Source organism: Alligator mississippiensis, chromosome 3, assembly GCF_030867095.1.
Source record: "Alligator mississippiensis isolate rAllMis1 chromosome 3, rAllMis1, whole genome shotgun sequence".
Classification (NCBI taxonomy): Eukaryota; Metazoa; Chordata; order Crocodylia; family Alligatoridae; genus Alligator; species Alligator mississippiensis.
In genome coordinates this window covers 77,843,601-78,901,889 of record NC_081826.1, presented here as the reverse complement: position 1 = coordinate 78,901,889, position 1,058,289 = coordinate 77,843,601, and the positions used below count along the sequence as shown (strand labels likewise).

The 1,058,289-nt window shown below is 42.8% G+C and overlaps 8 protein-coding genes, 2 long non-coding RNA genes and 2 other non-coding genes across 34 annotated transcripts; 7 read left to right on the top strand and 5 right to left on the bottom strand.

Moving 5' to 3' along the window:
- Window positions 1–57,417: 57,417 nt before the first annotated feature.
- Window positions 57,418–204,745, top strand: MAPRE2 (microtubule associated protein RP/EB family member 2). 7 transcript variants are annotated; one of them, XM_014606859.3, is made up of 8 exons: window positions 57,418–57,509; window positions 93,162–93,223; window positions 146,262–146,389; window positions 173,926–174,071; window positions 176,008–176,221; window positions 190,525–190,664; window positions 195,621–195,779; window positions 202,002–204,745. In XM_014606859.3, exons 3-8 carry the CDS (start codon window positions 146,269–146,271, stop codon window positions 202,071–202,073), a joined length of 852 nt encoding a protein of 283 aa, XP_014462345.1. In that variant the 5' UTR covers window positions 57,418–57,509; window positions 93,162–93,223; window positions 146,262–146,268; the 3' UTR covers window positions 202,074–204,745. The 7 variants fall into 7 exon arrangements, with proteins under 7 accessions (XP_014462345.1, XP_019354131.2, XP_059580096.1 ...); XM_019498586.2 differs by lacking the exon at window positions 57,418–57,509 and adding an exon at window positions 72,013–72,221 and having other exon boundaries at window positions 201,980–202,068; XM_059724113.1 differs by lacking the exon at window positions 57,418–57,509 and adding an exon at window positions 72,016–72,221.
- A 1,424-nt stretch (window positions 204,746–206,169) lies between these two features.
- On the bottom strand, window positions 206,170–290,699 carry LOC106738256 (ethanolaminephosphotransferase 1). Its single transcript, XM_019498584.2, has 10 exons — window positions 290,591–290,699; window positions 262,583–262,651; window positions 258,958–259,066; window positions 255,465–255,539; window positions 252,107–252,375; window positions 241,222–241,330; window positions 221,291–221,339; window positions 216,466–216,646; window positions 211,056–211,238; window positions 206,170–208,900 (listed from the first exon to the last, which is right to left on the bottom strand). The coding sequence occupies exons 1-10, from the start codon at window positions 290,645–290,647 to the stop codon at window positions 208,841–208,843; spliced, it is 1,161 nt and encodes a 386-aa protein (XP_019354129.1). The 5' UTR covers window positions 290,648–290,699; the 3' UTR covers window positions 206,170–208,840.
- Window positions 290,700–307,357: 16,658 nt separating this feature from the next.
- Window positions 307,358–647,504, top strand: SPIDR (scaffold protein involved in DNA repair). 5 transcript variants are annotated; one of them, XM_014606829.3, is made up of 21 exons: window positions 307,359–307,511; window positions 319,787–319,942; window positions 322,462–322,540; window positions 324,248–324,433; window positions 328,262–328,422; window positions 336,324–336,377; window positions 400,636–400,892; window positions 419,878–419,978; window positions 440,376–440,595; window positions 521,790–522,000; window positions 523,923–524,191; window positions 601,710–601,868; window positions 624,903–624,990; window positions 628,457–628,600; window positions 628,711–628,770; window positions 633,278–633,488; window positions 635,612–635,764; window positions 641,175–641,268; window positions 643,493–643,607; window positions 644,261–644,314; window positions 646,200–647,504. In XM_014606829.3, the coding sequence occupies exons 1-21, from the start codon at window positions 307,497–307,499 to the stop codon at window positions 646,326–646,328; spliced, it is 2,916 nt and encodes a 971-aa protein (XP_014462315.1). In that variant the 5' UTR covers window positions 307,359–307,496; the 3' UTR covers window positions 646,329–647,504. The 5 variants fall into 5 exon arrangements, with proteins under 5 accessions (XP_019354194.1, XP_014462315.1, XP_014462314.1 ...); XM_014606828.3 differs by having other exon boundaries at window positions 324,245–324,433; window positions 336,327–336,377; XM_014606827.3 differs by having other exon boundaries at window positions 324,245–324,433.
- Window positions 647,505–648,382: 878 nt separating this feature from the next.
- Window positions 648,383–649,894, bottom strand: CEBPD (CCAAT enhancer binding protein delta). Its single transcript, XM_014606784.3, has one exon. The coding sequence runs from the start codon at window positions 649,821–649,823 to the stop codon at window positions 648,888–648,890; it is 936 nt and encodes a 311-aa protein (XP_014462270.2). The 5' UTR covers window positions 649,824–649,894; the 3' UTR covers window positions 648,383–648,887.
- Window positions 649,895–654,078: 4,184 nt separating this feature from the next.
- Window positions 654,079–781,981, bottom strand: PRKDC (protein kinase, DNA-activated, catalytic subunit). 5 transcript variants are annotated; one of them, XM_006268817.4, is made up of 86 exons: window positions 781,744–781,973; window positions 777,620–777,696; window positions 777,410–777,502; window positions 775,627–775,701; window positions 774,677–774,785; window positions 773,627–773,739; window positions 772,785–772,884; window positions 772,223–772,278; window positions 772,099–772,129; window positions 771,321–771,478; window positions 770,918–771,064; window positions 769,508–769,672; window positions 768,197–768,365; window positions 767,787–767,836; window positions 765,146–765,283; window positions 764,861–765,010; window positions 764,293–764,408; window positions 761,943–762,102; window positions 760,801–760,887; window positions 757,716–757,835; window positions 756,582–756,741; window positions 755,607–755,713; window positions 753,981–754,071; window positions 750,697–750,860; window positions 749,639–749,791; window positions 748,617–748,724; window positions 747,404–747,630; window positions 746,779–746,873; window positions 745,876–745,975; window positions 743,012–743,145; window positions 741,762–742,016; window positions 740,611–740,831; window positions 739,781–739,989; window positions 739,464–739,596; window positions 737,697–737,855; window positions 737,055–737,258; window positions 736,650–736,835; window positions 735,604–735,708; window positions 734,375–734,542; window positions 730,126–730,253; window positions 727,915–728,122; window positions 726,972–727,150; window positions 725,156–725,324; window positions 724,385–724,450; window positions 723,797–723,869; window positions 721,487–721,635; window positions 720,166–720,303; window positions 719,869–719,988; window positions 718,863–719,006; window positions 717,657–717,808; window positions 716,746–716,877; window positions 716,151–716,262; window positions 714,654–714,778; window positions 714,412–714,561; window positions 713,660–713,833; window positions 711,780–711,878; window positions 710,277–710,487; window positions 709,490–709,679; window positions 708,838–709,053; window positions 706,298–706,410; window positions 704,065–704,196; window positions 702,621–702,800; window positions 697,491–697,699; window positions 696,928–697,066; window positions 696,030–696,218; window positions 695,141–695,365; window positions 694,491–694,599; window positions 693,432–693,543; window positions 689,465–689,654; window positions 687,986–688,160; window positions 687,676–687,866; window positions 684,603–684,783; window positions 683,774–683,934; window positions 682,153–682,364; window positions 678,118–678,205; window positions 675,548–675,691; window positions 669,025–669,229; window positions 667,921–667,988; window positions 666,498–666,718; window positions 664,819–664,911; window positions 662,646–662,738; window positions 659,800–659,871; window positions 659,514–659,715; window positions 658,756–658,944; window positions 657,498–657,637; window positions 654,079–656,415 (listed from the first exon to the last, which is right to left on the bottom strand). In XM_006268817.4, exons 1-86 carry the CDS (start codon window positions 781,910–781,912, stop codon window positions 656,211–656,213), a joined length of 12,435 nt encoding a protein of 4,144 aa, XP_006268879.4. In that variant the 5' UTR covers window positions 781,913–781,973; the 3' UTR covers window positions 654,079–656,210. The 5 variants fall into 5 exon arrangements, 4 of the variants coding, with proteins under 4 accessions (XP_006268879.4, XP_019354127.2, XP_059580094.1 ...); XM_019498582.2 differs by having other exon boundaries at window positions 771,321–771,424; XM_019498583.2 differs by lacking the exons at window positions 654,079–656,415; window positions 657,498–657,637; window positions 658,756–658,944; window positions 659,514–659,715; window positions 659,800–659,871 and having other exon boundaries at window positions 662,653–662,738; window positions 664,785–664,911; window positions 781,744–781,978.
- Window positions 657,633–661,045, top strand: LOC109285967 (uncharacterized). The gene is made up of 2 exons (XR_002093881.2): window positions 657,633–657,954; window positions 660,770–661,045. It is a non-coding gene; the product is annotated as an uncharacterized LOC109285967 (long non-coding RNA).
- Window positions 781,982–782,503: 522 nt separating the features above from the next.
- MCM4 (minichromosome maintenance complex component 4) lies at window positions 782,504–802,066 on the top strand. Its single transcript, XM_006268816.4, has 16 exons — window positions 782,504–782,718; window positions 784,683–784,844; window positions 785,249–785,412; window positions 785,501–785,599; window positions 788,069–788,164; window positions 788,253–788,348; window positions 788,875–789,013; window positions 789,425–789,645; window positions 790,957–791,077; window positions 792,319–792,578; window positions 796,825–797,190; window positions 798,468–798,595; window positions 799,535–799,742; window positions 800,331–800,559; window positions 800,946–801,079; window positions 801,534–802,066. Exons 1-16 carry the CDS (start codon window positions 782,652–782,654, stop codon window positions 801,624–801,626), a joined length of 2,583 nt encoding a protein of 860 aa, XP_006268878.2. The 5' UTR covers window positions 782,504–782,651; the 3' UTR covers window positions 801,627–802,066.
- Window positions 802,067–802,439: 373 nt separating this feature from the next.
- Window positions 802,440–808,805, bottom strand: LOC109285982 (uncharacterized). Of its 2 annotated transcripts, XR_002093914.2 has the most exons (5): window positions 808,702–808,805; window positions 807,992–808,493; window positions 806,804–806,831; window positions 806,058–806,163; window positions 802,440–803,940 (listed from the first exon to the last, which is right to left on the bottom strand). It is a non-coding gene; the product is annotated as an uncharacterized LOC109285982 (long non-coding RNA). The 2 variants fall into 2 exon arrangements; XR_002093913.2 differs by lacking the exon at window positions 806,804–806,831.
- An 82-nt stretch (window positions 808,806–808,887) lies between these two features.
- TRNAA-AGC (transfer RNA alanine (anticodon AGC)) lies at window positions 808,888–808,960 on the top strand. Its single transcript has one exon. It is a non-coding gene; the product is annotated as a tRNA-Ala (tRNA).
- A 482-nt stretch (window positions 808,961–809,442) lies between these two features.
- Window positions 809,443–809,515, bottom strand: TRNAA-AGC (transfer RNA alanine (anticodon AGC)). Its single transcript has one exon. It is a non-coding gene; the product is annotated as a tRNA-Ala (tRNA).
- Window positions 809,516–842,398: 32,883 nt separating this feature from the next.
- Window positions 842,399–882,965, top strand: UBE2V2 (ubiquitin conjugating enzyme E2 V2). 6 transcript variants are annotated; one of them, XM_014606897.3, is made up of 4 exons: window positions 842,399–842,507; window positions 864,330–864,484; window positions 874,741–874,866; window positions 882,088–882,965. In XM_014606897.3, exons 1-4 carry the CDS (start codon window positions 842,492–842,494, stop codon window positions 882,232–882,234), a joined length of 444 nt encoding a protein of 147 aa, XP_014462383.2. In that variant the 5' UTR covers window positions 842,399–842,491; the 3' UTR covers window positions 882,235–882,965. The 6 variants fall into 6 exon arrangements, with proteins under 6 accessions (XP_014462383.2, XP_019354189.2, XP_019354190.2 ...); XM_019498644.2 differs by lacking the exon at window positions 842,399–842,507 and adding an exon at window positions 843,064–843,145; XM_019498645.2 differs by lacking the exon at window positions 842,399–842,507 and adding an exon at window positions 857,262–857,374 and having other exon boundaries at window positions 874,741–874,879; window positions 882,088–882,169.
- A 19,117-nt stretch (window positions 882,966–902,082) lies between these two features.
- Window positions 902,083–1,035,646, top strand: LOC102570620 (H(+)/Cl(-) exchange transporter 6). Of its 3 annotated transcripts, XM_059724106.1 has the most exons (18): window positions 902,083–902,419; window positions 904,942–905,022; window positions 907,403–907,578; window positions 909,589–909,681; window positions 915,906–916,149; window positions 920,894–921,088; window positions 929,668–929,765; window positions 934,880–934,983; window positions 936,002–936,173; window positions 938,772–938,943; window positions 971,776–971,942; window positions 1,007,425–1,007,604; window positions 1,027,189–1,027,285; window positions 1,029,561–1,029,656; window positions 1,031,355–1,031,393; window positions 1,033,055–1,033,227; window positions 1,033,927–1,033,972; window positions 1,034,899–1,035,646. In XM_059724106.1, exons 1-17 carry the CDS (start codon window positions 902,315–902,317, stop codon window positions 1,033,943–1,033,945), a joined length of 2,211 nt encoding a protein of 736 aa, XP_059580089.1. In that variant the 5' UTR covers window positions 902,083–902,314; the 3' UTR covers window positions 1,033,946–1,033,972; window positions 1,034,899–1,035,646. The 3 variants fall into 3 exon arrangements, with proteins under 3 accessions (XP_059580089.1, XP_059580090.1, XP_019354263.2); XM_019498718.2 differs by lacking the exons at window positions 1,031,355–1,031,393; window positions 1,033,927–1,033,972; window positions 1,034,899–1,035,646 and having other exon boundaries at window positions 902,097–902,419; window positions 1,033,055–1,033,882; XM_059724107.1 differs by lacking the exons at window positions 1,029,561–1,029,656; window positions 1,031,355–1,031,393; window positions 1,033,927–1,033,972; window positions 1,034,899–1,035,646 and having other exon boundaries at window positions 902,085–902,419; window positions 1,033,055–1,033,882.
- Window positions 1,035,647–1,058,289: the final 22,643 nt, after the last annotated feature.

The following is a 1,058,289-nucleotide window of genomic DNA, read 5'->3' as shown; positions in this document are numbered from 1 at the left end:
CATTAGGTGTCAGACACAGGAGGTTATAATCCTGCTTTACTCAGCACTGGTTAGGCCTCATCTAGAGTAGTGTGTGCAGTTCTGGCCCCATGTTTTAACACATGTATGTGTGGGGGGGGTTATGAAGTGTATCAGGGCAGGGGGGAGTTTGCATTCCTCAGGCAATGAGTGTTAGCTACAGTCAAAGTTGGGGATTTCAATTGGCATGTACCAATGTTCCTGCTGGGACTTAAACCCAGAGGTTCCTGGGTATGTTGGCTACAAATGTCCAACTCGGGATCCTTAAAATTCTAGTTTATTAGGTGGATTGAAACAGTGTAATGAAGTCAAATCATAAACCTTGCGGCTAGTCCCCACACACACATGCACATACACAGTAGCGAGTTACAAGAGTTGGGTATACCTATCCCACAGGGGCTGGAGTCTGCCGTCGATGGCCAGTCGAGGCTTCTTTCAGCATGGTGTTATCCTCCAGAAGGGGGTCGCCGGCTGGTCCTTCTGGCTGGGCAGGTCGAGTGCTGGTCAAGTTGGAGATCAAAAGTGCGCCCCTGAGGGTCACTTTTCACTGCTTTTTATCTGTCCCTGGCAGACTTTGGTGACTCCCCAGTTTTCAGGTTTGCCCAATCCAGGGGTCTTTGACCTTCGTGGGACTTCCCCCTTGGTGACTACTGGATGGCATCTGTCAGCCCCAGGGGTCATCCACATGTACGTGCAGGTTTGGGAGTCCTTTGATGACTTTTCATTAATTTACCGCTGTCATGAATAGGGCTCTGGGAGTGGGCGATCTGGAGATATTCAGCCCCAAAAGTTGGTCCCTACCGTTGATTAACTCAGACCAGGGGCTTCTAACCCTTGAACAGTGACATTTAGAGAATTCCCGGTTGCTACATTGTCTCCTATGGATTTCTTCTGTTGGTTGATCTGCGGTTTTTGTAGGTGTTAATTGACACTTGTTACTGAAGCCTGCTACTGTGTTACACATTCAATCACTGATTCACTCCTCTTTCAGGGGCCCACCTGATACAGGGAAGCTGCAGTTTGATTCCTACCTTTGTTAACATTGTTACAATGTATAACTTCTGAAACTAAACACATTTAGTTAAAAGGTGAAGAGTATAAAATATAAGCTACAAGAGTAATGCCATAGCACACAAATAGATAAAAATACCAAAATACAAGGGGAAGTACAAAATACACACATACAAACTTTAAAACACAATTCCTTATCTTATAGTGAAAGAAAGAGGAAGGAAAAAAAGGTAGAAGAAGAGAAACATATCCAAAGAGGGGAGAGCAAATGCAGGCAAGAGGAAAAGGGGGCTTTCTGCTACAAGTAGAGGTTCATGCTGTTCTATACAGTATTATCCTCATTTTACAGAAGAAAAATTGAGGGATTTAGAGATAAGTGACACTTCAAATAATTCTGTGATTGACCCAGGAACTGAACCCGGGTCATGGAACCTTCTTGGTCTTCCTCAAAAGACAATAGATCAATCCCAGCTACAAACACAAATTCAAGTCCCCTTTATTTTCTAGGGTTTGGTAATTTCCCTTACCATGGCAATCTTGAGTGGTAGACTGAAAACCTCTGGAAAGTACTAATGATTCAGAGGTCTGATGCAGGTGTTCACTCTGTGTCGAAATATTCTAGAATTGCAAGCTTGCCACTGTGATAGGAACAGCTGAACTCCTTGTAAATATGCAGTTTATAATACTTCAGAAGGTTAAAAAAAAATCTTATTGATCCAGCAGCACTAAAGAGTTTATCTTTTAGGCTTGTTTTAGCCAAATGACCAGATAATCCACATCTACAGTTTTCCCTTCACCATTCTGAATTATTGCCACACATTTGACCATGTGGGGATTAGCATAAACCTTCTATCCTCAGACCCGTTTGAGTAGACCACAGTCATTGGCCCATGGCAATCACTTTTCCATTTGTATTAAGTCTGTGTCAGAAAACAAAGGTTTTTGTCCTTCAGGCACTGATCTGCAGTCTGGAGGGGAACACATTTTCTGCCCCACAAATTTGGAAGCTTTCAGATAACAACTACTATGGGAGCCACCATTTCCACATGTAGGGCTACAAGGCCCTAACTTCCTTTTCTTTCCATTTGATTGCCAAAGGCAGGGTGAAGTCTGAGCTCACTTAGGGTAGGAGCAGATGCTGTATTTGTCTCAGGACAAGTTGTGCCTGTCTTTGTCCTAGAAGAGAAAAGTCCCAGGATTGGCATGTACACATATCACCCTTCCAACTGGGATTTAGCGAGCTGCTAAATGTATTGATGCTTTTCTGCCATTGATTCAATAATGCAATCCCAGGCCAGCAGTTCAGTTACACTTTGTGATGTCCCAAGACAAACTGTTATTACTTCTTATCCCGTGAACTTTTTTTTAGAGTTTATCCTGGGACAAATGTGACCTCTGTTTGTAGCTCTAGTGTCCTCTCTGCTTCCCTTGTGAATTGTTTCCCCCTGAATTTTCTACGGTTGGTATGTCACTTAGCAAGTCAGTCAGTTTGTCTTTTAAAAAAACGTTTGTTACCAATGTCATTTTGCACCTCGTGCAGGGGCTGCTCCATTATATTGGCTAATTTTTCACTACAAGTGATCAATCAGGGAAAGCCAATTTATCAGCATAGCATTCACCTGGACTGGACTATGGTTTAAATCCTTACTGTGCTGAATTTGGAGGGTCAGTAGAAGCTTCCTGTGACCCAAGTACATGCCCAAATCACCTGGTTGTGAAGTGTGTGCATCTCTTTTTGTCCTTTTAATATAACACTTTTTATATTAGCCTTGGTAGTGAAGTGCCTATCTCCACTCATGTCAGTGGGAGTCAGACATCTAAATATCTTAGGAAACACTGCCTTAATGCCATGAACCCTTTATTTTTTTGTTCTCTGCAATCCCCAACTTTCCTTCGTTAAACTGAGCTACTCTACACAGAAACAAAAATGATGGAATCTCTGACACTGACCTCCATCAGCTGTGAATTTGGGTGGATGCCATTAAACTAGGAAGAATGGTAGATGGCCATATTATAGATTCATAAATGTTAGGGTCCTCAATAGGTCATTGAGTATGAGCACCTGCCCTGTGTAGGAAAGAGCACTGGGGTTAGACGACCTCAGCTAGGTGCTTGTCCAGTCTACTTTTGAAGACCCCCCAGGGTAGGGGAGAGCACCACCTCCCTTGGAAGCCCATTCCAGATTCTGGCAACCTGTACTGTGAAGAAGTTCTTTCTAATGTCCAATCTAAATCTGCTCTCCATCAATATGCGGCTATTGTTCCTACTTACTCCAGGGGGTGCCCTAGTAAATAGAGCATCTCCTATTCCCTGCTGCCCTCCTCTGATGAATTTATAGGCAGCCACAAGATCACCTCTGAGCCTTCTCTTGCGAAGGCTGAAGAGATCTAGGTCCCTCAGTCTCTCCTTGTAGGGCCTTGCCTGCAGGCCTCTGACCATATGAGTGGCCCTCCTCTGGACCCTCTCAAGGTTCTCTGCATCCCTCTTGAAGTGTGGTGCCCAAAACTGGATGCAGTACTCCAACTGCGGCCTGACCAGTGCCGCATAGAGGGGAAGCATCACCTCTGTGGACCTGATCGTCATGCATCTGCTAATGCATGATAAAGTCTGGTTAGCCTTGTTGATCACTTTGTCACATTGATGACTCATGCTCATCTTGGAGTCAACTATGACTCCAAGATCCCTTTCTGCTGCTGTGCTACTGAGAAGGTCCTCCCCCAGCCTGTAAGTATGTTGGTGGTTCTTTTTGCCCAGGTGCAGCACTTTGCACTTGTCTTTGTTGAATGGCATCCTATTTCATTCTGCCCATTTTTACAACCTGTCTAGATCCACCTGGATCCATTCCCTACCCTCTGATGTGTTAACTTTGCCCCATAATTTGGTATTATCTGTGAACTTGGACAGGGTGCTCTCCACGCCCTTATCCAAATAACTGATGAAGAAATTGAATAGCACCGATCCAAGGACTGAGCCTTGCAGGACTCCACTGCCTGCATCTTTCCAGGTCGACACCGATCCGTCCACCACCACTCTTTGGGTGCAACCCCTAAGGCAATTTGCCACCCACCTGACCATGTAATCCTCTACATCACAGCCTACCAGTTTATTTACAAGAACAGAATGACATACTGACAGTTGAAGGCTTCTAGATGACATCTACCTCAACTCATGCGTCTAAGCATTTTGTGACCTGGTCATAAAAAGAAACAAAATTAGTCAGGCAGGATCTACCTGCAATGAATCTGTGCTGATTTCCTTTCAGCTTTATTTCCCCTGCTAGGTGCCCACAAATGTGATCCTTAGTGATTTTTTTCCAGAGTTTTCCCAAGGATAGAGATGAGATTAACTGGCCTATAGTTTCCCTGTTCCTCCTTCCTCCCCTTCTTGAAAATAGGGACCACATTGGCCCTTTTCCAGTTCTCTGGGACCTGACCGGAGCACCATGAGTGCTTGAAGAGCCGTGCCAGTGGCTCTGCTATGACACTGGCTAATTCCTTCAGCACCCTTGGATGAAGTTCATCCAGGTCCGCTGATTTGAACATATTCAACCCCTCCAAGTGCCCCTTCACTAAGTCTGCGCTAACAGTTGGTGAGCTGGTGTCCCTCCTGTTTCTGTCTATGATCCAATTGGGAGATTTTTCTTGGTCTGCGTCTAGGAATACAAATGCAAAGAACTCATTGAAGAGCTCAGCTTTGTCCCCCTTCTCTGTCACCAATTGCCCTAGTTTGTCTTGTAGGGGTCCTATGCTAGTCTGCACCTTCCTTTTGCTCCCTATATACCTGAAGAAGGACTTTTTGTTGTCCTTAATTTTTGTCACCAGCCTAAATTCTAATCCTGCTTTGGCCTTCCTGACTTATTCCCTGCAAAAACGAGCCAGGGATGTATACTCCTCCTTGGTAAGTAACCCTTTTTCCACAGCCTGGACCCCTATTTCGCCTATGCTCTTGAGCTTTAACGCCCCACTAACTAATCTCCTGAGCACACTGAAGTTAGTCTTTCTAAAGTCTAGCACTTCAGCCCTGCTGGTTAGTTTACCCACCCTTCACTGCATAGTGAATTCAACTGATGGTCTTTACCTTGTCCCTGCAGAAGTCAGGGAGAAGGCTGGGTAGAAATGCACCTTATAGACTAACTAAATCAGAGCTGTATAAGGTTTTGTGAGCCTGCGTCACTTCATCAGATGTTGATTTACATTTGTGTGTTAGTGTTGTCACAACCCAAAGTTGTGAGTTTTTGTTTGTGTGTGCTTCGGCAACGCTAAATTATGTTACCGCTAAAATTGCAGCTTCCTTGCACAGTGGAGTTCTCTGCTGCGGGAGAGAACTCCAGTGCAACGGGGAATTTCCCGCCAATTTGTAGCTTTCTTTGCAGGGTGCATTTCTCTGCTGCAGAGGAGAAGTGCTCGTTGCAAAGAGTTCCCGCCATTCGTATTATAATTCGAGCCCCATTATTGGCTAGTTTTAAATTAGGCACACGTGGCGGCTAGCTATTGGCTTGCTAGCCGTACAGAAGGCTTGGGTGGTTTCCGCCCAAGCCGGAGAGAGAGGAAACCTGGAGAGAGAGAAAACTCGCCAGGAGGAGGAGGAGGAGACTTTGCGCTGTGTGAAGATCTCTAAGCGATGTGGACCCTTACGGACCCAACGCACCTCTCTTAAGCAGGCAACAGAGGTCTAAATAGCCTTTGGCCTTTCCCCGTTGCCAAGCGCAATCCTAGACGTATCTGTCGCAGGGCACCTCGGTACCCCTGCTCCTAGAGTGGAGAAACTGCCAGGGAGCGAGTGAGCGCGCCCTGGCCTGACATAACGAGCCCAGCTGAGGCTGGCTCAGGTAATGAGCGCAGCTGTGGGTTGCCGGAGCAACCAAGGGGAACCAGCTGCCTGTAAAGCTCAGGGCTGAGGCCAGGCTGGGAGTTCTCTGCCAGCAGCCTGGGAGGCAGGAGCTCTGAGAGTGAGGATGTGGCAAGTACAGCTCATGATAGCCCTGAGAGGATGGGCACTAGAGTTTAGCCATGCAGCTTGCATTTGTGTTACAGCCTAGGGGCTTGTGGTTTTGCGTTGGGTTATTACACCCGGAGGCTTGGGCAAGGCTATAGGGGTTGGAGGAGGCCTCAATTACTTGCACGCCAGTGCGTGAGCAGCTGGCGGCGAGGAGCGCGGCCAGTGGGTCGCAGGCGCAACCCGTAGGTTGCGGACGGGGACCTAGACCCCGGATTGTGCGTGTGGGGGAACATAGCCCCCCGGCCCCAGGAAAGGGGCGGTATTACTGAGTAGCCCAGTGTGGGCGCGGCGAGCCCCAGAGAGGGGGAACGCCATTGTGCATTATTGAGTAGCCCAGTGTGGGCACGGCAAGCCCCAGAGAGGGGGGAACGCCCTTGTACAGTATTGAGTAGCCCAGTGTGGGCGCGGCGAGCCCTGGAGAGGGGGAACGCCATTGTGCATTACTGAGTAGCCCAGTGTGGGCACGGCGAGCCCCAGAGAGGGGGGGAACGCCATTGTGCTTTGTTGAGTAGCCCAGTGTGGGCGCACGGGCATAGCGAGCCCGGCCGCAGGCTAGTGCGGCAATCCCCCTCAGACCAAGGCAGGGCGTTGCGGTTGCCCCTGAGAAGACAGGGAGTAGCAGCGCGGGGAGCCAGAGTCAGGGAGGGTATCCGTGTGGTTGGCCCATAGGACCGGAGGCCCGCTAGAGAGTCCCTGAGCGGAACTACACCAGCAGGGGAGGCCCAGAGTGGGCCAGGCGAGAGTCCCAGCAAGAGGCTGGGCCACATTAGAGAGGAGGCCCGGGAAGCGGGAGTATAGACCGAACAACGTCCATTACATCTGCGAGGCTTGGGGCGTGGTATTAGGGGCTGGTAGGAGCCACGCATAGCCCATAAGGCTAGGGCGCTTGGATAGCACCCATTGTACGGGGAGACCCACGAGGGGTCCAGGAGCTGACAGGCCCGAGGAAACACAAGGCAGCCTCCCTATTACATATTCGATCAAGACGTGGCGGGCGAGAATGGAGGGTGCCCTCGGGCCGGAGTAGCGCGGTGAGAGGGCCTCAAGGAGATCACGGCCCTCAGCAAGGACTCCGCGGTGACAGTATCCCTATCCTATAAACCCAAGCCGGATCCTTGGAGCCTTAACAACTCCGTGGTAGAGGGAACCGAACCAAGCCCGCGGAGCTTTAATAACTCCAGGGAAGATTAGTGCCGTACGAACCCACGGAGATTCAGCCACTCCAGAGGGAACCGAACCCACGGAGTCTCAACAACTCCGGGGGAACTGAATCCACGGAGCCTCGACAACTCCAGGGAAAAGAGCTGACTTGTTGTAATCCTCCAACGGGGATTCAAGCAGAGCTGTGCCTGGAAAGCTGTCCAGCCTACACCACTACCATCTTTTGGTGTAAGTAAACAATCTTTTAATCAACCACTACGCGTCTGTAATCAATTCTAGCTTGCCACCGTCTTCTCCAGCCCCGCGTGCCCGGGCTGCTGGCCACAGCCCGCATGCGCAAAGACGGGCCCTGGCTCGCCCCCGGTCGGCCCGCATAAGTGTCACTTCTACTTAGAGGTAAAAATCCTACTTTATCAGTCCTTGTGGAATAACGGAACATGTTTTTTCAATTCCACTCACTAAACATACTTTGAATAATGTTTAATTTTTACCACATGCAAGTGTGTACTGGTTCACTGCTAATTTGCTTTCAGAGCCCAACCCCCACTGTAGTGTGAAGTCCCAGAGCAAGCTGAGGCTTTTAAAGTCTTGTTTGTTTTTGTTCAGAGGCCAGTATTGGAGCTGGTGCATAGAATAATTAACACTCGAGGGTACACTGCTTCCAGGGATTCATCCCTTCTCCTCTCTGAGGCATGTTTATTTGAGGAAAAGTGGGCAGAGAGGCCAATGTTATGTTACATTTCATGTCTTAAGCTCTCCCAGATGCATTAATTCAATGTGTGAGAATAACAAAAAGCAATGCAGCATCATTGCCTAGATTCACCATTATGGGAAATCTATTTAGAAGGATATTTTTTTTCTTTTTACCTTAGTCAACCATTCCAAAGCAAGTGTATGCTACCTTTTACTTTTGCTGGTACCACAGCTCCAGTACACCTACACAAGAGTAAGCTTTATTCTGTTCTGGCTTGAGGATAATCAACCTAAGAATTAACTAAGTTCAGGTTGCAAATGATTGTTACCACGGCAAATAAAAAAACTGACTTGATTTGTGGATTGTGTCTGGTCTGCAGCAAATCATTACAACTATTGTTTCAGAATTCTCCTCTAGTGTGATTTCCCCCTCCCCACCCCGCTGTATCCCAAGGCAGGCAAGAGTGATTTAAAAACAAAAATCAGATCAATGTTTAACTAGATATTCAGTAGCCAGACACAATTTCCCTCTGTCTCTAGTGGGTTATGGAATAGAGAAAATCCCACACAACTTACTGATTCATTTGATGCACTGGCTGGGGGAATATCTAGTTGATTGCACGATTTCACAATGATTACACACTTAATTCATACAACACAATTTTATTTTAAAATTCTTTGCTACGCATATAACACTGCTTAGCTTTAAGAAATACCACAAACATTAAGAACACAATAATTACATATATCAGAAACAATGCTCCGAATGCACTTCCTTCCCAAACAATGCTATAAGAATTAGTATTACAAAGACAACTACAATTACAACTCAAAGTTAAATTTGACTCAATACTATTATTTTCATAATATACTTACAATCCTAGAATTCTGAGAAGCCAAACTCCTAGATATGGTTTCATTCCTCAGTAGTACAATTTAATGGGTTGGCCTCAGCAGTACGGTTCAATGGGCTCGCCTCAGCAATACGATTCAATGGGCTGGCCTCAATACTGATAGGACTAAGTCCCCTTCCTTCAGTCCCTTTCGGGTGCTCCGCGGCTTTAGCGTGAACTAAGAGATTCGTGTTCACGGAGAGGGTGGTTCAGGTGATCAGTCTGATCCGGCCTACACTTGTGATTCTTCCTTCGTTGTTCTGCAAGTGAGGTTACCTCCAAATTGGGACAGTAGGTTACAGTTTTTATTGAGTGAGTTGCTGTCTTGGGCCCCTCCTACCCAAACCTGTCACTACTCCCAAATTTGGGCTCAGATCTTTCTTAACAGATTCTTTTGCTTGGTAATTAGTTTCTTTTGTTGACCATTTTAATTACTTTGAGGAATTTCCATATCACTGAATTGACTTTTATTTCCAATCTTTTAAAAGGCTCCTAGGGTTTGATTTCTCGGAATTTGGGATGTTTGCTTAAGGGTCATTTTTAGGTTAACTTTGTTAAAGGCCTCCTAAAGATAAAATTCAAGAGTTAAGACTTTGAGCAAAGTCAGGACCTTCCTCACATAGACCAAAACAATGGCCTAGATAAGAAGATAAATCTTGTCTTCTTCCTAAACTGACTAATGGGCAACTATTATAAACATTTAAACTATTACATTCAATATGACACCCTCGTGGAATAATTTACTAGTCATACCGCCTGTAATGTAATTGGATATAAATGGTTATACGTCATCTGTTCTGTAACTGATTATACATAATATTGATCATCTGCTATGTGGAGATTAATTGAACAATATGTGGTTTCCCACCAAACTTAGATACCAAGTGTATTCTTAGTATAATTCCAATAAGTACAGCTGGACAACAGCAGACAGAAATTTGTCCTAGTACCTCTCAGGTTAACAGAAGTACCATATCTTGTTATCCTTTAATAAGAATGTGCTAAACACCAATAGAGCACTTTCCCTGCAGCTAAAAGGGGAACAGCTCTTCTACTTTCTTTGAATCAACAGTTACTGAAAATCATCTTTTGCCCCCTCTAATGCTGCAGAATTATTGTTGCATGAGCATCTGTTTTAAAGGGAGTGTTGGCAGCCTTCAGAAGTGAAGTCAGATCGCCTGAATTAAAGCTAGCAATCTAGTCGTTGCTAAGTCATACATTACTTCCTCCATGGTTGTTCCTTTTTATTTGCTGCCTAAAACCAAATGAGCATAATAACGTGGTCTGAAATAAAAAGTATAAGGCATGACGATTTAGAAGCAGATAGGAAAGGTGAAGCTACATTAGATCAGAATTCTATAATATATTTGCGCCCTCCCCTAAAGTCCTGCATACATACTTTATAATTCTGAAGATGGAATGACTCTCTTAATGCATAAATTGGGAATTAAGGATAATGAGCTACTAAACAATATAACTGAAGTTTATCTTTGAATTTATGAAACGGAGATAAAGCATTATTTATGTCTATGTAGCCAGTATCATGATGGTGTGTCAAAGACTGCCATTTGAAATGAAGAGCCATACCAACAGTTTCCCACAGTGGCATATTAGTATGATCACACAAATGCCATTTGTATCAATGGCAAAATTCACATTATTTTTGGTGGTGCAGGACCTAGCCATATACAATGGTCCACAAGGTGAAGAAAAATTAAGAATCTTGAGTTTCAGGTGAATGCTAAAAAGCAGCATAGAACAAATGGATAAAAGGAAACGGATGGCAAGCAGTGAAATGAGAAGCCATAGGAAATTTTTCCCATGCTACAAAAAAATGAGTGTTTGCAGGTTTTTCTCATCTACAAAGGCAGGTGAAAAAGATGTTCTTGAACAGACATACTGAAAGGAAAAAAAGACTTATATGAAAGACTTTGATTGATCTTTTTTCTTTGAATTTTCTTTAATCCTTTTTAGTATATATACAGTTGTTCCAAAACAAAAAATCCAAGTTTTTTATTTTTTTTTTAAAGTGTCAAAATGGAACCGACCATTCCAAAACCATTTCAATATTTTGAACTGGGAAATTTTTTTTAATTGAGCTATTTTCCTTTCAACAGTAACAATTTTGACTAATCATTTTTCAAGAAAATATTTTCACAAAAAATAGCTCAACCAAATTCTATTTATGAAAAATATAAAATTGATAAAGAAAGCTAATGATATCACCAAAATACTTAAGGGCTGGGAGGAATAAGGACAAAAAAAGAGAGAAGGTTATTTAAAGTATATTAGAAACAATGAACATAGCAATAGGCTAGGGCCTTCATTAGATATAGTAACATTATTAATAATAATGCAAAAAAGGCAAACGTGTTCAATACATATTTCTGCTCTGTACTTTGAAAAACAAAAAAATGAAAATGATGTAGTACTTTCCAATCCATTAATAGGCAAGTAGGAATACTCTCTATCAGGGATAAATATCTTTAAATCAACTAGCTAAGATAATTCCAAGAGTTTTAAAGATTTTTATCAAGACAAAGCAGGGTCCTTACTATTAACTTGTATTCAGTCTAGGAATAATGAAAAAATCCAGAAAACTGAGTGTCAAAATGCCAATATCCCCAAAAGTGGTATGGCAATGGGGTTGACACAAGTAACAATAGTCTGGCTAGCAGGATTTCAGTCCTGGACAAAATAATGGAAAACTTGATATGGGATTAATTGGACAGAGAAGTAAAGGCTAACAGTATAATTAATGTCAGTCAGTGTTGTTTTACAGGAAATAGTTTTTGTCAAACCAATATTTCATTTTTTTATGAGATTAATATATTGGCCGGTAAAAGCAACTGTGTAGATGTAACAAGACTTTTGTGTTGTATTAACTTAATGCTATGTAACAGTTGAATTAAAAAGTTAGCACTGTGCTAGACCTGACTACCTGAGAAAATAAAAAGTAGATGGGGGATTCTAGTGGGGGACTGCAGGGGGTTTCTGTCCGAGCACCTGCCCTGGGTAGGAAAGAGCACTGGGGTGTAACGTTAACTGAATTAAATAAAGTTCACCAAAGTTTTCTTCACCTAGCGGGTGAGAGAGGCTTCTCTCCCAACTCCAGTAAGGTTCCGTTTTTCCTGGACTGCAATACCCAAGGGTCTCAGGTGCCTCTTGGTAGCCAGTACTCAGCTCACTTGCTCACATGTTCTCTCTGTCTGTCTCTCTATGTGTATGGTAATTTGCTATAGGCACCAGATTTGTGCAATGTAAACTAGGCCTGTGCAAAGCAGCTAGTATTCGCTTTGGATTCGGATTCAGCTGATTCGGGGTATAGTGATTCGAATCACTGTCCCGATCCAAGTTGCCCCTAGAGCTTTGAATCGATTCGGACCTTTAAATTGGTCCCCTGATTCAATTCAGAGATGTGGAGATTCGGCCACCAAATCAGGACAAATCTCCTCTAAATTGAATCACCACCTAAAGCTTCACACAGCCCTAGTGTAAACCCTCATAGAGAGAAGTAGCACTCTAACAGTGCTTGACCTTGAGCCAAATTTTTTTTTTTCCTGGCTTCCATATTTGAACATTTTTAATTCAGACTGCTGAATCCCAAGTTAATTTGTTGGGGCCTGTATAATTCTGATTTCTCATTAATTCAGATGATTACTTTTTCCAGAGAACCCCATTCAGTATCCTTCTAGCTGATGTATTTGGTCAGTCAGCTAGTCATCAAAAAGGATTTGTTACTATAACTAGTGAAACTTTAGCTCTGATCCAAGTCCACTTTCTACCACTTTGATCAAGTTAGTTAATTGAACCTCACAACCATATAACATAAAAAATAGCTAAATGTTATAAACCAGTGAGAGTTTATTTGTCATAAGGTTCTGTATCTCTGCATATTAGTGAGGCTATTCACACAACAGCACATCTGTCACATTAATACATAAGGTGAGGTGTGACAGATTCATCAAAGGGGATGGTAAAGACAGCAATTTGTTATTCCCTTGCTATTCTTTTTTGTTGCAAGAATTACTAGTCATTAGCCAGTAACGACTGTGTGTTAGTTAGGCTGCAACTGCTTTTTTCACCATTTTATACTGTCTTTTTTTAGGTATGTGTGCAGTGAATTTTGTTTGGTACTCTAATATCTGATTGCGTGACAGTGTACTTGAACACCAAGACAAATTACAATACACTTGCACTGTATATTTCTTTACCTTTTTTCATGGGCCTCATAATGTTAACAGTTCATCAGAACTTTAATAGTAGAAAAAAAGCCATTTATCTGAATAAATGGTAAGATGTTTGGAATTATCCTGGTATGAATTGCTTCCATGCAGTGCATCTCCTACCCAGTAAAACAGTATTATGTATCTGGAAAATATTTAACCAGGGAACAAGATCCTTAACTAATATAAATTATCAAAACTCCACTGAAGTCATGGGATATATATCTATTTAGATCATCTGATGATCTGGCTCTACAGTCCTTTAAACCCATTAAAAAACAACACTGATAAGAAAAAAAAGTGCTTCATGGGAAAGGAAGCTGCCTCTAAACCTCAGTTTTTCCTTAGCTAAATTCTGTACAAACCATCAAGAAGTTATATGCATCTGGATTTGACAAAAAGGAGATATAGATCCTAATGGGGTTTTGTTTTTCCCATGCTGTAAATTGGCAGCTAACTGCATAACTATAACCGCACAAGCTTGAGAAAAGGAATTGGAAAAACCATCCAAATAATGATAGTATATGCACAAAATATAAATACGTATTTTTTTGAATGTACAAACACAAAGCAGCCATTAACACATCTAGGAAAGCCTGTCACAGCGTCAATCATTATCTCCCAGTTCTGAGCAGTGACCAATACAAATGGAACTACTCAACAAAGGCAAAGAATGGGAGAAAACAAAGACAAGCATTTTTTTTTTTTTTAAAGGAAACAAGCAGAAAAGTCTGGATTTGACATTCTCCTGTTAAGAACCCTATTTTACAAATGATTAATTGTAGAGATGGAAGAGTAATGCAGCAGTTTTATGGCAAGTAAACAAGAAATGACAAGCACAGATTTTTGGCATTATATTGAGACTGGGTTTTTGAACAGCTTTTCATTGCATACAGAAACAATGGCTCCAGTGTTTCATGAGCCAATGTGCTAAACTCTGCACAGTATTCAGCCTTCCTCCCATTCCTGCAGCAGTCCCAGCTACTGTACAATTTGTTTCAAGAATCTATTGCATTTATGTGGTCCATGGTCCTTCTGAATTTTGCCAGAAATGCCCTAAATCAAGAGCAGCAGCGACTATGACTAGAAAATAACAAAAAGCATTTTGGGGAAAAATTGTTCTGACCTTTACTGAATAAATATAATTAATTCATTAGGATGTTTAATACTTCCTATTGAAGGATAGGTCAGCATCCCACATCTGGATATTTGTTTGTATTCTCAAATCCTGGCTTATTTTCCAAATTGTGATTTTGAACTTTCACACAGCCTCAGAACTACCTTATTGATTTTTCTTCAAAAGCATTTCCATGAACTAGCTCTTTTTTACATTACCTTTCTTTAGTATCCTTGCCTGGGCCTCAGTCAACCCAGATGTCTTCCTTTTTGGCTTCCCTATGATTTACCTGCTCCAAATAAGTCCAAAACTGGGCTGCAAAAATCACCGTGAATTACCAGTCTTACTTCTTTAAACAAAAAGGGGCAAAAGATGGACTAATCATCACTTGGAATATTTAAGATGAGAGTGAGGGCCAGATCCCAAGAAGGATTTGGGTCCCTTAAAGCTAAAAACCACAACACCTAACTTTGGAGCACTTGGTTGGTTGCGTTAAGTCCAGAACCCAGGGTTAAACACCTAGGCCTCCTATGATATGTTTGAAGGCAAGGAGTGCAGCCAAGAATATGCAAAACTCCTAGAGCCAAAAGGAAGATAAATAAAAGTCTGACTCTAGCCTAGTAGTTAGTGTACGCAGCTGCAAAGTCTAGCCCTGAATCCCATTCTCTGCTCCGTGGATTGTTTATGTATTTTATATTAAAAAGTAATTGATTAAAAACCATAAATAACTATGGGAGAAGGGACCAGAACTCAAGATTCTCCAGTCCAAGGCAAGTCCCCCAAGTATTAACCTATAAAATCATGCTTTTTCTTTTGGCCTCCTAACTCTTGCATTCTTTCCTACCCAGCTGCCAACCTTCAACAGCAAGGTTAGTAGGTACCCCGACCCAACCTAGCATTTAGAGTTGTCTCCTTAGAAGTAGGAAAATGTGGGTTTGAATCTCTTCAAGCTGAAGATGACCTAGAAAGCAGCTTTCCCACTCTCTGAGTGCTCAAGCCAAGAGGCTACTATGTAGAAGACAGGTACCCCAACCTATTCTTCCACCACTGCCCCTCAGACTTTTGAATCAAAGTGTCTGTGGCTACTGTATTTTTGTGCTGAGCTGAATGCTGTTAGACATAACATGTTTACTGGATCAGGCCCCTAAGGGGACTTGAGCAGTATTCTGTCTAATTTCTGGGTCTCAGTGGGATGAGGCAGGTTGCATGCACCAGGCTGCTCAGACCATGGCAGTTCTGGATATAGGCAGAAGGAAGAACTTCAGGCATCTACTGAGCTTTGGCATCTTGAGGATTAGATGACCATTCGAGATGCACCGATACACCAGTCCTATATCGGATCGGCACCAATATAAGGAAAATTGACTGTATCGGCAATTGGCTTTTTTTTGGCTGATGTGGCTGATAAATGCCCCGTGCATTTACAGCTGCAGCCTAGCACACAGTCAGCCAGCAGCACAGCCCGACAGCTTGGAGAGTAGCAGGGTACGGCTAATAAGTCTGTTGTGAGGGAAGGGGCATGTTGAAGGGACAGATTGAGTCCCCCATGGTATGGGAGGGAGTGGGGCTGTGGCAAGCGCTGCACAGATGGGTGGGCTACAGGACGGAGCCGCAAATGGCTCATCCAAGAAATGCGGTGGGGGAGGACGTGGCTCCATCACTGCGTGCACCCTGGGGCAGTATAGGGGGGCGTGTGCTTCTGGATCAGTGTGCAAGGCAAAGGTAGGCTACTGCTGCAGGCTGGGGCTGGGGTGGCATCAGGCTCTTCCCGGTAGGGGGCTGGGCTGGGCTTGGGACTGTGCTCAAGGCAGACAAAGGTGTCTCCGGGAGGGAGGATGGGGAGCTATGGTGAATTTTGGGGTAGCTGCAGCCCCCTCATAACCCCCTTCTCAGCACCACCACCCACCCCAAGTGAAGCCTGGCCCAGTCTCTGCCAGGAAGAGCCTGGTGCTGCCCCAGTCCCAGTGTGCAGCATGCCTTCCTGGGGTACACGCAACAGTGGGAGCCACCCCCCACCAGACAAGCTGCTCATGACTTCATCCCATGCACCACCCCAGCTGTGCAGTCCCAGCCCCACTCCCTCCCTCACCCCAGGGGCCTCCATCTGCCCTCCCCCACACACCCCTTCCCTCCCCCCTTGCCCCTTCCCCCACAAAAGACCAGCTGGACGCTGCTCCCCAAGCTGCCCAGCTGCATATCGGAATTGGATCAGTATCGGCCAATATGGCTTGTTAAAAATCAGCCATCAGTATCGGCCCAAAAAAATCTCTATCAGTGTACCCCTAGTGATCATGGAACATGTTTTTTTTGGACTACAGTTTTAACTCTACTTAAGTTCTGTTTTAGATTCTCCCAACATTACATTCGACATGCTCCTAAAACTTCCAGCCTGTTTTGAATGTGGCCTTAGACATCTTCCTAAAAGACATACTTTGATGCATGTTATTGGCTGATTAGTTAATGGGATCTTTTCTGGCCTTGAAATATGTGAAACTGAGCCTGTCCACTCATTCTGTTCTTCCATGGGCCCCAAGGCAAAGAGAATTCTTTACATGACTCTCGATATGTTCCTCAAACTTGCAGCTCTGTGTTAAGACAATTTGATTATAATCAGATTTCATGCTTCGGGCCTTCAGCCAGTAGCCTCTAGGGGCAGCAATAATTTTTCCCCCCCAAAGCATAATTTAGCTTCTGCAATTCTCCACCTACACCTGCCCCCTCACCCACACGCACATAATTTCCTCTGAAGCATAAGAGATTAGCCCATTTCCAGCTGTGTCTGCTAAATGAAGGAGGCCAGCACCCAGGTTTAACTGAAGACCTGATAGGAACACGTTAGAATGTAACTAGATGTGTAGGACTTTACATTCTGGATTTAAAAGTGTGTTTAGAACAAATATTCTCTAATGAGTAGAAATATATATGACTTTTTACAGGAGTCAGGAGACTAAGCAATTAAATGAGAGGACTTTTTAATCAGAGAGATTCTTTGGGTTTGTTGTGGTATTTAGGATGTAAATAATTAATCCCCAATTTAAGGTGCAGTTATGTTGCCAGTATAGCAAAGGCAATAGCAATAGCAAAAGAGCTCATGTAACTGAGAAACAGGCTGTAAATTTGTTTTCTATTAATAGAATCCCTACAAAAGGTTGAAGGTCAAATAAACCAGGCCTTCAAGAAAAAGTGCAACAGCTCAGGCTCCCAGGATAAAAATGTCCATGGCTATAAAAGAGGACATCTCACTTGGCATCTCCAATACATTTAGGGTAAGGTAATCAGATTCAGAATTAGATTTTTTTTAAAACAAAACCCCTAAAAAAAAAAAAATACATAGCACCATTGTTTAATACATCCTTTTTGTAGGTCACTTTGAAAACAAACTTTAATGTTGCTCTCAATATTTCATTTTCTCTAATGGGATTAAAATCCAGATATGAGTGCGCTTTCTCTACCGTTTCTACATCAGAAAATTAATCTAGTATTATAGGCCAAACATCTATATTCAAAAACGACAGCTATTATAGTGATTTAAAGTAGAAAAAAAAAAATCAACTCACACAAATCCAGCATTAAAAGAAGAAAAAAAAAACCATAATCTAGCTATAGAGTTAGTAATGGTATCATTCTAAAAATTGCACTTATAAACTGCAAATCTGAATTTAATACATGACATTTACTCAAATTGCATGCAATTACTTTCAAAATAATCTCCTTAACTATCCATTTTTTAAAATGGAATTTTACACAGATTAGATTCTCATTGTTATACCAATGCATCTGCAATGGAACTAACAACGTACTAGGTTGTACGTATATAACTAAGGAGAGTAAGACCCTATATTTCCAGTTAAGCACAGACATAAAAATCTTATGCCTCTTTGCACCAAATTAAACTATAAAAACAAGGCCCACTCTCTGTATCTAGAAGGTAATGCCTTAAAAATTGTATTTAAAGATCTCCAATTAATAAGGTCACAAGCAGCATACATCATAAACAGAACCTTTATTTGAATGAACAGATCCTCTTCCTGCAGTTTTCATTTAGGCAAACTTTCCACTTTAATCAGAATAGGTTTTATGGTTTTTGGCTATACACACTTCAAACTTTACTCCAGATTTCTTTTCAAAGCTCAAGCTTACAAAGCCAACTCCCTGGCTAATATAATGCCTTGGTCAAATCCAGTGTATATTTATAATTACTTTCACTTACAAAACCTTTCCTGTTATATCTGTATGCTACTTACATGATAAGCATACACAAAAATGACAAAATCAGTGCTCAGAATTTTTGTGTGTTTTTCCTACGAAACTTCAAACTAGGATCCTCACAAATGTTTTGCTAATGGTTATAGTGACACCAGTGACAACCTTGGATTATATTTTTTAAGATAAATTCAAACTGGTTTCCACAAGCTCTTAAATCTCTCCAACTCTGGGTTTCCTCTTTCCTAAAAGTCTACTGTTGGCCTATGGAAGCCTAACCCTACAGTATACCACGGTCTAGGGGAAAAAAATCTTCTGCAGAGATTGCCCAGTTTCAAAGATCTACACAGACTGATCTAAGCACTAGGTGTTCAATTTGGTTTATAGAGTAGTTATTGTTATAGGAAGAAAGGAATTTAAGACATTGGGGAATCCATAAAAAGATGCTCAGTGTCAGCATACTGGCATTATTTTGGCTTGATGTGTTGCTTTATATTAGAACTGGTTACTAGGCCTGTGCAAAGCTTCAGTCCCTGATTCGATTCGGCAGAGATTCGGCCTGATTTGGTGGCCAAATCTCTGAATTCGAATTGCATCAGAGGACCGTTTAATCTCTCCATTTGGAACCCTCTGAATTGATTCAGAGAGATTTGGAAAGATTTGGCAATTCAGACATAGAGACAGCTCTAAATGTTTTTTCTACATACCTCTAGGTAGCAGGGGCTCTGAACGCTGCAATGCTGGGGCACATGGAGCGTCCCACAGAAGCGCAGGGGGCTCCCCAGCGTGCTTGGCAGCAGACCCAGAAGTGGACCAGAAGCACTTCTGGGTCCACCAGGGAGTATGCTGAAGGGCCCCCCTGAGCCTCCCCTGCTTGGCAACTGGTGCCTTTTGGGTCTTGGGGGGCACCCAGGGTCCCTCTGCAGCTGATCACTGGGCCAGGGGGGCACAGGGGAGCCATCCCAGGGCACAGGGGAGCCATCCCAGCGCACTCCCCGGCAGACCCGGAAATGGACTGGAAGTACTTTTGGTCCACTTCCAGGTTCACTGCCAAGCATGCTGGAGAGCCCTCCACACTGCTCTGGGATGCTCCAGCCACCCCAGCACTGTAGCAGTCACAATTATCTATACATCTACTAAAACTCTCCCATACTGCATAGTCAGAACCCAGTGTACTTCTCAGTAACAAACTCCCAAGTTCTCCTTCCCTAGAAATGTAGTTACTGCCACCAAATACAGGTACTCATCATTGCTGTTTTCTCACATTTATGGCTCAGAACAGAAAATATAGCGATGACTAGTAGATTTTCCTCCACTAATCTTTTCAGGTATTTGAACTCCACCCTCAGAGACTCTACTCATGCTGCTGTCCAGTTAACTTTTTCATGGGATCTCCTCCTTCTGCAGCATGTGGCAGAGGAGAAACAGACATCTAGCTTCAGATGCTCACCATCCTATCTCCTCTTCTCTGAGCACACCAGGTGGTCAGTCTGCTCTCATGACTCCCACGCACATGCATACTCCATAGCTACAAATTAGTCACTACCTTTGGCTCTCCCTTGCACTCCTTGGAGCACTTCAAGGAGCACACACTTAATTTCCTCTTGTGTAGAAAGCTGTAGCCAGGGAGAAATGAAAAATAAAGTACTGGTTTGCACCAAAATAGTAAATTTAATGTCAATGCTGAATTTAGTCATCTCTTGAAAAACTGAAATTTCACAGCAATGGAATTGTGGATTCCTGGGACCCTGGTTGAGAAGAATGGGGCAGTTAATGCTTTTCCATGCTACCACTTCAGCAATTTCAACAGCAACAGAACTGTGAACTGCACAGCAGCCTCTCTAGCAAGTGATCAGATGGGAGTGGCACAACTTTTCTGCATTTACATATTTGAACTATATCTTTCAGCACAAGTGGAGCTGAACTTGGAAGCTGTAGGTTAGGGGTCAATAACCCCCGGCACGCGTGCTGAGCATGGCACGCAAGGCCATTTTGCTCGGCACACCACTGCCAGCCCAGGCTCTAAGCAGCTGCTGCCAGCCACGGAGCCCAGGCTGCTCCCAGCCAGCAGCTGGGAGGTTGCAAGCCCTGCTGCAAGCAGACCGGGCTTCTTGGCCAGCTACAACCGGGAGGCTGCAAACAGCTGCTCCGGGCTCCAGCATGTAGGCACTCCAGCACCTTCCAAGCTAGACGTGTTTTTTTCAGCACTTCAGCCAAAAAACGTTGCCTACCCCTAATGTAGGTTATACTCAGCCTCAGCATCACTGTTGCAGTATTGTGGGTAGTTTATTCTCATCATCTCAATCCAATTAATTTTGCTTGTTAAATGGCCACTGAATCTGTTAGTGAGTGATGCAGTGATGCTTGCCAAACCTTATTTTTATTTTGATGTCTAAACTGTCAGTATAAACCATCTATTATATCTTACTTGCCGCAACCAGAAGGAAAAGCCATGCAATACGCCCTATATAATAATGTATATTATATGGTATGTGTTGTATATTGTACTATAATGTCTGACATAATAATATAAATGAAATAAACTGAGAGGTTTATGGAACAGGAAGAATGATCGTTTTTCCCCACACTTACCCTGATGTCTTCCAGGAGATATGTGCTAAACACATTATAGTCTGAAGCAAAGCAAAAATGTCACATGATAGATAGCGAGTCAGAAAGGGGGTGCTCCTTTATAATCATTATTTTTCTACAACTCCAAAATGTCCTCCAAAACAGGTCTAGAAGAGATGCAATCTGGGCACCATTTATGGCACAGACAGGACACTTGCATACAGTCCACCGTTTTACATGAGGAGTCCACATGAAGGCATGCACTGTCCGTGATTCCAGATTGTTTCAAGTGAAACACAAATCTAGTGGTAGGGCAGCACAAAGGAAAAATCTCTCTTCCCCTTTAGATTTTCCAGCAGCTCAAAAATAAGTAATGTTCAGGTATTGCCATTTCAGCCTCTTACTCCTGCTTAGACAAAGTACAAGACAGATGGTAAAATTCTCATGCTATTGATTTTGGTGGCAGTTAAAATCAGGCCACAAGTATACCCATGAAAACCAGCAAAGCAAGTGCTCAGTTTTATAAGGTTGCCTTAGCCAAGACCACCTCCCTCTGGTAAATAATTCCATGAGCAGCAATGGGCCCAGTTCATCTATGTCCTGCTCTAATATAAAGACAGAAGAAAGATCCCATGTCTGTTCACTTACTGCCTCAGCAGTTCCTTGAAGGTATGTCCAGGGTTGCTGTAGTCTAGCTGCTCTTGACCCTCCAGAGTAGCTCCTTAAGATAATGGCTGTCAGACACCAGCCAAGCTAGCCTCTCAGGCCCTCAAACCTCACTGCAGCTCTAGAAGGCCCCTGAGCTATCCCAAAATTGAGGAAGCATAAAAGTGTTTAAAAAACCACCTTTGTAACTCCTTTGGGTCTAGCACTGAGTGGGATTCAGCCAAATGGTGATATAGGCCTGATGTGGCTGCCCACCTGGGGGTTGCAAGACTGGGTTCTGAGCTGCTATTTTACAGTATGTTGCCACTACGTTATAGAGATACCACATTTAATTTCTCTATCGTAAACAACAGCATACAAAGACCACTACAGAAAGGGGTAATAATTTAAGATCAATTATCTGTTATAGTGGTCCACTTGCTCAGTCAGTTCTCAGTTCCTTTGATTAACAGGCATTAAAGAAGCCATTACTTTTGTCATATTGAATTAAATAGTTTGAATGTTTGTAAAGGTTGCCCATTAGCCAGTTTCAGGAAGAAGATAAGATTTATCTCCTTATCTAAGTCATTGTTTTGGGACTACGTGCAAAAGGTCCAGACTTTGTTTAAAGTCTTAATTTGAATTTTATCTTTAGAAGTCTTTTACAAAGAGAGCAAATATCCTGAGTTCCGAGAGATCAAACCCTAAGGCCTTTTGACCAGATTGGTAAGAAAAGGGCATTTGCAGTGATATGGAAGTTTCCCAAAGGTAATTTAAAATGCTCAACAAAGGCAAAAGAATCTGTTGAGCAAGATCCGAGCCCAAATTTGGGGGTAATGACAGGTTGAGTAGGAAGAGCCCACTGACGGCAGCTCACTCAATAAAAACTGTAACTTACTGTCCCAATTTGGAGGTGACTATACTTGTAGAATAACGAAGGAAGAATCACAAGTGTAGCCCGGGTCGGACTGATCACCTGAACCACCCTCTCCGTGAACACGAATCTCTTAGTTCACGCTGAAGCCGCGGAGCACCTGAAAGGGACTGAAGGAAGGGGACTTAGTCCTATCACTGCTGAGGCCGGCCTATTGAATTGTATTGCTGAGGCGAGCCCATTGAACCGTACTACTGAGGCCAACCCATTGAATCGTACTACTGAGGAATGAAACCATATTTTGGTATTTGGCTTCTCGGAATTCTAGGATTGTAAGTATAATATGAAAAATAATAGTATTGATTCAAATTTAACTTTTAGTTGTAATTGTAGTTGTTTTTGTAACACTAATTCTTATAGTATTGTTTGGGAAGGAAGTACATTAGGAGCATTGTTTCTGATATATGTAATTATTGTGTTTTAATGTTTGTGATGTTTCTTAAAGCTAAGCAGTGTTATATACGTAGCAAAGAGTTTTAAAATAAAATTGTGTTGTATAAATTAAGTGTGTAATCATTGTGAAATCGTGCAATCAGCTAACTACTCCCCCAGCCAGTGCATCAAAACGAATCAGTAAATTGTGTGGGATTTTCTCTATTCCATAACCCACTAGAGACAACTTTGAATAGTTAAAATCATGTAGGATTACAGTAAAAATTGATTAGAGACTCATAGGATATGAATGCTGAGCATAAAGAGCACAGCACTCACTTGTCATAATATCAACAACTGTTAAGAGCAGGACACTATTTTAGGCTCTCCTTCTGTAGGGCACTCCCAAGGGGGGCTGACTAATCTGAACTCCCATCTCATTAGTAGTAATGAAAATCTCTCTCTCACACACACACACACACACACACACACACACACACACACACACACACACACACACACACACACCCCTATTTCTCCATAAATTTGAAGCCAATATCATGCATATTCAGCATCTGTACATAAAAAAATCTGCAATACAAATACCATCTGGTAAAGCATTATTTATTTTAAGATCTACATTACATCAACTCTCTGCTATAGTAACCTGAAGTCATGAGGTTTAGTTTTGACCTAGTTATTTGGCTACTGCTTGCACAATTTCTTGACAGACTCCTGAAGAGAAAATATCTTTTACCATTTTTTTTGGTAATGGTACCTGAGATTCAACAATGAGAGAGAAATTTCATGAAATGAAATGACCAAATTAAGGTGTGTGTATGTGATAGGTTTATGAAGATAGGATTTTGGCTGACAAAACATAACATGGACAGCATGACAGCACCAAGGAAACTAATCAGTGATACCTGGAAATGAAAAGTCATTGGAGGTGAAAGAATACAAAAGGAGTTTTCAAAACGGCAAGTTGGCATCGGCCACCAAACTCCAAAGTTGCTGATATCGGACATTCAAGCAAAAAATCTCAAGGTGGTGTTTGTGTACTGGCCAGCTGCACCGCTTGCCTTGTATATATTCTGGACACTGAGGAGTTTGGGTAATGTATGTTGTAATCATCTTGCTTGCTTTGCCTGCATTACTCTTATTTCCTATCATTGTACATCAATAAAATGTACCTATTATCAGCTGGAGGAGTTGTGGTCATCTGAAGGTTGTGCTCTGCCAGAGCAGGGTATCGGGGCTGGGTTATAAATCCAGTGCCAACAGACTGAGCAAAAACAGACTTACCGTGCAATTCAGTCAACTAGAGACAATAGAACATATAACAGAATAGTTATTTGAAAGTTATATTGTACTTATTCATAACCAGATTGCTTTGTAATTCTTTGTGAGTTGATAATGGAGACATATACAAGGCTCTGGATAGTAGGGGTGTGCAAAGTGGGCCCTATTTGATTCAGATTCAGCCCAAATCGGGGACAGTGATTCGATGAATTGATTCACTGTCCCTGATTCGATGCTGATTCGGAGAATCACCGATTCAGCCATAGACACAGCTTTAAATATTTTTTCTACATACCTTCAGGTACCAGGCATGGCTTGTGAATGCTGCAGTGCTGGGGCAGATGGAGCATCTTGCATGGTGGGGCCACCTGCATGCTCAGTGGCGAACCTGGAAGTACTTCTGGTCCACTTCCAGGTCTGCCGGGGAGTGCGCTGGGGGGCCCCCTTGTGCTCCTCTAGCTCAGCAATCAGCCACAGGGAGACCCTGGGTGCCCCCCCAGACCCAGGAGGCACCAGTCACTGAGCCAGGAGTGGGGGAGGGGGCCCCCACGTGCTCCCTGGCAGACCCGGAAGTGGACTGGAAGTGCTTCTGGTCCACTTCTGGGAATGCTGCTGAGTACACTGGGGACCCCCCCGCGCTTCTGTGGGACACTTCATGTACCTCCCCATCGCAGCATTCACAAGCCACGCCTGGTACCTTGAGGTATGTAGAAAAAACATTTAAAGCTGTGTCTGAATCACTGATTCTTTCTGAATCTTTCCAAATCAGTTTGGAAAGACGATCCTTCGGGCACAAAGCAAGACGATCCCCAAGCGAGGTAAAAGAGGGAAAGGGGCCAGGAGGCTTCCCTGGCTGACCACAGAAATCCAGGGCAGCCTAAGGGCCAAAAGGGGAGCACATAAAAAGTGGAAACAGGGTGAGATCACTAAAGACGAATATACCTCCTCTGCTCGTGCTTGTAGGGAGGCAGTTAGACGGGCCAAAGCTACCATGGAGCTGAGGATGGCAACCCAAGTAAAAGACAACAAGAAATTGTTTTTTAGATATATAGGGAGTAAAAGGAAGACCCAGGGAGGAATAGGACCCCTGCTAAATGGGCAGAAACAATTGGTGATGGACAGGGGGGACAAGGCTGAACTCAACGAGTTCTTTGCCTCAGTGTTCCTAAGCGAGAGGCACGACAAGTCTCTCACTGGGGTTGTAGAGAGGCAGCAGCAAGGCGCCAGACTTCCATGCGTAGACCCTGAGATGGTGCAGAGTCACTGGAAAAACTGGATGCCTTTAAGTCGGCAGGCCCGGATGAGCTCCATCCGAGGGTGCTGAAGGCACTGGCCGACATCATTGCAGAGTCACTGGCGGGAATATTCGAACACTCGTGGCGCACGGGCCAAGTCCCGGAGGACTGGAAAAATGTCCAGCACACCTACAGCCTAGGAAATGACCTGCTGGGTGGCACAGAGGTGGAAAGGGATCTTGGAGTCCTAGTGGACTCCAAGATGAACATGAGTCGGCAGTGTGACGAAACCATCAAAAAAGCCAATGGCACTTTATCGTGCATCAGCAGATGCATGACGAATAGGTCCAAGGAGGTGATACTTCCCCTCTATCGGGCACTGGTCAGACCGCAGTTGGAGTACTGCGTGCAATTCTGGGCGCCACACTTCAAGAAGGATGCGGATAACCTGGAGAGGGTCCAGAGAAGGGCCACTCGTATGGTTAAGGGCCTGCAGACCAAGCCCTACGAGGAGAGACTAGAGAAACTGGACCTTTTCAGCCACCGCAAGAGAAGTTTGAGAGGCGACCTTGTGGCTGCCTATAAGTTCATCACAGGGGCACAGAAGGGAATTGGTGAGTATTTATTCACCAAGGCGCCCCTGGGGGTTACAAGAAACAATGGCCACAAGCTAGCAGAGAGCAGATTTAGATTGGACATTAGGAAGAACTTCTTCACAGTTCGAGTGGCCAAGGTCTGGAACGGGCTCCCAAGGGAGGTGGTGCTCTCCCCTACCCTGGGGGTCTTCAAGAGGAGGTTAGATGAGCATCTAGCTGGGGCCATCTAGACCCAGCACTCTTTCCTGCTTATGCAGGGGGTCGGACTCGATGATCTATTGAGGTCCCTTCCGACCCTAACATCTATGAATCTATGAAATTAAAGGGTCTCCTGATTTGGATTCAGAGATTCAGTCACCAAATTGGGCCGAATCTCTGCCGAATCAAATCAGGAACTGAAGCGTCGCACAGCCCTACTGGATAGCTGCACCTTTTCTTTTTTTTTTTCTTTCCGTGTTGTAGGTATGTAGAATTTAAAATGGAGACTTAATGAATGAAGATGATTTTGTGTTCTTCCTGGTCTGCTCAGTTTGCTTTTACTAAAGGAATCCTGTTGGCTAGGGGAAGATTCCTAATGCTTAAAAGAGCTACTTTGGGCTCCTTTCTTAACTTGTATAGTCATAGGCTTATCGCATTATATGAGCTACAAGAGCTTGCTCCAGGTGAGGAGCTGACCTATAAGCAGATTGCATGTTGGTACTTGCTTCTGTGCATAGCAAATAAGGCAGCTTGGTCTGGGGCCAAACATTCCCCCTACATAACATACTCTGAGAATGTGGAATGGAGTAGTCATTCTTCTTTCCAAGTACAGTATAACCTCATGAATCCAGTATGCTCGAGACTGAGCACCTGCTGGAAATGTGAAAATGCTGGATTTTTTGAAACCAGAGCAGTGGCTGGTGGAGGGGGGGAAGTGGCAGCTGGTCCTGGAGCAGAGGCTGCATGCGGAGCGGTGGCGCTGGGTGGTGGATGGCGGCAGCAGCCGCTACGTGCAAGCTTCCCCCTTTGCTGTTCTGGGACTGGATGCTGCTACACCTTGATGGAGTGTAGTTTTCAGAAGTGCCAGATTTTTGGTAATTCTGGATTTTTGATATCTGGATTTATGAGGTTATACTGTACTCCATTTAGCATTGTGGAGAAGGTGATTCCTGATGCTGGCATGACAAGTGAAGCTTCCAAGTCCTCTTTCCTGTCCCTGTGAACCAGCCCATTATAAGGATAGTAGTTATTCAGTGGCCCTGAATGTTGAAAAAGTGTCTCAGAGGAGCAGATGCAACAAGGTCTAGTTATTGCACTAATACTACAGTCACTGCTAAGGATGATTTGATGAGGTGTGTCGATCTTCAGAGAGCAGAAGGGACTGTTATGATGAGCATGCCACAGGCCACAACATTTCACCTAATAATCCCTCATCAAGGAACTTTTGGTTGAATTGGAGCATCATTTGTAACCTAAAACAGAGAAATGATAGGAATGAATTTCATACCTTATGCCCATACTATTTCAGTGCACTGAATGCTTTTTTTTTTTTTAAAAAAGAACTCTCTCCTGGGGGAGAGACATCCTGGGAAACCCTTGGGATTTCCAGTTTCAAATGAAATTCCTGGGTTGCCATCCTCAGCTCCATGGTAGCTTTGGCCCGTCTAACTGCCTCCCTACAAGCACGAGCAGAGGAGGTATATTCGTCTTTAGTAATCTCACCCTGTTTCCACTTTTTATGTGCTCCCCTTTTGGCCCTTAGGCTGCCCTGGATTTCTGTGGTCAGCCAGGGAAGCCTCCTGGCCCCTTTCCCTCTTTTACCTCGCTTGGGGATCGTCTTGCTTTGTGCCCGAAGGATCGTCTTTCCAAACTGATTTGGAAAGATTCAGAAAGAATCAGTGATTCAGACACAGCTTTAAATGTTTTTTCTACATACCTCAAGGTACCAGGCGTGGCTTGTGAATGCTGCGATGGGGAGGTACATGAAGTGTCCCACAGAAGCGCGGGGGGGTCCCCAGTGTACTCAGCAGCATTCCCAGAAGTGGACCAGAAGCACTTCCAGTCCACTTCCGGGTCTGCCAGGGAGCACGTGGGGGCCCCCTCCCCCACTCCTGGCTCAGTGACTGGTGCCTCCTGGGTCTGGGGGGGCACCCAGGGTCTCCCTGTGGCTGATTGCTGAGCTAGAGGAGCACAAGGGGGCCCCCCAGCGCACTCCCCGGCAGACCTGGAAGTGGACCAGAAGTACTTCCAGGTTCGCCACTGAGCATGCAGGTGGCCCCACCATGCAAGATGCTCCATCTGCCCCAGCACTGCAGCATTCACAAGCCATGCCTGGTACCTGAAGGTATGTAGAAAAAATATTTAAAGCTGTGTCTATGGCTGAATCGGTGATTCTCCGAATCAGCATCGAATCAGGGACAGTGAATCAATTCATCGAATCACTGTCCCCGATTTGGGCTGAATCTGAATCAAATAGGGCCCACTTTGCACACCCCTACTATCCAGAGCCTTGTATATGTCTCCATTATCAACTCACAAAGAATTACAAAGCAATCTGGTTATGAATAAGTACAATATAACTTTCAAATAACTATTCTGTTATATGTTCTATTGTCTCTAGTTGACTGAATTGCACGGTAAGTCTGTTTTTGCTCAGTCTGTTGGCACTGGATTTATAACCCAGCCCCGATACCCTGCTCTGGCAGAGCACAACCTTCAGATGACCACAACTCCTCCAGCTGATAATAGGTACATTTTATTGATGTACAATGATAGGAAATAAGAGTAATGCAGGCAAAGCAAGCAAGATGATTACAACATACATTACCCAAACTCCTCAGTGTCCAGAATATATACAAGGCAAGCGGTGCAGCTGGCCAGTACACAAACACCACCTTGAGATTTTTTGCTTGAATGTCCGATGTCAGCAACTTTGGAGTTTGGTGGCCGATGCCAACTTGCCGTTTTGAAAACTCCTTTTGTATTCTTTCACCTCCAATGACTTTTCATTTCCAGGTATCACTGATTAGTTTCCTTGGTGCTGTCATGCTGTCCATGTTATGTTTTGTCAGCCAAAATCCTATCTTCATAAACCTATCACATGCACACACCTTAATTTGGTCATTTCATTTGAAACTGGAAATCCCAAGGGTTTTTGCAAGTGGGCACTTTAGCCCCGAAGTCAGGCCTATCTTTATTATGAAAATAAAGTTTGGCTTTTTTTAAATTTCCCAAGATGTCTATGTCTATTGGCCTCAGATGCCCTATCTGCCCTGAAGGCTATGAAACTGTGACAAACAGGGTTTTAGAAATTGATTAACCTTTGCCATTCCCCTAGACCATTGTTCTAATGCAATGTTTACTTTACCTACAAGCTAATTTCTAAAAACAAACCTCTAAATATCATTTTCTAGTCATCACAGTCAATCAAAATATTAAAGGTCAATAACAACACAACAAAAACCAGTCGCCCTTCAGTATGCAACATCGACCAGACAAAACTATTACATCGAGCTTTGTAAATGTATCAGTCTGGTCAGCAGAGACTCCAGGTGTCAGTGTTAGTATCACTGCCTCTACCATGGCACATTAGCTCGTCTGTCCCCTGGGAAATTAGTGTCCACCTCAGGGAGGAAAATCAGCAAAGAAAATGCTAAATTTCACTTATGTGGTCTCAGGATATTTGTAAATATACTTAGCAAGCAACACAAAAGAACAGAGCAAAGGTTTCCCCAGCTGTCTAGCAGCTACTAACTTTCTAGACCCATCATGTACAAACCAAATAGCATTTGTTTCAATGAAAATAAGGTTAGTAAATATTAATATTTACATAAGTTTTCCCTGGTTACCTCTCCCCAAAAAAATTTGGGTAAGCTTGCTTAACATTTTTTTTTTAAACTATTTAAGTTGGACTAATAAAGAGATCAGATTCACCCAAAGAACCTTGTCTACCTATGTCTTTAGACCAACACGGATAGAACCTACACCCCTGAAAGTGTGATCTTCAAAAATCCCGGTAACTTGAAGATTGTTAGCTCTTAGTTTTTGTCACTGCCAGTTTAAATACATACCTTGCATCTTCTAACATTTTTTCTTCTTTTATATACAACTGCAAGATAAGCAGCTTATAATGGTCACAATTAAATGTTTCCAGACTGGAGTTGACTTCTGGAACTGCTCATCTCTCTCAAGTTGGAAAAACATTTAAGTATAATCACTCTATCTTAGTGCTTGTCACTGCAAGGTGCTCTACAAGATGAATCAGCATCATCGGTTCCAATTCACAAATGGAGGAAATAGTGGTGGTTTGGCATTTAACCCCTAACAATGGGTAACGAGGCAAGGCAACTGGAGTCCTAATTTTTAGAGCTTTCACATCATTTCTTGGTGCATTATTTTTTCTGAGAAGGGGGGTAAGTTAGCCATCAAGAATATATTACTTATGATCCCCAAGCTAACCTGTGGGTCTCTGCTCTATACTACAAGCCTTACTCTGTAGCTATCTGTATAGTAAATTAACCATAGTTATCTAAAAAGGGATGGGAAAAAAAACCTATAGTTCTGGTCTTGTGACTTCCAGCTACTAGTACCTGAAAGCATTTACTTATCCACTGTAAACACCCATGCTGCTTGGGTCCAGAGTGACTCCAAGAGACAACTGGAAAAGAGGCATGACCAGAGATGGAAAAATGTACTTTTTTTTCTAAGTTATTTTCTACCTCTAATGCTGCCAACTCTTGCAGTGCTGTAATGCTACTCTCTAAGTAAGGCAGTACTCTAATGCTGCCAACTTATCTTGCAGATAAGTCTCATCATATTTAGTATTTTCCCTACAGCCCCAGTTCTTGATGTTCAGTGGTTATGTGAGATTCACAGAATACATGTTTTTAAAAGTTCTCCAACCTTCATATTTGCAGGACAATGCTTCTAAAAGGCTCAAAAACCTGAAGACAAATAACATTTTTAAAAGCCACTCTACAATTTTGTTTAAAGCTAATCTCATCATTTAAGAAGGGTCTGAGTCATGACCAGGGATCCAGGGTTTCTGCTTCCTGTTTCCTGGGAAAACATGGTTTTCTCTTGCAGGCTGTCAGTGCTCCAGCCTCCAAGGGGTTGCTTGAGGCTGGAGGGAACAGCAGGAGGGTGATTAGAGGAGGGGGCACCATGTGCATGTGTGCGCACACACATGTGCGTGGCCAGCAATACAGTGAGGCAGTGTGGTGGACAGCAGCTCCCACAGCTCCCTGCAAGTAAGTTTATGGAGGGGGGCATAGGTGACATGTTGTGGGGGAACAACTTGTGGGGAGATTGAGGCACCAGCAGCAGCTCATGCTGAACCCACACACTGAGAGAGGGCATGGGGCAGGGTTGGTGGCTGGGGTGCTGCGCCACCATGGCTGCCAAGGTGAAGCACTGCAGTGGTGGCACAGAGTTGAGACCCCTGACTTCAGCAGCAGGCACCGGGTACCTCACCTTGGCAACACAGCTGGACCTACTTCTTGGTGAGCAAAGGGGGCAGGGGGAGCTCTGATTTTACATGATAAAAAAAACCAAAAACAAACACCAAAATATGTAGGTATTTAGAATTGATTTTATTATAAAGATTGAGGCACTGGTAGGCTTTCAAGTTGTTTTAAAATTGTAAATATATCAGTAAAACATTGTGTTCAACTGGTACCTATATATAGAGTGGCATTTCATTTTAATTATGGAAAAATGAGGATTTCGGCAGTTTTTAATCAGAGAATTTGGTATTTTTATCAGAGAATGTTGGATTTTTTAAACAGAGAAAACCAGGATCCCTGGTCATGACCTTTTGATCCCAGAAAGTTGGCAACACTATGTCTCCCTTAAAAGAGCACAGCTCCACAGCTCCTTTGGATCCTCTCCTACTACTCATCTGAGGCCAAGGTCCTAGTGATCTACTACACTTGATGCAGCTGTGAAGAAAGCTTGTAAAGAAAGCCACCCTTCCAACATTTTCTGAACACTTGTCTTCATCTCCTCCCTTCCTCCAAACCTCTAGCTATGAGAGATGGGAAGTGTGACTGTTTTCTAATATTTTGGTCAACCTTACCTTCTATCCTGCTACCAAAGACAAGATGCTGTACTATACATCCAGCTCAGCCATTCATCCGTTTCATGCTTGTGGAATTTTCTGCAGCACAAAAAATACTCCGGGTTCTCTGTGTGATCTCTGTCACAGCTGCTTCCTCCCCATAGAAACTCAAGCATATTCTGCACACCTGTGCATGCCTGTGGCAAATGGAAGTGATGCAAAGCCTACTCTGCAAATGAACTAATATGTCAATGCATCAATTAATAGCCAGGAATGCTGCTATCATTCATGTGTGCGCCACAAATCACTGCAAGGTGGAAAGGTGTTCATTAGTCATCATTAGTTCTGTTTTACAGATGGTGAAAATAGGGGTTAAAAGCCTAATTTCTAGTAACATTGAGTGTTGCATGTCAATGTCAATCAATGGCCATCTAGGGATAGACAATTCAACCTACAAACAATGAACTAAACCGGCAGCGCCAACCTTTTTCTCCGTGGGTCAGATGGGTGGTGCCTGGTCTGTCTGCAAGCCAGATCTGGAATTTGGCAGCAAGGGAGTAGTGGCTGTATTAATTGCCACTGCTCCCCACTACCAAATTTCTCAACCCATGGGGAGCCCTGCAGGCCAGATGCCATAGCTCTGCAGGAGTTGTGAAGCTCTGCACTAAACTGCTAGTTCTGCATTATAGATTATGGTGCAATGTCATTGTTATTTTAATTTACTTTTATTGTAACTACTTGTGCTTAGACATTATAAAAGCTAGACAATGTAAGATGGGTACGGTAGTAGTCAGGAATTATATGATAAAAATGAAGTGGTTAGAACTTAGTTGTCTGTTTCCATATTTTGCAATATCTTGAACTTTTAATAGGTGTAAAGGGTTTTTTGAGAAGGAAGAAGAAGCTATAATTTGTAATGCTGCTCATACCACATTTCTTGTTATCTATTTTTTACAAAATAGGTTCAAAAGTGTGGGGATTTTGAAATGCTTTCTTTTTTGTTTCAATTAAAGATTACATGAGAAGGTTAACTAGTCCTGCCTCAAAGGAAAAATGTATTCAAGCAGTCAGACATAACCGGCAACACTTTTTCTAGTTGATGATAGCGTGCCTCAGGGGGTAGGCCAGGTAAGGGAATGAAGGCTTTGAAGCTGCATTAGCCAAAACTTAAAATTTGGAGTCCAGTGTCTTCAGTGTCAGATGGCTGGTGCTAAAGACCAGAGGACATGCTGAGCCGTGTGCCAGATGTTGGCAACCTATTGCCGTGCTCAGCCTTTGGATCCAGCCCACGGTCATGGGACTTCGGCAGCATTTGGTGGTGGGCACTTTCCCACTATGCTACAGCAGGGAGAAGTAACCATGCAGGCTGCCTGCCTCTGACCCAACCTGGGTCATTTGCCCCTCAGTCTGAAAAGGCTGGAGACTGCTGACATAGGGCACATATTCAGGCACTTAGCTAAGTGTAGACATTATGCCTTTTACATTGTCACTCCCTTACTATTTGCATGAGCCCAGATTCTCAAAGGTGCATTAATACTTTTGATGGTCCTGGCCATAAAAGCTGTCTATGCAGCCTTGATGGCATCAGTCATAATAGCTGCTCTTTTGCACTGCTCTAAATCTGGGAAAATTAAAAGTGGTTATTAAACAAATGAAGAACGAGGAAATAATCAAGATGCTGTCCATATTTTTTTTTCTCTTTCAACCTATACAGAGTTTAGTCTGGACCCCGCCAAAAAAAGATATGCCAATGACTTTGTTCAGTCCACCAGTGACTGTGCCATTGCTGTTAATTTTAGATAGAAGACATTCAAATACTATAGTGGCAGACAACAATACAAAATCCTAAGACATTTGTAAGGCATCTAGCAAAGTGGGAGCTCAGGCTTGCCTCTGGTGGTATCGCACTACATGTATTTTTAGCACAAGAGTGCCAGATTATCCCCATTTTCCTTTCCCTTTGCAGCTGGTGCAAGTGTTGGGTACAGTGAGATGTACTGCCTTTAGGACAGGACTTCAAACTACAATACAGAGAAAAGCGGCTTTCAGGATATTTCTACCCATCTCCATGCGCCCTGCACTAATATGTGAGCTAGCTTTGAATAAGCTATTGTGGGTGCATCTACAGATGCCCCTATGGTGCAGTAACAGTCTGTACTATGCCATGCCAGTGTCTCATGGTTAATTTTAGCTGCTATATTGCTGCACTGATGTGCTATACCAAGGAAGTGCATTGCTACAGTGATGTAGCTGTGGTGTTGTGGTTTTTGCCCGCTGACGCTACATTGCCGTAGCAATGTGCGTCTTGTGTAGTTGCACCCTTGGGTACCAGAAGCACTGTAGCCATGTTAGTACTGTCCTTACCCAGGCTTAATTAATTTGCTGAGACAAAATTTACCGTGACATACCTAGCAGCAGTTTCTTTTGGGAGTTCCCTACTTACACATAGCCTGAATTAATTCCAGCCTACCCAAATGTAGTCACACACTTTATTTAAACACAAATATTTGTTATCTGTTCATCTGGTACATATTTATGAATCAGGAGGACCTGTGATCCCTTGCATGAGAGCAAGTGAGCAGTAAAACTAGGAATATATGGCTGTAAATCACAGAAGGAAGTGGAAATATTGTAATACGAATACCATTTTCTCCTGAGTTTCACCAGCCCTTTGTTTGGCATTTCTAATGCTAGACTGTCATAGGAATGATGGGGTGATAAGCTGTGGGGGACAGCAGCACAGAATAGCCACTGTAAACAAAATGCTTCACTCCCCTTCCTGGCATACATGCACATATCACATGCTGATGGTGCTGATGGTGCTAATCCTGCTAAGATCATACCTATTAAAAATGCTTTTGCATATCACACATATGAGGCTTACCCACAGCAGCAGCAGCATAAATTTCTGATTTACAGCTGTGCCACTAAAAAGCAGTGCATGCTTATGGATTAGTGCCAGCGCAGTCACAGAGCCATCTGTGCTGTCAGGGGGGTGGCAGGGCAGGACATTGTGTAGACAGACTGGCTCTCTGCAGGGATGTCATCAGATCCACGGGGTTAGGGCATGAATTTCCCATGGATTATCCTGCTGCATGTGATAGGAGTCAATCTGAAATATAGAATCATAATAACTAAGAATAGCAATACTATATATGTATGGTTCTGTGTGGGAGTTTGTGAGCACCACTGGAAAGGGTGATAAGTCATCTTGAGATGCCCAGAGTCATTTTTTTCTATCACCAAACTTAATATTTTCAACACTTCCAATAAAGCAGCAGTTGGGAGTTAGGCTAGCTATTTGCAGGTATCCTGCAAATTTACCTCATTTTCTAATCCTCTATGAATAAAGGAAAACATTTATTATTTGATTTGTCAAATCTAGGTGTCACATGGACTCCCTCACATAGTGAAGGTGTATCTTCCATCTGACCATCCACACTTCTGGAAAAAAAAAAAGATTTGTGTAGACAGACTCTCTTAAATTTCATTTTCTTCAAAAGCAATTTCTTTGCACACATTTTAGTAATCAGGGATGGTCTATTAATCAATTTTCATTACGGTGCATTTCTGCCTCACTGGTTGTGAGAAACAAGCCATGAACTGTGGACTATATCTCATCTTAGCCGAGGGAGATATTCAAAGAGATGGTTAAACCTGCTTCCAATATAGTTTGATTATTTTGAACAATATCTTTTTTTTTTCCTGCCACCTGGGAGTATGACTTATTAATCAGGCCTTCAAATGAAAGAGGAGGGAAAAAAATTAACCTACATACAATTCAGTGCTGTGGGTGAAACCCACAAATGGGTTCAATTTTACTGTATTATTACTCTACTGATTTTAATTAAGTTACAGCTGAGTAAATCAGAGTCTCTCTTTCATTAGAACATTTTGGTTTGATTCACATGAGGTGACACATGAGAACATGTTTTAGTTTGCATTTAAATACATGTATAAATTGAAAAGAGGAAGGCTGAGCATAAAAAAAATAAACTCTCCAGGTGATTTACATGCATTTAACATTCTTGAGATGGACAAGAGCTGAAGAAAAAATATTATTCTATAATATTGGTACAGTCTTATCTGAAAACATGGGGTTTTTTTCTAAGTTAAATGAAACCGGAATCCACTCAACGCATCCCAAGCTTATCAGAGAACACTTGTGAACAGCAATAACTGACTTATTGCTGCTGTTTCCTAAGTTCTATGTCCCTTTTTAAAGTTTTCTTCTGCATGTCTCATGAGTATTTTGTTATGTAATACCACCAACTGCAAATGGTAAAAAATCAAAAGTCAGGTTTTAGAAAGTCATGTGGTTGATTTAAAAAAACCATGAAAATGTGTCCTTAAATGTGTGAGATGCTATATCTGTCTATCAATACTGACATTTCTCTTCCTTAAGTCCAGCTAGACAGAGAGAAATATTTTACTTATCTTTAAATTAGATGAGTGGGACAAACTTTATAGCATGACTTTTCTGTCATTATCATCAATATCGCCACCTAACAAATTTATTTTTTCTTGGCTTTTAAATTTCAACTTATCTTTCCTCAAGCACAATCCATTCATTCCATTTTTATTATTTTATACTGGTCGTTTCCTATCTATACAGAGTAGTCAAACAGAAGGGGCTTTACTATTCAACTCCAACCCACTCTCCATCCCATACTCATTGTGAAGCAGTGCCATGACATACATATGTTATTGTGGCCAGAAGAAGCAGCTTGTAGCAATCGGAGGACTCTGAAAACCTGTTGGCATAAACCCATTAAGCAAGGGGTAGTATCTTTAATAGGACCAGCTGCTTGGAAAGTCATATTATGGACTTCAGTGGAAGGAACTGTGTGTGTAAGTGGTCTTTTACTACACATGAGCAAGAGTTGCAGAATCAGTACTTGTAAGGCTATTTGGCAGCTCTGTGACAAACTAAACCTGTGCAGGAGTTCTGTTAAAGCCTCCATTGGAGTAACTGATACCCTGTAGGATAGCATTAGAAGTTGCAAAGTTGTCTATTATCTACAACTTGGCTATTTCATGCATTAAATTAATAGATTCATTGGTGTTGGTTTTCATTTTGTTTTTCTTTAACAACTATCTCATCTTACTTAACATTAAGATAAAATTGTATGTCTCTATGTCAGTCCTACACAGAAGTTATAAAGGATTCAAAGAGAAAACTTGTTCTATTTCTCCCCATAAGCATGTTTGTTATTAAATGTGTATACAACTTGCAAATGATAATCCCTAGCTAAATAAAGGCTTACTAGCCTGGGAATTACTTGTGATTTTTCTCTTTTCTAAAGATCCAGGAAATAAACTTACTTCATTCTTCTGGAGCGAATCTGGGAGATCTATTAGAAGTACAGGCAGTCCTCGACTTACAACGTTTCAAGTTACAATGTTTTGCACTTACAAAGTTTATAAATTGACACCCTGTTTCAACTTTACAATGCCAGTTTTGACTTACAACGCTTGATCCAATGCAATGCCATGCCAGAGAACAAGTTCGTTGCATCGCTCATCTCCCTGGAAAATATCTGTCTAAAACTTCCTTGGACACTTTGTTTAAGAAAGCAGACAAGACTCCAGAAAAACCTGCAGACAAGACTCCTGAGATGACTCCAGCCAAGAACCCTTCAAAAAGCCCCAACCAAGAGCCCTTCAAAAGGTCAGCAAAGTCAATTCAAAGAAATCCTTCCAAATCAATATGATTACTATTTACAGTATAAATATATTAATGTAGCTATATTACTTATCTATAATTGATCGAGTACAAAATTCTGGGGTATTTTTGGTGAGAATAGGGTATCGAGCCTTGGTTCAGGAACCAATCCCCCATTTATAACATTGTTTCTTATGATAAAATTGGTTCCAAGTTACAATGTTTCAACTTAAGATGTAGTTTTCAGGAACCAATTGTGTTGTAAGTCTGAGGACTGCCTATAGAGGAAAAAGAATATTTTGTTCATGTAGAACTGCACATCCACTTTAATAACATTTGTAGTTTCCTTTCCAGATATTAAAAGTAGTTCTCATGTCACTGAGTCATTGTGCTCAATTCAGGAAAATTCAGATCCTACCCAAAATAATGAATTCATTAGAAATTCCCAGTCAGAATGTAATCTTTTGATTAACTTGTAGTGTAATAATGGGTGCATCTACACATGCTTCTATGGCTCTGTTGATACTGTGCCGTAATTTAATACTTCCTTTCATGAACATCGCATGCCTCCTGAGGGGGGGGGGGAGGCATGGCATGACTGCCTGCAGGCACCAGTGGTGGTGTTAGGGGGGGGTGGCGGTGAGTGGGGAGCTCCCACAGGCGGTCACAGCGGTGTCGGCAGCGAGAGTGGGAAGCATGGTGAGCAGCAACTACCTGCAGGTGCCTCTGGCAGCATCGGCAGTGGCCAATCTCAGGGGGCACACCACCAATCTCAGGGGGTGCATGTGCACCTGCATGCACCCCCTACACATCGCCAATGCTTCCTTTTGGAAGTACTAAATGATTGTGCGGTAACAGCCCATATGTGCCATGTGCGTGGCGCATGGTTATTTTTAGCTGCTATGTCACTGTAGTGACACACTATATTGAGGGAGCTTATCACTATGGCGATGTAGCTGCAGCATCATGGTTTTTGCCTGCAGACACTACATCGCCATACCACATTCCTACAGTGACATAGCAACACATGTAAATGTGCCCAATGAGAGTGAAAGTGATTACATAGTTTGGGTTGTATATGACAAGTTGTTGCTGTTGCTGCTGTTATTGTTTTGTATTTATTTATTTGTATTACCATAAAATGTAAGAGGCCCAGCCAATTATCAAGCTCTCTCTATGTTGGGCACTGTTCAAAGTCAGTCCTTGTGTCAAAGACTTTGTATTCTAGGCAATTCTGTTCTAAATCTTTGCTTTCCACTTCTCAAAAACTTTTAATAGTCTGCTTGAAATGTCTGGTTCAGCCTTTGCCCAAATTTGATTTTCTTTGAAAGTTTAGATTTGAGGAGATTTAAAAAATGCAAGACCCTTTTAAAAATATTTGTAACTTTTCTTTTTAAACGTCTTTATAGCTGAAATGATTTAATGCAGATAGTTGATATTTGACATAGGACTAGTTCCCACTATGGGGAAGTGCTTTGGAGTATTTTGGTAAAAACTGGTTTTATATGACTGATTCAAATTAATGTAGAGATTTTTTGTTTCCCATTCATGCAGAATTTGTATTGGCATTTATTGCAAACTTGAAAAGTTCGCAGGTGACAAAAGGTTCACTATGCACATAGTGTGTGTGTGTGTGTGTGTGTGTGTGTGTGTGTGTGTTGCAAATCACAAACGCCATGACTGTCAGCAAGGAATGAACCCAGGACCTTTGGCATCTAAACCCTTACCTCTGTCACTTCAGTTAAGAAGTCTTCACCTCCAAGAAAGCAGTAAGCTATTATAGTCACTGACACAAACCACTAGAGGGCAACAGCCACAAATCCCATATTGCACATGCAATAGCTATCTAATTGAACAAAAAGTACACTTCTGTTACTTATAAGTTGAGTAGGACTCAATCCTTGGCTTTTGCCTCAATCCTTACTAATATACCAAGGTATTAGGCTGGGTTACTACATCCTTAGTAATGGACAGTGACATTGGCCTTGCAGGTGCCAAAAACATGACTGCTATCTGGACATCCAAAATTATAATAATAATCTTGAGGCCACCAGAGCATGCATGTGCCTTCCACAGAAATTGAGGGCATGGCTCATGCTGGTTCCACAATATTCTTTGTCTAATTCTGCTACTACTACTAATGACAATTTGGTTAATTCCGACCAATTTGTTTTCATTTGGTTTCCAATTTTTTCCAAGGGACTGGAACAAGTAGAGGACAATGTTGCATGCACAAGATCAAAAAAAGAGCCATAAACTGAGGGGAAGAGCCAATTGAGGGGAAGCACAGAATATGGTGTGTCATAAACTCACTTAACTAATTTACATAGCTGTTGAATCAAGGGAGGGGTCACTGATCTGAGCTCTTACAGGACACACAAATGACAGCATTTGGGATATTAGACAATCCGTCCATCCCATCACTTTGTAACTAAACAGAGAGGAATACCCAAAGCCTCAAAATGCAATTGCATCCAGTCCATGTCTGCAAGGTTTCAGAGCTGTGTCAACAACACCTTCTAATCCTAGGCACACTGAGTGCTCTGATTAGAATAAATTTATCTGTAACCTACTCTTTTATCTTAGTTCTGTTACCCACTTGAAAAATGTAGACTGCTGGAGGAGAAAAAAAAGGGTGTAGGTATGGGCGTGGGTGTTGGACAGAAAACATGGGTTCAGAATGAAAAATATGTTGCACATTGGACACTATGTAATAAACTGTACAATATTTCTTACTCTATTGTGATTCATTAGAATGCAGAGAAAAATGATTGTTTTCTTCTGTTGGAGGAAGTTTACTATTGTAGATAAGAGCTTTTACAATATTACAGTGTTTTTTGTTAAGACACATCATGGACAATGAGACCTAAAAAGCCACAATTTAAAAAAAAAAATTGTTATTGAATATTTCTGGCCAATCGCATTAGTAGCTGAGCATCTGTAGTGCAAAAACATGAAAAGAACTGCCAATATTGTTTATTTAACTAAAGATGTACAAACAGGATCATTGCACAATTTATAACAGAAATATCTTTTTAGCGCTCCTCTTCTTCCTACTCTTCCTATTCTTGGAATCATTCCCAAGTATCATTTTTCTCCCTGCCCAAGCCAGAAAATATTCTTTATTTCAATCAAAAAGCAATATATTCCTACAATTAATATTTCTTATGAAAAGCATGTTTTCCTCTGCATAATTTATTTCTACAGTGTGCAGTATATTTTATCAGTTCCAATACCTCGGTGATATCAGTTCACATTTTCAGCCTATGTATACAAATAAGAAGTAGCCTTAAATATTTTTATGTCTTTAACAGCAAATGAAGAATTAAAAACAACACTATGGTACTAAGGGACCAGAACTGTCTTGACTTTTCCTGCCAAAAATTGCCTCTTGCAGGAGAAAGATCTTCCTCTTTTATCATGGGAGGTCTCTCCTGTGGGAGAAGCTCTCCTGCAGGAAACAATGCCTGTACTCTTCCCAGCTGCATGAATCCTCCTGGGTACCAGGAGCTGAACAACGAGGAAAGGTTCCCCATACCATAGACCAGGAGGAAAGGGGAGAAGCAACCCCCTCCTGGCTCTCCAGACTTCACTGCTCCCTCTGCTCCTCTCTCAGAGATGGGGGGCAAAGTGGCTGAGCAGCCACCCTTTGTTCCTTGCTTGCTCCTCAGACCAGGGGTCCCCAGTCTGAGGAATGGGTGGGGCTTTACCTCGCTGCTCCCCTCTCCTCGTCCTGCCTCTTCCCCAAACTGGGTATTCCAGGAGACCAGGAGCAGAGTGTAGGAGGCTGTTCCTCATGCATTCCCCAGATACTACTCTGGGAAAGGCATGGAGAGTCTTTCCTCACTGCTCCACTCTTTCCCCCAACCCCTGCCCAAGGACTAGGAGAGGAGTGGGTAGAGGAGGTGGCTGCAGACTGAGCACCTGTACACTCCCTCTCCCAGAGAGATTTCTAGTAGTGGAAATCTAGAAATGAACACCTGGTCATGACCAAATTGTTCAGAATCTTACAATCCTGAGTCCACAGTTACTTAAGCAACCTGAGTTACAGAAGTACTGAGCGCCCACAGCTCTTCTTGAAGGCTATGCCAGTGTTGGCATAGTCTATTCAGAACTAGAGGGATTCAATAAAAGGAGAAAATGAGATAAGAGTTATCTTCCTTATATGCTTATTCGGGGAAAACTTGTCTTTAGAATCTATGCGGCACTAGAAGCCAGAACCATGGGGACGGGACTCCATGTTTTGTTTTTCCCTAGATTCTTAACTGTATTGGTGATAACTCAAAATAACTCTTCCAATCAAGGTAAACTAGATTATGTTTATACCCTTTCTCTTCTTTCTTTTTAAAAAATCAATGTTACCTTCTTAAACATGATTATTTCTTAACTAAATCATTACTTCTTTGTCTATACACATGTTTTTGTACTATCTCCATTGCTGAAATTGACTTTCTATTGGCTAAGTGTTGGCTATCTGGAGTTTTAGTCAGGGTGTTAGACATTACCTCATCCACATGTTAAATGGTCTTAACTCAGGAGTGCCCACACATTAAGGCAGCAAAAGATGAGTTAGGTTCTCCTAAGTGCATCACAAAGTTAATCCTCTTTGGGCAAAGATTGTCTCCCACTGCTGTTAGGCAACTTGTGTTGCAGTAATATCAGTCTGCTCCATGGGACCATTGCCACCAATTTGCAGTCCTCCGATATCCCAGGTTGCATGGCCCCCAGCCCTTCCCAACCCCCAAATGGATGATATATCACTCAGAACTTTACTGCCCCAGACTGCCAGAGACCAGGAAAAAAAACTGGGCAGGTACAGGCGAGTGGAGATCCAGGCAGCCATGAGACAGACTTAGCTTTTAGCCATGCCCCTACTCACCAGCCATCTAGCAAGAAGTCAGAGCTGTGCATGTCAGAGAGGACATTAACCTTTAATGTATGGCTGCTCACAGCACATGCTAAGTTTATAGTTTCATAGTTGGTAGGGTTGGAAGGGACCTAAGCAGATCATCTAGTCTGACCCCTGCCATGGGCAGAAAAGGATGCTGGGGTAATTTGTCTAGCCTCCTTTTGAAGACCCCCAGGGTAGGGGCAAGCACTACTTTCCTTGGAAGTTGGTTCCAGCTCCTAGCCACCCTGACAGTGAAGTAGAGCCTCCTGATATCTAGCCTGAATCTACTCTCAGCCAACTTATGGCCATTGTTCCTTGTTACCCCTGGTAGTGCTCGGGGGAACAGGGACTCTTCCATTGCCTGCTGGTCCCCCATGGCAAGTTTATAGGCAGCCACTAGATCCCCTTTCAGCCGTCTTTTGTGGAGGCTGAATAGGTTCAGGTCCCATAGCCTCTCCTCGTAGGGCCTGCCTTGCTGCCCCCTGATCATGCGAGTGGCCCTCCTCTGTACCTTCTCAATGCTGTCCACATCCCTCCTTAAGTGTGGCGCCCAGAACTAGATGCAGTACTCCAACTGTGGCCTGACCAATGTCACATAGAGGAGGAGGATCACTTCCTTGGACCTGCTCATGATGCATCTGTGGATGCATGACAAAGTGCGGTTAGTCTTCCTGACCACGTCCCCACATTGGTGGCTCATGTTCATCTTGGAATCAAGATCCTTCTCTGCCTCTGTTTCTGATGAGAAGGGAGTTCCTCAGCCATTAGGTGTGCTGCTGGTTCTTCCTCCCCAGGTGCAACACCTTGCACTTGTCCGTATTGAATCCCATCCTATTCTCATCCACCCACCTCTGTAACCTGCCGAGATTTTGTTGTAGCCTGTCCCCTTCTTTTAGCATGCTCACTTCTCCCCACATCTTAATGTCATCTGTGAACTTGAACAAGGTGCTTTTCACCCCCTTGTCCAAATCACTGATGAAGATATTGAACAGTGCAGGCCTGAGGACCGAGCCCTGGGGAACCCCACTGCCCACATCTCTCCAGGTCGAAAATGACCCATCCACCACCACTCTCTGGGTGCAGCCCCCCAGGCAATTTGTGACCTATCTGACTGTGTAGGCATCAACACCACAGACGCCTAATTTTTTAATGAGGATGGGGTGAGAGACAGTTTAATACCACCTAACAGTCCTTAGAGTTAGTACATGCAAATTGTAACATGTAACAACACCCTGAGACACTACATTGAGGCTGAAGTAATGATAGCCAAAGAACCCTGACCACCATTTAATTTACTTTTTGTGTTACTGGAAAGATATTAATGTTTAGTGAAATGAGAATTTGGGAGCTTTCAAAGTTCAAAAGTCAATGCTTTTATTCAGGTGCACATTATTCCTCTGATCTTATTTTAGAAAGTGTTCCTCACACCTGGCAGTTAGCCTAAATGTCTACTTTCATCATGAGATGGAGCTTCCTTTATGGAGCTAGGTATTTCAAAGTAGATTGTCTTGCCCTCCCAAAGTGGATTTAGTAATTTTATTATTCATTTCCTTATTGTCCATTGTAATTAGTGAAGATCTATTGGCTAGAATATGCACTTACAAGTCTTAAATTTAATAAAAATAAACAATATAAAAAAATTTGTTGTGAACTACACACACAATCTTCCATCTATCTGAAAAATATATTAGTTTTTGTTCTCTTATTATTACTCTCTCTCTATTATGAGACAGAGCCAAATGTGCATCCATGGGTAGTGCACAGAACAAATTTTCCTAGAGAACAAAGAAACACATGGAAGCATGACAAACAGTGGGTTTGGATTTTTTGTTTGTTTGCTTGTTCGTTTTGGGGGTGTTATTTCTGAGTATTCACTGGATATATTCAGTCCCCTAGACTCTTCCACCATTGTTAGTTTTATTCATTGTAGAGTTACTCAGACAGTTCCAGTTACTTAGACAGATTCAGTTCTCTAAACAGAGTTCATCTGCTTGTCATGTTGGTTGGATATCTTCTGTGAGATTAACACAAGAGTTCTCTCACTACTTGTCCTTGCTTGTTCAGGAATATTTATGTCAGGTACTATAAACTGAACAATGTTAACCTATGCTGTTAATCATACAAATTAATTTGTGCCTGAGAATGGCATTCATCCTAACTGGTGTGAAAACTTGAAATTATTTCTCTGTCACAACAAAAGATGGTTATTGTTTTTTCAGCTTAGACAATTGCTCAATCTGTTTACTCCACTATTTTCTTTCTTCTGTTACTCAGAGATGTGGAAATAATCCTCTAGCTTGCGAGAAGTACAGCTAATCTAAAAAAAAAATATATTTTCAATGCAATGTTAACCTCCATGCCATATTGGTCTCCATGAAGGGAAAACAGATGGAAAAGTATGTAACAACAAGGATTTTAGATAGGTTTCCTCCTATCATTCCACTAGGGAACAGGATCTGTCCCAATTAAAATATTGGCAGAAGTTGCCCCTTACATCAGAGGATGTCACCAGTTCAACCTGGTCCTTCGGACATGATGAAGGATCAGCACCATTTGCAAGGTAGCATATTTCCATAGATATTTTATCTACTACTTGCTACCTTCCTTACTACCTTGTGCCTGCTCAGTAGTGGTAGTTGCTATCACTAGAGTTAATAGTCATGGGGCTAGCTTTCACTCACAGTCAGATATCTTATCAAGTTTGCCAGGAGCTTACTATAGATAGGGTCTGCTGTGTACCTGCCTCACTTCCTTCTCTCAAATAGACTAAAACCCATTCTACAAGGTTCCAGGGATAGGGTAGTTGTCATTGAGTCAGTGTTTCTCGTTTTCCAGGTGTGCTCCACCCCACTGTCACTTGACAACTACCATCAAGATTAGAAGTGGAGAGGGGAATGTGGCCCTAAAGAGGAGATTATTACCTACTTAGGGTTATTATTATTATTATTGTTAATAATAATAGTAAACTTCCTTTAAAGCTAAGCCAGTATTTTCCCAATCTGGTTTACCTCTATTTTTCATAAATACTTTCTGTTGTTGCTAATAAAGGTGGAATTAATCCAGTGTCTTTTTTTCCCCTTGGTTGTGCATCATCAGTGTCAATGATGATCTGACTCAGAAATCTGGTGGATCACCAACCACAAGCCTGCCAAAAAGCCCTTGCAGCTGACAAGCTTAGAGAGGTTCTGCCATGGAAAAAACTCAGGCATGTTTAACATGGTCTCTCAAGACCAGTAGCATAACGTGGGGTGGGTGAGTGTGGTATGTAGCCTGGTGCCACCTAAGGGGAGGGGAATGAGAAGGAGTGGAGGGGAGTGCCTCACTCTTCTGTTCCCTCTTTGCTTGCACTTTCCAGATACATATTGCAGTGGTATGGTGTAACAGGGAGTCAGGAGCTCTTGCCATCTCAGACTGGTGGGGAGCAGAAGCTGCAAGCCATAGCAGTTACTTCTGGGGCACAGGAAACCAGGGAGTGGCAAGTGACCTGGCAGTGGTATGATGACCCAGAGTGGGGACTTTTGAATTAAAGTGGTTGCTTAAATTTTTGTTTGTTTGTTGAGAACTGGAGGAGAGGGAGTGGTTGATGGGGTGGATTGGGGTGCTGCAGGAGCTCCCAGCATAGAGCCCTTCCAGAGTCAGGGATGCCAGAGGGGGCCTAGGCTGAGCTGAGAGCAGCCCTGCCAAGGGTCAGGGATGCCAGGAGGACTGAGGCAAGGCAGAAGACAGGGCCAAGGGGCCTCGGAACCGGAAACATGGATGGCTGAGGTTGCGAAAGCTGGGCCTGAATCAGTGGACCAAGGCCGGAAGCCTGCAGCCAGAGTAAAAGGGGGCTAAATCCAAGAGGGATAAGGTCTCTACAAAAAGGACTGAGTCAGGGATGCCCAGGGAGGGGGCGGGGGGGGGAGGGCTGGGCTGAGGTGACAGAACAAGAAGCAATGGTCTCAAATTGCAGCAAGGGAAACTGAGGTTAGTTATTAGGAAAAACTTTATCACAAGCAGGGTAGTAAAGCACTGGAAGGGGTTGCCCAGAGAGATTATGGAATCTCCATCCTTGGAGGTTTTTAAGACCCAGCTTGACAAAGCCTTGGCTGGGATGATCCAGTTGGGGATAGTCCTGCTTTGAGCAGGGGGTTGGACTAGATGCCCTCCCAAGGTCCTTTCCAACCCTAATTTTCTATGATTCTGTGACTGAACTGTGGCAAAAGTTTTGCATCTGTGAGGCATGGGCATGGCTATGGGGGCAGCATGATGCCATGAATAGCACATAAGGCAACTAGTGCCCTAAGGCACCAATAACATTAGAAGGGCCAAAATGGTCCCACAGGCAAGGTGGAGCTAGACTGGACTCACTCAGAAATTCTGGGTGCAGCCTCCCTTTCACACTAGAAAACAATTTCATCAAGGCATGGCAGATGAGGAAGAAGGGAGGGTACCCCAGGGAGCCAGAGTGCATAGCAGGAGTCGAGGAGTTAGCAGGGGGTGTCACAGCTGCTGTTGGAGGCCAAGAACTGCTACACACCAGGCATTCTGGGAATCATAGTTTTGTAGAGCAGCAGTGCATTTTGTCACTGAAAGGAAGAAAATTGACCCCATTTTAGCTGCTGAAATCAACAATATTTTCCCTCTCAACATTGACTTTAATGGCAACAATGTGGGGTGAAGGATTCCCCCAGCAGCAACAAATTCCACTGCCATCCTAGAGAGCTACAATTCTCAGAATACCTTGCACCCCTCAACACATACTGCCCATGCCTGCTGATTGCTGCTGCTCTGCATGCTGCCTTATGGGGAAGGGGAAGAGGGATCTGCCCCAGACACCTTATTCTCGTGCTATGCATCTGCTCCCATCTATGCACCAATAAAAAAAAAATCCTAAGAGATCAAAAAGTCTCTGCCATGATTCACAATAGTATCCTTGTTCAGGAACAAGGATTTAATAGATGTAATGTTAAGCACATGCTTAAGTACTTTTCTGAACTGGGGCCTTTGGTGGTAGCTGCACCATAAACATGTCACATAGTATACATTATTCAAAATGGTGCATACTCTATTTTCTAAAATAAAATAAAATAGAAAATACAGTATGCACCACTGATCTACTTCTTGTCAGTAGATCAGTGTCTATTTCAGAATCTGGAGAAGATTCCTCTCTATGTAATAATTTCAAAGTTTGTCATATTTAGGCTTCTACTATCAAAGATACCACTTTAATGATACCACTGAATGCATTCTTAAAAGTCATTCATTCATTCATTCATTCATTCATTCATTCATATTACTTCAGAATTGCTAGAGCTCAGACTTTACTGCTGTAATAAAACATCTCTAATGACAAAATACTCACCTTTGCCTATGATTATTTGTTTTTAATGATTTATACCTTATTGCATGGTACTATGTGTTGATATGTTGCATAACCTCTGCAGTACATATACTGTAGGTATACATATGGTACAGTCTGTCTGTATTTAGCTAAATAATGCAATGTTACACCCTAGAATTCGTGAGTTTCTTTCTGAAGACATGGGGGAGGCACAGAAATCTTCCATTAAAATATTTCAAAGTATATACAAAAGAAAAAGGTGGATATAAAAACAAATAAAAAAGCATTTCTAAACAGTTTTCTCTTTTCGCACTATGCTGTGGCCATTTACATTCCGTGCCAAATATAAGGAAACAGTTCATCAGAAGTGTTCTGTCAAATAAGAAAATGCATCCTTTGGTGTATTATCATTATTGTAACTAAGCTTTAAGATGATACACTTTTTTATACAAAACTATTTAAATTTGTAGAAAATATTAGCAAATGAAAATTGCAAGACCCTCTTTTCCTTGACTGCATGTTCCATTTTTTCTGTTACTATATTTGGGACTAATCAGTCTGTGTAGAGCAGATTCAACGTCTGTTGACTTTTTCATGGCCAGAATGTATGATAGGACATTGTATTACGAGCCTAAGTATGTCTGGAGTCCTGGGATCCAAGAACTAACAATTTTTAAAACAAGTAATGAATTGGATAGTAGAGATAGTTGCACATCTTTGGAGGAAAATGTTTCAAAGAGTTCCTGTTTTCCATTTTATTTTCATCCAAAAACAATCTGCTTTCTGTGGGGGGAAAAAAATATTTTTTGGTCCTGAAAAAAAGCTGAAAACTGAAAAGTTACAGCATTCAGCCAAAGTTGGATGGATGGATGGATGGGTGGGTGTGGGGGAAGGGATTAATGACATATTAGGATTTTTCTTTAGTGGGGGGGGGGGGGGGGAACGTTTTCCACCTAGCTCTGCTAAATGATCTTTTTACCAAAGGATCAGTTGCATTCAAAGTATCAGTTGCTGTAATTGAGGGAAATTTGCTGTTTACCTCTATACATCCAAGAAAAATATAATACTACCAGGGACCTTGTTCAATGCCTATTAAAGTCAATGGAAAGACGCCAAATGACTTTAATGGGAATTAGTTGAGACCTCGTGTGCATAGCACATTTTTTGGATGCTACAAAGTAAATCAATATTAATACTGCATCCAGTTCATGCAGCTGGTGAAACAGTAGAGGAAGGAATATAGAAAAACAATTTCAGGCAGAAATGCTGAGTTTTAAATTCAGATAGCTAAGTAAGGTATAAATCTTTTTATTAAAGTATAAGCCATGCATTCCCACAGACCTAGATATAGACGGGGTGAATGTCTCAGGTTGCAATTTGTTCATGGGCCCCAAGCAGTAGGTGCCTCCACCATGGCAGGGCTTCCCCCTTTTGGTAGTGAGGAGTTATATGAGTGGTATTTTATGAATTTGCTCCATCTCTAGGAAAACGTCCATCTACCACTGCATTCCATTTTCCTTATGCACTTGGTTCTTTGGGTATTTTGTCTTAGGGCCCTGCTACACATTCAGTTTAAAGCTGGATAAAAACTAGCTATTGAGTCATTACACATTTTCAACCACTAACTTTATAGCTGGTTGGCTTGCTTTATAATTGGATATTCATTTTTATCAAATGATAATTAATTTGTACTTGTGGCTGGTCTTAATTTGCACATGTGGGCTATCTAATTTTAGTATGCAATTAACCATTTACTTGCATAATATATGCAAGGTGTAGCAGGGGTCTTATAATCACAGAATAAGGTGTGAGTCAGTGTTTTGCATTAGGCAGAATAATTTCCCCTTTTGCTGCTCCCACTGGAAGACTCACCAAATACTTCAAATGCATTCAAAAAAGGAAGTAGATTCAGGTATGTTAAATGCAACTCTGCGTTTATTTTAAGTGCTGTAGAGCCACACTCTAACTTTCAGTTGAACCGCTGCAACTGCACAGACATCAGTAAGACTGAACAGATTTAAAAGATAGCTAAATTTAATATGAAGAATTCAGCAATAAATTAGGCCGATCATCTCCCATTGCCTTATTGCTACCGTTATCTCTATAACAGAAAAGCAAGAGTAAAGAGCTCTTCTAAAATATTTGTATCAGCTTCTCCCTGCAGGAGATGCATGCCCAAAGATGTGTACCCACACTTCATCAGAAACAGTAGCAGATCATACAGAGTACCTTCCATTATGCAGTTCTCCTATCTGTTTCAAGGTCAGTGTTTAACCCACCACTGCTGTAAATGTTCAGAATTTTTCTTCATTTGGGCTCTCACTCTTTGCTGAGAATAACTCTTGTACTTGTTTTGCTGTTTTCTTTGCAATTCTGCTGCTTCTTTTTCATGTTTTAAATGCTATACAGGTACTAATTCAGTTTAGGAATTTGTGTCTTGATGAATAAATTGATGTGACCACATGCACACATTTTTGTATCTAGTGCTAAATTTGGCTTGCTGAGCAAAATGGAGAAATAAAAAGTTAATGAGGGCAGGAAAATGGAGTGTGTGTGTTAGATGACAGATCGCTTTCTGGTTAGGGAACTAATTTGAACTCTGCGTGTCTGTAGTCTACTTCCTCAACTGCTGTTGAATTCCTATACAATCATGGACAAATCACATAGGTTTATTTCAGGTTTTGTCTTTCTCTATGAGAGAAACTTGATAGACTTAGATGTTTCAAGTGTAACATGAACACTGATACTCTCAGAAGTAGTGGATGTTTCTGAAAGCTTGAGCTATTGTGCCTCAGGTTCTCTAAAGGAAAATAAGGATAATATTTCCCTATTCCCTGGGCACATTCTGAAAATAAACTCATTGATGTTTGTGAGGAACTTGGATACTACTGTAATTAATATACTACAAAAGCATGTAAATAAATATCATGTCTACTTTTTAAGGGCTCTTGTATGCAGCTTACAGAGTTGATACGTCTCTCTCATTTAGGGTGCCTATATGTGAGCACAGAGGCTGCTCTGATGTACTGTAATTACAGTGCATCAGAGCAGACTCAATTAATCAAGTCTGCTGGAGCATGGTAATTACTGTGCTCCAGCTGCCTCCTGCATCTTATGTACCAGTGTCTCCATGCTTAAAAATGGTGGTGGGGGCACTTGAACTAAAGCTTGTCAAACAAGCTTTAAAGTGCCCCTGCTGCCATTTTTAAGCATGGGGACACTGATGCACGAGATACCACAGTGCTTTAATTACAGCAGCTCTTGGAGCCAATCTAATTACAATGCTGCACCCCCCACCCTGAGAACAAGTGTAAAAGCACCCTTGTTTATTTTTATATACTTATACAGTTGCAGTGGGAAAAGTTAGGGTGCCCTTCCTGTCCCCCTCAACTTCAAAATGTGGATGTTTCTGTTGTGCAAGTCTTCCAAAGATGTTCCTTCCAATAAACATATTCACTTGTATAGTCCTGGAGATAACACTGGAGATTCCAGGAGAAATCAATACTGTTAAAATAACTTAACTGAAAAATTCAAACTATTGTTCAGTGAAGAAAATGTTTTCACTGTATTCCTAGTTCTGCTTTACAGCCTGCTTAATTCCCAAATTAAATGCTAGCCTTACAAGGAGTAGTACTAGCATCTTTCTATTATAGATAGGCTTCTATTAGCACATCCTTGTCCCTGTAGCTATAAATTATCTGCAGAGGATGTTTCAGCACTTTTAGACTTTTTCCTGTTGCTGTATTGTTTGTTTTTGCAAAACTAATGCCATGAGCAAAATCAAATCTAATATAGCCAATTTGGTATAGGTCTGTTCAGACCTAAATAAGGGAATTCTACAGCAACAGAATGATGGCTTTGTTTAACTCAATGAGAAAAAACATACATGACAATTTTTAATTAGTAGCTACTCCTTTGCTTATGCAGGTCTTTATGCTGTACCCACTGCCATGCTAAAACATAAACAAAGGCTGTAGCAACACTGAATGAATTTGTACCACCAAAGTAGTACAAATGTTGGATACCTGAATTATGTGTATATGCTCACAAAATAGCCAAGTGGAACAAGTTAACCAAAAGAAAAGCTAGGGGAAGGCCATTTCAGACATTTGGGTTCTTCTTCTTGTGTCCTTGTCATAAACTGGATGTTTTTTCCAGAATTGTGCACCAGCAATGGCTTTTTCCATTGCTGCAGCGAGGTCATCCTTCATACAGGTCTCACCAAGGAGTGGGCAAATGAGCAGGCGCTTCATAGTCTGCAGTTCACCTCACAAGCATATATTCATGTCATTAGAGTAGCAACACTCAATCATATTTGTTTTTGATCTTCCAGCTTGCATGTGCAGGTGATTCAGGCATTGCCATTTTGGCCAATCTAAATCAGCCCCTCCGGGAAGGCTGTCCTAGGGCTCCAGGTCCATTTCAGAGCACCTGATTCTGCATAATCTTTCCTTCCATAATCTCAGTTGCACCCTGTCACCCATCATATCCAGTGATGCAACACTGGTCACAAGACTCTTTCATGTTTTAAGCCATTTAGCTATTTCTATGTGACCATAGAGTGGATACCTGGGGTCTTCCATCTGCTTTGATCTTTCTTTTTGACTCACTACCTTTCTTCTGATATCAGGTGGTGCAATGCCAGCCAGTAACTACAGCTATTCTTTAGTGTTGGCTTTAGAAATCCTGTTATTTCATGACAGCTATAGTTTAGAGCAGGCATGAACTGAACATTCCCTTATTGGACATGCATACGCTGCAGTGGAGTAATACAAGGCAGTAGCAGTGGTCTGTAATGTAGCTGGGTTCACTGCCCCCTTCAAGGTGATCAACTTTCGAAGTATGTTGTTGCAGGCACTGACTTACCCTTTTGTCTTCTCTACATGTACTTTGAACGTAAGTGTTTGGTCCAATGTAACCCCCAAAGTACACAGGGTTTGGGTGATTTGTCAGTGGGATTCCATCCCAAGAGATGCTTAATTTCTGCTTGGCTTCCCTATAGCATAGGTGAAAAGCTGTGACCTGCATCTTGGTTGGGTTAGCACGAAGCTGGTTCTTACTGTAGGAATCTGAGAGGCTGCTCAGTGCACATCAGTCTGTTCTTGACAATGGTGAATTCCTTCTCTTGCGATGTGATGCATAGATCATCAGCATATATGAAGCTGCTTGTATTACATGTGTGAGTTGGTCATTGGCATATATGTTAAAAAGGATCAGTGCTAGCATGCTACTTTGTGGGAGGCTGTTTTGTTGTCATCTCCAGTGGCCCTGTTTCTTTCACCGTTCTATGTGAAAACTTCTGTTCTCCAAAAGAGATCAGATGAGCTACCCTAAGTGGTAGCTGTGTATCATATTATAGACTTTGGCAAGCAGATTTCAGTGGTTGCCTGTGTCATATGCCACTGAATGGTCTATAAACACAGCACCTATTATCATCCCTTTCTCCAATCCATCTTCTATATGCTGGGTAATATTTAGTATTTGGCCAGGGCAGGACATGCCTGGACTAAATCCAGCTTGTTCTGGTATTAAAGGTTGTTTCATACTTGGACAGAAGAACCCCATGCACCACTACAGGCTTAGGACCAACTGGCTAAGCCGCAGCTCTGCAGAAAAGGACCTGGGGGTTACAGTGGACAATAAGCTAAATATGGGTCAACAGTGTGCCCTTGTTGCCAAGAAGGCCAACAGTGTACTGGGCTGCATTAGTAGTATTGTTGCCAGCAGATTGAGAGAAGTAATTATTCCCCTTCATTCTGCACCAGTGGGGCCACATCTGGAGAACTGTGTCCAGTTTTGGGCCCCCCACTACAGAAAGGATGTGGACAAGTTGAAGCAGAGAGCAATGAAAATGGTTAAGGGGCTGGAGTCCATGATTTACGAGGAGAGACTGAAAGAACTGGGCTTATTTAGTCTGCAGAAGAGAAGACTGAGGGGGGATTTGATAGTAGCCTTCAAATACCTGAAGGGTAGTTACAAAGGGGATAGAGCTAAATTGTTCTCAGTGGCAGAGGAAAGAACAAGGAGCAATGTTCTCAAGTTGCAGCAAGAGAAATTTAGACTGGTTATTAGGAAAAACTTTTTCACTAGGAAGGTGGTTGAAGACTGGAATGAGTTACCTAGAGAGGTGGTAGAATCTCCATCCTTGGCGGTTTTTAAGGTCTGACTTGACAAAGCCCTGGCTGGAATGATCTAGTTGGAGATGGTCCTGTTTTGAGAAGGGGGTTGGACTAGATGACTTGCTGAGGTCCCTTCCAACCCTAATTTTCTATGATTCTATGATATGAGGTGAAAGGCAATTGAGAATAAGGTGTTCACAAAGCTTAAAAAGATGGCAAAGAAGTGACTGCATCTAGGGAGACAAAGTGCTTTATCTAGGGAGAAGGAATCACCAACACACTTATGGGCTAGGAGATGACCTTCTCAGCAGCATAGTGGCAGAAAGGGATCTCGAAGTCATAGTTGACTCCAAGATAAATATGAGCCATCAATGCGATGAAGTAATCAGCAAAGCTAACCGCACTCTATCATGCATTAGTAGGCTCATCATGAACAGGTCCAGGGAGATGATACTTTCCCTCCATGCAGCATTGGTATTGCCGCAGTTGAAGTACTGTGTCCAGTTCTGGGCACCGCACTTCAAGAGGGATGTGGATAACCTTGAGAGGATCCAAAGGAGGGCCACTCATATGGTTAGGGGCCTGCAGGTAAGGCCCTACAAGGAGAGACTGAGGGACCTGGATCTCTTCAGCCTCCGCAAGAGAAGGCTGAGAGGGGATCTTGTGGCTGTTTACAAATTAATCGGGGGGAAGGGAGGGGCAGCAAGAAATAGAAGATGCTCTGTTTACCAGGGCACCCCTTGAAATAACTAGAAACAACAGCCACAGACTGACAGAGAGCAGATTTAGGTTGGACATCAGGAAGAACTTCTTTACGGTAAGATTTGCCAGAATCCGGAATGGACTTCTAAGGGAGGTGGTGCTCTCCCCTACTTTGGAGGTCTTTAAGAGGAGACTGGACAAGCACCTAGCTTGTCATATGACCCCAGCACTCTTTCCTGCCCAGGGCACTGCATCAGACTTGATGATCTATTGAGGTCCCTTCCCACCCTATGAAACTATGAAACTGAAACTATGAAACTATGACATTGGCCTAAAGTTTTGGGCCAGAGGCATCCTTCCCTGGCTCTAACAGAGCTAGTACATGGGCTTGTCTTAATAGTTTTGTTACTCTAAGGGTTGATGAGTAATTGTTACAAAGGCGTAATACCAATAACTTGGTTGCAGGACCAAAGTGCTAGATCTACTCTGCATATGTCATTGAGTCCGGCTGCTTTGCTGTTCGAGTGACTTATTCCAGAATCAAGTTCACCCATTGTGTACAGAGTGCTAAACTGATTTTTCCTTCAGCTCAGTTTGCCACCCAATCCGTGTTTTAGACTTTGTTTGAAGCTTTACCATTGAGCAGAAGCTGGTGAGCCACTTGGTTGGCTATGATGTTGCTGTACTTTCTTTGGGTCATTACTCAGCATGCAAATGGTTAACTGTGCTTTCCTGCTAGTATGGGTCATATCTAGTCCTTTGATCAATTCTTGCAATTTCCATTGTGTTTCTTCTTGGAGCTTGTTGACATTAACACTGTTGGAGCAGAAGTGTTCATACCATGATCCCTGTCAGATTCCAATGAATCTGTTAATATCAAGGTATTTAGCAAAATTTAGCAATCTCAAGACATTTAGGTGACATGAAGTTATGTACTCAATTGGAAAGGACTATTTTGGCTATAACAGGGTTTCCACTATACCAGAATAGGTCAGACAATGTAGTATTCCAGTAGTTTCTACAGAATTTAATACTTATGGATGTGAGAGGAGGCTTCTAAATTTGACCTGGTAAGGTATTTTCTTCCTCAATCTGTAACCAGGCAGCTTGAAATAGTAATTCTGAGAGATTTGAATTGCACCTATTTACCTCCTTACTCTAATACCTTATTAAAACAATCCGAATGTCAACAATATTTCTCTGTTGATTGGTTTACCAGAAAAAGACAGCTAACATATAATATCCAGTAATATTGAAGGGAGTAAGTTGTAGATATTGGCTGAGAAATACTAAGTAAGATTTTTTTTCTGTCATACACTGGACTGCTCTACAGTGTATTGCATTAATCTTCATCTTTCTAATGCTTTGTTCATGCTAGTTTTAAATGAATCAAGCCATGTTGCTATCACAGTTTCAGGAAAGTACTCCATAATCTTCTAGATCTCAGTGGAAGGACAATTCTCTTAATTTTTTTCTCACCAACCCTAACTTCTACTAGTTACAACCTAGCGCCCAAGGTAAACTATGTGAGAAGAGGAAAGGATGGACAAAAGGTCAACAATACCAGAAGAGAGGAGGTACAGTGGAGAAACCAGCAGAAACTGGGATATGCCTACTTCCACTATTTATTTTTTCATTTCAGACTCTGATTTATGCTAACCTAGGGGTTGGCAACATTTTTGGGCAGAGTGTCAAAAACATCCGCAACCTCAACTTGTCAGATGTTGGAGTGCCAGGGGTGGGTGGCCCCAGTAGGGGCCGCAAGGGGCCCAATCCTTGTTGTGGCAACGCAGCCCCGGCCCCTTCCCCGCTGTCCACCCTGAGGTGCACGTATGAAACAAAATGCCTTCACATGCCATGCTGTGACACACATGCTGGAGGTTGCTTACCCCTGCCATAAACCTTAAAAAGACAGGAAAACCAGGCAAAATTATACAGGAGATCAATATTTACATTTACGTGGGCATGGAAGCATCAAAACACATGCAAAATCCTCGGCTCTATGGGGGCCGACCTTGAAGAACAGCCCATCTGTGAAGAACGTTATTAAAGGCACGCGGGTGACAGCTTTTTCTGGAACGCTGTAATTTCCCAGCTGCATGGTTTTGTGTGCGTGTGTCGGGGAAACAGGGTCATTTCTAAAGTGAAACTCCCTCACGCTCTCAGGCTTTGCCTACCCTTTGCTCTGCTAAAATGCATAGAAAAGCTTGCGTCAGGGTTGGTGGGAGGTGTGAGAGTCCAGGGGGGGGGCTGGGAAATAGCGAGGCCTGATCCACACCTGCAAGCACAGGGTGGCATAAACAGTACCTCGATACCATGGAGATGGGGATGCTTTAAAAATCGTAGCTGGAGAGACGCTCTCCCCCACACGCTCCCAGCAAGAGCAGAAGAGAGAGACTTGGAGGCACCTCTTTGCCTTCCTTAGCCGGGGGTCAGGGGACGCCCTGAGGAGGCAAGGGGGCCGCGAGGGGAGGTGCAGCGAGAGGGGAGAGCGGGCTGCCCCGCGCAGAAGGGCGGAGCAGATAAGGGCCGGCTGGGTGCCCGCAGCTATGACAAAGCTTTTCCTCGCGCACTTGCGGAGGGAAGGGGGAGCCACCCCACCCTCCCCCGCCCGCCGGTGCAGGACAGCCCATCCCCGGAGCCGCAGGCAGGGCCGGCCGGGTTGGCTGGCGCGTGGCGGGGCGGGGCGGGCGGCGGGGGGTGGGGACAACAAAGCCCCGCAGCTGTCAGAGCCGCGCGGCGAGAGCGGGCGCGTCGGGCCAGGGCGGGTCGTGCTGGGCCGTGCCGGGCAGGGCAGGTGAGTCGCGTCAAGTGCATTTAAAGCGGTACAGCCCCGAAGTTGCGGCGGCCCCTTGCTGAACCCCAGGCGCAGTTCGCCCTCCGCCGCCCGGGGGCTGCCACGCTGGCACGGCGCGGGCCTGCCCGCGGGAAGGTTCAAGCCGCTCCCTGCGCGGGGCGGGGGCAGGCTTTGTGGCGCGGGCGCTGGGGGCGGCGGCGGCGACATCCCGGCTCCTGCCCACCCCTGCTCCGTCCCGGCCCCAGGGGCGATCGCGGCCGCGGCTGCTGCGGGGGGTCTGGCTCTGCTGACCACCCCCCAAGGAAATCTGCCCCTGCTGGAAAATAGTCAGGGCAGTTAGCGCTAAGTGAAAGGCCACTGGCGCTTCCCCCTCTCCCCCCGCGGCTTCTGGCACCTCTCCCCAGAGCGAGTGCCAGGCCTGAAATAAGACAGCTGGCACAGAGGCCCACGGCATAGCGCACTTCGAAAGAAGGGGCAGATGTGCCTTGGGGTGGCACGGGCTGGCCGGAGTATCTGCCACCTGGGTATTGGAGCCACTCAGCATAGAGGGTTGGGGTTTTTTTGATGCTTTTCTACCAGCACTTTTAGCTGGAAATGAGCTGCAGGGCTATCATTTGTGCTTGCATAAGAGAACTAGAGACAACTGTCACTAGCTCTGCTGAGCTGCTTGCTGACCATGCTAAAGCGCCCTAGTGCTGCCCTCACGGTCCCCAAAAATTGTTACTCGACTGCAGCATGTTCATGAACGTCACCACCACGTGAGGGCTCCTCCAGAGTAGTTTTTGTCTTGTCTATACCTTGTCTGTATATGTGGAGGGGCTTCCATATGAGGAGAGACCAAAGAAGCTAGGCCTCGGGAGAGACTTGAGTGAGGACATGATGAGGGCTTACAAAATACTAACTGGCAAAGAGAAAGTAGATGTGGATTTATGATATTTACTCCCTCACACAATCCAGGAACTAAGGGTCACAAACTGAAAATAGTAGGTAGAAAGTTTAAAACTAACCAAAGGAAGTTGTGTTACAGCGTGTAATTAAAGTGTGGGACTCGCTGCCACCAGATGTTGTAGAAGCTGACAGTTTAGCCAAATTCAAAAAGTGATTGGAGGAAAAGGGCATAGGTAGTTATTGGGCATGGGAGTTAAGGGTGCAGCCTACTTAGGGGTACAGCCTCCAAATGACCTTCAAAGCTGGAGGCTGCAAGTGAGAGAAAAACGGTAGGGGGAAAAAAGACTTGCTTATACCCAGTTCACTCTCCCTTTCAGCATCCTCACAAGGATGCAGGGCAGGATGGCTCTGTGGTCTGACCCAGTAAATCACAGTTCTTATGTGCTTGTGTACCAGAATGTTTTGGGAAACCTACTCAGCTTTCCCTGACAATTGGCACAGGTAAGTGGGTAGTAATGTTGTGAGCGCTACTGGAGATGGGATGCAGATGCCCAGCTTGGCTGGACCTGTTCCAAGAAGCATATGGTAGCAAAAATGCTGCCTAGTTAGTGTCCTGACACTTCATCTGTTGATTTGCAAATACTTCATGAAAAAAGCTAAGTGTTGCTCTCATTTTACACAGAGAAACTAATAGTAGAGAAGAAAATGATCCCAGTGACATGCAGCAGGTCAATGTCAGAGCCAGGAATTAACGAAGATCTCTTAACTCTCAATTCACTACCCTCTCTGCTGCTCTATGCTACTTAATTAACCTAGCAGTTCTTGACATGTAGGTAGTGAATAGTTATATTAGAAACGAGCTAAGTTTAAGCGTGCATGGAAACTTAGATAAGCATTTAAGAGAAGATTGCCATCCTCAGGGGATTCTGTTATTAGCCCCTCACAGCACCTCAAATGTTTTCACATTTGTATATCAATAGAGTACACACATTCACTTCTGCATTAATTTAAATTATGCAGTGTAACCCATTTGGATATTGCCTATTCACTGTATAATAACTGTCCAATGCAGACTTCTGTACTTCTTGTAAGATAGGTGTGAAAGGAGTTTTCATTCAAAATGCTGAGTAATAGGAAAGATCAAGTGTGAGGAAATCGCATTGTAATGAAAGCACATAAGTGAGCCTGCCTGATGAATCAGCAGGCTGCATTCACTGAAAGGTATAGCAGCTACTGCATTGAAAAGTAGAGAAATAACAACCGGGGTATTAAAATGTGTGCACGATCCATAATACCACAGAGTATGTGATAGTTTGTAAAATTGCTTTTCACATTTGTTAGTATTCTACCACTGATAATTTATTTCATTCACCAACTTAATCATTCAGGAAAAGGCCCTCATTGTTTCTATGGTGAATGGTGAAAATAAAAAGGTTTAAGACACTTTATTCAAACAGATATTTCCTTTCATCTGTCTTTCTCCATTGGGCATGTCTACATATGCAATTATGTGATTGAATAAACTGGCACAATTTCATTTGGAGTAAACTAATCTGGATGTCACTGTGTACATATGTGTTTTTAAGTGCCGCAATTTACCCTGCTGTGGGATAGTATTGTGTCTGACATGACTATTCAATGGTGCGGTAAATTAGTCTGCGTAGGCCTAATTGCTGCGCACGTGTAGATGGTGACACTTTATTGTGCAGCAAATCAGTCTACTGTGCAGTAAAGTGCACATGTAGGTGCATCTACTGTGGAGTAAATAAACAGAAGGCAACAGAGTTTTTCATAATCTTACAACTTTTTAAGAAATCAGAGAATAGATTCTGTATTATGCTGCAGTGATTGTGTATTCTGCCAAACTTTTAGAAAAGACAAATCAAAAGGGAAAAAAGGTTATTTCTATAATGGAGTCGCAAAAAACAGATTTAAAATAAACAATTAGCATTACTTCTGCTAAAGAGCAGCATCATGCACAGCTAATGTGATGTTTATCTTTGGAGAAATACTTTGGTTGTTTTAAAAATATCATTTATTTGTTAAAGCAATAGGTGTGTTCAGAATTTTTTTTAGATGAATACATTTTACTCCACAGGTGATATAGGAAGGTGAATGAAGGGGTTTGAGTTCAGACATGGGGGGGATTAAGGATTTTGAAAAGGGGCACATCATCACATAACACAACACATCTTTTTTCCAGTTAAAGAGAAACCAGATGCTTTACTAATGCTAGGGAACGACTACTATATTATTCAATTTCAGATCAAAGCAAAAATAAATGTACAGGTAACTGTTGGCATGTGCACTAATTTGCTAGATGAGATATAAAGTTTGAAAGAAAAATAAAACAAGAGTAGGTGAAAAATAGTCAAAATAGTGAAAAGATATTGTGTCATTAATCCTGTAGTCTTCAGTTAAATATACATCTCTTATTCAGATTCATAAAACAAAATCTAGCCTTCTTGAGCATCTTAACAGTGCCTCCGGTAATTCACTGTCAGTTATTTCTACATCTGGGTTGTTACTACGACACCAGATTTAAGGTTTTTAACTAAAGCTAAAAACAGTCTGCAAGGCTATGAAATGACAGAGATATAACCAGGAATGGCTAACAGACAGCAGAATTGCAGAAGAAATGATAGTTTGAATGGTGGAACATCAAGACCACTTAAAAGGAAAGAAGGTTGTTAATACCTGCGGAATGGAGAGAGATTAGCAAAAATCTGAGAGTTGACCATGAGTCATGAAGTCAAATGACTCTCTCAGCACTGCCTGAATAGAAATGCTGCTGCCTCTTCTAGGTAGGTGGTCTTAAGCTTTGGGTGGAACAGGAATCAAAGGGGGCTGCAACTGTGCCACTGCACTCTCATTGGATCCACCTGTGAGTTCAGACCAAGGTAAGGCCTTGGTCACCAACTTTGGATTTCTCTTGTTGAGTACTGTAGAATGGCAGAACTGCTAGCTTTAGATAACAGAACATGGAAGAAAAGGCTATCTGCTTTAGCATGCTTCCCTAGTACTAGAACCATTCAGTACTTTTTTTCATATACACTTCTAGAGAATCATTTACAAATAACTGAATAAATATTGTAACCACTTCTCACACTTCAGAACACGTTAGAACAGGAGTTCCCAATCTGTGGAACATGTACCACCAGTGCTATGTAGACAAACTGTCAGTGGTATGTAGGATTGCCATACATCCAGGTTTTTCCCGTATATGTCCTCTTTTTTTATTTCTTTGGCCCCTTGTCCTCTTTCTGGGCAGGTTTTAAAAAATGCAAGCAAATGCCTGGGTTTTTGCTTCGCTTCTGCTTTTCCTTGGAGCTGAGGGCAGCGGGAGAAGCTGACTGGCTGTCGGGAGATCAACAGCCCAGCAGCTGCTGGCTGGTGTGTGTGTGTGTGTGTGTGTGTGTGTGAGCGAGAGCGCAGTGGGTTGCAGGTTGGGAGTGCAGGGCTGGTGGGGCAGGGGCTCATTTTCAGTTGGTGGTGCACAATCTGTCAGTTTGGAAACCACTGGGTTAGAGAACAGGTTAGGATATAGGCAGATGTAACAATTGTGTCAGTATCAAAGCCATACAGGCTGTTACAATGCAACTGTTACATCTGTACAGGATGCAAGTGAAGCAGAATGGCTCCAACTTAAACCCAGCTTCATTCAGGGTCAAAGTAAGAGCAATTTAGCTCACTTGTATTGCTATAGGATTGTGCAGATGTAACAGTTAGAACCTAACAGCTACTGCATGCTCCCCTGCCCCTTTTGAAATGCCTGAAATACTGGTGTATACATTTGTCCAGTCCCTCTGTCATGAGTTGAATTGCAATTAACTTTCCCAAACTTCTTGCTTATCCTCTTTTGTTTTCCCCCATCTTGTACAATAGACTCTTGGATTTAACCTCACCCATGTCTGTACACACGCAATAGGATTAGTGGGGTGAACCTCATTCAAAGAGTGTGAGAGACTAACCTGTTCTGCACCTCCCTAAGGCCATGCACCATCAATCTGATTGAGGGTACTCTTCAGTCTTTTGTCAGACTTCAGAAGTGACCCTTGGTTTTGGAAGCTCAAATGAGGTACCTTGTTAGGGCCTTTAATTCCAGAAGCAGAATATTCAGCAATTTCTGAAAGCCAGGTCTGTTTTAAACTGCTGTTAGTTGGGCACTCTTGAAAACCTAGGCTTAATTTGTAAGCAGAAAAGCCATGATCTTGCAAGGGTAATGGGAGTTCAGCATTACAGGGTGTGGAGGAAGTTAGCACCTTCTGGGGTTTGGCTCACAATGGCAAGGTACCTGTTTATAACATACCCGCACACTTCTGGTGTCTTTCAAGGCAGGGAAAAATAAGTTTTTTCTATGACTTCACTTCATGGGGTGTGCCATGAGTTAATTTGACATAGTTTGGCAGACTATTCTAACCAGCTGCCCCACCATTTCTAATGCTGAATGTTGGGGGGGGGGTTGTTTGTTTTGTTTTTTAACACTTTGGCAATAACCCTCTGGTACTTGTTCTTTCAAGGTTAAATCTTACTGCATTATCTTTAATCAGTGTTAAGGAACAGGACTTTTTGTGAGGGACTACAGACTTTGCTTCTCATTCAAAAAACCTACATGGTCAGTCACCTGAGGAGCAAAGAAAAGTTTACGAATAAAGGAAGAGATGAGGAGCATGCTATAATTAGCCGTGACACCAACATCTCAAGTCCTCATTTTTCAGAAACTCAAAGTTATGAGTTTCTGATCTTCTGAAGGTATTGTGTAGGTTTACTTAGAGGACAAGACTGTGAAGTTAGCAATTGATGTTAGAGGTTGTTTTGTGAAGAGTGTTCTCCCACCATTTTATTCCGAAGTGTAATGGTTGCTTTGTTTCCACATTGTTTTCAAGACCGCATTTGGTGAACTGGATCTGGTAGATTATATGGTGTGATAAATACCCATAGGTTCCATGGACTCTGAAAGTTTGGCTGGGGACGGCTGTCAATCCCAGTGGTTTTCTTGAAGGTTTTGCATTTGTTGTTTCAGCCAAGCCAATTTCCTCTGATGTGTCTGATCAGCAAAGAGTTTTCTTTTGAAGATGATATTCTAGGTAATGCCTTCAGAGTGGCAGATGTTTGTATATGCATGTCATCTGTGGTGGCAAGGGTGGCATTTTCAAGGAGATGGCTTATGGTATGAATCTTGTTGAAGGAGTCTGTTGCATCTTGTAGAAAACTTATTGGTTTAAGGGTGGTTCCTGAGAATGCTGATAGTACCTTCACTGAACAACTATGGTTGTTGGCTATGATGGGTCTGCCAGTATTTCCTTATTTTTGTGTTCTGGAACATGTAAAATGTTCCTGTGGTGGAGAAGTGGAGCATTAGCTTGTGCAGTTTTTCTTGGAGTTTCCAAGGAAAGGATTTGATTTTTGTCTTTGAGTTTCAAGGTGAATAGTGGTTAGAGTCCCTTATAGCAGATGGTGCAAAGGAGTTGTTTGTTAGCTTTGTTGATGTAATCCTCAGTCTCTAGGATTACTATGGGATCCTCCTTTGTCTGTTGATTTGATAAGTGTTTGGATCTTGGGGACTATGTAACTTAAAAGAAGGAGAGGTTTTTGTAGTCGCTGTATTTGTTGAACACTTCACTGCTGATTCTTTCAGAAGCAGTTGATGTAGTCCAAGATGTAGTTTCATTTTTTGAAGAGTGTCCAGTCAGATGTTTGTTTCTTGTTCTTGAGTTTGCCTATGGAGAGAAGGTGGTTAGGGTAGGTGTTTTTATTGGTTGTGGAAAAATTATGTCTTCTAATTCCCCATATACAATACCAAATAAAAATGGCTGAGCATAACCAATGCCTTGTAGGGCTACTTTTTCTTCCACCGAGTCTTACATAGAACATTACTGATTTAGTAGCCAGTGGGCACATCTACACATGCCCCCCACTGCACAATTTGTACTGTACAGTCTTTTCATACTAGCTTTAGCAAGTACTAAAGGACTGTGTAGTACCTGCCAATATTTTTCAGTCCTGGTGGTGCACAGGTCATTTCTGACCCTACTATGCATTAGCAATGAGCTACTGTGCAGTAGCAGCAGCATCGCATTTAGTATACACTCACACTACATCACCATAATGACAAGTTATGTTGCATAGCTCGTTACTACAGCAGTGTAGAGTCTCATGTAGACATGCCCACTTCTCATAATTTGAATTTCAACTTATTTGAGAAGACTGATGGTCTTATGGCTAAAGCACTGATTGAAAGTCAGAACATTTGGGTTCCGTTCCTGGTTGTGCCTCCAAGTTCCTCTGTTTTGCTAAGAAACATACTGTCATGTATCACTATGCCTCAATTTCTCCATCTGTAAAACAAGGGTAATTCTGCCCCTCCTTAGCTTCTGTATCTAGGTGGAAAAAAAATCCTGCTTCTGCTCTTATTTCCTTCAACTCAACCATCTTGTTTTTCTTACCCTGAACAGGGCTTTTTGACTCAGCCCTTTGCATCTTTTCATGCTCTTCTCTCCTTGCCTTTATGCCATTCCTTATGCAAAAAAAAGTCTCAATCTTGGATTATCTGGCACCCTCGTGAGCCAAATCCTACCTTACTTTATGTTGATGAGATCTTTGATCTAACAGTTAGGTTATACCTGTTAATGTGTATGTTTTTCATTGCTTTGCATAGAAACTTTTTTTTGTGTATTTCTGTTCCATTTCATACGGTGATACCATGAATATACTGGCTCTTGGTGCTTTATTTAGGTAGATATTTGAAACTAGTCTTAGATCTCTTACAAGGAGGTCTTAGGTTGCACTGTTAGTGCAAAACCAGCAGGAGGTATTTTAAACTAAGGTGTAATGTATTGTATCACCATTTATAACAAGGAAAAAAATTAACATTTTTGGACCAAAGCAAATGTTGATATGGAAAATTGTGTAGATTTCCAGTGTGAATTGTCACAGGTAACACCAGTTAACAAGATGGCAATACTGAAGCAGGATGTTGAAATATAAATATTGTTCCATGGCAAAGATTTGACCGTGTTAATTGCATGTAACATATCCACAGCTTCCTTTGCTTTTTAAATGCTTTGGAAATATTGTGCAATGGTGTACCTACCTAGCATTCATATTCACAGGAGTATATATGCCAGGCGACATGCGTATTAGATCAAACATATAGCTGATGTTTATTAACAGCTACTTATCAGGTTTAATGCTGAAACAACTAAGACTGAACCACTAGAATAAGATAACTTGTCTTGGCATTCAGTACTTTATATAGCATCATATGCATTGTAATCTCTCTTGCCTGCTTAATGGCCAGTGTAAAATGTCTTACTACTAGTGGCTGCATTCCACATCAACAGATTAAAGTCTGGATGACTATATTAAAGCTAAATGATATTAAGTATTTTTAAACATACAAGATATACAAGACACTGATGAAAACCATAAGTATTTTAATGGTCTACTTTAGTTAAGCATTTGAGTTATTTCAGATTTATCACTTAGCCTTTTAAATCAAAGACTGATTTACTTGCCAAAAAAAAAAAAAAAAAAAGTCTTGGCTGATATGAATTTTGGTAGCTTCTTAAAGTCATTTTAAGAAAGGAATTCAGATATTTCCCTCATCCAACATAGCATCCTCTAGGTCAAAAGATCCTTCTAACCTCCAGCTTGCTTCCTTGTCAACAACAATCCTCCTGGGTCGTATTCATTATAGAGAGTAGCAAGTTTAAAGGTATAAGACCTTAAGACTTGCATGAATATTAAATAAGTTGCATCATGAAGATGATGTTTAGGCTTCATTGAAGGCCAAGTAACAAGTCTCAGGAGGAAAAAAAACTACAGATCAATCACTCTGCAGTGGATCCAAAATTAGCTTTGAAGATCAGAGATTAAAGGATGAAATATATGCCAATAGGAGAACCCTGATTGTTAGGTTTTGAATCCAAACTTGATCCATTGCCTCCTGGGGAATCTTGGCAAGGTTGACTATTTCTGATTATTAATGCCAATGATCAAAACACAGGCTCAGGCTTCAAGTTTGAGGAAGTAAGCAGATAAGGCCTCAGGCTCTCCCTGCCTAGCTGTTCTTCTGTCCCTACTGCCTGTTCCCTCTGCAAGGAGGTAAACCCTGTAATAATAAAATGGGGTGCTGCTTAATTCACAAAAGTTACAGTGCTTTGATTCTAAAAAAGTCAAGAACCAGTGCCCTAGCCAAAGTCACTTTGCTTAATTCCGGGGCTAAGCATGCTACTGCTGTATCAGTAACACCAGGTCCTATTTGCCCATGGAGCAAAAAAACCTGGGAATAGAAATTTTAATCTAGATCTTCCAGGTGGCACTAGAGAATGTCAACACTAGGCTAATTCTACACATCATAGAAACACTGAAATTCCAGTCTGTAATGGAAAGCATGGTCTGATAATAATTCAAAACTCTTATGGTACTGGCCTGTTCACTCAAGTAGTTTTAGATTCTGCATGGACTGTCCAGCAAAACCAATTTCATTTCAATACAGTGTATGCTAGATTGCTAGCTTTTACTGTAGTGCATTTAGTCAGTCTCTAATAGAGGGGACTTGCTGGTATAGGGCAGTCCTCCTTTAGAATATGTGCTGCTTCTATCATTCTGTCAACAGAAAAAATGCCTTTACCATGAAGCTAACTGTTCCCTGAAGCAAATAAGCAACATTAGTAAGAGAGAAGTTTTGGGGTTTGTTTGTTTTTTTTGGTTGGTACAACTGTATCTACACTAGGTTTATTACCAATATAAAAATGTCACCACTCCTGACAGACAATGCTAGCAACAGTTTCTCTTTTAAATGTGACCCTAGACTCAGGGTTGTAAGAGGCTCAAATGATGCCTTATTTGTTTCATATTTTAAGACAAGAATATGGCTTAAAGCAGCTGAAATGTTTATTCTTTAAAACTTTTTTTTTTTTCTGGAATCTCTCCTGGCATTTGAAGTACTGGGCTGTGGTCTTGATTTAAATCTTCTCCTAATATCATAAAACATATTAGTGCATGAATTTACCCCCTCAAGCAAAATATATTAGTATATTAGTTTTGACTACTGCCTTTTCCTGTCTCCTACAACCTTCCACTTCCCTGATTCTTTCTGTATACAGTAAAATACCAACTGTCACAGGGGACCAACAGCAACTAAAAGTAAGTTTATACACCAATTTTACAAAAGTTGAACAGCATTATCAGTCATGGATGAAATGATGAGGAAGAAGCTTGCTCGAAGTCCATGTTAAATTTTTAAAGCTATAGTAAAGAAACAATAACTTGTACTATTCTACAGAACAATGGAGACAGCTGTCTACTATATTCTTATCTGCTTTAGGTACTGAAACAAGTTTTTTCATGGTTGGCAATGTGTACATAGTTCTAGCTATCAATCCATCTTTGAAATTTTAGACCCTTGCTCTCCCCCGTCATAGCATGCTTAGTTTTTCAGAAGAGACAGTTCAATAGGATGTAGTCTACTACCCACACCCTCCTCCCAATCACCACTTGGCACACAAAATGAAGTATTTGTACAGTTCATTTAACTTCTGACTTGTAGCTCAGATACTGTCAAAAGTCAGGTTATGATCTTTCAGATGGAAGGAAACATGGGTCTACACTTCTCTGCCTTTGAAAGGCAGAGAAGAACCTGCCTTTGAAAGGGGAGTTACAGACTGGTCAGCCTGACTTCAATACCTGTGAAGCTACAGGAACAAATTTTAATACCATAAATATGGAAACATACAGAAGATGAAGGAGTGATAACTAGCAGCCAATGTGGATTTCTTAAAAACAAATGAGCCAAACCAACTTGATTTCCTCCTTTGGTGTAATTGTTTTGGTGAAATGAGGAGCATTTGGTAGCAGGGATCCTGGTTTTCCCTGATTAAAAAAAATTGTAAAATCTCTGATTTAAAAACCCCAAAAACTATGATTAAAGCCCCACCTGGCCCTGCTCATGCCCTTCACTCCCCTCCCCTCACAACTCCCCAGCCCTGCCAGAGGGGGCTCTCAGCTGCCAGGGCTATGGGGCCAGGGACCCAGGTCTGCAGCTCCCTGTCCCCAACAGAAGGCAGCAGGTGCTACAGCAGAAGGAGCATGGAGCCGGCTCCCCCACTGCTGCCTGCCTGCTGTGAGCTCCAGCAGGGACAGGGTCAGCTTCCGGCAGAAGCGTGCACTCCTGGGTGGCAGTGGAGATCTGGGGGTGCAGGTCCATGCGGGGGGGCGGGGACATGGCAGGTGCATGCTGTGTGTGGTTTCCCCGAAGGGCCAGTAGCGCACCACTGTGGATCCACTCACTGCCAGCCAGGGGGGCACTCTTGTGGGAAGCTGGCTGGGGGCTGAGGGAGCAGGGAAGAGTCGAGGAAAGCCCCGCATGGAGTGCCCACCCGGCTGGCAGCACGTGGACCTGGAGCAGCGTGGTATTGGCCCTTCAGGGAAGCTGCATATGGAGGTGCAGCGCTCGCTCGGGCCAGTACTACACAGCTTCAGATCCATGTGCTATTGGCCAGGCAGGCACTCCATGTGGGGCTTTCCCCAACACCTCCCCACTCTCTCAGCCCCCAGCCAGCTTCCCACAGGAGTGCCTACCCAGCCGATGGCGTGTGGACCCAGAGCAGCACAGTATCGGTCTTTCAGGGAAGCCACAAATGGAGTCATGTAGCCCACTCGGGCCACTACTGTGCCACTCACGGTCCACATGCCAGCGGCTGGGCAGTCAGGTTTTCTCTGTTTTTCCATGGGAAACGGAAAACTTGGATCCCTGGATATAAGGTACCTGGACATATCTTTCACACAGTTCTATGTGTTATTTTCATAACTAAATTAGGGAAAGATGGGCTCGATAGAATAACCCTTAGGTAGACACATACCTGGTTGCATAACTTCAAGTAAAGTGCAACTCCTTAGTTAGTGTTAGACTGGCAGGAAGTCTCAGTTGGCATTCCAGGTGGAATAGAGCCCAGTGTTGTTTAAAATTTTTATTAAGGATTTGTATGAAGAATAAAAAGTTATATTAATCAAATTTGCAAATGATGTGAAGCTACAGAGGAGATGTAAGGGAGGATAAGATTAAATTTCCAAGTATCTTGATAAATTAGAGTGCTGGGCTATAGACCATAAAATTAAACTCAGAGACAATTTTCAGAAATTCAGTGTTGCACATGAAGAAAAAACAAACATGCAAGTGCAGAATAGGGGATAACTCGGATAGCAGGAGCACTGATGAGAAGGATTTGGAGACCATGGTGGATCACAGACTCCACTCGAGTCATCAGTGTGATGCTGTCACACACAAAACAAATGCAATTTATGTTGTATTAATATAAATATTGTATGCCAAACACAGGTGTTAGTGCCACTCTCCTTGGTGCTGGCTGAGCCTCAGCTGGAGTACTATGTCCATCTAAGTTGCTTCTCTTTAAGAAGAATGTCAAGGATCCAGAGGGAAGTGACAGAGATAAGGGGGCTGGAATGTCAGCCATGTGAGGACAAGTTGAAGGAACTAGGTATGCTTAGTTTGGAAGGTTGCCATGGAAAAAAATGAAGAAATTTTTCCTTTGCCACAGAGGTCAGGACACAAAGGATGCATCTACATGTTGCCCTATGGTGACACGGGAGATGCATTATATCACCGTATGGCACACTATGGCAGTGTTGCGATCATGTGGGTCTACATGTGATTGCCAGCTATGTCGCTATAGTGGTGTGCTCCCCTGGCATAGTGTCGCTATAGCAACATAGCAGTGAAATCTCACTGTGCACTGCATGTACAGTACAGTATCACCCATACTGCTCCATGCTTTAGTACTTCCAAAAGAAAGTATTAAAGCATGGCACTGTAGCAACATCACCATATGGCAAAGTGTAGACGTGCCTATAGAGTTTAAATGACAGAGAAGCAATGTTAGATCACATCTCAGGAAGAGCTTCCTAATTGTAAAGGCAGAAGGACAAAAGAACATAATACCCAGGGAAGCTGTGGTATCTCCTTCACTGGAGATCTTTAAGAAAAGGCTGAATAGGCATATGGTTTGCAGTAGTGAATCCTCTATCTGTGCAGGGGGCTGAACTAAATGGCCCCTAAGGTTCCTTTCATACGATTCTGAGTTCTGTCATACGGTTTCATACTTCTGTCATATGACTCTGCCATTCACCTGGACCAAACCTGCTGTAAGAAATTAAGTTTGAAGTGTTTGGCTTAATTTTGTCCACGTGACAGAATACCAGAAGTAATGTTAGTCAAATGAGCCTTTTGGTGGAAATGTGGTATACAAATCAAATAAATAAATGCATAAAACTTCAGACCATAGCTCATGTAGCAGGACTTCCTGTTGTCATAAGGATTTCCTTTCTTTCCAACTGACATTTTATGCTGTAGGTTTTATTAGGGGAAAGGAGGAGTGGCAAGTTTAATTGTCTAGCTCTAAAAATGCCCATTAACATATTTTCAGTTTTAAAGACCCGTGTAACAGATGATCCCCATCTTGCATGTTTTTCTTCCCACATATAGTTTTATTTTAATAAATGCTAGCTGACCCTTCTAGTGACAAAGCTCATCCATTCATATCAATAAAGAAACATGAATTAATAAATTTTCAAATTTAGAACATGTTGGGTATAATAGCCATTACTCGTACATGTTTTGTTAACTACAGAGTCTCTTAAATGTTCCCTTGAAAGCATACCAGACGATAGTTAGAGACAGCAGAAGTGGAACTGGAATCCTTCCAAGCAGCCAAGGAACTCAGATTTCACACCCCAGCTCATGCAAAAATGACAGCATGACCTCACTTATTCAATAAAATAAAATAAATAAATAAAACACAGTTGAAGATATCAGACAGTGCAGATAGCTGCCTCTTGAATGCTTTTTTTTAAAATTTATTTATTTTTTTAACTGTCAGCAAGTTCCATCTACAGGACTGCAATGTAACCTATGCACTAAAGCAGTATGTGGCATGTGGTCTAAGTTATTTGTAAGTTTGAGGAATCATTGGCTCAATAACCAAATTGTTTTCTGCTTTTTGTGTTGTGTCTTAAAAAGCCAGAAGATGCCATTTTTACCAGGGATGGCTAAATCAGGGTAGGAAACATGTAGCTATCTTTGAATTGTTTCTCTCAAGCCAGGTCAGTGCAATGATTCCAAAACTGCATGCCAACAACTTTGCTCATATTGTAAACTATAGAGATGGGGGCTTACTAAAATAACAAAGTCCTTCTCTTGTTTATGAGGCTTCTTCCACTCAGGGTGATTGTAGAGCTCTACAAACAGCTGCAGTAAGTATTTAAACAGTTATGGAAAGTTACCAGACTATAAAATCCACCCCAGATAGCTACAGCTATATTTCTTTTTACCCACCTACCCTCAAGATTTTTTTTTATAAACTAACTAAAGAAATACAAATAGTAAAATCTCAAAGCTTAATCCTACACCTTCCAAAGTGCTTCTGTTAGTACACAGAGCAATCATAAGCTGTCTGTCCACTCCCTTCTAAATAACACAATTATGTAATAAGGTCATAAAAGACATGTGATCCCTCCAGAGCTTTTTTTCATAGGTTCTCCCAAATGCTGGGTGGGATTAAGGGTGGAGCTAGGGTTTTAGCTGTGCCCATAATCAGGTTTATAAAAGGTGACTTAAGTAAAGCCCTCTTCTAAGGAAAATCTACAAGTCTGGGATAAGTTTCTTTTTGCATTGGGCTATTTTTTTCTTACCTCTTTCTACTGCCATAATCCACTGCTCTCATGTTAAAGCATCAGAAAGCTTCTTATAGTGGGGATGAATCTCTAAATAACTCCTTGAATACCTCCACCAATCAGCAATGCAAGGTAAGTCATAGAGTTTACCAGTTCAGTTTGTTTGTTAATAGTAAATAATTTAAATCCTTAGTTTTTACAGAGCCAAATGCAACTTAAACTTTCTTGTACAATATTTTACAAGTCTTTATTCTTTCTGCCATGTGTAATTATCTCTTTACTCTGTAACCCTCCCTGCCTGTAAATCTAACGCAGGTGGGGCAAAACTAAGCTAAAATGCACTTCAGTTGAATGTTATTACAAGGAGTTACTACTTCCCAGGTGTCCTCTCTGAGTTTTTGGGGCTACTGATTTGGAGAGCTAACATAACATCTAGCCTCATCACCAAATCAACTTGATGTAGTTTTGGTAATTATGTAGCTGTTTGGCAATGTTAATAAGTATGTCTGTGCAAATAGGAAATGTAGTGCTGCGCTTAATTGCCCTGCCTTAGTCAGGTCTTTTGATACACCCAGGAACTGTCATAACTTTGGCTTGCAGTACTGTAGTCTCCTGATTATACATTCCTGATTATTCCTGTGTGTAATAGTTTCTGACTTGAGCCCTTTTGACCAAAGGTCTTCAACCAGCAGTTTATTTCTTTAACTCAGATACCCAATAATCATCACACTTGCAGTAAGGAAGTTTTTTATAGTTTATTATTTTATCATAATATTGATACTTCTCTTTGCTATCTTTCCCTACCTGGTGGGGATCTAGTGACTTCAGTACTTCTGAAATAGGTTGTGCTATCCTGTGTTTGTGGGGGGATTTTCCTGGTAGTTCTGTTTCATGCATGCTCCATCTCTGTGTATTATGGGATATTCCAAACTGAGTAGAAAGACACCCCAAAATATAAAGTGTCAATTCTAATAATATCACCCAGCAGCAGGACCTTTTAAGTAATGCAACATAGTTGGAAGCAATGCAGGCTACTTGGAAAGGTGAGGTAACTAGGCATGTACACAACTGTAATGAGTTTCTCAGCAACATACTATTAATTACCAGTCCCTCATGCTCAGACGACCCCTCTTCCACCCATGCATCTTGATGGGTAAACATATCTCAACTGAGCTTCTTAGAGCAACTAATCCATTATTCCTGGCCTCTTACTGGCTTCTGACCTCTTGTAGCTGTGAGGTGAGAAACGTTGCTATCTCACTTTCAGCTGGAAAATGTTCTTACATTCTTTCATAGGTACCTTCAAACTGACTTATCCTAGCTAACAACCCCTTCTGTTTTCATATCCTAGCAAAGCCCCAACATCCAGTCCTAGTTTTCCTAACTCATGAAACTTCTAGTGATAAGCAATCTGTCCTTCTAAGCTGAGAGCTTTCCCACCCACTCTTCCTCATCCAAGCTATGAATATTTTCCCATCCACACCCTGAACAGGTACCTGCACTTGAGTTGATGACATCCACCAACCTGTTAAACTACTAAAACCAAATGATCAAGAAACATCCTGCTCCACCAGGTGCCACTGCTCTGTTTTGGGCAGGGGTTTAGCTCTGGTGTTTTCTAATAACATCTGGTGATTCTCCTGATTTGTTTCTCTGCTCAGCATAAATAAAATAGAACATTTCTATCATAGAGATTTTTTGCAAGAAAGTTTAATAAATCTGGCTAAACACAGCTCCTGACTTATATTTGTACTGAGTTTCCTTTGAGAATACTCTTCTAGTTGCTGTCTGTACAGTAAAGAGGCAATTATTTGAACACCAGTTATCTGAATGTAAGATGTGCTGCCAATCTATGTGGTGTGCAGTATACCTGGGAACAATGGACACTAAAAGAACGAAGTGAAAAATTAAAATATGCAACAAACTAATATATGCAAGACATATACTTTTTTTTAATGTTCATTTAATGCTTGTTTTATTAACTGAACAGCTTGGTTTTTTTATGAATGGGTTTTGGTACCAGTTATTCTGGTTAACTGAAATTCTGCTATATTATGGTAGTACCTAGGAACGAAAGTCAGACATCAGGGCCACATTTTACAGATTTGGGGTAACAGAGGCGGAGTTCCTTGCTTTGGAGACCTTACAATCCAAGTTTAAGACAAAAGAACAGAAAGACAGGCAGCTCAAGCATATGAGGTGTATATCAATTTAAAAGCATCTACTGGATAGAGTGAAGTCACTATCTAAGGGCTGACTAAAACAAATGCAACATATCTAAAAATGACTGCAAATAACCTATCTGCATAACCCCAAAGTATCAAGAAACACAAGAAAAAACAGGGCTGGAAGGGATCTCCCTGCTCAAGGCAGTCTCATCCCTATCTAAACAATCTCATTAAGTGTTTGTGAAACCTGCTCTTTAAAACTTCCAGTGCTGAAGACTCCACAACTTCTCTAGGTAATCTGCTCTGGTGCTTAAATACTGTCATAACTAGGCAATTCTTAAAATCTGTACTAAATGTCTCTTGTTGGTCAGCATGAGAGGCAGCAATCTCAGCTCACTAGTAGCATAACATAAGGTCTTTTGTAGGTATCACTGAAAAGGAGAATTTTAAGGAAAAGGATATTGTTTTGGGAGAAAGCACAGGCTTGCTTGAAAAAGTACCAAGTGGGTAATGATAGCTGGTAACTTTAGACTGATTGCAGGAGGGTGAGCTTTATTTTGTAGGTGACAGGCAGTGAGAAGAATAATAAATTACTATATTTACTCAATTCCAAGGTGAGGGTCCTCTTCACTTCCCCTCCCTTAACAGGAGGAGGAAAAAAGCCCCTTGTCTTGGAACTAAATACGAGCCAGCAGGGGGACAGGCAGTTGCTGCCTGTCTGCCCACCCTACCTACGGCTTCTGCCCCCCACCTGTCCCATTCCAGCTCAGACTCTGTTCCCACTGCAGCCCAGGACACTGAGCATGCCAGGGCCCTGCCTGGGCAGCTGCCACCACCACTGCTATAGGCCCCATTTTCACAGCTGTGGTAACTTGATGGTCAAAATACTGAGCTGACTTCTTAAGTGGAAACTGGGTATGTGTGCTGCACCTTTGAAAATCAGGTGACCTGTTTAAGTACTTGCCTATAAAGATACACCTATATGATGAAAACAGGTCCTTCATATTTCTGGTTTCTGAAAGGTTTCACATCCTAAAACTATCTCTGGATTCAAGCTTAAGGTTACTTCCAAAAATAAAACCTTTCCCAGCCATCACTCCAGGTCTCCTATATTAATACAAGGATCACTGAACCAGAGAGAGGATTTTTTTGTTTAGTACTGCCTTTGGCCCTTTTTTGGCTTGGTTTCTAGTTTTGTTTTGTTAACTTTGATTGCAGTTCTTATCTACTACTTTTGCAGACAAGTAAATATTTGCATCAGACTGTAGGCAGCTGAAATTCAATCTTGCTGAACTTTATGGAAGAAGTTGTGGCTAAAACTACAGAACAACTAAGACTATTTAGAACCGGTTAAAAAAAACAAAACAAAAACACACTTTTTCTAAACCAGCCAGTGACCCAGTCTTCCTGCAAAATGTCCTTCAACCAAAAAGGTCTGCAAAGTATATTTGCCAACCATATGGAAGCCACATCAGTTTAAGTATGTGGTAGTAAGATATGCATAACCTGCATATTTAGAACAGTATAGCAGCTCTGGAGCAATAAGACCCTTTATTGTGATGCATAGACTATAAATGACACACGAACATGCTGGAAAAACAGACAGAGAAATGTTATGATGCACTTGTCAAGTGACAGGGAACTTATTATGTGGGTTATGGAATTGAGGATTTGCTGGGCAACAAGAAATGTTTGTCTCGCTGATAGGAGTGGTATCCTTTGTCTTTATTTGAAAGGAACGAGTAGCTACTGGTACTGCTTTTTGTCTGTCAAGACAATAAGTCGCACAGAAGGGCTGGAGGGAATGCTGACTAGTTACAGTATTCCCTACAAACTAATTAAAAATCTTTCATCACCATTTTACATGTTTCTCTTTGTCTTGCAAGTTCATACTATGCTTCATTCAATTCAGTGAGGGAAGTAAAAGTGCATAGGTTGGTGGGGTTTGTGTTTTTGTGTTTTAATCCTTATATTATATCTTAAAAGACATTTCTTCTAATACAGACTTCATTTTCTTCTGCCTTTCTAATTGAGAGCTTTTGTGTGATATTTTGGGGAGACTTTTTTGTAAGTTAAAAACTAAGTCCTCGGTCAGAATCCTTGAAATCATGAAGTTCTCACTGCCTGCCATCATCTATCAAAACTGTGACACTTATTCTACAGACTAGAGATGAAAACTAGTTGATGGCATATAGTGACTTTTCCTGCCACTGAACAAAAAATATGCTAAGGAGGGAAGCCAGTTTGTCTTCAGGAAGGAGATCTGGGGTACAGGAAAGTCCCCATCAACAGAATAAGGAACCAGGAGTTAAAGATGGGATATGTTAAGTTTAAGGGAATTTCATAATGGAGCAAGAGGCTTTGATCAGGAGAAAGAATCAAAGGAGCATGTTTTTTTGTAGCAGGAGGATGGAAGTCCTGATTACTTGCTAAAACCTGAGAGATCTGGTTATATGAACATAGAAAGAGGATACTGGACTCTTCAGAGAGCTCCAACATGTGTCCAAAGAACTCTCCAGAGTGGTTAAGAAAGTGGAGCAGGGAAATATATACTTGTACCTTGATGAGTTTTTTGCCTGGAACATTCTTTTATACTTGCTTTAGCATCCTATGTAAGGACTTTTCACTACCATGCGTTTCTGAAGAGGAAAACTAAGTCCAAGACCCCCAAATTTGGAGCTTTGAGAAAGGGGACACTTAAACCAATGGGGAATGTCATTTGGCCAGTAGTGCTTTTGGAGGTCTATGAAGTGGGCCTGTAAGCCCCAATTTCCAATGGAAGATTAATAATCCCTTTTCCCATAAAGGGATCTGAAAAAGCAAGGGGTGTGTGGTGGGGGGATGTCACACTGCTAAAATCTACCCAGACCAAAGCAACCTTAAGAGAATATGGGTTCCAGTGAGATGAGACAGCTTGGCAGGCTGGTGAGTGTCCAGGTGGAAGAACTCAGTCAGGGCTGTGTGTGAGGGACTTTGTGAAGTGCTTGCTATAAAAGTTTTCAGTCTAAGTAGTCAGCACCTACTCACAGCATTTGTCACTTGTAGACTGCTCATGACTTCGGCATTACATTAAAAATGGATTGACCAGAGTATTTCATGAAAATCAGTTGTCTGATTAAAATTAAATTGGGCTACTTGGTAGAATTTAATGCAAACCATTTCACTCTATAGGCTCTTAAGAGACACCATCAAAGTGAGGGCTGTACACTTGTGGATGATCACAAGCAGCATATCATCAGTAGCTTAACTAGATTGGAGTGAGTGGGGGGGATGGGACGGGATCCCCCCTCTACTAAGAGCCTTTGCTGTGACAGCCCTGCACTGCCCCTGCCTGGCTGTAGGAGCCAGGAAGGGCAGGACTTCACCAAGCTTGTATCTGGGAGGTGGGGAGTGAGCAGAATGGCAAGGTAAGCCTTCCCTTCCCCGCACCCATGTCAGTCTGTTTCCCTTCCCTCCCATGCAGTAGCTAGCCTGCCCCCTCACCACATCCCTGGGTGCTCAATGAGCTGGCTATGCCTTTGCATATCCTAGTTTGGAGAGTTACAAAAGACAAGGGGTTACAGTGATTTATAGAATGTTATACTTATCCCTCTCCTGTAAATATACAAACTATTTCCAGAGTCAGATTCTTACCTAGCAGTGTCACCAGATGGCTGTACTTAATGCATATGACATGAACATGTATGTCCTGGCATTCATTGCTTACTGGGCGTACTAAAGAAATGTGGAGTTTTGCTTTTCAAAATTCTATACAATCTTTTAAGAGAAACAACAAGTTGGGTTTCTGAAATTAATGATCTCTTAACTTATCTGAAAGCTACTGTTAAATCAATGTAGATGTCGCATATGCCATTCATAAGCAAAGAAGATCTAACTTTGCAAACAAGGATCCTATGTTGGAATGGCCAGATTAAGCCAGGGCCTTTGTGTTTAGAGAAGATACAGTGGTATTTTTGTGAAGGAAAAGTGTGCTTCTTAACCATAACTTTTATGTTAGAGGTGAGGCTTCTAGGGCTTAATGTCAACTCATTCAGAATCTCTCAGTATTTTCATATTTAGAAAATTCAATGTCTATTTGTCATGTGAAAACAACTGGCAAAGTGAATGCTGACAAAAATATAAGTGTTTTGACACAAAGGTCTTGAAAGCCTGACGGCTTACCGTGAGAAGGAGACATAAACTAACATGTTGAGGCAAAATGATGGCACTGGCACTATCTGAATGGGTGTAAGGCATCAAGGATTTGTTTGATTAAGCTGCCAGATATTTCCACTCAAGAGGAAACTGTGACACACCCTTAGAAAGGGTTGCCATTAAGACTTCAGCTGTCTGAACACAAACTAAATGTCTACTGGGCCAGGAACTACAATTCTATAGGAACTACAATTCCTATCCCTAGAAATATTGCATAACATTGACCCTTTGCCTCATCTTGTTAACTACAAGATGTATTTATTTGTAACATAGTTTATGTTCCAGGGTTCCAATACCCTTGGGGAGATGTTGGATTCCTGTTGACTCCTCATGACTGGTGTGGCTTGTTGTTTCCACCATAGGTAGAAGGGAGGAGAGTGACTGAGCAGAATGAACAGTCTATGATGGAGCAATCTTGGGGGGGAAAATGTAGTCCAAGGCTTTTGTTTTGCTTAACTTTTAATTCAATTAAGCCATGCTCCCAAAAAGGAGAAAATTTTAAATACGATACATATGTGCAACTTGCTTATCTGTTTTTGCATGCTGTTGAGCTGTCCAAAGACATTTTTATGGAGACTTAAAAATTACAATGTTGCTCAAGATTTGAGGTGGAACACCTCATTAAAGAACGTGCCATAACAAATGAGTAATGCTTAAAAGATAAAGTTTTCTAATACGAATAAACATATAGGAAACAAGGGGCTCCAAGTTGAGGCCTTTATGCTCATACATAGACATGTTTAGTAAACACTGTGTATACATGGCTATATGTACAACAGTTTACTAAAATTGTTATCTTGAGAGGAGTTAATGGCTTCCATCATGGTAGCTCTGGATCCAAGACCAATTGGAGAGCTTTATGAAGCCAACAGGTGTGCCAGCATCCTTTCAGGCTCAGTAGAGTGCAGTTAAGGATCTTAATTGTTTAAAAACACAGCTGAAGATATGGGGGCTACCACTCAAGCCATTAGGCTGCACAGGAGATCCGAGCTAACACATGCATCTGGGCTTACCTGGTTGCTGTTGCAGGGACTAGGTTTATAGGATATCTGCTGTAGTCCGTGTCTTGGGTAAGGAGCCTAGAGAAGCTGACTATGTAATTCTGAGAGGAAACAGAGGGGTGGATCTTTGGGTGCAAAGTTTGCTGAAGTGGCAGACTAGTGGATATGAACAAGGAAGCTGTCTGCTCTCTTTTTTTCTGCTGTTTTCAGGGAAACTAGACTCTCTAAACCAGTGATTCTCAACCAGGGTGCTGGGCAGATAAGTTCAAGTCAGGCTTGTCCCTGCCTGGCTGTTCTCCACACCCACTGCCTGGCCCCTCTGCAGGGAGGTAAGCACTGCATATATAAAGTAGATATTGAAGTTGGGTGCCAGTCAGTTCACAACTTGTTATGGATGGGTTTCTCCAATGAGGGGTTCCTTAATTTCAAAAAGGTTAAGAGACACTGCTCTAAAATAAATGAGAAAACAGCAAATATACTTGAATCATATAATAAATTTCTCTACCATGTAGGACTCAGTTTTGTCTAGCCATTCAGGGAAAAGGACTAACTTTGTTTCTTAGATGTGAAAAACAGGCAAGGTATAAAAGTTGTTAACTCTCTAGAGAAGCCTGTGAGAGACAGGTGCAGTGGTGAAATTTTTGCTTTTTCTGAATTTTCATTTTTTATCTTTCCTGTTTTTGTTTCTATTATTTCTCCACTATTGAAAGAACTGCTTATAAAAAATACCTTTAAATAACTGGCACAGTGAATGCAGCGATTACCTATTTTTAAGTGGTGACCATATACTTGCTTGCTTTGGCTGGTACAGGATGGGACATCTAGGAAAGGCAGAGGTAGGAGTAACGTCATGGTTGGTGGAGAATGCAGAAACTAATTTTCACAGTGGATTTTAATAAGGCAGTGCTAAGCTCTCTGCATTAAGAACTCATTCAGGGATTTAAATTCAACCTGAAATTTGTAGAATCCTATAGGATTCCCTCTTATTTTCCTTCCCATCCTTTTCCACTCAACAGAGAAGAATCGTGGCGTCTTCAGTTTGAGCCTGAGCAGAGCACTGTGGTGCTTCTCTAGAATTCAAATGGTTCAGTTCCCATCAGTTTCTCACTACTGCCACTGTGAGGAAACATAGTTTACAGATGCAGTTCGCAGAGCAAATTTTAAACACCAGCTATTCTCTCCCTCTCTTCCTCCCCCCCCGCCCCTTGTTTGAATGGACAGTCTTATATCAACCTGTTTCTACTTTATTTACCATTATTAAAGAGATAATGAGGTTAATTATGATGAAAAGTTGTCCTCACTATCTCTTAATATGATCATATGCAGTTTCTCAATGTTATACCTGAAGCTGACAAATATATTTAAGTTATGCGAATCTTAGAAGCTGTGCTGATATAATTGAAGGAGGCAGAACAAGGCCTACACATACAAATTTAAAATTCTGCTCTCATAAGTGACTTACATGCTGTAGCTTTCTTCTGGTTTTTTTTTTTTTCTCTTGTTCCAAGTTCTAAAAAAAAAAATAAAAAAAAGAGCCTTTTTCACCTTTTCTGTCTGCAGTCTTGGTCTGAGATCAGGGAAGCTTGGCTTTTACCTTCTTGCATATCACCAAAAATGTTTTAGTTCTTGGTATGGTCACCATTAGTGGAGTGTCTAAACAATTCCGTCTTCAATGTATTTATCCTCACAACACTCCAGAGGGGGATAACAGCATTTTTTTTTTTTATCCATTTTGCAGATGGATACTTTCTCAATTCTCCCAAGATCTGTATCTACAAAGGGACTTGGGCTTCTAATTTCGGCACATATTTGGAATTTAAGCTAAAGTCCAAGAGTAATCCTCCAAACCCCTGTCACCTCTGAGGTTTCTAAGTTTGTGTGTGGTATTACCTAGTTCATTTCCAAAACTCTTGCTGTCTTTGAAGGGCAGCATGGGTATACCAAGTGCTCTGAAGGTTCCTGTTCTGTAGGTGTACTGAAGACATACCTAACATTCTGACTGGTGAGAGGAGCAATAGGTGTGAGACAGTGGTGCCTTCCTTTTATAAGATCTCTTGGTTGAGTGCTCACCCAAGATGGCAAGACCTCACTGCATTGCCACCCAGGAAAGTACATCAAACCACTTGTGTAAATGTTGTTCTGGGATGAAGGCATGTTCCACTCCTGTTGAAGCTGAGATACTTTGCATAAAATAATTCGGGACTCACTAGGTCAAGGAGAGATGGCATAAAAGCAAGTATGACTAGCCTGGTGATTAGGACGCTCATCTGGGAGAGAGGAGTTCTAGGTTCTGGATCCCTGCTCCAAAGGAAGTAAATGATTTTGGGATTAACAGTCTTTGGAGCAGGGATTATAACCCCAGTCTCCTCTTTTTCAAGTGAGTGTTCTAATCACTGTGTACCTGCCACTTGTAGACTAAAATATTAAAAAAGGTGGACATTAGCACCTCATAATCTGCTTGTGTCTTAAACATCACAGGTTGATCCTTTACTTTTGTGAAAGGACAAATATAAGAGAGGGTTTTGGGGCTGTAAAAGGGCTGCCCTATAGCAGTACATGTTTGGTCCTTAAGCCCTGGACAGAGGTAAAATTACAAATATTCCCCTCTCCTAACTTTCTCTTGGCTGGTTTATGGCTGCTACCTCTTGTGGATCCCATTCTGTGCAACCACAGCTGCTTCGTGCTTAGTATAGGGGTTTTCATCACCTGACATAGAACTGTGTATCTCACTGTTGGAGCCAGGTGCCTAAAAATTAGACCTTGTGATGTTGACCATCATAATACACGTGTGGATTTAGCTCAAGGGAACACAAGATAAGTTTGGAACAGTAGGGAACTGGGTCTTAAGTGAATACCGTATGACAGAGGGGAGAATTATGCCTCGGTATTCCCCAGGTGAAATTGAAGTAGAGGTAGTTGATAAAATCCACATGTTCAAAATATCAGCCTAGTGCTGGACCACAGGACTGTCTTTTTGATGGGTTAGATGATCAAATGCAGGTCGAAATGTAGATTTGTGGGCAGAATGGTGGTAGCATTCCATGGTTACTTTTTCCCGGGACAAACGTGTCTTTTTCTTGTAGTTTTCTCCCTCCCCTGGCCCTCCAAGCTCTTAACTGTGCAATCTTATTCTTGCAGAAACTAATTCTTGAAATTCATTTTATTTTAAATAAATCCCAGTTCTACAGTATACTACAAAGCTGAAGTTAATTAGGGCATTGCATTATAATTAAGCTACCTACTTGAAGACTTCGTGGGTGCATCTACATGTGCATAGTAATACACAGCAATAAACTCCAGTTTATTGAGGTTATCAAACTAGAGTTTGTTTCTGGGAACTACATATACACGTGTGCCCAAGATGGCCGCATATTGAGCTAGGTTGGAGCAGCCCTGGATGGCAGGGGCATAAGGGTGCTTCCATGTGGGTCTAGCCAGCAGGCAGCCTCTGCACTGAAGCATCCTTGTGCCCCAGCCAGCCCCATCATCAGCATCTACATGTGTTTCTGAACACCCAAACTCTACAGCAGGATAGTACTTGTAAAAGCAAGTACTAGCTTGCTTCGGAGCCAGTTAGTTTTCTGTGGCCTAATAGGGCCACCTGCATAGATGCTGAGATGTTTACTGCAGAGCTAATTAGGTGACTGCAGGAAACTCATGTAGACATGGATGCATAATTTGGCCAATATCTGACTAATGTGTTAGAATTGAAGACCAAGGGTTAGCCTAGACTGGTTCCATAGGCACATAAAAGGGTTCTGGATGAAATACAGGTGCCTAAATTTGAAAGAACAATCCAGATTTTCCCTGTTCCAACAGCCACAACTCACTATGTAACTTAGTTAATTTGGTACCCTTTTTTTGACTCTTTTGGAAGCAGTTCAGAAATGATCCAGTTCAATTACTTAGACTCTTCTTTCTTGATTATGCTACATTTTACAATCCAGGCAGGTGTTCTAGTCCAAGGGAGACCCAATCTATTAGATTTTCTTAAAGTGCACACAACTCACACTGACATCATTGAGTTCAAATCAAGAATATGTGTACTTTTGCCAAGTTCTTGCATAATAGCTTAGTGATAAGAGCACTCACTGATGAAGTGAGGAACCTGGATATAGGCTAGGGGTGGGCAATTATTTGGGCTGGAAGATCACTTAGGGAGCTTTGGTGAGCTGTTGTGGGTGCTGTTGCTGCACTGGGCCAAGTCAGCACCCCTTCCATCCCACAGCAGCTCACCAAAACTCCTGAAGTGGCTCTACCTAAAGCCCAGCCCTGTACCATCACTGCCCAGTGATTCTGGGGTCTCCATGGAGACTGGTCTGGGATCCACACAGGCAGGGCATACTTAGCCTGGCAGATGGGATAAGCCCATGGGTGGGCAGAGACTGACATCCAAGAGTGGGATGGACAGGCAAGGTTAGGGCTGGGGCCAGGGTTGCAGGGCAGTGACAGCATGGGGCCAGGGCCTGGGGCAGATCCACAATCCATTCCCAGCATACCTCTGTCCATGGGGATAGGTCTTGGGGATTTGCAGGCAGCGGATAGTGGCTCTGCCTCAGGTCCTGGCTCCATGCAATCACCGCCCCATTCCCAGATGCCACTCCCTGCCCATCCCATCTGCCCAGCTGAACACTCCCAGCCTGTCTGGGTCCCAGGCCAGTTTTCATAGAGACCCTGCCCACCTGCTTTGTCTAACACCTGCAGCAGTGAGTGCAGGGCAGACAGGCCAGGATGTGTGGGCAGCAGGGCTGGATCCAGCAGCAGCCAGAAGGAGCTGGCCACCACCCAGGGCTGCTGGGAAGCAGAGTCCAGCCATCATGCCACCCTAGCTGTACTGTGCCCAGGGGTGGTAGAACCAACCGCAAGGGAGCAGAAGCCAGGCATCACTTTGACTCCAAAATATCGCCAAGTGATTATATTAGCAAAATGAGTTTCTAATATACAGTGGAGACACCCTGTGTTACATTTCTAACTTTTTTTTTGCAGTAGCCCTGTTCTAAATAGAAAGCTAATTCATATCAAAGCTCATGTTTTTTAAACCTTTGCAAGCCAAAATAAAATAAAGTAATTTTGCTCAAACTTTTTAAAACTTATGGCAGATTAATTTGAGAAACTTTAGTCATAAAAAAAAAAAAAATATTGTGAGGCTAAGCATGTAAACAAGGGAGTGTAATGGAAACTGAATAGTCTTAGCTAGAGTAGTTATTACCATCCATCATGTAAGGGTAGCTTATTTCCTTGGGATTGACAAGTTGTTGGGAGGAGCTGACTTGCCACATTCCTTCAACTCTACTTACTCACTAGCTTCCATGTCCCATGCAAATGTTCCGTTTCTTCTATAAGCAATAGAACATTTGACATTTTAAATATAACATGAATAACTATTCATATATTTATTAAGTTTAAAATATTGTTTCAGCTCAGTTTCTAAGAAGTAATTCAGCACATTCCTAAATCAAGGTACTGTTTAAATCCCACTTGCCTTGCCTCCTTGTAAGACATGCAAGACATCACAAGGAAAATTTAATCCTGTGTTCAAATGTAATTCCTATGTTTATTAAACAGCACTAATGTGTGATCCAAAAGGGAAATCGGATCAACTCTACTCACTTTCAAATTAGTTAACCAAAATCTGAGCATGTATTGCTTCCTGGTAAAAGCTTATCAAAACATACCGAGTTTGTTTTAATCTCTATGCAGAGGCACTACCATGACCTGCTGTTACAGGCAAACATGCAAAGCAGACACTTGCTTAACAAACAGGCAGACAGTAAGACACGGTGGCACCTTTGAGACTGAGGGAGATATGAGCCTTCCTAGGTAACCAACCTACTTTGTTGGATGCTATGAATACTTAAGAAACAAAGTTAGTGATCACAACCTGGATGTAGAAGCATCCAGTTTGCTCTTGAAGGTGTTCAATGTAGGCGCTTGAAGCACCTCCGGTGGCAGGCTGTTCCAGACCTTGGGGGCTCGGACAGGAAAGAAATTCTTCCTTATGTCCAGCCTGAAACGGTTTTGTAGTAGTTTATGACCATTCGACCTAGTCGTCATCCCTAGGGGCGCTCTGGTGAACAAACGTTCCCCCAGATACTGGTGGTCACCCCTGATAAACTTATAGGTGGCCATCAGATCACCCCTGAGCCTGCGCTTTTCCAGGCTAAAGAGCCCCAGGGCTCTCAGCCTGTCATCGTAGGGTCTGCTTCCCTGACCTCTGATCATGCGCGTGGCTCTTCTCTGGACTCTTTCAAGCTTCTCCACATCCTTTTTGAATTGTGGAGCCCAAAACTGGACGCAGTACTCCAGCTGTGGCCTCACTAAGGCCGAGTACAAGGGGAGAATGACATCCCGGGATTTGCTTGAGAAGCATCTATGGATGCAAGCCAGTGTTTTGGTCACTTTACTAGCCGCAGCATCGCACTGCAGGCTCCATGTTCATCTTGTGGTCAATGATGACCCCCAAGTCTCTTTCTTCCATAGTGCTAGCCAACATAGCACTACCGAGCCTATAAGGATGCTGCGGGTTTTTCTTCCCAAGGTGGAGAACCTTGCATTTATCGGCATTGAACATCATCAGATTCTTGTCCGCCCACTTGCTGAGCCTGTCCAGGTCAGCCTGGATCACCCGCCTATATTCTGGTGTGGATGCTTTGCCCCAAAGTTCGGTGTCATCGGCTAACTTGGCCAGTCCGCTTCTGACTCCAGTGTCGACATCATTAATGAAGATGTTGAACAGTATGGATCCAAGGACAGAGCCTTGGGGGACCCCACTGGTCACAGGACACCACGATGAGTGACTTCCATCAATTACTACCCTCTGGGTCCGACCACAGAGCCAATTTTCCAGCCAGTGGATCGTGGAGGACCCAAGGCGACAATTGGCCAGTTTCTCCAAGAGGTGATCATGGGACACCAGATTGAAGGCTTTTTGGAAGTCAAGATATATGACATCAATCTCTTCTCCACGGGTGATCAACGGGTGCAGTGGGGGAGCGGGCATGACCCACAGGTAGGATGGGGTAGGATCTTCCCAGCAAACCTTCACCTCTATCCTTCCTGTCCCTCACCCTGGGACTTACTTGCTCAGCTCCATAAGGCGAGCACTGATTAAAAAAAACAGCTGCACCTGGATTCGTAGATTAATGGATTGTAAGGCTGGAAGGGACCTTGGAAGATCATTAGGTCCAGTTCTGTGCACAAGGCCAGAAAGACAGGTGGGGTCAGGTGACCACAGCAAGATGACTATCCAGTCTCCTCTTGAAGATTTCCAGGGTAGGAGATTGCACCACCTCTGGAGGGAGCTTATTCCACAGTTTGGACATCCTGACTGTGAAGACATTTTTCCTAATGTTGATCCTGAATCAATCTTCCAGGAGTTTGTGGCCATTACAGTTGCCTACCAAGCCCTTGATGTATTCCCTCAGTGTAGTGGTAAGCTGCTGCCAGGTCCCCTCTAAGCCTTCTTTTCCTCAGGCTGAAGAGTCCCAGATCCCTCAGTCTTTCCTCATATGGCTTGCCTTTTAAGACTGATCATACGGGTGGCTCTGCTTTGGATTCTTTCAAGCTTGTCCACATCCTTGTTAAAGTTTGGTGCCCAGAACTGGACACAGTACTCCAGCTGCGGTCTCGCCAGCGCTCAGTAGAGCTGAAGAATCGCCTCCTTGGTTTTGCTGGAGACGCATCGATTGATGCATGACAGAGTATTATTTGCTTTGCTGGCTACAGCATTGCACTGCTGGCTTCTATTCATACTGTGGTCTACTGCCAGGTCCCTTTCACTAGTGGTGCTAGTCAGTTTGGTGCCGCCAAGCCTGTAGGTGTGTTGTGGGTTGCTCGTCCTGAAGTGGAGCACCTTAAGTTTCTCAATGTTGAACTTCATAAGGTTCCGATCTGTCCAACTTGCCAGCCTGTCTAGGTCCACCTGTAACTGTAGCCTATCTTCAAGCATGACCACACTTCCCCATAACTTGGTGTCATCTGGAAACTTGGCCAGTGAGCTGTTCACCCCCTCATCCAAATCATTGATGAAGACATCCAAAAGTATGAAACCAAGCACCAACCCTTGTGTGCCACTGCTGCCCACTTCTTGCCAAGATGACACAGATCCATTTATTAGGACTGTGGGTCCTACCCCGCAGCCAGCTTCATACCCACCTAATTGTTTCGCCTGTTAAGCCCACTATCTTCCAATTTTCTCATGAGAACATTGTGGGATACCAGATCAAAGGCTTTTTGGAAGTTGAGGTATACAATATCCACCAGTTCTTGTACGATCAGGTGACTCACCAGCTGGATAAGAAAGAGGTTCCATAGACAAGACCTGTCTGCAATGAAGCTATGCTGACTGTCATTCAGAATCCTACCTTCTGCAAGCCTATCGCACATAGACTCCTTAATGAATTTTTCCAGGATTTTCCCTGAGATGGAAGTTAGGCTTATTGGCCCATAGGTACCTGGGTCCTCCCTCCTCCCCTTCTTGAAGATGGGCACAACATTGGAGTGGCTTGTGAGATTGGGGTTGAGAGGGCTGGCTGAGGGGAAAGGGGGGGATGTGAAAAGAGCAGCCCTGGGACTGGGACCAGTAGCTGGGTTTTCCCACCCACAGGACTGCGCAGGGGAAGTAGATGGAAGTTCCATGCTCTGTTTGACTTAAACCGAATGAGTCTGATACTACATAGATCCAGGTTTATCTTAAAGTGGGTTCTGCAATTTTTAGACCGGTTTATGTGCAAGCACCTTCTGTTCTGTTACAGGTTTAGATTGATTGCCAGTCACTGAGACCAGGTCTATAAGTGTAAAGTTGGCATCAGTTTAAATCAGACAGCCATTTTGAAACTGATTTAACCTCTCAAATGTCTGTATTTAACCAAAAACACAGGTATTGCCTTCATTCATAATGCTCTGTGTTTTTGACCCAGGCTTTGTCTAAATATGCATTGGTACCTTGGAAAACTCTGGCAAATGCATAGAATCACAGAAGTAGGGTCGGAAGGGACCTTGCAGATCTTCAGGTCTGACACCCTGCCTGGGCAGGAAGAAAACTGGGCTCAAATGACCCCAGCCAGGTAGGCATCAAGCCGCTTCTTAAAGACCCCCAGGGTGGGAGCCAGCACCACTTCCCTTGGAAGTTGGTTCCAGATCCTAGCTGCTCTAACTGTGAAGTAGTTCTTACGGATGTCTAATCTAAACCTACTCTCCAACAACTTGTGGCCATTATTCCTTGTTATCCCAGGGGGCGCTAGGGGAAACAAGGTCTCCCCCAAACCCTTCTGGTCCCCCCTAGTGAGTTTATAATGTTACACCAGGGAAGAGAAGTGGCTGTCTGCTCTGTCAGAAGGAAAACTATCCTTTTAGCAAGGAGCACTGGGAGATTCTCCTGTCCATTTGTGAGAAATTACGCCTGGCTTTTTTTTTTGTGCTTTCCTGTGCAAAGCAGGACTAACCTGGTTTTAAGTGTGACATTTTCCTTAGGCATTACAAAGAGCTGTTTGCTTTAAAAACAAAGGGAGGAAGTATTTGGTATCTTCTAGACTTGTTTCATGCCAATGTGTGACTGGGAAATTAGGGCACTGGAAAGGATTCAAAACAATCAGTTCAAAAATGTGTTTTAAATTACTGAGACATAATGAGATCTGAAAGGTCTGTCACATGCTTCCTGTTAACTGATGGCTATGGATTCCATCAATCTTTCCTGTGAACTGATCCAAGTCAAATGAGGACAGCCTGTTTTTGGAGACAAAAGGAGGTAAATTAAGCTCTCTTGTTTTATTATTTGTATTACTATAGCACCTAGGAGCACACTTTATGGACTAGAATCCCATTGAGCTAAGTGCTTTAAGGAAATGTGGTAGACTTCTGTGCCCCAAACCACTTAGAATCAAAGTATAAGACACTTGGCAGAGTACAAGGAAATGGGGAGACACTCTGGCTAGAGACAGACATTAAAAAAGCCTGAGCCTGAATCAATTCAATCTTTGCAGGTTAGTCTAACCTGGCTAGGGTAAATCAGTTTCTAACCATATAGACATCCCCTCTGGACTGAAAAAATGCAGCCACATGCCTACTAGGGCTGTGCAGAGTTTCGGTCCCTGATTTGATTCAGTGGCCAAATCTCTGAATCCGAATCAAATCAGGAGACCCGTTAATCTCTCTGAATTGATCTGGAGTCAGAGAGATTCAGTGATCTGAACATAAACACAGCTTTTAAAGATTTTTTTTCTATGTACCTCAAGGCAGCAGGTGGCCCATGAATGCTGTGATGGTGGGGCAGATGGAGCATCCCACAAGAGCATAGGGGGGCACCCCAGCATGCTTGGCAGCAGACCCAGAACCACTTCCAGTCCACTTCCAGGCCCACTGGGGAGCATGCAAAGCCCCAGCCCTTCCAACTCAGCAACTGGTGCCTCCTGGGTCTGGGAGGGCACCTGGGGTTCCCCCCATGGCCAATTGCCAAGCCAGGGGGGCATGGAGATTCCCCCTGCACACTCCCTGGTGGACCCAAAGTACTTCTAGTCCACTTCCATGTTTGCTGCAGAGCACACGGGGGAGCCCCCTCCGCTCCTGTGGGTTGCTCCATCCGCCCCAGTATCACAACATTTACAAGTCATGCCTAGTACCTCGAGGTATAGAAAAATGTTTAAAGCTGTGTCTATGGCCAAATCACTGATTCTCTGAATTGGCATCGAATCTTCAGGTCCCAATTTGGCCAAATTGAATCGGGGACAGTGATCCGAATAAATGAATTGAATCACTGTCCCCGATTCACTCCAAATTGAATATGGCTCACTTCACACACCCCTAATGTCTACAGTGACTTAGGCTTGAAGCCGGGGAGGCCCTAAAGCAGCCCTCCCTTCCCTTCTAGGGCAGAGCTGAGGGGGGTGTGGCCAGGCCGTGGCAGGATGCTCTTGATATTGGAGCATTTATCAGCTCTATTATCAACATTTAGCACCCCATCAGAAAACAGTCTTGTTCATTAGTTCAAGTTCTTCTTAAACAGTTTTTTCCAAAGGAAGGAATGCAGGGATATTACCAGCTGACCTGTTGATTAGCTCCAAAAAGTCCTAAGCTTACACTGTCCTATCTGCCTTGCACAGACACCTCTCAGCATTAGCTAGCATAACACGTGCTGGCTACAGTCCATGATGTGGGAGAGCGGAGAAAGGAATCCCTGCTTAAGTAGCAAGTGGGGGGAGAGCAAGGGGAGGGAGACACGGGGAAGCCAGCAGACCCCACTGTCTACCAGAGCTGCAGCTAGGGAGCAGAGGGGAGGGGCCAGCCCTGCTGTGGAGCAGAGAGCCCTGCCCAGCCCACAGGGCATGCTGGGATTTTGGAGGTATCTGATTTCACTGAAACCAGGTTTATCTCAAACTGGCTTCAGCCATTTTCAGACTGGCTTATGTGCACTGAATATCTGTTCTGTTACAAGTTTACATCAGTTTCTGATCACTTAAAACTGTTTGTGTAATGTCTGTCCCTAGATTCTCGGTCATTATGATAGCCGTGCTCCTAGTACGCTAGCAGTTGTCTTCCTTATGATTGCTCGTACTCCTGTGGGATTCTCAACCTACAGTATTGTATTGGTCATCTTTAAAGTAGTCCAATTAATCTGTTTGCCAGTTCATACTTCATAGAGATGAGTTTATCCATTCTGTAACCCATTATGCCTGTGGTAACCACTCATTTATTGAGGCTAGATACAAGGAAAAACTTCTCTGCCCTGGAGATCTTCTAAAGGAGACTGGACACATGCACCTTGCTGGGATTATTTGACATGATCTCACAAGGTCCCTTCCAGCCCCAAACTTCAGTGAATCTGTGAGAGGAGAGCTTTTGGCAGCACTTCTGGCCTATTTTAAATTCCCCCCAATTGTTTTTAAAAAAAAATATATATATATGGTGCTGTTGGTATACAAAACCGTGCTTGGTTAATTTCTAGCAAGGTGTTATCACCTGTCACTTCATATTACAGTGTCCTGTGAGGAATTGCATCATGCAGCATTAAATTCCCAGTGCTTTGGGGAAAAAAAAAATTGTCTGGTACAATGGGAAGCATTCAGTTCACTGAGGCACAGTAGAAGAACGCAGGAGCTGAGACTCCAAAGAAAATATCTTTTTGAGGCATTACATTCTTAAAAATATATGACCAAAAGTAATAAAAGCCATTTGTATCTGATCATGTCAACAACTTTCTGCCATAACCTTTCCTTTGAGTCCTACAAATTAACTGTTGTGGGACAGTGCAGTGTGATGAAATGTAGATGATATAAGGCTACAATACATTTCTCTAGGCTACCGTACCTTGTGTGTTCTGCCTTTCTTCTCTCACTGTTATTCCATTTCCCCTTGAGTTTCTCATTCTTTGTCTCTCCTCCCTTCTCTTCCCATTCCTTTTCCCAGTCCCTTTTATTTTACTTTCATTAAAATGTTGTTGAATATTTATTTCTAGAAGTAATGCTGTTAACAAGCATTGATTACAGTCAAAGTTCTTTGAGGAAATCTGATAGCTTTTATTAGACCAACTCAAATATCTGGAAAAATTCTTCTTAGCAAGCTTTTGGGCACAAACACCCTTCATCAGGTTGGTTGACTTATAGTCAAATATGTGTGTAGAACTTCACCGAATGTTGAACTTTGAACATTCCTGCCTCAAAGATTGCAAAATTCTGTGTGTTTGTTTGTTTGGGGGGAAGAAGTATTGTTTCCTTTTCTCCTCTTCACCCCTTTTGCCATTTGGCTGAATTCCCACATCCTTACCAATATACAGTGTATCTCGGTGCTTTATGAGGCAGGTAGCTTTCAGCATAGGTCTCCTCAGAAAGTATCAGCAGTAGGCTATCTAGTAGAAGTCTGAAAGCACAAATGGGAAAGATTGGGATTTTTGATTCATACAGTTATAAAAGGACCTTTTTAGAGTGCACTGTCAATAATGTTTTCCATGTTGGTGTTTGTTATTCTGCAGCATATTCTATCAGACAGGCAACAGTCTTGCTTTTATCTTCTGAAAAGGAAATGAAATGCATTCTTTAGAAGCCCTCTGAGTGGATCTTAACTTTCCACTTTAGTTCCGAGAAAAAAATAGTTGTACAATAATCGTCCTTAAGCTGTCCTTGGTACTTTTCAGTATTTGATCAACACTCCCTTTGCATATAGGACCATATAATATAGAAAATGCTGCACAAGCTTAGGTCATTTTATGTACCCCCCAAAAATAAAACAGAGCTTTTGGAGCAGCCACTGCCTGATAGTATAGCATTACTGAGTAGGTGATCCTTCAGTTCATATTTCTTTGTAAAAGTGGACTGTAGCCAGGAAGGTCATTGCTAGGTAATGCAATCCTCACGAATTTGTTGTGCTTGCCATTGCTCAAAAAAGGCATGGCAAGACAAGTGGCAGTAATGTGGCTTTGTTATGAATAAACCCTGAATGCAGCCCTGTGGAAGAGACCTGATAGATTTACTTCTATGCAAGAGGAACATCTGATTGTTGTGTAGATGTACCAGACACTGCGCCACTGTTAACTTAACTGAATTAAGTTATTGTTATGAAGGGCTTCTCCTTCTGTTTCATTTTTAGAATCGTCATGGCCATTACATTGCTGTATACCCTAGGCAGACAAAGGCTGTTCATTAATGTATTTATTTATTTATTTATTTATTTTTTCCCCCTTTCCTCACTGAGCTAAATTCTGTCATGTTTTCCCTTTTTAGTATCAAATTGCTGCAAGGAATAGTTCAGTCCGGCAACCAGGGAAGGTGCTTGGATGCTCAAAGTAAGTATTGTGTGTATGTGTATTCATGTGAAGATGTGTGTACAATACAAAATGTTCAGTACGTTGTGAATGATGAAAAAGTAATCGGGGATTGTCTTTAGATTTGATTGATATTTAAAAAAATGTAAACATTTACCAAAGCAACTGTTCAGTTGCGTTTAGCATGTCAATTCTTACTTGTATTTCTCTGCACCAAGAATGACCATAAAATGAATAGGTAAAAGGATCTGGTGCCTCTGATAGCTCTATAATCAAGCAATGCAAATTAAGACAATGAAGCTGATGCTCCAAACCCAGTCACTGTTTCCAGAAATGTTTGGGAGTTTTTTGTTTTGTGTGTTTGTTTTTTTGGGGCGGAGGGAGGTTAAAAACTCTGACATCTTGAGAAGTAGCATGAATAAAACTGTGTTGGCTGAGAGCAGCAATGAGGAGGAAGGAAACCATAGGTAAAGGATGAATCTTTTCTCACTTGCATCTTCTTTCTTTGTTCCCCAATTTCTCCTTTTTCTCACTTTCTCCACTATTTTGTTTTAATGCTAGCAGCTATAACAGTTTAAAAAAAAAAAAAAAGTTTTCTTCCTAACTTTTAAGCAGAGAAAAAGAGCTGACTTAAGTGCTACTCTGAATGGTTAATGCATGTCAGTTATTTTCAGTGAGTCTGTTGGATGTCTAATCTAGCCTCCAATGTGCCATTGCTGTAAATTGCATGATAAGACTTGCCTGTAGGAGCAGCTGAGGACAGAGATAACTGTTACAATTAGTGGTAGGTCCACAAGGTGGCAATGTTTAGAAAGACTTGAGAAATGATGGGCCCTGAACATAGGGTGGTTGGGGGATGTTTTTTGATAAAGGAAGCATTGTTGTTAATTGTCATCTCTTTTGGATCATTTTAAAATTGTATTTTATCCAGTGTCTATCTTGTTACACAGTCTGAATTAAAAGCTTATTCCCCCCCGCCCCAAGTGATATTGGAATATATAATATTCTTGTTTAAATAAATAACCTATGCTCTCTTTTTTTGACAACATAATGCATGCTATTCACATGCATCTTCTCTCGGCAACGTACAAAGGGTACAGCTTGCTTTGAGATTTGTGTTGTAGATCAGAAGTTATATTATGGTGCATAGCTAGCCACATACATATACAGAGTATATTAAAAACATGCACAATATAATAGGTCTCTGCCCAGAAGAACTTTCAGTTTAGAACTTGTAAACCACCCTGCAGCCTTGTGAACTATTGATCAATAGTTTTACAAGCTAGTGCATGAAAACGTCAGCTACACTTTCTAAATCCTGGCTTTGGGGCAAAGAGGATCTCAGGTGGGTGTTTGTTTTTTTTCCCTGTTGTGCTTTACACGTGTTTTACGCGTGCTTCACGGTGAAACTAGGAAACCAATTCAGATGTTGACTGTGGGTTTCTAAAATCTTGAAATTAGCTTGGATGTGTTTTTGATTTTTTTTTTCATTATTATTATTTTTTTTAAATGTATTTTATTTTAAAGGGTTACAAATGCAAAATAGTAGGAGTAGACCTGAGAGGTGATGGGAGTGTCCTCCAGGAACATTATCAGAGGATTGGAAATGGCTGAAACAATCCTAGCTGCTGTGCACTTGGTTTTACTAACACTCTCAAATAGATGCAAAACAGCAGGAAATCTGAAGATAGGCTAGTATAAAGACCACAAGGATATTGCCTACTTTACAAATGACTGCTTGGTGATTGTCTACTGCCTAATGAGACTTATCTGAGATGTACAGACTTCCTGGAGTGAGTAGTCCCACCCTTTGAGAAACAGACAGCTTTCCCTTGGGGCTTCTGCCTACTGTGTAGTCCTTCCTCCTGAAATCCCCTGAATATTGTAGCATACTGTATCTAAATAAAGGGTCGAGCCATCAGGCTTTTAATACCAGAGTTTTTGTTCAAATGCTGTAGAGTTATCTGAGCTCTTATTACAGCATCAATCAATAGGTTTACCTATAAAATATACAGTTGTATTTTGACATACGTTTGTGTTCTTCCATGACAGATGAACGTATTGTTCTAGTTCAACAATGATAGTAGTACAGCTAGCCACATAGTAATACAACAGGGAAGCTGAAATTTGCATGTAGTTCTAGTGTTGTCATACAGAACTGTCCCTGAATGTGTATGTGTTTAAAAAAAAATTGCTTGTTCATTGAGCTTGTATTGTGTCAAGTATGGGGCATTCTAAGAGATGTTTTTTAATGCAACTGAGTTTATATCGCAAACTATTTCTGCCCTCCAAATTGCCTATAATTATTCAGTATTTTTTTTGGCTAGGAATACAGACTAACAAAAGCATAAAGGTATAAATTGGGGAAAAAAATTGAGTTTGTCCAGCAAAGAAGCACAGTAGAACCTCAGTAGCAAATAGTTTTGCCTGCCTTTTACTAAATCTTAAATTTTAATCTGTACATTATTAGAAGCTTTCTTTTTTGCTCTACAGCTCTTCTATAAAAAGCTTTGGGTATGGATTACTTGAAAGTAGGAAGAGTTGGGGAACAGTGTTTTTTTGCCAAAGGAAAGAAAATGAAGGTTTCTTCAGCTTTTAAAATGCACCAGACATCCTCTCACCCTTTTTATATTTTAATTCTTATTTTCATGTACTAGTCTTTCATGGTTTAAAAAAACCCAAAAACAATTGGTACAACTTGATTTCCTGTTGGGTCATTCTACACTTTCATTACTAGGAAAGTAGAGGAGTGCTTTGCGGGGGAGGGTGCTAATAGAATGGAAGAAGCACTTTAATCCTATGGTTGAGTGCATTGTTTTAATCTCATTTTCATCCTCTGGAAGTCAGCTTGGGGTCCCCAACCAGTCAGTGCAGGGCACTTCCATAAGTCACAACTACAGAGAAAATGGTTTTCTGGTCCATTTTGATTTATCATGGGAAAGAGGAAATGTAGTAGGGATCTAAATTTTGAACCTAGAGGACAAAGTTAACTTAAATGGAATGTTTGTTTATAACTTTGTGTTCACCAGTACTTTTTCCCTGCTTAAGTTAGTAATTGAATAGCCTGAATATCCTTTTATGGTCTTGTCTGAAAATATTCTGAACTTTAGGGTGGCTTCTTTTCCCCCATAGTCTTAATACCAGGAATTATCCCACAGGCCTTTGCAAGTTTAATATAGTTCTTAATAAAGAAAAGATTCATGGTTTTGTTTAAAGTTTATGGTGACAATCTATTCAAACGGTTAGGTTATCAATAATATTAATTCAGAGTCACAACTATTAGAAGAAAACGTGGGATTTGCATTACTTTGCAATATTATCAGCATGCTTTCTAACATTATGAGAAAAATATACTGGCATGCAACTTTGGGTTTGCATTTGAAAGACAGACTTCATTCAACATAGCTATTTTAATCCTCAATAAAATGACCTGTTGTAGATTTCAGATTTTTGCTACATTGTAGTTATTGAATACCTCATAAAAATGTCCTTAAACAAAAGATCATACCATGATGCAATGTTCTGACCAACTTATACATTTGGTCCAGTTTTGATTTGCTACCATATATAAAAGATGAAAGGGGTAGAGCTGGAGACTTCTATTGCCGGACATTTTAAGCAATGGTAAAGTACTCTCACTGTCAGGGAAAGAATTCGTAGCTGTTGTATTTTTGTAAAACGTTTTTGGTCTGCTTTGAAACATTTTAAGGCCTGACAAGAAACACTCCGTGTTCACACACACACACACATGCACACACACACACACACTTGTTTCTGTAGGGGGTTTGTTTTGTTTTGTTTTTAATGTACTACTTAAAGTTGTGAAGATAACCTTTCACTGTGATCAGAATGCAAATCAATGCAGTGCAGATGTCCTGAGTCCAAAGACAGTGTTAAGCAGGAATGAGAACTATAACCCACCCCCATTAATTTTACTGAAGTGTTTACTTAAGAAGTTGTAAGGGGTTGGGAATAAAATGGCTAGTGGGAGTTGTTGCAAGTAATGAAATTCAGATGAAGGAAATGAGGAGGAATATAAAGACAGGAAAGATAGAAATGAATGAAAAGAGAATAGGAAAGAGAAGCAAAGGCTGAGTGTGGTTCTAAAAATGGTACTATTGTATGGGATGAAGTACTGAACAAATAAAGAATGCAAATACCTAACAGCTCAGTGCTTCAGTCATGAGTGAATCACTTGCCATTCTCTGTGGGGAAAGTTTAGTACTTCAGAATGGTTTCAAAATAGGTGCAAGGAGCCAGAGCTGCCTAAATTTGGTGTGGACAAAATGACAATTTTTACTCAGTCTGGCCCCTGAAAGTGCTCTTCAGCCATGACCAAACAGAAGTGCGTGGCTGCAGAGTGCCTTAAAAGGGCCTAATCCCATGAAAATCTGAACCTTCACTGCATGAAGGTTCAAATGAAGATGCTCTAAAATGGAGCACCTTCAGTAACCTGTCTGCATGCAGAGCTGGGCTGACTGCAACTTGGCCCTGCTGATGTGCTGTCTTCAGAATTGGAGGTGATGGGGGAAGAGAGCAGAGGAAGTTTGGTCTGGGGGTTCCCCAGCAGAATTCTGGATTCATAGGACGAGAAAAAGTGCTATATGGAGCATGATCTGGAACCAGTCACCTGGGAGTGGGAGCCCTGAGTTCTGCTTCCTGCCCCAAGTACTGTTTGAAGTAAATTAGCTTAACAACTCTGATACTAATTTGGCACTGCATCAAATGATTTACTTAAATCCATGTCTGCTCTATTTTCTTTGTCTAGAAAATAACGGGTCATATCAGGATAGTCTAGAACAGTCAACCTTTGATCAAATCATGTTGGTTGTTTGGTTTTTAATCCTTTTTTACTCTCTCTCTCTCCTCCCTGCCTTCAATTATTCTTTCCTACTAAATTTGTTCCATATCCTGCATACTGTTTGGGTCATACTCCTTGAGGGCGGTAGCTGCCCAAGTTAACCTTTTTTATATAGGTTTTATATTTGCTTTCTTAGGATTCCGAATTTGCTACTGGACCTTAATACTCCAATTCCTTCAGGAATGAAGATTATTCAGCTTTTCCAATAAGATTTTTCCTTTTCCTCAGATGTGGAAATTCCCATCGTCCATACACCTATTTAGTTGTCCTGCCTTGCTTTCTGTTCAGCATCATCACCCTTATTGAAAACTGAGGCAAAGGTATTCATTTACATGTTGAGCCATATCTAAATTGTCTTTAATCTCAACTCCATTCTTCTTGCTTATTCTTTTCTTGCTCCATCTTTATTTATATGGCTGAAGAATCTTCCATTTTAATTTCCTTTCCAAGGTTTAACACAGCTTGACTTTTGGCAGTTCTCACTTTATTACTACACTTCCTGACCTTTACAACATACTTTCCTTTGCTTTTCCATTCTTTGTAGGCTCTCTGCTTAATCCTAATATGCTTTTCAAGGTGGTTATTCATCCTGTCACAGGGAATCTTCCATACAAGTTCTCCCCTGGCTTGAAATACATATTCCAGATAATTTTTTTTTTTTTAACTTTCAACTGACTTGAAATTTCAAGACATTTCTATTTTTCCACTTGCATTTTTTCAAATTTCAAGCCTCTGATTCACTCACTTTTTAATCCATTTTTGGTTTAGCTGTCCATTTAACTTAAACTAAAACTTGACTAAATAATGCATAGGAACTGTCTAGGGTAGCAGTTCCCAAACTTTTTCTAGTTGTTACCTTGCCATAACGCTTTATGCAACCCACAACAGCACCAAGCAGTTTGTGTACCTGTGATTAACATGCTGTGAGGGACTTAATCACATCATGGCTGTTCTGCAGTAGTTGTCATTACCCCACAACCATAACTGAACCAAAAGAGCTCACCCCGAATGAAAAAGGGCTAAATTTAGGTTTTCCTCCCTGTGGGGTAATTGCAGGCACCAAATAGTCACCACAGAGCAACTGAAATGCAGTTAAGACCCCACCTCCATCTTAACTGCAGCCACACAGTTTAATTGCAAGGATGGGGGATTTAGGGTCTCTCTGATGGATGTTATACCTAATCTGGAATCTTTGGTTTAAGTGATAGTATGAATGTTAAATATTTTACTGTCTCAGGCAGCTGAATAGAGAGAGATTAGCCATGTTAGTCTGAAGCCAGGTAGAAGGCAGGGTAGGGTAACACCTTGGCTAAGCACAGATGGTTAAAAAGCCCAAGGCTGAACTGATTCAGTCATTGCAGGTTAGTCTACACTTCAAAGATTGAACCAATAAGCAAATAAACAGACATTCACTTTTGATTCAGGAAGTGTAACCACATGCCTGCAGTGGCCCATGCCAGAAGCTGAGGGAACTAGAAAACGGTTCTCTGGCATGTAGTCAGCATGGGCGATGTGTTTGCTTTCTCTTCCTGCTGCCCCCAAGATCTCTGGGATTTTCAGAATCACAGCAACAGGACCCTGCAGGGTTGCTCATCACTTCCTCTTCCAGGTACCTCTGGGATTTGTAATCCACAGTTGCAGCCAGCAGTAAGTAAACCAGCAAGGCAGGGCAGCTCTGTACTTGGGGGCGGAGCGGAGGTGAGTTTAACCCCCCTCCCTGGCCCCAGACCCCAACCAGGGTTTTCTTGGGGGCAGGCAGTGGGTCAGTGAGCCAGCCCTCACTGCCTCAGCTGGGGAGCAGAGGGGAGGTGCCAGCCCTGCTCTCTGGAACAAACAGCACAGCCTGTCCCAAGCTGCAGAACACGCTGAGATGCTTGAACCAGGACAGGGTCTGGGACAGAAGTTTCATAAACTGATTTGACCTAAATCAGTTGAGTCTGATACTAGGTTCAACCAGGTTTATTTTAAACCAGTTTCAGCCATTTTGAAACTGATTTACGTGCACTGAACGCCAGTTCTGTTACAAGTATGGTAACCATACATTTGGGTTTTCACAGACATGTCTTCTTTTTTGGCCTGTGCTGTGTCTGGGTGGGTTTTTAAAATAAGAGCAAGTGTCTGGGTTTGTTACTGTTCCCTCTGTTCTCCCAGGCTGGCTGCTAGGGACTGAGAGCAGTGGGTAATGTGATTGGCTGTTGCGGGTCATGTGCTCCCCATGCAGGCCCCAGCAAGCCAGGTATGCATGTTGCTGGGGGGAGAGGAGGCAGCAGTTTGCAGGTTGGGAGTGAGGGGCACCAGCAGGGCTGGGGGGCAGAGGGTTGTGGGTTGGGAGTGAGGAGGGGGGGCTGGGGGAGCAGGGGCTTAGGAGTGAGGGGCACAGGCAGGGTATGGGCATATCCCCACCCAGGTGTCCTCTCTTTTACTGCTGGAAATATGATAACATTACAAGTTTTAAATGGGTTTCTGATCACTTAAACTGACTTATGTGTAACTTCTGTCCCTAGCCCTTAAAGACCTTAAACCAGTTAAGTGTTTAAGGTGCTATGCTACCTTGCCTTCTACCAGACAACTGAATATTAATGTCAAATAGTATAGTCAAGCATTTATAGGATTTGCAGTCTGCTTTAAAATTGACATTAAAAATAAGTTGCATGAAAATAAAGTTAATTTTCTTATTTTGTTTATTGTTTAACCTTAATGGCTAGGGACAGAAATTACACATACCAGTTTAAGTCATCAGAAACTGATTTAAACCTGTACCAGACCAGAAGTTCAGTGCACATAAACCAGTTTCAAATTTGGCTGAAACTGGTTTAAGATAAACCTAGGTGAATAGAGCATCAGACTTAAATGACTTGGGTCAAACCGGTTTATGAAACTTTTTTTTTTTTTTGTCCCAGACCCCTTCCTGGTTCAAGTTTTTTAAATCACAGCCCTCCAGCATCCCAGCATGCTTTCTAGCCCTGGGCTGGGTTGTGCTGTCTGCTCCAGCAAAGAAGGGTTGTGTGGGGGAGGGACTGCCCACTCCCTCTGTCAGTTGGGGGCTGGGGCCAGGGAGTGTGGTTAATCCCCCCTTTCCCTGGTTAAACCGCCCTTCCCCTGAGCACAGAGCTGTCCCGCCCTGCTAAACTTACAGAAAGTTACTGCTGGGTTCAGCTGTGAACTACAAATCCCAGAGGCACCTGGAAGCAGAAAGAGCGAGTGACCAGCAACCCTGCAGAGTCCTGCTTCTGTGATTCTGGAATCCCAGAGACCCTGGAGACGAGGGGAAGAGAACACACACCCATGCTGGCTATGTACCTGAGAGCTGTACTCTAGCACCCCCTGGCTTCTGACCTGAGCCACTGCAGGCATATGGCTGGCTACGTTCCTAAATCAAAAGTGAACGTATATCCAGTTGTTTCTGTTTTAATCTCTGCATCTTAAACTAACCTGCAAAGACTGAATCAATTCAGCCTTGGGTTCGTTAACTGTCTGTACTTAACTTGTTAGTTGAAGTGTATGCTTAGGTTTTCTCTCCAACTCTGAGGTCTAGAAGCTACTTTTTTTAGTAAATAAAATGCTGAATCATGTCATGAGCTGTGATAGCAAGAAAATCATTGTATCATGACTTAATAAAACTTCAAGTGCTGGCAACACTGAGTACATTAGGTAGATGTAACTAATTTCTTATTTAATGTTAACAATAGATGCTGCCTTCCTGGTAAGATGCTGTGAATGATAATGACCTTCAGCTTGCCTAGAGGGTTACTCTGTCACTATAATAGAATGCATAAGCCACTATTTTATGGGCTACAAGTCTATTACAATAGATGGTGTGTAAAGGCAAGATCAGGGGGTAGATTTGCAGTCATTTAAATCCACTTGGTGACTCTGAAAATCCCCTTCTAGAAGGCTATATAAATCTAGTAATCATTTGGTGCATGAAGTGCCCTGTAAATATCTTATTTTTTTTGTGGCTTATTATATTGAGACACTGATAAGGGCCTTAATTTTATATCACAAAATAGTTTTACTGGCATCCCATCCACTTCCAGGAGGCTTGAATTTGGCTAATAATTAATCATTGGACTAGAGTATGCAGGGTAGAAATATGTGCAAGAGTATTAAAAATCTTGTATTACATTATAGCTTAAGAGAGATTATTGTATAACTAATGGCTTTGTACATATGGACAAAGTTAAGGCTGCATGTTCAACCTTTGCTTTCACATTTCCAGACTTCATTTCATAACAAAGACATTATTTTTGTTGTTTTTGTTGTTGTTATATTAGCTTTTTGTATTTAGCACAAGATTACTTGTATAATTAATTCTCTTTTAAATCTTAAAGCCTGTGTTTGACAAGTGGGTCATTGTTTAATGGAAGCAAGTAAATCCAGCTGTTTATCTCTTCAGTAAGATGCATATACTTTATGCTCTTGACTTCATAATGAAGAGGTTTCCATTTTTAATGGAGTTCTGTTTCTTAGATACACAACTTATATTGGATTTCTTTTGCTGTCTGAGTTAATATATTATTTACTATAGAACATTTGCATGACCTTTCTGTTCATATCACTGTGTCTACATGCGTATTAAGGCAACTTTTTCTAATGTGCATTAAATTTAGTACCTTCAATGTGAGGTACTAAATAAATGTACATTAGGCTGCCTTAATGTGCAGTAATGAATATGCAGGCTTTTTTAAGTGATGCTTAATGTGTAGTAGCTTATTTTACTGCACATTAGCATAATTCCTTGTTTTTTACATGACACTTTAATGCATATTAAAATAGGCCACTGTGCATTAAAGTGCACATGTAGATGCACCCATTTGCTGTTTGACAATGTTAATTCTTCTGTAGCCTTTTACAAATTTTACTTTAGCGATCAAATTTTAGTGTGGTGTGTTGTTTTGTTTTCCCCACTTGGTTTACTCCTCTGCATATATTTGTGATGAACCTTGCACGTCTTTTTATTCCTCACCTTTTAATATATTTGTTTGAGTTTTGCCGACAGACATGAATTACCTGCTCCTTTAATTCCTTCCCCATATCCAACTAGATAAGAATTTCAGGAATGCAGCAAGTTTGTGCTAGATCATTACAAAGTATAGTTTTCGGTAACAAGTGTGTGTATGTATGTAAGTATGTATGTATGTATAACAGTAAATAAATCTCTTTGCATAAAATGACGCGAGGTGCTTTTTTTTTTTTCCCCTCAATCTAATCCAGTGGCACACGCTCTAAATTATTATTTTTAAATATTCTGCAGTCTGGACATAAATTTCCTAACATCCTCTAAAACCTTTTTATTTTGTGGCTTTGTTACATTGAGCATAATGTATGAACATAAATGTAACTTTCTTTTTTTTTCTGTTCATATTAAACTTTCTTATTAACAATTTTTTCAAATGCACAATCCTCATTATTTGTGTGAAAAAGGAAGGCTTTGTCTTCATAAATAGATGATGGAGGAACCAAAATACTATGTAGCTTACTTGAAGGTAAGGCAACACAATTGCCCAAGGCAAGCAAGGATGTGAACTTACAGTACTGCAGCTGTTCTTGGGAAACTGGTTGGGTGTATATTCTCTTACCCTGGGGTAAATGCAAAATAGCTTACTTGGTTTTCACTGAAGGGCAGTTGTCATACAATGACATGCATAAATGCCTTGAGTAACAACTTTTGAAAAATAAGCAGTCTGTCTACAAAAACATCATACATTCCTCTGTGTTGTTGCTTACATATGCTTTCATGCACTTATAATCTAACCTACTAGAGAAAGCTGTACTTAGCCAGAGGCTAGGGATTTTGATGTCTGTTGGCAAGTGTCATACGTGGCCTATGGTTAATCAGTGGTAAATCCAAGCTACCCTTCACTCTTGCTTAGTAAAGAGTGTAACCAATTAGCATGTAAATACCCAGCAGCAAGCTAAAAATGTACTTTAAAATGGCCTAATTGTAAAGAACTAGACATGCAAGCTATAGCAAGTTTGAAATATGTATGTACAAAATAAATGCCTCAGAGGTGGAAGGATCTATGATAAAGCTTCCTATCTACATCTGGTCCAATAACGTAATTCGGGATAAGTGAATGAAATGTTCCACGGAGCTCTCTGTAAGTTGATATTTTGTTAAACTATCGAAAGGAACTAAGTGTAATTTACTGCAAGTCCATTTTGATAAGTGTGTTTTATCCTTTTGGTATTTTTATATGGCTGTTTCATTATTGGAATGACTCTTTTTGGTACAAAACCAAAAGTTCAAAGACTTGTTCTGGCAAAGGTTTGTTCTGTCCATGAGATCTGGTTTTCATAGGTATAGAGTCCTCAAAGGTAGCTTCAATTGCTCAGTGTGTGGACGTGGGAAAACTGTCACCCATTAATTCTGTATGAAGCCACAGAGTTGGAAAGAAGCTATACTTTTTCTCTTTATTTCTTTTTTAATGTCTGTATGTGAATATGTATCCACCTTTAGCTGACAAGGATTGTATTATACCTTTCAGAGGTAAGATAGAGCAAACAACTTTAAAGACTGTTCTTTGACTAGACAATAGGTATGTGAAGGAGGTTGTCTGACAGGAAGGAAACAGTTGAACCAAAATTCTCCTAAAGGAGGCTGGTGACAAAAGAATGAAAAATTCTATAAGCACTCCAAAGGGATATTGGTGAAAAAGGTGGCATTGAAGAAAGAGGTCATCAATGCCTTTGTGCAGAGCCTGAGAGCGCCATGGAGAAGAATTCTCCCTCCCCTTGCTCTTGTTCTATGCCTGCTTAATCCCAGAAGACTTCTAATATGGTCTCTGTAAGGCCACACTAAAGAGTGCCCAAGGCTGTTCTCAGGCTCTTTTTTGGATGCCTAACTGGTATGTGCTCAGGAGTACTCTTGTGTTTATCTAATTTCTAGGACTTGATGCAGTGAGTGAGTGGAGGTGTCTCCTGGTAATACTCCTGGGCCAGGCACAGAGGCAATGTAGACATGTCCATAGAGACACAAAGAAGAAGGAAAAAGCAGCATGCTGTCAAGAGTGGGAAGGAGACAGGGCTGGTTCAGAGACTAGTCAGGATCAGAGAAAGCAAACTGGACTGAAAGGACTACATAGTTCAGAGCCTCACCGAGTGGATTTGAACCCCAAACTACTGTCTCAGTGATCAAATAGGATGAGCTCAACAAAATCTCCAACAGCATCCTAAAAATCCTGGTTGTTAACATCCCTTTCTCAAAACGGGGATCACTACAACAGGGGTCTTTGAGGCTCAGTTCATTTATCTTCACAAAATACTCTAAGCATCTTGATTTTTGCCTTGTGCTTTCCTCCCACAACTTTGGTGTAATTTCTGGGGGCTGTAATTTAGTGAAAAGAATAATTATAGTGAGTGGATACTTGCTGTAAATTCCTTTTTTAGGAAACTAAAATGTAATATCCACTATATTAAAATAATAACATTGTTATTGTGAACAAAAGATTCCATTCGGAAAGCAATCTGTTAACATGTCCTTTTGCAAGTTACTAATTTAGGAGGGTCCTACTACTGATTCCAGGAAGTGAGCTTTGAATGTTGGGATATTCATTTTAAGTGTATTAACAGTTCCACAGAGCTAACATTGTCTCTCTTCCTTGCATGTATTTTATGTACACGTAGCAGATATTGGTGTAAGGAGTCAAATTGCACTGTGTGCATAAATTAAATAGCCATTATCTATAAAACAGTTTGCACAGAATCCTGCTGTATAACATGAGCAGAGAATCACTAATCCAAAGAGTTGTCATTAACTTTGGAACATTTTCTATAAAATCTCAGAGCCAACTTCATACTATTTCATTTCAACAAGCAATTTTCAGCATTAAAATTATTACTGGGTGTGTTCTCTGCCAACAAGTTAGGTGAGCTGTGGTGATGCTAAACTCAGGTTTTGGAAAACTGCTCCCTTCTTTCATTTTTACATTTTATATAGAATTGTCATACAGAGTTACTGTTTTACCAAAATTACTGAAATGAAAGGCACAGTTTAGCTGAAATGGCTTCCAGAGGGTGTTTTCCCATTACCTCTCATTGAAGAGCAAGGCATGACTGCATGCAGTCTTTTTAAATCAGGTCATTTATGTCACTTCCCACTTGAGTTTAATAATACACGTTTTCCACCTCCAAATTTAGGCTATTTTGGGGACAAAATACAAGGTGTAGGAAGTACGAAATCCTTGAAATTTGTCAACAGTTCAAAATCCCACATACCCCTAGAGCGGTCTTGTGTATCCCCAGGGGTACATGTACCACAGTTTGGGAACCCCTGCCCTAAGGTTTTCATCCTAGTCCAACATGTACTGATTTGGCTCATTTAGAATATGGATATATGGGCACAGGAAATAAAATCTATACCGCAAGTAAACTAGATGACAGTATTCAAAGTGCTCTTCCCCCCCCCCCCCCTTCCCCCTGGAATACCCAGTTCAGATCCCATCCAGTGAGGCCTTGCTCATCCCCAGAAAAGGCCTAGGGGTCTAGGTTAGCTGACCTAACTTTTGCACCCATAAAAGCAGTCTCCATATGCAATATAATTCTCACATCTTAGATTCTGGCAAACCAAATGAAGAAGCCAGTTACAGTTGAAGACCCTTCCCTGAAACATGCTGGTCTGGACTGTGCTCTTAAATATATTGGAGCAACTCCATTGACATCAATGGAAGCTTATGCTAAAATAAAACTCTCTAAGGCTAGGGACAGAAATTTACACACAAACCAGTATAAGTAATTGGAAACTGGTTCAAATCTGCAACAACAGAAGTTCAGTTCACATAAACTGCTTTCAAAATGTTCAAAACTGCTTTAAGATAAACCTCAATGGATATAGTATCAGACTTAACTGATTTAGATTAAATCAGTTTATTGAACTTCTGTCCCAGAGCCCCTCCACATTCAAGTTAACTCAGTGTCCCCCAGCATCCCAGGATGCTTTGCACTCCACAGCAAACCTCTTCCCCCACCCCCTCGCAAGGTGGGTGGGCTAGCCCTGGCCCAAACTGTCATTTCAGTTGAGCAGGGAGGTGGCCTCCATTATCCCCAGCTTCTGGCTTTGGCCATTGCAGGCATATGGGGCACTTCCATAATGAAAAGGTGAATGTCTGTTCACTCGCTTACTCATTCAATTTATGCAGCTTAGACTAACCTGCAAAGATTGAATCGATTCAGCCTCGGGCTTTGTGACTGTTTGTACTTAGTGTAAATATCTCTGATTAGCCTGTCCTTTACTGGGTGCTTTTGCTTCATGGATCTTCTCACAGGATACGTTTGGCTACGTTAGGAATATTGATGCATTTGCATATAGGAACATGATGACTATTTGATCCAACCTTTCCATGATTGAATAAGTTATGGAGAGCTTTAGGATATGTTGTAGGACTACGCCTTAGTAGATACAGTATGCAAATGTAATTGTAATCTGTAGGGCTCTTGCTCTGAGGAAGGCCCAGAGGCCCTCATGTTATTTAGAGCTTGGTTCTTTTCCATATCTTGTATTTTCTTCAGCCTTCTGAACAGATGATAGTGTTTTTACCTTCTGAGCAATTGCATTACAATATGTTAAACTTTCTACTTCTATTAATATTCTATTTTAATATCAATGGAGTTTCATGGAAGTATATATAGAATATAATATAGTACCTGATATTATTAATAATGTTTTTGTTAAAAAAATCCTGTGAAAATTGAAGCTCATCTGAAAGCTTCTTTGCTTGTGATGAAAATTGTTTTAAATCTAAGCAATCCTTTGAAATTTGTGGTACCTAAGGGTGTCATTTCCTAGAAAGCATAGCTTACTACTTGCTAAAAAGAAAGCCTTTAACTAGAGGAGGGAATTTGTTACAGTAATGGCCAGATATTCAGCTAAACATTCTTGAAAATGCAGCAATGATCAGCAAGTTCAGGGTCTCAACTTTCCTGTAACTTTTTTCTAACAGGCACAAAGCACTTTTTATATGCAACGTGACCCTTGGACTATACATATGCCCCGTGTATATAAAAATAGAGATGACTTCTCTCATACTTGGGATACAGTCTATATACATGGTGCATAGACTCTTTCAAGGCTAGCAAATATTCAAAGTCTGGCCTGAAGTAACAATAGTCTGTTCAACAGAGAGAGTCAGGTTTCTTTTCTTTTTTCAATCCACAGGATGGCTAGAAGGAGAAATATATGTTGGGCAAACTTCATACTATTATATTTACTCAACTCCATAATGAGGTTTCTTTCCAATTTTAACATAAGGGAAGCCCCTCATCTTGGGTTTAAGTGCGATGGAACAGACTGCTATTGCAATGCTAGCTCTAGCCCTGACCTGGGATCAGGGCTGGAGTGACAGATGCTGTCTGCTCCTGCCCCGCAGCCTTGCATTCACAGCCTCAGTCACACCCCACTCTCTCTTTCTCCCTCCCCTTCCTCATTCCACAGCCTTTGCTCCTCCCGTTCTTCCCTCCTCCCTCTGCTGCTTACTGTCTGGCTCTGGCAGGCTATGGCCCTGCTCCAGCCCTAGGCCAGCGTGGTAGCAGTTGTTGTGGCACTGGCAGCTGCAGCCAGGTCTCGGAGCCCAGAACACGGATGCTGCCACCACCACTGCTACCGGGCTAAGCTGAGGCCAGAACAAATAGGTGGAGTGGAACCAGAATCCTGCCAGAATTGGAATGTAAGTGCAGGAAGGGAGGGCCAGAGGTTGTGTGGGGAGCAGACAAGGAGGCAGAGGCTACAGGGAGTGGTGGGAGACACCACTAGGGGCAGGCAGCAGGGCAGGTGCCAGGGGTGCAAGCATCAGGACCAAGTAGCAGTGGGACACATGCCAGGGAGCAGGCAGCAGAGGTGCAAGTGGGGGGGGGGGGGCGGGAAGACGGGCAGCAGAGAGCAATGTGTGGGAGGGGAAGGGGCAGGTATCGGGATGCTTGATTTCCTGCCCCCACTGTCTTTCCCCCTACCACCTTTCTACTGCCTTCACCAATGTCTGACCTCAGCTACTGCTTTCCCTGCAGTGGGGGGTCACAAATTTTAAGATAATCCTTGAATAATTAGATTCTATATGTAGAAAATTGTAACAAATCTTATACATGTTTCATGTATAAAATCCAATTATTGCAGGGTCATCTTAAATTGGTGGTCACCAACTGTTCTATCGGATCGTGGAGCCTCTTGAAGTTGACCCTGGGCTGAGGGGGCTGAGCATGCATGCCCACCCCCCCACCCCCACCCCCAGCCTAACAGGTCAGTTGGTAGGAGAGGGAATGGGCAGTGGCCCGCGGGGCTCGGGGAGCAAAGCCCAGCCTGAAGCACCAGCCACCTCTGCTGTTGTGAAGGGCACGTGCCTCCCCCCCCCCCCCCCCCATGTGGGGCAGCACTAGCAGCTGCAGGTAGCAGGTGGGGGCAGGCCCTGCACAGCTAGGGTGGGGCAGGGGATGAAGCTGTGAGTGGCTCATCCAGGGGGTACAGGGAGGGGGGGCCCCACAGCCCAGGAGGGCATGGGGTGGGGGCACGTGCCCCTGGATCTGCATGTAGGGTGGGGCAGGCTCATCCCAGCTGTTCTCTTCCCGACCAGGCAGCTGCAGTGGCAGCACTGGAAGCAGGGCCACAGGAGTGGGCCATAGCCAACCCTTGCTCCCAGTGCCATGGCCAACCCTTGCTCCCAGTACTATCAACCTTTGTTCCCAGGGCAGTCTGGGCCAGGCCTGGAAGGAACAGCCTGTCACAGCCTTCCCTTCCCCACAAGGACATGGGGCCTGGTGGGCATGGGGAAGGGTGGGCTGCAGCTGCAGGCTGGAAGGCTGTGCCAGGTTATTCCTGCCGGGCCTGGCCCATGCTGTGCTTAGTATGGACAGTGGCAGTGCTGGGAGTGGGGACCCCCGCCCCCATGTTCCTGCTCCCAGAGCCGTTGCTGCAGCCACCCAGCCTAATTGCAGCCTGGCCGGGAAGAGCCCAGCACTGCCCCAGCCCACCATGCACCACATGCAGATCCAGGGTCACGTACCCTCCCATCTCTGCACCCCCTCCCCCCAGATGACCCACTTGTGGCTCTGTCCCCCACCCCATCTCACCCCAGCCATGCAAGGATTGCCCCTCCCTCTGCCATTATGGGATGAGGGTGATCAAGGCCCCAGCAGTGAGGGAGGTAGTAGGGCTGGGGCTTTGATCGGCCCCACCCCCCCATGACCCTTTCCCCCTCCCCACATCCCCACAGACTTACCTGCTGTGGGGGGGCAGGGTGGTAAATCTTCGGTTCCTCTTAAATTACAAAAGTGATCTCTGACCTTATCTTGCATTCAGGTGAAAACAGTAAATTTCTTTCTCTGTGTAATGACATAGAGGGACTACCCAGTTTATTGTACTGAGTGCAGCATGTACAATTACCTGCCCTGGAGGCAAGTACGTTCTCTCACGGTTAGGGTGGCAGAACTGGAACAGCTAAAGGAGGCAGAGAGGGTTACAGAGGAGGCTTTCAGGGACATGTAGAGCAGTCCTGCACTCCACGTTAGCAGCTCCCACACTGCTGAGGAGGATGAGAACCTCAGGAATGAAGGGCATCAAGCTGGGAAGGAGGGAAAATGATCTCTTCAATGGGACCCACCTCCTAGCTGACGCTGTAGTTTTGCACCAATGATACTCTTCTGAGGGAGGGAACCCCAGTGGATAGGAGGAGGCAGATGGTGATTGTGGGCAATTTGATTATTAGACACATTGATAGATAGCTGGGTTTGTGATGTCCGAGAGGATTATGTGGTGACTTGTGTATGGGGCTCAAAGGTAGTGGACCTCACAAGATATGTAGCTAGACTACTAGGGAGGGCTTGGGAGGAGCCAGTGATTATGGTCCATGTGGCTACCAGCATCTTTGATAAGGGTGACAGAGAGGTCTTGGAAGTTAAATTTAGGCTGCTAAGTAGGAGGTTGAAATCCAGGTTCTCCATAGTTAGTATTCTCTGAAATACTTGCAATGCCAGATACAGGCAGGGCCAGCTAGGTGGGCAAAGCTCCACTTTCAATGTGTAGCTGAGGCAGTGGTGTAGGGAGGAAGGATTTAGGTTTAACAGGAAGTGACAGACCTTTTGGAATGGGGGGGACTATATAGGAGGGATGGTCTCCACCTGAGCTAAAATGGTACCAAAGTGCTGGCAATAATATTTAAAAATAAAAAATAAAAATAGAACACTAAAAATGGGAGGGAAAGCTGACAGGTGCAAAACAGCATACAGTTAAGACTGACACAGCCATAAAAATGGGGATAAAAAGTGGTGAGAAGACAAGCACAAGCAAGTACCTTTTAATGATTAAAAGGCTCACAGAAGAAGCCAACCCAGGACATGATAAATATCTGTGCTTTTACACTAATGCTAGAAGTCTAAGATCAAAGGTGGGGAAACTTGAATACTTAGCAGTAAATAATGATATTGACATAAGAGGTATCTCTGAAACTTTAAAATGAGGAAAATCAATGGAATGCTGTAATACCAGGATACAAATATACAGGACGCACATATACCAAGATGAGAGTGGCACTCTGCATCAAAGACTCCATCAAATCAAATAGGGTTTTCCCTTCAAAGAAGTCAGCAAGCAGGACCTGAAGGCTTTTGGAATACACCTAAGCATTTGAGAGGCCTTAGCAGGAGATGGGACAAAGTGGCACTCCCTTTTCAATCATGTAGTCCAGCATCCTGATAAGAAAGTTACTCTAATTACAACAGCAATGTGACTGGAGGAAACAGCTTGTCAGTACAGTAGCCACTAATGCTATGTACACCTATGACCACTGTGGCAGGACCTGTAAGTCTAATGTTGGTCTTTACTGCCAGAAAAGAAAATACACCACCAATCAGTAGAATAGCTGCAATATCCACTATCGCTCACTGATGAACAGATCTCCATACTAGATTTTTCAGATGATGAGAGGTACCTCTAAATAAAAATTCCAGGTTTTGATTGAAAAAAAAGTATGTACAATCACCCCACAGACCAAGATGGCAGCAGTAAGCTAGAAATGCTAAGGGAGATGAGAGTCTGCACAGCAGAATACACAGTAATAATGGGTGACTTCAGCTACCCACAAACAGACTGTGTCAATGTCAGGTTGGGATTCAGAAGCCAGATTTCCTGAAGTTATAAAAGACTGCTTCCTGGAGCAGGTACTCCTGGAACCTACAAAAGGAAAGGCCTTTCTTGACCTAGTCCTAAGTAGTGAACAGGATCTGATGCAAAAGGTAAGAGTTACTGAGCTACTCAACAATAGTGACCACAATGCAATTGGGTTTGACATCGGGGGGGGGGCAGAATCTACTACAGTAGTTTTTAACTTTAAAAATGGAGACTATACCAAAATGAAGAAGCTAGTTAGATGGTTGTTAAAAAGGCCCCTAAGGAGCAGATGAACACACAAGCAGCATGGGAACTGCTTAAGAACACCATATTGGAGGCACAAAGCAAATGCATACTGCAAATCAAAAGAAAAGAAGAAAAAAGGCAGACCAGAAAAACCCAGCATGGTTTAATGGCAGAGTTTCAGAGGCAATAAGCAAAAAAAAGGGCTTCTTTCAAAAAGTGGAAGTCAAATCCTAATGAGAAATGAAAAAGAGCGTAAACTCTGGCAAATCAAATGTGAATCTGTAATAAGACAAGCTAAGAAAAAAATTGAGAAGAAATTTTCTAGGAACACAAAAGATAATAATAAAAATGTCTAAGTGCATTAGAAGTCAAAAACCTGCCAGAGTCAGCTGTGCCTTTGGATAATCAGGCTGTAAAAGGGGAGCTGAAGGAGGATGGAGCCAGTGCCAAGAAACTAAATGAATTTCTTTGCATCTGTCTTCACTGTGGAAGATGTTAAGGCAAGGATGGGCAAAATATGGCCCATGGGGCTCATCTGGCCCATCAAGGGATTTTATGCAGTCTGGGGCGGGTCCCTTGGTCTTGCCCAGCCCAGGTGCAGGGGCTAGCCTGGGCTGTGGCATGTGTGGCCAGTCCCACTGCCCTGGGCACACAGCAGGACTGGGGCAGCATGGCTGCTGAATTCGGCTTCCTAGCAGCAGTGGCTCCTTCTGCCTGCCACTGCAGGTGTTGCAACTGCTGCTACTGGACACCCTGGCCTGTTTGCTCTGCACCCACCACTGGGGGCACTGGACAGAGGGGGTGGGTAGGGTCTCCATCGAGAGCAGCCCAGGACCCCCACAGTCAGGGCACACTTGACTGGGCAGGTGGGATGGGGCCATGGGTGGGCGGGAAGTGGGATAGTCAGGGCTGGGACAGGACCGGGACCAGGGCAGCTGAGCCAGAATCACAAGACAGTGATGGCAAGGGCTGCTGCAGGGAGCAGATTGTGACTCTGCCCCAGGCCCCTACCCCATGCTGTCACTGCCCTGTGATCCCAGCCCCACCTGCCCCACCTACTCCCAGATACTGCTCCCCAGCTGCCTGCAGCCTCATTCCATCTGCCCAGTCAAGCGTGTCTTGCCCATGGCAGTCCCTGGCTGGTTTCCATGCAGGCTCTGCTCCATCTGGCACCCCCACACCGGTCTAGTAATCTAGGGAGTTTTGGTGAGCTGTTGCAGGCCTGGAGGTACTGACCCAGCTCGGCGTAGCAGGGGAGGGGGATGCTGACCCAAACTGCAACAGCTCACCAGAACTCCCCCAGTAGCCTCACAGCCCAGATCCTTGTCCAGCCCTGCATTAATGAGATATCCCTTGAGAGGAGTGAGTCTGGTGAGGAAAAATGAGTGGAACTGACCCAAATTGAGGTTTCAGTCAGTGAGATCATAGAGAAAACTGAGAAACTAAATAGCAGCAAATCACAAGGACCTGATGGCATTCACCATAGGGTCCTGAAGGAGCTTGGATCAGAAATGAATGAGCTCTTTACTGTAGTTGCAATCTATCACTAAAAATAGCTTTGATACCACAGGACTGGAAGGTCACCAATATGACTCCAGTATTTTTAAAAGGCTTTAAAGATGATGCAGAGAACTATAGGCCAGTGAGCCTAACTTCTGTTCCTGGAAAACTGATAGAAACATTTTTTTTTTTTTTAATTGTTCAGCACATATAAACATGAGCTGGTGGGGCAGGATCAATATGCTTTGACAAAAGGAAATCATGTCTTACCAACCTACTAGAGTTCTTTGAGAGTGTCAGTAAGCATGTGGATGGGGGTGATCTATTTGACGTAGTATATTTGAATTTCCAAAAAGCTTTTGACAAGGTCCCCCATCAAAATTCTTAAGTAAATTAGGTAGTCATGGGATTACAGGGAATGTCCACTTATGGATTAGAAATTGGTTTAAAGATAGAAAACAAAGAGTGAGTGTAAATGGTCAATTTTCAGGATGGAAAGAAGTAAACAGCAGGGTCCCCCAGAGATCTGTGCTGGGACCAGTGCTATTTAACATACGCATAAATGATCTGGAAAAGGGGGTGAATAGCGAGGTGGCCAGATTTGTGGATGACAAAAAATTATTCAGAGTGGTAAAGACGAAAGCAGACTGTAAGGAACTACAAATGGATCTGGCATGATTGAGCAAATGAGCAACTAAGTGGCAGATGAAATTCAACATAGATAAGTGTAAAGTGATACACCTGGACAAAAATAACCCAAACTTACCTCCTATGATATGATGGGCTCTGTGTTAGCTGTTAGTACACAGGAAAGAGAGCTGGGAACTACTGTGGACCATTTGCTGAAAAATCAGCTCTCAGCAGGCATCAAAAGGCAAACAAAATATTAGGGATTATTAAGAAGGGAATCATAAACAAAAGAAAGTATCATCATGCCCTTTTATATATCCATGGTGCACCCACACCTTGAATACTGTGCCTAGTTCAGTTACCCAAACCTCAAAAAGGATATACAGGAACCAGAGAAGGTACAGAGAAGGGCAATGAGGATGATTAGTGGTATGGAAGGACTTTGATATGAGGAGAGACTAAAGAGGCTTGGTCTAGTAAATTTAGAAAAGAGATGCCTGAGGGGGGACATGATACGGGCTTACAAAATACTAAATAGTGAAGAGAAAATAAATAGGGATTTATTATTTACTGTCTCCCACAATACAAGAACTAGGTGTCACAATTAAACTTGTAGGTAGTAAGTTTAAAAGTAACAGGAGCAAGTTCTTTTTTACGTAGAGGGTGTATCACCACATGCAATGTCATAAACGGTGCAGTTTGCATTAGAGAAAACTGTTCCTTGGTGCAGTGTCTTTATGTGCACCCAGGATCGCAGCACTTTGAGATAGGGCAAAGCAGGCCTGGGCTGGCAGGGGGCCTGGGAGGTCAGCCCCAGGCTCTGGGTGGTGTCAGGTGGCGGGGGAGCTGGCTGGGGCATGAGGGTGCTGAAGTATGGGGCTAAGCAGCAGGCAGCCCCCGCACTTTAGCACCCTCCTGCCACCACCAGCCCCTGTCACTGTCTACGTGTGCATTTCAACAGATTAAATTACTTCACCATAGGACGGTACTATCCCTGACAGTACTATCCTGTGGCAGAGTTAAATTACTGTGCCCTAATACTGGCACATGTAGACTATGACTCTACTGTGGAGCTAATTAGTCAACTCTGCAGTGAAGTGCATGTGTGGATGCACCCACTGGATAGTTAGTGTGTAACTCATTGCTATTAGATGTTGTGGAATCTGAGACAGTTTAACCAGGGAGGTGGTTAAAAAGGGATTAGACATTCCTGGAAGAAAGGGGTATCAGTAGCTGTTGAGCGTGGAAATTAGGGTTACAGCCTTTTGAATCCGAGCTTCCCAGACCTTAAATGCTGGAGGCTGTAAGTGAGAGAGGAACAGTGGGGAAAAGAACCCTACACATACCCAGTCCACCCTCCTTTTAAGGATCCGCTCTCTGTAACTGCATGACACAGGCCTATTTGCCACCTTAAGAGGTCATGGGTCAAAAGCTCACCAAGTGAAACTATAACCTTTCCTCAGAAAGGGAGGCTACTGGAAAAGTGGCAACTGATTTCTGGGGACAAATGATGATAAAACAGGGATAGAATAGAAGATCAAATGTTTATAACTACTGCAGCAAGGGAGGACACTGAGCAGAGCACACTGGACAGTGTCCACTGACCCTTGAATGAGACCAAGGAGCCAGTGGACACTGCCCAGTGAAACGCCACCTCAAAACTGGATCAGACCAGGAATGGGAAAGTGGCCCTGCAGTCCCCCAGGGCCCTCCCAACCAGAGCCACCTTCCTGTTGAGATAGATGGTAAACTTAGATAGGGCCAGGAGAAGTTTGACCAGGAGGTCCCGGGACTTGGTGCTATCACAGACAGGGAGTAGGCAAGAGCAGTGTCCACCAAGGTGGCCTTGACTTTGTGGAGTACGTAGCAGGGTGCATGCAGCATTAGGCAGCTCCATGCACTAGGCCAGCACAACAGGATCTGCCCATCCCTGCTTGGCATAGTCCAGGAGATCCTAGATATGGGCGATGTTGGCCAGGACCATCCTTTAGCACACTCAGGGCACCTCTATTACCATCACCACCAGCTGGAGGGTTTTCAGCAAGAGCTCAGCAAGAAGAGGACTCGGCATACTGGGCAATTGTGTCTGGGGACCTGGAGGCAGAGACATGTAGACATACCCAGTATGAAGCTCTCTGATCCTCTAGCAGTTTGTAGAGGGGTGGAAGAATATTGTACCAGAGCTATGCTGAAAAATTGGTTGGTATACCCATACCAGTATAGCACCCCCAGCAGCTGGACACTGAGTGGGAGTGGATAGCACGTGGCCAGATAATGAGCAGGTGGCTGGGGACGCAACACCACCACCTCCCATAAGCAGGACCAGGGCACAGTGGGGAAGTTTACCAGGCTGGTGTGTGGTGGCAGTGGCTGATGCATGCAAGCTTCCCCACCCCGCAGAGGGGCGCCGCTGCCCTCGCCCTGCCCTGCCCCTGCTCCTGGGAAGCGGCAGCGCCCCATCCCTACCTGCCTGTACGTACCCCCTAGGACCAGTCCAAGTACCCCCAGGGTTACACCTGGTTGACAACCCCTGGACTAAAGTAATGAGTGAAAACAAATTCTGCTTCTTTCACAGAATTTTCAAATGGTGCTTTGATAAGTAATGTTAGAGGCTGTCCCTGTTGGGGGACTCTGTAATGCAGGAAAGGTGTATGCTGATACTATTTTCACTCTCTTGCTTCCCAGGCAGGTAGGAGTGTAGAATGATGTCCACAGAGACTTGTATGGGTTTAGTTAAGTGATCATGATGGTGGATTAAAATGGAGTATGTTTGAGCTCTCATCCCATTTTTGTAATATGTTCCCTTACGTGGGAACTAAGGGGTAGAGATCATGCTTAGGAAGGAAGAGCTTGTGCATTAATTACAGATTCCAGGTTATTTTTGCTTTGGTTAATTAGTGTAAATAGCATAAACCAATCTTGCATTTTAATGAAAAAAGGCCTTTGGATTTTCTTACGTATTGATTAAAGATCATACTTTTCTAACTGACCTACACTCTTAAAGTTGCATTTCTGCTTGTGCGGGTTCACTGTATATAAGAGAGTGAAAACCAGAAGGGAGATACAGTCTTTTAACTGCTGTGGCTTACTGTCTGTGTTCCATAATGCTGGGTCCAGATCTAGGGAATTCTTTGCTGAGAACTATGAATGTGGGAGAAAGAAATCTACAGGGTGATTTACTCTATTTGTAGTGGTTTGTCATACAAACAAAATTAGTTACATTTGTAACGCATACAATGTTTTTAAATGGAGACTCAGCCAGCCAAGCAGAGGCACTGTCATGCATATGGGATTCAAGTCACTCCCTACTCCCCAGATTGCCTTAGATCTGCTGCAGAAACATAGTGTTTTGTAAACCAGTAGAAACTATATAATACTGTCCAGGCCCAACACAGCCTGAAAAGGGAAACTTCTTTCAAGCAAAATGGATTAGAACTGGAATTCCTAATCTGAGCACAGTTAAGTGATTGAAATGATGCTGTAATGTTGTGTTCATCTTGTCTTCTCTGTGCTGTGGCTTTGTCAGTGCATGTTTTAACTATTTTGGCGGCTCTTTCAATAAAGCAGTCTTTGTTCTCTGCCATTGGTGAGGAAATAAAAATGTTTTTACAAGCTAGAGGTAGCTGAGTGTTTTTACTGCAACTGTCTGGGAGATCAGGTAGGGATATGTCTGGCAGCTGATGACCTACTACAAGACATTTTTATGTTCTAACACTATTTAGCAGTTTGGTTTTTCCATTGTCTCAACAGTTTCTCAGGCACCTTGGTCAGTCTGCTTAGTAGCGCTTGTGTGTGAAGAGGTTCCAAGAAGAAGATCTAATGCTGAGCATGAATCCATCTATCCCATGTCATGTCAAATGTGTTGTCAATTTATTAATTAATTATTCTACAATCAAATATACCAATTGGATGTATCCTAGGACTGGTAATTGAAAATGGGGCATTTTATCTTCTGGGTTCTCCTTCAAATCCTGCTTGGATCAGTAGAATAAAAATTCCTATCTGGCTCTTCCATGGCCTGTGATGTGTTGACAGGCCCAGTTTCTCTGACATGCTCATGTTAATAAAGTCACACCATGATTTAGGTTTGAGTAGATTTCTCAGCATTACAATAAACCAATTTGTTCTGTGGTTATGAGTTATTTCCAGATTGACTAACTTGAATTTTTTATATCCTTTAAAAAGTTCACATGTCCAGAGATGACACAGTTGGTACAATCTAAGGATCTAAGTTTAAATTTTTCCTAAGCACTGTCAGACTGAAAGGTCAGGAAATGATTGATTTTGTTTGTTTGTTTGTTCATTTGTTTTTAATGTTGTGAATAAACTTTCTTCCACACACGAAAGCAAAGAAGTTGCTAGCTCTCTCTGAAAATATAAATCTGGTTATAGTCTCTCTGACAACTGAAAAGCTTTATACTGTACTTTCTTTTGGATATTTTATAAGTCTAACATTCAAAAATTAATTGTTTAGAAGTATTTGATTTTTTTAATTTGAGATCAGGAGTAGCTGAAGATGTCTGCCTAGTTACTCATTGCTCTTTTTTCAGTTTCCAGAGTTGGCTTCACAAACCCAATTGAGAGACTATTCTACCTTACAAAATTGTCTGTGTAGATTTTAGCAAAGAGACACCCAGATTGGGCACATATAAACACTTCAATGATCTGATTTTTTTTTTTTTTTTTTTTTTTGCATAGTAAACATGGCAGAGAGGTGGTTTTTGATCCATTGTTCAAAGATACAATGGTGGTTGCCACAATTCAGTTTATAATCTACTTCCATAGAAAAGACTGACATTTGCACTTTTATCCAGAAAGAAATCTGAAGATGGGCCATACTTCCTTATGTTAAAAGTGGAAAATAGGCAGGGAAGTCTTAACTACCTGTGGATATGCTGAGGGAAATATGAGAAGAAAAGAAACCCATCATCTGCCTTTTAAAGAGGGTAGAAGAAGAAAGGAAGAGGTAATTAACATAGCCATTCACAAAACAGCTAACAGAATTAACACGTCTCCCTTTAACATATCACAAGCATTTTTCTTTTTGCCTGTTCTCTCTCCAAAATTTGAAAGGAGGAAAGTCATCAAGTGGGCTCAGTGCATGCCCTGATATGAAGAGAAATTGGGAAAGGTTAAAAATTTACTTTAAAGTTTATTTTAGTATAGCACTGAATGAAGATAGAAAATACTGCATTGGAGCCCTGTACTCTTGAGTGGATTGGGAGAAATACCATCTGAGGAGCAAAGGAAGGGAGGGGGAAGAGGGCAGAGGAAAGGAGCTACACATGTGGCCAGGCATTAAACTGAGACCATTAAATAAAAGTTTGTTTGCTTTACCGGTGGGTACCCAATTCTGCTGTCTAATATGCAGTTACATAACATAGCCACTCCCCCTGAAGGACCTGATTTATATTTTAAAAAATTAAAATCCTCTCGACCCACACCATTCAAAGTTAGGAAAAGTAAAAGGAAATGTTTATATTAGTGGGGATCAGAATTATCTGATGTACATTAAAATAGATGGAGAACTCCTGGAAAAAATAAGTATGTGCTGTCTTCATGTTTGGATTATCGCTGCCATCTGGGTATTGTATGAGAACACATTGCAGAGGCTTATTTTTTTAATGTTTTTAATGTTAATTCCAGGAGCTTGAGACCAAAAATAACTTGTTATTATCAGAGCTAGATGATAGATTTTGACTCTTTCAAAAACAGTTGTTGTTCCCGTAAATATAGGGCAAAATATTAAATGACTGCAATAATCACAGGAGATGGGCAAAAAAAAAAAAAGGACATGTTGCATTTCTACTTTTTCCCAAATGCTCTGCATAGTAAGAATGGCTTTCTGCCATGCCATCTTAGCCCACAAATCATTTTAACATTTGCATTTAAATCGAAGAAGGAAAAAAAATCTTTGGTCTTGTCTGCTCTCTCCCTAAAACAGTGCAAAGCATTTCCCTGCAGTGGTTTTCCAGTGCTTTTTATGCAAAGATGTGAAATCCCCTAGTTACAGCAGCTAGGGCTTTCCCCATAGTTTCTTCCAACAATGAATTTGTCACCCTTTTTTGTCTAGAACAATTGCATTTCCGACTGCTGCCTTCTGCTAGCCTCTTGCTGGTTCTGCAGAGGCACAGTCTGTTTAATTTCAGTGACCTGGAGGATCCAGGCAGGAGGGGGTTAAGGTGCCCCCCCAGTGAATCACTCTTTGTGTACACAGCTGCAGTTTGAGTATGGGACTGAAAGGAAATGGTTAGAGGAAGGGCTGCCTTAGAGCAGGCAAGGCTGCTGTGAGAGGGCTGGGTAAAGAGCAGGGAGGGGGCTTGGTGTGTTACATGCCAGATGTAGGCCTGCCCCCTGTGCCTGTTTGCATACAGTGGTGTGGTCATGCTGGAGCCCTGTGTGAATTGAGGAGATATGATGAGTTAGCTGGTTGCTATGGTGAGGGACTGTGTCACATGATCAGGGTGCTGCTCCAGGCAGTTTGACGTCAGCAAGGAGGTTGGGAGGGGAAGAGAGAGAGGAGGAGAGAGAATCTGTGGCAAAGAAGCAGGCGAGCAAGCAAGGAGACTGGGCAGCCTCCGCCTTCCAGGCTCAGGCAAGGGGCAGATCTGCTTGATCGGGGGAGAGCTCCAATGCCTGGACCAACCCAAGCGCTGTCCCCCAATGGAGAGAACAACAACGACATCATCCAGGATAACGGGACGATCATCCCCTTCAGGAAGCACACAGTACGGGGGGAGCGTTCCTACAGGTAATCGGCGCTGGACAGCAGGGGCTGGCTGCGTGGAGGGGTGTGTGGCTTGGGGGACTGCGCCAGGGCGAGGTCAATGCAGGGAGATGACATAACAAAACTGGAGGGCTGCCAGAGGGGCTTTAAAAATCCTCTAGGACTGATGAGCACAGGTCCCGTTTTGCATGCACTGCAGCCGAGCTGTGTGGAATAGCGCTTGTATTGTCCAGATGGAAAACATTTTGTGAATAGACTTGCTGTCTGCAGGGGCTCCCCGCCTTCCCCGCCTATTGATTAAAAGGGGGGGAAAAAGCAAGCAATATTTTAGACCTCCCCAAGGAAATCGGCCTGCCGCACTCCGTTTCTTATGGCAAAGGAGACCTTAGACAGGACTGCCTGCGAGCACAAGGCAAGGGGGTGGCATGGAAGGGGCTTGTGCCTGCCTTGGTGTGCTCAGGAAAAATGGAATCCTCTAGATGAAACTGCAGGCTGCGATGTTAACCCGCCAGATTGATGGAGCTTTGTAAGAATTGTGCTCCCTGATTGGCGGAAGGCTTGACAGCAGAGGTCAGGGTGTCATGCGTTCACTAAAATTTCTTCCTCAAAGCCTCAGGTTTATTAGACACAAGGTAGACTGCAGTAGCTTCTAGAAGACACCGCAGATGGCTTGTGCATTTTCTTTAGGATTCTGGTCTGTTACAGGGAACGCCAGCCTTTGCAGCGGGGAGGCAACTGCATTACGGTTTTGACTATTGAGGCTGGTGGCTATGGTCTTTGTCACAGTTGCCGGCATTTTTGATGAATGGGTTGGCGTGTACTGTTGGCAACGTTTTTACGTGAACATATCTGACAGTATGTTTCAGTCAATAAGCTCATTAAAATTGTTTGCGTTGTTTGATCAAGATAATGCCGCCCAGAATGCAACTAGTTTTTATGGGCTCTGAGCTGTCAACTTGAAGGGCGATGATATGGCTAGCCATATCTCCTCTGAAGTTAATGCACAGTGATTTTAAACTCTGCCTTGATGACAGCAAAATGCACATCTTGCAAAGCTCATTTTCAAACAGACAACAGGAATTGATGCTGTCCTTAAAACATTGCCTTGATATCTGACTAACATGCACTATCTAGATGCACATATGACAAGATCAAAATAGACATGAATGTGTTTTTGCTCAGCTGTCTATGGAAAATTGCAGTATTTCCCTTGTATTGCTTAAAAATAATCTGACCCCATTAATTGTTGACCATGGCAGTAATCACCTGGAAAGTGAATCTTGGCTGAATCTGTGATCCCCCCCCCAAAAATCTCATTACTGATGGGCCATGTTTATGTGCTGATTATGAGATATTTGTGGAATCCAAGTGTTTGGTTTGCCCCAAATACTGTATGAAAATGTAGCCTGCCCTTCTTTTGGATGTGTTGCTACTTCCTAGAGGCCTTCAGCACTGTACAGAAATTCCCTTTCTGCCAAACAAGTATTCATTTGCACTTACTTTTAAAGAGCCATCATTAAACTTTCAATAGGTTTTTCCAGATTTTGCAAAGAATTATTTCTTCTGGCAGGAAGCCCTCATTTCCTAGATTTAAATTCCTGCTGTATAGCAGTTTTTAAAGGAAAGCTGAATGTTCCTGACATGGAAAAATGAAAGTATTCTGTTGAGGTACTAGGAGTTATCATGTGCATTTTTGTTAGAAATATTTATTTTATTTTTTTGTGCCTTTAGTATGACTTAGGACAATTGATAATGTTACCTTTTTAATGGTTTGTTTGCAACTGTTGTTCAACTGGATCCTCCCATTACATTGTTACATCATAAAAAAACCCACTGTTGTGGTGAGGTATTCCTGCATCTAGCAATGGCAGTCAATTTGCTTGACTCATGACTTGTTGAAATGATGTCCACACGGGACTATGCCCAAAATCTGCATTTTGGAAAACCACAATAGTAAAATTACTGCATGTGTTATGGTGAAAAACTGTTTATCAGTTGAACAAAACTTTGCTAAAAAACACATGAAAATATGGCCTTGTAGTCTTTCATCTACAGTGCCCTTACTATGTTTTAAAGACTATTTTCACAATCATAACCATACATGCATTTACTTGTGGGAATGAAATGCTTCACAGATATATCAACACTAACACTGTATCATTTTAGGATAATATGAATAGTCCACTTAAATGTTTAAATGGCAGCTTTATTTCATGAATAATCATTGGAATAGGGGAGTCAGAAAGTCTATGTTTTGTTATGGCTGTGCTACCAAATCACTCTGTAACCTTGGGTAAGGCACCTCACCTCTGAGTTATGTTCCCTGATTCCTCAACAGAGGTAACAGCACTTTGCTCTGTAGAAAATCCTGACAGCTACAGATGACAAGTGAATAATAAGTTGTTAGTTAACTTATAGGAAATATGTAATACAAATAACTGGTCTTCAGGTCACTAGAACCATGTATCTTCTACATTTCATGAAACCTTTAATGACTGGTTTTGAACTTGTAAGTGCATTTGTGGCATACTGGGATCAAAGTCTCTTTCACAAGAATGTTACTCTGAAAGGCTGCAGCCTACCCATGGATATCATGCTGGACTTTGAGGGGCAAAATTGCCACTTTTTATAAAACTGCCTGTATAGCTTCTTGCAGTACTTTCCTCTACAGCTTTCATCTCAGTACTGATCAAAGATGCCATCTTGCAAGCCCACACACCAAGCTGGGATGCTGATTTACTTGTTATGTGGTTCCGTCTATAATTAGAAATATGGAATAATTATACCATTTAAAAAAAAAAACCCTAAAATGTGATCTAGAAGTCAGCACTTGTGCAAATCTTTTACAGTGGGTGCATTCTGCTCACAATACAGTTTGACACAGTGAAGCTTTGCTTGGAACATTTATTTAATCTGTGTTTGTTACATATTCATGAATGAAGGGCAAATACTACATTTGTCCTATAACAGTACAGCTGATAACTTATTTATATCCTTGGTAACATTTCCTGTTTTAAAGAAAGGAAATGCTAAATTTTGCTACTATGCTTTTGATTTTTAAGACTGCTAGTGAAAAGTACTACTTGTGCGCCTTTTCTTATTATTTTTATATACCTAACTTTGATATAGCACACTTCATCAGTAGATCTCAAAACACTTTCAGAAGGAGGAAGAACTAATCTCCTTTCTTATAGATGTGAAGTTGAAATTAAATGAATTGCCCGAGCTCATCTAGCAGGCCAAGGACAGACCAGGGAATAGAAAACAGGTCTCCTGGGTCCTAGCCTAGTGCTCTCCCCTAAGCTACAGCACTTTTTCACAGCAACCCTGTGAAGGATCTATTATCTGCATTTTGCGGAAAAGAGAACATATGGGTATAAAGTGTTGTCAAGACTCAGGTTGGAGGCTGCTACTTAAATTCAGAGTTGGAAGCCAGGAAGTTCTGTGCTTTGTTCATAACACTATTGCCTCTTGCAAAGTTAACAATTTTTCTGCATGGCTTTATCAAAATTTTATTGCTAATGAAAAGGAAGTATAAGAGGCTGTGTTGAAAGATGCATCTTACCATATTTGATTACAGTCATAATTTTTTGTTCAGGAAAGGCCAGAATCAAACAATCAAGAAGCAAAACAAGTATAATATGGCTGGGGAGGAGGGGAGTACACATTTTAAACCATACCTGTCCACAGTATCATGTGCCAAGTCTTGGCAGTTCTAACAGTTTACTGTTTACCTCACCTCTTTAAGATCTAAATATACAGCTATGGAGGTACTTACTGCTTATGAAGTTCCACACTCCAGATATAGGATGAAATTCTTAATTCACCAAGGTAGACAGATTTGCACCCTTTTCTCAGGATGCTGCAAGAACATTTTCTTTTGTTTTATCTACGCGTGGTTGGGGAAACCAGATGTATTAAATGACCCTTCACTTATATTTACTCATATATCCAAAGCTTTTAAGACCATTTGTTTAAAGTTGTCAGAACTTGTTCAGGGCTCTGCTTATACATGCATCTTAAGTACATATATACTTCTGACACAATCCCTATCTAATAATAAGTATTTGCTGACTCTTAAGTGTCCTCTTCCTTTTAAAAGAGAAACTGTTGTTTAAACTAGATACGTAGCTTTGCTGTGCATAATAATGCAAGCAGAGTGGAAGTGATGGCATTCTTATCCACTGATGAAACAACTGGCAGAGTATGACAGTGGGGGTTTTAATGGGTTTCAGAGAATATGGGTTTCAGGTGATAATTGCTATTGACTTATGGTAGAATGTTTAAAAGACTTGCTTAAGAACCCAGGGGACTGGAATTATTTAATATATTTTTCCTTTTCAACATTTTTATATATATATATATATATATATATATATATATTTTTTTTTTTTTTTTTTTTTTTTTTTTTTTTACTCCTGTAAGAATTTTCTATTTGACAGCCTAAAAAATTCAGCCATATGAAAATCTCCATTATAGGCATCAGAAAAATGTCTTTGTATTAATGATAGACTGGTTTGGGCCATTTATATTTTACTCTTTAAATCAGTCTATTCTTTCATTGGGTCTAGAGTAGTGGAATTTACCTTTGGGTACAAAATAAATATTCTTTGTTTAAGGATTTATTGCATTATCTTGGTTTGATTACACAGAGGGCACACTTTTCCTAGTCTTATTCCTGCAAATAGTTCCATTGAATTAAATAAGACCATTCACTTGTATAAATGAGTTGGAAAGGGCCCAAACTTTTATTTCAGCACAAAGGGAAGGAATTATGTAACTGAAATCTGTGCACTCCAGTTTGTGAGGTTTGGTAAAATTGTCACTGCAGTATGACATTCCTCAGTCTTTGAAAACTTTAAATGCTAGTTGAGAGAAGCCCTACCATAGCTATATACCAAATTAAATTTAACTGTGGATTTCTTCTTGTAAGCATTTCATTGTGAGCTAAGGGTTCCTACTGCAGTTGATGGATGTCTTTACCATCTACATTTAGATGGAGTTAGGTGCAAGAAGTTATGTCAATCATGAGTGGCTGGCATATAAATGAATAAATAAATACAAATCCCATTCTGTATGTTTGATTCTTTGGGTTTTGTAATAACCCTGTGTGGTACAGAGTATCACCATGGTGATTGTAAGGTATTCTCATAGATATTAAATTATGGCATAGGAAGCAGTTTAATAGCCAAGGGTGGTGCACAAATCTGTCCTTACTCCTTGGACATTCTCTGTCTTCTTTCAGGTTGGTGTTTCCTCTTATCTCTAATTCCCCAGTCTATTGGTCTTCTGTTTTTGTTTTTGTTTTTTTTAAAGCTATTTGAAGCTAAGTTCTCTAATTCTGGGGTGAACTGGGGGAAGTGTCTCAGTTGAAATAGTTCAGCTGTCAGAAATAAACTAGGGAAGGCTCAGCATGGAACTCTGCTTGTAGGGAGTCTCATACTGTGTAACAAATGTTGAATATACTCCAATATTGCCTCTGGCTCTCAGGGCAAAGGAAAGATCTCTTGTGCAGCAGTAATGGGTTAGCATTTTAAAGTACGGAGATCCTGTTTTGATCACGGCTCAGATGCTTGTTGGAAACTCTCCTTACAATATGCAAAAGAGCTGAGCACCAGTCATGTAAGGAAGTGAAACTAACATTGTTTCAAACACCATCTTCTGAGCCTGCAGCTCAGCTCTCTGACCAAAGTGTTCTGGGTGGAACCAAGAGGCTTGCTGCATTTGTGGCTTCTTGACGCATCCTCTGAATAAGTGGTTTGTCTGTTAAAACTGCAGTTTGTTGAGCTACATTACACTCACTTGAGGGCTAGATCCATGCAGCAAAAAAATATAAGGCTGAGCTTTTGGAGAACTTGATGTATCATTTAGAAATAAGCATTTGGCTTCTATCCAGCTTTCTCTCTTGTTGAGGGAGAGACCTTGCTGTTAGGTACATTCCTGCTAGTGAGGTAAGTGTTTCCTGCTGCCACTACGGCTATCTGTTTAAAAAAAAAAAAAAAGGCTATGGAAAGGTGGGGGCAGTAGCTTGGGAGAGAGACATGGGGCCGGAGAAATTACACGTTTCTTGGCTATGACAGGAAAAATCTTATATAAACTGAGATAGCAGCAAACAGAAATCTTAACTGGGCTGCCTGCCTTTGTTGTGTGCATGATTAGTGGGGGAAGTATGGGCCAGCTGCTTTGTCATGGTTGAGGTGGAGTGTAGAGATGGGATTCTCTGTGCTGTGACTGAATGGTTGAGGGAAGGCATAAAAGCAGACTGGGCAGTCTCTTTTAGTTAGAAGTCTGGGTTTAGGGGATAGGAAAAAACAGCTACTAAGGTAGATATGTGCTTGGAAACCTTTTATCTTCTAAGTGAGAGTGTTTATTTTAAAATTTTAATGTGTGCGTGTGTATGTGTGGGAAGGGGCAGGGGAAATCCTGCAATCATCCTTCCTTCTTCCTCCACCAGAACAGGCATGAGGCTTGATGAGGAAGCAGATTAAATGTATGCCAGCTTTTCACTTTGAGGGCTATGTTCCAACCTTTTTGGCTGCTAAATAATTGAAAATGAATGGTTTCATCACATCTATTCTCAGGCACACAAACCTCTGTACAGGGAGGCATAATTGGAAGTTTTCTGATCTGGAAAGGCCCAGGATTTGGAATAACAGTGGGGGGACCCTGGTAAGAATGCAGTTGCGTTGACACAGTGGTGGAAGATGCCTGCTTACACCAAACTTGTCTGCCCAGTGCCTACCTGTTTTCTAATACTAGTTCCAGCATCAAAATCACAAAACAAAGTAACATGAATGTTTACTCTTGTGTATTAGCTTCCCCACTCTGGATAGCTTTACTTCTCTCTACATGATCATGCCTTGGCCACTTGTTGACCTACTTGTTAACAAAATACTTCTCCATGTTGTGTCTCAACCTCACTACATAGGGGAAAAATAGGATTCAAAGGTTGGCTGAGAATTCTTTTCCTTTTTTTTTTAAAGCAGTGACTTGAAAGTCTGTGCCTTTTTAACATGCTCCCATTGTAGCCTTGTTCACACTAAAATGCATAGTGCTTACTTCTTATATCTGCATATAATGCATTGGTGGTGAATTATTTACCTGCTTTGCTGAAGATTAAGACTTGTGGACTAATAAATATTACAAACCATTCTCTAAAGACTGCTATGATCATTTGGTCAAATCATATGCATGTACTTTTTAAATGTCCTGGCTTGAACAATTTGTAATCTTCATTTCGTGTATATGCACACTAACTGAGCTCTGATTTGTATTTAATCTGCTCCTTTGCCATGGAATCCAAGAAGGAAATGTAAACATTTAATCAGTGAGTGGCGAGTTAATGATACAGCTTTTGGAAGGAACCTACAACTGTGCTGGTTGGAGGGAAACACTTCATGCAGACTGTGGGCCTTAATCTCCTCCTAAATGCATTCAGTTTTTGTCAACATCAAGTGGGCAAATCTGACATAGAAGTAAAAGAAAAAACTGAGACCCCTGAATCTAACCCCTACTTGGATAAAGACGGAAGGGCAGAGGTGGTTTGAAGTGGCTGTGTGAATTCAGAGATCTTGACAGTCTTCTGGAATATTATTTTACAGAAGAGGTTGAATGACCAAGAAAACTTGTCAGGTAGAAGAAAATTGACCAAGATATGTTTTGTACAGAAACAGGACCTTGCATCATCAGTGCAGTTATCTGCAGCTGACGAAAAGAAATAGCCCATTACTTTGCTTCCCTGAGATGAAGAATATCAATTTTGTCCTTTCACTTTGGTTTTTACTGTACTGGTTTGTGTAGATACTGGGGGCATCTGCACATGTTCTTTACTGTGGAATTGAATAATTAGCTCTGCAGTAAAGCATCACCATCTACACACGCGGTGCTATTAGGCCAGAGTAGACTAATTAACTGTGCCATAGAACAGTACTGTTCAACTAAGTACTATCCTACAGCGGAGTTACTCTGCGATAGTGCACACATAGACAGTAACCAAGGCTGGCTGGGGCACCTGCTGGCTAGCCCTGCACTGTAGCACCCTTGTGCCCCAGTCAGCCCCTCCACATCACATTTAGCTGTGGCAGAAGAGCTCTGGGCTACTAGGCTGACCCCCTGGATCCTCTGCCAGCTGGGGCTACACTGCCCTGAGTTAGCATGCTGCGGTCCCAGGCACACGTGTTGGTGCTGCAGCCAGAAGCAATAAACTCTGGTGTGAACTGCGCCAGAGTTTATTCAGCCATGCTAATCGCATGTGTAGATGCACCCAGTATATCTGTCATTTTAGCTGGGTGTTGTACATTAATTGTTTAGTATTGCATTCCTTAGCAAAGCTCCGGCAGGCAAGCAGTCAAAAGTGCAACGAACAAGTGACATTCCAGTGAAGCTGAAATTGTAACCTTTAGCACTATCTTAAATGAACGTTCCCTGTACATCAGGTTTCTTTTAGTATTGTGCAAAACTGAAGTCCAAACAGCTGCAATTAGTCAGATGCAATCAAATGTAGATTCTTGCTTGTCACTCTGGAATGCAGTGTTGATTCTCAGGAGGGATGCTGTTAATGTGGATTAAAGCATTTTTTTTTTTAATGAGTTTTTTCTTTTCATGGATAAATCTCTATCCATGCTAAAGAGTGAAATCTTCTAATGGTAATCCCTGAGGAACTGGTACAATAGCCTTCTGAGTGAGAAGCATTAAAACAAATCTTTATTCCATTAAAATATTTTTGTTACAGATTCAGTACTGTAAAAGTATAGCTTATCATTAAAACAGTTATAGAATTCCTGAGCAATAGCTGGTATAGAGGTGGAGCATATATTTCCAATGATAGAGAAAACCCTTGAGGACTTTCATTTACAAAAAGAACATAATCTGTGAGAGGCCTGGAAACAAAGAGGCAGTGAAATGAGAAATGATTGTATACAAAGGATGTAGTCTACTGAAAGACCATCAGTAGTGCACAAAACACTTTGGGAAAGACTGTTAGACATCGAGCTTTCTTCAATGTATTTTAATTATTTTTGTTGGGCCTTGTTGTGATTTTTTTTGCCCGCTTGTCCACATTAAAAGTTGTTTTTCTACAAAATATTATGTAAGATGATTCTCATTCAGGGCTTGAAAATGCACTTCTCCCAGTTGCCATGTTCCCATATGCCAAATGTCAAACTGAACTGGCCATTAGATATCTCTGTATATTTGCTTGCAATCAGTGCATTCATTCTCCAGAATGGATTTGTAGATGAAGGCTCCTTTAAAAAAAACAAAAAACAACACAAAAAGCCCAACTCACTCTGGTTAGAGACAGATGTACCAACTGTATTGATATCCAATGATACCAATATAAGCTGATCCTAATAGAACTTTTGCATTTTTACAGAAGCATTGCAGACATAAATGTATCAAAACCATTGCAACTTTAACTCAGTTTTATTCAGGGTTAAAGTTATGACCATTGAGCTCACTTTTTTGCTACAGGGGCATGCAGATGTAACAGTTACATTTTAACAACTCCTTAGCAGCAGCAGCTTCCCCTCCCCTTTTTGAAGAGATTTAATGGTATGCTTGTCCATGGTTTCTGAAATCAGTGTAGCTTTTTGCGCTCTTGGTATGGTACCAGGGTCATACGCCAGAAATTTGTACCATCTTTAGCTAATGCTCCTTTCTCTAGGGAATAGTCTGTCGTTCCATAACTACTTCTATTTCCTGCCAAAGTATAGTATTACTTAATGTTAGTTCATGAAACACACAAACAACCCTTGGATTCTGAATACAGCATAGAAGATTCAAGTAATAGGGAACATTTTAAAATATGTTAAAAAGAAACCAATTACCATTAAATCATTACTGTTGCCAGGTGAAAGTAACCTATTCTGAAACAAGTAAAAATAATTTTACATGGATCTAATATCTGTGTTCTTTCTGTGGCCTCTTCCGTCAGCTCATGCCTTTCCATTTCCCCCTGCCTCCCTCCTCCACCCAGTCTAATAGACCAAGTCTCCCCCTCCCCCTCTCCCCACCCCTTTATTGCATGTCTTAAGTAGGGAAGCTGCTTTCTTTGCTGGAAAAGAAGCATACCTAGAAACATTGTGCATGCCACTCAGGCTCCGAGATACCTGCCAGTCTGGAAGTGAAAGGGGTGAAGTCTTGTCTTAACCCTCTCCCAGCCATAACTACTGGCTGAGCCCTGTAGTTAGTGCCTAAAGCAGCAAGTCAACTTCTGGAAGTATCTTGATGAGACTTGTGATGTGGAAACAACTATTTTGTTTAGAGGCATTTATATAAACAATTACTTATAGTAAAGAACTAACAGTCTTCTTCCTGCCCTTGCAAGGGTCTGGGACCTAACCTTGTGTGACATAGTAAAAGTCTTCCTGGAAATATAGTGGCCTGCTTCCTCCCTCAGAAGATCTCCTGGGATGCCATATTTACTGGACACTCATATTTGCCCAAGAGGACTTACTCTGTCACATAGTTGGCCACAACTCTGGAAAAATAAAAATCCCAACATTTTGTCTTCCAAAAACAAGATTTGCATTTTATTTGAGGGTACAAAACATGAGAAAATACAACAATTTGTCAGTGTGTTTAATTTCACTAAGTAGCACTGCAATAGGTGAGTTATAGGAGCTGGTTTTCTAATATCAGCCCAAAACACGAGATTTGTAGGGCAATGGAAAAAGGAAAGCAGGTGGGTTTTTTGCATACATAGTTGAACTAGTTATATACATAATATGTAACGTTAAGAATTTAGGTTTGATGTTACCAAGTGATCATTTGGCATCCAATTGTATAGTGCTTTCTTCCAAGTAAAACCAAAACAAAATTCTTTTCTAAAATTTATCAAAAGATGCTAATATTTTAACCTAAGAAAATTAAGTAGGGAGTTCTTCCTACCCCTTGTGTCTGATTTGATGTTGATGCTACTGACTGACTAGCTTCATGCTGTTTGTCTATCTAGTCACATAAGTAAATTGTCTGACAACCCAAGGGTTTTAATAAGTACATGAATTGTGTACTCTAGCAGAATTTATTTATGGACTATTGTGTGTTTTAAGTGTGTGATTAGGTATTCCTGCATTACGTAGTTATCCTCAACTAAACTTTGTTTACATTTCTGATAGGGATTGAACTTGCGCTGATGTCAGTGTGTCAGTGGAGAGTGTACGTTAGGAACTGATCTCATGATATACCATGAAAAGTGGCCAAATCCTATTAAACAGTGTATCCATGTTGCTCTTAGCTTAAGGTGAACTATGACACGGCTTTGATTGTAGTTTGAGATAAATGAGATAAGTGTTTAACAGCCACTGTAAAATTTGATCTTAGGTAACTCAGTTGTGTCAAGGGAGCTACTACAAGCTAAACAAACATCATCTGATAAACCCAAACTGGTTCTTATTTTGTTCTTTGTGGACCAGTGGAGAACCACGTGGTTTAGATACAAGATATAGGGAAATGTCTTTGCATATAGTGAAAATCGCAGCGTTCTAAATTGGTTCATTGTTTAGCAGCAATAAAATAAGCTAATGGTATATTGGCTTGCACAAAGGAGGAGAGAGAGTATAAATCAAGGGATATTGAGCAATATTTTTATAAAAGGCAATTTATTCCAATGGAGTCACCCTATTTGAAGTTTATTTTATAAACGATCATACTCAAAGTCATTCCTGTTCTAGATAAATTCCTGTTTCTAGCTGCTTTCTTCAGTGTTGCTCTAGAGCTGTAATCAAATTTGTAAGTGCACTGATGACACTTGGAAACAGGACAACATAGGGCCTCAAAGTGAGGAGTGACCAACTTGATTTAGTCTCACCTGAAGACCATTACAGGTATCAGGGCTGAAGTATTAAAGCCAAGTAGATCTTTATAATATGGATCTAGCTGGAGGTTAAACAAACATTGGGAAATACCAGGGCCAGAAAAAGACTCTCCCCCCATACCTCCACTCCAGTAGTCAAAATGATATCAAAACTTAAGGGTTTTTTTTAAAAGAAAGATTTCATTGGTGTCTATGTGGGAATAAAAAGCTTGAAAATATAGACATTTTAGAAGACCTGGAGCATGGGTTCAGGGCTACTTCCACATAATAGCTTTGGTGAGATGGAATAGATGGGGCTTCTATACAGTGTTCTGCCTCTGGCTGTTTCCAGGAGACCTCTGATTCAGGCAGAAAGCTCTTAATGGGTAGGACCTGCCACTGTTACCCTAAACAGCAGCATAACCAGGGTGCAGATGCAAGACACCCAAGTGGGAGCCTAAGTAACAAGTACAGATGCAAGACGCCCAAGTGGGAGCCTAGGTAACAATTATCATTTGAGACATCATACATGAAAAAATATTCAAAAAATAGAATAAAATATTCTATGTAATATATATAAACAAATATGCATATATATGCAAATATAGCATCTGAAAAGACAGTTGGAAGTTAGTTTAAAATTGATTTTGTCTTTATTCCTGTTCCAGCTTCCTCCTAAATATAATTCCAGACTAGCTTTTAGGTGCTTATATTACAATAGTCTTGGTGTTCTTCAAGTACAAGACATTGCAAATAAGCATTTCTAGGCTTGAAGGATGTTTATACACATTCTGAGAGTGGGGGGAGGCACTTTAATTAGAATGGCTCCGAGAGCCACTCTAATTAAAGCGCCTGGAGCATCTCGTCTTTCAACATCCTTGTGCTGAAAAGTGACAGTGCGGGCACTTTAACTAAAGGTCATCAAATGAGCTTCGGTTAAAGTGCCCCCACTGCCATTTTTCTGTGCAGGGACTCTAATACGCAAGACACTGGAGTCTGCTGGAGCACAATAATTACTTCACTCCAATAGACTCCAATTAATCAATATTGCTCCAACATGCTGTAATTACTGAATGTGTATAGGTGCCCAAAATTCTTAAATCCTTTTGAACTATAGGTTAGCATCAAACAGTGCTAAGCATGAAGGGTTGATCTGTGACCATCCCCTAATTCTAGGTGTAAGTGTCAAGTTAGACACTGAGGGCAGGGAAGATTGACTGGGCCTACCACTCTTGACAATGCAAGATTGTTCTCTGCAGGACATTCTAAGGGCCTTGTTACACATTGCACTTTGAGCTGCTCAAATGTGCTAGGTCGAGTTTGGAGCAGTTGTACCTTAAGGCTAAAAATCTTCTCTGACTATCTCCCACCTGCACAGCTGTGAGTTGCTACTACAGGGCTGGTGAGTGGGGACAGGCTTTTATCCCTGCTGTAGGTGTAGGGGATGGGGAGGAGGGGTAACAACATGAACCTGGGAGGCATAGAATTAATGGGATGAGGGTGGGTAATGAAATGGGAGGTGGAAAGGAGATGGGGTAGGAGAAGGGTGCTGAAATGAAGGAAGTCAGTGACTAAAGGATAAATAAAAAGAAGTAAGTATAAATAAAGGAACAATTTAAAAAGAAATAAAGAGGAAGTAAGATGAAGAAGTCCTCATGTTTAAATAAACTGAAGTTTGGGGTTGGGATGTGAGGGTTGCTTGTCATGCTTCCTAGGTTGTCTAGAAGGTGGGAGCAGTGAGGGAAGGTCCTTTTGCAGGAGCTACTGCCCTGCCCTGCCCCAGGAAGGAAGCTTCAGCTCATGGGGACCCAATCAAGCCCCCCTACTCTGTCTCCCATCCCAACCACCCAGACCTCCCTCCTGGATGTATCTGTGTCCTGTGACCTGGCTAGCTGCCATGTGTGCTGTAGGCTGTTTGCATGGAGTTGCAAAGGGGTGAGAAGGGGACTTGGCTTGGTGCCAGAATTGCCCCCTGGACAGTAGAGTTCAGGGGGTGGAAAGTTTGTTTACATAAAACAGGAGACTGAGGGAGGGGACACAGCATCCTGAAATGCTGAAGGTCTGCAATTTGGGTGGCTCATCTGTGGGGAGTGGCCACACATTAATGGAACATGGCTAGACAAAGCTGTGGCTGGGATGATCTAGTTGGGATGGTCCTGCTTTGAGCAGGGGGTTGGACTAGATGACCTTCTGAGATCCCTTCCAACCCTAATTTTCTATGATTCTATGAACACAAGCTGGGTAACATGATTCAGAGATGAACCTGCCCTGGAGTGGCGTAACTTTACACCACCTGAAGTGTGCTTGAAACTAGTTTTGGGTGTTAAGGTGTGGACAATCCAGGGGTTTAGAGCTCGAGGAACCACCTAAAAATAATGTGTAACAATGCCCTAAAACTCTGTCTGCCCTAGTTTTAAAGTGTCTTGAGCAATGTAATCTTACAGCTTCCTTTGAGAGATTGTGGTATGATCTTTTAGATCTTACTGTTAGAAAGTTTTTCCTTGCATTTAGCCTCAATTTCTTGGAATTTCATCCTGTTCTAGTAATACTTAAGTAGCTGCTTGGGGTTTACATTTTCTGAATCCTTGTAGGAACTTCAGTTCCTCATTCCAAGTTGGTCATTGCTCACTTGAATTGCACATATTTAGTGGTTAGCAAGTATGTCAGGAGTCTGGAGACTTTTTAGGCCCCCAGTGAGGATGACTATAGTATTACAAAACCTCATTTTGAAGCTATCATCCATTAAAAGTGGTTCAACAGGTCAGTGCCTTAGTCTTTCACTTCTGAATGAAATGAATTTGACTCCATCCTACTAACTAGTTTAAATCTTGTCGCTTTCAAAACTGCTTTGCAGCTAGGCACCACTTTCCGGACTAGAATAGCAGAAGTGAGGGCTAAAATCAGAACTGCAAAGGAGTGTGAAGAGTGCCCTCTCTTTCAGAATTGCCTTTTACTCACAATATTTGTTAAATCCAGAAAGAATTATAAGCATGTAGCAGATTTGAAAATAGGGCCTTACGTACCAACTTTCAGGCAACCATGGTTTTAAAAAGACACTTTTGAGAAAATATGCCTGTGTTCCTATCTGTTAAATGTGGAGGAAAATCTTTGTCTGCCTTTGTTTAAATCACTTTTGGACTCAGGGTACTGATGACAGAAAAATTCACCAAGGACATGGGCACAGAAACAAGTTGCTATGAGGTAAGCAGGCAGGGATTTTCTTCTTAATAAAATGAGGCTAAGCTGTTGTGGGTTAGTTTTCATGTGATGTAGGGTAAAAGCATGCACATGGCATTTTCTGCAAAGCACCATACCTCCTTGTACCTCATGGTAACTGGTTTGTGTACACATTTTCCAAGTCTGTCTCTGACTTGGAATCTGTCTCTGACTTGCAGTCACAAGTGACCAAAATCCTCCTCTAACTTTTTATCTACATTTTATATAGATTTTTAAGATTTATTACTTACATTGCTCATGCAAATTAAATCTATAGCTGAAGAAACTGAAATGACAGTGGTGGTTCTCTCTCTAAAATTGTCATGAGCTGAATATTCCTCTCCCCCTCCCTCCCTTCACCTGAAAGAAGGCAGAAGAGGAGCAATTCAGGTTTAGTCTATGGAGCCTGAGCCTCAGGAATAATATTTTCAAAATAAAGACTGGCCACTTTTGAAACAGAATCTCTTTGACATTAGAACTTTGCCATATGAAGTTGAACCTTTTATGCCTGGACAAGATATATTTTTGGGGTGTTGCCCAATCCTTCATTGTCAGACATCATTTTGTATTGTTGATACCTTGTATTATTGACTCCAGTGCTTCTCATACTGATACTTAGGTGCCCCTACCTTCATGAAATCTTTATGGACAAACATACACTTGGAGCAATTTTAAAAGGAGAGAGAGAGAACTGCTGCTCTGGACCCAGCAGTAGTTGTTGTTCTGTAACAGTTATGTCATGCTGGAGTTTACAGAAGTTCAAGTGTAGCAAAATTGGTCTAACTTTAATTCTGCTTCATTGGGTTTAAAGTTGTGGCAATTTTTAGCTGTCTTGCATCACTATAACTTCATGCACTTGTAACAGTTATAGCATAGCAGTCCCATACAACAGAAGCAGCTCACTTTTCCCTTTTGAGGTTGCTTCTAGTGTACATTTGTTCATACCTCAATCTAACAAACAGTGGTGCACTGTTGCTGCCCTCCTCTGCTGAGTGGTGTGAACCATACACCTTAGCAAAGCATTGCTTCCTTCAAAGCCCAGTCACATTTTCAAGTGCAAGCACTATTGCAGCTTGCCTCACATGCATCTCTGGAGAGTGTTGGGATGATGATGGTTCACTGTAAAGTTGATAATTCATCTCTAAGGATTGTAAGCAATTTCCATTCAAAGTAAGCTACTGATGTCTGCCTTTCTGTATCTTTACTCTAGCCAGGATTGATTTGTAATGAAGGTTAGCTAAAAATACATGGGTGAAAATTGACATGGAGACCTATCTAAATGTAGAAATGCTCATCAACTTTATGCAGTATAGTTCCAAGTTCTAGAATATACATTCATAACAGCAAACTGTGTGAGTGCTGTTTTTCTTTGCCTAAGGTGAGTCCCCCAGAAGTATACCTGTGCACAGATACAAATACATACTGAATTGTAACAGAATACCGATAAGGACAAGGTAGAGTCTGTCAGTTATTTATACTGAGATGAGACGGGCAATTCTCAATTAAAAAAAAACAAAACCCAAATCAGTCATTGGACATAACTTGTACTCTTTGTGGCATCTACAGTGTTTTAAAGACTGTTGCTTGCATGGAATTTGTAATCCATTTCTTTCCATTTTTATAGATTATCCATATTTTCACAGTTGCTTAATAAATACATTTAAAAGCATAATTAATATCGCTATTGCTTAACTGCTTGTAATCAGCAATAAAAATCTGTGTATTGGGCCATTCTGTTCCTCTTTCCATTTTAAAATTATGGTATTATGTTTCATGACATCAATCCTTCTTGAAGAATTGAAGCAACCTGTCAAATATTGTAGAGTCTACATGCAGGCCTGGACAACCACCACAGATTTGGATCCCTGGAATATCACAGTACTGCTATTTGACATAATGCACAGAATGGTTTGGGCTCTACTGGTGTGCGTTGTTTTCAGTCTTCTAATTATGCCTTTCCGATCTGGGGATCTGAAAACAGTTTGAATAGCTACTGTTTCTAGCTGATAAACAAAACCCACTTACAGCATCACTGAATGTAGTGCTTAATCAACTTAGGTCCCAAACTAAGTCTTGAGATCCAAATATCTTAGGTTCTAACTGGATGAGAGTGATAGCTTTGACATGATCTAATTTAAATTAGTTAAACAGAAAAACAGATATGTCAGCACAACCAAAGTGGATTCTCTTAACCCACTAGTGTCTTTGTCATTTTGGGAAGGAATCAACAAGGAGTGGGAAAAAGGAAATCTTTCTGTACATCAAATCAAATGGCAGTACTGTGAGATTCCAGGAATGAAAATCTTTGGTGGTTGTCCAGGCCTTTGTGTGGACTCTATCGTGTATCACAGATAACTTTAATTCTTCAGGAAAGATTTGTGTTGGGAAATATACTGGCATAATGGAAAGAGAAATAAAATCTTTGAAAATAACACTTGACTACAATATACCAAGGCTAATTCTTCACCATTTTTAGAGGCATGAAAAAATTTATGATGCTGAGGAAAAATATACCTTTTACATATCTTTCCTTCTTTTTTACATCATAGTATGATATCATAATTCTTCTTTTCAGTTTGTTTCTCTGAGATGCAGCATTTAGTGCCTGCTGGATAAATCAATACAGCTATTGGTGCTCAGACGTAAGGTGGGGGTGATGGGAAATTCAGTTACTTTTGGCATGGGAATGGGTCTTAGCTCAACAGTTGGATGTGCTGAAGCTTTTTGTATTATTTTTCTGTCCTAGAAATTATTTTCTACCATTTTAATACAGAAATACAATACAGGGCAGTCCTGGGTGAGCAATTAGCTTCTAATGATCAAAGCTGAACATTGAACCAGTACATAATATGTTTTAATGTATCAGGCAAGGTCTCATTCCTAAAACAAAACTGCAGTCCAGGAAAAACATTGACAACTGATCATTTTTGCTATGGAGAAACATTAAGTTTTAAATTACAAGCTTCTCCTTTCTACTGTCTTGGGCTTTTTATTCTTTTTTCAGTAGCTTTCATTTTCATTTTGCTCCCCATAAAGATCTGAGCTGCCTCACTGAGCTACATCTTGGCCTTCTGTCCATATCTTTTGCTTCAACAACTTCACTGTAAGACCTTTTGTTTTATTCAAAATGCCTGTCTTCGGTATTGTCAGGGGAGAGCTTCAAGAACGATTTTCCTTGGCATTTATTGCACCAGTATTTTCCCAATTAAAAAAATATTCCCTTTACCTGACTGACTTATAGAGTATGTGATAGTCCTGTATTTTGAAAAATGGTGCTTTATATAAATTTCATAACGAGGAGAATTTAATTTGAAGATGTGTTCACCCCTTCAATCCTTGGTATCCAGCCATTTATTGCTGCTTTTGGCAGGAACTAGCTTCTCCAATGAACAGTTTCTTTCTTTTTAAGAAAATAATTAGCTAAGTAATTTTTCTACTTTTAAAGTTCTCTGCAAATGTATCTTGCATGTTGTGCTCCATAAAAATACTTACTCCTGTTTTAGGTTTTAGCATATATCAGTGGACATGCTGGATTAGGGACATATTAGTTTAGCAAATTATTTAAGCACATGCATAACTTTAAGCACATTAACTAATGCTGGTGAGGTAGATACGACTTTCAGATGCTTGTAAGCATCTTGGTGAAATAGGACCTGAAATATACATAACATGAATTGGCAATTATAAGGATTTAATTTGAGGTTTCCACAATTCAAATGCATGCTGCTCTCTCACAAGAAAACTTCACTGTTGGAAGTCTGAAACAAACTTCTGCTTTGGACTTTCCCAAAGTATGTGGTTTGGAAGGAATTAGGTCAACAATAGAATGAATGAGTGCCAGCTCCTTCTCTCTCTTGGCTAGAGGTCCCCAACCCAGGGCTTATGGACAATGTGTTGCCCATAAGACTCTGACTTTGCTCCCAGCCACAGAGAATTAAAACAAAAACTGAGGTTGCAAGAGCAAAATCCTGTTAGCCACAGTTGTTGCAGAGTATTTGGATTGCAGCTTTTCCTGAAGATTACAAACTGACTGGGTTACTATGACAGACAGCAGGTTTTATCATGATATTTCTGTGTTAACCATGTTCATGTTGTTATAGTTTGTGTGACTCAGCCTTCCTCATTAGTCTATGCACAGAAAATGAAGGGTCAAGTGTCATGGCTGGCTATGGGTAGGACACAACAAGATGGACCTTTAGCATCAACAATTTTGAATGGCTTTGTTGGCATCTAAGCAAAGGTGAGATCCCAGATACCCAAGTGGTGTTCAAAGGAAATAAACGTGACATTGGGAGAGCAGGCTGGAGAAAGCAGCCTGACAGCTCCTGGCCAGTAGAGTCTAGGGACTAAGGTTAGTGGAGGAGTTTTGGAGAGCTGGAAAGACAGGAAAGGGAATAGCTGAGTATCTTTGGGGGTACTGTACTGGCAACATAGGGACTGCTTAACCCATTTTGAAGGGGGGAAAAGAACCTCTGACTGGGTGACCTTTTGCTCAAAGAAATGTCTTCACTGAAGAGACTGTCTGATGTGCTGCTTGGAACTATGGGTTTGACTCTGTCCTCTCCCACCCACCCTTAACAACAGGAGGTGAAGCCCCTCTTTCTCAGGAGTTGAGCTTGATTCTCACTCCTTGAGTCGACCTTAGAAGCCCAGGGAAGGTGAGAGACTGAAAGGCTGGAGTTTCAGAGTGGGGAGGTGTTTGGGTTGCCCACTTTCTCTAGAAGCCAAGCCTAGACAGACTTTACAGGAACTCTCTCAGAAACCAGACAAGGCTGCAACTGTCCCAGGAAAGCACCTCCCTCCACCCCCCACCCCCCTTCGTGGAGGGCACTCTGTGACAGTGACATTGTGTCAATTCTGTACAAACTTGAGAGAGAGTGCATGAGAATCCACCATCCAAAACGCAAGGCATATCATGATGAGTATGCTAGCAAGTGGGCTAGAGTAGACCACTGGAGGTGTGATGATGATAGATATGCAAGCTCTTACCTGGTCCATCTGTAGCAGTTAAGCAGGTGAAGGCCCATGTTCTTCACTAGTGTATCTTGCTTTGTGAATTTAGTTGACGGTGTGCATTTTAAATCTGGGTCAGACTTTCAAAAGAGGTCAGCATCTTGGATACTGAGCTCTTTAGGAAATCTGGCTGCTATTATGAATGTTTTGTATTAGAAAATCTGGCCCTTGTTACATAAATAGGCCAGAGATTTTTGTTTTTCCATAGCTTCTCATTTTTCCTAGATGTGATAGTGTCACAATAGGTAATACAAACATCTTGAGTCACAAGTTTAGAATACCCTTACATTAAAGGAAAGATTATACCTAAGCATCTCCCCAGCATGTTTTCTTTCAAACTAAGCAAATGCCAACCAACAGTGGTGGGGAGGGATGGGGCAAAAGAATCCAGAGGTGCATTGTAAACTATTTTGAAAGGGTCAGAAATGTTCCAAATAACTGACTATATCATTAAGTGGAAGTTCTCCTTGGCATCATGTGGAATTCCTGTTTCAAACCAGCATGTTGTGCAAAATATATATTTGCATTTATAAACATAAAATTGTCATCTCCTTCGCATTCATCTTAAGAAGTTCTCGCATCTGATCCCCAAATTGTGATGGAACATTCACTTACAAGCATACCAGCACTTTAGAAATGAGAATGCGACAGGTTGTTTAACATCCATGGTGTTCCTCATAGATAGTGCTTCATGCTAAGCAATACTGCAAGTAGCAGTAGACCTTCCATCACTGAATGGAGCTGTTGATCTTTTTCCAGAATACCAGCTTTTGGAAGAGGGAAGATAGGGTCATTACCTCCTTCTTAGCGAATGTAGATTTTATTCCGTTTTGATAGCACAAACTTACTGAGCTCAGATCACTGGTGGCTTGATTATTCTGTGATCTGTCTCCTGTAAGAAACTATAATTTGGAAAAACTGTGGCGTTTAAATAAAAAAAGTAGCTTAATTTGGGTTTTATCACTTCACATTTCTTTTCCTATTTGTTTTCAAAACCAGTAGGTCAAGTATGTTAATTTAAAAGTAAAGCTGTGATGATATATGCCTTAAGCTATAAAAGGAGAAAAGGAAATCCCACATGCCCAAGATGGTAGGAATTATCTGAAGTTTGAACTTTTAATATTTAGTAAGAGACAGATTTGTACCAAGCAAAACCCTCATTAATTCTGGCCTTGGAAACTTAGCTTTTCTAATAAGACTTAATAAAGCTCTTACAAATAAAAGGACACTTTTTTTCTAAGTTCTCATTAACAGTCTACAACTCAATCCAAATGTTGATAAATGGTTCCTTCTTTGTTGTTTTCCAAGAGCAGTCTTTGCCTACCAGCTGCAGTACAGGCATCATTTACCATTATGTTCTCAAGTGGGAATTTGTGGTAAGTTCCTGATCTGAAGAATTTTACAGTACAGGGCAGTCAGATTTCTTCCTTGCGTAAGGAATGCCCATACCTTGGTTAATTTTGTGGCTGCAGGGATGCCCGGGCTAGCTTTAAATTAATTGGTTTTGGTATGGGTAGCAGCCTGGCATCAGTAGCATGAGAGCTCAGTATGGGCCATGAAGTGGGGTAGCCAGAAAAGTGACGGTAGCTGAACTTTTCTGCGTTATGCTTAAAAAATAGTATCTGTTCCACTGTTGGATATCCATAGCCATAGACTTTAGTGCCTCAAGTAAGTCTCTTACTGCTCTTATTAGCCTGCTGACCCTGAACAGCTAGAAGGATTGAGCTAGGTTTCATTCCTCTTTGTGCATCATCAACAGACATGTTTTACAGATGTGTTCTCTCTGAAGGCAGTGGTGCTGCCCCAGTGTAACTGAGGGCATAATCCTTATTGTGAGAGAGGACCCAGCTTGAACTACAGACCCAAGGTTGAGTTGCGAAGTTGTCAATTAACTGTCAAGTTAGCATTTTCAATTGGAGGTTACTGGGGCAAGAAGGCACACAATCATGTTGTTACTTTTCAGAATACAATTCCAGTTCTGTTGCATGTTTTAAAGCAGTTTTGCAATTTAAACATCACTGACTCCTAAAATTCTGTAGGCTTCCTATCTAACCTTACAATTACCATTACTGCATCCTTCAGAAATGTGCCAGTGTTTTGAAATGTTCTTTATGTCATCCAATCTCATTGTTAAAATTTACTGATGCTATTTTTGAGATGTGCTTTTTGTTTATAAGCAAAACTGGATAACTTGCAAAAGGAGTGTACAAAGCCTTACATACTGGCACTGGTCAGTAGGGCTAGGGACAGAAATAAATAATACATAAACCAGTATAAATCTGTAACACAACAGAAGCTCAGTGCACCACTTTCCAGTGGCCAAAGCCACTTTCAAAATGGCCAAAACCAGTTTAAGATAATAAAAATAAAATTGGTTTATTGAACTTCTATCCCAGATCCCTTCCAGATTCAAGTTAACTCAGTCCCCCAGCACTCCAGGATGCTTTGCACCTCTCCTGCAAACTCCCCCTTCCCCCAAGGTGGGCAGGCAGGCCAGCCTTGGCCCAAAGTGTCCAGTCTAGCCAATCAGGGAGTCGTGCTCTAGCCCCCACCCCAGCTTTTGGCCTGGCCTACTGCAGGCATGTGGCTGCATTTCTGGAATCAAAAATGAATGTCTGTTTGCTTGCTTATTGATTTGGTCTATACAGCTTAAACTAACCTGCGAAGACTGAATTGATTCAGCCTTGGGCTTTTTGACTGTACTTAACCTAAGTGTAATAAAAGGTCAAACCAGTCTTAATCAATGAATGTTTCAGGCATACCAATTATTACATTTCAGATACAAACACTTTCCAGTTTACAAGTTGACTCAGGATTATCACTTAGAATGACTCTGACATAATGTAGAATGTTTATATGTATCCCAGTCAGCATTTCCATTGGCATGAACAGTCACGCCAGAGGTATCTAGCCAAGCTAGTCTGACTATTTCCCATTATCCCCATGGACACAAACATTACACAATAGCAGCTCTCAGAACTGCTCTAATCTGGTCTGTCTTCTGTTTCCTGGGCAACTGTACTCTGGCTGCACTCATCCCAGCATAACTGTCATTCTTAGCTCAACTCATTCCTCCTGTGGCTACCTTTCCTAGCATGTTAGGCAAATCAAACTAACATCAGTCTGCTTACCTCAGCATTTCTACTAGATGCTATACAGGAAAGACTGTATGGCATGCATAAGAAAAATACTATGTTTATAAACTTGTCCAGCTGCGGATGTTTTAGGGTGTGGAGTATTACACAAATGCAATTTTGGAATAATTTATAATGAAAATTCCTGATAGTGCATTAGGTTTTTGGGGTTTTTTTGTTTCATTCACTAGCATTTTTATGCATTTCATTTCCAGGTAGTCTAAATATGCTCCAACATTCACAGGAAAGTTTATATTTCACTACACATGCCTGGATTTTAGCTGATAGGAAGTTGCTGTTCAAAGATTCTTTCATTTACTGCCATTTTCTTGTAACAACAATTTTGATATTTTTGGGTTAACAAAAAATAAGATCACTCTTTTTGTATTTGTCCTGGCTTCGCCTATATTTCTCCACAACACTCCTGTCCCTGGAAATGTGTAAAGTGTTTCTATCTCTGTTGAAACACAGTATGGGTGTTTTTACACATAAAATTTACTTTCTTATTTTATGCTTTTTAGTAAGCTGATATTCTTTTCAGCACAGAAGCTTTAGCGGGAGTCTGTAGCTATTGGTTAAAATAAATCTGACTCATAAATCAGGAAATCCAGCTTAGTTGACTAAAACTAGCTACCCAAAACAGGAAAAACATATTGTCAGGGAACCAATAAGATAGAGCTCTAAATGTGCATATGAAATAGGTATATGAGTAAGAAGTTGCTAATTTTATAGACCTCCTGAATTTCATACACTTTTATAGACTAATGTTGAGTTGTTTTGGAAACTCAAGTTTTGGGAAAAGATGTCCTTAGTTGATGTTATGCTGATGTCATGATTGTAACTACATGAACTTGATTATTTCAGTATATTTAATATTTAGCACTTTTGAAGATGTAAGCTGTTCTAAGAGCTGCATAAATATTAACTGACACTGGACAAGGAGATGATATCACTGTCTTTACAGCTGGGGGAAATGATGCGGAGCTGTTAAATAACTTCAAAGTCACGCAACAGTAAATGGCATACAGATTTAAATTGGGAGTCCCAGATCACCAATCCTGTTCTAAGTGCAGGGTAGATATGCAGCTCGTTCACTCTCATTTAGTTAGTCTACACACACACACACACACACACACCCACCCACCCACCCCACCCCCCCCTTCTGACTGACTTCATACTAAAAGGACTGAATATCTCTCTCTAATTCCTTTAGGCTAGTGATGCTCACTATTCTGGTCCCACGGGCCAGGTGAGGGGTGCAGGACTGGTCTGAGCCAGTTTGGACCTCAAACATGGGGCCTTGGAGCCCTGCACTGCCCCTGTCTGGCCTTGCCAGTTAGGATTGGGCCCCAGGGCCCTGCACTGCCTCCACCCAGTCCCATGGACACTCTGTACACCTGATCTGGCATGCAAGGTCATGACCCATGGGGCTATCCACAAACCCACATCTGGCCCACAGGCCAGGGGTTCAGCATGCTGTCTGTGATTACCTTTAGTTTGGTTTCTGTTTGGTGTACAGTAAAAAAAAAACCAACAACCCCCCTCCCCCATAACGTGATTGTACATGACATATTTTTATGATATTCCTTCTTTAAAGTGCATTCTTCTTTCTTCTTTCAGCTGGCATTTGCAGATAACTGTTGGGGAAATGGCAACTTGATAAAATACTAGAAATTAAGATGGAGTTAGCCTTCTTAATCTAGAAAAGAGAAGAGGCTATGTAGTGATGCAGCCTTTCCTCCCCAGCTCTGTCTTTAACAAAAAAAGCAAGCTTCAAAATGTCAGTGTATTTAGAAAAGTCATTCAGATGACAGGAAGCCTAATTTATTTATTTACCTTTTTTTTCCAGTTGGGGAATGGCGGTCAACGTGTATTCTACCTCTATAACTCAAGAGACTATGAGCAGACATGACATCATTGCATGGGTTAATGATATATTAGCTTTAAACTACACAAAAGTTGAACAACTCTGTTCAGGTAAGACCTTGATTTTGAATATGCTTTCACAATAAATATTTGTTGAATCTAAAAAGCTGATTTACTGAAGATCTGAGCTTTGTGTCAGGATGTAATTGACCTATGAGAACAGAGTCTGAAGAAAATTTATGAATTGATATATATTTTTAGGTAGCTGAGTTAAAAGCAAATTATAGAAGGATAGCTTCCCTGAGAAAGCCAAGAAAATGCTAAGCATGACCAGTATTAGTGTATCAGAAGGAAAAAGAGATGACTGGCAGGAAACAAAGCAGCGAGCTTCTGTATTAAAAGTACTATAAAGTTACTGAAGAAATACTTTGAGACTGGGAATAAAAATAGTTGGAAAGTGATAACTGCAAGTGAAATGGTGGGAATACAGGTGAATAAAATGCTCTAAGAGTTGTAAACCTCTGGTAAATGTCATGAAATGCTGTTGGAGAGTACAGAAAAATATCACAGGTGTAATGATGTGAAGTCAAGTGAGACATAATGAGTTTGAAGCAATCATCATGTAACTGCTGCAAGGTGTTCCTAAAGCTTGCCAGACACACATATTAATTTCCCCAGCATATGAGACAAGACATTTGCTGCAAACCAGTGCAGTAAATGAGATTAGACATACAAGAGACATTCTGAATAACCTGAACAGACTAAAAAAACTGACTACAATTTAATAAAACTGGAGATGTAAGCTTGAAATTATGGAATCTGTTGCTTTTTCAAGATGACAACTAGACAAGTGGAAAAGAAAAGCTGATGCTTTGGCTTTCTCTGTGAGAACAGTTGCCTGTAAACATTGCCCTATGGCAGGGGTTGGCAACCCCCAGCACGTGTGCTAAGTACAGCACGCAAAGCCATTTCCCTCAGCACCCATTGGGGCCGGGGAGGCAGCAGCTGTTTGTAGCCTCCTGCCTGCAGCCCGTCCCAGCTCTGGGTAGCTGCTGCCAGTCGGGAGCCTGGGCTGCTCCTAGCAGGCAGCTGGGACGCTGCAAGCCCTGCTGGGAGCAGCCCAGGGGGCTCCATGGCTATCAGCAGCTACCCAGAGCCAGGGCTGGCTGCAGCCAGGATGCTACAAACAGCTGCTGCCTCCCCGCCCCAGGCCCTGGCCCCAACGAGCACATTGCCAGCACCTGCTGCCTTCCCGGGGCCCAGGGCAGGAGGGCAGCCGCTGTTTGTAGCCTCCTGGCTCTGAGTAGCTGCTGATAGCTGCTGCAAGCAGCCCGGGCTCCGTGGCTATCAGCAGCTACCCAGAACCTGGGCCAGCTGCAAACATCTGCTTCCTCTCAGCCCTGGCCCCGGCCCCAGCCCCAGCTGCCTCCCAGACCCGGCCCCAGGCTCCAGGGAGGCAACACATACTGGCAATGCTCCCTGCTGTGTTGCCCTTGCCGCTTCTGCAAAGCAGCATTGGAACTCGGCGCGGCGGGGCACAGAGCAGGACACAGAAAGCTGCCTGGTCCGAGCTCCCTGCTGCCCTGCCACACTTCCCCTGCAGGCGTGGGCAGCAGCAAGAGGCACAACCCTGCTCTGCTGCCCATGCTGCTCCCGTGCACACAGGGGAAGTGTGGCAGGGCAGTGAGGAGCTGGGAGCAGGGAGCTTTCTGCGCCCCCGCTGTTTTCGGCCACACTGGGTTCCAACACTACTCTGCAGAAGTGGTGAGGGCAGCACAGCAGGGAGCATTGCTGGTCTGTGCTGCCTCCCCAGAGCCTGGGTCTGGGGCTGGGAGGCAGCTGGGGCTGCGGCAGAGAGGCAGCAGATGTTTGCAGGTGGCCCAGGTTCACACCTCTTTTAATAACACACTATCATCTTGCTCTTAAGATATATGCACGTATATATACACATCTCTCTATATATATCTCTTAAGATTGAGTCACAAAATCAACGAGGAGGAGAAGGAGGACCTATCCGCTTTTTGTACCGACACATTTTGGGGACTCAAGTATGGTAGAATAGGATTTCACTTAGATGCCTAAGTCTAATTATGAACGTAATAGGTGGAATAGAATCTAGTCTCATTGTTTAAACTATGTCTTTATTTTGTCAACAAATGATTGACTTATCACACTGAACTCTGAGAACAAGTCAATGATACTTTATCTTGGACCTTTGGGGTGCCTGTTGACATGCTTGTTCATGTTCTAATTGGAATGCATTGGAACAGACTCAGTTAATCAAGTCTGCTCCACATTCTAACTAGAATGCTCCAGTGTCACCTCACCATCACCTGTATTAAGCCCACACACATTTCAAAATGACCATGAGGGTGCTTTATCTAAAGCTCATTGTATGAGCTTTAGATAAAGTGTCCCGTGGCCATTTTGAAATACACAGGAAATTAATACAGGTGATGGTGAGCCACTGTAATTAGAGTAGCTGTCCAGGAACCACTCTAATTAAAATGCCCTCCATGCCCTCCCCCTCCCCCCCCACTTCCAGACACGTGTATACACAGCCTTTAAATTTATTTTTTCTTCCTACCACTTTTCCTGGAGATTTCCATTTCTGACATAATCTTCCATGAAACGTACAGTAAACCTGAACTGACAAAACCTCACTGCACAGCTTACCCAAAGCCATCTGCCCACTCATAGAAATCTCTCCACTTTTGGTGAAATTCACCTTAGCACTTACAAAAATAGCGTTGACCCCAGTAGCTTAACTAGGGGTGGGAGACTGGGGCACCAGCCCCAGGTACACACTTAAGTGGATCACTAGAATAGAGGCCTCTCTGGGGAGTCTGTGCTGCAGCAGCAGTCAGGTATAGGGACCCTCTTGCAACAATCCCTTCTCTTGCTGCTGTGTTCCCCACTGCCCATTGCAGGTGGCTATGGAAAGTGGTTGTGGCGGCAGGGGGTGAGAGTGAATACCAGGCTTTGGAAATGCCAGCCTAGAGCACAAACTTTACTAATTACACCTTTGTTTGAAATAGTGCAGGTTAAACTGTATTCCAATATTTTATACTAGTGAATTGCCCGTCAAGAATGATGGATGAATTTTGAATAACAAAAAAAAGGCCACTAGCCTCCCCTCCCTCCGTCCGCCTGCCCCCCTCCCCCCACTCCCCTCCATCCCTGCTCTGCTGCCTGGGGTGCTTGGGTATTTATGTGCTCCTATATGGTTGAAAGTGAGCTTTGAAGTAAACAACTTAAGTTGACTGTCTTCAGAATTAACAAAACAGCTTTAATGAAATATTCAAAACTGAAAGTGGGAGGGCAAGGGAAAGAATAGTTTTAAAACACCTCAGATAGTGGAGAATGCAGTGAAAGTTAGAGATCCTAAAATCTGTAAATATGGATTGTCTTTATTTGGGGAAAAATTGCCAGAAACCCGCTGTTCCACTTCATTACAAAGAGCTTTTTATACCACTTTCTTCATGTCCTCTATAAAGGATTTGAGGCCATACCACAGGGGAAAAACTGAAACAAGACTGCTTCATTAGAGTTCAAATCCCCACCTTTTCTTCATTTGTATTGACTTATTTTTTCAGTGTTAATTTCTTGAATTGTGTTAATTTTCATTTCACTCCGTTACTTCCATATCATTTATTGTACATTCTTGCTTTTACCTTCAGATCTTCATTGGCTAAATTGCTGAACTTTAATTTCCCAATTTTGGCTTAATATTTTACTATTATTTACTATTTCTCATGCATTCTGGACCTTAGGAAGGCCTTCGAAACTGTCTCTCACCCCATTCTCATTAAAAAAACTAGGGGGTTGTGGCGTCGACACCTACACAGTCAAATGGGCCGCACCCAGAGAGTGGTGGTGGATGGGTCATTTTCGACCTAGTGGGCTGTGGCAGTGGAGCCAGTTCTGGGTGCCGCACTTCAGGAGGGATGTGGACAACTTGGAGCGGGTCCAGAGAACGGCCACTCACATGATCAGGGGGCAGCAGGGCAGGCCCTACGAGGAGAGGCTACGGGACCTGAACCTGTTCAGCCTCCACAAGAGAGGGCTGAGGGGGGATCTAGTGGCCTGTTACAAACAAGTCAGAGGGGACCAGCAGGCATTGGGGGAGTCCCTGTTTCCCTGAGCACTACCAGGAGTGACTAGAAATAACGGTCACAAGCTGGCAGAGGGTAGATTCAGGCTAGACATCAGGAGGCGCTACTTCACTGTCAGGGCGGCTAGGATCTGGAACCAAATTCCAAGAGAAGTGGTGCTGGCTCCTACCCTGGGGGTCTTTAAGAGGAGGTTAGACAAACACCTTGCTGGGATTGTTTGACCCCACTACTCTTTCCTGCCATGGCAGGGGGTGGACTTGATGATCTGCTCAGGTCCCTTCCGACCCTACCTACTATGAAACTATGATCACTCTTTTATCTTGTTGAATGTATTCAGGCTTATGACAGATTCAGTCTAGCCATTTTTGGTGTGAGGGACTGTCATGTCTGCTTAGGGTTATCATAAGTCTGGGTTTTCCCGGACATGTCCTCTTTTTTGGCCCTCTGTGCTGTGTCCAGATGGGTTTTAAAAATGCAAGGAAACTGTCCAGGATTTCCTCCCCCATCAGTTTTCAATATGGCTGCTGCTAAGTAGAATTACAATTCCCAGAATACCTAGCATGACGATGCATGGTTGAGAGCTGAGTTTGCAATTTTGCTTTGCTTTGCTGGTAGGAGCAGGGGGAGGGCGAGCAGAGGCAGCAGGGAGCAAAGCACAGAGGTTTGGGAGTGAGGGGCACCAGCAGGGCTGAGGGGACAGGGGCTGCAGGCCGGAATGAACAGCACCAGCAGGGCCGGGGGTGTAAGAGGCTGCGGGTCGGGAGTGAGGGGCACCAGAGGAGGGAAGGGGCTGCAGGTCCAGAGTGAGGGGCACTGGCAGGGCTTCGGGGGGGGCAGGGTCTCTGGGTTGGGAGTGAGGGGCACCAGAAGGCTATGGGGGGCAAGGGGCTATAGATCAGGAGCAAGGGATAGGAGGGGGGCAGGGGGCTGCGGGTCAGGAATGTGAGGCACTCGGGGCAGGTGACGATGGTTTGGGTGTGTGTGGCACTGGCAGCACCAGGGGGCAGTGGACCAGGAGTGAGGGGCACCAGCAGGGCTGGAGGGGTGGGGCTGTAGCTTATCAGTGAGGGGCAACAGAATGGGCAGGGGCAGGGCTCGCTGCCCCCCCCGCCCAATCATATTTCCATCCCCCACCCCCACCCCCCAGCCAGGTGTCCTCTCTTTTTTGGACCTGGGAATATGACAACCCTACCTCTGCTTAGCATAGTTCTTTTTGCTATACAGAAATATCTTAGTGTCTGAAATCTTGAATTGAATTCAAGCTTTGAACTGTATGGCAGTGTGGACTGTGATAGCTTCATGGACTTCTTTCCCTGGAATTTGTGATTTCACAGGCTCCCTTCCCATGTGCTATCACAGAGCACCCATGGCAACTAAAATGATTATTTACATGGAAAAGTAATATTTGGAAAGGTAGTCTATCTACCTATCTAGATATATAGAGAGAGTACCTTTCCAATTATTACTTCATATGTTTCCAAATATATATATATACAAGTGTGTGTATGTGTATGTAAATTCTAGGTCCCTCAATACCATTCCAGTTTGCAGATGGAAACAAGGCTGGATTGCACAGTATGGCCAGCAAGCTGTCTGTGGACCACCACCAAGTGCTCCACAGACCAGAGTTTGAAAACTGCTGATCTAATTCATTTGTTGTAGTATTCCTTTGGCCAAATGTTTTGATTGCAACCTTCATGCAGCTTAATGTTAGCTTCCATGAATTATGATCATTTTTGAAAGACTTCAAAGACAAGGAGGATGTGGGAAGCTTTGTAACACTAAGAAGCATTTCACAGCATTAACAGCTACAGAGCAACTAAGATAACAGGATTTTATCACCTAATATAAAACTAGAATGGTATTTGGCCTTAAAAAAAAAAAAGCATTACGATTTCATGCAGCCATATGGATTATACAACTTGTTTTCCTTTTTGGACAAAAGAAGGAATCCAAAGGCCATCCAAAGCTAAATCAAGTGAGAAAGAATGAGAGGAACAGAAATAATTTGAATAAAAAATACTAAGACCCTGTTCATAAAAATGGGTGAACACCCATTGTTCTCACTGATGCTGAGTAGTTCTGAAAACCACTGCCTGCATGCACGAAAATGAAGTGACCATTTAACACTTTGGGTATAAACTCTAAATTATAGAATGATATTCTACCGTTCGGCAAGCAGTTTTGAATTCTTAATAAATATTTCATTAAAAAGCTTAAGATACTAATTTTAACAGATGGGACAAAAAAAGCAAAGTCACTTCCTTTGTTAAACACCATTTTGTCCTTCATAGTTGTTAAATATGGCTTACAGTGTGTACTGTAGATACCAGCTTGTTTCCTAGTAGCTGGTTAACTGAATGGGTTGGGAATGAGAAGAAGAGGAGGAAGAGGCTGTTCTGTTAGTTATATACTGTTTGTATTCCTCTTGAGTCCTAGATGTGGGGTTTTTTTGTCCTTGCTAAGTAGGCCGAGTGAAGCATGGTATCCCCTGAGCTTTCAAAATGCCTGTTTCTAGCAGTGATGTGCCAAAAAACAGGTTATGGATGATTTCGGCCCTGGAGGTTCTAAATTTAGTCTGCAGCTCTGGTCATTTAGCTTTGACAACGTAATCGGGGAATACTGTCCAAATATATATATATATAAAAGCACTGAAATTCTCATAGCTTTGGCGGGGGGGGAGGGGTTGTTGTTGTTGTTGTCCTTGGTCTCCAGCCAAAAGAGCTGGGTTGGTTTCACATTTGATTTTTGAGCTGAATATGAAAAACTCCAATTATGTATGTGATTACAGCACGCCAGTAAATTGTCCTAAGGTTCACTAAAGTATATAGAGCTTTTTTGACTATTCATTCCTTGGTTTCATACAAACAAAAATTAATAGGGTTTAATGCACTAAGATTACTAAATTCTGCTGCCCTATATTTATAGAATACTAGAGCTTCATATCAAGGACAGGCTCTTGTCAGGCCACTTTTAGGTTTCATGATTATTTTTGTAATTCATTAGAAATATATTTAATGTAATACTACTTTACTAAATTTCTTTCCCTCCTAGGTGTGTGTACAATATTGTTTTTGTTACTGGACTAATTGTGAATACTTTGCTGTATAGATGCATGCTCTAAATAATGCAGAAGATTATAATATAATATTGAGGGCTTGTGTATATAAACCATAGTGTGTGTGTGTGTGTGTGTGTACATGGATGGATTTTGCAAATATTAAAAAAAAAATATGCAGACCAAGTCATAGTCTAGCTAACCTTGGACTGAAACTTTAATCCATGCTCAAGACAAAAAGAAGAATAACTTGCCTCATTTTCTGACCGCATTTGATAATTCTCAGCAGCATTAAACTGATATATAGTAGAGATTAGACAATGGATTCATTTGCCAGCTTTTCATCTTGATGTGCATCTTCTGGCATTTTGAGTTTCTGTATCATCATACTGTCCTTGCCTGGACCACGGTGTCTACTGATAGAGACTTTACAGATTTCTTTCATGTGATGAATACTAGAGCTGTGCGAAATTTCTACAGGTGTTTCATTTCAAAGCTGTTTCAACGTGTTTCAAGCTCAAAACAGCAAAATCAAAATGAAACAAAAGGCTTCGAAACAGCTTCAAAATGAAACAAGGGCACTTGAAATGTTTTAGATTTCAAAGCCAGGCCTCCTGCAGCTAAACAGAAACTAAGGAGCAAAGGGGGAAGAGGGGGGAAGGACTGCTCTTACGTTGATATCTAGCTCTCTGATTCCCCCAGCTCTCTGATCATTTCCCCAGCTTTTGCCAGGGACCACAGGTCCCCGACCTGTGCGTGGGGTTTCCCAATGCACAGATCCAGAGGCCTGCACCCCCCAGGTCCCTGAACAATCCCCCAGCTCTTCCCGGGGGTGCGGGCCTCTGGATCTGAGCGCAGGATGACAGCAGGCTGCCGCTGCTGGTTGGGACGAGCGCCAGGAAGACTGGTGCTGCCAGTGGCCCTAGCCACCAGAGGCAGCATGCTGTCATCCTGTGCGCAAATCTGGGGGTCCACAACCCATGGGAGAGCTGCGGGGCTGTGCTGGACTCTTCACAGGGGGCACAGCCCCCTGGATCTGTGCACGGGATGACAGCATGCTGCTGGCTGGGGCCAGCACCAGCACCCCAGTCTGCCCAGTGCAGCGTGCACTGAGCACCGAGAAAAACCTGGTGCTGGTGCTGGCCCCACACAGATCTGGGGGCCCTCCTGAGGGGTGCGGGCCCCTGGTTCTGCTTGCAGGATGATGGCATGCTGCCGCTGCCAGCTAGGGCCAGCGGCAGCACCAGCCTTCCTGGTGATCAGCACAGGCTGTGCCCAGCACTGGTCCCAGCCAGCAGCGGCAGCCTGTTGTCATTCCACATGCAGATCCAGGGGCCCGTGCCTCACCAGGAGGAGTCTGGTACAGCCCCATTGGCCCCCAGATCTGCGCACAGAATGACAGCAGGCTGTTGCTGCTGGCTGGGGCCAATACCAGCAATGGATTCTTCCCAGCTCTTGGCACTGGCTGCGCCGGGCAGACTCGGGTGCTGGCGCTGGCCCCAGCCGGCAGCGGCAGCCTGCTGTCATCCCACATGCAGATCCGGGGGCCCACGTCCCCTGGGAAAAGTCCACCACAGCCCAGGTTTTTCTTCATTGCTGGCATAAGTCCCTTCTATTGTGAGGGCATTTCTAGTCACTTTTTGCTGATTAAGTCATTGGCAGTCTGTATTCTTGTTCCTGGAGTCAGGGTAACATCTACATTGGCTGACAAATGCTAACTCTTTTCTGTTTGAGTTTCAGCCATTATCATTGCTGAGATTGGATGCATTGGGAGAACCTCAATGTATATTCTGTACTTGGGAACCTTGTACATCCAAACTAATAAATTGCAAAGGGAAAAGTGCTAGGCTCTTTGTTAAAGAAGGTTTGTGGCATCTCCTTTTGAAGAGATTTGTTTTAAAGAACGCAGGCACAGGTTCTCTGCTCAAAAAAAAAAAAATGTCTTAATGTTAACACTCCATCCAGTTGTTCATCGGTGTTTTTTCTCAGACAGCAGTGAAACACCCCAGTTTAAGCCATTTTGCTTTTCCATGAGCAAGACTGTCAACAGTGGAAATCAGTGAAGGGATTTGAGCATAAACATCTTCAAAGTTAACATAAGCTGAGCTGTCATCAGGGCTCCTTTGTGAGGGACTGTTGGCTCTAGACCATATTCTCCTCACACTTACTATGAGCTGGGCACATAACTGTGTTTATCTTCATAGCAAACTACAGAAGAGAGGACATTTGTGAGTGGGGCTGGAGAAGGTGGTAGAGAAGTATAGTTCATTTAAGGAATCAAGAGTGGAGAGAAGTGCTCATTGACCATGATACTTGTATATGGACGAGGAATGTGCTTCTGTGAAAAAGAGTACTTAAGTGCTTGCATATCTGTTGAGGTGCATTTATCTGAAAACAAAAAATAAGGCTTCTAGGTATATATTATAAAAACCTTTGTTGAGGGATTCAGTTAGACTAGTTGTTCCACCACATGGTTTGGTGTGTTGTGGGTAGAACTAAAGCTTGTTTCAGTGTTGTTCTGCAGCCATGTGAAGTTCAGATCTGTAGTGTGATTTCCAAACATGATTAAAACATAGCTTGAGCACTGTGAAAATGAACCATGTTTCAAACACTGCTGTGCTGCATTGGGATCCTGTAACACAGTAGATCTTGCAGTGTAAATGAGTTCTTAATGATTTCCATATGATGTTTATGATTAAAAGGAATACAATGGATGTGAGATCAGATTTTAAGACCATTTGCAGAGCACTTGGAAACTTGAAAAGCAACTCCTCTAAGGCTAGGGACAGACATTCATAAAGCCTAAGCCTGAATTGATTCAGTCTTTGCAGGTAAGTCTAACCTGCAGAGAGTGAACTGGTTTGCAAGTGGATAGATGTTCGGCACATGCCTGTGATGGCTCAAGCCAGAAGCCCAGGGGTGCTAGAGAAGCCCTCCCTTCCACAGGGAAGCTGAGCTGAGGAGGGGGATGTGGCCAGGCCCTGGGAGGCCCGCCCCAGTAGTTCCCTGACAGCTGGGATTCCCAGCACACAGGGCCGCCCAGTCCCAGAAAGGAACTCATTCCCCTCCTTCCTCTCCCCCACTGTTGTGGGGCTGGGAGGGGGGGCCCTGTTTAGTGCTGAGGGGGGGGCTCCTTCCCCTGCCCCCACAGTGGGGTGAGGAGAGGAGCTCTGTGAGGCTGCCTGGCCCCAAAGGGGGACTCTTCCCCCCACTCCTCCCCCGCCCTGAGGGCAGGGGGAGGCTCTGTTCCACATTGGGGGTAACTCTTCCCCCTCTTCTTCCTCCCCCCAGAGGGGCAGCGGGAGTGTGGAGCTGAGCTGGGCAGGGTGCAGATGTATGGGGTATGAGGGTGGGTGGGGGGTGTAAGGACCCCCACACACTCCCCCCATGGTGTACCACCCCTGCTGCCTGGCAGCAGCAGCAGCAGGCAGGGAGGTCAGGGTGCTCGTGCCCAGCGAAGGCGCAACTCTGGCCTGCGCTGTGCAGGGGGAGGGAGCAGAGCCTGCCTTATCTCTGCGGCTCTGCTCCCTGAACCTGCAGCTCAGCACTCACAGCAGGGGAAGCTCTGCACTGGAGCCAGCTTTTTCCCCTGTTGTCCGCTGTGCAGGTCCCGCACTGTGCCAGGAGTGGAGGGATCCCCCTCCCTGCTTCCCCACAGAGTCCAGCATGGGGATTCCCCTCGGCACTGAGTTGCGATAGAGGCAGCCAGCGCTGTGCTGGGGGTGAGAAACGGAGCCCCATGCAGCCTGTCCAGCTGCTTCTATCCCTGGGGCTCCACACCATGTGCCTGCAGCTCCTCACTCACAGAGGGGAAGCCCTGCACTGGACTCTGTTGCGAAGCAGGGGCAGGGCTCCCTCCACTCCCAGCAGAGTGCGGGGACCTGCATGGCAAGGAGCAGGCGAAGCAGCTGACTCCAGTGTGGGGCTTCCCTCATTGTGAGTGCTGGAGCTGCAGGCTCAGGGAACAGCCACAGGGATAAGGCAGGCTCCACTCCCTCCCCCCACGCAACGCTGGCTGGAGCCATGCCTGCACCGGGCATGAACACCTTGACCTTCCCGCCTGCTGCTGCTGCCAGGCAGCCAGGGCTGCACGCCATGGGAGGGTGTGTGTGCAAGTCCCTACACACCCCCACTCTCACATCCACATCTACACCTACACCCTGCCCAGCTGAACTCCGCACTCCTGCTGCCCCTCCGGAGGGAGGAGGAGGAGGGAGATGAGTTCCTTCCAGCCTTCCCCTGCCCCCCTCCCACCCCCCACTTTGGGGCCAGGCAGCATTGCATGGAGCCCCTCCCCCCCCCAGCCCTGCAGCAGCGGGAGGAGAGGGCAGGAGGAGGAAGAGTCCCCTTCCAGCTCCTCACAGAGTCCCCTTCCCCACCCTGGGAGGAGGAGGAGGGGGAAGAGTCCCCCCAGCACAGAACAGAGCCTCCCTCCCCACCCCGTGGGACAACCAACCCAGCATGGCCCCATTAAGGTGAAGGGGGCAGGGAGAAGGGTTAATTCCTCCCTCCATCCCTTCTTGGCCACTGGGGTCTGCCAGCTCCAGGGGCTACCGCTGCAGTTCCCTCTCCTCTGCTGCCCAGCAGACAGGCTGACCCCAGCTGCATAGAGGAAGAGGGGAAGGAGGGAAGAATTAACCCCTTCCCTGCCCACTTTGCCTTAATGGGGCCATGCTGGCCAGTGTCTCCGCTAGGGCCAGTCCCTGCTCCGGCTAGAAAGCAGAGGGGTGGGGGCAGCCCTGCTGTGGAGCAAAGAGTCCTGCCTATCCCAGAGAGTACACTGGGATGCTGGGGGTGTCTGGTTTATCTTAAATCAGCAAGGGGTCTGGGATAGACATTGCATAAACCAGTTTGAGCCAGATCAGTTAAATATGATACCACATTCGACCAGGTTTATCTCAAACCAGTTCTGGCCATTTTGAAACTGGTTTATGTGCACTGAATGTCTGTTCTGTTACAGGTCTAAACCAGTTTCTGATCATTTAAACTGGTTTATGTATAATGTCTGTCCCTAGCCTACAGCTCTAAACTCAAAGCAGTTCTTCTCTTTCAAATTAATTAGTAATTCACCAAGAACTCAGGAGGAATAAAATTTAAAAAATAAAGCTACAACCTTGTTGCTGTTTTAAAATTAGATTCATAGATTCATAGATGTTAGGGTCAGAAGGGACCGCAATAGATCATCGAGTCCAACCCCCTGCATAAGCAGGAAAGAGTGCTGGGTCTAGATGGCCCCAGCTAGATACTCATCTAACCTCCTCTTGAAGACCCCCAGGGTAGGGGAGAGCACCACCTCCCTTGGGAGCCCGTTCCAGACCTTGGCCACTCGAACTGTGAAGAAGTTCTTCCTAATGTCCAATCTAAATCTGCTCTCTGCTAGCTTGTGGCCATTGTTTCTTGTAACCCTTGGGGGCGCCTTGGTGAATAAATACTCACCAATTCCCTTCTGTGCCCCCGTGATGAACTTATAGGCAGCCACAAGGTCGCCTCTCAACCTTCTCTTGTGGAGGCTGAAAAGATCCAGTTTCTCTAGTCTCTCCTCATAGGGCTTGGTCTGCAGGCCCTTAACCATACGAGTGGCCCTTCTCTGGACCCTCTCCAGGTTTTCCGCATCCTTCTTGAAGCGTGGCGCCCAGAATTGCACGCAGTACTCCAACTGCGGTCTGACCAGCGCCCGATAGAGGGGAAGTATCACCTCCTTGGACCTATTCATCATGCATCTGCTGATGCACGATAAAGTGCCATTGGCTTTTCTGATGGCTTCGTCACACTGCCGACTCACGTTCATCTTGGAGTCCACTAGGACTCCAAGATCCCTTTCCACTTCCGTGCCACCCAGCAGGTCATTTCCTAGGCTGTAGGTGTGCTGGACATTTTTCCTCCCTAGGTGCAGCACTTTGCATTTCTCCTTGTTGAACTGCATTCTGTTGTTTTCTGCCCATCTGTCCAACCTGTCCAGGTCTGCTTGCAGCTGTTCCCTGCCCTCCGGCGTGTCCACTTCTCCCCATAGCTTTGTGTCATCTGCAAACTTGGACAGAGTACATTTGACTCCCTCGTCCAAGTCACTGATGAAGACATTAAAGAGTATCGGTCCAAGGACTGAGCCCTGCGGGACCCCACTGCCCACACCCTTCCAGGTCGAAACTGACCCATCTACCACGACTCTCTGGGTGCGACCCTCCAGCCAATTCACCACCCACTGGACTGTGTAGTCATCCAAGTCACAGCCTCTTAACTTGTTCACCAGTATGGGGTGGGATACCGTATCAAAGGCCTTCCTGAAGTCTAAGTATACGACATCCACCCCTCCTCCTGTATCCAGGAGTTTCGTAACCTGGTCATAAAAAGAGACTAGATTGGTCAGGCATGATCTGCCTTCCACGAACCCGTGCTGGTTTCCCCTCAGCATAATTTGTCCTGCCGGGCTCTCACAAATGTGAGCCTTGATAATTTTTTCAAAGACTTTGCCAAGGATGGAGGTGAGACTGACTGGCCTATAGTTGCCCGGGTCCTCCTTCCTCCCCTTCTTGAAAATGGGGACCACATTGTCCCTTTTCCAGTCCTCTGGGACTTGGCCCGTGCGCCATGAGCGTTCAAATATTCCCGCCAGTGGCTCTGCAATGATGTCGGCCAGTGCCTTCAGCACCCTCGGATGGAGCTCATCCGGGCCTGCCGACTTAAAGGCATCCAGTTCTTCCAAGAGACTCTGCACCATCTCAGGGTCTACGCATGGAAGTCTGGCGCCTTGCTGCTGCCTCTCTACAACCCCAGTGAGAGACTTGTCATGCCCCTCGCTTAGGAACACTGAGGCAAAGAACTCGTTGAGGAGTTCAGCCTTATCCCCCCTGTCCGTCACCAATTGTTTCTGCCCATTTAGTAGGGGTCCTATTCCTCCCTGGGCCTTCTTTTTACTCCCTATATATCTAAAAAACAATTTCTTGTTGTCTTTTACTTGGGTTGCCATCCTCATCTCCATTGTAGCTTTGGCCTGTCTAACTGCCTCCCTACAAGCACGAGCAGAGGAGGTATATTCGTCTTTGGTGATCTCTCCCTGTTTCCACTTTTTATGTGCTCCCCTTTTGGCCCTTAAGCTGCCCTGGATTTCTCTGGTCAGCCAGGGAAGCCTCCTGGCCCCTTTCCCTCTTTTACCTCGCACGGGGATCGTCTTGCTTTGTGCCCGAAGGATCGTTTCCTTAAGGCACAGCCACCCTTCTTGGTCTCCCATCACTTCAAAACTCCTACTCTGCAGTGCATCCTTGACTAATCGCCTGAGTTCATTGAGATCAGCTTTCCTAAAGTCTAGCACTTTCACCCTACTAGTTACCTTACCCACTCGACGTCTTATGGTGAATTCTTTTATTAGGTGATCACTGTCCCCCAGATGGCTACCAATCTGTAGGTCCCCTACCATGTCATCCCCCGTTGCCAATACCAGATCCAGTATGGCAGTCCCCCTAGTGGGACCGTGTACCTCCTGTGTCAGGTGGAGGTCCTGTACACAGGTTAGAAACCTGCGTGAGCGGTGGGACTTTGCTGTCTGTGACTCCCAGCAGATGTCCTGGTAGTTTATGTCCCCCATGACTATCGCCTCTTTAGCTGTTATGGTCTCCAAGAGTTGCCTTTAAGGATAAATCATCCTTTATCCATATGGAGTCTTCCACGTCTTTTTTTTTTTTAATTTTTGGTGAGCCATTATTTTTCTCATTCGTTTTAGCTTAGTTATGGAACCCATTTTGTCTGTAACAAAATTATTTAAAATGTTGGGTTTCTTAGACATGCCCTATTCATATATTCTCTCTAAACCATCTATTACTTGCTGTTGTCAGAGACAGGATGCTGGACCATTTTTCTGACCCAGTATGGTACTGGTGTTCTTACATTCCTAAAAGTATATTTTTAAACAGGCAGTGAATTTGGAGGACATGAACTTAGTGAATTCTGAAATAAACTATTCCTAATATTAAAGTACTAAATAAGCACAACAGGGATATTTTTTTTCTAATTGCCTCTGTACCTATCTCACACACCCCTAAGTAGGATGAGCTGTCATTAAAAAGAAACTGCCCTCCAAAATACAGTATTTAATTCAGGTGTTCTCTAGGTATTTGGATTATATCATACAAATGCCTAGCCATAGGGGATGAGACTTTTCGAAAACACTTATGTTTCTTAGAAGCAAAGGTTTAGAAAATGTTAATGGGAGTTATGCTTCTAAATCAGTTATGCTCTTAGGATGATATTTATGTTTTTCATGTTTATTCACTTTCTTTTCCAGAAGTGCATTCGCTATCTTCCATTGGCCTTGCGAACTGAGTGTACTATACATTGCTAAGCATATGGTTATATTTACAACCTTTCTACACACATGCTACCAATGCCAAAGATGTTAAAAAGCACCATATGAGTAGCACAAAGGTGTGTGAGCACAGAATAAACGTTCTGTTAGGCCTCCTTAAATCAGAAATAAGCAGCTGCTTTTTCTCGGGCCTTTCCTTGCAATAGGTGCTGGAAGCTAATGCTTTATCTCTTAATTTGGTTTTTTAAATAAGAACATGAAAAGGATTTTAAAGGAGATCACCCTAGGAAATCTGAAGAAGTGAAAGCTAATTCCAAAGAGCTCTAAAACTGACTCTGCTGTGCTCTCTGTTTTTTCTCTATTTTCATCAAAACTCTTACGTAGCACACTCACTTTTCAAGATTCTCATCCTGTCAATTTAAATACAGGGTGTGACCTTTCTCATCAGTTTAACCACCTGTCATTTTCATGTGATGAGTCATTTGATGGCTAATGCACACATAATTAATGCAGGGCTTTTGTTTTTAGCATGCCCTTTTTGTGCCCATTGCCCCTTAGGTTTTCTTAACTTGAGGATTTTCTGCCTTAAATCTTGGTTTTACCTAGTCAGATAGTTAGAACTTTATGGTGATTGTTGTTTGGAGGAATTTGCATTTAATTCTGAAGCATATTTTAATTTTTAAATTGCCTTAAAAGTCTTTATTTAAAACAAACAAAAACAACCCCTCATGTTTCCAATGTATTAGTTGAATTGCACAGACACTTGAGTATCTTTTTCAAAAGTGACTCAGACACAGAGGAGCCAGATCGTAATTGAAAATCAATGGAACTTGCACACTTTTGAAAGTATTACCCCTGGGCTGCACAAAATATTAAAACAAATCAATTCTTTTACTTGCCTAGCCAGACCCCTAGTTAGTTGATTCTCCTGCCATAGTTTTGCCACCAGTTAAAAATAAGACTTTTTTTTAGGCCCCCCCCATCCTGTGCTGCAGTTATTCTCTGAAAAGTGATTCTTGCAAAATGGGTGAAAGAGATGAAATGGTTTACCTGGTGTAGAATTTAAACATATAAGTCTTTCTTGGGAGCCCTGCACCATGGGAGCTGTAAGTCAAGATGAGTCCTCTTATACTGTGGATTGCCACCAGTAATAACATCTCTGCAGGCAGAATTATGCCTTTAGCATCTATACAAAACTGTTTTCCTGTGGGTTTGAACTGATGTGATGAATTCAAGCAGAGTCTTTTTAAAGAGTTGCAAAACTTCTATTTGGGTTCATTAATAAATGAATTTTCTCTTACACCACTACACAAACCTTTTTTCACTCAAGACTGTCCAGTAGGCCTCAAACCTACCACTAACTATCTGACTCTGAGGAATGACACTCTAATTCACACTTAACTCCTCTAACCTAGGATTACCCCTTGTCTTTTAAGTATCCTGTGCCCCTCAAGTGTAAGGGTTTAATCATTATAACCAGTATAAATTTAAGTTTTAGGACACTACATATTAATAGGCATTTCATGTCTTTTGGGACTCTCCCAATCCCAATGATTTTTGGGAGGCTTTACATCAGGAGAAGGAGGAATTTCTAGCTCTCAAAACTCTTGGAAACAGAGTCTGACTACAGACCACTACTGCCTGTCTTCCCTTTGGCTGGGAAGTAAAAGGAGGAGAAGCAGCAGTTTTGGAAAGGGAGAACCAACAGGACACAAAGAGTTGAGAGTGGTTCTGTTCATGGATGTGAATTTTGGGAAGCTTTTGGGCCACCGACAGGTAGGGAGGACCTGTTAACTACACCAAGAGACAATCAAGGTGCAGGAGTAAACTCAATTGGTGTGAAAAGGTGGAACTGGGCAGTGCTGCAGAGTATGTGAAATAAATCAGACAAGGCTTAGTTTAAGGACCTTTATATAAAAATAAATCAGATTGTATATCTGTCAATAAAACTGACCTTTCCAATGGTACTTGTGTAACATGTTTAAGAGCCAAACTGTAGCTGAAAATATTTAAGGGAAATAATAAAGATTATTTCTGATCATTAAAATTCCAAAGGGTTATATCACTTAAATTATGAGCATCAACTCTGCATATTCCATCCTTTTCTGAATATGGTTCTCATCTTTAACCATTACTACGTTAGCAACCAAAATCCCAGGGTTTCCTTTTTTAAAAAAGATGATAATTGCATCAAGACTCTGTTTCAGTGGATGAATATAATAGTTAAGAACCGCATTAGAGAGACTAGCACTAAACTACATAGTGTTAAGCAAGAGTAAGTCATGTCCAGTTGTGTTAATGAACAGGAGTGCTGTATTTATAGACCCTTTTGAAGGACCACCGATTCAGAGTACTTGATTCTTAGTTGCATTCAAGATCAGCAGACTCTCATTTCCAGGTAATCCTAAAGATTAAAAGGAAGAGGTGACCCTGTTGAACTGTCTTGAAGACAAAGGAGACATTGGTGTCTTTGGATTATCAGGAAAACTGTTTGTTTCGATTTTGAGCATGAGGAAGGCCTCTGCTAGATCTAAATGGGGGAGGGAGATGCAAAACAATGATACCGAGGAGAATGTACACTGCAGAGCAAATTGTAAAATGATATAGGCAAAATGGGTGGGGGGGACAGCACATAAAGGGAAAAAAAGAAAACTAAAAATGAGGTTAGAGTAGGGCTAAATGTGGAGCATAGTAGCAATGCCTACAGCTCTGAAAATGGTACTAAAATGAGCAAATAAATAATTTAACTGTAAGTCTGATTTTATGTGTGTGTGTGTGTGTGTGTATACATATATTGTGTGTATAACATGGAGTTGGTGACAATTGTCAGCATTAATGCTACACAAAATGGAAGCTTTTAATTAAAATTTCTAAGCTATTTATAGATCTACACTATTTATTTAGGATCCTTTGACCCTACCTGACTTGGATGATCTTCCAAGGTCCCTACCAGCCCTAATGTCTATAAAATTTCTAAGCTGTTTAAAGATTCCACTATCAGCAGTTTCTTTTTCCATATTTTTATTCTGTTTCTGAGGCCAGTCACACCCCTATTACAGTTGTTTGACATCCTGATTACCATTGTGGGCATAGTCTTATCATTTACATTTGCTGCATGATGTGTTGTAAGCTCCATGCAGAAAATTCAGCAGAAGCCATCAGTGTATAAATGGCTGGCTGCCAGCACAACTCAGCGTATACTTCCACACCCAAGTTCTGAAGATTTGGTGATGCTGTTCAGCTTTTAGGACACAGTGGAATTTCTCTCCAGGAGGGAAGGAAAAAATGATTCATAAGCCTCCCATTGGCCAGGAGTGCAATATTTTTGGCATATTTGCTGATTCAAAGACTATATAAAACATCAACTCTGACTTCACTTGGAGAATTGGTTATTTTTTAATAAACATAAATACTTAAGATGTTGCTGTTGCTAGCTACCTATACCAGTTAAAACAGGCACTACTGCTGTGTTTAACAGCAGCTTTTTTCTATGCCATCCAGTTTAGAAATGCATATAGACTTGTGCCTGCGTACATGTGGGGTAACTACATGCACAAGGGGACCCAGTTAGCATGTAGTCAGTCAGCACAACCACATTTGCAAATAGTGTTTGTCATCTAGCTTTGGAATATTCAGAAAAGTCAGTGACTTGATCATTATAGCAGAAACAACAACCAAAATGAACTTCATGTCAAAATTCTAAATTGATTTTAATAATAGTAAACTAATGATAAAAATAATAATATAGGAAAAGTCTTTTTTTATTCTGTTCTACCACTGATACATCTGTAAAAATTCAATAACCCTTCTGCTATCATGCTGCAGGTTTGTAATGTCCATCTTTCATTAGAAAAATTAATTGAAATCTCTTTAGTGGATTATATTAAAGAAAAGACAGGGGGGAAAATGGGTGTAGATGGAGGCAGATGAACCCTGAGAGACAACAGTCCTGGTTTGATTCTTGCTGTCCTGTTTTCAATATCCATTTTTATATTTGTTAACAGTGTAAAAATAAAGAAGTTTCTGAAAACTAAGAAAATGCAGTGACAAGGAATAGTCTTCTGCAGAAACATTATTTATGTAAATTATATCAGAGTGAGCTGTAAGAAGCTGAAGAAATAAATGTATATGGTAAAGTTATTGTCACATAGGAGTGTGCGAAATGGGCCATATTCAATTTGGATTCAGATTCAGCCCTAATTGGGGACAGTGATTCATTTCATTGATTCGGATCACTGTCCCGATTTGATTCGCCAAATCTGAATCTGAAGACTTGATGCTGATTCAGAGAATCAGCAATTCAGCCATAGACACAGCTTTAAATGTTTTTTCTACATACCTCGAGGTACCAGGCGTGGCTTGTAAACACTGCGATGGTGGGGCAGATGGAGCGTCCCACAGGAGTGCGAGTGGTGGGGGGCCTGCGTGCTCAGCAGTGAACCCGGAAGTATTTCAGGTCCGCTTCTGGGTCCATCGCCAAGCACACTGGGGGGTCCCAGTCTGGCCTACCAGACTCCAGGAGGTACCAGTCACCGAGCCGGGGGGTGCAGAGGAACCCCCCAACAGACCCAGAAGTGCTTCTGGCCCACTTCTGGGTCTGATGCTGAGTGCTCTGGGAAACCTCCCGCGCTCCTGTGGAACTCCATCTGCCCCATCATCACAGCATTCATGAGCCTCCGAGTACCTTGAAGTATACAGAAAAAAACATTTAAAGCTGTGTCTATCTGAATTATCTAATCTTTCTGAATCGATTCAGAGGGTTCTGATTCGATTCGGAGAAATTAAAGGGTCTCCTGATTTGATTTGGATTCGGAGATTAGGCCACCGAATCAGGCCGAATCTCTGCCGAATCAAATCAGTGACTGAAACTTCACACAGTGCTATTGTCACGGGTAGAACTTTCTGCAACATTAACGGGCCAGTTTTAACTTTAAAGCCTGGTCAAATTAAGAGTTAATGCCTGGATTTGCCTCTCAATCCCTTCTTTTTTTTAAAGCTTCTCTCCCCTCTGACTGTGCAAAATACTTGATAGTAGGGGGAACAACTAAAAAGTTTAGGTATAAAAGACCTAATGATCTGCAATATGTGTCTGTGCTGGGAAATAAATGGCTATAAGAATTTTTTATTACCTGCATTCAGGGATGGATTAATGCATAGGCAAACCAGGCACATGCCTAGGGCCCTAAGTGAAGAAGGGGCCCAGTTGTGTTTATTTTGCATATTGTAATTATTGAGTGAAAAAAGTTGGGGCCCATGAGTTTGTTTGCCTAGGGCCCACTAAAGGGTTAATTTGGCCCTGCCTACATTATGAGGAGGGAGAGCAGTGCTCTGGGTATAGGCACTAGCTATACATGAGAACATGACGTTTCTCAGCAATTACCTTTCTAGGTATGAGAGCTCAAACTCTACTCCCTTTCTCAGAAGGCAAGGCAAAGTTGCACCTTATAAACTAACGAATTCAGAGATGCATAAGCTTTCATAAGAAAAGAGCTTACTTCATCAGATGCTATGAAAGAACCATCAAGGAGCAGGAGTTCAAATAGAAAGAATGTTTTAAATTCAAAGAGTGATACCATCTGAAGAAGTGAGCTCTTGCTTATGAAAGCTTATGCATTTCTGATTCAGTTAGTTTATAAAGTGTGTCTATGCCCTTCCTTCTACCTCATATACAAAGGACAGGAGAACAAGCACAGCTGAGACTGGCAAATGTGGGTTGAAGAGAACAACAGTGATGAACCCATAGTATCCTGGAGGTTAAAAACTAATCCAGGTTATGGGATAAGAATCCAGAGACCATTAACACAATTCAGTCTGTGTATGATTTCTTGTTCCACAATTTCATATTCAAGTCTGATTTTTAAAGTTTTGCTATCTAAGAACAGCTATTCTGAGGTCCAGAGAGGTTAAGAGGTTCTGCCACAGGCTTTTGTATATTTCTGGACTTGATGTCAGATCAGTGTCCATTTGCTCTTTCATGTAGAGATTGCCCTTTCTGTCCAAGGTAAACAGCAGAGGGGCAATGTAAGCAGGAGATGACATATAAAATGTTAGAGGAGCTGGTGACTGAACCCTGGATGTTATAAACTGTGTTGTTTTGTCTTTTTCTCATAGTTTATAATGCAAGTCTAGTAATTGTGAGTTGGTGTGGTTTAGTCTATAATGTTAACCATAGTTAATCCAATTCCTCATTTTTCCCCTAAGGATTTTAGCATGGCCATTACCCTTATTTATATTTTTGCCCCTTCCACTGTGTTCAACCACCTCAGACTTTGAACTAGTAGTGGTTTCACTTGGTTTTGACTCTATTTGTTCTGTTCACCTTAGGAAGACTTGCTTTAAAAAATTAAATCCTTACTGTAAAGATCATACTATTGTTGGAATGGTCAGGCAGCAAGATTCATTACTATATCAGAGACCAAAATCCAGGTCAGTGCTTTAATGGAATACATTCACATTATTTCTGGTACCTGAGTATTGCACACAGCCAGCTACTGTCTGACTGCAAGGTACAGGAGAAAGAATTGCCAGTATGAGTAAAGAACACAGAAAAACATCATACCTCATGTCTCAGTCCTAGTAAGCCTGTGTCTAGTGGAGTGGTTCTAAACCAGCGGTTCCCAACCTCGGGTCACGACCCAAATGAGGGTCACGGGGGCAATGCCGGTGCACAAAGGACAAGTCGCCCTGTGTGCCAGGAGCTCCCCTGTCCCTGGGCTACTGCCATCCTCTGCTCCCAGCAGCGGGTTGCGGCAAGAAAAGGGTGGGAACCACTGTTCTAAACCATTCACTTAATAGACTCAAGGCACTCCGTGGTAGACTCAAAACACTAGCAAATAGTTTTCACTTGATTTTTACTACAGAAAGAACTCAGACCACAGCAGGTCAGAATATGTTTAACACTATGGGTTCCTGTTTGAAATCCCTGTGTTTGTCATGTGAACCATGTTTGCACACCTAACAGTACCAACAGTGTGTGGCACCCCATGACACCCTTGAAAGGAACTCAAGGCACATCAGGGTGCCATAGCACCCTGATTAAGAATCACTGGTCTATGGATACAGGAAAAATGTATATTACCAGCAGATATTAAAATAGTTTTGGAATGTGTTGAGTTTCTTTAGGGGGGGATTTCAACCATTCTATAAATGAAAATGATTGCTATAGGGAAAATTGTGGGTACCTCAGCACCATGAAACCCTGCACCACAGAAGAATGGAGTTCATTCCAAACTCTTTACATCCTGAATTACTGCACAATGACCTCTAATTAAATCCAAATAGAATATTATATGGTTTGTATTATTACTAACTGTCCACTTTTTAAACAGTACTATGTTACATAACTTTGATTGGTGGATAGTATCACTAAATACATACGCTATATTGCTAGTCCTATTCATAGATGCAGATGTTTCATCTGATGGTTTTTATCTTGTCACTGGGCTCTTTTCTTACAGGGATGTCTTTAGTTTTCTTTCTGGTCATAGCAAAGCCATTACAAGCCACTAAGAATGAGGTGTCCTTGGAAATTCATATCCTTACTGTAAACTTCACCTACTAAGTTATGCTGTGGAAAAAAGATACTCAGAAATACTGGCACTGCTCAGCACTAAATCTTAGCTTTTGCCATAGCCTTGACAAGAAGTCACATACACGATAGCCTCATTCATATCTTATGTAACTCATTTTCCTAGCTCAAACTTTCTTTTCTTTGCTGGGAGTCACAATCTCTGTCACCATTCATATGATGGATGACTGGGTACAGAAAATGAAAACTATGTGATACATAAATATTGATCTCTCCAAAACATGCTTGAGGCACATTGATGTAAAATGTGGTCAAGTTTAAAAATTTGCCATCTTCTTTGTCTAGTATTAATCCAGTACCATACCTGGATACTAAACAACACTAAAAATTCACCAAAAAAAGTCTCAACTGAGATAAATTATGAAATGCACACACCAACATTTATGTGCATTAGAACTTCTCATGAATGCACAAAATTCTTGTTTTTGACATTTGAAACTGAATGTGAAAATAATACTAAGCATTCAATTACCTGCATGCACAGGTATAATTCTGTTTCTGTGTCCAGCTTATTCTTAATGCTTTATCTTAAAATTTCCCTGAACTTTTTTGTCATTGGATACATTAATCCCATTGGTTGACATCCTATAATTTCTGTCTATATTCATGTAACCCTGAGTCTTTGCTGTTCTGCCTGTTTTAAGCCATGCTTTGATATATGGTCTTTGAATAGATTACCTAGGGACTGCGTGGTACTGAGATGTAAAGTAGTTTGGGACTTTCAGCTCCAGGGGACAAAAAATGTTTTCACTTGGTCCAGCTGAAGAGAGTTTGGGGGTTCTGATTAGGTGGCTTTGTTTTAAAGTGGGAAAGGAGTCTGGGCGAGATCCAAGGGAAAGTCTCTCAGTGCCCATCTGCTATGTATCTGGCCCTCGGAGTGAAATCCAAACCCAAAGTTTAGGCACTTAGGCTTCCTATATAGGACATGAGGAGTTGTTCCAAAGGTGATCAAAAAATTCCCCATTGGTAGTTGCATAGATCTAACCAAAAGGAAGTGCATGGGTTTGTCTGCATTTCTGCTCTTCTGTAGAACTTAGGACAGGGGTGGGCAATTATTTCAGCTGGAGGGCTGCTTAATGAGTTTTAGTGAACTGCCAAGGGTCGCAAGGTTAGCTCCACCCTTTGACAGGGGCCTCGCCCCCTCATTGCCACCTTGGAACCGGAAGTCCTGCCCCTAACCCCTGACATTTGCCACAGGAAGTACCTCCCCTTGCCCTCCCCCGCCCCTCAAAGTACTCCTTTTTTGGAGGGGAGGGTTGCCAGCTTGGAACCAGAAAAAAATGAATCCTATGCTAAAAGTCAAACATGTACTATAACATATTTTAACTGTATTACAAAAAATATTTTTGTCATGATTTGTGTTTGCATAGTGTATATATGATTGCATAATAACTCAAAAATAAAGTCTTACTTTTGTATATTGTGTGTGGGGGATGTGGGGTGTAGTTGGGGTGGGTGGGTGTGTATGGTGGGGTGTGGGGAGTATGTGGGGGTGCTTGTGAGGAGGTGTGGCTGTGTGTGCGAGGGGGCAATAGGGTATGTTGGGGTGTGCATATGTGGGGAGGATGTGGGGGCAGGGTGTGGGTGTGAGGGAGGGTGGGGAGTGTGGGGACCCCCCACACACACCCTCTGATGGTGCATAGCCCTAGCCAGTAGCAGCAGCAACAACAGGTGGCAGATGCTCATGGTCTTTGCAGGGGCCACTGCCCAGCAGCATGCAGCTCCAACCAGTGCTGCATATGGCCCAGCCAGCTTGCCTCTATTGCATGGGGTTCTGCATGGTGCACGTGCAGCTGCTGACGCCCACAGCATCAGGGAAAGCCCCATGCAGGTCCTGGGACTGGGGCGGGGAGCAAGGGGGCAGAGCTCCAGTCCCAGGACCTTCACGGCAGGGAGCGTTGAAGGCAGCTGGCTCCATCATGCAGGGCTTCCCCTGACGGCGCGTGAGTGCTGGCAGCTGCATGTGAACCATGTGGAGCCCTGCGTGATAGAGGTGGGCTGGCCAGGTTGCAGTCCTTACTGCCATGCGCAGCAGTGGCTGCATGGCCACGCACCACCAGCACCTGCAAGGGCCATAAGTACCCTGATTGCCTGCCAGCTGCTGCTGCTGCTGCCACTGGCAGGGGCTGTGCACCATGGGAGGGAGTATGTGGGAAGAGGTCCCCCCACCCTCCCTCACACCTACACCACGCCCACCCTAGCTCCATGCTACCATTGCCCCCCTGGGCATGGGCTCCACATTGCTGCCAGCCCCAAGCTCTGCGCTCCCACTCAGCTGCAGCCCCACCCCTGCCCCAAATTTCCCTAAGTGGTGCCAGGAGCAAGGAAGACACTGGGAAAGCTGAGCAGTCCCCTGGTGGCTGAAGCAGTGGCAACAGCAGCCCTGCTTGGAAACTGGGCTGGGCCCTTCTGCACACAAGGGTGAGAGCGAGGCGTGAGGGCTGGGTGGAAGACAGCTAGTAGATGGGTACCCCCGGCCGGATGAAATTACCTGGTAGGTCAGATCCAGCCCATGGGCAGTATTTTGCCCACCCCTGACTTAGGACCTTGAATCAGGACTGCTATGAAGATGCCCCTGTCCACTCAGAATCCAGTGCTGGTAGGGGTAGGCCCCTGTCCTTTAAAATAGGGGTGTCAAACATACAGACCATGGCCTGGATCCATCCCAGGGAGTGTTCCCTCTAGGCTGTAGGGTTCCTGGTATCCCTACAGGGTCTGGGGGCAGAGCAAGAAGGGGCAGGACCTCCCACAGAATCCAGGGCTGTGGGGCCAAATTGGGCATGGTCATTCCCAAAATGGTAGGGGGAAAAATGAAGGCTGGGCCACCATAGCCCCACTTGGCCCACTGCCGTGTGTGGCCATTGTTGGCCCTACCCACAAAGAGCAGTTGGTGAACTGCCAAGGGTCCTGCCCAGGAGGCAAGGTGAATTTGACACCCTTGCTGTAAAAGAACTGAGCAAGACTTGCTCTTCTTAACCTATGGCTAGTCAGGGGTGGTGCCACTTTTTATATAGAATAGACTTGTTCAGCAGGTGGCAAACTTTTGAGGCTGCAGGCCAGAGTGACCCAGCTCAGGTCTGAGAAGGGTGGGTGCTAGGACCCAGCTGCCAGCACCACTTCTCCCCACAGCAGCACAGGGAGAGATCTCATTTCTGAATGATATTCTCTAGACCACGGGCAAGAATGACCCAGCTCCAGTAAAAGAGAGACAGGCACTAGGATCAGCTCACCACCACTGCTTCTCCCTGCCATGACCCTGGGAAAGCTCCTGCCACTGCTGCTCTTCCCTACTGTGACATGCTGCCAAAGCCCCACACCTATAGGCTGGATCTAATGGCTCCCAGGGATTGTATATTGCCCAGGCATGGTCTGATGAGTTTAGCCTTTTCTGGTCTTCTGTCTCTGGCCATTTGCATCTTATATTTCTTTCTGTACCATGACCTAATAACAGGAAGGTCTGGCCCATAGCTTGCGGGTTAGGATACAATCTTGTGGGAGGTGGAAGAGATGGGTAAGAGAAGAGGCTATAAGCCACGTCTCCCACTTCTTGGATGAGTCCTCTTGCTATGTAGCCATTATGTAAAAGGCAGATACTACTTCTTCTAATACTGTCTTTGAGTACAGGTGGCCACAGTTGTCCTTTGTGTGCATACTTACTCAACTTGCTGCTTTCTATGGTTTCCTTCTAAAGCATCCACTCTTGCCATGATCAGACGGGGTACTGGGATAGACCAGTGTTACATCTTATGTTCTTATGAAAGGTATGCTCTGAGCACACTTACCTGATTGGGGCTCCACAAGAGATGTAAACACCTCTGCCTGGATTCTGGAACTTAATGGGTCTCAGGTGGCTGCTAGGTGTCTACCTGCTTAGACACATCTCTGGTCATCTGTACAAGGTAGAACTGCATGCTCCTAAGAGACTTTCAGGTCCAAAAAAAGGAAACAAAAATAAGTTTGGGCCCTTCCACTTTTAGACTGCATCTGAGTAGGGATGTTTAGAATTTAGGTACCTGCAGTACACCTCAGTGCTGTCTAAGGTTATGAAACCCTTTTTTGATCTGTCCCCTTAAGAGGTGGGATTGGTTTATCCCAGGATGTACATCTGGCTGTTATCTCAGGATAGCTTCAACGATTCATTGGAAAGAAAAACAGCAAGCAGTACATTCAGCTACTCACTAAATCCTGATTAGAAGGATGATGTGTATGCACACCAATCCGAGGATATTTTTGCTCTGGGATAAACACAGGCACAACTTATTCAGGGATAAATGCAACATCTGTTCCTAGCCATGCTGCTCTAAGTACATTGGTTGTAGGTGGAAGAATGAGTTACTTTGCCTCGGTCCTGGTTATCTTTTATAAGTTACCTGGCAGTGCTCAGTGCATCGAGACTGGATGAAGTACTTTTTATTAATATGTCATTTACACTAGTCTATGTGTAGTGGATGGACATATCTTGGGTGCTTAGCACTAGAATAAATTACAGCAATAGGTATTAACCATAGCTACTTTCTCTTCCAGCCATAAATACCACTTAGTCTCACCTGGGTGCATCAAGATTAATGTCAGTGTATCTTATTCTTATAGGAGCAGCCTACTGCCAGTTCATGGATATGTTGTTCCCAGGGTGCATTAGTTTGAAGAAAGTAAAGTTTCAAGCAAAGCTGGAGCATGAATACATTCACAACTTCAAACTTCTGCAAGCATCATTTAAAAGAATGAATGTGGATAAGGTCAGTATTATATTTTTATTTCAATAACTTTAATTGTGAACTTCAATTATTTTACAGCATTTTATATAATGAGTAGCAGGAAACAAAACCAAAAATGTCCAGACTCCATTTTCCGAACCTGGAAGCCTGAGTTGGGGTCCTCAGTTTTGATGTTTCCACCTGCTCTTCTGACAACTAAAATGAGTTGCAGGATCCAAAGTAGGGAAATACAGAAATAGGCACTCTTATCTTTGCTAGCTAAAGTAGAAAAACTGGATCAATAATATTTGGCTGCCAAGGAATGAAAACAGAATGCATTCATTATGTCTCCAGTGTCCATATAGGGCAGCAGTTCCCAAACTGTGGGTTATGACCCCAAATGGGGTCACAAAATCAGAGGATGGGGTCACTGGGTGGGGGGCTGTGGGTTGGGAGTGAGGGGCCATGCAGAGGAAATGGGGTCATGCTGAGGAAAAGTTTGGGAAGCACTGGTTTAGGTATGGGGCCTTATGGTAAAATACAGTTTACTGAACTGTAATTTATAGTTGTGAATCAATGCTAGGATAGTCATGTGGTGAGAGAAAAACTCGGTGTCATGGGTAATGAATTTAACTGATGCCAAGAATTTCCTGTCCAGAAAACTGATGAATAGTCTGTATCTACCACAGGACTAAATACTATTACAGGTCAGTTATGAAGAGCTGTAAATAGTAAATCATTGGAATTGTGTACTATGGATGTAGCATTGTTGGAAAACTTTAAGACAAGGTTGGGTATCTTTCTAAAGAAATACTCTAGTTCAACTGTAAGGTATGACCTTGATGCTGGACTTACTGAATGGTCTTTGTTATCTAGAAAGTTATGAAATTTAAGTTTTGTAAGTAGTAGCAAAAGAAGAAACTAAATCAAACTGAATTAAAGTGATTTAAGTTCAAAGTGCACAATCATGCTTTACGTTCTGTACACATGAAATATCCATATTTTAAATCTGTCTGGAAAAAACTTCCTGACCTCATTTTTAATGTCTGTTCTGAATTGTTCTTGCACCAACTGTTGAATGCACCTTTCTGTTCTAGGACGCTGCAATTCAAACATGTCATTATTCCCCAAGCACTGCAGGTGTTTCTTTTTAAAATAGATTCTATCAGTGAAGTGTTGAAGATCCAAATGAGGTTTGCTCTTCTAATTTCTCTAGGAAAAAAAAGAGTTGTAGTATGTCACTACAGCATTAAAATATAAGTGGAAAATATCAAGGGGCTAATGTGTGAAATGTCACACAAACCCTGTCCTACAGACTTTCTTAAATCTTTAAAATACTGTGCATTTGGTTTCAGCCTTGTTATTTCCATCTCTCTTTCAAGGCTGTGACCACTCTTTTTTTTTTCCAAACGAAGATGGAATTTGCTTCTGATCCACTCAGCTTGATCCTTTAATCAACAGTATGAAATGTTAAGCAAGCCAAGGTGGCACTCCCTTCAGAGCATTCCCTCTATAACCATTATCTGCCCACAGACTCTGGGAATGGCAACTAATTTCTGGTCTGCCACGGAGCAGTGTCAAACCCTGTCATTATACTGCAGTATTGGCACCTAATCATTTTTATTGGATGTCTCATTTTGGTAAAGAATTTTCAAATAACGACACGAATGAGTTTCTCACAGACTCTGGTTTGGCATGTTAAGACTTCAGACAGTTTCCCAAACTCTCACATGTAAACAAACTGTTCTATATATAGTGTGTATGGAAGGAAAAAATTATAAGGTTAAAATCTCAGTGTTACTCATTCTAACACAAATATGGTCTAGTTGGAACTCCCATCATGGCTTCTAAAGCTACTGTTTCAGTAGACGTTGGGTTGAAGGTGTAGTTAACACAGTCTTCTTGTTTGGTTAGGCAGAGGAAAATGTATGTCCTGGCAATGAAATATTACTGGAATTTTTTACCATTGTATCTACAGGTAATTCCAGTAGAGAAACTGGTTAAAGGGCGTTTCCAAGACAACTTAGATTTTATCCAGTGGTTTAAGAAGTTCTTTGATGCCAACTATGATGGGAAAGAGTATGATCCTGTGGAGGCTCGACAAGGCCAAGATGCTCTTCCCCCTCCAGATCCTGGTGAACAGATCTTTAACTTGCCAAAAAAATCTCACCATGCAAACTCACCCACCGCAGGTATTGTATATTTTGGAGAATTCAGTTTCCTTAGTGGTGATGGCATAATATTGAGATAAGCTATCCATAGCTCATATAAATGAGTCCATTAATGTTGTTGTAACAAGTCCAAAACACCTTTTTATGTTGGCATTTTGCACTACCGTGGCTTTGGCCTTCTAGATTACATAAATGGATTTTTGATGGGTATTAATTTGGTTAGTTTCTTTGGTCTGAAGCATTATCTTCCCAGACTGTGGAATTTCCCGTAATAAAGGCCAGGGACTACAGTGGTACCAAATGGTGAGGCGATGGTCTGTGAACTCTCTTGCTACTGCGTGAGATAAACTACCCAAGAATTTATTAAATGGAGAGTGCCCCCCCCTCCTCCCCCCCCCCCCCCCCCGCTTTCTCCTTACACTCATTCTTACAGGAAATTGCTAACATAGCCTGGTTTTATGGTAACTGGAACACTTCCAGGTCCTAAGTGCTAGCCAAAAAGCAGAAAATGAATTGATTTTTATTTTTAAATGTGCTGGTCATTCAAAATCAGTAATCTTCTGAGTGGGCAACATATAAGTAATGTGTTATAATTTTCAAAGCTATCCCTGATGTTTATTACTACTTGGCATCTGTCTACAATAGGAATAAGCACCAAAGCTCAGATTCTATCCTATCCATAGACAACATGGTCACAAAAATAAATGCCACTTTTTATCACTTTGATTTAACCAAGAAGAGGAGAGCAGCAGAGACTACTTTAAAATACCACCCTTCCCCACTCCAAGCAAGAAAATGCTGCATTTTTGGCTTTAATCCCAAATTGAATTCCTAGTTTTCAGGTGTGATCAGGTGTCCTTCCCAACCAGCTTCAAAGCAATGTTCAGGCAGCCTATAAAATCCAAACTTGCTTTTTTCTGTTTTTTTCCCATGGTAGTGAACAATAACATGAAGTTCTTGTAACCTATAAAATAGTATTCACATGACTAATTCAAGTAGGATTTAGTCCTAGTTGTATATGACAATATACAGTTGCTATATGGATCATAATATATTTTAAATGCAGTGAAAATTGGGGAAGATCTATGCACTAATACAAATGTATATACATTAAATAGATGTGTGTGTATATATAGGTATGTGATCTCTCAGTGTTCATTTGGGGCCTGGCTGCTTTAAGTGTTCCTTCCTTAGAATGGTTCAACCCAAACCTGTATCAGAGAGTGAGCATGCCAGCCATGCAAGCTGTACTTTCTAAAGGAATAATGTCTCCTATTCAATGTGTACACTCACATTTAACAATAGAGCACGTGTAAGGGTAGATCTCGTGCAACTGCTCTGTTTTGACCTTTTATCTGAATGAAACTGTGTAAGAGGATTAGGAAGTTGGTAAGTTGGTAAGTGTGCAGGAACTTTCTATAAATCAAGCCAGTAATCCTAAAAAATCAGATTATGCATATACATATCTTTAATATGCATGTACTATATATACATATATATTAATGCACAGCTCTTAAATGCAGTGAAAATAAAGGAAATGTATTGTGATCCCCATAACAAGTTTAAATTGCCATGTTATTCAACTAGGACTAAATCCTATCTGATTTACTCATGTGAATATTTTATTGATTTAATTGAACTGCTCTGTGAGTAAGATTAATAGGATTAAGCTGTCTGTAGTTGTTTACTCCACAAGCAGTATGTGTGGCAAAGTTACAGTTGTTATGGAAAATGTAACTGAATTTCTTGGGCACCCTTGAGGTTCCTAGAACATTTCTAGTACCACAATTATAGAAATGCTCAAAAATATATTTCATGATTTTTGAAAAGGTCACGTTTATCTCTCTCTCCAGTTTCATTAGCACAAAAGGAAAGAATTGCTGTACAGTAAAATCAGTGTCAGCACTTTTTTTTGAATGATCAATTCCTGAATTGCTTGTTCACCTAACTTTTTTTTGCATATTTTGGGGTTAAAATTGCAGATACTAGGGCCTAGCAAATGAACTACAAAAGCTGCTGGGTCCTTTTCTCTTGATTACAAGAGCAGCTGAGTCCTTTTCTCATGTTGGGTCCTGTTCTTTTGATGTAGGCACGTTCAGGATGTTTGTGCAGTTAAATTACTACTTTGATTAGGATAGTATTCAGATTGACTTGAAGATAGAAATTCCCACAAGCAGAATTGCATCATGTGCATGTATCTGCTTTTTTCAACTGCATTCAAAGAATTGAGCGACAGGTTTTCAAATGCAATCAGCATTAGTTTAACTTAATTCCCATTGAAGTTGATGGTAAAATTCCCATTGACTTCAAAGGGAGCATAGTTAAGGTAATTCTGAGTACTCTACATGTACGTTAAGGACTGCATTTCTTGATGATTTGTTTTATTTTCAGATTTAGGAAAATGCATGTTTTTCTAATGGGGACTTCCCTACTTCAGTGCCAAGTCTGAACTTTAACACCCAAATCCTTGTATTTATCAAAGTTAAAAAACCCTAGTGCAGTAATAAGTGTCTTCATGCTGATAGATTGAGTGCTTGAAAAAATTGCAGAATTTGCAAAGCAAAATTCAGTTTTAGTCTAAAACTAAGCATGAAAAATTTCAGTACAAAAGGTATATTTTGGAAAAGTCATAGGCTGTTGTAAGAGTTTAGAAATAGCTTTGCAGTTATTAATATGAGGTTTTAAAAAAATGCAGAATTATGCAATGAATCTTCTCCTACTCTTCTATAGAATCAAACCTATTCCAGATGCGCAAAGGTTTCATTGATCAAACCTTCAACTGTTCTATTAGAAATTATGCCTTTAATATGTGTACCTGCAAAAACAGCATTTGCAAGATGTCTTTACAAGTGACAGTAACTACCATACATGCAAAACTTATTTTAATTTTATAGCAGGCATCTGAAATTCTTTGTATGTCCCAAATTCAGGTAGTAGTAGTGCAAATTAGATTTACAGGTGGTACAAGAACATAGATAAGTACACATGAACTCGTCTCTGGATACAGGATAGAAGGTACCTTCTGAAATGTTATGATTTAGAATGTAAAAAATGGGTATGCAGATAGACACTAACTTTTATTTATTATGTTTTTTAAAACTTTTGTTTCCTTCTAAATCTGTCTATGTTAATTTAGTAAAATAATCCCAAAATAAATGTGAATATACTTAACTTATACTTGTATATCCACCTGTGTATAATATATATGCAGACTATTTATATGGCAGAGAATAAAGCAATAGTAATACTAATATTCCAGACTAATTTATAACTCTTTCCTAGTTATATGATATGCATTTTTAGAAATTAAAAAAGATTTAGCTCTTACTCTCCCTATCAAAATTTAAATATCTAAATCCCTAAAGGCTACCCTCAAAAGTATCCCTATGAGGTAGCTGTAATAACTCAAAATTATTTTCAGTATCTTAATCTGATGCCAAATGCTTGCAGCCCCATGTCACTTGGCATTTGTTGACTGTTTCTGTTTATCCAAATTTGTACAAATGCTAGGTTTGGTCCCTATCCTTCATTTAAAACCTACATTTATTTGTAAAAAATAAAAAAAAATTAAGCATTAAGAGGAATATGAAAACAAATATTAGCTTTGTGTTGTTTCATTAAAAGTGTTTCGAGAATTTTTTTTTTACTGCTTCGGAGAGTGATCACTCTGAAGTGTCAGTGCAGGTCACGGGTAATACAGCTAAGAAATTGCAACATAAATAGTCCTTGGGACTAATCTTCTGTGCTGCCTCAGATTGCCTTGTCTCTGTCTTGGGAGGCAGAGCTGATTTGCTATAGAACCAATATGTTAGGGGTGGTGGAGGAAGTTTGATAATTGCATCTGTCAGACTTCTTAAAGTAACAGTACTCTAGAGCCCCAGTTTGCCACAGACCATATTTACTCAAATCCAAGATGAGGTTCTTCCCCCCCCCCCCCCACCAAACTGCACAGGGATAAAAAAAGCCTCATCTTGGATTCGAGTACAACCCAGGACAAGTGTCAGCTTAGCTCTGGTTTTGTCCTGGGCTCAGGACTGAAGCTGGAGCTGAGCAGCCACCTGTCCTGGGTTGGAATGGATTACTCGATAGGAGAGGGGACTCATAGCTGGAGATGTGCAAGGTAACAAGGGGAACCTGAGTCCTGCCTCCTCCCCCCCACAATTCTTTGTACCCCTGTGCCTGCATAAATATTTTCCCATGTATAGACTCTAATTATTGGTGAGTCATCTTAAATTCAAAGTTGTCTTGGATTTGGGTAAATATGGCATATATTCCAGTCTATTAGGGAAATAAATGTATAGGTTTTTCTATGTAAGGAGTGGTACCATAAGCACGGTCACCATTATGGGCTTTCAGCCAGGAGCATCCATTACTGTTATAGTGCCATCTGCCAGCTCAGTATTGCTATGAGTATTTAGTTGTTCTCTAATAACCTCTGCTTTACCTCAGAGCCATTGTAAACTATCTGTAGGGGAAGGGTCAAAATTATTGCAAGGTATTAAAATATCGGGGCTGTGTTTGTGGCATTTCTAATTCTCCTATAGAAAGCTTCACCTGACTGGAGATTCTAATGAGGCTCCTAGGGCTTCTGCTTAATGTTGGATGCAAGTATTTCTGAATATATGTACAAATCTCAATAGATAAGTGTTGGAGGCCAAATGGGGAATTTCAGAAATGTATGAATAAAGAACAGTTTAGTATCTAAATAACTAATTCTATTAAGCTAAATTGCAGAAGATTCCTCAGTCTGAAGCCTGTTATGTTTTTTGCTTTGAAGTGTTCTCAGAGAGTAGGATGACTAAACCGGTGCTGGAAAATACCGGATCACATGATAGCTAAAAATAAGCACATCTATGACAGGAAAAATAATCAGGGCAGAATTAACTGTTTGTCCATGACTATTCACACAGAACCAGTGTGCTGTCTGAGGCTTCTTGAGGAAAAAAACCCTGGTCTCTTATTGAATGGGATGAATACGTTGTTTTTATCTGTGTAGATTATGGCACATAATACAGTGTAAGGTGTCCTCTGAATTAATCATTTTTATTCAAAAATTGTTGTTGTCCAGTTGTATAATGAAATTTGGATGTAGCATTCAGTGACACCTGGAGAGTGCCTGGAGACTCAACTTGGTAGGAATTAAACTCATAAAAACACATTTCTGCTATTTTTCTCTCCCTTCTTCCCTTCCACACCAAAATCTTCTCATCACCCTCCTTCTTGATCATAAAGAGCAGTTGGTAATTGCAGTAAAAACATCTCTGCTTTCATTATAAATGTAGCTCTTAAGTTGTCTGTGTTTTATATAGTAGCTAAAGATTGATTTATGCTCCTTCCAGCACTCCCGTACAGAAGAAGTGTGTATGCTGAGACAGGATAATAAAATGTAGTCACAGTAAAATTTATTTTAAAGTTAAAGGACTTTGAATTTTGTGCTCAGGGTGTGTGGTGGAATGAAGATGTAAGACCTTTCTCTGCAGAATAAGGATGGCATGTGCCCTAACATCTTGCCAATGTATCATGGAGTCATAGGGAAGTAGGGCTTGATGAGACTTCTAAAGGTCATCTAGTTCAACCCCACTGCCTAGCCAAACCATCCCATCCCATCCAACCATGCCATCCCATCCCATACAGCAGGGAAATCATGGCAGCCAATGTCCTGCTTCTATAAACTGTTGTCAGTATATGCTCACGTGGTCCCAGGTAGTGGGCCACAACCCACCTCTACAGAGGAAGGCAAAAACCTCCATACTCCATACCAATCTGACCATGGGGTAAAATCCCTTCCTGACCCCAAATATGGCGATTGGTCAAACCTTGAGCGGAGGGGCAGGACCCTCTCACCAGGAACCTCTGGCTTTGCTCCTAACAGGAGAATTGGCACACCCCAGTTGAAGTCCCTAGCCTTAACTGTAGCCAACACCCAGTGCCTCTAGGAAGGCTTGAAAACACACTGACATGTCTAGCAGAAAACATGGTTCAATGTTGACATGGGAAACCCATCCGCAAGAATGAGAGGAGGGTTTAATTTTATATAGCCTTGTAAAAGCAGTGACTTCTCAGCCTAGGGAACCAGCAAGGGCTCTAAAAGTAATGATTGCTTCTGTTCTGGAACCTGGATTGAAAGGCTTGATGAACATAGCAGTGAAGATTATATCATTGCAGCTTAGATGCAGTGGAAGAAGAGGGCCCAAGGGCCTTGCTATCTTAAATACTGAACAATCTGAATGTTTATGAACTACTGCTGAATTGTGTTACCATCCTCTGACTTTCACATGACCCAGAGAGGAGAAAACATCTGTCAGTCTCTGCTAAATTACTGTAGTGTGCAATCCTGATACTTCAGCATATTACTTGTGTTGCTATGATTTACTACTTTAAACTATAACATTTGTTTTGGACCAGCTGCCTGAATTCAAGCCTCCTGCTCCAACTCCTCAATTAAAGATTTTACTAGAAGCAGTATTTCCCCCCCTAACAAATCCCTCCTCAGCGCCTTGTAATTTATTTTGGACTGCTTTAAAAATAGTCTGAATTTACAAGTCGTGCATACACACATTTTCATTAATACCTAATGAAAAAGAGTTGAAAATTTGTTGAGGGGAAAAAAGTAGGTTTTAACATTTGTTATGTTAGGTCCTAATCATCATATACATACTCAAGAGATTCATTATGTATAACTCCAGGGATGTTAAATGATGTTCTATAATGTGGTACAAAAGTGAGTTTTTTGAGAGAAATGGCCAATATAAGAGTCAAACACTGAGGTGCCTTTTGCATATCGCAGCTGTGGCCAAACTCCCTACCCCTTCTAGCCAGAAATCCAAATTTTTATATAACTGAGGGCTACAGGATATAGCTTTCAAGATACAAAAAACATGCCCTAGAGTCAGCAATTTGTGTGAAGCAGTCCAACACAAATACTGGTAATATTTTATCTAGTCACTTTTTATCCTCACGTTCTTCAAATAAATCGTACTAAAGACCAGAAGAAAATCAAAAATAGAAGGAGCAGAGAGAAAATGTGTTAAACTACTTCTTTCTTTTGGGAGCCACATTTTAATTGCTCAGAAGCTGCTGCTTGGCCAGAACCGTGATAAAATATTAAGTAAGAATACCCAAGCATTGACCAGCATCTTGCTAGGTACCACCCTCATCTTCAGTATATATAGAGCACACACGATTAATCTGAGCAACCCATTCTAGACTGTGCAGTGCCAGGGCTGCACATTGATCATTTTAGTTATATAAAAGCTCCCAGTTCTGCTAACTGGGTTATTCAATAAGGTTCTACCCTTCTGGGCATGTTGCAAACTTAAGAAACAAAATTTTAAGATTTTGGCAAATAACTGAGAAAATTAAGGACATGTAGACGAGGGGCACCAAGTGATGCAGAAGGGTTAAATTACCTCTGAGATCAAGGATTAGATTTAGATTTGTCTCACATTAAAATAGCAGAAAATAGTGTCCTGCGAGCAAAATCAGCACAGAGTTTTGGTAGGTTTATGCATGTTAACAGAATCATGCATGAGCACTAATTCCTTTGTTTTTAAAAACCACATGAAGGGGGAAAGGGTGCAACCATTGGTGATTGATTGATTTAGTGAGTTGAAAAGCTGTCAATGAGTTCAGTGATATTTTTACAATTTAAGCTTCCTGATTTTTTTTTTTTCCTCGTTGGTGGCATATGTCAGTAATATTGATTTCTTCTTTTAGCTGTTTGTTATGGATTTAACAGAAGAAATTCTGCAGGTAGTGTGATTCCTATATTCCATGGTAGCATTGGCCATGAATGAGGCAGAATTAAATGTTTGTGTGTGTCCCTCCACACCATATTTATGCAAATTTCCCATGCACTGAATTGCAGATTGTTTTTCATAAATATTAAAGTAGCTGTTAATTACTGGCATAACTTCAAAGGTAATTTGCCTTAGGGAAAATATAGGTCTCCTATAGAACCACAGATATATCCCAGAAGTCACATTTAAACAGAATTATGGATCTGTTAATTTGAGTATATCTACTCTGAGCACTTAAATGACTTGGCATTCTAATGTAATATGTTTGTAACTGGCAATGAAAGGTTTGGGATTGTAGCAGATTATACAGAATGTATACAATTTTATTCTGTTTGTAAAACACTCCTGTTTAGCCAAAGAGAAATAATATGGATGCTGTAAGAGGAAATAATTAGGTAAAATGAGACTGATGGTAATTATGGTTCTAGGGCATAATGTATGCTGTGAAAATGGTAATGTTTTTGATCTCAGCTTCATCCAATATATGTTAAACTATCAAGAAAAAATAATTGCTGTCTTCCGAAACTGTGAGGATGTGAAATTTTCTTACACTAGTGGTAATATAAGAAGTAATATGAACAGGTACAAACTAAAATGAGCTGGGTGTTAATTCAAGCAGCTGTGATGCTGCTAACTAGCACAGTCGCACTGAAGCTTGGGCTCTGAGTTTGGGACATCTGTTAACCCTGTCGGCCTGGGAGTCGAGAGTGCTTGATAACATTCCAGATGCTGAGGATGATCTTCTCCATCTGGCAGAGTTAAATGAAAGAGCTGCTTCTGTCACTCAGTATATTATAGGGAGTGAATCACTATGTTAAACATTGCACTCTGGAGAGGAGCACAGCTGGAATTTGTATGGGCTGCTGCCTAAGCAAGAATATCTGGTCAGTATTGCTGTTCCTGTAGCACTTTCAGTGTGCAAGATACTTAGACTGGTTACAAGGTATGTTCACTACCCGTAAGAATGAATTAGTGGTTCAGATGGGCTGCATGCAGTTGCAGATGGTATTGGAGACAATCAAAGCCTGTATTAACGAACAGGTTAAATATAAAGGGCCTGTATCTTGTTAAGCTGTTGGGCAGCTTAACAAGGGACTACCTTGTTATATATCTATACAGCAACTAGGACAATATGAAGTTGATCTTTAGTGCCCTTAGCTATGCTAGGTAAATAATATTTACCTACTTGCTTTGCATAGGTGGTGACTTATATTAATAATGAAAGGAAATTATGTTCCAATAAAGGAGTAAGAGAGACTGTCTGCTACTATTTGGCTTCAAAGAGATGCTCAGATTCCCCTTTTTGCCTTGAAATGTATTTCACTTTACCTACCTGCTAGGATAGTGATGGGAGGTGAAGCAGGGTGCTATGGCGCCACTCAAAATAGAGGATTTTATAGTAAGACTCTTCCGTGGAAAATATAGTGCCTCAGCAGCAAATCGATAGCGTGGTTCCAGATTTACGCTGGGGTAACAGTGTGTAAAATCTGACCCATAGATTTATGTTTTCTAGTTCTGCTCTCCTTTCTAGGTGTTCTACTGAAAGTTCTGATTTACAGATATTTAACTGCTTTAAAAAAAGACGTTTTATCATCCTGCTGGCTTAAATTTTTTAAAACTTTTTTTTAATTGAGGCTCTGTTGGAAATGTCTTTTCCCTAAAGGATTTCCCTGAGGCCAAACTGGTATTTTATAGAAAATACAGTAAAGCTTGCTTTAATACAAGAGATCTTAAATTAGAGCTCCCTGGGCATCCTTTGCTATTCAGATTGCATTTTGAGCAAGCTCTAGCTTATGCCATCTGGAACAGTTGGATTTTTTAGCTTTTTTAATATATCTGCATTACTGATTACTGTTGTCAGATCATCCTGTTTATTTAGGGCCTGATCCTACAAGTGAGGAACACCTTCACCCCCTGCCAGTGTCATTAAGCTTTCTGGTACTTAGCAACACTCATTACTGAAATCTGAAAAGGCCACAGATATTCATACTTCAAAATATTTCTTTAAGTGAATATTATGCACTTTCCAAATCTCTTTAAAATACCTCTAGTCATTTTGACCTGTCACTCTAAATCATATTTGCCTTGCCTTTCTTAGTCATCCACGCTTGCATATTGCCCACCCCCATCCCCAAGCCATTTCTGTTCCCTCATGGTCTAGCATGCAGTTATAGTTTATGCTGCTTCTTGTAACCTAGAAATGTTATCTTTCTTTTATTACTCCCCAAGTTTTTCAAGTTTTGAGAGTCACTGCACCCAATTTGTTGAAGCAGTGTTTGTTAAATAAGGAGGTTGTCATCCCTGCAAAGGGTCTAATTTTTTCTAAGGAAAAATCTTTTCTTTCTTGACTGATAGCTTTAAGTTCATTATATTTAGAATATTGCTTTTGTAAGTAGTATGTACATGTATTTGAAGATGGCAGGGCCAAATTAGGCACTAAAATACTTTTCTAAATTATTTTTTAAAGTGTAATAAGGACAGAATTTAGGTGCCTAAGTCTAAGTGAATGGCCTTCCAAAATCTTGTCTGTTTACAGTCCAAGAAGCTATAAGCACTTAAGATTTTGCCAGTACAATTACTAGACCACCTAAATTCTACTGTAGCAGGCTTACCTTTTCAGGGCTTGGGTTGAGTCCCAGGCTCAACGATCTGCTGTTTGATTGGTAGAGCCCACCCACCAATCTGGAGGTACCACAAGGGAAGCAATGCCTCGCCCTTTTCCAAAGGGAGGGGGCAAGGAGCAGCTGGACCTGAATCGGAACTGTGCCAGCCAGGTCCGGAGGACTTTGGGAGTGGAGCCCCTGAAGAGTATAAAAGGAGAGCGTGCTTGCCATGCTGGAGAGAGATGACGAGGGACGGCAAGAAGAGAGGAACTCTGGAGATGGCCGTACTTGGGACCCCGTTTGAGCTTCAGTGATGCATGAGTCAGTGCACAGGGATCAGGATCTAGAAGCCGATTGAGGTGGATTGAGCCTGCGAACCTGGCAAGCAGCTGGGCAGTCGGTGTGCAGATTGGCACATGGAGAATCCGGCCTGGGAGCAGTTTGCGGCTGTTCAGGCCTCAACTGGTGTGCAGGTCGGCGCACAGAGAATCTGCCTGGGAGCAGCTCGCGGCTGCTCAGGTTAGCCCCAGCCTTAGGCCGAGTGACCAGAACTCTGCATTGCAGCTCCGCCTTTAACTAAAAAAGCCCTGGTGCCAAGAGGAGGGCCTGGGAAAAGGAGCACCCCCTGTGTGAAACCAGGGAACCAGAGCCTGTAAGGGTTTGGCTCCTGCAAGAGAGCCCTGGGATGCCCAGTATGGCAGGCCACCGAGGATTGCCGAAGGTGCTGCTGGAGAGAGGCTCTCACAGAATCAGCCTCCAGGGGACGAGCCTTGGCTGCTTTGGAGAGGAAGCGTGAGTTGCTGGGGAAGCGGACCCTGCAAGCGTGACAGGCATGGGACAGGAGGGTCTGCTACCTCCACCCTCCATTGCGGGAGGGGGTCCAAGGAAACCCCTTGGGGAGGTGCTGAGTGCACTCCCTATTTTGGGTGATTGTTGTTGTGTCAAGGTCTATATATCTATGGGTATTATTTAAGGAAGTTTATATGGTTCATATGTTCTTAATGTGTTAATATGTATATTTGTATTGTTACTTGGTAGGTCTGGGAAATATTATTATTAACTTTTTTGGGTTATACAAGTTGATTCCCCATATGTGTTTATTGTGTAGTAACCTTAACTATCTTGTTTAATGTGTTAATTATTATATATGTTGTAAGTTATATGGTTTATGTGAATTGTGGGATATTATATGTAGTGTCACATGCTAAGCTTTATTGTAGATATTTCATGTTTTATGTTAAGTCTTTATTATAGTAATAAATTGTATATAGTTAAGCACTTGGTCTCGGCCTGGCTCTGTAGAGAGGAGAGGGAACTGCTCTAGTAGCCAGTCCCTCCATCAGCACCCTGCCTGACCCCCACCACTGTCTTTGGAGGACAGGGCACACACCCCTGGGTGTACCTGGGTTATACTACTACTGCCAGGAGGCCCTTAGTTGGGTTCAGTGTCTCACGGCCTATAGCATGCATAAAACCACTTGGGGTTCACAGACCTCCACTCCAAAGTGGCCCATTCCACCAACCTTGAGTCCGGCACAAAACACAGTGGATGTTTTCATTCAAAAATATGAGCAGTGGTGGTGGTTGTCAACCTTTTACATAATTTCAAAGATTTCATAGACATTAGGGCTGGAAGGGACCTCAGAAGATCAGCAAGGGTCAAAGGATTCCAGCAAGATAGGTGTCCAAATGTTTCTTAATAATATTCTAGTTGTTAAAGTATTTGCCCAGGAAATGGGAGAGCTGGTCCTAGACTGAGCCTCCTCAACCCAAAGGAATTCCAACACCAACGTGCCACTGTAAGAGTGTCCTTACCTACAGGGTCTACACAAGGCCCCTTTCCCTTTGAAGCTAGGCCATTGTGCAGAGTGGCAAGCAAGATTCATAGGGCCAGAAAGAATAAGCAAGAGGGTGCACAACTGTGTTCTGATCCCTTCTCCAGAGCTTGCTTATGCAATTTTAATGGCTAGAAAGCCAGCTATTTGTAATCTCCTAAGTGGTGGAATTGTTGGTTCAGTTCCTTTAAATAGGCATCCCATGCGTTCTAGTGCTTTGACCTTCCATAAGGGAATTTAGGTGGTGCAGTAGCTTGCATAGTCTGTGTGACTAAATCGCAAGATCCTAACTTGCTTGGCTAACTAGTGTGTCATTGCTGTTCTTCCCAATCATCTCTCACCTCCTTGACAAGGAAGCCTACAGACATCATGCTGGGTTGTGGCGGGGGATGTCTCTTTGAACCAGAGCTTATTTGTGGCATTAAGATTGCAAAGTTTCTTTTGAACTCTATAAAGTCGGAGTCAACTTTACTAGCTTCAATTTCCTTCTGGCTTTAAAAATAATTAAGGACGGTAAAAAAAAAAGTCTGAGGTGTTGTATCTCTGCAGCTGTGACTTAGAATAACAGCAAAATTTGAGGAGGAGGGGGGAAGGGGGAGTTAAATCACTGACCTTGGACCATTCTACTATAATTGTATCCCAATTCCTTTTTTATAAAAGGAGGGGGCTGGGTTTAGGCAGTCTTTTTAGAATGGCAGATTAGATAGAAATCATAAAAAGCATTATTTTTAGCAGAGTAATTGGCGCAAGTGTCATTTGGGAATGAGTGATGATAAATGCAGTACATGAAACTCAGGCAAATCCTTTCCTAATTGCTAAATTCTGTGTTCCAGTGGGATTTCAGAGCTTACTCAGAATTTTGGGATGTTCCAAGTCCCTGTGTGTCCCAGATTTCAAAGCATCCAGTAGTGGGAGGTTGCAGCTGCACATCAGAGCCCAACAGCATGCAGGCACTTGTCTTGCATGCATCTTTCCATGGAAGGGAGTAGTATAGATCAGGGTCCTGCAAAAGAAGACCTTTGCTTCTTACCAAGCTTTCTTTAAGTTTATTTAAGGGAAAAGACTGCTTTGAAAATAAATAGGCAGTTGATAGGCTTGGGGTCTGAGCCTCATATCTGAAACAGATTTCAACCAGTTTAAAGTGGAGAAGGCTGAGGAATTGCAGAGCATCAAGACAGGTGGAAGGAAGCAACTCACATGCTCTGACTGAGGCTCCCTCGGAGTCTACATCTAAAGGAGGGAAAAGAGGAGGGGAAGGAGGGAAGGGCACTGTCAGCCCTAGGGTGCATATAAAAATAGCCCTGGCCCTTGTATATAAATGTTTCTTGCTGAGCTTAGTCATTTGTACTTCCTTTAGGCCTGTGCATATGGAGCATCTATATGCCTGTGTGATGGCTGCTGGGTTTTTTTTTTTGATAACAGCATTGCTATATATTTGAATACATTATCAGCTTTGCTTAACACATGATTAAAGAGAAGCCCAAAGCAAATCAAAAATTTGATCTTCTGGTCACTGTAGCAGCTGAATGTCCAGTGATGGATTTAGTGTTGTTTACAACAGTTGAATTTCTATGTGAATATCCATTAATGGTATTCAGTTTAACCTGTAGAGGAATGCATAGAATCAGATCAGTTTTATAAATAAAAACCAACCTACCTTTTGTTCAATAGGTTTAAGAAATAAAAGTAGTAAGCAATAAGCAGAAGAGCCTTATAGTTTGTTTTTGACAGTGTCTTAAAGCTGTAAAACAGTGGTAGTGACTTCAAGAATGTTTTTATTTTTATTCAGCTAATGTTGTGATATATTTTACTGTCCATTTAAAACCAAACATAATATTCTAGTTATGGTATTTCCTTTCCTATCTCCTGTTCTAATGCACAGCTAAAAAGTAAGTACATTTTTTACTTGCAGCATGGAAGTAACAGACCTAAAGGCTGCATGTAAATTCACCATGTTTTTCTGTATCTGGAAGTGGTAAGGCTAGAAAATTATTGGGAACACATTTATCTCTCAGGGACAAACATATTTACTTAAATCACTTTACAAAGATTATTTTAAGGAGTGTTTTTTATTTTTGTGCCCTCAGGTGCTGCAAAATCCAGTCCAGCTTCTAAACCAGGGTCCACACCTTCTCGTCCATCATCAGCAAAAAAAGCCACACCCAGCAGCTCAGTGTCCAAATCAGATAAAGATTTGGAAACACAAGTCATACAGCTTAGTGAACAGGTAAGCTTGTTTCAACCGCAAGAAGTAGAAGCACTAGCACTGGCATTGTCACACTAGTGCATGGTACCCAAGATTATGGTAACAATTCAGGTTTTAATCTGGATGATAACCACATGGTAATTCCAAAGGAGCAAAGGCTAAAATAGCTTGTCTGAGGACAACGATTTATCATTAAAAATTGCGAAGATAACAGATGACTGAAGGATGGCCAATGCTCTGCTCACAAGGGTTATTCTGAGTTAAACTACTAAATCTTACTGCAATGCAAAAACCTTCTTGAAGATGTTAAACCTAAATATATATATGCTTCTCTGTCTTAAAGGAAGACAATGAAATCTGAGAGAAGGATGTGGCTTAATTAATCTATAGAACAGAATCTTCCTGATCCAAGTAAGAATAAGATTAGATACTTATTAACAAAGGGGACTTAATTCTGATTTCTACTACAGAACCTTTACAGCACCCCTTATGTTATATGGGGCTTTAATAGGCATATAGGGCGTCTACTTCAAGACCTCTTTATGTCACCACAGTGATGTAATAGGTCCTTAGTATAAATGAAAATCTGAATTTCTAGGTGGGGAGATTCTGAAGGCTCCCAGCCTACCTGCTTCAGAGTATGAGCTTATTTTTTTCAACTGTGATCAGAGGGAAACATATATTCTGGCCCTGAAACACAATAGGGCAGGTGTTTAGGAACTTTATGCCTTTTATAATGTCTGACACTGACACCTGTGAATCAGATTGATTGGACCACTGTTGGGTTCTTCCACTATACTATGTCTCATATACATTATTTTGCCTCTGCAATTGATCAGGATTCTTTGGAGCATGAAAGCCCATTTTCTGGCTGCTGCTGCTGCTCCATCCTGGCTTCTGGTATTACTGACTTTGAATTTTAGTGATAGAATTTCACATTTTGGTATGTGGTTACTTTCCATTTCTCGCTAATACAGAAACTAGGACATCTCTGTGCATTGTTGAAACAGACTGCAGGTGACGTGTGTGTTTGAGGGGAACCCAGTATAATGTTTCATTACATGTGTCCAATTCCTTGAGGCAGAGGTAGTGTATCCATTTGAGCAGTGCCAAGCACAGTAGGCCCTAAATTATGATTGGACCCTTTGATTGTTACTGTAAAAAGTTAAATTAAGTTGTGTAAAATTGTTACTGAAAGTAGTAAAAAATAAGTATAGAATTAACTGATCTGTAAGTCATCTCTTCTAGGTTACTGTATGCAGGGAAAATGAAGAGTAGGACTCACACTTTATGTATTATATGTGTGATTTCCAGACACGAACTAAATAATGAAATTTGATTGGGATCCCAAATGTGACCTGACTTTTTCCCCCCTGACCTCTAAGAGTTTCCAGTAGTGTCTCCTGACATTAGTGGTAACTGAGTGTTCAGCAATTTTGATTTTAAAATTTCTACTCAAATGTTAAGATCTTAAACACTTTGCTGCTTAAGTCACTGTCCTATTTGGCATGGACATATTTGTTAACAAATGTCTATATATAAAGATCCCGTAGACCATACACAAATTAGTAATTTTGAGGGGAGCCAGTATGGATTATTTTAAATCTATTTTGATATATGTAGAGAAAGTAGTAGTTACTGTCCAGATGACAATCTTGCATCAAACTATTTTTAAAGAGATTGTGCTTTTTCTGCTAACGCAGTTCTTTTAATACTGACTTTATTTGTCTGGCACCTCACTATGTGCTGATAAGACCTAGTGTATATTGTGCACATAGCACTCAGTTCCAAGCCAGGAAATCTCTGCTTCAATGAGCTGTAAAGGTAGGTTCATGTTGCCCCCAGTTAGAGTACAGTCAATATATGTGTGTGAGCTTGTGTCTAGAAAAGCCTACAACAATTTCCCCCGTACCCCTTCAGATTCTCAAGAAGCAAAGGCTACCCTTAATCCCTTTACATACCTAGTTCACAACCAGTAAATTAGTCAATGAGCAAAATTTCAAGTTGCAGCAAAGGAAGTTTAGGTTAGATATTTGGAAAAGCTTTCTCACTAGGAGGGTGGTAAAACACTGGAACAGGTTACCCAGAGAGATTGTGGACTCTCCATCCTTGGAGGATTTTAAGACGCAGCTAATTTTCTATGATTTCCACATTCCTTTGTGGATGCAAAATTTTGTGGGATATGTTTTATATGCAGAATATTGGGGATAGTTTTTAAGCCCTTGTGTGTCTTGCAGAATAAAAAAAAGATTGAGACCTTTGATGTATTACATTAGACATACAATGTAAATTGGAAGATATTAATTGCTGAGACTGTCTGCATTTTTTATATAACCATAGTGTCACTTAGTGAGAAGCATTCATATTAAATATAGCAAGCTTACTTTGTTTTCATGATGAATAATGTTGTCAGAAACCATTAAATTAGAAGTTTCTCTTAAAATGGTCCAAGTGATTAGAGTCTGAGAAGAGCGAACATTGTGACTGTTGGTAGGCAACCTTATGAGTCTGGATTGTAACTAATCTCTGTTTTGGTTGTGTGATCTGACGAGTATTCTATCTATGTATCATCAGCAGAAAGTCCACTAATAAAAACTTTAATTAGTTTAAACTTGTGCATCAGAGAGGTGCACTGCTATTTGACAAACTAAAGCACAGAAATTAACATGCCATGCCTTGATACTTGTTTAGTCATCTTTTATCTAAAAACATAAAGTGAAGATGGTAGCATGCAGATTCCTGTCACTGCAGACATAGAGGACAGGGGGCGGATATCATTTTAGAAAGCTGTATGTGACTGGCGTATTGGAACGTTTACGCTGTGATTTTATAGGCTTCATGTGTTATATGCATGTATAGGCTAGGTTAGTAGCAAGCCTGCTAGGAAGTACAAAAGAAATGTGAAACTATGGAGTCATACAAAACACCTCCTGGCAAACAGATCAAGAGAGTGAGGCAAGACCTGAGCTATTGGCTCTGAAGGAGCCTTAGGAAATCAACTGTGTAACTCTTGACTGAAACTTAAAAATGGCTTGGAACAGACTAAGAGGTCTGGAAACAGTTTTTTAAAACTCTTACTCTGTCCAGATGGGAAGCAGTTGTTAGGAATCTGTTCCCAAAGAACAAGCTGACACAGACAGACCCCGCACCTGGGTCTGAAGCATTTTAGCCTCCCTGAGCGTCCATGGGGATAGCAAGCTTTTAGGTAAAAGAGGCTTGTGTATAGATTATTTTAAATAACACACCTTTTTTTAGGCTTTGCTGTTTCTAGTTTTAAGATTAAAAGGAAGGGAAGAGGCTTGAAACCTGATGTCACCTTAGTTTACACCCCCTGTCATCAGAAAAGAGATCAAAAACAGTGTTATCTTGCAAGTTAAGAAACCAGGGAATGAAGAGAATTTTCTAACCTGTCAAATGGTTGCTTGGGCTGTTGTTGGGGTACTTTAAGTAGTGGAGAAAAAAACACTTGCATTCTAGAAGAGCAGGCAACCAAGAGGGAACTTAGAACCCCATTGTAATTTGTGGCAGTTGATTTACACTGTTATCCATGTCACAAACTGTCAGTTCAACCTATTTTTACAGGAAAGAAATGTTTTCTGTAAAATTCCTGACCTTCAGTACATCCTGAACTGAATGAAATCTGGGATCCTGGATTTACCATTTGGCAATATTATCTTTGGTCATCTACTGCTGCTATTACGTTGCTGCCCCCTCATTAATAACCCAGTAAAGCGCCAGCAGCCTATCCTAGCTGCAGTATATGTAAATCTATCATTATTTACATGCTTTTTCTCCACAGAATTAATTTTAAAATATTTGAGATCTCCTTTCTAGTTGACGTGAAACGCTTCCTTTCAATAGTCAGAGTGTTCTGTGAGTGCTTAGCTCCAGCAACAAGTGTAGTGGTGAACCAGAGCTGGCAAGATGCAGTTTGAAACAAGATTAACATGCATGCGTATCTGTTCAGAAAGGTGCTCTGAATTTTGAGCAGACCCTGAGGTACTCCACTTGGTGATTAACCACCTGTATACAGGTACTCCTAACTTAACAACCTACCTGTTTAATGACCGCGCGGACTTATGACCAGCTCTCCGAGCAGTCGGTATTGTACGAAACGTATTGTGGAAACGGCAGCACAGCGTCTCAAGCCAAGGCACGCGGTATCAAGGGGCGGCTCCTCGCTTATTGACCAATTCGCTTAACGACCTAGTCGCAGGAACGGAACTCGGTCGTTAAGTGAGGAGTGCCTGTACTAGTATTTCAGAACCCCTCCCCCGCCACGAATATTTGCTGGCATTTTACTTTAACATAAGCTCTCTGAACTCCAGTTTCAGTGTAGCAAAAGCACTGAAAAAAATGCAAGTAGCTGCACAACAGTATTTGAGCTTGAAGTGAAAAATATTTCCGATCCTCTAGGCATTCCCTTACCCTGGCAAGATTATGTCCCTTATTTCCCTATGGTACATTTTCTAGTTTTGTGTACATGCTAAATATTTTTGGGAAAGGATACGTTGTAGGCCAACCAATACATCCAACAAATGTACATGGATTAGGGCAAAGTGGAAATGTTCTCTTTAAGAATTATTGCCATCACAAAAACCACAGTTCACTACTCCTGGCAACCTCAGTAGAGGTCAGGAAAGTAATCATGAATCCAGAAGTCACCCTGTTATTTTAATTTGCTGTTTCTTAGTGTTGCCTCAGAAGAGCAAGTAGAAGTGATTCCTCCAGGTGACAGTTGAGGTGCATTGAAGGAGAATTAAAGAAACCTGCATTGCTTTCCCTCCATGCCTCTGTGGGCAGGAATTTGAACAGTATGGCACCCATATCAAGCACTAATGTCACCTTAAGTTTAGAATTTTAGAGTAAGATTGTTGGAATGTCCTGTTCTGGATTGTGATTAAGTTTTGTTTACAGCGCATTTTGCAGATGGTGCTCCATGATTCAGTTATTGGAACTGGTGTCTTTTATCAACAGGTACATACATTAAAACTTGCACTCGAAGGTGTGGAGAAGGAAAGGGACTTCTACTTTGGAAAATTAAGGGAGATTGAACTTCTCTGCCAAGAACATGGGCAGGAAAATAACGACCTTGTCCAACGGCTAATGGAAGTCCTTTATGCTTCAGAAGAACATGTAAGTTCAAGATATTCTGGTGTTGGATCAAAATCTGTATGTAGGTCACCATTCATACTGATGTTAGAAACTGTCATAGCTTTCTTTGCTTAAATGGCAATACAGTAAAATAAAATGTTGCATTTAGAAACCAGACTGCTTTTTGCTGTTTATGAATAGACTAAAGGATCTGGTAGCTTTTTATTTCAGTTGCATAGGTTTTATACTCCCTAATTTTGAAGAACTAATCTGAAATAGAGGGGGAAGTGATAAAGTATAACATAGTGTAAGTGTAGAGGGATTCCTAATTAAAGAACTATATTAATTTGTTGTAATATACATGTTGTGTTGAGAGACTTGCAGACAGGCATACTGTACTCACTATACTACTATTTTTAATGCAAGGAGCAGACTAAAATACTTTTTATAGTAATTATAGAAAATAATATTTTAGTATTTTCATCCTGTTGCTATAGGCAAAATTCTTCAGTATACAAACCCCAATAAACCTCTGCCCTTTTCAGTCTCTCAGTTTTTCAGAAATGTCTTGTCAGCAAGATTAAGCAAGTATCTCACTTGCATCCTAGACATAGCACTATAGACACTTAATAGAGCAAGAAGAAGAGATCTGACAGGGAGCGTACTGGCTGAATTCCTCAGATATATTCAGGGGTGATGATTCAATAGGGATTTAACTGAACTACTACTGTTCATGCCAGCTAAATCCCTATGTACGCTGCTCTGAAGATTGACCCCTTAGTCTTCAGTGGACTATAGCTTTGGTTCCAGGATGTATTAACATTAGCCTAATCTCTCAGTAACACCATGGTGCCATGGTGTTTTACGTAGCATCTTTTGCCAAAAGATATATTTTAGGGAAGTTGTACTTAGGTAAGATTATTCAGTCATTAGAAATAGGGCTATACTAGCTACTAACTTGTGCAGGTTTGGAAATATTATTGGAAGCTTAAATTGTACTTACAATCTTGATGGAAGCACTCAAAACTGGCAAGAAGGAATGAGGCAGCAGGGCTTCTTTGTAGGTAAAAAGGAAAATCTCTGGCCAGACACATGAGTACAGACAAAAAGGCCTACGTGTATATAATGATTGAAGGAAATGTCTGCTATATTCAAGAACAGAGATTTGTTTGTAAAGGAAAGCCAAAGAAATCCCCTCTCCCCCAGCTTCCCTACCATGTTTGTCTATTTGTTGGCTTAAACATTAAGTGACTTCCCAGTCAAGGAATGTATTTGTTGCAGCATTTTTTTTCATATAATGTTCATTATTGGCAAAACACATTACAACATGCATCTTACCTCAGTCGACAGCTCTGAGATCCTTTATCTGGTTCCCTTTCTCCCTCCTTACTGGAAATGTCACAAATAAATTGCTGCTCTTTGACATTTACCATATGCAACATGCTCTCACCCAAAGTCTGTTCCAGCCAGACTCCATGTGTATTGTCTCAACACTAAAGCCCTAGTTTCCCACATCTGGATACAAAAATCTTTCACTGAGGACGTTTCTATTGAGTTACTCATTTCCTGCTATGGAAGAATAAGATCCCTGGTTTTATTGAACATCTTTCTTCGTTAGCAGAATGATGCTCAGTAGCAAGGCACAAGTGCCTTGGCACTTGGAGCCAGAGGTCTAGGCCTTCCTTTGATCATATGGGAGGGAAAGCAGCATCTCTTGCCTATTCTTTCCTTCTTTATTTTCTCCTTTTTTCCTTTACTTGCCTTGTCCCTGAGTTCTGGGTTTTTTTTCTGTCCTTGTAACCAATCTGTGTAGCTCTCAATATCTGAATAGTTTGTAGGTTAATCCCAGGGTAATAGCAGTTAGGTTTTCTCAAGCCCTAAATGGAAAATAGTCCCAACTTCCACAGCCACAAGGAGCTCCATTGTTTCTGCTAATGAGTTCTTGCTAATCCACCTTTGACTTTTAACCTCTGGTCCAGAAAGCCCCAAACAACTAATGAGAGAGGTAAAGGCAGGGGCTGTCAGTAAAGCAAAGGAAGGTTCACTTCATGTTACAAGCATCACCAACATTCTGACTATCCTGCTCTACTGAGAAAAAGATTATAGGTTGAACAAATTTCACAAATCATTCCTGACAAAGGCTATGTGCTTGAAATACTGCTGACTTCAGTTTTTCAGTTCATTTCCTCAATAACCTTCTAGGGTCGTTCATATGCTCTGGTTCAGTCTAACTATGATGTGGTGGGTATCCCCTGTGGTTTTGATAAAGATCACGTTCTGTTTGCACATATCAGCTGCTCTTGCTCAGGGACAGATTCCGGGTTACACTAATTGTGTCTCTTTTATTAAACTTGAGAAAAAATATGAATTGGTAGCTCTCGGGACTGGAGCTCACCTCTCACAACAGTTAATGGACCACCTATGGAAATGCCTAACCAAAACATAATGGCCGTGTCCAGACAAGCGTGGCCGTGAAGTATGCACCTGCAGCACCACATACTACACATTCAGCTGTTCTCCATGCTGCAAGGGAGCAGCGCGGTGGGGTGGGGGGTTGACCTGTGGATATCCAAGGGTCAAAAAATCCTGTGCAAAAAAAAAGCAGAGTTGTGCACACAGGGGCAGCGCATGCTACTCAAAACCAGAGCCTGGCCAGCTGGAGCCATGCTCCAGGTGCCAGCAAGGCTCTGAGCGAGAGGATTGCTGCTACTGCCACCTGGGGTAACCCGCTGTGTGCCAGAGGGCATGTGGCGCAGGCATTCCTTGGGAACAGTTAGAGGCAGCACAAGGTATACCACTGCTAGTTGTCTCTAGGGAACCAAACATCCACGCTCGTGTGGAGGCAGCCAATGTGTTTTTACTTGTGCTATTGGTTTTCTACATGAAGTGGTTTAGAATGCTTAGATAAAGGGCATCCTCTTAAATCCAGTAGGTTTTATGGAGCACTTTCTACAGAATATATTATTTGAGAAACCTATCAGATTCATCTCTAAATTTTTTTAAGAATAAGCTATAACAAACTTCTGGCACTTTTATTTAGAATCATGGTTTGAGGCCTTCCCCAGCACATGCAAAATATAAGCTTGTGCTTGCCCTTTAAGAACAGTATGAGTGTATCTGTTCATAAATGCTTTTTGGAAAACTTGCACATGTGGATGACTCCCAGAGAAGTTACTTATCACAAGTGCAGTCACAAGTGACCAAATTTTGACTTGCATGAATAGCTTGATTTGGGGTTTGTTTTGTTTTCCTCCAAGGAACCATTCTTAGAGAAGATGGTTTTTACAAATGTAGTCAAATGGAGAAAGCTGAGATGGTTATCTGGTACATCTGGATTGCTTGTTGGGGGGAATCCACTCCTTAAGGTCTTTACAAATCTTGAACCCTTAAAATCACATCTATGGCAATGGGCTGTTACATATTATGCTAAAAGCCATAGTGTAATATATAATGAGGCCATTCCTCCCATGGGACCCTCAAGTGTTAAGCTGCAATTCTGCTGACTAACATGGGGCATCTGCCTGAAAATTGTTTTCATGTGGCTTCGTAAATGATGGATGATGCACTTTGGATTTTGCCTACTCTTCCCATGTCTGGATACAGGTTAACATTTCAAATCTTGCACAAAATATAAAAGGCCTCCCTCCCCCCCCCCCCTTTTATATTTTATTGGCAGAAGGGAACCACTGTTTATTGCATAACTGTTCTGAATTATCCTCAGAAGCTTTATATTCTCTCTCTTCTATTTTCCCTACCCTTCCTTCTCTCCACACATGCACATACAGCTTCTAACTTTTAAGATATTAGCGATGTCATTTCTAGAGAATGGTGTTTACACCAACCGTTTCTAACAAAAATTGCCTGGAGACAGCAGATCCTGCAGATGTATTGATTTTAATAAGACATTGCTGAGCTGCCATTCAAGTGCTTTTCCTCTCAGTCATTTCCAGCTGGATATCACTAATCTAGGGCAGAGGCACCAGCTATGTAAGATCCTTTCAGTAAAATCACCTTCTGTAATGATGATGGAATGCATTGTGCATAACTATTAATACAATGAGAGTTGATAGGAACATGGAAGGTGTGAGTTAGGATTTATCTCTTGAGTTCAAATACCTGCTAAACCCATCAAAAATATCTGTTCAGGGACACCTAAATTATAAAAACACTAAACTTAATATCTACAATTTAAGGAACACTGCTGATCCTGTAAGATCTGAGATTAATCTTCCTGATAAGAGGGTATAGTTTGAAGCATCCTTGTATATAATGAATTATAACTATATGGCATCAATGATAGTCTGCAGTGATGTTGTGTCAGAATTTTGTCTGTGATACAAACCACTGGATTCAATAAATAACAAGTTCCACATCAGAAAAAAGATATACTTTTGCTTGATGAATCTGGAAGCACATTTTATAGACTAAATAAATGGATGAAGTTGAGGTATCTTTAAAAACTTTTATTTGGATTAGTAGATTCATGACTGAATCACTTATGGCTGGGGTTGCCAACCAGAGGTATGTGTATCCCTGGGGGTACTTGGACCAGTCCTAGGAGGTACACCTGGGTGGACAGGGACAGAGCCCCGCCACCTACCAGGAGCAGGGCCAGGGCAGGGTGAAGGCAGTGGCACCCCTTTGCAGGGCGGGGAAGCTAACATGCGGTGGCCACCGCCACCACTCACCAGCCTGGTGAGCTTCACCGCCCCACAGAGGGGTGCCGCTGCCCTCACACCAACCCAGTGAGCTTCCCTGCCCCACCCCTGCCCTGCTCCTGGGAGGTGGTGGCACTCCGTCCCTGCCTGTCCCTGCCCACCCGTGCACCGTCCCCACCTCCCTGCTCCATGTCCGGCCATGCACCTGCACCCCCCACCCTTGGCATTTGGCCACATGCTACCCTTCCCCCCCCCCCCCCCCGCCCCCAATCTACCCACCCCCCAGCGTCTGGCCACTGGGGATACTTAGTCTAAAAAAGGTTGAAAACCCCTGACTTACGGAAATATAAAAATTGAGATTTTTCTGAAGTGTACCCAGCTTTAAACATGAGACTATTTCTTTTATTTGTAAGAGCATTTGATAGCATGTTGTACCTTGTCTGTTCTGGTAGGCTAAGCCCCGTTTTTAAAATGAAAGGATACTAATAAGCACTTAAGTTGTAAAGGGAAGTGGAAGCAAAGAAATCTGTCTACTTGTGCATTTGTGCAGGAAGCAGGAATATTGTATTTAAAAGGAAACTTGAGATTAAAGCCAGATCTGCTAGTAGTAGTAGCTAACCCTAAGGAAGGCACATCAAAGTTGAGGTGTGGACCTCACCCAAAATATTATGAGCTGTCTTGGGGAAATGCTTGCTAAGGCCACATATAAACATTCATTTCTACACGTAAGAAGTCTTACTGGTTGAAAAATAGCCCAGGAGCTGGAGCATTCATGTATTCCAGACCCTTGGCTAAAAAGCTTCAATGCCAGCTCTTCAGCCAGGAGGCATGACAGAGCTGCTCCCTGGCCCACTCATTAATTGGCTGCCTACCCTCTCCCCTTCCTGGCAGTTGGCAGCTATTGAAAAGCAGCAACTGCCACAGATGTCTCCAAAAGCCCCAAGAGAATGCCCTTGGTTCCCACTGCGGGAGAATAGTTACTGCTCCTTGCACTATTCTGGGCTGACCCAGAGCAGCCTGCCTCACCCCACACTTCTCTGGGTCAACCCACAGCAATGGGGGGTACAGCAGGGGCATTCCTTCATGGGGAGAACCCCCTTCACTGCAAAAGAATTCACGCACCATCAGGAGGCTGATTGGCAGGAGAGGGGTTAATTTTCCTGTACAGGATTGCCCCAGGGCTTCTCCCAGCACAAATGGAACATCTGCGTCTGGCCCAAATTTCTCCTAAAACCAGTACATGTAGGACACATCCAGATGTGTGTGGACGTTTGGTTCCACAGGGACAACTAGTGGCAGCAGATATTGTAATGCCCCTGCAGTGTCCAAGATTTCATTCTACGGTATTAGACGTACTTGTGAAATAGACGTACTTGTGAAATAGCTCAGCAAATCAAACGCAGTGATTTCATGAAAGGACTTATTGTCTCAGTTGGATAGAGATGAAAGGAAAGGCTAGTGCTAGCATGTCCAAGAAAGGATGTATTGCCTTGGCAGGCTTGAAATGAAAGCTACCTGTTGTCTTCATACTTGAATGAAAATTAGTACCAAACCATATTCCAGCTAACATTAACATTAAAGCAGGTTGGTTTTTTTTAACTTGCAGGAGAGCCACACAGAAGAGCATGAAGGTGAAGAGCAGGTTCATGAACAGCCCCCACAGCAGGAAGAGTACTGACCCGTCCAACATCTTTGACATTTTTCATTTTGTGTGGGAACTTTCTTCTGGAGAATGGAACATGTGTGGCCTCAAACTTGAAACCAGTCACTCCCAGTCTGCCATTAACGTTTATGTACCATAGTGAGTGCCAGCCAACCACTGCATTCTGTACCCATACTTTGCCAAGATGCATTTTGCAGAAGTCTCCTTTCAGTGTATCTACCCAAGAGGTTGTAGGGCTACATCACCTACTGTACATCACTGCAACTTCACCACTTGGCTGCTTGAGATTTGTTCTGCTCTTTAAAAATATATATATTTATTTTTTTTCTTTTGTCGTAAGTATGACACATTTGTAATTTGTTCTACCGTATTTATGACATCCCTTGTGGCGAGAAGTACTATACCACTAGATGTGCATCTCACTTGGTTCTTTCAAGTACATCTGCCTTGGAGCAAAAATTTGGTCAGGTAATTGGAAAAAAGGAGACAGTAGAAGTGATATTTAAGCTATCATGATGAGGTGTATTGTGGAGGGGGAAAGCTTATGTTACTTGCATTGTTCCCATCCTGTAGTTATAAAACAAAAGACAAGGCAACATTTTCCTTAGTAAAGATTTTAAAAATCCTTGAGTGTTTTCTACACCAAAGCATGTTAGAAAGCTGCACGATGTGTTTCTATTTCCGGAAGATACATGTCCACTTAACTGTTTGAAAGTCCTTTCAGTTTCCCTGCTTCTTCCTTCTTAAGGTCATCTATTTATTTTTCTCTTTCTCCTGCTTCAGCTCCTTATCTACAGAGCTCACTGCTGATTCAGGAGACAAATCTTTTCCCCACCAAAACTGCACCTGCAGAACATCATCTCTGGCCTTGCATTCTGCCTCTCACCCTTACAAGTGAGGATCACATCGGTGGGAGTTCCTTTTTCCCAGTCTCCATCCTCTCCTCAGCCATCCATATACAGAACATGAAAATGTCGTGACTAGGGCTAGGCATGTCCAAACACTAGCAGCAAGCCTGCTAAAGAACTAGCCCTAGAATCCTTTAAGCAATTCTCCCTTTAAACATTAAATGATCTGAATACTGATTGAAGACCAATTTTTCCCTTAGATGCGTCAGACTTGGTGCATCAGTTGGAAGCCCTGATGTGTATAAAGACTACATTAGTAGGGAACCACCTGCAAGAGACTAAAACAGTTCAGTAGGCTGGCATGCTGCAAATCTGAACCTGACTCAGTCCCAAAGGTGTTCCTACAGCAAGCCATTGATTACAGAACATTCTGTACTTCTAATCTTACGATTGTACATTTTAGTTTGTTTCTTCATCACCTTTCTTTTACACTTGGGCTTCCTGGCTTCTGTCACTTGATTTCCAAGCCCTTTATCTCTTAAGTGTTAATTTACCACTCTGGTTATTTGATTCGGCAGGCACAAGGAAGTTACATCCCAAACTAAGGTCACTGAAAAAACGAATTAAATCTTTGGAGTGGTTTCTCCTTTTTCAAATCTTTATAGAGTTACTTTACTGATTAAGCTCCACGTCTAAATTGACAGTTGTATCAAATGTTTACTTTAAAACAGATTTGAAAATAAAATCTTTTGCAGCAAAGTGGCTCTACTTTAAACATGAGATCTCTCTCCTACAGGGTGTCACACCTCAGCCAGTGCTATCAAATGTTGGAACAGGTTTTACTATTTCCTCAGTTGTACCCTTAGCTTTTGCAGCAGTCCAGTGGGTTTTAAAGTCTTCTGGCTCTGCCCTCAGCATTACTCCCACAATTCCTAAGTGTTGTACCCTGAAATCTAACACTTGTTACTATTTTTGGTTTAATTGACTTGTTTGGTTTCAATTAGAATCTTCTACGTAAAGAAATTTTAAAGGAGAACTTTCTAAAAAGATATATAAATGTATTCACAGACAGAATTCAATAGCCTTGTTTTTGTTTCCTTTTCCAAATATCCTATTATGTTCTCTGCAGTTTCTGGTGGGTAAAGAATTCAGGATCTGACCATACGCTGTTGTTCATCAGTAGCAGATCATGGTCACTGATACAGTCCCACCATCTTTCTGTTTCTAAAGAAGCAGCATTGGAGAGCACTGAAGGAAAAAAGTGCTTTGCTTTCCAAAGCTTCAGATTTTTTCCCCCTCTCAAAATGGTTCTCAGCAAGGGAACCCTGCTCTACTTCTTTCAATCAGAAGTACAACAAAATCTGCCTTTTCTCCTCACCTTATAGTATCTATATAGTATAGCACTTTCACTGCTTTGGATCATAAATTGCAGGGGTGGTAAGTTATCCTCTCAAGGAGTTGAGATTCAGTTGTGCTGAGGGGAGAGATACTCTGGAAGGGGAAAGAGTTCACCTCCCTCCATGGTGAGTAACCCCATTATTCCGTTATGGTTTTAATATGCATTTGTAATTACTTTTACTAAATAGCACACCATAAAGCTTTGGTTATATATTAAATGTAAACTGAAAGGAATGTAAACATATGTATTGTTAATTATAAATAGATAAGTAATGACATAATAGATGCAAAAAGTCTTATTCAGATGTATTGGTATCATTTTACATTACCCACAAATTGTCGCATGGTAGAGTAGATTTTTTTTTGTCTCTGAATATGTGAATAACTTGACTTGCGTTTATCTTTTTACATATTTAATAAAAAAATATATGTTAAAATCTGTCTAACTCTACAGACTATTCAAAGGAGTTTAAATTGGTACATTTCTGTTTTTAAATATATATTAAACAAAAATCATTAATCACCTGTCGGAGAAGAGAAGAAAAGGCAAACAGTTTAAAACAAAATACAGTTCATTTACTTAATGTATGTAGGAAATGCTTTTCAAGAACACAGTGATTGTATCATTCTTCCACAGATCATACAATAAGATGAATGAAAACACAAAAAAAAAAATTATGATTCGTCTTTTTGGTCAAATCTTTCCAATCTTAGAGTGCTAAATGTCTAGTTTGGGTTTGGAGGAAAAGCAACAGCAACATTTGAAGAAACTAGCAGGTGCAGAGAAGGTCCAAAAAGGGAATGCTAATAGTGCAAGAAAGATAGAGAAGATCCAAATGGACCTTTGATGGAGAGGCTTAGCATTAAGACTTCAACATCTAAAAATTATTTACATTGACAACAGAAATACTTGCTTTGTGTACAGGAATACATCAAAGCCAACTCCATGGCTCTGACTCAGACTACAAACAGATGTTGCATTTGTTCTGGGATGAGGCATATTATCCCAGGACAAAATGCAGTCATTCAGATATCCGTGTCCTTTGTCCCAGGATAAATCGTAAAAAGTTCATGGGATAAGAAGTACTAACGGTTTATCCTGAGACACTGCAAAGTGTATCTGAACTGTTATCCTGCAATTATGTCATTGAATCAATGGCAGAAAAGTGGATAGCATTCAGCTGCTCACTAATCCCTGATCAGAAGGGCAATGTGCGTATACACTGATTCCAGGATATTGCTGTTCCAGAACAAACACAGGCATAATTTGTCCAGGGACAAGTGCAGTGTCTGTTCATAGCATTGGTGTGCTGTAGGAAATGTTCTTCTAATACTTGGTCTAAGCCTCGAGGAATAGGGCTGTAAGTGTATGCTTTCCTTCTCAGAAGAGCAAAGGATTGAATCTAAATCATTCCTGACCTCTGCTTAGAGGTTTGCCTTTTTCTTTTCTGAAGCTGTGTGATTGCTTCGAACCCTCAGCATGAGGACAGTTCAGAATGTGCACAAAGCACCCACAGAGATTCTTAGATGAGCAGATTTCAGTGGGAAAGGAGAACTTAAAGCCAAAAAGGTGGACAGAAACCTGAATGACCCCACTGTCCAACCATAAGTGAATTGCTTCAGCGAGCTCATTCTTTTGATAGATGCCTTTCACTGGAAAAGTGAGTGAGCAAATCTCTGCTGTTTTATGCTGTACAATGAAAAACATGTACATTTCAATCACATTTTCATTTGAAAATGATTGTGAAAATTACCATGTATAGCACAGATGAATGGGGGAAAAGGCATTTATTGAAGGGAAACCAATTTTTCTTCTCCATAATTCTCAGCAGACTTTGCAAAAAAGTCCATCAGTGATCATGCTGTCCTTTGAACAAAAGACATTTTATTCTGTTTTGTTGAATCACAGTTGATTTATTTTCCCCAACATCTTCTGACAATGCAGTATATTTCATTGTACAATGCAATGTAGAATACATTATCCACATTTATATTTCAACTTATATCTGACAAATCTCATTGATTAAAAAAATAGTGGACATAACAGTTGTATATATTACATTCCACACTAAACAATACTATAAGAAATTCATTTATATTACAAATGTGTGGCATGCGTTTATCTATAAAATGTTTATTTTATAGATAAAACAGCTTCTGGCATTTCAAGTTTTCTATCCGTGTACCTTGGAATAGTTCACTAAAATACAAAACACCTAACGAAGCCATTCTATGCGCACACATTTCCAACTGTTTATAAATAAAAAGGAAGCACGTAGGCTTTTAACCTACACTTCAAATACTGTACTTGGAGTAAAGTACAACCTGCTTTTCATTTACAAAAGTATTTTTTAGATATTTCCTATTATATTCCAGAAATTTTCAAAAATAAATATAGGTATCAAAGCAGGTAAGAGGAATATAGTCTAGTGTATATAGTATTTGAATTTAGTATACAATTCTGTCAAAGAATGAAACTTCAGATGTAGTCCAAATTAAACTGTCAAACTTCAGTTTATTAATTACAGGGTGCCTTTCTTGCATCTCTCATTAAATAACCTTTTGATCTAGGGTTAATCTAGCAGGGGTGGCTTCAGGCATCATTGGAATCCTGTTCTGGACACCCAGTAGTTCCTTAGTCTTCAAAAAAGCCCTGAGGCAATCAACCCAGCATCTTTTATCTCCATGCAGATTTGGAAGGAACCGGATTTGTCATTCCATACACTTAAAGAATAAGTTTAACCAAGTCACTGATTCAACCATGGCACACTGGCCAGATAAACTGCAAACTCATAAATAGATGATACTAGAACCCCTGGCTTCCAAATCTACAAATACAGACTGCTGGAACCCAAACAACATCAAAATTTGGGATTATAGAAAGCTTTGTGCTCTTTGGCTAAAGTCAGACTATCTCTACTATCCTGGACTCTTGCTGATTCTGATATGACAGATTGATAAGAAAAGCCTAATCAAAATATGTAATATACTTGGATTTTTTCATCATTGCTAATACCTAATTTCTGTTGTTATAAAGATAATGAGACATTTCCCTGTGGAGGATGAGAAAACTGGACTCAAACTTGCCCTTTGGGGTCACATGCAGGTTATATCACTTTGTGAGAGAGTACCTGTTAGGAATGATCTAGGTCTGAAAAACAGGTCAAGCCATCTACTATTAGAGTGTACACGGACTGACATTTGAACCACAAACCAATTTCTTCCAAGCGCTGCAGCCAAAAAAACAGGATTGGTTAACTGACACAAAATGTGACTGGCTCACTTTTTACTACTTGCTTTGTGGCTCTGAGATGCATATGCCCAGTTACCAGCTGCGTTTTATCTTAACAGTGAGATTAAAGAATCTTCAAAAGTTTGTGGTGGACAAATTTATTCTTATATTCTCTTATAATGGGATAAAATGCTTGTTTACTTAGTTAAGTACTGATTCTGTCTGCTACAAAAGATATAAAGACAATTGCTGACATGTGGAACCTGTGGCCTGATAGACATACATTAGACCAGGCTTACTGGGAGACAAGAAAAAGGGTATGGGATTGGGAGGGTTTTGGTTGGGTTGTAATTAATTTCCTGATCTCATCTCTTCTATACTAGTGAATGTGAGAGAGAGCAGACATTGCACCAGGGTTAACCTTTTGGGTAATGTGAGAGAAGTTAAACTTGGCGAGGGAAACAGACATGGATTGTGGCTCTCGTGTCAGGAAATCCATATAAATGGGGCATCAGCGAAGCAGGCATGGAGATGTGAGTGGGGAGGAAGGATATCTAGTTGACATTAAATGTGGTTTCATTGAGGAACATACTAGGATAAAAAGAAGGCACTGCTTCAATTTAAATTACTTAAATTAAGGGTGATGTGTGCATGACTTTGGAGGTACAAACAAAGAAGTTGAAACATGATACCTTGAGCCACAGATGGCCAATCTGTGGCACTTTGTCACAGGTAGCATGGCTAGCCTGTGTGTGGCACATGACAGATCGGGAGGGGGAGGGGGAGGGGGGGAGAATCAGGCAGTACAGTAACAGATAGGGCAGGAAGCTGAAGGCAAAGGAGTAGATCAGGCAGGGAGTAGAGGGCAGAAAGCAGATTAGGAGATTGATCATGGAGCAGAGAGTAGGGAGCAGAAAGCAGAGCAGCAGTTTGGACAAAGGAAGGGGACTGGAGTGCCCTCAGGGAGGGTGTGGGGCTAATTCTGTGGCATGCCTGATAAGAAGGGTGGCCCCCATTGCCCTGAGCAAACAAGAGGAGGAGTAAGGACTTAAATAAGGAAGTGCTTTGGTCTGAATAGGTAGAAAAGTTAAGTTAGCAGCAGAGTGACTAAGAGTTTAATTTCTCAACTAGAATTCTCTTATATTAAAAACCCTGCTCCATAGCTCAGTATTCCAGGGTTTTGAATATTTGGTCCATTATAGTTCAATATTTTAATCAATGGAATTGCACCGTTTATCAGATAAATGCTCCTAAGAAGCCCCATGGTAGCGTTTCATGTCCTGGTCACAGCGAAGACTTCATCCTCAAATGCGTTTCTTTAAGGAAAAGGTGTAAATGTTGAAATAGTCACTCAACTGTCTCACCTAAAAATAAATCAGAGGTTTGAGTGTTGATTAAAAACATAATACAAGCATCAGAATTCAAAGTCACTGCTCTTATTCCCTGAGGGAATTTACTTGAAGAACTATACCCATTAAGACAAGTGAGTTTTGATTTTAAATTCCCCATGCAATGTACTGGTGAAAGATTAAGCCAGTGCTGACCAAAGGTCAAAGAAATGTCATAAAATGTTAGTAAAATTTGGGTTATTTCTACCACGAGCACTTGGTCCAAATGATTCTGATCTATACAATTTGGGCCTGCATTGATATTTCTCTTAAAATCTGCTACAGGATTTGCATCCACATGCTGAAAAGGGGCTGCCTTTTTAAGGCAAGGAGCAAAGAGCCCCTGTAAAGCTCAACAACAGCTCTTAACGAAACAGATGTCAGTCAAATACCTACTAAATGAAATTTCTGCTATATGAGACATCTCTGCAAGGAAAATCCAATTACAGCATGCTCTAAGAATTTATTTTATAAGATAAAATGCTGAGAGAGAATTAATTTGATAATTAAGTCAGAAGGTAGTAAATAACAAAATTATACTCATGTAATCTGAAAACTTAAAAGATCCCTGTACTTTACACAGAATTATGGCATTGGTACATCTAATATGTAGTGTGGTGGTAGCGAAGAGAGGAAAGTACATAATGGACTGTGGCTTAGCTTGCATATTTAAAATTATTTTTATTAATGCTTTTCTTCATTGCAACTTCTTGATTTGATTCGAGTAATTCTCTAGGTAAGGAGAAAGTAGGGGTGCACCGCTAAAGATTTTTTGGGCCTATACTGCTTCTCAATTATTAACAAGCCATATTGGCCAATACCAATCTGATTGCCAATATACAGCCTGGCAGCTTGGATAACAGCATCCGGCTGGTAAGTCTGTTGGGGGGGGGTGCGGATTGAGACCCCTGTGGTGGGGGAGGGAGTGGGGCTGGGGCTGGGGCTGGGGCAGGGGAAGGTGCTGCCCAGCCAGGGCAGGGTGCAAGATGAAGCTGTGAGCAGCTTGTCTGTGGGGCATGGGGAAGGGGCACAGGTCCCAGCACTGCATGTACCCCCAGGGGAGGCATGGAGGGTATTTGCCCTCCAGATCTGTGTGTGGGGCGAGGGTGGGCTGCCTGCTGTGGGCTGGGGGTAGCACCAGGCTCTTCCTGGTGAGGGGGCTGGGCCAGGGCTGCACTTGGGGCAGGCAGTGGCAGCACTGGGAGTGAGGCTATGGGGGGGGGGCTATAGCCACCCCAGAATTCGCTGTAGTCCCCCCTTTCCCAGTGCCACTGCCACCTGCCTGAAGCTCAGCCCCCCCCCCCCCCCCAGGAAGAGGCCAGTTCTGCCCCTGGCTCCAGCCCACAGCAGCAGCCTGCCCTCGCCCTGTGCACAGATCTGGGAGGCACATGCCCCCCGTGCCTCCTTTGGAGGTGCACGCAGCAGCAGGAGCTGTCCAACCCACACACGCACACACCCCACCCCTGAACGAGCTGCGGCTCCAGCCTGGCCTCACCCCACCCTGGCTGGGCAGCATTTGCCCCAGCCCCACTCCCTCCCTCACTGCAGGGGCCTTGATCTACTTCTCCCCCCACCCAACACCCATCCCTCCATCACGCTCCTTCCCCCCAAAGACTTGCCAGCTGGACACTGCTCTCCAGGCTGCCAAGCTGGCAGTGTGAATGCTGTGGCTGCACACATGCACACAGCATTTAATGGCGACATTATCAGCCACATCAGCCAAAAAAGCCAATTGCCGATAATGTCAATTTTCCTTTTATCGTTGCCAATACGATATGGACCAATATATTGGTGCACCTCTAGAGGAAAGAGAGAGAGTCTGGGGATGTGCAACAACACATCAACAAAGATTATGACCCTGGTAGTTTTCAACCTGAGAGCAGTAATTTTTCTGTCATATTTTGAGCAACATAAGTGTCTTTCCTTGTGGGAACATGGTGCCTGCAGTAAACGAGTCTTTATTTAGGACTTTGTAACTTTGGACAGTAAAGGATACACTGAAAAACTGAAGAACCTAGCCCCCTCCTTCAACACCAAGTGTGCTAAAATTAGTTTCTCTCTCTCTGTCTTCTGCATCAGTAGCAATTTTTTGTCTGCACTCAGCAATAAAATTAGAAAAGCAGATATTTACCACACAAATGCCATAGTGCACATGAGCAGCTGTGACAAACATGTTGAATAAGGCGAGTACTATTGGCTCCATCCTCCCCAGCTGCCCGGTTACTGCTGTGTAGACCACAAGAGCTAGTGGAAACAGGAACCAGTGGAAAACTTTGGGTCTGGTGTTACTCATCTGGCAAATGATCATCCTGACCTGTTGGAATAATATAAACCTCCAGGTAAGAAGCACAGTGGTAGTTTACTTAAAGGAAACCAGCTAGTTTGCCTGGTGGAGTGTTTTTAATTGAAAAAGATTTGGGATTGGGAAACTGGGCTCATTCCAAGCCTGAGATTTACCATAAATGATTGTCTTTGCTCCTTTATTGGCTGTGATTCTTAGAGCACTTTATTACATGTAATGTAAAACATACATTGCTTTTATGGAGACAGTGTTTTGACATGTTACACTTTATGAGTTTAAGAATAATTTTGCATAAAGGGCAGTTTGTTTGACACGAAGTTTTCACAGATACTCATAAAAGTGCAATGCTAAATTAAACATGCAAACACTTAATCACAGGAGCAATGTACTGCATTCACTTGGTATGACTAAATTACCCACTGACTCACATTACTTAAAGTGGAAAATGTGGTGTATGCATTTGTGCTGCTTCTAAACATTATCATCTTTAATTGGACATTCATGCATTCTACATTCACACAGCCACCTGGGAAATCCAGATTATCTAGATAAATTAGGAAGAAATGGGCTCTCAAAAATTTGTGAAGATTCAAAGCACAGGGGTCCTAGTTGGAATGATAGAGGGAATATGTAAAGTGTTGTGTAAGGGAAATAGACTAATATCATTTTGAGATCCTGAAACTGTAATGAGTTTGGATTCACATTTTCATTACATATGTTCTACTTTTTACACCCTTAAAGATTTTTTTTCTGTTTAAAATGACTAAATACTAAACTAAACTTAACAAGACTGGGATAAAATGTTCAAAGGTGCCTCAATCCCATTTTTAAAGGAAGAGATTTTTGAAAATCCAGACCTTGCGTGCAGGGCTGGCAGTAGGTGTGGCTCCGAAACTGCTGCCACCCAATTACTACAAGAAAGATTTTTTTTTTCTTCATGCTGCCTTTCAAAAACAAGGTGTGTATCATATACATTGGCATACTCTTGGTGAGAAAGCACTGTATTTTGCTGAGCAACTGCAGATGTCCAGCTGCTTGCATTCAAGGTCTTTTAAAATATATTGTTGCATGATTTAAAAAGAAAAAAAAACAAAAACAAAACCCTGATCCCTTGCCCCCTGCCATTTCTTTTCCTGCCACAGCAGTGGGGAGGCAGGGGGGGAATTTAAGATAGCCTTCCACCAACTGGATTCCATACATGGGAAATTATAAATGTGTTATAATTTTAATTCAGGGGTCAGCAACCCCTGGCATGCAAGCCAGAACATGGCACACGAGGCCATTTTGCTTGGCATGTCACAACTGGCCCGGACTCTGGGCAGCTGCCACTGGCCACAGAGCTGAGGCTGTTCGCAGCATGTGGCAGGGAAGCTGCAAGGCCTGCTGCAAGCAACCCGGAGTCTGTAGCGGGCGGCAGGGTCCTGTGGCTGCGGCAGGCAGCCGAGAGGCTGCAAGCCACTGTGAGCCATCTGCAGAGCCCCAGCCTGGCTTGTGGCTGGCAATGGGTTATGCTGCCCTGGCCCCTTCCCCACTGTGCACCCTAAGGCACATATGCAGCCACCACTGGCCACAGAGCCAGGGCTCTGGACCCTAGTGCAGCTGTTTGCAGCCTGCCTGCTGCTGTGGCCAGTGGCAGCTGCATGCGCACCTTGGGGCACATGGACAACGAAAGGCCCAGGAAACTACAACCCCAGCACCACCCCTGCCATCCACCTGGAGGCGTGCATGCACCCACCACCAGCAACAAGGATAGGGCCCCTTGCAGCTTCCCAGCCATCTGCCCCTGGCATGCCAAGTCAAGGTGTGGGTTGAGGTTGAGTTTTTTTGGCACTCCAGTCAAAAATGCTGCCAACCCCTGATTTAATCATTGGGGGATCATCTTAAAATTCAAAGTCATCTTCAATTTGGGTAAGGGGGACAGAGGTCTATAAAATCATGAAGGGAATGGACCAACTGAATAGGGAACTGTTGTTCACCAACTCCCAGAATACTAGAACTAAGGAGCACCTGCTGAAATTAGTAAGTGACAGATAACTAAGAGCAAGTACTTTACTCAACACATTGTTAACTTTTGGAATTCACTGCCACAGGAGGTGGCGGAAGCAGATAGCATAGCCAGGGCTCAAAAAGGGACTGAATAAATTCATGGATTATAGATCCATTAATGGTTATTGAACAGAATGACTGGAGACATTTCCTCTGGCATCTCTAAACCTATAATGGCAGATGCCAGGGAAGGGTACTTAACAGGAGATCAGTCACTCCAGAGAGATCTGGTTCAGTGCTCTCCCTGTACAGCATCCATTCCTGTCACCGTTGGAAATGGTATACTGGGCTAGATGGACCATTGATCTGACCCAGTATGGAACTCCTTAAGTCTTCCTACCCTTTACAATCCACATGCCTATTATTATATTTAGGAATCAAATGACCATACTTTCTATATGTTGTTGTTACCTGGTTATTCAGTAGCTTCTCTTTTTGTAGGAACTGTTTTATTAATATTGCCTATTAAGGTATGTAGGAAAATCTGACAAGATTTAGAACTAATGTATATGTGAGGGCACCCTGCTCTGTCCAGTTGAGCTGCTTCAAAAGGGCCAAACTGTCTACTGCTGAACCCTAAAACCTTAATAGAAGTGTTCAACTATGATGGAAATCTCTCCTTGCCTCAGAGGGGTTTCTAAGAGTACCTGCAGTTCATATAAAAGTTTGATCATTTGCCTCTTGTTCCTACTTGCACATATACAATTTGCCTGGATATTTCTCAGGGGGGTTTTGTTTCAGATCAAGAGAATCGCTCCTTAGGGTAAATGGTGTGGCTTCAAAAGGCAATGCTGCCTCTGGCTGCCAGGGATGAACCCAGAGGGGCGCAGGAGTGTGGCCACATCCCCTTTTGCCACAGAGAGCTCCAGTCTCAGCATGAGAGCTGCAGTCTTGCCCAGCAGACACATGCACAGTGAGCTTGCTCAATGGCCTCACTTTCTGGCATCCAGAATCCACACTAGTGCTGGCTGCCAATGGGACAGACTGTGAGAGGGAGGGAGGAAAAGAAAGGAGCTGTCCATATAGAGAGGGATGCTGACAGATTCTTTCTGGGCCTTCCTTGGTTTTCTGCTACCTGTCTCTTAGACCTTCCAGTTAAAGGCATCTCTCTTTCTCTTTTCCCAGGAGGCCTCTGTCTTCCCTGTCCATTCTGACACTGAATTGTTATGAGGTCAAGTTTGAAAACTGGCTTTAAGCCAAATGTACCTACTGGACATATAAACATGTTGTCAAAGGAATGAGAAGTGCAAGATATTGGCAGGTATAGAAGCGTGGGCTGCAGTTTGTGGACTACAAAATAGATAATGAAAACCTGATGTATCAAAGCTCAGGGTGAAAAGCTATCACTATGACAACATCTCCTCAGTCTCTGAAAGGACTGTGTGTAAAAACTACTGGAGGAATAGGAAATGTAGCTTTTTGCTCTTCAAATTGTAGTAGTTTGAACTACTACTTAAATGTGTTTAATGCATGTAACTCTCATACAGCAGTGGTTATTTTAGTAAAACAGGACCTTGAAACACACATTACACTGAATAGTTGTGATAAACTGCAGCCTAACAAGAAATTTTTGGCTTGCCTAATTTTTTTCCCCTTAAATGTATCCTGCCACAGTTCTTCTTGATTGTTTGAGATGTTTAAGTTGAGTCTGCCTTCTGTCAAACTCTGAAATACCTTTCTTCATCATACGAAATACATGTTTTTTTCATTTTAGGGCACAGACTGCTTGCTTAGAAAAAGTATACATTATGTAATGAAAAATTTTGCACTCAAAATTTGTAGCCTTGAAAAACAAGACTAGCATTCCTCATGATGGATCTACTGCAGTTCTGACCATAATTTTAAAAGAATGCTTGGAAAAAGAGCGCTGTACATAGACACTCATTTTTACTCACATGGGCCTGGGTGGGAGCTGGGCAGATGGGAATGGGAGAATTGATGCAGGGACTGGAGAGACATGATTTATTTCAAAATTTCAGAATCAATTGCTGGGTAGGGGAGGGGCAAATGTGGGGTTGAGAGCAGACAGTGCTAACGTCACTCTCACCCACACGCATGTGTGCACTGCAGTTGGGCAGGAACAAAATAGAATCTAATTACTCATGGTTTCTGATCTCTTGAAATTGGCAGTACTTTTGATGAGACTAAATGCTTGTAAATCCAAGTAACTCGCTTTTACATGTTAAGAAATGCATGCCCTATATTGCAGTGATCACAGCTTTGATTGAAATTCACTTATATAATGAAAGTGTGCACTACAAATTATTAAAATATAGTGTCAATATAGTGTAAAATATGCATCACTAAATCTACTAAACTATATTTATTTTTGCAGGAACAAGGTTCTACTGAAAATGTGTAGAAAAGCTACTGACTGTCCAATATCTTAGTGCCTTTGTAGATCACGGTATAAAGCTAATTGTTTACTCATATAATTCTCTGAAATAGCTTTGTATCCTTTTGCATTGTATTATACTATTTGCTGATATATGTTAAACTGTATTTTTCTGCAAAAAATGCAACATTTTTGTAGGATTTGTTTCAGGGCAGTCAATTTTTAGCATTTAAAAAAAGGCACTGATTTAGCAAACCACTTCAGAATGTATCTAAGTTCCAATAAAGCCAATTACTAACTTGAATTGGGGCTCACACCATGATTTCAATGAGATCTTATGTATTAAAAATAATGTTCATTGTTATTATATTGTAAGCCCTTTCACTATCTCAAAAAGATTTCTTACACAATCCACATTAGAAGATAATAAAAGGAGGTGCTAGAAAACAATGGAAATCCAAGAGAAAACCACCACTGAGCACAAGGCTATGGTGAGGCCTATATATCACTTACATACTCAAAATTTCACACCCAACAGTGGTACATAGCCATTTTTCTAGTCCTCAGCATTGTTCATAAAACCCTGGAAGAAGAGCCCATATGAAAATGGTACAAAATAGTAAAAAACTAAAAATTAGAATAAGCTTCAGCATTTCTAACAACTGATGCAATACATTTTTATAAAGGAGACTGCAATGTGGAAGCTTTGTTTTGATCCTTCATTCTAGAACTAAAGACCAGTGCAAATGCTTCTATGAGATTTAACATTGTTCTTGGGTTTACTTGCATCAAATCAAAGAACAGTCTTGCTGAAAGAAAGTTGTCTCAAAATACACTTCACAATCACAAAATACTTACAAGAATATTTGAGAAAGTAACACCAAGCATCCAGAAAAACATTCTGGTTTGTTTTGCAAGTATATCGCATGGAGATAAAGTCACCCAAATGCTAATGAGAGTAAACAGCAGGATAGGAGACACCAGAGGTACACATCCATCATAGAAAGAATCTCTCTTCAGTGTTTTCTTTAAGTATGCCCTGAAAATAAACAGAACTATCTGTTTTAAGGAGCAAAACACGTTACCTAATTTACATTTCCCTAGTAACTGCAGAACTCTAATTTGAACAAGCTCTATGAAGTAGAACAAGTCATGTCTCATGTTATCACTCTTGTGCAATACACGAGATGCTTAAACATTCTAAAAGAACTTCTTGAAGATTTGTGTAACTTTAGATGGAGTATATGTTTTATTCCTGTATTTTTGGGCCAGTTTCCCCTATTCAGCAACATCTAGCAATAAAAATAGCAAGCTCACCTGGAGTGACTTATGGTAGCTATGTTAATGCAATTGTCATCTTATCGCATAGCATGTGGAGTTGCTGTGAAAATTTTTATCTAGATGATGAAATTTAATGTGAGGCTGATGTTTTCAGCCAGCACATCCACACACACTGTAGTAAATGTAAAACTAACATTTGTGGCTAACAGCATTGTTGTTTAGTTGTAGATATACTGCTAAATGAGTATGACTGCGTCATCACCTAAATGCCATTGACCTACAAAATATCCTTTTAATTATAAAAAATAGAATAAACAGAAATAATATTGCATTTTCTTGATTTTTGAAATTTCAAATATGTTTTGGAAGTCATAAGGAATTGACTATTAGCTGTCAGAGTTAGGAAAAAGGATAGATGTTATATACTGGTTCTATGTTCTTATTTAGACTGAATTATTGAATAGACAGTATGTCTATGGAAGATTTGCCTTGCAAAGTATTGCATGATCAAGTTATATATTTGTATATATGATTAGAAAAAACAACATTATATATAAAGCCTGAATATGTGTGTGTGTGCAAGTGTGTGCATGCATGTGTGTATGTATATACATGTGTATGTGTGTGTATATTATATATATAATGCAAACACACACAAAACAGCTGCATAAAATCTGTTAAATGTTTTGCTCTTTCAAAAAATGTTGCAGTTGCAAACCTATTGCAAGTTAGGAAAGAGGGCAGGCTTGCTGGAAAACCTCAATTCTGAATTACCAGACAATTTGTGACTATGCCCTCAGATTTAAGAATTGATACCTGCCTGGATTGGAGTTTGGAGCTCCTGTAAACAGAAATTATACATATTGTCTCTCAAGCCAGAAGGCAGAAACCACGTCCCATGTTTACATAAAAAGAAAAATATAATACAAAGCACAGGAACATAGACTACAAGGAGACTTTGGGGCCATTAAACCCAGTTCCTGTGTTCACAGGCTACCATTTACCCAAACAATCTCCCTATTTGCCACTTTAAAGCTTCACTTGCAACTACATGGCACAATACCCAAAACACTAAGGAGACCCTATGCCATAGATTAAAGGAAGAGGAATGTCCCTCCCTGACCTTCCCCCCTGTAGTATTCATAGAGTGGGTGGAAGGAAAGGTATTCCTTTCTGGCCCTTATTGACCAGCAAAAGCCCTAAAGCACAGGAAAAAGAAAGAAAGTGCTGAGAAAGAAGGGAACAAATACCATCACCTTTTCAGTGCCAATAACACCTGTCTCACATGTTGAACTTTAGGGTTAAGAACAGACAGTCAAAAAGCCGAAATCTGAATCGGTTAAATCTTTGCAGGTTAGCCTAAGATGTGTAGATGGAACTGATAAGCAAGTGAACACACATTTAGTTTTGATTCCAGAAAAGCAGCCACATGCCTGCAGCGGCCCAAGCCAAAAGCCAGGACGTGCTAGAGCATGCCCCCTTGCTTGGCTGGAGCAGACAGCCTGACTCTGAAGGTGATCTGGGACAGAAGCTCAATAAACCTATTTAACCTAAATCAGTTGAGTCTGATACTACATCCATCCAGGTTTAGCTTAAACTGGTTTGGGCCCTTTCGAAAGTGGTTTATATGCACTGAACTTCTGCTGCATTACAGATTTGAACCAGTTTCTGATAACTTGTACCAGTTCATGTGTAATTTCCTTCCCTGTCTTATAGTACAGCATGATTTGGGGGATGGAACAGAGTTAGACAGTCACTGAAGACATCTCAAGTGGGAACTGGTGGTGGACGGATTGTTCTCGGCCTGGAAGGAGGTGGGCAGTGGGGTCCCGCAGGGTTCAGTCCTTGGACGGGTGTTATTTAATATCTTCATCAGCAATTTGGATGGGGGTGTGGAGAGTACCCTCTCCAAGTTTGCAGCTGATACCAAGTTATGGGGCAGAGTTAACACCGCAGAGGGCAGGGAGCAGATACAGGCCGATCTGGACAGGTTGGATCAATGAGCAGAATGAAATAGGATGCAATTCAACAAAGATAAATGCAAGGTACTCCACCTAGGGAGGAGGAATCCCCAGCACACCTATAGGTTGGGGAATGACCTCCTCAGTAGCTCAGTGGCTGAGAGGGATCTTGGAGTCATATTTGACTCCAAAATGAACATGAGCCGGCAGTGTAATGAAGCCATCAACAAGGCCAGTCGCACCTTGTCATGCATTAGCAGATGCATGACCAACAGATTGAGGGAGGTGATGCTCCCCCTCTATGTGGCATTGGTCAGGCAACAGTTGGAGTACTGTGTCCAGTTTTGGGCGCTGAACTTCAAGAGGGACATGGAGAATCTGGAGAGGGTTCAAAGGAGGGCCACTCACATGATTAGTGGCCTCCGTGAAAGACCCTACAAGGGGAGGTTGAGGGATCTGGATCTCTTCAGCCTTCACAAGAGACGTCTGAGGGGAGACCTTGTAGCCGCCTATAAGTTTATCAAGGGAGGACAACAGAGAATTAGAGATGTGCTATTTACCAGAGCACCCCTAGGAGTAACTAAGAATAATGGGTGCAAACTAGTGGACAGTAGGTTCAGGTTAGACATTAAGAAGAAATTTTTTATAGTAAGGGTAGCCAGAATCTGAAATGGGCTTCCAAGAGAGGTGATACTATTACCTTACTTGGAGGTCTTCAAGAGGAGGCTTGTGGTCATATGACTTTGCTCCTCCTTCCTGCCAGGGGCAGGGGGTCGGACACGATGATCCATTGTGGTCCCTTCCGACTCTACAATCTATGAATCTATGAACTGCACTGCGGGGAACTTAATCCTACCTGGTCTGGCCCACCATGCAGGTGATAGACATCATATTTTAGGGTGGGTAGCATGCTTCAGCAGCTCAACAAGATCATGTGTGGGTGGATGCGGAAGGCTCAGAACCTGCCTATGTCTGTCCCCAGAAGTTGTGTGCACCTTTGTAAATGATTCTAACAGCCCTGGTTGTGCTAAGAGAGTAATTACTATGCAGTAATTACTCACAAATAACAAATTTACTCCCGAGTAGGTGTAAGTCATCATAGTTATTGTGCAGAATGGGAAGTTATTGCACAGTAATAGTGCACATGTAGACATGCCCACTGATGCCTATAGGCTTTTACCAAGTTGCTCTTAACATTGGCAGGTTACAGTCGGGGATCTACTCAACTTGTAATTTTACAATTTTCACAGAAACCACCAAAAAAGGCTGTTTCCACAATTACTGTGAGAACTGCTGTACCCCGTGATTTTGCATGGAATCATGAGGAAGGAAAAGAAACTTACTAAAAATTAAAATGGTTCCACAGTGGAAGGCACTGGCTGCTGCAGGCCAGCCTCCCAGCCCAATGGGGTGGAGAAGAAACCACTAGCATGAAGAGGAGCAGACAAAATGGCAGCCATCCTCTCTTCCCTCCACTGCTGATTGACAAAGAGGGCTGCCTTTTGTTTGGGCCTGCCCCGCTTTGCCAATCAGCAGTGACAGCATCAAGGGGAGCCCTCTCTGCCTATCACCAGCAAGGAGTGGAGCCACATGAAAGACAGCCCTTTCCATCAATCAGCAGTGAGGGGCAGGGCTTCCAGGGACCCTTGGCCAATCAGCCAAGTGGGGGTAGAGGGAGGGAGTTGCCACAAAAAGACGACAAAAATGGTGCCAGGTGCCACAAGCAACCTGCAATTTTTACTTCTCCTCCATGTGTTTTAAGTAGATCCCTAGTTATAGTTCCAGCAAAGAGGTTAGAGTCTGAAAAAGCAGATGCACAAAGGGGGGGGCAGGGTATGAAATAAATAAAAAAGAGGAAAATATAACAGAAAAAGGCTGTTTCAGGGTAGAGTAACTACCCTGGATAGCGTGTGTACCATCCATAAGTGTAATAAGCCAATCAACAATAATCACAAGTTACAACTTGCCCAGCCTTTACCTGACCAGAGTTTTCTGCATGTTTTATGGAGAAGAGTTTTAAGAGATTTGGAAAAGGATAAACTGGTTTAAGGTAATCACCTGTACTGATCTACTTTTAGTAGCCAATAAATAGCATTAAAGGAAACTATGAGCACATTTGAATAAAGTATTGTTAATCAACAGAATGAATCTATTTAACGTACCTTGTGAAAAACACTTACAAAGAGGAAATGAGCTAGGCTGTGTGTCTGAAAGACTGAAAGTGAAAGGGAAACTGGAAGAATTACAAACATGAAAAGAAACCAGTGTCACGGACTCTGAAAACTTGACACAGAAAAACATACACTACATTCGTAGTCCAGTAGTTGGCTGAAAGAAACAAAGGTTTTTCAAATGTTCCAAACAGTCATGTCTCATATGAGGAAACCATTAAATGCAATGTTTTAAGTAGAATGGTAAAGCACTTAGGTTAATGCACTTACTTGTAAATGTTGTATAGTGTCTGCGGAAAGGAAAGAACTATACTTAAGCCTGGAAAGAAACGAGATTTAAATGTGATGATTTATGGTCATGCTGAATTGATGGCATCAAATCTTTACTCTTATGATAACTATTGTGCATTTTTATGATTTAATAATTCCATACTGGGTATGTAATCTGATGGTCAAGGCTGGTTGCAGTAATGTAACCATCAATATTATTATTTTATTAAGTGATGCTTCTGTAAATGGCTAACCATATAGATTTTCTTCTATTATAAGACAAGCAGCAGACATTTGAGGCATTAAGGGCAGAAAATGCACTGATGTCAACGTCATAACTAAAGATTTCTCTGCAGTTCAATAACATGTATTATTTGCATTACAGTAGTATCTTTGATTCTCCAGCTGAGATCAGGTCCCAGTGTTTCTAGGTTTTATACATTCCTGCAGTAACAGATTAACATACCACAAGAAGCAGACAGATGGAAAAGACAGGCAAAGACAATTAACCACAAACACAGACAAATTCATTACTCAGATCAGTTTGATTAATAGGGGAATACTAGGCTTATAGTTTAATATGCAAGGATTCTATTGAATGATTTCACTCCAGGGCTAGTGATTATAAATGATCAACTCACAATATTGTAATTACGTGAATGTAATTTTGTATATTCCCTTATTTGAAAACAGAACAGTGATTTTTTTACACTTTAACTTTCTTTGAATCTTAGAATTACAGGACAGGACAGGAATTGGGGATTCTCTTGTACTATGCTAACATCCATATTATTCTTATTCCTATTCTTATTATTAGTGTACCTTAGCAGCCAGGAATCATAGTCATGACCAAAATGCTATTGTAGTAAAAAATCCCTGCCCCAAAGAGATTTAGTCTGGAGGTTACGACAAGAGTCAACAGAGGGATAAAGCTAGACAAAAGGAGCATAAGGAAACAATACTGGTCATCATGATAGTAAGTAGATATCTGCACTACTGCTGTGACATAATTTTTCTGTACACCTCTGTCTTCCTTTCTTCCTTTCTGATTGGCTATCAAGTGCTTTCTATCCAATCTATTTTTTGCCTGAAGATTGCACTGCATAGATTGCAGAAATTTAAAATGAAGCTGATATAACAAGATTAGTATTGTGTTGTGGGGAGGAAGAGCACCCTCTGGTGATGTAACTTTGGTTTATAGCCTTACATTTTGCAATATCTTAATTATGAGCCAGTATGATGCTTAACTGGTTCCACAAAATAACAGCAGTTTTTAATACCATTTTACAAATAAGAAAATTCATGATTCAGTAAGAATAAAGTTGTGATGGAACAATTTAAAGTTAGTGTGTTTTGGGGTTCACATGGCACAGTACAGTGTTTTGTTAGCTCAAAATATTTTGGTGTTCTTCAATAAGTTATTTAGCCCCTCATAAACTAACTAAAAAGGGAAAACTAGAATAGGGTTCAAGATAAGGGATGATGCATCTGATGTTTAAAAAATACTCAGAACAGCCCATAAATTTGCTAACAACTGCCAAATTATTAACATAAAAAACAGGGAAAAAATCAGCCTGAAAATCCTTTGAGGTCTTTTCTTGTCTTTTTTTTTTTTTACATTTTAGTTAACCCTCACTTTCTTCTCCCCTTCCTCATTCATACAGAACAGCTGAGGGACTTGCAGTTTGAAAAAAAAATCTCAAGCATTTTGTAAATATATTTATATATGTGCTCAAGATTGCTGCCCTCAGAATTGTCTGTGTTTAATGTTCACTGAAGTTTGCTATGTTTTCTATTAAGCCAGGAGGGCTAGTTCAATAAAATCTTAAGTTATATACAACAGTCCCAACATCTGCATCACATTAGAGCAGATATGAGACAAAACATTGACTCTTGAGGTTAAATCTAAATTTCCTGCTGCAATCCTAAATTTGATTTGTTAGAAGAAAAGCAACCAAGAGGAACAGAAATAGACACTAGAGCTAGAAATAGAATTCAGAGGCCATTAGTTGCCAACCATTTGCTATTTTTATGAAGTGTCACTTTAGTTAGAAATAACTAAATAATGCTGAGCATGAACAATCCTTGGATTAACTAAACAATTCTGGATATGTCACAGACTGCTAATGAGAGCCATCAAACATTTTAGCATCCAATGCATATTAGGAACAAAGATAGCTTTGACTTTTTAAAAATGCAATTGTTTAGATCAGGACTGTCCAGCTGGCAGACTGAAGGCTGCATATGTAGCCCCCTGGCCCCATTTGGTCGCCACTGTCCCTTTCCAGCTTCTGCTGCAGCCAGAGCAGTGTCTCAGGGCTTCCCCACCCTCCCCAGGCTTCTGCTGCATGCCCCTTCCCCAAGTGGTGGAGCAATGCAACAAGCCAGCAACCCAGAGCATCTGTGCAGTGCAGTGCCACAAGGGAGCCTGCAAGGAGCTGCATGTGAGGTGAGGTGTCATGCAGGAGGGTCCCACATGCACATGATGTGGGAAAAGCACTATGGATGATTTATTAAAATTACAAACTCATTCTGTGTCCAATATTGACCTGTAATCCTAGTCTAATAGCAATTAATTAAAATTTGATTAAACAGGTAAACTGAGGCTATGCCCTGAAATTCTTGCAGACTGTTATAGAGGAGAAGTCTGGATGTGACGTCTTCAATGACCACTGTTCTGCTACTATTGGAATACAGGATTTTAGGAACCAACAGAAACTAAAAGTTCCTAAGCAAAGCAATAAAATTAGAACAAAACATTCTAATCAAGGCAGCAAGACTTATATGGACAGATCATTTTTCAAGTGGGCAGGTTGCAGAGTATAATGGACTTGTAAACGAGACTTTATGTTTCATTAAGAAGCAAACACTATATGTATCCAGCATAACTAGGAAGTTATTGCAATGAGTAATAATTTCAGAGAATATAGCAATGGCTCATCTCAGCTAATTTTTCTCCATCCCTTCCTATTTTGAACAACATTTGTTGATTTGTTTTTGATAAGTGCATTATCCTTAGAGTGAGCTATAAAGAACAGAGTTAACCTATAATGATTGATTGTTCTTGATGTTTGAAGACTCAGTTAATGAGACACAATCTAATATACTGTTGTCAATTTTGGGTCAATATTATATTTTAAAGACCATATTTACTTGAATTTAAGATGACCCTGAATATAAGATGACCCCCCTCCCCCAATATTTATATTCTATATATGGAAAAGTTGTAAACGTGTTATAATTTTCTAGGTACAAAATCTAATTATTTAAGGGTTGTTTTGAATTTGTTTTCCCTCTCCCTCCACTGCTACAGGCTAGCGGGAATCAGGTGGACCCCTTGCCTTCTGCCCCCCCCCACCCATTTCTTCCCCCTGCAGCCTTCCTGCCCCTCCTGCCACCTGCACCCTCCCACCACCAGCTCCCCACAGCCTCTGCCTTTCCCTGACCCCAGCTCCCCAGTCTCTGCCCTTTCCCCCTGCCCCCACTGTCAGAAACAGCTCAGGCTCTATGCCCTCCCTGGAGCACAGCACACGGAAGCACAGCTCTTGCTGGACCATGCAGCAGCAGCAGCACTGCTGACTGACCAAGCAGGGGAAGGAGTTTCCATGTGCTCCATGTCTGGGAGAAAATCCAGTCCAAGAGGGAGCCAAGCTGTGCCCCGCAGTAAGGGGAGGCAAAGTGGGCAGGGGAGGGAAGAAGCTTCAAGACAAATGGAGTGAGGGGCAGGCAATTGCTGTAGGTTTGACTCTGGCCCTGACCTGGGCTCAGGGCCAAAGTCAGAGCCACAGTAGCCACCTGCCCCCACTGGCTTTGTATGCAAATCTAAGAGAAAGGGCTTTTTTCCCTATGTTGTTTGGGGGCTGGGGGGAGGGCACCTCATTTTAGGTTCAAGTAAAAAGGGTAATTGCGTTCCTTCTGATTATTTATTTTTCAAAAATATCTCATTTGAGATGAGAAACTTGGAAGAGGGGATGCAGTGACCTACTTCAGGAATGCTGCAGAGCAGTTTAGTAATTTTTTGGCAGTAGAGTAACTAGGGCAGGGCAAACAACGCAATTGCCTTGAGAGCCGACTTGCGGCACAGGTGGGACAGGGGGAGGTGAAAAAAGTGGCTGCAGCTGGAAGCCGTGATTTCAATTGCATGGCAACCAGAAGTCAATGTTGCCCCCATGTCCCAGGTGCTCAGTTTTTTCCCTACACTACTGTTTTTCAGTCTGCACCACTAAAAATGTAGCCTCCACTTCTCATGGTCTGAGATGAAAATGGCTCTAAGTGGTCTGTATCCTCACTATACTACTTCCTCTGTCAGTCTCCAGATTGAAAACATCTTTTATGTTCAATAGCAGCTAAAAATGGACATTTACACTTAGCACCTGGAAAAATAACTTTGAAATGTTTGGAATCTCAGAGCCTTGAAAACTGTTTTTTTCCCTTCATGTAGAGGAGCGAGACAGCTGGAAAAAAATCTTCAGATCACTGAATGTTTAATACAGCTAAGTGCCAAAAACCAAAATCTGTTAAAATGGTTAATATTTAGCAGTACTTAATGTGCAGCTGGAAAACTGGCTTTTTACTAAACAGTTTGATTCTCACTATTAGATATTTCTGGAAAACATAATTTTTTTAATTTAATTTCTAAATATATTGGGCAAATAAGAGTAGGCACTGGGCTGCCTATTGGCTATAACTTTATATTTTATTTCTGTTCAAAATGTTAAAGTTTGAACCACTCACACATGAAAAAAAATTACTTGCAAAAGAAATTTAGCATTTTCAAATAATAATGTTTGTATGCATATTTTAAGAATGCACACGTAAAACATTTTGAGCACACAGCAAGTACACATATAAGCCATCAAAGGTTTTCTCTAGACTAGGATGCAAAGGGAATATTAGGCAACATGCTAACAGCCTCATTTCTACAGTCTAGTATAGACAAGGCAGTAAATAACTTTCATTCCTCTTGACAATAGCAGTTAGTCAATATTCAGGGTTTTAATGGCTGTTTTTGTTAGGAGAAACTGATTTATAGCTTCAGATTTTCCTTGCAATTCTGTTTATTTACAAAAAATGTATACAGTCCTATTTTCCTAAATACAGTATGAGTCAATCAATGGAGACAAGTTTCTCTGCTTACAGTACTCTGCCCAGAGCCATGCTACCAGTCTTTTTCTTGCTATCTGTTTTTGCACCATGCGTCCTCAAAGACAACTCTACCAAACAAGTTGCTAGTCCTTGTATTAACATTCAGATTTCACTGAAACCCATCTTCCCATACAATTTCAATTCTGTCTGGCCTTGCTGGTGGCCTGTGTTTTAGGTGGTCACTCCAGTTATCTCAGAATTGTTTCCACTACCTTGCTCCAAAAAAGGAGCTTAAATACAACTAAAGAGGGGTTACTGCACTCCTCTGCTTCAATCAGGTTTCATTCAGTGTTCCATAACACTGCTAAAACAGGCCCTAAGCTAGTGACACACACGAGTTTAACACTAGTCTAGCCAAAGTCAAAGTGAACTGCAGAAGTTTGCAAATATATTCTTCAGCGTTTGAGAGGAAAGGATTTTTCTTGGTGATCTCTTTTGTTGGACCAACTACATTGTTGGGATAGATTTAGATAGGCTTTCAAATGCAGGGCATTTGTCTTTGGGACCCTTAGGCTACAGAAAGACATTACACATAAACCAGTTTAAGTGATCAGAAACTGCTTTAAACCTGTAACAGAACACAAGTTCAGTGCACATACGCCAGTTTCAAAATGGCTGAAAGCAGTTTGAGATAAACCTGGTTGAACATAGTATCAGATTTAAGTGATTAAGCTCAAACTGGTCTCAGACCCCTTCCTGGTTTAAGTTAAACCAGAGTCCCCCAGCATCCCAGCATGCTCTCTCGGCAGGGCTCTCTACTCCAGCCCAACCCCTCTGCTCCCCAGCTGGAGCAGGGACAGGCAAGGGCAGAGGCCTGGCCAGACGCTGGCCACAGACAGGAGCAGGGAAGAATTTAATCCCCCCAGCCCTCCCTCCCCTGTCCCACCAGCATGGACCTGCACTTTTCTGCTGGCTGCTCCAGCAGCAGGGGCATAGCCAGCCCCGGCAGTAGCCTGGGCTGAACTGGCCAGGGAGGGGTTTAGCAGTAGCCCACCTAAGGGGCCCTGCCGGCTGGCCTCTGGCCATGCTCCCACCTGGCCACTGGAGCGGCGAGGGGGAAGGGCTCTTGATAGGGGCAGCAGCCCCTGTCATGGTGTCTAGGGAGCGCAAGCCTCTCCCCAAGCTCCCCCAGTGCAACCCCCTGCCAGGAAGGGGCTCATGCTCTGCGAAACCATGACAGCTGCTGCCCTCATCACATTTGCTCCCCTGCGTTATTCCCTCCTCTGTCCCTGGGGGACCACAGTGGGGTCTGCCCACCCCAACTGCTGCTGCCGCTCACTATGTGCCTGGGCAAACAACAGAATAAGCCCCTTCCTGCCCCCTCCACCAGATTCTGGAGGAAGGAAATACTGGAGGGAGGGGGGCAGGAGGGGGCTTATTCTGTCACCTGCCCCAGGCAGACAGCAAGTGGCAGCAGCATTCAGGGCAAGCAGACTCCGCTGTGGTCTCCCGGGGTCAGAGGGAGGAATAACTCTGCCCCCTGTCCCTCACCTAAGGAGCCCTGCCGGCTGGCCTCTGGCCCCACCCCCGCCCAGCTGCTGGAGCAGCAAGGGGGGTTGATTGTGATGGGGGAAGCAGCCCCTGTCATAATTTCCTGGAGCATGAGCCCCTTCCTGGTAGGGGAACGCGCACCTCGCAGTGTGGCCCCCTGCTGGGAAGAGACTCACACTCCCTGGACACCATAACAGGGGCTGCTGCCCCATCAAAAGTACTGCCCCCTTGCCGCTCCATCAGCTGGGCAGAGGTGTGGCCAGAGGCCACCTGGCAGGGCCCCTTAGGAGTCAGGCAGGGAGCAAAGTTATTCCCCCCTCCCTCTGGTGTCTGGCAGAGGGGGCAGGAAGAGGCTTCTTCTGCTGCTTGCCCCAAGCAGGGAGTGAGCAGCAGCAGTCAGGGCAGGCAGACCCAGCTGTGGTACACTGGGGGTAGAAGACAGAATAACTTCCCTCCCTGCCCCCTCTGCCTCAGGGGACTATGCTAACCAGTGTTTGGCTGTGCCTGTCCCCACCACTGCAGCAGCAAGGGGGGAGCAGCTGGCAGACCCCGACCCAGGTTCATGCCAGTAGGACAGAGAGGGAGGAATTAAACCCCTCCCTGGCCAGTTCAGTCCAGGCTACTGCCCAGGCTGGCCACGCCTTGCCCCCAGCACAGCTTCTTTGCAGCCAAGGACACGCTCTAGCACCCCCCGGCTCCTGGCCTGAGTGACTGCAAGTGTGTGCCTGCATTTCCTCAGTCCAGAGAGAATGTCTGTGCACTTGCAAATCGGTTCAACCCAGACAGGTTAGACTAACCTTCAAAAATTGAATCAATTTAGGCTCCAGCTTTTTGAATGTCTGTCCCTAGGCTTAATGTTTAACACTTTGAGCTACCCAATGACTATTCAGAATGATTATTTAATCTGCAATAAAAATGATGAGAAATCACTATGAAATGAATCATCAGTATACATTTGAGATAATATATATAGGCAATATATTGCAAATAAAAATAAATGATCTCCCTTCATTTACCATAAAACATGCATTTAACTGAGCTTTGATCAGTGGTTTGCATTAGTATGCAAGACACCTGCGCTCCGGCTCCTGAGGTTGACAGAAGCTGTAAGTATGCTAGATACAGTGGGAGGGAGAGTAAATTCTGTAGCAATGTCTCATTGTGTAGCAATGTCTCTTGGTAAATCAAAAGCAGAGTAAATAGATGCCAAGCAATGACACAACAGTCAGGTGCCTTTAGCCAGTGGAGATTTGAATGTTTGTTATGATGCATAGTCTTTAAATGGATTAACCCATGAGGTATGAATCCCCACCCTATAGATTACAGTCAAAAGGCCTTTGCAGTATATTGCACAGGATTAATATTAAAAGTGATTCATGTATACTTTAAAACTGATAGAGGGGAGAAAAATCCTTTTCTTACCAAGAAAATGTGAAATTCTAACCACGACTATTAATCATAATATAAAACAATGGGGGGGAGGGGGTTTGCCCCCAGGAATGAAAATTAAAATGCTATCATTTTCCCACCCCCTCCATATTGGGTCCACCTACAAGTGCAAATGCTGCTGGATGGGAATACCATATTTCACAGTGTACAAGTCAACAAGGTGTGTAAGTCGACCCCATTTCTCTGAGTCAAAAAATTAGGATTTTCATAGATCTAGTGTATAAGTCAAGCTAACTTTTTGGATCAGATCAGAAATATGAGGTCAATTGATACTGGCCCCTGTGCACCCTCACTGAAGGCAGGATACCTGCGGGGGTGGACACGTGCAAGGCCAGCACCGCCAGAGAGGCTGGGGCCAGGCTTGGTGCTTGGATGGTGTGGCCCAGGCTGTGCTGTTCACAGGGGCTGGGGCCAGCACTTCCTGGGCTCCACCAGCTGAGCACTAAGCCTTTCCCTGGCCCTGGCCCCAGCCCCGGCCCTGGCCCCTGTGAGTGGCACAATAGAGGTGACCCAGGTAGGCTGCGCTCCTTGCCACTGCACATAGACAGGGGGCAGGGAAGGCAGACAGCTCCAGTGTGCACAGCTTCCCCCAGTGACACACAAGTGCCAGCAGAACCACGTACCACAGGGCAGCAGTGCCTGCATGGGCCATGAGCACCTACTGCCTGCTGGCTGCTGTGCACCAGGGGGGGAGTGTGTGGGGTGTCCCCACACCCCTCTACCTTCTCTCACACCCCACACACCCACACCTTTCCCCACACCCACACCCTGTCCATTCAAGCTCCGCACTCCCACCACCCCCCTAAGCATGGGCCTCACGCTCCCGCCAGCCTCAGCCCCACACTCTGTGCTGCAGCTCCCCCATCTGTGCCATTTCTCTACCTGATGCCCTGAGTGCTGCAGCAGGGAGACAAAGAGTCACTGGACACCAGGAAACTGAGTACCCCAGCACCTGCAGCAGTGGCAGCAGCAGCCCTGGCTGGAAGCTGTGCTGGCCAGGCTGGGCCCTGGATACGGTGTATAAATCGAGGTAGAAATTTAAGGGTCAATATTTGGGCTTCAAACCTCAACTTATATACTGTGAAATATGGTACTCCAAAGTAAACCCACCCTGGGCAGGTGTCTACACGTGTGCCCATTTTGAAGCAGATTTGCTGCTCCTGGCAGCAGTCTGATTCCACCTGCTCTGGCCCTGCAGCAGCCCAGGGGGTGATCTAGGCTAGCCCAGGGGCTGGCAGGGAGCATGGGACCAGGGGATAGATGTCTCCTGGCAGGGCCTGGGGGATTGCTCTCTGCCTCTGGGAGCCACCTGCCACCAGGGTGGGCTCTGGTGGCAGAGCGTGGCAGGGACAATGTCCCCAGCAGCAGGGAGCTCCCAGGCCCAGCTCCCCAATTAGGGGTAGAGGGCTTGGAAAGAGCTGTGGGGGAGTGGCAGGTCCCAGTCTCCTTCCCCAGTCCACTGGTGGGGCAGCTAGCAGTGAGCCCCTGGCTGGGCCAGGATACCCCGCCCAGCTGGGGGTTTCTGCTAGCTACCTCACCAGTGGATCAGGGCAAAGGGCTGGACTGGCCCCTCCCCCACAGCTCTTTCCAAGTCCTGTGCCTCGATTGCTTGATGGGGGCATGGGGCTGGGAAAAATCTCAGGGGCTGGGACTTGCCCCGATCAGAACAGTTCCTGGCCAGTACTGGTCTGCACAGTGAAGTCTGCGCATGCAGTCCATGCCCAAAATGGGAAAGACCCCAGCCAGCTCTAGATTGAATGTACAGACTTCCCCATGCAGCTCAGGGCTGGCTGGGATCTGTCCTGGTCAGGGGCAGGTCCCAGCTCACTCCAGGCTGGGCAGGGAACTCTCCCCATGTAAGGATTGTAGAACGGGGCCTGGGATATTGCTCCCAGCCCCAGCTCCACAATTGCAATCATGGAGCTAGGTCTGGGAGCAATCTCCAGCCCCCACTCCATGATGGCAGAGTTGGGGTAGGGAGCAATCTCCTGAGCCCTGTTCCATGATCACAATCACAGCGCAGGGCCTGGGAGCTCCCTGCTGCTGGGTCAGGGGGACATTGTCCCTACCAGGGCTCCAGTGGCAGAGCCTCCCCAGCAGCAGACACCTCCCGGAAGCAGTCTTCTACCCCTTGCTGCTCAGCTGACCAGGAGCAAATTTGATCCCAGTCAGTCATCTACACATGCAGCAGATTACTTGACATTTAATTTGCTACTTGCATTTGTAGGTAGCAAATTAACTGCTGAGCAGAGCAAATTACTGTGCAGTAAGGGTCTGTAAGTGACACTTACTACGCAGTAATTTGCTGTACTGGACAGTAAAGCTTCTCATGTTGACCTGCCCACTGATACCCTGGCAGATGTATCAATCTAATAATGAGAGCAATCCTGCTAGTAAGAAGCAGCACTGCTTAATCTACTGTTTCTCAACCAAAGTAACACAAGTTCCTTTTAGTGGGGTGCTGCACTATATTTACACTGTTAGGTGTAGAAGTACCTGCATATGATTCACAAGATAAAGCTAGAGATTTTAAATAAAAATCCATGGTGTCAAAAAAATTTCTAATCTGTTGTGGTGTTTCTGAGATCTTTAGAACAGAAGAATTGCTCTATTATTTTTAATAGTCAAAACAAGGAGTGAAAGCTAAGAGGTAGCATTTTCCAAGGAATGCCCCAAGTCTAATGAGGGGTGCCTTAATTCTAATAAGGTTGAGAACCACTGACCTAATGATTGGAACAGAGCCCTGAAAATTAGGATTTCTAGCTTTAATTTTCTGTCTTTATTTATGATACCTCTGGTAGCATATTAACATCAACAGTTTCACACTGGAATACCTCAAATTATTTTCTAACTCCTCACTACGCACCTAAATAAAGAGGTGTATTAGAGATGCTGATTTTCACACATGCAGAATAAATACTGATTCTTCTGATTTGGAGAAAGGGACTCAATTTTTTTGTCTACTTGTACACCATCCACTTCAGTGAAGCCCTGCTTTCATTGGGTTATTTATATTGAGGGGAATTGTTTTTAACATATTTCAAAATTAACCCGTGGGGCTCAGAGCTGAAAGATAGCAGTACGTCCAAGAATTTATTAGGATGTAATTTTTGTGCCAAAAGATTGCCTACCAAGAATTCAGTTTTATTAAATCTTCTTGTTATGGGAAAAAGTAGCTTAACAAGAATCTTTTGAAACGAAATAAAAAAATACAATGGCAGAAAAAACAACCACTTTCATTCCAGATGGTGTTTTCCATTTCATTTAGGTTCTCAAAAAAGCAAAAGCTTCAGGCTTCAATTTAGTTTCATGGATATTCCCCTCCTCCCCTCTTTTTTCTCTCCTTTTTTTCAATTTTTCCTTCTGCCCCTCCTTCACTTTTTTTGGAACAAAATGAGGGAAGTTACAAGATGAAAACAAAGTGGAAGGAAACCGTTTACTATTTTTAAAAAATATTTTCACACTTCCAACAGTAGGCAAAGAATAAACAAAACATTATGAGAAAGCAAGGGAAATCTCAAGTTTTCACTTCCATAGATTTCATAGATTTCATAGACATTAGGGGCTGGAAGGGACCTCATGAGATCATCAGGTCCAACCCTCTCCCACCATAGACTTTTTTCAACTGAAAAAGTGTGAAAAAAGTTTAAAGACAGAATATGGGTGAGGTGGGCTACTGATTCCATACAACAATTCCTATATTTGACAGGTTTCAAATGCCATGGTTTGGGTTCTTCATTAATTATTTTATCATCAATAACGGATTTATTATTCAACCTACATACATGAGAATGGGTGATCATCACTCAACACAGACAATCTTCACAAAAGTTAGGGCAAACCCAAATATAATATATACCACAGAAACAAATGTAATGTAATTTTGTAAAAATATTAGCCTTACTTAGAGGAGGAAGTTCAAGCTTCAGACCTCAAACAGCTCTTATTACTCTATTCACACCTGGAGCTTGACCTTGCACTACTGAACTTTTTACAAGTACAGCCACTGACTTCAGTGGACACAAGTTATGGGAGTTACCAACCAGTCTTAAAGGACTGAAATACACAGCAGTACCCAGATTACAGAATATTCCTCCTGCTGTGCCATTGAAGCCACACCAGTGATACACAACTAACCCAGTATAAGCTCTAGTATCACTTCAAACCACAAAGAACAAGTTTCTAACCTCCGATTTATATTGATATTAGGAAGCTGGAAATCTTTTTTGGATTGTTGGTTGTAGCCGTGTTAGTCTAAGGACATAGGCAGACAAGGGTCTTTGGGTAGTTGTGATATCTTTTATTAGACCAACTAAATAGTTGGAAAAAGTGTTCTTTGCAAGTTTGGGGGCACAAACACCCTTCTTCAGGCACAAGGAAAATCTTTCCATGCATTCAGGAATAATTTCTTTAACATGCAAATGGATAAAATTTTATTTTGGAAAACATAGGTTTGAAAATCTTTTGTAATATCACGATCATGTCCAAGCAATGGGGACAGAGGTACTGGCCCTTTGAGGTCCCTGAAACAGTCACAACAGACAGGGAACATAAGAATTGGTGTTGCGGGGTAATTGTGGTTAAATGCCAACAAAGGAATGTCATTCAATAAGGCCTTGTTGGGCTGAGGTAATTAGATGCAGCTGAGCATAGCTTGGCTCAACACTTTTGAGTACTTTCATGCTGAGAGAGAAACAGATTTTGCTGTCTAAAAGTCAGGATAGGGAGTGCTGAAGACTGAATTACCTTATTTATTTTGCTTTGTGTTTATGTAAGAGTTTGGTTTTGCATTTAAAGCTGTCATGAAAATGGAGCCAGGGATTGTAAATATATAACATGCTTCTTTTCACTGGGTAGCATAAAAATTCCTAGAATGGTTTCTCTGCTTAAACAGTGACAACTGAGATTTCCATGCAGTGACACAGATCCTGGCTTTCCTTCAGGCAGTCACAGTGTGCTAGGTACTTAACAGAGAAGGAAAGGAGATCCTTCCCTTGAAGATCTGATAAACTTAAACATCTGTATCTCCTTTGCTTTTTGTAAATGTTGTCCACTCTGTAACTCCAGTTATAACAATTCTATTTTTTAGGAAATGCATGTCACCTGGTAAAATTACAATCTCTCTTGAAATGTTCTCATCGTTACATTGGGAGCTATTCCTCTTTTACCAAATATGTTTCAAGGAATTTGCAAACCTCACTCTTGATCTTCTATGTTTAATTTTTTTACATTGTAAAAAGCATGAGCTAACACAGCTATTTTCACCACTACAGCTGAGCTCCTGGAGCATGTGTATAGAGGGAGGACAAGCATGAAACTGCACTCAGATACTTTGCTAAGTATTGATTAGGGAGGTATAGGATTATTTTTAATTGACCACTAGTGACCAATAAATGCTGCCAAATGTTTAAGTGATGCCCAATTAAGATTTAATAACCCTGGTTGGGGCCTGGGAAACAAACTCATAAAAAGTGTTAGAATCTTGTATTGCTTTGTTTTTCTATTTAAGTACCTGTAAAAGGCACTTATTTGAAAGTGCTAGAGAGAGCACTTTTAGAAGCCGCACAATAACATGTTTCTTGCTATCCTGCCTATGTGTCCCCACTCTACGATGAGAGGTAACCTCTAAGAGAAAGCAATTTATTTCTTCTGCCTCTACATGTCTTACTGTATCTTTGACACCATTTTAAGAAATCACAGGATCTTGTGATATGGATCCCAAGCTACTAATAACTGAATGGAACCTGCTTATTGCACATAGGCTAATGAATAGCTATCAAATTGTAACCATTTCAGGTCACAATTCTGCATAGGGTAGCCATCATAGAGGGCAGTCTGGTTGTTATCTGCCCTCTATTGATATGAAACCAGATGCCTTTATGTTCTCTATTTTTCTCTTGAGGAGAAAAATAAAGGACATAAAGACATCAGGTTTCATATCAATAGAGGACAGAGGCCAGAGTAGCAGAAAGCCGGAATGTCCTCTATAATAGCCACCCTAATTCTGCAGCCAAATTCAAACAAATACCCTCTGAGTCAACATCACTTCCACTAACTCTCATTTGCTTTCAATTTAGAATTGGATTGAAAAGTGCATAAAAATAAACTGGAAGATGGGTTTTAAGAGGGTCACAAAAGGCTATGACAACTCAGTAATAACTAACCAAAATAATGTATTTTGGGGGGTGTTCTCAAACTTAAAAATAGTCATATATCACAGCAAGTTCCAGTAATAGCATTGGAACTGCTCTGCAACAGGGAACATTTTTAAGGCCTTTCTTGGTTCTATGCATACTTAATCTGTCAGGACCAGTGATGGAGGAAACATTCAGTCCTACACATTCACATCACCCTTGCCTGACTAGCATGCAATATATAAATGGTAGCTTGTAACTCTAAAGTGATATTAGAACAAGTTTTGCTCTGACGTTGGTTTTGGTTGAGTGCAAAGGAAGAACAGAAGCTTGCCTGTGGGGATTTTATAGCTTTAAAGTATCTTTAACCCACAAATCTTCTTAGCATGTTGAACAGTGCAAACTAAAGGTTCATCCATGGCTTGTCAAGCACAAGGAAGGCTATTATTTTCCTCGCTGCACTGCTTGTCATGTTTTTAATGACAGCAACAAAAGAAGTTAGATGACTAGCAAAGGAACACTGCACTCAATGGACTTGCTCAGGATAACATATAGCACCATCAGGCATCCAGTCTGCCAATTCTGGACAGTCTGGCATCCATCTTCTCCTGTGGTGGTCTTACGTGGATACAAATCATTCCTATAACCCTGCTCTCCCATTTCCAGCCACCAGGGGGATTTTATGAGCATCCCCCAACCAAATGAATTGACTAATTCATGGGCTATTACTGTAGCATGCTTGTGAGATATTACTGTAAATCTGCTCAAGTCAGGCCATGTTCTAGAGATGGATCCAGAAAGGGTGTGTTGGCATGGTTGCATCCCCCACCCCCTTTCAGACTTTGCCATGGGAGTAGCAACTGGGGACTTAAAAATCAAGTCCCCAAAGTAGGCAAGAATCCCACCCTCCCTTGCCCTTGGTGCTCAGCGGCACCTATCCCCCTTTCTATTCCCCGCCCACCCTGCCTGCTACTGCCACTGTCCTTGGCTGACCTGGGGGTAGGGGGAGGTCCAGAGCTACTCTTGCCCCACTCCAGATGGGCTGTGCCAGGAGCCAAGATCAGCCAGAGAGAGCAGCAGCTAGCCGGATCCCCCTCCCTGCCTGATCCCCCACATGTTCCCAGACAGCAGTCACAGGGAGGGGAAACCTGCCCACCACCACTGCCGCCACTGTCTGCAGTTGAGCCCAGCTGGAGAAGGGCAGGAGCAGCTCTGAAGCTGCCCCCACTCCTGGGGTCACCCAGAGACAGCAGCAGATGGATAAGGAGGGGAATGGAATGGGATGAAAGGTGGGGGAGGACAAGTGCCACTGAGCACCAAGGAGGACAGAGGGGTTGCCAAAAGCAGGGGGAGGAAAGAAATAATCTTACTGATTCAAAGACTTAAAAAACATACCTGGCTGCCATTCCTACAGTGTAGTCTGCCCACCCTGGGGGGGAGGAGAGAAGGGGATAGAAGCTGGGGATGAAGCTACCTCTGCAGTACCAATCACTGCTCCTGCACTCCTCTTTACAATATCCTGGATCTGCCTATGTCCATTTAATAATTTTTTTCTTCAGCATGCACAAAACTCTTACATAATGGATCTGATGTATTACACATTACACAGTTTTGGTAATCCTTGGACAATTCTACATTTTAAATAAAGCAGGAAAAAAGAAACACATACATGCTTTCTAAATCGTGATGTACAGGACTACCTGAAGAACCTCTATATCTTTATAATCTGTGAATCTTGGCATAGACAATTGAGGGTGAAGATGGTAACTTACGATCTTTTGAGATTGGAAAAGGAGGGAAGGTAGAATGTGTGTGTATTTAATACACACAATTAAATTTTCCCCTCAAATAAATTTACAGAGCTACTAGTGTGTAATCACTGTTAAATCTGTACACAAACTTTATTTGGCTCAGAGAATGCAAATATTTCCTAAGGAGCACTTCTAAACTGGATGTGCTAAACAGTTCACTGAAACAAGAACATTTTCTTCTATTTTTAATTAACTCACTGACACAGACACCTAATGCAACAAAATGAACACAGTGTACAGGTTCATTTCTTAACATTCTAGCTAAATCCTGGAATTGCACAACAGCATGAAATAAGGAACTATAAGATTATAGGGGATGGGGCCGCAGGGGAACACGAGCACACTTCCTAGCCAAGACAGGTGACAAGCACAAGAAGTACCCAGATAAGTGGCAGGGGTCCAGATAGTCCTAGGATCAGGGGGATGGTGCATGCACCCATAGGAGATCTTAAATGCCTCTACGCTAATGCTCATAGTATAGGGAACAAGCGGGAGGAATTTGCCCTCCTGCTAGCTAACACAACCCTGGACATAGCGGGGCTCACTGAAACCTGGTGGGATTCAACCCATGATTGGGCAGTAAACATCAAGGGCTACAGACTGTACAGGCAGGATAGAATGGAGAGGAAAGGTGGGTGTGTGGTGCTGTACGTCAAAGATCAATATATGTCCTCAACAAACAGCACCAGGTCAGAGAAGGGGCAGACTGATGTGCTCTGGGTAAGAATACAAGGGGGTTATGGGGAAAGGGACTTAACGGTGGGTGTCTACTACAGACCACCCAACCAGGGGGAAGAGCTGGACTGAGAATTCTCAGGTCAGCTCATGGAGGCAGTTAAGTCAAGGGACGTGGTCATCATGGATGACCTAAACTACCTGGATATCTGCTGGGAGGAGCCATCAGCCAGGTCTGACCACTCATGTAGGTTCCTATCTGAGATACAGGACCTCTACCTAACCCAGGAAGTGCAGAGTCCCACCGGGAGATATGCCTTGCTGGACCTGGTCCTGGCCACAGGCAATGACCTGGTGAGGGGACTGCGGGTTCTTGACCACCTGGGCAATAGCGATCATCTCCTACTGGAATTCACCATTCAGCACAGGGTGTCCAAGGCCTGCAGCAAGGCAGCAGCTCTTGACTTCAGGAGGGCCAATTTCAATGAGTTAAGGAGATTAGTCAGTGAGGCACTGAGGTCCCGGAGGGTAGGGGAGTTGGGAGTTCAAGACAAGTGGTTGTTCCTTAAGAAGATGATCCTCTGAGCTCAAAGGGTGACAGTCCCAACGCGAATCAAAGGGGGCAAGAGTGCTCAAAAGCCCCCATGGCTTACCAAAAGCATCCAGGAATGTCTCAAAGCTAAAAAGGAGGTGTACACCCGGTGGAAGGGAGGGGCCATCACCAAGGTGGATTATACCTCTATTGCTCAAGACTGTAGGGGGGCTGTTAGGAAGGCTAAGGCAAAGACAGAACCAGGACTAGCGACCAGGATCAAAGATAACAAGAAGTCCTTTTTTAAATACATAGGGAGTAAAATGAAGGCACCGGGTAACATGGGGACCCTGCAGGACACACTTGGCAATCTGCTGGTTGCACCAGATGAAAAAGCTGACCTCTTTAACAAATTCTTTGCCTTCATTTTTCTGAGTAGGGACTGGGACATTCCCCCCCCCCCCCCCCAATGGGATCCTGGATGTACTCAGGAGAGTCACAGCCAGGCCTAGAGTCAGGGAGGACCTAGTTAGGGAACTTCTGGTGGGGCTGGATGTGTTTAAATCAGCAGGTCCAGATGATCTCCACTCCAGGGTGCTGAGGGAATTGGCAGAGGTCATTGTGGGACCCCTGGCATGACTTTACAAGCACTTGTGGTACTCTGGCCAGGTGCCAGAGGACTGGAAAAGGGCCAATGTGGTCCCCATTTTCAAAAAAGGGAGGAAGGAGGACCCGGGAAACTATAGGTCCATTAGTCTTACCTCGGTCCTGGGGAAGCTCTTTGAGAAAAATTATCCAGGAGCACATCTGCAAGGGACCAGCAGGGGAGATTATGCTTAGGGACAACCAACATGGGTTCATTAGGGGCAGGTCCTGTCAGACCAACCTGGTTGACTTTTATGACCAGGTCACAAAATCCTTAGACGCAGGTGTTGCAGTGGATGTAGTCTTTCTGGACTTTAGGAAGGCCTTTGACACTGTCTCTCATCCCATTCTCCTTAAAAAATTAGGTGCCTATGGCGTCAATGCCTACACAGTCAGATGGGTTGCAAATTGGCTGGAGGGCCCTACTCAGAGAGTGGTGGTGGATGGGTCATTTTTGACCTGGAGGGATGTGGGCAGTCGGGTTCTGCAGGGCTTGACATTCGGGCCCACACTGTTCAACATCTTCATCAGTGACTTGGATGAGGGGGTGGAAAGCACCTTGTTCAAAATCGCGGATGACACTAAGATGTGGTGAGAGGTGAACACACTAGAAGGGCTACAACTAGATCTGGACAGGCTACAACTAGATCTGGATAGGTTACAGGTGTGGGCGGATGAGAATAGGATGGGATTCAATACTGACAAGTGCAAGGTACTGCACCTAGGGAGGAAGAACCAGCAGCATACCTACAGGCTGGGGAACTCCCTTCTCATCAGCACAGAGGCAGAAGAGGATCTTGGAGTCATTATTGATTCCAAAATGAACAGGGGCCACCAGTGTGAGGATGAGGTCACTAAGGCTAACCGCACCTTGTCATGCATCCATAGATGCATCACGAGCAGGTCCAAGGAAGTGATCCTCCCCCTCTATGTGACATTGGTCAGGCCGCAGTTGGAGTACTGCATCCAGTTCTGGACACCGCACTTCAGGAGGGATGTGGCCAGCATTGAGAGGGTCCAGAGGAGGGCCACTTGCATAGTCGGGGCAGCAGGGCAGGTCCTACGAAGAGGACCTATGGGACCTGAACCCATTCAGCCTCCACAAGAGGAAGCTAAGAGAGGATCAGGTGGCCACCTATAAACTTACCAGGAGGGACCAGTGGGGAACAGGAGAGTCCCTCTTCCCCTGATCACTACCAGGAGTAACTAGGATTAACAGCCACAAGTTGATTGAGAGTAGGTTCAGGCTGGACATCACAAAACACTACTTCACAGTCAAGGCGGCTAGGATCTGGAACCAACTTCCAACGAAAGTGCTGCTCGCTCCTACCCTGGGGGTCTTCAAAAGGAGGCTAGATAATCACCTAGCCGGGGTCATTTGACCCCAGCATTCTTTCCTGCCATGGCAGGGAGTCGGACTTGATGATCTGCTCAGGTCCCTTCCAACCCTACCAACTATGAATCTATGAAACTATTAATACCATGGAGAAGGAGGAAGTGAAATGTATCAATTGTGTTCCACAAGCATTTTATATAACTCAAATTTAAAACCCAAATAGCTTGCTGATCAGACTTACAGTTTTGTCAATTAACATTTTAAAAAAAATAAGAAATAACCATATTTCTCCTCCTCTCTCAACATGATTTGGACCAGTAATACCTATTGCACCATGGATTAAAGTATTATGCTTATGCTATATATGCAAGTCGTCTTTTACTTGTGTGCCATTAGCTACACTTGAGTTTTTGGAAGGTCAGACAGTCAAAAGCACCAGCATTTTGATGGACCTAAAGATCCTCAGTTTGTCAGCTGTGAGTTAGTAAGCATCAGAAGGAATGAATGCAAAGAGGAAAATTTTGGAGAAAGTTTCCCATTTCTTTGTAGCAGATTTTCTAAATTATACCACTATTGACCTTATAAAAACAATTCTAAATACATGCCTTTTTTGTAGTCGCTGAGCAGTATTAATGCAAGAAAAAAAAGCAATAAATATGCTATAAAATAGGTTATGAAAAAAAGTATTTGTTTTCACAACTCTGGAGACTTACCGATAATCAAGAGTATCAATATATCTACAATGTAATAACCAAACAGGATAGGCCTGTGCCAGATTTCTACCCCAGTAGCAGCAGTCAGCAGATACAGTACTATTTGTACCTATGGGACAAGATAAAGCTGTTTTAATCTTCTACTTATAAAGGAAAATTAAAATGCATAAAAATTTACTTACTCTACTTCAGCACAAATATAAGATTCAATATATGTTTTGCTCCTGCTTTCTCCCCACACACTAGGCCTTAATCCTACAATCCAATACAATACTTATAGATATATAAGGAATTTCCAATGCAGACACTAAACAAATACAATATTATGCTATATGAGATGCAACTGTAAATGACCCTGCTTGTACCCATATGCAGATTTTCAAATCTGATTAAGAGTTCATTCTGGGAATTTTTACCTAACCTAAATATACCAAAGTAAGTTGAGGGGAAAAAAAGAGATCATGTTAAAACCTTACTCCCACACCCTCCCAAAAAAAGAGAAACAAAAAAAGTAGACAAAAGTCTTTGCTGTAAAGACTTATTGGGTGCGTCTACACAGCAGAACACAATCTCATGTAAAAGCACCAATTTGGCTTAGTCACATTAGCAGAGTGCTACATCTAAGTTTAAATAATCCTACAAGTAGCACTGGCATATCCTGTCATAGAGCTTGCTACAGTTTGTACTGCACTGTTCCTTGGTATACAAGCATATAAAACAGTCATGTTTTATAGAAAGGTTAATTTATGGTGTAGAAGAGGAAGAAGAAGGCTAGCTGTCATTAACAATAAAAGAAGTCATGTATTTAACATATGACACCTAACCCTATGTGGATCAGATCTCCCTCGTGTAACAGCAATGTGTCTGTAAATTGTACGCTCTAATCCAGTGATTCTCAACCTGTTTAGGCTCAGTGGATACATCTACATGTTGCCTTATGGCGACGTAGCAATCACACACAGTCTATACATGATCATTAGCTACATCGCCATAGCAGCATGCTCCCTGCTTATAGCGTGCCATAGGGAAATTTAAGTGTGTGCTGCCCATGCAGCACAGTACAGGCAGTTACTGCACTGTGTTTTAGTACTTCAAAAAGGAGATGTGCCCAGTGACATATGCTGGGGCCACAGAAGGGGGAGAGGGAGAGAGGGATGTAAGGGTCAGGGCCCCCCCCCCCGCTCAAGTTAGGCCAAGTTTTAGGCGCCCAAGAAGCTTCTCATTCGGTGGGCAACTAAGAAGTCTGAGAGCTTGGGCTTCTAGCAACAACTTGGACAGGTTGCTGAGAAACGGAGGAAGTGAGCACTTAGACAGGAAGCCAGAGAGATTTCAGACTGAAATTTACCTGCTTTGGTTGGAAATTCATTGAAATGTTTCTGCTGAACATTTTAGTTTCAACAGTTTAACATTTTCTTACCAGCTCTATTGTATTTGCACCACCACTCCACCCCTGCTCCACCAGAGCATTTGATCATGCTCAAGCCCAACATTACAGCTGAAGCTGAACTTTTCCTGTGATGGCGATCATTCTTGGCTGTTTGGGCAGAAACAAAAATGGTGATTGGGACTGATTGAACAAGAAGACTGGGACTGGGAACTAGAAAGAACAGGAGAGATTTAAACTGGGAAAAGAAATGATGGCTTGGGAGAAATAAAGAAAATGGCAAAACTGGGGTCCAGTTAACTGGGAGAGAAAAACTAATATGAGACAGGGAATTAGAGAAGTTGGAAAACTAGGACTAGGAAAAAGTGAGGAGATGAGGTGCAGAGACAGAGTTACTAAGACACTGGAGCATGGGAGAGAATTTGGACTGACTGGCCAAAGAAAGCAGGACAAGAAGCCAGGGAGAAAGGAGACTGAGGCAAAGAGCCAGGAAATTTATGTGATGGAGAGTGTGTGTGGATGAAGAGTACAGAGATGGAGATGAGGAATGGGGAACCAGTGAGAGGGAGAAAAGAAAAAGAGCAAAAGAGGATTGTGCGGGGAGAATTAGAACTAGCTAGGAAGAGCACTGGGAGCAAGATGTTGGGTTGAAAGAAGGATTTGGCCTTCAAAAGAAATTGGGAAGCTATCCATAAAGCACAACTGGCAATATGAGGTAATGGGAACTAAGATTTCACCTGACATAGGATCCTAAACAGACAAGAATCCAGAAATCAACTTAAGTAAATAAAAGAGGAACTTCTGTATAGTGTCTTATTGTAGCAAAAATGTATCTCTGACAATGTGCACACTACATTACTGACTGAAATAGCCCCGGGAACAGTAAGGCTGTTCTTCAGATACTCACTGGGAATTTCCATTGACTGGGAATTAGGTATTACACTTGCAGAATATACAAAGGATTAAGTTCACTGTGTTATTTTACAGCAGTTGTCCATGAAAAACACTCTACTGTTCTTCACATTTCTGGAGCAGCAGGTTTTTAATAAATTAAAGCTAAAATCCCAGGCCTGTCTAAATCAATTGCATAACCCTCTCTAACTTCGGTAGGGTTAAAGTTTATTTTGGGGTGAGGGGGTTTGCTATAAACCCCATACCATTTCTGGAGATGGGCCCAGACCAGTTATTCTCATGGTAGTGATGAAGTGATGTTTCAGTCATGATGGTCCAGAAGCTATTGGAGAAGCATATGCAAGGGTAGATGGTACCCAAAAGCTTGTCAAAGTATATTCCAGTCATTATTTTCCTGTACATTTGAATCTAGGAAGGAGTATAAGGGCATTGCTCGGACATGCAGAGTTGAAGTCAGGAAGGTCAAAGCAGAATTGAAGTTGCAGTTAGCAAGGGATGTAAGGGGTAACAAGAAGAGTTTCTACAAGTATGTCGGTAGCAAGAAGAGGATCAGGGAAAGTGTGGGTCCCTTACTGAACTGGGTAGGAGGCAACCTTGGGATACAGGATGCAGAAAAGGCTGAAGTGCTCAATGCCTTTTTCACCTCAGTCTTCCCAGGCAAGATCAGCTCCCAGACTACTGCACCTGGCAGTTTGGGGAGGAGGTGAGCAGTCAACAGTGGTGAAAGAGCAGGTTATGGACGTGTACAAGTCCATGGGGCCCAGATGGGATGCGCCAGAGGGTGCTGAGGGAGTTGGCTGATGAGACTGCAGAGCCACTGGTCCTCATCCTTGAAAACTCATGGCTATCAGGAGAGGTCCTGGATGATTGGAGAAGGGCAAACAAAGTGCCCGTATTTAAGAAAGGGAAAAAGGAGGATCCAGGGAAATACAGACCAGTCAGTCTCACCTCAGTCCCCAGAAAAATCATGGAACAGATCCTTAAAGAATCCATTTCTAAGCACTTGAAGAAAGAAGTGATTAGGAAAAGTCCACATAGATTCACCAAGGCCACGTCATGCCTGACCAGCCTGATTGCCTTCTGTGATGAAATAACTGGCTCTATGGATGTGGGGAGACGGGTGGATGTGGTGTACCTTGATTTTAGCAAGGCTTTTAATACGGTCCCCCACAATGTTCTCACAGGCAAACTAAGGAAGTATGGACTGGATGAGTGGACTGTAAGGTGGATAGAAAACTCGTTGGAGCATTGGGCTCAGAGGGTAGCAATCAATGGCTCAATGTTTAGTTGGCACCCAGTATCAAGTGGAGTGCCCCAGGAGTTGGTCCCAGGGCAGGTTTTGTTCAATGTCTTCATCAATGGCGTGGAAGATGGCATCGAGTGCACCCTCAGCAAGTTTCCAGATGACACCCAGCTGGGGGGAATAATAGATATGCTGGAGGGTAGGGCTAGGATTTGGAGTGACCTAGATAAATTGGGGGACTGGGACAAAAGAAATCTCATAAGGTTGAACAAGGACAAGTGCAAAGGCCTGCACTTAGGATGGAACAATACCATACACCAGTACAGACTGGGGGCTGACTGGCTGGGAAGCAGCTCTGCAGAAAAAGACTTGGGTGTTACAGTGGACAATAAGCTGAATATGAGCCAGCAGTGTGCCCTTGTTGCCAAGAAGGCTAATGGCATACTGGGCTGCTTTGATAGGAGTGTTGCCAGCAGGTCAAGGGAAGTGATTATTCCCCTTTATTCAGCACTGCTGAGGCCACATCTGGAGTACTGTATTAAGTTTTGCCTGCCCTGCACCAAAGAAAGGATGTGGACAAATTGCAGAGAGTCTAGCAGAGGGCAACAAAATGGTAAGGGGGCTGGGGCACAAGACTTACGAGGAGAGTCTGAGGAAACTGGGCTTATTTCTTTTGGAGAAGAGAAGACTAAGAGGGGATTTAATAGCAGCCTTCAACTGCCTGAAGGGAGATTCAAAAGAGGATGGAGCTAGACTGTTCTTAGTGGTGGCAGATGACAGAACAAGGAGCAATGGTGTCAAGTTGCAGCAAGGGAAGTTTAGGTTAGATATTAGGAAAAATTTTCTCACTAGGAGGGTAGTACCATGCAACAGGTTACCCAGAGAGGTGGTGGGAGCTCCATCCTTGGAGGTTTTCAAGACCCGGCTAGACAAAGCTTTGGTTGGGATGATCTAGTTGGGGATGGTCCTGCTTTGAGCAGGGGGTTGGACTAGATGACCTCCTGAGGTCCCTCCCAACCCTCATTTTCTATGATTCTATGAATTCCTGGTCAGTTTCTCTGACTATGGATATATTTTACATCAATGTAAAGGCTGATCAAAACCTGAAGGCAGCAGATACTTTTGGAAACATTTTGATTTATTTGAAAGATCATTTTTTTCATTGCAAAAACATTTTTTTTTTTAATGAGACACAAACATATATTTGTAACTAAATGCTTCCCTCGAATAAAATCAGTTTTCACTGGAAAATACCAACCCCCCCCAATTGAATATTTTTGGCTGTAAAATATAGTTTCAGAAATATTTTAATTTTTCACAAATAAAACTGAATATTTTTAGCAGTTTTGATATATAATTATTTAGATTTCCTTCTCCATATGCAAAATGTTGAAAACTGGCTGCCATGGTACTTCTAAGGAGGAATTCAAATGTGTGATATTTCAAATTAAAAAATAGGTTTCAAAAGTTGGTTTGAAAAAATAAATTAAGAAATAGGTACCCTCATCACCTTGCAAAAAGTGAAATTTCAAGGATTCTATATCTACTTTATATGTTGATAATCTGTCATAATATCAACAAAAAGCTTCCATCTATTTGAACAAATTCCAATACGAAAAATAAAGATAAATTCTACATTTGTAAAACTTCAGATTACTTGGCAGCCTTGTCAAGTTTTGTATATGTATTTCAAGATAATAAACAGTAGAGAATACATAATATCTGGGCAGTACTCCTCTGTGTGGAAAGGAAAGGAAGGTATTTATATATTATTCAATTCAAGGTGCTGGTTTTAACCTATAAGGCCATAAACCCCATAAAGTTTTAACCCTATAAGGCCATTAGGGACCACCTTCTGCCTTCTGTTCCATCATATGAAATAATGCAATGCTTCCCAAACTTTTCCTCAGCATGACCCCTATTTATGGCCCCATTTCCTCAGCATGGCCCCTCACTCCCAAGCCACAGTCCCCCACCCCCACAAGCCAATCTGCTGATGTTTCAACCCCATTATTTGTACATCAGCTGATATTATATATATATATATATATTAAAATTCCACACATGTGTTTGTACAGAGCTGCACAAGTACAATTATATATGTGTGTGTATGTGTATGTGTGTGTGTATATATATATGTTTAAAATTTCCAATGAGCACACTTCAATTTTATATATGTGTGTATGTTTTCCATAAAAGGTAACTTGCATTTTTAGCCTTTTCGCCATCTCTCTTTAAGGGGCTTCCCATGTCAATGGCTATTTGAATTGTTTTGTGCCAAAATTACATTTGGTACCACCATACTCTTCTCTTGCTGTAGCTGCCATTTTGAATCTGCAGAGGAGTAAATATAATAGAACTCTGTCTTCACTGGGCAAATAAATACCACTAAGGTAGAGTCCCTCTCTCAGTACTGAATGTTTTTATTTAATTATCTAGCTACTTATCAGAATCAGTTTTCTCTGATTAAAAAATTGTAAATTCTCTGATTAAAAAAACCCCCCACAATCTGCATTTTGATTAAAATGAAATACCACTATATATGTGCGTATGTGTGTGTAGATATGCATGTATGTATTAGTTTAACACAATATTTTTATTTATTAACAATTTTAAAGCAATTTGGAAGCTTATCAGTGACTCAATCACTATAATAAAATAAATTGTAAATACCTATCAATTTTGGCATTTGATTTTGGGTTTTTTATCATGAAAAATCATAAGTCATGCCGCCTTCGCTCCCCAGGACACGAATCCAGCTATGGTTGTTCCCCTCCCCTGCTTTGTGGCACTAAGCACCCCTGATACGCTGATGCCCTGCCCAGGCAATTGGCCATGATTCCCAAGTCACAGCCCCACAGCCCTGATGGTGCCCCTCACTCCCCACCCACACCTCCATGTCAAGGCAGAGTGGGTCAGGGAAGCTCAGTGCCAACCCTGCAAGCCCTGCACTGCTATGGCAAGGTGACCCCTGCCTGCCCAGTAGCAGCAAAAAAACCCAACTCTATGCTGCCACCCCTCTGGGCAGGCAGGGCCATCTCGCCATGGCAGTGCAGGGCTTGCAGGGCTTGCAGTCTCCTTTCCCCCACCAGACTTACCTGCAGCGAGCTGCTCTCCAGGCTGCCTGGCATCCGTCCATGTGCCCACATGCACATGGCACCCCCTATCTGGCTGCCCTCCTCCCACCCCCCATTCCCCTGCAGGCTCGACCTCCCCCCATCCCCCTGCAGGCTCAAACTCTGCCAGGCTGCAAGGGGAAACCCACAATTTCCCATATTTTTCTCTTTTAAAGGAGGAAATCTGGGTTTTACTGTGTTTTTTTCTGGCAAATGGAAAACCCAGATCCCTGGTCATGAAGTCTGCAACTTTATCAAATCAAGACAGCTTGACTTACCACTGGCTAACTGAGCCATGTGCTGCACTGAATTACTGGCAAAGTGAACTACTTGAACCAGTTCAAACCTCCACATCCTTCAGGTTCAACCAATGCACAATGCTATGCAGCACTTTCTGATGTACTAGGTGTACTATACCTAATATACTTAATATATGGCCTTTGCCTTAATGCCACCTCAACCCACCTTCACTCTAAATCACATTAACAGAAATTTAGATATATATGCTTTTCATCTGGACTTGGAAGTTACTAAGGCCCTGTCAGGTAAAGGTGCAATAGGATACAATGAATGATCCCTGGGGCTAGGGGATTGTGGGAGCCACAAACCCCCAGGCCTAGGGGTTTTATGCACTCCCCAAGCCTGAGAGATCGCAGCAGCCACAATCCCTCAGCCCTGGGGGTTTGAGGCAGCAGAGTTGGTAGCTTCTGGGGCTGACAGTCTCCCAGCCCCATCAACTGAAGGGGCTCCAAGCCACAGGGGAGACCTGGCTACCTGTGCAAATTAAAGCTCAATAACAATCAGGTATAAAGTTAGTACAAATTTTCAAGGTCTAACTTTATAGCTAGTGGGAGTTTTTTATGGCATAATAGCTACTTTGCACATGTAGCCAGTCTTAAAATGACTGCACAATTAACCAGTTAATTGTGTGATACCTGTAACATGTAGAGGGGGGGGCCTAAAGAAAATGAATAAAAATTAAAACAGAGGTGAATTAACTCCAGCTATGGAGCCATGGACAGAGATGTGAAGCTTGACAAATACAATTGTACTTACACAGTTGTATACAAACAAGCAAATGAGTCATTTGAAAGCCTGAGAGATGACAGGCTTTGCAGTAAAAGGTAGGCATTTGAAAGTGTGGCAAATTTGGTTCTGACTCTTCTGGAAGTAACTCAGTGTTGATGTGTCACATGTTTGCAACTTTTTTAAATTGAGACTTGTTACAAATTAACTCATTTATGTGCCCCTAGCCTGAGGGGCAAATAGAAACAAGAATACTGTTTTCTCGCCTCTCCTCGCATCTTGGATCTAAGTTTATTAAAGACCTTTACAGACTGCTGAATTAAACCTGTGAGGTAGGGAAGTGTTACCATTTTTATTTTACTAATGGGGAAACTGAGGTATTGTGAGCAGGGAAAGTAGTTGTCTCTAGATCAGCTAATTCCTACTCCTTTGATTTTAACATTAATATTTTGTTCCTAATGGATCCTCTTGAACAAGTATTATTTTTTTTACATTGGATCAATAATGAACAGCTTTCTGTGTATTTATATTCATACTCTGAACTATAATAGCTGAAGCATTCTTTACCCAACTATATCTTTCTAATCTGTCTGCATAAGCCTTGATGAAAAGCCTTAATCAGAGCTAGCTGAGTCTTAGAAATTCCAGATGTCAGGAAATCAAATTTTGCCAAGTTCTTTGCTGCTGTTTAGTAATGAGCAGCATGGAACTGGCAAGAATCATCTAAATTTCAGTCACCAACTGTTAAGACTTCCAAGATTCATGAGTTAACAGCAGCCCTGCCATGCAAACTGTCCTACCTCATTTCATAGGCTTCAAGACATCTAAGCTAACTGACTGTCCCGGTCATCTCATTTCCAAGTGCCTGGCTCCACAGACTTCAATAGTTTAGCAGCACAGGAAGCCAGCTAGCCTGGGGCACCAGAACCCCAAACCCATAGCTGTTCATGGAGTGGGGCTTCCCAAGAGCTCTGGACCCTGGAAGCCCTGGGTCCCCAACACTGGGTGGTCTGGATGGGCAGGCAGCACAGACTCTGGGAACAAGTAATCCAACTGAGTTGGTAGGAAGACAGGCAAGTTTCTATCAGAACCCCTTATAGTTCTATGATAGCTCATTAAAACAAATAGGTTTCTGTAAAATATTTTATTTTTTGTGAAAAAACGATGTTTTGTTGGAAAATTTCCAAACTACTCTAGGACTAAATTATGATGACAATTTTATGGCCATCAAGGTGTTACCTAGGATCTGGTTCCTGAAAGAGTTCTACTTAGAGGTTGGTTACCATATTGACTCAAATTTAAGATAACCCCCCCTCAATAATTAGATGTTATATATGGAAACTTTTTTAATTTGTTATAATTTTCCAGGTATAGAATCTAATTCATAGATTCATAGATGTTAGGGTTGGAAGGGACCTCAATAGATCATCAAGTCTGACCCCCTGCATAGGCAGGAAAGAGTGCTGGGTCTAGATGACCCCAGCTAGATGCTTATCTAACCTCCTCTTGAAGACCCCCAGGGTAGGGGAGAGCACCACCTCCCTTGGGAGCCCGTTCCAGACCTTGGCTACTCTAACTGTGAAGAAGTTCTTCCTAATGTCCAATCTAAATCTGCTCTCTGCTAGCTTGTGGCCACTGTTTCTTGTAACCCCCGGGGGCGCCTTGGTGAATAAAACCTCACCAATTCTCTTCTGTGCCCCCGTGATGAACTTATAGGCAGCCACAAGGTCGCCTCTCAACCTTCTCTTGCGGAGGCTGAAAAGGTCCAGGTTCTCTAGCCTCTCCTCGTAGGGCTTGGTCTGCAAGCCCTTAACCATACGAGTGGCCCTTCTCTGGACCCTCTCCAGGTTATCCGCATCCCTCTTGAAGTGCGGTGCCCAGAATTGCATGCAGAACTCCAACTGCGATCTGACCAGCGCCCGATAGAGGGGAATTATTTATTTGAGGGTGTCTTGAATACATCCCCCACCCCCCTGCTATAGCAGAGAAAGCAGTGGCTGGGGGGTTCAGGTGCCTGGGGGGGGTCAGATGACCCCCTTGCCCTCTGCCCCCCCCCAATTCTTGCCCTTGCAGCCTTCCTGCCCCTCTCACCAGCACTCCCCCACCCCCAGATCACCATGGCCTTTGCCCCTCCTCTCCCACTTCCCACAGTCTCTGCCCCTTCCCTTCATCCTCCTTACTGTCAGACACTACTGGGCTTCCTTCCCTCCTGGAGCACAGCACGTGAGAGCACGGCCCTTGCCAGCCATGCAGCAGTGTTGGCACTGATGACTGGCCAGGCAGGAGACAGAGTTTCCAGGTACTCTGCACCCAGGAGGCAATTCAGCCTCAGCCAGAGCTGAGCTGTGCCTAACAGTAAGCAGGGAAAAGCTGGAGGCAGGGAGCAGAAATTGCAGAGGACAAGTGGAGGAGTGGGCAGGAGGCTGTTGTGGGTCTGACTCTGGCCCAGACCTGAGCTCAGGACCAGTGTCAGAGCTGCAGCAGCCATTTGCCCTTCCCCCCAACTCCACTTTGTACACAAATCTAAGATGAGGTCTTTCCCCCATCAGTCAGCATGGGGGGCATGCTGACTGATGGGGGAAAGACCTCATCTCAGATTTGAGTAGATACAGTAATAAGTGGAAGATGCTATTTGGCAATATTTCTCAAAGACAAACATTATAAAGCACCTTACCCTTGAGTTTTTTTCAAGGGTAAAACACTTGGCAGAATTGTATGTGCAAATACAGTGTCATTTACATCCTCACATGATGTTAGATTTGATGGAACAGAGAGAATGAGGGTTCTGGTAATTTTATAGTAATGATTATAGCTTTTTTAATAAATGCCATTTGTCCTAATTCAAATAATGCACTAAAGCCTTATGCTGGTGAGGTAACTGCTACATTTACAATTTTAGGCAATGCCATAGTTTTAGTGAATGTCACAAAACAAATACAACTGAATGGCATCCTCATTTATGGCATCTGACTTCTATATTTGCTGCAGGCATTCTTTTTCCTATATGGCAATGAAACTCTTAATACTGATGATTTGATTAAGCATGCCCTTCCTTGAACAAATATTTCTGCAGTGCTTCTAGGTTTATGCTATTTCTTATTCAAATTCTTGGCCAAATACATTTGCCCTGAGCAATATTTTTCTCTTTGTTGTAGCACTGTTAAACACTAACAGTATTAAAAACAAGAATTATTAAATACTTACCACTTGGCTTATGTCATATCCCCAAGGAAGAAAAAGAACTCCTGTGTTATATTTTTCCCAGTGTGAAACCATGAAGTTCAGCAAGGCAATGCTTAATGAGAGAAACATTTTATGTAGGAGAAAACCAGTTTGCTCATTACCACGTGAGCAAAGTGAAAAAAAATTTAAGGTGAAGATGGAAGTAGCCCAGCTATCCAACCCATGGTCAAATAACTCCCCTAAGGGGGTGCTGCAATGAGTCCTTCGAGCATGTTTCCCATCTATGGAGTCTGGAAAGGGGGAGAAAAGAAAGAAAATTAAAGGCATGACCAAAAACAACCATTTTTCTCAGGTTTTTAACCTCTGTATGTATGGAGGAAAGTGTATAGAGCTTAAAGGTGCTTACTTACATTGTGAGAATCCTGCCTCCCAAAGGCTCCCCTGATATTCTCTCTCTATCTACATATTTTCTACCAATTTTCTCAGAGCCAGATTATCAGCTCTAGTAAATAGCATAGCTCTTTTGTTTACAGTAGAGTGATACAGATTTACATTGGCTGAGAAGCTGACATGGTTTCTAATTCACCCACTATTGTGTAAGGTCCTTTCTGACCTCTGACTCAAGGATCTTGTCTTAGTCTACTTCCTAAAATAGTGTGGGTAGAGCCAATGGACTTACATATTTAAAATTAGGAAATGCACAAGTATTTGCAGAAAAGAATGAGCTGAAGAAAAGCTTACAGATAAGTGGCTATTATCATGATTTAGAAAATAACAAGTATTTTTTTAATATTGCTTGAGTGTTACTTAAAGATTCTGTAGCTAATCTTAATAATTAACTAGTGATAGTGTCTTAGCCTAATTACATTATAAAGCAATAATTTTAATATGACCACCTCTACTTACAACTAATTAAAAGAACAAAGAAACTGTAGGTTGCATATTACTTACTTCTATGCGTTACTGAGCAGTATTATACATACTGCTGCATATATGCTTTAGCAGTCTAGACTAGAAAATTGTGGGTCCTTATTTTACGCTCCATAGGTTTTAGACATTTAACTGTTATTGTTACTACTTCAGTACTCAAAGAGGTGTTAAAAGCTGGGAGGTATACTCCATTAATATGAGACAAAAAACAAGTCTCCTAAATTGGTTTCATGCTGTCAAAAATAAATAATTTCATTAGACTGTTCTGTCTTCATCATCCTGAACAAAATTCCTTTCTCAATAGCACTACAGTGGAAATGAAATCACCTAGGGATTCATGCATAAGACAGTGCAGTGTGCAAACTAGTAAATGAAGTTGCCAATATCAAGGAAAAATATTTATTCTTTAAAATACGCTTCTAGAATACAATCAACAGACATATTTGCCTTCCTAGTACTTGAATAAACATAACTGTCCCAACTACTTTAAAAATTGTCTAACCTATATTCAAAGTGTGTAATTTTGGAGGAAAGACACTTTTTCAAAGAGAGGGATAAAAATATTGGTCCCTTAGTGTATTATTATCTAGTAATGTTTGCCACACGTGAATAGCCAAGTTAGGCTAGTAAATTGTGCAGATCATACTTCCTTATTTGTTTTCCTCTGGAGGACTGTTTTGGCTACAGGACTTAGGTCTCCAATGCTTTCATAGAATTCATCTAATAATAATAGACTAGAAAAGAAATAGAGAAATTGCATAATGCATAAGCAAAAATCAGATCTTAACAGACCATTTGTGAGTCTTACATAAGGATCTACCAAATCTCTCAGCAAAATAAAAAAAAGGTAGTTTCAGTGTCAATTTGCAAGCACATATCACAATAATTTTGTATATTTAATGGAAGATGTATATAGTCCAAAAACATTGTGTGTGTGTGTGTGTGTGTGTACATTTCCATTCCTCTAGTTAAGTCGTATATTTTGATTTTGGATTTAATAAACCTTGACTTGTCTTAAAGTTGACATGACATTTAAACAGCAAAAGCCTGTGTGTCTTATTCTAAGGAACAAAGTGAAAAATAAGCACTCTCCTTACAAAATCAAGAGCAAAGCGTCAAGGAGTTTGAAGGAAATGAGTATCTTTTTTTTTAAATGTACAAGATTTGCATTGTGTATCATAAGTAAATATGGTTCTTTATAGCCTTCTGCTGGGAAATGTTTAGCTGCACAGAGTTTATTCTATGATTAAATATTTCAAATTAAGATTCAGACTCCAGATGTAAAAAAATTCCATATGTATCAATTCATTATGGCTTTGACTGTCACCATTGCATCCTTAGTCTTTTAAGGATTAGTCATCAGAGGCCCAACTGGCCAATAACATACTCTGTTTTATAAGACTGAGTAGCAAAATTTCCAATTAGATTTCCAGGGTATCATACAGTTTGGAGTTCACGCATGTACCTGGAAATCTACCTCAGCATCAAATTCCTAATTATGAAAGATCAGTCACTTCATTAGACTCACTAAGGATGCAGAAGAAATGAGGATCATGTAATAAACAGCTACTTCTGCTTATGATTTGAAAGGCTTTAGCCATCAGAGATCTACTTCAAGTAATCATAATGCCAATGCCTTACCATGCTAGAGAAAAAATAAGCCTTGAACAGACATTTAGTTTCTCCTGGGAGAGTTGCTGATCTCCCAGGAGAAACCACAATTGTACAGATGTTCAGACTTTTTCTCCCAAAATAAAAATGGCTGCTCCAGTAGAAAAATAACCTGGGCACAACCAGGGTTAAATCACTTCCTGGAGAGTTTCTCCTGGGAGAGCAAATGTCTGTACATGATGACAACACAGGCTGACCATGAGCCATCTGGGTTAGCCAATCAGGGCTTTCCTATGCACTGCTCTGATATGTTGCAACACAGACTAAGGCAGCCTGCAGAGCATGCTAAGATGTGTGCACAGCTTTGCTGCTCCCCTCTTCCCCCTGCCCCTCCCCCCTGGCTGCACAGTGTCAGCACTGCAAGCTCTTCACTATTCACTGTTCAAGACCTCAGCATTTGAATGTCTGTACATCTGACTCTGGGTAAGTCTTACTACTATGAGAACAAACCAGGGAGAATTCTTCTAAATTAGTTTAATGTGTGTATGCAGCCATAATCTTAATCACTATAATATTTACAAGAGCATCGCGGAAGCAGTACAGGCAAACCCAAGGTTACACTACTATTAAGAAAAGTTTTAAAAATTCTATTGTCTTTTTTTAAGTAGGTTTCAATGGTCTTTAAGTTTCAGTACATTATCAAACAACTGAAAAGCAATGCTTTGCGAGCAGGCCAAAAATTTCTTTACAATCTATTTTGATTTAATATCAATATAGGCATTTATTATTTAAAACTATATGTAAGCTTCATATATGTAAGTTTTCCATCATACTTTACCTAAAGTATAAGCACAAAAGGTGGCAAAAGCACTAAACAGCCACACCCATGTTGGAATACTCCCAGGACTGGTACCTGAAAGAAACTGGAGGTGAGAGGTGGGAATAACAGAGGTTATAAATAAAGAAATCCACCTAAAAGGTGCATATGTGCATGTGCAAGCTATGACTAATAAGTTTATTAGATAAATAAAATTAAAGCAAGAAAATTTTGTGAACTGAAAACAACAGGCACTTTCAGTGATCCATATTAGTTACACCTAATTGATTTCAATCAGATAGTGCTTAGAGGGGCAAAATATTTACAGGTGCATTCACATTTTTAATATCAAAAGCAATATATAGCACATTTTTGCATCTTAAGTGACTATATAATTGCATGAGCTAATAGTGATAACAAGCAAAATTCTTCATTCATGTCCTGTGCAGACTAACTCATAACTAATAACTCTGAAAACTAATTACTGTAATAACTAGAAAAACTAATTGGTTATTATTTGTGCAGCACTCTGAATCCATAGAATATTGCATAATTTAAAAAAATTATTTTAATAACATTCATGTTAGTTTTGTACATTAGTTTCCTTTTATTTTTGGAAACCAATAGACTGGAAATGAACCTGAAAAAAGACAAAATATGAATTGGATAGAAGCACAAAAATGATTGCAAAACTACTGCATTTTTATCTTTGCCTACTTAGAGAAATAGGTCACTGCCCTCAAGAGCTTGCAAACTAATGAGGCAGTAGCATAGGGGTGAGCAATTATTTTGGCTGGAGGGCCACTTAATGAGTTTGGTAAACTGTTGAGGGCCCAAAGGGTAGTCCCACCTTTTGACAGGTGCCCCGCGCCCTGGTCATTATTTTGGGACTGGAAATCCTGTCCCTGACCCCTGACCTTTGCCACCAGAAGTCTAATCCCTTGCCCCCAGAAGTACTCCTTTTGGGAGGGTTGCCATCTGAACAAGAAAAAAAATCACATACTAAAAGTCAAACATTAATGTATTTTAACGTTATTGCAAAAAATAAGAGCCCTTGTTGGCGGGGGCGGGGAGGGGAGCAGTTCCCATCACTGCACACACTCCATCCCGCACCCAACCCCAGTTGTACAGGGCCTGCCCATGCCTCAGCTTCAGCCCCACTCCTTTCCTCACTGCTGTGGGGGGGTGGGGGCGGGGCAGATCGAGGCCCCAGTGGTGAGGGAGGGAGTGGTGCACAGGCAGGAGGAAGGCCTAGGGTGAGTAGGGCCCCAGCTGGGCCAGGCCTGATGGTGGGACAAGTGGAGCCTGGGTAGATCATTCAGAGGCACGGGGGGAGGGAGGGCTCCTGCCACTGTGCACACCCCAGAAGAAGTCTGGGGGGCATGTGTCCCTCATCTGTGCACAGAACAAAGGCGGCTGCTTCTGCGTGCTGCACTTTGCTCCCTGCTGCAGCTGCCCCAGGAGAAGCGCGATGCCACGTGCCTGCTGTCACTGGGCTAAGCTGCACCGCCTACCCTCCCGGTGGTGGGATGCACATGGCATCATGTGGGTTTTGGGGCAGCAGGGCTCAAAGACCAGCACGCAGCGGCAGCTGCCTCCACCCTGCATGCAGATTGGGGGGGGGGGGGGGGACAGGACATGCCCCCCAGGCCTCCATTTGTCCCACCACCTGGCCCGACTGGAGCCCCACTCACCCCAGCCCCTTCTCCTGCCTGTGCCCTGCTCCCTCCCTCACCGGTGGGGCCTTGATCTTCCTCCCCATGGCCCTTTCCCTTCCTCCTACCCTTCCCACACAGACTTACCTGCTGGGGGGGAGGGATGCACACATGCACCCACATAATTTTTTCTTCTTTTGCCTATGCAAGGAGGAGCTGCTAGAGGCTGAGGAAGCCAAGCAGGTCCCCTGGCAGCTGCAGCAGTGGCAACAGCAGTCCCGCCCAGAAGCTGGGTGTTTTCCGGGCTGGGCCCTTGTGCGCACCAGGATGGGAGTGAGGCACATGGGCTGGGTGGGATACAATTAATTGGTGGGTGCCTGCAGGCCAGATGGAATTCCCTGGTTGGGTCAGATCTGGCCCGTCAGCCATATTTTGCCTGCCCCTGCAGTAGCAACATTCAACCCTTACATGTGCAAACATTTTTCACAGGTTTTCTACATTCTGTGTGGGATACTGCAGACACATATATATATGTCCTTGATGGAATGAGATGCCAAAATCTAAAGCAATGCTACTAAAGACATTTTATTCAAGTTTAATGTCTGCCATCTGAAAGCAAAGATGTCTCTTTGTGATTCTTAGCTGCAAATTTTCAGCATCCCAGTTAACTGAATCAGCTATGCTTATGTATGAAGTTGATATACAAAAGATTAGTAATGACTTTTTCTATCAAGGAGAAATGTAACATTAGGAGTAGGTCTGAAAGCTACAGATATGAGTCCAAATATATGCTCACTTAAATCATGGTTACAAATATATTCAAATTCAGTGGGGCACCACAGTGTAGGAATCAGGGTAAAATTGGCCAAAAAAAAAGTGTGTGTTGAATATTCAAGCAATGCTTTTAGCATTTATCAACAATTCATTACTGTATATCTAATAATGAAGTGAATGATCACCAAGGTGAGACTAAATTGACATTGGATTTGCCCAGTCTGGATATATAATGCCTGTTCAGCTCCTCCTTGTATATAGACTGACAGCAGGCAGAACTGTTTTGATCAATATATAGCAAATGACCTTCAGAAACAGCCTCCTTAAATATATCAAAGGAATGAATAAGTAAAAATATCTCAAGAGGCAAAGATTGTTTTTTTCCAGATTATCCAGTTTATAAAAAGAAAGGATTTTGCTGTGTGAATCACCTGAGAGAGATCTGGGTAGTTATTCCTCCTACATAAAGATGAGGGGGGAACAACCCAAAGCCTAAGATGGGGAAGAAGCCCAGGTTTAAGAGTATTCAGTTCCAATAGGCTTTTGATCTGACCTATAATCAAAATAAGTCTAGATTCATACTTTAGAAAAAAGCAGATCTAAGGAAAGTAGTTTAGAACCCATTTTTGTTTGGTATTTGGCCAAAATACTTGAATCTGGAGACCAAAAACATGTTTATATCAGTAAAGATAATAGATACTTATTTGGATGCAGAAGATTGGAAAGTAAGGCAGGAAAATAATTTTTCAGGGCCTGAGGTTTTTTTTTCATGATTTATTTTACTTAAGAACTGATTATGCTATCAGAATCCTGTCATACTTCCTGAAGTCAATGGTAGTCTTTAGCAGAAACAGGATCAAGCTTACATAGCAAGGTTAAACTTAATGCTCTTCAGCAAACATTTTCAACCAATGGCCCTGACCTATAATAAAATATGTAATGACAGACCCCTGCATCCACCCACACCTCTACTGAAATCAAGGGGGCTTTGCACTGGTGGGGGAAGATGGGAGAGAGGTATCTGCCACCACACATGTAGAATGTGGCTTGAGTAGCTTCATGAGTCTAAAAAAAAGGATTATTACCTGATGCCGTGTAGTCCCAGTCATAAAAAGATAACAGAAAATAATTAATTAAAAGCACCACAAATCCAGAGAAGGTTAACAAGTTAGGAGCAACCCACTGAGGCACTATCTGTAAAAATATTTAAAATAAAGGTAAAATCAGATTTGGCATTAAGAATCCATTTTTGTAACCTACCATTTTATAATCTTTAAAGATAAGGCAACATATGTGTTGTCCATAAATCAAGAGTTTAATACCCAGCAGGTATTTCATATTTTTAAGGAGTTCTCAATTTTATATAGCTTTAACTTCTAAAACAAATGCATAAACATCTTTCCTTAAATACAGTACTGTCTCCTACCCTAAATATTGAACCATTTTTATAAATAGTGTAGCTTTAAAATGGCAGATTTCATATCTTATTCACACATAAATATAGTCCTTATTCTTCCTCACTCCATGGAAAAGTTTATCATGTTTCTATACAGAAGAAATGCAAGAAGACTGCAGCACCACAGTGTGGTATCCAGGCAGCATTTAGCATCCAGGCAGCATTGTGACAGTCTTGGAAAGTACTCTCTAACATGACAGACCCACAAAACTGTAGAACTTCAGAGGGGATGCATCTATAATTAGACCAATAAAAAATGAAAGAAAGAAAATGAGATGCCCAATGAAAAAGCCTACCAGGTAGTCCATTCTCATCTACTCATTCTAGGCCCTACAATTCTCAGATCTTCACAAAGCAGCTGTTTCCAGGTTCAGCTTCTCCATCAACTTTTCCTAAGTGTTTCTCAGCTTAACATATCAATTTTTCTTTATTATTTTTTGCTAGAACACATTTCCAGAGAAAGGATTTTTAATGGTTAACCACAGCTGTGACTGTCACACTGTAACTATGGTCAGTGGCAGTAAATTAATGCCACATGTGCATGGCAGGAGTTGTAATTTTTGGGATGAGGAATAAAATTTCACAGATTACAATCATGCAACTGCTGGTGCAGGGAGTCAGTATCAAGGACAGGTCCCTAACGGCAAGCTTCCTGCAGCATGTGTGGAGCCTGAAATCATGACTCCAGGCTTCACATATACTAGCAATTTGAAACCATGCGTGGTATAGCCCTGCATGGGCTGCCTGCTCTGCAGGCTTGCAGGTTTACAGGTTCTAGGTAGGGGAATTTGATGGGCTCCTCACTCCTGGCAAGTTTAAACCTGCACATAAGGAAGCAGTGCAAGGGCTGCCCAGTGCGCAAGCTTACAGGTGCCAGGACTGGAAAGCTCACTAAATGTAGTGAATTCTCATAGGATTAACATGTTAATCGAACATTAATGTCTACAAGTGGTTCATGTGCATAAAAAGCGCTGGAGGCTTTATAAGTGAACTGTGTGACATGTTTGAGGAATGGAAGCACTTATAAAGAAGAACCTCATCAATATCAAACATAACTAAACAATCCAAGTTTAATTTCCAAAAAGGATGCCATCAATAAAATAACAAAGTAAACTTGAAAAACACTTAATTCTTTCTTTAAATTGTGTTAAGATAGTTTTTACCTACAAATAAAGTAAATTTGAAATTAAATTTGGGACTAAGTTCTCTATTAGTTGCATTGGTTTTACATGTACCTTTTCATAGTTTGGAAATGTTTTTCTCTGCCATTTTATTATGTAAACGATCCATATATAAACCAGGACTAGCTGATTAACACTTTCTGATTAGGACATCTACATGCTATTACAATACAAAAAATTTGTAAAACATTGTGAAACTGCCAGTGTACTGGGGATCTGGACTTAATGGGACTCTTCCAGTCCTATGTTCCTAAAAAAACCCTGAAAATAGGGAAATTTCCTAATCGTTTTCATTTATTGTCTCTTAGCAATTTATTTTAACAACAGTAACTAAAAATCATTGTACTATGATTTTTAAATATGATTTTATTTTTACTTGTGTCAGATTGGTCTAGTCATTTAAAAGCATTACATAAACGATATGATATGATATGATATGATATGCAGTCCTGCATATAGGACTGCAATTATGACAAAATACTTTTATAAATCTTTATTTTCCTCAAGGTTTCCTAAGGAAAACATATACAAAGAATGCTTCCATTTCTCTTACCCATCTTATAACATTGATGTCAAACTCAGCATGCTGAGCAACATTTGCAATACTGTACTCTTCTACCTTTTTATATCAAGTACTTGCTTCCAAGCAGAAAACGTATGTGTGACACGAGTAGGACTAGGTAAGGATAAGACAAATTATGAAGATCTACCTGATGCACATGTTCTTATGCAAGTTAGGACACTTGCTGATGAAGAGAAGCATGTGGTCAAGGCTCTGATCCTTTCCTTCTATTTTTATGTGTAACTGTGGCCTCTAATTAGGGACAAGAAGCTAGAAGAGAGTAATTGTGGGGCAGGAAACCTTGGAGAGACAGATTATAACTCAGACTGGGCCAGCATCAGGAGGCCTTGTGATGAACAGGGCAGACAAAAGCACCTGGGTTGTAATTCCAGCCATCTGAGTACTGCCTCTGATACTGATGATTAACACTAAAGGCATGGCAGATGAAGTGGGGACGTCACCATTAGGCCTCGGTTGGAAGCTAGGTGGCAGAAGACCACTTGTGAGACAACCAGGCCTGTCACAAAGGGGATGGGGAACTTATTTATTCCATTCCATAATATGATGGAGACAAAAAATTATTTTCCTAAATTTGCAACCTATCAAGAGTTAATTATATAAAAATGATTGCTCTTGCAACTCATCTTCTCTTTTTTTTTCATAAAGTGAAATCACAGTGCTCATCTTATGACACCTCGATCATTTTATGTGACTATACTGTGTCCATAAACACAATGTTACTGTTGGATTAAGCATAAATAGTATCCTAGTCATAAAACAAAAGTATGGAAAGATTAGAAAAATTTCTGACCAACTACATCCATTTTCTTTTGAATTGATTATATCTAATCTCAAGTTTGCTCAAGTATATTTTCCTTTCGTATACACAGAAGATGCCATTAGTTTCTTAAATCTCAAGAAAATACAGATTTATGTAAGAGATGATTGCTAGTATTCTCCAGTTAACCAAATGGTAAGTCGTACTTAAAAATATCTGCACATCCTATTGCACCCAAGAGATAGCACCCTCTTTTTTTTTTTTTAATGAGCATGGAAACAGCTTTCATTTTCAGTCTTAGAGAAATGCCCAATGCTCCAAGATCAAGTGCCTTTGCAAGAATTTTAGACTGCATTGAGATAAAGAGTAATCTAGGCAGCATATGTTGTAGGAAAAATCAATTGTACTAAGGATAACTTCCTATGTCACAAAGCTGTGTAATGAAGGATATTAAAAAAAAAAGTCTTCACTTCTGTATAATGATGAGGACAAGCTATGTACAACTCTGGTGAGAAGGTATGTATACACATATAATATAATGTAAAAAAAAAGTGCCTTGAATTATCTCCATCTCAAATATAGCTATCTATTCCATGAAATTTTTTTTTCTCATTCATATATTTAATTTCAGCTCTAAAATCATCATTTGATATATAAAATTATATATAGCTTCTGTACCTTAACACAAACTTTTACTTTTGAATGTCATGTTTGTAAACAAGAAGACTCTTACCTTTACAATTTGGTCCCACATAGGCTGCATAACATGTACTGACAAAGGGTTTGTATCCACAGCACTGTACTGTAAGAGTGGGGCAAAACAAATGTTAAAATATACAACATTGAAAAATTGTTTCTGCACGAAGCTATACCTTTTGGACTCTTAAAGCAGATCAACTTAGATTAGCCTGAATGTTTACTCTGCCACAAATAAAATTTAAATTTAATTGAAAAGTGCTAACCTTATAGTAATGCCAGTAACATAATAAATATTTCTCTCTCTTGCTTTCTCAAAGAAATAGAGACCAGTTCTATAACAATATTATGCATGGAATAATCACTGTTCTCAGTGTTGGCAGATGACAGAACAAGGAGAAATGGTCTCAAGTTGCAGCAAGGGAAACTCAGGTTAGATACTAGGAAAAACTTTCTCACAAGAAGGGTAGTAAAGCACTGGAACTGGTTACCCAGAGAGGTTATGGACTCTCCATCTTTGGAGGTTTTTAAGATACAGCTAGACAGTGCCTTGGCTGAGATGATATAGCTGGGGATGGTCCTGCTTTGAGCAGGGGGTTGGACTAGATGAATCCCTGAGGTCCCTTCCATCCCTAACTTTCTATGATTCTGTCAATTCTTTGTATATTTTCTATGATATCCTTTTAAATACTGTATTGTATCTCTCTCTGGTTAAATTGTCTTCAATTGCATCCTCTGAAATGGGTGTTTTCTGTACATACTGCTAGAACGTAGACTATCTAGCTCACCTGAATGATAACTAGAACACTATTTTCCTTTACATGTTAGAAACTAGTCTTATTGCAGCTCTTGTATCAAAGTGATCATAGCTCCACTATTCTAACTGTTGCAAGGTAATTTCACTGCAAGAATCTTGGCATGTGATAAAGTTATGATAAGGCAATAGGGGCCAACCTTTTTAGCAGGCATGTCACAAATTAGCCTCATACCCTCCCTGTATGCTACTGTGATCCCCCTCTCTGCTGTGATCTCCCCAATCCCCAGTCTGTTCCCCTGCTTTCTGTCTCTTGCCATATCTCCTGGGCTAAGTACAGACATTCACGAGGTTACATTGGATTCAAAATGGCTGCCTGATTTAAACTTAGCTAGTTCCGGTGCCAACCTTATATTTACACATCTAATTTCAGTGAGCGGCAGTCAGTCTAAACCCATGACTGTACAGAAGTTCCATGCATATGAACAGGTCTAAAAATCACAGAACCCAGTTTAAGATAAACCTGGATAAGGGTGGAGGTTCACTGGGGGGGAACCCCACCCCACCTGCAGGTCATGCCTCCCCCCAACCTGTGTCGGTCATGCCTGCTCCCTCCTACCCCACCCGTGGGTTGTGCCTGTTCCCCCATTCCCCAGAAGAACCTCGATCCCCTCCAGCTTGCTGGACCCCCAATCCCCCTGGCTACCCCCACCCCCCATCCTGACTTACCTGATATCAGGCAGCCATTTTGAATTGGTTTAACCTCCCCCTAATGCCCCCAAATGTCTATACTTAGCCCTGCCATTCTGCCTGTCCGCTCCCTGATCTGCTGTGTACCATACAGGCTACCTGTGCTATTTGTGGTACTAGAGCCCTAAGAGAATATAAAATATCTGAACAACTAAGAATCTAGGTAACAATGAAGTATTCTACAGTTTTGTTGTTTTTTCTCTTTCCTTCATCCCCATTCCAAGCCTAATTAACTTTCATTTAGGAAGGACAAAAATACAAATAACAGAGGTACAACTTTGTTCTTTCTATGTACCCACCAAACCTAAAGGGACCTACAAATAAATGAGGCTCTACATCTGCATTCCAGCAGTACAAAGGGTATGTCTATGAGACACCCCCACTGGAGTACATGTTTGCAGGCACACCTTGCTCCTGCTTCCATGTGCCAAGCATGGAAATGCAGCAGCAAAGCTGCTTGAGAGGCCTCTATGGCTGCTCCATAGTTAGGGACCTATTTAATTCATGGATTCAAGGAAACCACAAAATCCAGGATTTTCCACAAAATCAACAACAAAAAACCGTAATAAAAATAAAATGCTGGCTCCCCAGTAGGGGCAGGCACTGGGTGGCAGGAAAGCACAAAGGACAGTAGATAAGATGATGGCTGCCACCTTGACCCTCCTTCCCCTGCCAGGGCCTCTGCACCAATCAGGACCAAGGAGTTGGGGCAGCACAGGGGGCAGCCAGCAATCAAGGTGATTCATCCCTCTTTCCCCTGGGCCTTTCTGCCAGACAGCACCAAGGGGTGAGGCTGCCATGAAATGCCCATGAAATCAGCTCTCCACACTGTACACGGGCCATGAAAAACCTTTGTCTCACTGAATTTAAGTAGGTCCCTATCTATAGTATGCTACAGATTAAGTAGGTCCCTACCTATAGTACCTTGAGCCTTGATGTGGAGGTGATGCCCTGCGCTGATGGTTGGGCATGCAGTGGAGCACCCCTTCCAGGATATACCACGAATTCTATGTAGACATACTATAGTATTAGTGGGTTAACTTTTTTGGTTACCATTTTACAAACATATAGTAAGAAGCAATCTCTGGCCCAGGGAGTTATAAACTAAGTAACACAAAAGAAGATGCTTGTGACCTAATGGGAACATCACTATTATAATTTAGTTAACTATGAAAAAAGTGACATGAAAAGAAGATAGTGTTTCTACAAAGGAGGATGCTTATTGTAAAAGTGACAAAAGAATACAAGTATAGCTAGGGCTGAAGCAGACTTTGAGAGTGTGCTCTTTCAAGCAGAGCTTTGTGCAATATAACTCTTTTTTTCTTATCCCTCTGACAAGTCCACGAGTAGATAATTCTGCTCCTGCTTTTAGCAGAATCAATAACTATACAGGATTCATAAAATACATGATCTAATCTTTAGTAAAATCAATAAATGTTTTCTTTATTGAAATCCAAAATTGAAATGCATATACTGCTATTTCTTTACATTATTCCCATTTTACAGCCTTAAATTGCTGAAGTGGATTTGTGTGTTCTTGCTTGTTGTTGTTGTTCTTAACTGATAACATTGAAATCTTGCTTGGGGAGAATTTTCCCTGAAATTGCTCAATTTTTGTTAGAAAGTCAAGTCAAGGGCTTTGTTACTATGCTTGTTTTGCAACCAATATAAACTAGGACACAAAACTGTTAAGCAAACAGCCTGTCCATATTTACAACAAACACTGCTTTCTAATACAGTACAGAGTTTCTTTCAACAGGTCAGGAAAGCTAAAATAATTTTATCCTCTTCTATTTGGATTTGCAGTTTGAACTATATGGGATTTGTGCCAGTAACTAAGCCCAAGAGATTTAGGTAATTTTTTGCTACTTCAGACACTACTGGCAGCCTCAAAACCACTTTGCAGCTGTTGCCTAATCCTACAGGCACCTACACTTCTTTGCAGGTTTACCTACACAGAGCTACTTAAGTCCAGATCCCCCCATAGTACCTGAGTTGGAGTCCTAACTCAAGTCAATGCTATAGAACTGGGATCTTCAAAATTCCTTACTTATCCTGGTTGATGAGAACCTGCTTGGAGCAGGCACAGCAAATCGCAACACTGCAACAGTGTTTTTAATTCTGCTCTATCTAACCAAGCACTGCTCTTTACCTCTACGCTTTGCTTCTGCTTAGGTCAGCTGATTTCTAAGGATTACTTTCCTTAGGTGCCAAACTGTAGAAACTTGAGTTCCCCAACTGGGCACTTCAGGGTTACTCCAGACATCAATTTGGTCACTTGGATGAACTGCAGGCTTTTGAAGAGAGCTCAGAAAAATGTGAAGAATTAAAATGGAAAACTGACATTTCTTCTTTGAATAATTCCAGCCTCACTCTCATTCACATGTACACACAGTAAATGGTGTTCGAAAAGGTATGTAAATATTCTTCCATCATGGTAGCAAAAATACAGCTGGCTTAGCTGTATATCAGATCTTATTTGTTATATTCTGCTCCAAAGAAAATATTCACACCCTTCAAGTCTCCAGGGATTTATTGTTCCTGATTCTTTAGAAAATTAGTGGGTGCATCTACAAGTGCAATTAATGCAAGTGAATAAACTCCAGTGCAATGTGAGCGTGAGTATACTAATTCAGATGTTATCACTTAATGTGCATTTAAGCGCAGTAATTTACTACGCCATCAATAGTACTTGTGTCTGACGGGACTATTTGATGGCACATTAAATTAGTACTGGCCCAATTGCCATGTATGTGTAAATAGTGACACTTTACTCTGCAGTAAATTAGTCTACTGTGCAGTACAGTGCATGTGCAGACACACCCAGTTAGTAGAACAGAGGTACCCAAATTATGGTCTCTATTTCTTGATCGGACATTAGGGTGCTACTCAGTCTTCTGAAATAAATGTGCCTGCCATTTACTGTGCAGTAGTCCCACAATTTTCATGCTGCTTCAACAACAAAGAAAGGCATCTAAGTTAAAGATCAGGAATTGTTTGAAGACACGATTGTCCTAAATACTCTGCATCCATCTAAGTGTAGCGGGTGCTCAGCACCTTTGAAAGTTAGGCCTTTCATATCTTGAATTCTCTTAAAGTTAGGTAAGGTTTCAAATAAGGAAGGAAAAGACAAAGAATATTAGTGGTAATGTGACAGGATAAGGGAGAAAGGGAGGGGAACAAGCGTGCATGCATCCTCCCCCTTACCGGAGCTAACACTGAAACCTGCCAATGGTATGGGCTCGCCACTTGAGCCAACAAGAAGCAGGTCCTTTCCCCCTCTGCAACTGGAGGCAGGGGCTGAAGACAGCCCTGCTGGACCACAGCCCGAGCCCACCCAGAGTGGAGGTTGTCTCCTGCCGGGACAAAGGGCAGACTGGTCTGCCTCTGTAACAGGTCTCACTGGAGAGTGGGGGAGGAGCCTCAGTGACAGCACAGTGGGACACGAGGGAAACCCAGGAGCTCTGGTTCTACTCAGGCTTTCCCCAGCTAGCATGTTCCCTTTCACCTGCAGGGGCCAGGAAAATGACCACACTGGAAGTACCCAGGCCTGATCCAGCTGGAGCACCACAAAGAGTAAGCACTGAGGACTGGCGAGGGGCAGCAAATCTATCCGCATTTTTGTTTATTTATTCCAAACAGACTCTTAGGCATTCCAGATGGGAAGACCAGCATTGATTGCATCAGAAAGCATTCTGACTCCAGCCCGGAGATCAAGTGCAGTTTGAAGTGCTCCCAGCCTGACCCAGGGCCCAAGGACTGACCTAAAGACTCAGAGGTTGGTGGAGAAGCTCCCAGTAGACCCTGTGGTCCTCAATCAGGACAGCACCCAATGGTAGAGAAGAGTGGGCTGTTTCCTGAAGGCTATCGCACCCAAGGGGAGAGGATACATCCAGGTCAAGCTGGTTGTTGTGAGGACTGCGACATCGTGCCTGTACAGCAGTGGTGGCTATATGTGTTAAAGAGGACCAGGTTGGCTGGCACTCCTCTCCCCACCCCCCAGGAGAGCAGAGGGGGCCCAGTGAAAGAATTCTACAATTTAACATCAAGTTCTGGCGGGTGAGTCTGGAGGTGGGGCCAGAGCTTCTTACCAGGATTCCTTAACAAGCAGTCGGCTGGGCACAGCCATAACCTGTTACAAGTAGGCAGTAAAAAACAGTGTTATAAACTGAATCTGATTGCTTTAACTTCGTAACTGAAGTGGTAATAATGAATGTGTAGTGCTAGCAAGATAAATGATCATCTACAAATATAGGATTGGAACATAATCTGTTAATGTCATTACTATTATCTATTTTATGCTATTAATAAGACAGGCCTTGTAACTCTATTGCATTTTTCAGTAGGGTGCTTCAAAGGAGTTTCTAAACATGAATACATTTATAAACATTAAAATATAAAATACATTTAAAACATTTACATTTAATTTTTACTTATGTTTGTAAGAGAGGTGTATATAGTATTATTCTTTTTAGAAGGTTAAAATGAATGAGAGGCGAGGCCATGTTCTCACATGTAGCCTCACATGTTGAATGTCCAGTTTTAGCAATGCAAAGTCTAATGTTCAGGGCTAGTACCTATACATAACTACAAGTGAAGTCCAAAAGTTTTTTTGCATAATTAGCACCACTGCAAACAGTCATAGCTATCTGGGTTAAGGCCCTGAAATAAGATGCTGCTTTCTTGGGCAGCAGAAAAAGCAGTACTGTCACTTCTGCAAATACAACTTTGCCATTTTGAAATCAGACTTATTCATTCCTAGTCTTGTGCTTCAGACCCAAAACCATCTTTCCTCCATCTGTAAAATCAGTTCTAGCAACACCAGTTCTTTTCCAGCGGAGACAAGGCTTTACACAGAGCACTGAAGCAGTTAAATACAATGAGCCTGTGCAACTGTGCTTGTAATAGCTCCAGTGCAGCCTGGCCCATTTGACCCTTCTAAAATTGTACAGTTTTTTTTTAAAAAAAAGCAAAATTCAGTACTTTCCTCACAAATCTGAGCATTACTTGGATAGAAAACAAATTAGTTTTGGTATTGCATTCATTTTAATGGAAACAAAACTCTTGGATTTTTGAGAAAACAATAACCCAGGCTTTAGCAAAAAGTCTTAAAGGGGTACAAAAAGGCTCCTGGATATTCCTTTATTAATGTTCTGATAGGGAGCTCAGATTTATCAGGATTTTTTAAGTTCATTACAAAACACTACAATTATTATAAAGCTTAGTATTTAGACGAGTTGGGAAAAGAACTTGGATTAGAGCTGGCATGAATCCAGGCCCACCCTGCTCCTCACTTCAGATACACTATATCTGTGTTTACAAAAGCAGGCAACAGTTTGAAAGTCACCTGGGTTCCCTGCTCTAGTAATGTCTCTTAAGTGCTAGACATGTGAACAATTTGCAGTTACATGACTTTAGACGCACAGTAACCTATTAGCTCAAGTTCCTCTTCTCTTTAGTCTTCCATCTTAGCCAAGTCTGGCTTCAATTAACAGATCCCCTACTCCAAGGAGTTCAAAACCTTCTGCTGAACAAGAAGATCAAGAAGCAGAGAGAGAGCTATAGCCTGGGAAAAGGAAGGAAAATGTGAGAATAAAAGGGGGGAGGTGGGGGGAACAAGCCAAAGAAAGGGCAAAGACCAGATAGAAAAGAAAATGGGCAGAAAGCAAAAGACACTTTCACACTAGGCAGGGTTAAGTAAACTGGGATGGAAGGACAGAAATTTGTTGTCCTACCCTTGCTGAGCTCTCCTTTAAAAAAAAGAAGCAGCTTTGGAACCCCTAAAACATTGAATGTATTATTTGGGGTTATAACACAGAAAATTGTATTTCTTTTATTTTACATATGAATGGTGACAAATCTTTAACAGTACTTCTGCATATCTGCCTCTGAACTGCCTTCAAATGATAGATCAGGAGACACATTGTGACTTGCCCAGGAGTCATGCAGCTAGTGAGAGACAGTCAGGAGTATTGTTTATAGAAACATTTTGCATAATATATTAAACTTAAGCACAAGTAATGTGAACTATACAAAGAAGGTCTGTGTACTTCAGCTCAGTTTTGTACTTAAAAATTCATTCTTGTAAAAGAAAGAGAAATCAGATTATTACGAATGCAGTGGATGAAAAACTTTTATTTAAAAATGGGCATATATCAGGTGACAGTCATAGTTTAAGTTGAAATACGCAGAAGATGATTGCGTGCGCCAGTCAATATATTATCTGGAATTGAAAGTCTGTCATTGTAGTAAATTACTGAATAGTAGTGATTTCAACATGGAAAAGAAGGAGTCATCTAACAACTATATGAGATATAAATGAAAGTCATAAAACACTTGAATGTGTTTTGTTAATTAACCCCAGAAAAAAAACAGTTTGCAGTAGTTTATAAAACAAAAATAGCACAACTAGGATTTAACTAGAAAGAGAACCAACAGACAAGTCTGAACAGTTTTAGTTTGAAGGGAGAGGGTAACTAATACACAAACTTAAAGTTGAAACATTTCTATTTGAATTCCACAATGTAACAATCCAAAGTTTTAGTTGCTACATTTGCTTAATCTTTTTTTCCTTAAATGCAGTTGTCAGAGTACGACTCTAATCCAAGGCACTGGAGTTAAGGCAAAAAATTAACAACTGAATATAAAACCTTGGGCCAATTTTTTTCTCTTACTGCAGAGAATAGGACCAAAAGCTTGAAGTTGCAGCAACACAGGTTTAGACTGAATATCAGGGAAAATGTCTTTACTGTTAGAACAGTGAGGCAGTGGAACAGATTGCCTAAGAAAGTTGTGGACTCCTCATCACTACACATGTTCAAGACGGTGGACAGGCATTGGTCTGGGATGATCTAAAAGTAGCTATGCCTATGCTTTGCTGTGGGTATTTCCCATAAGTCTGGGCTTTGCTGGTTTCCACTGGGAGGGAAGTTTTTTCCCCTCCTGTTGCTACATATGTCAAGTTTTTTTAAGCCTTCCTCAGAAACCTTAGTTGTTCTTTGCTGCAGCCAAGGCTGGAAATTGTGACTGGGGTGTGCCACTTGTGACAGCCAGAACCAGAGGGATTATTAAGCAATAATATGTGCTTCTTGGAGGTATTTGGTATTTTGCCTAAACAGGTAATATTAGTTAATATAAGCTTGTAGGTTTGTAAACTGCAAATGTAACTTGTCTGTCATAAGTTTAACCAAAATGATACATTAACTGTTCATGGAACTGACTGGGCCCCATAGGCAAAGCTGTAGCTGTGAGATTAGCTGGCCTAACGGTTTTTTGCTCAGGGTTCAGCCTTAGCGATAAAAACTGGATCTAACTGCTAGGCACACCCAACACATTCCAGGAAAGCATATCCCAAGAAAGCATATTCAAATGAAGCCTAAAAGGGGTTGGGATTTAGGCAGAGCGATGTCAATTTCAAACCTAAAAGTGCTGCATCATAATTTGCTTATTGGATAAACCTGAGTCTGGGTAGTAACCTTTTATGATAATTTTAACACCTTTCAATCCCATTGAAGGGTAACAGCTATAGGGCAACATTGTGAGTGGCCCTGAGGCCAACAGATTAACATAAGACTAGGTATAAAAAACACATGCATCAGGTAACCAGCAGGAAGGAGGGAACAGAACGGTCATTTCTGTCCCACGCCCTGACCCCAGACTCCTGGTGCGAGTGAGGATTGGATCCTGAGCAAGGGACCTTCCCCGGTAATCCCTCTGACAGCGTCGATCATCAGGGACGCCTGACTTCGCTGGAATCACTTGGCGTGCACCTGGCATTGAGGGACTATCGATAAGTTGCCAACCCATGTCTGTCTATTTGTTGTTTTGAACAGCCCAGTGTGGCTAATACCCTCGCAGGGCCCAGTTGGCCTGTGACCGATTGATCTATCTATCTGTTATTATTATCTGTTGTTATTATTTACTATTAGCTCTTTTATACTGCATTATCTGCTTATCGCATTTATCTTTCTGTTAACTGTTGTGTGTATGTAAGCTGTAATAAATTTGCCTTTATTCCACTCCCAGCTTTGTGTCCTCGATCCGAAACTGAATCAAACAGCCCAGTTGGCCTGTGATAAAATTGATATACTCACAGTGCCCAACTGGCCTGTGACAGCCAGTGCTCCTCCTGGGACTTAAACCTGGAGATTCCTGGCTAGAGGGTCTTGCCCCTCCTCTCAGGATCATTATATTTTGGGTCAAAATTTTACCCCATATTTTACGATATGGTCAGATTGGTATGGACTGTGGGGTTTTTTGTCTTCCTCTGTAGTTGAGGGCATGATCCTCTTCCATGGATCTCTTGAGCCCGTTTTAACAATGTTATAGCAGCAGGACATTGGACACTGTGATCCCCTTGCTTTACCTGTGGCAAGTTAGGGTGTTATGTCATGTGGTTGTGTCAGGGCTGACTGTGCAGTTTTCTTAATAAGTTACACAATGGATTTGTTTAGGTTGGTTTGGATAGGGAGGTCTCAGATAGGAGGTTGGACTGGATGACTTCTGGAAGTCCCTTCCAGCCCTACTTCTCTGATTCTCAACTTTGTCTGAGGTATGCTCAGTCCCTCTTATGGAGGTGTAGGGGAGATGGCATTTCACCATCATAAAATCATATTCCTCCTCCTAGTGACATCTGGGCTAGGTACAGACATTCAAAAAGCCTGCAGCAGAATCGATCTAAGTTAAGTGGTTTTCTGTAAGCAGCGTAGTTTGGATCAGTAGTGAACAGAACACACATTCCCCCTTTGGTGGCAGGGGGAGAGGGGCATGCAGGCCATCTATCTTAAACTGAGTAATGCCATTTTTAAACCAGCCTGTGTGCTGAACTTCTGTTCTATTATGAATTTAGACTGGTTTCCAATCACTTATACTGGTAAAAGTGTACTGTCTATACCTGGCTCAGATGGCTAGTTTAGTTCATAAGTCATGGTAAACTAATCTCAGGGCTTTTCTACCTTGTTTCAGTTTCTGGAAGAGAAGCCCTTCCCCACCTTGAACTGCCTACAAGCCCAGGCATATCAGGATCAGGAAAGCACAGTACCAGCTATTCTGATTTTATAACTACTCGGTGAGTCTCTTGTCAGGTGAACACTCAGCTATGTAACTAAGCTAGCTCCCTCTCACACTACTGCTGCCCAGATATAATAAATCTCTTAACTTAGTAAAGAGCCAAGATATTTGACAAACATCAAATGTAGTAGGAGTCAAAGCTACAGTTTAAAATACTGTAAAATGTGAACAAAGGGTATGGTTCTAGATCGTCTTACACCTTGTTCAGTCACTTACATCTGTGTAAAGTGAATGCAAAATTCTATTAAATTATTTTATACTTGTTCTATACTTGCTTTTAATGGCTGTAAATACCATATTTTCTCACAAACCACATGTCCCCAAATAAGACACTAATTTTGTTTTTGGAAGACAAAAAAAAGATTTTTTTAGAGTCATGACCAACTGTGTAACATGGTATGTCCAAGATGTGTGCCATCCCACAAGACAGTCTGGGTGAAGCAACAGGAATTCCCTGATGTGGCCAGCCCACAACAGGGCCAGGCCTCAAACCCTTGCCAGAACAGTTGCAAAACCATTATTTCTTTACTGTAAACAGTTCTTTATATTTAAGTTCCTGAAAATAATAGTGTTGTTTCCACACCACAGGCCTCATTAAGATAATACAATGCAGAATATATGCAGCAGTTATACTTGCCCTGAGCCAGCTCAATTGCTCCTTCAGGTACGAATTACAATGCTCTCAACAAATAGCTATGGCTGTGAGAAGGCTAACATAGGACTGCACCCCTTTGGCTTGCTGGATCAGAGAGAAGCAGCAGCCATTTTGGCAGCCATTAAAACACACTGTCTGCTTGCTTCTATTCCAGTGAAGAACAATCAGCTTTTCTGCTTAAGACATACACCCCAATTTTGGAGAGCTGGTTTTGGGGGGAGGGGAAAAGGTGCATCTGGAGAATCAAATCTATCAAAATTTAAATATGCAAATAATTTAAAAGACACACAGATCAGTAAATATGATAATGGCAGGGATGTGCCCAGCTGCTATAATGTATTGTATAAAACTGCTTAAGTGATATGTTAAAAATAATGCAGTATGCAGATCCTGCAATATTCCTTTAGAATTGGGCCTCTTCCAAGCAAAGATAAGCAGAATACAGAGTTTTACTATCCTTCTGGTTATGACTGAAGTTTCCCACCAGCATATATTACTTTTGCCCATGATATATTCTCCATCTTCTACCTCACCCATTCATACTGCTGCTGCCACTCCTTCAGATATCCACTTTGGTAAAAGTGAAGGCACAAGTACTAATCACTATACAGTCCTTACAACAGATCACTTCCTCCAACTTTCTCAACTGACATCCTCTAATTACAGAATTTCACAAGACTTTTTGCTTTTAACACATCCAGAGCTTAGTAGGATTAAAATGCAATGTTTCATTATATAGGTAATGATAATAACCAGTCATTAGAGGGGTGAGATGTAAAAGGGGTGAGGATTTGATTTTAAGTAAGGTTATAAAATCTCATTCTCCAGGGCACAAACCAACCATTAAGCAAGAGGTATTATTAAGAAATGCCCCTTTTGAGTAGGTTATCCCGCAATCATTTTGTGTGAGTTTTCTTCTCTTAGCAGCTTGTGTCTCAAAAACTATACCACAACAAAAACAAACAAACAAAAAAGCTACTGTAAAATATAACTATTTTTTCACCAAATACTCAGACTCTTAGAATAGGATACACACCATATTTTTAATGGGTCTAAAATACCAATTTTGACAGGTTTGTAAATTTTATGAGGCATGGTCTCAGGTTTAGAGAGATCAGGTATGTAGTATTCAGAAAAGGTAAGCCATTGAGTAATATATAGTGATGCTGACTAGCTTTCAAATACTTAGCAGGTTAAGAGTGATGAGTCACATTTCAAAATAAGCTCCAAGAATGAAATAACTTTAACTGATGCCAGCACATACAAGTATAATAATAGGATTCCTTTTATCATCCCCTGTTGCTTACATAGTTATTTGGAGTATCATAGCTTCTCTCCTGCCCCACATACTTTTATTTGCATTGTGTAATTGATACTAGCACTTTCTGGCCAGTCAGAGATTGTGTCTGAAGGTATCTCTCAAGTAGAAGCACTTGATGGCAGAAACAGACTTGTTAGCAATAAAACTTGCTCAAATCTCCCTGTCTCTGGAATCCTGGAGGTGATTTAAATTAAAGCCTCCCCACCCCCCTGGCTTTTTTTAAGCGATCAAGGTTTTATTTCCTATAGTACTAGCTGTACAACTGTGATAATTTCTTAGCAAACAGAAGGCCTAACTCAGATACCATTTTTCATGTATTTTTGATAACAATTATTTGGTGTGGAGAAAATTAATTGGCTCGTTTGCAACATATCTCCCAGAAAATACAACACAGAGATCCTGAACTTCTCAAATGAAGATCAATTTCTAACAGTTACAATGATTTCCTTTGAATCTCATATGTTCTACAATGATCCTAAGGAGATTTACTTTAGCAAGAGGATAGGGAGCATATGATGTCTGCCACCTGGACCTGGCAGCATCAACAGCCTGACCTTTCTTGAAAGGAGGAGGTGAAGGAGATCCTCTACCATGCCTTCCTTGACTACCTGCAGAAGCAGCTGGCCACTCTTCACTGCCCGTGGTGCCCTCTTTGGCACACTGGACTTACACTTCAGTGGGATGGCATGCATCTTGTCTATGCCTTACTAGGCAGCTGATGAAGGTATAATCTGCCTGGCCAACTTACTCCTGAAGCAAGCTGAGATGGTGACACTGAAGTGCCACCAGAACTGACTCACCAGTTCTGGCTCTGATGGTGCCCTACACCTCTTTTGGCTCCTTGTTTAGACATGTGTGACCTCTGAGTCTGGGCACTTTACCCAAAAGCAAAATGTGGACCAGTTTGCATCCTGCTGAGTCATTGAGGGGGCCTTATGTATTGTGGAAGAGGGCTGGCTGGTCCTTAAAGTATGATCACGTGTGTGGAAAGAGGGAAGGTGCAAGGGTTTTTGTCATTGTCACTTTACTGGATTGTTCTTCTCTGCTTATTGTTTGTCTTCATGCCTATATGAGATTCTGTGCTTTTAATTGGATGCTTTTAACTTGTTGGGGGGGGGGGGGGGTTTAAAACATTTTTTACTCTTTTATAATAAAGGTTAAAAAAGTAAGAAAAAGTGGCTGAAAGGTGTTTCGTACTCAGTGCCTGAGAGGGCCATACATTTTTGCACTTTTATCTTTTGTTTTTCTATTTTTATAATTAAGTTTTATACAGTACTGATTTTTATCTCCCTATATACGTTTAGATAGGTTCACCAAATGAGTGAACTCATGGAAGAGCAGTTTATTTACTTAAGATGGAAAAATGTTAATTTCTGAAGTCAGCAGTTTGGATTCTATTTCCTGATGCCACATTTGTCTCTCAAAGCAGGATGACAGGGCAGTTAAGGTGTTTTGCTACAGCTCCACAAGTGCAAAAGTAAGCCTTTTGCCAAAAGTTGACCCAGCTGTAAATGGTACCTGGCCAGTGACTGTGATCTTTCCCTGAGTTCCCTTCCAATCACAGTGCTCTGGGGGAGTGCAGCAGGGCATGACCTAAAACTGCACCCTGACAGGAGTAGGTGGCCTGGTGCAGCTTTCAGTGGTGTGGGAGTCCCCAGGAAATGCCAGGCCAGTTACCACCCCGGTGAAAGGCGGGTTGGGGAACCTTAATAACCCTAGCTCCCACAACTGGGTGGGTTACCCCATAGAAGGGTCAGGAAGGAGGACCCAAGAGAGAGAGAGGGCTATAGACTCAGAAGCCTGACTTGTAATCCCTCGATTGGTCAGTGCTGGGGCCAGGACTGGAAAGGTCAAGGGGTCAGGGGCCCACTGCGAGGGACACCCAGAACTGAGGGCCTGGGGTTTCTGACTGGCCTGGAGGCGAGGCCAGGGCCTGTATGGCCAAAGATCCCAGGGAACCACACTCATAAGGGGGAACAGTTCAGGGAGCTAGGCAGCCCAGAATGAAGGCAGAGTAGGACACCTGAGTGGAGGGATCCAGGTGGGGTCCGGACTGGAGGATTCTGGAGCCCAGAGTGGGGTCGGTGATGATAACATCTGTGGATGCCATCTGCAAGGCTTGGGCTGCAGTGTAGGGGAGGAACGGAGCCACAGATAGCGCCCCCTGGCATTGAGGCAAGAATTGGGCAGCCTCCCGCCTAATCAACAACTTAATTAACAACAAGGCATGGCAGGAAAGTAGGCGGGCAGTTGGCCCAGAACAGGTGGGCGGGGCTGTTGGTAGATGGGCCCTGAGAAGGCCCTCTGTTACAGGGAGGGATGTAGAAACAGCACATAAGCCTCTGTCTGCAGCCTGTCTGTCCCTTTTGTGAGCTGTTTCTGCCTGAGCACTTGGAAGGCCCCCTGTTACAGGCTACTGTTCCTGCTGTTTTCAGCTTGCTGTGCATTAACATACACACAAAGTCAAACATGTCATGAGTTTTGCTTGTCAGCACCTTGAGGTGCAGTTTCCCAGAAACCCCTGCACCTATCTCCTTGAAACTTGGCAAGCCTCATGCCCTCAGAAGGGGCTACCATATCTGCTGTTTTCATCAAAATCTGCCAAAAAAATGAAAAAGTTATAGGTATTTCAGTGATTCCTCATTATAGTCTATGGCCGGATCACCGAATCTCTCCGAATCAGCACCAAATCTTCCAAAGCTGATTTGGTTGAATCAATTTGGCACAGTGATCTGAATCTCTGAATTGAATCACTGTCCTCTGAATCAGCCAAATCCAAATTGAATACCTCCCTATTCACACAGGCCTATTTTAGCCATACAACCTCTATATGTGCTGCTAGCTAGAGGCACTAATGTGTACGCCAATAACAACAGACCACTAAGCTGGGCTGGACTTTTGACTTAACTATTACCATATGATCTTTTTGTCTATACAATTAGTAAATACGGTTTTTGGCTTTTACTCACTTAAATTATTAATATATTATAATGAAAAATCAGACTGATGATTTGGGGAGTTTATACAAGATGTATGGATTCTGTTTGATATTATGATGATGATATGTGATCATTTTTATAAAAACTGTTGTATCATGGCAGCCTCTTTGTGAATCAGAAATCATTGAGAAGTAGGGCTGAAATGGACCTCCAGAGGTCATCTAGTCTGACCCTCTGCCTAAGACAAGATCATCCCTGTCCAAATGATCCTATACAACTCCATGATCTAACCTCTGAGTAAAACTACCATCAATCCTGACACAACATGAGATATCACACCCTAACTGGTAAAGTAGGAGGACCACAGCAGCCAATGTCCTGCTTGTGTGCAATATATGCTCAAGAGATCCCAGGTCAGGATCCCACACTGCAGAGGAAAGCAAAAACCCTCACAGTCCATACCAATCCAACCATGGGGTACAATTCCTTCCTGATCCCAAATACGGTGATCAGTGTGACCCTGAGCAGAGAGGCAAGACCCGCTAGCCAGGAACCTCCCAACAGCAGCACTGGTACACCCCAGTCAAACTCCCTAGCCTTAGCTGCAGCGAACACCCAACTTCTTTAAGAAAGGCTTAAAAAATCACCGTAACATAGCAGAAAGGAAGTTGGGGGGGGGGAGATGCCCTCCCAGCCCCAAATGAGCAACCAGCAAAGATCAGAAGTATGGGAAATACCCATAGTAGAATATATGCATAGCTAAACCTAAATCATCTCAGATCAGTGGCTGTCCAACCTCTTCTTGAACACCTCCAGCGATGGAGTGTCATAACTTCCCCAGGCAGTCTGTTCCACTGCCTCACTGTTCTAACAGTGAAGAAGTTTTTCCTGATATTCAAGCTATAGCTACTTTGCTGCAACTTCAAACCACTGGTCCTCATCTTACTCTCTGCAGCAAGAGAAAAAAGGTGTTCTCTCTCTCCTGTATGGCAGTCCTTTGAGTTTTTGAAGATGACTACCAGCTTCCCCTTTTAAGTGACTTTTCTGCAAGCTGAATATGCCTAGTTCCTTCAGCCTCTCCTGGTATGACTTGCTTTCCAAACCCTTGATCAACTTTGTTGCTCACCCTAACATCTTTTTTGCTCAACCCTCTCTAACTTCTCCACATCTTTTTTAAAATGTGTACCCCAAAACTGCGCACAGTATTCCAAATGAGGCCTAACCAGTACTGAGTAGAGAAGCACTATTGCTGCCTGTCTTGTGCCTAATGCTTCTATTAATACATACCAAAATCACACTTGCCTTTTATGCAGCTGCATCACACTGAAGACTCGTACTGAGTCTGTGATCTACCAAGACTCCCAAGTCCTTCTCCACAGTGCTGCCATCCAGCTAGTTGTCACCCATTATGTATCTGATTATTTTTCCCAAGATACAGCATTTGTCCTTGTATTTGTCTGCATTGAACTTCATCCTGTTAGCTTCAGCCCAGCATTCCAGTCTGCCAAGATCCTTCTGAATTGCACTTGCATCCTCCCACATGTTCACAATCCTTCTCAGTTTTGTGTTGTCTGCAAACTTGTTCAAAAAGCGCTCTATGCCAGCATCCAAATCATTAATAAACACACTGAACAGCACTGGGTCCAGGACAGAACCCTATGGGACTCCACTTGAAACCTCCCGCCATTTTGACATGGATCCATTTACAATTACCCTTTGATTGTGGCTATGGAGCCAGTTGTCTCTCCACCTTGTAGTACTTTTATCCAGCCCACATTTCTCCAATTTGTTTATGAAAAGGTCATGTAGAACCTTGCCAAAAGCCTTGGTGAAGTCCAGGTACACTATATCCACAGCTTTCCCTTCACCCACCCAAGTAGTTACTTTGTCAAAGAAGAGATCAACTTAGTTTGACACAATTTGTTTTTCATAAATCTATGCTGGCTGCTTGTGATCAACCTTTCCTCATCCAGATGCTTGCAAATAGATTTCTTTAGGATATGCTCCAGTAACTTCTTGGGTACTGAGGTGTGAGACTAACCAGTCTGTATTTCCCTGAGTCCTTCTTTATGACATTTTTTTCTTGAAAGAGGGGTACTATGTTGCCCCCTCTCCAGTCCTCTGGTACCTGGCTTGTCTCCCACGATTTCATGAAGATTATTGCTAAGATCTCCTCTGTCAGTACCTTCTGTATCCTGGGATGAAGTTAATCAGGTCTTGCTGACTTGAATTCCTTCAGACCCATCACAATTTCTCTAACTGTGCCCCTTGTTATACCATCCCTTAGCTTGCCCCCTTCCTTATACAAAAAAACCTTACTAAGTGTCTGGCTGCAGCTAAATTGTTTTGTGAAGACTGAAGCAAAGTAGCTGTTAAGTACCTCTGCCTTCCTGGCATCTTCTGTTAAGAGTTCCCCCTGCTAGTTAAGAGTAAGCCCACAGCTTCCTTGGTCTTTCTTTTCTGGCCAACATACTTCTAGAACCTCTTCCTCTTGTCTTTAACCTCCCTCATCAACTGTAGCTCATTCTTTATCTTTGCCTTCCTGATTTTGTCCCTGCAGGTTCTTGTTATTTCCTGGCAGGCGTCCTGGGTGACCTGCCTCTTTTTTCATTGCCTGTGTGCTTTCCTTTTTGCATTTGAAACATCCTAGAAGCTCCTTGTGCAGCCACATTGGTCTCTTGTTAATCTTTGCTGACAAAACTTCACTCAGACAAGGGACAAAAGTGCGTATTTAAATTTAATAACTATGCTTAGATGGATACGCTGAAGAGGTTGGCTGAAGCTGCTTCCCTTACCAGTCAGCAGGAAGGGCATGCAGCAATAGCGAAGGGGTTGGTGAGCAGGACACCAGCCCTGGGCATCAACTTAGAGGAGCAACAGAATGGTGGTACCACAGGGAGTCCATATTGTGACAACAGCAGCATCAGCTGGGTAGAGGCAGCTGCACAGGTCTCATCACCAGCAGGAACAACCAGAGGTGGTCACACTTTGCCACAGAAGCAGCAGCAGGTAACTTTGAGACCACAAGGCAGGTAAAACTAACACTCCATTGCAAGCCTCTGCTTCCCAACAGGGGTTTTTACCCAAGGTACAAAACTTCCTAGCTGTGCCTCTAGCTTGGAGCAATGGTAAGTTACTACAAAGAACGAAGAAACCCAGGTGCTGGTGGCAGGGCACGTAAACAAACATCTAGTTACACAGGAAGCAATAATGTGATGGACCAGCTTTCATAGCAGGGGCCCAGTTTACCTGCAGGACCCAGCAAAGTCGCAGAAGAGACTGAAAAATGGTATGGTTAAAAAATATGAACCGTATGTCTTCAATGAGCTGCACAGAAAGACCAGCCCAAATCAAAGAATTCTGCAATGAGGAAAAACTTGGGCAGCAAAATACATACATGGTTTATAACTTTTTGTCCATATCTTGTGTGTTTCTTGTGTTGCTGATAAAGAATAATGCTTTTAGAATCCTGCGTACCATCTATTTCTTTCAATATCTGGGGCTCTTTGCAGGTTAAGCACTGGCCCGAATGCCCACAAGCTTGAGTTCTGGAAATAATGTGTTTAAGGCAAAAGGAAATCTGTAGAACAGACAGAAGGACTCTGAATTCCAACTCTCACTACTGAGTGCTGGATGGGAGACTTTTGTTGCAAGAATTTTCCAAAAGATATGTTTGGAACATTGGCCTCAGATCCTGTCTGAAAGTTGCATGTGTAGGCTTGGCAGAATTTGACTTTTATTGATAAACAGCGATTTCACCTGACACTCACAGACTGACAGAAAAATATTTCCTTTGGTAATTATTGAAATTTATAGAAAGTGGACTTAAAAAAAAAATCCAGGATGGATTCTTCCCCCCTCCTCCCCACCCACATACACACAGCAGTCACTGCAAGCAAGGTGGGGGAAGCCCCAGCTGCCTTGCCTGCTCATCATACTTCTGGCAATGGCTCAGGCAGTTGGTGCAGGAGCTGGGGGCTGTGTTGGTAGGCCTGTGCTGGGAGGGAGGTTGGAGGGGTAGGGCTGTTGGCAGCCAGTGCAGCCAGCCACTTGCTCTACCCAGGTCCCAGCCAGGGATCAGGGGTCAAACTCCCAGCCAGCCCAGCCCAGCCCAGCCCCTGCATGATCAGGGCAGAGGCCAAACTTCCGGTGAGCCTGGCCCAGTCCCTGCATGATCACATATGCTTTATTGATTTATGGATATTTACTTTTTATGTTTTAACGTGATTCTGTAAAGCTTGTAGCAGTATACTGCCCTTACTAAATTGTCTGTCCCCCACACCACTAATTTTGCACAATCCTAAAAATTTAAACCAAGTAAAAATTGAAATAAATGCTTAAATATAAACAGCAATTTTAGCCATCGAAACTAATTATTAAAAAAATAAAAATCAAATTCTGCCAAGCCTATGTATGTGTTACTTTATAGAGAGGTGCAAGAAATCCCTTTTGTGAACGGTTTACTTAATCTCTTTTTGCTTAAAAACTCTCATTCTGGTTTCTCATATCACTTTGAAACTGCTTGTCTATCAAATCGTAGATGAATAAAAAGATAAATATGTACATGCATATTATTGCATATCCTACCAAAAATGTCAGATAGACCTTTTACAGCACTAACTCTGATGATGAGATTACTAAACAACAAAATGTAAATAAGGACAGCATACAGCAAAATGCCAGACAAACTGAACTCCAGTTAACTGTGTGTCGAGTCAACCACATATTGCCATGTATTGTTTCTGCACTGCAGTTTCTTGCTTTGTCTTAAAGTTTTGTAAAGAGTTCTTATTCCTTCTCGGTTTGGAAACATCTTGCTTTTTGTGACAGCTTGAAATATACCTTTCTAAAATCCTTTGCATTACTTTAAAATTCAATCTCTTTCAGTTTTGTATTTTCAGTCATGTTTTGGGAGGTTACAAAGCAGCCATCAGCTTTTATAACCACTCAGAGATCGGTCCCAATTAGTGCAATAGTAGTGCAATATCTATTATATTTTTATTTTTTGGGGAAGCCAACAAGATAAACATGATAGATTACTTGTTTCAGGAATGGTTCAGCAAACAAAAATCCTCTGTGAATTCACTAATAGAATGCTGCTGCTCTTGAGTTCTAGGAGGCAAGCCTTACAGTCAGTGGCATTGGCTGAAATTTCTGTACCATATGAAGTATAGATTTTACTATGATGCCATCTCATATAATTTGGTAGATGCTGATGATGATAAATAATGACTGTTAATAATGGTTAATAGTTATTAATGACAATTATACCACTTGCTGATAACTAATGCTGATTACAGTTAATGCTAATGATGTTGATTATGGAACTACAAGTGTTAGCCAAGAAGTAATGCTTCTTAATTTTTATTTCGTAAGCAAGCCATGGATGTGAAGGATGTTCCTGTTGACTTCTTGCCTAGAGGCATGGATAGACAAAACGGGGGCCCTAAATTGAAGTGGTGGTTTTTTAAAAACACTGCTTCAATTTAGGGCCCTTTAAACTCCCATGTTGTGCACACACCCAAATTTACCTGCCAATATGGTGGCAGAGAGGGGAGGGTGTGACCACTGGGTCTCGAATACCAGGTCACATGCAGCCTTGGTCCGAGCAATGGGTGGTGTATGCCTTGCAGACTCTTGTGAATTGCCGAGTAGATGTTCCCTCCATGAGTAGTCTTCCCCTATCTCGCCTGTCATGACTGAATGTTTCCCAGTGGCGGACTGACTACCCAGGGACCTTCTGCGGCATGTGGTCTGCCCAATGGTCACTTGCGGGGCTCTGCCACCCCTACGCCCTGACCTTACGCCACCTTGATGGATCACTCAGTCTTCTTGGCCTCGTACCCCTTCACACATAGCTGTGGAGCCTCTCGAGTTCCTTCCCGTCCTGGGTATCAGGTCCTTAGGCCGATCCACTCACTCCGTCACAGGTTGTCTACGTTCGGAGGTCCCAATCGTGGAGCCTGTTCTCATCTACAGTGGACTCCTGTCTTAAAGCCTGAATTCTATGTGAAGCCCTTTGGGCTCTGCACCAATTATTATATTTATATAAGCCCCTCCTATCTCTCAACCCCTTCACATGGGGAAACACAAAGAAAAACACAAAAGAAAAGCACAAGACAACATGTTTACCGCATCGCTAGGACTCTGGATAACTCCCTTCCCTGGACCCTTACATCAGGGTACTGGGTGCCTAGTTCCCTGCGGTCTAGCTAGGGGATGACCCCTGTTTGGGGCTGTGTACCCATGGCCTTCTGCTCAGGTTGTCCTTTCCCCCTTTTCCACTTCATCTGTGAGTCCGATGCTGCCCCACTTCCCTCCCTTCCGGGGCGTCCCAATCTGGGTGCCTCGTAGTTCCTCAGCGTGTGGCTGACTACTTTCTGTGTTCAGGGTAAATGCCCTGCTTCTCCATAGCCCTTCCTGCTGCTCCTGCCGGGGCTCTCCTGGCGGGGAGAATTCCTCCTCTTCCCAACTGTTCCCAATACTCCCACCTGTTATGGTGTGGGTCTTCACATGCCCTTCTCTGCTTCCCCTGTTGCTGCTGCCTTTGCAGATTGCAGGGGCTGCTTCCGGCTTGTCTCCGGCACTGATGATCCATTCCCTGCCACTGTTGCCACAGCCTGCGTCAGGAGCCTCCTCTGCCTCCTCGTCCTGTGCTCCTTCCACCTTGAGGGAGTCCCGAAGTGCATCTTGTGGCCCCGCACTCCTACGGTCTGTTCTCCCTCTCTCTATTCCTCCGCCGTTGGCCCTTTTTCTTATCCTTGCTGGTCGGTGGTTGCTGGTGACATCATCGGCTGGTCTCAGCTGAATAAAGATGCAGCTAATGAGCTGCCTGGGCTTCTCTCCCTGTTCCCGCTGTGCCGTGGCTTCTGCTGTGGGTGAGTAGTTTTTTCTTGTTTTAACTTTTATGTTTGTTTCCTCTCCCTCCTGTCCGTTCTGTCCCCCGTAACTTTATTTTCTTATTCAGGGTCCTTCCCCCTGTTCTCTCCTGGGACAGAGGGTGAGCTGCTGGTGGGCGGAGCAGTCCCTGGACTGCAGGGGGGACTGGTGCTTCCCTCCGTGGCATGGTGGGCCCCCCGGGCAGCATCTGGCCACAGGCACCCAGCTCGGGTGGTCCCAGGGGCACCGCAGCCATGGAAGGAAGCACTGAGTCACTGTGCAGCTCAGGCAGGCAGGCAGGCGCCAGGGGAAAAAAAAGATCAGGCTCTCCACTTTTCTTTGGCGGAGCCTGCCTTACTGGGCTGCTGCCAGGCTGCCTGCAGGGCTTCCTGCAGAGCTGCAGAGCTGCACAGAGCCCAGTCATTTAAGGTGCTTTACGGTGCCGAATTTCCTACAGCAGCTGGAATTACTGTGCAATGCACCGCTGACGCATGCAAACACAAACACCATTAAAGTGGTGCAAAAGCATTTAACCCACTTTAAAGTGTTGTGCACACATGGCCCTTGTTTTGTCTACACACAGCCTATGGAAGCCACAGGAAAGTCAGCCACAACTCTAGAAGAAACTGTTTTTGTTGCATTCTTTACAAAACAAGGGCTGTGTCTTATTTGGGGGCATGTGGTTCGCAAGAAAACATGGTAATATGAAAATGATTCCATATTCGTGCAATTAGTTCATGCCTGAATTTGCTGTCTGGTTTCTAAAAAGTGGCTGAAAAGTTAAATTTTGGGAGTTTAACAATCTTAGGCTGATTTACATGATTCATTTTTTCCTAACTGTGGCATTTTGCCAGTAGTAAGTAGAAGCTAGACTTCAGTAGTTTAGCCCTCTTTTAATGAGTGGTAAAAAACATGGTTTTGCTTCAGCTTACTGTAGGGTAAGAACATACATATGGAAAAATACCACAGAGCAGCTACACATAGCAGCTCTCCACCCACTTTGAACTCACTGTAATTTGCTTGTTTGTCCACACACTAACATTCTTGTGTGTATTTATTTATTAGATGCATGTGCTGCCCTTCCCAACAAAGCATCAGGGTGGCTTACAGTAATGGAACAAAATAACTTATTTTAATATTCTACTTACTTTTATAAAATATAAACAGCTCCCCCCACTCTCTAAACAGTATTCCAGCTTAGCCCTGCTTGCTAAACGCCTGCCCAAATAGGTTTTACAGTGCTCTGGAAGGTTTATAGCCTTGGGCTTTCATAGGCCTCCAGGGAAAGCAGCTACTTTGAATGACCTCCCATATGTTTTTACTAAGCAAACTTTGAGGGTACTTGCAGGGGGTTGCTCTTGGCTGACCTTAGAGATTGTGATGTGGCATAGGAGACAAGATGGTCCCTTAGGTGTGTAGGGTCTAGACCGGGGTAGGTGAAGTCTGGCCCACAGGCCATATCAGGCCCATGACAAACTCCATTTCCCAGCAGCCCCTGCCTGCATTGCTGCAGCCAGTTTCCATGGAGACCCCAGCAGGGGCAGGCCATGACAGTGCAAGGTGAGGGTTTCCATGGAGACCAGCCTCAGCAGCACTGGCAGGGTGTGTGGCTGGGCAGGGAGCCGCTCCAGATCGGGTTCTTGCAGTGGTGACAGAGTGGTCCGGAGCCAGGGCAGAGCTGTGATCTACTGCTCGCATGCCCTGAGCAGCGATGTACCGGCAGTGGATCACAGCTGTGCCCTGACTTCTGTGGACCCCGCCACTGCTGGGGTCTCCATGGAAACTGGCCATGGTGACACAGGCAGGGGGGAAACAGAGCCCGGCCACTGGCCATATCCACCATTTTGCCCACCCCTGGCCTAAACCATTCAGAGCCTTATGGGTGTAGCAGGGCACTGGGATGCACCTGATCCTTTTAAAGGAGTAAGTAGCCTGAGAGGCTGCTTGCAGGTGGCACAGAGGGCTGAGAGACTCACCTGACCTGAAGAGAGCTCAGGCTGGAGCTGTATAAGTCCAGAGCCTGAGCCGGTCAGGCAGTCTCTCCCTGGCACCCACAAAGCAAGGAGCTCTAGGCAGCAGGGCTCCTGAAGGGCGTGCAGTTTATATAAGGAACCCTGCAGGCCTGGGAACAGAGGAAGGTTACCTGGGTAGAGGAAGAGAGGGTTTTACAGGCACATGGTTTTTGTTTTATTTTGAACCCACTGAGAGTTTGAGGGGTCTGCCAGAGGATAGAGATGCTTCCTTTTTAATCAAATGGTCCCAGTGGTTTAGCCTTGAACCCTGCAGTGGCAAGCTCAAGGCCTGCGTAGAGAACCAGTAACCCAGGAGCACACAGACTGAAGGTGCAGCTCAGTAAGGGGTCGAGGAGCCTAGAGCAGGGCTGAGACCTGGACCAGAGGGCCATGTGCCCAGGGAAGGACTGAGCTGGGCCAGAGAGTCCACAAGCCCAGAAGGAGCTAAGCTGGACTGGAGATCTGAGAGCCCAGAGAAGGGGCTGTGTAAGGGACCAGGGGATCCAGAGGCCCAGGGGGGCCCTGAGAGTGTAAATAGACAACATCAATAGGAGACAACACCCGTGAGGCTTGGGGCATGGTGAAGGGAAGGAATGGAGCCATGCAACAAGCACTTACGGCTATGGGTGTCCAGCAGAGGTACAGACAGGCCGAGAGGGCCTACTAGCCTAGGGGCACAAGACTGTGACTGAGCAGCAGAGGTCTTTGTGTCATCGGGGCAAGTAAGATCCTCCTTCTCCTCCCCTTCCCCTTGCTCTCTGGCACTTCACCTCTTTTCCCCCTTTGCACCACGAAGTTTTGCTCAGGGGCACCAAACTTGATAATTATGTCTCTGCACAGGCCAAGTACCAGGTGCTGTGCTGTGGTCTGAGGTTGCAGAATATTTTAGATATACCCAGTGGATATAATAGTTCTGTACCACTTCCTTGCCCCTCTGCCAGTAAGAGAGTCTCCTGTCATCTTCTCCACAACAGGTATTACCCAGAGAAGCCTCAGGTTCAGGCCTCTTGCAAGACCTCCACCCATTGCCATAGAAGGGAATTTAAGCTCTGTATGATGCAAGGGGTTATCACATCTTTTGCATCCATGTCCCTAACAACTGGTTCTGCCATCCTCCTGGCACAAGACTATAATAGATTTGCTGCACAGATAAATGCATAAGAAATGCTATACTAGGTCAGAGCAATGGTCTATCTAGCCTAGTATCCTGTCTCTGACAGTGACAGGAACGGACACTCTAGAGGAAAAGAAGATGAACAGGGTATGTCTAGAGTCTTCTATCCCCTGTTGTACCCTCCCTGGCATCCATTGGTTTAGAAATGCAAAGAAGTTACTGTACCTTTGGAATAGGGAGCAGGACATAGGCAAAGCATATAAACGCATTCCCTAGAAACATGTTTATTCTTATAAAAAATTACAAATACTGCTTTTCATTTAAGGTTTACTATTGTGCAATAGAACTGGTTGGACACATTTTCATTTTAGCTGGCTATTAATATTACATTTGTAAAAATGGAGTTTGTTATACTTGGCCTCAACAAGATCTAATAGTTATTTCTCATCTACCTTGGTTGACTCCTATGGTTAGAAAAAAATATCTAAAATATTTTCCAGCTTTGCCAATATTCTTGGGTGTCTGAAATTGTTTTAACAAAAAAATGTTTCCATGTGTGGGTTCATTCTTTTTAAGGATCATGTGATACACCTTGTGGTTAATTAGTGCTATGAAATGCTCACACTGTAATTTAAAGAAAATTATTTTCAGATCTTTTACCCATATATATTTCTTTGCAGCTCATTATATTCAAGGCAAACTTACTGAAATCAGTGGAACGGGATTTAATCCAAGTAAAGTTCTGAAGAGGCTTAAAATACATTTTAGTGAAATTACTTAGTTTTATATAAATATTCCAACAATTTCAGGCAAGACTCTCATTCCATTGTTGTGTAATTATACGAATGCACAAGGCCTGTTCTAAACAGTTTGCAAACTCAAAAAAAATTAGATGCACGGTAACAAACAAAGAAGCCCTTTACTTATATTCTATTTAAATATTCTGCAAACACCCATACTTGTTACTTTGTCCAGATGCATCCTCAAATGTACTCCCCCCTGCTGCTGATACAATGTTTCTTACAGAAATATTTGTTTTTAACCTTTTCTACCACATTTCCCCCTCAGGCAGGGGGTTGGACTAGATCAGTGGTTCTCAACCTTTTTTGTACCAGGACCCATTTGTAAATATTGATGGCCAGTCTCGACCCAGTGCCCCTCACTCCTGACCTGCCCCTCCAGGCCCCAGCCCCCCAAGTGTGTGGGCCAGTGGGTGGGTGTGTGGGGCAGGGGTGCCGCAAGCCGCCCCTTGCTGAAACTCTACCAGCCTGAAAAGCAAAAGCCATGGTTTCCCATGTTTTTCTTCTTTAAAGCAAAATCCATTTTTAAAGTTTCTGTGTAACCCTTTTATATACTCCTGCAACCCACTTTTGGGTCACAACCCACAGGTTGAGAAACACTGGACTAGATGACCTCTGACGGTCCCTTACAGCCCTGCTTCTCTATGACTATTTATTTCCCCTCCCACTGCCCCCCCCCCTTTTTTTACATATTTTTGAGTTTTGTTTCATTTTGTTTGGATATGTAAAAAGTGGCTGTTATTCTTTCTGAAGCAAGCACTGGGTCCCATTCAGTTCCTCACTAGCATCCTGTACATATCCTCCTTACTTCCCTTCAGCGTCCAACTCAGTCAACAATTCCAAGGGGAGTATTTTACCTTATTAAGTTAGGATGCCCTGTTGTACAGACAGATGCGTCCGCACACACACTTTCAATAGGGCAAACCAGAAAGGGGTTCTGTGGGACTGCAAGATGACTACAAGCATCACTGCAGTCAACAGAGCCAGATGTGAATGATGTTTTGCTTCTATGAGAGAAAATAAATGACTTCAAGGAGAGAGGGAGCTTTGGGACCCGACACATTCAAATGGGAGAAGCTGAAAGAAAGAAAAAACAGGCTGATGTGCTTCCTTATTTGCATCTGCACACTTTTATCTGCGCTAGTTTGATCTGCTGCAGATCCCTTCCAGCCAGGTGATGACAGAGATCCTGGTTTTCTCTGAGAAAAAAAATCCCCAATTTTTGGTTAAAAAAAAGGAACCGCAAATCCACAATTGTTCCACGATCAAAATGAAACACCACTATATAGTCAGGTATCCAGGTTGTACACGACTAGATATGTACACTATTTATGTACACCACTATATATGTCTCTATCTATTCACGGTGTTTCATTTTGATCATGGGAAAATGTGGCTTTGGGGTTCCTTTTTTTTTAAACCCGAAAACTGGGGATCGTTTTTAAATCGGAGAAAACCAGGATCCCTGGTGATGACACACATCCACCACCTGATAAACAACCTCAGCCAGCAGTTGTCTGCTCTGTGCCGTAGGAGCGGGCAGCAGGGCATCTCCCAGCCGCCCCAAGGCTTTCAGGACCAGGGAGAGAAAGGAGGGGCAGGGCAAAGCCGAGGCTGCGCGGAGGGAGACGCCCGGTCCCCAAAGCCGAAGCCCCCCTGGCTGCCCCGGCCAGGCTCGTGGGTGCAGCCCCTCCCGGTGGAAGAGGGGTCCGGGGCAAAGAGGGGAAGGGGGTGCCCCGGGGCTGGGCTTACCTTGTACTGGCGGAAGCCGGCCAGCTGCTGGGCGCTGACATACTGCACCCGCCACATCGCGCCGCGTCTGCCCAGCCCAGCTCCCCAGCGCCGCCGCCGCCGCCCACCCGGGCCGGGCTGGGCCAGGAGGAGCCGGGCGGGGTGGTGACAGGCTCAGACCTGCTCCCAGCTGCTGTGCTCTGATCTGCTCAGCAGCGCCCAGCACGGCCGCTCCCTGGGAGCGGGGTGGGAAGAGGCGCCCGGGGCCTTTGGGACAATGACGGGATTCATTCATTTCTGCCGCATCTACGAGACCTGAGCGGAGGGGTCTCCCCGGGGGGCGGACAGCTCGCTCCGGGCCGCACCCTGCCGGGCCCAGGTGGCTGCGCTGCTCCGCTGTCAGACTTCTTCACAGGGGTGCAGGCGGGAGCCGTGCGGGGCTAAGGACGCAGGCAGACAAGGGTCTTTGGGTGAATCTGGTATCTTTTAGTAGACCAACTTAAATAGTTGGAAAAAAATTAAATAGCTGGGAAAAAATGTAAACCTGAAAGCTTGCTAAAATTTTCTCCCCAGACTATGTAGGTTGGTTTAGTAAAAGGTATGAGATTCACCCAAAGCTATTCAAAGGAGATTGATAACTAAAATGGGATTCTGGTTTTCTCTGATTTAAAAAAAATCCCCAATTTTTGGTTAAAAAAAGTGACCCCAAATCCACGTTTCCATGATTAAACTCAAACTAGATCTAACTATCTAGATAGAAAGATAGATAGATAGATATTAGTGGTTTTTGATTTTAATCATGGAAACGTGGATTTGGGGTCACTTTTGGGGTCTAGATAGATAGATAGATAGATAGATAGATAGATAGATAGATAGATAGATATCAATATTATTCTATCTGTAGATAGATAGATAGATAGATAGATAGATAGATAGATAGATAGATAGAGATTAGTGGTGTTTCATTTAAATCACAGAAAACATGGATTTGGGGTTACTTTTTGGGATTTGGGGGTCACATATTTCCATGATTAAAATGAAACACCACTAACATCTATCTCTATCTAGAGATAGATATAATTCTACTATAGATAGATAGATAGATAGATAGATAGATAGATAGATAGATAGATATTAGTGGTGTTTCATTTAAATCATGGAAAACATGGATTTGGGGTTACTTTTTGGGATTTGGGGTTCACATGTTTCCATGATTAAAATGAAACACCGCTAATATATAGATATATCTATATATTAGCGGTGTTTCATTTAAATCACAGAAAACGTGGATTTGGGGTTACTTTTTGGGATTTGGGGTTCACATGTTTCCATGATTAACATGAAACACCACTAAAATATAGATTTATCTAGATTTATCTATATTTTAGTGGTGTTTCATGTTAATCATGGAAACGTGAATTTGGGGTTACTTTTTTAACCAAAAATTGGGGATTAATTAACCAGGATCCCTGCTGATAAGGGATTAGTAGTTACGAGGGTTTTCTCCCTCCCAGCTCCAAGCAGCCGGATTCATGAAAGCAAGAAGCAAGATTAGACTGGTAATGTATTTTATGGGAAGAGCTATCAAATCCATTCTAGCTGTCCTTGAGCACAGAGACCGCCCCCAAGTCTGGATTGGGTTTTTTTTTTTCCCTTCATGTGATTTTTCCATTCTGAACAGTGACTTTGCATAGATTCTGTGTTGTTGTAGGCCAAAGCGAAATACTACCAAATGATTTGTTTCTTGCATATTCCCTGAATCATCATCACTGCAATTACACTCCGGCACTAACAAAAACAAAGTACTTCTTTTCTCTATTGAAAGAGGCCTGTTTTTCTCTCTGACTTTCTCAGGAGAAGCCTGTTAAAAAAAGTGTCATTGAAACATTCACAGCTCTCAAAGTGCCTGATCCTGCACCTGTTTCAGGGATAAAGGTTGTAGCTGTGTTGGTCTAAACAACAAAAGCAGTCATTGTGGTAGAGATGATATCTCTTATTAGAACAACTAGACAGCTGCAAAAAAATTCTTTACTTGCAAGCTTTTGGGCTCATGTGCCCTTCCCCAGGCAAAGGAGAATGCAAAGATTGTAACATTTCTCCTAGGTAGAAATGAAACTTCATATTGCACAAGAGAGCTGGAGGGTAGTGTAAGTTTTTCTGGCTGGAAAAGTTGATTTTATGCAAATTAGGCTCTGGTAAAAGTTGGAGCAGTTTACTTACCTCAAAGGTGTCTGATGGCAAGCAGGATGTTGAATTATGCTTTTTTCTTGTTAAGGTGTTTCATACAGCACAGGAGTACTGGTGATGGAAAGGTCTGCCTGGGCCAGGAAGTTCTGTTGTGTTCAGGCTGCTCTGCAAGCATGCAAATTTGGCTCGAAACAAAAGGTTGGAGTGTGTTAGCTGCTAGGTCTCAGGGTGCTGAATTTTACTGATCCTGCACATACATTCTACTATGAATAATCTTCTTAATATAATCCAATTATGATAACAGGCAGCATAGCTAATTGTGTTTGCAGTATCAGGCCACAAACTCATTTTTATGGTAGGGATTTTGTTTTGTAAAGTGCCACTCCCTGACATGCCTTGGCTTTAAAAGTAGACATATGACATTGTCATTTAACATTTTTTATTTCCATTCTTTCACAACATCTGATAAAGTGAATTTCAGTTCATGAAAGCTTGTGAGATATAGAAATCTTCTTTGGTTAGTCTATAAGGTGCAAATCTACCCTGCCTTCTGCATGACACATCTCATGATTAAAGAAAGCACTATTGATGTAGCAAGCGGGGGGTGTGGGGTGGTGAGTGGGGCAACCACCCAGGGCACTGAAGCAAAGAGGCGCTAACAGGCACTGCCCTGTCAGGGCAGAGCATGGGACGAAACCACAAGTGGCTCATTTGGGGGGGACACAGGGACAGGGGAAGGCAGCTTTCACCACTGTGTGCACTTCTGGGCAAGCATGGGACAGCATGTGCCCCCCAGATCTGTGCATGGGGCAAGGACAGGCTGATACTGTGGGCTTTGTCCTGGACACCCAACTTCCTTGCCACGGTACTGGAAAGCACTTTCAGATACAAATTTCAAATCAACAGACTGTTGGCTCCTCTACACAAGATGCTACTGTGCAGTCGTTAATGCACATTTATTTAGTACTTGTAATAGCAAGTGCTAAATAAATGCACAGTAACCAGAGTTACTGTGCAGTAGCATGGGCAAACATATTTTAAGTGACACTACTTCGCAGTAGTGTATTAGCACTAGTCTTGGTGTGACACCCTACTGTGCAGTATTTTTTGGCTACTGTGCAGTCAGTGTCTCGTGTAGATGCATTCTCTGTAACACGCTTCTTATTTTTATAATATAGGTCAAGGAAGGGAGTGTATGTGGACTTCTTGGGAATTAAAAGTTATATATCTCCAGACATTCAGATACTTCTGTGAGCATGGCAGACACTCTAGACATATCTCCATACATTCAGACACTTCTATGAGCAACAAAATGCCATGATATGGCTGCTTGCTGGGGAACTCCCCGGCAAGTGTCCATATCATGGCATTTCATTGCAAATTGCATTTTTCATTAAAATCATTTTCATGAAAAATGTGAAATCCAGATTTAAACCAGGCCCTACTTCTTGGGTTGAGCCTGCCTCTGGTTGTTGATACTGATACAGCAGCAGGTTTGTTTAACCGATGCTGTGGGGTTTGAATACATTATGCCATGCACCCAAGTCCACAAGCACCCTGCAGACTGGAAATGAATGCTTAAATTGCTCTGGACTCATCTCTCTGCATCTACTCCCAAGCCCTCAGTCTCTGAGAGCAGGCACTGCGGGTATTTAAGTCCTGTTTAAACTCCTAGTTTGCCAATCTAGATCTCCTTGTCCTATATTTTACCTCCTCTGAACCCACTGGTTGCATAATGCAGAATCAGAACTTTCATTGCATCAGAAAAAACTGCTGCTATAATAATCAGGTAATATGGTTGTGTTGGCAGGAGATAATCACTATCTGCAAGCAAAGTGTTCAAAAGTGACTTTTGTAAGTTGTGTTTAAGACTGGAACTTCACTTCTAAACAGATATGATCCCCTTTGCTGTGGACACCTGGCAGATGTTAAAGAACTGTTTCCATCAGTCTTTTTAACACAATATTCCCTCTCTGCTTGAACGCTGTTATTACCTTAAATGGTGCTCAAGAACAGTATTTGAAAAGTGTTGTAATATCAAGAGGACCTAAATGATTATGCCAAAGTAATATTAAATGTCTAATTAAAACTTACTAAAGAAAGGCATTAAAATTTAAGACATATCCTTGAAGTGCACTTTTGTGCATAAATATTGCTGTAATTTTTACATGTTGCATGAACTAAATTATTAAAGCAGAGATTTTTGGCTGGTGTAAATTGGTGTAACCCAATTGAAATAATAGAATAACTGAATCATAGAAAATTAGGATTAGAAGGGACCTCAGGAAGTCATCTAGTCTACCCCCCTGCTCAAAACAGGACCATTCCCAACTAGATCATCCCAGCTAAGGCTTTGTCTAGATGGGTCTTAAAAACCTCCAAGGATGGAGATTCCACAATCTATTTGGGTAAACTGTTCTAGTGTTTTACTAACCTCCTAGTGAGAAAGTTTTTCCTAATATCTAGCCTAAATTTCCCTTGCTGAGACTTGAGACCATTGCTCCTTGTTCTGTTTTCTGCCACCACTGAGAACAGTTTAGCTCAATCCTCTTTGGAACCTTCTTTCAGGTAGTTGAAGGCTGCTATTCAATCTCCCCCCTCAGTATGGAGGTAGACCAGTTTTTGCTTTTGGAGGTTCTGACTCTGTATGTTATCCATTAGTAGACAAAGTGAAGTATTTTCTAGATTAAATTTTAGCTTAAACTTCAAAACTCTTCTTTTTTTGTAAAATGTATCTTGTTGAACTGCACAAGACTAGTTGCTTGTATAATTTAGGCAAAAACTGGTCCCAAATGATACCTTATCTATAATAACCTATAAAGTGTCGTGGAAACACACACAGCATACTTTTGGGTCAGGTCAGCAGAAGCTTTTATTCAAAAGAAACTACAGCTGTAGGGGGGATTCCAAAGTGACATGGATTTCCCAAGCACTTGGAAGGGGTCCCCCCCCAAGAGCAAAATCAGGAGGCTTATATACTTTTTAACAGTTGCTTACAACTCACGTGATCATATAGTGAAATTAGCATGAAAAGCGGCTATAATATTACTTCATTATTTCTTTGCTGTAATCAGGATGGGAACTAATGGGGGAGGCGAGGTTAGTTCACAAACCTCCTTCTTGCACCTGGAAATCAGATTTGTACATACTTTTTTGCTATCTTCAAGGCCGCGGTGAGCGAAGCAGTTGCAGAGGAGTTACAAAGAACAAACACTTTCTCTTATCTGTTCTACTATACAGAGCCAGCAATTCTCCACAAAGCGGTTATGTCATCTTATAACTAAAATAATCAAAGTTTAAGGCATATATTTTTTCTGATTCCACAGTCCCCCCTTTGAGACTATTTAGTCTCACTTTAGCCTTAAACTTCCATTCTCATGAGCCCCTCTATTTCATCATGCAGCCTTTCATGTTTTCTTTCAATCTGCTCACACTTTTGTAACACCAGTATTCTAGACTCTGCTGTGGGTTTTCTTGCCTTGCTAAAGCTTCTCCTGCTGGATTTCATGCAGCAGAGGATCAGTTGCACTAAGACATAAAACATTATCAGAACTATCAAGACAAACAATATTCCATACCGGATTTTCTTGCCAAGGGCCCCGAAATTTGGGAGCCAGGAGGTTAGCCAAGACCACATTTCTTCTAGACCCCAGTCAGTATTTTCTGAGGCCACTTGATGTAGGACCCTTAACTGATTTCGGATTTTGCGAATGTCAGTTTCGATTCGCATGTCCTGATTGACATAGACACAACAGGTGGAGTTTACTAAGGCACATACTCCTCCCTGGGATACCAATAGGTAATCTAGGGCTATGCGGTGTTGTATAGTTACTTGTGAGATCTGGGAGATCTCTTCTTGCAGAGCCTGAATTGCATCCGCAGTGGCATTTCCCATAGCTTCCATTGTGGCTGAAATGTTAATTATGGCTAGTTCCAATTCTCTTATTCCAAGCCACGGTATGAAGGTTCTCACAAATTGATGGAACCCTGTGTTTCTGGTAGCTAAGGGGTTAACCGCCCTTTTCATGTGATGGTTGAAATTTTTTACTTGTTCCAGATATATTGCACTATGCATTTCGAAATCAGGGATAACACGTCCAAGAGTGCGTGCCCCCACCCAATTCCAGGGTAAGATTTTATGAGCCCTGTTTCCGCAGAGCCAGTAAAGGCCTGGGGCAGAAAGGGTACTTAAATCTCGACAGGTGTTGTGCCATATCTGGCACTTTCGATTGATATGCATCGTATAGGACGGACTACGTCCAGCTGCTATCCTGCTGGACAGAGATATATTACAAGAAGTAAAATTGGAGTCAATGTAAAATTCCGATCTGTTTGCAATGAGAGCAACATGAGGTTCCTTAGAAAAGTTGTAGACCATGAATCTTGTACAACTGAGAGAGGGTACGTTACCCAACAGGATTCCACTGGTGCTACTAGGGCTATAATCTAGAGTAGTTAGTTAGGCAATGAGGGTAGTGTCCTACAGGTGTGGCTTTATTATAAGCTCCGGTGTTGTTGGATCTGTAACAGAAAGGCGCCTCTACTCTTGGGGAGATTATCCAGTTAGCAGGGGTGGCACTCCATTCTTTAGGAGCGGACCGATGGGCAGCTAACGAGTAGTGTCTAACGAAGCCGCCTTTTATTTTTCCCCATTGCTGGAGGGATATTGGTACTCCGATCATTGGGATTCCTTGGTGTAGGTGCGCTGGGCTGTGAGAGCATATCCAGCAGTCACTTTTATTTTCAGCTTGAGCCACCGTACGGGAGATCTGCAAGTACAAATTTTTCTCCCACCCCCCTTGGGTGATACTGAGATACCCAAGTGTGATATATAAGGATATCAGTGCCATTTTTAGATACAGGAGGGACAAAGAATCTTAACAACAAACATAACCAGCACCAGTAAGAAAAAGAACACTACCAGCCAAACCCAGGATGGCAGCCAAAGTCTTTCTTCGTTCTCTGGGCTCAAGTTACCTAAAGGACTGATAATGTCAGTACTTGGTCTTGATCGAGGTGGTGATCTTCCGAATGGGAGCATTCACTTTCTTCGAGGCTGAAGATGATATCTTCATTATTCAACTGATGAATCCAGCTGGGCTAAGGTGTTGGGTTCAGGGGAGAGGTTACTAGCACTTGCACCCTGATGCTCCTCACTTGCCTGAGTGAGGTCCTGAGGGTCTTTGTCCTTGGCCTCAGGGAAAGATCTCAACCTTGGTTGGAATACAGCTGCTTCGGGGTCCAATGGAGGTGATACCTTCTTGCAGTGCGAGGCGTGAGTCCACGTTTGGTGACCTTGGCAACGAACAGCAGAATTAGTGGTCAGAAGTACCTGGAAAGGTCCTTTCCATCTGGGTTGAAGTGCGTTTTTCCGTTGATAGACCTTTACATAGATCCAATCCTCTGGTTCGAGGTTGTGACAGGGAACATCCGGTGGTTGAGGTAAGGCTTCTTGGACCTGTGAATGAACAGACCTGGCATACTTTATTAATGCCTTGCAATAATTTAGTACAGTTTCATCAGTTAGTTGTAGGTCTGTTTGGTGTGGGGCAACAGGTGGTGTAGCTGGCATCCTCATGGGTTGTGCCATGAGTATTTCATAAGGGGTTAGGCCATGTTTTCTGTTAACAGTGTTTCTAATGTGCATAAGAGCAATGGGCAGCGCATCAGGCCCTTTGAGGCCTGTTTCAGCACAAATCTTCGAAATGCGCGTTTTTAAATCAGAGTTTTTACGTTCTACAGCACCACTTGATTGTGGATGATAACTACAGTGTAGGTGTTGCTGTATGTTGAGTGCTTGGCAGATGTTTTTTACTATCTGTCCTGTAAAATGGGTGTCGCGATCGCTATCTATTGTGAGGGGCAATCCAAATCTAGGGATGAATTCTTTGAGCAATTTCTTTGCTACAGTGATGGAATCAGCATGTATGCATGGGTAGGCTTCCACCCATCTAGAGAACACATCAATAATAACAAGAATGTACTCATAAGAACAGCACTTAGGTAGCTGCACAAAATCAATTTGCAGATTTACAAACGGTCCCCATGGAGGGGGATGGGCTGCGGGTGTCGTTTTTACCCGTTGCCCAATGCTGTGAGCTAAACAGATGGGACAGGAGCTACAGTACTGTTGTGCCATGGAAGGAAAATTTGGGGCAAACCAATTTCTCTGTACTGTAGCAATCATCCCCCCTTTGCTCGTATGGGCCACAGAGTGGGTTAAACGAGCAAGATGTGGCAAAAGCTCTCTAGGCGCCACCAGGCGGCCGTCCGGGGAGCGCCAGAGAGAGTCGGGGTGCAGTGAACATCCTGCACGCAGCCACTCATTTATTTCCTTTTTTGGGGCCTGATTTTGAAGACGGGCCAGACTTGAAAGGCTAGCCAAAGGAGACTGGTCTGCTGAAAAACAAACAAAAACAGAGTTAGGAGCCTGTGGGCCAGAAAGGCCCGCGTTTCTGGCAGAACCGTCTGCCAGATCATTTCCTCGTGTAACATCATCAAAGGGTTTCTCATGAGCTTTACATTTAACAATAGCAATAACAAGAGGCAATTGAACAGCTTCTAAGAGCGCTTTTACATAACAACCATGACTGATTTGGGTCCCTGATGAAGTGAGGAACCCTCTTTGTTTCTAGATTTGACCAAAATCATGAACAACACCAAAAGCATACTAAGAGTCAGTATAAATGGTTGTGGTTTGATTTTTTGTAAGCATGCAAGCACGTGTTAAAGCAATGAGTTCAGCAACTTGAGCAGAACGAGCTTGGGGTAAAGAATAGGCTTCCAAAACAGCATACTGAATGCATACTGTATATCCCGCAACTAATTTGCCTGCATCATTTTTAAGATAGGAACCATCAACAAACAAAACAAGGTCAGAGTTTGGGATAGAAATGTCCTTGAGGTCAGTTCGAGGGGTTAACAATTGAGTTGTGATAGACAGGCAATCATGAGGCTCACCATCAGAGGCAATAGGCAGAAGTGACGCAGGATTCAGAATTGAACAGCGATTTAAGGTTATATTTGCAGCTGACAGTAGAAGTTTCTCATATTTAGTAAGACGGGAATTGGAAATGTGCTGAGTTTTGCCCTTGAGGAGAAGGGCCATCACAGCATGTGGAGCTGCAATGGTTAAAGAGTATCCCAAAACTAGAGAATCTGTCTTTTCAACCAACAAGGCAGCAGCTGCAACTGAACGGAGGCAAGGAGGAAGTCCCGCAGCTACGGGATCAAGGGCAGAGCTGTAATACACAATTGGGCGATGCTTTTCACCATGCAGCTGAGTGAGTACTCCTAAAGCGATTCCTTCCCTTTCATGACAAAACAAGGTAAAGGGTTTCTTATAATTAGGAAGTCCAAGATCGGGAGCAAGAGTGAGGGCTTGCTTAAGGGCCACAAATGCTTGTTCGGCTTCAGGAGTCCAAGGGAGGGGTTCTGGGGTGGTATCATGAGTGAATGTTTGCAAGGGTTTTGCAAAAGCAGCATAACCCAGGATCCACTGTCTACAATAACCCGTTGCACCTAAGAATCCCCTCATCTGTTTTCTAGTCATAGGTTTGGGAATGTTGAGGATAGCTTCAACTCTACTAGGGGAAAGGTGTCATTCTCCTGCTGAGATATCATGCCCTAAATAATGTACCTTAGACTTGCAGAGCTGCAATTTAGATTTTGAGGCCTTGTGGCCTTTCTGAGCTAAAGCTGTGGGGAGTGTCAAAGTATCTTGCTTACAGGCCTCCAAAGTGGGTGAGGCTAACAATAGATCATCAACGTACTGAACAAGGGTGGACCCCCCTTTGAACATGATAGGATCCAAATCCTTTTTTAGGATCTGGGAAAACAGGGTTGGGGACTCTGTATATCCCTGAGGGAGTCTTGTCCAGGTATATTGAAATCCCTGATAAGTAAATGCAAACAGATACTGGCTATCCTTATGAATGGGGATAGAGAAAAAAGCAGAACAAAGGTCCACTACTGTGAAATATGTAGCATCTGAAGGGATACAGGAAAGAATAGTGGCAGGGTTAGGGACCACGGGGAAAGCGGGTAAAACAGCGGCATTTACAGCTCGAAGGTCTTGCACAAAGCGATAAGTATCTTTACCAGGTTTTTTGACAGGTAGGATAGGTGTGTTGCAAGGGAAGCATATTGGGACAATAATCCCTTGCTCAAGGAGTGAGGAAACAACAGGCTTGATCCCTTCCTCAGCTTCCTTTGAGATGGGGTACTGTGGGACACGGGGAAGTGGCTTGGCAGGGTTCAAGATGATACGCACTGGTTCCGCACACAGCATGTGCCCCACTTCATTCGCATGGGTGGACCACAGCTGTGGAGGTACTCATGCCAACAGTTCCTCTTGCAAGTAGGAAGTGTCAGGATCAGAGTACTCCTGGGTAAGCAAAGCCACAAGCTCGGTTTCCCTATGTTCCGGTACCTCAAGGTAAACACCATTTGGGCTACAATAAATCACGCATCCCAGTTTACACAGCAAATCCTTACCAAGGTTGACAGGTGCACAGGGGCTAAGAAGAAAGGCATGATTTTCAGACAAAGGGCCAATAGAGATGGAGACAGGTTCAGAGACGGGATGTGGGATAGGTTGTCCGCATATACGGACAGCATTTACAGTTTCAGAAGAATAAGGTAGAAAAGGAAACTCAGCAGCCTTTAGCGTGGAGCGGGACGCTCTGGTGTCGACAAGACAGGAGACAGGTTTACCAGAAATAAGGCATTCAACAAACGGACCAGATTGGTCAGTAGCAAGCAAAGGAGCGATGATGTCACTGTCCCTCAGGCTGTCCTATTTAACACTGGGAAAATTGACAGGAAGTGGAGGTGGGGGCTGGGGTCTGGGTCCTTGGCCGGGGCGGTTGGGGCATTCTGATTTCCAATGTCCTTCTTGCTTGCAATAATGACATTGGTTCCCATAGCCTGGGTTTTGTGGGCTCAAGGATCTATCTCTTCCCCTGAATCTACCTGGGCCTTCCCTTCCCCGTCCTCATCCCCTTCCTCTACCTGGACCCTGCAACTGAGAAATCTGTAAGGCCATTAACTTAAACTTGGCATTGTCTTTAGACCGTTCCAATTTGTTATGAAAATGGTTAGTCACAGCAAGGACTTCAGTCAAATCTTTAGTTTCCCAGCCAATAATTACTGTTTGAATTTTCTCAGCAATTTTAGGGTTAAGTCCCTGGACGAATGCTGCCACTATTGTTTGTTTAGCATTTCCGACTGGGTTATCCATTCCTGAGTATCGTTCAAATGCCTGTTTGAGGCGTTCTAAATAGTCACTGGGGTGTTCATTCTTGTTTTGTTTACAGGTATTTATTTTGGTCCAGTCTGCCTTTTTTGGGCAAATTGTGAGAACTGCCTGAACCAAAGCATTTCTCTTGTCAATAAAGTCTTGGCCAATCCCTGGGTTTTGATCTGGCCAAGTACAGGCAGCATACAGACGTAGCATAGTTTCCTTGGGCAAAATGGATCGCATGAGCTGATTAATGTCAGCCCATGTTGGATTATAACAATTTATAACAGTCTGCAATTTTTCCTGAAATTTTTCTGGGTCTTTCCTGATTTTGGGGAATTTTTGAGTTAAATTGTAGAGATCACCTGGAGTCCAGGGTGCATGCACAGTTACTATATTTTGTCCATCGGTGCCCATGCCTGGCATTTGTCTTAGGGGGTAAACTTGTGCAGCTCGGGATCTAAGATTGATGGGAGATCTTCCCATGCCTATTCCCATTCTTCTAAATACACCTGTGGTGGGTTGTGACCCAGGAGTAAATTGCCACACTGGTGATGATTGAGTGGCAGATATGGTGGATGAGTCTGGACTATTAAGCTTCGTGGATGAATTTACTGAAGGAGCTTCAGCTAATGGGTTACTAGCCTGGGCTGCAGCCTGATGTTGAACCGGTTGTTGCTGATGTGGGAGTCCCAGGAGAGCAGGGTTCGAACAAAGGTCAAGGATATCCTCTGCTGGCTCCGGTGGTGGGGGCACCCTGGGCAATGCTGGATACATCGGAGTGGTGGCCGGCGTGTAATTTGGGGGAGCAGCCAATTTCTCCCGAACAGCTTTTAACTGCTGTTTTAATTTTTCTTGAGAGTCTTTTAGGCTCCTAGTTGGAGATTCTGTCCGCCTTTTGGACATTTCATCATACCAATAAAAGAATGCGTCCCACTGGTTTTGTGGTGTTTTGGATCCACGGGACTCTAAAGCCCCTCTTAAGCGCACTATTTTATCCTGATCAAATGTTCCTTCCTGTGGAAAATGCTTCACAGGATCATCCCTAGTATACCAGTTCCACTAATCCAAGTATTTGCAAGCCTCGGGAGAATAGTGTGTGTACATAAAGTATGCCGAAGTCCCCTTAGGGGGGACAGGAACTTGTTTAGACTGACTTGTTCCCATTTTCAGTCACACAGGGAGACGTAGGAGAGGCTTATTTAGGATGTCCGGGCCGCTCAGTGCCTTGCCCCGCAGTTTTTCACCGCCCAGACAAAAGGCTTCTGACCCGACACCGGCTCATAAAATGGAAATGGGGAGGGAAACACAAGAGGGATCCTTTCACTCCTGCTCTCGGCAGAAGCTACTGGGACAAGGGGTTTGGAAAAGACAAAATCACTCAGACACCCTGTCCACTGTGTCACGAGGTTTCAGCTGGGCCCCCTTGCTTTTGACGCTACCTTTTTAGGCAGAATTGGGGCAGCTAGACCCAGCCTTAGTCCCAGACCTGGTCAGTGGCTCAGTTTTCTAAATGCACACACACACATTTATTTAATAGCCAGATAGAAAAAGACAAAATCACTCGGAAGCCCTGTCCACTGGGTCACAAGGTTTCAGTTGGGCCCCCTTGCTTTCAAAACTGCCTTGTTAGGCAGAATTGGGGCGGCTGAACCCAACCGTAGTCTCAGACCTGGTCAGTGGCTCATATTTCTAAATACACACACACGCACATTCATTCAGTCAGCCAGACCTCCTCCCCCACACCGCCTTAGTTAATTAACTATAAGCCCGATGTGCTGTTGGATGAAGGTACCTCAAACAGTTTCTCCCTAAATAAAACGTACGTTACCAGACACAAAATGGGATCCTTTACCAGACAGAAAATTTTAGCCGGCAGTAAGGTTCAGACTGACCTGTTTTAACAAGGTTCAGATCCAGTTACCACGGCCAAGTTGGGAGCCTACAGGCAGTCTTCCTCCGAAACCCCAATAGAGATTTTGAATTAGGTCTCTTACCTCTCAAGTTTGGCGCCTCGGGGTTCGGGGGGGGGGGGGGCAGTCTGCGGTCCTCCTTCCTCAGCCTGTGTTCTGGATCCGAGTCACGGCACCAGGAATTGTCGTGGAAACACACACAGCATACTTTTGGGTCAGGTCAGCAGAAGCTTTTATTCAAAAGAAACTACAGCTGTAGGGGGGATTCCAAAGTGACATGGATTTCCCAAGCACTTGGAAGGGGTCCCCCCCCAAGAGCAAAATCAGGAGGCTTATATACTTTTTAACAGTTGCTTACAACTCACGTGATCATATAGTGAAATTAGCATGAAAAGCGGCTATAATATTACTTCATTATTTCTTTGCTGTAATCAGGATGGGAACTAATGGGAGAGGCGAGGTTAGTTCACAAACCTCCTTCTTGCACCTGGAAATCAGATTTGTACATACTTTTTTGCTATCTTTAAGGCTGCGGTGAGCGAAGCAATTGCAGAGGAGTTACAAAGAACAAACACTTTCTCTTATCTGTTCTACTATACAGAGCCAGCAATTCTCCACAAAGCGGTTATGTCATCTTATAACTAAAATAATCAAAGTTTAAGGCATATATTTTTTCTGATTCCACAAAAGGTAGTATTTTGTTTCTTTTTAGCGCCGATAGAAAGAAAAAAGAAATTATATGAAAGTGTCAGCCTCCACAAAATAGTGTGTAGAGCCTGATGAAATTGTAGTGATTTTTAGATTATGCTAGGGCAGTAGCATTGAAAAGTGCTCTATTTTGTACAAAACTCCCCTCTGCTGGCCAAACACAGAGCAGTACTTACATTAACGGTTGCACTATGACTTTACTAGGGCAAAATGAATATATGAAGACATGCAATTGCCCTGTAGCCATTTTCAAATACTACTTATGATTTAAACACAAGCAGAAGATAAACAGTATTAAAATAATACCTTTCAGCACATATATAAAGATTAGTACATTTTGCCTTCCTAAAACCTGACACACTTCTTGTTATACCTGCCATCTCCATAACCCAGGAGTGGGCAAAATGCAGCCCAGGGGCTGGATGTTGCCCGCCAGGTCATTCTATCTGGCCCACAGGGCCCCTAAAAAAATTAGAAAATTAATATTAATCTGCCCTGGGCTGCCTGTCATTTGGCCCTCGATGGCTTGCTGAAACTCAGTAAGTGGCCCTCTACCCAAAATAATTGCCCACCCCTGCCATAACCTGTCCCATTTCTGCAGAGGCAACTAACATAAGTTCAAGCAGTTCTCTTTAATGTATTGTGGGGCTGGCATGACACGTGTATTAATCTGTCTTAATTTTCAACATTTTAAAATCTAACCTTCCATGTTGCTCACTCAGAAACCTCAAAAAATTGATAATCTCTAGAATGTCACAAAGACTGCAGAATTGAATGTTCGTGTGCATCTAGACTGAGTGAATTAGCTGCCTCAGCATCATCTGCAGCATGAAATATGCCTAAACATCAAAATGTCAGTGAAGGACAAATTCTGAATATTCTTCCATTGAAGTTGGTGGGAGGTTGGCAATTCACCCTCTCCCCAAAAAATCTGTTTCCAAAGGACTTGAAATATTTTATGGTACTTTATATGAAAGATATACTATTAAATAATTTTGTGTTGTAAAATCATCCACAGTTACCAACTTAAATGTAAATTATTTATATTTAACTAATTTGGGAAAGGTTTAGGAAGTGCCAATAGCTAATTCTTATATCTTGGAAACATTTAGGAGCTGTGTTGAAAAAGATTATGCGTAATACCTAAAAATTAATGCCTAAATAAACCAATCTTTTCAGATTTCATAAATTCACAGATTTGAAAACTTAAACTTCCTTATCTTTTAATTAACTTGTATCAAAATAGGAACCTTTCCATTTACAGATTGCAAAGCATTGTTATTTTAGGGGTATCATAGAAAATTAAATGCAATGTTCTTTAAATGCTCCTAAGGTTTTTTTTTAATAATAGGAGTTAAAATATTTTGTTTCTCTTCTAAGGATAACACAGTTGAAATATAAGGATTAAATATATTTATAATATTCACTATGCAGTTTTATTTTTTCTATTTTGTCTAATAGTCTAGTGCAATGTTTCTCAACCTGTGGGTCATGACTCATGACCCAAAAGTGGGTTGCAAGAATATATGAAAGGGTTGCAAGCAAACTTTAAAAATAGATTCTCCTTTAATAAAAATGTGGGAAACTATGGCTTTTCCATTGCAGGCTGGTAAAATGAGGGGCACTGGGTCAGGGCTGGCCATCAATGTTTACAAACATTGGGTTGGGTTCCTGGTACAAAAATGGTTGAGAACCACTGATTTAGTGTATTCTGCCCTGTGTGGATCAGTTGGCTACTTATATTTATTTTTTAGAAACAAGTTAATAAGTAAAACCAAAAAAGTTATTGGCTCGTGTCATCTCTTCTCACAGGAATACTCAAAGGATTCTAGGGGAAGATGTTGCTCCCCTGAGACCTTTGGGAGGAGATGATTTGTAGAAAGGCAATCCAGACTCAGCTACTTTTGGGGAATCTCTACAGAGAGAGAGAGAGAGAGAGAGACTGTGCTCTACCACTCAGGTTCATTCTTGGGCCCTGCTTTCTTCCTCTAGCCAGCATGGCTTCCAGTTCCACACTGGACGTCTTTGCCACTTGGAAGTCTTCTTACAGAAGGATAGCCTTGGCTGTGATTTGAAACAAAAACATTTTTTCTCTGCTGGTGTTCTGGCTGCTGTAGGGTACAGCTTCAAATACTGTGTTTTGTCATGTGTCAAAGTGGCTCAGTGCAATGATAGGCAAAGAAGCATTTTTCCTTCCAACTGTTTTAGTTGGTCGAACAAAAGACATTGGATTGACAAGAACCTTGCCTGCTTCTGATGGCAGGCAATCAGGACTCGTGGTAGAGATGATCTCTTTTATTAAACCAACCAGATTTTTGCAAAACCTGGATGTGATGATAGGACACTCTTATTGATTTAAAATCAGGAAGGCCAGTGACTGCACAACCATGAAAGCACACTTTGGGACAAGTCAGTCAGCAAGAGGCAAAACGTACTTTGCAGGACCATTAATCTTGCCTTCCTGCCTGCTATCGCTACAGCATCTATTTGCACTAGCACTAGTGCCGGAGTGATGAATCACTGAAGACACCGCCCATCGCTCCCCCCCACCTAAGACTAGACCGGGGCAACCTCTGGCGCATGCGCACAAGCTGGTAGGGAAGCACAGCTCGTTCTTCCTCCGCCCCCGCCACGGGGCAAGAAGCTGGGAAGGGGAACGCCTCCTCTGTAACGTCACGCCCGTTCCGGCTCGCCTGCCCAATCAGCAGCCGCGCTTGCCGCGGCGCCAAGCTGGAATAGAGTGGGCGTGGCGAGGCGCGCGGGGAAGGGAGCGGGCTCCGCCTCCGGCTGAGGGGGGAGAAGGGGTTGATTGGGAGCTCCCCTCCCCCCGGACTCTCGTGCCGCGTGACACGGCTGGCGGGTGCCTTCGGAGGGGGAGATGCCCCGCAGGAAGGTACCACTGCGCGCGGGGCAGGGGGGGAGCCCCGGGGGTGCATGTGTGTTGGCTGGGGCGTCTCGTGAGCTCTGCAGGTAGAGCCGAGCGGGCTGCTGACGTGGGAGACCCTCCGTGACGCCACTCGGGAGAGCCCACCTGGCCCCGCCCCCTCCCCTCCCCGCCTCAGCCCCATGGGGGCCTGTCCAGAGTTGTGCCTCCCTCCCTCCCTCCTCTGTCCACCTGAGCCCCGATGATGTAATCATGAGCCCAGTGACGCAAGCAACCAGTTGTCGGGCTCTGGTTCCTTTTTTCAGAGGCGGTGGGGTCCAGCCCTCGGGCCTTGGCTAGAAAGCAGAGTTCGGTGGATGGTGGTGGTGCGGGTGCTCACACTTAGGCCCAGCTACATGTTACATAGATCGCGCTATCGACTGTGGTTCAGTGCACAATATGTGGAGACCATCCCCTGGTGTGAAGTCATCCTCGCGCTGTAAAAATAGACCCTGGCTGTAAAAAGGGCTGACATCGCTGTTGCAAGATGTGCGACGGCTCTGGAGCTGGTTTCAATCCCGCTTTTGTTGAATGCGAGGCAGGGCCCTGGTGGGGGGAGTTTTGTCCTTGAAGGGTCATGCTTCCTCCACCTCCTTTGGGGACCTGTTGAGCTTCTAGGGGTAGGCCTGGGTCTGTCCAAATGTATAGTGGCTGTGTGTGTATTAAGGACCAGATATTATCGTGTTTGCCCTAATCCAAGGTAATTTTGCATGTAAGGCAGCCTGCCACCAATAACTGGATTCTATACGTGGAAATTTATAAATGTGTTTTAATTTTCCATATATAGAATCTAGTTGTTGGAGGGTTGTTTCAAATGGAATGATCATGACTTCCCCCCTTCCCCCACTCATGTGGGGAAAGCAGTAGTGAGGGGTGAAGGGCCAGACCAATGCTTCTTACCCCCTGCCCTTGTCCTTCCATGCCTGTGCCTGACCCTCTGCCCCCCTTGTGTCTGACTCCTTGCTGCCTGATGTCTTCCAACATGTCCCCTCCTTGCCCCACCCCCATCACCCCTTGCCTGCCTGTGCCTGCCCTGCCCAGTGCCTGGTCCTTCATCCCACCCCACTGCACACCCCACTCCCCCCTGCTGCTTACCTTCCACAGCGGTACCCACTCTGGCTCTGGGGCAGTCAGCAGTGGTAGCCCTGGTCCCAGCCCAGCCTAGCCAGGCAGTGGCAGCTCCAGGCCTGACTGGGTCAGGGTTGCAGCTGGAGCTGAGGGAGGGGGTAGGGGAACAGGCTGCCATCTCCCCTGTGCTCCCAGCAAGCTGCACACCACAGATCTCCCATTCACTCACTGCACAGTCTCCTCTGTTTGCCCCCCACCATGCAATCTCCCTTGTGCTCCCCCACAGTGATCTTCCCCACTGCAAGCCCTCTCCCCCACCATATGAGACACCCTGCCTGCTGCAGGCAGTGGCTCAGCTCCAGCTTCAGCTCTGTGCCAAAGTCAGAGCTCCAGGCTGGTACTTAGGTCTAAAGTGAGTATGTTCATTTGGGGGGGAGGGAATATTGTCTTGGATGTGAGTAATTGTGGTATTTTGTAAGTGTTTTGCAAAGATTATTTAATCCTTGTAGCCTTTTTTTATTCTTTTCCATCATGTCTTTAAAAGATTGCATTGTCAGCTAAAATCCTGATGCTTAAATAACACTAAAGATCTGTTTTTCTTGTCTATGATAACTAGGCATAGTTCTGCACAGGTTCAACCTGAGTCTCACTGACTTAAGTGAAGCTCCTCAGACAATGAAATCAAGTACGTGCGTAACTTTTTACAGCATCCAAGGCATCTTAACTTAGGAGAAATTGTTTTTCAACTCCATTTAGATTAGAAGCAAGAGGGGCTAGCATTTGGCTGTATTTCAGAAGAATGGCACCTGGAGCTTATTTCAGTAAGGAAAACTGAGGCAGTAAAGACACTGGGGGATCTCAGAGGTGAATGAGAAAATTATGAGTTTACCAAACTTCTGATAATTCTAACTGTGCTGTGCCTGTGGGTAGTAACCCGTGTGTAAAAGGTGGTGAATATATTTAGGGCTGTGCGAAGCTTCGGTCTCTGATTTGATTGGGCAGAGATTCGGCCTGATTCGGTGACTGAATCTACAAATCCGAATTGAATCAAGAGACCCTTTAATCTCTCCAAATTGAATCGGAACCCTCTGAATTGATTCGGAAAGATTCGATGATTCAGACAGACGCAGCTTTAAATGTTTTTTCTGCATACCTCATGGTACCAGAGCTGTATTTTTACAGCTCATGAATACTGAGATGGTGGGGCAGATGGAGCGTCCCATAGGTGCGTGGGAGGGTCCCCAGCGCATTCAGCAGCAGACCCAGAAGTGGACCAGAAGAACTTCCGGGTCCGCTGAGGGGCTCCCCCACACCCCCTGACTCGGTGACTGGTGCCTCCTGGGTCTGGGAGCATGGGCTCCCAGTGCGCTTGGCAGCAGACCCGGTACTGGACCGGAAGAACTTCCAGTCCACTTCCAGGTTTGCTACCAAGCACGTGGGCCCCCCCGCACTTCTGCCCCACCATTGCAGCATTCACGAGTCACGCCTGGTACCTCAAGGTATGTAGAAAAAACATTTAAAGCTGTGTCTATGGCCGAATCGCTGATTCTTCGAATCAGCATCAAATCTTCGGATTCGGCTGAATTGAATCGGGACAGTGATCTGAATCAATTAATTGAATCACTGTCCCTGATTAGCACCAAATCTGAATCCGAATTGAATATAGCCCATTTTGCATATCCCTAGAAGATATTGCCTCAAAAGCAGGAATTAAAATTATTCAGTTCTGTCTGCTTTGGCCAAGGAATGCATGGAAAACTAAGAAGGATTTTGTCAGAACTGAGTTATTGTAAGGCTAAATTATTCCTGTTCTACTTTTCTCTTCGAGTGATATGGTTTATGGTTCATCAGGTGTGAAGGGACAGAACAATTGGAGTTGAGGAAATGTGAGTGCAGAAATTGTAAGGAAAATATTGGTAAGATGAATTTAACTGCAAAGGTGAAAGCTATTCTTTAAAACACTTGCAAGTATAGCATGTGATGAAAGGACTCGGTATGATAATACTGGTGCTTACTGATGATTCTGAGTTGATGGGGAAATTATATGGAAAACTAGGCAAAAGGAAGAGGATTCTTGACTAAAGATAAATTATAAGGTGGTTGGCACGTAAGAGGAGGGAAGCTGCTTTCAGGGGCGCAGACAGAAATTACGTTTGTTGCACGATCAGCCCCCTGAAAGCACTTACAGCTGTGCCATGACACACATGCATTGCAGCAGAGTACTTTTAAAGCGGCTGGTCACATGACAAATTAACCTTTGTCAAATGAGGGGTCAGATGAAAGAACTCCACTTTGCAGAGTCTTAGGGAACTTGTGTTCCCTAGGATTAATTTGTGGTGTGATTGGGGCTATCTGCAGTAAGGACAGGTGGAGGTTTGCTGCTTGAGCTCCTGAGGTTAGCCTCCTGAGTTGGTAGGGGGTGGGTAGATTGGAGGCCCCTGTCTCGTGGGCCACTCTCTCAGCCCTGGCCCCTCCAGCTCAGGCTGGGCAAACCCCAGCTGGCAGCTCACTTCCACTCCCCTCCACTCCATCTTCCTAGAGACGGCCCCCGACAGACAGCCCCAAAGCACTGAGGAGGAGGGGGTTGGCGGAGCTGGGGGAGAGATGGCTCTTCAGTTGCAGGCAGGCTCAATTTCTCCCCCCTGCTGTCCCGCCAACCCAATAGGTTGGGTTAGGGGTGCTCTCACTCATGGCGCCTTGTCAGTGCCCTAGGATTAGGGAAGCAGCTGTATTAATTTTGAATAGACCTGTAGACTATATTTAGAATTTACTAGAAAAAGAACATATAAGCATTTAAGATGAAACCCGTGGTCAAATTTGAAGAAAGAGTTGATCCTTTATTAATAGTTGATGAGTTTCTGAAAAGGACGTATTCTTTTATCTTTTCGTGATTGTGCTTGTTATGTGAACAAGGGAAAATAGTAATGGATGCATTATGGCTTCTATACAAGGGTTGTTTTTTTTCCCTCTCCCTCGCTCACGTTAGAGATCTCATCTAGTTCTGGGTATTTCAGATTGGTTAAGGTGGCTGTAAGTAGCAGTGGACTACGTCTAGTTTTTATGAAATACTAGCCAATTGCCTGTCAAGAATGATGGTGAACACGTGAGTTTGCACATGGTGGCCGCCACCTCCACCCAGTGTCCTGCACTGCTTCACATCTGGCCCCATGCCAACTCCCCCCCCTTGCGTCTGGCCCCACATCCCCCTCTCCCTCACTCTGTGTCCAGCTCCACAACAACCCCCCTCCACCCCTGCCTGCTGCTCCATGTCCAGCCCACACCCAGAGGTGAATTTAATGTGTACTGGGGCCCTGGGCAAACACAAAATTGGAGCCCTCCTTCTCCCACAGGAGCTGGGCTGTTGGGTGGGGTGCAGGGCCCCTTCCCCTCCTGATGCTGGCGGTGGAGGCTAGGGGGACCTTTGACAGTGGTGTGGCTCCATGTGCCTCGCTGCCTGGCTCACCCAGTGAGGCACATGGTGCCGTACCTCTGGCAAAGGTGGGAGCAGTGCATGCAGTCAAGGAGCAGGCAAAGCCCAGCCCCAGCTGCAGCCCCCCTTGCCCTGTGCACCGCCCCCCCCCCCCCCGGCCACCTGGCACCGCACCTCTGGAAGAGCACTGGGCTCTTCCTGAGGACGACCTGGGGCAGGGCAGGGGTCCCCGCGCTCTGTCCCTTCCAGTGCAGCTGAGGCTGGCCCTGCTCTGGCCCCTGGCTCCAGCCCCCTCCGGGTGGTGTGGGAAACATCCAGGGCTGGTGCGGGGCTGGGGATCTGTGGTTTTGCAGGGGCCTTCAGTGCTGGGCAATGGCCCTGGGTGCGGGAGAAGGGGCAGCCACATGGGTGCAGTGGGCCTCGATCCCGGCTCTGCTTTGCTCCTCTCCCTCCTGATCCCTGCCTGCTCCCAGCTGCACTCTCACCTCCGCCCTGCAGACTTTCCTACTGGTGTGGGCTGCGCATGTTTAGGCTCTCCAAATTATTTTTTCCACCCTCTGCCTATGGCCCCTGCCCCCCTCCCCCTTCTTTCTGGTCCCACTCCATCCCCCTCCCTGCTGTTGCACGTCTGCCTGGCCCTTGTCCGCCTGCCTCCCCTCCTGTCCCCTCTCCTCCCTCCCTGTCAACTGTTCTGGGGGGCAGCCCTGCTGCTTAGGTGGCCGGGGTGTGTTCCCCACTGCCAAACGTCCCCAGCAGCAGTTCAAACTTAGGCCCACGCAGCCTGGGCCGCTCAGCCAATCGGCACCCGCCCTCTTGGCAGCGCATATACATTTGGCCCAGAGTGTTATGGGCAGACAGACAGACCACGGCTTTTATTATATTAGAACTTACCCCTCTGTAAACATTTAGCAGCTACAAATTTGGTACTGTTTTTAGTATAATAAGCCTCCTTATAGATTGCAGGTGAAGAGAAAAGACAGTTTTAATTAAAGCTTAGGCTAAATCTCTAGTAAGTATAAAAACTGAGCTAGAAATCCCACATACAAAATTGGAACTGTTGCAAACTGAAAAAAGATTAATGTAATTCTGTCATCTGATAATGATCTCAACTCTGTGGTGAGTTGAGTTTACATTTCTCCTGCTACTTTGCATTTCCATGGCTCAGTGATATACTTTTGAGACATGTTGACAGCATGGTCACTCTACTGAGGTTTATAAAATTGAGGCTTCTACAATTTTAGGCTTCAGTGCTGTATTGTGATATGGAGCCCTGCTATTTTTGGTAGCGCTCTCTCTGTAGGGGAGCAGTTGTGCGTTCCCACATCGTACATTGACAAATCAGGGTAAAAGTACCAAATCTCTTCATAGCATTGGTTGCATGACTCGTCCTTGCAGGTAGCCCATCAATTTCACTGGGACTGTGTGCATGAGTAAGTGTTTGCAGGATCAGTGCTTGAGTACGACAAATGGAAAACAAGGTTGAGATGGTATTCTTTTGAAGAGTTTAGTTTATAAATGGCAGAGTTCATTAGTTTCAATAATTAAAAACCATATGTGGCTCTGCTACCGGCAAGTATCCTCCACCCCAGGTTGGGGCTTCATATACTTCCAGTTACTTTGGCTGTCATCCTACATGCAGGCCCAAGCTGCTTGGGGTTTGGATGCTCCCACGTTTTGCTTGCTCTCAGCCGTATGGCTGTAGGAGCAAGCTAGGAAGGAGTCTTCCATTTCCGTAATGTCAGCATAAGGTCCTCCCATGGGAAGCTAACTATGAGGCTCTCATAGGAGTCCTGTCCATAAGCTGACAGGGGTGCACCCTCCACTACATGGTGCCATTTTAATTGCATTTTTGGCTGAGCTGTCAGACCTGTGCAGCGACTACACTTGATCTTAGCCCACAAAAGGCCGAGATTTTAATCCTTTGCAAACATCAGTGCTACATAAGAGAGAGATACTAAAAACGGGGATACATCAGAGAGGTTGTGGGACTCAGTCTGGGTGAGTGGGGAAAGCCCCACTTCCCCTGCTCACTTGGACCTGTCCCCAGAGATCCCAGGACTGAGTCCTGGCCTCTCCATGTGCAGGTTTGGGTAAGCAGGGAAAGCCCCACTTTCCTCACTTGCTCAAAGCTGCCTCTGCAGATCACGTCGTCCTTTGTCCCACACCATCAATGGTTGGGACAGGGAGTGATGTGTTTCGCCCAAAGTAGTGGAACAACTCTGCCACACCACATCATGGCAGAGCTAATCTGTTTCACTCAGTGATGTCTTGGGACCTACTCAAATCAAGGAGGCAGGCAGCCAATTTCACAGGTAGATCGCAGGGCTGGCCACCATTTTGGGGGGTTTATAGCCACACTTTTGATGGGAGGATTTGGCATGAGCGCTGTTCTTCAAAATTAGCCAATAGTTTTTGACAGTGGCAGCCGGAGAATTCCTTATTTAAGGCTGTAAAATAATTTTCTCTGTGCTTTACCCTGATGAATTTTTGACATATCTGAAACATATTCATTACATTCTGGATATTTTAATTCTGTTGACTGACTACCTTACTTGATTGGAAATGAACCCAGTTTAGTGGCTGCAGGATTAGGTTCTGAGTGGATTTACATTTTTATGATTCCAGTAAAATCAATGGCAGTACTACCTTTGATTTCAGTGGAAGAAAAGTCCTGAGACAAAAATCTATTACTTTGCTGGATGGAAGGCAACAGAAATTTTTCTGCTGAAGTAAGCCATCAAATATAAACACCCCACTTATTTTTGTGTAATTCACTGGCCAGCTTTTGTCTTCAGAAGTTCTATATAATGTACTGATTTTTTTTTTAACATGATTTTTTGAGCTGTAATAAAATTTGATTTTATGAGGAACACTAAGTCTATGTAATTTAGCTCCCTTGTGCCGGATTTAGTGACTTTTAATACCAGATGTTCTGTTTCCAGGCACTTCATACATAACATTTGTGACTTACGCAAGATGTTATTGATGTGTCCAGTTTTAATTTCAGACTGAAAAATAATTGCAATAAAATTGATCTTGTGATTGAAAAAAATAAAAGAATTCACTGTCGCCACTGTAATTTTTCTTGGAACAATGTGTTCTACTAAGGATTAGTTTTGTTAAAAATATTTTTTGGTGGAGGGTAATGATGAAGAATGGAATTTTTAAAACATCATTTTTATACTTTGTTTTTACTGCTTTAATATATGAATCAGACTGATGGGGGGTAGGGAGGAAACAGTCCCTAAAACTTTCTAGACCCATGGGCCATCTGACTGAATCCCTGCCACAGAAGTAGAAGGTCTTAGGAAACCTGCTCTGGGGTAGAACCTAGATACAGACATTTAAGAAATCAATCTAAAGTGTTACTATTTAGAATAATGGGAAAAGCCACAGTCAGTTTTATTCAATAATTAATTGGTTTCTAATCCCTCCAAATGTTCAAGAGAATGTTCACATGGTTGTTATACAGTGCCCAGTTGCTGTGAGTTGCCTTTGGGCTGTGGAATAGGCACAAAGTTATAGCACCCTGTGTTTTTCCTTCTGGGGAACTGTGAGCCAGCTGAGCTTCTTGAGACTGCAGCTGAAATTTTGGAAGTCCTTGGATAAACTGAATGCAGGCGGGAGCGTTCCCTCCTGCTGCAGCTGTCTTCCAGTCCGACCCTGCATACATCTTATGGAAACAGGTGCATGTGGGATAGTCCCACCTGGCGGCAGTGGCAGCATGGAAGAAAACTTAATGCAGGCAGGGACACTGCCTCCTGCCACAGCCACTTCTTGGTTCAGCCCTGCATGCACCTCTAGAGGCTTGCAAGGTTGGACTGGGAAGTCGCTGTGGCAGGAGGCGGTGTCCCTGCCTGCATTAAGTTTTCTTCCACGCTGCCACCAGGTGGGACTACTCCACATGCACCTGCTTCCATAAGATGTATGGAAGGGCACCCCATGCCCTCCTGGGGTGCAAGCAGCGGTGGGAACTGCCCCCGCCCCATGAGCCGCAGCTCTGTCCTGTGCCCTGGCCCACTCCGGGTGGGCATAGCCTGCCCCTGCCCCCGCCCCCTCCCTTGCCACAGGGGGCATTGATTTGCCCCCCTTCCACACCCCTTCCCTCCCCTTCCACCACAACGAACTTCCCAGCTGCACACAGTTCTCCACACTGCTGGGCTATGCTCTTCGCTGCCTGAGTACTGCACTGTGGCTGCGCGCATGCATAAGCATTTATTGACCGCATTGGGCCGATTTCCAGTGCACTCAATTTTCTTTATGTCAGTCCCAATCTGATTTCGGACCAATGTATTGGTGCACTCTAGCATTAGTTTATTGTTATGCCATAGCAGACACTCTAGCTGCACCTTTGGGAGCTGCCAGGATTTTAACTTGCCTGGCTCTGGTGAACACCATCACAAGTTTGGGCTCAGATTTTCACTTTTAACATACCTAGCATGCAACATGACACTTGAGGCACAATACTTAGGGCAAGGCTGGGCAAAGATCCAACCTGCCAAGGGATTTTATGTGGCCTACAGTAGGTCCCTCAGCTGTGTCGCGTGTGACTGGTCCTGCTGCCCCTAGGCACGTGGTGGGGCAGGAGTGGCATGGCAGCCAGACTTGGCTTCCCAGCAAGTCCCCGCAGCCTACCAGGCTGCCATTTCTAGTGGCTTCACCTAGAAGCCCAGCCCAGTGTGCCCTGTGTGTAGGAGTTCCATTGTGGTCTCCATGGAGACCCTGCCAGCCCAATCTGTCCTGCACCCCCAGGAGTGCATGCAGGGCAGATGGACTGGGGTGCCTGGGCAGTAGGGCCAGTGCCAGCGGTGGCAGTGGACGGGCTCTCCCCCACCCCCCTCTCTGCTGTGCCAGGCTGGGTCAGCATCACCCCTTCCCTGGCTCATAACAGCTCACCCAAACTCCTTAAGTGGCCTTTCAACCCAAATAATTGCCCACCCCTGACTTAAGGGTTCATTTACATCCAAAAGTGAGAAAAATTAGTTTAGTTGGTGTGTCAAGACACAAAGTTGCATCTTTCTTATATTGGTTTAAAACTATTTATAGTGGAGAATGAGCAGATGAAAGAATTATACTGCTTTAAAAAGTCGGGCTTTCCCATAGTCCTACTAAATCTATTTCATGTCTCTTTTCTATTCTTCCATAAACAGAAGCGAGGTTGCTATGATTTACTACCCATTTCTTTTACAGGTAAATCATTACCTAATTTGACCTGCTGAGGGATAGGCATGAGCACATAGAAACAATTACAACAGATTAATTGCAAGCTTTAAAACTCCTCCTGAAAGAAGCCATGCTCTCAATTTAGTTTGAGACGTTACCTAGAGTAACCATTCAAAATCCCCCAGAAATGCAGATTTTATACAGTATCTTTCATAGGTCTATGACAAACATTTGGAAGACTTTTTTTCCCCCTTTTGTTCCTTCTCTTGCAAGATGATGGTGACAAAATGGCTATTTCTTTTTATGATGGAAGTAAATTAAAAGGTTTTCCAATAAGTTAATTGGAGGAGGACCCAGAATAACACCTTGTTGATGTTACCCTTGCTTACACAAGTAGTATTATACATTTAGATGCTGTTCATCTTCTGATGACTCAGTATTGGATATTGAACAGGAGAATGGGTCACTGAGGGCACGTCTACACATGCGCTTTGATGCGCAGTAGCCTATTTTACTGTGCATTGAAGCGTTATGTAAAAACTAGCGCGGTTATGCTAATACACAGTAAAATAGGATACTGTGCTTTAAGCGTCACTAAAAATGTGCATTCATTACTGTGCATTAAAGCAGCCTAATGCACATTTGTTTAGTACCTCACCTTGGTGGTCCTAAATTTAATGTGCATTGGGAAAAGTGCCTTAATGCATGTGTAGGCACACCCGGTGAGATTTCTTATGTGAGAGCTTTGCAGGTGGAGGATGAAGAGCACTCTAACTGCTGGGAGAGCTGCTAAATTAATTATTTAAGTCATCTTGATGTGATCATTTGAATCCTTTGATTTAAAACAGTAGTCAGTCTGCTTAATACAACATCTAAGTGCTTTGAACTCTGCTATATCAGAACACATTCAGGTGGTGGACGCACTACATGCAGCTAGTTGTAAGGCAGAGAAAATCATGTTTATTGTTCATGGTGTGATTTGGGAAAGTGCTTGGCAACATTTTTGGGCAGCAGGTCAAAAGGACCCAGCTCAGGTCTGAGGCAGGCCAGCACTTAGATGTGGCTGCTACCACCACCTTTGCTTTTCCCACCTGCTGTGGTACAAGTGAAGCCCCCCTGCTGCCACATGCCACCAAGGCCCCCTAGCTCTGGACCAGATCCAGTGGCTCTGTTGGCTGGATTGGCCTTAGGTTGCTGACCCCTGCTCTAATACCAGGCTTATAGGCACGATAAGGGTAGGGTGGATAACTATACATGAATAAAGGCAAAACATACTGAAGCTGCAAATGAGCTTTCTGATACAGCAATGTACTATAAAATTGGAAACTTTTTCTATAAATGTGACATGAAGAATTAATTCTGATTTTAATTGAGTGTACAGTAGAATCCCTGGAATCAGCAAACCTCCTTGAAAATGCTTGTGCCAATTAGAAGAGCATATGTATAACTTTTAAAAGTCCAGAGGAATGTAAATTGCTTAAAAGTAAGCATAAAAAAAGACATTGTAACGAACTTAACGGAAGCCAAAAAATTTAGTTGTAATGCAACCTGGAGGTAGGAGAGCAAGGTGGGAAGTTCATGCCACCAATTAACCATCTATAACTTGTGTGAAATTTTAAAATTCGCTTCATGTGTCACAGAATCTGTTCCTTGCATTAAAGTTCTCAAGTGTTAGTACTGTTTGTTTCACATCTAACACTGAACACTTATTGGCATAATACCTTCATATACAAATGTACAAATCCACATAACTATAAAAAATTTTCTATCAAACCATTATAATGAACAGTTTGGTCCATATCTCACTGGTGGCACAAAATGAAAAATGCTTTATGTAGATTAGTACTTTTTTTTTAAATGTAGGAAGGGATTGCTATAGAGTATGGACAAAAAAGCAGTTACAAAGGGGCAGTGGGGTTGGGCTTTAGTTTATGTCAGCTTCTCTGTGGTAAGCAATGTCATGCATACTTCTTCCTCATGCTAAGGAGAAGCTAAAATGTAGTAGCTTAGGCCTCGGGCTGAGTTATTTCAAGCTAAATTGCCACAGTTTATCCTCAGCTTACCTTTGGAAGGTGATATATGGTAAAACCATGCCGTTTTACCCCAGGGTAAATTGTTGGACTGTACCATATGGCTGTTTAGTCTGGGAGTGGCCAACCTATGGTGCAGGTGGCACAGATAGTCTCGTGTATAGCATGCAGCATATTGGCAGAAAGCAGAGCATCAGCTCAGGCAGGGACTGCAGGATAGGAAGCAGAAAGCAGAGCAGCACCCTGGTCAGGGAACCCAGGGCAGGTAACAGAAAGCTAAGCAGCAGATCAGGTAAGGGAAAGGTATTGGGGTGGCACTCCAGGAGGATGCAGGCTAATTTGAGGCAAACTGCCAAAAGGTTTGCCCCGCACTGATTGTGCTCCTGCGTAATATAGAATTTATTTTGGTAGTTTGTCCAAATAGCAGAAATTTTGATTTTTTTTTTTTTAAGTATTGAAATCACAACAGCCATATGCATGATTTGGACTTAACAGCACTTAACATAACAATATGTATTCACAATATTTTAATAGGTTTATGATTTTCTTGACAGAGGAAGCGAGCTTGGACTACTGAACAAGCCTCCTTCCCAGATGAGACACCTCTGGAGTTTAGAAAAGCAAGTGTCAGGACAAAAGTGGCTACTTCTTCCATTTCCAGTGCTTGGCTCAGATGTGGTGATGGATTTCAGAGCACTTCCGTGCTGCAGGTAAGGTCCTGGTCTGCTTATGGTGCAAGTCAGAGGTGCAAATTGATGGTCATGGGGCTTTCCATCCAATTTAGCTTTTATGGACAATCCAAAAATAACAAGACTTCTGTTTATAACAAACCTGTAACAGATCACTGGGCTTTCAAGAGCTTTGTAACTCCTCTTTCAAAATGTCTGTCAGATGGAATGTTTAAGCCATTATCTCGTCATATTTTCTTGTATTCTCAAAAATAAGAAAAAGCATGTTTGATTTTAAAATTTCTAAGAGTTAAGTGAAAAGCATATTGTTGAAATGACAAGGTGGGTAAGTATGGAAAAATGCAGCTGTTTGTGAATTGTTTGTACAGGCTGTCCTCGCACTTACGGCAAGTTATGTTCTTGGAAAAGACGCTGTAAGTCAAAACGATGCAAGTCGAATCTGATTTTCCCATAGAAACAATGTTATAATAGGGGGTTATGTTCCCAACCAAGGGTCTGATGCCCAACTTTTTACAGAAATAACCATAAACACCATATTTAAATAAACTATTTAATCAACTATAAATGATACACACAGTACAAAGCTTTCTAAAGTGTACTGTATATAAATTGATTAAACAGAGCAATACAGTAACTAATCGCATAAAATTGTCTTTAATCAGAAGGTGAAGGAACATCTTCATCAGGGTCATGGAATTCAGAAGGGCTTCTTTGGGGAAATTTTTGGGGAGACTTAGGGCCACTTGATGGCTTTTTGAGAAACTGATCCAGGGTTGTTTGTTTTGCTGCCCTCTTCTTCTCATTGTAAATTTCCCTGTAGTGCCGTAAGTGTGAGGATCCATCACTGTAAGTAATAACACGGATGTAAATAGTGGAGCGCTACAAGTACGAATCACCGTAAGTCAAAACGCCGTAAGTTGAGGACTGCCTATATAATATTCTCTGTGCATGTGATGGTATTGTTTTTCATTTTTGATGTATAACACCTATGGTCTGGAAAGATCCCAGAGTAGCTCTAAGTTTATATTTAGAGAAAATATGAGTAGTATAAAGATTTTGGGATGCAATACAGTAGATGTTTAAAAGTATACAGTAACACTGTAGTGTTGGCTCTGTATTTAGGACCCAAATGTCTTGTTTGGGGGGGACCCAGCCCTCAGACTGACCACAACATTTCCACTCGATAATAGGCAAATTTATTGATACACAGTGATAGGAAATACAAGCAATGCAGGCAAAGCAAGTACAACATGCATTACCCAAATTTCCCAGTGCCCAGAATATGCACAAGGTGAGCAATCTGTCCAGTTGGTACATTTCCACCTTGAGGTTCTTTGCTTGAGCATCCAATGTCAGCAACCTTGGAGGTTGGGGCTGATTCCAACTGTCTCCCTGCTGTTTTGAAAACTCTTCCTTTTATATTCTTTCTTCTCCTGATGACTCTTCATCCCTGGGCATCGTCAGTTGGTCTTGTGGTTGTCACACATCCTGTGTTGTCAGCCAAAATCCCATTTTCATAAACCTATCACATGCCTACATCCTAATTTGGGGCTTTCTTAGTGTTCTAATTTGGTCTGTTCCCCCAAAACTGGAAACCTTAAGGCTTTTTGCAAGCCCTGGAGCCAGGCTGATCTCTATTATGAAAATAAAATGTAGATGTTTTCAATTGTATATATCTGTTAGCTGCAGACACCCTGTCTTCCCAAGAGACTGAGAGAACCAGGCTTTTAGAAATCAATTAACCCTTGCTGCTATAAGCTCTATTCTAATGCATAGATATAACCCATGATCTAATTCCCAAAAGTAAACCTCTAACTATAATTTTTAGTCATCATCTAGAGACAAAGAATATCATATCTAGTTGAAACTAGATGAAATTTTATGTAGAGAAAATGAATTTTTCGTAATAGGAGATTGTTCTGTATTTCAAATACATTTGAGACTCGCCTCAGGCTTACGTCTCATCCAGATTGGCATCTGGACCTCACCTCTGCCACTGTACCTGGAAATTGACTTAAGTCTAATTGATATAAAAATGCTACTAACTGTAGTATCAACTCTGTGGCTTGTATCACATGGCTGTTCACTGGAAGTTTCCTATCCAAATACTAATCAACCCCATCCTGGCATGGCTTGTGAAATTTGATGACAGGATAACTGCAAGCTCCTTTCCCTCCCTTTTTAAATACGAATAAGGATAGCATCATCTATTTTCTTGTTTCTAGCTTTTATAATTTGAATTTAGATGCCCATTTTTCTTCCCTCTGCCAGGTGAGATGAAATGTCATTTCTTTAGGCAGGAAGAGTTTCTAACCCAAAGGAAAAAATTAAGCAGTTTTTCAGTAGGCACTTTGGGGGTGGGCGGGGGGAGAGTAAAGGGGACTTTTTCACAATTGGTAATCTTCCTTGTTATTTCATGATCATTGAGCTAGCATGCTGATGTGAATGACTCAACACAATAGTACTGAGCTATAAGCACAGTATTTTACGTTGAATGATTAAGAAAAATAATTAATTCAGCACATTATTTTATCATACAGACTACAGAATGTACTGAAAAGAAGTCAAGGATTAATAAGCATCTTGGGTCACTGCTTACCTCTTCTGAAGACACACTTGGTGGGCTATGTTTTTTCATATTTATTAATTGTGTTGTAGACTATTAAAATTGTTACTTAGCAGTTCAGAATGGCTAGTAAAGGTGAAACTTCAGTTAAAATATTGCTGGTAATTACCTGTGTGGCAGTTTGGCCGTGTGTCCATGGGTAACAACTTGTTGTTGTAGAAAATGAATTGGAATCTTTAATTCTCTGACAAGTGGTTGGGATCTCAAAGGGTGATACTCCTGCAGTGTAATGCATCATACCACCTTGTTGGAGGTCTTGCACACCTTGGTGGGAGAGTATCACCAACGAAACCACTAACATCACCACTGCCTTTGGAAATCTACTCTTTAATTACTGCCATGCCTCAGCACTACCTGCCTTGTGAGGTCTAACAAGATCCATGTTCTTATGGTAGAGTTTACTCTTAAATATTGGATTTTTGAACTCTTTTAGTCAACATTGCCCATCTATGTATACCAGCCTTGCCAGCATCTGTCCTCTGGCGTGGTAACTTCTTTCTCATTCGGTTGCACAAGCTGATTGCAGTAGAAGCTTCCATTGCTGTAAACTTCCTCCACTCTTGCTTGCAGGAGTGAGAAAGCCACCATGATTTTTACAGGCCCTCTTCTAGTGCATCAGTTTTATCCATCTGCACCCCATCTATCAGAATGGAGGGCAGCTACTTAAACTTTTTGTGTCCTCACATTCCTCAAAACCTGTGATGCTTCTAGTGGTTCCCCCCAAGTAAAAAAATGTGAAATAATGGAAATCTACCTTTTTGCTTAGCGTTCAAAATAATGCTCTTTCTGGGTTTCCAAAAAAATCACTTCTGGGTAAGGAAGGCCATGTATTCAGTCCTCCCCCATCTGAGATGCCCAACAGTTGTTAAATGTTTCATGTTGGAGAGCTTAATAGTGGAAGGAAATGGGGGATCTTGGTTTGCTAGGTCAAGTAGTGCTGTGAACTAAAATTCCCTTTGTTACCTAACTCCAGCTCTTTTTTATTTTTTTCAATTTGTGCCCATAATAATGGGTAAAAGCCATCGGAATAGCCATCACTCATCTGTAATTAATCTTTAAAAATTACACCTTCAGCAATTATCTGTAAAGAAACAGCTTTTCCTAGTGACCAAGCCATTCATGGGTAACTTTCTCTAATTTGTTTTGACAGTATGAAGCTTACAATTCTGTATCTTAATTTCTTACTGTTAAATTAAGTGTGGGTTCCTCCTACTCCTGCCCCTGCTTCACCACTCTGGGTGGCTGGGTGGGGGAGGCTTCATCTGGGCAGCTCCCGCTGGAGGCAAGGGGACCAGAGTGGCACCTGTCCAGCTGCAGCTACATTGGGAACAGCTCTGCCACCTGGCCTCATGATCCCAGTTTCACCTGCCCCTCCTGCTCTAGAGCACTGTTCCCTGCCTACCCAGAACCCCATAGGGAGTTTTGGTGAGTTGTTGCACAGGACAGTGAGGGGGGTGGGTGCTGACCCAGCCTGCTCATCAAAACTCCATGTCTCTCTTGGCCCAAATAATTGCCCACCCCTGGTGTAAGTGGTAGATGCTATAATAACATTAAGCATTGATACTCAGTTACTTGTCTCTAATATGTGGATACTGATTAACTCTCCCCACCCCAGCTCAAAATAATGCAGTTTATTTAAAGTTAAGAAACTAACTGTTTTGATGATTGTAATATTGTAACATCAACATTCTCTTTAGTAGGAATCTCTATATCTAAGAACTCGAGAGAGCCTGCAGACATCTTGTGGAGCTCTAGTGATAGTGATCTGTCAGAGGATGAGAATAAAACATTAATGCCAAGTTTGCACAATCCAAAAAGTGATGGCTTCAAAGGAGAGAGATCTTATAGCAGGCGTAATTTATTGTTAGAGGACAAGAGTAGTGAAGGTGAGTTCAAATGTCGGCAAATGCTTTGTGGCAAGAAATTTGGTGGACTTTACTTGGGGAAAATTGCTTGAAGTTGTTATTACAAAATGTGAAAAATCTAACTGCTACCATTTAAAGCTGGTGTAAAAAATTCCATTGATTTATTTGGGAACAGGAGTGGGACCTAAATGAAACTGGCATAAGTGAAACATGAATAAAAAAGAAACTTTGAGATGGGGGGAAATCATTAGTAATAAACTGAATAAATTAAGTGTAGCAATCTCTCAGATGGTATACCAACTCCCTCGTCCATGCAGTAAAATAATAATGGGAGTGTTGGCACCCAAACTTGCAGCCGTTTTTTCACCAGTATATCACTGCCTGCTTTCCTGAAGCTAAATCCCCTGCTAGATGCAGCTGTCCCTACTTCTAGCACTTCCTATGCTTGTTAGAAGAATTGGGCCCAGACTTCAGTGTATTGTATTTCAAACAGTTCCCACAATTCTCTACATTGTCTCTTTTTATGCATTTATGTTGCTCTTCAGTGATCAATTTGTACAATTTACATAGAAGTACAATTTAATTCTTTGAATTTCTACATAGAGTGTTTTTTTTTCCCACATCTAACTTTATAATTGTAAGTTTTTTTTCTTATACTTAGCAGGTAGAGTGGGGGTGGGGCAGGAGGAGGGCAGAGAGGTGAAAGTATTTGTAAATAAAGAGAGAAAGTATTTCTGTGCCTGAGTTTGTAATATAGTCTTCAGTATTTGGTAAAATACATTCTTCATTGTAAAACCAATGAGTGGTGTGGGATTAGTGTGCAGAGCTGGCTTTGCTGAGGCCTGATCTGGTGTGTGGGGCCCTAGTCCCACCTATTGCACTGGGCACCAATCCAGATCATGCCCACAGTCATACCCTGCCCACAGGTCCATGCCATCTGGCCTGCAGGACTTAGAAATTTGGCAGTGGAGGAGCAGTAGCAGTGTTAATTGCCACTGCTTCTATTCCACCAAATTTCCTGATCCCTGCAGGCCAGATGGCTTGGCTTTGTAGGTCTTATCTGGTCTGCAGGCTGGAGATAGAGCACTACTGATTTAAAACATAGGTGGGAAATGGTATTTCAAAAAAAGTTCTCTTAGAACAAAACTAAGACTTGTCAGAGTTGGAGAAATGAGAGAGAGACTGACCCATATACCCTAAAGTAGCCAGGAGTTTGATGTTTAGAATGATCCTCTGGGTGTAGGAAACCCAAGATCAAACACTAGCCCTGCCTGCTTCAGAGTTGGAACTTGAGCCTGAGTCTCGGGCACCCCAAGGCAGTGATTTAAATTAGTAGATTAACTATTTGGAGCAAGGGTGGGGTTGTGGTGGTTAAGCCTCTACGAGAAACCCCATTTTGGATCTAAGGATTGACATATACATTTACATTGAAAGTTCTCAGTGTTGATGAATTGCCATTTCCTGAAGAACTCTTTGGTTTTCTAATGTGAATCTATGCATTACTGTTCTGTAATCTCAGTTCTTCTTGTTTTGTATTGTGTGATCCAACTTAACTATCTAGAGGTGAAATACCTCATTTTCCTACATACTACATGCCCCAAATAAGGCATGGACCTTTTTTGGGCGGGGGAAGTGGGGGGGAGGGCAGATTGAAGGGGAAAAAAACGGTATTTCCATATTTATGGCTTGATATACCAGGGACAGAGTCTGACCTTCAACTTGCTTACCTTTTCTTTCCTGCTTAGGCAAAGCTATAGTTTTAAACCTTTCACAGTTAAATTGTCAGTGGCTCTTGGCTGCTCAGCCAAAATGTGGAACTGTAGCTGCTACTGAAAACTGAACTCCATAGGCAGATTTAGGATTTTGAAAAGAGCTAAAACTATCTGCAGGCCTGTGAAGTAGGCCTGCAGACAGAGACGAGAAGTAGGTAACATGGGAAACTTGCTGAATGAAAGGTAGCTTGAGTTGTGGGACATCAAGACTGTTAGAAAAGAGAGAGGGTCATTAATACTTGTGGAATGAAAAGCATTAGCAGGTATCAGGTAAATTATGAGTCAATACCTCATTTGACACCCTCAGCATTGCCTGAATAGAAAGACCATGGTGCTGCCAGGCAGTTAGTTTTAAACTTTGGATGGAGTAGGAATCAAAGTGAGGTACAAGTGCAACACTACACCCCGCCTCTGGATCTGCTGCTGGTGGACTCTGCTCCTCCCTCCATTCAGCTGCTGGAGGGAAGTGAGGGAAAAGAAGCAGCAGCCTTCTTACAGAATCTCCATGCTTCTTTTCTGGGTAGAAAATTGGAGGAAAAGGGTTTCCCACCTCTCTCTCTCTCACTATTTTAAACACAAGAATATAGAAGCTGCCATTCCCCACAGCTAGGCAAATATGCAAAATCCTTCAAAATCTAAAGTAGCCATCAAACATAAAATAATTTAAGTTCACTAGTATAAACACATGTACTGTTGTTTAAAAACAATTCAATAAAATTAGAAGTAACATTTTTACAAGCACATAAAGCCAGTCCAATATTTTATTATACAGAGCCTTAATCGCTGTAATGCTTTAGTTGTTAAAATCTTAACAAGGTTCAAGGTGTGTGTGTGTGTGTGTGAGTGTGTGTGTGTGACTGCAGTATGTATAACTGCAGCTGAAATTCCTATCTGTTAAAAATATATATATTTTTATACTGGACAGTGTCTAATGCATTAGATAAAATGCTGTACAGCAGCATTTCTTAATGTTCAAATAGAATATTGAATGTGATCCCAGATTCCCATTGATCCAGACACAAGTCTATACAGAATGCTGTTGACACTAGTTTGATTTCTCCTACGTATACAAAGGTGTACGTGTACCATTCCCAGCTTTCACCTGTTCCTTATTTGTTCTAAGATTTTAGAAAAAGGCAACCATGCTCCCAGTCTTACAGAAAGAGTTTCTCTACTTCTCTTCCTTTTGTGCTGCTAAGTGTGTTATGTGCGTCGCACACAAACAAGTTCTTTCCTCTCAAGACCTTGCCACCTAAGACTCTAATGTTGTATTTCCTTGAGGGTTGTAGGACAACTTTTGTGCCTGCTCCAGAGGCCTGTTGACTTTAAAGGATCCGATAGGTGATAGGCAATAGTTATTGACTCGGATGCTCTGGCTACTTTAAACATTTGTATGCAGGTATTTTTAATATCTGTCTTCTTCAGGGGAAAGTGGAAGAGTAAATAGATGAGTTAGAGGCATAATTGAACATGGGATAGGTCTCTCTGTTCCACTTCATAATCCTGTCATTGTAGATAGGAGAGCTACCTTCTCTCTCCACCTGTCTGTGTTTTGGAAAAACTTTTCTGTGCCTCTCTCTTTCTTTAGTTATCTATCTTGCTAGCAAGTAAAGTTCTGAAAGTGGTTTTGCTCTGTTGCCAATATTAAAATTTCTCAGACTGTTGGATTTACTTGTATGCTTGTGAGTGAGAGCTCTTTAAAACTAACTTGATAAACTATTAAAAAATTATAGCTTCTTTTGGAGACAATAATATTGAGCTCTGGAACAGTTGTTAACCAGTGACGTTTCATATGCAAGTACTTGGCTTGTCATTTGTTAGTCATCTCTGTAGAAGTTAGTATTTTCCTGATGCTTAGCTTCAGAATTGTTTATTAGAGTAAAGCCTTTATGAACGATAATATTAAAATAGTATGTTATGGAAATAGTAAGGGAAACACTATATGAATGTACAAATTGGAGATAATTCATTTAACAGCATACTTGCTGTTCATTATAGCTGAATTCATAGTTTTAATTAACATGCATAGGATTAATTAAGAAAAATGTCTTCAATTTTTACCATTGTTTTATGTTAGGTGAACCACAATTCATTGACTGGGAGAAGGACAGTGATTCTGATGATGATGTAGGTAGGTCTAATGGATCAGAAAAAGATGACAGCCCATTTGACATACTGGATGAAGATTCCTATGCAAGTAGTCTGCCTGGTGAAGAGAAGGGAGATGAACCTTGTAAGGTGAGAAAATATTTCAACTTATAAAACACAAACCCAAATGATCTGACATTCAGGTTTGAGTACTCTTGGTGGAATATGAGTTCCTTTTTTTGTCTTTTCACTCCAAAATGGCCTTCATGCACAAGACCCCTTAAATTTCTTGTGTGTCCCCCTTCACCTAATTGCCTCAGATAAGCACAGCCCTTCTAACCCCTTCCCCACAACAAATCTAAAAATAGAAAATGTGGCCTAGTAGAGCAGTAGCCAATGATTTGAACTTGTGGTCTGTTCCTGGCTGTGCTGCTCTCCTGTTGGATGACCCTGTACCTTGGCTTCCTGTCTGTAAAATAGTGAATAGTGGTACTAATCTTTTTTTACAGTACTTTGAGATGTGCTTAATGAAACGCACTATGTATGACCTGGTAGTAGAATTTGTTAAATTTGCTCTGAAGAGTTGTCCTAGGGGTTTCTGGGGCAGTGATATTTTCAGAACTTTTTCATACGTATAGAGGAATGAGGTTTCCTTTGCTTAAAAAAGGCAATGGTTGACGGAAGGAAGGTGAAAATAAGTATTGATCATTATAATTAGGGTCAAGTAGTCACTCGTCAATGAGGGATGATTTAGGAAATATAATTTTGAATTCGCAAGGAATTCAAAATACATGCAGTGGTTTAATTAGCATGTATTTGGCTAACAACACTGTGCCAGATTAAACTGTATTATGATTAGAATTTGAAAGATTTACTTTCAAGGTTCACACGGTTGTTGAGTTCACCAGACAAGTTCTGTTAGCCCTGTGCACCGAATCTTTATACGTTCTATTATGCCTGAATTCTAGCATGTACAGTATTAAGTGCCCAAACTTTTTTTCAGTAGCTGTGCAAAAGCCTTGCTTTTGAACTTGAACTGGAGGAATCAGCTGTTAGACTACTGTCCACAAATGCTATTTAAATGGAAGAAAAAATAAGATGCTTCAAAACGTACAAATAAAAAGTGCCTAGAATCTAGAGGCTCTAGATTAATATTAATGCCTTGCATGTAGTAGTCATAGTAGTATACCAATAGGTTTGAAGTACTTCCAGCAGAGGGTGCCAGAAAACAACTATTCAGTTGTCTTGTCAGTAGAATTACTCAGTGCTTCAAAAGGGAATTGAATTTAGAGGATCTCATATACTTATGTAATTCAATGCGTTTTTTATATGCTACAGTGGCAGTTAAGGTTTTTTTTAAGGTTAAATTGTCCAAAGGGGTCTGAGAGCTTCAGGCTATGATTTTTTTCTGTATGAAGAATACAGATATCAACATCGAATCTGACATATGGGTAGACTTAAGGTATGACATACGTTGTTCTTGACAAAAGAAATCAAGGAGTATTTCAGTAGTTATAACTGGAATGTAAAAACAATGGGGACAACTGAACTGTGGTCCAAGTAGACATAACTTTAGTTGAAATCAGTGGAGCAGTACTTGCTTATACCATCTACCATAAGACTATGCAGAAAGGATTTTCCTGAGAATAATACAGTTCTGTTTCCAGTTTGTTTATCACTGCCAAGTAACAGGACTTGAATATATTATCATAAGCCTTTTTAGGGTAAGTAAAACCTTCAGTCAGAGGCAGGATATCATCAGAGCTAGATACCTGACCAAGCCTTAGGGCATTCACACTAATATCAACAGTATGGCATAGATGTACCTGAGCTTACCTCTAAACTTCTAGCTTGGGTATAACCACTGAGCTACAGCAGTGGGCTAATGTGGGCTAATTGCTTCAATATTTTTCCAGTTTCTCTGGCAATGACCAAAGAAACAGAGTGTTGGGCAAAATAACTGGAATGGTGTGCCCAGTTCACACCTCCAATAGTCCCAGGAAACTTGGAATTTGTCTAAACAGAATTTGTTCTGCTTTTAACTATACCAAATAATTAAAGTGAATCCATCTTCCATTGTGGATACAGTTATGCCATAAAACAGTGATTCTCTTCTGAGGTGCTTTGGCACCCTGGGGTGCCATGAGATCTCATTAGGGGTGCCATACCACCTGGGCCCTGTGTGAAAAGGTAAATGCTCTTCTTCCCCATCTTGCATCCGGTGCCTGCCCAAGCTACTTCTCTGGGAACTGCTGCCACTAATTTTGTAGTGGTCCATTTGTTTTTGTCAGGTGGTTTCTCTGTATAAAGTCACCCCCCCACAAAAACAATACAATTCCCTGGGCACAGTTTCCTGCTGAGGAAATTTCCATGGGAGTGGCCAAGCTGTGCCAGTAAAGTTAACCATTGTAGCTGGCTCATGCAGCAGGGCAAAATCCTCAATATCGGGTGTCCTCAACCCCTGGCTTATAGGCCAGGTTTGGCACCATGTGTGGTTGAAGACTGGCACTCTGTGCTATGCAATGCCTATGAGTCACTGTCCTCGTATAAATAATTTTGGACAAACTGTTTTGCGAAAAAAACCTACAACTGAACTGAGCATAGAAAAGAAGTGACTGCTATTGGAAAGTGTTTATTATAAAAATATTAATCTTTTAAAAAGGCTTGTGTTAATTTAATGCCTAATGCATTGTGGTATTGGCACCTAATGCAGTGTCTAGGTAATCGAGACAGAATTTTTTTTGCCCTACTTCGAAATATGGTAAACCCCAGTAAGTGCTGGAGGTTTAGTAATTCTGCCAAAATTTCTTTTTAGTGTGCTACGTATTGAATGGACATTTAAAAAAAATGAATGATTTTACAACTGTATCCTTCTTGCTATACCAGCAGGTTCAGTTTGCAAATTATTTGTCTCCAGTGCTAATTAAATAAAAAGTAAAGTGGGCACCACACAAGCTTTGTGTATTATATCATAATGTACATGGACAATATTAGCCTTATGTGTGGGTCTTACACACAAAACTAATGGCAGAAATTTTCAGTATAACTCCGTGATATCCTAACTCTGATCAAACATACTGAATTCACGAAGAACAGGCTTTGCTAAGTTCTTCTGAAAAATCATAGTTAAATCATGATGCAAGGTGCCTTTCTGTTTTAATAATATTCTTTCCTTTTGGTCTATAACTATCCAATTCTTACTTAAGAAAATATAGGAAGGACAGGCCTGGCTTGGTCTGGGTGAAGAGAACTTTTTTTTGTTTGTAGAGGAGCATGGAGAGGCCCTCAGCCTTTGTGAATGGATCTAAATGATGATTAACTTTCAGTTCCTTCTTTCCAGAATACTTGTTCTCTGGGAGGACTTCATTCATTCCCTTCAGCTTTGGTCTGTGAACGGATTTCACTGCATTGTAAATGAGTGTTGAGGGATGGCCAATTTTGTTGGTTGGTTCACTCTGAGGACTGCTGTCACAGATAAAACCCCTAATTTATTTGAAAGAAAAAGATTCATCTCTTGAATTTTAAATATTTTGATTCCAGGAGATTAAACAAAATCTAATGCTATTCAGTCACATTTCAGGACTCCTACCATGCTGTCTCCTATGCTAGGAACTTAGTCTGTCTCCCTGTTTATCAGACATCCTCCTTCCTTCCCTTCATTCAAATCCCTTCTTAGAATGCTTTCTATATCCTTCAATCTAAATCCCCCTAAACTGGGTTAATATTTTTATGAAATATATTGTATCTGTGTCACGTGGGAGCCTGGACTGTCCTATGCTGTTCTGTATGTTAAAACTATATTATCTGTGCCTGGTTTAGAGCCAGAGTTGTTTGCATTGTGTCTTGTCTTGTTTAGGACAGTGGGATTTACTGACAAGAATGGAAGGAAGAGAATTTGTCCCTTGAATTATGATTTCTTGGAATGGAGACGTTATTACTTTGCATTTGCTATGTAGAATAAATAAGGTTTCATGATTATTTTCTTGCAGACCAAGCTAGTAAGCTGGTCATCAGTTTATTATAGAACCATAGAAAAGTAGGGCTGGAAGGGACCTTCACTAGTCACCTACTCCAGCCCACTGCATGAGGCAGGATCATCCCTTTCCAAACCACCTTATTGTTTAACCTGTTACCAAAACTACATGGTCAAACCTGACACAATCATAAGATATAACATCCTAACCTGCTACAGGTAAAGTAGGGGGACCACAGTGGCCAACCTTCTGCTGCTGCAAAGGTTGTTAAAATATGCTTAGGAGATCCAAGGAAGAGGGCCAGGCTGCCCACTACAGAGAAGGGCAAAAATCTCAGTCTGTGCCAATGGGATAGAATTCCTTTCTGACCCCAGATATTGCAATTGCTCTTACCCTGATCTGAGAAGCAGGGATCTCTATGTAGCAAACATAAAAAAGACAAGTTGACTACTTATTATTTAGAGAAGAACTTTTCCTTTAAAGGGATAAATAGAAAAGCTAACAGCTCCAAAGTGGGAAGAAATCTAGTTCAGAGAAGGTATTGGTTATAATAGAGCAGGGGTTCTCAACTGTTTTAGTTTTAAGGCACCCCTTGTTAGACTCAAAGTCTTCCTTAGAAAATGTCAGCTCTTATATGTGTCACTCATTTTGACTACAGAAAAATAATACAGCAATTCTGTTGCAAATAACTCAGAAAGACTACAGCAAGGCGGAATGTTTTTAAAACTTTGGATTCCTAGTTGAAATCCCTGGGTTTATCTTATAAGTCTCAAGACGTCCTGGCTGAGAATCACTGAATTAATTAGATTATTACCAAATGCTGCTCTGTGTGTTATATGTATTGGCAACAGGAGGCTTTAAATGAGTATGTAGAATGAAAAAATACGCTTCTCTACAATTAGCGAAGGATATAGATTAAAAAAAAAAAATGAAGTTCTTCTAAATACATTTGTGTGTCATACCTAATCCTTTTAACCTGCCACCATGAGGGCATGGATAGATTCAATCTGGTATGCTGCTGAATTGCTGCCACAATAACTTTAATTTAAAAGATATTACAGGCAGTCCTCGACTTACAACGTTTCAAGTTACAATGTTTCACACTTACAATGTTTATAAATTAATACCGTTTCAACTTTGACGTCAGTTTTGACTTTGCATCAGATCAAGCGTTGTAACGCCATGCCAGCGAACAAGTTCACTGCGTCGCTCATCTCCCTGGAGAACATCTGTCCAAACTTCCTTGGACACTTTCTTTAAGAAAGCAGACAAGACTCCAGAAAAACCTGCAGCCAAGACTCCTAAGAAAACTCTAGCCAAGAACCCTTCAAAAAGTCCAACCAAAGAGCCTTTCAAAAAGTCCAGCAAAAGTCACCTCAAAAAAGTCCTTCTAAATCAATATGATTGCTATTTACAATATAAATACATTAATGTAGTTATATTACTAATTTATAATTGATCGAGTACAAAATTCTGGGGTATTTTTGGTGAAAATAGGGTATTGGGCCTTGGTTCAGGAGCCAATTCCCCATTTATAACATTGTTTCTTATGAGAAAATTGGTTCCAAGTTACAATGTTTTAACTTAAGACACGGTTTCAGAAACCAATTGTGTTGTAAATCTGAGGACTGCCTGTAATTTACTCTTCTTTCATGATCTAGTGGGGGGCAGATTTTACATCTTTATGATATTTTAAGAAAGCCTCTTCAAAGTATCAGTGATATCATTTACAGCCAGCCATACAAGTATTATGTATATATTTGGGCCGTCTCCTTTTTTATCATCATCCTCTTGCTTCATTATGCTTTTCAGGCTATATAATTAAAACTTACTAGCACCTGAGTTGTGTAATAGACTATAAAGTAGGTTATCTTGGGTTATGAATCATCATTTTATCAATTGGAATCTGTGTCACCTAGTTAGATTGACTTTATACTGGTAGAAGATTATTATGTTACTCTGTTGTAAGCATTTATTTGAGTATGCATCATCATGGTAGGGGATGTCCTGCACAGCATAAATTGAGACAGTAATGATAGACTAAATGCCATGCTCCAAGCTGGAAGGACATGGGTAAAGAAGTGCATCTTGCAGCTATTCCCCGAAAAAAGTGTGTCTGCAAGGAGCAAATGTCTGACTTATGGATCTACTGCCAAGAAAGCTCTTGGACACAGGTGACACAGATTCCAATTAACCGGGACAGATAACAATTAACAAGCTTACTACAAACTTTTACAGTGTACTGCTAGAAAAAAAATCTTAACTTTTCTATCACGCTGATCTTTGGTGGTGCCAGACACTAGATAGGCCTTTTATCATGAGGTCAAAGTATAGCAGGTCAGTAATGATACAGAAATACTTGTCACTTTGCACTCTTAGTTCACAGTTGAAATGATTAACCACTTGATACGGCCAGAATGATTGTATGATACTGTACAAAGGTATAAATATGTCTTACAAAGATATAAATATTTGCTGCTCTGTGCTGGGCCATGTGCCTCCCTCCTCCCCCCCAGTCCCCCCACACTTCCTACTCCCCCACTGCTGCACTGCACTGTGTGGGATCCCTAGGTCCTCTTGAGCCATCTGTGGGTTCCATCAGCCTGGTGGGCTTTGCCACCCTGCTTCTAGGGTCTGGGGCAGGAAGCAGGAGGAGTGAAGAAGAGCCCAGAGATGCTAATAGCAGCAGCAGGAGAGCAATGATAGGACCAGGAGCTTGCAAACTGCAGGCTAACCCCTTGCAGGGGTGCCACATGTGGCCCTTGAGCCATTAGTTGACAGCCTTGTTTTAAAACAAGAACTTGGGAAGACCCTTGATTCTTGGAGTCAGGAATTCAAATTTCACTGTGGTTGACTTAGTTCTCTCTCCTTCCAAGGTAAATAAACTGAGAAAAGTGTGGTGAAATGAGTTGTATTTGTTCACTGTGATCTTGCAGCTAGAGGCCCTTTTTGCTGTTCAGAAGCACTGAAGATTCGTGGTACTTGTCTTAAGAGAAAATATTTCTTTGAGCAAAATTTTCACTACCACACATACATACTCTCTTCTTTTGTAAGCTGGAAATTTTCAGAAGTAAGCCAGTTTCATGGAAGGACATCTCATTTGTGAAGTATTTTGGGTGTTTTGCCAGGTAAATGCAAACTAAACTAGTATATATTAAACTTTGGAGATACGCTATTTATGTAGAATCTGATCATTGTTCGAAGAAATTAGCATAGTGAAGTGAAAACTACACCTTGCTGTTCGTGCGAGGCCTGTCTATTTGCACTGATTAAAATGGGCAAACACTGGGCTGTTGGGTCTACTAATCTACTAGCTTTGCTCTGTGTAACCTAAGGCTTCAGTTAAACTGAATTTTCTTTATTACACAGCTCTGGAGAGTCACAGCTTAAATACAGATGATGACATTACTGTCTCAGCCTACATATACCAAGTGTCCCATCCCTGCAAATGTCTTTACAAAAACATTAACTGGAGCTATTTGGCTTTCCTGTGGCACTATTCCACAGGAAGGAAGGATGTGTAGTTTCTCAGGCTTCAATCTCTAGGCATCACTGACTGTTCAGAATATTGCTGAGCAAACCTTCCAAATTATTGGAGAGGCAAAGAGATGCTCTTGCACCTGAGGCTGCCTGCTTGAAGATGTGATAAACTGAGAGAGGATTTAATTTATATCCTCTGTGGGGAAAGATGCCTGGACCAGAAAGAGCTGTTTGGAGTAATGAGAATCAAGACCAGAGAACAAACTTCTTCCTGCACAAAGGTATCAAATTCATCAGGTCCTGTGGGCCAGATGCAAGGTGTAGGGCTGGTCTGTGGCCTGGATTGAGCCTGCAGACTGGCCCCACACACAGGATCCAGCATGCACCGCAGTCCAAGACTTACAGGCAGCACAGTGAGTCAGATGCTAGTGCTCTGTAGGCCAGATCTGGCCCATGAGCCCTATCTTTGACATCCCTGTTCTGCACCCTGGGAGAAAGAGGAGAAGGGGCTAAAGCAGAGGAGGTAGAAAAATATTAGGAGGGTAGAGGGTCTTTTTAAATTTAGCACCTGTGATACAACCCTACACTTTTCTTTAGCAGAGAACATCTGGAAATGACTCTGTTGTCTGGAGAGAACCACAGGGAAAGAAGGTAAGCTACCACAATAGTTGTATTTGTTCTTTGCGATCTTGCAGCCAGAGGCCCTTTTTTGCTGAAAGACCTCAGGTTAGGTAGGAGAATTGAGCTTTGTGGTGCTTCTTTATATTTTTTTTAAGTTAAAACATCTAAAGGCCAACAGTTCAAAAGTTAAGGCTGAAACCTGGTTTTTAACCCTTGTTGCAAATAATGTGGTTGAGTGAGACAATGCAGAGACAAGGCTCAGTGCCAGCGCATGGGGCCAATTTTAACCTCTGTTTTCCAGCATATGCAGGTGATGTTTGGACATAGTGCTTTGGCGATTTTATTTTTTTTTTAATTCAGTGAAGTGTGTTTATGTGCTTCAAACCAAATGAGCATCAATATCTTGGTAGATGTGTGCTTGATCACCACACCCAAAAGCTATTATTTGAACAGACTCAAATTTTTGCATTAGTTTTCGGTTTAAAGAGCATGATCATCTTATAGGTGTTTCCTAAGGCATATTGCAAACTTTTCACACATCTTCTTAGGGTTGTCTCATCTTCACAGCTGGTGGCCTCGACAGAAGAACTGAATGGGTCAGAATGAATAAACTATCCTTTTGCCAGTAGAGGTGTTTCTGCAGCTTAGGGGTGAGGCTCATTGTCAGGTTACTTTAAGGAAAACTGTACTGCTGCACTTGTACCTTTAACTTTATTTTGCCTTGTCAAAGATGCAGAATACTAAAATGTGCCATTGTAGACAACATAGACTTAAAATGGATATTCTGTACACAAAGTAAAACAGAAGACAAAGCATTATGTGACAACAGTTAATTCAGTGACCATGTGACTATCTTCAAATGTATTTTAAGTGCATAGGACATATTTTTTGCTAATGAGTTTCTTGCATGTCATGTCAGCTAAAACAAATCATGGCTTTTTGTGTAATGTATGTAGGTTTCACACTCCTCTGACTGTATGAAATGAGCCAATTCTGATTATTGCTCTAAACAGAATCTGAGAAGAGAATTCTTTTAAGCTTTACTTGCTGTTGGAGGGCATAGGACGGTTCAGAGTCTATAAGCCTGGTCACTTGGGTTTCTGTTTTCTCTTTGGTTTTAAATAGATGAAGTTCTTTTCTAGATTTATAATTGTATAACTTTGTGCCTGTTTTATTTCATGTGGCAGAGGCTGGCTACATATTTGCATTTCTTTTCAAGCTACCACTGATCTTTGGAGGGAGGATTGTCAGGTTGTGAAGGGGTAGTGAGTGTGACGACTGGCTGTGGTATGCAGTGCAGGAGTGTGGGAGAGAGCAGAGCAGAAATGGGGGAGAGGGAACCAGACTAAAGTTGGGGAAGTTCACTAGAAACTTAATTCAATTTTTTTTTTTTTTAAGCTGGAAAAAATAGGGGTGAAAAAATGCCTTAGGCTGTTCATGTCCAGTTCTACAGGGTTTTTGTCATCTCTGCTGCTTTTGCTTTAGGATAAACACAGTCTCTATGCAAATATCTGATTCATCTGTAGATGACAATTAAGATTCACAGTTCTTCTGTTATCAGGACACTCGCATTCCAAGATGATAACCTTGATGACTAAGTAACCCCTTCTAGGTGAGTTACTATAGAATTGGGTTGCAACTCCTGTGTTTTACCTCAGGTTTACCATATTATCAAGAGTATTTTCCTTGCTTTGCAAGAATCTCCTAGCTTATGGTTACTGTAAACAGCAACATGTTCTATTACATATATACTACAGTCCCCCAGTTTAGGCCTTTTATATACCCATAGCATACCCCAAACTCCTAGAGAGGTACACTTGACACTTTATTTCTCCTTCTCCCCCTTTTGTGTCTAATGTTCCATCCTCCCCCTCCCCCCCCCCCCGAGAAAACTCACGCATTAAAACTTAATATCAAGCTTGCTCTTCCCCTCCAACCTCATTAAACCCACTATTTACTCATTACTCAACTTCCCTTCATTTACATGCTCCTTGATTCAGGCCCAGTCATCCTCCACCCACCCAGTCTCCGCTGCCCCGACTCAGTCACCATTCAATTTATTTGTCCTCATTCACATTCGCTTGGTCATCACACAGTGTGTGCTCTTTCCTGCCCCATCAAATGCATTGACCTCTGCATTATCTCTTTGAAACTGCAGCAACAACCTTAGTACGTCATCCAAGGTTAGGCCTTCTCCCATGGCACACATTCCCCTAGTCCTTTGAGGATCGATGTTTTTGGCAGGCATTTCACATATTATCCTTCACTCTGCTGGAGTGCCACACTGGTCCCCTTCTTCTGCCTGATCAGCTGCTCTGCTTCTTTTTTTTTTTTTCTTTCCTGTGCTTCCTGCCCGATTTGCTGCTTTGCTTTCTGTGCAGCCTGTCCCCTGCCTGATATGCTATGTGCCACAGCAAGTGTGCCAGGGTCACTTGTGGCACCCCTGCCTCAGGTTGGCCATCCCTGACCTCTCTCTTTTTTTCCCAGCTGATGACAAGAGTTCACGAGGGCAGGGTTTTGTTTTCTGTGTGTGTATGTTTTGCTTCAAGAAGCGCAAGACACTTAATCTGATTGTAATTTGAAGACTTTCACATTGGTGATATGCTGGGTAAAAGCTCTGAGCTCTTCATTTGTATCTGTCCCTATACTTGTAACACTTGCTGTGTTTCACAATAGAGGATGGGAAAAGTGATTTTTATGCATCGTTATAACATATATAAAGTGGTTGTAGGATCCTTTGAAAAGAGCAGCATAAATGCAATATTTGTCAAACATACTCATTTGAACTTTCAGGATGTTGTGTTGAGCAGACTAGTTGTAGCTTTCTTTTGGGTTATATGGATAAACTGGGAAACAGGAAGCACTGGGGTACAGAATCATGGGTCTGAAATGGGTTCACAACTTGGAAATACATTACTTCTGAGCCATGCTGAGCTAGGGAGTTCATCTCAAACAAATACTGATAAATCTTTTTTATTTTACACCACTCCATTATATATTCTTTGCAGGTTACTTGCTATCAAAAAGCTATTTTCAGATGGCTTTGGAATTGTTTAACTGTTGTCTTTGCCTGTAAACCCAAGTTACATAGATGTACAAAGACAAACTTAACTAAATATGAACCTTAGTTACCATGAGCTCAGCTGTATGGAACTCAGAGGGATCGTTCTTTTAATACTTCTAAGAGTGGTCTGAAACAGTTGTGGTGTGGCTGAATGGTTTATTTTGGGTTTGCTGTAGAATTTTAGTGTAAAAAGTCATATTTGAAAAAAAATTGAGATCTTTGGCTCTTTCAAGGTTATAAATAAGTGCTGGTTTTTGTGGGATCTGAGAACATTTTTTTTGTCACTTCAGATTTTTTCATTTTGCCCTTTTTTTTTGGTATGGAAAAGATCTGTCGTGTTGCTTCACTACTGAACTTTGACTATCCTGAGCCTCAGGCCATTGTAATTTTTGTGTTGGGGGAGGGGAGAATTTTTTCTCAGAGGTTGAGTTTAAAAAAAAAAAAGAAAAAGAAATAATGGTGGCTGCTTAGAACTGTTTAGTTGGTTAGAATGTTAGAGTAATTATAGAGGGAGAAGGATAAATTATTGTAGTACTGTCAACAGAAGTAGGTCAAAAACCATGAGTAGGGTTGCAAAAAATCATGAGGCCGGCTTAAAAAACAAAACTGTGTACGTCCTCTCTCTTTGCCTTTTGGGTTTTTGAGCCTTTAGGATACATTGGAGTAATACTTTTCATTTTTTTCCTGCAAGCTAGAGGGTTAGAAACTTACTTTAGATAAAAATGAAAGCAGAGTCTCTCAGTTGCTTTGTGCAAGAGCTGGAGCTTCCTGGAAAGCACCAAATAACACTAAATATATGATACTATCATGAATTGACAAAACTATTAGCAGGAACAAAATGGCCAAACATATCTGATAAACTTATTTTGTATAGCTTTATGGTTCCAGATAATAGCTTCTCCATATATGTGGAGTGTGTGCATGTGTGTGTGTGCATATGACTAAAATAAATATGTAAAATGTTGTGTGGTAACTTTGAAGATGATGTTTGAATACCTTTACTCAGCCAGCCAAATTGGGAATAATTTAAACTTCCTATGAGTTGTAGCTCTGAAAAAGAGTAGTAATATTCACATGATAATTAAATCCAGTGAATTCTGGGAAAATAATCCATATCATAGACCATAAATCAGGAAATGTCTTGGTTTTGTCTAATTAATGCTTTTCTTTTTTTCTTTTAATATAGCATATTTATCTACTTACCAACAATGCATCAGTAATCATGGCAGCAATGAAGACATTGAACTTGCTTCTGTGCTTGCTCCTATGAGTTTATTGGTAGTAACAATGCACCGTGTTTGAGATTTCTATTCTTTTGTGGGAAGAGAAGTTTGGGGTAGAGTGTTTTGTATAAATTCTTCTTGAACAGGTAACTCAATTTCTTGCTGCAAGGATTAAAAAATTGGCATTTCATACTGTATATTCAGTCCAGGTTTGCATGCATGCAAACTACACCCTTCTCTCATCCCTGTGTTTCAGAAGGGATTATGAAACAATGGGGCAAGATCATCTGAAGGTGATGCTAAATCTTTGTCAAATGACTAAAAGCCAGACTGAACTCTGCCTTATGATGAACAATGTGCAGAGTGAAGGGAAACCACAAGATTCCCTTTGCAGAGATACCTTACTCTGTGGGTAAAGGATAATATTATAGTATTCAAGAAGCAGATACTATTCCAGAATCCTGTGGCTTTCTGGGATCAGTTCTGGGCATAGGTCTCTTAGGTGCAAAAGCCTAGAAGGCAGGAAAGGAGAGGTTAGGATAAACTGCTGCACCTGCATTAGCTTCCAACTCTGGAGGATGTTACCTAGCTAAAATCAGAGCCTTTCTCCTGGCACAATAAGAGTGTATAGTTGTTCAAGAGATTTCTTGCAAAAGAGAGCTAGCTCTTCCACAAAGAGTTAGGTCAAATACCTACAAGGAAGAATTCCTTCCTTCCAAGTTAACTTGAACATCTGTATGCTTCTCCGACATGGAGGACACCCAATATATCGTCGTTCTCTGATCTTCTTCCTTCCCAGGGAGAAGGATAGAGAGCGAGCACTGACTCCCTGATAATCTGCCCTGGAATGAGTTGTCTGGGCTCCCCTGCCCTGAAAAGATTTCTCTCCTCCTGCCAATCAGCTTATTGGCACTAGGGGAGGTATTCTTGTGCAGGGGAATAGCCTTCCTCTGGCACCAGTCACTTGCTTAAGCGGTGTGGGGAGCATTCTCTTGTGAAGAGAACCCACCCTGGCAAAATGCCCTTTGCCTTACCTCCACTTATTGCTCTGAAATGACCCAAAGTAGTGCAGGGTGAGGCAGACTATCATACTGTGGTGGCAAGGCTTGGAGAGCCTTGCTGCCATAGCAGAATGCCTCCCACCTTGCCCCACATTACTCTGGATTAGCTTAGAGCAGTGCAGCATGAGGCAAACTGTCATGCTGTGGTAGCAAGGCTAATCCAGACAAGTGCAAGGATTGGGGGCTGTTTTCCTGTGGCAGGAACTGGGAGGTTTCCCACTAGAGGAGAGTGCCCCCCCCTCTCCCACAGCCAGCTGATTTGGTGAGGTGGGGGGGACATTCTCCCAGGACTTTTCAGGATTAGTTGAAAAGCTGCGGCTTTTCAACTAATTGACAACCTGTCCCCTTCTCAGGCAGGGGAGAGGGCAGGCTGTCAATCAGTGGGCTCCCATAAGGGTGAAGGTGCTCCAGGCAGCAACCCCTTAGGCTAGGGACAGGCAATCAAAAAGCCTGAGCCTGAATTGATTCAGTTTTTGCAGATTAGTCTAACCTGGCTAGACTAAGCCAATTTTTAACTGCACAGACATCCCCTCTGGACTGAAAAAATGCAGGCACATGCCTGCAGTGGCTCAGGCTAGAAGCTGGGGGCAGGGTGGGTGGTGCTACAACAGCCATCCTTTCCCTTCCACAGTGCTGAGGTGAAGGGGGTATGTGGCCAGAACCTGTCAGGATACTCTGATTAGAGAGGGGTTCCACTCCCCCCCGCAGTCCAGCAGGGAATATATACCTCCTCTGCTCGTGCCTGTAGGGAGGCAGTTAGGCGGGCCACCATGGAGCTACCATGGAGCTGAGGATGGCAACCCAAATAAAAGACAACAAGAAATTGTTTTTTAGATATATTGGGAGTAAAAGGAAGGCCCAGGGAGGAATAGGACCACTGCTGAATGGGCAGAAACAATTGGTGACAGACAGGGGGGACAAGGCTGAACTCCTCAACGAGTTCTTTGCCTCAGTGTTCCTAAGTGAGGGGCACAACAAGTCTCTCACTGGGGTTGTAGAGAGGCAGCAGCAAGGCGCCAGACTTCCATACGTAGATCCTGAGGTGGTGCAGAGTCATTTGGATGAACTGGATGCCTTTAAATCGGCAGGCCCGGATGGGCTCCATCCGAGGGTGCTGAAGGCACTGGCCGACATCATTGCAGAGCCACTGGCGGGAATATTTGAACGCTCATGGCGCACGGGCCAAGTCCCGGAGGACTGGAAAAGGGCTAACGTGGTCCCCATTTTCAAGAAGGGGAGGAAGGAGGACCCGGGCAACTATAGGCTGGTCAGTCTCACCTCCATCCTTGGTAAAGTCTTTGAAAAAATTATCAAGGCCCACATTTGTGAGAGCCCGGCAGGGCAGATTATGCTGAGGGGAAACCAGCACGGGTTTGTGGCGGGCAGATCGTGCCTGACCAGTCTCTTTCTATGACCAGGTTACGAAACGCCTGGACACAGGAGGAGGGGTGGATGTCGTATACTTAGACTTCAGGAAGGCCTTCGATACGGTATCCCACCCCATACTGGTGAACAAGCTAAGAGGCTGTGATGTGGATGACTACACAGTCAGGTGGATGGCGAATTGGCTAGAGGGTCGCACCCAAAGAGTCGTGGTGGATGGGTTGGTCTCAACCTGGAAGGGTGTGGGCAGTGGGGTCCCGCAGGGCTCGGTCCTTGGACCGATACTCTTTAATGTCTTCATCAGTGACTTGGACGAGGGAGTGAAATGTACTCTGTCCAAGTTTGCAGATGACACAAAGCTATGGGGAGAAGTGGACACGCCGGAGGGCAGGGAACAGCTGCAGGCAGACCTGGATAGGTTGGACAAGTGGGCAGAAAACAACAGGATGCAGTTCAACAAGGAGAAATGCAAAGTGCTGCACCTAGGGAGGAAAAATGTCCAGCACACCTACAGCCTAGGGAATGACCTGCTGGGTGGCACAGAGGTGGAAAGGGATCTTGGAGTCCTAGTGGACTCCAAGATGAACATGAGCCGGCAGTGTGACGAAGCCATCAGAAAAGCCAATGGCACTTTATCGTGCATCAGCAGATGCATGACGAATAGGTCCAAGCAGGTGATACTTCCCCTCTATCGGGCGCTGGTCAGACCGCAGTTGGAGTACTGCGTGCAATTCTGGGCGCCACACTTCAAGAAGGATGCGGATAACCTGGAGAGGGTCCAGAGAAGGGCAGCTCGTATGGTCAAGGGCCTGCAGACCAAGCCCTACGAGGAGAGACTAGAGAAACTGGATCTTTTCAGCTTCCGCAAGAGAAGGTTGAGAGGCGACCTTGTGGCTGCCTATAAGTTCGTCACGGGGGCACAGAAGGGAATTGGTGAGTATTGATTCACCAAGGCGCCCCCGGGGGTTACAAGAAATAATGGCCACAAGCTAGCAGAGAGCAGATTTAGATTGGACATTAGGAAGAACTTCACAGTTCGAATGGCCAAGGTCTGGAACGGGCTCCCAAGGGAGGTGGTGCTCTCCCCTACCCTGGGGGTCTTCAAGAGGAGGTTAGATGAGTATCTAGCTGGGGTCATCTAGACCCAGCACTCTTTCCTGCTTATGCAGGGGGTCGGACTCAATGATCTATTGAGGTCCCTTCCGACCCTAACATCTATGAATCTATGAATTGATAACATAGTGTTTATCACCTCATTAAGAAAACAACAGAGGGGCATTACCAACTACCTGTTGCTTCTGCCTTTGTCCTGTCTGCCACAGCACGGACCATAACCAGCATGTTGTCTGCTAGCTAATGCTGAGAGGGGTCTGTGTAAGGCAGAGGGGACAGTGGAATCTCTGCTTAGAGGGGAAGGAGGGAGCAGAAACCAGGCAGATACCTGAAGTGTCTGCTGGAGCTGCAGCAAGAGAGCAGAGGAGAGGGGCCAGCCCTGCTCTGGAGCAGAGAGCCCCACCCAGCCCAGAGAGCATGCTGGGATGCTGGCGGTACCTGATTTAACTTAAACCAGCAAGGGGTCTGGGACAGACATTGCATAAACCGGTTTGACTGAAATCAGTTAAATCTGATACTACATTCAACCAGGTTTATCTCAAACCGGTTTCAGCCATTTTCAGACTGGCTTATGTACACTGAACATCTGTTCTGTTGCAGGTTTAAACCAGTTTCTGATCACCTAAATTGGTTTATGTGTAATGTCTGTCCCTAGCGCCCCCTTGTTGGAGAGTTCGTCTTTGAAGCTCTCTGGCCAGGGGGCTGGAACACACGTACGCTTCAGCTCTTGGGCTTTTTGTGTACCAATAAGAATTTTTCCTTATTTTGTACTGGTAGAAATTAACAAATGTCTGTAGCCTAACTTCAATATCCAGAAAAATACAAGGCAGATACCAGATCAAATTATTGGGGCAACAGTTTTTATAAGCACGTAGAGAAATACAGCTAATATAGAAGTCTGAAACAGAGGTAGTGAGCCATGTTAGTCTGAAGTCGGATGCTAGCATCTGATGAAGTAAAGCATTGCTTATGAAGGTTTATGCATCTCTGATTTCGTTGGTCTATAAGGTACAACTGTACCCTGCCTTTTGTCTATCAAAAAAATGAAATGAAACCAATCTATTTCCCTTTGACAGGATAACTGGCCTGGTGGAAGGGGGAACTGTGCATAGGATTGATTGCTCTCGACTTAAGTAAGGGTTTTCACACAGACCAACTCGACAGTCTCATAAGTGAACTAGGAACATCTGGTTTAAATGAAGTCATCAGGAGGTTGTTGTCATGTAGATAGCTGATCTCTACCATTTGTGTATGGCTTTTCACTAGTTTGCTTTCAAACTGGGAGAAAATAACAAGTGGGGGAAAGTTGTTTTTTTTAGCAGTATTTTATGTCATTAATTACTTCAATGTGGAACTAGGACATAAATTTGTATGGATGACAGCAAGAGAAAAGGTGTTGCAAATGCTTTGGTGGATGAAATTGGAATGGAACCAATAATATATCAAAAAGATGGCTGCAAAATACTACACTTATGGAAAAATCAAAAGTACACATACAAAATGGGGAATATTTGTTTAGTCAGCACTGCTGTTGGTAAGGATCTAGGGAGATATAGTGGACCAAAAGCTGAACATGAGTTAACAGTTTGATGCTGTTCGGAAAGGCAAATGTCTTTTGTGGATGTATTAACAGGAAGTGTTTTATTAACAGGAAGTGAGGAAATTATTCTGCACTACTAAGCACTGTTGATGCCTCACCTGGGGTACTGTGTGTGTACTATACTTCAGGAATAATATTCACAAACTAGAGAGAGACCAGAGCAGCAAGCAGGATGATAGGCTTAAAAATCTTGACAGATGAAGAAAAGTTGAAACAAGGGTATCTGTTTTAGTATAGAAAAGAGAAGACCAAGTTGGATTAATCCTTGAGTGAATTAAGTTTTAAAAAATGAAATGTAAAGACAAAGCACTGGAACTGATTGCCTCCAGGGGTGATTGTGGATACCCCATCACAGGAGGTATAAAGAACAAGTTAGAAAAACATCTGGTCTTAGTTATATTTGGTTCTTGCTCAGGGCAGAGGGACGGACAAAACAACCTCTGGAGGCCCTTTCTCGCAATACCTTTATGATGCCTCTGCATATGTAGTTTTTTGAAATATTGTATTGCAAGTATTCTACATTCTTGGGGTGCCTATACACATGCTCTAGGGTGAGGGGCTGGGGGGTGCTTTAATTAGAGAGGATCTTGGGAGGTGCTTTAATTAAAATGCCACAGCATTTCATATATTCAGTGTCCTGCATTTCAAAGTGGCAACGGGGACACTTTTTATCTAAGCTCATTCAAGGAGCTTTAGTTGAAGCGGCCCCACTGCCATTTTGAAACGCGGGATGCTGAATACATAAGACGCTGCAGCATGCTGGAGCAGTCTAATTAGAACGCTGCAGAAAACTCGATTTAATTAATAGTTTGCTTTCAAACTGTGAGAAAATAGCAAGTGGGGAACGGTTGGTGTGCTTAGCAGTATTTGATTTATGTCATTAATTACTTGGAGGCAAGAATTAGGATATAAATTTGTGTGGATGACAACAAGGTAAAATGTGTTGTAAATGCTTTGGAGAATGGAACTGGAATAGAACCAGTATTGTGTCAAAAAAAACAGTTACAAAATACTACACTTATGGAAAAATGTAAAGCACACATACAAAATGAGGCATATTTGTCTAGTCAGCACTGCTGCTGGTAAGGATCTAGATTAATCATGTCTACTCCAATGTGTTCTAATCGGAACATGTTGGAGCATGTGTATAGGCACGCTTGTTTATGTAAAACTGGGCAATGTCATCTAAAGTCTTTTAATATCATTGGAACGTCTCGCGACTAACCTAAAGCTTTATTATTCTGGTTTTGTGGTATTTGCATAATCAAGCTTATGCTGTGTTTTGCTTAATAGAGTTCTTTAAAACAGAGTTTTTTGGCAGTCATATGTGTCCACGTTTGACAAAAATACATTTTTTCATGATATAATTTGGATTTAGATACATATTGGTTTTATTTTAATTATAAATTTTACAGTATTGCTCTTAATGCATAGTGATAAATTGTAGTTCATCCGGCTTGTTCATAAAGAGAAATAGATATTTCTCTTCATAGAGAACCTTTGTGTTAGTGTTTAGAACATTTGTTCAATATGATGTCTGATGCGTATCTAAGGTAGTGCCCTATGCTAAATGAAATTGTGCCTGATCAAATGCTTTGTGTCACTCTCTTCCAGAGATCCTATATAGAGGATGCACCAGTATAAAGCAGTTCCAGTTTTTGACTTGAGCAGGATATTTTTGGAAATTTTAATGTGGATTTTAACTTTTAAAATTTGGTTTTAAACAAACAAAAAATAAATAAATAGGACCTTCCCTGAATGATTTAGATGTTCATATATTGCTGTTCTCATTTCTTATTCACCTTTCTTCTTCACTGGATTTTCTTGTGTGTGTTGTGGGATGTGAAACTGGAAGTAGGTTCTATCTGCTACGCTTTCTGTGTGCTTCATAGAGGCTAAGTAGCCAGTGGTTGAGTCACTGCCTGAATGATTGTTTTGAGGCAAATTGCATTGTTGTCATCAATGTCTTCCTTAAAAGCCAAAAATGGAAAATTGCTGCTGATTTTGACCTAGCTTACTAAAGTCATGTGGGAGTTCTGCCTGGTACAGTGATTTTTTGCAGAAATATAACAACAATTGGCAACCAGTGTCCTGTGCTTGCAAATCGATGACTGAGGCAGAAACCAAATATGCACAGATTGATGTGCTGGGAATATTACTTACCTATGAGAGATTTCACCAGTATATTTCTGGCCAGGCAGTATATATGGTAACAGATCACAAACCTCTGATAGCATTGTTTAACCAACCATTACATTACTGTACTTTGTGGATTCAAAGATGATGCTCAAGCTGCAAAAGTATTATGTATTTATGATATACATGCCAGGTAAAGTTCATAGATTCATAGATGTTAGGGTTGGAAGGGACCTCAGTAGATCATCGAGTCTGACCCTCTGCATAGGCAGGAAAGAGTGCTGGGTTTAGATGACCCCAGCTAGATGCCTATCTAACCTCCTCTTGAAGACCCCCAGGGTAGGGGAGAGCACCAAATCCCTTGGGAGCCCATGCCAGACTTTGGCCACTCGAACTGTGAAGAAGTTCTTCCTAATGTCTAGTCTAAATTTGCTCTCTGCTAGCTTATGGCCATTATTTCTTGTAACCCCCGGGGCGCCTTGGTGAGTAAAGCCTCACCGGTTCCCTTCTGTGCCCCCGTGATGAACTTATAGGCAGCCACCAGGTCGCCTCTCAACCTTCTCTTGCGGAGGCTGAAGAAGTCCAGGTGCCCTAGTCTCTCCTCATAGGACTTGGCCTGCAAGCCCTTAACCATACGAGTGGCCCTTCTCTGGACCCTCTCCAGGTTATCCACATCCCTCTTGAAGTGCGGCGCCCAAAATTGCACGCAGTACTCCAACTGCGGTCTGACCAGCGCCCGGTAGAGGGGAAGTATCACCTCCTTGGTTCTGTTCGTCATGCGTCTGCTGATGCACGATAAAGTGCCATTAGCTTTCCTGATGACTTCGTCACACTGCCGACTCATGTTCATCTTGGAGTCCACTAGGACTCCAAGATCCCTTTCCGCTTCCGTGCCACCAAGCGGGTCATTTCCTAGGCAGTAGGTATGCTGGACATTTTTCCTCCCTAGGTGCAGCACTTTGCATTTCTCCTTGTTGAATTGCATTCTGTTGTTTGTCTGATGCACTCTTTAGAGCAGGGGTGGGCAAAGTCCAGCACATGGGCTGCATTTCCCAATAGCCCCTACCTGCGCCGCTCCCTGCGAGTCTCCATGGAGACCCCAGGAACAGTGGGGCAAGACAGTGCAGGGCTGCTTTGGGGCCAGTATCTTGTGGCAGTGTCAGCCTGGGGAGCTAGGGCAGAGCCACAATCTGCTGCTTGTCTGCCTGCCCCTTTGAGTGTGGCTTCCACAGGCAGGGGCATGCAGGCAGTGGATCATGGCTCTGGCCACAAGATCCCATTCCCAGCCCTGGCCCTGGAGCAGCTCTTCACCACTCCAGGCTGGTCTTCATGGAGACCCTGAGAGTGCAGGCCAGGGTCTCCATGGAGATTGGGAGAGAGTGGCATGGGCAGGGGCTGCTGGGAAATGGAGTCAGGCTGCTGGCCGGATCTGCCATTTTGTCCACCCCTGTTTGGAGCTATACATCCAGCTAAAAAACTGGAAAAGACCTTTAAGACAGAAGTGTAAGTCTATGTAGACTTAGTTATCAAGTCACTCCCTATGGCAGATAGGAAAATAAAAACAGAGACAGACAATTTTTTGGGGCTCTTGAAATAAATGATAGTTAAAATTTGGCTGGAGTACAACAGTGACTGCAGCATAGATGCCATAGATTACTAGAATTTTAGGCATGAATTTTTGGTGGTAAAGGGGAATGCCCTTGCCCCCAAGCCTTGATGCTGCCCCTCACTCCTCACCCACTGTATACCTGTCTTCCCCCCCCCATCCCTACTGATACCCTTCACTCCCAATCCACTAACCCCTGCCCCTGCAACCTTGCTGGTGCCCCTCACTCCCAACCTGCAGCCCTCTAGCCCCCAAGCCCTGCTGCCCACTCAGCTCCCTGCTGACCCCAGCCCCTCCTTGCTGGGGCAAGCTAGGAAGGACCAGGAAAGCCGAGTCCAATCAAAATCCCACACATTTGCTAATATTTTAAAAAAATACCTGGACAGAGATGGGATGACCCTAAAAGAGGACATGTCTAGGAAAATGCACAAGTATGATAATCCTACTAAGAGCTCAGGCAGAAGTGACAATTTTCCCCACTCTGGCCACAGAAAGCGGTTGATAACCTTGACTAAATGCCAAGTGCATGGCTGCAAACAGCTTAAAAAATGGCCAATCAGGTGAAAATCTGACCCCTCGTTGCATGAGGGGTCAGATGAAGACATTTTCAAATGTAGCGTTTTCTGTCTGTGTTGCTTCCCAGCCTGTCACTGTTTTCAGCATAGGAGGGGGGAAAGGGAACAGAGGGAGTTTGGTCTGGGGTTTCTTCAGCCCCTGCTGAAGGGTGGGCTGCGTGTATTGGAGCCCCCCTCCGCGGCTGAGGAGCCCCTAGAAGGAGCTTCCCTTCCTTCTTTGCCCTCCTCCCATTCTGAAACGGGGACAGGCTGGGAGAGGGGAGGGGCCATTGCTAGGGGAAACCAGCTACAGGCTCCCAGGCAGCAGCTAGATTCCCCTCCCCCCTGGAATCGTTGCAACTCAAAACGCTTCCTGCAGAGCATTCTCAGTTACAGTGGGGCGCTGCACTTCTGTCTGCACCCTGCAAAGAATCAGGATCACAAAGCTGTCAGATAGACAAAAGACGCACTTTCTTGCCCAGGGCGGGAGGTCAGACTCGATGATCTACTGAGGTCCCTTCCAACCCAAACATCTTTGAATCTATGAAACTCCGAAGCAGAAACAAAAATAGCATTTTGACAGAGGAGCCTGGGAGCTTCTAATACTAAAATGTGGGGACAGAGTGAGTCTGAGGAATTATGTCTCAAATATATGGGATCAGCATAGTGTAGTGAAAGGCCTGGTAAATCCATGGTCATAATCTGGTCCACACAGATGAGGGGAACATGTTGAGGTTCAGTTGTCAGGATCTATGAGCACTCTCAGAAAATTATCAAGACCAAAAAGAAGAGGTGGATATGGCCTGTTTTCAGCTAACAGTTCCTACCTTAAAACTGGAGATAGAACCAAATCATCAGCATACTGTGTTAGTTTGGGAGGAAAGTGAAACGTCCTGAAAACTCTTAGAGACTTGCTAAAAGAGCTGCAAAAAGGGAGAATAGGGAAGTGAGTGGTAAAACCTCACTCCAGAGTGAAGTGTTAGTAACCTCTCCTCTATTAATTGATTTGCATACTTATTGGGAGGGAAGATTTAGTGACAGAGGTTGTAATTTAATGATGCTCCCTAACTAAAACTACAGATGCTGGCAATAAAGTGTGTTGCTCAGTCCTTCTTTTGCCGGTGTTGACTGAACCCAGTGATCACTACAATATTAATAATTAAAAGTACAGTCAATTTGTTATGAATGCTCAGGGTTTGTTGGATGCCCTAGTGAAGCGGGTTTAGGGAGTGGAGGACAGAGTTCCTACCTGTGAGGTTTGGGCTGTGGAAATGGCCAGCAAGCAGACTCACAACAAGCAGCTGCAGACTCAGGGACACAAAAGTGCTGGATTTGCAAAGCAGATTCAGTAGAAAGAGCATCTGCATTGTTGGAGTGTCTGAGGGATCTGGAAAAGGTAATCCCACTTAATTTGTGAAAAAAATTACTTGTCAGAGGCTGATTTGGAGATGGGACACACCAGTCTTACTGGAGGAAGCCTGGTTTGGGATAAAAACTTAGGGCCTTCATAGCCAAGTTTCTGCAACTTACTACCAAAGAGAAAGTACTTAAAGCTGGCAAAGAGCTAGGAAAGCTGACATGGTATGAGCCTAACATTCATATAATGCCATTTCCTGATCTTCCCCATGAGGTGGCTGAAAAGCAGGCTCAGTTTAAACCAGCAAAACTGCAGGCCAGATGCAAACACCTGAAATATTCTATGAGGTAGGTATCTTGCCATCCTGAATCTGATTAATCGGGGGAAAACATACAGTTTCTCTGACTCTCAGGAAGCAGAAATCTTTATTATATCAATACCATTTGGAGAGAGCAAATTCATGGAATCGACTAAGTTGTCAAAAAAAAAAAAAAAAAGGAAAGGAGTGAGGGCTTTTAGATTGTTAAACACTGCTTATCAATGAGTGGCATTCATCTAATGTTTGTTAATGTCTTTGTCTTTATTGTCGCAGAATGGTAGAATCTTTTGGATTACATCTGCCCCAAACCTTCTTTGCAATCGTAGCATGCCATACAGCAGCGATTCTCAACCGGGCGTCCATGACCTTCCTGAGGGAACACGAGCAGGTTTCAGGGGTTTGCCAAAATATACCGGAGAGCATGCATGGGTCCCTCTGGCTCTTGTGTACTACCTGGAAGTGCTGCATGGAGCACGCTGGGAGCTATAGTCACAGGTCCCTGTCACTTAACAGGGAGACTCCTGTTCCCACAATGCTGCCTGGCTGCTGGTACTCAGTGATGGGCCAATCAGATTGCTCATTTTATGCGAGTGATGTGCCACACTGCCTAATTGCCTGTGTGAAAGAATCAAAACAAGTCTGCCCTCTGGGGTGGCTTCCTAACAGTCAGGCTCAGGGGCCAATGTGGAGGGCAAGGGACTTGCGTATACTATATGTGTGTGTTTAACTGTATAACTATCAATTTAATACAGTTTTTAATCTATTGAATATGAAGAAAAATAGTTGTTTTGGCAGAGGTGGGCTGTGGAGTTTTTATAGCAGGAAGAAAAATGTTGAGAACCCCTGGTATATAGAAATTTGCTGTTAGTATTTCTTGCACTTCATTTTGCTTTTCTTTTCCTTTGCTTTTCTTTTTCTTTTCTTTGTAAGAATATACTTGGGAGTGTATGCAGTGAGCTCTGAATATATGGAAGAATGTCAATATTGCAAACTATGGCAATATATAGATAAACAAACATTTGATTTAAGGGAACTGGCAAATTGCCAGCTATATACAAAGTTAAACATAGAAGATAAAGACATTGAGAATGACCAGTCCTATTAAGTATTTACCTTGGAATGTTAAGGGCCTTAATAGCCCTATTAAAAAGAAGAAAATATTATTGTTTCTTAAGAAACAGAGGGCTGATATTCCTATGCTCCAAGGAACTTGGAGGAACCAGTAGAGGAATCTAAAAAATTAGAGCATTGTTGGGTGGGGTTAGCCATCTCTAGTGTGTATAACACAGTCACATAGGCTGCATCCAGACAAGCGTGGATATGCAGTATGTGGCACCACAGACCCATCTGCAGTACCACACAGTTCACGTGCAGGCATTCATTGTACTGCCACCTTGCAGAAGGGGGAGATCCTGAGGTCAAAAAAAGCGGTGTGGCACATGTGGCAGCAGTGTGTGCTGCCCAAAACCTGAGCCTGGCCAGCTGGAGTCACACTCCAGCTGCTGGCCAGGCTCCCAGCTGTAGGAGCAGCATGGCTGCAGCTCCCGGAAGTCCCCAGGACCCCAGGTAAGGCTGTTGGAGCCAGAATGGTTGGTGGTCCCAGCCTCCCCTACCCCACCTGGGGTAACCTGCCATGTATGCATGGCACAGGCATTCCCTGGGGACAAGCAGCAGTAGCTCAAAGGTGCTGCTGCTGCTTGTCCACAGGGAAACTAACATCCACACTTGTCTGGACGTGGGCATAGAGTTTTTATTTTAGTGCATTAAAATTGTGCCCCCATTTAATTGACATAGCTGATATCCAGAGGGTAGATTTGTTCTTGCAAATGTTAGAAAAAATTAAATTCCATGATTTTTTGGAATATATATATAGTCCCAATGAAGAGAATACAACATTTTATTATTCTTTTTGTAAAGCTCTCTAAATACCCTTATAGTCTGGCAAGGGGAGCCTGGAATGAATGTTTGGATCTTATAATTGATAGGTCTTGCGCCCTTCTATCCCCAAAATGTACTTCTGCAGAAGTTATTAAAGGTTACACACCAGACATGGGTTTAGTGGATATTTGGCTAATAAATGAATCCAACAGTGAGGGATGATAGTTATTTTTCAGTGCCTTCCTGGGGATATTCTAGAATTGATTAGTTTTTAGTTTCTCAAAGAATAACTGACTCCAGGGTCAATGCCTCTGTTAGGTCTGTAGCTGTTTTTCTGACCACGCTGAAATGGAGCTTTAGCTCTTCCTTGGAGATAGACCAGCTGTAAATAATTACTGGCTATTCAACACCTCCTTGGTGAATGATTTTAAGTTTAAAACATTCATTCTACAGGAGCTCAAAAATTTTATGGAGCTTGATCAACCTACTACTTCCTCTGCTTTAATGTTATGGGAAACTACTTGTCTTTTTATGAGGGTATAAAATATCATATGCTTCTGCAAAACAAGAAAGGATATGATACAAAATAGATATTTTAATAAGAAAAAATAAGTCTTTAAATGATGATTATGTTACAAATCCTTTGCCTAATAAACTACATATTGTTACCAATCTGAGATATTAATTGAATAAATTCCTGTCCCCAGAAGGCAGAGTATTCTTTATGTAGATTATGGTATGATTATTGGGAATTTGAGGAACGTACTGGAAGGTAGCTCCCATATAAACTAAAGAATAAATCTAACCATAATAAAATATCTGCTATAGGAGACCCTCTAGGGAATATTCATGAGACAGAAACAAATCAGCTAGAAGTTCAGTCAGTTCTACTCTGATTTGTTTACTGAGAATCTGAATGTTAGTAGTGATGAAATAGATATATTCCTGAACTTTATACCCATACAACACATTTCAGAGATAGAGATAGACATTTTATAGGCTTCTTTATCATTAGATGCAATAACTTTAGCCTTAAAGGGCATAAATGATGGTAAAAATCTGGGCAGTGTTAGATTTCCTACTGAGTTTTATAAAAATAGAATAAAATAAAATAAATTATTGAATGTATATAATGAGAATAAAAACCAAGGTATTCTGCCAACCAATTTTGGGAATTACAGAAATAATAGCTCCACATAACCAGGCAAGAATTCTGTGAATGTTTGCAACTATAGACCATTTTAAAAAAATGAATGTAGACACCAAAATCATAGCCAAAACTTTATCACAGATTGGAGCAGGCCCTCTCAAAATGAATTCACAAAAAGCAAATAGGATTTATCAAGAAAGGTATGGCTCAGTTAATGTATGTCAAGTTATTGATATAGTAACAGCAGTACAAAACTTGAAAGTCCCTATGGCTCTTTTAGCATTTGATGTAAAAAAGGCCTTTAATTGTGTTACTTGGCAGTACCTTTTTGTGTATTATAAAAGATGGGCTTTGGTAAAAAATTCATAAGGTGGAAATTGTTGCATACAAATCCTATTGCAAGAGTTGTGACCAATAGTATGTTACCTGATCCTTTTCCCTTACAAAGGGGGACTTAACAAGGTTTCCCATTTCCCCCCCCCCCCTTCTGTTTGATTTTAATGTTGAAACCATTGAGTTTCCTATATATGTGCTCCAGGGTCGGGGTGGGGAGAGCATTTTAATTAGAGCAGTTCTCAGGAGCCACTTTAATTAAAACACTGCAGCGTCTTGTGTATTCAGCGACCTGCATTTCAAAAAGGCCAACAGGGTACTTTAACTAAAGCTCATTGAATGAGACACTGCAGCACGATTAATCGAGTCTGTTTCAATATATTAGAACACATTAGAGTATGTGTATAGGCACCCATCGGCCACATCTATGAGGAAGAAAGATCATATTATATATTATATATTAAAGTAGGAGATAGTGAACACAAGATCCTGTTGTATGCAGATAATGCACTAATTCTTCTCTCACAGCCTGAGAGATCAGTTTCTGCCCTCTTATCATTAATCAACAATTTTAGCAAAAATTAATTGGACTAAATCTGAGTTATTTCAACTAAACTTGTATACCATGAAGGGTATGTTTAGCATCAAAAGTAGTTTCAATGGCAATTGGAACACACAATTTACTTGGATATTAAAGTATCCAAGAACGTTAATGTTATTGCCTGCCAAACCTTTCAGAAACTTCTTGATGTTATATTACAGCATCTGAACAAATGGAGCAGTTTGGCAATATTATTGTGGGGCATGTTAATATTTTTTAAATGAATGTTTTACCGTGCCTGATTTACCTATTATGTAATCACCCATTGGAATCCATCATCTTATTTTATTAAAAATCAACCGAATGTTCAACAGGTTTCTGTGGGGAGCGGATAAAAGGGCTTGGCTTTCATCGAGAAAGATGCAGCTGCCTGGTGAAATGAATGGCTTTCATCTTCCCAACCTTTGCAAATATTACAATGCCTTCTTTGGAAGTCAGGTTACTTACTGTTTGTCTGTTATAACTGATTACTCTCCTGTATGCATGGAAATTGAAGAGGCATTATGCATTATCAGCCATCATCAATTCTGTTTATCCCTGTGTTTCTAACTCTGTAATCCCTACAACATTTGCAGCCCAACAGGCTTGGAAAAATTTGTCAAACTTACTGGAGTTTCATCCTTCATTACTTCTTAAGGCCTCTATTTGGGGCAAGTACCTGTAAAAATACGCATCTCCCAGAAACCTACAATGATATCCTAATCTACAGAAATCACACTACACTAATGGTATTCAAAGAAACAATGACTGGAAAACCTAAATGAAATAATTTAAAGTTCATTTTAAGGTTGTTTTTAGATACGAGGCTTAAAGTGGGGTAAATGTTTGTTGTTACTGTATGGTGGATAATGTGTTCATGGAATATTGTAAACTTTTGGATCTTTGAACAACTGAAGTATTGGAAGCAAAAGAGTCAAATGAAGCAGGTGATAAATGCAGACACAAAGCGAGAAAACAGAGGCAGAATGAATGAGCAGAGTGAGGACCTACTTATCCTGTATGAAGTACAACTGAAATAAGATACAAAGATGCGATAAGTCTTGTAGAGTCTTTAAGGAATGCATGCTTTAACCTTATTACTTGATGGCCGTGTCTACATGAGATGCTGACTGCACAGTAGCCAATGACTACTGTTCAGTAGTGTTGCATTGCAGAAACTGTGACATGATGCTACTGCTCAGTAGTCTCAGGCTACTGTGCAGTCAGTGTCAGAACAAAGCCATTCGGCAACACTACTGCACAGTGACTTTGGTTACTGCATAGTCATTTAGTACTTGTTTATACATAATAGTAGTACTTGTATAAACAAGTACTAAATGACTGCGCAGTAACAACTGCTCAGTCAGTGTCTTGTCTAGACCCAGCCAACGTGGTTAAGGTTTAGTCTGTACTCCAATTTAGACCCCAGCTTAGGGGAAAACTGAGTTGTATAACCACATTACCTGATCTGGTTGTGACTGTAGTGTAGAGAGGCATGTAACATAGAAAGTTAAAATGAAAACAAAACCATAGTCTTAAAAGGATTTAGAGCCCTATAATTTCATTGAGCATTTAATTTCTTTTTTGCGTTGAGGCTAAATTTGGTCCTGTATATTTAAGAGAGTGTTGGTGCACTTTTCGCCTTTTAATGTTTATGTTCATTATAAACTAGTTTTTTCCAGCTTAAATGTATGCAAGTAAATAAAATAATGCCACAGATCTTTTTTTCTAAGTAGTAGAGAAACCTCAAATTAGTCAAAAATAGATGCCTGAAATCAGTAAAAGAAAAATTCATAACTACATTCCTCCATGCTCCTGGCATCTAATGAAAATTCTCCTTCTTAGCAAGTAGCAGAGGGCTGCATTTAAGGAACAGAAGGTCCTGAATTACAGCTGCTATGCTATGCAGTTTGAGCAGTGCCTATAGTATCTGTGTTTCTGTAACTGTTGTTTGTTATGGGTCTCACAATAGTACATGATAGACTAGCTATGCCTCTTTCCCTTTGCCACTTGCTTATTTTCTATATATTTCTTTTCTTAATGCTATATTTGGAGAGCATGCACGTGAAGAGGGTGTTATGTAAAATGATAGGGTATTTCATTGGAAGTAAGTATCTGAATTCCTCAGTTTCTAGCTCTTGAGTTCTAACACTAACCTTAATTCTGTCCCTCCTGCTCTGTATATTTTGCCCATCTGCAGGCTGCATGATTATCAGTTGCCACGTGATTTTTTGTTGAATGCATGAGCTCCAAATTTAGACACCTGATGCTTTTAATGCTTTTGAACATTTACTTCCTTGTATGTTCCAAAGATTTTGAAGCTGCTTTTCCATTGTGGGTCAAACTGATATTATTGCTAGGTGTCTCTGATTCTTTACCTTGATCCAGAATGTAGATATCCAGAAAAAAATATCCTGTAAGTCGACATATGAACTGTGGTGAAAAAAGAGGGGAGGGGAGAAGTAGGCAACTGTGTCAGGCTGTCAGGTTCTGCAGCATTACTGACTGTTGCCAGTAATCGCTGTTTGCTTTACAATCAAATGACCTAACTTTTTTAAATGAGTAAGCTTTTGTGATAATGAAGCTGGAATATATTAGTGTTCTTTTTAAGTATTAAGAGTTTTGTTTCTTTTTTTTAATTAGCATCAGGCCTTCTTTTTTCAAAATCTGTCTTATTTACCTCTAAAGCATTCCCTTGTGCTCAGCTTCTTTCCACCTGCAAATACATAACTGCAAATACATACTGGACAGTAATGGTGGAAGAGGCATGGATAGGTTAGATTTCTCCTGTGGGGTAATATGAAAAATGCTCAAGGAATGGGGCATTTTATTGTTGGGAAAACAGATGCATGGAGGAAAGGAAGAGGAGATTCTGATTTAAGGTTATACTGTAATGAGAATGCCACAACTGAATTCTTGAATTCATTAGTCAGGGAAATATGTTGATCTCTTTTTGGTCTTTGTGCAGCTAACAGGGTGCGCAGTGTTAAACCACCTTAAAGTCTTGGAAAGTGTAGGAATTTTTTTTTTCCAGAATTCAACGAACAAAAATCCTGAATCTTTTTGGGAGAGTAGGTGATAGGAGAAGAATAGAAATCATATCTTTCTGGTTTTCTAATTAGAGAAACCAACTGAAGTGGTGACAATGACCTCTTACAAGAGATTGAACAATTTCTTCTAACACAGATGTGAATCTGACATAAAAAGAGCACAGCAAACAAATGAGCTCACTCAGTACATAATTTTACGATACATTGAAAAATTAGTCTTATCCTGCCTGAGCTAATAGTCTCGTGCGTTTGCTTAGAGATTATAAACTGCTTGCGTATTATTAAAACGAGTAGCCTGCATGACTGTGGTAAGTGTGTCACATCCTCCTTTCAACTCTGCCCTCTTAGAGATTATGGCAGTCTTCTGTGGTTTGTCCAACTAACCAACAGGGAGTGGTTTTTGAAAACCGCACTAACCTGTGCATCTGGTTCTCAGGGAAACTTTCAGATTCAATTGAACTTGGCAAGGAAAGCCAAGGTACTGTTAGGAGAGAGGCAAGGATATTGGAATAGGTTTTCAAAGAAAATTGATCTGTAATTTTGTAATATTTTAATCATTCCAAAGTTTATTTTAAAATAAACTTCCAAAATAAGCTTCATAGTAAACACCAAGAGCAAGTTTTGTGGTTTCTTGCCTCCAGTACATGCTGTTTTCTTCTTTCTATCCATATGATTGGGTGGTATATTTTCTTCATACGTTTTTATTTTCAGTTAAGGGGCTGGAGAGCCAATTTCTTCAGTGCTTATGGCATAAAATATAGTATCTAATAACTGCTTTACTGAATACTATATTTACTCAAATCCAAGATGAGGTTTTTTTTCTGTTTACGGAGGCGGGGAAAAATGGGGGTTGTAGGTATGAGTTGTGGCACCAGCAACTTCTCCAGGGTTGTAGCTGCAGCAGTCACCTTTCCTGCACTGCCACTACCCTCCCTGCTGTCCCCAACACCCTACCACTTACCTTCAGTTTCAGCACCAGCTCTGGTTTCATCCTGACCTGGGGCATGAAGCACACGATAGCTCCAGCCCTTGCCTGGCCGAGCAGCATGGGGCTGCAGTGGCATCGGCTCCAGCTCTGGCACCTGTGGGCTGGGGCCAGAACTGGAGCAGAAGTGGCTGTCACCACAACCACTGCTGCCTGGCTGGGTAGGGGTGGAGCTATTATGTGCTCTATGTCCCAGGCCAGAGTGGGATTGTAGTCAGGACTGGGGGTAAGAGGTGGTTGGGGAAACAGGGGGAACAGGCTGTGGAGGAAGCAAGGGGCAGTAGGTGCAGGTGTCTAGAAGTGCATGCAGCATGGCAGGGGGACTGGAGGGGTAAGCAGTGGAAGGGAAGGAGCTGGGGGTTGCAGGCATGGGGTGGGGGGATGTCAAGCTGCAGGTGAGCAAGTGGTGGTGGGGGGCAGGCAGCAGGGGGCACAGGGTCTGGGTTAGACCTCTTGACTCCCCCCCCCTGCCATGGCTTTCCCCACTGCAGCAGAGTCACATCAACCCCTGTGTAATCACTACGCTCATCAGTCTTCATGCTCTCTCTAGCTTTTGTTGTTGAATTCTGTCTTTTTTTCCCCATCTTGTCTACTATCTTGAATTCACTTAGACTTTTGTCCAGCATGTGACCATTCTTGAATCCTGGGAAACTGGAATTACGGACTTCCACAATGCTTACAGAAAGCAGATGGTATGAGAATGCTCACTTGATCCTGTCAGATTGATTTAAATGTTTGCAAAGGGATTTTAAATTAATAATTAAAAAACTAACTCCATCTTCCACTTAAATCATTATTGACATTTTTTAATTTGGTTTTTAAGTCAGATTATTCCTACCAAAAGTGTTGTATGTTGTTTCTACTGTGGCGGAACTAATATTTGTACCTCTTCTTCCCCCAGACATTTTATTTTAGGATATATTTATCCAGAGAAGGACAACCAAGCATGCAAAAAATTTAACAGAAACCTGCTCTCCCTTTTCCTCTGCCTGTCCCCCTGTCCTCCCATGCCTGTTTTAGGATCTCAGAATGGGCTGTGTTTCCAGCTGCTTATGTGCTACTAGCTCACAATTTTGTATTTTACCAACTGATGTAAAAGAGCACCTTCATATTCTGTTATATGTTTTCTACTGTCCAACTCAGGTTGCTTGCTGGGTTTTTGTATGGAAGGTTTTGAGAATGAACCTGGATTAATACTCCTGGCTTCATTGTTCACTGTGGCCTGTTTGCAGGATGTTTCTGTGATGTGAAACTTGCACTTGAGGGTCAGTGATGGTGTCACACAAGGCAGGAAATGCTGCCTAATTAATGGGATAAATAATGGGTGACCCACTTGGTGAGAACCTGGGAAAGCCTCTCAGCTTGGGATGGTGAGCTGTTGCTACTTTTCATTTTGTACCGAGTTGTGACTGGAGGGGAAAATGATACACTGGAAACGGAAGAAGGGAAAAACCAAGGGAAAGGGACTTGAACTTGAGCCTTGAAGAGAAAATTGTAATCCAGGTGGGAGGAAATGAGAAAGGAGATATAAAGGCTATATAACTATATAGAGGAAGTACATTTAGTGCAGGTACATTAAGTTTATTTTGTCTGTCCTCCCATTTGTTTGCTTTTTATCTTGTGATGAAGAGTTAACATAATCCATTTATGAATGACATAACATTATAACAGATTATCCAGTATGGAAAGGTTGCGTGAGATGCCTGCAGTATAGCTTTTAACTTGAAGGTTTTGAGCGGAAGTGAGTCATGAATTGTTTCTGGCTTTACAGGCTGTCACTCCCTTTGCTCACTCGCTAAAAGGTACACTGGAATTTTCCAGGTACAGCATTGTGGGAGGTGAGGAGGGAAAGGAGAAGGAAAACGCGTAGGCTGGAATTTGGAAAGGGAAGGGCTTGTCTCAAGGAGAATTATGTCCCTGAATGTACCTTGTTGTTGAATGAAAGACTAGTAGAGATTAAAAATAAAATCCTGCAGCAAATCTGTATTCAAATAACTACTGCTGTCTTTTAATTTACTACCTTTTTATTCATTTGAAACATACACTGATTTTTTTTTTTTCCTCCCCAGCATGTATTTCAACACATTTTTGTGTTCTTGCCAAGAACACTGTGTTCTGTTAAATCATTTAGTGACGTTGAATGCTGGCCCGAAGCCAACCTGGGTCAAGTTCATTCAAATAAGTTTCAGCGTAGGCTCTTGTTGGGTGAAGAATGTCAGTCTTGTCTTCACATGATAGGTGGCTCTGTTGTGTTAGTTTTCCACAACCTAAACCCCCAGAGAAGCTAAGGCTTTTAAGTTATTTTTTAAAAATATTGGTATGTAGAGAAAGACAGGTCATTCTTATATATTTTTGAGGAGATAAAGAATATAAAGCGAAACCTGTAATTTGTGACTTCTTTTTTCTTTTGTCCCCTTTCTTTATTTCCTCCCTGCATCAATCTTGACATCAGTCTTCAATGCTGGAACTACTACTGAAGTCTCAATGACAAAATCTTGCTTGTGACAGAACTAGATCTAGTGGCATGAACTGCATTAATGCAGCAATGGTCACACTGGTTCGTGTCCCCTTCCCTTGTCAAGTTTCTGCTTCTTTCTCTTCAGTATGTTTAGGGCTGTTTTTTAAATATATATCTTTATTGCCATAAAAATATGCACATTTAAAAAAGCTCTGCTTGGGTAGGGAAGGGAATGTCTCTCCTAAGGGACTGTAATAGGTTATGGTGGTAAAAAATCAGCATCATTTTTTTTTTTTTGGCTTATTCCAGTTTCCTTTTCAGGGGACTTTGTTGTTGCTACTTTGCATAGTAGCGTACTTTTCCTTCCTGTAACCCTACCACAAGTCACACTCCATTCCCTCCCATCCCCCTCACTTCCAGTAACTCTGCTCTGAGCAATTATTTTGGAACTACTGGCAAAATAAAAGTCTGTTTGACAACCTTGTAAAACTATTTAAACTGGATGCTAGCTATAATGTATGTAAATCTAGAGATATCATTTAGCTCTCTCTAAATCAGTTCTTAATATTACAAGATCAGAAAGGAAATCCAGTTACCCTTTTTTCTTTCTTTCTTTTTTTAAATCTAAATGAATAAAATCTCTGGGGCAATTTATGCCCAGATGGGGGAAGGATAGATATGCAAGAGAGAAGGGAGAAGTCAATTTAAAGGTGATAATTCAGCTTCTCATTGACATTTCTTTGCCATTTCGCTCCATTAGCATCTTGTTTTGTACCCATGTATCAAGTTTTGGGTCTTGGCTCACCTGATATTAAATTTTAAGGGAGAGAAACATAGCAGTACAAGGTTCCCATGCCTCAACACCTACTCTTGAGCTACCTGTCAGAGCTTGCTGTCTTATCTTGACTGTGTGGGAGAGTAGAGGCTGATCAGATTTGTGCTCATCACTAGGTGTCACTCATTTGCAGTTATTTAAAATCTGTCATTTGGTTTCAGGGCAAAATTTAAAAAGATATATTAAGTCTTCTTCCTCTTTACCGCACCCAAAAGAGAGAGAAGAAGGGAAAGACAAGGAATAGAAAAGCTCTGACTCCTCTCCCTTCATCCCCTCCATCAAATAGTTCTACTTGGTGTTTGCTGATTTTGATTACTTTATAGGGTGTGCTCCTTTCAATCTTTTATCATGTTTATATCCCATTGCTGCAAGATAGTATTTTACTTTCCTTGCTTGTATATTTCCATTGACACTCTCTCTTACACTTTCCCAAAAAATAGCAAATAAGTAAAGAACAGCATATACTTTTTTTGAAAGTTAATAATAAACGTATATTAAGAGAGAAGTATTGATAGAATAATTGGATTTAAAAAAAAAGGATACTTCAGAAACTGTTGAGCTAATATTATGAAATTGGGAAGGGGACCTTTCAATACAATAAACTGCTTTGGGCTTAACAACTGATCTGTGTTATGCAGTAGATTAAAAAAAACAAGAGATATCCAAATGTTCATGTGTCAAGATGATTTGTACTATTGTTGTCTAGTAAAAGCTGTGGAATGTGATGCCTCTCTTGGGCTTTTGTCAGTTATATCCATCATCTAGTTTCTAGCTTGGTGTACATATGAGCATGTGTCTGTCTGTATGTTCCAATTCTGAAATTTAAAATATTTTAAAATATCACATTAATTTAAAAAAGAAGGGAGGCTAGCCAGACAAATGCAGTAGATGTTTTCATGGTGGTTACTATTCACTCTGAAAGTGAAATTTCCAGGTGGAAAAGTGTGTCCACCAAAGGTAAAAATGTAAACAGGAGTGCTACTGGAAAGGGTAGTACATCTACATTTCTCTTCCCTTATTTGCCTTCTATCCTCCATCCACCCCAACTATTGAAATGTGATTGTGTTAAATAAGATGTCTTGGCTTCCACCTAATTCATAATACACAGTTACCTCTTCTGAGGCCATGCTGCTTAGTAGGTTATTGGGCTGGGACTGCTCCTGATCAAGGGGTTCAAGTGAGTCAGTTCCATATTATTCCCGAATTTACTTTTTCTAGAGAAACTTTGTCCTGGAATGTCTGTGGAATTCATATAAAATAATTCTGTAGCATTTTCTAATGAAATATCTGTATACAAAGGTTGACAAAAACAAAATAGTTAAAAATTTTTGCCTCTGAAATAGATAATACAGTAATCCTATTGTATAGGTCAAGGCTATACAACTGCATGGCTTGTGGACTGAGTACTAAATGACCTGTGTAAAGGCAGATCAATCTGTTTTGATTGTTTTAAATCCCACTTTTTATAGAGTTTAGTGATATTTTAAGACCTTTTAAAGTCTTCCATAGCACAGTAGAGAAAAACAGATGCTGCCTATGCTGCTACCTATATGGGTTATGACAGAAGCCTTAATCATAAGCTTTCAGTGTCTCTTTCCTAAAATTACAGGGTAAAGGAGCTGGTCGTTTTGTTCTGTCATGGATTACTAAGTGTCTGTGGTTGTATTTCACTGTATTTATATAATATACAGTAGATATTATTATTATTATTATTGCTTGTATTCAATGGAGAGATTGCTTTGATGATTAGGTAGCATCCTTTCCCTTCCAAAGTGGGGAGAGGAGTTCTCTGAAGTATGGTAGATAAGAGCAACTGTGTAACTAAACAGTCCAATTAGTACAATATTTATGATCTTTGTCTGTTTTTATTTACAATCAATATTCACACTTGGCACCTCAGCATAGACTAGATCACCTGTGGAGATTTACAGTATGGCCGATGGTCACTGTCCTTTGTTTAATCAGTGTCCCCCCTATACTGGGATTATGCAGCAGCACAAGTGACTGATAGTTATCTTTTTGTCAAGTTTACATAAATTCTTGTTTGTCACATAAATCCAGGGTGGATAAAAATCAGTGGTTTAAAAAAAACTTTTAAAATAGGGTTTTTAACAAATTTAAATACATTTTTTTATTTAATTTTTTTTGTTAAGATGTGATGCTTTTTTTTTTTTCTTTCTTTTTTTTAAACCCTATATAGAGATAGTTTTAATTTAAGATAATGCTAAAGCTCAAAGATATTATCATGGAATAGGGATTATAATTTCTAATTATGTACTATTTGAGACAATATATTCAGGTAACCTTTTTAGAAAAGTTTTATAAATGGGTCACAACAGGCCATGGACTAAATTAGGGGTGCAATCTTATGGGGTTCCCAGAGGCTTCTCTATAGATTAGTAAAGATTAAAGAAAACCATTGTATCCAATGGGACTCAGTACTCAGTCTAGAAGATCCCATTAAGCATCTCTTTGATGCTTAGTTTCAGTTCTCAAACTGGATTTGTCTCCCCAGAGATAACCTCCTTAACAGCAGTATGTGGAGATGAGAGATAACAGACCTGATTACCTAACCATCAGCAGTCTTCTCTCTCTGCAAGTTTTTGTGTACACAGAGTCAAGCTCTTACCTTCCTCTAAAAGTGCAAAGTTTCAAGAAGTTAAATGAATAAAGAATATTGAACAGCAAGAATGCACTTTTGGTAGAAAAAAATGATTAAATCGAGACATCCTGGCCTGTGATTTAAATTGTGAATTAAATCCAAACCACTCTGCATAAATATGTGAAAATGCTGCTTCTATCTCCTTTTGAGTACCTTTGCTCATCATTTTGCCTGCCTTCTTGTTCAGTGGGTTTCCTGTGCTGCTGCCTTTGGCAGGACAGAATAGGAAGCAGCAGCAAAACTTTAGTAAGGGTAAAAGCAAGGGCCAGTCTTGTCAGACCTTGTCTTAATTGAACTTTACCATTTGCAATTTGAGCATGGAGAGACCTACAATAACTTATTTTTATTCCTTGAACCTTAGAAGCTCCATAAGAGGAGTGGGGCAGGGGGGAAGAGTAATGAGGAATAAACTATCCAGCTGGCAAAAGCCAAGGAGTACCACCACCATACTTAAGGTAACAAATGGAGGCTTACAGGAGGGTGTGACTTAATTGACCCGGCAGAGTTTTTAAACACCTAACTTTGTGCAGCTGTGTTGCTTAACCTTTTTGGTGGAGGTGACATGGAGGTGACTTTGTCTTCAATGCAGGCACATGACTTGCAGAAGCCTCAGATTTTAGTAAATAATGATCCCTCTTGATCGCAGTGACCTGCATATCTACATAAAGAAAACAAGGGTGCTGCTCCTTGTTTCATTTTGTGCAAACTAGATGCAAGCCTCTAACAATCTGTTTAAAGGGTGCTGCTATTTACTACATGCATTATTAGTTAAAATTTTCTATACTAATTGAGGCTTAAATATCTGTTCTTTTTTTGATAAATTCTCAAATATTAATGAAACACCTCGACTTCAATCTCTTAGGCTAAGTAAAGGCAGTTAAAAAGCCCAAGCCTGAATCAATTCAATCTTCAGAGGTTAGTCTAAACTGTGTAGACTGAACTGATAAGCAAGTGAACAGACATTCACTTTTGATTCCTAAAATGCAGCCACTAGGAACTGTGAGTTAACTTGAATCTAGAGGGGATCTGGGATAGAAGTTCTGTAAACCAATTTAACCTAATCAGTTAAGTCTGATACTACATATATTTGATCAGGAAAGCAAAATCTCATTGAGAATTTTTTTTCTTTTTTCTTTTTGTTAAATAGCCCTGATTAAGTTGAAAGTTGGTTGCCTTTTACAGTGTATGTTCTCAGAATTTACCAGGTGTACAAACTTTACACAGGAATGTAGGTACACCATTAAGATAAGGTTGGTAAATTAAAACAAACCTATTAAATGATACAGCTTTTGTAAAATGTATATATAGCTGCATTCAGCACAGTCCTTCTGGCTTTGCTTTCAGATCACTTTGTAGAGTTGTAGGCCTCATACAAACATTGTTTTTCTTGGGAGAGCATATGTCTCTACATACCAGCACTGCTTCTCTCAGAAAAGAGCATAGTTCTCCTGCATCCCTCTGGCTCCCCAGGGGGACAGTGTCACTCACTGGATTCTGCTGCTCCAGCAAGGACAGGAACACACTGTCTTCACAATCTCCACATTGTGCTGAAGAAAGACGCAGGCTGATCATAGGCAGTCTGGTTCAGCCAATCAGAGCTGCTGAATGTACTGCTGACAACTGTTACCAGGCAGACTAAGGGAGTTTGCAGAGCACAGAGAAGTGTGCAAAGGGCCCTTCTTGGCTGCACAATGTCAGTACTGCAAGCTCTCCACTCTTCAGGGCCTCAGTCTTTGAATGTGTGTACACATGACTCTGGGTAAGTTTCTCTACCAGGAGAGCAAACCTGGGAGAATTCTCCCAGATTATTTTAATGTGTGTACATAGCCATAGCTTACTGATTGCCAAGGTAAAATTCAAGACACAAATATGGCGAGCCACATTGTTAAGTGATGACAGCTAAAGTTATGCATTCTTGTTCATATTTTGATATAACAATAGGTAACTGGCAAGTATTTGCACAGGTATTGTGTGCATAACTGTATCTGAATTTATGGGATTGTTTTTTACGTGCTTTTTCCTTGTGCAGAGTCCAGTGAAGGGGAATGGAGTTCTGCTAACCAGTTAATGCTGTTCTAGCATCTGGCCATACCTAAGCATTTAAAACATTTCATACTTGAGTGTTAAAAATAACAATGTACTTATCTGCATCTACCTGGAATAATTTTGAAGTACAGTTCTATCTAGGGCAGGGATCATCAGTTGTTTAATGGAACTTAGGTCCAAGTACGGGCTGCTTCCACCCTGGCCTGTATGACCACATGCACTCCTCCCCCATATTCTCTCTGTGGTGCTGCTGGTACTTCTCACCACTTGTTGAAGCCCCATGTTCCATGGGCTGGATGAAATGGCTTGTACTGTAGCTTGTTGACCCCTTAACCAGGGTACAGACAAGTGTATGCTTGGAGTAGATTCAAAGGGGAAGAGAAACTGCTACTTAGCACTGCATATCGGTTGTTACTCTGTAACCGTTACATATGCATGAGTTGGTAGTGCCAGGCAAGTGTAGCAAAAATAGTCATATGATTTTGTTCATCATCTTTGCTATTGCTCCATAGTGGTTGGGTGGGCCTTGACCTTCCATTAGGACCAGAGACTAAGATCATATGGCCCTGGGGATAGTAGAGGAGCCAGTTGTGGACAGAACAAGATGGAAGCATTTCAGTTTAAATACTTTTAGCACATGTTTCTGGTCCTAGGAAATGGGTAAAAGAATTAATGTTTTCTACTTGGCATCTACAAACTTTAAGGGCAGCTACATCTAGCATATGCCATTGGTAAGTTGGTTCCAGTGTAACAGACTATAATAGGAGACAACATACTTTTTTTTGTCCCTTTAGAACAAATGTAATTTGGCACAAGACCCAAGACATATTGTAAATTGCTCTTTTTAATTGGAGACATATTAACAAGGCAGATATACAGTCCAAAATATGCCATAGCTAGAATGTTCAGCTTGTACTTGTGGTCACACGTAGTTTCTTCACATATAGCTGTTCCTGCTTAATGTTCTTTAAACTTTCCGAACAGTTAATGCTACTCTGTGTCTTCCTCTTTGACTTCAGTTTGCAATTTCCTTTGGAGGAACAGTTTCCTATTGTATCTATCTGGCCACTTCTAGTTCATACTGAATTTTTCTAAAGCCCTGATGTGTTGCAAAACCAAACAGTGTCATCTTTAGTGCCTGAATTTCGTCACTTGCTGAATTGAGGAAGTATAGAAGAAAATAGGAACTTGCCTTGCTAACAAACAAAAGCTGTGCCTGGTCATGATATGTCATTGTAAAATAACCAACTTGCCCTAATTTTACGGTGCGTGAGACTGTTCAGAAGGACTGAATTATAGGAAACTGCTCTCACTAAGGATAAGTTTGACAAATTTTGTTTCAGGGAGGGGGAGTTGCTTTGGATTTGTATTAACAGTGTTACATTTTTTGTCACTGTTTTTGTACATGCAAAAAGTAATTTATTCCTTATACATTCCTTCTGAAGCAGGTAAGTATAACCATGTTACTTGTTTAACGGTAGGGAAATAAAGGTCTAAACAGTTAAGACCAGCATTGTCAGTTGTCCACTAAATTTGAATGTTTCAGGTTTTGGAGACCTGAGAAGTCTAAGATTCAATGTTAGACTCAGCATGCCTGGTTTACACTGAAGTTGGTAGGAGCTGAATATGTTCAATGTCTCTGAAAATCAGGCGCTATATATCTTGGTTGGCAAGCAAAATTAGGAATCACTTGTGCAGCCTTAAGCATTGTACCCGGAGCCACAGAGGGATCAAGATTAAGTCTGGTATAAGATGTCAGGATGTTCTGACTCGTACCCAGTGATTATACTACTAGACTATGTGGGCATTTTTTTTCTGTGAAGACTGACATGTTCAAAGGAATAGTTAAAACATGTAAGCTTTTTTAGTAGATTACTAGCTATCAGTATATTGGATTTTGAATCACCGAGTCAGTAATTCAGCTAAAATGCCTTTATTAAATCCAAAGACCAATAGAAGTTGTACAGTCACTTTAAATTAAACTCTAAAATACTGTAACAAAATACTAACTATGCACAGTGCTGGATTAATGCATAGGCAACCTAGGCACATGCCTGGGGCCCTAAGTCAAGAAGGGGCCCAGATGTGCCACAGCTGCCACCCCACACTGTCACTGCTGCACATCTGGCCACGTGCAACCCTCTCCCCCCTTGGCTCCCCTCCCTTCCTCCTGGCTGTTCTCAGCACCCGGCAGCTTCAGCAGGGCACTGCCACTGTGCCCCCCCCCCGCCCTTCCCACTTCTCTACCCCCCTCCTCCCCGCTGCCTCCCTCTCTCTGCTGGGTTTTGTTGGGGTCCGGTGGTGGTAGCAGCGGTGAGGCCAGAGTGGGGGAGCGATGTCAGTGCTGCATGGCCAGCACCCTGCACTGCTGCCTTCCAGGAGCAGGGGGGGGAAAAGCTTCCTCCACTGTCTTCTCCATCCCTCTCAACCTGCACCCTGTGCCACCACTGTCTCCTCTGGGGGGCAAGGGCTGGCTTCGTCCCACCATTCTACCTGCTCCATTGCTGCTGTCATGGTGGGGCTCCTCCATGTTGCCACCTCCTGTCTGGAACACTCTTAGAGCACTCTGATTCATTGTTTCAGATAACCAATCGGAGTGCGAATAAAGCATTACAGACAGACAGGCAGACTAAGGCTTTTATAATATTAGAATTATTATTAAATATACAGTATAAAGTAGGGGCCCACGAGGTTGTTTTCTTAGGGTCAACTAAAGGGTTAATCCAACCCTGTCTATGCATTAGATATCCATGTTACAGTACTTGTAAGTGACTGCATCTACACAGTAATTAGAGTTAATAGCATTTGATCAGAGTTCTTACATCTGGGCCAGCAAGGGAGAGTCTTGTTCTCCCATTCTGGCTGGCTCCTGTAAATTAGCCCACACTAGCAAAGGACCTCTCCATCTTGCTTCATTTTATACACCTAGATTTCTCATTGCATCCTAACTGAAGCTTCACACATCTCATCTTTTCCACACACCAGTGAAACTTCCTTTACCCACTTGCTCTAGAATTTGCAGTGATAAGGTCCTGTATGCCAGGCTGGCACCATTTCTCACATCTTGTCTTCTATAGCTTTTACACTCCTTTCTAAGGACATTAGCTTTTTCACTTTTCCAGGTGGTTGCTTGTTTGATCTTCTTTCACTCTCGCACTCAACTTATGATTTCCTATATCAATGTATCTGATCAAACGGGCCTTGTATCTGATCAGACGGGGCTGTCTAACTTCTAAGTGGCCAGGGGACACATTCCCTCAGCCCACACTAGCAGGACCTACACCAGCATGAGACATGGATCTTGGGAGCCACCTGGCTCTGTTCCCCACTGCACCATCCATCTGAGTGCCCTTGCACTGCTGCTTTCTGTGTCCCCCTGCTTTAATATGTATCCAGCTGCCCCCCCACTGCACTTCACCCACCCCTCACTGCATTGTGCTCCCCCCTAACCTCCCTCACTGCTACTGCTCCCAGTGCCCCCTTCCCCTCCTGCTGTATTGCACTGTTCAGGTACCCTGGGCTATGGGCTCCCCTGGGACTGAATGCTGTGCTGTGCTGTACTGCCCCATCCCCTGGGGCAGGGATATGGGTAGGGGCAAGGTTAAGAAAGGCAAGCCAGAGAGACCCTGGAGCCTCTGGCTGCTGCTGCTGCTGCAGCTGGAGCAATAGAGGGTCAGCAGCCAGGTGGGAGTTCAGGGGCTGCAATTTAATATTTTGCAGGCTGCATGCAGCTCTTGGGCCACCATATGGACAGCCCTGTGATAAAGCATCCCATCACCTATTATTACGTTTCTTAATTTCTACATAGTACAGCAGTCATTTTCTTTTCTAGATTTGAATCAGTTAATTCCCCCTGAACTCCATCCATTTAAAATTGTGTCACTTTTGTGGGTTAAAGATTTATATTGGAAAGTTTTTGATTGATTTTACTTCTGCAGTCATTAGAAAATCCTTTTCTGCTTGCCATTTGCTGTAGACAGTGGTCATTGTTCTTTTGCCTCTTATCCTTCTATGCAAGTGGTTTTGCTTGCTGTTTGTCTCTCATATGATGGGGCATCTCTGTGCTTCTATCCACTGCCTGGTGTGGGTGCACATTTTTGTTTTCAGTTTTTATGATGTTTACTCGTATCTTCTAAGAACCTCCAGGTTTCTAATCCAAGCCAATAGAAAATCTGAAATTTTTGAAAATGTCAAATTATCACAATTCTAGTTATTAATTTCTAATATGAGGACTTGCCACACACTTAAAGCATCCTTTTCAAACAAAAATGACAAGGACCATAACTAAATAATTTTTTTAATTTCCAGCATATCCTTTAAGACAGGGGTACTCTACCTTTTGCCCAGGGGCTAAATGTGGCCTGCGGAGTCTTGGAATCTGGCCTGTGGGGCTCCCCATGAGTTGGAAAATTTGCTGGTGGGGGAGCAGTGCCAGTACTACCACCCCTTGCCACTACCAAAATTCCAAGCCCCATAGAGCAAGTCAGAGCTAAACCATGACCCTTTTCTTGTGCAGTTGGTTTGAGCCCTGGCCATGTATGCTCTCCCCCTCCCAGTCAGCCCATGCCTCCTTCCCTCTGCCAGGTCTGGTTGGGGATTGGCTGTGCCCCTTTTTCCTGTGAGGCCAGGCCATGCCCCTGTTCCCCACAGGGCTGGATTGAGGCCAGGTCACAGCCTTCCCCCCGCAGGGGCCAGGTTGGAACCAGACCAAATGCCCTTCACTGCATGGCTGGATAGGGCCGGGCTGCCCCCTCCCTACTCTGTGCAGCTGGATGGGGACCTGCCAGATCCGGTGTACGGAAGGATGAGGTGCTGCCCATCTGGCTTGTTGGCCAAAAGGTTGAGGACCTCTTCTTTAAGCCAGTGATATACCCAGTCTCCTCAGAGAAGTCATGAGGCCAATAAAAAAGTAGCATCAGTCAAAATAGTGTACAACCTCGGTGGCATTTTTATATGTAGAAATGCTGGCAATAAATAGTAATTTCTTCTCTGTAATTGTCTTTTTTCTAGGAAGAGGCCAATTTAGAAATAATCTCTATTGTTATTTTCATTATCAAGTGATCAGGACTTCAGTTAATCTTTATGGTTATCTTTACAGTTTCTCCTTGTGTGAAGTACTGTCACTTACTCAGTATGCCAGTGGCTCTCAGCCTTTCTGGACCTGAGGCATCCCTCACTGAGGTCAAGGCACCCCTCCATAACTTTTCTGAATTGAGTGGCATCTAATTCCATAAACTAATTTATATATCTTATCATTAGAGGAGCTGAGCAGTTGGGGTGGGGTTAATTGCAATGCTACGTCTAACCACCAATAAGCTTTCAGTTGGAGTGGATTAAACCGTTTACCAAATGGATGGTAAACGGCTTAATCTCAGCCAACTCTGAGCCAAAACCAAGACCACCACGACCTCAATCATTGAGCTCCAGTACTCTGATGTTGCTGTAGTCTGTGCTTACTCGCGAGCAGACATTCAGACAATTGTTGACTTGTTTACTGAGGCATACAAGAAAGTGGGACTGATGCTTAACATTCAGAAGACTAAGGTCCTCCATCAACAAATCCTTGATTCGGTAATTCAGATTCATGGTGAGGTTCTGAAGAACGTTGGGTATTTCCCATACCTCAGAAGCCAATTCACGCAGAAAGCTCACTTAAAAGAGATCCAGCATTGTCTCAAATGTGGATTCCTCAGGCCTTTGGACACCTGAGGAAATGGTTGTTTAAAGATCACATCAGATCTGAAACCAAGCTCATGGTTTATCAAGCAGTCGTGATCCCCACCTTACTGTATGGAGCTGAGATGTGGACAATGTACAGGAGACATCTCAAGCCACTGGAAAAATACCATCAATGCTGCCTCCAGAAGAATCTTTGAATCCAGTGGGAATACAGACACGCCAACGTTAGCATCCTCTCACAAGCAAACACCATGAGCATCAAGGTGATTTCATAGATTTCATAGATTTCATAGACATTAGGGCTGGAAGGGACCTCGGAAGATCATTGAGTCCAGCCCCCCGCCCAAAGGGCAGGACGTCAGCTGGGGTCATAGGATCCCAGCAAGATAAGCATCCAGTTTCATCTTGAAGGTGTTCAATGAAGGCGCTTGAACAACCTCCGGTGGCAGGCTGTTCCAGACCTTGGGGGCTCGGACAGTAAAGAAATTCTTCCTTACGTCCAGCCTGAAACGATCTTGTAGCAGTTTGTGACCATTCGTCCTCGTCATCCCTTGGGGCGCTCTGGTGAACAAACGTTCCCCTAGATACTGGTGGTCACCCCTGATAAACTTGTAGGTGGCCATCAGATCACCCCTGAGCCTGCGCTTTTCCAGGCTAAAGAGCCCCAGGGCTCTCAGCCTGTCATCGTAGGGTCTGCTTCCCTGACTTCTGATCATGCGCGTGGCTCTTCTCTGGACTCTCTCAAGCTTCTCCACATCCTTTTTGAATTGTGGAGCCCAAAACTGGACGCAGTACTCCAGCTGCGGCCTCACTAAGGCCGAGTACAGGGGGAGAATGACGTCCCGGGATTTGCTTGAGAAGCATCTATGGATGCAAGCCAGCGTTTTGGTCGCTTTACTAGCCACAGCATCGCATTGCAGGCTCATGTTCATCTTGTGGTCAATGATGACCCCCAAGTCTCTTTCTTCCATAGTGCTAACCAACATAGCACTGCCGAGCCTATAAGGATGCTGTGGGTTTTTTTTCCCAAGGTGGAGAACCTTGCATTTATCGGCGTTGAACACCATCAGATTCTCATCCGCCCACTTGCTGAGCCTGTCCAGGTCAGCCTGGATCATCCGCCTGTCTTCTGGCGTGGATGCTTTGCCCCAAAGTTTGGTGTCATCAGCGAACTTGGCCAGTCCGCTTCTGACTCCAGTGTCCACATCGTTAATGAAGATGTTGAACAGTATGGGTCCAAGGACAGAGCCTTGGGGGACCCCACTGGTCACAGGACACCACGATGAGTGACTTCCATCAATTACTACCCTCTGGTTCCGACCCCGGAGCCAATTTTCCAGCCAGTGGATCGTGGGGGACCCAAGGCGACAATTGGCCAGTTTCTCCAAGAGACGATCATGGGACACCAGATCGAAGGCTTTTTTGAAGTCAAGATATATGACATCAATCTCATCTCCCTTGTCCAGGTGATAGGTCACCTGGTCGTAGAAGGAAATGAGATTGGTCAAGCAAGACCTACCCGCAACAAACCCGTGCTGGCTATCCCTTAAGATGTTGGCATCGGCCAGTCCATTAAGGATGGCCTCCTTAATAAACTTTTCTAAGATCTTCCCCGGGATAGAAGTCAGGCTGATGGGCCTATAGTTAGCCGGATCCACTTTCCTCCCTTTCTTGAAGATAGGCACCACGTTGGCCTTCTTCCAGTCTTCGGGCACTACACCAGAGCGCCAAGAGTTTTCAAAGATCCGCGCTAGAGGCTGGGCTATGATGCTTGCCAGCTCCTTCAGTACCCTGGGGTGAAGATTGTCAGGGCCGGCTGACTTGAAGGTATCCAGCTTCTCAAGATGTTCCTTCACAAAGTCAGCATTAATGGAGGGCAGGGGATCACCCTCACCCGGACTTCCCGGCCCTGTAGCGGGCATGGGCGTCCCATGGGGCTGATGAAAGACCGACGCAAAGTACCTATTTAATAGGTTGGCTTTTTCCTGGGCGTCAGTTGTCAGTTGCCCCATCTGGTTCAGCAGGGGTCCAACGTTGCCCCTGCTTTTCCTCTGGCTCCCCACATATCTGAAAAAGGACTTTTTATTGTCCTTGATGCTCAAAGCTAGCTGGAGTTCAGTTGCAGCCTTGACTTTCCTGGTCTGCTCCCTACAGGACCGGACTAGTGCAGAATAATCCTCCTTGGAGGTGACTCCCATCCTCCATCCTTTGTAGGCCTTTCTTTTTAGCCTCAGGAGGTCTGCTAGGTCCCTGGAGAGCCAGGGGGGCTGCTGTGCCCTCTTGCTGCCTTTCCTCCGAGATGGAATAGACTTAGTTTGTGCATTGAGGATCGCTCCCTTGAGGAGCAACCACTCTTGAACTCCCCTCTCCCTGTGGTCACAGTCCCTTAGGGCCTCACTGACAAGCCTCCTGAGCTTGTCAAAGTCGGCTTTCCTGAAGTCAAGGACTTGCGTGTTGCTGACTGACTTGCCAGCTTTTCGGCGGATGGTGAAGGTGATCAGCTCGTGGTCGCTGTCACCCAGCTTCCCATCGATCACTAGGTCGCCGACTAGGTCCTCCCCAGTAGCCAGCACCAGGTCGAGCATCGCTTTGCCTCTCGTTGGCCCATAGACTTCTTGAGTCAGGTAGAGGTCATCCACGCACGAGAGGAAGCTCTGCGACCGCTCAGATTTTGCTGAGTGATCTTCCCACGAGATGTCTGGGTAATTGAAGTCACCCATGACAACCATGGTCCTGGAGCAAGCTGCCTCAGCCAGTTCCTGGGCAAACTCCTGGTCTAGCTCAGGACTTTGGGTGGGAGGTCTGTAATAGACTCCCACCATTGTGTCCCCTGTGCCGTGTTCCCCATGGATTTTAACCCAGAGGGTCTCCAGCCGTCCACCCTGGTCATCAATATCGGCTTGCAGGGACGCGTAGCTTTCCTTAACATAAAGAGCTACACCCCCGCCCCTTTTCTCTACACGATCCCTCCTGTACAGGGTATAGCTATCTATCCCCGTGGTCCAGTCATGGGTGGAGTCCCACCAGGTCTCCGTGATCCCTATGACATCGTAATTGTTTGTACTGAGCAGGAGGATGAGCTCCTCCTGCTTATTCCCCAAACTCCTGGCATTTGTGTACAGGCAGGCAAGTGCCCCCTGGGGGGCTCCTTCCTTGCCCACAGATTTTACCAGGGCTGGGGCTGGGGTGGGCTCCCTTGAGTGCCGTGGTCCGCTGGCTTTGCAAGGATTGTTCAGCAGGCCAGCAGTGGCGGTAGTCCCCCCCATCCCCCAGCGGGCTTAGTTTAAAGCCCGGTGGAGCAGGTCAGCCAGTCTGGCTGAGAAGAGCCTCCTCCCTAGGGGAGAGAGGTGGAGACCATCTCTTCCCAGCAGCTCGCTGCCTCTCTCGCCAAAGAGCGGGCTGTGGTCATGAAAGCCAAAGCCTTCCTGACGACACCAGCGCCGCAGTCTTTGGTTGACCACATAGATCCTCCTGTCCCTTCTCAGCCCATAGCCTGAGACTGGGAGGATCGACGAGAACACCACCTGTGCCCCCAGACCCTTAAGCCCCGCTCCCAAATCCATGTAGCGCCTCATGACCTGGCTGGGAGTGCTCCGAGCCGTGTCATTGGTGCCCACATGAATAAGGAGCATGGGATAGTGGTCTGTGGGTTTGAGGAGCTTGGGGATCCTCTCTGCAATGTCCCGGATGCGGGCCCCTGGGAAGCAGCAGACTTGCCGGGCTAAGGGGTCAGGGTGGCAGATTGGCCCCTCCGTCCCCCTCAGGAGGGAGTCTCCCACAACAAACACCTTACGTTTTGTCTTGGGGAGAGCAGGGGCAGGAGCTGCACTTGGGCCCATGTTGCCTGTGGGGGCCGATGATCATCTTTGTCTGGATGTCTGACTCCTGAATCCTGAAGCAAGTTTTATTCTCCCACCTCACCAAAGGCACATGCTCAAAAGGAGGGCAGAGAAAGGGCTTCAAGGACGTCCTCAAGGCCAACTTGAAAAAATGTAAACACTGACATCAACTCCTGGCAGGCTTACTGCTCAGGACTGTGCCAAATGGAGGGAATAGTCTGCTGCAAGGATCTTAGTACTTCAAAACCTTATGGTGAAAACAAGAGATGGAAAAGCAAGGAAGAGGTAGACTCAACATGTCACGGACCAAATCAAGAACACAGAACCACCCACCTCTCACAGAAACATGTGCCTGAGCTGCAACAGAGTCTGTCAATTCCCAGATAGATCTTGTCAACCATCTTCGGACTCATGCATCAGACGGTCATGGAAGTCAATCATCTTTGACTGCGAGGGATTGTAGATGACGATAACATCAGAGGGACTGAGCAGTTGGGGTGGGGAATTAGCCAGGCAGTGACAACCCCAAGCCTGTACTTACCTGCTTATGTCCTCACAACGTTGCACCCTTCAAAGGATCTGGCCACACCTTGGGGTGCTATGGCACCCTATTTCAGAATCACTGCTGATGGCTTAACAGCAACATACTCAAATCAGAAAAAGGGAAAACAAAAATGCATTCAGTGTATAAAGGAGACAAACTCAGAGATACGCTGAGGATAGTGGGAACTACTAAGTGTTCATTTATTTGGAAATCAAATGTGTACTTGGTAGCATAGTTAGGGGCAGCCTACCCCCCATCTCCTGCTTACCTATGCCAAAGGCCCCCTTCCCTCTTACCTTCTGCTCTAGTCCTGATCTAGCCTGGCCAGGAGCTACTGCCACTTCTCTCTGGCTGAGCTGGGCAGAGGCCAGGCCAAGCCAGGTCTGTGTTGCTGCTGGTTGCCCTGGAGGTTCAGAGCAGCAGTAGAAAGTAAAAGTAGGGAGTGGAGTCGGGGAGGCAGGCAGCAAGGTATGCTGGCTGCAGAGGCGAGCTGGGGGTGCAGGAACAAGCACAGGCAGGGGGGAGGCAAGAGATGTCAGGGTAGGAGGTAGGCAGTGTGGGGGCAGGCATGTAGGGGAGTAGGGAGCAGGAGTCTGCTCCTTCATCCCTCCACAATCTGCTTTCCTTAGGTTCTATATATGGAAATTTTTAACATTTATAATTGTCCATGCATAGAATCCAATTATTGGGGAAGTCATCTTAAATTTGAGTAATTTTGGATTTGGGTAAATATGGTAACAAGTGGAACAGCACCTGTGCTCTAATATCTGTTGGAAAGTGTGTGTGGGGGGGGAGGGGGGAGGAAATCTACATTGCAGTTTTTCAAAGCTCTGAATTTTAAATATTCAGACTAATGGACTTTTTCTAGGCCAGCCAGTGTTAATGTGACATCTGACCTGTCAGACAATGGAGAAATAGTCCTTCTTGGTGGTATTCTCACAGATGAAGTTGCCACAAAATTGATACATGGTGCCACAAATAGCACCTCCACATTTAGAGAATTGAATGCTGAAGCCCTCACCTATGTTATGTTGCCCAGCCTGATAACTGCAGCATGATGTGCTGAATTACCTTGAACAAATCTATCAATACTGCTTCTACCTTGGATCTGCCCTTATTAAATTGATTTCTCATTTAACCAATACGGAATATGAGGTGATATCCTCTAGGCATGTCTTTAATGCAAACTTGTAGCATGTTCAAATTCAGAGCGTTATAGTGTGTTTGTGTATACTGATTCTGGGAATAGTATGACATTCCCCATGTTCATCATTCACTTCTCTGTGCTTAGTACAATTCATGCATGTTGCCTTCAACAACATGCTGATGTTTTGGAGCTTCTGCTGATAATCTCAAGTCTATACATCAGTCTGGTTTCTCTGCTTAGTGCTTGCTGGCTTTTCATGAAAGCTTTGCTTCAAGAACAGATGAAGCGAGAATGGCATCAAAGCATATGTTCTCCTCTAGCAGATCTTTTCACCTGTGGATTTATTTAGCCAGCACCTTGGAGATGAGGATGCAGTCTCTTTACTACTTTCTGTTCCTAAAAATGAGCAGAATAGTTCTTTGAACTCCAGCTGCCTCCATCCCCTGGGATGTCAGCATGTATCCTCCCATATATGTCATGGAGACTGCCAAAAGGGCAGTGAGCCTGGAAGGCAGTGCAAGGGACATTGGGATCCCTATACCCTGTCTTTCCTATACCCTTGGATCCCTATACCCTTGTAGTGTGGCACCAGGGAGATAGGAGTGGTATTGCTTGCACCGATGCAAGCACAACAGTGCGAGCAAATTCATCTAAGCTGAGGAGTAAATTGGTTATTTAAGACATTTTGGTTGAAGGGTTAATTTTATCAACTTTTTGTAAAGTACTTATTTACTGATTAAATGTGCTATATAAGAGTTTAGTGGTGGTAGTGATGTCTTTTATCAGCCTAGGGATTGAAGGAGGGAGAGCAAGACCTTTCTTTAGACTTTCACCTCTTTTTTGCAATGTGTGTCTTAGGCAGGTTCCAGACACTTTTGGAGAAGTATTACTGTTAATTGTTCATGTTTGTGCAGCACCAGGAGCCCTCATCATGGACCAGGAGCATACTGTGCCTTGGCTCAGAACAGAGGGCTGGTTCCTGCCCCAAGGATCTTAAACTAAGTTTATGTTCAAGTCTCTTGAAGCTGCCAGTCCATAGATGATTGATGCTCAGAAGTAACTGCAATTAATTCCTACCTCCAAAAAAGAAGCTACATTTTTATTCTTCTGAATTTTTACTATTTGGGGAATTTTTTGTTTGGCATCTGTTTCCTTGTGCCTACTTTCAGCTTTCCCTCCCTGTTTCCTGCTCTGTCTTTGCACTGAGTATTGCACAGTTCTTGCTTGCTTGCTTTCCAGCTTTAAATGTCTCCTGTATCCCCTCCTCTCAAGTGTCCTGCAGCTGCTGTAGTGACTTTATAGCCAACAGAACAAGAAAGGTAATGGGGAAAAATGTATAGCTGTATGTGAGAGAGCACATGATCCTGTAAGGACATTTTTGTAATGTTAACAGACGATGGCCACAGCTAAGGCTGCATATTCAGTCTTAACATTGACTTCTGAATGGTTTTCAGTGTTGATTTTTGGGGGGGTTTTTAAACCGAAAACTGAGAAATTTTTTAGATCAGAGAAAACCAGGATCCCTGCTGAATAGTATCAAATGGTATTGTTGTCACCTTTTTCTCTTTGCTTATCCACAGTGGTTTTCTGTGAACTAATATACTTGAACTCCTCTATAGATCAGATCCCAAAAATGGCGCTCTGATTCGAGGACCCATTATTGTGGCTACTAAACTGTATGCTGTATGTATTTTTGTTATATGACTATCTTTACAGTCTCCTCGTATTCTGTTCTGGAGTGATTGAGTTTGAGTCCCTCCAAGATGAACTTTGAGCATTCCCTAATGTGATTTTGGGATTGACCTTCAGCTCCTGTCCATGTATTGTTTCAGCTGCTTATATAATTCTGTAGGAATATCTCTGCAAAGGCACATTTGGAAGCTGCAAACCTGTTCTAATCTCCCTGCTGATACTTCTGGCATGGCACTGTATCCTCACATAGAACCAGTGCCTCCACTGGCATCAATCCCGTAACTATTATTGATGCAATCCTTTTGGTGGGCTGATCTGAGTGCTGGATCCCTCAGATCAGCAGGGGGATTATTATTTTTCTAAGGGGACTCCTTCAGTCTTCGGAGAAAAGAGTGTTAATCAGCACCAGAAGTTAGTTCCATACATCTCTTCTGAGACAGACATTTTCAGAAGATATTTAGGAGAATGATCCATATGCCCCAGCAACCACTGGAGATCAATGCACTAAAGAGGTCCAATTCCCTTGGGTTATTTAACAGATGCAGAACAAGGGGAAACATTTTTCATGAAGTATCTGAGGTGTGTGGGCAAGACACTTCCAGGGCAATTTCTTCCCTTGTGATTTGTCCACAGTCCTTGAGTCTTCATCAAGGCTGCTGCATGCCTCAGATACCAAGACATTTTTTGCTGCCTCTTATCTGCATGACTGGCTCCTGAGAGGTCTTGCTGTGAACTGAACTTTTGCAGAAATACAGTATGGAAGCGGTTTATTCCAGTTACTGGGGCTGTTAATCAACTGAGAGGTACACACTTCATCTGCATGTGGAATTACCTTTATCAGGTTATGGTAGGGTAAGCCCATTCTCCTACAAAAGAGATTTTTCAAAACAAGAGATTTCCTGCTGATGCCCTCGGAACGGCCAGAATAGACCACACAGTTTTCCCTAAAACTACTAGACATGATGATCTGAGTTTTATATCCTGCCCTTCAGTCATTGAATCATAGAATCCTTGCTGTTCCGAGTGGCAGGTTACAATGCACCCAACATACACAACCCTCAAAGGAGACTCTCTCTCTCAAGTGGTTTAATGGCTACATTGTTGGTAGAATGGTATCATCCGTTGCAAGATGCTCTTTACTCCCTTCTTCCTTGCTATCACAGTTACTTGGTCACCAGCAGTGTCTTTCATTTGGACTGGTATGTGCCTTACTGTGACAGGCTCGTGGCTACAGGGGGGCCATGACACCCCCTGGTGTCCTTGAAGCTCCTGCCCTGCTTGGATTCTAATGTTGTCTCCCTAGATTGATCACCTGCCACACCTCGTTCTTGTTAGGCTGCCTGCAGACCTTAGAGTGAGCCTTAATCCTAACAGTTCCCCACTGGGTCTCTCCTGAATCCCCTCTTGCCTCAATCCAGCCCTCAGGCTTGATAGGCCCATCTCAGCCTGACTGTGCCCCTGTAGGGCACCTGTGTGCCTCAAGGGCAAATTGTGTGGCTCCTTTCCTCCCCTACACCATGCCCCAAGCTTTGCAGGTGTTAATCACTATGATGCTCAGTTCACACACTTGGCCCCTTTTGGCCCTTGGACCCCTGTGGTCCCACATTTGGCCCTTTTGGGGCTCTGAGATCCCTAGTCCAGCTCACAGCCCCTTTCTGTCTGGTCTCCCAGACCCCTGGTCTGGCTTGCAGCCTCTTTCTCTTGGCTCCCTGACTCCTGATTGCAGACCCTCTCTGGGCTCCCAAATTCCCAGTCTGGCTTGCAGCCCCCCTCTCTGGGCTCTTAGACCAGCTTGCAGGTCCTCTCTCTCTGGGCTCCTGGACCCCTGGTCCAGCTTGCAGCTCCCCTCTCTGGACTCCTGGTCCAGCTCACAGACCCTCTCTCTGGGCTCCCAGACCCCCAGTCTGGCTTGCAGTCCCTCTCAGACCGGTGGAGCCTCATCCAGTCCTCACCCTGTCCTGGTCCTGTGGACCCTCTGGTCTGACTGTCCATCAGTCCCTGTCTCCTGAACCTCTAGGTCCCACACTAAGGTACTCCCCCTATCTTTGGACCTTCTTGGGTCTCACTCTCTCAGCCTTGTTTGTCCCTGGATCCTCTAATTATACTCCCAGCCCTTTCCAGGCATGGGGATCATGGATCTGTGGGTTCCTACTCTGTAGGCCCTTGCACCCTTGGCTAAGCTCCCCCCCTGTCAGCCCCTGCTGAGCTACTGGCCCTCTAAGTAAGCCTTGCCTCCCCTTTCAGGGCTCCAGGCTGAACTGCTAGGACAACTTAATAATGAATACCTGCCCTCTGGCAGGCACTCAAGCCTTCACTAGGCTTAACATAAAACGGGGCCACCTGCCCATATAACTAAGCCCTTCTGTGCTCCAGGTACCTTCACTGTTCCCTGTGTTGCAGAGTTCCTCATTCAGAGCCACTGTCAGTTCACAAGTCCTGCTGCTCTGCTGTCAGGGGCTCATCACTCCACAGTTACCAGGGCAAGACTAACTGACTGGTGCAGGCTTGTGGCTTATATAGCTCAAGCCTGATCCTTCTTCTGGTCAGTCGAGTCCTTTATTAGCTTGCCTTTACCACCTGCAAGCAGCAGGCACATCCATGTATTAGAGTTCAGGGCAGTGTGGTGTACTCCTAGGCCCTTTGTTTGTCCATACAGTATTGGAGAAAATACATGTTTACAGACAATGTCACAGTCACTTCATTACCTAATTAAGTAGGAGAGTGATCCTGATTCTCTTGTGCAGAGGCTTTGGTGCATCAAAATCCTGCCATTGTTCTTCACTTTTCAAGGAAGGGCAAAGTAGATTTGTTTGTCAGAAGTTCTTCAGGTTAATACGAGTGGATAGAGCAGGTCACTGAAGTAACCACCCAATAGGAGGCCTTATGTCATTTGATAACTTGTTCGGTATGCATCATACAAGAGCATATGTTTGCTTATGTTTGCTTTTCCTCCTACTCCCCTGACAATCAGTGTAGAAGCTTGCACTTGTCTACATTAAATTTCATCCTGTTAGCTCTAGCCCAACTTTCCAGTCTGTGGAGATCCTTCTGAATTGCTCTCAACATCCTCCAACATGTTCTCAATCCTTCCCAGTTTTGTGTTGTTTGAAAACTTGCTCAAGAAGATTTCTGTGCCAGCATGCAAATTGTTAATAACAACACCGAACGTCACCAGGCCCAGGACAGACCACTGTGGGACTCCACTTGAAACCTCTTGCCATCCTGACATGGATCAATTTATGCTTTGGCTAAATGGTCAGTAGTTCCCTGGGTCCTCCTTTTTGTCTTTTTAAAAGAGGGGCACTATGTTGGCCCCTTTCCAGCCATCCAATACCTGGCCCATCTCCCATGACTTCATGAAGATCGTTGTCAAGGGCTTCAAGCTCTCTTCTGCCAGTTGCTTTAGTACTCTGGGATGAAGTTCATCTGGCCCTGCTGACTAGAATCCATTCAGATCCAACAAAAGCTCTCTGGTCATCTCTTTTCTTATCTCTTTCCTCAGCTTGCCCCCTTCCATATCCATGTAATCCCTATCAGGTGTCTGGCTGCAGCTTAATTTGATTGTGAAGAGTGAGGCAAAGTAGCTGTTGAGTAGTTCTGCCTTCTTTGTGTTTTCTGTTTAGAGTTCTCCCTGGCTTGTTAACAAAGGACCCACAGCTCCCTTGGTCTTTCTTTTCTTGCCATCATACTTATAGAACCTCTTTTTGTTGTCCTTAACCTTCTTGGCCAGGTGCAGCTTGTTCTTTATCTTTGTCTTCCTGATTTTTGTCCCTGCAGGTTCTTGCTATTTCCTGGTACACATCCTTGGTGACCTGCCCATTCTTCCATTGCCTGTATGCTTTCTTTTTTAATTTGAGGCATTTTAGAAGTTCCTTGGGCTCTAAATTGGGCTCTAGCCATTCTTCTTGTGCTTTCCTCATGTTGGGACAGTTTCTTGTTGGGCTTCCCAGCCTTTATCCTTCAATCTATCCTCCCATGACACCATGTCTATTAACTCCTTGAGTTGGATAAAATCTGCCTTTTTGAAATCTAGTGTCCTAATTTTGCTGAGCTCATGCTTTCTCTATCAGATTCTGGAATTCTATCGGATTGTGATCACTTCCTCCCAAGTTACCTATCACCTTCACATCCTCCACTAATTCTTCCCTCATAAAGAGCAAGTCACCTTTCCTTTTTTGTGTCCTTATGACAAGGTAGTTAGCAGCATTTGCAGGTTCATTGAAATCCAACAGGGCCGTTCCATGAGCACTTCTCCTGTGCCCTCAAACTTGCGGCCTCTGAGCTGTCTCACCACCTCAGCCTCGAACAATTCACTGATGTATACTGTTTGTCAAGATTTTCACCTGTGTAACTTCTGTGAGCTGTTTCTTTTGCCAACTCTAATGACTTCACTTTAGATTTTTAGGAATTAACAATTCAGTTTCAAGAAAGTAGTCTGGTCCCCATCTGGGATCTGGATGTGATACTGAAATTTTTTCTAACGTGACGTGCTCAACGATGTATTAATTTAACAAAAAGTTTGCTTAAAAAAAATCTTAAATATTGTAATAATTATCACCATATGCATACTATGACAGCAAAGTGCGTTATTTGTTGTGATTTAAATTTTAAATGAGTTTTATGGCTTGCATTTTTAAATGTATTTAATTAGTTTCAAATAATAATGACTAAACCGACTTAATGCATCAAATACAAGACAGATCATAAATTTAACTAGACATATGCAGTTTTCACAAGTCTTATCGGTCTTGCAGCTATTCTAGTTTATAGTAGCTCTTTTTCAATTTTAGCAGCCTCATTCTGTTATGTTCTTATAATTGTTTGTGTTTTTATTGCCCTGTTATTACTGACTTCTAGATGCTATGATGATGGGTGCATTTAAAATGCCTAGGGCATGACTTCACCATCATTAACTCAGTAGTGGAACCCAGTAGTTTTGTTTTTTTTTTTTTTACCAACCTCCCACCCCCCAAAAAATAAGTCTGGTAACGTGAAATTCCTGGGTGGCTCACATCCTTACATGGTTGTAATGTCATTCCACCTTATTCATGTTAAATAATACTTCATTTACACTGAATTAATTCTGCTTTCAATGGTGTCATTATCCTTCTCTTAAGCTTGTAAAATGGCTAAAGATAACTGTGCTGTGCTACAGAGCTTTGTTATAAAAGCAGGTAAGCAGTGATCAGTGCAAATTTATTTGCCTACAGATTGCATCAGTCACATTATGCTAAATATATTTCCAATGTCTTCCCAGGGACAGCACAGCTGGCTCAGTTCATGATGACCCTGTCCACTTTCCACTTAGACTATGTAATATAATACCCATATAATACAGTTTCTCTGAAACAGAGATTTTTGACAAATGCTTTTCTTACATACTGTCTTTTGATTACTTTTCTGGGTGATGGCTTTTTGGTGCAACTAGGAGAGCAAATGAACATTTTCCCCAGTCTTCTGTGCCTGTGCTCTGTACACATTCATATGCTGTCATCAGTACTATTAAAATCATCTTAAAATGATGCAGTGCTTCAGAAAGACATTTCCTTCTCTGAGAAAATTATAATCCAAAATAGCATGAAATGATAGTCTGGAAAATTTATGGAGCAGAGAGAAGACAGAAATAATTGGTTAACTGGAGATTGGAGAAGGAACTGGAGAGAAAAGACACTGTTCCAGGCATTGGAGGCAGCACTGTTGGCATTGTAAAGTAGTAAGTGGGGCAAAGGGGAAGAGCTGTCAAGCAGGAGGAATGCAGAATGAGTGGGAGTGTAGGAAAATGAGTATAATATAAAGTCTTTTTAAAGCTCTAGTACTGTAACCTAAAGACTCCAGCACAGCAAGAACAATTAGTGTACAGTAGATGGCTGGAGTTTTTAATATAAAGATTATAAACCCTAAACTTTTTGTGTGCCTGGATTTACCTAATATATGAGGGGGAGAGCAGAGATGTAAGAGGAAACAAGTTTATGTGGGTGCATTCACATAAGCTTTACTCCAAGCAAAGCTTTACCCTTGAAAACCTGCAAGCTGTCCAAAGTAGTATTGAAAATTCAAATTCCTTTTCTTCAGCTTCAGTTGATAGGTTAGCACTACTTGTGACTCAAGTTGGCAATGAACACATCTGATGAGTTAGCAAAAGGGGATAAGGACTGAATGATATTGAGAAAGTTGAGGGAGATTGTTGCTTTTTAGCATCTCTGAACTACTTGAAGCTGTTAGAGGAGGAGGAGAAAGGGGAGATGGTGGTGGTCTCACTGTGAGCTAGTTTGTTGGTGTGCCCACTGCTGGGACAGCGTCATAAGAAATTCTGTAATAGAATGGCATTATAGAATTTCTCATCTGCATAGTAAATGTGGCCCCTGCGTTTATACCAAACTAACCCAACCTCTTTTTTTTTTAACTAAGGGCTTCTGTACATAGGGGTATCCAGGAATGTTAAGGCAAGTAACTTAAAGATGCAGAGTCAGCTAGCATAACTTAAAGCAGAGGTGTCAAACCCAAATGAGTTGGCAAGCCAGATCTGGACCACAGGGTTTCTTGTTGCAGTTGCCAGAGGCATTTTGTTGGTGCAGGCAGCATGTGTGGATTACCACCTGTGCTGCTTGCCATGTTACTGCAAATTTACATGCAGAATAGTGACCAGAAGTGGAAATTTGGCAGCAGTTAAGGCCAAGGTGCACTGCTAACTACCCTGGGCACAGCAGCAATAGGAGCCACAGCAAGAGGCACCATAGACCCAGTCAAGAGGCGAGTCATTTGGCTAGAGAGAAGTCCTGTGGGCTGGATATCAGATACTACAGAAAAAGCTAAATTGTTCCTTGAAATTAGAGATTCATTCTCCATTTAAGAACAGCTCGTAAATAATTCAGGAGGTATTTGGTCTTAAATACCTTAAGATGTACCTAATAAATACAGGTTTCCTTCGCTTTATGCTGTATATGAGTTCCTGGAAAATGGCATGTAACTTGAATTCACATAAAGCAAACCTACTTTATAATGTTAGAAAGAGGGATACATTCCAAGACCTTGACTGTACTGACCCCCAGACCTATCTCTACCACTTTTACAAGACAGTTTTGGTACTTACCAACAGCAGACAGTACACACAAGCACAGGGTGGTGGTGAATGTTACCACAATGGGGATGGCAACTACAGAAACATGTCACAGACAACGAGCAAGGAGCACAGATCCACACAGGAGACTATATTTTGGTGCACGTCAATCCCACAGTGCACTGCACAAAGCAGCTGACTGGGGGCTTCCACCACACCATCGCATAAGAGTGAATTTACGTTGCATATAATGAATTTTTGCTACAAAAAGGATCATTGCATAGGAGTGAATTCGCACATCCAGAACCCGCATAAAGCGAGAGAAACCTGTAATACTTGAGTCTTATGTGGTGCCTTTCATTTGAGTCATTTTATATTATATTCAGCTGTAATTCAAAGGATTAGCAAAGTATCACATAAAATATAGACAATAAAACTGGAGTATCATGACCTGTATCCACAGTCTTAATATGTGGAACCTAAATAACTAAACAAAGCAAAGCAATATGGAATTGGTTTAGCAATTGATATGATAGCTTTCATACAGCTCCTGATAAAAGGATAGTGATATAGCCATTTTGATATTAAAATTAGTCACTTTGAGATTGAAGAGGGTTCAGTAGTAGTACTGGCTAAAAATTTCAAACTCTGATGCCTAAAGTTAGGCGAGGTGCATAAAATTATATTCTGGCCTCTGCATTTAAATTACCTAATTTTCAGGGGCGCTGACCATCTGTATTTGCCATCAAAGCTAACTATTCTTATCTACAGTTGAAAATGTAGGGCTTTTTGTACTACAGTATTGTCTAGAGGATCCTAATCAGGATCAGAGCTTAAGTATGTGGGGTAGTATCCTGTTGCATGGGAAGACATGGTCCTTGCCCTGAAGAGCTTGCAGTTTAATTAAGGGCAAGATATGACAAGTGAGTACAGCAGAGAGTAAGAGGGAGTGGAGAAGAACTTACAGTAATTCATTTACACAGTTATATGGGATAGGTGTGTGCACAAATGGATTCAAATTAACAACTACAATGAAAGTCAGTCACCACTAGAAGAAATTAAAAGCATTTTTGTGTGGTGAAGGATGAGAGTTTAGAAGAAACACTTGTGGTGTTTATCATTGTTGAGCCTTAAACTGTTATTGAATCCATTGAAATCACCAATCCTGCTCCTATGCAGTAAAAGCTGCTGGAGAAAAGAGTGGTTCTGCACAAAGTTGAAGAATTTAATTTCAAAATCTTTGAGTCTAAGGCAGGGGTGTCAAACTCATCCATGGGCTGGATGAGTGGTGTGGGGTCCATCCACAGGCTAAATTGGGCCCCCTTCCCTTCCCTTCCCCCTCCCCCTCCCCCATCTCCCCGCCACCTCCTGGGCACCTGATTCAGGGCCTCCCCAGCCAGCCTGGGACCTGTGCTGTATGCAGCACAGATCCTGGAGGGCCAGAACAGGCCCCGCGCATGGCATAGTTCATTGGAAGCAGCAGCTGCACCAGACACGATGGCTGCCATGGCCACACTGTGCTGCATGTGGCATCTGCCCTTACAGTTTTACAGTTCCAGGATTGTTCCAGCCAATCCAGGACCCTCACTGCATGCAATGCCTGCAGACACCACATGCAGTATGGGTCCAGGACTGGCTGGAGGAGGCACTGTGTGGCCTGTGTCACAGAGCAGGTGCCGTGTGTGATGCAGTTTAGCTGCCACTCTGCCTGCGCTGCAGGATCCGTGCTGGATGTAATGCCAATCCCAGACCAACTGGAGCAGTTTCCAGGTCAGGTATGGTGGAGGATGGGGAGGGAGTCTGGGAGCCCAATCTGGTCTGTGGACTGGCCCTGTGCCATATGGCCACGTTCCATGCCCCATGTGGGGTTGATGAGACCCAGGGACAGTGCCGGAGACCAGATTGCAGAGCTCTGTGGGCTGTTTCTGGCCTGCAGGCTCTGTGTGACATCCCTGGTCTAAGGCGTTCTTCATTCGAAAGACAGTAATGTCAAGAGACTCGGAGCAAGGCTGTTCTAAATGCCTAGTTTAAACTGGTTATACAGAGTTGTATTTGTAACATAGACCAGGGCCTAGTATATCCATTACATTTTATATTTAGAAACATCATTTGGAAACTGAATAATTCCATCCTTTTTACTTGTGTCCCATGGACAGCACTCTTGTGTTGTCAGTCTGATCTGCCTTGTATATTCAGAATTTCAGTTAATGTTCTAGCAAGCAGTTGGAAATAAAAATTAAATGAAAAGGAAACCCTTTTCTTTTTGTTAGTGCCCCAACATACAGGGTAGGCAGCCTGTCCTGTTTCAGTTAGGATTATCCATGCCTTAGAACAACCTGTTCTGGGAGAGGCAGGCTGGAACAGCTTGTAGATTTCTTCAGGAGTGTAGCCTGCTAAACCTGTTTTCTTCATAAAAGGTGAGGTTTCTGCTCAGAGCTAGAAGCTACAATCTCCCTTCTGCCTTCATTTTTTCTTCCCCTCTCCAGGTAGTGTACCCCATTACTTTCTCCCAGCGTAATCTCATTAATTTCCACTTGACCAATGGAAGATAGGCTGTCTTACAAGATAAAGTTGTCCTACTGAGGTTACACAAAATCACACACACTGTAAATCTAGCTTGGGAGGAACAAAAGCATAGTTCAGCCTTTCTTTCCTAAGTGCTTTCTGAAATAATTGGTGTTGCATATAGTATGGTACCAAAGGGATTAGTTTGGTAGCTTTTGCATTATTTCAGTATTGAAGTGTGTGTGATGGCATGTTTGTTCCCCTTTCTTCATCTCCCTCACCCTTATTCCCAGGTGTTGTTGTTTTTTGGGGTTTTTTTAAGTCTTTGCTTTTCTAGTATTGCATTTTATAATAATGCAGATTGTTGGTGCAACAGAAATAGAAAGGGTACTGTTTAGGACAGTGGATTGGGGTGTTTGTAATAGAAGCCAATGTGTTTCCTTATTCAGATTGGACTTTCTGTCACTACTTTTAAATAATATTCAAAGCAAGGTCTTATTTCTCCTTTTTCCCCACAAGAGATGGTTGCCATTACTGTGCTCGCTGTTCATGTAGCAGGTTAACTACTTCTTGAAACAAATGAAATAGTGTAAAATTATACAGTAGTAGTTGCCAACAAAAGAAAACTTCACAACAAAACTATTGAGCACAGTTGATCCATTTGAAGGGTTGTGTTTTGACCTCCAGCTATTCTGAGGGCTATGACACAATATTGTTGTCATCACTAAGTCCTCTTTACCCCTCTCCCTTTCTAATATTTAGTATTCACTTAGGTAGTTTGTCACTAAGGATCAAGTTAACTGTTAGATTCCCCAGGTGACAAGTCATCCTGTGGATTCCTGCAAAGCCTTGACTGAATTCCTTCCTATTACTTGACCTTATAAAAGCATCTTGAAAAATGTCCCATTGTTTTTTAGTTGGTAAAAACCAGTAATACCAATGCATTACATTAGATCACAGGGCTACCAGGGATATACTGGTAGGAAAGGCTGCCTATAGATGTGCTTATTCGGGCTCTAATTAGAATGCTCCAGTGTCACCTCATGGTCATGTGTATTAAGCTTCCCCCCCCCACCCCACCCATTTCAAAATGGTTGCAGGGGTGTTTTAACTAAACCTCATTGAATGAGCTTCAGTTAAAGCACCCTGCAGCCTTTTGAAACCTAAGGGGTTTAATACATATGACGATGAGCCATTTTAATTAGAGTGACTGTCTTGGAACCACTCTAATTGAAACTCTGTCTTTCCCCCACCTCTGAGCATGTGTATAGGCAGTCAGAGTAGCTTAATGCAGCTGTGACCTTGACAGTACTTAGAATCTAAGCAGGATCAGGCATGGTCAATACTTCAATGAAAAGCCAGTATGACACTGATATTTCTGGAGCCAGTCCTCTTCAGTTAGAGCTGACAGTGAATTAATTCTGCTTTGTGGCCAGAGGTACTAGGGTTCTATAAATGACAGTATCTGTCTAGTATATTATGGGAATAAGGTTCTCACCACTTGCAGAAGATTGCAAAACATCACTTAGAAGAGATGGTGGGCTGGTGCTGGCATAATTTTATTTGATTAACCATGCAGTATCTGCTTACTTCAGCTTCAAGTCTATGTGTCATTCTTCTTTGGCATAAATGATATTCTGTGCACTGACAAACGGGTACTATATTCCACCATGGTAATAAGGATGACAGAAATGTATCCCTCTGTCAGCGTAAAAGCTATATTGTTGTGGTTGGCAGTGGTTGCTGGGGGTGGAGAGGATGGAGGTGGAACAAGAGCAAGAGTTGTAAACCACCTGATTCATGATTGCTAGCTGTGTTCTTGAAGACCTGTTTCGTGGGTCAGCGTGTTCAGAGGAAGTGAATCTTGCATCGTGTAAAAGGGTGCATGGTGCTCCTTAAAGTGCTTGCCTTGAAGTATTTAAAAAGTTCGGTGGTGGGTGAAACTGGCCCGGGTGACTTTTCAAGCTTTCTACTTAATACCTTCTTCATGGAGCCACAATCTGATCCAGTTTGTAAAGTAATTGGAGATCCTTTGGCATGCAAAGTATTATAAGGTGGTATTATACTAAAACACTGCACTGTTGCTGCAGCTACTCAGTTTCAGTTAATTTGTTCCAGCAGTTTGAGGTTGCAGGTGTAAAGACTGATGTAGTGATTTACTATTCTCTCTGTTTTCTTTTTTGTCATCATGGTTAACTCTGCCCACACATTACTGCTTAATCCTGCCGATTTTTATCTGCTATCTCTGCTTAAGACATAAGAAAAATCTAGTATTGCCCAGAGTTTTGTGCACACACTCAAGCCTAGCCCTACAAATTGAGGGTCTCATGTGAAGGTGTAGCTGAATTAAACCCTTAGGGCTCAAAGCAAATAACCCCTATTAACTTGAATTATCTGCCAGGTTTTTAATTAAAGGTTTAGCACTGACTTCCACCCAATGCTTCTGTGAAAGCTTCAGAAATGAAAAAAAAACTTTAAAGTGAATTATGTGTCACTTTATACTGTCTAGATGTTTCTTTTAACTAAATTTCAGAAAAGTTGAAGATTACCCTTCACCATTCAAACGTACAAGATTCCTCAACCCCAAGAGATGACTCAGGCTAAAAGGAAAAACATCTTTCTCTCTCGTGCTGTTTCCCTGCTCACTGGCTCTTGGTAGGGCAGATTCAAAGGGTCCCTTTCCCCCATTTGTCAGTTTTTGGTGATCGATGAGTTTTGGTAGGTCTAAGAGTGCTGCAGCAATGGGTGGGGCCTCAGGCACACTCAAGGGTGGATCCAGGATTTCCCAAAGGGGGTGTGGAAGCAGCAATCCCCACTGCAGGGGTGGCTACACCCCCTGCTCCCAGCTTCTTCTGCTCCACCAGTACAGGCACACCACACTGTGGGAGCCTCTGAGGAGTTTTCAAAATCCTAAAGCAAGTTAAAATCTCCTCCACTGGCTTACCACCATCAGCTTATTTCCCTGGTGGAGTGGTAAGAGATGTTGAGTCCCTTCTCAACTAATCACTGCTCCATGAAAATGATGTACTTCTTCTGCATTTAAGGCCTACTGCACCCGTGAGAGTAGAGAGAAGCATTTAGTTGAGGGTTATGAATGCCTATCATAAAAGGCAACTGTTGTGAAGTGTAAGTGCTGATAGGGCTTCCACAATGTGGGACTTTTGGAAAAACACACTGGTCAAATATCACTTACCTGGAGTGGTAAGGTTGCTGTAGCCCTGAGGGTCCAGGAGATATTTGAAAAGCAAGGTTTTTCTGTGGCATATCTTTTATTTGACTAACTGTAAAATTGGAAAATATTTTACATAAGCTTGTGGGCACAACGACCTGAAGAAGGGCACTATGTGCTAAAAAGCTTGTTTAACTTCTCGCCCAAGTATGCAGCTGGTTCAGTTAAAGACATCACTCCCAATATGTTTGCTTCACGCTTACCTGGAGTGAGTTGTGCACTGTGCCTCTGTTTTCACTCTCATGTTAGCTGGAGCATAAAGGAGACTGCAGGGTGTGATTGTAGTTTCCTCTTGAACTTTTTTTCGCTACCAGAAGCTACTTTCTCACTACCAGAAGCTACACTTGAGGTTTCTGAGCAAACAAAAATGGCTTCCTTTTCTCACCGATCCCTGTATTATATCTGTCACCATTCTGAAATTAGCAGCGTAGCGGGGGATGGTAAATGATAGCAGTTGAAAGGTGAAGGGTGGGATGAGGACTACCGGGGGGGGGGGGGGGAACAATAGCATGGGGGATGGATAATGATGAAGGTAAAAAGCTGGGAGGAGGAGGAAAGATAGCACTGCTGAGAAAAATGAGGGAAAGGCAATTGCAATTCACGATAGTGTGAATCACACATTAGATCCCATTGCACCTTTGCCTGCCTATGTAGAGGGGACCTAAGGGAGTCAGCCATTCTCTCCCATCAGGGAGATGAGGAATGGGGGGCTGTGGGATGCTGGGGGGGTCTCTCGGTTTTTATTGTGGCTGGCTAGGCATTAATATTGCCATAGAACACAAAGCAGTTGCTGTTTCAGCCAGCAACTTTTTCATGGCAAATTCACCATTTTTATCCCCTGACAAACTAATGCCTAGTCAGCCACAATTTGTTGCAGGAAACTCTTATATAGACCATGCCAAATGTAACATCTGCAAGCCCCTTAGACTCTAATTCCATCTGAAATTAAAACAAAGTCATATGTCATGAATGCTTTACCATTGTAATAGGGTTAGTGTGTTGTTATAGCTGTTATGGTCCAGCAAAAATGCAAGAAACAAGGGGCATTTAGGTGATCTTTTCATATTGGATTAACTATAGTTGGCAGAAATGTTAGACAAGCTTTTGGGCACTAGTGCCTGACCTGAGGAAAAATTCCTTGCTTCTTTCTGTCATAACTCTGGTACCAGAAAAGTAGATTCAAACTGTGTTTAGGGGTAAAGTAGAGCTTTCATTTGAAACTGTTTCTTTAAAAGATGACACCTGTACTGTGAGCCACTATAGTGCTAAATGGGTCTATGTCAATCTATGTTTTATATGCAAATATCATAGATTCATAGATTCATAGATGTTAGGGTCGGAAGGGACCTCAATAGATCATCAAGTCCGACCCCCTGCATAAGCAGGAAAGAGTGCTGGGTCTAAATGACCCCAGCTAGATACTCGTCTAACCTCCTCTTGAAGACCCCCAGGGTAGGGGAGAGCACCACCTCCCTTGGGAGCCCGTTCCAGACCTTGGCCACTCGAACTGTGAAGAAGTTCTTCCTAATGTCCAGTCTAAATCTGCTCTCTGCTAGCTTGTGGCCATTGTTTCTTGTAACCCCCGGGGGCGCCTTGGTGAATAAATCCTCACCAATTCCCTTCTGTGCCCCCGTGATGAACTTATAGGCAGCCACAAGGTCGCCTCTCAACCTTCTCTTGCGGAGGCTGAAAAGGTCCAGTTTCTCCAGTCTCTCCTCGTAGGGCTTGGTCTGCAGGCCCTTGACCATACGAGTTGCCCTTCGCTGTACCCTCTCCAGGTTATCCGCATCCTTCTTGAAGTGTGGCGCCCAGAATTGCACGCAGTACTCCAACTGCGGTCTGACCAACGCCCTATAGAGGGGAAGTATCACCTCCCTGGACCTATTTGTCATGCATCTGCTGATGCACGATAAAGTGCCATTGGCTTTTCTGATGGCTTCGTCACACTGCCGGCTTATGTTCAACTTGGAGTCCACTAGGACTCCAAGATCCCTTTCCACCTCCGTGCCACCCAGCAGGTCATTCCCTAGGCTGTAGGTGTGCTGGACATTTTTCCTCCCTAGGTGCAGCACTTTGCATTTCTCCTTGTTGAACTGCATCCTGTTGTTTTCTGCCCACTTGTCCAGCCTCTCCAGGTCTGCCTGCAGCTGTTCCCTGCCCTCCGGCGTGTCCACTTCTCCCCATAGCTTTGTGTCATCCGCAAACTTGGACAGAGTAAATTTCACTCCCACGTCCAAGTCGCTGATGAAGACATTAAAGAGTATCGGTCCAAGGACCGAACCCTGCGGGACCCCACTGCCCACACCCTTCCAGGTCGAGACCGACCCATCTACCATGACTCTTTGGGTGCAACCCTCTAGCCAATTCGCCACCCACCGAACTGTGCAGTCATCCACATCACAGCCTCTTAATTTGTTCACCAGTATGGGGTGGGATACCGTATCGAAGGCCTTCCTGAAGTCCAGGTATACGACATCCACCCCTCCTCCTGTGTCCAGGCGTTTCGTAACCTGGTCATAGAAAGAGACTAGGTTGGTCAGGCACGATCTGCCCGCCACAAACCCATGCTGGTTTCCCCTCAGCATAATTTGCCCTGCCGGGCTCTCACAAATGTGAGCCTTGATAATTTTTTCAAATACTTTACCAAGGATGGAGGTGAGACTGACCGGCCTATAGTTGCCCGGGTCCTCCTTCCTCCCCTTTTTGAAAATGGGGACCACGTTAGCCCTTTTCCAGTCCTCCGGGACTTGGCCCGTGCGCCACGAGCATTCAAATATTCCCGCCAGTGGCTCTGCAATGACGTCGGCCAGTGCCTTCAGCACCCTCGGATGGAGCCCATCCGGGCCTGCCGACTTAAAGGCATCCAGTTCTTCCAAATGACTCTGCACCACCTCAGGATCTACGCATGGAAGTCTGGCGCCTTGCTGCTGCCTCTCTACAACCCCAGTGAGAGACTTGTCGTGCCCCTCGCTTAGGAACACTGAGGCAAAGAACTCGTTGAGGAGTTCAGCCTTGTCCCCTCTATCTGTCACCAATTGCTTCTGCCCATTTAGCAGGGGTCCTATTCCTCCCTGGGCCTTCCTTTTACTCCCAATATATCTAAAAAACAATTTCTTGTTGTCCTTTACTTGGGTTGCCATCCTCAGCTCCATGGTAGCTTTGGCCCGCCTCACTGCCTCCCTACAAGCACGAACAGAGGAGGTATATTCATCTTTAGTGATCTCACCCTGTTTCCACTTTTTATGTGCTCCCCTTTTGGCCCTTAGGCTGCCCTGGATTTCTCTGGTCAGCCATGGAAGCCTCCTGGCCCCTTTCCCTCTTTTGCCTCGCTCGGGGATCGTCTTGCTTTGTGCCCAAAGGATCGTTTCCTTTAGGCACAGCCACCCTTCTTGGGCACCCATCCCATCAAAACTCCTACTCTGCAGTGCTTCCTTGACTAATCGCCTGAGTGCAATGAGATCAGCTTTCCTAAAGTCTAGCACTTTCACCCTACTAGTTACCTTACCCACTCGCCGTCTTATGTTGAATTCTATCATAAGGTGATCACTGTCTCCCAGATAGCTACCGATTTGGAGGTCCCCTATCATGTCATCTCCCGTTGCCAATACCAGATCCAGTATGGCATTCCCCCTAGTGGGACCATACACCTCCTATGTCAGGTGGAGGTCCTGTACACAAGTTAGAAACCTGCGTGAGCGATGGGACCTTGCTGTCTGCGTCTCCCAGCAGATGTCCGGGTAGTTTAGGTCCCCCATGACTACCGCCTCTTTAGCTTTTATGGTCTCCGAGAGTTGCCTCAGGAGCCCCGCATCTATTTCTTCCCCTTGGTGTGGGGGTCTGTAACAGACCCCTACCACCAAATCCCTTTCTCCTTGCCCCCCATGTAGCCTAACCCACAATCCTTCTACTTCCTCAACCTCGGATTCTGTCTTGATGAGGGTTGATGTATATTGCTCACTGACATAGAGCGCAACCCCCCCCCCTTCTTCCCCGACCTGTCCTTTCTGTACAATTTATAGCCCTCAATATGTACCGCCCAGTCATGGGATGAATCCCACCAGGTCTCTGTTAGCCCCACTAAGTCATAGGTGTTTAGTGCAAGCAGGAGCGCTAGTTCATCCTGCTTGTTCCCCATGCTCCTAGCATTAGTATATAGGCACTTGAGCCCTGCGACTGGCGCCTTTGCTGCCCCCCCGCTCCCAGTCCCATGGGGCCCATTGTTTCTTACCTTCTTGTTCCTTACCTGTTCTGTTGTGCTGGCCTCCCCATGGCTTTCAGGTTCCCAATGTTCTCCTTCTTCAGGCTGGGCTGTCCTTGTGGGTGCCACATGGTTTGGTGGTCCACAGCTTCCCCTGCCCTCGTACTCCCCTCCCCCCGACGAGCCTAGTTTAAAGCCTGCCGGAGGAGATCCGCCAACCTAGAAGAAAACACACGCTTACCTTTGGGGGACAGGTGAAGCCCATCCCAGCTGAGCATGTCCCTCGTCGTGATGTGCGGGTCGTGGTCCAGGAAGCCGAAGCCTGCCTCGAGACACCACTGCCGAAGCCGCCAGTTGGTCTCTCGGATGCAGTTCTCCTGCCGTCTTCCTCGTCCGGTCACTGGTAGGATGGAAGAGAAAACCACCTGGGCACCGAACTCCTTCAGCACGCCGCCCAGAGCACAGTAGTCCGCCATCAAGTGATCGGGGGTTCTCCTGGCCGCATCATTAGTACCCACATGGACTAGGACCATGGGGTAATAATCGGTGGGCTTGATCCTGGCCTGGATTACCTCCGTCACATCATATGGAAGTGAACAGTAATACATAGAAAGTAGAAAATATTTACATAGCTGAAGATCCTTAATTAAAGTTACTTTATTTGACCTTTTACCAGAAGGTTTTTGTATAATGTTTCCATGTGTCATTTAGTTTTACTCTTTTTTTTCCAAAAATTTTTGTTTGATATCTGTTATGGGAGATTGTATTCCAGTGTACTCAATATTACTTGTAAACCAGAATTTGGTAAGCCAGATGATTATAGTTGAGTAATGATAGTCTACAAAAGACCTTAAGAAACGAGAGAAAATGTAGATATATCAAAAAGCATAAACATTATTAGTAGAGATACCAGCTTGTTGGATGGGTACATGAAACCTCCGTGTGAAAAATCAGATTAATAAAACTTGAAAAGCAATTTTCACACAGAATATTTTTTCCAGTGCCTGCTAAAGAAAAGAAAGCTAGTACAGAATTGGAAAATGTGACTTTTACAAGGACTTTTTCCCTTCCCCAGAAAAGTGTTCTCATGAATTTTCATGTGTAATCTCAGTGCAATTATTACCCTGATTCAAGAATGTATACTTAAAACAATGGTTAAGTGTATGCATAACTCCTATAAAAGTCTTGTCTAAGTATGTTCCTGAAGTACAGCCTATCTGTACAAATTTCTTACAGTTTGCCACACTTTTTTGATGGGGCTATTTCAACCACGTACCCTAGTAAAGTTAAACATCTCCAAAAGCAAGAGGGTGTATCAGAAGAGTATATAATAATGAAGAGCTGGCATATTCGTTTATTAATGTTTGAAGTTGTATCTCTTCATGTGTTACAATGAAGAAAGGTTTCCCAAAATAAACTCTTAACCAAAGAATAAATATTGATCCTGTTTGTGTTTAATATCAGCTGTGTTTTTTTTTTCAATTTTCAACCATTCTTCTTTCCTCATTTTAACTTTTAAAAAACCTCCCATCTCTTATTTTCCAGCATATAAGGATATATTCTTTCAAGATGCATCATGTACCTCAAAGTTTATGCTAAGAGTGCATTTATCTCATTTTATCCATTTTTACACGGTTAAACAAAGCATGTTCACTCTAAATAAGCTCATTAATTGTTAACAGATGTCACCATTAGTTTCTTGAGAGGGGTCACAAACTTCACTTGTCACTGAGCACAAGTATTTAAAGTTTTCTTTGGAGGCCATCTATTTATCTGACCAACTGTTTTGTGGGAGAGCTGTTTACTGGGCTGTTCAAGGGGAAATAGGTTAATTTTTATTGAAGATATCCTTTGGGGACATTGATGAATATGTAAGCTTGAGCAAGTCACTTCTCAGTTCCCCATGTGTTAAGTGAGAATAATATGTTCAAAGAACCAACCCTACTGGATAATGATCTAGACAATGGGTCATGTAACTTGTCTACTGTTTTATGTATTTTCTACTCTAGGGCATTTATACTCATTTACATATATTTCTAGTTTCCTGTTGGTCCATCATTAGTCATCTTTGAACTTGACCTATGCCACTCAGGAAGAGGAAAGCTAAATTCATAAATGCTCTGTTAATGAAAGGGACACCCAAGAGCTGGCCTGACTGTCAAAGTTTCAATTAAAAGAGTGGTCAAGGAGGGCAATCTTGCCTCCATATTTTCAGCACTCCTAAATGTATTTCATTCTCTAGTTCAAAATGGTTGTGTTCTTGTTTCCCAAGACTGGGGCACACAGGACAACAACTCTTCATTTCAGTTGCCCAGCCCTTGAATATATCCCTTTTTTTTTGTCATTTCTGGAACACAATGCCAATCTGATATAGATTTTTAATGCTTCTGTTTGGATTAGAGAGCTCTTGTCCCAAAGAGCTTTTTACCTATCTACTTAAGGTGTGCTCTGTTTCCAGCCTCCAGTACCATGTAATGCAGCCCATGAGGTTACCCATGGATTCTGTGGGGACCCCAGGGGCTGTGGCCTCTGCACACCAGAGCTCGGTGCTGCCCCTGCCCAGCCTTAATTTCTATTTCAAGTGGATGCAGTTTACCTGAGAATGGGGCAGTTTTGTCTGAAGAGTGCATCTGCCAGTCTCTGGTTCTGATTGATTTCTGGAGGCTTTTTTCCTGGACATCTGGTACTGACTTAGCATTTTCATCGTTTCTCCATCTCATTTAGCTGTAAAAATCATCCCAGTTGCCTCTGAACTTTCTTAAAGGGAGACAGTTATCCTTAGTTGTCAGCAGTCCATATTGGTGGATGCAGCAATTTGAGTGGGGAAAAAATAGCCAGTAAAGTGATGGTTGATCTTTAGATGGTTGAGATACCTCTTTTCCATGCCCCGGTTAAAGCTAAACCACAAAATAAAGCAGATATACTGTCTTGTCAGTGTGTGTTCAGACTTGATGCTTGATGTTTTGTCTTTATGTTAATATGTTTTTTGTTTTTTATATGCCCAGATAACTTCTACAGAAATTTCTGAATATTCATCTGATAGTGAAAATCTGGAAGATGATCAGGTGGATATGGAAACTATTAATTTAGGATTAACCAAAAAGTTACAATCAAATTCTGAAATGGATTTGGGGCAAGCTACAGGAAGATCTGCAAGTGACTGGCTAAAATCTGCCCAAGCTCTTCTGCAGACTCCTAAGAAACAACCAGACAAGTCCTCTAGAGCACTAGAAGATTCTGCAAAGAAGAGAAAATTGCTGAGGTAAATTTACAGTTTTTATAAAGTTGATTTCTTGTATAGCAATAAATAAGAAAATATTGATTTTTTTTTTGAAGTGTCATTTAACAATATTTGATGCCCCTTTGACAATCACACCACATTATGTGTTTTATTTCTCCGTTTTGACCACTCTGAAAAACCGCTGGCGGTATGGATTTGTAATTTCTATGTAATAGTAAGGTGTAAACATATTGGAAATGCATAATCTGAGCACCAAGCTTCACTTCTATTTTGGTATTGACTAGCTAATGTTGGTATTGCCCTCTGGGTCCCTCTGCTCCATTTTATTATGACAATCTCTGAGTGGTGGAACTAAAACTACATATTATAGGAAAGATGCTCTGACTTGGTTCATAAAAGAAAATGTAGAGTGTAAGGAGCATGCTTAAATGGAATAGTCTTCCTATCCTAACTACACCCAGCAGTATAGTTTTCCCATGTATTTCTGGAAAACGTAGAATGAGAACTTGACTAAAAGAACAAAACAGCTTATTTAACTTTACAATGGTCTTGCTTGCTTCAGCATTTTTGTCGCTTTCCCAACATTGTAATATCTCCAGTTCCTATGATTCTTTTGGTGATGGACATGTGGAAACAAAACAGGAAATTCCTTATACAGAGAGTTTAATTTACAGAATCCTAAGTCTGGAAGGGATCCCAAAGGTCAAGTCTAACCTCCTGTATAGATACAAGATGACTTATTCCTCAGCTGTCCCAGACAGATTCCTCAACTTAAAAAATTCCAGTGAAGGAGAGCCCACCAATTCCCTAGGCATGTTGTCTTATTATCCTGCTGCTCTGACAGTTAGGATTCTTTTTTCCTGAGACTTGTTCTTTTATCTGCCTTGTCGGTATTGTCTGAGCTTTCTTCTCTAGACCAAAGGGTGCTCACCCATGGGGCTTCTGCACTTGGTTCTGTTTTGTCTAGTTAGTGTCTGGAACAGACACAGCTTCTATCCACAGTTTAATAATGGATAAGAGCCTGGTGTTATAATTGAAGGCTGGAGGACACAGCTATCTGTAGCTAGCTGAACTCTTTCCAAACTGGTATTCTGCTCTACTGTGGGCAGAATACGCTGACAGAAGATCAGCCAGGTAGCATAGCTCTCATGTACATTTGAATTCTAGTGCAAGACCATAATCCAAAAATCAGATTCATTTCAGTGTGTTCACCTTCTGTGTAGTCTTGTGCTAAGTCTGAAGTCAGTTTCCCTGAATTTTAGTAGCGCCACTCCAGATGAATGTCTTCATTTTTTTTTCTTTTTCTGGTGTTCGAGGTGACCAGGATTATTGTCCTGGGTGGTCTTCAGCAGATGTCGGGGCTAGGTCATGTTTTCATGGCAATCATATATACTGTTAACATCACTCACATGTTGCTTTGTAAATGCTCTGGGTTCTGTAGTTTTACTTGTATCTCTTGATTTGCAACGCTCTTGCTTCTACATCAGTGACTGCATTCCATTGGCTGGCATTCTTGTCTCCACCCAACTTTGGGAGAAGCTGAAGTGCATCAACCTTGCGAGGAATTGAAATGTACTCACTTCCCTGTTTCATTGTTTCATGGTAGCTGGGGTCAGGAGGGACCTGAACAGATCATCTAGCCTGACTCCCTGCCACAGGCAGGAATGAATGCTGGGTTCACAAGACCCCAGACAGGTGATCATCCAACCTCCTCTTGAATTTGCCCCAAGTAGGGGCGAGGACCACTTCCCTGGGAAGCTGGTTCCAGATTTTGGCCACCCTAACTGTAAAATATTGCCTCTGATCTCCAACTTAAACTTATTCTCCATCAGCTTATTACCATTGTTCCTTGTCACCCCAGGTGATGCTAGGGAGAAAAGGGCTCTGCCTATTTGCTGTTGATCTCCCCTGATGAGCTTGTAGGCAGCCTCCAGGTCCCCCCTCAGCCTCCTCTTGCTGAGGCTGAACAGGTTCAGGTCCTTCAGTCTCTCCTCCTAGGGCCTGTCCTGCTGCCCTCTCACCAAGCGGGTGGCCCTCCTCTGAACCCTCTCCAGGCTGGCCACATCCCTTTTGAAGTGCGATGCCCAGTACTGGATGCAGTACTTCAGCTGCGGCCTGACCAAAGTTGCATAGAGAGGGATTATCACTTCTCTGGACCGGCTTGAGATGCACCTTTGGATACATGACAAGGTATGGCTGGCCTTGCTGGCTGCAGTCTGGCATTGGCGGCTCATGTTCATCTTGGAGTCGATAATGACAAGGAATCCCGCCAAGTCGAGTATGACCCATCCACTACCACTCTCTGGGTGCGCCCCATCAGCCAATTTTTTTACCCATCCAACTGTGCAGGCATCAATGCTGCAGTCGCTTAATTTATTGATTAGGATGGGGTGAGAGACAGTGTCAGAGGCCTTCTTAAAATCTAGAAAGACTACGTCCACAGCAACACCATCATCCAAGGATTTAGTTACTTGGTCATAAAAGGCAATTAGGTTGGTCTGGCAGGACCTGCCTTTGATGAACCCATGCTGATTGCCCCTGAGCATGATCTCCCCTGCAGCCACAGATGTGCTCCTTGAGGATTCTCTCCAAGATCTTCCCAAGCACCGAGATGAGGCTTACAGGCCTATAATTACTTGGGTCCTCCTTCCTCCCCTTCTTCAAAATAGGGACCACGTTAGCCAGTTTCCAATACCCTGGCACCTGGCCACATGACCATGAATGCTTATACAGCCAGGCCAAGGGCTCCACGATGACCCATGCCAGCTCCCTCAACACCCTTGGGTGGAGGGCATCTGGACCTGCAGATTTAAAAATGTCTAACCCTTCCAGAAGATCCCTAACTACATCTGCACTGACTGAAGGCTTGATAGAGCTATCCCCAAGATTGTCCCTACCCCTGGTAGGTGGGATATCCCGGTCCCTGTTCAGGAAAACAGAGGCAAAGAAACTGTTAAAAATATCAGCTTTCTTGTCTGGCTTGGCCACGTGTCTGTTTGTGTCTTGCAGGTGCCCTACATTGTCTGGTGCCCTCTTCTTGCTCCCAATGTGCTTGAAAAAGGACTTTTTGTTGTCCTTAATCCTGGATCCTAGCCTGAGTTCCATCTCTACCTTGGCCTTCTTAATAGCTCTCCTACACTCCTGGGCTGAGGAGGAGTACTCCTCCTTGGTGATATCTCCTCCCTTCCACTGGTTGTACACCTCTCTTTTAGTCCTCAGGCATTCCTGTATGCCCTTGCTGAGCCAAGGGGGTTTCTGAGCACTCTTAGCCCCCTTGCTTCTCTCAGGGACTGTTACCTTTGGGCCTGGAGGATCGCCCCCTTAAGGTACAACCATCCCTCGTGGACTCCCATCTCCTCTACCTTCTGGGCCCTTAGTGCCTCCCCCACTAGTCTCCTAAGCTCATTGAAGTTGGCCCTTCTGAAGTCAAGGGCTTTAGCCTTGGTGCGAGCCCTAGACGCCCTGCGTTGGATAATGAAATCCAGCAGGTGATGATTGCTATTGCCTAGGTGGTCAAGGACCTGTAGTCTCCTCACCAGGTCATCCCCCATGGCTAGGACCAGGTCCAGCAAGGCGTTACCCCTAGCGGGGCTGTGCACTTCATGGATAAGGTGAAGGTCCTGTAATACAGCCAGGAACCTACGCAAGCGGTCAGACCTGGCTGTCTGCTCCTCCCAGCAAATGTCTGGGTAGTTTAGGTCACCCATGACAATAACATCCCTTGACCTAACCGCTTGCATAAGCTGACTGGAGAAGTCCTGGTCTATCTCTTCTCCCTGGTTGGGTGGTCTGTAGTAGACACCCACCGTAAGGTCACTTTCACCACGCCCCCCTTGTAGTTTGACCCATAGTGTCTCTGCCCAACCCTCCTCTAACCCAAAGCTAATCCTTAATGATGTGAGGTGCTCTTTGACATAGAGTGCAACTCCCCCCCTCTTCCTCTCTGTCCTGTCTCTTCTATATAGGGTGTACACCCGAATGCCCACCACCCAGTCATAGGTAGGGTCCCAACAGGTTTCTGTGAGCCCTACTAAGTCTGAGTTCTTACTCACAATCAGGAGGCACAGTTCCTCCTTCTTACACCCCATACTACGAGCATTAGTGTAGAGGCACCTGAGGCCTCCTGAGGGTGCACGTGCCTTCCTCCCACTCCGAGGACAGTTGTGGCCCCCTGCTTCCCGCATGTTGATGCTTACCTGGACTTCCCTTCCTCTTGTCACCCTGCATGCTGGTGAAGCATCCTCTCCACTCGAAGTGGCCCCTTCCCCCGGCAAAGCTAGTTTAAAGCCCGCCGTATGAGATCAGCCAACCTAGAGGAAAAGATACGTCTGCTCTTAGGGGAGAGGTGAAGCCCATCCCACCCCAGCATGCCCTTCTTACAAAAACATGGATTGTTGTCAAAAAACCCAAAGCCTGCCTCGTGGCACCAGCTCCAAAGCCGCCAGTTAACCACGTCAATGCAGGCCTCATGATGCCTACCCCATCCACTTACCGGGAGAATGGAGGAAAATACCACCTGGAGTGCTATTGAAAGGGAAATAGGTCCTCACCCAATTTGGGAGGAAAGATGAGTGCTGGCTTCAGATTATCTCCCCGTCCTGTAATTTGACTATGTCCAAAAATCCAGTTTTATGTAGTAGAAGACTTTTATACAGAAACATACCAATATTGAATAAACGGCTATTGAAGGGAAAATGGTGTGTTAATTAAACAACAAAAACTCATGTTCCTAGTATGAGAGAGAGGCTACCATGCTAATAATAGTGACAAGAGTATGTTACTGAACTGCAGAGTAACTAAGTTCCAAGAGAGCACTTTATTAAGGGATCAGAGCAGATGAATCATCTTTTTGTCCATTGATCTTAACTGTAATATTCCCATGAATTCCATCTGGCAGAGATTCGGTTTCTCAACTTGAGATAGAGACCTTGTCTGCACTAGAAATTTTTCCACATTCTTTTAATATCCAGGAAAGAGAGGCTGCATAACAGTCACCATCCTTTAGGAAGTTTATCTCTACAGAATTGTCACTCACGGTGATGCCTTAGAATAAAATTGTTTATCTGTGAAATTTTACCATTAATACAGTTTCCTTATGAAGAAAGCTCTTATAGGGTTTGTTATGTGTGTTACAACAGTAATTGTTTCTGCATAATATTGTAAACAAAAAAGCTATAAGAAAAGTTGCAGATAACATGGCTAAACAGTTGCTAAAAACTAAACTTTTCTTGGCAGAAACTCAGTCTCTCTCTTTTTCTTTCTCTCTGTCTCTGGCTAAGTACAAACAGTCAGAAAGCCTGAGGCTGAATCAATTCAATCTTTTGCAGGTTAGTATAAGTATAGATTGGACCAATAAGCAAGTGAACAGACATTCACCTTTGATCCTGGAAATGCAGCAACATGCCTACAGTGGCCCAGGCCTGAAGCTGGGGGGTGCTAGAGCACACTTCCCTGCTCAGCTGGAGCAGACAGCTTGGGCCAAGGCTAGCCCATCCACCCTGCAAGGTGGGGGAAAGGGGCTTTCAGGGGAGGTGCAAAGCATCCTGGGATGCTGGGGGATTGAGTTAATTTGAATCTGTAGGGGATTTGGGACAGAAGTTCAATAAACCCGTTTAACCTAAATCAGTTAAGTCTGATACTACATCCATCCAGGTTTATCTTAAAGTGGTTTTGACCATTTTGAAAGCAGTTTATGTGCACCAAACTTCTGTTGTGTTACACACTTGAACTGGTTTCTGATCATTTATACTGGTCTGTGTGTAATTTCTGGCCCTAGCTACAGCCTGTCTGTCTGTCTCAAAGGTTTTAGGAGTTTGACTTTTTTCAAGTAAGAGTTTTATTTCCGTAACTAAATAAAAGTCCATTTAACTGTGGTCTGGGGTCATTTTGGGAAATGTAGGTACAAAGGGTATTAACTCTTCTATTTCCAAATCTATTACTGTGTAATAATTTTTTTACAGCTATAAAAATAATGTCTGTATTGGTTACTTTTTGCACTTAAGCTGTTTTTGGTTTTGATTGTTCTGAAAGGGTTAAGGAGGTCTTATTTAAGTATTTGATGCCTATGTGTTCTGTAGCACACAGGTGCACTTAGAGATTTGACCTACTAAAATTATCTTTATCAAAGAAGCAGAAAATTATTGAATGTCCTTACACACCTTGTAGTAAAATTCAGTCAGCTTCCGTAATACAAGGTCAGTAAAGGCCTTGAATATAAAATAAAATAAAATTCAAAGGGAACAGCTATTGGCCTGAATGAATACTTCTGTTTCCCTGTTTACATACAGCATTCTGAAGACAAAAATGAATCTGAAATAATCAGGCAGGTAGAGCAGGGTGACTTCTTGGGTTGCTTGCAGATGTGAAAAACAAACAAACTGCACCTTACCTTATTAAACTCGGCGTGATCCCATGCCAAGCCCAGCATGTGCCCAGAAGAGGCATCGCGTTAGTCAGAACCAGCTTGGCCAACATCTGTATAGATAGCACTTTAGTGGGGCTTTTTAGCACTTTTATCTAATAACTGATTGAATCAGCTATTAGATAAAAATGCTAAGAAGCCCTCCTGAAGTGCCTGATCTATACAGAAGCTGCAGAGCCGGGTCTAACTAATGTGCTGCTTTTTCCAGTAAAGTGCGGGGTTTGTGTGGTTTGTTTTTCTTTTTCTTGCATCTGTCAGCAGAGACTAAGTGGTCCAAAGGCATGATTTTTTTGGAGGCAGAAATCTGCTACTACAAAAGATCATGCCTTTGAACCAGTTAGTCTCTAAGAGGCCACCCTGCCCTACCTTCTGCCTACATTTTAGTATTGCAATAACATTGAAAGCTTTGTAGATGGGGCCTACTCCCTCCAAAACAGCCTGATCTGTTAAAAAGCTAGAAATCGAAACATCAATTGAAATGTCAATAATGATTTTCCTGCTGGCCTAAGAAAAGGCATTTGAAATGCACTATGGCTGTCATACAGGTGTAGGTATCATTTGTGAAAACTCCAAGCAGCCTTTACCGAGGGGGGAAGACCCAGCTAGTCTGCAGGCCCTGAAAAGTTGGCAGGACTCCCTAGGCTGGAGAATCTGTTGCCCCTCATTTCTTCCCCCACAACCTATGAGGTGGGGGCTGGAAGGGGCTGGGACCCAGCCTAGGCACCATCTTGTCCATATGAATGGAGACAGAAGGTCCCTGCCAGCTGGCAGGCTTCCTTGGGTAGGCACTGACAAGAGACACCCTTTAGCAGTGTCTGGGGGGTGGAGGGATGGTCTGTCTTCTAGTTTTTTGTTAGGATTCTTTTGAATTTAGTGTTTTCAGGGAAGGGAACGAGTGAAGTGTGTGAGGTTTTTTTTTCTGGGGTGGGAGTGGGGGGAAGCTGCAGCCCCTTTGGAAGAAGAGGTGCAGACTTAGAAGGGATATTGGGATGGATGGGTGGAGGCATCTCCCCCAGGACTGGGGGTGCGAGAGCAGGGAGTAAGGTGAGTGGCAAGAAATTTCTTGTATCTGGATGTGAGTGGTGGTTGGGATTGGTGCGAGGGTTTGCTTGTGTCGTAATATGGGTAGGAAGATAGTTGGTGGTGGGCAGAAGTCAGTTCAAGTTTCTGGGCTTTGGGTTATTGTTTGGGGGATCCTTTCTCAGCGTTGTTTGTTTTTCATAAGCTACTCTGACCTTTTGGATATGGCAGGGTATGAATCTAATAAATAAATAAATTAACCTTACACTTGTCAAAGATTGGAGGCTATTTGCTTACTGAAAATGAGGTTCGTGTCACCCTTTAGTAGTAGAGGGAACGGGCTTCTTTTTGGGGTGAGGCAAGGACAAAATCTTTTAATTTAAAATAAACATCTATTTGAATTTCTTGTTTTGAAATGATAGGTGTAGTATGATTTTGCTTGTCTGCCAGGACAGAATTGCATCCTTCCAGAGAAGAGTCAGTTTGGTACCTTTTATGTTTTTGGACGTGAAGTTTACTACTCTATGCAAGACTTCTTGGCTCTGGTGAGCAAAATGGCAGGAAAACCTTTCAAAGCCAAAGAGCAGGTGCCTCACTATACAGTCCAGCAGCTCTCAGCCTTTTTAGACTGAAGGTATCCCTTGTTAGACTCGAGGTACCCACTGAAAAATGCCAGTTCTTGTCTTTCACTCATTTTTGACTATGGAAAAGTAATCGAGCAACTCTTCTGTTGGAAAGAACTCGGGAAGACCATAACAGGTTAGAGTGTTGTTGATGCCTTTGCTTCCTATTTGAAATCTGTGGGTGTATTTTATGAATCATGTCTGCATGTCGTGTTGATGTCTTCATACAGTGCTAATATTGCCTGGCACCCTGACTGAGAATCACTGATCTAGTCTCACTCCAAGGACAAGGGGTCTTTAAGAGGGATACTGTATTCTTCCTTACTCTAGTCTCTGCTTCTGCCATGTTTTCTCTCTCTCTGCCTTTCTTAATTTCATCCTCTCCACAGTTATGTAAACAAATTCTAATCAAACCTAACCAGGAAAGGACTCTTGTTGTTGAGATGGAGGACTGTGATCTGTATCAAGTTTCTCTAATTGTAGTAAAAATCTTAATTTGTTGTACCAGAGGTGGCTCACCTGTTCTGAAATTGTTTTCCTTGTCCACCATCCCTCTTCTCGAACCTTGTCTGTCTTTTAAAATTAAGCTCTTCAGTTCTAAAAAAAATTCCAAATGTAGGAGTCTTCTTGTTCAAAGGAAGGCTGAACTCCTGGGTTTGCATTTGGATTTGGAGGAATGGGACCAGAGACCCTGCTGTGTTTTTTTCAACTTGAATTTTTTGCAGCAGTTGGTATAAAATAGTTGAGCAGTATCCTGAAAACTGAAGGGAAACAAGCAAGCCTTGAAGTAGCACCCTTCCATTTTACATGTAGGAATTGTGGGCCTTATGGGATTTTCTTCTGTGCTCCTGCAAAGGTTTTGAGAAAAGGGCAGCTGCATTGATTCTCAAGTTGAAACTGTCTTCTGCAGTGGCTGCATTCAGCAGGTCATGGTTACTATTGCAGGGTCAATGAATAGGGCTGTTATCACTTCTCAGTTGGTGGGGGAAGGGATCTTTGCATGTTTGTTACTCCCTAGCTAACAAGGAAGCACTCTTCACGAGGAGGAAGTGAACTGCTGAGGTACTTACAATAGTAGTTTCCCATATTCCTATTCTTTATTTGGAGCTAAGGATGGATTATAGTTTATTTGTGCACTGTCCTCTGACTGGTATGAATCTACATGCAGTGCAGCATTCTTTCAGGGATCATTCAGCCATCACTTCTGGTTACTGAGGACCTGTTATTGCAATGAAAGGAGATGGTTACAGCTGAACTGTGAATTCTGAAATACACCTGATACAATTGATGAGCCTGCTGTGATTATTGGTATTCCTAGAAGCTAGGAAGAAAAGCAATTCTTGCCCTCCAGTTTTTGGATTTTAAGTGTACACAGGTGCTGAACACCTCACAGCATAAATCTTGTTTTCTTGTACATTGGCACTACAAATGCCCTGGCTTTGATTAAAGTTTTAAGTGGAATACTTCAAAAATTTCCTGTTACTACTGAGTTAGGACTTGGTTTTCTGCTTCTTAAATCAGAGCCCTCCTTAAGTAGAGTGACCATATATCCCAAAAATGCAGGGGGTGGGGTGCAGTCTGGTCACGAGTTGGGGTGGCACAGAGCGGGTTGCATGCAGGCAACGCTGCCTGCCTGGCATGCAACCCTGCCTCTGCCTAATTGTGATGGGGGGACAAGGAAGGTGCAGTGTCCCAGATTTCCTGGATGTCCCAGATTTCCAGGATTTACATATGGTCATTCTCTCCTTCAGAGTTTTCTTGGGATAAAATTTAAACACAGAAAAATGTTATAAAAAATGTGGGCAGTGCATCATGGGCAGTTCAGCTTGACAGGATAACTTCTGCATAACGGGGGTTGCTAAGGGAATGCACATGTTAAATTGTTGATGTTAAATGTGTTGTTTCTTGAGCAAAGTTGAAATGTCAGTCAATATGTTACGAATCTCAGATTAAGCTGTTTGTTATATAAGTACCAATTGTCAACTCCATTTTCTGCAAAAGTCGTATCTAATTCTGCAACATGACATTTGCTGTCTGTAAACTTAAATACACCAAAACTTAAGTTAGTCCTGGGGGACAATTACCACATTTTCTCTAATACAAGATGACCCCCTCAGAGTCTGTATATGGAAAATTTTAGTCTGATACATCGGTTCAATATTGGATTGGCACCAATATAAAGAAAATTGATCGTACTGGAAATTGGCCTGATATGGGTGATAATTTAGCTGATAAATGTCCATGTGTGCATATGCACGCGCAGTCACAGCACATCACATAGGCAGTGAGGAGCACAGCCCAGCAGCTTGGAGAGCTCTGTGCAGCTGATAAGCCTGGTGTGGTGGAAGGGGAGGGGGGAGGGAAGAGGCGTGGTGGGACAGATCAAGGCCTCCGGGATGAGGGAGGAGTGGGGTAGGGACTGGGGAAAGCACTGCTCAGTTGGGGTGGGGCAGGCATGGGACAGCCGTGGCTCGTCCAGGGTGAGGGGGAGGCGTGGCTCCCGCTGTTGTGCGCTGCTCATCCAGGAGCTGCTGGTCCGGCCCTTGTCCACTTGTCCAGCGGCTCCTGCTGCTGCTCCTGCCATTCATCCGGGAGGGTGTGTGTGTATGGGGGGGGGCATGTGTCCCCGGATCTGCACGGGGTGGGGTGGGGCAAGGTGGGAAGAGCCCTGCGCAGCCCTACACAGAACTGGGGGCATATGCCCCCCCCCCCATGTCCTCATAGTGCACAGCTGCAGGAGCTCCCCCCACTATTCTCCCTGGATGAGCCGCGGCTCTGTCCCGCGCTTGCCCCAGCCTGATCCTGTCTCATCACGGGGGCCTTGATCTGCCCCCTCATGTCCCTTCCACCACGCTAGACTTACCAGCTGCACGCAGCTCTCCAAGCTGCTGGGCTGGTATTGGAAATTGGATCATTATCAGCTGATATGCCTCCTTAAAAATTGGCTATTAGTATTGGCCCCAAACATCTCTGTTGGTGCACCCCTAGAAAAATTTTATAATTTTATTATAATTTTCCGGTTATAGAATGCTATTGGAGGTTTGCCTTGAATTTTGTTCCCTTCCCACTGCTACATCTGGGAAAATAGATCTGGGAGGCCAGGTAGCCTTCTTGTCCTTTGCCTTCTACCCCCGCCTTCAACTTCTTCCCCCAGCAGCCTCTTCCCTCCTTTCTGTCAGACTGCTTTCCCTGAGCACATGGAAGAGACGAGCAAATTTGAAAACAGTGACCTTGAAATAAACATAGCTGTAGTAATTTGCATCTAGCACCCATTAGCTTAACTAATCCAGAACTGGTGCATTTTACCTTTTTGGAAACTGCTGCAAATTTTAGCACAGGTACTCTATAAACTTTTAAGCAGCCCTTTTATACTTGTGCGTAGTGCACACTATGCATGCTACTAATCCAGTGCCAAAAGGCTTGTGATTTACCAGATAGTTCATTGGTAGGGACCTACTGAATTCATGGTGGAAGTAGGGTGTGCTGTGGCTCCTTTAATCTTGCAGATTTCCCCATGCCCCCACCTCTTCCCACTGATTGGTAGAGGGGACCTGCTTGCTGCTTGCTTCTGATCAGTGAGGAGGTGAAAACTGCGGTTTTAAATATGGCACCATTTTCCCCTCCTGCCACTGAGGGGCCCCACGTGGCCCTGTTGTTTGCTGCTAACTGGCAGGAAGGCAGAAAGGGTGCCATGTGTAAAACCATGGTTTTAGCTTCCTTGATGATCAGGGGGGAGTGGCAGGGCACTCCACTAATCAGCAGGGGGGGGCGGGAAGGCAGGCAAGGGGTGAGATGCACATGGGACATGGTAATGTTTGGCAGACATTTAAGGCTGGTGAAGAAACAGAAATAACTGGAAATGGGAAAGAAAAGTACAGCTCAGCTGTGGGAGTGAAGAGGAAGTTGAAATGTATGTAATGTAGTAGCTCAGCCTGACTTGAATATCTACAAGAGCAAGATTACAATGCAGAGTACAAACCTAAAGATATATGGACTTATACACTTCACCCTCATACACGGTAACTTCAGTTTCAGTAACCACCACTTCCTCCAGACCACAGGCTCAGCTATGGGCACCCAAATGGCCCACAATATGCCAACCTTTTCATGGCCCACCTGGAAGAAGAATTCCTGAAGATCTGCACCATCAAAACCACGCTATAGCTCAGATGTATGGATGACACCTTCATCATTTGGAAAACCTATTGTCTCTGATTGATTTCCATCACAAATACAATAATCCTCACCCATCCATCAGACAATGTCTTGAATGCTTCGGCACCAATATTTCCTTTTTAGATACTATGATTAACATCCAGAATGGTAAATATACAAACCCCCATATACAAAATACCCACAGACCAACATACATATCTACACAAAACCAGCAATCACCCTAAATACACCAAGAAAGCTGTAATATACAGCCAAGCCCTCTGATACAACTGAAATTACACTGAGGAGAATACCTGTGATAGTCACATCACAAATCTCAAAAGGGCTTCCATCCAACAAGGATACTCCTCCAGAGAGAGAGATCGTATTTTTGAAGGAGCCGCCCAGATACCACATGAAGAATTGCTGCAGTACAAAAAGAAAATCCCCACAAATCACATATCATTAGTTATGTCATACCATCCTTCCCTGGAACCTGTACGGCCTACGGGCCGCCATGCAGCCCACCAAGGCATTTTCTGTGGTCTGTGGTGCTGCGACGGGAAACGAAAGTAAACATGGTTTGCTTTCATTCCCACCCCTTGTCCCTCCCCCAGCCTTTCAGCAGCTTCCTAATGGCGGCTGAAGGGCTAGGGAAGGGACAAGGTTCCCACACGCACCGCATCAGCTTGACATTACTGACTTGGTGCGTGTGGGAAGAAGAGTAGCCATGTGCCTCTCAGGACAGGATGGGCCCAGCTGGAGCAGCAGGGGGCTCAGCTGCACTTTCCCCCTGCCTGTGCTGGTCAGTCCTGAGCAGCACACGGCTCTGCCACCGCCTCTGTTGGCTGGTGCCGACCCAGGCGGGTCTGTCCCATCCGGAGCAGCATGCAGCCAGATTCCCACGTGCTGCTGGGGATGGGAGGAGGCCGGCCAGGTCAGCACCAGCCAGCAGAAGCGGTGGTGGAGCCGTGTGCCGCTTGGGACTGACCGGTGCAGGCAGGGGGAAAATGCAGCTGAGCTCCTGCTGCTCCGGCCGGGCTCGTCCTGTCCCAACCGGCACATGGCTCCGCTGCCGCTTCTGCTGGCCAGTGCAGACCTGGCCTGCCTCCTCCCATCCCCAGCAGCACATGGGAAGCCGGCTTCAGCCGCATGCTGCTCCGGATGGTACGGATCCAGCCGGGTCAGCACTGGCCAGGAAAAGCGGCATGCAGCTGAAACTGACTTCTCACGTGCTGCTGAGGACAGGAGGAGCCCGGCCGGGTCAGCACTGGCCAGCAGAAGCAGTGGTGGGGCCATGTGCCACTCGGGACGGGACGAGCCCGGCCGGAGCGGCAGGGGCTCAGCCGCGTTTTCCCCCTGCCTGCCCTGGTCAGTTCCGAGCGGCACACGGCTCCGCCACCGCTTCTGCTGGCTGGCGCCGACCTGGCCAGCCTCTTGCCATCCCCAGCAGCATGTGCGAAGCTGGCTTCAGGTGCATGCTGCTTTTCCTGGCCGGTGCCAACCCAGCTGGGCAGGGCAGCATGCGGCTGAAGCTGGCTTCCCACGTGCTGCTGGGGATGCCCAGCTGGGTCAGCACCAGCCAGCAGAAACGGCGGTGAAGCTTCTTGCCTTTTGGGACCAGCTGGCACAGGTAGGGGGAAAGTGCAGCAGCACCTGGGGAAGCCACCGCTTGATAGGGGCAGGATGGGCTGGCCGGGCTGCACCAGGGAGGGAAAGCTGTGGCTGAGCCCCCTGCAGCTGTGCTGTATGCTCCTTTAAGACTGAACAATATGCTCAAGAGTAGAGCATGAACGATCTGGGCTCCAACGTAAATTTGGAGCAGGGAAAAATCTTTGTAAAAATACTGTCCAGTGTTTGGATTGTGTTTGCTTCTGTTTCTCTTTCTGCGGGATTGGGGGTTCAACTTGTTACTACTTGTTAAAGATGTATTACTAACAAGTTATTAATTCAATAAAAGTAAATCTTCTTGAAGATTATTCTCAAAAATGCCCATATTTTGTTGCTTTGATTAGTTTCTACTCTGGCTGATATCTTTTCCACATTTAATCTGTCAACTTGCATTATGCTTCTTTCATTCACTGAGAAGTGAGTAGAAGTGAAAGTGTTTATTTTAGTCAAGTGTTTGGTATTATTTCATTCTTGCTTTTATAGTGTTTTTATTTTGGATTTTAAACCACATTTCCAGACTCATTTCATTGTTACTTCCTGCAACTTCATTGGTGTCAAAGGTCACGTGACATCCCTTCCTGATGTGATACCACTTCCTGTGAGGTCTTTGAATATGCCTCGCCGGCCCACTGGGTGATACAAAGTTCATGATCCGGCCCCACATTCAAAAAGGTTGGACACCCCTGCTATACAGAAAATCATCAAACAATTTCAATCTATACTAGAATAAGACCCAACTCTTAAAGAGATCTTTCCAGAACCACCTATCCTAGCCTTTCAACAAGCACCGAATCTCACCAACCTCATCACCAGAAGCAAAATTTCTATGGCCCAAAGCATGCTGAATGGATCCAGACCATGCTGGGACAAAAAATGTAAAACCTGCCAACACATCTCCACCACCCCCACAATAACTACACCCAACAACAGAACCATCAGCATTCCTGGATAACACACCTGTACCTCCAGAAATGTAATATATCTAATCCAGTGTATTAAATGTCCTGATGGAAAATATGAAGTAGAAACCAAACAACAACTGTGTACCAGAATGAACGCACACTGGAAATCTATCAAAGACAAAAATACCTATTTACCTGTGGGTGCAGACTTCTCATAAGACAGCCACTCTCTCTTCAGTCTTTCAGTTCTAATCCTCAAAGGGAATTTACAAAACACCTTTTGTAGACAAGCCTATGGACTTCACTTCATAAATCTACTGGATACAAAAAACATCACAGACTAAATATAGACGTTGGATTTTATTTTTTTTTTTAAAGGAAAACTTTTCGTGTTCCAAGTCAAATCAGCCCAATCAATTCCAAATTCTTGAGTCATTCAAAAACAATTTGTGGCCTTGCAAACATCCTCCATACCTACCTGGGACTTCAGATGCTTCCAAATCCTTTGGCAAGCATCCTACATGCAGGCCCAAGCTTGGAGGCTTGGGGTTCAGATGCTTCTGAGTTTCGCTTGCCCTCAGCCGTATGGCTGCAGGAGCAAGCTAGGGAAGAGTCTTCCATTTTCATAAAGTTGACATATAACCAACATCTTCCCACTGAAAATGAAAGTGGGAGGTTAACTGTGCATTACCTCGGTCATGGTACTACCCCTTGCCAAGAAAGTGATCTTACCTTGCAACTAGGAAAACCACCTTAGTGGTCATGATATTTCCCCTGATTTGTGGCACATTATAACCCCCCTGCCATCTGATAACTCCAGGTAACCCATCTGCGTTTTACCAGCTATATTCCATCAGCTTCTCCTCCTTCCCCAACTACCTGTCTCACACCTATTGTCCCCTGTTCCCTTTGAACCTTGCTGCCACGCATTTGCATTTTCACAGGCCTGCATTTTGCATATTGGCTTCTAGTCAACCCAGCACACACAACACCTGCAGACTCTCCCTATGCCTGAAGAAAGGCATTTTGTGCCCCAAAGCTTGCAAAGAACAATTTTTCCAACTATTTAGTTGGTCTCATAAAAGATATCGCATCTATGCAAAGAACCTTGTCTGCCTAATACAACTTAGAAAGTTTTTTGTGAAGTCGCACAATGTTTACTACAATCTAAATTTAGATGATGGTACTACACCAGAATCTTGTACCAGCTCTGCTGATTTGCAGTCTCAGTGCCTGGGATCACACTGGAGCCAGTACAAGGTTCCAGTACCATGCGGGAATTGTGAGTGAGACCAGCACCTACCCTGGTGCCATGTGGGAACTACTTCAAGGTGCTAGGAGCAACACCAGCACAGCACTGGAGCCTGTTCCAGCCTTTGCACTGCATGCAGCTTTGACCTGGGTTTTGCGCAGTGCAGGGGCACAAAACTTCCTTTTTCTGTCTAAACTTCCTTGGATGCTTTCTTTAAGAAAGCAGACAAGACTCCAGAAAAACCTGCAGCCAAGACTTCTGAGAAGAATTCAACCAAGAGCCCTTCAAAAAGTCCAAGCAAGAGACTTTCAAAAAGTCCAGCAAAGTCGCCTCAAAGAAGTCCTTCCAAATCAGTGTGATTGCTATTTACAATATAAATACATTGATCAATTACAGATGAGTAATATAGCTACATTAAGTACAAAATTCTGGGGTATTTTTGGTGAAAATAGGGTCTTGGTTGAGGAACCAATCCCCCATATGTAACATTGTTTCTTATGAGAAAATTGGTTCCGAGTTCCAACGTTTCGACTTAGGACCCAGTTTTCAGGAACCAATTGTGTTGTAAGTCCGAGGACCAATTATTTATCCTTAAAGGATGGAAATGAATAAATAGTAGCTTAATGAAGGGTTGCTAGAGAAAGGGAATATGAAGTTGCGGTCTTCATGAACCCTGACACTTAGCGATGGTATGCTTGACAGAGAGAGAAATATTCATTCCTATCCTTTCTGGGCATATCAGACCTAAAACACAGAAAAAGTGTTATATTTTTGCCATGTGAAATAACCTGTGTGGCTCTTTGTTTCCAGGCTTGCATGATGCAGAATTTGTGTGGAGGCTGACAGTACTTCTCATGGGTGAGATTATGGGTGGATCTACAGAATGACAGAATTACTGGTCAATTGGATGCAATACAGTTAATCTGTGTGGGGAAGGAAGAGGAGGCTGGGAGGTTCTTATCTGTAGGCATGGCCCTTCTGTATGGGGACCTTTTGTAAGAGGATAGCTTCTTAGCATTGCTTAAACAGGCAAAGTGTTTTATTTGTGTGATAAGAATTCTACGTATGGTAAAGGAAGACAGGTGCTAGTATAGGTGTATTTTATTGTACAGTCACCTTTCATCAGAAACCCAAGCCTTTTTGCAACTAGTTATTTTATGCATTACCATACCTAACCAAATTGCCATAATAATATGCTGCTAAGAAACCCTGACTATGCAGCAATTAAAAAACAAATTTAACTAATTTACTTTTAAGAGTACAGGTTCTAAAGCAGCTTAAACCAATTTGTGTGTTTAAGGAGAAAGTGTCTAGAACAGCATTAAAAGAATACGTTCAAGCCTATGCAGACAGAAAAGTTGGGTGTACACAAGTTGGCTGTGTTCTTGCTGGCCTGGCTTATTTGCAACTAAGTCTAAAGCATGTTTAAACTTGATTTTTATGCTCATTTGTGAGTCCCATGGGAGCCCTATGATGATATTTTTCAAATGGTGGTTTGTTTTTTGAATTCTTCCCAAACATCAGTTTCATAGTGCAATGAGAAGTGGATCAGTAATTTTTTGTTGTTGTTGTGAAGATATTCGATACTAGCCTTTACTTTCTCACATAACTGGTCTAGCAAGGGCTGTAGCAGTGAAAGCTTTTTTCAGTACTGATTTACCTACCAATGGTCTTTAACCATCAGCCCCAAACCTTCATGTAATTTGGGTTTTCACTTTTCTTCCCTGCCTTGATCTCTCTGCTGAGACTTTCACCAAATGGTACCTGATAGTTTCTCTTATAATGGAGATTTTGTGATTTGGATAGTTGTCGGCTGGGAACTGCACTTAAACCAACTGCTCATTTCATACGGACTACTAAACAATGATAATATGAAAATTCCTTTTAGGCATACCAAGTTGGGACATATTTTAATTGACTACTGGAACTACTTAATCTTCATAGTTTGCTATCAGTTTCTTAACCTCCAGTCCTCCCCAATTTCACATTTGCAACTTTAGACCTACCAAGCAACTTAGGCTCCTTTACTTACAGAAAATAAATCTTTGCCTGTGTGCACAGGTAATCCTTCTTTGTCTTCCTGCCTTGTGTATGTGACTTACAAATTAAGTACAGGTTTCATCTGAATGGCTAAGTTTATTTGAAGTGTGTTTTGCAAGTGGATTCTCATGTGAATAAATGTGAAAACAGCCAAGTTAAAGGCGAAGAAAAAAATACTCAAGTTAGTCCCAAAACAACCCAAACCACACAATAGCTCACAGGCAATTTTGTACACACTAGTTCTTTTTGTTCCTAACATGGAAAACTCACATTTTCTGAATCCAAGTCCAGGGTACAAGAATCACTTTGATATTACCTTAAGTGTGTGAGCTTTAGATGCCACTCCTCTTGTCTTCACCTCGGGAATGCTGCATTAGTTCCAGCCTGGAGTGTTTTCAGACCACTGAAACTACACACTTGACCCAGCTTTTGAAATGAATTAGAGGGCCAAATATGGGTAAAAGAATATTTTCGCTCATTACCAACAGGTAGACAATTCTGAAAACTCTGCTGTACGCAGTGGTCAGAGAATGCTGAAAGTTATGGCTGAGGTGCGTTTCAGCTATAGAGTTTGTCTTAAATTCAAATTTGTCCTATGATAGTGTCTTTTAATAATAAAATGTAAGTGCAGAGAAAGGTTGGGAAGACTTAAACTCCTTGTGGTATAGGCAGGATTGAGAGACTTGAGACTTTGAATACCAAGATAATGAAAATTTGCATATTGTCCCTCAGCACACATTTTATTGTAAGTGTAATCGTAGGAGGGTTTGAATTATGTGAGCTATTCTGTAAAGTTTAGTTTTACAGTATGGATCTGTCTCTGAGGGACAGAGTGAATATTTCATCTGTCCTATGGTCTGTCACTTGGCAAAACTAGAATATTGATTCTTGGCTTAATTGAGCATTCCTTTATTCTCTATAGGGGAGGGCTAGCAGAAAGACTGAATCGACTGCAGAACAGAGAGAGGTCTGCCATTACCTTTTGGAGACATGAGTGTGTTTCAGATTATAAAAACCCTTCAGGTAAGAACCATATATGTAGGCTTGTTTTTATGAAAACACATATTTTATTACTGTCAACACTGTTTATTAACAGTATATGTAGCAACTATTACCATGTATATAGTAACTATTTACAGGCATATAACATGAAAGGCATGAAAGATTATATTCTCTATACAAGTGACTGAAACTGGTCTACTTATGGACTGTGGTGCAAGTGGTTCATCTATGGACTGTGGAAGTTCTTGCACCTCTTGTCTGGCTAATTAGATCTATATACTGCATCTATCACTGAAGTGTTTCAGAGCAAATGGTAAAGAATTTGTCTTAAATGGTCATCTGAACATAGTCTCACAATCTAAAATGAATTTTATCCTCTCAAATCTCCATGGGATGTAGAAAATTCAAGAGGCAATTCTACTTGCTGGTTGTTGGCCAATATAGTAAAGGTTACCAATAGATGGCGTTTTTTTAGTGAAGTTTAAATTAACCTTTCTCAAGTCAGACCCTACTTTGAGTCGAGCATGATTGCTTTAGGTTCACCTTGTCAGTATATGCCAGCAAATCTTTTTGAGGACAGAACTTGGCTGCAAAGACTAAAGCAATGGGAACTGCAGACAAAATGGGAGGGGAAATATTCAGAAATAATCAGAGGGGCAGTAGCACTACTGGATAAATTGATAGGTTATATGCAGATGCATTGTATTGATATCAGAGGATATTGATGTAAGCTGCTAAAATACAGCTATTAAATCTACACCAGGGGCCGGCAACCTTTAATAAACTGCAGGCCAGAACAACCCAGCTCTGCTTTGACAGACACGGGGGCTCTGCCTGCACCCACACTGAGGCCAGGAAGCTTGGATCTGCTTCCCCCACAGTTCCCCAGCTGGGGCACAGATCCATCTTCCAGCCATTGGGGAGCTACATAGGGCCAGGCACCTGTAAACTGCATCCTTGTTGACACTGCCTCCCTTTGACCCTCCCCACCAGTGCTCATTTCCCCACTGGCTAGAAGCTGTGTTTGTACCACAGTCAGGGAGCGGGGAACTGGGGGAAGTGGCAGCAGTGAGGGTGCAGCTTCCAGCCACCTGGCCCTACTGCAGGCCCTTGATGCCTGGACCTGGCATGGGCACAGGTACTAGAAAACCCTCTGGCTCCACAGGCCAGATCCAGTGGTTCCACGAACCAAATATGGCCCAGGGGCCTTATGTTGCTGAGCCCTGATGTACATGGTCCTGTAGAGATACAAGCATGGTAAAACTACTCCAGCTTTAACCCTGCTTCACTCAGGGTCAAAGTGAAGGGGATTTAGCTAACTTGCATGCCTGCAGCAGGGATGGGCAATTATTTGGGCACGTGAGCCACATAGGCAATTTTGGAGAGCTGTTGCGGGCCAGTCACCACCCCACTCCCTGCTGCAACAGCTCACCAAACCCAGAGTCCATGCGCCCTGTGGCTCCTCACCACTGCTGCTACCAACTCCCAGCAGCAGCTGAGTGCATGGCCCCAATGTGCCTCAGCCAGAGCAGACCAGCTCCAGACTAGCCGAGACCCATGTGCACAGCCCCAACCCTGGCCCCGGCCTACCCTGCACCTGCTCTGGACCAGCCCACCCATAATAGGCAGTGGTGGCAGCCAGACAGAAGCTGCTGCTGGGCTCAAGGGAAAAGCAGACACCTCCCCCTCACTGCTGCAGGGCCCTTCTTGCTGCGGCTGTCCAGAGCCCGCGCCCAGGTTGCCCTGCAGTTCCTTTCCACTGCCACCGCTAACCCGCTAGGTGACCCAGAGGCAGTGTTGGTGGCAGTGGTCATGGCAGTGGAAAAGAGCCACAGGGCAGCCCAGCCATGAGCTCCGGGCAGCTGCAGCAAGAGGGTCCTGGAGGCAGTGAGAGGGAGGTGGCCACTTTTCCCCTGCTCCCAGTAGCAGCTTCTGCCCAGCTGCTGCTGCTCATCGTGGGCGTGTGGTTCTGGAGTGGGTGCGGGACGGGCCAGGCCCAGACCGGGGCTGTGTGCATGGGTTCCTGCCAATCTCCATGTGGCTGGGGAGGAGCCACCACCACCTGGGCTGCTTAGAAATGGAGTCCAGCTGCAGAGCCACCCCAGCCCTGCTGCACACACAGTGGTGCCTGGGCTGGGCAGGACTGAGGGACCTGCTGCGGGCGGGACTTAGTCCCTCCACGGGCCAGATCCAACCCACAGGTCGTATTTTACCCACCACTGGCCTACAGAATCATATAGATTTAACAGTTGCAATATAACTGATGCATACCCCTGAGCAGCAGCTTCCAACCCCTCCCCACCACTCTTTTAAAAGCAGCTAAAACATATATTGGTCCATACCTACCTGAAAGAAATCTTTTATCTTGACTCCTGTATATTTCTTTTTAAGTTACATCCATGACTCGTGTAGTGAACCAACAACTGTTTTTTGACTATGACTTGACTTGTGTTTACTCTCTGGAAAGGCATTCAGGCTTGGTTTGAAGGCCCTTGGTAGGCCCTTCTAGTGAGGGGCTGGCAACCTATGGCCCATGGGCTCTATCTGGCCCATGGCAGTTCATGGAATTGGTAGCATCCTCCAGCTGTGGCAGGAGAGGAGGTGCTGTCTGGGTCCTCTTGCCTGTCGTGTTCAGTTTATTCTCACTGTTGTTGCAGAGGCAGCATCCCCAAGGTCTTAGCACTTGCCTTTTTCTCTCTATTCCTTTTGCAGGATCTGCTGATCATGAGAGAGTTGTGGGGTGTGACCCATGGAGGGGGTGTGCATGGTTGCAAGCTGTGGTCCTCAATGGCAAAAGGTTGTCAACCCCTGTTTAGGGGGTATAAGAACTCTTGTTAAAATGTTGTGTCTTAGTTCTAATTTGAATTTGTCTGGCTTTGGTCTCCAAGAATTGCTGCTGCTTATACCTTGCTCCACTGGATTGAACTCCCTAATACATTAGCTGGAATAGTAAAACCCAGCTACTTCACAGTGTTATGTTCCTTAGTCCCTACAACGATGAGGGGTTTTTTGTTTGGTTTTTTTTTTTTTAATAACTGGGGGCATACAAACCTGCAGAAAACAGGTGTGAGGCTGCAGAAGAGCTCCAGTTTTTTGCTATGACTTTTATTTCAAAGGGTGTCTGTCTTTCAGTTAGCTGGCTGGGCCAATGGATGAGATTCAGATGAGTGGAGAAATGGCACACCTTGAAGTGTAACTGCAATGAACAGCTGAGTGGGTTGTCCTTAATTTAGCAGTCTACTGCAGATTAAGCAGGTTGCAAAGGTCTAGGATACAAATGGTCCAGTTCTATGGGATTTTCTGCCTTTGAAGATACTTATACATCTGTAATTTGCATCCCTCATTTTTCTTTTTGATAAGCTAAACCAGTTGAGATCTCTAAGGCTTTTTCTCCAGCCTGCACTAATCTTTGTCATTCTTTTCTGCACCATCTTCAATTTTTCAACATCATTTTTCAAATGTGGACACCAGAAATATATGCAGTTTTCCAGTTTGGCGCACACTAGTTAGTACCTTATATAGAGAGAAAATCATTTTTCTCCTTGCTTGTGTATACCTCAAAGGTCTGCATAAACCTTTTATTGCTAGCGCCCAGCTGGAAGCCAGCACTGAGTTGTTTGTTCACTATGATCCTTAAATATTTTTGTAGTGACTGCTTACCAAGATGCAACCCCTTGTTCTTTAGGCTAGGCCTGCATTTTGTGTTGCTAGATATCAGCAAATGCATAGTGTCATAGTGAAGCACATTTTGTTTCAGAAGATCAGTTTACCACTCTGTATGTCTGTCTTTTTCTACTAACTATTTATTGTTCTGCCAGTCCTTATTCTCTGCAATCTTTCCAGATCTTTAATGAAAGTGTTGAAGGGTTAGTTTTTATTTTAATCATTCAGTAATGATTTTTCAGTGACAATAAGTTTTTGAGATCTGTCAGTCAGTCAGTTCTTATTTTATGTAATGTTTGCTAATTTTCTATTGGCATGCCAGGCAGTAACTATAGAAATTAGCATGTTAGTTCAACAGAGTCATCTTTAATAGCTAAATATTATCAAAGAATGAATCAGGCTTTTTTTTGGCAAAAGCTGTTCTTACTGATTTGTCTTTTGAGGTTTATTTTCTCTGTTTTGCCCTGGTAATATTTTTTAAATGAAAGTACTTCCAAGATTGTTTTTGAGTCTGAAACAGCTTTTGCTTCTGCTTCTGTTGCTAAAGAGAGATACACAAGACATAGATAAACTCAAAGATCAATGTGAGGGGACTGGAACTATTTAACTGTTGAAGATCTGTCAAGTCAGCTTCAGTGATCCATATTGTATATTTTGATAGACCAGAACTTTGGTGATAAGGAAGGAGGGAAAAATTTCCAATGACCTTAAGCTTAAGTCCTGGCTTGTTTTGTGATTTACAGAAAATGTTTCCACAAGGGGTTGGCAGTTTCTGAAGGCATTTTATGTTGCAGAAACTGAAGCTTTTTCTTTGGCCCCTGGCAGACATTCAAGCAATGACACGATTGGGATTGGAAGAATCTTATGCTGCATCCCAGCCATTGTGCCTCCTGCCATACTATACTGCAACAGGGCACTCACTACAGTGCCTGTTACTGGGGGAAAAGGAGACATGCCACCCAGAGTGGAGAGAAGAAAACTTACCTGCGGTTGGACCATGGTGAGAAAGGCAGGACAGCACGGAGCATCAGGAACCCAGGTGTTCCCAATGAAGTTCTGCCCAGGCTCTGGTGGAGCCGCATGTGGGAGCAGGGCCAGGGAAGATTGGCTCCTGGGGGAGGAGCTGGAAGGTAAAAGGGACATGGGGAGAGAGGACTGAGTGCCCCTGGGGCAAGGGCCAGCAGGCGAGATCAGGACCGCAACAAACGGTGAAAGCAGGACCGAAGCAGTGACCAGCCAGACTCTGGAGATGCAAATACTTACCAGGGATCAAGGAATGGTGGTGATGTCTGAGGGGAGGAAGTGAGTGAGTGCCGAACCAGGGAAGGGTTTTGCTTGCAGAAAGCAAGGCAGGAGAAGCCAGACTGAGGAGCTGCGGGAAAGAAGATAAATTCTACCCCCTACTCATCTCCCACCCAGAGGGAACCCAGGGAAGAGAAACTCCATGCAGGACTGTGATTCAGTGGATGTATGCCTAAGCAGGGAGAGACATATGGAGGCTTGGACCCTGAGGAGGTGAGGGTCAGCCATTAAGAGTTGGCTACCAGCTGGTTGCATCTTAGCATTCACAGAACTAAGAGCTAACAACCTGAAACCAAGTGAGGGCAGGGGAATGTCATTCCACTAGAGACAACCAAGATGAGACAGTTAAAGGGGCAGTGGGAAGCTTGTGACCATGGGACCAATCAGAACAACAGAGGGAAGGAGAACCTGGAGTAACACGGATGTCCAGGATGTCATAGGTGTGGTCAGGACAGGATGAAGGGGAGATAGGAGCCCTGTGAAGAGACCCATGGTCACTACCCCAATGCTTATTAGGAAGGCCACTTCCCAAGCCCTGTGTTCTTTCTTGGTATATCTGTTTTCCATCAAGGTGTAGTAGGAGAGTAAAGCAGGACACTGAGACTAGACATCAGATAGCAACTGCAGCACCAAGGGTACCAGTATGACTTCTACACATACCATAAAATTCCACCAATCCCAATCATGCCACTGCTAATCTGCCCCCAACATGATTCTGCAGATCAGGCTGGAGGTGGTTCTGTACCAGACCCAGGGCTGTGCACAGCCCCCTGCACATTTGAGACCTAAAGCAGTCAGGGTGGGGTCTGGCACTCAGCTGATTGTCAGCCCCAGCCCCAACAGTTTTGTATCCATTTTGAGACCCAGGGCTGTCAGGGTCAGGTCTGACAATCAACTGGTTGTCAGGCCTAACCTGGACAATCCCAGGTCAGTTCAAGACCCTGGGCCGCTGAGGTGAGTCCAGCAGTCAGCTGACCCAGGGCTGTTAGGCTGGGTCTAACAATCAGCTGATCTTTGGACCAGTTCTGCCAGATCCAGGAGGGTATGAGACCTGTGGCTATTAGGGCGGAGTCTGACAATCAGCTTATGGTTAAACCCAGCCCTGATCTCCCTGGGTCAGTTCAAGTCCCCAGGATGTCACAGATTCACATGTGTTTAGGGCTGAAAGGGACCTCATGAGATCATCGAGTCAGGCCCCACCCTGCTCTCAGCAGGAAAGACTGCTGGGGTCAAATAACCCCAGAAAGGTGTGTGTCCAGTCTCCTTTTGAAGATCTCCAGGGTAGGTGCCTGCACCACCCCCACTGAGAGTCTATTCCAGAGTCTGGTCACACAAACCGTGAAGAAGTTTTTCCTTATACCCAGTCTGAAACCTTCTTATGGAGTTTATGACTTGCTCCCGGGTTTCCTCTGGGGTGCTTTGGTGAGTAGTTGTTCGCCTAGTCCCTGATGCTCACCCCTGATATATTTGTAAGCTGCCACCAAATCCCCCTGAAGTCTTCTCTTTTCTAGGCTGAACAGTCCCATATCTGCCAGCCTTTCCTTATATGGCTTGCTCTCCAGGCCTCTAATGATGTGTGGCTCTTCTCAGGACTCTCTCTCAAGCTTCTCCACATCCTTCTTGAAGTGTGGCGCCCAGAATTGGATGCATTACTCCAGCTGCTGCCTCACCAATGCCGAGTGGAGTGGGAGAATTACTTCCTTAGTTTTGCTTGAGATGCATCAGTTGATGCATGCCAGCGTATTGTTTGCTCTAACTGTAGCATCACGTTGGTGGCTCATATTAATTTTATGGTCAATTATGACCCCCAGGTCCCTTTTGGACATGGTGCTAGCTAGCGTAGCAGGGGCAGGTCTAATAATCAGCTTATTGTCAGACCTGACCTCAACAGTTTTGGGTTTCATTCAAGACCTGGACCTGACAATCAACTTGATTGTTGGCCCAGCCCTGGGACAGCTCAGCTGCACATGTCACTTTTGGATGTCCTGGGACACCAGGACCCTGGGAGATAGGAAAGGCTGCCAGTCTTAAGGGTTGCCAGGTTTTCAGTGATGGGTGCCTCTCAGCTCCCCATACCAGGGACCCTTGCAACCCAGTCTTCTGGTAGCCAGCTTTTGACATTGGGACCAAAGCTGCCCTGGTCCTGATGCTAACCCCCATTTCCATGCTGATGCTGCCAGCTAATTGTAGCCATACAGATGAGCCACAAAGAAGTTATACATTTTTTGTGGAATAACTTTGTGGCTGGTTTGCCACTTGGGAAGGGGGGGGTTACGTGGAGCTACAAATTGGCTGAAAATGTGGCAGTGTTACTATTTATGGTGCAATTAACACATCAATCACAACATAACTTTAATGCATGTTAGGGGCCTTTGTTTTTATTCTTTAAGAAGCGCCTTTCTTTTTTGTCCCCCTGACCTCTTTCTGTTGCTGAATTAAATGGCGTATTACCACTGTGGCTTGGCTGCCTCTGTTGCTGAGCTGAGTCATTGCTTCAGAAAACAGTGCCTCTTTGCAACCTGTATTTATTGATTTTTTTTTTTTTTTTTTCTTCAGACAGTATATTCAGGAGGGCTACTCATGAAGTGTCATGCTTTTGTCTGAATCATTCTGTAGCAGTTTGGAAAGTTAGTGAGTTTGTTGGGCTATGGAGCAACAGAGGCTATTCCTTAGTCTGTGGAGAGGGGTTTTTCCATTTTGACCATTGTGGAATGCTGTAGTAGAAACTCCAAGGTTGCTCCTTCCTGGAGCAGATAGCAGTTATGCCAGATTGATATAAATGGCCTGTGGTTAAAGGAGAGGAGTGGGTAAGCGAAGGGTTAGTTTGACCCCCGAATTCTCAATCATTGTGGGGAAAATGAGGGTCTATTGGGAAAGAATTTGGAGGTGTATATAGAGCTTTATTGGGCCCTTAGAAATCACTGAAATCTAAGGCTGGAAGGGACCTCAGAAGGTAATAAGCTGATGGAGAATAGGTTTAGGTTAGAGATCAGGAGGCAATATTTTATGGTTAGGGTGGCCAGAATCTGGAACCAACTTCCTAGGGAAGTGGTCCTCACCTCTACCTTGGGTAAATTCAAAAAGAGGTTAGATGATCACCTGTCCGGGGTCTTGTGAACCCAGCATTCATTCCTGCCTGTGACAGGGGGTCAGGCTAGATGATCTGCTCAGGTCCCTTCTGACCCTAGCTAGCTACTATAAAACCTCCTGCTGTATAAACAAAGGGCCCTCAACATTTTGGAATGAGAAGGCCACTTTGACAGAGCCCAGATCCTTGAGTGTCAGATGCTTCCAATCCAATCTACATCACAGCTGCAATCACTGCTCTCTCCCCCCACTGGCACCCACAATACCACCACTGCCAGTTTTTACTGCTGTCTGGATCCTGCACCAGTGAAGACCTCCACTGCCAAAGTGTTGCAGAAACCTCTTGGGTCTGAGGGGTAGATAAAATGGTTCCACTGGTTGAATCCATCCCACAGATCATTAGTTTACTGACCCTGATCTAAGCCACTCTGGAGAAGGGTTTTCCATCCTACTCCAAAAAATTTCCAAGGGTGAAGAGTCCACAGCATCTTTGAGGAGCCTGTTCCAATGCTTAATTATCCTCACAGTGAGGAAGTTCTTCATACTATCTATCATTACTCCTTGTCCTTTCCCCTGCAGCCACAGATAATACGCTATTAACATCCTCTTTTTAACTGTCCTCAAATCCCTCCTCATTCTTCTGTTTATCAGACTAAATAATCCCAGTTCTTTCAACCTTTCCTTAAAAGTCAGATTTCCTAGACCTCTAACCATTTTTGCTTTTCTCCACTGGACTCTTTCTAGTTTGTTCACATCTTCCTTGAAGTGCGTTACTCAAAACTGGACAGATTACTCCAAGAGAGGTCTCACCAGTGCTGAACAGAGCAGAAGAACCATTGCCCTGCAAGCTATACTCCTATTTTTCCTTGTGGTAGTTTTGGAGTGATGTTATAACTGTGTTAGTCCAGGAGATATGCAAGAGTCAAGGATTTTTGTGCGTGATATCTTTTATTGAACCAACTGCATGATGGGATAGACTTAGATAAGGTGTTTGAAACAATGCATCCTTCTTCAGGTCTGAGCTCATTTGGGGAAGGACAGTCATCACCCTTAGCACTATAGTGCAAGGCATTTTCTTATGATCATGGCCTTATATTGTATAGCTATTTAACTATCTTTTTGCATATGGCCATGTGTACAGCATGGTTTGGGTATGTGAAATAAATAATCCCAAGAATCTGCAAACAGGAAGGTGAAGGGGACTAGGAAAACATTTACATACTTTTCCTTGCTTTCCATTCAGTTCTGTAACTTCTAAACAGAAATTTACTGGGGACAGGGGGATTTTCTGGCAGCCAGACTTTCTACTGACTAGTTTTGCTTGTTGCAGAGCCAACATCTGCAGGCTCTATGAAGCTTGTGTGTGGTAGAAGCCATAAACTATGTTGTATTGAATTGTGTTCTAAAGAATCAGCTCTTTGTAGTAGGGAAGGTTTATTAGGGGCAAACTGAAACGGAGTGCTGTAGCTTCTAAAAATGAAAATTGTGAATATAATTTTCTGGAGGTAGTTTTATATTTAATTCTCCTGCCATCATTAAAAGAGGCAGTTTTTCACACAGTTTTATGTGGTGTATTCATCAGAATTTCTAATACAGTAAAAGGACTAGATATTCATAAATGAACTATGCCAACTTCATGGCTTTGAGTGATAAGAGGGCTTTGCAATGATTATTTTGGAATTTTTGGGAAATGATTTGCATGAGACTACAAAACTCTAGAATTATATCCCATTTTGTGGGGGGGGTGGAGGAGGAGACCAGGAATAGGGCAGCAATTTGGTAAGATCCAGGATCTAATAAACTAGTAGGGGCAATAGTTGTGAAGAGCTGAAGACAAGGACAAGAGGTATAAATTTGATGGGCTGGAAGGGTAGAATGCAGTTTTGGAAGTTTGCGGGGAGGATATGAGAACAGTAGGCAATGAAGATGATATTAGCAGCTGCATTATGTAAGACCTGGATGGAAGTGACATGATTGTAATGGATGCCAGAAAAGATAAATCAATGCAGAAATGATAAGGTTTGCATAAGAATTTTAGCTATGTGATAATTTTTTCTTCCTTATTATTTAAGAGTTGATACTCTGGATTATTTTAGGTCTGTAGAAGAATGGCAAGTACCCAAATTTCTGTTTATGTCCTCTTTTGCTTGCCAAATATCTAAACTCGTTATGGTGTTGAAAACAAAGCCAAATGTAAACTTGCTGTTTTTCTTGTTTTTTCAAGTGAGAATTATTGGTGTTATGTTTTGTTTCATTATGAGAAACAATAACTGCAAGCATAGTCAATCCAAGTAGTTTAAACAAGTTTTACAAAGAATGTAAGACATTTAATACAGAATCAAATTCAGGCAGGTATTGATGTGGCTAAAGAAGTCTTGTGCCTTTTAAAAATAAAAACCCCACACATATTGAATGATTTAAAAATTATCACCTCTTGAAGCAATATATCTTCAGACTTGAATAGCATCCAGATGTGTTTACACAGACCGTAAAAGCCCTGAATCCCTGCTATACCTGCTAATCTGAGGTATTGACTTTGCTGTTGGACGGTCCTCCCTGGCATACACCTGGCTGAGTTTTGACATACATGCTGAAGTCTTTTATTACAGGAAGAAGGAGCAGTTTAAGTGGAATCCAAGCTGACAGACATATAGGGCGTGTACAGATACAGGGAAAAAAAACAACTGGTGCTTTGCTTTTAGGTCAGTGTGCCCCTGGGCTAAGCGCAGTGTGTGCCCAGAAGACATTGTGTTAGTTTGACCTGGCTCGCCCAATGCCTTTATAGTTCCGGTGCTGCAGCAGGGCTTTTTGGCACTTCTATCTAATAGTTGATTGAATTTATCTAATAGTTGATTGAATTGTTGATTCAATCAACTATTAGATAAGAATGCCAAAAAGCTCTGCTGAAGCGCCCTATCAATACAGATGCTGGGGAGCTGGGTCAAACTAATGTACTTCCTCTTCTGCTAAAGTTGCCGGGTTGTTGTTTTTTTTCCACATCTGTCAGCACCCTTCTTTTCCTACATCTACACTTGAGAATAAAAGTGTAGTACAATGTGGATCATTCCTGGGATTAAGTTTTATGGCTCTTGCAAAAGGTTTGTGAATCAGCCAGGGGTTATATAGGCTAAGTACATAGATTCAAAAAACCCGAAGCAAAATCAATTCAATCTTTGCAGCTTTTTCTAAGCTATGTAGATTGAACCAGTAACAGACTGAACAGCTATTCAGTGTTTGGGTGGCCAAGACAGGCAAAATCCTGCACTGGCCCAGGCCAGGAGCCTAAGGGCACTCATGTATACTACACCCATGGGTGGGCTGTCTAAGGCTGCTAAACTCAGCTCAGCAGCAGCCCAGGCCTGATTGGTAATCATTGGTAATCAGAGTCTGCAGGGTATGGGGGAAGGCCCCCACTGGGGGCCTTTTTGCTCCCCTCCCACCAGCTTGGAGCCAGGCTGGGATCATCCTACCCTTGTCCCTTCCCCAGCTGTCCAGATAGAAGAGTAGGGGTGGGAATGCACCCCCCTCCACCTGGCACTGGCCTCTCCAACTGGGGTCTGCCCAGCATGGGGGGGAAAGCACCCCTTGGGGGGGGCTTGTTACCTCCTCTCCCCAGAGCTTGAGCCAGCTGGGATCACTCCAGCTCCACTCTTTCCCCAGCTGTCCACATCCAAGAGGGGCAGGGGTGTGGGAATGAAATTCCCCCCTCAGCCCCCCTGCACTGGGCCCCCCAACCAAGGTCTGCCTGATGCAGGGGGAGGGCTCCCACTGGAGGGCTTTTCACCTTCCTGCAGCTTGAGCCAGGCTGGGATTGCCCCAGCCTTTCTCTTTCCCCGTCTGTCTGCCTCCAAGAGGGGTAGAGGGGGCAGGGTGTGGGAACGCATCCTATTGGCCCATCCCTGCCCCCCAGCAGGCATGGGGAGAAAGCACCTGGGGTGGGGGGGGGGTTGTGCCCCTGCAACTTGGAACCAGGCTGGGAACACCTCAGCCCATCTCCTTCCTCGGTCATCCACCTCCAAGCAGACAGCTGTGAGGAGGAGTTGGGGCAGGGCTGGGGCTATCCAAGCCTGGCTCTGAGCTACAGGGAGGCAAAAAGTCCCCCAGTGGAAGTTTCCCTCATGCCAGGCAGACATTGACTGGGGGGACCAGTGCAGGGTTAACTTGAGTCTGTAAGTGATCTGAGACAGAAGTTCCTCAAGCCAGTTTAACTTAAATCAGTTAAGTCTGATACTACATCCAGCCAGATTTATCTTAAACCAGTTTCAGGCATTTTGAATGTGGTTTATGTGTACAGAACTTCTGTTCTGTTACAGGTTTAAACCAGTTTCCAATCACTTAAACCAGTTTGTGTAACTTCTGTCCCAAGCCATACAATCTCAGCGAACAGCTCTGCAGATGACTAAGGTGCTCCAGCTGTTTGCTGTAGCTTAGATTTCAAAGGGAAATACAAGACAGTAAGAGTTGGAGGCAAACATCAGCTCCTAAGAGATGTACAATCAGCCCCCAAATTAGACAATGGAAAGTTAAATATCCTGGTTTTTAAAATACAGTATTTTCTTGCATGCCCCATGCTCCCCAAATAAAACATGCATGTTGCGTTTGGAAGGCAGAATGTAGGAAAAAAAGATTTTTCCAGAATCATAGTGGACTGTGGGACATAGGGTAAGTCATCCTGGAAACAATGCCCAGGAAATGTGGCATTCCAGGAAACAGTCAGGAACTTCCCAGTGTGGCAGCACAGCAACAAGGCTAGGCTTGAGAAGGCACTAGCAAAGCTGTTACCTCTTTACTGTAAATAGTTTTTTATATACATACCTGTAAATAATAGTATGTTTCCCAAGCCTCATCACAGTAATAGAATAGACTTAATGCAGCAGCTCCCTTACCCTCTGCCAGCTCAGGGGCTCTTCAGCCAAAAGTTACTGACTTATCAGTGGCTGCAAGAGTGTTAACACAGGACTCCACCCTTGCTGTTTGTAACCTCAGGGAGGAGCAGCAGTAGCCATGTCGGCAGCCATGAGCATTTTCTCTATTCTACCATGCTTCTTTTCCTATAAAGAAAAAGCAGCTTCCTTGCTTACGGTGCACCCCAATTTGAGGGCTTATTTTAGGGGCATGCAAATAGATGAAGTACTGTCATGTTTTTGAAACACTAATGGAGTCGAGTGGAATTAATATCTCATTATAATGTGTTGCTTTTTTGTATTGTTTGTGTTCTGAAATGTATTTTATAGCTTCTGATTGAAAACAATTATATGCCTCATCAGTTCTTTTTAAGTAGTACAGACTTTGCTTCATAGCATGACACATGTATTACACATGCCCAATTTACAGCCCAATGAAATAGCTTATTTTAATTAAATCATTCTTTTAATTAATCTTAAATCAATGACTCTATACTTGGAACTACCCTTTGAGTTTCCATTGAATTTATAACTCAGCTATTTATATGTAATAGCCATGTTGACCTCTGTGGACTTGGAGAGTCAGGCTCTTTTGCTTTAAAAATAATTAAATACTGATTCCTTTAAATGCAATGTAAGTGTTATTAGGCTGCTGGATAAATACCCTAACCATGGAAAACATGGTATCATCTTGTTTCACTGAAATGTAGGATTTTTTTATTGACTTCTTAACAACCCCTGGTTTCATGGATTATAGGGACAGGTATCAAATAAACTGGCTGGACAAATCTAATGTAACCTGAGATAATATAAAGAGGAAAAACCTTGCAGTTCCAAAAGTTTTATAAATAGTTTGTCAAAAGTCGTATTCCGAGGGTATATTCAAATCTTTGGATAGTACAGATAATCTGAAAACTGTGGTGTAGTGTACAAGATTTCCTGCATTTGGCAAATTAGAGTTTTAATCAGCTAGGTAGAACAGCAAGTTTTTAAGTTGGATCTCTTCATAGTTCATCCATGTACACCTTAAATAATGAGCCAATAACTCGGATGTCTATTTTTATATTTTGTCCTAAAACATAATGTTTATAATTGCAGTCTTGTAGGTATTGTCTCAACCCTTTCTATTAGTGTTAGTCAGGAGCCCCTGAATATCTCTGAAGTTTTCTTTCTTGTTTAAAATTGGTTCTTATTTCTAAGAAACTTGCCTCCTTATTCTGTTAAGTTACTACACAGGTTTGCTTTCCTTAGGTTTTATGCCTCTCTGCAAATATATAATTCTGTCATGTCCAAGGAGAATGTCTTTATCAAATTATCAAGAACCTAGAAAAGAGGACATTGCAGAACCTGAAAGTAACCTCTTCATACAAACAACTAACAAACTACAAAGCTGCTGAAATTGCAGCCATCCAGTCCATCTCCTCTCCCACAGGCACTCCTTTTCTGCGCACGCACACACTTAATGATTTATTTTTAACTGGTATAAAAATGTAAAAGCCAAGAAAATTAAAAATTAAAGCTGCATTCTCTCCTTCGCTGTTTCATCTTGTGCCAACAATGCAGGCTTCTCCAGGGTGTTTTGCGAGAGCTTTCTATCAAAAGGAATCACAACACAGTTTCCGAGTAATTAAATTTATCTGTAAGCATCTAAATAAACAACTAGATTGTGGTTCTGTAAAAATTGCATACTTGGCATGTCCAAGACTTTGGATACTGAACCAGTTTGGTAAAGTTTCTTTTAGTGAGGAAATATTTTATAAATGTTCTGCTTTGTAGAATATTAACTTTGTATTGGCTCACCATATGTCAACTTTAAGGATAACCAACAAGAGAGAATTTGTTTCCTTTTCCTGTTGTCTTTTCTGGGGTTTCATGTGAATATAATTCTGAATATATCAAATAATATTTTGGTATTCTCAGTTCAGGCCATTTTCATGTAAAATAAAATGATAATAAAAAAACCGTAAGTGTGCTTCACTTTCTCAGATCATCATTCTGTTCTACAGAGATTTTAGTAAGTGGGATTAATGTAGTGCTAGATCCATTGACCTAATTATATGTTTGATAGTTAGAACGTCATGACTTTATATGTTAGAGCTGGATATTTCAAATGATAAATCAGTTTTGCTGGTTATTTTAAATATTTTTTAAAAAGCCCTTTGGTTTTAAATACGTTTTAGGTTCAAAGTTAATTTTAGTAATCCAAATAGCTTTTAGAATAGATGAAGATCAAAATTGTGGGGAAAGTTTAAAGGAAAATTAAATGCTTAATTGCTTTGAAGACAGAGAATTTTTGTGGTTGGGAGAATCATTGCTTATGAGTGCCAGATGATTTTGAGTCGACTGAGGACCACAACTGCAACTATTCAAGCAAAATACAGCTTGTGAGTGTGTGAATATTTATGTTTTTTGTTTTAAGCCACTGAAAATCTGTCCAGAATCACGTTTTTCAGGGTTCATGAATATGCAGAATTTAACTGTTTTACTTATCTCTGGGGGTTAGAGTTTAACTTTATAACACTCCCTGAGAAAACAGAAGGTGAGGACTAAGTAATATTATACGTATCCAGGCTTAGATTAAAAAAGCAAGCTAATCATGGCGAAGCTGTCTGACTTCTTAGGCCAGGGGTGGGCAATTATTTTGGGCAGAGGGCCGCTTACTGAGTTTCAGCAAGCCATTGAGGGCTGCATGACAGGCAGCCCAGGGTAGATTAATATTAATTTTCTGAATGTTTTAGGGGCCCCACGGGCCGGTTAGAATGGCCTGGTGGGCTGCATCTGGCCTCTGAGCCTCATTTTGCCCACCCCTGTGTTAGGCCATTACATTTTAGGTAAGTGTGCCCTTTAGAGAAGTAAAATGAATTAGGCATCCTGGCTTTCCGCACATTCACTGGTGACAGTTATGCACTTTTTGGTTAAGATTCACCATAGTCAGCAGCACACTGTACAGGGGGATGCTGAGGCCTGCCAAGAGGAAATTCGGAAAGAGGGTGTGTCTGAAATCCCATCTCTCCCCCAGACTTAGGTGGCAATTATGTTGTTCCCCAGCAGAATCCCGAAGTAAGTGTAAGTAAGTTCTGATAACATGGGATTCACAAGATGACCCCTCTGTTTACTCTTAATTGCTTAATCCCATGTCCTTTTAGCATTGCAGCTAGGGAGAAGCAAAAGAAGAGCACCCCACCTTTTCCTCAATAGCTTCTAAAGAAGTTTGTACCTACATCCCCAACTTCTTAGGAAGGTGCCTCAAAGACCAGGCTGTAGCCTGGGGTAGGTGAAGTACATCCTCCACCCTTCTTTGTAAAGCTCTCATGGCATAGCCAAGAGTGCAAAAATCATGCAGACAGCAAGGAAGACAACCCCTCCCCCGCCCCCCAGAAGAATGCAGTGGGCTCTGGGCTTTGGTTCCTGCTTCTGGGACTCCTTATGCATTTTACATTAAATACTGTTATTAAATATGCATAGGCCAAAAAGAGAGCAAGGCTGTGTACCTTTTCACTGGGCTACAATGTCAGCCTCCTTCTTGCTTGTTTGTCTTCTGGTCTCATGAATCTTGTACTCTTGGCTACTCAGTTGGCCAACTTCAGTAGGAAAGTTTGAAAATTGTCTGTAGCCTATTGATTAAGGCACATTCTTGAGAAGCGGGAAATGTATGTTCAAACCTTCTGAGGTTGAATTGGGCATAAAATACAAGTCTCCCATTTCCTGGTAGTTGCTCTAATTACTAGACAATTAGGCAAAAGTTGGGACCTCCTTCTTCTTGGTTAGGCATACTTTAAGTATGCTTAACAGATAGGGCCCCCTCAGCAGAGTTAGATTGGGGTGGACAAACGGGTGGATCCGCCCGGGGCTGGGATCTTACACCGGTGACAGCATGGTCTGGAGCTGGGGCAGAACTGTGATCTGCTGCTTGCATGCTCTGGGTGGGAGCGTGTAGGGAGCAGATCACGGTTCTGCTCCGGCTCTGGACCATGCTGTCACCGCTGCAAGGTGCCAGCACTGCTGGGGCTGCTCCCCATGGAAATGTTGGTCCCACGCTGTCATGGCCCTGCCACTACTTGGGTCCCCATGGAAACTGGCTGCAGTGATACGGGCAGGGACTGCTAGGAAATGGAGTGTGCCACGGCCCAATTCAGCCTGCAGGTTGGACTTTGCCCGCCCCTGAGTTAGATGCGAGGATGACCAGTTTGACACTAACACAGACATCTTATTCAAAATGGCAGTAGTATAGTATGTTCAGTGTCTGTATTTTCCACTCCCTACAACCATTCTTGCCTAGGTGCTGGATCACAGAGTACCTGTGATTGCACATGCACCTAAATGTTTAGGCAGGACTGCACTTAATATCACATTAGAGAAAAGGCACATGCATACTGGCTAAGGCAGCACAGGGCACCCTAAGTATTCAAAGACCAGTTTTATCCTTGTTTTGCACATGAAAAAAATTAGGCACAGAGTTGCAGTGCTTTGGCCAAAATCATCTAGCAGGCTGGTGGCATAGTGGGAAGTAGGTCCCAGGTCTCCTGTGCTAGTTAGAACATTTGTGAAAGACTTTTTCAGTGAAAAATGTCATCTTGTGAGGAAATGCAGATGTTGCTTTTAATGGAAATTTTGTTTTGAAATGAAGATGAAAATAAACAGCTTCAATAGTCTTTTGGAGTAGAACATTTTGCCTTTCCATTTTGAACTGTTTTTGTTTTAGCTTAATTGTATATAATCATTAAAAAATTAAAAAGGACAAATAGTAACCAAATATTTCAGTTTTGTTGAAATGAAATACCAAAAATATTCCAGCTTTTCTGGATATTTCAGCTTGCAGAAAGGGAAAAAAATCAGAACCATATAACTTGTTTCTAGAGAGAAATCCTGCACAGCACCAGAGGTATACCCATAATTCCTCCCTTGATCCCTCAATGCTGTGGGAAGAAAGAGAGTTGGATCAACCTTTTTTCTTAGAATGACTGCATTTATCCCATGTACCATGTGAGCTGGGAGTGCTAGATCCAGTGGTCTCTCTCCCAATTCCTCTTCATCCCACTCTACCCCACTAACAGTCAGGCACCTTCCCATGGCCAAGGTCAGAATATGAGCTGTGTGAAGCTAGGAACTCCAGCAGTTCCCATAGTGTATGGCTGAGAGAGGGTTGCGACAGTTCAGTTTTGTTTGAAGAATTTTGACTTCTGTAGCCTGTCTGAGTGGTTGAGATGTTAGAAATCCAGCTGACTTGAAAGTTATTTTAATGCTCATTGACCAGGTGTTTTTCAGTTAGGAGCCAGCATTTAGATCTAAACCGAGGCTGGTAACATATGTTACAGTTGCCTAAAGGAGAGCCTTCTACTCCTCGAGTGCAGTTTTGGGACTGTTGGATGGCAAAGTCTGCTGAAAACAAAGATCAATTAGTTTCGCAATAATTATTTGCAGACCAAGTAAATCTCTTGCTGCCTTTTCTTTTCCCTGAGTTCTTTGAAGGAACTGTCATGTTTTGGGCTCTTTGTACCAGTTGGATGCTCTTAACTTGGCTATTGTCAAAATGTTGGCTTTTTTGTTTGCTAGGATTTTTTAAAATTAAACTTGTTGATGTAAAACATATCCCTCCTCTAATTCCACCATGAAAGCTACCCCTTCTGGTTTCCAAATTGCACTTAGTCCAACAGCCTGTTGCAGCAAATTTTTTTTTTTGTCAGGGCAGTTTTACTGTAACGTATGGTGCATCAGAGCATAGGGGAAGAGAGAAAAGAGCAACAGAAGAGACAGAGGAGGCTCACAGCACTGTCTGTTTGACAGGATTTAGGGTCTTTAAGAGGAAGTAGTTAGTTAAGTTGTAGTTGTGAATTCATAACCTTTGTAAAAACATCTCTCTCTTCCTGTGGAAATTTATTTTCCCTATCAGCACAACACCTCAACCACACTAGACTGAACACCTTTTCTAAGAAACTTAGGACCTCTAAATGACAGGTGCTTTCCCTGGTGCCATAACCATTATTGCTGACACATTCAAGATAGCACCCTAGGCACTTGGCTTGGTTAAATGAAAAATGATAGTCTCTATCTTGTCCCTGTAGCTGTCTTGGTTCCTGTTTCTCAAGAAAATAGGAATTACTTATGGCATCAGCTGCATGAGTCTGAAACAGCCTCTGATACTTTGCTGGAAAAAGCAAAGAAGAGAATATTTTTATCTTGTTAAAACTGTTAAATTTCAGCATCAAAGTAAATGTATTTTAGCAAATTATGTGATGTGCATCCTCAGTTTCCTGCATAATATTTTTGTCTCTTCAGACTTGCATATATCCTTCCATTTTTGCTTGATAAGCATATGCATTTCAGGATTAGAATGACATCCCAATTCTTTCAATCTTTACATGACACATTGAATTTTTAACATTAATCTGTATATCGCATGCTTTAGGAAGAAGAAACTGAATAGCAGAGGCAGTAATGTTGGGTTCCGCCTTGACTTGATTGCTTTCATAGGATGTAAATGCTAGTACAGTGTATGGATATAGAAGATCCTAACTACTGTTGCTGCAGTGCCTCTCTCCATTATAGTAAAGGGGTATGTAAAGGAGCAGAGAATATATAGTATGTGGATCAGCTACCTTAATTCCCCAAATAATAGGCACATAGGGATATTAGAGATTGAGGTGTATTAGTGGCAATTGCTGTTTGCTTAGCTGTCCAGTTGTAAGTGAAGATCCCCGTCCTGTCTTCAAATCTTCTTTATTCAGGCCTTACACAGAAAACGTTAATATTTTTCCATAAAAAGGACTGAAATGGGGAGGAATTGAAAATTGGACAATATTTAAAAGAGATCGTTTGGTAAAAGGTGACCGAGGTGGAACATCAACAGATTTTTTTTTTTTTAAAGTAGACCTTCCTCTTCCCCCACCATTTTATAGTGTCTGGTACTGTTATCAGTATTTAGAAAAAATACAGACAAGTTTCCATGTTTGGTTGGTTCATAATTTCTATACTAATATATTTTAATATAGATACTGCTGTACTTCACTTGGTATATGTATCAGTCCAGACTGATTTGCCTGAAGAAAGGAGGGTGCTCTGGACATAGTCTGTGTGTGCATCTTTGTGGGAATGCTCTAGTCCAGGGATGGAATCTCTGGGCTGCTGGTTGGCCGGGGACTCCATTTCCTAGCCGCCCTTGCCCGCATGACTTGTGCCGGCTCTGGAGCAAGCTGGCCCCATCCCACGGTCCCAGCAGCTCCGGAGCAGCCCCCTGCGCTGCTCTGCCGTGCATGCTGCTGGCGCAGCTGAGGCTGGGGTCTTCATGGAAACCAGCACAAGCCATGTGGGCAGGGGCGGCTGGGAAATGGATTCCCCGGCCAACTGGATCCAGCCTGTGGGCCGGACCTTCTCCATCCCTGCTCTAGCCTATAGCTTATTTTGCCTGAGTTTTTTTTTTTTTTTTTTTTTTTTTTTAATTGCTTTGTTGCTTCTTATTTTACAGATGGCAAGTCTGGTGTGTTAGTTGTGAAGATCTTAGAGGTGCATGAGGAGTGCACTATGCAAGTTGCTATCTGTCAGCAGCTGAGACAGTTTTCTTCTGACAGCTCCTTGGAAGATGCTGTAACCCATACTGAGCCCATACTCAAGGTTCTCTTTACAAAGGAGACAGCAGGCCACCTCAGAGGAGGCCCACAAGACATCATCCACATCTATCCTCCCTGGTAGGTACGGTGAATTAGGGGTTCTAACTACAATATTTTAGGAGGCATTTTTGTCAGTGTGTTTGTCGTGCAGCACACTAAGTCTGTCGTAATGAATCTGTTGGCAGATTCTGAAATTTTCTGGAAGACAGGCTAACAATAGTTTGTTTAAGAAAAAGAGGCATATGGGTTACGCTTGCCAGCACTGCTGCAGGCTTTAATTTTGTTTTTCTTTTAATATTTTCATGTTTAGAATTTATGACAGGCATGAATAACATCTTATCATTGATGAGGCCAATAAAACGCATATTTTCTTGTAGTAAAGTAGTTCAGGAATTCTTCACTGATGTCTTCACTTTAAGATGTCACTCAATGGAAAAGTCTGTTCTTGTAGCACTATACTCAGACAAGTCCACATCAAAGTAAAGTATAGTGGGAAAAAGTAAAAAGCATCCTCACCGCTTCTAATGAATTGCTAACTTTTACCATGGTCAGCTGTCTTTTATCATTTTCATTGTGTTGTCTTCCACTCCACAAACTCTTCTTCACTACAGATGGTTAACAGGCTCTGAAATGTGTGTTTAAAAAAAAAAAAAAAGGTTTTTATTGGGATTGGTCTTTTTTCTGGACCAAGGGCTTCGTAAGTTGATTACAGTGAAAACTTTTATGAGCCTGTGTACATGCGTGAGGGCTTTGGCATATGATGAGGAGTTTGACGTCTTCCTGAAGTTGGATATTAGTCATCTTTTCTCTAGTCCCTTGTAAAATATGCACACTGACACACACTGTGTCTACACGAGCAGCTGACTGAGCAGTTGTTACTGTGCAGTTATTTAGTAGTTGCTCAGTGGCTTAAGTGAGTACTAAATGACAGCACAGTAACTGGTGTTGGCATCACATTTTGTGCCTGATGATGCCTGATGTGCCTGATGGCACCGTAGCGTCTCGTGTAGATGTCCCCTTAGAGAACTTTTTTCTACTTATGCCTTTCACAGTTTAACACTTTCACACAATGTTACCATGGCCACAGTAGGTTAAAAGTGTCTTCAGACAGAAGCATACTCCTTAGTTTGACTACTTTTCCTTATAAAATATTTTTTTCTTCCTGTTTTAGGTCCCTAATCTACTGAATAGTACTGAGAACAGTTTCATCTCCCTTTTTACCTCTGTCCTCTGCTCCCAAACTTACATTCCTTCAAATAAGATTGCATGTGTTTTGGAGGAGATTCAAACATTTTAATAGAGGCATAGTTCAGCTACAGGTGCAACCAATTGCAATTTAAATGCAAAAAGATGAGTAGCTGAAAAATCTTAAACACAATTCCCAGACATATATTAAATAATGGGTTCATATTGCTTGGTGTTGTTATTTCTTCTCCCTGTTGATCTACAGCTGTAATATTTGCTTGCTTCCCACCTCTTATCGGGGGCTTTCTCACTTAGCCTTCACCTTCCACATCATATACATGGCTCTAAATTTCTCTCTGATTTATCTTTATTTCTCCCTCCACTCATTGGGTCCTTACTACCTGTCAACTGCTTGATAAAGTTATCAGGCCTGTGTGAGTAGGCAGCTACTCGATCTGGTTTCGGATCCGGCTGCTTCAGATGCCAGTGATCCAATCCAGAGCTCTGAACCGGGTTCCTGCTTTGGTCTGGCCAAGTGGCTCCGAGGCTTTGGAGCCGCCTCAGAGATCTGGCCGTAGGGTATAATGGGGAATCAATGAAATGTCTACAGCTTTGATGTTTTTTGTCTGATTTGGATGAAACTTGCAGGGGATGTGGCCTCTGCAGAGAAAATGAACCCTGCCAAGTTTCAAGAAGATTGGTGCAGGGGCTCGGGGGAAACTGCACCCCAAATTCTTGAAAGCAAAACTCATGTCACATGCATGTGTTACGCCACGGGGGCGGGGGAGAAACTGCAGGGGTCGTAGCCCCTGGTGAGGCCATAAAGCCTGCCAAGTTTCAAGAATATCAGTGTAGGGGTTTGGGGGGAACTGCACCTCAAACTGCTGATAGGCAAAACTCGTGACATGGGTGACATTGTATGTGTTAAGGTGCAGCAGGCTGAAAACTGCAGGGGTGGTGGCCCCTGCTGAGGCTATTTAAGGTTGTTACGAGTTAATTAGCAATGATTAACACCTACAAAACCACAGACTAAGGAGAGGAAATAATCAATACAGACAATCAACTGGCCCAAGACAGAGACAGTCAGTTCCACAAGCACCCATGTCATGAGTTTTGCCTGCCTGTGGCCAGAGGTGCAGGGCCCCAGAACCCAGAATCCCTGCACCCATCTCCTTGACAGCTGGCAGGCTTCGTGGCTGCAGCAGGGGCTAGCATGCCTGCAGCTTTCACCCTGCTGCACCTTAACACACAGTGTCACCCATGTCATGAGTTTTGCTTGTCCTCAGCTTGAGGTGCAGTTCCCCCCAAACCCCTGCACCTATCTTCTTGAAACTTGGCAGGCTTTGTGGCCTCACCAGGGGCTACCATCCCTGCAGTTTTCACTCCCATGTGGTGTAACGCGTACATGTGACATGAGTTTTGTTTTCAAGAAGTTGGGGTGCAGTTCCCCCTGAAACCGTGCACTAAAGTTAGAAAAAAGTAACAGGCGCAACATGTTTTAAAATTTTTCAAATTTGGGGTCTGATACTTGATATATTAAAAAAAAATGCCAAATCAATAGAAAGTGGTAGATGTAAAAGTGTGCATGACTCTTTTATAAACAGCCCAAAATCATAAATAGATTTAGGTTTTGAGTTATGAGAATTAGTTCCAGATCATTAATAAATATTTTGTCTTATCAACCTCAGGAATCAGGTTCTGGACTGCAGTCATTAGGATATAGGAACATGGCAGATCTGTGGATGTGGGCACAAGTGTGTACAAATCTAAAATAAGCATTACATGTCAAAATAAAGTACAGATGTGGTCTGTAGGCAAAGCTGACAGAGCTTCACTGTCTAAAAAAAGCTGTTTTTAACATCTGAATGGGTCAAAACCATCTAAAAACACTAAAAAAAACCCTGTTTTGATAGACCTATTTTTAAAATTAGCCTATTTGCATATTTGCCTTATTTATATCATCAATCAAAAACAAAGGAAGCTGGATAAAAATGTAGGATGTGAAAATAAGTTTGAGGTTTGACTTGCAGATCAACAAGCAAAGAAAGGCATGGCAACGCTGACACTTCATCCTTAAATCACCCTTATGTACTTAGGGCACATGGCACAGAATGTAAGGTCATCCGCTATTTTGAGATGCTTGCAATATGAGGCAGAGTGGGGTGGAATGAATGGACAAGCCTCTGCTGTAAATTAAACCTGTAAAGCAAAATTTTCACGTTTGTTCTTAAATTATGCCCCAGAGTTTTGTATTACATCTATTTGTATACACTGATAGGACAGCTGAATATAGGAGAACAGTAGTTAGATGCAAAAGTTCTGAGTGTGTGTGCATAAGCAAAATTTCCACAAGCAGTTTAGGAGCCAGGATTTGGAGATCTGTTCTATCATTTTGTTAGAAATTCATTCTTTGAATTTGATATGTACATTTTGTGAGCACAGTTGGCAGGCTGTTAGACAAAGATGTGCAGTTTGGGAAAACTGGTAGGTAAAGTATGCAATTTGCATGAATAATTTTTGAAGTTGTATTTGGAAAATTAACTGTAAATGTTTCCAGAGTCTTATGCTACCACATCATTATGATTAATACTAACTTTGCTTTCTGACACAAATAATAAGTAATCCAAGAACCCATTACTGCAAGTCTTTATTCATATGAGTATTCTTTACATGAGTTTTCCTACTGACTTCAGTGGAACTTCATGTCTGAGAGAAGATTTGTAGGATTGGGCCTTTATTTCTCTCTTAATTGGCTCTTTCTTTTCAGGTGAATGTTTCATGTATCTCATAAAATTAAAGTTAAATTAAGAATCTTGAAGGTAGGGTGCTTATTTTACTGAGAATTATTGCCAGCTGCAGGGAAATGATTCCCTTCAAGGCAGATGTAACCTCTGTCACCTTTGTACTGTGTTGGCAGGGCAAAAAGAACGAAAGGGGCTACAGAATCCATTCCATTGCCTCTTAACAACATCTTAAATGAAGACTAATTAAAAATTTGCAGACTTTGAAGAGAGATTAGATGTTTTTAATAACACGTTAGAACAATGTTAGTATTTTAAAAAGCTTTTTGTCACTTTGCACGAGATTATTCCAACCAGACGAAGGTTGCGTTTGCCCTCTTAAGGTATGTAAACAAGAGTGAGAGATTAGGCTTTTCTGGACATACAGCCTCAGGTTTGTATTGTGATCCCAGCTTACATATGTTTGTAAATGTGATACAGTACTACTTATCCCATCTAACAGAGTGGTGAGAACTGATGTTCTAAAACATTTTAAATCTGTCAAGCTTGAAAGTACTAAGGTTTATAATTAAATTAATAATCCATACAAGTGTGAAATTTATCAGCTTGACTGTGAGCCCTAAGGACAGTGTGGATAGTACCCTTTGGACCCTTTGGCCATCCCTGCCTTCTATAACCAAATATGCCCCCTTAGACTGTTTTGAGATAAATTTAACTGAGGATTGAGTTGGGGATTATAGTTATAAATTATAAATAGGGATGTACCAAAATTGCAATTTTGTGATTTTCTTGGAGAATGAGAAATCGGGCATTTTCTGTGAAAATCCGAGAAATCCCAGAAAAAAGTTGCTCCGCAAAAAAAGTAGGGAAAGGGGGGGCTTCATGTAAAAATATACATTTTTTTTTTTTCTTTTTTTTTCTCCCCGGGCAACCAAGATGCCCTCATCCCTGGTTCCTGATTGGGTGAGAGAGCTGCTTTCATGCAGCCTGTGCAAACAGGGACAGGCCCAGTGCTGCTTTTTTTTTTTTTTTTCTCCGCAGCCATGTCATCCGGCTGGGCCCATCTTGCAGTAAGTGGGTGCTGCAAAGGGTGGGGGGCAGGGAAAGGGGAACAGAACCAGGGTCGAGTTTGGGAGGGTCATGTTGTTGGGCTGTGGCTGTGGGAGCAGAGGACCAGAGCCGAGTTAGGGGGGCAGCATGGCCTGGCCAGGGAGCAGTGGTGATGCGGGACCGAGGGGGAAATGACAGTCATGTGTCTGCCAGCTGCTTCAGCCAGTCATACATATGGTGGGGGGCAGCCATGATCTACCTGCAAAATTGGAGCCCAGAGCCTGTGAAATTTGACCCCAGGCTCTGCATTTTGAGTACATCCCTAATTATAAACCATTTAAAGTTTTTACTGAGTTTAGTCTTTTTGGCATATTTAAAAATATATATATATTCCTTTAATTATATTGCCATCTTAATACATTTTGATATTCATACAAGAATAATACTTCCAGGAAGTTAGTGACCTTGACAACTCTCTGGATTTCAATTTTCTCTTGCCTGTAAAACTATGGAATAATACTTTGAAAATTGTTTATGAACCCTAAATAAAAAAATGTTATATTTGGGTTTGAGTCCCTTCTCACTTTCACTAATGTTACACAAGCATAGCTTTCACATAAATAGCATTACTCCTGCTTTATTCCTTTTTAGTGAGAGGATCATCTGGCCTCGCTATTTATTGAAAGTTATAAGTGTAATTAATATAATGCATGAATTCTACAGTCAGAGTTCATGAAGTGAGTGCATTGGCAGACACTTCAGCCCTGATCTTGGATCTCACTGAGCTACACTTAACATAGGATAAGAAAGGAGGAATAGTTGAAGGTGACTTTTTTTTTTTTATATCAGCTCTGTGTTTTCCTTAGCCCCAAGGCTGCCAGTGACATTTGGGTACTTATATAAGTTAGAGGATCCCAAGCAAGCATTACTTGGAGTTGAATACCTGAATTGGCATATTACTTTGTGCACATATGAGAATGGTTTTACTGGCAAAAAGAAGCCCCAACCTATTCTCCTTAATATCCTCAGGTAAAATTCAAGCTATAGTTAATCCTCTTACATTTAGACATGGGAAAACTATGCCACTGGATAGAGATGAACATTAATGAAAGTCGAGCACAGTGTAGATCCAGAACAGTACAGCTTAAGGCTCAGTTCTGTATTACAGCATCTGTGTTACAGCTGGGTAGCTCTATTCTCAAGGGATGCCAGGGGCAGTTCAGATTTTTGATCATTATCAGGCATGCCTTCTTTTTGCTTCTAGCTAAAATCTGCATGCTGAAATAAAAGCTACTTCTGTCTTGTCAGGTTAATTTTTTTGGTAGGGATGGAGGTAAGCAGACCACTGAATGTTAAGTTTAGCTGTTAGATCAACCTTTTCATATTATCCATTCTTGATGTTCCAAGTATAAGTAAAAAAGTGATTTATCTGGACACGACTTGCAGAGAATGTTCCCTTTACCTGACGTATCCTGGTTGGCTTGTTCTAAACAGACTGAAAAACAAAAAAATCTGTTTAAAGGAGGAAGCTGTCTGAATCGCAAGATGTCTCAGTCCTATGACTGAAGGAGATTAGTCAATTCTAGCTTTATTCCAAAAACACTTACATGTCCAGAGCAATGGATTTAAGTGGCATGAAGCAGGAAGAGGCTAGCAGTGTTATGGCTTGCTGATGGGGAGCCAGCAACATGTAGGCAAAGCCTCCATCTGAGCATAGTTTAGCAAGAAGTGTGGTAACAGAGTACTCTCCCAATTTGAACTTCACAGCTGTTACCGTTATACAATGGCTATGACCTCCTCAAACTAAGTCTACAGAGATAAGTACCTTTCTAAAGCTCTTCTGGATGGAAAAATACCTTTATAAGGCAAAATATGAATTTAAAATGCAGTTAACTTCCTCTATGGCTGTTCGTATTCTGCCCTCAGAGTGCCTTTAGTTTAATCCAGTGGTATTAAACCTCTTGGCCCTGCAGGCCAGATGAGTGGTGCGGGGCTAATCCTCAGGTCAGATCAGATCTTAGGTCCCAGTGCCACCCCCATTCTGCCTTGCACACTAAGATTGGACTCTGGGGGCCCAGCACTACCCCCTCCTATCCCTGTTTGCTGGGATTGGGCCCTGGGGTCCTTGTACCACCTGCTTCCAGCCCACTACACCTGGCTTAGGCCCTGGGGCCCGGTGCTACTCCCACCTGGCCTTACATGCTGAGATTGGGTATCTGATCCAGCGTGCAGGACCCTGGGCTCCCCACAGGTCTGGAAATCTGGCAGCAGGGAGTGGCCACCACTCTTCTGCCACTGAATATCTGGACCTATGGGGAGCACTGCAGGCTAGATGACACGGTGCCACAGAGTGGGGGTTGAGCACCCCATCAGTCAACTTCAAAGACAGACAGAGGCCACTCTACAATATGTCTGCAGTGTGCTCTCTGAAACACTGATGAGATACCCAAGACAGCTCCAAATGAGAGAGCTCTGGTGCCAGAAGCAGTATATGTGTAGCAGCACAAAGTTTGACATATATTTTATGTACCGTGTTAATTTAGAGCTAACTTTTGTATAACAACACAGTGCATTGAAAACATTAGCCTTAGCATAGAACAGGGGTGCTCAGCCCTTGGCCTGCAGGCCAGATCCAGCTCCTGGCACTGTCACCCAACTCTGCACACTAGATCAGGCACGCAGGGTGCTGTAGAGCCTGATCCTGATGCTTGGGGCGGAAGAACTGGATCCTGGTGTGTGGGGCGAGTGGGGGCAGTTGGTAGGGTGGCATGGGGCCTCATCCACCCTGCAGACTGGTCAAAACCTTGCTGTAGAACAAGGGTGCTCAACCTCTGGCCCACAGGCCAAATCTAGTGTATGGAGCAATTGCATCTGGCCCATGGGATTCCCCACAGGTCAGGAACTTTGGCGGTAGTGATTAATACCACCACCCTCCCCCTAGTGCCATGCCCACCCGCCCACACAGCCAGATCAGGGCCAGGCCACTCCCCCTTCTTCCCACATGGTTTGATTTGGGTTGAGTCACACATGCCTGGATCAGAGGCAGGCTGTCCCCTGCTCCCTCTGTATGGTTGGATTGGGCCCCATGGCACTAGCCCCTGGTGCCAGATCCAGCCTGCTATGAGGCCTGGCACTTCCCATCCAGCCCACTGGGGAAAATGATTGAGTACCACTGGTATAGAACAGAAGTGTCTACATGGGGAATAGCTATTTGGGGGTATTTCCCTGGATAGACAAGCAAGCCCCAACATAACTCCTCATGTGTTTAACATGGATGTACACCCATTTTAGGCAAAGGGGAGGACAGGCTCTTTTATACTCTTTTCCAGGCAAAGGACACCTTCTAAACATGCTGTTATAGAATGCCTCAGCTTGTTTGATAACAGTAATATTTCTAGTGATAAAGTAGCAGCTTGGGCTGTTGTGTTAGCAAAATGCAAAAATCATGTCTTCCCAAATCTGTCGCTATCAGAAAAAACAATTGTTTGTTATGTTGTCCTACTCTTCATACAAGGGCAAAAAAATGTATGGAAGAAACATCTTCTGCAGAACTTCAGCTTCTTTACTTCCTCTACAGATAAGGACAAGTTCTCTGAAACTGGTTGATCAGTTGGATGTGAGGGATCAACAACAGAGAAGTGTGTTCCTTCAGAGTGCTTTGATACATTAAAAAAGTATTGATAGAATAGATATTTGTTCAACAGACAAGGAAGGAGAAGAGAAGTAACAGGCCAAATCCCTACCCTGGAAAAAGTTAGCTTTCTGTCTTTACATTCTTCCTTTGAAGAATGCAGAGTGGGAGAATCCTGATAAGGGGAAAAAGGCTCAGCCAGCAGATAAAATTCTACAAAACTCAAACTTCTAAAGCCAGCGTGGTTACTACTTCTAAAGTAGATACGTACAGCAGTGGCCTTGGAGCCAAAGATCTGATCATATCATCTGTTGGTGATTACATCCAAGAGACCATGCAGTTAGGAAAATTGAAGATACTTTAAGAAGAAACTGTAATAACTGCAGCCTTCTTACAATTATCTTGTACTGACCGTATATTTTCCTGTAACAGTCGTCTGTCCTGGTACAATGGCATAAAAAGAAGCCAGTACAATCAGGTTGATTTTTTTTTTTACATACATTCTCAGAAAGCTCTCTACAGGAAGTGCCACATCTCTTTTACTGAGTTCTTTTGTAGTTTTATCTCTTTTGACAGAGTAATGCTGAGGGTTTTACCATGTGTGCTTTAATTCAATATTTGTCATGCTTCCCAAGACATTCTTATAACCTTCAAATTGGGATCTTAAACATGGAAAAAGAAAAAGAAAAAAAAAGTATACAAACTGTCATGACCCAAAGGTCTGATTTTTTGTGTGTGTGCTTCGGCACTAAGAATTATCCCCGTGGGTTTACAGCTTCATTGCATGGTGGAGTTCTGCTGCACAGAGAACCCGTGTGCAAAGGAGAGAGTTCCAGCCACTTTGCAGCTGTCTTTGCAGGGTGCATTTCCTTTGCAACACAGAAATGCATGGTGCAAAGAGTTCCCACTCATCGTATGCAAATTTGTGCCCCGCAATTGGCTAGTGCTAAATTATTCACACGTGGCAGCTAGCGATTGGCCTGCTAGCCGTATAAGAGGCTTGAGCAGTTTCCGTCCAAGCCGAAGAGGACTCCTCATCCATCTCGTGGGGACTCTGGGTGTGCGCGGCAGGGTAATAGAAACCCTGTGCGTTGCTCAGAGGAGTTTGGCGGCCTGATCCACCGCCCACCTCTTCCCGTCTTCGAACGGAACCTTCTATAAGACGTATTGACGAGTTTTATGCGCGCTTGTCCTGGACATCCGGAGTTCTGTCTGTGTGGAGCCTAGCAAACTCCACGTGATTGTTTGTGTTTTCTGTTTGTAACTGCAACTCAAGCAAGTTCTCAGCCTGCACCGCGACCCTCTTGGTGTAAGTAAACAATCTTAAAATCAACCGTTAAGTGTCTGTGCCTAATTCTAGCTCGGCGCCCGCCCTCTCCGACCCGGCCTGCCCGGGCTGCCGGCCACAGCCCGCGCGCAGCGCAACGAAAAGGGCCTGGGTTCCGACCCGGCCCGCACACAAACCTGTTACCGGCAGAGCCAAATACATCTTTAAAGAACTATATAAAATCATGAGTATTATTTTCATCCTTTCATTACAGGTGCAGAAGATCAAAATCCTTTTTAGCCAGACAACTAAAGAATGCATGTGAAACTTATCTATAGGTAGGCCCACTCCTGTTGTCTAGTTTGGATACACTTGGGAAGAACTTGTAGTTTATATATCTTTGTCTTCAAGAGAACAATTCCATAGTCTACCTGTTTCATAATTTCGTAGTTGGTAGGGTTGGAAGGGACCTAAGCAGATCATCAAGTCCGAACCCCTGCCACGGCAGGAAAGACTGCTGGGGTAAAATGACCCCGGCAAGGTGATTGTCTAGCCTCCTTTTGAAGACCCCCAGGGTTGGAGCAAGCACCGTTTCCTTTGGAAGTTGGTTCCAGCTCCTAGCCACCCTGACTGTGAAGTAGTGCCTCCTGATGTCTAGTCTGAATCTACTCTCCATCAACTTATGGCCGTTATTCCTTGTTACTCCTGGTAGTGCTCGGGAGAACAGGGACTCTCCCATTGCCTGCTGGTCCCCCTTGGCCAGTTTGTAGACGGCCACCAGATCTCCTCTTAGCCGTCTCTTGTGGAGGCTGAACAGGTTCAGGTCCCGTAGCCTCCCCTTGTAGGGCCTGCCCTGCTTCCCCCGATCATGTGAGTGGCCCTCCTCTGGACCCTCTTGATGCTGTCCACATCTTTCCTGAAGTGTGGCACCCAGAACTGGACGCAATACTCCAACTGCGGCCTGATCAATGTCGCATAGAGTGGGAGGATCACTTCCTTGGACCTGCTTGTGATGCATCTATGTTCTTTAGTTCATATGATTGTCATAAAGTCAACAGACATCTGGAGGTGCTGCACCATTAAAAAGAGTCCACACAAGGGGGAATCCCACAATATAAAGGACAAATAGTTGCTATGAAGCTGCTATGATTTGAGGGAGAAAAATGTTTAGTCTCAATGAAAATATTTTGATTTAATAATCATGCAGAGAAAATGTTCTAAACCTTCTTATGGACATAGAACCGAAAGGGGTCATTTGGGTCATCAAGGCTGCTATAGAATAAATAATTGTCCAAAGGGGTCCATAGGAATGTCTGTGCCTGTACTTCACCATCATAAAGCAGCCAGTAATAACAACAACAAAACCTATTACATGCCACAGGAGGACAAGATCATGATGGATGCATTGAGCCTCTGATCTGGTAGTTTGAACCTAGTGCATGCGAACCAGACCTGGAAGTGGAGAAATATCACACAGGTGGCCAAGTTGGGGGAACTGGAATGGGAGGGTTTTATAGGTGTGGAGAAGAGCATGGGGTTTTGCATACTATAAGTTTTGAAACCCACCTTGCTTCTCTCAGCAGTGCCCCCTCCTTTTTCCTTCCCCTTTCCCCACCTTTTGTATTCCAGTCACCACTTTCTATTTATCAGCTCTGCATAATGCAGTCCCTACATGGCATCTGAAGAAGTAAGCTTATGCTTATAAAGCTTATGTTAGATATCTCTGATTTAGCTACTCTTTTAAGGTGCATATCTACTCTGCCTTTTGAAACATAACCAGTTGGGAGTCAGTATCTGAACACAATAATCATTGAAGACATTCTGATTCATTATAGCAATATTCATAGCTACATAGAAAGCTAAAATACTGTGCTTAAAAAAAATCTGTAGTTATCCACCCAGCTTTCAACAGAGTTGGAGAGGTTGGATATGCCTCAGTATCAGTAAATGATCAATCTGTAAAGGTACAGCCTGCATTTAAAAGAAGCAAATCAGAAAATTGTTACTGATGAGAAGATCTTTGGTGACCTTTATGTATGGGTATCTGGATGGAACACTTTAGGTACTGACGGCACAGATGATTTCTTTGAAAAGCTGAATGTCCAAGCTAGGTATCTCCAGCCTGATTTTTACGTCCGCTCACCTACAGAAGCTACAAGTGCCATGGAATCAGGACCTCATGGTAGAGGCAATATCTTTTATTAGACCAACTAGATTTTTGCAAAAAAACCCCAAAACTTTAATTACAAGCTTTTGGGCACAAACACCCTTCTTCAGGTATTGAAGAAAAGATCATAAAAGTTCTCCTGGGTAGAAATTAAAGTTCACATTTCATAGGAGATTTGAAGGTATGGTAAAATCTCCTGTTTGGAACAGTTCATTTTACATACAGATGCCAAGTGTCATGGAAGCTTTCATTGAGATCCTGGTTGGAGGAAGTATTTTATTTTTGAGTGATACTGCTGATCTCCGAAGGGAGCTTCAATCAGGGGAGTGAGTTAGTTCAAAATGAGAGCAAGTCAGTCCACATAGGAAGGGAGGGTAAGCAAGAGGAGATCTCAATAAATAAAGCTTGATATGCTTAATATTATTTTTTAATACCAGTTATAGCCTGATATCAATTTCTTGAATGTTCAATTATAGATGCAGTTAATGCGAAATCTGAAAGGCCATCTATAGTAGTAAGAGGTTCAGGGAACTTGTATTTGATTGTCACCACAGGTTTGAGGTACAGATCAGAAGACTAGCTTGTGGCTATCACCCCAAATAGCCAATAAGTGGTTTTAATTTGTACTCTAAAGTCTGAGGGTTAAAAGACATCAATAGTCTTTTAATCAGAAAGCTATAACCACATATTACCTTAGGAGAAGTGCAGCTAGTTCAGAAAAGAGCCAGAGAAACCAGCTGGCATATCTTATTAAAATGTGGTGTTGTGACACTATGAAAATTGTTTTTCATTCTTGAAAATATGTAGGATAGCCTGACTTACTTGAGGGAGAAAAATGTTTAGTCTGAATGAAAATGTTCTAATTTAATAATTGTGCAGAGAAAATGTTCTAAATCTCAAAATCTAATAAAGTGTACCATTTTGTTAAAATGAAAAGTCTGTGCTTGAAACTTTCCAGCTTTTACAAGTGAGGAAATTCCAAGCATTCTGCAGTGACAGATACTGTTAGTGGGTAGTTGTCCACTGACGTCAAAAACAGGGGATGGCAAACAGCTTTGTTCATGTCAGCTAAAAATGTAGAGTCTTGGATAAACTTTGCATTAGCAGCAGAGCTATCAATGATATACGGGCAGCTTTACATGAGTTCCCATGTGCATTCAGTCCAATTCTAAATATCAGATCTTATTTAATGAGCAACTGATGAAGCCAAGAACTGGCACTGAGCAAAATACTGTAGTCTGCTCTACCCACTCACGAAGGAAAAATGAGCTAAATAAATTCAGATGAACCAGTTCAGAATTATTCAAGGATTATTAAGGAGTTATGACTTTTATTCCTCTGTTAATGATCATGACTAATGCATTTGGGACATGTAAAACAAGGTTAACAAGTTAGAAAAAAAAATATTTGCCAAAATTCCTGCTGTAGTTTAGCAACTAAAATGTCAGTATTAACTAATACAAAGAGGCTTCTATATAAATGTTGAGGATAATTAATGTGCAACTAAACTTTTTTATATTTTCAAAAATGGTTATTTCCTGTCATTGAATTGTCAGAATAGCCTAACTCCATCGATATTGTGTGATACAATATACTTCTGCAATTTTATTGTGGAGAAATGATTTTCAGAGTTAACTTTTATCCTTACCTGACAGTGCAGGCATGGCATCATGTGTATAGCTAAGCAAGTGTCTGTGCAAAAACAGTTTTACATACCATTGAGTGTATAATGTATGTCCCTGGACTTATCAGGCTGTATAATAGTGGGGGTTTTGCATGTAAAATTAGTGTAAGGTGTGTCTCTGTAATTTTGTACTTGTAAAAAAGTGGATTATATCAGGGTTTTGTGATCCTCTCCCAGATAGATATTTTCATAGACCCCTTCCCAAAATGCCTGTTTTAGTTGTAGGGAAGCAATATTAAGAAACTGAAACAGAAATAATAAATAATTAAATCTTTTTTTCTGGGGCATACTTGCTGGATTCTGCCTCCCAAAATGCATTACTAAAGGTGTTTCCTGCAATTTCAGGAAAACCTAGACTTTTACTCTTATAAGTTCCTTTGCTGTCTAAATAGCTTAATGTAAGAGCTGCAACAGGCTTTAGGCATTTTTTTAGCAACAGAACCTTAATGGGTGTATAAGAAAGTGAAAATGAGATGCATTAGGTATAGTGATTTGCATCTGTTTGACCAAGCTGCTATTCTATCTGACCTTGACTTTACCATCTCTGCAGATTGCTGTATGTTACTTCTAGTAATTTACCTTCTGAAATGTCTTGAAGACACAATCCCTTCTTTTCCTACTGTCCATCTCAGTACAGCTTTGCAAAAGAGTGTATTTCCTTCAATAGAAACGTCAGAAATAGTAGAAATGGTACAGATACAGAAATGTTGCTTTTATCAGGTTGAATTTTGAAATGGCTGGTTGCTTACCATGAGTTTTGAAAACAGTTTCCCTTGGACATCATCAGCCATGTCATGATCGTGGCACTAAAAGTTTGTTTGGCACAGGCACTGTTTTACAAGATGCTTGAGCACCTGCATTATTTCTGGAACCATTTATTGTGCAGGAAAGAATGCAGTTTTCTTCAGTGACATATGCCCAATTCTGTATGATTTGTAGCAGTGCCAAGTAAGAGGTCTGAAGAGGACTTGTTTTGATGCCACCAGTGTGAATAATCTTACTTTGTTTTTTTAAATTATTTTTAAATCAAGTTTTCTCTTTAAAAAATCCTTGTATTTATCTAACATGGATAGGTATTTTGTTTGAAAATTTTATTGCAGATACCTTTTCTTGTTCCTGGCATGCAGTGTACTGTAGGAATCTATAAGAATAAGTTAAATATGAAAAATGTCACCTTGGAATAATCCAACTGCATTTTTTTTACTGAATGATGTATTTAATAGTTTTAAGATTACACATGATAATTAGCTAATAGGGACTCTGTCTATTTGACCTATCTATGCAGCAAAGTTAAACAAGTTGGTAATACAAAAGTTCTATCATAATAAACTCTTCAAATAAAAAGAAATAGATGTTTCATGTAAAACTCAGATGTGGCAATAAACAAATTCCAACTGTTCTGTCTTACTGTAAGGAAGGGGGAAAGAGAGTCCTCAGTTAAAAAGAGCTCATAGCTTGGAGAGTCCTGAAACATAAAACATCCGAATAACACAGAGTAAAAGGAAGGCCTAGGGAGTAAAAGGAAGGCCCAGGGAGGAATAGGACCCCTACTAAATGGGCAGAAGCAATTGGTGACGGACAGGGGGGACAAGGCTGAACTCCTCAACGAGTTCTTTGCCTCAGTGTTCCTAAGTGAGGGGCAAGACAAGGCTCTCACTGGGATTGTAGAGAGGCAGCAGCAAGACGCCAGACTACCATGCGTAGACCCTGAGATGATGCAGAGTCACTTGGAAGAACTGGATGCCTTTAAGTCGGCAGGCCCGGATGAGCTCCATCCGAGAGTACTGAAGGCACTGGCCGACGTCATTGCACAGCCACTGGCGGGAATATTTGAACGCTCGTGGCGCACGGGCCAAGCCTCGGAGGACTGGAAAAGGGCCAACGTGGTCCCCATTTTCAAGAAGGGGAGGAAGGAGGACCCGGGCAACTATAGGCCAGTCAGTCTCACCTCCATCCTTGGCAAAGTCTTTGAAAAAATTATCAAGGCTCACATTTGTGAGAGCCCGGCAGGGCAAATTATGCTGAGGGGAAACCAGCACGCGTTCGTAGCAGGCAGATCATGCCTGACCAATCTAGTCTCTTTTTATGACCAGGTTACGAAATGCCTGGACACGGGAGTAGGGGGTGGATGTCGTATACTTAGACTTCAGGAAGGCCTTCGATACGGTATCCCACCCCATACTGGTGAACAAGTTAAGAGGCTGTGACTTGGATGACTACACAGTCCGGTGGGTGGCAAATTGGCTAGAGGGTCGCACCTAGAGAGTCGTGGTGGATGGGTCGGTCTCGACCTGGAAGGGTGTGGGCAGTGGGGTCCCGCAGGGCTCAGTCCTTGGACCGATACTCTTTAATGTCTTCATCAGCGACTTGGACGAGGGAGTGAAGTGTACTCTGTCCAAGTTTGTGGATGACACAAAGCTGTGGGAAGTGGACACGCCAGAGGGCAGGGAACAGCTGCAAGCAGACCTGGACAGGTTGGACAAGTGGGCAGAAAACAACAGAATGCAGTTCAACAAGGAGAAATGCAAAGTGCTGCACCTAGGGAGGAAAAATGTCCAGCATACCTACTGCCTAGGAAATGACCTGCTGGGTGGCATGGAAGTGGAAAGGGATCTTGGAGTCCTAGTGGACTCCAGGATGAACATGAGTCGGCAGTGTGACGAAGCCATCAGAAAAGCTAATGGCACTTTATCATGCATCAGCAGATGCATGATGAATACATCTAAAGAGGTGATACTTCCCCTCTATCGGGCGCTGGTCAGACCGCAGTTGGAGTACTGCGTGCAATTCTGGGCACCGCACTTCAAGAGGGATGTGGATAACCTGGAGAGGGTCCAGAGAAGGGCCACTCGTATGGTCAAGGGCCTGCAGACCAAGCCCTACGAGGAGAGACTAGAGAAACTGGACCTTTTCAGCCTCCGCAAGAGAAGGTTGAGAGGCGACCTTGTGGCTGCCTATAAGTTCATCACGGGGGCACAGAAGGGAATTGGTGAGGTTTTATTCACCAAGGCGCCCCCGGGGGTTACAAGAAACAATGGCCACAAGCTAGCAGAGAACAGATTTAGATTGGACATTAGGAAGAACTTCTTCACAGTTAGAGTGGCCAAGGTCTGGAATGGGCTCCCAAGGGAGGTGGTGTTCTCCCCTACCCTGGGGGTCTTTAAGAGGAGGCTGGATATGCATCTAACTGGGGTCATCTAGACCCAGCACTCTTTCCTGCTTATGCAGGGGGTCGGACTCGATCTATTGAGGTCCCTTCAGACCCTAACATCTATGAATCTATGAACACGATAATTATATAAATACAGGTTTCCCTTTGTTTTATGAGGTACATGCATTCCTGGAGAATGCGACACAAATCGAATTCGTATCAAGTGAACCCACTTTATAATGTAAGAAATAAGGATGGATTCCCATGTTGGCTGCTTCGGGGGCCGCTCCAGCATGAGCTGGGGTGAGTGTCGACAAGTGGAGCCCCAGGCGGTGTGGGGCACGGCACTCACCTCAGCCCCGGCTGTAGTCGCCCTGGGAGTGGCCGGCACCAGCTGCCTGCAGCCACTGGGCTGTACCGTGCCCTGAACCCCCTGAAGCTCTGCCTGTCCCCACTTATCCCAGCTCCTGCTGCACTGCCCCAGGAGCGGGCAGTGCTAGCTCCCTGCAGCCGCTGGGCTGCACCATGCCCTGGTGCAGGCAGCTGCAGCAGGAGCTGGGGTGAGTGGGGACAGGCAGAGCCCCAGGGGGTTCAGGGCATAGTGAAGCCCAGCAGGTGCAGGCAGCTGGCGCTGGCTGCTCTCAGAGCCACTGCAGCTGGAGCTGGGGTGAGTGGGGCCATGGCCCTTTCCCCTCCCCTCACAGACTTAGCTGCTTGGAGGGGGTGGGGGGGGCATCTATGCTGATCACAGAGCGAATTTACCTCGCATATAACGAATTATGGATCTAAATACGCTCATCGCATAAAAGCGAGTTCGTATATAAAGAACCTGCATAAATCGAGGGAAACCTGTACAGCTAACATCACAACTAGACATTATTATAAAGTTTCAACTTTGTATTCAGATGGTTCCATTTTCCATGGAAAGCAGTTTTCGCAGCCTGAAGAGCCGATTTCATGGTCATTTTGTGGCGGCCCCTCCCTTTGGTGCTGATTGGCCTTTGGCATTGATTGGCAAAGAAGCCCTGGGGTGAGGAAGGACAAAGGGAAGCTGCATCTTGACTCCTGCTGTCCTTTGTGTTGCCCTAGTGCTGATTGGCAGTGAGGCACGAAGGGGCAGCTGCGATTTTGGCTGCCTCACTTCATACCACCCTGCCAGCCAGCGCCTTCCCCAGCAATTTATTTATTTATTTATTTGACTAATTTCCTGGGAAATGGTGGCCAATGCTATTTTTCGTGGTGATTGTGGAGATTGCTGTTTTTTTTTTGTGGTTTCCGTGAAAATTGCAAAAGTTGTCTGAAGATCATGTCCCTAATTATAAAAGTTGTCTGAAGATCATTCACACTCTGTCCTGAGTAGTCTTTTAATCAGAAAGCTATAATCACATATTACCTTAGGAGAATTACAGGTAGTTCAGAAGGACAAAAATCATAGCATCCTAATTAACTATATAATTCTTTAATAGTAATTCATTAATAGTCCAACAGAGGGAAATGCATTAAAAGTGGCAATATTTGTACTACAATTAATGGGGATAGATAATGTATATGCTGGATTATTCGTGGTTGTAGGAAAGATCTACCTAGTCCATACAGTTAAGGAAAGAAAAAAGAAAAGCATTGATATTTACTGGGAAAAGCCAAAACTGATAAATTGAAAAGTCACTTGTAGGATGCAAGTCTCAATCTGAGTATCACTGAGTTAAAACAAGGGTTTTATGTGGAACAAGCTCGGTGACTTGACTTGTTTATCTCTGGATTATCTTTCCTTGAACATAAAGATAAACACCAAAGCAATTTACTCAGTAATTTAGATATTCAAACAGAACTGAAATTAAGTCAGTGACTTGTCTGAAGCATAGTTGGCACTATCTTTCATCTACTTTTCCCAAACAATGTATCAACCTTCATAGTGGCTCAGTACTAGGGATAGTTCACCCTCACAAATAATACGATAAGCATCTGGATTTTTGGGTACTAAAATCTGGAATGCTAGACTGAAATTTGATGAGAACAGGCTCTCGGAATTGAGTCAGCAATTCAGTTGGATTGGTTTCTCTTGTTGTATTTCAGCAATTCCACTGCCAGTTCCAGCCAGAAACAAAAAACAGAGACACATGAAGAGGAAAAATAACTGGGGGGAGGAAAGCTCTTAATTTTTTTCGTTTAGTTTAAAAATGTGGGTTTTAAGCAGACTGCATGGGAACAGATGCACCCATCTGACATTAAAATTCCAAAACCAGAATAGGGACTCTATGCCAAAAGGTGGTAGGCACTCCTGCCTCAATTCAGCAAAAGCAAGCACGGCATATGAGTGATGCCAAAGCAGGGTATATGAGTGATGCCAAAACCTAAAATACGTGCAACAGACTATGCACAAAATGCTGCCAAATGTGCAGTTAAACAAAATGAAAAATGAAGACCATACATTTTCCTCCTTCTAATAATTTTTTTCAGTTATAAGATTTTAAGTGCTGTGGTAAGCTCATGTTCAGATAAAAATATGATCTTTTTTTCATGTTGTCTCTCCAAGACAGTTTGATGCTTAAAACAGTCAACAGTCTAATACGTAGGCAAGGAATTGGATTGATGAAGTTCAACCCAGTTTTTCTTTTATGGAAAATTATATTACATTTTTCCAATTTAACACTGATCCATAATCCTTATTATTTAGTATTTAATCTGATTCTGTAGTTTGAAGAAGGGAAAAGGATACCCATGTCCCTTGTCCTAGAGAAGTCCCACTTTTCTTTTCCTTCTCCTTGTTGCAGCACATATACAGGGTTTAATTGTTCTAAATTAGATGCTGTTATAATTGTCTTCAGCAAAGTTACTTCTCAATTAATACAGGTATCAGAATGTACATATTTGGGTACCCTGTCATTAGAGTAGATCATTAATACTTCTTTTGATGCTGTGTATGTTTGCTAAGGGAAGATGCTGAATAGCTTTTTTTCTGGCTTTTCCCCACTCAAAAAAGAGGAGGCTCCGCCGCTGTGCCCTGGGGTGCAGTGCGTTTCTGCCCGCTCCCACGTACCCTTGAAGACCTTTCTTAAGTACCCCTGGTGGTATGTGTACCCCTGTTTGACAAGCCCTGATATGTATAGCTTAAGCAGCCTGTATTCCTTAGCAACAAATGACTGTTGATGCTTGGTGTGCTTATAGTTACTTCTATGGCTGTAAAACTAGTGGTTTTCACAATTATTTCCACCTTCAAAATTCTCTTCAAATATTGTAAGATAAAATGAATAAATCTAATTATCATCAGATTTTCTTACTGAACCAGTCTGCACATGCTGTAATTAGAATATTCATGATCTATGGAGGATAAAAAGTGGTTTTAGTTTTTCTTGCTACATAGCTGTTATCCAACTGGTACAACTTACATATTGTGCAGATTTCTTGCCAGAAAAGCATTTTCTTTCCTTTATGTAATCCCTTTGTGTGAGTAAATTTCAATTGAGATAAGGTATGAAAACAGTGGTCAGTAGGTAGAAATTTTTGTTGACACCTTCATTCATGTCATTCTATGTTTGATGAAAACAAACATTTTACAAAATGATGATGAGTTAAAATTAATAGCTATAAGGGCTGTAAGAAGCTTTGGTTTCTGATTTGATTTGGCAGAGATTCGGGTCGATTCAGGAGCTGAATCTTCGAATCTGAATCGAATCAAATTGAAATGAATCAAATCAGAGTGATTTGACAATTTGGACATAGACACAGCTTTAAATGTTTTTTCTACATACCTCAAGGTACCAGGTGGCTCATGAACACTAAGATGGTTGGGCGGATGGAGCGTCCCACGGGAGGACGGGGAGAGGAGTCCCCAGTGTGCTCAGTGGCAGACCTGGAAGTGGACCAGAAACGTTTCCGATCTACTTCTGGGTCTGCCACAGAGCGCACAGGGGACCCTCCCCACCCTGCAGCTCAGCAGCTGGTGTCTCCTGGGTCTGGCGGGGGATGCAGGGTTCCCCTGCAGCCGATCGCTGAGCCAAGGGAAGGTGGGGTCCACCACCTAGCATGTGGGTGAGCCCCCTTGTGCTCCTGTGGGATGCTCCATCTGCCCCACCATCTCAGTGTTCACGAGCCGCACCTGATACCTCGAGGTATGTAGAAAAAACATTTAAAGCTGTGTCTGTGGCCGAATCGCTGATTCTCCAAATTGGCATCGAATCTTCAGATTCAGCTGAATTGAATCTGGACAGTGATCCTAATCAACAAATTGAATCACTGACCTCCGATTCGAACTGAGTCTGAATTGAATACAGCCCATTTCGCACATCCCTCCTATTCATCAGTAGTGAGAAGGGGTTAGATCCACATTAGCTCTGTAACAGTCTGGGTAGTGAGCTGATTACACTTGCATACAAACCTCTGTTGCAAAGGTTTCATTATTTACACTCTGCCACACAAACTGTAATGTTTTGAATTGCATAATTGTCTTTGTACATTAAAGTATTTGCTGAACTTGACTGTTTCAGTATAGCCAGGTTTGATAACTTATTATTTAACAAATACGTATTGGGAAGAAAGACAGATATTGGAATCCTTCATAATCACTAAGACTTTCTTGCTTTTCATGATAGTTCCTTGGCTTTCCCTGTACTTCTTGAAAAATATTTAGTGTTTAAAGCAAGAGAGGCAAGTCCACACATATGGTTTATTGTTTTGCAGGGTAAGAAGAGTTTGTTTTTTCTTTTTTCTTTTTTTATATTTATGTACATGAATGGAAATGTGCGCAATGCAAACAGGCATTTGGAGGGTTTTTTTCATCTGCTCCTATTCTCCTTTCATCTACTTTCCTGCTTTCAGTGGTAGGATAAGATTAGTGATCACTTTCAGTCTTGTCAGAAGTTTTGCAACTACTACAATATTCTAATTTCAGGTTTTGGTGATGCCTTCATTTATGTAATTCGATGTTTGATTCAGTAATAATTTTTGCAAATTATCTTTTAATGAAATGAAAAATAAGTCTCTCCAGACAACATCAAGCTGTTAGCTTCAGTTTCTTGAATAATCCCACAGATTCCAACATGTCTGAATGAAATCAGTAGGATTTGGAGCATTCAACTTGAAGAAGCATCTACTTTGTATAATTTTTATTAAAATTCTTTTTTGAGAATAAGGCAGAGGGAATGTTTTTATTATTTGAACATACTAGAATATTCTGATGATGTTCAGTTTTGATTTAAACCCCACAAAAGTAAGAAATATATATCTAAATTAGATTTTTTAACATTTTACCATCTCATTTTGCTAGATGTTGCAAATTCAATTTTATAGGCATTATAGAAAATACTCAAAGCAAGTCAATTCCAAAGTTATATTGTTTATAATAGTCCTTTGACATCCTCTTCTCCTCCCCAGACTGTAACAATTTAGAAGGAGCAGGGCATATTTAGTTTAGATATGTCTTTCACCTCAAATGTTTTCAGGTTTGGAGAAAATGACCCTACCATAAATGCAGTAGGATTTGTCTGTACCCATTTTCTATCTGTAAAGATATACATTTTTGCCATATTTAGCATCCATACCCCATCTTTAAGCAAGACAAAACAGGACCGTTATGTAATCTAATTGTTTTATTATCACCTCTTAATCTCTCAGGGATTGCTATAGGAAAGTAGAAAACAGTTTTCTCTAGCATACCAACTCCAAAGCACTGTCAGATGTGGAAGAGAAAAATAAAATCAAACAGTCATAAGAGTTAGCCTTGGCTTATTTAAGCCTCTTAAAGAACTAAACTTTATCTAAGGTCAGTACCCCTGCTTTTGGGAAAGAGAACTTTGCATGCTGCACAGGACTGAGAAAAGGTTGTAGAGTTACCAACTGAGTATAGATGTTCATTTCTACCAGAAGAAATTTCTTCCAGTAGAAAACTACTTTGCGAGCTGAGCTGTACAGATGTTTCTTGAGCCTCATGGCTGGAGAGCTTCACAGGCAAGCTTTCCAGCTGGGGAACACTGAAGAGCTGCTCCTTGGGCCACCCCTGCCCTTAGGGAGCCCATTAATTGACAGCCTGTCATCTCCTGTAGCTGAGAAGAGGTAGTTGGCAACTTCTGCAAAACAACAGCCACCGCAGACAGCCAGGGAGTGTTCCCACTCCAGAAGAATGTTCCCCATCCTGCTAGTCGGCAATGAGATTGATTGGCGAGGAGTGGGGGCATTCTCCCATGGAGTGGACCCTGTTCCCCCCCCCCCCCCCCCCCCAGAAAATAGTCCCTACTCCTTGCACTTCTCCAGGCTGACCTGGAGGAGTGCAGGAAGATGAAGGGGGGAGTGCTCAGGCACTGTGGTAAGGCTCTTGAAGTCCTGCGGTGGAGACATTGCAGCCTCACTCTCCCCACCCTACTCTAGGCTGACCCAGAACAGTGTAGGGTGAGGTGGGGGCATTTTGCTACAGTGGCAAGTCTCCCAAAGCCTGTCACTGTGCCACAGCAGCCTGCCTCCCTCTGCTCTTCTTTGGGTCAGCTGGGTGGCAAGGGGAAGCCTTTCCCCAGTGCCGCTCAGCTGAGTGTCAGGGGCAGGTATTTAAAAACCAGAGGGGCTGAGAGTGGGACATGAAGAGTCTTTCCCCTGGCTGGCTCCCAGCTCCCCTTGCCACCATGTCACTCAGCAGGGTTGCAAGAGCAGCACCCGGAAGCCACTGCAAGTTGGCAAAGTTCCCTGCCTCTTCCTGAAACTGGGGACTGCCCAGGTTGGGGAAGATGAGGGAAGCAGCAGCCACTGCTTCCTGCAGTTCCCATGCCAGGGAGCAGGGAACCCCCTCAGCTCCATTCCTCCTAGTCCCCAGGAAGAGTTAAGGTGGGGGAAAAGTGTATAGGTGTCCTGAGAGAATTTATCCCTTGTTGTTGCCAGGTTATTTTTCTTCCAGCCATTCTTTTGCTATGGGAGAAAAAGCCTGAATGTCTGTACTCTTTTAGTATCTTACCAGGATAATGGTGATTCTTCTGGTAGAGTCTGAAAGTCTGTACCTGGCCATTGAAGCCTACATAAAGAATTTTGACTCGGTCATGATGACCCTTCTCTGGATTTGTATAAGCTGTGGTCTTTCCTCCTTTCTTCAGCGCCCCATCAAGCACGCAGAAGCGATGCATGATTCCTTTAAAATATCCAGCCAAAGTGTATCATCATAAACCTCCATTCTGATGCATTTTGTTTTACTACTGTACAGTAGTGGCAAAAAATGAAAATAAAGTCCTTGTAAGCTGTGGAATCACAATGATAGTTAAATGCAACTTCAGAGCAAGTAGGTCAGGTCTGTACTAGTTTTTTAAGCAGATAGTATCACTGTCTATAGGTTTAACATGAAGGAGTATTTAATGTGATTCAGTGCAGGCTACAGCTGTTATCACATTCAATTAGTTCTGCTGGAGACTGGAATTTCCAGACAGCTCTGACCACTGGGAGGTGGAATGCTGCACTGACGTCAGGAGCTGCTCCTGGGAATGTTTTGCATTCCTCTTCCTGGCAGTGGTCAGGTGGCTTCCAGCAAGAAGGAAGGAACGGCTGCTTCCAAAAAGAAAAGAAAAAAAAAAGAGGAGGAAAAGAACACTTTATAATAAAAGTATTGTGGAGGAGGCACTTTTATTAAAAGCCAAATTTGAAATTAGAACCAGATGTTTTTCATTCGAAAGCTGCACGAATGTTAAATGCATCTATTAATGACTATGATGGCTGAGGTATTTGGCTATCTGCCGTGTTTTAATCTCATTGCTCTGTATTTAAAAACAGTTGAGAAAAACAGATTTTTTTTTTAGCTACGATTTAAAAGCTTCCTTTAAGAAATCTTATTAAGAAGAATGCTGCTAGGGGGAAGAATCATACACATAAACAAAACAAAAGAGGAAAGAAACAAGGAAAAAAGGGGGGGGGTTGTTTCATGTTTTTTGTTACCATTTTACAACAAATTTTATTTCTGGAGAATAAAGTTCTTGAAGTCATTTGTGTCCTGTCTTGTGCTGTTTTTAATTGTGCTGCTTACCTTGTACTACTTATACGCAGTATAATTAAGAATGATTTGGAACTTGAAACTGGTCTTATTCATAGGGTATTTCCTTGTTCACTGACTGTCTTTAATATTACTGTCAAGTATATTAGATAAAATTGTAGTAGACTCTTAATATGACAGCAGTGAAGTACTTCAGGAATTGTGCTAATCATGGGAAATCCTTCTATAGAAAAGTAAAATATCCTAAGTGCAAGTTATGGGTGTTTTTCAGGAATAAGGGTTTTATTTCTAGTGGCGGCTGTATCCATTGTTTGACCACAAGCAGTGAACATAGTAAGTAGCTGAGGGGCAAGTCCTGCCTGCTATTTCAAATGGGTGCAGGAAGTCATGTGCAGCAAAACTGATAGCATTCTAGTACTGAGGTAGGCAGGGTTTGAAGAGGCTTCTGAGAAGTGCAACCATTGCCTACCACCAAAGCCTGCTGTGCATATGGTTTATCAATTGCTGTGTAGGAGAAAGACCTCTTGAGAGGGTATTGGGTTGAGGCCACCTCTGTCCAGATCCATTGCCATGTCCTCTGTAATAGTGTGACTATGGAGTCAATCCACTGCTCCTTCATGGCCCTGAGTGGGGAAAGACTCCCTTTACTCTATTAGAGGGTCCCAGAATTTGTTCAGTAAGGTGGGGCATTGATTTTGCAGTTTAAGACCTTCACAGGAATGGAACAAACCCCTAGCCGTATGGCAGTTTACTTCGAAGCAGGCGTACCATGTGTTTTTGTTGTTTTCTTAATTTTTGCATGGGGAAGTAAGCCAGATTGGGATGAGATTGTGCTAGAGTCTTGTTAGGATCCTCATGTAGCAGGGACAAATGACCTGTTGGTTAGCCAGAGGAAGGGTATGGTACAGAATACACTGGCATTCCCTGGAGCCCTTACTGACTATATAGGCGCATCTAGGAGGTTACTTCAGCTAATAAGCTTAGTTAAAAAATGCTGAACAGCTGTATAAACTGGTTCACGTTTAGGGGGAAGAACATTCTTCCTCACTGTACCCCATTCTTCTGCCTAGGACCCAGCCCAATTCTTTGGGCACAGTGTTGGGATGAGGATTGAATTTTATATGGCTTTTCCTGCTTTCCTGCCTCATGCTACACCTGATGGTTCAGTTAAATTATATATAGTGTTGGGAATGTTTTGAGAGTTCAAGTTCTAAAATGAAGGTTATAGAATTAAGGATCTGATATTTCTGTATTTCTATGAGGAATGTCAAGTGATTTTTGCATGAAGTAATGCTTTTCAGCTAACCGGTTTGTTCTTATCGATTACTCATTGCTCAAACTCATTGTTTACCTGCAGAGGAGAAAGTTAATCAGCTTATTATGGCAAAAGGGAAAATATCTGCACAAAATTGTAATTAATCATGTTTATGTAGCTCAGGTGAGCCCTGTATATCTATGCATGCTTCCTGTTAAACACTGGCATGGATAGGCTGCTTCCTGTTGCAGGGGTGGATTCCTTTCTGAGCAATTTCCAGAAATGTTGAGAAGTGCTGACTCACAGTATACAATCAAATGAACCAGCAAAGGCTGGGGTTTAGGGAGGTTTTTGAGTTCTTGGCTGAAGCAAGCAGAAAATGTTGCTGTAACACACTGTTTTATTTTTAGCAAGGAGGGAGGCTGTGTTGCTTGGGATGAGATGCTTGCTAGTGGTTTCAAACTGACAGAGGCTTTGAGTTTTCTATTTTTAGAATTTGGAAAACAGGTTGTTTTGCCAAGATGAGGACCCTTCTCTCCTTTCCCAGTAAACGGATTGTCAGAAAGGTGTGTTGAAGAGTTTGTGCGAGACAGGCTTTTACCACTGCCACATGTCAGGATACTTTTTGGGGTGTAAAATTGCAGTCACTGTATATCTGTTGTTGAAGCTCACTGAGCACCTACATTTGCTTTATACTTCACTTTTGAAGTAGAGGTATTGCAGCTCAAGCTGGGGAATGTAGCAGTTGAGAGTTCTGCTAAATAACTTTAATTTAAAAGCAACGCTCTTTTGTCCTCATTCCTCCTTCCACATTTTCAGTTGTCATTTCAAAAGTAATTGTTAATACGTATTTTGTTCATCATCTTTAACAGAAAATGCTACTTTTGTTTTCTGCTAATGCTTCCTTCCTCCCTTCTCGTGTCCTCTTGACAAGGTATTTATAAGAATTTGTGCCCATGAACACTCCACCACTCCATATTGCTGCCACCGGCTTCACGTCCAGCCTCTTGCCACCCCACCCCTGCCGCCACTGGCTTCTTCGCATCAGGAGGCCCCAAAACTATATCTCACACAGGCCCCCCCCCCCCCCCCAATTGTGGGCTGGCCCTAACCATGAGCACTTCTACTATAGCCTCGTACCTGCGACTTTTGGGCTGTCAACCATTCACCTTAGCGTGCATGTCACCCTAGCCCCTTTTAGTTAATACTGCCAGAGATTGTAATGTGCAAAGGGGTAATCCTTGAGTTTTGCTGCTCGTCAAGAAATATATTTTGCTGATACACTGGATAATTTTTAAAGATAAACTTCAAAATCCACCTTTCTAAATTGTTCTTCCCCTTTTTTTTTTTGCTGATCCAGGTATATTTGAACATTTTGAAAAGTTCTCCGATATATACATTGTTCCTTAGACCAGTGGTTCTCAAGCTTTTTAGACTCCAGGCACACCTCAGAAAAAGCCAACTTTTAGGCCTCTGAAATATGTTACTTTAAAGATGTGATTAACCATTTAATCATGTCTTAAGTAGCAACCTGGCTGTATGTTCATGCAGTTAATGGTGCTATAAAAGAGTGAATAAGGCACAGGTTTTGTGGCATACATATTTTGTGAAATAACTTTGTGCCTGGCTCCCACCTTATCTTAAATTGAACGTGTAGCCAGGGCCAATCAGCTGATCGGTGCCCCGTGCCTTGGCACACTCCATAATCTTGAACAGCTCCTGTAAGGTCCCACAGCTGGAAGCACCAAGGCAGCTGATTGGTGTTCCCAACCTTAGGAGGAGCACACTGAAGCCTGGAAAGCCTCCCATGCACACCCATGGCAGGAACCACCAGTCAACTGATCAGTGCTAGAGTGTCATCATCAGGAGCACGTTGGAGCACCTTGAGACTCTGGTGCTTTTTTAGCCTGGGAGTGCCAGTCAACTGATGGGTGCTTTCAGTTGCAGGAGCATATGAGGCCCTTCATTCTGATGCACTTCCATGGCTGGGAGTGCTGATCCCTTGACTGCAGCTCTCAGTTTCAGGAGCACTGGGCACCTGGCTTGCTACTGGTGCAGGAGGAGACCAGGATCATGATTGACTAAATAGTTCATAATCCCAGATTCCCCCTATACCAGCAGTAGGGCACAGTTGGGATCTGATCCCTGGCCCTGCACATGTGGCATGGCAGGAAGCACAATTTTTGGGATTATGGATAGATCCCATCACACATTTAATTAAACATCTATCAGTGGCCTTAGTTTTTACCATTTTTTGACTACAGACAAATAATAGATCAATTCTTGTGTTGTAAAGAACTCAAACCACAGCTGGTCAGAATGTTTTTAACATTATGGATTCCTGTTTAAAATCTTTGGGTTTATTTTGTGAATCACATTGGCATACCTAACAGTGCTAACATTGTATGTCATCCCACGGCACCCTTGAAAGGATTTCAAGGTGCTGTAACACCCTGGTTGGGAATAAGTTCCTTAGAGTATTTACAAATTGTGTGATTATTTGAAAAAGCCATCATAGACTTGCTATATGTCTAAAATGTGTTGCATTTTTATGTGTACGTATGTTCATATATATAAATAAAGTAGAGCCAGCTTTTACATCCATTTAGTAAATTATGCAAGGTGTCCCAGCAAATATTTAATATTGCTTTAGTAACTGCACACTTCTAACCCCTTGGCCAGTCATTCATTTGCACTTATACAACTCATAATTTCTCAGGTTTTAGTCATGTGGTGATAAATGTTAATCTTATTTGTTTGTTGGAAAATAGAGTTTTTTCCTGAGTAAGACTCTAGACGATAAATCATGTAGCTTCAGAATGTTATGTAGTTTTTCCTTTATATATTTAAATATTGCTCAGGAACCAATGTATGGATATTTTAAGTCATGGAAGTTGTGAATGCCATATACCTTTTGTTTCAAGTTTTGTTATCTGGTTGTATTGCTGACACCTATAGATGATACTAGCAAATATGGCAGGAATACCCAGAACTAAATCTGAAGGATTATGTAGCACAAGTTCAAAGGTTCTGTTTAAAAAAAAGAAAAGAGAAGAAAAGAAAAGCTCTTCAGTCTGTGGTCATTATCTAAGCCTATAAAAAAATAGGTAATAAACCCCCCTTTATAAGTGACACCATAGTAAATTAGATTTTAAAAATGTTTTGGTTTTAGCATTCTAAACTGTCACTAATGTCTCAGACAGCCGGAGCCGACTTGAGGTCATTTAGAAATTACTCGGTTGTTGGGCGGGCTGGTGAATGGAGAGGCAGACAAAGCATATTGGTTGCAAAAAACTTTACTTATGCCGCTAGTAGCCGCGACACAGGTGGTCCGGTCACTTAAACAACTACACGAGTTGCTCCAGCTGGCAAGGCTCAGGCCAGCGAATCCATACACGAGTCAGGCCAGCAGGGAAAGGGTACGTCGAAGGATGGCGCTCGCCGACGGGGAGAAGGATCGATAGGTGATCAGGCTATAGACCAGCTCAGCCACAAGTCAAGAATCTTCAGAGGCACTCTGCAGTGTGCTCAAAGTTCTCCGACTTGGGCGGAAGTCGCACAGAATTTTATACAGCTAGCAAGCCAATCGCTAGCCTCTACGTAGGAATAATTTAGAATCGGCCAATGATAGGACACAAATTTGCATGCGAATGGCGGGAACTCTCTTGCACCGGAGTTTTCTATTGCAGCAGAAAACTTTTGCTGTGCACAGAGACTCTCATGTGGTGGGAAAATTCCATCGTGCCGAGGCACTAAAATCATTGGGTTGTGACAACTAAGAGGGTAAATATTGTATTATACATTAAGTAGTGTGTCCCCTTTAGCTTTCCACCTCCATTTGTACAAAAAGTTTATATCAAAGTATATTTTCATTTATAAAATTCACTTTTATTTTCACATGAACTTTGGCTTTTATTTATAATAATTGCAGTGGTTTCTGCTTGTGACTTCTTTACAACTATTAAGTAGAATGGGTGAAAAGATCTGTTAAGTGGTAATAAAACAAGGGAGTGCATGTGATTATCATTCAGACTTGAGATAAGGTAGCACATTTTTTTTACTCATCTGCTGTAGGTCTATGAATTATGCTCTGCTTATCAATTGCAGCATTCTTAACTCTAAGCATTTGAAAACTGTTTAGAAGTAAGGTTCCCAAATGTTGGGAAATTCGCCTTAAAATCATATGATTAAAGTAATTGTAACATCACTTTAAAATAGCAGATATTGTGCCTTTTCATTGTTTACTTTTTTGAGATTCATGCCTTTGACATTTCCACTGTGATAACATAGGATAAAAACACTTTTTAAACATGAAGGCTTTGATGGCATATGTAATCCGTGCAATTTTATGAGAAAACACCAAATATTGTGAGATTTGTAATAAAATTATTAAGACATGGGATCAATACAGTTGTTGCTAGTTAGTACAAACTTGTTTCTTGTGGTCTAGAATTTAGACTGCCTATACATGTGCAAGGGGGGAGAGGTAGGCATTTTAATTAGAGTGGCTCCCAGACAGCCGCTCTAAATAAAACGACTCGCTGTCGCATGTATTAAGCTCCTGCATGTTTCAAAATGGCTGCAGGATACTTTATATAAAGCTCATTTGATGAGATTTAGATAAAGTACTACCACCGCCATTTTAAATACACATGACCCTGAGGCAATGCTGGATTTATTGAGTCTGCTCCAACGTGTTCCAATTAGAACACGAATGAGCACATCTATAGGTTTTCAAGATATGGTATCTGTGTAAGGGGAAAGCTGACTGAAATATAGAAAATACAGCATTATTGGACACTGAGCTTATGAATTTCAGAATTACTTCCCAAAACTCAAAATGTTAAATGAGATATTTACAGGACATTTTCAACTCTGTGCTGGATTTTCCCATCTGTATTTGGAGATGCTTCATATTTCCTCTCAACAACTCCTTAAAACTTTTATAGAACTGGCCTTTACCTTCCTTTAAGTAGTAGGTGCATCGAGGACATTTATATACATGCTCCTGGAGAGTGTGTGGGGAGGGGGAGGAATGCTTTAATTAAAGTGCCTGGAGCGTCACATGTGTGTCCCCATGCTGAAAATGGTGGTGGGGATTCTTTAACTAAAGCTCATTGAACACGCTTTAGTTAAAGTGCCCCCACTGCCATTTTTCAGTGCAGGGATGCTGCTGATACATGTGATGCTGGAGCATGGTAATCTAGCAGATCTGATTAATCGGAGCACCCTTGCTGCACATGTAAAGGTGCCCCAAGTTGCATGAATCTTCTTTACTAGGATTTGGCTCTCTCTGTTGGGGAAAAACTCTGTCTTATTTTAAGGAAACAAATTCCTTCCCCAGTTGTTACTTATGTAGCAGAAAGCCCCTTTTCCTCTTGCCTGCAGTTGCTCTCCCCTCCTTGGATATGTTTTTCCTCTTCTACCTTTTCTTCCTTCCTCTTTCTTTCACTTTAAGATAAGGAATTGTGTTTTGAAATTTGTGTGTATGCATTTTGTATCTCCCCTTGTATTTTGGTATTTTTCTCTATTTGTGTGCCATGGCATTTGTCTTATATTTTATACTCCTCACCTTTCAACTTTCAACTAAATGTGTTTAGTTTCATAAGTAAGTTATACATTGTAACAATGTTAACAAGGGCAGGAATCAAACTGCCCTTCCCTGTATCAGGCTGGCCCCTGAAAGAGCGAGTGAATCAGTGATTGAATGTGTAACACGGTAGCAGGCAGCAATTAACACCTAAGGAAACTGCAGATCAACCAGCTGAAGAACTCAATAGAAGACAATGTAACAACCGGGAAATCTCTAAACGTCACTGATCAAGGGCTAGAAGCCCTGGCCTGAGTTAATCAACGCCGGGGACCAACTTTTGGGCTGAATATCTCCAGATCGACTGCTCCCAGAGCCCTATTCAAAATTCATCAACGGACTCCCAAACCTGCACGTACATGCGGATGACCCCTGGGGCTGACAGATGCCATCCAGTAGCCACTGAGGGGGGAAGTCCCATGAGGGTCAATGACCCCTGGATTGGGCAAACCTGAAAACTGGGGAGTCACCAAAGTCTGCCAAGGACAGATAAAAAGCAGTGAAGAGTGACCCTCAGTGGCGCCCTCTTGATCTCCAACTCGACCAGACCTGTCCAGCCAGAAGGACCAGCCGGCGACCCCCTTCTGGAGGATAACACCACGCTGAAAGAAGGCTCGACTGGCCATCGTCCAGCGCTTGTAGGATAGGTATACCGGACTCTTGTAGCTTGCTACTGTGTGTGTGTGTGTGTGTGTGTGTGTGTGTGTGTGTGTGTGTGTGGGGACTAGCCCCAAGGTTTATGAGTTAACTTCATTACAGTGTTTCAATCCGCCTAATAAACCAGAATTTTAAGGATCCCGAGTTGGACATTTGTAGCCAACACTTAAATATTTTTTGGAATGTGAGCCAATAACAAGTTTCCCAATGTATTTGTACTAGCCTGCTGATAATCTTGGAAGAGTTTTCAATAAAATAGTCAATAGGTGCATCTACACATGCATTAGTGCACTTTTCCTAATGTTCATTAAATTTACTATCTGCAATGTGAGGCACTAAATTAATGTGCATTGGGCTGCCATAATGTGCAGTAGCGCAAGTGCACATTTTAGGTGACGCTTAATGCTCAATAGCCTACTGCACATTAGTGTAATAGTGTGTTTTTTTTACGTGCTACTTTAATGTGCAGTAGAATTGGCTAGTGCACATTACAGTGTATGTATATGAGATTAAATGTAATGTGCTTCCCATTTCCAGGAGGGAATTATTCTTTGGGCAAGCTATCTCTTAGTCTTCCTGAGACATTTTATAGCAGCTGCTTAGTCTGTTTTTAGTCTTACGCGAACATCTGATCTTTGGTTCTGTCCTGGCAGTTAGTGCTGTGTTTTGACAAATAATATAGACCCTACAATATTTATAGACAGTTTTTAGTTGATTCCAGCAGTAGCCTTATAGCCAAGCTAATGTCCACTTCAGATTGATGTGTCACTTGACCTGGGTAACATGCCTCAACTGCATTGCCTGACGCTGGATAACCTCCATTATGATCTACTGCGGTGTGACCCTTTTCAGCTTTAGAGCAGCACTGTATGTACTCCTTCCTAAAATATTTAACATGCAGTAGAGTATGCTGTGAGGGCATGAGCTTTCCAGGAAAAAATGATTTGATATGTATCAAATTAGCAAGAACACCTACTCATTTTACAGTCAACACTTTATAGTCTCTAATCAATCCCTTTGGATCCCATGGACTCTTTCTAGCAACATTAGAATTTAATGCCCTGTTCCCGTCTTTAATACAAACTTACCCACTTAGAAAGTCTGTTACTTTGAGTCTTAAGCTGGCAACTTCACAAATATCTTGTCCTCCCTTTGACACCTGTTCCTGGATCTAGTTTATCACATTCTCTGACTTGTATTATTTGATGATTTCCTCTCCTGTCATCTTAACTACTGTCTTGCTATCAATGAGAAATAACACAGATGTTTGTGCTTCGTTGTCAGCTTCTGCTAAAAATCTTTGTTGTTGTTATTTATGGACAACTTGGCTCATCTCTCTTGCAGCTGCTCTTCCTCTAGAAGCTGTCTTAGTACCTTCTGACAAGGTAATGGGATGGGCATCTACTGTAATTATAAAAACTAAGGCAAAAGAAGAAACCAACTCTAAAGAAGTCTGGCTAAGCTACTGCTGTTGTCACCGGTGTTGCCACCGTTACAGTTCTGCCACTCATGTTAGCCATCTTTGCCACTGAAACAATTTATCCTTGCTCTATAATCCTTTTGCATCTCAGTATTCAGGGCAACAACTGACAGCATCTTGGTGTTTTTTCCTAGAGCTATTTGTGTATCACTTTGCCATTTTAGGGGGGAGGAAAGCTGATGTCAGTGAAAAAACTGAGACAGAGACTCCAAGGAAAATTTGTGGTAGAGGGTAGGAGGGGCCCACGGAGGGAAGAATGCCAGCTATTATAGAGTTCAGAAATTGGGGAAATTAATACATTTGAAGAATGGAAAAAACAGGGAAAATTTTAGAATCCCAAGTATTGAGACATGAAAGTCCTACTTTTGCTGAAAATGTGGGCATTGTGGGAAATGAAAGGAGAATGTATTTGCATGTAAAAAAGGTAAAATCTAGGAATATGCACATTTTATTTACCAATAGTTTGCAGCAGTCAGTGGAAATTAATCATTGTCTGGGATTTAAAAAGAGCTCATTTTATATTTTTTAAATCACACACACGCGCGCGCACACACGGATTAGGGGGAGGAAAAAATAGTTCAGCATAGCTTGTTAAATTCTCTCTCGCTTGTAGTCTTTGTCCACTCTTCTTGGGTATATTTTTATTCTTCCTGCCTGTGTTTAGGCTTTTTCTCAAAGCCTGCTCCTCTTAGACTTCTTTTGTTCTTTCTTATGTCAGTTAACAATCTCTCTGTGTTCCCAGTGCCTAGTTAAAATCAGCACCTGGATCAAGATTAGCCTTCTAATGCTGAACTCAGATTAAGATGATGCTGCCAGAAAAAGTAGCACTTTTAAGATCCTTTGTCCCTTTTGTGTCAGGTCATTTTTGTACTATTCTAGCTGTTGGATTTATAATGCCCATGGTGGCAAAAATGTAACTGTCAGCAACTGGCAAAAAGATTGTGTCCTGCTTCGTTGGACACAGACCTTAAATTCTGAAACATATTTAGAAATGAAGCCTCATGCCTGGAAAAGTCTCCAACAGCTACAAAAACTAGTCTGTTATCTGCTTAGCACCACTGAGTAAACACATTAGTCTGATGCTTTTTTTTGTACAAAGTCCAGTTCAAAATCTCTATCTTGATACAGAAAGCTCTCTGTAAGATTTGCCCTAGCAATCTGATAGGGTGACCATACCTCCCAGTTTGGCTTGGACAGTCCCAGATTTTGTAGGTCATCCTGGCTGATTGTGAAAATGGAAACAAAAGTCCTGGATTGGCACCATCCTGCCTGCGCAGTCTAGCTTGGCCTGGCCCACACCAGCAGTGGCTGAAGGCGGGTAGCAGACTGGGCTGGTCACCACTCCTTGTGCCTGGGGTAGGGATTGGCCAGAGGAAGGTGGGACAATGTCCTGGATTTCATTAAAAATAATATGGTCAACCTACTGATAGATCATCACTCCTCTTGTGGCCATGACTTCTTACAGGAGTTATGTTCTACTGGAACAATGACAGGCTTTGGAGAGACATTAAAGAAAAATGGGGCGAGGCAGGAGAGTGGGGTTGAGTAGGGAAGGGAAGGAATGTGGGAAGATTAAGTTTATTTTTTATGCAGATAATGGGTATGAATTGGGAAGTGAAGTTGTTTTGGGCAAGAAAAGATGTTCTTGTTGGTCAAGCAGCAGAGTGGTTATGAGTGGGGTGGATTTTTTTTTGATTTGGGGGTATTTGGGCAGAGTTTTTCTTGTACTATTTTATTTTGTTTTGGTAAGTTATCTTCTCTTTTACTTTAAGTTGCCCTGGGCCTCCCTTTGGAAAGGTCAGCACATAAATCAATTAACTATGTTGTCAGTGAATGCTGGTCTGTGAGTGCAGGAGACGACTTGCATTGGAGGTGAAACTCATTCTCAAAACAAATAAAATGGCCACCCGCAAAGCAAAAATTCTTTCTTCCGTTTAACTTATTCTTGAAATGTCTTCTCTTTTTCACAAACAAAAATAAGATACACTCTTTAATTAAGCTACTTTTCATACATATTGATATGAAAGAGAATTTCTGTTTCTGAGTAACTTGTAAGTGTTCAGGTACTAGTGATGGTAGTTGCATAAGTACCTAGATAATGAAGGTGGAAGATTTTCAGTTCCTTTATTCCCCCCTCATTCTAGAACTCACAAAATTAACCTAAAGTATTAAGACCATTTCATTTTATTTTCAACAAATAACAACTAACAAAAGAAATTGCAGCTCCACAGTCTGAGATGGAAAACACTAGATACTTGTATTGCACCAAAAGAAGAAAAGTACCTGGGGAGCAGGCTGAGAAAATGCTCAGTCTAAATAGGAACAAGCATAGGTTGTTGGTCATATAAATTCCCAGACAACTATAGATATTAATGCAGGAAAATAATGCAGCATATTCCCCTGTCAGTGCAAGTCAAATATTTATGGTATTTTAGGACTGACTTTGTTGTCTAGTCAGGGTCTTCCTTTACACTTGGGTTTGTCTCTACCATGCCAACAGAATTCCAGTTTTTGCCACTAAATAAAAGTATTTTAAAATAATGTTTTTACAAAATAAATTGTTCTTCAAGTATATATAGGGTGTGTCTACGTATGCCAATTTAAGATTCATTAAGGATGAGGGTCTACATGTGCGCGCCCTTGATGTGCCTTAAAATGGCAATTTTAGGCTATTTGCCCCTAAATTTAATACCTGCAAAAGCAAGTATCAAATGTAGGCACAAATAGCTAAAGCATCTTAATGGACATGTAGACATGCTAAGGCACATTAACGCTGTGTATGTTGACTAACTTTAGCCCCAAGTCGGTCCGCACACCGCGTTAATGTGCCTTGGTATATGCACATGTAGACATGCGCCTAAATCTCTTCAGTGCACATTAGGCAAATGTACATTAAGTTTAGGCGAGTGTAAAAGCACGTGTAGACACGCCCATAGAGTTGCAGTATGTAATTGCTGTGGAAACAGTTGGAGTTGTCAAAGCCAATAAAAAGACATTTGAGTCAACAATTGGCTGGGATGATCTAGTTGGAGATGGTTCTGCTCTGAGCAGGGGGTTGGACTAGATGACCTCCTGAGGTCCCTTTCAACCCTCATTTTCTGTGATTCTGTGAATTAATATACAAGGTAGCCTAATCATTTTTCCCTTTCTCCCCCATTCAGCATTTTATAAAGAATGTGTAATGCACAAAGATAGACAGAAAGTGCTGTCTGAGCAACTTTCTGTATGCTATGAAATTCATTTTGCTGTTCACAGAGGAGGGGTGTAGCTCAGAAGGAAAATGTCAGAAATGATACTTAGAAGCCTCTTCTTCACATGATTTGTACAGTCTGTTTTAAAAACAACTCTATTTGTGCTTGAATGCAAGTCGCATAACATTTTTATTGTTGTAGTGAAGAACATCTGTACTTGCATTCATGATATCTGGGGCTGTGCCCCCAGACATAGTTTACAAATGCATGACATTCCTTTTCTGTTTAGAAATAGAAAGTGAGCCGGGATGAGCAAGAAAGGACATTCCAGTGCTAAGAGAATCTTTTATTCTAAGAGGTTTTTCATTTTATCATATTTGTTTAGCAGAAGGTTAGTGCAAATTATTTCTTGCTTCATATTAAATCAAACAATAAAAAACTTCTAGTGCAGGGGAGGGTAATTATTTCAGGTGGAGGGCCGCTTATCGAGTTTTGGCAAGCTGTTGAGGGCTGCATGGGTAGTCCCACCCCTTGACAGGTGCCCCACTCTCTGGTTGCCATCTTGGGACCTGAAGTCCCGCCCTCTAACCCCAACCTTTGTCACCAGAAGTCTCTCCCCTTGCCCCCAGAAGTACTCCTTTCAGTAAGGGGTTTTGCCATCTCAGAACCAGAAAAATACCAAATTATATTCTAAAAATCAAACATCTACAACGTTCATTAATTTGATTTCAAAAAATCTTTTTGTCCTGATTTACATGTGTTTGTGTAGTGTACATAGAGGTAATTGCACAATAGCTTTAAATGACATCTTACTTTTGTAATTTGTAGTGGTGTGGGGGCATGGGGGAGAGGGTATAGATTTGTGGGGGGGCTGTGGGTGTGTGTGGATATGTGGGGTGTGGGTGGGTATGGGGTTCGTGGGGGGAGGGTGGCTAAGCTGTGTGAGGGGGTGTGGGTGTAGGGGTGTGTGTATATGGCAGTGCAAGGGGGGGTATGGGTGCATGTGTATGGTGGGGGGTGCTTGTGGGACTCGCCCTACAAACACGCACCCACCCACCCTCCTGCTCCTGGCCCCAGGGTACTAGTGCATCCCTGCTCCTGTGGTCCAGTGATGCAGCCAGGGACCATGTGCTGCTGGAGTAGCTGCGTCCAGGGAAAGCTGTGGTAGGGAGACACTTCCAGGTGGGGGGGACAGAGGTGGGGGGGGGGGGGTTGGGGCCGGCCTGGCCTTTCTCCTGACTCCTGCCGGCTTCCCCTGGCTTCTGTCATCTTTGACAGGGAGCCTGGAGCAGATAAATATTAATTTTCTAAACTCTGTAGGTGCCCTGCAGGCCGGATCCAGCCCACAGGCCATATTTTGCCCACCCCTAGTCTAATGCGTAGTGGGAACTGAGTTGGGTATTTGCAGAACATACAGCCTTTCTCTTCTTCCTTTCTCCAACTGAACAAAATATAGCATCTTTAAATAACCCTACACACATTAATTACTCTTCCTTTCTTCTTGTGCCCACTTTCCCCATCTGTGTGACATGCTAGTAAACACAGTTTAAATAATTTCTATGCTTATAGTCTTGGTTCTTCTAGGTATAATGTCTACCACAACCTGCTTATAGCAAGTGACTTCCTGTCTCTTTAGGCTTCCCTTCTGTATGACTATATTTTGTTCTATTTTACTTACGAATGCGAATGGTATGAAAACATTATTTATTGGAACAATTACTAGTTTTTTTTCCTCTTGAAAATCCTTTTAGAACGGGGCATGTTAGTTTTCCTGCAGAGGAAAATGCCAGGGCACATCTGTATCTGACTTTATTTTTACTTTCTTTTTTTTCTAGCTTGCTTTGAAGTAATTCAAGCTTGAATCAGTATTCTGCCAATATAATTACTAGTCCTTCCTCTCTCTTCTAGTGAAGAGATGTTGGCCTAACACAGAGATTTCAGTTGGTACCTGAAATTTCATAGAGATAGTAGTCCCTGGGTTTTAGACGTTATTTTCATTGATCTATGGAAAGTTCGTTTATAAGGCTTTTTGAAACACTTGTATAACATGAAATGAAAAAACTAAGCTAAACTGACCCCCCCCCCCCCCCCCCCCAACCATTACCTAGCATCTTGTTGTCAAAAGATGAGATACACAGACAGGTAGTGAAAATCTCAGTGGAATAGTATGTATCTTATTAGTCCATTATATATAATATCTTTATAAGTGTCTTATGTGCAGGGCAGGGGTTGACAGCTTACAACCTGCAGGCCAATACAACCCAAGGAGCCATTCTATCCTATCAGGAGAAGAGGGGGTAGAGGGGTGGCAAGAAGCAGTGGCAGCTGGTTTGGAAGGGCCTTGGACCAAGTGGGTAATTTCAGCCTGCACTGCTTCTGAAGCATTGCTGACCCCTGGTGTAGGGGATTATGGAATGTAATTTTTGAAGAAGCTGTTCCTGGGAGGAAACATAGCTTCAGATGGATTTGGTCTCCTTTACCTGTGATAGAAATCCCTCTATCTGATTATACAGTACAGAACATCTTGTGCTGCATCTGAAATATTTGAAAATAATGGATTTTTTGTTTATTTTTTAAAAAGTAGGAAATTCCACATTTATATGCAAGGAACATTATTTTGCATATCTTGTACACAGAGCTAGGAACTGATAAAACAGCATGTCTGACTTCAGTGTAGCGTAAAGGTATATAGCTACCTGGCTTTGATACTGGTAAAAATGTTGCTGTAGCAGTATAATGAAGTTCAGCATGGGCCAGTTACCCTCTCAACATATCTATGGTTATGGCTCCATATTGAACCTTAACTTCGATTCTTTGTGCAAGAGCATTACAATACAGCCTTAAATGCTTTAGCTACATGCTATTTTAGACTCAGAATTCCTTCCTAATTCACTACACAGAAAATGAGGTAGGGTTGTATAGCATTTTGTCCCAGAACACTTCCTCATTTATTGCTGAAGTTGTGAAATTAATTTAGTGTGATAAATGACTGCATGGGACATGGGTAGAGACACATTGTTAGTATCCCTCTTCCCTTACCCCTTTTTTTAGTAGAGATCTGCTAAAAGTGGAAACATTTTCTTGGGTTTTAGGCCTGGAACTGGGAAGTCAAAAGATTAGGGTTATGCTATGGGCTTCGTCTATGATTTGAAACAAATATTTTCTTTGTATTTCAATTCTGCATGTATAAAATGGAGATAATCATACTTCTCAACATTATAGGGATGTTATAAGAAGAAACTGAGTTAACAAGGTATTCCTAGACTACAGTGAAATGGAAAATTCCCAATTCCCTGTAAACGACATCAGTTGCCACTCCAGTCCCCAGCATAGTAAAAGAATAAAAGAGCTCCAAAGTGATTTCAAAATACCTTAGCTCACCTTCCCCATGAGTTTTGAATGCTGTGCTACATTTTTGTAAGAAAAACACAACCTGTCCCCCATAGTCGGACGTAATTTATGTGCAGAAAAAACAGTATAGAAGACACCTGAGCTGATTTAGAGGTGGACAGGCAGTTTTGCCTCTAGCATGAAATGAAACTTGGTTTTTGGTTGTAGCCGTGTTGGTCTAAGGACACAGGCAGGCAAGGTTCTTTGAGTAGATGTGGTGTCTTTTATTAGACCAACTGAGTGAAAAATGAAATGAAACTTTGAGTTTTCATTTATAAAATATTAATTTGGCAAAATTATGAGGAACTAAAAAGTAGTGGGATAAATTTAATGTAAATTTATCATGGGTGACTTATGCCTAATGTAATCTATTTTTAAAGCAGGAAATCAGTAAACTTTTAAAGACATTTTTAGCTTTTACAGATGGACAATAAGTACATTTCTTGCTTTCATAGGTAATAATTTATAAGTGTGAAAAGGTCATTTATATGAATAAATTTCTTTGTCTGAAATATTAATATAAAAAAAAGTAAAAGCTGCATTCATGCTGTGCCAGAATAATATGTGGGACAATCAAAATCATGATGCTGAATGGATGTATAAAGAAATAGGTCACTGGAGGTGAAATATCTGTAACAGAAAGTTTTCATTACCAGCCAGCAGTGTTAATATCCAAGAGTAAAGTATTTATAATGAAGTAGGGGATGACCCAGCCTGATTTAGGATTAGATTTCCTGTTAGAGTTGTGATGGAAAGCATTCTTCCCGTATGAGGGTGCATGCCATTCTGGTGTGTTTGTTTAACAACTGAATCCATTCATTGTGTCTGCATTTTGGCTTCTTGCCTGCTCTGAGAGTACAGAGCAAACTTTAGCCTGTTATTCCCTGTGAACATGATATCCTCATTTTAAGAACCGGGAAAATAAAGGGGAAAACCCAAGGAGGTGAATGAGTTCATTTACATATGCCAGAGGTCAACACAATTTGTCACATGATCCCCACAAAAGAACTTGCTGAACTCACTTAATATGATTGAGTAGTACTTCAGACTGTGTAGAAACAAGGTTTTGAAGTTAATTTGTTTTTCAGGCAGCATGATATAGCACCATTTCCTAACATTAAAGCTGTCATTTTTGTATTCAGTTCCTGCATAGTGGGTAAGCAGCAGAGGTGGCTGTGACTGTTCTTGCTGTTTCAAAACCTTTCTGAGTATTTTCAATATGGAACAAATATTAATGTTTTCATAATGCCTACAGTATGTTTGGTGCATGCTCTCATATTTGTCTAAAAAGATTTTTCTTCCCAAAGAACAGATTCTAGTTAGAGAGTTAGTCAATGTAGGGAGGCCAAGGAGATGCAGGTAAAACTGAGAATATTAACTGTAACTTGTCCCCCACCCGTTTTTGGATTTTTAAGGGGTAAAGATTTTAAAGATTTTTAAAGATTTTATTAATTTTTCTCAGAAGAAGCACTAAGGTAGAAAAGCCTTTTGACAGAAGTGTATTTTAATGAGAGTCTCGAAGGAAGGGAGAAGAATTGTGGATTGGGACAAGAAGGTATTTCTAGTGGTTGGAAGCAGCATGGAAGAGGATCCAGAGCCAAGAAGAAAGCACAAAAACACTTTTGATATGCTTTTAATTTTTTTCTGAAAAAAATTCCCGTCCCTGTTACCACATGGTTCAACTCTGCCAGGATCAACAACTTCAATAGTATAAGTGCAGTAGTGGTGGCCACTGATGTTACTAAGACCAGGTTTACTCTGAGTAGGGTTAGATCATTCATTATCCCAAAGCACAGGTATGACCTTCACTTCCCTAGGATTCACAGTACTACTAACACTGGTGCAAAGTATTTTAGGCATGGTCTAAAATACCATATTTATTTATATACCACATGCCCCAAAATAAGACATGCATTTTGCTTTGGAAAAGCAGAATGAAGATATAAAGGTTTTCCTGGAATCTTACCTGCCATAGCGCTGGCTCACCCAGGGCTGAATGCTTCAGCTGCATGGAACAGAGGCAGAGTCCTGTTCTCAGCATCACTCATCCTCCCCCCTGCTGCTTGGCCAGCAGCTACTGCCTATTCAGCAGTGGCTGTGAAAGGGTTAAACCTGTAGTTGGCCCTGCACCAGGGCAGGAGAGAGGGATGCTAACAATGGGACTCCCTCCCCTGCCCCATGCAGCCAGAGCAGTGCAGTTCAGCTGTTGGGTGAGCAGGTGCCGAGCACAGCCCTCTGTGGCTATTTCAGCACTCCCCCTACCTGCATTTTGGCAAAGAAATCATTTTCCTTGCTTAACACATGCACCCCAATTTGTGATGGCTAATTTTCAGGAAAAGTGTGTGTGTGTGGGGGGGGGGGGATGCAAATAAATGCAGTAATTGAAACAGTTATAACAGCATGATTGTATCCACATTAGAAATATAACACTATCTCTACCTTTAATACAGGGGTTTTCAACCTTTTTTAATAAGTGTACCCCTGGTGGCCCCCTTTTTAATAGGTGTACCTGCAGGGGGGGGGAGGGGGCGAGTGGATGGACGTGGAGCAGGGGTGTGGCAAGTGGTGGAGCAGTGGCAGCGCAGCATCTGTATGTCCCTGCTCTTGCTCTGCTGCAGCCCTGCTCCTGTGAGGCAGCAGCGCAGGGTGGCAGCGCCTGCCCCTGCGTACCCTCTGGCACCTTTCAAAGTACCCCTAGGGGTACGTGTACCCCCAGTTGACAACCCCTGTCCTAATAGACCTATGAACATGGCAATCTTCTAAGTAGATGGAAGATATGTAACTCTGCTTGCCTATATGTCCTTATATATAAAAGTTATAATCTGTCATTTTAAAGAGAGTGTTCTTTAAAATGCCTGATCCAAGGAAAAATCTCTATAGTTTCTTCTTTAAAAATTAGAAATTCTAAATTTACATGGCTACAGACAAAAACTGTTCTGCCCTATTTATCTTCATTTTTCTATCAGCATGTCAGTTTGAATGCATTGTTGAATGTATCACTTTTCAGCTTCTTTTTTGTTTTCTAATTCAGAATGTTATAGGGAAAAGTAAAATACGAAGTTAAAAAAGATATTCTGTTCTCTTCCAGTAGTAGACATAACTAATTGAAATGTTAATAGGTCTTACATTTACATCAGGAAACCATACCTTTCTAAGATTTTTTTGAAACCTGATTAGGACTTCTACATTAGGACTCTTCAAAAATATGAGACAAGTTTATTATGATCTCAGTTGTTCAGTAAAGGTCAGAGGGCTAGTTTCTTTTATGACTAGACTAGTTTAACTAGGATCTAGTAAAATAGAGACAGTAAATTATTTCTCTCATCTTTTCTAGAGGGATGTGTGCCTTTTAATACAGAAAGAGACATTCATTTTATACTTTAATTAGACAAAAATATAGGTGCTTCTATCTAGTAATTGCTCAGTGATGAAGATTAGTTAGACATGTTGTCACTATTTAATTTTTCAAAAAATTATGATGACAAAGAAAAACAGGAATTTACCTTGTCATTTGGCAGAAATATATATTTTCTGTGGGTTTGAAAGGTGGAGTTTTCAATGCTTAGGGAACCCTTTTATAGTCTAGGCTAAACCTAGACCTGTAAAAGAAACATTTTAATTATGACGTATTAAAATAAGAGCCTGCATAGGATTGATCATAGAACCTGCGGTTTTTTAGAGTTTTTACTAAGGCAGAAATTTAATTTGACATCACTGGAAATTTTTCTTGATACAACACTAAAGCATGGATCCAATTCTAATTTTTTATTTTATTAAAAACATTTTTCAGAGAGAATAGTTAACTGGTTAATGTTTTAAAAAGTTCTTTTGTAATTAATATGCCTATTCTATATATTTATACTCAAATGTCTACTAATTATTCTCTTACAGGATTTCTCCCTACTTATATGCAGTGGTTGCAAATGGACCATGTTATATTGCACAACTGACATAAGAATTTTGCCATGAATGCTTGCATCCTGATTTAAAGTCTGGTGCACCACCGCCCCTCCCGCCGCATTGCCGCCCCTCCTGCTGCATCTGTGCGCCAGGGGACAGGGAGGGGTGACCCACACAGGCTGCTATGCCCCAGGCCATGGGGGCTCGGCGAAACCAGAAGTGCCATGGTGGGCACTTCCATTTTCGCTTTTACCTTACAAGCCGGCATGCCAGTTAATAAAGCATGCCGGTTTGTAAGGTGCCAGGTAACGCAGCTTTTACTTTTTAATCTTTGCAACTGACATCAGAAATAAAAGAAAAATTCCTTTCATTAGTTCCACTTGATTAATAAAGTACATAATTTTACTTAAGTGTGGAGTCTCAAGAGTTTGCTTGAGCATATGAAATGTGAAGTATATATTCAGGATGAATGCAGGTACAGAAGCTCAGAAAGGGTTGAAAGAAAGGGAAAAAGTGTGCTCTCGTCAAAATTAGTTTCACCTTTAAACTTTAAAGAACTGCCAAAGTCAACAGTTCTTGTCTGTATAAAAAGCATAAATTAATATAAATTGTTAATGTATTAAATATGTATAATGGTCAGTGGATTCACATTGGTTTAACTACATTGGTGCAAGATATACTGCTGCATCTGCATATAGATAAATCATTTTTATGTTATTTTTTTTACCTCCCCTGCTACCCACATTCAAAGGAATGGATCTCTGAATTGATGGCTTGTGTTTTGTCTGTGATTTGGTTGCTAGTTTGAGATTCAAAATCTGATTAAATTGTTCTCTTTCCAGCTCTCCAGTTGGGTTAGGAGATCCCTGCCCTGCGTGCATTATTTATTGCTACCTCATTTGATTAGATTAAGGACTGGATTAATGGAACATTTTTTTTTAACAAAAGGCTGTGCTGTATAAAAATCTGTAAACAACTTGTAATTGCTTTTTTCTTTGTGTAAGTAGCATGCAGTGGGGTTCAAAAAGATGGGCCTGACACTATGGAGGAACTGGAATGCAAGACAATTTGTTTGTTTGGAAAGTTCTTAATGAGGTAATGGATATAGGCATCAATTGGACCCTCCCTATAACCTTCAGGTTTTTGGTTGATGTGAAAAACATGTTTTGATCTACTGCCTTTCTCTCCCACTCAGGAAAATGAGACATGCATTCAGTCTTGCTATCAATTTCTTACCCTTTTTGGCTTGTCAGAAGGACAGGATGTTATCAAGTGTTGTCTATGTTAGAACCTTTACTTCATCAGCAGGGGCTGAATTGTGGACAGAATACAGGTGTTCAAGAAAGATTAGAAATCAGTGGTTAAAAACCCTGAAGCAGAACTCACTTCATCAGATGCTAAGTCAGAGACCCTCATGAAATCTTTATGCATCTCTGATTAAGTTAACCTATAAAGTGCATCTGTAGCCTTCCTTTTGCCTGACTTTGCAGGCTAACACAGCTAATTACCTCTCTAAACACCACGTACATGTGCTCTGGAGTGTGTGTGTGTGGGGGGGTGCGTTTTAATTAGAGCAACTCCTGAGAGCCACTTTAATTAAAACACCTGCAGCATCTTGTATATTCAGCACCCCATGTTTCAATCGGAACACTTATGAGGCTCTGTCTGCACTCCTGTGTCTTTCTGTGTTGTCATCGGTGGAGCTTTAGCAATTGTGAGTTTTGTTTTCTTGGTTCTCATTTTAAGATTTGGATAAGGGAGATTAAAATTCATGTTTAAGAAAAGACTATGGCAATCGGAAATTCCAACCTGATTCTCAAACTGATTGGAGCTTTAACTATGTTCGCTGGAATTGGCCTTACAGCCATTTCCAGTTTTAAAGACGGTTACAAATTTGGGGACATTTTCTTACAGTGAAGTGGCCATTACAGACCAGTCCTGCTCCTATTAAACTTATGGGAACTTCATATGAGATTGGGGAGCAACAGTTTCCTTAGGAAGCAAACTGATCTGCACTACTCAATGATAGCAAAAAGATTTTAGTCATATTTGCATGTATTTAATACAAAACACTTTTTCCTCTTTTGCCTGTCATCTCAGTCTCTCATGAATTTTGCCTTTTTCAGTATTTCAAGCAAAGCTGAAAATCTTTTAGAATGTAAGAGCAAATGCAGCTTTTTGCCTGCAATATTTCATACAAGTACCAAAAGAAAGATTTTTCAAATTATTATTTGTTTCTTCATTCCTTTGTCTCTTATTAACCTTTGTTTCTGCCTTTATTTCTTGTAGAAAAGGAGGTCAGGTGTTGGGGCTGTCCTGCGATTTTCTGAAAGGGGCTGCCCTTTTGTAATGTTTAATGTGTTGCTAGTAGAAAAATATTATTGAATCCATTTCATTCATTGAAAACATTTAACATTGTTACAGTTATCAATTAAACACGTCATTTAAAACTCAGTTCTGTGTCTTGGGTCTTTCCTTTCTTTTTTCTTTTTCTCTCCCTTTCTGTTACTGCAGTATCTGTGCTTATGGACAGATCCAGGATTTGGCAAAGGGGAGTCTGAGAACAGCAGCTATCACAGCGGAGGAGGTGGGGGGTGTGCATCCCTGCTCCAGTCTCATTCCTTTCTCCCATCCATTGTGTATGCAGACTGCTCTGCTAAAGCCTCTGTGGACTTCTTAAAGTCTCCACAGCAGGTAAAAATCCCCCCTTCCCCTCCCTGCTCATAGACATGCTGTATTGCTTCCCCCTTTCCCCTCTTGCAGCAGCTGCTTTATCTTCTGGCCCTGGGGTGGACGGGAAGCTTCAGAGCCATTGCTGCCTGCTCTAGCCAGGCTGCATGAGAACTAGGATTAGCTGGGACAGTGGTAGCAGAGCTATTTCCCCACCCTGCCCAGTTGCTTGGGAGCAGGCCTGGGGAGAAGAAATCCCCATCAGCCATCACTTCTGCCACTGCTGCTGTCCCATCTGAACCCAGCCCTGCCAGAGTAGGCAGGAGCAACTCTGAAGCTACACCCTGTCCTGGGGACAGTGGGGAAAGCAGCAGGGGCAGGTTGGGGGGGAATTTTCCAATTCGAAAGGGGTTGCAGCCATGCCACTGGATCCCCTCTGGATCCACCCCTGTCTGTGCTTCACATTTTGATTGGGACTGCATATAACTGGTTAATTATTAACAAGCTACTGTGGAAGGACTTCTGTGACTACCAGGGCGAATTTCAAGGCTTTGATTATGTCTGCTTCTACAACAACCAGTTTTTGTAATCTGTATATCAGGAATGACATCAGTAGACTATGTCCAAGGTTTTTTGTTAGATTTTTTTTTTTTAAGACCTTGCCCATAAAGTGGTCAGTGGCAATCTTTTTTTTTTTTTTTTTTAATAGAATTTACAATGGGCTAAGTGTATGCAGCTTTTCTAAAGCATTCTCTTAAATGTTATGAAGAGCTTACACTTTTTTTGGAAAAGTTTGTAATTTCTCCTTGCCAATAGTAGGAAATTAATCACTTCAGAGGAGTGCAGTGATTGGAAAGGTATTATAAAGAAGGCTGCAAATGGAAAAATACATTATTAGTATAGTATATAGTGAACTGAGATCAAGTTGAGAAGTTTGCATTTCATCACTGTCCTGTTAGTTTATATTGTTTTTATTTTGTCAGATTTATCAACAGAGGACTTGGATAATGATTAGCATTTTGAGTTTTAAGATGAATTATATCCCATTTAGAGTTGTTCTAAAGAGGACATTCATGTAAAATATCCTTCCTGTGCATGCTCACATGGATGAGAGCTTGCTGGATATCAACCTCATTTTGGAACTTGAAATTAGTTTCAGTAATGCCGAGCCGTTTCTCTGTAAAGCTGTATCTTGCAAGTATGTATTAGTAAGCAATTTTTTTTACCACCTTCATGGCAGTAGAAGTTAGTATTGTCTAGTAATTGGAGCACTTCACTGGGAATTGAAAGCTTTGAAGCTGCTTGTTAGGTGATATTAGATAACTTTAATTTTTCTGGCCCTCCATTTCGTCATTGGTAAGATTATGTGTAATTGAGAATTAAATTAATATACCTACTTATAAAAACTGTTGTGTGTTTAAATCCCGTGGGGACCAACTTTTTTGGCAGGTGTCACAAATTAGCCCTGTACCTCCCAGAGTGCTTTTTCAGTCCCCTTTCCCTGCCTGATCTGCTATGCTTTCTGCTTCCTGCCCTATCTGTTGCTGTGCTGCCTGTCCCCTCCCTGATCTTCTATGTACTTTCTGTGCCACCGGTTAGCCACCTCTGATTAAATCTATTAGTATTTGTGAAGCACTCTGAGATCTTCATTGGGAAAACACTGTGTAAATGCTAATTATTGTTTATTTTGCTGCTATTCAAAAATCAGCTTTGTTTGAACGTTCTTAAAATAATTGTAATATTACTGTGAAATAACTGTCTCAGTTAAATTTGCATTGCATCCTAATAAAGCTAGACCAGATCATAGTGATAACCTTCAGGTTTTAATATGCCAATTTGTTCTAGGAATGAAACCATGTGATTTGAAAAAGTTTCAGTTGGTTCAAAATGCAGCCTTAGTAGCCAGTTTGAACTCATCCAGTGCTACACTTTCTGCTCTTATTTCCCATTTAATAGAATCTGTTTCCACATTTCTTTGTATTAAAAAATACCTGTTTATGACATTGGCTCTAGATAACCTGTCTTTCTGTTGCCTCCAATAGCATACATGGTTCATTGTAATAGTGACATCTTTGACCAATATGAGAGGCTTCTGACTATGGGAGGCAGAACTTCCTGGACCTAGACTTGTTGTTGTGGCATAAATAGATGAAATATCAAACTCAAATGTTACAGTTTGAGAACTCCTGTCCAGGGCTAAGGAATTTGTTCTTACAGAAGAATGAGCATGGAGCTAAGCACTTCCTGTTCTAAATGGAAAAGTTGTTTTTTTTTTCAGTATAGTTTTCACTGTTTCCTCATACCTTTACTGGAGTAAGGCCAATACTTTCACATACACATATAAGCAAACAAACATCTTATAAACTAAGCTATCTTTTTCAGGATGGGAAGGAAAAGGGATTGTTATTGTTAGTTCTATTTCAGATCCTGTCATCCAAGTACAGTAATGGAAGACACATAATTATGAAGTTAGATAGCAGATCTCAAAGTTTGCATTTAACATTTAGCCAGCGTCAGGGGGCATTGATGTGAGTTACCATAGATTCTTGTATTTTATTGAAAATAAGAGGCTTTTTAGAAATATTTATATGTTTGTTTCTATCCCTAAGTGTCCATTACTTCCTAAGTCATGGAAGATTTTGCTTTTGTAATGCTGGATAGTATATAACAGAGGTAATGACTGGGCAAAGGTGGGGTTAAAGGTTTTATCATGTTGCATACTGGTCCTTTAAATAATGGGAAAGTACTAGGGTTTTTTTTGGTAAAATTAGTAGTTGTTCATTTTTTAATTTTAAAAAAAGTCAACGTGCAAGATGTTTGTCCTATTTATGGCAAATTTCCCATTGCTAATTATTTTGTAAATGTTTAGATTTGAAGCCTATTCCAGACATCTCCTATGGTCTACCCATTTCATAGAAAGAAATAGGGGTAAGAAAAGGTCCCTGTAAGAATACAAAGTAGGTTGTGGGTACAAGTACCACATTTTGCTCAGTGCCAAAATGTTTTTCAAAATCCTTTTCGTCAGAGCTGTAATTTGAGTAAAGTTGACTAGCCAAAGCTTCATAAATTACAATTACTATACAAATTACAAAATCACAAATTACAATTACAGTTATTATACAAGATTGTTAAAAATCAAGGTTCTGGAATTTTATTTGATAGTTCTTTGGAATTCCTGATGTAAAAACCCTCACATTTTGAATTTCTGGACCAGAAAGAACACTAGTGTTCCATCATCTGTGAGATTTTGGTTCAAGGTTTCAACCACCAAATCATGATACAATCCAAGAAAGAAGGGAGATAGCAGGCAAGGATATAATATAAGTTTTGTGCTGTTGATTTGGATGTGAGGTTAACAGGTTTACAAGCTGTTGGCTACAACAAGGTTAGTGAAAAACAAGTTAGCAAGGCATACATACCTGCAAAATAAAAGAGATCTGAAAACAGAGCTTTATTAAACAAAAACTTTTATTGTAAATTTAAAAGATTGTCAGCTAATTCTAGAGCTTATCTTTAAAGATATTGCATGCTGATAGAGCCCCTATGTAGGTGTGTGACTTCCTGTGGTGTTAGAAGAGTGGAAACAAAGTGGAGCACCAGTGGAAACTGGGCTTAAGTTGTAGCAATGCACATTTACACAGATGCAGCTAGTTGTGTAGCCACACTAGTTAACAACAACAAAAACCAGCTCTAAAGTAGGCAAGTCTCTTTAATTTAAGTTTGTTGTTTAGTTATTAATTTTGTACACATAGAACAAAACCTCATATGAATAGGAATGTTTTGGTGATTGTTTTACATGTTGATTATAAAACAAAAAATAAATTATCTTGAATTTTGTTAGATAAGTAACATAAACATAAGGCCATGTCTCACATTAAAGATTAACTTTGTTATAGTGTCTGCAAGATATATATGTACACAGTGCCATATCTTGTGTTTTATCTGACCTTTATCTGTTGATTTTAATATCCTTTGTGGTTGCTGGTGACGTGAATGTTGGGTTTGTTGTTTTTTTTTTTTGTAGACAGCAAAGGATTTTAGACCCTGTATATTTTTCTAGTTTACCTTCCAGATTCCCTGTTCACCTTATGGTCACCTTTTAAAGAATTATTGGTATAAAGCACAGGAAAACAAAACAAAAAACCCCCTGTGTACCATGGATACATCATAAGAACTCTGTCTGAGAAATAGTGGTTTAGAAAGCATGGTTAAAATGTAAGGGAAACTTTGCAATAGTAATAGTGGCAAATGCTGACAAATTAAGCAGCTTTCCCTAAGTAAGTGCAGAAAAGCATATTTTTTCCTATAGATGAGCTTCTTGGAAATTTAGACAGAATATTGACATGGGTGCTGGCTGGGTATTCTGACATGTTATGCCTGTTGATGCATAGGAATCCCAAGTGGTATGGCCATGGTAAGAGCCTGCCAGTTTTTGGAAGGAGCTGTTAAGAACATGCAGCTCTCCCAAGAAGATGAACATTTGGGTAAGTGCATCATAGAACTCTGAGGCTGCAAACAGCTGTCATCTTTATGTTGTCATAAAAATTGTTATGGTGGCACAAAGTGAAAGCAAACAGATGGCCATGCTCATTGTCAGGCCATGAATGCCCAAATTTGTCGCTACAAGAAAAGATAGTATACATTTGTGCTGCTGTTTTGCAGCAGACATCTGCTTGATTTAAGGTGGGAGAGCATGGGCAGCCTGGAGGTGCCAGCATCCTGGGGCTTCAGGGACCCAGTCCTGCCTGTGTGGGGTGCAGGACTGGGCCTATGAAGCCTCAGGAGTGCCTGCTCAAGTCTCTTCATTCACAGAGATGTGCCCTATGGTGGAATCCCTGTGAGTGCTTCTGCCAGTAGGGATCCCTGGGTTTCACTGATTGCACAGCACACCTGGTGATAGTGACTGGGGCACACTTCTGCAGGCACGGAAACCTGGGGTTCCTCTGTTTGCAGAGGCACACTGAGTGTTTTCCTGTGGCATCAGGCCCCTGATGCCCTGGGAGCAGCAGACGTGTGACCTTGCAGGACAACACTCAATGTCTATATTGACCAGTGAAGCAGATCAGCTGTACCGGGACACATCCCAACATGGCTGATCTCCTGTTTATAGCCTGAGAGACATTTTATACATTTCCCCTGATCAGAATTCCACTGAGCACTTCCATATGTCTCAGTTTTCCAAGAACGATACTGGTTTTATTAAAAATGTCACCATAACTTCCATTAACTTCAGTGGTAACTCCATGTGTGTATGGGACGGCAGAATTAGGCTTTAAGTATACTTGGTCATAAGTTATCTCCAGTAGAATTGCACATATGTAAAGGAGAGCAAAATAGTCTTTTTGAGGTGGCTGTGTGAAAATTCCAAAATATTTTTTTCCTGCTGTGTGGCATGTGAAGCATTTGGGATAAAGAATATAAAATACATTATCTGTTTTCTTTATGAATGGCTAAATGGAAAGTATTACTTCAGGACCTCTAGCAGAGTAATCTCATTCTTGAAGGGAGTCATGGGAGAGCTGAGATAAGAAGGGGGAACAACAGGAAAAAAGGGCCCCCAAAATTGGTGGGGAAAGGGAGTGGCCAAAATGTACAGGTAGGGAAAAAAGATGCAAGGGGTGCACCCTCTTTACAGCATCTAAGAGACAGAAACGGAATCAGATTTACCTTCTTGGAAATAGCTATGGCATCCACCTTTCTCAGGGATGATGGGAGAGAGTTCTGCACACGATAACCAATCTTCATTAGTGCAAATGTTGAGCCTGCTGATCCAATGTCATGGTCGGTAAACTCAGAAACAAGACCCCCTCTTCCCCCCCCGGATATTCAGATCAGCCTCCGGTTAATAATAGTCTGGTATTATGCATAAAGCTTGGCATGATCTTTCTTCCTATAATATAGTAACCTTTGGAGTAAGTAGATTTTAAGGGTTTTAGTTGTATGCAAATGAATGTGTACCTCTGACTTTTGACCGCTTCTTAGTTGAAATGTATGAGTAGGTGACGATTTTATATAAGCTTTGTTTTTCTTGTTTGGCTTCAGTTACTACAGTAAATACTGAAGTGAAGGTTGGATTTTAAAATCAGTCTTACTGGAATTGATTGGTAGAAATGGATTTATATTGGATTATTTCCCTGCCTCTTACCTTTAAAAAATGGTCTTGGATTCAGGAAAACAAGAATAGTTTTTGTAGTGTTGGCAGTCCCTTCCCGTTATGTACGTGCTGTGCTGTAGTATGCATCTGAGTGACAGAGGAAGGCCAAGGGATGAAGAATGGCTAGTGGATCTGTAACTGTCTGTAAGCCATTTTTTCCAACTGTAGCTGCCTTGTAAGAGGGTGGACTGTAATTGAGTGTTCAGGATACTGCAGCACTGAGGTTTCAGCAGTGGCTGCTGGAGGATTTCCACTGCTGCACCATGATCTGAGTGAAATTTGGGCTTCCTAGAAGCATGACCTCTTTAGTGCACAGGCTTGTGATGAGGGGCATGCTCTGGGACCAATATTTTCCTTACTAGGTGTGCATTTTTAATTTGGGTATAACATGGTATTTTTTGTCCTCATATATTTTGTCCTCATGTCCTCCATACATACAAGACCTCTCTCATGAGTTATGATCTTTTCCAGGTCCATTGCAGTTGGTCAAAATTTTCCTCTTCCTGGGGTTTGGATTCTTTGACCAAAGAAACATTAAATTAACACAATAAGAAACTGAGCCTCGTTATGGCAACTGCTAGGGATTTCTCTCCAAGAACTGTTGAACTAAGGTTTTTTTCCAGGGAGTTGCACCCACTTTCTTTATAACCAGGCAGTGAAACGTGCCCCTTAAAACAATGAATCATCAAAATTCACTCCCATGCCTTTTTGGCAAGGTTCTTACCTATTTACAGGGGTCATTGTTTTCAGGCAAGTGTTTCAGGCCTGTTCCAGTACTTATAGTCCCACCATCAAGTAAGATTTGGCCCAAACATAAATTTTATATGTAGTTTCTACAACCATAAAACCAAAGATTTATGTCCATGATGTTAAATAAATATATCTAGTCAATGGATACAGTTACTCTTAAAGAAATAAACTGCCCTGTAGTATTTGAAACCTAAACATTGCAGTACAGAATACGTGAAAGGGAAACGGCGTGACAAACCCCTGGAGTGTCAGGGTGCCCCCAGAGATGCACTCTGGGCTTCTGTAAGCTTAATGGTCCTGCAGTCTGCCAAAAAGGTATGCCCACTTTATTAATTTGCCCAGAAATCACAATTTACTATTGGCACTTCAGTCAGATAACAGAACAAAATAAAAAGGTGTATTATATGGAAAGAAAAAGTGATCAAATGCTTTGACAAGAGAATATGATAAAATATAACTGACCATAAAACTGGCAGAATCCTTCCCCTACTCTCAGTCTACCACCTCGGCCTCGTAGCATTTCTGTGAAAATGTCCCAGGGTCAGCCCCCCCTCAGTCACAGCTAGCTCTCTGCACTGGGAACCTCCAGTCCACCACTCCTCACAGGGAGCCCTCTCTTAACTGTCCCTTCCTCTATGCCAACCAACTCTCTCGCCACCTCCCTGCAGGGGAGCCAGAGAATTCTCTCGAGTGTTGCACTCTGTTTCTCCCACAAGAGGGGAGCCCCAAAGCACTAGAGAAAGTGAGAGACTGAAAGGTCTTGCTCACAGAACGGGAAGGAATCGGGGCTCCCCACCTTGCCATTCTGGGGCTGGCTTTGGGAGACTGTCCCAGAGACCAAACAGGTCCAGTCTGTCTGGATCTATTGGATCAGGCAGGCCTGATCAAGCAAGCCCTGTGCCCCAGAGGGCACTCTGTGACAGTGGGTTACAGACCTTTCAGAGTACTAGTGCAGCCTGCTCGGTCTCTAACATAGTGCAGTCCTAGAGTCTAGCTGAGGTTAAAGCATGGCTGAGGCTCAGTCTCAGTTCACTTTGATTCCAAAAATGCAGCCACATGCTTGCAGTGGTGGTGGTAGAGGGGGCTACAGCATGCCACACTGCTCGGCTGGAGCAAACAGCTTCGGCCAAGGCTAGCCTGTCTGGCTTGCAAGGAGGGGTGGGTTTGCTAGGGAGGTGCAAAGCATGCTGAGATGCTGGGGGACTGTGAGTTAACTTGAATCTGGAGGGCATCTGGGATAGAATTTCAATACAACAGTTTAACCTAAATCCATATGCGACGTGTGCCTCCTGCAGGTGGTGACGCAGGCATTGGCAGTGAGAGTGGGCTGAGCAGGGACCGTCCACAGGCAGTGTCAGTGGCAGGCGGGGAGAGAGGGTGTCCCCTCCCATGGCTCATCGCTGACCAGGTGGGGTGGGGAGAGGGTCCTACAGCCAGATGCCAAGCCCAGAAGTGCCAGCGGCACTTCTCATGGGGGGGGCACCAGTGCTCTGCCTGCCCCCCCGTCCGTTGCCAAAGCCGAGACCACTCACTCTCATGGGAGGCACCAGCGCTCTCAGTGCATCCCCTACACGTTGCCTATGCCTAAATCAGTTAAGTCCGATACTGCATCCATCCAGGCTTATCTGAAACTGGTTTAGGCCATTTTGAAAACAGTTTATGTGCACTGGTCTTCTGTTGCGTTACAGATTTGAACTGGTTTCCTATCACTTATTCCAGTTTATGTGTAATTTCTGTCCCTAGACTGTAAAACAGAAATGATGGTGATTGGGAATGGGAAAACAACCAAAAGAGATTTTAAAGATTTTACTAATCCCTAAATTTACAATTTAGAGGACTTGTAAAAGCTTCATTTCTCTTCAGATAATCAAACTGAGCAGTGGGCTAACATGTTTTTTTTTTCACTGTCTGCCCCAAAAGCTGAAACCTTTTGTTACTGATGCAAAGCTGATGTCACAATGAGATTAAACCAGTGAGTCTCAGCTAGAGTGCTGCAGCACCCTGGGGTGGAGCAGAACCCAGTGATTTCACGTAGAAATTCATAGTATCAAAAACTATCCGACCTGTTGTGATCTTTGAGTTGTTTGCAACAGAAGAATTGCTGTTATTTTTCTGTAGTCACGAAATGAGTGAAAGCTAAGAGCTGGCATTTTCTAAGGGGTGCCTTGAGCCTAAAGAGGTTGAGAAGTATTGGATGGAACTAGAACACAGATCTCCATATAGGGTTATAATAGCCAAGCTATTAGAATTATAATAGCCAAACGTAGTCTGATGCAGACTTACAATGTGCACATAAAACTCATGTTCTATAAGTTGCCTATTGGTGAAGTTTTTAACTTTTTAAAATTCAAAATGGCTCAGGACCTGCCTATGTAAAAGACTGCCTCTCTTTTCATTATCATACTGCCACAATTTTGTTCAGTGTAGCTGGAACCCCCTTTGCTTATGTGGGAAAAGCTCGCTAGGTGGCTTTGATGATGGACCCTCAATAAGCTAATAGCTATGGCTGGTCAAAAGTAGCCTGTCTTAAGACCTTCAGGAGTTTCTGAAATGTGGGTTGGCTTGTATTTCAAGAAGGTTCTGGAAGTTATTTTTGTGGGGCTGTCAAGGCTGGTACATGGTTTTCGCACGTGCAGTGGAGCTCTTAAGCTGAGTTTTTTGTTTTAATTTTGGGTTTTAATAGTATGGTTTAAATAAGTTTGCTTTGGAGCTGTTAGTTTAGAATAGGAACTTTTATAGAAAAGTTGTGCTAAATAAACTAATTCCTCAGCTACTTTTGGAATAGAATAGGATAAAGCAGAATGCAGCTTTATCTTAATCCTTTAACATGTCCTATAGTAATTTTATAACATGATGAGTTGCATACTGGTATCCATAGCTGCACAGGCATATACTTATTATAGTCATGTTCTTAGTCAGTTACCTTTTGCAGTTCATGCAACATCATATTGGGTGCATCTACATGAGATGTTTACTGCGGAGCTGCCTACTTAGCTCTGTAGTAACGTTTCAGCATCTACACATGCAGCCCTATTAGATTTCAGGAAACTAATTAACTCTTCTGTAGGTTAGTACTTTTAAATAAAAGTATTGCCCTGCGGTGGCATTCATTAGTGCACAGCATCACACAAGTAGACACTGACGGGGCTAGCTGGGACACAAGGGTGCTTCAGTGGGGGAGCTGCCTACCAGCTAACCCTGCACTGCAGTACCCTTGTCCCCCAGCCAGCCCCTCCACAGTACATTGAGCCAGGTTGGAGCAGCCCCAGGCTGGCAGGCTGATCTCCCAGGCACCCTGCCAACTAGGGCTGCTCTGGTTCAGCTCAATGTGCTGTGGTCCCAGGCACACACGTAAACTCCATGTCCAGGAGCAATAACCTCAGGTGCATTTCTGCTTCACTCCTAAGTTCTCTGTTTGCTAGGTCATACTTCCGTTGTCTTGAAATGAAGTGCAGGAGCGATGTATGAATTTGGTTTAAACACAGTCCCTATGAAAATGTTTCTTGTACAGTTATGCCAACTAGATGCAGGTGGTGCCAAGTCAAATTATAACCAACTTTACAGAAGTGTTGTCTCAGTTGAGTATGACTTTTACAGTGAGATTCTAACACTGTTTGACTCCATATTCCTGTGTGGCCAAACTGCATTAATCTTCCTTCACACCGTTTCTATGTTTAAGTAAGGTTCCTTAAGTAGCTTTCAACCCCATTGGCGTAGAATTAATTTAGAGATGCAGATTAATATGTTGGCAGATTGTATAAAAAGCAAAAAGTGAGATGTTCATAATAAGGAAGAAATTGGGGGAGTGGGGGAAACAAGGGAGAGAGACATGACTGTCCATTCTTTTTCTCTTAGGATCTCATACTCCCTGCTGTTATGATGATGTACTTTAGTTTTATATAAAAAATAAAGTTCTGGAAGTCTTTGGTTTCGCCCTCTCGTTAATACAGGGTTTAGTTCTCTGCTCTAGTGTACTATCAACTTCTCTTGTTGTCAGCCACTACGCTGTATTACAGCATTAGCCTAAGGCTCAGTGAGCCGACAGTCTCCTCTGAGACTGTAATACTGCTCTTTGGCTGGCGTCCCAGGGGTGCTGGAAAGTAGTGGTCTGCACAATTTCTCTGCTTCTTGACCAGAGACTGTCAGGGTCACAGACGTGAATATATTTTTTGTGACGCTTCAAGCAAGCAAACAGATAATATTTTTTTAGAGGAATGTTGTAGGCAGACAGTTGAATGTAAAAGAGCAAAATCTTTGAAGAACTGTTCCCTTCAGGGAATGTTCTAATTGCTCATTTGCCTCCTTGGTGGAGCACGAGAGAGAACGCTGTAATTATGGAACTGCCTCTGGTCCCTTGATGAATCTTTTGCGTTCTCTCTCTGACATTAACTGGGCAAGAGAACTTTTCTTCCTCACTGTATTAAAGTCTGGGAAACTTGCCCTGTGCAGTTGAACATATTTACATACAGGAAATCAGCCCTTAATCTTTTCTTAGTTTTAAAAGTATTTGTACTAGATAGTTATGCTCTTGTGGTTTCAGGTATGCATTTAATTTTCATAAATGCCAAGGAAGAGAAGGCAATCTGTGCTGTGAGAACAAAAGGTGCTTATATTATAAAAATTTTACAAATATGTTTTGAAAATATCGTTTCCTAAAAGTACGTATGTGCACAACTTTAAGCAAGAATGTGCAACTATTACTCCATTTTTATGTTTCATGTTCCCTATTAGTTTTTGGATTGAATGTGTTTGGTGAAGGATTCTAATTTGGGTTCAGCTTCTAGGACAAAATGTACATGAATTTAGAATTTGAATCTGAAGCTAACTTTCTCTTCTTTTGCCCTGCCCACTAGAAGAGAAGGTGTATTAAGAGGATTAGCAGAGTGGAGGTCCTGCCTTACCAGAGGACACTGATATGTCTACATTGTATTGGCAACATGTCCGATGCCCAGGCACATCCCTTCCCCCTGGCTTTCAGACTCCAAACCTAAAAATACACTGGTGGAGCCAGTCCAAGGTGTCCCTCTGTGCTCACTTTTGAGACCTCAGTCTCTAGTACATAAGAAAGAAGCTGCTGGGGATAAACCTGGAGCAGCTTCACTGGCATATTTCTGTATGCTTGAATTGTGTAACTAGGAGTAGGTAGGTGTTGTGTGTGCAGGAACATCCCAGCAGGAACACACTGCTACTGCACTGTACTGCACCCTGAAAATATTGGCTTGTTTAGCTCAGAGCAGTGAAGGCTGGCTAGGGTACATCATAACTGGTTCTAAATACATTGGCGAGGGAAGGAGAGGCAAACACCAGGGAGGGAAAACAGCTATTTAAGCTAAAGGAAAATGTCTCAAGAAAAAGTGGTGATGGACTGGTCACAAATACATTTAGGCTGAAAATTAAGGTGTCTCTAATCATCAGAGGAGTGAGGGTCTGGAGTAGCCTTCTACCAGGACTAGTGGGGATAAAATACCTAATTAGTTTTAAGATGGAACTTGATCAGTTTTGGGCAGCAATTATATAAATGCAGTTGCCTGTTATAGCAAGGAATTGGACTTGCTATCTCAAAAGACTCCTTCCAGTCCTGTGTTCCTGTACAAAGCCCTAATTGTTGTTCAGTGTATAGTAACATTTACCTTCTTTTTAGTGACATTGCAAACAATAAAATGATATACATCATTGAAGTTTCTTTTGAGGAAATTGAAGGAATTGCATGGTACTTCTTTTACAGTTAAGTTTTGCAGAATTCCCATTTTGATTCCTTATTTCTAAGAGATTAGAATTTGGCTAAAAATTCTCTGTTCTGTAACTTGGCATACAGACTCAAAATCTATAATAAAGGCAGTCTCCTCTCCCCCTCTTATTTTGCTTATACATTGCATGGTTCTCTGTTTTGGCTTAAACAGTCCCCGCGCTTGCTAGAGTTACTTAGGGACAATTTCAGCCTTAGCTTTGATTTGTCTTTGTTTTTGACTGCAAGGACGTGAGCTATTAAGTTGAAGTAAATGTTATCATCTTATATTTCTCTGCCTGGTAGATTCTGCATCTCATTTCAGATCTTAGTTTAATACACATCTGCCCTCCCTTGATAGTCCATCTTAATTTCCATCTCTGTATTATTTTATAGTGTTTTATCTGATTAAACCACTTGGGAATATATAGTTTGAAAGAAAGATGTTAAAGGCAAATAAAACAGCTGCATTAATCTAGTTCAGTAGTGTAAAGCTTCACACTCTGTTACATAAAAGTCTTAAACTGAAAAGTCTGAAGGTATGGCTTTCATCTAAAGTAGGCTCTGACATTTTAATGTTTTCCTTCTACATTTGAGTTTTTGTTCCATCAGAGTCCTGCCTGGGACTGGGCAAACATTTGTTGAACCCCTAAATGTTTTGCATGAAACTTTTGGGGTCAACAAATTGCCATTATCTGATGAAATTTGATTTCTTCTAAAACTTCCGACCAGTTCCAGCCTTAGACATTTTGGAAATCCTGTGAAAAAGCTTTAAAAATTAAGGTACAGGGTCAGTGTTATGTTTTCCTATCAGCTTAATTTGCTGAAAGGTCAGTTTGGCACAGTCTAAAGCCAGAATTGATGAGCTGTGACAGGGATCACTGTGCTGTATTTGGCAGTGTAACAAGAACACACCTCCTCTATATTTTATAGTCCCTGGAAAAAAATCATTCAGGCTCAAAAGACCCAAACATTTTTTCATATCTTCAAAAGTTTTCCCTGTGCCTGTTCCTCTTTCCAGCTGAGTGGGACCGTACTTACTTGTAGAGAGACATGGACACTTCAGAAATGCTCCCTTTCATATTGGAGCATGTTGCCTTTTCAGATGTTCTCCCAACCCGGAAATGAGGTGGCTGAGAATGGATCCTCTAAAACAGCGGTTCTCAACCTTTTTTTGTACCAGCACCCGTTTATAAACATCGATAGCCAGTCCCGACTCCCAGCCCCCCACTCTGCCAGCCTGCAAGGGAAAAGCTACAGTTTCCCATGCTTTTCTTTTTTAAAGGAGCATCTATTTTCTTAAGTTTGTTTGCAACCTTTTCATATATTCTTGTGACCCACTTTTGGGTGGCAACCCACAGGTTGTGAACTGTTGCTCTAAAAGATCAGCATAACAGATTACTGGTGGTAACCAGAGAAACTTCCAGACTTTTTGTAATTCTAAGGCTTGCTTTTTTTTTTGTCAAACTTGAATGTAGTTTTCTTCAAGTTTAGCGCAATTTATTACGGTAGTGTAATTTATTGTGATAGGGTCCTTAGACCTCAATTAGGATTGATCGTGGCATCATAGAAATATAAAAATGAATCTAGTTTCTGCCCTGAAGAGCATATTTCATCTCTTTCTCTCTGTAAAGATTCTCCTAGAACCTTTGTCATCTCCCCTGCTTTGATTCCACTTAGTTATCAAGGAACAGCACTAATATTGTCATATTCATTACACCAGATTTATTTTTTCCCTCAAACATGTTTTTTATGGAGAGCTAGCTGTGTGCACATATAAAATAAACATCACAGTTGGAGGACCTACCAAATACTCTCTGTTTTCTTCCTCTCCTTTCACCCAAAGCAAAGTTCATTTTCTTCTTGCAATAAATGTCTGTCTAATTAATTGGCAAATGCACTAAAACAGTGGTTCCCAAACTTTGTAGATTGCAGACCGGCAAACTGTGCACCGGAAGTGACCGCGGATACTCAGTATAAAAAAGGGTTGGCTGTTGGTCCGCAGCATGTGGTCACTTCTGGACTTCCGGTCCTGTGGCCAGCCCTCCTGCAGACTGGTAGCCAACCCTTCATGGCCCAGTACCATGCCACGGTCCCGGGGGTTGGGAACCACTGCACTAAAATGCTGCATCTTTGGACTTAAAGGTCTAGCTGGGTTCAAAAGCAGCCATGCAGTTCTCTTAGGGGGATTAAATGTTATGTCTCTATAGCAGTGAGTCTTGCTGGGCAATTTAAAGGCATCACTGAATGAGTCTAAAATGGATTTTACTAAAAGGTAGAAACAGCATGTATTGTATAATGAAAGCTGGGACGAGCTGGTGCTAGTAAGTAGTTGCAAGTGTTCAATGGGATAAAACAAAAATTAAGTTCCACGGACAGCGTTTTAATAGCCACTAGTGCAATGTTGCAGCAATGAAGTAGAGGGCCATTGCTCATCCAGAACAGGGATGGACGATTATTATGACTTGAAAGTCAAGTGAGGACATTGACTTTTCTACCTATTCAGACATGTAGAATGGAATCCAGACTACTGTGGATGCAGGACCATGAAATGTTGTGTCTCAGCCAGTTCTTTTTAATCATTTCTGCAGTGTGAGAGGAATTCCACAAATTCCATCTGCCATGATTAATGGGAAAGATGTTCAACATTACCCACAAATAAAATAAAATTCTGAAAATAATTTATTGCAAGTGATAACCTTTAAAACACATATGCTGGCTGTTGTTTTCAAACCCAAAAATACAGTCCAGAAGAAAGGTATTCTGTTTATCATGGAAAAGAAGTGTCCGTGACTGGCTCCCTGTAAACTTCCCTTATATGGCATGCTCACTGGGGCTGTCTGCATCAGGATACTTCTCAGTAAATTTTCCACTATTGTTACTGTCATCTTTCTTGGTGGCAGTCGGTGGGTATATTACTTCAGGAAGTCCCAACAGGCCACTTGCATTTTACACTTTGTGTATTCTTATCTTGCTCAGACCACATTAGTGGGACACAATGCTTAAAATGTTGCTAGTATCTTGCTTACACTAATGCAGCCATTATTGCTATCACTGGTAGATCCGCAGTGGTGCTATATGAGATGTGAGGAAATTGTGGAAAATTCTCAGTGTAAAGTGATTCATGAGAGCCTAGGGAAAGTGCATATCTCAAGTTTCTCCCTTCAGAGGCAAGTTTCTCTTCAGATTTTGGTCTCTGTGGCTAGGGACAGAAATTACACTTAAACTGGTATAAGTGATTGGAAACTGGTTCCTATCTGTAACACAACAGAAGTTCAGTGCACATAAACTGCTTTCAAAATGGCCCAAACTGATTTAAGATAAACCTGGATGGATACAGTATCAGATTTAACTGGTTTAGGTTTATTGAACTTTTGTGCTAAATCCCTTCCAGATTCAAGTTAACTCTCAGTCCCACAGCATCCCAGGATGCTTTGCACCTCCCCTGCAAACCCCTCCCCTCCACCTCATATGGTGGGCAGGCTAGCGTTGGCCCAAGCTGTCCGCTCTAGCACCACCCAGCTTCTGGCCTGCACTACTGTAGACATGTAGCTGCATTTCTGGAATCAAAAAGAATGTCTTTTCACTTACTTATTAGTTCAATCTACGTAGTTTAGACTAACCTGTGAAGAATGAATTCAGCCTTGGGCTTTTTGACTTTCGTACTTAGCTTGTAAGAGAAAAAAAAATGAGAAAACTGTTCTGAATATAGAATTGATTGGGTACTTGATCAATCACGTAAGTTAATTGTGCAGTGTAATATAAGAAGTGAATCCACTGGCTTGCTGCCTAGGGTCAATTCATGCTCTGCATTGGCCAAGTTTCTAAAATGTTGATGATGCAGAATGTGCCGTCAATCACAATACTCAAAAAGTAAAATTTACAAACTGAAAAAGCCTCTGAAAAACTTCTCGCAACAAACAGAATCACTTTTATTCTTTTGCTGTGAATTTTTCACCATAAATAAAAATACTTTCTGCTCTAACTGTATGTATTTGAAAGTGTAGTATGTTCATGTGTCAGGTTTGTATATTGCTAACCTAAGTGACAACCAGTGAGGAAAAATTATCTTCGTGGATTTTCAGAGATTGTTGCCGGCTTGGGGAGGGGAGGGATGGGATAGGCTGATGTTTTAGATAGACTAAGCACAACAGAAAGCAGCCTGCTAGCTCTGAAAATTAAAAATAGTGAAAGCATTAAATAAATAAATAATCCAAAAAGCCTAATGTTAAATGTCAGTAAGAAGTGCTGTCCTATTTACAAGAAGCCTACCTCTATGTAAATGGGTACCTTGTGTAACAACTAGTTAGCCACAGTGTGAAGAAAGGATTTTTAATTAGCAATGCTAGGAGTATTTATTGTGAAAAATCTTTGTTTTGAAACAGAAATCTGAACCTGAAAAGTTAATTTTTTCAACTGATTAAAAGAACAATATATTCAGTAGACAGCAATATTTATCCACATAAAATGGGTCCTTGCAGTAGCTCATACCACAGGACGTGATTGCGTCCCAGAATTATAAAGTATTTTCTCTCTCTCTCTCTCTGTTTCATATATTTAGAATTGGCGAGTCCACAGATCCATTCTCATAGGTCTTCACTGGCAGCTTAGGGCAGAATCTGATGCATCTTTCCTGAAAAGCCCACCAGTTGTATTCTGCCCTCGCAGTTTCCTGCAGGATATGTTAGATCTTGCACCAGAGGATCTAAAAAAAGGAGGGGGGTGATACTCGATACTTTTTTAAGTATCTGTGTGGGAACATAAAAGAAAGAAAGGCTAATCATATAGTCAGTACATTCCTGATCAATAAAAAAGGTCAACAAAAAGGTTCTGCTGTGAAATGTAGCAAAGGGCATTTATGCATGTGCTCTGCGAGGGCACTTCAATTAGAGCGGCTTGACAGCAGCTCCGAAACCAATTTAAAATAAACTGGGATTGATATAGTAATTTGTGTCTGGTGTATCAGCATTTCTACACTGGAAAATGGTGGTGGGAACACTTTAACTAAAGCTTATTTGACGAGCTTTAGTTAAAGCACCCCCACCCCCATTTTTGAGTGTAGGGACTCTGATACACGAGACTCTGAAGTCTGATGGAGCATGTAACTACCACACTCTGGTAGACCAGATTAATCCAGCCTGCTCCAATGCACTGTAATTACAGGACATTGGAGCAGCCTCACTGCTGATGTTTAGGTGCCCAAAGATTCAGGTTTTGGGGTACAGAACACCGTGTCTTGCCCTTGTTAACGGAAACAGCATTTCTGCAAGAGGCATCAGAGTTGCTGTATTAAAAGTAGAGTATTCTGACTAAATTAGGATTAGGACTAAATTCCCAGTACCCAGACATACAGCAGGGCAGCATTAATGATTCTTGAGAGATTCAGGAGCCCAGTCTTGGGATGTCAGTGTGTTCTGTTTGCCATTTACAGGGTATCCCCATGACTCTCTGAAGAAAGTGTTGGTTTGTTTCTCACAAGTCCAAATGGCCTTCTTGGTATTTGTGTCTTTCAGAAAAATTTTGGAAGTAGATGTTAATAGAATAATAGTTATACTCATTTTCTTTAGATTCTACAACGTTATTTTTGTCATCTTTATCCATAGAATTAGTTCTATTCTAGCCCATGTTTCCTGGGCTCTCAACAATGTACACATCCTCCTGGAAATCTAGGTCTTCCAAACCACACTCTTCAAGGTGAAGTAGATGCAGCAAATACAAGTCCAAATTTTCTGTGAACCCATTTTGTAATGTTAATGATGACAATGTGAATGAAAAACTAAATGAAAATAGCCTAACTTTGAGTAACAAAATCCACTGTCAGAGAAGAAATTTCTCTGATCAGAGAGAAAAATTGTTTGAATATTTGTAGTATTAAGACAGTTCCTTCAGTTAATGCTGTTAATAATAGCTATATGTTGTAATATTACAACATGATCCATTATATTTAGCCTTCTCTGAATAATTGTCCGTATCTAACACCACTGTTATTGCACGTGCGTTTTGTGTGATTTGAGCTTTGAGTCTTGGTTGGCAAGGTTCTTTGGATAGATGTGGTATCTTTTATTAGATCAACTAAATAGTTGGTAAAAGTTCTTTGCAAACTTTTGGGCACAAACACCCTTCTTCAGGATTTGGGAGTCTTTTGGTTAGCATTTCCCATACAGCAGACAGGTATGCTAACTTCCCTTGTCCTTCACACCAAAAGCAAAAAAGGGCAGTGCATACTTCAGTTCCTCTAGGCCAGTGGTTCTCAAGCTTTTTCTGCGGACACCTTGAAAATTGCTGAGGGTCTCGGTGGACCACTTAATAAACTTTTTTTTTGTTCTACAAATCAAAGCATACAACTCATTTTAATATCGATAGTCTTACCTTACAAGTACAGATATTCTTGATTGTTCCACAAGCTTTCTTGGACCACCTGAATGGAGCTTGCGGACCAGTGGTGGTCCATGGACCACAGTTTGAGAACTTCTTCTGTAGGCCATTACTTGGTTTAAGGTCTCTGCTGTCTGTTGCTTTCAGGGATCTGAGACAGAATTGCAGCATATTTTAGGGACTGTTGGTCTAGGTGGGTGCTGCATGCCATCTCAAATGACTACACTCTTCAGTTCAGCTTGGTGTCACTCTCTGTATTCCCTATCCCTTTTATGGATGCTTCTCGTTGCCACAGGCGATTTCCTTGTTCTTTTAGGTTCTAGTGAGAGAATAGGTTCCCAGAATATCCTATAAACCCTGCAACATATCCTATACCTGTTTGAGAGTCTAGATCTGAGAATAAACACCTCGATATAGAATCTCATCTCAGTGGAGAGTCAAGTGGCCAACTGGGCTGTCACCCAGAGCTTACCTCCCTCAGAGCAGGTTCCAGAGCCTGTTCGGTTTGCTCCTGCAAGTGAAGGCTGACTGCAGGTGATGATGATGGGAATCTGCCTATCCCTGTTGGTTTGTCCACTTATATATCACCACTTAACAGGCTGCATTTCTGATGCCTGCCAAGCTGATTTAAATCAGTGTAAGATGAGGAAGACCTCTTCTGGATGATTATACTGTGCAACAAAACATGCATCTGACTTCAATATTTTTATAGGCATATGTATTGATTTACTTTAATGTCTGGCATATGTGTTTTTGTCCAGAATACAAAAAGGACTACAGGAAAAAGAATAGCCCATTAATATGGAGCAAACAAAATCATTTTCAGTCCCTTTGCAGAAGGTCTTCTTGAGACTTGCCTTTTGTTCTCACTGTCACTGTTTTATGAGTATGCAAGTACCTAAGAAATCAAGAAATATAGGTGCATATTCATGTTGACCTGTCTTCCTAGGTACCCTATTTTTATAAGTATCTGTACTCATTAGAGTACATGTGCAAACTTGCATGCATATATATGTAACAGAAATATATAAATCCCTTTGATAGCAAATAAAAAAACTTCTCTGAGCGTTTGAGTCAAGGTTGGAAGGATTTACTTATCAGTTTCTACAAAACTTTTAACTTTTATTTAAGAAAAAAACCCTTCTAAAATCCGTGTGTGTGTGGAGATAATCTTCAGATTACATAACATAACCTTCTTGATTCTCTGTACAAACATCTTAACAATAGAAAGTCAAACAGTCTAAGCTCCGGATGCTGATCCCAATGCACAGTCCCAAACAGTCAGGATATATATTGGAGAGTTCACGCGGAGCTAGGAAGAAAACTCTTTGTGGTACTTGTGTAGTAGTGAAACCACTTCATGGTTGTAGTTGCAGCCTCAAAGTTCATATAGATCTATGCTGCTTATGTTTCCCTCACAAGTGTAGGGATAGTTGGTGGAACCATTTCCATGTCTCCTAATTCCTATTGTGCATAGGGAGACTCCTTAGAACCCAGGTGGTTTTGCATGCCAAGACATTCAAAAGGCAAGAATTGGATAGCCCAGTTTTATGTGCAGTGTCAACCCTGATGATTCTGCTCTATAGGCTGAAAAAGCACAGTAGGGCTTATTTAGCCTATCGTGGCAGGAGAATGTTTGATCATAAGAGATGTCTGTTGTCTTCATTACTTCTGAAGGCTGTCTCTTCCTCCATTTTTGCCTTTCAGAGCTACTATCAAATAACTGAAATTTTGGGATGTTTTAGCTATGCATCATCATCTAACTACAGAACCAACATGCAGCTTAGCACTGGCAGCACATAGAGTAGCTCTTCTGGATAATGATCTAGTGCAAGCTTATCAAACTCATCCAGGCCTGTGAAGTTGGGTGGGTCTAGCTGAGCTGATCTATGGGCTGGACCAGAACTGACTCCCTGCAGAGTACACGTGGCACCAGGTCCTGCCCATGCACCTCATGTTGGCCAGTCCCTGGGACCAGGAAGGGATGTGTGCTGACGGCAGCATGTTGACTGGACCCAGCATTTCAGGCAGCACAGGTCCAGGGCACTGCATACAGCCCTCACCCTGGAACCTCTGTGCCTCATGTAGCACCAGGCCCAGACCACATGCCCAATAGGCAATGCATACCCTGAGCCAGGCCCTGGGGTGGCATGCACAGCGAGCCCCAAGGTCAGTTCATCATGTTGTGTGCAGGGCTGCATGCACTGCATGTAGTACAGGGAGCAGTCGCAGGTTGTGTGCTCCATGTGGTGCTCCACTGACTGACTTTACGTGCTGGACATGGTGCCATGCACAGCATAGGAGGGCCAGTGTGCAGGTTGCATGCAGTGCCCCAAACCAACTTCCTGTGCTGCGTGTAGCATGTGTGGGGCTGAGGTTGGGGCCATGGCCAGTCCACCAACCCACAGGCTGGATCATATGGCTCCATGGGCTGGATCCAGCCCACAGGTCATACTCCTGGTCTAGTGGGTAATTTGTCAGAAATTGATATATAGTATAAACAGATAAGTTAGAATTCTTTTATAATAACGTCCTGATATTTGAAATCAGACTTAATGATATTTACAACCCGTCAGTGCTTGTAATGCTCCTTTTTCACTTTAGTCTTTTTTTCTTGTGATTATGTTTTCCTCTGCAGTGCTTCTAATGGGCTTTAAAGCTAGCATGGCTTTTTGTGTTCTACACAGTGTAGGCACTTGGTGCACATATGCTGTCAACACAGGAGAAGGAATAGGTATTTCATCAAGTGTCTCAGATGTGTTAGTATAGAAGCTTAAGAGATTTCTTTTCATACTTATGTAAATACAGGTCATCACTGTTGTGGTGGGGGGGTTTAATACATTTTTTGGTGTTAGAAGGCTGAATTTTATGGTTAATGACTGCTGATCCAGCATTCTGAAAACTTTCTTAACACAGTTTACAAGTTTTAAGGGAATTCTCTTTACTGAAAATCATTAAGAAGTATCCTTCCCTCCCTAGACCTACTGCCAAGGCCCTGCATGGCGAAAGCCTTCCTTGAGTTGGATGAGATTCACTCTGAAATCCATCTATGGCTGGGGCTGACAATCTTCCACTAATAGTGGGCTGAATTAACACAGCTTCATCTTAAAGGGAGCTGGACTGTAGCTCCCAGCACACAGTGCTTTGTCAGGGTTCTGGTTCTTCTGAGCTGGAAGTGAGGAGGAAGGCTGTGCAAATCTTGCCAGCAGTCCAATGTGTCTTTGTAGTGCCCTGTGGGCCCCAAAGTGGGGAAACTTGTGGCAGCTCTGCTGGGCCAGTGAGGCCTGAGTGACTTTGACTTGCCCAGCTTTGGCCTGTGAGGCTGCTCCCAGGTGCTCCCACTGCTGAGGTGGGCTGAGCAAGGTGTGAAGGGAGGGTGCTTGGCCTGTCTGGAGGACATTCAGAGGTGGGGGTGGCAGCCTTGGGTTAAGGGAGGCAGTGGGGAGGGGGGCTAAGCAAGAAAAGGGTGACATCTGGGACCTAGAATTTTTTGGCATGCTTGGTGAGCTACATAAAATCTCTTTGCAGATCCAATCCAGCCCTTGGCCTGTAAGTCACCAAGCCCTGATCTATATGGTTCCTAAGTTAGCTAGAAAGTTTTCCAAAAAGCAGTCTGCTCCTAGCAAATGAAGCAAATCACAAGGAGTGTGCAGAGTAGTCAAGAACAGTGCTAGCCACTATTTTAAAATATAAATCTTACCTCATAATTAAGTTTTGGATGCTGAAAAATGTCTCATTTCAAAAAGCACTGCCATGGCTAAACTCTAGCTAGTGTACATGGTTATGAAATTATTAAAAAGATAAACTTTTTGTTTTTAAATGCCACCTGTGCAGTGAAGCTTCTGTCTGGAATGATTCCCAGAGTTCTTAAACAATCTTGGTCAGAAGGAACAAGATTATTTTACAGAAGGAAGTGACACTATGCAGAGAAGATAGATAGATACATTTCTTAATCATTTGTCTCATTTTCTAATTTCATTATGTTTTTACTCTTGAGGTTGAGGAGTAAATGGTAATGACTTAGTTAGAACAACATTTAGTCTAGTTAAAAATAGCCGTATATTCTTTTTGTTTTGTTTATGTTGGCTGGATTCAGTGCTTTAGTAAGATTGTTTTATCAAGAAATGTAACAACTGCCTTTCTATATTTATATAAATAAAACATAATAGTCTGCCAGTAGACACCGTACATAGGAACACACTTCTTCAGAACACGTAATACAAGCTCATCACCTTCAATACATTTGTTCAGAGGGTGTGAAAGAAGGTGTGATATTATCAAACAAAGCCTTTCACTGAATATACTCTTCAGAACCATGTGAGCTGAAAGGTTTCAATTTGCTATTTGGGGCTTGACTGAAAACCCAGTCTAAATAGCTCATTTCATTTCTTCAGAAAAACAGTCTTTACAACAAGAGTGTTAGAAGTTCTAAAATTAGCATAGCTGTCTTTGAGAGTTGTGCAACTGTGTAATCTGTCAGTTTGTGATAGTTGGATAATTTTAGAAGAAGTAATAGTAAGTAGTAATTTTATAGGTATTATGATTTCAAATATTTGAAAATTATTTTTCTTACTGACTTTTGTTGTGACCCTGCAAGCATGTCTTGTGGGTCAAACCTGGAAAGTGGGAGGACAAACTGTGGTGATACAAGCGGTGCTGTGTTAGCAGGGATGTTGCTTAACACCCTGCCACCAAAAGCTCTTCCCAGTGGGGCCTGTAATCCTGAATTCTGTGGCAAGCCCCAGTCACCCTGCCCCCAAATTGCCAGCTCATCTGGGAGTCCGGTGGGCTGAAGGAAATGGCTCCTTGGGCTGAATACAGCCCTTAGGCCATATATTTGACACCCCTGCTTTAGAAGGGAGGCACAGATCATCTGGACTCAGCCTGGACTTTGGATTCTGTCTCAGTGGCCTAAATGGGGGGATGGAAGGTCTGGGCAGCCTCCACTCCTCTAAAATTCCTGCCTAGGCACGTGCATTGAAGGTCTGGGTGATCTCTCATGCAGACACCATGATCCAGAAGGATCAATGGTTGCCAAACAAACTTATGGACAGATCATGTGTAATGTAATCTATACCCTTTCATATCTTCCACTCAGACAGTGCAGACTGCCATGGCTCCATCCTCTCCTTGTTCCAGCCTTTTAGGTGGAGTGTGTCCTTGTGTGTACCTGGAGAATGTAGTGATGTTCCAACAAGTGTAGAGCTGATACCTTTACATGAGATGCATGCGAATGGAATGACCCCATTACATCCTTGCTGCATCTGGGTACCCACACAGGGTTCTGATAGGTGCTTATTCTGTGTAAATCAATGCAGTTCGTTTTTGCAGATCTTGAACCTTCTTCTTTCTAAAAACAAAATGTTTTGAAGAGACTTGAAATGAAACTCCCTGTTGTTAACTGTCTTAATTAATTTAGTCTTTCAGTTAATACAGCAGTCTTTCAGTTAATACAATTCACTTAAAAAAAGTCTTTAGGTTCATGTACAATGTGTAATAGAATCATGTTCTAACACAAATCTAAAATGAAACTATGTCACTTTTTCATGAGCCAGCATCATCATTTGATGTCAGCACAATTCTGAGGAAGTTTGTGGTTTGTTAATTAACTGGTGCATTAGATTCTAGACCTGCCTGTAACCAAGAATGAGGCTAGAATGCAAGCACAGATCTCGGTTGTACAAGATTAACCACAGTACAAACCTTCAGCACATTGGTCAGCAGGATTGAAGCCCCTCTTCCGAGTTGTAGGTTTTAGCTATCTGCTTATGCTGGTGCTGCCTAGAATACCATATTAGTTTATTAAACCACAGAATATGGTTTGCTAAAAGCAGGCAAGTTTCTTGCTTCTGATTCTTATAAAGCTGTTCCTTCATAGAGGAAGTTTTGGATGATTACACAGTCCAGTGGGTGGCAAATTGGCTAGAGGGTCATACCCAGAGAGGGATGGTGGATGGGTCGGTGTCGACCTAGAAGGGCGTGGGCAGTGGGGTGCTGCAGGGCTCGGTCCTTGGACTGATACTCTTCAACGATTTCATCAGTGACTTGGACGAAGGAGTGAAGTGTACTCTGTCCAAGTTTGCAGATTATACAAAACTGTGGGGAGAAGTGGACACACCGGAGGGCAGGGAACAACTATAGGCAGACCTGGACAGGTTGGACAAATGGGCAGAAAACAATAGAATGCGATTTAACAAGGAGAAGTGCAAAGTGCTGCACCTAGGGAGGAAAAATGTCCAGCACACCTACTGCCTAGGAAATGACCTGCTCAGTAGCCTGGAAGCGGAAAGGGATCTCGGAGTCCTAGTGGACTCCAAGATGAGCATGGGTCGTCAGTGTGACGAAGTTATCAGCAAAGCTAACTGCACTTGATTGTGCATCAGCAGATGCATGACAAACAGAACCAAGGAGGTGATACTTCCCCTCTATCGGGCACTGGTCAGACCGCAGTTGGAATACTGCGTCCAGTTTTGAGTGCCACACTTCAAGAGGGATGTGGATAACCTGGAGAGGATCCACAGAAAGGCCACTCATATGGTTAAGGGCTTGCAGGCCGAGCCCTACGAGGAGAGACTAGGGCACCTGGACCTCTTCAGCCTCTGCAAGAGAAGGTTGAGAGGCAACCTTGTGGCTGCCTATAAATTCATCATGGGACCGCAGAAGGGAATTGGTGAGGCTCTACTCACCAAGGCGCCCCTGGGGGTCACAAGAAATAATGGCCATAAGCTATTTAGACTGCACATTAGGAAGAACTTCTTCACAGTTAGAGTGGCCAAAATCTGGAATGGGCTCCCAAGGGAGGTGGTGCTCTCCCCTACCCTGGGGGTCTTCAAGAGGAGGTTAGATAGGCATCTAGCTGGGGGCATCTAGACCCAGCACTCTTTCCTGCCTATGCAGGGGGTTGGACTCGATGATCTATTGAGGTCCCTTCCGGCCCTAACATCTATGAATAAGAGGAGACAAAAACAAAAGAAGTCTGAAGCTGCTTATAGGACCTAACCCCCCACCCCCTCATATGAGCAATAGACTAAGGCAGTATTATTTTTTTTTGCTCTATGAAAGTAATCCGTTAAATAATGAAGGCACTCAAATATCCCCAATTAAAAAAAAGAGCAGAAAATTGTAAGTCTGCAGTAGTCTAGGAAATGCTCCACATTACAGTTCATCTGGTAAGACTATTAAGGCATATATGTCAGACATGTAAACATTTATTTTTGTTTCCTCTTCAAAATAGTTCCTTTACATATTTTCAAGTGTCTTTATGTTTTTTAAACTTGAAAAGAAAGTTTATTTACTTGTTTGCTATGACCCAATTCTGCCACTCTTCGCCTCAATGAAAAAAAATCAGGAAGTCTATCTATTAAGAAGGTGCTACTACACAAGTGTAAACATATCAGAACTGGAACTATAGACCTGTTTTGAAATGCATAAAAGCGCTCTCCCTGCGCAGTGGTCACCTGATACTACTCTGAGATATTTCATAAAGAAATAGGGCAGGGAGGGGTATTACAAAATGAGCTGGGGAATGCAAACATATCTCCAAAACCTCATGATCAATGTTAGTGAAAGGCAAACTTCTGGATTGATCTGGGTTCTTAGAAGCCCACTATATCTAAAGTTGGGCTTTGCAGCCTTCCTGCCAGCAAAAGTAAAATTCTAAGCCCCTTACACAGATGCAGCAAAATTCTCCATTTTTCAAATGGTCTGAAAACATACAGTCTTTCTATATCACCTAAGAAAAAATCTTTCAGTGTAAATGAAATAACGGGATTTTCTTCCAGATTGCCTCCAAAGAGTTTTGAGCACTATATGGTGAGCATGCAACCTTTCCCTTAGAAATAAACACTCCTGAGAATTTACTTGAGTTTAGCAGCATTAGAAAGAGGAACATACTCAGCCCTGCATTCTGTGTTCTTTGAACATTTATAAGAGTGGATCCAGAGGGGGTGCAGTGGTGTGGATGCACCACCCTTTCAGTCAGTGACGCCACAGGGACTTTTTAAAAGTCTCTTAATTGGGTAAGAACTGCTTACCTTTCCCCACCATGCTCAGCAGAACCTCCCCTCCTCTTTCCTCCCCTCCAGATTCTGTCGACTGCTCTCACTCTCCCCAGTAACCCTGGGGGCAGGGAGAGGTCCAAAGCCATTCCTGACCAATCCAGCTCAACTCCATAGGGACCCAGGCTTAGCCAGGGACAGTAGCAGTGGCAGGTGGGTTCTCTTCGTGTCTCTAGCCACTCCTGGCTCTAAGTGCAGCCTGGCTGGAGCAGGACCAAAGTGGCTCTGGAGTTTCTCCCTACCCCCAGGACAGTGACAGCAGCAGGTAGAGGAAGGGGGGAATGGGAGGAGAAGCGAAGGGATGTGCTGCAGAGCACAGAGGTAAGATTCTTACCTGATTAAGGGACCTGAAAAAAAAAAAGTCCCTGGCTTCTGCTCCTGTGGAATGGCCTGCCCTCTCCCAAGGCGAGGAGGCTGGGACTGGAGGTGTAGCAAAGATAGTCATATCTTAAGCATTCTCATTTCCCTAATTTGAAATCCATTAAGATGGATGTTTACTAAAAGAGATGCAATTACACACTAAAATTGTCTGTCTTTTGAAAACGTGTATCTTAATAGACCACCTCTTTGGAAGGAGCTGATGGTTGGACCCCAGGGAATAGTTTAAGTAGTCAAGATAGCTTGCTCTGCTAGTTCAAATGTAACTTAGAACAGGGCTGTCCAACTGGCAGCCTGCAGGCTAGATCTGCCCCCCAAGAGTCAACCTGCAGCTCCCAGTGTAAAGGACTGACATGTAGGTGGTCTGACCTAATGGTTAGACCACTGTGGGAAAGGAGGGACCTGAGGCTGGATCAGAGGGCGGGAGCCATATTACCAAAACCACAGGGAAATCCAGAAGTAGAGTCTGCAACACAGTCCCGGGTTAGGATCTGGGGATCAGATGCTGAGTACCAATCCACAGTCTGCAAATACAGCCAAACCAGGGTCAGGAGCCAGGAAACAGATCCACAGGGAAATCCAAAGCTAAAGTCCAAAACAAGCCCAAAATGGGGTCAGGAACCAGGAGGCTTGCCACAGCAAAACTGTTGACCAGCCTGCAAACCTGGAGCCCCAGTTGGTGTGAAATGGATAGGCATCACTCCCAGCTGCTAATCAGGATGGTCCCTGTTCCCAAACTGGGGCAGAGGTTACTAGCTTTGCCTTCCTGTAGGTATGGCTCCTGCTTCCTTCCTCCAGCTTCTGCTGCCTGCCCCTGCCCTGTCCCTGGGCAGTGAGGCAGTGCAACACATGAAGCTAAGGGAGCCCGCAGTTTGGAGGGTTTGGGAGTATCCCACATGGCACAATGAGGATAGGCATGCAGCACACAGAGGGAGGAACTGCAGCTGGCACAGTATGCAGCCCTTTGGCCCTGGCCACTTAAAAGTGGACAGTCCTGACTTAGAATAGAGACTTATAGGAGTTACTACTAGGCACAAATACAGGTATGCATATTGAAATCAAATGATTCATTAAGACATGTATTTCTAGCAAACATGTTTTAAGTGAGGAATGATGTACTTTTATTTTTGAAAATAGGTTTTTGTACTGATAAGCATCTAATATATACTGTGACTCCTTTAATACTCTTATAAAATCAGAACAAAAACTTTTCATGGTGGTAATGGAAGTAATCAGAGTATGGAAGATAGAGACATGGCAAAACTGGCATTCAAATGACATGAGGCAGTGAAGCCTGTCAGGATTAATAAAGAACTGGTCATATACTTGCAGTAGGAAAATAAAAACAAAACCATAGACCTCAGACTTCCTGAGAATGGTTTGCTACTCACGTCAGTGTTTTTAGAGAATGAGATGGTTAGATCAAGTAGACACTCTTCTGACATTAGTGACGTAGCAGTGACTGTGTTTAAAGCATTTCCTGTTTACTTGTGTTCTGAATGCAGCCGTGTCAGGGACATAGATTCTGAATCTCTCTTCATTCCCTGTCTGCATTTGAATGCAGCTTTGAACTGGTTTGAGGTTGTTGACAGATTGTCAGTGCTGTTTTTTTTTCTTTCAGAAAGCAAATAGGAGATGTGTTTTTACTGCTCACTTTAGACCTATAATCTAACCCAAGGGTGAGCAAAGTCCATCCCATGGGCTGGATTAGGCCTGCAGTGGACTCTTTTCCAGGAGCCGCTATGGCAGCAGCTCCTTCTGGCTGCCACCTCTGGACTCAACCCTTGCTGCCTGGGCACCCCGGCCTGTCCACTTCGCACCTACCACCAAGGGTTGGACCCAGGCAGGCAGGGCATGCAGCTGGGAGCAAGGCAGACAGGTGGGGCCAGGGAGATGCTGGATCTTGTGGTGGTGACAGCATGGGGCTAGATCTGAGGCAGAGCTGCTGTCTGCAGGCGCCTCTGCCCTGGCTCTGACCCCACACTGTCATGACCACAAAATCCCTGCTCTCGCATGCCCAGCTGCACGCCTTTCCCCAGCTGCTCCTCACCAGTCTCCGTGGAGATCGCAGGAGCCCAGGGCCCTGTCAGTGCATGGCTATGGCCAGGGCAGAGTGCTGTCACACTCTGCTGCTCCCAGGGTCTCCGTGGAGACACCAAGGGGCCACACGGACAGGGGCTACTGAGAAATGGAGTCTGGCCACTGGCCAGATGTGCTGTTTTGCCCATGCCTGACGTAACTCCTCAGTTAACTTCAGTTGTCCAAGACAGATAAAATAAGCTTAACATAGTATATGTCTTTGGTATGTTTGATTTTAACTATAATGTAGTATACAGTATGTTGGAAATCATACATACTAGAGGACCATGGTGCAACCACAATATGTGTTTATCTGCAGCTAGATAGCTCATCAATCAGACTGACAATATTAAACAGTCTTTTTACATCTGGGCTACCAATGGAATTTGGTGTGCCCAAATGTATTGCTGGTTGTTAATTATTTAATGGTGGACTTGAGTACATGAATGATTTGTCATGATCTCATCAATTGCTACTCTTAGGGCCCCCCTACATGTGCAGGTAAAGGCATGATGGAATCTAATATACACTCCACACAGTTGCACTTCCTGCCATGCCACACATGCATGGCAGGAGGCATGACTGTGGGCTGGCTCATTAGATCCCATTGTGCCTTATTGCTGGTACAGGGGGAGCCTAATCCTGGGTTCCCCCTGCAATGGCAAGAAGCAAGCTCCTGCAGCTGGGAGCCCCCTCAGATGAGGGGGCTGCCACAATCTCCCAGCCTCAGAGGTGTGTGAAATGGGGGTGCATCTCCTGTTTGCTTTCTGCATCTCCTGTTTGCTTCATGCCCCCCTGAGCCTGGGAGATTGCAGCAGCTTCCGTCTCCCATCTGTGGGGGTTTCATGCAGTCCCAAGGCTGAGGTCATGGCATCTGTGATCTCCCAGCCACAGGGGTTTCACACACCCCTGGGGCAGGGAGATCGTGGCAGCTACATCTCTCAGCTCCAGGGATTTCGTGCATCACTGGGGCTTGGGAGATTGTAGCTGCCCCCTCCTGGCTGCAGGAACCCAGCTGGGTCTTGGCACCAGGAAGTACACTACCAGAACCCAGTGTCAGCAGCTCTGGGACTGAGGTGGGGTGCTGTGGGGTGCTGCCAGGACCCATAGTTGGCTGCTGCTGGGGCTGAGAGTCCCCTCAGTTGCAGGACTTCCAGGCCTGGCTGGGCATGGTGCACCTCTGCAGCTGGGAGCCCTGGGAGCTGAAGGGTCTCCCAGCTGCAGGGGAGACCCTGTTACACATACAAATTAAAGTTTAATAGCAACCAGTTTGAAAATTAGTTCACATTTTTTAGGTCTAACTTTATAGTTTGTTGGAGCTTTTAATGGTGACAGTTACTTTGCACATGTAGGTGGTTTCAAGGTAATTGCACAGTTAACCAGTTAATTGCATGATACCTGTGACATGTAGCCTTACTAGCAATCTCAACCCCAACTCCAAAGATGGAATGGCTGTAGAGACTAAATGACTCTGTTACCCATCAGTGAATGGTCATTTCGGGCCAGAACTGATTCCTGGGCATGATATCAGAGTGTTGTGATGTAGTGTACATTTTCTGCTAATTTTTCTGTTGATAAATACAATCATAGAACATTAGGTTTGGAAGGAACCTTATGAGGTCATCTAGTCTGGCCCCTTGCTCAGGGCAGGATTCTTTGTGACTAAACTATTCTAGTCAAGTGTCCATCTAACCCGCTGTTGAAAATTTCCAGGGATAGCAATTCCACAACTTAGTTCCAATGCGCAACCACCCTCTTAATCAGAAAATTCTCAAATTTACTCTGCTGCAATTTAAGACTGTTGCTCTTAGTTCTCTCCCATACAGCAACAAAGAAACGTCTCTATCTCCATCCTCTTTATAATCACCCTTCAGGTATTTGAAGACTGTTATCAAATCCCCCCTCAGTCTTCTCTTCTCCAGACTAAATAACCTTAATTCTTTTAGCCTTTCCTCATAAATCATTTTTTCCAGGTCTCTAATAATTTTTTATTGCTCTTCTTGAAGTGCAGGGCCCAAAACTAGATACAGTACTTTAGATGAGGCTTTACCAGTGCTAAACAGAGCAGAAGACTCGCATACCTTGATTTACAAGTCACTCCTGTTAATGCAACCCATTATCCTGTTGGCTTTTTTTCAACAAGAGCCTACTGTTGGCTCATTCAGCTTACTGTAACCCCTAGGTCTTTCTCTGCAGTTCTGTAGCCTAGCCACTCATTCCCCAGTCTCTATATGCACGTGCAGTTATTCAGAACCAAATACAGGACTTTAAACTTATTTGTGTTGAATTTTATCTGATGATTTCAGACCATATCTTCAGTTCATCATCATTCTGGTCTTAGCCTTTCAGAGGGTCTGCAGATTTACAGTGTCACCTGTAAATTTGCTAAGTAGGCATGCACTCAATCCCATTGTCCAAATCATTAATGAAGATGTTAAATGATATCTGACCCAGATCAAACCACTGGGGAACTGCACTTTTTACCTTCTCCCAGGTCAGGGATGACTGACTTTGGTGAATCCATGCTGGCTGTTCCTGATCACCTTGTTGTCCTCTAGATGCTTCAGTATTCCTTGAGGATCTGCTCCATGATATTTTGGATCTCAATGTCATACTTACTGGTTTGTAATTCCCCAGATCCCCCTCCTTTTTCTTAAAGATGGGCACTATATTTGCACTTTTCCACTTACCTGGTTCCTCATTTAATTTAAACTTTCTCACAGTCAATAGCTAATGGCTATCCATATACAGCTTCCCACAAACAGGAAAAGTCAAGCTGATACTTTATAATAAGTGCTCATATGAGTAATAATAACTCATTTAAAAGTTTTTTAATGTGATGCTTAAATTTAAGATTTAGGATTATTATAAAATATATACTTTTTCATTGGGGCAGGAGCTGGGGTGGGGGTGCTACCCAGCCAGGGTGGTGAATGGGACCCAGGGTCGGGGCAGGGTGTAGGATGGAGTTGTGGGCTCCTTGTTCAGGGGGTATGGGGTGGGGTGGGGATGGATCCCTGACACTGCATGTTCCCCCTGGGCAAGGCATGGGGAGCATGTGGCCCTCCCAGATTTCTTCGCGGGGTGGATGCAAGCTGCTTGCTGTGGGCTCAGGGCTCTCCACTCTGCTGCTTTGTCCCAGGGGCTCTGGGTCAGCCACACACCCCTGCGCACCCAGCAGCAGTGGCAGTGGTGAGTTGTGCCTTCTGCTGCCAGCTCAGCAGGTGACACGTGGCTGATGCAGAGCCCACGGGGCAAAGGCAGCAGGGCAGAGAGCCTCAAGCCCAGAGCAAGCAGCCCGCATCCGCCCTCACCCTGCTCAGCTCCACTCTGGTTAAAAGCATCCCTGCACTTAAAAATGGTGGTGGCAGCACTTGAACTAAAGCTTTTGACAAGCTTTAGTTCAAGCACCCTTGCTGCTATTTTTAAGCTCTGGGATGCTGATCCCCTGGAAAAGGTGCCCATGGCTCCATCCCACACCCTGCCCCAGCTCCCATTCACCACCCTGACTGGGCAGTGCCCCCAACCCCAGCCCTTGCCCCACTCCCTCTCTTACTGTGGGGGCCTCAATCTGCCCCCTGCACACCCCATGCCCTCTTCAGACTTACCTGAAGGGCGCTGCTCTCCATGCTGCCTGGCTGCATTCCTGTAAATCAGTTATCGGATCAGTATCAGCCAATATGGCTGGTTAGCAATCAGCTATTGCTATCGGCCAAAAGTATAGTTATTGGTGCACCCCTACTTTTTCAGTGTGTGTTGTGTTTTTTGCCAAGCATGAGTGCATGATTTTCATAGTTTTACTTGGTACATTTCCCATTTTGTTTATAAATTACTCGGTACTACTTGTATTTACAAGTAGTACTACTACAGTTATGTGGTTGAGATGTAGCTTAGAAAGAACTCAGCAGACATATTTTTGTGGATTTTTTTTACCTTGGTTTATTTTGCTCCAGTACTTAGTCACAGATATAAAGATGTGGTTGCTTTATTTCCATAATCTCTAGTGTGCTGGGGAACTAGAGGCCTGAGGTTACTTCTGAACCCAGGTCATCTCTAGCTTTGCTGCCATCAAAGAAGGCCATATTACAGTCCCAAAGGATACAAATCTAATTGCAGAAAAACATAGCGTGCAATAAATTTCACTGACTGACTTTTGTTTCTTGTTTGATGAGCACTAAAAAATTAGATTATTGCTTTGCTTTTGTTTAACTGGCTTCAATAGATTTTTATTCTATGAGTATAAAAATATATAATATTTACATGCTAAAACAAATATTGACATCAGAAAATGTTTTGTTATAAAATTACTGTAGAGGAGAGATTATCCAACAGTTACCTTAATCAAATAGCCAAAAAATTGCTGTGTGTGAAACTGTTTAGAAACATTTTTTAACAAGAGAAGGTAAAACATTAGTAATCAAGGTTGGGGAGTCGGGGGATGGTTTACTAGAACAAAAATAAGTAAGAATTAACTTGAGACAAGGTGATACGCAATATAATCATAGTAAGGTCATGTGTAGCCTATGCCAGTTAGGTTGCCTGCAGCATTTGCACAGACTTGGCACCACTGCTTGCAGTGGTGACACATACTGAGCCAGACAGCACATTTGAGGGGGTCTCTGCCAGGCATAGTAAGTCTGAGCCATCGATGTGGCTTAAAAGCACAAGGAAGAGACATACATCACAAAAGAAAAACACGGTACAACACAAAAAGTTGTTAAAATAGGATAAATTGTGACATGGTTCTGAATAGTAATGAATTCAAAATGTTTTTTTGTTCGTTTCTTTTAGGCAGAAACTAATTCTCCACAATGAAAATGTCCCAGTTATCCTGAATACGTATTTTAGTCAGAAAGTGTTCTTCAGAGAACACACAGAAATAAAGGATAAGATGCATTGTCCAGAGCAGTTGCTTATTAGAAGAAATATTGTATCTTTGGCACAAATATTCACACTAAACGATCCCAGAGACAGTGCGCCCCAGCAATCTGCAGTTAATCAGGTAAGGTTCATCTTGTTTGTAGTTTATCACTTTGTAACAAATCAGTTGAACAGATGTTTGGAAATCATAACAAAAACAGAAATCCTGAAATACTGATACTCTCTTCCCTTTTTACTTAGCCAAAGCTGAATAATATGTGCTAGTTGTTTTAATAATATTTTATATGTGGAGGCTTTTGGTCAGTCCAAATCCTGAACTGCTGTGAGATTTGTTTTGCTATAGTTTTACTACCATGCAGAATAACAGTGCTGATATCACAGCTTTGTTTTTCACTGATTCCCTTACTCTGTGAATCTCAGTACCCCAGTAACCTTTTTAAAACTATACATAAACATTGTATTTCTATGCTTCCATATTTGAGTGTTTTCTCTTCTTATTGAGTCCTTTCTTTAAAATACCAGTTATTGGCTTTATGGAAATAGTCATGATTTTAAAACTTATATACACAGATGATTGAGAAGGGTGTCTCAAATTCAGGTTTTCAATTTAAAAGATACGTTTTAAAGGAATCAAGTTTTCAGATGGTGAATGCCCAGCATTATTTTAAGGACTTGAACTCCTGAAATCACTAGTTTTGTTTGAAAATTTTGACTAAAGTGTGTCGTTGTGGGTACACAAATAAATTATCATAATATAAGCCAGGGTGTGACTTTATAGCATGCCAGCTACTTTGTGGCAACTGTGCCAGCTACTTTGTGGCTACTTTGTGGTAAGACTCAGGCAGTTAGTAGCGAATAGCTGATGCATTCTAAATGCACAGCCTAGTTTAGTGAGGGCCAACCTTTTTGGCAGGCCTGCCACAAATTAGCCCTTCACACCCACCAAGTGCTACTCTGAACCCCTTCCCCTCCTTGATCTGCTGCTCTGTTTTCTGCTTTCTGCCCTGAGGGTCCTGTCTCTGTTTTGTCTGTCCCCTCCTGGGTCTGCTGAATAGTATTCTTTTGTACTGATTGCAAAAACTGTTGTAGCTACACTAGCATAAAAGATTTCAGTTTGAGCAAGGATTCTGTTGCTGCTTGAGTATATGAGTACTCTCTGAACTGCACTGTCTTTTCAGGGACAGATCTGGTCCTACCAAAATGAAAGGGAGCTCTCTCTGAACATCAATTCCTATCAGGGCAAATGCATTCAGGCTTGCAAAGAGCTAGAAGAACTAAAAAGCAGAAAGATTAATTTTTGTGTATTATTTTTTTCTTAATTAGACACACAGATGGTATTTAAAGCAGAAGTTGCAAAGGAATGAGAAAAGATTGATGGGAACTATACTTTTGATAAAAGATACTTCTGGGGTTTTAAATGAGTATGAATGAGGTCGGGTCTGAGGCAGCAAACAGTGTGGCTTTAATGAAAAAAACTTAAGTTTCTTTCAGTTGTAGGTTAGGGTTTCCAGTTTCTTTCTTTTTTTCCTTTTCCTTTTTCTTTTTTAATAATCCATTACCTTTCACACTGTGGCTCATAAATTTGAGACCTGAATTATTGCCCTGTAAAACTGCACACCCTTTTATTTGCCATGAATTTAAAAGTTGTTGAGTCTATTTTATTTTGAATGTTTATACTATTCTTTATGGGGGGAATAAACAGAACTACCAAGAATTATGTAAAAATCCTTCATGGAGCAGGGTGATAAATACTGATGCCAATTCTTTCTTCCTCTTAACATTACTGGCCTCATATGGATTGAGCTAATTTAATCCAGGACAGTAATTACATAGAAGAGAATACTGTGTGCTGAATTATAGGATCCCTGGTACATTAATTAAAAATCCAAGAGAATTTAGATACTTTTAACCAGTATTTATAGTAAGTGTTTTGAAAATTATCCGGGCTCTTTTATAATTAATTTTAGTTGAAGTTCATGTTGCGTTGCTATGTGGTTTAATAATCTATACAATAATTTTGTTCTATGGCTTTGTATTTACCAGATTGCTTGTACCAACATGACTACTCCAGCTATGCAGGTTCATAGCAACCCTGAATCCAAACTACAGCCATTAGTGTTCAATGTTCTACATGACTCTCTGCTTGAAGTGGTGGAAAACCAGGGAGCAGCTGGGTGGAAGGGAGTGCAGGTACGAGTGGTTATCCAAAGGGTGTATTATCTGCCTGCAAGAGAAGGTTTCAGATGTCAACCTCCAGGGAACAGTTCTGTTCTTCCAACACCCTTTTTAAGTTCAGATGGGCCAAATGTTAGGTGAGTAATACATGTAAAACGTGCATATTAACCTTGTGAGGTTTTAGCATCAGGGAGGAAACTGGGGACTGGTCTCAGTCTGTACCAGCTAAGCATATTCAGCTAAGTAGCATAATCTAACTAGAAAAAGGAGAAGGATATACTCTTTAATAGACCCAGTATAGTGTGGATTTGGTGCTAGCTAAAGGAATGACTTATGCTGCACCATAAACTACTGGTAGAAGGTTGAAAAATAAGTGATTGGAAGATAATTTAAACCAGGTGATGATTTTGTACTTCTTCCATTAATATTTGAGTTTCACTGAAGAACTACTGCCTCAGCTACCTGTCATTAACTATTTCAGTTTTCAAAGCACATGACTGTTAACTAACTATTGCTCACACAGCACTCTTTTGGAATAAAAGAAAATTGTCTCTAGAGATGAGAAGCTGAAAGCTTGTCTTAAAGAGGGATTTTACACTGATGTAGTTATAGCAATATAGCTCTACTTAATACAAACTTGTAGGGTAAATTTCTGGCCCCTTTGGAGTAAATGTCAAAACTCCCTACTATGGATGCAATGTAGTAGAATTAAGTGACTTCTGCCAAGTCAGTTCCTTCTGGATTGCTGCCTTGGTACAGACGAAGTCTTCTACATATGCAAGACTGGCAACAATTATCAGTTCATAGCAACGTTTACAGAGTCTTCTGTTTAACCTTTTGCTCCCTGCAAATTGAATATTGTCAGTGTCTAGAGCAGTGATTCTCAAGCTTTTTTCAAGGCACCCCTGCATAACTTTTGTGAATTGAATGGCACCCAGTTTCAAAAACGTGTATATATTAGTGCTTACCTTTTTACAGAGAAGCCAGGGAGTGGGGTAGGGGATTGTCCAGACAGGGACAAGTCTGACTCTGTGCTTAGGGTACTCCTGATTGAGAATTTCTGGTCTATAGTATAGAGGAGTTGCAGTGCGATCTCACTTTTTCTGCACAAAAGTGATAACAAATACAGCTTCCTTCTGTGGCTTTTGTAATTCTTCTTGTGGGTTGGGGATGAAAAAGAATGAACTGAATGTCGCTTAGCATCTCCGTGTTTAACATTTCCATGATTTTATTTAAATACCATTTTGGGGGGGTTTAACATCCTATCACATAGCGTGTTGGGTTGAAACTTTGTGCAGCAAGTTCAGTTGGTTTTGTGTTCCCTCAAAGTGCTTTATTTGGGTGAAGTCAGGGTTTCTGCACATGTGAGGGTTTTGGGTGTTTGTTACTTTTTGAGTCCACGTGAGGTATAGAAGCTAATGGAAGTTAGGCCTTGTATGGTTAAGTGCATTAGTTCCCTTCTGGAGCCTATGTAGGGTCATTGGCAGTTCTCCAAACCTCATCTGCTACAAGCCTGGAGATCCGTTCAGACTTAGGAAACTTGTGCACCCCTTTGTGATTTCAGGCGTAATGGAGTTTTCCCACTTGTCATTACTCTGAGCCATAGGACAGTTTACAAAGATTTTATAGTATTTCTAGTCTTCCTATCAAGTATTAAGAGGCTTATTAATTGCTAAAGAACTAAAACTGAATTGTCAGTCACCCTACAGACATACGAGCACAGAGGTGGTCAGTCATATTAGTCATATATTCCTAGTCTGCCATGTGCACCCACGCATAGAGGCTGTCTGTACCACTTGTCATGTATGCTGTAGGTGCCAGATCCCTGTTCTAGAAATGTGATATCGCGGGGGTATTTTGGATATATATTTTTTGAGAAACATTTTAAAAACCTATTGCTTACTTAATGTAAAACAAAAACTGTTAAAGCAGTAGAAAAAATAATGGTAATTTTAAACTCAACATATCTTCCCTATTCATAGATTCATATTCATAGATGTTAGGGTTGGAAGGGACCTCAATAGATCATCGAGTCCGACCCCCTGCATAAGCAGGAAAGAGTGCTGGGTCTAGATGACCCCAGCTAGATACTCATCTAACCTCCTCTTGAAGACCCCCAGGGTAGGGGAGAGCACCACCTCCCTCTTGCACCACCATTCCTACTTGCATAACTATTTTCTACATTTATAAAGAGGATATCTGCAAAAGGTTATGATTCTTTACTGGTGAGCAAATGGATTAGATGAACATTTTTGTATCTCTCTAACTTCTATGAATCAAATGTAAGGTTCTTGGTATTTTGCAGGACACATACACACAAAAAATACTTTATATAGTCCAATAAGTTCTCTAGCATTTGTCACTCATAAATTATTCTCATGTTCCTCTTGTTATTCTGAAATCATTTACCGTTCCCTCCAGTAACTAACTGTTCTTGTACTTTTTGTGCTCAAAGAGTGTGGGGAGAGGAAGTGAAAATGTAACTTGCCATGACAATTGTTTCTTCCCAATATTTCCTGGCATGCATATTGCTTCTGTTTTCCCCTGCTAGGAAGAGAGGAGCTGGTACAAATAATATAACCCTTCTTATTTCACCCTAATTGGTTTGACTGTCTTTGAGGCTTTGACTGTCTTGTTTGGCTGTCTTTGAGGCTATCTGATTTAAAAAAAAAAAAAAAAAATTATCATGAGTTTTCAACTACCTGACTCATCATGTCAACTTGTATTTTATGTTTCTGGTATCAAGAAGTGTATAATTTGGTTTTTTTCTTGTTATTATCTGCTTGTTTTGAGTGGGATGTTTGAGTTTGCTAAAAGTATAGTTGGTCAGTTTTAGTCTTTAGAGGACAGAGATCAGTATGCAGTATTTAGAGAAGCTAAAATTAAAAAAAAAAAAATTGAAGGGCTACTGAACAGTTAAACAAATCCAAGGGTTCAAAAGATTTGGGGATGGAAAGCTGGGCAGAAGAGGCTGGTACCTATTTAAAAAGAAAAGCTTAACAACTTTAAAAAGAAATAGGTGCTGGCTTCTAACTTTAACTTCACACTTTAAAATCTTTTTGGGTGAGTAAAGAAAATTTCCATTCGCTTCTTTTGGCATATGTCCTGACCTACTTCCCACCTGAATGTTAAAATTCTAGCCTATAAGAGCATTCTATTCTCAGTAGGTACAAAAGAAAATACATTGCACCTAAAAAAAATTGGTATGTAACCAGATTATTCTCCCTGGTTATGAGTAGTCCTTTTGTTTGTTCTTTGTCTTCTGTTTTAGAGTTACTTGTCGGGCCCTTGAGAAGCAATGTTGGTGGTTCTGTCATGTAAACAGAAGATCATGCGAGCAAAATATCTAGGCCAGCGAAAGGTGCATGTGTGACTAGAAAAAATGGAGGTGGGAGGGATTTTGCATTTTGAACAGGGTGCTCAAAACCTTACAATCATCGCAGCTGGGATTGATTATGAGTTTGCATGTTGTTTTAAGTTTCTGTATAGAGCATAATGTTGTCATGCCAGGTACAAAGGATACAGTGACAAATACAAATCCTCTGAAACTGATTCATATCAGAATCGTCTTTCATCTTTCCCTTCTTCCCTTTCCACGCTTAAGAATCTTCCTGCCTGTCTTAATGCAAGAATAGTTGATAGGTTAACTTGTCTAGCAGTACCCATAAATAAAATCTAAGGGTCAAATGCTATAACGAACATTACAAGCAGGTAAATTGATGTTTAGATAACTCATGGTATTTACCTTATAGAGAACCTCATCTTAAATTATGCAAGGCTCCTTTTACAAATTAGTGCAGGGTTTATTATTTGAAACTGGGCTGAGATGGAAGAGACACTCATTGAAGATCCATGTTCACATGTGTTAGCATCTGTCAAAATATATTCTTTGTTGTCCAAAGTTACTCTGTTTACAGCATTCCATTCATTTTTTTTCAACAAAACATTTCTAAATAGAGTTCTCATAAATTAAATGATTTATTTTTTTTCTAGTTGCTCTGAGTTTCTGGGATGCATTTTTTCAAGTGAAAGATAAACAGGAAATAGGTAATGGAGGACTCTTCAGTGCATGCCGTACATTAGAAGTTGTTCCCCGTTTTCAACATCTTAGGAGTGAAGATATATGCCTTTAATATTCTTGTGAAGTAGTCTAATTGCTGCTTGACAGGGAAAAGATAAAACTACTCCATTCAAGGACCAGTGATGCCTTTCTGCTTTCCCATCTCTTATAAAGAAAGCCTGAGCCTTGATCACAGTCCCCAGGTACTGAAAAGGAGAGTAGAGCGACAGTTTGCTTTTTGGGAACCCAGATTTGGCATCTTACTATTAGGCTGAGAGGTTCAGCTTTTTTACGCATTTCAAATGGTTGATTTCCTTGTCCATTCTCCCCAAACATGGCCCTGAAACCTGTTTCCTTGGGGCTGAATCTGAAGTTTGAGTGTTTGAATTTGGACTCCTTTCAGCAGTCCTCTAGCACAATACTTTGTTAACCTTACACTAGTTTATTTTTCAGAGCTAAATATTTACATAATCTTATTCCAGTGGAAGGGAAAACAGAAGTGCTATTATTTGATAGTTTGTAAACCTTCTGTCCCCCTCACCACAAATGTTGCCACTCTTCCATTCCTGTTTCCTTCTGTAGGAATTGTATCACTTCTGTAGCGCAATAGCTGGTACAGGAGAGAAGTAGATGGTGGCCAGTGATGAGCACAAGCATTGAAGGATCCTAATTTTTTTGGAAAGGAAATGAACAGAAATGACCATCAATTATTATCTTTCCTACTTTGAGTGTGTGGTCAGCAAAGTGCTGCCTGTGGCCACTAACTAGTAGGGCTGTGCAAAACGGCACTGTTCCGTTTCGCCTTGAGTTTTGACAGGTTGAGGGAACAGTGTTTCGTCTTGAATTTCATTTTGAGTCAAAACAGCTGTTCCGTTCTGTTTTGTTGAAACAGAAAGGCTGTTTTGACGCTGTTTCGAGTTTCACTGGGGATGGGGAGTCAGACCAGCTTGACTGACTTCCCATCCCCAGCACTACATTGCACTGGGGCAGGAGGCAGTCCAGCTGGGCTGCTTCCCGGGGCCCTGCGCTTGATCGCACTGGGCTGGGAAGCAGCCCCCGGTGCGATCAAGCGGATGGGGGTGCCAGATCTTGCGCTGGGGATGGGAAGTCAGCCCAGCTGGACTGACTTCCCATCCCCAGCCTATGGTTGAAATGTTTCAACTTTTGAAACGTTTCGACCAGCCTCGTTTTGTTTCGAGGCTACTTCGACCAGCTTTGTTTTGTTCTGATTTTGCTGTTTCGACCTCGAAATTGCTTGAAACAGTGTTGGAACGAAACGGCCGGCAAAATTTCGCACAGCCCTACTAACTAGTCCTGTAGAAAAATAAAACTTCACATCAAGGTCTTCACATACTACAGAGATATTGATCATATGTATCAAAATAGAGGGCAGTCTTCCCTTTTGAATATTCCTAAAATGTTCCAGAAACAACAGCATTTCTACTAACCTGTGGTTTTCCTGTGATAGATTCAATGTTTCTCTAAGATGTACACATAATATACACAAATCAGTATTATGAAACTGCCATAATAGTTTACATCTTTTTCATCATCACTTAAATTGTAACCATTCCTGGCAAGCCCTCATGCCCATATAGCATGTTAGAGTTGCAGACTTTTGTTGGGGAAACTTTGCTTCAGATGAAAACCTTGTTTCTCACTGCTCCCCTTCTTTTGCCCACTTTATTTCTGTGTCCACTAGTTATGAGAAACCAAATGATTCTGGAAAGAATGTAAAAGAGTAGCAGTGATATTTCAGCTGCATTACATAGTGGTAGAAAACCAGCCTAAAGAGCAGAAAGCTGCCAATTTGCCAAATTCAGCCATAAAGCCACAGTCAAGGTATGTGCAGTCACTTTTCATAGAATCATTGAATCATAGAAAGTTGTTATAGGATCATAGAAAGTTAGGGTTGGAAGGGACCTCAGGAGGTCATCTAGTCCAACCCCATGCTCGAAGCAGGACCATCCCCAACTAGATCATCCCAGCCAAAGCTTTGTCTAGCTAGGTTTTGAAAACCTCCAAGGATGGAGCTTCCACCACCTCTCTGGGTAACCTGTTCCAGTGTTTTACTACCTTCCTAGTGGGAAAATTCTTCCTAATATCTAACCTAAACTTACCTTGCTGCAACTTGAGACTGTTGCTCCTTGTTCTGTCATCTGCCACCACTAAGAACAGTCTAGGTCAACTCTCTTTCAAACCCCCCTTCAGGTCTTTGAAGGCTGCTGTTAGTCCCCACTCTCTGTCTCCTTTTCTCTAGACTAAATAAGCCCAGTTCCCTCCCTCTTTCCTCATAAGTCATGTCCCCCAGCCCCCTCACCATTTTTGTTACCCTTTCTCCAATTTGTCCACATCCTTTTTGTAGTGTGGTACCCAAAACTGAACCTCTCAGCCCCAGGACAGGCAGGAGCCAGATCGGAGCTGTGGCTGCTTTTTTTCCTCTGAAAGCTTCTGCAGTCTCCCCAAGCTTCCTGCGCCCTGAGCCAGGACCCTGCCAGGTCGTGCCATCCCCAGCAGCCTCGGGAGGTGATCCGTGCTACCCCTGGGGCTGGCCAGGAGCTTCCCTGGGGCCCCTGGGCTCCTCGCAGCCACAGGAACTTCTGGAGCAGAAAAGCAGCCGCGGCTCCACGCCCGCTCCTGGCGCAGCCTCCCCGCCCATCCTGGGGCCAGGGAGCGAGCTGCTGCTGGGCCTCTCTGGGGCGGGGAAACCCAGGCCTTCCCCCCGGGGCGGAAGCACCCACCGGAGCCTCCCGTGGGGGGCAACTGGGTTGTTGTTGCCCCAAGCCTCAGGTGCAGGATGGAAGTTCCCCACCACCTCCCCGTGCTCTGGGCCACATCCCCACTGGGTCATGCTGCCCCCAGCAGCCCCAGGTGACCCCTGCGCTGCCCCTGGGGCCGGATAGGGGAGTTGGGAGCCAACAACACCAAGGCAGTGCGCCAGTATCAGCGCTGGCAGGAGCCCAGGGTGCATCTGCCTGGGTTCCATGGAGCCAGGCCGGGCTGCCCCAGGAGGGAGAGAGGGGAGCCATCCCGCTCTGGGCCCTGCCAGCGGTGGCTCCCATGCGCTCCCTTGCTCCCAGCCCCCCGCCCCAGCCTGGTGGCCAGGCAGGGTCCAACATGCCCCCCAACCCCCTCTTACCCGAGCCTCCTGCTCGGCATGGGCAGGAACAGCCTCATGGTGCCGGGCGGGGGGGGCCCTGCACTTCCAAGGGCCTGGTTTGCTCTGGGTCCTAATGCCCCTGGGCTCCTGTCGCTTTTGACTGGAGCCAGAGGCAAATAAATATTAATTTTTAAAAAATGTCTCGGGGTCCCGCTGGCCAGACAGAATGGGCCACGGGCCATATTTTGCCCACCCCTGCTCCAGTATATTTACTACTTTCCCCATCTTGGTGTCATCTACAAACTTGCTGAGGGTGCACTCTATGCCATCTTCCAGGTCGTTGATGAAGATGCTGAGCAAAACCAGCCCCAGGGCATGCCACTTAATCCCGGCTGCCAACTAAAAATCAAGCCATTGATTACCACCCTCTAAGCCCGATGCTCCAGCCAATTTTCTATCCACCTTACAGTCCATTCATCCAGCCCATACTTCCTTAGGTTGCCTGCGAGAATGTTGTGGGAGCCCATGACATGCCTTGCTAAAATCAATCATACCACATCCACTGGTCTCCCCGCATCCACAGATTCAGTCATCTCATCATAGAAAGCAATCAGGCTGATCAGGCATGACTTGCCCTTGATGAATCCAAGCTGACTGTTCCTAATCACCTTCTTCTCCTCTAAGTGCTTAGAAATGGAGTCCTTGAGGATCTGCTTCATGATTTTTCCAGGGACTGAGGTGAGGCTGACTGGTCTATAGTTCTCTGGGTTCTCCTTCTTCCCTTTGTTGAATATAGGCACTATGTTTGCCCTTTTCCAATCATCCAGGACCTCTTCTGATCTCCTCAGGTGTATCCCTTCCAGTCCCCATGGACTTGTACCCATCCAGCTTTTCTAAGTATTCCCTAACCTGCTCTTTCACCACTGTTGGCTGCGTACCTCTGCCCCAAACTGTGCTGCCCAGTACAGCAGTCTGGGAGCTGACCTTGCCTGTGAAGACTGAGGCGAAAAAGACATTGAGCACTTCAGCCTTTTCTGCATCCTCTCTCCCAAGGTTGCCTCCCCCATTCAGTAAGGGACCCACACTTTTTCTGATCCTCCTCTTGCTACCGACATACTTGTAGAAACCCTTCTTGTTACCCTTCACATCCCTTGCTAGCTGTAACTCCAGTTGCGCTTAGCTTTCCTGACTTTATCCCTGGTTATACATTTTCATCCATTTTCTCAGGTTATAAATTTAAATTCAGAATAGTAGTTTTCCAGCACCTGTTGTTCATCAAGATTTATTCCAAGATGCCATATGTAAAAAGTATGGAATTTTTCCCTTATTTTTGACCTCTCTTCCCCTTGCATTTTTGTATCCTTAAAACTTATGTGGCTGACAGTGCTGCAAGCAGAAATCCTCCATGTGTGTCTTACATGACTAACTCTCACTAATTACATGACTTCAGTTCTGACGTGGAAGCAGTGTTATGGTCATGTCAGAGGAGCTCTCCAAAATTTTTATAAAAGCCAGATTGTGTCTCTGGAATTTGTTTTCCTGCTATTATGGTGCAAAAGACAAGAACTACAAATGCTCAGGTACAAAATGTGTAGCTGAATTGACATCTGGGCAAATACCTAGATCTACTAAAAGGTGTTGCATGGAATTTATACATAGTTCATGCTGGTAAACACTATGTGCAAATTCAAATGTTTACATGTATAAATAATTATACATGCAAAATTTGAAAATGTGTTCAAAATGGCTACAGATATTGAATATAATTTAAGGTTGCCCACCAGCTGGTGAGGACCACCAATGTTAACTTTTAATCACTGCAGCCTTGGAGAAGACATCATTTGAACATAACAAATAGACACACTCTGGAAAGAAAATAGGAACATGGCTTTGGTCCCCTTAATTTACTCTGTTGGCGCCAGTTCATTATTTTTGAAAAAATGGAGTTAGAAAGTGAGGGACATTTATTAAGGAACTCATTTAGAGAGTGTTGAGATGATGAGTCCAGAGTGTAATATCTGTCATGACAGGATATTTTACAAATTCTATTATACTTTTTAGCATGTTGTTATTTCTGTTATTTCTGTTTAAAAAAAAAAAGAAAAAGAAAAAAGCACATTGACAGCCTGTATAAGAAAAATCATATTTCTGGTGTTACAGGTTGTAGCTTTCATCTTCACTCTTTTCTAGTGAAAATATTTTGACCATCTTTGAAATTCCCTTTTATGTAGGGTGACTGTACTTCCTGGTTTGGCAGAGACAGTCCTGGATTCCTTTGGCCATTCCTGGATGGTTGATCAAAAGTCCTGGGCCAGAGTCCAACAGGAAGCCAGAGTAATATGGTATACCAGGCAGGCAGGTGGGCAGGCACCACTGCTGCTGTGCCTGAGTAAGGTGGGCAGCCATCTGGTCACCCTAAGTTGCTATATCCAAGGTTCCTACATTCCTTGGTCTAGCACAGCAGCAGCAGTACCTGCCCAACTGCCTGCCTGCCTGGTGCATCATGCCAGTTCACCTCCCCACCAGACTCCAGCCCAGAACTTTTGACCAACTATCTGGGACTATTCCAGCCAAACCAGAATGTATGGTCACCTTGCTTTTATGTATATACAAAAATCCAAGTCGTATACAATTTCTAGCTATTTGTATTGTCATCTTCCTGTTTCTTATTTCATGCCCTACATACCTACCATGTTGGATTGTTCTATTTCTGTGATATCTGTCTAACTTAACTTTTATCAAGCTGAATAGTTTCCTTCAGATCACAGAGAAACCTCTGTAAGTTTCCATGCAGTGTGACTGAGTGGGAGACACTCTTTAGACCCCAGCTTCTTTGAGGCAAGTGCCACATCAACCTATGTATTTACATAAGAACATAAGTGCCATGCTGGGTCAGAGCAACTGTCCATCCAGCTTAGTAGCCTGTCTCCCCAGTAACCTGTCTCCAACAGTGGCAGTAGTAGATGCTTCAGGGGAAGAGTATATGAGCAGGGTATGTCTGGAGTGATTTATATACCCTCCCTGGCATCAACTATCACTTTTTAGGGGTGTCAGAGGATATATCCCTGATTGCTCTATTTTTAAATACTCATGCATGCTTTGGCACTCTAGATAATAACAGAAAACCTCATATTTTATATCTTAGGATGGAACATTGTGCATTACCATGTGAACCAATCAAGTGGTCTAAAAGGGAAAATGAAAAGATACAAGAATGTAAAAGGATAAATCCTTCATAAGGACCCTTCTAGTTCTTAGTCTCTTTCTTAAAGCCTAGGTTTGATACTGGGGTGTAAATTGTAGTGATAAGTAATTAAACTTTCCTGTTTGCCTCTGCCAACTTATTTCAGTTCTGCTTTGGTGATACTTCTGTTCTAATTCTGTTTCTCCTGCATAGAGGGAGCCAGCAATGCCAAACTGACATTGTGTAATAATGTGGCAAGAGATCTGCTTTGGGCTGAGCTGAGATCACCACCACCTACCTCCATTATTGTAGCTTTGAATTTGTGAGAGTACATTATAGGCAAGATACTGTACTAAATAAATGTGTATTTACTGTTTACTGAACTTTGCAATGTAAAGTACATGGATGTATATTGATTAAGAGGCATTCAAATCTTATTTGTTGTTACTTCCTTCTTTGAGAAGCAGAAGGAAGGATATGTATTTGTCTCACAAGCTGGCAAAGATTTCAGATGTTTTTATAATGCTCTGAGTTTAAACATTTGATTTGGGGCCTGGGTTTGGCTGTGGTACAAGCTCCTCTGGATGACCTACATTAGAAACACTTGAGGTTAAGATTGAATGCAACTATACCAGAAAAAAATCTCTTTTTTACTGACAAAGAGTGATGTCATCAAACTGCAGAATGTAACTTTTTGGCCATAAAGTGAACAGAGGGAGCTTTTTTCCTCTTAAAATAAATATTTTCTACTGAATGCTAATAGGATTTCTGACAGTTTAATTCTGAATGATTAGATCTTGGTATGGTCAAGAGATAAATGATGCTATTCTCTGGTCACATCTCACCAGTTTATCTCCCTGCTTAATCTAGAATTTACCAGAGTGATCGGTTTCTTCATAGTTCAGCAGTATGAACTAAGAATGAACCAATATGATTATGGATAGCTTACCTTTCAGTTGTCTATTAACTTCCCTCTTGAATTCATATAATGCCTGACTTAAATTTCTTCTGTGACAGAGTAAAACCTGCTTATTAAAAGCAGGTTTTCCTATTGTTAATCTATGATATGATTCATTCAGGACTAACAGCAGGCACTTAGGTTTTTCTGTATGGGGCTATAGTTAATCATCCATATTAGAATAATTTAAAAAGTAGAAGTGTTTGTTAGGTAAAGAATTCAACTTTTGGATTCTCTGCAAAGGTCATTTCTATTTTTTCACAGACTTTTACTTATCTTAAATACAAAGTTCCTTTGCATGGTGGCTGAGCCAACAAAAACTGCTGCATTTAAACTTAGTGGAAAAACGTCTAGGACTGTGGACATGTGAATGGAGAGGCAAAGCTTAAGGCATGGAAGCAAATCTCACTCTGCCAGCTGCACACAAATGACCAGATGAAGCATTTCAAAGTTGTAGAGTTGAACAGGCTCTGAACTGAAGGGTAAGCAGTGAAAGTGAAACAGGTTTAGCCCTTGTTTCCCCACTATTTTCGTAAACCCACTGCTTTTTCATGTTCTATCATATTTTCACAACTTTTTAAAACAGAACAACTTCATTTGCTACAGGTTAACCTGCTCACAGTGTCCCTGCAGGTTATTGTTGAAAATGGTTTTGTTATAATGTTGGGGAAAGCAAATATTTTACAGAAATGTGTTAAAAATTGGGAAGAGGCAAGGATTTTCATGGGTGATACCTTTTATTGGACCTCCTGCATGGCTAGGATAGCCGTAAGCAAGCTTTCAAATGCAATTAACTGCATTCAAAAGCACTTAAGCCTCTCCCAGTCATGCAGTTGGTCCAATAAAAGATATCGTCCACAAAAATCCTTTCTTCTGTCATGTCTCCTGCACCATCATGGCTATAATATTACTTCAATACTTCTTAAAACTTGGGAGAATTGTTGAGTCTGGATTTGACTTTGCTTACATCAGACTAAATTAGGAATGCCTCTTCCAACAGCGGTGGATCCAGAGGTGATGTGGTGCCATGGTTGTACCCCCCTTTCAGACCATTCAGAGTCTCTGAAACAAGTAAGAATTTCCCACCCACCCTTCCCTTCCATGCTCAGCAGTACCTCCCCTCCCCTGTTGTCCCATTTCTCTGCCCGACACTGTCCCTGGCTGACCTCGGGCTTGGGTTAAGATCTGGAGCCCCATTCCTGCTGGGCTGCACAGGGAGCCAGGCTCTGCTAGGGGCACTGGTGATAGCAGGCAGGTATCCCCTCCCTGTCTGGTCTCCCCAGGTATTCTCTGCAAGTCTGGAAACAGGCACAGGGACAGGGGAACCCACCTGCTGCTGATGTCCCTGTCTGAACCTAGCTCCCCACACTGTCCAGCTGAAGCAGGACAGGAGCAGCTCTGGAACTGGCCCTTCTCCTGGGTCTAGCAGTGGTGGGCAGGAGAGGGGGAAGAAGGAAGGGGTGACTGGATGATGCTGCTGAGCATAGAGGGAAGTAGAGAGGAGAGGGGGCAGTATTTTGACCTAATTCAAGGACTTAAAAAAAAAAAAAAAAAAGTCCCCAGCTGCTGCTTTTGTAGTATGATCTGTCTGGCCTAGTTGGGGGAAGGGAAGTGGGAACAGGAGCAGGGGAAAATAAAGCTGTGTGAATGGGTGTGGGAGGGGAGGGGGGGGAGTGATTATCAAAGAAAGAAGAGGAAAAGTTCATTTTGAAAGATGGGAAGGTTTGGATTGTGTCACTTAAGAGGGTCAAATGTATCACTTAGATACACTCATGTAAACAAATTGAGGTTAGTGAATTCATATGCAGAGAAGTGAGAGTAGAACTTGATGAAGCGTTATTTTTTAATGACCCTGAGTTGGACTTATCCTTTGTTCATCAGTTATGGAGTAGTTGTTAGGGTTTCTTTTAAAAAAATACATTATGTTTTGAAAATGTTAAAAAGCAGGATGATAAATAACATAACTGACTTTTACTGTGGATAGTTGTGTTGAAAAACTCCAGCTACTCACAACCTGCTATCATGTTTTTAAACACAATTGCCCTTGTTCTATCTGAATGCTTACTTATTCATAAGGCTGCAGAAGCTGAGGCTTAAAGAAATATATCAGCTGTATCAAGACTTGTTCAATTTTAGTTGTGAAAGTGGACAACACTGTTTGTTCATTCCTGTCTAGATTTTTAGAAAATGAATGTAAACATTAAAATATAAACCTTAATCCAACGCGAAGAGGTCAGTTTTGACTGCTTGGCCACAGTCCATGATAAAGGAGTGCAAGTGTTCTCTTACCCAACAGAGTTTGATGCAGATGTATCTGCCTCTGAAGGAAATGAAGACTTGAGCCGGCTCTTGCTGTGCCACTTGGGGGTGGGATTGCATATATGCAACAGTGTGCATATGTGGTTGCTTGTGCCTCCTCTCCCTTTGAGGCAGGTAATTCTCTAATAGCCCCAGTATAGAGTGGTCTGCAGAATATGGAAATTTCAGAGTGCTAGGACTAAGATTGTGACTAACTTGCATAGGAGTAAAGAGCAGCTCCTTGTGTAGTTATGGAGGGTTTGTCTAAAGTTATACACCAAAAGACAGAGGTTCTTAATGAAAAAGTAACTTAAAATGTTTGATCTGTCAAATTTAATCGCACACACTATAAACTGCAACCCAAGCGATAACCAGGAATATTAGTTGGGGGGCGGTTTGGCATTAGTAAGAGCATTGCCAGCACATCAAGGGAAGTGATTATTCTCTTCTACTGGGTGCTGGTGAGGCCACATCTGGAGTATGGTGTCCAGTTTTGGGGTCCCCGCTACAGAAAAGATGTGGACAATTTGGAGAGATTTCAGCAAAAGACAACAAAAATAGTTAGAGGGCTGGGGCACATATCTTATTAGGGGAGGTTGAGGAAACAGGCTTACTTAGTCTGTAGAAGGAAAGACTGAGAGGGGTTTAATAGCAGCCTTCAACTACCTGAAGGTGGGTTTCAGAAGGGATGGAGCTAGACTCTTCTCAGTGGTGGCAGATGATAGAACAAGGAGCAACGGTCTCAAGTTGCAGCAAGGTAAGTTTAGGTTAGATATTAGGGAAAATGTTCTCACCAAGAGGGTGGTGAAGCACTGGAACAGGTTACCCAGAGAGGTGGTGAGATCTCCATCCTGAGGTCTTAAGAGCCGGGTAGACAAAGCCTTGCCTGGGACAGTTTGGTTAGGGATGGTCCTGCTTTGAGCAGGCAGCTGGACTAGATGAACTCCTGAGGTTCCTTCCAACCCTCATTTTTTAATGATTCTGTGAATATGTGTAGTGTACTAGTTAGCATTGCTGTCACTACTGTAATTTTTTGCCAGTCCAACTTTTCTGTAAATTTTTAAAAATTCCTCTAAACTTTAGAATTCCATATTTTTTTTGCATTTAATAGAAATATACATGTAGATTTCCTTTTCTGTGCCTGTATATACTGAATTTGTCTGTTTCTTTTTTCTATCATTTTGTTTTTATACTGAGCATAGTAAAAATAAAAATTATTTATATATATATATATAGAGAGAGAGAGAGAGGGTACAAACAAGCAAACAGTAAAGAAGGTTACTCTTTAATCTTAAATTACAGTTTAATCTTCGTATCTCACTGCATGCATTCAGATAAGTATTTTACCACATAATAAAGTATATCATAAAAGTAGTATATTTGAAATGTCAGATAACATCAGAACTTGACTCGTTTTGTCTCTGTGTCAGCATTTTTGTCAATAGATAATTTCCTCCCTTATTATATCCGTCATTGAAAAGCATATCATTCAAGCCTGTCAGAAATACTTGCTGCTTGAACCAGCTGATCATGTGATTTGTGTCTCTCGTCCGCCCCCCTCCATCCCCCCGATCGTGTCTTTCTGCACACGCTGTTCAGTAAACAAACTTCAGAGAACCAGACCAAGCTGGTTCAGAGCAGCCAGTTCATTCACACAGATCACTTGGAAAGTGATGCCTTTGCGCAGCCTTGACGTACGGGCTGAGGGGGGTGGAGACTTTAGTATTTATGTTTTCATTAAAGCTTTTTATAGCTGTGAGCCAGCTGTAGCTGGTTAACATTAGCCTGGGACATCTATTAGCGTGCAGACTTCTTACGCAGGATAAAGGGCTTCTGATGGAAACAGAGTTGTTACTTAGGGTACTCACGGTTATGTTTACATGAAGGCTGTTTGTGCTGACATAGGATATATGTTAGGACAGCATGAGTCTCTCTAATAAGCTAGAACTTTCCAGGTTGCCATGGGGACTTTTTTGAAATAGCAAATCATGAGATTGAGGCTTTTTTTTTAAACATACATTTCAGGGTGTTTTTTTTTAAAAAAGGTAGAGGTTTTCTGGGGTGCAGACACCAGAAAGAAAGAGGAATCTTCCTTATTCTTAAAAGTCATGAATACTCCAGTTTGGACAGTCAGACTCTTTGTTATACAGGATGTCAGTGACTGGCAATTGCAGTCACTGAATTGGATCAAAGATTTTGGTCCAGAGGAATAATGGGTCTTGTATTTCTTCCAGTTCTTACTCTTCCATGACTCTCCTATGGAAGAAAATTACTTTAAAAAATAGGATGAGGATGGGACAAGAACTGCTGTACGTGCACCAATTTGACAAATAATGTGGTCTCTGACAATTGTGTCAACCGACCGTGATCAGTCAGAGTCCCCCTGCAACTCTGAAAAGTGTGCCTAATCAGACATTAGCAGAGAACCTGAAGAAGTGGTGGGAGATTTTTTCTTTTTTCACTGTTTCATAAGGAGGTATGGATTTGACACAGCCTCTTTTGCTGGCTAACTTAATCATTCTGCTGCTTGCAGATGTTAAAATAAAAACCAAAAACTGCACATTACTGGAAGAAGCAGTGCAGTAGTTTGACCCGGCTCTGCAGCATCTGTATAGATCAGGTGCTTCAGCAGGGCTTTTTGGCAGTTTTAGCTAAAGCTGATTCAGTCGCTATTAGATAAAAGCACCAAAAAGCCCCACTAAAGTGCCTGATCTATACAGATGTCAGATGAGCCAGGCGCTGCCTATTCTGGGCATGTGCTGCACTCGGTACAGGAGTGCGCCAAGTTTAAAGTAAAGCATCACTTTTAATTTTTTTTTAACGTCTGCAAACAGCCTGCAATAGTTAAAAGCTCTGACCAAAATCTCCCATAGGGCGCGTTCACACACACACAGGCACGTGTGCTTGCAGCAGCTGAAATAGGAGCAGCACAAATTTGAGTCAGGGATTTTTGCCTCAGTGCACATGCCCAGACATGCACTTTGGTGTGGGGCAAATTGTGCCACTTGGGGCAAAATAACTCTGACCCAGCTCCTCCTGGATCTGCAGCCAGGGGGAGCTAGAGCCTGGGGCCAGCACCTGTGCTGCCCCCAGCAGTATAAAAAACTTCTCTGGCAAGCAGCTCAGGGCTACTTGCCCTCAGGAGCTTCTGTGGCCTGCCTACTTGGTATCTGGGGACACTACCCCTTGTGCCAGCTGGACTGCTGAAGCAGCCCTAACCTGGAGTGACCCCTGCACCCTCTACCTGCTGCAGCAGTCTGGCTGTGACCTGCTGCCACTTGCAACAGCATCCCACACTTTGGACCTGTGGCCCCAAGGTTGCGCCCCTGCCAGACCCAAATGGGGTGTCTCCTCTCTGCCATCTGGGCAGTTATCACCTAGATGTGCTCCTTGCAGTGGCCCGCTTTGAACTGTCAAAGCTTGTCCTCTTGGGCCCAGATGGCCAAGAGGTCAGCCACCTTGTCTGCCTTCCAGCTGGGTCCCCAGTGCTGGCCCTGGACAGGCTCTTCTGCCCAGGTCTCACCACTTGTCTCACCAGCAGAGATCCTGGTATTCCCTGTTTATGAATTGCAAATTCTCTGGTAAGAAACCCAACTTCTCTCATTAAAATACCCAAAATAGTGTTCTTCCACTATTAAAATGAAACGCTTCTATATATAGAGAGGGCATTTTTTTACTGATATATTTGGGCAATTTTTTATTCGTATATTTGCAACTGTAAAGCAATTTGGAGGTGGGGGTTGGGGGAGTTTGTGGGTAGGTGTAGGATTTGTGGGGGTGAGGTTTGGGGGGTATGGGGCTTGTGCAAGGGCTTGGGGTTTGTGGCTGGGTATATAGGTGAGGGGTTTCTGGATGTGACTTGGGGATGTGGGTGTGAGGGGGCTGTGTGGGGAGGGTTGCTCAGGAGGGGTGGGTCTGCAGCCCTCCCCCCCCCCCCAGCACATGGATTGCTGCCACCACAGGGCCCATAGCTTCCCCCAACAGGGCACAGGCCCCCCCTGCACAGCACACAGGTACCCCCACAGAGCCCTCATGCACCCCCCGCAGGGTCCCCCCCTTCCCCCCCCCTGCAGTGCCCACAATTCACCCTACAGCAGCAGTGGCTGTGGGGTGCTCAGGGCCTGCTGTGGCCAGACCCCCCAGAGGCTCAGAGCCGGCACTGCTTGTGCTGGCTGTCATGGGATTGGCCTGGTGCGACACAGTGCAGGGCCGTGCTGTCACCCAGGGCCCCTGCTCAGGCTGTCACCCAGGGACCTGTGCCACTCTCAGGGACCAGGTGTCACACCAGACCAGGTCCTGCCTCCGGCAGCAGCGCTGCCAGACCTGCGATGAATGCGGAGAAGGCGTGCAGTGGGAACCGGCCCAGTGTGGCGTGCTAGCACGGCTTTGCACAGGAGTGAGAGGCACAGCTCTGAGACGTGTGGCTCCTATGCAAAGGTGCATTGGCTGCCCAGGCTGGGTTGGGCTGGCAGGGCATGTTTTCCATGAGGCTCAGGCAGTGATGCCCGGCTGCGGTGCTGTGCCTACAATGCATGGGCCGGGTCCATTTAGCATGTACAGAGCCTGGGTTACACAGTGTTGCATCGCTGCCGGCTATGCCTGCAGCTGGGCCACAGCCATGCTGGCTGCTGCTACCAACAACACGGGGTGGGTAGGGAGCAGGCATGTGGCAGCTTCCACCTTAGCCCCTCCAGAAACCCACCCACAGAATGCACATCCCCCCCCTCCACTTCCCATACTCCCCGCCATCCCCCCGACACTCCTGACACCCCCCCGACATCCATCTGCCACCCCTCCGAGTGGAACTGGGTTTCCAGGTACCAAATTTTGATCCTGCACTGCAAATATGCAGTACAGGGAAGATTTTTTTGTTTCTGGCATGTGTCTTGCAGCGTCTCCAACTCCTTTGAGATGCCACAAGAGGCATGTGCGGGCTCATCTGAACATGCCCATAAAGTCCAAAATGGTCCTCCATGCAACATCCTCCTATTGCAGAAGACATGTCCACTATTCCTCCTTTTCCACAAGGTTACTCTGCTTCCCCCCACCCCGGAAACTCAGAAGGTGCATGAAAATTGCTGGCTCAGATCGGGGAGGGTTCAATTTCCCTCCTGTTCTTTGCAGTGATAAGACCCCAATGAATATAGGTGGGGTTTTCAGGGTCAAAGGAGATTCTTTTTTAAAGCTTTAGCTTATCAGTACAAAAACAGCCCAGCCTTCTCAAAAGAAAAAGCTAATTAACATATGCCACCATCACATATGAGCTACACCTAACTGTTCCAGATAAGCCCAGTAATGGTGTTCATTTTCATCTACATTTCAGTGTTCTTATTAAAAGTTGTTGGACAGTCCTTGATGTCTAATTTACAAGGTCTGTTCATGTGTCTGGACTGTACTTTCTGTAACCAAAGCAGAAATTAGGTTATCCCCCAGGGTTAAATCATTGGTGATCTCCTCTTTGAATAAATGTCCTCCACCCACGCATTGAAGTACACCACCCTTAATGACCCTCTTCAAAAGAATGTGAGCAGGGCTCTTAAAGCATTATGAGACTATGGCAGCCCAGCTCATGATTTACATTCGTTCCTTGCATACTGCCTGACCCCTGAAGGCATAAACGGGAAAGCTGTTAATTTTGTTCAGCAGCATCCAGACCATGCCATGGTGATCTTACCTTCTGCTACCTTGGTAATGTGGAGCAAGACTCACTTCATCTTTCAACTTTTGATATTTCTAGCCTTATGATAGCTAGAAGAACCATTTGATAAGAAACCCAACTTCTCAACCCAACTTTGATAAGAAACCCATTTGGAGTATATTCTTGGGCAAAGTAGGACTCTGCTAAGTGTGTGCTCTTTCCTGTTTTGCAGACCCCTTAGTACACTGGCTCTCAACCTTTTTTATAACAGGATCCATTTGTAAACATTGGCCAGTCCCAACCCAGCACCCCTCACTCCTGACCCACTCCCCCCCCCCCCTGTCTAGGCCCTAGCCCCTCAGTGTGTGGGGTGTGCGGGGGAGGGGGCAACCAGCCCCTTGCAGGCTGGAACTCTGCCAAAATGCAAGGGAAAAGCCATTTTCCCATGTGATTCTCCTTTAAAGGAGAATCTATTTTTAAAGTCTGTTCACGACCCTTTCATATAGTCTTTTGACCCACTTTTGGGTTGTGACCCACAGGTTGAGAAATGCTGCAGTTCAGCACAAACCATTTAAATCCTGTAGACTGTTTTAGATTAGCATCTTAGTAGCATTACATTTGTACTAATGGTGTGGAGTTGCCATTGCCTACCTTCTGCAGGTGTGAAAGTGGAAGATCTCTCTTAAAGACCTGATTTGTATTCTTATAATAGAAAACCAGGGGCTTAAAAGGACTTCAAGATGTTGTTTAATTATGTTTAATCTCTCTGGTCAAAGCAAAATTAACCCTTAGAACACGTCAGAGCAAACTCAGTTAATTGCTTCAATTAATCTAATCGGAACACCCCAACAGCCTCGCTGTCATGTGTATTCAGTGTCCCCACATTTCAAAATGGCAGCAGGGGCGATTTAACTAAAGTTCACTGAACAAGCTTTAGTTAAAGCACCTCTGCCACCATTTTGAAGCACGGGACACTGAATACATGAGAAGCTGCAAGCATTTTAATTAGAGCGGCTCCCAAGAGCTGCTCCAATTAAAACACCCCTTCTTCCCTCACCTCAGAGCACATGTCTAGATGCCCAAAGATATTAGCAGTGATGATATGGCACAAGGCATTTAACCCTTGTACAGGAAGATTACAGTCAGGTGGACAAAGGAAAAGGAACTGTGAAAAGGAGTTTTGCACAAATCAGTTTCCCACTAAGATTATCTTTTCCAGATGTAGGGACATAGTAGTGATGTCAAGTATTTTTCTCTTTTGAAAGTGGTGTGTTTCACTTTGTGTTTTACAGTTCTCATAACTGATTTTCTTCCAGAGCATTTAGGCAAAAACCTTGAGTTAGTAGGACCCTGGAAGTCCAAGCTTCCCTGACATTGGAGAGGATAATGTAACATTCAAGTCTTGATCCATAGTAATCTGTTCCCTTCTGGCAACTGCCCTTATTAAACTTCTCATTAGGAATACTGATCAAGTCTAAAGTCTTCTCGTCTGATCCAGTGAAATTGAGACTCTTGATCGTTAAGGTCTTTTCTAACTGGTCTTTCAGCTAGTACGATCAGAGCTGACAGCATCTTCAGGAAAATCCTCTCATCTGGGATTTCATAAAAGTAAAGACATTTTTGAGCATGTCTGCATCACAAACACAGCTGTGTTGGGGCACCTGGTTCCAGTATGGATGAAACAAATTTTTGTCAAGTTTTAGAAAAGTGCATAAATGTGTTCTGAAGCCAAGGTAAAGCTTTAGGGTGTGTACAGAAGTGCTTTGTGCATGTTTTACAGTGCTGTAATTTAGAGCACTTTTTATAGCACTATAAAGTTACAGTGCTCTTAAACATGACAGAAGTGCAGTATTTAGTGGGGGGCCCTCTGAGCTTCCCTGCACTTTCCAGGCTAGGAGGCAGGGGGTGCTCCACAGCCTCCTGGGGCTGGAAGAGACTGTGGACAGCAGCAATGGAGGAAGCAGAGCAGGGATGACAGCCTGTCACTCAGACTGTCACTTACATGTGATGAAATTAAAGAGGTTACAGAACAGTAGACAGACAGAGGATGGATTAGCCACTTTAATGAGACTGTGTGATTACTCAGCAAAGGATAGTACAGATCATATCAGAACACATTTGCAAGAAGAGGGAGCAGGTGGCAACTCTCATATCTGAATTACTGAAGACTTTCCAATAGAACTGGTTCTTGTGGTCTTTTATCTGAGAAGTTCTCTTCTGTCCATTGCTTTCTGAAGATCTTTGATATATTCTTCAGTAGGAATGTCTTTGAAGTAGTAAAGTGCTTTGTTTTGTTTAGCACCACTGCTGCACAGGGGAACATTGTGGAGCTGCCAGTGCAGTGGAAGGCAAAAGTGATGGGAAGAAGAGTAAATTGCATTTGGCTCCTGTGACCCATGTGTTTTCATGGATTAGCACATAAGGCAAGAATGCCTCTAATGCCTCATTTTGTTATGGAGGAATGAGAACTGTCTCCCCTTTGGGGTACTAGTTCTCCATCTCCTGTGTACTGTACAGGAAAATGGGATGAAGAATGGACTGGGCTTAATCTCCCACAATCAACCATAGGACTCTGCATGTGTACCCAGTGGTCCATTCCTCTTTTTAGACAATATACTTCTCCTAGTCAGATAATAGTCAGTACTAGAGTGTGATGGTTCATTGCATATAATAGAGTTTAAATTTATCTTATTTTAAAGCCATCCTAGACTACAAAATACCACATTAAAGGTACATTTGATTTCAAAGTTAAACACTCAAAAGGTAGGAAGTGATAGATTTCTAAGACAGCAGAAGGAAATTTACAGTGGTAATTGTAAATATGGCTTTTCAAGGCTTTGCAAATACTTGATTTGGCAGCCTAACTAAGGTTTGTTTAATGGAATATTAATGTTATTAATGTAGTTAGTGTGAATTATCATATTTATATAACCAGATGAAAAATAACAGTAGTGTGTGTGTGTGTGTGTGTGTGTGTGTTTGACTCATTTCTAGAAATGCTTTCTCCCACATAGAACCATAGCCTTCTACTGTTCTGCTTTTTGGTTAGCCTACTCTTTCCTTTTTCCTTTGTTTTACAAACCGCTTATTTCTTTTGCAGTCACAGTATAAAATGAGATTTCACATGCGCTAATTTAATCCATTTTCAATCAGCATAATGACAGATGTATCTACGAAAATTGCTCCCAAATTCATTGTTGTCCAGTACAGGACTGGACAGGTGTGTATACCTAGTTTTTCATTATTCATTTGCAAAAACCATATGCCCATATAATAAATGTGCCCCCACATGCAAACAACTGCTTGTGCACATAGCTACTGCCCTATTTATTCAACTGTAAGATGACCCCACCCCCCACACCTCAATTAGATTCTGTGTATGGAAACTTTATAAATTTGCTATAATTTTCCAGGTATACAATCTAGGTATTGGAGAGTTGTCTTCATCCCACCCCATCACACACTGCTACATTAGGGAAAGCAGTGGATAGGGAAGAATCAGGTAGTCCCCTTGCCCTTTGCCTTGCCCACTTTTCCTCCCCCACATAGCCTTCCTGCCCCCTTCCACCTGCACCCCTCAACCCTAGCTCTTCACAGGCTCTGTCCCTCCCCCACACTCCCTAGTCTCTGCATCTTCCTCCCTGTTTCCTCCGAACTCCCCCCAGTCTCTGCCTCTTTCCACCCTGCCCTTCCCCCCCACTTACTTTCAAATGCTGCTTGGGCTGCTCCATCCGAGAGCACAGCACATGGAAGCTCAACCCTTGTCTGGCCATGCAGCAGTGTTGGCACTGATGATTGACTGGGCAGGGGAGGAAGTTTCTATGCCCTCCGTGCCCAGGAGAGAACCCAGCCTGAGCTGGAGCCTAGGTGCACCTGACAGTAAGGGGGAGGGCAGGGGTTGGGAGGCTGTAGAAGCTGCAGACAGCAACTGGAGTGAAGCAGGAGGCTGCTGTGGGTCTGACTCTGGCCCCAGCCTGACTCAGGGCCAAAGTCAGAGCCTCAGTAACTGCCTGTTCTCTACTCCACTTCAGATACGAATATAAGATAGGGGGCTTTTTTCCCCATGACGATTGGTGGGGAAATCTTTTCTTAAATCATAGTAATTACAGTACTTTTGCCCATGTAAGCCAAGAGTTTGTACAGCTCCAGATATATATTTTGGTAATGCAAATTACCTTCTTGAATTTCTGCTTACCTTCTTCACCCTGCTTAGTCGTGGTGTTCATAATAGATGCTGAGGTGAGCAGAGACAGAGTTAACTTTATATAAAAAATCTTTCCTATGGAGTGATGTTTTCTGAAAAATATAATTTTATGTAGGAATCCATTTTTCTTGTTGCTGGTCAGTATTTAAAGCAATTCTTGAAAAATGTGCTTATCCAGAATGAGTAGAAACTTTGCCTTGGCAAACTGAGTAGGACCAAGAAACCCAGAATGAACATATCTGCACGCCCTTCTACATGTACAGGTAAAGGTGCAATGGGATTTAATACATAATTGTTCCTCCTGCCATGTAACACATGAATGGCAGGACGTACAGATGTGGGATCATGCTTTAAATACCATCACTTCTTATCACCAGTGCAGGGGGATCCTGGGATCATGATTCCAGCCTCCCCCATACCAGCTCCCACAGCTGCAAGCCCCACAGTTGGCGGGGCTCACAGTGGGGACAGTGTGAGGAATGCTGCCCTGCTTCAAATGTTGTCAGCTGCAGGGCTCGCAGCAGGGAGAATGCTGCCTCCAGTGTGAGTCTCCTGAGGGGTCGGACTTGAAGCAGCATTCCCCCATGCTGCCAGTGCTGTGAGCCTAAGGTGATGTAGGCTGCGTGGCTCGCAGCAGGGGAAGCGGGAGAGCACTGCCATTGCTGCAAGCCCCACAACTTAGGAGGCTCTCAGCAGTGGTATCATTCTTCCTGCTGCCCCCCTGTGAGCCCTGCAGCTGAAGATGCTGCCCCTACTGTGAACCCCACAGCCAAGCAGGCTCTCAGAAGAGGCAGCATTCTCCCTGCTGAAGGCCCCAGAGCTGACAGCATTGTCACCAATTCGAGTCTCATCAGCTGTGGGGTTGGCATCCATCTGGCTGGGAACCCATTAGTTGATGGGGCTCCCAGCCACTGGGAGCACTTGGCCACACATTCAACCAATGGCATGATTAGCAAAAGCTACAAAGTTATTGAATGTTTTTTGCAGAATAACTATGTAGCTTATTGCTTGTTTTATCATGCCACTAATTGGTTGAACCATTAATTGTGGCTGAGTCGCAACTTAAGGTGTGATTACCTAGTTAATCACACCTTAAGTGTAATATGTAGAGGGGGCCTGAGGAAAGAAAATAGTTTCCAGAACTTATTAACTTGTGGTTGGGGGGGGACACCCAAAATCCATCACTGGGAGCTGGGCTGAAAAGCATGCACCAAGTTGGTTGAGGAGTGGGTTATATGGAAAATAAGTAACGGAATGGATGTTATTGGAAGTAGGATCTGTTAGCTAATGTTGGTAGTTGTAATTTTACTGCTGATGAGTCTGAAGTTGTGGTAATGGAAGTTGTGGTATAGGCAGGCTCCCTGGCTGGTAGGGGGTGGACAGTGAAGAAGCCTCTAGGCAGCTGCTCAAGGTGAGGGGGCTGGGGCCATAGTGGGACCACTCTGGTCACCTCTCTAGGGTTGGGGGATGGGGTCTGGTGCCACCTCCCACTAGGGCCAGGGGCTAGGGGAGTTCCTTTTGTACCCCCAAGCCTGCCAGTGAGACCCACAGCACCTAGCCCTGCCACCACCAGCCCTGTCAGCATGACCTACAGGTGCATGTGTGGGAAAGGGGGTGGATGTGTGAGGCTGGGGGGGGGGGGGGATGTATGTGAGGCAAAGGGGGTGTGGGGCTTTCCAGAGCTTGGCCCTTGCCTCGATGCTGCAGGACTGGTCTGAACTCACTGGAGCTTGACCCCTGTTGGCCTGGACTGGCCCTGCGCCACAGGGTTGTGCACCAAGCTCTGGCATGTCTGAACTGCCCTTGTGCCATTTGGGGGGGGGCCTGATGGTGCAGGGCTGGTTCGGGCTCACCAGAGCTTGGTTCCCAGCCCTGATGGTGCCTGGCTGACTATATTGCTGGCCACTCACATGTGCATGTGCACATGCTCATGGTGCCCCTTGCACCACAGCCTCAGGTTTTTTTTCCCCCCCCTTACCTCTCTGGCCCTGCCTCCAATCGCTCTTCCCTTGCTCCCAACAGCTGGTTGCAGGCTGGAACTCTGCCAGCCTACAGGGGGAAACCTGTGGTTTCCTGCTTCAAAGGGGAAAATCTGCATTTTTCTCCTTTTAACGAGGAAAATCTATGGTTTTCTGCGTTTTTCCACAGGGAATGTAAAACCCAGATCCCTGATAATCATAGAAAATGAGGACTGACATAGTGGTACCAAGGGGACAGAAAAAAAATGCTATCATCTAAGAAACCAGCATCACTTTTTCCAGTCATAAAGATTATAGCAATCTTCTTGCTTTAAACTAGCTTAATGATAATAACCATAAGCATTTCTAATAGTATTTAAAACTGGTCTTATGAGGTTTCTGAACATGGGACTGAATGTTCTGCCAATTTAGGGCTAAACCAGCCATGGCTGTAAAAAAGGAAATTTCAGTCTGCTGTTAGCATGTCCCCTGATATGTTTGTCTAAGTTCCTCTGTTCAGAGGAGAGGATCAATAATGAGATGAGGAAAAATATTGTGACTCATATAATTAGTCATTTTTCTTTTTGTTGCTCTTTTTACAATAAGTGGCTTCTACCCTATGGAAATTTATTTTGATACATGCCATCATTTTTTTTTTATGCAATGTGCACATCACTGTGGTATCTCGGTCCTATATGCAAAATTTTAAAAAATGAAGTAATCAAAGAGGATACTTTGTGCTCTGCTATACCAGAAGATCTTGCTTTCTTAGGCCAGGTTGTATTCCTTTATTTATTCCCTAACAGAAGGAGAATAAGCTACATGCATTAGAAAAATGTGATGTATTCTGTATGTAAGCATTTAATGTTTTAAAACACCTCATTTTTGGCTACAGTGCTAAAATAATCCTAGGAAGCAATTCAAGTTGTTGGTATTAACCTAGTTCCATGTTCTCTGATACACCAAACTGGAATGATTCAATTTCTCACATTTCTCACATCATGAGTCAGGGAAAAGCAGCAATCAAATTGAACCAAATGTTTTGGCACAAATGTAATTAAATTATTAAATTCATGTGTTTTATGCTTGCATTTCCAAAGCACTGTACAAATATTAACTAATTAACTAATGACATCTGCCCCTAACAGTTCAACATGAAAAAGTGTCTGAAATTTTGCTTCAGGGATTTCAATTTATGGTATTTGCATTCTTACTTTTAGCTTACTAGTCATCATTTTTACATGAAAGTTAAGGGTGGTAATAACAAACAGCTGGTTTAAGGAAACTAGTTTGACTGTTTTAACTGGCTATTTTACTAGCGATCTCTGTTGAAATTCAGAGTTCTGATGATGATGATGAGAGAACTTTCATACCATATCAACATGGTAGTAAATGGCAGAAAGAAGGAAAAAATTAAAAAGATCAGAAACACCAGTATTACGGTATCCTTTAAGAAGTGGTTGTACTTACTAGATCTCTTGATATGTTGCCGTAAGTGTATGAGCTTTCCTATGGCAGACAAGGTTCCTTGGGTGAATTTGATATCTTTTATTAGACCAACCCAAATGGGTGGAGAATAGTTATTAAGCAAGCTTTTGGGTTCAGTTCCAGGGGCTCATTTACCAGCAATTATCCCAGAGCCCCTTCATTCCCATCTTTGTGAAAGCTTTCATGTCATCACTTGGAAAGGATATCTTTGGGGGCAACTGATTGATACATTGTGACTGTAAAACCCAGCCTTCTAGGATGAGAGGGTCATTTGGTGTGGAAGATAATGTAGGAAAATTACATTTTCAGAGAAGAGCCAAACATGAATATCCTAGAAATCAGAACAGAAAGATATTGCGAAGAGTCCTCAATGACTGTTGGATAGATAAGTCATTCCAAAAACGCACAGTGTACTGATGGTCCATTGTCAAAGAAGTACAAGGGCAAAATGTTTCAATTCTTCCTGTCTCAAATATTTTCTTCCTTTAGTTGGAGAAAGGGGTCAGTCATTTGTCAAGGAAATAAAATTGCATTGAAGACAGTGAGAGCCATAATTCAGTTTCCAGGACAATGAAGTCTCCTTCAAGAGGGAAACAAGGTCAAAATACAATGTCTTTATACACATGTGAGAAGTCTGGGGAAGAAACAAGATAAGCTGGAAGTCAGTCTGTGGAAAAAAAAACCATGATCTGTCTAATTGGTGTCACCGAGACTTGGTATGACAACTCTTACATCTGGAACATCAACACTGAGACGCACTCTGTTTTAGAAGGACAGGGTTGGGAGGCAAAGTGATGGTATTGCCTTATATATCAAAAAATATATTTCTTCCCTGGTTCAGGAAGGAGAAGTTAGCAAGTCAGAAAGTATTTGAGTGAAAATAAAAGGTGAAATATCCAGTGTGATATAATGGTGGGGATTTAGTATAGACCCCCAAGGCAGGAAGAAGAGGTTAAAGAGGCAGTCTTCAAGGAGATGACAGATATTCAGAAGAGATCAAATGTTAATGATGGATGGCTTCCATTTTCCAGATATTGCTAGAAGAATAATGTGGTCAAACATAAAATGTTGAGCAAGTTCCTAACTCATGTCAAGGAAAACTTTCTGTTTTAGAAATCTGAGGATACAACTATCTTGGATCTTATCCTGACCAGTAGGGAAGAATTAGTGGAAAATGTGAAGGTGATTGGAAACTTAGGAGGAAGTGACTATGATATGATAGAATGAATGATTATAAGGCAGGGAAAGCATGAAGTTAGTAGAACTAAGACACTGGATTTCAAAAGGGCAGATTTCAACTGCCTCAAAATAGTAGGCATGGTGCCACAGGAAGGACAGACTTTAAGGGAAAGGAACTGAGGAAGGCTGGAAAATCCCAAGGGTACAATACTGGAAATGCAACAGGAAGCTATTCTGACAGGATGGAAGCACAAGAAGAATGGTGAGAGACCATTGTGGCTGCAGAAGAAGCTTCTAGGATGCCTCAAAAAGAAAAGGAAAGCATATACACAATGCAAAAATTGACAGATCACCAAAGAAGCATGCCAGGAAAGAGCAAGAACTTTCAGAGACAAAATAAGGGGAGCAAAGGTAAAAAATGAGTTGCATCTAATGAGGGCAGAGATGTGGGTTTTCTGGAAAATTTAGAATTGGATAATTTTTCTAGAAAAATTTTCAATGCCCTAAATACAGCATGATCTGATTTAGCATGTTTATTTGACTTGTATTTGGTAAATATAACTAAAAAAATACCCCCATGTTAATTTTATGTCTCAATAGCCACAAGTATTTGAACTGAAATATTTGATTAGGAAAAAAATTAAATACAGCACACTTATCCGAACAAATTCAAAGCTTTATGTTGAAAAAAAATTTTTTTTATTGGAATACTTGTAAAAATGTAAAGATAATACATAATGGCCTGTACTTCCCTTACATTCCTTGTTTAAATTTAAGAAAAAAAAACCTGAAGGCACTGAAAATGGTTGACACACTAATTTTAGCACATCCAAAGAACTGTGCATGATATGCTGTGGTTGTCCACTCATCTACTTCAACAGAGTTTAGCTCTCTTCCACTGAGATCATTGTGGCATCTCCAGTTTCACTGTCACTATCTGTAGAATCACTTGCGCTACTTATTAGTTCCATTTCAGAATCAGATTGAGGCCAATCTGATTCGGAACTACTGGAACTGCATATTCTTTCGCTAAAGGATGGTTTTACCAATGAGTCTATGGGCAAGGGTAACTTATCATCACATTGCATCTTCTTCATTAATTGTGCTTCTGACTGATTCTCCAGAAGCAAGACATTTTGACAAATATAGACAAACTTAGCAGCGCATTCATTTGTTAGTCTGTTCCTCTTTTTTATCTTGATTGAGCGGAAAGCCTTCCATTTCTGTTCACAAGAAGCTGCTGTTGGTGGAATGCTTAGGATCCTTAGAGCAATCCTGGACAACAGTCGGGTGTTACAGCAGGTGCAGCTGGTGAACTCAGACTGGTGGAGTGGTGGGGCGGCCCACATTAGTGGCATGGGGGTGCAGTTTGCAGCCAGCTGGGAGTTGGGGGGGGTTGCAGCCTCTCTGCTACCGGCCACAATGCCAGGTCAGCTGCAAACCTCCCTTCCTGCCCCCACTCCTGTGGGATGCTCCATCTCCCCACCAGTCTGAGTTCACCAGCTGCACCTGTGTTACAGTATCCCTTCCACCCTGTGAGAGGAGACATTCTCTGCTGCCCGCCAAATGATGTCTTTGGTCCAATGTTTTTCTTTTGCACGGTACTTGGCAATGTCTGTCATTGCAGCTATTTTATCGATGTTGGGGACATTCTTAGCTCTTCCATAATTGTATCGATAGCAGTAGAAAATTAATCTTCTGATAAATGTTGTCCTCTGTGTTGAGGATTCAGAAGGTTTGCTGCCAGATGAACTGGATGAGAGCAAAACTCAGATCTCTTGGTAAACATTTGTTTTACTACTATTACTTCTTTTTTGGATAGAGGTGAACAAGGCAAAAGCTCACTTAGATTTTCATTCAATTGTCTGAATATCTCTGGAATATTTTAAAGGCTTGGTGCATCTCCTTCAAGTTTCTTGATAGCCACTGAAACTGGTAGTACAAGTTGAATGCTTCTTGAACTCAAACCCAGAATGCATTGTTGTTGAGAATTTGCTTGCAAACGTTCACAGGAATAATCTGGGATACCGTGTCATCTATTGAAGCACACTGCAAACAATTCTTTGTGCACAGCAAACTATGCAAACACTTTGTAGCCGAGCCCCATCTAGTTTCTCCTGGCAGTAAAGGTGCACTTTCCTTCCCCTGCTTCTCTTTCTGTCATTTCTTCAAAGTCTGATTAGCAACATGATAATTGTTGAATACCTTCACAATCACTTTTCAAGTTTGCCAATACCATCTTCATTGTATTCACACTTACTATGTCCTTTGCCAGAAGATTCAAGCATGATTCAACCATGAGCAAGACAGCCAAATACTATTAAATGAGAATACTTTGCATCTAGTGTTTGCCATACAGCTTTCATGTTACTCATATTATCAGTTTCAAGGGCTTGTACCCTGGAGGAACCTGCTCTTTCAATCTCTTCACTCATTAATTTGGCTATGTATTCACCTGTATGATGAGAAGATTTGGTAGCAATTGCTTACAGGAATATTGGTTCAGGTGTTGCTAATATAACATTCAATAAAGGATTTTCTTGTATATCAGTCCATCCATCTGACATCGGAGTCAATGATTCCACTTGACCAAGCCTTTGAATAACCATTGTTGAGCTCTGTTATGCTATCTATCTAAGAGAAAATGTCATAAACGATAACGTGATGGTAACTTATTTGATGGGCGAATTAGTTTGTAATGTTCCTTCCAATATTGATTTTCAGTTAAAGAAAGAGGTGTGCCAGTTGCAAATATAGCTCAAGCTAATGTCTCATCTGCTTTTTCTTGGTCTTCTTTTGATATTTAGTTCACAAAGCTTGATAAAAAGCTTGACCATTTTGAATAGCTACTCATGGTGGATCACGTATCTGGTGACAGTGAGTTTGAAAGTGAGGCTTTTGCGGCTGCTGCTTCCCTCAGACCTGGCAGCTCAACACTTTCATTTTCCATTTTTTGCAAATCTTCTATTTCACTTGAGCCACCAAGTTCCTTTACCAAAAAGGGAAATATTTTTGTTTTAGCCTATTCTAGTCTGGCCTCATCAAGAAGGAGGAGAAGTGGCAGGGAGCTTGCTTCCCACCTCCCTGCCAGAAAGATCACTGCTGCTCAACTTGCTGCTCAGTTGCCCTGTAGAGCCAAAGGGAAGTATAGTATGGCCTCTGCCATCAGCCAGAGGACTAAGCTCACTCTGCGGGGTTGAAATAGTTATCTATTATGCCATTTAAAGAAATATATTGTTAAGCCTAAGCTTCTTTGGGTGCTTAGTGCAAGCAGAAAAGCAGAATACAAATATTTTAAATAAATAAACAACAGTCCAGAGTTGCATTAACAACTTTTAAAATTATAATGTTTTAAAACAATACAGATGCTAGTCTATACTGTGTGTTGTTTAACATTAATTTGTTACTTGCAGAGGATTCCTGAAGTAGACTTTACTCAGATGATGTTGTTCCACCACTTCATTGTATTAGCTTTCTGTATATGGCTTGTACTCTCAGGAGAACCCATATACAGATATTATTAAATGTTACTTCATTCTTGGTGCATTGTTAGCGTACTCCTGCCCGCAATATTTACATCTACCAACTTTCTTCCTCCCTTTAGTGGCTTGAACTTCACTATAATGATGCCACACACTAGGATTTTTTTCTGATTAGGCATTATTATGACTACTCGAAACCAAAAGCACTAAAAAACTAACAGATCTTATACAAACACTTCCAACTTTCCCCACTGAAGAAAAGAAACAAGACACTACTCTGTGTGTTTGCTGAACTGAAGGTGAAACAAAAATTAATCAGTTTTAGTTTTGGTTTTGCTTTCACTTGCAGTCTGAGATGAAGTAAGAATCTTAACTTTGCGTTTGATTTAGATTTCATAGATTTCATAGACATTAGGGCTGGAAGGGACCTCGGAAAATCGAGTCCAGCCCCCTGCCCAAAGGGCAGGAAGTCAGCCGGGTTCATAGGATCCCAGCAAGATATTCAATGTAGGCGCTTGAACCACCTCCGGTGGCAGGCTGTTCCAGACCTTGGGGGCTCGGACAGTAAAGAAATTCTTCCTTATGTCCAGCCTGAAACGATCTTGAAGTAGTTTATGACCATTTGACCTAGTCGTCATCCCTTGGGGAGCTCTGGTGAACATACGTTCCCCCAGATACTGGTGGTTACCCCTGATAAACTTATAGGTGGCCATCAGATCACTCCTGAGCCTGCGCTTTTCCAGGCTAAAGAGCCCCAGGGCTCTCAGCCTGTCATTGTAGGGTCTGCTTCCCTGATCTCTGATCATGCACGTGGCTCTTCTCTGGACTCTCTCAAGCTTCTCCACATCCTTTTTGAATTGTGGAGCCCAAAACTGGACGCAGTACTCCAGCTGCGGCCTCACTAAGGCCGAGTACAAGGGGAGAATGACGTCCCGAGATTTGCTTGAGAAGCATCTATGGATGCAAGCCAGTGTTTTGGTCGCTTTACTAGCCGCAGCATAGCACTGCAGGCTCATGTTCATCTTGTGGTCAATGATGACCCCCAAGTCTCTTTCTTGCATAGTGTTAGCCAACATAGCACTGCCAAGCCTATAAGGATGCTGCAGGTTTTTCTTCCCAAGGTGGAGAACCTTGCATTTATCGGCGTTGAACACCATCAGATTCTCGTCCGCCCACTTGCTGAGCCTGTCCAGGTCAGCCTGGATCACCCGCCTGTCTTCTGGTGTGGATGCTTTTCCCCAAAGTTCGGTGTCATCGGCGAACTTGGCCAGTCTGCTTCTGACTCCAGTGTCCACATCATTAATGAAGATGTTGAACAGTATGGGTCCAAGGACAGAGCCTTGGGGGACCCCACTGGTCACAGGACACCACGATGAGTGACTTCCATCAATTACTACCCTCTGGGTCCGACCCCGGAGCCAGTTTTCCAGCCAGTGGATCGTGGAGGACCCAAGGCGACAATTGGCCAGTTTCTCTAAGAGGTGATTGTGGGAAACCAGGTCAAAGGCTTTTTTGAAGTCAAGATATATGACATCAATCTCTTCTCCCTTGTCCAGGTGATAGGTCACCTGGTCGTAGAAGGAAATGAGATTGGTCAAGCAAGACCTACCCGCAACAAACCCGTGCTGGCTATCCCTTAAGATGTTGGCGTCGGCCAATCCATTAAGGATGGCCTCTTTGATAAACTTTTCTAAGATCTTCCCCGGGATAGAAGTCAGGCTGATGGGCCTATAGTTAGCCGGATCCACTTTCCTCCCTTTCTTGAAGATAGGTACCACATTGGCCTTCTTCCAGTCTTCGGGCACTACACCAGAGCGCCAAGAGTTTTCAAAGATCCGCGCTAGAGGCTGGGCTATGATGCTCGCCAGCTCCTTGAGTACCCTGGGGTGAAGATTGTCAGGGCTGGCTGACTTGACCTGATTTGACCTGGACAGCCAGTTAGGTGAATTCATAACTTGATTCTTGGTTTGGATTATTATGTGAGTGTATTTACCCTCCTGTTTACAAATCAATAAAACATGTACTTGCTTTCACCCTTCCTAGGGATAATCACTTGAGAAACGTTAATTACAACTTTGAAAACTGCTAAGCTTGCCTAATATTGTATTGGCATCCATTTAATGTTGCTAATGAATTTTATGAAACAATGAATTTTTAGAAATGGAAAATTTCCCACAGAAAAATAAAGCAATGGAACGTTTTCTGTTTTGTAAACATTTCCAGAACATTTCCCATTTTGTAAAATTTTCTGCAGAAAATTTTCTACCCCACATCTTTGAGTGAGGGAAGTTAAGGACAACAAAAGGTTCTATAAATATTTTGGCCAGAAAAGAAAGACTAAGAAAGCTGTTGATGCACTTTAAATAGCCAAAGTGCGCTTTAACAGAAAACGCAAAATGGAGTTACTCATCAGCTACTTCTGCCTCAGTCTGCATAAAAAATTAAGCTTCAAGCAGCCAGCTAATAAGTATTTGCATAAGAAAGATGACAAGCTAAGGGTTAAGGTCATGAAAGAGACGGTCAGTGAGCTTTTGATCAGTCCTGATGAACTTCATCCCAATACTAAAGGAATTGGCAGAGGAGATCTCAGAGTCTTTGGCTATGATATTTCTCAAGTCATGGAAGACAGGTGAGGGACCAGAAGACAGGAAAAGGGCCAACAAAGTGCTTTTATATTTTTTTAAAAAGGGAGGCGAAAAGGAAGACCTGGAAAATTTATAAGCTCACCTCAATAACCAGAAATTACTGAAGCATAACATAAGGAAGTCCATTTCTAAGCATCTGGGGGAGCACAGGCTGTTCACATGCAGGCAATTTGGGTTCGCTAACAACAAATTGTGCCAAACAAATTTGATCTTCTTCAACAAAACTAGGTGAACAGAACACAATGGATATAATATATTTGAACTTCTCTAAAGCTTTTGGCAAAGTCCCATGTGACCTTCGCGTAAACAAATTGGAGAAATGTGGGATAGAAAAAACTGCTTCAAAGGGAATAGACAGCAGCTCAATAGCTGCAAGCAAAGAGTATTTATAAATGAATCCATGTCAGAATTGCAGGAGGTCTGTCTTGGCCTGGTACTGTTCAACATGGTACTTAATGATTCAGATGCTTGAACAGAGACCTGCTTAAACAGATTTGTGGACAATAGGAAGCTGGTAAGGATTGCAGACACACTGGAGGACAGGATCACAATTCAGAAGGATTTCGATAGAGTGGAAAGCTGAACTTCAGCTAACAGGAGGAAATTCAATACTGAAAAATGCAAGGTGCTGTACATTAAGAAGAATAGTAAAAAAACAAATACAAAATGGGTGACAACTGGCTGGATGGCAGCACTGTGGAGAAGGATCTAGGAGTCTTGGTAGATTAGAAGCTCAGTATGAGTGCACTATGATGCAGCAGCACAAAAGGTGGTTTTGGGCTGCATCAACAGAAGCGTTATGTGTAAGACATGGGTGGTGATAGTTCCTCTTTACTTGGCATTGGTTAGGCCTTATTTAGAGCAGAATTTCTCAACTGGAAGGTCCTCTAGATAGGACTTGGGTCACAGCAGTGAAACCGGAAGTGCCATGGTGGAGCTTCCAGTTTCTCTTTTGCATGCTTCAGTCGGCCATTGGGGGGACCCCCCCCAACTGTTTGATCGGCCTCTGCGGGCCCCCTCCCCCCCCCGGTCAGCGATTGGTGGCTGGGGGATGCCCCCATTCATGATCCAGTGCCCCCCAAGACTCGGGAGGCACCGGTCACCCATGGGACCAGGAGCTTTTGACCTTATGTAGGTTGGACGTAAGGTGCAAAAGATTGGGAACTGCTGTTTGGGGCTCTATGTTTTAAGGACATGGAGAAGTTAGAGAGGATCCAGAGATGGCAACAAAAATGATAAAGGGCTTGAAAGGCAATCCATATGAGTAAAGCGTGAAAGATATAGGCATATTCAGCTGGTAGAAAAGGAGATTAAGAGGGGATATGATAGGAGTTTTCAAATATCTGAAGGGCTGCACTAGACTGTAATAGGGTGCACCGATCAAGATTTTGGGGGCCAGTATCCATAGCCAGTTTTTAAGGAGGCATATCGGTCAATACCAATCTGATTTCTAATACCAGCCAGGCAGCTTGAAGAGCAGTGATCTGCATGCGGAGGGGGGGAGGGGGGCGGGGCTGGGCTGGATTGTGCTTGGGGCAGGCAGTGGCGATGCTGGGAGGGGGGTTGAGGGAGGCTATGGTGAATTTTGGGGTGGCTGGAACCTCCCCCCATAGCCCCTCCCAGCATTGCTGCCACCTGCCCAAAGTGCAGCCCACCCCAGCCCCCTGGCCCCAGCCTGCCCCACGCAGATCATGGGGCACATTCCCCCCCCCCCCCCGTGCCTTCTTGGACTAGAGGGAGGAGCCATGGCTGGAGCTGCCAGACAAGTGGCAGACAAGTGGCTCCTGGACAAGCAGTGCACAGTGGAGGGAACCACTCCCACCCCCTGGACAAGCCACGGCTCCATTCTGCATCTGCCCCACCCCAACGGGGAAACACCTGCCCCTGCCCCACTCGTCCCTCAGCATGGGGGACTTTGATTTGCCCCCTCATGCCCCTTCCTTCCCCCCCTCCCCTTCCATCACACCAGACTTAGCAGCTGCATGCAGCTCTCCAGGCTGTGCTCCTCACTGCCTATGTGCTGCATTGTGGCTGCACGCATTCATGGGCCATTTACCAGGCAAATTATTGGCCATATCAGGCCAGTTTCCAATACAGACAATTTTCTTTATATCGGTGCCAATCCGATATCAGACCGATGCACCTCTAGGGAAATTGTGGATTCTAGAGAAATGTATCATTATGGGTTTCCAGAAAGAGGTTAGATAAGAATTGGGCAGGGATGATCTAGGAGTAGTTATGCTTGCAATTCTCTGTAAAGCACAGCAGTTGGAAGTCCAGGAACCTCCCTCCCACTGTTCCAAAATATACAATCATGGATCACTGGAAGATAACGAGAAGAGTTTTTCACCCCACAGAAGGTAGATAGTAGAGAGGATCATGCTCAGCAGCAGGAGAGTGAAGAAGAGCTCCACAACTGACTTAGTTATGAAAGAAGATTTAAAGCAGCTGGGATAATTTCATGGAGGGGATACAGAAATGGGGAGTTTTTGCTGTCCAGTTAGTGTTGTGAGATGTATGGAGTTATTCTTGCTGTCCTTAGGTTGCAGCGCACAATAGATGGTATTTGGTTTTTCTCTTGCTTCTGGGCTTTGCTGGTTGCCAGGAAGGATTTTTTTCCACTTGTGTTGCTACAGGTGTAAGACTTTGTAGGGGTGTTTTTCTTTGTCATCTTAGCAGGTTGGACTAAGTGATCTCTGGAGGGTCCCTTCTGGCCCTACTTATGATTATGATTTGAGATGCATCCTTACATACAATAAATTTTGTTAGCATGCCGTCTTGTGGAACTGAGTTCTGCTCTGTTTTTTTCCCTGTATCTTCTTTCACAAGGTTAAACCTGTTCTAGTTCATCTCATAGATGCATAAGTGGAGTGGGTGCCTAAGCATGATCCTGTTTCACCATTCTTGAGACCCTGAAAAATCAAAAAGGTGGTTGGTCCCTCCTCTTCACTGATATATTTTGTGACCCAGTCTTTAGGGCAAGGTGGCAATGTGTTACAAAACTAGATCCATTAATGTTTTTCAGGAAATCAAGCGGGGTGGAAAAGAAACTTATGGAAACTTAACACTGGTCCGGGAGGGCATGGTAGTGGGCGTGTGCCCCTGGATCTGTGCGGGGTGGGCTGAGCTAGGCAATGCTCTGGACAGGTGGTGGAAAGCTCTGGGAGTGGGGGCTATGCCCTCCCATCGCTTGCCCAGTCAGGGTGGGGAGCTGTGGGATGGTGCCGTGTGCTGCCTCGGACAAGCGGTGTGCAGTGGCAGAAGCCGCTTCAGCTTCTTTTCGCCTTTTGAACAACCCGTGGCTTTGCACTGCTGTGCCCCAGTTGGGCAAGCAGCGGCAGGGCATGGGGGCAGGCGCATGCACCCAAATTGGGGCGGGGCCAGTGGCAGGGGTTATGGGGAATTTTAGGGTGGCTGCAGCCCCCTTCCCCCGCATGGCCTCCACTCCACTGTGCTCTGTTGGTGGGTGGAGCCAGGGCTGCGCTCCGGGCTAGCTACCCACTGTGCAGCCCTGGCTCCACCTGCCCCGCAGAGCGCAGCCTGGCTGTTGGTGGCTGGGGCTAATCTCTGGGAGCGCAACCTGGCCTGAGCAGATCTGGGGGCACGTGCCCACTCCCATGCCCTCCTGGACCAGCAGCGATAGCCCCTGGAGGAGCCACTGGAAGAGCAGCTCCTGGACCGGTGGCATGCAGTGGCGGGAGTCCCCCTCCCCGAGTCCCATGCCTCCAAGCCCTGGCTGGACAGCTTGTCCCAGCCCCAATCTCTCCCTTGCTATGGGGGTATTAATCTGCCCCCCCCCCCAACGCCCTTTCCCTCTCCCTTCCACCCACCACAACAGACTTACCAGCTGGAGGCAGCTGTGTCCAGAGTGGTCAAGAACTGCTGCCTGTTTAGTCTATGGCCGAATCTCCAAATTGGCGCCAAATCTTTCCGACTTGATTTGGAGGCTTCCGAATTGATTCAGACCTTTTAATGGGTCTCTTAGTTTCATAGTTGGTAGGGTCGGAAGGGACCTGAGCAGATCATCAAGTCTGACCCCCTGCCATGGCAGGAAAGAGTTCTGCGGTCAAACAACCGCAGCAAAGTGTTAATTTAGCCTCTTCTTAAAGACCACCAGGGTAGGAGCCAGCACCACTTCGCTTGGAATTTGGTTCCAGATCCTAGCCACCCTGACAGTGAAGTAGCACCTCCTGATGTCTAGCCTGAATCTACCCTCTGCCAGCTTGTGGCCGTTATTTCTTGTCACTCCTGGTGGTGCTTGGGGGAACAGGGACTCCCCCAATGCCTGCTGGTCCCCTCTGACTAGTTTGTAACAGGCACTAGATCACCCCTTGGCCTTCTCTTGTGGAGGCTGAACAGGTTCAGGTCCCTCAGCCTCTCCTCGTAGGGCCTGCCCTGCTGCCCCCAATCATGTGGGTGGCCCTCCTCTGGACCCTCTCCATGTTGTCCACATCCCTCCTGAAGTGCGGCGCCCAGAACTGGACGCAGTACTTCAACTGTGGCCTGACCAGTGTCACATAGAGGGGAAGGATCACCTCCTTGGACCTGCTTGAGATGCAACTGTGGATGCATGACAAGGTGTGGTTGGCCTTCCTGACCACGTCCCCACACTGTCGGCCCATGTTCATTTTGGCATCAATAATGACTCCAAGATCCTTTTCTGCCTCTGCACTAATGAGAAGGGAATTCCCCAGCCTGTAGGTATGCTGCTGGTTCTTCCCTGCCAGCACCTTGCACTTGTCAGTGTTGAAACCCATCCTATTCTCATCCGCCCACCCCTGTAACCTGTCTAGGTCTGATTGCAGCCTATTCCTCCCTTCTAGCATGCCCACTTCCCCCCACATCTTAGTGTCATCTGCGAATTTGAATAGGGTGCTTTTTACTCTCTCGTCCAAGTCGCTGATGAAGATGTTGAACAGTGCAGGCCCGGGGACCGAGCCCTGTGGAACCCTGGAATCTTGTGGAATCTTGATTTGATTCAGAGATTGGGCTGCCAAATTGGGCCGAGTCTCCTCTGAATTGAATGGGCTACTAAAGCTTTGCACAGCCCTGGTAGTAAGTCAATGCCTCAATGTCTAGTTGGCAGTCACTATCAAGTGGAGTGCCTCAAGGTTCAGTCCTGGGCCTGGTTTTGTTCAATGTATTCATAACCTAGAAGATGGGATAGTGTGCACCCTCAGCAAGTTTGCAGATAACACCAAGCTGGAGGGAGTAGTAGGTATGCTGGAGGGTAGGGCTAGCATTCAGAGAGATTGCCACAAACTGGAGGATTGGGCCAAAAGAAATCTCATGAGGTTCAAAAGGGCTAAGTGCAAAGTGATGAACTTAGGACAGAAGAATCTCATGCACTGCCACAGACTGGGGGCTGACTGGCTAAGCAGCAGCTCTGCAGAAAAGGACCTGGGGGTTACAGTGGACAATAAGCTGAATATGAGCCAACAGTGTGCCCTTGTTGTGAAGAAGACTAGTAACATACTGGGCAGCATTAGTAAGAGTGTTGCCAGCTGATCAAGATAAAGTGATTATTCCCCTCTATTTGGCTTCAGTGAGGCCACATCTGAAGTCCTGTGTCCAGTTTTGGGCCCCCATTACAAAAAGGATGTAGACAAATTGAAGAGAGTCCAGCAGAGGGCAACAAAAATGGTGAGGGGGCTGAGGGACATGATTTATGGGCTTATTTAGTCTGGAGGAGATAAGACTGAGAGGGGATTTAATAGCAGCCTGCAACTGTCTGAAGGGGGGTTTGAAAAAGTATGGAGCTAGACTGTTTTCAGTGGTGGCAGATGGCAGAACAAGGAACAATCATCTCAAGTTGCAGCAAGTAAAGTTTAGGTTAGATATTAGGAAGAACTTTCTCAGTAGGAGGGTACTAACGTACTGGTAAAGTAAAGCACCAAAGTAAAGGTTACCCAGAGAGGTGGTGGAATCTCCACCCTGGAAGGTTTTTAAGACCCAGCTAGACAAAGCCTTGGCTGGGATGATCTAATTGTGGGTGGTCTTGCTTTGAGCAGGGAGTTGGACTAGATGAACCTGTGGTCTGTTCAAACCCTAATTTTCTATGGTCCTACCTTTTTCCCTCATAGTATGTACGAGTAAGGGAGGTATGGGATAGAGGAGGAGACAGAAAGCAAGGATCATAATGAGGGAGATGGGAAGTTGTTTCTCTAGATCTACTTGCCATTTAGGCATTTCTTCTAATTGTTGTATTCATTTGCCAAGCCTACTGCTCTAGCAAACAGGAGTATTTGGGTTAGCAATGTTCATTAGGGACCTGATTCTACGTACATGTAAACTTTCCACTGACTTATAAGATCAGGGTCTGAAGGAGTAGTATTGGAACCATAATTCCAATACTGACTTAGTATGGGAATGAGTAGAAACCACTGGGCTCATTTAGATCAGGGAATTTCTTGTACACTTGATTTTGGAGATAAAAATAATGACATATCATATTGTTAATTGTTAAAAATAATAGAACCATAATAAAGTAGGGCTGGAAAAAACCTTAGGAGGTCATCTAGCCACCCTCCTGCTCAAGCCAGGATCTTCCCTGCCTAAACCATGCCAGTCAAGTGTTCATTTAACTTGTTCTTAAACATTTCCAAGGATGGAGATTCCACAACTTCTCTGGGCTGCTTGCTCCAATTCTTAACCACTATTAGGAGAGAGTTTTTACTAATACCAGCCTAAATTTCCCTTGCTGCAGTTTGAGGCTATTGCTTCTAGTCCTGTCCCCTGTAACCACAGAAAATAGTCTACCTTCATCCTCTTTGTAACTGCCTTTCAGGTATTTGAATATTGTTCTTAAAACCTCCCTAAGTCTCGTCTTTTCCAAACTTAAATAATCTTTCAGCTTCTCCATAAATCATGTTTCCCAGACCTCTCATTATTTTTGTTGCTCTCTACTGGACTCTTTCAGAAAAACTGCCCACTTTCTAAACTTTTGAATCCTACTTTTTGTAGTGTGAGGCCTCGAACTGGACACTGTATTCCAGGTGAGGCCTCACTAGTGCTAAATAGAGTGGAAAGATGACTTCCCTTGATTTGCAAGTGACAGTCCTGTTGATACAACCCAGTATGTTGTTGACTCTTTTGCAAGAAGGGCACACTGTTGGCTCATACTCAGTTGATGGTCCACTGTAACCCCCAGGTTTTTTTCTGCAGTACTGCAGCATAGCAGCTCAGTCCTCTGTGTATTTGTGCATGCAAGCGTTCTGTCCTAGATGCTAGATGCAGGACTTCACACTTGTCCTTTCTGAATTTCATTCAGTTGATTTCAGGCCATTTTAGAGGGTAGAGCTAGGATTCAGAATAACCTCAGAGTGTCTTCAATTCCTCCCAACTTGGTGTCATTCACATATTTGCTCAGTGTGCACTCGGTTGCATCCTCCAAGTCACTAAAAAGATATTAAGCAGTGCTGTAGTCTGGAGTCTCTAGTGCAAAGTGGAAAATAAATTTTACATTTATTTTCAAATGTTCAAATCATCATTGCAGGGGAGGGTTGAGAGAGAAAAAAAATCTCCATTCCTTTTTTTCTTTTCTGGAAATGTCAGTTTATTTTTTGACATTGTCAATTGTCTCTTGGAAAGAGCACATGATGTACTTTGGTTTAAGCAGGAATTATGTTGTGATCCCACTCCACATCTCAGGCTTTGAATTGGAGGAGAAAAAGAATCTTAATCTTGTGATCTCTACCACAAGCCAAGCTCAACCTATCTGAGATATCAAAATAAGATTATCCTCTTCATAGCTTCTACCAGTGATCAAAATATGATGACGTACGTTCTGATTTCCTGTTAGTTCCTCAAGCTTAGCTCAGACAAACCAGAAGAATGTAGTGCCAGGATGTAGCTCAAGGTATAAAACTTGCAGCATCCTTTTCATTGGAAGCTCCATTTGGTGTTCAAGGGAAATGCATGTTTATTTGTGGTGAAAAGATTGGCTCCACCAGGAGTCCTTATTCCATATAACAAAAGTTAATACTTTTTACTAATAGACTTTTAACATTTTGCAGAAGAGGTAGGCTGCTTTGTTTACTGGAAATAACTTTCACATAGATTTCATTGTTAAACCTTTTGGGGCTTGTGGAGTAATATTGCCATTAAAACATTGTTTATTAAAACGTATTTCAACAAACATCTCTCAAAAGGCTATTAGAGTTCAGAGAGTAGTTTGGGAAATGACCATTAGTTACACATTGCTTCATGTGTGTAGAAGGAGGTCTTATTCTTGAACTATTTTTCCTTTATTTATAACACAAGCTAAGTGCATGTCATATGGCCAAAACTAACTGCTCTTATTTCAGTATGATGGAATAGTCCATTCAGTATGCATAGCCCTGTGGTAAACAGAGTCCTGTTACCTCTGCTGTTAGTTGAAAAGCATTAAACAGAGCATAGTAAGGGACTGAGGAAAACATAGCTTTCCTTGAATAGTAAAAAGTCCCCTTTCCCAAGTCCCTTTCCAAGAAGAGAGTTAGATATACATTTTATTTGCCATCTTAAAGTTTAGTGCTATAGGAATGTCTCCAGAATCTGTTTTTGTTTTTTATTTTTTCAACCAGGTATTCTTTGAAGGGGAATATTCTACAGTACTTGTCCATAAACATTTATCCAAAGCTCTGTTAGATTAAGATTTTTTCATTCTTCAGGAATGTGTACTCAAACCAAATAAAGCACACAAGCTTCACAACATAAATAGCTGTGCCAGTGCTTAGGCCCATACTTAGAAGTGGTCCCACTTTTGTCCAATGAGTGGTTAATATTTATACAAGGATGTATGGGATTTTGTTTCACTTTATTCAGTGGCTAAGATGATACTGTGTATAGAAATAATTCTCCATTCTAAGTAGGGATACCCATTCAAATTCGTAGACTCTTACTTGTTCTAAAAATGTTTTTAAAAAAACTTGACTTCAACTGTACCTATTAGACTTTCACATAACGGCAAAGCGATATATAATATTACTTGGAAATAATCTCTCTTCTTTCTCCTTTACAACCAGATAGTTTCCTGATAAAGGAAACTGAACAATTTATCCTATTTAACTGAATACTATAACTTGCCATTGTACTATACATGGCCTAGGGTAGATATGACTCTAGACTTCAGTTTTTAAGTAAAATTGCCTTACAGAAATACAGTTGAGATTCAGAGGCAGTGAAATAGATCATCAACAAGGACCCCTGTTCTAACTAAGATCTTGAACAAATTGAAGAACTAAAGCTATGTAGGAAATATAAAGAAACCAGGGTGAACTAAGATGTTGTGGGTAACATGCAAAATTTATCAAGAGTTACAGCTTGGACTGTGTCTATGGAGGAGAGTGTTTTGACTATTTATCTCTCAGTAAACAACTTATAAAATGATAAATTAGTTTGTTTATTTGTACATGCAGGCACAAATTCCTGTCTGTATACTGAATGCTGAGAAAATTAAATTTAAAACATCCTAAAATTTGTAAGTTTTTACATTTGGCAGACAAGGTTCTTTGGGTAAATGCGATCTCTTTTATTAGATCAACTAATAAGTTTTTATATAATATTATCTCAAAGGTAAATTTTTTCTGAGTTTTGATGTGTTGCTGCCTGTTGTTTTAGATATACTTCCATTTTTTAAAATTGGCCTAATCCCTAAATCTCTTGGTTATTTTACAATTAAAATACTGGAGTAAGCAGCTCTGCTTGGAAGAGTTTCCTGTTGAACACAGTGCTGTGGGGCACTGGTGAAGGGCCTTCTGGAAAGTTGGTGCACAGTCACATGGATGTGGGTTGTTACAGCTCCCCAGTGCAGTCACCTAAGGAGCAAGAGACAGGAAGGCAGCAAAGGAGGGTCGTGGCACCCACAAGTTTGCAGAGCTGGAAGAGTAAAGCCTCCAGGCTCTTGATCAGTCCCACCCAATATGGGGCCATCTCAGATCTGTTGAATCCTCCAGTGTTACCAAAACTGAAAATATAAGCTATGAATTGACATTCCTAGCCAAAAACAAATATAAGAACATAGTCTTTCAGTCAGGGTGACTGCTGTTAACTCTTTCTGAATGCTCAGATAGGCTTGGCATAATTTTGGAAAGTGGCAGGGGCATAGCGGCAACAAGCAGGGAGCTCCCGCAGGCAGCTACAGTGGTGTTGGAGGCGGGGTCGGGCCGAGCTGGGAGCTCCCGCAGGTGGCCACAGCGGTGTCAGAGGCGGGCCAGAGGGGGTGGCAAGCACTGACTGGTGGTTGGTGACCACCTGCAGACGTCTCTGGCAGTGTCTGCAGCAGCCAGCGGCAATCGGGGACCACCTGCAGATGCCATTGGTGGAGGGGGAGGGGGGGGGCATGGTGAGTAGCGACTACCTGCAGGTGCAGCCAGTAACATCAGCAGCACTTTTTGCAGGGGGTGCACCACCAAGCTCAGGGAGTGCATGTGCACCCCCTACGCATCACCAATGCTCTCAACTATAAAAGAAAGATCATCTCTTTACTCTTATGATATAGAGTATGGTGTGTCAGATCATTTTTTTTTTAATCTGTGATCCAATAATCTAATAGGTTTGAACTGCTGGGCTAAGTACAGACAGTCAAAAAACACAAGGCTCAATTGATTCAGTCTTTGACGGTTGGTCTAAACTGCACAGATTAAATTGAAAAAGAAGTGTACAGACATTTATTTACCTTTGATTCAGGAAATGCAGTCACATGCCTGTAGTGGTTCATGCCAGAAGCCATGGGGTGCTAGAACATGGATCTCTGACACATGTCTAGCATGGGCTGTGTGTTCGTTTCCTCTTCCTGATGCCCCTGAAGTTTCTGGGATTTACAGCCCAAAATCACAGCAGCAGGACTTTGCAGGCTTACTCATCACTTCCTCTTCCTGCTTTGCCTCTGGGATTTGTAGTCCACAGTTGCAACCATCAGTAAGTTTGAGCGGGGGAAGGGTTGTTTAACCCCTCTCCCTGGCCCCAGATCCCAGCTGGGGTTTGCTGGGGGAGGGGGGTGGCAGTCTCCCCTGCTCCCCCTGCAGACGGCTGCATCCCCAGCTGGACTTGCCCCCCCTCCACCCAACTTTGTCAGCCAGCCTTCACTGCTCCAGCTAGGGAGCAGAGGGGTGGGGCCAGCCCTGCTCTCTGGAGAAGGCAGCACCAGCCCCGGGCTGAAAAGCATGCTGGGATGCTGGGAGGTCTGTAATTTAACTTGAACAAGGACAGGGTCTGGGACAGAAGTTTCATAAACTGGTTTGACCCAAATCTATTAAGTCTGATACTACATTCAATCAGATTTATCTTAAACCAGTTTCAGCCATTTTGAAACTGGTTTATGTGCACTGAGCTTCTGTTATGTTAGATGTTTAAAGCAATTTCTGATCACTTAAACCGATTTATACTTAACTTCTGTCCCTAGCCCAGAGGTGCAATTTGGTCAATTTTGGACTCCATTAATACTGTACTCTGTCAGAGGTGCCTTAGAGTTGATGCAAGTAATCATGCTAGGGCTTAGAGAATTTTTAGTTTGTGGATTATTGATCCTGAAAGCCTATAACCAGAATTATTATTGTCTGTAATGAACTTAGTTTATGCATTATAAATCTACATTAAAAAAAACTCTGACAAAAATGCTCAGTATAAAATGTAATTGTTTATGCAGAGCAATTCAATTAAGAATAAGATGTTATGATTTAATAAAAAAAAATGCTCCAGTGCACATTATTTTAAACTAGTTACATACACCAGCAGACTTCTGCTATTGAAAACCCAAATTATTTTGAACTCTAGATAGCAAAGGAATACACATAATCTGAAACGAACAGTTTTTATAACTGGATCTAGTACTCAGAGGCAACCTGATCAGAGTACGCGGCCTGGGGCAAATCAGCCTGTGCAGGGCCCTGACTCCAGATACGCGGGGAGGAGGTGGGGTGCCAAGTGGCCAGACATGAAGTTGACAACAGTGCGGAGTCGCCATGCCGCTCCACCCAGCTCTGTGGGGCCCCCCAAAGCACGGGGCCCAGGGCACTTGCCCTGATTCACCCCCCTTAGGGGCGGCCCTGCTAGTGCTTCAGATCTTATTTTGTGGGAAAGCATAAGATAATATGTTGGGAAAACAGCATAAAGAAATTTGGTTGTATATTAAGATTTTGTAATGTGTTTTCTGATATGCAAATTGTGGTACACTGTGGCGGCGAAGCGCCCCCACAGGCGAGTGAGGGGGAGAAGAGGGGACCCACAGACCCTAGACCCCGAGAGCAAGCCCCCAGGAGGGCATACATACCGGCAGAGGGGCAGTGGGAGGAAGAGCTGCAGCCGCGCGAGCCACCATTACGCCGGCTCTGGCAACAGCTGTTCGCGCGGCGAACAGCTGAGCCAATCCCAGCGGCCAGAGCGGCCGCTGCGGGAGGATTCAAAAACGCCGACAGGACAGGGAAAGAGGGAGAGCCAGGGGGAGAGAGTACGGGTGCGCGGCCCGTGCTGCAGGCTCTCGCACGGAGCGTCGAGGACCCCGCCTGCGGGTCTCAAGCAAGCAGTATAGGCAGGAGCGGGACGCCTTTCGCCAGCAGCCAGGCGAGAGGCGATCAGAGAGTGCACGCCAAGGCACTCTCTCTGCTGCGTCCTGAAGCGGCGGCCGTACAGGAAGCAGGGGAGCGCCCTGCGGACGGGAGGAAAGGGGAGAGAGCGGAGGCCCCAGGAGGGGGCTGGAACCAGGGGAAGCAACCACCAGCTCCCCCTGGTCCAGAGGAGTGTTATCTATAAGGGAGGAGAAAGGAGAAACCCCTCTCTGCAGGAGAGGGGAATGACCGAGAACCGGGGAACCGGGCAGAGGCCATCATACTGGGCCCGGCAACACCTGAAGGACATCGCCTGGCGGCTGGCGTGTGGACGGGGTGTAGGGGAGGCGGAGCCCCGTGGATCACCGCGTCCGATAACCGTGAGTACCACTGCCTATCGGGAGGCCCCACCCAGGATAAAGAGCTCCACTGGAGACCCCTCCGAAGGTAATTGAGTACATCCAAGGCGTGGCAGGCGAGTTGAGGGGAGGGGCCACACCCCGATAGGTCAGACGAAGCGAGGTGCAGGCACCACACACATGAAAAAAATTAACAAAACATTATTAACACAAATTAATCAAGATTCATAAAATCTGATGAATTGTCAAGTTGTTACTGACACTTTCCAGCTGGAGAAAAAGAATGTAAGTGATGGCCAGTGATTTTTTTCAAATATGGGTACTTGAGTATTGGCATCAATATGGACCCATAGTTAGAGACTTTAGAATCCTGACTTTCTGAATTGGGGAGCATCTGTAGCTCCCATTGACTTCAGTCTAATATAATTTCAGGGAATAGTAAAGGTGCACTGATACATCGATCTGATATTGGATCGGCATCGATATAAAGAAAATTGACTATATCAGAAATCGGCCTGAAGTGGCTGATAATTTGGCTGATAAATGCTCAGGTGTGTGCACAGCCTCAGCGCATCATGCAGGCAGTGAGGATCACAAGTCCAGCAGCTTGGAGAGCTGCATCTGTCTGGTGTGTTGGAAGGGTAGGGGGGAGGTGTAGGGTTGGGGGGGGCGGTTCAATGCCCCCTGCAATGAGGGGGGGGGCTGGGGCTGGGGTAGGAACTGCCCAGTTGGGATGGGGTGGGCGCAGGATGGAGCCACGGCTTGTCCAGGGGGTATGGGGAGGGGAGGCACAGCTTCTGTTGCTGCGTACCACTCGTCCGGTGGCTTGTCCCACCGTTGCTCTCACCGCCCAGCCCCAACCCACAGGTGGAGCCCACCCTGCCCTGCCCCACAGAGATCTGGGGGCACCCCCCCCATGCCCTTCTGGACAAATGGTAGGAACAGTGGCAGGAGCTGTTGGACAAGCAGCGCACAGCAGTGGGAGCTGCCCCTCTTTCTCTGCGCCCCACAGACAAGCCATAACTCCATCCCATGCCCACCCCACCCTGACTGGGCAGCATCTACTCCAGCCCCAGCTCTACCCCCTCCCTCACCACGAGGGGCATTGATCTGTCCCCCACACCCCTTCCCTCCCTTGCCCCTTTCACCACAACAGACTTACCAGCTGGACTCACCAGTTCAATTTCTGATACAGCTATTGGCCAATATGCCTCCTTAAAAATCAGCTATCAGTATTGGCTCCCAAAATGTCTATCGGTGCACCCCTAGTGAATAGTTTTCACTTCCCCACCAGTAACTGCTGGACTTTTTACTAAGCTGCAGCATTCACACAAGAAAGGCTAATGGGAATAACAGGAGAACCTTACTTGTTACTTAACATTTTCTGCTATCCCATTGATAAAGCAAAGTGAATAAAACTTTCTGTTCTAGCTATGTCCTAGGCTGCTCTCCTTGCTGTAGTATGTTACTAACTCAGTACTGTAGCTAGAAAATGACAACTGAAAGAGAATTTACCCTCTCACAAATTATGATGGTTCAAAAACCATACAGTAGCATTTGGCATTTGTCTGTCTCGTGAGACAATAGACTTGTTCCTAGTGTGGCATCGGCTCACTGAACTTCTGGCTGATCAATGAGATACAGTAATCTCTCCCACTGGCAGAGGCAACCCATAGTGTCTCTCTCTTCATCAAATAAGCTGAACTTGTAACTCAGGGGCGGGCAGTTATTTTGGGAAGAGGGCCACTTACTGAGTTTTGGCACGCCATCGAGGGCCGCATGACAGGCAGCCAGGGGCAGATGTATATTAATTTTCTAAATTTTTTAGTGGCTCCGCGGGCTGGATAAAATAGAGCTTGTAGGATTAAAATCAGTGCCCAAAATGTAGAACGAAGAGATGAGAAATACCAGGAATCTTTCATTGATAATAAATATTAAAATTTGGGAACAGAATGTATAAGGAGTTCCATGTGCAGCCTGAAGCCGGGGGGGGGGGATAAAAAAATGTGTGGTGTGGTGTGGTGTAGTGGACTCTTGATTAGAAGTCCCAATAAACAAACGTACTACTTATAAACTGCTCCTTTGGTATCTAAATTTGATTACAGATCAGCTGTTCTCACTTATATTTGTTTGTCCTAAAAGAGCATCACCATTATTGGCGAGGGTTACCATACGTCTGGGTTTTCCCGGACATGTCCTCTTTTTTGATCCTATGTCGTCTGTCCAGGTGAGTTTTTTTTTTTTTAAATAAGAACAAATGTCCCGGTTTTTGCTGTGCCTCCGGCTTTTCCTGGGCATGAGCAGCTTGGATGTGGGCGGGCAAGGTGATTGGCTGTCAGGGGTCATGTACTCTGTGCCTGGCCCCAGCAAGCTGTTTTCAGGTAATGTATGTGAGAGCATGTGCAGGAGCTGAGTGGGCACAAGGATGGGGGAGGGCAGGGGCTGCGGGTCAGGAGTTCAGGTCACTGGCAGGGCTGGCGGGGAGCAGAGGGCTGTGGGTCGGGAATGAGGGCACTAGCAGGGCTGGAGGGAGGGAGGGCAGAGGGCAACAGGCCAGGAGTGCAGGGCAGCAGCAAGCCTGGGGCAGGGCAAGGGCTGCGGGTCAGGACTGTGAGGCACTGGCAAGGCTGGAGAGGAGCAGGGGTTGCAGGCCGGGAGTGCGGGGCACCGGCAGAGCTGGCGCGGGCAGGGCTGCGGGTCAGGATTGAGGGGCACCAGCAGGGCTGGGAGCAGGAGCTTAGAAGTGAGGGGCAGAAGCAGGGCACATGCCCTCTCCATCACATTTTTCCTCCCCCTCTCTTCCCCACCCCCTCTGCCCTGCTTCCTTCCCCTCTCCCCCACAGGTGTCCTCTTTTTTTTTAAATTGGAAATATGGTAACCCTAGTACTCTTATAGATAACTCTTCCATGTACAAACAAGTTAATTCTTTGGAGACAGTAGGCACACGGTATATACTTCTCAGCGCTGATTTGGCTGACTAAGTGGAAAATATTAGCCATTTTAAAGGATAAACCAGTTTTTCCTGTTGCTTTGTTCCACTACCCCACAGCTACTGTCTTAAGCTCCAGTCCTGTTCCTGGGGCTCTCTTTGCTGAGTCACATCAAGCCAAGCTGAGAAGAGACTGTAACCCTGAATGATGTAGTTCCTTGCTTTCTTGTTGGTGCACAAACCCAACTTCTACCATTGAAACATAAGGCTTTTTGTGTACTAATAGTTGCACGCTTGATTTAAAGAATTAAGTTTCTATGTCAAAAAATATTTCTAACTGGCTGGGACTTAAACAAAAAAAATGCTTTGTGGTCAAGAAAGGAAGATTGATGGAAAATTACACTTTGATACCAGAAGCACAGCTCTGTGTATGAGACATTTTCATCATAGCTCATTAGATTGTCCAGAAGACCCCATATTTGGGTAAATGGTTAATAACAAAACAATAGAACAGAAACATTATTACATGCCTGTCATGTTCTCAGAATGAGAATGAGGTTGATGTTACAATGGGAGTTGAGTTCAGGACAGAGGTTCTGCCTCTGTTCTCCAGAAAAATCTTTGTCGAGACTTTTCCCCTTTATTGGCATCAGATACACATGTCCATTACACCGGAGATTCAAAACATTGAGGAAAAATTAATTTTAAAACTTTGATCCGATCCTGAAACCCTGGTTCAAAGCCAACACTTCCTTTTCTAGGACAGTGAGGTCACACCCTCCCTCAAGCTAGGTGAGGGAGAGGGGAGTAACTTGACTCTACTAACTCAAGCTAATTGTTGCAGTGAAGACAAATGATTACATGAGTTTTCCAAGGTCAAACACAACATGTGGCTCAGACAGGAAAGGGCTCCTGCTCTCCTGCCCATTGATCGGCCCTGGCAGACATGGAGAATGGTGTGGGAAAGCAGAGAAGGAAACTATCTTTGAGGTTCCTTTTGTAACTAACTAGATTTATTATTCGTTATGTAAGGTTTATCCTCTGCTATACAAAATTGGGCCTCAATCCAGCATTCAGGAACTTTCAGGCAGAATGCCTGCTCCCACACGGAATTCATTGATTTCCGTGTGTATACACCTGCCTGTAGCAGAGTGCCTGCGTATTATCAGTTGTAGAATCAGGGTCATGGACCACACGTGACAAGTTACTGAGATTACTTCTGCCTATGTTGGAACCCATCTGTTTATGTTACGCTTCTAGGCATGCTCACAGGTGTGGTCATGACATTTTTTACAGAGCATATGCTTTTTTATTTGGCTTTCTCACCTTAAAACTTAATTTTTACATCTTTCCTCTGCCATCCTATGCTTTAATATGATTTTTCTTGGCAGGCAGGGAGAAACATTTCCACAAAATTTCACCCTTAGTTCATGTAGTTTTGTAATCTAAATTTGTGCATACTTACTTTAATTTTGTTGTGCCTTCCCATTTAGTTTCACTATTTTAAAAATAATAAAACTCTCATAGCAATAACAAACTTTGTCTACACCATAGAGAGAGAAAATATTTTACTTCCTATACACTCATCTCTTAATTGCCAATGTTGCCATCACTTTTACATGCAATGCCAGGATGGATATTTTACCTTTAATTACTTGGCAACTATGCTCTAACAAAAGTTCTTTATTCTTGGAAATTAATTACTGTATTAATGTAGTATAGCTCTGAAAAAAATGATTGCATGTCAAGCTGGTTGGTGATTTCTCATAAAATGCCCATTTGACAAAAAAATTATGCAAAGAGCTCAATTTTAACCAATTTACTGTTTAAAAAAACTGGTGGGAAAAAGAGGTATGAAGATTTTGGAATAGTTTGTTTTGTAAGAAACAACTTCATTTTTTTATTCAAAACTCTTGTATTAGGTAAGCAGAGCCTGTCACCACAATGAATTAAAGGTTGAATCCTAGGTCCTAGTCTTCAGAGCAGGTAGATATTTACTAAATAGCCTGGCTGTTTAGAACAGGGGTTCTCAACCTTTTTGGGCCCCATGAACCCCTTGTTATACTCTCCTTGGAAAATGCCACTCTTAGTTTTCTCTCATTTTTTGACTACAGAAAAATAATAGAGCAATTCTTCTACTGCAAACAACTGAGAAAGACCACAACAGGTCAGAATATTTTTGACACTATGGATTCCTATTTGAAATCTCTTGTTTTATCTTGTGAATCATGTAGGTACTAAATCGTGCTGATTATTGTGCAACGCTCTTAAAAGGATCTCACAACACTCTAGGTTGGTACAGCACCCAGGCTGAAAATCACTGGTCTAGAGAATATACATTATTAATTAGGATCATAGAAGCAGGTGGTACCTCAGAGTTTATTTTGTCTAACCCCCAGCAAAAATGCAGAATACAAGCTGTTGATATTATACAAGAGAAATGCTTATCCAGCCTCCTTGAAAATCTCCAATGAAGGATGTTCCACAACTTCCCTGGGCAGTTTGTTCCACTGTCCTATTGTTCTAGCATAGGGGCGGACAATTATCTTGTGCGGAGGGCCACTTACCGAGTTTTGGCAAGCTGTCAAGTAAGCCCTGTCCCTTGACAGGTACCCCACCCCCTGGTCGCCATCTTGGGACCGGAAGTCCTACCCCTAGGGGGACCTTTGCCACTGGAAGTCCCTCCTCTTCCCCCCCCCCAAAGTACTCCTTTCAGCAACGGTTTGGCATCTCAGAACCAGAAAAATACAAAATTATATTCTAAGAATCAAACATTTACTACAACATTCATTAATTTGATTTTAAAAAATATTTTTGTCCTGATTTACATGCGTTTATGTAGTGTACACAGAGGTGATTGCACAATAGTTTAAAATGAAGTCTTACTCTTGTATATTGTAGGGTGGTGTGGGTGGGTGGGATTACGTTTGTGTGTATGGGGTGTGGGGAGGTGTATATATGGGGTGGGGGGCATGTGGGGTGTGTGTGAATATGTGGTGTGGGTGGGTATGGGGTTTGTGGGGGGCTGTGAGTGTATGGGGGGAGGGTGGCTGAGGAGGGTTGTGGCATGTGTAGAGGAGAAGGATTTCTCAAAGCCCCCCTGCAGCAGTCAGAGCCCTCTCACAGTGTTCTTCTGAGCCTGGGCTCCTGCTGCTCCTGGCCTCAGGGCACCATTGTGGCTCTGTGCTCCTGCTCGCATCCACTTCCCACCTCCCCCCACCACCACTGTCCTTCTGCCACTTCCCTGTCCCCCCACCCTCACGCTCGCTGCTCCAGCACCACATCCCAGCTGCACATTGAAATCACAGGATGCAGCAGGAGCCAGATAGGCCCAGCCGGTACCACACAGGGGCAGCCAAGAATTGCAGGGGCCAGGCCGACTACTGTTGCATCCTGGGGTGGAGGAGAGCGGTGGCAGCAGCGGGCCACCAGGTCAGCCCAACCTTGAGCACTGGAGTGATTGTCTGCAGTTCCCACCCCACCCTCCCATCTGAATTTCCCTCCATCACAGGGAGGCAGGAACAGCCCCAGGGGCCCAGGGCAGAAGGCTCTGCTCCACACAGGGCTTCTGGCTGGTGTGTGTGTGTGTGTGTGGGGCAGCGAGGCCACCAGGCCTTGCTTCTGCAGCCACTTGATCCTGCTGGTAGCTTCCCCTGGGTCATACTGCCCTTGGCTCCTGTCATCTTTGACAGGCAGCCAAGGGCAGATAAATATTAATTTTCTAAAATTTTTAGGGGCCCAGTGGGCCTGATAGAATGGCCTGGCAGGCCGGATCCAGCCCACAAGTTGTATTTTGCCTGTCCCTGTTCTAGCAGTAAGGACGTTTTTTTTACTAAGATTAAATCCAAATCTTCTTTGCTGCAGTTTAAACCTATTGCTTCATGTCCTGCTGTCGGGTCCCCCCTTAATCTCCTTTTTTGCCAAACTAAACTACACCTATTTCTCTCAGCCTTCCCTCACACAGCTTGCATACTAACTTGTTTCTCATCTTTGTTGCTCATCTCTGAATCTTCCTTCTCTAGTTTCTTCACATCTTAAATTGTGGAATACATGTTTCCACATGCTCGTTGGCAATCATCTGCAATGCCTCGCAGATGTCGAGGATGATTATCTTCTATGATTGCCTTATCTGTGGGTCCAAAGACAGATGATAAAGTCAATCTGGGATCGACAGGTTCTATTGCAACTTGGGCACATGTTTCCTTGTGAGGTGGATGGCTCTGGAATACACTTGCACACATTACTCTAGCACTGAATTACAGTGGTTCTATGATCTCCCATGTCATAAATACAATGCAACCCAAAACTGCATTTGCTTTGTAATGACTGCATCACATTGCTGGTTCATCTTGAGCTGATCCTTCTCAGCAACTTGTCTGTCAAGTGCCCTTTTGTAGACTAAAAGCATGTACTGATGTATTAAAGTAAGAAAAACTATAGTATTTATGGTAATTTAAATTTTATTGTAAATGTTATTCTATATTAATAATTATAGTTACTTGTATCCTCTTATATGGATAGTGTGTGTGTGTGTGTGTGTGTGTGTGTGTATAAATAAAATTTTATGTTTTATTACACTCAATGTAACACAAGGAATGAGAGATTATCTATTGTATGTTGGGTAGTGCAAAGCAGTAAAAGAAGCAGGTTAGATGTATACTGGGTTGGGATGGTTTCAGTCAGGGATGATCCTGCTTTGAGCAGAGAGCTGAACTAGATGATCTTCTAAGAACCCTTTCAGCTCTACATTTTAGTGATCCTATAAATGTTATTCATTGTTAGCGTTATAAATTTTAATATGTAAAAATCAAGCTCATTTATGTTATAGGGGCAGACATATACAATGTGTTGTCATGCATGTTTCTGCTGAACAATTATCCTCTTGCCACTGTTACAGAGATGTATTTGTTGTAAGTATAGGAAAGTGAATGAGTAATTTTTATTTTTAAAGTTATAATATGTTAATAGCTATTTCTGATTAATTGTTAATATAGATAAGCTTAATGGAGGTGAAATAAATTCAGTGAAAGACTAAGTGAAAACAAGATAAAGAAATATTTTTGCTGATGCCTCAATACATACTCAGAAATATTTTGTATAATTTTTGTAAAGAGACTGAAATTAAACCCATTGAAATCAGTGGAAAGACTTATTAACATCAGTGGACACATCTTCACATGCATATTTACTGTGCAGTAACTGAAATTAGTGCTCAGTATGGGTGCATCTCTACACGTGCATGCCCGTACTGCACAGGAAATATGGTGACTTACGCTGACTTGAGCGTAATTTGATACCTGAATCATGACGGTATCAAATTCATACCTGATTAGTTACTATATAGTAACACACATGTAGATGCCTTACTGTACAGTAACACTGCGTGTGTGGACTAACTTGGAACTAACTTTAGTCCCAAGTCGGTCAACATGCAGCATTAATGCACTTTAACACCTGCAAGTGTAGATGCCAGCCTATTTCTGTTTATTGTGAAGTAAATTTAGAGGTTGTTTATTTGCCTTGGTATTGTACTTTGTGACTAGTTATATCAGGGAAAGAGAAATGTTAACTTTTCTCCTTTTCTGGCTCTGTCTTTCTTAGGCTTCTAAGGAAAGCTTTTTCAGAAGGATTTTGCACCCTGGTTGGTTGAAGCAGCTCAATCAAAGGTGTAGTGAACTGCAGACTAGACCATGGGAGGTTTTTATCTTTTCAAGCACTGTGTATACTATCTAGAGGCTTGTGATATGCAAATAACTTTTTATATTTATAGAAACTTGTATACTACTATTTACAGTGCAGTAGAAACAGATTTGCTGCTGCCCTCGTGTACCATACTTCCTGGACACTGTGTATCCAGAAGGACTTACTCTGTCACATACTGTGTCAACAAAATTAGTTTGTAACAGATAGGTATTTGCCAATTGAATAAAAATGAGAATTGGAAGGGAAGCTGTTTTGCCATTATGCAAAATATTCAGTATAGTGAAACTTTGAGATCTGTCCTGAATAAGCATAAAAAGTTAGCATCTAGATTTTTTTTAAAAACTGAAATATAAATAACCATTTTTAGAATTAGCGTATATATTGAAAGAGAGAATTGCTTTGAACTGAATAATAGGAAATTTCCATCTTGAAAATGTCAGAATGGAGAAACATTTCAGCATAAGAGAATTTTTTCAAATGTTTTGTTATGCCCAAAAAAGGGTCAAAACAATCTAACCCCAAAGAAAAATGTTGGTTTTAATGTATCCACATTTTTTATTTTAAAAATAAAGAAGTTATGTTGAAAAATTACAAACAGATCTAGTAAAAATATTAGCCGTTATCAGATGCCTGTCACAAGTAACATTGACTTCTCTCTAGTATACTAGTGTTGCCAAAGATCGACAGTTTCCCTCTGAAAAATTCCTAGATGTCTGCCATGAGTCCCTCATTTTGAGAATGGAGAGAAAAGATGGAATGGGGAAGAGGCAGCATCAGAACACAGATTTCCTCCTGGTCCTCATATTTTTAAATTCAGTATCCTACATCTTCACCTGCTGTTGCTTTCTCTCTTGATAATCTTAGTTCCATCCTGGCCCTCTGTATTGTTCTGTCACAGTCTCCCCTAAAAGAGGGCAAAACTGTGGTCAGTCTATCCAAAGTGACATGAAAGTGAACATGAAAAAGGGTGCATAGAAATATTCTGTGAGCAGGTAGGGAGTACTGCATGCTCACATATGAAGCTTTCAGATTTCAGCGGCAGCTGCTAATACTGCCAACGCTCCACTCTGGGAAGGCACTGACTGCTGAATGAACCACAACAGATGGCTGAAGGCACAGGATTGTCTTCCTGTGCCTTCAGTAGGCTGCTAAGCCATGGTCAAAGCTTTACTCCACTTGACAGAAGTGGAAGGTTTTGCTGCTGCACAGGTATTTTATGTGTGAACACATCTAGTGTTTGTTAGTGGAACTGGAATCCTGCTGGTGCAACTTTATAGCCTAGACTTAGGCCATGGGCAAGTATTACATTTGTAGTGCTAAATGTGCATTTGTAGTGCTACAGAAGACCACATTTACCTGAATCCAAGATGACTCCCCAATTCTTTACATGGATTCTTTACATGGAAAATGTATATATTTGTTAAAATTTTCCATGTACATAATCTAATTATTGGAAGGTCATCTTAAATTTGTCCCCCCAACTGCTGCAGTAGGAAAAGTAGCAGCATGGAGACAACCAAGTGGCAGGCTGTGGGGGAGTCAGGCAGCCTGATTTCTGCCCCTTGCCCACCCTGCCAAGAGCCTCTCCCCAATGCCTACACCCCCAGACACCTGCCTACACCATGGTATCTATGTTCTTGGTGCCTGCTGCCGCTGACACAACTGCTGCAACCTGGCCAGGCAGAAGCCAGAGGCACTATGTGGCAGGGGGCCAGAGTGAGGCTGGACCTGAACCCATGGCTGGGGATAAGTGGCAGGGAAGGGGAGAAAGGTCAGAGGCAAGCAGGAAGAGGGAAAGAGGCTATAGGAGGCAGGTGGCAAGGGGAGGGCAGTAGCTGCAGCTCCAGTGCTGGCCCCAAGCCTGGGTTGGAGTTGGAGCTGCTGCTGCAGCAGTAACTGCAACTGCCTACACCCTCTCTCCTCACCTTGTACTCAGATCCAAGACAAGGGGCTTTTACCCATGTTGAATGGGGGGAAAAGCCTTATTTTGGATTCAAGTAAATACAGTAGTAATACTTTCAAATACAAACTTGTCAGTTTTGGAGTGCACCATCAGTCTTGGAGTGCACCTCTTAGCACCCCTGATATCACACAGTCTTTCACTCTCCTTCCTTCACTTCCATAGGCAACCAGAGGGGGCCATGCAGACAGCACCACCAACTGTTGTCACTTTGTTAACGGGATGCCAGTGGTAGCAACTGCTAATAGGGGTCGTGGTGGGGCTGAAGCCTCCTGTTCGCAGCTTCAGCAGAGGCAGCCTCTCTGCCCTGACTGCCTCACTGACAGGATTTGGGGAGGGGGGTTCCCAGGCAGGGACTGTGAAGAGCCTGCCTTTGAAGTGATCTTGTAGTTCTCTGGCCAGGGACCTTAAATGCCTGGACAGACCAATAGTGCTACATTTTTGTAGTGCTGCAAATGAACTCTTGTCCATACCCCTTAGTCTCTTAGCTTATTAGTATACTACTATAGGTTCTTAAGGCATAAAGACAAAGTTTGTTTTTCCCAGAAGTTTTCCAAGTGGCTATAACTTCTTGGCAGACAATACATATAATCTGACCATGACCCATTCATTCTTTCTGCCTTTTCTGGATCTGATTTCTATGATGGGAAATAGGGTTACTTGGTTCATTCTATCGATGTAAGAATTATGAGTCGGGTTCATGCAAGAGCTTTAAAAAAAAATGCAAAACTGTTTAGGATCTTTTATTATTTTAAAATATTTTATTCATGTAGAACTTAGAAAGTAAACATTTAAAAAAATAGAGAGAATTAATCCCATTTTCTTACCTGCTCAGTTAAAAGTTCCAAGCTTTTACTGTGCCCCTGACCATTGGTGACATCTGTTTTCCTAGGAAATGCAGAATCCTAAACTCGGGATTTATAAGCTAATCAAAAGAAAGAAAGAAATAACCCACCCCAAAACGGTTTTGTATATTATATATGTTTGTGACTATAAGGCTAGGGACAGACATTAAAAAAGTGTGAGCCTGAATTGATTCAGTCTTTTCAGGTTAGTCTAACCTGGCTGGTCTAAATCAGTTTTGTAACTGGACAGACATCCAAGAAATGCAGGCACATACCTGCAGTGGCTTAGGCTAGAAGACCAGGGGTGCTAGAGCAGCCCTCCCAAAGCGGAGGGGGGTGTGGCCAGGCTCCAGCATGAGCTCTGATAAGCCCAGCTGATAACAGTGTTTAGCACCCAATTAAGGAAATAACAAGGGGACATTACCTGGTACTTGTTGATTCTGCCTGTTGATTCAGCACCCACCATAGCCAGCTTGTGGTCTTCTAGCTAATACACAGGCACTTCTCCACAAGGCAGAGGGGAGGGGGAATTTCCTGCTTAGCAGGCAGTGGTGAGGGGGAGTGGGGAAGCAAACAGTTCTTCTTAAACAGCTTTTCCAAGGAAGGACATTAAGCTACCTGTTGATTAACTCCAAATAGCCTGTCTGCCTTGGTAGTCTTCCACAGCACCGACTGTAGCCAGCATGTGGTGTGCTAGCTAATGCTGAAGTGTCTGCGTAAGGCAGAGGGGAGGGGGGAAGAATCTCCGCTTAGCAGGGAGAAGCCAGGCAGACGCTGCTGTGCCTGCAAGTCTCTGCCGAGCTGCAGCCAGGGAGCAGAGTGGAGGGGCCAGCCCTGCTGTGGAGCAGAGAGCTGAGCCCAGCCCAGAGAGCATGCTGGGATGCTGGGGGTGTCTGGTTTATCTGAAACCAGCAAGGGGTTTGGGATAGACATTGCATAAACTGGTTTGAGCCAAATCAATTAAGTCTGATACTACATTCAACCAGTTTTCTCTCAAACCAGTTTCAGCCATTTTCAAACTGGTTTATGTGCACTGAATGTCTATTCTGTTACAGGTTTGAACCAGTTTCTGATTACCCAAACTGGTTTATGTGTAATGTCTGTCCCTAGCCTAAGAAGCTAAAAAAGAGGTTTTTCTCTTTAAAATATTTAAAATATTTGTATTTCATTACTTTTTAATTCTTTGGTGCTAAAAAATTGAAATTCTGTTTGAAAAACGCATTGCCTTGAGTCCCCCCCTATAGGGACTCACTAGTAATAAGTAGTTAATAGGTAGTAGTGTGGTGGCTTCATCAAAACAAGATAATGAATTCCATCTGCTTTTCTAATTAGTCAGCCTTAAAATGTAAAGTCAAGAACAGGATGAATTTGCACAATGAGCACGTATTTTGAAAAGAGAAAAGCAACCATCTTATCAGTTCATGATTAGTAAACTACATACAATAGTCTCTGACTATTTTTCTTCCTCAAACCACAACTGACAAAAAATATCCCAGTCTAGGAGTCAATTGCATGCATACAATGCACCATTTACTCAGCCCAGTAAGACACTGGATAGAACAATTGTGCTTGTTCATGTCAGAAAGGAGTAGTTAAATGAGATAAATAGCACACTGTGTTTGGGGTTTAAGTTTTCCAATATAAAATATGCAAGTGAGGGAAAGGTCTCATTCAGTTTTTGGCATCATTCTGTTAAGTCAGTTTAAGCCAAGAAAGATTGTTATTCTTCACTGCTTGCTGATAGTAGAAAGTTTACATATTGGCTTGATTTTTTTTTCTACTTAAGAGAAAAATATCAGGATGAATTTTAGGGGAAAATCTTTCATTTTCTGTGCAGAAGAGATTGTTTTGTTAACAACTCATCAAGAAAAAAGATAAACAGGATTAACTGTTTACTTTAAGTGAGGAGAAGTCTGGTTGTTTTTGAAAAGAAGAACACAATGTACTGTTGTATCTGGTTTCCAGAGTGGTGTTTATCATAATTCCTTGTGCTGTGGTTGGTAGAGTGCTGGGAAGGCACTCCGCCCACTCGCAGCTTGCTCGCTTTCTCGCTCCATTGAGGCCTCTCTCCAGGATTGTGAGATTGAGCGAGCTGTCCTGTGTGATCTTTACTGCCTGTCATGAGCTGACATTGACCTAGAATAAAATAACAGGAGCAATTTCCTAGAATTCTCCATGGACTGCTGAGAACTGCTACCATAACTCTTGTAAACAGTCTCCACACACTCTGTCTTCCTCGCTCAGACACACACCTATTAAACACAGCCAATGAAGGAGCATGAAGAGGAAAAACAACAAGGGTGAAAAACAGAAACTTCAAGAAAGAGCTGAGCTGTATTTTCGCCAAAGAAAAGGTCCCCAGTGATCCTCACTTCTGTTTTTCTTTGTTGCTTGTTCTGCTGCTTATTTTGATGAATAATAGAAATTTTTAGTGCTATTTCAGTGGAATGATGTTGCATTAAAAACAGCAGAAAGGATTTCTTCCTGAATGCAGAGGCAACTCTGTAATAAACCCTACATTATTATTATTACATTACTCACCTTACATGTTCAATGAAGCAACAAATGTTTTATATTTTATGATCCATCCAGGGTGCATTTGGGAGTGTTCTGTCATTCTTCAGAATGAGGGGCCAATCTTTTCTTTTCTTTCCTTTTTTTTTTTTTTTTGTCATTTTGTAACACATGTATAAATTCTTCAAACAGCCATTCATAGTCCATGTGGTTTAAAAATGAATCCAATGTATCCACAAATAACATGCTGTTGAAGGATGAAATGATGCCACCACTAGAGCTACATCATTTTCATTCTGTTTCAGCTGCTGCATTCACCATGTGCTTTGGTAAAGTGCTCTGAAGGATGGTGTTGTATCTCAGAAGGAATAGGTTTGATACTGCCCTCTCTATAAAAAGTCTCCTTAACAGAAGTTAGTGTGCAGCCTGTGACAGGACTTGCAGAATCTGGCTTCCTAAGTCCTTGATTCTCATCCACGGTGCCCCATTGTGTGAGGAGATAAGCAGATAAGTGCAGGCTCAGGCTTTTCTTCACCTGGCCCATCTTTCACCTCCACTGCCTGCCCCTTTAGTGAGGAAGTAAGGACTGTAATATATAAATTAGGTTTTACAGTTGGGTACTACTCAGTTCACAAAAGTTATGGAGGGGGTGCCTCAAGTCCAGTTAGTGGTGCCTTGAACCCAAGATGGTTGAGAAAACTGTCCTAGATTCCTATATAGCCTTTATCACTATCTCTTCCTAAATATTTATTCTCACAACAACCCTGTGAAGGAAACATTTTATTCAGGTTCTGTATATGGGACATTATCTTGCATGATAGTCACTGTGTATCTCGTTGTGGCTGCTTACAGATGTTACTCCCCCCTTCCCCTTCCCCCCCCCCCAAAAAAAAACCAAAAAAACCCAAACCCCTGCATTTTACCAAAAGTGCTGGAGAGAAGAAGGGTGGGGCCAGTCCTGCTCTGCTGGAGTAAAGAGCCCAGCCCAGAAAGCATGCTGGGATGCTGGGGGACTCTGGTTTAGTTTAAACCAGGAGGGGGTCTGGGACAGTTTGAGCTCAATCCGTTAAATCTGATACTACATTCAACCAGGTTTAACTCAAGCTGGTTTTGGCCATTTTGAAATTATTTTATGTGCACTGAACATCTGTTCTGCTATAGGTTTAAACCAGTTTCTGATCACTTAAACTAGTTTATGTATAATGTCTGTCCCTAGCCCTAGAATGTCCTTTTTGTTCGTAGTTATTTTATAGCAATGCTCGTGCCTAAAAAGTATGAAGCATGTTGAAGATGCAAATGGATGTACATTTTTTTGTATAACTAAGAATTTATCCAGGTGAGGTATGCAGAATGGATTCTGGCAAGTTACAAATAAATTATGTGTGTTGCAGGAGAGGGTAGAAGGATGGAGGGAAAGAAGAAGAAAATGGTGTCTTACTGGATTGCTTACTGGATAAACATTTGGACCAGTAAACTAGTTTTTAACCCTTTCTGCATGCCAAAACAGTTTGCTGGAAACTTTTATATTTGATGTAATTTTTTCTGGCTAAAGCTATTAATGGAAAAAATAAATCAGTATTCAGTCAGGAGTCTAAAGCAGCCAAAACAAGCTTATAATGTTGAAAATATTTTGCCAAATGCATCTCTGTAAACTGTTTTGAATGGTAACTTAGGCTTGATTTTCTCCTTGAAAAGATGAAAGGAATGTTTGTTTTTTAAACAAAAATGTATATAGAATAAAACAGGGGTGGCAAACATATGGCCTATGTGCAGCAGGATCTGGCTTGTAGACTCATGTCACGCTTGATCCCACCCTGTGGGTTGCTGGACCAACCGCACATGCTGGCCCTGACCCTGTGTGCTGCATCCGGTGCACGGGCTGGAATGGGTACCATGCATCCTGCACATAGCACAGGGGGTCCATCTGTGGCTTTTGCTGCATGTGACAGTCTGTGACTGGCTCTGTGTGCTGGTGCTGGGCCCAGTCCTGACCAAACTGTGCCAGAACCTGTGCACAGGACTAGTCCAACAGGGCACTGCATAAAGCATGTGCCTTATGCTGGCCCCCTGTGCAACATGCAGTGCACACAACCAGTGCAGCACAGCACATGGGGCAGGCATGGGGTGTGTGATACCTGCAGCACATGGGCTAGAGCTGGTGCTGTACATGGTAGAGGGGTTCCAGGGCATGCGCTGCGTGCAGGGCCCCAGCCCAACCCCCTGTGTTGCCTGCAGCACTGGGTCCAACCCACATGCTGCGGGTAGCGCACACCCCATATCAACCTTGCATGCTGTGTGCACAGTAAGCCCTGGGGTCAGCACATGCTGCCATGGGCATTGTACAAGGGGTTGGTCTCAGTCTGGCCTCCAAACTGACCCAGCAATCCTTATTCAACCTGCAAGGTCAGATGAATTTGACACCCATATAGTTCATAGATTCATACATGTTAGGGGCTGGAAGGGACCTCTCGAGATCATCAGGTCCAGCCCCCTTGTGCTTGGGCAGGAAGGACTGCTGGAGTCAGATGATCCCAGCAAGGTGAGTGTCCAGGCATTTTTTGAAGATATCCAAAGTACCACCTCTGGGGGGAATCTAGTCCAGACCCTGAATACTCAAGTTGTAAAGAAGTTTTTCCTTATGTCTAATCTAAAGTGGTCTTCTAGCAATTTATGACCATTGGTCCTCGTCTTCCCCTGGGGAGCCCTAGTGAACAGGCCTTCTCCCAGTCCCCAATATGCGCCCCTTATATACTTATAGGGTGCCACCAAGACCCCTCTGAGTCTTCGCTTCTCCAAACTGAACAGACCCAAGTCTCTCAGCTTCTCATCATATGGCCTGCTCTTCATACCTCCAACCATACACGTAGCCCTCCTTTGGACTTTCTCAAGCCTCCTCACATCCTTCCTGAATTGTGGTGCCCAGAACTGGACACAGTTTTCCAGCTGCAACATATTTAGTAATGATTTGGATTTGAGTGTTAAAAGTGGACTGCAAAGTTTGCAGATGACACCAAATTATGGTCATGCTGGAGGATAGGCTTGGGATACAAGCTGATCTGGACAGGGTCACAAGGTGGGTGGATCAAAGCCTGATGATGTTCAACACCGAGACGTGTAAGGTGTTCCATCTGGGGAGAAACAACCCGCAGCATGCTTACAGGCTCATCAGTGCTACACTTAGTTGCACCACAACCGAAAGAGACCTGGAGATCTTGGTAGACTGTAAGAATGAACACGAGCCACCAATGCGATGCCATAGCCAGAAAAGCAAATAAAATACTGGCAGCATCTCAAACAAGACTAAAGATGTCATCCTCCCACTTTACTCAGCCTTAGTGAGGCTGTAGCTGGAGTAGTGCGTCCAGTTCTGGGTACCACACTTTAGGAAGGATGTGGAGAGGCTTGAGAGAGTCCAAAGGAGGGCTATGCATATGGTTAGAGTTATGGAGAGCAGGCTATATGATGAGAGACTTGGATTTGTTCAGCCTAGAGAAGAGAAGATTCAGAGTCAGAGGGGATTTGGTGGCAGCCTTGGTGTCAGAATAAAAGGTAGAAATATCAGTAGTTTTGACCTAGAAAGTAAATTTCTGAGAGTATGGGTGAAAAACATGTAAAGTAATACACCAGTTCTGTATAAAGATAACATATGGAAAAAGTATGCTGCTGAAAAAATGCTGATTCAGTCTTTAAGCTGTGTGCTTTTGTCCTTACAAATATAAACAGCCCTCCATTTCCAAGTTGTTTGCCATTACCATTACCTCTCACTTACATTTAGCTCTTCCACATGTTTGACATGCTTCACACTGAGTGACAGACAAGGTTCCTTGGGTGAATTTGATATCTTTTATTAGACCAACCCAAATAGTTGGAGAATATTTATTAAGCAAGCTTTCCGGTTCAAAAACCCTTCGTCAGGCTAAGGAAGACTGGACATTAGGAAGAACTTCTTCACAGTTCGAGTGGCCAAGGTCTGGAATGGGCTCCCAAGGGAGGTGGTGCTCTCCCCTACCCTGGGGGTCTTCAAGAGGAGGTTAGACGAGTATCTAGCTGGGGTCATTTAGACCCAGCACTCTTTCCTGCTTATGCAGGGGGTCGGACTTGATGATCTATTGAGGTCCCTTCCGACCCTAACATCTATGAATCTATGAATCTATGAAGCTGCAGCAGTTGGTGTGTGCTCTTCCTGGATGGAATGAAAAGTAAACAAGCCGGGGGCTGGGCTGGGGAGTCAGTTGCCAGGCAGATTGTAATGTATCAAAAATCCAATGTCTATGCTTAGTCCATGATCTCTAGTATCCAGGAGGTTGATGAAATGGAGCTCATAGGCTCGTCTCTGGGAAGTGTTGTGTAAGTTTCCCTTGAGGATCAGGACTGAGAGATTGGAGAGAGAATAGCCCTCCTGTGAGAAATGTGTCCCCACCGGTAATTGGGTGTTTCTGTCTTTGATGGATTTCCAGTGTGCGCTCATTCTGGTGCGCAGTTGTTGTCTGGTCTCTCCTACATATTTTCCATCAGGGCATTTGGTGCATTGGATGAGGTATATTACATTTCTGGAGGTGCAGCTGTAAGATCCTGTGATGCTGATGGCTCTGTTGTGGGGTGTAGTAATAGTGGAGGTGGTGGAGATGTGGGGGCAGGTTTTGCATTTCTTGTCATGGCACGGTCTGGATCCTTTTGGTGTGTTCTGGGCTTGAGGAAGTTTGCTTCTGGTGATGAGGTTGGCGAGGTTCGGTGCTTGTTTGAAGGCTAGGATGGGTGGCTCTGGGAAGATCTTTTTAAGAATAGGGTGTCTGTCTAGTATGGGTTGCAATTTTTTGAGGATTTTCCGTACAGGTTCAAGGGAGGGGTGATATGTCATAACCAGCAGTGTGCGATTTGTGGGGGGTTTTCTTCTGTACTGCAGCAGTTCTTCACGTGGTATCCAGGTGGCTCTTTCAAACATGCGATCTACCTCTCTGGAGGAGTGTCCTTGTTGGGTGAAAGCCTTTTTCAGATTGGTGAGGTGGCAATCCCGGGTGTTCTCTTCAGTACAAATGCGGTGGTATCTGGGGGTTTGGCTGTATATTACAGCTTTTTTGGTGTGTTTAGGGTGATTGCTGGTTCTGCGCAGATATGTATGTTGGTCTGTGGGTTTCTTGTATACTGTGGTCTGTATTTTACCCTTCTGGATACTGATCATTGTGTCTAAAAAGGAGATGTTGGTGCTGGAGTATTCTAAAGAAAGTTGGATGGAGGGATGGTGATTGTTGAATTTCTGATGGAACTACAGAGATTGTAGGTTTTCAGTCCAAATGATGAAGATGTCATCGATGTATCTTAAGTATAGAAAGGATTTGATGGTGCAGTTCTTGAGGAAGTCTTCTTCCAGGTGGCTTATAGAAAGGTTGGCATACTGTGGGGCCATTTTAGTGCCCATAGCTGTTGCCATCGTCTGGAGGAAGTGTTGATTATTAAAAGTGAAATTGTTGTGTGTGAGGATGAAGTGTATAAGGTTAGTAATATCTTTGGGCCTGTATTCTGAGTTGTAATCTTGTTCCCGTAGATATGTAAGGCAGGCTTGGATGCCATCCTGGTGTGGGATGTTGGTATATAGGCTGGTAACGTCCATGGTGGCTAGGAGTGTGTTGCTGGGAAGGTGGTCTTTGTTTTTAAGTTTCCGTAGAAAGTCTGTAGTGTCTTGTACAAAACTTGCTTTATGGGTGACGAGCGATTTTAGGATTGATTCAACAAAACCTGATATTTCCCCAGTTAGGGTCCCATGGTTGAATATGATAGGTCTGCCAGGGTTCCCTTGTTTGTGGATTTTAGGGAGCATGTAAAAAGTCCCCGGGTTAGGTAGCGGGGGGATCAAGGTCTTTAGTTTTTCTTGTAGTCTTGATGGAAATGATTTGATGGTATTGTTGAGTTTTTTGGTGAAAAGGGGAGTAGGATCTTCTTGTAGTTCTTTTGTAGTAGGTGGTGTCAGAGAGCTGTCTCTTGGCTTCCTTTATGTAATCCTCACGGTTTAGGATGACTACGGCTCCTCCTTTATCTGCTGGTTTTATTACTATTTGGTGGTTAGATCTTAGAGATTCTATGGCCTTTTTCTCTGGTAGAGAGGTTGTTGTGGTGGTGTGTGTTGGTGATTATTTCATTGTTCATTCTTTCCCTGAAGCAGTCAATGTAGCGGTCAAGGTTAAGGTTTCATCCACTGCGAGGTGTCCAGTCTGATGTTTTTTTGAGCTTTTTGGCATTGATCCTTTCCTGAATGTTGTCAGAGGATGAGTTGTTGTTGGGAGTGGGTTCAGTTTGGTTGTGGAAATATTCTTTGAGGCGCAGGCGTCGGACGAATTCTTCTAGTTCTCCACATTGAAGTATTTTGTTAGGGTATTTTTCTGGACAGAAATTGAGGCCTTTAGAAAGGACAGATTTTTCAGTTTTGGTAAGTGTGTGTGTGGAGAGAGTGATAATATTTGTGGGTTGGTTGTTGCTTTCAGTTTCATCGAGTCTGAGGTTGGAATGTTGTAAGGTGTTGGTGTTGTTCCTCTGATGGTTGTTTTGTGGCTGGGGAGCTTGTTCTTGGAGTAATTTGTTCCATTTCTTCTTTTTATGTAGGATGAATGCTGTAGAAAGTTTTTCGTAGTCTCTCTGTATCCACTGTATATTGTCAGGGAACATGCATGGATTTCTGTCTTTTAAGTTGTTGTAGTATACGGTAGAACATTTACATTAGTGTGCAGCTCCACTTACTCTGTATATGCTGTTTTGCATGGCTCCTGCCAATCAGTATGTCTGCAGAAACAGTTTTCCATAGAGGCTTCTCCTTAAAGTGTAGCGGTAGCCAACAGTCAGTGAGAGAGAGAATCTACGTAGGGAAATGGGAAAAGTGACCAGGCAGACTGAGGTCATGAAAACTAGTGGATCGTGGATTTAAATTTCTAGTGCAAATTACAGTCATTGATTTTTCGAGGAAATGAATAAAAATAAATCAATGGTCTATTTTTTTAGCATTCAATAAAAATGATAAGATAAATTCAAAATAACATGTTTGCTGTGGTTATTTGAATAAGGATATTGAAGAGTGTGTCATTGTCTGTAATATAAATATTGTCCTACATACATAATGAGGTGCCTGCTAACAGTATTTTCTACCTATTCTAGAGATCACTACTGCTCTAGATGCTTACAGATAAAATTCACGTATTTCTCTGTCTGTATTCATGACATGCTACTTCATCTAGTGCTTTTGTAGGTACAGGCTCTAGAATTAGAAGCACAGAACATATGTATCTAATGTGAACTGTATGTAGAAGCACAGAACATGTGTATCTAATGTGAACTGTATGGTCTTTCACTTCTGCATCAGATCCATGAACTCTGAATCACTTGCTCCTCTACTGCCTTCTGGGCACCTCTGTATCTCTCTGATAAAATTAAATGATCATGAGTGTTGCTTTGAAATGATCATAAACCTCCAATTTTCAAAGAGAATCATTATCTTTTTGATCTTCTGAATACTTTACAGGTTGTTAAGTGACATTTATTCAGGAAATGTAAATGCTTTATAGTTGTCCAACATCTAGGTCACTGGGCTGGAAAGTAAGAGACTTGGATTCTCTTCCCAGCTCAGCCACCAACCTGCCATCAGAGTTCATGTTAGAAGTCAGCTTTATCCCCATCTGTAAAGTTAGGGTGAAGATTTGTATTCTTCTTTACAAGGTATATTGTGATCTACAGATGAAAAGTTTTGTGTAATGACTAAATATTCATAGTTTAAATGGAGACAAGCAGCAATGTGTGGTCCAATGCATATGGTGCCTTTTACAGAAGAATCTTTGTGGCATTACAGCAAAAACAAGATGATCATGGTGTCCTTGTGTGTTCAGATATATCTTCCAGGCATGGTACAGTACCATGAACAGAGGGACAGCTTGCATTTACCTCAGGGTGAATGAATTTTTGTAAGGATGCATAAGGTTCATACAAGCTAAATCCAACCTAGGTGGTGTTCTGAAGGTAAGAGTTTGAATCTAAGCCATCCTAGCAGAAGTTAAGTAGCGCTACATTGAGACTTGACTGGACAAGTTACTGAATTGGAATTGTGTAGGCAGTGTTGTGGTGATTAAGACAGAGGGGGGGGTTGTCTGTGTATGTTTTTATGTATATGTGATTTATGCCTCTGCTAGGACCACACCTCAGTCAGAGATAAGAAATCTTCCCCAGGAGAGAAAAAAAAAAATCAACAGCAGCCTAGCTTGGATGGTTTAGCTCAAGGATGAGCAAATCGTGGTGTGCGTTTTCCCTCGTCCTCCATTATCTCCCCAGTTCGTTCTTTCTTTCTTTCTTTCTTTCTTTCTTTCTTTCTTTCTTTCTTTCTTTCTTTCTTTCTTTCTTTCTTTCTTTCTTTCTTTCTTTCTTTCTCTTTCCAAACAGCACATACCTCTGTCCCTTGTGGACACTGTGGAAGATTTTTAGGGGGATTTGCCTACGTGCATTTTTGTCCACCTTTCTCTCTTGCCTGCACTACTTCCTTAAATACAAACAAAAAAGTATGTGAAGTCCTGGCAGTTTTACTCCTAACATGATAATGCACAATTAAATTTAGTTTAGTTTAAGACAGTTTTCTTCAGCCAGTACCAGCCTTCCGCTCCCATCCCTCAGACATATCATGTAAATACCCAGGCTCTCTTTCCTTTCTAGGAGCTATTTTGTTGGCCTTCTCTGGATGTTGGAAGTGGTTGGTTACATTCAAGAGAGCTGTGTTCACTCCAGCCCTTCCAGGAGACCCGTGCATGATACAAGTCAGTCCCACAGATGGACGTTATGTTTCTTTTTATAAGTAGAAAACAATTTTGTTCCTTCACCATGATTGATGACTAATTAAGAAAGAGCATAGCTTTGTAATCTTATAATCTTCTCCAAATGTTCTAGTGGGGAATATTTAGTCCTAAATGTTACTAGTCATAGGAATGATGCAGAGTAATGAGCCTCACCTTCAACACTCTCCCCATCCCCCAGGGCTATTAGGAATTAGCAAAATCTTCCCAAGCTTTACCTTCAGACTAGCTTTGTCATTACCTTAAAAAATACAAAAATAAAGGGACTAATCTTTGCTTTGTTTCTTATCATTCCCTGCCCTTGCACCCTTTGTTCTCACTGATGAGTCATGCCTCACCTTTTTCTTAGTCTTTTTTTTATTCTGTCGTCTGCATACCTATTTCCATGTTACTCCCACTCTGGAGCTAAGTCTCTGACCTACCAGGAGTGTATTCTTCCAAATCTCTTCTTTAAAATGTAATACTTATTCAGGGTTCCCACCCATTATCTCAAGAAAGAGAGTGAGGCATATTGGCTCTCATCTTTCTTCACGAGACATGCACACTGACGTAACTGATTTTTCTATATATAATAGCTCAGGACTATATATAACAGCATAATAGTGTTAGCTAGCATAAAAGGACTAACAGGTTGCACTTTATGGATTTGTGATACATGCGTTGTGTAATTCTTATAGAAAAACAAGTGTGACTATCGTGCATAATTGGATTTGGGATTACATGACTGCTCTTTTGTAATTCAGATTTCATATTTTCTCTCGGATTGTTGGCTCACAATGATAAAAATCTGGGATAAAATGTTGCTTAGATCTTTCTTTTCATGAGGAAATTAGTATTTGCTGTGATGTATGGCCAGTACTATAGAATGAAACAATAATGCAAGTACAGAGTCTGTTCTCAAAAAAAAGATGGAAAAAATGAAAAGATGAGCAAAAATCTTTTTAGAAGATGTCTTTGCTTTGGATCAACACCCTCAAGGAACAAATAGGCTGCACATTATTTGGTGGCAGAGCTGGTGGTGGTAGGATCTGTGAGAATTTAGACAATTTAAGATGAAAAGAGTTCTAGGCATACATTTCTGGATGTGATTGAGCTATTAGTTTTCTGTTGTTCTTGCTGTGGGAATGAAAAAAGAAAGTCAGTTGTCATTATTCAGGTGCTTTGTATCTTTTCACCATCTGTCCTTGTATTATAATAGGGCAGGTACATGATTAATACAAGCTGTTTGGTGATTCAGTATTTCAGTAGTATTGCACTGAAAAGATTTAAAGGGGAGAATGTTTGGTTTTGAAGTTCATGTATTGTGCTTAGGCAGACAAGGTTCTTTGGGTGAATCTGATATCTTTTATTAGACAAAAACAAATTTTAAGCAAGCTTTCGGGTTCCAGCTTGCTTAACATTTTTTTTCCAACTATTTAAGTTGGTCTAATAAAAGATATCAGATTTACCCAAAGAACTTTGTCTGCCTATGTCCTTAGATCAACATGGCTACAACCTACACCCATGTATTTTGCATGTGATGTTTCTTATCTTTGACTCTTAAATTGTACATTTGGAGTTCCAATCTGGGAGTCAGTTTTCTGAATAAATTGTTTTGCTAATCTCATTTCACATCTCAGTACTGTAGGGAAGCACGGATACTTTGTGGAAACTCTCCTCCCCCCCCATGAACTTATAAGATGAGATGGGTACATTTACATCCATTTTCCCAGGAATGCAAAAAATATTTGGGTTAGGTTCACTGTAAACAAAGCTATAGTGGTATGCTGCTCAGCTTTGTCAGTAGATGTACATGTGGTACCAATGAGCATGGTATTGCTTGTGTTATAACTCTAGTGATACTGCCATGCCACAATGTACGCCTGACTGATCAGGGAACCAGTCTAGCATACTTTGTGCACTCAACTGTAGAGGAGCTAACCTTGCTACAAGTAATTTGTCTACAATTACTACTTCTTGTAATTTGGAGTTTATTTTTACATGCTATATTCTTAGTGTTCTACTTCTTCAGCAACAACTGAGTTATTTTGCTTCAGTAACAAGCATGTCTCAAAGACCTTACTGTGGTTATACTTTCAGCTGGCCTAAGGCTGATTTATAAGCAGTGAATTCTACCTCAAGGCTGAAGATATCAAATGCCCAGCTAAACACCCACATGACCAAGAGTCTGAGATATTAGCTGAGGTGGGCCCTGCTTAAAGTGGTAAGCAAATTTAAGGGATGGTAGGTCCAGTAGGAGACAGAAAATGTTATTTTTTTGAGAAACCAAACTTTGTTTTTGGTATGTAGCTCAGGGTGCTTCTGGATTTCATGAAGGCTCCATGAGGATAAATCATCGGGCAGGGGTCAGCAGAGAATAGGGGATACTCTGTTTACCAGGGCGCCCCTTGGGGTTACTAGAAACAATAGCCATAAACTGAAGGAGAGTAGATTTAGACTGAACGTCAGGAAGAAATTCTTTACGGTGAGGGTTGCCAAAATATGGAATGGGCTCCCAAGGGAGGTGGTGCTTTCCCCTACCTTGGAGGTGTTCAAGAGGAGATTAGACAAACACCTGGCTGGGGTTACTTGACCCCAGTGCTCTTTCCTGCCCAAAGCAGGGGGTCAGACTCAATGAACTAATAGGTCCCTTCCGACCTAGAAATCTATGAAATCATGGTCTATGGTGCCTCAGGGGTAGGAAATGAAGTAGGAGTCCTTTCTGGTTAGGCCTTTTTATCAGTTGGTTTGGAAATCTTTAGAGAATGGTGCTCGTAGGCTTGCACCAGGGCCTTTCTGATGTCCCCTTAAAAGAGTGGCAGATTAAGGATAGCTACACCTGATCTGTGCATCTAAACTGTGGCTTGCTGGGACCCAGGGCTTGAATCCTACATGTATCTGGAGAAGGATAATGCTAAGAGATGCAGGCAACCCCCACTTCATGCTGTTTCACTATAACGCTCATTTTAAATTGATACCTAATTTCACTTAGCACTCACAAAGTTTCACTATACCGCTCACAGTCACCATCTTGGGTCATTAAAAATACTGTGGTTGCCATCTTGGGGCGTCAAGTACTTTTGTTTCTGCTTAACGCTCGTTTCACTTAATGCTCAGTTTTTCAGGAACCAATTAAGAGCTCTAAGTGGAGGTTGCCTGTATGGGTGACAGGGAATCAATTATGGCAGGAATTATGTCCATCTTATGCCTTTTCCTCTTGTATTTCAATTTAGTGATAGAGTAGCACACATGCTGAGCGGTGATTTGAGGCATCCCATTCTGTACAACATGGTCAAATGTTAATTTGAAACCCAAAAGGCCAAAAATGGCAAGAGGATAAAATGGGTGGCAAGTCAGCCATTGGTGGTCACTCATTTTGGCAGACAATCACAGTCTGAATTAGTGCAAGCAGCAGTACTTCTGACCAAGGAAGGAAAAGAAAGGAAACAAACTTATGTTTTAGTGGCCTGTAGTAACACTGACAGAAGTGGATAGACAGGAGTTTGGGTTCTGTCCAGCCCTCTGCTGGAGACTTCTCCAGACCCTTTGTGAATTACAGACTCACTTATTAAGTATATGTCCTGTGAAGAATACTTAGTCCTTAGGTTTAGCAACTGTTTTTCAGCATGACTTGTTTGGCAGCTTGCAAGAACTGCTCAAAGTATGCATAGAATAAGGCAGCAGTCCTGTGAAAAAAATTGCATCTTGCTGAAGTAAATAAAGACTGTTTCATAAAGCATACTCACAAAAAAGCCAAGCTAGGTTGTACAGGGGACCTTAATTCTGGCATTCCTACTTTGAGTGCTTAACTTTGCAACCCTAGTAATATGATTTTAACATACCTTTTAAATATGTACTTTCTTGGGTTTTTGAACAAAAAACTAAAAAGAAAACAAATTCCATGCATGGAATCCTAGTTATGCTACATAGGTCATTGGCAGGAACTTTTCTATGTAGTGCACTGACTTTTGCCCCTTGAGCTAATGCAGTAACTCAGTGATGCCCAAACTTTTGGCCCCATGGGCCAGATGAGTAATACAGGGTGAGTCCATGGGCTGGATCCAATCCATGGGCCTGATCTGGCACGCATGCAGCCAGGGTGCAATCTGGCATGCTAGTCCTGCATGCCATACTGTGGCCGCGGCCATGGCCCTGCTCACGTCCGATTAGGCCCTTAAGCCCCGGCCTACCGACACCAGATCAGACCCATTACCCTGACCCCAGCACCAGCCCCATGTGTACCAGATCAAGCCCACTGCCTCAACTCTGGTCCTGTGTGCACTAAATCAGGCCCCTTGACCTGTCCTCATACCCAGTCCAGTTCTTCCTCATAGCCAAACTCCTTATCAGATATTTCTCTCTCTGTCTATCTAGACCTTCCTTTCTACACCTCTCTAGACCTGGCAAAAAACATCTTGCTTTCAAAAGTTTGTCTAACTTTATCCCAATGACATATTTGGTCCACTAAAAGATATCACCCTAAGAAATTCTTGCCTCACATAATTTCTATACCATCATAGCTACAACATCACTCTTGACAGTACTCTTTATGCCTTCCTTAGGCCATCCCACTGGTTCCCAGTTCCTATCTCTGGCCAGCCAGTGCTAATCTCATCCCTGACTCCTTTCCAATCCAATCTCTCTCCCCTTCCACTTGTTGCTCGTTCAGTTCCAAACTGCTCTCCTCCACCCTGGCCCCAGGTTTAATCGGGCATTTGCCTTCACCCAGCAGTAGCATTAGTAGTGTGGGAAGGGAGATTCAGAGCACAGGAAATAGAGATTCCTTATTCCTAGTTCTGGTGCTTGGCCCACAGCAGTTCAGATGTGCAGTCATAACTGCTGATCAGACCAAGTTGGACCACACTAGGTGTGAATGAGGTATTTTGAAAATTTTGCTGTGAAGTTCTAGTAATTTTTACTGATCTGAATATAACATATTTACTCAAATATAAGATGACCCTGAATATAAGATGACCCTACCAATAATTAGATTCTATGCCTGAAAAAATTATAAATCTGTTATAATTTGTTATCATTTTTCAGGTATAGAATCTAAGTATTGGAGTTTTGTCTTAAATGTATCCCTCTCTCACTGCTACAGCAGGGAAAATAAATCTGGGAAATCAGGTGGACCCCTTGTCCTCTGCCCCTCCAAACTTCTTCCCCCTGCAGCCTCTTCCACCCACCCTTACTATCAGACCCTGCTTTCCGTGAGCACGTAGAAGTGAGGAGAAAATTTGAAAATTCTGACTTTGAAGACTGAAATAAACATGCCTGTAGTAAATTAATTCATTCAGAATTGATGCATTTTACCTTTTTCAAAACTGCTGCAGGTTTTAGCACAAGGACTCCATAAACACACTTTCAAGCAGCACTTTCATACTTATATATAGTACAAGCTTTTTTTTTAAGGAAAATTTTTTGTCCCCCAAGCCAAATCAATTCCAATTCCATCAGTCATTCAAGAACCATCAGTGGTCCTACTACTGGTAAACATCTTCCACCACCACCTGGGGCTTCAGATGCTTCTAAATCTTTTGGCAGGCATCCTATGTACAGGCCCAAGCCTGGAGACTTGGGGTTCAGATGCCCCCAAGTTTGGCTTTGCCCTTAGCCATATGGCCACAGAAGCAAGCTAGGGAAAAGTCTCCCATTTCCATAAAGCTGGCATAAAGTCAAGTTCTTCCCATTGAAAGTGGGAAGCTAACTATGCCTTACCTCAGCCAAGGTACTAGCTCTTGCCTAGAAAGTAGTTTTCTCTTGCAACTGGGAAAACCATGTGCATAGTCATGGTTTTTTTCCTACCAAGTAAGTATTTCTCAGTACAAACCATACCTTATATCAATCCAAAGCCAAAAGGCTCATGATTTACCATAGGGTTCGCTGGCCTGGGCCCCAGCAGAGTCAAAAGCATTTCAAGCCATGGTGATCCTATAGCTCAGCACTACTCAGTATGTGTGTGTACTTCAGATACATCCCCACAAAGGATCCATCTGTTAATTAGCTCCCCACTTATGACTGAAAGTGCGGGTCCTTGTGAGGAGTCTTGGGATGCTCCAAAAATTTATATGCAGATGAGGCGCAGGGCATCCTGGTTCAGCTCCACCTCATGGAGGGCAGGGGCACATATGCGACAGGTTGAGAGAGGAAGCAACAGAGGGGTTTTGGGTGAACTGTTTGGGGCCCTGTTTAGTGAAGTTTGCTCACATTTAAGGTTGATGAAGAAACAGGAATAATTGGAAAGGGGAAAGAAAGTTGCAGCTCAGCTGTGGAAGTAAAGAGGAAGTTGAAATGTATTCGGTGTATTGCTCATCATGATTTGAGTCGACGCTGGGGGGACTGAACACAAGAGCACTACTATATAGCTTATTCAGATGGGTTGTACTATAACCTATTCTTGTGGTAGGTTAACATTAGTATGTTTGTCAATATGGGCCATGTGTTTTATAATCATGCTCAGTGTTGGCTGTATTTAATCAGCTTTATAGTTGGTTTCTATTACTGAGCACATGCTGCTTTTGGCAGCAGTTTAAGGATAGACGATGTATTTAATGAGGTTTCCTTGTATGTGAATATAAAATGAGGAGCCTTTTCCCCATGCTGATTGGGGGAAAAAAACTTGTCTTATATTTGAATAAATATGGGTATATAGATTGTCATTTTTTTCAAAGTCACATAACTTGCTTAAATTTTTGGATGGCAAAAGACATACCACTGACGCAAGACTCTCCCTATTCCCATGTTTTGATCCCTTACTGACATAAAACAGCAGAAGTTCATTATGAGCATTACTATTAATACTTCACATAGTGCCTAATTGTTACAAGCGTACTAACCGTAACCATTCCTCTGTAGAGAAGTGAAAAGGTGATCTGGGTCCAATATATCTGCCCTCTCAAACTGTCTTAATTCTACTATCTACTACAGCATGCAGTTTTCTCTCAAAATGACTTTGGTGTCCCTGTAAATTGGAGACACTAATGTCCTCAGAGGTATTTTATAATTCCTTTCCCTTTTGAGAAACTTTGTGCTTAACCATCTCTTCGTGGGGCAGTAAGCCAGTAGTGTATGTAGCAGCTTTTGTTCACCCACTGTTTCTTGACTCATGCTATTAGCTGCTAATCTCTGGTGTGAAGCCTTGTGAAATGCCTTTTAAAAATCTAAAAATACAACCTTCCCTGCCTTTGCCTTATCTGTCATGACAATGAGTATCTTCAAAGAACTCCATCAGGTTGGTGAAGCAAGACTTCCCAGTCCTGGTTGCATGTAGGCTGTCCTTAATCAAACTCTTGTCTAGGGGTTCTCTTTACGAAATCCCTGAAGATAGTTTCCAAGGGTTTCTCCACAACAAATATTAAACTTACTGGCTGAAAGGCCCTTGTTTTTGTGTTTTATGTGTCACTTTTTGGGCTGTCTCCAAAATTTAAAGATATTAAAAATAATATCAAATGTCAAGATTTACTAGTTTCTTTGTTTATGCCACCTTTGTGTTATCTGTGCTATCACCACTGCAAAATTTATCCCTGCTTCAAGCAAATGTCATTCCTCTTTATGGACATAAAAACAAAGCATTACTTAATGGTTCCTGCTTTTTAATCCCCCAAATAAAGTTTTTGCTCCCATTTTCAGTTGTGCCCTGGAGTTTCTGTTATCATTTATCTATTGCAAATAAATTTGGCGAATTCTTTAATGATGTGCTGTTGTTTTGTTTTATGTCTTTACTACATGCTAGATCCTCTTGAAACATCAAAGGCTCATGTCTCTGAAATTTGCTACATGTTTTTGTGCCAGTGAGCAGTTTGCTAACAGGAACATGATACACTGTTTTGCAGATTATGTCTCCTTGTTCAAGATGTCTACGGAATTTTCAGTGAAGTCCAGTTCCTGGTCCCATGTTCTACAGACGGGATTGAACAAAATAGCAGGAGATGGGAAGGGAAATCCTACTGCTTAGCTAGAATGAAAATTTTGCAGAGAACCACAAGAGGAAGGTGAGAACAGTTCCTTAGGAAAATATCCTGCATGCTGTGGCAGAGATGATTCCTCATTTTGTTTAGTTCAAGCAGTCAATATTCTTTGGAGCAACCAAAGCAGAGTTTGATTCAGTATTTCTAATTACCATGAGCAGAGCATCATGACACCAGCGTAGCTTGAATCCAGTAAAACAAAGTAATACTTGAACAGCCATTCCTCTAAACAAATGTAAACAAGTTTGGGTAAAAATAAGGAGTGGAAAAGGAAGAGAGAGCTGACATTGCTCATTGTTGCTGACATTGTGAATGTTTCCTTCCTTTCTAGTGAGATTGAAACTCTCTTCAGAAACCTATGTAAAGGCCCTTCAAGTAATTTAGTCAGTTTCCCTTCAGTTACAAAGAATGTAGGATTGCTTTCTGTACTGTTTTCTTCTGAAGCACTGCTCAATCTGATTTCAGATATCTCAAGCAGTGGGGTTTCTCTCAGTATGGTGCATCTTTTACAGCTTATCTTGCATTGCTTGCTTTCAAAGCAATTTAAGATAAAGTGGAAAATAGAAAAAATCTCTTATTTCAGAATAAGATCATCCACTGCCTATTGGTTTAACTATACCCATGTAATTATACCAGTACAACGTATAAAACTTTTCTGCTTAGGTTAGTCATAAGAAAAGACTGTCATAAACCATTTGGATTACGAAGTTAACGTACAGTACTAAGTGTAGTTTTATTAAGACCCCTGCCAGATGTTCAGGTAAAGGCATGATGGGATCTGATGCACAATTTCCTGCCTTGCCACTTATGCATGGCAGAAGGTGAGACTGTAGGATCAAAAATTAGATCCCATCATGCCTTACTGCTGGTACCAGGGGAGCCCAGGCTCACAATCCAGGGCTCCCCCTGCAGCAGCAAGTATCAAACTCCCCTCAGCTGATCCAGACTCCCAGCCATGGGGGTGCATTGTGTGCTTATGCGTTGGGAGCTCTGTTAGCTGGTCCAGTTAATCACTGCTTAACTGGTTAATCACAACTTAAGTGTAACATATGGCAGGGGCCTAACTCAATTTTTTATTATATATTTTATATGACATTTAGTTTATATTGGCATAACTGTGCCGTGCAGACAAGCCTTCCATATTAGAATGGTCAGAATATTATTGCTGAAACTTTTTTCTGACTTAAAAATGGTTTCAACAAGCTGAAATGCTTCCTGGATATATATCCAGTTTAAAATAGTTTTGCTATGAAGATTTCTTAGACCCAGGATATGAGACGGAGTCTCTATTTCATGAAAACTTTTGAAAGTTCTTGTTGTGTTTCACAGTGGAACAAAAACAGATTTTGAAACACTGAAATATTTTGCAAAATGGAATTATTGTTTTTCAGCCAGCCTATTTAGTATATCTTGTTTCACATGTACATAAAGCATCCTTTTGTTGCGCTAATTTGGATTTTTATGCATCTTTAATAACAAACGCTTTTTATTGTTTGCTTATTTTGTTTTTTCTAGGAGTTATATTTTTCCCCCAAATAAATTAAGTAATGACTTTGGAACTTTGTATACAAATGGAGTTTTACAGATAGCTATTCATGATTCATAGTGCTCTGCCTAGTAAATAGGAGTCAAGCTTTTTCTCATTTAAATTCTGTTTACAGCAGCAGTAGCTCACATGCAGCTTTTCTGAGGAAGATTTTGCTATGCAGTTTTTAAAATGCTGATAGCTGGACCAGTGTGACCAGTGGTGAAGTTACACTAGTGGTAATGCTGCTAGGAGATGTTAAAGGAAAAACACTTGTGGAGATGCAAGGATATTCATTGTGGTTAAAACAAGGTTTCCCTATCCTGTGCGGGCATGGGGAGGGTACTGATTTTGTTTATTTGGAATTTTTAAATTCTTTTTACAACTGCTAGTTTGTATTAGGCTTTATACTAATCATTATTTTTTAACACTGTTGGGATATTTCTGTATTCTCTTAAGTGTGCAAACTGTGGCAAAGCCATGTTTGCCAACAATTTTAAACATTGTTATGAGACATGGGCTGTGTCTGTGCTTAAGGGGAAAAAAAATCAAAGTTTCCCACTGTTGCACTATTGATACCAGTAAAGCTTTGCTGATGGCAGCAGGCAGAACAGTAACTCTCAGCCAGGCACCTTTACAAGGAAACCAGCACTGTAATATATAAATGTAGGGTTACCACATGTCTAGGTTTTCCCCAGACATGTCCTCTTTTTTGGGCCCCTTTGCTGTGTTTGGGCGGGTTTTTTAAATAAAAGCAAATGTCCGGGTTTTTTGCTGTTCCCTCTGCTCTCCCTCTGCTGGCTGCTTAGGACTGGGAGCAGCGGGCAACGTGATTGGCTGTCGCAGGTCACATGCTCGCAGCGTGGGGGCTGGCAAGCCAGGTAAAGAGACTCTGTGTGTGTGTGTGTGTGTGTGTGTGTGTGTGTGTGTGTGTGTGTGTGTGTGTGCGTGCGTGCGCGCTGCTTGGGCAGCAGGGCTGGGGGAACAGGTGCTGTGGGTCAGGAGTGAGGGGCACCAGCAGGGATGTAGGGGCAGAGGCTGCGGGTCAGGAGTAAGAGGCAATGGCAGGGCTGGGGCTGGCAGAGGGCTGTGGGGCCAGAGTGCAGGGCATGGGCAGGGCTGGGGGGCAGGGTTCTGCAGGTCGGGAGTGAGGGGTACCAGCAGGGTTGAGGTGGTAGGGGGCTATGGGTCCAAAGTGCAGGGCACCAGCAGGGCTGGGGGGCAGAGGGTTGTGGGTTGGGAGTGAGGGGGGGCTGGCAGAGCTGGGGGAGCAGGTCTTAGAAGTGAGGGGAAAAAGCAAGGCATGGGCATATCACTGCCCCTAAAAATCATATATCCCCCCATCCTATTTTTTGCTGCTGGAAATATGGTAACCCTATAATAAATTAGTTTTTGATATTGGATGCCACTCAATTCAAAAAAGTAATGGAAGGGTGCCTCAAGTCTAATGAGCAGGGATCCGGGTTTTCTGTTTCCCATGGAACAATGGAGAAAAACGTGTAGCCCAGGTGTACTTGGGTATATACTCTCCTTCCCCAACTGAAGGGAATTGTTAGCTGGCTGGTGTGCTGTGGGGGAACTGTAGACTGCTCAGTTTCCCTCTGTCCCTATAGAGCCAGGCCAGGAGTCAGGGGACTTAACTGTATACACATTTATTTACATTAATTTATAACAAGGAAAAGAAACATGGATTTAAACATATGTACTATATATACCCTCTGGGTAAATGCTATAAAACCTTATACCAGTGCTTCAGATACAGGCAGGTCACAGGTAAGTATCTGGTCTGAAATAGATAAACCCCAAAATAAACATAGATAGGCAACAGATAAACTATAGGTAAGTATAGGTGAACAGTAAATAAGCCACAAATAAATACAAATAAACAACAGGTGAAATAATAGCAAAGGGGGGGTCCCAGCAGAGCCCTAGGACTCTACTCATCTACTAATTTACAAACATGAGAGTTCACAAAATATAAGGCTTGACGTCACACCACTAATGGCACAAGAACCCCAAAGATAAACTTAATCCCAAGGGGAAACCCCAATACCCTTGGGCTTTTTCCCAAGCCCTTCATGGAAGCTGGTAACTTCAGAGGGGCTCTCCCAGAGGGAGTTCCACTTTCAGGAGTCCTTAACTAACCAGCGGGACTCCTCCTCCCCTGTGGGAATCCTTTTCCCCTGCAACTCATGACTCCCAGACCTGGAGGGTGGCCTTCGTCCTCTGTGCTGAGCTGCTCTCTCTCACCTGCAGTGGGCTTTGGGGGTGTTGCTGTCCATTGGAACAGGGCTCTGCTATGCAGGGCTTCTGTGGCCTCTGGCTCGGCCCTGTCTGCTGGCTCAATAGCCTGAGCACTGTCTGGCTCCCTGAACTCAACTTTTTGTTATAGGTTGGAGGCCCGGGCCGCCTCATGCAGCACCAGGCACAGTCCGCTCCCAGACTCTCCATGCAGTGCCTCCTGCACTGAGCTCCCAGCCTTGTGCTGGGGCTTGGGGACTTGAACTGCCCAAGCGCTTCAAAGTTCCTGCTCCATGCACTGGCCTGTGTGCTGTGTCTTTGGCCGCATGCCAGAGGTTGCAGACCCGAGCTGCCTCACACAGCTCCCAGGGTCTGGACACCGTGCACTGTGCTGCACACCGAGAGCCTAGCCGCTGGAGCTGTCTGCTGTTCCCCGCCAATGGAAGCCTTCAGGGGCGCTTCTGGGCTACTGCTTCACCCTGCTGAGAAGCTCTTCTCAGCTCTTCTGAACCCTGCTCTTCTCTCTTCTCTATCCTGGATGTGTCTCTCTTGTGCTGGGCATGCAGCTCCTTTTATACTCTCAAGGGCTCCACCTCTGAAGTCTTCTGGACCTGAGAGTGTTGCAGTCTACAATCAGGTCTAGGGGGAGCTCCTCTCCCCCTCCCCTCAGGAAAGGGGCGGGACTTAACCACCAATCAAAACAACAAAATCTCAAGCCTGGGACTCAACCGAAGCTCCTAACGGCAAGCCTACTACAAATGCAGTTTTCCCTCTTTACCTGAGGAAAATGCAGATTTCTCATTTTAATGGTGAAACGTGTTGATTTTGCACTTTGGTAAAGTGCTCTCTGCAGGCTGGCAGAGTTGCAGCCTGAAAGAGGCTGTGGGCAGTGGGAGGAGGGTGGTTAGGCAGGATTTCAGCGTACAAAGCTGAAGTTCATCATTAACAAAGCTGTCCAAAACGCTAGGAAGAATCTGAAGGAGAAGAATCTAACGCAGAGGTTCTGAACACAAGACGCCTTGCTAGACTCAAGGCACACCTCTGAAAATGCCAGCTCTACATTTTCACACTTTTTTAACTACAGAAAAATAACACAGCAATTATTTTGTTGCAAAGAAATCATAAAGATTATGACAGGTCAGAATGTTTTTAACACTATGGATTTCCATTTGAAATCTCTGTGTTCATTTTGTGAATCATGTTTGCACACCTAACAGTGCTAACATTGTGTGCTATGATAGTGTTATGAAAACTGTAGCACCCTTGAAAGGATTTCAAGGCTCCCCGGGGTGCTGGAGCACCCTTGTTGAGAATCACTGATCCAAAGGCTTGTCAGGCAAGTTAGGTCAATGTTACAGGTGTAAAGTGAGTTTACTCATTAGAGAACATAAAAACCTCTGTAATAACACATTTATTGAGAAATAAGGGGCACTGATGTTTCCTGAAGAAAGTGTGATCTCATGGCTAGTGTAGGGACTGAGGATTAAACTACAGCACACTAAAGCCGCTTAACTTTTGAATCTGAGCATTTGCATTTAATGGGCTTTAACATTATACTTACACTTTCTTGGCCTTAACTCTCCTGAGTGTTCCTACATAGACAAGTCCTGAGAGATCTGAATTTCCATCCCTGAAATATCATACTACTGTACCTTCTTCTGCTCATGTCAAGAAGCTCACCACTTCCTAGCTGCTTTAAGAATGTGGTTTGGTGCTTTTTGGATGATAATATTCTTGTCCCTATCACCAAGTAAATGATGCATTACATTTCTACAAATGTATATCCAGTGTATAGCATGGAAACTGCTGGTAACATCTTCTTGTTTATTGTTAAGAACATGATTTCTTCTTGAAAGCTCTTTGCATAGGTTTCACTTAACCATTCTCCTAATACTTTATATTTTAACTGCTTTTTGCCATTTCGCCCTCTTCCTGATTTGTATTTGATTTAGCTGAGGTCAAAGAATCTCTTCTCATGTACTTTCCTAGAGCACCACATGAATTATATATTATTGTTATTATTACTTATTATTATATATTATTGTATAAATAATAATGCTTGTGGAATAGCAATGCAGCAAGGTTAAGCAAGGCAATTAGGAAGGTTATAGGCTAACTGGCTTATCTGGAACTACACTTTTATTGTAAAATTCAACAGAGAAACTGGTGAATGTAAACTACTTCCCTACCCCAGGCATCTTCTCTGCTAATAAGCATTTAAGAAGTGCAAATATACAGTATTTTTATTGAAATGAGCTTTTTAACCTGTTCTGCCACTTGTTGCCAACCCTGTGAAAACAGAACAGACTCGTTGACCTTATCTCTTTTCATGATTTAGAAAATTTAAAACATAAAGCAGCATTTTTCTACTCAAGAAAGGGATCCCAGTAAACTGGAAACCTTTCAATTTCACTATCACAGTAACACTTTTATGTCATACAAATTGAAATCTCCTGGCCCCAGCATCTACAGCTACAGAAAAGCCAAGGTTTTGCTTTGAAGGAGAATAGGGAACAAAGAAGTTGGACCATGGAGACACCTTCCACTGTGATTTTTTTTCACAGGAGCAAAGGCATAAGGGTGGACAGTAGCAAAAAGTGGCCAGGAGGTACAGCAATTGTACAGAACTGTTGGCCACAAACTCTATACACATGGTAGCAGTTACTACAGCCAGTAAGCTATATCAGTTTCTGCAGTCCGCAAACGGTCTTTGTCTTGCTGCCAACCTCATGGGAAGCTTCTGTTTGTATTCAGACCCCGTTAGGTCCTCATATAGCCTGTATATTTATATATATTATCTTCAAGTTCGCTATTACATGTTACAATACAGTGCTCCTTTTCTGTATATTTATAAATGCAGACTGTTTTATCTGACCCTTCAAAGCAGGCTGAAGGGTTTCTTTAATAATTCATGCTGTTAAACAAGTAGAATGCATGGTTGAGAGAGTGTAAAAAATACCTTCTGCATGTGTAGAAACAATGCCTGACCTATTTAATAAATCATCTTAAACCACTCAATGGAACAATTACTAAAAGATAAATGGTAATACTAATAACAACAGAGACAAGTAACTTCCACCCTCTGTGAGGCTGCTTGCATTTGTTCACTAAACCACCTTCCTTCCCCGCTTTCACAGCTCAGCAGTGTAATCAGGAAACACAAACCACCTTCTGTTTCTAACCTTTTAGGCTTCCAGTGCCCTTTAGCACAATGGCAAAGGGTGTGCTTGTATGTACTTAATCTTTGACTTTTGATAAAGAATAAAATTAAAACGAGAATCATTCGCATAAATACTGAGATTTTATTTCCTATAGCTTTAATAATAACTCTAACCTAGTACTTTGGATCTCATTATCTTTACTATGTCCCAGTGGAAGCTTCACTATACTCATATCCCAAGGTGTGTCAGAAAACAAGAGAAATTCAACCTCTGATTAAAAAAAAAAAAAAGATTATTTATATGGAAAAATATTGTAATTGATAACAATAATAAGGACCTTTGTGTGCCTTTCACTTGAAGATCTTAAATTACACTTCTGTGTTATTCCAGGAAATGGGTATTATCAACACCTATTTAAACAAATGAGAGAATCAGCACTCTGATAAAGTGAATACCTGATTAAGTGAATTAGAGTTCACAAAAGCTTGAGCTCTATGTAATTTAAAACATCTATCTTATTTAGTCAGTCTAAGGTGCAAATCACCCTGCCTTCTGATTAATTTCAGACTAATATTGCTGACTACCTCTCTCTACTGTGACTTTGAGACACTAGAGACATTTTTGTAAAGCTTTCCACAACTGCTGATACTGGCAATGGCAGACACCTTCATACAGACAGCATTTCAGTTCTTGACATTCTTTCCAACACCATAATACTTAAATATGCTAGCAGCAAATGTAATTGCTGCTACAGTGGAGATGGTGTTGGCTATCAGTGAGCTGTCTAATAGAAGGGTTTCTGACATCCCCCCCCCCTCCCAAAAAGGCTGTATAAGTTAAAGCTACATACAGACTAGGACCCAAGAGTCCTGACATTCCACTCTAAATATACCACATTGTCTAGCTTTTGCCATCAGTGTATCTCAGCAAGGTCAAAGTTGTTTAAACCAGTGGGGGCCAATCTTATTGGCAGGCATGCTACAAATTAGCCCAGTACCTTCCCCGAGTGCTACTCCAATCCCTTTTCTCTGCCCAATCTGTTGTCCGCTTCTTGCAGTACAAGCAGTATTCTGTCTGATCCCTAGCTGATCTCCTGCTCTGCTTTCTGCTTCTATCTGCTGCTGTGTGCCATCCCTTCTCTGATCTGTCATGTACCACACACACAGGCTGCCTATAATACAGGTTGACCAGCTCGATTTAAATTACATTAACATATTATAGCAGAAAACAGTTAAATGCAGTTAGCTGCAGCAGGTATGGCAGCTTTCATTTCAAAATTAGGACTATATACTTGGAAAAGTTCTGTTTAGTTGCTGTAAGGCAGTGGTTCCCAACCTTTTTTTTCCACACCCCGCTGCTGGAAGCAGAATGCGGTGGCGGCCCAGGGATGGGGGAGCTCCCGGCACATGGCGCAGCTCCTCTTTTCTGTATGGTGTCGCCGGCATTGCCCCCATGACCCTCATTTGGGTCACGACCTGGGGTTGGGAACTGCTACTGTAAGGTGTCCTGAGAAAGGACTTCTGGTTCTGGTCCAGAGGCACTAGCCACACTTGAAGTAGTTGATTAAATTTCTAGATTAGGTCTATATTAGGTTTCTTTCCTCTCCCCACCTTTCCACCCAAAGATAAAAATGGAATTTGTATATTTTTTTATCTAAAGATCAGTTCATAGTGAATTACGGAGGAGGGAAGAAGACATAGAAAAGGAAAGAAAGCAAAATGAACAAAGGAAAGGAAAGGATAAGGAAGAAAGAAGAGAGAAAACAAGATTTTGAAAGCAAGCAGCTATGACATGTATGGTAATAATCACAGCAGGGGACAGGAAGCAACGCCCCTGGGTTCTACCCACTGATTTGCCATGTTGACTTGAGCAAACTACACAGACTTGCTCTGGACAGCAACCTAATATGCTTCCAGAGGCCAAGTGTATTCTATCTTGCAGACGCACATAGCTCTCCCATTGTGGTAAAGGGCAACCTTATGCATTGTCACAGTGCATAAGCACTGAGTAGGCTCCTATAGAAAGCCAACAGTAAATGCTATGCACTTAAGAGTATGTCTGGACTACCACTATGACTCAGCGCGGAAAGAAGTCACTTTGGTCATGGTGAGATTCAGCTGACCTAGCGGGAAGAAGTCTACCTGAGTCAGTACACTTCATGCATCGCACTTCCCGATGCAAGTAAAAAGAGGGAAAGGGGCCAGGAGGCTTCCTTGGCTGACCAGAGAAATCCACAGCAGCCTCCGGGTCAAAAGGGGAGCACATAAAAAGTGAAAACAGGGAGAGATCACCAAAGAGGAGTATACCTCCTCTGCTCATCCTTGTAGGGAGGCAGTTAGACGGGCCAAAGCTACCATGGAGCTGAGGATGGCATCCCAAGTAAAGGATAACAAGAAATTGTTTTTTAGATATATAGGGAGTAAAAGGAAGGCCCAGGGAGGAATAGGACCCCTACTAAATGGGCAGAAGCAATTGGTGACGGACAGGGGGGACAAGGCTGAACTCAACGAGTTCTTTGCCTCAGTGTTCCTAAGTGACAGGCAAGACAAGTCTCTCACTGGGATTGTAGAGAGGCAGCAGCAGGGCGCCAGACTACCATGCGTAGACCCTGAGATGGTGTAGAGTCATTTGGCAGAACCGGATGCCTTTAAGTCGGCAGGCCCGGATGAGCTCCATCTGAGGGTGCTGAAGGCACTGGCCGACGTCATTGTGCAGCCACTGGCGGGAATATTTGAACGATCGTGGTGCACGGGCCAAGTCCCGGAGGACTGGAAAAGGGCCAATGTGGTCCCCATTTTCAAGAAGGAGAGGAAGGAGGACCCGGGCAACTATAGGCCAGTCAGTCTCACCTCCATCCTTGGCAAAGTCTTTGAAAAAATTATCAAGGCTCACATTTGCGAGAGCCCGGCAGGACAAATTATGCTGAGGGGAAACCAGCACACGTTCGTAGCAGGCAGATCATGCCTGACTAATCTAGTCTCTTTTTATGACCAGGTTACGAAATGCCTGGACACAGGAGTAGGGGTGGATGTCGTATACTTAGACTTCAGGAAGGCCTTCGATACGGTATCCCACCCCATACTGGTGAACAAGTTAAGAGGCTGTGACTTGGATGACTGCACAGTCCGGTGGGTGGCGAACTGGCTAGAGGGTCGCACCCAGAGAGTCGTGGTGGATGGGCCAGTTTCAACCTGGAAGGGTGTGGGCAGTGGGGTCCCACAGGGCTCGGTCCTTGGACCGATACTCTTTAATGTCTTCTTCATCAGCGACTTGGACGAGGGAGTGAAGTGTACTCTGTCCAAGTTTGCGGATGACACAAAGCTGTGGGGAGAAGTGGACACGTCGGAGGGCAGGGAACAGCTGCAGGCAGACCTGGATAGGTTGGACAAGTGGGCAGAAAACAACAGAATGCAGTTCAACAAGGAGAAATGCAAAGTGCTGCACCTAGGGAGGAAAAATGTCCAGCATACCTACTGCCTAGGAAGTGACCTTTGGTGGAACGGAAGTGGAAAGGGATCTTGGAGTCCTAGTGGACTCCAAGATGAACATGAGTCAGCAGTGTGACGAAGCCATCAGAAAAGCTAATGGCACTTTATTGTGCGTCAGCAGATGCATGACAAATAGATCCAAAGAGGTGATACTTCCCCTCTATCGGGCACTGGTCAGACCTCAGTTGGAGTACTGCGTGCAATTCTGGGCACCGCACTTCAAGTGGGATGCGGATAACCTGGAGGGGGTCCAGAGAAGGGCCACTCGTATGGTTAAGGGCTTGCAGGCCAAGTCCTACGAGGAGAGACTAGGGCACCTGGACTTCTTCAGCCTCTGCAAGAGAAGGTTGAGAGGCGACCTTGTGGCTGCCTATAAGTTCATCACGGGGGCACAGAAGGGAATTGGTGAGGTTTTATTCACCAAGGCGCCCCCGGGGGTTACAAGAAATAATGGCCACAAGCTAGCAGAGAGCAGATTTAGACTGGACATTAGGAAGAAGTTCTTCACAGTTAGAGTGGGCAAGGTCTGGAGTGGGCTCCCAAGGGAGGTGGTGCTCTCCCCTACCCTGGGGGTCTTCAAGAGGAGGCTGGATATGCATCTAGCTGGGGTCATCTAGACCCAGCACTCTTTCCTGCCTATGGAGGGGGTCGGACTCGATGATCTATTGAGGTCCCTTCAGACCCTAACATCTATGAATCAAAGACCCAACTACACTTAGTGTAGGGGTTGGGGCACTTGCTCAGAAAATGGAAGGCTTGGGTTCTGTTTCCACTGCTGCTCAGTCACTCAGATGGTGTAACTTTTCCCTGATTAAAGATACTTAGGTGGAGTTTATGCACTTCCTAAACACAAGAGCCCAGGCAGGAGTGGAATGTCTAGGCAGCCCTTTGGGCTTCCTCCTGAGCATGAATAGGCCAAGTCTTGTGCCTTTGGGACCTTTTCAGGCCAAAAGAAAATGCATATTGGAACTTGGCATCTTAGTGATTTGTGGACAGTACTGCGTTTAGCGACTTTGACAGCTACAGACTATGTGAGTGCCACTTTGATATCATAAGAGACAGAAAAGGATCTGGGCCTAATGTTTTCAGTAATACATGCACCAATTGAAGGGTATCAGTTAAAACCTAAGTTAAATTAAAGGACTGTTTGTTTTTGTTAACTTTAGGTATATAGTATTGCTTTTTAAAGAACAGAAAGAATAACAACCTAAACTTGCATGGAACATTAAAAATGACACCTACTGCATGAAATGATTCAAGTAGCCACAACAAAGAAGAAAGAAAGACCATATTACATATCTTAAGAGATGTGGATGTGATATACTTTAACTTTAGCAAGGCTTTTGACACAGTTTCTCACAACATTCTTATTAACAAATACAGACTAGATGAAAGTACTGTAAAATGAATATCATTATCTAAATAGTTGGATTATTGTACTTAGTGAGCAGTAGTAAATGGATCAATATCTAGTTGAGAAGAGCTATTGAGTCAGATTCCCCAGGGGTCTATACTGGGTCTGGTATTGTTTAATATATCTTCATTAATGATTTGGACAATGTAATTGTAATACTTGGTAAATCTTCAGATGATACCAAGTTGGGTGGAGTTGCAGACACTTGGAAGGGTAGGGGTAGGATCCAGAACAATGTGGATGGACTGGAAAAACTCTCTGCAATCAATCAGATGAGATTCACAACAAGGACAAGTGCAAAGTCCTATGTGGGACGGAGTAATTGCATGCACAAATCCAGAGTGGAAAACAATTGGCTAGGCTGCAATACTGTAAAAAAGGACCTGGAGGTTACAGTAGCCCATAAGCTGAGTATGAGTCAACAGCATGCTTTTGTTGCAACAACAGCATATTGGGTTGTATTACCAGGAGTGTCATTTGCAAATTAAGGGAAGTGATTCTTCCTCTCTTCAGCAGTGGTGGTGTCTCAGTTGAAGTACTGTGTCCAGTTTTGAGTCCCACACTTCAAGAAGAATGTGAACAGTTTGGAAAGAGTTCAGAGCAAAGCAACAAAAGTGATTTGGGGCCTGGGAGATCAGACTTATGAAGAAAGGCTGAAAGAAATAGGTTTATTTAGTCTGGAGAAGAGAAGATTATGGGGGGATTTGATAGCACCTTCAAATACCCGAAGGGAGATTATAGATGGAGATGGGCTTTTCTCTGTGACTGTAGGGGACAGGACAAGGAGCAATGACCTTAAGCTTCAGTAGGGAAAATTTAGATTGGAGATTATAGTTTCATAGAGGGCTGGAAGGGACCTTGCAGATCAACGGGTCCAGCCCCCCTCCCCCTCTCCCCCCCCCTGCACTTGGGCAGGAAAGACTGCTGGGGTCAGATGACTCAAATAGGAACTTTCTATGAGAGAGGTCAACCATTGGAAGGGGATACCTAGAAAAACTGTGGAATTTCTATCCTTGGAAGTTTTCAAGAGCAGGTTGGACAGACACTTGACTGGGATGGTTTAGTCAGGGGGCTGGACTAGATGACCTTGTGAGGTCTCTTCCAATCCTACTTTCCTATGATCCACTCAGATAGATATTTTATTATATTTTTATCTGCAGCAGTCACTATATAGACACATGCCTAAACAGATCTAGCAAAAATGTATCCAAAATTTGTGTAGAGGGGACAGAAAATACTTGAAGGAAGGGTGGAAGGAAATATCTGCTTCAAATATCTATCTAGTAATTAGAAAAAAAAACCCCTAAAAACAACCACTTAAGTTGTAGGGCACTTTAAACTCAGCGTATAACCACACTAGTTACTAAAAGGTTTTAGGACTTCAAAACCCTGAGGAAGTGAATGGCTCCTTTAGATGGCTGTATTTTGGAGAAGGGAAAACCAAAGGAAGGAAATTACTATTTCCTTGCTCTGTGGAGCACTCTTACTATTATATTATTTTCTACTAACATCTAGCAGTTGTAGTACCTTATTGTTTTATAGCAGTTAACCATCAGCTGTGTGCGCTGTATTAGAGAAATCTAGTACATGAAGCAAAGTAGAGGAGAAAGTAAATTACAGAGTGAAGAGCGGAGGAAGAAAAAGAAAAGAGAAATACTGGTAAAGAAAGGCAAGGTTATATAATAACTAATACTAATTATGTAGTTACTTAGATGAAGACACATTTAACAAGACCTCCTAGACTTCAGCTGCTCATTAAAAAAGGCCAGGTATGACAGAAGGACAATATTTACAAAAAAAATCACAATAAGACAAACTTTGCTTCATTTAAATGCAACAAATGCACTCGGACTTTAACACTCCTTTATCTAGGGTTAAAGCTGGAGTGAGTTTGCTGTATTTGATTTTTTCTTTACTCCTGCATGCAACAGTTAGAATATATCAGCTGCTGCCCTTCTGAAACATTCCCCATTTAAAGGGCTTCAAGCTGTGTCCAGATTCTGAGCTCCTAACAAGGCAATAGTATTACAGGCTTCAGAAGAAAATGCAAGAAAAACTGCACTGAACAATCATTGCAACAACCTGCCAATCAGTGCCCCAATCAATTGTTTATTCCTGTGACAAAGCATAAGAATTTCTATCCTTCATAAAATATTTTCTCTTATCCAACATAACTGAAAGTGACAGTCCATTCATTCGGCCATCCATGAGAAGAGAGAGGTATTTAGTTATGTTAGTATGAAGTCAGGCAGAAGGCAGGGTAGAGATGCACTTTACAGACTGACTGAATCAGAGATTCATAAGCTTTGGTGAGCCCAAGTTCACTTCTTTCTGCTCATGGATGGTACCACACACAGCTGAATGAACTGGACTGCAATCAAAGCAGCACCTGATGAAGTGAGCTAGGGCTCACAGAAGCTTATGCATCTCTGATTTAGTTAGCTTATAAGGTTCCTCTGTACCCTGCCTTACTTTATTTTCTTGCATATAACATACACCCAAATATAACATGCCCCTATTTTTGGAAGGTCTCCAGAACACACACACAAAAAAAATCTTATCTTGGAGTATGAGTAAATACCAGGTCTGGGGTCTCTGGGGCCAGAGGCTGCATGATGGTGTGGGAGCTGTAGCTGCATGACAGGACTGCAGCCTCACAGAAGGGCCCTATCTGGCTTACCAGCACTGGAACTGTGTGGAATAGCCCAATCCAGCACACTAGTACTACGGCTGTGTGGCAGAGCCCAATCCTTTGCAATGCTGCTTTGGACTGCATGCTGAGGCCAGGACCACCGGCTAACTCTGGAGCCATGTGCTGGGTCAAGACCTATGCACTAGGTCAGACCTGGTGTGCCAGGACTGGCTGCAGAACAACTCCATTTGCTGTCCTGATCTGGTGCACAGCTGGGGTGGGTGGCTCCCCACAGGTCAAGAAATTTGGTGGTGAGTGGTAGAGGGCACAATGGCAGCACTAATTGCCATGGCCCCAGGGCAATTAATGACCCTCTGCGTTAAAATCCGTGGGGAACACAGCACAGGGGACAACGGTGGGAGTCTACTACAGACCTCCCACCCAAAGTCAAGAGCTTCACCAGGAGTTCACCTGGGAACTGGCTGAGGCTGCATGCTCCAGGACCATGATTGTCATGGGTGACTTCAATTACCCAGACATTTCATGGGAGGATCACTCAGTAAAATCTGAGCGGTCGCAAAGATTCCTATTGTAAGTGGATGACCTCTACCTGACTCAAGAAGTCTATGGGCCAACGAGAGGTGAAGCGCCGCTTGACCTGGTACTGGCTACTGGGGATGACCTAATCGGCGACCTAGTGATCGATGGAAAGCTGGGTGACAGCGACCACGAGCTGATTGCCTTCACCATCCGCTGTAAAGCTGGCAAGTCAGTCAGCAACACTGAAGTCCTTGACTTCAGGAAAGCTGACTTTGACAAGCTCAGGAGGCTCATCAGTGAGGCCCTGAGGGATCACAACCCCAGGGAGAGGGAAGTTCAGGAAGAGTGGTTGCTCCTCAAGGGAGCGATCCTTAATGCACAAGCAAATTCTATCCATCTCGGAGGAAAGGCAGCAAGAGGGCACAGCAGCCCCCATGGCTCTCCAGGGATCTAGGAGACCTCCTGAGGCTAAAAAGAAAGGCCTACAAAGGATGGAGGACGGGATTCACTTCCAAGAAGGATTATTCTGCACTGGTCCAGTCCTGCAGGGAGCAAACCGGGAAAGCCAAGGCTGCAACTGAACTCCAGCTAGCTTCAAGCATCAAGGATAATAAAAAGTCCTTTTTCGAATATGTGGGGAGCTGGAGGAAAAGCAGGGGCAACATTGGACCCCTGCTGAGCCAAATGGGACAACTGACAACTGACGCCCATGAAAAAGCCAACCTATTAAATGGGTACTTTGTGTCGGTCTTTCATCAGTCCCATGGGACGCCCATGCCCACTACAGGACAGGGAGGTCTGGGTGAGGGAGATCCCCTGCCCTCCATCAATGCTGACCTCATGAAGGAACACCTTGAGAGGCTGGATACCTTCAAGTCAGCTGGCCCTGCTAATCTACACCCCAGGGTACTCAAGGAGCTGGTGAGCATCATAGCCCAGGCTCTGGCACAGATCTTTGAAAACTCCTGACACTCTGGTGTAGTGCCTGAAGACTGAAAGAAGGCCAATGTGGTGCCTATCTTCAAGAAAGGGAGGAAAGTGGATCTGGCAAACTATAGGCCCATCAGCCTGACTTCTATCCTGGGGAAGATCTTAGACAAGTTTATTAAAGAGGCCATCCTTAATGGCCTGGCCGATGCCAACATCCTGAGGGATAGCCAGCACGGGTTTTTTGTGGGTAGGTCTTTCTTGACCAATCTCATTTCCTTCTACGACCAGCGGACCTATCACCTGGACAAGGGAGAAGAGATTGATGTCATATATCTTGACTTCAAAAAAGCCTTCAATCTGGTATCCCATGATCACCTCTTGGCGAAACTGGCCAATTGTTGCCTTGGGTCCACTACGATCCACTGGCTGGAAAATTGGCTCTGTGGTCGGACCCTGAGGGTGGTAATTGATAGAAGTCAATCAACATGGTGCCCTGTGACTAGTAGGGTCCCCAAGGCTCTGTCCTTGGACCCATATTGTTCAACATCTTCATTAATGATGTGGACATTGGAGTCAGAAGCAGACTGGCCAAGTTCGCTGATGACGCCAAACTTTGGGGCAAAGCATCCACATCAGAAGACAGGAGGGCGATCCAGGCTGACCTGGACAGGCTCAGCAAATGGGCAGACGAGAACCTGATGGTGTTTAACACTGAAAAATGCAAGGTTCTCCACCTTGGGAGGAAAAACTTGCAGCATCCTTATAGGCTCGGCAATGCTACACTGGCTAACACTACAGAAGAAAGAGACTTGGGGGTCATCATTGACCACAAGATGAACATGAACCTGCAATGCGATGCTGCGGCTAGTAAAGCGACCAAAACGCTGGCTTGCATCCACAGATGCTTCTCAAGCAAATCCCAGGATGTCATTCTCCCCTTGTACTCCGCCTTGGTGAGGCTGCAGATGGAGTACTGCGTCCAGTTTTGGGCTCCACAATTCAAAAAGGTTGTGGAGAAGCTTGAGAGAGTCCAGAGAAGAGCCACGCACGTGATCAGAGGTCAGGAAAACAGACCTTACGATGACAGGCTGAGAGCCCTGGGGCTCTTTAGCCTGGAAAAGCGCAGGCTCAGGGGTGATCTGATGGCCACCTATAAGTTTATCAGGGGTAACCACCAGTATCTGGGGGAACATTTTTTCACCAGAGCACTGCAAGGGATGACGAGGTCGAACGGCTACAAACTACTGCAAGACTGATTCAGGCTGGACATAATGAAGAATCTGTTTACTGTCCGAGCCCCCAAGTTCTAGAACAGCCTGCCATTGGAGGTGGTTCAAGCACCTACATTGAACACCTTCAAGAGTAAATTGGATGCTTATCTTGTTGGGATCCTATGACCTCAGCTGACTTCCTGCCCTTCAGGCAGGGAGCTGGACTTGATGATCTTCCAAGGTCCCTTCCAGCCCTAATGTCTATGAAATGTGCTATTGCCCTGCATCCCCTCTCAAATTTTTGGATTCATAAGGAGCCCTTTTTGACATATAATGCACACCCCAATTTTCCCCAGCTGGTTTCGGGGGGAAAGGTATGGATTACATGCAAAAAAATCTGAAAGCTTATGAATTTCTCATGTATTTAGTCTGTAAGGTGCTTTACAACTGAAGGTGTTCACATTATCTAAAAAACTGTCTAATCAGTGTTTGTATCCTGCTAAGTTCGTAACTTCAATGATATCTTATAATAGTACATTAATTATGGGTTACATTAAAGTAAATATTTTCTCACTTTCATATTTGTTGCCTTTCAACTAACGTACCAAAATATGAAATACAAAAGCATGGATAGGCAAGCTTCAGGTCCTTCACCACACATCTTTTTCATTTCTTTAAGAACCCTTTACAGAGTTTATCTGCAGATAATTTTCCTGCAGGAGACCTTCTACTGAACACAGTACTAAGGCTCTGCACTGTATCTGGTGTACCATGATGAGGCCATTTCTGTAACCTGTGAGAGTACTGCAGTAGAGAGATGACATGCTGGCTGGAACATGTACAGCTTTTAAATTATCATTGTTATTGCCTGAAGACTGGGCCCAACCTGTCCCCACTTTTTGTGAAGGATACAATTTTTAAGGTTGGTACACAGAGGAAATTTATATATATAGAGAGAGAGAGAGAGCCTACAGACATCAAACACAAATGGACAGAACCATCAACTATACTCTCCTTTCTTCAAAACTTCATATTACTCTCCTCCTGCTGCCAAGTGTGCAGCAGGCCAAGGCAGAGGCATGCAGTGGTGGAGTTGTGGGGGAGGGGGTTTCCAAATGAATATGGGAATGGTTGAGAAAAGATGTCAGGACACTGATACTGAGCCCTCATGCTGTTAAATCCTATTGGTCCAGTAACAACCTGTACCTTGCTCAAAAGCTTCAGAAAAGAATAAAGGAAATTATGCAAAGAAGACACTGAGTAAGTCACAGCAGCTTGCCCATGATTCCAACCTTCCCCAGCTGCTATTCAGGATAGCAAACGGCTGTAAAATAATGTCAGCAAAGACATTATTACTTCCTGTAGTTGCCTAACATGGGAAAAAGTGACAGAGGGTAAGCCTTAAGACTGTGGCCTCAATCCAAAATGATTCAAATTAGTGAAAGCCCTTTCACTCTAACTCTAGTGATCTTTTGAACTAGGCCTAAATGAACTGCATAATTCAAGCTTGTCCCATTGATCAAAACTATTAGAGAAACAAAGATCATCACCACAGAATGCCTTCAAAAACAACATAGGGCAGGGGTGTTAAACATAAGACCTGTGGGCCATACTTGGACCCCAAAGCCCTGCCAACTGGACGCTGGTGCTGCCCCTGGGTCTGATCACACCTATGTGCAATGCATGGCACAGGGCTGGTCCATAGGCTGGATACGGCACATGCACCCCATCCCCTTTCCCTTCCCCAGCACACTTGAACTGGTGACCACTCCAGTTGGTCTGGGACCTGTTCTGCATGCAGCATGGATCCCAGAGTGGCTGGAACAGGCATCGTATGTGTCACAGTCTGGCCAGAGCAGTCCAGCTGGAATAAGCCAAACACAATCACCTCTTTGAGACATAAGCCACATGTGGTGCCCATTCCAGCTAGTCTGAGACATGGGCTGTAGGTAGTACTTGCACCCACCACAAAAATGCAGGTCCTGAACCGGCTGGAGCAATGTGCCACATGCGGTGCAGTCCCAGAGCTACCAGGGCAGTTGCCACGTGCAGTGTAGTCCAGGCAGGGCAGCCACAGTACGAGTGCAGCTGTCACTCTGGCTGGACTGTACCACATGAAGCACCTGCTCTGGATGTTCTGGAATCCCTTGCATATGCAGCACAGATCCCAAACTGACTGGAGCAGCTGTTAGATCACGTATGATGAGGAAGGGGAAAGGGAAGGGAGAAAAGGAACCCAATAGTCTGTGGACTGACCTGAAGCCAGTCATCTAGCCTGAGGGGCCAGATGAGTTTGACACCCCTGACATATGGTCTCTGTACCTAGCTCTCTTTTCCCTCTTCCCAAAGCTACGGGGATTTTTGCAGCCTTGCAGCAGTAACACGCATAAAACACGCATAACTGCAGCAGTGAAGCTCTGCAAAAAGCCCCCTTGGATCAGGGTAAGATTCATTTGTGTGAAATCTCAGCCTTGTTCTCTCCCATGGCTTAGAAAATAGAGTTTTGTTCCCTTTGCCCCATGCCAAAGTGGCTGCACAGACCCAGCATAGATCCAGGCTTATGGGTAGTCTGTGGTTGGACTCTAAAATATCTTTTAAGCTAGGGACAGAAATTACATATAAACTGGTATAAGTGATCAAAAACTAGTCCAAATCTGCAGTACAATAGAAGTTCAAAATGACTGAACCTGGTTTAATATAAACTTGGATGGATGTAGTATCAGACTTAACTGATTTAGGTTAAATCAGTTTATTGAATTTCTGTACCAGATCCCCTCCACATTCAAATTAGCTCACAGTCCCCCAGCACCCCAGGATGCTTTGTACCTTCCCTGCAAGCCCCCCTCACACCTCACAGGGTGAGCAGGCTAGCCTTGGCCCAAGCTGTCTGCTTCAGCAGAACAGGGAGGTGTGCTCTAGAGCTCCGGGCTTCTGGGCTGAGTCACTGCAGGCATTTCCAGAATCAAAAGTGGAAGTCTATTCACTTGCCTATTGGTTCAATCTACAGTTCAGAGTAACCTGCAAAGATTGAATTGATTCAGCCTTGGGCTTTTTGACTGTCTGTTCTTAGCCTCAGAGACAAAACTAAGATCTATGCTGTTTATAAATTTTACAAGCATCCAATTTTGATTTTAGCTTTCAGTAAATACAATACTTTGCCTCCAGGCTATGGGAGTTATAGCAAAAGGATCACTGGATACAAGGCTCCTTATTATTACCCCATGTCAACTGTTCAAGGTTCAGAACATGTCTTGAGCAAAATGTGCTAAAAGCACCATTAGCTGCATGTGGACACTTGATTTGCTTTGCTATTGTTCGACCCCAGTGGTTTTCAACCTTACTGGACTTGAGGCACCCCTCATTAGCAGGGATCCTGGTCTTCCGCAACAAAAAACAATTGCAAATTCTCTGATAAAAAATTGCAAATTCTCTGATTAAAAACCCAAATCCATGATTAAGATGAAAGGCCACTATATGTATAGATATCGGCTGAACACAATGTTTTATTGATATATTTAGAGTTTTAAAGCAATTTGGAAACCTACCAGTGCCTCAATCAGCATAATGTAATAAATCTTAAATACTTATACATTTTGGTATTTGATTTTGGGTTTTTATCATGGAAAATCAGAGCTCCTTCTGTCCCCTCAAATCACACAATGCAGGTCCAGGTCCTTCCTCCCAAGCCACAGCCCCCAAGAATTACCTTCCCCCCCACAACCCCCTGGCCCTGCTGATGCCCCTCACTCCCCCACCAACAACCCCCTTACCCTCCAGCCCTGCCTGAGGGGACCATACCTGCCAGGGCTACGGGACCAGGAACCCAGGTCTGCAGACCCCTGCCCCCCGCAGCAGTACCTGAGCCCTGGCTGCTGTCTACAGGAGGCAGCAGCTGCTGCAGTAAAGCAGAAAACACAGCCTAGTTCCCCCTCTCTCACAGGTGGCATGGTTAAAGTAGACTGGGGGGGGGTGCAGGCTGGCCGCTGTGGGCTCAGGTTCCCCACCCTGCTGCCCTTCCTCTCAGGGCCTCCATGGCGCATTAGGCAGGACCCAGCAGCACACAGTGGGGATGGGTGGGGAACCTTGTTTCCACTGCTGCAATCTCCACGCTGCCCTGTTGATGCACCCCTTGTCTGCCCTGCAGCAGCGAGGAGCACAACCCCACACCACGACTCCTGCTGCTGCTGGGCAAGCAGGGGATGCCTTGCTAGGGCAGTGAGGAGCTCGTAGCAGCAAGGAGCTTCCCCTCATGACCCGGCTCTGCTCTGCTGCGCCAGGTCCCACCTGCTATGCCGCAGAAGCCCCGGGAGAAGGCAGTTGGGTCGGGAGCCTGAGCCTGCAGCAGGAAGGCCCGGCCCGCCCCCCCCGAGCTGGGGGGCACAGGTCCCCCCTGCCCCTCCCAGGGGTGCATGCAGTGGTAGAGAGCCAGCCCCACCCCCTAATCCCCAGACGAGCAGCACACAGCCCCACCCCACTCCCCGCCAAGGCCTGGCAGCCATGCATTCCGGACCCAAGCACTAAGCCCCCCAGCACCAGCCCAACTCCCTCCCTATGGGGGCCTCAATCCCCCTCACCCCCAAACTTAACTGCAGGAGCTGCTCTCCAGGATGTCTGGTGACCATGTGCATATACATGCACATGTTGCCCCTTGAATAGAAGGCAGTAAAGTAGGGGTCAGCAACCCCTGGCACGTGTGCGAAGTATGGCACACGAGGCCATTTTGCTTGGCACGCTGCAGCACAGCTGTTTGGAGCCTCCCAGCTGCAGCTGGCCTCAGTTCCAGGTAGTTGCTGCCAGCGACGGAGCCTGGGCTGCTTCCAGCAGGGCTTGCAGTGTCCCAGCTGCCTTCTGGGAGCAGCCTGGGATCCCGGTTGGCAGCAGCTGTGCCGGGGTCTAGCATTGGCTCTGCACTGGCACATGCAAGCGGTGGGGGAGAGGCCTGAGGCAGAGCAGCCCTGGTCTCTCTCCCGCTCCGGGCACGGAGGTGATGAGCCCAGTGCAGCTGTTTGGAGCCAGCCCGGGCTCTAGGCAGCTGCAGCAAGCAGCGGGCAGGCTGCAAACAGCTGCGCCGGGCTGCACAGCTCTGGCATCAGCTCCAAGCTGGAGAACAGTTGCTGAGAATGACTTCTCATGTGTTTTTTGTGAATTGGCATATTGACAGTACCTATAGAAAGTTGCTCATGGCTGACCTTAGGGATCACGATGGGAAAAGACTCAGACTGTTTACATCAAAAACCATGTAAGTCAAAATCAGCACCTTGAATTGCACCCAGAAAGCTATTGGGAGCCAGCGTAGACTTTGGAACACTAGAGTTATGTGCTCCTGGCAACACACCTAAATCAGAAGGTGGGCTGCCTAATTACTTTAGAAACATTGTGTGCCTGTACTCCTGCAGGATGCCTGCTCTGACGTGTTCTAATTAGAACAGCAGCCGCACCCAGAGCTGCTCTAATTAAAATTCCTCACCCCAGAGCACGTGTATAGATGCACCTGATTTCTAAAATCCACTTGCTAAAGCTGCTTTAGAAACCAGGGGTTGCTACTTTATTGTACATGTCAAAATATTCTATATTGTAAAACCCTTTTTCAGAAAAGAACTGTATCACCATCTGTATCTTCCACATAGTCAGAATTCAACCTAATTGTGTTGAATCATTTTATAGGGTGTTAATGGCAAAGAATTAAGTGGGACTCCCTTGGCACTTAATACTCAGCAGTTCATCTTTTATTTTTCTCCGCAGCAGAAATCCTGGCATTGTAATTAAACCAGCCCAAGACATCATCTAGATGTCAAATACAATTTAAATACAATTTTAAATTTGTTTTCATGATCACATGCATGATATTTTTTATGAGTCTTTCTATTGAAGCATATTAAATTGAAAACATTTCAAAACAGATTTTTCTTTTTGAAGGGCATTGGGACTCTTTAGTCTGATAGATAGCTTGTGGCCTCCCTTAGTGCCTCTAAAAGTTCCTGGACAAAGTCAAGACTGTGAAGCGGTAAGTCATACAGTTATTGTTCTTCATCTAAAATTAAACTTTCTGTGTCAGTGGTGAAACTTTGTGTGTTTGGGTGTCACATTCTCCCTGTATGTGTTCAGTTGCATTGTAGAGTTTCTCCCTTCATTCCAAATTAATTTACCAACCTTCAGATCAGCACCTTCACTTATGTACTCACAAAATTGATTACTACTTCATTAATCCTCCGCACACATCATGAAATATAGTTAGTGAGCTAATGATTCTAACAAGATGTTGCCCTACTCTTCTAGAGGGAAGAGAGAGAAACTCTGAAGGTAACAAGAATTATACATGGTTTTCATATAGCACTTTTCACCCTGAGATTTCAAAGTATTTTAAAAGGATAACTTGACAAGGACAGTCTGAGTCAGGGCTATTTGCTTGCATAAAAATTGTCAGTTTGAGATTTAACAGAGCACTAAAACAGTGTTGCTGCAGGTAGAATTAAAAGAATGTTTTGCATTTGAAAGCTTGTCTAACTCTATCCCAACTATGCAGTTAGTCCAATAAAAGATATCAATCTAAGAAATCTCTCTCTCCTGCATAAAATGAGAGCATTTATGAGACTTTGAAACTAAATCATAATACCAATTATACTGATACTGCTCAATTGAAAATAGGATTTCATCTGTAATTTACTTTAACTCAACATTCACAAAAGAAACACTGCTTTATTGTTCAGTATTTGGGAGTACTGATCTGATGAAAGAGTTTTAAGGAGTTATTTTTTCATTAATTGAGAATCAGGTACCTATGCTGCCCTACTCTTCCTGAACAGCTGCAGCTGTTCCTTGGAAAATTCGTTCTTATTCATTGTTTTGTTTTAGAACCTGGAGTCTCAATCAGAGAGTTCCATTGTGTGACATGGTATCTAACCTGGGTGTGCGTATTGAAACCCCCCCCAAAAAAACAGAACAGCAAAAAAAAAAAAAAAAAAACCAGCAAAAAAAAAAAAAAGAAAAAAAAAGAGAAAAAAGTAGCAAAGATAAGGGAAATGGAAATTAAGTTTGGTCATTAAGTTGGGAAATTAAGTTGGGTGCATCTACATGTGTAATTAATTTGAAGCAATAAACTCCAGAGGAGTTTGAGCTGGAGTAAACTATTCCCAGGCATAGCATCTACATGTGCAACCAAGACAACAGTAATTTGAGCCAGAGAGGAACAGTTTATGCCAGGGCTGGGGGCACAGGGGATCAGCCCTGGACTCCTGGTGGCAGTATTAAGCAGCAGAGAGGCTGGCTGGGGCCATAGGCAGATTAATATCTGGGCCCAGGAGCCCCCGCCCCACCCCCCGGGTCCCTCAGCCAGTCAGCAGTAGGGGGACAAAAACAGCACCAAGTTTAAAACTGTGGCTTTTGCTTCCCTGCCAGTGACGAGTGAGTTGCAAGCACGACCCCTCCACCAATCAGCAGTGGGGGGAGGGTGAGCCACCTGTGGATAGGTACTCTGCCCCACACTCCACCTCGGAGTCCCATTCTCTGACCTGGCTGGGCAGCACCTGCCCCTGCCCCACTTCATCCCTCACTGTGGGGGCCTCAGTCTGCCCCCCACCATGCCCCTTCCCTCCCCCCCACCCCATGGCAGCTACACGCTTGCATGCAGCATGTATTGGTGACATTGTTGGCTACATCATCCAAAAAAAAGCCAATAGCCGATAATGTTGATTTTTTCCTTTTCTTGGTGCTGATCTGATATGTGACCGATATATCGGTGCACCTCTATAGGGGGCCTCCAATTTTGTGTTCACCCTGGGCCCCAGTAACTCTTAATCTGCCTCTGGCTGGGGCATGAGGGTGCTGAAATTGTGGAACCATTTACTTGCTAGGCGGCAGACAGGAGTCTGGTCCCTTGCTGACCAGATGCAATTTACATCAGCAGCCAGTGTCTGCACATGTGTTTAATTGCAGTTAATTACCCTGCTGTAAGTTAGTACTGTCGGTAAGATAGTACTGTCTCTGACAGTAGTATCTTTACAGTGGCATTAAATAGTTTACTGTAGTCTAATAGTGTTGCACCTGTAGATGGTGTTGCTTTACTCTGCAGCTAATTATTCTACAGTTAAGCATGCATGTAGACATGGCCACTGACTGTTTTTGAAAAAAAATGTATAGGATTCTTCCTCTTCAATATACTTCATATTGCTAAGGAGTTTATGTTGGAAAATGAAGTATTTTTTTTTAATTACATCACTGAAGTTCTGGCTTAACCTGAAAAAGCAAGAACGGTCCTAAAAGAAATTGCCGGTCTGGACTAAATTCACAGGTTATCTAGCTATTTCAAAAGTCTCAAAAAAATGGATTGATTTATATGCTGCACTACATAGGCAACAGATTGGGAACATTTATGAATGAAGCAGCACACTTACATGTGTTTTAATATTGGTGTAACCTTCATTTGATTTTAATTTCCTTTAGTTTATGAACAATAAAAAGGAAAGAAATTTTCCATGGTCATGCCCTGCATGTATATTTCATAAATTGGAGATCATAATTCATAAGGATGCCTCAAGGAGGCTTAAGAGTTGTCTTTTACTGATGCTACTTTTGGACAACTTTTTTAATTGCAGTATATTTTACTGATACACATGTAGAGAAGATATGGGTTTATTTTTATAATTAAAATACTTATAATAAAATTATAAATCAAATAAAACAATGGTAATATTGCTAAGTGAAAGATGAATCTGAAACAGACTTTACTTGGGCCATATGTTTGTTCACTGAATACATTCAAAGGGAAACAGATTGTTGTTTGACATGTTTTTTCTCTTATGTGAAAATTATTTTTAATAGCTGTACAGCTGTTTTTGCCAAACCAGATTTCCTTTATTATGTGAAGTGCTTTATTAACTCCTAAATAAAATCTTCAGAATAGAATTTTACAACCCAAGCGGTGATAATAAGTGTGGAACTGTCCCCTCAGGTTAAGAAGCTATTTTAGTTTGGAGTCTCTTTGAATGGGTCTAGCTAAGGGGGTTGTTCCATCATAACACTTTTTAGGGAAAAAAAGCGGGGGCTGGACATAGCACCAAGAGTTTTCTCTGAGTCCCTGTTCTTCATTATCTCAGTGTGCTGCCCAGAATTATGTTGGCAACTTTCACAATCCTCAGCGATGCTTCTTTAGCTATTTATTTATTGTAATATCCACCCACCCACCCACATGCAAAAATCCCCAAATCTCAAAAGCCATGAACATTTTTTAATAAAAAATATGAAAATAGTGCAATCCATAACTCTTACAACTGCCATGTCACAGAGTAGCCATTGTGTTTGCCAACTTTGCCAAATCATGCAATGTTTTTGTGATATAGGCCAGTGTCAAGTTATGGAAATAATTAAATGAAATCTACAAACTGATATCATGTTAGATTTTTCACTAACTTTTATTTCAGAGAAGAGTTCTGATAAACAATTAATTCTGTATCTATTTTCCATATCTTAAACAGGCTACAACCAAACTTCCTCCTCCAAGCTTCTGTTATATTCTTACTGCTCAGCCTGATCAAATGCATGTTGATGTAAATGAGGAAGAACAGATCTCTAATTTGTACATGCCCCCAGCTGTGCATGGTCTGAGGGAAGTTCTTCAGGTAACCTGTTTAAAAGTGAAATAAGTATTTTGTGGTACTAATACAAAGAGTTCTTTGCAACTATATTTTGCCTCATTTCTTATTTTTCATTATTTTAAATTGTGTTTCAGGTTGGAGGTTTTAATCAACGCTGTAGCTTTTGGGCCCAAGTTATATATCAAAGGCTGCAGGTAAACTTTCTTTTTAGCAATAAAATATATTCAAAGCAGTATAATGTGTGTGAAGAGGAGGAAGATGATTGCTATGTTTCTGGGGGTAGGGAGGGAGGAGAATAGGATGTTTTTCAGGTGTTCTTCCACAGCTCTGTGAGTAGTATGATCATTTGGCAGACTTTCATTTTTCATCTTCTCTTCATTTTGTTCAGGATTAATTTTAAACAATCTGTTATGAGATAATTTTCACCCTTGATTTGTCTAGACAGGTCCTGTTAAAACCTGTAGGGAACTGCACTGATACCAAAGAAGAAATCTTATCTTCTAGTTAGAATTCTCTTTCCTCACATGATGCATGTTGAGGAGCTCTCATTCCAAATTGCATCTGATAGCAGAATTTGGCAGATAGGAATGCTTCTTGCATGTAACCCAATAACCTACCATGGTTTCAAAGGAACCCCTATAGGCCTGTCTAAGGATAGTATTTGGCATCTTTAGTCAAGTTAATAGTAAGAAACAAATCGTTAGATAAATGTGTCTTCCCTTCACCCTGGATTGCATGTCTGGATTTTTTCCTCCTGAAATGATATTCATATGTGTATGAGTGTCACTAAGTAAAGATTTTTTTCTTGAAAACAATTAGGCACTTGGTACAGCCAGCATTACATTCTGGTGGAGAAAAAATTTCACTTGGCCACAAAAAACATCAAACAAAAAAGATTAGGGATGTCAAAGATACGGGCTAGATTTTGCCTGCAGAGCCCCATCATTCAGCCCTTGGTACTGCCCCTGGGTCAGGAGCTGACCCACGTGCCACATGTACTGGACCAGCCCTGTGTGTAGAGCCCAGGACCCATGCTGCACATGGGTGGCACCCACTCCGGCCAGTCTGGAACTACACTGCACACAGCGCCCACTCCAGCCAGTCTGGGACTGTGCTGCACACAGTACCTGCTCCACCCCATGTGGGACATGGAGCAAGCTCCGCATGAGCTGGCTCTGGGATGTGGGGATGGGGGGTGGGGATCAGCCCTACACCACTCACTCACCCCTGAAATAGATTAACAAAACTAGGGAAACATAAAAGGATTTAATTCCAAGAGAGCAGTTAAGTATTTGGAAATGCATCCCATAACCATGGTGAGAGATCTAATTTTAGTTCAGGTCACAGTCCCTTCCTTTCAGGGTTTGATGAATTATGATTTGATTTCTAAGCAGGCTGCACACTTAAAGCTGGATTCTTTTCCACCTATTAGGCAGGTAGGTGCCTAAATACAGTTCTGTTTCACCCTGCACATGTCCCTGAAAAAACAATTAATGCAAAGGTAAGTGGGTCTTCTCCTCCTCACTGTTTTTGTATGACTGAGTCTTAAGGGTAAGATGACAGCATGTTGCATTATGGATGGATGAATGGATTTTTGGAACTTGAACAGGGTGGATTAGGATTGGGTTTAGGCATCCAAATCCACCTAGTTGTCTAGTAGATGAAATTGGATCTGGCCATTGACTCCTGAGAAAGGAGTGCATTTCATTGCTCAATAAGTTTTCCCCAAGCTAAATGGCACAAAGACATTTGCGTGAGTTTTAATGCGAAGTAAGATGATGAGATCTTTAGGATTTCAATAGGGATTTAAATACACAGACTTGTCCCTGCCCTATTCCTTCCTGGCCTCTGAAAAAAAACCTTTTTCAAAACATATTCTCATCATAGAGGGTACGTCTACACATGTGCATTTACTGCACAGTAACCAAAATTACTGCACAGTACAGACGTGCATCTATATGTGCATGCCTTTACTGTGCAGTAAATATGGCAACTTATGCCAACTTGGGCATAACTTTGATACTAGCATCATGCAGGTATCAAACTTAACACCTGGTTAGTTACTGTGCAGTAATGCATGTATAGATGCCGTACTGCGCAGTAACACAGTGTGTGGACTGACTTGGGACTAACTTTTTTCCCAAGCCAGCCCACACACAGCATTAATGCACTTTAACACCCTCATGTGTAGACTCCAGCCTATTCCTGTTTACTGCACAGTAACTTTAAGCTGAAGTAAATGCATGTGTAGACACACTCAGTGATTAGTTTGTTTCAGACTGGCCTGGCTGCCTGAGTTATCACTGATTTTACACATATCTGCATCTGAAATAATCTGATTAATCTGTAGCCTTGTGTAGAAATTCCTTGTTAGTCAGAAAAGAGGTGGGCTGTGCTGGATTTACATGGTTTTAGAGAAGGTTGATGTGCTTACAAGAAAATCTATGCATGCATGCGCGCACAGACTCTTTCATGGTATTAAAATGTCTTGGCAACATTTTAAGTAGGTTATTCAGTTGAATGCATTGAACTTCAATAAGCTAGCAACATAAGAATTCATAAATTATTTGAAATGTATACTGCAAAGATAATGTGAAATACTTCACTTTTGGATAAGGAATCTGAAGGTGTAAGTGCACTTACCTGCTGTTTGTGTGTTCCTTGCCTAATCCCTGAAATAAAATGTCATGTGCAGCAACTTGTTTATTGCTTCAGCCTTTGCTAAGAGGATTTATTCTTCACACACAAGATCATGCTTTGAAATGCAAAGGGAAGACTGTGCTTAAGCTTTAATTTCTTCTACAGACTCATTATTCAAAGCTGAGAAAATACAAATTTGTAAATTTCTAGTTAAATTATTATATTTTGGAAATACATAGTTCTTATTTCATATGGCTACCTGATTAGCATTCTTTAATATATTATTTGTATGAAATTAGGACTGGAAATATGCTTTCATTATTATTATTCAGAATAAGTACCATGTCACAAAAGGGATATAAGAAAATACGTTCCATCTGTGCTTGAGGAGCTGTCCTTTTTTATAATTCAATCCTGCTGCTGTTTGTCTGTTATGTCCTTTCTGTACAGAACAAACTGTTGCACATAGCAAGATGATGATTTTATAATATCTTGTGATTATTACTATTATTTTTATATATTTTGGATGATTCCTTTTCTGTTCACAATCTGTATGCCACCTTTTGAAAACTCTGGTGATATGTGTAAAAGCTGTAAAAGTAATTCCTTCAAACCTGTTTTAAAATTCTTTATGTAGAGAAGATGATCAGACGCAGATAACTGCTGTGGAAGAAACTTGAGATAAATGCAATAGAGGATATGTACTAAGACAACAGAATAACTTGTTGCATCTGAATTCTTCCACTCGCTGTTTTCAATTAGTGCATGTGTTATAGGCTCTACAGCAGGGGCAGGCAATTATTTCGGGCAGAGGGCCACTTACTGAGTTTTGGCAAGCTATTGAGGGCCGCATGACAGGCAGCCAGGGGCAGATAAATATTAATTTTCTACATTTTTTAGGAGCCCCTCTGGCTCACGGGCCGCATTTTGCCCACCCCTGCTCTACAGGCATGAATATATGGCCACTTTTAAAGTGTATGAATCTCCAAAAATTTTAATTGCCTGTTGGACATGAGAGTTGAAATTCACATTGTAATGCATTAACCTATAATGCAGCTTTAGAAGTAGAATATTAATATTGTTTGACTATTGTTTTGGGATAGAAGGCACAGAAAATTAGAACTGAATGCTGGTTTTGAAAAGTTTTTGAAAGGTAAAAGGATCTATCTATCTATCTATCTATCTATCTATCTATCTATCTATCTATCTATTTTCATAGTATCCATCACCATAGTATCTTATTTATCATGATAGCATGAAATATTTAAAATATTAGGTGCTAGTTACATTTTGAACTGTGAACTCTGACATGAACTGTAGGTATTTAGAGTGACGTCACTTGTTTTGAGACATAATAGATTTTTCTTCTTGTCCTAAACAGGCAGAAGACTGAAGTAGTCAGGGTGGATTCTTTTGTTTCTCTCTTATGAATCATCTGTTTTCCTAATTCTTTGAAACCTTCAAAATTAGGGATTCTTTTTGTTCATTAGAAAGAAAAATGTCCAGCTTTCTAATCAGTAGCAGCTGTGAGCCAGAGAACTGCAAGTGAGAAGGCTTGGTAGCAAAACTTCATTAATTTGCTTAAGCAGGAATAATGTCATTGTGAGACTTTTTTTAAAGACGGAGCCCATGGAAGGCCTAGTTCAGACAAGCAAAAAAACGTTAAAGATGTTGCTTGTTGGCACGTATTACAGAATATGCTTGAAGCCTCTGGTAAAGCCCAGCATGCAGTATTGTAACACATGCCAACTGGTTAAGGCGTAAGCCCCAGGTTTCTCACTATGTCCACCTCACTCAGCCAGTTAAAATAAAAGATGTTATCCTCACTATGCTAAGGAAAATTTGGGGTCACTTAGCACATGTTGACTAATTCTGATGTAACTTCAACCTGTCTCCCTGTGGGAGCTTAAAACTTCATGATCTAAGTGGATTTTTTGTTTGTTTGCTTGTTTGTTTTCTTTAAGGAGAAATTACTGCTTCAAACTTCAGCTCTCCTGTTAGTTTAATCAAAGTGTTTCACAATCAGTAGAAATTATTGTGCTCTTTCTTTTGGAATCCCAGGTAAAATATAATGTTCCTGCGACTCAAAGGGAGTTTTGGTTGTTTGTGACTGACCCCACGTTGCAGACTGGAGTGGAGAAGAGTTGTAAACTTCCTAAAACTGTACCTGTCTCTGTCACTGCCTCTTGTGTTCTTGATAAAGAAGTGATGGATGCACTAACCAGCACATCCCACCACATACTCTTCTTCAAGGATGCACTGCAAGGAAATGGTAACCTTTTTTCTCATGGCAGTTTGGCTAAGTACAGACAGTCAAAAAGCCCAAGGCTAAATCGATTCAGTCTTTGCAGGTTAGTCTAAGCTGCATAGATTAAACTGATCAACAAGTGAACAGACATTCACTTTTGATTCTGGAAATGCAACCACATGTCTGCAGTGGCTCAGGCACTAAAGCATGCCTCCCTGCTTAGTTGCAGCAGACAGATTGGGCAAAGGCTAGTCCACCCATGCTGCGAGGGTGGATTGTGGTGGAAGTGCTAAGCGTCCTGGGATGCTGGGGGGACTGAGAGTTAACTTGAATCTGGAGGGGATCTGGGACAGAAGTTTAATAAACCAATTTCACTTAAATCAGTTAAGCCTGATACTATGTCCATCCAGGTTTATCTTAAACCAGTTTGGGTCATTTGGAAAGAAGTTTGTGTGTAGTGAACTTCTGTTGTGTTACAGATTTGAACCAGTTTCTGATCTTATACCAGTTTATGTGTAACTTCTGTCCCTAGCCTTTGAGACAAAAGTGAGTTGCCAAATGAGCATCCTAATCTTCAAGGGTGTAAATAGACATAGTGGTGTACCAGGAGGACACACTGGCCATTTTCTTGCTCTAAGTATCTGTGAAGCATGCGAGATAAAATGTGCTAACACTCTCCCCACTCCCTGCCCAGTGCTGCCTAGGTCTGTAGTTAATCACCGCTCATTCAAATTCACTGCCAGTCATTCCAGATACAAGCCTGTCAAGGAGTGTGTTCTCTGGCAACTTAGTAGTAGAGGACCAGCAATGCACTTGGGAAGGGCTATATGTCTAAGCCTGTTCTGCTCCTTTTTTGTCCCAGGTTTTGCCTCAGATTAATCAGAACAGCCACAAATGAGATTTTTTTCACAGCCTAATACAGCTGAGGGGTCTGCTAGGACTCTGAACAAGACTAAGATGAAGCAATACGTAGCCATTTGCAAGGCCTGAAACCAGTGAGCCTCTACTCAGACAATTTTATGTGGATGAGGAGGTGGTTCAGCCTCCACACCCAATCCTTCCTTGGTCTTGGCTGTGACACTCATTTCATAGATTCACAGATTATAGAGTTGGAAGGGACCCAATGGATCATCATGTCCGACCCCCTGCCCCCGGCAGAAAAGAGGACCGAGTCTAGGCTGATAGTGACTGAAAGCTTTTAATGTTTTTAAATGGAATGTGGGATGCTAGTTAATGTAATTGTGATGATAGTCTTGTGATGTACTTAATTGTCAGCCAGAACTGGTGCAGGACCATCAAACGTGTTTCACATTCCATTTAAAAACATTAATGGCTTTCAGTCACTATCAGCCTAGACTCGGTTCGAGGTGCTGGCCTATATATTAGAGTCCTGTTACCACCTCTTCTAAACTAGAGCTGTCCAGCTGGTTGCCCATGAGCTGCACATGGCCTGCAATGGATTAATTTGCAGCCCTTGGGCTCCCACCTGGCCACTCCCAAGTTCTGCTTTCTACCCCACCTCACTGGGCAGGACAGAGGAGCATAGGCACAGTCCACGGTGCTGGAGAAGCCCATGGTGTGGGTGCTGGTGCAGCTCAGAGCAGCAAAGGAACCTTTGTCTAGGGAGCTGAAGGTCAGGTTGGGATATGCAGCCTCCAGCTGCTAAGTTGCACAGTCCTGTGATCCCTTTGCCCATAGAAGCCAAAATCTCTTTTATAGTATGCAAATTAGATATGGCAGAAAGGTGTACCAAAATTTGGGCAACTCCTGCTTCAGAGTAAAACATTGCAATGTATCTAGCCTCTGAACGGATTTGAAATAGACAGAAATAACCCCAGGAGAAATATAAATTTATATGACCAAATAAGAGAGAGAGAAAAATAATATCACATGTTCACTGGAAACAGTGCTTTTTGAACTGAGTTTGATTCTAACTTTTTAGAAAACTGATGTAGCAAAATCTTCTCTATGTGAGGAGCAGAAATGTGTGTTAATTGAAAATGGACTATTTTAGTATGGAGAAAATTTGAAAGAATCCATCTATGCATTTAGGGACTGGCAGAGAACATTGTCATTATTGGCCATGACAATTAACATGGTCACCTTTCTCCTTGTTACTGTACTGAATTGAATGTCTTTGTTGGCAGGTAGGATTATTTGTGTTGAATGTACCGTTCTCTTGTTACAAAAGCCCCTTTTGTGTTTGGCTGCTGGTGCTGACCTCAGTGAGCTGACTGGCCCTGTTGGACTAGATGAGCTGGATTCTACAACACAGGCCGATTCAATTTGTATCGTAAGAGGTGTGTATAGCCCTTTCTGAAACGAAGGCTACTAATTATTTGTGTTCATTTTAAATAGTTTCCTTGGTCTCTTGAAACAACATTGTACAAAAGAAAGAAAATTAAGGTGTTGTGCTGTTTTATAAAGACAGTCAGCTTTATACTTCTTTCTGGGCTCTATTTGTCCTTTGGTTGCAGAAGTGACTCAGATATGATTGAAGTCTTTTTTTCCCCACGCAAAACTGTCTATTCAAGCTGTGTCACAGGTGGTCAACCTGCAGCATGGTTGCCACAAGTGGTACCGGCAGCCTCTGTGTGTAAGTAAGCAGCAGCAGATCAGGTTGGAGACAGACAGCACAGTGGCAGATAGGGCAGGAAGCAGAAAGCAGAGCATCAGTTCAGGAGAGAACCACAGGGCAGGGTGCAGAAAGCAGAGCAGCAGATTGAGTAAGGGCAAGGGATTGGAGTGGCACTCAGAAAGGGTATGGAGCTGATTTGTGGCATGCCTGCCAAAAAGGTTGGCCCCAACTGTTCTATGTGGTCACTAATGTTCCCAGTCATTAATGCCTTGTATAAAATAGAGTCCTCACTACAAATGTTTGCTGTCCACGTTCTCTTTCATTGTTTCTGTTCATATACCAGTTTAGCTTCAGGTAGCATCCTGGGCACCAATTTTATTTGTATTAATTAGTGGGTATAACACCCACTGGGGTACAGTTGTTCCCAGTGTGTCAGCTGGGGCCTGTGTACTTGAGGCAGGGATCAGCACTAGCATCTTTTAGGGCTGTACTGAAATAGGACAGTTTAATGTTCCACCAGAATCCCACAGTATAGCCTGGCCATACTTACTTCCCAGCGGGTTGCTTTTGGGTATTGCTTTGTTTAATAATTTAATCCATTTGCTACCAGTGCAGAAATAATTCCTAAAATATATTTTCTAATGCTTTGTCCAGTCTAAAGGTTTCAAGTTACAGAGCTTCCCTTGGGGGATTATTTTGCAGGCTAATAGTTCTCACTTTTAGGAAAAATTTTATTTCTTAATTTCATTCTGTCATTGCTAGTTATGTCCCATGAAATACTTTACACAATTAATCCCTCTCCTTGGGGTTGCACCCTTCAAATGCTTGTTTAAAACACTTCACCAAATCCTTCACAATATAAAACCATGTTCTCAGAAGGCAGTTTTAAATTACTCAGGGCATTTAGTAAAACTATCCCTTCTGTTGTTACAGTAAAGCTGCAGGGGGCAAAAATCTTTGCCACTGGTATTGGTGCAAAATGCATGAGTATATTATTCACAAATATTGAGTTCTGGCACTGCCTAATGAAGAACAGAGATGGTAACAAGCAGTTATTTCTAAGATTTGGTGATTATCTATCAGTATGGGCACCTGTTTTAATGACATTTCTCTGAAAAGTTATCACTATCTCTTTCAGCCACTTTTAAAATTATGCTAAAAATTTTCACTCACAGTTTCTTCTCTCCTTTAGTCTGCCTGCTCTGTATGCAGTGGAATAAACTCAAAACCATCTTTCTCTCTTCATCTATATCCAGAGAGAAATTAAATCTACCGTTCTGTTTTTTTACAAGTTAAAGCAAGTAATTCTAATGGGCAATAAGTGTTTGTAATACAAAAGGTAAACCTCTGCTCCCCACCATAATTTTCATTAGTTAGGGAGGTGGGAGAGGTACTTCTGGCAAGTTGGGCAGAGATGAGATTGTAGAACTTCATATGATGGTACAAGGTGGAATGTTTAATGAAGGTGTAAGTATTTATCTTATATTAAATGATGATGATGATTATATAGATTATTAGATTGCTTTAGATCATTCAATTGAGTTTTTTTAATGTGCATTGTATGTGTATGCTATTTCAGGTCTTTTCATTTTCTCATTGCTATTATGAATCTAGCTCTCTAGTGCTTACCAGCTTAGGCTTCTTAACTGGTGCCATCAAATCAATGGCATTGTTTCATCTGGGCCCTCAAACTGTGATGCTCCTTCCCACTCCTCCTCCCAGCTCTGCAGCTGTTATGTTTCCTGGGCATTTTATGGAACATCTTCCCATAAACACTGACTGCAAAACATTTTTTAATTCATGAAAAATATAAGTGGAAGTTGAACTCCGTATTAGCTGGTACATCTGTTTAGCATCTGACCATGGCTAACATGGAGAGAGAGGACAAAAAGGCCACAGGTGGTACTGCTGGTCAGTGACTAGATTAACCTTCTAATCCTAGATTTAAAGGAGGGACATGGTAAAAACACCTTCTATAAGCTTGGCAAATATGTCTGTGCTTATCCAAGTATTAACTGTATAAATATATTAATCCTTTTTGTTAATGTACTATTAAAGCATATTTTATAGTCTTTCTAGGTGAGATCCTGCTTCTCCCAATTTTTTGTAATCCATGAATATCCATTGTGTTTGTGTGAGATATTTGTGTTGGTCTTTAATCATCTTGGCCCAGAGTTAAAACAGTATTGTTTCTCTTCAATAGATGTGTGAAAGGCTATGGCTAGTATCTAGGGAGTGGTCCTTCTTCAGAGTCAAAGACTTTATCAAGTCAGAATAAATCAGAATGTTCTTTCCTTATGCAATAAAAAGCCTTTGTGAATCTCTTTGCTGCTTTCTACTTGCAGATCAGAAAGGGCATGTATGTTGATTACTTCTGTTGTACAAAACTTCTTCATCTCTGCTAATGAGGGCCAACTCTTCATCTAAGAAAGTTCTACTAGTCTGTGCCACATAGGCTGTGTGGGTAGATTAGCTGCTTAACAATAGTTTTGCCAATAAGTGATTCAGGTCTGATGTTTGGATTTTGATGCTAGACATTTAAGCCACTCTCCAGGTGTACTGCTTCCAGATACCCTAGTAAGAAGCTGCCTAAATGGTGATGTTTAGGCAGCCCTGCCCTATCCCTAAATATCATCTGTTGACAGGGCAGGTGCCCCCTCCCCCCAATTACGTTAATCAATGTGGTAGATAAAGAAAATTAATCTGCTCTTTTTATTGAAGTTTTCTGTCACTTTTTTGCGTCAGCTTATTCATCAGAGCGGTTTCCAGGTACTGTGCAAAGCCAAACCAATGGTATTATGTATGTATATCAGTCTCTTCATACCAATGATAGTGGCAACCCAAAGAACAGTAAGGCAGGAATAAAACTTAAATTGTATTACCTTCTCCTTACAAATGAGAAAACTCAGAGGCAAAGTCTAAAAGCTAAACCCAGTTAAGGAAGATCTTAGCAACTTGTATGTAGCAGTTAAACCAGTTTTCACTCTACATATCAGCTTACATCTGGGATAGGTGTGGCTGCCACTTGATTAGTCTTTGACTTGGCTTAGTTCTCACCTTTTTCCATGATCTTTGGTCTCTCAGGATAGATCTATATAAATAAAAATAATCTCAGCACTTTAAGAAATATAGTCAATAACATTTTTTTTCCTACTTATTATACCCACTTACCTCACTCTGTGTCAGGCTTCAGGGTTCCTTCTTATTTGATAAATGTTGCCCTTTAATATCTTCATATCACTCTTTAAGTTTGTCTCAATATAGTCAGACAAGGTTCTTTGGGTGAATCTGATATCTTTTATTAGACCAACTTACATAGTTGGGAAAAACATTTTTTAGCAAGCTTTCAGGTTTAAAAACCCTTCGTTAGGCTGAGGAAGCCTCTGCAGTTGGTGCGTGCTCTGGAATGATAGTAAAGAAGTCAGAGGCTGGGCTGGGCTACATGCAAGACAGGCAGTCAGTGAAGATGTAAATTGAGGAGTCAGTGGGTGAGAGAGAGGCTGGGTGAGGGGGGGAGAAAAAAGGGGGTTGAACATAGCAGCTGAATAGTGGAGAGTTATCTGGGGAGTCAGATGTCAGGCAGGTAATAAGGTGTCATAAATCCAATGTCTATATTTAGTCCATGATTTTTAGTATCCAGGAGGTTGATGAAGTGGAGTTTATAGGCTCATCTCGGAGAAGTGTTTTGTAAATTCCCTTTGAGGATCAGGACAGAGATTGGAGAGAGAGTGGTTTTCTTGTGAGAAATGTGCCCTCACAGGTAATTGGGTATTCCTGTGTGTGATAGATTTCTGGTGTGCGTTCATTCTGGTGCGCAGGTGTTGTTTGGTCTCTCCTACGTAAAGTATTTTCCATCAGGGCATTTGGTGCATTTGAATGAGATGTATTACATTTCTGGAGGTGCAGCTGTAAGATGCAGGGATGCTGATGGCACTGTAGTGGGGTGTAGTTATAGTGAGGGTGGTGGAGATGTGTTGGCAGGTTTTGCATTTCTTGTCATGACATGGTCTGGATCCATTCGGTGTGTTCTGGGCCTGAGGAAGTTTGCTTCTGGTGATGAGGTTAGTGAGGTTTGGTGCTTGTTTGAAGGCTAGGATGGGTGGCTCTGGGAAGATCTCTTTAGGAATTAGGGTCTCTTTCTAGTATGGGTTGCAATTTTTTGAGGATTTTCCATATGGGTTCGAGGGAGGGATGATATGTCATAACCAGCTTTCTCTTTCTGTAATGTGTTTACAAAAGGAAAATAATAATGTTGTCCTCCTGTAAGCTAGCAACTGCCCTCCTTCCTCTCTCTCTCATTTATTTTTACTATATTAGGTGTAATGAAAAACTGAGCGATTTAGATTAGCTACAGGTTTGTTTATCAGAGTGCCCTCTTTGTTGGTGTTCCAGGTCACGCCATTTGAAAATATGCATGGACACAGTGTCTCTGTCATCCATTCCAGCTCTCAGGACATAATTCTTCATAAATCTCTTTTCAGGCTTCTCAAAAATGCCTAATTCATTTTATTTATTTTACTTGCCAGAGTAGGGATTCCTTAATCACGGTATAGATATCAGTAACAGTTCTTTCATAGTGCTGCATTTCAGTCTCTGGGCCATATTTTGATCTTTGTTGCATCAACATATAGCAGTACCTCCACTAATCATCAAATTCATCTTTGCTTATAAAACTGTTCAGTTGCTTTTAAAGGTCCATTATGTATCTACTGATTTTTTTTTAGCCTAAATATGGGCATGAAATTTCCTGAATCAGTTGCTTTATACATTGTGCATTTGTCACAGAAACAGCAAAGGGCCAAAATCAAAAACAGAATATCCTGCAAAAGGTGGAAATCTGCCTGGAATTTCATTTTGAAACATCTTTTTTTTAATGTGTTTAAAGTTGTGATGCAACTTGGCACAATCAAGATTTCATGTTTGCATGGTCAATTTGTACTTTGGTTTTGTCTCCTGATATTGGTTGATATTTGGTAAAAACAGTGTCTGCTGAAAGAAGTGGAATAGAAGAAGTTATTTTTTATGATGATCATCTGCAAGGATCAAGCTAGATTTGTACCAAGAAGTCATAAGTGACTGTAATCATCATCATCAGTCTAGTATACCGTTGTAAGAATGTACTTTCTGTTTAGGCACTATCACCGGAGTTAATGAGGGCACTGCTTTCTCCTGGCCCACGTGTAACAGATGTGGCAATGGAAAACTGGAGTATTATCCACCGGATCGGTAAGCACCACTGTGCTGCTTGAGGTACCGAGTACCTTAGTGCAGGTCTGGCCCTAACAGCCATATATCTGATGCACCTTTTCCTTCAGAGCAGCTGATACCTACGCCCTTCTGTATAATTAAGGACAGAGGAAGATCTAAAACTGTAACTATTTAATTGACTCAGCCAGCAAGATAAGATTAACCTATCAAGGAAGACAAAAGCAGGGGTCAAATGGCAATGATTGCATTTTTACAGACTTTGCACTATATCACACCAGCACTTCTCAGTGAATGTGCCAGGCTTTACAGACAGTGATTGTGTGTGGTTTGAAATAAGTGTTTCTTGTATCCCCCTATGTATAAAACCAGCTGCTTTAGTGTCTACCTGTGCAGACTACCTCCAAACCACAAGTCCAAAGGTAACAAACTAAGCCACTAAGGCCTGTCCCACTCACTTGTTCCCCAGAGACTGGCAGTTAGGCAAATAGGTGGCATGGGAGTGGCTCAGAGCTGACCTGAGGTCCCTCCCGGTTTGCCTCTGTCAGGCTCTCCCCATGAGAGAGCCTGAGCATAGCCTTGCCATATGCATTTAGAGCTGCTCCAACCAGTCTGTTCTACTTAATTGCTGGTGTGTGGTGCAGCTAATAGGCTTATTTTTCAGAGCTTAATAGACTCAACAATAGGTGTGTGGTGCACCTAAGTGAGGCTCATTTTTTGGAGCAAATCTGGAGTCACATGTTGGGGAGACAAATCATATACACATGCCTTACATGCCATATATAGTTACCTTATATCTCAGAATTATCTTCCTGTTTTTTCTGATGAAAAGTTATTAACTTTGATATCATTCTTCCTATTATACTCGAGTAAGAGAGATAAGAATCATAGCAATTAGATAGCATTTTGAAAAGCCCTTCTGAAAAGGACCTTAAGCAGTTCCTCTACAACAGGGGTGGGGAAAATGCAGCCCAGGGGCCAGATGCAGCCCACCAGGCCATTCTATCCGGCCCACCGGGCCCCTAAAAAATTTAGAAAATTAATATTTATCTGCCCTGGGCTGCCTGTCATGCAGCCCTCAATGACTTGCCAAAACTCAGTAAGCGGCCCTCTGCCCAAAATAATTGCCCGCCTCTGCTCTACAAAGAAGTCACACCTGCAAAGTCTTATTTCTCAGAACTGTTCAGGACTAAAAGTAAGGGAGACATATTCTTTTGGAAAGATGGAGAAGTGAAGAGCAACTGCATGCTTAACTATTGGTTCCTTATTGGCACAAGCAGACTTCCATCAGTTGGAATGGCAATCCTCACACCGCAGTGCTCTTAAGAAGTCTCCCCTCTAACTTACTACCCAGCCAGATCCTGAGCAGATAGACACCAGATAATGGTTGTGTAAAGGAAAGAAATGGGGATGTAATACTTTTAGTGACATTTGAAGAAGCATGAGTAGAATAGGATTATTTTAATCCACAATTATTTCGGCCCTTTGACTATTTGTAAATTAGGAGAAACATTTTTTTTAGAAGTGTGGAAAACCATAGTGTGTGCTTTGTTCTTTATTTCCCCTGAAAAACCACAAACCAAAAATACAGATTATAGTTTTCATTATAATATTATACAGATTATACAGTTTTCATATCTGTTCATATGCATGCGAGCGTACATATGTGTTTCCCAATGGATTAGACCTTGTATCTGGAAGGGATTTATTATTGTTTACCTAGGAGTTTAACATAAATTATACCTGACAAGACCCAAATCATCGAAGTGTTTAACCATAGGCTTCATTTTATTCATCTGTACAACTCCCATTGAAGTCAATGAGACATAAATACGTACTGAAAATTAAGGGTATGCCTGAGTGTTTTGCTAAATTATGGCCTAAATCAGTACATAGTAGCTACACTACAAAGTTTTGTTGTATAGTCATGTTGTGTGTGAAAAATCACAACCCTTAGCCGACTCCACTGTGCCAGCAAATGCTCTGTTATGTAAATATTAAATTATACTGATAAGAGTCTTTTATACTGGCAAAAGAGTCATTTTGGAGTATAGGTACATCATTCAAGGACCTGTGTTTAACTATACCAGCAAAAGAATGAGTAAAGTGTAAGAAGTGTCTCCACTAAGGGGGCTTCATCAGTCTAGGTCAACTAGTAGAGTCCTTCTAGCCTTTATCCCTTTGCCTCCTGATATAGGGGTTGATACCTTTTTTTCCATTCATAATTGATATTGTCTTATTTCAGGGAAATGTTATACTGCAGCCTCTGCTCCCAAGCTATAATTTCTCCAGTTCTCAAAATGCAGCTTGAAGTCTTTCTGCATTGTCCATCCCGACCTCAGTGCATGGTAAAAGTAAAGGTATGACGTGACCTGAGCTTAGAACATTAAGGTATATATTGTAATCAAGTGTAAGGAGGCTATGCATTCTTATACACAGGTTTGACTTGCAATCTTGTGTACAGGATTGAGAACAAAACTGAGAATATTGTCTTCATAAAAACAAAATACCTAAAATTCATGTGATTTCATAGATTTCATAGACATTAGGGCTGGAAGGGACCTCGGAAGATCGAGTCCAGCCCCCAATTATTGGACTGAAGTTTAAAACACTAATCCTGCAATCCTCATTCAGGTTAAACACTACTGGAATTCACCCATAGGCACGATCTCAACAAAGTGCTAAGGCTTTATGCAAAGTGCCGAATACCATCAACTCTGATGAAAGCACTTTACTGGATTGGGCCATTAGGAAATAATGAACCATTTAGTTGACTTGGCTTAAAAGAAATACATGTTTGGAGTCCTATCCTGCGGACTTTTGCCTATATTACCCTTAGTTACTTTAGTTTCACTAGTCAGTTGTTTCATAAAAGCAAGAACAGATCATTCTATATTTAAGATATGAATTTACACTAGACATTACTATTTTGATGTAATTCTTTTTAACATGGAAAGTAAATCTTATGTATAAATAGGAATTTTGCCTTGTACTCTCTCTCTTCTTACTGCAGCTGTTACAGAAGACAATTTTTTCTATCCTGATGTGCTCTTCCAGTGAGGATGAGGTAGGTATACATAATATTGCACTAAATACAGAAATTGAAACTATATTGAGTTTAGTTTAGGGACAAAATTTCATACTGAACAATGGATATGCTGAACTATCTATGAGGACACTGGACCATACCATATAGACTACTTTTTCTTATATTTGGGTATTTAAGAAAGCTTAGGAAGGAATAAAGCAGTTTCCTACCATTCAAGAAAAAAATGTGTATTTGCAGATGGCTGTATTGAGGCACAGAGGTGTAGCTTGTTGAAGTCAGTGTCAAAACTACAGTAGAATTCAGGAGTCTTGGCTCCCAGGCCTGGTATTAAACCTTTAAAACACAATTGCTGTATATAATAGCAGCTACCGTAAGAGGTAGCATTGTGAAATATATCATAGATTGAGGTGTTTTGTTGGATTCAGAATAAATGAAACATGCATAAATGCAAGTAATCTTGAATTATAAGGCAAATATACATAATCATCAAGTGGTTACTTTCTCTGTCTGAGATAACACCAGGAATGTGGTATAGCACCATTTGTTTGTCTTGTATTTTAATTAGTGTGTTTAATTTTCATTTATTTAGTGTACTGGATTTATTTGAGCTATAGTGAACATTTGCGGTGGAAGGCTTTTCTGAACTGTTCTTGCACTGAACTGTTCTTACTCAGTTTTAGATTGTAGGTGGTGTCTTCCATGTAAGCTAACAGACACGACGAATAGAGAAAAGGGTTTTTTTTAATGACTAGTTATCTTTCTGCAACTTTTGAAAGACAAAACCAGTATTTTATACAGTACTAGTACACCCTGTTCTAAAGCTTATTAAAATGTCATTTGACTTACATTCTGCTAAGCTTTCCAAACAAAAAAAAAAAGACACAGAGAAAAATGTATTACAGCTCCTTTGAGTTACTGCAGTTTGGAAAAAAATATCTAATTTTCATGCTGAAACTCTTAATAAAATTGTCCAGTTTTCCTGAGGGATACCACTTGAAAACTTGCTGTTCTGCAGGATTTCCTAGTTGAAATCCAGTGATCAATTTTCTCATTAAATTTGTTAATCTTTTTAACTCCTAAATTATTATTTTAAAAAGAAAGCACACACACATCTTGTCAAAGATGAAGCATGAGAAATATCCAAAATAGTATTTTTGCCAGTGTTATTAGAGCTCTGAAATGAGCCCTCAACCAGGGCACAAAGAGTCAGTACATCCGTGTTCTATTATAAGCTTTGCTATTAGCATGCTGTAACCTTGGACAACTTACCTAACCTTTAAACTTCAGTCTGCTACACTCTAAAATGAAGATAGGACTAGTTTACTTCAGAGACATGTTAAGCGGCACAATTAGTGTTGGTAAACTGTATTGGAATCCAAAAGGAGCTGTATTAATGCATATCATTTTATTTCTGTATATAACAACGCAGTAGAAAGATGTAAAGTTAAAAAAAAGTTTAAATAGTTTCTAAGCTATATATTAAATGATTCTTGCCACAGGTACATACTTACACGCACTTCTCTGTCACATGCAAAATCATTAAAGTCTGAGAGAGAAATAAGCAAATTTTGGTTATATTGTGAGGTGCTAAATTGCAGTGACTTTTACACCTGGTGCATTTTTAAGGGCCTGACAGTGTGATGGTAAGACTCTAGTTAGGACTGATGGTTAGGAAGCAGCTTACTTGATTTCTCAAATAACTGAAAATCTGGGGGGTTTTAGTAGATAAAATACATTCTTCATAACTGCTCTGTAGATGCTTTATTTTTTTTAATTTTTTTTTGATCAGTTAAAAAAATGTATACTGGAAGAGGACCTTACACTCTGTATATTTGAGTTGTATGTTGCCTAGAACAGAATGTACAGGACTGTTTGTTTAATCAACATGCCTTTATCGCTACAGAGTTATGAGGTGAAGAGAGTGCTGGGAAAGGAGGTGGGGTTATTGAGCTGCTATGTCCAGACTGTGACCAGTCACCCTAGCTGCATTGCATTGGAAGAAATTGTCCTGCTAGAACCAGGAAGAAATTGAACTGAACCTTGTCAGCTATTATAATATCTATGGACTTTGTCATGTGCTTATTTGTTAACTATTAGCATAGATAATAATGCAAGCATGATAAGTATTGAGGTAGTTTAATAAAACTGTGATTTACAAAATGCCTTATGCTGGAAGTGAATACAGTTCAGTTTTTTGAACATGTATATATGCCTAGCACTTCTGATGTCCAGAATTTAAGAATATATGCATCTTTTTGCAGTGTTCTATTGTTTGTAAACCTAAAAAGTCTTGTTTTGGAGGCCTGAATGTTTGTAAAGAGAATTACTGCTGGTATTTGTATAATGAATGTTAAGATGATGATATGTATTGTGTGTCAAGGAAAATACTTTTAAAATGTTCTTTGAGACTAGTTTATTTTAGCATAAACAATGAACATCATTCTATTAAGTTGGAGGCTTGAATAATTATTTCCAGAAGCCTTATGCACTCCTGCTAGGAAGGAGCTGCTGTAATTCTGAATTGTAATTGCACTGCACTAAATATTACAAGTGAGGAAATTGTAATATCCTTGGTTACCTTTTGGATGGTGTATCAAAGGTACCTTCCCCCTTATAGTTAAACTCCTTTCTAAATATAAAACTACTGTTGCAACCTCCCACAAATTTCCCATTAGGTGAATGTTTCGTCACACATATGGTTAGTCTTAAGGATAAAGAACTGGTTCAGGTGAGGCATAACGGTATTTTCTTATAGCTACGTTGTCTGTAAATATGGATAGAAGTTTAGGTTGTAACCATGCCTAAAATAGTAGATAAACATTTGCATCTATAGATCGAAATGTGATGTAAAGCTAGATGGACCACATGGGTCTCTCTGCAGATCAGATTTTTTTTTAAACTTGTGCAGCATGTGGCACATTTACCAGCAATAATATTAGCTCAGTTACAGGGTAACTGTTTCTGCACACTAAATAATTAAGTAGTACTGTGGCTTCTGAATAGTAAACTACTGCCTGGCACCAAGTGGACATTTGTGTGGACCAGGTGTATGAGTGGTAGTCAGCCAGATGCTACCAGGTGTACAGGCTGTGATGAGGACTGTTCTGGGCAGGAAAGCACTACGGCTTGGCAAGGGTGCTTGTAGCAGAAAACCCACACCTGTCATGTTCTTAATAAACGGGCTTCCCAGCATGGGGGCCTAAAAGGGCTTACATTTATGCACTGTATATCTGGATCTAGTTCTGCTTCCCCTGCCCACCTGTCAGTAGACCTGCATTGTGACCGTCAGTTGTCCTGTGGTATAGCACATCATACAGAATGCTATAAAACACAGCTGGGCAAAAATGAATGTATCCTATCCCTGAACTAATAACTACCAATCTGTTTTTCACAGAACACATTTCTGAGATCCTCTTTAAACAGACAAATATAGTTTTGCAATATTTTTTTGCGGGGGGCTTCATGGTGGAGGGAAGGAGCTTTTCACTTGGGTGAAGTGCTGATGGACGGACACCCCCTAGGAAGTGTCCTTGCTGTTAACTAGTTCTGGCAGGCTGCCTCTAGGAAGTGGCTGAACTGCTGACTTATGGTAAGTATAAACTCAACCCCTGTACGACAGAACATGTGTGGAGGAAGGTGCATTTTCTAGCTGTTAGATCTGCACAAGTGACTTCTTACAGGAGGCAAAACTAGTAGGAAGCCTTCAGGCTGCTTGGTAAGCCCTGCCAGCACTTTGTCCCGGTTGGAAAAAGCAAAACAAACCCTCTCCTGCCCAGGACCTGGAACAGACTCCCAAGCAGGTGGGGCAGTCCCCAACCTGGAGGAGAGTGGGTCGACACCTGGCTGGGATCGTTTGAGCTCAGCAGGATTCCTGCTCAGAGCAGGGGCTTGGACTCCACGATCTCTCAAGGTCCCTTCCAGCCCTCAGCTGTTCCCATCCAGGGCTAGCTCAAACCTGTGCGTGGAGCACCCCCGCCAGGAGACCCGGGGGCGCATGCCTCGCGCTGCGTAACTTTCCTAGGGGGAAGAGGGATCCCTGCCCAGGCCCCCCCAGCTCCCTCCCGGCCACACCACACGGAGCCCGAGTGTCTGCAAAGGCTGCTTTATTCTTAGAAACGCTGTAAAAATCGATATAAAAGGTTGAGCGCGCTCGGCCGCCCCGCACGCGCGCGGGGGGCTGCGGACCCTTTCCGACGCGCGTACCGCCCGCACCAGTACAACCAGGTAGAAAAAGACACACGCGCACACACACACGCACGCGCGCACACACACACACACGCATAAGCTCCCGTTACAAAAATAATTTAAGGGCAAAACATAGGGATTTCGCTCGAGTCCGCTCTTTTCTTCTTGGCAAGCGTGTTGCGGGGGAGCCCGGCGCGGCCCCGGCCCGTCCCGTCTCGTCCTGCCGCCGCCGCCGCTGCTGCCGGCCGGTGCGTGTCCGTCCCCGCGGCGCCGCCCGCCCGCCCGCCCGCCCGCAGGCTGCGTCCCAACCGGGCCGGGCCGAGCCGAGCCGTGCCGTGCCGCCGCGCCCCTCGGCGCTGAGGTAAGTGAGTGAGTGCTGAGGCCCCGGGCGGGCGCGGGCCCGCCACTACCGGCAGTCGCTGCCTGCGCCGGGTTGCAGGAAGGAGGCGGGCGGCAGCTGCTTGAAGAAGTGCCGCAGGCTGCCCAAGTCCCGCGTCAGCTGCTCGATCTTCTTGTGCAGCCGCTCGTTCTCGGCCGACAGCTCCAGCAGCTTGTGCTGCATCTCCTGGTTGCGCCGCTTCGCCTTGTCGCGGCTCTTGCGCACCGCGATGTTGTTGCGCTCCCGGCGCTGCCGGTACTCGGGGCTCAGCCTGTCCAGGCTCTTCTTGCCCGCGCGCTCCCGCCCGCCGCCCGCCGGCCCCGGGGTGCCGGCGCTGCCGGGCGAGCAGCTGCCGGCCGGCTCGGGCGACGTGGGCGGCGTGGGCTGCCCGCCCAGGTTCATGCTGGTCTGCGCGCACAGCGCGATCTGCGAGGGCAGCAGCGAGGGCGACACGTCGCTGTCGCTCCAGTCGGGCTCGTGCTTCAGCGCGCCCCGCGCCGCCGCCGGCCCGCCGGAGCCCGGGCCGGGGCCGGGGCAGCCCAGCAGCGAGGCCATGGCACCGCCCAGCTCCTTGCCCGGGCCCGGCGGCGGCGGCGGCGGCAGGTAGTCGGCGTAGTCCGCGCCGCGCTCGGGCTTGTGGTTGCTGTTGAAGAGGTCGGCGAAGAGCTCGTCGTTGCACAGCTCCAGGTTGGGCACGGCCGCCATGGAGTCGATGTAGGAGCTGAAGTCGATGGCGCTCTCGTCCTCGTACATGGCTGGCGCGGCGGCGCTCAGCTCGGCCAGGCTGCAGCTCCCCCCGCCGCCGCCGCCGCCGCCCGCCGCCTCCTCGGCGCTCATGGCGCGGCCGCCCTTGCACCCGCCGCCGCCGCCCGCCTTAGCGTCGTACAGCGTGGCGGGCTCCAGCGCCCAGTGGCGGTAGCATGTCGCTGGCTCCAGGCTGTGCAGCGCGGCCGCGGCGCTCATGGGCGCAGGTGCTTGGCCGGCAGGCGGGAGGTGTCTCTAGACCTGGCCGCGACGCCGCTTATATAGCGCGGGCCCCGCCCCGCCCCGCACGGGCGGGTGTTACCGGCACCCCCGGGCGGGGCGGGGGCGGGAGCCGGGCGGGAGCCACCTCTCCCCCCCCCCGGGCTCGGGCCCCGGCGCGGCTGGGACGTGTCTCCCGGGGCCGGCGCCTGGCACGGGCGGGACGCGCTGTCCCCGTCCCCCTGCCCGTGGGGAGCCGTGTCGGTGACAGCCGCGGCGCGTCCGCGCCTCCTCTCCCCTCCCCTCGCTTCCTCGCGCGGCGCTGCCCCCTGAGGGGACCCGGCGGCAGGGGCAGGGCACTGAGGAGGGAAATGCCGCGAGCCCTGGACACGACCCGCCTGGGCAAGGGCCACCTGCCAAACGAGACAGTGGGTCTGCGCGATTGCATGAGGAGCCTCCGATACCCGGTGCAGGCACTGAGCTCTGGGTGGCTGAAGAGCACCCTCTGGTCTCAGGTTTTTTAGTTTCACTCATTTCGTTTCACTCCTGGCTGTGACTGAGCGTTAATCCTAAAACCGAAATCACTGCAGCCGTGGGGAGGAGAGAGAGGGACGCTTCAGAGAGCCAGCTGAAGACGGTGTGTTGTCACAGCCTCTAACTTAGGGCTGCACGGCCACCTGAGGGATTTTAGGGAGCTGCTGCAGGAAGGAGATACCAATGGATGCCTCTGCCTCACTGGCCACAGCCGGGAGGTGGTATCACTTACTCATATCTAAATCACTTATTTACTCGTATCTAAAATTTAACCTCTAGGTAGGAAAAAAAACAAAACGCCAACTTCCCTCCAAAACGTTCAAATTGCTCCCTACTGCATGCAGTGCACAGACTTCACCCCCCCCCCCCACATCCCTCCCTCCCTCCCTGCCTGGCTTTCTGTTGGCACCCCAGCAGCCGAGCCCCCATAGGACAGCGCAATTGCGAAGGGAAGAGACACGCAGGACGTGGGACAGGGCAGCACACCAAGTAGCCACCCCACTTGTCCGCCTTGCACTGCACCAGGAAAGTCAGGGGCAGCTGCCTGGGGGCCTAGTGCCCTGCTGTGGCCAGCACAAACTCAATTCCTAGTGGTGCCACAGCAGTGGCTTGTCATGATGGGTGAGTTAAAGGGCTACTTGGCACGCTGCATCACACCTGTCTCATGTGGGCCTGGCTAACAGTGGCTGCCACGATGCCAGGACTGCACAGCACCAACAGGAAGCTGGGCAGGAGAGGGGCAGAGGAGTCTGTGCTGTGTGGGCCGGCCAAGTGCCAGCTGTGGCAGAGTGGGGCACACAGGTTGCAGCCCTCCCTCCACATGTTTGTGGCAGCAGGCTGCATAGGATCAATTGGCAGGCTGGATACAGCCCACAGGCCATATTTTGCCCACCCCTGGTCTAACTGCACCAATATACAAAAGCAAAGACTTGGCTCATATGGCTGGGGAAAGATTCTACATCCCAGTTTTATTAACAACTGCTCTGATGCCCATTTGCATCAACAGGTATTCTTTCATATACTCATGTCCTTAGAGGGTGTGACAACTTGTCAGGCTCTGAAGTGTCTCTCCTCCCTACTTCTGTGACCAGTTGGAAAGCTTTTGATTTTAGGAATAACATCCAACTACAATTACAGAGATGAGTAAAAAATGAAAAAATAGGGTGTTCTGCAATGATCCGAAGCAATTTTAAAAGCTCAGCTCCATAACTGGATATTTGACACTCATTACTGAATAGGATGTTGGTCATTCCTTGTTTTACAGGTAAACTTTAAAAATATGTTTCCAAAGCTCGTCAGCACGTAGGTTTTGTAGGAACAGAGACTGCCATTTGAACAACCCATCCCCCCATAACCTACTTATCTTAAATGACCTAAATCCTGGACTATTAATTTGTTCTCTACTCGTTAGTCAATAAATCTGTAATAATGGTGCAAATTTGTACAGTTACAATAGGAGACACTGAGAGCCCCATCTCAGATTAACTTCTAGACCACTATTTAGGGCACACAAAGCTGGGAGATCTTAGTCGAGGCATGCTCTGAATCAGGCAGATATTTAAACCCAAGCCACTGATATTTTGAGTATGCGCCCTAACCACTAGATTAGTGTTAGGAGTAGCAGAAGCAGTATCTTGATCATCTTTTTTTAGACATTTAAGCACAGAGTTCATGGGGTGGCAGTAGGAGCCAAGGTCCCTCTATGAGGCAGGGACCAAGTCACAGCCCCTTTCCCTGGCATTTTTTTAGTCACTTTTGTGTGCGTCTTGGATCCTCTGATATGCTTATTTCCACCCATGCATTGTACAGGGAGTCAAGGTTCCCCACAAAGGGTTGTAAATTCCACTAGATAGGGTGGAATTTAGCATTGTAACACCCAGTCCCTCCTGTTAATCTGGAGCAAAAAGAATTTACACTGTTCCTTTTCAGTCTTCAGTAACATACAAAGGAAGAAAACTATTATCAATCCTAGCCACTGTGCACCTATTCCGGCTGTGGTCAGCTGGCATTAGGAGCAGGATTTCATACTTAAATTAAAAAAATGAGAAAGTAACCTTCCCGTCTCACTCGAGTAAAATCTTTAAAACCTGTGAAATCAAAGTAAGCCAGGATATACAGAGCTGCAGCAAATAGTGGCCCAGGAGGATTACAGAAGTGCTCCAGCTGTTTGCTGTGACTTATTTCAAAGGGTACTGCTGGCATTTGAATTGAGGTGGGGAGGGGGAGAGGGAGGGGGAGGGGAAGGAAAAGGAAGGGGGATGGAGGTCAATATACAGGGTTTGAAGGACACTGACTTCATCAACTTTTAAGAAAGAAGCCTGCAGCCTGTGGTGTCATAGGGATTTTTTTGGTCCTAGGGTTGGTTTGGCACAGTATCTTAGCCTTTCAGCTATGCTGAAAGAGGGTGACTGCTGCCCCCCCGCATTATTTAAAAAAAAAAAAAGTTTGAAAAAGGTGAGTGGGCGTTGTTTGTAGAGTGTGCATCTGATTATTTTTTAAACAACTCCATGTGAATATTTAATATTTTTATCTTTATTCAGCCAACCGTTGTGGCTAATTATTCCATTATTCTTTTTGGCACCTGGCCATCTGAAAGTCTCCTATTTATTGTGAGCCTAAAGTCTCCTTTTGAAAAAAAAAAAACTGTCCTACTTTTGAGGTTGTCAGGCTCGGCAGTTCCCTATACCTGGCCTGGTGGCTCCATGTACTTGTTTTAGACAGAATGGTAGTACAAGGGCCTTGCCTTTTGACATCTCTAAGTTCTATTTAGATACAAGTACTATAAATTGGTGTAGCCTGACAATTGGAAGAACTGGATGATGGGGAGTTGGATTACCAGATTTAACATCCAAGTAGATAGATGAAGCTCACAAACTGCTCTTTTGCTTGGTTACCCTACACAAAACAAAAAGAGAAGTGGTGGCACCAGCAGTTAACTAAGTCTTATTAGAACCTTCACCTTGTGCTAGCTTTGCTCCAGCATGGAGGAAGTGACCCTGACACTGACAGTCAGATTACTATCAGTATTACTTACACCACTAGCAGCATAGTTTTCTTTAGCTTTCGATAACGCATCACTTACTCATCTAAAATTTAACATCTAGGTAGAAAAAACAACTTCCCTCCTAAACATTCTAATTGCCCCCACCCCTTTACCTCCCCCTTCATTGTTCACATGCCAAAGGACATTGCACACTTATAGGCAGGCATCTACCAAAAAGCCTTTCAATGACTGGGTCTGTTTTCTTCTCTCTCTCTCTCTCTCTCAGAGGCACCCATTGCTGGCTTTGGGGCCTAAAAATTGCCTTAAGGGGAGAAAACAGGTTAGCATGTATTGCATTCCTTCCTGTGGCTATGTCCCCCCATATAAATTGTTCTACTCTACATTACGATACAGCAACCCTTTTAAAATGAAGTATACCCAGCTTTGGAAGCTGCGGATTCTGTTCTCTGAGAGTTTTAAAACTCCTACATAGAAAAATTTTGTTAAACTATAAGCCCAAACTTTACCCTATGTTACAGGCCAAAGTACTCAGCTAGTATCTGAGGAATGTGCAAAAAGGGCAATTTAACACCTTGCTTGAGTCAACTGCTTGATTTCTGAACGTGATCTCTGTTGTACTTGTGACCATTTTTTTTAACTGCTTGATTTCATGTTCAGGGTTTGATGACTTTAGAACCTGGTGGCCTTCACGAGAGTTAAAACCCTTTCACACAGGCAGCACTTAGTCAGATCACTTTATTGATCTCAAAGATAAAAAGAAACTATAAACACATTCAAAAGTAATACACAAGGAATTCTAAAAATGATGAAGCATGTGTCATGGTAAAATGTTTTCTTTAAAAAAAAGAAACCCACAAAAAACAAACAAAAAACACTGCATGCAATTACATTGTAGCTTTCAATAGGGGAAACAGTATTAGAGTGACATAGTAGTGATGGTCCAGGAATTTGCAAAAGGCAAATTGGTCCAATTAAAAAATATATTACCCTAAGAAATGCTTGCCTCTTTCAAAAAGGGAAATAGCAATTTTAGATTCTTTTGTTCTAAATTAGTGACTTTAGAAAAGGGAGGGGCCAACCTTTTCAGCTGGTATACCACAAAGTAAGCCCTACCCCTGCTCCCAGTGCCACTCCAATCCCCTTGCTCTGTTCTCTCTTCCCTTCCCAATCTGTTGCTTTGGCTCTCTCCTCCCTGTAAGATCTGATGTATGGCAAACAAAGCAGCTGTGCATCACCTGTGACGTGCGTTGTGGGTTGGCCGCCTCTAGTTTAGGGCATTTACTTGCTTGACTGCTGTTCTACCTCCTATAGGTTTTTACTTTTAAATAGGTGACAGCTATCTGGAACTATGATTTTTTCCCCCCCAATAGAACACACAGCATATTAGATGAATAGATTTTATTAATTCAAAGTAGTGTTGATTCAATAATTCCAAACATCTCGATTCTTAATATTCGAACTGAATTAACATTTCTGTTTTTATGAATGTTGTTAACATTCTTAAAAGTTCTGGATCCTCCCAGAATTTTTAATTGTTGCTGATTTGTGCTGTTAAAGTTTTCAGCTCTGGTCAGCAACTCCCTTCATGTCCGTTAACTTCAGCATGAAAGTTCCCCACTATTACTTGTTTCAGGGGTTCTTTTCCACAAGAGAAGACCCTTGGTCACTCAGCTCACATGCTGAAGCACTCATCTGAAACTGGTTCCAGGATGTCTGCATGCAGACAGCTATAGACTAGGCTGAGACGGCTTGCTGATACAGACACAGAAGGGAGGCTGCAGCGGCTAAGTGGTCAAAAATGTTTACTTTATTATGTTCCATGACAATCATTAAAACTTCAGTAGGAAGCGTCTTCTAAAATGAATTTTTTATATATATATATATATATATATATATATATATATATATATTTATTTTATTTTTTTTTTTTACACATATTTCATTCCTCTTCCCCCATCATTTTGCCAAAATTTGCTTGGTTCAGAGACTACCTGTAAAAGCTCTTATCATAGATTATCCATGCTATAGGCTAAGAGTAAAAGAATGTTGGCCTCTGCTAGATCATTCATGGCAGGAAGCTTGCTGTTGCCCACTTCTGTGTTGGCAATGACTTCCAGCTTTTAACTTTGTTTTAAGAATGGTTTTAATCAATTGCTTTTTATTTAGTTAATTTAATGTGCATCAACAACCTCTAAAATTCAGAAAACATTATCAAAACCTGTAAAAGACAGGCTGTACTGTAATCAGTCATTGTCAGATCAACTTATTACAACTTTCATAATATACAGAGATGAACAGTAGTTTAGTACTTCTTGAAGATTACCCTAGTGCTATATTTATATTCTACATGATTTACCAGGTATATCTGGCTGCTGATTTAACATACAGGATTTTGGTGATGCAAAATTCCATTCAAATCTCTCCTTTCAGGTATATCATTCCACTGACTACATACACTAATTTTCCTCTAACAGGTCTTCTGCATTAATAAAATCATGACTGCTGTCAACATTCACTTGAAGGACACTCAAGGTTTGTGTTTATTTCCAGTAGCTTTCATCTTGTTCTGGAGTAACACAAGCCAAGCTTTCAAACATTTATCCTTAAGCAAAGTTAGCATGCTTCACAGGTGACAGAAGGGTTTTTTCTTTTTCTTTTGGAGGGAGGGGAGAATGAGATAATTATTTGGGTAGGGTATAATACAGAACCACAATCCTTAACCACCAGGAAAAAACAAAGCACAAATTATCTGGTTTTCCATATCTTTTCCAGCCTTCACAACAGTAACTTGGCCATGGTGTTGAGGCCATGGCCTCATTGGATTGATTCTTGGAGCCCTCTCTTTCCTTTCACATCCAGGATTCCCATCCTGCCCAAACTCTGCCAAGAATATTGGGATCTGTTGCTTGGTCTATAAGGCACTTCACTTGTGTCTCTTCTGTAAGCCCGTCTTCTGGTTCTTTGGCTCGGATGTTTTGATCTCTGGTACCCCGAGCCACAGCTACATAATCACGGTATGCAAGTGACTTCTCATGGCCCAGTCGCAGCTCTTCACTAAAATAAAGAGCATGAAGATATAAATATACTCCTGACTTAAAAGAAAGAAAATCTGGATGTTCAGAATTAAAGCCTGATCTTATGAGCCTTGAGAACCCTACCCCCCAGGTCTCAATAGCAATTCAGAAGATCACATCAGCGGCTGATGACCTCAGCCTTCCCTCTTCATCAGTGAGCATTTAACATGCCTATCTTCATCTTGAAACAGTCTTTGATTAGAGAGGAGGGGATGAAACAGAACAAGCGAGTGAAAATATCCACCATGCTGCTTCTCCCATCCCAACTTCATCTCCCTCCTTGACCTGTCTGGTGCTTATCTACAGGAAGCATCTTGCTGCAGCTTTCAAAGTCAGCCCCAGCAGCAGAGGTTAGGGCAGAAAGAAGCTGACTCCTCATGTGACATTTCACATTCAGCAACAAAAAATGCAGTAAAACCTACTACTACCCCAGTTTTCCCAGGAAACAATATCAGTTAAAGTATTTGTATTTTAAACAAGCTTCTTGCATTTTTGTACCCACCCAAAATGATTTTTTGAAAAGGAAGTAGGGATGAAAAGCATCGATTGTACTTTAAATGAACTTTAAAACATGATTTTTGTCCTGAGCCAAACTTGCCTTACTCAAGATTTTAGTCTGTCTGGTCATCAGGTTCTCAGGGAATCTGATTTTATTTATTGATGTTTCAAAATAAGGTAGCTTACTTCCACACTTAGACACCACTGCTGGACCCCTATTTGAAAAGAACCAATCCATTCCAATTCCATCTCTAGCCCCAAATTTGTATGCAGAACATATGAACAGCTAATGGGGATGAGGAGTTCACTCAACTTGCATGTCACCAAAAACAGTAAAAATGCTCAAATGTGCAAGATACTAGGTATTTGAGCTTGCAGGGTAATTCAAAGAGCTCAGGTGTGCACCAAAATATTTCACCCTGCCAAGTTTCTTGAAATGACAAAATTCCACCATCTCTGCCTTGTCTTTGTTGCTATTAAATGTGAAGGTAGCAAGTCTAACCCTTTAAAGAATGCAAAGGTTCTTATTAGAGTACTTTGACATCAAGGGAGAGAGACTCTTACCAGGTGATTGCTGCTGGATTGGAACCAGCTAACTTTCTTTTGACACAATTGACTTTCTGCAAGGGATACCAGTTTACTTCACATGTGTTTACTTCCTTTAGCCACGTGCCTCCTTTCTTCAGCAGTCTCAGTTCAAAATTCTAACAAAAAACCCCCCCCCCAATATTTTTGCTCCAGTTAATAGTTACCATGTGTATCACGCACATGCACACACATGACAGTTAACATTCTAACACATCCACCCACCACATCCTCAGTAAGTTAGTAAATAAAATGAGCTGCAAATAAAGTGGAACACAGAATATTTAGAGGAAATCTGCCTGTGGCTTAACAGTTAATTTACAGCCAAAAATGTGATTAACATTTGTGTCTTTGCAGGTTCATAAGAGTGGATAAAAGAAACTGTCTTAAGTGACGTTTCAAGTTTTGCTTCCTTTGAAGACTGGAAGAATTTACAGTCTGTAATGACATCTGTCTTTAGAAAATTCTATGCTTATAGTATATTTTACAGGTAGAGTGAAATATGCTCTAATATAATTCAATGTTACAGGTTTTGGAAGTGTTTTCATAAAGAATAATTTCAGGTACAGTGTTACTTTACATGAAATCAGGAGGATATTCTGGTTCATAGGACAGACAAAATACTTATATTATGTGGGTTAGTAGCATATCGCCACTGTGAAATCTCCAAATACAAGATCATTCACATGGCAATTAAATAATTCTGAACAGCAACCAGTAAGAGCTGTTGTTCTCATCATTACAAAATACTAGCATGTCATTTTAAATGCTTTAAGAACTCTATTTCTGTCAGGTTCTTGGAGCATTCTACAAACCAACACTGAAGATTAGAGAGAAAAAAGGAACAACTGAGCTGAGCACTAGGTAATAGTTCCTTGTCTTATCAAGGACAAAACTAATCACCCTGGCTGCTTACAGATGTTAACCCCCCCCCTGTAAAAACTGCACTTTACCAGTAGCAGCAGCATGCTAGTTCAACCTGGCTCCGCAGCCTCTGTATGGATCAATCAGCTATTAGATAAAAGTGCCAAAAAAGTCCCACTAAAGTGCCTGATCTATACAGATGTTGGACAAGCCAGGTCCAACTAACATGATGCCTCTTCTGGGCATGTGCTAGGCTTGGCATAGGAATGTGCCACGTTTAAATAAAGCACTGTTTTGTTTTTTAACATCTGGAAGCAGCCCTTGTGCCTTTGCATAAAGGCAAAAGGAACTAAAAAAAAAAACAAAAACTTACCTTCCAGTCTAAGGAAGGTTCTTTTACAAACACATCCATGGTGTTGATGAGGAGGTCTGGATCTTTGCGATATGCTCTTAGGGCATGTCTCATTATGCTGTAGATGAGACCTGATTCTTTCATTGGCAACATAAGATTAATGAACTGGTGTGTTAAACGAAAAGGCATCAACTCTGGCACTGGCAGCATCTAAGTAAGAACAAGGATTTTGAAAAAGTAAAAAGGATGCATTAAGAAGCCTTGAAACTAAAGGTTCAGAAAGATACATCTGTTTAAACTTTGTTGGTTACTTAAAATAATTTTCCAATGCGGACCTTAAAACCAGGAATACTCTCAGCTTCAAATTAAGACTATGAATATTTATTGTTTCAAAGCAGGAATAAGCAATGTCATCTTATCTACAAAAGATGTCAAATACTAACTGATCTTTAAAAAAAAATGTTGTGGCTACAGGCCTTAGAATTCCATATTAGCCTGGCCAAGGATATCTGGAAAAGAAAAACCTGTTCTAATGACAATTAAGAGCCATTTGTAAAGCTTGTCATGCAACAAAACATCCTCAGAAAGGAGATTACCAAACTGAGAACAACAAAAATGTAATTCCATCCAATATATTAAAAAAAAAGAAATAATTTTGTTGTTCTTACAACAAATTTGTTGTTCTTACACAAAATTACAAAGGAATTGTAAGAACTACTTGTGTGGCACAGGTAAACTTTGTTAAACTTTGTTGTTCTTTGTTGTGTGGTAAGAATTACCTGTGTGGCAGAACCAAATGCATATCCAAAGTCTATTCCGATGATGCCACCCGTCTCTGTATTAATCATAAAGTTGGACAGATGTCTATCTCCAATGCCGAGAATCCAGTGGCTGATGCAAATCAGTGCATGAGAACTGGTAAAATGGGAGCGCAGAGACAGAAAGGCCTCAGGAGCTGTACTCATTTTAACAAAGGCTCTCCTTAAAGAAAAAAAAAGTCATAGGCTGTTCATAAATGTCACATCAAAGTTAGTTTCAAAAGTCAGTTATTGACAGTACATTTACCTTAACAGATCTTTTGGAACACGGTTTTCTCTGTTTCTGAAAGACATGACTGTTTCTGTACGACTGGCTCTTCTGAAAGTCAAAGAATGCACTAGTTACTGAAACTTTCCAGTGAGAGGATTAACATTAGAAAACACTGGGTACTTCCCTGGAGAGATTAGGGAGTGTCAGATTCAGACAAAACACTATTCACAAAGGGGTTACCCCCAAATTCAGAGAGAAGGCAGCAAAGCTTGATTTGCTCTTAGGAATACATGGTTGGTTTGTTTCCACACTTCCAGCCAGTCTTTCCTTGAGTGTGTCTCCTACTTATCAACCCAGTTATAAAATCATTTAAAGAAAACTAGGGACAAAATAAAATGGAGGGGGGCAGGGAGAAACTGATGTCCAATAGTATTTCTGTATTAACATCTTAACAATAAAGTGTGATTAGACACTGGTTAGCTCTCAAAGCATGTATTGAGGCCACACACTCACCACATCAGGCATCATCATGCAACATCACCCCCTCTCAAACAGGAAGTAGTACAGATGTGTTTGCATAGTGCTGTGTCTAGACTAGTTAGGTCTTAGAGGGAGATCAAATTAACCTGCTTGTTAGCCACACTGAGGTTCCTACACTACTTCCACTGTGCACTTCTGTACCGTCCTGTCTAGTCTGGCAAATGAGCAGTAAAAGCATTCCCAGTTTCTCTGGAATTTAAACTCTCCAGCAAGTACACAAAAATAGATCTAAAAAGCCTTGTATATTAAAAAATAATCAGGTAAGTGAAAGGCATAATGCAAATCATTTAAAACAGTTTCTGGGCTGTCAGAGGTGGATGAGAAACATTTACTGCCTACACAGCTCAGTATTGGAGCTTGGCAGAGAATGGAAGTTTGTTTTGTGGAGGATTTTAGAAATGTGGTTTCTTTCTGATTTGGAATAAAATCCAAAAATTCTGAAACAGAACTGTCATTCCCTATCCAGCTTTACAGCTTCCCTGGAGTCAGAGAACCTAAAAGCATGAACTGCAGAGGAGCCACTAGTCTGGGAGTCAGAGCTGCCAGACAGGCTGCCAAGAAGCAAGGTGAACATACTGGTTTCTGGTGCAATTTCTTCAATATCAAGACAGTTCCACAGAACACCACATGTTTTTGCCAATTTTGCCAGTGGCTCTAGCCATTATGTTATAATGCAAACAGATTTCCTGGAAATTACTATGTGTATTGTAAATTTAAAATATAAGTCATAAGCAACTCTTAATTTTTTTAAAGACTTACTTGTACGCAGGCATAATTAATGTGTTTAAGTCAGCAAGCCCGGATGCTCTTCATCCAAGGGTGCTGAAGGAATTGGCCAGTGTCATAGAGTCACTGTCATGGCTGTTTGAACACTTTTGGTGCTCTGGTCAGGTCCCAGAGGACTGGAAAAGGGCCAGGGTGGTCTCTCTTTTCAAGAAGGGTAGGAAGGAGGATCCAGGTAATGATAGGCTGGTTAGTCTCACCTCCATCCTTGGGGAAAAACTTTGAAAAAATTATCAAGGATCACATTTGTGGGAGGCCAGCAGGAAAAATAATACTGAAAGGCAACCAGCACAGGTTCATAAGTAAATCCTGCCTGACCAAACTTGTTTCTTTTTATGACCAGGTCACAACATGCTTAGATGCAGGAGTTGAGGTAGATGTCATCTACTGGGATTTTAAGGCCTTTGATAAAGTACCTCATCCTATTCTCATAAACAAACTGAGCAGCTGTGACAGATGATTACACGGTCAGGTGGGTGGCAAATTGGCTTAAGGGTCGCACTCAAAGAGTGGTGGTAGATGGATTCGTATCGATCTGGAAAGATGTGGGCAGTGGGGTTCCCCAAGGCTCGGTCCTTGGACCTGTGCTATTCAATGTCTTCTCTGCACACTCTCATCCAAGCTGCTGATGAACTCTGTCCAAATTCACAGATGACACGAAATTATGGGGTAAAGTTAACACACTAGTGGGAAGGGATCAAATCCAGGCAGACCTGGATAGGTTGGAAAAGTGGGCAGAAAACAATAGGATGCAGTTCAACAAAGACAAGTGCAAAGTTCTGCATCTAGGGAGAAGGAATCACCAACACACCTATAGGCTAGGGGATGACCTTCTCAGCAACACAGCAGCAGAAAGGGATCTCAGAGCCATAGTTGACTCCATGATGAATATGAGCCATCAATATGATGAAGTAATTAGTAAAGCTAACCACACTCTATCATGCATTAGCAGGTGCATCATGAACAGGTCCAGGGGACTTCCTCTCTATGCAGCATTGGTCAGGCCGCAGTTGAAACACCGCATCCTGTTCTGGGTGCCGTACTTCAAGAGGGATGTGGATAACCTTGAGAGGGTCCAGAGGAGGGCCACTCATACGGTCAGGGGCCTGCAGGTAAGGCCCTACAAGGAGAGACTGAGGGACCTGGATCTCTTCAGCCTCTGCAAGAGAAGGCTGAGAGGGGATCTTGTGGCTGTTTACAAATTCATGGTGGGGGGGGGGCGCGCAGCAAGAAATTGGAGATGCTCTGTTTACCAGGGCACCCCTTGGAATAACCAGGAACAACGGCCACAAACTGACAGAGAACAGATTAAGGCTGGACATCAGGAAGAACTTTTTTTATGGTAAGGGTTGCCACAATCTGGAACGGGCTTCTAAGGGAGGCGGTGCTCTCCCCTACCTTGGGGGTCTTTAAGAGGAAACTGGACAAGCACCTGGTTGGGTTTATATGAGCTCAGCGCTCTTTCCTGCCCAGGGCAGGGGGTCAGACTTGATCTATTGAGGTCCCTTCCCACTCTAACAACTGTAAAACTACAAAACTATGCTTGTACACAAACTTACTTGTACATAGGCATATAACGTGCAAAGTCTTCTATCTTCCCACCAGCCATCTTAGACAGCCATTCGTTATAGGCAAACAAAGGTCCTTTCTCACTGCAGACAAAGAAAAGAACTGGTGAGTTATCCACAATTCCTTATCATCCTAGTCTTAAAGCAGCTGTCCATAGACTGCACCTCTGCTCCTCCTTTTATAACAGGCTAAGGAGGGCTAGGACAAGTCAATAAATGAACAGGCAGCCTCCAAAGAATGCACTGTTCCTGTAGAAAGTGAACTAGTGGTCCACTAAGATAGTGTTCTTCGCTCAGGAGGACAAAAAAAAGGCTGGGTCTTTAAAGCTGTCTGAAGGTTCCTGCTCTGACATTGAGCCATCAGGTCACTCTCTGCCTTCATTTTTAATATAGGAACAGTTGCTGGGTTTTAGTGTAAGACACTAAAATTTCCATATACTGACTTTACAGATCAAGCTTTTCTTTTCTGCTTTTCTTGCTTCTAAACAAGTTCAAGTGGAAACAGACATTGCCTTTGTGCCATCATAAAAAATTCTTTATGGTGGCACAAAGGCCAGGCAAACAGATGCCCATTATACCTGTTGCTGCACCACACAAATGCCCAAAATTTGTGGCCATAACAAAAGAGGTAATAGTTTTTGCCACTTTATTGTGGCAGATACCAGTCAGCTTTGTGGTGGGAAAGCAATGTTAGCCCGGAGCTGCCTGTGCTCTCCAGCCACCCAGGGCAGGCATTCCTGGGGTCTGAGGAGCCCCATCCAACACACCCCAGGAATTCCTGCACAGGATCAGGTGCTTTCAAGCCCCAAGTATGCCTGCCCAGCTTAGAGATGTATTTGAGGGAAAGCTAGGGTTTCCTACTTGCAGACATGCATCCAGGGCAATCTCCAGGGCAGTGGGAACCCAAGCTTTCCCCAATTTACAGACATGCGCTCCTAGGGAAAGCCAGGGTATCCCACTTGCAGAGGTGTGCCCTGGGCAATCTTGAGGGAGGGCATACCTCTGTAAACAGGGAGTCCTGCCTTTCCCTGCTTACAGAGATGTGCACAAGAGATTCTCTGGGGCACATGGGGAATACGTTTCCTGTTGTCCCCTGCCTGATGTGGGACAATGAGAGATGCCTGTTTCACCCTGTGGCAGGGCACATGCACCACGGCTGATCCTCTTTATTTGGCAATGTCTGTTTTTACTCTTAGATTCTAAAGTGCCACTAAGCTCTACCTTCTGCCTCACTCAAGAGTAAAGCACTTCACAAATTAATGAACTAGATAAATAATGCAAAGACTGATTTGGCAAAAACAGCAGCTTTTACTTGAGGAAAAGGGAAACTTCACAGTTCTCACCTCTACCAAAAAATGCCTACAGATCCATAACGATTTCTTATACAAGAGAGAGAGTTCAATGTCTTAACTGCAGGGCAACACCTCTAATGCACTATACTGGCCAAATGAATACGCTTTCCTTATTTAATTTATGGGCCTGGGTACAGAATAATGTTCCAGTCTTGGCCCAGAAGCAAGACAGCTAGCAAATATACAGTATTGGCATGACTCACTGAGGCAAGCCTGAACAGACATGTTTCATGGAAAAGAGTAATTAAACCAATTTCTGAATTCCAAAACCCTCAGAAGAGGCTACAAAGAGGTTGAAAAACTAGAATTAATCTACGATTCCAGTAATTTAATGCTTCTTTAACAATAGAGATAAAACCCCTAAAACATCTACTATCCAGTGTTCATACACAGTCGAAGCTTATTTCAGCTTAGACTCACAGTTCATATGGGCCAATTTTCTGGAGTACTGACCAACTGCTGAACACATGAATTTCGAAGTCTTCCCCCTCCCATCCCCCACTGCCCTACGTCCACTTTATGCCTATTCCAATCATGAGATCAGAATCCCGCACTTGTAAATTCATAATCTGTTGATAAGGAAATGGGTGAGGATGATGTCACATATGATGATCAACTTCTTGTTTAAACAAGCTGGGTGGAGGATATTACAGGTGCAATGGCACTCATTAAACAAACAACTGCCAATTACCGATTTGGGTCAGGAAGTACGAAAGACTCCATGCTTACAGATATATTCTCATAAGATAAACTGAATCTTATAAAAAGCCAAGTAGACCTTGTTTCACGCAGGCAGTTAAACCCAGAGTCACCTGCAATAGTCAGCTTTTTCTTCTTCTGACATGTTACTATGAAGGAAGTTCTTTAACGTACAGGTATTTGGTAGCCATTCAATCAGTCCTAACCTGGAATAAAAGAAATCCAGAGTGTGAATAGAGAGCCCATAGTTTAACTAAAGACGAGCAATACAAGTGGGAAGCAGCATGGTCCCCGTGTAATAGATCACAGGACTTGGATTCACCTCTGGACTTAATTCCTGTGCCCCGATTCATAGAAAGACTTGCCCCAATATGTGGAATATCAAAGCAAAAGCCTTGATATAACTGCTTCAGGGCAACTGAGCCCAGAAAAAATGATCTTCTCCCAGAAAGAAATTACCTTGGACTGGAATCCAAGTAAAAATGTCCCAGGTTAAGGGACATTTACCTTGGAACTGCACCAAGTGGTCTCCATACCCTCAACCCCCCTTCCGAGGCAGCTGGGGTCTTCCCAGGTTATCCTGTTCCTGCCCATGAACTCAGGAGGCTAAAGTGGAACTTGGACAAAGGCAAAATTTAGGCACTTAAGAGTGCAATCCTCAAACTGCACCTGAAATTCACAGGTGCCTAAGTTTTTGCCAATAAAGTCCCCATGACCCAGAAGTTCTATTTCTGCAAATGTCCAGGACTGCTGCCACCATGGTGGGGCTGAAAAGTTCAGCACCCATTTCATGCCCAAGCCCAGTCAATGATCCTTAGGCTAGACATTCATGTCATTCTCCTCTTGAGGGATCCTGTCCAGGTGTACTTATGCTTATAGGATTAAGTTCCACATAAACTAGCAGTCACTGCCACTTGCATTAAAAGACAAGACCAGAGAAAGTAGTGATGATACCCCTCTCCCCCTTTTATCCAACAGCTTGATGCAGTGATTCTTACAGTGCTGCGGGACCTTGGGGTGCCTTGAGATGCTTTCAAGTGGTTGTGGGGTGCCACACAATGGATGTGCAAATGATTCACAAGATAGAACAAAAAATTTCAAATAGGAATCCACAGTGTTAAAAACATTCTGACTAGTTGTGGTCTGAGGTCTCTGCAAGAGCAAAATTGCTCTAGTATTTTTTCATAGTCAAAAAAATGAATGGAAGCTAAGAGCTGGCATTTTACGAGGAGTGTCCCGAGTCTAATGAGGGGCATCTCAAGCGTAAAAAAATTGGTTTTTACACTGGTTTAAATGCTGGTTTAGTGGTAGCAAAAGGGAGACATGTGCCCAACCCAGCCTGAGAAACTCGAACCCATTTCTCCCAAGAGAATATTCTAACCAGCTGTTCTGGACAAGGGGCACTCTCCACTTTGGCTGCTGAAGCTCTGCCACTTAAAAAGATGCAACAATCACTAACCCAGAAAGAGAGCAAACATGACTAACCCTGCAATTAGCACGCTTATGAGGGACAGGAGGGTCCTAGCTTCTAATCCATTGTTTCTGGGTAAGAACTTTACTACAAGCACAAACACACTAAAAAATAATTGCCAGCAAAAGTTCAATTCATAAAAATTCAGCAGTAACAGTCTAAATGTTTAACTCTTTGGTTTCATAAAGCAAAATTTTCAGAACCAGAAGCAAAATGAAAAAGAAAAAAAGTAGAATCCATGGTTAGTATATCAACATTCCATTTCCCAGCAGAAGGAAATTACATGACTTTTGACATCAGGCTCTCTATCCAAATTCTTACCTGGTTGTCATGGGTATGACTTGGTAGGTTTTTATTTGCATATTCCTTTGGCTACAGGAAGCATCTTGGGAAAGGATAATATTCATAACATCAAAGAGCTGCTCTATGCGCTGGTCCTGACGGAGATCTTCACCACCTTTGACAAGGAAGGGATACTCCCGTTCATCACTGCCTCGGATGATTATACGCTTTGGTTTCCTCAGGGACTCCATTACTTTGATCTTGGAAGGAGACAAAAAGCAAACCACTATGGCACGGGAACAACATACATAATTGTATCATCATGGTTACTGCTTAGAACTGCAGGACTCTTGCATTCTGGGGAAGCCTGATCATACTGCTGTTGCACCACCAGATAGCTTTAGCTTCACAAATTGAAGCAGAATTTCATGTGAAAACTAATCATCAATGTGTCACAACCCAAAGTTGTGATTTTTTGTTTGTGTGCGCTCTGGCACTGTTAAATTATTTTTCCCGCTAAATTGCAGCTTCTTTGCACGGTGGAGTTTTCTGCTGCAGAAGAGAACCCCGGTGCAACGGAGAATTTCCCGCCAATTTGAAGCTTTCTTTGCATGGTGCATTTCTTTTGCATCAAGAAATGCACAGTGCAAGGAGTTCCCGCCATTTATATGAGAATTCGTGCCACATTATTGGCCAGTTCTAACATATGCACACGTGGCGGCTAGCGATTGGCTTGCTGGCCGTATAAAGAGCTTGTGTAGTTTCCGCCCAAGTTGGAGGACTCCACGAACACCAGGAGAGAGAGAGAGAGAGAAAGAAAACCTTCGCCTTGCATGAAGATCTCTAAGTGCTGCGGATCCTCACGGACCCAACGCATTTCTTAAAAGGCAATAGAGGCCTGACCAAACTCACGGAGCTTCAACAACTCCGTGGGAAAGAACGAATACCAGCCTCTAGCCTCTCCCCGTCGCCGATAGATTCCTAGACGTATCCCTTCCTGTACGAGAAACTACCGAATCCACGGAGCTTCAACAACTCTGAGGAAAAGAACGAATGTGTCGTAGTCCTCTAACGAGGATTTAAGCGGAGCTGTACCTGGAAACTGTCCAGCCTACACCACGACCATCTTTGGTGTAAGTAAACAATCTTTAAATCAACCACTATGCGTCCATGACTAATTCTAGCTTGCCCCCGGTCCTCTCCGACCCCGTGTGCCCGGGCTGTTGGCCACAGCCCGCGTGCGCAAAGACGGGCCGCGCCTCGCGCCCGGCCCACACACAATGTATATAAAATAACATTATGACAGTCCTTTAATCAATCAGATAAAATCTCTGTTCACTATCAAATACATCCTTAGCAACGTCTTCCCTGTACCAGGTACCTGACACCCAAAACACTATGCTGAACCATAGTTTTGCACTAGAAACCAAAGGAGATTTTGGCCTCAAACTTGTTTACGTACTCGTTCATCAAATCCTGATATTTTTGCATGGTATTCTGGCAACGGTTTCCCTTTACCATCATACTGACCTGGGGAAGGGAGGGAAAAGAAAGAAAAAATAAAACAAATCATCTTCATTTAAATAGAGTCTCTAAACACAGTATATGTAATGATAGACTATTCTGCCAAATATTATGCTATATTAAAGTTAACAGAATATTGTGCTTTAAACTTGATATTTAAGCAAAATAATAGTATGCTATTTTCTGCTTTTTACATATAAGCATTCTTTTTCAGCTGTTATATTTGGAAGCCTTATTTATTATGGAGGACAGATCTTATTCAGAATGGAATGCAAATGCATTCCATATATTTTTATTGCAAAACTGCTGGGATCAAGAAACTACATAAAAGTTAAAACTTAAAAAAAAAGACATTTAAAGATCACAGTAAAAGCTATGGATATCTAGCCAGAAAACAGAATCATGGTAGCTTGAGATAATCAAGTCAGTCTCCCTGTAAAGGCAGGATGTAGCACCCTGATGGAGAAAATAAATACCAAAAGGATAGGACACTTTCAGCTAAGAGAAACAGAACTGCATACAGGTTTCCCTCACTTTATGCTGTACCTGTGTTCCTGGAAAACGGCACGTAACTCAAATTTGCATAAAGGGAACCCATTTTACAAAGTAACAAATAGAGATACATTTGAAGACCTTGACTGTACTGACCCCCCAAACCTATTTCTACCACGTTTACAAGACAACTTTGGTATTCCCCAACAGCAGACAATACACACAAGCACAGGACACAATCACAACGGGGATGGCAACTACAGAAACACATGTTGCAGACAAAGAGCAAGGAGCACAGATCCACAGAGGAGTCTACATTTTGCTACTCGTCACTCCCACAGTGCACTGCACAAAGAGGCTGACTGAAGGCTTCCACCACACTGATCATGTAAGAGTGAATTTACCTCACATATAATGAATTTTTGGTATAAAAAAAGTCATTGCATAAGAACGAATTTGCACATACAGAACCTACCTAAAGTGAGGGAAACCTGTAGTAAGTACTTCTACACAAGAGCTCACCACCCTTACTGCTGTAGAGAGAACATACCAGGGATCTCCAGTTCATTCCTCCAGAATTCAGCTTTAAACTCGCTCAACCAAGGTGAATATTCTTTCAGATTTCCAGGTTCTTTCTGGCCGTCTCTCATTTTTGCGAGAAGAGCATTTACAATCTTGACGAATTCATTGTCCTTCATATCTAACAGTTTTGAACCTCCTTTCCCAAACTGAGTGTCAAACTCCTTCCCGTAAGCCTGAAGTTGATTTACAAATAGGAGTCACTGTTATTTGTATTACTGCAGTGCCTAGGAGCCATCATGGGCTAGGCGCTGTTATGCTAGGCAATGTGCAAAAAACATGCAGTAAAAAGATGGTGCCTGTTCCAGAAAGTTTATCAGCTAGTTAGAAATTCTCTTCATACCAGCAAGGTTACACTGTACAGCAGAACCATTTTCATGCTAAAATGTAGCATGGAAACTACTACAGTGGTCTATAAAGGACAAGTGAATATCCTGGTGTGTCCATGTAGTAGGAGACAACATTTCCATTGCCCTTACAGAGTATCGGCTCTCTACCTCCTGATTAGCACACATTTATTGCATCACAGACCTATAACTGCAGCATACACTGATTTTCCATGTGCGTGCATGCACACTCACCTCTGAACTAATTAGTCTTTGATCCCCCTTTTTCCCCTCCATTGATTTGATTCTGTAATTCTTTTTCCTGTTACTTGGAATGCAACAACCAGCGTGGCTTCTTTTTCTTTATGTCTCTCTACTGACACCACCACTTGATATCAGCAGGGACATCCACAACTTTGCCCTCTACCTACCCAAAGATATAAATAAACTACTTATTCTTGAGAAGTAGAGCTAATCAGAAATGTTATGTTTTCTCATTTGAAGATATCAGCTACCTTCTTCTTCCTTCTCAACCTTTTACAATAGATGTATTGTTACACAAGGACAATTCAACTATTTATAAAACTGAGAGGGTGTACTCTAAATTGTCCTCAAGAATTTAGATGCAACTGAAAAGCAAAATAATACTTACACCTGTAAAACAGCCCCATAAGCAGAATAATTTTGGTATGAATGATATAATTATAATTGAGATAAATCAATTACTAAAGTGTAGGATAGTAATCACAGTGCCTCAATTGATGTACCTAGCTTCATCTATCATCATCATAAATTAAAATTGCAGCATCCAAGTTCACTCACTCTTATATAACTCAATGTGTAACACAGTTTTAAGTAATTGTTTAGTGCATCTTAGCTACAGCTATTTGCAGATGATCTGAAGTTTTATAAAAGTAACTTTCCCCTTTGGTTAAATTGCTAATATTAGATGTTTTCAGGCAACAAACTGCCTGACTTTCCCTACCTCATGAGGGCAGTGATCTCAGATTAATATCTTTCACTGAATTACTGACAATGGCAGGTTTTGTCATAAGGATTAGTGATCATGAGATATCAATCAGCATGCATACAACCTTTATATATTTAATATATTTTCAACTTGTTTTGCACTTGTACTTTATATTTATTTTCCTCGGGAAAGGATGATTCTCACTAATACTCATTAAAGCACGTTAAGTAGCAATTAAACATAACTGTTTACATTAAATCTGGTACTATTTTTTTGTTACTAGCTAGCAAAAGGATGACAGGTGCTATCCACATGTTAAATAAGTTATTTAGCCTAACATACATTACATGTATTTATTCAAATTAATTTTGATTGAAATCATAGCAATGACATTTTTATTTACCATGAGTATTTTTTCATTCATGATTTAGATGGAAAAATGCAGAAAGCTAGCAATTTAAGATTTTAACTAACCAACTAAAATACATTAACTGCGCTGGATACATAAAGTAAAGTTTATCAAATCAGGTTTTGCACTTAAAAATGAATTGATTTATTCAACAAAGAAAGTCTCACCTGCAGTTAGTTATTTGAACTGACTGTTCATTTCTGATCAACCTGTCCTTCAGTATTTTAAAACTAGTATACTTCAGCCTGTTAGCTTTGTTTTTATTTGTAGATTGGATTACTTGAAAACCAGCCTTCCTGATTTTAACTCCCAATTTTCTTCAGGTTCTCAAGTTTATTGAACTGAACTAAAATGAATAAAGACAATCATTCTCTCTGACCTTGCAGAAGAGACTTCAGCTGTCAAAAGGTGGTTTATTCATTTCAAACCCTGATTATAAGTGTTCAGCTACTTGCTGTCTCCAGTTCAATACTTCCAATTAAAAAAAATACCAACAAAATGTAACATTTGAATATTATTGTTCATTTAAATTTTGATGATTGATAAATAATAAGTTTAGAGCTTAATATGGATTGTCAGTTTCATGTTTAATTTAAATACCTTTTCTTTTCAAATAAGCCCGTTTAAAAACATGGATTTTAAATTTAAATCAGCATTTTGTTTGAAGATATATTTTATCCACCCTGGCAAGATGAGAGGTCAGTATACAATGCAGCAATTTCTGCAAATACTAAATTATAACAGGCAGATGCCTCATGCTGAATCCTGGAATCACAGCAGTTGCCCATAACAACTTGCTTTATTCCTTTATTACTATCATAGGCATGCTTTGTAGACAAATATAATTACAGGTTTTAGTTCTTAGAAGTTTACAGTGTAAGTGATCATTTATATAAAATGTGTGAGAGAGGACTTGGCTTAGTTACTAGTTGCTGTTTCCACAGCTACTAAAAAATTAATCTTCAAGTTCCCACCAGAATAAAAATGGCTCTTTAAAAGCATAGTGCTGAAAATCAGTATATTCAACATTAAACGGAATATAAACACAGAGGGGTTTTTTCCTCTTTTTTTACACTAACAGAATCATGAGGGTCAATCAGGTGTTTCAGAACGTGCTAGTTCAGCAAACTCCAACCTCTAAGAAGTGAGGAAATTAAGGTATCAAAGCAAACTCTCGAAACAACCTTAACTCTACCCCTCCCCACCTGGTAACAGCTACTGGGAATTTCCTGAATGTGCTGTGCAAGCTGAGGTGCAGAGTGCCATGGGGACTGCTCGTTGTGGGAAATGAGAGCAGTCTGGTAATTGAAAGTAGAAGTAAATGGCATCCTGTACCTTAGAGCACAGGGGCTGGAGATTTTGCCATGTGGTGGTGTTTTTATGCAGTAATGTAATAATTTGTAGGGCAAACATAGGTACCACGTACAACCCAGAGCACAAATCTGTGTTACTGGCATCACCCAGAAGCAGAAGAGTTAAGGCGGAGTTAGCATTTGCTTAAATTCAATTTCCCTGGTTTTCAGAGATTGAGCTTTGCTGAACTTGACATCCTGGGTGGGCACAAAATATTATCTGACAAGGTAAACTCCAGTGAAATTCCCAGGCCAAGTGATCTTGTTCACAGCTGGAGCTAATATTTTAGTTTGATCTAAGATACTGCGGTGGCTCACAAAGTAGCCAATTAAGTGATCCTTTAAGTGTGCTGCCCTGTGCTGTATATCTTGCAATATCTGAATAGTGTTAAGTCATATTTTGAAATGTTTCTAGAATGTGGTAGCTGAAGGAGGCAGAGAATTTACAGAGTTTATGCCCTAAAATTTTAGTTTTATTCCACAATTGTCACAGTAACTTGAAACACATGAAAGGAACACTGATGTGTCCCTTCTCCCCATCTCCCTCAAGAACTAGTCCCTAGCCACTCTTTCCTTTCCACCCCATTATAAAAATTAGCCTATAATAGAAACCATAAAAACTTATTCTTTGTTGTCTGGCACCTTCTGTGGCTGCATTCTTATATCACAAGGAGCAGTTTACCAGATTTACAACACATCCTTGGCTATGTAGCCCATGCTTTAAACCAGGCCTCATGCCTCCCAGATAGCAGAAGAAATTAGCCTATGCCGAGTTTTCTGCTGCTGCAGCTTATAGTTTCATACTTGGTAGGGTTGGAAGGGACCAGAACAGATCATCAAGTCTGACCCCTCGTCATGGCAGGAAAGAATGCTGGGGTCAAATAACCCTGGCTGTTAGTCTCCTTTTGAAGACCCCCAGGGTAGGAGCCAGTACCACTTCCCTTGGAAGTTGGTCCCAGATCCTAGCCGCCCTGACTGTGAAGTAGTGCCTCCTGATGTCAAGCCTGAACCTACTCTCAGTCAACTTGTGGCTATTATTCCTAGTTACTCCTGGTAGTGCTCGGGGGAAGAGAGATTCTCCCATTCCCCACTGGTCCCCCCTGGTAAGTTTAGAGATGGCCACCAGGTCCTCTCAGCTGTCTCTTGTGGAGGCTGAACAGGTTCAGGTCCTGTAGCCTCTCCTCATAGGGCCTGTCCTGCTGCACCCTGACCATGCGAGTGGCCCTCCTCTGAACCCTCTCAATGCTGTCCACATCCCTCCTCAAGTGCGGTGCCCAGAACTAGACGCAGTACTCCTACTGCGGCCTGACCAGTGACGCATAGAGGGGGAGGATCACCTCCTTGGACCTGCTCGTGATGCATCTGTGGATGCATGACAAGGTGCAGTTACCTTACTGACCACATCCTCATATTGGCAGCCCATGTTCATCTTGGAATCAATAATGACTCCAAGATCCTCTTCTGCCTCTATGCTGATGAGAAGGAAGTTCCCCAGCCTGTAGGTATGCTACTGGTTCTTCCTCCCTAGGTGCAGTACCCTGCACTTGTCAGTACTGAATCCCATCCTATTCTCATCTGCCCACCCCTGCAACCTGTTCAGATCTAGTTGTAGCCTGTCCCTCCCTTCTAGCATGCCCACCTCTCTCCACATCTTAGTGTCATCTGCGAATCTGAACAAGGTGCTTTTCACCCCCTTGTCCAAGTCGTTGATGAAAACGTTGAACAGTGTGGGCCCAAGGACAGAGCCACATCTGTCCAGGTAGAAAATGACCGATCCACCACCAGTCTCTGGGAGCGGCCTGCTAGCCAATTTGTGACCCATCTGACTGTGCAGGCATCGTCGCTAATTTTTTTAAGGAGAATGGGGTGAGAGAGAGTGTCGAAAGCCTTCCTAAAGTCCAGAAAGACTACGTCCACTGCGACACCTGTGTCTAAGGATTTTGTGACCTGGTCGTAGAAGGCAATCAAGCTGGTCTGACAGGACCTGCCTCTAATGAACCCATGTTGGTTGCCCCTGAGCATAATCCCCCCTGCTGATCCTTTGCAGATGTGCTCCTGGATAATTTTCTCAAAGAGCTTCCCCAGGATCGAGGTAAGACTAACCGGCCTATAGTTTCCCAGGTCCTCCTTCCTCCCCTGTTTGAAAATGGGGACCACATTGGCCCTTTTCCAGTCCTCTGGTACCTGGCCAGAGCACCATGAGTGCTTGTAAAGCTGTGCCACAGGTCCTGCAATGACCTCTGCCAATTCCCTCAGCACCCTGGGGTGGAGAGCATCTGGACCTGCTGATATAAACACGTCCAGCCCCACCAGAAGTTCCCTAACTAGGTCCTCCCTGACCCTACGCCTGGCTGTGCCTCTCCTGACTCTGTCTGGGATCCTGGTGTGGGGGATGTCACACCAGGATTTCTATTGCTCAGAAATATGGAGGCAAAGAATTTTTTAAAGAGGTCAGCTTTATCGTCTGGTGCTACCACCAGATTGCCAAGCGTGTCCTGCAGGGGCCCCACGTTATCTGGTGCCTTCTTTTTACTCCCTATGTATTTAAAAAAAGGACTTCTTGTTATCTCTGATCCTGGTTGCCAGCCCTAGTTCTGTCTTCGCCTTAGCCTTCCTAACAGCCCCCCTACAGTCTTGAGCAATGGAGGTATAATCCTCCTTGGTGATGGCCCCTCCACCAGGTGTATGCCTCCTTTTTAGCTTTCAGACGTTCCTGAATGCCTTTGGTGAGCCATGGGGGCTTTTGAGCACTCTTGCCCACTTTGATTCGCATTGGGACTGTCACCCTTTCGGCTCGGAGGGAACAACCTTAAGGAACAACCACTTGTCTTGAACTCCCAACTCCCCTACCCTCCAGGACCTCAGTTCCTCCCTGACTAGTCTCCTTAACTCATTGAAATTGGCCCTCCTGAAGTCAAGAGCTACTGCCTTGCTGCAGGCTCTCGACACCCTGTGCTGAATGGTGAATTATGATCGCTAATTGCCCAGGTGGTTGAGAACTTAGCTTGGATCTCTCTACAGCACTTAATCTAAGGCACCTAGATAGAAGAAAGTCAAGCTCCACATAACTGAATAAATAGAAAGCCCTGGGTGTAAACAGAGGCAAATGCATTCATGTATAAAATGCGAAGGAAGTAGAAGCAGGGATGACTGAACAAATGCACATATAATTCTCAGTGGGCACACACTGCTCTGTGGACCAGTCAGGAAGTGGCAATCAAACTACACGCAGTCCAAGTACACCACATCTGCAGTATAATTAAAGGACCAGTCCTGCATCCCTCACTCAGTCATTCATTTGATTAGGGCTGTATGATCAGACAAGATTCTATTATGTAGTCCAAAATTTTTTCTTTTCAATTTTTCAGGAGCCTCCTCTCCCCTCCCAAAACACATCAATACTATTCAATGTCACTGAGTTGGGATTTTAGACATACCTGAATAAATCTCCTTCTGAACAATCCAAGACCTGAAGCCTGTAAGTTTCCTAGGTTCCCATACATTCCTTCATACATTTCTTTAAGCTTGGCCTTATTTTTCTGAGCTTTTCCCAACTCATTTCTGACAGCATCAACCCAATCCTGCAAATACAGAAAAAAAGCAAGTAAAATTTGAAAGACAATGTTTTTCAGATTTTCTCTGGTAAATCAAATCAGATATCTTAGACTTATTATATTTGCTATTGATGTGACTTAGTAAATACAAAGGTCTTGGACATTTGTAAGCAATTCAAGAGCCACAGAAGTGATTTTTTTTTTTTTTTTTTTAAATAAAATGCTGGTCCTTCTACTCCAGGGGCGGGCAATTATTTTGGGTGGAGAGCTGCTTACACAGTTTTGGCAGGCTGTCGAGGGCTGCATGGGTGGCCCCGCCCCTTGACAGGTGCCCTGCCTGCTACTTCCATGTGCACAATTTAAATGGCTTACACTGAAATGTAAAACCATGAACAAGGTTGAAAACATGACAGAGAACACTCACAAGAATTAATTTTGCCTGGTCACCATCTTGGGACCAATGTCCCAGGGCCAGGACCGGTAGGGCCCAAAGCAGGGCACAGGCTGGCAAGGGTCTGTGGAGCTAGGCTGGCCTGCACCAGTAGGGAGAGGGGGGAGCTGGCCCAGCTCCTAAAGAACCTGCTGGCTGGGACCCCATGCTCCTGCCACCCTGCTCTGGGCCCCGGGACACTGGTGCAGGCCCCATGTTCCTGCTGGCTCCCGCGCCCGCTCGCTCCCAGTGCCCCCTAGCCCCACAGTACAGGCAGGAGGCAGCGCACAGCCCCGACCCCCTGCTCATTGGGAGGGAAGAAGCTGGTGCTGAGCGCAGGGAAAAGCGGCTCCTCGCCTGCCCCATGCCCCACACTGCAGCTGCTTGCAGCCCATGCGGGGCTGCCTATGCCTGCTCCAGACAGCCCTGCGTGGGCTGTGAGTGGCGTGCCGGCCACTGGGTGGGGGAGGGGCCGCTTTCCTCCATGCTGGGAAGAAGCCCGGGGAAAAGCGGCCCCTCCCCTGCCCTGTGGCTGGCACTCCCTGCTGTGGCCGCTCGCAGCCTGCACAGGGCTATCCAGAGCAGGCACAGGCAGCCCCAGGCGGGCTGCAAGCAGCTGCAGCATGGGGCATCAGGCACAGGGTAGGCATGGGGCTGCTCCCCCCGCCCCCACTCCTTCCCACTCAGATTTTCTCTGGGCCACTCTTCCCTGGGCTCCTTCCCTGCCCGGGGTCCTCCTCTGCCCTTCCCCCACCTTACCCCTTACCTGAGGTTCCGGCGCCGCCAGGGCAGCCACGTGCTCCCAGGCTAGAAGCCTCTGCCGGGGCTTCCGGCTGGGGGGGGGAGGGGGGGGGCGGGGACAGGGCTGGGCAGGACCTGCTGTTGTGGGAGCCTGCTGGGCTTCCCCTGGGTCCTTCAGCCCTTGGTTCCTGTCATTTTTTACAGGAACCAAAAGCAGATAAATATTATTTTTCTAAATTTTTTAGGGGCCCTGTGGGCTGGATAGAATGGCCTTGCAGGCTGCATCCAGCCCGTGGGCCGTATTTTGCCCACCTCTGTCCTACTCCCTCATTTGTCGGGTTACTGCAGTAGCAATTGTGCATCAACCTAGGTCCTGGCCCATTGGGCCAGATATGCAAATATAAAGTGAGAGTCCCTGCCCAAAAGAATTTACAGTCTAAAAGGGTAAGGAAAGGTGCATAAAAAGAGGCAGTGTAAACAATGATTATGCCACTGTTTCACCCTATGTTATGCTTTGCCATTTAGATCCTTTCAATGAAGTAGCATCTTTCCTGGTTCAAGTTAAATCACAACCCCCCAGCATCCTAGCATGCTTTCTAGCCTTGGGCTGTGCTGTGTTTCCTGTGACAGAGAGCAGGGCTAGCCCTAGCCCTCTCTTCCGTAGCTGAAGCAGTGAGGGCTGGCTGACAAGGGCGCAGGGGAGGCAAGCCCATCTGGAGATGCAGCCCAGTCTGCAAAGGGGGGGGGGGGAGAGGGAGGAGGGAACCATTGCCCCCTCACCCCCCAGCAAACCTCCGCTGGGGTCTGGGAGGTTAAACACCCCTTCTCCTGCTCAAACTTACTGCTGGCTGCAACTGTGGACTACAAATTCTAGAGGCATCTGGAAGCAAGAAGAGGAAGCAATGAGCAACTCTGCAGAGTCCTGCTGTTATAAGTCTGGATCGCAAATCCTAGAGACCTTGGGGGCAGCAGGAAGAGAAAGTGAACACAGCCAGACAGCTGTGCTCTAGCACCCTCTGGCTTGTGGCCTGAGCCACTGCAGGCATGTGGCTGCATTTCCTGAATCAAAGGTAAATGTCTGTTCACTTCTGTTTCAATTTAATTTGTGCAGCTTAGCCTAACTTGCAAAGACTGCATCGGGCTTTTTGACTATCTGTACCTAGCCTAGAAGATTAGCTAGACTGGCTAAGACAAAGGGAGGGAAGGGTGCTGGCTAGAAACTGTGAAGGAGGAAACTATAGGGGCTGGTGCAAATTGCCAACAGAAGATGATTCTGTTATACCTTGAAGAGCATCTCAGGGTTTGAAAGTTGTTCCAGAGCCTGAACAAAATCTTGAATCACTCCTCCTCTGTCCAATTTACTTTTTATCCTGCAAAGAAAATCAACAGAACAATCCCACAAAAACTGCCATCAGCATATTCTCAGTCAAGTGGTCCAGATCCTCTCCTATACTCAAGGTCTGAACAAACAGTATTCTACACAACTCATGGATGGACAGAAATACTTTGAGACAGGGCTGTTTAGTAGCAACAGTGGGATGGACCACTGCATGGCTGCTAAAGCACTAAGTTGCCCAATTCTCTGTGTTGCTTGCCTTTGCTTGGTATTTGCCAAGTGTCTGCTATGAAAATAGCAGCTCAAAATTGCTGGGGAGGGAAAGGGGGCCTGGGGGGGTGGGAGTAACCCTTTTTGTACTGAAAACTCAGGAAGAACAATAGGCATTCACATCCAACACATGCCACACAACTGGGCAACAGTCATTAATTGTGAGAAGCACAAGAGGCTTTGCCTTCTTGTTTCAAAACTAAGACATGTATCTTACGCTGCATATAGTGGGATCATTTGAAGATCAGAAAATTGCCTGGTACAGAGCTAGCAGTTAATTATTCTAGTCCACCTCAGCTACTATCAGCATGGTGTGGTTAGCAAATCTGAAACTAAGTCCTGTCTCTTTCAAGGCTGCTATTAGGAGCAAGACTTTTGGAGGAAAAATGTAACAAGCAACAAAAGGAGGTGTGACTAGCAGTGTATTCTCTGACTAGTGTAAATATAACTTGTGTTGTTGGTGAGGTGGGAAGAACAGAGAGCAGACTATTCCCTTCATAAATTAGTAGGCATACTTAATTGGCCTTTCCTGTTGGAAACCATGGGCGAAGAGCTACTTCCATGTGCACAATTTAAATGGCTTACACTGAAATGTAAAACCATGAACAAGGTTGAAAACATGACAGAGAACACTCACAAGAATTAATTTTGCCAGGACTTGACAGATTCCAAAGGCGAAGTTACATTGTCTTCAAATATTGTAGTCAACACCTAAACTAGATTTTTCCGTCTCAGTGGTAGAAAGGGGAGAATGAAGGGTTAATAGGGAGTCTGCAGAGATAAGTAGTATGTCCTAAACTATAAAAATGCAGTCAGCTCCAAAAAAGAAATTCCATGCTCCTTTTGGATGTCTAAGGATAGCATGTATTTTAAACAAATAATGGCTTTTTCCATGTAAAAATCAGCAGACATACAGCCCTATTACATGGTCATACATTCAAATCCAAGGTCAAGTTACCCCCTTGGCAAGTCTACAGTATATTTATTACACTGGAAAGTAACCAGATAGACTGTCATGTGTCTGCTTCCTTAGTCAGCTTCATTTCATGGTTTTGCTCCCGTCACCTTGGCTGCTTGCAGACATTAAAAAAACCCACAAAAAAGGCATGCTTTACTGGAAAGAGCAATGCGTTACTTCAACCTGGCTCTGCAGCATCTATAAAGACTGGGCACTTCAATCAGCTATTAGATAAAAGCGCCAAAAAGCCAGGTTGAAGCAACACGCTGCCTCTTCTGGGTACATGCTGGGCTTGGTGTGGGAATGCACCAAGTTTAAAGTAAATCACCATTTTTGGGGGGGAGGAAAGGCGGGGGGAATTACATCTGAAAGCACCTGGTGGTTAGGTGCAGTAACATGGGCTACCCCAGACCATCTAGCTTGAGATGACTGGTTGTACACCTACCCTTTACTAGAGTAAATTTACTATGGCGTAAAATCTAGCTTAAAAATTATTCTGTTGTATATCTATGCGTCTAGACTATCAACTCTGTCTCACTCTAGGATTTTACCATATTGCCCCATTTGCAAGTCAACTTTGCTTACAAGTCAAACTCCTGTTTTCAGGAAAATTTTAGAATCCCCCCCCCACCCATATTTGCCAATAACTTAAGTCCCTGCACTGCAAAAACACACAGGAGAATCAAATAAGCAAAGAAAGGATCCAGAGAGTTAAATGCACTAAAATTAAAAAGTATCCTCTCTGCCAGAGAAATTCTGCCCAGGGTTTACCATATCTCACAAATGTTTAGCTCAATGGAAGCTGCAGGTTTAAATAGAGTGAAAGACCTGTATTAAAAGCCAGATTTGAACTGCAGTCCTGGATTCAGATTTAATAGGACAAGTGGAGTGAAAAATAATACAATTAGTCCTGGTTTCAGAAGTTTGAATGCCAAATTTTCCTAATTATTTGAGAGAGACAGTGAATGGGAAAGCGCCTGGTTGTTTCCATTGCTGTTGTGCACATACTCAGCTCACATTTGACTTTAAAAACACAACCAAAATACCTTCAGCTAATTTGGGTTCTGGAAGAACATAACATACTGTCTTTTAGAATATTTTAAGTTCAGCCATTTTTTTTAGTTTAGTATTAGAAATTTTCAGGATCACTTGTCTTTTCCAAGTAACAGAAGATGTCCAAAGGCACCCACACTTTTGAAGTGTATCCAACTACATAGTTTTCTACCTCTGTGGCTCTAGTGGTGACCTGTCCCAGAGCTGGGAACACAACACTTCCTACTTCTTCTAGCAGAGCCAGGGATCTAAAAGTCTGAATCTGACACCACAGTCTTAACACTTCTGCACTTCTACCCAGCCTGCCTCCCACTCCAATAGAACAGATCACGGAGATACCATATTTCACAGCGTTTAGATTGACCCTGGTTTAAAAATTAGGGAAGTTAGGATTTTCACTGGCACCATGTATAAATTGGAGCTGGGCTCGGTGTTTGGCTGGTTTGGCCCCATCCCCTGTGAGCAGTACTGCATGGGCCACGCCAGCCAAGCACCAAGCCCAGCACCATCTGCTGCAAGCAGCACTGCTGAGCACTGAGCCCAGCCCCATCCCCTGCGGGTGGCACTGGGCTCACAAAGGGTGGAGCCACGCCAGCTAAGCCTGGCTTTGTCTGCTAAGTGCTGGGCCTGGCTCTGCCAGCCAAATGCTGAGCTGGGCACCACTTGCAAGGGCCAGGGCCAGGGCCAGGGCCAGGCTCAGCTGATGTGGTCCAGACAGTGATGCTCACAAGGGCTGGGGCTGTACCAGCCGAACTCCGAGCCCAGCCCAGCCCCGTCCCCTGTGAGTGGTGCCAGGCTCGGTGCTCGGCTGGCGCAGCCCCATCCCTTGCGAGCAGTGCTGCATGGGCTATGCCAGTGCCAGCTGAGTGCTGAGCCCGGTACCACTTGCAGGGGACGGTGATACACTGTATAAGTCAAGGTTGAATTTTAAGAGTTAAAAATTGGGCTTCAAACCTCGACTTATATACTGTGAAATACAGTAGATCCCCAGGAACCAGAGCACTTCCCAAGCAACCACCACAATGGGGCAGATGGCTATGTACGGCACTCTTAAGAGCCAGCCAACACAAGGTCATCTGCTCCGATATGGTGGTAGTGGAGTAGATAACCCTGTACAGCATGCTTAAGGGCAGAGGAGTACATGACTCCATAGTGTTGGTCCTCAAGGGTGCCATACAGAGTGATCTACCCCAAACATTAATGCCATATCATTCCAATCATAGGTCAACACTATATAAGCCAACTGTCATTTTGATGGTTCTTTTTGATGGAAAAAGGTCAACTTACAATGAAAAGATCAGTTGTATCTGAAACTACATATAACAGATCTGTAGTAGTTTCAGATATCTGAAACAATATATTGTTGAGAGCAGGTAAAAGGCAAATGCATTTTTTTTGTTTTATTTTTTTTCCCCAAGAAGCATGGTAGATTCTTATTGATCAAGAATGGTAGATGCTCAGCACCTCTAAAATAAACTGAGCCATTTATTGATACTTTCATATTAACATGCACTATCACATTAAGTGCCAAATATGATAGCACATGCAGGTGCTTAAGCTTAGACATTAGTAAAGTTGGCTTACTTACCAGTTTTTCTATGCTTTCCCTTTAACTAAACATAGTACATACTATGTTGTTTGCAAAGTATAACTTCCTGTAAAAAAAATCTTTAAATTATTATTGGGATTTAAAAGCTCACCTTGTTACAAATTCCTTGTTTTTATGGCCAGCTGCAGTGTCTTTGAAGGAATAATTTTCACTGCTGATCATGAAAGGAAATATAATTGCTTGAGGATAGTTATCTGCAATCTCTTCAACAGTGTGGTGCACAGCTACTGCTTCATCTTTGTCGAGTACTGCCATCATCTGGCTAATCCAACCAATGAACTGCCAGCAGGGAACTGTAGAAATCTGCAAAATACATGGTTCACATCTTCAACGTTTGTTCCTCATTTCTTGAACATAAGCAAAAACAAACAAAACAAAAAACTGCTCTTTGTCCCAACTCAGCAGGCAGAAACACATGGAAAGACAGAACATCAGATTGCACAGAACATCCCCTGCCAAAGGAGTCACTTCTACTGCTTGTTAAAATTTTCCTTTGCAAAAACTTTATGGCTTACTGGGCGAGCAAGGTGAGATCCGACACTCAACTGCACTTCATTTGTTTGTCAGGATACAACATCTTCTGCGCACCACTTCTAACCATCTTCAAAATTTCAGGGAAAGCTTTAGCCACCCCAATTCTATTGATTTTAATGAGACTATGAAAACTAAACAAGATGAAATCGAGGATATGCCAAGACTTGCTCACTGATCAGTATACCCATAACCTTAATATATTCTACTACAAACATAAATGACTAGAACTATGTGACGCCACTGCCTGCAAGCACTGGCCTTAGTGTCGAAGGAGGACATTCCAGTCCTACCTTCCAGGACAAAAAGAGAAAAAAAAAATGTCCTAACATCTGCATGTGGCTCCTGTGGAGCCTGTCTGCCAGACAAGACTTCACCCACTATCTTAATGTGTCAGTCATTACTGCTACAATTCTTCCAACCTCATTTTCCACAAGTATATTCTCAGTTTCTAGAGGAAACCAAGCTGCATTTCTGGTCTCCCTGATACCTTTCTGGTCTGGCTTCAGTTCAGTACTGTCTTCCACTCTGTATGTACCAGCATCAGTATCCAATAGGAAAGGGGTGTTGAAAATAAAGGAAAGCAAAGACAGGGGCAGTAAGAAGGGAACAGGAGACGCAGAATCCTGGGCATGTGGAAGAGCGGGAAGTGGTAGGGCACAGGGAAATCCTAATGTGGAATATGAGGACAAAAAACTTTGACCATGAATGAAAGAAGGGTGATGCCATTACGAGGGAGGGTATAAAGTCCCTGTCATGGAGGAAACAAACTACAGAAGGGTAATGAATGGCTGGTACCCAGGGAATGGAAGGAGGCACTGCTGCATGCAACAAGTGCTGCCTATGGAAGTACAAATGTGCATAACTAATCTCCACTGATGCATTCCACAGGTGACTTGGCACAAAGTACAGTGAAACATGCCATAAAACTAGTACCCAAAATTACACAGCAGACCACAATTCTATTTTAGTGAAAAGATTCTGCTCACATAATAAACTGGATACAGTAATGATCTGTCGTCCTGCCTTGCTCTAAGCAGCATGGTAAAATATCTTCAATTTATTTGAGCAAGACTTGCCATTCTGCCCACGCTTAACATCTGCTAGCTCCCTCGGCCATCAAACCCACCCTAACTTTATTTATAATAAAATTTCCTGCTCTTGAAACAGAAGCAACTAACCTCTTGTGCCATTAGACTTAGGGTCTCTGCTGGATACCTCTCTATTATTTGCAGCAGCCTGGGAAATTTTAGCCTGGCTTCCCTGGAATTCAATTTTAAAGCTTTTATCATCTTCTCCACTACAATAGCTGGGAACGTCTGCAGATCCACTGCACTGATATCTGCCAGGAGACATTAAACAAAAATTATCAGAATTGCCATTGTTTGTTTCATGTCATGATCATTTGAAACATTCATCTTTACTCTTGAGCACAATAAATACTTTCAGTGCTCTGTAGGGGTTTTTAACAAGTTTTTATTTTCACTTTGTTCCGGTTCCCATTGCAAGATCTGTTTGTACTGCATACATCAGCAACACATGTATTCTTGGGTCACTAGGATTCGCTTTTATCAGGAGGCTGCATCACCACTAATATCTTACCCATTTTTAAATACAGCACTGTTGCAGTCTGGGATGCAACAAGAAAAGCATCTCCTGGATAATTATCCCACAAGTAAGATGGAAACCTCATGACTCACTAACATTGAAGCCAGGAAAGAAGGTTAAAAAAATTATTTAAAAAAAAAAAAAAAAAGATAGGAGGATGTAAATACCATCTAAATTAAGGATAAAATGTCTCAATTTAAATTCAAACCCTGCTGTCATCTCACAAGTAGCATGAAAGGAGATGTATTTTAGGGAAATTCAAATCAACAGGTGTTCTTTCCCTGCTAACACTATATAACATTTTCAGCTATCCAGCTCTAGCCTTTGCAGGCATTCGGACAGTCTTTGGCATCTGATTGTTTCGCTGGGAGGTCCTGTAAGATCTATGTAATTTCTGATCACCAGATAAGCCTTCTTCCTCTTTATGTAGGTGCTTGTCACAGAAATCAACCAAAGTCAGGTAAGCATCTATCACTCCAGTCAGGTTTACATGCTCCATGGTGCGAGACTGCATTTCTTCTTCAGCCTTCCTCACTGCGTTGCTGAAGTACTGGAAAGCCTGCTTGTTCAGACTTGCAATCACCTGAAATTCAACCAAAAGTGGAAATCACATTAGCAGTAATACTCTGCGATTCTCCAGAGCTCAGCAAATAAGTCATGCAGAAGTTATTCATTAAATTTAGCTTTTTATCAAATATTTCATGAGGAAAGGTTCTTGGTTCCAAGTGTTCAATAGGGCTGTGCGAAGCTTCAGTCCCTGATTCCATTCGGCAGAGATTCAGCCCAGTTTGGTGGCTGAATCTCCAAAGCGAATCAGAAGACCCTTTAATTTCTCCAAATTGAATCAGAACCCTCCCCGAATCAATTCGAAGAGATTCAGAAAGATTTGGCAATTTGGATGAACACACAGCTTTAAATATTTTTTCTACATACCTCAAAGTACCAGCTGGCTTGTGAATGCTGCAATGGTGGGGTGGATGGAGCGTCCTTTAGAAGTGTGGGGGGCTCCCTAGTTCAGTCGGCAGCAGACCTGGAAGTGGACTAGAAGCACTTCGGTCCACTTCTGGGTCCACCGGGGAGCGCGCTGGGGGCCCCCCCACCTCCCAGACCCTGGAGGCACCAGTCACCAAGCCGTGGAACACAGAGGGGCTCGGTGACTGATGCCTCCTGGGTCTGGGGGGGCAACTGGGGTCCCCCCATGGCCGATTGCTGAGCCGGGGAAACTGGGGGGGCCCCCCACACGCTCAGTGGCAGACCTGGAAATGGACTGGAAATATTTCCGGTCCACTTCTGGGTTTGCTGCCAAGCACGCAGGGGCCCCCCACCAAGCACTACTGAGGTACGCTCCATCCGCCCCACCAATGCAGAGTTCATGAGCCGTGCCTGGTACCTCAAGGTATGTAGAAAAAACATTTAAAGCTGTGTCTATGGCCGAATTGCTGATTTTCCGAATCAGCATCAAATCTTCAGATTCGGATTTGGCCGAATCGAACTGGGGATAGTGATCTGAATCAACTAATCGAATCACTGTCCCCGATTCGGGCCAAATCCAAATCTGAATCTAATACAGCCCACTTCGCACACCCCTAGTGTTCGATATCTGAAACTTGAGTCATGTTGGCTAACTGCACACACCGATAACACATTGCTGTTTTTGCTTAGCTACTGGACTGGCCTGGCTTTTAGAAGGAGTAGAGAATAGACATGTCCTTTAAATCTGCAGCCCCCAAACCAGCAAATTTGCTTATAAGACTACTTGAAAACAGTTCATATGAAAACAACTGTGCCTGAAACAGATGGGGTTTTGTTTTATTTTTAAAAAACCATGCCCAGTTCTAGTTTTTAACTTATTATACCTGTTGTCCCTTTGCCAGTTATGAAAAGGGAGGTTCAGGGCAGTTATAGATGCTTCTATTATGACACAAGTAAACAAACAGAAATCAAAGCACTTTACCAAAAGCATCTTAGGTCTATCAAGTCCTTCAGTTACCACCAATGCAGTCACTTGTTTGGAATGCACCATTCATATGACAGCAACACCAGGCAACAGAGAAATACCAGGCATCAGTGAGAGAGATGGTAGCCAGCACAGCTAGACTGAATTTTTGGTAGACAGAGGCACAATATGGAAAGTGGATTTTGATCAGGGCTCTACCTTTAGGGCATTACCTATTAATGCCCTTACTTTTACAGAAAGAACTGTGGTATCTCAGCCTGTCATCAAAAAAGGCATCATTGTAGGAATGCTGGTTAAACAGCGACACCAGGTAAACAGAACAGTAAGGCACAGACTCCTCTCCCTGCAGCACCTAGCTTTCTTGCAAATGTCTAACCTTTCTTAATTTTTGTTATCTAACAGGGATCATAGTATAAGGTGATGATGAACAGACCTCCAGCTCACCTCCCAAACATCCATTATAAAGAATGCTGCTTCTCATTTTAGTAGAGCAAGTCGGACAAAAACCCTGTAACATGGCTTGAGAGTTAAGTACTTATTCCACAGAAATTCTAGGGCTACTGTCAGGCCCTTTCCTTTCTATACCACACCTTGGCTTTTCTTTGATATCTATAAAAAGCAACATCTGACTTAATATTCAGCCTTGTTGTACCGATCTGATTTGTTTTACAGACAGCACCAGCTCCTAAGGCAACACATAACAGAGGGAATGTTCTAGTTGTAGTTATTCCCCATGACCCCTGATCAAGGGCATCTATCAAGATCAGTGGAGATAAATCAAGAGTTGCAGCTGAAGTTTTCACTTGTATCCCTCAGACAGATGGAACTTCATTTCCAGGGCATCTCAAACAATTACATATGCATTTAAGACATTGGCAGGGTCTATTTCATAGAGAAATAAGGCTAGAAGGGCCCTCAAGAGATGCTGTACTCCTTAATTAAGGCAAAGGACAAACTATTTCTTTTAATGGTACTCTCTCAGCTATAATCAATAGCTAAAATGATTTAAATAAATTAGCTATACTATTATCAAAAGACAACTACCTTCATTGGCTAGCATTGCCTGACAGATATCCAAGGGCAGCATTCCTGCACCTGTCTGGCTGGTTTCTGCTTCCAGTATATTTGTAGCTGAAAGCATGCATGCGTACAGAGACATCACTTTCCCTACTTTGCAAAGACATGCCAGTAAAGGAGCAGCTTGGGAGGATATGGCCACAGCAGATTGAAGATCTATGCAGGATTTTTAACTCAGCAAGAGATCAGGGCATGGATTTTCCTCTCCTGTAAGACCTGCAGAGGAACAATGCCTCTCCCAAGTACAAGGGCTATCCAAGGGTGAGGGTGTGTGGCTAGAGGTCAGGCTAACAGAAACTGTTCACAGCTTCAGTGCACTGAGAAACCAACACAAGTATTAGTGTGGGTTTACTGTAATAACCAGCGTGCTCAATTGACTCATGAAATATAACATTATCTACAGCACTGAGGAACTTGAAAAAAGGAAGGAGTTTCCTTCACCTTTTCTGGACTGTCAGGCTTCTCTCCAGAAAGCATTGAGACTTTTCTAACTTTGTCTTCCTCGAGTTCCTCAAGACACCGTGGATCCTTGCTAAGGGCTACAGCCATAATGCGGTAAGTGATACCCAGGAGAAGATTTTGGTTACGCAAGATCTCTATGTTCTTGCTCAGCTGGTCAGGCACATTCTCATCTGTTGGAATTCAATGGTAAAATCAACAACTTGGCAGTGAAGTGGACGCCCATAAAAAAAAGAACAGAACCCATAGCATGACTTCTGCATTAGTACAGTCCTACTAGATAATGCATTACCCAGTAAGGAGACAGTTTTCAACACTGTGAGTATTTGTTGAGGGCTACTCTGGCTCTGACAGGAACTGTGGCTGACACGGCAATAGCTGTGGTTCCATCTCACTAGCCAGCTGTCTCTGGTTTTAGATTCCCTCTGCAGATCCTTCAGAAGCTTCTTAGCAACTGCAAAGCTGTTCTGTATGAATAGATCAAAGTGGTAGTTTTTCAGTAACACATTGTAGAAGGGTAGGTTAAATAAAGAAATCAAATAAATAGAAAAGACTCCTAAATGTAGGCAAAATATGGAAGGGTTCCACTGCTGAACAGCTTATATATGAAAAACAAACTTACACTAATGAAGATATGGGAGGGGGAGGGGAGGAGAGGGAAAACTGATCTAAAATTTGATGGACAGAAGAGGTTTTATTCTATTTGTATCAAATAATTATCAGTCATCCACCAATACAAACACCTACCAGTGATTTTATCTGCCATGTGGCCCAATTCAACAAAGCATTTAAATGTGTTCAAGTGTTTTGAGGAACCGGGTCTATAATAAACAGAATTAATCAAAACCTTAGTCTCAGTTTCGCCTAACCCTCTAAAACCATATTGGGTTTATATATGTATTGTAGCATAGAGGAAAAACTCTCTCTCTCAATCTCTATCTACAGTACCTAAATTTGATGGGGGTGAACTAAGGTACAACAGAAGCATTTCACATTATAATGGAAATATTTTTTAATGTTACTGGACTTGTTCCAAGCTGGGAACCCTCAACTCTATTTTAGCGTGGAATTCTTATTCCCTTCATTGTAACTGACAGACCCTATTCAACATACATAGGCAAAATTTTGAAATGTTATGTTAAAAATTAGGGTTCTAAATCATTTAAACTATTAATAAGTGGTCTGACTTTCATATATATTGAGTATGACATTCACTGAGCCCAACGGTAGTTTTTGAATGTTCTAAAAACAGGTTATTTGATTGCAGACTTTAGATAAATGCTGGTCACAGTATCTATTAGCGTCCAACAAGAAAAGGTATGGCTGATTGGTGTCAAGTGGGGCAAGGTAAGGGGAGCTGGTTCAATCTGAATTTGGTCTGTAGCACTTTATACAGAAAGCTGACTTGTAAATGCCTGCAATAAATCACGAGACTAAGTATATAAAAATAAGAAGCTTTGAATTATGATCAATCACAACAGTTTTATTTAAAACGTCCTGCTCATAGCTATGCTGTTTATCTATTTATTCTGAAAAACATCATATCATCTAAAGAGCAAAATGAGCCTTTAGGCACAGTTCCAAGAGTTTTTCATTAAGTCATCTATTAGTTTGTACAGAAAGAATCAGACCTCCCCATGCATTCAAAAACGTTTCGTGGGAACAAATTCCTATGTGTCTGGGCAATCTTGGGACAATTAACAGCATATTTCCAGATCTAACTGATTCATGAGAAAATCATTGAAAACACAATTAGGCCATGAAGAGTCACCTGCTTTCGGGCACTCTCTATCATCTTCATTTTCATGTTGAATTTGCAGCTTCTAATCATTGAGTGAATGTTGTCTTCTTGCTGATCCACCTCCATTTCGTCACCAATGTCTCCTGCCTCAACCACCTCCATACTGTCATCAGCTTGGACATTAAGAAGTTTCTCCTGAATTTTGTCAAGAAAGAAACACCTATACAGTAAAATGGTGAAAGGGAATACAAGTTACTTCCACATACACTGAGCAGGAAACACAGATGTACATTCAGTGCTGCCATTCTTTCCACTGGCAAACATGAATAAATAATTTCAGTCAGTACCTGATGGAATTGTGCTCCTTCAGGAAAAGTAGGCATATTCTATGCATCTGAACAGTTGCAACCATGGTTAGAGTGACCCAACTAGGTGGTCAGGGATTTTGGAATGATGTATCCGTTTTACTTTGAACACTGCACCTAGCTGGAGAACCTAACTCTGTATATACTGGACTTCAGGTACCAGAAAATGCCTGTACTTTTACATTGTTTTTATATGACTTCAATCCCAAATTTACTGAGACAAGCCTACAGGCCTAACTCTAATGCCTTCATAAAATGTAAAATGGTTTATGAAATCTAAGTGCCAGACTATGCTACACGTCAGTCTTAGACCCAAAAACAAACTTTAGATTTGTATAGGCATCCTTTAAAATTTATATTCCAGCTGTGCTCAAAGACCCCAAAGTTTGGCCCTACCAATACACTAACTCATAGCAAGTCCTCCTTACTCCTAAGTTCTTATGTAATTTGACAGGACTTCCTCCAGGGCAGGCTTATTCAAGTCGAGAAAGTGTCAATCTTCACTTGCACCTGATGCTGCACAAACAGAAAGCACAGTCTCAGTCCCAAGGAGCCTGACAGTGTAATTTAATGCACGATTAAATGAGTAGGTATCTTTCTAGTCCACAACAAGCTTATCAGGTCTGTAACTCTCCAAAGTCTGTAGGTTATGGGACTTTCAAAAGGCAATAAACCAGGGGAGACCAAACTTATGAGGAGTTTTAGGGTTATTTATAGTCCGGAGAAAGAGACTGAGGGGGGATTTGATACTAGTCTTCAAAATGCCTGGAGGGCAACTACAGAGAGGATGGCAATGGCCTTTTTCCTATGGTCACAGAGGATAGGACTAGAAGCAATGGGCTCAAGCTGCAGCAGAAGAAATTTAGGTTGGAGATTAGGAGGAACAATATGACTGAAGGCACTGAAGGGTACTGAAGGCACTGGCTGACGTCATTGTGCAACCACTGGCAGTAATATTTGACCAGTCGTGGTGCACAGGCCAGGTCCCGGAGGACTGGAAAAGGGCCAATTTGGTCCCCATTTTCAAGAAGGGGAGGAAGGATGACCCAGGCAACTATAGGCCAGTCAGTATCACCTCCATCCTAGGCAAAGTCTTTGAAAAAATTATCAAGGCTCACATTTGCGAGAGCCCGGCAGGACAAATTATGCTGAGGGGAAACCAGCACGCGTTTGTAGCAGGCAGATCATGCCTGACTAATCTAGTCTCTTTTTATGACCAGGTTACGAAACACCTGGACGCAGAAGTAGGGGTTGATGTCGTATACTTAGACTTCAGGAAGGCCTTCGATACGGTATCCCACCCCATACTGGTAAACAAGTTAAGAGCCTGTGACTTGGATGACTGCACAGTCCGGTGGGTAGCGAATTGGCTAGAGGGTCGCACCCAGAGTCGTGGTGGATGGGTCGGTTTCGACCTGGAAGGGTGTGGGCAGTGGGGTCCCGCAGGGCTCAGTCCTTGGACTGATACTTTTCAATATCTTCATCAGCGACTTGGACGAGGGAGTGAAGCGTACTCTGTCCAAGTCTGCGGATGACACAAAACTGTGGGAAGTGGACACACCGGAGGGCAGGGAACAACTACAAGCAGACCTGGACAGGTTGGACAAATGGGCAGAAAACAACAGAATGCAGTTCAACAACGAGAAATGCAAAGTGCTGCACCTAGGGAGGAAAAATGTCCAGCATACCTACTGCCTAGGAAATGACCTGCTTGGTGGAATGGAAGTGGAAAGGGATCTTGGAGTCCTAGTGGACTCCAAGATGAACATGAGTCAGCAGTGTGCCGAAGCCATCAGAAAAGCTAATGGCACTTTATTGTGTATCAGCAGATGCATGACGAACAGATCCAAGGAAGTGATACTTCCCCTCTATCGGGCGCTGGTCAGACCGCAGTTGGAATACTGCATGCAGTTTTGGGCGCCTTGCTTCAAGAGGGATGTGGATAACCTGGAGAGGGTCCAGAGAAGGGCCACTCGTATAGTTAAGGGCTTGCAAGCCAAGCCCTATGAGGAGAGACTAGGGCACCTGGACCTCTTCAGCCTCCGCAAGAGAAGGTTGAGAGGCGACCTTGTGGCTGCCTATAAGTTCATCATGGGGGCACAGAAGAGAATTGGTGAGGTTTTATTCACCAAGGCGCCCCCGGGGGTTACAAGAAATAATGGCCACAAGCTAGCAGAGAGCAGATTTAGACAGGACATTAGGAAGAACTTCTTCACAGTTCGAGTGGCCAAGGTCTGGAACGGGCTCCCAAGGGAGGTGGTGCTCTCCCCTACCCTGGGGGTCTTCAAGAGGAGGTTAGATAAGCATCTAGCTGGGGTCATCTAGACCCAGCACTCTTTCCTGCCTATGCAGGGGGTCGGACTCGATGATCTATTGAGGTCTCTTCCGACCCTAGCATCTATGAATCTATGACTATGAGGGTGGTCAAGCACTGGAACATACTACCTAGAGAAATTGTACATTCTCCATCCTTAGAAATTAATCAAGAGGAGGTTAGACAAGACACTTGACTGAGATGGTTTACTTGGGGATGGTCCTGCCTTGAGCAAGAGGCTAGACTAGACGACCTTGTGAGTTCCCTTCCAGTCCTACTTTCCTATGAGCTTAAATGTACTTTGGTTAATGTCCAAACGGTTTGCAGAACAGATGCACAGATGCTCCCAAGCCCGCTTCTTTCTTTTTTGTGTCCTTGTGACAAAGTATTTAGCAGAATTTGCAGGTTCACTGGAACCTGACAGGGCCATACTGTGAGTGCTTCTGCTGTGGCCTCAAACTTGCAAACTTTGGGCTGTCAACTGTGCACCTTAGTGCCTGCATCACCTAAACCTCCCCCTCCTCCTCCCCTCCCGCCACCCCCACCAAATCTACAGGGACACAGAAGAGATGATGAACAAATATAGAGGAGTTCACTGAGGGACAGAGAGATGTGATGTGAGCAACAGAGAATGATGTGGAGCTGCACTGAGAGAAAGGAGGGAATGTGGAGAAATAGCATGGGGAGAAAAAGAGAACTTTTAAGTTTGGAAAGTATTTTATCTTCTAAAGAACTAGACCAGGAAAGTCTCCTGAAAGCCAGTCATTTCTAGAAAGTGCTGCACAGAAGAAGTTTCAAGTTACAGTTGTTGGCTTTTTTTAAATTTTTACATAGAATATACCTACACAAACAAGTTCCTGCCAGGTAAGTTTACCACATCAGTTATCTCACTGACATTATCCCACTGAGCTACATGTACCCCACCATCCAAGTAGTCTTCAACATGCATAAGGGTTCAGAATTAGACCAGGTTCACTTACAGAATTAGATCAGGTTCACTTGACCCTATTTCCCGATGGCATATCTAGCCACTGATGTAGAGCAAATAATGTTGGCTTTCTACTACTAGTCAAATCTGTTAACTGCATACAGTGCTGATCCATCCACCCACGCATCTGCCCCCTCTCTCTCTCTCTCTCCTCACTGGTTAGCAATATGAAAACAGCATGTTCCACCTGAAAGGCACGACATTACAATATTGGAAAGTCACTCAAGTGCTGTATGCAAAACACTTACTTCTACAAACAACATAAAACACAGCTGGGCAAGCTCAACAGACATGTAGAGCTGCAGTTAACAAAGAAGCTTCTCATCTTACCGGTTTGTAATGATATCATCCCAGATGTTCATAGGGTCCATTTTAGCATCTGGATATCTGCTTGTCCAAATTCTGAGAAGTCTCTTAAGGGAAGCTTGAGAAGCTAAGTTACCTAAAATCAATAAAGATACTTTTTAAAAAGGCTAAATTCAAGCAATGTGAAAACGAACGTCCCCCCTGATTTTTACAAACTAGTGGCAAGCAGAGACTAAATACATAGATTTCTATCAACAACTTATTCATATTTCCAGACTTCTACAGTATAACCTCATAAATCTGAGTATCAGCAATCCGGAGTTCTCAAAAATCTGGCACTTGTTAAGATTCCCACTCCGCTCCCCCAGATGGGGAGGGGGAAGCTTCCACGCAGTGCCTGCCACCGCCATCCACACTCCGCGTGCAGCTGCTCCAGGACCGGCCGCAGCTTCAGTATACTGTATTACTCTGGTGTTTAGCGTACTATTTTGGAGTTGTTTCTACACCCAAAATGCAGCAGATTAAGGAAACCAGAGATGTCATAATTATCATAGGAAAAGAACAACTACTACTAGCAGTATTCCCTATAGGAATAATGTAAAACATATACTGCAACTATTAATTACATTTTGGTACTAAGTGGATAATGCATAGTTAGCTTCATATTTCACATCCAGAATGGCAGATATTGAAAGAACATATGATCTGTCTGTCATATGATCTCTTACTAAGCTAGCTACTACTAACCTAAAACTAATATTGTATAATTATAAAGAGGTTATTATTTTTATGAATGTGCAGTCTATTTTACTGAACTTAGTAAAACAGGTGAGGTACAGTAGATGACTTCATACAAAGTACTCTAAAGTATTCTCAAATCTATCTTATACAACTATAACTAGTTTTCAGGAGAGAAAAAGGGTAATTACTGACTTGTGGTCCTTTGCATTAGGAATTCAGTTCTGTAAATACTATGATTCACGACTGGGAATCTTTTATTATATTAGAAACAAATTTATATTGTCTATGTATATAATATACACTCAAATCTAAGAGTACACTACAGGAAAAAAAACAACATACTTGGCTTTCTCATAAAATTGATGAAGTCCTGTATTTCTGTCAAAGCTTGGACAGACTGCAGTTTGGTTAGTCGACTTTGGTGTAACAAAGCATCAATACTTGAGTAATTCTAGGGAGGAGAAAACACATTTACACAAAGTACTCTTAACACTGTAGAGCATCTAACTGATTCTTCTATATACTATACCCGAGAAGTATGCCAGTTTCTTCTTTTTACAGGTCATTTGGGTCAAAATAAGTTTTTCAGTTCAGTATGTACTCCCAGCCTGATGGTCTATTAAAACCATTATATGGCTGACTACATGTGTAAACAGCTTGTAGCTCTCAACTCAATATCCCATCTCAAGATTTATGATGATTTATACCAACCTCAGAAAAGATGCCTGAAACAATCACTATTAATTGACACCAAATAAAGATTTTCAAAACCATAGATTCATAAAATATATTGACTAAATACACCAAAAAAAAGGATTAAAATGTTCCCAATCTGTGGCAGCCTTGCTGAAACCAACTGGACTTCAGTGGCACCAAGATTCAACTCTTGTTGTATTTCTACCTTCAAGGCAAAATCCAATGGTGGCAACAAAAGCTTTGTTTTCCATGGTTCCTTACAGATAATTGTCAAAAGACAGCAGCAACTTTGTTACCTGCATGAAGACTTGCATGCCATTGCTGATGTAATATCTGGCTCTGTCAAAATCATCCTGCAGGATGTAAAGAAGACTCAGTTCTTGGCTGTAATGCATTTCTATGAGGGCTTTTCTTTGTTCCATCTTCATAGCCTCATCAATGAAAGTCAGCAGGGACTGGTCACTGCCCCCATGAAGTAGTAACTTCAGCTTACTACGTATTATATATGGCAAATACGTTTCCTACAGGGGGGAAAAAAAACAGCCTTTACTCCTCGGGCAGGAAAATAATTTATTACGAGTCTGTTGCTTATGGAAGGCAAACAGATCTGAATTCTGATGAGTTTTACTTTCCACATAGCAGGGCTAGTTAATATATTACAAGCCTCAGAATGTTCAACATTGGCAACAACAAAACTTAATTTTAATAAATGGAATTCAATTTTTAAGCATTTAACCTCCCTGCCCCCGACTGACTCCCATCATCCAACAAATGACAAAGCAACCTTTTCTAGTAAACTCGTACAGTTACACACTAACTGATGCTTAGCAAGTCTTGTCATTTTCAATTTAATGCTGTTCAGTAACTCTCCAAATGTGGAAAGATTGAAACAAGGTGACAGCAATATGAAGACAACAAAAAGGTTTAGGAGACAAGGTTGGATCCATATATTCAGCTATGGAAATGGACAAATTACATAAGTCAAGAGAATACCAAAAAAAATCACCTGTAGAATTCTGTGCACAAGTCATTCACTGTTTTAAAAAGAAAGTCCATTTAAATTATGAAAAGTATATTTGTAATCTAGTTACTTTACTTCTATCCTTAACCATGACACTGATAGATTCTGTACTAATTAAATCAAAATGATCTCTCATCTAAATTTAAGAGGAGATTTCTACAAACCTGAAAGAATGGATCACTCCATGTTTTGTTTAGGTCTGGAGGTTGTTCGCTATCAATATTTAAAGTGCAACAGTATTCCAGTGATTTCCACTCTGTCAGATGGTCATAGCATTCAAGAGATGCAAGTTCCCAGAAATCTCTCTCTGCTTCACTTGGTTCACCATCCGACCAGTCTTGTTTGGAGAGAGCCTAGAAAAGGAATGCCAGATGGGAAGAATGCAAATAGGTGCTGGAGTGTTACTTCTGTACAGAATCCAACTGAACCCCTTCAGCAGAGTTTAGAGAGATTTTCCATTGTTCCATGATAATATCTATTTCTTTACCAAGGATTACAGCTGAAAGCAAACCTTCAAGTCAGCAAACAAGACACAAAAAATAAGAAATAAATTTTTCAAAAAACAACTTCAAGACATAAGCAACTTACTCCTTCAGATATAATTTACTTCAGATGCCATCTTCAATCACCCTTCATTTGTAAAGAGCTAGGAGGCCAAGGCACTTAAAGCCACCTCCCTAATTTCTACCCATATAAGTGTAAATCAATCACTTTCATGCAGTTTGTGTCAATTACTAGTTGTGAACATATACAGAATTGACGTTTTACAGTTGATGTCCACTCTCGTTGGGATTTTAAGTTTAAAGTTCTACAATGTGTGCAAACAGCTGATTATGTATGCAAACTCATAAGTGAAGGGAACATGAAAATCTGGTCTATTAATAAGCACCATCTATTATGAACTATTGTTGGACTTCATCTCTTTTGAGGACTTTGAACCATATGGGGAACTGCTAAAACGTTCATTAAGCAGGACAATGCCCCACAGAAGTTTTCATTTTGAACTAAGTATTAAAAAAGGAGCCTTGGAAAAAAAATCTACAGGAAAGGTAGGTGTTTTACCTCATCATATTGTTTAACTGCTTCAACATAATCACTTTTTGCCTCTGCTAACAGTGCTTTCTGTGTAATTTCTTTAGTTCCAATCCTCCCACTGAAAATACCACGAAGAACATCATAATCTCCAACAGATCGATAGAGCCTTTTAAAATTAAAAGACAAAACATGAATATATTGCAAAGGCTAAATAAGCACTAATCATGCAACTAATCGTGATCAAATTTTTAATGATTTGACAGCCCTATAAATTATCTAAACTATGTTTTAGAGTAAAAAATTATTAAGCAGCACTACATACTAAGTTTAAAATCTACCAGCTTGAGGATGATATACCCCGGCTGGAAACCCTTGTAGAAGCTTTAACAGAGAATATATTGGAATGGTTCTAGGGCAAGATCTGTGGTTATGCACATCACCTAAGAGTCCTGTCTAAAAGTTAATAATTAGATAGCAAACATGACTAATATGTAGGCTGAAAAGTAAACAAAAAATATAAAGTAAAAATCTTTCCTGGGTTAGGTTAGAAAAAAACAACCCTATTAATTTATCTCCAAAGAAGGATTTACTTAGCAAGTTCAATCCATCTGATCACATCTGGAGAGAGCTCTGTTCTTCCACACATCCTTTTGGCTGGTGGTTCTTCTATAGGGGAAAGATGAATTAGAGCCTGCTCTAGAAGCAAGATGCCCACTGGTTGCTGTAAACTGGCTAAGCAGCTGGTGCTCACACTGGCTGAATCTATGTCTAGCAGCTCTTTGTGCTGGTAACTCATTTCCTGTAAAACAAATTCAAGGGCAGTTATTAGGCATATGTTTATTGGAAACAGGCTTTGACAAAAGAAGAATTTGTTTTTTTCCTAATGGGAATGCTTTGACATTAGCTTTTGCATCAGTAAGGGAGCAGTTTAACTTAAATCAGCAACACCTTGGCTGACACGAACAACCAATCCACTTTCAAATACTGTAACACCAGAAGCTGGGTATCACTACATGTGTATATTGCAGCTGCTATGCCTGCCCTACTACTGCAATGATTAGTAATGTGGGAAAAACAGAAGTGGAGTGAAAAAACTGGACAGACCAACACTGATACCCAGAGAAGATGCCAAGGTTAAAATAGTTTCTGCTCGTTTGCAGAAGATCTTTCCTTCCTTTTAGTTCCAGCTCACTCTCCAAAAAGTAGCAGAAGTTTTTTCAATCTATTAAACTATTAATCTAGCCAAGGACTGTATTAACCAGGAAGACATAGGTCACTGGAACACAAGTCTTATGCCTAGAGTTACAATACCAGAATTTACTGATAAACACATTTGTCAGTGCTTGTCTAGCTCTGCCTAATTTTAAGGCCAGAACAATAGCTTTGTTGGATTTTTGGCCCCATCGAAGATCAATCCACTGGAGTATAAAGCCCAATTCTCAGGTCTAAACATCCTCATTTGCTTCAAAGTTATTGTGATATTTAGTTATGAAATACAGATGTGTTCTTAAAAAAAAGATGGCAGACTAGTCTGGTGAGTGTTTTTTGGCTTACAATTTCCGAAAGAAAAATGTGATGCCTAACCCAAAAACTGGAACAAAAATAAGCTGCAAAAGTAGTAGTGGCAACATGCGTTTTTCACGGGAAATAGCAGTGGGATTTGAGAGCAATGGTACAAATAGCAAAACACCTGACAATGCTAAAGAAGATGTGTTAGCGCAATAACCTACTGGAAATAGTGACAAAAGACTATTTGTGAATGTAACCAAGAGTTGTTATATTTCTGTGCGTCTTTCTGGCAACTACTGAAAGATTACAGAATGTGATTTCAGTTTAAATGGACTAACTACCGAATCTAGCTCAGAATAATTTACATTTGTCCTGCACGGAGAAGTGAAAAAGAGTGTTCTTTGAGATACTGCAGTCAGTGCAGATTGCACTGTGGAATGGGCATGTACCTCATATGCATAAACTGAAAATGTTTTGAACAGCAATGTCAGGGCTTTACATCTTCTTTCTCCTTCCACTTGTTCCAGTGCAATGGTACAGAGGCTGAGGTGACTATGACCCTCTCTAAATTCTCTCAGTGCAAAATCCTTGTTACCTGGGGACCTGAAAGCCAGGCTGGAGAATGGTTACAGTATCCACACTGACTACATCATGAAAGCTACAGTTAGGGTAGGGTAAGTAGTAATTCTTTCTTTTTGAGATAACAGTCAGTATGGATCCCACGACAGGGGGCTGAGAAGCAAGTCTCCTTCAAGATGATATAACATGTTATCTTGTTGTCATCATGTGAAAAGATGAGAGCAGCTTTTTAACTGAATCTGGTTTAGCAATTACCCTGGATGTCTAACACTGGGTGAACCTGAGCAGACTGTTTTCAATGCAGCCTAGTTTGACTTTTCTTGAGCTTAGGGAGGGGGAAAAAAGATAGCTTGCCTAATAATCAACTAATGTACTCTCCTTCATTTCCTTACTACAAAGCATCATAGGACAGGGATGACCAGATGCATACTAATATGATGGCTCTAAATCCTAAACACAGTTTTGTGTCCTCCAGAGTCCAGGTACCTTTGACCTGCAATTAATCTAAGCGAGCTGGGTGCATTGTACCAAGGTTCTTGCTGCGGACCCCAGCTTTTGCTCATTCTCAGTGCTTATTTATAAACAATGAATCACCCCGCAGCTCCTTCAACTCTGGGACTGGACCTTTAGATCAGAGCAGCCTTCTCTACCTCCGTGACACCACCAATGAGCTTAAACTGGTTCAGCTCCTGATGAGACTTTACTACCGTAGGGAAAATAATGCAACCAAGAATAGCCTGCAGCAAGGCAGGCAGCCTTCCCAAAACAAGCTGGCATTTACTGTTTAAATGGACTACAAGAGTGTCCAAATCAGAACAGCTGGGCCAAATGAACAGTCCAGTACAGCAAGAAAAGCCGTTCTGCCTAGCCATGTTCCTTTAGAATCCAAGAGGTCACTCTGTCCATCTCCCCTGATGCCCTTTACCAAGACTCTTTTGTCCCTTATTTTCAACCCAGTTATTAAAAATGTATGATTTCAGTCACTGGGGTTTCCATAGCTCTTGCCAATGTGTTCCTTCCTTATGTGAACACCCACTTCAGTTCAAGCCAGACACCATTTATCCAAGTTTATGTTATGGGGACTGCTGACACCTTAGCTATGGCAGAAGCACTACTGTGGCTAGAGCCACCTGGGGTTGCCATAGTCCTTCCAGTAGGAGTTCCTCTCTGCAACCCTGCTACCAGTTACATCAACTCGCCAGAATGACAGAATCTACCCTGGGCCAGCAGAGCAGTGTCATCACTGTGGATTTTGCTGGCAGAGCCATATTTACTATAGGATGTAATTTTTTCACATCACTGGCTGACAGCTATGACCACAAAGTTTGTAACATACACAAGACCCACTTTCCTTGGCCTTGGGCTAATGAAAATTAACCCACTCAGATACAGGTGAACATAAGCATGCAAGAAGATGGGGAAATTAAGGCTTGCATAATGATCAGAGAAAACATTATAAATCGTTCCCATACTCTACAGAGCCTCACTCAATTCTAGATGTGTCCATGATGAACACTCTATTTGGCAAGGGAATCATGAATGCTACCCCCTTCTGGGACGCTGTCTGGAGCTCAAAATGTACAAGGTGGTTTGGGGACTTTTTTCACTCATCTGATGCTTGCAGGGGAGCAGACTGACCTGACCTCGGGCAAAGTGCGATAAGCAGCATGATGTATTTACACAAGGACATCTGGTCTAATAATGAAAGGCAAGTCTATAGTACCACAGAAAGGGTATAATTTGCCATGTTTGGAAAGACTAAAGGAAGGGCAACCTCTTGTCTGGCAGCCATCACTGCCATTGAAACTATCCTACCCCCTACAAGCTCAATTAGCTGAGGTTGAATAGTAAGTTGTGATTTCTCACGTGTCAGCAGAAGGGCCCAGGTGCAGAAAGAGAGATGGTACAACTGAAACTTGTCAGAGCTTCCTGGTAAAACCTGCCTCTGATCCATCAGTCATCTACCTTTTTATTAAGTTTAAAGGACAGCAGTAGGAGCAAAATCTGTTTAGTTTGTATGAGGTTTCATTGTACATTTATTCCCCTCTAATTATCTGTAATTTCATACTGCTGGCAACCAAAATAAATCTAAATTGACAAAAATGATTATCAAGAGGCATTCAGAGGCACAGAGCACAGTTTAACACAAATAATGAAGTACCCAGCTAGAGAACCAACAAACAGTTATAAAAAGCCAATAGGGAATACATGATAAATAGATGGCTATTGTGAGATACTGGCTAGGAAAGCACTAGGACAGCCCAGAGTAATCCCCAAAGTATTTAGTTTTAAATGCAGCTGCACAGAGGAAAGTAAACAAGGATCTGCAAGTTCAGATGTATAAGCATTAGTACTGGGAAGTGCAGTTTAGAAAACTGGCTTGATATGAGGCACTCCCAAATTAGGGAACAGCAGTGTGTCACTGTAGCAAAGATGACACCTATTGACACAGATTAGGTTATTTAAAATTCTACAACAGAAAAGAAGCTGGACTAGATGGCATAAGTGGAAATTTTTTTGCAATGACTTCACAGAGGTTTCTAAATTAGCAATCAAGTTAACCAGTCAAAATCAGCTGAAACCAGAATAGATCTCAAAAGCAGCTAAGATTTGCATACATGGTGATTTAGATAATCATTTTCAAACTTAGGGTAAATGGCAGTGGACACAGCTGTACTGGGCATGCGCCTGCTCTCCAGTCAGGAGTTGTTCTCTCACTAGTGAAAGTACACTAGCAACTACCATAAGGGACTAATTTAAAGACATTCCTAAACAATAAACAACAGGTGCTGGAAAGAAACATAAGCTGATAACCACTGATAGCCTCAGACCAGAAGATACGTCTTAACACAACATTTTCCAAAGTGAGAAGGAATGGCTGCAGTAGCTAGACTGCCCTCTCCATTGTCCTTTTTGCCATTGTTTAAAAACAAGACTGTAGTTGTGATTGTTGCAAAGAGAAACTTTAAAGTGTCATCTGTGCATAAAGAAAGGTGTGCCTGAGATGGCAGAAAACCTGAAACAGTTTTCCCTGAGGTGTTTAACTCAAAGCTGCCTCTCAAATGTTCAACAACGGTACTTTTAAATGTCCACATTGTCAACTACTTTCAGTTTTAAAACATTCCGAGTAAGGCACAGTGAGAATTTATATTAGCTACTCCATAACCATGGTCCATGTGCACCCTGTGGCAGTTAGCCTCTCAATGAAAGAATGCCATTTCCCATTTACCATGGCAAAAGAGCACAGATGTGCCCAGCTCATATGCTATAAAGTCATATGTTATCTTTTTCACAGAAAGGAGTGAAATTACCATTATCCCACAGTGTGTAGCCCCCACCTCCTCATCCCTGCAGTGCACATGTGGAACATTAGAGATTGTGTCATTTAAAAAGGCATAAACTTTTGTAGGAGACAGTCTACTGCATCAGATGCTAGATAGATAATGGAAATATATGTAGCATCTGATGAAGCAGTCTGTAACCTATGAAGTCTTACATCTTTCTGAATGAGTTAGTCTCTAAAGGTGCCACTCTGCCCTGCCTTCTTACTTAACACACTAGGGTTTCATCATGTGTTCAGGTTAAGACAGACAACAAATAATGGTGCTCTCAAACTATACAGGAAGTTTTACCTGGATGCAGGATATGAATGGTGGGAAGTAAGACACGCTTATACTCAGGAAGTCATTGAAGTTCTGCAGCAGCTTCTGGACAATATGGTTTTTTTCCAAAGGACTTTTAGAGTTTTCCATTTCTTTTAGAATTCCAGTAAACAAACTGCTGAAGAGCTGCTTGGCTAGTGTTGGATCTCTCTGTAAATTATAAGATAACCAATAAGACCAATGGTATAAGTGACTAAGGGCTTGTCTACACTGGGACGTTACTGCAAAATGAGTGAGGGTATACATTTACAAGGCAACAGCTACTCTGTGGTTAACTATACGGACATTCTTTGAAAGCGGGTTAAGCTACCTCGCAACATGCATCAAGATGTTTGCATAGAGGTGCTAGGCACTACCTTCTTCCCAGCAACATCACATTAAGGATTAGAGAAGGTAATGGTCTCTTCCACATATATTACCCAATTTCCTAGTGAATTTCTTGAGGAGAAGACATGCTTCTAAAGTCACATGATTCTGCCTGAAGACAAAATAGGAAGCCATCAACATGCAAGAATCCTAGGGCCTCACAGGAGGGGAGAAAATGCAAAGAGGTTCCATAGACGTTTTGAACCTGGTCAGAGGCCCACAGACATTACAGAACCAATACCCACCCAGAATTATTCTCACAGCCTAATCATGCACTGCATCCTCCTCCTCCTCCTCTGCGGTGCAGTGATAAAGAAACAGAGAGAACAGCCAAGGATGCTGAAGTACCTGGCCACTAAGTGATAAAAGTCTATCTAGTCCACAACTTTTGCTGTTTCTCCTTTAGGAATGAGTAAAAAGCCATATTCATTTTTGTAGTTCTTGCCCTTTGAATAGAACCACTCTCTCAGATCTATGACAACCCCCATACAGCTTGCAAGGGAGCAGAAATAGCTGTCTTGTCACTGTGCGAGAGTGATAACCCACCCACACCAACCAGGTTAGCAAGACTTAGTAAAGTGGTGCCAGCTGGGGACTCTTTTCCCCCTGCAGCAACACAGCAGGTTGCATAGGCCATCTTTATTTGCTAAAGCTACTATGGCATTAAACGAGGGACTGGTCTCACCTTCCCCTCATCTCAGCAGTGTTTAGCACAAAATTTCACAGCCAGAACATGTGCACAGCGCACAAATGTGCACACACCAAGAGTTTCAGCCATCTCGCAAAAGGTTTTTACCACACCTATACATTTGTAAACACTTAACGGGGCATCTCACTCTTTAATTGCTCAAATTTGAGTCACCTTTGAAGTTGTCTCTCTTATATAAAGTTGTCTTTATATATATAAAACAGAGACAGAGAGAGCTATACAAATATAGATATCAATGAGTACTGTGAAAAAGTCCTGTGTCCATTTCCCCACCCCACACTTTGTTTTGCAAAGAAGCGTCAAAATATTGAATTAACAATCTTCGAACAAATGACAGACCTGGGCCACACCCTGCAATGGAGTGATGAGGCTGCTGTATTCAATCTGGATGTCAGGAAGGTCTCCTTGTCGGTAACTTCTGTACAAAGTGACCTGGGCATCACGTTTCATCGTCAGCTCAGTTTTAATCTCCTGCAACAGTTGCCAGAAAAAAAAAAAAAAAGCAGTATTGATTATGCACAGCAGGGGAAAAAAGATCATATAATGCCCCTCTTGAAATTTTTAACTATCAGTGGAAATGTAAAAGTGAGAAGAAATTAATGCACCCTTCAAGTAATCCCAAAAGCATTTAATAATTTAGGTTTTAGAAAACATTTAATGCAGTTAATACCAAAACGATCTTGTTCTACAAAAACAACACGCGCATCTCTTCCCAAAGCTACCTCAGTCATTTACATAGTACCAATAATGTATCTAACTTGTTTACACAAAGAAATGGTCAATCACAAATCCATATTTCAACTGACTTAGCGAAACAAGCACAAATCCATCTCTCTTGAGTTTAAGAATATCTTGTTTCAGCTTATCTCAACCAATTCTTAATTGATTGGAACTAATCCTAAACTCAACTAGGAATGTATATACAGTTTTTCCCTAACTAAATCTGTTTAAATTAAACTGCACGAAGTTTTACATTTAGATTAGCCCTTACCTGTCTCCCTCTCACCCCTTTACCATATCAGAAAATACTGGTGGGGCCTGAAGGAATTAGCAGGTTTTTTGTTGTTTGCTTGTTTGTTTTTAAAGGACTTGAGAGTTAATTCCTTCTTTAATCATCACTCCTGCTGTCTGAATCAGCTGGAACTGGATTTAGTCTCTCTGTTTTTTTTCAATAAGAATGCACACTGATGTGGGGAAGAAGCTACCTTTCCACCTCTCTCTCTTTCCACTTTTTCAGCCTTCTCCTTAAATGGACGGCCTAAAAATTCCCCGAGATACTATGGGGATATAACCAGGCCACTGCTCTAGCATAGTCAGTTTTTTCTTGGCCAGCACCCAGTACCTCCTGATGCACCTTCAGACATGGGAGCCACTGTTCTTCATGCACATCCTCTTGTCCAGCTCTACCTACTTCCAAGTAATAGTGATAGTATTTTTATTAATACAATTCTCTTTAAACTTTACACAGTCCTCAAAAACATGAGAAAAATGAATGTTTAGTATCTAACAAAATGAGATAAGCACCACTGATAATTTTACCAAGACCAGAACAATGGTTATCATCTGTAAAGGAAATCCAGTATCACCTTCATGTAGGCTAAAATACACTATGTGACATTTAAGGCCTACTCTATTAGCCATGTCACATATTGTATTCTCTGTACTATGACAGAGGGTGACCTTAATCTGAGATTCTCAATTTCCAGCATGAGTACCTAAAATCAAAGTTTCCTAAATATGGATTTACAGCAAGTGAAAGTACCTTGATTTGCTGAAGCAAATAGCTTCTCAGCTGTCAGTGTAAGTAATAGGAAATGTTGGTCATCATCACCTCTAATTATCAGGCTCTTCTTACTTGGATTCCTACTGAGATTTACATGTCAGTCATTTAACAGCTAAATTTAAGAAATACATCTCCTTGGGTAAATCTGGTATCTTTTATTAAACTAACTAAAATAATATTAGATAAAAGATAACAGATTTACCCAAGGAGGCATATTTCTTAAATTTAGGTGTTAAATGACTAGTTTATTAGACCAGCTAATATTATTTCAGATGGTCTAATAAAAGATACCAGATTTACCTGATGAACCTTGTTTGCCTATGTCCTTAGATCAACACGGCTACAACCAATACCCCAGAAATATAACTCATCATTCAAAAAAATATGTTTAAGTAACAGATTTTGACAGCAAGCCATAACAACTGAAGTTCAGAGTTAAGAAAAACTCTTCCATTTTTCACGTATGCCAGCACTCCCAGGGACTGGGATACATTAAAAATAAATAAAACCCCATAGTACAGTATGTACATGCTTGCAGGGAATTCTCTCTTTAAAATAGAAACTCTAGTTCTTCCTTACCCTGTACTTTTACCTACACACAAACACTGCTGCTTGGAATACACATAACATCCCTGCAAACTACAAGAGAAACTCCAGAGACACCCATTCACCACACAGATAGCTTGCTAAAGATATAATGTTTTTAGAAATAAAGCATCAACTTTGCGGAAACAGCAGAAACAATCCAAGGAACCCTTTCAGTCTTAACAGCAAATTAGGTAAACAAACCTTTTCTCGTTTCTGTTCAGCTACACCTTTTCTTGCATAAATCACGCTGAGTTTCTCTTGGTCCTTCAAGAAGCGCCTCCGCAGCCTTAGGATTTCTGCTCGTTCATTTATATCTAGTGCACAGAGTAAGAATGTATTTTTAAACCAGTTCACCTGTTTTGATGAAGCCATATCTATCCATCTAGCTATCCAGTTTCCAAACTGCCTTAATTTTGGATACCCGTTTTCAAATCTTAGGCAAAGCAGCATGGAATAACAGCAGGCTGTTTTTGAACAGCCTAACACAGTTACGACCAACTTCTTTGACACGCATGGCATAAGTTAAGCCCCCACTCTCCCCAAGTGCTACTCTTATCTCCATGTCCCCTCCAGTGGCATACCTGAGAGTTTGTGTCTTGAGGTGCCAGGATGGCAGCAAGGGGCTCAAGTCTCCAGCCCTGTGGAGCAGGACAATGGCAGGATGCTGCTACGAGAGGTGGTGTCACCAATAAGAACAAGGTAAACCCTTCCTGTCCACTGCAAACACTGCCATTCTATACAGTGAGTGATGATCCAAAGCCCTTAATTTGGTAGCAATTGCATGGCCAAGGAAGTCTTAACTTGGTTCTTGGTGGTGACTACACCTTTCACAGAAGTGTCCTGCCAACTCTCCACTTCATGCAGCCAGAGGCTTGAGCCCCACCCCACCTCCATACCAGCACCCCCTTTACAGAACAGCCAGGGTTTGCATGTCCCAAATAGTGGCTGTTTGTGACACACACTGCAGGTTGGTCACCCATTGTATTGCTTTGCATGGCCTGGGCAAAAGAAAAACAAAGTAAGAGGATTTCTGTAATAGTTTAAAGTGTGGAAAATTACTGCTGTGCACTAGTTGTGCATGGGAACTTTGGTGAGGGGGTCTCAGAGCTGGGGCAGGGGGCAGTGGGTTCCCCATCTCCCTTATCAGCTGCGACAGCTTCATTATTTTGTGACCACAACTGTAACAGGCGAGATGTCTTTACCCTGTGCCAGCCTTAGTTCAGGCATGTAAAAGATACTTTCCATGTGGGCTGCCACAATGACAGCTTCAAGGCCCACACTTCCCAAGTGATACACCCGCTTGGAGGACCTGGGAATGGAGGAAAACTCTGAATGTACCTCTTCATGAGGACTTGCAGATGCCAGAGTCCATGTACACTTGGGCAATTGCATGCCAAAGGCTGCCTGCAAGGTGTCACTAGGATCTCCTGAAACACCTCGATTCCTCCTCACTGGGCAACCCCTTCAGCAACTTGGTTGTCCAAGTTGCACCCTCAGGGTCTGGGCAATTCCATGGGCGGCGGGATGAAGTATCCCGGAAGGCAGTTAGGGCAGTGCCAACCCACCGCATCCTGGTCTCAAGACTCCTTGTGGGGCAGTGATGCTGGAACTGTAGGTGTGGGTATAACGGGGGGCACTCAGGATGAAGGGTTCAGTGTGGCGAGTCACTTGGGCACATAGAACTGCATGAGGGGTGCCCTGCTCTGTTTCTGGGGATACCAGGAACTAACAAGTTTTGCACCCTGGACAAAATAGGGCCCTGCCTGTGCCCTATTGGGGAATGGGAGTGGGGGGAAGGAGTGCTGAGTACTGGAGAGCAGGAAAAGAAAAAGGAGGGTGGTCAGTCGTACCTTTCCTGGGAAGGAAAACATTCTAGCTGCTGCTACAGTTGTGTCTTGTATCCAGCCCCTGCAGCCAGGAGGCTATGTTTTTAATGCAGTCCCTTTGGCTGGGAAGCAGAGGGCTGTGTCCCGCACGTAGCCTCACCAGCCAGGAAGCAGGAGCTGCATTCTACACAGAGCTGGTTCCAGCTGAAAAGCAGGGGCTGTGTCCAGCACCCAGTCCCTCCAGCTGGGAAACAGGGTATTGTGTCCTGTACCCAGCCCTGCCAGCTGAGCAGCATGCGATCTGTCCAGCACCCAGTCCCTCCTTCCAGGTGGTACAGGACTGCTTCTGCCCAGCCCTACTCAGCTAGAGGGGTTTTCTGCAGAGCAGGTCAGTAGGGACAGTGCAGAGCCCATCCATTTTTCTGTGCCCTCCTTCCTCACAGCTCTGCTCCTATCCTGCTCCTACCTCTTCTTCCCCCTTTCACTCCTAGCAGCCTGTATCCACCACGTTAACTTTGGATCTAAAAAACTGCTGAAATTGTTTGAGAATGAAAAACTTTTACAAAGGTTTACAAGTGTAAACCTTGAGTGTCTTTACAGGAAGAGCCAGTCAAATCTGAAACACAAAGAATCAGGAATTTCCTAACAGCTCCTGATTATCAGGAAGCAAATGCTGGTAGTAGACAATGAAGATTTTGTTGATCAGACTACTATTTTAGTGTGGCATTTTGCAGACAACCAAATAAACCCACTAATCTACTATTTCCCTATAGTTTGAACACCAGATATACTGAGCAGCAAATTTGAGGTTGTTTTCATTAGAATGTCCCAAGAGTGATGCCCTGCCAGCCAACTCAGTGGTATAAAGCAAGTTAAACACAAAATAAAACATCTTATTGACAATGATACCGATACCTTTAGTAGTGCTGTCAACCTCATCTCCAGGCAAACCCAATTTTTTCTTCCCAAAATTGGGCCCCACTGGTTTCAAGGTTCCTCCCTGTGACTTTTCGCTTCGCTTGTTAACAAACAGCATGGATGAAGATAAGGATTCAGAGGATGAGGGAACTGTATATTCTGTCAAAGTATCAATGCTGCTTCCAGTTAGCCAATTAAAAGATTTTCTACCACCTATAAAAAGCAAAAACCCCACCACGTTTAGCTTATTATATAAATTAAAAAGAGTAATGAAAGAAAGAATCATCCTTCTTTACAAAAAAAACATAGGTCCCATATTCACACCAATTACTAGGAAACATGCTGCATTTGTATCTAAATAGACAGAATAGGACTTAAATGTGAAGTTGGGAAGTTCACATTTTAATTGAGAAGCATATTAGGGGGAAAAATAGTCAATCAAAAGAAAATTAATGTGCTTGGCTTTTTTATTTTTAAACAAGAAGAAATTGGTAGCAAATTTTAATTTTACAACTTATTAACGAGTGCTAGCATTAAAAAATATATTACTTTTAATCACCTCTTGCTTTAAAGAAAAACTACACACAAGAAGGAGAACAGAACTGCTTGTTGAACAAGAGAGTCCCAGAGCCTGCTGATGTGTACTTACTCACGTTCTGCGTAGGTGTAAATTCATATTGCTGCTGAGTAGCCCTCACTTGAGCACCTTGTGATCCGGGAGTTGAAAGGGACCCTTCCTGTGACCTCTTCCTGCTGGCACTCTGGGAAGCCTGAGTCTCCACAAACATTGGGGTGAGAATAGTACTTCGATAACGCCAGTTGGAATCAATTATGAAGTCCTACCCATGTAAAAGAAATAGTAAGATATTGATGAGAACAAGTCAAATCAAAGTTCTCTTCTTCATTGAGAAAGAATGGTTAATACACCGGCAAAACAGAGTTTTAAAATTTGAAACCGGGCACAACAGAGATGAAGCTTCTTTAACATAAAATAACAATTAATAGCAACATGGAATGCTATTGCCTCAAATACAGATTAGTCCTTTGACAGAGGCATAAAAATGTGCATCTTCCTATTCACTACTTCATCTTGGTTTTCCAATTCATGGTGTTTCCCCATTTTCTTTAAATTTAACACAGGCCAGTTCTAGCCTACAAAATGGCTCTCCAGCAACTGCAATTGTAATTACTTCAGGTATAATTAAATACAGAGGCTGCTTCTTTAAAAAAAATGAAGTTTGGACTACAGATATGAAGTTACTCTTCTTTCAATATAAATACCAAACTTCTTAGAACTTGAATAGCCCATAGCTGTCACAGATGATGCCTCTGGAAAACTTGCATCTCTATCACCGCTTTAGCTTCATTTAACTCTTGTCAAAGAGGTAGCTACGTTAACACTGCACAGTTTTATAGGAGACAGTTTATATATTTACCTGAAATCTGCATTCAGAAAGTGGATGCTCAAATATTTTTCTGGAATAATCTGGACTCTTGCTGGTCATTTCAAGCAGAAAATTTGTGGCTAAGCTCAGGTACTGGGTTTCAGTCTTGGTAGAATAGAAGGAATTTAGCAAAGCCAACATACGGTCAAGAGTATTTGTAGGTAACCTAGTTTCATCACTCCAAAAATTCCTAACAACTAATCTGTAAAGGCAAGTAAAAAAAAAACATTTTTGGACATCTGTAAAAGAAGATATTATGGATTTACATAATGCTCGACTCAAAAAGGGTCCATTTATTTTAACCTGTTAAATAGCAAATATTGAAGTATAAGGATTAAATATACAATGTCCAACTAACCCTTTAGCCCCCACAACTTCATATCAGCTTATGTTAACCATCTCATTTTACTACCCCCTCTCCAACTGTCTTTTCAATGTACACTTCACTTAAAAAGTATTTACAACCTTAGATTACAACAATTCATGTTTTTATACTTGATCCATATTTATTTTATTTTATACTTTAGTTTTACTTATGGTCTTGAAATAGTTTTCTTCCAAATGAAACAGTGGGCACACAGGTATCTAATATCATTTTCACTGCCCTCTGCTTCACTAGAGAAGTTAATAAAGAAACTGTCTACAGCTCTGGACCTATTCATGTTTATGTATCATTGTATTTTGTGCTGACTCATACACTCTGTGGGAGTGTCTACATGTGCAAGTAATGCGACTGAATAAACTCCAGTGCAATCTGAGCTGGAGTAAACTAATTCCAATGCCGCTGTCTACATGTGCTTTTAAGCACAGTAATTTAATCCACCACTGGATACTACCTGTGTCTGATGGGACTGTCCGATGGTGCTGTAAAATTAGTCTACACTGGCCCAAATGCCATGCATGTGTAGACGCTTTACTGTGTAGTAAATTAATCTACTGTGTCATAAGGTGCATGTGTAGACACTCCCTGTAATACTAAATATAATATAAACTAAAACTAAAATAACTGAAACAGCCAAATTAATTTAGATGTACCTTTGGTAAAACAGCCTTTGGACTAAACTGTTCCATTTTTAAAGTTGACTATTTCAGCTACGTACACACTTTCAAAAAGATATAGACTGTGTTCTGCCTGTACCTGTCAAATTTGACATTACAAGTGGCATTACACCAACAAAACGCGGGAGTAGTGAGAATAGCATCTTATTCTCTTTGTGAAATATAACTCAAAACCTTGGATGACACAGTTTTATCTATTTCGATATACAATAAAAATAGACCTTAAGAAGAAACCAAATAAACCCTTGAGAAAAACAAATAAACAAAACCCTTAAGTAATATTGCATTATTACAGTTCAATACACCCTCTACATGGTTCAGAAACCTGTTAAGAAAAAAAAAGATCTTGGTATTCAAAATAAAAACCAAGTTTTAAAAACAAAGGAATTCAGGACAGTGTCATTTTAGATGACCCCGCACATTATTTTGACTTACTGTAATTCAGAGATCTCATCAGTTAGGCCCTGTATCAACATTTCTTTTGCCACTTTAAACACTTCCTGAGAATCCTCATCAGCTTGACTTTCTGAATTCCTATTGTAAAACCAAAAAAGTCTGTTTTTAACTCTAGTCTGAAATAAGCTGCAAAAAAGAATCCATTGAAGCAAAGAAAGCAATATTCCCTGACAGGTCTCATCTTGGCATGAAGGCAGTGCAGATGGTTCATATAAGGTGCCTTGATGGCAAAAAAAAAAGGTTTCTTCAGAGAAAAAGACAACCAATATGAATTAGTTTGCTTCCTTGTGGAGACAGGGTATTTTTTCTGCCATTTGGTGAGATAATGTCAGATCTGGATGGACGGTTTAGCAAAAGGAAGTCAGCAAAGGAAAAGCTCTGGGTAGCAAAGGAAGTCACCTACATCGCAAGAAAAAGTACATGCATTTTCTCTTCACTTTCGTTTTGCAATGAGTTCAGCACCACATTGGTTGTCTTGCTATAAAAACATACCACTCTTTTTGGTAGTGAAGATAACCACATACCACCAAAGCTTAGTAAGTGACCAGTAGGATAGGGGTGTGCAGAACGGGCCATATTCTATTTGGATTTGGCCCTAATGGGGGATAACGATTCAATTCGTTGATTTGGATCACTGTCCCGATTAGATTAGGCCGAATCCAAAGATTCGATGCTGATTTGGAGAATCAGCAATTCGGCTATCGACACAGCTTTAAATGTTTTTTCTACATACCTCAAGGTACCAAGCGTGGCTCGTGAACGCTGAGATGCTGGGGTGGATGGAGCGTCCCACAGGAGCATGGGGCCTCCCTGTGTGCTTGGCGGTGAGCCCAGAAGTGCATTGAAACTACTTCTGGTTCACTTCCAGGTCCACCGCCAAGTGCACTGGGGGGCCCCCCTGAGCTTCCCCGGCTCCCAGGAAGCACCAGTTGCCGAGCCAGGGGAGGATCCAGAAGCGTTTCCGGTCCACTTCTGGGTCTGCTGCTGAGCACGCTGGGGATACTCCTGTGGGACACTCCATCTGTCCCACCATCGCAGCATTCACAAGCCACCTGGTACCTTGAGGTATGTAGAAACACATTTAAAGCTGTGCTTACATCGAATCAAATCTTTCCGAATCAATTCAGAGGTTTCCAATTCTACTCGGAGAGATTAAAGGGCCTCCTGATTAGATTTGGATTCGGAGATTCGGCCACCAAATTGGGCCGAATTTCCACCAAATCAAATCAGTGTCTGAAGCTTCGCACAGTCCTAGTAGATATGTGCTCCTAAAGAGCAGTGAAGGAGAGTTGTGATACAGATATGATCAAAGATAGTCTACTTTTAAAGAAGAGGTGGAAACAAACCAAGCCAGGATACAATTTGGCAAAACATCACTACCAGAATTTTGAGAGGCAACAATAGACTCCATGTACCTAAATCTGTATGACCCTGTGCATCCTCAATTCCTAATTAAATGTTTTGATAGTACAGGCTGTACACAGCCACAATGGGAGGTTGAGAATATTTGTTTTAGAGTATTATTTTGAAAGAGAAAAGAAGAAAATACAACCACGTTCTAAAAAGCTAACAATTTTGTACAAGAAAATGAAGTTTGCTACTTATTATGAAAGTGTTTTAAGAACATTAATTCATCCTTACATTGATGACCGTCATAATTAAACACCAGCATTTTATACGTGGGGTAACAGAAGCAGACACTTTTGCAAGATTTTTCTAAGGTCAAAGGAATTTTCTGCTTCCTGTGCTGTACTCACACCTTCCATCCCACTATATGAGAAGATTAAGGCTAGTCAGAACACTTTTATATAAACTGCTCTTAAAATGGTTGAAAAGCATACTTGTAACTGAATCCATACCTGTAATTATCATAAATCCACATCATGATGTCATACATGCGCTCTCGACAAACTGGAGAAGGGTGAGAGATGAACCCTGTTACTCCAGGCAGAAGTTCTCTTAGTTCCAGTGGTTTTAGCTTAGAAAGCATCTTGTATATTATATCCAAACACACTCTCTGCCTCTCATCATCTCTAAAAAGGACAACACACAACTGCATTGTTTTCATATTCTGTTCACAACCAAACACAAACTTAAGTTCATTTATTTTCAGCACTATTATTTCTGGTTCCATAAAACTGCTTTAAGTTAATAGTTGTGTTTAAACTTAAATTCCCAGTCCTAATGCAGTCAAAAAGTCAGTTCCTATGTCTGAAGAAGGGTGACTGTGCCCAAAAGCTTGCAAAAAACTTTTTTCCAACTACTTGGTTGGTCTAATAAAAGATATCACACCTACCCAAAGAACCCTACCTGCCTATGTCCTTAGACCAACACAGCTACAACCAAAAACCCAGTTAGGATCGAGTCAGTTGAGATTCCACTCTAATGCTAATAAGGACTAAACAAAGTCTAAACTTAAACAGAAGATGTAAAATATTTGACAGGCTTACATTTGCTCAAAGAGGAGAGCCATGCCCTCAAGGAAGCCCAATATGCAGCTGTAAATATGTAAGGAATTTAAAACTTGCAACTGTTACTGGAAAAAGATGCTGGTGTAAAGATTTTGCCATGGCTGTTGAGATCAGCATGCACTGACCATATGCCAACTTACCTGCGATTCATGACCTGCATAAAATCTTTGCTCCTTAACTGTAAGTAGAGATCAGTTATCTCTTCTGCACGGCACATCACCACTTCCAAACAGGAAGTTTTCAGCACACCGTGAAGTTTCGGTAACAGGAAGAACACAGCATTTATAAACCTTGGTAAGAGCACAAAAACAGGTCAGAAGTTATTTCCATTTGATAATGATTTTATATCCAGAAAGTACATACCATATAATCTATGATGTACCTGTCAGCCACAGGAGGAAAATTCTTCACTACTTTATTCAAGCACAGAATAAACTTGTCTTCCTTGGTGTTTTGATGCTGTTTTAATTGCTTGACAACACAGTCATAAATTGGACCCTCAGTTATCTGAAAGAACAGAAATGCTGTAATATTAAATAAACCTAACTGCTATAACATTAAAAACAATCAACTGGCGGTATAGAACTGTTACAGTGGGGATTAATTTTAGTGATAATGAAACTTCAGTGGCAGATGTTAAAGTGCGTACCCTTAACATGCGTGAAGACAGCTCACAGAATAAATACAACTATGTCTGGATGAAATACATATTGCCTAATTTAGCACTGGCACCAAATAAGTTGAAAGTTTCTACTTATTATATAGGGAGCAAAAGGTTTTAATTCTGAAGGAAAGTCACTTGGCATTCTTATTACTAATGCCAAGTAATCCCTGATTTAGTGTGGCATGTTTCCATTAGGGATGCAACTTAAGATATCATAAAACACAAAACAATTTTTCATTAAAATAAATTTGGCTTACTGTCAAAGGATAATGTACACCAAAAACAATTAACACTATGCTCTATTTAATCATTCAAAAGTTACTATTTTTAAAAGAAAAGAGGAATAGTTAAGACTCAGTGGGCATTTGCACGCATGCGAGGAGCCTGCTCTGACGCGCTGGAAATCCAACATGTTGGAGCAGACTCTTATCAAGTCTACTGGAGCACATAAATTGATGTGCTCTAGCAGTGTCACACGTCACATATTAGCAGTGCAGTGCACCTCTGCATTGAGCAAGCGGTGGCGATGCGCTTTGAACCAACACATTTTCGATGTGCTATAGTTCAAAGTGCACCACCACCATTTTCCCAGTGAAGCGATGAGCTTCAACACTGATACACGTGACACACAGGCACTTGTAATTAGCAAAGCTCTCTAAAAAGCACCCAGTGCCACATTGGAAATGCATGTAAAAATGCCCCAAGTGAGAAAAGGTCAAGACTGATAGACCTAACATTTCCTACAGAACAGAAAGTAGACAGGGAAGACAGCTACGTACTTTACTTACAGGGATTACACAAAACGTGTCCAATGGCAGGAGTTAACAATATTAATTCATTCAAAGGCCCTGTTTACAGGCTCTTAGCTACAGAGAACACCATAAGGATACCCCAAATTTTCACATTTCTTTTACCTTCCTTAAAAATACTGTGTTAGTCCCATTGGTAGAGAGAAGGTGAACAAACAGTGCTCAGGAACCCAGGTCTGGCAACCCCCCAGGGCCAATTGCTGAGAACGGAGACAAGGCATTGACAACCTATGTTAATCTGATCTTGAATTGTAATCTCCACCTGATATCTTCTACTGCCACTTCACCATGGCGAAGGCCTCAGCATATTTAACATTTTCAAGCTAGAACTGGGGAGTCACCTTAGATTTATATAGAAAGTGTCATTAATATAGAATGATAAGAAGTCATGATGTAATACACTCACATTTTCCTTCTCAGCAATATATCGAAGAGTAAGTCCCAACACTTCTGCTGCAGCTGCATAGACTTCCTTATATTTTAATGAAGCCATGTTATTGACCAGAGCCTCAAAATACCTAGTATACAAAAGAAATATGCTGTGACCCACTCCCCTTGATTTTCCATTAATATCTGATGAATAACAAAAAATATAGCTATATTCTCTACCCCTTCTATATTCACAGACTTAACTGTAGACTTCGTAGAGCAATTACATTAATATGTCATATCCATGAAGGTTACAGGGAACCTTTCAAATTTTTGCTTTAAATCCCCATTTTGATCCTTTCTGACTCTGGCAGATGCCGGAGACCTTGCTAACTGCAGAAGAAAGGACCAAAATAGGGCCAGTGCAAATATACTCCTGCCAGTTCATCTCCAAGAGTAAAATGAGGGCCATAGAGTTTGCTGTATGGGACCTGTTACACATAAATATTTATGTGGGGGTGGGGGGGAGGTTGTGAAGAGATAAGAATAATCCAAACCCCACCCTCCAAGATGCCAAATTCAATATTGCTTCTCTCATCAAAATTAACTCCCTCACAAGATTCAATGCTCACCTTGTACTATCTATTTCACATTTTGGGTCATAGGGAGGCAAGTTATTAGCAAGAACAATGCCTAACAGTTGAATTCCTACTGAGTTGTCTTTTGTGTCAGGATCTCCTCCAGAGAACTGTTCAAATATTAATCTGTAACAAAAATATATACAGAAAAGGGTGTGTATGACATCTACAGGTCAAAGACAGTACATCACAGAAGACTGCATAAATCCAGGGACAGATCCGAATCTAATAAAACAGTAACTTATTGCAAGTAATTGTAACAAAAAAATGTAAAGCCCCTACACCCCCCAATCTTCCCTACCACAAATAATTTATCCTTTATTTACAGGGTGTATCTTTGACGCTTAAATACTGCTAAGGTCATAAGTTACTTGTATAAGTATCAGACAAAAATTATTTCTTCTAATATTTTGTCATGCTTTAGGCATTCCATTTCCTGGAGGCCCTGTATTTCTCACCTCTCAAGGTTACTTTGCAACCTGAATTCTGTTCTTCTGCATATGCAACACCTCTGCAGTTTTTCACCTCTGCATTTTTGGCATTAACAGCAGAGGCAACTTCAATACTGCAGATGAGCTTGCTCCAGAAAGACAAAACAGTAGGCACAGCAGAGATGAAAGTCCACCAGTATTATACATGCAAACAGAGATGATCAAAGAACTCAAAACTCTGGAGAGGCTTGGACTGGGTTAAAACGAAACGAAACACCATCACCAGAAAGCTAATAGATGCTTTAGTACCATCCATGAAAGTACTGGATCAAATCCTAGGATGGTATGGAATTTTTGGGACCACCATTCAGAACTAATGCCCTAATCCTTTCACATCTACAAACCTCTGTCCAGATTTGCTCTAGATTCTCTGCAAACTTAGAGAAAAATGTACCTTCGTTAAGTTAGTACTACCTGTAGGGTACAGTGAGACAATCTTTCCAGCACTCCACAACTGTCTTTATAATTTCCAAGTTGTGTCTGAACACTGCTCTTTTCTGGTGAAATGCATTCTTCATCAAGAATTCAAGCAATCGATTAGCTAGGATTTCATCTTTAACATTCCCCTAGCATGAAAACAAACAAACAGCAACACATAATTTCTATATACAGCTGTCGAATTGATCTTGTTTTAGAATCAAAACACAAAGAGATTTAATGCTCAGAATACTATAATATAAGGACCTCCATTCTAATTAAGCATTCTATCAGCTGGGCTTCATTTTAAATGGGAAAAGGAGTTAGACATGAGGAGCTGACATGATGCTAACCACAAATTGTCTATGCTCACTCCCAAGTCCCAATCAATATGGATGCTGACCAATTTAATTCTTCACATTGTTTTTGACCCAATATGATTTTGCAGTGAAGTCAAGGTCAGAATTCAGCAAAAATGGAGTTGCTTTATGAGGATCTCTGACATACGTTGACAGGATGGGATCAAGCAAAAATATAGCCAAACTCAAATCCAGCCAGCAAAAGAAAGAACACATCCAAACCACTCCTTCTTGCTGGTAGTAGAATATTGTTCTATGAACAATAGAAGGCTTCTGCCACCACAGGAAACATCATCACCTTCACAGTCCAAGTGAAGACATGTCCATGCTTTCTTATGACAGCTATGGCCCTTTTCCACAATGGTGCCTTCCAGGTACACTGTATACCCTACTAACAACAAGCCATCTGCTTACAGAAGACCTGTAGCACAGACAAGCTCTATGTTACTCAACATTCATTTATCTTTGACGAAATGGTAAGAACGTGGTTTTCAACACACATCTGTGAAAACTTAATATTCAACTACAGCAAGACATGACAGTGTCACCTCTAAGTCCATAAATACATATTTGTCAAGTATGCTGTAGTCTGCTGCATTTAAATGACATGAAGTATCTGTTAGCAGACCAAAACAATCTGGGATGCCCATTGCTCAACAAGGTGCTTTCAATGTAGGGGCACAGATTCTTTGATTAAGACCCTAAACTTTTTTCTTAAACTGATCGAGCTGTTTATATTGACTATGAAAAAAGAAAAAAAACCACATTAAGGATGGAATAAAACCATTATGTATACTCCATTTTACATAGTGACATAGAACTATAATGTTCTCTATTTCCTTACTTTGGGAGAAGCTACACTAGTCCAAGAAAGCAGAGTAACTACTATTTCCACCACCATGTAATGAATCCCTTCTCCTCCATTATCCCGAGAAACAACAAGTTGCAACAAGGGACCAAGCCAATGCCTTGCATAAGGTCGGAAAACCTAGAGAGAATAAAGAACAAACAATCAGCTCTAAAACTAACTTAGTATTGAAGAAGGTAATGCATTAAGATATAAAAACCTATTAAATTCACCTTTTCAATACAGTTTTTACCTCATTTCCTCCAAAAAATAAACTGCAGGAATTAAAAAAACCCCCCACTTAATAAAATTTCCTTATTGTGATTATATTTGCTGCTTGTTCTTTCTGCCTACAAGCCTTCAACACTGATGTTCATAATAAATGATTTCTTTCATTGGAGCCCACTAAATATAGCAATTACACCAGTGTTTCATATACAGAGTCCCCCTCCAAAGGAAAGTAACCCATATCTAGACATAAAAATACATATTGTTCAAACCGTTACTCTAGAGATTTGTTACTACACAGGTTTTGAAATGCTATGAAATGCAGTAGTTTTATACTTTGGATCTGATATGCCCTGGAAGGTGAAAGTTATGATACAAGTATCTAAAGCAAGTAAGAGTACTCAGCTTTAAGGAAACTGATGCAGGTAGGGTAGAAATACATTAGCTTGGACCAGGAAGAGAAAGCATTTTCTCAGTCATCAAAGGACAACTATACACATTTGTATTTTATTGCAATTAGACCTATGCAAAAATCAAATGGTTTTATTCAATAAGGTTTCCCCCACACTAATTCATATAATCAATACCACCCAGTTTTCACCTGAAGGCTAAGCCGGCAACACTTTCCTTCAATAGGGCTAAGTAACAAAAGCTGAACCCAGAAAAACTTAGTCTGAAATGGGGTTTGTCCTAAAAGGCTTATTCAGCTGCAATTATAATTTAAGACTGTATTTAAGCAAAAAGAATCAGAACTTGATGCAATGAAATCACTCACCTCCTCAGTATTAACAATAAGCTTTGCTAAGAAGAGGCGAATGTTTAATGGTACTGATGGGTTCCCCAATTTGCTATGCAGAAACTTCATCCATGGAGGAAGGGCTACTGAAACTGCCCCCTGAAATCAAAATGAAAAGCTTCCCTTAAACTAAGAACAACTTAAAATTACCAAAGAAAAAACAGAAGGTTTTACTCTACTACAACAACAAACACTACAAAGCAAGGTTTCTATTATAAACCCCTTTCTTGGCATCATATTTGTAACTAGTGGGCTAGGCCATTAAACAGTACTGACCTCATCTACTTGGGGTGTGATTTGATTTCTCTGCATATGTTTAATCAGAGTTGTCATAGCTGTCATACATTCATGTTGATTGAGCTCATCCATCTCGAGTTCCATTTCATCATCTAGAACCATGGACTCAGTGGATTCCTGTACAAAAAAAGATAGTGCTTGAGTTTTTTAAATCATCAGTGTTAATACTGTATACATCCCGATTTTCCAGTCTACCTATGCAGACCTTATTACAATACTGCTTAATGGGGATTACATTAAATACATAGTTCAAACCAAAACACGTTTGCCTAAGGATATCAGCCAGCTGTTGCTTTGACTTAGGCATTTATTAAGAGTATAGTGCCAAACCAGAACATACATGGAAAGTCAGACCCCACAGAACTTATAATTTCAGTTCACAGCTGGAGAAGAAAACTGCCATCCGAGACCACCACCATTATGCAAGATTCTGTGTGCACACCCCAACTTCCACTCAAGATGTTTGTGAAGTATTTAATCACAGATTCATTTAGAAGCCAATTTTCCAATAAGAGAAAACTGCTTTCACCACTGAAAAGGAATGGAAATTAGAGCAATTTGATGTAGCTTATGGTTAGACTCATAAAATTAACCAACATATTTTTATTATAGTTAACTGTTAAAACAGGAAAACTGTTGGCTTTCCTGATATCATACTATGATTAATTTTGAAATTTTGCCTTTAACACTGATGGTAACTCAAATACCTAGTGTCTTTTCCAAAGGCAAATCTTTCAGATGTATGTGCAATAAGGCAATTTCTTTCTGACTTGACCACTGACACAACTTCAACTCAAGTCTGATTTTTTTCTATGTAGAACTGGCACAACAACACTTCAGGTAGTACAATGATAAAAATGCTAGAGAAAACATTGCTCTCTTGCCCTTTCTAATGATTATTTCATGCATCCCAGCAAAGGGGTGGAGGGAAATGGGAAATATTGAGTTTTTTAAAAATGGCACAAAAATATTTACTTGCAGTTGTAAAATATAAAGCCACTGTTACTTTTCTTATATTGACTAGATTTTAAAAGTTAAAAGGGGCAAATCTTAACTTATACTTAAGACAGCTTAGACACATAGTAGAGGAGGGGTGGGCAATTATTTCAGCTAGAGGGCTACTTGTTGATATTTGGTGAGCTGTTGAGGGCTGCAAGGGTACACCACTTGGCAAAATGCTATTGAACCTTGTATCTGTACAAACAACACATACATGAAGCCTGCTTTTCCAGTTATCGTATCTATTTATCAAGAGATTGACAAGCTTATTCCTGTACACAGCATACAAGCCTCTAATCACCTTTCTCCTGAAACGAGCACTAGTAGCTGTTGGATCTTGCGTGTTATATGAAAAACTTTGGACTCCAGTAGAGAAATCAAACTGACTCATCTCCTCACTGAGACTGCTGTCTACCATATAGGATGCAGAAGGCAAATACTGAGGCTCATCTGAATAAGAAAAATAAATTGTTAATTAAGACAATAACTCATATTAAACTCACCTTTAGTGACAACTCACAAGACTGATAAAAACTGATTACCTAATGAAGGTGGTCTTCTAAAAAAAATTTTATCAGGCACAGTAGCTACTAGGCCTGTGCAAAGCAGCTAGTATTCACTTCGGATTCGGCCAATTCATTGATTCATAGATTAGGGTGGGAAGGGACCTCAATAGATCATCGAGTCTGACCCCCTGCATAGGCAGGAAAGAGTGCTGGGTTCAGATGACCCCAGCTAGTTGGTTATCCAACCTCCTTCTTGAAGACCCCCAGGGTAGGGGACAGCACCATCTCCCTTAGGAGCCCATTCCAGATTTTGGCCACTAACTGTGAAGAAGTCCTTCCTAATGTCCAGTCTAAATCTGCTCTCTGCTAGCTTATGGCCATTATTTCTTGTGACCCCCAGGGGTGCCTCGGTGAGTAGAGCCTCACCAATTCCCTTCTGCGCCCCCATGATGAATCGATAGGCAGCCACAAGGTCGCCTCTCAACCTTCTCTTGTGGAGGCTGAAGAGGTCCAGGTTCTCCTCGTAGGGCTTGGCCTGCAAGCCCTTAACCATATGAGTGGCCCTTCTCTGGACCCTCTCCAAGTTATCCACATCCCTCTTAAAGTGTGGCACCCAAAACTGGATGCAGTATTCCAACAGCGGTCTGACCAGTGCTCGACAGAAGGGAAGTATCACCTCCTTGGCTCTGTTTGTCATGCACCTGCTGTCCCATTCAAATCACTGTCCCAAATCGTTTCAGCTGAATCTGATTTGGAGATTCAACTGAATGTCCAAATCAAACCTGCCCCATCCCCCACCCGCTCTCCCAGCCTCGTTAATGGCTGCCCTGCCCAGCCCCAGTGTCCCGACTTTTTAAAAGAGCCCCGCACCCACCGGCTGCTGTCAGGCTGGGGGGCAATCCCCACTGCCCTGTGCTGCGTTGGGGGTTCTGCCACGAGCCCCCAGAGGCACCGAGGGCCACCACAGCAGCCAGTGAGTGCATGGCTTTTTGTTGTTGATGTTGGGTTTTTTAAGCGCCAGGATGCTGGGGCCAGGTGGGGCAGCCATGGGCGGAGGGGGGGCCTGGGAGAGCGAGCAGGGAATGAGGGCTCATGCAGAGCCCCCCATGCAGTGCAGAGCAGTGGGGGGCAGGAGGGATCACCCCCCCCCCCAACCTGGCAGCAGCTGGTGAGTGTGGGCTCTTTTTTTTTTTTTTTTTTTTTAAGAGCCGGGACACTGGGGTCATGGTAGGGCAGCCATTGACGAGGCTGGGAGAGTGGGCAAGGGTTGGGGGGCACTCAGGGAGGCTAAGGGAGCAGGCAGGGGATGGGGCCTGGCAGGGGTCTCCCCATGGTCCCCTCCCTCCTCCTCCACCCCCCTATTTACTGGCATGGAGCTCACGTTCAGCTCCCTGTGGTGCGAGCAGGGAGTGCCTGCATCACCAAATCTGAATCTTTTTCCAAATATTTTCCAAATTGATTTGGAGGCTTCAAATCAATTTGGACCTTTCTATTGGTCTCCTGATTCAATTCAGATTCAGAGATTCGGACGCCAAATTGAGCTGAATCTCCTCTGAATCGAATCAGCACCCGAACCTTCACACAGCCGTAGTAGCTATGTGTGTGTTTAGTACAAGGGCTTAGTCCATATTTCACTGTAATTAAAATTTCTGTTAGAAATGATAAACTGTCCCCTTCCTTGTAAAAATATGCCATGGAAGTAAGAACTTCTGCTGATAAATAAGCATTAGCAATTAAAAATTGGCTGCACTTTAATGATAACAGAAGTATACAACAGATCATCTTCCATGTACTCTGAAAAATACTGGAGTGGGAAAGCTTTAGAAAGCTATTTAACGAACACATCAAAATGCAAAATATAGTCTAAATTGGCAAATTTTATATAATGCTACATCTACATGAAGCTATTGAGAAAATAGAAGGAAATAATATTTTCCATAGCTCCATTACTAGAGAGCTACCAAACCATCTTTAGATCCCATTGGCAGCTTTTCCTGGATCATCTTTAATACAAAATGAGCACATCAAAATCAAAATGTGCAAATGTCAACTGTAAACTTAAGATTAATTAAAAAAAAATTTTTTTAAATCAATGAATATCATACCTGGACCACCATTTACTGTATCCCTGGCTTCCTTCCTAATGGCAATATACCTTTTCTTCCTTTCCATTGGCACCTAAGACACAACAAAGAGCTAAGTTTTTTTACATGGTTTTTAACTTGAATTAAACAATGACGAATCCCAAATAAGTTGAGCATCTTTTATAGATAGCATATTTATCTGAAGTAATACAGCTTTTCAACTGATAGCCAAAGAAAGAGTTCCAGCTACTGAAAATGAATTGCAATTCTGATTAACAGTGCTTAAGACTACCTTGTGCCAAATTAATTACTTACTCTGGTAGTGGGTTATCAGAGTAAGTTTGCCAAAACAGTAAAAGCAGCGCTTTGCAACTCCCAGAGTTTGGAATTTTTACCTGCAAAAATTATGAATTAACTAGTCTTAAAAAAAAAAAAGAAAAAAGAAGATATAAGTGGATTTTTCCTAGCAATTTCATGCACTCCAACAGCATTATTTCCATCTCCCTATCTCTTTGCATGTGTAAATACTATGGTATGCAATGACTGTTAATGTTAAAAGCAATTTAACATTTCCACTTTATTATAACAAAGCGCAGAGCTCATACTCACCTCAATTTCTACAGGAAAAGAATACTGATGCTTCAGATCTATCAAGTTTTCAAAAATGAGCAAGTTCTGTGAACCAAAGCACAGCTGACAATTTAGGAAGTCATAATGTAATCAGTGGCTACTAGTGCAGTTAGATTAAACAGAATCTATTTCAACATACCAAACACAATGAAAAGTAATGGTCTCATGCAAGGAGTTCATTCATAAGAATTATACTAATATAAATGTTCGTTTTAGAATCTTCTGAGAAGCAAGATTTTTTTTGGTGCTATCTTTTACTGGAACAACTACATAATTACAAGAGATGCTAAACAACCTTTCAGACATAGAAGTGCTCTTCTGCTAACATTTCTCCAACTATTTAGTTGTTCCAGAAAATATTTCACTAAAATACTGAGCTTCTCACATATTTCCTGTATCTTCACAGCTATAACATTCCAACTCTATTAATATTTAAGAAACTAAATGTTGGTTATTTTCTGTACTTAACCAACAACTATTTAAAAATAAAGCAGGGTCAAATGTCTTGCTACTTTAACCCCCAACCAGATATGGAAACCTTTATCTGCATTCAAATATTATATAGGATTAAAAGAAGCCAACCACTTCCCTGTTTATTTCAGACACTATTAAGAGAAGGACCAGTTGTGGGAAACAGATTTTGGTTTGATTCACTGGAACACAAGTAAAATCTTCCCACTAGCATCTTACTATACCGGATGGACCCTGCAGAACATTAACAACAATGGTAGTTTCCACATCAACATTTACCTTTTCTGGTTTTTCAGTGAAAAGGAAGCCCTGGTAGAATTTACTTTCAGTGAAGACGCAACTGATGACAGCAATGGCACAGTTATATGCAGCACAATGATACTCTCTCCTCTTTCCCAAAAGGTGACTCTCACCTGCCATATTTTCTGTAAATGCATCATAGCAAGACCTTAAAAGAGAGACCAAAAATCTTGTCAACATTTTCTAGAATATCACAGAGGCCCCAATACAATGAGTAGTGAAGGAAGCAGAAAGACAACATAAGCTTTGTAAGGGAGCCAGAGTGCAATCGAGCAGTACCAGCACACACCACCTCAAATATTTAAGTCTTCAATAGGAATCCTTTGTAGCAGCAGTATCACCCAGCACCAGTGAAAACAAACCTTAGCTAGTATTTCTATAGAAATTCCCAATGCAGGGAACCTATTACTTCAGCTATTTCAAATTAGAGGGATACAATTCCTCTACCCATATAGGTAAATTTCACAAACCTCTTCCCCAGAAATTCAAGTGGGAACGGGCCAGACAGGAATCATTATACAGCAGGCAAATAATGCAAACTTGAATCTGGTTTTCAAAGTTCTGTCAATCATCAGACTAAAGCTATTTTTTAAAGAAAGATCCTTGTAAGATATAATGAATTAGGAAATAAAATAAATATAAATTCATTAAATCTGCTGCATTTTAGTGTTCTGTACGTGTCAAAGAAGAAAGATACTTAATTGTAAAATAAAACAGTGCTACTGAACTTTTACATGTAGTATTATTTTTCTTTCTATGGTGTTAATTCATCAAAATGATACCTGCTGCCATTACTGCAAATTCATAATGATGTAAATGCAAATCTACAATACCTGTAGTCCAGTGATACTGGGAAATTTGCTGGCTCCTTAAAAATAAATTGTATCCTGGGATCCTGTGGTTCAGGATCATAATTACTGTAATAAGTATACACAGCAAAAGGTGGCTAAGCTACTGTTGGAAATATTAATTCTACACCTTAATGATGAGCATCATTTAGGAATAACTAAAATGAATATCCTTTCTATGAAACATTCATCTTCAGGAACTAGATGGCCAAACAGACCTTTTCCATTTAAGTGTTATGCTTCCAATTTCACTGGACAAAGGGGACACTAACAAGATCTAGAGTCCACCATTAGCAAGCTAGAATAAAGTTGATTTGCAGAGCATCATTTTCAGAGATGGCAAGATATGTCCTTTATTAAACACTCCCCACCTCCCACAACACAGGACATACAAACAAGGAAGTAAGAAAAGCTGTAACTACCCTGATGAAGTATTCCAGGATATGGACAGACATAATTTGTAAAGTGCTTCAAAAGCTACTGCACTTTGAAGTGCTTAAAATATGGAGCACTTTGGCCATGAACAGATTTACAGCTCTCATTCTCTGTGCCCCCCCGAGTGCTTCATAATGCACACAACAGCATGCAGTAGCATGCTCTTCAGCCACAGCCAGAAAGTACAATAGGTTATTGCTCAGTCCTGCAGCTCCACTCCCCAGAAGGAGCACTTCATAAAGTATGTACATTTGTCCACTTACCCTTTAAAAGCACTTCAAATATAACATCTGTTCACAGCCCTGGCCTCTACATTTGCTGGTCACCATATCACCATATTGAGACAAACCCAATTCCATATCTAGTGTTTAAAACATGATTTGGATCTTCTCTTAAATTTATCCATTGCTAGGATGGATTTTTTTTTCCAAACTGCATACAACGAAACAGTATCTGGCTCGTTAGCTAATTAGAAGCAAATAAAGGTTATTACACACATGAGAAACACTTACTTTATTAGCATCTTGGTAAGTTCATTCCCTTCTACATTTGTGGTGCCCTGGTAAGCCTGGTTAATTTGAGAGTCCTTCGAGTGAACATCCTCTTTTGAGAGACGTGAATACAGCACTTCCAGGATCTTATAATACCCCGTTTTCTTGATGACTTGTGTATAAAAAACGGTTTCATTTGACTAAAGACAAGAAGCACAGAAAGATCTCTTAGCTCTTGTCCTTATAACATATTTTGCTACCGTTTCCACTGAGTTGTTTCTTATTTATTTCTTTGTTCTAAAGGTAACAATAATTTTATATCAAAAGTCAGGTTTCAAGCTGCTCTTAAATAAGTAATTTATGAATACTTCATATTAAACTGTTGTTTATTGGGATATCTACTGTGTGTCTGTAATTAATTTAGTTTATTAGGGGCTGTTAGGAAAAAAAAATAAGAAAAAGAATGGTTGATAATAAGCCATGCTCTTGCTGCTGGCCAGGCCGCAAGCTGCAGGAAAGCTGCAGCTTCCCCAGCCCCCAGATTAGGCTGCAGAGGACTCGTGGCACGGGCTTTGCCCTGGGACACGTAGCAGTGGCATAAGGTGTGCACTGCTTCGTGTCCCCAGGGAAGCGGATGTCTGTACTCATCTGGACATGACCTAGATGTTCAAACTTAGGCCATTTACAGATGCTCACTTTGTGCCGGGAAAAAAGCCTCTTTCCTGGCACAAACAGGGAAGTACAGACATTCGAAAGATTTCTTGTGGAAGAGAACTGGCTCTTCCACAAGAAGTTAGGCCCTTATTGTGTTAATTTTTGCTCTAGTGTCCTCAAAAATTGAAAACATTATTTTAAATTCAATCTTGTTTCTGAGCTAAACAAACTATATATTTGTAACATCTCAGAGAATGACTGTAACTTTGTAGCGAAACTGTTCCAATTGCAAAGAATAAACGATGCTTACTTTTGTAAATCTAGACTTGAGTGTATCCATGGCTTCCACTACAATCTTGCTGAAGAATTCTTTCAGTGCGTCCAGGCTGCAGTATAACAGGAGTGTGAGGAGAGAGCGATCCAAAAAGGCTTGACGTGTGACATTTGAAAGAAGGGATTCACTCTGGAACATTTTGTACACAGTGTCTAAGAGCACCACTTGTTTGTTGCAGTCACTCCTACATAAGATGAACATTTTTTGGTAAAAAACCTCCACTACCAAATGTGTTTAAGTTTTAAAACTCTGCACAATATCTACTTTTTTTATCCCATTTCCATTCTTACTTACACGTATCATGACCTTAGCAGATTGATCAAGGTTACCAGTGTCAGGGTTTAATCTTTTATTAAGTAACATTCTGCTGCACAAGTCACTATTTGTCCAACACCATAACCTGGCACAGAAATCCGCTCTCCTAACAAAGCCATTCTCCAATGAAATGTGAAGCCACTAAAGATTCTGCCTGGTTCAGGGGAATGCCCAAACCTTGACTCAATTTCCAACTGGGTAATTACAATCTACACCCACATTTCTCCTCATACTGTCAGATGCCAAGTTTTTCCTCCACTTCCTATCAAACAGGTGTGGTGCTGCTGTCCACTGTTAAACCTGGATGTATTTCATTCCATAGAAAGCTGCATAGTTGAAGCAATTCTTGTATATGTATAGTCACATCTTTTCAACTATTCAAAATATTATTATATAACTGAACATGTAGAGCAAGCCAAATTAGCCAAGCATAGGAAACTTGTCATATACAACAATTTGTTTTCCAGCATCCAGTTTTGTTTGTTTACAGATGTGTTCAAATTAAGTAACAAATCTCATATATACAAAAAAGGTATCAACTACTGGAGTCTGATCCATGGTGATGAGATCCCAATCATCTATTCACACATAAATTTTGCAAAAGAAGTATCCGATTCATTAAGGTACACAGCTTCTGGTATGGAACTGCTGGGCATTCAGAATCTCGTCCTCTATGCACGGGACCATTTGGATAGGGATGATTCTGCCTGAGGCAGGGTGCTAGACTAGATAACCTCTGGAGGTCGCTTTTACCCTTACTTTTATGACTCTTAATAGAAATGTTTCTACATCTTATGTAATATGCAGAGACCGCCCCCCCCTCAGAAGGAGGAGATAAATAGATAACAAGGAAAAAGCTGCTACTCCCTTCCCAAATGAAGCCAAATATAGCCACCATTTGCTACTAAATAGTAACATGGGTCAAAGGAAGAGACAGAAAGGGGGGGGAATTAAAAACTTGAAAAATGGCAGATATGCGACACCACAGAGATACTTTGGGCCTCCTTTTCTCTGAATAATAGAAGAGGTTGGTCTTGATTTCCAAAAAAATAAAATTAAAAAAAATAAAAACAACAACAACAACGAGAAGGATTGGTTACTTCTCAAATTTACAGAAAGGAAAAAAAATGTAGCCTACTTATAATAGTTTTGCTACATGCATACGATACTATAGATAATTATAAATCTAAAAATCCAAAACAAATATGGGCATAAGAAAAAGACTGAAGTCAGAAAACTAGAAATCAAAATATAAGCTAGAACACATTCTTTTCCAAACAACACATTTTTGTTGTACCATTCAATGGGCATGTTAGCAATACTGCTGATCTGTCATGGTGACACTCATAGTAAATAAGTCAGCATAATATATTTCATAGAGTCATAGATTGTTAGGGGCTGGAAGGGGCCTTGCAGATTCATTGGGTCCAGCCCCCCAACTCTAGGCAGGAAGACAACTGGGGTCAAGAATCCTGTGAATGTCTTGCATGATTAGTGTCTTGATTTGAATCGCACTGGAACAGACTGCATTATAAAGGCTTTCCAGAATTTGTCCAAACATTTGAAGTGTCACAGGGGAAGACAAAATAATAACTGACTGGATTTTATAGAAAGTACTTGGAAAAGGCAAACAAGGAAAAATTTTAGAAGGATATGTTATAATTTATGAAGGCATGGTGGGGTGGGGAGGAGACTCAAGATCTCTTAAAAACAACAGCCAGAAATATAATATTTGTATGCATATTACTGCTTGTATGTTTATTATTAATGTATATTATTCTATTACTAGGTCTCAGGCCACCACTGTAAGGTTTACATAAGAACAGTTTTGCTTCAGTGAGGTTTCAAAGAGGGACAATACACTGAATTCACCTTTTGATAACTCTTCTGAAGCTGGTTTGAAACAAGTCCTCCATGCAGTGTCTATGATCCCAACAAAGGATTTCTGTCATCAGCTGTAACAGCAAAGGACTCTGAGATAATTCCAGAGCATCTAGAAACTAGAGAGAGGGGGAAAAAAAAAAAGAATACAAGAGCTGCAATAAATGTGTTCTCAACAGCCCTAACGTGAGACAAAAATTTGAATCTAATAGGAGAAACTGAACAAAGAATTCAAGCCTCTGAATTTGGATGTCTTAGAGTTCTACAGGGGTGTAGGTTGTAGCTGTGTTGGTCTAAGGACATAGGCAGACAAGGTTCCTTGGATGAATCTGATATCTTTCATTAGACCAACCCAAATAGTTGGAAAATAATTCTTAAGCAAGCTTTTGGGTTCAAAAACCTTTGGTCAGGCTAAGGAAGTTTCAGCAGTTGGTGTGTGCTCTTCCTGGATGCAATGAAAAGTAAAGAAGCCAGCGGCTGGGCTCGTATGCATACAAGACAGGTAGTCAGTGAAAATGTAGACTGAGGAGTCAATGGGTGAGAGACAGGCGGGGGGGGAAGAAGGGGGATGAAAGTGGAGAGATACCTGGGGAGTCAGATGTCAGGCAGGTTATAATGTGTCATAAATCCAATGTCTATATTTAGTCCATGATTTTTAGTATCCAGGAGGTTGATGAAGTGGAGTTCATAGGCTTGTCTCTGGGAAGTGCAATTGTTTGAATGGAAAATCTGCAAACAATTGCAACCCATACCAGACAGAGACCCTATTCTTAAAGAGATCTTCCCAGAGCCACCCATCCTAGCCTTCAAACAAGCACCGAACCTCGCTAATCTCACCACCAGAAGCAAATTTCCTCAAGCCCAGAACACACCAAAAGGATCCAGACCGTGCCATGACAAGAAATGCAAAACCTGCCAACACATCTCCACCACCGAGGTATCTCTCCACTTTCATCCCCCTTCTTTCCCCCCTCCCCACCTGTCTCTCACCCATTGACTCCTCAATCTACATTTTCACTGACTACCTGTCTTGTATGCATCCCAGCCCAGCCGCTGGCTTCTTTACTTTTTGTTGCATCCAGGAAGAGCACACACCAACTGCTGAAACTTCCTTAGCCTGACGAAGGGTTTTTGAACCCGAAAGCTTGCTTAATAATTATTTTCCAACTATTTGGGTTGGTCTAATAAAAGATATCAGATTCACCCAAGGAATCTTGTCTGCCTTAGAGTTCTACAAATATTTGTTCAAATAAAGTTAAAAGTTTAACAAATGGAATAACTGCATGACCCCTACTAGCTGAGCCCCTAAAAAGCTAGAGTGATTTTGTCATGTGACCAGAAGAGCTGGCCTATCAAACATAGCTCTATAGGGAACAAATAATGGAAGAAAGAAGAAACGCTGCCCAGTGTCAATTTTGGAATGCTACCACCACCACCTGGATGGGAAGGTTACATACAGGACTGGAGCAGTGGGTTGCAGTGGTGTGGTCACACCACCCCTTCAGCTGTGCTCTTAGTGTACAATGAGTTCTCCAAGCTCATCAGCTGGTGGCACAGGCTCTTACCAGAGGCAGTGCTTCACATAGCTCTGAGTCTCAGGGGGTGAGCAATGCTGGCATTTGCCCCTCCTTTTCTACTGCACTCAAGTTTGGCATAAGGAAGCAGATGGTGAATGGCAGTGGCGATCACCCCTTGGGCTCTAGAGCTGTGCAAAACAGTGGCTATAGCAAAAGCCCACACCAACCAGCTGATGAGCTCTGAAAGCTCCCTGCACAAGTAGAGCTTGAGCCAGAGCCCCCACTGACCAACCAGGAGCTCAGAGGGCTAATTACATGTGGGCTGCATGGCCCAAGGGGGTGTAGCTAAAACTTCCCTCACTCCTCTCCTGGATTCACTGTGGTTATATGTAAAACTTCTCCAAACTATTACAGGCTCCCTTAATAGGGTAGCTGTGACAGCCGGAACCAAATAAATTAATAAGCAATAAAGATGTGCTTCTTAGAGGCATTTGGAATTTTTGTCTAATATAAAGCTTGTAAATTTGTAACCCGCAAATGTAAGTTGTAACTATTCGTGAAACTAACTGGGCCTCAAAGACAAAGCTATAGCTGTAAGATTAGCTGACCTAGTAGTTTTTTGCTCAGAATTCAGCTTGATAAAAAACTAGACTCAACCGCCTGGCCCACCCAGCACGTTCCAGGAAAGCACGTCTCAAAAAAAGCAGAGTCAGAGGAATCTAAAGGGGTTGGATTTAGGCGAAGTAAAGTTAAATTCAAGCCTGAAGATGCTGCATTGTAATCTGCTTATTGGATAAACCCAAGTTCGGGTAGTAACCTTTTATAATAATTTTTAACACTTTTTAATCCCATAGGGTAACAGCTATAAGGCAAGATTGTGAGTGGCTCTAAAGACAACAGATTAGCATAAGACTAGGTATAAAAAGGGCATGTGTCAGGTGACCAACAGGAAGGAGGGAACAGAATGGTCACTGCTGTTCCACGCCCAGACTCCCCATGTGAGTGAGGATCGGATCCTGATTAAGGGAACTTCCCCGGTAATCCCTCCGACAGTGTCAATCGGGGACGTCTGACTTTGCTGGAATCACCTGGCACGCACCTGGCATTGAGGGACTATCGATTAGTTACCAACCCATGTCTGTCTATCTGTTGTTTTAAACAGCCCAGGGGCTGATACCCTCGCAGTGCCCAGCCAGCCTGTGACAGATTGATCTATCTATCTGTTGTTATTATTTACTATTAGCTTTTTAATAGTGCATTATTTGCTTATTGCACTTATCTTTCTGTTAACTGTTGTGCAAGTGTAAACTATAATAAATTTGCCATTGCTTTACTCCCAACTCTGCCTCCTCGATCCCGAACCAAACAGCCCAGTGGCTAAATTGATATACTCTCAGTGCCCAGCTGGCCTGTAACAGGTAGCTTGTCGTATTTTATGCTTTAAACTTGCACCTGTTTATAGAGTGGTGAATTATAGCATTGTTTAAAGTTTTCTTTTATATTCAGCCTAAAGTTCTGTATAGCCTCATTATTATCTGAACTTTTCATTTTGCTGGTGTTTGCAATATCAACTGGCCTTGTTTCCTGCAAGCAGTTTATGACCTTGGGTTTGCTCGCATGCTGTTTCTTTCCTTTTTCTATTACTGTGAGAAGGTTTTCTAACACAACGTAGTAATAGTTTTGTTACTAGCCCAAATTAACTGAACTTGGCACTAATCGGCTGAATCAGAGGGATGAAATGATTGGATCCGTTAATGAAAGGTTATAAAGGAGACCAATGGACAGTGCTTAAAGTAAGACACTGGAAAAAGGCCAAATTAAGAGGTGTGCTCATAATGGGAATGTTGAACAAAGGAATATGCTGACAGGATAAAGTATGAACAATATGCTGACTGCAAATAGACCAATCCAAAAGCAAGGAGTCAAAGGAGTCAAGTGAAAGAAAATCATAAAAGGGGCAAGCAAGGAAGTTAAGTGTCATCGTTATCAACATCATCATTTACATCATGAATGCAGCTTTCGACACCTGTCGGGATCATCCCAGCCAATGACAAACCCTTTGCTTCAGGAATGGAGCAGCTGTCTTTTCTGTGAGCAAAGTAACATCTGGGATTGGGTGAGATCATTGTATTAAATGTACTTTCTCTCTCTGAACAGAGAAACTGCTGAGATGATACTTGTTATATTAATAAAGTTAGACTTTGATTTTAGGACACTGAGTTGTCTGTGCTCATATTTCATGTACCATTTAAGGGTTAATTGTGTTTTAACAATCCCTAAGCACTATCTGCTGGTCAGTGGTGCAAACAGTTGATGGAGAATGCGGGCAGTTAGGATTCATTATGGTTATATGTAAAACTTCTCCAAACTATTACAGGCCCCTTGTCATGAATGGAGATTATAACCATACCTCAAAATGACATTCCTCATCCCAAGGCAGGCTACTGACATACAAATTAGCTCTACCCAGATAAAAGACACGTGTTCTTGAAAGCAAGGATCTGGTAACATCATCAATTTAAATATAACAAGTTACTATTTTCCCCTCTCTCTCCCAGAGTCAACTAATGAGAGCCCTATCTTACAACCTTGCACCTTTGAATAGTCGTACAAAGGATTACTTATTTGAATAATTCTTCACTGTAGTCAGTGCTTGCAGGACTGGACCCAGAAGTTTCATTTACGTTTTAAATTATACACCTTAAACTCACTCAAGTACTGACCTTTTTAGTGCAGTCCACATAGTTGTTGTATCTCAAAGTTCCCTTGGGGAACTCATCAGATTTCATGGGAAAATTGAAGGCTACAAGTTGGTCAAGAGCATCCTTTAGCTCTTTAAGCCTTTCTCCAGTCAGATTAGTGAAGAATGGAAGGATAATCACTGCTTGACTCTAAAGTAAATAAAGAGTGGTTATATAAAATTCAAAAAGCCTTTCCCATCTCCAACAACGATCAGACCACTTAACATGTCATGGTTTAGTAGCAACTTCACTGGGTGGTTGGATGGCTCAGATAATTGATGTTGAGATGACACAGCCTTTTTTCTCTTTAGGATGGTTCAAAATTCAGCTCTGGCCAGTACTGTGACTAGCCTACCCATGGACAGATAGGTCATAGCTCATATGCGTAATGAAAAGATGTTAAACATCAGAAGAAACCACCAAAACTTGTATACTGATTTGATACCCTTCTTGGTAGCTGGAGCAGAAAGTTCAAGTTCAACTAAATATGAACACTAGGACATTCACTAGAGCTATTCTGTCTAGTTCAGGACAGAGGCAAATTGGCAGCAGCAATGATACAGCACTTTTTCTGTGAACAAAAAAACTCACTGTTTCCAAGATACTCAATTCAGCAACTTTCATTACTCATATCTTTTTGTCCTTTTCTAGTAAACTAGAACACATACAGGTTATTGGGGTTTGTTACCGTCTTCAGCTAACACAACTGGTTCTTTAGCTTATGTAGAAGGCGCTTAACTCTTTTCCTATACTATACAGGTGACAGTTTCAATTGCTGCAGATGGTCTGATCAAGTTAGTCATTTTACTATTTTATTCTTCATACATTTCAAATGAATTTGTAACTCATTATATATCTACCTATTGCTGACCTTTCCTAAAGTCTACATGAGCTACGACTAGGAAAAACAAGGAAGGTTAACAATGCATGCTTCCATCTAGGAAGTTATGAGCACATTGAGTTGTCATTTCCAGATTACAGATTTGTACATTTTCCTGTAAAAATGAGAGAAAAAAAAGCAAATTCTTTGCTCCTACTATAAAAATGAAAGCAAGGTAATATAGGTTCTCTATAAAAAGCAAAGGCCAGCTGCAGGAGTCCATCACCCAGTCACTTGTTGCTGATGTCTAATGATGGCAGACATTTTCTGAAAATGTATTCCCATAAAAAGGGATTTTATATCTAACCTGGAAAAATATAGAACAACGTACCTTTAGATTTAGACCCAAATTCTGATCAACAAGCAAGCTAGTATAGGTATTAAAAACAGCAAAAAATGCCTCATGTTTCGTATTAAAAGAAACTGAAGAGTCAACCTGGAGAGAAGAAAATCAAAGCTGTAATTTTTAAAATATATACATTATTATAAGAATATTCCCTATACCTTATATTTGTATTCTTAATTAGAACAGTCATCCATTTCTGAAATTAATTAAGGAAATGAACATTTATACATGATAGGGGTGTTGGTTTTAAACACAGCATTAGCAAGAATTTAAAAAGCTCTCACATATGACAAAGAGAACTGTATAGTGACACTTCAGTGCCCATGAGAAAAAGAATATTAAACTCCCTCCCAAAGGCAGGTCTCCACTGTCAGATAAGCCATTAGACAAATCCCTTTGTGCATCATTAAACACTCCTCCAGTAATGTTCTTACAGAAGTATGGTGGGGGTGGAGGAAGGGAGGGAAAAGTGACAAGTCATAATTCTTCTTCCTAGCTATTTCTGCATGGGTTTAAAAAGATAATCTCCCAAAAGCCAGTATCTGAAGTAGTCTAACTTCAGGATAAAAAGAAAAAGGAGAGATTCAGAAAGGTGACAGACCTGAGAGGCAAAGAGGTTAGAGTTCTTCACAGTTCTTAAATAGCTTACTGAAACAGACTGACATGGTCACAGCCTCGCTTAAAAATTACTGTTCAGTGGCCAATAAGAAATTTTGCATCTCAACTAACTTCTCCAAAATCCCTACTTATTTCATTACATATTTTCAGTGATGTCAAAGGAAGCTAGAACTTGGGCCACAATGACAACAAATGGAAGAATGAAATTCAGTACGTTAAAAAGCAGTTCGCTTTTTCTAATGCCTAATACGCATTGTTTATGTTTTCCCAGATAGACAGAAAAAGAAAAAAAAACAAAAAACAAAAAACTCATCTCAAATAAAACAACAAGCAAAAACTGTCACTCTCTCAGAATGGCACACATTCCTATAAACTTTCTAAAAGTACATTTGATTTTACTAAGCAACATATACCTGCAGAACTTTGGCCAGCAGGGTCAACACAGCCATTTTACTCTCAGGAGCAGAATCTTTGGCCCACCAGGTGTCAAGTCTCATCCAATTTCTGAGGACTGCAGTCACTAGCTTCATTCCCTGCTGCTTGCGTACAGTGCGCTCTCTAAAGCTTTGATCTAACATACCATTCAGAATGGTACCCACCTGAAATTAAAGTATGCACAAAAAGAAGAAATCCATGTATTCCAAATTAAGCCCTAGAAATAACAGTCAAACAATGTCTATTCATTGAGACAGATGACTATAAAGGACTCCTTTCCCTCCATCCCTGCCCTTTAACCCTCTGGATCATTATAGTTTATTTGCACCTTCGATTTTCTGATAATCTCTCTATATATTTCTTGAGTCTTTAGCAGCTATTACCATTCTGGGATTGTCCACAGCTGATTTCATAAGCTGAAGTATGGCCACATCAAGGTTCTTCAGCAGTTCGTGATTAATGGTTTCTGAGAACAAGTTGTAGAAATATTCTCCATGGCAGAAGCTGAGCAGATTTCTCGGTGCTGCTTCAGAGAGCGGTACAAATAACATCGCTGTACTCAACATCAGACTCACCAGTTCTTCACTCTGTGGAAACCAATACAAGGAGACAGAGTCAATCTGCCAATCTATGGGTAGTAAAAATTGCTCGTTTCCCAGAGAAATCAAGAGAACTTTTAAAACTGCCTCCTCAAACAGTTGCATGTGTATTTGTAGTAAAGAAGCAAATAGTAAACACAAAGAATAAAGCACAACCAGTAAAATACTAGGATATTTCCTTTAGTAAAGAATCCATGATTTGCCTACTGGCACTCTGCACTGGAGTGGAGGTGCTAAGGGATGTTAATGAATACTGCACTCTGAAAGACTGCATGTAAACAAGATATAAAGAGATATCGCCCATTCCAAAAAGTACACGTTGTTGAAGTAGACCAATTTCTCCTACAATGTTTCTGAGAGCACACCAAATTAAAGTTCTGGCATCTCTTCTCTTAAATACTGCATGGAAATCGTATCATATCCTACCTGGCAACCAAAAGCAAAGGCCAGCTGCAGGAGTCCATCAGCCAGTCGCTTGCTGCTGATGTCCAATGAAGGTAGACATTTTCTCTCATCCCCTGGTGCAATGCCTTTGTAAACAACTGATAGAAGCTGAGAGCCAACTGTGAAATGAAGTCCTGAACCCTAAAAGTGAGGGAGGTGGGGACCCCCACAAAAAAAAAAAAAAAAAAAAAAAAAAAAAATCACTAAGAGATTCCATTTTAGGTTGCTATGAATTAAGAAAACAACAAAAGTTAAATGCAATATACAGAGACTTTTCAACTGCTCCATTTAGCCTCCAGGGGAGGAGAAGGGGGGGGGGGGGGGGGGAAGAGAAGAAATTAAACTTTCAGAGAATTGTTCTGTGACAGGACACGTAGAAAAGCAATCATGGTTTTCTGTTTTCCAAGCGCTCTGATCCAGTAGTGGCCTCACAAAGTGTTACACAGGCTACCGATACTCCTAAGAAACACCTCTGACCATTTGTTGGCCAGAATAAATTGATGATTATATGGGACAATATTCAGATTAAAACAAATATGGACCAAAATTTAAGGGACTCTAAACTTCTCTGAGCTTAAGGTATCAAGCTTCAGATGACAACCACTACAACAGGGGTATGTCCTCTGTGGTTGTCTGGACCACCCAGGGAAGGTTAGGTGGTTGGAGACCTGCCAAAAGTTTCATGATGATATAACATGTTTTTACATCTGCATCTGTGGCATTAATGAAGAAGCCCCAGACAAATATTGGTCCTTGGGGAACATCTTCAGTTCCTTCTGCTGTTCCTTGGGTACTTCGCCTGTGACAGCAGACTATCCTATAAAAGGAAGTCCTATTTGGAGAGGAGGGTCTGATACCTGAAGACCCTCATCTGGAAAAATGGCAAACATAGCTATTCAAGTAAAAAAGATTCAGTCTCCTTAGGCTCTTTTTGTAAGAGGTTTAGAGGTGAAATGCTGTTTAGGCTTTGTATGGACTTCTTGTACAGCTATCAGGTCAGATGTCAAGTATTGCAAGAAGTAATCAAACTCTTTCAGACCTATTTCTTCATAATGGTCATTTTTAAGGTCAGAAGAAAAACTGCTTCCCCTGAATTACCTCTGATAGAGATACTAAATTTCTGTGATTATCTTGATATAGTGTGTAAAGTTTTAGACACATCTTTAACTGCCATTTCCAAAAACGTACCATACTAATAAAATATAAATATAAAATTAAATCTATAAAATGTAACCATTTATATTTTACTGGCCTGCTTTTTCTAAGATCTAAATCAATATGCTTGCTGCTCTGACAAGTAAAATAAGTGGGAGATGTGCTATTTAATCTACTGCTCCATTTGAAATAGAGTTTATACTGTTGAAGTAACCTCCATTTTAACTGCTGAAGTGCACAGGTGTGGGCAGATCATTAAATACTAGATAATTTTCCCCAGTAACTGAGTTCTCACCATGTATTCAGCTGCTTTAATGCCTTAGTGTGTAGTAACTAAGGCCCTGAAGTGCTGCTTTTTACATTTGTAGAGTATGATGTAAAGCATTAGTATAAGGGAACATGAACAATACAAGAGTTCTCATCCCACTGACAGCACCAACTCTTCACCACTGCTCCCCTCTCTGCCACAGTCTCCTCACCTGTAAAAGGGCAATACTATTCACTGATCCATTTCACATGGCCTATATTTTTTTTAAACTTGGCTATGGAAAAGGAAGTGTTCACCATAGGTTTATATATGTAAATAATAATTACCTGAGACTGCAGCACAGAATGAAGCACTCCAGCCTTGTGGAGCTGTTTGCATGCAGATAGGATGGAGCTAATTCTAACACGATCAAAACGAGCATCTGGATCATACAGATCAACCGAACAAAGTTCCTGAATGCTGACAAGGAAAATATATATTTTTTTTATTTCTTGTGCTTTTATTAGTACATTGACATAGCATGGAAATAAAATACATCATCCTATAAAAGTACACTGGAAACTTTATTCACTCCGCAGTCACTATGAGCTGTGTTAGTTCTGACTTTTAATAATAATCATTATAGTAATCAAAGAGTTCCTACCTGTGCGATGTTATTCTTTTCTTTATGCTTAGCTCCAAAGATGATTTATAGGGAGATTTCGCCAAAGCTTTCATGAGCCTCACTGTATTATCTGGGAGATTTTTCATGACTTGAACGTCAGCTGTGTTAAAGCCCACAGCTGATGGATCACACACTGTCACCACTAGGAGTTCTATCAGATTCAAATTAAGCAATTCCTTCTCAAGCAGCTAGACAGAGTCAAAAAGTGAAATGCAGACAAGTTTTATTTAAAAAAAAAATAAAAAAAAAAAAAATCAATTTTCACTTTTCCCCTATATTTGCTGTGCCTGAGATAAAGCAAAATATGGATGATTAATTTATTTGAGTTCTAACTCCAAATAACTCATTTCAAAATACTATTAGTGAATCTCACCACTACAGCTATTAAGTGCTTAATTTTTAAAGACAGAACTGTGCAACGGCACACCTATTTGCACTCCACTCCACAGGTCAGTTATTTGTATTCACATACCCTCCATTTCAGATTCTAAAAGGCAGGCACATGGAGTGGATATTATTCTTAATTATAACTTTATCACCCATATGGCTTTTTTATACTTACTACAACAATTATGTCTAAACATGAGAACACTATGAGCTTTAACATCCAACAGGGACTATTGGATTAATTAATCCCTTAACAAGATGCTGCCAAGAATGACCCACTTCTCCAGGCTAGTGATAAGCCTGTCCTTTTTACTAGGGAAATGCCTTGGACCTCACTCTCTGAACCTTAAACACCAACTTTAAATAACAGTTTTAATGAACTGAAGAGAGCAACTGCTAAGAGCTGCTAGTCCAGCACCTACCTTCCAGAAATCTTGTTGACAGATCTCCAGGATCATGCTGACAAACCTGATAATTCGGACTACAATTGTACATTTGCTGTAATTGTACTCTTCTCTTTCTTGTGGACTGAACACGTTGTCTTTTGACTTAGTGTAAAAGCACTGTTCCGCTGTATGTATATCATGTAACGCAATAGTTTCAAGGAAGAACTCAACAGCTCTCAAGAAAGAAGAATTTGTACCTAGAAAGAATTATGCCACATTAAATAAGAGTAACTCTTAAATTTAACACAACATTCTATGCTTAGCACATGGCTCATGACTAGCACATGGTTACTAATAATAACATCTAAAGATGTTAATAATAACATCTTTAGATGTTATTATTAAACAAGTGATATGCCAGTTAAATTTGTAACATTAAGGACAGAATTTCACACAACTTTGTATCCTTTGTGCACATAGATTAGGTACCTGGACCCACAGATCAGGTGTTTATAACTATATGGAGGTAAGGCAAATTCACATCTGAACAATCAGGTCCTCAATGACCTGTTTATTGTACAGTTCTAATAACAACAAAAACTTAACCTCTTTACGCACAGGTTTTTTTAAGCAAGCACTGAATACAAGTGGCTGCTTAATTGCACTTACACATTCTACTGCTGTAGAAGCTTTGTTTAGAAATGAAAGCAACTCTTTTTGGATACAGACTCAGTGTCTAATAGCTATATACAACAGGGCTTCATACAAGACCAGAATGATGGATATTGAGATCTTCAGACTGGATGCTGCTGAAAACATTAGAAAAAAGTAACACATTCAAATCACTGGGCTGGCAGTGGGGACAGAAGGCAATCCTCATACTGCATGTTAGTAAGCACTTCTAGCCAATAAAGGACAGTAGGAAAAAGGGCTTTGGAAAGAGTCAAGTCCAGATGCCTTGAATGAATCTTCTTATAAATACAAGGAAACACTTCTAAAAAATGGGAAGTAAATAGGAGGTATCACTCTTGCCTACTAAATTGAAAAAAGAAAAAAAATGCCTCCCTGTTGCCAAACTGGTTAGGAGCTTGTATATCTACTGTGCTCAAAAAAAAGTCTAGCCTAAACTACAAACCCATCACTGTATGGATTTAGGTAATGATTTAACTGTAGCCAGAATCACTTACCTAGTACATTTTCAGGTTTGAACATTCTCTGCTCAATGAATGTATTGTAGCAGTCCAGAGCTGCTAAAAGCATATCCATCCACTGCACAACAGCCCGCACGCTAAAGGGCTCCTGTAGGTGATGGAGAGTTGGGTAGGAAAGGATCCCAGACAGATTGTCATCCTGATTGCCACCTCCTTCAAATTTGTTAATAAGGAAAGAGCTGTCCTGTTTTTTTAGAACATCACCCAGCCAAGAAGATGGTGACTTGTTTCCTACCAAACAAAAAAAAAAATAGTAAGAGAAATTAAAAGTTCTCCAAGAAAATGCACAGCTGGATCCAGGTGTGCACCTGCACGTACGTACACGTGGATCCAGCCACATACGTCACACACACAATTAGCATATTAAGAGCGGTGCAAGGAAGTCTACGTACACATACATATGTTTTTATATATACATGATTTCTCCAATATCAAGATTCATAATACACATGATGTATGAGATTCAACAGAGATCTCAGTTTTCTGCTCACCACAGAAAACCGCAAAATCTGTTTTTCCACAACCTACCAAAGCAAGTAACATCTTTTCTGCTCTTATTTTTGCCTCTTGGCTCACCAGTCAGGGGCAAGGGGGGGGGGGGGGGGGCAGGGAGAGGTGGTGAGGCTTATTGGCCAAGAGGAAAAAAGCACAGTAGGAAAAAAAAGAGATCAAAATGGTGCTGCTCACCACAGGATGCCACTGTGCTTTTGGTAGGTCACAGAAAAACATGGATTTTTATGTTTTTTAAAATGAAGATTTTCTGCCTTTTTCCCTGTGGAAAACTAGGATCCCTGATGATCAACATAAGAAAACATATTCAGTTTGTTGCTTTTATTGCCTGACTATTGTATTGGGCCTAGCCATTCTTCCAGTCCTACTTCTCTGTGCTGCTTATATCAGACAAATAGGAAGAGATGGTACATGAACCAACAGCTCTGTCCCAGAAAAGTATGCTGTCACAGCCACTTTCTCAAGAGCCACTTTATGCCTAAAAGTGCATCTTACAAGTCAGAGTGGAGACACATTAGCAGAGTAATGTGAGGAAGCCTGCACTGTAATAAGAAGCCACAGCATTTATACTGAATACTAGCAGCTGCTCAACCATGACTACAAATAGTTTTTTGTTAATAAATGTAAACTACTGTACTCTGCAAAACTGAGCAAGCATGCATTGAGATATTTGTGAAACAGCAAACTAGAGCTACATTAAACATGATCCTCAATACCTGGTAATAGAGGAACAAACTCATAAAAGAGCTCCATGGATTTATGTCGGCACTCGGTCTGAGGTCGTCCACACTGCATCATCAGCCACGTGACAATGTCCAACAGGCACAGTGATTCTGCAGGTTGAAACCCTCTGTGCAAAAACACCACAGTCTTTACTGGTATTATGCATGGACTTTTGTTTTAGACAAAACCATAGTACCATCATGTTAATAAGACCATTCTGCTCCACTTGCAAACCATAACATCCCATGAATTATTCCAACTGTCCTTTCTACTACCTCAGGAAAGACAGAGAAAGGAGCAGAGATGGTTGGATAGGCCAACCAACTTACACTACAAACTTTTATACAGGTGTAAACTGGACTTCTTACTGCCCTCAACTAATTTGATTAGTGATGACCATTTCAATTGCTATAACATTGCAGAGCCACTGGCGGGAATATTCGAATGCTCGTGGCGCACGGGCCAAGTCCCGGAGGACTGGAAAAGGGCTAACGTGGTCCCCATTTTCAAAAAGGGGAGGAAGGAGGACCCGGGCAACTATAGGCCGGTCAGTCTCACCTCCATCCTTGGTAAAGTATTTGAAAAAATTATCAAGGCCCACATTTGTGAGAGCCCGGCAGGGCAAATTATGCTGAGGGGAAACCAGCATGGGTTTGTGGCGGGCAGATCGTGCCTGACCAACCTAGTCTCTTTCTATGACCAGGTTACGAAACGCCTGGACACAGGAGGAGGGGTGGATGTCGTATACCTGGACTTCAGGAAGGCCTTCGATACGGTATCCCACCCCATACTGGTGAACAAATTAAGAGGCTGTGATGTGGATGACTGCACAGTTCGGTGGGTGGCGAATTGGCTAGAGGGTCGCACCCAAAGAGTCGTGGTAGATGGGTCGGTCTCGACCTGGAAGGGTGTGGGCAGTGGGGTCCCGCAGGGTTCGGTCCTTGGACCGATACTCTTTAATGTCTTCATCAGCGACTTGGACGTGGGAGTGAAATGTACTCTGTCCAAGTTTGCAGATGACACAAAGCTATGGGGAGAAGTGGACACGCCGGAGGGCAGGGAACAGCTGCAGGCAGACCTGGATAGGCTGGACAAGTGGGCAGAAAACAACAGGATGCAGTTCAACAAGGAGAAATGCAAAGTGCTGCACCTAGGGAGGAAAAATGTCCAGCACACCTACAGCCTAGGGAATGACCTGCTGGGTGGCACAGAGGTGGAAAGGGATCTTGGAGTCCTAGTGGACTCCAAGTTGAACATGAGCCGGCAGTGTGACGAAGCCATCAGAAAAGCCAATGGCACTTTATCGTGCATCAGCAGATGCATGACGAATAGGTCCAAGGAGGTGATACTTCCCCTCTATCGGGCGTTGGTCAGACCGCAGTTGGAGTACTGCGTGCAATTCTGGGCGCCACACTTCAAGAAGGATGCGGATAACCTGGAGAGGGTACAGCGAAGGGCAACTCGTATGGTCAAGGGCCTGCAGACCAAGCCCTATGAGGAGAGACTAGAGAAACTGGACCTTTTCAGCCTCCGCAAGAGAAGGTTGAGAGGCGACCTTGTGGCTGCCTATAAGTTCATCACGGGGGCACAGAAGGGAATTGGTGAGGATTTATTCACCAAGGCGCCCCCGGGGGTTACAAGAAACAATGGCCACAAGCTAGCAGAGAGCAGATTTAGACTGGACATTAGGAAGAACTTCTTCACAGTTCGAGTGGCCAAGGTCTGGAACGGGCTCCCAAGGGAGGTGGTGCTCTCCCCTACCCTGGGGGTCTTCAAGAGGAGGTTAGACGAGTATCTAGCTGGGGTCATTTAGACCCAGCACTCTTTCCTGCTTATGCAGGGGGTCGGACTTGATGATCTATTGAGGTCCCTTCCGACCCTAACATCTATGAATCTATGAACATCAAGATTCAGCTGCCTTTCCTTCCTTCAGATGCAAAAAATAAAAGCAAAGAATACATGTTAAACAGTAAGCAGCATAGTGCTTAATCTAGTTAACTGACCTATGAGCATGTAACCAATCTACCTAACTGCTGATACCAACCTTCACACTCCACTTTCCCACTTCCTTAGGGGAAAAGGACATTTTCCAAGCCTCTCCAACAGTACTAAGAATTCTGCATTATTTTTTTCCTATTCTTCATACAACACTTATTTGTGCCTAAAAACATGAGATAGTTCCCGCCAAGGTCTTTGAAATCATCTTCAAGATGGCCCCAAAGATTCTTGCAGGGTAAATTACCCTCTCTTCCCAGTACCTCCAGAGTTAGAGTGATCTGTCTCTCCAGCCTGTTTTGCTCAAAAATCAGGGATAGACTTAGACTAATAAAACCTGATCCAGCATCATCACATTCAGCTATTCTAATCAGACATTCAAGGGACAATTCACAAGTTTCTCATCAGGTATGTAGGTGATAGAATTGTGGATTAGTAGAACTCACAAAGCTAAGGGTTTGCATGCATCTACTAGCAGACAGCGAACAATACAGGGAAGCCGGAACAAGTCCCCATCCATGCAGCTTCCCAACAGTTATGCCAGCAGGACATGCAGCAAACCCTTGGGGGGCATCAGCTGCTAAAGGGGCAGAAGATGTGGGCAGAAGCTCAGACTTGTCTACACAAGCTTTCTGGTCACATTCCTGTGGCACTGGACACCTGTTATTCACAGAGGCAGCACTACTCTGCAAACAAAAATTACTCTGCCACCACCAGGGAACTGAGTGTGCTGTCAAGAGTTCTGCTAGAACACACTGTTGCATAAACTGGGCCAGAGCAACAACCCAACACCATTTTTTTTAAGTGTACTGTGAACTGAGGTGTAGCATCTGCCAACCTAAAAACCTCTCAAGTTACTTACCGTGGTAACCGCCGTTTTTCTGCCTTGTTTAGGGAAGGTGCTTTGTGCTTAATTATGCGCTTCAGGTGGTCAATGGCATCACAACACTGCTGAGTTGTACCTATTATAAAAGAGAAAATCCATCAGTGAATCCAATCCTTATCTAATTAACACAAATGTATAAATATATACAAGAAGAATTCCATGCAGGGATGACATGCAAAATAAACTCCTCTTCAGCAAACTGTTTCCACTGTAAAAACCACACCATTCTGGGACTGTATCTACCACCTTTAGCAACTCTAACAAGAGGAGTTTGTTTTCCTCAGGGGACATTTCCTCAAAAAGCAGCCCATCCAAAATTTGTAACACTAAAACTTTATATTTTAACCATTATTACATGATAAAATGTTACTGACAAAGAATTAGCATTCAACACTGTGGAGGAAGTTGCAAATTTTTCATACAACTCTACAATAAAGACTGTTGATGTGATAAAGATGGCAAGAGAAATATTTTTTGAGTTAAGTCTGTTGAACGACAGTATTCTATGCTCAAATATACTGAATTTCATTTTTAAGTAGTGTAGATATTGGTCCAGGACATGCACATCAGAACCATCCAAAGCATTAAATATTATTGTACAATGCTTGAAAAAAGATCAAACTTTACTTGACAAACAGAAAAGATTCAACTAAATTAATGGCATGTGAAGACTGCAAAGAAATGCCAATAAACCAGAAAACCCAAATTACCATGGAACAAAATTAAAGAAAAGAAATCATCCTTTGAGATGAGCAGCATCTTATTTTCCCTGCAATGGCAGATCCCTGGTTTAGTTTCTTGAGTGTATTTCACACACTGTTTATAAGATTCAAAGATATTTCTATTAATTCCTTTTCATAATAAATCAGAACAACTCACCTAGTGATTTCTCATCTGTATGGGTTAAGGCCAGGCTTTCAATAAATACAATTAATGCTTCAAATGCAAACTGCTCCACCAAGGAATTTTCTTCCCTATAGGAAGAAAAATAAAGTGTATTTGGCAGAAAAAATACATGGGAGCAAAAAAGAACTGAATATCAAACTCCAATATGAAATATAAAAATGAAAGGAGTAAAAGCTTCTTTGAAAGTAACAAAGATGACAAACAAGTACGTGAAATGCCCTCCTAAACAGAGCATAAAATGTTGGTCCTCAACTGCCAAAACAAAGATTATCTGTCCACCACTTTGAAACTAAATGTATAAATAAGAGCTTGTCATATTTATTTTATCCTTTGATGGAATCCGACCTCTTCAGTCTCCATTTTCCACTCACATACAGCCCAACTATTTACACTCTTCATTTCTGGAGTGAATTTGAATCACTATAAAGAATCTGAAAAGAATCTAAAACCTAGTTTCTTTGCATATTAATGGCTGGAATAAACCAACATCTGTCAATCAAGATCTGCCTGGGTTCTACTTTCAACATGTTTATGTACTTTGGTATAGTCATATTTTAATCAGATCTGTTTAGTTGCTGATCAAGTACCACCAATTCACCTAAATTCTCTATAAATGTTGTTAAAAGCAAGTGCTGCTCCCAGTCTCTTGAATGCATTTGGGTGAAGAGCAAGGCTGTAGAGTCGCTTGAAGAGAGATTTGGTATTTACTGGACTTTTCTCTTGCTGCTGTGGTGTTGTCTGCTTAATTGACCACTTCATAAATTCTCGAATGCACTGACCACAGAAATCTCGTAAAGTGCTGTCAACAGGATCCACTATCCCATCCTAAATTTAAAATACAGATTATAAATAAACAATAACAATCCAATATTTTATAAAACACTGAAGCCAAACAGAAAACATTCAGCACACTTTGCAGCAGAAGTACAATACTACTGCAGATTTTAAAAGTCCTTTTAATCTGTTGGGCACAGAATTTCAAAGTCTGTACTGCATGGGAACAAGAGGGGGATTGTTGCCTAACTGACAGAGCACTGGGAACCTGAAGACCCTTTTCACCTTTGTGCAACTCGGCTCTTCCCTCTGTAAAACTGAGACAACACTCACTTTTTTTTAAAGTACTCTGAGATCCACCAAACAAGTACTGTTCAACCCCCAGTCCATAGGCAAAATCTGGCACACAGAGACATGTTATATTCTAGAACACAAGGCTCCCCATGGATCCAAAAATTTGGTGGCAGGGGAGCAGTAGCAGCTAGCTGCTGCTCCCCAACTGTCAAATTTCCAGACAAATTCAATCCTGCCATGTAGGGCCCAATCTGACTTGCAGACTGGCCCCACACCAGTTATCTGGCCTGTGGAGCCAAGAGATTGGGTATCACAGCACAAATCAATTATACCTCTATGACAGTCATTTGATCAGGATAAAGCAAAACCCCTTTTTGGAAGTTTAAACTTTTGCCTAACATCAGCAGAAAAGGATTTACAAATAGGATGTATAATTTATTTTCAGAACTTTCTTGTACATGCTGATTATAAAATGCTATAGATTCTTTCAAAAATTAAAAATTCAGTTAATGTATATTCTTAAGATGCTGACCTTTAGATGCTGCCAATAAAAAAAATAGATTTGGGATCCATAAGAGTATGGAGTCCATTACCAGAATTTAAAGCAGCAGCAAATAAGATGGCTTGCATATTTTATATGCCTCCATTTTATATAAATTATGAGCATGCTTTTATTGTTCCTTTAGCTGATGTTATTTTACTTTTCAAGATCATACAGGATGAAAGAAAGAGAAACTGCCTACCAAAATAGCTTCCAACAATGCCACTGTATCTTGACTTTCAAACTTCTTGTTGTTGGTGAACCAGTGAATAAGTTGCATGACTAAAGGCTCATATAACTGTCTTGCCACCTGAGGAGATAAAAACAAAACAAAAACAACTCCCAATAGATTAAACATATTTTATTCTCAGGCATTCATTTAACAGTGGAAAAAAACGAAGCAAAGCCCAAAACAAACTTGTTAAGCAAGATAAACTGAGCAGTTAGCAATTTCACATTACATACCTAGCACTGGGAATGAAAAGATGCATTCAAATAATAGCACAGCAGAATTAATCAATTTATTTCACAACCACATGCAGCACAGTAAAGCTGCTTCCTATTAAATTTTGAATTTCAAAAAGTTTATTTTGAGATCAAGCAGACAAAACTTCAAAACCAGAGGATCCCATATGAACAAAATCCACGCCGAATGCAAACTTTCACTGGTATACAACTGCTTAGTCCAATGGAATAGAACCCACTTACTCCAACAATTTTTTAAAGCTTATGTCTGTTCTTTATATTTTGGTGTACTCAAAAAGAAACTAAGCTTGGAGGTGGAAAGATCCAGTTCCTTGAAAAAACAATTTACAGCTTTTTCGATAGGAAGAAACATTTGGTTCTACAGTTCTGTGCACGTGCATATATTAAGTTTTAAAATTGAAAAACTGAAGGTAAATATACTTTCCTACGTTTCTGCGTATATAAAGCTTTGTACATTTTGAATTGTTTGGATACAATATGCTAGAACTGCATGCAATTTTTTTCATTTCCAGGCACCAATGGTCATAAATTTAAACATTTTCCTCTGGATGAGGTTGTTGGAATACAAAATGACCAACTTCCTCCAAAACGTAACTTATACTCTGAAAAGCTTTTGCAGTGAATCAAACTGTAGGAGACTGCTGCCTTAACTATACTTCTGTGAGTTGATTGAGATTCCAAAGAATCACTATTTGAGTGTTTTACCAGGAAGCCCCCAAAATACATGCATCTGTTTACCTGGTCTACATCACAGGCAAGACAAAGCAGTACAGGAAATGTTCGTTTATAGAGTTGATACATGGGTGAGGAACCTTGACGTCTTTCTGGCATTTGAGATGCTTTCCCCAACATGAACATAACTAAGCCATGTAAGAGTTCACATGCTGCAACCTGAAATAAAGGTTTAAGCATCCATTTTAGTTGTATGTTGGATACTGACACAGAAAAAATAATGAAGGGCCAGCAAAGTGGTGCTGGAATTCTTCCAGTTTATAAATAATAATGCATTCATTTTGAGCCATACTGCATTGACCCATATACTTCGAGTAATTCAGCTACGTTTTATCCAACCTTCCATCTAAAGACACTGCCTCATTTCATTGTGCATGTTTTTAAAATAAAATTTAACTGGGGAAACACATTTAAATAATTCATAAAGGTACAATCTAGTACATAAATTGGATTGGGCTCCCTCAGAAACCTATGGCTCCAATCAAGATCAGTACACAGGGTATGTGCTTAAGTGTTTTGCTGAAGTCAATGATAGGGGAAATAAAAACAAGAGAGAAGACTAGTCAATGCAAAAATAAAAACAGTTAGCAAGAAAGCTCCATCTACACTCTACAAGTTCAGGTCTCAACAGACATAGCTATCTAGTAGAGCCCAGGGGTTTATTTCTAAGTTTTTTTGATGGATTATAGCAAAGGTTCCCAATCACCGGGCAGCAGCTTTGTACCATGCCACAAAGGGTTGGCTGCCAGGTCATGGCACAAGCCCCCAGCTCGGACTCCCTGTCTGTCCGCCTGGGCGAGCAGCTTCCACCACCAGCAGTCAAGTGCTGGGCAGTGGGGAAGCCCTGGGAGGGAAGCAGCTGGCTCTGTGCACCCCTTCCCGCTCCCATGCCAGTCCGCAGTATTTAAAATAAAAGGTTGGGAACCACTGGATTATAGAACAGCATTTCTGCGAATTAAGTGACAACCTAGCACAAAAGGATTTTCTGCACTAGGAATGGAGTCCTTTTGTAAGGATTCTCTCATAGCTATTGCATAAAATTGAAAACATGAAAATGCAAATACTTTAGTCTGCCGGTCACTAGCAGAGAGAGCAAGCTCAGTCACACGAGGCAAGAATATATCCAGGTAAATAACTGGCTTCATGTCTACAAAAGGCACAGCGAAGTTTAGATGTTTCTCACTGTCCCAGGACACAAATTTCTTCATCATTTCTTCTTCAGAAGCAGCTAGTATAGGTGTAAAAGAGCAAAAACAAAGATAAAGTTTAACCTAATCAACTAACCAGAGTATTCATAAAAATTAACAGGCACTGAAGTTGTCAGGCAAAATGCCTGAAGTCAAAGGGATATAGATCTTTGACCAAATAGGAAAAACATAACCTACCAAACCAGATACTTGTTAGCACGATGGTAGTAGCTTCATTTTCTAAGAAAGTGGTTCCATCAGAAGGTGGAGAAAATAACTGCTACCAATTTTTAATAAGACAGATCAACCATCCTACTCCAACAGCCTAAACTCAGCAATTTATGAACTTAGAACATATTGGAGTCCACTTGTTCCAGAACACTCCCCCCCAAAAAAAATATAAAGGAAAAAGGAAAAACAATAAAAAAATCTGAACAAGGGAAAAGACAGCAAAGAGGACCACAAGATGTGCCCCAAAACTTTGATCCCTTAAAGCAGCTGTAGGTGTATACTACAGACCATGGGACCTGGGGTGCCTTGAAATCCTGTCAAGGGTGTGCAAACATGATTTACAAAATAAACCCGAAGATTTCAAATAGAAATCTGTAGGATTAAAAACATTCTGTCCCTGTTGTGGTCTGAGTTGTCTGCAACAGAATTGCACTATAATTTTTCTGTAGTAAAAAAAACAAAATTAAAAGCCAGCATTTTCTGCAGGGTGCCTTGAATCTAAAAATCTTGAGAATCACTGCTCTAAGGACTAAAAGGTACAACTCTACATAACAAAACTAGCTTTCTGAAATCAACAGAATAGCCTTCAAGTGTGTAAGATTAGGCATAGAATCATAGAAGAAAGATTAGGGTTGGAAGGGACCTCAGGAGGTCATCTAGGCCGACCCCCTACTCAAAGCAGGACCAACCCCAACTAGATCATCCCAGCCAAAGCTTTGTCTAGCCAGGTCTTAAAAATCTCCAAGGATGCAGATCCCACCACCTCTCTGGGTAATCTGTTCCAGTGTTTTACTACCCTCCGAGTGAGAAAATTCTTCCTAATATCTAATCTAAACTTCCTTGCTGCAACTTGAGACCATTGCTGCTTATTGTGTCAAGCACAGACCCGTGTGTTGTGTCAAGTATAGACCCGTGACTGGCCACTTCACCAAGATAACGCAGATCCGTTCTTTAGAACTCTGAGTTCTACCCCGTAGCCAACTCCCTATCTACCTGTCTAGCAGTTAAGCCCGCAATCCTCCAACTTTCCCATGAGAACATCATGGGATACCAGGTGAAAGGCCTTTTGGAAGTCTACGTATACAATGTTGATCTCCTCTCTCTTATCCAGGTGGTGAGTTACCTCGTCGTAGAAGGAGATGAGATTGGTAAGACAAGACCTACCCACAACAAAGCCATGCTGGCTGTCATTCAGAATCCCACCTCCTGCAAGTGTATCGCACATAGACTCCTTCATGAATTTTTCCAGGATTTTCCCTGGGATAGAAGTTAGGCTAATTGGCCTATAGTTGCCCCAGGCCTCTCTCCTTCCCTTCTTGAAGATGGGCACAATATTGGCCCTCTTCCAGTCTTCAAGGACCTCCCCCAAGCACCATAAGTTTTGGAAGAGTTTCGCCAGAGGTCCCACAATGACTTTGGTCAGCTCCTTCAGCACTCTTGGAAGAAGTTCACCTGGTTTTGCTGACTTATAAATGTTTAACTTTCCTAACTGATCACATACCAGCTCAACATCAACAGTAGGAAGGTGGTCATTCCCACCATGCCCATTCTGAACCTTATCTAGTATGATTTTCCCCTTAGTCCAGTGAAATACTGAAGCAAAGTAGTCATTCAGGAGTTCAGTTTTCTCCTGAGTGTCAGTAACCAGCTGTCCTGAGTTGTTAAGCAATGGTCCAACACTTCCATTTGTTTTCCTCCTGTTCTCTATATACTTAAAGAAGGACTTCTTATTGTCCTTGATTTCTGTTGCTAGTTTAAATTCAGTTGCCACCTTAGCCTTTCTAACCTGTTCCCTGCAAGTGTGGGCTGTTGCTGTATAGTACTCTTTGGGGACTGTCCCAAGCTTCCATTGTTTGTATGCCTCTTTCTTCTTTTTCAAGAGGACTATGATGTCCCTATTAAGCCAAGAGGGTTTACCAGCCCTTCTGCTACCTTTCCTCTGCATGAGAATGGACATTTTTTGTGCTTTGAGGATCATGTCTTTGAGGAACAACCACTCTTCATGCACTCCTTTTACCTTCAGTCCCTGGTCCCGCAGCACTTCCCATACTATTGCCCTGAGCCTGCTGAAATTCACTTTTTTGAAGTCCAAAACTTCAACCCTGCTAGCTGATTTGCCTGCCTTGCAATGGACAGTGAATATTATAGTTTCATGGTCACTGTCACCCAAGCTATCCTCTATATTCAAGCCGCTCACCAGATCGTCTCTTTTGGCCAAGACCAAGTCTAGGACAGCATTACCTCTGGCTGGCCCATGCACTTCCCAAGTCAGGTAGAGCTCTTCAATACTGGTCAGGAAGCAACACGACCGATCAAACTTGGCCAAGTGTTCCTCCCAAGAGATATCTGGGTAATTGAAGTCGCCCAAGACGACCATGTCCCATGTGGCCACGGCCTCTGCCAGTTCTCGAGAGAACTCCAGATTGAGCTCCTCCTCCTGGTTTGGTGGTCTGTAGTATACAACTACAGTTAGATCCCTCTCATCGCGCCCCAACTCCCCCCCCAGTAGTTTGACCCACAGGATTTTGAGCCACTCTTCTCTGGAGCTGATGTCGGCCTCCAAGGAGGTGTACTGCTCCCTCACGGAGAGGGGCACCTCCACCTTTCTTCCCTACATAGTCCCTTCTGTGCAGGGTATAACCCCCTACGGCTACATTCCAATCATGTGGGGAGTCCCATCAGGTCTAGATCGTAATGCCCACTGGAGAGTAGGAGGGCTAGCTCCTCCTGCTTCTTCCCCGTGCTCCTGGCATTCATGTACAGGCAACCTGAGTCCTCCAATTGAGACCCTCAATTTCCTGTCACGCTGACAGAGAACCATTCCCACAGCAGGTTTGTGCATTTCATAAAAGAATAAGGTTTATAAAGCTTTATTTCAAGTGAGGTGTATATGAAAGAACATAAATGTATAATGTTTATAAGATACATACCTGTAACTAAGTTTCGGTTGACCTGACCTCCTAAAGAACCAAGAAGCTGTACCACTCTAGATCTCATTGCCTCCAAAGAGAGATCTTCATTCTGGGTAATTCAGAATATCATTACAAAATTAATACAATAGGGCACTGATGGACCTATGTAAACTTTATGCATATAAGCAAATATAAGCCTGGGACCTCAATTCACCTGTGTATGCAAAATGAAAAGATAACCTTCTTGACTCAGTAAGAGGAGAACTAGAAAAATATTTAAAAGATAACTGGTTTCATATGCAGTTTCTCTCCCCAATCCAATTTATTTTAAGACATCAAAATAATCACTTTATCTTTAAGATGCTTCCAATTTTCACAGGAAGGATGAAAGTTTTGTGGAAAAATTGTCAACATTCTGTAGGGGGAATATTACACATTCGTAGATGTAAAATGTCACAAAAATTGTTTTAAAGGCCAAGAATTTTTTTCAAAAACAGAATTTTAACAGTAGGCATCTAAATCTGTATTGAGGTACCAAGCTGATTTCAAAAGGGTTGGTAGACAAGAACCTGTATTGACACAGAATAATTTACTTCCATGTGTGAATTATCTGGCTTTGTTCACAAGACACTAGATTTAACATAATATCTTTATGCACAAACAGGATAACCTAGTTTTTATATGCCTAAATATTTTCAACTGTGAAGGAAATCACTGGCTTGTGCAAGTGGTATGTCTGACTTAAATGACTTTGCATGAAGTTTTAGACAGGATTAAAAAAACAGCCATCCCCACAAAATGCCATTCATGAACTATGCCATTAGATAGTCAAGATTCCAATTTTAAAGTGTAGCATTTAGACTACCAGACAGTAAATTCAGATATGCTTTATGAGGAAGACTTCATGTACTCCGCTGCAACCTTGATCTAAACTCAAAAACATTCTGTTAGAATTAGATTTTTTATAGAACTGAAAGTAAAATTAATGACAACCAATTTCTTAGCCCCTATATTATTTGATCTAAAAAACTATTTTACACTGCCAGTACATTTCCAGTGTTCATTACGCCACAGATTATGATGTTTAGATTTCAGAGTGAAAATGCCATTGAAATAAATGGGGTTGTTCATACTTGTAAGTGCAACCATTTCTCATGGTCTGCCAATTCATGCAGCCTTCACTGAATCAGTTTACACTGGGGTCAATTTATCAAGATTTTCTTTGTAAACATATGTGCAAGAAGCATATTCTGAGGAAAAATAAAAACTGAGACTACTGAATAATTCTGTCACACAAGGTGAATTCCACAATTAAGATGCTCTACAAAACCTGAAAATACATACAGAAATCAGTTTTGTAACATGACAATAAAATCCATCTAACCAATGTTCTAGCAGGCTTTAAGCTACATAAGAAGAAAGAAAAAAAAAAAAAACATACAAGGATGCATTTACTAAGCAATATAAAAAAAAAACTAATGACAACATAAAGCTCAAGTCAATAAATAATAATGCAGTCTAGTTTAAAATATAATACAGTACATTTTCACTTCTATTTGCAAAAGGCATAATACTCTTTGGTTTGAAATCTAAGCAGAATAAGTCTTATAGTATTAAGGGGAAAAAATAAAGAGGAGGCTTTACCAATGAAAGGGCCTTTGCTTTTCTCAGACGTTGTATCACAACTTTGTTAAATCCTTTCTGGACTGCCTGAGAAAGCTTCTTCACTTCCCAATTATTCTGGAACTCATCTGATCAACAACAAACAACAGCCTATTAATATTCACTTCCTGTACCTGTCATTTACCTTCTTTCACAAGTATTTTACAAAACAACTTGTTTTTGCAACAGGAGAAATGAAGTTTTTAGGTTGAAAACAAAAACCCCCTCTAGTTTTAAGAAACATTTAAGACTGACTGATGACTAAAAGGAAGCATCTCATCAAAGAGAGAACAGATTTTTGTCTCCAAGGAATGAGAACTTGAATGAATTGAAGAGGAGATATATTTGAACTTGAAAGGTGGCGAGAAAGGACAAAGCAATTCTCATCAAAAGGGTCTTTGACCAAGCAACTGAGAGGGTAGCATATCATTGGACACAAAGAAGTTCTATAGATTTTACAGAAAAACTTATTATTTGACAGCTAATTAAAGAGAAGTAATAAGGAACATTTTCAGCCTCCAATTTGTGCCTGTTACTTGAACCAAGAGCACTGAGAAAAGCTAATTATTTTAGATGAGAGCAAAACAGACCCAGGAGGATTTCAGCACATCCACAGAATTTCAGCCCATTCACAAAGAATTCTCGCTGGCAAGATACAGTAAAAGCTTTGTTATCTGGCATCCTTGGGGTAAGGGGATTGCCAGTTATGTAAAAATTCTGGTTATCTGAAATAACCCGGGAGGGGTTTTCAGATAACGCAGAGCTGGGGGAAGTGGGGTGGGGTTTGGGATAGAAACACTAGTATTCCACATGCAAGAATTTCCACAATACACTGCAAGGCTTTCAAATTCATGCCCCCAAGAGCTACTTTTTAATTAAATACTTTAATATACTACAGCTAGCAAATGCCCTCTCCATATTCCCACATTACACATTTCATTTTTCCCTTCAATATACCTGGTGACGTAGCAGTCTTCAAATAGCCATCAAGAAGAGGTAAGACATCTTTGTAGTAAGGCTGCATTATGTTTTTGGGTATGTAAGAGGACCAGTCTTCTAGAGCACTGAGAGCCACATCAGCCATAGGGGTATAGCTGAGACCCAACTTAAACGCATTCTGTGTGTTAAACAAGGCCATTATATAGCATTCATTAAAAAAGAGAGAGATTTAAATGGAAAAAAAATAAGCAACCATATGATAAGGAAAAAAAAGTGTTCTTCCTATTTTTAGTTCCTGAACAGTTGGTATGACAGTTTGATAAATTATTTGCTAACATCTGCAAATTTGCTAATATCTTAGGCCCTTGGCAAGCATTCAGTTAAAGGCATAATGGGATTTGATGCACAATACCAACAATTGTGCCTCGTGCCATGCTACATGTGCATGGCAGAAGATATGATTATGGGATGTAAGATCAGATCCCAATCATGCCATATTGCCAGCATGGGGAGAGCCTGGGGTCATGATCCTGGGCTCCCCATGTACCAGCAAGCAGCAAGCCACTCAGTTGACCCCTGCTCCCAGCCTCAGGAGCGCATCAGTCAAGGGCTCCAAATGAATCCCTGAGGCTGGGAGTGGTAGTCAGCTGCCTGGGGCTCCCAGCCCTGGGGGTGCATCACAGCCCTTCACTCAATGTACCCTTAAGGTTGGTAACCCTGATTAGCCAATGTCTGGCCACACATTCAATTTAAAGCACAATGGGAACCAGCCATGAAGTTGTTACACCTCTTCTGTAACAAATTTATGGTTTATTGCTTGTTTTATAACACCATTAGTTGTACTACTACTTAAGATGTGATTAAGTGGTTAAGCATGTCTTCAGCGTAATGTCTGCCAGGGGCCTTAGAGCTTACTGCATAAGCAGGCCTTGTATTCGAACTGCTAAACAGCTCTGACCCTGAAAATCTGTCATGCAAATTTACCAGTTAACACAAAAAAAAGTCAATAAATGTATACTTTAACATGATGATGACATGAAAAAAAACCCAAAAATCTAAAGGCAGCTTGCCTGCCTGAGAAAATAAGATAGTAAGATCATATAAACAGACTTTTACAAAACTAGCTTAAAAAATGTGTGCTAACTGACCCACCTGCAATGCAGGAACATAAGCTTTGATATCAAGCATAATGATGTCATGAGGTAAGGAGAGCACAAACGTCAGACAAGATGCTAACAACTCATCTTTGTACTGTTTCATTCTTGCTGCCACCTAAAATTCAGAAACATAAGAACACAAGAGTTACACACATCACTTGTTTAGGTGGCAAACAAAAGTTTACGATCTTGTTGCCCATTACGCTATATGAAGCACGTAATTCATAGAACTGTGGGATTTCTTCACTGAAGTAGAAAATCAAGCTCAGAATGACGAAAATACAAAGTCGCCTGGAAAATATCTGAAGGATAAGGCTTGCACTTAAAATTTTTAATTTTCAGATAAAAAAATTAGGTCAAGAACCTTTTGGCAATTCTTGGATCTTGGTAGGGTTTTATGAAGTTTTATATTTTGGGGTTTATTTCAGTTCATTCAAACAAAATTTAAAATACATTTAAACTGAGTAGTGGTTCTTTTTAAATATGCCATAAGCATATGTATTACTAAAAAGAAAGTTTGATTTTGATATCAATATTATAGCTGGCCAATTTCATCTCAATAATAATATGCTCACTGGTCAAACTTACACAGCATGCAATCAACAGAAAACGTAATGATACTTTCAGCTAATACTGTAAAAGCCATCTTTCTGGACTAAAACTCTAAAGCCAAAAAATAAAGGACTTTGCCAGAGTTGGGCATGTGGCATGTGTGAGACAACTAGCATGGGCAGCCTTTGTGTGTGGCACAGCAGATCAGAGAGGGGATAGGTAGCACAGCAGCAGACTGGGCAGGGAACAGAAAGCAGAGCAGTTGATTGGGCAGGGGAAGGGGACTAGAGTGGCATTCTTGGAGGATGCAGGGCTTAATTTGTGGTACACTTGCCAAAAAAGGTGGGCCCCCACTGGATTATAGAATTTGCTTCCTACCTTGTTCCACAATACCCAAAAATTAACTGCTTCTCAGAATAAAACCTATCCTATTCAGAGAGTTATTTCTAACACAGTGGCTCAGGTCATCATTTTATATTCTAGATAATGTTTAATGACAAATAGAAATTGTTTCATAATGTGCAATTCTGAACACCAATTGTTACAAGTTTTTTACGTAACTCAAAACTATAGATCAGGGTGCAGGATCTGGATGCTGTGCATTATTAAGAACAATAACCAACTATCAGAGTGCACACAACTGAACAGCATCGCTGCGCACCACGGGTGTCAAAAATTTAATCTCTAAGGCCATGGAGTCCTATCATCCCACCTGTGGTGCTCCCTGCAGTTCTTGGAGTGGATCCACATGCTACATACAGTGTGCACTGGATTGGTTCCATGTGCTGCATGTGGCATGCAGGACTGGGATAGGATACATTCTGCATGCAGAGCACAGGGCTGGTCCAGCATGTGCACTGCAAGCGGTGCCTGTGCCAGATTGGCCCTGTGTGCTGGGTCTAGCACATGCGGCCAGTCTGTGGTTGAATCCGATCAACAGACTGGCCCCATGTCATTCATGTGGCCCCTGGACCTGAATGAGTTCAACATCCCTGCTGTACGCTGACCAAACAAGACAGTTCTATTGCAGTACAGGAAATAATTTGCCACCCACATTCCAAAACAATGAGAATTCTCCCCTTGAATCTGTTATTTGTGTTTGGCAGATATATTTGCTGTTTATTTTATAGTAAGCAGGATTTATTTTCCTCCCTAGAGTTCAAGCCTAACACAAATGTTTGCTATTAGAGAAGATGGGAGCAGGGAGGGGGGAGGAGTAGAAGAGGAAACCATAAAGTGATTTTATTTCCTCAATGAACTTGACATTTCATAAGTGAAGAATGTAAATGAGTTATAGCAACACAAAACTGGAAGGAATCCTCATCAAGCATCTGTCCCATGTTATCAAAAGCAAATACCATCATACAATCCCTTTCATAAACTTATTAAAGTTCCATCTTAAAAGTGCTTTGGATTTTGCCCCCACTATTGCAACTGACAGGTTGTTCTGAAACCTCACTGCTCCAATGATTAGAAACCTTCTGTTTTCCAATTTCTACTTATTCAAAATTCATTTTTATAAACAACAAACCAAATCATGGCTGATATATGACTGGCAAACAGCTGATGTGTCCATCTAAAGAAAGGAGTAAAAAGGGCAAAAACAAACATATCAGTTAACAAAATACAAGGATACAGAAAACATTTGAAAGAAAGGATAAAATGAATGAGTGTAAATGAAAAAGGAGCAGAACACAAAATGGGTTTATCAAAAGGTAGAGAATGCTGGATTACAACACAATTTGATAAATTTAGTATAAATCCTTATAATCAGATCTGCAATTTTACACGCCAGTTCTTTCCAAATTCTGGGATACATCCAAATTTCGCACCCAAAACCCATACAAGTGCATTAAGCTTCTTGAACTGTACTTCAACCTCAATTGTGGTAGCTTCCATTCCCATACTGTAATCTCCCTTAGCCAGCTTTTTTCCATCTTGAGCAACACTGTTGTTATTATTGAAAAACGGGGGCAAAAATATCCCTTTAGTTTTTAGGTCATACCTAAATAACCTTTAATCTCACTGAATAGCATTGCTGGTCATTTATTACCTTAAATTAGTCTGGAGTTTTTCCCTACAAGTTTTCTCCCTGTTTGGGATAGGTTCCAGATAGCTTTTTACTCAAGAGAACAGCAGGCCTCCTTCACACTCAAGTCCTTGATCTCTTAAACCCAGCTGATTTACACTGTTTTCAGTTTTATACTGCTCTTCTGATAGAACTTTAGTTAATGTTATGTGATGGCAGTATTTTCTTTTAAACACTAGCAGTAAACAGGTATGAATTCTACTGCAGACTTCTCAGTAGTTTTCTGGTGATATATAGAGACATAAAGCTGATTTGTTCACCGAAACATGAGTTGGTTGCTTACAGAGGTGATTCAGGAGTCTCTCCTGAAGAAAAGAGGTGAATTTAAAGTAAGCCTCCTATAATCCAAAACGATGAAATACATACATGAGAAAATTATAGGATACTGTTGCTATCAACATGTGACTGTATTCAGACTGCAATTAAAAAAAAAGTTTACCTCTTTTCCAAATTTTGCAAATAACGCAAAACAAGAGCTCTTCTCAGGGTCTTCAGGATATTTTTTCTGAGTCCCAGGACTTACATCCTGTATAACAAACTACAATCAATGATATGAACAAAGCCAATGACAGAGAGACAAGCAAACACCAGTACACACAGACAGTTCTGACATGTGGGAAGACTTAATACACAAGTTAGGTTCAGAATAAATTGCTAGGTGAGCAATCCCATTTACCAAGGGATCTTCCACAGTAAAAGTTTAATGCACACATTAATTCTCCCACCATTAAACATAAGCAATGTGTGCTGATGGCCTGCTCCCCCTTTCAGCTTCTGGACATACCATACATGAAATTCAACTGCTATTGTCCAATATGCACATGAATGGAGAGAAAAATGAGTTCAACAAGTATCACTCCTGCTTTTCCTTTTCACCCCCATCCAAGAACAGGTTATGCCTGACACTATGTAGGATTACAAAGATATACCCAGAAAAGTGGGGAGAGGAAAAAAAGAGGGTGATGTAGAAAACAGCATCAATACACCACAGCAGCAGTCCCCTTGGGCTGACCTGGATAAAATGCCTAAGTAATTTCCTCCGGAAGTCTATGGTGACCTAGCTGAAAAATTGATCCTTCCTGTCCATATTCTTTGAGATAGCTTCAGTATGACAGAATCCAATCAAGCACCCACTGCTGGATGCTCAATAGACTGCAATTTGAGGACCCCAGACAGGTGTCCTGCTTCAGGACAAATGCTCTAATCACTACACTGTGGTATATAAGCCAATCAACTCTCCTCCAGTAGCTGTTAGCTTCTTTAAGTTAGTTCTCATGTCTGTGTCTCAGTTCTCTCTGCAGTATAGACAGACCTTGGATTTCTCTATCGATGTGGTTTTAAGATCCAGGAAAGAGCATTCTATAGATAGAGTCTCTTTAAAAAATGACTTTTCAGCCTAATACTGGTTTTTCCAGGGATTTTTGTGCAAAAGATGTACTTTACCCTACATATCAGAAATAAAATATGAAATAATTGCCATTTAAACACTTTCAGTTGTGCACATATATTTTGAAATACACAGACAGTAATATCATATTAAACAATTCCAGTTGGTAAAAAAAAAAACAACAAAAAACTCACCTCAAAATATTTTATTTTCTTGACAATTTTCATTACAACAGAGAGCAATTTGTAGAATCCACTAATAAGAGGTAGCCGTGTTGACTGTATAATAAGCTCATAACCAAAGGAATACACCCATTGCTTAAAATATTCAAGATGCTTCTTTGGCAGTATATCTCTGCAAAATAGATGCAAAGGAAACATTCAACAAAAGCTGAATTGAAGTAAGTACAAACTTCTTTCCAGCTTGGAAGTGAAAGATATGAGCACTGACAAAAAGTAGAATGTGTCAACAATTAATCTAGCATAAACCAGTGAAGGAATACGTCAAAGAAGTGACAATCCTTTGACTGTAGTAATTAAATGACATGCTATCAGGAGCAAAATAAATTTCTTCCCAACCCTAACTGATGATCATTTTTAAGAGTATATGCAACGTCGCTCAATAATGTTGCTCAGTCAGAAGGCTGGGCAGAGTGACATGGTAGAGACTAACTGGTTCAGAGAGGCATAGGCCATTTTAAGAAAGAACTTGCTGCATTAGATGCCTATGAAAGCTCATGCCTCTCTGAACCAGCTAGCCTCTAAAGTCTTATCCTGCTCTACCTTCTGCCAGACTTCAGACTAACCTAGCTAACCACCTCTCTGATAATCCTGAACACCTGAAGAGTTTTGGTCCATCATAGTAGAACATTGTAATAGTTTTTTTAATACGTTATGCTACAAATTGGGATGGAGGGCAATCTGTGGCACATCTGTCAGAAAAAGGTAGACCATGTAAACCATGAGAGGTCAGAAGTCCTCATAAATTCTTCTATATAATGTCTAGTACTCAGTATAATAGCTTTATTTTTAAGGTATGCAGTATGTTTTATAAGTCAACAAAGTCTCTGGTTGAAAACACAAGTTGGATTTCTCCCAAGACAAAGCCTTTTAATCTGGAATCCTGAAGATATACGAGCCGATTATCCAATCCTAAATACCTGTGACATGCCTACAAAAGTACTGAGGTAACACTTTCTTGGGACTATCAGGGCTAATTCAAGTTAACTCTGTTCAAACTGCCTGCATAAGTGACTGTCCCACTCTGTTCTGATGAGTCAAATCCAAAATCAGACATAGATAACACCTCCCCACCACCTACTGTTTTCAGCCTTTGAAAATAAAAATGAATGAAAATCAAATTCCTAAGTTAAAGACCATCTTTTTTAAGTACTCCACTGGTGACAAGAACACCCAAGAGGGAATTTTAAGTTTCTTTTCTGTCTGCCTCCCTTACAACCTCTTCTAGCATCACATATCCTGAAGCCTGGTGCAATTTTTTATGCCAGGGATCGGAAACTTTTATGAACTGTGACTCAAATGACTAGGCTCTGGTCTGATATGGACTGGAGTCCTGACTGGGCATTAGCAGCAAAGGGTTTTCCCTATACTGGCGCCAGGGCCAGGCAGGTGCACCCATGCTGCCATTGCTTCTCTCAGGCCTCCTTGTTTCCTGGCTGGGGCACAAACAGTTTCCAAAATGGTGGGGACACTGGGGCTGAGGAGCTAGAAGCTGTGGCCACCCTGCTGCTGCTTCTCCCTGTATTCTTCTGCCCCTTGCCTCGTGGGTGAAGCTGAAATCTCCCCACCTCCAGCACAGCTCTACACCAGCTGGAAACTGTGCTCATGCCACAACTTTTGAAAGTGGTGGGGAGAAATGGTAGTGGCATGGGTGCAGCTGGAAGGTGTCTGCCCCCTACTCAGCCCCAGTGTGGGTACAGACATGGGCACAGGCAAAGTCCTCTGGCTCTGTAGATCAGATCTGGCTCATGGGTATACGTTGTCAATCCTCGTTCTATGAAGTTTCAGTTGCCCATTGTACTTAGATTTAATATTCTCCCCTATATCCTACACATTTATTGTCTTCTGATTAGTTAGCATTCTTGCCTTTGCAGATTTTAAAAGATATTTCAAACATGGGTACATGTCATGAAATAAGTGTGCTTAAATTATACACAGAACCCAGATTTTATATATCTTGGTTGCTTGCCATCTGGGTACTTTACAGCAGGTTGCCCAATTAAGGATGAACTACTCAGCTGCTCATCGTGGCTTTTGTTTCAAAGGATGATATTTCTCCATTGAGCTGGTGCTCATTAATGAGCCCAAACAGCTGACTGGAGCATCAGTGCCCTTTTAAATAAAAGCCTGAAGCAAATAGTTATGACACCTCAGAAGTCCCATGACTATATACACACCCCTGCTTAGTTTGAAAACCCTCATCTTTCCAGAGGGGGAAGAAACCCAATTCCTTCAGTTTTGCATAGCCCCTACTGTCCCTAAAACATGCTTCCTAATTCTTAAATTAATCTTAAATATGCAGTACCTGCAGAATTCCACTAGATTAATGAATGCAATAAAATCTGTAGGCTTGGCTGGCTGAAGGTTTGAAGCTGGATCAGAAGAAGGTATGATCATAACATCGCCAGATTCACTTTCAGCCTGAAAATAAGTAAAGGCACATGCTACTGAAATCTGTGGCACAACAGACAGCATGACAGAATGACTCAACATTTTAGTACTAAGAATTAGCAACAGTGGGAAAAATTAACTTGTAACAAATTAATCTGCCTTTTTGAAAAGTGAAAGACATAATTCTTTGGATTTGTAATTAGATGCTCACTCACAAGAGTAAAATAAGATGCCACAAAATACCATTAAAGATAGCTTGTCTAATTTGAAGCAAACCACACTTTTTGAAAATGGAAATCATACAATGTTGGTCTAGTAGACATCAAGAAATTATCTAGTCCATCTTTCTGCACTGAAGTAGAACAGTTTCCAGAAATAAATATTAATACATTCTGACAGCTTTCAATTTTATTTCATTTCAAGGAAAGATTTCAGAGGCTATACCATAACAAAAAAATGTAAGTGAAAGGCTAAGATCTCACCTGTTCACTAAAAGTCATTTTCTGAACTGTCAGGTCCAATTTTTCAATAATCTTCAATATAGATTTTATAAGTTCATCATACAACAAACGATTCAGAGACTGCAGGGGTGAATTTATTGTCAGAAAGTTTTCATCTGCAAAAACAGACTCCTTCGTAGAAGAAAGAGAAATATGTTTTAGAACACTGAAAAGCTATATCTAAAAATCCAACACGTAATAAAATTTAAACAAAATGGTATCAGAATCCAACCCTGTCATCAGATCTCAGTATTAAGTGTGTTTTACCTTCATTGCGTCACAGTTCAGAAGACTTCTAAAAAGATCCAGATAGTCCCTATATGTTGGTACTTTCCATTTTCCTGTTCTGACCTCTCCAACTGCTGGGGGCTCTTCTGATTTAGAAGCTCCTTTCCCATCAAATTCCTAGAGGACAGTGGGGGGGGGGGGGTAGGGGAGGGGGGAAAAAAAAATCAGTAAATTAACAAAGGGAGGTAATCCCAACACAGATCAAAGGGGGCAAGAGGGCGCAAAAGCCCCCATGGCTCACCAAAAGCATACGGGAATGTCTCCTAGCTAAAAAGGAGATGTACACCCAATGGAAGGGAGGGGCCATCACCAGGGAGGACTATACCTTGGTTGCTCAGGGCTGTAAAGGGTGGTCAGAAAGGCCAAGACACAGATGGAACTGGGACTAGCTACCCAGATCAAGGACAACAAGAAGTCCTTTTTTAAATACATAGGGGGTAAAAAAAAGGTACCAGGTAACGTGGGGCCTCTGCAAGACACACTAGGAAATCTGGTCATCGCACCAGACGATAAAGCTAACCTATTTAACAATTTCTTTGCCTCCATTTTCCTGAGCAGGGACCCAGTCATCCCCTCCACTGGGACCCCTGTAGGCCCCAGGGGAGGCGCACCCAGGCCTACGGTCAGTGAGGACCGTGTCAGGGAACTTCTGGAGGGACTGGATGTATTTAAATCAGCTGGTCCTGATGATCTCCACCCCAGAGCACTGAGGGAATTAGCAGAAGTCACTGCGGGACCCCTGGCATGGCTTTACGAGCGCTTGTGGTATTCTGGTGTGGTGCCAGAGAACTGGAAAAGGGCCAATGTGGTTCCCATTTTCAAAAAAGGGAGGAAGAAGTTACCCAGGAAACTACAGGCCAGTTAGTCTTACCTCGATCCTGGGTAAGCTTTTTGAGAGAATTATCCTAGCACATGTCCACGAAGGGCCAGCAAGGGAAATTATGTTTAGGGACAACCAGCATGGGTTCATTAGAGGCAGATCCTGTCAGACCAACCTGGTGGCCTTCTACAACCAGGTCACAAAAGCCTTAGATGCAGATAACGTGGCGGACGTAGTCTTTCTGGACTTTAGGAAGGCCTTCGACACTGTCTCTCACCCCATTCTCATTAAAAAACTAGGGGACTGTGGCATCGACACCTACAGTCAAATGGGTCACTAACTGGCTGGAGGGCCACACCCAGAGAGTGGTGGTGGATGGGTCTTATTCAACCTGGAGAGATGTGGGCAGTGGGGTTCCCCAGGGCTTGGTCCTGCACTGTTCAACATCTACATCAGTGACTTGGACGAGGGGGTAAAAAGCACCGTGTTCAAATTCGCAGACGACACTAAGATGTGGGGGAAAGTGGGCACGCTAGAAGGGAGGAATAAGCTGCAAATCGGACCTAGACAGGTTACAGAGGTGGGCGGAAGAGAACAGGATGGGTTTCAAAACTGACAAGTGCAAGGTGCTGCACCTGGGGAGGAAGAACCAGCAGCACACCTACAGACTGGGCAACTTCCTTCTTGTCAGTGCAGAGGCAGAAAAGGATCTTGGAGTCATTACTGATGCCAAAATGAACATGGGCCGGCAGTGTGGGGTCGTGGTCAGGAAGGTCAACCGTACCTTGGCATGCATCCACAGATGCATCGCAAGCAGGTCCAAGGAAGTGATCCTCCCCCTCTATGCGGCACTGGTCAGGCCACAGTTGGAGTACTGCATCCAGTTCTCGGCGCCGCAGTTCAGGAGGGATGTGGACAACGTGGAGAGGGTTCAGAGGAGGGCCACTCGCATGATCAGGGGGCAGCAGGGCAGGCCCTACGAGGAGAGGCTAAGGGACCTGAACCTGTTCAGCCTCCACAAGAGAAGGCTGAGGGGGGGGATCTAGTGGCCATTTACAAACTAGTCAGAGGGGACCAACAGGCATTGGGGGAATCCCTGATCCCCCGAGCACTACCAGGAGTGACTAGATATAACAGTCACAAGCTGGCAGAGGGTAGATTCAGACTAGACATCAGGAGGCGCTACTTCACAGTCAGGGCGGCTAGGATCTGGAACCAACTTCCAGGAGAAGTGGTGCTGGCTCCTACCCTGGGGGTCTTTAAGAGGAGGCTAGATGAACACCTTGCTGGGGTCGTTTGACCCTAGTACTCTTTCCTGCCATGGCAGGGGGTTGGACTTGATGATCTGCTCAGGTCCCTTCTGACCCTACCAACTATAAAACTATGAAACATTTTTCATAACTGTTAAGATATATACTTACTTTATATAATATTGATGATCTAATAGGTTCTTTCTGACCCTAGAAATCTATAAGTAGGCATATATATAGTCTCAATAACTTCAGTAACTGAAAATCAGATTTAAATCAGAAGGTTAAATACACAGCATTCTGTTTTACCTTATTAGAGATAGCAAAGGGAACTAGCTACTTTAAATTTTTTCCAAATCATGTACTGAACCTACATTTTATTTTATCTCTAAGACATATTTTAGAGAGATTCTTTTCAGTCAAGCGTAACATATTAACAGTTAACTCCTTACAGATCTACCATCTATAAGCAGTTAACTCCATCCTTTGAATTTTTAAAATTAGAAACATTTCTAATTAGTATCTTAAAGGATCTGAAAAATAAGCTTACCCTTGAAAACACGATTGGCTTGGAGCAGACTCTGATTAAACCCTGATGCACTGAAGGAAAAAAAAAAGATTACCTGAGAAAAAGGAATTTTATTTTTCCTGGAAAAGCCTCAATCTGAACAAGAGCAGTAACTATCACCTTTGTAATGGTGTCATTTACTTTTTTGCTTTAGATCATCATCATGTTTTCATTCAAAGTTACCACTGATATTGATGCTTAAGGAAACCTGTTTGCACCCCAAACCTTTACTAGCAAGAAAATAGGAGTTCTCAGACTGATAACCAAAGTGGCTACCATCTCTGCAACCATCACAGATAAAACTACTCCATAAAACCTCACTTAAAGTCAGTTTACTATTGAAAGGGGGAAGCGTGGGGGGAAGAGGGAGAGTTTTCGTATCACAGACTCACCCACAGTGCTGATAAAATTCCAGAGAACTGGTCCTTTTCCTGCCAGGGCTAGAAAAACCTTTACTATGGACCTGCAACAGACTGGTTGCATTTTTTCACTATACCGTGGAAAGCTATCTATCTGCATCACAATTAGGTGTTCAAGAACTGGAGTGTATACTTCGGGAAGCTAAAAGAAATAAAAGGAAAAAAGTGTCACATAAGGACATTCATTATAATATTCCCCAGAACTAGAGAACTATGCAAGCCTTCCCCAATAAAAGACTTCATTACAAAAGATAAAAGGGGAGGAAAGTTACACCAGTGCCTACTCCCCAAAGATGGCAAGCAACATGGTAAGCTGTTATACAGACATTCACTTAAAAGATCAAGTAAAACAGAAGGTAAATGAAACTTTCAGGGAACAGATTATGCCTCTCAGGGAACAGAAAGGCAACTTCTGAGTGAAAGAAAGTTGAAGCAGAAGCAAAATCACACTCATTTCCTATTTTTATGAAAGTGTAAGCTTCACGTGATTATAACACAAACCAAACATCTAAATTAATTTGTGTTTAAACGATTCTGAAGTTAGAATACTCAAATAGAGCTTGTTTCACATATCTTATTCCCAACCTATGACTAGTACCAAGGGAGCCCTTATTCAAACCAAGAGGTCCAAAAATCATAACGGAGTCCCAATATCTGAGTCAGTGTGGCATTATTAGCACTGACAAAAGGGAGAAGGATAGTAGTGGACCTAGTACAGCTTGGAGTCAGATGCGGGGTTTTTTATTACTAGAAAAAGGTTTCATACAGCGAGTATGTGAGGGGAGAAAGGTCCAGAAAATGTACTGTACAAGGGAAAAAAAAAAAAAGATTAAGCTGAGTACAAAAAATGTTCTGTCCAATACACATGAGGAAAAACTGAAAATGTTATACAAAGAAAGCATAGGTTAAAAAAATGTAGACATAACTGTGGTGGTTTGTCACTTAACATAGTTACTAATATGCCTACACTTAAAAGAGTAACTCCATACCCAGTTAATGTAGCTTTTTTAAATGGACAAAAACCCTGTTCACACAAGGCTAGTGTGCTTTTTTTCCCCATATGATGCACTTTAGCATTTTAGTATAACAATGATGTTTTTCTTTTCTTAGTGAAAATTTTTCTAACAGGAAAATCTTGTGACAGCATTATTCAGCTTACCCTGCAGGAAGCAGCTTAAGTCACTATGAGCTTATGAGAAGCAAAAGTCAATTTCTTCTGCTGTAGTTCATTACATTACTAGCAAAGAAGGTACCAAATAGTGTGACTGAAGATAGCCCACTTACTGTATCAAGGTGGAATATAACACTCGCAATGGATTGGAGGAAACTTGGTAGCTGATACACATTGTCATCTGCTGTCTCTGCCTCAGTGAGGTACATTTGTTTACAGCGCTGAAGAAGCTCAATATACATGATATCAACATCCTTAGAATTGATAGCTTTACAAGGCTTTAATGAGAGAAAATAAAATAATTAATTTGTTATTTCTAATGTTAAGCAAAGAACTGTTGCAAAAACAGGCAAAATAAATATGTAAGTGCATAATCTTAGTTAAAAACAAACTAATAAAAAAGATGTCTCCTTAGCAGCTTCGCAGAAATCTAATAATAAATTTGTATAACATTTGTTAGTTATGTTTTAACCAACAAACTAGGCATGTTTCATTATTTACTGCAACCATACAAACTTTTGATCTTTCATTTTAAATGTTTTTTTTCAATCCAGCCTAAGGAATTAAGAATTTAGTTCTAATCTTTAAGATACAGAAACACAGAAAAAATTGTCCCTTTGTAAAGTAACCTTGAACAGCAGGGTAACTTAAGGATACCCTATGTACTTACCATTGCCAAAGTTGTTATGGATTGAGACAGCTGTAAAGTTACTATAATTTCTCCAAACGTGAAGATGTGGAAAACATGTTAATAGGACTGTTAATATCCTAACAGTCAATCAAGAGCAGCATCCTAAATCTTTAGTTCCCAAGTAAAAAAGAAAATGGAATCTCCTACCGTGATAAATGCATGTTAACTTTAGCTCACAATAGGTGCTTCCACTCATTCATTAATACACTGTTGTTACTGCACATTAAGTTTAGTACCTGTATTACCAGGTACTGAAATCAATGTGCAGTAACCAGTAATACTGCGCAGTAGTGCCTTTATTACTAGTGCCTAGACTACTACTACTGCGTATTACGCATTAACGTACCAACACGGCTTTCACTGTGACATGCTAACACGCAGTAGATTTAGTCTACTGCACATTTAGAGCCTTATGTAGATGTGCCCAGAGACAGCTCCAGCCTTAGTACCTGTCAAGGCTAAAAAGCTCATATGCTACTAGAAGAGAGGGAGCTTTAATTGGATGAATGTGGCCGGAATTCGGAGTGGAAAAGGCATTACTATCTTCGTAAATCACATATGAAGAGAAATAACTATAAGGCTTTAGGTTCAATCTTGAAAGCCCTCCCACTAAATAAAGGGGGAGTTCACTAAAACTTCAGCAGTGATTCTGAGCCAAAATGAGTCTTGACTATATAACTGACCTCCTTTTCATACTTAATTCAGGAAGAAAAAGAAGAGAAAGTATTCCCTACATAATGTGCTCTTCTAATGAAAAGAAACATAAATGTCAATAGCTTCCTAAACCTAACATCAAACCTATCCCAGGGAATGAGAATGAGTTTTGCCATACCGCTGCAAAAAGACCGTATCCACGAATGGCAATAGACAGCTCTTTATTGCTCGAATCCATTTTTCTGATGATGCTATAAAACTGCTCCATGAAGAATTTCAGCTTGCTCTTGTGCATTTCTGCATCTTTAGCCACCATTAGAGAAATCTGCAGGTTATACACAAACAATTGAGGATTACCGGAAACTTGAAAAACAAAACAAAAACAAAAACTACCACACAAAAATGATACTGAAAGCCACCTTAAAAAAATTCTGTACTATAGTATGACAGACAACATCTATATCATCTACTGTACATGTCCCTTATCCATTGAGCTTCCATGTAAAACTACTTCTATACTCTTATTATTTTAGAAATTTAATTCCTTGACAATCTAGGAGCAACCATGTGAATAGTAATACCTGTTTAAGAACTGAATCTAGGGCTGAATGACCAGCTTTCTTCAGATCTACATTTGTGTGGCCACACCATTTGGACATCACTTCAAACAGCATGACATAGTTATCTAGAAGACAGGTACCAAACTGAGCAGCATGCAGGCCGAACATGCGCAAACCAGCTGCAATGTAAAAACAATTTTCATTACAATCTGGATTTGTGTTCTAGCTTCTGGGAACTCATCACACTCTAGAGCACAGCTTTCCAAACTGTGTGCCGTGACACATTAGTATGTTGGCGGCAGTGTGTAGGTGTGTCGCGCAAAATGCAGAAAATTTTGCGGAAGGGCACCGCGGAGCTCCCTTACTTGCGTCTGCTTCCCTTGGCCTCCCCCCGGAACTGAATTACTGTGTCACAAAATGATGCATGTCTAAAAAGCATGTCACCAACATGAAAAGTTTGGAAAGCTCTGCTCTAGAGGTTTATATTAGGACAAGAGGAGGTATCAAATATCTCCTAATTAATCTGTCTTTCCATTATTACAGTACCCATAGAGCCCATTGACCTGGCGGCCAAATAGATTTTGCTTTGCTCAGCTAGTTGCTCCCTTGTAATACCCTAAATATCAATATACAACAGAGGGGCTCTACTCTTCTAGCCTAAAGGCAGAATATGCTTTGTTTACTTATGAGAACAAGAAGAAGAACAAATACCCTCTTCAGCAGAATGGGAAACATGTCTCCTCCAAGAAAAACATGATATCAATAATATGGCAAACAACTCACTCGAGAAGACACCTACCTAGGGGTATTGCATATCGTTTTAGGTCAACCTGTAAAAGCAAAAGGTTCACTGTAAAAGACTTGCTTTTTATCACAACCGCATACAGAACAGATTACATGCAAAAGGAAAACACATTATCTACCTGTGGATTGATTGCCTTCACTGCAAAATCAAATATCTCCTTCGAAGTGCGTGGATCTATGGAACAACCAATCAAGAAACATTTCACTAAAGCCATATCCAAGGTAGAATCAAAACGGTAAAATAATATTCTAATTTTGTTACGAAGACAACATATCACATTCCTCAAAGCAGAGCATCTGTCTTCTTTCGTTGGCTGAAGACCTACATTTTAATAAACACAGCCATGATAGTATATGCGTCATCTGCTATTTACATATTACCACAATGTTCTAACTTTAACGAAGAAAGTAGTTGTCAATCCCTGCTGAGAAAAGAGCACTTCATCGTGGTTGTGTAAGGTAAGGGTGCAATCAAGGGTCTCCCCTTTGCATAATGGTGCCAGAGAGGTTTTATGATATGGGGTGCCTTATGCAGGCAGCAGTTCTGCCAGCATTTTACCAGCATGCACAATAGCTTGCAATCATCTATAGCTGCAAGTAGCAAACTTTACAGCAGGATGAACAAGTGCTGCTTATCTGCTCTACAAGTGTTAAACCTTATCTATACAAAAGATTCTGTACCTTCTTCCATGGATTTAGTAAAGTTATACAGAAGCGCAGTCAGTCCTTTCAGACACCCTGCTACTACTGGTAGCTTGGGCTCCCTTGTAGCTGATGTCATCTGAAAACAAGTTTTAAAGAAAATATTACGCTGCAGTTAAGCGAAATTTATACTCAAGTCATCTAGCATAAGCCTGTCAATTAGGAGTATGAGGGATGGGACAAAGGACACACATACTAGATCTGTCTTACCCAACATGGTTACACCAGTATAGACAACTCCTGCTAAAATAGTTTGTGATTTGGGAAGATAGTATAAGTATACTTGCATAAAATTCCTTACCTGGCATAAGCATTGTGTCCACTAAAGAGCTTTGTACGTATAGGAACAAAATTGGTGTCACAAAGACTAGGCCTTATAAGAGTAAAATACAGAAAAAAAGACGTATTTTCTAAGTCAGACTTGTGATGTCACCCTACTGAACAATGGAAAGCAACTGAGTTCTTCAACTTACTAGTGTTCAAATAATCAATAGCACAGTAATGACAACCACCTGCCTAAACCATAAGTGGTAGTGAGGATCATGCTCTTCTTCCAGCTAAAACAGTGGCACAAGGGGCCACTAGTTCCTTCCCCTTCAGCTATAACCTACCCAAGACTCAACAGCCAATGAGCACATGACACTCCATGCCTATTAACAACCTCTAAAAGTGTATGAGAGTTCATAGTTATTGCTATAGACATCATTTAAAAGATATTGTTGTCTTGGTATGAACAGGAACTCATCATATAGAATAGAATCCAATGGAAGAAAAGATCCAAAAGCTCACTGGCATAGTCCTGTAACAGGTTCCTATCATACCTGTGTTTTGAGCTCTCCCAAGTAAGCTCGGAATAACTTTTCAGAATTGTCAAGCATGTCACTAGGCTGGACTTCTCCCAAGACTCCCAAAAGCTCATATATCTTTTCCAACACTAAAAGTAATTAGAATAGGGATATAAATTATTATGTTACTCAGTATTTTTGTTGCACATGAAACAGCAGTATCATTAGAAAAGCTCCCCCCTACTTACAGAGTTTGGATGCAGGCACCGTCATATTTTGGAGTGAGGACTGGCATACGAGAAAGCGTTCTAAGAACACATACTTTCTCCTATGATTTGATCTGAAATTTATCATTAACTTTCATAGTGAAAATTAATTTATTAAAGTGATTCAATTTGTTTTACCCATTTGTGTGATTTCAATTCTCCGAGAAGCCAAACACTCCAAAGGAAGCTGAAATCCACAAGGGCTAAGACGACAACAAGAGATTAGATTGCTCAGCACCTTGCTGCTGTGGGTTCCTAACCAGTGAGAAGTTCTAACATCACACAGTGTTAAAACATATATAACTTAGAATCCTGTTAGAACTTCATTGTAAGCAGAAACAAATTGCATTTAATGGATGCTATCACCATAGTGCTAGAGTACATATATGTACAGATTTTCTAGAGACACAATCAGGGTTTATGGGAGCAGAACACTTAAATAATTATACAGTACATAACAGTTGCCTTTCCTGAGGACACTGATTTGTCCTAGGGAGGATGATTTCTTTAATTAATGTTATCCATCCACTTACATTATTAATAATGTTTTGAGACAGCACTTGTGAAAAGCTAACATATAGTATATTGTAGTTTCCCTAAGCACAATATTCTATTAGTGAATGAGAGCATTTGACAAGTCTCAATAGTGGCCCCGACTTCTAACATGTAACGAGATGTTAAACACAGTATTTTGTGAAAGTTTTGTGTTTGTTACATAAATCCATCTTACTCAGATTTCTGTAGGAGATAATCCATCTAGGTATTAATATGACAGACAGTAAATAAAACAAGTAATGTTGCCAGTAAAATTAAGGTCTACCTGTGTCAGGTACCCTACTTTTTCCAGCAAGTTCACCATAGAATTTGTTAAAGATTTCTCCAACTTTTAATTCTCCCATCAGACTGGAACACTGAACATTTTGAAGCAACTGGAAATATAGAAGAGATAGCATCATTACAAACACTACTATTTTACTTGTTCTCCTACTTGATACAATCTGGGTAAGGCGCAAATTCCAACAGTACTAAATACTGTACTTAGCTTTAAGTATATGAATGGTCCCACTGATTTGGGAATTAGGTTAAAGAAATCGGGCCACAATGTCTTGTAATATAAAATTCAGGCAAACAAGCAACTAGTCTATATAATAAAAATGTCTTATGATCTTCTTACGCACATGGTAGGTAGCATGCACCTGTTTCTTTCTATTCCTGTACTACTTACACATATTTTATCTGTAGCTTTATCAAAAGAAAAGCATTTTAAAGCCATAAACAGTTGTAGATATTATACCTGTCAGCATGTTCAATTTTACAAACAATTTCCATAATATTTAAAATGTCTACCCATCCTGTTGTTATGAGAAGAATCCAAAGAATATTGTTTAAAAGGGACTAGTCATGAAATGCATAAAGTTAAGCATATGTTGGCAGGACAAAGGCTTAATGCATCATATTACAGAAGCAGTTTGTTGTTACTGCATCTGAGGGCAATTTCAAATTAAATTATTTTTTCCCTTCAAATCTCTCTCAATTTTAATGCATAAATTATGTATAAGAATAGATACACGTGTAACAAATCTATTGCAACTTTAACCCCATTTCACTCAAGGCTCATCTGCTCCTATCAGAGCATGAAAATATAAGATGCTGCAATATAACTGTTACGGCACTCACAAGCAACAATTCCCCCTCCTCTTCAACTGCGTTTGAAACTTGCATCTATTTTACAGCCGTAGAAGCAATGAAGAACTGTAAAGTATGGTTTACCTTAACCAGAAGCTCCAGAGCTGGGATTTTACATTTGGCCATCTTATCTTTTGTATAAACACTTATACAAGTTTGCTATGTTGGGGGGAAAAAAAGTCAAAATAATCACAGACAGAAAGGAAAAATTAAGATAACTTTTTTCATTATTATTATTATTTATTTCTGTAAAGCAATTATTTCCTAAACATATTAGATCGGCCCACAAGGCCATTCTATCTGGCCCACAGGGCTTCTAAAAAATTTAGAAAATTAATATTTGTCTGTCTTTGGTTCCTGTCAAAAATGACAGGAACCAGGGGCAGTAGGACCCAAGGGAAGCCCGGCGGGCCTGCCTGGCCCCGACCCCCCAGCTGGAAGCCCCAGCAGGGGCTTCTGGCCTGGGACCATGTGGCTGCACCACACCAGAAACTCAGGTAAGGGGGAGGGATCCCAGCTGGCAGGGGCTCTATGGAACCGGGCCAGCTCCCCTCTCTCCCTGCAGGTGCAGCCCAGCCCGGCTCCACAGACTCCTGCCAGCCTGCACTCCGCTCTGGGCCCCACCGGTGCTGGCCCTGAGATACTGATCCCAAGACATTGGGATATTGGTCCCAAGATGGTGACCAGGGGGTGGGGCACCTGTCAAGGGGCAAGGCACCTGTCAATTGGCGGGGCTACCCATGCGGCCCTTGACAGCTTGCCAAAACTGGGTAAGCGGCCCTCTGCCCGAAATAATTGCCCGCCCCTGTATTACATATTTTACCACACTGAAATGTATAATAAAAATACATGACTTCTCTATGAAAAGACGACATGAATAAAAATCTATGTTCACCCAGAACATAAGAACAACCTTTCAAAATCTGACTGCCCTACATACCTGAATCAAACCCACTCCAAAAACTTCACAGTGGGCCCTAAAAATTAACAAATGCAAGCTCCAATAAGCAATAAGGTTTTCTGCTTCAGACTGTGCCCTATCCTCTTATGGCAAAAGAGGTGTAGTGGCAGAGCAGTTAGGATGTCTTGCTATTGCTCCAGAGGTAAGACTGAGCCTTGTTCAATACTCAAGTTGAAGGTTGTCTTAATTGCAAGGGAGTACCTGGACATTTGGACTGAGGAATCAAAGGAAGCCAGACATAATATTGGCTACATCATTCCCCTGCACGGCTTAACTTCTCTCACTGGGCCTAGATGGATCCCAGACCACACAGACACGAAACTGCTTTCCTTTTCTATAGATGGTTAGTACCCAGAGTTTACAAAGAGTTTTTCAACAAACACCTTTATTTCAGGGATGCCACCAGTAATTTAAGTGGCGAATCCTTAGAACTTCTACTGCCAACTGCATAGCAGGAGCTCAGCAGTTCGGGGGGGGGGGGGGGGGGGGGGGGGGAATAATCAAACCTAAAAAACCATCCTAGAATTTAGACATTTGAATAGAAAGATTCAAAGTATCAAGCCCCCCCCATTATTTCAATGAGCTTGCATTAAAAAAAAACCCAAAAAAATTGCCTAGTTTTTTAGAGAGAGAAATATATTCTAACTCTCCTAGCTTCAAAGTAATTGAACAAATACTGCCAAACTTTACAACATTTTAAAATGACATAACTAACATATCAAACAAAATCGTTCATTTATTTCAACTCCCATATAAGTAGATAAGAAATGCACTACATGAAAATTTTAAAACTGATTTGTTCACATCAGGTTGTAAGCTTGTAGAATAAATTTAAAGGCATTAAGAAACTATTAAGAGCACAAGGAAAACATTTTTACATTTTAAATCAATTCTTCCTTCACCAACCTTAATATCACAAGCATATGGATGAACTCCCTGACCAATCTTTTCCAGAAAGGTACACAGAAATTTTAAGGCTTCTTCTCTGCAATCCCGAAACTGAAAAAACAAAGGTTTTATTTAGAGACAGGTCTTCTGTTTCTCAAAAGGCAATGTATTATTAAGATGAAACATACAATAGTTCTTAAGAAATAAACATTAGGTTGATGAACTTACCTCCTCAATACTGAGAGATTTGCGGATAAACACAAGTAATCCTTGGTCTTTGGAAAACACTAACGAAGACTGCAAGGCTGTAGGAAGAGCAAAGCGTCATACTACATAGAACCCAGCAAATGTTTTCCTTCCAAACAGCCCAGGCACAGAAACCAGGGTGCACAGATACTACTAGACATTCTTTAGGGTACCAGTTTCTAAATTTTGCCCTAGTACTCATCAAGGTATAACTAATTTTCCAGATAAAATAAATCCTTATTTTGGAGCCCTTGTTCACATAAATAATCCCATTGAAACCTACAGGGATATCGATGCAAGTATGAGCTGCCATACTTGAACCTTGGTCCGTCTGTAAAATTTTCAGTTCACCTACAATGGGTTAGATATTCATGTCTCAGAGTGGCACAAACCTCCCAGTCCTGCAGCAGATATAAGTTAGAGTGACTTCAAGTCTATGCTGATCCTCAAGAAGGACCTTTCACAATCATACATTATTAATTACTTTGATGAATCGTTTTAAGCAGCCCTAACCTGATATTTGAAACCACATTAATACCATAGACAAATGTCTTTGGTAGAGTTGCACTAACATGCCTTAAAATTAAAGGTGGACTGATACACAGGTTCAAATTGCATCGGCACCCACAAAAAGAAAATTGACATTATTGGCAATTGTCTTTTTTTGGGTGATGTGGCCGATAACGTCCCTGATAAATGTCATATGCTTGAGTGCAAACACAGCGTGCACACAACCAGCCTGGCAGCTTACAGAGTAGCCTCTATTGTGGGGAGGATGAGGGAGGGAGGGAAGGGGTATAGGGGAGGCAGACTGAAGCCCCTGCTGTGAAGGAAGGAGTGGGGCTGGGGCTGTGGCAGGTGCTGCCCAGATGGGTGGGGCATGGGAGGGAACCGTGAGTGGCTCGTTCAGGGGATGCAGATCCTGCCACTAAGCACACCCCCAGGGGAGCCCGGGGGGGGGGGGGGGTGGCATGTGCCGCATGGATCTGTGTATGGGGCAAGGATGGGCTGCCACTGTGGGCTGGGGCCGGGACAGCACTGGCCTCTTCCTGGCAGAGGGTTGGGCTGAGGCTGCACTTGGAGCAGGTGGCACTGCGAGGGGGGCCTATGGCGAATTTTGGGATGGCTGTAACCCACATCATAGCTCCCCCCACCCCAGCACCACCACCACCTGCAGCCCTGGCCCAACCCGCCGCTGGAAAGAGCCTGGCACCACCACCCTCTGGTCCCAATCTACAGTGGCAGCCCGCCCTCACCCCATGCACAGATCTGGGGGGCACACATCCGCCATGGCTCCCCCAGGGATGTGCGCAGCGGTGAGATCTGCCCTCCCCTCCTCACGTCCCTCCAGGCAAGCCTCGCATAGCTCCATCCTGCACCCCACCCCGGCTGGGCAGCACCTCACCCTGCCCCAGCCCGTCTCTCACTGCAAGGGGCCTCGAGCTGCCCCCCCACGGCCCTCCTCCCCCCTCCAAAACAGACTTACCAGCCAGACACTGCTCTCCAAGATGCCAGGCTGCATATTGGCAATTGGATCTGTAATGGCTGATATGGCTCATTAATAATCGGCCATCACTACGGGCCCAAAAAATCTTTATCGGTGTACCCCTATTTAAAATAGCGGTGTAGACAAAACCAAGAGGGTTGTTATCAAGTTTTGATTTTCATCTAGGAAAAATGTATAAATGTATCTGGACTCCTTACATTTATTCAAAACACCTTTCGTTAAGCAAGCCTACAAATCTCACTTCATAAATCTACTGGATACAAAAAAATCATGCACTTAATATAGACATTGGATTTATGACACACTACAACTTACTGGTCATCTGACAACCCAGGTAACCTGCCTCCGTCTGACCACTCACATTCCCTTCATACATTTCCCTCCTTTCCCACCTCTCCTCCTACCTCTATCCACTGTCTTCCTAACTTCCACATTTTCACAGACATGCCTGTTATAAATGAGTTTCTTTTCTACCTTAGAGAACACACATCAGCAGCCTCCCATTGTCCGACAAAAGGTGTTTGTGCCTGAACGCTTGCAAAGAACTGTTTTCCAACTTTTTAGTTGGTCTAATAAAAGATATCACAGCAACCCAAAGAACTTTGCTTGCCCATGTCCTTATACCAGCACAGCTACAACCAACAATCCTTCATCCCACAGAAACATTTCATTTGTCAGACAAAACCAATGGTCAGGCAAAGACTATTATTGCATTTTCAGTAACACTTCAGGAAAAGTAAATGATCTTTTTAACAGTGTTAAATCACTATAAAATTGAGCTCCAAATGTTATTAAACCTGCATTTCATCCTAGAATCCCTTGTAGAGATGAATTCCATAGAATGACTACACCCTGGGTGCAATTATCATGCCCAAATTTTCTTCATAGAAACCTTACAACATGGAAACACTGCTTTCATGCTTAAAGCGAAAACGTACATAAAGCACTGAATGCGTGCCTGCCAGATGCAGTGCCTTTGAGATACCCGCAGCATTTCCTCTTATTTGAACCACTTATAGCAGTCCAACTGGTTAGTCTCATTTCAAAGCAATTATTTTAAAAATTGCAAGCGGTTGTATCAGGCTGCTTAGAACTTCCTCTTATCTTTCCAGAAAGAAAAACATATGACACTCAGTTAAGAGTAAAGGAAACTGAGACTAGAGTACAGGGCAGAGGAAGTGAAGATGCAAGTTTTGTACACCTGCTGTGACAGTGGTACTATATTAGGACCAGATTCTGCCATCTTGACAATCTGCAAAAAGCAGTTTTGTGCATAAGTTCTCTCAACAAAGCCAAACAAATTGAAAACAGGTGATGTACCACAGTTAACCCCAGGTGAAAGATTTGGTTTGCATAATCAGCTTCTTCAGAATCTTAGCGTAAATCAACTAAACAACTTTCTAGCCTTCATAGCTGTAGAGAACCTTTCAAGTCTGAGCCAAATGCAAAAAGAGTGATGTGAATCTGCAGAGGCAGAACGGTTAACTGCTTTTTTTTTTTTTTTTTTTTTAAATACATGGAATTTGAAAGGCTCTCTAGGCAGCTGCAAAGACTATAAAGCTGCTTCTTTCATGTATGCTAAGATTCAGAAGCTGAATTCACAATGCAACCCAAACGTTTCCTATGGGCTAAATTTGGTATGTCACCGGCATTCAACTCCCAAAGGATGGAATTTCCTTTGGGTCATTCTAACTGCTCACAATGGTGCACAAGGACTTAGTCATCTTGCTTTATTTTACCAAGATCTGATCCTATCTATTTTACCCACATTTTATCCTGCTTCTGGGGCCTCTTCTTTAAGCTCTTGCTCTCTACTAAGTTTAATTGCATCTCTCTCCATTTTATTTTCCCTCTCCAAAAGCCTCCGCTCGCCCCCCATTCTTGCTGTCCTACAATCCCTGGGTCTCTAATGGGTCATTTGGACTGGAGAATTCAAGGCAGCCAGACATAAAGCTAGCCACATCATTCCTAGGAAAGATGCAAGGAGTCCAGATACTTTTCTTCTACATTTATTCACCCCACAGAAACATTTCATTTGCCAGACAAGACCAATGGCCTGACAAAAACGGTTATTGCAGATTTCACCTAGGTTAAATGACTCGTTCCCAGAAGTGACAAACCCTCCGAATTTCTACTGCCAATGTTCAAAAGTTCCTTTTCTTTAAAGTCTGCAGGTCAGGGAGGAGGGGGAAAAACAGTCAAACCTTAATAACCAATCCCAGGCTTTAGCAGTGTGAATGGAAAGGTTCCAAGTATCCAACCGCAAATAATTACTTCAATGAAATTGTATTTTTTTTTTAATGAACCCAAAACTGCTCACTTCTTGCCAGAGACAGCAAAATACGTTCTAGCCCTCCCGGCTTCAAAGTCATGGGATCAAATGCTGCCAAATTTGGCAACGTTTTCAATGCCAGAACTACCGGACCCAACCCAAGGGCTGGTTTATTTCAGCCCAGCTGCAGAGATGAGCGTGGGCGTTTAAAGCCCCGTTTGCCCGCACCCGGCTGCGGCGCACACTGAAAGAACCGCGAAACTTTGCTGGCGGCGCCGCCCCGGGACGCCCCTTGCTCGCCCGCCCGCCCCGCGCTGCCGCACGCACCTTGGGCGCTGTCCCCAGTGCGGGTGACGCAGGCCTCCCCGACGCTGCGCACCAGGTTGAAGCCGCGCAGCGCGGCGCTGCCCGGGTCCGGGTCCCGCAGCGCGCCGTGCAGCTGCAGCAAACAGCCCTGCATGTCGCCGGAGCCACCCACGGGTACCAGCGCGGCCATGGCCCTGCTCGCGGGGACCGGGACTGGCCACACACTACGAACCACCCACCCCAGGGGCGGAGAAGGGGAAACTGAGCGAACCGACTCCCTCAGCGGTTACAACTCGCCCCTCCCACTAGCGGAGAGGATTGGCCGGCGCTGTGGGAGGAGACTCAGTCACGCCGGGCGCAGGGTTTCGCGCTTTCCTCCGCAAGGCGGAATTAGCTCCACCCGATTACGTGTGGTAGAAACAGAGCAGAGCAGCTCCCCTCCCCTCCCGAGAATGGAGCACTCCACTCTCTCCGCCCAGGGGGCTGGGCCCAGTGCTTTTGCCGCGAAATGCGGCCGAGGGCGGGCGATACCATTCTCTCAGAAGGGGGCTGAGATAGGACTGCCCAATATCCCGATACAGCCGCCTGTCTCTGACTAGATGCAAGCACCGAGGCAGACTTGGGTTTTGTCTCGTCTCCGCCGAGGGGGCGGATTCACAGCCATCCCCCCTCAAAAAAATTCCGTTATTCACAGCTGGAACCAAGTTTCCTCCCCCCCCCGTAGTCCGGAGTTGGGCTCTCCCACTCAGCCATTGGTGGGAAAGCGCGCGAGATCCTTCCCACGTGATCTCCGTGGCGCGGAATTGTCTGGGTGCTCGGAGCTGTGGTGCCGGCAGAAGACTGTGGGGACGAGCGTGTGGTTTCCCCCCGGGTCCTGACGTCCCCCGTGCAGTGTAGCAGCGGCTGTCGGCGGAGACGAGAGCAGCGTCATGTCCTCGCCCGCCTCCACCCCGAGGCGCCGCGGCAAGCGCGGCCGTGCCAGCGCCCCCGCCACGCGTAAGTGCGGGCCCTTCCCTGGGGGGGCGGGGGGGAGACGACGACATACCCGGCCTCAGCTGCACGGGGTGGGGAAAAGAGCCGACCCATTGTTATCCAGTGTACGATAATTATCGCATTTGTACCGTAATTTCACGATCCAAGAATAGTAAATGCGATCACAACGTACGATGGTATCGTTTGTAGCCGTGTTGGTCTAAGGCAGGGGCAGGTAACTATTTTGGGCAGAGGGCTGCTTACTGAGTTTTGGCAAGCTATCGAGGGCCGCACGACAGGCAGCCCAGGGCAGGTTAATATTAATTTTATAAATTTTTTAGGGACCCCGTGGGCTGGAGAGAATGGTCTGGTGGGCTGCATCTGGCCCCCAGGCTGCATTTTTCCCCACCCCTGGTCTAAGGACTTGGGCAGACAAGGTTTTTTGGGTAAATGTAATATCATTTATTAGACCAAATCAAATAGTTAGAAAAATTCTTATATGCAATTTCTTGGGTGTAAATACCCTTTGCCTCCACATCCACAATTCAGAAAGGAGGTGGAAAAGCTTGAAAGAGTCCAGAGGAGAGCCATGGGATGATTAGAGGGTGAGAGAGTAGGCCTAATGAAGAGAGGTTGACAGCTATGGGACTCTTCAGCCTGGAGAAGTGCAGGTTCACAGGGGACCTGGTGGCAGCCTACAAGTACATAAGGGGTGTACATCAGGATCTGGGGGAACATCTGTTCCCAGAGCACCCCAAGGGATGACAAAGTTCAACTGTCACAAACTCCTGCAAAACCATTTCAGGCTGGACATAAGGAAAAACTTCTTTGCTGTCCAAGCCCCCAAGGCCTGGAATAGATTCTCCCCAGAGGTAGTGCAACTCTGGACATATTCAAGAAGGGTTTGGATGCTTATCTTGCTGGGATCTTTTGACCCCAGCTGACTTCCTGCCCCTTGGACAGGGGTCTGGACCTGATGATCTTACGAGGTCTCTTCCAGCCCTAGTGTCTATGAATCTATGAAATATTTTTTCAGTGAATGATAGTTTTTCAGCAAATACAATGATTTTAAGCTTCCAATGTGATAACTTCATATTTAAGACCTGACTGCGCTGAGTCTGCCCCCCACATTCCCCAACCCTGTCCATTTCCTTCACTTGTTGGGGGGGAGGGAGCTCTTTGCTCTGGGGTCCCGTGACAACCAGCACCTGTCCTGCAGGCTCTCTGCCTCAGCTTGTGTTGGGGTCCGGAGCCAGGAGCAGAACATGCCCCCAGAGTGCTTCAGCACTGGGTTTTTCCAGCCAGAAGTGTAGAATCTGCTCCTTGCTTGTCCGGGGCCCACACACACTCTCCCAGGGCACTGGAGCAAAGCAAGCTGGGATTGTGGAGGTCAGCTCTGCCTTGGCTGCCTGCACAGATGTGCTGTCTCCCCAGAGGGGAGACCTTTCATTCGAGTTGTTTCCAAGTAATTTTTCTTCCTGAGCAGTTGCTTTTACTCTGGGAGAAAAGTTACAAACTTTTGTACACTTGTAGCTTTTCCTTAGAGATCAGGGACTCTCCGGAGACACTGAACATCTGCCCAAGCCCTTGACTTGCAGGGCCAAAAGGTTGAGCACCCCTGTCTTGGCAGAGTATGAACATTCTAAAAGCACCAAATATCTTTTAATATTTAGGATACAGCTTAAGAATTTGGGATCTTTCAAATGATTAAATGTCAAGCACAGTATTAACAGTTCAGTATGTTCTTTTTGTGCGTGTATAAGTTTGCATGGACTCCATCTAAATTAGGAGTCAGTAGCCTTCTGGAATGGCCTGCCAGCGCTATCATGGGTGATTGATTCCCATCTGCAGCACCCCAGACCTCACTGTTCTGTGTCAAGGGCTTAGTTTTAAGGGGCTGGCACATTCACTATGTCTCTTTCCCCTTGCCTTCGCAGGCCTGATCTGACTGGTGAAATAGCTACTTATCAGCTTTATTTCTGTTGTAGCACACGCTGAAGATGCTCAGTCGCCTCCTGAAAAACGTAGAGCAGATGACTCTACATCCACTGGAGACCTGCAGCCAATACCAACTTCTCCAGCAGCTGATGCACAAAGTCCTAATGCTCAAGATGTCCTGTTTTCTAGTCCAACACAATTCCGCCATTCAGGTACTCTCATCTTTGTCGCCTTAATATGTACAAGGAACAAAATGCTTATATTGTCGATTTGTTAAAGTTGGCTTTTACATTGTAAATTACCAAAGACTTTTCTTTCAAAACAAACAAACAAATCAGAATTGTTTCTTATTTGCAGTTAGTGCTGGCTCAACTTAGCAAACCAATTATTTTATCACAAAAAATAGGTCAGTTAATGTAGAAGGGAGGGTACATTTGCTCATTGTAGATTAACTAAACCAAAGTTGCCTAAGCTTTTGTAAGCAGCAGCAGCTTGCTTCATCCAATGCTGAGAAGGGCTAGCTTTTGGTGGGATGACTGACAAAAAATATATTTCAGAGTAAAACTATACTCACTGATAATATGAAGTGCACTTAATTATAACTTCTTCTTTGTAGCAATTCCACTTGATTTTGATATCAGCTCACCTCTGACATATGGCACTCCCAGTTCTAGAGTGGAGGGTACTCCAAGGAGTGGTGTAAGAGGTACTCCAGTTAGGCAGAGGCCAGATCTTGGATCTGCCCGTAAAGGCAGAGAGGTGGACTTGCATTCTGATGGGGTAAGTAAATGTTCTGGGGTTTACAGATACTTTTTCTGAAGACAGAAATGTTGTTCCTAGTGATAGTTTTTAATTTTCCTTCACACAGCCAGCAGAGGATGCAGTGGCAAATGAACAGTCTCTTGGACAAAAGCTTGTAATTTGGGGAACAGATGTGAATGTTACCTCATGCAAAGAAAAGTTTCAGGTAAGTTACAATCAGGTACAGGTGCCTCAGTTTTGGCATGAAAAAGAAATGCATCTTACTCGTAAGTGGTAGCTGAGTCTGATTAATAATTAGAATACTTGTGTTTAAAATTAATTTTATTATACTTGAGGAACATTGTCACTTTTATGCATTTTAAAAGGAGAGAAAAACATGCTGCTTGGAATTTAATTTTTGCCAGTTCCATTATAGAGTTTTTTTGTGTTTTGGTTTTTTTTTCCAGTTTCTGCCTTTCAATACTCTAGCTCTGGAAGTTTCTAAAGACCTTTTCACGACCCAGGTTTCACAACCAGTATTCCATCCGTATTCTACTTGACCTGTCACCTGCCTTTTGATACGGTCTTCTTGAACTCTTGTTCTAACTTCAATTCCTGTTGTTTCTCCTGAATTTTCTTTCATCTCTTTAGTCAATGCTTCAGCATGCTCTCAGTATTCTCTTGACTTCCTAACTCCACAGGTGTTGTCCTTAATCTTTTTTTTTTTTTTTTTTCTTTTTTCTCTACACTAGTGATTTATGGCCAGGGTGCCTTGAAATCATTTGCTGTGTCTGTGTTAGCACTGTTAGGCGTATAAACATGACACAAGATAAACCCACAAGAGATCTCAAATAGGAATCCATAGTGTCAAAAGCATTCAGTCCTGTTTTGTTATCAAAAAGTAAGTGAAAACTAAGAGCTGGCATTTTGTAAGGGGTGTCTTAAGCCTAAAAAATTGTAGAGTAGTAGTTCTCAACCTTGTCTGGGTGACATTCCCAACCACAACTAGAACTACTATTTCTATCTTGAAGACTTGAGATTTCTCTCTGCTGGTCCCCCTTACCCTCCTTTCTCTCCCCCTGTTTCAGAGTTGTTGCTATCATCTCAAACTAAAATCCCAGCCTTGTCTTGCTGACATCTTGTGGATATTTATCCAAGTCCTCTCTACTGCCTCCTTTCTCACTAGGTATGAAGGACGGTCCTGCTGTCATGCAGGCCTGTTCCCTAAATGTTATCTTCAACTTGGAACTTTGTAGTTCCTTGCATCCAGGCTTTCTTTAAATCTGCAGATTCTCTTTGTATAACATCTCTCACTTATTATCTGTTACACAGCCCTAACTCTCATCTCTCATCTTAGTGACTGGAAATGTCCTTTCTCTGGCCTTGGCATATTTAGTCTTGCCTTGCTCATATATTTGCAGAATGATGCTGTAAGGTTCATTTCTCTAGCCTGTTGCTTTGAACATATCATTGCTCTCTGCATCCTTTTAATGGCGCCCTCTGTTGCATCATGTGTAAGATACTTAAATTCACTTTCAAGAAGACACTAGCCTTGTTTATTTGGTATCGAGATATCAACTCTTGATCCCATTTGACTTGGGATGACAGCCTGCTTCATTCCTGTAGGCCTGCCAGGATATGGCTCTGCAAGTGCTGGTTGAGGGGAGCAGATTGGCGTTGTCTAGGTGGCAAGTTCAAAGTCGGGCTCCCACAACTTGGCATGCGGGAGCGAACTATGCACAGCTACTAACTTGCCAATGCAGTTGGAGCCTGGATCCTAGGCTCCACCTGTGTTAGCAAATAGAAAAGCCATGAATAGGATCTCATCCCTGATCTCAAAATTGCACGTCCTGCTGTGCACATGTGGCGTGGCAGGATGTTCATTTGTTGGCATGATTGGGACTTGATTCCATTCCTTTACTATCTGCCAGGGGCCTAGTAGAGCAATGACTTGATAAAGCTTTTTATAATATTTGCTACATTTTAATACACACTTTCTGAAGTTACTGTTAGAATTAAGAAATTTTCACTGTGAGGAGTAGTTTGCTGTTCTACAGGAATTTTCCTAACACCTTAGCTGGCAAAAAATGTTATTCAGTGAAGGAGCGGGTTGGCAGTGAAATACAATATTTATACCACTTACTGTATCTCTGTTCCTTTAGATTTGGAGGCGGGCAGAGTCCAGCCCCTGGGCTAAATTGGGCCTGCAGCAGACTCCATCTCCTAGCAGCCACTGCCCATGTCACTGCAGCTGGTTTCCATGGAGACCCAAGAAGCTGTGACAGCATAGGGCCAGGGTTTCCATGGAGAACTGATCCCAGCAACACTGGCAGGGTGCATGACTGGATGGAGACCTGAATTGCATGACTGGATGGAGACCTGGCTTTGGGGCCAGGGCTAGGATCTTGCAGTGGTGACAGCATGGTCCGGAGCTGGGGCAGAGCTACGATCTGCTGTCTGCATGGCCATGCACCTGAGCAGCTCCCTACCCTGCCAGCGCTGCTGGGGCCGGTCTCCATGGAAACGCTGGCCCTGCCCTGTCATGGCTTTGCCATTCCTGGGGTCTCCATGGAAACTGGCCATGCAGACACAGGCAGGGGCTGCTGGAATGGAGTCTAAGCACTAGCCAGATCCACCCACCCCTGCTTTTAGATGCCACTAAATCTAACTATTTTTATTTTGTTTCAATGTTTAGAGATTTCTTCAGCGTTTTATTGATATGCTGGCTAAAGAGGAAGAGAATGTTGGGTTGGATCTTAATGAGCCACTCTATATGCAGCGACTTGAAGAGGTACCATGGTAGTAGTAAATAAACATACCTTAAGTTGTAGGTGAAAATGCTGTGTATCTAACATATTTTGTTTTTATACAATGTGCAGATCAATATGGTTGGAGAACCATTCCTGAATGTAAATTGTGAGCACCTAAGATCATTTGATGCAAATCTATACAGACAGTTGGTCTGCTATCCACAAGTAAGATCGGTTTCATTTTCGGTTGTCAAAAATCTTTCTTGAAGTCATTCAGTTTGTTTAGATTGCATTGTTAAAGCTCAGTTGTATTAGCTGCATAGTACAATGCTTAAGCACTTATTTAGATATGGTTGCATTGTGCATGCATACATGTTCAAATTTCTTTACAAAATGTATTATATGCAACTCGTTTTGAACCAGTCACTTGGTAGCTGCAGCTCCAGAACAAAAAATAAATGTGCCACTGATTCTTTATCAGCCTTTTTCTTTACAAGTTCTTGTTATTTGGCTAAATACCATTTTTAACAAGGAGCATCCCTACTACAGTTGCAGTCTCCAGAGGAACACACAAGATTTAACTGGCCAGTTCCATTCCCTTTCTGAAAAGCAATTTTTAAATGTCATAGAGCTCTCACCGTTCATACTTCCTTATAATACCCCATGTCGCAAAACTAATTTTTTTGTGATACAAAGCAGTACCGTTTTAATTCCAAATCTTCTTTTAAATGCCCCTGTTCCTTTAACACAGGAAGTTATCCCAACATTTGACATGGCTGCTAATGAAATCTTCTTTGATCGTTACCCTGACTCGATATTAGAACACCAGATTCAAGTAAGACCGTACAATGCATTGAAAACGAGGAACATGAGAAGTCTGAACCCTGAAGGTAAAGTGTGGAATGAAACTTGGAAATTTAGTAATTTTTTTCAATAATAAAAGCAAAATACTTTGAGCAGCTATGAGAATATTAGATTAGTGCAGCATTTAGACTAGTAATATCTATGTTGTGTAATTGAGGTTAAATGTACCAGAGGCAATTTCAAGAAGCACCACGCAGTATAACGTATCCGTAAAGTCATTTAATGTTTGATAGTTAATGATGTGCTTTCATCTGGAAGTAGAAGGGTTTCAATCCCGCTGTAAACATTTGGATATAAGCCTTTTTTACCCACACTTAAATTATTCTGAAACATTCTGTCCATTTTATTTAAAAATTTAAATACAGTGTGTGCTTGGAGTCAGGCAGATAAGGCATTTCCGTGTGATCTGTTATCATGTATCCCTTTCTATATTGCAGATATTGACCAACTTATTACCATTAGTGGTATGGTGATCAGAAGCTCCCAGCTAATTCCTGAGATGCAAGAAGCTTTCTTCAGGTGCCAGGTTTGCGCCTTTACCGTGAGAGTAGAGATTGATCGTGGCCGGATTGCTGAACCATCAGCATGCAAGAACTGTAACACAACACACAGCATGGCACTGATTCATAATCGGTCCATGTTCTCAGATAAACAGATGGTACGTTGCTTGCCTTATGCCATTTAAAATGGAATAGGTGTTTTGCCAGCTAAAACTTTTTTAATTCAGGTCTAATTATCACTATTGAAACATGCCTGGTTTTTAGTACTGAAAATATTGAAATGAAAAATTATTTACAGCTCTGAGGGAACATCTGAAATGATACAGCGCAAGATTCCTTTTTTAATAAACCATTCGGAGGGGGAAGACCTACTGTTAATTTGGGAAAAAAGTTGATCAGTCCAATTACCTTCTTATTTATATGATAAGTTTTCATGCTCAAAGCTTTCTAATATGTCTAGACCAGTGGTTCCAAAACTCTGACAGATTGTGCACAACCAATTGAAAACTATTCAGTATTAAGTATCACCAGCAAATTGTTGTCATATAAAGTAATTATAATAAATCTGTTCATGTGTACCACTGACAAGTTTGTCTTGAGTACCACTGGTGGTACCCATACCATAGATTGGGAACTGTTGGTCTAGACTAGAGGTTCCCACATGTCAGAAAACTTGGCAGTGAGGAATGGTGGAAGCTCCACATACCCGGTGGAAGATCCAGCCTCACCTGCACTATTGCCCATATGGCAGGATCAGGACTGTCCTGCCCCATGCATCCAGACTGGGCCAGGCTGCTCCCCATCTCCTTTCTCCTCCCTGCATGCCTGAATTAGGACCAAAACACTGCCCTACTTCCCCGCATCTGCATGAGGGGTTGCTCTACCCTCCCCATCCACTGTGTGTCCAGATAGAGACTGCTTCAGCCCCATCCCTGGTGTGTTCATACTGCGGCCACCACTGCCCCCATCCCTGCTCCACATGTCCAGAGTGAGATTGGCCTGCTCTCCCCCACCTTCACATTGGGGCTGTCCTGCCCTTCCCCCATGTGTCCAATTCGGGGCCACCCTGTCCTTGCCCTTGGCAGATGGAACGACTGCCACCGTTGCCCCCACACCCTCCTCCAACTAGATTGGGTCCATTGGTTGGATTTGGCCTGTGGAGGGACCTGGCACTAGCCTGCAGGGCAAAAAGATTGTGCACCGCTGGTCTAGGCACATCTGACTAAATTAGCCATGTCTGTAAATCTCACTTCTTATACTTCTACCCACGTCAATAGTAACTAATACCCAATTTTTATTTAGTTGTCTTTCACCATCTTGTAAAACTTTAGCATTTTGCAAAAAATGTGTACTTTTGAAGAAGTAAAACCTGTTTTGTCCACAAGTTTCTTTCTATTGAATGAAAGTTTACAAGTTGAATAATTTATAAAAATAACTAAGTTTTGGGGTGTTTATTTGCTTTTTGTTAGATCAAATTGCAGGAGTCTCCTGAAGATATGCCAGCTGGCCAGACGCCTCATACCGTTGCACTATTTGCTCACAATGACCTTGTTGATAAGGTTCAGCCAGGTGACAGAGTTAATGTTACAGGTAAAAAGGAGGATTATTTAGTTTAAGTTTTTTTATATCTTCAATTTGTGTCCTCCTAATAAAGTGATGTGGCAAAGCTTGGAGCAAAGCCAGTTTGAGCAATTTATATGCTTTACAATTGATGATAAAAGCTCATGTTGGTCAAGGTAAGGATAGAATAGAAATATTGCTCAATTTTATATAGTAGCACAAATTTGTGGTATAAGATGATTTGAAATGTCCAAGTCTTTTCCACCAATTAGCTAAGTAGCCCCACTTCCTAGTAGGCACTATCTTTGTGTGCTGAAGGAGTGCAAGAGATATTTTGTTTTTGTTTTTTGTTTGTTTCCCTCCTTCCCCCCCCCCCCCCCAAAAAAAAAAAAAGTCTGTGATTTCTAATAAATAATGGCAGTGGTTCTTAACTTATGCTCACCTGCAAGGTATTATGAAAATATCTCCACACCTTTACAACAAAGCATCTCTTGGAAAACTTGCATATTTCTTTAACAGATGAATCATGTTGAAATGACTTGAACTAATTCGTTTTGAATAGTATTTGAGACTTAAAACTGACTTGGGCTTGCAAAAATGCAGTTCACTATAAATGCAGATTTTTATTAAACAACAAAACAGTTGCAGACAAAGTACACTACTGAGTTATGATTAAAACTGAAATGGGCTTAATGTGTATTTAGCTTGATTATTATTGATTGTGCCAGGGACTTAAGTGGGACTACTTAACATTAAATGTAGATATGTAGCATCATGGGCTAAAACTATATTAATTTTTTTTCTTACTAGCAGATATTTCTGCTTTCAAACTGTTTTTCGATGCTAACAAAACAACCATTTTAGACTTTCAACAGCCTAAAGAAGTGGTTTATATTTTCTGAGCATGAGTTTTCAGTATTCCAAGGTAGAATTTTCAAAAGCACATTAAACATTGATCTCACAAACATTTTGAGAAAATTAAGTATTTATTTATAATGTATGTGCTTTCAGTAGGTACATAATCAGATGCCTAAGAGACTTAATAGAACAAGTTTAACTGATTTAACATTAAATCTCTGCTGGAGGGGGAATAAGGTTGGGCCATTTGAACTTTCTTGGGCAGGTCCTTTAGAAAACCACTGTTGTACATTGTGGTTAATTATGCAAAAACAGTCTATCGACTGAAAATGTAGATAGTTCCTTAGGTTCAATCAAAGTTGGAAATTTGATTTACTCCTATTACATTCTATGATCATATCTTTTCATTTTAGGTATCTACAGAGCAGTTCCTGTTAGAGTTAATTCAAGAGTGAGCAATGTAAAATCTGTCTATAAGACCCACATTGATGTTATTCACTACCGCAAAACTGATGCCAAACGTCTGCATGGTGTTGATGAAGAAACGGAGCAGAAAATGTTTTCACAAGAACGTGTGGAAATGTTGAAAGAGCTTTCTGAAAAACCAGATATCTATGAAAGACTTTCTATGGCTCTGGCTTCAAGCATTTATGAACATGAAGATATCAAAAAGGTAAACATTTTGTAATGGTCCTTGCATACCAAAATAGAAATGCTGAGACACCATTATCAGTATTGGCTTTGTATAGTCTTTCAAATACTGGGCTTGGAGTGAAGGGGGAGGATTGATTGGAAACTTTTGTTTGTTTGGCACATCCATAATAACATTTTTTTGTTTTTATTTACAATAAGCTTCAGTTGTCAGAAGATCTGTAATCCAAAAGCCTGTATAGTTGTAGCATATCAAGTGATTGGGAAAGAGACATCCAGCTTTTGCGCGCTTTTTTTTTCCTGTTTTAGCCTTCAGGGGTCAGATCTCCTGTCATCTTTGCCCATCTTTTGATCTGTTTCAGGTTTCATCTATGTGGGCTGTGAAAACTAAATAGTGGAAATGCAGATCTTCCATTGAGTGGGTTTCTAAATCTTGAAGCTTCAAAGTCCACAGTCTTGTTTATATTGCCTTAAATTACTTGTCTCACAGGTATTTGGGGTATATGATTAGTGGGCCAGATCTGAGGTGGTCTGTGCAAGAAGCTCCTGAGATAAAAACTTGCCTTTTAAAAATGTGACAACATAGTTATAATGCATGTTTGAGCATGCCTAGGGCTCAGCTTTAGCTCTCATTCTCCTCAAATGGATGTTGCATATTAAGATTTCATCTCAGCTAGTGTCTAGGACCCACTGCTCCTTTTGAGGAAATGGGTAATTCAGAATAAAAGTCAGATCTAATATGGGATGCTGAAAGTCACTTTCAGTAGCACTGGGGTTCTGTTAATCTGGAATACTTGCAGGTATGGTGTCAAAGTAACTGGATTGCTGTGGTAGCATACTGTGTCTGTTGAACACAAGGAGCTGCACTTCCGATGGCTGTCCTAATCAGGCTGTCTGAAGATGTGTGGAGTGCATTTTAATTTCTTTGCCTGCATTCTTCAGATGTTGTTTTGGAAACTTTGCTCTTGGGGCTAAATTTCTGGTTTAAGAGCTAGTATTTTGTAAATACTACTGAGGTTGCCCTGCTTTACCTATGGCAGGTTAGGGTATTAGGTCTATGTTGTGTCAGGGTTGACAGTAGTCTTATGTAGCACTTGGATTATGGTTTGGATAGGGATGATCTGGCCTCAAGCAGAGCATTGGACTAAATGACCTCTGGAGGTCCCTTTCAGCTTTACTTCTCTCTGATTCTATGAAAACTGTTCTCACTAGGGCCAGTGAGGCAAGTTAATTATGCAAGTGTCAGGGTCAGAAGTGGTGCAGTTTAGACGGGAACAAGCACTGCACTTTGTAGTCCATTTAAATTCCATAATCATAGTATCAGAATGGACTAGATGACCCTTGAGGTCCTAAGGCAGGCAGCCTTTTCTGACTGTGGGCCAGCATGACACACCATGAATTAGAGGCAGCCAGGTGGGCTCTAGGATTTTGCCGTCACAGCTGCTTGTCCCCCTGGGAGCTCTCTTGCAGCTGGCAAAGCTGAACTTTTCCATTTGAGCACAAACTCTGCAGTTTCCTTGGTCTTCTATAAAGCTTAGTGTCCTGTGCCTCTAAGTGATCTCAGCTTGCCTCTTGCTTGGTGTCTGGGGCATCAAGGGGGAATCAATACAATATAGGCATACGTGATATGCACAGCAAGGTGCTAGATGTGAATCGGACCACCTGAAGTTATACAGAAGCTTTGGCTTTACAAATTGGTTATGAATTTGTCGCTACTTCACAGTCAGGGTGGCTAGGACCTGGAACCAACTTCCAAGCGAAGTGGTGCTGGCTCCTACCCTGGGGGTCTTTAAGAGGAGGTTAGACAAACACCTTGCTGGGGTTGTTTGACCCCAGTACTTCTTCCTGCCATGGCAGGGGGTCGGACTTGATGTTCTGCTCAGGTCCCTTCCAACCCTACCAACTATGAAAAATGTTGTTGTTGTTGTTGTTAAATCTTTCCAGATCCCTGCATTTTGATTTAATAACATTAAATGTGCTGTTTTAGCTAGGTTGATTGGATGAAATACTGGCACTAATGTGCTTATACCAGAGCAATTTTAGGGAAAATTACTTCAGTGTAAGCTGCTTGCAAGACATGTAAGCATATCAGTTATTTTACACGACAATAACATTAATCAGAGTGTAGATGAAAGACTAATAAAGCAGCATAATGTAATTAATTAAAATACACATTTCATAACCAGTTTCTGAACACTAGCAATTAATTTGATCACAGAAAGGAAACATCTGTGGCTTACATTGTTGTGCTGTAAGCGATTTGTTAAATATCAGGATACAGCTATCCTTGACTTGGACGAAGAGACTGTTGTTCATCAAAATGGCAACTTGCAGTTTTCACAGAAAATAAGCATAGAAAACCTTTTAGAATAGTTTGTCCAGTTGTACATACTGTGGGTTCATAGCTGTCTCTATCAACCCTCAGTGCTTTAGTTCATTCATAAACAATACCTGAACATAATCTCTGACAATAAAATTATCCTGTTCAAAATAACCCTGTAAATACCGGGGTTTTTTTTGCACAAACTGCTATAGAAAAAATCAAATGGTGTACAAACCAGAGTACTTTCTCAAAAGATTATTCTCTAACCCACAAGACTGAATATTTGTAGTGTTCCGTTAAAACAGTGCCACTACAGGCAAGGATTTTCTATCACTCCTTGATAATTACTGTAGCACAGTGCTGTCCAAACTAATTTGGCCTTGCAGGCCAGATGAGCCACCTCGATCTGGCCCTGGGGCTTATGACCAGGGCTGGCAGCGTTGAAGGTGTTAATGACATGGCTGCCTGAGCTGCTGTGAGTGCCGATACTAAAGGAATTTAATGCTGCTGTTGCTGCCTTTATTGCTGCCATTGTGCCCAGCCCTACCAAGAAAGGAAGCCCCCTGAGTGGAATCTTGAGGTTGGCCTCTGGTAGAGCGTTAGCTTCTTTACTGCTGGAAGCTGCAGCAAGAAGCCCCATGGGCCAGGTTTGACACCCCTGCTATAGCACACTAAGAACAGAGGTAGAGTAAGTTAGTGACACTTGGTTAAGAGGTCCCTTGGATATAACTCTCCCAATAAGGCATTGGGGTTTTTTCTGTCCTTTGCTATCAAATGTGTTCTAAAATACTCTTCTGTATGCATAGTAACAGACGCAATGAAAGTTGAGCTATGCTTTGTACAAAAAAAGCACAATAAAAAGAATGTATTGCCACTCAAAGCTATTGTCAAGCTTCATCTGCCTCTATCGGGTGCTCAGATTCATTTGAGAACTCCTTGGTGAAATGAGAAATCCATGCTGCTGCAAGAGGTTGCACAGATGCCCTTCAATGCAAAGTACAGTAGTAGCTGGAGTTCCTTTCCACTTTCTCTCACTGTCTTAAGCTGGTGAATGCATTCACCACAAATAATTGTTAACATCTGTATTTCCCATGGCCCTTTCTGACCTGCATACAGGTTGAGAGGTTTGATACAGACTTAAGAGTGAACCAAAACATGCTGGAGGAGTGGAAGTTATGATACGTAATTTGTTAGTAAGCCAGTATCTAATTTTTGTAAGTCCTTTTTCATTACAAACAGACTCATATCTATCTAGCTACCTATCTATATCTCTTGACTTTTTTTCATCAACACCAACTATGTGGATCTCCTGCAACTGGTGACCTTTGTTAAGAAGAAGCTTTGTCAAATTCTAGCAAAATGAGAAACCTAAATGTTGACATTCAGAAGTCTGTAAAGAAGGTAACCAATTTGTCCGTGTATGAATGTAAATGCAGTTCTACTCAAAAAGTGAAAATGACAATACTTGGTATTTCTGCAGCTTGTTTATTTTGTACCTGTTGTACAACAATAAAGAATTTCTTAGGAAAAAATTTAGAGAAATAATATTTATCCCTTTTGAGTCAGTGTAGTTGTAGGGAAAAGTAAGATTTCATTATGACCTTTCTATCATTAATAGAATTGTTTAATTTAATGCCAGCTGTAGCATTTGTGTTGCCAAGAGATCTAGAGAGAATGCATTTTTTTGGCACTTTAGATTCAATTCTGAATTTGTGGGACTAGTAGGTTTAAATTTAAAACAAATACTTTTAACTAGGAAGATTTGCTAGGGAAATTGTTCAAGCTGTACATAAAAAAACTTGGGAGCCATTTTGAATAAGCTTCAGAGAACTTTATCAAGTTCATGTGTTTTTGTAAATTTATTTAAGATTCTTCAATCAATTATAGATGGACTTGGTTAGTTATCAAGTTTTCATCTGAAAGAATGGTTTGTTTGTTTTTATAGGGTATTCTACTTCAGCTGTTTGGGGGATCAAGAAAGGATTTCAGTCATGCTGGAAGAGGCAATTTTCGTTCTGAGATCAACATTCTTCTCTGTGGTGATCCTGGTACTAGTAAATCACAGTTGCTTCAGTATGTCCACAATCTGGTTCCAAGAGGCCAGTATACATCTGGGAGAGGCTCCAGTGCAGTTGGTCTTACTGCTTATGTGATGAAGGACCCAGAGACAAGGCAGTTGGTTCTGCAGACAGGTGCTTTGGTACTCAGTGACAATGGTATTTGCTGCATTGATGAGTTTGATAAAATGAATGAAAGTACAAGATCAGTACTGCATGAAGTAATGGAACAACAGACTCTTTCCATTGCCAAGGTGAGTATTGTGTTGCATTGTCTGGGATCTCTGTTGTGCTAAAAAGCTAATATAGGAACCAGAGAATAGACTTTGTCAAGAAATGATCAGAACTAGTTCATTTAATGTCTTACTTACATAAGAGTATGGATTTTTGCAGATGTCTTAGTAGCACTTGGTGTTGCAGACTTGGTACAAAGTTTATATCTCATAATGTTATTTCTATGTAATCTTGTTCTGCTGATCGTAATACTAAAGCCTTGGTGTTTTTTGATTTGAGATTAGTGGTTCTCAACTGGGTTGCCTCAAGAACTGCTAGGAGTGCCACGACACTGGCACCACCACTGCTGCTGCTGAAGGGTGAAAATTTTCCTGCATGCCTGTTTTTAGAAGGCACATTGGGACTGATCCAGAAAGAGGCTGCAGGCAGAAAGACATGCGGCCATACTATTTTTGATGTGGCTCTTCACAATTCAATTCTGATGCACTTCTTAAACTGAGGCATGTGGGACAGTTTCACTTTGTGGCAATGCCAGGTGGGAGATATTTGCTGCTGCCACCAGCCAGATACAGAAGCGACTGGCAGGAGCATGTGCTCTTGCCACAGCCATTCCTGGTCTAGCCCTGCATGTTGTGTCCTTCAAGCTGCAGAGGCATGCAGGAGAGATGGAATGCTTTCTGCATCTCCATGTTCAGGAGCCAAACCATAATGAGCTGCAGCAGAAAGGCGCACCTGCCTACATAATGTGATATAGACAACACATCTTTCTGTTGTAGCCACTTCTTTGTTCAGCTCCAACATGTCTCCTGAAAACAGAGGCACGTGGGACAGTTCCATCTGCCTTTTGTTTCTGGGAAACACCAGAGTTAGACCAAGAAGGGTTTCAGCAAGAATATGTGCTCCTTTGCAGTTGGGCTCTGTAGGAGGCACATGGTGCAGATCCGTCTGGCCCCAGTGACAGTGGGCTGAATATCATTCATTATAAGGAGCTAATCAAGTAATAGCTCATTAAAAATTGGCCATATAATTATAATGTTTATATTGTAATATTCACAACCTGTTTGTTTATTAATTTTTAAATGGGGTGCTGCAAGAGTTTGAAAACTTCTACAGGGGTGCCTTGAATCTAAAAAGATTGAGAACCACTGACCCTTAATCATTTTGATGAACCCAGGAAGACCTAGTTAATTATTGTTTGCCTTAACTGTTAAAATAGCGAGTACACCTTAGCTATACATAACTGTTGAAAACTCTGGGAAAGATTTATTCTGAGTTTTTTTCTTTTTCTTTTTGACAGGCTGGAATTATTTGCCAACTGAATGCTCGCACTTCTGTTCTAGCAGCAGCTAACCCTATAGAGTCACAGTGGAATCCAAAAAAAACTACCATTGAAAACATCCAGCTTCCTCATACATTGTTATCCAGGTACTGAAGTTAGAATTCTGTTAGTATCATGTTTTTAATGCTACATCTGTTTTGGGTTGTTGTGGTTTTTTGAAAGAACTAATGATCAGCGCTCACTGCCTGAGATGGGGAGGAGGTAGTAGCAGCCTAGTGGTAACCCATTTTCTAGTCAAGTATTCTTAAGTGTCCTCTGCAGCCTGGAGGGATTAAGTCCATGTCTCCCAGGAGAGCACACCAGTGCTGCAGACTGGTCAGAGTGAGGGTATTTTTCACTACTATTCAAGCAGTGTCACTATGCAGAAAAGAATTAAAAAATCAAAGGAACGGTTAACAACATGCTGTAGTGACCTAGGGTCACTACCATTGTGGGGGGAGTCAGAGGTTTTGGTCCCTCAGTCCAGGAATTTTTCTGAAGCTTATCAGCAGTCTTGGGAGCAGGGATTAGAAATGGGTAGGTGCTCTGACCACTTATGTGTTTTTAGGCATTGGCAACACAACCCCCTCATCAGTGGCTCTGTGGCCACTTTCTTTTAAAAACAGTCTGCATTTTATAAGAGGCCTGATTCAAAAGGTGTAGGTTAAGTTAAGTGTTCTCTCGGTACACCTGTTGGATTGGACCTCTTATAAGACATTCAAGGAACAACATTTAATTCTCAAATCCCAAATGGGCTTGAGCACAAGAATGGGTAACCTCTTTAAATCAGTTGTTGATTGGAGTACCTTAGTTTTGCCTAAACTTCCAATTGAGTCTTGCTTTCTAAAAACTGTTAGATTATGAAAATCTGCAAGTGTTATGCTTTTGTGAGTTGCAGGTAGCTGCCATCTCTTGGAATCTGATAGCAAACTGCCATCCCTGCATACGGTTAAACATTTTTAAATTAAGCAAATAAGGCTGCCTCCCAGGGTTAAGGTGAAAGCATATGTAGACTATAATACCTAATGTATGTTCTTACTCTGCAGATTTGACTTGATTTTTCTTATGCTGGATCCACGTGATGAAGCCTATGATAGACGTCTTGCTCACCACTTGATTTCACTGTACTACCAAAGTGAAGAACAGATGGAAGAGGAGTACATGGATATGGCAGTATTGAGGGATTACATCGCATATGCTCGATGCTACGTAAATCCTAGACTAAGCGAAGAAGCAAGTCAAGCCCTTATTGAGGTATAGGAATGTGGGTCTTTGAAACTTTTTTATAAGTCAGAAAGTCAAAAAGACTTCTGTGAAGTTAGATTTAATAAAAGTCTGTGCATGATTTGCTTTTCTATGCTTTTATAATGGTATCTAAGTTACTGATAGCCCTTTCCTTTTCAAGTCAGCACAGAAGATAGTCAGTCTTTTCATGACAGATTGATCAGATTCCTAAATTCTTACAGGGACCATCGTAAAACTTCTGTAGAATTTTGAACTTATGCGTCTGTGTTGGGGCTACCTTTATAAATATTAGTAATAGAACTTGGGGTCATTTGTATTCTACTGTAGTTTAACTTTATTTAGCTTAAATGTTGATACTGCCCACTGGCATTCTGATTTTTTTTGCAAGATCAAGCACAGGGAAGTCATCCTACATGCAGCAGGTGTCATTGGCAGGAGAAATTGTCAAGTTGTATATAACATTTAAATATAAATTAAACATAGAGAACATGTAAATTTCCCCTGGTGGTAATATGGTCATTGAATAGGAATCTTCTTTTGTGGGATCCTGGATATATCCCATACTTTAGATATAACTGTAAGTAATCTTTCTTTCAGGCTTATGTGGATATGAGGAAGATTGGCAGTGGTAGAGGAATGGTTTCTGCATATCCTCGACAGCTTGAGTCTTTGATCCGTCTTGCAGAAGCTCATGCTAAAGTGCGCTTTTCAGACAAGGTTGAAACAATTGATGTTGAAGAAGCAAAGCGCCTCCATCGGGAAGCTCTGAAACAGTCTGCTACTGATCCAAGGACTGGTATTGTGGACATATCCATTCTCACCACAGGTTTGTGTTAACAGGAGATTTAACTGGGATTTACTGGGTATATTTTGTATGAAAGTGTGCTTTTTCAGTGTGATCCCATCTGAATGAAATGTTGAGGGAAGGGTATTGGACTTCAGACTAGCCATTGAACCTTTCAGTTATTTTATGTGTCAAACCTAGAGGTAATGTCAAAGTCAGTAGGCTTATTTCACAATAAAATAATGGTTTTAATTAAAACTAGTGCATAGATCTTCAAGACTTACTAGCATATCCTAATACCTGAAGCGATCAGTTGATGAACGTCTTCTCTTTGGTTACACAACATTTATTTTGAGTTGTATCGTTCTTGAATGTAAAGCAGAAATCTGTCAATTTGTATAGAGTAATATGAAAAAATGTTCTTTAAGGAATGAGTGCCACAGCCCGTAAACGCAAAGAAGAACTGGCTCAAGCCTTGAAAAAACTTATCCAGGCAAAGGGTAAAACACCAGCTCTAAAATATCAACAGCTTTTTGATGATCTTCGTGCTCAGTCTGATGCAGTAAGTTTCTGCTTTTCTTTAGCTTGTCTTTTTTTTTTAAATTCTTTTAGCTGAGCCTACTAAGTCCAACTGTACTTCAGTGTCTATTTAAATGTCCCTAACATAATTTTGCTTCTAAATTGGTGATAAGGAGTTTCATGCAACTAAGTTTAATTCAATTTAAGGCAAGAATTATTCTTTTCTAAGGAGACTCTGGCTGCAGAATAATAATAGGATTATAATAAAAAGCTCAAATACTTGCATGATTGCTTTGCTGACCAAGAAGAAAGCTAGCTAATGTCAGCATTGCACTACAGTTTTGGGCAAGTAAGCTGAAGTCTATCTATGTAGTTTACACACCAAGAAAACAAGTAGTTTTGACTTACTAATTCAACAATTTTGCCATGTGAGGTTTTGTTCTAGAGTCTTTGTAGCACATAGCCTTTTCTAAATGTACTCAATTTTTTTCTTTAAGGCTGTCACAAAAGAAATGTTTGAAGAAGCGCTTCGTGCCTTAGCTGATGATGACTTCTTGACTGTGACTGGGAAGACTGTTAGATTGCTGTAATGAGAGATTATCTTGGAGCAATCAAGTTTTACTGGGTTTTTTTTCTTTGTCCCATTTCTCATCTTACTGCCCTTTCCCCTTTCTCCTCCCCCAAGCGCTTGTCTGTGAGATCTTTTCAGTTCAAAGTTATTATTTATGCCAGCACGATTAATAATGACTGCCAGGTGACTGACACTGCTACTAGTATTGTAAATGACTAGATTTGTGGGACTGAAGAAATCCTTGGCTGACCATACCCAGAAATCTTTAAATAAGATGTGGTATTACTATAATACTTCATGCAGAGCAAGCTAATGATTTTTCTACATTTTAAAATTGAATTGTAAAAATTCATCTTTGATTACTTCTATGTAACAAGTGCAACATGAGTGCTTGCATAATGTGCTTTTTAGTGTTAATTGTGAACAAATAATTTCTGAAATAAATTCTTTTGATTTATAGTTACTTGCCTTTCTTTCCATGCCTTTTGAGAGAGGAATATGCATGACTTCTTGAGGAACACTTCTCAACTTGGTGTTCTACGATTGTAGACAAAATAATTTCATTCAACTCAAAGAAAAATAAATCACTGCATTTCTTTGCATTTTTAATTTTGTTTTTCTTGTTCATTTTTACCCACCAGTCAAATACAGTTTTCTGTTTGGAATGGCATTTTTACCATTGCAAGGTGCAGTGAAGTCTGTACATGGAAAACCATCAAAGAACAAGTGTTCTCATTAAATACATGCAAAAGAATAGTTGACTATCTTTGTGCCTGCTCACACTTCAGATAACTTTTTGTTTCACAGGGTTCCCTATTCACTATTTTATTCATTTTTTTTTTTTATTTTTTATTTTTTTTAATTGCTAAATAACGATATTTAAATGTAGGAATGGCCATCAGTCTGGATTTTTTTCTGGCTATTAAGTTAGCATGTTTTATCATAAAACATGCTCAGTTTATGTATTATCCTAAAAATTCCTCTGATCCTCCTTATTAAAGAGAATCACTTTAAGGTGAAATTATGGAATTAAGTCCTTATTAATTTAGTTCCACTTCAGATACAAGACACGAATCTTGGATCACCGGCATTTTCCTGAAAAGGTGCCTGTCTTGTGGAGAAAGCTCGCTGGCAACTTCTGATAAATACAATCATTCTTTTTTGCACCATTTACATATTGCCATTAGGTGGCTCTTTGCTTTTACATGGTCTCAAAATTCAAACAAATGTGAAGGATCTGCTTGGTACTTAACAGTAACTGTACTCCAGAAGAATAGAAATGGATGAGTGTGTACTTCAAATTTCATGTTTGTGACATATAAGTATAGGTAAGTGGACACTTAGTGATATTTTGAAATGTTTTCCTTGAAGTGTCTGAGTGAGATTGGAAATAAATGGGTGTAGTGAAGTGTACAATCACAAACTGAAAACACGCAGGGTATAAGGTTTGAGGCAGGGGAGGGGAAGGAGAATGGGGACGGAAGCGTACAAGTGTCTCTCAATCTATACAAGTAATAATTTGCAGAATTTTTGTCAGTAGTAGCTTTAACATGGAAAGATGGGCATTTGGTAATTCCATATTTACTGGAGTGTCTTGATTGGTTCAGTTTCATCCACAATGTAAGATAATTAAGTGTAGTTATAAATGAAGGATGGAGTATATGCAGCCAGACTCCTGCCTGCCTGAGACCTGACATTCCTAGTATTGAAAAAGCAGAAAAGCTTACTTGTTTTGCTCCCTTTAAGTTCTGAGAAGAAGCCCACTTTTAAAATTTTATTTTAAAAATAAAATATCCCAGCATACAGGTAAGTAATTACACTCTGACTTCTGGCACAAGGAACTGTGGTGGAATTGGGATGGTATAGCTTCATTACAGCTTTACAGAGAATATGATCGGGCATTACATCTCTTTACTGCATTCTTCCCTTCAGTGAGGAAAGGCACTTTATCTGAAAGTTTACCTAACATCTCTCCCAATTATACAGTTGGTTCAATAAAGGCAATTATAAAATAATCCCACAAAAATCCTTGCTACTTTCGCTTTTTCTAGACTATCGTGGCTTTAACAAAACTTAAATCCTGCTCCAGAATACTGGCCTTGTGTGGAATTGCTATGTAGTTTAGGTAGGGGAAAAAAATCATTTCTGTTTTTTACCAGCCTTGGTAATTCTTTACTGTTGTTCGGTTGTACAATTAGATGGGATGGTCTCTGGCTAACTGGGTCAAATCCTGCAGTAAACAGAATTACTATCAAGTCCAAAGTGAAACTGGAGCCTCTTGTACATGAAGCTTCCAATATCTGATTGTTGTCATCATATCTTTCCCAGAAGCCCTGCAACAAAATCAACTCAAAAGAGTTAACTGCATAGAAATCTGTTTACAAAAAAAAGTTGTGGAAGGAGAGGATTCTGTTATTTCTATCTTCTCAGTTTGAGTTACTTTTTCAGATTGGGAGAAGTATTTCTGTAATCCCACAGCTATCATAGTGGCTGGTTTGGTTTAAAGATTAGCATGTTTTTAACTTGCAAGAGTGAAGACTACAGGAAAATCACCCTGAAATAGAGCTGGTTTGCTTATTAAGCAAGTAAGGGAGCAGTAGGCAAGAACAGCTGTTAGTGTGGAGGTAATTAGCGCTCATCCAGAATTAACACTTCATTGCAATGTCTACAGAAACACCGTGTTGATGTCACTAATCCATGCAAAAGGAATAGTTGGTTTCTCTCCGTATCCTGCTGCAGGCTTTTTAAGGCTAATAAAATCAGAAATGCATAGCATAAGCTTCTGTAAGCAGTGGCTTACCTCATCAAAGATGCTGTGAAGGAACTGCAGGAAGTAGAGCTCCTGAGTAGAAAACTGATTAGAAAAGGTGGGGAAGAGAAGAAAAAGAAGGGGACACGTGGGCTAGGCAGAGACGGGCATTCAAAAAGCCTGAGCCTGAATTGATTCATTTTTTGCAAGTTAGTTTAACCTGCAACAATTGAACTGATTTGCACGTGAATAGATGCTCACTTAGGATTCCAGAAATGCAGGGACATGCCTGCGGTGGCTTGGGCTAGAAATTGGGGTGCAAGAGCAGCCTAGCCTTCCCTTCCCTTCCTCAGCAGCTGCAAGGCTAGAGAGAAGCTGACCTGTGGGGTGTGGCAAGCCCCCCCGGGGGCCGGCTGCTAAATTTGATTGCAGAGGGATTAAAAACCCCTACCCTGGCCTGTAGGGACCTCAGCTAGGGTATACCTGGAGGGGGAAACGGGAAGCAGCCATTGCCAGGCTTGCCCTTAGGCCAGACACAGGCCAGGGCAGTGCCTCAGGCAAAGCAGGGCAGGAGGAGTGGATTAAACTCTCCTGTCTCCCAGTGGGCATAGGACCCCAGCCAGGTTTTGCCCAGCCTTCACCCTATACCTGCTCAGGCAGCTGGGGGCCTGACCAGAGCCAGCTGGCATAGCCCTGCTGTCTGCCTGGGGCTGGGACAAAGACTGGTGCTGTGGGAATGAACCAGGCCAGCCTACAGGTGCTGCTGAGGGTGAACACAGAGGGGCCAGCCCAGGATACGCTACAGGGGCTGGGCCCTTCCCAGGGGGCTGGGGCCATGGGGAATGTGTGGCCAAATTGCTCCTGGCTCCCTGTGCCAGGAGCAAATCCCCTCCCTTTCCCTGTTCGCTTCAAGTTGTGGATGTGCAAGGGGGTGGGGGGACTACTGGCCATACCCCCCTGCCACTGCTCAAGCAGCAAGTGGAGGGAATGCCTGACAGGGGCTGCTACAACCCAGTCAGGCAGATGCCAGCTGCAGTCCCCCAGTGGGAGAGGTGAGGGAGGGGGGAAGTAAACCCCCTCCCTGCCTCAAGGGGCCATGCCAGGCCCGCATCTGGCTAGAGGGCAGAGCCACGGGGCCAGCCCTACTATCTGGAGCAGAAAGCACAGCCCCACCCAGGGCTGAAAAGCATACTGGGATGTTGGGGGATTCTGGTTTCACTTCAACCAGGAAAGAGTCTGGGACAGAAGTTGCATAAACTGGTTTGATCCAAATCAGTTAAATCTGATACTACATTCAGTCAGGTTTATCTTAAACCAGTTTTGCCATTTTGAAATTGGTTTATGTGCACTGAACTTATGTTTTGTTACAGGTTTAAACCAATTTCGGATCACTTAAACTGGTTGATGTGTAACTGCTGTCCTTAGTCTTGGGAAAAGGCAAAGTAGGTAGAAGAGAAAAAAAACAGTTAACCCATTGACAGATATATGGGTTGTAAAAGCTAATCCTGGTAATGGAATAAGAATCCATAGTCTTAGTTTAAAACAATGACTACTCCAGTCTGAATTATTTCGTGTTACACAATTTCCCTACTCAAGTTTTTTTGCAAAGTTTGTGGCCTAAGGACAGCTACTCTGAGGTCAGTCAACCAACCTCCATTATTACTGTACTAATGCAAGTTTATACTTGTGCAGTTTACTTACCAGACCCACCATTCTTCCTCATGCTGCATCTTGTCAAGTTCCTTGTCACTGGCCTTGGCAAACACTAAATTCACAGGAGGTATAATAGAACCCAGATGAAATGAACCTATGAGAAAATGTTTGAAAAGAGCAGAAAAATTGTTTTTCAGATGTGTACAATCATTTAAAATGTCCTGATTAAGTTTTACAGTTACTGTCACTAAATAAGCAGTTGGACAACATCATGTGTCAATTGACTTTCCACTAACAAAACACTAAGAACAAGTTTTATTAGAGCTAGATACCTCTCCATCTGAATCTTCCTAAAGTTTCTTGCTCTTAAAGTTCATCATTTGTTGCATACAAAATAGTGTTTGAGAAACAAAAAATGTAAATTTAGAAAATTCCAAAACTTACTTTGGTAGAGAATAGATCAGCACATGTAAGAGATTTTGTAATCTTACTGTTCCTACCTCAATAAGAAAATGTCAGTGGACATCATCCCACTACCTTGCACATGCTAAGCAAGCACTCTACATTACAAATCAAGTTATTTTCCCTCCCTGATGCAGAAGTCATTAGCTGAAAGTACACAAATGTTTCTGACACTGAATTCCTTGAACCACAGAAAAAGACATTTCCTGATTCACCCTGTATTTAGTACTAGCAGAGATGCAGAGACAGCTGCTCCGAGTTACAAGGAAATACATTTCAAATAGTAAAATCTTTGCTTTACCTGTGAGAGGTTTTATGTGCAACAACATTACCTGCAAGGTTGAGCTGCTTCAATCTTTGCTGGAGAAACATAAATAAAGATGATAAGGCCAGATAAAAATAAGTGGCCACATCAAACATAGCTGAATTTTTTTACTTTTGTATACGTGGCAATATAAAGGTAAAAAGATGTTGGCTTAATTATTTCCATGCTATTCAAGAATTTTAATAGGTTTAAATTAGTTAACAATTGTACTCACTTTACTTTGATCTAAGGGTGATGTCACTATTGGAAGGTAGTTTTGGATGGAAACTGTGTGAAAATTAGCAGTTTCTTATACTTCCTCAAAATCCACCAAAATTTTGTAATTTCTGTTTAATTTAATTTAAGAGTTTCAAGCTCTTCACAATCCCCCAATGAAATTAAGTGAGGGTAAAACAACCAGCAAAAAAACCCCCCACAGTCAGGGGCAAATATTTACAAACATGTTTAAATATAGTCCCAGAAAGGATGGTATTTACTGGTGCATACTGATGGTGGATCTGAGCAATCTGGACTTTTCATGTTATGGTGACTCTGATCACAAAGGCAAATCTATTTTCTTCATTTTGTTCTTTTCTGGGGGGATAATCTAAATTAGTCAGTACAATGTCATTTCAAGGCTTGTGGACATCCTTTATAGCAGATTCAGTGCCTTCAGAAAGTTAAACCCTGCCTGACATGCAGTGATCTTATTCCTCTCTTTGATAGAACAACCTGTATCGTTTCTTCTTGGAAGATAGTCTTATTTTCAAGAAAACAGTAGAGAAGCTTGAAGTGAAAAACTGGGACTTGACTCCAAATCGGTGGGAAGCTAGTAGAGAATAGGTCTGATTTGGTTGTGTTAGCTTGTGTTGCTGAGGGGATTCACAGTGCTCAGCACTCCTTGGAGTTACCTGGGCATGAGACTTTCTGTGGTAAGGAATACTGCACTACTGAAGTTCTGCAGCAAGACCAAAAAACCCCACAAAAAACTGAACCCCTGTCATCAGCCAGGTTGGCCCTGTCTTTCAGATGACTGGAAAGAACAGAGCATTTCCCACCTCTCCCCTGCTAGGTTGTAGGTTAGTAGTGACAACCAGTATCCAAGAGCATGCCTACATTACAGGCTGGGGGGTGGACTAATTAAGAAGTCCTAACTAACCTTTCTGAAGCACCGGTAGACACAGCTACACTGCTTCCGGTGTTGGAGGCAGCTTACCTGAGGAAGTCCTCCGAACTTGGCAATGCTCTTGCAGTTTGCTTTGAATACCAGGTGCTGCAAAGAGGTCTGGGAATACGATGGATGTCTGCCCTCTGTCTAGTCTCAGGAGGGATCAGCCAGCAATGCCACTAGAGGAATTTCAGCTCCATGCTTTGAGCTGGGTTTAGGGACATAATTGCCACGTGTTCCATTTTATATTAAAAATCAGTGCTCGGTGGTTTAAAAGGAAGCTGCCACGGCCACTCCTTCTGTAGGCTCCTTAGAAATTTTGATTGCGTCCCTTTAACTGGTTTCATGGGACATGAGATTTGCCAACCTGCACCTTTATGTCAGAAGCATGTGCTCTGGGCAGCCAGGGACATCATGTTCATATTACTCGATCGGCGGTAGTAATGTTTGCATTGGAAGTCTCTCCAGCACGTCTGTCCCCAGCACTTGGTTAGTTACGATAACCGATTAATGTGTCAGGTACAGTGGTTCAAGGTGGTAAAGGTTTCTTCTATAACAAAAAAAAAAAAAAAAAAAAAAACATTTGGAAGGAAATTATTTAAGGTGGAGGAATGCAGAAATGAATCTTCAAACCTAGGAGGAAATTGAAGTGCATGCAGAACGATTCTGAGTAACATTTGTTCTAGAGGTAGAAATCATTTCCGCAAGTAAGCTCAAACCACGAGGAAGAGAAGAAAATTGCAATTTGGACGAAATACCTAGTGAAGACTGGAAGCCCAGAGTCCATGTGCTGTTTCTCTGGAGCGTCTCCTGCGCCTGAAGTACCTTCTTTCCTGATGAACTCTGCCTCGTTGTAATTGAACAGAATGACTCAGCAAAACCACAGTGTCCACTTGACAGATGATTCAGCAGGAATGCGGCTGCCTCCAGCCTTCTTCGTGGATGGGGAATTAGCTCAAATGGTAGAGCGCTCGCTTAGCATGCGAGAGGTAGCGGGATCGATGCCCGCATTCTCCACTCACTTTTTCAAGAGGGGATTATATATAATCTAGTGAAATAAATGATATCTAATTAGTTATGCACATCAAGCACGCACCTCTGGTAACGTCAATTGTCAACTGGCTTTAGTGTCAATTTACTTACATATCTGAACATCATTTGATCACTTCCAAAAAAGCTAAGAGGGCAGGGGAAGGATGCATCCACATTTTATTAAAAGGGCGGGGGACGGAACAAATGTTCAGAGAAGTGAAATAATGCCATAATCCAAATCACAAGCAGCAAATGGGAACTGCTAAAATCCTGCTCTTTAATGCTTTTGCAGCCATCAATAAAAATTCCCTGCCCCTGGTCTGTTTAGGCAGCTGTTATAATCTTTGGGTGGGGAGGGGGAAATAAGAAGCCTTCTTTTCCCAAGAAAATTAATTTCATAGTGACATCTGTGAGTGAACTAGGATTTTCAGAGGAATAAAATGACAATTAAACCAAAAACAGTAACCTGGAGAATGCGGGCATCGATCCCGCTACCTCTCGCATGCTAAGCGAGCGCTCTACCATTTGAGCTAATTCCCCTCACGTAGGACCACTGTTTCCTACTTGTGACTCACTGTTTTGTAATCATTGACAGAACAGCTCCATAATCACTGAAGTCTGCTCAGAAGCAATTTATTCATATCTCGAGGACAGAGGACTTGAGTACATCTTACCGAAAACCTGATCACCAGCCACCAAGCAGAACAACTACATGGCTCAGATTGTAATCCACCGGCAAATTCAGTGGATTTCAGTAGTATATTGTGTATTATATAATCAGTAATATATTTTAAACGAGGACCTTCAGAGATGGCTGGCTTTAAGTCAAAACCCGAGATCTTTACAAAGGCAGCTGCTTTATCCATTCTTCATGGGATTTTTGATTGATTAAAATGTCATCCCCTGCTGTTTTGGTGTACTTTTCTTTCCCCTCACTTTTTAATTTTAAAATATTTTAGAGAATGTAGGAAGAAAAGGAATGACAATGATTTAACAAACGGGAGAAACTGCTTCCATATACACTTTTGGAATATTTTTATTTTATAATTTAATGTGACTGCCATACCCTAAAGAGACCACCTGTAGAGTGAGCAGCTTGCCTGTAAGTCTCTCAACCTCATTCAGTCATTATCTGCTGCTGAGGCTGGCAGCAATGCTATCATGAATGCTATTTAATTGTGGGGGGGAGGGGACTTTTTGTAACAGACACCCACACACTTAGATTTAAAATACAATATAGGTAATACACTATTTCTATTTTTTATGATGTGTCTCTGGATTTTAACGTAACGATATCAAATTATATGGGTATAATTATATAAAACAATGGACAAGTAAAAAGCAAAGCTTTACATAAACTGGACTGGTCTCTGGATCTCCTGCCCTTCAGCTTTCCTTCTGAGTATCTATATGGCTTCTCACTTCTCTCACCTCCTATTGCCTTAATTCATTTTGTGAGTCATCAACATTCAGTGATCTTTGGAACTTATTTCTGTGTATCAACATCCCTATTTTTTTAAATCGGACATGAGAGATTCCCCAACTTGCAAAACCAGGGTAATTAGAGTCAATTTGAAAAGATTCCTGAATTCCTGTATATTCAGGAAATCTCAGGTTGCAAATGTTTCCCGCTTTGCTACCTGGTTCCCCAACATGAACTGCAAGTATCTGACACACCTGAACATTTCCTTAAATACCATTTACTGGAATAATGAATGCTAGTGACTGGGCAACAGGATGGTAATTTCTCACATTATTTAGCAAGATTGCAGCATTAGAAATGTCTGGTTAAGTATTATGTAATTGAAGTGTACTAAATTGTAAATTAGAATGAGACAGAACTAAAGTTGTTCCATAGCTGTCTTTTACTGAATTGTATTTGAATAGTTTTCAGTCACAAGTTTAAGAATATCCATTATCAGAAGTGAAGGAAGAATTCAAACACTCAGAGGTGAGGAAAACTGCATATGCCCTTCTGCTCAATGATCTGGTGTTTTATCTTTCTGTAAAAAAGTGTCAGACGAGGTCCATTTCAATAAGACACATTTCAAATGTCTTCTTTAGAGAGAAGGTTCAGGCTGGACATCAGGAGAGATTACTTTACGGTTAGGGCTGCCAGGCTCTGGAATGGGCTCCCTAGTGAGGTGGTGCTCTCTCCTACCTTGGGAGTTTTCAAGAGGAGGCTGGACAGATATTTGGCTGGGGTGATATGATCCCGGCACCTGTTCCTGCCTGGGGCAGGGGGTCGGACCTGATGATCTGTTTAGGTTCCTTCCGACCCTAAGTACTATGATACCTGGAGTTACACAGCTTGGGCTCATCTTTACTTGATATCTTTACTGGGATATAAAAAGAGTCAACAAGAGTTACTTCAACATAGTTATTCCAAATTTACATAAATGTGAATCAAATATCAATTATATTGTTGAGAGATTGTATTCTGGCCAATAGCCTCTTTGCCATCAAGATGATGGGACACTAATACGCAGGGAGAGTAACTGATGGGATAAAGGAATGTCTATTTTGAACTGGATCCTGTACTTTGTCATTCCAAGCTCATTAGGAATGGGAACAGCTAGATTTGCTAATCTCTTGTAAATGACTTTTGTTTCTCCAATTTGAATAAAGGAAGGAAGAGAAAGGGAGGATATTTCTGAGACTTTTTCATTTTTTTTATTTTTGAGATTTTTTTATTTTATTTAAAATTACTTGACCCTTAAAAGGCGGGGGGGGGGGGGAGTTGAAGACTTTTGCTTAATCCCAGTGCAATGAGGTTGGCAATTTCATTGCTTCTGGAGTGATGGAACTTTGGGACTACATTTATTTTTTTACTGCGGGACTTGGGTTGGGAGTTAAGGATCTCCCAGCGCTGGACCCGCGACTGCTGAGCTGGTGCTGGGAGACAAGGATCTCCTAGCCCGGCTCTTGCAACTGGAGGGCTCAGGCTGGGAGATAAAGATCTCCCAGCCCCGGGTCCCACAATCTCAGAGTAGGGACTGGGAGCTCCCTGCCACTGGGGTAGGGGGACATCATCCCCACCTGAGCTCTGGTGGCAGACCCCACCCCAGCAGCAGGCAGCTCCCAGGGGCAGGGAGCAATCTCCTGCCCCCTGCTGCCCGGCAGCACATTTGCTTCTGGTCAGGTGTCTACACATGTGCTATTGCACTTACTAATCACAAGTAAATTTGTTACTTCCATTTGCAGGTTGCAAATTTACTCAGATTACAGCCAATTACTGTACAGTAAGCATCTGAACATGTAGACGTGGATGATTACTGTGCAGTAAAGTGTCTCATGTAGATGCACCCACTATTTCTGTCTTTATACAACATAGTTGAAGAGGAATATTTAAGAAGACAGTTACCCATAAATTTGATGGATAGCCAGTTTGCTGGCTGCATGTCAAAATGGACAAGGTACATGTTTAGACAAATTTCTGAATGGAAGAAAACATACTACTTGGACAGTATGGTTGTATGGTTCACTTTGAAGTTCTAGACTTGTTTGATGAAGGAATTAAAGACTATATGGCTACATTCTTAGGAAATATCTGTATTACAATGGCTGCAGTTTTGTGTGGACATACTAAGTTGATTTTTTAAACTAGCTGCTAGTTCAAGCATAGATTCATAGATTCATAGAAGTAGGGTTGGTAGGGACCTCAGTAGATCTTCAAGTCTGACCCCCTGCCCTGGGCAGGAGAGAATACTGGGCTCATATGACCCCAGCCAGGTAATTATCAAGCCTCCTCTTAAAGACCCCCAAGGTAGGAACCAGCACCACTTCCCTTGGAAGTTGGTTCCAGATCCTAGCCGCCCTGACTGTGAAGTAGCGCCTTCTAATGTCCAGCCTGAACCTACTCTCAAACAACTTATGGCCGTTATTCCTTGTTACTCCGGGAGATGCTCGGTTGAACGGGGTCTCTCCCATTCCCCGCTGGTCCCCGCTGGTAAGTTTATAGATGGCCACCAGGTCCCTTCTCAGCCTTTTCTTGTGAAGGCTGAACAGGTTCAGGTCCCATAGCCTCTCCTCATAGGGTCTGCCCTGCTGTCCCCGGATCATGTGAATGGCCCTCCTCTGGACCCTCTTGATGTTGGCCACATCTCTCCTAAAGTGTGGTGCCCAGAACTGGATGCTGTACTCCAACTGTGGCCTGACCAGTGTCACATAGAGGGGGAGGATCACCTCCTTGGCCCTGCTCGTGATGCATCTGTGGATGCATGACAAGGTGCAGTTGACCTTACTGACCGCGTCCTCACATTGGCGGCCCATGTTCATTTTGGAATCAATAATGACTCCAAGATCTCTTTCTGCCACTGTGCTTTGGAGAAGGGAGTCCCCGAGCTTATAGGTATGCTGCTGGTTCTTACTGCCCAAGTGCAGCACCCTGCACTTGTCAGTATTGAATCCCATCCTATTCTCATTTGCCCACCCCTGTAACCTGTCCAGGTCCAGCTGTATCCTGTCCCTCCCTTCTAGCATGCCCACCTTGCCCCAAATCTTGGTGTCGTCAGTGAATATGAACGGGGTGCTTTTCACCCCCTTGTCCAAGTCACTAATAAAGAGTTTGAACAGTGCAGGCCCGAGGACCGAGCCCTGGGGGACCCCACTGCCCACATCCCTCCAGGTCGAATATGACCTGTCCACCACCACTCTCTGGGTGCGGCCCCTCAGCCAATTTGTGATCCAGATGACTGTGTAGGCATCAATGCCACAGTCGCCTAGCTTCTTAATGAGAATGGGGTGGGAGACATTGTCAAAGGCCTTCCTGAAGTCCAGAAAGACTACATCTACTGCAACACCTGCATCCAATGATTTTGTGACCTGATTGTAGAAGGCAATCAGGTTGGTTTGACAGGACCTGCCCCTAATGAACCCATGCTGATTGTCCCTGAGCGTCATCCCCCCTGCTGGTCCTTCCCAGATGTGTTTTGGATAATCTTCTCAAAGAGCTTCCCCAGGATCGAAGTAAGGCTAACAGGCCTATAGTTGCCCAGGTCCTCCCTCCTCCCTTTTTTGAAAATAGGGACCACATTGGCCTTCTTCCAGTTGTCTGGCACCTGGCCAGAGCACCACAAGTGCTCGTAAAGCTGTGCCAGGGGCCCCTTGACAACCCCTGCCAATTCCCTCAACACCCTGGGGTGGAGAGCATCTGGACCTGCTGACTTGAACACGTCCAGCCCCTCCAGAAGTTCCCTAACTCAGTCCTCCCTGACCCTAGGCCTGGTGGAGTCTCTCCTGAGTCCGTCCTAAATCTCAGTGGGGGAGTCCCGGTCCCTGCACAAAAAAATGGAGGCAAAGAAATTGTTAAAAAGGTCTGCCTTTACCTCTGGTGCAACCACCAGATTGCCAAGCGTATTCCGCAGGGGCCCCACTTTACCTGGTACTTTCTTCATACTCCCTATGTATTTAAAAAAGGACTTTTTTTGTTGTACTTGATCCTTGATGCTATCCCTAGTTCTGTATCTGCCTTAGCTTTCCTAACAGCCCCCCTACAGACCCAAGTGATGGAGGTGTACTCCTCTTTGGTGATAGCCCCTCTCTTCCACTGGGTGTAGCCTCCTTTTTGGCTTTCAGGCGTTCCTGAATGCCTTTGGTGAGCCAGGGGGGCTTTTGAGAACTGTTACCCACTTTGATTGTTGTTGGGACTGTCACCCCTTGGGCTTGGAGGATCGTCTCCTTAAGGAACGACCACTTGTCTTGGACACCCAGTTCCCCAACTCTCCAGGACCCCAGTGCCTCTCCTACCAATCTCCTCAACTTTCTATTTCTCTGAAATTTTCTTTTCATGCTAACATTATTTTTCCCCTACTGCAGTTCCAATCCATCACTCATTGAAATCAAATGGGAATTTTGCCTTACTTGGAAAAAAGAAAGAAGGATCACATTGTCTCCTTCTAGTATATAGTTTTGACTCACCCACAGACTGAGCAAAGCATGGATCTTCTGCCAGAACAGTTACAAAGTCTGTGAAATTCACCTGCCCATCACATGCAAGGGAAAAGACAGCTCAGACAGGGAGGAAACTAATAACATGCACAGACAGTGTGAACTATTCAAAGCAGCAAACATGAAAAAATTAAAAAATAAGCATATTATTATGAATATTTTTAGAATTGCTCCTACAGCTATACCGCATTTTCATATTTCTATGCATTTTTTTATTAACCAGATGCCTTGTTGTGGCGATAGTTGTATCTTACCAACAAAGAAAATCAAGTTGCAGAATGAAGAGAAAGAACAATCAAAGGAATAGGAAAATTGAAAAACAAAAAATATAGAACAGGTTTAGTTTTGCATATGTAAATAGAAGGTCTGAACTTCAAGGATGCTTAGCACTTCTAACAATGAACCTACAGTATTCTCAACCTATTCTCACATGTGTAAGTCAATCCCACCCCCAAATATCTCATATTGATACATGAAGGTACAAGTATGTATGTAAATACAAACATACGATCTACAACTTATTTTTCACACATACACAAACTTGCTCCACTAAAAAAAGACACTGTCAGTATCAGCACACTTCAGAGCCTCATGTAGCTCTTGATGGGTTGTACTGAAGCCAACACTTGTGAAAATCAGCTTCAGGCCACATATGTTAACATTACCTTTTCTACTGCTAAAGACTTTGAAGACATATTTGAATGCTGCAAACATATAAAGCACAGCAAGATAGGTTTTTCACGTGGTATTACTGAAAAGTGAATGAATACATGTGCAGTACTTTCTGAAACAAATGTCTACCAATTCCACAATCTCTGTCTACTTCCTTCAGCCATGCTAGCACTAGCCACCTTTTTGTCTCTTCCTAAAATTTTAGGTGTTTGGGTGTAAGAGCTTTCTTCCCTGTAACTTGTGCTATTTGGGCCTGTCTGTTTGCACATATCTGCATTGATTCATTGCTTTCACTTCAAATGGAAATGTCTTTCTATCCTATACTGTAGGAGGAGGTGACTTCTGAAATGTTTGGCTCTTTTCCGTCTCATTATTACTGGTAATAGTCCCATTGAATGAACAATGTAAAATAATTATTAAATCTACTCTCAATCCCATAACTAAAGCCTGCATATAAGAGGAGGTGGGTCAATGAAATTCTACATTATCTGCTATTTGCTTCTGTGTGGGTGCATCCACATGTGCAATCAGTGTGTCTGAATAGACTCTGGCACAGTTTGTGCTGGAGTCAGCTGCTTCTGAGAGCAGTGTCTTTAAGCATGCCCAGGACTGTAGCAGTTAGAGGAGGGGCAGGCAAAATATGGCCTGAGGGCCACATTTGGCCCACCAGGCCATTCTATCTGGCCTTAAAAAATGTAGAAAATTAATATTTATCTGCTCCTGGCTGCCTGTCAAAGATTACAGGAGCCAGGGGCAGTAGGACCCAGGGGAAGCTGGCAAGACCCAGAACCCAGCCCACCCCGCCCCACCCCCAGGCCCCTTCTAAGCCCTCCCCCTTCAAACAGAAGCCTCTGTCTATGGCTGCTTTCACTGTTTCTCTGCCCACCTGCCAGCCGCTCGAGCACCACATGGCCCGCAGATGCCTCACCTGACTGCAGGAGCATGGGGCCCACACCGATACCCTGGGGCCAAGACTGGGAGGGTGTGTGTGTGTGTCCATGCAATGAGGGAGGGAGAGACTGTGTGTGTTTGTGTCTGTGTCCATGAAATAGTGGAGGGGGAGAGAGAGACAGAGAGAGCAATGAGGGAGGGAGAGAGTGTATGTGAGTGTGTGTGAGCAATGAGGGAGGCACAGAGAAAGAGAGAGAGAGAGTGAGTGCAATGAGGGAGGTGCAAAGTATGTGTGTAAAATGAGGGAGGGAAGGAAAGAGAGTGCATGTATGTGTGTTCATAGGACGAGTCCCACACGCACATCCCACCATACACATGTACCTCCTCTTGCACTGCCATACACATAGACCCCCACACCCACACCCCCTCACACAGCCCAGCCACCCTCTCCCACACACAACCCCTACAAACCCCAAATCCACCCACACCCCATATATCCACACACACCCCCATTCTCTGTCACTCCACCCCACACCTATCCATCCCCAAACCACCCCCACACATGCACCCTACCCCACACCTCCACATCCCCCCACATACCTATACACCCCACCACAACATACAAGAGTAAGACTTCATTTTCAGTTATTGTGCTATCACCTCTATATACACTACACAAACACATGTAAATCAGGACAAAAGTATTTTTTGAAATCAAATTAATTAATGTTATAGATGTTCAATTTTTAGAATATAATTTGGTATTTTTCTGGTTCTGAGATGGCAAAACCCCTTGCTGAAAGGAGTATAGGTGACACGCACCATTCACAGGGGATACGAGAACGTATCCCCTGCTAATGGTGAAATCCATGAATAAGGCACTGCGTTCATGAATGCCGTTTGTGTTCATGAATGCAGTGCCCCCGGTGGCTGGGGGGGCGGGGGCATGGCTGCTCTGGCGACAGTGGGAGCACGGTGGCGGTGGAAATGTGGCGGTGGGAGCCCGGTGGTGGCAAGTGCAGAGCTCTTTTAAGTGTATTTAAGATGCAGGCTTGGCATTTGCAAGTATTTGAAGCTGTAAATGCTGAACCTGTGAATAGCAAGGGTTTCCTGTACTTCCCAGGGCAAGGGGAGGGACTTCTGGTGGCAAAGGTTGGGGGCTAGGGGTCAGGACTTCTGATCGCAAGATGGCAACCAGGGGGTGGGGCACCCATGCGGCCCTCGACAGCTTACCAAAACTCAGTAAGCGACCCTCCGCCCAAAATAATTGCCTGCCCCAGGGGCTGCCAGAGAGACAGTGACCTCATAGAGGGCTGACATTAGCCTGCTGGGCAAATTCCAGAACCCCAGGCCAAAGGCTCAGACCTGAACAGACTTCCATGGTGGCAGGTCTCTCTGGCTGAAGCTCATACAGGTGAGGGAGAATCTGATTCTTATTTGTGGTCCCAGGGCCACCTCTCTTATTTGTCCATCCCTCCTGCCCCACAGGTGCCACCCCCAGAAACTCTCGGGTTTGGGCCAAGTGGCGCCATTGGGCCCCTCTCTCTGCCTGGTCCCCAACCCTTCCTCGTGCTTAATTATATTAGTGTTATGGCCCTCCTTAGTCACAGTCTGTAAGGGCCTTGTCACAGGGTCCTAGCATGCAACAACATGGTAGAAATTTTGGTGTAAAAGCCAGTTGTGAGCTCTGCCAAATCTCAGCCAGTTCAGGCCCCCTGCAATGTTTGGGCTCAGAACAAAATACCCAGTTGTACCCTTTTGATGGGTGGGGAGCTTTGATCCCCATATTCCCTTGGAGCTCTGTCTGTCTGTCCAGCTGTCTTTCACTCTGACTTGGGTGCTGCTGCACTGAAAACAATAGGGCTGCTCCAAGGCTCTGCTGCTGGGGATCAGGCACAAAATGCTGCAGAGCCAACAAGAGCTCCCCCCACCACTCCTCAGACTTCCAGAGGGGCCTTTCCTCCTTTCTTCTAGTTCTCCCTTCCCTTTTCCTCCTGCCATTTCCCTGTTCCTATGTCCGTTTCTGCAGAGCAGCTGAGCTGTGCCTGAAGGGATCGGGGGGGAGGCAACAAAGGACTGGGATTCTCCTCAGGTTTCTTCCATGGAGGGCTCAGGTGGGTGGCAGAGACTCAAGGCGAGGAAGGAGAAGGGTGGGGCAGGAGGAAGAAGAGGGGCTTGACCTCTGCTTTTGGGTCCCCTCCAACTTGACTGCATCCCAGTTCAATTCTTCCTCATTCTTGGCTCCTTGCCAAGCATCCAAGCATTCATTGTTGCCTGTATTCCTTTGGATATCTAACATCTCACTACAAGGCCTTACTATACAATGCATGGAGAAGATGACTTAGAACATCTCATAGAAAAGAGAGATATGGAGCATGGCCCCCTTCCTGGCTCATAAGGGAAAGGTGCATCCTTCCACTCTCATTGTGCCCTCAAAAAGACAGGAGGTGGCCTGTGTTAATTCATCAGCAATATGCTCCACTGAAACAGTTTGCAAACTTCCAAACTATAGCTCACAAATGGTATTAGCAATTTCTTGGAATCTGTTAAAAATGCTACAAATGCTTTAGCAAAAAGAAACCCAGATAAAGGAGGGTGTGGGGCAGAAATTGATTGCAGCAGAAGTGATATTAATCAACCATTTGCATGTTTCTTGGGAGATTTAGCCAGGGTTTACATGGACTATGAAAAACTCAAAAGCTTCTTAGAAGAAAAACATCAGATGGATGGACATAGAAAGTGACAGAGCAAAAAGAAAGAACTGCTTCATGAAGCAATGAAGGTTAGAAACAAAGCCACAGGAGAAATTGTGTGTGTGTGTGTGTGTGTGTGTATCATATATACCTTAATGAGGTAATTGGTAAATGGCTAGAGTCACTAGTAGCCAATGGAGTTGCTGGCAACTCTATTTAGAATTTCATAAAGAAGTTGATGACTACAGTCCCAATCTAACAACATGCACATGCTAGTTTCATAGTAGTAGTAGTTTGGGGGTCAGAAGGGACCTAAATAGATCATCTAGTCTAACCCCCCACCACTGGCCAAAGCACACGCTGGGATCACGCGACCCCAGACAGGTGTTCATCAAACCTCTTTTTTAATTTACCCAAGGTAGGAGCAAGGGCCACTTCCCTAGGAAGTTGGTTCCAGATCCTAGTCACCCTAACAGTGAAATAGTGCCTCCTAATCTCTAACCTGAACCTATTCTCCAGCAGCTTCTGGCCATTGTTCCTCATCACGCCAGGTACTGCTGAGGGGAATAGGGCCCTTCCAATTTGCTGCTGATCTCCCCCTAACGAATTTGTAGGCAGCCACCAAGTCCCCCCTCAGCCTCCGTTTGCTGAGGCTGAACTGGTTCAGGTCCTTCAGCCTCTTCTCATAGGGCCTGCCCTGTTGCCCTCCAACCAAGCTGATGGTCCTCCTCTGGACCCTCTCAAGGCAGGCCACATCCTTCTTAAAGTGCGGTGCCCAGAACTGGACGCAGTACTCCAGTTGAGGCTGGACCAATGTTGTGTAGAGGGGGAGTATCACCTCTGGACCGGCTTCAGATGCATCTTTGGATGCACGACAAGATGCGGTTGACTTTACTGGCTGCGGTCCGGCATTGGCGGCTCATGTTCATCTTGGAGTCAATAATGATTCCAAGATTCCTTTCCGCCTCTGTGCTCACAAGCGGGGAGCTCTCCAGCTTGTATGTATGCTGTGGATTCCTTCTCCACAGGTGCAGCACCCTGCATTTATCTACATTGAACCCCATCCTATTACCATCCACCCACTTCTGTAGTCTGTCTAAATCTACTTGCAGCCTCTCTCTCCCTTCTAGCGTGCCTACCTCTCCCCACATCTTGGTGTCATCGGCAAACTTAGACAACGTGTTTTCCACCCCCTTGTCCAAGTTGCTAATGAAGATGTTGAACAGTGTAGGCCCCAGGACCGAGTCCTGGGGTTCCCCACTATTCACATCCCACCAGGTGGAGTATGACCCATCCACTACCACTCTCTGGGTGTGCCCCATCAGCCAATTTTTGACCCATCCAACTGTGTAAGCATCAATGCCACAGTTGCTCAATTTATTAATGAGAATGGGGTGAGAGATAGTGTCAAAGGCCTTCTTAAAGTCTGGAAAGACTACGTCCATGGTGACACCATCATCCAGGGATTTAGTTACCTGGTTATAAAAGGCCATCAGGTTGGTCTGGCAGGACCTGCCTTTGATGAACCCATGTTGATTTCCCCTGGGCATGATCTCCCCTGCTGGCCCCTCACAGATGTGATCCTTGATAATTTTTTCAAGGATTTTCCCCAAAACCAATGTGAGGCTTATGGGCCTATCATTTCCTGGGTCCTCCTTTCTCCCTTTCTTATAAATGGGGACCACATTAGCTAGTTTCCAATCTCCGGGCATGTGGCCCATGGACCACGATCGCTCGTACAGCCGGGCCAAGGGCACAGCAATGACCCCCACTAGCTCTCTCAACACCCATGGGTGGAGGGCATCAGGGCCTGCAGATTTAAAAACATCCAGCCCTTCCAGAAGATCCCTAACTATTTCTGTGCAGACCTGAGGTCTGGCAGTGCTAATCCCAAGATTGCCTCTACCTGTGGTGGGAGAGCTGTCCTGGTCCCTGTCCAAGAAAACAGAGGCAAAGAACTTGTTAAAAATTTCGGCTTTCTCATCTGGCGTAGCCACAAGATTACCATTTGAGTCTAACAGGGGCCCTACATTACCCGGTGCCATCTTCTTACTCCCAATGTATTTGAAGAAAGACTTTTTGTTGTCCTTAATCCTGGTCGCAAGCCTGAGCTCCACCCCTGCCTTGGCCTTCCTAATGGCCCTCCTACACTCACAGGCCAAGGAGGTGTATTCCTCCTTGGTGATGGCCCCTCTCTTCCACCGTGTGTACGCCTCCCTTTTGGCCCTCAGGCATTCTTGAATGCCTTTGCTGAGCCATAGGGGTTTCAGAGCACTTTTACCCCCCTTCTTTCTCTTGGGGACTGTCACACTCTGAGCCTGGAGAATCGTCTCCTTAAGGTACGACCATCCCTCATGGATTCCCATATCGTCTACCTTTTGGGCCCTCAGTGCCTCCCCCACTAATCTCCTAAATTTGTTGAGATTGGCCTTCTGAAGTCAGGGGCTTTAGTCTTGGTATAAGCCCTCAACACCCTGCGCTGGATGGTGAATTCCAGCAGGCGATGATCACTGTCACCCAGGTGGTCAAGGACCTGCAGTCCTCTCACCAGGTCATCCCCAGTGGCCAAGACCAGGTCCAGCAAGGCATCTCCCCTAGTGAGGCTGTGCACCTCCTGGATAAGGTGGAGGTCCTATATTTCAGCTAGGAACCTACGTGGTCAGCCCTGCCTGACTGCTCCTCCCAGCAGATATCTGGGTAGTTTAGATCCCCCCTGCTCTATTTCAAGAATGGCTGTGATCCCAGGGAACTCAATAGGACTGCTCCCATGATCATTTCTTATCAATTTGCATCAATGCTTGCAGGATCAGGGTACAACAAACTCAGGGAGAAGCAATGCTTATCCTAGTTTGTCCTTCACTGACCTTTCCTGAACTGGCTGTTTCTTTATTTCCTATATTTCTTCTGCTAGATTTATATCCCACTTTATCCAAAAAGCTCTGGTGATACATGCCACTTTTCATGGGGGGCTGTTACTGTTTATCTTAAAAATTTGAATCGCACTGAGTAGACAGCTGTTGCCATGTAAAGAAGGGAGAATGACAGAATTAAACACATTTATTGTCCTTTCTCATTTATTTCTGCTGCAGAAAAACATGGTGCACAAGGCAGCGCATGAGGCAAGGGCCTTGGGGGTGCAATGAGTTGGCTCAGGCCCCATCTCTCAGCAAGCAGCCAGGTCCCATGGTGTGCAGGGCAGCACATGGGCCCGAGCCTTGGGAGACAGAGAGCAGCAGAGGCTGCTTGGGTTAGCCACTTGGCATAAGGACAGCCAGCCGGAGCCTGAAGGGCCCTCGGTACCGAAGCCAGGGCATGGGGAAATAGTAGTGCTGCAGCGTGAGGCCCAGCACCCAGAAGCCAGCAGCAGTAGTACAGCAGCTGAGAGGAGCTGAGCCCTTGGTGCCCAGAGCAGGGCACAGGGCGGGGAGGAGCCCAGCAGCGTGGGAGAGGCCTGGTGAGGTGCTTCAGCAGAGGAGACCCCATCGAGCTACGCCCTGATGACCGCAACCTGGGGGAGCGTGAGTTATTGGGCACTTGGGGTCCCACAGGGGAGAGATGTTTGGGGCGGGCAAACCCAGAGAAGGGGCTGGGTGAGCAGCCCCCCCACCTAGTCAAGGCTCTAAGGGGAGGGGCCCCTGGTGCTTCCTGGACACCCCCAAGGGACCCAATTGGAAGGAGGACTATCTCTTGCCATGTGTCAGGGACTATATTAAGGAATAGGTGTTATTAAGATTGTTCATGTTTGCACCTTATATTTTGTAATTGAAATGTTGTATTGTGATGTTGTAAATAGTGTTATTTAGGGTTTGACCTTGGTTATTGGTTAATGTTCACTGTGTAAATATACATATATGATATTTAGTTTTGTGATTATGTATATTATAACTCAATAAATTGTATATAGTTAAGAACTTTGGGCTTGGGCTAAATCTATAGAGCAGGGGTTGGCAACACCCTGCATGCGTGCCATTAATGGCATGTGGAGACATTTTTCCTGGCACGCTGGGAGGCACGCAAATACATTGTTTGTTTGTTTGTTTGTTTTTTTTAAGTTGCTGCTCCAGGCTGTGCAGCCACAAGTCCCAGCGCCGCAGCAGGCACCAGGGTAGAGCCAGAAGAACGCAGGCAGGGAGGCTGTCTGTGCTCTACTGTCCCTTGCTCCCACGCTGTACCCTCCAGCCCGGCTGGCCCATGGTGGGAGCTGCCCAGGCAGGCAGACACCCTGTCCCACCTGGGGCAGCACTGAGGTGCCGAGTGCTGGGGCTGGGCGGTCGGGACAGGGTCTGGGCACCATGGGTGGAGGCGCCGTGGGCAAGCTAGCCCAGTCAGGCCCTTAGGAAGGTGGGGGTGGGCAGGAAGTGGGGGTGGCCCTGGGGCTCTGCAGGTTCGAGCTGTGGTGGGCAGGCAGGTGGGGCTGCCCAGCGGTACCTGTGGTGGGGCCTCGCTCAGCCCGTGCAGCTCCTCAGGGATGGGCCACAGCCCACCTGCACACATGGGGATGCTACCTAGCTGTGGCAGGTCACCAGGCTCAGGGGGCTTCCATCTCCGGGATCGGCCTCTCTGCACGCTGGGCACAGCGCAGGCAGGGCAGAGCCATCCCCGGTGCAGGGGCCTGGCTGTGTAAGCCCCTGGGAGCCTGGGAACAGTCACCGTGGCTGCCTCAGCCTGCCTGGGTCCTGGCCTTGCCCACCCGCAGCTCCCCTCAAGGGGCCAGGGCTGGGGCAGGCACTGTACAAAGCCACTGCACTGCAGGCTCCCAGCTGGCTCTGCCCTGAGCACCGGCTGCGGCGGCTGTTCCCAGAGCCCAGGGAACAGCCTGCGGCTGCAGCGTCCACTCGCACTGTACCCGGCTGGCACAGAGACCAAGCAGGGAGCTCCCTGGGCCCGGTGTCCTGCCCCAGCCAGGCGGTGTTCCTTCGTGGGCAGGGTGGCTGTGCCCCACCCCTGCAGAGCTGCGCAGGCTGGGTGGGCTCCAATTCTGGTGCTGCTGGGCCCCCTGCTGTGGCCCAAGTAGTGGAGCCCTGGGGCAGCCCCCGCTCCCCACCTGACACCAGCTCTCTATTTACTGTAAAAAAAAAAAAAAAAGCAACATTAATGATTATTCATTGTATTAAATATGCAGTGCATCCTGCCATGTACTCCCTCCACCCCAGTTTTGTTTTTGTGATGTGCCACAAGGTAGACATGGTGGTTTTTTCTGCACTCCAGCCAAAAAACGTTGCCTACCCCTGCTATAGAAGAAAGAGGGATCCGCTCAAAATTCTGGTATCCCTCTCACAGCACCCCCTCCTGCCTACCCATCCCATTCGATTGAGAATAGGGCACACCCTTGGGTGTACCCGGGTTACATAAAGAAAAGATGGCAAGTTACAAAACCATCTCATTAGGGAAGATATTTCTTCTGACTTCAAACAAGATTGCCCTAAAACAGGCATGTTGAGAAAAATCTTTTCACTGATGAATGTCCAGGGAAGAGTGCTAGGTTCTGAGAAACAAGTGCAAAGGGAAAGGCAAATGTCAAGGCAACTTCAAGTCCCTGAGCTTGTACAGCCCACATCAGGGGGCATTAAGGAACTGAGTTACTACACAGGAGCTCTAGGGCTCAAACCTTTTACATGCCTCCTGGACATACTAAACAAGTCAAGGGCCGTCTGCTCCAGAGTACCTCTACCCCAGATAGGCAAGCAGCTTGCAAGAAAGCTCTCTTTTTTAGCTGATTTTTAAAACTGAAATCTTCATATTTTCCCAAGCAGGAAGCAACTGAGACCACCTGAAATCTGATATCCTGCTCCTGCCTTTGTTTCAAGGTAATTTGCATCGTCACAGATCCTCACAGGAGGTGGGAGGCTCCATACCAGCTATGAACTGACTGCCCAGAGGAGTTTTCCATCTATTGACTCCTCTGTGAAATCCTATCAAATGTGAACTTTCATTTCTACCCAGGAGAACTTTTACAATCTTTTCTCCAATGCCTGATGAAGGGTGTTTGTGCCCAAAAGCTTGTAATTAAATTTTTTTTTACAAAACTCTTGTTGGTCTAATAAAAGATATCTCTGCTACGAGTCCTGATTGCCTTTTCCTCTAGACCAATATGGCTATAACCTGGACTCTTTCTCATCATGCAGAAAGATATTTCCTGAAGAGAAAGTACCACATAAGGCAGTGCAGGGAACATGCAGTAAGTCCCTGCCAACATATGCAATTGAGCATCTGTCCTTGCAGTCACCGACCAGTATTTATGCCGATGCTTTTCTGAAAGAAATACATGATGAACTGATGAGCAAACTGGGCCCTTCAAAAAACCTACATGCTCAGGACAGTGCAATCCCTGGAAGTGATCCTTCACGTATCAGCGCAGATGTAGTTGATTCAGTGTTAAATAAGCTTGTGGCAGCTACAGGTGAAGAACAACATCTACATCCAGAACACGAAGAAGCAGTTCATCGAGTTCGTTCTATTTCCAGGAATATTTTACAAAAATCTGGATCTGAGCAAGACCTTTATGATGATGTAACAGGTTGCAATGGCTTTTTTCCTCAAGAAGTGGCTACTGTAATAATTGAGGAACTCTCTGATTGCCCCCTTTTACAGGTTGTTAGTGATAGACCACTGACACTGAGCCAAAGTGTGTTGAACTCAGACAGAATTGCTGACAAGGTTCTTTCTCAAGTGTCTGTTAGTGCAAAGCCTAAGACAGAGAGTTTTGAAGAGGCAATCCCAGGTTCAAGTGCAAACGAGACCCAGAGACAAAGGAGCTGCCTGTGAAAATAATCCCACGTTAGAATCAAAATGTACCCATTTCTCCAGACTTGGTGTCTGATCTTTACGAGTCATTTCCATAAAAACAAAACCTTTTGAAGAACTGCAAGAAGCATTCATTGCTCAAACTGGGGTTGGTTTAAGAGACCTAAGAACAACACTGGCTAGGAAGTGTCTTGAAGATGAAAGTTTGAGAGCTGAAGCACAGAGAAAAGAAGATAGTAATTTCTCTCTGGTTAGCACAGGACAACCAGTTGTAAGACCAGGAGGGGTAAGGAGAAAGAATAAGGCAGGGGAAATCCTGTTTTGTGAATGCCATTTTGCTTCTAACTGGATCTGTTGTTAAGATGTTCATGTGACATTGAAAGCCCACCTACTATGAATGCTGAATGCTCTTATAAAGGTAGTGGACCATCTCCTAGAGAGCCTGTAGTGGGCCATCAGTGTGGAGGACCCTTGCTAGCTGGGATTCTGAGTTAGTGGTCAGTAAATCCACTAATCTTAAATCTACTCTCTTTCCAAGAAATCCGTCTGGGGATAAGAAGAAGGCTGAAATCCCTTGGGTTAAGCACATGGGCAAGACAGCTACAGCTCTCTGCTTTGCTTACTGATGGCAGAGACTGGTTCCAAGGCAGCTGCTCTTCAAGCCAAAAGGGCTATTTGATATGAGTGGCTTTGCCTCCTGTGAAAGGCTTGGGTCAAAACTAGAGACTAACAAATATGGGGGCTGAGGGGTGGGTGTCCAGAGTGATGAGGATGGTTTCAGGAGCTTGTTCTCCATAGAATTGCAATTCTTATCCTCTTTCAAAGTAAAGCACAGAAGGTGTGTAAGAAATTATTTTGCTAAACCCAATTTCTGACCTTTGGATGGCTCAGACAATGGTTCCAAGATCCTACTTCTGAGTCCTGCTGCCCAAAATAAGGATAGCAGGCATGGAGTGTAAACCAAGCAATGAATGCAGGTAACTCAAATGTAAAAACAGTGACAGGTAACCCAGACCCAGTTTATTTAGCAACCCATGGGATTGAGTAGTTGGGTCTCATCACAAAACCAGAGTTTCTATTTAGAGAGCGGGAACTGACCAGTTTGTGACACAGACATGTTCATGTGTGTGTGGATTGATTAAAAAACCCCACTTCATTTGTGACCTTGCTAGAGCCCTGATCCAGGAAAAGACTTAAGTACAGAAATCTGACCAGAGTCAATAGAAGTACTCACAGGCTTCAATGATTTGCAATGTTTGGGCCTAGAGCAAAGAATCTCAGTATTTGCATAACTTGAAGCTGAAGCTAGTGGCCAATTGGAATTAATGGCACCTGCCTAGAAAAGTGTATTTAAATGCCTTCCTGAACTGGGACCTAGAAGAAGTAGTTGGTCTTAATAATTGACATGCATATTGGCTCCATAGTGTTTGTTTCTGATCTGCTTTCAAACAGAAAGTTGAAATGCAACAGACTGACAAAGCAGACTACAGAAAAAATATTAATTTCTAACTGTGTGCATTTGAGAGAATCTTCCACATTCTGGTAGCCAGGTCAGCCTCACAGTAAGCAGCTGCATGAGATTGTGTTTCTGGTGCTTACCAGGTGGTTCCCATCTGGCCTAGGACTCATCATCACTTAGGGCCAGATTCTGATGCCCTTCCCCAGGCTGAGGGGTGCTGAGCTTCCCAGGTTGTCTCAATGATTCAAATGAAGCTGCATGGGAGTAAGGCACAATACAATATAAAAGTGGCAGAATCCAGCATTACATCTCCTTTAGCCCTTAAAAGTCTTTTCTTGGCTACTGGCAGACATTGTGGCTGCAATCCTGGCTCCTTGAGGCCAAAAGCAAAATTCCCACTGACATCAGTATGGTCAGCCCTCCACACTGCAAGTATCTGCTTCCTTCCCTCTTGTTTTTGATATCCTTGCCCATCAGAGCAGAGGCCTTTACCTATTTTCGGCTTCATCTAGTTTTCATAGAACTTCACACAACTTGTTCCCCTTCTCAGTCTCCTTCCTGGTGATCACTCTTCCAAAAGAAGATGTGTTTTCATGGGTGACTGGTGCCACCTTAGTGGGGGGGTGTGTGGCCAATCTCACTGAATGGGAGGGTCCCCCTGTGGCCAAATGCGCCGACTGCGAAGCAGCCGTGGTGCTCCCAGAAGTGATCGCAGCACTCCCAGAAGTGGCCATAGCACTTCATCTGGCACTTGCACTCCCCGGCCGGAGCTCACAGGATGGGTACTGGCACTCCTGCCTGCCCCGTCTCCAGTTGCCTAAGCAGGGAGCATGGCCTGTCGGGGTGTACCAGTGCTCTCAGGGGGTGCATGTCCAACCCCGTGCACCCTTTACGCATCGCCACTGTTTGTCTTTAAGCCTGTGCCCATCCTGCTCTTAAGATGTCTATGCCCTCAGCATCTAAGCCACGTAGAAAGTACTGCCCCCTGCAGCCCGATATACACCACTGTAGGAACTGAAACCTGGGGCACCAGCCATGAAAGACCTCTGGCCTCTGTCAGCCTCCTCTGTACCCTGACTCCTAACTGCCCTAGGTGATGGGTCCCACCACCTGCCTCTTCTGTGTGGTTCTCCGTGGCCATTAACATTCATCCTGGGGTTAGGTCACTTTTTACCCAATATCTGAACATGCTAGAAGTGCTCTCGGAGGTCCCCAGGACATACAAACAGGCCTAGTCATCCTGGGCTATTGTCAGTACGGCTGTGCGAAACGACACCATTGTTTCATTTTGCGTTTTGACATTTCGACAGAACAGCATTTTGTTTCAAAGTTCATTTTGATTTGAAGCCGCTGTTCTGTTTTGTTTTGTCGAAACAGTTTCGCTGTTTCAATGCTGTTTTGACGTTTCGCCCACAGGCTATAATGGGGAAGCTTGAAACAGCCTAGAACTTTGTAATTTCCAGCCTGATTTGGATGAAATTTGCCGGAATGGTAGCCCCTGCTGTGGCCACAAAGCCTGCCAAGTTTCAAGGAGATAGGTGCAGGGGTTTTCTGGAAACTGCACCCCAAGCAGAGGACAAGCAACACTCGTGACATGGGTGACACTGTGTGTGTTACGGTGCAGCAGGGTGAAAGCTGCAGGCATGCTAGCCCCTGCTGAGGCCACGAAGCCTGCCAGCTGTCAAGGAGATAGGTGCAGGGGTTCTGGGTTCTGGGGCCCTGCACCTCTGGCTGCTGACAGGCAAAACTCATGACATAGGTACTTGTGCAACTGACTGTGTCTGTCTTAGGGCACAGGGGGGTGAAAACTGCAGGCCTCCTAGGCCCTGCTGTGGCCATGAAGCCTGCCAGCTGTCAAGGAGATCGGTGCAGGGGGAGTCTGGGTTCTGGGGGGCCCTTTACCTCTAGCAGCTGACAGGGAAAACTTGTGACATGGGTGCGTAACACTGTGTGTGTGTGTTAAGGTACACCCTCACTCAACTGACACCAAGGCAGAAAGCAGGGCAGTTCAAACAATGCTGCCTTTTATGCAGTTTTACCACACCCCATCATAGAGCACAGGGATTGGAAGGGACCTGTGACAGTCACTGGCCAGCTACACAGTCAATACTGAGAGCACTCCTTCTCCCCCCACCCCGCCCCTCCATCCCCATCCCTCTCCTTACTTTAGTTTCTGTTTCCCTGCAGGCAAGCCCAGCTTGAGCTTTGAAACCTGAAATGTTTTGAAAATTTCAAAATGTTTCGACTTGCCTTGTTTAATTTTGAGGTTGTTTTGAAGCTCTCTGTTTCATTTCGATTTCGCTGTTTCAAGCTCAAAGTGAGTTGAAACAGTGTCGAAATGAAACTTCCAGCAAAATTTTGCACAGCCCTAATTGTCAGGGCTCCAGCTGTTGGTTCAGTTCTGACACTCCCCTGCTGGCTCCACAGCATCACTAGGGTCAATCTTCCTTTTTAGAGCTGACCTGCTTTCAGTTTGCTCCAGCTCTGTTTGATCCATCTACTCTGTGAGTAGCCTCATATCAATCCAGCTCTTTCAGCAAACAAGCGCAAAATACCCAGGGCTATGAACACTGGGTTTCATGGTCTGAAAATATTCATTTGTTTTCCTTTAACAAAACTTGTCATTGCACAGTCCTGATTTTTCTGGGTGCTCAGCTGAAGTTCATAGGATGGATCCAAATGCAAGTCTAAAAGGGGCTTGGTTTAGTTGACTCCCATTAGTGACCTGTAGGAAAAGCTGGTTTAGAAAGGACCCTGAGGAGGTATCCTGTTCAAAAACTTTCCCTTTGATTTCAGGCCTTCAGCAGGACCTCATTTGTGAAGGTGCTGAAGCCCGTGTTGAGCATTCTGAAAGCAGTCCAACTCAAGGTGGACCTCCCTGCACAATGGGCAGCCCACTACACTGAGAATAAGGAGAGAGAGGAGAAGGTGGAGGAAAAGCTTGAAGCAGAGCAACAGTAGGAGGAAGAGGGGCTGCAGCAGATAGAGGAGACCATTCAAGTTGAATCCTCTCTGGTATTTGGGGAGCCTATTGGCTTCATCCATGGACAGTGAACAATTAAGGTAACTTTTCTAGTGGTACAGCAAGAATGGGAGCTGTGGTGGAGTGGGATCATCTGGGGTCTCTGGACAGAGCTGTTCCCATGTTAGAGTAGGTTCAGCATGAAGGTCCACAGGGCTCTGTCCAACTCTCTGCTTGCTTGTAACCAGACCTTTTCAATGTTGCAACACAGTGGGACCAGACTGTGCCAGTGATTCTGAACTTCCATACAATTACACTGCCACCACGATACTTGCTTCCTTTCCATCCCCAGATCAATGTACACAACCATAGCTAATGGGAGGACATGTTCAGCACAGGGGCATTAGAGCAAGGACATTTTTTTCAGCTACACCTGCTGTACATCCAGAATCCACTAGGATAAAATTCTCAAACTGGGCGCCACAGCACTTTCAGGGGTGCTGCAGGATGCCACACAACGTTAGCATTGGTAGGAGTGCAAACATGATTAAAAAACCACACTGGCCTATTGTAGTCCTTCAAAGTTCTTTGTGATAGAAGAATTGCTCTGATTTTTTTTTTAAATTCAAACAAGGGAAGACTTGCATTTTCCAAGGGGTGCCTTGAGCCTAACAAGGTTGAGAACCACTGCACTAGGGAAACAATCCATACAGGCTGCCCCAGACTGGAGAATCAGGCCCCACATATGCAATCCTGCCTTGCAGCTGGACTACGGACAGAGGATCTCAATGCCTTCTCCCTCCATAAGGCTTTGAGGACCTGAAGGCAGGCTTTGTCCAAAAGTCCAAGTTAGTTCTAAAGATCTGTGAGGCTGGGCACCTGGTCATGGCCCCTCCAATATTTTCAACAGCTTCCAACTGCTTAGTTTGAAACAGTGAATGTTTCCAGCTGTCAGAAGGGGAGACTTCCTGGGTGCATCTGTACCAGCACACAAGGGCATCACTAGTAGCTTTGTCATTGGAGCAGTACTGGGCTTGACATGCAGGCCACAGGAGGTCATACGTTTGGTTTTTCAGTTTCTGATTGCGATACAGCTATAACAGAGAGCAAGCTTATCGGAAGTGCATTAATTGGTGCGCCCACTTGCCCAGGAAGCAGCAGACATGGGTCCTAGGTCCTGCTTACCCAGAAACAGTTTGAACCCGCATCATCTTTCCCCAACACAGTGCTCTAACCACCAGGTCATAAACTAGGCCTTGCCAAGAGCTTTCTCCATCTCTCCTCTCCAAGCTTGCCTCCTTGGCAGCCAAAACAGGGAGGTAAGTGGGGATATGTGGTGATCCAAGGTTTTGTCCTGCTTCCAAATGCAAAAAAGCAACCCCTGTGTTATGTAGCCATTTCAGCCACCAAATGTTAAATTAAGGGTGCTGTGGCTGGTTCAAAGGGTGGTCCTGTTTCACCACTGAGAATTAAAATCCCAAACTGCATAAGGGTGAAGCAATGCAGTTACATGTGTGAACAGTACATAGGACTGGGCCTAAGAGTCCATTCCAGAGACAGCACTGTGAGATGAAGTGTGTTACCCAAGGCTGTCCAACAGATTAGTGGCAGAGTCACAAGCAGCTTTCCAGACTCTAGATTCCCAGCCACGTAGTATTTCAGCAGGACAATGCCCTCACCTCAGAGCAGCTGGATGTGGTCAAGAATCTGTAAAGTGCTATCAGTGATTTTTCATTGTTCTTAAAGTGCTGACAATGTGCTTGACACAAAACAGTGTGGAGAACAAGTAACAAAAATGAAAAATGCTACTGAAATGCTAATGCCATGACCCTTTACTCTTGTTTGTCTCTAAATTCAAATGACTGTTTTCTTTTGCTTTTAGTGAGAATGTTGAAGAACCATCACCAGCATTGGAAGCACAGAGAGCAGGCGAATGTATGAGATTTGGATTTTTTTTTAGGGTTTTATTTATTTCCCTTAATGTCTTTACAATTGTTTATTATTTCTTTAATTCTTTCATTCCTTTAATCTCAGTGATCATTTGGATGGTGAAAGACTGTCTCAAAAATACAGTATTTTAGAGAATAGTTATGCTACCAATGTGGGGGATTTCTGCAGAACAGACTTTTTCTGGCAAAGAAAGTCATGTTTTAAAGGGAAGCACTTGACACCTGGCACGTTTTTCATTCTGTCTGGCAATTCCCTGCACAAACTTCCATAAAGAGACACTTCACTAGCAACTTGCAAAATGAATCCAAGGCTGTGCCTAATCTGTGGGTTTTGAAGAACCATTTCTTTCATATGGATTGCTGTTAGGATAGCACAATGGGGCCCTTGCTTCCACGCACCCAACACTATACAAACATGCCTCAGAGGTAGCACCAAAACACATCAAAACATAGACAAGCCTTTTCCAGAAAAAAGAGAGCATGCACTGGTTCTTCCTATGCATTGGGCATGTCTGTGTGCTTCAGTACTGCACCAGGGATCACCACAATGAGGAATGCAGTATGAGCTGTCCCTCCCCTGAAGTGGAAGTCAGGTGGTGTATGTGGATCAGTAGGCTCACCGAAGAGCTAGAGCTGACTGGATCCAGCCAGTACCATACCAATGGGTGGTTATGTTGCATCAGTTTGGGAAGGCAGCATGCACAGAAGCAGGCATGGTGTACCTCACTGCAGCACTCCCTGCTGGGGTACAATGCAGCCTAGACAGGCCCATTGGAACAAAAGCTTGCAGGACACTACTTTGCAGTGATGCTAAAACAACAGCTAAAAACATCAGTCATGAAAGTGGAAATGAGTCCCAGGTGAGCTGACTGTGGATGTGTTTCTGTTTTCAGGGATTTATGCTGACATGTGCCAGGCCTGGGATACAGAAGACTCTTTATATATGTGTGAGGTAAATATCTTGTAAAACCTTCAGCAACAGAACCCCAGGCAGTTGGCCCACAAAAAGTCTCTTGGCTCCCTCAGCTGACTCCTTGCGTTTTGCAGGCTCTTCACTATTTCATTTGGTTCTAATGTCTGCTCTGTAATATCTACACAGAGATTGCCTCTAGCCATGCAGCAGAGTCTGTTCCCCAGCCCAGTTGCTTTACCTCTTAAGATCTGTGGCTCCAATCTTGCTATCCCTGAAGTCAAGGGGTATTTTTCTACTGGTTTCAATGGCAGTAGGACTGAGTGCTTTTTCCTAATCTCTATCCTAACTATTGTTTCTTTTACTGTAGCCTATCATGTGTATTATGTCCTTAAAAACTAGTTGTTGCCTGTGATGCATGTAGTCTTTGTAGGCCTCCATCTTGCAAACTTAAGCATGTGCATAAAATCATGGACTTCACGTAAAGTAACACGTTACATTAGGAAACATAATTTAAAAAGGGTATTGGAATCTTTGGATGCACTGGAATGTAGATCATAAATATAAAAACATTATTACTACTGTCTATGGCAGCATTTCCCAACCTTTTTCACCACATGGCACACTTACATGCCACCCCATGGTACACCAGCCAAACGTAGGGTGGGGGTGAGGGGGGAAATGACTGAACATGGAGCAGCGGAGAGTGGGTAGTGCGGTGCTTGAATCGCTGGCTGCAGCCACGCTCCCCCTCTGGCTGGCTGGGGGCGTGGCAGGGGGTATAGCTCCATCCAGGTGGGGGGGTGTGGCTCCAGCCCAAAATGCCATGGCACACCTGGACTTGCTTGATGGTACACTGGTGTGCCACGGTACACCAGTTGGGAAATGCTGGTCTATGGCATTAGTGAGCTCATTACTGGATGCTTTATCTAGTTCTCATGTTCATAATAAATGGAATGCTGAAAAGATTCATAAAATAAATATGAGATTGAACTTAGGGCTAGAAACCCTTCCTCAGTGTGAGAGACTAAAGAAGCTTTATCTATTCAACTTAAAAAGAGAGAAGTTTCATACCAGAAGAAATGGGGGTTGATACACGTATGTATGGGGAAGTGACACTGGCTAAGTTAGATGATGTACTCGAGGTCGCTCAGGAAGACTGTAACTAAGCCAGAAAATGACTCTAGGCCTCCTGAATCTGCATTCATTGACCTACCCAGAGACCATTATTGCTGCCCTACCTACCATCTCCCATGCAGCACTGCAGGAAAGAGATATTAGTTCCTGACCTTCAAGCACAAAATTCTGCAGAGCCTGGCCACAGCAGAGGATCCAGTCAAGCTGGTTATCAGTGCCTGACTAACACACACCTTCATAGCACACATGGCTTATTCACTCTGCTTGTAGACTCCATTTTGGCTAAGTACAATGGCTGAGTGATTATAGGACTGGATTGGAAACTAAAGGTGTTTCCTTGTACAAAATCAAATCCTGTCCACAGGAGAGGTTTGTTTCTTGAGGAAGGACATTGGACTAAATTACCTTAATCTTCTATTTTAAGTGACTGCTCTCTTTTCTCCACAGCAGCTGCTGCCAGTGTTCCAAAAAATGGTCTTCCTTTTTTTAAGAAGATACCAAATGCTCTGCCCAGAGTGCATTGTCTTCTCTCAAGTTGCCTATCGCACCACAGGAAATTTCGGAAAGTCGCACCAGAGATTATACCTACATGTTAAATTGTTTTAGGAAAAGTAAGAAAAATATAAATGGAGTTAGGAAAAAATGTGGTCTGGTGGAGGCTGCCAATTATACTTTGTGATCATTTGCAACTTCATTCTCATGTAGGTAAGCTCAACAAAGAGGGCAGACAGAGAAGGCAGACAGGAGGCCTACTCCATAGTGGGGAAGCTCCTTTTAGGATGCATTATTCAGAAGTTAAGGTGCACTCCCAAGCAGTTGGCTGTGCCACAGGAGGGGAGTTGGAGAAAGAGGTCAGGAGCCAGGCCAACCAGCAGCTAGTGCCACAAAGGGCCAGAGAACTCCTTGAGATAACTTGGAGATGCCACCTAGCAAGGGTGAAGAGTTAAAGCTAGCAGATAATGCCATTTGGAGATTGCAGCATTCTCCACCTGGAATCACAGGGTAATCAGAAGGGCCCTGGAATCATAGGTGCCGACATGTCATTCTCTGTGCCAGTAGAGGGAACAATTTTCTGAGTCTTTAGCTACAGCAACTGGGATTTAACCTAAGCTCTCTAAGCAGAAGAGCAGCATGGCACAGCTGCCTGTGGGAAGTAAACACCCAGGGCTGAGGACCAGTCTGTCTTGGCCCGGCAGCGGGGACAGATAAAGGCAATGTTGGTGTCCCTCACCCCTGTTCCCACTTGGGAGCTCAGGGCTACCAGGGGAGCCTTCAGACTCACTCCTATGAGGGCCTGGATCATCTCTCACCCATCTCTAGTATGTGCCACCCTTCCCGCAAGGGCTGGAATTACTCTGGTACTGGGGGAGGGGGTACTGCTGAGGTCACTGCTGCCCACCCCCAAAATTCAAAGCTTCAGGGGAAGAGCCCCCAAGTTAGAGCTGGCTCCCAAATAATGAAGCTTTCTTTAATATGGGCTGCCTATACACCTGTTCATTGGCGTTCTAATTAGAATGCGTTGGAGCAGATGCGATTAATTGAGTCTGCTCCATGTTCTAATTAGAATGCTGCAGCTGCCACACCGTCACATGTATTAAGCCCCCACGCATTTTTAAATGGCCACAGGGTGCCTTAACTAAACCTCATCGAATGATGTTTAGATAAAGCATCCTGCAGCCATTTTTAAACATGCGGGAGCTTAATACATATGATGGTGAGGCATTTTAATTAGAGTGGCTAACAAGGAGCCGCTCTAATTAAAACGCCCTCCCTCCCCACCCCGAGCATGTGTATAGGGAGCCATGATTTCTTTAAGTTCTTGCTTTTTTAACTCCCCCCCTCCATAAGTGGGACAGTTTCCAGGCTGCTGGCTGCCATATGGGCAGAACAGGAAACCCAGATGCCTGCTCCCACCAGAAGCTTGCACTGCCTGCCTATGTGTAGGGAGGCTTTGTGTGTGTGTGTGTGTGTGTGTGTGTGTGTTCACAAGGTGAGTCCCACACACACACACACACACACAAAATTAAAATGGTATTTCTCAGCCAAGATGATGTCTAGATTAAAGAGCTAATGCAATATAATTTGTGTATGCATTCCATTTACAAACAGAGGGTAGGTCTACAGTAATGAGAGCCAGGTAATGTAAAGATACCTTATCCAGCTTCAAAATAGCTAGCTAGGATGCCAATTGTAGTCAACAGCAGCACAGAGCTTAGTATGGGTTGTAAAACCTGACCAAGAAGCTGGCCTTGGACAGACTGCTCCTGGTATTGAAGCTAACTATTTTAAAGCCAGCTCAGGTATAACTACACTGGTCTGCTGTCACCGCAGTGTAGACATACCCAATGTTGACAACAAAGAGTCTGTTTTACTGCACTCCTGTGACAAGCATCCTTAAAGAACATTAAGAAATGTTGCATTCTTACTGGAAGATTAAAATGGCAAATGAAAGTATGATGCACATTTTAAATTATAATTTAAAATAAGCTTGGAAGAGATTAATTAGGCCAGGAGACACCGGCCGGAGAGATGCCGCTGAGTGGAGTGGTGTTTATAGCGAGTGAGTAAAAGGGCTAGCTGGAGGAAAAGCAGCCGAACCCAGATAGTTAGGGTACTGTTTTGGGTTTTTTAACTTTTGTTTTCTTTTTTCGTAGGGCTAGCTACATTACCTGCCGTGTCCTCCTCTCCACAGGCCAGCACAGTATTGCATCAGGTGGGCAGAACCCCAATCTGAACTTTTTAATGGGGAAAGTTTCCCCAAACAGATTAATATCCCATGGAGAAGGGATATTAGCCCAGATGGGCTTCTGGTCTTTTTATTTGCTTAGATTACTTTGCTCTGTTATTATTAGAAGGTTTTACCACCAGGAGAGAGAACATAAAAAATAACTCTCTCCTGACCAACTGCACAGCTTACCTGAGACTGAAGAAGTCCAGTACTCTGTGCTGATTTAGTTCCATCAAAATGGTTGTCTAGATGCGCACAAGTTTGTGAAAGAAAAGAAAAGACATCAGTTAAGATCAAGTTAAACGAATTGCGGTGTAACATCTGGGTGGCACTAGGCCAGAGTGTAGGGGAGGTTAGAGCCCCAGAAGAAACCTACCTCAAGCAATCATCGTCCGGTACTATAAGAATTACCACCTTCCAATCGTTATTGTTCCAAAACATTAAGACGTGGCAGGTAAGAGTTGGGACCACAGAAAGTCAGGCCAGTAATTGCATGACCAAAGGTCAAGGTTGGGAAAATACCTGGTGTATGTACCTTTAACTATAACTGGGCCAAGACCTGACACATGTTCATTTACAATGCTACCTGGTGGCCTTCAGGCTCTTCACACTGGTGATGAAATCGCCTTAAGATGGCTGAAACAATATGCTGAAACCTTATACACTAAATAAATCAATAAGTTGAAAGCAAGAAAATAGCCCCTGCCCTGAGAAATTTACAATAGCCATAACAAAGGCCTCATCAGTATCTTTCTCGTTACTTACACTAATCAGATTAAGAGGAGTCACCTTAAAAAAATCACATCTGTCTGAAATGCTTTTTTGATATAACACAAAGACGAGTATAGCTGGGAGACTGGGTAAATGATTTTGTCTATTTTTCTGGATAATTTCTGTCTATTTGTTTATCATTTGGTTTATTTTTGTCTATTATTTATCTATTTCAGTCTATTGTTTAACTTTATTAACCTAATAGCACTATATGTTTTGTGTGCACTGTTCTCTTGTTGGTGTAGGTCTGTCAAACAGTAGCAGGAGTGAGAGATGAAGAGACATTTTTACAAGAAGAGAAATGTAAGATGGCAAGAAAAGTCACAGGAAGTTTTAGGAGTGGTTTCAGTACAAAAAATGACATTTAAATCATTGCTTTAAATCGACTAGACATCCGTTAATGGAGAAAAATGCTATGTATTTTTTCAGGGCTTGTAGCTGTATTGGTCTAAGGACATAAGCTGTAGCCGTGTAGGTTGTAGCTGTGTTGGTCTAAGGACAGAGGCAGACAAGGTTCTTTGGGTGAATCTGATATCTTTTATTAGACCAACTTAAATAGTTGGAAAATAATTATTAAGCAAGCTTTCAGGTTCAAAAACCCTTCGTCAGGCTAAGGAAGGGTTTGAACCCGAAAGCTTACTTAATAATTGTTTTCCAACTATTTAAGTTGGTCTAATAAGATATCAGATTCACCCAAAGAACCTTGTCTGCCTATGTATTTTTTCATCATTATTTGCAGCTATAACAGTAACAAAATGCTACATCTTCCATCTTAACTATGGAAACATATGAAGGTGTTAAAGCAGAGACTGTGTCCCGGTTTATAAAATATCTCACCTTCCAGGCTTTCTATAACTCTTTCTCTATTTCTTATCATTCTCCAACACTTTTACTCTACTAACAAAGCCTCCCTCACCACTCTCTACGTATGTTTCTCATGATAGCATCCAATTACACCTATGCCTGCAATTCCGTCCCTCTGTCAACTTTGTCTCCTGAAATCCCCATTTTTTCCATCCAACTTACAAATGAACAGCCACATCAACAAAATATATCAGCGCCAAACATCCTACTCAAATCCTATTTTAGGATTTAATTAATTAACACATCTGTGTCTTATAGGTAACTACTGATCTTTTCAAGAGCTTCTGATAAGAAAATGTGTAAGTAACAAAGGCTAAAGTTAAAAATGAGATGAAGAAAATTTATTTTGGTAGTGTATTTGCTAAAACACTTATCACGAGCGGCCAAGTGTGAGGCATAGAGATTAAAAAGCAGAATGACTCAGCAGGAAACAAGCAAGCTATAATCAGGAACATTTGTATATGGTTCAGTAGAAATAAAGTCAGTGAGCATAAAATATCTGTTTTAAAGCTATTCCAGAAGGGGAATTAGCTCAAATGGTAGAGCACTTGCTTAGCATGTGAGAGGTAGCGGGATCGATGCCTGCATTCTCCAGGTTGTTTTTGCTAATTTGATTTAGGACTTTAAAGCAATACCATACACTTAACTTTACAGTTAAAAGTATTTTATGCTGCAGCAATGCAGGAAGCTTGTATGTATGTAACAATTAAAAGCAGGCAGTATGTAATTCTTTAAAATGTTGTTTCTTTACATTTTAATATTCATATATGCACATGTAAGAAGATACTGTCTTTGCTCTGAATACCTTACCTCTTAAGGAAATACATGAAAACCAAAAGAAACAAAGACTTGAAATACAATTTATCTTTAAAAATAAAAGAATAGAATATACACACCTAAAATATTCAGTCTAGAATTCATCATAGCTAAGCATATATACTTGATAGTATCTGCTTAATGTGTAATATATTATATAATTACTAACATGTTTCCTTTAATATTTTTAATGTTTCAGGGGTTGGGAACACTTTTGCTCACTTAGTTATATACCACTTATGCGAGTCAGTAGTCTTGTTATCAGGCTCATGCCTCGTGGTTGTTTGCAAGACACTCTACCGTTTGACATTTTCTGTATAAATTCACAAACTGTATGTTTGTACAAATATTTTTTAGTTCTGTCTGTTCTGTTACATGTTCCTTTCAGTTGGCAACAGCAGAGAGGTAGACAAGCAGGGTGAAAGTAAGTACAAATGTCCAGCTCCTTTTGCCTGAGAAGACTAGAGCAAAATTATTTTTATGATATGTGTAGGGATTTACATTTTGAATAAATATACCCAAGACCTCGGTAGAGCACATTGAAACAAATGGAAGGGAGAGCAGGAAGTAAAAGAATGAGGTGGATCATTGCTCTGGTTCAGTATGTCATTTTTATCGTTTCCAGAATTTATTTAGTTTCCAGAATTATATCTTATTTAGTAAATTGTCATTTCAGGCGTTTCATTGTCGGGAGGCGTCAGGAGGCGTTTCATTTTTCACACAAAGGAAAAAGAAGGAACCTGAAGTTAGACAAATTTAACCTTCAACTAAGATGAAATTTCCTAGTAGTAGGGGTAGTTTTGCTGCAGGAACTGATAGATTCGCTTACTGTTACTTAGTCTTTAAAATAAACATATTTCTAAAATCAATAACATGTTTTTATGCAGTTTCTGAGGAAAAAATTCTGTATATACAGGTTAGATTTAAACTATTAAAATTACTTTCTTCTGGTTTTATAGTAATTTTTTTAAAGACTGAAGTAGTTTAGTTTGCTGGAAGCTCCTCCTAGCTGCATTTGGCATTACTGCAACAAATAAGGTAGCTCCAGAGAAAGTTAGAGAGAATTAATGTGTTGTTTTCCCAGTAAATCTGAGAAAGAGGGAGAATGAATTTTAAAATATATATATTTTCTATTTTAACGGTCCAAATCGTACCCTTTATACCCGTGATATTTAATTGGGCGGGGGGGGGAAGGTTATGTAAAAGGCATAGCTAAGTGAAGACAGTTTTTATTTTTCCTTGTAACAGCTGCAAATGGAAATATGTGAAGTTAGAAAATATGTATCCATATGTATCTTATACTTGTTGCGATTCAAAAGAAGCTCAAATCATCAAAACAGTATAAATAACCGCATTTTATATAGTATGTTTGACAAAATCTAATTCCACTCCTGATGTGACTAACCAAATTTACATTGGTTTCCGTAACAGGCTACCTTTGACAACTCTGATCAGCTGGTAGGATTTTCAACAGGGATAGAAGGTATTGTGCTTCCTACCATTTCTGTTAAAAACTACAACACTCATGATTTAAGAAACGTTGCTTTTGCCTTGTCCAGCTTTGCTTTTTTCAGGATGCCCACAGGAGCACTGCTAAAAAGTTAGTGGAAGACCAATAGCACTAATCAATGTCTGATTTTATTAGTCATCTCATCTTTAATTCTAAACGTAAAAATGGTGAGGGACAGGGAGCTTCTTGATGGAGGACGGTCTTAATTTGTTTCCTACACTGAAGTCAGGGGGTGGATGCCCGGAGTGCAGGACCTGTACTCTATCATTCTTATAGTTCAATGGCTCCCAACCTTTTTTTTTGCTGCGACCCTAAATTTGGGTTGCGACCCCTGCTGCTGACTCACTCATTCCTGGAGGTACCAGCAGAGCCCAGGCGGGGCTGGGATTGCTGGGGCAGCAGCGGTGAAAGTTGCGCAGACTGTGCGTCGGGAGAGCCCTGCAGGTGGGAGGGACGGAGTGAGGGGTAAACCAGTTGCAACCCTAATTTGGGTTGTGCCTCAAGGTTGGGAGCTACTGTTTTAGCTGGATCCTTTTCTAGGGATGGTTTTGAACAGGGAAAAGGAGGTCAAGAACTGGCCCCTCTGCCCAAAAGGAAATTTTAGGCCAAGACTCTTCTAAAGGTGATATGGGATTTGGGGAGATGCCAACCAACTGCAGCCAAAAAACGGTTTTTTTTCCTCTCCTGGAGGGCAGAAATTCGGTTCTTTCCGATGACTCGGGAAGCTCAGGCTGGAGCTGTTAACAAGCCACCTCCTGGCCTGCGGCTCATCCCGGACAGCGTCCCACAGGATCAGTGGGGCCGCTTCTCATGGGCTTTGTGCACAGGTCATCCATGACCAGGTCTTAAATTTTCAATGATCGTATTGGAAGCTCAAAATTATTGCATTTGCTGCAAAAACTATCATACAGAGAAAAATATACAAATAAGTATGCAAACAAGTACGTCTATAAGGCTGCTTCTTATTCTTTACTTGATATTGCTCACTCTAACTCGCCAGTGGGTGCGTGAAATGTGGGTCATCCAAGCCGAAGCGTGTTTCTATTTTGAGGCAAGCGGCGATATAAGGCAGTGCAGACAGCAAGCTCCCAACTCAGGTAAAACTCCCCAAGAACGACTTGGTGCTTGCATGTGCTGCATCAGCGAGCTGCCTCAACAATTACCGTTCACCTGGAGCACTTTCAGTACCATGCATCCTGCAAGGGCTGAAGTTATCGGACAAACACCATAACCAACGTGCACCCGCAACACACTGGGTGGCCGTGGCCCCTGCCACAGCTTGACAGGGGGAGGAGCCTGGCGCCATCCCGCCCCGCCCCCTTCGCGCCCAAGCCCCTCGTGCTTCCGGTGCCTTGGCGGTTTCTGGGAAGTGACGCCACTTGCGGGGCCGGGAGTGACGTGTGGTGGAAGTGACGCGGCGTGCGTGCAGGCCCCGGACCGGTGGGGGGGGGTTTGGACAAGATGGCTGGATCCACAGGTCTGTGAGGGGCGGGGAGCTGGAAGGGGGTTGCCTCCCCGCCGGCCAGCCGTCGCCACGGTCTTCCCTGCCGCGGCCGAAGGGCGGCGGGGAGCGGAGCCCGGGGCGGGAGGAGCGGACGAGGCCTGGCGCAGGGAGGGGAGCCCCGTGCAGGGGGGTGGGGGGTCGCGGGAGCAGAGCGCTCCTCTCCTGAGCGGGGAGGGCGGGGAGCTCCGAAGGGGATGCTGGCGCGGGGTGTCACGCAAGGGGTGCCGGGTGCACCGTGCCTTCGTCTGCTGCTTAAACGCCCAATTGAGGCACGGGGGCCTTGGAGAGCACAGTGGGTGCTGCCAGGCCCAGTTTTGGGACACGGGAGCAAAAAGCTTTCAGGGGAGCGATCCTGGTGGTTCAGGTCTGCGTCTGGGGGGGGGAGCACGGCAGTATCCAGCCGTGGGGTGCAGAATTGTTGCTGTTCCCCACGCAGCTGCTTGAAGAAGAAGCGGTCAGCGAGTCCCAGGAGGAGTAGAGGGGAGAACAACCCCCACCTTGCCTGGTTTTGGGAAACCAGGTGTGTAGGGCAGGACAGAATAAGCTTCTTAACCCAGAGGAGCTGCCACTACAGATAGGCCAAGGGTGAAAAAGAAAGATGCTGTGTCCTGGTAAGCCAATTTGGGTGGGACCCTTTAGGTGAGGAAGATGGGAAGTATTTGCTTTCCTGCAATAACTGAATTTCATTTTGTTGCACTTTGTAAATCTATTTTTGAGTTAAAATAGGATTTGAAAAAATGGACTTGGTTCTAGGGTAAAATTCTAGGTCATATTTTACACTTCTGCCTCTCTGAGTGTTGGTTTTGAGGGTTTCCTGTAATGTACAGGAAGTAAAGTTGGTTTTGCTTATGCATGTGTATTTTAGCATCTTGCAACTTTTTGCATTTGAGGCAGCTGCTTCACTGGCAGTTGCTAGAAATTGATGGCATTGTATCAGCAAACTGCTGTATTTCTGCTGCATTATTAGCTTGGTACTATAAGGTAGAAGTAATTTGCTGCTTAAATTTTATTTTCTATCCAAGAAACTTCTTAGAAATTTACAGATGGTGGGGGGTGGGGGGCGGGCGTTCTGTAGCTTGTATGTATGAGTACTCCTATTGACAGAAATGTTTTTCTTCATTTACATTTAACACCTTTTAGTATACAAAGCTGTTAATGTTTAATAGTGGTGCAGTCCTAGAGATCCTGAATTAGTTTAGCATGTGTGTATATTTATAGCACTAAAATATTGCAGCTACTTTTTTTTTTGGGTGTTATCCGGGCAGTGTCATTGAGCTGCATAACTGAAGGAGAAACTGACCAGGATGCCAAGACTTCTGCCCTACAGGGGAGAGCTGTTGGATCCTTAAAGTTCTTTGATATGAGGCAGGCCTTTGGGTTTTTCAGGTCTCGTACAAATCTGCGTCCCTTTCCCAGGATTCACATTTGAGAGAATGTACTGCAGACGCAAGCAGGTGAAACTCCATTGAAGTCAGTGAAACCTCACCTACGTTCATCATGGCTGAATGCAATTCACTTTGATATCAGAAAAATTAAAAGAGATGGAACTGCCAAAGTGTGAATGTTTTGGTTGCATGAACTGATAAAATTGAGCTTCACTGATGTCAACAATACTTTTAATGAACTGTTAATGAGCTCAGTTAGACCACTAGTGGTCTATCTCAGCGCACAGAAAAACTGCATTTAAGACATGACCTTTGACAGACATACACACACTTAAGAAATTATATATTTTAACTTGACCAGGTATGTGTAGTGGTAGCATCCTCACCATAACCAGTTACTTTGTAGAACTATCCCCATCTGCTAATTTAATGTGATCATATTATAGTTCATAGGAGTTGATATTAAACAGCAGGTCAGTTTTGCCTTCAGTACTGAAATTTATTTTTGCTTGTACTTGAACCCATTCAGAAGCCTTTGTGTTGGCTGTATAAGATATATATTTTTTTAATTTGGTTTTCAGAGAAAACCCCAGTTACTTTTAAAACATCCTGGTAACTAGATGAAGACTTAAAATATTGAATTCTTTGAAACATGCATTGTAAAAAGTGCATTTTGTGCAGGACAGTTGCAGCAAAAGAAAGTTATCCTAACGTATTTCAGTAGGCATCTAACTTTTTGCTAGTAAAAGTTTCCAGCTGCTTCTGGTTTCACTTCCAGGAATGTCCAGAACTGCTGTCCACTTCGCAGGACTGAGCTGCTTGGTTCTGTCATCTCACACAAGCACAATTGGGAATCTCACATTAGGCATTCTTTTGCCTCTTTTGTGAGGGACCTGCTTTAGAAAGCATACTTGAAGCATGCTTAACCGATACCTGGAAGATTGAGTTCTGCGCACAAATATTAGCCGGAGCCATTTTCATTTAGAAATGCAAACAGAAGAAGCGGTGATGGCAATGATGATGTTGTTGGTGATCTCTTATATAACAAGTCAGTAATTAGAACACTTGCCTAGTGTTTGGGGCACCTGGGTTGGATATTCTCCTCAGCCTGAGGGGATTCAGACTTGTCTCCCATTTCAGGGAAGTATCTTAACCCTTATTAGGTTCCTTTGGTGGGATTTTCCATCCATCTCTCCCATTGAAGCTCAGCCACTGCTAGAAAAGAATTCAAGGGTTTTTTTGGCTAGGGAAGTGAAGCGTGAGTCTAGCTTTAAGGCACTTTTATAGAGCAGGGGAGACCTTAAGTGTCCCTGTTTGGACTAAGCATAGATTCAACAGGAGTGGAGAGTGTCCTCACCCTAGAGCAGCCTGTAGCCACCATCTCCTGGGAGGTGGGTGGCAGATGTGAATTTCAACCTCTTCTGGTGAGGAGAAAATAGTCCGTCTTCCATGTCCTGGGACAGGGGGCTCGACTCTAGGCCATGAAGTCCATCCCAGGAGCCAGGTGCAAAAGTTCCTCTGTGGACATACTCCCAAGTGGTAAAAGCCAGCATCCCTTACTACTTTATAGACATACCATTTTGGTCAAGAATTGCCAGTTAAATATCCTAGACTTGAAGTTCTTTCTCTGTTTTTACTATTAACAGAGACTGTGTGGTTAAAGTTTAAAATCATGTTTTAGAGAAATCCAGCCATATTGACAAATGTTACAATCTTTATAAAACTGTGCCTTAAGTACAAATATTAAGATGTCAGGAAAGGAATTATTAGTGTTCCAGGATATTTCCTACATTGCCTTCCCACTTGATTTGTATTGCCCACACAGTTTCTTTTCCTTGCATATACTTCTATTTTATTTTATTTTTTTTATATTGTATGTTGTGTCATTTCTATTCGGAGAATCGGTGTATGCTGATGTCATAGTAATTTGTTTTAGTCTCTTGCTTATCTTCATAATAAGGAAGCAATTAAGTATGGGTGGTGGTATGAACAGGTGGGTGAGTGTGCTGAAATTGAAGCTGAGCCTTCTTCCAACACAGATCATCTCAGTGATTCTTTAGTTTGGTGGTGCTCAACTTTTTTTTTATCCAGTAGGCCAGATTGGCAGTGCCTGATCTCTCCACAGGCTGGATCTGGTCAGAGGACCTGGTTCAGTGACCAGGATGGACACAGAAGGACTCTACCCAGTGATGCAGAACAGGGTAGGGTGCAGCCTGGCCCTGATCCATCTAAGCGGGGAGATGGGGCTTAATATGGCCCCAACCCAGCTCAGTGGGGATGGGGAAGAGGCATGATCAGTTCTGTGGGGAGAGGGGGTATGGCCCATCTCTACCAGAGGAAGGGGGAGTGCCACAGCTGGAAACTGGCAAGGCCTGTGTGGGGGAGTTGACGTGGCCCAGCCCTGAACCAGCTGCACAAGGGGAGAGTCCATGGCCCAGCCCTGTGGGAAGAAGGGGGGCATGTCCTGGTCCCAACCTGGCCAGGCAATAGGAGGCATGACCTGGCCCTGTGGAGGACAGGGGAAAAAAGGGATGGGCCAGTGTCAAATCAGCTTCATGGGGGAGAGGGCATAGCCCAGTCCCACAGGGAAAGGGTGTGCAGCCTGGCCCCAACCCAGCTGCATAAAGGTCAGGGGGTGTGGGCCTGCCCTGATCTAGCCAGCCAGGGGCAGGTTGCTGTCTGGCTTTGCCATGGCTTGTGGGGCTCGGGATTTTGGCAGTAGGAAGGGGCCAGATTCCAAGGCTCCACAGGTCACATTTGGCCTGCAGGCTAGAGGTTGAGCACCCCTGGTGTAGTCCAGCTCTTTTACATTGCATTGGGATCATAAGTAACTAATCTATACCCCACAGACATTTGCCAAACCCAGGGCCTGGCAACCTACAGCCCATGGAGTCATTGGATCTGGCCCGTGCATGTGAAGCTTCAGTGGCAGGCCTTCCCCCTGTGTTGCAGCAGGGAGTAGCAGTGGCAGGTGCTTCCATGTTGTGACAGCACCCTAATGCCCATCTGCCTCTGACCTGAGGTTGATTGTTCTGGAAAAAAAACCTGAAAAGGTTGCTGACTGCTGGTCAACCTGTTAAAAACCTCAAGTGAAAGTGATTTTTTTCCCCCCCAGTCTCTTTAGGTGGCTCTTCTGTTTCCCCACTCTGTTAGATATAAATCTTGTTTACTGTAAATTAAGCTGTTTTTTTTTTTTTCTTGTCACTCTTGTCACGTACCCTTTTAGGGGCTTCCCTCTTGATTTTTTTTTTTTTTTTTTTTAACCAGACTGCGAATGGAATTAAGGTGAAGGTATACATGGGCGGGGTGTAGAGTTAAAGTGGGGTGTCTGTTATTTGTATTGGAAACGGTGCATGTGGTCTATTAGGAAAATGATCAAGAATTTAAATGTTCTCCCAGCTAGGTCTTCACACTTTCTCTGGCATTCTCTACATCTTCATTAGCATTCTTTACTGGCGTTCTCTTTTCCCCTGCTTTTTTATTTCATGCAGCTCTCTGGGGCTCTGCCCATTGTTTCATTCTCCTCCTAGGATCCTACCTCTCCATATTTTTAATGATATATTCAGAATCTGTTCTTAGAGTCCATTCCAGTTTAATTTAACTTTGCAATCATTTTAAGCTTTATTTTCAATTATCTCTGTCAGAATAGGATGCAAGTCATGAAAGGTGGAATACAAACGTGAGAAAGCAGAAAAATACTGCATACTTTGAGGTAGAAACCCTAATGGAAAGCATTAATTTACTCTGCCATGATGTACAGGGTTTGTTGGAACTGGGAATGTCTTTAACCTGCTTCAAAAGAAACCTCGACAAGCAGCAGATAATTTAGATGCTTTTCAGCTGGGGTGAAATATATTGCTTACAAAAGGCTTTTAAGCTATGTATAGTCCTTCAGTTCTTTTCCCTCTTGTAGAATAGTTAAGCAAGAAAATTCTACTCTCGGGGTAAGGCCTTGAGAAGAAATATTATGCTGACTCTTATAACACTCCCTTATTGAACTCTGAGTTAAGTCACTGGCCCTCTGCATGGGCACCAGCTAAAACAGTGGTTCTCAACTGTTTTTTGTTCCAGGACTTGTTTGCAGACATCAATGGCCAGTCCTGACCCAGTGCCCCTCGCTCCTGACCTGGTGCCCACAGGTCCCAGCCCCCAGTATGTGGGATTAGGGGGTAGGTGTGTGGGGCATGGGGAACCCCAAAGCAGCTCCTTCCAGTTTGGAACTCTGCCAGCTTGCCGGAGAAAAGCCATGGTTTCCTACAGTTTTCTCCTTTAAAGGAGAATCCATTTTTAAAGTTTGTTGATCCATTTCTAAAGTTTGTTTGCAGCCCTTTCATATATTCTTGCAACCCACTTTTGGGTCACGACCCATGGGTTGAGAAACACTAAACTAAAAGATGCTTTTCAGGAAGGCTAACAAACCACATTTAGGGTTTCTAAGCTAGGACATTATGGAGATAACAAATATTCACTGAACTTGAGGTACACTTCTGGAAGATGTTGCATATAAACTGGAAAACGAAGATAAGATGTGGCAGGTAGCTTTTCAGTAGGGAAGGTAGTTAAGAGAGAAGGATGTCATAGGTGAGACATCTTTGGGACAGTTTTTGTTTGAGCTCTGTTTTGTATTGCTTTTGCTAATTAAGAAAATTTTATTTGGGAATTATGGTCTTTTAAAACTTGTTTTGTAGATTTTAACAAGATTCAAGTCAGACCACCTTTTGAAATAACTTTTTACATTTGTACCAAAGTAATGAATATATGGCAGTCAGACTAGTTTTGAAGAGTGCACATTTTTCTGTTTTTACAGCCTTTTCAAGAATGTACAGTGCATTTATTCTGTTTCTCATTTTGAAATGAGTAGAACTAGAGGTGCACTGACACATCAGTCCAATATTGGATTGGTATCAATATAAAGGAAGTTGACTGTATCGGAAATTGGCTTTTTTTTGTCTAATTTGGCCAATAAATACCCCATGCATGTGTGTAGCTGCAGTGCAGCACATAGGTGGCGAGGAGCACAGCGTGGCAGTGTGGAGAGCTGCATCAGGCTGGTAAGTTTGTTGGGGTGGAAGGGAAGGGGTGTGGAGGCCTGAGCACAGCCTGGCCCACCCTCCACTAGGAAGAGCCTGGCGCAGCCCCAGCCCGCAGCTGCAGCCCATCTGCACCCCGTGTGCAGATCTGGCGGCACTTCTTCCCGCCCCCTCCCTCCCCTCCCCCCCATGCCCTCCCAGGGTGCACACAGCCAGGGGAGCCACCTCCCCCATGCCCTGGATGAGCGGCAGCTGCATCCTGCACCCCCAGCCCCACTCCTTCCCTCACTGCAGGGGCCTTGGTCTGCCCCCCACACCCCTTCCCCCACCCCTTCTACCACAACAGACTTACCAGGTGGACACTGCTCTTCACACTGCCGGGCTGCGTATCAGAAATTGGATTGGTATCGGCCAATATACCTCCTTAAAAATCGGCTATTGATACTGGTCCCAAAAATGTCTTTCGGTGCACCCCTAAGTAGAACCCTCAATGCTGACTTGTAATCGCAGAGCTCAATTTAACGCACAGTTAATACTGCCAGTAACTTGGATGAGTTATCAGTAGCTTCATTGAATTAGACCTTTAAAAAAAATGCTCAAAAAATTTAGGAATGAAATATACCAGTACAATGCTGCATGATCTCATATATGCTAAACCCTATACCATATTTTCTGACATACAGCATGCCCTGGAATTAAGGTATGCTCCTTGTTTTTAAAAGGCTGATGAAGAAAAGGTCTTTCCTTGTAGTAAGTAGCTTAGTAGTAGCAGCTATGGAGCCCTAGCTTATTGCTTACAGCTTGCTTACTATTCTCTGTGGAGCACAGCTTGCAGTTAAGAAACTTCCGTTACCATATTTCATGCTTATATTGTGCGCCCCCGTTTCCAGCAGCTGTTTTCTTTTGGGGGTAGTGAGCTTGTATGCGAGAGAGTACGATATCCCATTTCAGCACAGTGAGTTGCATTAGAAATACTTAAAACTGTAGCTAAGAAGACAATTGCCAAAGTAATTTTATATAATATTCCAGGCCAAGCAAAATCAGTAATATTTGAAGGATTTTAGGTGTTAGAAAGTTTTAGTTGAAAAATAAACAATAAAAAGCATATACTTGTATCCTTCGATGAACTCAAATAGCTGAAGCATTGTGTAAGCAGAACACTTTGGAGACACCACAGTACTCAGGGAAATTTGGGGCTGAAATGTGACTATTTCCAGAAAGATAAGCCTATGAAAATAAGAGGGTGGTTTATGCTGCCTGCTATGCTATTTTGACAGAACACAATATTAAGTGGCAGGTAGGTCTGTTGAAAGCCTTATGGGTAAAGGTCAGAGCGGGGAGCAACAGGAGGGGTGTCATAGTGAGTGTCTGTTACAGGCCACCAAACCAGGAGGAGGTCGTCTTTAAACAATTAACGGAAGTTTCTGAATTTCAGGCCTGAGTTCTCAGGGGTGACTTCAATTATCGGGACATCTGCTGGGAGGGAGGTACAGCAGTGTGTTGGAATAACTTTTTCATACAGATAGTAGAGAAGCCAAGTAGGAAGAAGCTCTTCTTGATTTGCTGCTCACAAACAGGGAGGAATTGGTTGAGAATGTGGAGGTGGAAGGCAAATTGGGTATTGGTGACTACAAAATGATAGAGTTCAAGGTCTGAAGGAGAGCAGCAGAATAAAGAGGCTGTACTTAAGAAAAGCAAATTTCAACTAACTTGGGGAACTAGGAGGCAGGATCCCCTGGGAGGCAAGTCTGAGGGGAGGAGTCCAGGAGAGCTGGCTGTATTTTTTTTAAGAGGCCATATTAAAGGTACGGGAGCAAGCTTTCCCAATGTGGCAGATGAATGGCAAGTGCAACAGGAGGCCAGCCTGGTGAGAGAGCAATCTTTTTCAATGAGTTGAAACTTAAAAAAAACAAAAAACAAAAAAAACCCTACAAAAAGTGGAAACTTGGTTATAGTAGCAGGGAAGAGTAAAAGTATCAAAAAGTTTGCAAGGAGAAAATTAGTAGGGCCAAGGCACAACTTAAGATGCAGCTAGCAAGGGACATAAAAGGCAATAAAACAGCATTCTGAAACTGTCAAAAGTAAGAGGAAGACCAGAGAAACCATAGGAATGGAACCATAGAAATTGCCTTCTGCATTCCTTCCCTTAAGGAATGCAGAAGGCAATCTAGGTATGGATGAGGCAGAGAAGGCTGAAGTACTTAATCTTTGTTTTTTATTTCAGTCTTCATAAATAGGGTCAGCTACAAGATGATGTGCTCAGTTGGCAGCAAAAATAGGAAAGAAGACAAACAATCAAGAGTAATGGCAGAACAGATTAGGGATTACTTAGAGAAGCTAACTGCTTTCAGGTCAGCGACATCAAGTGGCATGCACGCTATGGACTGAAGGAATTAGCTGAGGTAATTTCAGAACCATTGGCTATCTTTGAGAACTTGTGCGGAGGTTGAATGAGGTGCTGGATGATTTGAGAAGAGCAAATATAGTTCTCATCTTCAAGAAATGGAAGGAGGAGGATCCATGTAACTATAGACCAGTCGACCTGATCTCAATATCTGGAAGGATCATGGAGCAGGTCTACTATGAAGGACCTAGAGGAGAACAAGGTGATCAGGAAGAGCTAGCATGGATTCATTAAAACCAAGTTAAGCTTGACCAGATTGATTTCCTTCTAAGATAAGGCAACTGGCTCTGTGGATGGAGGAGAGCAGTGCATGTGATAAGCCTTGCTAAAGTCAAGAAAGGTACTTAATACTGTCTCCCACAACTTTCTCATTAACAAGCTAAGGAAATACATTATAGATGAAAGTACTGTAAGGCGAATACCTAATTTTGGATCATTTTGGATCAGTGAGCAGTCATCAATAGCTCAGTGGGTGCATATACACGTGTGCCTTAATGTGCGTTAGCTTATTGTAATGCTTATTAAAGCATCACAAAAAAAATGCTCTTCAGCTAATGCACATTAAAATAGGTTAATGCACCTTTTTCTAGTACCTCACAATGGAGGATGCTCCAATGCGTTGTAATTACAGGAGTTGGAGCAGATTTGATTAATCAAGTCTATTCCAGCATGGTAATTATTGTGTTCCAGCAGCCTCCCACGTCTCGTATATCGCTGTCCCTGCACTTCAAAATGGCAGCAGGAAGCACTTGAACTAAAGCTTGTCGAATGAGCTTTAGCACAAGCACCCCTGCTGCCATTTTGAAGCACAAGGATGCTGATACATGAGACTGTGGCGCTTCAATTAGAGTGGCTGTTGGAGCCACTCTAATTATTTAAGTTCTGTCTCCTCCTCCTACCCCTGGAGCATGTGTGAAAGTGGCTGGAGGTACTAGACTTAATATTCATTACCTAAAGCACATTAATGAATGTGTAGATGCACCCAGAGTCTAGTTGACAGGGGAGGGGGCTATTTAGTGGGTTCTGGGTTTGGTATTGTTCAGCATCTTCACGCATGATTTAGATGTATTACATGCATGCTTAGCAGATTTGAGGATGACACCAAGTTGGGTGGAATAGCAAATGCTCTGGAGGGCAGGGCTAGGATCTAGAATGATGTGGATGGACTGGAGAGAGGATCTGAAATCGGTCATATGAGATTCAGCGAGGACATGGGCAAGGTCCTGCACTTAGGTCAGAATACGTGCATTCATAAATACAGACTGGGGAATGACTGGCTAGACTGCAGTACTGCAGAGAAGGACCTGAGGTATACAGTGGACCATAAGCTGAATATGAGTCAACAGCATGCTCTTGGAAGAAAGCCCAGCAGTATATTGGGCTATATCAACAGGAGCATCCCTTGCAAATCAAGGAAAGTGTTTCTTCTTCTCCCTAACCTCACCTGGATTACTGTGTCCAGTTTTGCACCCCGTGCTTCAAGAAAGATGCAGACAGATTGGAAGGAATTCAGTGCAGAGCAATAGAAATTATTAGACATCAAGCAAGATTTATGAGGAACGGCTAAAAGAACTAGGATTGGAGATTAGGAGTAACTTCTGACTATGAGGGTGGTCAAGCCTTGGAACAGGCTACCTGGAGGAGTTGTGGAATCTCCATCCTTGGAAATGTTCATGAGGAGGTTGGACAGACACTTGGCTAAGATTATTTAGTTGAGGACAGTTCTGCCTTGCGTAGGGGGTGGGACAAGATGACTTCATGAGGTTCCTTGGAGCTCTGTTTTCTTGTGATTTCATGCTACTAATGCCACTTCAGACTTTCAAATGAATTTTTAAGATATGCTTTGTCTTTCCTATATGGTTTTTAATTTTTCTGTACTTGGACATTGAAACATTGACTTAATTATTTTTTATATAGTTGGTTTCAGTCTGAGTTGTAATGTTTCTGTAAACATATTTTTAAAACTTGTTTTTGTTGAACTTTAAAAAAGGCATGTTGGAAACATTTCTCTTATTTTTTGTAAGACCTCAATTAAAAAAAAAAGCGTTTATCTGAATTTAATTTGCAGGTGCTTTTGAAGTCATTTAGACAGACTCTGGACCTTTTGTTATTGCTTCCTTTATGGCCCAATTTTGTTGTACAAAATATAATTTGCTAATAAAACTAACATCCTGTCAAATTTCAGAATGTGTCATTGTTCATAACCCACCAGTGTTAATAACAACAGGCTCTCAAACCATCCAATGTCATGTCTGTGCCTCATTCAACAAATTATCCTTAAATTCAGCTATCTCCTTTCCACCAGTCTTGGTCTTCACACATCCACCCTCAACCAGAACAAGCATGGTGGGTGAATGATGAGCTAGTTAATAACGTATGTTCTCCTTTTTTGTATGGATAGAGTTTTTTCTAAATTTATATTGGCGTAACATGCAGTGTATCAACTTTTGAGTTACCAGAGGTTTAGTTTATATTAGAAATGCTGACTGCATTTATCAATTGAAAATTTATCTAAGGGATGCTGCTGAAATTCCCTAATATAGAAAGCAGGGGTGGGCAAAATTGTGGATCTGGCAGGTGGCTGGACTCCATTTCCCAGCAGTCCCTATCTGTGTGATTCCCAGCCAGTCTCCATGGATACCGGAGTAGGGAGGCTGTGACACTGTGGGACTGCAGAATTGGGTCTCTGCCCCAGCTCTGTTCTGTTACAGCCCCTCACTCCCAGGGTCTTCATGGAGACTGACCAGGAGCTGGGTGGGTTGCTGCTTCAGGTCTAGGATCTTGGGGCCGTTGCAGCACAGGGCTGCAGCAGAGCCATGATCTGCTCTCTGCGCGCCCATGCCTGTGGAGCCTGCACTCGCCACAGGGGCATGTGGACCATGGATTGCGACTGCCCTGGCCCCATGCTGTCACTGCTCCAAGATTTTGGGGTCTCCCTGGCCCTACCCACCCATCTCACTCCTGGCTGCTCCATCCCAGTCACCTGGCTACATACCCTGCCCATGTGGGTCCTGCTTCTGGTGGTGGGTGCAGGGCAGATGGGCTGGGATGCAGAGGCAGTGGGGCTGGGGCTGGCAGTGGCAGCCAGAAGGAGCTGCTGCTGGGAAATGGAGCTGCTGTGGGCCCAGTCTGGCCTGTGGGCTGGGCTTTGCCCACCCCTGGTATAAAGCATTATGTACAATGGGTCAAGCATGAGTTAACCTGTTTTAAGTGTCTGTATCAGTGGGGGGGCCACACTTTTTGGCAGGTATGCCTCAAATTAGCCCCATACCCTCTCTGAGTACCACTTCAATCACTTTTCTATCCTGATCTGTTGCTCTGCTTTATAGTTCTTTCCAACTTGCTGCTCTGATTGCTGCTTTCTTCCCTATCTGCTGTTGTGTTGCTTGTTCCCTCCCTGATCTGCTGCATGTCACTTGTGCAGAGGCAGCATGTGTCACGTCTGGCTCGGTTAACAAAGGTTAGCCACCCCTGGCCTGTACAGGTTTCCCTCGCTTTATGTGGTGCGTGTGTTCCTGGAAAACTGCACATAACTCAAATTCACGTAAAGGGAACCCAGTTTATAAGGTAACAAATAGCAATATGTTCCTACGGTGGTGAGGGAGGAAGTGGGGCAGCGGCTAAGCAAGGAAAGGGGGGAGGTTTGCGGCGCAGCCCAGCAGCTGCAGGCAGGTGGCATTGGCTGCTCCCGGGGCTGTAGCAGGGAGCAAAGCAGAGGGAGCTGTCAGTGGGCACAGGGTGTGGGACGGGGAGGGGAGGGTGCAGCTCTTGCTGCATGTGCGCCCCAGGAGGCCTGCGGGTTGTGGGGCTACACCAGGCTCTTCCTGGGGGGGTGTGCCCCCAGATCGGCATGCGGGAGCAGGGCAGGCTGCTGCCGTGGGCTAGGGCCAACAGTGGCACTGGGCTCTTCCCAGCAGGGGCTGGGCTGTTGCGCTTGGGGAAGGCGGCAGCAGTGCTGGGTGGGGAGGTTGGTGGCACTATAGCAAATTTTGCGGTGGCTGCAGCCCCCCTCCCAGCACTCCCACCCCAAGTGCAGTGTGGCTCAGCCCCCTGCTGGAAAGAGCTCAGTGCTGGCGCCAGCCTGCAGTGGCAGCCTGTTCTCGTCCGAAGTGCAGATCCGGGGGTCCACATCTTCTGGGAAGAGCCTGGTGCAGCCCACAGCCCTCCCTGGGTACACATAGCAACAAGAGCTGTGCACCCGTGCCCCACTCGCTGACAATTCCCTTCGCTTTGCTCCCTGCTGCAGCCCTGGGAACAGACTGCCACTTGCCTGCAGCTGCTGGGCTGCGCTGCACCTCTGCCCCTTCCCCTACAGACTTACCTTGCATATAATGAATTTACCTTGCATATAACGAATTTGGGGTGTAAAAAGGGTTGTTGCATAGGATTGAATTCGTGTATACAGAACCCACATAAAGCGAGGAAAACCTGTATTTTATAAAAGTTTATTTCATTGTTTCTAGACAAAGCTAAATTCTGGGATGTGGATGTGCAGGGCAGGGCCTGGGAAATAACTAAAAGCTTATATATAAGCTTTTAGTTATTTCCCAGGCCCTGCCCTGCACATCCACATCCCAGAGTTTAGCTTTGGGTTTGGCTAGGGCTGCGATGGCCAACCTTTTGGGGAGACTTGTTACAAGTTAAGCCTTTTTTCCCTCCCAGAAATGGTGCAAGAATCCAAAGGAGTCTTGAATTAGATGGTAACTGTGGAAGGCTCAAGTCCCCTGCCTCTGTTCCAGCTGCCCCCCCCCTCCCCCTCCCCCTCCCCTTACTGAGTCCCTGGGGCTCGCATTCCATGCACACCAGCTGCCCCTGCCACTTGTGGCATGTGTGTTATGTGTTGACCACCCCCGGTTGACTAGAGAAACTTGTCCTGGGTAACTAAACTGAAGTCCCTCTAGTGCTGCAAACCCATGGTGTTGAGGGTACTGCACCAGGAGAAAATTGTACTGATGCAAACTTTGTTTCTTCCAATTCCAGGATGTATCCTTCTGGGACATGGGTCAATGACTTGTACAGCCGTAGAGGGTCTGAGAATTTAGGAAAGGTGTAGGTAGGGGTGGGTCCTGCTGCTGAATTACCAGTTGTGGAACCATGTTGGGGATGCATGCCAGCAGCAAGGGGGTTGATAGTCCAGATCCAGCCTGTGGGTAAGGGTGAGTTTGACATCTGTACTCTCGAGGTTTGCATTTATGGGGAAAAAAATGCTGTGTATTGAGGCCAGGGATATGGCTATCCGTTTTGTAGTCTTGTCAGTAGTTATTACTCTTCTGCCTTATTGCAGAATCCTGCAAAGCTACATTTTTCTCATCATGGGCATTTTTACACATGAGAGTGCCACGCGTTTTGAAAAGCGCCCAATGCTGCAATGCTTGCAGTTGTATAAGTGGCGAAATGTGCGTCAGAGCTGAGAAAAGTGCTTTTGAATTAAAACACATAGAAGATACTTTAGTTTAAAAGTGCGCCACCAACTTTTTCTCCGTGCTGCCGCGTATATCGGTGCTTGTACAACTGCATGTGATGCAGCGCAGTGCACGTCAGCAATTAATCAAGTCTGCTCCAAAGCGGTGGATCTCTGCTGCATCGCGGGACCAAAAAGTATGTGTATAAATGCCCATGTGTTTACACGCATCCACGCCTGTGTTTAGCAGTGTACTCCTTTATCTGCATACTTTTGCCTCTAAACATTTATAGGTATAGTCATTGATGCATATCAGCGTTTATAGATTGGATGCGCTAGGGGAGTACGAGACATGGCTGGCAGTTGGGCTGCAGGGGGTGGAGAATGGAAGCAGTAAGGGAAGTTTGACTGCTAGAGTGGAGATTGCTCTGCTAACCTTCCTGTGATTCAGCTGAACAGAACTCTGCCAGATCACAGGATGTGGTCAGAGGGCAGAGCTACTGGTGAATCACAGGAGATGCATCACAGCAAATTTGCTTTCCGGCCCACTTCTGGAGCATGTAGGTGTGGGGCGTACAAGGGAGAGAGCAGCCTGTGGAGAGAATTGAATATGTATATCGGTGAGTACAGGATTGAGGATGTGGGGAGGGAGGAATAACCTTTTGGGAAGTCCCTAAGCCCAGGAGTCCTGGTGGGTCAGCCCTGCTCAGGTCTCTGCCTGGGACATCTTTGCTATAGTGCTAGAGGCAGAACCTTTTCTCTAGATTTAAAACTGACAACTTCTTGTTTTTAATAGATCTTGGACTCAGTCTCATCTCTCTCTTGCTATAGTGGTTAGTAAGCGGGGGCTTTGGCTGTTTTCTAGGAAGAAGGAAAGAGGGAAAACCTGCAGTTGAGAGTGCCTGAACAATACAGTTAACCAGTTCTTCATAAGAGGCAACTGCTTCCTCTAGCAAACCTTATTGTTAGTAGAATTTCAGCTTTCACAGAATTTTTCCCTACTGAGAAGGCGCTTATTTACAATGCTGATTTATGCTAGAAAAATAAAGCCCAAAGCCTCATTGCAAAGTGAAAAACAGATTTCATGAGCAAATAGCACACATTTTATTTGCAGCCGACACCACTACTGACGTTCCATGAATGGAGAAACCTAAAATCCTTCGGCTAAGCTTTGCAGTTTATATCAATAAGACTTATTATTTAAAATCACTTATGTACCCATATATGTGTTTGGGAGCTTTATGTTATATTACTGTTGGAAAATCTGGCCAGTGCATGTTTTAAAAAGCCAACGCGTATGTATGTGGTGTGTGTGTGTGTATATATAAAACCTAAACCTCTGCATTTATTTGCATTGAAGCAATTGTATTTTGAAGTGGAAGATGTTATGCAAGACACCTTCCTATTAAAAATAAAAGTTTACCTCTGATGCTATAAATGTATATAATGCTTAAAATTTTAGCCAAGTGAGTAGTCCTATTGCTGTCAGTCAGATTTAGTCAGATTAGTACAATTAGTATTTGTTTTGAATATTTGTGAGGTCAGGTCCTAATTTATACCACCCCCTCTCCCTGTGCCCCACTCTCTCCCCCTCCCCCCCAAAACAAAACACCAAACCAAAACAAAACCAAAACAAAAAAAACCTAACCCAAAACAAAACAAAACTGGGGAGAGAAAAGACTGGCAATTCTGCAGTGGTGGCATATAAAAATGGTTTTATATTTAGTTCATTATAGATTTTAATAAAAGTCTAGGACAATACAAATTTATTCTTATTTTAAATCCTCAGTCTAATGCAAATAAATATTTAAATATACTTAATTAAAATATTTTAAAAATTAGGTGGCTCCAGCCTGTCTATTAAGTTGAATCTTTTCACTGCAGTTTTAATGTTTGCAAACCTCTTTCCTCTCTTCCTTCCCACTCTGGGGATCCAGAGGCAGGGGCAGTGGCATGGCCTATCCCACCCCTTTCAGTTGATGCTGTGGGAGAAGCACATAGAGACTCTTCCCCCCCCCTCCCCCCCCCAGTCAGTAAAGGGAGTAAGAATTTCCCTGTGGCACATCCTGTTCCCCTCTTATTTCCTCCCCTCCCTCACCTGCTGCCATCACTGTCCTGGCTGGTCTAGGGGCCATATTGTAAGTATAACATAAACATTCATAATGACTTGTCCATCAGGAGCTGGAATCAGTTTCACCTCATTCTCTGTGCTGTTCCTTGTATGAGAGTCCAGTACTGCTGCTAGAATTATAAATTTACTTCTCCATTTTGCCAGTCCAGGATAAATGTATACTCTCCTGATTTTTCCATATTAGCAGTATAGAAAACTTCATAGCAGGAATTGATAGCTTGGCTGAAGAGATTCAGGGAAAAATCAATAGGTTTACAGTTGTTAGATTAGGTTTAGGAGTCTGTCTGGTGGTCGACTAAGCAATGGCACTGTATTAAGTCATGAAATATCATTTCACTGAAGTACATTGAAGCAACTCTCAGGCCAAGTTATAGGAACAAGGAAATCATAGAGAAATAACTGGGACATTAACACACTTTTTTTTCCTTCTCCTATTTCTTATGTTTTATTCTGAAGTGTGGACTCTTTACTGTTATTTCAAAGTACAACTTTTTCCACTTTAAGTAGTGTCATGAAGAGACTGGTGCTTTGCTTTCCTAAATGCTCTTGGATTCTGCAATTTTTTTTTTTTGTAGAAAGTGAACTGTAGTTTAGTTTTCCACAGCTGAAATTATTCCTGAAACTGCAAGGGAAATAGCCTAACTTTTTGGTAACCTGGAGTTTTAGTTAAGTGAGATTCCCTTGTTGAAGTCAATTATTTTCCCCCTGTTTTCCTTCCTACTTGCTATTGAAGTAAAAGTTCAGTTTAACTGCTTTAGACCCAGATTTCAGTAGGTGCTCAATATTGGTATGATAGTCTACAGCCCAGATTTTTTGCTGACATAGCTTTTTTTCATCAGGACTTTGAAGTTCCATGATCCATGAATGACATGGCTATGTTGACAGAATCAGGTGTAGTTGGAGTTAAATTTGAAAAACTGCTTTTTACCAGTTTCACCTGTTAGAGTGGCTTTACTATATCAGTATGGAATGAGGATTGTTGGTATGACTGTGTCCACATTAGAAGTTTCCTAGCATAGACATAGCCTTTAATAGGTGAAGAATTTAGGAAGATTCAAAGAGTGAGATGGTTGTTGGAAATAGTCATGCTTCTTATGAGCCAGTCCCTAAACAGTAGGGATTAGGATAAGACTTCTCTGGTAGGTAGATTCAGACATCTGCATACTACGGGATTTTTTGCTCCTTGTTCTGAAACATTTGGTGCTGGCCATTGGCACAGAATTCTGAACAAAATGAACCAAAGGTTTGATGCAGGATAGAAACTCCTATTTTCCTAGTAGTGTTTAGTATTCCCTGCTCTTAACCTCTCGAATATCAATTACATCAGGGCCTTGAATCATTAAGTGTTCTGATAAAAGGATCCTGGTTCTGAACGACATGGACATGTGACTTTATCTGCTGATGCACATAAATGGGGTGCTATAAGGGATCCTTTGATTTGACAAGCAGCTTTCAGAAAGAGTCCAGTGTTGCCTGTGGCCACAAGAAATTTTGCTTTCCACAGTTATGTTTCTTCAGGTTGACAGAGAGGGAGCAAACTACACAGTTGCCTGCAGCAAGTTACTTGCTTGCCTATGAACAATAATAATGAGCAAAGGTTAGAAACAAGTGACCTAGAGACTCTAAGTCTTTTCTTGGTAAATTTAGCCTTTTACATAGTGAAACTTCATTCTTAGATACAGAAATTCCTACTGATGCTTGCTATAATATAGACTAGGTCCTTTACTGTACCAAAATTTACTGCTGTCAAGTCTTGCTTAGATTAAATTGTATTGTTCTAATTGGGTGTCTTTTTTTTTAAAGCAACTTGGTTCAATTGATGCAGATTGCTGTATGGACACACTTAACTGAGTACATCGATTTATAAATTGATTTACATGTGTCCACGGAAGGATTTGCACTGATTTAACTAAATGGCTTCAAAAACATTCTTTTTGTTTAATCCAGTGCAGCTTATTATTGGGTAAATCTTAGTAACACCAGAGCAGTTTTATTCATACTGAGAAGAGTGGAAATGTTAGAGTAGACAGTTTGGCACTTCCACATCTATGCTGGCTGACTTTAGAGATGCTGAGCTGTGTCTCCTGAGTAGTGCCTATGGGCACTGCTACTACCACCAATTTTAGTGCAATGGTGGGTGATTACATAAAACATTTAAGGGATTACAAATTGGGTTAAAAACTGCAAATAATCATTGTGGCCTCACTGTGAAATCTTGCTTCACTGAGGACTTACCTTTATTGCTAAGGAATTCTGTGTATGTGAACTATCTAGAGATAAAGTGTTGTACTTTATCTCTAGATAAGCACTTCAGTTGTACTGTGAGAAGCTCACTAAGGTTTTTTTTTCTTCTTGGTCTGTAGTTTCCCATTCTTTGTATCCTAAGGAAAGCAGTGGTTGTTCAGAAACAATGTACCAACCTGTTTGCTCTCTTCTGTCTTGTATCTCCTGAAAGGCTGTCAACCTGGGTGAAATTCCAAAAATACTGTGTTTAAGCATGCTAGGAGTCTGAGGAATCGAGATTACTCTGGGGGATGAGCAGTTGAATGCCATATCTCAAAAGATGTATCCAAACAAAAGGATTGTGGACCCCGTATTGAACCTCCAGTGTTGGGATTCAGGACAGCAGTCTGGTGAGGGGTGCACAGGCATGTTTTTTCACAGATGGATAGGACGATCTCAGTGAGTTTACCTAGCTGCAGTGCCTTGTCTTCATTGTGTTTATACCTGCAGATAGCTTGCACACATTAATTACCCAAAGCTCATTTAGAAGTGAAGACAAGGTCCCAAGTAATGCTTTGTTCCCTTGCAGTTGTACTTCATCCAAACTGGTATTCTTGGGAGTTGGGAAAATTACTACCTACTGATGCTAATGGCTCCATTCGTAACCCTTCCTCTTTCTCCCCCACAATAATGCAAAGCAACTTTAAATATGAGTTTGTTGAAATGATGATCATACCAAATCACACATTGAAATGCTTGTTGAAATGTTATGCTTGAATAACTTTTCTTAGTGCATCATGGTGGTGGATGGGTCTTTTTCGACCTGGAGGGATGTGGGCAGTGGGGTCCCCCAGGGCTTGGTTCTTGGCCCGCACTGTTCAACATCTTCATCAGCGACTTGGATGAGGGGGTGAAAAGCACCTTGTTCAACTTCATGGATGACACTAAGATGTGGGGAGAAGTGGGCACGCTGGAGGAGAGGGACAGACTACAACTAGATCTAGACAGGTTACAGGGGTGAGCGGATGGGAACAGGATGGGATTCAATACTGACAAGTGCAAGGTACTGCACCTCGGGAGGAAGAACCAGCAGCATACCTACAGGCTGGGGAACTCCCTTCTTGTCAGCACAGAGCCAGAAAAGTATCTTGGAGTCATTATTAATTCCAAAATGAACATGGGCCGCCAATGTGGGCATGCGGTCAGTAAGGCTAACCACACCTTGTCATGCATCCACAGATGCATCATGAGTAGGTCCAAGGAGGTGATCCTCCCCCTCTATGTGACACTGGTCAGGCCGCAGTTGGAGTACTGCATCCAGTTCTGGGCGCCGCACTTCAGGAGGGATGTGGACAGCATCAAGAAGGTCCAGAGGAGGGCCACTCGCATGATCAGGGGGCAGCAGGGCAGGCCCTATGAGTGGAGGCTACGGGAGCTGAACCTGTTCAGCCTCCACAAGAGAAGGCTGAGAGGGGGTCTGGTGGCCGTCTACAGACTGGCCAGGGGGGACCAGCAGGCAATGGGAGAGTCCCTGTTCCCCCGAGCACTACTGGGAGTAATGAGGAATAACGGCCATGAGTTGACTGAGAGTAGATTCAGGCTAGATATCAGGAGGCACTACTTCACAGTCAGGGAGGCTAGGATCTGGAACCAACTTCCGAGGGAAATGGTGCTCGCTTCTTCCCTGGGGGTCTTCAAAAGGAGGCTAGATAATCACCTTGCCGGGGTCGTTTGACCCCAGCATTGTTTCCTGCCCTTGGCTGGGGGGTTGGACTTGATGATCTGCTGAGGTCCCTTCTGACCCTACCTACTATGAAACTATGGCATAATGCTGAGCATTTTCAACTATTGTTGGGAACAATGGGTACTAAGTACTGTTAGAGGTAGGCCCTTAATTGATAAGGATTTGGTGTAATATAACTACTATTTTTACTGTTTCTCAACCCTTTTTTCAAAATTAGCAGAGTGTGTGTTTAAGTACTATGAATGAGCTTAATTTTGAAGTTTTACAACTATTTGAGTTCTCCATGTGTCTAATGAACTTCAAAGTATAAAACTTGCTAGCATTACTTTTAGAACATTAAAACGGGCAAAAGGAAACAAGAAGCCTACAAAGGTATTACCTTATTTGTTGTCAGCTGGAGAGAGATTTTATCCTAGAGATGGCTTCTTCAGAAAGATGTAAGCGATCAAAAATAGGACCAAAGATGAAAACTAGGTTATAATTGTCCGAGTACTCCTGCGTTTTTTTTCAGGGTTACAGACACTGACCGTGTTGCACATTGGTTAGTTTTTATCTTAGCTCTGGCAGTTGATTCTCCTAATGTGATATGCAAAGCCATATTGTCATCTCAGTCTTCTTGATCTGACATGGCAAAGCCACTGAAAGCAGAAGTTGTATTTTAGTACATATAATCTGCATTTTCTGTTGATTTATTAACGTATAGGTAGGCTTTCTTTGCATTGTAATAATAGAATAAAATGTAAATAACTGGGAGCCTCATTTTTCATCTCTAAAAACACTCAGTCCTTTATGTTCTGTTGGCTCCGCTAATGCCGTGCTGGCAGTGCTGGAAAAAAATTGTTTTGCTTTCCTGTGTCTCACATTGTTTTCCCCCAAATGAGGGGAATATTTATCTTCCTTTTGTAAAGAGCTTTGAGATCTGTGATTTTTTTGTATTGGCTAATTAAATTGTAATATCGTTTGGGGGAGGCTGAAAGAACAAGCCCTTAAGCCATTCTAGAACACAAAGGAAAAATATGTTTTACAATTCAAATCATTTTCATTTCAGTAAGGAATGCAAAATATTGCAATTATGTAATGCAAAAATTCAGATAGGTAGAACTTGAATTCATTTTGAAAATCATCGGCTAAAAGCAATAGTTCTGTAAGTGGGAAACAAAGTTTAAAGTAAACTAAAATTTAAATCCTTAGTACTTTGTTTCCTTAAATATTATGATTAATATGCTTAACATCAGCGGCTACATTATTTGACATCTTGCTACTGTGTAGTAATAATTAATTGGCTGCCCTCCATTTAATATTGATATCACCTATGTTCCTCCTGTAATATAATTACTTCATTTCAAATGGTTGCCAGGATTACTTTGTTAAAATATGATTTGTATTTCTGAATGATTATTATGATTTAATAATTACTGAGCTATCTTTTCTCATTTATAAACATTGCTACTTACATTCCTCTGCTTTCTTTTAATAGTTAAAGTACCTCGTAATTTTCGCTTGTTGGAAGAACTTGAAGAAGGTCAAAAAGGAGTAGGCGATGGTACAGTAAGCTGGGGACTTGAGGATGATGAAGATATGACGCTTACAAGGTGGACAGGCATGATTATTGGGCCACCAAGGGTCAGTATGGCAAGTAAAAACTTTTCTCTTAAGTTTGTAGACAGCATAAAATCCTGTGTTAAACTTGTATTTCAGAGAGTAAATAAATTAGAAACATGTTATAAAGTATAGTTATGGTGGTCTGTCACAAGTTATCACCAATTTATAGCTAGTCGGAGCCTGCAGATTCACTTGAGTTAAATATGTGAGGCTAATATCTAGTATATACAGATGTATGCCAACAGGCTTGTAGATAGCAGTGGAGAGTTTTCCACATCCAAGTCTGAATTCCTTAAAATTTGTGGAAAGGCTAGGAGGAGCTGCATAGGGACATTTCATTGGCCCAAAGTTCACATGGCAGGCAGTTTGTATGCTTTTCTTTGACTTAGCAAAGATTGCAATTCCACATGTCCTCAATTACTTGTATTATTATTAAAGAAGGAACAACCCTTAAGGCACTGAACATCTAGATTCAGTCTGGCCTTTGGATTCTGTCTCAAAGGTCTAATGGGTGGGGGGGAGGAGGGCTAGGTTTTGGGCAGCCTTTATACTCTTGCCTAGGCACACGTGTTGGAGGTATTGGTGTGATAGTTGCAGGACTCTATGCAAGTGGATTCATCAGGCACCTGACTTAACCTCTTACATGTACACCATGATTTAGAGCAGCGGTTCTGAACCGGGGGTACATATACCCCCAGGGGGTACGTGAAGCCTCATCAGGGGATACATGAGATATATTTCATTCATTGTCTAACACAGGTCGAAAAATTAATTTCCTGTTGAAAGGGGGTACGTGAAGTCTCACCCTGAGACTGAGGGGTTTGTTGACTGAAAAAGGTCCAGAAATGCTGATTTAGAGGCTTGATGGTTGCCTGCTACTAAGTGATCTGTGTGAGGGAGTTATCCTTTGAAGCTGTTGCTGCCTGGGGTATTAAGTATATATTAAAGCGTTTCCATCATTAACACGGAGATGTGGCTAGTATTAGCCAGGTTATCCTATTCAGGTTTTGTTGGGATGTGCAACTGCCCTTTCACTACATATCATCCATCCTTTTTAGATTTAATTCTGCAGTGAAGCAGTATCCTTAGAAATATTGTGATGGCTAGAATGTGAGAAATTTGCAGAATTAAGTGACAGGCTAATCAGTGTTGTTAACTGTATTGATACCACACAATATCTTAATGTAGCATCTCTATAAAACCCACACAGAATCATCTCTAAAGACCACATAATTACTTGGTTATTTCTCATTAGAGCCCAGAAGAAAGCCTTCTAGATTGTAATTATTAGCAGAGCAGACTAGAACCCTGACTGTTTTAAGGATTGGGTTAGGATGGTTCTGAGGCAGGGATTTGGATGACAGTTGGGGCTGTGCAGAGTTGGCCAGTCCTTCATAGGACCTGGGTGAAGGGGGTCCTTTGCTTTTACTTGCTTTCACTTTTTACATAGTGAATTATGTCACATTTATTATTATTAAACATTTTACATTAACAAGCTAAAATGATTTCAAGCTCTGTGTGGATTTAGGCATGTATCGTGAAGAGGTTGTGGAAAAGGCTGTTTTTAGGGCATGGTCAAGTGTGTATTTGAAGCACTCCAAATTCTGTTCAGATTTGGAACACTTCAAATTCATAGGCTTTAGTGCTGTGCATAGATGTGCACTACCCTACACTTTTTTTTTTTTTCAGAGTACTTCAAAATGTCTGTGATTGCACACAGTAGCATTGTTCACTAGCCAGGTGGTGCAGTAAGGGGGTGTTATTCAGTCTTCTGACATCCCCCCCCCCCCCCCAAATGTTTCACTCTTTCATCTGTATGATTGATAGTTGGAGCATTTCCAAGGCATTTGGAGTGTTTCAAACCATGTCTATCCAGGGCCTCATGTTGAAAAGCAGTAGGAGAGGTATCAGTCTTGTAGAAGTTGAAAATGGGTTGGGGATAAGAGTGAACAGAAGTAATCAAGTAAGTTGGAGTAAAAAAATATTGAACTCTTAATGCTCTGCACCCTTATTAGCCACGGAAGACTGGAACCAGTACTGAAGAGTTCAGATTCTAGTGGTAGTTAATATTGTGGCCCAGGTGTGATGTCAGACAGCCAAAAAAACATTGGTAATTCTAGGTCACAAGTGACTGTGTAGTTAATGTTGGCCCATTTCTTATTAAGACAGTTGAATGATGGGCTGTTACCAGAGGTGGGTGCACCTCCCTTTCAGACCACACCATGCGAGCAGCACCCAGGGACTTAGTCCCCAGATCAGGTAAGAATTCTCCCCTCCCTTCCCCTCTGTACTCAGTGGCGCACCCCTGCCTCACCACCCATCACTGCTGTTGTCACTGGCTGCTGTGGGGTGGAAGGACCTCCACAGCTACTTCTGCTGCACTCCAACTGGGCTGTGCAAGGTGTTGGGTTCAGCCTAGGACAGCAACAGCAGTGGATGGGTTCTTCTTCCTTCTTGATTTCCACCCCCCCCCCCCCCCCAGGAGTTCCCCCACCAGCCTGGGAACAGGCTTAGGTAGGAGGAAACCTGCCTGCCCCCATTGCTGCTGTCCCCAGCTGAGTCCAGCTCCCTACTCAGCCTAGCTAGAGCAGGGCAGAAGCAGCTCTGGAGCTCCCTGCACTCCTGGGGCAGCTGGGGACAGTAGCAGAAGCAGGTAGGGGAGGAAGCAAAGGGGAGGGAAGGATGAAGGATGCTGAGCATAGAGGGGAGCAGAAGGGGGAAGGAGTGCCAAGAGTGAGGATGTGAGGATTCTTGCATGATTTGGGGACTTTAAAAGGGGCTCTTGTGGCATGGTGTGCCTGTCCCACTAGAGGTGGGGAGGGAAGGTGGGAACAGGACCCCAGCCATACCGGTCACTTCTACACCCCACTTTGCAACATCCTGGATCCACCCATGGCTGTTTCTGGTGAATAGGAACCCAAGGTAGCTTGTGATTCAGGTGCATTGGTAAAACCATTCACATTGTCTTTCACATACATCTTCCTTCACTTTCTGGCCTAACTCATTCTCTTTTACTCTTGATTACTGTGCTTTTAAAAATCACATTACACCATGCAAGACATTCTTAGCATTTTTTAAATTTCTTTGTTTCCTAATTGTTTGATATTAAATGGAAACAGGATCAAAATGTTGTCATGCTGCCTAGTTAAGAGTGCATATATTCAAAAATAATAGCTGAATGTACTTATGGACTATGAAAGGCATTTAATCATGACACTTAATATCCAAGCCAACTACAGCACCATATGTAATTTTAAGGGTGATAGAAAGATGGAAATGATGGACAAGCAGAGCACCTTAGAACATGTGTAGCTTCTGGCTGGAAATAGAGGAAATAGCTAATGCTGTCCAGAGTGTTAAGAGTTTCTTCTACATGATTTGTCTTGAGCTGTGCAAATGCCTGAGCTTGCACGTGTGAGGTTTCTGTCCAGGCAGGACCACTTACCGTAGACGCTTCTACCCAGGTCCAGGTTTGGCGGCGTGGGGACTGCGGCTTGTGAACGTTCCTTCCAGTGATGGCCAGGATGGGGGGTGCCTGTGGTGTGAGTGGTGCCTCCTGGTGGTCTGTCTCAGGGAACAGGCAAGAGAGCTACAGGAGGAGGTGGCAAGGCTCTGAAGCACCCTCCGTCATGAGTAGTTCATTGATTTGATGCTGAAGGAGATGTCTGGGACTGTGGAGGAAGAAATGCCAGAGGCAGTACTAGAGAAGGGAGAGGACATGGACACCTAAGAAGGTGGAAGCTGGAGACTTGTGACTTCTGGCAGCAAGCAGAGATCTTTACCTCTGCCTGCAGTGGTTCATCTGGAGGAGAGATGTGCAGCCCTAGCAACAGAGAGGGAGGAGCACGTTCCACTGCTGAAGGAAGACAGGCCAGGCTTCACCATGGTGGAAGGGCTGAGATGACCACCACCAAGGAGAAGCAATGGGTGGTGGTGTTTGGAGACTTCCTTTTGCAGGGGACGGAGGGAGCCATCTGCTGACCTGACCTGTTGTCTCGGGAGGTCTGCTGCTTGCCCGGATCCGAGATGCCATGGAGGGGCTACTGAGGCTCATCTGGCCCTCTGACCCCTTCTCCACGCTGCTTATCTATGTGGGCACCAGTGATACTGCCAGGTGAGACCCTGAGCAGATGAAAAGTGACTGCAGGGCTCTGGGTAAAAGGGTGAGGGGGTCTGGGGCTCAGGTTGTGTTCTTGTTGATCCTTCCGGTCAAGGGAAGGAGCCCGGGCAGGTGCATCCTGCAGATCAACACTTGGCTGTGCAGGTGTTGTCACCAGTAGGGCTTTGGCTTCTTCAACCATGGGTTGTTCTTCCAAGGAGGATTGCTGGGAAGAGATGGGATCCACCTGACAAAGAGAGGGAAGAGTGTCTTCACAGACAGGTTCGCTAACCTAGTAAGGAGGTCTTTAAACTAGGCTCACTGCGGGATGGAGGCCAAAGCCGTGAGGTAAGTGGGGAAACAGGAGCCTGGGAGGAAGAGCAGGCAGAAGGGGAGGTGCTCTTATAGTTCCTGCAAAATCAGGGCAATCAACTAGTTACCTCAGGTGCCTGTACACAAATGCATGGAGCCTGGGAAACGAGCAGGAAGAACTAGAAGTCCTTTCATAGTCACAGAACTAAGACCTGATTGGAATAACAGGGACTTGGTGGGAGCTTGCATGACTGGAGTGCAGTCATGGATGGGTATAAACTATTCAGGAAGGACAGGCAGGGGAAAAGAGGAGGAGAAGTTACACTTTATGTAAAAGAACCATATGATTGCTCAGAGCTCCAGGATGAAACTGGAGATAGGCCTGTTGAGTGGGTTAGGGTCAGAGGGGAGTGTAACAAGGGTGATTTTGTGATGGGGGTCTGCTATAGACCACCAGACCAGGTGGAAATGGTAGATGAGGCTTTCTTCAATCAGCTAGCAGAAGTTTCCCGATCACAGGCCCTAGTTCTCATGGAAGACTTTAATCACTCTGACATAGCTGGGAGGGCACTACAGCAGTGCACAGGCAATCCAGGAAGTTTTTGAAGCGTGTTGGGGACAACTTCTTGGTGCAGGTGTTGGAGATGCCAGCCTAGGGGCCATGCTTTTCTTGACCTGCTGCTCACAAACAGGGATGAATTGGTGGGGAATGTAGTAATGGATGTCACCTTGGGCAGCAGTGACCATGAGATGATTGAGTTCAGGATCCTGAGGAAAGGAAGGACAGAGAGCAGCAGAGTAGGGACCCTAGACTTCAGAAAAGCAGACTTTGACTCTCTTAGGGAACTTCTGGGCAAGATCCCTTGGGAAGCCAGTCTGAGGGGGAAAGGAGTCCAGGAGAGCTGGCTCTACTTTAAAGAAGCCTTATTGAGAGTGCAGCAACAAATCATCCCAATGTGCAAGAACACTAGCAAGTATGGCAGACCAGCTTGGCTTAGCAGGGAGCTCTTCAGTTAACTAAATCACAAAAAAGGAAGCTTATAAGAAGTGGAAAATTGAACAAATAATTAGGGATGAATATAAGAGCATTGCTCAGGCATGCAGGGATGAAGTCAGGAAGGCTAAAGTGCAATTGGAGTTGCAGCTAGCAAGGTATGTTAAGGGTATCTACAAGTATGTCAGTAGCAAGAGGAGGATCAGGGAAAGTGTGGGTCCTTTACTGAATGGTGGAGGCAACCTGGTGACAGGAGGCAGAAAAGGCTGAAGTGCTCAGTGTTTTTTTGAGGGTTTTTGTTTGTTTATTTGTTTTTGGGGTTTTTTTGGTGTTTTTTTGCCTTGATCTTCACAGGTAAGGTCAGCACTCAAACTGTGCTGCCTGGTGCAGTAGTCTGGGGAGGAGCTTGGCAGCCCTCAGTGGTGAAAGAATAGCTTTGGGACTACTTAGAAAAGCTGGACATGTACAAGTCCATGGGGCTGGATGGGATGCACCCGAGGGTGCTGAGGGAGTTGGCTGATGTGATTGCAGAGCCACTGGCCATCATCTTTGAAAACTCATTCTGATCAGGGGAGGTCATGGATGATTGGAAAGGGGAAAACATAATGCTCATATTTAAGAAAGAGAAGGAGGCTCCAGGGAACTACTGATCAGTCAGCCTCACCTCAGTCCCTGGAAAAACCATGGATCAGATCCTCAAGGAATCAATTTCTAAGCACTTGGAGGAGAAAGAAGCGATTAGGAACAGTCCACATAGATTCACCAGGGCCATGTCATGCCTGACCAGCCCGATTGCCTTCTTTGATGAGATGACTGAGTCTGTGAATGTGGGGAGACTGGATGTGGTGTACCTTGATTTCTAGCAAGGCTTTTGATATGGTTTTCCACAACATTCTTGTACGCAAGCTAATGAAGTATGGGCTGGATAAATAGACTATGAGGTGGATAAAAAACTGGCTGGAGCGTCAGGCTCAGAGAGTAGTAATCAATGGCTCGATTTCTAGTTTGCAGCTGGTATTAAGAGGAGTGCCCCAGGGTTTGGTCCTGGGGCCAGTTTTGTTCAGTGTCTTCATCAGTGACCTGGAAGATGGCATAGAGTGAACCCTCAGCAAGTTTGCAGATGACACCAAGCTGTGGGGAGTAGTAGATAGATAGGCTGGAGGGTAGGGCTAGGATTCAGAGTGACTTAAATTGGAGGATTGCATCAAAAGGAATCTAATGAGGTTCAACAAAGACAAGTGCACAGTCCTGCACTTAAGGTGAAGCAGTCCCATCCACCAGTACATGCTGGGGGCTGACTGGCTGGGCAGCAGCTCTGCAGAAAGGGACCTAGGGGTTACAGTGGACAATAAGCTGAATATGAGCCAGCAGTGTGCCTTAGTTACCAAGAAGGCTAACAACATACTGGGCTGCATTGGTAGTGGTGTTGCCAGTAGGTGCAGGGAAGTGATTGTTCCCCTCTATTCAGCACTGGTGAGGCCACGTTTGGAGTACTATGTTCAGTTTTGGGCCCCCACACTACAGAAAGGATGTGGACAAATTGTAGAGAGTCCAGTGGAGGGCAGCAAAAATGGTGAGGGGGCTGGGGAACATGACTTATGAGAAAAGACTGAGGGACCTGGCCTTATTTAGTCTAGGGAAGGGAAGACTGAGAGGGGACTTAATTGCAGCCTTCAACTACCTGAAGGGAGGTTAAAAAGAGGGTGGAGCCAGGCTGTTCTCAGTGGTGGTAGATGACAGAATGAGGAGCAATGGTTTCAAGTCACAGCAAAGGAAATTTGTGTTAGATATTAGGAAGAATTTTCTCACTAGGAGGGTAGTAAAACCCTGGAACAGTTTACCCAGAGAGGTTGTTAAATCTCCATCTTTGGAGGTTTTCAAGACCTGGCTAGACAAAGCCTTGGCTGGAATGATATAGTTGGGGATGGTCCTGCTTTGAGCAGGGGGTTGGACTAGATGACTTCCCGAGGTCCCTTCCAACCCTAATTTCTATCATTGATTTATTTTATTTAGTTCACCTCGCTCTTCAAAATGATTGTCAACCACAGCATTTTGTTTGATTTCAAACAAAATGTTTAGTTTTCAGTGGATTTTTATTTAAAAAATAATTGGGTAAACTTCATCTGGAAGTTGCACATGAGTTGGTTTATTTGGGAAACATTCAAACAAAACTATGATGCCTCCATTTTTTCTGCTCCTCCCCCCCCCCCCCCCCAAACTGCTTGTGAATTGGATCACCCAATGCATTTTCAGCAAATAAGTTGTTTCACTTGAAACTTTCACTGAGCTCTGCCTCTGTCTGCTTTTATGATGAAGGTATTTTGCTGTTTCAGACAGAGGAAATAGGGTTTCTGAGCAAATACTGATACGTTAGAGCCCTGTAGATGGTTCCCATTTCTAACCTCCCCTATGAAAATGGGGCTTTGTGAACCAGCCAGGGGTATACAGAGGTACTGCAGGCAGCTGCCTGGGACGTCTGTGGTTCTCCATCTGTTTGTAGTGCCTTTTATTTCAAAAGATGCCACTTCTCCGATTTAGTTGCATGGCACTGCAGCTGTATGCCAGCTGCTTAGAGTAGTGCCCTTTGAAATAAAGGCTGCAGCACCCAGTTCTGAAGTTTATTCTCTATTTGGCAACCTGTTGTTAACTAACTAGATTACGAATGATTTCTCTACAAAAAATCTGGGTTTTACTGCACCAGGTAAATAGGAGCACTTGTCATTTTCAGGGCATCCTTCTAGGGCTTCCTTAGTGGCTGAGAGCAAAATGCTACTGGTTCTATGTAGTGATGAATACATACTCTGTCCCATCTGTAATATAGACAGTCTCATGTTTCTTGGGTAGTGGACTGCATTACCTGTCCGTTAAAACATCCAGTCATGCCTTCCTATCTGTGCACTTTTTCTTTTATTTTTTTTTGCCATAAATCAGTGATTTTCAGTGTGTGTTCTGTGATAGGTCATCAGGTGATCCACAGAGAGATTGGGGGTAATGGCAGATCAGACAGGGTGGCAACACGCTGCCATCATGTGGCTGGATTATCTGGCTCCACATGAGTTTTTAGGATAGGAGTTTGGGTTTCATGGCAAAACAAGTGATGTGAAAGGGTTCCATGACTTTAGGGAATTTGAAAACCACTGCTATAGATGAAGCATATTTGACATTTTTTAGTAGGCCCATGCTTAATTTCACTGGGCTTTCAGCTTTAGAGGTGGGGGTCTTTTTTCGCTATTAGTAATAAAGGATTGTGGTAGCTTGTAGCCAGTGGATTAGTAGTTTCTGACTTGTGACTGCAGTTTCTGTGGTTTTGAATCTTTTTAGAACTCCATTTTTAGAAAAATAGTGATTGTACAGCTTCAGACATATCTGGACATAATGGAATTTTTAGACTGTCTGAGACATCAAGACAGTCCTGGTTAATGCAGTTGACAATCTCCTCCTGGCACTGAATGATAAAGAACCATCTTAATGGCACTCAGCCCTTTCAGCAACCTTTAATGCAGGTGTTGGCGATAGTGCTGGTCCCTAGAAGCAGATGGGATGTCTGTCTTGTCTGATGGCTTTCGCCTTCCCGTAAGGGAAGAAAACAGAACAATTATGAACACTATCTAGTATCCAGTCAGAGGTCTTCCCTGTGTCTTTTTTCCGTGTTGCTGCTCAAAGTGTATGGGCTCCCAAGGAAGTTATTACCCACTCTACTGTGGCATCATTACTGTGGTTTCTAATCTCTGTCTTTCTAATTGGATCTTGATTATTGGACTGTAGAGGTGACATTTTTGCTGGAGAGTGTGGCACCTACCTGGTGCACATGATTTCAAGGGTGGTGACTGTGGGTAGTTTTTTATATGTGTGTATTGACTATTTCAAGTTCCCACTATTCATATATATATCCATATACTGGTGCTAGTGAGGCAGATGTACAGTGTGGGTTGATTCTGGCCTGTGTAGTCAAATGTAACCACTAATGTTAGTAGCTTATTTAGGAAATTCAGGTCAGTTATTCTGACCACAGTTTTTCTTCCCTCAATCTTGATCAAAGCTAGACTACTGTAACATTGAATAGCCCTTCTTTTGAAAATAATAAATATATTTGTAACCAGATAGATGAGGTGGATATTTCTGTGGTCACCCCTTGGGAGATCAGAGAAAGAGTTTATTATATCTGCCTTTTGAAACTTGGTACTAATATGAGAGTACAGTTAAATATCATAGTTCTGAGATCCTTTTCATAAACCCTTTCCTAACTATTTGAGCACAAATGCCTCTGGCACTTGGGTTGGTTTTCTCTCTATTCTGGCTCCTTTACTTATGAACCCTCAACTGTGGAATTTGACTCCTGGCGTTTTTGCCCTGGAGTTCCCTTTTAGAACTATGTTTTGCAAGTTTCATTTATTTGTTCTCTTTTTTTCTGGACTGTTTTTTGGCTCTTCTTGTGATTTATCTTGATCTACCTCTTCCCTTTTCCTGATTGCTGAGTATTATAGTTTTTATCCTTTTGATGGTGGGAGCAGCTTGTTCAAGTGTAGGTAAATTGGCCCTTGAGCCAGGGTCAGGGCCTGTGGTTTATCAGGATTAGTCCTCTTCCTTTCGACTTCTTAATTCTTCATTTTCATTTTTGTATAGCATTCTGGATGCCAAAAGCAAGTACTTTTAGATGTTGATCACATATTATGTCTTATTTAAAGTGTGTAACCTTGGGCAGCTAATGCAGGTCACTTCAGCTGTGATGCATCATACAGTACTTCAGAGGCATCAACAAACAATACAGAGTTAAAATAATCGTATTGGATATTCTTCCTGAGTCTTTCTGCCTGTGCTAGTTTATTTTTCAAGTACTTAAACTTTCAGTAATGTGCATTAGTCTGTCTTTTTGCTTTCTAGACAAACTATGAAAACAGAATATACAGTCTGAAAGTAGAGTGTGGACCTAAATATCCCGAAGCACCTCCAACAGTTAGATTTGTAACTAAAATTAATATGAATGGAATAAATAATTCCAATGGAATGGTAAGTTGAAATGGTAAGACCAACCGCACCTTCTTACTGTGCAGTTTTATTTTTAGTAGAAAATCTGATGAGGATATAGGTGTGTGGGAATGTGTCTTTGTATTTAAATCATTCATTATACAGATTATATTTCAGCACATTTTAATGCTTGCATGATATATACATTTTAGATTGGAGTTTTATTCCAAAGTAGCTTGTCAGTGAAGTCTAATGTTAATTACAATATTGGAACACATTTGAAAAAAAAAAAAGAAAAAGAAACAGCTGCTACTTTTATACAAAATGACTTCGTGTTATGCAGCCTGGGTGTGCTTTCCCTACAGTCATTCTATGCAGAGTGTTTTGAGTTTACCCAGGAATATGAAATACTGTACTGCTCAGGCCTCTTGACAGCAACTGCCTTATTTGCCTTCTAAGGATCATTTTTGTGCCTCCACAGTTTTGGCTACTGCTTTTAGCTAACAAATGTCTGTGATAATGAACAGGCTTGCCTTTTCTTATTCTCACTTCTTCCAACCCAGTAACTCATTTTTAATAGTTCAAGTGGTGATTGTATATTTTCACTAACCCTTTTCACAGCTCAAGGAACAGCTCTTTATTCTCCTTTCCTTATACTGATTTCATAGTGTAAATTGTGAATATTTAGGATAACATAGTATCTCTTTTGGGACTATTTTATGTAATGCTCCTGTAATAAACAGTTGAAAAGAGCTGAAAGAGACTGTACCTTTATTCCACTGGAAAAGGAGTAGTAGGTTCTCCTCCTGCACTCTTTGGCAGCAGCATAGTATGCTTGTTGATGTTCTTTTCTGCAGTGTTTCAGAAAGTCTCTAAAGTAATTTTGACAGTTATTTTGATCATAATCTTTTACATAGTGAAAATCTTTACTTCGGTTCCTCTATCAATAAAAATCTGTGTTTGCCAACCAGGCATTGACCTTTACCTAAGCTCTGTTCTGGAATAAGTATGAGTGCTAAATGTTCATGTGAGAATCAGCCATGTTGGATGTGCATGAGAGCTTTACTATATAGTTTCGTTTTAGATTCTTCCCAAGAGTTAAAAACAAGTAATTAGCTCCCTAGCTTAGTGGTGGAGAAGAATTTTTTTCTTTGTTTTATATGTGAATGTGCCTGTGAGTTTCAGATCATCTTAAACGACTGTCTAGGTTAGGTCTCCTCATCTAAATAAAATAGACCTGGGTGGAGAAAGCAAATTCCTTTTTGGAGAAGATTTCTGCGTCTCAAAATGTAGCTTTGTTGTTCACAACAAACACCCCTACTTATCAAATTCTTCCTGAAAAGGGAGGAAGTCTCAAGATCAGCCTTGAGATTTCTGATTCAGGGGCAGTCTGTTTGGTGGAATTACTTGGTTCCTGCCACAGAGGCAGTCCGCTTGGCAAGCTGTCTTGGATCTGCAGATCTTGCGAACCTTAGGGGCAGTCTGCTAACAGGCATGTACCCTTGGCAAAATGTTGTTTACTGCTTACAAAATGTTTGCAAAACACTTTTCTGTGTGATATGCTTAATTAATGTGCATGTCATGCTGGTCTCTTACAGCTAATTCGTGGCACAGCACTGTACCAACCACTAGTGCTCCAAGTTGGCCTCTTAAACTGAGAGCATAGCACGCTGCAGAAGTTAGAGCACATGGCGGTCAGTTTGATAGAGACCTGAGCTCTGTGCATGATTCTGTTCTTGACTCCCTTTTTTGACATTCAGTTAGTTGCTTAACCCCTCTCCCATGTTTCCAGATCTGTAAAGCTGAAATAGCATCAAGCAGATGGGAGGATTAGATCAGTGGTTCTCAACTGTCTCGATCGTATGGCCCATGGTCTCTTGAGGTCCTCTTGTAGAAACAACCAAATTAGTCACGCATATACTAGCTTCAGAACAGGAACATCATAAGGTAGCTCTGTTGCTTTCTATTCAGGAGGCGTCTGCTTCTGGAATGTTGTTTTGTGTCAGCTGATCTGTCCATGCCCCCCCTTCCTCCTTTGTGTCCACCCACACCCACCCATGGCTTACTAATTGAGAACCACTGGATTAGAGAATATTGGTATAATCCTCCTGTTCTCAAAAGCTGAGGAGCTGTAGGCGCTAGAAGTATATGTATGTCTCATTAGTACAGGTTTTCCCTCACTTTATACTGTACATGCATTCCTGGAGAACGGTGTATAACTCAAATTCACATAAAGGGAACACACTTTACAATGGAACAAATAGGGATATGTTCCAAGACCTTGACTATACTGACCTCCAGACCCATTTCTACCACTTTTACAAGCAATTTTGGTGATCACTAACAGCAGACAGCACACTAGCACAGGGTGGTAGTGAATGTTACCATAATGGGGATGGTAACTACAGAAACGCACGTCGCAGATAACAGTTGAGGAGCACAGATCCACACAGGAGACTATATTTTGGTGCGTATCACTCCCACAATGCACTGCACAAAGCAGCTGACTGCGGGCTTCTAGCACACCGATTGCGTAAGAGTGAATTTACCTCGCATCTATCAAATTTTTGGTATAAAAAAGGTCATTGCATAAGAGCAAATTCACACATACAGAACCCGCATAAAGCGAGGGAAACCTGTACTTTAATTTTCAGTTAAACATTTAATAAAGTCTAATAATGTTAGTCTTGTAAGAGAGAATCCCCCTGGCAGAAACACAGTATTAACATAAAATAATATTATACAGACACTTGAATTACCCAGGTGAATTAAACACGATTATTTCTTCATTTTTTTTTTCAGAGATTCCAGTTGCTAGCCACATTCATTGTTTTGAAGGATTTTCCTTAAAATTCTCTTTCCTTTTGTATACAAGAGTTTTAATAATTGCTACTTTTAAAGACTAGTCACATTTTAACAAAGTAATCTTAGTCCAAAATTTAATAACCTGAACAATCTATAATGCTTTAATTTCAAATACACTGCTTAACATAGTGGTATTTCTAACTAGTGTCTGAGGGAAGACATACTTTCACTGTTATTTATAGTCTGTGCACAGTGGTTTACTACTATTTGTATTACAATAGCTCCCAAAGGTTCAAAATCAGAACCCCATTTATGTAGCATCTGCACTTTTATTAAGTGTTTACAAGCAAGATAAACAAAATGTCCATTTTATGGATGGAGAATTGAAGCACTGAAAAGTTGTTACTTGTTCAAGATCCCACAAAGGCTATGGCAGAATGGAGAATTTAACCTAGATCTTAGGAGGTGTTGTCCAGTGTTTTAACCACAAGAACATCCTTCTTGCCTGCTTTTGAGTTCATTTTGCATTTTGCTTAAGGTACTCTACAGTTCTCCAGTACATTTCTTGTTGCTACTCTTGCATTTCTGCTTTGGGCATGCTTTTGATGTTTGGCTTCAATGGTTTCCTGTTTGCTTCCCCTTCCTCTGCTTCAAGGTTGTTAAATTCTCTTGAGTAGAACTGATTTGACTTCAAGCAACCTCTAGTGTTCCTACTCTGTGCCCCTCTCAGTGATGTATGGCTGATGGCATTCTTAGGGGAGTCTAGCTCTGAGATTTCCTGGCAAAGAAGGATTTTAAGGAGGAATTTAATACAGAGTTCAATGCATGGATCCAAAAGGAGCAGTAGTAATTTAGCAAATTCTGGAATTATGGGTAGAAGTGAATGGGAAAAAGTGGAGGGAACTCTCCTTGGAGGCCTTCACATTGATAAATGCATATGAATTTAATAAAGATCAGGATTATCTTCTTTCCTACCTTTACCCTCACTTCTTAAATTAGGGGCAAAGGGAAATAGGGTCAGCAGAAGACTCATTTCATTTTCACTTTAAGTTCAGAATATGACATCTCTTTCAAATGCTGGCAGCCTTTATTGGTCATGCATATGAGCACTTAATTTCCAAATGATCAGTTTGTATACACAGCTGCTGGATTTGTGCACTGAATTTGGGAAGCTAGTTTTGAAAAGCTGGCCCAAGTACACGAGTAGAACCTGGCAAAATTAGTTATTCTCCAGAGAAGGTATCACTGCTATAAAATTAAATTATATTTCTTAATGCTATGGGGTTTAGGTTCTTAGTCTGTGTACCATAGATTGATAAAATGCAGGTTGTGCTGTGATGCAGTATTTATTTTCTCATGGTCTTCAAGGACGTCTTTTTTTTTTCTTTTTTAATATTCTTTAACAGCCTGTTGGTGTCTCCCTGCATTTGTAATCACTTCTGTTTGTTTAAAATCCATTTACAGCTGGAAGTGCTTGTTTCTTCTTTTAAATTAGCTTGGGATTCTGTCAATTATAATTCTATAAACTACGTTGTCCAGCCATCGTTTTGAATGTGTTTATAGTAGACTAAGCAGTTTGCTACTTTTTTTTAAATTAAGCTATTGGAAACATTATAAACACTGAACATTTTGCAGCATTCTTCTAAAATTATTTATTTTGTTATGTTTAAATAAAATAGAAGAATTCTTTGGTTATTTTTGGATTATGTATATTGTTGCCACTTCTGCCATTATTTAAAGATTTATGTTGGCTATGTTGTTAAAATAAAAATAGCTTAGTCCTCAATTTTTAGCTTTCTAGCTTTTAGCTTACCCTGGAATTTCCTCTTCCTTTTACTCATGGATGCATATTTGGGGTAGGGTTGGGGCGGGGGATGACAGGAAGCAGGAATTGGATATATTTAACTATTCTGAGTGCAGTAAGAACCCATGAATTCTCCTTCTCATTTCAGGTTCCTGAATATTGAACTTTTTGTAAAGTAAATTCACTATGTGTAATGCTGTACATCTAAAATTAGGCGAGCAATAGAGGCAAAAGGCTTAGCTAAACTTTTACTGCCTGCAAGATCTGCTATGAAATGAAAGCTGGTGATGTACACTAAATGAAGCGGCTTGAAATACAATAAATACTTTTATTATAGCAGTATAAAGAGCTTACTGTCTCTGACTTGCCTTGGTGAAGACAAGAAAGTCACTATTTGCACTTGTGGAGCTTTCCCCTGCCTTGAAACCGATCATCTCTATCCATGCAATTAGTGACTTTACCTGACAACAGTGGTACAGTAGTGGTAGTATTTAAGCACAGATGGCTGTACTAGAAGCCAGTCCCCAATTTAGTTAAGGTCTAAAGAAGAGAAACGGATGAAGTATGGGGAAAATTGTGCTAGTGGGCAGTCAACAGTCTGTAAGTAAAAGGGGAAGTCTTTTAGTTAGCTCCATAATTTTCCTCTTTCTTTTTATATAAAGCTGCAGTTGCCTGTCTAGTCTCTGTCTTGCCTCCTCCCCCCCCCCCAATTTAGCTCTGCATCATGTTTGTCTACTAGACTTTCTTCTTACCCCTTCCTTCTTTCCCCTCCCTACTTTCTTCATCTTTTGACTGGGAATCCTCTGCTGCAAAGGTCTTCTAGTGTCTTCCTATTAATCTGTTGTAGGTCATTTTAGTTTTTTTTCCTTCAGAGTTGTCTGTCCAGTAAATTCACAGTTTACTGTGTTTCATTAGAATCTGTCCCTTGTCCCTTTCCCATTTGACCTTCCCTAAAATATGGTGAGCTTGGGTTTACTGGATTCCACAATTTGAATTCTGTGGCTGCTGCCCCTCTGTAACACGGACCACCAGCGCAGTGGGCAGTAGGATCAAAAAGGATGAGAACCACTGAGCTAATTCTCACAAAACCTCTGTGATGTTTGTCCAGTCCTTGCAGATTTGGAGAACAGTGCAGCACCCCTTGTTTGCTCATGTTGCATCTCATCCTAGCCTATAAGGGTGGGGAAGGGTCTACAGAAGAACTGTGGGATTTGGGAAGGCACCAAACCTGGAGCTTTTCCTTAGCTGAGCTCCTTCTTGGTAGCACAGGAAATGGCTATGGAGATGGGGTGGTTTACTTTTGTTTTTGTTTTTTTTCTTTTTCACCTGTTAGTTAATTTAGTGCTCTTATTTGGAAGCCTGCAGTGACAAAGAAAGAAACTGTTTGCAATAATGTAGCTGCTTTTTTCCCCTCCCCTTGCATAGTACCTCTTTATTTTGCACAATAAAACAATCTAGTAATTATAAAGGTTGTCTGAGCAGTGCCCCTGTCAAACCTTGCTTAATGCAATCTTATGTTTTTTTTTTGTTTTTTTTTTTTAAAGCTAGCATGTTTTTCAATTGGTTTAAGGATCACTGCATAAACAACCAACTTCCATTTTCCTTTTCACACATTTTCATTACTAGTTTCTTAACAATGAAGGTAATAATTAGTTATCTTAATTCCTTAGTTACCTTCAGAAAATATATTTAGTCTAATTCTCTGGTTTCAGAAAGCAGGCAGCCTTAATATAAGCAATCTGTCTCCTCTTGAAATAAAATTGCTAGGCAGATCCTTTTCTTTTTTATTTCAGAAAAGAGATTCTTCACCTTTTTATAATAATTCCCCCCGCCCTCCTTGGGGGAAAAAACCCAATTCAAAACAATTTTATGCTCTTGTGTATCATAAAAGAACAGAAACGGGCACATTTTATCAACTGATATATATAGTAGTCTTTAATAAGAGTCTATAAGAACATTTATCATAAAAAACAAAACCACATAAAACCTGAACTGAGAAACGTTCTGATCTTATAGTTGGAGGTATACATTCATATTATTTTGGTATTTCTGTCTGGTTATTGGGGCTAATGGTCATTCTTACAGCATCAGGATAACCATGTATCAAATATTCAAAACAGATCACTCACAAAAATTATTTAGAATAAGGGAAGTTTCTTTTTTTGAGATGTAGACCACTATAAAATTTGGCAGATTCCTTTATAAAGAAAGCCAACTTTGAGGAAAAATGAGTGTAGTAATTAGTTAATACTTTCAAATGACTTTTTCTATTTAGATTTTTGACTTTTTAAAAGTGTAAGGAATTTTATTGCTGAGGTGGACAGATACAGTACTCCAAGATATAGCCCTAGTTTTGCAGTGTAGGTTGACTTCCCTTCCCCATTCAATGGAAGGAATGTAGGGATCCCACCTGTGTTAATTTCATTGCAAGATCTGCAACACACCTAATTGTGTGTAAGTATATAATACTGGCTTCCTTAATAAATATTGTGTGAATTTGTAACATTGTTGAGAAGTAGCAAAGAAATGTAAACATATCTTAGCATTTCTGATTGCAGTATTTAAGTAAACTGAAGTTAACTATATGGGGGTTGTATTTCGTGGTCTAAACACCTATTTTCCCTTTATAACTTGTGCTTTTTTTTTTTCTTTAGGTGGATGCACGGAGCATACCAGTGTTAGCAAAATGGCAAAATTCTTATAGCATTAAAGTCGTACTTCAAGAGCTAAGACGTCTAATGATGTCCAAAGAAAATATGAAGCTTCCACAACCTCCAGAAGGACAAACTTACAGCAATTAATTTTAGCTGATTCTCAAACTTCTGTCTTAAAACAACAACCTTCTACTCATGTTAATGTCTTGATTAAATCTCACAATGCAAACCACCCACACATTAAAAGAATTTCAGCTGGTATACATGACCTGGACATTTGTAAGAATATATATATATAATATATGTATGCCCAATATGTTTTCAGGCACTATGGGAGGAAAAAAAAAAGGCAGCACAATTAATTTTTCTCTTATCAAGGCACTGTCATTTAAGCATAAGCCTGAAATAGCCTAAATTTGGAATTCAAGTTTTACAAGATGAAAGCATAACAGAAAGTGTCAGGTTGCTGTGGCATAATGTATGTTACTGAAAATTAATTTCTCAAGAAAGAACAATATAAATGGCATGCTTTATCCATCTTGCTTAGTAAAAGAGCTGCAGTTAAAATTGTTTTGAAGTAGCAGGTACAGTGAATACCATTGCTCATCTTGTTTAATTTTTGCAAAGGTGTGGGTGCCGACTACTAGTAATGTCACGAAGTATGTTCAGGATTGTTTTGATACCTGTATTTATAAAAGGGGGGATGTATTTCTGTTAAGCAGCTCCTGTGTGTTACATGTAACGGACATGGCAAATATTTGTTTACAGTCTTTGTTCTAATAAACCATGCATTTAAGTTTTAGTGAAACAAAGGAAATGTATGGATATGTGATTGAGATTAAAGTTAGTCTTAAAATGTAAATAAAATGTGGAAAGTGTCCTCTGAGACTGTGCCATTTCTAAAATAGCGGTGTAATATGTGCACGATAAATTATACAGGTAGCAGAAAGTTAAATCTATGTAGTTGCTGGTCTACAGGCATCTTTTATTCTTACTAGTGTTTTTGTATGCTTATTTAGCTTGATAAATGGAGGTAGTAAGCTTTTACAGAAGAGCAGATTCTATAATCTGCGGTATTGTTTGGATAAATTTCACGGTTTGAAAAACTTTATTTTTCTCCAGGAAGTCATTCTAGAAATGACATTAAGTAGACCACTTAGTTTATATGACATTTCAGCACTGTCTAAAGTGGGTTGCTTAATTTTGTCCTGTTTCTGAGCCTTTCTTTTACCTTCTCTCCTTGTAACTATTAGTGTATTCTGTTGTTACCTTAGCTCTTTCCTGACCTGTTGTTTTCCTTGCAGTTTCTTTATGCTTTTTCTTTAGACTTGTTTTCTTTTTTCTTTTGCCTCACTCTCTTTCTTCCTCACATATATGAGACTCAGGCCTCATGGCCTATTTGAAAGGAACTTATACCACTGCTTTGAGCTGTGTGAACCTGCTATACTCATCTGTCTGCATTTCATGCCTCAAGTGCTGGTGCACAGTCTCACTGACTAGAATGAATTTGGCCACCCCAGGGACTGTCGTTCTGATTTTTCTTCTTCCTTTCCTGCTGTGTTGAGTAGTGACAGCCATAGTTTTAATTCTGTTAGCTGATTTCTCAGAAAAGAGCTGCTCTTGCCATCCGACTGGCAATAAGACACTTTAATGACTTGTGTAGCAAATGCAAATGTTGTCCATTTCAATGGAAAAATTGTAATCTTGAGAATGGGTCAGTGGTTTGTCATTTAAAACTTCATCAGTAGTCCCCTTGGAACAATGAATATAGGGAAAAAAGAAGCCCATCAGAGGCCAGAAAACTTGGATATCTTCTGTATTTGTAATGTAAAGTAAGAATCTTGAGCAATAAATGAGGTTTTATTTTTAATAGAAAGCTTTAGGTAATATTTTATACTTCATGAAGGCTGTATTTGGTCTTGAAACAAATCTGATACATTTTCATAATCTACTTCCTGAAATTATAGCTGACCAGCTACCTCTTATCCACATTATATAACATCATAGGCTGTGACAGACTATTTGACTGACATGCTTTACCACAACATATCCCTATTCTCTTCATTTTAAGTTAATATGGATAATTTTGATGCCACCAAACACTTACATTACACTAGCGCTACTAAGTGTGTGCAGTTGTTAAAATAGGAATACACCTGTTCAGTTTTGAATCATGTTAACTTTAGGGAATCTCTCTTAGCTTAAACAACAAAAAGAGTTTCAGCTATATTTTCAAAATGTTACGTGCTTGGTAGCATGGTTGACAGGCCAGACTAATGAGACTTAAGAAACTGAAACGCTTCACAGAGCACAGAAAGGTGTATTTCCACTGATCCTATGATACATGGTCCTTCTGGTTTGTTCTTTGATTATGGATGTCAGTAGAAATATATCTTCTAATTAGTTCTTTGAACCTGTATTCCTTTTGCGTATTGCAAACGTGCTTTATTGTGACTTCAAATAGACAGTACTCCTAGGTATGAAATTTGAAGCAGGCCAGGTATGCATTGACTTTTCTCTTTGTCCATATTGAATGTATGTTGGAACATACAATCTATAATGATCTGTTAAAATGGCCTTGGATTATTGGTCAAAGATCATTAGGTGAGAACCTTAAAGATGATCCCATACTAATAAAGGATTCCAAAAAAAAATTGCTGCTTCTCCTCCAGTGAGGTTATATTATGCTTTTCCTTTTTTTTTTTTTTTTAGTATTTGCCTGGTAGCCTGTTTTTCTAACTTCTTTTGTGCTTTGTCTTGGGTAAGTCTTTAAAGCAAGCTTTTTAGCAAAACCTATTGTTCCATTTGTTTTCTGGCATGAAGGAGTTTATAGGCATGAGTTTCATGTTGTTAGTAACTTCTTGTATTTTTTTAAATGTTCTTTGCACTTAAGTGTATCTGTTTTTTGTAAGTACAGTACACGGAGAGGATCATTTTAAACCAAATTACGTAAGGAAGTATTCAAAAGCTCTACATGCGGCCTACTTTTAAACTGCATTTAAGAATTCGTATCATTGCCATGGTCTTTGCTTGGAATTTAAACTAATTATGTGTTCTGGTGCATATTAAGTGTATCTTGTTGGGTAAATCTTAAATGGGGAAAAATACTCTCTTTGGTTTGAATTTTACACTTTTATAGGCTTAACACTAATGAGTTATTCTGCAGCAGTTGCATGGGTATTAAAAGTGTTGTTCTCTGTTCATTTAGACGTTACAGAAATGAGTAACATACACAGTCAAATCCTGAAAAGTGTCTTGTATGCTCAAATCCATTTTGTAGTCTGAAAGCTGAGCAAGCGTAGTACTTTTAGTGCTGATTCAGAAATTCGTTCCTGAATTCAGGGCTCCCATGTGTCTTGTTCTGCCCTGGCAGCTTTGGCTCCAGCACAGGGCAAACAGTGGCGACAGCTCCCACAAGGGCACGGCAAGGGGAAAATGGGTGTGCAGCAGTGGTCAAAGAGCTAGAGCCACTGTAGTGGTGTCAGTGAAGCAGCCAGAGGATGACCAGGCCTGTATCAGTTTTTGCTTGCCCTCTGACTTCTGATTGCCATGTCCACCTGGGCCTAAGGGCCCCAAGTTGTGTGGCAGGTCAAAACCCCAGCAACCTTTGGTTGCCTACTTGTCCTGGTGAGCTGGATACAGCAGCTCCACAGGTCAGATCTGGTTTGCGGGCTGTATGTTTGATGCTCCTGTTATGGTGAATATAGCATCTATTCAATTGTTTAATAGCAACTTTAACTTAGTGATACCATTATTAATAATATGTTGGGTACAGTGTTCCTTATGCATCTACTTAAATATTAGGTATTTGTAATGGAATCTAGAGTTAATTTCAGTCTATAGATTAATAGTTATACCTACTATTCAAGGCTAAACTCATTTAAGCCATTTCATGGAAAATTTTCTAATCTTCAGCATTTTCAGAAATGATAATATATAAGCAGACCTTTTAATTGTTTATACAGCTTGACAACTTCATAAATAGATAATTTAATGGATGATGGTGAGATAATGCACAGCTAACCAGAGGCTGGGATTTCTTGACTTTATGTGCTAATGCTCATTTTCTATACTAATTGATGACTTGTCACCATTTCTTGTGGAAACAACCCAACCTCCTGCCTTTTAATATACACAGTATCTAAAAAATATAAACATCACTTGCATATACTGTACATCAGAGATCAAAATGCATATTGTAGATCATTTACACCAAAATACCATAAGGCGGGCTTATGCAGACATAACCAAAGATGTTTTCATTAGCTGCATTCTCTGCTTTTTCTCCTCCAGAGTGATCTTTAAGTTATGGATTCATAAGTAGATGGGTTAGCAATGTTGGCTGTTTTCATTTTGCACTAGGGTCATTTAGAGTGCTGTGTACTGTATCCTTCTCTTTTTAAACAGTGCAGCAATGGGGAAGAGAAAAGGTAGATTGGTTTCCTCTGTAGTTTGAACTGAATAAAAATCTGGTAGGAAGTGAGCCTCCGGGATGTAAAGGTGGCTGTTGCTTTCTGGATACTCCTTTGTTGGGTAGACATAGTGTTGAAACTTATGAAATACACCTGGGAAATTCAAAGTCTGGGACTGAAGATAATGGCATAAGAAGAACTAAATGTTTGGCAACTAGGAGAAAAAACTGCCGAAAGAGTAGAGCTTCAAAGTCCTTGTCCTAGAGCGAATACCATTATGTGAAGTGGCATCTTTTTGGTTTGTAAGTATATACAGGCCTTAGGCCTTGTATTCCTTGTGGAAGACAAAATTGATTGCAAAGCAGTGCTCCAAGATACAGTTTCCAAAACTGGGTCTAATAAGCAGTGTCTGTCTTACAGTAAGGAATCCATACCCTGAAAGCAAGCACTTTAGACTAAATTATCCTGGTTTTTAACCAGATATTTATTCCAACTAAATTATTACCTTTGCAAAAATGAAGTGGACTTTTACTGAAATTGAGACAACTGTCAGGTGGATTTTTGGGAATTGTTAGGATATTGCCATCGTTTTTAATTGCATTCTCAGGTACTCTAACCTTGGAATCTATTCTGAAAATCAGAATATGGAACAACTTTATTGTTGAAATGGAGTGACAGAGTATAACAGAGAAGGCAAATTTAAACTACAATAAATTTTTAATAAACTTGATGGTGGTTATTAACAAAAGTAAGGAAACAAAACTTCTAAAAACATAATTTTGAAACTGGTCCTGATCCCTTTTAAGAATGGGTTTTTGAAAACAAAATGTTGCTAAGGACAATTCACTAATGCTTAAACCAATTGAAATTATAGAGCAATTTTAAAAAAATGTTCCCTGGTCAGACATAGCCAACACATTGACAGATGTTGCTATTAATTGGACACTGAGCCTTTCTTTGACACACTGTTTTTATAGAACAAAATCTATCTAAACTTTGACATTGCAAATAATTAATTAAAATCCAAGGTCACCTTTCTGTTTTGCTTTGTCATCTACCTCAGGTTGAACAATTAACAAAAGCTATTTACTTTTTAATTTTCGTGCCATCAGCACAATGTTGATGACTAATAGTACAGGATTTAGAGAGGAAAAATGATAGAAGTGCTAAATACTGCAAGGGTTTAAATTGGTGGAGTATTTATGTCTTGGTTGAAATAAAATTTATTTCAGTTGAAAATATGGCATTTTCTTGCTAGGCCTTAAACTATTTTTTGCCCCTTTTAAAATTTGTTTCGCCCTTTTTTATTTGCTTGGTTTTATTTTTAAGCAGTGGCGAGGTACATATTTCTCAAATGCTGATGATTACTTTTTGTAGGATTCCTTCTTTGGAGGTAGGAGAGCAGGATACAGATGGTTTTGTCTTGTGTCCAGATATATTAATCTGTGTGTTTCAAGAACAGCCTGACATTGGGCTGCTAAGTGTTTGGAGCAGGAGAATATGGTGGTGGAATATCTTGAAGAGGAATCCTCATGTCTGTGCTATAGCCAACTGAGGTGTGTTCCAAGGGAAAAAGTGAATCCGTGTTTAATATTTGGATTAAATCTCTGTTAAATAGGTTGTTTTATATCATAGACTATGATAAAATGGGTATTTCAATTCCTTTATCTTGATGCATCTGAAAAAGTAGTGCATTGTACTTGTGGTTCCAGACTAAAATATAACTCTAGTAAAGGTGTCTCCCAGGCACTACGAAGTTAAATTCTTAAGGGAATATCCAGGCATTGTCTTTGCTGAGGATGGGCAAACATGCATGTATGAAATGAGAGGGGGAATTGTTTCCATGCTTGCTGTCTGATTTTTAGGTTTTCAGCAGACATCAGTAAATTACAGCATCAGGAGATGTGAAACAATATACACCAACAGTAACATGTAGCTGAGTTATTTAGAGCCTTTGGAAGTGAGCCATTGCTTTATGATGAGCTGGGAAGAATCTTACGGACTCCAGCAGACATTGTTTGAGGCTGCAAGGCTCAACATTTAGAGTTAAAACTGAACAAAATGGGTTGCTATGCACCAGACCAATACAAAGATTTTCCTCTGTATAATTTACATAGTTTAATTCTTCAGATAAAAGTTTGCAAGCATATAGTCTAAATTAATCAGATTATAATATCAAAGGCACTTTCAGTACTTATCTATACACAGAAAAGTTTAAATTTAGCTACGTCATGTTCCTCTGATGTGACTTGTAATGGTTTATTTAGTAATACTGGAGTTAGTGGGCAAGCTTTTCAGATGTAAATGTCTGAAGTGATCTGATACGCAGAAGCACACCTCTTGTTGACTTCTATTAACTGAATTCAGCTCTAAATTAAATACAGAGTCATTATGTAGCAGAGCACCAGATAATGGATGGGTAACTTTTGTCGTTAAGCACATGGGTTGCTGTATTTTGGATAGGCTGGAGCTTTATTGCAGCATGTATCCTAGATTTACAATAATCCATGCTGAAGGTCAGGAACACCTGGTTCATTGTGTCTATATCTGTGTGTAATAGAATAGAGTGTATTGTTTTGGCCAATAACAAATAGAATGGGTGGTTGGGTATCCAAAAGAACCCTGAGATGGCAGGTCCTTTCAGCAGTCTGAAAAGAAGTATCCCTAATTATGGGGAATTTTAAGGAGTGAGAGAGAGAGAAACTGGTGTCTGTCAAGCTAGATACTCAACTAAGTCAGTTTAAAAAGAGGATGGACTGAAGGTGACATATCTATTGCTTGGGAAACCGTCACTCTACTGTATGCTTTGAGTGGAAGAACCTTGTCCCTCATCAAAAGTATTAATTCCCTTTTATTAAGGCTTGAGGAGTTCCCTGCTGTTTTTAACCAGACAGGCCATGGTCAATATCAAGGGTCACAGTATTGATTCTCAAGGACCTCCATTGCTGCTTTTTCCATAAGATCTAAGGAGGAGAGGTGTTTTCTGATCTTTTGCCAGACTAGGGCCTTCCAAGACATGACAAGTCTTTAACAAGCTGTTGTAAGTTAGAGATTCTCTAACTTGAATGGAGCCACTTTGGGCTTGCACATAACTTATGGTTATTTTGATTAGTTTTATAAACATTGTTCTCTTTTCTTGATTTAGGATTATCTTTCAGCATGAATGCCAAAACCAAAGTATTGTCTTCTAAACCAAAAATATCTCTTGATCTTATTACCCTGTAGAAATTCATCATGTTTGCAATAGTTGAACATTACACTTGCAACAAAAGTGGTGTGTGTGTGTGTGTGTGTGTGTGTGTGTCTGTATAAAATACAGAATCAAATATGACTTCATCAGATGAAAATTTACTACAAATGCCAAGTTTCTTTCATTTTTTCTGCCCACAAAAATATATTTTTCCGTTTTAAAGCCAGAAAATACTCGGTTGCCCGTGGTAATGCTTTAATTCTTTATACTCATATTATCTATAATTACGATTTTAAGCCATCATTCAAGTTATGCGTTTAACATTTATTCATTATTTTAAAACCCACATTAGTTTGATAGTATAATAATTTGAATTTTTAGTAACAACTTAAATAGCTAAAGTATTAAATTAAGAGCTATGCATTACACTGTTTTGCTTTCAGTCTGTCAAAATATTATAAGATGCTAGTGCTGCTAACTGACAGTCACTAACATAGTCTGCTTATACACATTCAAAAAATGCGGGAGAATTCTCCCAGGTTTCTTTTCCTGGTAGAGAAACTTACCCAAAGCTGTGTACAGATATTTGAATTCTGAAACCCTGAAAAGTGAAGAGCGTTCTGTACTGACCCTTTTCCTGCATAATAATTCAGGGTGTGTGTGTGCGCGCGCGCGTGCATGTGAAAACTAAAACTTTTAAAATATATAGAGAACTTATGTATAGTTTCTCTATATATTTTAAAGATTTTCTCTATATATTTTTAAGATAGATATATCTTTTTTTTCTCTACATAAGTTTATATATTTTAAAACCGTTTTGACTTTTTTCCTTTGGAGTTTGTTTCAAATTTGTGAATTGTAGAGCTAATGTAACAAAGCAAACGTCAGTTTCCAGTGTGCAGCATAATTGTGTTTTAAGATTTTAGAATGCTATATTGTTGTCTTAATGCAGAATTATTTTAATTTTATAATATCCTGCTGATGAACAAAAGCTCTTGAACTGTTCTGCCAGATACACAAAATATGGTCTTCTTCCAAAAGGTTTACAGTCCAAGTGAGAGAAATGCTTACACCCTTTTTTTCTTTATACTTCTTAGACAATGCAATATGTAAGTAGGACTAGAACTGGGATTCTGACCAAACGAGCTTTTGACTGGTTTCTCGATGTCTGCCTATACAGACCGCTGAAATTCCACTGTATAGTCACCAAAGTTTAATGCCAATTGGGTGCTTTTATTTATGCATGCATGCATGCAATTTATATGCTGCTCTTCCCAACAAAGGCTCAGGCAATTTATAGAGAATAGAACAACTTAAAAGGGCAACTAGAATGTCAAAATGAGAGGTTCACTAAACGTCTAAGCCTAATATGTACGTAGACAGTTGCTGTCCCATCTGAACTATGGGATTTAAGCTTGGTTAGTTTAATGAAGCTGGAATCAAGTGTTAGAATTATATTCTAACAATTCAGAGCTGTAATTAACAGTTTTTATTTATTATCTGCATCCTCTTTTATTCCTCCATTTTAAAATAAGATGTTGGCATTAAGTTTCTGATATGCTATTAATGTTGTTTGGAGGGTGCTTCTTAATTTAACGTGGTTTGTTTAAAAATAATTCACAGTGCCTTATATCGACTAGCGTTGCTTCACCTCTTGCTGTTGTGCAGCTACTTTAGATTTAAAACAAAAGAACTATTCTGGAGTAGTGCTTGACCCAACTGAAAGCAGTTTATCTCTAATAATCTGGATCTGAGTGTTCCTTTCTGTGGCTGGCCAGGAGATATACTGATAAGGTACTGTAATTCTTTGTTTCCCCAGCACTTTCCACAGAAATAATGTCATCTATACTTGACAGTCAGGAACTTTTCCACAGCAGTCCTCTTAACAGATAGCACAGATTTATACTAGCTTTATGAAAGATGAAGAAGGAAACAGGTGTAAAACTTGCAGATGGTTAAAGGCAGCAAAACAAAAAAAAATTTGTGTTTTTGGGAAGCTTCTTGTCAAATAACTAAACCAGCTTGCGTACCTACCCAGAAACCCTAGATAAGGAAGTATACCTTTCAAGGTGTCTCATCCGGGCAGAACATCCCACTTTCAAGTACTCGAGATTCATATAAAAATAAAGAAATTGTTTTGTTGGGGTCAAAGGAACAGAGTAATCAATTTAGGGAAACGGCAATAAAATTATGTATGAAAAAAATGAAAAAGTTGCCTCTCTTCCAGTAATTTTGGCTTTGGACCATGTAACTTGCTTCCTACCCACCAGTGGGAATAAGTATTTCACACGTGTAATTTTGTCCCTTGACTACATTTGCATAACCCAACCCCTTACTCAACTTGTGATTTGGATCAGAAATAGCAGTTGTTGAAGTGTGCCTCTGGAGGTATATCTGTAGTCCCAAGAGAGCAGATTGCATGATTCTGGTTGGACACATCACTGACTAATTCAGCTTTATTGAAGTGTTAGTTAGGCAGGGGGTTCTTTTTCACTGCTGAGTTTGTATGAGAGGGGAGTGAAAACACAAAACACTTTAGCTCATCCCAGTAGCTTGTAAGTAACTTATTTTCTGTCTGAAAGCAACAGTAACCTTCCAAATAAAATTTGTTTAGTTATGATGATTCCACGATAGTCACTAAGCAAATTCGGGTATGCCGTTTTCTGTCTATTTTTTTTTTTTCCTTTTCATCAGTAGATAGAGATTAGAAATCTGATTGGAAATCAGTAGATTTTTCTTTCTCCCTAGCTTCTGGAGTTTTACAGGAAAGGCTTCATTCTCTTGCCAGAAGTTTCTTCCATGTTCCATTGGTAAGGGATTTCATTCTTTAGTATTGTAGAGGCATCAAGGGCAGAAGACACCCTTGTGACCAGCTTCAAGTATTCAGTGGCAGTTTCTGCTGCTGATGGAATCTAAGAGCAAGGAGAGTGGTTCCTATATGCATTTTGAAGAAGTAAGAATCTTTTTATTCATACTTATCATCATACATACTGTGCAAGATGGAGATTCGTACCCAGGAAAAGGAAATTTTGGCTTCCATCCACAGGAGTGAGCATAAGAATAGATGACTTAATTCTAATCGTGAGGCCTGAAACAACTAGACTACTTTGGATGCCAGGTTTTAATTCTGATGACGCAAAACATCATCTTTCTAACAATGATTCCGGTGCAGAAGGATTTTTGACAGCTGTGGGGTAACACCTAGGGCAACAATTATTCTAAAAAGTGGTATCAACTGATTACTTATCAGTAGGGCTCTACCTACTACTTGAACTCAAGGAGGCCGCTGGCCAATTTTTGCAGGGGGATTGCAGGGCTGGTTGCCATTTGTGTGGACTGATCATGGTGGGGCCCTCCAATGCCTATGGCGAATGAGCTCCAGTGGCCCCCACCCTTTGCCACTGATTGGTTGTGATGGTTGTTTGTCATGTGCCCCTGCCCTTCTCTGCTGATTTGGTGGAGGTGGGTGTGGCTGAATGACCAGCAGCTCTCAGCCAATAAGCAGTGAGTGGCAGGGGCAGCAGCCACCTTGGGCTCCCCTTCATGCTAGCAGCCCCCTTCTCCCCTGGTGGGCTGTGTGGCTGGGTTGCAGCGCCATAAGGACTGTTGGCTCCCTCTGGGGACCCAGCATTTTATTTACAGAAAATTTTATTTGGTTTTTGGTTGGTTTCCCCCTCCCCAGCACATTTCACAGGCAATGCCAGCTTTCATGGTTTCTGCAAAATCATGATTTCAGTAGGTCCCTACTTACCAGAGCAAGAATTTAAATGTCTTGATAACGTTACTGTAGGACAAGGGTATCAAACTTATCTGGCCACATGGGCCGGATTAGGATCACTGGGTTTGTCTGTGGGCCAGACTGGGACCCAACCCCCTGTGCATGGCCACTGGTGCCAGATCTAGCCTGTGCGCTGCCTGCAGCACACAGGGCTAGACTGCCTACACATGCTGCATGCAGCACAGGGAGCCAGCATAGGAGGTGCGTGTGCAGTGCCCTGCTGGACTGGCCCTCTATGCTGGTTCCAGCACAGCCTGATTCAGAGAGGCCCTGGAGCCAATGTGTAGGGCTGGTTTAGTGGGGGACTGCGTTGCAGTGTGTGCCCTGGACCAACCCCAAGATGTGTGGCTCCAGGTCCAGCCCACGCATTGCATGTGGCACGCAGGGCAGGGCTTGGTGCATGGGGTTAGCTCAGCAACCCATGGGTTGAATCCTATGGCTCCATGGACTGGATCTGGTCTGCAGACCATATGTCTGATACCTCCGCTCTAGGAGAAATTAATTTCTTGACCTTTGTAGGCTCATGTCTTTCAAAAAAATGCCTTGTTTCTCTTACACAAGTGTAAGCATGGGCTATAGGGTTATATGAGAAACCTTGGGATGCACATACACCTTCTGTGGTAGATGCATACTCTATACTGTATTGTAATTTTACATCTTGGCTGCAGTATTAGGTGCCTTTAATAATGGACCAGATACTCTTAGATGGGTCAGGCCATGCACCGGGTCTGAGTTTGGAAAAGAGGTAGTTGTCAGATAAAATATCCCTCGGACTGTTGAGAAGGAAAAAAAACCACCCCAGAAGCTCAACTACAGAAGTGTAGGAGTTTGACTGTGTTTCTGAGAAAATGTTGCTATTAACTGCTGTGTAAATAGAAAGGTAATGATACGGAGTGAGGCATAATTATACTATCCCTCAGAAATAGCTTAATTTCAACATAATCCCTCTCATCTACAATGTTGAGTCGTACTTCTTATTCTTTCTGAATTTGGTCAATTGATGCATAATTTGAACATTATATTTGCATGCATGCATGCATGTATATGTAATCCAATATATTTATATACAGTGTGAAATTATATAATCCGCATCCCATTCAAAGCAAGGAGAATTTTGTTATTCAACTAAATGGTGCCAAGATTCCATCCATTGTATTAATTTACTAAGAAGCCTCAAAAGCTTCATCCTCTGACTTCTGCTTCTTTAGTCTCCCATTTTAGAGTTAGAGAAGAACAGTAAATCCAAGCAAAACCTGAATACAATTTAGTAATGTAACTTCAAACTACATTTTATTGCTGTTTGTGATTAAAAGCAAAACTGAGGGCTTAACTACTTCTCATTGAAGATTCCCAAACTTTTTAGGTAAAAATAGGTCAGATTCCAACTCGGAAAGTTGTTCTTTCTTGCATTCTGCAAGTAGTTTCAATTGGAATGAATTTCCTTCGTTTTCTGCGTTAAATTGTTGCATGCTTGTGATTTGTTCTAAAATAACTGCTGTGTTCTCATCGAGATTGTTGTTCTCATTGGGTTTTTTTAATGGTGTGGGATGAATTATTTGCTTGTTATCATGCCTCTTGTCAAAGTAACTCAGGAGTTTCCAATACTTCAATTACTGTATGACTTCTAGCACCAAGTGCACAAATAAAGGGTAGCACTAATAATAGTCCTAAAGAGTCCTTGCTTTTTGTCATACTATCTCCTTTCTCTTGCACTCACCTTTGCCCTCAGGCTATATGGGAAAATATAAAATCTTTGCTGGAATTTGTAAAGTGGTTTTGAAAACTCTAGAAATATATATAGGGCATGCTCAATTCTACCACAGTGGTCATAGTATCAGGACCTAGTTGTATAGATCACTGTCAAATATAAGATGTGTTTCCTATTGTTTGGTCTCCATGCTTTTCTTCCTGTTAGCTTGCAGTCATACAATATGGCTACTTTTAGGTCACCCATTTAATATTCATCAGCTGTACTGCGATCAGGATGCATTTGTGTCAAATGTGAGCTAATGTGGCAACTTTTACTTATTATTTTAAAGCCAACACTATAAGGCAGATGGAATGTAGCAGACATCTTCTCTATCCTGTTTTGACTTACTGAAAGCTTGCCCCATAATAAGCAAATGCACAGTGTGTTACCAGTGTTCTGTTTACAGTAAATATTTTCTACCTGCTGCAGTAGATAGTAATAATTCTGCCCTTATCTGACTGCATATCCACAAATGCGTCAGAGTATCAGTGCTGTGTTTTTTGGGTTTTTTTTCCTTTTGCTTAGTCTCAAACTTGCTTGCCATAGTAGAAAATCAATCAAAAGATTTAATGAGTCTCATCTGAGATTTTAAAAGGAAAGGAAGAAAATGGAATGAAATAGACACAGAAACAAATCAAGTGATAATGAGGGAATACAATCTTATCTTTTTTTCTACCTATTTATAAGAGCAAAGAACTTCAGGAATTTGTATTAGAGGTAGAGTTTGTTCAAGAAATCATTTCTCTCCCCCCCCCCCCCCTCCCCCCCCCCCCGCTAATTTATGTGACAGTTGAGACGCTTTTAAAGAAATGCTCATTTAATTCACAAATGTTAAGAGAAAGCATTCAGTTCATTCCAGTTGCCACAAATTTCACAGCTCTTGAATATCTGCTGTGCTTAAGACTATATATGATTTTATAATTGTAAAAGCAGCTTGTGCTGGTGAATTTGAAGCAGGTATGAGCACTAGTTAAGTAATCTGTAATTAAGAGTGTGATCAAACTGAGAACTCCCTACGTTTGGGAATGTGTTTAGATCAATTTAGGAAACCCAGAGGTTCCTGGCTAGAGGGTCTTGCTTTTCTGCTCAGGGTCACATTGATCAATGAATTTGGGGTCAAAAGAGAATTTTTTCCCTCATGTCGGATTGGCACAGACACTCAGGTTTTTTCTTCCTCTGTATTTTGACTCATGGTCCTTTTTTCTAGGTATCTACCGAGCATATATTAACCAGCAACTTCCCTGTTGTTGCAGTGCCAGGGCACTGGCAGTACTCTGCCTTTATAGGATACTCATGGTGTTTCAAGTATTAGGCTCTGTAGTGTGTGATATAAGTAGCAATTCTGGAGATTCCTTGGGTTAACAATTCCCTAAGAATGTAGGAAACTTAGTTGCTTGACCCCTTCCAGTCCTGTATTTTAAAAAACTAAACCCTGTAACATATCTACTGTTTTAACAGAAGCAATTTTGCTGGGGAAAATACATGGACTGAGAGGTAAGTGTAGTGCTTCAAATGCTCTGGCATTCTAGTATTCCTTTATTTTTTTGTGACCATATGTTGACCAGAACTCTTGTTCTTGTCAACTACATGTTACAGTTGACACTTGATTTCCTGCCCCCTTCCTCCCCCACACGCATTTTAAGGATCTTTTTTTCATATTACCTGCCCTTTCATTAAGGAAAAGCTACACTCATTGCTGTCACATACCAACCCACAATTTTAAAGCCCCTTGTACTTTTGGTGACTTCTTCACCAACAAGATCTAGTTCAGACAGGCTCTCAGTGCTACAAACATGCTAGACCTAGGCAGTGCCACAGATAATCAAACCCACAACACACGTTAACCAGTCTCAGCTGCCCAGGGAAAGTACACCATCCTGGTGTATTTTTCCACCCTTAACTTTCAGAGAGAAGCAAGGCAACTGACATCTTCAGCCTCAGATAGTTCTTGTCACTATCTCAAAGACTCCTGGAGCTTGGGAGCATGTCATCACTCCTTTTCTGTTCAAGACATTTGGCTAATAGTGAAGAGCAGATGCTCTTGGCAGAAGATGGGCCTGATTTGATTCATTCTCTGGACCCTAGGAGGTGTTGTAACATTAATGCTGGTGGCTCAGCAAACTATAAATGTGGAGAGGAGAAGAACGAATGTCTAGCAATTTATGAGAGCTTGGATTATTTGCCTTCACATAGTGAAGCTTACAAGAAGTGGCTACAGGAGAAAGCATACAGGTAATAATGCCCCATCCCTTGGACCAAGCAGTCCAGTTTCCTACATTCTCAGGGTAGTACAAATGTATATCACCTTATTACTTCTAAACAGTATGGAAGTTGATTGATTGACCCTGATTATCATTGATAAGTATGTGAATTTTGTAGAGCTTCCCAGAATGTAAGGATTTCAACAGTGCAAAGTAGGGAAAGAAGTCTGTTTTACTCAAAAGCTGTTCCTATCGTAACCCTTGGGTACCTCAGAGAGAATAGATTAATCTCCTGAGAGAAATAAAATAGTATTCCTATATTACATGTGGGGATGAGGGTACAGAGAGGGTGTGCCTAAGGTAGCACATAACATTTGTATCCTGACTCTTGATTGCTATTCAGGTGAGTTGTCTGGCAAGTGGTAGCGAGTTAAACAGATTCGAGGATCATACTATGGAAAAATCCTTCATTTGTTGGTTTGGAGGAAGGAGGTTTTGTGGTGCAAACCTGAGACTGATCATCAGAAAATTAGGCTTTTTTTTTCTAGTTCTGTCTCAGACACGTGCTTCTGCCTTGTCTGTTGGACCTAGAACATGTTCTCTATGCCTCTTAGTATTCCACAAGATGAGGATTTATTCCTCTTTTGTCACAGTGGTGCTAAGAGACTGTTTACTAATGTTTGCCAAATGAATTGAGCTTGTTTGAGTGAAGATGATGTCAAATCCTGAAGTATTATTCAAAATAAAATGACAATGTTATGCTTGTGATGGCTGCCTGCAAAAAGGAAGGGTGAGAGTATAAAATAATACAATACAGCTGAAATTATTGTACAAGAATGATTGGAAAACTGTACACAAAGAGTAGTAATCAATAGTTCACTGTCATACTGGAAGGAATTATCATATGAGGTCCAGGGGTGGTCTCTCCTGGGTCAGTGCAATTCATTATTTTCATTAACAACTTGCATCATGGACTGGAATATGCTGTTAAAGCATACGTTCCAGATGATACCATACTGGGAATGGTTGCAAACACTTTGAAAGACAGGATCAGCATTCAAAATGATCTTGAAAAAATTGGAAAGTAATACATTTAGTAGGAATAATCAACTAAACAAAAACACGGTTGGGAGCAATTGGCTAGATGGCAGTTCTTCAGAAAAGGATGTTGAAGTTGCAATGGATCATGAATTGAAAAAGTCAATAATGTTATACTATTTTGGAAAAAATGCAAACATTACGCTGGGATATAGGAGGAGAAGTGATTTTGAAAGCGATGTTAAGTATTCACACACCAGAAGAAAGACCTCCATTGTATACTTGCACTTAATGAAAGATATGGACCAATTGAAAGTACAGAGGAGAGCAACAAAATGAAGATGCCTGGAAAACGTGCTCTGTATGGAAAGATTGTGCAAGCAGTAGGTTTGCCTGATCTAGAGAAGAGGAGACTGAGGAAAGGCATGATGATCTTTACATTTGTAAAAAGTTACTGCAAAGAAGAAAGTAATAAACTATTGGTTGTATCCACTGTGGGGTAGGATAAGAAGTAAATTACAGCAATTGAAATGTAGATTGCACATTAGGAAAAAAAAATCTGGAAGGATAATTAAGCACTAGAATTGATTACCTCAGCAGATTGTGTAGTTTCTGTCATTGGGGCTAGGTACAGACATTAAAAAAAGCCAGGGTAGATTGATATAAGTTGTACAATTTTCTGTAAGCAGTGTAGTTTAGATCAGTAGTGAACAGAACATGCATCTACTCTATGGTGGGGGGGGCAATCTTGGATCAGGTTCTGCCATTTTAAAACCAATCAGTGTGTGCCGAATTTCTGATCTGTTATGGGTATAAACTGGTTTTGTGTGCCAAGCTTCTGTTCTGTTAAAAGTATAGACCAGTTTCCAATCACTTATACCAGTGAAAGTATAATGTCTGTACCTGGCGTGAAGGTTCTTGAGAACAGGTTGTACAACATCTATCAGAAATGGTATAAGTGTAGTCAATCCTACATCAGTGCATGCGGATGGACAATATGACTGCTTGAGGTCCTTTCTATTAGGGCTGTGCGAAGCTTCAGTCCCTGATTTGATTCAGCGGAAATTTGGCCTGATTCAGTGGCTGAATCTCTGAATCTGAATTAAATCAGGAGACCCTTTAATCTCTCCGAATCGAATCGGAACCCTCCAAATTGATTTGGAGAGATTTGGAACGATTCAGCGATTTGGACATAGACACAGCTTTAAATGTTTTTTCTACATACCTCAAGGTACTCGGTGGGTCATGAATGCTGCAATGGTGGGGTGGGTGGAGCGTCCCACCAGGGGGGAGGCTCCCCAGTGTGCTTGGCAGCAGACCCAAAAGTGGACCAGAAGCACTTCTGGACCACTTTTGGGTTCACTGGGGAGCATGCTGGCCCCCCCCCCCTCACTCCCTCGGCTTGGTGACTCATGCCTCCTGGGTCTGGGGGGGTACCTGGGGTCCCCTATAGCTAATTGCTGAGCTGGGGAGGGATGTGGGGAGCCCCCCCGTGCGCTTGGTGGCAAACCCAACTTCCAGGTCACTTCCAGGTTTGCTGCCAACCACATGGGGGGGGGGGGCATCCATGCTCCTGTGGGATGCTTCATCCACCCCAGCGTCGCAGCGTTCACAAGCCATGCCTGGTACTTCAAGGTATGTAAACCCCCCCCCAAAAACAACCACAAAAAAACCATTTAAAGCTGTGTCTATGGTCGAACTGCTGATTCTCTGAATTGGCATCGAATCTTCAGATTCAGTTTTGGCTGAATCGAATTGGAGACAGCGAGCCGAATCAATGAATCGAATCACTGTCCCTATTTGGGTTGAATGTGAATAGAATACGGCCCATTTTACACGCCCCTACTTTTTATCCCTATTTCTATGATTCAATAATCACAGGGAAGCAACTGGGTAAACAACTTTTTACTAAAATCATTTCCCTAAAGTGTTCATACTTTTGATTCTGATGCATATAATGAGCAAGGAAATCATACAACTCACTGTTCAACTTGTACAATTTGGAAGGAAACGTGGTATTAAAGACCTTGTAGGGAATCTTTGGATAGTCTTTTCATGGAAATTGCTTGAAAATAAAAGTGTGTTCTAAAAGCAAAAAATGGCCTTTTCTGCAATATTATACAAGCCTGAAAGTCAGTAATATCTGATGGGGAGGGTTTTAGCAGTAAATGATTCCTTGCATACATCAGGGATTGTTATTTATACATAATTAAAGATGAGCATTATATTTGAGACATCTACAAACTAGAGACAAAGACACTATTTTCTAGGGCACAGGTTGCATCAACGCATTTATCTAAAACAGAGAAAGAGAGTGACTGATAATAGCAGCCTGTAATGGTCTCGTAGGGAGCTACTGTTACTATGCAGGACTACCACTTAAAACAAACAAACAAAAAATGCCCCTAAGGCTTTGGAATGCAAGTGTTAACTCAACTGAACATGAGACTGATAGCTGAGTTTTATCTGCCTTATTACCCCTCATTAAGCTGAACTGGAAGATTGTAGCAAACACCCTTTCTAGACAGCAACCTAGGTCTATTGGAGCAACTGCCTAGGTCTATTGGAGGGAGGTTTCAGTGCTACCAGTTCCCCATGGCTCCAGGTAAAGGCAAGATCTGAGAATCTTTTCTGTGTCACTTCTACCCTGGACAAGGTTTTTTTTTTTTAAAAACTGGTTTTATAGAATTTGATTGCTCTGATGTGATCTCAGTTCAATTCTCAGGTGTCTTCACGCCACATCGCTTCATTATAGTTGAAGTTTGTCGACAGTCCATGCATCTTACAGCAGAGGCCAAGTGCTAAAATGACCTGAAGATATGGCCTATGGGTAGAGTTGGGAAACCTTGCAGAAGTGGGTGGAAATACTTGCATTGTCAATGATCTTGCTAAAATTGTTTTGTGGGACACTGGATTTCATTCTTGATTCATTGTCAGCATTGGACCTTTACTAGAGAGGAAGAACAGCCACTTACTGCATTCCTTTCTTAGTGCTCAGACATAGAAGTACAAGTTTTCAACCCTTAATTTTAACAGCTTTTGAGATCCTTCTGTATGTAGCCTAGTCCAGGGATGGGCAAAATATGGTCCATGAGCCAGATCCAGACCACCAACTGGGTGAACCTGGCCCATAGCTGCCCCCAGAGAATGCCACGGGGACAGCTGTGGACAACATCACCCAAGTGAGCTATGCTGCACGTGCCCCTTGCCTCCCTCTCCCTCCCCTCACCCCTGGCTGACTCCCTGGAAAAAGCACCCAGGCACCCCTCCCCACACCCCACAAATACCCCTATACACACCTTCCCCACCCCCTCACAGGGCAGGGCACACAGACAGCAGATTGACTTCTCCCTCCCGTCCCACTCCTGAACACTATTCCCACCCATCCAAAGCCCCAAAGGGAGTTTTTATAGAGTTGTTGCGCAGACGGTGGGGGAGGGGGCAGGAGGACCTGTGGTGACCCAGCCCGCAACAGCTCATCAAAACGCCTTTGGGCCCAAATAATTGCCCATTACTGGTCTACTCCCACACTTATGCATAAACATCTGTGCAAACACATATTACAAAATACATGGATATGTTATTTTGTAGTAATGCTAATTAGTTTTGTTAGCAAATGGAACCAATTTCCAGTAGAAGCTCTATCTTTGTACTTACTTGTAGTTTCCTACTTGATACAACTGGAAACAAGAGACATCAGGTTTCTATGTTTTGGCCTCTTCCTCTTGCAATTTTATGATTATAATAAAATCAGACATAAAAGAGGTGTACCTACTTGTTAGACAAACCACACTTAGCTGTACAGAAGGCTAATGGTACTCTTCCATTTTTAGAACTGACTGGGATCGATGGCTGTTGATGGGGCTAATTGGAATAGGAGTGGGAATGCTGGGATTTCTGACTCATCAGATAATTGACTGTCTCATCAAATTGAAATGGAAACTGGTAGAAAATTACCTTCAGGTGAGCATAAAAAGAAAATATTGACCTCTTCTCTTCATTACACTTTTCTGGGAGATAGGATAGTCAAACTCCATGAACATGAAACTTTTACCTGACAGTTGGCACTGTGCTTCCAGCTTAGTTTGAAGGTGAATTTCTACTTAATAGCATTTTTACTTGGTAATTACTTACCTTAAGAACTTGTTCTTAATGGCTTGGATAAAGCATTTGCTGCATCACTGGGAAACATAATATCTGAAGCACAGTACATGATAAGCAGCTGGCTTTGCAAGGCTTCTGACTGTACAGACAACTCTTTGGTAGACAAGATTTTATTGCACTCTGCTAGACAGATCTGAATGAAGAATGTTATGGAGCTATATCTTTTTAATCACTGTCCCAAAGACTTTTATTTTCTAGTAGTCAGATCTTTTAAATTATTTTTCCAACTTCTCTTGGAAAAAAGGAAACACTTCTCAAGCCTGTTAGTGCACTTCTGCACTATTGTAGGCCTAGTCTTCAGATGCATGGTCAGTTTTGGTCACTACTCAGAAAAAGTTCATTATCAATGGAAAGTATTGCTGGTTTGCAGACCTGGATTTGCATTGTGGCCAGAAATTGGAACTAAATATGAATGCACCTAATGCAGCAGATTGACTTAGTCCACACACACACACAACTGTGGTGGACTGGGACTCACCAGACTTGCATACCATCCTTGACTCAGTACCTGGACTGCTGGATGATGTTGGGCAAGTCATGTCACCATTCTGTGCCTTAATTTCCTCTTCTGTAAAACAGAAAGGATAACATTTACCTACTTCGGGAAGAGTTTTGATTTCAACTGATAAAAATATATAAGATTCAGCCAGTATCAAAAGGAAGTAGGGGTGGATTATTATATTATTATAGGCCCATGGTTCAGGTTGCAATGCCTATATTTCTGCAATGACAAGTATACATCCTGAGGAAGACTTACTTGATCCGAGTCTCTGGGGCAGATGAGCTAAGTTGACGCTTTGCTGTGGGTCTTTTGGATGACACATTAGGAACCTGAGTTCTTTGTATGTCAAATTTCCAGTGGTACTTTGTGTAGGTTTGCTTTAGGGCCACTTTACCAGAACTTAATGTGTATATATGTATGTTTGTGTGTATATTAAGTTCTGATGAAGTGGCCCCCAAGCAAACCTACACACAGTACCATTGGAAGCTTAACATACAAAGAATTCAGGTTTCTTTAAAAAAAAAAACAAACGAAATCGGGCTTCAATCTATCTGTGGTATTTTGGTGGATGGAGCAAAATCCTGAAATAGTTTTTAAAAAAGGGTAAAACTATGGTTAAATAGCTATATATTTTTTTAAAGTGTGTTTCAGGGTTTTGTTGAGAGGCGTATTTGTGTGAGGAGAGAACTTTCATCTAAAATAATAATGGAAAAGTAGGAACCTGGAAGGTCATCTAGAGTTCAGCTATTTTAATTCTATGATTTGAAAGTAGGGAGTTAAGTAGGAGAGAGTGGCAAAGTTCACCCGATGAATGGGAAAAGAAGCTTGGTGGTGGTTGGATCTTCTCGAACTCATAGTTAGGAAGTTCATCAGCAGAGAACTCAGTTCTGCGCACTTCACCAATTTTGCTAAGTAAGTCTGTGGATAAAAGACCTGACATAAAGTGTGGACAAGAATGCTTCAGTGGTCTGCTTTACCACAATGGTTTTGAGAACAAAGGAGACCTCTTTGACTTGAATACATGGTGAATCAGAGTACAACACCATGGGATTATGAAAGATGTGGTAGCTGACATTTTTGTGATGTTCTTGTGTCTCTGAAGACAAGCATGACTGTGGTTAATCCAAATTCAGATAAACAAACTTAAACTCTGGCAGATTGATAGTTTTTTTAAAACAAAAATACTGAACATAAAATATGTCACTTTTATAGAGGAAAAGCAGAGAAGCACTCTAGATGAGTTTGCAGCTAGTATTAATGGATAAAACACAACAAGATGAATTACTGTAGAAATATATTCAGGCCTAATCTATGAAAGTGTTTCCCTCAAGTACTTAACGACATACTTGAGACCCTTTGACTCCAGTGCTTAGTACTGGGGCCTCAATTAATAATAAAATACCATGATAAGCAGACTTGTTTGGGAAAAAATAGGAAGTTCTCTGAACCTGTACCATTATCTAAAAGCAGACTTTGAAACTGATATCTTGTGAAGAGTCTGCAAAACTGGCTTTATTTTATTCCCTGGTTACACTTTTATATGCTAAACTGTAAAACTTGCTATGGTGTATTAAGAGAGAAGATGGGCAAAAGGATGCAGTAGTTCCTTGATTTTGCTAAGAGGTGCATTCATGATAAGAAAAGCACACATAGTGGCCAAGCAGAAAAATTTGAGGCTTATGTTATTAATGCATTATAAACTCAGACAAAAAAAATAGTACGAGTCTCTCTCTTCCTCTTTACCACTATATACAGTTAGCAGGGCACATACTTGTGTTTAATACCACTGATGATCTCAATTTATTTGTAAAACTATCAGAATGGAAACTTTCATATGACCTGGATTTGCATACTTGGATCTGGACTGGCCATGATTCTTGTATCTTCGGGATTTGTGGTGGTAAGTATTAAGCTTCTTATACAACTACTGTAAAATGTGAAATAGTTCCAGGAAATGAAGGATGTTGGGATGCTGCAATCCTTGCAACGCTGGGATCAAAGTCCTTGTTTGATCCTTATGGCTGCATCCACATGAGCCTGAATGTTTGGTTCCCCAGGGACAACTGGTGCATGGCAAGTTACCCCAGGTGGGGTAGGAGAGACTGTGGCTAGCACTGGGCTGGTCCCAGCAGCCTTATTTGGGGTCCTGGGGGGCCTCCTGGGGCTGCAGTAGTGGCAATCCTGCTGCTTGGAGCCTGGCTGGCAGCCAGCGTGTGGCTTCAACTGGCTAGGATCTGGTTTTGAGCAGTGCATACTGTCCCCGTGTGCACCCCTCTAATTTTTTTTGCATGGGCTTTTTTGACCCCTGGATATTCAGGGCCAACCCCCCATGCTGCTCCCTTGAAGTGCAGAGAACAGCTGAACATACAGTATATGGCACTGCAGACGTGTTTGCGGTACCACATGCCTCACGGCCGTGCTCATCTGGATGCGGCCTATCTATCTTTCTGTTGTGCCTTCAAATGCTGCTGTAACTAAGGTTCTGTCAACATTTTCTATAATTTCTGTGTGATAGGCTATTGGGGCAGGAGTTCCTGGTTTTGATATTCATCTGTGTAGGCAGATGCAACTTCTGTAGATGCCTCTGGGGCAAAATCAGTGAGGATATAAATAGCTGGGTAAGTTTTACCCCATTTGGGGGCATTAGAGGAAAGTTAAATTGGTTCAAAATAGCTACCCAATATCAAGTAAGTCAGGATGGGAGTGTGGCTAGCAGGGGGTTGGGTCCAGCAGACTGGAGGGGTTTGGGGGTTCACCAAGGGATTGGGGGCAGGCAGAACTTGTGGGTGGGGTAGAAGGGCAAGAATGGATTGGGAGTCCACCAGGGGATAGGGGGCAGGTGCAAAGTTGGGGGGGGGGCAAGTGCAACCTGCAAAGGGTGGAGGGGGCAAACATGACCCATGGGTACAGTGGGGGGTGCTGCTGCAACCTGCAAGGGGGGGGGCAGATACAAAACCCACAGGGTTTTGCTGGGATCTTGGAGTGTCTGGAAGGGTCCATGGTAGGGGCTTGGAGGGGATCAAGGGCTACTTTTAGCCTGCCCCTGAGCCCACCCAGTGAAACTACATCCCTATCCCTTCTGCCCCTCCCTGCATTGTGACCAAGTTGCTCAGCTCTGGTAGTGGCGAATGCTGACAAAAGCAGTTGCACCTGGAGCAGCTTATGACAGGGCTAGCTGGGGTGGAGGTGGGAGGAGAGGGGTATGGGCAAACAAAAGCCCAGTGGGGCTGGGTGCGGGGGGGGCGGGGGGGAGAGCAACCCCAAGGTTGGGACCAGTGGCTGGGTTTTCCCATCCCTGGGTCTGTGCAGAGAAGTTCCATGTACTGGTTTGACCTAAATCAAATAAGTCTGATACTACATAAATCAAGGTTTATCTTAAAGTGGGTTCTGCAGTTTTTAGATCAGTTTGTGTGCAAGCAACTTCTGTTCCGTTACAGGTTTAAACTAATTGCTGGTCATTGAGACCAGGTCTGTTAAGTGTAAGGTCAGCACCAGGATGAGCTAAGTTTAAATTGGGTGGTCATTTTGAACCCAATTTAACCTCCCAAATGTCTGTACTTAGCCCAAATGTATATTGATGATAAAATGGGAATTTGGTGCAACTTCCACAGGCTTGGTGTTCAAAAAAGGCCTTTATCAAATTCCAAGGTGAACACAGTGAGTTATCATCAATTTAATCACAAAAAGGCAAGCAACGCTCTAGGGCAGGAGTGTCAAACAACCCTGGACCTTGGGTTGGATATGGACCATAGGTGCTTCTCCCAGGCCAGATTCCTGGAGCCAGCAGCAGCTGCAGTGGATCTGGGTCTGGGGCCAGTGGCAGTTCTGGAAGCAGCTGTCTACTTGGGTCAGGCATAGAGTGACATCACAGGTAGGGGAGTGGGTCAGGAACAGATAGCAGCATGGGTCAGGGACCAGAGTGGGCAGCAATGAGGGTGGCAGAGTGTCTGGCAGCATCAGTGGGTGAGAGGCCGGGAGTACCAGTAGGGGAATGGGTGGCAGCCCTTGTCCTGGAACAGGCAGCAGTGTGGATCCAAGGGTGGATGGCAGTGAAGCAAGCGAGGACTGTATCTGCATAGCTGTTGCTTGCCCCCCTGCTGCTGCTGATGGTGTTCACCAGGGTCCAGGGACCCTGAATTCTGCAGCCATATCTCCCAACTTCTTTGTAAGACTTGAGACCAGTTGTGTACCATGTGAATGAAGCATTTTCAGCTAGAATTCTAACATGCTGATGGGTCTGAATGTGTTTAGAAGTAATCCTTAATTCTTTCTCTTTTCAGTTCTTTTGCCCAGCAGGTGTACCATGTGGACTGCCAGAAGTCACTGGGTTTCTGAATGGGGCTTCTATCCAACATATTTTTAATATCAAGACTTTTCTGGGAACATTTGTGTCTTGTGTGTTAGCTGTGGCATCTGGACTCTTCTGTGGACCAGAGGGCCCTATGATTCATTTGGGGTAAGAAACACTGTGGAAATGTTGGAGCTGTTAGGGCCTGCTTGTCCATTAAGTTGCATCTTAATTATTTACTCGTGCTCAAAGTAGGTATAAAATTCAACCAATACAAATTGTTCTTTCGCATATGTGGTGCTTTTTTATATGAGCTTGGCACAGGTGTAAATAACTGCACAAGTTGAAAGGCAGTGGGCAATCAGGACCTCAGACTTTTTAACTTTCCTAGATTACACCTCATTTTACTCCCTGCCCCAAAACCGCTTATGGTCAACAATGACCAAATCCATTGGTCTAAACTATTTTTCTTTGCAAGCATGGTAAAATAATGGTTTGTCAGTCAAATTGGAGATACATACTTTTAAGTTGTGAGGTGGGGTCATATTCATGGATAGGAAAATAATTGAATATATCAGGGGTTCCCAAAGTTTTTATGCTGCGGCCCAGCAAACCGTGGCCTGGAAGTGACCATGGCCTGGCAAACCATGGCCCAGCAGTCACAGCCGACCACGGCCAGAATTTCCAGCGGGAAGACAAGCAAGGATACCCCCACCCTGGGCAGGGACGGGGGGGGGACAAACCCTGCGCTGCCATGGGACCTGCAGAAGGAGGAGCAATCACTTCCGGTCCAGCAGCTGACCGTGCTACGGGCTGGTAGCTGATCTGCTGTGGCCCAGGGATTGAGAACCCCTGGAATATATATTCTTGCTTAAGAAAGCATTTAATTAATCCCCCCCTCACCCTTCCCCCTGCTTTAAATAAAAGAGAACAAACAAACAATCTCCAAGTCTTTCTGTCATGTTTCTGGGAGAGCAATAGTTTCCTTCATTTATTTTAATGGGACTGGAGTTTTCCATATTTAAGTAGTGTCTTGATTAGACAGGTTAGAAATGGGTTCCCTCTTTTCAGATAGTTTATTTCCTTTCTAGGCAGCTTAGCATTTTACTTCTTATCCCTATTTTTGTGTAAAATATTCAGTCTTGAGGGTTGGTTCTTCCTCTTCAGTCTCTACCAAGCAATAAACTCCTTTCTACCACTTTGTGCATTTTACTTGTATGTAGGTGCAGTAGCCTGGAAAAATGACTAAGGTTTAAAAAAACAAAAAGAGAACAAGATTTAGTTAGTGGTGGCCACAAACTTTTCAGACAGTCATTACCAAGGCCTAGCTCTCTTTTTGGGTTTCCTTTGTTTTCATTACTTTCAGACTTTTGTCTCCAAGAGGTCGGTGCCTGCAGCTGTGATTTTTTTTTTCCTTTGTGTGCATGTCTTTGTTTATTTTTAACCATGACAGATGGTCCAGAAATGTCACCAAACTTACATAAAGATAGCTGGTGCAGCATTAATTTGATGCTTTGCAATACAGAGTTAATAATTAAATTAATTGAATTTTCTGAACAGCACTTACCTTAATTATGCATAAACATGCACAACTGTTTAAAAAAAAAACCTCAGCCAGTTTAGCTGTGGGCCAAAATTTTAATTTTCTACAAAGCATTTAACGGTTTTCCTGATTTGTAAAATGTTCATGAAAACAGGGTTTCCTCTATGTTCCCCTTCCTTCCTTCCGATGTAGTTCTGAAACACAGCCTAGAAAGTATGGTGGTAATTGTAATCATTATACATCTTCCACTGAGAATATAACTGTTCTGTTCCCAGTGGTCATTAAACTGGGATTGATGACTAAAATGATGGATTATAATTCATCATGTCAGCACATTTAGGGAGATAGTAACACACAGCTCATCAAAGCAGCCTTTATGGTTTATCATCATTGTGAAGAGACCTTTTAATCTCTGAATTATTAACCTGAAAAGTTTTAATAGTCTCCTGTGTCAACAGAACATTGTATATTTTAAAGGTAATGTGTTCTGCGGGCCCTGTATTAGATCTGTTGATGTCAGTCTTGCTTTGTTGCTCCATGTCTGCTAAGGACCTGGCCATTTTAGTTTTGACTTCAGTTGCTGTGTGAATAATTTTTTTAAAAATTTCACTAATTAAAAAAAAATGCTTTTTCAGTGCAATAATAGGTTGTGGTCTGAGCCAGTTGAAGTCAGATACCCTGGGAATTCATCTCCCATTCTTCACAAGGTTTCAGAATTCAGCTGATAAGTAAGTGATTGACAGAATATAATTGCTAAGCCTTTGAAGACACAGTTGCCACATTCTGATTCTCATAGCAGACATGCTAAGCTGCTAATCAAATAGCTAGCGAGTTAATAAAATTATGGAACATTTGGTCTAATAATGTTCTAGCTTCTTGGATGGTTGTAGAAAGAAAATATCTCTTTCTGTATGGAGGTATGAATGCGACTCAAGTATATTCATGTCCCTTTCCATTAAAAAGGGATCTCTTCCTTTCCCAGTGATTTTTTTCTATAGCTGAGCTATGCCGGGCTGTCCCATGTGGAGATCTGTTAAAGCAATGTCTGTGTAATAGTTATGTTGAATGGTTATGAAAACATTTAATTTAACACTTTGAGACTAAGCCTCCATTGCCTTGCACCTCCTATTGACATTTCCTGTACATCTATTTAAAGTGGGTATAAAGGCCCAGACTTAATTAATTTGGACAAAAGTTTCAACTCAAATGGTTTTCAGACCTGCATATTTTTTCAGTCCTGATTATACTGCAGATCCCAAGATGTCAGTTTATTCCCTGCTGCATACATAGAAGATACAGGCTTGTGGGTTTTTTCCCTCTCTGCAAAAAAGGAGACTGTATATACTGCCTTAAATCTGAAGGTCCTCTGTATATGGTCTAGATGGATCTTCCAAATCCAATCTTGTGAATAGTGTCATTGAACTCAGTGAAATTAATTATATCAGTAACGATTTAAAAGGTCAAATTATGTCTTGCAGATGCTGCTTATTGGCTTATAAAATACATGAATACAAAACTGTAGTGTTTGTTTGGTTTCCAAGGAAAGGGAGAAATGGGGTGGGGGGGAACCCCTCATCTAAGCAAGAAAAGGCTATTGTGAACTATTTGTGGTTTAAAGGATAATCATAAAGCACAGCTTGCAAGATATGTGATATGCTTTTGTCTTTAACTTTTATCATCAATCACTGAAATAAATCTAAGACAGGCCTGTTAAACAAACTTACTCATGGAAGAAATTAGTGATTACTGTAAGAGGAACAGCAAAAGATTTTGCTTTTGTTTTGTAGTACAATATAAGATAATTAGAGGGAACAGTTAACTCTGAGACTGGAAAAATCTTGGGAGAAACATGTCATCTAAAAATCCTGTTTATAAAGAAAGGATTAACTTTAAGCAGTGAACAAGACTTGGCTCCTCCTCTGTGTTGTCATCTCTTAAGGGGGAGGATGGAGAAGCCAGCTAGTTCTCTGGTATTTTGAAGGCAGTAAATGGGCTTATCACTATCTCTGCTGTCGTTTAAAGTAAATACCATTGGTATAAAAGCAGTTTTGTGTAGATGCAAGGATTTTTGGGGATATTTTTTAATGGACCATCTGTGTAGGTGGGATAGCTGTTGGTCAAGCTTTTGGGCATCAAGTACCCTTTTAAGTTTTTAATAAGTATTCAAAATGTTAAAGAATCTTGTATTCTGGATTTCAGTGGTCAACACTTGCTAATGTGAGAGAGAGGCCCAAGTCTTAATTTGTCACATTAACTGGATTGGTCATAATTACTGGTGGCCAAGCATAGAAACTCATGAATGCAGTGGTGGTTACCACTCAGAGCAGTTTCAGTGTTTAGGTATATTAAAAACATGTTAAAATCTTAAAAGTTTCAAAATCAAGCAGTCAACAGTGAGAAAATGCCAGATTTAAGGCTGTTGTAGCCTTCATTCAGTCCCATGTGCATTATAATGCAGTCTGATTAAGTGGTCACATACTATTTTTCGCCCATAGGACCCCTGCCATATTCCGTGTTGCAGAATGGATGGTGGTCATTCAATAAGCAGCTACTTTGATGTTTGGTTTTGAACAAAGGTGATCATGTGTTCTTGGTCCCATGCACTAATTATTGCATGCTATTCTTACCCTACTCTGCTTATGTTTCTCCGTGGGCTTCTCTGTGGTTCTTATACTAATGAAATCCAAATGTTTCACAGACATTCCTGGACCCCTAAAAGGTGAAATGCTAGTATTAACCCCATTCAATACAGGGGGATTCCTAGATTGTAAGGCTAGTAGAGTATTAGATCACTTAGTCTACCCTCTGTATCTCTTCAGACATTACTTTTAACCCAGATAACCCATACTGAGACTAATGAATTATGTCTGCATAAAGCATTCCCTTCAAGAAAGGCATCCAGTTTCTATCTGAAGGTATGAAGAGATGGAGATCCTTGGTAGCTTGCACTTACCTTGGTAGCTTTCTCCAATGGTTAGCCATCCTCACCTTTAGCATTTGTGCTTAATTCCTAATTTGAATCTCCCTTTCTCTTCCACCCATTAATTCTTGTTATGCCTTTACCCATTAGATTAAAGAGCCCTTTAGTACCTGGTATTTCCTACTGATCAAGGTACCTATCCCCAATAATTAGGGTGACCATAAGGAAACCCAAGACACCCAGGGGTAAGCAGGGACGTGGGTGGGCACAGTCTGGCGGCGAAGTGTAACTGCCTGCTGCACTATGCCACCCTGCTGCTCTGCTGAACTGTGCCCCACACCCCTGTGATTCTGGGACTCTTGTTTTAGTTTTTACCAACTGGCTGTGACCGGCCTTTGAAATTCGGGATGTATGGTCAGCCTACCTGTAATCAACTCACCCCTGAGGCATCTTTTTGATAAACTTCATAGATCAAGCTTTTTCCACCTTGCACTATAAGCATTTTCTTCAGTCTTGAATCTTTGTGGCCATTTTCTCTACATTTTTCAGTTTGTCCTTGTGTCCTCATTATTTACCTTTTATGTCTTTGTGCTACACAAGATTTGGTTAGTACTGAGAGATGAAAGTTGAAAGGATCCACTAATTTTGGGTGAGATGCTGCAGTGATTTTTCAGCAATTTTTTTTGCATTTCATAGAATTGAACATGTTCACAGTGCTGCTTTTATTGACTTCAGTCATAGATGAGAGATCTCACCACTTTTGCAAATCACTGTCAGGAGGCTCAAGTTGATAACCCAGATAACGAGGAATATGCAGCTAGTTACCATTTCTGAAACGTTTGACATATGACAGTATGTGGTCATATAATAAAACACTATTATAATACAAGGTAACTGGGTCAAGTTAACTGGTAACCTTAATTTTGTCTATATTAAACTTTGAGTGCTTGACATGGGCTGCCAATGTGGGGACAGAGTCAGGAAGCCTAACTGCACCTTGTCATGCATCCACAGATGCATCACGAGCAGGTCCAAGGAGGTGATCCTCCTCTTCTATGCGACACTGGTCAGGCCGCAGTTGAAGTAGTGTGTCCAGTTCTGGGTGCTGCACTTGAGGAGGGATGTGGACAGCATCGAGAGGGTCCAGAGGAGGGCCACTCACGTGGTCAGGGGGCAGCAGGGCAGGCCCTACGAGGAGAGGCTATGAGACCTGAACCTGTTCAGCCTCCAGAAGAGAAGGCTGAGAGGGGATCTGGTGGCTGTCTATAAACTGGCCAAGGGAGACCGGCAGGCTATGGGAGAGTCCCTGTTCCCCTGAGCACTACCGGGAGTAACTAGGAATAACGGCCATAAGTTGATGGAGAGTAGATTCGGGCTAGATATCAGGAAGCACTACTTCACAGTCAGGGCAGCTAGGATCTGGAATCAACTTCCAAGGGAAGTGGTGCTTGCTCCTACCCTGGGGGTCTTCAAAAGAAGGCTAGACAGACACCTTGCCGGGGTCATTTGACCCCAGCATTCTTTCCTGCCCATGGCAGGGGGTCAGATTTGGTGATCTGCTCAAGTCCCTTCTGACCCTACCTACTATGAAACTCTGAAACTTTGAAATGTTAATCTTTTAATACAGTTGTTAACGTGTAAGTTCCAACTTTTTTTAAAAGCAACCTGAAGGTAAAGAGATCATCATGTTAATCCATATTAGCTCCCACATGGCTCTTCAACATGGTTTGAATCCTCAGATTCACAGCACAGACCTCTGTCACTTGGGCAAAGAGAGTTACCTGAGAAAAGTGGAAGGTTGTTGCCATCTTTGTGCTAGCCACTAGGGGCCCTTGTACATGTACTCGGCATTCACTAAAAACGTTCCTGGTTTAATTTTTCTTTCTTAGTTTAAGACGGCTAAATAAGTAACGTGGACTTAATTTACCACGTAAGGGCTTATTATGCTATGACTATTAAAAAGCGATAGAGGGAATATCAGAACAATTTTACTCTCATGCCCTTTCAGTCCTACCTTGCTGCCAGGTGGCGCTCTGGGACAAGAAACACCCAGCCACAGCACGTCTGCCACTGTTTTCCTGGGTGCAAGTTGCACAGGACGCTCGGCTGGCTGAGGCGCAAAATCATTCTATGCAAAGCTAACCCGAAGTGTACACCAGCTTGGGGAGCTCGGGAGCTTTTTTTGGTGCCAAACCTTTCCGTGCAAAGCCCTGCAGGGCTCCCCAAGTGTACACAAGCATCTCCCAAGGCTGGGTGAAGGGGGGGAGGGGTACCTTTCAGGCGGCACGCTGTTTCTATAAAATAGCCCTCATGGAAGAAATTTAGGAGCTAAAAATAAAACATGTCAGAGGTGTTTTAAATTACCATGAAGAAAAAAAGCTAAAACAATAAAAGCTGATAACGTGGATACATACATGCAATTTAGCTAGCTTAATGGCAATTTTTGTCACATGGACACAGGAAAAATGTAACGTGGTAACAGAAGAGGTGTAACATAGACAAGTGCCCTAGAGGGAGACAAGGCACACATTCTCTCAGAGGATTTACAGCTATTTAATGACAGAAGAAGAAGGTTGAGATTTGGAAATCCTTAGATTCTATTCCAAGGGAGGGAGTGGGGCGAGACATGGGAGTCTGCAGTGGCAGACTTTACACCACCTTTCCCTCTGAGCCCCGGTCCCTCCAGCTTCTCCTTATCTCCGCTCCATATCCTTGTTTCCTTCTTGCCCCTCTGCAATCTGATTAGGCCATCGCTGCCTTCTTCATGTCACTGTGTCAGTGCTGGGAGGGGGGGCCAAAAAAGTAGAGATTTACTGTGCTCCTAAGGCTTCTCTACAACTACTGGTGGTAGTTAGAAAGCAGTTGGAGGGAAAGTTCCTGCTTGGCTCTTGCGGGCTCAGGCTGGAGCGTGTTTAGTACAGAAAGAAATCTTCAGAGAATTAAGCTCTAATGAACAGATCTCTACTGTGATTTTTCAGAAGCTCGCAACTTGACCAAATGTGGTCACATTTTCATGGGAAAGGCAAAAGATACATTCCTGATACCAGCATGCTTTCTTATTTCAGATCCATGCTCTAAAGCAGTGGTTTTCAACCTGGGGTCTGTGGACCCCTGCGGTCAGACTAAGGGGTCTCTGCAACAGACGACTATGATCAATCAAAAGCATGTGAATATTCACACTTAAAATTCAAAGGGATCCATACCTCCATTTGACATTTTTTAGGGGTCTGCAAATGAAAAAAGGTTGAAAACCACTTCTCTAAAGGATAGCAGTGTAGGAACTTTGCAATGAAATGGTTATGAGAATTTTTCCTTAAAATATTTTTCTAATTTGCCGAACCATTTTATAGAAAATTGTCTGAGGCAGGCACTTGGTATGGAAAACTTTAGCCTTAAAATCTAGCAAAATTTTAAGCAAGTGAAAAATAGGGTCTGTTTAAAAGAAAGCTGTGGGCAAATTGCATGATAGATGATGCCATCAGTACCAACTATCATGCTCTGAAGAGGAATCAAGCCTTGCTGAACGTTCCTAATGTAGGGAGGGAGAAGTTCATTTGGAACAGGATATAAAAGAAAAAAAACTATAAAGCAAATTGATCAATCACTCAAACTACATCTCTTTCTGAGCTGTCCCAGGTTCCTAAGCCCTCTGTATATAACTCCCTGGTAGCATCACTATAATATGAATATACAACTGACAGCTCTGAGAGTTATGCTTGTTTTTGGTGTCAGCTTTTTTAGCAGCTTGGTTTATGACTTGGACTTTTTGTGTACATGGCAGTAAAGTGAAATCAAGTCACTATTTCTAAGCCACCATGCAGACACTAGTTATTGCTGCTGTTGTGGCTCAGATTTGAATGTAGACCCCAGAGGTGAAAGACTCTGTCCCAATAACACCCTCAACTATCCAGACCCCCAAGTTCAGTCCCTTTCTAAATAATTTGCTTGAATTTTCTAAGTAGAGTTGACTCTTAAAGCATGACTTGCCATAACCCATGGTTTTCCTATAAATGATACTTCTATCTGTCATAGGAGGAATTTCATTACAGCCGGTGCAGGAGCAGGGATAGCTTCAGTGTTTCGTGCTCCAGTGGGTGGCCTCTTGTTCACACTAGAGGAAGTGGCTTCATTCTGGGACGTCAGACTGGCCTGGCAAACCTTCTTCTGTTGTCTGATGGCCACATTCACTACGGATTTACTCTCCTCTTCCCTTGATGGATTTGTTTACAGAGGTCATTTTGGATTTTTTGAAGCAGAGAAAGGAATTTTATTCTGGGTATGTACCAAATGGAGTAGTAAAAAAAATATACCTCATGGCTTTATAATTTTATATGGCAAGCACCCCTAACTGAGGGTCCTCTGAGGGACTGGGTGAAAATATCTCTGGCATAATTAGTTTCCAGTACAATGTGGTTCATTACATTGTAAAGTGTAAGTGGGGAAATAAACTTATTTTCATTTTTTGAAGCGGGGCTGCTTTTAATTCTTTTGGGCTATAATTACAATTGTGAAAGGCAGCTTTTTCTCTGCCATATCCCATACCATGTAACAGCTATCTGTAAATGCAGATTAAATGACTTCCCTGATATCCTTTACCACATGTTTAGTAGTCTTTGGTAACTTACATGAAGGTGAGGCAGCTTGTAGTTCTAACTTGCATTAGCAGGTCCAAGTAAATCCTAGACTTTTTCCCAACAACAATGCTGGCTGTAGATACAGAAAGTAGATTAAATAGAAGAATCTGTTAGGCAGTGAAGTCTTGCTGGCTCCATAGATGATAGATTAGGACACGTTTGACTACAATTTTAATTGCTACAGTTTTTGCTGAATTTGCATTATGATGATCTGCACAACAGGCATCACTGTTGGTTTCTGTATATGGTTTCTCTGTATGCAGTTTCACTCTAATAGCTGAGAATCCAGATGGGCATTGCATTCTTTCTAATTAGTAGAAAATGTTAGTTCTTTAATGTAATGCACTGAACAGTTACTTCCAAACCACTCTTTCTCTTTCCACTGGGAATGCTTGCACAGCGTTGAGCACAGAGCTCATAGTTTTATGCTGTGATTTTCAAAGCAGCCTGATGATGGTTCAATGCAATGAATTCATCAAAATGTCACTTGGGCAGCTAACTCCTTATGAGGTGCCTTTGCAAAGCCTCATTTGATCCACACAACCATATGGAATATGTTGGTATAGCAAGTAAACATACCAGAAAAAAATATCAGAAGTCAGGTCACCTGACCTTTTAAATACAATGAATATCTCTGTGTTGAAAAAAGCAGTTAGTTGTGTTAGTTTTAAATCAGGCAGAATGTAGGACTAACAAGTTTGGAGAATCATTAGCTGTCATAGGCCCTATTAACCTTCAACCTATTGGGGCCAAAGTGTGTGAACTTTTTTCCCTTAAATTTGGATGACTCAAAGCACACAAAGGAAAAAAAAATATTTAAGGAATAATAGATCCCTTGGATGTTGTTTTAGGTCTTAAAAACGCTTCCCTGAAAACACTCTTTCTGTTGCAATGTGTTGCTTACAAAGGGGTTCAAATACAAAGAAATAAAATTTTTTGGAAACTGCAGATATTTGTTTACGCAGTGAAAGATATGTTTGTGTATACTGGATCGTGACACTCCAAAAATGTGATTAAATCTGCACAAATTGTGACTGAGTTTTAGAAAAAACTTGTGTATGCAAACAAAAAATAGAAAGTGGCCATTGGGTAATAGTGGTCAATCTCTGCTTGAGCACAGTTGAGGATGTGGGTCCTTATTCAATGGCGGGCTGAGCACTATCAGCTTCAAGTGATTTCACGCAGAAATACCTGCACTCAGAATCCCATTAGATTAGCGGGTAGTGGCCATATTTGAGATCTGCTGGGTAACTGTATGGAGAAATTTGCACAGAACAATCTTTTCACAATATCCAGGGTTTGAATTATGGAGGGACTTGGGGGGGGGCTGAGCACCCCATAAGAGATGAGAATCCCCTTGTAAGATTTGAAAATCATAACAGGAGGGGTGGGGGAGGAGTCTCTGATTTTGTTAGGGCATTGTGATGGGGAGTCCAATTTTTTTTGCAGCCCCCCCCCCCCCCCCGAGTCAAAGTGTAATTTGAACCCTGACAATATCCCTACTATAGCTAGTTTCACTTTGTTAGCACAAGTATCAATAATTGTTTCCCATCCTAGAAAAAGAAAATCTCTTGACTTTTTCCATTTTTCAGATTAGGTCTGTTTAAATAACAATGGAGTTAGGTCTCTTGCAGTCTCTTGGTTAGTAATCCTTTGTGCGGTCATGTGCCTTCTCACCTCATCTCTAGCCAGATGTAGGCTCTTGGAATTCCATAATATAATTCCATTTGGTTACAATAAAACAAATGCTGGGAAGAGATAAAAACATTCATAAACATGTTTTAAACTATGGTGTCATGGATAGTTTCTGGATACCTGTGGGCCTATTTCTCTCAGCATGTGATAATTTTATCTGAGATCAGCGGAGGCATTTGAAATGTACTTGGCTATGAGTTTAAGATTCAAATTCTTGCTGCATAGGTTTGTTTTGTTTTGAACATCATGTGAATAAGTGCCTATATAAATAAAAGTGAATCTGCTTTGTTAGTTTGCTATGTAACAATGTAGAATTGAAAGGTCCCCCTCCCCAGTCAAGAAAGGTATAAGTTAATTCAGCTTGCAAGGTAACCTTTTGCATAATATGCATGATACATAGCATTTCTGAAAACAAGTTAAGTTTGATCCACAACAAAAAGAAAATTGTACTATATACAACTAACACACAGAAAAGGATAAACGATTTATTGAGACTGACTGCTGCTTTTAATAATATTTGTAGCCTTTTACAAGCTCATTTTAGAGCATTTTCAGGAAAGGGCAGTGGATTCTGGCTCCTTCTATCATCTTTTAGTGTCCCCAGAGGAAAAACTGGATAGAATTACCACCAACATCACTTCTGTTGGGGTTCTATAATTTTTAGTTCTCCAGCTGGTACAGATAACCAGAAATATTTTCACTACAGTTAGCATTCAGCTCAGGAAATTTTACTTCTTTCAAGTTTTGGGGTATTAACTAACACAGTTTATGGTGAGTAAACTCTGAATTGAAAGCTTGTGGGTTATGTTTCTCAAGAAAAATATTTGTTTTCTTCAGTTTCACTTTATCCAGGAAGTTACAAGTAAAATTTATTGAACTACAGCTCCCTGGAAATCTCCAGAGCTCAGGGTTTTTAAGAAGCTTGACTTTATTTTTATTTAGAGCATTGGATTATTATGGGTGAAGTTTATCTGTACAGATAGGAGATTTTCTTGGTAGCTGATCCAAAACTGTGGATTGAAGTGTCATCAGTACTAAGAATTACCATTGTGCCTTGCCTTCTTATGTTCCAAGTGCAAACGCCTTTAGTTAACCTTGTCTTTTTTAGTACAAATACACAACATAGTGGTTCAGATAATATATTACATTAAAACAATGATCTCCATAAAATTGACCCCTAGGAGTAGGAGTTGAAAAGTAAGAACCACATGTGACTGAGGTTAGTTATATAAGGCTGCTAACCAACATTAGGTTAAAGGCATGATGGGATCTGATCTGCAATCCCAACAATCGTGCCTCCTGCTATGCCACATGTGAATGGCAGGAGGTGCAATTCTGAGACTGGGTATCAGGTCGAACCACTGGAGCTGGGTGCTGATCAACTGAGTAGTGGCAGCATAGCAACTGCACTAGGCTCAAATGGGCTCTCGTCTCTGGTCTCGTCCCTTCCAGGGTTTGAGTGGAGGAAGAGTGAGGACCATGTTGGGACTTGAATGGGCCCCAGTGTAGTCCCTGTCTGCCACCAATCAGCTGATCAGGGGAAACATAGGGAACATGCAGTCCCGCTGCTGCCCTGATCAGGTGATTGGTGGCTGGCAGGGACTGTTCCAGGGCTTGTTTGAGCCCCAGCATGGTCCCTATGCAACACATTCATTTTAAGGTGCAATGGAAACCAGCCTAAAATCATTATTTATTTTTTGTGTAATAATTTTGTGGCTCCTTTTTCTTTTCATTGTGCCATTAATTGCCTGAATATGTGGCTCTGTTGTACTTAAAATGTTAATCAAAATGTTAATCAAATCTTTAAGTGTAATGTTGCTAGGGACCTTAAGGACCCCAGCTGTACTTACTGGGAAATGACTTATCTGTATACATTGGTTTGTTAGTTACCTGATAGCTTTGCTACTCTGTTAAATCAACCTGTACATACAATGATTATTCCATTCATTTAATATAGTTAAGCAACAGCTAGCCCAATTAACTTATACATGGTCCAATAAAAGAGATCACAAAAGACCCATTGCCTTCCCAGCTATGATCCTAGATCATAAAGAGTAGCCTTACATCTGTATACAGCAGCCTCAAGTCTCTCACAGTTTTACTTGGAGCTTGTTCTGTGATCTTGAAACATGTGTAAATGGATTAACATTTTAATAAACCCTTTTGTCAGAATGTTTGTGGTGCTTTTAGGTACAGTGAATGAATATGGGCTAATTGAAGTTAATGTGAGTTTTGCCATTGACTTCAGTACAGTCAAGATTTCACACTATTTGGCCATCTGCAATTTTGAATTTTCTCAGTAACAGCAGAAACATCACAGATTTGTGTCTAATTCATGGCTTTTACTTGGGGAGAGAGGGGCCCAGGAAGAAGCTGCAGTACTTAGCTTTCAGACTTATTTGTTCTGTTTCCTGCCATTCAAAGTCAGTGTAAGTGGCCGATTGAGCTAATTGTTGGTGTTTACTTCCTGGTCCCAATCTGGCAAGGGGAGGTATTTGGCTCTTCATGAGATCAACCCAAACTTGAATAAAAGGACTTCAAAAGCCTCAAGGAAAGATCTGTTTCTTGTACAGAAATCTTTGCTTAGTTGTTGCACTGTTGTACCATATTTCACTTAGAAGAGCAGCTGCTATATTTTAACTTGGTGGCAGAATTCTCAGAATGTATTGTTTCTCTTCTCTTTCAATTCAGGTTAAGAACTTACTGGATTTGAGCATCTTGGCCTTCATTCCGACCATTTTCTTAGGCATCCTTGGAGGCCTGTTAGGAGCACTTTTTGTTTCCCTAAATATAAAGATAAATAAACTACGCATGCGATTCTTTAGCTCAATTTCCAAATTGTTCCTCAGAAAAACAAGCAAGCTGTTGGAATCCATGATGATTCTTGTAAGTAAATAATAATTTTCTCAAGTTAAAGTTTTAAGTCATATTTTCAGTAGATGAGGTTGTCTGGATGGAATGACAGATGACATGGAAAAGTAAATTCTGTTAGCCCAGAATTTAGCACAATTGGTATTCATGGAATAAAAAGGAAGTGGGTGGCATGCAGAGATTTTAAGCCTGTATGTGCATGTATATATAATGTTCTTTATTTTTTTTTTACACTACTTATCATGTTTTACCTTTTATTTTATATTTATTTTATCATATTTTGTCATCTTTCTTGACTGTTCTTTCATTCTGATAAAACTGCTTCCAGCTAGGGTTACAGAGTTCAATTTTGTTGGACTGCCAACTGTTTGCTTTGTGTGATATTGCTTTGTGGATTATTATTAGGTTCCAGCCATTTTATTTCACTTCACTCTTACACAGCAATGAAAGCTTTTTTAGAGTGTGCTTTCTTGGTTTGGTTGCCTGCTTCCTTTTTCTTTCTCACTGGAGAGGATGCCCTTTCCAAGAGATGGGCTGACCTTGTGAGGTTCCTTCCAACTTGACTTTTCTATGATTCTATGTTCTTTTTTCCCTGGCCTTTCCTATCTTCAGCTGTCAGTCTGCCAGGCCCACTCCCTTCTCATCAACTTGTTATTTTGAAGGGTCATCTTGCTTTCATGTTTTGGGTCTTTTTTTAGTGAACTCGAGTAGATCTCTCACTTATATCTGCAGTTTATACATGTAAAAAGCTTCTAGGAGTTTTTAAGCCCATAGGACTATGACATATCAAAGTACAGCAGCAAGACTAGTTTCTTCTCTTTTGGAGGAAGGTTTATACATGGTGAATAAGGGTTAGGGTTTCAGTTCAATCTTACAACATTTGAATGTTGCTCAAGAGCTTCAGGAATTATCTTATTTCCAGTGCCTGAAATTACCTAGTCTTCTGCTCAGTTTTTATTGATGCAAAGGATTATTAGGAGGAGTATTAGAAAAGTATGGCAAGCTTAAAAGGTTTCTATGTTTTGTAGGTGCATTTTCATCATTTCTGAGTTCATAAACATAGTAATGGATTTAAGTATTTTGGGGGGGCAGAAGGAATGAAGGATTAGGAGTCTTCTATTGTATTTTATTCTGATTCTGATTCCACATTATTTCTTTTCTTCTGAGCACCCAGCTGCCATAATTTTTTTCAGTCTTTGAAGAATTTTTTGGGTTTTCAGATACTTTAAAGTGTCTGAATGCCCTATTGTGCTTTTTCTTTTTTTCAGAGAAACAAACCAAAACCTCATGCTGTTGACATCACTTAGGCAGGCTTGCCAGCATATTTTCTGAGTTCAAACTCTATCCCCTTCTCTGCTGAAGAAGAAAGCCCACCCATACAGATCCTCTCATCCTGCTTGCCCAAATGAGCCTATAAGCCAGCCAGTGCTTTGAGGCAACAAAAGGACATTAGTATCAAGAAAGAGGAATTATAAGGATGATTTTGGTATCAGTTACTGGATGACCATGAGAGAGAAATTATTACAGATTTAATTCTACTATTTTTTTTTACGTATGTTGACATTGGGTCCTGTCTACAATAAAGTAATGTCAGTGTTGTAAGCCAGTGGTGTATGCAGCATTAAGCCCAGCTATAACAGGGCACATATTTATTTTGGTTATTATATAAAGAGAACCATATGGAAAAACACATCAGATATATAAGCCATATTGTAATTGTGTGCCCCCAGTGTGATGGTTGTAACTGTTATGGCAGAATAGAGAGGACTTAAAACAGGGCACTGGGCCATGTATATACAACTTGATTGCTGTGAGAGGACTTTTTTATTAAATTATAGCCTGTTATCAGTCTATGTTCTTTTACCTCAGACTTTATTGTTTTCAGTCACCTATTTACTTCATTTGGAGAAAGAAAAAACAAGTTCTTGTTTTAAATAATAAAAATCTTTGCCTTTTAGGAATAAGAGACTCCTTGATCAAAGTAAATTCAATATTGCCCTGGAAATGGACCTGGGTGTGCAGGCACAAAATAGAATTTTATTACCCTTGAGGCCTAATAAGTATGAACTTTTCTATATCCAGAAAGCTCCACACACTTCTTTAATGACCACCTCTTGGGCCACACATGGAGTATTGAACTAGAGACCTTCCAGAGCTAAAAGCATAAATTGTTATAGCTTGAGTTGTATAACCCATTGGTGAGTGTATACCAGTGGTGCTCAACCTTTTTCTCCGGTGGGCCAGATGGGCAGTGCCCAGTTGCTCTATAGATTCATAGACGTAGGGGTCGGAAGGGATCTCAATAGATCATTGAGTCCGACCCCCTGCATAGGCAGGAAATAGTGCTGGGTTCAGATGACCCCAGCCAGATGCCTATCTAACCTCCTCTTGAAGACCCCCAGGGTAGGGGAGAGCACCACCTCCCTTGGGAGCCCGTTCCAGATTTTGGCCACTCGAACTGTGAAGAAGTCCTTCCTAATGTCCAGTCTAAATCTGCTCTCTGCTAGCTTATGGCCATTATTTCTTGTGACCCCCAGTGGCACTTTGGTGAGTGCAGCCTCATCAAGAGATGAGAGCCTGAGAGCCATGGGAACCAAATTTCCATGAGCCATGAGAGCCAAACTTCCTGACCTATGGGGAGTCCTGTGGACCAGATTCCAAGGATTCACAGGCCAGAGGTTGAGCACCCCTGGGTTACACTTCTAATTTCTCTGCAAGATGACTAACAAATTTTTTTAGCATTTGAAAACTGGGGTGTGGAAACCTCTGTTTCCTACATCTCTTTATATCTAGTCTTATTGTTTGCTTATTAACTTCATCCTGCTTTTATCCCAGACTGGAGCTCAGCTCCTTGAGCGGAACAATATTGAAGGAAAGGATCCTTTATGAATTTACTTATAGAAACAGTTCAGTTCCATGCAATGATACTTGGCTAAAAGAGTAAGATCCTACGGGAGCAGGATATCATTTTTTTCAAATTGCGGTATTGTTTATTCAATGACTGCTGAATTTGAGCACCTTGGGGACTACAGCTTCTATCCTTGACAATCTACATAATGTCTGCTAGGAAATTGTGTTTCCTTCTTTCATTCCAAGCAAATATTTAATCATTTTTACTGTCCAGCCCCATGTCTGGTGTACCTAAGAGAACCCAGATAATTTTTAGGGTTAGGTTACTTTGCTCTCCTGGGATAGATTTCATAGACATTAGGACTGGAAGGGACCTTGGAAAATCATCGAGTCCAGCCCCCTGCCCGAGGGGCAGGAATTCGGCAGACTTCATAGGATCCCAGCAAGATAAACATCCAATTGTCTCCTGAAAGTGTTCAAAGTTGGTGCTTGAACCACCTCTGGCGGCAGTCTATTCCAAACCTTGGGAGCTTGGACAGTAAAGAAATTCTTCCTTATGTCCAACATGAAACGGTCACGGAGGAGTTTGTAACCATTTGACCTTGTCATCCCTTGGGGTGCTCTGGTGAACAGATGTTCCCCCAGATCCTGGTGAGCACCCCTGATAAACTTATAGGTGGACACCAGATCACCCCTGAGCCTGCACTTTTCCAGGCTGAAGAGTCCCATGGCTCTCAGGCTCTCATCATAAGGTCTATTTTCCTGACCCTTGATCATGCATGTGGCTCTCCTCTGCACTCCCTCAAGCTTCTCCAGATCCTTTTTGAATTGTGGAGCCCAAAACTGGATGCAGTACTCCAGGTGCAGCCTCACCAAAGCCGAGTACAAGGGGAGAATGGTCAAGCAAATCCCAGGATGTCAATATCTATGGATGCAAGCCAGTGTTTTGCTCACTTTACTAGCAGCTGCATCACATTAAAGGCTCATGTTCATTTTGTGGTCAATCATGACCCTCAAGTTCCTTTCATCCGTAGTGCTAGCCAGTGTAGCACTGCCGAGCCTATCAGGATGCTGCAGGTTTTTCTTCCCAAGGTGGGGTTTGGGAAGAAAAACTGTAGTGTTGGTTTGAGAAGTAACCTGGGACATCAAGCAGCTGTGTATGATTGCTTCAATGCTCACATGGTTTGCTGCAGCTTCAATTTTGAAGGGCACGACTCTTCTGGTCAGCTCTGTGGGACTATTAATGACTAGAGAAGTGATGCCCTTTGATGCAAAAGCTAAAGCAAACAGCTGCATAGCTAATCTGTAATTTGGCAATCTACTGCAATCCACCCAAATATGAATGATCCAAGTTCTGTTGTATGTTGTTATTTTTTAATAGTGTTCTATTAGTGTCCTGAGGCCCCAAGCAGAACCAGAACCTCATTGTGTTGGTACTGAACAACACATCTTCATGAAAAACTGAGAGCTGTAGAGTTTATAATTAAATACAGGGCTGTCCAACCGATGGCCCTCAAGGTATTAAATTAGGGTCTCACCTAGCTGCTGCTGCTGCTCCCCACCCCCCTCGCCCTGGCCCTAACTGGGTACAGCAGCTGGAGTCTGCAGGCTCCCCCTCACTCCTCCAGCTGTTGCATCTGCCCTCACTGCAGAGGGTGGGGCAGTGTGATGCAGTGCAGGGAGCTGAGGGTCAGGAAGTCAGGATCATGTGTGGTGGGGATAGGAGGACTGGCAGTGCAGGGAGGAGCTGGATGGGCACAGTGCCTGCAAGTGTGCACATTGCAGTGGGGAGACTGGGTGTCTGTGCAGCCCAGTGTTCTGTGGCTCCCCTGGTGCAGCCCACATGTCATGTCCCCAGGGGCTTAGAAGCTAGACAGCCCTAATCTAATACAAAGCATACTACCGTCATGTGTGCCTTTTATTATTCCAATGTAAACTACACATTTTCCAAAGGAACTTTGTTCCTAGCTGTTCAGGGTTGTAACAACTATTATTTTAACACTACTAAGCCAGATCTGTCTAATTGTAAGCAATTTCCCAGTCACTTGGAAAGGTCTAGCTTTCTCTTTGCTATTACAAGTCTTTCATATACCTTTCATATACTTGTGTGTGTGTGTGGCTGAATCTAGACAACCAATTGGAGAGCTCCGAGCAGACAGAATAAGCCTATATATATATATATATATATATATATATATATATATATATTTACACACTAGCCAATTGCCCGTCAAGAATGATGGGCTGGGGGTGGGCGGGGGCAGAGCTGCCACCTACCACCCCGAGCTGCTGCCACCTCCCAGGAGGGGGAGAGGGGCAGGGAAGCTTGCCCTCTGTCCCCCTCTACCAGCACCCCGTGTTGCCACTGCTGGCCTGCCCCCCTGCCATGGCCCTGTTCCTTGGAGGTGGTGGAGGACTGCCATGATGGCACCCCCACTCTGTTCCCGCTGTCATGGTGGTGCTCTGTTTTAGGCTGGACATAAGGAAAAACTTTACTGTCTGAGCCCCCAGGGCCTGGAATAGATTCCCCCCAGAGGTGGTGCAGGCACCTACTCTGGATTCCTTTAAAAAACACTTGGATGTGCATCTTGCTGGGATCATTTGACCCTTGCTGACTGCCTGCCCTTTGGGCAGGGGACTGGACCCGATGATCTTGTGAGGTCCCTTCCAGCCCTAAAGTCTATGAAATGTATGGTAACATGAGGTAACCCGTCTGCATTTTACCAGCTACATTCTATCACCAGGTCAGTATTCCTTCCTTTCCCTCCCTCACCTACTTGTCTCACACCTATTGTCCCCCATTTCCTCTGATCCTCACTGCCACGCATTTGCATTTTCACAGACCTTCATTTTGTATATTGGCTTCTATTCTACCCAGGAGAACACAGATTACACCAGCAAACTCTTCCCATGCCTGAAGAAGAGTGTTTGTGCCCCAAAGCTTGCAAAGAACAGTTTTCCCAACTGTTTAGTTGGTCTAATAAAAGATATCACATTTACCCAAAGAACCTTGTTTGCCTATGTCCTTGGATCAACACGGCTACAACCAACAACACAATGTAAAAAATGTACTGCGTGACAGGGACTTTTATTCAGACCATCTTTCCTTTCCCTTGTACCTAAAAGGTTCTGCTCAGGTCACAGTCCCTGTCTTATGCTTTGGCAAAAAAATGAGGCAGGAGGTAATGTTTTAATCTGAGAACCATATGATGCATTTTTTTAATTGATAAAAGACATTGTATCACTGTGTTTTTAACCCAAAATAACCTTGTGTAAACAGGTCTACATTTAAATGTGGAAGGAAACTATTGTGGTGGCTTCCACACCCACGAGATAACATCGAGTACCTACTTTCTAATTGGAACTGATTTTCTAATCTCAGTCATTAGAATAGAGAGGTCTGTCTTTATAAGCACTTTTCTGACCTTTGACCTTCATTTGCTTCTCCACAATTTTTCACTTTTCCATGCTTGAGGAAATCACAATGTGGATAGTGTTGCCAAGGACCTAGCAGATATGGTTTTATTTTCCTATTCCTTATCATGATGACAAATGGTCAGGTTCTAAAACCTTGGAATTTCCCTCAGCTGGGCAAACAATTTCAGACTATATATATAGATATACTTTAATTTATCAGAACTCCTAATAGTTACTTAAGAGGATTATTTTTTTTCAAGCTTAATTTAGCTGTGGAGATAGGTCACAACTGCAACTGCCAGTCCATCCAGTTTTCCCACCCATCTTCAACTTTGGGAGCTGAGCTAAAGAGTGACTTAGATCTGAACTATCATTATTTTAGATTGTGCAAAAACAGGACCTGACCTAGGGTTTGTAACCATCAAACCACTCCCCGCTCAGAATTGCATCCCTTAGAAGGCGCTTCCCAGAAACTTCTAACATTTAAGATATAGGCACACAAAGGAGCTGAAATTTATGCTTACAAGACAATTAGCTACAACTGCAGATAAAAAGTTGCATCTCAGCTTCAATGTTTCCATAAAAGTACTTTAACTGTTTTAGTAACCTTCCACAGTGCACATGAATATGTTGCTTATGCCTCAAAAGATGCTTATATGGTCTGGCAATTCATTAATATCTATCTAGGCACTAGTTTAGGAAGGATCACATTTTTAATACACTCTCTGTTTTGTTAGATTGATTTTTTTTTTTTCACCTTCATTTGGCTAGAGCTATAAAAATTGCTAGACCAAAATTCAAAGCCCAAGCATACTTGGACTTTGGGGCAATTTGGAATGAGATTGTAATTGAGTCATTTTTGTAGCTGGAATCTATGCACACTACTGATTTCTACAGTTTCCATGTTTTAAGCAAGTATTATCTCTAATACCCTCCCCAAAATGATAACAGCAGAAGGGAATACTGATGGTTGGGCTTCTCATTTAGGGAAGATAACAATGCTTTTTTAAACGTAATCTCTACACGTATAATCTGTCAGTGCTAAGAATCTTCTGCCACTGAGCATCTGAACAATATCCCTTTCAAACCTTTCAGAAGTCTCCACCTTGCCACCTTCTTGATAAATCTATTTAGAAGAGACTTCTGAAAGGGTTGAAAGGTATATTGCATTGAATATACAGATATATCACAAAGGTGATACACAGAGTGCTTTAAAAATGGTGGATCCTGCTCTAAGTTAACCCTGGGTTGATGTGGCATCAGGATAAAGCATTTTAGGTAAGAGCACTTTGTTGAACTTCTCTAGTACATCCCATTGTGAGTCAAGGTAGGTTGCATTCTGCCAGCATCCCAGAGACCCCTTCCTGGGTGACCTGCTAGTCTTGTCTGGTGCTCATGCAGCTCAGCCTCACCCCCAGGCTGTCACAGAGAGGAGACAGAAAATGCTCTGTCTCCTCCCTGTGTGGTTGGGCAGGCACAGCCCAGCCCCCTTGAAGACCTGGTGGTGAGGGGTCCACATTAGCAGAGGGCTCCATTCCTCCCCTTTTACCACCCTCAGCCACTGGAGCTGACAGCAGCCAGCTGGCAGGGGCGTGGAGCTGAAGAGAGGCGCTGCATTGGCTAATCGGGGTGGACAACTGCGCTGCTAGGCTTGGCATTCTTTGGCAGCCTCCTGGGAGGTGTGCAGGAGTGCCCCTAGCTTGCTGGCTTCAAGCAGTGCAGGCAGGCTGCGAGTGCCCCTTACAGAACAGCAAATGTCTGTTCTGCTTGCTCCTGACCTAATCTAGAGTACTAGAGTAAAGCACAATACTTGGAGTGCTTCTGCCTTGGGCTTTTTGAACATCTGTACTTAGCCATAGATATTTGGATATTATGAGGAGTCCTTAAAAATATCTACAAATAACTAGTCATTAATTGGATGTAGTTAGACTTTTAAGCACAAGATATAATTTTCAGTATCCACAGGGGTGATAGGTGCTTACCCAAAAGTACATGGATCCTAGGTCTCTACCATGTGCAATGTAGAGTCTACAGCTTCCAATCTTGAAAGAGCTCCTTGTCAGTAGACTTCCATTGACTTCACTGAAGCTCAGTGTAGACATAGGGACCTGCCTGTATGGACTGTCTTACAGAATTGAGGGCTAAATGACTGTTTTTGGAAAAGGGTGATCATTTAGGTTCTCTTGGGTACATGCTGCACAACCATTTTCTTGTGATAGCTGCTGATGTTGGTGGGTCTGGATCCTTCACATTTTCTTCCTGTATGTTTTTATCTCACTTGCTAATTTAAAAAAAAAATTTTTGTTCTTTTTATTTTATACCTGCAGCTATGTACTGTCACCATTACAGTCTATTTGCCGTACTTCTTTCCTTGCACTCCAGTTGGAACCCTGAGAACTTTTCAGCTGAAAAACAATACAGAAATGTAAGTGGCCCAAGTGTTTTTAAGCAAAAGGCTAATAGTATCCATTATTTTCTAAGAACATCTTTATGAACATCAAATAATCTCACCAGATTTGAATGTTCAAAATAGATAATGGTTCTTGTCTATTTAAACTTTTCAAATGGGTAGTACTTAGGCATGCAGTGACTGCAATCAAATACATGTGCATTCTTATTGCTATATGGCATATAAGCCTATTTGAACCTGTTTCATTGTTCGAATCTCTCTCTTGCACCTCCCTTCCTCCCTCCCTCTAAGTAGCATCTTGTGAAGAAACATTGGAATTTGGATAAGAAATGTTCATATTTTAAATTACAAGACAGTTGTTTTCACGCATTGAAATATATATAACCAGTCGGAAATGGTGCAGATAGTACTATTAGGAAATAGTTGTATTATCTTCAGGTAATACAGTATGAAAACTTACTTGCCTCCTATGACAACAGTATTGGAATAACTTACAAAAGTATAATAAAATGCAGACTTTATATACTGCAAGTTGTAGTTTATCGTTTGTTATATGTTACATAAATAAATGCTATATACTGTAATAAATATTTCAATTTTCTTTAAAAAAAAACACAGTAATTTGTATCACGTACTTAATATCAAGGTTTTGCAAACCTATCCCAGTGATTTGGATAATTATAAGGAAAAGCCTCTTTCTTTACCCCAATGTCCTTTTTGCATTTTATGAGCTACCTGCTTATAAAATGTTATTTTTTCAAAACAAAGTTGTTTTTGCTTTAACATTATATAGAAAAAGCATCTGAAACCATGACAGTTCTATGTTTTCTGCCTCTGAGTCAAAATAGTCAAGCTGATCCAAGTTAGAGCCTAACTGTTTTTAGTTATTTCATAGTATCATATGCTTAGGGTCAGAAAGGACCTAAACAGTTCATCAGGTCTGACCCCTTACCCCGGGCAGGAATGGGTGCCAGGGTCACATCACCCCTGCCAAATATCTGTCCAGTCTGCTCTTGAAGACCCCCAAGGTAGGAGAGAGAACCACCTCACTTGGGAGCCCATTCCAGAGCCTGGCAGCCCTAACTGTAAAGTAATGTCTCCTGCTGTCCAGCCTGAACCTTCTCTCTAGCAATTTGGGGCCATTATTCCTAGTAACCAAGGGTGGTGCCAGGGGGAACAGAGCCTCCCCCAATTTCTGCTGGTCCCCCCTGTTGAGTTTGTAAATGGCCACCAGATCCCCTCTCAGCCTTCTCTTGTGGAGACTGAATAAGTTCAGGCCCTTTAGCCTCTCTTCGTAGGGCCTGCCCTGCTGCCTCTTGACCATGCGAGTGGCCCTCCTCTGGACTCTCTCAATGATAGCCACATTTCTCTTGAAGTGCGGTACGCAGAACTGGATACAGTACTCCAGCAGTGGCCTGACTGATGCTGCATAGAGGGGGAGGATCACCTCCCTGGATCTGCTTGTAATGCATCTCTAGATGCATGACAAGGTGCGGTTAGCCTTACTGACTGCTTCCTCGCATTGGCAGCTCATGTTCATCCTGGAGTCAACAATGACTCCAAGATCCCTTTCTGCCACCGTGTTGACAAGAAGGGTGTTCCCCAGCCTATAGGTGTGTTGCTGGTTCTTTGTCCCTAGATGCAGCACTTTGCACTTGTCTGCGTTGAATTCCATCCTAGTCTCATCCGTCCACCTCTAATTTGTCTAGATATAGCTGGATTCTGTCCCTCCCTTCCAGAGTGCCCACCTCGCCCCTCAACTTGGTGTCATGAACAAATTTGGACAGCATGCATTCCACACTCACATCCAGATCGCTGATAAAGATGTTGAACCGTACAGGCTCTAGGACTGAGCCCTGGGGGACTCCACTGCACGCATCCCTCCAGGTTGAATATGACCTGTCCACCACCACTCTCTGGGTGCAGCCATCTAGCCAATTTGCCACCCATCTGACTGTGTAGGCATCAATGCTGCAGTCACCAAGTTTTTTAAAGAAAATATGGTGGGAAACCATGTTAAAGGCCTTCTTAAAGTCCAGGAAGACGACATCCACCCTCATCCAGGGACTTTGACCTGATCATAAATAGAAACCAGATTAGTTGGGCAGGACCTGCCCTCAATGAACCCATGAAGGTTGCCCCTGAGCATTACCTCCCCTGCTGGGCCCTTGCAGATGTACTCCTTGATAATTTTCTCAAAGGTCTTCCCAAGGAGACTAACTGACTATAATTGACGGAGTGAGACTAACTGGCCTATAATTGCTGGGGTCCTCCTTTCTCCCCTTCTTGTAAATCAGGACCGTGCTGGCCCTTTTCCAATCCTCTGGTACCTGGCCAGTGCCTCACAAGCGCTCATAGACCCATGCCAGGGGCCCTGCTATGACCCCTGCCAATTCCCTCAGCACCCTCGGGTGAAGAGCATCTGGATCTACTGATTTAAACACCTCCAGCCTCTCCACAAGTTGATGTGATGTGATTTAAACACATCCAAACCCTTAACTAGGTTGTCCCTGACCCTAGGCATGGTGCTGCCTCCCCTGGGTCCATCTGCAATTCTAATGGAGGAGATGTCCCAGTCCCTGTTCAGGAATATGGAGGCAAAGAATTCATTAAAGAGGTCAGCTTTTTCATTTGCCGCAATCACCAGATTGTCAAGCCTATCCTGTAGGGGTCCCACATTACCCAGTGCTGCCTTCTTACTTCCCTCCCATGGGGCTGGTCCATGCTTTCCCCTCCCCTGCACCTGGCCAGGCTGGGGCTGAGGCAGTCCCCCTTTCTCTTGTGGAGACAAGCCATGCTCCCTTGCCCTGTGAGGCTGAATCAGGGCTGGGTCATGCCTCCTTCCCCCCCTGGAGGGCCAGGTTGGGGCTGTGCTCAGCTTCTTTCCCCTTCATGGCTGGATCAGGGCTGGGCTTCCCCTCACCTCCCTCTGTGTGGCTGGGGCCCTGCTGTGCTCACCCTGGGCACTGGATTGGGTCCACTCGCTGAATCCAGCCCACGGAAGGACCCACCACTTTCCATCTGGGCCACCAGATAAAAAGGCTGAGCACCACTGCTCTAGCAGGAGACAGATAACCCTGTTGAGATGGGCCATTGGCATACCATTTTGGAGCCAGTTGCACACAAGAGAAGGATGTGGCCAGCTTTGCATCCAGACAAGTCTGACCTGGTACCAGTGTAGCCTGAATGAAAATGTGCCAATTTGCTGCAGGGTCTATAGAGGGTGGCCTTTGGCACAAGTGTGGATTGAGGCTTCAGACTCATGCCCATGGACCTATGATGATATGCTTTAACTACGTTGTGCCTATACCTTCTTCCTCCATTTATGTGGGGGTAGGCAAGAATTGTTTTCCAGTCCTTTCCCTTCATGCATTTTATCCTAACAGGTTTGGTCTACAAACAACTTTTTTAACTCATCTATTTCAGTTAGGAATGTGGCGGGTTTTTTTTTTTTTTTAATCCATTAAATAGGTAAGAACTTTTCTTTGATTGGATGTTAACTGGAACCTTGATATGTTTCATTGTCCTTTGGATTTGTGGGCAGGGATTGGGTAAGCCAACAAGCACCAATTTCCTGAGTAGCTGGGAGAAAGGGGGTTTATATTGTCATTACTTGTACTATGGTGGTACCAAAAAATGTGCTGGGTATTATCCAAAGACAAAGGAAGAGTGCACATGGGGTAGTGTTCTTTGGTTAGATGTGATATCTTTTATTAGGTCAACTGAGTAGTTGGAAAAAAGTTCTTAGCAAGCTTTTGGGTGCAGTCACCTTTTATCAGGAATAGGGAGTCTCTGCTGGTCTGAGACTCCAAGGAATGAGAGAAGCTAAAAGTGTTTGTCAGTTTGTGGCCATTGTTCCTGGTTATTCCAAAGGGTACCCTGGTAAACCGAGCTTCTCCTATTTCTTCCTGCTCTTCTTCCCCCCCCCCCCCTTCCAGTTCATCCAGGCCTGCTGACTTGTTTTGGTGCATAGTTGTTGTTTGGTTTCTCCTACATGTTTTCTATCAGGGCATTTGATGCACTGGATGAGATATATTAGATTTCTGGAGGTGCAGGTGTAGGATCCAGGAATGGTGATGGTTCTGTTGTGTGGTGTATTTATTGTGGGGATGGTGGGGATATGTTGGCAGGTTTTGCATTTCTTGTCCTGGCATGGTCTGGATCCATTGGGTATAGTTTAGGTCATAGAGAGTTTGCTTCTGGTGATGAGGTTAGCAAGGTTTGGTGCTGGTTTAAAGGCTAGGATGGGTGGTCTATTTGAAAAGATATCTTTAAAAATGGGGTCTTGTTTTAGTATGGGTTGCAATCGTTTGAGGATTTTCCATGAGGTAGTGTTACATACAGAAGAGGTGATGTGTGTCCTGCTAGGACCCATTCTATTGGTTAGAAGTTTTTTTTTATCTTAAAACACTTGTCACCATGAGGTGCATGTGGCTTTTCTCTTCTCTGCACAGAAAAAAACCCTAATGCACACATCTCTTGAGTCTTGTGACACCAGTGATTTATATTTACATGCAGAAATACCTGTTAAGAACAATTTGGTTTGGTGATTTTTTACAGAGCTACAATAATGCTTCCCTGCTAAGGAGATCACGACTAGTTGGGGCACTGGATATTTTTTTTAATAGACCTTTTTTTTTTCTAGCATTGGGAAATGAAACGCTTAATCCTTTAATTTCAGAAATGTAGCTTTTCAGTAGTAGAAAATGATGTAGCAGACTGTAACTGCTAATAAATTAAGTTCTAATCTTAATCAAAATTAGTTTGGGTCCACAAGAAGATACAGGAAAGAATACATTTTGGGAGATATCCATGGCTATAAACATGGGATGATCTAGAATTTTGAAAAGAAGGGTGCAGGTGGTGTGCTGCAACATCACGTATAACACGACATTACGGTTTTCTCCAGGTAAAAAGTAAACAAGATGTTTTACTAATATGATAAGAGGCTAGAGCTATATTATTCAGTTTAAGATCAAAGTAAAAATGAATGTAACTTTATTGGAACATGTCCTAATTTCATTATGCTATTCATTACAGTATTCCTTCATCAAGCATAATGAGAAAAAGCATGCTGAATTAAGAGTTATTTAATAATAACTCTTTTCTCTAATTCTCTAATTTTTAAGCACAAAAGAATTCAAGAGGGAAATTGCAGAATATACTTGTACACCTGGCACACCATGGATTGGGCCAGATGGAGTCAAATATTACAATCAAACTTTTAACCAAGGTAAGGAAAAGTGTACTGAATAGGACCTAGGAATAAATTGTTTTTATGTAATTTAATTTGGTCTCCAAACATATTTAGCTAGCTATAATACATGTTTCCTTCAATGGGGATTTATTGTTTCCCTCCCCAGAGACGTGAGGAGAACCAAGTCCCCCATTTAAACTGTGTTGAGAAGTTTGTCAATTATAATACTTTTGATGAGGGGAAAAGAAAGCTTTTCTGAAAAATTAATAAAGGGAGAAGTCAAGACATTCATTTTCCTTGCCTAAATGGCTTCTGTTTCCCTTTATTTACATTAGCTAAAATAGGGGTGCTCAACCAGGCCAAATGCAGCCTGTGGAGCCTTGGAAGCTGGCCTGCAAGGGTCCTCATGGGTCAGGGAAATTTAGCGGCAGGGGAGCAGTGGCAATGAATACTACTACCCTTCCCTGCTGCCAAAATCCAAAGCTGCATGGAGTGGGGTTGAGCAGGATCACAACCCTCCCCCCTGCAGGGCTGGATTGGGGCTGGGCCATGCCCCTTTTGCTCTATGCACCTAGGCCACCCCTCTTCTACCCGTGGAGCTGTGCTATGCCCCCTTCCCTTCCCTCCACTCAGCCAAGTTGGTGCCAGGGCTGGTTTGTGGCCATGACAACCTCCCTTCCCCCACATGGCTGGATTGAATCTGGGCTGCCCCCCCCACCCCTGGCCCTCCCTCTGTATAGCTGGATGGGGCCCCGCTGCACCACTCCTGAGCACTGGATTGGGTCTACTGGCCGGATGTAGCCCACGGAGGGACTAGGCACTGCCCATCTGGCCTGCCAAAGAAACAGGTTGAGCACCATTGAGCTAAAAGAAAAGAACACCGATTTCAGACTGAAAATACAAACAGGCCTCATTTCCTTGATGTACATGGACCAGCATGAACCTTATTTAGTCTTGATTTGAGACTGAAAGATATAAGAACTGTTACAATGAGTATCTATCTAATATGGTGAACACTTCTCTTCCTTTTTTTTTTTTTTTGTTTCCTTTGAAGCTGCTGCACTCCTAGCTGAGAATGGGAGGAGAGGAATTGCGTACCTGTTCAAACGTGGGACTCATGAAGAGTTTGGATACACCTCTCTCTTCATAGCTGTGGCATTTTATTTCCTTCTCTCCTGTTGGACTGCAGGTTCTGCTGTTGCTAGTGGCTTGGTCATACCTATGCTGTAAGCATTGCACATCTGTATTTATATTTTACATACAAAAAGCCTATACGGGTGAATCAGTAATCTGAATTGTGAGTAGAAGGGTGCCAATAACAATTCTCTACTTGCTTTCAGTGGGTTATTTATTTAGAACTGGATGTCTTTGTACAAATCTGGTTGAAAAGAAGAGGTTCAATTGTAAAACCATCTGCATGCATCTGGGGATAGACACTGTACTAAGGAGCCCTGACATTTAGAATAGTTATGGGATCAACAGCAAGCCTTCACAACTGGCTTCAGCTCTATAACTGGAGAAGTGTAGATTCAGATCAGGCTTCGCATTTGAATCTCAAGTCCATAATGGACTGGATCTATATATCTTTACCTTTGGGGAGGCTTGCATTTGAAGCTTAGTTTTTTGGCTCATACCAGTGTCTTTAGTGAGTTATTTGCTCTGGTACTATTGCTAAATCCTTGCAGAAATGGTGGGAGTCTGAACAAGAATATAGTCAGAGTGCACTGATGATGATATGGGTGGAGAATGGGTTCCAGTTAAGTACTGAAAGAATTTCAAAACTGTTTAAATCATTATTTACTGGAAAGTAATTGGTGAAAAATAGATGATAAAGTATTGGGCAATTTATATTTTTAACAACCAATACTTGTGCTTGTGAACTGGTAATCAGATTGGTATAACCTAATATAAATGGACAACATATATCAATAAAATGAAATAATTGCTTATGTCTATGAAAAAATTGGTCAATGAAAAATAATTTGGTAATGCGGAGATATGATGATGCTCTCCAAATATTTCCAGCTTCATAAGCAGAGATCCTAGTTTTCTCTGTTTAAAAATCACAAATTCTCCGATTTAACACCCCCTTGCAAATTCTCTGATTAAAAAACACAAAATCTGCATTTTCCTTGGTTAAAATGAAAAACTGCAAAATATATAGAGAGGAGTATATATAGGTATCAGTTGAACACCATGTTTTATTGATATATTTTCAATTTTAAAGCAGTTTGAAAGCCTACCAATGCCTCAATCACAGTAATCAATCACTATTGGTGCTCCTCATTCCCTACCCACAGCTCCCCCCAGCCCTGCCAGTGCCCCTCACTCATGACTTGCAGCCTCCAGCCCTGCAACTCCTGCCAGAGGGGACCCCCAGATGTCAGGTCTAAGGGGCCAGGGACAGACAGGAGCCTGTAGCACCCGAGCCCCGGCTGCCGCCCATGCAAGACAGCAGCTGCTGCAGCCCAAGTGGAGCATGGAGCCCGGCTCCCCCACGGGCAGTACGGCTAGAGTGGAGCCCATGGGGGTGGATGCGGGGTGATGGCTGTGGGCTTTGGGCTGTCCACCCTGCTGCCCTCTCCCTGGGACTTCTGTGGTCCAGTGAATGGGACACAGTGTGTGGTAGAGCAGAGCGAGGAGACGTGCTTCCACGGGGACCCTCATGCCACCATGGTGAGGTGCCTGTTGCCCACCCAGCAGTAGTGGGGGGGCACAACTCTGCATTACCACACCTGCTGCTGCCAGGCGGGCAGGGATTGCCTTGCCATGGCAGTGTGGGACTCCTGGCAGCAGCACTGAGCCTCCCTACCGCACACCACTCTGCCCTGCTGTGCCAAGTCCCACCCACTGGGCTGGGGAGGGCAGCAGGGGTGGGTATCCCCGAGCCAACAGTCACCAGCCTGCTCTGCCTCTGCCCGCACCAGCCTACGAGGGGAAACTTGCCATCTCCCATGTTTTTCTCCTTTAAATCCGTTTTTCTCCTTAAAAAGAGAAAATAACTTTTTACTGTGGTTTTTCCACGGTGAATGGAAAACCTGGATCTCTGTTCATAAAATACAATACTACTGCTGACAGAGAGAAATGATTACACAAATCCAAGACCTCTATTTAGAACTTGAATCCATATCTTTATAAATCAAATTCTTTATACAAGGATTGTACTGCTGTGACTCAACTCTACCATTTCCCCACTATCAGAAGGCTGTCTGTACTAAGAATTTGTTCTAGTGCTGTAGGTGTAGTCTATTGGTATAGTCAAGGGACTGGGAGTGAAGACTCTGCCTTCCATTTTTGGTTTCACCACTGATTCACTCTGTGACTGTGGACAAGTAATTTGACTGTTCTTCATTTTAGTTTATCAAGGTATAAAATGGATATAATATCATACCTGCCTATTTTACAGGAGTATGCTTGTGAGTTAGGATTACAATTTAAAAAACATTTGAGGCTGGAACAGTAGAAATATATAACTTTGCTGTTTGAAATGGTCTGATGGCTCTTATCACTTTACTATATGCCTCTAAACCCCACTTTTGCTCAGCCCAAGTTAAATATTGTGTTGTAGCACTCCTCTTCTTTCTGATTATTTTAGCTCCTTCATCCTAAGTGGGGTAGACTTGATAATCACCATAAGTCAGTGTTGTACCGCGAAGCTACAGTGGTTGGCACTAAGCAAGTTCTCTTACCACAGCTGACAGAACTTTCTCACAAAAGTAGAGCTGGCAGAATGAAATACTAGATAAGAAAATTGAAAGAAAAAAATCTGGAAAACAATGTAGCTGACAAAATTTACACCCAAATTTTCTTTGTCTTGTATGCAGGTACACAGGAGCTTTATACGGCAGGATAGTTGGCTTGATCCTTGTATCCATTTTTGGTGTTCAGACTAATGGATATGGAGCATGGATTGACCCAGGACTCTTTGCTGCAATTGGAGCTGCCTCTTTTGTAAGCGGTGTGTCACGACTAACAGTCTCCCTCACAGTTATCATGGTAAATGCTTTTAAGTTCTCAGATACTTGGTTAACTTTCAGGCTCCCCTAAATGCTTCTGCTGAACCACAGGCTAGTGTCTTACAGACATGGGACCACAATCAGAAGACTTCTTGGCTTAGTTGTTTGCTTTATTGTTGGTTTGCTTGAGGTTTTTTTGCAATTTGTAAAATGCAAATTTGGAATTGACATGTGAACTCAGAGACGGCAGAGCATCAGCTTCTTGTTGCACAAGTCCCAGAAATGTTGCTGACCTGCAAGCAGAATCCAGGACTTCCATTTCAATTAAGTTTGGAAGAGAGATTAACAAGTTTGAACACCTCTGCCCTCGAAGTGGGTGCCTACCTCCTGTGATAAAGAGAGGTTTTGTGCTATATGTTTTTGAAACCGTATCTCTGAGATTCTCTTGTGGCTAGATTCTTACTTCTTTTTCCTCTACTTTTTTCCCTAGCAAAATCAGTCTTATTGTGAGCAGTACTGCCCTCAAACAAAGCAAACAAAGAGTCTTAAAGGCTCACTGGACAAGTATTATAATTGGAGGAGTCTTAGCCCACCTTCACTTCAGCATCTGAGCCTAAGGGCTGAGCAGTTGTGTTGCGAATTGAGGGGAATAGATGAGATTGACTTGGTTTATAATTTAGCCCAGACAAAATTAAGTCAAGCAAGTGTCCCAGTTCTGGATCCAGCAAGGGGCACTCAAGCTTTCCTCCCTACCAGTTAGATCAGCTGTGTCAAACTCATCTGGTCCTACAGGCTGGATAACTGGTGCAGGTCCAGTCCATGGGCTGGATTGGACCTATGGATCACCCATGTATCTCAGACCAGCCAAGGTGTGCAACACATGCATCCTGGACCATCTGGAATGTGCCATGCATGCAGCATGCATCCTGCACCATGTGTGGCATACATCCTGGGAGCTGTATGTGGGGCTGGTCCAATGTGTCGCGTGGGTCAACTATGAGATGTAGGGGCAGCACTGGGAGCTGAATAAAGCGTCTCAGCAGGCTGGATTTGGCCATGGATTATATCTTTGACACCCCTAAATTAGATTGAGTTTTGTAGGTTTTGTTGTGTGAAACTTTCAGATTGGACCTTAAACCAAGATACAGTTTACCCTGGTTTTCTTGTCTGAGGGATCTCATGATGTTCTGTGCTATTGCAGGGGTTTTACCTCAATGTTTGAGCCATGATTTCCATTCTCTCCCTACTACCATGCAGCATTTTATGAAGCGGCTGGTTATCAAAACTAACCCAGAAATAGTCTACTTTGTGTGAATAGCCTGAAAAGAAACTTTTTTGATCCTTCCTGTTGAAAAATGCTTTATTTATATAAGTATTTTTATTTCATTATTAAATGAGAGAGAGACAGTTGCTTACGAAATTCCTACCAATCCCATTTCCCCATTGGTATTTTAACACTCATCCTTACCTTTTAATCCTAGGCACTAAGCCTTCTTTTTGCTTGTTTTTAAGTCCGATTAAGTATCTTGCATAGGATCATAGGAAAGTAGGGCTGAAACGGATGTCATAAGGTCATTTAGTCCAGACCCCTGCTCGAGGCATCCCTGGCTAAACATCTCTTTCTGGCGGTACAGAAAATGGAGGGTTTGCTTAGACAGGCTGTGAGATTTGAAAGAAATGGAGGCATCTTAATTCCTTAAGCGGTGGGTTTACTTAAAACTACAAGACAACATTAATCTAAAGTCTTTGCCAGGCTTGGGTCTGAATTTGCTTGTACTGGCTCTGTAAAAATCCACTTTAACCATCATTTGTAGCCTGTCAATGCAGGATCCTGTTGCTGATGTAGCTCCTTGGGGGAAGGCAGTTGATTGACATCTTCCTTAACTTGATGCCTGAGAGACTGTGGTTCATAGCAGGAAAGCAGGAGATTGTTTTGTGCCAAAAATCTTACCATGCTCACAGCATGACAGAATTGTGCATAACACAGTTCTAATAAACAAGCAGAAACTGTTATGTTCATTTCAACTGCCCCCTCCTGCCGTAACTTCTGCTTTTCTTAGGGCCAACTATGAACATAAAAAATTAGTGCTGAATTGCTAAGCCAGCCACACACACATCAGCTGAAAAGGCACCAGAAAAATTATTATGGTTGCTCTGCAGTGCACTCTGAAATCCCCTAGGTGTCATGTTATAACTCTTCTGTGCCTTGTTCTGCAGAAGAAGATTGGGCAGCAATTCATGATTGTCCAAAATAAATAGCTGAGTTGCTTGAGGAAATATTAATTTTTGAATAGAAAAAAGGGCTTGGACATGACAATGCAAAAACAGTTAAAAGGTTATGCCCCCAAACCATAAAATGCACATATTTTTCCTATATTGTCTGATAGGTTCAAAAAGAATTGGGAATGTTTGCTTTGGCTTTTCACACAGCCTTCCATTTGGAAATGGTTATGAATGTGTGACTTGTAGTGAACAGGTTTATAAAATGCTTTCTGTTCTTTTCATGGCAGACCCCCCAGGCATTTACTCACCTCTTCTTTCTTGGCTTCCACTTCCTACCCCCCATGCTGGCACTTCACCTTCAACCTCTGCTCTTTGCAGCAAATGGAAGATATGGTGATATTTCCCTTGATGTATATACAAACTTCAAGACCTCACTCCACACAGCCACATGCCTTTTGAGACTGCATAATATCTTATGTCTTGAGTTTACTGGCAAATGGATGCCATAGGCGAAGGACAAGAGAGACTCTTCAATTGAATACATTTTGCCTTAGTAGCATTATTTTTGGAACATTGTACTTTCTTCAGATCATCTCCTAGGTGTTAAAAAAGGGAAGATCTGGCTGTGATTATTGTATTCAGGATTCCTCTCTATACTTGAATTGGGCCACTTTTATTATATCAGTAGAGTCACCAATTTACCCTCTAACATGGAATGAGCTATTCCCTCATAAAGAAGGGGGAATAAGTTATAATAGTATAGAGCTCTATTACACTGATCTATACTGATTTAACTGCTTAGACAGAAAATCACCTTCTTGGAAGAGTTATGTCTGTACATAACGGTGAACAGCTCATGGTCTCTAAAGGCTGCTTCCTCTAATATGTATGGGGAATAGAGCTGATGGAGTCTAGGTGGGTTTATATACAATGCTTCATCACTGGAAGAAGCTCTGTTTGACACCAGGATTTTGTAGGAAAGGGAAAAAATAGAAAATATAGACTATGGTTTGGGGAATCATAAAAAAACCCCCTTCCTGTCCAATGAAGGAAGAAGAACATAATTTTTACATTAAATTAAAATAAAGTAGAACGGAAATGTCCTCTCAGAACTGGGTAGCTTAATGGCCAGGCTGATGTCCCTGGGCTTAAATGTCATTTCTAGTTCATAGTGAACAGTGTTCTTGTAACTCTTTCCCCTGTATACAGAGCAAATAATTACTTGAGCAAAATTTGAGAATGTGAGTGCAGCCTTTCCATCTGCTCTTCCTTCACCCTCCTGTCCAATTCCTGCCAGCAGAGGGCATGGCTGTATAAGTGTGTGGCTTGGGAGTGATGGGGAAACCCTGGTCAAGAATTACATAACTGTCTGTCTACTGGTTATGCAGTTAACCAGTAGACAGTTATGAAATTAATTGTTGGTCTCAGGCCATTTCCTATTGGGACATATCACTGAAGCAACAACTGGCCCTCTCAGTCACTTAAGGGAGGTTTAGCAGGGACTCCAAAGGCTGAGGGAGGTTGGAGATGTACTTGTTTACTCAACCTCCAGGACTCCTAGCTCAGGACTGAGGCACATTGGCATGGCATTCCTTGTAGTAAGCCAGAGAGCTGCAAATGCACTTCTTGTCTTGTAATTAGGAGACATATGAATCTGGTCTCCCTTTCTTTTTATAGATAATACTCCCTTTCAAGAGATGATCACCCCCACATCATTGAAGGAACATCAGTATAATGCTCTTAACCTGTCTGGATGTTTTCATGGTTTCATAGGTTTAGGGGCTGGATCATCAGGTCCAGCCTCCCTGCACTTGGGCAGGAAAGACTGCTTGGGTCAGATGACCCCAGCAAGATGGGCATCAAGATGCTTTTTGAAGATTGCCAGGGTGGGCGGCTGTCCCATCTCTGAGGGAAGCCTGTTCCAAACCCTCAGTACTTGACTTGCAAAGAAGTTTTTTCTTATGTCTAGTCTGAAGCGATCTTCAGTCAGCTTGTGCCCATTATTTCTAGTCCTCCCCTGGTGCGGGGCCTTGGTGAATAGCTGGCCCTGATGAAACTCCCCTGTTATAGTTTTTTCCTTCTTTAATGTACATCTTTTTCTGCAAGCTGTCAGTACCTGTGTACTTGCCAGTATCTGTATATTTGTTGTGGTACTTTTTGAAAAGCTTAACTTTTAACCTACTGTTTCTGATTATAACATATTGTGAGATGATGCATGCCAAATCTGGACACTTTGGTCAAATATTTAAACCCAGCCATTACATCCTAGTTGATAACTTTCCAAATTGTATTCATTGTCCCCCTTCCTCTCCTTCATGCTAGAATACTCTTGCAAGATCTAGATCATATAGCTGTTGCTGTGTGGGCCCACTGATTTGTGGCTAAATTGTAAACACACATGTTATATAATCACACATGTTGTAATCACATGTGTTACATAATCACGCATCGTATGGTATCCTTCTCAGCACTTTTACAAGGCACTATAATGTACAAGTCAGTGTAAAAATGACTCTGTCAGCAATGAGAAACAGTTAAAACTTAGAGTAAATCCATATTTCTTTGGTATTTTAAAGACAGGGAAGACAGACAAGTCCCAAATTATATAGTGAAGTAAATGTAGCTCCCACTGACACATCCATTGAGAGAAAGTTACAAGACTCCTTTGAGCATAAATATTGGCACCTATACTTTATACTACAGTGATGGACACTTTAGAAATGTATAAATAGACCCAGGACTGTAGTACAGATAGGCCAAATAACCCAACAATTCAGATCCAGCTGGATGGAGGGACAAGTAGGAAGAACAGCCTGGTTATATTATGTGAAGCACAGCTTCTCAGAACTAAAAATGTAAATATAAGGACCTTAAAATAAATATAAAATTTGACTGGATGCCAGTGCAAAGGTTTTAAAATAGGAGTTCTGTGCTCAGCTTATAAAGAAGCAAGTTGCTGCATTAAATGATCTGTGCTTCAGATGATGTGTAGGAACTCCTGAAAGCAAGAAGGAATTACAATAATCTAGCTTTAATAACATTAAAACCATGGTCCATATACTCTGAATCTTCCTTTGGTGAATGAAGATGTCACCTTGGCAATATTTCATAGATAATGGATCAGAAAATGTGACAAAAATAGAACCTGAAAGAGGAAGAGACTTTGGTTATCTCTCTCATCTGTAGAAACCGATTTTGGGGATAAGGAACTATCATTGAATTAAATTGATTCTGAACTAAATGAACAGAATTGACGTAAAGGACCACTGATCTCTTGTTTCGTAGGTTAAAAATCCCCAAGTGAAAATTGATAGTTTTGGCATTAGTTAGGCAATAAATTCATGGAATTTAGTGTATTGAGATCAAACTTGGACTACTGTATAAGCACTAAAGCATACCTTCTAGATTTATGAGACACAAGGCAAAAAATACTATCAATATGATTTGAAAAGGTTGTGAGTAGGGTGTTCTCAGCTTTGGCCTCTTCCTTTGTGATAACTGAAAGACAAAAGTTAGCTCACCAGTGGCTGTAGTTTGTCTTTGAACAATCTTACAGCATTTCTCAGAACTTTATTTAGCCTCTTGGGGTGTTTGTACATGACACGGGGGTTTAATTCTTTCTAAATTGAAGTGGTGGTTTTTTAAAAACACACTTCAATTTAGGGCAAAATAAACCCCCATGTTGTGTACATCCATGTCTGCCCAATGCTTACCTGCCGCTCCAGCAGCAGGGAGAGGATAGTGAGCTGCTGGTGGGCAGAGTGGTCCCTGAGCTGTGGGGGGCACCTGGTATTTCCCGCCGTGGCAGCAGGGCCCCCTTCCCCTACCGCCAGCGGCACCCTGTCATTTGCTGCATTCCAAAGGCATTTAAGGTGCATTACACCGCTGAATGTACTACAGTGACTACAATTAATGCGCAATACGCTGCCGAATTTGCAAACAGCAATGCCGTTAAAGCGGTGCAAAAGGCATTTAACCTGCTTTAAACCCCAAAAGTGTAGTCAACAAATGCCCTTACTGACTTGTCCTCTTTCAGAATGGTTCCGAATGATTTTCAGCATTAATTTGCACATTGTTTGTTGCGTTGAGTTCCCAGAGTGCCCAGTAACCTATATAACATTTTAAAGTTTATAGACTTTCTAAACTCTGTAGAAAAGGGGTGTTCATTGAGCAATTCTATGTTCCTGTGGAGTTCAGTGTGTCTAACAGAACTCTTATGATTCCCTTACATCTTCACTTTTGCCAACTGCTGCACTCCATACTGTATCCCTGTTTGTACCTGAGATATTTCCCTCCTTACTGTGTTTTGTTTTCCTGCCTTGAGGATCAGAGTTACAGGTAGCATCCTTTTGGTAGACAGAGACCGTAGTTGGATAGGGGAGCTACATATTTAACTAGATATTTCCCTTTTGCATTTTAACTCCAGTGACAGCTTTTTGTAAATGTTGGGGGTACAATGTATGAAGGCAGGCAGGTACTATTTTTGAGAGGCTAGTGAAAGAAGAGAACTTGGAGATGCAAAGAATGCTCAGTGTGAGGCTTCATAGATTTCATAGACGTTGGGGCTAGAAGGGACCTTGCAAGATCATCGGGTTCAGCCCTCTGACCAAAGGGCGGGTTTGCATGCGTAGGGAAGAGACTCATTTATTTGCTTCTTCCAAACTACTTATTTCCTAGCTCCAATGACTTAGTACTTAATCCTCTTCTTGCCCAACTTGCCTTTCAAGCAGTCTGTCTCCTAATTCCTTCCTGCAAGGCATAACCTTCTCTTCAATTACACAGTTTCCGTTTTGCCTTAATTTATTACTGACACAGAGCTGGGCTGCTTAGAGTGTGCCCTTCAAGAATGCGGGGAGAGGCTAAATTTGAACCTTGCTGAGGAGGAGATGAGGAATTGGGGTGTTGTGTGTTTGAATCTCTAAGGATGACAAGGTGCAGATCAGTTGTACACCCCTCACTGTATGTGCTTAAATCTGCGCCCTAGAGCTGGCTACTCTAAATAGTTTAGTGAGGGTGGAGCAAAAAGGATTTTGAAATGCCCACACAATACCTCCTGGGAGTTGTAGTTTGCTTGTTTCATGTCTTATTTACCTTATGGACTGAATCCCCCAGCCAAGATGTGTGTCCTGTGATACCCCAGAGTCAGAGATTTATTGTGTCAAAGCAAGAGGGAAAGACTGTAGTGCACCATGGTACATGTAGTTTTGCCAAGGAATTTGACCTACAAGGACACCCCCATTTCAATTCCTGTAGAACACCATGGCACTATCTTCATATCAGAGTTTTTTGGTTTTGACAAAATTAAACATTTTCTATAGGGAAAATAACTCATGGGTTTAGGAACTCTCTAAAAACAGTACAATAACAAATGTCAAATCTGAGTGAGATGGTGGTTTTGTTTTGTTCTGTAAGTGGTATGTCCTCCAAACTCAGCTTATGGTCTGAAAGTCAGGTATGGCCTTTTCTGGCTTGTGCATCCATGATTAAAGAAAAGCTTCTACAGTAATGCGAGCATTTAGTTAAAGGTTTTGTAGGTAATGTCCCAAACCAGAAGAGAATCCAGATATGTTTTCTGTAGCTATACTGTTATGATCCCATGAATTAAAAGCAGTAACATTTATTTTTCTAAGTAAAATAAGTAGACATTACTCTGAATTATATGTATACCCAAATTAATACATGAAATACAGTCAGCTTTTAGCTATGTGAATTTTGTGGCTCAGACTTGTCTGTTCTAAATATGCATAGGAAGCAGAAATGTAGCCCAAGATGACACCAGTTTTGAGTAGTCACTTTCCTGTCTACAGTAGCTTTAAAGATACTTCATTTATAATATAAACCACTGTGTTTTACCATGTGCTTATACATTTGGGACATGTAATACAGAACTTAATGAAAATTCATGAGAATTTAATGTACAGACCTTTTCCATTCATTCCATTCCATTTTCTGTTTTTAATTTTTTTTGAATTACAAAAAGCAATTGGCATCTGCTACAAACTAATTCCATGCCAGATTTAATTTGTTTTCAAATTAAAACCATTTTGAAGTTACGTTGTCACAAAAAGCATCTGAAACTATTATATTTTATATTATTTTTAACTTAAGCAACTTTTATAATATAGTCAAACAGGTTTTTCTCTCCCTTCCCTGACCCCAGATTTGAGAAAATGATTTCTCTCTAGGACAGAACCTTAAACATCATGTTTTCTACAGCCTGGGGGGTTTCATCATCATCTGAATTTGTCTTGTATAACAGGCATTTTACTGTCCAGGAGGGCCTTAGGCTAGGTTGTCCTGTTTGATTAGACACAGCTGAGAAGGGAACACATGATTACAAATCCCAGCAATAACTCAGTTCAGGGAGAACTTTTGGTGTAAGACGGCCTCCTGTTGTAGTCATTGAAGCAGAGGACTTGTGAGGAAGGATACATGTTTCTTTTCTAACAGAAAAGGGTAAGGGGAAAAAAAACGAGCTTTAACTTTTCATTGGCAGGCAGATTTGGTCTGTTCTAAAGATCTACTGAAGCCTTAGGTTTTAAAAATTCCTGTGCTCCAAGAGAGATTTGAGAGTGGTAATCACTCTTTTGGGGGCTGCTGATGGTGTGCCACCAACTTATATATGGTAGAAAACGAAGACAACTCCCAAAACTAAGGGAGAAGTTGAGGCATCAGAAGAACCATCATATTTTCTGGCATATAATATCCCCCCCAAATAAAACATGCATCTTGTTTTGGGGGAACAGAATGAAGGGAAAAAAAGTATTTGTTCAGAGTTATAGCTGCATAGACTGGGGACAGAACCTAATATCCAGCTAATTCACCTTCTTTGTCCTGATCAGCCACAAACTCAATGGTAGCAGCTGATGAACACTGGTTTCTATGGGAGGATCTATGAATCTGAAAAGAGCTAAACAGTCTGTTGGGCTATGAAATAGGAGAAGAGAGACCAGGAATAGCTAGCAGACAGCAAAATTCACAAAGTTAGCTTGGTCAGTGGAATTTTAAGACCTTTAAAAAGGAGATATTGCTGTTAACACTTGTAGAGTGAACTGCAGTCAATCATTAAATCAATTGACTCTTTCAGCTACCTGAATAGAAATGCCACTGCTGCTGTCCAGCAGTTGATTTTAAACTTTTTGGGTGGAGAAGGAATGGAAGTGAGCTACTTCTATTCTGGGCAGAAAAAAAAATCAACATATTCTTTGATTAAGACACCACCCTCCCTCCCTCCCAAACCCAAATTTTGGAAGGCTAATTTTTGTGGAAAACATGCATGTATGATGTGAGTAAATGCGGTATGTCACTACTAGAAACCCTGGAAGAAATAATAGGTAGCTCTTGTCTAGTTGGGCTTTTCCTTATTTTTTTTTTTTTTTAAATATGAAAAGGGAAGCATTGTGTATGTCTGATGGTGATGGCAACATCTGCAGCCTGAGTAGAGTAGCAGAAGGGACTGTGTGGCTGATCTAACACCATCAGGAGTTCAAGTTTGTGGCCCAGACAGAACCATTTTTAGAAAACTAACATCTGCTAAAAAGAGGCAGTGACCCTGGATGCTTGTGTTCAGTGTGGACAACTTAGACATAGGCAGCTTATGTGTTCTAGGTGATGACTGGGGATTGATGGGCTGGAAGCAGAGGTGCTCCAAAGTATGAACCAGGAAAGGTTAGAGACAGGTTAAAGGTATTAAAAGGTGTGGTAAGATGAGTTTGTTTACTGAAGAATGGGGGTGGGGGAACCTTTGTGAGCTATGCAAAATCATTCTGCAGACATAGTGGCCAAGGTGGAGAGCATGCTGTGGAATCAAAGGCCAAGAACTTAGCAGCACTGCCAGGAAGTTCTATAATGAGAGAGTGAGCGAGAGATTGTCACCTAACATAGAAGATGAAACAGAAGATGGAGGTGGGTAATGAACTTATTAATGAGGCACAGCAACTGCAGATTTTAGCAATGAATGTGAAACAGCAGAGGAGGAATGCTGTATTGGAGGAGACCGCAAGCATGGAGGCAGAAGATAAACAGGATTCTGCAACTGTAGGTGCCAAGCTAACTACATGTACAGAAATGTTATTGAGAGGATAGGGCATAAGAGAAGAGGTCTTCTCTCCTTAACTGAGTACCACCAGATTTACTTGCTGTTTAGGGAGGCACCAGGTAGTAGGCCCTGAAAGATAGGGATGAGCTAGTTGCAGATTAGGTAGGCTTGGATTTTTGGATAGAGATAATTAACCCTAATTATCTATGATTCTATGATTTTATGACCTTTCACTTTCTGTTTTTCTTTCCCTCTCCTTCCTTGCCTTGTAGTATTGCTCGCAAATCTGAAGAATAAGCCAGCAATGGGGGAATTGAGAAATGATTGTAAAAAGTTCTTACAAGCCATGGTAAGAACAGGGATCTTAACCTCAAAGCTTTTCCTGACTTTGCCAAAAAAAGTGAAGTGCCTTAAAGGGACATTGCACTACCTATGGAAGCATGCCACAACTGAGGAAACTTGCACTGACAAACTTGACAGATAACAGTAGAAAAGACACACCTGCCTTTAAGAAGAACTAGTTGGATATAAATAAATATTATATGACCTGGAAAGCAGGTCATATAGAAATAATGTTAGGCTCCTGGAACTACCTGAGGGTTTAGATGCTGGCACCATGGCAGATTTTGTGCAGGATTTACTAGTTAAATCTGTCACAACCAAATTAAGTAGTGCCCATGTCACAAACAAGTAATAACCATTTAAAACAGTTTTTTCTGCACTAGGTTAACTAAGGGTTAACAATAATGATATGCACAGAAAAAAGCAGTTACTGTCAAAAAGAAATTTATTACTGCGTCACTAACAGAGATAAAAACTTTTGTCTTTGCTTTATATAAATCATTATAATTGGTCAAAAAAAAAAAAAAACAACAAAAAACAGGGAGTAACCCTATGATAACACCCTAGTGAAGACCGCTAAATAATTGGCGATTCTAATTAGATTTATAACATGGCAAAAAACAATTGGCTATCATACAAACAAAACCCGCTTACATTTTTCGCAAAGTCAAAGACAATTCTGCCCACACCTTGGAGTAAATCTGACAAATTGATCAGTTGTCAGCGTCTTCCCGCTACGACCTCCCTGACATACCCTTGCCCCGCATGCCCGATAAGCCGACCGCCGGCCCGTATATATATATATCTACAAAATAATTGAACGACGATCTCTAAGCTAGAACCAACTAAATATCTCTGACCTCCGTCTTACACCACCTTGACGTGAATAAACAATCTTGCTTTACAACCGATAAGCGTCTGCCTAATTAATTCCACTCCACGCATCACAAATACCCGCCTGACGGCCTTCTAAGGCCCCGGACCCTTATCTGCCCAGGTGGGAGTCAGGGAGAGCTGCTGGCCGGCTGCCCTGGGTCCCGACAAAATCTATGAAGTGTGAAGCATTTCCTACTAATAGTGTACATGCTGTAGGATTCTTGGAGGGTCTGTTTTTTGGCTAGCAAAAGCAGATATGGACTCAATCGCAGACTGTATTCTGCTCCTCGCTATGCCAGTATAAATTTAGAGACCCCCCCCCCAATGCAGTGGAATTTCTCCGGATTTACAGGGGTGTAACTCAAAGGAGGTTTTAACTCGTTCCCAGGATTCTCCAAGGAGCCAGATCCTTTGAAACTACTTACTATTGCTCTGAATTGTTCCTCTTCTCTTCTGATTTTCATGAGAAGTTACACTTTTACAGAAGCCAGGGCACACTTAGTGAAAGAAATCCTAAATTCTCCATAATTTTTGTCACTCCTGATAACAGAGTTCTGAAGGGGAACATCTTCTCAGATTAAACCAAAGGAAGCTGTATATGAGCCAGCAGCATACTGGATTCTGCCTGGTAATTCACTCAGCAAATCTAGACATTCCAGGACCAACCAGTCTCACTAAAATATATCAGGGTTCACTTCAAATTTTACCCCTGCACCTGAAGTGCTTCACAGAGGTTGAGCTGACAGGGTTTGGCTTATGTCACTGAAATTGAGGTCTGATATTTAAATTAAGGGAATTTAAAATATACCAAATCATTTAAATCTTTAAAAAAAATCCTCCAAAAGAGTGCCTTGGCATTTAGATACTCATGGAAAGGCAAGTATGTATTAGGGCTGTGCGAAGCTTTGGTAGCCGATTTGATTTGTAGGAGATCTGGCTTGATTTGGTGACCGAATCTCCAAATCTGAATCGAATTGGGAGACGCATTAAAAGGTCTGAATCAAATTGGAAGCCTTCAAATCAATTCAGAGAAAATCAGCACCAATTCAGAGATTTGGCTATAGACTAAACAGGCAGCAGTCCTTGACCATGCTGGACACAGCTGCCTCCAGCTGGTAAGTCTGTTGTGGTTGGCGGAGGGGGGAGGGAAGGGGCATGGGGAGGGCAGATCAATACCCCAACAGTGAGGGAGGGATTGGTGCTGGGGGTGTGGGACTCGGGGAGGGGGGTTCCCACCACTGTGCGCCGCTGGTCCAGGAGGGCATGGGAGCAGGTGTGCGTCTCTGGATCTGCACAGGGCAGGATGGGCTGGGCAGGACTGGGCTGTGCTCCGGGAGGCTAGCCCCAGCCACCTGCCATGGGACTGCACTCCACAGGGCAGGTGGAGCCAGGACTGAACTCTGGGCAGCTAGCCCCAGCCGCAGCCCAGAGCGTGGCCCTGGCTCCTCCCATCCCGCAGAGCACAGTAGAGCAGGAGAAATGGGGGGTGCTGCAGCCACCCTAAAATTCCCCATAGTCCCTGCCACTGGACCCTCCCCGATCCGGGTGCATATGCCCGCCCCATGCGCTGCCGGGGTGCGGCAGGGCAAAGCTGTGGCTTGTCTGGGAGGTGTGGGGAGGCTGGAGCAGCTTCTGCTGTGCACCGCTTGTCCAAGGCAGTGCAGCAGCACCATTCTGTGCCTCTCCCCCACCCCCCCGCTCCCCATGGCTGGGCGAGCAGCAGGAGGGCATAGCCCCACTCCCAGCACCTTCCAGAGTACAGCCTGCCCTATGCAGATCCAGGGGCACACCCACTCCCATGCCCTCCCTGACTAGCAGTGTCTGGCAGCATGCAGTGGTGGGAGCCCCTTCCCCAAGTCCTGCGCCCCCCTGCTCTGAATAGGCAGCTTGTCCTAGCCCCAGCACCAATCCCTCCCTCGCTGTGGGGGCGTTGATCTGTCCCCCCCATGCCTCTTCCCTCACCCCTCCGCCTATCACAACAGACTTACCCGCTGAAGGCAGATGTGTTTAGCATGGTTGAGGACTGCCGCCGGTTTGGTCTATGGCCAAATCTCCAAATTGGTGCCAAATCTTCAAATCGGATTTGGCCGAAATGAATTGGGACTGTGACTTGAATCGCCAAATGATATCACTGTCCCTCTGAATCGGCCAAATCCAAATCAAATACTTTCTGCTTCGCACAGGCCTAGTATTTATCTCTCTTTTCTTTGCTTTCCTGATGCGTGTTTAGTTTATCTTATTAATAAGGCAGAGCCAGAGCTTTTTTATACATGATGACACATTTCATAAAGAAAGGGTGATGCATAGCACCATTTCTGTTGCAAACCGCCCTGACTCCAATTTTATTCAAATTAACCTTTTCTCAGAATTGCAATCTTTTCTATCAGGCCGATTGCAATATATCACATACACCAAGTTCTTTTCCTCATTGAACTTACTCCAATTAATAAGTTAATGGAATATGCTTATCTAGGGGTAGCTTTACTGGAAAGTGGAATTAATGAAACTGTATTCTCAAAGAAAGAGAGAAAACTTCTAGGATTTCAGAATTCTTGAGGAAGATCCTTAAGAACCTGGAGGTTCAAAGTGAAGCTATGCTCATTTGCATATATCTACAGGCTTCGGAAAGGATTGAATTTCAATGGCATAGAGCCTGCCGTGTCAAAGCAGGAGGGAAGCCCATAGATGCCAGAAGTGTTTCACTGGTGAAAAACTAGTGCGAGATCAGAAATTTGGTGTTCAAAAAGACACATATCAGTTTCAGTATTGCTTCAGTTGGGCAGAAATCCATTCCTGTGTCTTTCTTACAAATCAATGAGCCATATGATCAATTGTTTTAAGTGTGCTTACATAGGTTAATGTACAATGTTCAGCTGGGTTGTCCAGGAATTCTAAGTAGCTTGCTTGTATTCAAAGAGACTTGTGTTTGATGTGGTTAGTAGTTTGCTCGCATTCAGTAAACTTGTTGATTTGGAATAAGTTGTTGAATACACTAAGTGAGGTTACCTTTCTGAGATACTGATTTGGATGAACTTGAGAACTGCTTTGTTGGGTTGGGTGTCTGTTATGAATGTGGGGCAAAGTGATTGGTTAAAAAAAAGCTTATTGTTCTCTTTCCAGGGGTTTTGGGAATAATATCTGTTATCGTGTTGCTTATTGTTTTCGCTGTCCATGGAGCTGTTGACCCATCAATTCAAAGAAGATACAACTATAGGTCTTTAAGAATTGAAATCAGGAATATTATAATATTTCACGTTTGTGTAGCATTTTAAATTTAGAGATCTGAAAGAACTTTACATGGATGCATAATGGAATCGTACATACTATTTATTGTTTTCAGATATTATTCTGCTGCACTTTATTTTACAGTCTCTCTCCCTCAAGATCTTCTAATTATTATGTTTCCCAGGACTTGGACAAAAGAGCATTAGTTTCTATTTTTTAAGGAGGATGTCACCAACAAAATGTTGAGCTTTTTTTAGTGGGCTTCACAAATCTACAAATTCTGATTCTCACAAAAAAAAAAAAAAAACACAGACAAAAAGGATCACAATGAACATTCTTTTCTACCAAAATAAATTAAGAACCAGTATAGAAAAGTATACTTACTTGTTACTCTCAGTAGTTGGGCATACCAATGTTCTTAAAATGAACTTGCTATGTGTCACGGCGGGGTCCTCGCAGAGGGCCGTCCGTGATCTCCTTGAGGTCCCTCGTTCCGTGTACAGGCCGGCCCAAGGCACCCTCTAATTCTCGCCCGCCACGTCTTGTTGGAAATATATTAGGGAGGCTGCCTACGACTCCCTGGGCACGGCTACTTGGGACCTCTGTCCCCGCGGTTCTTCCGGACCCCCTGGGGGTCTCCCGATATGGTGGGTGTTCCTTGGACACCCTAGCCTTATGGGCTATGCGTGGCTCCTACCTCCCCTGATACTACGCCCCAAGCCTCGCAGATGTAGTACACGTTGTTCGGTCTGTACGCCCGCTTCCCAGGCCTCCTCTATAGTGTAGCCCACTCTGGGCTCTCTCTCTCGTACCCAGTCTCTCGCTGGGACTCTCCTGATGGTGCGGTCCCGCTCAGGGACTCCCTAGCGGGCCCCGGCCCTTCCGGCCAACCGCACAGGTACCCTCTCTGACCCCGGCTCACTGTGCTGCTACTCCCTGTCTTCCCAGGGGCAACCGCAGCACCCTGCCTCAGTCTGAGGGGTGTTACCGCACTAGCCTGCGGCCAGGCTCGCTATGCCCGTCTCGGGCTCCTCGATATGGCCCCTCTAGGGCTCCTCAGTAATGGCCCCTCTCTAGGGCTCCTCAATATGGCGCTCCCCCTCTTTGGGGCTCGCCGTGCCCCCACGGGGCTTCTCAATCATATACAACTCTCTAGCGGGCCTCCGGTCCTATGGGCCAGCTGCACGGGCACCCTCTCTGACCCTGGTTCACCGCGCTGCTACTCCCTGTCTTCTCGGGGCAACCGCAGCACCCTGCCTCAGTTTGAGGGGTGTTGCCGCACTAGCCTGTGGCCGGACTCGCTATGCCCATCTCGGGCTCCTCGGTAATGGCCCTTCTCTCTAGGGCTCCTTAGTGTGGCGCTCCCCCCTCTTTGGGGTTCGCCGTGCCCATACTGGGCTACTCAATAACATACAATGGCGCTCCCCCTCTTTGGGGTTCGCCGTGCCCACACTGGGCTACTCAATAATATTGGCCCTTTCCTGGGGCCGGGGTCTATGTTCCCCCCCCACATGCAATCCGGGGTCTAGGTCCCCGCCCGCAACCCGCGGGTTGCGCCCGCAACCCGCGGGTTGCGCCCGCAACCCGCGGGTTGCGCCCGCAACCCGCGGGTTGCGCCCGCAACCCGCGGGTTGCGCCCGCAACCCGCGGGTTGCGCCCGCAACCCGCGGGTTGCGCCCGCAACCCGCGGGTTGCGCCCGCAACCCGCGGGTTGCGCCCGCAACCCGCGGGTTGCGCCCGCAACCCGCGGGTTGCGCCCGCAACCCGCGGGTTGCGCCCGCAACCCGCGGGTTGCGCCCGCAACCCGCGGGTTGCGCCCGCAACCCGCGGGTTGCGCCCGCAACCCGCGGGTTGCGCCCGCAACCCGCGGGTTGCGCCCGCAACCCGCGGGTTGCGCCCGCAACCCGCGGGTTGCGCTCCTCGCTGCCAGTTGCTCACGCACTGGCGTGCGAGCTGCGCCTTCCCTGGCGCTATGCAAATAATGCGCCCTCTTGGCGCTAGGGCACCCCACACTCTCTGGGGTCCCTATAATTGAGGCCTCCTCCAACCCCTACAGCCTCGCCCAAGACTCCAGATGTAATAACACAAACACAACACAAAACCACAAGCCCCTAGGCTGCAACATAACCACAAGCCGCATGGCCATACCTCAGTATCATAGTTCAGGGCTATCATGAGCTGTACTTGCAACTCAGGCTCCTTCCCATATCTCAGCTGAGGGAGCTCCTGCTTCTCTGGCTGCTGGCAGAGAACTGCCAGCCTGGCTCCGGCCCTGGGCTTTATAAGGGCCAGGCCCTGCCCCCTACAGGCAGCTGGCTCCCCTTAGTTGCTCCGGCAACCCACAGCTGTGCTCAATTAGCTCTGCCAGGGCTCTCTCCCTGGCAGTTTCTCCTCTCTAGGAGCAGGCACCGAGGTGCCCTGCGACACTATATTATTAGTATGTGCTAAGATGACAAACTGTGGATGGGCAGGGGAGAGCAGTGAATGTGATGTACCTTGACATTAGCAAAGCTTCTGACACTGTCTGCTCCAACATTCTCATTAACAAGCTAAGAAAAGAAAAGCTAAGAAAATGCAGACAAGATGCAAATACTGTAACATGGACACGTAACTGGTTAGATCATTGTGCTCCATGAGTAGTCGTTAATGGCCCAATGTCTAGTCGGGAGGAGGCACCAAGTGAGGTCCTTGGAAGGGTGTTCTGTCCTAGTTCCAGTACTATTCAACATCTTCATTAATGATGTGGATGATGGGATTGAGTGATCTCTTTGCAAATTTGTGGATGATACCAAGTTGGGTGGAGTTGCAGATGCTCTGGGAGGCAGGGCTAGGATCCAGAATGACCTGGAGTGGATAGACTGGAGAACTGGTCTGCAGTCAATCAGATGAAATTCAGCAAGGACAAGTGCAAAATCCTGCACTTGGGACAGAAGAATTACATGCATGAAGACAAACTGGGGGATCACTGGCTAGCCTGTAGTACTGTGGGGAAGGATCTGGACGTTACTGTGTACCATAAGCTGCATATAAGCCAACAGTATGCTCTTATTGCAAGGAAGGCCAGGAGTATACTGAGCTGTATCAACAGGTATATCACTTGTAAAACAAGGGAAGTGATTTTTGCTACTCTATTTAGCACTAGTGTGGCCTCCCGTGGAATACTGTATCCAGTTCTGGGCTCCATACTTCAAGAAAGATGTGGACAGATTGGAGGGAGATCAGCATAGAGAAACAAAAATGATTAGGGGCCTCAGAAGCAAGACTTGGAAGGAAAGGCTCAAAAAGCGAGGGTTATTTAGTGTGGAGAAGAGAAGACTGAGGGAGGATTTGATAAGTCTTCAAATACCTGTGTGGCAGTTATAGAGTAGATGGAGTTAGGCTTTTTTTTCTCTGGCTATAGGGGACAGGACTAGGAGCAATGGACCCTGCCTGAGCCTCAATGGTGCGCAGATTGGTGCATGGTGCTCAGGCTGAAAGGCGCTCAAGGCTACCTGAGGCTGTGAACCTGGCAAGCGGCTGGGTGAGATGGTGCATGTATTGGTGCATGGAGAGCTGGCCCTGGGAGCAGTTCGAGGCTGCTTGGGCCCCACATAGTAGGCAGGTCAGCACATGGCGAGTCAGCCCTGGGAGCAGCTTGAGGCTCCTCAGGTTAGCCCCAGCTCTAGGTCGGATAACCAGAGCCCCGCAGTGTGGCTCAGCATTAAACTAAAAGAGCCCCAGTGCCCAGAGCAGGACCTGGGAAGGGGAAAGACCCCTGGCGTGAGGCTGGGGAACCAGAAACAGTGAGGGATTGTCTTTCATAGGAGCTCCCTGTCTGCCCAATGTGGGGCCCAGAAGTAAGGACCCTCAACTCGAGGCCAATGACTCCAGGAGGCCTGAGACAGTGTGGGGACCCAGAGGCCAGATGGACAGCCCCCAGAGGAAGGACTGTGAGTTACCGGGACCTGGGTCCTGCAGGGGTGGCACCCCCGGGCACAGGACCCTGGGGGGAGTGGGCAAGGGGGAAGGCCCCATACCTCCACTCTCCAGGGTTGGAGGGGAGGAGACCCCAAATATACACTGGGGAGGGTTCTGTGGAACCCCCAGGGGCCTTGGGGGAGAAGACCCTATCCCATCTGAAGGACCAAGTGGTTGGAACCCAGATAGGGTGCATCTAATATCTGGTATAGTTATGTTTCCTATTTGGTATCTATTGTTATTGTTGGTGTTATAAATAGCTAGGTGTATTAATTCTGTATAATGGGCTTTGTAAGGATGTCTTTATTGGCTAACCGACTTGTGGTATAAACTTGCTGGACTGACTGTCCTGGGATCCACCCCTCTTCTGGGCCTGAGGCATGGGTACTTACCCACATGCCCTCCCTAGGGCAGACTTCCTCTTGCTAACAGACCTTTATATGCATATTTGTATCTATATCTGCAATTCTATCCATCTTAAAGAGTTTTATATATAAATGCTGGTAACTCAATAAATTGTATATAGTTAAGAAGTTTGGGCCTGGGTAACTCTATAGAGGAAAGAGGGATCTGCTTAAAACTCTGGCATCCCTCTCTCAGCACCCCCTCCTACCTACCCATCCCATCTGACAGAGAATAGGACACACCCTTGGGTGTACCTGGGTTACATTCTCAAAGGCTCAGAAATAATTCATGAGCTCTATATTCTCTATAGCTGAGAATGAATAGAAAAAGCTCATTAACTTTCTAATTTGGCATGCAGCCTTTCCATATTGTAAATCTGTGAGGCGTATTGCTTTTGTGGAGCCTGATGCACAAAGTATAGTAGTAATCTCTTTCAGTAGTGTACATAACTGGAAAGCCTAACTTTCCATGGCCAGCATGACAATTGTCTTTTGAGCACCTTTATTACACTTGCTGAGGGTATCCTAGCAATCCACTTCTACAAGTACCTCTAGCAGAAATGCTTTATTAGGGAGGTGACCAATTTTTAAAGTTCTATTGGATTTTATCTGTTTTGTTTATTAGAAAATCTTGTTATGGTTACTGAGCTAGTTAGAAAGAGACATACAACTTTGTAACCATGTTTAAGAATAAATTAATGAATGTAGTAGTCTGGGCATGAGAGACATTTATCTACAGATTAATTTGAAGATGACTGATAAGATAACTGCAGAGAAATTGTAGGCTTTAGTAGTGCCTAAGATGCTTTAAAAGAGTAGATGAGATCTCTTTAAGTGTGAAATGAACTGAACAGAAACACATTCAGGAAGAGGCTAGCAGTCTTGCTTAGAGATGGAGCATAAATATGGGCCCTTCCCTCTGGCCTGCTCCATTATGAAAATGCAGGATGGTGGGTAGTGACAATCTAATTATTGGATTATAGGAATATTACTGGAGATGGTTTAGATGCTTTGTACAGAGATTACTTTGTTACCATATTACTTATAAACCAGATTGTACTGCTAATAGCAATGTAATATTGCTTTAAGTATTATAGTAGTTTGGTAAGAAAATCCAGATACAAATCCAGATAAACTGTGAACTGGTCCAGTACATTTAGGACTAAGATGGCAGCAGAAACAACAGTTGCACCAGTGCTGCTCCTGGGTAGGGTATAATTTTTTTAACTCGTGTTAAGTGGTGAAATCACAACCCTGTTGTCATTTCTTCCTGGGAAAGAAAGCATAAATGATCAAAAGGTTTCTGTTGGCTACAAAAACCCTGAAACACCTGCTGGCGCCATAAATGCTTTTTTGGCTGTATTCAGTACATGGCAGCATAAACTTGCAGTGAAGCTGCTCTGTGCATGAGAGAAAAAGATGCTTTCCTAGAAAAATGTGGACACACCTACTTTAAGATAAAGTCTTCAGAGCAGATTTTAGAACAGGGAAGAACAGGATATAGCCTGCATGCTGGATCTGGCCTGCTGAAGGATTTTATCTGGCCCGCAGCAGGTCCCTGGGCCCTGTCCAGCCCAGGCCTGGGGGGCTGCCTGAACCATGTGTGCAGCCAGTCCTGCCACTCCTGGGTGCACTGTGGGGCATGGTGGCTGGACTCAGCTTCCTGGCAGCCTCAGCTGCCACCAATCCTGGCTTTGCTGCCTGGGCACCCCAGCCTGTCTGCCCTGAACCCACCACTGTGGGTGTTCAATGGGGCGGGTGGGCATGTGGAGTCTCCATGGAGGCTGGCTCAGGACCCTTGTGGCAGGGTGTGCTTAGCTGGGCAGATGGGATGGGCCTGCAGGTGGGTGGGGAGCAGTGTCCGGGGGCAGGACAGGCAGATGGAGCCAGGGTCCGAATTGAGGGATGGTGACAGTGCAGGGCTGGGGCCTGGGGCAGAGCTGCTCCCTGCACATCTCTGCCCGCACAACTGGTGCCTGTTGTAGGGATGAGTGGGGACTGGGTTGCGGCTCTACCCTGGGCCTGGACCTGCAGTGTCTTTGCCTTATGATCCTAGCCCTGGCCCTGCACTCCCAGATGCTGCTCCCCACCTACCCATGGCCCTGTCCCATCTGCCCAGCTGAGCGTGCCATGCCCATGGGGGTCCTGGGCTGGCTTCCATGGAGACTCCACCCGCCTGTCTGCTCCATCTGGTGCTCCCTATGGTTGGTGCAGGGCAGATGGGCCTGGGCCAGATAGGATCAATTGCCCCCTCTCCCCACTGTGCCAGGCCAGGTCAGCACTCATGCCCTCCCCCAAACCCACAACAGCTCACCAAAACTCCCTAAGTGGCCCTCCAGCTCAAATAATTGCCCACCCCTGGTTTAGAGCCTGCCAAGTGCCAGTTTGAATTGATGGGATTTAAAGGCATACCATTACTAGGCTGCCCATTGCTTAATTCTCTCAAGAAGCATGGAGATAATGTCTTCTACTTGTAGGTCATTTTATGTTCAATTTGTTTCTAAATCTCAAACCTTCTAGCAGGCAAGCATCCTATTTGTAAAAGGCCGTTTGTAAAAAACAAAACCTGCTTTATGGGGGAATGTTGTTTACCAGGACTGATACTCCCTCTACCAGGGAAGTTAAGTACATAGTTTTTGCCCCCTATTTCATGTCTGTTCAATTCAGTAGATCGATGTTCTGTTTAAAAGGATGCTCACATGTTGCAGTCACGTGGCTCTTTCCTTTTCATGAACGTAATTGTGATCTTGGCTGATTTCTGCATTTGTACTTACAAGTGTAAATCAATCTTTCTTGCTCAATGTTATTCACTAGATCATTCACTCCCTTTGGCTAGATACTTATTACTTTTACATAAATGGAATTATAAAGGCTTCTGGGAATGTTGTTTATATCAGCAGCATTGACTCTAATGAGGTTCTATTCTAATCGTGTTCTCAAAGTTGGACTAAATCCCTGAAACATGTTAACCACAGTTTGATTGAAAACTCAGAAAAGGGTTTTTAATAGCAGATTTTAAGTAAACTGCATTTTTCTGAATTTCCTAGGCAGCTGCCTTCCTCTCTTTGATGTAGTATGCCTGGTGATGCTGTTAATGAAATGCATAATTATGTGTTATGTAATAAAGCTGAACTAAAATAAATGTGGACTAATGGATTATAATGATGTGGAGGCCTGGGAAACTCAGGACTGTGGGACTTGCTGAAAGGTACTATGGGTGACAAGAGGAGATATTATTAAAGGTCTGAATGATCTTGCTAGTAAACTAATACTATTTTTGCACGTGTGTGTGTTTCCATGTTTTCCAACTTTGTGTATAACGTAGAAAAAAGCAAGGTGAAATTTGGTAGCATGCTGATCTATGAAGTGTCAAAACAGAATGCTTTTAAGTTCTATTAGTTTTGGTGTCATTCAGTGTCTTTGTGCCTTTAGCAAGGCATATTCTGGCATAAACTGCTGCACCCCTGAGATAAAAAGGAAAAAAAAAGTTAGCTATATCGAGAAAGGGAAGGAGAGAGAGAAAATAATCTTTTAGTGAGACTCAAGCTCCTTTTGGTGGAGGGTCATAGCTGTTCTACATCTTTAAAGTCTTGCCTATACTGTATGATAAACCACAGTGAGAATTATGGCACACTGAGCATGTCTACATGTGTATTAAGACAGTGTTTCTAATGTGCTTTAAATTTAGTGCCTCCAATGTGAGGTACTAAACAAATGTGCATTAGGTCACCTTAATGCTCAGTGATGAACACACATGGTTTTTAAGTGACACTTACTGTGCATTAGCGTAATTGCAGTTTTTTACATAATGCTTTAATGCGCAGTAAAATTGGCTACTGTGCATTAAAGCGAACATGTAGATGTGCCCACTGGTTACACTGTGTTAACTCCCCATGTAGATACATGGGCGTGTGAGAGTGCTTTTATGTACCCCACTTTGAAAGTGGATTAAGCTACCTTGTACTTACTGGGTGCATGCAGATATTTGGGAGGTTAGATCTGGTTAAAAAAAAACAACAACAAAGGTGTCTGATCTAACTTGGTTTGCCCAAGCCCTTCCACAGAACTTGCTAGCCACCCTGATCCTCCCTGCCCCTCTTTGTACCCCAACTTATCTTGGATCAGGCTCTGCCCCTGCTGCTGATTGACTGAGAGGCAAAAACTGTGGCAAACGTAAAAGAGAGCAGAAATGGTGTTGCTTACCATGAGATGCCACCACGCTTTCCGTAGATCATGGAAATACATGGATTTTTGTATTTTTAAACAGAGTTTTTTGCTCATTTCCTGTGGAAAACTATGATCTCTGCTAAACACTGAGTTAGACTGGGCAGCCATTTTTAACTCAGTCTAGCCCCCTACACTTCTACATATTATGTCTGTATTCACCTGCTGTGCACGCAGGAGTCTCCCCTGAGAATTAGTATGGAATAGCTAATGAAGTAAATTCTCACCCTTGTTTCTCCATGTAGACCAACCTTAATTTACCCTGCTTTAAGGCTCAGCAGCAGGGAGCAAATGGCACTACTCTGAACGGGGGAAGGTAACAGAGCATTATGGCATGTGTTGCTATATACTATATTTACTTGCATAGTATATGCACCCTTTCCCCCCAAAATCAGCCCTCCAAACTTTGGGTACATGTCTTAAGTGGGGAAGCTAAATTTTTTTTGCTGCAATAGGAACAAGCAGACACTGCTGCAAGATAGGTACCCTGTCTCTCCTCCTGCTGGTAGGTGGAGTTTAGCCTTCTGTGTCATAGCAACAGTGTTAACCCCCTGAGTTGCAGCTGCTGCAATCAGGATCACCTGCAATCAGCATTTAGCCATACCTGGAAAAATCTTTTTTTCCTTCATTCTGCCTTCCCAAGCCAAGTTTTGTTTCATATTTTGGGGCATGTGGTATATGAGAAAATATTTTAGTATTAAAACCCTTGTACCCACCACTTATCCCATTCCTGGATCCACTACTGGGTGCATATGATAAAAAAGAAATGTTCTTACCTGGTATCTTGTTTATAACTATCTTTTGGGGGATTCTCTTCCAGACCGAGGGTCAGAGGGCCTTCATTTATTTTATTTTTGCCAAGGGACTAACTTACTTTTGAGTCATAAGAACATAAGAACTTCTATTTTCTGGGTCAGACTGTAGATCCATCTTGCCCAGTATCCTATGTCACACAGTGGAAGAGAGTGGATGCTGGAAGAGAGGGTTAACAGTGCATGACCAGGGTTTTTTCCCAGTTCCTCTCCCACTAGCAGCCTCCAGCATTTAAGGTCCAGGAGGTTTTGCTCCTTGTTCAATGGCTACCGATACATCTTTCCCCCCAAGAATTTGTCCAATACCATGTTGAATCTGGTTAAACTGTCAGCTTTCGCAACATTTTGTGGCAATGAGTTCCACACTTTAATGACAAGCTATGTGAAAAGAGAACAATCTTTTATTAGTTTTAAACTTACTAGTTTAATTTTAAGCCCCCTAGTTCTTCTACTGTGAGGGACAGTAAATAATAACTCCCTATTTGCATTGTCTTCACCATTTAATATTTTGTAAACCCTTATCATGTACCTCTTTAAGCATCTCTTCAAATCTAAATAGTTTTACCTTCTTTAGTGGTATGGACGGGCTTCCCTCCGTAGGCTAATCATCCTTCTTGCCCTTGAAACCATGTATTAAGGGTGTGATGCAAAACCCTTCCTTTGACATGCCTTCCTTTGCTGGTCCAAAGAACATAACATAGGGCTTGCTTATCAATGGTAGTTGCACAACAGGAATTAGAATTCACTTATTCCAACAGCTAATGTTATGCAAATGGCTGTATTACTGGTATGGGGGTTGCTTTGCCAGTACTGAATGCTACATGATGAAGAATGACCCAAACCAAACGTGTAGGTCACCACTGTGCCCTGGAACATTGTAGCTGGGGTTGATTATGACATACTTTTTGCTTTGTTCAGTGCACTTTGGTTTTGCAGTATATGGGCAGCCAATTGTCTGCATGTGAAAGAAAAGCAAATGAAATCTGCTTGAAATAGAACTGATGAAAAGTTGGATTTCTATGTTCATTATAGTTTTTTGAAAGTTTTAATTGGCAGGGCTGATAAGTTTTAGACAATACAGTGAGTCATACCTCAGCATATTTTGAATGAGATTTTAATTGTTTCACTGAATTTCTTGGGGCCAGAGGCTATTCCACCTATCTAAATGATACTTAAATATTTATATGCAATCCTATTGCACCCTTTTGAAATCACTGGAAAAACATTAATATGAATGGAGAGTGAATCTTCCTCTTTACTACTTTTTGTGACTTAGTTTTAAGGCTCAAATGAAAATGCATTATCAGCATAACACGGAGTAGAATGTAATAGGATAGCTCACAACCATCTAAGTACCACTTAGACATCTGATAGGTGGAATAGGATCTAGAGCCTAAATAAAATTATTTATTAGTCCTTAGGGGAAGGTCCTTTAGAATCAAATAGTGAAACTATAATTTTTTTTCTGTAGACTTTTTAAACCAACGCATACTGCTGTAGCAGGGATTTCATTCTTTCAAATTCTATGCCTTGCCTTAATTCTATGGGAAGAATAGCATATCATCCAATCTTGCTTTTTAGAGAATTTCCTATAGAACAGTAGTTCCCAAACTTTTTCTTATTGCATTCTTCCTTCTAGATTTACCAGCTGCCTGTGTACCCCTACAGCACACATTTTATATTTTAACTCCTTAAATACCAGTTATTATTATTATTATAATCAAAATTAAATCTGCCATTACACAATTTCTCCCATGTATCCCCCAGAGATGTCTTGTGTATCCCTAGGGGTACATGTACCACAGTTTGGAAACCCCTGCTCTAGAATACTGTTGGTTCTTATGCCTATTACATTCAGTAAAAGTTTTTTTTTCCATGCTTTTAAAATAAATAGTGTCAAAATGAATCCACAATAAAGGAGTCTCCTTCTAAATGAGTGAGCTATGGCAGGTATAATGGAGCAATTTTAAAAATCCCACAGTTGCTGTATTTCTTTTAACTGACATTTTACTGGTGTTTTCAAAATAAAGCAGTTGGATTCTAGGTTTATAGAGACATTCAAAGAATGTTGCAGAGTTGTTAGACATCATTAACTATGTCCAAGCAGAAAGGACAATTACAGGACCCATGGGGTCATACATTTCACATGAGACCCTTGTTTATGATCTTTAAATCAGACCTGACATTATAATTTGGGATATAAAAATGAGGGTAGAATTGGGGTGAGAGTGTAAGTATCGGACAAATATGCTATAGCATTTCAGGCAGAAATGTGTTTACTGACTTTCTTTGACCATTGCCTTTGTGAGGATTTCTCTAGTTTGTTACAGCTGGACAAATGTGATTATGCTATAATCAGAGGTGCCAAGTACATGGGGGCCCGAGGGCCCTGCCTCCCTTAGGAAGAGGGCTGTCACCTGAAGTGTGTAAAACTTTCCACATGTCCATTATCTTAGGCCCCCTCCTGGCAAAAATAAAAGTTGGCGCCTATGGCTATAATTCACTTTCTATGAAGACTTGAGTGTTTCTCTTTCAGAACAATGACAGGGTTTGAGTGTTAGTTCCCAGAATACCTGCTAGAGGAGGGGCATGCGCGTGCATGCACACGCGCACGTTTCTTTTTAGGATGCAATTGCATTCTAAAGAGAGGGAAGTTGGAATACATGAAGGCATTAAATATAAGTCACTGTTAAAAAGAAGCTTAAGAAGCAAACGTCTCAACAAGAGATCTTTCCATGTTGGACAATTGTCTTAGCCAATGAAAATATTTGTTGCTGGCTCAGGTGTGAGCCAGTCATTAAACTGCATTCATTTAATCTATGTCACTTTTTACTTTTAATTACATTACACTTGAGTGATGGCTGTCATTTCAGAATAGTTTTGTATTAGCCATGATGAAAAACAAGCGTATGCTTGTGTAGCAAGAAAGGGAGAGAGGAGTTTTAAGTATTAAGGAGTATTAAGTTTTTGGATAATTTTCTGTTGACCCATTCTACATACATAGACTGTGCCTCTATAACTGATGTTACAAGTAAGAGCTCTGAAATTCTGGAGAGATGGGTAGGGTGACCATGTGTCCTGGGCAAACTGGGACAGCCCTGGCTTCCATAGTCCAGTTCTTGCTGGTTGGTCAAAAGTCTAGTGGGGATGCAGAATGTCATGGTGTGCCAGGCAGGCAGGCAGGATTGGGCTACCTTGTCCCAGTCTGCCTGCCTTCCTGACACCCAGCAGCAGTGGTACCTACCCACCCACCTGTCTGATGTACCATACCCCTCCTCATCCTCCATCGGACTCCACTCTGGGACTTTTGACCAATCAGCTGGGACCGGAATATGGAAGCCAGGACTGTCCAGGTTTGCTCAGGATGTATCGTTACCCTAGATGTGGAGGAGGTAGTGGTATAGAGAACTTCTACTATAGAAGGTGGCTAGAGAAGAATGCCTTGTCCTGGGGATCCTCACTCATGTTTACCATATTAGCAAAAACTGTGCAACCCAGGTGCACCCAAGTATGTGCTCCACTCTCCAAATAGAAGTGATAGGTAGCTAGGCAGGGGTGGTGTGAGAGGGATTTGCAAAATACCGGCCAGTTCCCTCTATTCCCTATAGAGTCAGGGCAGAACAAGGGATAACAACTATATACAAATGTATTATTATATATAAAATGTAAAGCAAATGGATATAAATAAACATATTTCATGGCTGACCTGCTCCACCGGGCTTTAAACTAAGCCCGCTGGGGGATGGTGGCATGACCGCCACTGCTGGCCCGCTGAGCAAATCTTGCAAAGCCAGCGGATCATGGCACTCAAGGGAGCCCGCCCCAGCCCCAGCCCTGGTAAAATCTGTGGGCAAGGAAGGAGCCCCCCAGGGGGCGCTTGCCTGCCTGTACACAAATGCCAGGAGCTTGGGGAATAAGCAGGAGGAGCTCATCCTCCTGCTCAGTGCAAACAATTACGATGTCATAGGGATCACAGAGACCTGGTGGGACTCCACCCATGACTGGACCACGGGGATAGATGGCTATACCCTGTACAGGAGGGATCGTGTAGAGAAAAGGGGCGGGGGTGTAGCTCTCTATGTTAAGGAAAGCTACGCGTCCCTGCAAGCCGATATTGGCGACCAGGGTGGACGGCTGGAGACCCTCTGGGTTAAAATCCGTGGGGAACATGGCACAGGGGACACAATGGTGGGAGTCTATTACAGACCTCCCACCCAAAGTCCTGAGCTAGACCAGGAGTTTGCCCAGGAACTGGCTGAGGCAGCTTGCTCCAGGACCATGGTTGTCATGGGTGACTTCAATTACCCGGACATCTCGTGGGAGGATCGCTCAGCAAAATCTGAGCGGTTGCAGAGCTTCCTCTCGTGCGTGGATGACCTCTACCTGACTCAAGAAGTCTATGGGCCAACGAGAGGCAAAGCGCTGCTCGACCTGGTGCTGGCTACTGGGGAGGACCTAGTCGGCGACCTAGTGATCGATGGGAAGCTGGGTGACAGCGACCACGAGCTGATCACCTTCACCATCCGCCGAAAAGCTGGCAAGTCGGTCAGCAACACGCAAGTCCTTGACTTCAGGAAAGCCGACTTTGACAAGCTCAGGAGGCTTGTCAGTGAGGCCCTAAGGGACTGTGACCGCAGGGAGAGGGGAGTTCAAGAAGAGTGGTTGCTCCTCAAGGGAGCGATCCTCAATGCACAAACTAAGTCTATTCCATCTCGGAGGAAAGGCAGCAAGAGGGCACAGCAGCCCCCCTGGCTCTCCAGGGACCTAGCAGACCTCCTGAGGCTAAAAAGAAAGGCCTACAAAGGATGGAGGATGGGAGTCACCTCCAAGGAGGATTATTCTGCACTGGTCCGGTCCTGTAGGGAGCAGACCAGGAAAGCCAAGGCTGCAACTGAACTCCAGCTAGCTTTGAGCATCAAGGACAATAAAAAGTCCTTTTTCAGATATGTGGGGAGCCGGAGGAAAAGCAGGGGCAACGTTGGACCCCTGCTGAACCAGATGGGGCAACTGACAACTGACGCCCAGGAAAAAGCCAACCTATTAAATAGGTACTTTGCGTCGGTCTTTCATCAGCCCCATGGGACGCCCGTGCCTGCTATAGGGCCGGGAAGTCCGGGTGAGGGTGATCCCCTGCCCTCCATTAATGCTGACTTTGTGAAGGAACATCTTGAGAAGCTGGATACCTTCAAGTCAGCCGGCCCTGACAATCTTCACCCCAGGGTACTCAAGGAGCTGGCGAGCATCATAGCCCAGCCTCTAGCGCGGATCTTTGAAAACTCTTGGCGTTCTGGTGTAGTGCCCGAAGACTGGAAGAAGGCCAACGTGGTGCCTATCTTCAAGAAAGGGAGGAAAGTGGATCCGGCTAACTATAGGCCCATCAGCCTGACTTCTATCCCGGGGAAGATCTTAGAAAAGTTTATTAAGGAGGCCATCCTTAATGGACTGGCCGACGCCAACATCTTAAGGGATAGCCAGCACGGGTTTGTTGCGGGTAGGTCTTGCTTGACCAATCTCATTTCCTTCTACGACCAGGTGACCTATCACCTGGACAAGGGAGATGAGATTGATGTCATATATCTTGACTTCAAAAAAGCCTTTGATCTGGTGTCCCATGATCGTCTCTTGGAGAAACTGGCCAATTGTCGCCTTGGGTCTCCCACGATCCACTGGCTGGAAAATTGGCTCTGGGGTCGGACCCAGAGGGTAGTAATTGATGGAAGTCACTCATCGTGGTGTCCTGTGACCAGTGGGGTCCCCCAGGGCTCTGTCCTTGGACCCATACTGTTCAACATCTTCATTAACGATGTGGACACTGGAGTCAGAAGCGGACTGGCCAAGTTCGCCAATGACACCAAACTTTGGGGCAAAGCATCCACGCCAGAAGACAGGCGGGTAATCCAGGCTGACCTGGACAGGTTCAGCAAGTGGGCGGATGAGAATCTGATGGTGTTCAACGCCGATAAATGCAAGGTTCTCCACCTTGGGAAGAAAAACCCGCAGCATCCTTATAGGCTCGGCAGTGCTGTGTTGGTTAGCACCATGGAAGAAAGAGACTTGGGGGTCATCATTGACCACAAGATGAACATGAGCCTGCAATGCGATGCTGCGGCTAGTAAAGCAACCAAAACGCTGGCTTGCATCCATAGATGCTTCTCTAGCAAATCCCGGGACGTCATTCTCCCCCTGTACTCGGCCTTAGTGAGGCCGCAGCTGGAGTACTGCGTCCAGTTTTGGGCTCCACAATTCAAAAAGGATGTGGAGAAGCTTGAGAGAGTCCAGAGAAGAGCCACGTGCATGATCAGGGGTCAGGGAAGCAGACCCTACGATGACAGGCTGAGAGCCCTGGGGCTCTTTAGCCTGGATAAGCGCAGGCTCAGGGGTGATCTGATGGCCACCTACAAGTTTATCAGGGGTGATCACCAGTATCTGGGGGAACGTTTGTTCACCAGAGCGCCCCAAGGGATGACGAGGACGAATGGTCACAAACTACTACAAGATCGTTTCAGACTGGACATAAGGAAGAATTTCTTTACTGTCCGAGCCCCCAAGGTCTGGAACAGTCTGCCGCCGGAGGTTGTTCAAGCGCCTTCATTGAACACCTTCAAGATGAAACTGGATGCTTATCTTGCTGGGATCCTATGACCCCAGCTGACATCCTGCCCTTTGGGCGGGGGGCTGGACTCGATGATCTTCCGAGGTCCCTTCCAGCCCTAATGTCTATGAAATCTATGAAATATATATACAAATCTACAATTATCATATAAAGCCATATCCTTCAGATAAAGGCTGAAAGGGTACACCTCTTCAGGTAGCCTCAAACAATATATTGATAACCAGTTGAACTAAAATAGACAAACACCAGATAAGTACAGGTAAGCACAAATAAATACAGCTAAACAACAGTCAAACAGAGATATGCACAGGTAAATACAAATAAGTATGTATAACCATCTGGGAAGGGGGTCCTGGCAGTGTCCCACTAAGGATTTTTATACTCAACACTCTATTAAACTACTAATATACAAAGGTAAACTGTCCCCAAAATATAGGGTGCAGTGTCACAAAATATGAGGTGCTCTCTCACAAGCCTACAAGGCGGGGGGTGGGGAGGGGAAGAGAAGATCTACAGCGGGTCCAAAGGATGTCTCCCTAAGGGAATCCCAGACCTGGGAGCTCCTTCCAGCTCCAGCTTCCTCATGAATAAACTGCCTCAGTCGGGGTAGCTCCCCTCCCCCATGGGAATCCTTTCCCCAGCAACTCACAACTCCAGGGGCATGGATAGGTTGTCCTCGTCTCCTCAACCGAGGCGCGCCTTGCATGCAAGGCCTCCTAGGCCCTTGCTCCCTTGGGGCTGCCACCTGCGGGTGGCCCCATGCACCACTGCGTGCACCGAGGGCTCTGCCTTCTGTTGGGGCTTGGAGGCCTGGGCCACCTCATGCGGCACTAGGACTCGGTCCACTCCCGGACCCTTCATGTAGCATTATCTGCAATGAGCCAATGGCTGCTCTGTGCCAGTGGTGGCAGCCTTGACCAGCTCTCAAGGGTCTCGATCCCTCACAGATTCATCTGTGCTGAGCTGTCAACACCATGCCCTGGCCCACTGCCAGGGAGGGGGACCCAAGCTGCCATGTGCAGCTCCCAGAATCCTGGTTCCATGCACTGTCCTGTGCACTGAGTTCCTGGCCTCTCGCCAGGGGTTGCAGACCTGAGCCGCCATGAATGGCTCCCAGGGCCTCAGCCCCGTGCACCACGTTGTGCACCGGCTGGTGCTGTAGCCTTGGATTTAGGTCCTCAGGTCTCTTCTGGGCTCCGGCTCTGCCCACTGGGCAGTTCTTCCCAGCTTTTCTCCTGCCCTGCTCTCTTCTTTGTTCCCTGATACATCTGTCGCATGCTTGGCACGCTGCTCCTTTTATTCGCTCCGGAGGCTCTGCCCCCAGAGTACTGCTGGATCTGCAAAGTGCAGACTTCAATCAGGTCTGGGGCTCTTTGCCCACCCTTTCCGTGTCCCTCCCCCCCACAGGCAGGGGGCAGGGCAAGCCCCTCCCAGCAATTTCCCAATTGGTGGATGTGCTCCACCAATCACAACGGAGATTCTCTGAGCCCAGGTGGGTCAGGCTGCATGGGTAAGTCCACCACAACTGTATTGCGACTTTAGCGTTCTTCCTTGGCCAGTTTTTTCTCTTTCATTCTCTTCTCCAATGTCTTCCAGAATGACAGTCGCCCAAAGCAGCTACCTAAGTAATTTGCTTTTTCAGGAAGAAGTAGGGAACATTATAGAGAAATGCTTTTTCTCATTAGCTCAGCAAGAAAGACCAATAGAAAATATTTTGATTTATTTGTATTATTTAATATTTGCCATGGTGCTGAGGCATTAAAAATCTCCTTTCTCATTTCTTCACACCCATCCAAAGAGACAAATTGTCATAGACCACCTTATTTGAATGTAAGTTTTAACATAAGTACAGTGGATAGAGCAGATGGAAGTAGGAGGGTGTGCTGTAAGTGTGCTAGCTCATGAGAAAGCATGAGCAATGGGTTAGGTGGTTTACCCAAGTCCTGGAACAGGAGAGGGAACTCCCTTCCCTAACCAAAGAAAGGCAACTGTGCCATCTCCGTGCTCCCTCTCATTTTAACCCCAGTATATTTCCCTTATACAAAAAGAGCTTGTTGTCTTTCAGTTTTCATTGAATGCTTGTCCTTATTACAGTGTTTGCTGCCTCAATGGTCTTCAAATATACAAAATAATGAAAGTTCTTCATTTTTCTTTTTAGATCGAGATCACAAATGATGTGCAGTCCCTGTTGCTCGTGATGGTGGCTGTCATGGTGGCCAAGATGATCGGTGACTGGTTTAACCTGCCCTTGTACAGTTCCTTACTGAAGCTGAAATGCATTCCCTATTTAGACTCGGAACCTTTTGCTGGCCAGAGGAAAAAATGGTGAGATCTTATTTTGTTGGTTTTAAAAGTTTATGGGCCAAATTGTGTTCTCACATACAGGTGTGGCTCAGGATCTGATGCTTTGAGGTGTTGAATAAAGGAGCAAAGACGAGGTTTTATGTTGCACACATACAGTGAACAAGTCCTATATATTATTTGTATACCTGTGAAGTCTTTCTAGATGGATTAAGACCCTACTATGTTAGATGTTGTACAAATGCAGAAGAAAATTGCTTATGCCACAAATCTAAATTACTGTGTTTGGAAATTAGTTATGTCCATGATTAGTGTCCAAGCAATGTCTACGACAGTGCTTAAAATAGAAGTGCAATTGGTTTAATTCTCCAGATTGTAATGGAGGTTTTCTCTGAGATTTCTGAGAGGTTCTTCATAATTGTTCCTTTTTTTAGCTAAATGACTAATGCCTTGGGACAGAGGAATTGCCATACCAGATCTGAATGGCTGTTAGTTGAGTTCATTAATCTGTCTCTGACTGCTCTGTACCAAATCTTTATCCTTATAAGAGGTGGTTATATTAAAAACTGGTTCATAGGCAGAAGTTTCTTTCAGAATTCAGGCAATTACAGCTCAGAAGTTGAAAGTTGAGAATAAGAGGTTTTATATCCCTTATATTTTTATCTTAACTAATATAGCTGTGTGTATGTATGGGTAATGAGAACTGACAACTGTCTCATTATTCATATGTCCCATTTTCATTAGAATGTTCCCATGTTCATATAATGAGTGAGAGTAAAGAGGAACATCTGACTATTTCTTAGCCAGTATTCATTATTTTTCTTAATTGTAACTAAACTGATTATCCTACTTCTTTCTCTGTGTAATATTCACTGACAAGGAGTGAAGTACAGTGATCTTAAGGAAACTTGAGAGCAATCTTTGTTGACCCAGACAAGTTCTTTCTGTTTACCAGTTCTATTTGAATAATGTTTCTCCAGAACCAAGAGCTGTTTGTAGATGCCTACTGCTACCTCACTGATTTCTCTCCCTGTTGTGTTCCATTGGATAGACTTATATCTTCAAATGAATCATTGAAAGAATCAGAAATATCAATGGTTTTGCTGTCCATACTTTGTCACTTTGCTCCAACGTTAGTAATACTTGAAATCTGTCTTAGCAGGGGGGAGGGGGAGGTTGGGCATAAACTAACTGTGTATGACACAAGGGAAAAGGAGCCAGCAATGTGGTAGGAGGAAATAAAAACAATCTGTGAAATTATGGATGTCCTCTGTATGTAACATGGCAGATAAAATAGAGGGGGAAGAGGCCACAAAGTCTCCCTTAGTATTCCAGTCAGATGACATAGCCATGGAAAGAATTACAGCTAGTTTCCCGAGTTCAGAGCAAGATCCCATATATATGAAGGCACAGAAAAATATATCATTTCAGTCATTCCACTCCCACTCTTTTCCCTTCCCTCTCCTTCCAGGACCAATTTTTCAAAGAGCTTTCTGACATGGCTGAGTCCCTTGACACATTAATGGTCTTTTAAATAAGACAGATGCGTCATAGTCCTGGTAAAGATCCCCAAACCGGACATTCACCAGGCTACTGTGTTGAGTGCTCTGTGTTGGCCTAAATGCTCTTAAGTGTCTGTTGGTCTGAGTAGGCTGTGGCACTGACTTTTTCCTTGGCCTCTTTGGCATGCTCCATGGGCACAAGTTTCTTCCTCCTTTGGCTGGTCTGAAGTCAAGCCAAGGTACCTCTGGTCTTGAAAGCATCCCTCTCTGTTCAGACCAACCGTCATTTGTCTCAGTGAATCCTTCCAAAGGTTCCAGACTTGCAGACTGTGGTTTTTAAAGCCCTCTGTTAATATCTTATTTCTTTGTTCTTGTTTATATGGATGTTTTCTAAATTCCAGTCCCTATCAGAGATAAATGGTTTTGTTGGGGGTGTGATCATCCTTTTACCTCACAGTGTTCCCATTTGACTGGGATCCACTGAGGTTTAATGGCTTTCCATTGCCCCTAATCCCAGAAAGTGTATGATGCAGCCCTGGTGCCTATGATAGCAGTGGCAGACTCCACATTCTCTGAGTCATTTAATGCTGAGAAATTTCATAAGATCAACCAGAAGTTAAAAGCTGACACATTTCCCAAATCATTGCAGTAGGAAAGATGTGACAATTCAATAACTAGTAATGACTTTGTTTGAAAGTAGCTGATAAATTATCTAGCTGTGTGTGCATGCACAAATAACTCACACAGTGAAGACATCTGTAATTTCTTACTCAAAAGCATAATCAATTCCATTTGGCTTCTGTACTGAATGAAACTGGAAAGGTTTTGGAATATGATGACTATACAGTAATGGAAAGGACTGTAAGTAAGAGGCCTAATTTGGGTGAGCACCCATTCCTAATTGGGCAGGACAGTCCCGAAATGGTAACATCAAGTCTTGGTCCTGGCTGAATGACTCCAGAATAGCATTTGTCCTGCATTCCTTGTACCATGTGCAGGGATCTATTTTTTCTGTTCACCACAAAAATGCGGGAAATGGCAGGTTTTCCCTTGAAGGCTGGCAGAGTTCCAGCTTGCAAGGTGCTGCTTGGGGATGGGGGGAGCAGGATGCAGGGGGGGTACCATGTGCACGTGTGTGCATGTGGCTGGGGATACAGCCAGGTGTGTGGAGAGTAGTTCCCTGAAGGTAAGTCTGTGGTGGAGGTGGGGAGCGTAGGTTGAGGCCTCCACAGTGAGGGAGGCAGTGGGGCAGAGTTGGTAGCTGGGGCTGGGGTCCTGCCCAGCTGAGTGGGTGAATGGGGTCCACAGCTGGGGTGGGAATGCATGGCAGCACCCCCAAGGCAGGAAGGGCCTTGTGATTGGTGGTGCAGGGCTCCCAGGGGGAGGACAGCAAGGCGGGGAGTCCTGAGCCCGCAGTGGGCAGCCCACATCCTTCCCTGTCTCTCATGGGCTCTGCTCCGGCCATGCTGCCAGGGGAGTGGGGTGGGGGGCGTGGCAGGAAGGCAGAAGTGTATCTCACCTTTCCATTTTGAAAAGGTGGTCACTCTAGGGCTAATGTGACTCCCTGCCCCAGGGTTGTGAGGGGTTAAGCAGAGAGGGGTAGGGCCACTCCAAGCCCAAGAAAACCAGACCCAGACCAACCCAGATAGCTGGATTGAACTATAGCCCCTAGAGAGCTTTGAGGACTAGCAGGAAGGCAAGTGGGAATGAGGAGCTGCAAGGCAGGAAGCATGTTGTCCAGAGCCGCATGGAAGGAGCAGGGGAGAGGCCCTGCTCCCTAATATGCTCCATGCACCATTGAAAGAGGCCCCAGGGAGATTGTGGAAGAGCCTGTTCTGAGCGTAGCTGGGAGAAGTATCGACTTCCTCATTTAGAAGATTGTAGCAGACAGAGAATCTGACTGCTGTGACAAAGTAGGGCCTGAGTGAGATGCGCTTAAAAGACCACAGAAGATATTGGTGTCATTGTAATTGTGGAGTAGTGACAGTCCTTGTTTCATCTGGGGAAGCTGGGGCTGTGCACAAGGTAGAGACTCACCCCAAAGGGTCCTTGTGAGACTGTTGGAGTTGGAATTTTAAGTCGTACTGTTGAAAGGGGTCATTTTGTTTTCAGGCTTCCAAACTGGGTTTCATGGGTTATATTACAGATTGCAATTCTAGTGCCTATGGGTGCTTGTTCATGTGATACCATTACCATGTATGTGCGATGAAAATGTCACTTTGTGTGGCTTAACAGCATCACACTGTACATGTGCAAGAGTTTTGGGGGTTTAAAATGAGTTTGCATTGCATCCTGATGTAGTTTAGTGTGCAGTGTTGCAAATTGCAATAATGCAGGTGTCAGCTCACTACCCAGATGTGGGAGCGGAGGGCAAGCTATGCCGGGGTGGGGAGTGGTGGAGGAGGATCGGGTCCCCTGCTGCTTCTGCCTTTAGCAGACTCCTGCACCTGGCAGGACACTTGGGGCTGCGTGGGTATGGCCTGGCTTGGCCCTAGGGCAGTGTGGGAAGGCAGCAGGAGAGCGGCTGGGTTTGCTGGTGGCAGGAGAAGACGGCAGGGATAGTGCACAGGGCACTGCAAGTCCAGGCAGGTTGCTAACTGGCTGGGTGCTACCATAGCTCGGAGGCACCCAATCCAATACTTTCCCAAGCCCACCTGGGCTTCCAGGACCCTGTGCACCATCTCCACCACCTTCTCTGGCTGCTAGAATGCTCAGCTGCCCTCCTGCTGTTTTCTTGCACTGCTCCAGGGGCAAGCTGGGTGGGCTGGCAGCCAGAGAAGGCATCAGGGACAGTGCACGGGGTGCTGGAAGCCTGGGCGGGCTCAGGAAAGTGTTGGATTAGGTGCCTCCAAGCTGAGGCAGCACCTGTCTAGCTAGCAGCCTGCCTGTGTGGCCCCACATCCCATGCATCACCCCTACCGCCTTCTCCAGCCACCAGCAAACCCAGCTGTCTTCTTTCTGCCTCCCTGCACTGCTCCAGGGGCAAGCCAGCCTATTCCTGGGGAGTCCTAGGCATCCTCCCGGGTGGGCTGCTAGTGCGCCGGGTGCTGCCTCAGCTCAGGGTTGGGGTAGAGTTGTATTGAGCTGGATGCTGCTTCTGAGCTGGAGCAGCACCTGGCCTGCTGGCAGCCCACCCAGGTTTCCCCCCGGAGGCTATCACCAATGTGGAGGGAAGGACTGGGTCCCCCTGCAGCTCAACATATAATGAGCCCACCATAACATACACTCCAGCCACTCAAGGGCTGCTCAGCCCACCAGCGACTCACACCCCAGCTGTGGGCAGGCTCCGGCTCTGTGGGGAAGGCAGAAAGGGTCGGGCCCCTTGCTATAACGTGATGGAAACATTTGAAACAGTTTAGTCCTCAGGGTTTTATTCTATACAGGGGTTTTATTCTTTTCAGTCTAGGGGGCATAGAATAAAACCCTGAGGACTAAACCCCTGTTATGTATACAAGCACCCTATATGTATAAATAAATCCAGCCTGTTTTGTTTGTAGCCTCTTATTAAATTGAGGTATTTATGGGAAACTGAGTCACCACCGCCACACACCCACACTCCCTTGCAAGGCAGGTTACACTAAAATTTTAGGCCAGAGCCTATAGTTTAAGAAGCATAGGTCTCTTGAATCTATGGATTTCTTTACCCACCCAGTAATAGATGCTAGACATAAAAAAAGACCTACTTTATTGGATCATCTTGATCATTCCTCTGCCGAGCCTAGAGCTAGTCTTCATATAGAAGATATGTTGGCTTGAGGCTAGGTCCATGGATCAGTACAGGAACAAAAAGGACTAACTCACATCCTCAGAGGTATTTAGGTGCCAAACTCCCATGGAAATCACCGGGAAAATTGCACAGCAGATTTTTCTGCATGTGCAAATACATTCAATGAACACATGTTTCTAACTGTAAAATCAGGAGTAAGGCATTTCAAATTCTTTTGAGGATTTGAGCCTTAAGTCATTTGCTGACTTTCTACGTGGTGGAGAGACTCCATTTGTTTTCTAAGTATATACATTTCTGAACCGTATTGATCATACTCTCTGTTACACTTTGTGCCTAGGATAATAAGGTTCCAAATACAGCTGTATCTAATGCATGTTTGTTACAGTGCACTATGACTTCCAGCTACACTGCACACCACTATAAACACCCCTCCTTATAAAATCTAGTTCACTGGAATACTCAAAGTTGCTAGCTGCCAGGGAATGCTCTTTAATGAGGGTAAAGAGTACTTGAACACATCTACAACTTGGCAGCTCTTCCTGTTTTTTATAAGCTACTATACACTTCAGAGAGAAAATGTCTTAGAGGCTGCTTTTTAATGGGACAAGTTTACTTAAGAGCTGAGTGAATCTGGTGCCAGTAGTTCTGTTTTGTTCTAGCTTAATATTAGGCTTGTCAAAGTTCTTACATAGTCTCCTGGGTGTTTCTGTACTGCATACCTTATGAAGCTGCTTTTGGGAGCCAGCAATTTTGGCTGGAGTGTATGTTATAGTGGGTTCATTATATGTTCCTTATTTTTTTTAAAGCATATAAAAGGCAGACTTATATGAAACATCTATGGAGTAAGGATGAGATTTTTCCTTTTTTGTTCTACATTTTTCTAAGCCCAAGCTATAGAGATTCAAATTTCAAAGTATGAGCATTGTTTTGGATTCAAGGTCTTGGCTTGGCCTAGTATAAGGATAGGGGCAATTTTGTGAATTTTAGATGTAGTTTTAGATTTTGAAAATCCCTAGCCTGTCGGGGTGATCAGTTCTTGGGTTTTAGTTTGGCCCTGGATTTTTTGTAACAACTATACTAAAGGATTCCTTACTTACCTTGCTGACACAAGTGTTCATTCATACACAGCTTTTCCAGGCACACATGTCACATTGTCTTGAAACCAGTGCTGTTTATTACATACTTTAAAGTTTACATCCAGATGAGTACCATGGTAAAAGAAGAAGGGTGGACTGAGAATTTAGTGTACCTAACCCATCTGTTTGTAGAGTTCCTAGGGCAGAACCTTGACCATGTTCTCTTTGGGAACAGGAAACTTTCCAAGTGAAAGAGCCCCTTACATGGGGAAAACTTTGGGCTGGTATAAAACTATGTAAGGGATGTGTCAATTGGTGGGTAAGATTGTTCAACATTATGCTTGGGCTAAAAGTGACCACTATTTCAGAGGATCACAATGGTGGCATGAAGCCATAACTTAACTATGCAGGACCTTGATTTTTTAGTAGGATTCTGTTACCTAAGAACTTACTGTACATGGTCATAAAAGAAATCAGTGGCCTCATATCAGTTAAAGTGTTTTGATCATTCCACTTTCTTCTGCAGAAATCTCCAAGTTATGCTTGCTTCCAAACCTTCACAAATGATTTCTGAAAGACTCAGGTTTATGGTCTGAATCTGAGGGAGAAGGATCGCTTATGTGAATATGAATGAGATGATGAAATTACTGCCAGATGTTGTACTACTGAACATTCACCTGAATACCAAAATATTTTATGTGATTTGGTTATCTGTTAAGTAATCATAAGCAGGGTTATTTAGCTTTTTCATTTGCATGATATCTGATTTTTCCAAATATCCTTGCTCTCCCTCTTTTAATGCATATTAGTTTGGGCACTAAACTAACCAACTATTGCACAGTTTAAGAGTATTAATATAACGTTTGTTCATCAACAACTTTAATACATTTCTTAATATTCATTGAACTGAAACAAAATATGAGAATGAGTGGATTTTTTACATAGACACTATGCTTTGATCTAGTTCTTGGGAGAAATTTTATAGTCTTTGTGTTCATGCCCTTCGTTCTTAGACCCTGAGGCTTGCCTTGCCTTGCCTTCAATACACTCACAGCACTTACTGCTCGTAATCAAGTCAGTGGTAATGATAAACTGTCATGCTTCCAGGTCTCAGCTTTTCTCTAAAATATAGTCCATAGTTTACCTGCTGTGATCATCAAGGCCTATTACGCTTCATCAATTCCCTGCCAATAGCAGGGGTCTCAGGCAATGGTAATGTTTTCATCTCTCCTGTTCTCCATCAGTGGCACATTTTTTTAAAGGACTGATATAACTGCCCTACTTTTATTTATTTATTTATTCTTTAGATTTATATGCCTCCTTCCCTGAGAAGACTCAGGACAGCTTACAATAAAAGACAAAACAACCCATGAGATCTGAAACAATGACGGACTTCCCGACAATCTGGAATTCTAAAACTCCCTCCCACTTCTGCTTCCCTGCCTATCATTCAGGACAGCAAAACCTCTAGTCCATTGTTTCCCAGACTTTTGATAACTTTTTTCCAGATTCAAATTGGTAGCATGCTTCACTTCCTGGTCCACGGGCCGGATCCAGTCTTTGGACCCCATCCTGCTGCTCAGGGCTTCTTTGGCTGGGGCCCCGTCCAGCCCATTTTTGTGGCACACCTTTTGCAAATCACTTTTGTAGCCCTTCCCAGCATTCCCAACCCCCATTCACTTGTAGGTATAGAAAACCAGGAGCGGATCCAGGATTTGGCAAAGCGAGGTGCAGGAGCCAGCCACCCCCACTCCCAGACGCCTCCCTACCCAACTTGAATTGACAGGGATGCACTCTGCCACAGCAAGCTCTGGGGACTTTTAAAAAGTCCTCCATGCTTAGAGGTACATCTCCTCCTAGGGATGTAAATATCACATGAAAAAAAAAAAGTCTGTCTAACCTCATCTAATTATATTGGTTAAACAGTTAACCAATAACAAAGCAGCTTGGACACAGCTGCTGCTGGGAGCTGCTCGGGCCTCCCAGGGCTCTTTGAGGGACTTGGCGGGTAGAAAGTGAGGTGAGGTGGTGGCAAGCCCAGCCAGATAACACAGCCTATGAAGCCCCATGTTAGGAGGGAGCACCTGTGAATGAGCAGCTAATTGTATAACTAATGAGTCATTAGGCTGCCTGCTGTTTTTCTCTTAGGCTATGGGCACTAATGGTCCTCCTCCCTACCCTCCTGCCTGCCTGCCCTTCTGGTTCCTGCTGGGGCACTGTGCGCCACCCCTTCCCTGCCAGACTGTACCCCACCCTGTGCTAAACAGTAACTGGTATGCTAACGGGTTATCACTGGGTTTATTGGTTAAATGATCCCTACCCCCTCTAACTCCCCCCTCCCCTTTCCTGCTGCTGCTGCTTTCCCCACTGTCCTCGGGGAGTGGAAGCCTCAAAGCCACTCCTGCCCACACCAGCTGGGGGACCTGTGGGCTGGGAACATTAACAGCTGTAGCTGGTGTGGAGTGGGTTCCCCCACCCTGCTTGATCCTCTGGGGAGCAAGTGCAGGAAAGAGGAACCCCCTGCCTACCTCATTCCCTGCTTTCACTGTTCCCAGCAGCTTTGAGGCTTTGTGCCACCCCAGACCAAGGGAAAGCAGCAACAGGGAAAGGGGTGAGGGAAAGGTAGGGAAGAGGATGTGCCTGAGCATGAAGGGGAAGGAGGGGGGATTCTTATGTTTTGAAGACCTTAAAAAAATCTCTAAAGGCTCCTGGGCTGAAACCAAGTTACTGCACCCTCTCTAGGTCCACCCCTGTAGAAAACGTCTTCTTCTACCCCCTTCCATCCCCCACCCATTTCCATGCCCCTGCTTCTCACCCACGGGAAAGCACTCTGCCCTTCCCCAATTTCTGTCATGATCTGTTGTGGTTGTCCCTCTGAATTGACAAATACTCCTCCCTCCCCCCCCCCAAAGAACACAATGTTCAATTCAAAAGAACCACAACAGGAAAATAAGGAAATGCCTTCTGCCAGTGCCAAAGGGCAACAACAAAGTATGCCCTTCTGTGTCATCCTTTGGTAGTATCCTGAGGGTAAAGCAGGTCCAAAGGTGCCTGCCCTAGGGAATCCTGTCAATTCTGTAGGGGCTGCAGGCCAGCCAGGTCCTTCTCCCTCAGTTGTGATGGCCAAGAAGTCTTTGGGCTTGATTAAAAGGATTTGGATGAAACTTAGGTGATGGTGATGGTCAAGTTGTATCCTGGCCTGGATGGCCCAGAGCATACCTGGCCTGCTTGCTCCTGCTAACACACTCTAAACCCAGAAGTGTGCCAATGAACCTGATCAGGATTGTCCCTTCTGGCCAGCTTCCAGCATGTTTGAGAGATGCTACTAGGGAGGTCCCTGAAGATATCTCTTCAGCATACTTCTATGTTTGGAGCATGTGTGCAAGTGTACATGTGCAAAACTTTCTTAGGTCTGTCCCAGGTGGGGTAGGCTGCTGCCATTGTGAAGACATGTCCCAAATGGCTAGTGATATACAGTGGATGTGTAGGCAGTCAGATGAGGGAATCTAACAACCAAGCCTTTATGGTTCTATGAAACTGCAGTTTCTTAGTGTTACTTTACACTAGGTCCAACAACAGTTTTTAATTTGTTTTCAGTTTCTGAATCTGAATATTTGCTGGTAGAAAAAACTTGAAATGTAAAAATATAATTAAATCTAATTTTGAGATAAATAGGCATATTTTCTTTTGCACATGGAAGGCAACAAAGGAAAGAAAGTATAACTCAGTGGTCACCAGCCAGTCAACTGTGGAGCCCCTGACAGTCGATTTCAGTCTGGGGATGCAGCCGCCTTGCCCTGCACACAGATTGGGGCGGGGAGCAAATGTCCCCTGGGCCTCCACTAGGGTGCATGCAGCGGTGGGACCCCCCCCCCCCCCAACACCCCTGAATTTGCTGCCTGGGCTCTGATCATCCCCTAGTCTGGCCCAGCCTGGCCAAGCCCCCACTTGTCCCCACCCCATTCCCTCCCTCACCGCAGAGGCCTTAATCTGCCCCCTCTCCCCAGATTGACCTGCTGGGTGGGGAGTGGGGTGAGGGCAGGGAGGGAGTGGGCATCATAGATCCTGGATTGCCCTTTACTTCAAAAAGTTATCTTACCTTAAAAAGTTTGGAGACCACTATTGCAAATGGTTAGAACCTGGGACATAGGAGGATACTTGAAGGTAGATTTTGGGCTTGGCTTTTGAGGGGAGTGCAGGACTGTGCAGATTCTCTTAAATGGAAAGCTCAAGAACATAGACAGGTGGCTCTGGTTTAGTACATAAGGTTCAAGGTGTTAACAACAGCCAGGTCAGGAGTACAGGTTAAAACATATTTGTTTTCTGACACAGTTAAGCAGCACAGTTCAAGTTTGCTGTGTGGAAGGGACTTTGACAGTAGTGCCAAGTCTGGCTATATTGGATATAGGATAGGGGCTTAATATGAGATTAGCATTTGTGCTTAGTCTCCATCCTGAATCACCCTTTGTACGTTAATAGCAGCATTAGCTAGCCCTACAAGAAAACTTTTGGATTATGTAGAACTCTTTCCAAAAATATCTTAGTCACTGTTATAACTCATTTTATGTTGAGGGAGGATGACAAATGCATACGGATCCTCGATATGTTTTCCATTTCAGAGGAGTCCTGCAAAACTGAAAGAAGTGACTTTGGCACACTTTCTACAGAAAGAAACACACTACAGTAGCATATGGAATTAATAACCTTTATTTCAGGCTTATGGAGTGGTAATGGATGAGCCATTCCAACCATCTACAGGCTGTTATGTACAACATGCAGAGAGTGACTTCCAGCTGAGGGAAGCTTAGCACAGTTTCTACTGACTCAGCTAGAGGGAGACTTCTTTTTGGCTCACCTGGTAAAACAGGCTGCCTCTGGATCATGAGGGCGCCAGTTCATCTTTCAGATGTGGTAATGTGCAGGGGTAACACCCAGTGATCTTCCCACTGGATGGGGTATTCCACTAACTGGTTAAGTCTGCTCTAATGTCTGGCCACCAGTTGGCAGTTTATTGAGAGTTTCCGCTTAGAAATAACCACCCCCTTTCAAAATCCAGCTGTGTCAGCATAGCAGCCAACTGGATGAGCCTATTTTCATGAAGATGTCATTACAAATTATTTGAATTCCAGCAGTTTTTCAGTGGGTCTGATTCAAAGCTCATTGAAGTCCATTCATTATAAGTGTTTAAATGCTATTAAGATACAGTGTGGAGGCAATTCTGTATCTTCTTATTCTCCTTGGCACTATTACCAGATTCACCTAAAGTTAAAATGAATTTGCTTCACTGATAATGGTATCATATATAACTTCATCTCTGTTTCAGCCCATCCCTCTCTCTGCTTCATCCTCGTGAATAATAATTATTAGTCATTGTGGTTGTCATGTCACCATTTATTTGCAGAGGAGGAAACAGATGGTTCACAATTTTTGATTTAATATTAACTTATTCGTCATAGGGAATCATGAGAAACCAGGTATTCTTTGAGAAATAACATAAAGCAGGGGTGGCCAACCTGTGGCATGGGTGCTGCAAGTGGCATGGACAGCCTCTGTGTTACATGGCAGACTGGGGTGGGGGCAGGTAGCTCAGTGGCAGATAAGGCAGGGAGCAGAAAGCAGAGCACCAGATCAGGCAGGGTGCACAGGGCAGGAAGCAGAAAGCAGAGCAGCAAATTGGGTAAGAGGAGCACGAGAATTCCTGTTCCATGGACTTAGTCCCCAGCCAGGCTCTGATCCTGACCCTGGTGACCCAAACTCAGACCCATGATGTAGAAGATGGGGCAGCTTGGATGAGACCCTCACTGAGCAGGCAGACATCAGCAATCCAGCACCAGCTCCTGGTAAGTCTGTGATCCCAGGGGAAAGGGTGTGTTCAGGTGCCTAGGGATATGAGGAAGGTCATGGCATGGGGAAGACTTGGAGCCCTGGGATGTTTCATGGCTTGTGGGCACCTCGGGGCTTTAGCCATAGTGAAGTGTCTAGGTGCAGGGGTTACGGTCAGTGCCCCTGTGATTTACCAGGAGAGTTGGGGGCATTGTGTTCCTCACAATGCAGGGGAGGTGTGAACTGGTGGCACACCCATGCTTGGGCTGCAGGAATTGCGTATGGTTTGATGGCCAGTTAGGGCGCTCAGTGGCCTGTTCATGGGTTAATTGGTTCATGTGAAACCCCATCCACTAGCTGTGCCCTCTATCCCTCCCCAGCAATGACTGCATGAATCCCAACCCCTGCCCCAGCTGCCTAATAATGGGTGCCACCCAGAGATGGGCAAAAGCTACAGGAAAGTTCATCTGAGTGCAGTTATTTGCACTTACTTGCATTTTCTCCATGCTGCCTTGCCCTGTTTCCTCCAAGCCCTGCGAACTCTCCACTGACTCAGGGGCTCCCCACAGTCCAGCCCTCTGTCACCTGCTCCCATCAAACTGCAGCTCCCATCAAACTGCGTGGCCAGGGGAGAGCCAGCAGTGCTTGGGGGAAATGGGGCCAGCAATCATGAGCAAAATTTAATTAACCATGAGTAATGGTGCTTAAGTGAACTTTTCCACAGCTTTTGCTCAGCTCCAGGTGAAAGGTGCAGCCCTCCCCAGGGAAGGCTGGGAGGACAGAATCAGATCAATAGGGGGTTCTGCTGGCTGGGATGGAGAAGCTGAGGCATGGGGGACTGAGGATGAAGCTGACTGTGCTGGGTAGTGCAAGAGGGAACCGAGCCCACTGGCCCTATGCCAGGTAGCTTCACTGTGCTCTGCCTACTTGATTCTAGCCTCTTCCCTCTGACCCAGTCCCTGCCCCCCTCAGCCTTCCCTGGAGAGGACAGTGCCTATTGCCTGGAGCCAGGTGAAAGCAGCAAGTTAATTCACCTAAGCACGTTCCTTGTGGTTAATTGAATTTTTTTCCATGCTGCCTGGCCTTGTGTTCACCCCAAGCACTGCTGGGTCTCCCCTGGTCAAGTGGCTTGATGAGAGCTTCTTCCTTTTGTAGCTCCACGCGAACCCTTTGGACGCCTTCTCCGGGTATAAACATACCCAAATGTACAAGCAAAATATTTTATTTATGCCCATAAAAAGCTGTGTATTCCTGTCCCCAAAAGGCGCTCTGTGCATGGTCCATGACAGTCAGAGGAGGGGTCCGGTGTCAGGGAACACTGTCATGTTTCGGAGTAGTAGCCACCTTCCTCTTGATGTAGAGATGTAGGGTGCAGCTAGTTAAGGTGACAGCAAAATGTGTTGCTTTTCAGGATTCCGGGTGCTCTTGCAGCTTGGGATCGCTTGGGATGGGGTGTCATTCTGGTGGGGCATAGCTTATGGGGTTGCCACTTGCAAGCTAAAAGAAGTGCACTACAAGGACACTTTTGCCAGGGAGATATCAGGCAGATAAGTGGTATCCTGAGACAGGGACCAGACATGCAAAATATCACAGGGGGGATTTTCTATTGGGGAGGGAAGGAGGGACAGGCATTGGGTAGCAGAAAATAGGAAGCTGAGGTGCCACTTACCATGATGATATTCCACATGCCCGTTCTTTGAAAATACCTGGGTGGAGCAAGGTGAGATGTGTTTCCCTTCATATTATCTTAAAAATTTGCAACAATTTCAATGTCTGTATACCTGTCAGTGTTTGAATGGGGGGAAAATAGGGTCCACACACTATCTGTCACCCTTTGGAACAATTTCAAGGCCATTTCAGCATGTTTTGCTCCCCAGAAATCTCCCTGGTGCAAGAAAGCTCAGGAGGCACCAGCACAGATGCCTCCCCCAAAGCCACGAAGAGGCACTTCCACTCAGAAGATGTCCCATAACCAGGAATGTTGGTGAGATAACCATGATCAAGTCTTGGAGGACCTTAGAGTGGCATCTGTATGCTGAGCTGACACCACAGAGTGCAGGGCTTCTGCTTATGGGTGCAGAAATTGATTTTTTCCCATGCTGTGGTAGGGAGTAGGAGAGGGCTGGGCTGCAGACAGCCTCCAAACCAGTGTACAGCCATCAGTGGAGGAAGCCGAGAGCTAGCTGGCTTGACAGCACATTGTTTCAGGAACCGATTGGTCAAGACCTCCCTGATCAGAGCAGCCATGCAATGACGTTGTCTGCCACACTCAGCCAGGAGCACTGCTTCAGCCCAAGCACCACTCAAAGTAGGTCTGTCCAGAGCCATCCTGGTGTCACATAAGGCTTCCCCTCTCACCTTATATAGTATAGAGGATAAAGGCAGAGGCCATAAGACTGGTAATGTTCTTTAGCCTGAGTTCAAGGCAGACCTTCGGAGACTTCCAGTACTCCTTTTTGTGCCCAAAGGTGCACTCCACTACCATCTGGCAGCTTCTCAGCCAGTATCTGAATTGCTTCTTCCTAGACTCCAGCTGGCAGGTATATGGCTTCATAAGCGAAAGGAGGGGGGGTGGGTATGCTGGGTCCCTGTTGCGTGGAGGGAATGGTCAGCCCAGCCAAATCCATAATGGGAGTGCTGGAGGCAAACTTCTCATGCTCCATTACTTCCAGGGAACCAGAGCTCCTGAGTATGTGGGTGTTGTACACTCATCCTGACCACCCAATGTTGATGGTGAAGCAGCTCCAGTGGTTCACGACTGCCTAAAGTATAACCAAAAATAAATGCTTGTAGCTGAAGTAGTCCAAGGCACAGCATAGGGAGTGGGGCCACAAAATGGTTCCTGTTGAGGGTCCCCAAACAGTCTGGGCAGCCTCACTTTGAACGTGGTGATTCCTCCTGTGGGCCCTTGAGCTGAGGTTCCAGCTCCTGCAGTTATGGCTTTGCACATTTCATGCTTAGCCACTGTTGCTGTTGTCTGCCCCATGTTGAACTAGTTGGCCATAAAATGGCTACTTCCAGATTACCATGACCATGTATTTCTTGATAGACATGGGGCACTGAAGCTCAGTGTCTTGGCATTGAAGCAGAGGCACCAGATCGGTGCAAAGGTCTATGAGTCTGTGATAAGACAGTCTAAAGTTATGCTGCCACAGTTCATCCTCCTAAGTTGCAAGCATGAGCTCACCAGTAGTGCCCAGGGATGAGGTGGCATCCAATACTGTACCTGCAGTGCTGTGGCTTTGGCTTCGTTGTCTTGTGTTGCATGTAGCTGGGCTGGCATAGTGGCCATGGCAGTATCATTGTCCTCAAGGTAGTGCCTTGCTAGGGCCAGGAGCCGATGCCACTGTTGTATGGAGTGCCTTAGGATTACAGCCAGGACTCACCTCCATCACTGGCCATTTCAGTAAAGCTGCTGGTGATCTGATGCCAGCTGGGGCAGTCAGTCAAGGAGGGATTGTGAGCCACCTGGTGCTCTCCCTGGCCAAGGTATTTGAATTTGTTGCTGTGGATGATTAATCAATCAGTGCTTTCCTCAGCCCTCTCCCAACCCCCATCCCAGGATGGGAGCAAGCTTATGGCCTATCTCAAGCTACTTGGTCAAGGGAAATCTGCTGCGGCTTAGGGAAAAATGTGGCCAGGAAGTGACCCTGGGCAAAAGGTGCAATTCTCTTGAGGGATGGCTGTGTAAATGGTCCCGGGTCTGGGGTCCCCGGATCAGTTTAGCAGCAGTTGCTGCAGTGGGCTTGGGTGGGGGCTCCCCGTAGGCCACCTATCTCCTTGCCCTCCCTGTGCCCTCACCTAGAGCAGGTAGAACCCAGATTTTCTGGCTCTTAGCCTTCTCTAGTCACCAGCCCTCTAGCTCCAAGTCAGAGCTGTGCAGGTCAGAGATTGTAGTAAGCATGCAACTACTCAGAGAACTCTCTCAGTTTAATACAGCAAAACATTCCCTTGTTTTAGCATTTGCAACTTGTAATGTGTAACAACACCCTTACTCCATAGCACATCTAGAAAAGGAGCTTGTGGGTTAAAATTGTGGCCTCAGTGAAGCCAACAGAAAAACATCCATTGATCTGAATGGGGCCAAGATTTCAGCCCAGGTCTCCTGACCTGGAATTATGCCTTAGCTGCAAGACCATCTTTCTATATAAAAGGGTCTGATCCTGTGAGGCCCTGAGCACTCTGAAATCCCTGTCTTCATATTGCTTACTGTGATCCTGACTTCTATGGTCTCCTACATGTGCTCCAGGAGGTGGGGGGCAGAGGGAGAGCTCTAATTAAAGCACCCAGAGCCTCATGTCTATCAGTGTCCCCAAGCTGAAAATGGTGGTGGGGGCGCTTTAACTAAAGCTTATCCAACAAGCTTTAATTAAAGCGTCCCTGCCACCATTTTGTAAAGTGCCTCCCCAGTGTGGTAATTGCCACACTCTAGCAGTAATTGGAGTGTGTCAGAGCAGCCTCAATGCATGTGTATAGGCTCCCCTTAAGTCCTAGATATCCACATATCAAGTTCTGAAAGGTCATCTGATAAATTGTACCTAGGCATTGAGATGCCTATTATCATCATTCATCCCAGCCTGGAAATCTTTCAGCTACCATTTCCAATGCTAGTCTGTTCTTCCTTGAATCAGGGAGAGTGGAAAAGTGAAGGTGGCTGGTATAGCACATGAGGGTGGAGGCCTTGAATGAAGCATTCATAAAAATGGTCCCACAGGAACCTTCTGTCTTCTGTCCAATTTTGGATTTGTTTTACTGGCAAGGAACTGCAAGAAACTTGTCATATTATTGCATCTGGACTACAAGAGACATTTTAGTATTTGCAAATTTCCTTTGGATATTATTCTGCAGTATGATCCATCCAGAGAACACTAATTTCCCCATTTTTTCAATTATGAAAGAGATCATGGGGTATTTATTTTATTGCAAAGCTTACATGTTTCTCCCCATCTTTATTCCTATAGATGTTTATTTGGAACGTTTCTTTGCATTTAAATAATATGCAATGATATCATTTTGGAAAATGACTTTCTCTGACTTCAGGTGGTTATAATGCCAGAACAGATGGATTTTGCAGAGATCTTAGCTTTTTAAGTGAAGGTTTTCACAACATTTTGTAATGATCTTGGGAAGGCAGGGATTGCTGAAGCTGTGAGAAACAATTTACTTTAGTTATCTATCCACAAATAGATATCTAATGCTGTATCTCATTTTTTTTGTATGGATGCACTCTTACTCATTGTGTGTATGTAGATGCACTTAAGTATTATAGACACAAATATATAATGTGTACAAATCCTGTGCATCTACACACACTCATACAGTCTATTTACATGTATCATATATTTGTATTTGTTTATATTGGCAGATATCTTGCATTGACATACGGCTGATATTTAATTCATCTTTACCTTTTGTCTTTCTAATTTCTACCTATTTACATTCTCACTGTGACATCCAGCCACACTTTTAGTTTCCCTCATCCCTTGGAGTCTCAGAACAGCAGAGACTCCCTATGCTCAAAAACTTGCTAAGAACTTTTTCCCAGCTACTCAAATAAAAGATATCACAAATACTCAAAGCTGAACCCTGCTAAATGGGCAGAAACAATTGGTGACAGACAGGGGGGACAAGGCTGAACTCCTCAACGAGTTCTTTGCCTCAGTGTTCCTAAGTGAGGGGCACGACAAGTGTCTCACTGGGGTTGTAGAGAGGCAGCAGCAAGGCGCCAGACTTCCATACATAGATCCTGAGGTGGTGCAGAGTCACTTGGAAGAACTGGATGCCTTTAAGTCGGCAGGCCCGGATGAGCTCCATCCGAGGGTGCTGAAGGCACTGGCCGACATCATTGCAGAGCCACTGGTGGGAATATTCGAACGCTCGTGGCGCACGGGCCAAGTCCCGGAGGACTGGAAAAGGGCTAACGTGGTCCCCATTTTCAAAAAGGGGAGGAAGGAGGACCCGGGCAACTATAGGCCAGTCAGTCTCACCTCCATCCTTGGTAAAGTCTTTGAAAAAATTATCAAGGCTCACATTTGTGAGAGCCCAGCAGGACAAATTATGCTGAGGGGAAACCAGCACGGGTTTGTGGTGGGCAGATCATGGCTGACCAATCTAGTCTCTTTCTATGACCAGGTTACGAAACGCCTGGACACAGGAGGAGGGGTGGATGTCGTATACTTAGACTTCAGGAAGGCCTTCGATACAGTATCCAACCCCATACTGGTGAACAAGTTAAGAGGCTGTGATGTGGATGACTACACAGTCCGGTGGGTGGCGAATTGGCTAGAGGGTCGCAACCAGAGAGTCGTGGTGGATGGGTCGGTCTTGACCTGGAAGGGTGTGGGCAGTGGGGTCCCGCAGGGCTCGGTCCTTGGACCGATACTCTTTAATGTCTTCATCAGTGACTTGGACGAGGGAGTGAAATGTACTCTGTCCAAGTTTGCAGATGACACAAAGCTATGGGGAGATGTGGGCACGCCGGAGGGCAGGGAACAGCTGCAGGCAGACCTGGATAGGTTGGACTAGTGGGCAGAAAACAACAGAATGCAGTTCAACAAGGAGAAATGCAAAGTGCTGCACCTAGGGAGGAAAAATATCCAGCACACCTACAGCCTAGGGAATGACCTGCTGGGTGGCACAGAGGTGGAAAGGGATCTTGGAGTCCTAGTGGACTCCAAGATGAACATGAGCCGGCAGTGTGACGAAGCCATCAGAAAAGCCAATGGCACTTTATCGTGCATCAGCAGATGCATGATGAATAGGTCCAGGGAGGTGATACTTCCCCTCTATCGGGCGCTGGTCAGACTGCAGTTGGAGTACTGCATGCAATTCTGGGTGCCACACTTCAAGAAGGATGCAGATAACCTGGAGAGGGTCCAGAGAAGGGCAACTCGTATGGTCAAGGGCCTGCAGACCAAGCCCTACGAGGAGAGACTAGAGAAACTGGACCTTTTCAGCCTCCGCAAGAGAAGGTTGAGAGGTGACTTTGTGGCTGCCTTTAAGTTCATCATGGGGGCACAGAAGGGAATTGGTGAGTATTTATTCACCAAGGCGCCCCCGGGGGTTACAAGAAACAATGGCCACAAGCTAGCAGAGAGCAGATTTAGATTGGACATTAGGAAGAACTTCTTCACAGTTCGAGTGGCCAAGGTCTGGAACGGGCTCCCAAGGGAGGTGGTGCTCTCCCCTACCCTGGGGGTCTTCAAGAGGAGGTTAGATGAGTATCTAGCTGGGGTCATCTAGACCCAGCTCTCTTTCCTGCTTATGCAGGGGGTCGGACTCGATGATCTATTGAGGTCCCTTCCGACCCTAACATCTATGAATCTATGAACTGAGCAGGGTGCAGGGCCCTGGGCAAATCAGCTCATGTGGGGCCCTGCCCTAGCTCCGATCCCACAGCTTCGGACCTGAAGAAGCTGCTGCCATCATTGGCGGAGGTGGGGGCGGGGAGCAAGTGGCTGCATGCAGAACCGCTGCTTCGCCCAGCTCTGTGCCACCGCTGCTCCGCCAAGCTCTGTGGGGCCCCCAAAGCGCGGGGCCTGGGGCGGTCGCTCCAATTTGCCGCCCCCCCCCCCCGGGATGGCCCTGCATCTACTCAAAGAATCTTGCCTGCCTATGTCCTTAGACTAACATGGGTACAGCCAAAAGCCCAGCTTTAATTCATTACAGACACTTTGTGTCTTCTGTTCTGTCGGTCTCTTCAGAGACTAATGTTTCCAAGTGTTGAGAACCCACTTTTTAGTGAAGTCACTGGACATAAAAAGTGTCCTTTAGTAAAGGAGGGCTTAATGAGTCTCAGGATTAGGCCCTATAAGCTCTACAGGCTCTGTAGGACTTGGTCAATTCCTCCCATAACTTTCCATGTAACTCTTTACATGGTTTTAGGATTTGCTTAATAGGAAACTTATAATGGGCTAAAACAGTCCTATTTTTAAAGTATATGTATAGCAAGATAGCTTTTCCTGTTTAGAGTGATTCAAGTGAGAGAAATGAGCTCTCCAGGCCTAAAACTCATATTCCCCAACTCCTGAATCACAACCAGGGAAAGTTAGGTTCAGTCTAGAACTGAATGTTTTGAGTCCATTTCCTGCTGAGATGCATTTCTTGATTTGGTTAGAGAAGAATAGAGAATGGCATATGTAGTTGTATTTCAATATTTATTTGTATTTTACTGATTTTATTTTCAGTAGCTGTTATCTTTAATTGATCTTTTGCTGATTATTTTTTCATAGGCATTGTAGTAGACAATCCTGAGATGGGTTCTGAAGGAAGAGAGAGCAGTGTCTTTATGAAGTAGTTCAGGGATACAGAATGTAAGATAAAGTGCAGATTGTAGGAGAAGTAGTGGGAAGGTCCAGAAGGAGTTGCCATTTCTGAGTCTGTTCACATATTCACACCATGGTCTGTGCAAATGAAGTCAAGAACCATGTTCTTTATAACTGGCATCTGGACATAACATGAAATTGAGTGTCTCGAGGCATCAATAGGCTAAGCTGCCACGTGGATACCTCCAGCACAAAAGCATAATAGCAGATGATTTTTCACCTGCCTGGTTAGTAATCTCAAACAACTTAATGTTGAACTTAACTTCCCAGACTATGAACCTCATTTAATGTTGGTCTTTCCCCTGTACAGACATTTATACCTGTGCAAAGATGGGAGTGCTTTGGTACTGTTATGATCTGATGCTCTTTCAAATCATCACAGACAAAAACTTCACAACATAGAATCACTCAGGCCCTACTTTTTAGTATTGTTTTTAGTAAAATTAAAATAACCCCAAAAACAAAGCTTTAGAAATGTGTCTACTTTCTAGAAGTCAGTAGTTTTTTTTTCATCCATTTTTTTTCTTTGCTCTGCATGTTTTCACATTTGAAGAGCAGTAGAGTTTCCCAGCAGACATTTGGGACCACGTAGAAATCCATTTGTCATAATGCTATAGTAGTTGCTAAACAGATGCAGCTTTTAAATCCTCTCTGGGAAACAAGTGACAGAGACATTCAGCTAACCCAAACAACACGTTTCACACTAAGTACTGTACTGTCTAAATGAATTCTAGCCTCAACAGCCAAATCTTCTCTTACTCAAGCATCTTGGAAGAGTCAGGCCTAGAGGATGCTGGGAAGTTTTCCCTTTCAAGATCAATATGTATATCTGTTAACTGTATTGAGCAGAGACTGGAATCTTTTGCCTTCTGATTTAACTAGGAAGTGATCTCCATTAGTGCTGTGTTGAAAAGCAGACAGATTTGAGCCTTAAACTTGTCTATACTAAGGAGTTGCATATGTTTATCTAAAAGTGTTATTAAATAGAACTAGTTAAACCAGTGCAGCTCATATGATAGATATACTGAAGTCTGCTTATACCTTATTTCTACTGTTTTGGTTTATTTTAATAATTAAAATGCATTCTTTTAGCAGACTGATTATGAGAGGTCAACTTTCAAAATCAATTTAGTTGAACCAGTATACATTTCTAGCTTAGCTTACAACTCTTGTGAATTGACTTTACAGGGAGTTGTTTATTGAATATTTAAAGACCCAGTCATGCCACCCAAATCAATAGAAAATCAATCTATTGACTTGAATGGCTGTTACAGTACTAGACATCCAGAGCCATATATAATTAAATATCTACTAAGTGATTCAGTCAACTTGGAGATGCAGGATTTGTGTTTGATCTACTTCCATCGCTGGTCTGTTTTGCAAGAGAAAGAGTATCAATTTAAGTTTATTTTAAAAAAGAAACAAGGTTCATAGTTATCTAATATGCACTGAAACATTTCTATTAAATTAAAAAATGAGAATAGATTTTAAATGGAAATGGCTCCCTTTAATGCTGTGATTTAGACCCCAGTGGAGTTGCTTGAGAACCAGAATGTGAGCGTTAATGAGTAATTATAAAGCAGCAGCATCTTGAGACCTCAAAGATGTCATGGTTAGTTGCAGTAGTTGCATAGAAATAATGAAACTAATCAGTTCAGTTTCATTCTGTAAGCTGAGTGTATTAGAAAGCAAACATAAATGTTGAATGAGAATTAGACTGAAAAAATTGAACAGTTTTAATAAGTTACGCCATTTATTATTCCCATCTCAATAGTGTCTCTTTAAATTAATCTGTCTTCAATCTCCGTTGTTAAGATTTGGAATTGTTCGGTTTAAATGGTTTTGGCAATGGCCACAAACATGGAGCAAATCCCCAAACAAACTCTTGAGAACTATTTATATGAGATCCAATAGCCAGTCAGAGTAATAAAACAAAGGTTTACAAGAAGCCCAAATAAAATCCAATGCTGTTCTGAGTATCATGGCCTGTAGCTAGTGAATAGGTAAACATTCTCACCACATAAAGAAAATGACTCGAGTGACTGCTAAAATAGGAAGGCAAGTATGCAAATATACTGAACAGGGTAAATTGCTTGTGTTCTCATGTAACTCAGTCTTAGAATATATTTGAGTTGGGATTTAAAAATTAACTTTGAACCCTTTAATCATTTGAAATTTGATCAAAATTAAGAGTAAACTATATGTTTCAAGAGGAAAAAATGTTCCCTTTAATTGAATTGTTGTCTAAGAGAGCTCCATATTATGATTAGATTCTTTTTCATTTTACTTCAATGGGAAAATTTTCACTGAAATCAATAGCTGCAGGATCAGAACCTATGTTTCCATTATTCATTTCAAGATAGTTTACAACTTGGGGATATTAACTTCTTACAGGATGAATGTCTCTTGTTCAGATTAAGGGGCAGATATTCTTTGTTCTGCATTGCATTCAGAGGCATGCCCCAGTATGCAGTTTTCAAGCTATGCAAGGAGAGCTGTACGCTGTTGAAAATAGAATCTGAAATGTTTGTGCCTGTCGCAGGGCACCTCGGTACCCCTGCTCCTAGAGTGGAGAAACTGCCAGGGAGCGAGTGAGCGCGCCCTGGCCTGACATAACGAGCCCAGCTGAGGCTGGCTCAGGTAATGAGCGCAGCTGCAGGTTGCCGGAGCAACCAAGCGGAGCCAGCTGCCTGTAGGGGGCAGGGCCTGGCCCTTAGAAAGCTCAGGGCTGAAGCCAGGCTGGCAGTTTTCTGCCAGCAGCCAGAGAGGCAGGAGCTCCCTCGGCCGAGATATGGGAAGGAGCCTAAGTCGCAAGTACAGCTCATGATAGCCCCGGAGGCTTGAGCTATGATGAGGAGTTATGGCCAGGCGGCTTGCATTTGTGTTACAGCCTAGGGGCTTGTGGTTTTGCTTTGTGTTTGTATTATTACACCCGGAGGCTTGGGTGAGGCTGTAGGGGTTGGAGGAGGCCTCAACTATAGGGACCCCAGAGAGTGTGGGGTGCCCTAGAGCCAAGAGGGCGCGTTATCTACATAGCGCCAGGGAAGGCGCAGCTCGCACGCCAGTGTGTGAGCAACTGGCGGCGAGGAGCGCGGCCAGTGGGTCGCGGGCGCAGCCCGTAGCTTGCGGACGGGGACCGAGACCCTGGATTGCGTGTGGGGGGAACATAGCCCCCCGGCCCCAGGAAGGGGCGGTATTACTGAGGAGCCCAGTGTGGGCGCGGCGAGCCCCCCAGAGAGGGGGGAACGCCCTTGTACGTTATTGAGTAGCCCAGTGTGGGCGCGGTGAGCCCCAGAGAGGGGGAACGCCATTGTGTTTTGTTGAGTAGCCCAGTGTGGGCGCGGCGAGCCCCCAGAGAGGGGGAACGCCATTGTGTTTTGTTGAGTAGCCCAGTGTGGGCGCGGCGAGCCCCCAGAGAGGGGGAACGCCCTTGTATGTTATTGAGTAGCCCAGTGTGGGCGCGGCGAGCCCCAGAAAGGGGGAATGCCATTGTGCTTTGTTGAGTAGCCCAGTGTGGGCACACGGGCATAGCGAGCCCGGCCGCAGGCTAGTGCGGCAATCCCCCTCAGACCAAGGCAGGGCGCTGCGGTTGCCCCTGAGAAGACAGGGAGTAGCATCGCGGGGAGCCAGAGTCAGGGAGGGTGTCCGTGCGGTTGGCCTATAGGACCGGAGGCCCACTGGAGAGTCCCAGAGCGGAACCACACCTGCAGGGGAGGCCCAGAGTGGGCTAGACGGGAGTCCCAGCAAGAGGCTGGGCACGAGAGAGAGAGCCCAGAGTGGGCCGCATGAGAGAGGAGGCCTGGGAAGCGGGTGTATAGACCGAACAACGTCCATTACATCTGCGAGGCTTGGGGCGTGGTATTAGGGGCTGGTAGGAGCCACGCATAGCCCATAAGGCTAGGGCGCTTGGGCAGCGCCCATTGTACGGAGAGACCCACGAGGGGTCCAGGAGCTCACGTGCCCGAGGAAACACAAGGCAGCCTCCCAATTACATATTACATCAAGACGTGGTGGGCGAGAGTGGAGGGTGCCCTCGGGCCGGAGTAGCGCAGTGAGAGGGCTTCAAGGAGATCACGGCCCTCCGCGAGGACCCCGCCGTGACAGTGCCCTTGGAAATAGTCTAGTGCTATTGTCCAATAGACTATGCTACTTAGAAATCCCCACTGGAAGCTATTTCTCTCATGCCCTGTAAAATAAAGATCTGTGCCAGGACATTTTAATGTTATGGCATTACCTAGGAAGTGCCACCAGGACCAAATTCTTCATTCTTCAGTATATGAAAAAGGTGTACAATACCATAGTTAAGTATCTGCCATTGTTTTAAGTCTGAATTCTTTAGAAGGGACTTTGAAAGAAATAGTCTGAATGGTGAAGCTAAGAGAGTTGTTTTATAAACTGATTTGATTGTAATTTGACCCTGTCTTTCAAAGAAGTAGAATTTTGGTAAGGGCTAATTTTGGCCAATTATGTTTCAAGATCCCTCTGTTTTCAAACCTTCTTTCATAAACTATTTTGTTACAGTTATTTTTCTAAAGCAGTATCCTTTCTTAGCACAATGGACAAAGTAAACAAAAATTGCTTCTGACATTGAGTAAAAAAAATCAGCACCAAGAGATGGCATTGTTTTTCCTTTAGTGAGTTGTCTTGCGTCTGTAAAAGCTGACCTGTGATAAAGCAGGCTCTGTGCCTACAATAGCTGTTATAGATGTTTCACGATCTCAGGCAAAGCCAGGAATTCTGAACTATATAACAAACCAGCTGTGTCTCCTACACTAGCAACTGATTTGAGAAAACATAAGGATATTTTGTGGCATAGTGCGATAATTAGAAACACTTGTCCTGAACATAAAATAACAATATTAGGAAATGGAGGAAGAGGGAAGCACAGATACTCTCTAGTGGTGCAGAAACTGTTTCTCAGCAATCAAAATAAATGGTTAGAGGAGTTGTTCTTCTCTAATCTGCTAAAACTGACTTGCATTTTTTTTTTTATTTACTAATTCTATAGGTTTTGCATTTACTTCATATAATATAGGAAATGACCATTATCATTAATCTTGTATTTATATCTACTATGTACAACATGTTTTAAAGTAGTACAATTAATGATTTGTGTGGATGAAACTTCAGACAGACATGCATAGCTTTTCTTTTTAGTGTGTTTTAGATGGCCTATTTAAATGCTGGGCAAACAGGGATATTTGCATTTTAATAAATCAGTACAGTGATATACCCAACAGTAATAATGGCCTGTTTTTGCCAGTGATCTCATGGGGTGCTTGTACACGTGACGGGGGTTTAGTCCTTTAGGGTTGCATTCTATGCCCCCTAAATTGAAACAGTGGGTTTCATTTTTCTGTCACTGTGTACACGTCATCACTCTTAAATCTTACGAAATGCTCAGTGTGCAATTCACAGTAAATTACTGCAGGGGGCGGTGCATAACAATCCACCCCGCTGATGTCTTTGCATTAAATTATAGCAGGGGGTACCTATAGCTCACAGCATGCTCACATGCAGATGCCCGAACGTGGTGCAATTTCATTACTTTAAATAATTGAATTAAGTGTTGTTTAATTAATTAAATTATTTTTCAGACACATTTTTACATAATTTTTAAATTAATTTTTTTCACCAGTATATTTAAAAAAAATTTTTATTTTAATTTTTTTATTCCTATATTTATTTTTATTCTTACCTTATTTTTAAATTTTCCTATATCTGTGTCATCAAGTAAATTTTATTTTGTGTGTAAACTCACTTTTTAGTCAAACAACCACCCCTACAAGCAGGGTGCTGAAGTTGTCCTATCGCTTATAATATGCACAAATCCGTACCCCATGAATTTCTTATATATATATATTCCCAGGTATATTGGAGTGTTGTGGTGTGGTAATTGGAACTCTGATAATTCATCCCTGCATTATCTTACCGGGGGTCCCAATCCTGGAAGACACCTGCAGCCCCCCTTCTGCACCCACATTCTTGCACTCGCGTACCTTCAGTGTTGGGGGTCATTGATTTACTTATTCAGCCCACGCTGCATTGCCTGTAATGATCATCACTTAGGGATTCCCCCCAGCACATAGTGGAGCAAGCAGCCACTCACCCACCATGTCCAGAGACCTGTGGAGGCCTCATGTAATAACTGCTGCAGCCTTGGACCAGGATTTAATGGTGAGCGCATTTACGCAGCTAATGGGGGTGGGGCTCTGTTCCCCAAGGGGGAATGAGATGCTTGTGCCTTCTGTTTACAGCTGCCTGCCACAAGAGACAGACAAAAGTGTTGCAACAACATTTTTATTTTATTTATAGAAACACTTGATGGTAATTGCTGAACATTTTAGTGTTCAGTACTGATCCATAGATGGCCTACAGAGCACCCTCACCATCTGCAGCAGCCTGAATTTATGTGACCAAGCAATTCTGCACAATGGCTCCCCGACCAGCATTTGCATGCTGATCATAGGTGGCACCATGCCAGGCTGCCCATGTCTGTCTGCCTCCTGCACTTCCTCAGACCAGGAGTCATTGAAAACCTCTCCCCTGCTCTCACAAATGTTGTAGAGCATGCAGGCTGCCACAATGAATGCCATAATGTTTTCTGGCTGTACCTTGAGCTTGTAGTTCAGTGACTTCCACTGTGCATTCAGACTACCAAAGGCACATTCAACAGTTATCTGGCATTTGCTGAGGTAGTAGTTGAATGCTATCTTTCACTGGTCAGTAATATGTCCTCCATATGGCCAGGGGCAGAAAGCATCTTGTGATTCTGGTTAGAGCATAGCGACCCTTCTCTCAGTGACTCATTTTGGCCCCGAAAAATATAATCAATGGAGGCACTGAAGAACAAGTCATGAACCCTAGGTTTGGAGCAGCAGCCAGATTCCTCTCAAAGCCATGGCTCCAACTGGGCCTGGGAAGAACTGGCAGATATTTGGGGGGACTGGAAGGTTCTGATGCAGCTGGAAAATCAATGAAATAAGCCAGTCTGTGTGTCTATTACTGAGGAAATAAAGGATTGCAGCCACAACCGGGACTGGGCACAGTGCTGCAGCAAGATGAAGGCCCTGAAATGTGCTTTCCATTGGACCAAGGACCAGAATTCTTGTTTGAGGGCAGGATGCACAGTAGCCCCATTCTATGAGCAGCTGTCCTGCATTCTCACAAAGGATGCAAGTGATGCTTGCTCCTGATCCTTCGGCACAATGGGATTACAGGATGCCACAATGTCACCTAGCCCGCAAGAATCCAGAGACTGTCCTGCTACTGCAGCAGGCAGTGTGATATGCACTGTGCGGCCTTCAGGCAACCAGTTGGGGTGGGGGCAAGTGCTCACAGCAGCTGCAGGACAGGGAGAACCAAGACAAAGTTGTTTTGACCATGACCCCACTTTCCCTGATACTTTTCCTCCGTAACCCAGAGGAAGAGGATGCATCAGATTCCATGATGGTACTGTCCCCACATTTGTGCAACATGCCAGAAATTCCAGAGAACCGAAGATCAGTGTTGGTGTTGGGGACACCTGAGGATCCATGCCCGGGGACTTGTAAGTTACAGGGAAGGGGGGCACTAGATTGTTTTGGGTGGCTAGGGGTTATGGGGATCTAGCCCAACTCCTGTGCCAAGGCCAAGTATGGCAAGGTGGGAGGTAGGGTGTTAATTTTGTAAGCAGCAAATACATCCACTGTTTTCAATTGTGCAATGTTTTGCTTATGTGGGGGTGCATGTGCTGAGCCCTCTTAAGGTTGCTTGGGAGTGGGGGAGGGGAAGCGTTAATTCATTTAGCGGCAGAAATTTGTGCTGGTGAGTGATGTACAACAAACTCCTTAGTGGACTGGGGAGACATCTGGGTTCCTATATAATCATTCTTTGCAGGTGGCTGTGTTAATTTGCCAAGTGGCATGGATGCTGCTTGGTGATCGCCAATAGTCTGTCCGCTACAGGATATGGGGATGAGTTCTTTGACCACTTCCCCCCTCCCCCCCCACACATACACATTCCTGTTGCCAGCTACCACATCTGCTGGAATTTTGGGACGTGCACCCAAAGCATGGACACCAGCATGGACAAGAGCTGACTGAATGCATGAACACTGCCACAGGCAATGATGGTCAAGACGAGCATGATGGAAGCTTTGGTGGCAGCTTCTGAATCATGAGTATGGGGGGATGAACTCTGGGAGGTGTATAGGAACATTGAAGAGCGAGAGGCAGCAGCTCAACAGTACATCATGGTCAGCTGTCACAGAGCACTGAGGTGCCCTGCTCCCAAAGAGGGGAAAACTGCTGGGGAGGAAGCCCTAGCAGGAAATAAGCCCAGCTGTGGGTTGCCAGGGCAACCAGGGAAGGTCAGCTGACCAGAAGGGGCGGGGCCTGGCCCTTATAAACCCTAGGGGCTGGGGCCAGAGGCAGTTCCCTGCCAGCGGCCCAAGAGGAAGGAACTCTCTCAGGGGAGAAGGGGGAGGCCTGACTACAGGAGCAGTGTTTTGACACTGATGAGGGAAGGAGTATTCCCTGGTAGGCCGGACTGATGTTTTAGCCAGGTGGCTTTAATTTATGTTACAGCCCAGGGGCTTGTGTTTTGTTGTTGTTACAAGACTGGTGGTTTGGGTGAGACTATTAGGGGTTGGAGGAGGCCTCATAGGGTCCCCACTCGGCAGTGAGTCCCCCAGTGCCAGTGAGGGCACAGTGTTCGGGGTGCATAGACCCCAGCCCTAGAGAAGGGCACTTGAGAATCCCCAGAGAGGGGGCATTATTAAGGAGCCCTGGTGTGGGGACAGAGAGCACCAGAGAGGGGGCAGCCTTATGGAGAAGCCCAGTGTGGGCATGGTGAGCCCAGATAGGGGGCAGCCTTACTGGGAAGCCCAAGTTGGGCACGGTGAGCTCCAGATAGGGGGCAGCATTATTAAGGAGCCCCAGTGTGAGCACAGAGAGCCCCAGGAGAGGGCAGCCTTCATTATTGAGAAGCCCCAGTGGGGGCAAGGAGAGCCCCAGGAGAGGGCGGCATTTTTGGGAAGCCCCAGGGCGGGCGTGGTGAGCCCCAGGAGAGGGTGTAGCACCACTGAGAAGGCCCCAGAGTGGGGGCAGCATTGTAGATGAGGCCCTGGAGAAGAGGGCGCAGAGTGAGATAGGTCTCTCTCCCACCCTAGCACTGGAGGGAGTGCATCTAAGGAAGGAAGGCCCAGAAAAAACAGAAAGGGGCCAGATAGTGATAGACCTGAGTCAACGACTATTCCATCAGCGAGGTGTGGGCTGCGGTGTAGGGGAGGAAACAGAGCTGCAGATAGTGCCCCCTAGCAGCGGGGCAGTACAAGGGCAGCCTCCTGCTAATTAACACCAATTAATCAATTAACAACAAGGCATGGCAGGCGAAAAGGTGGGTGGTTGCCCCCAGGAACAGGTGTGCAGGCCACGTTTAGGTCGGCCCTGATCGTGTACCTGTCACACCAGCACAAGGGAATTCCTTGACCTGGCTAATAAGTGCTGTCAGAATATTGTCTGGAGCCGGTGTATGGAAGTCAAGTATAGACGGGAGCTCTTAGACGCATGACCTCAGCCCCCATTTGTGAGCTGCCTTTTCCCCCACAACCCCAGACTAGCCATGCAACATCCACCCTGCATGCCCCTATCCATAAGCTGACCCTCATAGAAAACCCTATCTGAGATCAGCTCCAATAGTGACAACCTCAGCAACAGCCACTGTGCCTTCAAGTGAGGGATGCTCTTACTTTATCAGGACAAAGAGAGTGCCACAACACTTTAGGGACGAAGTGGAGGGTGAGACAAGGGGGCCGGCGGGGGGGAAGGAGGGGGGAAGAAGAGCCATTGACGGGTGATGGGTTTTTAGTTGTTAGTGCTGTGCTGATGCATCTGTAGCAAATTGGGGAGTGGGCATTGTGTTCCCATATTATTTCTTTTTTGCTTCAGTTAATTACAGTAAAATAAATGCTTTGGTTAAATTAAATTGATGTTTTGTCTGTGTCTGTCTGCTGATATGAGATGGGTTGTAGAGGCATAGGTTCTGGGGGGGGAGGTAAACCAAACCGAAGAAAAACATGCTTTTTCTGGACACATTGCACTGATGAAAGAGTACGCACAGTACTAGGGCTGTGTGAAATTTTGGCAGCTGTTTCATTTTGGGGGTGTTTCTGCCTGTTTCGGTGCCCGAAACACTGAATCCAAAATGAAACGGAAGGCTCTGAAACATCTCCAAAACTAAAGGAAGCCATCCAAAACATTTTGGAAATCTTTTGGCTGTTTCAGAATGTTTCTGAGGTGCTCCCAGGAAGAGTTGGTCACAGCCTCGCAGTCCTTCTAAAGTGCCGGGAGGCTGAGGCTGGGAGGGGGATGGGGAAGCCATGGGGCTTCTCCTGCAGCTCCCCCCTCCAGGGCAGAGGCAGGCACAGCCAGAGGAGCCATGGGAGAAGCCCCCCTGGCTGCTCTGCCTGGCCACAGCCTCCTAGCACTTAAAAGGCCTGCACTCACCGGCTGCAGGAGCAGGGATCAGGGCCTCTGAGGGCTAGTGGCAGAGCCCCCCTGTGGGGCAGTGGTGGGCAGTGGGTATTGCCCCCCTGCTTGGCACCTGTGTAGCAGTTGTCGCATCGCACAGGTGCTGCATGGCTTGTTAGGGCACCGTGTGCTGTCTGGGAGCTGGGTCCACTGCAGCTGGGCACTGGCTGACAGGTGCAGCTGCCTCAGCTTCCAGATGGCATGCGGCGCCCTACTGAGCCACGTTGCACCCATGCAATGCAACAGCTGCTGCGAGGGTGTTGAGTGGGGGTTGAGATCCCCACTGCTCCACCCTAAACAGAGGGACTCTGCCATGAGTCCCCAGAGGCCTTCATCCCCAGTTGGTGAGTGCAGAGCTTTTTTTTTTTTTTTTTTGCTTTTTTTTTTTTCTTAAGTGCTGGGAGGCTGGGCCTGGGCATGGCAGCAATGGGGGCTGCTTCTGCCAAGGCTGGGTGGTGGTGGGCTATTCCAGTATTTTGTTAATGTGGGGAGCACTAATTGGGTGGGTACTCTGAGCACATTGAGTTTATCAGGAGTCAGAAGTTGAACCAGATGACTGACAGTGTTCGAAGTGAAGAATTGAACAAAGATGGTAGAAACCTTTATTTACACACCAGAAATTAAACAAAATTAAACAAACCACAGAACTTTTATAAGATAATGATGTGCAATTACTACATAACAGTATTTTTTTTTTTTTTTTTAACTACCGTAACAGTGTACGAACTGTGGGAAAAAAAATCAATCTAAGCAATAATAATTTCTAAGTAAAAGAACTTGGCTTTAAGTTGGATTTTCAGAGCTTGACGGAGAACTTTTGGATGACAGAACGCGGAATCCACCCAACTTGGCCAGCCCTCACCTGCTCTATTGCAATTTTTGGTGCCAGTCAGTGGTGTGTTTGCCCAACAGAGTCAGACTTCTTTACACCAGGCATGGCACAGCAGCCATGGGGGAAGCTGCTGTCTCTGCACTCCAAAAAATCCCTGTCCATGCATGGCACAACAGCAGGATATACAGTCACCCATGTGTCAAGACACTGCTCCCAGGGGTCCCTGGCTGACTGACCAACCACCTGCCTGCCTGGGAGCCCACCTGCCCCTTCCCTTGTGTGGGGTAGGCCCAAGCCTCGGGTCAGCTTGTGCTTCAAACTTCAGTCACCAGGGATAATGAGGAAAAGTGTCTACCCTCCTGGAGCTGTAGGTCAGCTTTGGAGGAGGGAAGAGGGGGTCTGCACACCAAAAAAAACCAATGTTATGATGCCTGCAGGCTAGTATCCACCATCCGGAGACCAGGCGCCCGCTTACTGCTTTAAATACAATTAAAACCATGCTTGGCAGCCAAAGTAAAGTGGGCAATCGGTTATTAACCCTGAGCCCTGAACTAAGGGAACAGGATAGAACTTTCACCAGCGTAGGTCATTTTTAATCTGTTGACTGGGTTTGTGACACCACTCACAGTATTAACCCCAAGTTAGGTGACCAACATTCAATAGCATATTTCATTGTGTGGTATTTCTAAAGTAGTGCTGAGGGGGTCAGGGTACACCACGCACAGCATTATCCCTGATAATGGAGAAGGGAGCACATGCAGCAGACACTGATCAATCAACAAAAGAGCCTGTGATCACCCTCATCTGCACCCCCGCAACACACCCTGGGGCCCTTTGGACACCCACCACACCAAGTGAAATAGGAGATGACAACAACAGATCAATGTCTTTGAATTCTTTATTTAATAAAATAATGATAAAGGATCAGCAGAAGATTGATTCATGTCAGACTCTGCAGCTATACTTGGTGTCTTAAAACATTCTTTACACACAATACCTGCAAATAATAGTCAGACAAGGTTCTTTGGGTGAATCTGATATCTTTTATTAGACCAACTTAAATAGTTGGAAAACAATTATTAAGCTAGCTTTTGGGTTCAAAAACCCTTCGTCAGGCTAAGGAAGTTTCAGCAGTTGGTGTGTGCTCTTCCTGGATGGATTGAAAAGTAAAGAAGCCAGAGGCTGGGCTGGTATGCATACAAGACAAGCAGTCAGTGAAAATGTAGATTGAGGGGTCAATGGGTGAGAGACAGGCTGGGGGGGGAGGGGGGGGAGAGAGAAGGGGGATGAATAGTGGAGAGATACCTGGGGAGTTGGATGTCAGGCAGGTTACAATTTGTCAAAAATCCAATGTCTATATTTAGTCCATGATTTTTAGTATCCAGGAGGTTGATGAAGTGGAGTTCATAGGCTCATCTCTGGGAAGTGTTTTGTAAGTTTCCTTTGAGGATCAGGACTGAGAGATTGGAGAGAGAGTGGTTTTCTTGTGAGAAATGTTCCCCCACAGGTAATTGGGTATTTCTGTCTTTGATAGATTTCCGGCGTGCGTTCATTCTGGTGCGCAGTTGTTGTTTGGTCTTTCCTACGTAAAGTATTTTCCATCAGGGCATTTGGTTCACTGGATAAGATATATTACATTTGTGGAGGTTCAGCTGTAAGATCCAGGAATGCTGATGGCTCTGTTGTGGGGGTGGTGGAGATGTGTTGGCAGGTTTTGCATTTCTTGTCATGGCATGGTCTGGATCCATTTGGTGTTTTCTTGGCTTGAGGAAGTTTGCTTCTGGTGATGTGGTTAGTGAGTTTCGGTGCTTGTTTGAAGGCTAGGATGGGTGGATCTGGGAAGATCTTTTTAAGAATAGGGTCTCTTTCTAGTGTGGTTTGCAATTGTTTGAGGATTTTCCGTGCGGGTTCAGAGGAGGGGTGATATGTCATAATCAGTGGTGTGCGATTTGTGGGGGGTTTTGTTCTGTACTGCAGCAGTTCTTCACGTGGTATCCAGGTGGCTCTTTCAACCTACACCCCTGCAAATAATAGTGACACTTGGTGGACAAGGGGGCTCTCCACACAAAAAATGTATAGCAACACCTGATGGACAAAAGGGGCTTACTACGTGTCATTCAGTGATTTGCCATGTACATGTGACAAATTAATGACAGCATCCTTCCAAGTTGCTTTGTTGCAAACTAAACAATGCAAACTCATTTAAATTGCTAGGAACTTGTGTACATGTAAAGTGTGATGCCATTAATCCACACAGGGAAATTTTCATCGTGTACATTGTCTGGGCATCCTGTACACAAGCACCTGTACACAAGCACCCACTGTGAGTAGTATTTTTATTTTGCAAGTAGATTCATTGGTTGCAATGGAACAATAAACACTACTCAATATGATCTGAAGTTGTATCCCAGTTTCTGCCAGCTTTATTTGTGGTGAACAGTACTGAATTCTGCATGCAGTCTGTTTTATTTTTTGCAGAATATAGCCCACAGGTTTTTATTTGGTCTAAGGCACTGGGAATGATATCTTATGTACATTACTGCCTGAACTCTGTGTGATGCCATTATGAATGGAGCAGTGTGTAGTTCAGGAGGACTGGTACAGTGAACACAAGAATTTGAATTTATCTTGGGGCGGGTGCATATCCAGGCCAGTTAGTAATAGCAAAACTCATTGTTGTTTTCTGGGTATTTTATACTTCATGCCAAGCGAACTGTCAGTTCAGCTTATTTGCACCTAAGTGGGGAGCCACATCACAGGCACTAAACAATATATTTACTAGGACTCTCAGGGAGGATAACAACCAGAATTTATGGAGCCGATTTTTTTTTTCTTTCTCTACTAGAGGGGTCACATTCCAGGGTTGAAAGGTAGATTGGTGCAAAGAGGCTATGGACAGGTCTCCACTTTTGTTTTACTCACCTCTAGATAAGGAATTCTGATATCCGTGTTGATTACCAATTTGAAACCGTTAGCAGTGAATAAGTTCCTGAAAGAGAATGACAACAGAAGAATAAAACATCCTTGAGCCAAGTCCATAGCTCTTTTGGTCCAGATCTGGCACATAACATTTCTGTTGCATTAGCATTTAGCAGAAATTATTTTTATTGTACATTGTGCCCCACCCTCAGTAATAGTGGTACATGTATGTGATTGCAACTAATGTATAATAAAGCTTCTTTCCTTCAGACTTAGCACCTTGTGTTTAAGATGTTAACCAAGACTGGAAAAATCACTTATGGTTTGTCAGAAGTCTTCAAAAATTCACCCCAAATTTGTCACCTCCACTCTTGAAAACTGCTGTGATGTTGAGTGGATTCCTTAATTTTTCTGGACTACTCCAATTTATACCGCCTAAACCAGGCCTCCATTGTGCAATGTTTCAGTTCAGATTAAGGTTTTTTGGGTTTTTTTTTTTTTTTAATGAGAAAAAGTCATGAAGTTTGATGAATGGCTTTTCCAAGATCCTAAAAAGATCACACTATGCATATGGTTGAATTTATCATGTATCTTGTACACAGAGAGGCAATGCTTGATAAGCAATTTTATTGGGTAATTACATTTTTTTTATATTCACAAATAAAACAGATTGATTACCATCTTGAAGTAATTTACTAACACATGATAAACTCGTCAAATGCTAACATGGTACAGTATGCCTTGTTTCCTGTTTACTAAATAATCCTTAGCTGTCTGTTTTGTATCTTTCAGGTTAAACCTGGAATTGTTCTCTGCCAGAGATGTCATGGAGCCTTGTGTCAGAGTCCTCCACTTAAAAGAAAAAATTGTTTCATTGGCTCAGCTCCTTGCTAACACCAGCCATGGTGGATTCCCAGTGGTTTACAAATCTGAGCCAGACCAAGCAGAGGTGTTCCTGGGAACTATTACAAGGTAAAACATTATCAGATGAGTACTTGATATTATGTGGCCATTTTTGGACAACATTCAAATTCTGGTATAACACACTGTGCTTATGAAGATTATATGATGTGAAGACAGAACTAGTTTATGCTTTTATTGTGGTCAATGGCAAATCTCCTTTTGATTTGGTGGGTTGGGACCATAGTGCATATCATATCATACGTTGCTTAACAACTCCTAAGAATTGTTGCTTTGTGGATCATTGAAAACAAGGGGGAATGACCCTAAATCCTTGGTGACTCACTTGAATTCTAATGCCAAAAGAATGAGATCAAACTCATAAAAATATACTAAGTCAAGAGAAAATTAGCCTGCTCAGCAATCACAATCGTTTGCCTTTATTTATGCTTTTACTGGAATTAGTCTATTAAGATAAAATGTTTCACAATCAGGATGAAATAACAAAAGGCTGAAGCACAAGCACTGGATTATAGTAAACAGGAATTAAGCTAAGCAAGTGCTGACCTGTAAAGACTATCAAAGGGTAAAGAAAATCTCCCAATAAGGAAATTATTGCTGGAACTCCTTTTCGTTATACTGGAAGAGTGACTCCAGCGTTGCAGAAGTGATTCTAAAGACTCCTTTCCATTCGTTGGGAAGAAGAAAAAGCAGTTTAATCACAACTTTGTATATTCTAGAGCAGTCATTTTCATCCTGTGGTCAGCTGAGCCCTGGGGGTCTGCAGACTGTACAAGGGATCCCCAAAAATGGCTACGATCAATCAAAAGTATGTGAATACTCACACTTACAATTCAAAAGCGTCTGCACCTCCATTCAAAATTTCCAGTGGGGTCTATCCCTCCATTCAAATTTTTTTAGGGGTCCACAAATAGAAAAAAAGGTTGAAAACCACTGACCTAGAGGAAAGTTTAAGGAAAAAAAAGAAAATAAATGAAAAAAAAGTATAAAAATGATTGCCGATAGGGTTTAATTAATTAATGGTCAATAAAATATTAATCCATAAATTTGTCATAACATAAAAACACAGCATTTAAGTTTAATAATATTAGTCTTTTTCATTTATATAGTATCTTTCATTTCCATAGTCTCTAGGACTCTTCAGTTTTTAAAAACTTTCATTAGAGAAGTTTCTCATCATCTGCTGTTGGAATGTAACCACCTCTAGGGTGGAAGACCAAAGCTGTCAAACAGCAACACAAGGATATAAACAATACTGTGTCCAGCTGAATCTGTAGAATTAAGTCAGAGGATAGTTAGCTGAAATTTGGCTAGGAATCATGTCCCTGTTCTTATAAAAAGTGCTGGAAGATTTTTTTTATGAACCACTTGCAGTCAGGTTACATTAACTTACCTGATGGCTTTGGGTTAGGTAAAGCTTAGCTGAACATTTAGTGAATATTTGATTAACTAAAACCTGTGATTGTGCTTCACTGACAGGAAAACCTTTCTGCGGGATTCCCACAGAGAAGGAAATAGCTGCTTTGAATGGGAGAATCTGCTGTTAGGGATTGCTTGGCATGCAGTTTTCCAAGACTACAGGCACTAATAAATGCAATGCCACATAGGTATTACTGCCTGGCTTGTTGTTGCTATCATTAATGTTATTAATAAGGGATGTGCTGAAGCACTGGAACACAAATCTTATGGTTGACAGACTGTAGCCTGCACCAGTTTGAAGATGTTATATAATATAAACCGAACCATTCATTTTTCCCCCAGCTGTCCACTGCAATAAAATTGGAGCTCATGCTAACAACTGATCCAGCCAAAGTGCCTTTTTAATTTAATTTACAGTCTTATTGTTTCTCTTGTTAAGTCATCATGTTACCTTGTGGTGAGAGTTGTAGGCTGTTGATTACATTCCAAGTTTGTGTAAATATTTAATTCTTGATGCAACACAGTAGGGACGTGAGGCGGTGAAGCTGCAGGCTGGGGGGTGTGGGAAATCACCCATATATCCCAATTTTGTTGAGGTTGAAGAAGAAATAATAAAGAATCTTTTGGCTGCTTGAATGTTTGTCACTCAATCCAGAGATTGGCCAAGAGACCTGCTGGGTGCCAGTGTTTTGTGAGAACCCCTTGGCATCACTCCTCTCTGTCCAGTGTCAGTTACTCTAAGGGTTTCACAGAGCAGCTTGCGCTTCTTTGTTGGAGTGAAAGTTGTAGAAAACTATGCTGTGTTTCTGTGATCGCTCTCACTCTCATGAATGGAAGTCTTTGTAGTCATTGTCTGAATGTAGCTCTTAAAATGTTGATGTGTCTTGTTAATGATCACAAATAGGATTTGGCTTTACTCTCTTATTCAAAAGAGGGCATCTCTAGCAACACAGTGCCTTGTAAGACTGAGAAATGGGTTAGAACTGCGTTAGAGGGCAGGGCTCTATTAATTTGTTTTCAGTCATCAATTTCTGCGGTCCCACAGGCAAGTATTGTTATTTGTCTGATCTCACATATGGTGAGGGAGTGCAAGCTGAGGTAGTGTCACTACTAGTAGAAAAACTTTTTTTTCCCATTATAAAAAAGGACAGTCTCCATAGTTCTTTTTTTCTTTCTTTTTGTGTGCTATTGCATTATCAAATGGATTCTGTCTAGCACAGAAAATGTTGTTAATAGGTTAAAAATGAAACGGCATAAAGAGGAACAAAGAGGGAAAGAAACAGCTCAACCGTGATCTCTTTGCTGAAATGGTGGATACCTTTATGTATTGGAATTTGCAGGATATAATTATTTAATACTATTTCTCATTTAAATATTTGCAGCCATTAATTTTTCTCTACAATTTCTTGTGTTCAGATAACCAGATCTGAAATGCTATCTGTGAAGGCAGTAAAAACATATACAGTACTTTACCCTAGCGTCTCAAATGTGGAAAGTATCATATCCTATAATAACATTACCATTTTATTATATAAATAACATACATATACTATTTACATATTATATTATTATCCCTGTATATTATTCTATCTCTTTAAAAAGAAAAAGGGAGACCTATAGCTCTTAGAAGAAGAAAGGCTAGAGACAAACTACCTTTGACAGGCATTTTTTATGCTTTCTTACACAGGTTTACAAATGCACTGTTATTCCAGTTCTGTTCAAAGACTCCTAGCTTTGGTTAGCAGTGCCAAATTTTCTGCTTTTTTGTGATAAGGCTTAAGATGAGATCATCAAATGTACTTTTGTGTGCACGATTTAATCTGAAGTAGTTTCCTCCTTCATTTGAGTAAATCCTGCACGAAGCTCAGGCATTTGCAATAGACACTAAAACTGTCTATTTTTAAATTGTTTAAGAGGAAGTACTATAACTGAAGCACTGGTTTCCAAAGGAGAGGACTCCTTAGAGCAATAATATTGACACTGTGCCATAGACAGCACACAGTGCATGCCTGGGAAACCTACACAGAATTCAGATTGAGGAACATGTGAACGGAGAATTTGATGCATGGAATTAATAAAAATGAGGGATTTATACTGCTGAATATGGAGGATTCAGCATCTGGCTTTAAAAAAGCACAATATCATCCTTGTTCATCTGAACAGAATTGAGCCATTTTCTCTAACGGCTGAAGAAACAGGAGGCTAGCAAATACAGAAAATAAAATGCCCTGTATGATTGTGCCATTCTGGAGTCCTCTGCAAGCTGCAGACTGCATGCCCTCTGGCCAAGCATATGGTTATTCCCCAAGTAGGAAGAAGGTCATCCTGGAAGAAGGCCAAGGGGGTAGGTTCTGCTGTTTGTCTCTGATGGAAGTTCTGCCTTGGAAACTATAAATGCTTTTAAACTCTTACTGAGTTATAAAGCTGTATGCCTTCCATTTGAAGCATGGCGTAGTGTCACTGAGGTACAAGAAAATAAGATTAGGTATCTTCGTGCTGTAGTGTGCTGTACTTCCCTTGATAGAAAGGCAAATATGTAACACAAGCCACAGTAAAACAAATTGAGTGCATGGGAGATGAATGTGAAGGGAGTCTGTTGGTAACTGGTTTCTTTCCCTTGCCTACAGCTGCATCTGGATTATAAAGGCAACCTACTTGTTTTGCAATCTATAAGATTAAAAAACACCCTTGTTCTCTCTCTGTGGCTGCCTCCATTTTCATGATACAGGCAAAACTTTTTGAGGGGTACCTACCATCTCACGCATCTGCTTCCCTGAGACCCTTCCTCTGAGATGCATACATACTTTCTTTCATACTTTGTTCTAAGTGAGACGCATGCACCAGTCAACCTAATCTCCTTATTCCATCAGACACTTGACAATGTCTTCCATGTAGACGCTATCTTATTATTTGGTCGTTCAATATTTATGCCCCTCAAGATATTTTGAATGTAGTTCTATCCAACATGACCTCATTACCTCTCTGAGACCTTGGGGAATAACACATTTCATCCATTTTCTCCTTCAGAAAAAATATGGGTAGCTTCCCAAGACTTGATTCTATTTTGCTCAAGAAAATTAAGATGGTGGTGTTTCTTCAAATAGATTCTTCCAATATTCACTGAAAAAAGCAGGGGGATGGATGGCTTTCACATGCTATCATCCATCTCCTTCATTTCCATTTGAGGAGAAGCTAGTGGCATGGAAAGATTTTCATGTCTGGAGTACCGCCTACTCTACCTTAGTTTAGGGCTGCCTCAAATAGTGCTTAAATAGGACCTTGACTGCACTATGTTTCAGCTTATCCTAGAGAGATTCCTGGCTAGAAGATACCACCAGGTAGCCTTTTTGGGAACTGGACCACAATACGCAAGCCATTTTCTTTGTCCCTGAACCTACAAGATGTGTTGCTTTGTAGAGTACATTTGCTGTAATACTAAGGGGTACACGTCCCTTTTTTTGCCTTTGTACCATTACCTACACAGGTGTGTCACGGCGGGGTCCTATAGGAGGGCCGTGATCTCCTTAAGGCCCTCTCTCCATGCCAATTCGGCCCAAGGGCACCCTCTATTCTCGCCTGCCACGTCTTTGATGTTCAATAAATATGTTGGGAGGCTGCCTTACATCTCCTCGGCACGGTTAGCTGGGACTTCCGTCCCCGTGTTCTCCCGGACCCCACCAGGGGTCTCCCGGTACACTGGGTGCATTCCAGGCACCCTAGCCTTATGAGCTGCGCGTGGCTCCTACCACCCCTAATACCACGCCCCAAGCCTCGCTGATGTACTAGACGTTGGTCTGTCAACACACCCGCTTCCCCAGGCTCTCTCCAATATACAGCCCCCCACTGGGCCTCTCGTCGAGCCCCCACTGGGCCTCTCGTCGAGCCCCCACTGGGCCTTCTCTAAAATAACCCAGCCCGCTATGGGACTTCCTAGCGAGTCTCCGGTCCTTTAGGCCCACCGCACTGCTACCCTTTTTGGTACGGGCAACCTGTGCTGCTATCCTCTTTTCTGGGGACCACCGCAGCACTGCCCTTCTCCTGGGGCACTGTACTGCTAACCCTTTCAGTCTGGGTCCACCACAGCACCCTGCCCCTGTCCTGGGTTTTTCGTAGTGCTAGCCTGTTACCAGGCTCACTACTCCTGTCCTGGGCTTCTCAATCTGGCCCCCCTTGGGCCTCTCAAGCATTGGTCTTGGGCCTCGCAATGGTCCCCCTTCTCTGGGACCTTCTGGGCCCTGCTGGGCTCCTTAATAATACTGCCCCCTGTTTGGGGCTCTCTATGCCCAGCCTGGGCTTCCTAATAAAATCATCCCTCTCTTGGGACTTGCAGTGCCCACACTGGGCTCTTTAAATGCCCCTCTTTGGGCTGGAGTCTACACACCCTGCAAGTTGCGCCCTTACTGGCTTCGGGGTCCTCACGCTCCGTGAGCCCCCCCTATGAGTACTGCACCCTCCCTGGCGCTAGGGCCCCCACACCACTGTGGGTCCCTTTGAGGATAATGCGCCCCCTTGGTGCTAGGGCTTCCACACCTCTGGGGTCCCTATGAGGCCTCCTCCAACCCCTTATAGCCTCACCCAAACCACCGGTGTAATAGCAAAAACGCAAAACACAAGCCTCTAGGCTATAACATAACTATAAGCCGCCTGGCTATAACTTAGCATCAGGGCTCAAGCCTCCAGAGCTATCATGAGCTATACTTGGGATCAGGCTTCTACCCATAACTCGACTAAGGGAGCTCCTGCCTCTCCGGCTGCTGGCAGGGAACTGCCAGCCTCGCCTCAGCCCTGGGCTTTGAGGGCCAGGCCCTGCCCCCTTCTGGCCAGCTGATTCTTATTAGTTGCCCCGGCAACTCGCAGCTGTGCTCATTATGTTCTGCCAGGGCTCTCTCCCTGGCAGTTTCTCCTCTCTAGGAGCAGGAGCACTGAGGTGCGCCGCGACAAGCTGTTACCCATTATTCTGCATTTTGTTTGTCTACCTTTAACTGAAGGATTTTTTAGGTTGATTTAGTTTGATGGGGAGAAGGTAATTATACAGAAACCACAATGTCACAGAGTATGTGAAGGACAGTACAAAATATATTGTATCTAAAGAGAAACTGGTAAAATGTTGGTTTTTTGCCAATTCTGCACCGAGTGTGAAATTCCTGGCTTCTTTTCCATATTTTTGTGTGTTTTTTTTTTTTTTTTTTTTTTTTTTTTACCTAGGAAAACCTGTCACTTCCCACCCATGGTGTTCACTGAGACTTCAGCATTTGTGGTTGATGCAAATTAGTAGACTTTGGGCAAGTCAAAACATGGTGCAGTGCCAGAAAATTCCATCCAAGGTGAAACTGTCCAAAAGCCTCAAACTACCATTTTCAGTTTGGTTGCAGATATTTTAGCAGAGTTTGGGATGTATTTTATGGAATTGGGGTTTTTTTTCTTGTTTCTTTGTGTAGAATTGCTTTTCCCAGGTCAAACTTAACTCAGTTTTTAAGAGCTCCTAGGTAATTTTTTTCAGGTATTTTGTTTTTCAAAAGAGCCCAATTCCCATTTTCAAAACCTGGTTGGGAGCCTCAGTTCCTTTTTAAAAATGGGGCTCGGATGCCTAACTCGGTTACGTACCTTTGGCATTTTTTAGCCTTCCTCTAATTGAATACTAAGATTTTCAACAGTCGTTAGTGATTCTCTGTTAATCAAATCCTAGCTGTCCACCTTGACATCTTCCTGCAATTATTTGTACATAAGATTTGAGTAGGTTACACTGATGTCAAGCTCTGTTGCAATATCTTCTTTTTTACACCATCGTAAAGCCCAGTTATATCTGTATGAATGTTTTGTGTCCAAGCCTTTCATGTGGGACTGGAGCCTCTGATAACTTATCATATTGAAGGCAAAAATGCTACCAGTGGAGGGAGCCAATTGCATTTATTTGTGCAACATTATTTTTTTTCCTTGCTGTTCCTGTGTTGCACATTTTTGCTTCCTTTGTGGTAGAAGGAAGCCAGGTACAGAACACTATGTACTCATAAATTTAACAGTCTTGTTTTAATTTCCCCTCTTGTAAACTGGTAAGAGAAGGAGGATGCTTTGCTTTCCACAATTGAGGGAGATGGTAGAGCAGCTGTTCCCAGTAACAATAATGACACTATTGCTGAGACAAACATTTTCATGATGATGCATGGGAACACTAAATCCAAACCACATTGTTTAGCTAATGCATGCTTTCTCTCCAGTAAAGGGGAATGTCACATAACTGAAAGTAAATCGAAGAGATCATAGTTTAGAAAATATGACAAAGTTGAAAACTTAAAGCTGCATTGCACAGTAACATCCTTTAACAGGGAAATAATTGATCCAAAGTACTGTATATATGTATATTTCATGGCAGTTTATTAGGTATGACATGTCTCTGGTTAACATAGTGGACAGAAACCATTGTTAGTCAGGAATGTGTTGTGGCAAGTATTTCAGTGGAACCAAGGCATGGTATGTTCATAAGTGCTGCTGGGAAAGTGATAGAGTGCTATGAAATATAGATATATCAGGTCCTTGGGTACAGTTTCTCGTTGTTTGTTTCCATCTTCTTTGCCTGGTAGACTTAATGTTACCCTCCTCTCCCCTCTACAAATACATGTACACATGTGCATACACATACCCTTTTAATAAGCTGATGTCCCTACTTTTCCCATGAAGAGAGGAAGCACTTGCCTCGAGGGAGAAAATGGAATGTTAAAGTAGAGATCTTAGTAGTTATCATACCCAAAATAGTGAACTAATTAAGTAATACTTGAATGTGATGGTGGAGAAATTTACCTTAATATTGCCAATATTTCTCTTCTGGCACCTTTTGAAATAATTTATATATTTCTGAAAGCTAGCTGGAGAGTGTTTTCCCTCTGGCACACTATTGAGAGGTTGCTAAGTTTAGATCACAGGATTGTCAAGTTAATCAGATACAGAAGGCTACAAAGTTCATACAATAGATGATTTTTATTCTCCCGGTAGAAGATCATTCAGGGTCTTCCTGCCACCACCTCAAAGTCCTTCTAGATAGATCTAGCTGATGACAGTTAAATAGACAAATTCTTTGGACTCTGGTTTAAAAAAATTGAAATTAAATTTAGCCAGGAGAGGAAAAAATGCGGACATTAGATTTGCAATCTACTTTTAGAAATGTAGGCTAGATAGCTGACTGCAGATAAAGATGCTTTTGTAATTATTTGATTTTGACTATAAAGTGTGGGGATGTTGTTTGCTTGCACAGCCTGGACCTTTGTCTGTGTTTACCCTGTTCAGAGCTTCCAGCATTTCTGATAGCAGCAAGCAGCCATCACTGCCAAGCTGCAAGAGTGCACTCATACCCAGGTACTTTTTTGGTTCTGCACAGCTCCAGTCAGCCTCTGTGCCACCAGAGTGAAAAGTGCAACCTGGGATTGTGATTGGACCATGGCAGCTGGCAGATGAGTATGTCTACAAACTGGTGCTGGGTGGCAGTAAAAGCCCTACCTTGGTTGGTAAAAGTGGAGTAACTGCTGGCAAAAAGGAGAGTACTGCACCCACAGAGGAGCTTTGGATCTGGACTCTGGGAGTGCTTTATAGTGTAGACTAGGTCATAGATTCCTGTGTTGGAAAGGTCAATCTATTTGGTTTATTTATAAGGTTAAATGATACAACCTAAAGCAACCTGACATTTAACTTAGATTAGAACATTGCATTAAGAGCAGCATATTGCTAATGTGGGTTGCCTATTAAAATAAATTGACTCCAGAGTTTTCTACCAAAGCCTTCAACACTGCTATGTGCTGTCCACATTCTGGGACATTGCGGCTCATGGACAATGAATGGAAGTGAGGGAGGTAGATTTAGAGAATTTGACACAGATTTTATTTTGGGACCTAAGTGTGAAACTTCTGACAAAGAACAACATTACTTGATGCCTTCAAAATTAGTGTGTCTGCTTCATTAGACAAATAACAGTGCAGGTATTGCAGGATTCTGCTCCAGAGCCCTTTGGAGTGAAAGCCCCGGAGTGTTGCAGAGAACGTATGCTGAATTCAGAGAGCCAAATTAAAAACGTATGTGGCCACGCTGCAGCATGTGGGTGGCTTTTAGGCAAATGCAGACTGTTGTTAAATGTCAAAATCAAATATGGGCATGGGGAAAACTAGTGTGTGCATGGAAAGACTGATCACATATTTGTTCTGTAATATAAATGTGGTAGACTCTTCTGGAATTGAAAGTCTGGCTGGTGGAAAACTGGCTTGGGAGAAAAGTTGAATCCCATCCTGGGCCTTTGCCTGTTTCTAGAATTGAGCCGAAAAGGAATTGTTTAGAAAGTTCTGAAAGCTTTGTGTTTCCCATTTTTCCACACTGTCCCATTTAGGCTAGAACTATCTGATGTCCATTCATTTACTTGTTTGCTTATTTTTCTACCCATATACATAAATAACTAGCTGAGAAGGTCACACACATTCAATTTTTGACCTCAAAATATCTTTTTGGGGCACAAAGCATAAATGTCTTACTCAAGGTCACATGAAAAGTCTGTGGCAGAGACAAAAATGACTCCACATCTTGGGACCCCACATCTAATGCTTTCTCTCTGAGGTGGTAAAACCAGCTTTTCCTTAGATTTTTGGATGGTTTTACAAAATTCCCAATCCAAGTTGATAGAATTGAGTAGTTTGCATAAATGCTGGCAATTTGAACTATTTATTTGACTCTCCTGAGTTGTTTTTTCATTGCAAGTCAAGACTTGTGGGAATTTGTATAACAACTCTGAGCTCTGCCCAGGATTGTCACTGTAGCATGCTCTGCCTATTTCCTCCTGTTCTGTGCCTGCCAAATCTGGCAAATGTGGCAGTGTAAGGTTCCTAAGTTCATCTTTATAGCTGCTGTGGTGGCTAAATAGCTTCATTTCTGGGTGTTACAGGATTAAGTAGGTGTAGAGTGTGCATCATGACATCTTTACTTCACATGGTATGGAAGCAGAGTAGACCAGGGTAGACATGCCCTGTGATATACTTTCTAACTGTGCCCTGGTCTCAATCCCCATCTTCCCTCTTACCCTTCAAAAATGGCATAATTAATTTTCCCATTTCACAAAAAAGCAGCTTCCCACAATTTAAATAATAAAAAAGTAGGTCTTGAGGGACCTTCAAGAAGTCATCCAGTCTGGCCCCCCTGCTCAAAGCAGAAGCAGCCCTACCCAGACCCTCCCATACAAATGTTTGTCTAACCTCTTTCTAAAATTTCACCAAGTTCCAGGAAAGACATTTAAAATATAATAGCAACTAGGTTAAAAAGAAATTAAATCACTGTTTGCCTCAAAGGGCACATCCGGACAAACCTGCACACGTGCTTCTTGCAGTGTCTCAAACTCCCTTGAGACGCTGCAAGAGGCACATGCAAGAATGAGAAAATGTTTCCCATGCTGCAAATTTAGACCCCCAGGGGTCAAAAAAACCCGTCGGAGAAAAAAACCAGGGTAGGCTGAGGCAACCAGAGGCTGGGTCCTCCATAGAGATGCTCTGGCTGCCAGAGTGTCTCTATGGTTGGCCCTTGCCCTGGTGCTGACGCACACTACCTGCTCGTGCAGGGCAGGCAGCATGCCAGCAGGGAGCTGGACCCAGGCTCCAGTGCGGTAAGTAAGGGTGGGGGGGCTGCAGAAGCGGGGAGGGGACCATAGGGGGAGCCCTGCCAGCCCCACCTGCTCCCCCAGCTGCCCAATCCCTGCCCCACCCGGCCTCATCCCCCGCCTGCCCCCTGAGCATCTCCGATCCCTTCTCCAGCCGGCCCCATCTTCCTCAGCCCCTTCAGCCTCCCTGATCCCGCCTCCACCCCAGCATCCTGGGATATAAAAAAAAAAAATCCCAAAAAGTCAACCACAGTTCTCACTGGCAGTTCCAGCTGCCATCAGGGTCACTGGGCCCCCTGCACAGTGTGGTGTGGGGTGACAGCCTCAGCAGCCCCAGCCCAGGCCCTGATGCCCCCTGCTACCCTGTACTGCACAGGGGGGCTCTGCCAGGAGGCCCCAGTGCCCCAGCCCCACTCCTGGGGTGAGTAGCAGCTTTTTTTCTTTTAAGTGCCAGAGACTGGGGTGGAGGGGGGCAGCCATCGCAGGCTGGGAGTGCAAGTGGGGGATGGGGCCGGGTGGGCCTCCATTTGGGGGATCTGAGGTAACGGGGGTGTGGGGCTGGGTGGACAGCCATCCATGGGGGGCTGTAGGAGCCAGCAGGGGATGGGGCCAGGCAGGGCAGCAATCCAGGAGGCTGGGGGAGCAAGTGGGGAGTGGTAGCTCCTGTGGGGGCTATTTGGCCCCTGTGGGGGGGCTGTAGCCTCCGTAAGGAGGCCCTGTGGGGGGCGGGAGGTTGTAGTCCCTGTTGGGGGCAGCAAAACATATTCATGTATTCATGAATTCATGAAACATGTATTTAGAATTCACTTTATTATGATGATAGAGACACTGGTAGTCTTCCAAATTGCTTTAACACTGTAGATATATCAGTAAAACATTGCCCAACTGATTGCTGTCTCTCACTGTCTCTCTCTTTGCCTCTCTATAGTGGTCTTTTGTTTTAATTGTGGAGAAATATGGATTTTGGGGTATTTTACAGAGTGACTTTGGGAATATTTTATCAGGATTTTTCAGTTTTCAAATAGGGAACACCAGAATTCCTGCTAGGGAGGCCCGTGGCAGGACCCTGCCTGTTCAGAGCTGGCACCTTGGACCAAGCTGGAGGTGACTGACCTCCTGGCCAATTGTGGCTAGGAGGATGCGCTTTGAAAGTTCAAAGCAGGCCACCACACTGGGAACATCTGGGTGATAGCTGCCCAGATGGCCGGGAGGGGGCACACGTGGCAGTAGTGCCGCACAAAGGCCAACTCTGAAGCCACAGCTCACTGGCAGCTGGCCCAGAGTGGCAGATGCCTCTACTGACTATGCAGTCCCCATCCAGGAATGGCAGGTGCACAACAGGTCACAGCCAGGCAGCAGCCCCCACTGCCAGACTGCTGCAGTGGATAAAGGGTGCAGGGAACTCTCCGGGCTGCTTTAGCAGTCCAGTTAGCCCAAGGGGTAGTGTCCCCAGGTACCAATTGGCTGAGCCCCAGAAGTTCCTGAGAGTGAGTAACCCTGAGCTACTTGACAGGGCAGCTTTTTATACTGATGGGGCCAGGACAGGGCAGCTTTTTATACTGCTGGGGCAGCACAGGTGCTGGCCCCAGGCTTTAGCTCCTCCTGGCTGCAGATCTGGTAGGAGCCAGACAGGGTTATTTTGCCCCAAGTGGCACAATTTGTCCCACAACAAAGTGCATGTCCGAGCACATGCACTGAGGCAAAAAGCCCCAGCTCAAATTTGCACCGCTTCTATTTGACCTGCTGCAAGCACATGCTTTTGCATGTGTGGACGTACCCAAAAAGACTATCTCCCTCTTTCTTTATTTTTGTAAATCTTTCCAATGTTATTCTTTTGTGAATGCAATATATGTTAAAACAACTGATTAACTTTTTTGGAGAAGTAGAGTAATGTCCCAGCCTGAAGTGCTGACTGCTCCTGATGAGGCTGTCAACACCCACAATTATTACTGACTTGTGTATGAGTTGAAGGTATGTGGATGACAGATCCCCATGTGGAGTGGGTTGTCTGTCTCGCTGCTGATTTCAATGAAGCTTTGGCAGTTTACATGAACTGAAGATCTTCCCTCTGGTGCACTGGATAAGGTGAACAAACCAACTGTTGACCAAGGAGGGGCGTTTTACCATCTTGCTCTGAAATTTATCTTTCTGTTTTAAAATCCCATTAAAATCACTATAGAGAGTCTATATACTGGGGTTCATTGGCCTTTGAGTTATACTAATGAAGATGCAACAGAAAAACATTCTTTTTGAATATGGAGGGATCTTTGTGTTCAGTCTTACACAACAATGATAGGGCGGAGCTAAGGCACCTGAAAAAACAAATTTATACCACCCTGTTCTAGGGGCAGTCCATCCTGCATTCATTCACCATGCCTTGTTTTTAATGGAAATATGTAGACTGTGGGAGGCTGCCCTGATCTTACTAAGATGACCCTTGACTTGTGGCGTCAGCTTCTCAGGTCAATCACATGACTCTGTGCCTCCCCTACAGTGTGTCCTATGCCTCATAGATAGCATCCTACTAGTCATATCTGATTCATGCCCCTAACTGGGATGTATTCTCTTGTCTTATCCTGTCCATGCCCCCAACTGGGACCCCTTATGACTTGTGCCCCTAACTGGGCCATACTCGTTAGCTCATGCCTCTTAGGCCTCTCAACTCAGTTCAGGCTTCCTACCTCTGTGCAGGCCTCTCGGCTCTCCTCAGGCCTCTCAATTTTCTCAGGCCTCTCCACTCATCTTAAACCTTCTCAACTCTACTCAGACCTGGTTCAGTTCTGCTCATGTCTTCTAGGGACCCCTGTGGTCCATCTGATCTTCCATGTCTAGCACTTTTCTGTTGGGGTGTGATCCCCTAGCCTTCCCCTCCACAGGGTAACTCACAAGGCAGCGGGGGCTGAGGCTTTCCGATGCCCCATCCTCACCTTTGGGGTGTAGGCATGGCACTTCATGGAGGTGGCCCTGCTCAGGCAGCCCCACCACACCATCCACCTCCTGTAGGCTGCAGTTTGATGTCTTACCCAGGATCAAAGCAGGCCTACCTCGTCTCCCTATCTTCTCTCATGGGCTTCCCTTAGAGGTTCTGCCCCATCTCCTGGGCTGGTGGCTGGTGGATTCTCTGGACCTGACTCCACCTTTCAGCTGTAGTCTCTCTCTGCTGAGATCTCTGGCCTCCTGGACACCCTGGCCCCACTAGCAGGCCAGTTGAAGAGCCAGGCCCTCCACAGCATTGGCCACCCCTCATGGTGGGTTTGCACCCTTTGGCCCTCTCCTGGGCCCTGGCCCCCAGCATAGGCCAGTTGAGGTCCTTGGAATCAGTGAATTGTCTGTCAGCCCCCTTAATCATGGGGCCTCCCTCTCAGGCCCCTTCAGCTAACTCCCCTGCTCTCCACAGGTTCAAAGCCCCACTGAGATTGTCAGCCCTGCTCCCTGGGTACACCCTGGCATTGAGCTCAATCTCAGCTGCTCCGGCCCCCCTCTCTGGGCCCACCTGGTCCCTCTCTAGCCAGATGACCCTGGGCCCTCTTCCTTACAGACCAGCCTGGTCTCTCCAAGTTTCTGCCCTCTCAGCCCTGTTCTCCTAGGCTGTAGACCCCACCTGGGTCCTCAGAAACTTCCTCCTCCCCAATAGTTGCTACCCTAAATTTCTGGGATGTTCAGATGGTCCCCAAGCTGCGGTCTTCTGGTTGGTAGGTGTTGCTCCTAGATGTTTCGGCCATCTTGCTCTCCTAGCTTGGGCTTATGCCCTGACCCAGCCCAGCTCTCCTCAAGTCGGGCAGTCTCTGGACAGTTGTGCAGCCCTCCTAATCAGCCTCACCTTCCAGCTCCTGAGTCTGCTGACTCCTGGATTAGGCCTGGCCGCACCTGCCACAGGCTCTGCAGGCCTGCCTGACTCCACAAGTGGCAGGCACCCCTGGTGTCTTGCCACAAACAGTCATTCATCTCTGCTCTCTTTCAAGTTAGATATAGGCAATAATATTCAGATATATACTGCACGAAGATGCAGGCATGAAGAGAAGGCTTTCAAACTTAGTTTTGTCAATAAGCTAAAATCAGTACTCTCTAATTTTCTTAATAAACAGTGTCGCCATCCTGTGCATTCAGCTAGGAAGAATAGTGCTCTCATTGACTTTCGTCCACAACATCATTGCCAAATCTATATTCTAATTGTAACTACTTGGAATTTTTGCTCCTTTTATGCTGTTTCCCAGTGCACAGAATTTGAAGTTTCCTCAGATAACAGGCTTTTTTCTGACAAGAAAATACTGACACATTCTAAGTGGTCACATACTTTTCATTCCTGACTACCATGCCAAATGTGACATGTGGATATTGGGATAATAATTTGTTATCTTAATTAGGTGCGTCTTCATGACACATGTTTTGTAACAGATACAGAATATAGAAACTATTGCAGTGCCTTGCCAGGGTATCCTTTGAAATGAGAAACATGACTTAAGGGTTTTCTTCCTTTTTAAATAAATAAAAAATAAATGAACAATCACAGAGTCCAACTTTGAATCCTAGCATTTCCTGTTAAGTCCAAAAAATAGTGCAAGAAACATGTTTGGTCTGCTCTTTCTAAGGCTTGATGATGTGATAGGAAGGATGTTGTATGTAACATCAAAGAGTGATGTTGTTATACCTCTGAAGCATGACTTCTGGAAATCCAAGTGAAATAATGTACACTCATTTTTCTCTTGAACATGGCTGGTTTTAATAGGCTTGGAATCTTATCAGAAATGTTCCAACAGTTTCCTTCATTGTGTTTTCATGTGCCTTTTTTGACTAGCCAAATTTCTCTCTCACTTCCCAAAGCCCTGTTAAGTGACTCCCCACTGGGTTTAGTTAAGAACACTGCTGAACAAATTGCAGGCTGCCAAAACCAGCCAACGAACCACTGGTGATGAGCAAATATTTCTGTTTTTTCAGCTCAGGGTAAATGCCTCCTGCTTTTTCTTCCCAGACCATGTTGTTAAATTGGAAAACACAAAAATCTGGCTCAGAAGCAGGCCCAAATTGTATCCTAGACCTGAACACACAGACTTTGGAAAGGTATCAGTAGGGATCAGGCTTTTGCACCTGGGTCCTATTTACATATAGATGTTAAGATAAGCTCTCTGAATGTAATCTTGGCCCAGTGATCATCCATACAATTTTTACACCTTGAAGGCAGCTACATTTCATCAGTTTATGAAATGATTCCCTTGGCAGTTGCAAATGAACATCTAGGGGCAGAGCCTATATTTTATTCTTACTCTTAAAAAGATTTTGAATCTTGATGAAAATGGTATATCATTGTAAAACTATGAGAATAGCAATGAAGGGGAGACATATTCCATGGCTGAACTTCAGTATTGGCCATGCCTGTCTGTAGTGCATGTATCAGGAGTTTAGGGTGCCTATTCATGAACAGGGAGGCTGCTCCAACATGCTGTAATTCCAGCGCATCAGAGCAGGCTCAATTAATCTGCTTGATTAATTGTTTCTGCTGGAGCATGGCAATTACCTCCTGCTTCTCATGTATCAGTGTCCCTGTGCCTCAAAATAGTGGTGGGGGCACTTTATCTAAAGCTCATTTGATGAGCTTTAGATAAAGCACTGCTGCTGCCACTTTGAAGCACAGGGACACTGATACAAGAGATGCTCTTGGAGCCACTCTCAATTAAATTGCCCCCCTGCCCACTCCCAGAGCATGTGTATAAATGTCCTTGGATACCAGCATAGAAATGCTTGTCTTTTTTTTAGGAACCATTGTTTGCAGACAGGCAAGTGCCAAAGACAGGCATGTCTGAGGGTACCTCATTCTTCTTTTATTAACAAAATAAATTATATAAAAGGAAAAGTCAAAGTTCAATTGTGATGGAGAATGAATAGTTTAATATTATTCTAAAGTTATTCTGACCTATATTTTAGTCACTTATTTATCCTTGATTGGAAATACCATATTTTCTCACATACAATGCGTAAGATATGCACCTTATTTTTTGAAAAGCAGAATGAAGAAAAAAAGATCTTTCCTTGTAGTAAGTAACTATGTAGCAGCAGCTAAAGAGCTGAGCCTATTTATTATTCTCCTCCCTGTGGATCAATGCTGACTTTGTTTTTGCTCAGTTAGTGGCACAAACTACTCTCACCACGTTTCTTGCATATAATGCACACTTCAATTTCCAGCAGCTGTTTTGTTAGAAAATGCTGCATGCTTTATGTGAGAAAACATGGTGTTTTTAATGATGGGTACAGCTGACTGGGAATCAAGGATCCTGTGTTGTATTCCAGGTTCTGCTACTGATTTCCTGTGTGACCATGAGCAAGTTATTTCATTTCTCTGTACCCCTTCTGTGAAAGCATCATGCATTCCCCAGTTATAGGGGTGCTTAATAACTTTAAATCCCTTTGAGACCCTTGGATGAGTGGCAAAATCCCATGTTTTGTGTTTGAGGAAATACTAAAAAAATAAAAAGCAACCAATGAAACTGTAGCTAACTTTTATACCATGATGAGAAATTATTCTATTATTTATTGATACAAACACTCGTATCTTAATGAAAAAAGGTTTTTTGTTTGTTTTTGTAATACTTAAAGCTTTTGATATATCTTGATCAGTAACAAGACCAAGAAACATACTTGCTGGATATGCTGTTGACAGGAAAGCACCAAAGGCAGCCTGAACACATGTTAAACCTAGCAAATTTATAGTTACAGAAAATATATCGCCTAAAGCATAAATTCCCATTTAATTTTTTTTTTTCACATAACGAAAGCTAGTGAGTTGGTCACAACCCTAGATGTACTGTGGGAGATGCACATTTTCCTCAATGTATAAAAAGTCCTTGAGGTCAGAGGAAAAATTATTATTATACCTATTCTTTATTTTCAAAGTGATTAAATATGTTTGGTCATTTTCCTAATAGTTTTGTTTTACTGGGAAATGTTTTTTTTCCCCATTTTATAAATTGTTTAGATTACTGAGCCAAAAATGAAAGAAACCATGGGGATTTTTGACATAATTTCTCCCCATAATAGAAGGCCACGGAAACTTGAGGATTCTTTCCCTTTCCTCAGGCTTCCAAAATTTGTCTCCCATTCTCAAAGGCATATTGAAATGACCCTTCTCCTGGCTGAGGACAGTTGAATGTTCCTTCTTTTCCTTGGAAACCTACCAGTCTTCACCTTGTATCATTCAGTAGGGCCTCTTAGGATCGATGACAGTGTCCCTACTATTTTCTGGCTATGGACTGAACGGGTCTGAGCTTTTGTCTCCATATTCAGTCCTATGCATTATCTTGCATACTCATTAGCTGCATGCTGAGGACTCTGCTGGGAATGGCAGTATTTTTTTAGCCTCATGGTCAGGGCACACACCTGAAAGTTTCAGGTTTAATGCCCTGTTGCAATGACTGTTTTATTATTGTCCCTGCCCCAAAGTGTTTATAGTCAAAGTCAAGAGGCAACAGATGGCTAGAGACAAGTTGGGGAGTATAAGAAAACAGTGAGACATGATTTGCACAGTAGGTTAGTTGTTTGAGCATAATATTCATCTACTTGTCAAGTTTTTTATAGACATCATGGTGAAAAGGCAATGAAATTTAACAAAATAGCAAAGGTATGTGCATCTTATGCAGCTCTTGAGTGAAGTACAGTCCTGTTGAAATCACTGAATGTTGTTTCACAATTTATTTAAAATGTTACAAGAATTTTGCAGACATTGTTCTCATGCTTCAATATAGATCTTCAATATAGTGGAATTAGTTTAAAAAAATCTAAATAAATAGGAAAAACCTTGATTCCATTTGTAACTGCAGTTATGAACAAACTAAACCTCTCAATTAGGATGCCGTGTGCCCCCCTCAGGGTGCCACAACACAGGTGCTGCAGCTAAAGTAGCAGCCAGGTGTACTGCTTTGCTTGGATTCCTGCTGCATTAGAGCTGTGATCAGCCTAAAGTAGGCAGGAGCTGGGTTGCAATCACTTTTGCAGTCTGGCAGTCCTACCTACCCACCTCTCTTTCCAGGAGAAGCATAGAAGGGACCAGACAGGGAGGGGCTACACAGCACAGGGCAGCTTCTGCCCGCTTTATGCTGATCACAGCCCTAATGTAGGAGAAATGTGTGCACATGCCATAGCCCTTCCAGGCTGGCTGTGTAACAGTTGCAGGGTAATTTTTATCTGGAGGTAGTGGAACCTCTCTGATAAGCACTGAAATAAGCTGAGGCAGCACCAGCAGTGGTTCTCTTGTGGTGGAGGGGTGCCCAGTTCTTGAAAAGGTTGAGAACCACTGAACTAGACAGACTCTATAACCTGCTCCTACCAAGAATTTGATCTTTCAGATCACATTCATATAATGGCAGTGCATAAGTCTGTTTTTAGAAAAAGTAATTTTGGAGGTTTCTGGAACCTAAACCCCAGTTAATCAGCCTTAACCAACAGGAGGAGAATTTTTGCTGTTGGTCATGAAAATCTAGGAAAACAAATCTTGTATATTATATATGTTGTATTGCCTGGCTTATATTACAGACCTCAGTCATGTTTTATGATTGTCAGGGACTGCTTTCTAGGCATGTGTTATTTGGAATCTTTATGCTTGATAATAGGTTAGAGCTGTGCATGCTGCTGGAAAATGAACCCATCTTTGAAACTGAGACTAATGAGGAAACTTTTTCCTGTGATCTACTTCTCTCCTACCAAAAGGTAATTTTTTTTTTCTCCCCTTGTTTGGTTCATGTTTACATTGTGTGTCCAGGGAGGGAGCACAGTGGATTAAAACAGTTATTAATGCATGTTGTTACATAAGTACTAAAACAACTTAATATAAAAAAGGAAAGTGCAGAAGTGCCGAGTGAGGCTACCATGAAGTGCAGCAGCTCTGGAGCAGCCCAGCATCCAGGAGGCGCACAAAACTGGTAGCAAGGAATTTGTGTATTTTAATCCTGGCTTTGACACAGGCTTTAAGTCTACAGTTCCAATGCTTTACTTTGATTTCTGATTAGAAACAATAGGTATAATAATACTTAGTTCGTGCATGCTAACACCTTTGTCAACTATAATATTTGTTTAATGCTTCTAAGAACACTGAAGGTGAAAAAAATTGTAGACGAGCTAAGCGTTAGTAAATGCATGTAACCCTTCTGCCAGGCACTGGACAGCACTAACAAGGGCTGGGTTCAAATTTTGATCTTTTATACTAAGCTTTTAAATTTAACTTGTGCCCCCACCCAAGAAACCTGGGAAAATACATTTTAATTGAGTGATCTATGTGAATGAACTACCCCACGCACCAAGCAAAAGTTAAATTAACACCTGGCCTATTACAATGGAAAAAAGGAAGCGGGTATGTACCTTAAGGAAAAACTTAGAACTATTAACCCTGAACTAAAGCTTAAAGCAGACCACAGTCACAGTAACTGGCAAACCAATCCAGGGGGCCCAACTCAGTCAGTTGAGAAGGGAGTCTCGCTACCATCTGGGAGATCTACCAGCTACTCCAGGCAAAACAGCAAGTGCTGGTTGGGGAAGCCTACCCTGGAGGCACTGCTGCCCCTTGCTGCCAGGGGTTTTTGCTTTGCTGTGGGGGCTCTACCACTTACACCATGCTGAGCACATCTATACATGCAGTTAATGTGAATGAATATGAGCCTGACTAAATAAATCCTGATGTCACTATCTAAATGTGCATTTAAGTACAATAGCTTATTATGCTGCTGGATACCACTTGTACCTGATGGGACTATCCAGTAGTGCAGTAAATTAGTCAACTGCACTCTAATTGCTGCACACATGTAGACAGTGATGCTTTGCTGCACAGCAAATTAGTCTGCTGTGCAGTAAAGTGTCTCATGTAGACGTGCTGCTATGATGGGATGTTGAAATGCGCTTCTCTGGCCACCACATCCAGGGGTCTCCACTGTTCCTCTATAATGGTGTGGGTGTCTACCATTCCTCTGTGCTGCCAGGTAGTTTCTGCTGTTCCTCCTACAGACCTTTTTTGATTGCTATGCAGCCCCAGCTCTTTTAAACTCTGCTCTATGTCACTGGTAGGTTCAAGGATTTTTTCAGCTCTTTCAGCTATAGTGAGTCTTAGGCTTTTAGCTAAACCCAGTATAGTCTTTTGCTCAGAAGTACTTTTATTATGAGGACTTGAGTGAAGCTATCTAGGGATTGATTCCTGCCTAGAATCTCTCTGCTCTGTTCCTCCCTGTTGCATAGATCACAGTAAGGGTTGATCTGTCAATAACCATTGTATACGTTTGTGTTATGTTTATGTACCTACAAACTTCACAAATTTGGAAGGGAGGTAAAATTTGATCCACCTGCCCTTTACAATTGTACACTTTAACCTTAAACAGTATAACCTAAGCCTGCAAACAGTGAAAACAGGTGCAAATAGCCACTCAGATATGCATTGTAATGAAGGTATGCAGGTAGAATACACAGAGTTCCCATTGTACCATTGACCAATCAGTCAAATATGTAGAACATAAGCAGGGTTACATATTAAAAAAAAGACCTGAGTGCAAAATTGGTAAAATAATGTGAAACTGTGGCATATAAATAGATCTCAGTAGAAGAATTTTGAGCAGCGTTTAAGGAAACTGCTGAAAACCTGTTGTGTTATTGAAACTTTGTCTGTGCTTAAAATGTTTTTCTGGCATAATGTTGTTGGTTGGAGGCTGTGAAAAAATCACCTCCTCAAGTCAACATATCTATGATGGATTAGGCTCTGATATAGAGGCAGTCATAAAAGAAAGAAGCTCCTTCTGTCATTTGGGGGTCTGGTTTAAGCTGCGCTAGAAAAAGAACTCTTAATAAGTCATGTCTGCATTAGGGTGCTTTCTAGGATAGCTCAATCAGTAGACTAACTCCCTTTAAGCATAGCCAAGCTCTTACAATTGAAAGAAAAAGGTTTGGAAGCATTCAGTTCAGTATACTGCACAGAGAAGGGGAAATAGATTCTTGGCTATTCCAGATAACAGTGGAGAAGTTGCCTGATCCATCCCGGACAACCATGCTGCTGAATCACTACAGTGCAGATCCTCAGTATCAGCAACTCTTCATCAATCTGGTAAGGATGAAGCCAACTCTAAAAACAAACATTTCCTCCATGAACAATGTGTTTGTTATATTTTCTCATTGTTTATGATGGTTGTGTCAGCCGCACTGATTTACATAAACACTGCCAATCCTAGGACGCTACACTCTCAACAAAAGTAGCTGAGTACAAACAGCATTCCAAAGTTTTAATTCATATTGTATAAACATAACAGATGTTGATAAAATGAGCCAACAAGAAAATACAACAAAGGAGACCATTTTAAGGGGGATTTTGATTAAAATACATTCCAGATTGACAGGATGATACAACGTTAATGGAATAGATCATTTAAATGTCATTATTTGGCTCCTATAGAACTCTAAAGCAAACATAAAGCAATGCTTTTGAGTTTTCAGTCTCTCTTACTGTACAGTCCCTATACATCAATGTATGAATAAAGTAAATTTCTTTCTCTTCTCTTTTTTCTGCTATGACATGACCACATATATGTCTTAAATACTGTACAATAATGCCATGACCAGAAGCAGCAATGTATTTGGTGTGAAGTGCAAGGCCTGAAATAAATAAAATAAAATAACATGGCATGACATGACATGACATGACATAACATGACGTAAAGCAAAGCCAAGCCAAACCAAAGCCAGGCCCTGCCTCATTACAATGGAGGGAGATGTTAATAAGAAGGGGCATATTTAGAGGGTATTTGTTTAAAAAACAAATGAACTCTGCTGAAGTTCACCATGTGGGTATGATGGTGATAGGAATACTTACTGCTGATCCAATTCAATTGGATGGCCATCTAATTTGACAGCCTGTCTCTGATGGTTGTCCAGAACCCAACAGTTCAGAGGACACAAGTTCCCCATGGTAGTGTAATTTGCAATGCTTACCACAGTTTCATCATTCTAGCTGCCAGAGAGGGGCATTGAGGCACATGGAGGGACAGGATTTGCTCCAAGTCAAAATGATGTATTGACAGCAGAGCTGGTACAGAAACCCAGGCATCATGATGAGTCTCAGTCCCAGTGCTCTATTCAGGAGACTGCAGTGACCTCCTAGTTGCAGTACTTGCCCCAGTATTAGGTATTATCTTAATTTCTAACTATATGAGAGACTGATTTAAGCCCTGAAGTACAAGTGTAATATCCCTTCCAATATTGTTATCATCATTAGTTATGACAACCCTGGACAGTTTTTGATAATTGTAAGAAATGCTCAATACCTTTTTTAAAGTTCTTGTTTAGGGTCTTGATCTCAATGACATTCTGTAGTAATGAATTCCACAGTTTAATTACATGCTATGTAGAAAAAGTGTTTCATTCTGAATATATCACCTTTAAATTTCCTTAAGCACCCTCTCGGTCTTGTGTTACAGGACAGGAAAAGCGGAAGTTCCTGCCTTACATTCTCTATGCTATTAATTGTTTTATATACTTTTATCAAATCTCCATTTCTTCTCCTTAGGTAAACAATCTCAATTTCTTTGATTGCTGTCTGTGTGTTCTTTCAAGCCCCTGATCCTTTTTTCTACTTTCTTTTGAACTCCCTTTATTTCATCAATGTACTTTGAGATTAGAATGACTAGTACTGCATATGGCATTCTGCATGAAGCCATACGATTGGTTTACATAAAAGCATTATAATGTTCTTTACATTATTCTTAGTCCATTCTTTATGGATCCTGACTTCTTGCTTTTTTGATTGCAGCTGCACATTAAACAGATGTCTTCACTGAACTGTCTGCAGGTCATTATCTTAAGTTAAAAAAGTTAACTTAGAACCCAACTATGTATATGAGTGATTTTAATTTTTTCCTGCCCATATGCATTACTTTCTATGTATAAACACTGAATTTCAGTTTCTAGTATGTTGTCTATTCACTTAGCTTGTGTAGGTCTCTCCAGTTCTAACTATCATAGATAACTTCGTAATAACTGGAAAATTTGCAGCCTCAGTAGTCATTCTTTCTTTCCAGATCACTAATACATATGTTAAGCAATAGGGGCCCTTGTGCAGAACTTTTAAGCCATCCTTCTGTTAAAGTTTTGCTATAAAAATGATCATTTAATGTTACTCTGGTACTCTCAACTACACCTTTGTATTTCTCATCAGCAAACTTTTGATGCCTATGGTGTGAAATAATCCAAAATAGATGAGATGCACATAATGCAGAGATGCCAAATAAAGTTTGTTTGATAAGGTTTGAGTACTTGAAGACAGCATTTTCCTTTGAATCCCATATGCATAAACAAGCACACATAGTTTCTTATGTGAAGGAGGCTGTGGAGGTTGGAAAGGACTATGACCTTATTCTGTCAGATGGCAACAAATCCCAGAAATGGCTGTTGTTAACATGTGGCCAGAGAGGTTGTGAGGTACACTGATCTAGAACAGGAAACTCAAGGCCTCCTTGATACAATTATAAAGCTTTTCTGGTGACAGTATATTCTGCTTTGGGTATCACTGGTGCAGAAAAGTCTAATCTGCACCTTGTTATAAATCCCACGTTTCCTTGCTTTTTCCTTTTCAATGTATTTTTTTAAACAAGTCTAACCATGCTCTGCCATTTGATTGCAACTCATCTGTTATCCAAAAATATCCCTAGAGGAGACTACCAGCTACTCTGATTTCAGCTGGTTATGGGCATTATACATTGATTTTCCTGGCACTTTAGTATGAAGCACGCATTTGCATGAAGAGACAGAATTTGACTCAAGAGATAAGTTAAGAGGCTGTATAATTAGGCAAAAAGTAGAAACATTTGAAGTCATACACAAGAAGAAGTAGAAACTTGATTAACAACAATATAAAATACAAAATGACACTTAGATAAACAGTGGGATTGACTTTAGCTGTGTTCACATCTAGCTTGTAAATGCCTGAGATTATAGTCAGTGATGATGAGAGTTCAATATCCAGTAGACTCTTTGCTTTTGGAGCCATGTGATTTGTTTTCTTGGTTCTCTCCCTTGCAGTATATATTTCTACATTAGCTGATTTTTTTTCCCCCCTAAAAGCATGTACTGCAAAATATTACAGGATGTCATAAATGATTGTGTAATGAGATAGTGGCTATAAAACAACTTAGACTTAATAAATATGGGGTCCTATTTCCAAATAGTAACTTGGATAGTATCAATAAAACTCAGCTTTGCTGTTCCAGCCTGTGAAATTTGGGTATATTCCAGTCATAATAGCATATTTAGAGTGAACTTGATTGCTTAGCAGAAAAGGGAAGGTTCATTACTGTGGAGTTTATACTGTTTGAGGTACAACTGAGAAAAAGAAATAAAGTGTAGTATTCTCATCACCTCTCCTGCTGATCCCAGCTTCAGAAAACCTGCTGTGACAGGGATATACACTTCTTTTCTTCTCTAACCCACTTCCCCTCTCTCTCTCTCTTGTAGGAGCCATACATAAACAAATCAGCGGTGTCAGTTCAGGCTCATTTCTCGCTGCAGCGCACATACATCATTTTTCGGACCCTGGGGCTTCGCCACCTGACAGTTGTTGACCTCCAGAACCGAGTTGTTGGGATAATCACCAGGAAAGATCTGATGCCTTTCCAGCTGGAGGAGAGGTTAGGCCTCCAGCTGGCATCACAAAGACTTGACTTGGATAAGTAGCTGTTAGAGTTAGGGAAAGAGAACAACCCATGAGAGTGGTGTTTCTTAAGTTTTCCACTTTGATTTCCTTTCATGTATAGATAGAGAGAGGAGGAGTTATCCCATATATTCACCTGTCTTTGAAGAGCTCTGCTCTTGACTACATTTCTTTTCATGTTTGTAGCTATTAGAACAGACTCTCTTTCTTTACACCCACCTGGAATAATCAAATTTGCTGTGAAGGTCGGACAACATAAGACACAGAATAAATGTACTCAATAGTGGAAACAGCTTAATCAATTTTAGATGTAGTTATTTTGTATATTACAGTTTATTTGGAAAGGTTCGCAGAACACAATATTGAAGGTGGCCTTATTTCTTCTTTGTTACTTGGTTTCAAATGGTACATGGTTCAAATTTTGTTCTGCTGCGTAACAAATAATTTCCCACAGAACTGCATATTAAAACTTGTAATTTACCATGATTACTGTTGTTTATAATGAATGAGAACTAAACATTGTTTATTGGTTGTTAAAACTTGCCAGAATTCCAGAAAGGGGATCTATGATACTTGGGTCTTAAAGCTTTTTGCTTCCTGCTAAAGTAAAAGATTCATTGGATTTTCTTTTATTTTTTCCTGTGTAACTTGTCTCTCTTTATTATTACTTCTCTAGCACTTCAGAGAATACATAATGCTTTAAAACCAGTGAAGTAAATGAGGTGAGAGAGAGAGTATCTTGTAGAGCATCTAACTGGTAGGCAGCAGGGGACCTGTAGATTTTTAACCATCTATTGAATTTTAAAGCCTTAGGGCATGTCCTTACATGCAGGGGCATGCATTTGCCATGGCACAAATAGCAGTGGCACATGTCTGTGCCTCTGCTTTGTGCCACAGTATATACCCCAGCATATGAACATAGAGCATGCCAAATTGTGCCTGGTGGGAAAATTGTCCCACCTGTGCTGGCCCCAGCAGCCTTACCTGGGGTCCTTTGGGCCTCCTGGAGCAACAGTGTTGCCGATTCAGCCACACGGAGTCTGGATCCACCAATTCAGCCACACGGAGTCTGGATCCAGGATCCAGTTTGACACCAGAATCTCTCGGTGTCAAATTTTGGTGGTGCTGCTAATTAGCAGTGCAGCAAATGGTTACATATGTGTTGCATGCAGTCTGCGGTGCCTCAAACAGCTCTGAGGCTCAGCAGACCGCACATGTGCACTTGTCTGGACACACCCTCAGTGACTTTAATTAATGACATAGTCACTGTCATTGTTGATATTTTCATCAACTACTTGAGGGATGGAAAGTCTTTCTCAGGGGAAGGTTTAGGGATATGTTCATCCCCATGGTTCATGGATCTTTGTGTACCAATGGGTCAGCAACTCTAATTTGGTTTCCTTTTTGAATTCCCCTAAAAAGCTGATGTTGAGAGTCTGGGTGTGAGAATTTCATTGTCTGTCTTAAATTGAAAGTTAGTCCCATATCTGGATTATGTTTGCTATAGGTTTGTTAACCCTTGCTCCAGCTGTTGAATGAGTTTTTTTTAGTTCCTGATGTATCCATTGTTATCCTAACAGGATTTGGTCACTACTTGCCCACTGCAGTGATATAATTCCTTTTCATCTTTCCACTGCTTGCATTTCAGATCCTGATATTAACTAAAGCCATGATCTACTGAACTGAGCATCGGGCTTGGAGTCGGGTCCCATCTCTGTTACTGACTCAGTTGGACAGTTTCTCTGTGCCTTGATTAATCCATTTTGAAATTGGGACAGTAACTGTGAAAGGGCTTTGTGAATTACATACCAAATGTACTGTAACATAAATGGTGATTGTGATTATTATAATCACTGCTTTTGTGCCATTGATAAAGTAGCTCTAATTTTGTAACAGTGCTAATAGTATGTCAATAGTGCTGTAAACATGTGAAAGCTAACTTAACCTTGACGGCAGATGTTAAAAGTCAGAAACAAGCCTGTGAGCTCATCTGAGCCATAGATGACTTAGATACAGCCAGCAGCTCATAAGACAAATCAGTCAATGAGATACAAGATCATAGCTGTTGTTAGAGAACAAGAAAACCTCCATTGTTAAAACATGAAAACTGTGTTACTTTGGCCACATTATGAGAGATCCTAATTTGGCTTACACAGTGTTCAAGAGAGAGTGAATGGAAGGAGAAAATGCTGATTACGGAAAACATGGATAGATAACTGGTTGACAAAAGAGAAAACAACACACCCTCTTTACTCTGTCACAGAATACCAATGATTGCAGAGAGGTCATAGTTGAGTTATGAGTTATGATGGCATCTCTTGACCCTGGAGGTTATGTGAAACTGACTCACTGGTCAATGGTATATCCTAATAAATATATCCTAAATCACCACAAAATCTCCTTTAATGCTCTGTTATCATGTTTTGGTGAGTTGCATTCTCCTTTACATTTCCCTAAAATCATGAACAGATGAGGCCTAAAATACAAATTATATAAAATGCAAGCAAAAGACTTGCATGTACATACCACAAATGAAATTCTTTAGCATTTTTGAAAGATACATACATCCCTTTAAATTGTATCATGCACCCTAAAGCCCAATGGGCCTCATTATAAATAAACATGATAACATTCATGATGCAATATATACGTGTTCAAATCAGCAGGTCCTGACGATCTCCACCCCAGAGTGCTGAAGGAATTAGCAGAGGTCATTCCAGGACCCCTGGTACGGCCTTACGAGCACTCATGGTGCTATGGTGAGGTGCGAGAGAATTGGAAAAGGGCCAATGTGGTCCCCATTTTCAAAAAAAGGGAGGAAGGAGGACCCAGGAAACTATAGGCCTGTTAGTCTTACCTCAGTCCTGAGGAAGCTCTTTGAGAAAATTATCCAAGAGCACATCTGTGAGGGACCAGAAGGGGAGATTATGCTTAGGGACAACCAACATGGGTTCATTAGAGGCAGGTCCTGTCAGACCAACCTGGTGGCCTTCTACAACCAGGTCACAAAAGCCTTAGATGCAGATGAAGTGGTGGACGTAGTCTTTCTGGACTTTAGGAAGGCCTTCAACACTGTCTCTCACCCCATTCTCATAAAAAAAACTAGGCTATACTGGTGTTGATGCCTACGTGGTCAGATGGGTCGCTAATTGGTTGGAGAGCCGCACCCAGAGAGTGGTGGTGAATGGGTCATTTCTGACCTGGAGGGATGTGGGTAGTGGGGTCCCCCAGGGCTTGGTCCTTGGGCCTGCACTGTTCAACATCTTCATCAGCGGCTTGGATGAGGGGGTGAAAAGCACCTTGTTCATATTCACGGATGACACTAAGATGTGGGGAGAAGTGGGCACACTAGAGGAGAGGGACAGGCTGCAATCGGATCTGGACGGGTTACAGGGGTGGGTGGATGAGAGCAGGATGGGTTTCAAAACTGACAAGTGCAAGGTACTGCACCCAGGGAGGAAGAACCAGCAGCTTACCTACAGGCTGGAGAACTCCCTTCTCATCAGCATAGAGGCAGAAAAGGATCTTGGAGTCGTTATTGACTCCAAGATGAATATGGGCTGACAATGTGAGGACGTGGTCAGGAAGGCTAACCGCACCTTGTCGTGCATCCACAGATGCATCACGAGCAGGTCCAAGGAGGTGATCCTCCCCCTCTATGTGACATTGGTCAGGCCACAGTTGGCATACTGCATCCAGTTCTGGGCACCACACTTCAGGAGGGATGTGGACAGCATTGAGAGGGTCCAGAGGAGGCCGCTCACACGATTAGGGGGCAGCAGGGCAGGCCCAATGAGGAGAGGCTATGGGACCTGAACCTGTTCAGCCTCCACAAAAGAAGGCTGAGAGGGGATCTGGTGGCCATCTACAAGCTGACCAAGAGAGACCAGCAGGCAGTGGGAGAGTCCCTCTTCCCCCGAGCAGTACTGGGAGTAATGAGGAATAACGGCCATAAGTTGATGGAGAGTAGGTTCAGGCTAGACATCAGGAGGCACTACTTCACAGTCAGGGCGGCTAGGATCTGGAACCAACTTCCAAGGGAAGTGGTGTTTGCTCCTACCCTGGGGGTCTTCAAAAGGAGGCTAGATAATCACCTAGCCAGGGTCATTTGACCCCAGCATTCTTTCCTGCCCATGGCAGGAGGTCAGACTTGATGATCTGCTCAGGTCCCTTCTGACCCTACCAACTATGAAACTATACAAGAAGATGAAAAGTGGCATCCTGAAGTCTGCATTATGTGAATTTTTTTCATCACTATATTGGTTTATGATCCTCACACTTGAAAAATCTCTTGAGTGGTACTGATGAGCCCCAGCGTGAAAGGGGTGATACCAAGTACTCTTCTTGTTTTATTTTTATTTTTATTTGAGGTGGATCTTTTGATACTTGTAGAAGAATATATGCAAATTTATGCAAGCTGTTTCTATGTGACAGATGGATTTAGATTAATTTTTTTTTAATTTGTCAGCACACATCTCAGTGAAGATGACAGAGAGGTATTCCAGGAAAGCAAAATTTCAACTGAATTTTTGCTCTTGTTTTTGGATTCTTCATTGTCAGCAATCTTTCAGTTTGAAGATGATCTCTACCACAGGTCATTGATGGTCTTGAGGTGACTTAAGAGTCCAATCCTTGAACCACAGATCTGTCTACAGAAGTTGCAGGTGTTTTTGCAGGGGAGTGTAGGCTGTAGGCTCAAATTTCTCTCCTTTTCTTTTCTCTGTTCCTCCTCCTCTCTCTTCTCTGCTTTGAGGGCAAGACTTTTTACCTTGAAGGAGGAAGCCACTTGGTTCAGGTTGCATCAGCATTGGAACTGGTTAGCAGCCAGCTACTCCCAGCTTCTTTATATCATCATCCATTTTCTTGAGATATGACTTCAGTGTGTCCTTGTAGCATTTCCTCTGGCCTCTGCAAGATCTCCGGCTGCAACTAAGCTGGGAATAGGGCACTTGTTTTGGGAATTTAGAGTTGGGTACCTGCACTCACTGTCCAGTCCAGCCAAGTTGGTATTGAGGATCACCGATTCAATGCTGGTAACATTGGTTTCAGCAAGAGTGCTGGCATTTGTGCAGTGATGTGGAAGATTTTATGCAGGCATCATTGGTGATGCGCCTCTGGGCTCTTGAAATGATGATGGTAGGTCACCCACATTTCACATCCATAGAGGAGAGTGGGGATGATGACTGCATTGTAGATGTGGATCTTAATGTCTTTCCAGAGATTGTGGTCAGTAAAAACATGGCAAAGCAATTTTCCAAAGGAGGTGCTTTTACACTGGATCCTGTGTTGGATCTCTTCATCAATGTTTGTTCTCTGTCAGAGGTGGCTACTAAGGTAAGGAAATTGCTTGGTTACCTTCAAGGTCTTTCCCTCAATGGTAATTTGAGGGATTGCGGGGGGGAGGGGGGGGGGTTCTTTCCACCTCTTACTGAGGAAGTCCTGCTGGAATCAGTGTGGTTTCAGATAAATCCATGGGACAATTGCGAAGACCTTTGTTGCTCACCAGGTCCAAGAAAAGTGTCAGGAACAAGATCAGGGACCTGTGTATGTCTTTCATTGACCTTACTAAGACCTTTGATTCCATCAGTCATGAAGCCTTGTAGAAAGTACTGGTCATATTTGGCTTCTCCACAGTCAGATGACAGCAACTATTCTTTGTAGAAGGTTGGAGGCAGATCCATTTGTCATTCAAACTTAGGGTCAAGCAAGGATGACATCATCCCAGTTCTGTTCACCTTTTTTTTTTTTTTTTTTTTTATTGTCATCCTGGTTCTCATCTGGCTCTATTGTTGGAGTATAGAGGAAAGTAAGAGTCTTATATAAGATGAAAAGTTGAGAAACAGTCATTTTGGAATTTACATTGAATACCAAATGGATGGAGAGCGTTTCAGTCTGTGATGTTTTTACTCAAGGACCAAAGTGTTCAAAACTACCATCCTTGACCTTCAATACACTGTATGTCTGTGCCATCCTTGCATCTGAGGGGTGCACTTGCATCCCTCCCCTTTGATTCCTGGTCCACCCAAACTTTAAAATGAACTAGCCAAGGGAGGCAGTAGCATTCCTTTTCAGGTAGTGCTGAAGGAGTCCACTGACTTCATGGCTCATTATAATCTACCTAATCCCTTCTAAACTCTTCATTCCACAATTATTAACAACCCTCTCTTCTTTTTAATGGTCTCGATGTTCTACCAATTATGTTACCCTTTGTTTTGCAGTTCTGCTGTCTGTTAGCTGCTCCTGCTAATGAATGAAGCTCTTAGTTCACAGCCCTGCAGATTTTTTAACTCATTGTAGTGATGTATTTATTTTTGCTTCAATCTTAAATTGAATAATACAGCCCTAGAGCCCTAGCATATTACTGAAGTTTATGGTTTATTTTTAACTAGAGAAAAATGTGTGGTTGTATATGTGATAATTAACCTCATCATCTGCACCCTGCTTTTCAAAATTCTAGATCTGCCCATGCAAAGACTACTGAACCTTGGGCCTCTCTCAACGTTGAGAAGACTGAAGTGCTCTGTCAGCCTGCTCCAGGCCCTGAATTTTTGGACTATGCAGACAACTGTGATACATATTTATGTATCTTTCAACTTTCTGTGCTTTTGTGGTAACTGTTTCACTTATTTGTACCTCAAAGTAGACTACATTATACAACTAAGATGACTTTTGTTTTGTCCAGGCTTGAAATTAAATGATCAAAAACAGGGATGTTATGAGAGAAAATGCCTTTTTTTTGGAACTCTTTGCTAACACAGGTGAAATGGGTGACCACTACAAATCCTCTATGCTATAGCAAAAAAATATACTGAGGTTTGTTTTTGTGATGAATCACTGTTTGTTTCTGCCATGTGTCTCATAGGACACACATGTTCCTATTTAGGTACTTATTCTACTATTGGTAGTATTAGTATAATTTTTCCTGTCACATTATATTTATGTGATACTTTCTCTGGAATTAGGTACTTAAAGTGCAACTCATCCTAATGTAGGGCATTTTTTAATTTCCTGTGCTTCTAAATGAGTTATTGGTTCATTATACTAGCATTATTGTTGCTATAATAGCCAAAAGACAACTCCTAAAGAGCCAGCAAATAGTTGAATTTATTATAGCCATTATAAAGTATTCACTGCAAAATAGATTTCAGAGCCCTCTTCATCTTTATTTACTATACCTAATTTTTCCCCTCCTTCTATAGGTGGTCTCATTCCTGCTATAGTAACCAGTTATCAGCACTTTTCTTAATGTAAAACAAATTATGAAAAACAATTTTGGATATTACTAGCAACAAAGAAGCCTTTGTAAAAAAAATCTCTACCTAAAGGAATCCACCCAGAACCATTTTTAAAAAGCTGATCTGAATGTTGATTGTTCCAGCAGTTTTCAACAGTGCCATGTTTTGAAGATTTCATTGTTGGGATGAACTATGCATTTACTCAGCAATATGATCCAAAAATAATCCTTATTCATTAACAACTCTGGAAGATGTAGGTCCCTAAAGACAATTTGTAGGGATTATTTTTCTGTGCCCATAACTCTTAAAGTATAGTCTGTGGAATACTTTCTGGTGGTTGACCAAGAGCTAGGTGCTGTCCAGGTGGTAGCTTCTTCTTGTCTTCAGCTATAAAAGAAACTCTAAATACATTAAATAGGTACCTAATATTACTTTTGTATTTAATCAATTGCTGCAGTTCATGCCAGGAAGTTGTCATTGAGATGGGCGAAGTATTTAGTGCAATGCTAACCAAGAGGAGAAATGATTTGTAAGACTGCTTAGTAATATATGGGTCCACGAATAAGTCCTTTCCTACAGTGCATTTGCTATTGATGTCACATTATGAGAGAGGGAAAATATCATTTAAGTAATGTTTTGACAGCAAACAAAGTTAAGCAAAGTTAGATTAGAGTGTATCATTTTGTTTTGGTAAGATGCTGTTTTTAAAATGCATTGGTTGTTATGACTTGACTTGGTTGTTATGGCTAGACAGCAATCTCTTCGATGAATTGAAGCTGAAAAAAGATTCCTACGAAAAGTGGAAAGTTGTTCACTGTACTAGGGAAGAGTACAAGAGCATCACATGGGCACGCAGGGAGAAAATTAGGACGGCCAAGGCACAATTTGAAATGTGCTTGGCAAGAGACTTAAAAGACAATAAAAACAGACTCTACAACTATGTCAAAAGTAAGGAGAAGACTGTGGAAACCATAGGTCTCTTATGGAACACAGAAGGCAACCTAGTTACAGATGATGCAGAAAGGGTGAAGTATTTAGCGCCTTCTTAAATTTAGTCTTCACAAATAAGGGGCAGCTACCAGATGAGTGCAGGTGGCAGCACAGATAGGGAAGGAGACATGCAGTCTAGAGCAAGAGTTTGCAACCTAAGGCCCATGGGACAGATCCAGCCTGTAGAACCTTTAGATCTGTCCCATGGATGTGGGGCTTCAGCTGTATTTGGTGCTGGGGAAGAATGTCAGTTGAGGGAGCTCTTCCTGTGCTGCTGCAGGGACAAGCAGCAGTGGCTGCAGGGTCCTACTGCCCCTCTACTTTTGATCCAGGGTAGGTCACTGTGTCCTGCAGCTGGAAAAGTTTACTTATACCTGACCTAGAGTGGCAGAACAGTTTAGGGAATACTTAGAGAAGCTAGATGCATTCAAGAAAGCTGGGTTGGATGGGATGCATCCTAGGGTACTAAAGGAATTAAAGTTATTTTAAAGCCATTGGCCATCCACTTGAAAACTTATTGAGGTTGGGTGAGGTCCTGGATGATTGGAAAAGGGCAATTATAGCGCACATCTTTAAGGAAGGGGAGAAGGAAGATCCAAGGGATTACAGATCAGTCAGCCTGACTTTGATACCTAGAAAGATCATGAAGCAGGTCCTCAAGGAATCTATTGTGAAGCACATAGAGGGGAGAACAAGGTGATCAGGAATAGCAAGATCATTGTGCTTAACAAGTATTCATCAATGGTCTAATGTCTGCTTGGGAGGTGGTATCAAGTGAGGTCCCTTATGGGTCTCTCCTGTGCTTGGTATTGTCTAATATCTTCATTAATCATTTGGATGATGGGATTGAATGAATGGTTAGCAAATTTGCAGACAGAACCAAGTTGGGTAGAGTTGCAGACACTCTGGAGGCTAGGTCTAGGATTCATAAAAGACCTGCATAAACTGGGAAATCATTTTAATCCATCAGATGAAGTTCAAGAAGAAGTGCCAAGTCCTGTATTTGGGACAGGATAATTGCATGCACAAAGACACGGACTGGGGAATTGCTGGCTAGGCTGCAGTACTGTAGAGAAGGACCTGGGGGGTAAAGTGGACCGTAAGTGGAATATGAGCCAATAGTGCCCTTACTGCAAATGAAGCCAACAACATACTAGGCTGCAGCTGGGCTGTAACAGGAATGTCACTTGCAAATCAAGGGAAGTGATTCTTTCACTCGATTCAGCACTGGTAAGGCTTTACCTGGAGTATTGTGTCTAGTTTCAGGTCCCATACTTCAAGGAAGATGTGGACAGATTGGAAAGAGTCCAGTGCAGAGTGACAAAAATGAGTAGGGTCCTTAGAGGCAAGACTTATGAAGAAATACTGAAAAGACTAGGGTTATATAGTTTGGAGAACTGAAGACTGAGGGGGGATTTGATAACTCCAGAGAAATCCAGGGCAGCCTAAGGGCCAAAAGGGGAGCACATAAAAAGTGGAAACAAGGTGAGATCACTAAAGACGAATATACCTCCTCTGCTCGTGCTTGTAGGGAGGCAGTTAGGCGGGCCAAAGCTACCATGGAGCTGAGGATGGCAACCCAAGTAAAAGACAACAAGAAATTGTTTTTTAGATATATAGGGAGTAAAAGGAAGGCCCAGGGAGGAATAGGACCCCTGCTAAATGGGCAGAAACAATTGGTGACAGACAGGGGGGACAAGGCTGAACTCCTCAACGAGTTCTTTGCCTCAGTGTTCCTAAGTGAGGGACATGACAAGTCTCTCACTGGGGTTGTAGAGAGGCAGCAGCAAGGCGCCAGACTTCCATGCGTAGATCCTGAGATGGTGCAGAGTCATTTGGAAAAACTGGATGCCTTTAAGTCGGCAGGCCCGGATGAGCTCCATCCGAGTGTGCTGAAGGCACTGGCCGACATCATTGCAGAGCCACTGGCGGGAATATTCGAACGCTTCTGGCGCACGGGCCAAGTCCCGGAGGACTGGAAAAGGGCTAACGTGGTCCCCATTTTCAAAAAGGGGAGGAAGGAGGACCCGGGCAACTATAGGCCAGCCAGTCTCACCTCCATCCTTGGTAAAGTCTTTGAAAAAATTATCAAGGCTCACATTTGTGAGAGCCCAGCAGGGCAAATTATGCTGAGGGGAAACCAGCATAGGTTTGTGGCGGGCAGATCGTGCCTGACCAATTTAGTCTCTTTCTATGACCAGGTTACGAAACGCCTGGACACAGGAGGAGGGGTGGATGTCGTATACTTAGACTTCAGGAAGGCCTTCGATACAATATCCAACCCCATACTGGTGAACAAGTTAAGAGGCTGTGATGTGGATGACTACACAGTCCGGTGGGTGGCGAATTGGCTAGAGGGTCGCAACCAGAGAGTCGTGGTGGATGGGTCGGTCTCGACCTGGAAGGGTGTGGGCAGTGGGGTCCCGCAGGGCTCGGTCCTTGGACCGATACTCTTTAATGTCTTCATCAGTGACTTGGACGAGGGAGTGAAATGTACTCTGTCCAAGTTTGCAGATGACACAAAGCTATGGGGAGATGTGGGCACGCCGGAGGGCAGGGAACAGCTGCAGGCAGACCTGGACAGGTTGGACAAGTGGGCAGAAAACAACAGGATGCAGTTCAACAAGGAGAAATGCAAAGTGCTGCACCTAGGGAGGAAAAATGTCCAGCACACCTACAGCCTAGAGAATGACCTGCTGGGTGGCACAGAGGTGGAAAGGGATCTTGGAGTCCTAGTGGACTCCAAGATGAACATGAGTTGGCAGTGTGACGAAGCCATCAAAAAAGCCAATGGCACTTTATCGTGCATCAGCAGATGCATGACGAATAGGTCCAAGGAGGTGATACTTCCCCTCTATCGGGTGCTGGTCAGACTGCAGTTGGAGTACTGCGTGCAATTCTGGGCGCCACACTTCAAGAAGGATGCGGATAACCTGGAGAGGGTCCAGAGAAGGGCAACTCGTATGGTCAAGGGCCTGCAGACCAAGCCCTACGAGGAGAGACTAGAGAAACTGGACCTTTTCAGCCTCCGCAAGAGAAGGTTGAGAGGCGACCTTGTGGCTGCCTATAAGTTCATCACGGGGGCACAGAAGGGAATTGGTGAGGATTTATTCACCAAGGCGCCCCCGGGGGTTACAAGAAACAATGGCCACAAGCTAGCAGAGAGCAGATTTAGATTGGACATTAGGAAGAACTTCTTCACAGTTCGAGTGGCCAGGGTCTGGAACGGGCTCCCAAGGGAGGTGGTGCTCTCCCCTACCCTGGGGGTCTTCAAGAGGAGGTTAGATGAGTATCTAGCTGGGGTCATCTAGACCCAGCACTCTTTCCTGCTTATGCAGGGGGTCAGACTCGATGATCTATTGAGGTCCCTTCCAACCCTAACATTTATGAATCTATGAACTTTGTTCGAATACCTGACTGGTGATTATAGAGAGGATAGAGATAGACTGTTCTCTGTGGCTATAGGCCCAGGGGACAGGACTAGGTGCATAGCCTCAAGTTGCAGTAGGGGAAGTTTGGGTTGGAGATCAGGAGAAACTTCCTGGCTATGAGGATGTTCATAGCATTAGTACAGTCTGCATTCAGAGGGTGTACACTTTCCATCTCTGGAAATTTTCATGACAGACACTTGGCTGAAATAATTTAATTAGGGATGATTCTGCCTTGAGCAGTGGCTAGAGTGTAAGATGATCTTGTGAGATCCCTTCCAGACAACTTTCCTATGATCTTATGACTGGCATGTAAGGTCTGGCAGGTAAGGATGTAGTACACAAGTTGTATAAGTGTGTGTGTGTGTGTGTGTGTGTGTGTGTGTGTGTGTCAGATGTTTAGAAATGGATTTAGTAATCCTTCTGTTCCCATATTCTCCAAGTTTTCTTCATAGTTTTGCTACAATGCTATTTACTGTATTTTCCAGAGCTGTGTCCTTGTTCTTCTTGCTCCTCAATGCCTTTCTTATTTACATTATTTCTTTATCCTTAGTGATGTTTGCATCTTTCTGATCATTCTATAATGGAAACTCTATTGTTTGTAGTGGGAAAAATCTTAGGTAATTTTATAATATAGATATGGGCATAGTAAATGGATCACTGTTTCAGCAGCATCTCTTTCTCACACTTGTGGTACAGCAGTTGTGCAGAGGTGTGCTATGCGCTGTACATTTAAGATTTTCTACAGAACCACCCTATACATTTTCATGGTGTTATAATTTATGCCTGATCAAAATAGTTGCATTTCATGTTCATGTTCAGATAACTGCATAGGACATATGCCAGTGGATGGCCATGATTCTGAACATTGAGAATTCTGTGTTCTAGTTTTTTACCTTTTTAGTGAGTTGGGGATAGTTTGCTAGGGTAAAGGTTTCTGTAGTGAAATGTTTAGTTTAACTGCTGTTTATGGTTTTTCCCTGTGATCAGTATGTTGCTTTAGGTATAGACATTGGCTAAGTACAGACAGTCAAAAAGCCTGAGGCTGAATCAATTCAATCTAGGTGGCTTCCTCTAAGCTGCATAGGTTGAACTGATAACCAACTGAACTGACATTCAGTTTTCAACTGAAAAAGACAGTGGGAGGCCTGCACTGACTCAGGAGAAAAGGTGGGGGTGCTAAAGCACATTTCCTAGCCTGCTGGCCATTGCCAGCCTAGCCAAGTATCCCCAGACCCCTGCTGTTTCCCTAACGGGTTTAAAGAGCCCCCTGTCCAGGTGCTGGCCCACCTTGTGGGAGACCTCCCCCTCCGGGTTCCCCAGCCCAGGCAGTCCTGGGGAGCTGAGATAAATTCCCCCCTCCCCCTTCCCCACTGCTTTAGCCACTGCCATAGGAGGGAGGGAGAGGCAGTCCTTTGGGCCAGGTGTCTGTCCATACAACCCAGTATGGGGGCACTGTGAAGCCCTTGCCTTAGCTGCTGTGAGTCTGAGATAGCCCAGGGAGTGGAGGAAAATTCCTCTGCTTCCCACATTAGTTTTGCCCCAAGACTCAGCAGCTAAAGCAAAACTGCCTGGGGCAGAGCAGGAGAGTTTACCTGAAGCTGCCTGAGACTTGCAGGGGCTGAGACGAGCAGATCTGCTGTTCAGGAGGCATGAATGCCACGTGCCCCCAGAGGCTGGGGGGACACAGTGAGCTCTCACAGGTGGTGGTGGCATTGTCAGCGGCAGGAGCATGTTGGCGGCAAGTGGTGAGCTCCTGCCGGTGGCTGCGGTGCTGTCTGCAAAGGCGGGGGTGGGGGAGGAGGTGGCAAGTGCTGACCAGTGGTTGGTGACCACCCACAGACACCACGGTGATGGCCAGCAGCGATTGGGGACTACCAGCAGATGACTCTGGCAGTGTCGGCACCAAGGGGGGTGGGGAGAGGGGCGGTGAGTGGCAACTGCCCACAGGCGCCACTGGCAGTGTTGACGGCACCTATTTGCAGGGGGTGCACCGCCAAGTGCAGTGGGTGCACTTGCACCCATGTGCACACCCTATGTGTTGCCAGTGTTGGTAGGGGAAGATTTCCCTGAATTCCCTGGGGTTGTCCCAGGCTGGGGTGTGGGGAAGTCCCCCAATGCCCCCATACTGAGCTACATGGGCAGGCATCCAGTCAGGAGGACTTCTTCTCCCTCTGTCCTTTGGCAGCTGCTGAAGCAACCAGCAGCTGGAAAAGGGAGGTGGGAGGGGAGAGTGCTGCCAGGTTCTGAAAAGCCCCTACCACAGGGGCTTTCCCTCCCCCCATGTGCTATGTAGACCCTGGCTGGGAGGGGCTGGGGGGTTTGTTCCCTTGCCCCCCTGTCCCTATGGGCTGACAGACACGGGCAGAAAGCAGGCTAAGGAGCCATGGGGTGAGGCAGTCCCTGCTCCATTGGACCAGGCAGCATAGCCCAGGGTTACAAAGCATCCTGGGATACTTAGGGGACTGTGAGTTAACTTATTTAGGTCAAACCAGTTTATGGAACTTCTGTCCCAGATCTCTTCCTGGTTCAAGTTAAGTCTGATACTACATCCAACCAAGTTTATCGTAAGCCAGTTCTGGTAATTTTGAAAGCAGTTTATGTGCAGTGAACTTCTGTTCTTTTACAGGCTTAAACCAGTTTCTGATCACTTAAACCAGTTGGTGTGTAACTTCTGTCCCTCGCCATTGTGTTTGAAGTTCTGGTGTTTGTTCTTGTTGTTGAGGCCTGCCTAAAAATGCTACATATCTAATTTGGGATTCCATATCAGTGATTTTGATTCTCACTGCCACATCATGTGTAGCCATACAGAATTGAATTAGGTTTCTTTCTTTTCCTCTAATGATTTGAGCTGAGTATACAGCATGGCAGAATATTTTTGGTATATCATGAGTAGTAGAAACTTTTTCTTCATCCCATTGGTTTTAGAGTATTTACTAAATAAGAAATTCACAGTTGAGTTAATGACACAAGTTTTCAGATTTTCTGCTAATAAAGAGACCTGAGGTGTAGTGTTTTTATGATAACGTGTTATCTCAACATATAAAACAATTTAAAAAGTACATATAATTATTGGCAAGCACAATTCACTCTGTGAATATTTATTAGGACTTAATGCACAAAAAATTTCCTCAAGAAAAGTATGAGCAATGAATTCCCAGACAAAGATATGGAGGAGGGAGAATATGTATAGACATAGTCTGTGGAGGGCTGTGACTTCATCACACATCACACGAAAAGCAGGGTTATTCCAGGAGTCTGTAACTTGATGGGAGACTTGGAAAGAAAAGCCTTGCAAGGCTACAGGAAGTGGTGTTGGTGATTCAGCTGATGGCAGCCTTCCCTCAGAGTCATCATTGAACCAATACCCCAGTGTGATACTAGCAAGATTTGTTTTATTAGCAGTACTTGTATTTCAGATGACATTTAAAATGGGGGTCATGGCCATTTGATGTCATTGACTACCTTTTTGGTGCAACTACAGACTTTAGATCCACTCCATAGTTTCTGATTTGGGTAGTTACATTTTGCAGTCTCAGCCTTTTTTGCAATTTCAGCTGGCTACAGCATTCTTCATTTCCAGTCCTAAATTACTCGTTTATGCTCTGTATACTGTATAAAATGTTTGTCATAGTTCTAACTGGAGGTGGCTACATTTCAGTGGTAGGTGAAGTGATTCATCTTTTTCAAAGTGGTTTAGCATGCTTGCACAGTGTTTTTGGATTAAATAAATGTAATCTCTTACTAATCAATAGTATATCCCTACTCAGTTCCTTTCTCTGCATTAACATACCTCAAAAAGTCTAAGGAAGAGAGTATTCATTAATTACATGGGACTTAGCATATTCAAACCACTGCATATACCTGAATTAACTAGATATCTGCAACCTTTATTCATGATCTTATGCAGCAGTTCAGATTCCAGTTTGAAAAGGCAGCACATTCGGCATTATGTGTGTAGGTGTGTGTTTTTATTCTTTGGTGTTGAAATTATACCCCATTATTATCTATGCCTTCTTTTTGATCATGCAGCACTGAGTGGAAGTGCCAGTCAAATCAGGAAGGAGACCACTCAGTTACAAAGTAAGAGCTTTGTACATTGACATTAGAGCTTGATGATCATGCTGTAGCTATATTCATGTTTTATTAATGCCAAATTCCTTCCTGTCTGACTGCTTCTGACATGCCACGTCTCATTTCTCCAGAGTGTTTCACTGTGTATATCAGGTCAGAAGGATACACCCACCTGCTTCAGCGTAAGGTTTGCTGCCTCCGGCAAAGCAGTTTTGGCACGTAACCTGGTTAAATTAAAAAGCCTAACTCCTTGCTCAAGCAGTGGAGATTTTCTGGCTCAGCTTTTTCTGGAGAGTGGTTGTTTTTCATTTATAGTTTACTTTTGAAAGAGCCATGTTTATAGCTGTCCACTGATCTTCTGTTTTATTTCACCTCCATAACCTTTCTAGAGAAAAGGTTTTTATCTGGCTCTTGAAAGTCAGCTGCTAATAAGAACCACTAGATGCCACTCTTTCCAATATGTTCACAGCCTAGACAGGTCTTACTAATGAACTGAGTGAGTCACACACAGCCTGCCGTGTTTGAACAGAACTGTAGTACCACAGTATTGCAAAAATGACCTCAGTAGAAGTTTATCGTTTTTGGACCATATTCAGCAGTTTTGTGCCAAGCTAAGAATGAAGGCTAAAAGACGACTCAAAAAGAACTAAACATCCCAAGGTTTAGCTCTCAAGTCTCCTATTGCTTAATGTTTGAAATATTTTTTTTTCAGAAAAATCACTGTTGAAAGAACTTGTTTACCTTTACACCATTTTCCTGAAGACAAGTTGTTTCATTTCTATAAAGGACCCTCTAAAATAGCCTAAGCATTGATTAGCAATGCTAAATGGAGAAAAATCAACTCACCCTTCTATTGGCCATTTGTATCATTTTGCAGCCTCATTGATAGCTGCCTGACAAACACCAAAGGCAAAATGATATTGCAAAAACATCCATGACTGAGATTTCCTGTTCATTTCTTTTGCTGGCTTTTAGCAGCAGGCATCTCCAATGACATCTTGACATAGAAATAAAAGGGAGCAAGAACACAGACTCATTGAAGGAAATAGTGAGGAAAATTAAACTACAATAGCAAAGCACTTCGCTGCCCTTTTTGTAGCTTGAAGTACATCTCATTCCCCTTGCGTTATTCCAACTTTGAACATTGGCTACATAGTATTTAGCACTAGCAGCACAATCATCAAAGACCATGACTGCTCACTGATATCTGGCTGAGTAATTTACGCTGGATTGAAAATATTCAAGGGCAATTAGTCCACAAGTAAAGATGACCTGTCAAAGGTGCCCGGGTCATTGAGATTTGGGGTATACCACACATCTGTGGTACTCGTGCAAGATAAAATGATAAAGAAAGGAAATGTCATAAAAAACAAAAGGACTGTGTATCTTAAAAGAAACACATGTGCACATGTATTCATTGAGTATCAGTCTGTTGACTGGGCTGCAGCAGTGCAATCATTTCTATTCATATGCTTAATCTGTTATATGGAGAAACCCCCATAAATGAAGAACTGGGGATAAATAATATAAAATTGTGAATCCTTCCCTTCTTATCTTTGGGATGTTAACCCAGAGAAACTTCATGGCATCTCTGCTGAGACTCACACACAGCTCCGTCCATAACATGAACTAAGTGCACTAAACAGTAGGGCTGTGCAAAGCAGCACCATTCCATTTCAACTTCTGTTTCAACAGGACAGTGTTTCATTTTGAGTTTCATTTAGTTTCAAAGCTGCTGTTCCATTTTGTTTTGTCAAAACTGTTTCGCTGTTTTGATGTTGTTTTGATGTTTCGCCCATAAGCTGTAATGGGGAAGCACAAAACTGCCTATAACTTTGTCATTTCATGCCCAATTTGGATGAAACTTGCAGAGATGGTAGCCACTTCTGAGGCCATGAAGTCTGCCAAGATTCAAGGAGATAAGTGCAGAGGTTTCTGGGAAATTGCGCCTCAAAACTTGAAAGCAAAACTCATGTCCATGTGTGTTAAGGCACGGGGGGGGGGGGGGGGGGCGGGGGGTGAAAACTGCAGGAATGGTAGCCACTGCTGAAGCCATGGAGCCTGCCAGCTTTCAAGGAGATAGGTGCAGGGGTTTCTGAGAAACTGCACCTCAGGCTGCTGACAAGCAAAACTTGTGACATGTGACTTTGTGTGTCTGTTAAGGCACGCCCTCACTGATGCTGGGGCCTCTACATGACATGGTAGCATGCCCCAATGAGGCCTCTTCCCTTACAGCCTCAGCCTGGTTCACCACTTTAAATGACAACAGGTGATAAAATAACTTAGTGAGCACTAGCAAAGTAGCATCAGCAGCATCTCAGGCAGCCAAACTGTATCAGAGCCTTTCTTTCCTCTCCTTGCAGGAGCTTCTTCTCCAGTGTTTGTGTTAAGGCGCACCCTCACTCTGTGTGTGTGTGTGTGTGTGTGTGTGTGTGTGTGTGTGTGTGTGTGTGTAAGAAAAGTGGTTTATAAATTCAAACAAGCACCAAACCTTGCTAACCTAACCTCATCCCCAGAACTGAAGCCAACTTCCTACAGCTCAAAACACAAAACCTGCCAACAATCTCCAGTACCCCCACAAACTGCACGCCAGAATCAAAGACAAGAATACCCAACTACCTGTGGGGGGACATTCCTCACAAAACCCCCCCACTCTGCCTCCAGTCTCAGGCCTGATCCTGAAAGGGAATTTACAAACCACTTTTAACAGCCAGGCCTATGAACTTCACTTCATCAGCCACCTAGGTACAGAAACTCATGGACTCAATATAGACATTGGATTTATGACATGCTACAACCTGCCAGGCATCTGACTCCCCAGGTACCTCTGCACTTCTACCTGTACTGCTACATCCCCCTGATGCCTCCATTTCCATTTTCACTGACTGGCTTTCTTGCTTGCATTGCATGCCAGCCTTTGGCTTCTTTACTATTCCTTCCATCCAGGAACAGCACACACCAACTGCAGGTGCTTCCTCAGCCTGACAAAGGGTCTTTCAACCTGAAAGCTGGCACCCTAGGCAGCTAAGCTGAGCTCACCTGGAGCCTCACAACTCCACTGCAACCAGAAAGCCTCAGGCATGTCAAAGACGCAACAGGCTTGGGTTTTCTCTAGCCAGGATTGTGTGCGTGTGTGTAGCTGGAGGTTATGGTGCCTCCTACCCCCTTTCACCAGGGGGATCCTCAGTCCTGGCATTTTCTGGGGCTGCTACATGACCAGCAGTTCCATCAGGACCCCCCCAACCCTGGCAGAGTGCCGTTTTAGTGGTCGTGCCCAGGACCTTGGTCCTTCTCCTTCCCCATAGCCCCAGCCCATACCTCCAAGTTGGTCCTGGCATGGAAGCTCAGCCTGATGGTGGAGTCTGGTGCCTCTGGACCCCCACCATGGAAGCCATACTCTTTGGCCCACATTGGCAGCACCTGTGGTGGAGGAGGAGACTGGATGGTGTGCAAGCATGGGACAGTGGATCCCCCTCTTCCATGTCCCCCCACCTCTGCTGTTCTGTCCCCCCTGACTCCTCCATCCACTGTCCCCACCAGCACCTCTGTCCACTGATTCAGGGTTTGGCTGCTGCATATGCTGCCCTTCACCCTCAGGTTACACATGGTGGCCAGCATGTGGACTGTACTGGACCACAAGGGATCAAGCCATTTCCTGATGCCCTCCTTCAGCTACCTAACCAGTGGTTGGAGGTCTGGTGACAGTAGCTTGCCCCCTGTCCTTTGTCTGTGGTTTTGTAGATGTTAATTGCTGCTAATTAACTGGTTACATTAGCTAGCAACTGCATATTGAGCTGGTCCCTGAGTGAATCATGATTGATTGGTAACTGGTAACACAGCAGCTTAGCAACCAGGCCTGCAGTAGTTCCACACCCCCCCCCCTCCCCTGCCTCGCCACAAGGAAAGGCACAGTTGCACAAGCACCCATGTCACGAGGTTTGTCTGTCAGCAGCTAGGGGTGAAGGGCCCCAGAACCTATCTCCTCGACAGCTGGCAGCCTTTGTGGCCACAGCAGGGGCCACCATCCCTGCAGCTTTCACCCCGCTGCGCCTTAACACACACACTGTCACCCATGTCACAAGTTTTGCTTGTCTGCAGCTTGAGGTGCAGTTTCCCCCAAACCTCTGTACTTATCTCCTTGAAACATGGCAGGCTTTGTGGCCTCAGCAGGGGCCACTACCCCTGCAGTTTTCAGCTTGCTGCACCTTAACACACACAGGGTCATCTATGTCACGAGTTTTGCTTGTCAGCAGCTTGAGGTGCAGTTCCCCCCAAACCCCTGCACCTATCTCCTTGAAGCTTGTCAGGCTTTGTGGCCTCAGCAGGAGCTACTATCCCTGCAGTTTTCACCCACCTGTGTTGTAACACATACACGTGACATGAGTTTTGCTTTCAAGAATTTGGGGTGCAATTCCCCTGAACTCCTGCATCAATCTTCTTGAAACTTGGAAGGCTTTATGCTCTCAGCAGAGGCTACCATCCCGGAAAATTTCATCCAAATGAGACAAAAAGAACAAAGTTGTAGATATTTCATTGATTCCCCATTATACCCTATGGCCGGATCTCCGAAGCGGTTCTGAAGCTTTTCTGAACCACTTTGGAATGCCTAACAAAGCTAGTGCTTTGATCCAGACATGCTGCTTCAGACACCAAAGCTTCTGAAGCTTCTCCAGATCCAAAGCAGGGTCTGAAGCCTCGCACAGCCCTACTGCATCTCCCTTCCTATATAAATTAAATAATAATAAAAAAAAATCCAATATAATTATAAAATCAAAAAGAATAAATAAATGAATATAACAATAAAATAAAAGTGTCTAGAAGGAAGAAAAAGGTATTCTGGAATCCCTTTTGCTAGGCTAGGCTAGCCATTCAGATCAATGCTAGTAGTAGCCTTTGTTGTCTAATGCTCCTGAGCTACTGGAAGATAGCTCAGTAACTGTCAGACCCCAAGGCAGAAAGCAGGCTAGTTAAAAAAATGTTGCCTTTTATGCTGTTTTTCCATCCCTCCCCCAGAGCACTGGGATTGGAAGGGACCTCAGGGAAAGATCACAGTCACTGGCCAGCTACACAGTCAATATGAGAGCAGTTCTCCCCTCTTCCCCCTCTCTTTCCATACTTTCTGTTTCCCTGCAGGCAAGCCAGCTTGAGCTTTGAAACTTGAAACATTTCAAAACTTTCAAAATGTTTCAACTACCCTCTTTTCATTTTGAGGCTGTTTTGAAGCCCTTCATTTCATTTCGATGTCACTGTTTCAAGCTCAAAACGAGTCGAAACAGCGTCGAAATGAAACAGGCGATGAAATTTCACACAGCCCTACTAAACAACTGCACTGTAACCACTGTTTCATTTTGAATAGGCCACTGAACAGCTGTCGGATGGGTATGACTTTGGTTATTCCAGGTCTCAGCCAGTGTCCTGGAAATTACATGTTCTATGTGCATTTATTCTTGTCTGACTTTCCTGTTTTGGACTCTATCCTTTTCAGCTCTGTGTTTTCAATGTCTTATTAAGCTTCTAAACAACCCCCTAGAGATTTCTGGACACCATCCTCCCACACAGCTCAAGTAAATTAGACTGGGACATTGAATTTATCATATTTTTCTGAGGCAAGTTATTCATACTTAGATCACTAAGGAACCACTCCATTCTTCTGTATATATCCTCTATATTTTCATCCCATTGCTAGGAAACATTGTAGTAGTTTCGATAGTATACATGCTGAATCAGGTTGTGTCCTAAAATTGCCAGACTACTAAAAGAGGATTCAGTTGATAACATCGTGAGCAACTGTAGGGTCAACGGAGCTGAGATACCCAAACTGATCTTTCCTGCAGTGCATGGTTATGCATGGTGCTTTAGAAATCCAGGGTCACTCAAAAGTTCTGGGCTGCATGCATTGCCTGTCTTAATACAGAAAAAAATAAACCAAGGATTTTGAGGTAATTAGTTGGAAAAGCATGGCTCACATTTTAATATGGATTTAGCACATTTAAACTGGGTTGAGCCATTGTCAGATCCACTGATGTCAAATGGGAGCTTCCTTCTTGCTTGATTCTTGCAAGGTTAGGCCTAGAAAATATATAAGAAAAACACTGTAGTCCTTGTTTAAATTTAAGGAAGCAACCTTGTAAAGAGATACTGCTACAGGGAGGCAGGCCTTGAAAAGGGCAGTTTGGCTTTTGTTTGAATGAATACCTAAAAGGCAGGATACTCATCTAAAACATTTCCAGGTTATCTGAACATCTTATAATTAGAGGAAACATTAGCTCTGTTATGAAGCACAGTTTACTACCTCAGGTGGAGCACCACACTAAGGTGGTCACATTGCTTCCAGTTCCAGAGTTAGATCATTGTACATCTTTGTACAGTGTTACCTTCCGTTGTATAGACATTGCCACTGTGAGCAGACTGGCTTTCAAGACTGACAGCTTTCAACTTCAGGCAGAATAAGAAATGACAACAATATAGCCTTTCTTGTGGCATTATACCACTTCCACTTTCAGATCCATCTTTGCATATCCTGTTTAACCCTAGATTTACAAATTTGTAAATCTAGGGTTAAACAGGATATGCGAAGCTAGCAGTGAAGGATTTACTACATCTTTAAATCTTAAAAAAACAACCCTTTGCTTTGGGGAGCAGGTTAAATAGGTGTTATTTCATTTGGGTTTTTTTTCAGGGGGAGGAGAGAAGGATTTATCTTCCCAAGATGCTACACAATTTTCTTTATAGAAGCAAAGTGCCTCTGAGCAGATATGGAAAAAGTGAAGAAGAATGGGCCTTTACCAAACCTGTGTAATTCATTTAAACTCTGCCAGGTATCTGGCTGTAAGACTGAGGTCCCCTTTTGGCAGCTCATATCCTTTACCAATAATACACAAAGTGTTTCATTATTCTGTATACTGTAGTTGGCACATGTTAGTTTACAGAGTGATGGCTTAAAGTATTTGCTGATTCCATTTTTTTGTTTTTTGCCATGAAATAATGTGTGGTGCATAAGAGTCAAAGGCACTGGAACAGGGTAAAATATGCTTTAATTTCCAAGAAAATGTAGAAATCATGAACTGTTAAAGTAGCATCAGTCTTTTGATTTTTGTCCCCTGCCAGGAATGCTAGACAATCAAGATGAAACTCCACATATCTCTAATCCATCCCATTATACGTAAGTAGCACGCAGTATGGATGATCCTGAGAGAACTGCTAAATAACCTGGGCTCATTAAAGTGATAATGTTTCACCTGCAAGGCCAAATTTTCCAGAACTGGAGGCAAGCTTGTGTGTATACACACCCCTTCTATCTGACCAGTCTACAAGCTTTCCAAATCTCAATAGGTCTCCCTGCATGTAGAAAAATCAGGTAACTACATATGCAGACACTACAAGTTTTCATGAGTTAAAAAGGCATGCTTAAACTTCATATACATATAATTCATATACATATAATTCTTAATATTTCTCCAAGGTGGACCAAGGTGGTCAAGGGCCCTAAGGCCCGCCGCACCAAGGCCCCTCCCCCACCAGAACTGAGAAACAGGTACGCACCTCTTGCTGCCCCAGCAGAGCCTGCTGAGTTGCCGGCCCCCACAGGCAACATGGGCCCAACTCCAGCTACTGCCCCTGCTCTCCCCAAGACAAAACGTAAGGTGTTTGTTGTGGGAGACTCCCTCCTGAGGGGGACTGAGGGGCCAATCTGCCACCCTGGCCCCTTAGCCCGGCAAGTCTGCTGCTTCCCAGGGTCCCATATCCGGGACATTGCGGAGAGGATCCCAAAGCTCCTTAAACCCACAGACCACTATCCCATGCTCCTTATTCATGTGGACACCAATGACACTGCTCGGAGCGCTCCCAGCCAGGTCATGAGACGCTACAGGGATTTGGGAGTGGGGCTTAAGGGTCTGGGGGCACAGGTGGTGTTCTCGTTGATCCTCCCAGTCTCAGGCTATGGGCTGAGAAGGGACAGGAGGATCTATGTGGTCAACCAAAGACTGCAGCGCTGGTGTCGCCAGGAAGGCTTTGGCTTTCATGACCACAGCCCGCTCTTTGGCGAGAGAGGCAGTGAGCTGCTGGGAAGAGATGGCCTCCACCTCTCTCCCCTAGGGAGGAGGCTCTTCTCAGCCAGACTGGCTGACCTACTCCACTGGGCTTTAAACTAAGCCCGTTGGGGGACGGGGGGACTACTGCCACTGCTGGCCCACTGAGCAATCCTTGCAAAGCCAGCGGATCATGGCGCTTCAGGGAGCCCACCCCTGCCCCAGCCCTGGTAAAATCTGTGGGCAAGGAAGGAGCCCCCCAGGGGACACTTGTCTGCCTGTACACTAATGCCAGGAGCTTGGGGAATAAGCAGGGAGGAGCTCATCCTCCTGCTCAGTGCAAACAATTACAATGTCATAGGGATAACGGAGACCTGGTGGGACTCCTCCCATGACTGGACCACGGGTATAGATGGCTATACCCTGTACAGGAGGGATCGTGTAGAGAAAAGGGGCGGGGGTGTAGCTCTCTATGTTAAGGAAAGCTACACGTCCCTGCAAGCCGATATTGGCGACCAGGGTGGACGGCTGGAGACCCTCTGGGTTAAAATCCGTGGGGAACACGGCACAGGGGACACAATGGTGGGAGTCTATTACAGACCTCCCACTCAAAGTCCTGAGCTTGACCAGGAGTTTGCCCAGGAACTGGCTGAGGCAGCTTGCTCCAGGACCATGGTTGTCATGGGTGACTTCAATTACCCAGACATCTCGTGGGAGGATCGCTCAGCAAAATCTGAGTGGTCGCAGAGCTTCCTCTCGTGCGTGGATGACCTCTACCTGACTCAAGAAGTCTATGGGCCAACGAGAGGCAAAGTGCTGCTCGACCTGGTACTAGGATGACCTAGTCGGCGACCTAGTGATTGATGGGAAGCTGGGTGACAGCGACCACGAGCTGATCACCTTCACCATCCACTGAAAAGCTGGCAAGTCGGTCAGCAACACGCAAGTCCTTGACTTCAGGAAAGCCGACTTTGACAAGCTCAGGAGGCTTGTCAGTGAGGCCCTAAGGGACTGTGACCGCAGGGAGAGGGGAGTTCAAGAAGAGTGGTTGCTCCTCAAGGGAGCGATCCTCAATGCACAAACTAAGTCTATTCCATCTCGGAGGAAAGGCAGCAAGAGGGCACAGCAGCCCCCCTGGCTCTCCAGGGACCTGGCAGACCTCCTGAGGCTAAAAAGAAAGGCCTACAAAGGATGGAGGATGGGAGTCACCTCCAAGGAGGATTATTCTGCACTGGTCCAGTCCTGTAGGAAGCAGACCAGGAAAGCCAAGGCTGCAACTGAA

Excerpts from the sequence above, each read along its gene's own strand:
- SPIDR (XM_014606827.3), top strand. Across the intron at positions 400,893-419,877 it reads AAGAAGAGAAAATTGCTGAG|GGGAGGGCTAGCAGAAAGAC; the intron begins GTAAATTTACAG and ends TATTCTCTATAG. Across the intron at positions 628,771-633,277 it reads TTATATATCAAAGGCTGCAG|GTAAAATATAATGTTCCTGC; the intron begins GTAAACTTTCTT and ends TTGGAATCCCAG.
- MAPRE2 (XM_059724113.1), top strand. The coding sequence starts at position 72,138 with ATGTTAAAGCATCAGAAAGCTTCTTATAGTGGGGATGAATCTCTAAAT. Across the intron at positions 146,390-173,925 it reads AGTTGAACAACTCTGTTCAG|GAGCAGCCTACTGCCAGTTC; the intron begins GTAAGACCTTGA and ends TTATTCTTATAG. Across the intron at positions 195,780-202,001 it reads TTTATGCTTCAGAAGAACAT|GAGAGCCACACAGAAGAGCA; the intron begins GTAAGTTCAAGA and ends TTTAACTTGCAG.
- UBE2V2 (XM_014606897.3), top strand. Across the intron at positions 864,485-874,740 it reads GGCCACCAAGGGTCAGTATG|ACAAACTATGAAAACAGAAT; the intron begins GCAAGTAAAAAC and ends TTTGCTTTCTAG. Across the intron at positions 874,867-882,087 it reads TAAATAATTCCAATGGAATG|GTGGATGCACGGAGCATACC; the intron begins GTAAGTTGAAAT and ends TTTTTTCTTTAG.
- MCM4 (XM_006268816.4), top strand. The coding sequence starts at position 782,652 with ATGTCCTCGCCCGCCTCCACCCCGAGGCGCCGCGGCAAGCGCGGCCGT. Across the intron at positions 788,165-788,252 it reads ATATGCAGCGACTTGAAGAG|ATCAATATGGTTGGAGAACC; the intron begins GTACCATGGTAG and ends TACAATGTGCAG. Across the intron at positions 788,349-788,874 it reads AGTTGGTCTGCTATCCACAA|GAAGTTATCCCAACATTTGA; the intron begins GTAAGATCGGTT and ends CCTTTAACACAG.
- PRKDC (XM_006268817.4), bottom strand. The coding sequence starts at position 781,912 with ATGGCCGCGCTGGTACCCGTGGGTGGCTCCGGCGACATGCAGGGCTGT. Across the intron at positions 711,879-713,659 it reads TGGATTTATGATAATTACAG|GAATTCAGAAAGTCAAGCTG; the intron begins GTATGGATTCAG and ends GTTTTACAATAG. Across the intron at positions 684,784-687,675 it reads AGCCTGACAGTCCAGAAAAG|GTGATTGCAAGTCTGAACAA; the intron begins GTGAAGGAAACT and ends GTTGAATTTCAG.
- CEBPD (XM_014606784.3), bottom strand. The coding sequence starts at position 649,823 with ATGAGCGCCGCGGCCGCGCTGCACAGCCTGGAGCCAGCGACATGCTAC.
- LOC106738256 (XM_019498584.2), bottom strand. The coding sequence starts at position 290,647 with ATGTGGCGGGTGCAGTATGTCAGCGCCCAGCAGCTGGCCGGCTTCCGC. Across the intron at positions 221,340-241,221 it reads ATTGATACTCTTGATTATCG|GCTTAAGTATAGTTCTTTCC; the intron begins GTAAGTCTCCAG and ends GTTTCTTTCCAG. Across the intron at positions 211,239-216,465 it reads TTACTTTCTCAAATATTCTT|GTCAGGATGATCATTTGCCA; the intron begins GTAAGTATTTTG and ends TTATTCCAACAG.
- LOC102570620 (XM_059724106.1), top strand. The coding sequence starts at position 902,315 with ATGGGGCTAATTGGAATAGGAGTGGGAATGCTGGGATTTCTGACTCAT. Across the intron at positions 905,023-907,402 it reads TATCTTCGGGATTTGTGGTG|TTCTTTTGCCCAGCAGGTGT; the intron begins GTAAGTATTAAG and ends TTCTCTTTTCAG. Across the intron at positions 921,089-929,667 it reads TGGAATCCATGATGATTCTT|CTATGTACTGTCACCATTAC; the intron begins GTAAGTAAATAA and ends TTATACCTGCAG.